The sequence below is a fragment of the Ictidomys tridecemlineatus genome, chromosome 6, assembly GCF_052094955.1.
Source record: "Ictidomys tridecemlineatus isolate mIctTri1 chromosome 6, mIctTri1.hap1, whole genome shotgun sequence".
NCBI lineage: Eukaryota > Metazoa > Chordata > Mammalia > Rodentia > Sciuridae > Ictidomys > Ictidomys tridecemlineatus.
The window spans coordinates 108,449,182-109,447,515 of NC_135482.1; the positions used below are offsets into that span (position 1 = coordinate 108,449,182).

At 37.8% G+C, this 998,334-nt stretch overlaps 5 protein-coding genes, 2 long non-coding RNA genes and 3 pseudogenes across 75 annotated transcripts; 4 read left to right on the forward strand and 6 right to left on the reverse strand.

Moving 5' to 3' along the window:
- The first annotated feature begins 14,673 nt into the window (after positions 1-14,673).
- Positions 14,674-61,241, forward strand: LOC144364986 (uncharacterized). Of its 2 annotated transcripts, none has more exons than XR_013423215.1 (4): positions 14,674-14,847; positions 43,744-43,885; positions 54,714-54,861; positions 59,612-59,813. It is a non-coding gene; the product is annotated as an uncharacterized LOC144364986 (long non-coding RNA). The 2 variants fall into 2 exon arrangements; XR_013423216.1 differs by lacking the exon at positions 59,612-59,813 and adding an exon at positions 60,111-61,241 and having other exon boundaries at positions 14,675-14,847.
- LOC101970771 (replication protein A 32 kDa subunit-like) lies at positions 23,330-24,268 on the reverse strand (annotated as a pseudogene).
- Positions 44,501-158,110, reverse strand: Wnt5b (Wnt family member 5B). The gene is made up of 5 exons (XM_005333979.5): positions 157,455-158,110; positions 59,795-59,931; positions 57,961-58,208; positions 52,733-53,025; positions 44,501-45,939 (listed from the first exon to the last, which is right to left on the reverse strand). Exons 1-5 carry the CDS (start codon positions 157,458-157,460, stop codon positions 45,481-45,483), a joined length of 1,143 nt encoding a protein of 380 aa, XP_005334036.2. The 5' UTR covers positions 157,461-158,110; the 3' UTR covers positions 44,501-45,480.
- Positions 91,380-94,950, forward strand: Fbxl14 (F-box and leucine rich repeat protein 14). The gene has a single exon (XM_005334015.4). It carries the CDS (start codon positions 92,212-92,214, stop codon positions 93,412-93,414), a length of 1,203 nt encoding a protein of 400 aa, XP_005334072.2. The 5' UTR covers positions 91,380-92,211; the 3' UTR covers positions 93,415-94,950.
- A 26,771-nt stretch (positions 158,111-184,881) lies between the features above and the next one.
- On the reverse strand, positions 184,882-687,842 carry Erc1 (ELKS/RAB6-interacting/CAST family member 1). 23 transcript variants are annotated; one of them, XM_040281166.2, is made up of 21 exons: positions 687,622-687,842; positions 655,325-656,136; positions 593,715-594,131; positions 576,841-576,915; positions 570,891-571,046; positions 569,290-569,382; positions 565,994-566,161; positions 542,983-543,150; positions 508,040-508,177; positions 506,443-506,583; positions 505,620-505,760; positions 493,009-493,202; positions 479,049-479,060; positions 453,336-453,471; positions 433,088-433,219; positions 430,647-430,700; positions 404,634-404,794; positions 306,782-306,926; positions 262,448-262,546; positions 225,411-225,599; positions 184,882-190,354 (listed from the first exon to the last, which is right to left on the reverse strand). In XM_040281166.2, the coding sequence occupies exons 2-21, from the start codon at positions 655,991-655,993 to the stop codon at positions 190,217-190,219; spliced, it is 3,426 nt and encodes a 1,141-aa protein (XP_040137100.2). In that variant the 5' UTR covers positions 655,994-656,136; positions 687,622-687,842; the 3' UTR covers positions 184,882-190,216. The 23 variants fall into 23 exon arrangements, 22 of the variants coding, with proteins under 22 accessions (XP_040137100.2, XP_040137101.2, XP_040137099.2 ...); XM_040281167.2 differs by lacking the exon at positions 687,622-687,842 and adding an exon at positions 687,577-687,594; XM_040281165.2 differs by lacking the exon at positions 687,622-687,842 and adding an exon at positions 687,210-687,475.
- On the forward strand, positions 243,754-243,965 carry LOC110598968 (small nuclear ribonucleoprotein G pseudogene; annotated as a pseudogene).
- Positions 659,403-667,827, reverse strand: LOC144364987 (NADH dehydrogenase [ubiquinone] 1 beta subcomplex subunit 9 pseudogene; annotated as a pseudogene).
- A 69,894-nt stretch (positions 687,843-757,736) lies between the features above and the next one.
- LOC144364988 (uncharacterized) lies at positions 757,737-768,691 on the reverse strand. The gene is made up of 4 exons (XR_013423217.1): positions 765,940-768,691; positions 764,866-764,951; positions 763,450-763,671; positions 757,737-760,843 (listed from the first exon to the last, which is right to left on the reverse strand). It is a non-coding gene; the product is annotated as an uncharacterized LOC144364988 (long non-coding RNA).
- Positions 768,692-778,108: 9,417 nt separating this feature from the next.
- Rad52 (RAD52 DNA repair protein) lies at positions 778,109-807,123 on the forward strand. Of its 19 annotated transcripts, none has more exons than XM_078015501.1 (14): positions 778,113-778,311; positions 784,029-788,065; positions 788,189-788,331; positions 788,914-789,015; positions 790,456-790,557; positions 793,511-793,604; positions 793,735-793,802; positions 796,594-796,712; positions 797,596-797,671; positions 802,511-802,707; positions 802,862-803,013; positions 804,334-804,414; positions 804,987-805,220; positions 805,623-807,123. In XM_078015501.1, the coding sequence occupies exons 4-14, from the start codon at positions 788,932-788,934 to the stop codon at positions 805,682-805,684; spliced, it is 1,269 nt and encodes a 422-aa protein (XP_077871627.1). In that variant the 5' UTR covers positions 778,113-778,311; positions 784,029-788,065; positions 788,189-788,331; positions 788,914-788,931; the 3' UTR covers positions 805,685-807,123. The 19 variants fall into 19 exon arrangements, with proteins under 19 accessions (XP_077871634.1, XP_077871637.1, XP_040137119.1 ...); XM_078015505.1 differs by having other exon boundaries at positions 788,189-788,261; XM_040281177.2 differs by having other exon boundaries at positions 784,029-784,288; positions 788,189-788,261.
- Positions 807,124-807,572: 449 nt separating this feature from the next.
- Wnk1 (WNK lysine deficient protein kinase 1) lies at positions 807,573-941,975 on the reverse strand. Of its 28 annotated transcripts, none has more exons than XM_078015482.1 (32): positions 941,211-941,975; positions 891,221-891,393; positions 882,884-883,104; positions 880,776-880,933; positions 859,021-859,109; positions 856,989-857,208; positions 855,579-855,915; positions 854,657-854,844; positions 848,516-849,754; positions 846,325-846,408; positions 839,131-839,274; positions 837,222-837,680; positions 836,195-836,476; positions 835,409-835,506; positions 835,141-835,303; positions 834,280-834,396; positions 833,576-833,749; positions 833,314-833,371; positions 833,057-833,179; positions 831,099-832,531; positions 829,296-829,379; positions 826,742-826,825; positions 825,582-825,642; positions 823,212-823,285; positions 820,945-821,606; positions 818,135-818,337; positions 817,413-817,607; positions 816,461-816,553; positions 813,853-813,894; positions 811,983-812,009; positions 810,888-811,075; positions 807,573-810,497 (listed from the first exon to the last, which is right to left on the reverse strand). In XM_078015482.1, the coding sequence occupies exons 1-32, from the start codon at positions 941,973-941,975 to the stop codon at positions 810,180-810,182; spliced, it is 8,556 nt and encodes a 2,851-aa protein (XP_077871608.1). In that variant the 3' UTR covers positions 807,573-810,179. The 28 variants fall into 28 exon arrangements, with proteins under 28 accessions (XP_077871608.1, XP_077871609.1, XP_040137132.2 ...); XM_078015483.1 differs by having other exon boundaries at positions 816,482-816,553; positions 839,131-839,277; XM_040281198.2 differs by having other exon boundaries at positions 839,131-839,277.
- Between the last annotated feature and the right edge of the window lie 56,359 nt (positions 941,976-998,334).

A 998,334-nucleotide genomic window follows, 5' to 3' on the forward strand; every position in this document is an offset into this window, starting at 1 on the left:
TAAGGTCACACAGTAATTAACTAGAAGAGCCAGAATTCAGACACAGAGAGGAAAATTCTAATTCCAGAGCACTTAACTACCAGTCTCGGTAGCAAAGGCACTATTCTGAGAACTTTATTAAGCAAAGCAGATAGAGTCACTCAGCCTTTTTTGGATTTTGAGCATCTAAAACTCTCAGAAAAATAAATGCATACATCAAGTATCTACAAATTCACAGAGGACTGTCTCTATTCCTCTAAGACCATACATTTACTTAAAAAAAATTTATTTCTGGTGTAGATGGACACAGCACAATGTCTTTATTTTTATATGGTGCTGAGGATGGAACCTGGGTCCCACCCATGCTAGGCGAGCACTCTACCGCTGAGCCACAATCCCGGCCCCCATACATTTACATTTATGACTCAATTACTGGTTAGGAATTCCTATTCCAATTGAAACATCACATTACCCCCTCAATCTATACATTTTTATGTCTTTTATTTATTAACTTAAATTATTGTTTGTTTTTGTGTACTAGAGGTTGAACTCAGGAGCACTTTACCTCTAGCCATATCCCCACCCCTTTTTTATTTTTATTTTGAGAAAGGGTCTCACTTGCTGAAACTGGCCTGCATCACCCTCCCAAGTCACTGGGATTACAAGTGTGTACCATAATTTAAAAAAAATGTTTTGAGACAGGGTCTCGCTATGTTTCCCAGGCTGGCCTGGATCTCCTGGGCTGAAGCAGTCCTCCTGCCTCAGACTCCTGAGTAGCTGGGACTACAGGTACTCCCCAAGTAGTATGCTACTACACTTTGCTAAAATAAATTTAATTTTTAAAAAAGCAGTCCTATTCCAAGTACAATTTGCTTAAAGCTGTAAAATGCCAATCACTACCAAAGACAAAGGCTTTTTTAAAATCTAGTGACACTGAAAAGTATGTGTAAGCAAAAATAACCAACATGGTTTGGTCACCATTATGAAAACACAAAAAAACATGTCAGAAACAGACCTCAAAGGAATCAGCAAGCTTTCCTTTATTCTACAGTGGAATCAATCAATCAGGCACTGGAAGGGGTCACTTTCTGAGTAGAAAAATGGCCACTGGTTACAGATGGGTTTGAATTTTATAGTTTAAAAAGAAGATGGTTTAATTACTGAAGACGGAAGCAGGATGTGTTAGTTTGGACAGTCAGGAAAGGAGTTATAAAAAAAACCAGAACTTATTGTCCCTGAGCTCAGAACTTGGTGTTCACTGCTTATCCTCTTTCCCTGGGATTCCTTGTTTCCCAGAGCATCATATTTGCTTTTCTCCTTCCAGGCCTCGTTGACAATGGGAAAGGGTAAAGGCCCAGGGCCCAGCATTTCAGTATCTGCCTCCTCCCTTCAGGCTGGGAAGGGTTGAATGCTCACTTTTGGTGGAGATGCTGGGGATGAACCCAGGAAGGGATGAGAGTTTGCTTTTCCCCCTTGGAGCCCATTGTTACTGGGAAAGGATTAATGATTGCCTTCCTCCTCCCTCTTCCTCCGGTTCAGACAATTTTAGGGGGTTGTCATTTCCCTGTCCTGGGGGTTGTCATTTTCTATATTCTTCAGTATGGACTCAGGATAATAATAACACTACAAGTCTTACATAATACCATGTCATCAAAATCCAAGAACTGGCCATTTTTTAAATAACAAACTTGAAAATTTTTCATCAATTGCCAAATTATTTTAAGATGGAAGAGTAAACCACTGAAACTCTCAGCATATACCATGATGTTTGGTCCATGATATGCGTTCAATAATTGTGAATAGAGGGAAGGAAAGTGGTAAAAGAAGAGCAGGTGTGTCCTAGTGCATTTTAGTCCTGTAGGAAATGTGATTCCAAAATACCATTCAACATCTACATATATAAAATATGTATAAAACAATTCCTTTAATCTAGACCCATTTCTTGATCAACATCAATTCTCAGAATCAAATAATTTGAGTTCTCCAATTAACTTCTTAGCTTCATGCCAGGCACGGTGGTATGCACCTGTAATCCCAGTGATTCAGGAGACTGAGGCAGGAGGATCACAAATTTCAGGTCAACCTCAGAATAAAAAGTAATATGGCAATTGTGGCACACACCTGTAATCCCAGCAGCTCTGGAGGTTGAGACAGGAGGCTGGTGAGTTTAAAGTCAGACTCAGCAACTTCAGGAGGCCTAAGCAACTCAGCGAGATCTTGTTGCAAAATAAAATATTAAAAAGGGCTTGGAGATGTGGCTCATTGGTTAATGCCCCTGGGTTCAATCCTCAGTATCAAAAAATAAAAATAAATAAATAAAAAGGGTTTGGGGATATAATGCAGTGGTAAAGTCCTCCCAAATTCAATCCCCAGTACAGAAAGAAAGAAACAAACAAACTAGTTATAATACAACCCAAAACAATTTGGGAAAGAAGGGCTAACAAGCAGGCTATGTATGAAAATAATTTAAGAGCCAGGTGCAGTGACACATACCTATAATTCCAGCAACTCTGGAGGCTGAGGCAGGGTCACAAATTTGAGACCAGCCTCCACAACTTAGTGAGACCCTGTCTCAAAATAAAGAGGGCTAAGGATATAGCTCAATGGTAAAGTGCCCCCAGGTTCAGTTCCTACTACAAAGAGAGAGGGGGAGGAAAAAAATTAAAAAGAATATTAGAACATACAGTTAGAACATACAGAATAATGTGAAAATAAATGCACATGGATTGCTACTACGTAAGTTGAATGTACAACCTAGTACGAACAGTTGATTAAACTGTCCTGCTAAAAAATTAGAAGATTGAAGGTCCAAAGTAATGATTTTATTTTATTTTACCTTTTTATTGGAGCACTAGGGGTTGAGTTCAAGGACACTGTACCACTGAGCTACATCTTCAGCCCTGTTTGTTTGTTTGTTTTATCTTTTGGCAGTACTGGGAATTGAACCCAGGGGCTTTTAACACTGACCTGCATCCTCAGACCTTTTTTATTTTGGTTTTGAGACAGCATCTCACTAAGTTGCTTAGTGTCTTTGCTAAATTGCTGAGGCTAGCCTTAAACTTGTGATCTTCCTGTCTCTGCCTCCTGAGTCTCTAGGATGATAGGTGTGCATCACCACACCTGGCTGGAGAGCAATGATTTTAGAAGATATTGTTAAATATTGTAAAAGCAAAGAACAGGAGAGCACTTAAATTCTTTCGACTGATACTAAGAATAGTTGTTTATGCTCTGTCCAATTGTTATCTGTCTGTTTTATTCTACTTTCTCTATTTAATACTGTTTTTCAAACTGTCCCAGGGCATGCTTTTCAAGTCTAGGTTCAGATTAGAGAACCCTAGCTGGCTCAACAAACTAATTAGCAGGCATTTTACAAATAGCATGTGACTTCATTAGGGGACATCAGCAAATCTCTAAGAGTTCATAATGCTATTCCACTGGGAAGCAACTTAGCCCTAGAGAAAAAGCAACTTAACCCTAGAGAATGCTGTCATAGGTCTGTAATGGCATCTTCTCTCAGACCCAGTTTGGTTAATAACTATAGTTATACTTTGGTCATGTCAACAGCTCTGAGTCTGTTAGACCTTATCCCTATTGTATTTTGAAGCTTCTTTTAGGCAGTACTTTCCTAATTGGTCTCTATGTCATTAATCTCACCACCCTCTAATCCATTCTATATTTTGCTGGCAAGACCAACTTTCAAAATGAGTTAAGTTCAGGGAGGAGAGGGGAGAAAAGGAAATATTGGGGAATGATACTGATCAAATCACATGGTTGTATTGTGGGCATGTGCAAATGAATCTCACAATTATGAATAACTATCATAATATGGGATAAATATTAAAATATGAGAGAAAATAACAATAACAAAAACAAATAACAAAATGAGTTGAGTTCAGAAAACCCTCAAAGGCTCTCAAAATCCAAATTCCCTTAAGCTGAAATCTAAGACCCTTCACAATCTATCCCTAACATACTACTCACATTACTCCATGTGCCATGAACTATCATCAAACCAAAACAACTATTTACTATATATGTCATTCACTTTCTACCTCTTTCATTCCTTAGAAATCCTTTGCTTCTTATTAGCCAGATAAGAAGTCTTTCCTAATGCTGCAACAAACATGGGCTCTCAGTTTTCAACTTTACCCATCCTATTAAAAAATAACCTTTTTATAGTATGCATATTATGCCACAGTTAGAAATTTTTTAATGAAAAAAATTAATAGGGCTGGGGATGTGGCTCAAGTGGTAGCGCGCTCAACTGGCATGCGTGCGGCCCGGGTTCGATCCTCTGCACCACATACAAAGATGTTGTGTCCGCCAAAAACTAAAAAATAAATATTAAAAAAAAAAAAAGAAAAAAATTAATAGACTTCAAGTTTGCCAAGTTGGCAGATAGATGACCTCAAATTCTCCTGTTACGGATACGTAGAACTGCTGACTTTTGTGTGTGTGTGCTGGGGAGTTTGAACCCAGGGTCTCATGCATGCCAGGCAAGTACTTTACCACTGAGCCACATCCTCAGCCCTCAAAAACTTTCTTATAAATGCAAAGCTAAATACTCAAGAAATAAAGCTAAACTGGGTACAGTGACATGGGCCTGTAATCCCAGCAACTCCAGAGACTGAGTGAGGAGGATCACTGATTCAAGTTCAACATCATTAATTTAGTGAAACTGTCAGCAACTTAACAAAACCCTATTTCAAAAGAAAAAATAAAAAGGCATGGGGATGGGGGCTAAGGTTGTGGCTTAGCAGTAGAGCATTCACCTGGCATGTATGGGGCCCTGGGTTTGATTTTCAGCACCATGTATAAATAAATAAAGGTCTATCAACAACTAAAAAACAAAAAGAGCACAAGGCAAGGGGCTGGGGTTGTGGCTCAGTGGTAAAGCACTTGCCTGGCATGTGTGAGGCCCTGGGTTCAATACTCAGCACAACATATAAATAAAATAAAGGTCCATCAACAACTAAAAAAAATATTTTAAGGGCTGCGGTTGTGGCTCAGCAGTAGAGCACTCGCCTAGCACATGCGAGGCGCTGGGTTTGATCCTCAGCACCACATAAAAATAAATAAATTAAATAAAGGTAATGTGTCCAACTACAACTAAAAAAATATAGATTACAAAAAAAAGAGTGCAGACAAGCTGGGCACGTTTGTGCATTCCTGTAATCCCAGTGGCTTGGGATGCTGAGGCAGGAGGATCGCTGGATCAAAGCCAGCCTCAGCAACAGTAAGGTACTAAGCAACTAAGTAAGACCCTGTCTCTAAATAAAATACAAAATAGGGCTGGGGATGTGGTCAGTGGTCAAGTGCCCCTGAGTTCAATCTCCTGTAAACACCCCCCTCAAAAAAAAAAAAAAAAGAGTACAAGCAAAATAAAGACATTTTCAATTAAACAAAGACTAGGAAGGTTGAGGATATAGCTCAGTGCTTACCTTGCCTAGCATTCATGAAACCCTGAGTTCAATCTCCAGCACCAAAAAAACCTTAAATTGGTTTATTATAGCAGAGGCCTAGGCCTAGCAGGCTAGGACACAGTAGCACACACCTGTAATCCCAGCAATTTGGGAGGTTGAGGCAGGAGGATCAGAAGTTCCAGGCCAATCTCAGCAACTTATTGAGGGCCTAAGCAACTTGGTGAGAATCTATCTCAAAATAAAAAGTAAAAAGGACTGGAGTTGTGTGTCAGTGGTTAAGCACTCCTGGGTTAAATCCACAGTGCCAAAAAAGAAAAAAGCCTAGGGGAAAAAACATATGGATAAATAGGGTGCTATATATTTATTCAATAGAATGCCAAGCAGTGAAAATTAAGATCAACAACTACATGTATTAGTATGAATGAATCTCAAAACATTTTTTTGAAATAAAAAAATTACAAAAGAACATGCAACATTGTTTCACTTATAAAATATTTATTTTTCATTTTTATTTTTGTTTTGAGACAGGGTCTTGTTAAGTTTCTTAGGACCTCTCTAAATTGTTGAGTCTGGCCTCCCATTTGCAATCCTCTACTTTCATGCTCCCAACTTTCTGGGATTATAGGCATGTGCCACCATGCCTGCACTAAAAATTTTAAATAGGCAAAACTAGCTAAAGTATTATTTGGAGCTACATACTCAAAGTGGCTTTTAAAGCATAACAATATTCCATTTCATGGCTTGAGGATTTTTTTTTTTTTTTTTTTTGTACTAGGGATTGAACTCAGGGGCTGTGTACCAGAGCTACATTCCCAGACCTTTTTATGTATGTGTGTATGTATGTATTTATTTATTTATTTATTTTGAAACAGGGTCTCACTTAAGTTGTTGAGGCTGGCCTGGAATTTTTCCTTCAGTCTCATGAGTCACTGGGATTACAGATGTGGGCCACTGCACCCACCTTAGGTTGGGTACATTTTATTGCTGCTCTTTAAATTGTAGGGTTTTTTTTTTTTTTTTGATTCATTCACCAAATACTGAGCTTACTCTAAGCCAGGCGTGTGCTGGGTGTTGGAGATACAACATGACCAAGTTGGACAAGGTGCCAGTCCTCTTGGAGGATACTTTAGAAGGGAGTTTGATAGGAATTAAAGATTTATTAATTCCAGCTACTTTTTCTACAGAAATCCATAAACTGATCCTAAAACTCATGTGGAAAGGCAAGGGATCCTGAATAGGCAAAGCAATTCTGAAAAAAAAACGTAAGAGGCGCAGCCAGCCATATAATTCCAGCTATCAGGAGGCTGAGGCAGGAGGATCACAAATTCAGGGCAGCCTCAACAATTTAGCAAAACCCTGTCTAAAAAAACAGTAGGGGGAACTGGGGATATGGCTCAGTGGCACAACCCTTGTGTCTAGTCCCCATGTCCCCCCCACCAAAAAAAAAAATAGGACAAATAATTTTAATAAGTATTTCTCCAATGAAGATCTAAAAGTGGCCAGGCTTGGTGGAACATGACTATAATCCCAGTGGTTTGGGAGGCTGAAGCAGGAGGAGGATAGCAAGTTGAAAGCCAGCCTCAGCAAAAGGAAGGCGCTAAGCAACTCAGTGAGACCCTGTGTCTAAATAAAATACAAAATAGGGCTGGGGGTGTGGCTCAGCAGTCTAGTGCCCTTGAGTTCAATCCCCAGTACCACCCCCCCAAACAAAATATTTAAAAATGGTTAATAAGCAAATGAGAAATGTGCATTCTTATTAGTTACTAGGGGAATGTAAGTCAAAGACACAATGAGCTACCACTTCACTTCATACCCACTAGAATGACTATAATTTGAAAAAACAGAAAATACCAAGTGTTGGCAAGGATGTGTTAAAATTGAAACCCCTATACATTGCTGGCGGGAATGCAGAACAGTGCCGCTGCTGTGGAATATAATCTGTCAGTTCCTTAAAACATTAAACATAAAGTTACCAATTGACCCAACAGTGTGTATATGTATATGTATGTATGTATGTATATATATATATATATATATATACATATATATACATATCTCCAAGAAAACGATATGTTCACACAAAAACACATACATGCATGTTCATTGCAACAGCATTCATAAGAGCCCCACAGTGAATACAAATACCCATCAACTAATAAATGGGGAAACTAAATGTATTAGCCATAAAAATGAACAAAGTACTAACGCATGTTACAACGTGGATGGACCTTGAAAATTTTATGCTAAGAAGTCAGAGATAAAAGGCCACATATGATGGTTTGACTCCATTTATAGGAAATGTCCAGAATAGGCAAATCCATAGAGACAGAGACAGAAAGTATATTAGTTGTTGCTAGGGAATGGGGTAAGAAGGAAATGGAGAATGACTGCTAACCCATATGGTGTTTCTTTAGTGGGGGGTGATAAAAGTGTTCTAAAGTTAGATGCTGGTGATATTTGCACTATCTCATAGAAATACTAAAAACACTTAACTGTATATAAACTTTAAAATGGTAAATTACAGCCAGAAGTGGAGGCATACACCTGTAATCCAGCCACTCAAGAGGCTGAGGGAGAAGGATCGCTTGAGGCCAGGAGTTCGAAGCCATTCTGGGCCACATAGTGAGACCGCATTTTGATGAAGCCAAACAAAACATGTGGACTAAAAACAAGTTGCAAAATAACAAGAAGAGTAAAATGACTTTTGTTGGAACTAAAAAGAAAAAACATCAACTTGTGGGTTGAAGCGGGAGAGGGAATAGGACCAAGAATAGCAGTTAAAGGCATTTTTAGTGACAAAAAAAAGCACATGTGACAAAATCATAATAATGATAAAGTCTAGATTGTGACAAGGGTTGTTATACAATTTGTGTTGATTATATTATTGATTAAATTTTAAAATATACATTTATAAAAATTATAAAATAGCACGAATATATTTATATATATTTTCATGTGAATATAGCATACATGTATTTATACTTTTATGTTTTATAAATACAAATGTATATATGTATATATGAAAAATGTATGTATTATATATACATACAACATAGATAGAAATATACATATATACTTTTTATGATCCACATTTTCAGATTATCTGTCCCTAATAGTATAACTCCAGAATAGAATTCAGGACTAGATTAGAACATTCTATTTGAAGTAATGTCAAAGTCCATTTGAAGTAGATGTATGAGAAATTTTTTTTCTTGTGTTGGTTGTCTGATATTTACTTTATTAATATTGTCATAATAGGAATGAGTTCTGTTTGAGACACATAGGCTTGTGGCCAGGACTGTACACAAATACTAAGTAGACCAAAGGAACTGAAGGAAGAAACCCAGATAGAGGCTGGACCTGAAAAGTTCAGCATTCAGAGGTTATGGCAAGTTCAGTTATAGTTAGGGCAGATGTCATCCTGAGAATGAGGATCAGGTGGCCTATTTGGCAGTTTGGTAAGAGTATTGGATTTGGGTTAAGATTAAAAGCCAGGCTGTGGCAACAGTATAAATGCTGGCGATCTGAGCATTTATAGAAGAACCTCAGGAGTCATGCAGAGCCAGTATTCGGGAGGAAGGGAGTTGTTAAGAACTAGTAAGGTATTATGACTACATCCCAGGAGTTTAGAAAAGTTTTTTTGCATTGGTGAGGACATGTTTAGTTCCTAATAACAGAAATTGACTTTGGATGTCATGAGATCCAGGATTTAAATTATGTGATCATAACTCTTTTCTCAATTCAACTTTGCTTTATTCATGCTGTAACAAGTAGCACCAAACTCTCAATGCTGTATGACAAGTAACTTCAAAATCTCAATTTGTGTTGTTTACATTATTGATTAAATTTTAAAATATACATTTATAAAAATATAAATTTTAAATATAAAATTTAAAAATATACATCTGTCACTACAGTGACAAACATTGGGCTTGGCTGGGCTCAGCTGGACTCCAGATTTCAGGTTAGCTACAGATCTGCTCAATGTCTTTCTCCTGACACCAGGCAGAAGGATGAGCAACTACTTGGGCATGTTTTTTAGTTGTAGTTGTAGTTGTTTTGTTTTGTTTTGTTTTTGTATCAGGGACTGAATACAGGGGTGTTTTACCACCAAACTGCATCCCCAAGCCCTTTAAATTGTTTATTTTGAGACAGAGTCTCACTAAGTTGCTCCAGCCTCAGCCCCTTAACTCATTGTGATTATAGGCATGAGCCACCTGCCCAGCTAGTTCTTTTCATGGCAGAATATAGAAGGTTCAAAATAGTTAGTGGAAACTCTTAAGGTCTCATCTTAAAACTGGCACTCTGGCCAGGCACAGTGATGCACACCTGTAATCCCAGCAATTTGGGCGCCTGAGGCAGGGGGATCACAAGTTTGAGGTCAGCCTTAGCAATTTAGCAAAGCCCTCGGCAATTTAGCAAAAAACTGCCTCGGGGGTGGGGGGGGGGAAGAAAGAAAGAAAAAGAGCTAGGACTCAGTGGTAAAGCACCCTGGGTTCAATCCCCAGTACCAAAAAAAGAACTGGTACATTGCTCTGAGGATACAACTCAAACTTAGTTCTTTCCATAGTATGCTCACAGTACAGACCACTTCTAACACCAGGTGTATTGGATTTTCTCTCACATCCAACCCTTCAAGTAATTCTGCAGCAGGTACCAGCTGGGTGTCCTCTAATCCAGTTTTGTTCTGATATTATCCACCTGGAGATCCCAGAGGTTGAGGATCAGTCTCAAGATTGCCTCCCCACCACTTGATGCCAATCAACAAGACTCAGGTTGTTTTACCTGTGCTTCTGATGAAACAGCTATAAATGGAGGTTCTCACAACTCTCCCCTGGGTTTGATTAATTTGCTTGAGCAACTTTCAGAACTCAGGGAAATACTTGCTTACATTTATTAGTGTTTTAGTCAGCTTTTTCCCTGCTGTGACTTAAAGACCCAAACAGAACAACTGAAGAGAAGGAAAAGTTTATTTGGGGGCTCACAGTTTCAGAGGTCTCAATCCATAGATAGCAAGCTCCATTCCTCAGGGGTCCAGGTGAGGTTGAATATCATGGCAGAAGAATGTGGCAGAGGGAAACAGCTCACATGGTGATCAGAAGCAGAGAGAGATGTCCACTTGCCAAATACAAATATATACCCCAAAGCCATGCCCCCAATGCCCACCGACTCCAGCCATACCCTGTCTGCCTTCAGTTATCACTCAATCCCATCCAGTGACTAATTCATGGATTGAGTTAAGGCTCTCCTAACTCAATCATTTCTTCTTGCATTGTCTCACAAGTGAGCTTTTAGGGGCACCTCACATCCAAACCATAACAATTAGTCTATTATAAAGGATATTACAAAGGATACAGAAGAAAAGATGAACAGGGCAAGAGATAAGGGAAGGAACTTCGATCTTCCATTCTCTATGCAAGTGGCCCACCCTCTAGGCAGCTCCACACACTCAGCTATCTGGAAAGCTCTCAAAACCCTGTCCTTCGGGGTTTTCATGGAGCCTCTATTACAGAGACATGGATGCTCATAGCCCAGGTGGGGAAACCCAGCAAGAACTCTGTGTTCAGGTTCTTCTTGGCCTCTCTGTGCAGCATTCCTACTTCCGAGGTATGAGATAGGACCCATGGAGTGAGAAGAGACTTGACTGTTCTGTACCTTGGGGGAGGTACTATGAGGCAGGAACTGTGAATGAAAACTAAAAATATGTATATCTTCATATTACACTGATCAGCCAAGTCATGAAGCCAAATCCAGAGTTAAGGGGCAGAGATGTGAATTCCATTTACGTTAATGGCAGACACTACAAAGTCATATGGCAAAGGGTATAAAGATAGAAACACACACACAGAGACACACACAGGGAAGGACTGAAGAGCGGAGAATGATCCATCCAATCCACCACACTATCTCTGAACTTTGCTTGTATTTGCTTAGTTCATACTGCATGGTGTGTGTGTGTGGGGGGGGACTCTGCTGCCAAGGGCAAGATGGCTATTAGTTGTCCCTGTCTCACTTTCTCCAAGCTTAGCAGCCCTCATGGGCAAAGGCCATCTTTCTAGGAAACTTTATTTTAAGGAAAAAAAAAAAAAAACTCTTAAGAAGAATTCTGACTGGGCTGGTATGGGGTCTATACCTATCCCTGAAACAATCACCATAGCTAGGGAGACTAGAGGCCTCTGATTGACTCATCTCCACACATTATTATCTGGGGATGGAAAAGCAATAGGTCAAGTTTGATAGCCTCACGAGGAACACACAAAATTGTAGAGGAGAGCCAGACACAGCAGCACATGCATGTAATCCCAACAGCTCAGGAGGCTGAGGCGGAAGGATCACAAGTTTGAGGCCACCCTCAGCAAGTTGGTGAGACCATCAGTAATTTAGTGAGACCCTGCCTCAAAGTAAACAATAAAAAGGGCTGGGGATGTAGCTCAGTGGTAAAGAACCCCTGGGTGAAATCCTCAGTGCAAAAAAAAAAAAAAATTGTAGAGGACAGTTAAAGGAGCCAGTTTTGTGCAGACATGGCACTATAGGCAGCATAGTTCCTAGGCAGGAAAACCAGGTAAAAAACAAGTAAAGAAATGCTGGAAGGAATGCCAGGCCCTGGGTACCTGAGTTTCAGCAATGGGACTTAGGCTGCAGTTGCTGATGTGTTTATCATCCACACTGTGAACTTATGCAGCACCTGGTGGAAACGTGGGCTCTGTGACTACCTAGCTTTAAGAGATAGAAAGAAGTCAGATGTGGTGGCACACAACTATAATCCCAGGAGCTCTGAAACCTGAGACAGGAAGACTGCATGTTCAAAGCCAACCTCAGCAATTTATATATATATATATATATATATATATATATATATATATATATATATATATATTTTAGTTATACACAATACCTTTATTTTGTTGATTTGTTTTTATGTGGTGCTGAGGATTGAACCCAGGGCCTCGAATGTGCTAGGTGAATGCTCTACCACTGAGCCACAACCTCAGCCCCAACCTTAGTAATTTAGCAAGGCCCTAAGCAACTTAGCAAGACCCAGTCTCAAAATATAAAAAGGGCTGGAGATGTGGCTCAATAGTTAAATGCCACTGTTTTCAATCTCTGGTACAAAAAGAAAAAAGAAAAACCTAGAAAAAAAGCAATTGGAGGAGAAACAATTCTGTTTGGTTGAACTGATTTAAAAAAATTAAGATGAAAAATATAAATTGATCTGAATCTCAGGGAAAAGTTATTCTGTTCCAACTTCAAGATTAAGACATCATTCACAGGGTAAATAAAAGGAGAACTGCATTTGCCAAGGTATAATCACAGAGCCTCGGTCACAAGGCTGACCTTTCACCAGGCTCCAGGAAACTCATGACTCAGAACACAGTGTGTGGCATCTTTTGGGAACACATCAACAACTTCATATTGGAAAAATAATGTTTTTTCCCCCTAACACAGTTGAAGTGAGAAACTTACACTTAAGTCTTTTGGAATGAGATAAATGAGTGAGGGGGAGGGGTGCCAGCCTGAGGGGCATTGTGGAAAACTGCTGCTTGCCACTATGAGAAATACCTGAAATGATCGACTTATAAAATAAGAAAAGGTGTACTTTGGTTTTAGAGTTTCCAGTCCATGATGGGCCAGACTTATTGCTTTTAGGACTCTGGTGGCTGTGTGGGGTGGCAGAGCAAACTGCTCAGCTCAAGGCCAGGGTCCCACAATCCCCTTCAAGGGTATCCCTCAATGACTTAGGGACTTCACTAGGAGGTCCTTAAAGATTCCACCACTTCCTGATGGTGCCGCCTTGGTGACTATCACGTGGATTTGGGAGCCATTCAGCATCCAAACTCTAGCAACCCCATATAGTGAAAACATGAAAGCAGGTACCATGAAGCCGGGAGCAGTGGCACAGACCAATGATCTCAGCTACTTAGGAGGCTGAGGCAGGAAGATCACAAGTTCAAGGCCAACCTGGCCAACTTAGCAACTTAAAACTTTAATAAAAATAAAAAGGGCTTCAGATGTAATCAATGGTAAAGCACCACTGGGTTCAATCCCCAGTACCCACACCCCACTGTCCAAAAAAAGAAAAAAAGGAAAGTAAGAATGGTACCATTAAAGCAGAGAGGCCAGTGAGGAGAAGGGGCTGACGTGTTTCCTCCCAAGTGAAGACATTTTCCAGATGCCTCCAGGGAAAGCAATAAAAGGTCTCAGAGACCACTCTCCGGGTTTATTCTCTCTCCTTCAAGAAGCCTGTTTCCCTGCCTCATCTGATTCTTGGCCTCAGAAAGTGGTGTGACAGGGCTGGGGATGTGGCTCAAGTGGTAACGCGCTCCCCTGGCATGCGTAGGGTGCTGGGTTCAATCCTAAGCACCACATACAAATAAAATAAAGATGTTGTGTCCACTGAAAACTGAAAAATAAATATTAAAAATGTCTCTCTTTCTTCTCTCTCTCAAAAAAAAAAAAAAAAAAAGAAAGAAAGAAAGAAAGAAAGTGGTGTGACATTAGCGCTCACCTCTCCAAATTTTTCCAGAAAGTGAGTCAGATTAGAGTGTGGGAGAAGCCAACTATTTATTGCTCATGGTCTGAGCTTTGGGAGACATGTCAGATTCTAGCAGGTTCTGGGGGTGTAGCTTGGCATGGTGAGCCCTAGGTTCAATCCCCAGCATGGTTGTTGTGAGGTGTGGTGGACAGGTCTAGAATTAGTCTTCTTGTTTTTCACCAGAAAAAAAAAAATTATATTGAGGGATCTGTGGTCTCTGAAAGGGCTGTATCCCAGCAGCAGCTTGTAACATATCTAGCAACTTATTAGAGTTTATTTGAGGGGAATAATAATAATGATGATGAAAATGTGTAACAGATTCAAATCATTTACCCCACTGTAAAGGTCTACTTCTCCTCGTTCCTGTCCTCTCTAAGCCAGAGCTTATATTTACCAGTCAGATGAGTTCCAATTGAAATAAGAGGACTTCTTAGACAAGGATCAAGCCAGATCAGGGATTTTTTTTTTTAAGCTAAGCTTCCCAATCAATATCACATTTCAATTCCCTCCTCTGAGTTCCACAGCACTTGCATTTCCAGGCCATTCCACCCCAGGTGCTGATTTCATGAGGCCACTCAGGGCGGACTGGAAGGCTCCTCTCACTAGCAGGGGCCATATAGAGTGACTTGGCCATGGGACACCTTGGCTCTCACCCAGACTGTTTCAAAAGCAAGAATAGAAAAAAGTGGGTTGATCTGAGTTGGGGCTAGCAGTGACTGGGTCATTGGCTACAAAGAGTTACAAAATCTGTACTTGGCTGGAGAAAGGCAGTTGCAATATCTCCTCAAGATACCAGAGTCTCTCTGCCCTAGTTCTATTCAAACTCCAAAGACCAGGACTCTCCCTAAGGCCCAGAACTCAAGATAAGCTCACTCTCACAGATTGTGACCCAATCTTTGGAAAGATATTCAGGTAGGATTCTGGTTAAAAGGTCAAAAAAGCAATAAATACCATCCACCTGAAGCTTAGCAGGGGATAGCTTTGGGTGGAAGAAGGTGGGTGAAGGTTTCCTGTGATGACATTGTGTTGCTTTTTGTTCGGTTGTTTTTTTTTTTTTTTTTGTGTGTGTGTGTGTGTGTGTTGTTTTGTTTTTATAGCATGAATTATTTATAAAATGCTATGCCTGTTCTCAGGTCGAAGTATTGAAGTAAGCATGTGTTTTCGTGGCTCTCACAATAGCAACTTTTCTCACTTGGCCAGCACAGAGAATAAGATCGTTTTATTGGACAAGAGAGTTTTATTTCCATGACATGAGAAAATCTGAGACTTGATGCCTTCATCACTTAATATGGTTGGGTTCTGTTGCTGTTTTTAGGTGCTTTTAAATATATAAGAGTGTGTCACAAGATATCTGTCATGCTTTTGGTTGAAAATTTATAGAAAGAAAGAATAAAGGAGAGTCTAGTTTAAGAAAATGAGGTGTTGTAGGGACAAAGGAAGCAAGGCACCGAAGATAGCAGGAAACAGTTTTATTTGTCTGCAGCCAGGCTCAGAGGGCACAGCTTTTGCTGTAATCAATTAATCCCCTGAACCCCGAGTTCAGGTAGTTTCAGAGTTTTATACCCAGCATGTAAGGGGAGGGGCTCAGAAGTTCACAGTCTGCAGAGGCTCACATAAAAGCAGCTCTTTTTTTTTTTTTTTTTTTTTTAGAGAGAGTGAGAGAGGAGAGAGAGAGAGAGAGAGAGAATTTTTAATATTTATTTTTTAGTTCTCGGCGGACATCTTTGTTGGTATGTGGTGCTGAGGATCGAACCCGGGCCGCGTGCATGCCAGGCGAGCGCGCTACCGCTTGAGCCACATTCCCAGCCCCAAAAGCAGCTCTTTCTTTCACTGTTCTTGCCAAGTTAACTCTTCAAGGACAACACCTGAGAAGGGGAGAGCTTCTTCTTTCTTTCCTCCCCCTGCCAGCTGTTACCATGGAGCCCAATTGTAACTTATCTTAAAAATGTAGACATCTCTGTGAAGCCCAGCTCAAGGCCAAAGGCCTTTTTTGCACCTTTCTTCAAAGTACTATACTGGATGTTTGTGAAAAACTAGTAAGGGGGTGTCCAGCACCTGGAGTGCTGGTGTCTTCTCGGCCAGTGGCCAAGTAAACAGGGCGACATGAAAATAGGAAAGTTTATCTACATTGAACTCTTTTTCAGAGACTTTTTGGCTAACAGTCCCAAAATCAGCCATGGTGAGGATTTCTGGAGAAGTCCAGTTAAGACTTTTCAGTGGAGAAAGGGGGTGCCACTTCATAGGAGGTAATAAGCCCAGTTAAGCACTGTACTTTTTTTAAATTTATTTTTTAGTTGTAGTTGGACACAATACCTTTATTTGTTTTTATGTGGTTCTGAGGATCAAACCCAGGGTCTCACGCTTTCTAGGCGAGCATGCTACCACTGAGCCACAACGCCAGCCCTAAACACCACACTTTTAAATGTCTAGCTAAAGGTTTTAGATTTGTCCAGATTCTCAGTCAACAGGGTATGTAACTATTTTTCTGAATTGTGGTAAAATATATGTAACACAAAATTTACATTCTAACCATTTTCACTTGATAATTCTGTGACATAGGGCAAATTCACATTGGTGCCACCATCACCACCATTCAACCATTCATCTCCAAAATATTTTTTTCTTCCCCAACTGAATCTCTGTACCCATTACACACCAACTCCCCAACCCTAGCCCCTGGCAACCACCATTCTACTTTCTCTTTCAATTTGACATCTGGAAGTATCCAGGAATACCCAGGATGTCTCCTTACAAGTAGAATCAGAATATTTGTCCTTTCCCTACTAGCTCATTTCACTTAGCATAACAAAGTTCAGCCAAGCTTATTTTTAGTTTTGTGACCAAACCAGGCCCATTTTTTTTCTTCTGCTCACTCTGCTAATCACTGAAATAATGAGTTTTGCAAATGAGAAAGTTTATTCACAAGGCAGCCAAGTGTGGCATGGTGTTCTGAGGCATGGGGAAAGGCAATTGGAGGTGAAGTAATCAGGGTGTCCCATTCAAAGAATGGCAGGTTAGTGTAATCTGAGGGTGGAGTTTTGGGGTCCTGATGTCAAAAGATCACTTCTCAAAAAACAAAAAAAAAGAAGCAAAAAACTGCACAGGTCCAAGTAAATGAAAAGTTTGTAGTTTTAACCAAAAAAGTTCAAGTCCCTGAAAAGCTTCCTAAGCAACTGTTATCATCATAACCCACAAGTCAGAGGTGTTATCTACAGCAAAGCTAACGGGACACTAATGTATAGCTCAGCTGCATGACCTCCAGAATTATTAGGGATTGTGTGTGTGTGTGTGTGTGTGTGTGTGTGTGTGGTGAGGATGGAACCCAGGGCCTCCTGCATCTAGGCAAACACTCTGCCACTAAGCTACACCCTCAATCCCTAAACTTGGGGATTTTTAAAGTCAACTAAAAACAATAAAAGCAAGTGACACTAAAAGGTTTATTCAGGTTTTCCCTGGGTTTCAGTTTTCCCTATTTTGTTTTTCACTATTTGTCGATTTTTGCTCTCTAGTTGAGGACTCTTGACCCTGAAGACAGGAAAGCAGATGGAAAGTTTGCTTCCTTCACATTATCTTAAAATATACTTACCTTGGCCACCCTGGACATTCTTCAGTCTGGAGTGGTTTTTCCTGCTTTGTCCACTGGTGTGGTAATAGCTGCTCCAGCTCTTAGCTCAGCCCACACTGCTCATCTCAGGGACTCTGTGGTCTCTCTCTCTCCCTCCCCCTTCCTCCTTCCACCTCCCTCACATCCAGGATCTCAACTTCAGTATTTACTTACCAGACTCAGGCAAAGGCAAAGGCTTCAGAGAAGCCTAAAACAGTCATGTGCTTATGTCCCCCCCCCCCTTTGTCGTCGTTGTCTTCTCCTTTTTCTTTTTTTTGGTACCAGGAAGCCACATCCTCAGCCCTTTTCTATATTTTATTTAGAGACAGGGTCGCTGAGTTGCTTTAGGACCTCCCTCCGTTGCTGAGGCTGGCTTTGAACTCATGATCCTCCTGCTTCTAGAACCACTGAACCTGGCTGCTGCTGCTTTTTTTTTTTTTTCTTTTCTTTTTTTTTTTTTTTTAGTGCTGGGCTGGAACCCAGGCCCTTGCTCATGCTAGACCACTGAGCTATATCACCAACCCCTTGAACATGTGAACAGTAAGAATGTGCAATGAACAATCAGTTCCCACCCTGACCAGCTTGTCCTTGCTGCCCTGCCCTGTAGTCAACTGCAGTTACCTTGTTGATCTTCCCAGAGGCAGTTCACACATAAGCAAGCACACCCTGCCTGTTCCTGATACCATCTTATAACCACTCATCTGTATCATGCTTTGTGGAAAAACACAGTAAAGAGTGTACAATATGAAGTTCCCCTGTCCAGCCTTGATGAAAACATTTAATCACAGCTGTTTCTTTCCTTCATTTTTCTTTTTTTTATATATATATATATATTTTTTTTTTTAGTATTTGGCGGACACAACATCTTTGTTTGTGTGTGGTGCTGAGGATCGAACCCGAGCCGAACGCATGCCAGACGAGCGGGCTACCGCTTGAGCCACATCCCCAGCCCCCCTTCATTTTTCTTACATAAAGAAATCAGATGTTATAAACGAGGTTGAACTATTCTGGGTCCTTCCTAGCCACTTCTGTTCATCTACTCCTGTTCCCAGAGGTGAGCATAGCATGGATGCATTACATTCTTTTGGTGGTTTTTGATATCTCATGTACATATAAACTGTCTGTAAACAACATACAGAATCATTGTCTGTGATTTGTCAACTTATGCAATAACTGTGTTTAATATTCCTTCTCTGTAGACAACCATTTAGGTTCTTTCAGATTTTGCTCTCCAAATGATGCTGCAGGAAATTTCTTGCCAATACATTTTGTGCATACATGTTAGTGTACCTGTATGATAATTTTGTAGAAGAAGGTTTATTGGATCAAAAGATGTGTACATTTTTTTTTCAAATGAGTCTCACTATGTTGCCCAGGCTGGCTTTAAATACTTGGGCCAAAGGAATCCTCCTGCCTCAGCCTCCCAAGTAGCCAGGACTATAAATTCACACCTCTATACACAGCTCTTACACTTTTTATTTTAATAGCTTGTTCTGAAGAAGTGGTAACAGTTTCCTACTAACAATGTGTGGAGGGGCTGGGGATGTGGCTCAAGCAGTAGCGCACTCGCCTGGCATGCGTGCGGCCTGGGTTCGATCCCCAGCACCACATACAAAACAAAGATGTTGTGTCCGCCGATAACTAAAAAATAAATATTAAAATTCTCTCCCTCTCTCTTTAGGAAAAAAAAAAACAATGTGTGGATATTAAAAAACAAAACAAAACAAAATGTGTGGATTACCTATTTCTTCACATCATCTTTCACACAGTAATCAAAATGTTCATCTTTACTCATCTAACAAGTAAAAAATTGCACATCATCTTACAGGTTGAACTCACATTTCTTCTACTTTGTGTTAGTCAGCTTTTTGTTGCTGTGACCAAAATAAGCTGACAAGAACAATTTGGAGGAGGAAAAGTTTATTTTGGCTCATGGTTTCAGAAGTTTCAGTGTAAGTCCGCTGATTCCATTGCTGGGGACAGAGGTGAGGCAGAGCACAATGGTAGAAGGTCATGGAGGAGAAAAGCTGCTCCCCTTGAGGCAGCCAGGAAGCAGAGAAAGAATGTGAGGAGCCAGGGACAAAATATATAGGCATGTCCCCAGCAACCCACTTCCTCCAGCTACACCCCACCTGCCTACAGTTCCCACCCAGAAATCCATTCAGATTGTTCATCCATCAAATGGATTCATACATTGATTTAGTTACAGCTTTCACACTCTAATCTTTTAACTGAACATTGCTCCATTACCTAACATGAACTTTTTGGGGGGACATCTTATATCCAAACCATAGCATATTATTCATGAGGTTGAGTATCTTTGATGTGCTTAAGAGCCATTGCATGTTTCTTCTAGATTTTTTTTAAGATCCTTTGCCCATTTTTCTTTTGTGCTGATGATCTTACTTTGTTTATTTATTTATTTAGGTACTGGGAATTGAACCCAAGGGTACTTCACCCCTAAGCTACATCTCCAGCTTTTTAAATTTTATTTATTGATTGATTGATTGATTGATTGATTGATTGATTGATTGATTTATTGTGGTGCTGGAGATTGAACCCAGGACCTTGTGCATGTGAAGCAAGCACTCTATCAATTGAGCAATATTCCCAGCCCCTTTATTTTTTATTTTGAGAAAGATTCTTGCTTGCTGAGAGCCATAGCCAAGTAGGAATGACACATGGCAATTTCCTTGTCAGCTTACCCAATGTTGCTTAGAGGGAGGACTCTCCATTGTGGAAATGGGCTTGCCTTGGACCCAGGTTATTTGAAGTGACATTGCATGAATGTTTGAGAGTTTTGATTTGAAAGGTGACCTTGCTCAGGGATTAGGGCGGATCCGGGTTTAGAGTGGATCCTGCTGGGAATAGGGCGCATCCTGCTGCCTCAGGCCCCCACTCCTTGACGTATTTGGGATGCAGAGCCCGGTGGAGGTGTGGATTTTCCCAGAACGTGTGTGTAGAGTGCAGGTGAGAGTTCGGGAATAAAGAATTGTTGTTTGAATCTACAAGGCTTTTGTGGTGGCTTGGTTATTTTGTGCTCAGCCAGACTGCAGCACTTGCTAAGTTGCTTAGGGCCTTGCTAAGTTGCTAAGGCTAGCCTCAAACTTGCAATCCTGTCTCAGCCTCCCAAGTCACTGGGAGCATGCACAACTGAGCCAGGCAAATTTATTGTTTCCTTCTTTTTCTGTGTTTGTCAGTTTTCTATTATATAATAAGTACCTGAGACAAATAAAGAGGGAGGGTTTGTTTTGGCTCAAAGCTTTAAAGGCTTCAGTTCATGATTGGTTGGCCCCATTGCCTGTAGTGAGGCAGCACATTAAATGGTATCATGTGGTGGAGAGAAGTGTTGATCTCACAGTGGCTAGGATGCAAAAGAAAGAAGAAGAAGGAAACCAGCATACTGTAGGAGCACATGCCCTGAGTAACCTAACTTCCTCTTACTGGGCTCTCCTTCACAGATGTTCCACCACTTTCCAAGAGCAAAGCCTTCAATGCAGGGGCCAAACTATAGCACTTTCCATTTCTTCATATACCAAAATTAATCTAATACTATTTTAATCTAAACCATACCTCAGTTTTTTGTGTCCAGGGTCAGATCAACAAGGAGAAGCCAGCCCATAATTAATTCATCATATCCTTGTGAGGCACCAGGGCCCTTTTCTCAGCTTCATTCTGCTGTGTATATCTAGGGTATCCTAAATTTGCAACAAACAGAATGCTCCTGGATGTCCTTCAACTGGAGGGAACTTTCTGGTTCCAAGCTACTTTTTTTTTGTTGTTGCACCAGGGATTGAACTCAGGGGCACTCAACCACTGAGCCACATCCCCAGCCCTATTTTGTATTTTATTTAGAGACAGGGTCTCACTGAGTTGCTAAGCGCCTCACCATTGCTGAGGCTGGCTTTGAACTTGTGATCCTCCGACTCAGCCTTCCTAGCCACTGGGATTACAGGCCTGGGCCACCATGCCCAGCCCAAGCTACTCTTCTTAAATTGAATCTGCCATCTTCTGACCTACACTTTTGGAGGCAGCACCTGTACTCCTAGTGGGACTGGTATAGACTCCTTCATAAACTCCCCATTAGACAGGCAGAGTGGTATGCATCTGTAATCCCAGCAAATTGGGAGGCTGAGGCAGGAGGATTTCAAGTTTGAGACCAGCCTCAGCAAATTAGTGAGACCCTGTCTCAAAAAATAAGGACTAGGGAATGTAGCTCCATGGTAAAGTGCCCCTGGGTTCTGTCATGAGCAGTTATTATTGATTCAGTCAATAGTGCAGATTCAATCAAAGCTATTTTATTGATGCTCATCACACTTCAGACATATATCCTAATTCTAAGTCCTAATTGAGTCTACACCCATGGGTCCCAGAAGCTCACTTGTGACATGTCTTAATTCCAGGTCACTGGAACTCGATCTAGGCTGAAGGAGTCTGGTACGAGGGGACAACAGAGATGGGGGCCTCAGCCTCTCTGTCCAGGTCCTGTTATTCCTGTGTCTGCCCTTCCCCCAGCCCATGAGAAGTCTGTGTTTTTAGTTCAGGTGCTTGCAACTAAGGTGAGATTTGGGGTGTACGCCCTGGGTGTAGACTCTTATATCACGTTAAGTCTACCTAAGTTCTGCAGTTCACATTACAGCCTGGGCCCAGTCTTTTATTCAACACACACATTAATAAATGTAGGATTATTGACTGTTGATTATAATATTTCTGGTATTCACATCAGGTTCAATCCCCAGTTTATTTTTTTTTTTGAGAATTTTTTAATATTTATTTTTTAGTTTTCGGTGGACACAACATCTTTGTATGTGGTGCTGAGGATCGAACCCGGGCTGACGAATGCCAGGCAAGCGCACTACCGCTTAAGCCAAATCCCCAGCGCCTTCCCAGTTAATAATACAAAAAAATCAAACAAAAAACACCTCACCCCCAGACCTAAGTTTCTTACTGTTAGAGAAGGGAAAGGGAGAAAAGAAGAATGGAGCCTGGTGTGAAGGCTCACGCCTGTAATCCCAGTGGCTCAAAACACTGAGACAAGAGGAGCACAGGTTTAAAGCCAGCCTTGGCAACTTAGTGAGGCCCTAAGCAACCCTAAGTGAGACCTTGTCTCTAAAAAAAAAAAGAATAGACTTCATGGTATCAGAGATTATCGTTGTGAACTCATGGTTTGGCTGGTTGGCTTTCTTTCTTCCTTCCTTTCTTTCTTTTCTCTTGCAATAACAGACTGTTTTATTTAACATTTCTTCCTCTTATCTGTTCTATGATGCCAGCACCCTAAAACTCATGATCACATAAACTCACCTTCAGCAGCAGACAAGGCAAGAAGGGGAAGAAAAGTGCAATTTTGAAAGTAACAACACAGAACCAGAGTGGGAAACACAGACAGAAGGCAGTGGGTTCCTTGGCCACAGACCTTCAGCCTGCTCATTGTCTCTGAATAGGAAACATTTCAAGAGCAGAAACTCTCAGGTGTTAAGAAACTGTCGAACTCTCTTGGAAGCATCTCTGTTGTAATCCCATCTATCCTAGTGTCCTAATGAGCTTACTTAAGAAATTCCACACTGATTTACATCCCTGTCAATTGTCCATCTCCCTTTGAGCTTCAAAACCACAAAATACAAAACAAGAAAAGCAGTAAGTTTCAAGCCAGCTGAAACCTTTTTCAGATGAACTAAAGTTCCTTCAAGTTCCTTCCTTGAAGTCACTTGGCCAAACATATGCACAGCTGGAGGCAACAGACTGTGCAAACAGATCTAGCTAGAAGTATCTCAGATACCCAGTGAGATCCAGTTATTTAAATCCAGCATCTGTGGGTTTAAAGTGATCATCTTCCACAGTAGAATAGTTGTGCCCCTTGTTCCTAAGAAAATCCACAACTTGGGGCTGGGGTTGTGGCTCAGCAGTAGAGTGCTCGCCTAGTACGTGTGAGGCCCTGGGTTCGATTCTCAGCACCACATAAAATAAATAAACAAAATAAAAGTATTGTGTACAACTAAAAAATAAATATTAAAAAAAGAAAAGAAAATCCACAGTTTGCTTGATTGAAGCTATAAGCATGTGTTGGAGCTGGGTCCCAAGATTCTGAAAGTTCAATCCTTCAGGTCTGGGCAAGCCTTAATCAAATTCAGCACCTGGTTTGGGGCCTTGGTGAGGCCATTTGTTAGCATGAAGCTATTTCCATGGAAGCTTCCTGCTTCCCCCATTCCTGGATTGCTGAATAGATGCTTTCCCTTCTGAGGGCTGGCTCAGCACCATGTGCTTGTTGACTACTAGGATATGTGTGGTAAATTCATTCATATCCTCTAGGGGCATGATCTTAAAGCCCAGGATCTTTTTGTTCTGAAAGGACCTCAGGTGGCCAGCTACTTTCACATATGTTTCTGGAGGAACTACAGTATTTTCACTACTGGTGTCATCTGTGTCCACCCACTGATGAACATCCATGGGTGCAGCTGTCATGCATCTATTTTGTAAACAGTATTGGTTGGAGCCTTCTCTGAATGTCTGATTATTCCCACAATAGTGATTTGAAATTTCCACATTCCCAATTTTGAACACTTCATCAACCAGAGTAGCAGCAAGCAGCTGAGATATGGTACAGGGTACAATATGCTGGGCTTGGGCTCTTATTTCACATATTGGTCGTGATTTCTTTGGGAAAGAAGTCCAGAAAAGTTCTGGGCTGGTAGGCTCACCAAACACCTCAAAACCCCGCTGCTGCCACAGCATTGTTTCTCCTTTTCTGTGGTGCCACAAACTCCTTCCTTCCCTCCCTCCCTCCCTTTCCTTCTTTCTTTCTTTCTTTTTTTTTTTTTTTTAATTGCTGAGGATGGAACCCAGGACCTCATGCATGCCAGGCAAGTGCTCTACTGTAAGGGTCCAGCGGAGCGTCTGAGAAACAGACCACAAGAGACCAGCCTCATGCAATAAGCAGGGGGAAGTTTATTGAACCAGCATGCCGGGGCTCAAGGCTCACTCAGGAAGGGAGAGCAGCCCAGAGCAGAGGTCAAGCAGAGCTTAAGTACACTTTTTGGAGAGGGTGGGGGGCTTTGCATACATCAGAACAAATCATCTTGAGGCACAGGAAAATTGAACAACAACTCTGAGACATGATTAGTACATTCATTGGCGGGAACAGTCTGGGCAGGGGTGATTGGTCACTACTAAGCGGGGTACACATTTAAACTGATTGCTTTTGTGGCCTGAATGCTTAACTACCAAGCTATTTGGAGCCCTTAGCTAATAAACAACCAGGGAATCAATGGAAATATTTACTGGGCAATTCAGGTATTGTCCTAACAGCTACGAGATTACAGGTTCCAGGGGTAGCAGAGGAATTTTAACAATACCTGGCCTATTATTACTTTCTTTTTTTAACCCAAGTCTTTCAATTTAGAAAGCTTACAATGCCTAGTCTTTTACACTTTAACTCAGACTCTTTGCAGCTTAGAATTAGCTTAGAAATTTTATCTTTACACTACCACTGAACTACATCCCCAGTCCCATGATGGTTTTCAATACACAGAGAAAGATGTAGCAACACATGCATATGTACAAGTGCAAGTCATATTTTTTGGTGGTGGGAAGGAGCAGTACCAGGGATTGAATTCAGAGAAACTGAGCCACATCTCCAGCCCTATATTTTGTATTTTATTTAGAGACAGGTTGTTTAGCGCCTCGATTTCTGCTGAGGCTGGCTTTGAACTTGCAATCCTCCTGTCTCAGCCTCCTGAGCCACTGGGATTACAAGCATGTGCACCCAGCACAAGTCATATTTATTAATTTGCTTTTGTGTGTGCTTTAGACATTTGCCACACACATTTAGCTCATTACTCTTCCCTACTTCATAAGGGCAGGGATATAGAGTGGCCCAACCACTCTCTGTGTTGTTTCCTCATCTCTTCTACCCAAATACAAAGCTCTGCATAAAAAAACATCATCTAAGCATCTGGAATTAAAAATAAGACTGAGAAAAAAACTAAACAAAAACAAGATTATTATTTGTTGTTGGGGACCAAAGTGGCTCATCCCTCATTCCTCAGATATTCTTCCCCTTTTGCTGGCCCTTAACACAGCTGCATCCTCCCTAGAAACAATCTAGCTCTATGTACCTTCCTTCCTTCTCTCTTTCCTCCCTCCCTCTTTTTCCTTCTCTTCGCCTTCCCTCTCCCCACCATCATCCTCCTCCCACAAAGACTTACTGCCAGCGCTCTGCCAGACGTTGACAATCCAGCAGTAAAACATATGCCAGGTACAAGTGCTACCTTCAGCAAGCAGACAATACAGTAGGCACCTTGGGTTGACTGGTCACTAAATAGCTCTGTGCTTCCTTCTCAATCTTCCAGCATCAAACTGCCCTTGGGAAAAGCACTATTCTGTCTCCCACTGGAGGAGAGGGCTGTTAAGTCCTCTGGTGTGGGGTTGGGGATGTGACTCGGGGTGGAGTGTTTGATTGGCATGTGTGAAGCCCTGGGTTCAATCCCCAGTACTGTGCAAAAAAACAAAAACAAAAACAAAACAAAACAAAAAAATACCTATTCCTTACTTCTAGCAAATTGATGAAAATGCACTGGCTCCCTTATCCTCAAGGGATGGGGAAAGGGAAGATATCATGATTTGCACTTTACAAAGAGTTGGGGAATTGGGCTGGGAATGTGGCTCAGGCGGTAGGGTGCTCGCCTGGCATGCATGCGCCCCGGGTTCGATCCTCAGCACCACATACCAACAAAGATGTTGTGTCCACCGAGAACTAAAAAATAAATATTAAAAATTCTCTCTCTCTCTCTCTCTCTCTCTCTCCTCTCTCTCTCCTCTATCACTCTCTCTTTTAAAAAAAAAAAAAAAAAAAACAGAGTTGGGGAATTGCCTAAGATCGCAGAGCCAGTTAGTGCCCAGCAGCTAGCAGGAAAAGAGTCTCTCAAGAGCTGGGAGGGATATTTTATTTTAAATTTATTCTTAAGTTTTATGTGGATACAACATCTTTATTTTACATTTACTCTACCACTGGGCCAGCCCCCTGGGAGAGATATTAAAGGCCACTTTGCCTGGCCAATTGTTTGCCTCTTCAGTTTTTTTTCCCTGGGTCTCCTGATGCCTGGACCCATTTCCCAGACAAGAGACCAGGCTGGTGGCGGCCCTGCTCTAAAGATGATCATTCTGAGAACTGACTGCATTCCTCTCACATGGCCACCTCTTCTGTACTTTGCTTCCAGGATACTTTTGTCTCTTTACATTCATCAGCAGATGCAGCAGGGGATATGGAGCAATCAGGCAACTACTAACTGCTGGCTGCTAGAATAGTCTTGGGCCCCAAAAGGATAAGGAAGACATAATTCCATCCTTAAAAAGCTCATAATTCAAAAGGCTAAAGACACGTGCAGACAGCCCTATAGTGTGGGGTAAGGGCTTCTCACTGGAGAGGAACAATCGATTTCCATACTAGAGGCTTCTGCAATGCTCTCTTTCCCACAGGGAAGGTCTCAGGAAGGAAAGGACAAATTTGGAGGAAGAAGGGAAAAAAGCAACAAATTCAGGATTTTCTTTTCTTTTCTTTTTTTGCAGGGGGTACCAGGGATTGAACTCAGGGGCACTCGACCACTGAGCCACATCCCCAGCCCTATTTTGTATTTTATTTAGAGACAGGGTCTCACTGAGTTGCTTAGTGTCTCACCATTGCTGAGGCTGGCTTTGAACTCGAAATCCTCCTGTCTCAGCCTCCCAGCTGCTGGGATTATGGGCATGTGCCACTGCACCCAGCTAAAAATTCAGGATTTTAAAGCCAGAATGGAGTGAGGTCTATTGGCAAGACATCAGGTGTGTCACAAAGGCCAGAAGCAGTTGAAGAAGGGAGAGGAAGACAGTCATGAGCAGGTAGAGAACTGCCCAGGTCAGGAATCCTGAATTTGTGCTGTACTAATTGGTCCAGGTATGGGATTTTCTTCAGCCAGTTCTACATGGGTGGAAAGGTACAGAGTGAAAGCAGCCAGTGGTGGATCAAGAGAGGAGGAAATCAGGCGAGATAATGTGTGTTTAAGCATTGCAAATGCTCCAAAAGAGTGTAAGATGTTATCACTGCCCTGTGGGTGGCAGGAATCAGATTGCTTAAGAAAAAAAGCACTTCCTGAGTGGCTCAGTTCTTCCAGTTTCACCCTGGGAACCCACATGCTGCTGAGGGGTGCTTTTCTTTTGGAAGAGCAAAGCAGGATTTGCATGTGCTGGGGAGGAGGTTTGAGAAGCTTGGAATTATAGGCTCCAGGCAGGGGAAAGAAGGACCTGAAGTCACAGGAGGTCAGAAAGTTGATGAGAAGTGTCCTGAGGAGGCCACAGCCAGGTTTGGGGACCAGGAATGGAATGGCAGTGGGGGAGAGTTATGGTTGAGTTTGGAGAGGGGATATGAATGAGCATGGTGGTTTTCCCATAATAAACGATAGGGTATCAAAAAACCAAAGGCCAAAAAACAAACAAACAACAACAACAAAAAAAAACCCAAAGGCCAAATGTTGTCTCTGATATGCAGATGCTAACACACAAGCAGGGAGCAGGGAGGGAAGAATTTCTATTCACTGGATTAGACAAAGGAGAATGAATAGGAAAGAGAGCAGAATGATTCCAAGGTAACTTTCCTATATTCATCACATCATGTACAACCACAAGAATGAAAGTTATACACCATGTATGTATAGAATGTCAAAATACACTCTCATTTATATCTAAAAAGAACAAATAAAATAATTATTTAAAAAATAATAAAATCAAAGATGGGGTAGTATGACAGTTCCCAGGGTGTGGCCAGTCTGACAGTTGCTTGCTGTCAGGAGATGGGCTAAGAGGAAGGAAGATAGTGGCTTCTTCCATGGGCCCTGCACTTCTGTCCCTCTGCTTGCAGAGGGCCCCCATGGTGGGTAGATGGAGATTAGGACCAAACCAGGGAAAGGACATCTGCCTGGAGGGATGGCTGAGCACAGGCCTGTGACAGTGGTATGTAGAGACCCAGAGAGCCTCCAGCCTGGGGGTGCTGTAGAGGAAGAGCTCTTAACCCATACTGTTATGCCAAATGACTATGCAGGGCTTGGAGGTGCCTGTAGCCCCAGCTCCTGGAGTTAGGGCAGCCAGGACAATAGAGCAAGTCCCTGTCTCTTAAACAAACAAACTAAACCAAATGACATTGTCAGGGAAAATTCAGAATTCAGTTAAGACAAGAAGTAGTAGGAGTATTTTCGGGGAAATAATTTAAAACTTTATATACAGTTGCCTTTTCATGGAATAGACTTGAGATAGGAATTTGGGGATACAGAAAAGATAGACTTTTTTAAATTTTAAGAGAAAGGCCCATGGACTGTTACAACACCCAAGCAACCCAGCATGTTCCCTTCCCTGCAAAAAGTAACCTAAGGACAGGGAAAACTGACACATAATTGTGTAACTCCTCACCAGCTCCACCTCTAGTCCAGCCGCTAGCAACTGATCTATAAATATTAACACCCCACACCAAGCGGTTTCTGTCTCTCCCTCTGGAGTTGGCCAGCATTCATCCTTGATTTACCCTAAAATCGTCTCACTCTGGAGATAGCCCACATTCTCTCTTGAATGGGTCTCTGCTTTCCTAAATAAAACTTTGTTGTCTCTGGCACATGCTAAAATTCTTTTCCTTCACGTAAGCCAAGAATTCCACTGGTCCTGAGTCAAGGTGACCTCTCTAGGAACTCCTTGGCTGTCCCATTGACACTCACACTTTTTTTTTTTTTTTTTTGCAGTACTTGGGATTGAACCCAGTAGTGTTTTACCATTGAGCTACATCTCCAGCCTTTTTAATTTTTTATTTTGAAATGAGGTCTTGCTATGTCACTGAGGCTGACCTCCAACTTGTTATCCTCCTGTCTCAGCCTCCAAAGTTACTGGGATTACAGGTGTGCACTACTGTGCCTGCAGAATCTTCTCTTTTAGAACCAGAGTTACATTCTCCATGAAGAGCATGAAGCTTAAGTTTCAGGGCCTTTTCTTGCCTTGTGAGATCCTGTTCATCATTTTGTATCAAAAATATGAAAAATTACCGCCATGCTGATGATATAAGTTCAGGCCTCCTAAATTTAATTTGCCTCTACTTCAACTCTACAAGTTGGAGGCATGAGAGAACCTCATTATCCTAATTCACAACCAAGTCCCTACCCCTGAATTGTTAAACAATTAGCAGGAGAAATGGTAAGTATTCTACAGGGAAGTGAATTTTTTTCCTCAACATTCTTTGGCCTAGTTGGTACCCGAAGGTGTATTACTGTGACCTTGTTGAGTACACAGTTACCCAATGTTCTACAGCTCAGAGTAAAGGTGAGGTGGCACGCTGGCAGAAAGCATGACAGTCACATGCTCAGGTGTGCTCTTCCAAGAAAGTTAGGACCAGTCACCTCAGTGTGCTCATGAATTTCTGACAAACACTGGGACCTGGGTATCTGAGCACAGAGGAGCTTTGGAGGGTTGACACACCACTCGTTTCTCTTTCCTGAAATTTGTGAGCGCCCAGCCAGAAGTCTCTGGGACAGAATGTCCCCATCTCATGAATAGCTATTGTTCTCAAAAGAATTTGTATGTCAATTGTTTTCAACTGAAAGACATTTTCCCAGATAAACAAGGCTATGAGTAATCTTTATTATTCAGGACAGCCCCAAAGAACTTCTTGTGTGGCTGAAATCAAAGGCTGTACAAAGGGTAACAGAATCCCCACCCTGTGTAAACCCCATCCTGTGATTAGAAAGGAGGGGTGTTCCCCAACCCTTGTCACCACAGCCTGGGTAGAGGCCAGTAGATGGAAAGAGCTGGGTGTGGGGTGACCGGACCCTGGAGTCGTCCCAGAACCCCTTGAAGAATCTGGCTTCACATCCAGGCCCTGGGACAGACTTTTTGCTTCTTTGTCCATTGGAAGTTTCCTGAGATCTTCGTCCCATAGACACATGGCATACAGATTGAGGGCTTAAGAAAAAAGAACCACATTTGAGAAAGATGGAATGCACATTTCCTAGTTTATGTCCCTCTCAGGAAAGAATAAGGTAAAAGTCAGGAAGAAGAATGGTGGATTTCTGGGTCTACAAAAGACCAAACAAATCCAGATGCTCAAGGCTAGATTCCTTGCATTTGTGATCATCTTCAGTCCAGACATGATTCTCAGGATCTTACATGATTGAACACCCGGGAAATGTGAGGCAAGTTTAGGAAACAAGTTTTATTTAAAGAATAGTAACACAGACTTCTCCACAGAGAAGGGGGGGGTCCAGAGATAGGTGCCTATGGGAAGGGGTGAATCTCATCCTTTTTTTTTTTTTTTTTAAACACAATGCCTTTATTTTTATGTGGTGCTGAGGATGGAACCTGGATCCCGCCTGTGCTAGGCGAGCACTCTACCGCTGAGCCACAATCCCAGCCCGAATCTCCTCCTTTTTACGGTTTTCAGGTTTTATATTCCTCCAGTCCCTTCCCTTAATCCCTTGGGAAAGAGGCAGTTCAGGGGAAGCTGCCCAGCGAATGCTCATGAATAATTCCCTGCTGGGAGGGACAATCTCCCTGGAGGCAGGTGACTATTTGGTTAAGGGTTTGGGGAGGGGAAAGTGTTCTGAAGGTATTAACATTCCAATACCCGAGGAGCAGGTGTCTTTGGCCCTGAGCAAGCCGGGGGTGGTGGGTGGGGAGGACGTGTCCTGAAGGTATTAACATTCCATTCCTCTTTGAATCAGCTTCCAACTTCCCTACTCCACTGGCTTTATCTATCTACTCTAACTGCTGAACCTTTGTTCTTGCTTCATCATGAACTTGAACTTTTTTAAAAAATTCGTGTTTTCTGAGCTAGGGTGGAGAAAGCTCAGTGGTAGAGCACTTGCCCTGTATTCAACAGGCTCTGGTTTTCAGCACCAGCCCTGAAAACAAACAAAGAGAACAAAACAAAACAAATCATATTTTCTTTGATCTTGCCAAGATACAAGATCCATGTATCTAGACTAGCAATTTAATTTTTAACTCTTTGTGTGTGTGTGTGTGTGTGTGTGTGTGTGTGTGTGTGTGGTGTTGGAAATGGAACCCAGGGCCTCTGGATGCTAGGCAAGCAATCTACGGCTGAGCTACACCCCAAGCCTGGTATTTCAATTTTTAAAAAGCTTATATTGTGCTAAAGTCTTTCACATTCCTTATCTTATTGCAGGCAGAGACATTATTATCCCTGTTTTCCTGCTAAGATCCCCCACCTGAATCCTGGGATCACTTAGCTAATTGGTTGGGAAGCCAGGTGAGCACCAAATCCTGCACCCTCCCTGATGTTTGAAGGTTGGTTAGTTCCCCATAGGAACGCAGGACTCTCAGGGTCCTGGAACAGAAATGAGCCTCCAGAGAATATCTGGTTTTAGACCCGACCAAATTATCCTAAACATTCAATACCTCTTATTTTCTTAAACTTCTCTAGGGAATGAAATCCATAACTCTCAGCTTGGTAACAAATAGCCACTCTCTGATTAGAAAGCCATTCTTTAGGTCTATCTTGGGTCTTTTTGTTTCAAAAAGGAGGAGAAGAACTAGAAGAAAGAGGAAAGAAAGAAGATTGGTAGAGAAAGTGTTTTTCACTACTTTGTTGGAGAAAAAAAGCATTAAAGGGCTTAAAAAAAAAAAAAGGACAAGGAACTTGCCATTGGTTACTAGGTCAATTCACAACAGTCCACAGCAGAACTGACATAACCTCATGTAAGAATGGGATCATATGCATCTTCCAAAGTTCTTTCTCATCTTCTGTGGCAGCTAAGCTTCACACAAACCCAGGGGGCGGGCTGAGCTGGCTTCAGTGCCAGGAGCTAATGAGCAAATGTAAGCCTGGGAATTTCCACCAATGCTCCCAGGCAAATCCACAGCTGAGCCAGGGCTAGAATTCCAGTCTCCTCACCCAGGATTATAAAGTTAAATCTCTGTACCCATCAAAAACTCATGTTGACTTTAAGAGAGTATCAAGCTTTTTATTCTGGTGTGTTCTTAACTCAGTGCCCAAGCTGAGTTTCCAAGTTCAGGATTGCTAGAGGTAGCATGATCCCTGGGGACTTCCTTAAGAGAACATAAAGTCCTAGTTGGCTTCTGCCAGCTGGTTCTGGGGCAGAGTCCACAGAGCATCTGCAACTGTACAGTGGCTGGCTTTGCCCTGTTCAGGCCTGCTAGGGAACCAGCAACACTCAAGGCTTCCATTGAGATATTGTCCTTCAAGTCTGTCCAGATCCAGGAGCTGTGCGATTTTCTAGAATTTGAGAGAGATGCTGCTTTTTGTTGCAGGGTCTATATGCATCTCTCCAGAAGAGCTGGAGGAGCAGATCAAAGAAGCAGGCCAAGTTTAGGACTTGGGGAGGCAAACCCCCAAATCCTCCTCCTCATCTGATCATTTAATGCAGGCCCTGCTGACCTGGGTGAAGGAAGCTACTTCTACACATTTTGTCATGTAGGGGGGATTTGGAAACACTGTTTCCTGATTTGGATCTGTCAGAAGATGCTAATCGGGAACAGTTTACCATTTCCTTTCCTAGGTCCAACCATGAGTGTATAGACCTTATTGACTTACTCTGGATCTCCATCCTCTCTGCAAACAGTGTCCCTACATCTCAGGAGGCTTGGTGAATTCGGGTATAGTAACCTGCCAGCAATCTTCAAACCTACATTCTGATCATAAACACTCAAGGCATTTTTTTTTTTTCTTTTGTGCTGGGGAAGCAAGGCAAGCACTCCACCAACTAAACTATATCCCCAACACCACTCAAGGCATTTTTACTTATCTGTTTATTTTTTTGCATGGTGTGAGGATCTAATCCAGAGCCTCCTGCATGCCAGGCAAGCTCCCAGACCCTATCCTAGATGCCCTGAGTCAGAATTTCTAAGACTGAGCCCCATAAGTCTGAATTCTTATTTTTTTAAAATAATTTTCAACTTTTAGGGGGCTGGGGATATAGGGATATAGTTCAATTGGTAGAGTGCTTGCCTTGCATGCACAAGGCCTTGGTTCAATCCCCAGCACCACACACACACACACACACATCAACTTTTTATATATGTATCTATATATTTTAGTTGTTGATAGAACTTTATTTTTATTTATTTATATGTGGTGCTGAAAATCGAACCCAGTGCCTCGCACATGCTAAGGTAAGCACTCCACCACTGAACTACAACCCCAACCCCAAGTCTGAATTCTTTTTTTTTTTTTTTTAAAGAGAGTGAGAGGAGAGAGAGAGAATTTTTAATCTTTATTTTTTAGTTCTCGGCGGACACAACATCTTTGTTGGTATGTGGTGCTGAGGATCGAACCCAGGCCGCACGCATGCCAGGCGAGCGCGCTACCGCTTGAGCCACATCCCCAGCCCCAAGTCTGAATTCTTAAATCTCCATTGTGATTTGTTTGTCATTGGTTTGGTTTGGTGGTACTGGAGATCCATCTCAGACCCTTCACCTGCTGGGCAAGCAATCTGTTGCTGAGTTATACTCTCAGCCGCCCCCCACCCCCACCCCGTGATTTTAATTCAGCCAAATCAAGGGCAAACATTTAGCAACTAGGGCTCAGGGCTGGTCTTAGGGCCAATGAATTCCTGCAATCCACTCTGCTCAGTTTATTTCAAGCTTCCTCTCCCATAACATGTGAGCAACTCGCTTTGACCTAGGCTCATTTCTCTCATTTGAAGAACTGGGATAAGGAGTCCAGGACACTTTCCTTCCACCTCTCTCCTTTGACACCTTTATCCCTTCCTGACCCCTGCACTGAGCACCATGTGACAACTCCTGAGTTAGGCAGACACTGAACTATTTTTCCTACTCTTATGCTCCAGTGGCCATATCTGGGAAAAGGAGCAAGATAAGCCCTGCTTGCTCACTGGGAAGTACAAATAATTGCCTCCACTTCCTACCTCCTGTCACCTCCTGTCCCCTTCTGGCCCTCATTGCACCCAACATGAGACATCTGTGCCTGCCTGGACACTGACCCACCAGCACGCAATGTGCCACGGCCATACTGAGTTTGGGGACAGGGCTTTCAGTGGCTGAAAATATGTATATGATGGTATTTTAGTTAGTCCCCTTTTCTTGTGATAAAAATTATGTATTTATCATGATGGAGACTTAAGTCCCAGCATGGAGACTAAGAGGCCAGAAGAGCAAATTAGAAAAGGGAGTTGAGAAGCTCAGTTTGTGGCTCTATCAGCTTAACAGCAGACACATTGGAGCACTGAGCACTTCTGCTTTTTTGTCTTGCTTTGTTTTGGGGCTGCAGATGGAGCCCAGGGCCCCATGCAAGCTAGGCCAGCAGTCTACCACTTAGCCACACCCCAACCAGCACTTCTTTTTTTCTTTCCCCCCACATTTTTTGCACTTCCGAATTTTAGGTCTAAGTCATTCTTTTTCAAATCCTCAGACTTAGAACACCCTAGAAAGGCAATGGAAAGATGGCTTCCCTCTGTGTAAATCTGGGGGAAGCTGCCCAGAGAACACCCTTGGCTCTCTTGTAAAATGATCCCACTGTGAGGCAGATTCAGATTTCATGCCTAAAGGGAGTTAACTATTTACTGTTTTATGAGTTATCTATTGTCTTAGGCATGTAACCTTCCAAACTCAGTCTCCCACCAGTTTCTCTTTGCTTCAAAATGTATCTCAATATACTTAGGTTTTTTTTTTTTTTATTGCTTATGTCATTAGCCCTCTATGTTTTGTTGTTGACTTTCAGTTGGAAGTCCACAATTGCTTCAGACAGATGCTTTATCAAGTGAAATTCCTCTATTATTCTTCCCATTCAAAATTCCTGGTGGTGCCAGGTGAGGTGGTGCATGTGGATACCTGTAATCCCAGCTTCTTGGGAGTCAAGAGAATCACAAGTTTGAGGATGAGCTGGGAAACTTAGAGAGACCTTCTCAAGACAAAAATATAAAGGGCTGGGGATATAGCTCAGTGGAAGAACACTTGCTTAGCATCCACAAGGCCCTGGTTTCAATCTCTAGTACTACAGAAGGGAAAAAATTCCTGGTGGCAAGATAGGGCTGATTATTGATCATATCGTGAGACTTAGCTGTAAACGAGTATCTCTTACTTCAGATAACTACATTCTTTTTTTTTTTTTTTTTTTTTTTTTTTTTAATCAGGGATTGAACCCAGGGGTGCTTAACCACTGACCCACATCCCCACATCCCACATCCCTACATCCCACATCCCCAATCCTTTTATTTTGAGGCAGGGTCTTGTGAAGTTGCTTAGGGTCTAGCTAAGTTGCTGAGGCAGGCTTTGCATTTGTGATCCTCTTGCTTCCCAAGTCACTGTATTACAGGCATGTGCCACCATACCTGGCTACATTTTGTGTGTGTGTGTGTGTGGTGAGGAGGTGGGGAATACTAACATAACACCCCACTACCACAAATTTCCCAGTTTTGGGGAAATTACAGGAGCCAGCACATCCAGAGTACAATGGTCTTACTCTGGAAATACCACCTTCATGATCATGGGATCTCCTCTGCCAGGGAAGTATCACCACGTCCTCTAATTACCTAGAAATCCACTGAAGAGCCAGTATCAAGTACTGTGTGAGGCATAGGACATTACTTAATCTCTCTGAGTCTTAGTTTCCCCATCTGAAATAAGTGGATAATAATGCCTAGGTATTGAGAGAATTACATATATATGTATGTAAAGCAGTTAGCATACAGTAAGTACTAGATAAATGGTAGCTATAATTTACGCACTTTTTTTTTAATTTTTTTTTTTTAGTTATAGTTGGACACAATACCTTTATTTATTTATTTTTATGTGGTGCTGAGGATCGAACCCAGTGCCTCACATGTGCTAGGCAAGCACGCTACCACTGAGCCACAACCCCAGCCCCGAATTTACGCACTTTTTAAATGATAACCTTCAAGTAAAAATATCCAGCTGCTTGGAAGTGAGAGAGGAGCATAAACATAGCCATGACTAAGCATGTGCTTAATACACAGATGTTTCTCAGGGCTGTGCTCCATTGTGATCTTGGTGTTAGCCAAACAGGATGAAGTGATCCCCTCTGACTGCATTACTCTCCACATTCAATCTTTAAAAAATAAGTAAAAATAATGTTGACCTAATTCTTTTCCAGTCCATCCAAGTGAAAAATCTAGAACTCAACTTCACTGAGGTCCCCACTTTGTTTTCTGCCATCAATTCACAAGGACCCACTGACCAATTTTTGCACTAGGGTGTGAGACCCAGACTTCTGGCTGGAATGATGAGACAGTGACCCCATGTGGCTAAATAAAGAACTGCAGACTAGAATAGTCCCGCCCGTGGAAAGTCCCCCACGTTTGGACCCAGGCTGGATGGGTCCAGAGAATGTTCTTGTTCATAGTCTTTGTCACATAAGCAGTTAGTTCGATTCCTCAGGCATAGTGGTGTACGCCTAAATTTCCAGTGACTGGGGAGGCTCAAGCAGGAGGATTATGCGATCAAAGCCAGCCTCAGCAATTAATGAGACCCTAAGCAACTCAGTGAGACCCTATCTCAAAAATAAAAAAAATGGCTCCATGGCTCAATGGTTAAGTACCCCTGGGTTCAATCTCCCCTACAACACACACAACAACAACAACAAAACCCTATTTTTCAAGTTAGAAAATAAAATGAGGAAAGAAATAACAGCAAACAAATATGAGTGAAATTATCTCCTACTTTACAAATGTATCTTTCTTGTCCACCAGCTAAGATTCAAGGGCTAGATGTACTGTACTCTCAAATAAAAAAGAACAAAAGAAAGCTAGCTAGAGGGCTTGCTCTGTATCTCCTCAAGAGCCGTGGAATATTCACAGAAAAATCTTTTCAATGCTTACCCATCTCAGATATTTTTTTCTCTGCTCCCCACTCCCGGCCTCCACACTGGGGATTGAACCCAGGGGAACTTAACCACTAAGCCGCATCCCCAGCCCTTTTTATTTTTTTGTTTTGATTCAGGGTCTTGCTAAATTGCTTAGGGACTCGCTAAATAGCTGAGGCTGACTTTGAACTTGTGATCCTCCTGCCTGAGCCCCCTGAGTCACTGGGATTACAGGTATGAGCAACCATGCCTAGCAGATATTTCTTTTTGGTGGACTCAGATCTTGAAATACTAAGAAAAGTACGAGAAATCAGTTGATACTGTAGAGTTGTGCTGTCAAAGGGAAAAATGTTTTAAATCATTAATGAGAATGGTCCTTTGAATAGGGCACAGTATTCATCTATCTATAGAATTAATCCCATTCACAAAGTTTTCTAGGGAACAGGGCCTTCACACTAGTGGACTTGGATTTTCAAATCTTATTTTTTTGGTACCAAGGTTATTGAACCCAGGGGTGTTTAACCACTGGGCACATCCTTAGCCCTTTCTATTTTTCATTTTGAGACAGGATCTCGCTGGTTAAGTTTGCTGAGGCTGGCTTTGTTTTTTTTTTTTTTTTTTTTTTTTAAGAGAGAGTGAGAAAGGATTTTTAATATTTATTTTTTAGTTCTCGGCGGACACAACATCTTTGTTGGTATGTGGTGCTGAGGATCGAACCCAGGCCGCATGCATCCCAGGCGAGCGCGCTACCGCTTGAGCCACATCCCCAGCCCTATGGCTTTGAACTTTCAATCCTCCTTCCTGAGTCTCCCGAGCCTCTGAAATTACAGGCCTGCCCCACCATGCCTAGCTTTCCAATTCTTTTAAAAAAGTCCCAGGACTTCTCCTATAATTAGGCACTTTCACAAACAAAGGACCCCTCAGTAAACATTATGAGAAATTCCATAGTAAATACTTAGGAGTCTCTAGGACTTGAAGCCAGAGTGTTTAACCACTGAGCCACATTCCCAGCCTATTTTGTATTTTATTTTGAGATAAAATACTTAGTGGTTAAGTTCCCCTGGGTTCAATCCCCAGTGTGGAGGCCGGGAGTGGGGAGCAGAGAAAAAAATATCTGAGATGGGTAAGCATTGAAAAGATTTTTCTGTGAATATTCCACAGCTCTTGAGGAGAAACAGACCAAGCATTTGAAAACTCGCTTATGCCCTCTAGCTAGCCTTCTTTTGTTCTTTTTTATTTGAGAGTACAGTCCATCTAGCCCTTGAATCTAAAGTGCTTAGGGCCCTGCTGAATTGCTGAGGCTGGCCTTGAACTTTCGATCCTCCTGTCTCAGCCTCCTTAGTTCCTGGGATAACTGGCTTACATTACCCACTCCTGGCCACTCCTGACAAAGTCTTAAATTCCTCTGCTCCTTTGATTTGAACTGCTAAAAAAGTTATGGGATGGTGGAAAGAGCTCTGGGCCAGCAACCTCTCCCTGGAAATTTGGAATACGAATCAGGAGAGATTCAGAGTCACGTGCTATAACTGGAAATGTAGTCTGTTAACTCAGAGGCTGTCAGTTACCATGTTTCCCACCATGGGGGACAGAGGAAGCTGATCCACAGAGAAAGTAAGATGGAGATGGAGATGAAGAAAGACTTGACCTCAGAGAAGAGAGAAGAGGAAGGGAGGGAAATTTAGAGGTGTCCAGTTCAGCTCCTGAAGACTCCAGAGTCTATGAGGCTCTCAGGAACCCTTAGACCACCTCCTTCTGATCTGGCTCAAATTGATTTATTACAAACTCCACAGTTGCCTGGATAGTTATTCTCATTGTACTTCAATTTCCTCATCTATTCAGTGAGAATCATCTTTTATTCATTCAGCAAGTATTTTTTGGGTGCTTTCTATGTACTAAACACTATTTTAGGTTCTAGGAGAAGATGCAGGGAACATAAGGAATTTAAAAAATTCCTTTATGAAACTCAACTTCTAAAAAGGTCCTGGAAATAAAGTAAATATACAGAAGACATAACTTTCCAATCAGGTACCAACCAAAGAGCTGTTGGACACAACTAACAACCTAAGTGCCAAAACTTAGAGAACATATACTACAAAGCCAAGGCTACTTAGAACAATATATATTCCTTTTGACTTTAAACTAATATTAAAAGATACTGGGATGTGACTCCATGGTAGATTGCTTGCCTGGCCATGTGAAACCCTGGATTTGATCCCCAGTGCTAGAGAAAAAAAAATCTGGTGAAAAGGGTCCATCCTTTCTTTCTTTTTTGATACTGGCTATTTAACCCTATAGTGCTCTACCACTGAGCTACATCCCCAGGCAATTTTTTTTTTTTTTTTTTTTTTTGTACCAGGGATTGAACTCAGGGAACTTGACCAATGAGCCACATACCCAACCCTATTGTGAATTTTATTTGGAGACAGGGTCTCATTGAGTTGCTTAGCGCTTCACTTTCTCTGAGACTGGTTTTGAACTCTTGATTCTCCTGTCTCAGCTCCTGAGCTGCTGGGATTACAGGTATGCGCCACTGCCCCGGGCTCCCAGCCATTTTTATGTTTTATTTTGAGACAGGGTCTTACTAAGTTGCTGAAGCTGGCCTCATAATTGTGATCCTCCTGCGTCAGCCTCCCAAGTATCTAGAACTACAGGCGCTTCCTTTCTTAGTATCTTTTCTTTGATATCTTTTCTTGTTGCTTCTGCTGAAAGTCCCTGCAGACACTCTGCTGACAGCCACCTTTCCTTCCATAACTAAGCAAATCCTTTTTCCCTCAGGGAAATGAGTTCTTTAGTTTCCTGCTTGCTTTGACTGTGAGCAGATATCAATCTATTTTCAATTATCTGGGAAGTAGTACATAATATACATAGGTGACACATGAAATTTGGAGATTTTTTTTAACCACCCCTCCTCCTATGGGGTTATTTATCAAAACTAATTGGGAAGCCTCAGTGAGCTGATTTGGCTCTATCTTCCCATGCTGCCTCTGGTGAAGTCGCTAATGAACTCAGTGAAGAGCAAAAGGCAAACAGCAGGAGGCAGACAGAAAAGGACATGACAAGTCTACCTGATAAACGCCCAACCCTGGAACAATCTAGAAAGTGCACTGGTAGGACTACCCATATTCCCTAGGTCAAATCAGGAATCAGAGTATCCTTTACTTTTCCTTTTAGGATATCCACGGTGCAGAAATTCTTGTGTAATAAAGAACTAACAACACTTAGCAACAATGGCTCACGTGTCCTCCTCAGCCCCACAACGTTCCTTCTATAGAAATGAAGCTTTTTGGGGCTGGGGTTGTAGCTCAGTGGCAGAGCGCTCACCTAGCACGTACAAGGCCCTGGGTTCGATCCTCAGCACCCCATAAAAATAAATAAATAAAATAAAGGCATTGTGTCCAGCTACACCTAAAAAATAAATATTAAAAAAAAAAATAAATGAAGCTTTTCATCAACAGGTAATCAGAGGACAGGGGTTTCCAATCAAAACAATCCATACTCATCAGCTTCTCAGCCAGAAGTGATGAGTTCTTTTTAATTTTTTACATAGACCAGGCCTCCTGTGCCTCTTCACCCCCACCAAAATTAATTTAAAAAAAATCATTTCTATGCATATGGGTATGCATGAGTATACAAGCACATCTTTGCATGCACAAACACATACATGCACACACATATACTCTTAAGATTCTGCAAAACTCACATGCTAGTATCAGCAGTGTCTGGCAATGTATTGGAGCCTGCTTTAAGATGGAAACATCTATTTGTTTCCAGCCTCTTGAGATGGTGTGGCTTTCTGCCCAAGGAAACAGGCTTCTTTCCTGATAAGCTACTGCAGCTCAGCTGTAAGCTGTCTATCTCAAGGAGCAATCTCAAGCACAGGATGTCTCGCCAGCTCCTAAAACTCCAGGAGATGACAGAGTTAAATAAGATGCTGATGATTAAAGAGAGGAAGCAGCCAGAATTTCAAAGGCAATAACCAATTTGGGGTTCAATGCAAGTAGCAACTTTTGTTTCTCACCTCAAAGAAGGGAGGGTGGAAGAAAACTAAATGAGCTCTCCAAAGTAGGCCTTGGAATCCAAGTTCTTGCGAGGCTTTGCTCAGGATGGTTTTGTGAATGGAGGCTTATCCTAACCTTAACCTTGGCTGAGTCTGCTTTCCTCCCTGCTCATCTACTTCCTGTCCATCCTGTCTTTTATATAGAAGCAGTCAGGAATACTTTTCTCATAATTTCATCTTGAATTCAAGGTTAAAACAAATAGCTAGATGAATATAGGAATTGGATGGATACGCTTTCCCTGACCAGTTCCAGGCAGAGGGGGGAGGTGGTACATTCCAGGGCAACCAGTTCTGTTCTGGACCATTCCCTCTTGTCAAAAAAGTTCCTGAGGAGCTGGGGTGTGGCTCAAGCGGTAGCGCGCTCGGCATGCGTGCGGCCTGGGTTCGATCCTCAGCACCACATACCAACAAAGATGTTGTGTCCGCCGAAAACTAACAAAAATAAATAAATATTAAAAATTCTCTCTCTCTCTCCTCTCTCACTCTCTTTAAAAAAAAAAAAAAAGTTCCTGAGATAGCTAGGACTGCTTGGTCTGGGCAGTATGATCTTTCAATTAAATTCCATGATGACGTTTATACACACACACACACACACACACACACACACATTTTATATATTTACACATATTTATTTGTTTATTGTACCAAGGAAATTGAACCAGGGGCTCTTAACCACTGAACCACATCCCCTGGCCTTTTTATTTTGAAACTGGGTCTCACTAAATTGCTTACGGCCTCGCTAAGTTACTGAAGCTGGCTTTGAACTCACAATCCTCCTGTCTCAGCCTCCCGAGCTGCTGGGATTACAGGTATGTGCCACCACACCTGGCTTAGCTCTTTTTTTTTTTTAATACTTATTTTTTTAGTTGTACTTGGACACAATTCCTTTATTTTATTTATTTGTGTTTATGTGGTGCTGAGGATCAAACCCAGGGCCTCACACTGCTAGACAAGCGCTCTACCACTGAGCCATAGCCCCAGCCCCGCTGGCTTAGCTCTTAATGATTGGAAATCCAGTGATAGTCTTTGGACACCAACATAAGATCCCCTTGGGTTCTTAGGAAAGGTGTGGCAGTGACAGGCTCTGCCCTAGAACAACTAGATTAAAATTTCTGGTGCTGGAAACCTAGGATTCTGTGTTTTTATAAACATGGTAAAGTTTGGCCCCTGTGCAAGATATGGAGGTCCTTATTCAGAATCCCTGAGGCTAGAGCTCAAATTTCCATGTCCCCTTCCTGCTCTAACCACCTATGGTTCTGGGCAGAACTCATTTTTTTCCAACTTGATCAGCCACATTTCTGCTGCCTTACTGGTCACTCCACAGACAGATGCCATTCCACCAGGACTCAACAAGCATGAGACAATAGTTATAAATTCATAGGTCAGAGGATGCAGCAGTCTGGTATTTGCACATATGACTTCCTCCCATGTCAAAAAGAGAACACCAACTTACTCCACCCACCTGTCACGACTGTGTAGAAATACCTCCATATTTTATATGGGACTTTTCAGTCAGGCATGGTGGCTCATGCCTGGAATCCTAGTGACTCAGAAGGCCAAAGCAGGAGGACTGCAAATTTAAGACCAGCCTCAGTAACTTACTAAGACTGTTTCAAAATAAAAATTTAAAAAATCTGGGGATGTGTGTGTGGTTCAGTGGTAAAGTGCCCTTGGGTTCAATCCCCAGTACCAGAAAAAAATAAAAATAAAAATAAATTAAAAAATGAATTTCTGTGAACATGGAAATGACTTTCAAGGACTGTAGACAAGTTACTGCCAACTAATTTTCCAGTATTTGTAAGGATGACTTGGATTTCAACTCCAAAGTACTTTGAGCACTTGATATAAGGAACTCCCCAGAACTCTAGAACAGTGATATAGAAAAGAATAACACGTGACTGGGGGTTTGTAATTCCGTGGTAGAGCATGTGCTCATCATGTTACAAAGTCCTGGGTTCAATCCCCAGCACACACACACACACACACACAAAAGTGTTTCAAGAGCCTTATTATTGTGGTTGATAAGTGACTGGTTACTTATGTTTAAATATGGTTAAGATGATTAAAAGGCTATTAATGAAGCTCGGGCATAATTTGGATCTTTTGTAGATCAGCTGACTTCAATCACTTTCTTTTATGGATGGTCACCATGAAAACATGGACCAAAGGAATCTGAATAACAGTGCGAGTTAGTTCTGAGGTTAGAACCCAGGGCCTAATGCATATTAAGCAAGCACTCTACCATTGAGCCACATCCCTTTGTTTTTAGAATAATAGTATCTCTGTTGCTGCATCCCTAAGCTCTGTCTTTCTTTCTTTCTCTCTTTCCAGATCCTAGATACTGGGGTCCCAAGCTGATGATAGCAACAAAAAGAAGGCTACATAGAGCCTCCTGGCTGCCAGGGCTTAACCAAAAATCTGCAAACACACCAGCATTAACTCAGGAGGTTGCAAAATGCAAGGAGAGAAAAAGGTAGGAATACAGGAAGGCATATGCTAACATCTTAGAATTCTTTTGTTCATAACAGTAACAGTAATGGCTACCGTTGATTGTTTACCTTTGTGCTAGCCCTGGGGGAGAGTCCTTTAATGTAGTACCTTATTTAATTCTCATAATACTCTCCCTCTCTCCAATCACCAGACTAGAACTCTAAAAAGTCTCAATTTCCTTACTCTCTTTCACAATGCAGCAGGGTTCTAAAACTCAAATCAAAACTCAAAGAAGATGGGGGGTACCGCTCAGTGGTACAGCCCTTGCCTAGCATGCATATGGTCCTGTGGTAAATCCTCAACACCATAGAAAAAGAAAAAAAGAGAGAGAGAGAAAGAAAGAAAGAAAAAATGACATTGAACCATACCATTTGAAGAGATTTGCACAAAATAGTGAGAAAAGCAATAATCAGAGAAATAAGGGTAATATTACTCTCTTAAGAAACAACCTATCCTGGGCTGGGAGTGTGGCTCAGTGGTAGCACACTTGCCTAGCATGCACAAGGGGCTGGGGTTCCATCCTAGCACCCAAAATAAAATATAAAAGGAAACTCATGAAAGATAATTGTGTGTCCAAATAAGGAGAGGGAGAGAAACCTCGGTGAAGGATATTTAATGTCAGAGGGAAACTGTACATCTGGGCAGAGATGAAGACAGCGTGCCAGGCCATCCGGGCCTGACCTGCCCACATGTCCTGTTGTCCATGAGGCCTCCCTTGATGGATGACAGCAGCAGCAGTACAAGTTTTCTTTCCCTGTGAGGGAGGACTGTGCAAGGTTTGCTGGGTCCCGTGTTGCACCTGGGTTTCCGCAGCCCAGGCATAAAGACTCAGTTAATGTCTCTCCAGACATGGCAGGTCACATGACCCCCTTTCCTCCTGGGACAGAAATCATAGCAGGAGCTAGTGAACTGTGGAGGAAGAATGATTCTTGCTGGAAAGACAGGCCCCAAGGGTTCTCAAGAGGTGCAGATTCCTTTGTGGTCACTAAGGTCCAAGTGACATTGGACCTCTCTTCCGTGGAGAGGAAGTCAGTCTTGCAAATGTGGATTCTTATGTGTGCATATTGATAGGAAAGTAAGAAAGCATTGGGCCCCTTACGGAATCAATTTATATTCTGAGCAAGACCTTGCAGCCATCAGGATTTATGCTGAGGTCCTGTCACCTTGCACAGGGCCTTTTGGCCTTGTGGCTGGGGTAATGGGGGCACTTATATACCCAAGAGGCTCCAGACTTCCAGACAGGATCATCTCCTCCATCTAACCATTGCCTCTTTCCTCAAGGCCATGATGGATAGACAGTAAATAATTCCGTGAACCTACATCCTGAGAGTCCTCACCAGAGGGAGGGAAAGAAGCCAGTTCTCTCTCCCACTGGGAGCAGAGAACCAGCAAAGCCCACTCCTCAAAGATTGCTAGCGTCTCTTAAATAAGCTTTTCCTTTCCATTTTCTTCTTTTAATTATTTATCATCCATCCATTTATTTATACAAATATAAAATATATTTATATAGATTTATATAATATAGACTTTTGTGAGGCAGAGTGGAGGAGAGGGCGGGGAGAGCAGGACCCTCCCGGGTTATTTACAGACATACTGGTCGACAATCTCCGTGCATTTTTTGCACTTGACAAAGCAGCACCAGTGGAACTTGCAATGGCAGCGCTCCACCTGGACGCTCTTGAACTGGTCGTAGCCACGGCCACAGCACATGAGCTCACAGCCGTCCATGCCCTCCGAGGTCTTGTTGCAGAGGCGGCCCTGGGTGCCCAAGGAGCCCGTGGTCTCATTGCGCAGGCAGTAGTCAGGGCTGGGGTCTACGTAGACAAGGTCCTCTGGGGTGGGCTGGTTGAAGCGGCTGTTGACCAGCTCCAGCTTGCCCTTGCGGGTGATGCGCATGGCAGCAGCGCTGTCGTACTTCTCCTTCAGCTGGTCCCCCACCTTGCGGAACTCAGCCAGCTGGAGCCAGCAGGTCTTGAGGCTGCAGGACCCTGAGACGCCGTGGCATTTGCACGCTACATCTGCCATCTTATACACAGCCTGAGCGGAGAAGAAGAAAGAGAAAATAAGAAGAATCCCCGACGGAGGAGGTTAAGAGGGTGGTGAGGACCAGGCGCCAAGGGGCATGCCTGTAATCCCAGGGACTCGGGAAGTTGAAACAGGGGAGTCGCAAATTTGAGGCCATCTGAAGCAACTTAGCAAGACCCTGTCTCAAAATTAAAAAGGGGCTGGGGGGCTGGGGCGGTAGCTGGGGGCAGAGTGTTTGCCATGCACATGCAAGGCCCTGGGTTCGAACCTTAGTACCACATAAAAATAAATAAATAAACTACAAAAAATTTTAAAAAGCGCGGGGGGGGGGCGGGGGGGGGGCTGAGGATATAGCTCAGTCAGTGGAGTGCTTGCCTAGCATGTACAAGTCCCTGGGTTCAATCCCCAGCATTACCACCACCAAAAAACAAACAAACAAACAGACAAATACATAAAATTTTAAAAGGGCTGGGGATGTGGCTCAGTGGTAAAGTGTTCCTGGGTTAGAACCCCAATACCATAAATCAATAAAAAAGGTGGGGAGGGTATCTATGGGCCAAGTACACAGAACGGCAAGTAGGGAGAGGCAGATAATTTTCAAAAATCTTTCCAGGATCCTCAGTTGCTCAGATTGAAAGAAAAGAAAAGAGAAGAGAAGAGGAAAAAAAAAAAAGAAAAGAAAGAAAGAAAAAAAAACAAAGAAAGCATTACACAGAACACTAGAGAGGCAACACAAGACATTTCTATTTGCTTACAAGAATAACATTTGGGGGCTGGGGTTGTGGCTCAGTGGTAAAGCACTTGCCTCGAATGTGTGAGGCACTAGGTTCGATTCTCAGCACCATATATAAATAAAAAATCAAGGTCCATCAATAACTAAAATTAATAAATAAATAAAATTTTAAAAAAAAGAATAGCATTTGGTGCACACCTGTAATCCCAGCAGCTTGGGAGACTGAGACAGGAGGATCCCAAGTTCAAAGCCAGACTCAGCAAAGGCAAGGCACTAAGCAACTCAGTGAGACCCTGTCTCTAAATAAAATACAAAATAGGGCTGAGGATGTGGCTCAGTGGTTCAGTGCCCCTGAGTTCAATCCCCAGTACATCGCCCCCCAAAAAAGAATAGCACTTGGGACACTTTCACTGTTTATCAATTTCATATTCTATGAAATGCATTAGACTAAATTTGTCATTTTTATAATTAGAAAAAAACCACCCTTCCTCCTTCCTTCCTTCCTTCCTTCCTTTCTTTCCTGTTTAGCAAACCTAGGACCCTTGTGCATGCTAGGCAGGCACTCTACCACTGACCTACATTCCCAAAAGAACTCCATCTTTTTTTCTTTCTCACTTTTAGTGCTGGGGATTGGGATTGAACCTGAGGCCTCAAGCATGCTAGGCACATTTTTTTTTTTTTTTTTTTTTGAGATGGAGTCTTGTGGTGTTGCCCAGGCTGATCTTGAACTCCTGGGCTCAAGCAGTCCTCCCACCTCAACCTCCCAAGTGCTGGGACTACAGGTATACACCATCATGCCCAGTTCAAAATTTCAGTCTTGGTCAAAGTCTCAATCAAATAAATAAAAAACCCTAAAATATGCCCAGCTTTTCCACAATCTGGAGCACAAGTCAGAAGAAAACCAAGAAAGAATTAAATGGTCTCTTTTCCTGTGTTGGTATTTGGTCACTAACTCCATAGTCATCAGGAGCCTCCCATGAACCATCACATCTGTAAGCAAAGCCACAGTCTTCCACCAAAGCACCTCCTAGACACTCCCCAGAAGATCCTGTAAGTGTGGAGGAAGGTGCAGACCATGTGCAATAGGAGAGCAAGCTGGTGGGCCTACCTATGGGGTAATTAATTTGAAAACAAATCTACTCCAGAAGTCACTGAACTTCAACAATGTGGCGTGGATTTGAACTTGGGTTATCCCAAATCAAAATTTAAAAGCAAGAGTAGACCAGAAAGCTGCTTACAAAGTGCTTTTCAATGAAAGCATACTGATGCATTGTGTCAAATAACCCTGGCAGCAGGCCCAGAGTGCAGATGGCAGGATAAAAAATGCGCGTCTGCTTCAGAACATTTTCTTATGCCACAGCTATTGTCACCAACCGAGTCAGGACTCGTTTTTCAAGGGTTTCTCTTAGCTTTCTTTTCAAGAGTCCCCAGATTGTGTCTTCATTCAGTGCTAAGCAGAGACCACTGCAGGTGCAAGAAATTGCATAACCATCATCAGCTCATAGGACTATTGTCAAAACTCTTCCTGATTTTTTTTTCCTGGTAGGGAATTATTCCCATTATTTTATGGTGGAGAAACTGAAACTCTGGGGAATCTCAGTAATCTGTCTGGGGCCACCCAGAAGGGAGCCAGAATGGCGATGACTTCTGCTCTGCTCTCCAATTTTGGGATTTAAAGGCAGCTTAGGGTAGGGAAGGAAAGAAACCCCACCCCAAGGTTAAAGGCAGCAGCTCTAGGCCCAGGGCACAAAGGAACTGACACCCATCCCAACAGGCACTTCAAAGAAAGGGACTTCAATTATCCTCTGGCCCAAATCCCCTGGGTCTGAGCTGCAGTCTGACATTCCTCTGGAAATGGTCCCTGGTGTAGAGGGGGATGTCAGGCGCCTGGAACTGCAGAAAGAAGGAAGTATTAAGGGTCTAAAACTGTGTACTTTGCCACTAAGCAACTAGGGGAAGAGGATAAGCATCTCTAACGGGAATAAACTCTCAGGAGACCTGGGGAAGGAGAGTCAAAGCCAGATTTTGAGGAGTAAGGACAGGAATTTCAGCAAAACAAATTGGAGAGGAGGAATGTCACTGCCTTCCACTATCTGAACATTCATTCCAACCTTCCTTACTCCAAAGACATTGTTGAGACTGCAATATTTGTATTTTTTCATATTTTACTATTAATCTAATTAATTAATTTAGCATTAATAAATTAATTAATATGCCCCTTTTGTAGGAGAAGGAGGAGGGAGGGAAAAAAATCTCAGTTTTCGGCCTTTCCTGTTTGCTGACAAAAAAATAACAAAATGTGGGGCTGCGGGTATAGCTCGCTGGTAGGTTGCTTGCCTGGCATGTGAGAGGCCCTGGGTTCAAGTCCCAGGACTGTGATCATAATAATAGTAGTAGCAGTAGCAAAATGCTTTTCAAAATGTTTTGGTCTTACTTCTTGCCCTCTGGCAATGCCCTGAGTTCCTTTCCCACATCTACCTAACAGTGTGACAAGCTTGGAATATGATAGGAATGTCACGAGGATTAGGCACAAAGCTTTTTATCTGAAAAATGCTTAGAAACCCTTGATGGCCAAGCAATACCAACCCACTAGTCTTGCCATCAGTGTCTACAAGGGAGCTACCAGGGGCTCTTAAAGGCCAAGAGAAATTTCTGGCAGAGTATACCCAGGATTTATTTTAATGGTCAAGATGTCAGATCACAGATCTTTTTTTTTTTTTTTTTCAATCCCTGCCTCCACTTAGTCCCTCCTGGAGAACTTTCTGTGTAGGTGTGAGGAAGTGGGAGGTGAATCCCTTTGGCCTCAGATAGTGATTGATGGCAGAGGCCTGTTTCTTGGAATAGGGATAAAAAATAGAGAGGGACAAGAATTCCCAACCTAGAGCAGACAGAGGCAAAGGGAGAGATAAAGGGCTAGGGAAGAGGTGTGGAGACTGGAGGAAGGAGTCCCCCCGCCCCTCCCCGCAAGCCTGGGAGACAGAGGAAGCTAGAGAAGGTGTGTGAGCGAGAAACAGGGCAGATGGAAGGGAAGGAGCTGCCCAGATAAGGCCCAGTGCAAACAAACAAACAATTCAGGGCCATAAAGTGAGGAGCCAGCAGAAGAGGGGTCAAGACTGTGACTGAAAGGGGAAGAGCAAATGTCTCCCGCTATCCCTCCAGGGCCACAGATTAGGATACATGCCTGGTCACCTCAGCATCTGCCACAGTGCCACATGGGGAGCTCAGAGCAGAGACTGCAAGTGGCCTCCTCCATGAATTTGACCTCTTACTAGAGGGGGGAATATGGGAACTTCTCTATGCCTGGTCACATGTGTTCACCAGTTCTTGTAAAGAAATATAGATGGCAATCCCTGTCCTCGAATAAGGTAAAAATAGAGTGAGAGATAAGATACCAAGAAAAGTATAAAAACAATCCACTGAGGTTCAAATGTGAGACTAAGGGAAATGCAAAAGATGTGAAGGACTAGGTGGTATTTGAGCTAGGATTTTTGGTGCGGGTAATCAGGGACTGAACTCAGGGGCACTCGACCACTCAGCCTATTTTGTATTTTCTTTTTGAAACAGGGTCTCACTGAGTTGCTTAGCACCTCAGTTTTGCTGAGGCTGGCTTTGAACTTGCTATCCTCCTCCTGTGATTACAGGCATGCACCACCCCACTCAGCTGAGCTAGGATCTTTTACTTTGTTGTTTTGTTTTTGAAGCGGGGTCTTGCTGTGTTGCTCAGGCTAGTCTCATACTCCTGTACTGTAGTGATTCTCCTGCCTCAGCCTCCTGAGTAGCTGGGACTACCTCACCTAGCTAGGATCTTGAGAATGGGTAGAAGGTAGGCATTCAGGAGATACACCTATCTCACTGATCACTCTCTGCTCCCTGAGTTAGACACCCAGGTGGACTGCCAAACAGAGGAGGCCTGGGGAGACTGGCAGCTCAAAAGATACCCAGAGTGGAAGTCATCTAGGACAGTTCTAGTCTCTCTGCTCTAGCTTACTCCGTAATAACCACAGACTAAAGCTAGGACCAGAACTCCTATGTCACAGACCAACCTCTTTTTTTTCTTTTTTGGTACCAAGGATTGAACTCAGGAGCACTCGACCACTGAACCACATCCCCAGCCCTATTTTGTATTTTATTTAGAAACATGGTCTCACTGAGTTGCTTAGCGCCTCACTTTTGCTGAGGCTGGCTTTGAACTCTATCCTCCTGCCTTAGCCTCCTGAGCAGCTGGGATTACAGGTGTGTGCCACCACACTCAGCTCCACATACCCATTTCTGACTTAAAAAAACCAACAACAACTATCCTTTGGATGGGACATATAAGGAAGACATGGATAAATAACCAAGTCTAATTTCTACTTGATGTCACACAGTGGATGATGCTAGGTCTACACAGGTACTGAGTCCTGACAAGCCAACATTACAAGATCCTGACTCATAGAAAAGACATGTCCAATTCCATTTATTTGATATGTACTCCTATAAAACATCAGTTGATGTTTTGAACTTTTGATATATGAAGATAATTTTTGATAAGACATCTTAAGAAACATATCTATATCCTGTTATTGAATCACCAGTGAACCAACCTTAAACTTCTGACCTTATTTCTTCTCAAGAAATTGCTGTTCTTATTTTTTAGCTTGTGTTGGGTTTTGCTGCGGCGTCTCACTGGGGACTCACAGTCAGCTGGCTGGACACATCCTAGTGAAGAAGTGTGTGCTGCTTCCTGAGAGGCACTTTGCCAATGTTCAGACCTTTGCACTTTCTAGGGGGAATCCTAGAGGCCCAGTCACATTGCCCTCCAGTGCCTGTCAACATCCACCACACTGAACAAGCTAAAGGCAGAGCTTCCTGCCTGCAGGCTTCCTGTGGCAGAGGCAGACCAAGGCGGAGCCAGACATATGCTTGGAGAAGGATGCTCATGAATAAGGTGCAGGCAGAAAAGGGGCATGCTCTCGGCACTCCACAAAGGGAAACTGCCCGAGAATGTTCTGCACAAACGAGAAGCCAAGCTCCCCTAATTTCAGCTTCTACTGATATTGAAGCTTAGAAAGTGGCTGTTTTCAGTTGAAATTGATGAGACAGGGTGCTGCAGCCTTAAAAAGACGGCTGTCTTTTCTCATTTCCACTCTTGTTTTAAAAAAAAAAAAAACCTCTTCGCAGAGACCTGACACACCTGTACTGCTCTGGAGGATGAGGCAAGAGGACCACAAATTTAGGGCAGCCTCAGCAATTTCAGGAGACTCTGTCTCAAGATAAAAAAAATAAAATAAAATACAGGAGCTGGGGTGGTGGCTCAGTGGAAGAGCACTTGTCTAGCATGTGTGAAGCACTGGGTTCAATTCTCAGCACTGCATACAAATAAATAAAATAAAGGTCCATTGACAACTAAAAAATATTTTAAAAAAATAAGATTAAAAAAAGATAAAAAACTTCCAGCAGAAAAGAATGCTTGTTTGAATGTGCTTTTCAACTAGTGTTCTGGATATGTGTAGCAGCAGCTCTTAAAAGACAGCTCTGGGACTTACCTGAGCCTTTAACAAATCATAAATCCTAGGCCAGGTCTAATGGCCTAAACTGCTAATTGTCTTCTCTGTTTAATTGCAAAGGAGGACAGTTCAGGTCAAGGACTCTGCTCCATTAGTCTAGAATCCTGTTCCAAATATTACACCTAAGTTCTACAGGGACAGAAGTCCTATGAGGTGACAAGTAAGGTTTCAAAAATGAGATTCAGGACCAAGGCATGAGATTCAGCACATACTCAGGAGGCTGAGGCAGGAGGATCATTTGAGCCCAGGAATTTGAAGACCCAGCCTGAGCAACATAGCAAGACCCTGCCTCAAAAAACAAGCAAAACAATAACAACAAAAAGTGACAACTGAATGTGGCCAATGGGAAGCGGAGCCTTGGGAGGGGGTTTGTTCAATAATGGTACCTAGGTCAGCAACGTTAAGGTCCTCCTCAGTTGGACATATGCACACTGCCTTCATGGCCAGGCCACAGCTCCTGGCTCAGCCCAGGATGGGCCAACTGGCCTGCGGTGTGTGGGGAGGGGAGGGTGGAGGTCCTTCTTACCCTTCGACCTGCCTCGTTGTTCTGCAAGTTCATGAGCACTCGGCCCTGCTCTTCTGATCCCTTGGCAAAGTTCTTCTCCCGTTCCCGGGCATCCACAAACTCCTTAGCAAAGCGGTAGCCATACTCCACATTGTCCCCACAGCCACCCCACAGCCAGTCCCGGGGGAGGTCCTTGGGCCGTGCTGTCCGGCTGCAGCCACAGGTAGAAAGCTCACCCTCGCGGCAAGCGCGGCTGATGGCGTTCACCACCCCGGCGGCGCTCACAGCGTACGTGAAGGCGGTCTCCCGGCTGCCTGCAAGAGGAGACAATACGGTGTCAAGAAGGTCTTTCCTTTTCTCCATTTCCTCTTTAAAAAAAAAAAAAAATTGTAGTTGCAGATGGACAGCATACCTTTATTTTTTTATGCATTTATTTTTAAGCCTCTGCTGTGTCCCTCCCAGGGGTAGGAAACACTGTCTGGAGGCGCACTTTCTCTTCCCACAGCTCTATTTGCCTCTTTTTTACCCCTGCCTCTTGCCCTTAGCTCAACCCTATGAGGAATCCCCCCAGGCCTGGCCTCTACTCATATTCATTACAGAGAGGTCTATAGGACTCGAAGATTCCCGGGAGAAGACCTCAGTTGAAGGAGGATGGCAGCCAGAAATTTATGGACCACATGAGGCCAGCAGAATGAGACGGAGAGAGAAATCATGGGATCAATAGTAGAAGACTGCATTCTAGCAAAAATGTCTCCCTCACAGATGCAATTCCTCACCACTCTGTGAGCTACACATCTGTCTTTTTTATTGCTGCCGTTATCTAGCAAGGTAGTGGCAGAGACCAGGAATGGAAAGTGAACTAGAATCTCACTGTCCAAGCTGTTTCCCTCTCTTTTCCACAGGATCCACACTGCCTCCTAACTCAAGAGCAGTAGGGAACCACACCAATGGCACCTACAATTTCAGACACTGAGAATGGTCCCTCTAAATATCCAGACCACTTCCAACAGAAAATCCCAACTATATTCCTTTTGATTTCTGTAGCAAATCGCTTACCCCCCATGATTTATGTTCTACTTCAATGAAAATGTTTATTAAAAAACAATGCTCAGCCTCCAACGTGCATATCAAAGATAAAAATGAGACTTCACATCCACCAGGGTGACCATCATCAAAGATACAGCTGATAACAAGCTGGTTAAGGGTAAGGAACCCTCCCGTGCTGTTGACGGGAATGTTAAATAGTGCAGCTGGTTTGGGAAACAGTCTGGCAGTTCCTCAAAAGGCGGAACATAGAGTTGCCATATGACCCAGCAGTTCCACTCCTAAGAATGTACCCGAAGGACAGGAAAACATGTCCACAGGAAAACTCACACATGAATGCTCATTGTGGCATCATTCATAATAGCCAAAAGTAGAAACAACCCAAATATCCATCTGTGGATGAATGGATAAACAAAATAGGGTATTGTCCATACAATGGAATATGGAATATTATTCATCCATACAAGGAATAAAGTCCTGACACATGCTACAACATGGATGAACCTTTAAATCATTATGCTACATGAAAGAAGCCAGGCCACACAGTATATAATCCAGACTAGGTAAATCCATAGAGACAGATTAGTGGTTGCCTTGGGCTGGGGGATAAGGGGATGGTGAGTGACAGTTAAAGGGTGTGCACTTTTTCCATGGGGTGATAAAAATGCTCCAGAATTATTGGTGATGGTTGCATGCCTTGTGAATATACTAAATGCCATTTAATTGTATACTTTAAACAATGCATTATAAAAACAAAACAACAACAACAATAAACAGTAAACTGTAAGGGATGTGAATTATTTCTCCATAAAGCTGTTTTAAGAAATAATCAATAATACCTATGCAGACACAGATGTGGAGGTGGGGAGTGGTTCTTGGCAATAAACAGGTCCAATCCTGGTCTCAGCACTGGGCAAAACTTTCTATTCTCTCTTTCTTCCTCTCCTACATCTCCAAGGTGAGAAATAGACGTCCCACGGTCCCGTCTTGGCAGATGCAGACAGCAGCAGTCGCCATCAATTAAAAGGTCTGCAGTGATCCCCCACTTGGCCCTACGTCTTCATTACCTCAGCACCACAATGACGTGTACCACCAGACCACACTGGGTGAGTCAGTTTTTCTCAATTAACCAGGGGCCAGCTTCTGGTCAGTAGTGGAATAGGAATGCCCCAAGAAAAACCCAAATGATGGCGGGAAGTTCTGCTCATGATTCAGCCACCAGGACGGATGTTTGAACCAGTGCTGAATTACAGAGTGGAGGCATCTGGTCTAGGGAGGTAGGACTGTGACATTGAGGACCGTGATGGTAAGATGGCTAAAGAGCCTCTTGGTGACGCAGTTTGAGGAATTCATCTCTGAGAAATGTTTCTAGAATGTAGCCTCAACTCCCTGATGTGGTGTCCTGAGAAATAGTCTTTGAAGCTACAGCCCATCCACTGGCAGCATTCCTTGTTCAGAATTCCTCAGGGAAGCCAGAGGGGCTTTCAAAGCAAACCATTGCATCTTTTTTTGTTTGTTTGTTTCTGGTACCAGGAATTAAACCCAGGGGCACTTTACCACGGAGCTGTACCCCCAGCCCTTTTTATTTTTTGAGACAAGGTCTCCCTAAAGTTGCTTAAAGCCTCACTATGTTGCTAAGGCTGGCCTTGAACTTGGTGTTCCTTTGGCTTCAGCCTTCTGACTCCCTGGGATTACAGGCATGTGCCACCACACCCAGCCTGCATCTTTTTAAAAATGACTTGGTCACCAGAATGTTCTTCGTATTAAAAAACCAAAGTCTGCCTCCCGACAACTTCTGCCTGCTGAAGTGACACTGTCTAATCCTTTTTCCATTTGTCAGTTCTTCAGTGTTTGAAAACAAATAATATGCCTTTTATGCTTTCTTTTCCCAAGCTACATATGTCTGATTTCTTCCTTTAGCTAAATGCTTTCAGAGTTGAATCAGCCTTCTCAGAATTGCCTTTTAAAATAAAATGTATTTGCAGGTGAGTGTTACATATCACCAGATACTAGGTACTCTGACAGTTCCAGTCCTCAGGATGGTTTGGGATCAGAACATGCCCTTGGGTGCATTAGCTGTCACTTCTGTTGGTCTAGGAGAGGCAACATCATTAGACACTGGCTGTGCGTAGCTCTGCCTGCATGGGGCTCTATTTAGGTTTCTGGAAGCAAAGCACTAGAGCTACCTTCAGAAGAAGAACTTGAGGCTTTAGAATGGATGAACAATGTGGGGGGCTTATCTATATGTGAAACAATTCAGAGTTACAACTCAAAGATACAAGCTAATAAACCATCAGCCATAGAGCTACTGGTTAGGCCCTGAAACTTGTCTCCTTCCAGGCAGACAGCAGAACAGCATCACACGCGTCCTTTCACTACCACAGCAGCCCAACTAACTGCCAGGAAGGTGCCTCGGGGCTCCTCAGGGGCCAGGTGAAGTGCCAGGGCTCCTCCAAGCAACTGCTGCCCTCTGGTGATAGACTTCTGCAGCAGCTTCAAAGAAGGAAGAAACCTCTTGGAAGTCCTAGGCCAGATAGTGAGGTTTCTCAACAGGAGCTACTCTGTCTAGGGCCAGTGGGAGAAAGGGAAGACAGCTTCTCAGGAAGTATGAGCCTTCAGGAAAGCTACAAAAAGGATGGGGAAAAGCATCCAGTTTGTTACAGAAGAGGGTACAGTGGGAGGTGCTTTCTTCCATGGGGCTGCCTTCCATGGGTCATTCCGCCACGCAATCTGAACCCAGAAGAGTGCTGCGGTACTTTAATTCCTAGAAAAAAATGACACCTTCTAGACTTCACCTGAATGAAACAGCACATCAAAGGATCCAGCCAGTGGCAGGCACTCATTAGGGCCTCAATAATGGTCTGATTCCTTGAAGTGCCTCTGTGGACACAGGGATCATGCTAGTGTCCTCACCCCAAAGGCAGGATAGGGAATGCTGCTGAGACTTTCACCAGGAAGAAGGGACGAATACCAAGGGAATTCTAGAAGAATCCACAAATTGTGAGTGAATCCCACTTAACCCCAAGTCCACTCTTTCAGAAAAGTTGTCCCCTAAGGGCTGTCTCAGGAACACAGGAGCATTCCTTTCTATGTACCTTGATCCCCAAAAAGAGAATGAGCAGTTAAGTTCAAAGTATACTTTCCCCCATTTTTACTTCTCAACATGGGATAGGGGAAAGAAGTCTGGAATAAGTGGGAGGGGAGCGGGCCTCCCAAGCATCCCTGGTAATACAGGATTTTAAATCACTGGCTCCCCAACCCCCCTGCCAATGGGAAAGCCCAGCAACAGGTAACCCTAGAATATGACCTTCTGATGGGAAGCTGTCCTGGGAGAATGTGAGACAGGACAGAATACAGTGCTCCAACACCTTCCTTTTATGGCCCTGGGGATAAGTCCTAGTAGAATGGGGCCGGATTTCTCGATTTCTTGCCAGGGAGGGGAGGATTGCATTTCAAAAGGACCTAAAACAATTAGACCTCAGATCACACCTCTATCTAAGCAATAGGGCAGCCAAAGAATCCTAGACCAGCAGTGGGAGAGAGAAAGGGACAGGAATCCGGGAAGACATGGCCCTCTCATCTTTCTTCTTTAGTCTGTCCCCTTCCCCCACTCTCTCTCTCTCTCTCTCTCTCTCTCTCTCTCTCACACACACACACACACACACACACACACACACACACACACACACGCATACCTTTTCAAATGAAAAAAGCTAAAACTGGATCTGGGTTGGGTTAATGACAGCTATCACCAATTTGGTCCAAAGTTTCTATCTCTTGAGGGTACAAGTGGAAGAGGCAAACATCTTACAGCTATTCAGGACAACAATTTAGGGTTCTCTACCCAAGACTCTAAAAAGACTAAAAGGGAGGCCCTTGTTGTCTTTGAGACAAAAGCAGCAGTGATGGGCGGGTCTCCTAAGCCACTCTAACTCAACTCAGATGTTCCACCCAGGGTGAGTCACATAGAGCCTGCCAGGGTGAAGCTGGAAAGCAGAGGCTGCAGGGATATGGAGAATTATCCAGAATGCTGCTTCTTTATGTACCTGCCTCTCTCCCTTTTTGCATGCTGCTGCCAAGCCTAGAAAGAACCCAAGGAGGCCCCCGTCTGGGCTCTTGATGTGCCAGTCCTGGAACAGCTTAAATGAACCCAGCCAATGTGAACACAGTTCCTGTGGCCAAGTCATATTTTAGTGGCCTCTTACCTATCTGCATGACTCTGCCAAAGACAGACGTGTTGTCAACAGTGCTGCAATTCCATCGCCTCTGCCGGAATTGGTACTGGCACTCCTTAATACCCGTTTTGGCTCCCTCCCCGATGTAGGCCATGTGTTCCTGGTACAACTGGCACAGCTTTCTCTGTCCAGGGGAGAGCCCGGGAAGCTGACTGCACACAGGCTGTGCACCGATGATAAACATCTCTGGTCTCTGCACAGGGTTCATAGCTAAGGACCTACAACAGCAATCAAGAAAGCAGGGCGGAGAGGACAAGAAGTGAGTGTGTGCCTGTGAGCAGCATAAAGTCATTCAGCTAACACAATTATGGGATATTTTCTGGTACCAGGCCCTGAAGGACCTAGGACTTAGAAGGGGGAATTAGTAGAACAGAGTTCAAGTCTTAAAAGGACACAAGGGAAAGCTAGGAGTGAATGCAAATGATAGGTGAGATGTCAAATGCCTAAGACAGACAAGATTCTGGATCTACTATGATCATATAGGGAAAGCTCTTCCCCCAGGGAGAATCCTGTATAAGGAGATGGCCAGAATTTGCACTGGTCTTAAAGGATGGGGAAAAGACAGAGAAGGAGGTGGGGTGGGCAGGGCAGCTGTTATTCAAGGCAGAGGGCAAAAAGAGCCAAATGTTGACACATGCCTGTTGAAGGAGTAGGAATGATCGGTTCAGTTTAGCCCTAGTGCAGGGTACATGATGGAAATCAATTCCCTTCAATGGAATCCCTATGCCTTTAAAATAGAAGTCTAAGTACACACATCACAATGTATTCTAAACATTTTCACTTCCATATCTCACTCCACACATGCCCTAACCCACTGTTGATCAGTTCAGGGATCTCCCTTTTTCTCATCATCCATTAGACATAATAAAGCATTAAATTAGATGAGAAAGCTATAGACTTGCCATCTGAATAAAAATGTAAGTGGGTCACAGATCATGCAAAATAAGTAGTGATCGTCTGCCATTTCCTTGTTACTTGGCAATGACAGTGGTCTTAAAAACTCAGAAGGACACACATGGTCTTGCAAATCCCTCATCTAGTCTTTAGACTGATAAAAACAGGAATTTTACTCTTTCTGCTGCTGCTGGCAAAAAACCAAAAACAAACAAACAAACAAAAAAACCCCAGATATCAACACACCCATTTTTTTAAAAGTATTTTTTTTGTAGTTGTAGATGGACAGAATGCCTTTATTTTATTTATTTTTATGTGGTGCTAACAATCGAACCCAGTACCTTACACATGCCAGGCAAGCGCTCTATCACTGAGCTACAGCCCCAGCCCAATATATATATTTTTGAGACAGGGTCTTTCTGTGTTGTTCAGGCTGGGCTTGCACTCAAGTGACTATCCTGTTTCAGCCTCCTGAGTAGCTGGGACTATAGGCATGTGCCACTACGCCCAGTTTCATAGGGTTTTCTCTCTCTTTTTCCTTTCCTTCTTCCCCATTCCTCCCCTACCCAGTTCTGGGGATCAAACCCAGAGCCTCCTGCATGCTATGAATATTTTTATTAACTCAATAAAAAAGCTATAACAATTCATGAGGATAGGGAAAGGTTCAAGAAAAAGGGATTGTTAACAGGATCTAAGAAAAAAAAATGAACAAATCCTTTATTTTCAGGGAATCTTTACCTCTAAGAACTGGAGAGCAAAAAGGAGCTCTCCATCTTTGCCTGGGATGCAAGAGGCCCTATCAGGTTCCTACGGACAGGGTGTGATCACAACCCATGGTGCCCCCTGCCCACACCTTGATTACCCAAGGAACCTTAGGGTACAGAGCAGGACCAAAGCCCCTCTCACTCACCACCAGGAGTTGGCATCCGTCAGCAGCTGGGCCCAACTGGAGAGCAGAGCTGCAGTGAAGAGCAGCAGCAGGCTGGGCATGGTCGGCCTCAGCCCGCCCCAGTGCCCTGGGACAGACAGCTTCCAATGTGGAGCTTCCTGGAGAAATGAAGGGAGAATCAGGGTGCAAACGCAACAGACACAGAAGACTAGGAGGGAGCAGAGGGATGCAGAAAAGCGCTGGGATGGGCTCTGGGATGGACCTGAAGTCAAATCCTCCCCAAGGAAATTCAGCCCTTTCCAACTTCCACCTCTTACTGCTTATCCTCTCACCATAGGGCTTTTAGGCCTCCTACCTCAAACTGTGGGACTTAATTCCAACGGAAATAATGAGCTGAGAAACCAAAAAAGAGGAATGAAAACAAATCATTTCAAGAACAGAGCCTGTGCAGTGCTGCGCATAGGAAGCTGCTTTGACGGTTGCAAAGCACACTTTCCCTTCTTCTAGAACATCCTGAGAAAGGAGGACCATCCCCTCCACATCTCACCCCAGCCTGGAGATCTACTTCTCTGACCTTCAGATTCTTCTTAATAGGCGAACTGGATTTAACCCATACTCAAGTAGGAGTCTTCCCTCTCCATCTGAATCCTTCTCTCTCCAAACAAGTTTTCTGAATCCCCACCCTTGTTTACCCTTAATGTTGTGTCCGCCAATAACTAATAAATAAATAAATATTTAGGAAAAAAAAATAATAGCACAGAGAAGAACGAGGACTTTTCACTTTTTCAAGGCACTTCTCTGAGAAATGTAATAGCCGTGCAGCCAACCGCGAGCCCTTGTCCCAAAAGCGTTGGTGGCCTCTGCGCACCCACCGTGAGGCGATTCCGGGATTGCACCTTTCCCAACTGCGGGCGAGCGACACAGCCGGCTCCTGGGCTGCATCTCTCGCATCCAGCGCGTGTGGTGAGGACGCATCTTTCACAAGCCACCACCCATCCCGTGGAGCACCAGAGAGCTCCACATCTTTGCCTTGCGTTTTTAGAAACTAATGCCTGTGCTCCACGTCCCCAAAGCCTTTGGAAACATACGGGAAATCCATGCTTCTGGATCCTAGAGTGAGCAGATAAACACACGCCCCCTCCTGCTCACCCCCACCTCGCTTCTCCCTTAGTTTCTATCTGGGGCGGGACCCCACATCTCCAATGAGTCTTCTTCCCAGGACCCCTTACACCTCCAGCCCTACACACACAACCACACAGCATTGCTCCAGGCTGCCCCCGCCCCCATCTCACCACGCCAGTTCGTGGGTTCTGGGTCTCCAGGCTCTCCGGGAGGGGGCGGCAGGTGCTTTGGGTCATCAGCTTAGGAAATATTTTTGTCCTGGGGCCACCAAGAGAGAAAGGTGGCCTGAGCAGGATCCAGGAGCGCTGGGACACGGCCTTTCCCCACCCCCTTTTGGTTTTTCTTCTTGAGGTCTCAGCTGGGGCGGGGGCACCAACAGGCAGGTGTGTGGGGCCGGCGGGGGGGCAGATCAAAGAAGAGGCTCGCTCCTTCCCTTTGTCATGCAGAGGCAGCTCGGAAATGACCCGGCCTCTAGCGCGGCCGACTAACAGCTCCCCACACCCTACTTTCCTAACAGACCTCTCCTGCCTCCTCTAAAGGATGCCCCCGCCCCCTCCCCTCGACCCCCCATAAATCCTCCCCCGTCCCTCAGGGCAGGAGGTCTGTGAATGCATCGACTGGAACCAAGAGAGATGGAGCAGAGATAGGGCTGGCACCAGAAGCTAATGGCTTTATGGAGGGGAGGGGACCTGGTCCAGGGTAGGGAGGACCAGAGAAAAGCTTCAAAGAGTTTCCTTGTCCAAACATCCCCAACTCCACCTACCAGTCCTTCATGGGGACTAATTCCCTCCTGCTTCTCCAACTCCCTTCTCTTTTCCTTCCCTCTTGCCCACCAGAATGTCCATCCCCACTACCATGTCCTCAAACACTACTCCCCCAAACACCCTATTCCCTGGGCCAGTGGCCACACATCTATCCTCACACATTCCATCACCAGATAGCTCAGTTTTTTCCCCACTGGTGACACTTCCCATCCCTCTGTTCTCCCCCCACACCAGCGTCTCTCACCTCCCTCACACCCTTCCAACAGGCTCCAGTGAAATCTTCCTGGCCCCTCTCCTCTCAGGTTCAACTGAGGCCACATTGAAGATCCACTGAGTCTGAGCCAAGGACAGGAGCAAAGTGCCTCTAATGGTCCCTGTGGCTTTGACTGCCCCAGTGACAAGCTGTCAGGCCAACAAGGGTCGGACTTCCTAAGAGCTGTGAATCCTGCTCTTCCAGGCCTTATAAACATGTAGGGAGACAGGAATCTCTCCCAGAAACTATTCCCACCACCCACCATGGTCATTCTATCAAAGTCTCAGTCCAGGAAACATTATATTTTAAAAATTACCAATTAGAAAAAAAAAAAAAAAGATCTAGCACATGTGGTGGCTTCTTTCACTGCCTTCCAAATGTGTGGTACTTGAAACTAAACACACACACACACACACACACACACACACACACAAACACACACACTACAGTAACCCATTGCATGTGCACACGCACCAGCGTCTCAGGATGCTCTGTCCTGCCAGACAGATATGAGCCACCCCATCAAGGGCCCCAGAATTGAAGCTGGGCAGCTGTTTGCCTGTGTTGCATTCTTGAGCCAGGTGGAAGGGACAGGGGAAAGGATGTCTTAGAAAGGTAAATGTTGTGATTGGTTTCATTAGTGTGGGTAGAAGGGACGCTTCTTGCCTCAAGCCCACTGGGGAGGAAGGAAGCTGTGTGGTTTGGATTTAATGAGCAGGACAGATGGAAAGCCCCGTGGGTGGGTCACTGGTGAGATTTACAGCAGGACTCAGCCTGGGGTGGCTCTCTGTTGTGTAGGAAGAAAGATCTGGTAAATACCCAAAAGGCAGGGAAGCTGAATGCCTTCTGCTGCCTTTGTCATAACTACAGATGTCCTGGGAAATCTAAAAAGTTCCCCCTTATGAAGAGGCCAGCGCCATTTCATACATAACATACTGAGTGGTGGAGTATGTGGGAATCAGGAGTCCCTATTCTTTGCTAGTGCCTGGAAAGGCTAGGGCTGGGGGAAGGGAAGATGAAGAATTCTCAGTCAGGATCCTTCAGTGGGGAGGTCAGAATGAGCTGCTCAGACATCCTCTCTGCTCTACTTCATTCATTTGTTCATACATTCCGTAAATTCATTCATTAAATATGTATTGAGGGTCAGGCACAGCGGTGTACCCTATAATCCCACCAACTCAGAGCACTGAGGCAGAAGGCCAGCCTTGGAAATTTAGTAAAACCCTGTCTCAAACTAAGGAAATATGAAGTGCTAGGGATTCAGTGTCTTTGGGTTCAATCCCCAGTTCCAGAAAAATTTATGCATTGAGGGGAGGGGATGGGTCTGGGATGCGACTCAGTGGTAGAGAGCTTGCTTAAAATGTGTGAGGCCTTGGGTTCCATCCCCAGCCAGGGAGGTAACTCTCCTATCCCATCCAGGTCCTCTCTGTGGCATGTCCAAAGTCCCTAACTGAGATCACACTGACTTTCTCTACCCTTGCAACCAAAGGAGCACATATTTGAAATTAGGAATTCTAGGCTTTCTTCCTTTTTCTGCTAGGACTTGGTCATCAATTTTCATTCCCTTAAGGGGCCACATCCATCCAGCCCGGAATGAAGGCACTGGCAGAGGGGAGGGCCGGAGCAGTTATGTGAGGGCTTAGGGAAAAAATGGGCAGAAGTCTTAGATCAGTCATAACAGTGAAATAACCAATGTCTCCAGTAAGAGAAGACTCTATGCTGACAGCATAAAATTCTATTTAAACTAACATGGAATCCTTTGACATGTGTTTTTGTTTCTTGCCCTCATAATCTCTGGAAATGGTCTTGTTCACCATTTTCTCTCCAGTGATTCGGATGGTGCACAATCTAGTGCTAGATAAATATTTGTTGACTGAAAGAGAAAAGCCCTCTTTTGGCTCTCAAGGAAATAAGAAGCAGACAGTGAAGGCCAGCCTATCATGGAGACAGAGTTCTTTTGACTTCCATAAGACCCAACTCCATTTGTCAGCAAGAAAACGGCCTCTGTCGTCATATCTCCTTATTTCAGAATCTGCTGCTAACAGAGATCTTAGAGATTTGAGGTCCCAGTTTTGTCTTTGTCCTTTTCTCAAAGACATGAGTAACATCCAGCTTCTAGCATAAAGTACCCTGCCGCTTGACAAGATAATGTGGAGAAGTCTGAGGTGTTGCTCCCTGAGCTGCTTTGGTCTAGCTGGGGAAAACAAAACCCTCTCCGAAAGGCAGGCAGGACACAGAAGTGCCAGAGGAGTCCAAGGAGCAATTGCAGCCAGGATGTGGGATTTGCGTAGGGCCTGAAGAATGTGTGGGCTTTAAACAGAAGGAAAAGAACAGGAAGGATTTCACATGATGACGCGGTGCGGTCACAGAGGGAACATTTCAAGGTGTTTTGGAAGAGAAAGAGAGAGATTGTAAGAAAGGAAGCCTTCAGCCATTCCCAATGTTTTCAGAATCACTCATTATGAAAAGCAGGTAGTCTTTCCACAATCTGATATGGGTCATTCAAGAGCAATTACCCAGGAACATTCCCATGATGATGTAGGAACAGGGCCAAAAACTTAGGGAATCAGTTACCCTGGTGCTGCTGTTTTTGACCATGAATCTTCCTAGAGAGTTAAGAAGTAGGAAGAAAAAATGCCGATTGATCAGGGGCTGGAGTTGTGGCTCAGTGGTAGAGCATTGGTCTAGTACGAGCGAGGCCCTGGGTTCGATCCTCAGCACCAGATAAAAATAAATAAATAAATCAAATAAAGGTAAAAAATGCTGACTCCATCTTCCCAATCCTGCCTGTTCCTTGCCCTTCAGTTCCTTTCTTGGATCAGACTTGAGACCTTGGTGTCTTTCTGGAGTCCTCACTCTTTTATCCTGATAGCAAATCAATTGCTAAGGCCTCCTGACTGTGTCTCCATAGGATTATTATTATGATTATTTTCTATGCTCAGGATTGAACCCAGAGCTTTAAGCATTTTAAGCAAGTGCTCTACCACTAAGCTAGACCCTAGCCCTCTACAGTATTTAAAAAATTTATTTCCTACTCTTCACTCTTACTGCCATACTCTGAGCTACCACAAGAGCCTGCTAACTGACCTCTTTTCACTCTCATGAATTGTGTCTTATGTACCTTTTTTTTTTTTTCTTTTTATGGTCCTGGGGATCAAACCCAAGGCTTCTCACATAGAAGGCAAGCACTCTACCACTGAGCTATACCCTCAGTCATATCTTATTCTTATCTCTTGAATTACTAAATGGATTTCCCTACATTCGGTTCTCAATTGTAAAGGTAATATCAAGTTCCAGGTTTCTCAAAGCGTGGTCCCCAAGCTAAGAGTATCAGCATCACTTGAAAACCTGTTAGAAACATGAATACTTTTTTTTCTTTTTTTAAAAATATTTTAGTTTTCAGTGGACACAACATCTTTATTTTATTTGTATGTGGTGCTGAGGATCGAACCCAGCGCCCCGCGCATGCCAGGCGAGCGTGCTACCTCTTGAGACACATCCCCAGCCCAGAAACGTGAATTCTTAAACCCCACCCAGATCAACTAAATCAGAAATTTTTGCAGGTGGTGCCTACCAATCTGTTTTAACAAGCCTTCTGGATGATTTCGGTGCATGAGAAAACTGGAGAACCACTGTATGAAGCCATCCACAGTAATATGTAATGAATTAATGCACCAGGTCTTTCTAGTAACACATACCTATTTAAATGGAAATTTTTGGTTTTTTGGAACCAGAGATTGAACCCGGGGTCACTTAACCACTGAACGACATCCCTAGCCCTTTTTAAAATATTTTATTTAGAGACAGGGTCTTGTTAGTTGCTTAGGGCCTCGATAAGTTGCTGAGGCTAACCTTGAACTCGTGATCCTCCTGCCTCAGTCTCCCAAGCTGCTTTGATTACAGGTGTGTGCCACCACACAGTCTTAAATGGAAATTTTTACATGCCTTTGCCTTAAGCCAATGGATCCTAACCTGGGGGACAAAGACCTGGGGGTGGGGAATCACAGAACCAAAGAAATATGCAAATCAATCACTGTCTCTAGAATGAATGTCAAGGTAATATCATCCATTTCTATTCTGATAGTAGTATGTATGTGGATCCTTAAAATGGACTTATCACGTCTGGTAGTATGTCAAGAATGGGATCTCAGGGAGGCTGGGGTTGTGGCTCAGTAGTAGAGCACTTGCCTAGCGTGTGTGAGGCACTGGGTTCAATTATCAGCCCCAGGTAAAAATAAATAAATAAAGGTCCATATATATAAATATTATCTAAGAATGGGATCTCTGGGCTGGAGATATACTCATGGTAGAGCATGCATTTAGCATGCACAAGGTTCTGGGTTCAATTCCCAGTACCAAACAACCAAACAAGCAGTAATGTTAACCTCTGGCTGAAAACAACACCAATGCCCACCAACAGTAGAATGGATGGATCAACTAATTGTGCTCTATGATGAAATATTTTGCACAAATGAAAATGAATTAACTAGCTACATACAGTTAACATGTAACCACATGCTTGAGTCTTATCAACACAATGTTGAGAAGATAGAGGTCACAAAAGAATATATTAACTATGATGCCATTCACAGCAACACTATTGTGTTTAGGGATCCATACATAGGTGGAAAATCCATTAAAAAGGAGCAAGGAACTGCTCACCATAAACATCAAGGAGCGGTTTCCTCAAGGATGGAGGGAAGGGATCGTGATGAGGAAGGGACTCATCAAGGAGTTTGGGGGTGTCAGCAGCACTCTATTGTTCAATCTGAGTAATGGGTAGGAGGTTATATGCTTTGTAACAATTTATTCTGCTGTGCATACATTATGCTTTATTCGATTCTCTGCATTATGTTACATGATGTAACAAAAAAATGGAAAACAGAAAAAGATCTTTTGGGGCCTTTGAACATATTTTCTCAGTGGAAAGTACAGCTATAGTCTTATGGGGCATATGACCTTTGTGTGGGATGCAAAAAGGATCCTCATCCTCAAAGAGAAACCTCCGCCTTAAAGGGATGTTAGAAAATTTAGGTAGAGACATCCACATGGAATAACTACTGCAGGGAGGTGGGAGGGGACTGGGAACCATGCAGACCACATAGCATCCTGTGGGTAGTGCCCGGATCAGTTGTACACAAACTAGCTTCTACCATGCCGGGAGCATTTTGTTTTCTCTCTGGGAAACCAGGATCAGGCAAAACCACCTCTGTCTCTTTTTGTTGTTGTTGTTGTTTTCTTTTTTTGGTCATCGATTACTATTTAGTCTTGTAACCAGCTGTTCCTTTTGCACTAGTTTCTTTTGAGTATGTGTGCATACCCTTTTCCCTTAAAAGACATTTTTTATAGTGACCAAATATTAATGTAATAATGTACCAAAGACTTTATCAGAAAATTCCACAGCCTCTTAAAAGAATCCCCAGATGCTCATCTTTCTGCTCAGCTCAATTAACATAGCCTTTCCCTGCCAGCCTTAATTATTTCTCCCAAGGGTCCCTCTCTGCCTCTAGGTCTCCCCCCACCTCTTCCTCTCTCTCTTTCTCTCTCCCCACACCCCTCCCATGCTTTGCTCAGTGAATCTTCTTAGCCCCAAGGCATGGCAATCCTTTGTGTGATCCACTTTCCCGACAGTTGGTGGATATGAAAATTAAAACCTGGAGTGAGGGTGACTTTGGAGTTTATCAGCTTCACCATATTATTTTCTTTAAGAAGTCTCATCTCCCAAATATTGTATCTTTTCTCATTGTCTTTCTGGATTGAAGGAGAAGTAATTCCTTAAGGATGTGGGGAGGGATACAGGGTGGAGAATAGTGATGAGATCTAAATTATGGCCCTCAAGAAAAATGCTAAGCCAGAAATGTGTTGATATTCCTAGTGCTGATGTACATGGTTTGGTTTGAGAAGTATGAAGGACAGCATGCCCAATCACAGGGTAGGGTGGTGGGGGCACAAAAATTGATCCTGAGCCCTCCACACTAAAATCTAGTTTTGTTTGTTTGTTTTTGGTACCGGGGATTGAACTCAGGGGCACTTGACCACTGAGTCACATCCCCAGCCCTATTTTGTATTTTGTTAGAGAAGGGCCTCGCTGCATTGCTTAGCACCTCACTTTTGCTGAGGCTGGCTTTGAACTTGAGATCCTTCTGCCTCAGCCTCTTGAAGCACTGGAATTATGGGCATGTGCCACCGTGCCTGGCCTAATCTAGCTCTTGATGTTTCCAAGAATAGAGATTCCACAGGCCTCCAGCTCTTAGTGTCTCAGGAAGTCTGATAAGTGACCAACTCATTTTCAGATGGTAGAGCAAACCCAAAGACTCCAGTGTTCTGTGCAGTTTCTGGAAGTGGCAGACACTGGTAATTCCTCATTGTCTTATTTGGAAAAGCACAACTTTCTCCCAGGGACCAAGCAAAAGGAGATAATTAAGAGAAATTTCCTTCTCTTAAATCCTGATAACTTAAAATGGTTTAAAAAGATGTTTTACAAAAGAATGCAGCAATGTGTGACCCATAAGTCAATGTGGTTTAGGAAATTATTCTGGGGAGCATGGCAGTCAAAGCTGTAGGCTTTGTTTTCAAGGGCTTTGGGGGCATTGGGGAGAAAGATGTTTGAATGCTCTCATTTTTTTTAAGAGAGTAAGAGATTTTTTTGGAGATTTTATATATATATATATATATATATATATATATATATATATATATATATATATGAATTGTTAATAGACCTTTATTTTATTTTTTTTATATGTGGTGCCCAGAATCTAACTCAGTTCCACACTACTGCTGAGCCAGCCCCGAAAGTAAGAGTTTTTTAATTTTTATTTATTTATTTATCTATCTATTTATTTATTTATTTATGGTGCTGGGGATTGAACCCAAGGCCTTGTGCATGCAAGGCAAGCACTCTACCAACTGAGCTATTATCCCCAGCCCAAGATTTTTTAAAAATATTTTTTAGTTGTTGATGGATGGACCTTTATTTATTTATTTATTTATATTTATATGTGGTGCTGAGAATCAGACCTAGTGCCTCATACATGCTAGGCAAGTGCTCTACCACTGAGCTACAGCCCAATCCTTGATGCTCTCATCTTTCAAGTAATCTATTTTTCCCTGCTCTGAAGTTTTGAGGTCCAGTACTATAGAGGAAAACGTGGATCTGAATATGTGCCACTCTCTTCTGCAACTTCCCAGGTATATTTATACTTTACTGTTTGTGGTGCTGGGGATGAAATCCCGGGCTCGTGGTATAGGCAAATGCTGTGCCTGTGAGCTATGCCCCCAGCCTGCCAAATTCCTAAGTTCATATAGAGGAAGTGGAATAAGTAAATGGAGTCCTGGTCCCCCGCCAAAAGCAGGTTGACAACCTCTCTGTATGCCATGGACTAATTAGAATAAAAGTATATCTTGTGCTACCAAGTAGATGTATTCCTGATTTTGCAAACTGGAGCATATTTTAAAAGGACCTGGGGAAATCATTCTATTTTAAAATGCAGAGATCACCAACTGGAAGACAGCCAAATCTCTTTGACTAAAGCAGTTTTTACAATTTTTGGAACATGAATGCCTTGGTGTGCAGGAGAGGGGACATGCATTTCCCCAAACCCCACTGCTCTCTGTCGCTGTTCTCCCAGCTGCTTCCCACATCCATTTTGCTTGGCAGGTTCCCAAAGGCTTTGGAGTTTGCTACTCTGTTCTTTAAAGGGAGAGACAGAGACAGAGATATGACAGTCATTTTTTCTATATGCATACTCTAAGTTTGTCACTTTGTTCTTTGTTGTTGTTCTTTAAAGAAGGAATGTGTTTTGTGTGTGTGTGTGTGTGTGTGTGTGTGTGTGTGTCTCCACCCCTTGGTGGTACTGCAGATTAATCAATCCCAAGGTCCCCAGAGCCTCGAATAAGCTAGGCAAGTGCTCTGTCACTGAGCTACATTCCCAGCCCAATATATATAATGGAGCTTATAGTAATTTTACTATATGAATCCTCATTCTTAATTATTTGTAAATCTGGTCTTTCATGCATGGGGCTTTATGAAAGTAGGTTATGCTAAATTTCTTTTTTCTAAACAATTCAGCCATTCATTTTTCTTTCTTTCTTTCTTTCTTCCTTTTTTTTTGTGCTGGGGATTGAACCCAGGGCCTTGCACAGGTTAAGCACCCCTGAGCCACATCCCCAGTCCAATATTTCTGTAATTTTCCCTGAAAGAGAAGGGATTGCCTCACCTATTCTAATTTTCTTGCTTTCTGGAAATCTTCCTTAAGCTGCCAACTTTCTGCTTTAAAAAGTAGCAATTTCCATTTTGAGAAATAGGACAGTTATTTATTTTTGTAAACAAGTGGGAGATGAACATTGCAGGGAAAGGAACAGTGGAAGGACAGCCGCCCTGAGTCCAGGGCTCATGTTACCAGTCAGGACACTTGGAAAACAAGGAAGGAAGGGCTGGGCCAAGCAGATTCTAACTGCAGGGTGGGGAAAGATGGACTGCAAGCTAGTTCTCCTCATAACTTACTGCTTGTTGCAGAAATGACACTTGGTTTTTAAATTCCAGGGGGAAATCAGGAGCTCGAAGCAAATGGGCCCTCCTAATGCCAGCCCCAGCTACTGCCTCTGAGTCTCAAACCAGTCCTTAGGGGGTGCTGCTTGCTTCTCAGAGGGAAGAGGTGCCAAGCAGCTTTCTAATGAAACCCACAGGTGAAAGGTTTTCCCTTCCACTCTGGCAGCTCACCCCTTCTTATGTCCTCTCAGATGCCATGCGACTCGCGTTTTCTTTGCCAAAACTAAAACCATTGCCAGCAGTTTTCAGACCAAGTTTGTAGGTCCCATTAGACCCTGAATTTTGAAATTAAAAGACTTCTGTGGCTGTTTCAGGAGAAAGGACGATCACCCAGTTCAGGCCCGGGCAGGTTAAAGAGGCTTTTGGTTCACCACTGAGATTTTTCAATTTTATGGAGGGCTCTGCCAGGCTTCTCTTCCCCAGGTTCCCAATGGTCTTGCTAAATTGTTCCCTTGGTTGCCCAATTCCTTGGAAATGGCTGCGATGATGGGGGTCAAGCCTTGGTTTGTATGTGGTGCTGAGGATCGAACCCGGGCCGCACGCATGCCAGGCAAGCGCGCTACGACGGCTTGAGCCACATCCCCAGCCCAAGCCTTGTGCTCTGTGCTGCGCCAACAAGGGGCTCTGCCATAATGAGGGTGACACAAGGGCAGCCTCTGGATAGCACCTAGCATTCAGCAGGCTCTCGATGAGTTCTTAACAGCTCATTATTTAACAAATGTTTATTTTTTGGTACTAAGGATTGAACCCAGCAGCGCTTTACCACTGAGCCACATTCCAGCCCTTTTTATTTTTCATTTTTAGACAGGGTCTTACTAAGTTGCTTAGGACCTGGCTAAGTTGCTGAGACTGGCCTCAGACTTGTGATCCTCCTTCCTTAGCCTCTGAGTCCCTGAGATTACAGGTGTGTATTACTGCACCCAGTTTAACAAATGTTTATTGAGGGTCTATGATTATCTAGCATTGTATGGGCAATTATAATAAATTAATACAATGTTACCCTTGTAGAACTCAATATTACTGTGCTGTACAATATGGTAACCACTGGCCACAGTGGCTATTTAAATAAAAAATGAGTTAAACGTTCAGTTCCTAGTTGCAGTAGTTACATTTCAAGTACTCAACAGCTACCTGTGGCTAGTGGCTGTCATTTTGGATGGTGTGGTTTATAGATCATTTCCATTATCACATAGAATTTATTAACAGTGCTACCTAGAATGGAAGCCAGACAAGGAAACAAATCATCACTCATACAAAGTCAAAAGCTCCGAAAGTCAAAAGCTCCGTTTGAAATCTGTAATTTAAATTTGGTGCAGTAGGGGCTATGATAAAGGTACATGGAAAGTACCATGTGCATGCAGAATAGGGGTAACTAACTCTCTAACTCATGGCCACTCTAACTCATGGTCCAGCCACAGAGATAAAATCCTTTTTCTACTCCAATGACAACCTCTACTTCTCATCTTTATAGATAATCATTAGGAAAAACAGATACTCTGTGATAAAGTTGAAGCAATTTTCCATTATCAGAACTAAGTGGGCACTATTTTGTATTTGCTACTCAGAATCAAGGAAAAACTTCAGACCCAGCAGAAATGCCAGAAAGTAATTTAAATGGATTTTTTTCTGTGACTCTATTTTTTATTTACACAGAATATTTTTTATTCTGTGACTAATTCAAATCAACTAGTATAATTGAGCACATATTAGATCTTACCTAAGGATGAGTAACAGACATTCTCTGCTATAGAGGTAAGACAAACATGTACAAGATCATAATATTTAGCAGAGAGTTATAGAGGTTCACAATGCCTAAGACTTCATTCAAAAGGAGGCAAATTTCATAGGGAAGATGGTATCTGAACTTGTCCCTAAGAGGATACTCAGCATTCCGTAGGTAGGGATAGAGGCCTGAAAACCACATGGCACATTTTGAGAATGACAAGAATACCGTGCACACAGTTCCATGTCTGAAATTCAACTAGACAAACAGAGCGAGAGCAAGGGAAGCAAAGTCAAAATCCAAAACTGTTTTTATTTATTATTAATTATGTAATTAATCTTATTAATTCTTGGTGAAGCAAAATCTTCATACTGGGGCCCTCATGGAGGTCTTCGAGGCCACACCAAGGAGTTTCTGCTTTGTTCTGTAGCCTGCAGGAGCCGTCCAAGGCATTTAAAAAGGAGAGAGGCATCATCAGATCTGTATGTAAGAGAACTCTGGCAGTCCTGAGCTGGCAATAATGATTGATGGAGTGTAGAGAGTGAGGGTCTGGGGTCGAGGGCCCAGCTGAGAGTCTCATTCAATAGAAATGTAAGGGGCAGAATGAGGACACAGCAGCTTGAGTAGAAAGGAGGTGTGGCCTGTGTGTCATCCAGCCATGGACATGACAAATGTAAGTGCTGGGAAGTAACCACCAGAATAGCATTCTATTATCCACAGGGCAGCCCTCGGACTGCTTGCCTTTGGTCACTACTGAACTGAAATAAAGGGGATAGGGCTGGGGGTATAACTCAATGGTGGAGTGCTTGCCTAGCATGCATGAGGCCCTGGGTTCCATCCCCAAGATGAAAAAGAAAGAAAACAGAGTGCTGACTGGAGTCTCTATCTGCATGTGGTTATGGGTAGAGTCCACTATTTTTGTGCTCACCTCCCAGGTCACATTAGGCAGATGGAGAAGATTTGACCTCCATGAGATCTGGTCATCTTGCAAAAGCATACCATTAATCAGAAAGAGTCTCCACTCCTGAAAAACAAAGAACTTGAAGTATATATACTATTGTTATGGTTTGGATATAAGGTAAAGGCATCCCCCAGAGGTTCCTGTGTTAATGCAGGGGTGAAATGATTAGATCATAACAGCCATAACCTGATCAGAGGATTAATCCATTAGACGGATTGTTAATTTGCACAGATTTCTGTGTGGTAACTGTAGGCAGGTGGTGTGTGGCTGGAAGAAGTGGACCCACTGAAGTGGAGACATGCCTTGGGGATTATATATTTTGTCTCTGGCTCCTCTTACACTCCCTTTTTATTCCTCTCTGCTTCCTGGTTGCCACATCCTTCAGCTATGATGTTCTGCTTAGCAGTGGGCTCAGAGCAATGGAATCTGCCCACCACGAAGTCAACCGCTGAAACTGTGAGCCAAACTTTTCCTTCTCTAAAATGTTCTTGTATTAAAAATATATGTGTGTGTGTGTGTCTGTGTGTATCACACACACACATACATTTATTTTTTTTAGTTATAGGTGGACATAATATCTTTATTTTTTTTTAATGTGGTGCTGACGATCGAACCCAGTGCCCCCCACGTGGTAGGTGAGCACTACCTCTGAGCCACAACCCTAGCCCTCCTGTCAGATATTTTGGTGAAAGCAACAAAAATCTGACTAACACAATTATCTAGGATGAGTCAGCAGAAATCTCTATGTTAAAATGAAGAAAAAGTTAAAAATAATAGCAGAAATCAAAACCTCTGTATTCCTAGCTATATATGTGTCTGAGAAGTTACTTCAGCCTCAAAGCTGTTTGTGGTGGAGAGCACTTGATGGCCACTTAAAATCACACACCGCTTGACTACAGTTTTCAGCATCCATTGCACTAAGATCTGGTCATACATCTGAGTTGCATTTAATGGAATGTTAGAGGAAATGACGTCTGCAACTTCCAGGCCTGGCCCATAAAATCCTCCAACGAGTAGTCCTCCAAACTTTCTTTCCTTTTTCGATACAGGCAAGCATGTTGGATCTTGAATGTCCCTCAAAGGCCCACATGTTAAAGGCTTGGTTCTCAGTCTGTGGTGCTATTAGGAGGTGGTGGAACCTCTAGGAGGTGGGGGTCTAGTACAAGGAAGTTAGGTCACTGGGGAAGGGTGGTGCCTTGAAGAGGACAATGAGACCCCAGGCTTCTTTCTTTCTCTCTTTCATGTTTGAGCTATGAGGGGAACAGTTTCCTCTACCACATGTTCCTGCCATGATGTACTGCTTCACCACAGGTCCTAAATCAACAGAGACAATTGCCTGTGGACTGATACCTCTGAAATCATGAGCCAAAATAAACTTTTCCTCCTTATAAGTTATTTAACTTGTAAGTTATTTTTTTTTTGTTGTTGTTGTTGCAAAGGCAGAAAACTGACAAATACAGAAGGCTTCAAAGCCAATGCCAAAGATAGAGTCATAAGACAGAAAGCAGCCCGGATCCCAAAATGACCACTTGGAGAACTGCCTGATAATAGGAACATCCATTTGGGTATTTACACAGGCTAGAAATAAACTTCTACAGTTTTAGAGCCAATTTATATTTGGGGGTTTTGTTACAGGAGCCAGCATGACCTTAACTAACACAAACTCTTTTAACACTTGCTCTATTTTTTATTGGACTTATCTGCACACTTTTCTAAATGCCCCTTTTAGAATGTAAACACTTATTTTTCCTTGTAGTTGCTTCACTGGCTTCTAAGTCTATCAAAGAGACTTCAGTTTGCAAGAATTGTTATTCCCCGTTAAAAAGACGTAGAAGTGTCCAGCTACTTGGTCTTCTAAAGAGGGACCAATAAGGGAACAATGCTTGGATTCCAGTTCTTTGAGGTCTATGGCATCTCGTCTCACTGAAAAGACAGAGAAGCACAACGTCCTTGAGGTATTACAAAAAAAAAAAAAAAAAAAAAAATCAGCCAAGCGTGGGGGTGCATACCTGTAATCCCAGTGGCTCAGGAGCCTGAGGCAGAAGAATCGCAAGTTCAAAGCCAGCCTCAGCAAAAGTGAGGCACTAAGCAACTCAGTGAGACCCTGTCTCTAAATAAAATACAAAATAGGGCTGGGGATGTGGTTCAGTGGTCGAGTGCCCCTGAGTTCAATCCCTGGTACCACGCCCCACCCCACCCCCCAAAAAATCACTTGTTCAGGGCCAGCCTGGGTAACATAGCAAGACCCAATCTTAAAAAAAAAAAAAAAAAAAAGAAAGAAAGAAAGAAAAGAAAGAAAAATTAATCCTATTTACCAATAGCAAGATCTAAATAAAGGCACATCATAATTTACTAATGCAGTTCCAACTCTACATAACTGTGTGACCCAAGAAAAAAACACAACTTTTCTAGGTCCCAGACTTCCCAATTAGAAAATAAGGAAGGGGCTGGAGGTGTAGCTCAGTAGTAGAGCACTTGCCTAGCCCACGCAGGGTCTTGGGTTTGAGCCCCGGCACCACCACAAACCATAAAGAAGGATCTAAATCATAAAGCCCCTATAGTGGGGCTTAGGTTGTGGCTCAGTGGTAGTGCACTCGCTTAGCATGGGTGAGGCACTGGGTTCAATCCTCAGCACCACATAAAAATAAATAAAGTGTCAATCTATACCTAAAAAAAAATAATTAAAAAAATAAAATGAAATAAAACCCCTATAGTTATTTCTGGCTTTAACATCTCTGGCATCTATTCACCAGCCAATCAATCTGTTAAATTGAATTGCTAAGTTTATTGGAAAATTCATTAATCTATCCAAATAGGTTATTTTTAGAATTTTCAACCTTTAATGAAAGTAAAACCTAATAAAACACTAAGCTGGGTGTTAGTTTAAAGGACAAATCTAGTTAAGATGTTTGAATACCTTCATTTTTTAAAAACCCTCTCCTATGATAGTTTGTTTTTTCCCCCAGTGTTGGGGATTGAACCCAGGGCATTAGTTCATGATAGGCAAGTGTTTACCACTGAGCTACACTCCCAGTCCAATGCTATTGTGTTTTAAACTACATTTCATGGATTATCAGTGACCGCATATATTTTTAAGGTATCTATTAGCCATCTGTATTTCCGTTTTATAGATCATTTAGTTTTAAAATGAGGACATTACAGTAGGAAAGCAGGAGAAGGCATTTCTGCCTGTGTCTGTTAGCCAGCGCCAACTCAAGGGGGCTAAAGCATCTTGCTGAGAAACGTCACCAGCCCAGCCTAGTTGGAATTATAGGATCCTAGCCTTGGTTCAGCCCTGTGCCTCCCAGAGTATGCCTGCCTTTCATTATGTGTTAAATTCAATGGAATAAAAGTGGCTGCAAGCATAGCATTGTGGGGTTCCATATTTATTCTCTTTCTGTGACAGCCGCATCCAATTTTCTCAGTTGAGAAGTCAAAGGGGTTACAAATTCCACCCAGGACCTGGAAATCCAGCTGGGCTGTTTGAGTTTCTTTCTGCTTCTCCATGAATAAAGATTCTACAGAGGAGCCCTATACAAACAATGCTGCTAATGATGTGTGAGGCAGAAGGGTCCTCAAACTCAACTGGCTGGGGAGATACTGGCCTTGCCTGGCTAACTCTAGCACAGAAATTTATTTTTGCCAAAAAAACTCTGTAACTAGATATACACTTGAAGCACATGGGCGGTGGAAGTGTTGAATCAGAAGGCTTTTTTTCCCCCTGCGTTTCCAAACCTAATCATGCTTTGCAGCCACAGTACTGTCCTGAAGTCACCCTCTGCATCTAGGTGATATGGTGCTTGTGCGGTGATTCAGATGATGGGAAAACAACAACGACAACCCTCTTCTGCCATCTGGGTTCTATCAGCAAAACAAAACAATGCTGTTGATTTCAAAAGCATTTAGAAATTCAGTTAAAAAAAAAAAAAACTTCAAGAAACTGACATGAGGAATGAGGAACCTTTGCAAAACATGATCACTGGCCAGAGCCTAGAGTTCAAGTCTAGGAAACATTAGCAGAAATGCCCCAGCAGATCACAACTAGTGGAACAAGAATAGGGAGAAAGGAGTGTTTTCAGTCCTGTGCAGAAAGGCCGTGCCTCATGGATGTTGCTCTCCAGGATGGCTAAGTTTGAGGCAATGATGCACCGCAAACAAATGTGTGCTAATGGCACACAGCAGTCCCATGGCTTCCCTCTCTCCCTGGCTGCATTCAAGTAGCCTCATTTTTTTCTACTCATATGTGCCCCATTTACTTCACCACAGAAAGCCTAGGCTATGAGTGGCACCCACAGATGAAAGCAAGAACGGGAATGTAAAAACGCATCCCGATGACAGTTTCCAGCTTGAAATGCCTGGGCCCCTAGGAAAATTTCAGTGGTAAGAAATGTGTTCATGTTTGTGTGGAGAGAAACCACACGCCCAACACTAAAAGCCAATATCAACAACCGAAAAGTCAATGGAAAACACACAGCATCACGCAGCAAGTATAATATGACCTGATTCAGTTCAGTAGGGAGAGGCAAGGGATGGTGTGGGGCAAATGATAAAATGACTGCATTTTTCCAATATTAAAAAAACACTGACAAAGAGGCAAAAGCAGAGGTAGCTGTATAGTCTTTTTGTGTGTGGGGGGAGGAGGGGTGTACTGGGGATTGAACTTGGGGCACTTGACCACTGAGCCACACCCCAGCCCTATTTTGTATTTTCTTTAGAAAATACAAAGAGTCTCACTGAGTTGCTTAGTGCCTCGAAGTTGCTGAGGCTGGATTTGAACTTGTGATCCAGCTGTGTTGGGAGCCACAGCTGAAGGGGCCCCAGCAAACTTCCAGCTGCCAGCTGCCGGCTGATGACTGGCTCACAGTGGCCCCAGCAACATCTAGCTGATTGGCTCCTCTGCAGTGATGCTCATTGGAGATGCTCATTGAGCTGTTTCCCCCGCCCTTTCAGAGTGCCAGCTGATGATTGGCTCACAGCGGCCCCAGCAACATCTAGCTGATTGGCTCCTCTGCGGTGATGCTCATTGGGCTGTTTCCCTGCCCTTTCAGACCACGGAGCTGCTCATTGGGGGACTTTTTTGGCTCCGCCCACACGACCCAGCCAATCGGCCTCAAGAGCAGGAGGACTGTGGGAGGTGGAGAGGCTGGTGGTTGAGGGAGAGGCTTATGGGAAGCCAGTGGTGGCAGTTGGGCTCTGAGGGTTTTTTCTGAGGAGCTGTTTTGTTTGGCATGTATGGTTCTAAAAATAAAGTTCGTTTCTTTTGACAAGTGGCTCCTGAATTATGCCCAGCCAGACTGCGGCACACCTGCCTTGGCCTCTTGAGTCACTGAAATTACAAGTGTGTGCCACTTCGTTTGGCTACCTGTATAGTCTTTATCCCAACTCCTAAGCAGCCCTGGGTAACTCCCCAAACTCCCCATGACATGTAGATTGGTGAACCCATATATTTAAAAAAAAACTTTCATTTTTTAAATTTTTTTATTTAAAAAAAAACTTTATATACACACACACACACACACACACACAATAACAACCCTTTTCTGCCATCTGGGTTCTATCAGCAAAACAAAACAATGCTGTTGACTTCAAAAGCATGTTGCGTGTGTGTATAATTTTTTTTTTTTTTTTGAGATTGGGTCTTGCCATTCTTGCCCACGCTGGCCTTGAACTCCTTCTACCTCAGCTTTCCAGATAGCTAACTATAGGCACTGCCACCATACCCTCCTTGCTTAAAGTCACTATTTACTGAGTGCTAACTTGAATACATTGAACCAAGGGTTGAAGGATGGAGTGAACAGAAAGAAGCCTGGACAGGTGAAAAATAGCAAGAAAAGGAAGACAAAAATCTTTTTCCTAGTTCAGCAGTGCGAGCAGCCAGGCCAGAAATATCCAAGGAAGGAGAGGTAATCACAGGCCAGAGAGCACTGAGGGGTGAGGAGCAGGGCCAAGTAACCATTCCTATTAAATTCTGGGCAGCAGCTATACCTGTTTGGTTATCCCGTTTGAACAAACAGAATTTTGAGATGATTTGTATGCATAGAAGTAAGCGTTCCTTGACCCATTAAGCCTCCTCTGACAGAAACAAACAACTGTTTTATTGAAACAAAACACACATAGAGTAAAATGCACAAATTTTAAATATACAACACGATGGATTTCTACATATGCACATACCCATGAAACCACCACCCAGATCAAGAACCATCTGACCTGGGACAAACCAAACTGGTATGCTGCAGAAAAATGTGGGAACAGAATCCAGATGGATCTCTAATGTGCCTTTAAAAAGTTGTTTCAGGTCAGTTGTTTCAGCTCAGTGCAGAGCGCATGCTCAGTGCTCCATCCCCAGCACCAATGACTAAATATGTAAGTTGTTTTATTGCTGTCATTGATTTGATTCTGATATTTACAGGGAGTTTGCTTTTTCTAGGGGCTTAGATATGGGAGGTCAACTCAAGAAGAATCTAGGAAACAATTCTCTCCTCAGTTTAGGGATCCCTTGAGATTCCTAAAATTTAAGAAAACATTCAGCTTTCAACCTACTGCTGGCACATGTTGGCATCCCTGATGTTTAGGAACAGGGTGTGAAGCAGTTTAACTTTTATGTGTAACCTGGGTGCTTTCTCTTCCCTAACACCACAAACTTGTAATTATCAACAGTTTTTTAATTTTTTTCTTGAGTAAGAAATTTCTTCTCATGGTGGAACAGCAATGATTGACAATGTCATTTTTGTGTCTTCCATTTCCTTTTCCAGCTTTGTCTCAGAATCCAAAGGAATGGATTAAAAAAAAGGAAAGGGTTAAAAAATAAAATTTGATTTAAAAAAATAAGCAAAACCCTCAGTTTGGAACATGACCTATGCATTGGAATTGAACAAAAAGCTCTGTCCCAGAGCCACAGATGATTGAAGATTATCTAGTAATTAACCATGTGACTGTGTTGGTCAAAGATTTGAAACTGATCAAATATTCAGCACTTACTATATAATACTGAATATATTAGTTAACATATTAATTTATGTAGTCATCACAACTCTGTTTATGTCACTTTATGAGGTCTTTTTAATAAGTATAGGTTCATAATGAAAATTATGGGTTGGAAGTATAGCTCAGTGGTACAGTGTTTGCCTAGCATGAGTAAGGCCCAGGATTTGATCCCTAGCATTGGCCAAAAAAAAAAAAAGAAAGAAAGAAAGAAAATAGAAAAATATGGTAGTCAGAATATTAAATGCAGCATAAGGAAGCAAATATGTATTAAACCTCATTAGCAGCTGCTCTGCATTTTCTATAGTGAAGCACTACAAAGACACATTGCTGATCAAAAATCACAAGGCCGGTAAATTCAATTTTAGTTGTGCCAGCAGTGATAATTTCTCAGCTTATATACTATTTTCCAAAGTAGGCCATATATATATAAAAGTTTATAGGAACAAGGTCAGAAAAATGAAAAAAGATCCCAAAGACTATGTTTCCCATTTTCCCACAGTACCTTAATAGCCAATCACATGCCTGGGTGACATGCATACTCCCTCTCTTTGAAATTTCTACTTGTCCTCCCTGATTGAAGTTAAATGAATGAGCAATTCTAATCACCTAGTGCCTATAAAAGTAATCAAATGTCTATGTACTCTGTTGATCTCCACTACCATCTCAACTCATAGCAATTTATAGAAACATTGAGCACAAAGGTAATATCAGCAGGTGACTCTAACCCTGAGTGTGCACCTGTGTGAGAAGACTCAAAGGTACTCTGCAGATCAGAAGAAAGATGAATTCAACCCCGACTGTGTTGTGACGCTGAGAAAGGCACCTTTTATCGTATGCCTTATTGTCATTTGTAAACAACAAGAAGCATCATCATTAAGTGCCTGCACAGTGCTTTCAAAGCTTTACAAAGAAAGTGTCGCCTACTTGAGATTTGTTATTATGCCAGAACACAGGCAACTCTAATTTAGGTTCTCTCAACCAGTGGCACTGAGGAATTCTCTAGCTGGGGGTGTAGCTCAGTGGTATAGTACTTCTCTAGCATGGGCAAGGCCCTGGGTTTGGTCCCCATCCTCTCCAATCCCAAAGAGAACACTGAGAAATTCTAATGGTTACAGTGGTAGCACCGATTATTTGAGTAAATTACCTTTTTACACTTACGTGGTAAGTTTAAAAATAAAAGGTAAATAACAAATAAGAACCTCACTGAATTTCAGGAATGAAGATTGAGACAAGTTGTCCCAACTTTATAAAATTTGGGTGGGCTTTTTCATACAAAGTTACCCATACATAAGAGCAAGAACAACTGGGATTTCAGGCAAGCAGAGGCATCAAAATGACAGATATCAAAAAAGATGTGATTTTGATCTCTGCACCATCTTTTACAGAGTGTGTGGAGTTAACACTAGCAAGGCTGAGATTTTGCTGTTCTACTCACTCTGTGAGATTCTGGCTATTTTTTTTTTTTTAAACCTTTAACCCTCTCTTGGCAGAGCAGGAGACCTGGCTGTGAACTTTGCAACAGGGCCCATCCCCAAGACTCCTCTGGGTCTGACATTATGTAAGAAATGCAAATGCTCTGGTTCATCCAACTAGGTCTTTCCAGAAAACTGGCTGGGTGCCAGCACCTTTTCAAAAAGAGAATAACCTTCAAGCTCTGCTCAGCCAGGCTCTAGACAGCAGCATCCCAGGCCTGATGTGGAGTCACAAACCAGTCTGAGGAAGATTGATCTTGACCCTCCCTTCCTCCACTTTGCCTTTTGAAATATTTATCAAGATATGACAAGCCCAGGAGGATCCTCATACAAATGACCTTTGCAGGCTGAGAGAACACAGCCTCTGGCAATGGAGAAGCAGCAGGGTCAAGCTGTCCACTCCAGGGCGCTGCAAGTTTGGAATTTAGTCAGTTTTGAGTTGTCTCACAGCCTGTGCCTACTTCCCTTGGAAAACAGAATTGAAACTAGCTGAAAATATTGCTTCTTCACTCCCACTTCAGTCCTCAGAACTGATGTTCCGGAAAGAGCTCGAGATGCAGGAACCATCCATCCCACAAGTATAAAACTGTACTTGATAAAAATGGGTATGCAAGGCTGAGGGTGTGGCTCAGTGGGAGAGCACTTGCCTAGCCTGTGTGAGGCCCTGGGTTCATACACCCCCCGCCCCCCACGAGCCTGGCCTTGCTTGAGACCTTTGCTTCTCTCCTCTCTCAGATGGTCTGCCTTCCTTATCTTCTCTGCCAGGAGTACACTTCACTAATAATTATTTCTAGAGGTCCTTTCACTCTGCTCAGATTCTGTGCTCTCTTCTGGCCCAGGTCACTCTACTCTTTTCTGTCCTTAGCTTCTGCTCACTAACTCATTGGCAAGAGAGTCACCAACACCCAGAGTGGGCTGTTTCACAGGTAAAGGGCTAATAGGGAAGCAACCACTAGAGGGTGACATAATGACAGACAAGCATGTTTCCTTCAGTTGAAAGCCAGAGACAGCCACAGATCCAGATGTGGGCCTGGAGGTGTAAAAAGGGTATCAGTTCATCTACCTGAAGTATGTATGTGCACTCATGCATTGCACGCTCTCACTTTCCAGCTTTCTCTTCTCTCTCTCTCTCTCTCTCTCTCTCTCTCTCTCTCTGTCACACACACACACACACACACACACACGCGCACCTTTCCTATGTTCATATATGAATACACAATCATTATAACTCCACATCATGTACAACCACAAAAATGCAAAGTTATACTCCACATATATATGATACATCAAAATACACTCTACTGGCCTGGGGCTGTAGCTTGGTGATAGAGCGCTTGCCTCACATATGTGAGGCACTGGGAGGCACTGGGTTGGATCCTCAGCACCACATAAAAATAAAATAAAGATGTTGTGTCTACCGAAAACTAAAAAATAAATATTAAAAAATTCTCTCTTTCTCACTCTCTCTCTTTAAAAAATAAATAAATAAAATAAAGACATTGTGTCCACCATTAACAAAAATACTCTACTGTCACATATAACTAAAAAGAACAAATAAAAAAATCAAAAGAAATACTGACCTAGCAAATCATTCTGAACCTCCAAAAAGTGTTTTTCATGAAAGTGACACCTCACCGTGGACAGATCTGCTCAAAAGACAGTTAATATCTCACGCAGTACCAACCATTCCTTGTATAGACCCCTCTTTACTTGGTGTCACATAGTGATGCATTCTAGCAAGCTGGAGAGCTAAGCTTATACTGTTAGTGCAGCAAAGCACGGTAGAGTTTTGTTGTTGTTGCTGTTGTAGTTGGACACAATGCCTTTACTTTATTTATTTTTATGTGGCGCTGAGGATCGAACCCAGGGCCTCACACACTCTGTCACTGATCTATAACCTCAGCCCCAGCATGGTGGTTTAAAATGTGGGCTTTTGATCTAGTCCAGAGTTCAGACCCCAGTTCTGTTAGCCATGTGGTCTTGAGCTGGCTACTCCCTTGCGCTCAATTGTAAAATGAAGATGATAATGAACCTTCTGCCTTGCTGGTGAAGATTATCTGTGGTGATGTTTAGATAAGTAGATAAATTAATCTATGTAAAGTGCTTAAAAGAATGGTGCAGCATAGTCAAGACTCAATAAACATTGACTGGTTTTCATGACAGTCTGGGACGGTATGAGGAAATATGCACTGCCCCATTCACCTTCTCAAAACTCCCAAGAATAGGAAAATCAGTAGCCCCATCTTAGCTCCTTGTGTTTAAATAATTTGTTTGAAGTCACAGAGCTGATAAGTGACAGTCAAGATTTTAACCTGATATCTTTATGACTTTAAAAAAAAATGATGTCCTCTTGCTATACCATTGGGAGCAGGTGGGGAATTGGTAGTCTTACTACCAAAGGAGCTTAGGCTTTGTTTTGTTTTGCAGTGCTAGGGGGCCTTGGCCTGCTAGACAAGTGCTTTATCCTTGAGTTACATCCCCAGCCCTAAAGAAATTTACAACCTAAAGAACAAAATTGGGTGAGAGGGGAGTCATGTAAGCTCTTTTTTTCCCTGATATATTTTTGGTTGCTAATAGAACTTTATTTTATTTATTTATCCATTTATTTATCTATCTATCTATCTATCTATCTATCTATCTATCTATCTATCTATTTATTTATATGAGGTGCTGAGAATCAGACCCAGGGCCTCACACAAGCTAGGCAAGTGCTCTACCACTGAGCTACACCACAGCCCCCATAAGTTCTTTTATATATCATTTTCAGTTTACTAAAAAGGGAGACCCTTTAAGAGGTGTGTGTGCGTGTGTATGCGTGTGCGTGCGTGTGTGTGTGTGTGTGTGTGTGAACATATTTGTTTGGTGCTGAGAACTGAACCTAGGGCCTCATACATACTACACACGAGTTCTATCAAGAATTGTTTAAAGCGGGAGGAGAAAACCTGGGCTCTAGGAGGCTGTTGTGTCAGGGACTCTCCCGCTGGGATCTTCAGGCCAGTAGCATCAATATCACATGGGAACTGTCTGGGAAGCAACTTGGTGGGCCCTAAGCCAGACATCTGAGTCAGAAGCCTTCCAGGTTTGTTCAGAAGCCTAGTTAGGTTGAAAACCACTGCCCTAAGCAGAAGAAAGTATAAGAGCTGGTAATGAAAACCTATGTCGCAGCACCAGGAGGCTGTCTGTCGGTAACAGAGGACAATTTCTTTATGGGCGAATGGAACATGCTGCTCCTGAGGTGCAGACAGATGGTTTGCTCTTACCCAAAGCTCATTGTATTATGCTCTGAGCTTTTGCTGTGTTTCCGCTCCTGTAACCTGTACGTTTCTTTAAAAACAGGAAATAAAGTTTAAGAAAGGTTCAACTGTCAGCAAATGTGTGTGTATATATATATATATATATATATATATATATATATATATATATATATATATATATATATATATGATTTAGAGGCACATCTGGCAAGGTATTTCCCCCTACCCACTATAAAAGAAAAAACATAAATGGCTCTTACTAGGTCCCTACTATGTGCCAGTTCTATATTAGGCCCTTTCTTTCTTGTGGATTTTTTTCCCCCCTGAATGAATTATCAGACAATTCTGGGAATAGAAATTGCTTTCATTTCATAGAAGAGGAAATTGCAGCTCAAAAAACTTTAGTCAGTTTGCCACAGGTCATGCAATGAACTGTAGAGAGACATCTAGGATTCAAATACACAGCTTCAGGCTTCAAATGTGATGTGAATTTAGCCCAAAATGTTACCTTGGGAACAGACCTGTGCTGAGGAGCCCTCCATGTCCCCGGCATGTACAGGAGACACACACAGGGAAACCACTGGCCTCTCCTTGGGGGGCCAGGCAGGACACACTGAAGGGCTCCCTTCTGCCTTCTTGCCTGGATGGTATCACCACATTCTGTGGTCAGAGAGGGGCTCACGATGAAAATGAGAAGAAAGCTGATGAAAATCCCCTCCCCCCCAGACAATCTTGGTTGTAAAAACAGTAGCAAAGTGCAAATCATGAACTAAAATTTTCTGACTTCAGACACTGAATACTAATTTCAGTTAAATCAGGGTTAAAATAAAGATTACATATTCTTGTACAATAAAGCTAAGAATTCCTTGAGAAGGTGATTTTTTAAAATTAACCTGATGCCTCAATGTGGAAGAACCATAATAATGTAGGACAATATATGGTTGACATTATGATTTTTTAATCTTTTTTCCAAATGAGGAAATGATAAAATTTCCATTATATATAATGCCCTTTTTTCCATCAACATCCATTCAAACTCCAGGCTTCACTGTGGAGCCTTGGAAGAAAACATTTTGTTTCTATCACTCTGTTGGCACCTGTAACACTAACAAATACTGTCATTGTCAGCAGGTATTTTCTAGCTTGCCTGCTGAATGCTCAGCACTTACAGGCAGAAATATCCTCTTCAACATCTTTGTTTACTTCACAGCACAGAGTGATGCATGCAATTTGTATCGCTATTTGCTGAATGGGTGAACACATTGGAAACCAATTTTCTAAGTGTTCTGTGTCCTGGAAATGACTATATTTCCCACATATTTAATTTTTCCAAAGTTGTCCTATCTTTCTCTTTTGTAACAAGTACCTAAGGTGTTTGTTGATATTAATAATTGATATTTGGGATTGTTCTATTATTTTATTTCGAATCCTTTAGTTGGGTGACCAAAAATATGACAACATAGAGTTAACACTCAAAAGTTGCAAATTACAAAAATAAATCTAATTTCAAAAATAAAAATTAGCACCACCCATCTGGGCATGATTTGTGTGTGTGTGTGTGTGTGTGTGTGTGTGGGGTGGTGCTGGGAAAGGAACCCAGGGTCCTGCACATGCTAGGCAAGCACTCTACCACTAAGCTACTTCCCCAGTCCTAGGGGTGGTTCTTAATAGCACCAGCTTTTGATGTCATGAGTTTTCCAGTGTAGACAATACAGTTAGTGTACAGTCACCCTAATGAAAGGGCTCTAGCTCTCCAGGTCTCAAACCCTATTTTTATGGTGGTGGATACAGACGATGTTAAGCCTGTGTTCACAGGATACAGCAAACTAATAATTTGGGAGAGAGTAATCAAATATTTTGGGGGGTGTTCCTGGCAATCTGTTGATGAGAGAAAGAACACTTTTCACATTTTTTTCTTTTATTTATGTCTTACTTCAAAATGTTTGATTTCCTCAAAAAATTCATTTTTATTATGTATGTATGTATGTATGTATAGTTTTCTCTGTGTTTTTTTCTTTCTTTTTTTTTTTGTATGTATGTATTTTTGAGACAGGGTCTCACCATGTTGTTCAAGCTGGGCTCAAGTGATTCTCCTGCCTCCACCTCTGAGCAGCTTGGGATTATAGGTTTATGCCGCTGAATCTTTTAATTTTTTAATTGTGGTAAAACACACATAACATAAAAATTGCCATCTTAACTCTTTTTTAAGAGTATGGTTCAGTGGTGTTAGGTATATTTACATTATTGTGCAACCAATTTCCAGAACTTTTTTGACTTGTAAAACTGAAACTCCATAACCATGAAAGAGCAACTCCCCACCCTTCATCCCCAGCCCTTGGGCAACCAAGGCTGTCATTCTACTGTTTCTATGCTTTTGACATCCATAGATTCCTCCTGTAAGTGGAATCATATAATATTTGTCCTTTCGTGACTGGCTTATTTCACTAAGCACAACGTCCTCAAGGTTCATCTATGTTGTTGCAAGTGTCAGAATTTCCTTGCTTTTATGCTGAATAATATTTCATTGTGCCAGGCATGGTTGCACATGCCTATAATCCCAGTGGCTCAGGAGGCTGAGGCAGGAGGAACATGAGTTTCAAAGCCAGCCTCAGAGAAAAAAAAAAAAAGCAAGGCGCAACTCGGTGAGACCTGTCTCTAAATAAAATACAAAATAGGGCTGGAGATGTGGCTCAGAAGCCAAATGCCCCTGAATTTAATCCTCAGTACCCAGTCCATTCATCTGCTGGTGGGTATTGTGGGTATTGTGAATAATGCTATGAACATAATTGCATAAATATTTTTAGAGACCCTGTTTCTAAATTCTTTTGGGCACATACCCAGAAGTGGAATTGGGGAATCATATGGTAATTCTGTGTTTACTTTTGAGGAGTGGCCATACTGTTTTCCAGAGTAGTTGCTCAATTTTACATTCTTACCAACAGTGCCCCAGGGTTCTACTTTCTCCACACTCTCACCAAGGCTTCCTTTCCATTTTATTAACAGTAGCATAAAGAGGATTCTTTATTATTTTATTTGCATTTCCATAATAATTAAGAGATGTTGAGTGTCTTCTTATACCCTTGCTGGCCATTTGTGTATCTTTTTCTAGAGGTGTGTCTATTCAAGTCCTTTGCTCATTTGTTAATAGGGAAATTTGGGTTTTTTGCTTTGTTTTGCTTAAATCTTTTATTTGCACTCAGTGAATCAAATGCTTGGCCTTTCTTAAAATTGGAAAGGCAGCATTTTATAATCCTCAGATATCCATTTCTATCAATTACCCACAAATATTGGAGAAGTATTGATACATATAAAGTCTGTCATGAAGATATTATTACTTCTGACATTAATTCATTCATTTTGGTTCAACATTAATGAAGCACCTACTATATAGCAGGCATTGTGTCACAAAATATCTTAACCCCTTTGACACAACCCATAATGGTGTTCTCTGGGCCACTAGTTTTTGGATTGATTGATAGGTTTGAATGAAGCACTGAGAGCTACAAATCTCTTCTGATCTTTCTTGTGGGATCTTCCCTCTTAGAATGAGGAAGTGTGCATCTCTAAGGAAGCCTGATCTTTGGGCTGGGCATCTCAATTTTCCCAGGCCACAACCAAGTGACAAACACATTCTATCTGGGAATTTAATTTTCTTTAAAATTCTTGGTAAGGTTTTGGAGAAATTCCCCAAGCAAAACTTGTTTTTGCTTCTAGACAGAAGTTTATAGTTCATTCAAAAAAAAAAAAAAAACATCTAGTTGCAATTTGCTTAACCCATATACAAAAAATCTCAACCTATGTTAAACAATGAACGGTCTTGCAGAATTTCCTACCTTGGCATACATCTTAGACAGTACCGCTTGTCCACATATGCCCTCCATGTATTTCTATGTCCCAAAGTGGAGAATAAACTGAAACTCTCTTTTTTTTAAGTATGTGTAATACTTGTTTTTTTTTTAATATTTATTTTTTTTAGTTTTCAGTGGACACAACATCTTTGTTTGTATGTGGTGCTGAGGATCGAACCCGGGCCACACGCATGCCAGGTGAGCGCGCTACCGCTTGAGCCACATCCCAGCCCTAAACTGAAACTCTTAAGAAGCCACTGCATGTGAAACTATTCTTAATTTGCAGTCTGCATTAGGAATCATATATAATACCAGAGTTAAGGAAACAGCAGGACTCATTTTAAGCTCATGGTCTCACAGAGTATTACTATTGGATGGTTCTAGAAGATTTTCTAGTCAAATCTCACCAGTTTTAGATGAGCCAACTGAGACTCAGAAAGGGGTCATTTCCTTAATGCCAAAATAAGTCAGCTGGTTTCCATACTCAGCATAGGGCTCATTCAATACCTCACTTCTTTTTCCCCACCAATATTAATTTCCTAAGATGTTTCTTGATGTTGTATTTTCTTATTTATTCAATGTGAAATAGGAAATGTGATATTGCTGAAAATCCTTGTAATTTATACTTGAATACCTTAAATAAAAGGCTGTGTATCAATATAATCTTAAGAGTTAAACTCCAGAAAAAGTTTTGCTAGAACAAAGACCAAGAGGCAAGTTCTGGAGAGAGTTCTTTCAGGCACCTCTGAAAGGAAAAGGAAAAAGAAAACCACAAAGCTCCTTCTCTATAGGTTTGACTCCAATCTGCAACCTGTCCCCCAACCCATGTGTTGCCTGGCACAATGTTTTGTGTTAAGTGGGATTAAGGTGCTTTGGATTAAGACCTTGAACATATAAAACGTAAAAAACCCATGTAACATTAAAAAGGTGACTTTCATGTAGAGTTTAAGGTAAAAATTTAAGCAGAAGTGACTGTGAAGAATATAAGCCTAAATAACTCCCAGAAGAATGTAAATCTAGGTATACCCTAGAGTTGTGACACGTATTGTCACTGCACATCTGGAATCATCTGATGACTCAGAGTACAGTCTGTTATTTCAGAAAGGTTATAAAAATCTGTGGGCCTCCCTGGGTGTGGTGGTATATGCCTGTAATCCCAGTGACTCCCAGTGGCTTGGGAGACTGAGGCAGGAGGATCACAAATTCAGTCAACCTCAGCAACATAGCAAGACCCTAATCAACTAAGTGAGACCCAGGTTCTAAATAATGTATAAAAAAAGGGTTGGGTTTGTGGCTTAGTGGTTAAGGAAGCTCCTCTGGATTCAACCCCTGGTACAAAACAAACAAAAAAACCCAACAACAACAAAAACAATATGGTTCTATGGGCCTCATAGTATATGTAATATGGATAAGGTAAATGCTTGTAAGAATTTTTTCTTCTATATTTCCTGATTTAGGAAGGAGGAGTAGGTGGGGGTATAAAATATGTCCTATAGCTACTAGTGAATCTGTATGTACTTGGGTTTAGTATTGGTAGCCTAGGAAAAGACCAAAAGTTAGCAATGTGATATACTGAATATGGAATCCATTCAAAATCTTGTTCAGGTTTCCAAAGAATCAATAAAATCAATCTCCTTTTCTGATAGATAAATCAGATTGTCTTGTATGTAGCTGTGTGAATTCATAACTTAATTAAAAATATACAGGGTCATTTTCTCTTTTTTAAAAAATACTTGGCTTGGGAATAATTAAAATGAAACTCTGAAATCCTATCCTCTGCATGTGCATTTAAGATCCAGGGATGCATTCTAGAATTAAGCATTGCTCTGGTTCCATAAAACACAGTTCATAAACCAACAGACCCTGCTGGGGCATCGTCCATCAAGTTGAACAGTCCTTCCATTTTACTAATAAGTACATTTGTATCAACATATACAAATACATTGACTATCATTACAATTGGGCCATGGAATTTATAGCCTGAGGATGACAAGAAACTGATAAAACAAAGCCTAGCTAGGGAAGGGTGCTCTTTTTTAGTAGCAAAGCAGACGGAGGGCATTGGGTGGCAGCAAAGTGCGGAAGTGGAAGGAAGTTTTGATGCTTTAAGTACTGAGGCAAACACACAGTGGTGTCTGCAAACAACCAGAAGCTGCTAGAAGGAAGTAGTGATGGATAATTCTAGAAAATTCTAGAATGGACTGGAGCATTACACTCAACTGCATAATACCCAATTTCTTTTCAGCTTAAGGCACAAGACTGCTGAGAAGGGAACTGTAGAAAAATTGTCCCAGCGGAGGAAACTGGGGGTGTGATAAGAGATGTGTTAAGGGCCATTAGGGACAGCAAATAAAGGAAGGAAAGTTGAGTGATGATTACTAAGTAATGATATTGGGAGGAAAGTCTTGCAAGAAAAATAAAGGGAGAAGGGTGTAAAGTAAGGGTCAGGAATTGCAGGATAACTGTGGGAAGGGGCTGCACCAAAGAAGAGAAGGAAGAGCGCTGGGGCGTGGCTGGGAGAGGGACTGGCTCAATAACGGGCTGCGGGGTGAAAAGACGAAGGGGTGGGGAAGCGCGTTGCTGACAGCTGCTCTCCGATGGCGCCTACAGGGTTAAACCTCAGGGGCGACCAGACTAGGAAGAACTCGGTTTCCAGGGTAACGGCTCCGACAGTTCCGGCAGCGCAGGCTCGTACCATTGCGCGGGCGCGCACGGGGGGAGCCAGAAAGGGAGGAGGGGACGCGCGAAGGAACAGTCGAGCCGAGGGGTCGGTGCCGGACTCTACCAAACGCGCGGCCCGCCTGCTCGCCCTGGGGTCTGAGCCGAGCGGTGCTCCGGCTGCCGGCCGCGCGGCGTCCTTCGTGCCGGGGCCGGCAGCTCCCAACTGCCCGCGGACGGCGGGGGGAGAAGGAACGTGCGCCCGGTGGCCCGGATTGGCCTTCTGGTCCCCCCGCCTGGGCGGCCGAGTGCGGGCGGCCCGGGGCTGGGAGGTTTGAAAAGCGGGCGAGAGACAAAGGCAGCAGGAAGCCTCCCCAGCGCCCGGAGCCCGAGCGCCCGGCCCCGGGCCCCCTTGCCGGCCCGCCGGCCCGCGCAGCAGCGGCGGCGGCCAGAGGCGGCGGCGTCAGGAGGCGGAGGATGCAGCAGGGGGCGTGGGAGCGGCGGCGGCCGAGCCGGCGGAGCAGCGCGGCCGGAGCGCGGCGTGCTTAGAGCCGAGGCGGCGGCGGCCGGGAGTGAGAGGCACCTTCCCCGCCCGGGATGTGAGGACCCGCGGAGCCCGGGGCGGGGGGAGGGAAGGGCTGGGAGGCGAAGCCGGCAGGAAGGAAGGAAGGACGGACGGACCAGGAGGAGGAGCGGCGGCGGCGGCCGGAGCCGGAAGGCGGGGAGGGGCCGTCCGTTGGGCCCGAGGCGGCGGCCGGGGCGGACCGCGCTCGTCGCCTCCGCGGGGCAAGAGCGGCGGGGCCCGCGCCTCCTCCCCCCAGCACCGCGGAGGGGGGAGGAGGAAGATGGAGACCCACATCTCGTGTTTGTTTCCCGAGCTGCTGGCCATGATCTTCGGCTACCTAGACGTGCGGGACAAGGGGCGCGCGGCGCAGGTGTGCACGGCCTGGCGGGACGCCGCCTACCACAAGTCGGTATGGCGAGGGGTGGAGGCCAAGCTGCACCTGCGCCGGGCCAACCCGTCGCTGTTCCCCAGCCTGCAGGCCCGGGGCATCCGCCGTGTGCAGATCCTGAGCCTCCGCCGCAGCCTCAGCTACGTGATCCAGGGCATGGCCAACATCGAAAGCCTCAACCTCAGCGGCTGCTACAACCTCACCGACAACGGACTGGGCCACGCATTTGTGCAGGAAATCGGCTCCTTGCGCGCCCTCAACCTGAGCCTCTGCAAGCAGATCACTGACAGCAGTCTGGGCCGAATAGCCCAGTACCTCAAGGGCCTGGAGGTGCTGGAGCTGGGGGGTTGCAGCAATATTACCAACACCGGCCTTCTGCTCATCGCCTGGGGTCTGCAGCGCCTCAAGAGCCTTAATCTCCGCAGCTGCCGCCACCTCTCGGACGTGGGCATCGGGCACCTGGCCGGCATGACGCGCAGCGCGGCGGAGGGTTGCCTGGGCCTGGAGCAGCTCACGCTGCAGGACTGCCAGAAGCTCACGGATCTTTCTCTAAAGCACATCTCCCGAGGGCTGACAGGCCTGAGGCTCCTCAACCTCAGCTTCTGTGGGGGCATCTCAGACGCAGGCCTTCTGCACCTGTCGCACATGGGCAGCCTACGCAGCCTTAACCTGCGCTCCTGCGACAATATCAGTGACACAGGCATCATGCATCTAGCCATGGGCAGCCTGCGCCTCTCGGGGTTAGATGTGTCCTTCTGTGACAAAGTGGGGGACCAGAGTCTGGCCTACATAGCCCAGGGGCTGGACGGCCTCAAGTCCCTCTCCCTTTGCTCCTGCCACATCAGTGATGATGGCATCAACCGCATGGTGCGGCAGATGCACGGGCTGCGCACGCTCAACATTGGACAGTGTGTGCGCATCACGGACAAGGGCCTGGAGCTGATTGCTGAGCACCTGAGCCAGCTCACTGGCATAGACCTGTACGGCTGTACCCGGATCACCAAGCGCGGCCTGGAGCGCATCACGCAGCTGCCCTGCCTCAAGGTACTCAACCTGGGACTCTGGCAAATGACGGACAGTGAGAAGGTCAGGTGAGGGCGGCAGCACCAGCTCCCCTTGTCCTGCCCTGTACACCCTCCCTTCACCACCACCGGCCCCCACACACCCACTCGCATATTTAGACGTAGTTCATGGCGATGGCTGAGATAGGGCAGCGACTTGAAGCCCAAGCTCATTTCTCCTCCTCCGACGCCCCTCCCTGCTACCAGCCCCTTTCCATTGCCTTCGGGGTTCCTCTTCTACCACTGCCCTATTTTCCTCTTTTTCCCTGCGGATGGAGAAATGGATTCTGCTACTCACTCACCTACTTCTCTCTGCAGGGGATGGAGGACTGTTTTCAGCTACTGTATCCCCACTGCTTGGCATTTGTAAATGGGGTGGGGGTGGGGAGTGACTAGTCCTCTCCACCCCGAGGAATTGAGGAAAATGTCTGCCTTCACTTAAGCTTTCGTTTGAATACTGTGATCTGGTTTTTATTTTGAAATGTATAAAAAGCAAACCCAACTACAACGGCCTTTCACCCTCTTCCACTTTGTAACTAATCCCAGTCTCTTCTCATCACTTCTCCTTTTACAGTACTCGGCTATTAACACTCATTTTATTTTTATCTGCTTTCCTTATTTTAGTTTTTTGAAGAAATTGGAAATCATGGTCTTTTTTTTCTGCTGAATATATTCTATATATTATATATATATAAATTATATATATATATTATATATATATGTCTGGCTACCTCGTTTTAGTTTACTTTTTTCTCTGAAGCCCTGGAATTCTACAAGAGAGATATTTTGAGACTGAAACATTTTTGTGCCTAGACTGGAAAGATGCCCATTGGGTTTGTACATCTTTTTGTTTTGGCTTCTTCCCAACCTCCATCCACCCAGTGTGTCCTACTTCTACATTCTGGCTATAATTTTCTTTTTCTCCTTGTCCATTGGGATTTGAGGACCCAACTGTGTTCTTAAATCTTGACTTAATTTATAGCACAAATGTGTGGGAGAAATGAGAGTTGAACTGCTTTTTTGTTTGTCTGAGATGCAGATTGTGTCTTGAAAATGATTATTATATATGCAAATTATGCCCTACCCTCACCCTCTTCCAAGTTTCTCCACAAAAAGGTCACACAGTGAGGCTTCCTGTTGGAAGTACAGAGCAGAGTTGGCCTACAGAGACCCTGGGGCCCCCGGCAATGTGAAGGGGAGGAGACTGAAATTCATGTCTTATCTGCGTTCTGTTAATAAAATGGGAGTTTGTGGGTTTTAAAAAGATCCGTTTCTAAATGGAGGAATAGATGACTTTATTTTGGTGGGGGTTGGGACTTGTGGCTTTAAAAAAAATCGCTTTTGAGTAGGATGTATATTTTTGTTGGATTTTGTTTGTTTGTTTATTTTTTTAGAATCCTCCACAGCAACATGCGAGAACATGGAGTTAAAGAAACCCAGAGACCTTTATCAATTAATTGTACTGTTTGTGAATTTGTATAAATAATAACAAAGATCCTCTTAAAACGTTTATATTCTTACATTAAAAGGTTAAACTGATATTTATATAATAAAGAGGAAATATGAAGTATGTTTTTGAAAAAAAAAGCACAAAAAAAAAAACTTGTATCTGTGAATTATTTTTAAGGCATTGTGTGTTTGGGTACATGCCAAAGTAGGAGGTGCTCTTTGTACACTAAGATAGAAGGAAATAAGGTATAGATTTGGTGCATCCTATGTGAGTGAGCAAGCTCATGGTTAAAAATTTATTCTGTGTAAGGTTTACTAATGACACCCAAATAATGTTCCATTTCTAGAAATGTGATAGAGTGGAGAATTCTATAGTTTTAGGTTTTAAACTGTCAACATGGAAATTTAAAGAAACTGAACAAAATGAAACTTTAAAAAAATTCGACTTGTAAAAGTCACAGTTTCCTCAAATGACCAGTTTTTCTTTGAGTGGAAATTAGATCTAGGGGTAATACTGAAAAAATGGGTCATGAGATATGGGGGTGGCCAAGAAGAAAGAAGGGTGTCTACTCTTAGAGCGGCTGTGGGGAGGATGTGAAGGGTGGAGGGAGCTGAAGCCATTGTTCAGAAAAGTTAAAAGAGCGCTGCTGTCCTTGCCTGCTCCTCGCTCAGTCATGCATACTGAATCTCCCAGAGGGAGTGAGGGTCCCGGTGGAAAGGAGGAGGGCAGTTCTACCCCTCTTTTTAACATTCCCCTCCAGGCCTGGCTGCATTGAAGCACTTTCCTGGGGGCTGGGGAGGTTGGCCAGGAGTTCTTGTACATTTGCATTTTAAGCACTTCCAACACGGAGGCTGGCCACTCGAGCCACTCAGTTGAGGGTTCTTAGACTGAATTCATGCAGATAAATGAATACCAACAATTCTAGCAAAGAGTTCCCTTTGGTAGACAATAACCAAATAATCTGACACCCAGTGATTGAGCTGTGGAAACTGGTGAGTATAAATGCTCTTAGTTGTGGAGTAATTCATATTCCTGGTTTCACATAGGTTTGTCTAAGTTGTTTTCTGAGATTACTTTTTTCCTTTTTTTAAACACCAAAAAAGCACTGATCCCAGTGAGAGCTGATAAGAACAGTATCAAACTTTCCTGGATCAGCATCTCTTTCCAGGAAGAGGGCTAGAACCCAGGTTTCTCTTGGGTTAAGATTGTTTTGTAAAATTTCCAAGCTTTAAGACTTGAACATATCACAAAAGCTGCATTGTTCCTTTTTGGAGAGCCATCACAATTGGGTCTAATTGAGCCTGACACTAGATCCATCTTCCTTTTCTATGGGGAAGGTGTGGATCTTTTTCTTTCCACTAAGGTTACAGTGCTTATTGCCCAAAGGCCGGGTGGGTATGTGTGAACCCCAGTAAGAACCAGGGACTTTGAATTAGGGCCAGCTTTTTAAATTTAGCATTTGACACAATTCCTGAAGGTTACACAAGCCATAGGTTCCTAGCCTATTTTTCTTCCAAGAGACTGCATGGCTGTACAGATTCATTCAGTCAATAAAAATTTGAGCACCTTCTAAGTCTGCCTCTATTCACATTCTTCATTTTAACATGCAAGCAATCCTACCACCACCTGAAACATTTTCTGTTTTGATTTTTTTTATGTTAAAAGTTATATATAACCTGGACTTAAGGTTGATAAATTAATGTTGAAAGTTAAGATCATGGGTATCATGTCCTTATCCTGAACTAGGCATACTTAATGTATCTGGACCTTCTCAGGAAAAGATTAATAAACCATTTACTGTCAGCAGTGAATGTTAATTGCTTATCTCTCAACCTTTTTGGATGGAAAGAAATTATGTGTTGAGAACCTATGTGGGCAAAATTCTTTTTCTTTTTTTAAAAAATTATTTTGGCACTGGGGACTGAACTCAGGACACTTTATCACCAAGTACATCCCAACCGCCCCCCTCCCTTTTTGAGACAGAGCCTTGTTTAGTTGCGGAGGCTGGCCTAGAACTTGCAATCCTGCCTCAGCCTCCCAAGTCACTGGGATTACAAGTGTGTGCCAGGATGCCCAGCAATACTTGTAAATTTTAATCCTCAAAGCACCCTTCTAAAATAGGTCTCCCTGTTTTCCAGATAAGGGATAATACCTGTCTTGTGCTATTCAACCAGAAAGTGAGGGATTCCACAGGTCTACTTCTAAAGGTCATCTCTCTTCTGCTCTGAAAAGGTTCAGTTACTGATCAGATGTTGATTTCCAGTGAGGTAACCCCTGAGAAGGTAGGGGGAACTGGGTAAACACAGCATGAACAAGCTTATGCCACAGGTACTACTTCAAAGGGTCAGGGTAAATGTGGCGTGTATGAGGGCTTAATCCCCATCACACCTATAGGACAGAGATGCATTTAGGAACACCAAAGGATGTGAATTGCTATACATAGTGGTATGAAAGTTAAAAGGCATTTCCATTAAATTTTTAGGTAGTAAAACATGATTCAGGTATTTGCTGAAACTTAAGAACTGGAAAAAACATGTAAACTTAATGTGAACCTTATCGTTTAGCAGTAATAAACTTCAATAGGAACTGGATAGTAGTCAAGAAAAGGCTTCATGAATTTTCTAATTCTCACTGGGACAGACAACTTTGCAGCCCTCAAAGGGCCATAATGGACCTCTAGCTAAGAATGCTGGGTGTTGCTGCATAATTCTCCCAGCCAGGGACACTTTCCTGCTGAATTCCTTAGTCCTAACTGGCAGGGGAGGAGGGGGAAGCCCATTTGATTTATTCTACATTTGGCAAAAGGGTGCTTGCCTAACTTACATTTATTGAAATTCAAAGCCAGTATCAGGACATCCTTAAATGGTGGAAGAAAACTGATCATTTCTTTTCATGGTTCAAATTAATAATAAAGATCTGCAAAAGCAAATGTTCCTTTTATTGGAGTCTCTCTTTAAAGGTAAGAACTTAAAAAAGGACATACAGGATGTGGACTGAAGTATGGCCTGTCCCCCCAGACTGGTGCTTTCCTGAGTGGTTACTGCTTACATGCTGGCCTTGGCAGATAAGTTAAACCTTTCAGTTTTCTACTTAAAGAGAATTTGAACTTAGGTTTTCAAAGGGGAAAGGGGTTGTGGCCCCAGGGGACCACTGTGTTTCCAGAGTAAGATCCTCTTGATTAAAAGATCAGACTTGTAAAACAAAACCTAGACCTCATGCAGCTTCTGACAACTGTCTCTTCCCAGTCCTATGAAAAGGGAAGCCCCTGGCCTCTGATCTTTGCTCTGTTCTGCTGGGGAAAGGGAGGGACTGGAGTAAGTCATCTACTGGTCCCTTCTCTCTGTTCTCTTTCTCTTTCCTGCACCAAACATCACCCCTTTTAAAAGTTAATTCTATCCCTTTAGTAGAGGGCAAGACCTAAATTTTGTGCCATTATGAACCCCCGAGGAGCCAGAGGGGTGAGGCTTTTTGATGAAATAATGTGAATCATGAGGAAAACATAGGATTAGAAATTAGAAAACTGCATTTAAACCTAAGCTAATGCTTGGACCATATAGTTACCTCATTTTTGTCAATGCTCTTATTGCAACATTAAGTAGCAAATTAAATGTTTTAAAAAGCAAATGTGGTAAAGTAGATGAAACATTGGTATTGAGAACAGTATCAACTATTCATGATTCATAACTGATCAAAGGTATCTATGTGCACAACTTGGTGGAGAGCAATTGTTTTCAGTTCTTAGATAGAAATGGTGTTTCTAGACAATTAGTAAATATTTTTAAATGTCCACTGATGATCAGTGTTAGTCTTTTCCTCTCTTCCAGGGATTGCTCTGAATTGCCTTTACCAACGCAGAATGCTTGGTACTATGCAAAGCCAAGTCTTCCAGTTGAGGCACAAGATAAAGTGAGCTTCCCATCTTAACTGCAGCAGCCCTGGAGCAGGATGTGTTCAACCCCCTTCCCCAGTAAAGTGACAGAGGTGTGTATCCTCTGCTGTTTGTTAGCCTACAAAAGGGTTCTTATTTTCCTAAAAAGGACTTAAGTTTTTATTAACTCATTACTCTTCTATTTTAATTGTTTAAGGGTCAAATGCTACATGTCCTTATAAAAAACTGTGGTAGAGAGTGGCTCAGTGGTAGAGCATTTTCCTAGCATGCCCCAGGGCCTGGGTTTGATCCCCAGCATTGCAAAATCAAACAAGGATTCTTATATTTGTTATAGTGGAAATAATAGTCTCAGTTACAAAGAAGGGAACTGGGTAAAACAAAACCAAGATGTCATGCAGCTTCTGACAACTGTCTCTTCCCAGTCCTGTGAAAAGGGAAAGAAACCAGCAGCAGGAAAGAAACCCAGGTGAGACAGTGTTAGGAAGGTGAATGTGATCTACTGGAGGAATTTAGTTGTAACAGCATGTTCAATTTCTGTCTTGAAAATTTTTTTGTCTCAGATCTGGCAGATATGGTACATTTAACTTTACAAGTGGGGAAAGAAGCTTGACACAGTCAAAAAGATTTTGCATAGATGACACAAGGATTTAGTCTTGAAGCCAAGGCTGCTCCAGACTTTACTGAGCATCATCAGAAGGCAGTTGACTTGCAGGTAGCTCTTTGGAAAACACCACCCTCTGTTCAGAAACATCCAGCACTAGAACCAGGAGTAGAAAAACAAAAATACCCCCAAATGCCAAAAGTCATTGCTGTTTAATATGCATTACAGTATGTAAACTTAGATGTGTTCTGCAAGCATTATTATACATGGGGTTACTCAGGAAGCGGAGAAACCAGGACAGGTTGGCAAATAGTCTACTTACAGACCCTTAGGTCTAAAGTGATTGGTCGTGTCAAATGTGTTGTTTGCAAAGGATTTGAGCCAGTTTCCAAAACACTGAATTGTCTTAAATAGTAATGTTCAGTACAAATCCTGGAAGTCTATGCTTGTGATAGCCTCAAAGCCAAGAATTTACATGTATTTAATACACTACAAATATCTATCACATTCTCTTATAAAGTAGAATTGAATTGCAGGAACCCTAGCTTTTTTCTCTTCATTCAAGGATAAAAAAGGCTTGACCTCGTAATGTTTTATTACAAATCCCTCTTGTCCAGAAAGAGTAAAAGGGTCTAATTTGATAGTAGGGGGTATCTTCTCACATTTATTAGTCCTTCATTTACACTCTAGTAGGACCAAGCCTACCACACAGCTGCCTTTCAATAATTACTACTCATCACCGATCCAGGATTCTGGAATTAGATTATGGGAAAATAGTTCTTTAAGACCAGATTTTTTTTTCCATAAATAGTGTGGAGTTAATCAGTATTGCTTTGGGAAGCATTGTAGTTTTCATTTAAAAAGGATATGAAAGGGTTAGTTAGGGTTGTGGCTCAGTGGTAGAGCTGCTTGCCTATCGCGTAGGGCACTGGGTTTGATCCCCAGCACCATATAAAAAAACTAAATGCATAAAATAAAGGTATTATGTCCATCTACAACTAAAAATGTTTTTAAGAAATGATATGAGAAAAATATTTACCACAAACATCTTGAATAATATTTCTCCTCGGGAAATCTTAACCCCAAACTGGCATTGTTTATATATGAACCCGCTTTCATCTTCTAGCCCAGGGCAAAGTTCTTTGAGAACTGGTCTCTAAATAGGGAGGAACCACAAAAATTAGTCCTGATCATCTTTAGACTGTTAGAAAAATCACTGAGGCTAAACTTTGACAAATAGTTAAAATAAGGGAGAAACCATGAGTTTAAGCCACTCAAATAAATCAATTCTTATGTTCTTAGATGCAGGACAATCTATTTAGTGCCTTCCTTTTCTACTTTCAATATTTTAAATCTTCACTGCTCAAAAACCTGCTGCTATTAACTATCAGAAAAAAAAAAAACTGGATGGATGGATGGACAGTGGGTGTGTCTTAAGCAAACAAGATGAAAGTGACAATTTCTAGCTCTTCTAGTTCATTTCAAATGCACATAATTCAGCCAGTCAGGAATCTGTGAAACCACTGGGCCAAGTTCTGTGGCCTCCTGAACTTTGTTGGGCTCACAGCTAGCTGGTACAGGGAGCAGAGAGGGTCGTCAAGTTTCCAGTCTGGAGTAGACAGGTGAGGACTCTCCCAGCCCTCCCTGACATTGCATACACTTGAGACAGATGCCCAGCCATTGTACTCAGAGTCAAATCATGGCAATCAGAACCATGTGACCCACAGAAAGGCAGCTGGTCTCTTATTGTCCCCCATAGAGAAGGGTCTAATTTTCAATGGAATCACAAGAGGAACTGCAGAAATTCACTACTGTAAGTATGACACAGGATTTACCAATCAAAGAAAGGTTTCATTACTGCTTATTGTAGAAACAAAAATGTGTTTATGTGGGTTAGGAGGCAGAAGTCAAGCACTACATGCTATTGAAAGGTAAGGGTGGAAAACTGTCTTTTCTATTTCTGAACTGTTCCTTGACCCTTCCTACGAGACAACAATAACAATCAATCAATCAATCAATCAATCAATCAATCAATAAATAAATAAATAAAACAAAAACAAAACCACAAGATATATGGTTCTCCATTGTGATGAAGCTATGGGTTACATCCAAACAGTATTGAAGTATTGCAGGAGTCCAACAGTATGTTTTACTTTGCCCTAAGTTTATGAAAATGATTTCAGGATCTATTATAATGCATTAAAATAAAGTAGGGCTGATACAAAACTAAATATTTATTCTCCACAGGGGAAGACAGAAAGTGTAGAAATTAATTTATCCAGCACTTCTGCAATCCCTTCATTTGACCAGCAGGCAGCAGCATTGTCTGGGAGTTGGAGGCTACTTCAGCAGAACAGAACCTCCTCACAGCTGTCAGATCCCAGCTGATCATTGTCCCTTTATGCAATGTCCCCCGCTCCCCATAGGGTGTGAGAATTGACAAAAGGAATCTCACTTTTTTTTTTTTTAAAAAAAGATGACATTAAAACTTAAGGTATCAGTGAAGTACCTCCTAGGAGCTGGATGCTGAGAACTGCTTTTGGAGTAGTGCGGACTGTCCCACAAAGTCCCCCTGAGCTACCCAGCAGCTCTCTGTTTTTGGAGACTAGGGAAATCAAATGTCTTGCTCTAATTCTTCAAGACCATGTCGTACTCACAATATATGGCTAGAATGTCATATTCGGGAAGTTTGGCAAATGGGAAATTTTATAGTCATACACGGAGGTGACAATTTTAACAGAGAAAATAAGTTAGCTGTTTTATTATTATTACAGAAGAAAAATAGAAAACATATTGTCTGTGATGAAAATTCTAGAGCTCCTTTAGGAAAAAAGATTTTTAAATTTTAGGAGTATTTTTACTTATTTATATTAAATATTTATTTTTTTCAGTTGTAGTTGGACACAATTTCCTTTATTCCATTCATTTATTTTTATGGTGCTGAGGATCGAACACAGAACACAGGACCCCATGCATGCTAGGCGAGCGCTCTACCTCTGGGCCACAATCCCAGCCCCAGTATTTTTATTTTTTAGTTATTAAAAGGAATTCAGTCTGATTATTGCCTAGATGAAGATATTTTCATAAAATCTAAAGGAGTCTACAAAACTAGAAATGGCAAAAGCCCTGTTAAAGAAATTGCCTGCATGATTTGAATTCAGAAAAGAGACATTAGGAAAAGACAGCAGGAATTAAAACAAAAAGAATTTCTAAGCCAACTTGGCCAGATTCCATAAAATGTCACAATAAGAGACAGGCTGAGGGTAGGACAGGCCTTGGGGGGGGGCGGGGGTCTTGCCCTTTTGGCACACAATAGTCTGGCCTCAGGGAATCAAAGCATGGGTCTGCAGGGCAGCTGGCACAAAAGTGGAATTAAAAGGTGGAAGGCAGAAGGTGGCCATCCCCCAGGGCTATATCCACCAAGCTGCCAGGTGAGCCCCATCTCAGTGAGCTCCAGGTCACTTTTGGTTAGAGGAAAAACAAGAAGAGGAAAGGAAGGAAAAGCTGCTGGCCCTCGGGGGCTAGTCATGAAACGCATGAGTATTCCTGGTACCATTCACACTAGTCTTAGAAGAGCAGAAAATCTCCCTGGGCAACTTTATAGAAACCATAGCTGAAGTATCCCATCGGCAAGTGACCATATCAAATGAACACAGATTCAGGAGAAACGACCCAAATAAAGAAAAGAGGTGGCAGAAGAAAGAAAAGAGAATGTATCACGGCACACAGAGCCCAAGAGGAGGAAACAGAGCTGGCCGAGGAGCCAGGAGGACACCTGCACTTTGTAAATTCACACAGCCCAAATACTCTTTCATAGACTAGAAATCCATTACTGGTGTGTCACAATTCAATGAGGGGACAGTGTAGACTTAAACCACTAGCAGCTCCTAGAGGTGGTCCTAGGGATGACTTTTGAGGCTTGCTCTTTGAACAGGTGCCCTAACCTAGCATGCGTTTTCAATATGGGGGGTCCTCTCGGTAGTAGTTTGACTTTGACTTGATGCAAAAATGCCCACTCATATGGCCACCAGGCCATAGGCCCTCAAGGGCAACACCATTTCAAGCCAGAAAATGTCCTATTCAAAAATGTGCAGCTGGTATTCTAGGGACACCTTCCCAGCAGTCAAAACAAACATTGTCTTATCTATCTTTCCATTTTTACAGGGAAAGCATGCTAGAAGGGAATGTATGTGTGGAAAAGTAGGAAAGCTTTTCCAGGGCAAGCTGACTGTGTGACATCCCACACGTGGGCCCTCCATCCAGGCAACAGGCAGCTCCCACGGCCTGAGTATTCCCCTTCCATCCTGCAGGACTCCATGTTATTTACGAAGGTAGAGCTGCGGCTCCGACGTTCCCAGGAAGACAGAAGTTTGATAAATTTCACTAAACTCTCACCCTGCAGGCTTCCACCGGTCAGTGTGTAAATTCACACAGCCCAGATTCTCTCTTGCAGACTAGACAGTCATGGCTGCTATGATCTTAACCTTCCGAATAGCCATCCTACAACCCAAACAGGGTGTCCATTTGCCCTTTAAAGGGATTCAGCATGACCACTTCCCAGTTTCTTGATTTCTTGTTGGCCCCTCTGCAGATTGTCAAGAGGGACACAGACAGCATTACCAGCGGGAGGATTTCAGGTGTGGTGATGCATATAACCAGTAATGAAGCAAGACCCATGGCTACCACCAAGCAGGCAGGAAGCACAGCTTTCAAACCTCTGCCCCTTGTATCGCCCTCCAGCTCCATGCTAGTCAAAGGCTCCATGTGCCATTTTCAAGCCCATTAGTTCTCACTCCTGGGTCCACTCGCTACTTTAGCACCTGCCAGGAACTTGCAGGGAAACCAAGGAACTTGTGTGCAAGTGGTGCAAACACCTTCCCACCCTTCCACCAGGCCCCAAACAAGCCTGCTAATGCTAATCTACCCCCTCACTTGCAGCTCAACAGCTTTTCTCCTCTAAGCCCCTGATAATGGTTTTACTAAAATCCCCTTTTGATGGAAAAAAATCCCAGCTGGACATTTCAGGCCCCAGCACAATGTACAAGTCTGCAGGTCCCTTTCCCTACCTCACAAAAGCCTCTAATCAAGTGGAAAATGTGCTGGAGGCCAGAGGTTTGGGTCTGCAATTATTTTTTAAGGGATTACTAGAGAAGAATAGGGGGCAGCAAGGACCTTCCCCCACTTTGCTTTCCATTTGGTTCTGCCTTCAGACATATCGAGCCAGGAGTACTGGTCCACCTCTCCAAGCATGAGCCTGTCCTCTCCCTTCTCTGAGGGAAGGATGTCATCTTTGAACACCATGACATAAAAAAAGATTTGGAGAGCTTGGAAGCAATATGCAGGGCCTGTTTTGACCTCATTTAAGCCCTTATGTATAAAACTACTATTGAGCAGGATCCCAAGTGCAGGGAGAGCTCTCATTCATTAACCTCTAACCCCAGCTCTGTGTGCAGAGGGGAGAGTTCACACGGTGCCCATACACTGCTGAGATTGGGAGCATTCACTGGGGCTTCCCAGGCTTTGGAGGGCAAGAGGTCATGTTCCCAACCTTGCCAGATATCCTCCTCCTTATTTATACACATTGACCCTTCCCCTCAACACTGAGCAAATAGCCACCACACTCCTGATGCTTCATCTCAGGGCAAGACATGGATAAAAATATAAGATGTTAACCATTTTAATAGGTCTACTGGAAACTTCATTTAAAAATGTACACTATGGAAGGGAGTTTGTCAATACTGAGAGGGACCTTGCTGGATGTCAACTATTTGTGAATGTTCAATAAGGCTTAATTGATAAAGATGAATCTGTCAGCTTGGCCCTGGGTTCTATCTTTCTTTTTCAGCATAGAGAGATTGCTCATCCTTCTAATCCTAGCTGGTTAGTGATGTATGCAAATACCCAGTAAAAAGGAAATGATTACAAATTCCTAAACTTATTCTGGAATGATGGAGGATTAGGCTATTCATCTCTGAAAGTTAAAAGTCAGCATATATTTCAAACTAAATACCATGCTGAATAATAATTTTCAGGTCCTTTCTCTAAACCTTTGATCAAAAATAAATACTATGATGACTACTGATTTAAAAAAACTTTGTATAAATGCCTTATTGATACATTTTGCTTTACCAGTTTTTTTCTTTTTCCCTCAGGAAAAACCCCAGATAATTGAGAACCAGATGAGTAGAAATGCACATACAACACCTAGTATGTCACATTTAATATTTAATTCAAATATCATATTAGGATTTTACAATGGCTTTAACATTTCCTTTGGTGGGTTTTGCAGCAGGAGGGAATCGTTGAGTTTCCCTAAAGAGAACAAATGAGAGTGTACTCTTGTGGTTGTTTTTGGTGCTGGGGATGGAACCCAGGGCCATGTGCCCCACCACTCAACCATTGTCCCCAGCCCAAAGGTAGACTCTATGAACCTCCTCCCAAATAACGACAGGGCTGGATTCTGCCTGCTGGTCATCTCACCTTACTTTAGATGCAGATTAACTTCATTAGAAAGGAGATGTGACATATTCATGGGCATTGAAAGAGACAGTAGAGTGTCTCTGAAGTAAAGCCTAGGGTGGGAAAAAGGAACAAACTGTGACATAAATCTGCATCACAGGTAGAACTGCCCCAAAGCTTCCTCCCTCAGAACTCCTTCAGTCATTTTCCGATGACTATCACCATTGTTTTGGTATTTATCATTATTCTTCTACTTCTCTACCCTTTTAATACCATGTTTCAATGGAATATCAATTATTTTTAAAGTTCCTCTTTCTTCCAAAACCAATACCATTTGATAAAACAGTGGCAATTATGCACCTCAATTTTTTTCAGGACAGTTGAAAACTTTAATGCTTTGGAATGCAAACATCTTTTGGACTCTCCTTAGATTACAAAGAATCCAGAAAAACAAAAAAACAAAACAAACAAAAAAAAAAACCTCGAGATGAACACAATTAGAATTAAGAAATACAACATGTGAGCTTTCAAATTAAAGCAAATTTTGCTCTAGGTCTAAAGAGATAAGGAAATTATACCTTAATGTTGAAATGTTGTCAGTCCAAGTTTACTGCCTCAATCTGGCATACCTCCAAGAGGGGGAAAAGCCCTTGATTCCACCAAGAAGATGTGAGATCTTAGCATCTCTAGGTGGCGTCATGTGGAGTAACCCGCCCTGAGAAACAGAGCCTCCCTGCTCTGTGGTGTCCCCTCTAGCTGCTGTTCCAACGCTCTTGATAACCAAGGTCTATACCTCACTCCTGCTCAAACAGTTTGAGTCTTCGTTGGATTTCTTCTCATGTCCAAATGCTCTCCCATCACTCTTTCCCATCATGTCTGGGTACCCTTGTCACTGGCTTCACCTAACTCAGCAGTCATGTCCAGCCTGACAACCCCAGCAACTGCAGACTTCGCTGGCTGTCTTTGCACTCCTGATTCTGGAGTTGACCCTGCTCTGCCTTCTAGCCCCACCTCAGGCACCTCCTAACAGCCATGGAGTCCCCACTATCCTTCAAACCCCACATTCCATTTCCTGCAGATTGTAGTGGCCAGAGGAGTAGTGACCATGATTGCATTTGATTGGTAATCTCCACTCCACAGTTTTTATTTTTTTGCAGTGCTGGGGACTGAACGCAAGACCCCACGGATGCTGGTCAAACTCTCTAACATTGAGTGATAGCCCCAGCCCCCAAACCATGGTTTTTAAAAATTATGTTTATAAAAACATGCCTGCCTATTTGAGGCTGGTCTATAAAGTATACAAAAATTCTTATTTTTATTTATTTGGTTATTTACTTATTTATCATTACTGGGGATTGGACCCAGGACCATGCATGCTAGGCAAACACTCTACTGCTGAGCCACATCTTCAGCCCCCTGTTAACTTTTATTTTGAGACACATTTAATTTTTGTTTATTTTTATTTTGAGAAAAATTGCCCAGGTTGGCCTCACATTTGCACTCAGCCTCCCAAGTTGCTGGAAATACAGTCGTGTACCCGTCGCATCCAACGTAAATTCTTATTTTAAAAAATCCTTAATAGTGAGTGGGATGTGGCGGCATGCACCTGTGGTCCCATCTATTCAGGAGGCTGAGGTAGGAGGATCACTCGAGGTCAAGAGTTTAGGACCAGCAAGACCCTGTCTCCACAATAAATAAAAATAAGAATTCTTATTAAAGAAATTACCCAGAATAGGAATGTTAGAAGACAACAAAAGATACTCTTTAACCCTCATTTAACCCCATTCTTCTGAGGTTTAAGAAGGGGCTACATCCTGGATCCAACTTCAGCTTTCAGAGTTACAACAGCAGCAAGGTGACAAGTTCCCCCTAGTCTGGCTCTGTTGGGAGACTTGTTTTTTTAAAAAATATACATATATATTTTTAAGTTATAGATGGACACAATATCTTTATTATGTTTACTTATTTTTATGTGGTGCTGAGGATCGAACCCAGGGCCTCACATGTCCAAGGCAGGTGCCCTGCCACTGAGCCACACCCCAGCCCTGTTAGGAGCCTCTTGATTTGTATGAGATCTTGCAGTGAAACGTGTGTACACCCAGGTTAGCCCCCAGAGGGACGAGGGCAATCGGGCAGCACTGGACTGTCCCTTCCCCACTCTTTGGCTTCAGGATCTCTCTGAGAGCCAGCAGGAGTATCTGACACTGCCGACCGTCGAGTGGCAGGCCTGATAAAGCTGTAGCTGACTTTATCAGTGGCAGAGCCCATAAAAATGCTAAGGAATATTCCTTTGGACTGACCCACTGCAGCAGTCCTTCCCCATCCCCAAATCCTGCTGGCTTACTGGGATTCCTTACTAACTAAATAGTTAAAATGCTCAAGTTTATGAATGACTTTTTAAAAACACAAATGAGTGTGGATTCAAGGCTATCTTTCACTTAGTCAATATTGACTTGGCAGCAATTACAGGCCAAGTCCTGTGCCAAGGCCCGAAGCTACAGAGGAACACCTCACACCTCCTCCTGTGGAGGTCTGCTCTCAGCAGTGGAAGAGAAAGAAGCGGGGTTGCACTGGGAACTACTCCCAAGCCACAGCCTGACAGATCTGTGTTGCAGGCTGCAATCTGCAGGCGTGTCTTGTGTGTGTTTTAGGAAAAGAAAAGTCCGGAATTGCTGCTTCAGAGTTCGGCTTTGGATTCTCAGTGCAGGAAGGAGCTGGCCAGAGGCCGACAGTGGCAGAATTGGTTCCTATACACATGATGCTAACTAAATTCCTTCTCACCTCTGGAAGCCGTAGCTCCAGAGAGTGACAATGCTCTGAATCGCTACCTGGGTTCCCTCACCTTACCCCCTGCCTCCTTGAGGCTGTTCTGGAGGTCAATTTCCATCTGGTTTCACTGGTATAAAAAAACTGAGGCTGGGGATGTGGGGTAGCGCGCTCCCCTGGCATGCGTGCGGCCCAGGTTCGATCCTCAGCAACACATACCAACAAGGATATTGTGTCCACCGAGAACTAAAAAATAAATATTAAAAAATCCTCTCTCACTCTCTCTTTTAAAAAAAAATTGAGGAGCAAGGAGCTAAATGAGCAGGTGAGGACCTCTGCTGCCCCGCCAACTCTTGGCCCTCATCTCCAGAACTGCCACTGCGGCCCGTTACCCACATCATTTTAGTTAACATGCATACCACCAGCTAGACAGCCTCCAGGGAAGGCCAAGCCAAACCAGGTCCTTGAGTCACACAACCATTTGAATCCACTCCCTGCTTGGTCTCCAGAAATTTGGCTTTCTCCAATAAAGCATATGTGAGAAGGAAAGGAAAGATTTAAGGTTTCCTCCTGCTGTTCAAGGCTAGTTAAGTATCAACAGAAAACACCTGTTGGGCTGTGTCAAGGCATTGCGTGCTATTTGTCATAGGCGTTTTGGTGTTGACACAAACACATACTCCACAAACGAGAGACGTTCCTCCAAGCTGATCCCTTAGAACAGGACCTTTCTACTGAGGATCCTGCCAAGGGAGAAAGAAGATTCAGAGATGGTGCCAAACCTGCACACCACTTTGTAATCACTCCCCGCAGCTGAGCCCAGGCAGTTCCCTGAAGACACCACCTCGGAGATAAGTCCCCTCCTGAAGCTTCCTGGCTCAGACACTCGAGTGGGGCAGATCACAGTCACGCCACTCGCTCTTTTCCTACCAAGAAACCACCAGGTACCTTCCTGCGCTCCCTGGACTGTCAGCGGCAGGTACCAACAGGGCATGGACGGAAGCCAAGAGCAATCTGCCGCCACAGGAGCACAGTGTGCCTGGGGCCAGCCAGGACAGATTCGCTTCCCAAAGTCCTGCCCAAGCTTCAGATGGGTGCTTTTTGAGGGGGAGCAGAGACTGGGAGTACTGATGATCACTGACCAATGAGGAGGAGGATGTTTTCCCCAGGGGATCCTGAGTGGCACCCTGTTAGTGTTTATTCAAAGTGCCATTAACCCCAGGCAGGTACCAAGGTCTGTGATTTATGGCTAGCATTTTTTGGACCAAGTAGATAGCTAGTCAGATAGACAGATGGGTGATAAATATTTTCTTTCTGTTCAACTCTTCATTGGCATCTGCTGAGAAGCCAAACTACTTTTATCTCAAAGTGAAATAAAGAAACCCCAGGAAGCCAAGGAGGATCCTGCTGTGGGAGATTTTTATTTTTACTTTAATAGAAGTTTTTTCTCCCTTGGGGTTTTGTTTATCTGTCCATATATGTCCATAGAAAAATATTATTCTTAGAGTCCGGAGTCTGTTCACATGTGTTTGTACAGACTTTAAAAGGCAAACAAAAGGCACGCAGAGATACTTTGGAGACTCGCTGTTGTATTTGGAGGATGTGTTTAGATCTTTCCCATCTAGTTCAGGAGCAACTTGTTTATTCACCACTGGCCAAAAAGTACTTTTGAAATACACTATTAAGTTCATCAAAGGTAACTCATAAAAAACCAAAAAACAAAATCCTAACTTTTCCTCTGCTACCCAAACCTTTCCAACAGCCAGGACAATATTCACATTATACTAAATACTGACCAGGACACCAGGGTGGGAGCAGATGGAGTGCCCTGGGTAGGGCAGGGTTCTGCTGACTGGGCACTGGCACAGCTGTGTTCCCAAAGCTTTCTGCCACATCCAATTGTTCAAGCAGGCACGAGGGCAGGACTGTAAAGCTTCATGTGTGTATTTTTTTTTTCAAATCCCTGATGCTCTGGGATCACTGAGGCCCTGAATTTCAGATCCCTCAAAAGAAGGTTCTGGTAACACCTTGGGCTAACCAGCTAGGTGGCCTGCATTCGCTGCCCTGCCTCCTCAGGCGCGTCTCGGGCCCCCAGCCTTCACTCACTGCAGCTTCCCATCCACGCCACTGTTTCTCCAGGTGTGGTCTTTGGATGACCCACACGAGAATTGCCTGGGTACTTGCCAAAAATGCGTTTGGTGGGGGAGCAGGGTTCACAACCTCCCTACTCTATCCTGAGAGATTTCTTTCTAAAATGTAATCATATCATGTTGCTCTGCTTTCAAACTTCCAACTAGCTTCCTGTTTCATAAAGAACAAAGTCTCAACCCCTTACTTTGGTACGGTGACCCCTCAGTGGTCCCCTGAGACTTCTCAAGCTTTATCTCCTGCTAGTCCTCATCCTCCTAAATTCCAGCCTCTTATTCTGGTCACATGCAAGCATTTCACTCTTCTGTGCTCTTGTGAATGCTGTATCTCAGGTCTAGACTGTCCTCCCCGCCCCGTTTGATTGGGGAACTCTTCCTCACCCTCTTGAGACCTGACTCAATGAACTCTAAAAACTTCCGCTACATCCTCTGTGTCCCGACAGGTTGTCTGAGACTCCACGTTGTCTTAGCACCTATGTCAATACGTTGTAACATCTTCTTTGCATTCCCCTCTCTTCTAGAAGGATGCATTCCCAGGCAGTTAGGGTGCCATTCAATTGGTCAGTATGAAAGTACATGTTCTGGTTCCATCAGGAGCCCAGCTCTGGGCTGGGGCTGAGAATACAGCAATGAACAAACCTTGGGTTCCAGCCTCACAGAGCTTACAGCTTCCTGGGGAAGAGATAATTGGTCAGTAATTACCATAATGTGTGAGCAGTGACTTGATAAGACAAGTACCCAGTACAAGTGGAATCCAAATCTGGATGATCTAGCTTACTCCAAGTGTCTGAGAATGCCTCCCAGACAGTGCCAGCACTTAGTGGAAGGTTCTGAGTCAATTTTCTTATGGCTGATTTTTTTTTCTTTCTTTCTTTTCTTTTTTTTTTTCTTTTTTTTTTTTTTGGTACTAGGGATTGAACTCATGGGTGCTTAACCACTCAGCAACATCCTCAGCCCTTTTTATTTTTATTTTGAGACAGGGTCTCCTTAAGTTGCTTAGGGCCTTGCTGAGTTGCTGAGGCTAGCTTTGAACTTGCAATCCTCCTGCCTCAGCCTCCCGAGTTGCTGGGATTACAGGTGTGCACCACTGTGCCCATCATGAATCAAAATTCTTAAGTGAAATGTCACCCAAATGCTGACTACCCTCAATCCAGATCTCTGGATCCCTAGGCCCAACATCTCTGCTTGTGTAGCCCAGACATCTCAATCTAGTACATCCAAAACTATAGATCTTTTCACAAATTTAGTTCACTTGCCTGGATTTACAGCCTTCATAAAAGGCACCACCTCGATGGGTAAACAATAAACCTGAGAGCTATGTATGACTCCTCTCTCACTCTCTCTCATTGCACTGTTTGGCCAACCAGAGTGTATTAGTCTATTTTCTGTTGCTATAAAAAATATTTGAAGCTGGATAATATATAAAGAAAATAGGTTATTCAGCTCACAGTTCTTGAGGTTGGCAAGGCACTACCTTCTGCTCTACTCTGGTGAGGGCCTCACGGTAGACGTTATTACAGTGGTAGGAGCAAGTGCAGAAGAGGTCAGGTGACAAGACCAGACGCCAGAGGGAATCTGGGATCAGATTTGCTTTTCTTATTACAATTCCCTCATGTGAAAACCAAGTCACTCTGAGGCCAGAATTCTTCCCAGAGTGATGTCCTCTGTGACTTAATTTCCTTGCAATAGGCCCTCCCTCTTAAAGCTCCCACCACCTCCCAACACGGCCACCCTAGAGACCAAGCTTCCAGCACAGGAACCTCTGGGGGGCACACTCAAACACAGCCCAGCACAGTTCTGCTCCCTAAATTCTAAGAGTTTGACCTGAAACTTCATCTCCTCCCTGCCCCCACCACTGGGGCCTTAAGTTAAGCCTCCTCATTTCAATTTGGACCCAATTTCCAGAGTTGAAATGCACAAATCTGATTCTGTCACTTCCTTGGTCCCAGTTTCCCCATGGCTTGTTCTTCCCACCATCTGAAGCCCTCATGATCCGCCTGCCTTCCTCCCCATGGATCCTCCCTCCTCCCGTGAGCAAGGCAGCTCTGAGACCTCAGCCACAGTTCCTCCAGCATGCCACTCCCCCTGCCCACCTGGGGATGAGGCGGGACCTTCGAGTCACCATGTGGGCTAAGGCCTAAGGACAATCCTGGTGCCTGAAGCATCTTATTTGGTAACCAAAAAAGCCAAAAGTGTGATGAATGATTTACAAGCTCTCAGGTCACGAGGGGCCTGCCTAATGGAGGGATTCACATCACTCCTGAGGTCCTGGCATAAGTGAGTTCTTGCTCTGGAGGGGCTGGCTTAGTTATTGTAAAAGTGAGTTACAAAGCAAGGCTGCCTCTGGTGTTCTGTCTCTTCACACACCCACTTGTCCTTCCATTTTTCCACCATGTGATGACGCTGCACAAGGCCCTCACCGAATGCAGCTACCTGATCTTGGACTTCCAGCCTCCAGAACTGTGAGCTAAATAAACTTCCTTCCTTTATAAATTACTCAGCCTCAGTTATTCCTTTAGAGCAACAGTAAACTGACTCAGACAAAACTATTTTCATATATTTTAAATGAATGCTGTTTGTTGTATATAAATTACATCTCTTGTCCTTTGTCATTTTAGTCACGCCTCCCCATCCTTGAGGGTAAGGTCTGTGAAATCCCCTTGGTAGGAGAATTTGCAGGTAAAGAACTTAAGACTTTCAGAAAAAACAGGATTGGAGTGATGAGTTTAAGACAGGAACCATCTTTGCATTTTGGTACCCATGTCCCTAACAAAGTACTTGGTAAATAGTAGGTGCTCAATAAATATTTGAGGAATGAGCTCATTTGATTCCTAGGTGAGGAAGACAGAGCTATTAGTAATGACTGCAAATAAGATAGGAACCAGCTTGCAGTAACTTTGCTAGTACCAATCTTAAAATCCCCCTGAATTTACTCAAAAATCACTCTTTGATAATTTCTGTGTCCTTTTCTAAGTTAATAATTTTAAAGTTTATATATATATATATATATATATATATATATATATGAGACTAGGCTATTTCAAGTTCTTTTTCTCCCCTTGGCGATGGAGTTTGAACCCAGGGCCTAGCACATGGCCATAAAGCTACATCCAGCCTCCCTCCTCCTCCTCCTCCTCCTCCTCCTCCTCCTCCTTCTCCCTAGCCAAGGATTCACTATGTTCCCTGAGCCAGCCTTGAACATCTGGGCTAAAATGATCCTCCTGCCTCAGCCTCCTTAGTAGCTGGGACTCTAGGTGCTCACCTTCACAACCAGCCTGTAGGTGTCTTTTATTTATTTAGTGCAGTACTGGGATTCAATCCAGGGATGCTGTATTGCAGAGTTGTATCCACATCACTTCTTAAAAATTTCTATTTTGAGACAGGGTCTAGCTAAGTTGCTTAGGCTGGCCTCAAAGTTGTGATCCTCCTACCCCAGTCTCCAGAGCAGCTGGGATTATAGATATGCACCACCATGACTGGCCAAGCCACTTTCTAAAACAACAAAACAATACGAAAAAACCAATGTTTAGGTTTATGCAACTGATGAGTTGTATTGCTTAAGTTCTGTTGATCAAAAAAAGCAAAATTAAGCTTTTGAAGATATACACAAGTATATCTAAAAGCTAAGCTGTATACAAGATTCCAAAACAGTGTGTGGAGTACTGTCCAGTTGACCACCCATAGCAATGATTGATAATTCATGGTAAAATAAATGCCACACAGGAAAAGATTTACTGTCAATGTGGCATATATTAATTTGCAGCTGTCCTGCAATGACCCAGGGATTCTGCAAACAAGGGTAGAAGGAGCTGACTTCTAAGGTAACACAGGGTGTCTGCACCTTGTCCACACCCACCATGAATACCCAAAAGGGCACAAGTCCACAGAGATGGAAGACAATCAACAGCCCTGGGTCTCCATGACATGCCTCACAGGTTCATGAACTATTCAGCGAGTGTGTAGGCTAACAGAGGCAGAAATGACCGTTCCATGTGGCTCGCATGGTCCTTGGCCTGCCTGCCTCTCTCTTGCCTCACTTTTCCCCTTGTAAACCCAAACAAAATACTAGGTGTTCTACTTGCCATCGATCCAGGGAAGACTAGAGATTCACAAAGGTGAAGTGCACCCGACTCAGCACACAGGCACTGTAGGTGCGCACCTGGACTACACTGCTTCACCTCCCCAGGGCACATCTCAAGTGCCCGCTCTTGCACTTCTTTACCCACTCTCTCATAGGAATTAAGGTAGGAATTAGACATCCCCTTGGAGTACCCCCAGCCAGTAACTAGCAGGAGTTAGTGTAGGGTGGAAGGACTGCTGTCCCAGCTCCTGGAGACGGGGGCTCTCCCCTGGCTGAGTTCCCAGTGGGTTTTGGCTCACTTAAACCCCAGCAGTGACCAGTAACCGTCTCAGTGGCCCACTCTTTACTGGCTGCCTGGCCTCTCCTGCCTCACTTCCCACTCCCTGACCCTACTTCCTTCATGTCACACGTCATCAAGTTGCTGTCCAGTCACCATTGGAAGGTGAGCTTCTGGGGGAACACAAACTAAGACAACAGGTCTTCTCTGTGCAGGATGCCATGCCAAAGCTGAGAGGGGCTTTCCAGAGGGGAAAGAAAACCTGAACTTCAACTAAAACTGGTCTTCAAGCCCTAGTCCCATAAAACCCTATTTTATGCCAGAAAGAAAGAAAGAAGGAACTCACTTCCTGTACAAGCAGCTCAGTGGATCTGAGGAAAAGGGCACAGGTTCTGAGAGGTACTGTCTCCTGTGGACACAGGGCGCCCCACCCCTCCCCTCGCTCCATGTGTCCCTGGCAGGACGGTCACAGCGTCAGGGAAAGTGGCTCTGCACTGTGGCACTCAACAGGCTCCTAGGATGAGCTACCCCAACAGCTATAAAGAACCACATGGTTTATTTTCTTCATTTTCCTACTTAATTTATGAAACTGTGTGGGGAGGAAGGAGGGAGGAAGAATGAGGAGAACAGTGGAGAATGGGAAAGAGGTGGGAGGGAAGGGAGGAAAAGAGAGAATGGAAGAAAGACAAGAAGATAAAAGGAAATGGCCTCTTCTGAACCACCGTTACCTTTCTCCCACTTTGCAAGAAAAAAGAAAAAGAAAAAAGGGAAGCAAAGTAAGGAGCTGGGATGATCTTGGCTATCTCAGGTCTTTGGCTTTCACATTACCGTCTCCATAAATACATATACCAATGCACATAAGCATGAAACATAGAACCCTTATAAGCATATTGATTATGTATATAGCATGTATAAAGTTTTATCATCTTTTCTTTCTTGTTCCCTAAAATATTAAGATTTTAAGATATTAAAATCTTAATATTTTAAGATTATTATTATGATTATATTATTAAAGATAATTATTCTGGGTTATTCTGAATGTCTCAGGACTACAATTTTTACTGTCTCGCCCAAAGTAACCTCTGAGAAGCACACTTTAATCATACATGTATCTTTATATTTACGTAGGGCTTCTTTCCTTGTTTTCAGTGTAGGGAGGGGTACTGGGATTAACCCAGGGGTGCTTAACACCGAGCCACATTCCCAGCCCTTAAGAGAGTTTCTTTTAGGCGATATATTGGGTCTTGTTGACCCACTCTAACAATTTTTTTTTTCCTGTGTCAGGGATGGAACCCAGGGCTTTGTGCGTGCTAAGCAAGCACTCCACTATTAAGCCACACCCCCAGCCCGTGACAGTCTGTCTTTTAACCAGTGCACTTAAACCACTGGCATTCAAAGAGATTGCTGATAAAGCTGGGCTAATATCTACCATATTTGCTACCTTTCCCTGACTTCTTCTTTTTTTTTTTTTTTTTTTTGTACTGGAGATTGAACTCAGGGGCACTCGACTATTGAGCCACATCCCCAGCCCTATTTTGTATTTTATTTAGAGACAGGGTCTCACTGAGCTGCTTGGCACCTCGCCTTTGCTGAAGCAGGCTTTGAACTCTCAATTCTCCTGTCTTAGCCTCCCAAGCTGCTGGGATTACAGGCGTGTGCCACTGTGCCTGGCTTTTTAAAAAAACTTTTTAAAGTGGTCACCCTGGTGTTTGCAATAGACATTTACAACAAATCCAAGTCCACTTTCAAACAACAGCATGCTGCTAGGTGTGGTGGCACATGCCTGTATCCCAGCAACTTGGGAGGCTGAGACAGGGGGATCACAAGTTCAAAGCCAGCCTCAGAAATTTGGTGAGGCCCTAAACAATTTAGCAAGACCCTGTTTCAAAATAAAAAGTAAATAGAGCTGGGGATGTGGCTCAGCAGTAATGCACACCTGGGTTCAGTTCCTGGTACAAAAAGCAAACAAACAAAACCCTTGAAACAACACTATGCTGACTCACAGGGAGGTGTGAGTAATAACAAAATAATTTTTAAAAATTTTTGTTGTTGTGCCGATGGACAGAACACTTCTATTTATTTTAATGTGGCGCTCCTGAGGATCAAACCCAGTACCTCACACATGCTAGGCAAGCACTGTCACTGAGCTACAACCCCAGCCCCATACAAAATAATCTTCATTCCTCCTTTACCTCTCTTGTATTATCCTTTAGTTTATACATAAGCACATACATGTAAGCATACATAACCAAATATATTGTTGCTATTATTTTGAACAAACTATCTACCTTTTCAGATAGAAAAATGAAAGTTTCTATTTTGCCTTAACTTATTCTTTCTCTAATGTTCTTCTTTTCTTTATGTAGATCTGAGTTTCTGACTTTTTTTTTTTAATTTAAACCAGGGAATGAAACCAGGGGTGCTCAATTACTGAGCCACATCCCCAGCCCTTTTTTTTTTGTATTTTATTTAGAGACAGGCACTCGCTGAGTTGCTTAGCGCCTCATTTTTGCTGAGGCTGGCTCTAAACTTGTGATCCTTCTGCCTCAGCCTCCAAGCTGCTAGAAGTACAGGCAGTCACTACTGCACCCAGCTTTTTTTTTTTCTTTTTTTCCCTGTAGAACTTCTCTTAACATTTCTTGTAAGATAGGTCTACTGGCGATGAATTCCCTCCATTTTTGTTTATCTGAAAAAAAAAACCTTTATTTCTTCTTAACTTTTGAAGGATATTTCACAGGTGTTGAATTCTAGATTCAAGATTTTTTTCTCTCAATCCTTTAAATATCTCACTCCACTCTCCTCTTGCTTGCATGATTTCTGAGGATAAGTCAGGCGTAATTCTTCTTCTGTCTGTAAGGACCTTTTTTTCACTCTGGTTTCTTTCAGGAATTTTTCTTCATTTTTGGCTTCCTGTGGTTTGCACATGATCTGCATAAGTGTAGGTTTTCTGGCATTTATCCTGTTGGAATTCTCTGAATCTCCTGCATCTGTGGTTTGGGGTCTGACTACTCAGAGAAACTCTCAATCATTCCTGTTTCATGTGTTTCTTGTATTTCGTTCTCCCTTCCTTCTCCTCCTGGTGTTCCCATAACACACGTTATTACACCTTTTAGTTGTCGCACAGTTCTTGGATATTCTGTTCTGTTTTTTCCTCCCCCCATCTTTTTTCTTTTCAGTTTCTGTTGGAACATCCTTAAGCTCAGAGATTCTTTCCTCAGCTGTGTCCAGTCTACTAATCACTCCATCAAAGGCATTCTTCATTTTAGTGATAGTGTTGGTTTTCTTTTTTTTTTTTAATCTCTAACATTTCTTTTTGGTTCTTTCTTCGAATTTACATCCCTTGGCTTACATTGCCTGTCTTCTCTTTGATGCTGTCTACTTTATCTGTTAGCATTTGAGTCAGAGTTGTTTTGAATTCCCAGACTGATAAACTAACATCCCTGTTGTATCTGAGTCTGGTTGTGATGTTCACCCTATCTCTTCAAACTGTGCTATTTGCCTGTATGTCTTAAAATTTTTATTGAGACTCAGACATGATGAATTCCTATAGCAGAAACCTGAGATTGGATAATTTATAAAGGAAAGAGTTTTCCTTTGGCTTATGGTTTTGGGGGCTGGGAGCTCTAAGTTTAGGCAGTTGCACCTGCTGAGGGTCTCAAGCTGCTTCAACTCATGGTGGAAATCAGAAAAAGAAGCAGGCATGTGTGGAAGAGACAGAACATGAAGGGTGGACTTGCTTCCTATCAATGTGCCCTCAGCCAGGCGCAGTGATACACTCCTGTAATCCCAGTGAGTCAGGAGAGTGAGGCAGAGGGATTACAAGATCAAGACCAGCCTCAATAACTTAGTGAGGCCCTTAGGGAGACCCTGTCTCAAAAATTTAAAAATGCTGCGGATATGGCTCAATGGTTCAATTCCCAGTACCCAACAACAAACAATAACAACATTATTAACCTGCTCTCGTGGTCACTAGTTCAGTCTTGCTGAAGTGAGAACTCACAGAGAAAGGCATCATCCATTCATGAGGCTCTATCCCCAAGACCCAAACACCTCCCATTTAGCCCCACCCCTAACATTGCCACATTAGGATTTCTTTTTTTTTTAATATTTATTTTTTAGCTTTAGGTGGACACAGTATCTTTATTTTGTTTTTATGTGGTGCTGAGGATCGAACCCAGTGCCTCACGCATGCTAGGTGAGTGAGCTACCACTTGAGCCACATCCCCAGCCCCCACATTAGGATTTCAACACATGAATTTTGGGGGTACACAATTGAGCCACAGAAATTGGGTACAAGAGCTGCTAAAATACACCACTAATACACGGTGGGGGGAGCATGCCACTGTCCTAGGATTGGGTTCTCAAAGTTGGGTGATTCTATGTGGGACAGGATGGTCAGAGGAGGCTGGGCTTGGGTTGGATATTCCTTCCCCCATTTCAATTAAATTCCAGTGAAATGGCTTCTCCTGAGGTCAGACCCTGTTAAGAACAGAATGCTCTGATGTATTTCAAAATGGATCCTTCCCCCCACCCCCGCCCCTATCAGAAGCATGAAGGGATTTTTCTCCATTATTCACTGTGAGACTTGGGGGAGCTCCATAGGTAAAACTCACAAAGCTGGATTCCCTTGGAGTTTTTAACTCTCATACTCCCCACCCCCCCCTCCAGCAGTTCATCAGTTACAGTCAGTTTCCTCACCCCAGCACGGGTGCCCTGGGATTTGCTGCTCAGGGTTTCTGTCATGGTAAACTGTGATGTTCTCTAATAGGGGACTGTGGTTGCCCTGTGGCCTTATTTCTCCTATGGGATTAAGAAGAGTTGCTACTTTATAAAGAGTTTTTACTTTATTCAGGTTAGTACTTGTTGTGAGGACAGAGTGGCAACTTTCAAGTTCTTTACATACTGACTGAGAAACCAGAAGTTCAAAACTTGGATTCTAGGTATACCTGTGTGTATTCATCTATATTAATATATGATGTTAATATGTATATTTATTATATATTATAAAATGTGTACACACACACACACACACACTCACTCATGCATGCACATATCTGTGTGCGGGTATGTATAGACATACATAAAATGATGACATATATTTCTGAGAAAGCAAATTGTGATTACCCAGCCCTAGCTGGACACACAAGGAATTCACAACTCCCCAAGGAATACACATCTGGATGACCTGCCTCGCAATTTTCCCACTAGACACAGGAATGTCACCGTATTTCATTCCCGGTTCCTGCCCTGAAACAATTTCAATCACTCGACAAATCATTATCACTCATTAATAATGTTTACTGAGTGCCCAGATGTAAAAGAAATCCACCCCACATTCCACAGACGCTGCGCCCGCCCTCCCCGGGGGCTTCTCTCCACTGTCTTGGAGGCAGGGCAGGACGTGGAGGTCTTCCTCTTACATAGTCCATGTGGGTCTGTTGGGTTGTTTCTTGTTTTGTCACTCTCTCTCTGGTCCAGACGAATAATTTCCTGGTTTTATAAACTCAGTTGGATTGCTTCATTTCTGAGAGTCAGGGGATACTTAATTAAAGAAAAAAGATTTAAAGAGGCCTGGGGGTAAGATATGGAAGGAAGTGGAACAGAAGGCACCGGAAATTAGCCGAGCAGCCAAACTGAGCCTCTTCAGAACGGGAGAGAAATCCTGGAGGTGAACCAGTCAGCCTGGATGCAGGGATGAGACCCCTTAAGCAGGTATCAGGGAGGAATCCCCAGGACCGGAAGAGCAAAGGTCAAGCTAAGGTCAAACTGATCATAAGCCAGTGTTGTCCCATGATTACCATCCTATTATCTTTTGGGAGGGGGGGTGGTACTGGGGATTGAACTCAGGGGAACTCAGGGCCACTGAGCCACATCCCCAGCCCTATTTTGGATTTTATTTAGATTCAGGGTCTCACTGAGTTGCTTAGCACCTTGCTGTTGCTGAGGCTGACTTTGAACTTTTTGAACTTGTATCTTCCTGCCTCAGACTCTGGAGCCATTGGGATTATAAGCGTGAGCCACTATGCCCAGTGGTTACAATTCTCTCTCTTTTCAAAAAATATTTATTTATTTTTTTAGTTGTAGTTGGACACAATACCTTTATTTATTTATTTTTATGTGGTGCTGAGGATCGAACCCAGGGCCTCCCACGTGCTAGGCAAGTGTTCTACCCTGAGCCACAATCCCAGCCCTGATTACAATTCTTATTGCTGCAAAATCACCTTGTCAACTCGACGGACTAAAATTCTCACAGATCCCATTTCATAGTCACAGAGACTGGATCCCTTATTCCTCAGCTTACTAACGTTCTCTCCCAACGCCTTCTACCTGCCCTGTCGAAACTTGGACAGTTTAGGCTCTAGCCATAACTGTCAAAGCACTGGAGAGCTTCATCTCTTGATTGTCCTGAAAACTGGTGTCTTCATCTAGGCCAAAGACTCACTGATAAGAATTCTCTCCCTGCTCCCCAAAATGACCTTCTGGGTTGTGGGTCCTGGGGCACCAGCTCACTTACACACTGAACCTTGCTGACCTGGGGCTTTTGCCTCCCTGACAACATGGGAATACCACCTAGCACTGCAGATAATGTGACAAGCAGATTCATACTGAATCACAGAGGGCTAGGGACAGTGATTTTCTAACTCAGTGACTTTCATCTTTTTAGAAATTTTTATTTTTAAAAGCAGAACTCTTTTCCACTTAAGTTGCGTGATGATATAAAAGAAACAAAATCATGTATGTGCTTGAAAGTTGGGTTGGAGAAAAGATCTCCACTGGCCTCCATGTAAGAACTTCCACAAACGCACTTACCTAGTTCAACCCGTGCATTTTATAGGTGAAGATCTGGGGGCACAGAGAGGGCAGGTAAATTGCCCTGGGTTACAGAGCTGGGGACAAACCCAGTTTCCTGATGTTTATAATCCTTCCCTCTTTCTGATATAACACCCTGTCTCTGAGAATCTTTTCTGAGCGCATGGAACAACATGTGGCAATATTAAGCCACAGAAATGACTGACTCAATGCTTTCATTAAACACTGTCCCCCCCATCCATTTCCTGAGAATGAGAGGTTTTAGTTCTTTGTGCCACATTAACTCCAATTGGTAATTTTGAATTCCTCTTGGCAGAAGTAATATAGGTCAGATTCCATTAAACACATATCACTAAAATAAAAAAAAAAATTTTTTTTTTAAACAACTCAAGCCCGGCTTACCATCTACAAACTATAGTGAGATCTCATCAGTCAGAGTTTAGTACTATACGACAAAAGAATCTGGATGGTATTGGGGATTTTACTGTAAGAAGATTCGGTCTATAGTGTATATATGGGTCTTAGGTGGATAAGTCCATAATTCAGATGACAGCTGACTTCTAAATGGCTCGCCATTCAAGTGTCTGCATGTTACAAAATCCAACTCGAGGATATGGCTCTCCCAGGACCCCTACAGAGTTTATCTCCATACCCCATTTAGTTGTCTTCCAGGCAGTCAGATCTGATATGCAATTTGCTACAGAGGGTCAGAGTCACCCTAGGCTTCACGCCTTGACTCAACCCAGGGTGGCCCATGGGAGTGGGCTCTGTGGTCCCAGCTTTGCCTCTGGGAGTCCTTATTGAAGTAACTTTGTTCAAGGCCGTTTAAAAGGAAGAAAGAAAGATAAGCAAGCCTATGAAGGAAGTATGTGTGCTCATTGGAAACATCCAGGGACAGGGTAGAAGCAGGCGGGATGGGACATCACATGGGAGTGGCACGTCTCTGAAAGTGCCTCGGAGCTGGGGTCCTCTGACTCACCACCCCCCCTCATGCTACTGAGTTGGGGGAGGGGTGATGTTACAATTTCAAGAGGATTGACCAAGGAAGCAACAGCAGTGAAAAGGAGGCCACAAGGAACAAGGAAACCGTGGACATGGAGTATAAATTCAAGGCCAACATCCAAGTAAAACATCACATTGGAAAGAAAAAAAAAATAACAGAAACATTTCAGACGACAAGGCTGAAACTCAGTCTCTGCACTGTGGCCACTTAGGCCTCTTCTCATGCCTGACAGCTGGAATCAGAGCCCTGTCATTTCTTAGAGACTGGGTCTTTGGCACGCGATGCCTCCGGTGCGATGGAACCCGCTCGCTGTGCAAGTCATCTGGGCAGGGGACCAGGTGTGTGAGGCCAACCCAACCCCTCTAGGGTTTCTCAACCATTAGCTCAGATTTGAAACCTGGTATTAGAACAGTTCATTCTGGGACACTCTCTGAACCCTGCTTGCCCTGGGTCTGGCACTTACTTCTGTCCTACAAAAGGAGAGGATTTTAAGAGCATTGAAAATACAGCTTTTGGTGTATTGAGTCATGTGCACATAAGCATATGAGGGTAAGAGCACTGCGTGTTCTAGAATATACACAATAAAAATTTCAACAGAACCACCTTTTCTATGACCTCATGGTGCCGCAAGGCTGTCAGCACTGAGAACCACACTGAGGCTTCTAAACATCTGAGACTTTTAAACACCTTTGCACAATTTATTGTTTTGGAGGGACCTACAGCTTTCCGAAGAGAACTGAACACGGAACATGTACATTCTATAGCTCCATTGGAAGACCGCTGGGTTTGAAACTCAAGTTATGGTGGCTGGGGATGGTTCAGTGGATAGTACTTGCCTAGCAGACACACGGCCCTGGGTTCCGGCCCCAACACAGCAAAAAGAAAAAAAAATCAATTATGCCAAAGAGTTGCTGCATGACATTGAGCAAATTATCTAACCTCCAGACATCAGTTTCCTCATCTTTGAAATGGGAATACCACAGGGTCATTGTTGGAATATATGAGATGACGTACGTCAACCATCTACCTTGGTGCCGAGTATATGGCAGATGCTTCATTTATTCAACCAACATTAATGACACTCCTTACCCTATGCCAGAAACTGTGCTTAGTGCTAGAAACAGGCTCAATACCTGCTCATTTGGAGCTTTCAGTACAGCCACCAGCTGAGTCGCCACATAGCAGCTCATCGTGGACTGCTTGTCTTGACCAAGGTACACTGGTGGTTCGATATAGGTCACAGAGATAAGCAAGGTACAGACACTGCTCCTCAATGGCCTAATTGAAAGGTTAAGAGACCCACATAACTGGATGGCTCAGCCACTCATTATATAATCTTTGGAAAATCACTAAACCCTTGTGGACCTCAGTACAATAAGGCGGCTGGACAGGATTCATGGTTCCCAGGTTTGGCTGTGTAACAGAATGACCTGGGGGAACTCTTAAAGATAGATTCCATGGACCAGCCCAGACCTGCTGATCAGAATCTCTAGTATAGGGCTCGGGGATCTGTAATGACATTTTAGGGAGGTACTGGGGATTAAACTCAGGAGTGCTTTACCACTGAGCTACATCCCTACCCTTTTTTATTTTTTATTTTGAGATAGGGTCTCACTAAATTGCTGAGGCTGGCTTTGAACTTGTGATCCCCTTGTCTTAGCCTTTGGAGTTGCTGGATTATAGCTGTGCATCACTATGCTGGGCTTGTAATGATTTTTTTTTTTTTTTTAGTTGTAGAAGGACACAACACCTTTATTTTATTTATTTATTTTTATGCGGTGCTGAGGATTGAACCCAGTATCTCACATGCACCAGGCAGATGTTTTAATGTTTTAAATGTCCCAGAGTGATCAAATGCAGACATCTTGGTCTCATGAGGTTCATCTGTAAGATGCCTTTTAATGAAAAAGTTCTGTGGCAAATTATTGTAACACAAAGCAGAAGTTAAAGGTGCCATAGAAAAGACCCCAGTAGTTATGAGAAGGCAAACATTGGGAGGTGGCAGATGGAAGTGGAATTTGAGCTGGGTCTTGGACAAGGACTGGAATCTAAGGGGACAGAGAGAGGAAATTGTGTGGAGAACAAAAGCCAAACATTTGGTTGCTTGAATAGGAAAGATGGAACGCAAGGTTGGCAAGGTAGATGGAGACCAACTTCATTAGTTCTTTCATTCATTCATTCATTTAAACATGGAATGCTTGGCTAAAGCAAGTACTAGCTAAGCCCTGAGGATAGAAGGATGCAGACACAGTCCTGGTCTAGCAGCTTGACCAAGTGGGGCAGCATAGAAGCCGAGTCTCAGTTTAAAGAAATGCAAGTGGGCTGGGGCTGGGGCTGGGGCTCGGTGGAAGCACACTTACCTGGCAGGTGTGAGGCACTGTGTTTGATTCTCAGCACCACATACAAATAAATAAAATAAATGTCTATCAACAACTAAACAAAAAAAAGTTTAAAAAGAAAAAAAAGAAGTGTAAGTGTTGTTCCTGTGCCTGAGGAGAGGCGTCTAAATTTCCCCTTTGTTTTAAGCTTTTGAAGGGTTTCATTGCAGTTTTCTTTCAATGAAGTTCTTGAATTCAAAGAAAAAAAAAAGAAATGGAAGGAGGAGGAGGAAGAAGAGAAGGAGGAGGAGAAGATGATGATGATGATGATGAAGAAGGGGGGTGGATAGTAATGCAAGTGTCGAAGCAGCCCAGAGGACCAGTAGGCTGGACAAGACCAGACAGCTGAAAGCAGAGCAGAGATAACAGGTGTCATAGGTTGAGTTGTTGCCCGCATCCTGACGTCCAGTACTCCAGAATGTGACCTAATTTGGAGTCAGGGTCTTTACAGAGATAAGTTAAAGTGAGGTCATTGGGCGGTTCCTGACTCAATATGAGTCAGGTGTCCTTACAAAAAGGGCCCCTAGGGAGGGCCAGGTGAAGAGTCACAGAGAACACCCCGTGAAGGGGGAAGCATTCCCCTCCAGGGCTCTCCCAGGGCTCCCCCCTTATCCTGCATGGTAACAGGCAACACTGGACCTTGTCTGCTCTGATGTAAATGGAAAGGGAACACACGTTCCCCCCTGATTTGGGGTTTATATTTTGTCCCCCTTTTCTCTCTGATTTCTGATTGCCATGTCCTGAGCTGCTTTCCTCTGCCACACCTTTCTGCCATGATGTCCTTTCTTACCTGGGGCCCAGAGCAATGGAGTCAGTTGAATGTGGACTAAGACCTCTGACACCATGAGCCAAAATAAACTTTTCCTCCTCTTTAGTTGTTGTTGTCAGGTCTTTTGGTTACGGTGATGAAAGAGCTGACTAAAACAAATGGTAAGGGGAAGAGAGAACATGAATGAGAGGTCTGATCACCCGTTTCTGAATTACTGGATTGGCTAGCCGATTAAGCACCTTGCATGGGGTCTAGCACACGGCAAGAGCTCAGTAAATAGTTCCTTAGAAAGGAATGGGATGCTGGTGGAAGAGCAAGGATGAATTCTTGGGGAGAATGGTGGAATTAAGGAAGATGGGGGAATATGGGAGAATTTTAGAACCAGTTTCAGGCATGGGGAGCATCAGATAGAGACATCTAGAGGCAGCCGGAACACAGAGCGAAACTTGGAAGTGACGTCCTGGCCAGAGATTAAGTTTTGAGAATCATCCCTTTAGAGATAACGGATTAGGTAGAGTTAGAAAAATCATATGGGAAAAGAAAGAAATGCTAAAGGCATGCTGCTCTAGTTAGGATGTGGAATGTCCTTGTGTGGAAGGCATATGTGCCAGCCTGTGCCACTAGTGGGAGGTGTGGAGCCCTTATTAGTTTTTAGGAGACCTGTGGAAGGAAGTCAGGTCACTGGGGAATGCCTTGAAGGGAATATTGGGGCTTCACCCCTTCCAGTTTCATTCTTTGTTTCTGGGCCACCTTAAGGTACACAGGCCTCTTCTGCCACATGCTTCCATATGATGTACCATGTTGCCACAGGCCCCCAAATGACCAGGACCAACTAACCGTGGACTGAGACCTCTAAAACCATGAACCAAAATAAACCTTTGCTGCTTTTAAGTTGTCTATCTCAAGTATTTTGTCACAGCAACAGAGAGCTAACACATAGATTCACTGTCATTTAGGGTCTCAGAAAAGGACAGAGAAAGAGGAGGCGAGGAAAGAGCACAATGGCATTCAATAAGACAAGAAGGAGAGGTCAAGGGGGACTTAGCCACATGAGAAATAGAGACTCTTTTCAAATTATTTGCTTTCCATATAACAATTTGTTTTAAAACAAAACATAAATCCATGACAAGTCTTGTGTGCTTTCAAGTAGAGCAACTTTTGAATTTCTGAAATCCAAGAAGAGGTTCCTGTGGGATGGGGTGGTGGGGGCGGTGGGGGCAGTGTTCGTGTTAATCCCGAGTATTTCAATAGCAACCCTAACTCGAAAAGCTCTAAGAATGGTGGATCAGACAAATAATCTAGTACCAAAAAATCATGTCCCTGATCAGAAGGCTCAGAAAAATAAAGATTGGTGGCTCAGAAAAATAAAGATTGGTAGGAAAACCAGATTTTGAGAGCTGGGTTTTGATTCTGGGGAAATATTCAAATCAAAACAGCAGCCATTCATGCAACACGTTGTGAGCCACCTGGCACTGAGCTAAAAGCAGAGATGGATAAAATCATCAAGGAGCTGACAATCTAATGGGAAGACAGACACATTAGTTCAAAATATATGAAGGGGCTGGTGGGAAGAGCAGCTGCATGATGGATTCTTGCTTAGCACACATGAGGGCCTGAGTGTGATCCCCAGCACTGCAATGTAGTGTGTGTGTGTGTGTGTGTGTGTGTGTGTGTGTGTGTGTGTGTATGCATGTAGAAGTTTTGAAAAACAAAAACAAAACCCAACAACATAGCATTTTTCTCAAAAAACTGCCCCCCACCCCCGTGCCCAGAGGGGGAACACTGAGTGGAGGATTGTTCTAAAGCTTTAAGATCTCTGCTCTTGTCGCTGTTGGGTTTGGGATTTGGGACCTATTGCCCCTTTCTTTCTTCTTATTTTTCCCTTTTAGAATGGGGATATCCCACCACTGAACTTTGGAAGCAAATAACATGTTTTATTTCACAGGTTCTAGGCTGGAGAGCAACTTGCCTTGGGATAAAACGGCTCTGAATCCCAGCCATGCCCGACTTGGATGAACTTTAGATGCAGGTTCAGTTAGATGCAGGCTTTTGAGTTGGTGCTGGAGACTTTGGGGCCACTGGAATGGAATGAATGCATCTGGCGTGAAAGAAGAACGTGACTTTTAAGGGGACAAGGGGCGGAATGCTGTGTGAATGTATGAAAGTGTTGCTCCAAACTTGTGTTGTAACTGAACCCCCAAGCAATAGTCTTCAAGAGGTGGAGCTTTGGGGAAAGTGATGAAGTCATGAGGGTCACAGATGGGATTAGGGCCCTTATAGAAGAGGCTCAAGGCAGCACTCTAGCCCTTTCCTCCCTCTCTACCCTCTGCCATGTGAGGACGCACCAAGAAGGGGCCACCTTAGAAACAGGACTCGTCCTCACCAGACAGCGAATCTGCTGGCTCTTCGAGCCTGGACTCCCCAGTCTCCAGAACTGTGGGAAATAAATTTCTGTTATTTATAAATTAAAAATAAATAAATAAAAATAGAATTATCATATGACCTAGAAATCCCACTCCTGGCTATATATCTAAATCAGTATTTAGAAGAGATACCTGCTCTCCTGGGTACACTGCAGCACTATTCACTAAAACCAAGATACAGAACTGAGCTAAGTGTCCACCAACAGGTGAAGGGGTAAAGAAAACATGGCAGATATACACAACAGAATACGATTCAGCCTGAAAAAAGAAGACAGTCATGTTGTTTTGTGACAACATGAACAAAGCTAAATAAAATTTGTTAAATAAAATAAGCCAAAAAGAGATAAACAAGCATGATCTCCTTTACATGTGGAATATAAAAAGTCAAATATATAGAAGTAGAGAGTAGAATTCTGGTTACCAAGAGGCGAGAGTAGAATAAAGGAGGGAGAGATACTGGTCAAAGGGTACAAAGTTAGAGGAGAAATTTTCAAAATCTGTTGCACAGCAGGGTGGCCATGGTTAATAATTATATAGTGTATAGTTCAGAACTGGTAAAAGAATACATTTTAAAGGTCCTCACTATAAAGTATGTTTGTTGAGGGATATTTAATTAGCTTGATAGAATCATTCTACAAAGTAGACATATACCAAAATACCACAGTGGACCACTTATAGGAGGTACCTGCAATAGTCAAATTTGCAGAAACAGAAAAGTAAAATGGTTGTTTCCAAGGGGTGCTGGAGGAATAAATGGGTAGTTACTGTATAATATTAATTAAACAGTTGGGCTGGGGTTGTGGCTCAGAGGTAGAGCACTCACCCAGCTTATGTGAGGCACTGGGTTCAATCCTCAGCACCACATAAAAATAAAATAAAGATATTTTGTCCACCTATAACTAAAAAAAATTAAAATGTTAAAAATATTAATTAAACAATAGTATTAGTCCTGAACAGAATTTCAGCTGGGAAAGATGAAAAGGTTCTGGAGATGGATGGTGGTGACAGCTACATATTATGAATGTACCTAAAGCCACAGACCTGTACACTTAAAAATGGTTAAAAGAATTTTTTTTTTTCAGTGCTTGGGATGGAGCCCAGAGTCTCACACATGCTAGGCAAGTGCTCTACCACTGAGCTATACCTCAGCACTATGATTTAATACAAATGTTATGCTATCATTGGTATTAAATTAAATTTTGTCTTTATAATTGGCACTCTAAATTTCCTTTAAATACACAGAATAAAATATGGAGAAGTTAAGTGACTGGCTCTTTGCCAAATAAGTCAATGTCAAATTCAAAGAAAGAGACCAGGTGCAAGCTGCTATTCTGTTCATACTACATATTTTTAAGTTTTCATTATAATTAATTAGTATTTGCATCTTTTTGAAAAATATTTTTTAGTTGTAGATAGACACAATATCTTTATGTATTTATTTTTATGTGGTGCTGAGTTTCGAACCCAGTGCCTCATGCATGCAAGGCAAGTGATCTACCACTGAGTTACAACCCCAGTCCCGGCATTTGCACCTTTAAAAGATAACATTTGTGCGTGCTGGGGTTGTAGATGCTACCATGTAGATCTACTGAAGTGGTAGAGCACTTGCCTACCATGCATGAGACACTAGGTTCAATCCTCAGCACCACACGGAGATAAAATAAAGTTTAAAAAATAAAAAAAATATATAATAAATAAATAAATAAATAAAAATAACATCTGGGTTTTACTTTGCTCCATGTCCATTTGCAGAAATTTTAGAAAATATGAATGAGCAGAGAAGAATCGGCAGTTAAAATTCCACTACCTAGGAGAGCCACGTGAGCATAGATAGCATTTTTAGTTGGAAAAGGTCCTAAATTAGTTTTTGAGCACCGGATCCCTGGTCTGGGAATTTCCCACTCTTTCTGGGTTGCAGATGGCCAAGTGTGACCTTTCCAGATCCGAGTGATTTTCCCTGCACCTCAGTCAGGAGGGAAGTCAGACATTCAATTCTGCTCCACCAGGAGCCTCCCTGCCACTCGGTCCAGACGACGCGAGTCACCACCCACCACAGCCAGCGCCCAGGTTGGAGGGACAGCCTCCTCGGTGATGGTCTCAGGGATGTAAACGTTTGGGAGCTGGCCAGCGCCTGGCCGGGGCACTGCGCAGACATCTGGGTGCGGGCGTGGCCGAGGCTCCACGGGGCAGCTGCAGACCAGATGGGCAGCGCGCCTCTGAGCGCGCGAGGCCCCTCCGCTCCTTCAAAGCCTTCCTTGCAGCCCCGGTCCTGCCAGATCACCCCTCTCTTTCGCCCCGGCTGCCCTACCTCGTTCCGGCTCTTCCCCCACCCCCACCCCCGGTAATAAGTCATCCGCCTTTTTGTGTCTCTTCTTCCCCCTGTCAGCCTCAGTCCTCCTCCCAGGCCCTCTCCCCCACACCTGGAAGAGTTTTCCTTCTCTTGCTTGTCAGTCGGATGGTTTCCTTCAAGCCCTTCCCTGTCCGGAAAGGCTTCCCTGGATTCCCAACCTGGTGGTGTTCCTGCGGCTGCCCTGACCAGTCAGCCTCCCCAGGGAGGGTGCCTGCATCTCACCCAGTTTACCCACACTGGCTGTGGGGACCGTGGTCCATGGAAGGGGGTTTCTGCCTGAAAGTCCCCAGACGGGAGAGGGGATCGCCTAAAACCAAATAGTGAAAGGAATGTGCAAGGTTTTCTATGAGCATTTTTGTGCCCAAGTGTCTTCAGGAGCTTGGAGGAGAAAGTCAAGCTGCCAGGTGAGGGCAGGAGGCATGAAGAGATGGAATCTGGGGTAGAGGAGGTAGCACCACAAGCTGGCAGGGGCAGAAAAAGGGCACTGCCGACAGCCAGGAGCATATGTGTGAGGCCCACAGCATGATGAGGGAAAAGCCAGGGGCTCTCTGCAGGGCTCTGGTACCTGCATGGGTCCATCTGGGAGAGACATCATGGGGAATGGAAGCCAATCAGGAAGGGTTTAGAACACCTCACTCAGGAGCAAGAGTCCAGTCTCCCCTGGTGCAGCCTGAGGTTCCCTTCTAGAAGGGGCTTAAGTTGGTGATGATCTCACCCAGTTCTTATTTTGCAGGTGGGAAAGTTCAGGACACTTTCCCCTGAGGCGTCAGTTCACGGAAGAGTTAAAGCCATCACTACGTGCATCGCTAAAAATTCCTAAACATCATGGTGAGTGGCATCCTCACCAAGGCTCCTGGTAAAGCCTCGAATATTCACTGGGATCTGTTTAAGATGAATAACCTCAGAGACATCAGATTCTCACACCCAGAGTTGGCTCATCTTACTAAAGATAAGCGACTTGCTCTGACAAGAGAGGGTCCCAAAGCCAAGGCAGTGAGGGAAGAACTCTCCCTCCTGAGGAATTCACATTGCATACGAACACATTAAAGTTTTGTGGTTTAAAAGAAAAAAGAGGATGTTTAATTTTGTTGAAACCAGCTTTTCTCAAACTTTTTGATCACACACCATTTTTTTTTTCACTGAATACCTATCAGCCCCAAGGGAGGAACACATGTTGGAATGTGCTGCATTAGATGATCTCCAGTCTACCTTTCAGTCACTAAAACCCATTGCTTTACGGATAGAGTCATCAAGCTGGAACTAATAATCAAAATGTAAATGGGTTCTGGATATACTAACATTTGTTCTAAGATAATGAAACCAGTGATAGGGGAAAGGGTGTGATGACATTGATAAAGGGTCAAACGAGAGGCCCAGAGGATCAGAGTGAGTAGAGGAAATAATACAGAGAGCAGTGAAAAGAAAAGTCTGGGGAGGAAACCAAACTGGCTGACAGATAATGCTAGGAAAACCTGGATTAGAAGAAAAAGGACCTAACAAATGTGGAAAGCATGAGACAGTTTCATAGAAATCCTCTGGGTACCAAGAAAGGCTGAGATAAAGGATCAGGAGGCTATAAGGAAAACAGCCTCCACCTATGGTGCAAGAATCCTGGGACTCACCTGTGATCCCAGTGGCTTGGGAGGTTGAGGCAAGAGCGTCACAAGTTCAAAGGCAGCCTCAGCAACTTAGCAAGACCCAGTCCCTAAATAAAATATAAAATGGCTGGGAATGTGGTTCAGGAGTTAAGCACCCCAGGTTCAATCCCTGGTACCAACCAACCAATCAACCAACAAACAACAAAAAAAAACCCCACTTCTTCTATGGGACCACAGAAGCCATGAAAAGGCACCTTGTCAGGAGACCACATAAAGGTGAGGAGGGTCTAGCAAGAAAGCAGGGCACATGGTATTTATATACAATGGAGTCTTATTCAGCCATAGAGAAGAATGAAATCCTGTCATCTGCAGCAAAGTGGGTGGAACTGGAAGACACCGTGAAGTGAAACAAGCCAGGCACAGAAAGACAAATACGGCATGTCCTCTTATATGTGGACGCCCCAAAATGAGGGGACCTGGACAGAGACTGGGAAACTGGGAAGCCGGGAAAGGTGTTGGAAAGGGAAGGGGCTAAAGAAGGTTGGATTTGATTAGTGCACACTATATGCATGTGCAGAAATATCACACTGAACCCCATTGACAAGGGCAGTTAATCGAAAATAAAATAAAGAAAGAAAGTATAGCACAACCTCAGGGCCAGAGAAGAGGAGGCATTAGAGAGCCGTAGGGTGACAAGGAAGAAAGAAGAAGGGCTAGTAGATATCTCAGGCTGCATGGATAGCTGAGTCCGTCTGGCTGTTAGCCACCCACTTAGAATGAACCGTTACAGGTTAACCCCGTCACCTGTTCTCAATACCTTTCCCTCCCTAGACTTCTGGGACCTCGCTCCACCGCTCATGCTCCTCCCTCATGTGTCTGTATCCTTTCTTGCCTACCTCTGATACCCCTCAAGTTACTGCCCCATTTCTATCCTTCATTGCCCAACCTCTTCAAAGGAGTTCAGGGCACACTCACAACTTCATGGACAGACTGGCCACATCAGACTCAATGTACCCAAAAATGATTCCATCCAGTTTCCTTCCAACCAGCCCCTAACTTTGTTCTTCTCACAGGTGCTGCAACTGGGTCAGGTCAGCTAGACTTGAAGCCTTCTTAGATGACAAGTCTTACAACATCTGCCCCTGTTATCATCTCTCCATCTGTGCCACTCTGCCATCTCACTGCACCACCCTGACCTCTCCTAAATGTTCCTTTTTCTCGAATTCCAGGTGGGAAAATCCTCAAACATCTGTCCCTACTGCCTCTTACCTGACCCAGGACCCCGTTAATAATGGTTTGGTGGAGTCATTCCTATAGAAATCCATTCATAATTCTCCTTAAAAATGTAATCCCAGGAGGCCACCAACAGCCAACCAGAGATGACACCCCCACACAATTTTATCACAGTTTAACAACTTGGAAAGGAGAATTCAAACTTCAATGCCATCGGTCAAACAGTAGTTATGATAGAATTGTTACTTCTCTGAATGAGAGAACCTGGGGTCATAGTTGTTCATATTGTCACACCAATTAAATAATGTGGCTGGTTGGTATTACACATGCTGAGTCTAATTGCCATGTCATCAAAAGATGACATCATGATTTGGCATTGAAAAATGTGAAGTTTAGGTGGGGATGTGGCTCAAGCGGTAGCGTGCTCGCCTGGCATGCGTGCGGCCCGGGTTCGATCCCTAGCACCACATACAAAGATGTTGTGTCCACCAAAAACTAAAAAAAAAAAAAAAGGTATGATTATTAAATATATTTAAAAAAAATTAAAAAGAAAAGAAAAATGTGAAGTTTCAATGACACACAGAAAAGCACAGAAATAGCCAACATAATATAAAATTTATATTAGTGGATCAAATGTTTGTCATTGGAGGAATGACCAAGATTCCATATTTTCTTTCAAGGCAACAACCAAAACTTCATGGGACTAAGGATAATCTGTACAGGTAGATGAAGCTGGGTTCTTTCTTATAAAGAGATGCTTATCACAAGCTAAACAATATACCTGGAGGAAAGAAAATGGAGCAACCCTTAGAACAGATGAAAGAAATCCTATGCAAGAGACTGGCATAATTCATACATTTCAAAGGACTATGTTAAAGGCATTGTCTTATAGGTAATTGGCACTATTTTTATTTAACAGTCTGCAGTCCCAGCTACTTGGGAGGCTGAGACAGGAGGACTGGCCCACAAGTCTGAGACCAGCCTAGGCAACACAGTGAGACCCTGTCTCAAAAACAAATAAATAAAAGCATAACACAACACCAAAGGCATCTAAGAGTCAATGAATTCTTGGTTCCATTCACCTTTAGTGTCTCAGTAATTTTTACAGAGTCTCCAGAACAACAAACACCTAGTAGTTCTATTTATTAAATAATTCAGTCCAATCAACTTAGTAAGTACTTATGAGGGGCATAAGTGGCTAGCATGCATGAGGCTCTGAGTCTGGTCCATGGCAATGTAACAGAAAAAAAAAAAAGTATTTATGTTCCAATGACTTAGTAGCCATTCGAAAAGGTGATGTATAGAAATTAAACAATTTTTTTTCTGTTCTACAGTTAAGTAATCTGCAATGTGAATTCTCAGAACCCCTGTTAGAGATGAAAAAAATTGATGCTCAAGAGAAGTTCAGTGACTTCCCCACGACAATAATGGTTCTGCCCTGTATGAGAGTACTTTGTGTAATTTTAAATTTCTCCCGCGCCACATAAGCTCCTTAAAGGCAAAGACCATGTCTCCCTCATGTTAGAGCATCTTGCTGCAAAACCATGAGTAAATAATTCTTGAATCACATGATCTCTACTCAAAGTACCCCTCTCATTAGAGTATCTCCAGCATTTTTAGTAGCTAACTCTGCTTGTCACGTTGAAGAGTACGGTAAGGGAAATTACCAAAGGGAATGGGAAGAAGAAAGGATGATTGGTGATAGCAGCCTGAACAGAGGTGCCCAAGTGTCACCTAAGTGGTGGCCCCTCCTCCAACAGCCAGCACATCTGGGGAAGTCCTTGATGTAGACGGACTGCTTATTCATCCTGGCTGTCTTCTACCCTGGCTGTCCAGGCTCCTTGGATTGCTGTTCCACAGTCAGCTCTGGAGACAACTTGAACCACACTTGTGTCAGTCGGATCTCTATCGTGGCAAAATACTTGAGATAAATCAACTTAAAGGAGAAAGGGTTTAGTTCAGCTCATGGTTTCAGAGGTCCACAGTGGTTTGACCCTGTTGCTTTGGGCCTGAGGAGAGGCCAACATCACGACTCACCAAGTGGCAGCTAGAAAATGAAAAGCGGGAGAGGAAGGGTCAAGGGTCCTAAGATTCCCTCCAAGGGCACATTCCCAATGACCCCACTTCCTCCAACTAGGGCCTGCTCCCCTAAACTTCCCCCCACCTCCCAGTCTTGAACACACGAGCTTCTGGGGAACGTTGAGATCCAAGCCCTGACACACCGAAGGCCCTGGTGCCCAACCACCCAAGCAGAACCCCTTCACTGTGGAACTGAGTCCACGGGACAGCCCAAGAGTTAATCCATGTGCACTAAATTCAGCCACAGGGAAGGGCAGAGAGTGGCCAGCCAAAGGCGCAGTGCCAGGGTCTGATACCCGAGTCCCTGCGGTTACCGTTCAGGGTCTCCGCGAAGGTGATGGGGAATTCACTTTGGTGGGTGGAAACACAAAGCTTCCATCACATCCACAACCACACGCGCTCCTCGACGGCAGAAGCACTCACAGGCAGCGCGTTGTGGAGCAGCCCCAGCTGCATTTCAGGACGCCCGATTTCATTTCTGCTCTAACAACCAAACACAGTAAAAGCTCAATCTTCTACACTTAGCTTATGGCATGGGTGTGAGCCACATTGCCCAGTTATCTGTCCTAAAAAGGGCTTTTATTTCTCTTCTGAAGAAAGCGCGGTGTATGTTGGAGGGAAAACAGCTCTCCACAGGAATTCGGTTAATTCGCTTCACCTCGGGTACCCTCCTAAATCCTGAACCCGAGGTTGTGTGTGTGTGTTTAATATGGGGAGGCTCACAGAAAACGCGTCCCCAGGGAAACAGCCACGGAGAAACTCCACGAGGATTAAATGGATCTGCCATGCTGAAATGCTGACAAGCCCCTGCAGCTCTGAAATGACAGCAAGTTAAGAACACAGGATTCATAGATCTCCTGAGACCACAGAAACCATCCGGTGGAAGTTACATGCAAGACAGAAAGCTCAGTAAATAGGTCTGCACAGAAACCATCTTGGGGCCAGAGAGCCCAACAGTGTGGAGATCTCTGCCAAACCTCCAGAGTGAGGAGCTCCATCATCCCTTCTCAGGCCTCCCAGGTCTCTCACTAGCCTACTTTGACATGGGCACCTATAAGCCACCCCTGACCAAATTCTGATTTGCAGTGCTGCATGATATACTCTGGAGGGCAGAAAGATGGCAAAACAGACAGACCCAAAAGTACTTCCCATAGTACTTTGTCGAAATGAGTGTACTTTTCCAAGTTCACTCAGATAGATCATTTCATTCGATCCCCACAATATCAGATGGAAGGGTAGTGCCGACATCAGCCCCTGAGGACACTGTTCCAAAAGGCCAGCATTAGCCTGAGGTTACACAGCTAGCTCTCAAAACCAGAGCTCCTCAAGTCAGGGCCTGTCCACCTCATCTTTCATCCCAGCACCTCAAAGCATTCTTACTACCACACAGATGGGCAAATGGCAGAGCAAAGCAATCTGCATGAGTCATACACACACATGTGAAGCATTATCATATTATCACCTGCTCTAGGAAAATGATTCCCATAGACTGTAAGGTCACTAGTGGAGGGAGGATCAGCCTGGCACAGGACACTTGACCCCACCAATGGCAGACGTGCCACTGAAACGGAACTCCCAGAAATGCCTTCCAGAGAGTTTAACATGATACTAGTGTTCCATTAGAGGATCCTGTGAGCCCTGATTAGCTCCGATTATCTCAAGAGGTGTCATAAAATACAAACTAAATTAATTTCAATTCATATTTATTCAAAAGACCACACTCATGACTGGGGGTGCAGCTCAGTGGTACAGTGCTTGCCTAGAATGGGTGAGGCCCTGGGTTCCATCCCCAGTACAAAGAAAAAAATAAAAAGACACCCAATATAGTATTTTGAGAGAGGGAGAGAAGAGTTGTCACCACATAGAATGATAAATGTGTCCATTCCAAAAAAAATGTACTCTTATTTTTGAAGGACTTTCATTCCCCTTAAACCTATAAAGACGTTGTAGGCATAAGCTCAAGTTCCTGGGGCATCTGAATGCCCCTAAGATGCTGAAGCTCCCACCAGGAGCTGCCTCAGGCAATGCTCCCTGTCAGATGGTGTGAGGATGCACAAGACATCTGTCTCCAAAGGAGGTCCCCCAGCTTCTGAGCTACGGACACCCCAATAACATCAGTGACAATTTATGGTATCTTCTACTTGTGTCAGAAAACAACATTCAATACTACTAAAATATCAAGATTTATATTTTGCCAATTTGTCATGATTTGTTGAGATTTTCCAAATATGTTCAGGTTTCTTCCTCTGTCAGTAATGCAAGCTGCCTCAGAGATCTATCTTAGCTACTTAAAGTTTCCAACTTCCATCTTCAGTGGCACAATGTATCCAACAGCCAGTAACCCACAAAACAGGAGAAAGGATTGGCAAACCATATATATCTGCTAAGCAACAATATATTCAGAATTCTTACATCTCTACAATAAAAAGACAACCCAATTTAAAAAATAACGGGAAAAATCTAAATAGGCATTTCTCCAAAAAGGATATATATATATATATATATATATATATATATATATATATATATATATATAAACAGCTAATAAGCACCTGAAAAGATGCTCATTCTCATTAACCGTGTGTGTGTGTGTGTGTGTGTGTGTGTGTGTGTGTGTGTGTGTGTGTGTGTTGTAGGCTGGGGATCAACCCAAGTTCTCATGCATACTAGGCATGCATTTTACCACTGAGCTACACTCCCAATCCTGTTAACCATTAGGGAAATGCAAATTAAAACCAAATGAAATACCACTTCCTACCTGTTCAGGATGTCATAACAAAATACTATTTTCTCACGATCCTGGAGACTAGGAGTCTAATAACAGCATGTCAGCAAAATCAGTTTCTGAAAGGCTCTTTTCCTGGCTTTAGACCATTGCCTTCTCACTGTTTTCTCACACAAGAGAGAGGGAGAGAGAGGTGGGAAGGGAGAGAGGAGGGGAGAGAGGGAGAGGGAAAGAAAGAAAGAATCTTTTGATGTCTGTTCTTATCAGGGCACTAGTCCCATCGTGAATGCCTGTATTAGTTCAATTTCTACTGCTATAACAAAATACCCAGGCTGGATAATGTAGAAAGAAAAGAAGTTTATTTAGTTCATAAGCTTAAAATTCAAGATCAGTTGGCCCCATGAACTTCACCTCTGGGAGGCCCTCTTGGATGTGTCACATCACAGTGAATGGCATCATGGTGAGAGGGAGAGATCACATAGCAAGACAGAAAGTCAAAGAGTGGGGAAGAGCCAATATTGCCATTTCACAACAATCCACTCTCTCAGGAACTAACTGGGGTCCTATAACACTTTCAAGGACAGCATACTAATGACCTAATTACCTTGCACTAGGCTCCACCTCTTAAGATCCCCCCCCCAAGATCAACATACTAAGGACCAAGTTTCCAACACATGAACCGTGGGGATACCAGTGAACTATAACCAAACCCAGCAGGGCCCAGCCTTCATGACCTCAACTGACTCTAGCTCTCTCCTAAAAGTTCCCTCACTAAATACTATCACATGGGAGCTAGGGTTTTGACATATGAACTTATTAGTTTTGTGTTACTACTATGAAATACTAGAGGAAGTTAACTTATAAAGAGAAAAGGGTTATTTAGCATATGATTCTAAAGGTTCTAGTTCATGATCAGGCAGCCAATTGCTATGAGCCTCTATTGAGGGTGGCGAATCATGCAGGAGGACATGGCTGAGCAACCAGGAAACAGAAAGACAGATAGATGATAGACAGAGGGAATGAGCCGAGTCCTAAAAGCCCCTCCTCCCGAAGATCTACCACGCCTCGAATAGTATCAGTCTGGGGACCAATCTTTAACACTGGAGCTTTGGGGGACACTGTCCCTATTCCACCCACAGCAGAGAACACAGCTCACTCCACAGTGATCCCCACTAAGATGGCTATAATAATAATTTTTAAAAAGGCAGTTTTTAACAAGTATTGACAAGGATGCAGAGAAACTGAAACCCCCACAACTGCTGATGGGATCGTCAAATGATACAGCCATTTGAAAAAACTCTCTGCCATTTCTTTAAAAAGTTAAACACAGAGTTACCACCTGACCCAACAATTCCATTCCTAGGTTTCTTCCCAAGAGAGATGAAAATGTATTTCCACCTATAAACTTAAACACAAACGTTGATGGCAACATTGTTCATAATAGCCCCAAAGCAGAAACAACACTAATGTCCATCAGCTGATGAAACCATAAATAAAAGTGAGCTAACTATACAATGGAGTATTATTTGGCCATAAAAAAGAAATGTAGTACTAAAACCAAGTCCTAATATGATCTGTGGAGTCACTGGGATCACTGTGCCTGGCTGTTTGTGCTTTCTGCAGAGCCACATTAGCTAAGTGTCAGATCAAGCCTATGCTGGCACAAAGTGATTAGCCAGTCGTTGAACTTTCTGCCAAAACAAAAATCAACACACTTCAGAATAGGATAACAAAATCTAGAGTTTTAAAAGCAGGTGATCATGAGCTGGGGCTGTAGCTCAGTGGTAGAGTGCTTGCCTTGCATGTGTGAGGCTGGGTTCAATCCTCAGCACCACATTAAAGATAAATAAATAAAAATAAAAACATTGTATCCAGGTACAACTACAAAAAAAAAAAAAAGAAAGAAAGAAAAACAAAACAGGTGATCATAATGTCTAATGTTCAACCAAAAATCACTAGATGCAAAATAAACAACAAACAGGGAAATGTTGAGAAAATGTCAAAAGATATTAAAGTTGATGTGGCCTAGATGTTGAACTAAGCTGACAAAAGCTTTAAGGCAGCTATAATAATTATATTTAAGCAATTAAAAGAAAATATGTTCAAAGAATTTCATAAAAATATGGCCTTAGTGTGGGAACAGGTAGGTAATCTCAGCAGAAAAATGCAAACTATAATATGGAACTTCAAGAACTAATAGGTCTGTAACTTAACAAATGTAACAGCAAATTATAGATGGTGGGAAAAAGTCAGTAAACATTAAGACATTGACAAATTGTTTGAAGAACAGGAGAAAAAATTAATTAAAGAAAAATGACTGGGCTAGTGTTGTAGCTCAGTTGGTAGAGCGTTTGCCTAGCATGTGGGAGGCACCACATAAAAATAAGTAAAATAAAGGTATTGTGTCCATCTACAACTAAAAATATATTTTAGAAAAATGAACTGAACTTTAGGAATCTAAGTGATGATATTCATCAGCCTAATAGAACTAAAGTATCAGGCTAAGAGGATGGGAATGGCACAGAAAAAATATTGGAATAAATAGTTACCAAAATTTTCCCAAATTAAAAAAAAAAAACAACTGCTAACTTATAGATCTAAACTCTAAAGTACAAACAAAAGAAGAGCCGTGCCTAAGCACATCATACTCAACTGCTAAAATAAGTATAAAATCTTAAAAGTAGAGGTGCGGAGAGGACACATTATATACAGGGAATGCTGATTTTAAAAAAGAACCAACTGGCCGGGCGCATGGCGCACGCCTGTGATCCCAGCAGCTCTGGAGGCTGAGGCAGGAGGATAGCAGGTTCAAAACCAGCCTCAGCAATGGCCAGGTGCTAAGCAACTCAGTGAGACCCTGTCTCTAAATAAAATACAAAATAGGGCTGGGGATGTGGCTTGGTGGTTGAGTGCCCCTGAGTTCAATCCCTGGTAACCCCCCCATCCCCGCCAAAAAAAAGTTGGGGAAAAATGAATAAATTGGAATAAGACCTATAATTTTAGACTATAACAACACTGTAACAATGTTAATTTTCAGTTGGACTGTACTATGATTACATAAAATGTTAACATTAAAGGAAACTAAGTAAAGGCAAGAATTCTCTACACTGTTCTTGCAGCATTTTTACAAGTCTAAAATTATTTCAAAATAAGAAAACTAAAAGATGGTATTAAGTGTAAATAGACTAAACATCACAATTAAAAGACAGAGATTGTCTTTTCGTGTGTATATGTGTTGCTGGAGATTGAACCCAGGGCCTATGTGCATGGGAGACACACTCTATCAACTGAGCTATATCCCTAGCCCTCAGAGATTGTCTTATTAACTGAAATCCAGAATAACCCAAATGTCCATTAGAAGTAAATAAACAAATTGTAGCCATAAAAAGGAATAAACTGCTGATCCTTCTGACAACACAGATAAATAATATCACAGATGTGCTGAGAAAAAGAAGCTCAACATCAAAGCAAGAAGAAAACAAAACCTACCTTAGTTCTGGTACAATTCTATTGATGTGAAACTCTAGCACAGGTAAAACGAATCCAGAATCAGTCCAATCAGATAAGAGGTTGCCTGAATCAGCAGGGTAGTGTTATGTGCCCATGATGAAGGGGGACAAGAAGCTTTTCAGGGAAGGAGAAATATCTTGATGAGGGCTGTGTTGCATGAATATTTATATTTGCCCCAACTTGCTGACCTGCACACTTAAACAATGTATGGATTTTATTACCTGTAAGTTATACACCAATACATTTGATTAAAAAGAAAAAGTGGGCTGGGGGTGGAGCTCAGTGGTAGCGTGCTTGCCTGACATGTGCAGAGGACCCTGGGTTCAATCCCTAGCACCTAAAAACAACCCCCCACCAAAAGTTGCACTTTTACCATTCAGCTGTGGCAACATACTGCAGGGGGTAAAGAAGGAGCAGAGTGCAGGAAGCACAGGAACTTCACTCTGTTAGGCTCTCCCTAACCCTCAATTGTGGAAGTAGGTTCAGGCTTTCTTCTCAGAGGCCCATGATCTACCCTGAACCACAGCATAGCACGGTGTCTGAGGCTTCCCAGGCTTTAAAGCATAACAGTGGGAAAACTTTCTCTTAAGACTCTTCCTCTGCTCTCACCATTAACGGCACCCTTCCAGAATCTCACTTGTAAAGAAATATTTAAAAGCCATCTGGTAAGGGTTTGACCAGGATTCTTGATTGGTCATAATATAACAAGCCGTATGTATCAAAAATGCAATGTTAGGGCTGGGTTTGTGGCTCAGTGGTATCGCGCTTGCTTGGCAGGTGTGAGGCACTGGGTTCAATTCCCAGCACTACATATAAATAAATAAATTAAATAAAGGTTCATTGACAACCAAATATATTAAAAAAAAAAAAAAAAGCAATGTTAAGGCTGGGCACAATGGTGCATGCCTGTAATCCCAGCAGTTTGGGAGAGCCAGCCTCAGCAAAAGTGAGGTGCTAAGCAACTCAGTGAGACCCTGTCTCTAGATAAAACACAAAATACGGCTGGGGATGTGGCTCAGTGGTCCAATGCCCCTGAGTTCAATCCCTGGTAACTCCAACCAAAATAATGCAATGTTATTCATATCATATTACCGTCAAATTGACATGTCTGTGTAGCTTATTAATGCCATGTTTAAGAATGAAAATAATACCGACTCTACACCTTCATCCCAGACATAACCAAGCGGTTGATTTTGTCAGCAGAACTAGTTCCTGGCAATTGCCCAATAGCACTTTTTTTTTTTTTTCCCTCTTGGAGGCTATTTTGAAGCATAATTAGAGTGAACACCTCCTGAGGGCTTTCTATGTGTGAGGTTCTACATTCATTTAATATAAGCACTTTTATGAGGATTCATGTCATTCAGACTTCATAACAACCCTGTAGGGATTTTTTAAAAATATTTTTTTTAGCTGTAGATGGACACATTATCTTTATTTTATTTATTTATTTTTTGTATGTGGTGCCGAGGATCGAACCCTCACGCATGCGAGGTGAGTGCTCAACCAACCACTGAGCCATAGCCCCAGCCCAGCCTGGGGGGATTTTAACAGATGGGGAAACTGAGGTCAGGTGAGTTTGGGTGACTTGCCCAAGGTCACCTCTAGAGAGTGGTCTTACAGTCAGTGAACTTTTGGAGTCAGGATTGAACTGGCACCTGATGCACTGTAGGACTTAAACACTGCATCTAAGAGATTAGACCTTCTCTCTCATTAGACCTTCTTCGCTCCACATTAACCAGGGAACAGTAGCACACTTGGGAGACTAAGGCAGGAGGATCTCAAGTTTAAGGTCAGCATTGGCAACTTACTGGGACCCTTTCTCAAAAGTTTAAAATAATTTTGTTTAAAGAGCTGAGATTTGTGGCTCAGTGGTAGAGCACCCATAAATTCAATCCCTAGTACCCCCCCCAAAAAAAATTCATGTTAGCAATGTTTTATCTGACATATTTTCCGATGCCAAGACAGTGAAACAGGGAAGTATTAAAAGGAAGGGGGAGGGGGCTTGCACTCTGGCTATAGAATGTAACTTCTTCTTGATCCTTCGGGATACTATTTCACCTAACCAGACAAGCTTCTACAGAGTTTTCAAAGAGAAAACTTGTTTGTCCTAGAAATAGACAAATAAGAAGTCAAGTGCCAGGTATGAATCACCCCTGAGTCACCTGAGGCTGTGTTTTGTCAGTGGATTTAAAGAAATCTTTGGGTCACATTTCCACTCTTCACATCCTCCTGTCCTAAAGGCAAGAACAGCACCTTACAGTCCTTCTCAACTACTTTCAAACAACTCCAGGTGGGACAGGCAGAGGGTGAGATACATGAATCCATTTACAAAGCACTGGGAGACTGTTGGCACTTCATTTATTGGCCCCAGATCCCTATTAACAGAAGGCAGGAATCCTAAACTTCTGATTCTCAGGTGGCTGCAGGGAAGCCAGGATCCTTTCACATTGGGGTTCAGGGTCCTTGGGGCATCTGGTCTTTGCCTAGAATTTCCTATCTCAATTTTAGCTCTTAGTCAATAAGAGGTTCAACATGAAGGCAACACTCTAAATATTGCATTTGGCAAAATCAGAAGCACATTTCCATGGGAACACCATGGTAGGTGACAGGAAATGACAATAGGTCACCTTTGAAAACAATGATAAAGAATGTAACCTGATTTTGCCAAATACTGATTCTAAAATGCACCATCATCTTACACTACTAAGAAGTGATTCTAAAATGCACCATCATCTTACACTACTAAGAAAGAAACGTGCCAGGCATGGTGGCGCATGCCTGTAATCCCAGAAGTTCAGGAGGATCTCAAGTGTAAAGCCAGCTTCTCCAATTTAGCAGGCCCTTAGCAACTTAGCGAGACTATTTCAAAATAAAAAATAAAAAGGGCTGGGGCTGGGGGTGCTGGGTTGTGGCTCAGTGGTAGAGTGCTCACCTAGCACATGCGAGGCATTGGATTTGATCCTCAGCACCACATTTAAAAATGAATAAAGGTATTGTGTCCGACTATAACAAAGAAAAAAAAATTTAAAAAGGGGGAGGTGGGGCTGGGGATGTGGCTCTGTGGCTCTGTGCTCAATCCTCAGTACCAAGAAAAGAAAGAGAGAGAGAGAGAGAGAGAGAGAGAGAGAGAGAGAGAGAGAGAGAGAGAGAAAGGGAGAAAGGAAGAAAGAAAAGCACTCCCAATTAAATCATGATTCTATATTGAGTTTAAGATGCATACTGATCTCCAACAGTGTGTCTTAGTATTGTGAAGTTGGGTTATTTCAAGACTAGCCTTCACAAATTGGGAATCATGCACTCCTTAGGTGTCTCCAGCTCACTTTGTCAGTATTGCTGAGCAGCAACTCTGCTGAGTGCTGGGATCACCAGTGCGGAGAGGAGCACAGAGGAGAATCACTTCTGCCATCCAAGAGCCCACGCTTCAGATTAGGAGGTCTTCTCAGGAAATTTCTAGAGCCTGGAGCTGTAGAGCTCTCAAGAGCTTCGTTGGTTAAAGTAGTTGTCATAAAGTGAATTTCCCCATTTGTCTCTCCAGTTATCAAAATCAACCAAGTTATAACATGCTCACTTCTCCACCAAAGTCTGAGTCGGGGCTTAGGCATCTTTGGTGACAATTCTCAACACTTTCACCTTTTTTTCAAAGAGAAGGGTTGAAGAAAGGAGCTGAACATGGACAGAGTTCATATTATGTGCAGGGCTTCACCAGAATTCACATGAATTATCACATTTAGACCTCAAAAAAGAAAAGCACCCACTCTTGTGAGTGGGGCATTATTATCCCAGTTGAAGGGAAAAGGAAACGAGATCTCAGAAAAGCTGAAAGGCCAGGGTTGTGAATGGCTGAGTTACTACTCAAACCCAAGTCCATGGCCCTAAAGGCCACGTATTTCTACTGAACAGAGGACATCAAGAGGGTGGGCAAAGACTTCTAAAGGGTTGAAAACCACCCCTAGACTGAGTGTGCAAGGCTGATATTCTAATCAAACTACAGAGCATAAAACTAAATGTCTTGCTCCCCTCGGCCACCCTTTTAACCAGCAGGGTGGCTGCTGGTGGGTCAGGAGGGCAGCAGTAGGATTTGTCTGGAAGCAGGGTGACAGACAGCACTGTGGGGTGGGACAGGGACAAGCCCCTGCTGGGAGAGCTGCTGCCATCATTCACATCTCCACAGCACCCACACTCAGGTAGCAGCACAGAAATAGGACACAAAACTGGAAACAATTACCAAGGATTGAGGGAAGGAAAAACAAAGAAAAGTTGTCAGGAAAAAATTAGAGACAGTTTAGAACAGTGAACCTCAAACGGAGGGGGGGGGGCTCTTCTGTGACCCTGCCGCTCAGGGACATTTACAAAGGCTGGGGACATCCCTGGGTGTCATCTCTGGGAACAGGGTGGTACGGGCATCTAGTGAGTGGAGGCTGGGTCTGTTTGTCAACATCCTCCAGTGCACAGGACAGCCTTCCTCAACCAAGAATGATCAGAGCCAAGTATCCTCAGTGCTGAGGTTCAGAAGCCTGGCTTTAGAACGACCTTAGGGAACCAAAAAGTGACTTGGGGGTGCTGGGGCTGAGGCTCAGGGGTAGAGTGCTCGCCTGGCACATGGGAGGCACTGGGTTCCATCCTCAGCACCACCCAAAAATAAAATAAAGGAATCGTGTCCACCTACAACTAAAAAATGTACATATAAAAAATAAAAGTGATTTGGACATCACGCTCATCACACAGCTAGTAAGCAAAAAGGCAAAGAAAGCGTAGGGGCTGGCTCTGCACAGATTCAGCGACTTACCAGAAAATAGACCACACACCTGTCCAGGCATCTGGACAAGTTTAATCTTCAACTTTGTGCACCTGACGTATACCAGGCCACATGACAGCACAGAAGCCAGAAGTGTAAGCTGGTCCTTGCCCTTGAGGAGCAGGGAGACAGCACAGAAAGAAACACACATCAGGCTGGGGTGTGGCACTCACCTACCACGCTTGCAAACCAACAACCCCAGCTCTGCAAACCAACAACCCCCGCCCTCCACCATGCACACACACACACACACCCCATACACATACACTTGTGAATATCTATATGCTTCTACAGATATAAGTAGAAGAGACTAAGAAAAGTGCCAGCAGGACACAGTGGCACATGCCTATAATCCCAGCAGCTTGGGAGGATGAGGCAGGAGGATCGGGAGTTCAAAGCCAGACTCGGCAACTTAGTGAAACCTGTCTCAAAATTAAAAAATAAAAAAGGACTGGGGATGTAGTGGAAAGCTCCCCTGGGCTCCATCCCCAGTACCACACCCCCAAATCTCTCTACAAGCTACTTTGAAATACATGATTAATTGCTGTCCACCATAGTTCTCTTACAGTGCGATGTTAAACATTAGAAGTTATTCCTCCTTCCAGTTGTATCCTATTTCCACTAGCCATCCTCTCTCCACGCCCAGCCCCCACTATTCAGGCGTGGTTCTAAGAGCTCAATCACACAATTCATCACACAGCTAGAAAACCAAAAACGAGCAAGAAGAAGGATGAGCTGGAGCAGCCCATGTGAAGAGCAGGTCTAAGGGAGGAAGGTCAGAGAAGATCCTGCCTAGCAATCTGCCTACCTGCCCAAGGCCAAGGGAGAGGAGCAGGCAGGAGAATGAAGATGTGCAGTTTGTCAGAGCCCAGACAGCATTTATAGGCATCAGCCTTTTGCAGAGAGGAGATGAGTCCAAGGACATAAAGGAAACCATCCGTAGTCAGTGATGGGGAGGGGAGCCTAGGAGAGGGAGGCGCCCTGGAAGTCGAGAGATGGCCGTGCAGAGGAGGCAACAATGCCACTGTCTTTGGCAAGAGGAGACCTTTTTCTTCTTAGTTCTTTTCAAATTATATGCAACAAGGTTTTATTGGATCCTGGTGCTGTATCCAATAAATGTGCTTACTTACTTAAGAGATAATGTCAGTCATCTGGAATGACAGCCTAGCAAGATGACCATCCTCATGTCATTTAACAGTGACTGAGAGCCTGAGATGCAGGGCACTGGGGATGGAGCCCTCATGAAACTGCCTCATGCTTCCCTCACCATTTCTCAGTCTGACCACACACACAGGGAAACATGCCGTAATTTCACACCCTGTTTTTTTCAGTCCAAAAATTGGTTTGTAACCTGTCACCATGTAATCGTTGCATGGGATAGGTCTGTTCATCATGCCACTTAAAAGGAAAACAGAGCAGCAATGTATTCACCAGTGGCATATGGATGCATATGGATGCACATTTGTCTTCTCCTGCATTCCAAGACTGGAGCCTAAAATTCTCAGTGCAGGAGCTTCAGTATATTTCTGAAAGCAGACTTGGGAGTTTATTTGGAACACTGCAGAACCGACTGTAAACACATCTTCCGTGAGTGGCACTGAGACGGATGTTAGGTTAAAAACCAATGACAGGGCTAGGGATGTGGCTCAAGTGGTAGCGCGCTCGCCTGACATGCGTGCGGCCCGGGTTCGATCCTCAGCACCACGTACAAAGATGTTGTGTCTGCCGAAAACTAAAAAATAAACATTAAAAAATTCTCTCTCTCTCTCTAAAAACATAAAAAAAACAATGACAGCAGAGCAGTATCTTCAGATGCAAAAGACTAAATTTTGTAAGTCCATACTTTGCAACCCTGTAATCAATTTTCTCAAGTGTAATACTACAATGCACAAATCAATGACAACTAATGTGTTAACTCTTCTTTTCCAGACCAGAAAAATGTTCACTAAATTGTCACAAAGAAATGACACCCTTCCATTTGGACTATTCACTTTAAATGTATATTTATGAATATTCTGTGCCTTGCCCCAACGCTAATTGAGTGATAAATGGTTTTTAAGTAATACCAGCACATTTAAAAAAAAAAAAAAAGCTTCATGAGCCCTGCACAATGGTGCACGCCTGTAATCCCAATGCCTCTCGGGAGGCGAGGCAGGAGGATCACGAGTCCAAAGCCAGCCTCAGCAAAAGTGAGGCGCTAAGCAACTCGGTGAGACCCTGTCTCTAAATAAAATACAAAATAGGGCTGGGGATGTGGCTCAGTGATCAAGTGCCCCCGAGTTCAATCCCTGGTACCAAAAAATAATAAACAAATAAAAAAATAAAGCTTTACTTATTAGTCACTCCATTTTTTGCCCCCCCCCCAAAAATTGGCATAAAATTTGCAATAATTATGCTGTGAAATACAGAGTTTGGCTCAAGATATGGGGGGAAGGACAAACTCAGAGGTTTTGGAAGACTGCACGTTAGCCATTTGTGAGTAGTAGAAGTTACTTGAACCAAAACTCCTGAGTTTGTTTGTTTGTTTATTTTTGCAGTGCTGGGGGTGAAATCCAGGGCCTTACATATGCTGGGCAATTGCTCTACTACTGACCTACCTCCTCAGCCCTTTTTAAATTTTTAAAATTTAAGACAGGGACTGGCTAAATTGCCAAGATTGGCCTCGAACTTGTAATTCTCGTGTCTCAGCCTCCCCAGAAGCTGGGATTGCAAGCATGTGCTACCATGCCCAGCCAGGAGCAGTCTTATCTCCCCAGCACCTGGGACATAGCTGAATCAATATTTGTTATATGACTAATTCAATTCTCAGCAGAAATCCATTAAGGATGGCATACTTATTAGGCAAAGAGGCCCGTTTCTAGCAAGGAACATGCTGTACATTTACTAAGTTCATTGCCCTAAGGTCGACAATAGCAGATCTTTATTGAGCATCTTTTAAGCTCAGACACTGCTTCAGCTCTGAGGAAGTAGTGGACAATAGGACATTCACAGTGGGGGGCAGGCATTTAACAAGAGTGATAATAAATAGACAGGAGAGCTACAGGTGGTGTGATAAGTGCTCTAGAGGACACAGGAACAGAATGTCTGGGGGGGGGGGGGCTAACTCCTACACCAGGGCCTCTTTGAGAAGCTGAGACCTGATAGACAGGAGGAGCCATCCCAGGACAGAAAGGAGCTGGAGAGGACCAGGCCCAGGCAGTGCAGGTACGTGGGTCCCAAAAGAATACAAGGTATGCACATGACATAAGAAGGCCCTAAGAGGCATGGGTTGTGATACGGGGGGCTGAGGCTGGCCAGGGAGGCAGGGGGCAGGCTGGCTGCAGAGGGAGGGCTTGATCAGCTACAGTGCCAGGTCTGGGCTGTGTTTCACAGCAAGGAGGGTCTTGTCAGGGAAGTGTGAAAACTCCCTGTGCATGTCAGGAATGATGCCCGAAGTGTGTAAGAAAGAGGAATCCCAGGATGTGGCTAACATCCGTTCATAATGGCTCTTGACACCTCTATAGAGAGGCCACCCTGTTACAGAAGTTGGGACTTTAGGGTAGGAGCAGCACTGAGAATGTGACCCCTGGACCCTGAGAAGTTGAAAGACTTGGTCCAGCCCCTTGGGTGTGGCCATCAGCTCCGCAATGGAAAAGGGCCTGGATTCGAAGGGCCAGTGGGTCTGGCTTGTCAGCTGGAAGTCCCCTGCTAGCCAACTGCATCAGCTCACTACTCTTAGGTTCCCGACAGAGTTCAATCTGGGGGAAGGGGGTTGGTAGGGCAACTCAGTGAGTTTTCAATACATGAATTCAAAAGCTTTTAGGTACAACGCCCTCCCAGGTTGGCCACAGGGCTTCCTCCTTCTCCCAAAGTGTGTGTGTGTGTGTGTGTGTGTGTGTGTGTGTGTGTGTGTGTGTGTGGTGTGGGATGCAAGTGCTCTACCACTGAGCAGGCCTGGCCCTCCCAGTTGCCTTTTAATCCCTCCCCTTTCCCTCACTCTTCTCAGTTACCTGCCTGGCTCCTGAATCCCCTTGCTTTCCACAGGATACTACCCTGACTCACAGTGGAATATAGACTGGCATGAGGGGAAACAGAAGGCTCTCAAATCTGATCTTGCCTGTTAAATCTGACTTCAGATGAGACTTCACAGAGGCTACCTTTTTAAGAAAGACCCCAAATTTGACAAGTTTTTGTTGTTGTTTGTTTGTTTTGTTTTATTGAGACACTCTGCTGCCCAAAACTGGCCCTGAAGATCTGGGCTCAAGCTATCCTCCTGCCTTAGCCTCCCCTGTTGCTGGGATTGCAAATGTGTGCCACTGCACCTGGCTTGACCTTTTAAGACTCTTGAGTAGCTGGGCATAGTGGCAGCACAGAGGTTGACGCCTGAAATTCCAGTATTAGGGAGGCTGAGGCAGGAGGTTTACAAGTTCCAGGCCAGCCTGGGCAACTTAGCAAAACCCTATCTTAAAATAAATCAAAAGGGTTGAGGATATGGCTCAGTGGTAGAGCACCCCTGGGTTCAATTCCTAGTAACCCCCCCCCTGACACACACACACACACACACACACACACACACACACACACACTAAGATTTTGAGCAATTTGCAAACACAGGGAATATATCAGCACTTGCTCAATTAAAAATGAAACTGTGTCTAAGATGTGGTCCCCAGATCCCTTCTTCCTGAGGTAGGGATCTGGTCAAGTATCAGCCAGTTAGGACACATCAGAATCCAAGGCTCCTATGGAGAACATCACTTTTCCTTCTTTCATGTCAGCCAACTCTGGACATGTGTCCTGTCCCTGTCATTCCCTAATCCTCTATTCCCCTCTATATGCTGATCAAAACAACTTCTGTGCCTGATTGGCACCCAGCGGACATTCATGAGAATTGTTTCCTTAGACATAGGCAGGGGGTGTGCTGCAAATGACCCACACAAAACAGCCACCTTCTTTATTTCAGGTGCTAGGGATGGAAACCAGGGCCTCACACATGCTGGGCAAGGGCTCTACCTCTGAGCCACATCTTCAGTGCCAGCGCCCTCCGCCTTTGGCACAGGACAAGTCCGGGGCAGGCTGCCCAAGAGCTCTAGCTGTCTGACCTTCAGACTCTCATCAGTGCAACCCTGATAGAGCCTTGAGGAGCTCCAGGCACGGCCTTGGGGCTTTCCATCCACTACTCACAGTAACACCTCTCAGCAACTGCTGGGGACAGGTCTAAAGTACTATTTCCAATTTACAAATGATCAAAACTCATACACAGAGGAACTCAGCCATGTTTAAGGTTCCCCAGGTGATAAGGTCCAGACACCTCCGTGCCCCTTGGGCTCTTGCCTGTGAACTTCTAAACTTACGTGCCAAATGTTGCTAAGGGTTTAATTGCCTTGACTGTAGGCCTCAAACCCCAAACACAATTTCTTTCTTTCTTTTTAATTTATTTTTAAGTTTTAGGTGGACACAATATCTTTATTTTACATTTATGTGGTGCTGAGGATGGAACCCAGTGCCTTGTGCATGCCAGGCGAGCGCTCTACCACTGAGCCACAACCCCAGCCCCACCCCCAACACAATTTCTGTGAAGTATTTAGTTATTCATGACTCAACTTTTCTCAGGAGAAACTTCTCAACAAATATAGGTGAAGTATGTAATCTTCAAGGTCAATCTATGACAGGGACTCAACTGTGCTCCGACTTTCCACAACACAGGGGGTAAGAGAAGTGGGTGGGGGTGTACCAGCCTCTTTCCCACACTCTGTCCACTGGCTCAGGCCCAGGGCATAACCCCAGGGCCGCACAACACAGTCACAGAGCCCAGAAGCTTAGGGCTGCTATGTGGCTTCTTGCTTTTAATCCGGGGCTTTCCCTGTCAAAGTGGAAAGGGCAGCGTGAGGCTCAGAAGCAAACCCAACTACCACCAGCTCCTATCAGAAGAGCGTTGTTACTTTCTATGTTTCATTATGCTATATTTTTGTTCTTATATTTTTCTCTCCCCCAGCAGGACTCGAGGCAAATCTAACAACTGAACATTTGCAAATAACTCAAAAGTGACCCTTGGGAACTACAGTTTGTAAACCCAGAACTTTCTAAGCCACTGCCTTTTCTAACCCAAGCCCAGCTATCATTTCACAGGCCTTGCTAAGTCCACTTCTGACCCTTTATAAATTACCCAGACAAGAGTAACCATTTCGGAGTCTGCATTTCTTGAGCTCAAGGAAACTTCAGAGGAGGGAGGACTGTAAACCATTTAAAAATGGACTCCTGGTGCCTCACCCCAGGAATGTAGCACCAGCCCCCAAGTCACCCGAAGCTGGAGACAGAGCCTCATCCTAATCCTCGGGATGCTGGCTAACCACAGAGGCCCCTGCCACGCCACAGCCCACAGCTAGGAGCCCAACTTGAGCCTCCAGTGCGACCACAAGCCCAGCTTTGTGAAACAGTCCCGCCCGCCCCCCACCTCCCCAGGGTGGGAACACACCTCCGGTCTTCCAAGGGCCTGCAGCCCCAACTGAGACCTGGGCCTCAGCAGAGATTTCCAAAATCTGAAAGGGCTTAAAGCTGGGCAAAGTGACAGAAAGTTACAAGTGGAAGAGGCCTCTAAGACAATCTAATCCAATGTTCTCACTTCATAGAAAAGATAGCAGAGAAAATACCTAACATGTGCACCTCACCTCTAAAAGAAAAATAAAAACAAAAACCTCAAAAGGCAGTAATGCAAGGATCAGTACCTAGGGGCAGGTTGAGTTCTTTGTAGGTATGGAGGTTTTGGGGGGGCAAAAAAATATTCTGAGAAAACAGCCCTGTCGCTTTAAGGGTGGTACTTCTGCCATGAGCACCTCGGTGACTCAGAAAGGACCCCAGAGTCTGGCAGCAGGCTGGACACTGAGGACCTTCAGTGGCAGCCTGAGTCTAGCTTTCCTGAAAACTCCATGCATGGTAACTGGAAGGCACAGGGAACAGTTTGCCCCTAGTCCTGAACCAGGTTCCAAATTACCCATGGGGAAAGAGTTGGGAAAAAAAGCCACATGGGTGGAGAAGCAGGGAGGAGAGACACCAACTTTAGAAAGTCTGAAAGAAGATTCATGCAGTACAAAAAGACCCAACTGCAACCACAGGGGCGAAGAAGTCAGGAAACACTGCCGCAGCAGCCAGCCCAGTCGCCAGACCATGAGCCAGAGCCAGTGGGTCCAGCAGAGACAGAGCGGGCAGAGGATTAAATTTAGCCAGGTAAACAGAGCCGCCCAGGAGTGGAGGGGGCCTGGTAGGAACAGAGCCATCACCTGCTCTGTGGTGCTAGGGGCATTTCTCATTGAAGGGAAAAATTCAGAACTGAAACAAATAAGTCCATTTTCCGGGTCTCACCAACAGGCTGTGTGGGAAGCACAGACGACACCTTAGGGACCAATAGGGGGTTGTTGTTACTTTAACAGGTTGCTCAGATTAAAAACACTCCGGCCTTTTTGTTTTTACCATGGTATCTATGACTTACCCTCTGCTGGATGTTTCTGGACACAGATACCGTTTAAAGAAGTCTGATAGAAAGCAGCCCAAGATGCCCTTACATGGAGCTCACATAAGCTCCTGCCACTCAGGATTTTTATATCTACTGCTGTTCTGAGTCTTGAGAGATCTGAAGGAGTAATAAAAACCACCTCCAACTACCACTATAACAAACACTCAGAGGATTCCATTCAGGTGTGGGGCTGGAACAAATGTGGACTCCGAGGGCATATTTAGAAGATTGAGGAGTTAAATGACAGCTTGAAAAGGAGCCAGGGAGAATCAAATCAGAATCGCAGAGACAGGGAAGGCTTTCACGGACTTGCTGGGTTCTATTTCAGGGAAGACGAGGGCTATCACTTCATGCAAAATGGGCCCCTATGCTACAGGTGCCAGGCTGTGGCAATCCAGAAACCAGTACAACTGTCTTAGAGGTAAAAATCAGAACATATCACCCTGGTCCTCTGCCTTTCTTGAAGAAAAACAAACCAAAAAGTCTTAAAAAAATCATTTGAGGGGCTGGGATTGTAACTTGGTGGTACAGTGCTTGCCTAAGACATGTGAGGCACTGGGTTCGATCCTCACAGCACCAAATAAAAATAAATTAAATAAAGGTATTGTGTCCATCTACAGCTAAAAATAGTTAAAAAAAATCATTTGAGCTGCGGCTGAGTGGTGTTTTCCTCCATTTCAAAACAGTGTCTATTCTCTCTTTGATATAGATGAGTTGTGGTTATAAATAGCAAGGGGGAGGAGGTGCACAGGGCAATGCTGAAGGAGACCTCTTTGGAGCCACCATGAGCAGTGATGCGGCACTGGTGATGTCAGGCACAGGAGCTCAAGGAAAGAGGTATGGTTGGCATGTTTGTTCACATGCACATGCGTGAGGCCCTGGATCCCATCCCCACAACACAAAAGAACAAACAAAATATTTCCAGTTACCACTAGATTACGAGGAGGATGAAATACATAGGTAAAGAACAATCCTAGATTTTTGTTCTTTTCACAGCAATTTGTGGAATACATTATTATTATCATCATCATCATCATCATCATTATTGCTAGGGATGGAACCCAGGGCCTCGTCCATGCTAAATACATACTACACCACTGAGCAACACTCTTTAAACTTTTTGGATAGAAAAAAATTTAGGAAAGGGCTAAGAAAGAAACCTTGGGAGATATTACAACCACCAAATGTACTAAGGAGGGAACTGGTTTCAGACGCTCTGGGCAAACATACACACTGTACACCCTTACTCAAATGCAGAACATCAGAACCTGGGAAAGTAGGAATCCATGGGTGGAAAGGGGCCAGCAAGCTCCTTAAAGACTGGCTCTGGCTCCCCTGGCAGGTACACCCCACAGTGTGACATATGGCTTCTGCCTGATTGTCTTTAAGAAGAGAAAGGAAAAGAAGGGCGTGTTTCTTGCAGCTACCCTTGGAGACTTACCCTGACGTTGTGGCTTTAGGCCCCTACTCTCTTCACCCCCTGCCCTGGTGTCAGCACCATCTGCACCTGTTAGTAGAGATGCTGTCTATAGCTGTGCTTCTTGCCTCAGACTCCCACATTTGACATCACCAGGAAGACCCCAGCACTGCACCACTGCTCACAATGGCCCCAAAGAGGTCTCTTTTCAGCATTGCCTTGTGCATCTCCTCCTCCTTGCTATTTATAACTACAAATCATCTGTATCAAAGAGAGAACAGACCTTATTTTGAAATGGAGGAAAACCACCACTCAGCTTTCCACCTCTAATAGGTCGGTATGTTTTTGCCAGGACTTGTGTGTGGGTCTGGACAGACGTGCAGGTGCAGGCTCTGGGCCTGGCATCCACTCCTCTATGCTTGAGATCTTGCCTTCAATAAGTAAATTACATGTGCATTCCACCACAGGAGGCTGGATGCAGGAAAGTGTCCTCAAGCTTTCAGAGGTGTGCCTGATACTCTCAGGGACTTAGGCTGCCTTAGGGGTCAACCACAGAAGGGGGCACCCTGGACTTGCACCATGGGCCTGTATCAGTTCTGGTGATAGTACAGGAATGTGACCCTGCCCTGCTGACAGTCTTCTGTTCCTACACTGATGGCATGGGCACAGATGTCCCATCACAGCTCTGGCAAGTAAGCACATTCCTAGGCCATTGGAGAAGTTCAGGGGATTGGTAACATGATCTGGAGCCTTTTTCCTCCAGGTAGGCTGTAACTCTGCTCAGAGTGACCATCACTGAAAGCTGTTGCTAATGTGACCAGGTGACAAAAACAGTGAAGAAGGACCACCTGTAAAGTGGAAGGCAAACTGCCCCCTCCCCACTCAACTCAGCTGAACAACCATTTCAGGGCTTCAGCCACCTCAGTTTCTCTCTCTGTAAAACAAAACCAAACATCCTTCAAGCAAAATGAATTGTCTTACAATGATGTGTAAGGTGCAAATATCCAGGAAACTCGTCTCTCACCAGAGCACTTGGCCAAATATTCAACAAGGTTCCTCAGAGTGCATGGAGAGAGAGGTGGCTTCCCATCTCTCCCAGACACAGAGAAGCAATCAAGGAAAGCAGAAAGAAAGCACCAGCACCTCTCAGGGCTCCATCAGCTCTGGAGTGAGGCAAGAATTCAGGGACCTCTCGCCAGATTTAAGGTAATCCCTATGCAGTCCCGCCCAAGTCCGCTCCAGGCCGGGACACACTCCAGTGGAGGGTTCCAGCTGGGCCGGGCCAATCCTGGGAAGAGTTCGAGAAGCTCTAGCAGCTCACACCTCCCCGACAGTCGCGGGTAGCGCCCAGGCTCTGTCCCAGAGCTCAGAGGTGGCCGCTGTTCGGGCCACCGTCTGGGTTGTCCGCCTCTCGGCGACCCGAAAGTCGCGAGCGCCAGAGCCGCCGCGGGAGGGCGAGGAAGCCCGCGCCCTACCTGCCTGCGCCGGGAGCGCGCCCTCCTCGCCGGGCGCCGCGCGCTCGCTGGAGGCAGCAGCAGCACGGCCGAGAGGCAGGCAGCCCCAGCTTTGTTCGCAGCGGGGCCGGGTGATTTCCTTCGCCTTCCTTCTCCCTTCCCGCCACCTGACCAAGCCGAGCCAGCAGAGTCTGGTGAGCCAGAGCAGGGCCCGCTCCCGGTCCGTGAGCGCCCGCGGAGCGCCTAGGATCCAGAAGCCGGAGGCAGCCCCATTAAGTTCTGGGGGCCCGGGAAGTGACCGGGCGTCTCTCGGACGACGAGCCAGGGGACGGCCGCGCAGCTCCGGGTTCCCACAGCTGGCAGCGGGCGCTTACCTGCATGTCCCGCCGCTTGTCAGGCCCGCGGGCTCCGGCTCTCGGCGCGACACGGCCGGGCTCTCGCAGCGCCCGGCACCGCTGGATCGGCCGGGCGCCGCGGTGCGTGGAGGCGCGGCCCGCGGGGGCCGGGGGCGGCCCGGAGCCCTGCCCCGCCGGTGGGGTCCGGGGCAGACACTGCCCGCTCCTCTCAGCGCGCGGGCCGCCCGGGCAGCCGCACCGGACTCTTCATCCGCGGCCGGGGTGAGGGGCTGGCGGCGCGGGCGAGTGCGCCCTGTTTGGGGGGTCCCACAGAGCGTCTGCCCGGCCCCCTAGGTGCTGAAGCAGACGCTGCTGGGCCCGAGCCGGACACTTCCAGCCCTCGGAGTCCGCGCTCGCCCCGGCCACTGGGAAGGCTCCCTGCTGGGCTCTGGACCCCCGAGCTGGGCGGGCGGGAGAAATCGCGGTTGCGGAGCTGGGGCCGAGTCCAGGGGAGGTCCTGGGCCCGGGGCGCCCGGCGCGGGCCGCCGCGGTGGGTCGTCCGTCGCTGGATGGCGCGCTCTTCTCCGAGCGCGGGACCCGAGGAAGTTTCGGCCCCAAGTTGGCTGCTGGCAGGCGGCGGCCGCAGCTCAGAGTGCAGGGGCCGGCTCCGGGCGAGTGGATCCCGGGGCTCCGCCGCCTCCGCCCCGCCTCCTGCGCCGCCTCCCCGCCCCCCGGCAGCCGCGCCGGCCCCCAGCTCGCTCCTTCCCACCGGCCGAGCCCGCGACACCCCTCCTGAGGGCTCCTCCTCCCCGTGGCTGGGACCGTGACCTCCGCACCTGCCTCCCGCCACCCGCACGCATTCGACAGAGCGGCCCGGGACTTTGACGCGGGGGTGCACGAGGAGAGCCCCCTGCCCGCAGGCCAGCCACCCCGCCCCTTCTACTGGCCCCACACGCCCGCAGCCGCCTCCTACCGGAACTCGTCCCCTCCTCCGAAAGGACCCGGGGGACCTGCCCGGGTCTAGCCCTCGCGGGGCGCCCCGGAGCCTGTGCCCTGCGCGCCTGCCAGGGACACCTACCTCTCGGGCCACGGAGCTGGAATCTCTGAGAACAGGAGAGTGTACATCAATATCTCATATTTACGTCGAACACGGTCACTCAATTTAACCTTCTTTGAATCCTCAAAGATGCAGAGTGATTCAGCAGCTATTATTTCCGCTCTGTAAACACAGGTCACTCCCCTCTCAGTCCTGGTCCCTTTTCCTCCAGCACCGGCACGGGCAGGTCTCTGAGCCTTGCAAGCCTGATGCAGAGAAGCCTCAAATGGGAAATGCTTCTGTCATGGACCTGGGGCTGAATTACTCTCCTGACTCTATGGGAAAACTGAGGCACATAAAAGTGCGACGACCAACCCTAGAAGTTAGGGGTTAGTAGCCTGCAAAGGTTACTTTGAATTTGTTTGGTCTCAGCTCAGACCAAAGTTTAAATGCTTTTATTGAGGTCTCCAAGTCTTGTTAACCAGCACACCTGGTGAGCTGCCCAAAAGGGTGCTCCAGGAGGTGAAAAGAATTAGCAGATGTCCCAGGGACGCAGGAGCTCACCTGCAGCCGGCATGATTTGAGGCCAGCTTTCCAATCCCTTTTCTTTTTCATGCTGAAAACACCAGTCTCCTCCCTGAGTGAGTAGGAGGTCTCCCTGCTAAAGAAACTGCCTTTGAATGCAGTACAGGGGTAGGGGGTGGCAATAGTAATAATCAAAGAGTTTGCCTTTTCTTAATTAGTAACCAAACAAGATGACAGCCTTTCCCCTTTTGGGGGGAAGGGCGGCAGAGAGTGTCAGGGAGTGGATGGGACCAGGAACCCAGCATATGGGTTAGGCAATGAGGAGCAATTGTCCTAGGGATTTTACAATAAGGAGCCTAAGGGTTGTTCTAGAGAATGCTCCACTAATTAGTCTTGGAATTGTGCAGCCATGGCCTGGAAGTGCACTGTGACTTTTCTCACATTGGAATGAATAGGGTTTATGAGACCAGGTCCAGCAACTCTAAATGAGTGGCTTATAACTGTCATGGGGGTCTGCCTTCATGAAAGGAAGCTAGTTCAAGGCTTTATCTTGGGGAAAGATGGGACAAGGAGGAGAACTGGCATAAAAGCTTTGAGTACACCTTGTCAAATTATAAAAAGGTTCAGTTCCTGTCTTCCTCAGCATAAAGCATCAGTTCTGGAGTTAGGGTCTTTGTGGGAGGTCAAGGGAAGGCCTAGTCCAGGAGAACCTGATCATTCCAGAAGCAACTTGGGAGAATTTGGGAATTCACCTCACCAAGATAACTGAGACCCGTTCCCACCCCTGGGAAGTTTAGAATCTAGAGAAATGGGGTGTGGGGAAGCAAACCTCTAATTTGAAGCCTTAGAATGAGCACACAGGGCGACTTTGGCCCCAACTGACAACCCAGGATAAGAGCAGGTGACAGATGATGGCAACCTTCACTGAAAGTCTGGTAAGTCCTCCACCTGACATCCTCTCTGTTCAAGATGGGTCAAAACTGGCCCTTTAGGGAAGATCTGTGCCCCCAGGAAAGGAGCATGTGGCTGAGTTGTTGGGCAGACATGTGAATGATCAGACAGCACATCCACGGGCCACATGCCCGAGGGAAGTGGTGAGGGCCCCACTGCCTGAATCACAGACTGCTGGGGAATCTGCATCCCATTCTGCAGGCCAGGCTGGTGGGAATGTGGACAGACCTCACCCATGTTTTGTCTGTGACTGCTGGGTGGGGTCTCTCGCCTTCTCCCCCAAATTGAACATAACCCAAGTTGGTGTGAGTGGAGGGAAGGGAAGGGGAGCAGGATGGAAGATATTTGGCTTTATGAAAAATTTTTTTGTGATTCCTGCTTTGGTGGCAGACACACACACACCCCACCCCCGCATAATGTCCTCACAGGCTGCCAGGCACACTCAGGGTCCCATTCAAGCCAGAGAGTCTAGAAAGGAAACAAAGGCCCCTCCATATCCTTAAACCTTGGTGGTTTTTCTTGGGCCCTCAGATAGTGTGTCCTGAGATCAGCTGCTTCCTGTCGACATCTGCAAGACTAGGACAAGGCACTTTTGGCAGCACTGTGGTCAGACTGCAGCACCCTTTTGATCAGAGGTCCTCCTTTCCATCTCAGGCTGCTTCTCTAGCCCCTTTCAAAGGGCTTATTTAGGATGCATGGAAATTTTCTTGGGGGAACCAGCCTGATGAGCCGTCAAAGCCCAGAACAAGATCAAGAAGCAAAGCTAATAACCTTTCATCCCAACAGCTATTTCACAGCCACTTGACCTCTATCACTCTTGTTATCCAGTGTTCATTTTCTGCTTGTTCTCTGGATGTGACATAGAAATCACTGTTTGTCTAAGAACAAGGGCTTTAAAGAACTGGTAGAGTCTGACCTAAATATCCAGACACCATCTGTAGATCACTCCCGCCAACCCACAATAGCTGAGACAACTTGGGACATCTGGTTCAGGGGAATTCTGAGAGCCGAAGGCAGCAGGGTCGGTAAGAAGAAAACCACATTAGCATGAGTTATAATCTGGTTCTGCATTTCCATGGGGGCGGGAGCTGGGGGCGGATTCCTGTTAAGATGCTGGAAGCATGAAGGAATTTTTACAAAAGCAGAAGGAGGGCAACCTGCGGACAGTTCTTAACACCTGTTATATACATTGAGCTTACCTATATATCAACTGCTTTTCCACTGTATCTTAATTGAGATCCATCAAAATTATGATGGCCCTACTCATCTCTCTTGAATGGTTCTGCTCCGACCACCTCCCCCAAAGTGAGGCTGGTCCCTTCCAGGGAGGGGACCTAGTGTGATTGCTGAGCTAGCCAGATCCTAGTCAGCGACAAGTGAAATCCACACTTGCAGTCTCTGTGATCTTGGGCAAGTCACTTATCTTGCTATGCCTCAGTTTCCTCATCTGAAAGACAGTAGTAGTAAGCTGCCTACCTTGTGCAAACAGGAGTAATAAGTATGATAATGTAGAAGCTAAATACCCTGTCTCTTACACAAATGCATATTTGATGCATGTTAACTGATTTGTCTTATTACTATTAAATAGACGTGACCTGATTTTCCATTTTTCCTTTTGGCCAGTCTAATGTTGTTCTCCTCAAACATTTTTTTAGGTTTTAATCCCTCCCTCTTTTTCTGTTAGGGAACACAGAGTCCCAAATTATTCCCTCCTCCTTTTCTTTTCTTTCTTTCTATACTGGATATTGAACCCAGGCGTGTTCTGTCTCTGAGTTATATCCCTAGCCCTTTTTTATTTTTTATTTTGAGTTAGGGTCTCAGTGGCTCAGGCTGTCCTCTAACTTGTGGTCCTCCTGCCTCAGCTTCCTGAGTAGCAGGGATTACAAGCATGCACCACTGCACCTGTCTCAAATTGTTCCTTTAATGAATTGCTGCTTCACAAGTACCTAGGGTGAAGCTGTCAATGGTATCATTAAAAACTGGCAAAAATGAGAGTTAAGGATGTAGCTCAGTGGTATAGCAATTGTATAGCATGTGTAAAGTCCTGGTTCAGTCCCCAGCACTGCAAAACAAAACAAACAGTAAAAACCTGTAAACAGTAAAGCCAGGTGAGGTGGCACATGCCTATAATCCCAGCGACTCCGACTCCGCAGGCTGAGTCAGGAGGATCAAGAGTTCAAAGCCAGCCTCAGCAACAGTGAGGTACTTAGCAACTCAGTGAGACCCTGACTCTAAATAAAATATAAAATAGGGCTGGGGATGTGGCCCAGTGGCTGAGTACCCCTGGGTTCAATCCCTGGTACCCCTTCACACCCCCGTCCCAAAATGAGGAAAAACCTGGAAACCCCAACCAACTGGAATGGAAAGTCTTTCTCATTTCACCATTTATCCATGCCCCATAAAAAGATGAAAAGTGTGAATAAATGCGGTCCGATTAATAACTTCTCCAGTGATTGACCCCTACCCAAATAAGGCACTATTTGGAATTGTGATTGGCAAGAAATGCCACCTTTCCTTTGAGACTCTAGGAACCCCACGTCTCTCCTTTCCCCTCTTCTTAACTTTGACTAAATTCCTATAATGCATTCTATATTGCAGGACACTAAGAAGGCACAGGCAGTGTCTGCCTCTAAGATCTTTTGTTATCGCGTGGTGTGTGTGTGTGTGTGTGTGTGTGTGTGTGTGTGTGTGTAGCAGAGTCAGGATTGAAGCAATTGAAAACAGAGCAACAGAGGCCCCTGTCTGCTCCAGGTTCCAAGCCCTGACCCCCATTCTCCTCCCCACTCTCTTCCTGAGAAGCTTGGTTTATGCTGGGCAGATCACTTTCCTTCTTTTGTGTTTTTTTTTTTTTTTCTTTTTTGGCACTGGGAACTGAACCCAGGAGACTTTTCCACTGAGCCACATCCCCAGCCCTTTTAATTTTTTTTTTTTTTTGAGACAGGGTCTCACTAAGTTGCTGAGACTGGCCTTGAACTTGGGATCCTTCTGCCTCAGCCTGGGACTACATCCCTGGCTCCTCTCCATTCTGTAAAGAACATGGGGGGTTCAATAATCCCCAAGATTAAGTGAATCTACAAGTGAGTTAAAGGAAAAAAATCAAGAAAGATGGAACCTTGAGTGGAAGACAATGAATCTGACTTCATATATACACTCAATTTCGAGAGTCAAGGGGGGGCATTCAAGTGTTGACAGCAAGAAATAGGGAAATGGAAGAGAGGTTAGGGGTCAGGGTGACAGGAGATGCAGTTTCAGCGAAGTGGAGCTGATAAATATGAAAGGCAGACAGCGAGGGGTCCAGGCAGGAAGAGCTGGTGCAGAAGCCAGGCAACGTGTGCAGATAATACCTACAAGTTTAAGAAAAGGGAAGGAGGGACGGGAGGGCACCGGGGAGGTCAAGTGATGTGTTTTCCAGCAGACGGCAGAAAAGGGGAGGGGTGAGCTGTTCCTGTTGTTGACAGGGCTGGAGCCGGAGGGAGGGCGGCCAGCAATTTAGCCAGGGGGCCGGCTTTTCAGAGCCTGGGGACCTCCTTCTCCAGAGTCTGTTAGCATTCAGGACAGGCAGCTACCAAGACGAGGGAAAGGCTGCCCCAGAAGGAGGGGAAACAGAGCCTCAAGGAGCCCGTTGTCAGGGGTGGCTCCTGGTGAGGTCTGAGAACCCAGGTGGCACAGAAGCTCCTGGGGAAGGGACTTCCTAGGGCTCTGAGGGGCTGAATTGCTGGCTTTTTAAAAATAGGGTTTCCCAGGCTGTAACTCTGGCCCTTCTAGCCCTTCTAGTGCCCCTGGAGAGCCTGGAGCTTTTTTTTTTTTTTTTTTTTTGTACTGGGGATGGAATCCAGGGCTTTGTACATACATAATAGGCAAGCACCATACCCCTGAGATACACCCCAAGCCCTTTCTAGCTTTTATTTGGAGACAGGGTCTCACTCAGGGTGGCCTTGAATTCAACACCCTCCTGCTTCAGCCTCCCAAATAGCAGGGATTACAGGCACGCACCATGGCACCTGCTCTGGAGTCTGCAACTTTTAAGCCCCCACATGTCCTGCTGATCCTCAACCCCATATGAGTTTCAGCTGTGGGCTCCCAACAGTCCAGCACCCAGGGAGTGGGCTTGCTGAGATGGACAGAAGCCTCTCCCCTGGATCCCAGGAATCCTTCCAGCTCTGTTCCCTGGACTGCAGGGCTTTGAGATGGGAGTGGGGAGAGCTGTGTGGTTTCCAGCAGCCTGCTCTTCCTCCCCTTGGCCGGGCAAGGACCAGGTGCCGTGTGCTCAACCTGAGCAGAGACTAGGTTCCGGGTTCTGCCATTGCGCTGGAAAGTCCACTTTTGCTAAATGGCACTTAATAAGGATACTAAGGGAAATCCACAGGTAATCCAAATGTCTCAAGGTAAGTAACAGTCTGTCTCCTGACTTGTAATTATCATCAAGCACATTTATAAACTACTGAAACGTGGCTAAACGGTTTCTATGTGGAGCGCTTGTCCAGTTGGAGAAAAAATGGTTATATAACAGGTGAGGGATAAGTGAGCACGTATCGTGTAACAGTTATAATTGGTAAAGTATTCAGAATGTTAAGTTTAAAGGATTTAGCCCAACACCTTCCCTTCCCTTACTCTTGGATATTTTTCAGTCTAGTTAGGTAAAATCCAGATTCTAATATATAACCAGTGTCAGCAGGCTTCATTAATCCTTGTTTTTAAAATATGTCGATTACCTGAGGCAGTGAGGTGTGCCTATAGTCTCAGCTACTCAGGAAGCTGAGGCAGGAGGGTCTCTTAACCCCAGGAGTTCAATGCTCATCTGGACAACAAACAAGACTGTCTCAAAAAGCCAACGAATAAAAATAACAGTCAGGGGGCTGACACTGGGAACTGAACCCAGGAGCACTTTTCCACTGAGCCAGCCTGGGACTATAGGCATGTACCACTGCACCTGGCTCCTCTCTGTTCTGTAAAGAACATGGAGGTTCAATAATCCCCAAGATTAAGTGAATCTACAAGTCAGTTAAAGGAAAAATCAAGAAAGATGGAACTTTGAGTGGAAGACAATGAATTTGACTTCATATACACTCAATTTCAAAAGTCAAGTGGTAGAGCACTTGCCTAGCATGCATGAGGCACTGGGTTCAATTCTCAGCACCACATAAATGTAAAATAAAGATATTGTGTCCAATAAAACTTAAGAATAAATATTTTAAAAATTAAATAAAAAATGTTTTTTTTTAAAAAAGGAAAATAACAGTCAGCTACAATATGAATTAGTCTCCAACATTTCTCCTTTCCTAAGACTTCATGCACTGACCAAAATAAAATGAGACGTGAAAAGATGATGACCAGCAAAAAGATGGAAATTAGATCCAGTAATCTGCCTTTTGAATTTTAAATACGAATCTTAAACATCTTTGATTCTAAGGGGATTTTTGAACAGATAACTACTCTCAGTTTTTATAGGCTTAGAGGTGTACTGAAGGTACTCGCTTACAGGCCCCAGACCTGGGTGGATGGGGGGAGACGGATCAGGAGAGTGCTGGGCAAGAGGCAACTAGCCCAGGGAAGGCCCGGCTGGTAACCTCCCTGTGCAGAATGCTGAGCATCCCTCCTATGCCCCTACAGCTACCTTTCCTTTTAATTTTCCCTTTCCGTTTCTCAGAGCCTGGTAACATACCTGTATCCCCACCTGCCTATTTTATGCTTGGGCTGCTGTCTGTGGTGTGTTTTAAGCAGGAATTTCTGGAAACAGAAAACTACTGTATCCAGTGGTGGAATCTCAGGCACCAGGCATCTGGTGGTGGAGGTATTTCAGAGCCCCAGAGGGAGGTGGGAAAGCTCCCGGGAGCCTCCTGGTACCTTCAGATCTTACCGCCCAGGCAACAGCCTGCCCCTGGAGTCTACTCCTGGGGAGGGCTCGCCTCAGGGCCCCCCACCATCCCCACCAGTGGCAGGTGGCCAGGAGTTACTTACTCACCTTCTTTAATGGAAATGTCCACGTGGGCTTGCCATACGTTATAGGGACAAAGGTGTCTAGGAGCTGACAGCAAAGGCCCTGCCAGGTAAGAGGCCCAGGCCAGGCAACCCACCATCCTCCGAATTTTTCTTTCCTGGGTGGGGTTTTGATTGTGTGTTTTGAAGATGCCTTGTTGTAACAATTAAAGGATCAGGACAAATCTGGCCACAATCAGTATTTTTAAAACCCTCTTGCTTTGCACTTAAAGAACCCTCAGCAAGGCTCTGCTTGCAATGACGACGGACAAGAGCGACCCAGACACAGGACACTCGCTTGCTACATATGCCAAGCACATAAATATTTACTTAGGTAACGAGCAATGGCCGGGTGCCTTTAATGTGGCTGGGTGTGAAGGGTGAATCATGCAGGTTGGCAAACGGGGGAGTTTCTTCTCTGGGGAACAGAAACAAAGAATCATCAACAGTAGAAAGGGGGAGAATGGAACAGGGGAAATATGAACATGGGGCATTCCAAGAAGATGCAAGAGAGGGGCTGGGGATGTGGCTCAAGCGGTAGCGCGCTTACCTGGCATGTGTGCGGCCCGGGTTCGATCCTCAGCACCACATACCAACAAAGATGTTGTGTCCGCCGAAAACTGAAAAATAAAAATAAATTAAAAAAAAAAAAAAGATGCAAGAGAGGAAAGTTGGTGGGCGTCACTGGGAGGGCCTGACCTCTGCCCTAGAGGTCACTGTTCATCAGCACATTCCAGCAAAGTACAGAATCTCATCCGGGAGGGCCAAGATGGGCTGGGTGTGGCTCAGTGGTAGAGCATTTGCCCAGTGTGCCCGAGGCTCTGGTCTCCATCCCTAGCACTGCAGAATTTTTAAAAATAAAAGAAAAGAATGAGAACTTACCCAGTGAGGGGGGCTCACAATGCGAGTCCCATTAAGTGGCCACAGGCCTACTGTTCTGCCCCAGGAAGGTCTCAGCTCCAGAAGCCAGGCCACCTTCCCTGGTATGGTACAGCATTTTCTCCCACACAGATAACCCCGTAACCCGCCTCACGGCCCAGTCCCAGTTTTTGGCCACAAAACTGTACAGAAGCCGGTTCTGGCCTTCTCCTCCCGACTGCTGTCCCTCTAGTGACCCCCACCACTCTGTGGGCCCAGCCTGGTGGTGGGGTGGCTGTGACGGGCTGATGCTGCATGATCTAGGAACACTGTCTTGTCAGCCCCATGCTAGAGTCTCACCCCCAGGATCGTTTCTGTGGCTACCAAACGTGGGTGTTTCTTTTTTTAAACATTTTTTAGTTGTAGTTGGACACAAGACCTTCATTTTATTTATTTATTTACACGTGGCGCTGAGGATCGAACCCGGGGCCTCACGCATGTTAAGCAAGCGCTCTACCCCGGAGCCACAACCCCAGCCCAAAGGTGGGTACTTCATCCATTGCACTGTGAAAGGAAATATTTTCTTTTTTCTTTTTTTAATTTTCTACCTTTTAAAAGATACCTTTTATTTATTTACTTATTTTTATGTGGTGCTAAAGATGGAACCCAGTGCCTCGCACGTGCTAGATGAGCACTCTACTGCTGAGCCACAACCCCAGCCCCTGAAAGGAAACCTTAGGGGAGGTTTTGCTGGTTTATTTGAGACAGGATCTTGCTGCATTTCCCAGGCTGGCTTCTAACTCCTGGGCTCCAGCAATCCTCCTGCCTCAGTCTCCCGAGGAACTGGGACTTACAGGCATATCCTACCACGCCTGGCTGGAATGCTGGTTTTTGTGTATGTGGTATCAGAAAATATACACAGGGATAACCACCATATCTATCTAGGACTAACTGCTGAATGGTAATAGCATGAGGACAACAACAATGACCAGTTCAAATTGAGATTTTACCATGTGCTAAGAAATTTCACCCTGAAAACAATACTCCAAGGTCAACGGTGTTATGATCCCACTTCACAGATGAAAAACTGAGGCTAGAGAGGCCTAGTTACCTTTCTGTGATCACACAGCCAGCAGGGGACCAGGGCAGCCTTCCACGCAGTGGTTGAGGAGCCTGTCTGGAGAGACTTAGGGGATTCCTTGTTGCTTTTTAGATAAACTCTGTCCCTAACCACCAGATTAGAAAATGGTTCCACATTCCTACTTTTCAGAACCTATGTTTCTACAGTTACTCAGGGACCAGAAATCAACTCTGGCTCAAATTCTATTCTATGTTATGGGAGAGGAAGAATTGTCAAAAACACTTGAGAAAAACCTGTAAGATAAAGTGTTTTTTTTTTAATTTTTATTTTTTAATAGAATCTGTTCACGTTCACAGTGATGCAGGAAACTGATTGTTCCCACACCAAGAATGGGCAAAAGGGTGACTCTTTGGTTCTGACCTCCACCTCTCATCCCTGGGGCCAGAGAGCCGGTGAAATGTCCATGTGGTTCTTGGAACCCTCGGGAACAAAGATGAGGCCACCCCCATGAGATACAGGCCTCCCGAAGTTTGGGGATGATACATCCTCCATTTCAGTCTTTCCTGTCCTTTTCCACCTCTACAAAACTGGAGGCTCCAAAGAAAGCCAAGACCCCACCAAATCCCAGGGTGGGGAGCTCCCCCTAGTGGCCCAGTGGACCCACTTGTTGATGGCTCTGGGGTCTTTTGTCAACAAGGGAAGGAAGCTCTTGTTGGAGGTAGAGTCTAGCTAAGATAGAATTGTTCACTTCAGGACCAAAGAACCAGGCTGGGACTTGAAGAAATACCTGCACACCCATGTTGACAGCAGCACTATTCAAAGTTAACAAAAGGTGGCAGCAACCCAATTGTCCATTGATGGATGAACAGACAAACAAATTGCGGTATAAACACCAGGGAATATTATTTAGTCTTAAAAAAGGGAGGAAATTCTGCAACATTCTACATGGATGATCCCTGACGATGTTATTGTAAGGGAAAAAAGCCAGTCTCAGAAGGATGAATACTGTATAATTCCATCTACATAAGTTTCCTAGAGTCATGTTTGTAGAGATAGAAAGTAGAAGGGTAGTTGCCAGGGAATGGAGGATGAGTGTTGAATGGGTGCAGAGTTTCAGTTAGGCATGATTTAAAAGTCCTGAAGACGAATGGTTGTCCAACACTGTTGAATACACTTCAAGCCATGGAATCATATACTTCAAAGTGGTTAAAAAGATAGATATGTAGATTTTTCCAAAAGCCAAAAAAACAAATCAAAACAAACAAACAAAACCAGAATCAGAGAGACAGAAAGAGTCTGCTCATTTTTGTGAAGAACATAAAAAACATATTTTTCCACATACCTAAAATGTTTTTTTAATCACTTGATTCAGGTTAAAAATTGCAATGCTTGGTCTTAGCCTCAAATAAAATCTAGGATGAACATTGTTAAAATCCATTAAGTTCAAAAGAGTAAAATGGGAGGGATTATTTTCCTTGATGTAAAACTTACCAAAAGCAAACTCAAGACAGGGTCTTAGCGGAAGGTCAGACAGATCCGTGGAATAGAATAGAGAATCCAGACATATACAGATTAAAAACGTAAATTTCAAATTCATGTTTTGTTAAAAATGAATTTTAAGCAAATCATAGATTTCCATATAAAATGTGAAACTATAAACTTTTGGAAGAGAACAGGAGAAAAATCCTCAGGACTAGGAATAGGTAAAGAGTTCTAAGACATGACACCAAAAGCATGATCCATAATATTAAAAATTGATAAAGTAAGAGACCCTGTTAAGGAGATGAAAAGTTACAGACTTGTAGGGAGAAGATATTTGCAAGCTATCTCTGACAAAAGATTATAGTAAGAATATACAGAGAACTCAAAACTCAGGAGTAAAATGAAAAGCCCAGTTGGAAAATGAGCAAAAGATATGGCAGATGTTTCATGAAAGGGGATCTATGGATGGCAATATGCACATGAAAAGATGCTCATCACAAACTCACAGGGAAATGTGCATTTACAATCCAACAAGGCGCTGGGCACAGTGGTGCACTCCTGTAATCCCAGTGGCTTGAGAGGCTGAGGCAGGAGGATTACAAGTTCAAAGCCAACCTCAGCGACTTAACAAGACCCTGTCTCCAAATAAAAAGGGCTGGGGATGTGTCTCAGTGGTTAAGCAGCCCTGGGTTTGAAACCTGGTACCAAAACAAATAAACAAAAACCCCAATGAGGTATCACTACACACTAGAAGAACTAAAATAAAAACAGTGACACCATCAGACTCAGGCAAGGATGTAGAGAAAATGGATCTCTCATGCCTTGCTAGTGGGAATGTAAAGTGGTTCAGCCACTTTGGGTAATAGTTGGGCAGTTTATCTTATCTTTTTGCAGTTCTGGGGATCAAAATCTGGGTCTCGCACGTGCTGGGCAAGCGCTCCACCACTGAGCTAGAGCCCCAGCCCCAGGCAGTTTCTTAAAAAATGGTACGTGGACTTACCAGATGATCCAGTGATTGCACACCTGGACATCTTCCCCGGAGAAATGAAAGCTGATGTTCACACAAACACTTATTTGCACTAGCCAAAAATTAAAAAGAGCCCAGATAGTCTTCAATAAGTGAAGGGTTGGATCCACCGTGGTCTATCCATTCCATGCACTCCTGCTCAGCAATAAAACAGAATGAGCTTACATGCAGGAATGTGGATGAGTCTCAAAGGTAGTGTGTGGAGGGAAAAAAATCTCAAAGGTGAAGGGTACAGGGGGCCTCTGTGTACTAGGTCTCTAACTTCTCTTGAATAATCACTTCAAAAAACAACAAAGCCTGGGACAAATCCACTGCAGCTCTTCAAGAGACAAGGAGCATGACTGGGGACGGATAGAGCCTGAGCTGGGCCGGCACGAGGCCCTGGTCCTATCCCTACTGGGGAGAGAGAGAAAGAGTGGGGGGAGGGAGGGAGAGAGAGACAAGGAAGAAAGGGGAGGCAGCATGATGAAATGTTTGCCCTGAGCCAGGACTGAGCCAGGCGGCCTCTGTGGACCAACTGAAATATGTAAGATGCTATTTTACAGACAATCAGACCAAGGCCTGATGTAGAACTGTTTCATACCAACTCTCTCTGACCCTAAAGCCCCTGTTCCTTTAGGGAGCTGGAGTGTCTATGAGCTCCTAAGGTTGAGGGCTTGAAGAAGAATAAATAGTCACCGCAAAGGAAAATTGGGGGTGGGTGGGAGTGTAGCTCACTGGTAGAGTATGTTTTTTGCATGTAGGGGGCCCTGATTTCCATCCTCAGCACAAGAAGAAAGAGAGAGAGAGAGAGAGAGAGAGAGAGAGAGAGAGAGAGTATTGATTTCTGCTTTGCTTGCCCAAGTTGCCACCATCTCAGAAGCAAGTCCTGGGTACCTTATTTCACCCATCACCAGGTGAATGATTCATCATTCTGTTTGATATCCTTCACAGAAGCTAATCAAAACAAACCCTGACCTTCTGAAAGCTTACGCCCTTCCTTAAGCACCACTTCTGTCCTGTGGTGGCTACTGAGCGATGCTCACCTCCTTGGCTGGTGCCTGGGCACTCCAGGTTCTGCCCAGCAGCCTCCCTAATAAAAGTTTCCTCCCTCTGCTCCTCCTGTGGACGGGCTTCTCTGACAGTTTTCACTGCTCTCAGTCGATCTAGATTCTGTCCATCTTTCCCAACCCATGACAGGGTCTCCGTCTTCTCCGTCCACAGAGCCTGCCCGACTACTTCCACATCCCAGGGGTCCCCCTTCCTCACACCCAAAAGCTTAGGTCTCAGGCTGGGGACGTGGCTCAGTGTAGAGCCCTTGCCTAGCATGTGTAAGGTCTTGGTCCCATCCCAGCACCACCACCAACAGAAGCTTAGGTCTATCCAGCACACCACGAGCACTCAACACAGACTTACTGATGGAGTCACTGGGAACTGTCACAGACCGTCTGGCATTGACACGAAAAATATGCATATTTGTCCTGCTTTTTAGATAGATAATCCATGTCTTAGTTTTTGTTTTATTGTATTCTTAATATCCCTTAGACCAATTCATAACTGATTTTAAAATAGTCACTGATAATGAGAGACGACCACTGCACATCAGCCTTCACCTGCTGGTCAGCAATTTTGAAAATGGCGCTGGGGTCCACCTCCCAGGGACTTTCTTCCTCCTGTTGCTCACCTCACAGAGGTGCCAGGATGTGTCTCTTTTAGCCTCCCTGGGGATGAGCAAATTAGGAAGGAGCTGTAGAAGGTGTGACTGAAAGAGTCGGTTAGTGGCTGGGGAGAGGGCTGGGCTGTTGGGATGAATGGGTCTGACCTCCCGGCCATTCATAAATAACACCCGTGGGGCTGGGGCCAGAGGGAGGAAGGTGTGGGTTAACCCAGCTGACTGCAGAACTCGCTCACGGGAGACAGTGGGAAAATCTGACTCGCTCACTCCACTGCCTGTTTGTGTACCTCCTGCAAGCTCAATGACGTTCATGTTTAAACGGAGGGGATTTTTTTTTTTTTTTAAGAAAAATAGTTGTGAATATGGTACTAAATTCAAATTTCAGTGTTCACAAGTTGTTTTATTGCCTATAGCTGCTTCAGCACTAGGATAGCTCAGCTGGGTCAATGCAGAGACTGTACGGGCTGTGAAACCTATCATCAAGATCAGCTAGGTGATTCAAGGTACAACATAAAAATGTGGAGCTCGTGGTTAAAAATATCTGTTAAAGAGGTTGTGGTATAGTTCAGTGTTAGAGTGCTTCCTGAGCGTATGTGAGACCCTGGGCAACATCTCCAGCACCAAAAAAAAAAAAAAAGGAATCCATAATGGCCACAGTTGAGCATTCAGTCAATATGAGAGCCTCTGACTCTGAGGTCCTATGAAGCTGCTTGTGAAACCAGCCTTGGCTAGAATACTTGCCGACTGGCTCTCTATAGACAAAGTTTGCTAATCTCAAACACCAACAGTAAGCTTTCTCTTTTCACTATTAATGTCAATCTCTAGCAAAAGAATAGAAATTATTAAAGGGTCTTTGGAAATTTTGAAAAGAAATTATTAAATATTAGGCCACATCATGGGTTCACGAAAAAGAAATGATTCCAAATTAGATGAGTCTGTTTGTTTTTTACAGAATCATCCAGGGGATGGGTGGAGGGTGACTGCAGAAAGCCAGGCAAGCGAATGTCATAGGTGTCCATATTAGTGCTTCCATTCAGGCAGTCACATCCTATATATGTCAAAATATCAGGAAAAGGGGCTGGGGTTGTGGCTCAGTGGTAGAGCGCTCACCCAGCATGTGTGAGGCGCTAGGTTTGAGCCTCAGCACCTCATAAAATAAAAATAAAGGCATTGTGTCCAACTACAACTAAATTTTTTTTTTTAAAAAATCAGGAAAAAAAGGTGACATTTCTTCATGTTGAAAAGTCAAATTTAAGGGTATATATCTTTCCCCCCCCCCCCTGTGGTACTGAGACTTGAACCCAGAGGGTGCTTTGCCACTGAGCTACATCCCATCCTTTTTATTTTTTATTTTGAAACAGGGTATCACTAAGTTGCTGAGGGTATCAATATCCTGCTGAGGCTGGCCTCCACTTTGTGACCCTCCTGCCTCAGCCTCCTGGGTTGCTGTAATTACAGGCATGCACAGTTGTGCCCAGCTATTTCTAAACCTTCTTATTTCTCAGATATTATAATAGCTCATTTGAAAGTATTCCTAGTCTAATAGATGGGTTGAAAGATTACTTTTAAAAAGTTACTTCCAAGTGACTTGGGCTTTTTTTCCTAGGCCATCTTCAGAGGTGGTGAATGAAGCTGAACATGCATCAGTCTATCAGTCATTGAACTTAGCCCAAACCTAGTCCACAGATAGCAGGCAGCTCCAAAATGGGGGGATGGGTGAACCCTGTAAGGTTCATATCTTTGTGGTTGCCGGCAGTTTAAGGATCCAGGTGCTGTTGCAGCTGCACAGAGCCTCCAACTGTCTCCACTCAACAACATCAGCTGATTACATGAAATGTGAGATGCTCCTTCCACGGGAAGTCCTAATGGCATCTCCATTTCCATCTGGAGCAGATAGTACTGACCTTTGTCATTCTTTCTGGTGGAGGAGTGCCATATTGTTGAGGTAGAACCAGGCTGAGGGCGGGATCCAGGCCCCACCTGTGCCTGGCCTCTCTGGTTTACCAGCTCAGGGGTCAACCCCTGGGGAGAGGTGCTGTTGACTTCCTGAGGACGAGAAGGCTCCCAGGGCAGGGGAGCACGCTGTCCAGGCTCAGGCAGAACTGGCTGCGAGTGGGGAGCGGGGCCCTGGCTGGTGTCCCTGTTGGCCAGGGCGCAGCTGTCTCCCTCAGAGGCCTTGTGTGCTCCACTGACAGCAGCCACGAGTTCAAGGACAGGGGTCCGGCTGCTGCCACTCAGTAGCCCTGAGACCTTGAACCCACTCCTTGGTACGTTTAGGCCTTTTTAACGTTTCCCCGGAAGAGACTGGACAAGATGACTTCTGAAGACCTTTTCTAGTTCATCATCTCTGGATCTAGGACGAAGAGCTTTCTCCCATAAAAATCTGTTCATATTGGAATTACTTTAGGGAGCCAAGGGAGATGGGTGTAGTTGAAGGGGTTCTTTCAATAAGGGGGAAGCTCGGGGGACCCACTGGCCTCTCCTGCTGCCCTCAGTGGCAAGCAGCCTCTCCTTAGGTCTCACATCAAGTGAGTTCTCAGGAGGTTTCTGCTCTAAACCAAGCAAACCTAACAGAATGTTGTCACTCAACCTCTTGGTGCCCCCTTCTCATTTGGAAAATGGAGGGAGCCTGCACGTGGACTTTGAAGTAAACACGAGGGGGTCAAAATGATGTCCAGACAGCGTGTGTCAACAGTGAGAGGAAAGGAGGCCCCAGGCTGCCCGGGGAGGGGCCTGGGAGGGCAAGGCACCCCCAGGATCCTTTCAATACTCTAGACACACAGCCCTAAACTGGGGCCACAGCTGCGCAAAAGAGCGGCTCAGGCCTGGGGGTGCTGGTACCAGTGGCCGGTCCAGCAGAGAGGCCTTGTTGTGCAGCTAGTGAGTTGTCTCTTAAAAAATTATTTTATTTGTGTTCTATTGTGACAAAACACACATATATACATCTTTTTAATCATTGTTAAGTGCACAATGGTGGAACTAAGTACATCCACAATGTTGGGTGAGTATCACCACAATCTATACTCAAAACTATTCCTCAGCAAAAGCTCTAGCCATCAACTTACCCTTCCTCCCTTATCCCCACTTTCCATCTCTAGCCACCATTATTATTATTATTATTATTATTATTATTAGGGCTGGGGATCAAACCCAGGGCCCCCCACATGCTAAGCATGCACCCTATTACTGAGCTACAACCCAGCCGACTTTTATTATTTTTTAAATTGATTTTTTATGCGACAAAATTTGTATAACATAAAAGTTACCATCGTAACCATTATTTGTATCATCCTAACAATTTTTAAGAATACAATTCAGTGGCACTGTGTACATTCACGAAGTTGTGCGACCATCACCACCATCCCTCTCCAGAACTTTTTCATCTTCCAAATTGAAACTGTACCCATTCAACACCTCACTCCCCAGTCTCTCCTCCCTCCAGCCCCAGGTGCCCAGGGCTTGTGTGAGGGGTCACGAATAGGCCAAAAGACTGCTTTCTGCCTCTGTGAATCTGTCTCTTTTAGATACCTCAGGTGAGTGAGGTCACGCCATATTTGTCCTTTTCTGTGTGGCCTGTTTCTCTCGGCAGCGTCTCCATGTTCCTCTTTGTTGTAGCATGTGTCCAGGTTACAGTCCTTTTAAGCTGAATCAATCTCCATGACACATATGTATATACCACAGTTTGTTTCTTCTTCGCCACGGCAGATGCTGCTGCAGGGAACGTGGGTGCATAAATACCTCTGAGAATCTGCTTTCAGTTTTTTTGGATGCATACTCAGAAGTGGGATTTCTGTATTTGATTTTTTTTTTTCAAGGACTACCGTACCATCTGGAGTGGCCTTTGATAGAGCACCACCAGCTGCATTCAGAGACGATGTGGGGACTGTGGAAGACCGGGGAGGAGGAACCTGGGCTCCGGGTCAGAAGGCCTGGCCTGCAGTCTGCCCCATCACTGCCGGTCAGTGTGACTCCACAGGAGTGGTGGCCTGTTTCCTCCATCCTCATGGAATGCGTTTCAGTAACATCTAGGAGGACTCTCCAGACATCTTCTATGCCCAGGAACATACTGATGACAAAACAGACGGGAGGCGTGGTCTCATTCAGCGTCGGTGTGCAATGTGGACACTGGCCGCCAGCCACAGACATAAAGGACTAGCCTAGTACCTAACCCGTCATATGCACTTCACGTATAGTTCTTTGACATGGCAGCTGGGAGGCCTGGTGACTGATCAAGAATATTGTATGTTCTCTTAAAAATAACCTCCTATTGAGGTAGTCGTGTACATAACTGCCTTCTAATTCTCATTTTTAAAATCCCAAGAGGGCCACAACAACAACAACAAAATCAAGCAAATGTCAAGGATATGGAAGCTTGATATGGAAGTACCAGGAGACCCCATGCAGGGTGGGAGGTCCCTAGTAAGTTAGCGGACCCTAGTGGGTGGGGGTGGGAGATGCAAAGTGGGGACCTACGTGGGTTTGCTTTGGTAACTAAAGTAACTGACAGTTAACAGTGACCGACACAAACCTGGAGACAAACACATCTCAGCAAACCTTAAAAGGCATCTCCAAGAGAGCTGGTGAGAGAGGCAGAAAATAAATCCTGGGGTTTGGGGCAGGAAACTCCTCCACCTACCTGGCCCAGCAGCAAACAGCTGGGTTTTGTGTTCTGGAGACCCAGGAAAAATTCTTTTCCTGGCTCTTCTGGGAACAGATCCGACCTTGAAACTGCCCCGGGTCCACACCCCAACAGGGAGGACTCCGGCCCACAGGCCAGGGCCATTCCGGCCCCTGCGGTTTCCTGATCCTGGTGGCTCTATGTATGGAGAAAGAGAAGGAAACATTTTTGTGGTGGAATCTTTTTAAGTAAAGGAGAAAACGAGAGAGAAAGAAAATAAGGCAAGGGCTGCCCTGCTGGGGGTTGGAGTGGCTGTCCCCAAGGAGCCTTCTGAGTGGGCAGGTGCAGCGGGGCGGGCGGGGGCGCAGGGCAGGGGTGCAGGGAGGGCAGGCATTTCTTCCCCACCAGTGTGAGTAGCCCCTCCTCCCCCTCCCTCTCAGGAGGAGAATTCAAAGAAACTCCAGGAGGAAGTAATTACATTTAATAGAAGCCCTGGCTGGAGACACAGATTCCCAGCCAAGAGCATTTAGTGGCTATTTACAGAGACACTTGCAAACACACATAGATGGGGGGGGGGGCGATTCCAAAGGTGTTAGATGGGGTCCCCAGGCCTCAAGCCTCAGATCTTCCAGGCAGCAGACTCTGGGGAAGGCGTCCCTCAGTCCACCCAGGAGTTTGTGCTGAGTTGATTTAGAATTCGGTGGCCATTCCCAAACCGTGTGGGTGATTTTTAACACCTTATAATAATAAAAGCAGAAAGATCCGTGGGCCTCCTGATATCTTGCAGCCACTGAAGGCCAACTGGCCAGAAAGAGAGAAGCACTGGGGTGTGCCCATTGGCCTGCGTGGGTCCCTTGCCACCATGCTAGGTCTTCCTGTTTCTCCGAAGCCAAAAAAACCCAGAGGGGTCAGCTCAGTGGTACGATGTGTAGACTAGTGTGGCTGCTGTCCCAAGTCCACAGGGCAAGAGGTGAAGAAGCCTCCGGTCCTCAGCAAGCTCAGACCAGTGTGGGAGTCATGAGACACTTCCAAGATCAATGACATAGATCACCAGTGATCAGACATGCTGAGTACTCAGGAGTGGAAACATCAGGTCCAGGAGCTGAGCTGGTGTGTGGTTCCTGAACTTGGTGGATCCACCATGGGAAGACAGGATGGAGAAGAATTTGGGTTGGAGGAAGGAGTGGTTCTCTGTACACCATAAAGTCTTTTCTGGTTGGTCCCTTCCCCTACTCTGTCCCAAATTATGTTGTTCACTGTAGATTCCTGCCTGCATTTTTAAATTTTTTTTTTTTTTTAGTTGTTGGTAGACCTTTATTTTATTTATTTATATGAGGTGCTGAGAATTGAACCCAGTGCCTCACACATGCCAGGCAAGTGCACTACCACTGAGCCCCAGCCACAGCCCCTCCTGTCTGCATTTTGATTCTTTTACTGGTTTTAGAACTCCCTCCAAGCAAGGTCCTTATTCATGGTTGTGTGTCTTTTTTTTAATATATATATATTTATTTATTTTTTTAGTTTTCGGCGGACACAACATCTTTGTTTGCACGTGGTGCTGAGGATCAATCCCAGGCCGCATGCGTGCCAGGCGAACGCACTACCACTTGAGCCACATCCCCAGCCCTGATGGTTGTGTGTCTTGTGAGATGCTGGGCATGGTCCCTGTCCCATGGAAGAGGCAACCAGTCTCTGGAGGAGAGAGGGAGCCTCAGGTTGGGTGTCCTCAGGGCTGAGGAGCCTGGTGGGTGAGTCGCCTGGGCTGCCCTCTCTGCTTGTTTAGCCAGTGTGTCTCTAAGGGCAATTTTGGCCAATTCTGGGTCTCTTCGGCATAGACTTTCCATACCTGGCTATGAGCCCCTGAGGCATGAATGAGGTTCCCCTTCTTAAGGTAATTGTATAAGGGAAGGTAGATAAAAGCATAGTTTAAAGCCCCTGTCTGGGTTACCACACCAGCCTTCCCTGGTGGCTGGGTGGGTGGGTGGCTCTCAGGCTCAGCAGCCCCCATTCGGTCTTTCCTGGTTGGACGCTTTGGCTCACTCCCACCCTGCTGTCTTCCTCCACTTGATTCCTTCTGGATTAGCTCAGTGTAGCATTATCCCAAAGACTCCATCCAAGTTGGCAAGAGTCACACGTTGGGCTGTTTGGCTTTTCATAAAGTTTGTGATTTAAATCTTTTGCTCTTAACACCTTCTTTGCAAGCCTCAGAGGGAAACAAAAATGTTGAAGTTGTTTACTCATTTCCTTTATAACATGGAGACCCTCGTCCTTGGCCAGAGTTTGTGCATGTGTGTGTGTGTGTGTGTGTGTGTGTGTGTGTGTGTGTGTGTGTGTGGCGGGGGAGGGACACAGAGTTAGGTTGGATAGCTGTACACACACACATATGCACTCTCTCTCTCAATCTTTCTATAGAAAGATTGGCTGCATTTCAGTCCTTGGCAAGTTTCCAGAACATTAAATGAGCCCTTTAGTATCAAGATTTTCCTCTGAAGAACCACTGATACCTGCACTGCAGTCAGAGCTCTCTCACCAAGGCAGGGTTCAGCTTCCCTAGAGTAAGGAAGGCACCTTAGCAGAGTGCTCAAGGGCCACTGCGAGGAGGAAATAAAAATTCATAGAGGCCTGGGGCACAGGAGCAGGGATTTCAGAGTCGGGGAGGAGAGTAGGCCGCAGTCAATGTGTGGATGACTTTTAACACCTTATAATAATAAAAGCAAACAGGATCCTGAGGCTCTCAGGTCAAAGCCCAGCTGCTTCCCTCCCAGCTGTTACCACAGGAGGATGCAGCCAGGCCCCCGGAGGGAACAGAGCTCCACACCCTGGCCTGCAAACCAGGACTCCAACAGCTAGGGCAGCAGACGGGACTCCCCGCGACATCAGGTAACTGCGGGCCAGGCTTGTTCTGACCTGTCCTGTCCCCAGGGGAAGTGTGGTTCATGACATCCTGGTTAATATTTCAGGCACTGATACATTTCCAACGTCATGGGCTAAAACTGGGCTAGCTGTGGGAAAGAGTGTCTTGGAGTGAGAAGCTGGCAGGAAACCTGCAGGAAGCAAAGTGGCCCTAAGCACTTGATAAGCTCAGGTCAGTGCTGGGGCCTGCAGAGGACCCAGGAGAAAGGACCAGCCCTCAGTGGGCTTGTGGTCAATGAGGACACAGGAGAATGAGATCAGGCCAGGTGATCTGGGTGGAGGGAGGTGAAGATCAAAGTCCCTCTCACTTTGGAGGCTGAATGGGGACACTTTGAGTGCCTTTTGCAAATTTTAGTCCCTGTAGGAGAGTTCAGAACTATTGGAACTAGGGATTGTTTGTATGCTGCGGCTTGCACTCCATGACGTGATGTCCTGGCCAAAGAATCCCATGCTGGGCTCTGCTCTCCCTGGGTCTCTTTTGTTGCGGTGACTAACAGCCAGGGGCAGACAAAGCTCCTATTCAGGAGCCATCCCTGCAGGAGGACAACGCAGCCCCAGATGATGAGGCAGGCCGATTGGCATCTGGGTTTTTTCCCTCCTAATTCAGGAACAATATGATTGTTGGCATATGACTCCCCTGGGGGTGGGAACCGTGGCCTCTGCCCAGGGAGTAGCCTCCCAGGAAGACAGGCCCAGAGCCTTCCTGAGTGGCCTTTTTTGGGGGGTATGGGAATGAACCCAGGGGTACTCTCCCCTGAACTACATCCTAGTTCCTTTTAATTTTATTTTGAGACAGGGTCTTGCTAAATTGCCTAGACTGGCCTCAAACTTGTGATGCTCTTGCCTGAGTCTTGGGGGTGACTGGGAGGGATAACAAGTGGACATCATCAAGGCCAGTTAGCTTTCCTGAGCTCACTGGGAACAGGGAGGGAGTTGGGAGCAGTGCTAGGGTAAAGAGATCTGCCATTCCCTCACCTTTCCAAGACACTCTCCACTCCAGGCCTCAGCCTTCCCATCTGTAGATGATTTCTGTATCTGCAGAGGATTTGGAAACGGCCCTCGAAGTAGGATCTGGTCAGCTTGGGATGACTTTTTACAAAGATTGTGGTTGCATTCCTAAAGATCTAGGTTTTAGGCAAAACAGTAGGGGGACTTCCTCAGCCATGGTGATGACCTTCCCTACATATGGCCGATGCTGCCCCGAGAGTTTCCCAAGCAAGTGTGTTGGTTCACCTGAGCAAATGTAATGGAAGGAATAGCTGCTGGGCACCCATCTAATGCTGTCATGGGGCTTGATGCTTTCCTTGCTTCCTCTCTTATTTAGGTATTATGTGACTGGAAGTGAGCATCACCACCCCTCTTTTAAAAATAAGAAAGCTGAAGTTCAAAGAAATCTGGTAACTTCTCCCAGGCCACACCCCTTGTCAGCAGCAAAGCCAGGGTGGCAGCCAGGTCTTCTCCATTCCTGGCCCACCAGCCTTTATATTCAAGGCCCAGTTTCCCAGTCTCGTCCCTACTCTGACCGGAAATCAGGCAGCTGATTCTTTGCTATTCGGCAGGATGAGCATCCTGTTCTTCCTGTCCCCCACAGGCCTCATAGAGCCTGGAGACAGCCTTGTCTGAGAGGCACAGCTCCTCCTGGACCAGGCCTCGTCTAGGCAGCCCGCCCCATAGGAATGTCCATGATGACAATCTGACAATAAGGCTATCTGCTTCTTTTCTTTTTCCTTAAAGGGCCAGATAGCTCCTAAAAGCTTCAGGATCATCTGACATCAGTACTTAGGATAAAAACCAGAGAAAAACTTTGGGATGGAAAAATGTGGAGTACCTCTGGGCGCCCACTCAGGGATACTATTTATCTTAAGGCCTGGCCTTGGCCACTGTGGGGACAGCAGTGGCTGCAAAACTGACATCCAGAAGTTTTTGCTTCTGGGTTGTATACACAGCACACGTACACTGCACAAAATGCACAATAAGGAGCCTCGGGATGCCAACCCACTAAATGGTGCACAACTCCAGGTCCAAGTTAAGATCACAAACAGATCCTGACCAAAACCTCATTTCTGACAACACTTAAGAACAAAATCATAAAACAAAACAAAAAACTCAGACCCAAGATAAACCAAACAGGAACTATCTCCTGATAGTGAATTCCACCAGACACGGCTTTTTGGCAAGGAGGTTTCAGACATCTAATGGATACGTTTTTTTGCACACATCCGACTCTCCTTTTTATTTCTGGTATTGGGAATTGAACCCAGGGACACTTTACCACTGAGCTATATTCCCAGCCCTTTGTATTTTTTTTTTTTTTTAAATTTTGAGACAGGGTCTCACCAAGTTGCTGAGACTGCTTTGAACTTGTGATTTTCCTGCCTCAGCCTCCTGAGCCCCTGGGATCACAGGCGTGTGCTGCCAAGTCTGGCACAACTCTTTTAAAAGAAGCATGGCTCAAGCTCTTTGGCCTCACAAGCAAGGTTGAAGAGGCCAAAAAAATCTTTGATTTTTAGATTCTCTATCAGAAAATCAGTGGTAACACTCACCTGGTGGAATAATTGAAGATTAAATGAGATCAACTTTGCTAGGGGCCCACCTTTCTGGCATGCAGTGGTAGCTGTGCTGAAAGATGATGTGTGATCCTTAGAGGACCCTCCACATTGCCCTCCCAGCTGGCTTCTCTCTTCATGGCCTGAGGGGTCTTCCACCCTCCTCAGGTCAGCAAGGCTGCTAACTATCCAGTGTTGACAGGTCAGGTGCTTCTCTGGGGAAGAAGACGGAGAAGCACCTTTTCTTTCTTTTTTAAAAAAATATCAGCCCCTGGAAGGCTCCTATTTAATGAGGAGCCAGTGAGGGGTGGAAGGCAGCAGGCATGAGGTGATGCTCTCCCAAGATGGCCTTTCATTTAGGCAATGGGAGCCTTTCAACATCTGGGCCTATCTCACCTCCTTCCACACCACAAATATGGCACCATGTCCCCTCCTTCCTCTTCAGCTTTATCTGTCCATGCTGGGCACTGGCTGTCCCAGAGTCCCCACATACTTTCCCACCTCCCTGTTTTTGCTCATGTGTCCTTGCCTCGCCTCACCCTTGAATGTCTTTGATGGCAAAACTCATCTTGCCAGGTCCAAGCTGAGGATCTCAGGAGCACTGCTGCTCCTGCCTCTCACACCAGGTGTGCCTGGAACTTGTTTTCTCCCCAGATGGGAAGTGGTGACAGCTGTGGTGAAGAATAGAAGGCAGATAGAGCTGGGTCTGAGCTCTAGCCTTACCACATCCCAGCTGTCTGTCCTTGGGACAGCTGTGTAACCAGTGTCTCATCTGCAAAATGGGGTAACAAGACCTCCCTCCTAGGGTTACTGTGAGGATGAGATGGGATAAACCATGCCCAGTTTTCAGAACCAAACCTGGCAGATGGCAAACAGACCATAGCTACTGGTCCTTGTGTCTCTGGTGCCTAGAAATAGGAGTCCCAGTAGTGAACCAAATGCTCTGATGGCAATTTGTGAATGGCAATTGCTTGGGTACCGGGGGAAGTCCATGAATGGTGATGGGACAAGGATAGCGTATTCAGGAAAATTATGAACATACATGAGTAGGGAGAATGTTTTATAATGAACCTCATGTACCCAAAGCCCAGCCTCAATGACTGACTCACTGGCCAACCTCTGTGTTGCCCCCTCTCCAACACACAATGTATTATTTTAAAATAATCTGTAGATGTGAAAATGAATTTTATAATTTATGCTCTTGATGGAGCTTTTAAAAAGGAAAAACATAATCATGTATTACCTTCATTATGACTTGTGGCTTTATTTTACAGAAGGGAGACTGAAAAGTCAAAAGTCCAAGGTTGTCTCCAGAACCCAGGAAAGCCTGTGGATCTCAGACCAGCTTCCTCAGAGCCTCTCTCCTCACTAGAACCTAATGAGTTCTTAGTCATTTTGGGGTCAGCCTGAGATATTCTGCCTAAAAAAAAAAATCAAATAATGGTGGTATTTTCCCAATTTAGAGAAAACCCCAAGTTAATGGATGGAATTTTCAATGGAAAGTTCTGCTCATACGTTTTCCTCAAACCCATGATCCTTGTATCCACTCATCTGCAATTGAGTGCTGGTAGACCACAGAGTGAATAAACAGAAAAAAAAAAAAAGATGAATGGAAAACCCTGGAAACCGTGTAGTTTGACAGCTTTCTGTGGACACATCTGCTTGTGGTTGTGATTTTATGTTGTGTGGGATGATACACGTTCTGCTAGTAAATTGTTAAAATTGTTCCTGCTTCATATGATGAAATCATGGGCAACACTGGTTTCTCAGGCCTGTACATAGTGCCCTGCCTCCCAAGTGCTCCTCCACCTGTCTAGAGACGGAGAAGGGGACAGTGGGCACTAGGAGGCCTGCCAGAAGAATGATGCTTGAGCCAGGCATGGTGGCACATGCCTGTAATTGGAGTGGCTTGAAAAGATGAGGCAGGAGGATTGTGAGTTTAAAGCCAGCTTCAGCAAAAACCAGGTGCTAAGCAAGTCAGTGAGACCCTGTCTCTAAATAAAATACAAAATAGGGTTGGGGATGTGGTGTAGTGGTCGAGGACCCCCGAGTTCAATCCCTGGTATGCTCCTCCCCACAAAATAGATGCCTGACTCTTAGTACCTGAGTCCTCCAGACCCACTCAGTGGGCATCATCATAGCTTACACAGGAGAGGAAGGAAATGCGGAAAGCAGGCTTGCCAATTCCTTTTCAGGGTAGACACAGACATGAAGCTAAGAAGAAAACTCATTCCTATAAAATAAATTCCCTAGAATCATTTCTTATTGTGCATAAGACTTCAGACCAGTACCAAGAGCTGACAATTACAGCCATTTTCACACAGGGTGCCTCCTGACTCCTTTTTACTCATAGTGTTCACACTTTGCTGGCTGATCTAGCACATCAGGGCACTCCCCACTGAAGTGGAAATCTTAGTTCTGAATAAAATCCTCTTGAGACATGACCACGCCTGCCTGGTCTGCCACCTCAGCATGAACAACTCCACTACCCAAGTGGCAGATGATTCTTCTAAGCTCTGGAATATAATCAGATCTGAAATGGAGAACCTGATGTGGACACTGAGGTGTAAAGAAGGAAAAAGGAAATTGGAAAAGACTTTGAAAGATAACTGGAGTTCAGGGAACCTAAATGTGACTTTCTCTGATGAGGACACCCCAGCAGGCCTGAGGGGTACTGTGAGTCCTCCCAACCTTGGACGTCCTGGGGACTGTTGGCCTTTTCCTGTCTTTTCAACATTGCAGGAAATGTCTTGCCTGGATGATGAGACTAAGTGAAAATCAAAGAAAGATGCAACACACTGTTTTTAAATAACTTTATAATTTCCTGATGGATTTAGTTTGTGAATAAAAAAGAAAAAACAAACAAAGTGTTTACAATAATTATCAAGGCAAAGTTGAACAGAACACAATTTCATTGTAATGTTGTTATCTGGTAGGCAACACGACTCCAGCAATCACACACATGTACAGTTGAAGGCAGCAGGTGTGTTTGGATCACAGATACCACCATTTAGGCTGCTGCTGCTGTTACCAAAAGGGACTCAAGCTATAAGGAGCCAGTACCCAGTGCTCCCCAGCTCCCCATTAAAGTGCAACACGTCTCTTCCGAAGCAGGGGAGTCAATCCTAAGTCCCCATCCTGGACATCTTGATGTACATGGCAGGTTCCTGGTCCTGCAGTGAGGCAGACCAGCCCAGAAGGTTGGTATGTGCCCCAGGTAGGTCTAGCTGCTTTAGAGGATGGATGCAATACTGTTGTGGCATGGAAAGAAGGGCTGGGCTGGAGTGCTCTGGTCGAGGAGTGGATTATCTCACTCCAACATGGTTCACTTCCTTTCCTGACCATGGCATCTCTGGGGCCAAGAGAGAGTGCCTAGACCCAGGCAACTTGGGGTCTAAAAAGCTTCAGGGGAAGGAAGTCTAGGGTCTGAAATCAGAAGGAACTGAGTTCTAGTACAATCCATTGCACCTGGATCGCAGGCTCCAGGCAGGCCAATGTCGGCCCTGTTGGATGGTCACTGGATGATATAGCACCAAGTGGGCAGGAAAGAGGTCCTGTGGCCTGCCAGGCAAGGGCTTCAGAGTCAAGCCCAGGTTACCACACAGTATAGGCACACTGGGCTGGGACCAACATGGGGGTGAGGGTGCTTCTGGGTCATCAACTTTAAAACCTCTACTCAGAGGTCCTGAGGATATATAGGAAAATCCTGGCACAATTGAGTCTCTGAACCCCCAGATTCTCATTCCTTTGACTAAGCAGTTGTCAGCTGCATCCAGGCAGTCACCTACCTGGAGTATGGTCATTGTGTTTCCCAAGGGGCTGGCCAGGCTGCCACCTTGGCCAAAGGGAGGACGGGGAGGAGTTTGGCTGCCCCATAGCTTGAATTCCTTTATTAAAATGATATTGGTTTGCATTTTAAAAACACAGCTCTTTTAATTTTTCAGTTCTACAACTACTTTTTAATATTTTAATGTTTTCAACAATGGACACAAAGTAATTGCCCCGATTCTCTGGATCACACAGACAATATCAACAAGCAGAGAAACGAAAGAGGAGGTGGGATGTGTCAGAAGTCCACTCCCTCAAATCAATCCTTAAAACCACTTCTCTTCCGAAAGGGGCAGGAGGAGAAATACCTACAACAGGGTCACAGTACGTGCCAAACACATTGGAAAAAATCAGGAGACACTTGGTTACAGTTTTGACACTAAAAAGTTTGGAAACAGTTTTTGCTTAAAAAGAGTAGGTGAAGATAGCCATTTTGTTCAGAAGGATTCCCCTATAATGCATGTTTTCTTCTTGTCTTAGTTCACATGGGGGAAAATTGCAGATTCTTTAAAAAAACATTTCTTTGAATGTTTCCAGTCTTTTCCTGAGAAGCCCAGGGATTGGCAGTGGTGGAGGGTTGGACAGTGGGCTCTGCAGAGGGCGGCTTGCTGCCACGCAGTCCATTCTCTTCTTGCCCTTTTTCCTCAGGTCTGATCTCTGCAGTAGGGAGATAAGGCTGGGGAGGCAGATGTGAAAGTCATTGACACTGCTGACACAGGGTCCACTGGGACTTAGGAAAGGCCACATGAGCGTCACATTCTATTGGTGAAGTATTTCTTGCTTTGCTCTTTCCTCAAAGACGCCATGGGTAATCAATAGGCCGATGCGTAAGTAATGCAGTCAAACAGGTGGGCACAATGTGTCTGGGGCCAGCAGGATTCCCTAATAGCAAGTCCAAATGCCAATCTGGACCCTCAATGAGGGATGGGATGTTAGAACATCAGTGGACTAAACTCTGTGGTGACTTCCCCTCCCTCTTTTGATTCTGGGGAGTGGGTGAGCCAATGAGCTCCTCATGGAATACCAAATAGATTTCAATTGACAAAAAGTTGCAAGTCACATTGTCACTAGCAACATTGATTGTGGTCTTAGGTCCAGTCTGCTTTCCTAGTATTTCTAAAGCCCACATTTAAGGAAGAGAGACTCACTTAGATATTCTTTGACAGTAAGATACAAACAAGAACAAAAGTTAGTGCTGAGGTGGATCTGGGGATTCCCTTCATATTTCTTAGTATGTTAAAGCTCACTTGAAGTCTTTTCCCTTTCAAATGGTATACGTGTCTTCGTAAATCTCAATTCAGACACTTTTCCAATGACTCAATGAATACCTGGGATAGAGGTATATGAAAAAATGAGAAACTCACATGGTATTTCTTCTGTCATGAGTCCCAGGTTGGTTTCTATACCCTCTCTTTCTAGTCCTCCTCATGCCTGATCTCGATTTGGGGTGCAGATGTGAAGTGCTAAAGGGCAACAGACTTGACAATGGGATGGATACATGTGAGGAAGGTTGTAGGCAACCTGCAGTGAGTCCTTAAGGCAATAAACCTCCTGGATCAGTGAGTGGCCTTGTGAAACTATGAATGACAGAGGGTCATGGAACAAGTCCCAGTGTGATGGGAGTTGCGCAGTTAGTAGGTGTTAGCTCTATGAATTATCTAAATTCAGTAAGATGCTCTCAATGATAGAAACCAAATTAACTGTGCCCCTGCAATATAAAGGCAGGCCATATTCACTGTTAACTTTAGCTAAACTGTCCCCACAATCATTTGAGATGCCAGATCATCACCCAAGAAGGATCAAGGAGTTTACCACTATGGTGCATAGATACCAGACAGCTGATGTCTGTCCCAGAAATTTTTCCTCCCAGAAGCACCTGTCACAAAGGGCTTCCTAAGTCTTTCTGGAGGGAAGTGATGGGAAAGACTGAAATGAAAGGGGAAAGAGGACAGTGATAAATACAGTACATAGGCAAGGTGCCAAGCATGGCCTCTGATGAGAAGGGCCAAAGGGGTGGGTCTAGGGAAGCCTCTTGATGCTGTCCCTTGCTAGCCAGAGAAGCTGGCCAGTGCCTGTGCCAGGCTGCTTCTGTGGACATGGGCTCTTCTCCCATTTTCTCTGCTCTGCTGTAGCCCTGTGAAGCTGTTTTTATACCTCAGTTCTTTACATTACAGAGGGTAAAGAGATTCTAATACTCCAATTCTGAAATACTGAGGGCTTTCTCTATGATTTATGAGAAGTGCAGTAAATAAAGAGAACTGAGGTAACTGACCACCAATGACCACCACTTACCATCTAGCCCCTGTGCCCAGCTCAGCCATCAGGAAGTATCTCAGTGAAAGGTTTATGAGTAGAGTACATTTAAACCTCTGATAAGGAACTCCACAGCTTCTCAAGTAGGAAGGGACTGTGTTATGGCAGGGAAGGAGGAAACCTAGAGACCTGACTATGTGAAGATCCCATTGGGCAATCAATGGGCTAATGCTTAAGTAATGCAGTGGACTTCACAGGCAGCATTGAACTCTCAGTGAGTAACTAGGGAAGGACAGAGGAGAAAATGCAAGACAAAAACATTTATTCTAGCAACTGTTATGAGAAGATTTGTGTGTTCAGGGGTTCCTGGTGGTAGAGGTGGTCAAAGGGCCAGATTTGGGGTAAGCCCTCTATTTCTCAGTGACATATATATTTTACACAACTACCATTGTCTAAGCCTTGGGCAAAATGTCCCCTGAAATGCCAATTCTTCAACTGGATTTGCTACTGTAGGGTTGACTTTCTGATTTCATCAAGGAGCTGAGTTCCATGAGGTGAATGCAATGTGTTAAGAAATCACTGTCTACAAGCAGACACTTTTTAAAGGAAACAACAGCAAAAATTCTGAACCACCACAAATCCTGCAGGCAAATAAAGGACCGTCACCCCAAACCACCAATTCTATGATACTGAGAAATGCTGACTTGTGACAGACTTTTCTAGAAGATACTTTCTAGATGGGGAGTGGACTTGGGGATACTTGCCCAGCATGTGTGCTGCCCTGAGTTCAATTCCTAGCACAGCAAGGGGGGAAAAACGCTGAGGGAGGGGACAGGTAAGCTTTTTATTGCTTTGACTCAATCAGATGTCTCAAAGAATCCACTCTATCTCTTCCTCACTGAAAAGACATTTCAACAATGAGTGTCTAACATGTTGACTTGTATGCAGTTGCCATTTCATAAATATTCTCAGAAATAATTGAGGGAATGTATGTGGGATAAGTCAAACTCAACTTTTGTCAAAAGAAGATTCTATGTATTGCATGGGGCTGTGATTCTGAAAGAGAAGTCAAGAATAAAGTAAAAGGGTGAGGGATGGATCATACATGTCAGCAGAGCAGAAGCTGGGGACAGGGGTGTGGAGGCAGAAAGCATACTGGGAGATGTTCCGGAGAAACCAGCCTAACTGACCCAAAGAAGATCACTTTCTAGAGCAGCAAGGCTGAAGGTGGTGATGTCAGGGCTCCATGTGTCACACCCCTCTTCTCTTTCAAACAGAGGTATTTGACCTAGTGATGAAGTAACATAAGAAGAAGGGTCTTAAAAACAAGGGAGAGCAGGGGAAGAACTGTTCACATCCTCCTCTTGTGAACTGAGGAACAGCAAAGAAGAGTGAGACAGACAGGACTGGGATGAAGATTTAAAACTTGGGGTTGAATGCCTGCTAAGCCTGCAAGAAGCCTGTCTGCACCCCCTGTGTAAAACACTACACAGGAGAAGAAAACAGGACCATAAAGAGAAGAGTTGGGTTTCCATTGTCTCTGATCTCCTTCCCTCCTCTCATTTTGAGATTTTTTTTTTTTTAACACCCTTTTAGAAGAAAGCTCCCATTGTGATATTCCAACACTTAACTCTCTGGCCCACGGTGAGGATTCTCTCAGCATGCTGAACTCTGAGGAGATTTCAGATTTGGTTCTCACATCAGAGGACGATGGAAGGTGAGTGGACTCTACTTCACGGCCCTCTAAGAACAGAGCCACCAGCTTCCCCAGCTCCCCAGTGCTGATGATTGGAGGCTAGTTCTTCATAGAGATGTGGTCATTTACCACCTTGGACGTCAAGGACATTAGTGTAGAGACAACATTTAAAGCAGAAAGGCGGAGCAAGATGACAGACGTACAAACAGGCTGGAATCGCACTTCTTCAAGTGAGCAAGACATCATGTGGTTTGTAGTGTATGGTGCTAAGAAGTTCCTGGATGCCTATTCCTCATAGTTTTCCTTTCTTGCCTCCTCTCTGGGGCTGCTGGGCTGGTCACTCCCCACGAAGCAGGGTCAGGACGACTCTTCCAGTGCATTGACCACTTGCTCCAGGATGTCAGGGCAGTGGTCTGCTATCTGCTGAAGAATGGCATTGGCAAACTCCTGCAGTTCTGCATTGTCCCGTTCGCCTTTTTCCAACTCATCCTGAAGCTGAAAGGGAAAGGAGAAGTGGATTTCAGGTAAAATAAAATTAAAAACTATTTACATTGAGTTAAGAATTATTGCTCATTAATAAATGACAAAAGAGGTGCTTTCTATGTGAAGTCTCCCTTCATCAAAATTGAAAAGTATGAAAGTAAACATCAAGGGGCCGGGGATGTGGCTCAAGCAGTAGCGCGCTCGCCTGGCATGCGTGCGGCCCGGGTTCGATCCTCAGCACCACATACAAACAAAGATGTTGTATCCGCCGATAACTAAAAAATAAATAAATATTAAAAATTCTCTCTCTCTCTCTCTCTTAAAAAAAAAAGTAAACATCAAATATTTCTTCATGAAAATGAAGACGTTAATGACTAGTTCCAAGCCCAAAGCTGGTGACCTGCAGAGTTGGGATTCAACCTTCCTCTCATTCTAGGTGGTATCTTGTTTTTTCCACTGTGCTGCAGTCTCACATTCAGTAGTGGGAGGGGGCTCTTATGACCTCAAATAGAATCTTAACCTTAGAGGGTTCTTCCCCCTTGGAGGACGAGTCCCCTCGACCAGGGGTGCTTTTGGGGCTTCCTCCGCCACCCTGGTTGGAGGGCTCTCCCCCCTCGGGGAGGGGTCCCCTTGACCCAGATTGCGGTGGGAACTCCCCCCTACACCCCAGTTTGAGGGCTATTGCAGTGCTCCTTGTTCTAGGGACACATATAATTAAAAGGACTTTTGCGTCTGTTCTACTGCTTTTATTTAGTACGCTAGACTCTTTGGCCTGCTCATTTACCTAAAGAGATTATTTTGAGAGATATAAGATAGTCCACATGTTTAGGAAAAAGCATATTTCTAATTTTCTATTTGCTTTCAATACCCTCTTTGACATTCCTTTAAGCATGTTAGCCGAGTGCCTACTATGTGTTAGGTAGTGAAAGATGAATGACTTTGGTCCTTGTCCTAAACCCATTTAGGTTAACAGAGGAGACAAGCATATTAACAGACAAATTATAACCCAGCACAGTAAGGACCAGGATGAAGCATGTGCTGAGAGGGGAATGTAATGACTATTTCCTCTTGGAGGAGACGGAGAAGGTGTTACTAAAAGGTGCCTGGTATGTGGGTCTTGAGAACCAAAGAGGAGTCTGTCTGAAAGATCAAAGGCAGAAAAGGCCTTGGAGCAGATGAGGCAAATGTAGATGTGTGGAGTGAGGAAGGGCTTGGCACAGACTAGGGAAATGTGAAACACACAGCACGGCTGGAGGCCAAGGTGAGGGGACTGGGAAGAGTGACAGGAATGCAGCTGAAAAGACAGGTGAGGGCCAGGCTGTGTACGTGAAGCTAGGGAGTTCAGATGCAATCTGGTTAAAACCCAAACCCAAACCAAAGCTCCAAGAAAGAGGAGGTCCAAGTTTAAAACTGTACAGTGACATGAGCACCTTCATCTTCTTAGAAAGATGCATTAGGAGATAAGAAGGACATGCTGGATTGAGTGGAGGGAAGACTACTTCAAGAGGCTACTATAGGAAGCCCAATAGAGCTGAGGTGGCTGAAAACTAAGGGAGGCTCAAGGCCTTGGGGAGGAACACACACACAAAGACACATTAGCTTTTTCAAAGTTGAGTTCAGTGAGTGAGAATAGAAAACTATTTTTAACAATTTCAGCTGGGGATGACAATTTGAGGAAGTGCAGATTTTAGGAAAGAAAAGAGGGAAATAAAAAACTGAGTATAAAGTGTAGTTAAGAACACTGGCTCTGGGGTTAGGAGGCCTGGGTTTCAATGGCTGCTCTGCCCATTATTAATTTATATGACCTTGACCCCTCATCTGTAAAACAGGACCATAACATTGTTTCAGAGTTGTTTCAAGTATTTAATGAAACAGTCATATAAAGTGCAGTGTAATGCCTGGCACATTAAAAATGCTCGATGAATATTTAGATGTTAAAATTATTATTGCTGTTGTTATCAAATAGATAAGATCACCCGAAAGAGCAGGGAAATTAAAAAGCAAAGAGAACCAAATTCTAATTCCACTGCTGTTATAATCTAGATGCTCTGAGTCAAGAATTATCAAACATAAAAAGTCAAGAAATATACCTAATACCCTTCCTTCTGCTAAATGTTGACTAAGAGACCAGAGCATTTGAGGGTGAGAATTAAGACTACAGTAGGTTCAATATAAATACCCTTCAACATAAATACCTGCATGTAGTTTTAAAGTTATAATTCTAATATTCTAGGACTGTTAGAAGAGACAAACTGAAGTATGTAAAATATTCACTCAAAAAGTATTACCTGAGTGGCCAATAAAAAGAAATGAAGTCCTTATGTATGATACATTATTTAAACTACATTATATTTAGTGTATCTTATAAGTGAAAGAAGCCAATCATAAAATACCACAAATTTACGCCCCTTTGGGTACTGGGGGTTGAACTCAGGGGCACTTTACCCTTGAGCTACTTTCTCATCTAATGAATCTACTGACTTACATATCTGAAATGGGAAAATTGTATGGTATGTGAATTATATCAATAAAAATAAAAAAATTGTGCAGTACATACCTACAATGAAGAAGAAATTAAAATACTACTGTCTTTAGTTGAGCAGAAAGGGGAGAGGGAGGAGGAAATTTCTCAAAGAATGTGGAGGTTGGCAGTAATGGACAGAAAAAGGGTAATTTAAAGTGGAAAGACAGTATGAGCTATGGCAGCAGGTAGAAAAATGTTGCTGGCAGTGCAGGAATATAGAAATTTTTGGATCTTGACAGAATAACCCCAGCTTTTCGAGAATGACAAAATGCTCCTGGGCTGGTCAGCCTTGGGCATTACCCCTCGGAGAACCCCCTTCTATTACACAGATTCAGTGAAGCCACACCTAGAGACCTGTATTCCATTTCAGACACCTCATTAACAGAAAGATGGAGGCAAACTGGAAAGAGTTCAAAGAAAATGGCAGGCATGACTAAGAAGCTGAGAGGATAATTTTATGAGGCAGGATTAGAAGAACTAAATATATAGACCCAAAATGAGTAAAAAATAAGGGGAGGGAATGTGATTATTACCTATGAATGTCAGGAGGGTGTAAACAATAAGTGGGGAGAGTGACTTAGCACCACAGGAGGAAGTATAACTAGAAGTGATGGAATGAGATTAGGGGAAAAAGAAAAAAAAAAAAAACTAGAGGTAGACTATAAGGCTTTGCTTTTCCCAAAGTCTAATGAATGACTTACTTGGGAAAAGGTATTTAAAAATAGAGGGGATCAGAAGGATCAAAAGGTTTAGAGAAGGAAGTGTTCCTTCAGTAGCTGGAGCTGCTTTCCATTTGGTAGGCCTTTCTCTGTTCTCTAGGGATTCTGCATTTTTCGAATTTTACCAGTTTTATATGTGGGCATGGCTCAGCCGGGAGAAGTTTCATTGACACCTGATCCATTAGATGCTAAAATTTCTTGACTTGAAATAAAACTCAGCGATCACCCTCTCCTGTAAAAGTAGAATTGCTTCCTCCCTCCCTTCCTTTCAAGTGCTCTACTACTGAGCCACAGCAGCCCAGCCTTGAGATTACTTTTAAAATGAGGGTGTTTATTTCACCAACTTTGAAATGCAAAGCTTTGGTTATTCTCAAGTCAAAGGAGTACAGAAATGTGTGTTTAGATCACCTAGGAAAGTAACCACGTGAAGTGACCAAACAAAAATGTAGACAGATGTGTTATACCACACAGGTGTGAAAACAATTCCTGAGATGGATTAGTACCTTGCTACTTTAAAATATTTTGTTAACGTGTATGTCACACGTAAAAAGGAAGTTTTTTTTTTTTTAAGGTTTTGGAATGTAGTAGATTCTACGGATACATTGGGAAAGGTGTATTCTAGCTTCTGAGATTTAACACATCAGATGACATCAGATGTCACTCAGGATGTTTTTGCTGCATTCTTTCTTTTTTGATGCCAGGATGGAACCCAGGGCCTTGCACATGTTAAGCGGTTGCACTACCACAGAATGCACCCCCAACTCCTCTTGCTGCTATCTACCCCTTGCCTGCTGCCCATGACCCCTCTGCCTGACTATCTTCTTCCCCTTCCCTCCCCTTGTAAGAAAGGTCCCATTCAGGGTTAAGGCCAAAAGAGAACTTTCCAAATGGCAAACGTGTAACATTTAAAATTTAATGAAAATGTTTCTTACATCTCAGTTTCAATGAATTAATTCCTTTTTCCCTTTTCCTTTCCTTGTTAAGGTTACAAATCCAATCACAGTGGAAGTAAGACTGAGCAATCTAGCAAGAGTTTCTATTTCCTATAGCATTAGTTTGGATCTGAAATGACTCTCATCCCTGCAAAGTCCCTAGCCTGTGGTGCCATTGGTTGGTAGGACCTTTAAGAGGTGAGGCCTAATGGGAGAAAGTTAGTCAAGGGCGGGGGCATGTAAGCTACAAGGTGAGAATGTTCCTTTACCATGCAATCCTGCCATGATGTGCTGCCTTGTCACAGGGCCCCCAAAGCAATAGGGCCAATCAATCCTGGACTGAAACATCCAAACTGTAAGCTAAAAACAAATCTTTTTCTCTTTATGACTTGATTATCTCAGGTATTTTTTATAGCAATGGAAAGCTAACATACCTGTTCTAAACTTTCTAACAGTGGCAGGCTAATTCCACCACCGAAACTACTACAGTGAAAAATGATACCTTCTTGTTTATTCTGTAAACATCACAGTTTGTAGGCAGCATATAAGTTCATATGACCCCCCCTCAAGATATAAAGACAGGTTTTTGTCTATGTATTGACAGTTTTACATCTAGAGACAAACAACAAAATGCCTAAGAGCATACACAGAGTAAAACAATTTATACTAAGTTGCAAAACAATTTTGGTCCCATGAACTGGCCAGCTCTTCCTATAATTTAAGCATCCTCCCTACATAAAATAGAAAATATCCACAAAATGTTCCTTCAGCCTCTCAGGTACCTTAGGATTTTGTGGTAGGGCTTTCTCCCCACAAACCTTACTCTAACACTCTGGGGAAGTGGACCTAAAATGTACACTTATGTACCTCCAGTAGACAAAATATATTCTGCTTAAAGAAATAAGGATTTCAAAATGTAGATTAGGATGACCATGAGGGCAGCAAGTCTGGCTACTTCAAGCATCCTGCATATAGTATCTGGTGGTATCAGTGGTAAAGGGCACAGTACCCACAATGGCTCTGTAATGTTTACTGTGTAAGCAACCAACCTAGGGAAACTGTTCGTAAGGTAGCACCATACACAAAACATCTCCCCTCAAAATGACCCCACAATGGTCTTTGTTCCTTTTTCTTCTCCAGGCTAACAGGGCTCCCCATTCACATGCTTGAGCCCTTCCTCCACAACCATGTTCCTTCAACCAAATCTGTGTTTCCTACCTCTCCCTTCCCTGGTCTTTCACTATGGCTCCGGAGGGCACTCAGATCCCTCCCACTCTCTTTAGAATCTGCATCCCTCTCAAGATAGCTGCAATTTTTCTAGCTCACTATCAAACATCTTAGAAAAATAGTCCATATTCACTACCAGTTTCTCATTTCCCTCCTTAATAACTAGAAATGAACTGCTTATGATTCAATGAAATCACTTTATTAAAAAAATTACTAAAGACCTCAACAATTAAAACCATGAAACTATTTAGAGAAATTAAAAATGTCATAAATGGAGGAATATAACAAGGCCAAGGATATAGGAAAAGTCACTAATTGTATTAATTATGCTCAAACTAATTTATAGGCTCAATGCGATCCAAGTAAAAATCCTGGCAGCTGTGTTCATATGTAAATTGTCAAGCTGATTCCAAAACATAGGTGGGAATGCAAAGAGCTAAGAATAGCCAAACCAATCTTAAAGAACAAAGTTAAGAAATTCTCTTACTAAAAAGCTATAGTCATTGAAATATTTAATACTGGTATAAGAACAGACGTATAGAACCAAGGGAACAAAAAAATCCACAAAATCTTTATATATATATATATATATATATATATATATATATATATGATCACTTGATTTATGACAAGGGTGGCATGCTGTACAGTGAAGGGATGGATTTTCTGATATGTGATGAGGCTGTATGAAAAAAAATGTTTTGATCCCTATTCATACATACACAAAACAAATTCCTGTTGGACAATAAATATAAGTGTGAATGATTAAAATAATGCACTGAAAGAAAACATAGGAGAGATCTTTAGGGAATGCAAAGATTTCTTTCCACCTTTTTCTTTTTGTAGCTAAGGATCGAACCCAGGGTCTTGTGGATGCTAGGTAAATGTTCCACCGCTGAGCTACATCCCTAGCCCCAAAGATTTCTTAAAGAGAACACAAAAAAGCATTAAGTATAAAGAGAGAAAATTGATAAGTAGGATCTATATTAAAATTAAGAACTTCTCTTAAAAGACACCATTAAGAGTGAAAAGGCAGCCAACAGATAAGATATCTGTAATACATTATGTGATAAATGACTCCTATACATCAAGAAGAAGAAAAACAGTAATTAAAAAAAAGGTGAGAGTGCAAATATCCTTTAATATCTGCAAGGGATTTGGTATCCCCTGTGGATACCAAAATCTACTGAGGCTCAAGTTCCTTATTTGAATGGCATAATATCTGCATATAAACTATGTATATCCTCCCTTACACATCATCTCTAGATCACTTAGAATACTTAACACATTGTAAATACCATGCAATTAGTTGTTACACTGTACTGTTTAGGGAAAAATGATAAGAAAGATGGTCCATCCACTTTTGATACAGCTGCAATCATTGCAGGACTAATTACATTGTATACAAATGAGACATGAGGCAAGCAATGCTCAAACGAATGCTAGAGAGAGATTGAGGAAGTATGGAATGGTGGAAGGCTACAGCAGGGTATACCTATATATCACTTCAGTCTCATGGACTCAGTGTAGTGCCTGGTGCATGGCAAATTCAAATTTTGTTCTTCAGAACACTCTGGAAAAATTTTCCAAATATTTTGATCCGTGGTTAGCTGAATTTAAAGGCCAACTGAATGCTGGAATAACTAACAAACATAAAAAGGTATTTGTCACTAATTTTATTAATTCAGGAAAACGCAAGTTTAAAATCACTATGAGGGGCTGGGGATGTGGCTCAAGCGGTAGCACGCTCGCCTGACATGCCCCGGGTTCGATCCTCAGCACCACATACCAACAAAGATGTTGTGTTCGCCGAGAACTAAAAAATAAATATTAAAAATTCTCTCTCTCTCTCTCTCTCTCTCCTCTCTCACTCTCTCTTTAAAAAAAAATCACTATGAGGGGCTGGGGTTGTGGCTCAGTGGTAGAGTGCTCGCCTTGCACATGTGAGGCACTGGGTTCAAACCTCAGCACCACAAAAAAATGAAATAAAGATATTATGCCCACCTACAACTAAACAATAAATATTAAAAAATAAAAAATAAATAAAATCACTATGAGATACCATAGTGACTAACTTCTAAAAAGACAGATATACCAAGTACTGGGAAGGGTGCAGAACCACTTGACCTCTCATACACTTCTGGCTGGAGTGCAAATTGGTGTAACACTATGGAAAACTGGTAGCGTCTACTAAAATTGAACATAAGTATACCTTATGACTGAAACAACTGGACTTTTAGGGATATGTAAATTCAAAAAGGACATGGACAAGAGTATTTATGGCAGAATATTGCAATTACCCAAACCTTGGAGTAACCTAAGTGTTTATCAATAACTGAATGATAAATAAGTTATGCTATATTTATACAGTGGAATATCATGTGGCAATGAGAATGAACAGAGTACACGTATAACAAAATAAATGCATTCATAAACATCATATGGAACGAAAGAAGTCAGACACAAAATAGTCTGTACTGCATAATTCTAGGTATGTAAAATTTAGAAACAGGCAACACTGATCTGTGGAGTTAGAAGTCAGGCCACCCTTGGAAAATGAGGGTGACTGGAAAGGTAACAGGGGTTTCTGAGGTGCTAGGTGCTGGTAAGGTTCTGCTTCTTGTTCCGGGTATTGTCATAGGAGTATGTACAACACTCACTGAGCTGTCTACCTAGACTTTCTGTGTGTATGCTATATTTAAAAACTTAAAACAACACAACAACAACAAAACAGCACCAAACCCCAAAGATTACCTAATTATATGACCCATCAGTCTTTATGCATACCTGACCCTGATCTCCTTCTAAAGTTTCTCCCCTTTGAGTCCTGAAGCATCCACATTCTTCTGGTCTTCCTCTGCCCATCCCAACATTCCTTCTCCATTCTGGTGCTATTCTTCTTCCTTTGGATCAATCCCTCTGTTCTAGAGGTCTAAGGAGACTTTCCACCATTCTTCATGCCCCCCAACCCCTGATGCCCCTTGGTGCTGGGGATGAAACCCAGACCCTTGTGCCTGTTAGGCAAGTGCTCTACCACTGGGCTAAACTCCCAGCTTCTGTTCTTCCTCTTATACCCTCTGCCTAGGTAATCTTGTCTAACTTTAGCTTTTAAAAGGAGACAATAATAACAGCAATTAATTTATTGGGCATTTATTACAGGCCAAGTATTATTCTAAGTGCTTTAGTGTATTAACATATTTAATATATTTTCTTTCCAGTTTAATAATGTTTCTTTTAGAGGTAGTTTTGCTCTCAAAAATCACAGAAAAATCTCAAATGACACAAAAGAAAATTATATAATGAATCTTCTATGTCCATATCATCTAAATATAACTATCATGCAGGTATGACAACATAATTATGACTCTAGCTCCCCTCTCTTTCTTGAGTTTCAGATTTACATTTTTAAGGAGTTGATAAAGATCTTTTCATGAATACTCCACATCAAATCATACTATGTAATAAACTGTTTTCACCTATTAATTACTATAAAGTTTTTTTGTGTGATTAAATATTCTTATAAAACACAATTTTAATGGGGTACACTTAATCTGTTTAATGGAGGTACCATTAGTTAACTATTTCCCATGATTAGAAATTTAGTTTATTTTCAAGTTTTTATTTCTATAAATATTCATGTATTGAGCTTTCTTTCTTGTACATAAGTTTTCATGTGTTTATGACTGTTTACTTAAAATTCCTGGGTCAAAGAGGTATATATTTCTTTAAAGTTTTAGACATGTGGCCAAACTGATCTAAAACAATTGTACTAATTTTTAGTCCACAAAAGGCATATAAGGGTGGCCCCTCTTTCCTCATCCTCACTATAGACTGGGGAATTAAACCAACCAACCAACCACCCAAATCTTCCCAACATGGTAGGGCTGTTTCTGCTTACATTTCTTTTCATTAGCAGTAGAGCCAAAAGTTGAGGCCATTTAACAATGCCCTCATTGGCCACTTCCTTGAGTTTCCTGTTAATGCCTTTGAAGATTATGTTTCTTTTGATTTTGTTTCTTCATTTATGTTCTGGTTATAACCCTAACACAAGGTCTCACAACCTAGCATTGTTTGTTGCAACATCTTCATAACCACTTCATTATGGTGTAAGAGTAATCTTTCTAAACCAAAATAGAATAGGCTCTCTCCTCTTCTACTGTCTTAAATGACTTCCTACCTTCAATAAAGAGTGCACACTTTCTGGCATGGCAGCCTGTTCCAAATGCATCTCCTCGTACATTAACTTGCCACTCCTTGTCTTTGATTTTCCTTTGATGTGGTTCGTTTGGTCTAGAATGCGGCCAATCTTTTCTCTTACACACTTGTCTTCTCTAACTTTCTCATCCTTAATGGCTGAGCTCAATCATCTACTTTCCCTGAGAAGCCTGTCCTAGTCAGCAGTGAATACTGATAATAGTGTTCACTCTGTCTTCTGTTTCTGTTGATTATATGTTTAACTCTCCAACTCTCTGCAAATTCCTCAATAAATTGTTTTTTTATATATGGATGCTGTGTAGCAAAATACCTGCACATAGTAGACAATTTAAAAATGATCAGTGAATGCAATAAAGGAATAGACACTGACCATGGGGAAAAGCCTTGATAACTTTCTGAAGAGCTTTTATTTTCTGCAATATTGAGGATCAAATCCAGGGCAAACGCTCTACCATCGAGCTACCCCCAGACCCTAAATAGCTTTTTAAGATCACCTCTGAAGGGTTCTCAGATCAAGACTGTAATGGACTGGGAGTGCAGCTCAGTGATACATCACCTGTCGAGCACATGCAAGGCCCTGAGTTTAATTCCAGCACTGCATTAAAAAACAACAAAACCAAAATAAATCAAACAAGAAACCAACAACAACAACAAAAAATCCTTTAGTAGATACTGGGACACATAAACTATACACTATAGCATTCTACTCTGCTTAAAATTCTCAAAAGATGGAGTATAGGACACACATAGAATATGAAGGTGGCCTCTGGCAGGAATTTTCTGGCTTTTGTCTGCTGAATGTTATTATAACGTATTCTGTTCTTAGTAGCTGTTCCAACCCTCCTTGAACTTGGAGTAGTAATATGATTTCTAGAGGGACTTGAGCCAAGAATCACAAATGCAATAGCAACTCCATCTGAATGCTCAAAGCAACATGCACTGGAAGCGTACGCAGCAGTGGGGAAGGGGAGCATGCCTCAGCCTAGAGCTTAACAAAAAGCTGGACAGAGGAAGCTCTGAAGGAAAACTGAAGTTCTACAGCATCACACCAAACAAGGGCACTGTTGTAAAAAGAGCTGGCTATGTGGGAAAGTACTCCAATCCCTTTTCTGCTTTCAGTGCAGAGAACACAGCTCACACTGATGGACAAAGAATGATAAGGAAGTTAAATGAGCTGAATGGAAGAACAGAAGAACACAATGACTCAGGGACATTACCCTAGAACATCTACTGCTCAGCACAGGTTGTGATTCTAGAGAGGCTATCCACAGCCAAGTTGAGATGTTATAGAGAAGTACTAGAAATTCATGAAGTAAAAAAATCCTTTTTTTTTCTTCTTCTTCTTCTTTTTTTTTTTTTTTTTTTTTGGTGCAGTGCTGGGGACTGAACCCAGGGCCTCACACATCTTAGGGATTCACTACCATTCAGCCATACCTCCCAGTCCTGGAAATTCTTAAAGAGAGAAAATAACTAAGTATTCTGAACACTTGGCCTCATTTTAAGGTAAACAACTCTCCATGCATAGTCACAAAGGATGAGGTAAAAGGGAATAAGTATTGATAAGCATAAAAAAGTAATGGTTGGCTGGGCATAGTGGCATACGCCTGTAATCCCAGTGGCTCAGGAAGGCTGAGGTAGGAGAATTTCGAGTTCAAAGCCAGCCTCAGCAAAAGCGAGGAGCTAAGCAACTCAGTGAGACCCTGTCTCTAAATAAAATACAAATTAGGGGTGGGGATGTGGCTCAGTGGTTGAGTGCCCCCGAGTTCAATCCTGGGTACATAAAAAAAAAAAAAAGTGATGGTTAAGAGAGGTCACTAGATAATTCTTTTTAATTAATTAATCAATTAATTAAAATTTTAGGTGTAGATGGATAAAACACAATGCCTTTATTTTTATGTGGTGCTGAGGATCGAACCTGGGTCCCACCCATGCTAGGCGAGCGCTCTACCGCTGAGCCACAATCCCAGCCCTTGGATAAATTCTTTTGTAACTAGCAGTGACTCAGATTCTAAGTCCTAACTGTGGATGGTTTTGGTGGTGGGCAGGAAATTACACAGAAATGCTTAGTTTCTTTTAAGCAGATAAGAATCTGAAATTGAGGTTTTAACAGCTAGGTCCCAGGATGCATAGGACCTGAGGTCTAAACTGTGAGACTGGCATAACACTGGAACCCTGGAGGTACTGGAAAGTGGAAATGGTCCCTTATCCTGGCCAGGTTTGGCCTACAGTCCCATAACTCATATCAGCAAGCTATTTAGAAGATACAGAGACAAAGTCACTTCCTATTTTGGCTTTTCAAACAACTGGAATTAACTGAAATGCATTTTGCCATTATGTCTTTTTTTGGGTGAACCTGGGGCCTCATGCCTACTTGCTATAATCCATGTTGCCATAATAAAACTTGTATGGTTAGAGGGTATCTGAAAACACAGTAGATATTTCTTGTCTAGGCAGTTGGTCATTTTTTTTTTTCACTTTGTAGAATCCTTCTAACACTTAGTGCCAGAGAAAATTAAAGTTACTCTTGAAGAATTTGTCCTACAATGATTTTTCACAGATTAAAAACTCCAAAGTCCTCTCTTCCTTGATATTTCAAGTCCCATCTTGCAGCTGAATTCTCTAGCTTTCTTTCTTTTTTTTTTTAATATTTATTTTTTAGTTTTAGGTAGACACAATATCTTTATTTTTATGTGGTGCTGAGGATCAAACCCAGTGTCTCATGCCTGCTAGGTGAGCACTCTACCACTGAGCCCAAACCCCAGCCCTTTCTAGGTTTATTTCTATTATCTCTGCCATCCCCCACTGCTTGTGCTGCAGAGCCTAAGCCACTGCCACCATGGCCTGGCTCTATGCAAGAATGATTGGATGTGGTGATGATGGCGAGGCTGCTGGGGGTATTTCGCTCCTCCCTCCCACTACCAGGTGATGAACTCCTTTGCCAGGCAATGCCTGAATTTGTTTTTATAAGAAGGAAAGGTTTTTTATAGGCCAAAAGTAAATAAGGTGTTAGCTTTCTTCCATGACTAATCTTGAACAAAATGGTATAATAAAAACAAAAGTTCAGCTCCATTTGGGCCTGTATGTCCTCTAAGTTCCACTGCTGGACAGTATGACACTGCTTAGCAGTCTCAAGATGCACATGCTGATATAAGGGAACTGTTGCCTTTCCTTCCCTTAAAAGAGAAGCACTAAGTACTAAGCCTTGAAGCATGAAAATCATATACTAATGTAATTAGTATTGCCAACAAATGCCTGACACATGGTTGGTGCTTATGAATGTTGCCATATTACTTAAAGTAGCTAGATTTTTCAATAGATCATCACATATTTTTACCATTAGTTCTCAAAGGTTAAAAACAAAACAAAAACAAATTAATGGCTGAGAGGTGTGGCTCACTGGTAGAGCAGCCCTTTCTCAGCATGTGTGAGGCCCTGACTTCTTAGCACAGTGATAAAAACAAAAAATACAACTGAACAACACACACAGACACACACAAAACAAACAAACAAACAAACAACAACAACAAAAAACCAAACAAGAACTCCTTTGCTTTGTAGCTGTGGCACTGAAAACTCTGTGATACTATCAGCTCCCTGACCTTGAGAGAATGAAAATAGCTATCGTTTCTAGTGAATCCGTATAAATATAAAGCTTATCATTTTATTTTTCAGAATGTCTACAGGCAAATATCCTACCATAGAACTACCAGGCCGACAAGTGCTAGGCTAGAGAAAGCCAGTCCTGAAATTTCAACTCCTAAGCCTGGAAGGAAACTGGAGGAGCCACCAGTTTCATCTTTTAACATGAATAAGATAACTGAGGCCTAAAGAGCTACAATGGCTGGTGTAGATTAGAATGATGGTATTTGCTTTAGGGAAACTTAGTACGGATTATCCACCAAACCCAACCAGTGGTTAGGGGATCAAACTTACATTGTCTCTAGACGCATAAGCTCCCTATAGAGAAAAAAAGCAAAACTTTCAGAGGAAAGTTTTCTAGGGACTTTTGGTCTTGCTAGCTATAAACCTTTAGAGTTGCTCTATCTATCACTGTTGCTTACTCTTTTGAAGGTTACAATCAGTCATTATTTTGTGAAAGTCAACAACTGAGAGACCAAAGAACACAAGTAAAAGTGGGCAGATGAACAGGGGTCAATGGCCAAAACTCACGTTGCTTGACACCTGTCACTCCAAATTAATCTTACATATTAGCAGAAGCCAGGAACCAGCAGATACAATGGATGCAACAATTTGGTTTCAGTTACCTGTACATAAATCAGCACAAATTTTTGCTTTCCGATGATTCCATTTTGTATTTGCAGATGTCATGAACATACCAATGTCTTAATTTCTATTTATATCTAGACATTTCTAAAATGCTGGCTGCTTTCCTGGATAAGGAATTGTTCCCTAGCTGAGATCTGAGTTTGATAAAGGTGTTGTACCTTTTCTGAATAAGTAAGGTGAGGGGGTAGACAGACAAGGAGTATAGAAAGAAAATATGCCTATGAAAGATAAAAGTGAAAATAAGAAAGAGACTCCATAAAACTCAATATAAGACTTATATCAGTCTGATTGGCCCCTTATGAACTAAATTTTAAGAGCCAAGAGAAGGGAGAATCATCTCTTATGTAGCTATAGCCCTAGCATACCAAAGGAACTGTGATGTAGCACTGAACAAAAAACACCAAAAAAACCAAACCAAACAGCCAAAATACTGTATGCAAACAAGACAGTCACCCTTAGATAGAATGCTTAGACCAAAGGATGAATGAATGGTTAGAGAAGACATATTAGACGACAGATTTGCTGATGTAGGCTTGAGAAAGTGTGGAATGTTCTAAACAAAGAAGCAAATTTCTCAGCTAGGCAGAATTTCAATTCGGTTATCTAATTGATTTGATAATATCTAACATTATCTCTCACAAATCTGTTAATGGAAGTAAATAGAAACATTCAAATGACATCCATCGTTATAAAAAAATGGAGAAAAATTCCTCTTCTTGACAAAGGGATCCATCAGAGCAGCAGCAGAGTTCTGGGAAATACAGACTCAGCCAGGTTAGCTGGCCAGCCCTGTGTATTTGGTTTGGCTCCCAGAAATGAAAAGTGTCAAAAGGGAGAGGATGGAAAAAGAAAGAAGAAAGAAAAAAACAAATAAACCCAAACAATGAATAAGAAGTCTACTGCTGAAACACAGGGCAGTAAGAACAAGGCTTTGTTGAAGTTGAGATTTAAATGCTAAACTAGCACAAGGCCCATGTCTCTGGCCATGCAGGAGAGGAAATAAAGTTTTCCCAGGAACTGAGGCATTTACTCAATGCACCCTCTATACCCAGGACAGCTGCTATTTGAAGCACATTGTATCCTAATGTAGGGCCAGTAGGTCAGGAAGAGAATGCAAAGGCTCCCTCAGAGGGCTATGGATCTTGCTGGATTTTCTTTCTCTCTCTCTCTTTTTTTAAGTACAAATTTGGTATGTTTTCTGGTGTTTCCTGACTCCCTTGTAAGGTGACATAATGATATATACTCTTGGCACAGTAACTCAGAAGGACCATGGAAGGGGTCCCAATAATGACCAACGTTCTGGGGTCATATGAGCTGCTCTGAGTGAACCTGTGTATACGTATCTCAAGGAGGCCAAATGCAGTGCTGAGAGGCAAGCATAATATGAAGATATGGCAAGACAGGTCTAATTTGACTGGCATGGGGAAGGATGGGGATGGGGTGGGTTCTGGAGTTGGGTGTTACTAATTTTGGAGGGATGAAGGGAAGAAAGTATGTCATGTTATGTGAAAGTTCTTGGGGAAAGTTGGGACTGAAAGAAAAATATTCCCACAGTCCCCTAAAGCTCAGAGATGTTTGCTGTTAGTGTTTACTTGGGTGATGAAGGGTGAGGGTGAGAGTGAGACTCCACGGATATTTCCAGTCCAATCTGGCTCAAAGAATGCTTCAGGATCACTACACTCATGAACACAGCTACTTCAGAAAGTGTGGCAAAGTCATGGCATTGCAGGCCTCAAATGGCTTCATGCTGCTTTGCCTCCATGTGAAGTGCATGGCCAAGCATGAAATGGCAAAGCCCCTACCAAAGCAAGTAGGTAGAGGAGAGGTATCATCAGGTCTTTTCTCTTAACTTTTCCTTTCAAGGAGATAGAGCAGTGGGCTCTATCCTCAGACAAAGCCAAGGGAGGAAGGGAGCTCTACATAGACAAGAGAACATCAAGGAGTCCTAGAATCACCCATCTGCACATAAACAGTGAAGGTCAATCCAAACAAACAACAGCCCAGTCTCTCCTGCATGTAGCTTTGTCCAGTTATCCCCAGTGCCCACAGGGACACTGCCTGTGAGTTGAAGTACACTGGATGATTCTTATAAGCAGAACAGCAGAACACGAAGGGTTCTACTGACCACACAGGGAGTAAGTGAGGTGCTGGTGAAGCTACAACCCTGTAGGAGGTTGAAGCAACTTCTTAATACTCTTTATAATCTACTATTAATTTTTCTCCCTAAAGAAAGCCATGAGGCTTTATTGGTGCACAATGACTGACACAGATGTGCACCTAACTGCTGCTGCCCCTTACTGAAATTGACTCTGCCTGAGTTGGCAGGCAAGTGCCCTAGAACATCTGCAGAACGTCACAGTGCGGAAGGAGAATACAGTTCCTGTAGAGCATTCTTTGATAGGCTGACAGGATTTCCTTCCCAGGCTTGCAAAGGGAAGTAGTGGGAAAGGTATGAAAGGGAAACAAATGTTTAGTCCCTGTTGTACCGCTTAGTTTCATCATCTTGTAAGAGTTGCTCTGGCCTTGGCTTCCTTATGTGTAAAAAGAAAAGGAGAGATGAGAGGATCACTGAAGTCTTTCCAGGTTTAATAACATGACTAAATAATAGCTCACCCCTGGTTTGCCTTATAAATTAAGAGCTGAACAGCAATCCAAAATGAGAGCCAGCAGGCTATTTCTAGCTAGAGGAGACTTTTAGTTCTCATGAAGGCAAGCCTCTGTACCTTCTCTGAGTCTTATCATCTGGGGCCAGAGAAAATTCAATACTTTATCCTGTCCATGACTCCTCTATCTTTCTGCTAGTTACATTCTGACATCTGTCTTCAGTAGATTTACTTTAAGGAATAAATGTCTACTGACTTAGATTGAGTTCTACCAAAGCCTTACAAAAGGCTGAGTAATGCCCCATATGCTCTAGATGTCCTTAGTAGCCTGAAGTCAGAGAATCCTAAGAATGATGATGCTTGGGCTGGGGATGTGGCTCAAGCAGTAGCTCGCCTGGCATGCGTGTGGCCCGGGTTTGATCCTCAGCACCACATACAAACAAGGATGTTGTGTCCGCCAAAAACTAGAAAATAAATATTAAAAAATTTCTCTCTCTCTGTCTCTTAAAAAAATTATTTAAAAAAAAGAATGATGATGCTTTATCACTGAGGCCCAGGCCTCAGTGGCACATATACCTCTGAGGTATATTTGGAATGCAGTTTCCAGAGTTGTTTGAAACCCTGAAACAATGACCTAAGTAGCAGTTAGGTTCGGAAGAGATTAATCTGTTGTGTATGGGTATTTTCAGTACTAGGGATTGAACCTGGGACACTCTATCATTGAGCTACATCTCTGCACTTTTGAGATAGGATCTCACTAAGTTGCCCAGGCTGGTCTCAAACTTGTGATCCTCGTGCCTCAGCCTCCTGAGGAGATGAGATCACAGTTGTGTGCCACCATGCCTAGCTATTTATGTTTTTTTAATCCAGCAATTTTGTCCTGTTTTGAACAAGATGCGCTATTACTTAGTCATGTTATTAAACCTGGAAAGACTTCAGTGATCCTCTGATCTCTCCTTTTTTTTTTTTTTTTTTTTTAACACATGAGGAAGCCAAGGCCAGAGCAACTGATGAAACTAAGTGGTAGAATAGGGACCAAACATTTGCTTCCCTTCAGACCTTTCCCTACTACTTATCCTTGGTTCTGTAGCCATGCTGAAGAGAAACTGACAATGTGCTACCTTTCCTAGTAGTGCCTGCTTTTAAAATGGGAGTATCTCAGAGAGAGACTTAATATAAAGGAATAAAATGAACCAGTGAAATGTCAGGCATGAAGTTAGAAGAAACAGAATGAGCCAAGCAGTGAGACAACATTTATACAGTGTAGAAGTATACCACAATCTTCTCTCCAAAAAATTTCCAACTTCATTCATTTGCTAAACAAGTATCTGCTTCATATTTTATGGCTATGACAGAGCTCTTTTGGAAAGATTCAGTTACTAAGTGCTTTTCACAGAGTTTGCTGGATGGAAGTAACCAACATCTCCTGAATTTCCCCTGAGGGAGTATTGTATAATTAGCAGATGAAATGGATTCTACAATATCCCCTACCTTTGAGCAGGCAGGGCTTTGAGGTGTATTTGGAATGCAGTTTCCAGAGTTGTTTGAAACCCTGAAACAATGTCCTAAGTAGCAGTTAGGTTCTGAAGTCATCCTCATGAAACTATTTTGCCTGTAATGTTTGTATTGAACTGGTTTATGGACCTCTCCCCACCCAACCAATATTTATAGGTTGAGGCCTTAATTCTCAGAGCCTCAGGGTGTGGCTTTATTTGGACAAAGGGTCCAAATTAAGTTAAAACTAAGCCCTTTAGGGTGGGCTACAATCCAATCTGACTAGTGTCCTTATAAGGAGAGGAAATGCTGACACTCAAGACACCAGGAATGGTCTGGAATTGAGGATAGCGAGATGGATACAGCGAGAAGGCAGTCGGTTATCAGAAAGTCAAGGAGAGAGGCCTCGGAACAAACCTACTAACTAACTCTAACGACACCTTGATCTTGGACTTCTAGCTTCCAGAATGGTGAGAAAATAAATTTCTATTGTTTAAGCCTTTCAGTCTGTGGTATTTTTTTTTTAAAGGTAGTCCAAATAAACTAATAGAATGCTGTTGGTATACAATGCCATAGAACTTAGCCACCATTTATTTTTAAAAAATATTTATTTTTAGTTGTAGTTGGACGCAATACCTTTATTTTACTTATTTATTTTTATGTGGTGTTGAGGATTGAACCCAGGGCCTTGCACGTGCTAGGTGAGCATTCTACCGCTGAACCACAACCCTTAACCACTATTTATAATGGTTGACATAATAGACTGTGCCCTTTGAATTCTACCTCTAGATAGTCAGGAATATATCCTCACTTGTCCCAGTGGCAACTGAATGTGGCCTGGTTCCATCTTTGCTAGGTTGCACTAGAAGACAGTCAGGGGGGAAAATCTACTTTAATTGCAGTGGCTCCCCAGCAGGATGTTCTAGTACAGGCAGGAGATTCTCTTGAAGACTGAGGGTAACAGCAACCGTAACTAGAATGCCTTGCTAGTGGCTGCAGTGGAGGATTGGGTAATCCAAGTAGCTAGGATTCTTCAGGCAAGGACATAACTATAAGAAGGAAGGCTATGGCAGTTATTTCCCTAGACTCTCTGGAGGAAGCAAGGTTTAGAGTTATGGGTACAGGGGAGTCAAGTGAGAAATGGTGGCAATGTTAATTTGTATGTAAATTGGAGTTTGCTTGTGTGCTGGGGCAGTAATATAGTCTCTGTCATACATCACTGTAGATATTATCTATAATAAGTTATGTTACCTCTGTTTTTAGAATGTTATCACTAAACCTAAGAGTTTGGAAGAAAACTAAGGCAAATTTATTCCAAATACTCTGAATGGGCTGAAACTGTTGTTTTCAGTTTCTGAGGCCCACTGGCTTTGAGACTGCAGTGCTTATTTAGGTCATGTTGGTGTTTCTTCAGCATTCACTGGGATTCGTCTTCTTCTTTGCTTATTTTGGGGAGCCTTATCTCTGGGAGATGACATTGGAGATGATAGACCTGATTTAATGTACTAGACTATGGTCATTGTCAGTTAAAATTCCATGAAGGTAAATAACTGCCTCTGCAGGAGCTCTGGGGACTCAGGAGTGCTAACCTTCTTCTCCCATGGGGATATTTTGAACACAAAGGAAAAAGTGCAATTAAGACAGCTACAAATGCATTAAGATCTTTATAAATGCAGAGTTTATCATTTATGAAATCTTCCACATTCATAGTTTAGAACTCCAAAGAATCCAGTGCAAGGCCAGGCTAATAAAAGCTAGATTTAAAAAGGCCTTAGCATTCTTTGCTGCAAAGCTGAAGGGACTTAAGACCTGAATCTGGAATAGGTGTTTTTATGTTCCATTTTGTCTTGGTAAGTTTGGGGTAGCATCAGTAACAAGGATCAGGAGCTGCACAAGTGTGCTTGCCTATGTTGTGCAAGGCCCTGGGTTCAAACCCCAGTACCATCTAAATAAAAAAGCCACTAGTCAAGAAATGGAGGGAAAGATCTGATAAATATGACAGAAAGGACAAAATAATCTTTCTCTAAGACAAGTTAAGGAAGGAAATGGCTGGAAGGTTTGTTTGCTATTTTTTTATGAGATGGGATCTCACTATGTTGCCTAGGCTGGCCCCAAACTCTTAGACTCAAGCAATTTTCCTGCCTCAGCCTCTTGAGTAGCTGGGACTACAGACATAGCCACCACCTGTGCCCAGCTGGAAGGATCTTTTACATAAAATTTTGATTTACACAAGTCTCCCAATATTCTCTCTGCACAAGAAGATTATCATACATTTAGCACAACACCTATAGTTTTGTGTCTAAGTATGTCCTTTCATGCATACACAGGCTATTCTCACATTGGAAATAAATTGCAAATACTACTTAATGTTCATGTAATTTCAAGTACGTAAATTCCTTATTTTTTCTATACTCAAATTCCTATTTCCTCTTTCTTTCTCAACTTAATGTTAGGGCATGTTATCAGAAGCAAGGTAGGAATTTTGGGCCCTAGGGTCCAACTCAGCACCCTGTCAGTCATGCCCCTCCTGTGGTGTATCTGCCTAGCTCTTCTCCAATTCCTCCATCTCTTTATTTTTTAAAAGAAGCTTTTCTTTGCCAGCTATTTCAACATCCAATTGGCAAGATACACTGGTCTTTGCATAAAAAGGTTAATGGCAGCTGTCAGAGGAAAAAGAAAGTGCCAGACTGTGTGAGAGCAGAGGAGAGAAAAAGTGAGTCTATTCCACAACATATTTCTCGTAAATTTGTCAAGACACACACACACAGAGACACACACACCCCATTCCCAAGCCCAGTCCTGATACAGACGCACATTTATCTTCAAAGTTCTGCTATTCTTTTCACTGGATTGCTAGTCTTGCCTCCTGCAGCCTTTCACATGCTGCTGCTCTTAGTTTTTTTGGACAAGAATTTAGCATCTGAGCTGAGGAAACAAGTTCAAACATCACAAAAAGAGGAAAACCAGAACAGAAACATACGGGCTGGGAACCAGAACAAAGTTTGTTATCCCACAAAGAACCATTCTTCTTTCTTCTTTCCTCTCCCTGCTGCCCCTTATGCTCTGCCCCCCTTCAGCCCCTATGCCCATTTGGCTTACTTGGGTGGTACAGCAACAGGACAAATGCATTCAAGAGGGAAGAATGAAATGTCATGTCTGTGACTGATGATTGACATATTCCCTGAGTGAGGGAGATGACTTCTAGGTTCTGTGCCCAGTGCTGCCCCAGCACTAACAGCCCCTAAACCAGCACTTTGAAAAGAGAGAGGTGCAAGCCAAGGAGCAATTGATCAAAATATGGAGAAAACAAATGGAAAAATGAATCCAAGGAAAGGACAAGATCTGAGCCAAGTTCTGGAACAATACTTCCTGAAAATTAAAAAGGGACCAAGTGCTGGGAAAGAGACTTGGAATCCAAAGCTTAGTGACCCACACAGGGGGCTGGCTGATAGAAGTTCATTCCAGTGTGGTTCAGCCCCTGATGGGAGGCTGGCATTTATGGTGGAAAAACAAAAAAGAATTTGTACTCAAGGGAAATATTCCATTTTTAGGTTTTTTGGTGGAATATATTAGTTTTAAACAGGTCAAAAGGAAACTGGAGGTGGGGTATGATCTTTTGAAAAAATTAAACTCGCATTGATATATAGCCAAATGTACAGATCTTTAAGTATACAATTTGATGAATTTTGATAAATATATCAACACACATGGCTGTCTCCCCAATGAAAATACAGAACATTTCCATTATCTCAGAAGGTTCCCTGATACCTTTCTTCAGTGAGTTGCTCTAGGTGACCACTGTTGTAATTTTTATCATTCTGATTTGCCCTTCTTGAATGTCATATAAATGGATACATACATTAATTATGTATGTATTCTTTTGTATCTAGTTTCTTTTACTTAACACAGGGTTTTGAAGATTCATTCAAAAAGAGGCCTATACTAGAAATTCTTTCTTTTTATTGAACAGTTTTCTATTATACAATATATAGTAATTAAAAAAAAATCTGTTCTCCTATTAGTGGACATTCGGGTTGTTTCCAGCTTTGGACTTTTACAAACAAAGCTGTTATGAATAGTCTTCTGTCACTTGTCTTTTTGGATATATCTTTCCATTTTTATTGAGTAAATACCACAGAATGAGAAATCTGGGTTGTGGAATAGATGTATATATAATTTAGTTAAGAAACTGCCCAACATTTTTGCAAAGTATAGTACTATTTGCATTCTGATCAGTAGCATACCAGGGTTCCAGTTGCTCCATATCCTCACCAACCAATGGTAATAATCTTGTTAATTTTAGTGAGACTATGATTCTAATTGTGGTTTTTATATGTGTGAGCATTTTTTCATGTGTTTATATTATCTTTATTTTGTAAAGAGTCTATTTAAGTCTTCTGGCCACTTCAAAAAATATGCTTTTTTGTCTTTTGTTACTGGTTTTCAAAAATACCTTGCATATAAACTTGCATGTACATATATATATATATATATATTTTTTTTTTTTGAATATTTTCTCCCAGTGTTTTTTTTTGGGGGGGCGGGGTACCAGGGATTAAACTTGGGGCACTCAACCACTGAGCCACACCCCTAGCCCTATTTTGTATTTTTAGAGCCAGGATCTCACTGAGTTGCTTAGCGCCTCACTATTGCTGAGGCTGGCTTTGAACTCTTGATTCTCCCGTCTCAGCCTCCGAGCTGCTGGGATTGCAGGCATGTGCCACAGTGCCTGGCTCTCCCAGTTTTGATGAGTAGAAATTTAAAGTTTTGTTGAAGTCTGACTTAATTACTTTGCTAACCTAAGTTTAGAACACTTCCCTTCTTTCTAGTATCATATCACTATGCCACTGAGCTGGGGTAGTTTTAGCAACATATGTGACTTTTGGCTAATATCTAGAATTAAATCATATTTATTTATTAAGGCTTAAAACAACCACCTGTTGCTAATCTTTGGTTATGGAGGTTGAATTTTACAATAAAAGACATTTGCTTTACCTAAAATTCTAGAGCCACCAAGGTTTAAAACTGAAAGTTGCATTTTCAAAAAACCAATCATTCAACATATAGGTCACTCTGGTTACTGACTGGTTGAGATGAACTGTATCAGGCAAGCAGGATATGGAGATGTTGATAAGTATAGTGGGCTGGGGAGGGGCACACTATTGTTTGGGATTCAACCTTAGTGTCTCCAAAGGGAAACTATAATATTTGTTCTGAAATCTGTTCCATGTTTCACAAGTCTAAAGTTAGAGAGCTCTTCCCCATGTTAAAAGAAATATTTCTTTTTGTAATTTAATATAATCCCTCATTCTATCCTCAATGGAAATAGAAAAAAGGAGGAAAAGGCCCTCCTTACCATTAAGGCAAAAGCCTTCATTTATCCTATAATTGAGTTTTATGCCTTTAACTTTTTTATGTAAACTACCCTTTCTTAACAATTGTTTATTTTCCATTACTCCTATCTTCCCCCTTTCAATTCTTTTATCTAATTTGTTTGTGGAGTTTTTGTTAGTATGTCACATTCAAATACAGTACTACATTTTTTGGGGGAGGGCATTTTACATTCCTTTTACACTAGAATAAAAGACAACTGGGACTGGAAAAAACTTTACAAACAATCTAACTCAGATCATCTTGCAACCCTAAATTCCTTCTATAACCCAATTTAGCAGCTTCTCCAGTGAAAAAGAAATTATCCTGTGTTTGATCTTTTTTGTGGACAGATCTAGAAAAATTTCCTTTCTGTTAAAGTAAAATTTGCTAAATTATAATATGTACTCATTGGTTATGAGGTAACACCAAAGCAGTTTATATACACAAAGTCATTTCTTCTGGTAGAGTCTGTTACTGTACCATTTTTTGGCTGCCTGAGGGTATCACCTTGGGGTCTTTTCTATTTAGGCTAATAACACTTCTTAAGCCCTTGATACTCTTGTGCACTGTAATTTTCATAAGAGGATGAAATTCTTAACTCCAATTTACTGACTTAAAATTTAAAAACCTTTTTAATTTGATACAATTAACTTCTAGAAAAGTTGTAAAAATAATATGAAGAGCTCTCATACCTCCAGATTCCTTAACTGCTAACATTTTACATGCTCTTTATCATTCATTCACTCATTTAAAATTTTTCTCAGGGAATTTAGGTTTGTGTATAAATCTTTCTATGTAAGTTGGGTGTGGTGGCACATGCCTGTAATCCCAGCTACTCATGAGTCTGAGGCAAGAAGATTGCAAGCGTGAGGCCAGCCTAGGCAACTTATTGAGACCCTGTTTCAAAAAAAAAAAAAAAAAAAAGAGGTACGGGGCTGGGAATGCAGCTCAGTGGTAAAATGCTGCTGGATTTTATCCCCAGTACCTCCCTGCCACCAAATTCTCCTTTCTTTCCATTGATTTATTTCTTAATATCAGTATAGACTCATACATTTCTATTCTATTCAATGTGTTATAATATTACTATGGTTGTTATTTTGATGCTCAACTGTCCATGATTTTGTGAAAGGGATCCCATGGTCCTTCTGATATACATACCCACCATTCTTGGAACACTTCCTTTCTTTCTAGTATAACAAGATGTTCTGGGTTATCCTATACCTTTCCAAACTCAACCTTAGATATAGTCATTTCTGTAAGGAGCAGAAATTCCTTTTAGTGGAAAAGGGCATCTAGAAGCCAACCTTTGGGTGCTAAGTGAGTTCTCTATCACTGGATGTCAGAGCTCCCAGATCCCCTCAGCAGACAAAGTTAGGAGATACATGTATGTATACAGGTAGATGAACACACACATATAGAGGAATTTAAATCTATTTATCTGTTTAAAATTGTGTTTTTACACTAATATTTAAAAAAAATTTTTAGTTGTAGCTGGACATAATACCTTCATTTTATTTATTTATTTATCTTTATACGGTGCTGAGGATCGAATCCTGTGCTTCAACGTGCTAGGTGAAAGCTCTATTACTGAGCCACAAGCCCAGACCTCACATCAATATTTCTTAATAGCAGCCCAACAAACACCACAAGGTTTGTCTTTGCCCTTTCTATACTGCTGTTCCCTTTTCCTATGATAAACCTGGGTCACACTACCCTTACATTCATTTGCTCAGTCTCCTGGGGTATAATCCATCTCTCTCAACCATGGAGGCCACCTTCTTGGCTCCAGTCTAGTACTTCCACTCATGCCAGCTGATCCTGAGCCCTGGCCCTGTCAAAAATACTGGCCATGTGGGTTAAATCCTTGGTCCTAGCCAGTCACACATACCAACTGTGCCGGCAGAATCCTTTGTCTTGCCAAATACATAGACCCAATGCTTGAATCCAGCTCCATTGCCAAACATGTCAGCTATGTCATCAAACATTTGGCCTCTGTCCTGCTGGTCATTTTTGCTAAATCAGTCAAATCCTTGGCCCTAGCCAGCTGACTCCTTGGCCACAAGTGGGAAAGGGCAGATGGACAGACTTCTTTTTTTAAAGAGAGAGAGAGAGAGAGAGAGAGAGAGAGAGAGAGAATATTTTTTTTAATATTTATTTTTTAGTTTAAGGCAGACACAACATCTTTGTTTGTGGTGCTGAGGATCGAACCTGGGCCGCACGCATGCCAGGCGAGTGTGCTACTGCTTGAGCCACATCCCCAGCCCAGATGAACAGACTTTTAAAATAACTTTTCATGGGCTGTGGGTGTGGCTCAAGTGGTAGCACGCTTGCCTGGCATGCCTGCGGCCCGGGTTCGATCCTCAGCACCACGTACAAACAAAGATGTTGTGTCTACCGAAAACTAAAAAATAAATAAATATTAAAAATTCTCTCTCTCTCTCAAAAAAAAAAATTAAAAAAAAAAATAAAATGACTTTTCATTTAGAAGGAACACATGATATTTACGTTGTGGTATTGGTTAGATACTATATCCTTAAACTTTTGCTGCATATAGAAAAAAACTAGTCAAGAATACTAATGTTGAGGAGGTATTGCCTACATTTTCCCAAAGACTTGAAAATTTATTCCTTATACTAAATTATACATTAGAGATGTGAGTACTTTGGGTAGCAATATCTAGGTTCTCCTAGAGAATAGTTTCTTTATGAAAATGAACTTTAGTGTTATGATACTGCTGAGATTTTAAACAAATCTATGAAACTTATTATTGCATAAAATGGAAAGATGTTGAAAATGTTGCTTATAGCTTGATTCTTTATTAGGACCCATTGGGAAGAACTTTCTTTCAGATCCTAAGAATTCAAATAAACATGTTTTTGCTAAACTACTGGTTTGTTTTATCTTGTGGAATACTATAAAAACTGCATAACTAATCAAATTTCCCTCTTGACAGTGTCTGACAGCTCACTCATGGCTTTTCCTTATTTTTTAAAAAAAATTCTCACTTTCTCTTTGATTATTTGAGTTATGAGGATGGGAATGCAGAGAAGGAAAGCTCTTTTGGGAGGGTTCAAGGGTCACCACCACCTCTGAGAAGTACTGCTCCCAAACTACTCTCTCAACCTTGAAGACTGTAAATTGAGAACTGAATTTCTGCTTCTTTATTTTGCCATTCTGAAACACGCAACCCTGCAACCTTAAAGCTACTAATAATACTGAGAATATAATTTCTAATTTGTTTTTTTTGTGTGTATGCTGAGAATTAAACCTAGGACCTCAAGCATGCTAAGTATATGCTCTACCACTAAATTATACCTTGAGTCCCAGTTTCTATTATTACATGACTTGAAAGAAGTAAAATTATATAATGTGATATTATCTCAAAGAGGTAAAATAAAGGCTGTTCTTCAAGTACACAAGATATTTAAAAATAATGTTTTCTTGGCCATAAAGACTATCAAATCTAATCTGGTCCAAATTTATTTAGCTGTTGGAACTAAAAAGATCACAGAGGTAAAGTGGCTCTGAATTCATTTTTTGAACAATATATACTTGGTATGGTCTAGAGAAAGAAAAACCAAAGGACTAGAACCCAAATACACAAGACTTCAAAATGTAATTTGGATATATCCATTCATTGCAAATCAAAATATTTGAAGTGCAAGTGAAATAACTATTAACCATCAGTAACCAAAATCAAATCTACTTAGATCATCTGACTCTGGCTAATGTGTATAAAATTACAATACATAACATTCCTCAAAAGTAGGTTATTTAGATCCAAGAACAATATTATGTTCCAAGTTGTTTACCACATTCACTTGCTAACTATCTGAGCCATTGCGTTGGTGACAAGTTGAAAAGTTACTGGTACAGGGAAATCACATTATATAGCATAGCAGTGAATAAATAAGACAGCCATTGGAGACTTGTAAATGTTTCCTCACCTCATTGTAAAGTTGAATGCAATCACTTAAAGCTATAAGAAAGATTACATACATGAGTGTGGTCTTTCCAATCTCTGCACCTGCAGATATCAAAAGTTTCCCACCCTGCTGCATCTCTCTGAATCTAAGGAATTGATGTGTAGCATATGTTTGGTATGGCCTTTTAAAAACACACACAGTATTTATGTTAAATACATTGTTGCCCCTCCTGAACACATCAGGGCCCCAAATCCTTGAGCTCTCTGAAAGTAAGTTTGAAATTTTAAAACCAAAAAAAAAAAAAAAACAACCAAAAACCAAAAACAACAACAACAACAACAACAACAACAAAAACAACTGTTTGTATTTATAATCAAGGGAAAAGTCATCTGTCAAAAAAGATTTAGCTAAAAATTTCCCACCATTTTCATGATGTAATATTCAACCTAGGAACCAGTAACTCAACTCCATGAGTAGCTGTCAGTTGTCTGTTAGCTGGTGTTGATGCTGGATTTATGGAGACACTAAGTAGATTAATGTTTCCCAAGAGACAGCAAAACAAAAGGGGTTGGCAAGAAATGAGGGCATCCTGTGAATGTAAGAAGTTAGTGGTTCAGTGTGGAAAACCTGGACCCCTGGAATTACAATTATGAGCTATGATTCTGAAAGACAACAAATGGTAGTCCAAAGCAGAGAAGACATTTAAATTTAAAATTGAACTTAAGAAAATGTTTCTCTTAGTTAGAGCAAACCACTTTGTACTCTTAACAACATTCTACCTTTACAATGCCTTAATCTATTTCTTTAAAAAAAGTTTCTTTGGGGATCCAGGATCACATAAAATGGCACAAGATTCCCCTTCTCTGAAAAATGTCAACAATGTCTCTTCTTCCAATACCAAGTGACCAGTGGGCCTGGGTTCAGTAAATAATAATGACTGGAAACACAGCCTGAGTAGTATGATACTATGTATTTCAAACTAATTTCACACCTTTAAAGTACTGCATATTATTTATGGACACACATATATTAAAAATGTCTATGTAAAAATGCACACCAATTTAGGACAGCAGTTACTACTGCAGATGGAAAAAGAAGAATGCAGTTGAGAAGGGGTATGAAGACTAATGTAAGAGTCAAGTGTTTTCTCATATACTCAGTATAATACTTCTGATATCAGATTTCCAGTGGACACCAACTGGATGTCCTATAATTTAGTTCAATTCTGATTGTCCACTTGGAGATAGTATCTTTTCCTTCAGTATAAAGGCACAGTACCTCAGGACTGCCCCCTTACTTCAGATGCCAGCTGAAAGCACCAAGTTGTTATTACTTGAGCTTTTGAATGACTGACTATATAAACCAGAATTCTCACAATCCCTTTCTCAGGTTTGGTTAATTTGCTATGCAGCTCACTGAACTATGGTAAACATGTTTGCTGATTTATTATAAAGGATATTACAAAGGATACCAATGAACACCAGATAAAGAGGTGGTAAGGTATGTGGGAAGAGATGCTGAGTTTCCATGCCCTCTCTGGGTGTGCCACCCTCTAGGCACCCCCATGTGTTCAGCTATCTGGAAGTTTTCTGAACTCTGTCCTTTTGTGGAGGCTTAATTATACAGACATGAGTGAACATCACTGAACACTTTAGTCTAATTCCCTTCCCAGAGGTTGGGGGGTGGGGTGGGGCAGAAATTTCTAAATTTCCAAATTTATAATCACTTGGTTGGTTTTGCTGACAACCAGCTTCCAACCTGAGATTATCCAGGAGCCCTCAGCCTCCAGTCATTTCATTAGCATACGGAAGACACTTATCACTCCAGAGATCCCAAATGTTTTAGGAGCTGTGTGCAAGAAACCAGGAGCAGAGCTCAAACATGTTTCTTATTATAACACAATATCACACTATATTTAGCATTAAAAAGATCTGAAGCAGATATGACAAAGTAATTAGTTAATTCTGGGCACAGTGTTATCTATACTTTTCAGAATGCTTGAGACATTTTGTTAAAAATAATGTGATATAAACTGGAAAACATACACATACACACATGTATAAAGTAAAAAAAAATGGCAAATGAAGGTTTTCATAGAGGAAACATTCTTTTGGAATTCTGTGCAAATCATTTTTTGATATATATGCTCTCAGATCAAAGCATGGTCATAGAATGACAGGAAGCTTGAGACAAAGAAAATCCATATATGACTAAAGATGAAGAATCATGCTTAGAGAACAAGGGAAAATTCCAAGGTGATATGTGTGTGTATGTGTGTGTATGTGTGTGCGCGTGTGTGCGGCGAGGTGGGGTGGGGGTTGGGGTATCCCATCAGGCTGATTCTCAGTAAAATATTAACTGAAAATGACAATGATAACTGCAATAACAGCTACCATCTAGAAGCATCACGATTCTTACAACAACCTTATATCCACTGCAAGATGAAGAAACTGACACAGAGATGTTAAGAAGCTTAAGGGCAAATAGACAAGAGGAGGTCAGACAATGAAAAGTCAAAGCTGTGTGGCTCTAAAACCTGTGCCTCTAACTTCCACAATACTCAAGCTCACACCAATAGTATATGGCATCTGTGTGTGTGTGTGTGTGTGTGTGTGTGTGTGTGTGTGTGTGTACAAGCATATTTTTGCGTGCCTGTTGTCCATGTACCCACCTACTCAATTCAGTTCAATCCAAACTAATGTATCATGCCCCAAGAAACCTCCAAAGAATACAAAATTTGGGTGCAGACATAGAAAACCAAAATGAAAAGTCACTGCTATGGACTGATGTAAGGCATAACCTAGAAAGAAATTTATCATATTCTGCCATGTATGTATCCCTGTAACTACCATTAAGCTACCATAGGAAATTACAGAGATTGGGGGAAAAAAAGTGTAATAGATCTATGGGTCTAAACAATCTTCTAACTTTCAAAAATGGAATGCTTTATTTAGAGAAAATGAATGCCCAGTTCTGTCAATTTTATAGTACCAGGAACAAAACAACATAAAGCATCATATTTCCTACGTGAATCTCTGTAGAATTGACATAATGATAAGACTATTTTCTAACTTTTTCTCAGGTCCTCACTTGAATCTATTCTTAGGATTGATCTTTAATTTTTCAGTTTAACTGACCAAAATTTTTATATTCTCATTTCTGGATTTCTTTGAGAGATAAGGGCTAAGAGATATAGTTCAGTGGCAGAGCGCTTGCCTAGCATTTATGAGACCCTGAGTTCCATTCACCATTACTTTAAAAAACCCAACTCAACTATTTTTATTCCACCTGAACTCACTATTTTTATTCTTTATAACGCTATGGTTTATACAAAAAGAAGTGCCATACATGTGAGTACCTTGTAAAGAAAGAAAAAAGCTTATAAAATTGAGAAAGCTTAACTACTGTGTAGGGAGAATCTGATAAAGGGATTCATGACTGAATATAAGGTCTAACATTAGCTCCCTTTAAATCCACCACTACTAAGTGTTTCTCTCCAATTATACTAGCCATATATATATATATATATATATATATATATACACACACATATATATGTAATATATTTTGGTATTATTATTTCATTAAAACTCAAGTAAGAAGATAAGCATTATTATCTCTATTTTAAAGCTGAAAAAACTGAGGCCTGAAAGTTTAAGAACTGCTCCAGTGTTGTCAAACCAGACAGTGACAGAGCTGGACTTTGGATCCAGAATAGTTCACTCCAGTGCTATTATTTCTTCTTTTTGCTTTTTTTTTTTTTTTTTTTTGCCTTACTAGGGATTGAACCCAGAGTCTTGCATATGGTAGGCAAGTGCTCTACTACTTAACTTGATCCTCAGTCTTTTAAGTTTATTTTGAAACAGGGTCTCACTAAGTTGCCTAGTTTGGCCTTGAATTTAAATTCTTCAGTCTCCTGAGTAGCTGGGATGACAGATGGGGGCCACCACAGGAGGCTCACCATTTTTTCTGCAATGTGGTTGTGTATGTATGTATATTTTAAGCAATGGGAACTGTTATCTTTGAATACATTCAAGAGGTTTTATTTCTGCTTGGTCAAAAGAAATTTTCCAGATTGGATTAGATGAAGGAACAATGCTATAGTCTGAATATGGTTTGTCCCCTTTGAAACTCATGTTGAAATTTAATCCCCATTACAGAACCTAAGAGGTGATTAACACTCTGTCCTCATGCATGGATTAATTCATTCAAGCAATTAATGGATTAATAGATTAATGTGACAATGGCTTATTTCCAGATTGAGTCTACTGTGAAAGGTAGTTTGGCTAGGTCTCCCACACAATTCCTGACTATTCCAAGTGATACACCATGCTGCCTCAGAACCTTGCCAGCAAGGAGGCCATCACCAGATACAGATCTGCCCTTCAACGGATCAGAACCAAAAGAAACCTCTTTTATTTAAATTACCCAGTCTATGGCACTTCATTATTAGCCACAGAACAGGGACTAAGACAAACACCTTGTTTCCTTTCTGATTCTCAAGCTATCATTCTTCAAGGGTATGAGACGTTACCTTGTTCTCTTCTGGCTCTTCAAATAGTCTACAAGCCCTATTTAGGTAAGCACAAATTAAAGTACCAGGTTATTTATCAGCACCCCAAAGCTGAAGAATTCCAATTCTTAAAACACACATACATATTCATCGAGTTGTTCTTTTCTTCTTTTTTTAAATGGCATTGGGAATGGAACCCAGGGATGCTCTACTAGTTTTTATTTTTTATTTTGTGAAAGGGTCTCACTAAGTTGTAGAGGCTAGCCTCCAATGTGAAATCCTCCTGCCTTAGCCTCTGCACCCAGCTCAATGGGTTATTTTCATCATCTCTATTTTACAAATAGTCTGCACAGAAAAAATATCGTAGCATAAGCTTAATACACTACAGCTATCTTCAGAAGCTGAATTAGAGGGTTTTAGATAAACAGAGCTTTGTGGAAATAGAGTAAAACTTCGTATATGCAAGAACCAAGAAATGCATAAAGCCATAAAATACGGTCTTCTATGCATTTTCTTCTTTTACCTTGCAAACTGACAATTATCCAAGTTTATAAGGAGCTCTACTTTTGCTTAGAATGTTGAAAGCCCTAAAAGATTAGTTTTACCCTAACAAGAAGAAGATCTGGATAATCTATAAAAATCATAATTCTTTGGAGCCTATCAAAGATTAGAGGTCCTAAGGTAACTACATAAATTGAATTCAAGGGTGACAAGCCCATCTGAGGAGAGATGAACATACCTTTGGCAAAGAACAAGAAGAAGAAGAGACAGCAGCCTTAAAAGTGGGTAAAGAGAGCCAGGCACAGTGGCACATGATTGTTTTCCCAGCTACTTGAGAGGCTGTGGCAGGAAGATCACAAATTTGAGGCCAGCCTCTGCAACCTAGAAAGACCCTGCCTCAAAATAAAAAAATAAATGAAGAAAGGACTGGGGTTATAGCTCAGTGATAATGTATCCCTGGGTTAAATCTCTAGTACCAAAAAGTTGGTAAAGAAAACAATTTAATACCTACAATTTAAATAAATTCTTAAAGTCAGAACATGGGCCAGCCTGACAGAGTGGAATCCCTTGGAGCCCCAGAGCAAAAGGAATCCACTTCCACTGGCCTCCACTGAGACTTTGTTGTAGGACTGGGTATAAAATAGAAAACCTGAGTTCTCTCTCTCTCTCTCTCTGGGGTACACATGTGCTGTGCCTGCTAAAGCTGAGGGACAGCAGGAGTTCTAGGGTAATTAATCTGTCCATGCTCCATGTCCTTTAAGACCATAGGTAGTGATGAGCTTCCAGGAGATGCTAGGCATCTGGACTGTTATTTGATATGAAGTAAAAAGCAAGTGCCAGGGAGGGCAGGAAATCCCTCAGTGCCCAGAGCCTAATCTTGCTCTGACAGGAAAAGCTGTGCACCCCTGGGAGAAGGAAAGGAAACCTTCACTACCCCTGTTCTTAGGCAGATTGACTGCCACCAGAGGAGGAGTAGAAAATCCTTCCCACCTCTTACACTGACACATAGCAAAAGCAAATTGTCACTAGGAAAGAGAGAGGAAGTCCAGTAAGCCCCTAAATATGGACTGATTCAAAGCAGAATTCTACTTCTACTGGGGAAGCAGTAGGAAATCACCCTATAGTCTAGATCCTGCACTGCTAGTAGGAGCTGGTATCTGTCAGTGGGGGTGAGGCAGGCATGCTAAGACTGAGGTGGAAGGATGAAGACAGCATTAATGCTTTCACTCTGAGTGATACATTAGGAAATGAGGGCAGTCTGCAGCCTGGAGAGAGCAGGAAGATGGAAAGCCCTCTGTGGTGCAGGCCACATGTACCCCATTAATATATACATGATACCCCATTGATATGTATAATTTTTATGTATCAGTTAAAAAGTAAATCTAATTAAAAAAACACAAGGCAGTGGATAATCTAAAGACTGTGGTACAATGATGTTTAACTGTAGCAAAAGCAAACCCAAACCTAGCTCAATTAGTGATTGATTTGACTCAGTCCTCAATGCTTATGGCCTAACAGAAGAAGGAATGTTTTTTTCAGGATATTTGTATGATTTACCTTAATTTCTACTGCTCAATATAGGATTTCTAGCTTCTAGAACGTGATAAATAGATCCCTGTTGTTTATAAGCCACCTAGTACTTCGTTATAACAGCCTGAATGGACTAAGACATGGGTTGACCTCAACTAATACATCTAATGGTTCTTCTACTTAATGGTAAATTGTAGAACACAGTTCCCCAGGCTACTTTTCTTTTCTTTTTTTTTTTTTTTAACATTTATTTATTTATTTTTTTAGTTGTAGACAATTCTTTTTTTTTTTTTAGTTCTTGGTGGACACAACATCTTTGTTGGTATGTGGTGCTGAGGATCGAACCCAGGCAGCACGCATGCCAGGCGAGCGCGCTACCGCTTGAGCCACATCCCCAGCCCACCCCAGGCTACTTTTCAAAAGTCCCTTATCCAATTATTCTAACCTCAGACCTTTTTTTAGTGGCCATCCCTTCTAAGCAATAACCTAGGGCAGGTTAACAGACTGTCCATAACCCTCCTTTTTACATCAATCCTTTGTGATACATAAGCAAGTAATTCTGGGGGAAGAATCAAATGGCACTTCCTTGAAATGATAATGCCAAATATCTGTTGAAGACTATTCATGTTTAACAATCTTGAATGAAACAGAAGAATGGTGGTTATCAGGGATGGGGGAGAGGGAGGAGGTTGGGGAGATGTCAGCAAGAGGGTTCAAAATTTAAGTTAGAAAGTAGAAATAATTCAAGAGATCTATTATACAACAAGCTGCCTATTGTTTATAACAATGTTTAAACTCTTGAAAATCACTAAGGAGTTGATTTTAAGTAATTCTCATCACACACAGATTTATATATATATATATAGAAAGCATGTGAGAAATGTGTAGCTTGATTTATTAGACATTCCAAAATGTGCACATATCAAAACAGTATGTTGTCCATGATAAATTCCTTTTTTTGTTAATTTAAAAAATAAATTTAGGACTGGAGATGCAGCTCAGTGGTACAGTGTTTGCCTAGCATATATGAGGCCCCGAGTTCCATCCCCAGCACACACAAACTTTAAAAAGTAAGCAAACAAAGAAAAAGGGAAAAAATTAAAAGTACAAATCAATTAAAAATGATATATGGAACCTTCTCCCCCAAGGTACTGCTCATTGTATCAACCCAAATATCAGTTGAACTTTCCTAGGTTCTTGTCAAAGCTCAATTGAGAGACTTACCTGTTCCTGGGTCATCTTCTGCAGCTCATTTTCCCAAGCTGCCTGGTCATCGTCCAAGTTATAGGAAGCTGGTGGAGTAAGTCCACGAAGGATTAGGGGGTCTCGGTCATGGCAGAGGGCTGTCAGGTGTCCAATATACAACTTTAACTTGCTTCTATTTTGGTCAAGTTCTAACAGGGGTTGAATAATCTGAGATGGAAAAAAACGAGGAAAGTCAAGATCAATCTGAAAAGAGAGGTTTAAATATTCTTTATGTCTCTCAAGTCAAATAAAATGACCCAAGACTAAAAGCTCTTCTAATTACTATTACAATCTTCAGGATTATAAAGAGAAACAGTTCCACATACTGCTGCACATTTACATAGTCAAACCCACCACCACTCTGGGAGTCAGAGCATGCTGGCCTAGTATATTAACACCAGACCAAGATTTCTGTATTTGGGGGTGGGGGAACTGAACACAAGACCAGCTTGTATTTTACAGAGATGCTATTCCCAATGTGGAAAGTCTCTAGTTAGCTCACAATTTTTCTTTTCACTTCTTTGGAGGTAATAGGTTTCAAAAATTTGCTAGTGAAAATTGCTCATCTGAAAGCCTGGACTACATACACTTCATTTGTTCCTCCACCTCCTGGAATGGAAGAAAAATTCTGTCTCTGGAGAAAGTGCATGTTTTTCTTGGCCAAGAGATGTGATGAGAGAACTTATTACTAAATCTGCCTCATCCTGGCTTAGCTCCCCTCATTCATTTCACAGAGGCTATCCAATATTCTTTTTAAACAGTGACTGATAAATCCTTATATAATACCATACACCTGACTCATAGCCAAGGACTCTAAAATTCTCACTTGTAACACTGGTTCTGTACTTTTCTTAAATAACAGACCTACTCTAAATTTCTTTTCTACTCCCTTTACCCTGGCTGAATAACTATCGAGGGCACACTAACTGACTGCTGACTTCTGCCCCAGAATTTCACTTGACAACCCTTGTGGCAATACTCTGGCCAGATATTTGATAGTCAGTCACAGCTTGGGGTGTTAAGGAAGAGTTGAGCCCAGTCCTGCATCACAGCATGCTGAAGTGCTATGCACTTGATGCACAGCAGCTGTGGGAGCTGCAAGCATTGCCAAAATGCCGGCCATTCTCAGAGTGTTCCCAGGGCTTCCAGGGCAGAGCTCTGCACCTGTTGTATGTCATCAAGGCTGGCATTTTTTCAACAGAATACCTCTGACCCACCTCATGAATGAGGAGCTCAATAATCTTCAGGTCAACAGAAACAATGCCTGGTATTACTTTCCATAGTGACACTGATTTCTCAGTGGACCCTATAGAAAACAATCTTTAACTTACTTAGTGAGATCAGAGTTCAGAGTTTAGGCCTATAGAGTATGATACAGAAATTGGGGCATGGCTAGGCAAACCAGAGGAAAATAAATCAATTCAGCATTATTGTAATTTTTACATTTATACACATACACACACACACACACACACACTCACTCTCCCTCTCTTTCTCTCTCTCTCTTCTACAAGGATCACAGCTAAACACTAAAGTACTGCTGTAGAAGGCTCTTAGGCTTTCTAAGAGACCCCCTAATCAGCAGGCGCATGGTACCAGGTCTGCTCCGGAATTTCCTAGCTATGATAGGCATATCAACACAGCAGTCACAAAAGAGTGTCTCAATTAGGCAGAAGGTTTGAATTTAAACAGTTATTCACAATCACCACCAAATTCTCAAAAAGAATTGTATTTTATTTCTGAACTCTAATACACATTCACTGTAGAAAGTTTTAAAACTTTATGTATGTATACTTGGTACGTCCGTGACAAAAGTCATGGTTTTGATAACACAACTCCTAGAACTGCAAGTAATACATTCCTATCTCATTTTCTTTCTTTCTTTTTTCAGCTTGGTCTTCTCCATCTTCAGAGACACACTGACAAAAAATCACTTTTGAGATTCTTCGTTGGGTTTGTGCAATTTTTTTTTCATTCTGTGTATGTAGCTGCCAGCACAAAAATGCTACATCTGGCCTGCAAGGCTGAAAGAGCTGCTATCTTAGGTCATTACCATTTTGGATTGGAAAACTGTAATAAGAAAGTGCAGCCACGTAGGAAGGGGACAATACAATAAATGGTCATAATGGAAAGGTCATGTTCCTAATGAAATGTAGGACAATAGCTCACTACTACTACCATGTGTGGGGATATTGATTGTTTAGGTCCTTCTTCTTCTTCTTTTTATTTTTTTAAATTTGCTCTGATCAGTTATACATGACAGTAAAATGCATTTTGACACATCATACACAAATGGAGTATAACTTCTCATTCTTTTGGTTGTACATGACTTTAGATCCTTATTCTTAATCAAAAAAGGGATTTTAAACTGATTTTAATGCATTTGATGCTGATGTACTGGTTAAGTAAAAAAAATAAGGCAGTATTTTTGCATACTGAAAATTTCAAATATAATTTAAAAACTTAAAAAGTAACAAATTGAACTTTTCTTTTACAGGATGAAAAATTCATTCTATACAATAGTCAAAATGTTTGTGCTTTCTTGCTCTGTCAAAGGCACATATTTTAAAAACAAAAGCAAAAATTAGAGAGCTTACTACTTAAAAGTTTATGAAACTCAACTAGCACAGTCCCCAAATCTGTCCATTAAAACAATGACTTTGGCCTCTCTAGAACATATTGACCATGTCAGTCATGTGGAAAACTCTTATCTCTCCTTTTTCCCCTATCTAATTTGAGCAGTCCACTTAGAAACAAAACTGCGGACTCCCACAAGGTAGAATGACACTGCCTAATCTCAAGAGGGAAGAAGGGTACTTGCCAAATAGAAAAGAAGATGCCTGGTGGGATCTGTAAATTAACAGTTTTTGTCCACATACAGCTTCAGTGCATTGCCAAAGGAGTTCTACCAAAAATTATCAGGAATGTGGTCAGGCCAATTTGCTTCTATAGTTATGCCAAACTAGTGTGTGTGTGTGTGTGTGTGTGTGTGTGTGTGTGTGTGTGTGTGTGTGTGTGTATTTGCACCAGGAAAAAATAAGTTAAAAATAAATTTGTCAAGATAACCTTTGGTTATACCAAATATGCCAAAATGTCAGTATTCCCAATGCTATACTTCAAATTGCAAATTGTTAAGAAAATAAATGATAGAAAGGAGACATTTTTGGTTCAAGTATTAAGTGCTTTGTTTGCTCTTACAAGGATCTGTTTGTATTAGATTCTCAAATAGGTTTTCATAGGTCAGTATCTGATGGCATATGGAGACACAGGGATAGTGGTCTTGAAGGTGTTCACTTTAACCTCGTTCTCATTTGAGTAAGGTTAGATGACTAATGGGCTCTGGGAAGACAGATGAGTTGCTCCTGTATTGTTTGATACAGAGAGTAACCAGAGCCTGTAGTATTTCAATTCTGCAATCTATTTATCTATGAGATCTGAACATACTTTCTCAGACCAGCTGACTTTTCCATACTGCATACAATGTAGAGAATGAAAGGCCAGCTCCATCAGCCAACAAGATGGCCTGCTATTCTCTTCCCACTCTCCTCTTTCTGTCAGATATTTACTCTAAGTATAGGTTAGTTGGTTGCAACACATTCAAGGAAGTCATTTTGAGAGGTACGGAATATACTCATCATAAAGACTCATCATAAAGACTGAATGAAGAGGTACTGAATATTATTTGGGATATTGATATTATTGCCCTCAAGGAACTGGCATTTTATTGTTTGAAAGATACCACTTTTTAAAGCTAACATGTATTGATTACTCACTGAATTCCTGGCAAATTACTTTTATGATTTTTCTGTGGCTAGCTCACAGTCCTGAATTGGCTACAAAATGTATTGCTCTTTATTTTATTTACCTGCTGAAGTCTTCAGAGGCAGGTCCAACTGCCTATATATTAATTAAGTAGTTTTAATTCCTTGTTGGATTGTCATTCCACTGTTATCTCTCAATGTAGAGTGAATTAAGAAAGACCTGAAAATTACTAACTTTCCAGAAATGTTATTGTTTTAATGCCATTCTTTTCCAGAGGCTCCAGTAGAGAGTTAAACTGCCCCCCTCCCCCCCCAAAAAAGAACAAAATTCATTTATCCTGCCTCAAAGTCTTTATTCCCCCCATTACTATATTTATCTTCTTGTTCAATAACATACTTCAGAATCAGGAAAAGGAAGGACAGTGTGTTAAGCCTCTCTGCAAAGGTTTGGAGCTACATGTTTAGCATTCTTTAAAAAAATACAGTAAAACCCTATAAATATTTTCCTTATACTGATCAGATATATTAGCATATCAAATCACAATTAATAAAACAAAAATAATTCAGTTAGACATTCAGTGAATGCCTTTGTGTCATGCCAGCTTTAATTGATGAGACTATTAAAAATAACATGTAGTCCTACTCTACAAAATAACATAATTTTGTTGTTGGATGTATATAAATATTTAAATTGTGTGAATGCTTATTTTTGTTTTAACTTGAAAATTTTTTTTTTTTTTTTTTTGGTAATGGGGATTGAACTCAGGAGTGCTTTACCACTGAGTTTGTATCTCCAGTCCATCTATTCATTCATTATATTTTTTAAATTAAAAAATATTTTTAGTTGTAGATGGACACAAAACTTTTATTTAATTAATTTATTTTTATGTGGTGCTGAGGATCAAACCCAGTGCCTCATATGTGGAAGGCAAGCACTATACCACTGAACTACAACCTCAGCCCTCATTCATTATTTTGAGACAGGATCTTGCTCAGTTGCTTAAGGCCTGACTAAGTTGCTGAAGCTGGTCCTGAACTTGGAATCCTCTTGCTTCTATCTCCTGAGTTGCTGGGATTACATGCATTTGCCTCCATGTCTGGCTTAACTTGAAGTTTAATTTACTTCCAGGAATACTCAAATTGCTAAATAAATCCCTTTGCCTTGATTTGAGGTTTAGTGTGATTCAGGCTTCATAAATATGCTTATGGGGCTGGGGATGTGGCTCAAGCGGTAGCGCGCTCGCCTGGCATGCGTGCGGCCCGGGTTCGATCCTCAGCACCACATACCAACAAAGATGTTGTGTCCGCCGAGAACTAAGAAAAAATAAATAAATATTAAAATTCTCTCTCTCTCTCTCTCTCTCTGTCCCCCCCTCTCTCTCACTCTCTCTTTTAAAAAAATACTTTATTATTAATATGCTTATGAAATTCAACAAGTTTTTATTCTTAATGGCCTCTGAGACCCATCCTCTTCGACAATTAGCTTTTCTTTATAATTAATGGATTATTTAAATGTTATTGGTGTTCATTTTGAATCCTATTAAATAAGAAAAAAATTCAGAATAACCCTTACTTTTTACTTCTTCTGCAAGAAACTCATAAACAAAACATGGCTAGCATGTCCACACCTAAAATAGCAGTCAAATTTTTATTAATGGTAAGACCCCTGCATCTAAGATGTCTTTATAAAATACAACTACATAATACCTATCAAAAAACAAACCTCGTGGGAGGCTGCCATGTCATGTGACCAGCGTTTTTCCCCTCCTGATTGGTTTGAGGCACTGTCAGTCATCCCTGATGATCTGGCTTCTTTCAAGTAGCCATAGATGGTAGTCCCGATCTTGAGAGGAAATAATGCAACTAAATGTGTCTTCATGCACGGGTGTGCCTTCCTACGTACCTAGGGATCGAGCTACGTTCACCTGTTCCTTTGTGATATTACTCTTTTGTCCTGTTTGGGACAGAATGTTCCATGGAAACGCCCTTTGTGTGTCCCCTTCTCTTACTCTGCCCTTGGGTAGGGCCTTCCTAGATGTCAGTCAACCTGCTGACAGCAGACTTCATGAAGCTAGCCTCAACCACCTGAAACCTGACCCCTTGCCTCATTTGAATGGCTTCTCTTCAATAAAAGGGGTCAGCATGGTGCTCAATCTCTCTCTTTCTAAGGACCCTTAGAGTCAGAGGAGTCGGCACAGTACCCCCAAAGAAAAAGGTATTTCTGTCTCTTGTGTGATTATTTCGTGCAGCCCAGTTCCCCATGAGTGACCCCTGAGTGTTTTAGTTTCGAGCAATGCGGCAAAACCTTATTGTTAATATTGAGAATGTAGAAAGTTTAAGTAGCTTTAGATTGAGTTTGTACTTTGCTGGAGGGATACCATAGTTGACTTTTTATTAGGGGTAAGTCAATACATTTCTAACATTTCAGGAAAAATTAAAAGCTAGCCTAGCCTAGTTGAAGTTACAGACAGGAAACTCCAGAGCTCCAAATCTTAACCTCTACTTCGTATCTATTTTTCACGTGTATCTGGTTGGCTCCCACAAATAAATTTTATAGAGTGTGATCATTTTACATTTATCTTCCAAAGCAAAAATAAAAGTTTATGACAAAACCAACACTCCCCCAGAATATTAGTTACCTATTCTATAAACATTTACTAAGTACTTAGATCATTATTTTTATATAAGCAGTACCCTTTCCTTAGATTCCTTATAGAGGACTATTACTACTACTACCTGGTTAATTAATGAAGAATGAAGTTTTGGGATCAGGGAATCACTAGGGCTTAATAATTTTGTTTCCTTTTATCTGTACACACAGGCAACAAGAGGAACTCAGTTACCATTAGGAATTTAAGCCCAAGGGTCACTTGGATCACTAAGATGAATAAATATTCAACAGAAATCTTACTACCTGAAGAAAAATATATGGTTCTAAAAGTAAAATGTCTCTTCAAAGATTTCAGATTTTTAAAGTTTTTATGGTTTGTTAAAGTGCACTATGAAAACTGCAAAAGACTACAGATTCTGAAAAATGAAGAAATGTAGGACTCATAACAAGTGACCATTTCCTCTTAGTTTTACAGCTCAGAAAGGTGTTGCCAATTTTCCTTTAAGGATGCATTACCACTCCAGCAAAAAACAAAATGAAACAAAATAAGACTTTCTCTATTTCTTGACCCAGATATATAGAGAAAAAATTCTGCCCCAAAATTTTAAGGAGATAGGAAGCAGGGTTTAGAAAAAAATGATTCTTATCCATAGTACATGTAAGACAAGAATTGGTGTTAACATACTTTATATACAACCAGAAATATGAAAAATTATGCTGTATATGTGTAATAAGAATTGTAATGCATTCTGCTGTCATTAATTTTTTTAAAAAAATCAATAAAAAAGAATTGTAATGCATTCGGCTGTCATTTATTTTTTAAAAATCAATTAAAAAATGAATCTTGCATTCTACACCCTAGAGCTGTTAATTTCACTCTAGTTAAATATATCCAATCTTATACATTATAGTAAATGTTACCCCCATTAAATCTAAGGATGTGCTTAGAGCAGAATGCTGAGGGGCAAGCCTAGTAGTGGGGGAAGGAAATTTGCTGAGCACATTATATCATCTACTCAGATTTGTAGAGGATGTTAAGGCTGTAGGTAATCTGAAATACTTGCTTTAATATATTGAAACTTGTAACAAATGAAAATAAAATCATTCACCAACAGGTAGGCTAACACATGTACAGATGAAGATGGCCAGATAAATGGGACATTAAGTGGAGAGAATGCCCCATGAGGCACAGTAGCTGCTATAAGCTAACCAAGCAAGGGCACACACAGTATGTGCTCTGAAGGGATGGCGAGATGAGAAATGAGTAAGAAAACAAACAAACAACAACAAAAAAAAAACCAAGAAATCTAGAAAACCCTCCATTCTGCTGTATTCAGAAATAGCAGGAGTAGAAATGTGTTCCAAATTCTTCTTCCTTGCTGTTAAAAGTTAATAAAGATGAGGAAACATCTTCAGTTCAGTTCTTGGCTTGCAGCTTTCTCTCCACCATAAATCACTTATTGTGTTTTAGTGAAAAATGGATGGAGGAGTTAAAATATTAGCATGTATATATGTTTTATAAAGTTGTCCCTGCTGTAAAGTTCCAGGGCTGTATGCTGATGAGTGAAAAATGAGGGGAAAAAATCTAAGCATGGGGAAAAAATAAGGCAAATGAGAAAAAGAGCCTCACTTTTTTTTTTTTTTTTTTTTTAATCAGGCAAGCCAAGTGAAGACTGATGCTGGGCTTAAAAGGAAAAATGAGGTAGGCAGTTAGCCATAGGCATTGTAAGTGGTTTTTAGCTCCTTCATGCCTGTGCATACATTCAAGTGCCTAGACTGGTAACTTGTGCTCCATTTTGACCCTTTGAGGTCTTGTACTCAATGCACCCATTATAATTGTTTGCTGCAGTTGAGCACAACAGCACTTCTTGGTGTTATTATACATGGGTGCTAGACAGATGGATCTGAGACACTGCAACATGCTTGTTGCCTGCTGAGAAAAGCACACTAACAACCTTATCACAACATTTCATTTTCTTCCTTCTCTAATGTACAAATGCATTTGGAGTGGAGGGAATATGCAAGTGAAGTTGCTCAGAGTAAACAAAAGGAATCTCCCTACCATGACAGTATCTCAATAAACAAGTATTCAATGTAACAGGATGTGAATCTAGATTATGAAGAATACATCCATTGGTTCCTTCTCAAAGTCTATAGGACTACAAAGAACAGCCAAGTATGATTATCTATAAACTATGAGATTTGATAGTTTATTTGTACAAAGCCTCCCAAACAGAGGTAAGTCTCTGGAGGACACTCATTTCTATGAATATCACTTATTTCATGGTAAGGTTAAGGGTGTGAATATGTGCATGCATGTGTACACACAGGAGTTGGAAGAGTAGACAGAGACATGTTATTATTTCAATGCTAGCATCAAATAAAAAATAGACTATGCAGATATTTAGAAGTTTACTGCTGAATGCTTGTAGGCTGTGGCCATTGTGGATATCACTCTGTGTCTGAAGCCTTTGGCAGACAAGGTTCCTCATTTAACAGTGCTTAACAAGAACTTAGCCAAAGAGGGTATTGTGGAAGGGGAAGAGAGTTTAGTTACCACCTGGAATCCAGGGGATGATATAAATATATCTGTAGTTGTATATAAATATCAGAAATAAGGATTTTTCTTTTTGGAGCAAGACAAATTACATATAAGAATTTCATCAGTTAATACTAAAGTTGAACAAAGCCAGGAAATGAACTGTGATGTGTCAGAAATGTTTGTTTGTGGTTTGGTGTTTAAGATGCCTATGTGTATGCTTGAACTGGCAAGAGGGTGTGAGACAAGATGAGAAAAAAGATCTGAGGAAAATGGACCCCAGCCAGTATATTGGGTTTCAGTGCCACAAGAACTCTGCATATCTGAGAGGATGAGGAGATGTTCTTAATATTATGAGACAGCACTTCCAGGACTGAAATCAGTCCCAGGACAGGAGGCACAAAAGGTGTCTCCCTAACTTCTTCCTCTCATTACCATTAACTGAAATGAAGTGAGACAGAAGCTAATTCCAGGAAAGCCACCGGTACACCCCTCCCACTTCCAATCCAGCAGTTTTGCTTTGTTTCAACGTACTATTATTCTCTAACTTTCCCCTGATAATTCATCTCTCTCCTTCTGACCTGCTCACAGAGGAATCTTTATTTCTACACCATGATAGATCCCCCTCTGCACCCCCCCTCCAAAAAAATCCCATACATCTGAGAAGCTAAGAGGGATCTTGGCTGCCCTGACAGAGTTGTCCTTTCTGGATTTACGTCTGCTGCAGTCAATCAGGAAATCATATTTAAAGAGCAAATACTTTCTGAAAATTTTATATGCCGTGAACAAATCCCATGGATTAACGATTTCCAGACATCACCCCTTTTACCTTGGGAGTAATCCAGCCTTGGGATGGAAAAAAAGATTTGGGAAAAACAAGAATTAGAAAGACTCTTCTCTATCAACTTACTTTATTTGAGAATGAATCTTTCATGCAGTCACTCAATTGATCTCTCTCTTAAAATGTTTAAATTGTTTAGCATAACACAAATACTGATGGACATTACCATTTCAAGTTACTAGTCTTTGATACTTAAAAAATGTATTATTTGAGCATATGTCAAAAGAAGCTCAGAAGACTAAACACCAGAAATCCTACAAATTTTGGCTGATGTTATGTATTTTAAAGTGAACAGCCAGGGAATTCAAGATTAAATAACCTGGAATATGATCGTCCTTATTATTTTCAGCCAAGGGTACCCTTGTTCTGTTATACATGGTCCCCCTTTTGGAAGAAGAGCCCATTTGCCCTGATTCTCTCTACCCCAAATACTGCTCACTAAGTGTTGACTGAAGATCAGTTCTGAAGTACAATGGCAAGAGTGGTATGGTTTATTGAAATATGTGAGACAGAATGGGCCAAAAGAACAAACTCCACCAAATGACAGAGTTCACAGATCCTCAGAGGGAAAGGGCAGCATAACAGCAAATGAAAAAATGGGGAATAGGCAGGCTGTGTGGAAGAGTTCAAAGAACCAGAAAAGGGGATGTACCCAGACTGAAGTGTGTGCAGCTATGATCAAACAGAGTAACAAAGAGAAAACTAGGTTCCTAGTTTAGGAGTAAAGTGACTTGATACTAAAAAAGAAAAAGAAACAGAAACATCTTAAGTTTGTATAAAACCTTAAAGGGCAGAGACCAAGTTTTTGTACAGGGTACCTAACATATTACGAGTGTTTACAAAATAGGAAATAGAATGAAAGAATAAACTAAACATCAACTCTAGAGGTCAAAGAAAAGGGATTAGAGAATGCAGGAACAACTTTTTCCCACCATGTTAAGCTCTCTTGCTACAGTAGCAGCTTTTTTCTTGATTTTCCTCCCAAGAAGTATACTTTTGCACCAAAGACTAACTGGAGGACTTGTTGTCTGCCTGCTCTAAGCAATCTGCCCAAATATATGTAACATAATTCTGAGGGACTCTTCATTCATTTGCCTCCTAGGCTTCAGCAGCTATAATCTTGCTACCATTGACAGGAAATAACCCTTTTTTTTTTAGGTTATTCACCAGAAGCAAAGCCTCTGCCCTCTTGCTCATTTAAGTAGTAAGAGATCATGCCACTGGGTCTCATAAACTTGTCATTTGTCTATCTAATGAACCATCTACACCTCATATCCTAGATAGGCAGAATATCAAAGAATATTGTAAAGCCATTTTGAGGTTGATACCTTCTGAGTTTGGTGCTGTACATTTGATGTATCTGAAGTTTCCAGCATCTCCTGATTTTCATAACATGTTCTGTCTCAATGATCATATACTTCTGTACACTAGAACAAAGCATCAGATTTATGTGTTATTTAAAACATACGTGTGTGTACACACACAGGAATGTGGCCTGATTTGCTAGCATTAGGCTCTCCTGAGCTGGAACTCTTGCATCCTGGCATCTCTTGGAATAATGACAACATGCACCGTCCAAGAAGGCACAGCTGATTGTCTGGTTCCTTGTCCTTTCCTGCTCTCATGTCAATCACTTCTTTCATAAAATTCTGTTTTAGCCTGGAGTTAAATTAACTTAGGTGATGCTTTGTGTCTTATGATCTTGACAAAGAACTACTTCTATTTGAATATTCCTCTGGAAATAGCTGCTGTTGGTGTTTCAGTATCTTATAGCCCTATATGTAATGCATTTAATGTAGTCTCCATTCTTTAGAGCCAGGGAAGGCTGTGTGGATGCTGTGAATATGGCCAGAAACATGACCCATTCAAACACCAGCCAGAAGCATGCAAACCCTTGGCTGGTGACATCATGTTAATCACTGGGTATCCAGTTTCAGAGACTGTGGTTAATTTTTTTTCTTTTTTTTAACCCAGAGGCTGCCTTTAACCAGAGAAAGATTTGTATCCCTTATGTTGTATGCTATGAAATCTTATGCACTCTGTGAAGCAGTACAGAACTCTTGAGGAACATAGTGCAGTTGTTAAAAGCACAGGCTCTGGAGACAGACTGTCTGGCTTAATTCTAGGGTCTATTAAAATCTAGCTAGGAGACCTAGAACAAGATGCTCTGGTAACGTGTACCTTAAAGAGTTGTCATAACCAAATGCCTGTCATAGAGAAAGCTTCTTTAATAATCATTGTTCTTTTCTTGCATCTGTTTTACCATCTTTAAAATGGGTATAAAAAGGCCTAAGCGTATGAAGACTTGAGTACATGCAATAACTCTACCTGTTATGCTGACCCTCAGGACATTTTAACCTCACTGTTTGTGCGTGGCCTCACCAAGTAAGGTATGTGAAGTGTTGAGCACAAAGAATTAGAGAATACAAGAGACCAGGAGTTGGTAAATCACAATCCATGGACCAAAGCCTATTTTTGTATAGTCCATGAATTAGAAAGGGCTTTTACATTTTGAAGTAGCTGAAAGAAAAAAGAATTATATTTTGTGATATACAGAAATTATATGAAAATAAAATTTCAGTGTTTATATAAAATGTTATTAGATCATAGCCATGCTCATTTGTTTACCTCTTGTCTATGGCTGTTTTCATACTATAACAAAGGAGCTGAATATATTGCCAGAGAGTGAAATGTTAGTGAAGCATAAAACATTTACTATGTGGACCTTTAAAATTTTTTTGCTAATCCCAGACAACAATTAGAAACTGTAATTTTAAAGAGAAAATTCTTAAAAGAATATTACTGATATCAATAATATTAACACAACCTAAAACATTGGTTAAATGGAAGTTTAGGTTTGGCAAAAGGCATTGAAAGAAAATTAATAGTTGTAAAAAGATATAATTAATAAAATCTCATGGACAGGAAAATTTTGTCATTGTTAGGGAATCATTGCCTGATGATTCCCAATGATTCCCACCTTGACCAATTAAAGAATACGCAGGCTTTGTTTCATTGCTTTTACCTAAATAGTTACTATGTGCAAGTTAACTTTCTGAACTACAACTGGGTTTTTAGTTTGCCCTATTTCCTTCCTCTCCCTTTCCCCTCTTTTTGCAGTATTAGGCATTGCGCCTGGGGGCAGTTTAACCCTGAGCTATGCCCCAGCCCTGTTTTTATTTTTTATTTTGAGAGAGTCTTGCCAAATTGTCCTAGGCTTATGATCCTCCTGCCTCTGCCTCCCAAGCTACTGAGATTATAGGTGTGTACCACCCCAGCTACTCTCTAAATCATGAAAGACAAAAAACAATTCGGGACATTCTTTGAAGAATCATATCTTCTTGATAATGAATATATTCCCACTTCTCACATGCTTCCTTCATTGCACCCACTCAGCCCTTAGCATCACTCTTCAGGATAATGCAGGATGCTCGTAACTATTCTTCCTGTTTCTAGCATTTCCCCTTCTGTCCTTCCTCTACAGACTGAGGAGGCAGTCCACTGGCTGCTGAATGCACTAGACTTAGAGCTTATTTCTTCCTCTCTGACATCCTATGATTTAAACATAAGCCTACAGATTATTTCACATTCCTCCCTTCAAAAAGTGGTACATAAGCTCCTCTGCTCCATTAAATGTGGGACAGTTTTAGTGACTCACTTCTAAAGAATAGAGCATAGTAGAAGTAACTTTTGATTCTCCTGTCATAAGAGGCAGAGTAGTTTTCTCCTTGCTCTGATCTCTTGGGTCACTCATTTTGGGTCACCGTGTCATAAAGACACTCTAGCAACCCTATGGAGAATTTCACATGGGGAGGAACTGAAGGTTCCTCCAGAATGAATTACGAGTAAACTAAGCATCTTGGAATTGAATGCTTCCCCAGTCAAAGTTTTGGATAAATTCAGTATGAAATGACATCTTGACTACAACCCAAGGAGAGCCCTATGGATCCAGTCAAGCTGCTCCTGAATTCTTGATCTATAGAAACCACTGAGATAATAAATGTTTACTATTGTTTTATGTTGCCAAGTTTTGGTGTAATGTTATGTGGCAATGGATAATTATTATATATCTTAAGCGTTATCTATAGTGAACTATCAGGAGTACAGTCAAATTTGTTATGCTGTTTGTGTTTCTATGTTCTTGTCGAAAGTTTTATCTGCCTGGCAAATCCCTAATGCTCCAAGAGTCAGCTCAAGTGACATCTCCCCTATGAGTCTTTGAGTCTTAAAGTCTTGTGGCTTTTCCCATTAAATCTTAGACAAATTTCTCTGCTGAAGAAAATTTGTTATTTGGCATTTGCTTCATGGTCTTTAAATTCTGCCCCCCCTCCCAGGTATGTGGTGCAGTGGAGTCATATAGAAAATAGCTAATAAATATTTTTGAATTAATTTTGTTTTCTCATTTCAGTCAGTTTTAAAGCCAAATAAAAGCTCTAAAGCACATTTATGGAATTAGTCTATGTGAACTTGAGGACCCAGATGTAAATAATATGGGAGTGTGGAGAATGTGTTTTTTCAGTTTGTGAAAACATGAAGTCAGGGACATCCTGGATCAATTTCTGGAAGATTTAACAATATAAATACTAGATTTTAAAATAAAGATACACTAACAAAACAACAATATGACCAAATTTAAGATGTTTTCATTTGACATCCAGGGTGCAAAAACCAAAATCTGAGTAACTTATTTCATATTCACATGAAAAGGAACCCAGAAAACCTAAAACCTTTCTGTGCTTGCCAAATCCCTCCTCATGTAAAAATTTTGTGATTCGAGTCTTAAAATTTAGGAAGGAATAGTGTTATATATATTCAGTGTGTGCATACACACACACACGTTGTGTTTGACTATCTTTTGATGAAGTGAAATGGAAGTTTTGCTAACAAGTGTTTTGCCTTAAAAATCTGAATTTTCACCAAAAAGAACAAGCCATCTGTTTTGAATATTTTATAGACTAAGCCTCTATTTGTGCATGGCTTTGATCTGCTGGCATTATGGGAAGCCAGTGATACAGTCCAGCTATACCTCAATCAACTGTGCTCATTTAATTTACCCCAGAAATGCTGACTGCCAGACCCAGCTGGAAACTTTAGCCTCGTCATTCTAGCATCAGGAAGAAGGAAGACACATCAAGGGAGAACAGCTCTTTTGTTTTGGTTGATGATGCAGTTTTGTGTCCAAGAAAATATTCCTTTAACCTAAAACAGATAGTAATCCTAAAGTCAGACTGTATAGAAAATAAATTAGTGGGGAGTCGAGGACAAGTTAATGAAAGTAGTACCACAAAATTCCACTATAACAAGGCTATTGTTTTATAGATAGGCAGATAAAATGGGAGTCAAAGCATCACTATAAAATAAAAATGTGGTATGATAGTTTTTAGGCCTATCTTCCAAAGATGGTATTAAAAAGGGGTCCCGCCATATGTTAACTGAGGGGCTAATTAATGAACCTAATGATATAATGTTCTAGAAGGCGCAGCTGACTGAATATTGACTGGTGTCAGATTACAGGATAACTTGTTAAGGTGCAGGGAAAAACTAAACCATTAAAAATAGCTATTACTACTATATAAACATGTAAATAAAATACATGTGACTTTTCCTCAGGGTAAACTCTAACTTTTTAAAAAGTTTTAGGACTGGAGCTGTAACTAAGTGGTAGAGTGCTTGCTAACATGTTCAAGTTGGTCCATTCCCTAGCACCACAAATAAAACAAACAAAACTCCCCCCCCTGAATTTTAAAATATTTTGGTGATATTAGAGATCATCAAACTCTAGATGTTGCACATGGGAGACAAATGCTCTACCAGGAGCAACATTCTCAATCCTCACTGATATTTTTGTTCAATAAGTACTTGTGAGCTTTACAAGGGGCCCCACATTTTCAGATAACTGTGGTAAAAGAAGATGTGAAGAATTTTATTTTGCACAAAGTGCAGGAATATTTGGTTGCCCAAGAACAATGTCCAAATTATAAATAATAAATATCATAAACAGGAGGAGACAGCTCTTTCTCACTAGTCAAATCCTCATAATTGTTAAGATACAAACCCATGTATCTGAGAGCATATGTTCCAGAGATGCTTAAAAAACTCTTTAATTTTCAGTCTAAGAAATAAATCAAGTGAGTCACAGGACAATGTCACCTTAAATCACTCAACAGAAACCACAAAAATGCAGGATGTACCTGTGAAACATTATAAATGCTATCTTAAAAAATACTGAATGGGGCTGTGGGTAAAGCTCAGCAGTAAAGTGTATGCTTAGTATTGCAAAACAATGACAACAACAAAATAAATATTAAGAGAAAAATTCGGGCTGGGGATATGACTCAAGTGGTAGCGCGCTCACTGGCTTGCGAGGCACTGGGTTCGATCCTCGGCACCACATAAAAATAAAATAAAGATGTTGTGTCCATCGAAAACTAAAAAATAAATAAATGAAAAAAAAATTCCCCATGCAAAATTACTTACAACTTCATGGGGCCTAACAGGTCTTTGTTTCTGACCTTGAAGTTCATGTACTCACCAAGCCTGGCAAGAATTACTTAAAACCAATATTGAGGTAGATTGTAGCTCTTTTTTTTTCTTCCTCCTGCTTCTTAGTATTGCTGAAAATTATCCTCATGTCATAAAACTCCAAAAGAAAAAAATTCACTTGTCACCATGAGGTGCTTCTTAAGAGATAATTAGGTTGGACTCAATGTCTGGCTAATGTTATCATGCCTCTGGTAACTGGAGGATAGCTGTAGTGTTGTTCTGACAGTGAGCCCGATACCCAATCAGTGGCTCAGAAAAGAAGATTACTATCTTTTATGATTATCTTTTACTTAGAAAAAAATAATTACTAGAAATGTCGGTTTTGTATACAATTAGAAGAATGTTATAACAGGAGATAAAAAAATCTACAAACTAAACAGTGGCAGCAATGGATTTCATGGATATCTTAGGGTTCTATCACCACCACTACTAATACTGTCCTCATTGTCATTTGACTAAGCACTTCCTGTTTGCCACCCAAAGGGCCATGAGCCCTGAATACATTATTACCTTCACAATAACCTTTGATGTAGGCTTTATTATTATCATTTAGCCAATGAGGAAACTGATGCTTAATGAAGAGGCTCTGTGGGCTGGAGTTGTAGCTCAGCAGTAGAGCACTTTCCTAGAATGTGTGAGGTACTAAGTTCGATTCTCAGCACTGCATATAAATAAATGAATAAAATAAAGGTCCATCAACAACTAAAAAAATATTTTTAAAAAAAGGAAGAGGTTCTGTGATTTGTGGGAAGCTGCATAGATACAGAGCTCGATTAAAATTAGGTCTATAGGGAAGCACACTCCTTAAAAATAAAATACATGTGACTAAAGGCCAAAAAAGGCCATAAAAATAATATAAGTGCCTGTAAGGGAAACTAAAAGAAGTATATATATATATTTGAGTTTCATAGGTGAGATATAACATTATACTAATACTAAAAAGAATAAAAACTTGAGAGTTCATTATTGTATATATCCAGATTATGACAATATCATGTAAAAAACAGTAACAATTCACTAAAATGTTAACTGAGATTGAATCAAGGTGATGGCATTTTTTTTTTCTATTCTATTTTACAAGTGAAGTGGTTGGTGTTGGCTAACTTCAATCCAACTTCCTTCTATGGAAGTTTTGATAGGCAGCAAGACACTGAGTTCTCACATAAAAAAAGTCCCCACAGAATTCTGCAGACAGAGTTTGTGTCTGTCATTTCTGACAGAGAAGGGGGATGATAAATTTAGGAGATATGGTGAGGCTATTCCTTTCCTGTTATTGTAATTAAAAAATAGAACTGGGTTCTATTTAATTACAATGGAATTACATTCTCTCAGTGATCTCCCAGTTATGGGAGACTCTGGCTAGAATTTAAGAGAAAAGGTGGGTGACTATTTGCAGATGATATGATTCTATATTTTAGAAGATCCAAAAAATGTCACAAAGAGACTGTGAAAACTAATGAATTCAGCAAAGGAGCAGGTTACAAAATCAACATACAAAAATCAATAGCTTTCTTACATACCAAGAATGAATCTTCTGAAAAAAAAAATCAGGAAAACAAGTCCATTCAAAATAGTCTCAAAAATAACAAAAACAAACAAAAAACAAATCTAAGAATAAATCTAAGGAAGGTGAAAGACCTCTACAATGAAAATGATAGGATAATGAAGAAAGAAATTGAAGAAGATCTCAGAAGATGGAAAGACCTCCCATGTTCATGGATAGGCAGAATCAACATTGGTAAAATGGCCACACTATCAAAAGTAATATATAGATTCAGTGAAATCTTCATCAAAATAACAACAATATTCATCACAGAACTAGAAAAAAATTCCCAAAGTTAATTTGGAAGAATAAAAGAATATAGCCAAAGCAATTCTAGTGCAATTCTAAGCCAAAAAAGTGAGGCTGGAGGTATCATAATACATGACTTCAAATTACACTACAGAGCTATAGCAACAAAAATTGCAGGATAAAGGAGGCTGCTAATTCTGTTTCAAAGCATCTCTGAACCTGCCAAGTAGAAAACATGAGCAAAGCTCACCCTCCTGAGCTGAAAAAATTTACGGACAAGAAGTTATCATTAAAATTAAATGGTGGCAGACAAGTCCAAAGAATATTGCAGGGATTTACCCCTTTATGAATCTTATGATAGATGAATGTGAGAAGATGGGAATTAGTGAGCAATAGAACAATACTGGAATGGTGGTAATAGCAGGAAATAGTATCATCATGTTATAAGCCTTTGAATAAGTATAAATAATGGTTGTTCAGCAGAGAAATCTGTGTCCCTTCTCCAGAGAACCTGTTTAACTATTGACATAAAAATTGGGTCATGTACATTTTTATATTAAACTTTTTCTTAAATGAACTTTTTAATAGCAAAACAAAACAAACCAAAACACTGCAGTATAGTGGTATAAAAACAGACACATAGGCCAGTGATACAAAATAGAAGACACAGAGACAAATCCATTCATCTACAATCATCTGATCCTTGAAAAAGGTGCCAAAAATATATTGGAGAACAGACATCCTTTTTAATAAATGATGCTTGAAAATCTGGTTATCCATATGTAGAAGAATAAAACTAGAACCTTATCTCTCATGCTGCACAAAAATCAAAATGGACCAAAGACCTAGGAATTTGACCAGAAACTATGCAACTCCTAAAATAAAAAGTAGGATCAAAACTCCAGCATAGAAGTATAGGCAAAAACTTTCTCAATTCAGGAAATAAAGCCGAGAGTTAATAAATGAAATGGTGTCAAATTAAAAAACTACTGAACAGCAAAAGAAACAATCAAGAATGTAAAAAGAGAAAATATAGAATGAGGAAAAATCCTTGCTAGCTACCCTTCTGACAGAGAATTTATATTGAGAATATTAAAAAAAACCCTCAAAAAACCCAAATAATAAATGGGCAAATGAATTAAACAGATACTTTTGAAAAGAAGAAATACAAACGGTCATCAAATACATTAAAAAAAGTTCCAACATCATTAGCAATTAAGGAAATGCAAATCAAAACTAACTTGAGACCCAGAGTTTGAGGAGGCTGAAGCAGGAGAACTGCAAGTTTGGCACCAGCAACTTAGCAAGTCCCTGTTTCAAAATAAAAAATAAAAAGTCGTGGGAATATAGCTCACTGTAAAACACCCTTGGGTTAAATCCTCACTACCAAAACCAAAACAACAACAACAAAAAACACACACAAAGAAAAACCAAAAAGTTACACTGAGATTTCATCTCTTACTACTTAGAATGGCAGTCATTAAGAATACAAACAATAATAATTGCTAGAGAAGATGTGGAAAAAAGGAACACTTTTTTTGGTGGGACTGTAAATTAGTACAACCACTATGAAAATCAGTATGGAGGCTCCTTAAAAGACTAGACATGGAACCATCATATGACCCAGCTATACCACTTCTCAGTATTTACCCTGAAGAATTAGAGTCATCTTAGTAGAAGGATACATGCATACCTATGTTTATAGCAGCACAATTCACAAGAGCCAAACTATGGAAATATGTCACTTTGCATGGGTTACCCTAATGTTGCATCTTTGGGGGTCCTAAATGTCCTGGTGGCCTTTAAAAGGAACACAGAAACAGCTACATTGAAGGAATCCTCACAGATATTTATATAGCAGAAAAACATTTTATAGGAAAAAATGGAAGAAAGAATCTGGCCTAGTCCCAAACTATTCTGAATTATGAAGAAAAAAAAAAAGAATGGTAAATTGAATTTAGAGATACAAAGGTACACAGAACATGATGAGAAAAAAATTGAGCCAAAAATACTCTGGTGAGATTATAATTAAAAAAATAAAAGCAGCATTCCATTCCTATTATAATGTTGAGAAAGCTTTCAAATTTGAACTAGTGTGTATTATTAGAGCTTACTCTATCAACTACTGTAGTTCAAAAAATGTGGAGTATCATATAGTCTAAATTTGGCAACAGCTATAGGCTAGAACAAAGATCATAGAATTCTAGAAATTTCTGCAAGTTGTTAAGTATTTGAGTTCTAGAGAATATTGATGTTTAGGAAGAGATCAACTCTAAAGATACAGAAATTTGGTGTCTTCTGCCAATGTTCCCACACCTTGCTCCTATCAATATTTCTATGACTTTCTTATAAAGAATGCTCTAAAAACAAAGATTTTTTGCATCAGACTTTGGAAAGTATGCAAAATCTATAGAGAAGTGAATGCTGGCTATATGCAGTTCAGCAAATAGTCCCTATAAGCTGTACAGAAAAATATGGATTTACAAACTACTCTCATATTCATTACATAAATGCCTCAAGAAAAGTATGTTAGTTATTATCAAACCCATTTTAGAGATAAATTAACTGAGGCTCCAAAAGATTAATGAATTACTTGAAGTCTCTTTTATTCAATGCTTATTTATTTATTTATTTAATTGTAGTTAAAACAATATCTTTATTTATTTATTTTTCTGTGGTGCTGGGGATCAAACCTAGGGCCTTGCACGTGCTAGGAGAGTGCTCTACTGCTGAGCCACAACCTGACCTCAATGCTTTTTCTATTATAGTAAATAGGCATCTACATTTTTTCTTGGGTAATTCATATTAAACAGGACAATGGACATGTGTAGACCTTAAAGAATCTAATAGTTCTGTGTACTAGGTCTACAAAAATGATAGTTTATCTTAATATTATGTCTGTCAGAGAGAAACAACTTTGACATATGAAAGGCTGGGATAAAGCTCTGTACAGGCCTTGTAAACTGATCAACCCTGCTTCACAGTCACTCTGGAAAGCCAAAACCACATCAAGGAGAAATGATATGCAGTAGAACTCTGTCCACTGAGGGACAACAATTTTTGTAACCAATTCCTTCTCTGTTTTATTCTTTGCTATGAGGTAAGGCTGAACAGGTACAGATCACTAGAACATCCTCTTAGCTCAGTCAGAGATTCAGGAATTTGGGCTGGTGAGAATGTTGGCATAGAAAGTTCATTCCTATTTTTGGTTTATCAAGGGCTTCTGTAAGTTTGGCAGTAAAGAGAGGGAAACAGAAAGTTTCCATCTACTGTAGCAAGAAAATATCACTGTCCCCATAAGAGATGTGGCTATATCATCAACTAAAAAGTGCTCTTACTGTGAGCCACCAATACATGACAGCACAAATGCCTTACCACAACTCTGCATATGTTGTGGTTTGGATGTGTCCCCCAAAAGCTCAAGTGTGAGACAATGCAAGAAAGTTTAGAGGTAAAATGATTGGGTTGTGAGAGTCTTCACCTAATCAGTATGTTAATCCCCTGGTAGAGATTAAATGTAGGCAGGCAGGGTGTGGCTAGAGGAGGTGGGTCATGGGAGACATGTTTTTGGGGTACATATTTTGCCTGTGGCAAGGAGTCTCTTTCCGCTTTCTGGTACCACACCCTGAGCCGCATTCCTCTGCTTCACTCTTCTGCCATGTCATGCTCAGGTCCTGAAGAATGGAGTTGGCCATCTATGGATTTAGACCTCTGAAACTGTGAGCCCCTAAATAACCTTTTTCTCCTCTTATTGTTCTTGTCAGGTCCTTTGGTCACAGTGGCAAAACAACTGATTAAAACAGAATACGGATCATTGCTGTGACTAACCTAACCATGTGGTTCAGACACTTTTGGAATTTTGACAAGTTTAGAGATGCAAGTTGGAAAAGCTTTACAATGTTTTAAGTGGAACTTAATGGGCAATGCTGGTGGGAGCTCAGAAGAATAGACTGCTGACAGGACTATGCCAGCAAAGATAGGATTCATGAGGTTTCGGAGGACCCTACTGGAAACTGGAGTAGAGGTCTTTCATTTTACATTATGGCTAAGAAGTTATCTGCAATTTTCCTATGTCCTGAGACTTTCTGTGAATCTAAATTTAAAGAGGATATACTTCTTAATTTGGTAGAAGAAATTTCTAGGCAGCATAGTATTCAGGTGGTGGCATGGATATTGCTGGTGGCTTTTAGCCAAGTTTACTGTGCTAATCAGAAGAGGAAAGCAAACCAGAAAGATCTCGAAAACTTGGGAGTTCTGCCAGAAGAGTGAGTAAAACTGGGGCTAGATAACAGGAAAGATGGCTTGAGGGCAATTCAATAATAGGCAAGACTGCACCCATCTCAGGCTCAAGGGTCAAAACTTTCTTTGAGCATAGACTAGTGGGGCACCCTGCTTGTATAAGAGAGCCTAGATTTTTTTTTTTTTTTTTTGGTATCAGGGATTGAACTCAGGGGCACTCAATCACTGAGCCACATCCCCACCCTGAATTTGTATTTTATTTAGAGACAGGGTCTCACTGAGTTGCTTAGCATTTCGCTTTTACTGAGGCTGGCTTTGAATTTGTGATCCTCCTGCCTCAGCCTCCTGAGCCACTGGCCACTATGCCCGGCCTAGAAAGTTTTTTCACCATGCTTAGCCACCCAGGCACTCAAAAGCTGCTGCAGCCAGGATCCTTGGAGGCTTCTGTTCAAGGTGGTCACATCAACCACGTGCTGCTGGTTCTGCCATAATGCAGAATGCTGGAATTAGGAGGTCATGGAGGTGTCCACTGAGATGTCAAAGGAAGGCCTGGGAGGCCAGGCAAAGTGCAGCAGTGTTGAAGTCCCTGTGGGCAGCCCCTATGAGGGTGATGTATGAAGATGTGAGAAAGCCAAAGCTGCAGCAGAGACCCCTAAGATTAAAAAATGGCAGCAATGTAGAACCTCTGCCTAGGAAACTGCAAGAATTGAGCAAAGACAGGCCAACAGAGAGGACACAGGGGCTGCAACCAGCAAAGCTATAGGGGCGGAGCTGTACAATCTTTGGAGAGAACGTCATCATGCCATGTGCCCCAGCTGCTAGACATGGAGCTATAGGAATTGTTTACCCTTCTAGCTGGATTTTAGTCTTACTTTGGTGACATCCTTTCTTTCTATGCTCCCTTTTGGAATGGAAATGTTTGCTATGTGCAGAAGCTCATGCTAAGAGTTTGCCTTGAGTCTCAGAAAATACTTTGGACTTGAACTTTTGGGCAATCTTGGAATTGTCGAGACTGTGGGGACTCTTGAAAAATGGACTAAATGTATTTCATCGTAAGATTGGCATAACCTTTTGGAGGCCATGGGCAAAACGTTATGGTTTGGATTAGGTGTCCCCAAAAAGCTCACATGTAAGACAGGGCAAGAAGGTTTAGAGGTGAAATGATTGGGATATGAGAGACCTAAATTAATCCTGCTAGAGATTAAACCAGTGTTAACTGTAGGAAGATAGGGTGTGGCTTGAGGAGGTGGGTCCCTGGGGGTGTGCCTTTGGGGTTTACATTTTGTCCTTGTTGAGCAGAGCTCTCTCTGCTCCCTGGGTTGTTCCCAGCTGCTTTCCTCTGCTACACTCTTTAGCTACTATGTTCTGCCTCACCTTGATCCCTGAGGAATGGAGTTAGCCATCTATGGGCTAAGACCTTCGAAACCATGAGACCCCAAATAAACTTTTTTTTACTTTATGGTTTCTTTTGCCTTTTTAACTTTTTCTCCTTTGATTGTTCTTGTGAGGACCTTTGGTCACCACACTGAAAAAGCTGACTAGAACAGATCTGTAGATTAGAGGAAAGGGAACACAGGGAGGGAGGAGGAGAGGTAAGGTGGAAGTACTGGGGACTGAATTAGAGCAAATTAAATTCCATGCTTTTATAATTATGTCAAAATTAATCCTAAAGTTATGTATAATTAAAAAGAACCAATAAAAATTTTTAAAAAGATTTAACCTAGACTATCTGCTTACTAAGTTATTATGAGTTGTTTTTCTTCTTCCTTTACTATTAAATATTAGGATATTAGAATTACTGTTGTCAATGTGAGAGGTAATAAACTTTCTGAATTAAATGTTGTTTTATTCATAATACTATTCTGACTCTTCTAATTTTGTACAGCATTCTATTCATTCTATCCCATCTATTGTTGTATAGCATCTACAACAATATTCTGACTCTCTAAAAATAAAATATAAAAAAGAAATGTACAGTTGGATAGGGTGGTGCATGCCAGAAATCCCAAGAACTCAGGAGGCTGAAGCAGGAGGATTGCAAGTTTGAGGCCAGGCTGGCCAACTTAGTGAGGCCCTAAGCAACTTAGCGAAACACTGTCTCAAGCAAACAAATGAACAAACAGACAAAAACATACACAGAGGAAACCATATTATCTGGCAATTTGCTACGCAGACAACACCAAAAATTATTATTCAACAAGTATCTGACTGCTTCTTGATGATTTAAAAGCCATAAAATAGATTTTAAGACAAAGTATAAACCTGGAAAGAGGGTTATTTCAAAATGACAGTTTTAAAGGTCAGTTTATTAGAGGAAACAGCAATCATAAATTGGTAGGCAATCAACCTAAAGCTTAATGCTACATGAAAGAAAAATTGACAGAATTCATAGGACAAACAAGAAAACCCTCAATTAGAGTGGAAGATTTTAATATTCCTCTCTCTGAAATTAATAGAAAGAACCCTCCTGCCAAAATTTCAGGGAAGACATAGAAGATCTAAAAAACTCTACCAACCACCCAGAACTAACTGATTCTTATACATCTCAGTCAACAACCAAAGAATACTATTTATTTTAAGTGAATAATGGTATGTTCATCAAAACAGGTCATATTCTGGGCCATGAAACAACAGCATTAATCTCCAGGATATACAAAGAACTCAAAAAACACAGAAAAAGCAAAATAAACCAATCAATAAATGGGCAAAGGAAAAGTCTCAAAATGTAAAATAATTAAAATACTACAATGTATGTTCTTTAATCAAGTGGTATTAAAGGAGTGTCAAAAGATTTAAAGAATTTTTTTTTTTTTTTTTTTTTTTTTTGGTGGTACTAGGAATTGAACTCAGGGGCAGCCCTTTTTAATTTTGAAACAGGGTCTTTTTAAATTGCCCAGGTTGGCCTAGAACTTGTTATCATTCTGCTTCAGTTTCCCAAGTAGCTGGGATTATAGGCATGTACCACAGCACCTGGATTAATAGGTTTATTTGAGCAGACAGCATTCATGAATTAAGTAGTGTTAGGTGGCAAACAGTTGGGAACTCTGAGGAGGGGACCGGAAGGCTTTTGTAAGGTGAAAGTGGATGCAAGGCAAAGAACATATCTGGTTGGTAAAAGAGGAACAGCAGCCTTACTGTTTTGTTTTTTGCAGTGCTGGGAATACAACTCAAGGGCCTCACATGTGCTAGGCCAGCCAGGGCTCTCATCCACTGACTTATAATTCTAAACCTTTATTTGGATCATTCTTGTGGAAAGTTCCAAGTTTTTTTTTTTAACAGATACAAATTTTTATACCTTTATTTATTTCTTTAAATATATATATTTTTTAGTTGCAGATGGACACAATACCTTCATTTTATTTATTTATTTATTTAGTGGGGCTGAGGATAGAACCCAGTGTCTCATGAGTACCACGCAAGCACTCTACCACTGAGCCACAACCCCAGCCCTATACCTTTATTTTATTTATTCATTTTTATGTGGCGCCAAGAATTGAGCCCAGTGCCTCCCATATGCTAGGCAAGAGCTCTACCACTGAACTACAATCATAGCCCCTCCTAGTTAGAGGTTTGTTGGGCAGTTTCTGATTGGTTAAGCTTAGTTATTGGAAAATCCCTGGTCAGGGGTTAGTTGGTGGCTTTTGACTGGCCTAAAAATATTTTATTTAATTATTCAATTAAAATTGACCTTTTATATTAGACTGATTTCTGATTTGCTAATAGGGACCCAGGGTGCTAGAGTCACTTCAGCCTAAAGGCCTCCTAATATATTTTATTTTTAATATCAGAAGTCAGTAACAATAAGACATCTAGGAAAAACCATACATTTTTGAAACTACAATAGATATGTTTGGATCAAACTCTGTTCATCAAGGGAGAACAATTAAGCTAGGTACAGAGGCATATGCCCACAATCCCAGCTACGTGGGAAGTTAAGGTAGGAGTCTGAGGCCAGCCTGGACAACTTAGTGAAATCCTTGTTAGATAGGAGTTAGCAATGGGCAGTGAAATGTAAACCAATAACAGCAGGGTCACAGGGTTTCTTTGAATTGCCTTTAGTGAACAATCAAGTAACTTGTAGAACAACAGGTACACTAACCCTGAATAAACAGGTGGAAACAAAGGAAGCCAATTAAGAAATATTTCAAGAAAGAAAAATTTATGTGGTTAACTCCTGGCAAGGTCTATTAAGGTCACTGTAAAGTTAGAATTTACAGCAATAGGTTTCTCACCATATTTCAGAAGGGAAATTTCTTCAGTAGCCCAGGAACAGTAAGGTAATGTCACTGACCTCAAAACCCATATTACCATAGATTCACTTGTGGATGAAGCTCTCTTGAATAGGATGGTTGCCATGATAGTTCTGGAGGGGACCAACTAGGGTCAAAAACTCCCCTTCATGATGTGGAGGAGGAGTTAAACATCTGCTTGGTAAAAACTGATGAAGAAGGTGGAACTCAGTTTTCCTGGCAAACATCAGGCAGTAATAAATTTGGAAGCAGCATTATGTTCTTTGTTGTTCCCTTATGAAAGAGAACTCTCTGCTTGAATCTTACTATCACTCATAATAAAATTCTCTTGCTTGGATTTTCATGTCTGACTTTAAATTTTCTTTCTTGGGACACAAGAACTTAGATTTGGAGCCTCAGATCCCCACTTTCCTGTGACATAACACCTGTCTTAAAATAAAAATAATAAAATGTCTGGGGATGCAGCTCAAATGCCCTCAGGTTCAATTCCTAGTAGGGGGAGAATGGGGAAGGAACAATTAATATCTGCTAAATAAATAGTCCACAGCAGCTGATTACTCTCATTACTTCCATCAAAGCACTGGATCCAGAGGAAAGAGGGCCAATAATGCATACTTTGCTCTCTGTTCATCCCACTAACAGGAAATATACTTGTTTTATAAAGTGATCCAGGTAACTTTTTCATCTAGAATTTTGCTTTAAATTTAACTAAGATCAAAAACAAAGCAAAAACCATGCCTGTAATCCCAGCAGCTCAGAAAGCTGAGGCAGGAGGATCCCAAGTTTGAAGGCAGCCTTAGCAATTTATCGAGGCACTTAGCAACTCAGTGAGACCCTATCTCTAAATAAAACACGAAAAAGGGCTGGGGATGCTGCCCAGTGGTTAAGTGCCCAGAGTTCAATCCTGGTACAGAAAAAAAAAAAAAAAAGGATCTTAAAAGACAAACAAAAACCTGTTAAAAAAAATCCAACTCCAACTTAATTGAAGCTATAAGATTATTTAAATGTCAGACTATCAGTAGTATTTTTTTTCTGAATCCAGTTTCTAAAAGGTGGTCAGCAAATTTGTATCTCTACTGAAAACTATCTCAATTCACCTAAAAACTCAGTTCAGAGCTGTTAAGTATCCTAAATTCAGTCGTTGCATCTAGTACAGGTGAGTATGTTTGTTAAAAGAAACCCCAAATGTGAACATATTTAAAAATAATAATTATGCAAATACTTCCTTTAAAGACCTGTCCAGAGCAGTTCAAATGAAGGGAACCCAAACTGAACAAATCCTTTAATATGCTAATGGAACAATCAGCTAAAATAAACAAATAGTCCAGTTTCAAAGCAGAAAACAACAGGCAAAAAAACAAAAGAAAGAAAGAAAAAAAGGTGAATGGTAGTTTTAACCATTTTGAAACCTTGAAAAATCTTGAACTATTCACTTGGTAAAGGTAAACATTTCTTCACTGAGAAAAGTGTTTCAATTATTCAGTGAATATTTTCAATATATTTTGCCAGATAATTAGCATTACTTCTCGTTTTTTAATTAAAACATTTTCATTGTAGTAAGATACATGTAACAGAATTTCCCATCTTAACTACTTCTAACTAAAATTCAGTAGTGCTAAGTATACTCACACTGTTGTAACATCATACCCCAGAATATTTTCATCTTGCAGCATTGAAACTCTATATCCATTAATAACTTATTTCCTCTGTAATTTAAGTTTTTAAAAAGTACTTTGTGTCCTGAATAAAATGCATCCAGGGATTATAATTATTTGAGGCAAGTGCATTTGTAGTTTACTAAGCCTAAAATATATTATCAGAAATATATTTCTATTCAGTAGGATTTTAAGGAGTTTCTTACCGATACTCTTCATTAAATTTTTTTTTTTTTTTTTTTTTTTGCAGTGCTAGGAATTGAACCCAAGGTCTCTCACATGCTAGGCACGCACTCTACCATTGAGCAATATCCCCAGCATTCCCTTCATTTTTAAAATTTAATTTTGACCTGGGCTGGCCTCAAATTTGTGATTCTCCATTGTTGGGATTTTAGTGTGGGCCACAGCTCTACTTCATTAGTTTTAAATTGGATATTCTTATGGAAATATTCTTAGGGGAGAAGAGATATCTATCTTTAAGTTCCTGGCTGAGACCCTTATAACAAAAGGCAGATTAGTAAGAGTAAAGCATTCAAATTTGTTTAATATAAATTTTACATGACACAAGGAGCCTTCAGAAAGACATCTCACCTCCACTACCGAACAGGGAACTTTGTATATTGTTATGGTGTCTGATGAAGAGAGTTCTGTGGTGGAGAAACTTGATTGAAAGACAAAGTGGCCCTTGAGTGATAAAATGGGGGAAGGGGCTCAGTGAGGTCTGTTTGTTTTTCCCTGTGTGTCTCGGTCATTCAAGATAAAAGGATATTCCTTTCCTCCAGGTAAGTGCCCCTAGAATGAAGGTTTTATGACCTACTTTAGAAGGTCAGAGAGTTCTTTTATGGCATGCTTCAGGGGAGAAGTGCAGGGAAAGGTCAGATAGACCTTCCTGTTCCTGCTGTTTTCTCAAATGCCAAGATGCAATATTTTGGGGCAGCATGTCCTAAATGTTATCATTTATTCTCCTTCCTCCTATAATTACTATAAGCATAAAGGTATTACAACTTCTTTAAACAATGCTTCTGGTTAGGTTTTCTTGTTAGAGGTGGATCAAGCTTTGGCTTAATCAGATAACATCTAGGTTCAAATCTGGCTTCTACTACTACTTACTGGCTATATGAACTTGGGTAAGTTAGGCAAGTTCTCTGTAGCTTAATTTCCTAACTAGTAAAATACTGAGAATGGTGTCTATCTCCTGGGATTGTTGTACTGACTGAATAAGAATATGCTTATGATATATATCCATACCCTTACAATTTGGCACATAGCAGGTATTTAAACAGCAAAACTCTCAGTATTATCCATCATTTAGTTTCAATTCCCTAAAGTCCTTGTCAAAAAAATTCCTTTTCCAAAAGTTGTTTTTGATTTTGACACAAGTTTAAGCTGCTTGGAATAGGGGTTAGGGAGCACATCCAAATTGTTTATGTGTTCCAGTGTACACTAATAAAGGTAAGAAACAGTATCCCCCCTAAGAAGGAAGGGACTACTGAGCGACTTACTGAAGATGGAGTGCAGAGAGTGGGAGGAAGCTTAGTCACAGTAACAGGGAGGACAGAATTTTGAGACAGATAATGAGAACCCAGGATGAAAGGATTAGAAGTAAAGGGATTAGAACCCTCTGGAAAGCAGGAAAAACAGAAAGACATGAGGATTTTATTTTTATTGGGGGGTGGGGGGTGAGGGAATTCTGAGAATCCTGATAGGCTGAAAGCAGGTTTCTAGGACAAAGAAAAAAAAAAAAAACTAGTTTGAGACAATTTGGAGGACAGAAGCCAGGGCAAGCTATTAAAGGGAAATGAGGTGGTACAAGGATAATCAGAATCCAGAGCTGAAAACTAAGAAGCTCTCACTCTATCCTCCTATTTAAGGAGCCAAAAAGGCGGGCACAGTGGTTCACACCTATAATCCCAGTGGCTCCGGAGGCTGAGGCAGGATGATTATGAGTTCAAAGCTAGCCTCAACAATGGTGAGGCACTCTTAGTGCCTCAGTGGTTGAGTGCCCTTGAGTTCAATCCCAGGTACAAACAAAACAAAACAAAATATAGCTAAAAGGAACAACAAAAAAAGAAAGTAGAGAGAAAAAGGAGTAGGTATCATGCTGGAAGTGGCCAATGTTATGGTTTAGATGTGAGATGCCCCCACAAAAAACTCTTGTGACAGATGATGCAGGAAAGTTCCCAGGTGGGGTGATTAGATTATGAGGGCTGTAATCTAATCAATGGATCCAGCCATTTGGTAGATTAATGATCTGAAAATACTACTGTATTGGTGGTAACAGGAAGGTAGGATGTGGTTAGAAAAAGTAGGTCCCTGGGCAGGAGCTTTCAGGTTTCTATTTTGTCCCTGGTGTCTTCTCTCTCTCTCTCTCTCTCTCTCTGTCTCTGCTTCCTGGCTGCCCTGAGTTGAGCAGCTCTCCGTCTCTATTCTTTCTGGCTATGATTTGCCCTACATTGCACCCAGAACAGTCAGCCTATGTCTTCATGTTAAAGGAATTTACTAGCTAACTTTGAAGGAACAACCATGCTATTCAAAGGCACTGTTTTAAGCACTTTCTATTACCTCATTTGATCATCAATCAGTCCTATGAGGCTTATGCATTATCCTTATTTTACAAATGAAGAATCACTGGTGATTCGGAACTAGGTCCAACACCTGCATCCTGAGAAGGACCCCAAAGCATGAGAACAAGCCCAGGAAGCAATCAGCTGAGAGGACAGTGACTCAGACAAGGTCTAAGGGAAGCCAACTATTAATAAAACTCAATTTGTAGCTGTTCATGTGAACCCCTCAAGTGTATATTTAGTCTATTTGAATTATGGGTGCCCTATAGTAAGGTAGAAGTACGAGTGGGGGCTAATCATGAAATGAATGAAAAGAAAGAAAGACACCTGTTTTAGCTGACTGGTTCCCCTTCTGACTTCTACATATTATGTGAACCACAGGTTACTAGAATAAAAATTCCTACTGAAAATACATTCAGTTAACAAATGAAAAAGATTTCTAAATTATCCTCACTCCATTTTACTTAGCATGAAATGATAGGAGCCAGATTCTAGGACTTCATTATGATCTTCCTTTAAGTTTATCTAAGTTCTTTTATTTCTAGATACTTTTCCTATCTCCCCTTTCTACATTTCCCTTTTTTGTACTAGTAATGCTGACTTTAAAGTTCATTGTCAATTTTACTCTCTTGGTTTCAATGTAAACTACTTTTTCTACTCTGGATTTCATGAATTTGGAAGTTAATTATATCTACCTATATATGTACACATACTATTCAAATTGCATATAAATATGTTTTAATCTATGCATTGTTCCAGATACCAGGAATACGAAAGTAAACATAAAAGACCCTATCTTGGCTGGGGGGTAGCTCAGTGGTAGAGTATGTGCTTAGCATAAATGTATTAGGGCATTAGATTCAATACTCAACAGTTAAACACAACTAAAATGAAACAAGACAAGTTCCTATCTTTACAGTGCTTACATTCCATAGTAAAGGAAGAAGAAAGTAGAAAAAAGAAAGCATTAATTAAAGAGATAAGAGTGTGGTGTGCATAAGCTAAGTTAGACAGAAAATCTATGCTCTGAAGCTCCCTGTTGGTTTGGCTAAGGCCAGATTTGCACCACTGCTTGAGATTCTAGGAATGAGCAATAATGTTACTGCTATGGGCTGAATGTTTGTGCCCTCCCAAATGTGTATGTGGAAATCCTAATCTCTAATGTGTATCCAGAGATGGGGCCTTGTGAGGTAAGTATACCTTGAAGGTGGAGTCCTCATTATGGAATTAATGCCCTTGTATGAAGAAATATGAAAGAATCTGCTTCCTTTCCCCACCAATGAGAAGCTTGCCATCTGCAAAGCAAAAAGCAGCCCTTGGGGGCTGGGGATATAGTTCAGTTGGTAGAATGCTTGCCTAGCATGAACAAGGCCCTGGGTTTAATCCCCAGCACCACCAGCAAAAAAATAAAAAAGGAGGGCCTCACTAAGAACTCAATGGTGATGGCATCCTAACATCAGACTTCCAACCTCCAGAAATAATGTTAATTGTTTAATGTTTATTGTTTAAATAACTCCATCTATGACAGATGTAATAAGCCTAAATTAAGTCAGCTACATAATAACTCCTCAGTAAATCAGTTAAACAGATTTCTGGGTTTAGATTACATTAGACCTAATGTAATTAAGTTGTTAAATGATTATTAAATCCTGCTGAAATTCTACTTAGCAAATACCTAAGAGGAATGTCTGAAAAGAACAAGAGGAACCATGAGAGAAAGCTGACTGCATTTCACATGGATTTTTCTTAGGCTGAGGACAGAAAAGAAGCTATATCATTCTTTTTAAGTGGAGGTAATCCTTGGTCTGAGCATCTTAGGAAGGTTTCTTGACAGTTAATTATTTTAAAGACAATGTCACTGACTAAATATCTTTTATACAGGTGTGTACACTTTATAGGGAGTTTCTTTACAAATTTCAAGGTGTTTTTCCAAGGGGAAAAAAATCTCAACATATAGAAGATCAAACTGATAAAACAGAGATACAATTGTTGATATTTCTTTGCTATCTCTCTTTTTTAAAAAATTTATAGTTGTGGATGGACAGAATGCCTTTATTTTATTTGTTTATTTTTATGTGGTGCTGGGGATTGAACCCAGTGCCTCATGCATGCTAGGTAAGTGCTCTAAACTAAGCTACAGCCCCAGCCCTACTCTTTCTTTTTTTGGCAGCCACTAGTCCCTTTCCAGACCGCAGAAATGGCTGGGGACCTTGAGTCACAACTTTCAAATCTATTTTGCATTCTTACTAATAAAATGAGGGCGCTGGACTAGAAATAACAACAACAACAACAACAACTAACATTTACTAAAAACTTACATTTCCTCTAGATAGAGCTAACGTTGATGACAACAGCAACAATAAAAATAGTAACAGACATACTGAACTTGCTGGGTAAATACTGTTCAAAGCATTTACATTAAGCTAGGAATTTATCTAGAACCCTCTGTGCCAGGTACTAAAAATCTCATTTTTGTAGATAAAGAAACTGGAGTTTAGAGAGTTTAGGTCACTTTCCCAAGGCCATTGGGTAGGTGAAGGAGTCTAGATTCAAAGCTGTACAGTTTGGTAGCAGAAACATTTCTCTCACAACTCATCTACTTCTTAAAACCACTACCACCTTAAAGATGAGAAATCAAAGTACAGAAAGGTTGCATGCCTTGTCCAAAGTCATACATAATAGGTGGGGATGTAAGGATTTGAACCTGGGAATTCTGTTTCAAAGCCTACACTCTGAACCCTTATCCTAACTATACTACCTTCCATGAAATGGCCTCACTGCAAAACCCCTTTCAGCTCTGTAATTTTATGATTCTCTTTCCCATCTGAGTATTAGTCATCTTTAGTAAGACTCATACTTTGCAAATAATTGGTGTACTGCAAAAATGTTTTAGTTGCACAACTTTAAGGTCTTATGTTTGACACAAGAATCAGCAATTGCAAGTTTGAAATTAAGGGGAGAAAATCTGTTCTCTGTAGAATTAGCAGAAAAAAGAGAATGAAACTGGATACCAAGTCAAACTTCTGCAGTGTTTTAGGGGTTACTCATGCATTACTTAAGTAAAATTGTTATCATATAATGATTTTTGTAGCATATTTTAGAAAGTTTGAAAGACTAGATCATGGAAATTCCAGCTATGACCAACTAACTGCAATTGCACTGTGTTAAACCAGTGGCAGTAATAGTATCATTCAGTAAGCTCAATAATACAATAATTAGAAAAAGTAAAATCAAGAGCATCTGAACTCTTGCTAGGAGTTATTCTATTCTGGTAGAAGAAAAAGTAAAATAGACACTTTTTGGAACAAATGTTCCAAACAAATGTGATGGTTTGTTCACTTTTCAATCTCCAAGGGAAGTTATCTAAAGGATCTTCTTTCTCAGAACATTAACATGTTTCTTCTGATTCACTAGAAAAAGCAAATGCAAGAAAAATATCAACCTGTTTATGTATGTGGGGGAGGAGCTTCCTTCTGAGATAGGCCAAGAATCTCCCATATTCCTCCAAATGAACAAGGCAGGACCATGTTCATTCCTGAGAAACAAGTAAGCTACATTGTATGGCTCCTTTATGGCTGATGATGTCAAATATGTACTCCTGTAGGGTGGCAGAAAAAGACAACCAAAACACTGACTGTCTTAGTTTTAGTTTTCTCTGGCAGGCAGGTAGTACTTGAACCCAAAGAGCTTCTTGGTCGATACTGTGTATTTCACCTTCATTTGCACCCACAGGATAAAGCTGTTTGGAAAGCTGCCCATCTCACAGTTTATGGCCCATTTCCACAACTTACCTCTCCATCCTCCTTGGCTGTGTATAATAGTTAAAAGGGCTACATAAGACTGTTTCATTTTAAGCAGTTTAACATCAAGACGCAGACATTTCAGGGAGAACTGACTCCAAAACAGTGAGATCATCAATTAGCATCAGCAGTGAATTCAGGGAGTGCAAGGCCACCAATATGTGTGAAGTTATTAATCATAATCATTACTTTTCTAAGAAAAGGATTTCCTTAGTTAAACCTCAAGGGCATCAGATCAAAGGGTGATACTACCACATCTGGACCATATTTTCTAGCCAATTGGCCTGGAAAAGAGAATCTAGACAGTGTCCTGGCAACTGTTGAACACAGCAGCGTTCTATGAAAAGGGAAAATAATTCTTTAGACTGACTTCTAAAAAGTCTTCTTTTACTTCTTTGCTCCTCCTCATTTTTAGGGAAAGTTTGAAAGCAATGTCAAAGCCTGAGAGCGTATTCTAGGTAATGACCCTGAGAATTTGGAGTACTCTACTATAGGCAGAAGCAAAAGGAATAAGGTGTGGTTCACAATCCACTTAAAAAAATGGACTATATATTTAAAATTAATTATCATAAGAAAGACATCTCAAACCCAGGCTATTTGATCAATTTTCTATTGCCAGTTTGATTTAAGTATAAACCTAACCAGGACACTGTGAAGGTAATTTATTAACAAAATCATTACTAGAGAAATTTAGTCATATGCCCTGGAAGTTCTCCCAAAAATGTATAGAAAGAAATTGTAAAAGTGACTATTAACACACATAGAAAAAAAAAACCAACACAAAATCCACCCCACTATGTCAAATCCACAGCAATACACACAGGAATCATGTAAAATAGAAAAAAACAGAAAGCATACCAAAGGATTTCATAAATTATACAGAAACAAGTTGTGAGAATGATTGTGTAAAAAGAAAAAATGAAAACAAACAAAAATCACTTCTGTAGTTAAGGAAAGCTGTTTCTCACCGTTCTGAACAAAATGGCTGAACTAAGAGCATCTGATTGGCTATGCCCATATACCCTCCTCCTCATCCTATGGGGAGAGATGACAAAGGGAACAATGCCCCGGGGCAGCATGGGAATGAAAAAGAGTTGGTTAGTATTAAAACAAAGACAAAGACATAATGTAGCAGAAAAGAAGTTCTTAATTCTTTTTTTTTTAAATTTTAAATTCTAATCCTCTGAACTCTTGAAATTAGTAATTATTTTATCATTACAGTTCTGTCTTCCTGCCTTTCTCAAATGTTGTCTCTCAGTAATATTATCCAGCTTAATTTTTTTTTCTTTCCTTTATGCTATGCCTTTTCATTTTTCACCTCTTTGCCAACCACCCCTCCAGTTCTCTGTTGCTTCATGGGAAGGATCTAAAATGCATCTTAGATATGCTGGCATAAATACAATTCAAGGTATTAGGAAGCAGGCAGAGAAAGCAAAATGATTTCTTGGCAGGGAAGGACTGCTGAGATCAAGCAGACCATTCTCCATTTTGCTTTAATTAAAGACTTCCCTCTAAAACATTAGGTGGGCTTCAATTGGCTTAGTACATGTCAACATATTAGGACTATACTTTCTGAATTTCAGAAATAATAGCAATTTGGCTATCACTGCTACTTTCATCTGCAGTATTTCTGCTACTTCTCTTAGGACAGTGCCGTAGCTGTCATTTATGGAGATGTTTAGCAGGGGAGTTTTTTGTGACTCTTTAGTCATATGGATGTAATTACTTGATTATTTTTTTCCCCTTAGCCATACATTTTAAGATTGGGTGTGATGAAGATGTTGAAATCTGAGTTTTGGCAATGGGATATGAGGTAATCTATTCACCACTCTCCCCCATCCATCACTTTCAAGATTTTGGGAGAGTTCCCTTCTTCTAAAAAACTAGAATTGAATATGGCTTCCTTTAGGCACATCAATGTCTCTTCTGCATTGATGTGAAATTGAAGACAACGATTTTCCTTGAGAATGACATGTTAGAGGGAACTACCAGGAAATGGAGTGAAGAAACTTTCACTTTTAATAGGTGATGAGCTGAGATTTCATAATCTGCAATTAAATAGAAGTAACCTCTACACTAAGTTGTGCCTCACTGAGCTTACAAAGAGGGTCTTGTTTTTCTAACAAGGCATTGTTATTTAATAAAAAAAGCAGGACTTTTTCCCCCTGTGCAATTCAAGGATTCCTTGACATTTCAAATTTTTCAAGAACCTGCTTTTAAAAAATTTAGAATCATCAACTTCCTATGTGGAAATTGAGTCTGTGTTTAAAAAAAAACGTGAAGGAGTTTTCAAACCTGAATTAGATATTTACTTTTCTTTTTCTACTTTATACCTCAGAAACTGCAGCACACTAGTACAAAATACATAAAAAAAAAAGGTGTGGTTTTTTTAAAAAATAAAATATTCAGGGGAAATCTTACCTGGTCTGGGGAGGGCTTATGATTCGTTTGATTGGAATGGGAGGACTTGAAGTGGTCGTCTTCGTAGTTGTCGGCCATTAGCTTCATTCGATTTTGTGTCTGAGGAAATGATTCATAAGGTTAAATTTAGACAAATCTCCTAATGACATACTATAAAGCAATAAGTACCTTAAGAATTTTATAAGGATAAAATAAACCCCATCTTCAATGAGATCAATTAAGCAGGATTTCTGAGATCACTGGAACGTGTTTAGGCACTGTTATGGACAGAATTGTGTAACCTCCAAATTTATATACTGAAGCTCGTCAATGTCACTGCATCTAGAGATAGGATCTTTTTCTAGGGGAAGGGGGAATACTAGGTGTTGAACACAGGGGTGCTTTACTGCTGAGCTATATCCCTACTCTTTTTAGATTTTACTTTGAGGCAGTGTTTTGCTAAGTATGATCTGGGCCACCATGTTTGGGGGAGATAAGGTCTTTAAAAGGCTATTAAGGTTAAAGAAGTCATAGGGTAAGCCAATATGACAGTGGCCATATAAGAACAATAGAGAGGTCCATCTCTTCTTAGTTTTTTGCCATGTGAAGAAACAGAGAGGGCTGGGGATGTGGCTCAAGCGGTAGCACGCTCGCCTGGTATGTGCGAGGCCCGGGTTCGATCCTCAGCACCCCGTACAAACAAAGATGTTGTGTCCGCCGAGAACTAAAGAATAAATATTAAAAAATTCTCTCTCTCTCTCTCTCTCTCTCTCTCTCTCTCTCTCTCTCTCTCTCTCTCCTCTCTCACTCTCTCTTAAAAAAAAAAAAAAAGAAACAGAGAGGAAGAGGCCTCTGCAAGCCAGGAATAGAGCTCTCATCAGGAACTGAATCAACAGAAACCTTGATCTTAAGACCTCCCAGCCTTCAGAACTGTGAGAAAATAAATTTCTATTGGGTAAGTTACCTGATCTATGGCATTTTGTTTGGTTTCTTAAGCTAATGAAGACAGGTACCCAAATTGGTATTGGAATTTTTTGAGAGGCAATATACCCAAATCAAGCATTTATTTATACAGTGCTTTTCATTTTGAAATAAAGACTGGATTCTACTATATATAGGACTCTAACTTTATTTTTTACTTTATGATATATAGGACACATATTTCCATGTTACTATTATAAGAATCTATACATCTTTTAAAACAACTATTCAATTTTTTGGAATGTTATAGATCATAAAGACCACAAATATCAGGGGAAAATTTATCATTATTTTTAAGTGAAATAATTATATAATCATCTAGAAAGTTCAAAAGAATCATTTGTAAAATTATTACCAACTTACTATAGAGTTCAATGATCAGACAGAAACTACATATATAAAATTCAATAGCTTTTTTTTTAATTGTTGGTCGTTCAAAACATTACATAGTTCTTAATATATATTTCCCAGTTTGATTCAAGTGGGTTGTGAACTCCCAATTTTACCCCGTATACAGCTTGCTGTATCACATCAGTTACCCTTCCATTGATTTACATATTGCCATTATAGTGACTGATGTATTCTGCTGTCTATCCTATTCTCTACTATCCCCCCTCCTCTCCCCTCCCCTCCCTTTTTCTCTCTCTACCCCCTCTACTGTAAATCATTTCTTCCACTTGTATTATCTTGTCTTACCCCTCCTTTCCTCTTATATGTAATTTTGTATAACCCTGAGGATCACCTTCCATTTCCATGCAATTTCCCTTCTCACTCCCTTTCCCTCCCACCTCTCATCCCTGTTTAATGTTAATCTTCTTCAAGCTCTTCATCCCTACCCTGTCCTTGGTTACTCCCCTTATATCAAAGGAGTCATTTGGCATTTGTTTTTTAAAGATTGGCTAGCTTCCCTTAGCATAATCTGCTCTAATGCCATCCATTTCCCTCCAAATTCTATGATTTTGTCATTTTTTTAATGCAGAGTAATACTCCATAATAGCTTTTTCTTTATATCATCAATTGATACCTTCAGGTTTTGAAAATAAAATATTCTAAAATCTTTCTCCTCAATCTTAAAAGATTAATATCCCATTGCCGTTTCTCCATGTTTATCAAAAAGGAGGAATGCACTGGTTATTCTATGTGATTGGTTAATTTAAGCCCTGAATAAACGAATAATATACTGAACATTTTAGAAAATCATTTCACCAAGTATGCAATTCAAAAAATGCAGAATACACTGTGCATAAAGTTAAATCCTAATATATGTTAAAATCCTAATATATATCGCACTAATAAAATATTATAAATACTTAAAGTTTTAAAGTATTAAAAATTACTATTATCTGAAAAATAAAGTTAAAAAGAAATAAAACTTACCTGTGATTCCTCTAATCTGTGATAATCACTATAAATATTTACATATATCCATTTGGTTTCTTCTCTGAGAACATAAAAAGGTTCTTCTGATTTTTCTATTTCTTGTCTATTTCTATTCTACAATGTTACTTTAAAAATTAAGGTATTTTAGGGGCTTGCGTTGTGGCTCAGTGGTAGAGCACTTGCCTCATACGTGTGAGGTGCTGGGTTTGATCCTCAGCACCACATTAAAAAAAAAATAAAGATATTGTGTCCATCTATGACTTAATTTTTTTAATTATGGTATTTTATAGTTTATATTTATATCTATAACGACATGTTGTCCCTTCACCAATTTTATTTTGTCAAAATTTAGTAATCTTAGGGTTATGGTTATTTAGTGGTAGATCACCTGCCTAGCATGTATGAGGCACTGGATTCGTTCCTCAGAACCACATAGAAATAAATAAATAAAATAAAGGTATTGTGTTCATCTACAACCCCCCCAAAAAAGTACATTCTTTAAAAAAAATTAGGTTATTCTTTAACAATTATTTTCTAGAAACATTACAAAAATTTGATTTAGTTTCATGAAGAAGTTTACAGAGATACATAACGATGACTGGGTAAGCAAGTGCTTTAGAGTCAAATTGCTTAGTTGGAATTCTGGCTGTGCATATTATCAGCTTGAGCAAATCACTTAAATTCTCTGAGCCCGAGTTTTCTTACCTTTAAAATGAGAACAACGTAGAAATTTCATTCCTAGCTAGCATAAAATTAATACCCAATAAATTTTAGTTATCAATCTTCATCATAACTATGTTTTCATGTCATTAAATATTATTCTAAAATCTATTTTTTTTTATGGCGGCAGAACACTCAGTTGAATGGAAGTTTAATGAGTCCCATATTGTTGGTCATTTAGGAGCTTTTTATTTTCATTTAATACATATATACTTTAATATATATATACATATATATATATATTTAGTTGTAGATGGACACAATATCTTTATTTTGTTTTTATTTATTTTTATGTGGTGCTGAGGATTGAACCCAGTGCCTCACATGTGTGAGGCAAGCGCTCTACCACTGAGCCACAATCCCAGACCCTTAATGTATATTTTTAAACCAGTTCTTCTTCTAGTATGCAATGGTAACAAAGAAAATACAAATCAATAAATTATCTGCAATATCTAATCTCTCTTTTCTGGAATGGTCCCATGACCCTTGTTATGGTCTGAATGTTTGCATCCCTCAATGTGGTGGTAAGAAGAAGTGGGGGTCTTTGGGAGATGATTAGGTCACAGATTAATATCCTTATAAAAGCGGCCTGCAGAGCTTGTTCATACCTTCTGGCATGTGACGATGAAGCAAGAAGGTGCTATTAACAAAGCAGAGGGCGGATCCTCTCCAGACACCAAATTGGCTGAGGCCTTTGATCTTGGACTTCCCAGACTCCAGAACTTTGGGCAATAAACTTCTGTTGTTTATAAATCACTCACTCGCCGCCAACCGCGCCTGCAAGACTACCAACTAAGAAAAGCCCAGGACCAGATGGGTATACAGCAGAGTTTTACAAAACCTTTAAAGAGGAACTAATACCAATACTTTTCAAGCTATTCCAGGAAATAGAAAAAGAGGGAGAACTTCCAAATTCATTCTATGAGGCCAACATCACCCTGATTCCTAAACCAGACAAAGACACTTCAAAGAAAGAAAACTACAGACCAATATCTCTAATGAACCTAGATGCAAAAATCCTCAATAAAATTCTGGCGAATCGGATACAAAAACATATCAAAAAAATTGTGCACCATGATCAAGTAGGATTCATCCCTGGGATGCAAGGCTGGTTCAATATACAGAAATCAATAAATGTTATTCACCACATCAATAGACTTAAAAATAAGAACCATATGATCATCTCGATAGATGCAGAAAAAGCATTCAACAAAGTACAGCATCCCTTTATGTTCAAAACTCTAGAAAAACTAGGGATAACAGGAACATACCTCAATATTGTAAAAGCAATCTATGCTAAGCCTCAGGCTAGCATCATTCTGAATGGAGAAAAGTTGAAGGAATTCCCTCTAAAATCTGGAACAAGACAGGGATGCCCTCTCTCACCACTTCTGTTCAACATAGTTCTCGAAACACTGGCCAGAGCAATTAGACAGACGAAAGAAATTAAAGGCATATAAATAGGAAAAGAAGAACTTAAATTATCACTATTTGCAGATGACATGATTCTATACCTAGCAGACCCAAAAGGGTCTACAAAGAAACTATTAGAGCTAATAAATGAATTCAGCAAAGTGGCAGGATATAAAATCAACACGCATAAATCAAAGGCATTTCTGTATATCAGCGACAAATCCTCTGAAATGGAAATGAGGAAAAACACTCCATTCACAATATCCTCAAAAACAATAAAATACTTGGGAATCAACCTAACAAAAGAGGTGAAAGACTTATACAATGAAAACTACAGAACCCTAAAGAGAGAAATAGAAGAAGATCTTAGAGGATGGAAAAATATACCCTGTTCATGGATAGGCAGAACTAACATCATCAAAATGGCGATATTACCAAAAGTTCTCTAGAGGTTTAATGCAATGCCAATCAAAATCCCAACGGCATTTCTTGTAGAAATAGATAAAGCAATCATGAAATTCATATGGAAAAATAAAAGACCCAGCATAGCAAAAACAACTCTAAGCAGGAAGTGTGAATCAGGCGGTATAGCAATACCAGACCTCAAACTATACTACAGAGCAATAGTGACAAAAACAGCATGGTACTGGTACCAAAACAGGCGGGTGGACCAATGGTACAGAGAGGACACAGAAAACAATCCACAAAACTACATCTATCTTATATTTGATAAAGGGGCTAAAAGCATGAAATGGAGGAAGGATAGCATCTTCAACAAATGGTGCTGGGAAAACTGGAAATCCATATGCAACAAAATGAAACTGAATCCCTTTCTTTCACCATGCACAAAAGTTAACTCAAAATGGATCAAGGAGCTTGATATCAAATCAGAGACACGGCGTCTGATACAAGAAAAAGTTGGCTCCGATCTACGTATTGTGGGGTCGGGCTCCAAATTCCTCAATAAGACACCCATAGCACAAGAGTTAATAACTAGAATCAACAAATTGGACTTACTCAAATTAAAAAGTTTTTTCTCAGCAAAAGAAACAATAAGAGAGGTAAATAGGGAGCATACATCCTGGGAACAAATCTTTATTCCTCACACTTCAGATACAGCCCTAATATCCAGAGTATAAAAAGAACTCAAAAAATTAAACAATAAGAAAACGAATAACCCAATCAACAAATAGGCCAAGGACCTGAACAGACACTTCTCAGAGGAGGACATACAATCAATCAATAAGTACATGAAAAAATGCTCACCATCTCTAGCAGTCAGAGAAATGCAAATCAAAATCACCCTAAGATACCATCTCACTCCAGTAAGATTGGCAGCCATTATGAAGTCAAACAACAACAAGTGCTGTTGAGGATGTGGGGAAAAGGGTACACTTGTACATTGCTGGTGGGACTGCAAATTGGTGCAGCCAATTTGGGAAGCAGTATGGAGATTTCTGGAAAGCTGGGAATGGAACCACCATTTGACTCAGCTATTCCCCTTCTTGGTCTATTCCCTAAAGACCTCAAAAGAGCATGCTACAGGGACACTGCTACATGGATCTTCATAGCAGCACAATTCACAATAGCAAGACTGTGGAACCAAACTAGATGCCCTTCAATAGACGAATGGATAAAAAAAATGTGGCATTTATACACAATGGAGTACTACTCTGCATTAAAAAATGATAAAATCATAGAATTTGCAGGGAAATGGATGGCATTAGAACAGATTATGCTAAGTGAAGCTAGCCAATCCCTAAAAAACAAATGCCAAATGTTTTCTTTGATATAAGGAGAGTAACTAAGAACAGAGTTGGGAGGAAGAGCATGAGAAGAAGATTAACATTAAACAGGGGTGAGAGGTGGGAGGGAAAAGGAAAGAGAAGGGAAATTGCATGGAAATGGAAGGAGACCCTCATGGTTATACAAAATTACATACAAGAGGAAGTGAGGGGAAAGGGGGAAAAAACAAGGGGGAGAAATGAATTACAGTAGATGGGGTAGAGAGAGAAGATGGGAGGGAAGGGTATGGGGGATAGTAGAGGATGGGAAAGGCAGCAGAATACAACAGACACTAGTATAGCAATATGTAAAACAGTGGATGTGTAACCAATGTGATGCTGCAATCTGTAAACGGGGTAAAAAATGGGAGTTCAGAACCCACTTGAATCAAAGTGTGAAATATGATATGTCAAGAACTATGTAATGTTTTGAATAACCAACAATAAAAATTAAAGGAAAAAAAATCACTCACTCACTTATTTTGTTATAGTTGCCCAACTGGACTAAGACAACTTTGAGTAAAAGTAGGGAATTTTTATTCTGTCACATGGTATTACATGACAAATGAAGTCTTCTGAAAAGTAGCTTTTAGAAGAGGGAGTGAAGGATAGAGGAAACAACACAGGCTCAATCCAGAAAGTGAGCAAAACATCTGCATATCATTCATTTGCTTACAAAAGCTTTCCATTATAATTTTAATAGGAATGTATACTTGGCTAGTTACTTTCTTAGAGCATGAGACAATCTTTAATACTGATATCTAGCATTAAGTTAAAAAACTTAAAAAGAAATCCAAATAAAGCATGCACAAATCCGTTTTCAAGCCAGAAAGTATTTCAAGTACTTCTTAGGAATGACTATGTAAGCCTGAAGAAACCCATTCCAGTAGAAACCTAAGATCAAAGATTACTCATTTGATCCAAGTAAGCAAATATAGAAATAGTCTTAAGAACTTACTTTTCCTTCTAAAAGCCATGACAATGATCAAGTTTTGTGTCCCTAGGTTGAGTATTCAGAAATTGGTGCAAAGTCTGTTCCTTACATAGTCATGATGCTGAGTACTAAATGTCTGACAGCTCCCACAGCATGAGATGTTACATAGATCATGTAAATGACTCTACTCTTGAGTTTTGATCTTGTACTGCACTCTTCTCAATATAAGACTGTCCAAGTGTCTTCACTTTTGAACTGTGCCATGTGCACATAGCTCAAACCCCCTTGTCCCAATGACATCAAGAAAAGAAAGGAAAGAAGGAAGAAAGGGAGGCAGTAAGGAGAAAAGAAAAGAAGGAAAATGAATAAACTTTATGAAATAAATGGCTTTAGTTATAAGTGTGTATCTATGTATTCAGGCCTCTCTGAGGAAAAGCAGTTTATTGTTTATTGTTAGTCTTTTCTTCCAAGACTAAAATGTCAATGCCCAAACAAGGGGCTACAAAAGTTATATTTCATAGAAAAAACTTTAGGCCAACAAAAAGGATAAGTTTATTATCTAAACCTGGGTTTTAAGGAAAAGTCTGAATTTCAATTGGATTTATATGGTTGTTATTGGCAAAACTATGAGAGTTATAACAGACTAAAAATACTTATTAATCCTTCAATAGAGACCTTAAGGGACATCAGATTGAATCACTGCTAAAATTATTAACCTTCTAATAAGAATATAAGGGTTGGGGCTGTAGCTCAGTGGCAGAACACTTGCCTAGCATATGTGAGGCCCTGGGTTTGATCCTCAGCACCACATTAAAAAAAATAAATTAAAGGTATGCTGTCCATCTACAATTATTAAAAAAAAAAAAGAATATGACAGGATTCCAGGCATGGTGGTGCACACCTGTAATCCCAGCTGCTCGGGAGGCTGAGACAGAAGGATCATGAGTTCAAAGCCAGCTTCAGCAAAAAGCGAGGTGCTAAGCAACTCAGTGAGACCCTGTCTCTAAAGAAAACACAAAATAAGGCTGGAGATTTGGCTCAGTGGTTGAGTGCCCCTGAATTCAATCCCCGGCACAGCTGCCACCCCTCACCCCCCAAAAAAAAGAATATGACAGGGGCTGCTAGTGAATCGTAAGTTGTTCTTCCAAACTGTCCTACTATTTCCTTTATCTTGCTTCTTATCAGAATTACAACTTCATAATGAAGCAACACAGAGGATGGCAAATATGACCACATGGACAGCACTGTGAGCTCCCTTCCTTTTCTAAGTCTTCTCATCATTCCAGGTATAATTCTCCACTGAATTTATTATCTCCAAGAATGTAGTCATTATTCACCCAATTGGGTACTTTAAAAATCTCAGAATCATTCTTTTTTTTTTTCAGAGAGAGAGAGAGAGAGAGAGAGAGAGAGAGAGAGAGAGAGAGAGAGAGAGAGACTGAGAGAATTTTAATATTTATTTTTTTAGTTTTCTGTGGACACAACATCTTTGTTTGTATGTGGTGCGGAGGATCGAACCCAGGCCGCACACATGCCAGGCGAGCACGCTATCGGTTGAGTCAAATCCCTAGCCCAAAATCTCAGGATCATTCTTGACCCTTTATTCCCAACTTCAGTTAAAAATGAAATCACAAAGTCCTGTTGACTCTGCTTCCAAATTTTTCCCCAGTAATTGATTACACTGTTTCATCCATATTACTATTGATGAACGTCTAAAATTGTTTCTATACATTGCTGCCATAGTTAGTATCTTCCAATAAAAAAAAATTAATCCTGACTATTCCTGCTTTAAAAAAGAAAAACCTATCCACTGGCAGCAGACCTTCCAGTCTTCACAGTGAACATCACCACTCAAGGCCCTTCACCATCTAGCTATATCTTACCACTCATGTCTCATTTTTCTTTTCTTTACCCCTTTCCTTTTTCCTCCTTCCTCCCTTCCCTTCCCTTCTCAGTGCTGGGGATGAAACTCCAAGCCTCATAACTCGTTACCAAGTGCTCTACCACTGAGCTACACCCTAAGTCCAAAGACGTTTCAAAAAATATTTTTACTTGTAGATAAACACAATACCTTTAATTAATTAATTTATTTTAATGTGGTGCTTAGAATCAAACCCAGTGTCTCACACATTGAGAGGCAAGTGCTCTACCACTAAGCCATATCCCCAGCCCCCAAAGACTTTTTCTTTCTTTCTTTTTGAGATTATTTCTGGACCTCTATTTTTTTTAAAAAAAATTAATTTATTTTAATTTGTATATATGACAGCAGAATGCATTTTGATTCATTGTACACAACTGTAGCACAACTTTACATTTCTACAGTTGTACACAAAACTTTTTCTTATTATTTGCTATTTGATATTTGGTGGAACTTGCCTCTAAAAACAATTGGGCTTTGTATTTGTTGGAAGAATTAAACTGATTTAATTTGTGGTTTCAAGGACTACTCAGGTTTGTAAAGTTACATATTGGCATAAAAGTCTTCATCATATTTTCTTCTAATTTAAAAAATCTTTTTGGTAGCTGTAAACGTGCCTCCTTTTTCTTTCCCAAATGCTGTTCACCTACATCTGCTATCGTTTTGTTTTTCCTTGAACAATTTGTCCCACTATATTTGACATCTAAATCTTATCTAGTTTGTAAGTCTTCCTCAAGAATCAGCATTTAGTTTCAATAATCTTCTCTGAAGTTTGTTTTCTGACTCATTAATTTTGCTTTTAATTTTCTTTCCTGGAGTGATTTACTATGACGTTCCTGTGTTCCTTTTCTAAATTTTATTGTTGTTGTTGTTATCGAGGGCTGAAACCAGAGGTGCTTAACCATTGAGCCACATCCCCAGCCCTTTTATATTTTGAGACAGGGCCTCACTAAGTTATTTAAGGTCTTGCTAAGTTGCTAAATCCTGCCTTGAACTTGTGATCCTTCTGGTTTAGCTTGCTGAGTCGCTGATTACAGGCATGCACCACTGTGCAGTTGTCCTTCTCTAATTTCTTGACCTGGATGCTTATCTCACTAATTTTCAATATGAATTTAAGGATTTAAATTTTCCTTAAAGAACCACTGTACCAACATCTCACAACTTTTGATATAGCTTTTTACTATTGCTCTAAATATTTTGCAATTTCCATTTGTAACATTTGCCATTTTCCAATTTTGCAATATTGCCCTTCAAAATTTTCTCTATGATTTTTCTGAAATCTCCTATGAGATGAATGTTGTGCCTTCTCAGCCTATTTTCCATGTCTCCTAATTTCTCTTTTCATATTTTCTATCCCATTTTATCTCTGTACTGTATTTTGGGTAATTTTTGTAGCATTACCTTCATTAATTCTCTTTTGAGATTTGTTAACTTGTCAACTAAGTTTTTAATTGAATACTGGATATTGATTATTTGACAAATCTACATGTACTTTTCAAAATGTTATTATATTTTTATACCTTTATTTTATTTATTTATTTTTATGTGGGGTTGAGGATCAAACTAGGCAATCTATCATGGAGCTACAGCCCCAGCCTCAGTGTTTTCTTATAGTAGCATAACAGATGATGATAGTGGGACATCATTATATATATGCTGGGGTGCTACTGCTGCTGGGTTATCTTTACTGGTAGGCTACTTCAGTAAAATCTAGGAAATTGGCTTTTTGTTGGTTTATTTGTTTTGTTTTTGTTTTCGAGAAAGAGAAATTATGAAATAACAGTTATTTAAAATTCACATTTTTTAAAATATTTATTTTTTAGTTGTTGGACACAATACCCTTTTATTTATTTATTTTTATGTGGTGCTGAGGATTGAACCCAGGGCCTCACGCATGTGCTAGGCAAGCGCTCTACCGCTGAGCCACAACCCCCCGCTCCTCATATTTTTTTCTTTTCTTTCTCTCTCTCTTTTTTTTTTCTTTTGAGCTCTAGGGATGGAAAAACTCAGGAGCTTCAACATGCTACCAAGTGCTCTGTCACTAAGCTACATCTCAGTCCTTTTCTTAAATTTAATTTTTAGACATTTCTCACTAAGTTACTTAGGCTGGCCTTAAATTTGTGATCCTCCTGCCTTAGCTTCCCAAGCAGTTGGGATTATAGGCATGTGCCATTGGACTGGCCTTTAAATTCAGATTTAAGATTATAACTCTTAATCTAATTTAACTTTTGATTTTATATCTTTTTTCCTTATGCCAAAAAACTATGGTTCAACAATAGCAACATAATTACTTCCCATTTATTTTGTTTGTCAATATAATGCTTTTCAAATATCAACACCAATACAGTTACTATCAACATGTCTATAGAATGAACTTTAAAATTTCTTTGCATTATTTTTCTTCTCCTTGGAGTTTATCCTACTGAGGATATACTGAGAAAAATCTGCATTGAAAGGTTAGCTGAGGGCTGGGGATGTGGCTCAAGCGGTAGTGCACTCGTCTGGCATCCGTGAGGCCCAGGTTCGATCCTCAGAACCACATACAAAGATGTAGTGTCCGCCGAAAAATAAAAAAATAAATAAAAATAAAAATAAAAAAAATAAATATTCTCTCTCTCTTTAAAAAATTCTTTGTTCTATGTGGTTATGCCAACAATTTAATATATAATTAGACTTATTTCAGTTTCAAATTTCAAGGATTGCTTTTTCCCAATTTCTGATCAATTTTCTTTTTCATTATGTGATAGATTCATTTCATTTTAGAATGAAAACTATATAAACTATATAACTAGGTACATTCAGAGACGACTTGCTTCTATCCCTATCTTCTCTATCCAATCTCCTCCTTTTTGTAGGCAATTTTTTTGTGTAAGTTTCAATTTATTCTTCAATTGTTTCTTCTTAGAATTATAAGCAGATACACACTCTGGCACACATTTATGCACATTACCCTCTTTCTTACATAAAATGTTGCATATTAAATATTCTGTACTTTGGTTCTTCATTGAATGGTGTATTTGGGAAGTCTCTTCACATCAACAGAGATCTTTCTCATTTCTTTCTATAGTTGCACATTACTCTACTCTGTTGAATATATACTATAATTGACAACTAATAGCCCACCTTTGGCAATCTGGGTTATTTCTAATACACTGTTATTACAAATATTATAGCAGGCTGGAGTTGTAGCTCAGTGGTACAGCACTTACTTTGCAAGTGTGAGGTCCTGCATTCAATTCTAGCATCACATAAATCCAAATAAAGGCATTGAGTTCATATGCAACTAAAAATAGATAAACAAAAAAACCCCAAATATTATAGTAATAGACCTGGCATGGTGGTGCCCACCTGTAATCCCAGCAATTTGAGAGGTCAGGCAGGAGGATTACAAGTTCAAGACCAGCAAGCCTCAGCAACATAGTGAAATCCTCAGCAACTAGGTGAGACTCCATCTTAAAATAAAAGAGGCCTGAGGATGTAGCTTAGTAGTAAAGTGCCCCTGGTTTCAATCCCCAGTAATAAAACAAACACCAAAAACTTAACCAAATAAAATACACACACATACCACACACACAAATATTATAGCAACAAATTACCTTGTGTACAGGTCATTCATTAAAAAAAATTTGTAGTTGTAGATGGACAGAATGCGTTTATTTTATTTATTTTTATGTGGTGCTGAGGCTCTAACTCAATGCTTCATGCATGCTAGGCAAGTGCTCTGCCACTGAGCTACAGCCCCAGTCCTAGGTAATTCATTTTTGAAGATGTATCTTTGGGACACATTCCTACAAGTGAAGCTTCTGGGTCAAAAGTCAATGTACAGATGCCTAATTTTACTAGACAGTGTCAAATTACCTCTAGAGCAGTCTATATTTTATATTCCTACCACTAGGGTATTAGAGGCCCAGTACACACAGACTTGTCAACTGAGTATGTTGTTAAATTATTTATTTGGGCTATACGGCACCTTAGTTGCTTTTATATTTCTTTCTCTGAGATCTTTTTAGGTAGGAACTTACACCAAGAAGTAATATAAATTTATACTTAAACCTGAAGAAAGTACAGGTTTCAGAATTCTTATTTCTTTTTTTAAAATACTTTTTAGTTGTCAATGGACCTTTATTTTGTTTATTTATATGTAGTGCTGAGAAATCTAACCCAGTGCCTCACACATGCTAGGTAAGTGCCACATCTGAGAAATGATCCCAGCCCTCAGAATTTTGATTTCTTAGAGCAAACTCTGGGTTCATTCCTAGAGAAATGGCAGAAAAAAGTTTCTTTATTATCTACCAGTGGTAGATGTTTGACTGAATTCATCTTGTTTTCCCTTCTATTATAACCCCTAGATTGTCTAACCTTTAGCAGAGGTTCAGTTCCAACTCCCATCATGTAAGCCAGATGCTTTATCTCCTTTCTTGTAGGTGTTAAAATCCAAGTTTCTGATCAGAACGAGGCCTGATAATTTCCCAATTAGCTGCTACGTCAGTTAACACACATCATTTCCATCCTTTGATCCTCACTTCATTTCTGACATCTGATGATTTTCCTTTCTCTCATAGGAGCTCAACCCATATATCACAGATTTTGAGACATAAAACTTATCCAGCCTCTTAAAGTTTGGAATGCTATGTGGAATCTGTTGTCAGATTCCAATCATCTGTGTATGCATCTTTTCTTCCAATAGAGTAGGAGCTTATGAGGACTGGAGCAGTTTCATTCACCTTTATATCAAATAGTATCTAGTCAAAAGCTACCTATTTTGAAAGCTTCTTCTATTGAATTTCCTTCAGTAATCATTTTGCATTTGCATTAATTAAAAATGGATATATTTACTAATTAGAATTTAAAATCCACAATGAGTTATCTTAGTCAAAAGCAAAACAATACTACCAGTATCCAGACATTTTAATTAACTAGCTTAGTTTTATCCCAGATACTGAATTTGTTACACTATTTCAAAAAAGAACCCTGGAATTCAAAGACTCCAGTTTATAAGTATCCAAAAGTTAAAAAAAAATGTCCTTACATCTAAATACATTTATGTATGAAAAGGAGAACTTTTGATTATAAACATTTGCTTACGCCAGGCATGGTGGCCCATGCCTGTAACCCCCAGTGAATTGGGAGCCAGAGGCAGAAGGATCTCCAGTTGGAGGCTGGCCTGGGCAACTTAGTGAGACCCTATCTCAAAATAAAAATTTAAAAAGGCTAGGGATGTAGCTCAGTGGTAGAGCATCTCTAGGTTCAACCCACAGTATTAAAAAAATAAAAATTTGCTATTTATTTTAAGACTCAGTGGATTTTTTTTAAAAAAAACTCTGTTAATTTTTTCCCTTTTATCTCAGAGTATTCTTGAATACATCACCATTTATGGCAGGATGTCTGTTGCTCTTTCAATATATCTCTATTTCCCACCAAAACCTTTTTTTTTTTTTGTTAGCAGAATGTAAAGAAAAACCCCAATACACAGCAAACTGGCTATCAGCTCATTTCTGAGTCCAGCTTCTCCTTTCTGATATGACCATTCCTTAGTTCTCAGAAGGGCTTGTGTAGGATTTCTTGCTTCTTTATCACAGAGACATAGAAGATAGCTGAGAAGATTTACAAACATGGTTAACAGATTTCACTGAGCTGATGATATTCCTTCTCATCTGCCAGAGAGAATATTTTAATCTTAATGGTTAATTCTGATTGCTGTGTTTATCTAGCACTTCCCTACATGCCATGTATGTTTTAACTCTGTAGGATAACAGCCTATATATTCTCTCTTCAAACACATATTAACATGAGGGTAAAGACATACTCAGTATTTCTAAATTAATTTTTGTTTTCTCAAGAATTTCTATTTTTCTCCCAGTTTTGCAGAGCTGTCTTGCTCTCTGGCAAGACCATGGTGTATACCTGCAGCACACTATGGTGAAAAAGTCAGAGCCAGATCCACAAAGCCATATCTAATGTAAGTCCATGAACTCAATATCCAGGAATGAAATATCTTGTAGAACAATTTGCCTATAGTGACTCAAGTGCAATGTCTGAAGTGAGACTGTTCAAAACTAAAGTTGAATTTATTCCTGATCACTGCTATGCTTTGCAGTTCATAGTTCCTCATCCTTATAATAAACCTAAAATAAATGTTTCTAATTTTTTATATATAAGGATAATTATTCCCAACTGTATCTGCTCTCAAAGAAACCAGAACCCATAAGAGTAAACTTAGCTAGATCTAGTGAGACTCAACAGCCTATCTAAAGAAAAAAGAAAATATAGGCAAGTGTTGCTGTTACTAGGAATCAGTGAATGATGGATCTAAGAGCATTTACCACAGTTTTATCTATGGTTTAGGCTGAGTATACAGGAAAATTTTACAGACACAGAGGGTATGAAATCAAGAAATAAACTAAAGTTTTTCACACAAATGGAAAAGAGCCATTAAAAATAAAATCTTGGGGCTGGGGCTCAGTGGTAGAGCACTCGCCTAGCATGTGCAAGGCGCTGAATTGATCCTCAGCACCGCATAAAAATAAATAAAGGTATTGTGTACAACTACAACAACAACAAAAACTTTAAAAAAATAAAATCTTAAATGATCATAAATGCAAGTTAAGAAAATTATTTTTTCTAGGATGACGGCTCAAACTGTTCATTTCAGTTATAATGCACCCCAACCCAACCAAATTAGTGCTGAAAATTAGAACAGTATTCCCCTTCACATAAAAATATGGCCATTTCTTAAGCAAATGTACAGAAATTAAATTACTTAATTTTTTTTGAGGGCGGATACTGGGGACTGAACTGAGGGCCATTGACCACTGAGCCACATCCCCAGCCCTATTTTGTATTTTATTTAGAGATAAGGGTCTCACTGAGTTGCTTTGTGCCTCGACAATGCTGAGGCTGGCTTTGATCCTCCTGCTTCAGCCTCCTGAGCTGAGCTGTTGGTATTACAGGTGTGCGCCACCGTGCCCACCTGTAATGTTTAAATAAAGAAAGAAAACATTTTCTTCTCCTTGAAAAACAGCTAAGCAGGCAAAGGGGTGATCTTCAAAAATTCTAAGCACTTTAACTATACTCTCACTTTCTCTTTCAGACTCTCTCTCTCTCAATTTAAAGAAAAAAATATTTAGATCACAAGAATAAAAATTCTTAAAGCAAGATTTTTTGGGGGTATTTTATCTTTTAACAAAAATCATGGTCTGTGTGTGGGAAGGAAAGAATGAAACTGATTCAAAATGAAAGCTGACTATAAATTGTACACTTAAATGCGCATTCACTGGAGTATCTCTTAATAAACCTGGGGACATGAAAGCATTCACATTCTTACTAGAAATCATTCAGACTGAAAACAACTGACATAAGGCCATACTCTATAGTATCAACTTCTCCTCCTATTCTCTGATAATTTATTATAAAAGGATTTCTTTTTATATTTTGGTTGCATAAACACACACACACTTTTGGTTAAGTTGCTCAAAAATTTCACACAACAACAGTACATTCTTGATGATTTTTCTATTCTCCAAAATTACTTCCTTCAGGTATAAGTGACTAACTGGATTTTAGTCTTTTGTGTGTGTGTGTGAAGAAAATAACCATTTGTTAAAATAAGGTCTTTCTAAAAAAAATAAATTTAAATGATAAAAAGGTATCTTTTTCCCGCCTTTTCTTTTATAGGTTATGGGGATCAAACCCAGGTCTCATGCTATAGGCATGTGATTTGCCACTGAGCAACATCCCCAGCCCTGGAAACCTATCTTAAATAATGTCTACTCATGGTCAAAATACTTCCACACATCATTAGATATAACCAAGTATTCAAAACTTTAAATGCTGGATGTAGTGGGTATGCCTATAATTCTAGCTAATCTGGAGGCTGAGGCAGGAGGATCACAGGTTCCAGGCCAGCCTGGGTAATTTATTGAGCCCCTGTCTCAAAATAAAAAGGACTAGATGTAGCTCAGTGGTGGAACACTTGCCTAACGTGCAAGATCTTGGATCTGAATGCTAGTATTGCAAAAACAAACAAAAAATTAAAAAAAAATTTTTGATTTCAAGACATAAGAAGTATTAGGCATAGATTCTGATGAGGAATATTTATTCCTTATCATCCCTTAAGAACCACTTAAAAGGAATTGGAAGCTGAATAAAGGAATGCTACTACACATTAAAACCTGTTATTAGAGGTATGGTCCTAAAATACATAAATGTGTGACTGAGGCTGAGGGGTAGGGTAGTGATGAAAATTATAACTTAAAATATTGGGTTATTTGAATATAAGCTCCAAAAGTCAAGCTGTTGATTACTTACATACCTAAGCCCAGAATATACCTTTTGTTTTCCTAAAGAGAAAGGATAGGGGAGATCCAACATGGCGGCGGGCATGGAGAGATCAAGTCTCTGACCTCTTCAGCTGTGCAGGCATAGAGAGTCATAAACAGTCTAAATTCTGTTTGCTCAGGATCACTAGGCAATGCTGAGCTGACGTGGATCTGGGGCGAACAGACTGGGCCTCTCAGAACACACACTGAGCCCGGATCGGCTGAATTCAAGCTCCCGTTCGCCTGCTTCCCGCAGACAAACAGCTGTGACTCAGCACTAATCCATCTGGCTGAAACAACTGGTCAGCCCTTCTGATCCTACGGAGGTAAATGCCAACCGAGCCTTCATAGGTAGTGGCCACAGGTTTGAAACGGGGCTTGGGAGGGACAGTAAGGACCCACTCGTTGCACTGGTCACCCGGCAAAGGGAAACAAACTGTCGCCATTTGCAAGAAATACCACCATGGCAGAGAACTGGCATCACCAGACTTCGGCAGAGGAGATAACTTCCTTGAAACCAGCGGTGACAGGTATGTAACCCCCTAGCCTTCCCTCTCCACACATTGGGGAAACCTTAAGGGCCCCTCCCAGCTCTCCCATGAGCGCAACAGCCAGACCGAGGGAATCAGAAGTGGCGTGGGACCCGCGGCACGGAACTCCCGGCTACTGCTCCCACCAGTGCTGACAACTAAGGTCTCTTGCACCAGCTACCGGGGGTGTGGCTACCGGAGGGCAAGTAAAATTCCTGAGGATTCTCAGCCCCAAGCTCTACAAACTTAGGGTCTGAGGGAATGGCAAACAGGGAGAGTGTGCCCAGTCCTTCATGAAAACAGACCTCCCGGGAGCAGCAGACCTGGCGTGTAGCCAGTATTGTCGTGAGCGTCACCGGTGAGAGGGGCCTGGCTAGAGGAAAAGTGGCGAAGTGTCTAGACACAAGAGGAGGACCTAGGCAATCAGGATTGGAGACTCGCCCAGTCTGGGAGGTGGAACTGCTGCACAGTGATTGGTTCCTGTGTATTGACAGGAGAAGCTTGGCCTGGTGGGCACAGCTCCACCTACTGGAAGAGAAGTTAATCAAACTCTAAGACAGCATTTATTAGTTTGTTTTTCCTTTTTTTTTGATTTGGTTTTTTTTTTTCATTTTCATTTTTCTTGTTGTTTTTTAAAATTTTTTAATTTTTTTTATTTTTTTCTTCTAATTTTAATTTTAATTTTTTGAATTATTATTATTTAAATTTTTTTCTTTTTTTATTTCCTATTTTTTCTTCTTTTGTCTTTTCATTTCTTTTCAATTTTCTTATTCCCCCTTCCTTGAATTCTACCTGCTTACTCTCATTCTCTTTAGTGACTTCTTCCTTTCCCTTCTAATACCTTTCCTCCCAAGCATCAAATAAATTTATAGGAGTAAACAGTAACTCAGCAGTCAAACAGAACAAGAAATAACATGAGCAGCATGAAAAAGCAAGGAAGAAAAAAAAGTACAAATAATGCAGGACAGCCTAAATATTCAGGAGGACCTAGAGTCATCAGAAAAATGGTCAAATAAAGAACTCAAGGAATACCTTAGACAGATGGAATGGAACCTTAAAGAGGATATGACAGCAAATTCAAACAGTGAAAGAACACATTGAAAACAAATTACATAAACAGATAAAAGAAGAAGTTAAGCATCTTTATCAGGAGATAGAGATTATAAAAAAAATCAAACAATAATTCTAGAAATGAAGGAAATGATAAACCAAATTAAAAACTCAATTGAGAGTATCACTAACAGAGTGGAGCAAGTAGAAGCCAGAACGTCAGATAATGAAGACAAAATATATCATCTTGAAAAGAGTCTAGCCAACTCAGAAAGGCTAGTAAAAAATCACGAGAAAAACATCCAAGAGTTATGGGATAACATAAAAAAACCAAACTTACGAGTCATCGGGATAGAAGAAGGTACAGAGATTCAAACCAAGGGAATGAGTAACCTGCTGAATGAAATAATTACAGAAAACTTTCCAGAAATAAAAAAGGAAACATATATACAAATTGTAGATGCATACAGGACACCGAGCACACAAAATCACAGTAGACCAACGCCAAGACACATTGTTATGAAGATATCCAATATACAGAAGAAAGAGAAAATATTAAAAGCTACAAGAGAAAGGAGGCAGATTACATTCAGGGGTAAACCAATAAGGTCAACAGACGATGAAAGCAAGAAGGTCATGGAACAATGTATTTCAAACACTGAAAGACAATGGATGCCAACAAAGAATTCTGTATCCAGCAAAATTAAGCTTCAGGTATGACAATGAAATAAAAATCTTTCATGATAAACAAAAGTTAAAAGAATTTGCAGCCAGAAAACCAGCATTGCAAAGCATCTTGAGCAAAACACTACACGAGGAAGAAATGAAAAACAATAACCAAAACCATCAGTGGAAGTGACAGAGGGCGGGGGGAAAGATAGTCATGGAGAAACAAACTAAATTAAAAAAAAAAGGATAAATAATCAAACATGGCTGGAAGTACAAACCATTTATCAATAGTAACTCTAAATGTTAATGGCTTAAACACTCCAATAAAGTGACATAGGCTGGTATCATGGATTAAAAAAACAAACTCAACAATACGCTGCCTCCAGGAGACACATCTGATTGGAAAAGACACAGGCTGAAGGTGAAAGGATGGGAAAAAATATACCACGCACACGGTCCTCGTAAGCAAGCAGGGGTGGCCATCCTCATATCGAATAAAATCGACTTCAAGACTAAGTTAATCAAAAGGGATAAGGAAGGACATTATATACTGTTAAAAGGAACCATTCACCAACAAGACATAACAATTATCAATATTTATGCACCAAATAATGGTGCTGCGACATTCATAAAACAAATTCTCCTCAAGTTCAAGAATCAAATAGACCACAACACAATAATTATGGGTGACTTCAACACACCTCTCTCACCATTGGACAGATCCTCCAAACAAAAGTTGAATAAAGAAACTATAGAACTCAATACCACAATCAATAACCTAGACTTAACTGACATATATAGAATATATCAACCATCATCAAATGGATATACTTTTTTTCTCAGCAGCATATGGATACTTCTCAAAAATAGACCATATATTATGCCATAGGGCAACCCTCAGTAAATATAAAGGGGTGGAGATAATACCATGCATTTTATCTGATCATAATGGAATGAAACTGGAAATCAATGATAAAAGAAGGAAGGAAAAATCCTACATCACATGGAAAATGAACAATATGTTACTGAATGATCAATGGGTTACAGAAGACATAAAGGAAGAAATCAAAAAATTCTTAGAGATAAATGAAAATACAGACACAACATATTGGAATCTATGGGACACAATGAAAGCAGTTTTAAGAGGAAAATTCATCGCCTGGAGATCATTCCTCAAAAAAAGGAAAAACCAACAAATAGATGAGCTCAAACTTCATCTCAAAGCCCTAGAAAAGGAAGAGCACAACAGCAGCAAATGTAGCAGAAGGCAAGAAATAATTAAAATCAGAGGAGAAATCAATGAAATTGAAACAAAAGAAACTATTGAAAAAATTAACAAAACTAAAAGTTGGTTCTTCGAAAAAATAAATAAGATCGACAGACCCTTCGCCATGCTAACGAAGAGAAGAAGAGAGAGAACTCAAATTACTAACATACGGGATGAAAAAGGCAATATCTCAACAGATGCTACAGAAATACAGAAGACAATTAGAAATTATTTTGAAAACCTATATTCCAATAAAATAGAAGATAGTGAAGACATCGATAAATTTCTTAAGTCATATGATTTGCTCAGACTGAGTCAGGAGGATACACACAATTTGAACAGACAAATATCAATGGATGAAATTGAAGAAGCAATCAAAAGACTACCAACCAAGAAAAGCCCAGGACCGGATGGGTATACAGCAGAGTTTTACAAAACCTTTAAAGAAGAATTAATACCAATACTTTTCAAGTTATTTCAGGAAATAGAAAAAGAGGGAGCTCTTCCACATTCATTCTATGAGGCCAAAATCACCCTGATTCCTAAAACAGACAAAGACACCTCAAAGAAAGAAAACTACAGACCAATATCTCTAATGAACCTAGATGCAAAAATCCTCAATAAAATTCTGGCAAATTGAATACAAAAACACATCAAAAAAATTGTGCACCATGATCAAGTAGAATTCATCCCTGGGATGCAAGGATGGTTCAATATACGGAAATCAATAAATATTATTCACCACATCAATAGACTTAAAGATAAAAACCATACGATCATCTCAATAGATGCAGAAAAAGCATTCAACAAAGTACAGCATCCCTTTATGTTCAAAACATTAGAAAAACTAGGGATAACAGGAACGTACCTCAATATTGTAAAAGCTATCTATGCTAAGCCTCAGGCTAGCATCATTCTGAATGGAGAAAAGTTGAAGGCATTCCCTCTAAAATCTGGAACAAGACAGGGATGCCCTCTCTCACCACTTCTATTCAACATAGTTCTCGAAACACTGGCCAGAGCAATTAGACAGACGAAAGAAATTAGAGGCATAAAAATAGGAAAAGCAGAACTTAAATTATCACATTTGCAGATGACATGATTCTATACCTAGAAGACCCAAAAGGGTCTACAAAGAAACTACTAGAGCTAATAAATGAATTCAGCAAAGTGGCAGGATATAAAATCAACACGCATAAATCAAAGGCATTTCCATTTCTGTATATCAGTGACAAAACTTCTGAAATGGAAATGAGGAAAAACACTCCATTCACAATATCCTCAAAAGCAATAAAATACTTGGGAATCAACCTAACAAAAGAGGTGAAAGATTTATACAATGAAAACTACAGAACAATAAAGAGAGAAGTAGAAGAAGATCTTAGAAGATGGAAAAATATACCTTGTTCATGGATAGGCAGAACTAACATTATCAAAATGGCGATATTACCAAAAGTTCTCTAGAGGTTTAATGCAATGCTAATCAAAATCCCAACGGCATTTCTTGTGGAAATAGATAAAGCAATCATGAAATTCATATGGAAAAATAAAAGACCCAGAATAGCAAAAGCAATTCTAAGCAGGAAGTGTGAATCAGGCGGTATAGCAATACCAGACCTCAAACTATACTACAGAGCAATAGTGACAAAAACAGCATGGTACTGGTACCAAAACAGGCGGGTGGACCAATGGTACAGAGAGGACACAGAAAACAATCCACAAAACTACATCTATCTTATATTTGATAAAGGGGCTAAAAGCATGAAATGGAGGAAGGATAGCATCTTCAACAAATGGTGCTGGGAAAACTGGAAATCCATATGCAACAAAATGAAACTGAATCCCTTTCTTTCGCCATGCACAAAAGTTAACTCAAAATGGATCAAGGAGCTTGATATCAAATCAGAGACACGGCGTCTGATACAAGAAAAAGTTGGCTCCGATCTACATATTGTGGGGTCGGGTTCCAAATTCCTTAATAGGACACCCATAGCACAAGAGTTAATAACAAGAATCAACAAATGGGACTTACTTAAACTAAAAAGTTTTTTCTCAGCAAGAGAAACAATAAGAGAGGTAAATAGGGAGCCTACATCATGGGAACAAATTTTTACTCCTCACACTTCAGATAGAGCCCTAATATCCAGAGTATACAAAGAACTCAAAAAATTGGACAATAAGATAACAAATCACCCAATCAACAAATGGGCTAAGGACCTGAACAGACACTTCTCAGAGGAGGATATACAACCAATCAACAAGTACATGAAAAAATGCTCACCATCTCTAGAAATGCAAATCAAAACCACCCTAAGATACCATCTCATTCCAGGAAGATTGGCAGCCACTATGAAGTCAAACAACAACAAGTGCTGGCGAGGATGTGGAGAAAAGGGTACACTTGTACATTGCTGGTGGGACTGCAAATTGGCGTGGCCAATTTGGAAAGCAGTATGGAGATTCCTGGGAAAGCTGGGAATGGAACCACCATTTGACGCAGCTATTGCCCCTCTCGGACTATTCCCTGAAGACCTTAAAAGAGCATACTACAGGGATACTGCCACATGGATGTTCATAGCAGCACAATTCACAGTAGGCAGACTGTGGAACCAACCCAGATGCCCTTCAATAGATGAATGGATAAAAAAAAAATGTGGCATTTATACACCATGGAATATTATGCAGCATTAAAAAATGACAAAATCATGGAATTTGCAGGGAAATAGATGGCACTAGAGCAGATTATGCTAAGTGAAGCTAGCCAATCCCTAAAAAACAAATACCAAATGTCTTCTTTGATATAATGAGAGCAACTATGAACAGAGTTGGGAGGAAGAGCAGGAAGAAAAGATTAACATTAAACAGAGTCATGAGATGGGAGGGAAAGGGAGAGAAAAGGGAAATTGCATGGAAATGAAGGGAGACCCTTATTGCTCTACAAAATTACATATAAGAGGTTGTGAGGGGAATGGGAAAATAAACAAGGAGAGAAATGAATTACAGTAGATGGAGTAGAGAAAGAAGATGTGAGGGGAGGGGAGTGGGGATAGTAGGGGATAGGAAAGGTAGCAGAATACAACAGTTACTAATAGGGCATTATGTAAAATTGTGGATGTGTAACCGACGTGATTCTGCAATCTGCATTTGGGGTAAAAATTGGGAGTTCATAACCCACTTCAATCTAATGTATGAAATATGATATGTCAAGAGCTTTGTAATGTTGTGAACAACCAATTAAAAATAAATAAAAAATTTATCCATAAAAAAAAAAGAGAGAGAAAGGATAGTTAATGCTTCAAAAATAAGCATTAGGGCTGGGGATGTGGCTTAAGCGGTAGCGCGCTCGCCTGGCATGCGTGCGGCCTGGGTTCGATCCTCAGTACCACATACCAACAAAGATGTTGTGTCCGCCGAGAACTAAAAAATAAAATATTAAAAATTCTCTCTCTCTCTCTCTCTCTCTCTTAAAAAAAATAAGCATTAACTTTAACTTCTGTTTCTGCAAGCTGGAGCAGCCATAATCTTCTCTATACTTCCCACTTGTCAGACTCTCTACTTGACCTATTCTTGATATCTGATCAAATTCTTTCTCTTTCACTATTACATCTTATATCTCTGGTCTGTCCTAAGCTGAGTTTATTAAGCTGGTCTAGCAAAAATTCCCCTGGTCTTGATGCTTCCTCATAGATTTTCTATCTATGACCCATGGCTTCCTTGCTCTTTGGCCATACATCTACACTTACACTTCTTGTATTGAGTTGAGCTAGATCTCTCTCCCCTAACGTAAAACCCAGTTTTTAATAGTCTCTCTAATAAAAGTCTACCTTACTTTCTATAATATATCAGGAATAATTTTTGTCTTTAACACAAAAAGTATCAAAGTACAATTAAAAACTACACACAAAGAGATAAACATAAAAAAAAGATGGAAAGAAGGAGAAAGATCAGTTAGGAATACTGCAACCTACAAGGAAAAGATGGAGAGAAGTAGGCAGATCAGTTAGGAACACTGCAACCCAAAGAATGACCCCATTAGTAGGTTCCCTTGATTTCCTTTTTGCTTTACATACCCAGACATGGATCTGAAGAAGCTAACAACCTGAAAATGCCAACAGAAAGCCCAAGACCAAAGCCTGCTCTCTGTCTAAAGAACTCTCAAAAAAAAAAAAAAAAAAAAAAGGATGGCCCAGTGAGACAACAAACTTTGAGATGATAATCACTCTACTCCAAACCCCACAGAAGAAACTATGGCCCAACTTCCATCCATACCAGCAAAGGCCAAATGGTGAGCCCAGACCTTTACCCTGCTAGGTTGTATTGAGGTGCTCCAACCTCCCATCTCCAATGGAAGGTTTCAGAGAAAGTTTAAGGCAGGAGACTGGGCTTTCATCCTCATCAGGCAGTAACAAAGTTTCCCTTCTGCAGTGTTACTGGAGACCAGGTGGAGATTCTAGAATTCTATTTCTAGAATAATATCAAGGTGCCCCTCTTCTGGAATTGTCAGAGAGGCTTAGTGGAAAATCAGGGCTTCCACAACTGTACAGCACTAATGAAGCTTCTTGTCATTTGCCTCACGGTGGAAGCATTCTTACCCCTTCAGACAGGGAAATACAAGTGGAGCCTAATAGACATACCACCTCACGTAGAGGCCTACCACTCAGGTGTTAATAGAGGCTAAGTGAGGAACCTAAACTTTTACCTTCATTGGAAAATAATGAGGCAGCACCCCTGTTTCTCCTGGAGTGATGGCAAAGAAACCAGCACTCCCCGCCACCCCCCCCCAAAAAGGTTTAAATATCCAGAGCCACATAATACCCAAAATGTCTAGTCTTAACAAAAAATTCACTCAGCATACCAAGAATGAGGAGGACCTCAAATTGAAAAAAAAGAATCAGGATGAGAGGTATAACAGAGGCCTAAAATGTTTATTTCTTTTTAAGAGAGAGAGAGAGAGAGAGAGAGAGAGAGAGAGAGAGAGAGAGAATTTCTTAATATTTATTTTTTAGTTATTGGCGGACACATCTTTTTTTTTTTTTTGCATGTGGTGCTGAGGATCGAACCTGGGCCGCATGCATGCCAGGCAAGCGTGCTACAGCTTGAGCCACATCCACAGCCCCTAAAATGTTCATCTTGTCACTAGGGCTGGGAAAGGGGGAAGCAGCTGATTAGCTATCACACAGCTGAACTGCTGCTGGGTCAGAAGAAACCAAAACCTTCTCTGAAAGACCTGTCTACATAACTGTTCTCTCCCTAATCAAGCCTGTCCTCAAGCCTTCATTCATTTCCTCCCTCCTCCTGGGACAGGGTAGCACTGGGAAGTGGAGGGTGAGGTGTGGCTGAAGACCACCTCAACTCAAATTAGCAGCTACCAAGAAACTTCTAGGGCAGGAGGCTTATCCAATTCCAGTTCATGTAGCAACATGAGCACAGTAAATCCACAACTATGTCCATTTAATCTCCCCCAACTCATGGCTGACCACAGTTTTATTTTGGTGGTGATTAAACTTCCTCCTACCTCTAAGAGAACTGATGATACCCCCAGAAACACTTTACCATCTTGAGCATGTCTGAGTAGGTACTCTGGACTTTTCCCCTTGTTTTTAAATTTAGAAAAATTCCCTTTTTGTCCCACATGTTGCTCCTTCCCATTATATCAATGATAATAATAAATGCTACTTTTATCAACTTGGAAGTTCATCAATTTAGTATTTTTTACTTTCACCAATTTGAAAAATTAAACTATTATTTTTAATCTTATTTATTATTCAATACAATGAACTGTTACTGTATAAGATTTAAAAAGAATTCTTAACTGACATCATACCATCTTAGGCACAGAAATAGGAAAAATTCTTAATTTATATCATACTCTCATAGGATTATACTGTTTTAGAAATAGAAATTTACTGGCTAATGATCAGTTCTAATTATATAGAAAAAATATCAGATACGGTGATTCATCCAAACTAATGTTTACAATTATGATTAGAAAGAAATAATTTACTAAAGAAAACAAAATTTAAAACCAAATGTCTACTAGTATTTTGAAATATAATTTATTTTATTTAAAACATTTATTATTACCACTACTACTACTACTGTTACTATGTGGTACTGGGAATGGAACCTAGGGTGCTTTACCACTGAGCTATACCCCAGACTTTTTAACTTTTTAAATTTGAGACAGGTTTTTGCAAAGTTGCTTGCTAAATTACTGAGGTTGGCCTTGAATTTGTAATCCTTGTACTTCAGCCTCCCAAATTGTTGAGATTACAGGCAGGTGTGATGACGCCTGGCGAAGTATAATACCTAAATGTATAAAGATTTGTTCATGAAATAAAATAAATGTAGCACTTAAAATGAAGAGATAAACCTACCCAAGGACTTTTTTTTCCTTACAAAAGGCATCTCACACACACACACACACACACACACACACACACACACACACACACTTTTTTTTTTTTTTTGCTAAGAGATCCAGTGCAGAAAGGGCAGAAAATTTAAGATGCTTTTGAGGGAAACAGACCAAAAAAGAAAAAGAAAAAAATCAACAGGAAATGGGCACATTATTTCCTAAGGAATTTTTAAAACTTACATCATTTTACCTAAGTATAAGTATAGCATTTATACCTTATATAACAGAATTTTGTAAGCTATATGGCAAAATACCAAAACCACCTTGGGGTCCTTAACATTATAATCATGTATGACATAGAGTGGCATAAATATTTATATATATAAAATTTGTGACAATAGATCTTATAAGCCTGAGAATCCCATAAAAATTTCTAGTAATTTGTACCCAATAAAGCAATTTCTGAAATTAATAACAACAGGTTATAAAGAGGGTATATGCTCATTGAATTATATTCCATGAGGTTAAAAAGAAGACAGTACAATGAATTGGACATAACTTTCCTATGTTTATATATGAATATACCAGCAGTGAAACTCCACATCATGAACAACTACAGGAATAGGATCTTAACTACAGTAAGTTATACTCCACGTATATATAATATGGCAAAATACACTCTACTGTCATATTTATCTAAAAAGAACAAAAAAATGATAGAAAAGAATAGCATGTTTTAATAATGAAATGTAAGTCAAAAAACAGTTCAAAGTAAATACAACTTGAGTATGCTATTCTATTTCATAGTTTTAATTAGCACTTCTGAAACATACTATATAACTGTATTGTTTCTAGCTCTCACTTTATCTGCAGCATCCTAATTCTCTAGCTAATTGCCTTATTGACAATCTACCTGAGTGTAAACCATAGATATGACTAATTGACTTCTACTAAAAATAAGCATATATTCTCTTTCATAGATGGTCTTTCTTTGGGGTTACTCATGTCAATTAGTATGACCATCTCCACTTAACCAAACCAGATATCTGACTGTGGCTAATATCCCATGCCTCTGTGGATATACATGACCTTAAGGCTCAAGCAAAAAGAAAAACAATGGATCCTCCAGCTCTTTGGTCCTTTGCTACAGTGACCAATGAGCCTTCATTCTGAAAGAGTTATGTTATCAAAGTTTCAGCAGAGCTGTACCACTGAATTGCTGCATGGAGGGCAACTGCCTCTCAGAGTCAGCAAGACAAACATTGGAGTTTGCATACTTGAGTAATAAACATTAACTATGTTAAGTCACTGTGATTAAGTGGTGTTTGAAAAAGAAATAGCCCTATATTCTTGTCCTTATCATTTCATGTTTGAAAAATTAGAATAGACTCTTAAACAGTCTTTGTTTTTAATCTTATCACTACCCTCTTTAGGCTCCCTATACTTTCCTCTATTAACTGCCAAATTTATTCATTAAAAAAAACCCTGAAAAACTCTGAAAACATCAGTAAGTTTATAAACTTCTCCATGACTTGTCATTACCTACAGGCTAAACCTAACTTGAGCATCCCTAATCTTGTCTTTTTCTAGCCCAGGTCTCTTCCTGTGAGCAGCAAATACTTGGTAATAATGGATCTCTCCTAGTGCTCTGATCTCATGATGCCCCATGCCTTGGCACCCTTGGTCATATTAATTCCTTTGCCTAAAAATGTATTTTTTTCTGGCTTTCTCAGGAAGCTGACTCTTATTAGTCTTTAGCATTCTCCTTTCTTAGAATGTATTATTTGACCTTCTCTGCCCCAAAGCTGTCTTAAGAATGGCTTCTCTGCATACAACAACAAATGGTAATCATTTCATAGAAATAATTTACTTAGCAATCTCTTTCAAATAAAGGGAAAAGCTTATATACTCAAGGGAAAAAAAAGCCTTTCACATTCATATTTGTGTTCTTACATCTAGAAAAATGCTTGTCATAAACACAAAAACTGTTAAATTGAATTTCTGCCCCTTTCCAGAATAAATACAATAAATGTTTTATTATAATGATAAAATCAGAATATAGATATTAAAAATATACTTTTCCAACCTTTTCTAATCATACATATTTCAAAAACCTGAAGATATAGGAGTATATCTGTTAATATGAAGGACTCGAGAAGCTATATCACCTATATCCATGTATCTGTTTATTATAGCTGCAACCTGGTGGCTTAAAACAAGATAAATTTATTCTTTCACATATTTTAAGGGCCTAAGCCCAAAGATAAGGCATTGGCAGGGCCACATTCTCTGTGCAGACTCTAGGGTAGAGAATCCTTTCTTGCCACCTTCAGTTTCTGGAGGCTGTGGGCATTCCTTGGCTCATAGTCACATCATTCCAATCTCTGCCTGTGTTTTCATATTACCTTATCTATCTTCCCTTGTCTATCTTCCCTTCTGTCACTCATAAGAACTTTTCATTGTGTTTAGGGCTCAACTGGGTAATCCAAAAAATCTCATCTTGAGAACATAAATTTAATTCCACTTGTAAAGACTCCCTTTTCCACATAAAGTCACATTCACAGGTTCTAGATATTTGGATACTGACTTAGGTTTTAATAGGTCATAATTCGAACTACTAGAGTCAGCCTTTTAGTCCAACCAAATTCATTTTTCTCCAATACATTAAATCCATTCATCCCATTCAAACATCCCTCAAAGTCAGCCCATTACAACATCAACTCTAAATCTCATCTAAAAAATATTTTAAAAACTCCCAGATTTCAACATCTAAATCATCTGAATTGGGTCTAAGGGAGATTCTGGTGCCATCAATCCTGAAGCAAATCTCTTCCTCAGTGGATGTATGAAACTAGAAAACAACTTATCATATTCTACAAATACAAGGGTAGAATAAGATTCTGATAAGACATTCTAAATGCAAAAGGGAAAAATTGGAAGGAAAAAAGGGGTAATCAGTCCTAAGCAAGTACAAAAACCAGCAAGCAAATTCCACAGGTTTCAAGGCCTGAGAATAGTCCATGGTGACTCGGCTTTACCTTCTTGCCTGTGGTGGCTGACCTGCCTCTGCCTCTGCCTCTGGGGCCCTGGTAGCTCTGTTGGCATAAAAATCCTAACGTCTTGATTGTAAGATAAAATTAGATAATACTGTTTGAATTCAGGAGAGTAGATGCTCTGGCAGGGAAGGTGTCTGAAGAGAGAGCATGATGGCTTGCTCCTGAGGTGCTGGTAACAAACTGCCTCTTGGATGAGGATTCTGTGTTTCCTTGAGAAAATTCACTCACACATGTGTATATTTCTCGGTATATATTTCAATATAAAATATTTAAAAAAATTTTTAGTTGTAGGTAGACGCAATACCTTTATTTTATTTAATTTTATATGGTGCTGAGGATTGAACACAGTGCCTCACTCATGCTAGATGAGCACTCTACCACTGAGCCAAACCCTAGCCCCCCAATATAAAAAATTTTTAAAAGGCTTATAAAAAAAGTTTTAAGCAATAGAGGAAATGATCTTTAAACAAGGAGGATCATTTCCTTTAATTATGGTTCATGTTTTTTCTTCCTAGAATTATAATATTATAATAATGAAAAGATGTTAAATTAGAACATAAGAGAACCAGTTAGTCTTAAATGTTACAATATATAATTTAGCTGTCTTTCGTATCATATATTAAGAGAAATAGTCATTTCAGTGCATAGACATTAGAACAGCTCTGACTCCAATTAGGAGGATGATCCAGGCTTAGGAAATATTGCTGTGGCCACTGTCTTGATGTTTAAATACAGAGTTGTAGTTGTCAATCAGCTGACTAGAACCAGTCGTGAAAACTGATTTCCTACAGCATGAAGCTCTTCCTGGTCATTGTTTCTAGATAATAAGGCAGACAACTAAGCAAACTGTTAAATAACAATAACTTGATTATAAGAATCTTCCCTTTGGCAGAGATTGAAATTAAGAAGTGCTGAACATTGCAGACTACAGGGATATGATGCTACTATGTCCTTCCCCTGGATTCAAATTGAGATCCAATGAAAAATCTAGTAGGCTTCTATGTGTTTTTTTTTTCTTTTTAAAGAGAGAGGGGAGAGAGAGAGACAGAGAGAGAGAAAATGAGAACTTTTTAATATTATTTTTTAGTTTTTCGGCGGACATAATATCTTTGTATGTGGTGCTGAGGATCAAACCCGGGCAGCATGCACGCCAGGCGAGCACGCTACCGCTTGAGCCACATCCCCAGCCCCTTCTATGTAGGCTCAGAATGAACATGTTCAAAACTGATTTTAAGAGAAGCCATAATTTTAGATTTGACCATCAATAAGTTGTAATTTTATATAAGTCTAGAAAACACATCACACCCAATTCAGAATAACCTGTTCAGGAAAAGGACCGACAATACCTCAAACTTTATTTAAAGAATTTTCTATCTTGAAAACCAATTATACTACAAACACTGTTTTAGTATTAAAGCTCAATGATTTATTTACTTATTTATATAAATTATTTTATAAAACTTTGAAATACAGGAAGACAAAAAACCCCTTGAACCTTAGGCATAATAGATATTCATTCTTTAACAGTAATGCTTTTCAACAACAGCTTCCCAATCTCTCATGTATATAAGCTCCTCTTGAAGACTTAGGATTTTATTTTATTTTTGCAGTGCTGGGTACTGAACCTAGGACCTCGAGTATGCCAAGCAAAAGCTATACCATTGAGCTAAATGTCCATCTGGAGCTCTCCTTAAGAATGCAAATTAAAGGGCTGGGATTGTGGCTCAATGGTAGAGAGCTTGCCTAGCATATGTGAGGCTCTAGGTTTGATTCTCAGCATCATATACAAATAAATTAAAAAAAATTAATCAACAATAAAAATACATTTTTTTAAAAATGCAAATTAGCTGATTCTTGAAATTTCAAAAAAAATGTTGCTGATCAAAAGCTATAGTAAACATTGTACAGTGTTTTGGGGCCAGATATGTTTATCTGTCTATGTAAATATGACAGTCATAATATTTTAATAACAATTATGTGATGGTAATTTAGGTTCTAGTAATGGGTTTTCAAATCTCAGCTTCTTAAAAATCAGTCTATGATTTCACCCTCCTGCCTGACCTACAGCTATTCATTGAGTCCAGTCAACAATTTCTAAGATAATTGTTGAAATGAGAAGATATCTTTTGATATACAATGCAAAAGATATTTTTACCTGTGAAGATTCTGAATTAATTTTTAGGAATTGAGAGCAACACTTTGCTAATGTATATTTTTACTATAACTTAAGACAAGGGTAGATAAAAGTACATTTATTACAAGAGAGTATTATGGGGTTACTAATATGGCTGAAGGTACTGAAATCTCTTACCCAAATCACATAATGATAGTAAAATATTTTGGAGTAGTGATTAGGGTTATCAGCTCTGGAATGATATAATCTGTTGTTGTCTCTTACCTCAGTCACTTGCTAAGAGTGACTTGGGGCATTTACTTTACCTTTTAGCATCTCAGCTATACAATAAGGATATATACGGTTGTAGTGAGGATTAAATGAATTAATTCACGCAAGGCACTCAAAACAGAGCTCAGCTAAATAAATTCTAGGTATCATTATCTTCAAGATGATTAATGGCATGAATATACTGTTTTCTAGAAAGTCATGCAGTAACAAAGATGACTTGATCTGGTCATGTGTTTACTATGGCTTCTGAAAAGGGCATTCCTCTGTGACAGCTCAAGTTCTACTCTATTAAACATCATTCCTTTTGTCTTTGAATGCAAATATCATTTAATTACTTATTCACTTTTAATAAGAATCTGCATTAGGTTAAAAGAGATAAAAAGAGGCAGTAAACAATAGGTTCTGTGGAAAATATTGGTCTGAGTCTCACCAAGGGAAGTTTGATAGTGGTGTGTGTATGGGGTGGTGGTGGTGGGGAATCCCCCTCCAGCCAATCTGTCCAGTTGTACTTATGCTTAATTAGATCCTCAGACCAAGGTCAGCGAGCATAGAAAAGGCAGCTATAAATCATGCCACCTGACAGACACACAAGAAACGGGGATAGAAAGGCACTAGCATATGGGCAGGAAATCTAGGTTGATTTATTTGCATTGAAACAAATTCAAGAGGGATCTGGGAACTCACAAGATTTATAAATTAATTCCCTGTGGCATCATAAAAGGCAGCAGTCTGACAATAGGAAGGATGAGTTAGATTTGATGCTAGACAAGAAGGGTAGAAAGAGCCTTATCAAACTGTAGTGAAGAATTTCCTACATCTGGAATTGATGACAAAAAAATAAAAAAAAAAAATCCAGATGGATGAAAAGAGACTGGGATGGATCCAGATTTCCCCACATTTCCCAACCTCTGGATTTCACTTACCTGCAATTAAGTAGAATTCATCAAAAAATATCTATTTCTTTACAGAGTTCAAAAAAGGCTTCAAGGAGATAGTGAGTAATCAAAAATTTTCTCAATCTCAAAATACAATAATTTGTAATGAAAGTAACAATACTTTCATAAAATAAGCACATTTTGATAGATTTAATCCATATATATTTCTTTCTTATGCTTTGTGACTACTTCTTTTTAAACTATTCCAGCAATTAGCAGATAATATAGCTATAGGTAGATGTGTTGATTTATCAAAATGTGTTTGGGGGGGAATTTTTTAGACTTCAACATTCACTTGATCTATCCACCCAATAATGTAGATGAGGAAGTTACAGCCTAAATAGGCAAATTAGGTAGCTTGTAGCCTGATTTATAAAAAAATAAAAACCAAATTAGCTAGCAACAAAAAAATCAAGAGATTTAAATAAAAAGCTAGATTCTCTGGGGAAAAATGGAGGCTCAGATAACAGAGTTTACACTGTTTATGGTCACAACAAGTGGAACTAAAGAGGCTGCCTCTGTAGACACAGCATGTGGCCCCTAGTTTATCAGTTTTCTTTCTCCTACTGCCTCACACCACTTCACTCACTTTTATTAATGATATCTGCCTGGCCCACATAGTGCTAGGGGCAGGCGCTATAAGGTACTTTGCATGTAATAGTACTTTGTAAATTATGAAGTGCTGTCTGTATATTAGCTGATGGTGTTATTACTGCTCAAAGTTACACACTTATTTATCAACAGAGTGGGAGCTACACAGCCCATGTCTCATGGCACTCAGTTTAGTGTTCTTTCTATAATACCATGCTGTTTCATACAAATAAGAAAAGAAGTAACAGTTACAGAATGGGAATTCTTACATTTGAAGAAATAAAAAGAAAATGTCTTGGCTTATAATAAAGAGTAGATAAATTGTAGGACAATGAGTAGAACAGTTTCTCTTTCTTTCTCTCTGCAACCTCCTTCTTTATCACTTTTCATTTTCTTCAACTTATGCCAAAGAGAGTATGAATACATGAATGAAGAAAGCACAGAATGGTTTTGCTAGTGATAAGAAAAAATAGTGAGGACTGTAGGTAGTTCAGAGGTAAAAGGCTTGCCTAGTATGTGTGAGGCCCTGGATTTTGATCCCCAATGCTATACAAGATAAGTAAAGAAAGAAAAAAAATATTGATTTAATGGCTAGGAAATTCCAAACTACAAAGATAAAACTTTTTTTCTTATATGAGAGAGAGAGAGAGAGAGAGAGAATTTTTTTAATATATATATTTTTTTAGTTTTCAGCGGATACAACATTTTTGTTTGTATGTGGTGCTGAGGATCAAACCTGGGCAGCATGCATGCCAGGCGAGTGCGCTACCTCTTGAGCCACATCCCCAGCCCCAAAGATAAGTCTTGAAGCAAATATTAAATTATAGATTAGGCTGAGGAAGCAGAAGGCAATTCCAGAAGTGAGGACAGTGAATGGAAAATGCTTTGCCACTATTTTGTTTCAAGTAAATCTGGATATCATTAGCAAGAACAATCTAGATAAAATTACTTGGTTGTGGCTTAGAGGAAGAATTATTCATACTAAATACTTAACATACAAAAACTTAGAACAGAAGAGAGAGAATAATTTTAACATTAACATTTTTATTTGACCAAGTCAGTAAGAGCTATTGAATCATTAAATATAGACTAAATCATAATTTGCTATCAACTTCTGAATACTGTATATCCTAACCTAACCAAACAGAAGGTTTTCACTTTCTATGATAATAATATAATGGTTTCCATCCAGCTGATGTTGCATAGAAGAGGTTGATACTTGTGTATACAGCAACACAGAATGAAGCTGGAGCTGCCAAGTGCAACATAAAAGGGAAACTATCAGTGCCTAGCATTAATGTGTTCTCTTTTTTTGTACCAAGGATTGAACTCAGGGGTACTTGGTCACTGAGCCACATCCTCAGCCCTATTTTGTATTTTATTTAGAAACAAGGTCTCACTAAGTTGCTTAGTGCCTTGGCTTTGTTGAGACTGGCTTTGAATTTATAATCGTCCTGCCTTAGCCTCCCAAGCTGCTGGGGATTACAGGAGTGCGCAACTGTGCCGGCTCAATGTGCTCTTTGAGGAATGTCAGTCATGCCAAAAGCACCTGCGCTAGCCAGGAACAGTAGTGCAAGCCTATACCCAGGGGCTTGGGAGGCTGAGGCAGGAGAATCATGAGTTCAAATTCATCAGCAAAAATGAGGCGCTAAGCAATTTACTAAGACACTGTCTCTAATAAAAAATGCAAAATAGGGCTGGAGATGTGGCTCACTGGCCAAGAGTCCCTGAGTTCAATTCTCCGTACAAATGTATAGATTTATATATAACAATGGATGCATGAATGCTTTTGGGGCTGGTCTCAATGTGAATAAGAATTTAAACAGCTTAGTGAGGTGGATGAATGTCCAAACATTTTACTTTCCACCAATAGTTTCTGTTTCCTTCCAGCTACTTTAATACATGATGTTTAATTTTCCTTTATTTACAACTTTGCAGCTCTACTGTTGTTCTCTTTTTATAGAATGTAAAATAATTTTATTGTTCTCTCTCCAATTTTCAACTAATTTTACTAGCATGAGTGGGTTTGTCCAATTGTCCCAGAATTGGTGACCAGGACTCAAAGATGATGACAAGTAAGAGCTATGCAACCCATACATGACAAAGACAGCTTAGTAAGAAGCGGCAAAACAAGCACTACTATTACCAGTCCAGTAGCTCAGCATATGCCTTTGTACACAGACAGATATGTGCTAACACTGGTGAAGGATTCCTCACATGGGGAGTTATCTGTTCATTCACAAGATTGCCTAAGCCAAAAAAGAGGGGCTCAAAGAGAACCTCCCTAAATACTGGGCATAAGTATAAGAAAAGGAGAGACTTTTTAATCTCATTTTTTATCTCATTTTTTTCATTTGTTATCTACTTAGGCATCATACTTATTGATATGCCTTGTGTATGCCTGAGAAGGAAAAAAAGAGAACTGGAGACAGATGAAAGGATGGACAGAGAAGTGTGAGGCGGCCTACAGAACCTTGCCATTTGGCATGTAAAGATTCACGAGTCTCCTGTGGGTCAAGTTACATAACCAAGTAGCCAGGTTTGTGTCTTTTGGCTGCTGCTTCATTCCAACAAGGTCAATTTGGCTAGTGAAGCAGTGTCAGAGGACACAAACAATACCCACAGGAGGAAGAAAAAGGAAGAGAGAAAGAGCACTTGTCCCTTTCTCACTGCAGGTCCCTTCAGTGAGCTAAGGGGAGAGAGAAAATGAAACAACTTTTTCTTTATTGTATGATCTGCTTTCTTACACCAGATTAAAATAGTCTTTTCTAGAGTTTAAGACAAATGTGGAATCATATAGTTAGTATGTACTTTTCTGTCTTCTTTTGATCAGTGTGTTTTTGAGATTTATCTATATTGTGTGTTTGTGCAGTTCATTTCTATTTTATGCTGAGTAGCATGTCATTGCATGAGTCTGTTCATTCATTTGCTGTGGTAGCCAGCCTTCAAAATAGCCTCCAAGGATCTCATTCTCCAGTTGTTCACACCATTGTGTTGTTCCCTCCCATACTGTGCAAGTGTTGTTTACGTGATCAACGGAATAAACAGAAGTGATGGTGTGCTATTTTGTTTTAATTTTTTAGTTGTTGATAGACCTTTATTTTATTTATTTATATGTGGTGCTGAGAATCGAACCCAGTGCCTCACACATGCCAGGCAAGAGCACTACTGCTGAGCCGCTGTCCCAGCCCAATGGTATGCTACTTTTGAGGTTAGATTACAAAAGATACTGGGTATTTCATCTTAGTTGCTCCCTTTTCCTCTTGTGGGTCACTTGCTTAGGGAAAAGCCAGCTATTGTGTTCTAACCAACTCTATGGAAGAACCATATGCTGAAAAGCTAAGAGTCACAGGAAAAAATCTGGAATAGATCCTCTAGCCCTATTCAAACCTTCAGGTGGCTGCAGGCCTGGCTGACAGCCTGACTGCAAACATAGAAGAGACCCTAAATCAGAACTACCTGCTAAGATGCTCCCTAATCTTGATCCTCAAAAACAGTATGAGACAATAAATAATTATTTCTTTTTTTAAATAAATATTTTTAGTTTTAGTTGGACATAATACCTTTATTTATTTTTGTGTGGTGCTGATGATCGAACCCAGGGCCTTACACGTGCCAGGGCCTACCACTGAGCCACATCCTCAGCTCTTAAGCTACTAAATTGAGGGTAATTAAAAAAATGTTTTTCAGTTGTCAGTAGACCTTTTATATTTTATTTATTTATTTATATGAGATGTTGAGAATCAAACCCAGTGCTCAAAAGTGCTAGGCAAGCGCTCTACCACTGAGCTACATCCCCAGCCCCTGAGGGTAATTTTTTTTGTAGTAACAGATAACTAATATATATTGGCAACTGGGAATGAGATAGTTCTGTAACAAAATGTAGGAGTGAAGACCTGGGAAGACCTGAGTAGAGTGTTAGGGAAAATCCAATATTGCTGTGTGAAAGGGTAAAGTTTCTAAGCTGCAAAGCCTGAGTTAAAATGTAAAGGACTAGGTATTGTAAAGTTTCTGAACTGCACACAGAACCTGAAATTCCTGAGGCAGTTAAGACAATGCCCGGTACTGACCATTTAGTTGTTAAATAACCTGGACCCTGCGCAGTTTGGCACGTAGGCATTGTTCCAACCTGTTCCTGCCAATGAATGTACTAATCATGTTTGAGAATTGTTGTTTGATTTTCCCTCGGTGTATGGTGATTTGTTAAAGGAGACTGTGATGTATGTAAAGTCCCTGCTCTCCCTAAAAAAGTGTACTTAAGCACTGCTCAACCCCTGCTCGGGGCTCTTGGCCGCTCTCCTGTCTTGAGTGAGCCTGGAGCCCCAGCGCGCTGGATTGGATCCTCAATAAACCCCCTTTTGCTGTTGCCTGAGTCGGTCTCTTGGTGGTCTCTTCCTCCGACATTCGCCGGACCCTTACACTGTGAATAGACTGTTAGGTAGAAACATGAGCTTTTGGAGGCTGACAATAGATTGAAATTTTATTATTATTATTTTTTTGAAGTTATAGGTGGACAGCATGACTTTATTTTTGTTCGTTTATTTTTATGTGGTGCTAAGGATCAAACTCAGTGCTTCACACATGGTAGGAAAGTGCTCTGCCACTGAGCTACAGCCCCAGCTTGTCAAAAGATCTGAAACAGAAGTGAGGTATATGTTTTTGAGAATATGTATTACCAGAACTTTTAGCACTATCATCACCTGCAGTATATGGAATATAGGAAATATTATCTAATGAACTGAATGATCTGAAAATTTTACCCAGAACACTAAAGGTGTGGCTTGATTTCTTCTCATTGTTTACAGTAAAATGTGAGAGAAAATAAACTAACTATAGTCATCCTGAAGACCGTTTACCTTGGTTCTTTTATGTGTTCATGAAAATTTACAGATAAAATCAGAATCTAAATTATATATGTATATATATATGTATATATATATATATATATATACATATATTTAAAAACCTCCTATGTGTTGTATTATAGCATCATATTGAAAGTGAAAAATTAGATGAAAATGCCACATAATATATTCCCTAAGTTAGTACATATTTAGATTGAAAATAATTGCTCTTTATGATATATATAGTCATTTCCAGAATCCCCCCACAAGACACCAGAATCTGAGGATACTCAAGTCCCTTATATAAATGGTGTAGCATTGCATATATCTACCTGCATTGTATTGTACACTTTAAATCGTCTCTAGATTACTAATAATACCTAATACAGTGTCAACAGAGGTCATACTAAATTGTGTAAGGAGTACTGATAAGATAAAAACAAAATCTGTGGACACCATTAAAAAAAACCAAAACAGTTGGCCCTCCATATCCATGGGTTCCTCATCTGTGGAGTCAATCAACTGTGGATAGAAAGTACAGAAATTTTTTTTCTTGTCATTTCTAAAACAATACAAAATTATGGCAACTCAAGATTATAAATTACATATATATTCTTAAAGGCTAAGTCTCCTTATTCTTGTTGGAAAGAAACTTCCCTCAAGAATTCATTCATAATGAAAAGACTTTAAATAAGTAGCCTATGGAAATATTTTCTTCGCTAGCTACAAGAATTTTTCATACAATGATTTTTCTTCATAGAAAAAGAGAATGATAAATCCAAAATGGTAACTTTCATCAAACGTGGTTCACTTTAGTAGACAATTAGTATGTCCTCATACTATTTTAGCTTTGTTCAGAAACAATTTATATGCACTACCATGAGCCAATAATAGATTTGACAGGTAAGAATCCAATGATTTGTTGTGCTCCAAATTAGTTGCCCTGAAAGTTGTTCCAATAGGTGGATCAGGGCCTATGTCTAAGAATTTGAAAACCAAATCAAAGCTTTTCTCTCCCTCTCTCTCTTTAATGTATAGAACCCATACTTTTGTTCTAAATGTTAAGCAATTTCATCTCAAAACTTAGTAAGAAAAAAATCACATTATTCATATATAAAACAGATTTACATTCTTTACTTGAAACTTCAAGATAGGTAAAGGAGGACTCATTTCAAACAAGTAAAAAAATTTGGGGTTGGCTTAGGGAAGAATCAATATTCAAATTGCTTTTTCTTTCATATAAGTTGTGATTTAAAACTAGAATTTGGGAACAAATGACAATATTTTGTTGGGTTGTTATAATTCTCATTTTCAATCAAAGGGAATTCAATGAACTTTCAAAAAAATTCTCCTTTGTAATAATAGATAAGGATGAGAAATTTTACTCCAAAGGATGATTTATTTGGTAAGTTCCAAGTGCTTTGAGTAGTTATGATAGAGTATCTTTTCAATTACAACATCATACTTAGCAGACCATGCTACTAAGAGAGATAAGTAGCCACCAATGCCATGAGGAGGGAAAGATAACCTGATACATATCTACTGAGCCAAAGGCCAGCTCTGTAATATGTGAGAAAACAGTAAAATAATAAATAATCACAGTACAGGTAGTCCAGAGGAAGAAGAGATGGAGAAAGGCAAATAAAAGGCCTGTTTAATAATAGTTGGGCATGGTGACATGTGCCTATAGTCCCAGTGGCTTGGGAGGCTGAGGTAGGAAGATCACAAATTCAAGGCCAGCTTCAGTAATTTAGTGAGGCCCTAAGCAACTTAGTGAGACCCTGTCTCAAAAATAAAAAAATAAAAAGGGCTGGAGATGTGTTTCAGTGGTTATAAACACCTCTGGGTTCAACTCCTGGTAACCTGCAAAGCACTCCCCCCACAGAAAGGTCAAAGACAATTCTAAAAATAGCAAGAAGAAAGAGATCACTTAAAAGTGAATCCATGTTAGGTTACTAGCATATTTCTCAGCAGAAACCCTGCAGTTCAGGAGAGAAGGGTCTGATATATTCATAGTATTGAAAGGAAAAAAAAAGTCTCATCCCAGAATATTATACCCAGTAAAGCCATCCTTAGGAAAGAATAAATAAAGAAGAAAGAGGGGGTGAAATGAAGTCCTTTCCAGATAAGCAAAAGCTATGGGACTCTGTCACCACTAGTCTGGCCTTACAGGAAAGAGAGTCCTTTAATCTAAAATAAAAACGATAATTACTATTATAGAAACACAAAGAAAAACTAAATTAACTAGTAGATATAAATTTATAATCAAATTCAGCATGCTCCATTTTTGCAATGGAGTATTTGGAGGTTAAAAGAACACAGTTAGGCATGGTGGTGCACACCTGAAATCCCAGCAACTTGAGAGGTAGAGACTGGAGAATTGAGAGTTCAAGGCTAGCCTCAGCAACTTAGCAAGACCCTAAGCAACTTAGTGAGACCCTGCCTCAAAGTAAAAAATGAAAAGGGATGTTGATGTGGCTCAGTGATAAAGCACCTCACGGTTTAATCCCCAGTAATAACAAGAAGAAAGAATACAAAACTGAGAGAAAGGCCATATTGTGACAATCACTGTGCTGTGGTTAAACAGACTGTATTAATACTTTACAGGGTTCTATATTGAGTTTATATGAAATCTAGAGTGGCTGCCTGACAATCACAGAGAGGGCTTCTTCATGACTTACAGTCTGAACACATAGGTTGGCACCCACCACATCACATCTGGAATTTATTAGACAACCTTCAGGTTTTTTTTTTTTTTTCATCAGCCCTGGCCCTTTCCTCTGATGCAGGCTCTCCAAGTATTGCTTTGCCATGAATGAGTCAAGGAGATAAGTCACCCTGGGTGTGAGTAATTGGGAATACATTAGGGATAACCCCCAAATCTGTATGTCCCTATTGCTTTACCTCTTTTTGAGGATAGGAATCACTCATGAATGCCAAGAACTTCTTAGGGCAGTGGCAGCTCTATTTACTGGAAGCCTGGTCAATGCTGACTGCTTCTCTGTTAGGAAATAGTCTTTAGATTGTGGCACATTCCAGCAATTCAAGAACAAGAAGCTTTAAATTAAAACAACATTGATGCCATATCCTCTTTCCAAAAGGCCTCTCCTTTGTCCAAAAGTTAGTACACACACTTAGAAGAATTAAAGAACTAAATGTCTTTAAAGAATTAAATGCCTTTGGCATGACTCCTTCCTTCTCGCTCATAGCATCCCATTTTTGAGAGATAAAATGACCATAGGAAGAAATCCTAAGAACTATAAAACATTCAGGGCATACAGTTAGAAAAAGACACTGCATTTTTTTTTTTCTTTTTGCTATGCTAAGGATCAAAGTTAGGGACTTCTGCATGCTAGGCAGGCTCTTTTCCCCTGAGTCACATCTCCAGCCTGTGAGAATCTTTACTCCTTTCTATGTTAAAATCAAAGATTAATTTCCTTAATTAAAAAAATTTTAGGTGTTGACTGACCTTTACTTTATCCATTTATTTATATGTGGTGCTGAGAATCGAACCTAGTGTCTTACACATGCTAGGCAAGTGCTCCACCACTGAGCCCCAGCCCCAGCCCCTAATTTTCATCTCCAAAAACAGGAGAGACAAGTAATCAGAAGTCCCCTGTGAATGAGATACAATGTTCTGATCTGCTAGGCATTCTATTCTATTTGACATGCTAACGTGAAGGACCAACACTACTCAGATTATATGCTTATATAATTTAGGCTTAAAAAAGTTAAGTAATATGATATTGTTAAATTTATAAACTCAAAATCAAGTGAACTTTCTTAAATCATAGTATTTTCATATTAATCAGCTTTGGACAGTCAATTTTCAGTTTTCAACTACTAGACAGATGTTAGTAATAATTATAATAATAATAAGAAATATTATTATTAGTAATAACACATTCTTCCTATTTTACTTAATAAGCATTAAAAATATGAGATGATGATGTTCTCATCTTGCTAAACATTATTATAGGACACTAGAAAAGTTTTCTTTCTCTTGTAAATGAGCAATGGATTGCTTTTCTGCTGGTCTATTATTTCTCCTATAGAGAAGGGATATATTTTGGTATTTTTCCTCAGCCAAATCAGCTACATAAATAAATTTTTTGGGGGGAGAGTACCAGGCATTGAACACAGCGGCAATTGACCACTGAGCCACATCCCAAGCCCTAGTTCATATTTTATTTAGAGACAGGATCTTACTGAGTTGCTTGGCACCTCCCTTTTGCTGAGGCTGGCTTTGAACTTGCAATCATCCTGCCTCAACCTCCTGAGCTGCTGGGATTACAGGCATGCGCCACAGCGCCTGACAATATAAACTCTTTTAATAATCAGTTCTAATATTTATCTACAAAAATACCTTTATTGTACAAATACTTATAAATTTAAACATTAAGTATTATGCCAAGGTACTACCAATTGCTGACTGATCTCTCTATATAGAAAAGAAGACATTCTTTATTTTAAAAGTTCTTTCCCAGTCCAATTACTCAGGGCAGAAGAGTATATTTAAGAAGCCAAAATGTATAGAAAATGTGACTGAGAATGTAGGATATGACATAAGAAGATAGGATTGTTGATACTGCAAATTGTACAGGACTAGTCAGTGAAGATATTAAAGTTAAAGCAGGGAACTAGATTTGAAAACTCAGCTTTCTCATTATTTTCAAAAGGACAATCTTTCCCCCATTTTATAACTGTGATAAAATATACCTAACATTACCATTTTAACCATATAAAGTGTATGGGCCTATGAAATATAGTAAGTATTAAATTTTGGAGGGTTTTAAGGTTGGAAAGAAAAGGGCAAAACTCTATTCATACCTTCAAACACTATTCAACCCTGAATAACAAGAAATCTCTTAGTAAAAATATAGTTAAATGCCTTTGTAATAAGAACACAGTTGGATATAAGAAATTCAAATGGGTAGAATTTCACTTATTTCTACCAGCCATAGTATAAAATTAAGAAATGTTCTCATGGAAGACTTATGACATCTTCTAAACCAGCCCTGTTACCAATAATACTCTTGTGAAAGTCAAAATCTCTAATTATGAAAATTAACTGAATACCATTGTCAGATGTCTAATATGAAATACAAGACCCTAAAGTATACACTGGCAAGACAAATGTGGAGAAAATGGTGTGAAAGCTGGTCTCCTGGTCCCCTCCCTGGGCCCCTGACATTACTAATACCTGCTGTTTGAGCTGCTGTACCAGGCGATCCTTCTCACGTTTAAGTGCAGCCACTTCCTCTTGGGTCTTTTTCTTAGAGGACGAAAGTTCTAAAAGAGCTATATTGGCATCTTTCTCACTAATGGCAGCCAGAAGAGCTTCTTGCCTGAAAAAGAAAGAAAATGCATTTTCATTTAACCCTTGTAACAATTCTTTGAAGTTATCATTACCCTCATTTTATGTATGATAAAACCAAGGCTTGGAGAGTTTATGTAGTTTGCCCAAGTTCATACTTGGGTATATGGTACAGTAGGAAACCCAATTCAGGTTTTTCTGATTCTAAATGTTTTATCTTGTTATATTGCTATATTAATTCAAGGATTCTTACATAATATTAAATGAAATAATCCAGTCATAGAAGGAAAAATATTGCATGATTTCACTTACATGAGGTTATCTATAATTGTCAAACTCATGGAATCCTAGAATGTACCATAGAGATTACCAGGGGCTAAAGGAAGGGAGAAATAGAGAATTGTGAATCAAGGCATAATTTCTCAATTTTGCAGGATCACAATTCTCAGAGACCTGCTGTACAACATTTTTCTTGTAGTTAAAAACATACTGTTTTGTACATTTAAAAATTTAACAGCGTGGATCCAGGTTAAATACTCTTATCATAAAAATAAAAAATTTTTAAATGTTTAATCTTTGGAAAAACTACATACATAGTTTTCCTTTTGTGCTGGAGAATCACACCCAGGGCCTGGCATATGCTAGGCAAGTGTTCTATCACTGAGCTAAATTGCCAGCCTAATAATAATAACTTAGGGAGCTGGGGTTGTGGCTCAATGGCAGAGCACTTGCCTTGTACATATGAGGCCCTGGGTTTGATCCTCAGCACCACATAAAAATGAATAAACAAAGATATTGCATCCATCTATAACTAAAAAATATTTTAAAAAATAGTAACAACTTAGTATTTCATTAAAAAAGAAAAAAAAGAGTTTCTAGATATAACTATGTTTAAACTTGAAAAATAAAGTTAGTGACTTTTTTTTTGTTTATTAAGAGTAGTCCTGTCTCCTCTGTTTCATCCATGTAACCCTAACCCATTTTTTGATAAGTATGTGTAGCTTCCAGGCAAACTAAGACATTAACTTTGACACTGAAAACATTTTCATGTATAGAATATATAACAAATTGTTAATCTTAGTAAAGTGAATTTAGAAACACAGCCTATATTCTTGGGGCATTCTAGAGATTGGTAATTCTTTTTATCTCATTAATGCAATAAGTTTAGAGTTGTGACTTTATTGGCAATGATCCACACACTTTCAAATAGTAATTTAAACTTCACAGATTCCTTGTGGTTTAGCTAACTACTTGTGGTTCATGTCCAGAAGGAAAAGGAGTAGATTTAGTAGTGAGGTGGATATAAGAAACTTACGAAATAATCAGAATAAAGTTGGTGAACAATTTAGTCTCACAGTCCAAAATGCATTCTTCAGTAGTTCATCTTTTATGTAAAAAGACAGATTTGATTTACAAGAACTATATAAGTGGCCTGAGCCTTTGACCCGAGGAAATGCTGAATCTGAGAATGTACTGCCCAAGCTTAACTCTGTTTCTGTCTTTTGTTAAGATAATTGAACTTCAATAGCAGTCATATGGAAGAGTTTTAGTTAAGCCACAAACTGGAAGACTATCATTTGAATATTCTAAGGGATATTCTTTATTCTGGATGGGTTGATGTTCAGAACTCTGAATAAGTAATACTAACAAATGGAGGATATAATGAGCTTACATCATGGAAATGAAGATTTGTTTAACTAGTATTTGCTGTTGGAAAGGAAGATCCTCATGGATCCCAGTATCACTTTCCACTGTCCCCACACTATGTAATTCTAAGAAAGGCAGATGGCTTAAACCGGGAGGCTCCAGTCAACACCAGAGGGATAATGACAGTCTAAATATAGCCAATGGCCACTTGAAAAAAATATGTTAAGTGGTGAAATGAGCATAAAGGTGAAGGAGTTCAAGATGGTCTAACTATGCAGTTTCCTGTTACTTGCTGTCATCTGTTCCCTTTTGGGAAGCTCAAAGACTGACAAAGTTGAAATGAAAAGAGTGCTTTCTCAAAAAGGGCGCTGCATTTCTTTGCACTAGGAGTCAGAATCACACACTTAGTAGCAGGCAAACAGCAAAAGATGAATGAAAAATTTCATTCTATCTAAATCTAGATATCTAGGTTGAGTAATCAACACTTTTAATAAATGCCAAATATGAAAGTGATAGCATTTGAGTTACTACTTTGTGTTTAAGGAAAGTATCATAATATGAAATATTAGAATTAATTGTATATTGTTGAAGCATCTTTATTAAATTCTAAATTCTTTCATATGATATGCTTGGCTAGCTAATATATACTACGGTACAGTTAATCTCTGGGGCAAATGTCAAATTTCCAAGAATATGATATATAATATGATATAACAGGTGATTATTTACATTTCAAATTTCAAAATTGTAAAGGATGTACCTACCACAGGAGTCCAAGCCCCTGGAATAATGATTTTCTAATAAGATGAAACTGTTTCTATAATAATAATTCAAATAGATTTTATTATGTCATTGATGCTATTTATGCTGGAATGATAATTATGCCGTATACTGCACAGAATCAAACTTTTCCTCACTATACCCATGAATTCTCATCCTCTAAAAATTTCCTAGCACATGATCATACTCTTTTCAATTGAAAACTGTATGTTGATATGGATTTCTACAATTGTATATGTCTAAGAAAGGTAACTCACAGTTAAGAGAATAAAGTGTTTTGATTATGTGCTATACATGTCATATCAATTTTGGATAATGTCAATCTCTTTTAGGCTTTCCTTTTATTTTTGGAAAAGGATGGAATTTATAAAAATTGTTTTCTTGGTTATAATTTTGGTAAATCTGAAATTAATACCACTGAAAACAAGGGAAAACCTGAATAAACCTTGTAGCTTCGCTTTTTTTTTTAGTTAATTTACGTTTATTGTCAATTTTAGAGGTCACACAACCAAGAAATAGACTCCTGTTAGCTTTGCTATAAATAACACATCTAATATATGGGTTATTTTGGTGATAGTTACCTATGTTGTTTTCTAGGGTACCTCAAACCAGTTGAAATCACTACTCTTCACTTAGGTCTGTGCAAGTGTTCAATGTGTGACCTTATGACTTCAGAGGGCCCCAAATTCCCCCTTCAGGGAATGGTAATACAGTCATTTTCTAAACATACCTCCTATGAAGAACTAAGATGGTTGATTATGCAAGCAGAGACCACCTTTCCTTATCTCCAATCACCTTTCCCCATACCTCAGAATACCCTGTGTCCCACAGATAACCTAAACCCTATCCTCGCGGAGGCAGATTTGAGAGTTGGGGCTCCTGGCTTCTCACATTTGGTCAGCTCCTGAATAAACTCTTTCTGTTTTACAAATCTTGTCCTTTTGGTGATTAGCATACTGTGCAGTAAGAACAAGAGGCCTCCTTTGGTAACACTATCAGAAAGAAAAATATCTTAAAACATTCTGGAAGATCAGTAAGGATGTGAAAATAAACACTAGAAGTCACAGCTCATGGGAAATAAGAAAATTGTTAATTTCCTAATATACTTCATTAAAAGGACCATGTAGTATAGTTGAATCTACATGGTTAAGTTTTACACAGGACACTCAAACATATCTAGACTAAAAATTTTTGTTAAGAATGCTACTTTTCAGAGGTAAAGGAATTCAAATTAGAAAAAAAAATTGTGAAAAGATTCTTATTTTAACCTATTTAATATAATTATTTCTTTATAAAAATATATTTTCTGATAAAGATAATACACATACATTGAAGAAAACGGAAAGACTCAAAAATAAAGGAAATAAAAAATACAAAAAGCAATTCCTTTGTAAACAGAGTCAATGGCTTGAGATCTAGAACTATTGCTAAGGATATTTTAAAGAAATTGAAACTTAATAAGGGTTAATCATTGACTCAGAGCTTTCCTAACTGAAGATTATCCACAGAAAAATGAGACTTGCTAGTGTAGCACATTCTGACTTTGTTTCCCATGAGCCTGAGGGAGTAACATGAGCACATAAAATGCAAAAGGTAATAAACGTATGTCACAAGCCCAGAGCAAAATAAAAACTTCACTGTTCTTCCTGTCAAATCACTCTTGTTCTGTGTCTTTTCCTTAATTACCAAAAAGGGGGGAGAGAAAAAGAAAAATGTGGATACAAAACCTTTCAAGTGATTAGTTATCTGCTAATGCATGAAGAACATGTCATTATTACTAGCATAATGAGTAGGTAGCAACAGAAATCCTACCAACTTTAGGTCATTACAATGGTGCTTCTATCCCTGGTGCTTACAACTATCAGACTAGTTGAGCTTGCCCTTTGACCTACACATTTTAATAGAATCAAGATGGTTCTAAAAGTACTCTACTGTGGGGTTTAAGCTTCAGAAATAGTAGGACTACCCTTCTGTCCCCTTACCCTTGCTGGGAAAAATTCAGAAACTGGAGCCAAATATTAAAGGCAAATGGAGCTCTAATTCCTTTTGATAATTTCTGAATTCTTGAGACAAACACAACATTTGCCTTCTATTGACAATAAATAAGAGATGTGTAATCAATGTTGAAATGATGGTGGTTAACAATGTAGCTATCCCTAACTATGCATGCTATGAATTAAGGGATGTTACTGAAGTTTACCATTCCCTCTTCCTCTAAATAAGCATTGCAAATTGAACAGCTGTATAATCATGTATTAAAAATTCCATAATTCTGAAAATATCAGGAAAAAGACGTGATAAAATGGCTTTGGACATTTTAATGTCATGGACATGTAGGCATAGTTATAGTTACTATAACAGAGGTTAAATCTGAAATCTAGATTCTCTTATTGATGCATTAAATAAACGTTTGATTTTTCTGCCTTCTTTATTTGATAGGTAACCAATTAGTTATCCAGAGTGTGTAGTAGATTACCAGGACATTACTTTTACTACTTGGTCATTTCCTTCAGTTACATTTTTCTCCTACTTTCCTTGAAGAAGTTTCAGAGAAGATGGTAGATGCACTATCCATTTAAACTCTCTGTGAAAGTTACAGTCTGGGCGAACTGCTATGGGCAAACCTGAAGGAAATGCCTGATCTCTCAAATATCGGTCCCTGTGCATCACATTATATCCCTCAAGGTCACCTTTTATTTACATATCCAGAAATATCTTTAATGTAAAATGTCAAAATTAAATTGACTTTTCTTTCCACCATCACAAATAAACCTTTCAATGTTAACAGAACCACCAAATTCCTGTGTCCCTAAGTGGACAATCTTTAAATTAATTTTATGTTTTCTTTGCTTCCTATGGTCTTTATTCAAGTTTTTCCGATTCTTTCTTTCTAATAGTTTCTTTTCTCTCCCTTCCTTCCTCTTTCTGTCTTTCTTTGTGGTGCTGCAGATCAAACTCCATGCCTGTCACATGCTAGGCAAGTGCTCTACCACTGATATATCTATCCCTAGCACTTTTAAAATTTTTTATTTGAGATAGTTAAAAAAATTTTTTAAAAGTTAAGACAGGAGAATTGCTCAGGTTGGCCTCAAACTTGTACCCCTCTTGCTTCAGCTTCCCATGTAGCTGGGATTACTAATAGGCACCACTGGAACTCACTGGTTTGTATGAGCTTGGTCACTATTGTAGTCATTACTACCCTTCTACGTTGGGCCTCTAGTATACTTAAAGCTTCTTTTTTGGTCTTCCCATTATTTAATACTGTCCTACTTTTCTGAGGTCATTTTCTCTTACCACATCTGATGCTTTAGCCTAACATTTAGAACCACCCACAATTTTCAACCCATTTCTCACTGTTCTCCAACAACTTTCTCTGCCAATAGAATGTCTACTAATTTTCACTTAGATCCATGCTATGCTTCTATCTCAGGTGCATATAGCTTTGTCTCGTTAAAGATCTGGCTCTGCTTGTGACAAATTTCTCTCTTCAGCATCTCCTTTCAGCACTTTCACAGTTTGGATCATATTAACAGGAAATTACTCTGTAAATGTCCTTCAATTCTTCTACATTTGCAAAGTCTGCTCCCCCAATGACAGTAATTTTATTTTATTTTTTATAATTTTTAAATGATTCTAGGAACTTATTTGACTTTCAATTTTTTAAAAATTTTACTTTGAATTTACAACATATATAATTAACAGCCAAACATGGTGGCACATGCTTGTAATCTTAACTACTTGGGAGCCTGAGGTAGGAAAGTTGCAGGTTTGAGGCAGGCAGCCTGGACAACTTGGTGAGACACTATCTCAGAAAAACAAAAATAAAAATGCAAAAAGGGCTGGGTATGTACTTGAGTGGCAGAGTGCTTTCCTAGCAGTGTCTGCTCCTGAGTTTAATCCATAGTACTGTAAAAAAATGAAACAAAAACAAAAAAATCCTCACAAAACACAAAATCTACCATCTTAACCATTTAAAAATGAATGATTTAGTAGGGCTAAGTACATTTACAAACTGTACAACCAATCTCCAGAACTCTTTTAACCTTGCAAAATTGAAATCATACCCATTAAACAATAATTCCTTATTTCCCCGCCCCCAACTCCTGGTAACCATTATTCTATTTTTTCTGTCTATGAATTTGACTACTCTAGGTACTCATGTTAGTACATATAGTTTATCTTTTTGTGATTGGCTTATTTCACTTGGTGTAATGTTTTTGAGATTCATCCATGTTGTAGCAAACAACAGAATCTTTTTTCTCTTTTTTTTTTTTTTTGAGGGGTGGGGGAACCTGGAATTGAACTCAGGGGCACTTAACCACTGAGCCACATTTCTAGCTCTATTTTGTATTTTATTTAGAGACAAGGTCTCACTGAATTGCTTAGTGACTTGCGTTTGCTGAGGCTGGCTTTGAACTCACAATCATTTTGCCTCAGCCCCCCAAGCCACTGGGATTACAGGTGTGTGCCACTGTGCCCAGCAGAATCTTATCTTTTGATGTTGAATAATACTCCATTGCACATACAGACCACATTATATTTATCCATTTGTTCTTCATGGGCAGTTGGGTTGTTTCCAACTTTTAGTTATTGTGAATAATGCTGCTATATTTAAAATTTCAAAAATATCTTCCTTACAGAGTCTCAGTTCATGGTTCTGAAAACCAAGAGCTTTCAAATATTGTTTATTTTTGGCACTGCATGCACCTAAACTATTTATAATTTTAAAATTTTACTTAGGGCTATACTATCTATATTCTTTAAACTCTGATATAATTTGCCAGTCTTCTTTGTTTGCCCAAATCCTTTGCTTAAGAAATATGTAGAGGGGCTGGAATTGTGGCTCAGTGGCAGAGTGCTTGCCTTGCACATATGAGGCACTGGGTTCGATCCTCAGAATCAAATAGAAATAAACAAATAAAAATAAAGGTATTGTGTCCATCTACAACTAAAATAAATAAATAAATAAACAAATAAAGAAGAAATAGCTGGAACTATAGACCCCAATGAAAGCATAAATGTCAAGAATAGTTTTGGGCATAGATAGACTTTGAATAAGTACATATATACTGATCCAATAGCTCCTCAAATTCTGACTTTATTTCTATCTGTTATGGTGGTTTCCTAAATGTTGCAGTGTTTTGTCATTTATTTTGAAACTGTAGCTTTAAGGCTTAAAAAAAAAAGCTGGTAGCATATAAAGCAAGTAAGCAGAGAGTTGAGTAAGACATATCAAGTTCTGGAAATATGAAAGAAATCAAGACTGGAAACAGACCACCAGCTTTGGCCAATTTACATTACATTTAAAGAAAGAGTTATATTTTCTCTAATTAGACGGATGACAACCAAAATACCAGATTCAATGCTAGATGTCACAATTCAAAAGGCAGTGCAAAAGTAAACTGTAAACAAAGGAAGACGACAGGTGGGGTTATAAAAGGGCATGCTAATCCAAAAAGGTTTTCTAAAATCTAGCATAAAAACTGGTATATTTTACAGGTTTGTTCTGCAAAAACAGGATACTAAATCCTTATTTCACTAGACAGCACAAATGACACAAACAGGATGGTCACAAAAATATAGATTTCGGTTTATAAAATGAACTAACACTTGACAATAAGCAGAAGTGGAAAGCCTTATGACTAGATATTTAAAGAGATTATCATAGGTATTGTATAAGTGACTTTGTTTTGAGTAGTAATTTTTTAAAAAGATTTTAATATAGCTAATGAAATCAAATCAATGCATGGTATCAATGCATGGTATGAGTAGTAAATGATAAAATAATACAGTTAGGGAAATCATACTAGAATGAGGATGTAGGAATTGTGAAGGGCCCCAATTTGAACAGTAATAAAAAAGACAGAGAAGCCTGGCACCGTGGCGCATGCCTGAAATCCAGCAGCTTGGGAGGCTGAGGCAGGAGGATCATGAGTTCAAAACCAGCCTCGGTGACTTAGCAAGGCCCTTGGCAATTCAGAGAGACCCTGTCTCTAAATAATAGGGCTGGGGTTGTAGAGCACTTGCCTAGCATGTGTGAGGCCCTGTGTTTGATCCCCAGCACCACATAAAGATAAATAAATGAAGGTATTGTGTCCATCTACATCTAAAAAAATAAATAAATAAAACACACACACACATATATATTATATATATGAATGAAGCTGGGATGTTGCTCAGTGGGAAAGAGCCCCTGGGTTCCGTCCCCAGTACCAACAAACAAAAAGAAAGTGGCAAAAGTTATGTGGTTATGTGTGAGGACACATTGTGTAAATGGATGCGAGGGTTTCTACAGGGTGAAGAGATACCCTGAAATAGCAGCTTTAAATCAGAGCAGGCATGGTCTGGAATAGCAGCCTAAGGAATGAAAACAGGCCATAGACTCCTGACAGACAGACTCAAAAATGCTGCCCAAGAAATGATCTGATTCTGAACATAATACTTAGAAGCATCAAAAATTCTAGAGGCAGAAAGCAAGGTTTTAGACTGAACTGGAGAACAAGAGGAGAGTTTAGAAGATCCTGGCAGCAGAAGTCCAGGCCACTACTGCTAGAGATATGAGTAGAAATCGTATATTACAGAAATTATTTCTAAAGAATGAAGAACAAAATGCTACTGTCTGACTCCTAGATTCAACAGTTCCAGGTAGGACTGTAAGTGAAAAATTGCTATTCCATTCAATGAATATTGCAACACAAAATCCTATAACACAGGCTTTGATCGTGGGGGGCAGAACCTTTCAAATGTTACCTGATATAGAGTATTGACAGCATCTAATCCAATAGTATATGTGGAGGTTCTACCTAGTATAAACTTCTTGTAGCACATGGCAAGTTGTTTGAGAGCACAATTTCTGAATCCTCTCATATTTTGTATCTGTCATCGTCGTCTTTTTAAAAAAAATTTTTTTAGTTGTTGACAGACTCCCCCTTTAAAAAATTTATTTATATGTGATGCTAAGAATAGAACCCAGTGCCTCATATATGCCAGGCGTGTACGTCACCACTAAGCCCCAGCCCCATATCTGTCTTCTTAAACACAGGAAAGGAACTAGAAATATATTGACATGAGAAGAAATACAAATTATGCCAATGGGACTGACTTCCATTTCACGGAACTCCTTGAAAAAAAACTGTTGATAATTATAGCTCAGTAAATAAGCTGATTGGAAAAAAAATGGTGTAGAAATGTGTATTCAGTGTTTTTCTTCACTTTTGCTGAAAAATGAACATGGTAATATATCTAGTGCACTGCAGATTATGGTAAGCTTGTAAAGCTTAGTTTTATTGTTATACTGATACTTCTTCTGTTATGAAGCTTCTGTTTGCTCCTCAGATTGGCCAAACCTGACTTTTGTGAGGAAAATAAGTTTATATCTTCTCCATTTATTTAAAAATATAATACACTGTACCTCAATAAAGTTAATTCTAAAATTATAAAGTTCTTCTGAATGAGGAATTTTTTTAACCTAGCAAACACAATAACTATAAGCACTATATTTTTATTGTGGTAAAATATACATAACACAAAATTTGCCACTTTAATCTTTGTGTGTGCATGTACGTGTGTGTGTGTGTGTGTGTGTGTGTGTGTGTGTTTTACTGGGGATCAAACCCAGGGTCTTATGCATGTAGGCAAGGTTCTACTACTGAGCTACAGTCCCAGCCCCATTTTAACCATTTTTAAGTGTATGGTTTAGTGGCATTAAGCCACAATGTTACACAACTATCATCTCCATCCCTCTCTGCAGCCTTTTCATCTTCCCTAACAAAAACTCGTGTGTATTAAGCACTAACTTCCCCTTCTCTCCCTGCCTCTAGTAATCACCATTCTACTTTTTGTCACTATAAATCTGACTATTCTAGGTTCCTCATATAAGTGAGACAATATAGTATTTGTTTTACCTAGCTTATTTTACTTAGCATAATGTCTACAAGTACAATAAGTTTTATGCTCCCATGTTTACATGACCTTGATACAAAATGCTCTATATGTATTTTTCCCCATGCCTTTTTTTCAAATTTATTTACTATATTTTCAAACAACAATAACAACAAAAAAAAAGGGAGGAGGAGGAGGAGGAGAAAAGAAAAATAGATTTCTAGAAATCCATGAATTCTACTTAGCCATTGTTGGACTAAGGAGGAGGAAAGCTAGATGAGATGAACTGGAGAAGCACTGGCAAGACTTAGTGCACAGTGGCACCTTAGGAGTTCTGATATCCTTTCTTATCAAGTTTAGTTAAAAAAACACAATATATGACCATAGCTTCTATGCTGGTAGACTGGATACTATATAACAGTGAATAATTTGTTTTTTGCTACTTAATGTTAAATATAATTTATAGTCATATTGGAAAGCCAATTTGAGAAACTGGAGATGATATTTATATAGTTATAGAATTTGATTAATATTCAAGGATACAAAACTTGTCTAATCTTCTATAGGGTAAAGAAAAAAATTAACAGAAAACAACATCAATTCAATTCAATAAAGAGTCTGCTATAGTTTGAATATTTGCCTCCCCCTAAATTCACACTGCTTTTTTTGGGGGGGGGGGCAGGGGCTGTACTGGGGATTGAACCCAGAGGTGCTTAATCACTGAGCCACAGTCTTTTTTTTTTTTTTTTTTTTAAAGAGAGAGAGAGTTGGGCTGGGGATGTGGCTCAAGCCGTAGCGTGCTCGCCTGGCAAGCGTGTGACCCCGGGTTCGATCCTCAGCACCACATACAAAGAAAGATGTTGTGTCCGCCGAAAACTAAAAAAAGAATATTAAAAAATTCTAAAAAAAATATTAAAGAGAGAGAGAGAGAGAGAGGTGAGAATTTTTTAATATTTATTTTTTAGTTTTCGGTGGACACAACATCTTTATTTTATTTTTATGTGGTACAGAGGATCGAACCCAGCACCCCGCGCATGCCAAGCGAGTGCATTACCGCTTGAGCTACATCCCCAGCCCCACAGTCCCTTTTTTTTTTTTGAGACAAGGTCTTACTAAGTTTCTTAGGGCTTCATTAAATTGCTGAGACTGGCTTTGAACTTGTGATCATCCTGTCTCAGGCTTCCAAGTTTCTGGGAGTATAGGAATGCTCCACTGTGCCCAGGTTCCTGGTCAAAATCCTTAGGTTTCTAATATAGTACTAATGGCAATTTAGAATTTCTGGTTTCAGGGTGGCGGAGCAAAACCTATCAGTTCCCTTTTCCTCCAGAAAAATCACTCCCCAAGAATAACAAAAAGCAGAAACAAACTGTTGATATAAGAAGATTTATGTTATGTTGAATGATAATACAATAAAAGAAAAAAATGGGTAACGAAATTATTATTGATTTAGTACATGAAAACCAATACAGAGTGCCTACAAAGAGAAATGCCTATGAGAAGGAAGTAGATTTACTGTGCAAAATCCAAGAGTCAGGAATGATTAGATCAATAGCTGTGGAAAGTAGTATAGCTTATTATATTGTATCAGATTTCCTTTCCATGGTAGTTCTCACATGAAAGAAATTATTCAAAATGGAAGTCTGGGCTTGACTCCTGATCTACTGAATCTGAATTTTGGGGATGATATTTTATTCTGAAGAAACTCTCCAGGTAATTTGGAGACTCACACCTTCATAGGAAGATAAACTAATTTAAATGGCTAATAGTAAAAAGTATTAAGTATTACTGATTCCCCACATCCTTGCAAACGCTGAAATTTTATTATTTTATTTTTAAAAAATATTTTTTAGTTGTCAATGGACCTTTATTTTATTTATTTATATGCGGTGCTGAGAATTGAACCCAGTGCCTCACACATGCTGGGCAAGCACTCTACCACTGAGCCACAACCTCGGGCCCCGTTCCCTGCCCCCCGCCCCCCACCCCAGTGAAATTTTAGCATTTGAACTTATTCTTCCTAATTCAACAGTTACATTTAAAAAATTTCAATTCTATAGTAAAAATGATCAAATTTATTTTAAAATTTTAAATTCTGAAGAAACTACAGATACTCAAAATACTGAATATTACTAGATTTCATAAATACCATGTAGCAGTGACTACAGTCTGCTTCTATCCAACAGATTATCTGAAACAAACTTCAAGAGAACATCTTACAAAATATACACAGGCAAATTTCCTCTTTGTGACAAGGGCTAACATAAGACAAACAGACCAACTTAGGATCTTATGCTTTCTATACATCTGCCTTTACAACAGCTGGCAAACCAAGAGGGTTTCTATTGGGAATTTACTCAAATCCAATCAAAATCCCCAGCGAATTATGTCTTAAATCCACAGACCTGTGTTGGAGATCGGGGAGCAGCAAAGCTTAGAATGTGTCTCAAGAGACAAGCTAAGTGGTGGGCTCATGTAACATCTGGGGATGGTCTCCATAAAAAGATTTACACTGACCTTTTTTTTTCATGTTGTCTTTGCTGTTTTACAACACTATGTCCTTTCTGCTTCATGTGTGATTGTGTAACATAAACTGAAAATTTTAGAATATAATCTCATAGGAAGATGAAGTCCCTTCAAAATCAGATACACACCTGTTATTGTATATGAATATTTTTTGGCTACACCATTTATCTTGTCCTCTTTCCTTAGGAAGTCTATTTCCAAAGGAAAATAAAGTCTTCTTATATTGTTTCTCAGAACTTAATCTCCAGAATGCCTCCATTTACATCAGTGTCTGCTTTAAGAATTATTGAATGCTTTCAGAAATTAATCCCTATACTTTGTCACTGTCCCACTGTTTACTTAACCTTTTCTAGTTTCAGATGGATATCATGTCCATACCAGCTGTCCACACTGCTTCTGAGGGGGCTTGCTTGCTTTCTCTTTAGCTTGCATTGCATTCCAAGTCTATTTGCCATGACATTTGCTAGAAGAAAGCTGGTGGTGTCATGGCATGCAGTTTTCCATGCAGTTTTCCTTCCAGACAATCAAGAGCTAATTGTGTCTTGATTTCACAAGATAGCCAACATTACATGAAAGATCTTAGCTCTGGTTTTATAGTACCCAACCTGGAAAAAATGTGGAAACTATTTCAATGTGTAAATACCCAAGATCTTCTTTAAGCTGTACAGAAAGCATATGAAAGCTGTAGGGAAAAATATACGAATGACTGCTGGGGTATGCCAAGAGATAATGACAATTTGGGGACTGCTGAGATACAAAGGTCACAAAAAACAAACCATGTAATTCATCTTCTGATATTAATGATTCAACAATTATATCATTCACCTGCTGTCAATTTGCTGGTAAATATTGTAAGAACTATTCACAGGCTACGAATAAGATACCTGTTGGAGAAATTACGTGGGGATGGGCTAGAGACTGTGCTCAAATTAGGTGGATGAGTTGTTGTTTTTATCAACTGGGATAACTGTGTTTTCTCTGTATCCTCCTGTAACTTCTAACTGCTTGTCAAATGCAAGACATAATGCTTACTCCACCTATTTTTGTTTTCATAAGTAACTATAAGGGACACACTATTAGGCATAAAAGGATGGGAAATGCTAAATGCAGAATCTTTTAATTAAAGTGTTTTTGTTTTCTTCATTAGGGAGAATATGTTCAAAAATAGTAAAGTTGGGGCTGGGATCATGGCTCAGTGGTAGAGTGCTTGTTTAGCATGTGTGAGGCACTGGGTTCGATCCTCAGTACTACATAAAAATAAATAAATAAAATAAAGTGATTTTGTCCATCCACAACTAAAAAAAAATTAAAAATAGTAAAGCAATAACCTTTGTCTCTATTGAATTATATCTTTACCTCTCAAACATATAAGAAAATGACAATTAAAAATATTATTTCAGGGGCTGGAGGTATCAGTCATTACTAGAGTGCTTGCCCATAATGCACAAGGCCCTGGGTTCAATAACCAGCATTGCAAAAGAAAAAAAATTCAAACAGGTTTTAGTATCTTACACATACAAACTACAATTTTAAAAAAAGTTTTAGATTTTTGCTTACTTTTTAACAAGAGCAGTAGATACTTTAGAACTACAGAAACAGGTATCTGTTATTTCTCATATTTGACATATGCCTTTTGGGCTTTTCTTCCTCTTGACTAAATTAATTAATCTCACTTAGAGCACCACTATTTTGTCTTATGTTACAGCCATATACATGTTTTTCCCATTTCTGAAAGCTGACTGATAGCATGGACTTCATCATGTCTGCTTTCTATTCAGCTTACCTGGGATTGGGCTGTAGCACCTTACTGGTGTCTTCCTCATGGGGTGAATTCAGTTTTTCAATGTGCCATTCTGTCTGTGGCCAGTTAGCTCAGCTGATCAGAGCAAGAGTAATAAAGACATAATGCCTTCTCTGGGTGTTTCCAGTTCAAATTTTATCTTCTCCACAGTTCAAATTTTACCTCTAGCACACATAACTATCTATAGGTCAGCATTCCTCAAAAAATGCACTGCATAGAAGTATAGCAGGATAATAACAAACACCCCATGAAAAAAGATTTCCACGGTCAAATAAATTTGGGGAGCACTTGTCTTAATTGGACTGCTGCAGAACCTAGAAGACTTTTTTTACGGTATAAGTTACATGACTTTAATAGGAGGCTCTATGTTATGGTAGGGATCAGCAAACAACTGCCCATGGCCAAATCTGGCCCACTGCCTGTTTATGTATAGCCTAAAAATGAGGAATGGTTTAACATTTTTAAATGATTGAAAAATTAAGAAAGTAATATTTTGTGTCACAAAATAATACATAATAATATTTTGTAAAGATTATGACATTTAAATTTAGTGTTCATAAATAAAATTTTAATGGAACACAAATGTGCTCATTTGTTTACATATTTTCTATGGCTGCTTTACTATTACAACAGATTTGAATAGTTATGAGAGACTCAATGAATGGTCCACAAAGCCCAATAAATTTATAACATGGCCTTTTACTGAAAAGTTTGCTAGCTCTACTACAAAGCACTTTTCAAATTTAAGTGATCAACTAACTACTTTCTCTCTCTCTCTCTCTCTTTTCTGGGTAAAACATCAATTAACACTTTTTAGGGACAGATACTAATACTTCAGGAAAACAGTTGGGAAAGTAGTGATCTAAAGCTAAGTCAATGGTTCCTCAACAGAATGGGTACCAGACTGCTTTAATCAGCTTTGTGTTGCTGTGACCAAAAGACCTGACAAAAACGATCAGAGGAGGAAAAGTTTATTTGGCTCATGGTTCATAAAGGGCCAACTCCTTAGCTCTGGGGCCTGAGGTGAAGCAGAGTATTATGGAAGAAGGATGTGGTGGAGGAAAGCAGCCTAGGACATGGCAAGGAAGCAGAAAGAGGTCCCTTCACAAAATGTAAAACCCAAAGGCATGCCCCCAGTGACCTCCACCCTCCTCCAGCCACACCCTACCTGTTTACAGTTACTGCTTGGTTAATCCATATCAGTGGATTAATCCACTGATTAGGTTACACTAATCATTTCATATATGAAAATTCTTGCATTATACCACAAATGAGTGTTTAGGGGACACCTCAAATCTCAACCATACATAGAGTACGAACGCACTGGGTAAAAATTCACTCTATTACTTCAGCAAAATTATGATAGGGCCAGACAACTCTACTAGGCATCTTGCATAGATTAAGTAATTCAATACTTACTTCGAGGTTATGAATTTGAGAGAGGAGATTTCTAGTTGGCAGTGTACTGATGGGCCTGAAGTTGGCCAGAGTTAAAGCTGAATGTAGGAATGATCAGCACAGAAGGTAACTGAAATCACAATAGTGCAGGAGACTATCAAGATAAGAGGGGCACGTACTGGTGGAGCAAAAGTCAGAAAAGAACAGGGGGAATAGTCAGCAATACAAGAAAACAAGGAGAGAATGGTTTACTGGAAGACAAAGAAAATCTCAATAAGAGATGGTCAAGACAGAATGCAAATTTTCCATTGGACCTAGTTTTCCAAAGTTACTAGTTCACTTGCAAAGTAACTTAAGTGTAATGAGCAGAAGACACATTGAAAAGGGCAGGCAGCAGAAAAGAAAGTAAACACCAGTGAAAAAATGGGAAAAGATTATATAATAGACTTTTAGGATCCTGAAGAACAAAACTAATCACATGTTCTTAGCATAACAAGAGGCCAATATATCAAGAACTATGTAATGTTTTGAACAACTAAAAAAAAAAAACCCAAACAAAAAACAAGAGGCCATATAGATAAAACCCATTTATGAAAACTATTGCTTGAATTTATTCTACTGCATTTCTGCCATGTGATCCCCCAGACTCTGCTTAAACACATTTAATTAGATGGAACCCTAGCTGCCTCAAAGCAGTTTACACTAGCTTGGATGAATTCTCAGAAAATTACTTTACATAATAGACCCTGAAAGCTGTCTCTTTGTAACTTCCAGAGTTCTATCCCTTCAGGACACATAAAGAAATTTAATCATTCTTCCAAATGACCATCCTTTGAATATTTGGAAATGTTATTCTGTTTCCTTAGTGCTACACAAGTGTTTCTCAAAACTTTGACCAAAATGCTTTGGCTTAATTTAGCTCTTCCTTAAGCTCGAAGGCACCAAATATGTCTTTTAAAGAGCTAGGAGACATGTATGAGCTGGCACTTGATGAGCTGATATACTGATTAATTTGTAAGATAGCAAATATGGCTAGAAATTTTATTTAAATCAATTTTAAGTTGTATCATATGTAAAGACCATTCTTGGAAAAAAAGAAAACCTCAATTAAATATGCTGGACCTCCTGCCTCGATTATTGTGGTAAACAAAGTAAGTTTTGAGACTTTGTACAAAGAGCACATATAATAAATATGGATCTTTCATGGCTTTGTCATGATTAGACTGATTTAGGAAATTTTACAGAGATTAAGCCATAACATCATCTCTTTTGTAAAGTTCATTATTTTCCTTGTCCAAACATGCTTCTGGATAAGAAGACTTGATTGCTTCTTATATCCTGGAATTTTATCACAAAGGAAACAAGAGATTTGATTGAATATACAGATTAAATCACACTTACATCTATATTTTAAAAAGAAAAAAGTTATTTCCAACTTAAAATAGTCCTCCTCTAGAGTAAATACACACTGTATGACACAGAAGATAATCAATATATATTTGTATATCCTCTCTTGTTTGATTTTTGTTTTGTGATGATAAGGTGGAACCCAGGACTTCATGTATGTTAGGTAAGTACTCTATAAATAGAGTTATATCCCCAGTCCTACTTGTATGTACCTTGAAAGAAACAAAAAGAGAGTCAAATGGAAAGAAAAAAGTAAAAACAAGTTTTGCAGTCTCTAAAAAAGAAGATAATCTCTAATTAAGCATATTATTTTCTCAAATTTTTATAATCATTAAGTGCATGTAGGAGAGCACTTGAGACACCTGCTTTAAGAGCTAAACTGAAGGTATATGAGAACAAGAAATTATTTGGGGATTTACTGATAGATTTCAATTTGATGCTTCTAAGATAAATTTTAAGAATATTTTAAACAAGTATCTAAATACATGAAGTATACATGATGACATTCAAAACATTTACAGTTTGTCTCCAACATAAATTTCTAACCTGACGACCCAGTCCTTTAGAAGTTTTTTATATTCCTTAAATATATATGCTGCTGCTTCCTTTGACAGTGTCTTTTTTTCTTATCCATTATTTAAAATGGTAGTCTTCTGACCCTTCTTGCCTCCTACTGGTTCAGCTCAGTTCACTACACATATATTAAAGGCCTTCTATGTGACGATGGTTGAGATAAGCACCAAGAAAATCAAGATGTGGACCCAACTTTGAAATGTTATCCTGTGAAATTTTCTACAGCTGCAACAGAGTGGCATAGTTAAGTCTTATAGTAGACAGAGGCTGGTGAATCCTAACAATATTGCAAGACAATGAGGTGGGTAAGGCCAGAAGCCTTTGGAGGTGGGGGAAAATGGGGAGTTCAGTATTTTGTACTGGATTAAAAACTGGAGGCCAAATAGACCTTTGGGTCCTTTGAAGCAATATATGCTAAGCAGCAATTTATTTATGATCTCTTGAACCATGGGGTAGGGGACTATTTGCTTCCTTCTAAAAAACTGTTTGTGAATGACACTTATGTGTTATTGGTAAATAAGCCTTCTCCAATTCAACTGGTTAATCACATGTACTTGGAAGTTCTTTTTCTTCTTATTTCATTAATAATGTCCCTCCACTCAACAAGTGCTGGCGAGGATGTGGAGAAAAGGGTACTCTTGTACATTGCTGGTGGGACTGCAAATTGGTGCGGCCAATTTGGAAGGCAGTTTGGAGATTCCTGGGAAAGCTGGGAATGGAACCACCACTTGACCCTGCTATTGCCCTTCTAGGACTATTCCCTGAAGACCTTAAAAGAGCATGCTACAGGGATGCTGCCACATCGATGTTCATAGCAGCACAATTCACAATAGCTAGACTGTGGAACCAACCCAGATGCCCTTCAATAGATGAATGGATAAAAAAAATGTGGCATCTATACACAATGGAGTACTATGCAGCAATTAAAAAGGACAAAATCATAGAATTTGCAGGGAAATGGATGGCACTAGAGCAGATTATGCTTCGTGAAGCTAGTCAATCCCTAAAAAACAAATACCAAATGTCTTCTTTGATATAATGAGAGCAACTATGAACAGAGCAAGGAGGAAGAGCAGGAAGAAAAGACTAACATTTAACAGAGTCATGAGATGGGAGGGAAAGGGAGAGAAAAGGGAAATTGCATGGAAATGAAGGGAGACCCTCATTGCTATACAAAATTACATATAAGAGATTGTGAGGGGAATGGGAAAATAAACAAGGAGAGTAATGAATTACAGTAGATGGGGTAGAGAGAGAAGAAGGGAGAGGAGGGGAGGGGAGGGGAGGGGGGAGAGTAGGGGATAGGAAAGGTAGCAGAATACAACAATTACTAATTGGGCATTATGTAAAATTGTGGATGTGTAACCGACGTGATTCTGCAATCTGCATTTGGGGTAAAATTGGGAGTTCATAACCCACTTCAATCTAATGTATGAAATATGATATGTCAAGAGCTTTGTAATGTTGTGAACAACCAATAAAAAAAAATAATGTCCCTCCACTAAAATGGAATTTTAAATTGTTTAAGCAATTTGTATTGTGGATACTTCTGTTGAAAAAGAAGCATGTACTATTATTTTATATATAATTATGTTAAAAATTTCCAAGATCAGCTGAAGATATAGCTTAGTGGTTGAGTTCTTGTCTGGCATGAGTGTGTTTGATACTCAACACTGTCCCTTGTGGGTGGGAGAGAGAAAAAAATCAAATAGTAAGAGAAAGAGAAAATTAGCAACTGAATAGAAAATATTTGCTAAAGATAGATCTGATAGAAGGCTGTTATCCAAAACATACAAATAATTCTTAGAATTCAACAACAAGGAAATAAACACTCTGATTAAAAAATGGGTCAAAGACCTAACAGACATTTTACAAAAATAAGAATACAGATAGCAAATAAACATATAAAAGACCATATGGCATCAGTGAAATGCAAATTAAAGCCCTGAGCTACTACCACACACCTCTCAGAATGGCCAAGGTCCAGAATATTGGCAATACCAACAATGGTGAGAACAGCAACTCTCAATCATTGCTAGTGGGAATGCAAAGTAGTGCAGTCAACTTTGGCAGACAGTCTGGTGGTTTTGTAAAAAACTAAACATAAGATCTAGCAATTCACTCCTTGATATTTACCCAAAGAAGTCAAAAACTTACATCTAAACAAAAACCTGCACACTATGTTTATAAAAGCTTTATTCATAATTGCTAAAAGTTGAAAGCAACCAAGATGCCTTTCAGTAGATGAACAGAAAAACTGTGGTATATCCTAACAATGGAATATTATTTTGTGCTAAAAAGAAATGAGTGATTAATCTATGAGAAGATATGCAGAGAATTACTAAGCAAATGAAACAAGTCAATCTGAAAAGGATACATACTGTATGAGTTCAACTATGTGACATTCTGGAAAAGGCAAAGATATGGAAATAGTTACAGATTAGTGGTTGTCAGGGTTGGACATGGGTAGGGAGGAATGAATAAGCAGTGTACAGAAGATTTTTTAGGGTGATATTCAATTCAATATGATACTATGATGGTGGATGCATATCATTATATTTGTCAAACACATAAAATGTACAATACCAAAAGTGAATCTTCATGTAAACTATGGACTTTGGATGATTATGATGTGTCAACAACATAGGTTCACTGACTGTAAAAAATATACCATTCTGGTGAGGGATGTTGACAGTGGGGGAGGTTGGGTATGTGTGGGAACAACGGGTATATGGAAATTCTCTGTACTTTCTGCTCTAGTTTTCTGTAAACACTGAACTATTCTAAAAATTAACTTTATTAATAAAATTTTACAAATAACAAGTCACATTTAGTCAAAAGATGAAAAGATAGGATACAGATGGGAAAAATATGTGTAAACCACATATCTGACAAAAAAGTAGTGTATAGAATATATAAAGTATTCTCAAAACTTAACAGTAAAGGGGCTGGGAATGTGGCTCAAGCAGTAGCGTACTTGTGTGCGGGCCCAGGTTCGATCCTCAGCACCACATACAAACAAAGATGTTGTGTCCACTGAGAACTAAATAAATAAATATTAAAATATATTTATTTATTAAAAATTCTCTCTCTCTCTCTCTCAAAAAGGAAAGAGAATTATAAAATTAAAAAAACCCTTAACAGTAAAAACAAACAAATCAAGCAATCCAATTAGAAAATGGGCAAAAGAGATATAAGCACATGATGTTCAACATTTTCCTCATTAGGTAAATGCAAATTAAAACCATAATGAGATATTACTATATATCTATTAGAATAGTTAAATAGCAACAACACCCAATGCTGCTGAGAACATGGCAAAACAGAATCATCCATACAATGATGTTTGTAAGGTAATATGATATAGCCATGTAGAAAAGAGTTTGTCGGTTTCTTTAAAAATTAAATATGATCCTGGGAATTTATTCCAGAAAAATGAAACCTTAGATTTACACAAAACCTTATTTGCAATTATTACAGACTGTAAACTACCCAGATGTCCTTCAACAGATAAATGGTTTGGAATGTGATGGACATCATTATACAAAATACATGTATGAAAACTTGAATTGGGTGTCAAAATATTTTATATACAAACAGAGATACAAAAATTGTGGTATATATATGTATTAAGAATTGTAATGCGGGGCTGGGATTGTGGCTCAGCGGTAGAGTGCTCGCCTGGTATGTGCGGGGCCCTGGGTTCGATCCTCAGCACCACATAAAAATAAATAAAATGAAGATTAAAAAAAAAGAAGAATTATAATGCAAAAAAAAAAAAAAAGAATAGCATTACCTTAGATTATGTAGAGGGAAGTGAAAGGAAGGGAAGGCTGGGGATGTGAGGATAGTAGAAAGCTAGTAGAATGAAACAGATATTATTACTTTATGTATGTATGTGACTGTATGACCAATGTGATTCTATGATGGGATATAATTTCTCAGAAAAATGAGAAATTATATCCCATCTATGTATGATATATCAAAGTATATAAGTGCAATCTACTGTCATGTATAACTAATTAAAACAAATAAAAAATTTTTAAAAACAGATAAATGGTTAAATTTGTGGTACATTCAAACCATAGAATATCACTCAATAATAGAAAGGAATTACCTGCTTATAGCTGCAACAACCTAGATGAGAATCCAGAGAATTATAGAGTAAAAAAGGCCAATCCAAAAGGATCACATACTGCAGAATTCCACTTATATACATTATTTATTTATTTATTTTTAATTAAAAAAATATTTATTTTTTAGTTTTCGGTGGACACAACATCTTTATTTATTCATTTATTTTTATGTGGTACTGAGGATCGAAACCAGAGCCCCTCACATGCCAGGCGAGCCCACTACTGCTTGAGCCACATCCCCAGCCCCTTATATACATTTTTTAAATAATAAAAATAGTGAACAGATATCAGTGTTTGCCAAGAGATGAGGAAGCGATAGGGAGAGGGAAGTGGGTATACCTACAAAAAAGAATCTTTGTGAAATTCTCTACATCTTTACTCTATCAATGTCAACATACTGGTTGTGACTTTGTATACAATCTTACATCTGGTTTTGTAAAATGTCACCATGGGGGAGGGGAGAGAAGAAATGGCTAATGAGTACATGGGATCTCCTTATATTATTTGTTACAATGAAATGTGAATCTACAGTTATCTAAAAATAAAGTTTGATCAAAACCAGAAAAGGTCGGGACTGAGCTTGTGGCTCAGTGATAGAATGCTTGCCCAGCACGTGTGATGCACTGGGTTTGAGCCTCAGAACCACATGAAAATAAATAAATAAAATAAAGATATTGTGTCCATCTACAACTAAAAATATATTTTAAAAAAACAGAAAGGTTATTTCATGCAAGTTAAAATAAAAATTTATTATGTTGTCTACTTTGGCAGCTCAAAATCTGACTATTCCAGATAAATCCTAAGTGCAATTTTAATAGAATCTCCTTATTAGTACTGAGGAGTCCAATGAAATTAAAAAGGTAGGTAGGAATTCTTATCATTGCAATACAGTACTGGCAATCATAATGTAGATACAAAAGAGGGTGACTGATCAGAGGCTTAGTACAGTGTGGTAATTCCTGAAACATAAAAAATTGCTTGAAAAACTTATGAGCTACCATCTAAAACAAATATATCCAAAAGAAAATATTAGTGACAAGAGTACTAGACCACATCTCAGAGGTTTTTTGTTTGTTTGTGTGTTTGTTTTTAAAAGCAAACACATCAGAGTGTATGAACTAAAACAGGTCATAGAAAACCCAAGGCTACATTATAAGAAGGACGCTCTAGAGCTTAAGTCCCATACAGGAGGAAGAGAACTCTTGAATGTGACAGGAGCTGCTGTGGCTCTGTCCTATCTCACTTTACTTGGGAAACTGCTGTAAATCCATAAAGAGCCATCCCAGAGACCATGTGTGGCTTACATAGTTGCCATTCCTACTGTGGTATGGCATTAATAAATCATGGGACTTGGGTCAGTACAGCTAGTCTGTGAAGTGATTCATGGAGCCAGCAGTACCATCCCCTAGGACTGTATACTTTATTACAGTAAACCTTAGAACAAGTACAATTTCCTGACTCAAGAAGCAGCCTTTAAATCAGGACACCTGGGCAGCCCTGAAACCACTTAAAAAATACAATAGGTCTTAACTCATCACTGTTTCTCAGGGATGGCCTGGACTTGCCCCAGGCCTGTTACTTTTAACACTAAATACTAAATTCAAAATGAGTATCTTCTGAGTGAATTATTATGGTGGCAGAACTACAGAATGAATATAATGCATCCCATCTTCTTATCTCCATTGTCTTCTGTTTTTCCCTGACTTTACTTTCCAACTGAAGAAAATAATATTCCCCAGGTCAAATTTCCCTCAGTCCTTTTTCTATTCTTTAAAACTCATTACCAAGAAGAGTTCCTTTTGGCATCAAAATAAGAAAGCTTTCCCACTAGATAATTCAATAAGGAGCACTAGATAGTGATTCTGCAGACCAAGCTGCCAAGGCGGTCTCAGGGCTAGAACCTACACATGCAGTCAGAACTATTTACGTAGATGATATATACCTTAAACCAAGATTGGCAATAGCTCCATAATCTTGTTTAGGAAAATTGGAAATAGAACCAGTTGTAAAGGTTATATGTTTGTTGAACTGCTCAGGGCTTTTTACTCTAAGCTCTTAAGAATAATCACCAAGCTACCTTTCATGTTCTCAACTGTTTGAATAAAATGCTTAAAGTGGCTAAAACAAATAAAACCACATTCCTAGGTATCAAAAAGAACTCCTTTAAGGCCAAGATCTCAGACTGTTTTTAGCTAGACAAAATCCTAATCAATCTCACTTTATGGATTTACTGAAGCCAAAGACCAGTCATGTACTAATATTATTTTATGCTTCTTCTTGTAGAATCCTGAGAAAAAGCATGTTGGGACTCTATTAAAACCAAGGAAGTGACTCCAATGCCCTGGTCTTCTTGGATACATCTGAAGCAAATTTACTTTATTCAGCCAAAGTCTTGATGCATACATTTTGTGCACATGTGGCCAGCAATAGACACACACAAAAAACAGTGTGTTATTCTATTCCTTTACAACAGGAAAAGAAAATATAAGGAGTCTAGCTCACGTGCCTTTCCACATCTTTCCAAATCAATGAAACACGGAGGTGTTCAGAAATTTAAGCTTGGCAATTGAAAGTCAGTATAAACTGCAACAATAAAATGATAAAACATTTCAAGGCTCAATGCTTTCCAATGAATCATAGAGAGGAAAGAAATGATTGAGAATTCTCAGCAACTACTCCCAAAATGACACTTTGATGACAATGAGATCTCTCATGCAACTTAAGGGGCAGAGGTCTCTACAGATCCCGAGTAGGGAAATCTTGTGTGGTACAGGAATCATGTTGTGGTATGTTGTGATATATTACACATTTTTTTTTCTTAAGCTGATTCTTCATGGTTGACTATACAGTCTAACAAGTTTCCTAAAGTTTCAGTAACAAAGCTCTATCATGAGCAAACATTAAACTTCCAGAGACAGCAACAGCACACATATTCCTTGTTAATGACCTGGCTTAATTCTTGCATCTGTATCTTGCTAGAGAGGACATTCAAACTAGGAGAAGGCAATGGCAGACCATGTATATTGGTCAGACGTCACTAGGTGTGTTAGTTAGCTTTTTGTTGCTGTGACAAAATATGTGAGAAAATCAATTTAAAGGAGGAAAGAGTTATTATTGGTTCAAGGTTTTCATGGCTGCTTGGTCTCATTGCTATGGGCCTGGAGTAAGGCAGAACATCATGTTGAGGAGTACTTGACAGTTAGAACTGTTCACCTCATGGCATTTGGGAAACAGAGAGTGAAGAAGGGGCCAGACACAAGATATACTACGGCAACCAACTTCTTCCAACTGGGCCCCATCTATAATTTTCACCACCTCCCAAAAGACCATTCAATTATGAACCCATAATGGATGAATTCAGTGATAAAATCAGAAGCGTCATCATCCAGTCACTTCCTAGTCATCTAACAGTCATCCCTAACTGTTCCACTTCCTAATATACCACACTCAATTAATAACCAATATGCCTTTTCTGTCTCCTAAATATTTCTCAAAAATCTCTTAAACCTCATTAGCACTGCTTTAGCTCAGATCTCAACAACTCCGAATTCCCAGTGTTTTCCTAATTCTTATCTTTCCCTCTACATCTCATTCTCTAAATTATCTCTAGTGTCATATATCTGAAATGCAAGATGGGTATCACTTCAAAATATTTAGCAACTCTTTTATCTCTTCTAGAATAGGGTAGCCAGCCTCCAATATGAGCCCCAATAATACAATCTAGTATTTTATAGCCTTTTCCTACAACATACCAGCATTGGTGTGTGAAAATAGAACACAGCAGGAGTGATGTATCTCACATCTGAGATTGGTTTATAAAGACTCTGTGGCCTCTGTTTTAGGTGTTGTCTCATTCTTGGGTAACTTGTTCTGTAGGAAGCCAGGGGCTGTGCTATGAGCAGCCCAACAGAGGGGCTCATGAAGTGAGGAAAAAAAGGCCTCCTACAAACAGCCAGTGAAGAAGCAAGGACTCCTCTCAATACCAATCAGTGCCCAGATTGAATAAGGAAGGCTACTGTCATCATTAAGTTTCAGGTATGCAGCCCCAGTAGACACTTTAACAGTGATCTCATGCAAGATCCTGGGTCACAAGCATATACCTACATGGTTCTTGAACCCTGGCCATCAGAAACTATGAGGCAGGAAATGTTGTTTTAAGTCACTAAGACTGGGGAATTTTGCCATATGGCAATGAATAACCAATACACAGGATAAAAATCTCAGCTCAGCATGACATATAAAGTCCTCCATGGCTATGATTATCCCTCTTTAGTCTTAAATTCTGTCATTCCTCATTTTAATTTATCCTCTAATATTACTGAGTTACTTGTGACTCTCAAATGTGCTATCAACCTCTATTCAGCTTTTAAATCCTTTTTTTTTGGTACTGAGGATTGAACCTAGAGGCACTCAACCATTAAGCCACACACATCTTCAGCCCCTTTTGTTTTTTATTTTGAGAAAGGGTCTCACTAAAATCCTTTTTTGATAGCACATCCTTGTAGAAGCTGTCCCTTATCATTAATTCTTTATCTCCCTTTATGTCTTAGATAATTTGAGCAAAGCCAGAATTCTGTGCTACTTTTATACACAATACTTTCAGGATCAACTGTACATCACAACTTCGATTACAGCCAATGGGTGAATGGTACAGTGTGGCCATAAAAAGCAGCTTTATGTATATGCTTCCATATTTGAAGTTGATCAGGATGTACCATTGTTTATATATGTTCCTCCTTGGCACCTAATATAGGTATTCAATAAACACTTATTGAATGAACAAACTTGTAGTGAATTTTTGATATCACCATGTTATGCAAACACGTAAAGTACATAGCTTTAAGAAACAAAAATAAAGAATTATACAGAACCAGCAATTATAATCCTTAATTCCTACTTTTAATTATTATAACCCCAGAACCAAAAGAAAAGGAAAAGTGTGTAGAAACATCCCTGGCAATTCCATAACCAAGGTAAATTTTGTTAAAAAATACAAACAAACTTGTGGATTTAGGTCATGAGGTTTAATTTAGTGTTTCTGACACTCTTTATATTATGGAACACATAGAAAATTATTTGATGTATGGAAAATTGAGCTAAAAAGATGACCTTGCTCTTGGCACACACCTGAAACCTATTTGTGACATAGTGGTATGCTACAGCACCCTGGATCATTTATATAGAATGAACTTGTAGGCTTTAAAATTAAATATGGCAGTTATCTCTAAAGGTGGTAATTACAAAAGTTTCTCCTCAATACTTAAAATAAATAATGCACTAAAAAACATTCACCTGTAGCAACCAGATAAGAAAAAGATCACAATTTCAACTTTTTTTTGTTTTTAAATTAATTTTTAAAACAAAAATTTTTTAAATTGTAGATGGACACAATATCTTCATCTTATTTATTTATTTTTTAAGTGGTGCTGAGGATTGAACCCAGTGTCTCACACATGCAAGGGAAGCGCTCAACCACTGAGCTACAACTCCAGCCCCTAAATTGATTTTTTAAAAAATAAATGACAGTGGAATGCATTACAATTATTATTACACATATACAACACAACTTTTCATATCTCTGGTTGTATATAAAGTATGTTGACACCAATTCGTGTCTTCATACATGTACTTTGGATAATGATGCCCATCACATTCCACCATCCTTGCTAATACGCTGCCTCCTCCCTTTCCCTCCCACCCCTCCACCCCATTTAGAATTCATCTATTCCTCCCATGCTCCCCCTCCCTACCCCACTCTGAGCAGCCTTTTTTATATCAGAGAAAACATTCGGCATTTGTTTTTTTTGGGATTGGCTAACTTCACTTAGCATTATCTTCTCCAACGCCATCTATTTACTGGCAAATGCCATGATTTTATTTTCTTTTATTGCTGAGTAAAATTCCATTGTGTATATATGCCACATTTTTTTTTATTCATTCATCCACTGAAGAGCATCTAGGTTGGCTCCACAGTTTAGCTATGTGAATTATGCTGCTATAAACATTGATGTGGGTGTGACCCTGTAGTATGCTGTTTTTAAGTCCTTGGGGTATATAGACCAAGGAGAGGGATAGCTGGGTCAAAGGTGGTTCCAAACAAACTGAGATCAGAAGTAAGGGAATGATTTTGTGAGAATTACCAATAATATTCCCAAATTTGGAGAAAGAAGGATAAAGAATTGAAAGAGTGAATTATCAGTTTAAGAAATGAAAATCAGTAGAAAATGCTCATCTATAGTAGCCTTGGTACAGGCAAGGAATACTACATCATTTCCTAGTTATTCCTGAAGAATTTTGCAAATGATTTGAACCCTACTCACCTTGGCCAGGATGAATACACAGTATTTATCAAATTCAAGGAAAAAAACCCTGAGTCAAGTCCTTCCACAAAGACTGTGCATGGCCTTAGCTGAGCACTGCCCCTGCTACAACATCTCTCAGGCTAAAGAAAAGAAGACTAAAGTAAGTTCTCAGTTTCTTAGCTCTTCCTTAGATGTAAGCAAGTAAGTTTCAGATATGGTAGGGATGGGAACATTCACTTACTCTACATGAGAGGAAACACACCTAAGAATTTCATGACAAGTTGTTATTCTTCAAGTAAATGGCAAACAGACACTATCAATCAGGCAAAAACAAAAAGTAAAAAGCATATTCAGTATCCATTAAGTCTTTCCTGAAAAAAGCCAATTAAAAATATAATTTGATAAACAAAAAGATGAATTAAACCAATTTAGAGATAGAAAAATATGGTAAAAATGATAAACAATTAATTTAAATGTTGAATCCAGACTGAGTAAATTTAGAATTTTTAAAATGAGTTATGAAACAAATGTTATAAACCTTGGCAAAGCTAAAACAAAATGTATCTTTAAAAGTTGGAGAGAAGTAGTCTTAATTTCATTTTTTTAGAGTATGGAGCTAGTTAATACTGATTAAAAGAAAAGATAGGGATGTAGCTCTGTGGTACAGTGCATGCCTAATATGCAGTAAGATGCAGGGTTTGATCCCCGGCACTGTAAAAATTATAAGAAAAAAAAAAAGGTTTTGTTGTTAAACATGACCCTAATCTCTTAACCTTGGGAGAGATAGCTTCAGAATTCTCCTTTATGATAAAGAAACATTCTACTAAATTTTTTTTTTTTTAATTTTTTGAGGTCTAGGAATTGGACCCTAGAGCTTCAGGCTACTGCTATTTTTTTGGGTAGGGGGGTTCTGGAGATAGAACTCAGGGGCACTCAACCACTGAGCCACATCCCCAGCCCTGTTTTGTATTTTACTTAGAGACAGGGTCTCACTGATTTGCTTAGCACCTTGCCATTACTGAGATGCCTTTTAACTTTCGATCCTCCTGCCTCAGCCTCTCTAACTGCTGGGATTATAGGTGTGCACCATTGGGCCCAGCTAAAATTTCCTTTTTGTTAAAGTTAAATTTCGTTTTTATTCATAATGGCATGTTATTCATGCCAAAACAATCAGTAGCAGAACTCCAAATTGTAAAATACAAAATGTAAAATACAAAATGAATACTGAAGCTGCTATATTTTGAGTATCCCATGAAGTATGTTAGTATTAGGGATACAGATATAAAGGGGAAATACTAGTGTGACAAATGGCATTGTCTTTTGAGGGATGAAAAAAATTGGTTATTTGCTTATAGAACCTGTTTTCAGAGGGCTCTGTTGACCTCATGTTTCATATAGGAGAGGTCCCCAGAAGAGCCGTAAAGACAGCCTTTAAGTCAGGTGCTCCAAATCCTGTATGTCAAAACACAGCTATTTTCTTAATAAATATTCCAAAGTCAGGACTGATTAGTTTAGGGACTGAAAGGAGTTGTATGGATTGCATATATGACAGGGGAAAGAAACAGATATTGATATTGGTGTTTATCTCATTAACACTTAATTTGCTTAATTTGTAAATTTCAGGAGTATTCCTTACTGGAATCATACAATAGATCCTTTACTAGTCTTCTGCACTAGTCTCTCCCATTTTAAACCATTCTTCCTTTTGTTTATTTCTCTCTTTCCACAGTTTTTTTTTTTTAAATTGGTGAATTGTAGTTGTACATAATGATAGGATTTATTGTTACATATTCATACATGCACACGATATAACAATATAATTTGGCCAATATCACTCTCCAGCACTTCCCCCTCCCCTTCCACCTCCTGATCCTTTTCCTAAACTGATCTCCCTTTGATTTTCATGAGATCCACCCCCAGTCCCCATCTTTCTTTTCATTTTTCCTTTCTAGTTTCCATATGAGACAAAACATATGACCCTTAACCTTCTGGGTTTGGCTTATTTTGCTTAACATAATGGTATCAGGTTCCATCTATTCTCTTGCAAATGATGTAATTTCATTTTTTTATGTCTGAATAGAACTTTTTAAATTCATTTTCTTTATTCATTCATCTGTTGATGAATACCTAGGCTGGTTCTATAGTTTGGTTATTATGAATTGTGCTGCTATAAACATGGATATGTATGTATTACTGTATGATGACTTTAATTTTTTAGGATAAATGCCAAGGAGTGGTATAGCTGGGTCATAAGGTAGTTCTATGCCTAGTTGTTTTTTTTTTAATTGAACATGGACACAATACCTCTGTTTTACTAATTTATTTATTTTATTTTACTAATTTATTTATTTACTAATTTATTTATTTTATGTGGTACAGTAGGATTGATCCCAGAGCTTCACACGTGCAAGGCAAGAGATCTACCACTGAGGCACAAGCCCAGCTCTTCTGCCTAGTTTTTTGAGGAACCTACATCCTGATTTCCATAGTGGCTAATTTACAGTCCTATCAACAGTGTAAAAGTATTTCTTTTTCTTCACATCCTCTCCAGCATTTCTTATTTGTATGTCCTTTCATTTATGAATTCCCCTAACAGAGAAGTGACAGGCACAAACTGTTTACCATTCAGTAAATTTTAAACTTTCCAAAGTTTAAACAGTTTTGAATATTCATTCAGAGTGACTCAGAAAGAAACTGTTAACAGAATTTACCTAACATATGCCACGCTGATATCAAAACATCAAATTCCCTGTTAATTAAAAAATAAGTCCTGTCACATACTACAACATGGATAAGTATTGAGGACACTATGCTAAGTTAAATGAATCACAAAAAAAACAAATACTATATGATTCCACTTAAAGAGGTACTCAAAGTAGCCAAATTCATAGAATCCACAAAGCAGAAGAGTGGCTGCCAAAAGCTGGGAAAAGAAGAGTCATTTAATGGGTACAGAATTTCAGTTTTGCAAGATAAAAATGTTCTAGAGGTCTGTTTAACAACAATGTGTATATATTGAACAGTACTTTGTTAGTCAGTTTTGTGCTTCTGTGACTAAAATACCTGATAAGGACAATACCTGATAAGGACAGATATTTAGTACATGGTAGGCCAACTCCATTTCTCTGGGCCCACAGTGAGGTAGCACATCATGGTAGAAGGGTGCGGAGGAAGCACTGCTCATTTCTTGATTGCCAGGAAACAGAGAGAGGGAGAAGATGAACCATTCCAGGGCATGCCTCCAGTTACCTATTTCCTCTAGCCACACCCCACGCTGACAGTTACCACCCATCATTCCAGTCAGGATGGACTGGTTTAGATTACAGCTCTCACCATCTAATCATTTCATCTCCAAACACTCCTACATTAACAGGCACTTTTGGGGGACACTTTATACTCAAACTACAACAACTACCAAGTGTGTGTATGTGTGTGTGTGTGTGTGTACACATATATACGTTGTACACAGACACAACATCTTTATTTATTTATATGTGGTGCTGAGGATTGAACCTAGTGCCTCACGCATGCATGGGAAGTGCTCTACTATTGAACTACAACCCCAGTCCTCAACTGTATATTTTTAAAATGTTTAGGATGGTAGATGTTATGTGTGCTTTTTATTTATTTATTTTTTATTTTTAAAATTTTTTAATATTTATTTTTTAGTTTTTGGCAGACACAACATCTTTGTTTGCATGTGGTGCTGAGGATCGAACCCAGGCTGCACGCATGCCAGGCAAGCACGCTACCACTTGAGCTACATCCCCAGCCCTATGTGTGCTTTTTATAATAATTATTTTTAATTTAAAAAGACAACTGCAAGTTAAATATAAATATATAAATGTATACAGAGAAAGCTTATAAAAGTCTTATTCTAGAGCAACATCTAGATATCCATAGTTATATGACTGAGATGAATAACAGAATTTCTCTCGTAGGAAATTTGTATTTCTGAGATGTAGTTTGTATCTTTGGGAACTTTCCCCATTTCTTGTGACATATTTCCCATAGTAAAAAATAATGGACATTCAAAAGAAAATTAAAATGTTAATATTCTTAGTTTTAAATTAATATGTATTTGTTCCTCTGGAAGAAGAGAATAAAATGGCAAATATCACTTAGAGTTAAAATAATAAGAATTTTAAAATGTCATATCCTTAACAAAAGAGCAGATAAATAATTTAAGGTATCTCATTGAGTAGAATATTATATGTTACAATTAAAAATGATGAAAGCTGAGCATGGGGGAGCATGCCAAATACCAGGTACTTAAGAGGCTGAGGCAGAAGGATTGAAAATTCAAGGCCAGCCTCAGCAACTTAGCAAGAACTGTTTCAAACTAAAATAAACTTTTAAAAAAGGCTGGAGATGTAGCTCAGTGGTACAGTACTTGCCTAGCAAAGGGGGAAAAAAAGGGATATAAATTGACATTAGTTTATATAGAAAGTTTTTCATATTTATTGCTAAGAAGGAAAACATGTTTATGTAAATATAAAAATAAATAATAGTTTCTACAGTTATACATCAAATATTCAGTTAGGTTTAATTTTCATTTCCCTCTTTAAATATTTATGAAATGTTTGAATGTTTAAAAAGTAGTATTTTTATATTGAGGAAAAGAACCTTTCTACTTCCCCACCAAAGAACTGGAGTAAAGACTGAAAATATCAAAATTGCTTCCTGAGGGTTGGATTTGCCTTACCCAAGTGTCTTATTTGTCTGCATGGCATATTTCAATAATTTATATAACCTGCTTGATCCTTGAAAACATCTATATTTGTTATTACTGACGTAAGGACTGAAACCTGGACCAAACAATCATGCAGAACCTGCTCACTTATGTGGATTGAACAGTGTACTTCTTATGTTTATGGAAGCTGCTTATAAATTTAGAGTTATCCTATAAATGCAAAATCCATCAGCAGTTGGTGGGACAGGACTGGTTGCAGCATAGTATATTGCTAAACCTGGAAGTATCTCTGTTTTCACTTACCCTGGGATAAAATAATAAATGCCTAAGCATTTGAACTTAAACTAGAAATCTTGGAACCTAATGTGGCGCCATTCAGAAATCTAGGCCAGCAAAGATACCACTATAGAAGAGTGACAGTACTAGAGAAGAGTAAAAATATCCATAGAACCATGCATGACCAACTACTCAAGCCAAACCCAAACCAACTATTCCTGATTCCTCCATTTCCTTCATCATCAATATCCAATCCATCAGAATGCCAAAGGCTCAACCTACAAGATACATTCTAGATATATAAGTTTTGAAGATGTAAATTTGACTTATCACTACCCTGCTTAAAATTCTCTGATAGCTTCTCATTGTACTTAAGAATAAAATCCACATTCCTTCAAGGCATTCCATGACCTGAGTCTTGCCTGCTTTTCTGGGCTTATTTCCTACAAATCCCTTCACTTATTTATACTTGCTGGTCTTGTTTCTGTTTTTCAAACAGGCCAAGCTGATTCCTGCCCGTCACCCTTTGTATTTATACAATCTTCTGCCTGGAATGCTCTTACCCTACTGGCCACATAGCTAATTTCTCATCTTTAAGGATATAACAATTGAGAAAAACCTAAAAGAAGCATTCCTTAACCTCCTCATCTAAAATTTTTCCCACCACACCATGAATCACCCCCCTAGCAGTCACTTTGTATCATAAAATCCTCATTTTTTCCTGACACTTAATCACTATCCAAAAGTACTTTATTTATTTTTAATTAATTTTTTTGTGGTGCTGGGGATGGAACTCATGGCCACATTCATGGTAGGCAAGTGTTCTGTCACTGCACAACACCTCCAGCTCTGTTTACTTATCATATGTTTATTCCCCCTCTAAATAAATGCCTAAGTATTTACCCTATAAGGTAGGATCCTTATATATGTTAATCACTTGTTTATCCCTAGAAATTAAGAATATTCAGCAACCAAGGGATATTTAATAAATGTATGCTGAATGAAATAACTGAAATGAAATAATTATACCACTTGGTAAGAATTACCTGAGCTTCCTGACTATACTTTTTTGCCTAATTTCTAGAAGTTTTTCCAGTTCATTGGAGACCCATTAAATAAAAGAAATATAAATAGAAAATAAACCCATAAGAATTAAGTCAAAGGAAAGAGGGTCAACACCAGATGAGTGAATTCAACATATTTCTGGCTGACTATGAACAAAACAGATAAAACTATATGCAGATACATCCAGGATACATGCAGAAGGGAGCTAATAAAAAAGATGGGAGCAGATCTTCCCCTGGAAAACTCCAAAGAGGTTTAGAACTCAAAAGTAGGACGTGTGGAAGGTAAGAACGAGAAGATAGACACAAGAGATTTCACTGAAAGTCTTTTGCAAAGTTGCAACATCTGCTCTTCCTTATTTCCCTATTCTCTTGTCCACAACATGCAGCATATTATGTAATTATAATAAACAAGCAAAGCAGGCAAGCAAAGAAACCCCAAACCCCTGAGATAGTAAATAAATTATGTGGGGGAAACCTAGAACTGTTTACAGGTTAGTGTCCTGGAATAAGTTCTTTCTTTCTCAAACTTGGTAGGAACCTCCATACTAAGTTATTTAATAAATTGCACAATACCATCAACATTACTTTTTTATTAAATAGATTTTGCATTAGATGATTTTGCCCATATTTATTCATCCCAAAGAAAATTGATGAGTTCTGCCACTGTATATAAAGCTACAAGTCAGTCACTGTTTTCACAAAGACCTACCTGGGAAGCAAATCTATAAATGCCACCAAAGAAATTTCAATTCAATCACCTACCACAATCAATCCAGTTCTTAAATATGAATGGGCAATTAAGTATCAAAGTCGTATGTGAAACAATCCACAATGAAAGAAAAACTAAATCTAACCACCAAGGCTAGAGGAAACAATTCAGGAAATAAAGTCTTTAAAAGGGTTTTAATTTTCTCAGACAATCAAGAAAACTTGACAGTTTACAAAACAGATACAGAAGGCCATGAGAAAACATTCAGATTCACAGAAATACTTCTATGACAATTGTTTAGTAAACTGTTGAAATGATTTAATAAACTCATGCTTTGAGGCATAAAATACATAGGAATGACTGATAACACAGAGATCAGGAAAACTATAGCTGGACTCAAAATACAACTTTGGACTAGAAATGGACCAGAGAGCTCCAATGTGTTATGAGAGAGAGCAAAGCCATGGCCTGCAGGAATCTGGATCTGAGTGCATGCTGGGATAGCTAGCAACCTGAATCCTACTCAATGATGGAGCATCAGGGCAAATCCAAATTCATGGCTTAAAATCTGTAGCTACTCTTTTCCTGTCCTATCAGTTACCTTTTAGGATTAAAGCATGGAAAGAGGAAATAGTCTCAATGTCACAGAATAAATCTCTGTGACAGTTTTAATATCACCTGGGTCAGGAACCACCATTAAACTGGAAATGTTCATGGTACCTGTTTATAAGACCCCCAAATAAATAATTCATGTTTCCATCAATTATTTGAGTGAGTAGATACCTATATAGATGAATTGCTAGATATATAAATACAGACAGGCTCACACTTATAATAATTCAACATAATGATTTTTAAAATTTTATGAGAGTGTAAATGTGTACCCATATAATCACTGTTTTCCACTTTCAGTATTGAACAAATTATATGAGATATTCTACACTTTATTGTAAAACATTTTGGGTAGATATTTTTTCCTAATGGTAAGCAATGGAAGTACATTTTGGGTAGGTGAAGCTAAGTTACAATGTTTAGTAGGTTAAGTGTACTAAATGCATTTTCCACTTAACAATATTTTCAACTTACAATGGGCTTTTACCAGGATGTAACCCCATTGTAAATCAATGTAACTCCATTGTAAATCAAGAAACATCTGTATTGTATATTCCCACAATATACTACTACATGTGAAAATGTTTATGAAATTTATAATGGAAGGTTAAGAAAAACAAGACATGAGAGTATTTACTTGATATCCATTTATATATAATACAAAACTAAGAAAATTACAATTGCATTCAGAAGTCAGATTAGTGGTTACCTAAATGAGGTGTTATTAACTGGGGAGGACAAAGAGGCTTCTGGAGTACTGATAATATTCTGTTTCTTGATTTGAGTACTGGGTTACATAAGTTTTCCAGTTTGTAAAAACATTGTGAACTGAAAGCATACTCATTTCACCTATAGGTGTAAAATACTTAAGTAAAAAAAAATTAACAAATGTTGCTAAAATTAAAAACAGAAACTAAGTAGGAGATAGTTTATTGGATGTAGCTAAAGAGTGAATCAGTGAATTGGAAGAAAGAGGAATTTACTCAGAACACAAAAGAGAGAGATGAAGCAACATAAAACAGAAAAAAGAAATTAAGAGATATGTAAAAATGTCTCAAACTCTAATATAAGCTTACTAGGAGCTACAGAAGAAAAGAATTCTATATAGAGAATAGGAAAAATATTTCAAATAGATAATAATTTTTCCAAAAAAGAAGAACAAAATGAGCTGTTAAGCATTGGTACATATCTCATGTAAATTAGTAAAAAATAGAACTTAACTGTCCATAAGCCAGAAGCCAAACTGAGGGGGGGAAAGAAAAAGTGGCAATAAGGGTAGAAGTATTGATAACTGATAATCTTATTTTATATAGTGACCACTCAGTGAGCCTAAGAGAGACTGACAAAACAGAAATTAGGGCTTTAAAAAATATACTTATTTATTTTCTTTTGCAGTGCTGGGGACCAACTCCAAGGTCTTGTGCATGCAAGGTAAGCACTTCACCACTGATCTACATCTCCAAGTGGAAATTTAGAGTTTTGAGTGTATGATTTAAAAGATACAAAGGTAACAAAAAGGTATACTAAAATAACAATTAAAAAATAATGAAAATTGGGAGAAAGAGTAAGGAGAGGCTGGCAGCAATCTAAGTTCAAGAAATAATCTTAAACTTCTGAGTCTAAAATTTAGAATGATGACTTAACCTGAAAAGGAATAATTCATCTAGTGAGTAAAACTAGGAGATAAAAAGTAAGAATATTATTATTTTTTATTATATGTCTTTCTGTACTATTTGATTTTTCAGCATTGTCATATATTATGTTTCTTATATGTATCACAAGAGAAAATAACAGAAAGTATTGGTCCAGTAAAAAGTAAAGTTGTTGTTCCTAGCAATGTAACAGGTGATATTGGTTCTTAGTCACAAAACAAACACTGCTTAAAACTACAGGGTTAAATCCATTGTTGCAGATTCTAGGGTTTAACTATCCCTACCTCAGCTTTTATAATTTTCTTCCACTGAGAATTGTTAAACTATTCTCCAGAATTTCTTCAAAGTAGAAACTAAGCACACTAGAAAACTGAGGTCAAAAGCCCCATGAGCTTTTAGCTTAAATCATCTTTTAACTCCTCCCTTTCTTCAAACTCTACATATCCCATTATCATTAAATCTTCTGTTCATGAAACTGCCTTAATATTTCTTCATCTTCCACCTCTGACATAACCCTAATCCAATATTTCTTTCCTGAATTACTTCAATATCCACTTTTTTGGTATCTTAATTATTCATATTTTTCCCTTCCCCAAGTAGGTAGGACCCAGAAGAGCTACAGTAGGTGGCAAAATGAAACCAAGATTATGGAACATTCCTTCCCATTTATTAGTATAATTGAGGAAATGGCTGACTTTATTACAGCTTCAGTTTCCTCAACTATGAAATGAATATAATGAAGGCAGCTCTCTCACAGGCTGCTGTGAGGCTTCTGTAACTTAACATGATAAATATTTGGAAAATATAAAACAAAAAATATTATTGTATTTAGTGTATTTTTTTGCATTCTAAACAGAATTTCATTTACAGAAGGCTATCATTAAATATATGTGGGTATTATATATTAGATAAATTTATATTGAAAATTGAGAAAAAAATGTAACTTTTTCTAATATATATATATATATATATATATATATATATATATATATATATAAACCCACTTACCTTTATTTTCTTTATTTTTGTTTTGTCAGTGTTGTGGATTGAACTCAGGGCCTTGTGCATTGCTAGGCAAGTGCTCTACCACTGAGCTACATCCCCAGCCCCAAACTAACATTTTTTTTAAATTTATTTTTTAGTCTTTTTTTTTTTTTTAAAGGCGAACACAATGTCTTCATTTTATATTTATGTGGTGCTGAGGATCGAACTCAGTGTCTCATGCATGCTAGGCCAGCACTATACCACTGAGCCACAACCCCAGCCCCCAAACTAACTTTTTTTCCCTTTTTAAAAAGTCTACATGACAGTGGAATGCATTATAATTCATATTACACATAGAGAGCACAATTATTCATATCTCTGGTTGTACACAAAGTATATTCATACCAATTCATGTCTTCATACATGTAGTTTTGATAATGATGTTCATCTCATTCCACCATCATTTCTAACTCCATTCACCCTCACTTCCCCTCCCACCCCTCTGCCCTATCTAGAGTTTATCTATTCCTTCCTTGTTCCCCGCCTTCACCCTACTATCTATCAGCTTCTTTATATCAGAGAGAACATTAGGCATTTGGTTTTTTGGGGATTAGCTTACTTCACTTAGCATTATCTTCTCCAACTCCATCCATTTACCTGCAAATGCCATGATTTTATTCTCTTTTATTGCTAAGTAATATTCCATTGTGTATCTATGTCACATTTTTTTTTTATCCATTCATCTACTGAAGGGCATCTAGGTTGGTTCCACAGTTTAGCTATTGTGAACTGTGCTACTATAAAGATTGATGTGGCTGTGTCCCTGTAGTATGTTGTTTTTAAGTCCTTTGGGTAGAGACTGAGGAGAGGGATAGCTGGATCAAATGGTGGTTCCATTTCCAGTTTTCCAAGGAATCTCCAAACTGCTTTTTATATTGGCTGCACCAAACTAACTTTTAAATAGACACTTACTCATTTGTCAAATGAGCTCTGAGGAGTTCCAAGAATGCAAAAGACAAGGAGCCTTCCTGTCTCTTTGGGAGCAGAGAGTGTCCTAGTTACAGTTTTACTGCCAGCATGCAGACAGTGACTACCATTGGCTCAAGGTATTCTTAATTCAATAGAAAAGAAAACGTGTACACAGATGGCTTTAATTCATGGTGAAAAATGACAAGTAATGAAAGTTTCTAAGCAAACTCAGAAAGGAGTGATGTCCTGCTATAGTATTATTCTTCCTGGAAGAAGTAGGATTTGAACTGAAGTAGTGCAAGTGGGGAGAGAGAGGGATAGAGGAAGAGAGATGAAGACATGAGGGGGTGAAGAGTGGGAGGTAGTGAGAGAGAAGTGTGGAAGGAAAGAGAAAGGATAAAAGTAAGGTGATAAGGGTCAGAGTACGGGGAACAATGGGAAGGAGTGAGATTATGAAGAACCTTCAATACCATGCTAAGGAGCCTAAATTGTATAATAAAAGTAACAAGCAAGTAGACTTTGGAAAAATTTAAGGGGAAATAATTGACATATATATGTTTTAAAAGTATTAACCTGGAAGAAAGAGAAGGAAAGAACTGGCTTAAGAACACAAATGGTTAAAATGCTAAAATGTTGCTGCAAAAACAAAAGTGATAAATTATCAGAATAATTCCTAAGGGGAGAAAAATAAAATGATGTGAAAGATATATTTCAAAGTTTGAATCAATAGGCTATATGATTGAAACAGCTATAGGAGGCAAAAGAAAGAAAGTAGTTAGGAATATGCAATAGTTTCTGGCTTGAACAACTGAATGAACGGATTACATTTATTGATGCTGAAAATACTGATGAGTGTTTTCCTAAAAGAAAATAATGGGCATAATTTTAGACATGTTGAGATTGTTTGTGGAATGCTCAGCTAAAAGATGATACATAGGTCGAGAGCCTAGAAGAAAGATGTGGACTGGAGTAAACTACCTGTGTGTTTGTATTAGGAAGTAACCAGTACTTATAGATAGTATTTGATGTCACCAGACATCAGATAAAATTATTTGGAGAAAAGAGTTACAAATGAACTCATGGGGGCCAGTAACGTTAAGGGAGAGAAAAAGAAACCTTTTGAGGAAGAAAATCAAGATAATTAAAAGAAGCAACGATAATTGTCACTGTCAAGCAATGTAAACAACTTCTATACAAAAATGTATTTGGGGTCTGAAAATAATTAAATTCTATATAACCGTGGGAATAAAAGGACTCTAAATGATTTCTAAATAACTCTAGTGGGTCCACAAACACATGAAAATCATTTTAATCACTTAAGTAGAAATGTCTTACTATTTTCTTCTCTGAGTTATCTGGCCCTCAAATCACAAGGTTGTAAAGTTGAATTAAGGGGCTGAGGATGTGGCTCAAGCAGTAGTGCGCTCGCCTGGCATGCGTGCGGCCCGGGTTCGATCCTCAGCACGACATACAAACAAAGATGTTGTGTCCGCCAAGAACTAAAAAATAAATATTAAAAAATTTTCTCTCTCTCACTCTCTCTCTAAAAAATAAAATTGAATTAATGTAGCAATTAGTAACTTCAAGACATAAGATTCAGAACCAAAACGAATCCAGTATAATAGGAGATGAAGGGGCTGATGGTATAGTTCAGTGATAGAGCTTGTGCTTTGTATGCATGAGGCTCTGGGTTCAGTCCCAGCACCATCATCACCCTTGCAATAAAAGGGAGATGGGAGATGAAATAAGTTTAAACTGTGTAGATTTTCAACATTAGATATAAAAAGAGTTAAACAGAAAAGAAAGAATTTATGAACTATTGACTGTTAAGGAGATAACATGCTAGGACATGTATTTATCACCAACTGAAATGCCTCAGGCCTACTAGGATATAAGTTAACTTATTACATACTACTTACAGGCATTTGACATTATTAAAAAATATAGTTAATGTTTGTACAGAATTGAGCTTGGAATAATGTGGCTATTCACACTCTGTATTTTGGAGAAAGACATGTAGAGAGAAATTCTACTTTTGTTTTACAATCTATAACCTTAATTTTTTTTTGAGAAAGAGAGAGAATTTTTTAATATTTATGTTTTTAGTTTTCAGTGGACACAACATCTTTTTTTTTTATTTTTATGTGGTGCTGAGGATCGAACCCAGCGCCCCACACATGCCAGGCGAGCGTGCTACCACTTGAGCCACATCCCCAGTCCAATATAACCTTAATTTTTAAGAGAGAATAATAATGAATTTCACTGATGAAAGAAAATATCCTATGAATTATCCATAAAGAGAAACTAAAAAATACAGAGTTTTTAACTTGTCCTTATAAGCAATTCCTATCAAAATTCAAGGGAGACTTTCTTCTGTATATCTAAAACATCACCTTTCTAACACAAAGAATTATGGCATATAGTCTCCAACTTTTTTCCTATCATTTTTTTGGCTTTGATAAAGAATGACTAAGTATAATTTGGAAATGGCATCACCAGGCAGGATTCAAACTTAGTTTGCTCCCTTTTTGACATAGATGAAATGTCTTTTTGCTTCAAAGGGTTAGCTTTTATTATGAAGGTCTTCAGTGTTAAGGATTCAGAATTATTACAAATCTGAGGAAGAATTATCATTTGATAAACAGTTCAGGTGGAATAATGGAATTTAAGGCACTCAATTATTCAACCTGAGAGGTCAAGTATTGTTAGACCAGATTCTGGCTTATTCCTTTTTAGTTTGTGTGATTTGAGTAAACTGTGTTGACTTCTACCTTGTTTCATTTTGACAGAGAACCACAAATCAGTACTGTGAGGATTTTTCTACCTTATTTTCAGGAAGTAAGGATTCAGAGATAAACTTTTAGAATATTCTGGCATCTTTAAGGAAAAGAAATAAAAATATATTTCTAGGACTACTACTAACACTAACTTTGACTCATTTTCTGCAAAGGTGTAATTAGTTGCTAGATCATAAATATCTAAGTAGAAGAGTGGCAGTTTTATACCACAAGCAGGTTTGATTTCAGCATGAGTTTGTATATATGAAACCAAAAAACAAGTATCAAACTGAAATGATTGAATATAATGTTAACAATTAAAGACCAAATAAAGAAATGAAACAATAAAACCAGCTAGCAGGTTTGGAAAAATGAAAAAGGAAAGTCAGTGCATTAGAGATAAAAGATAAACTATATTCATGAAAGAAAAAATGTGGAGTCAAAACTATAATCCTTAAGTTTGTCTTCTGTGTCCACACACACATTTGTTTAGCTTTTTCTCAGAAAAGAGGAATAAATGATTGGTATGGTCAATTAAAAGTACTGGAACTCTTGAAATAGCTAATTACAGCAAATGGAACTGAAAGAAGCTAAAATATATACATTTTTTCTTCTCCAATTTGTCTAATGTTAAATTTGAAATCTTTTGAAATGTGCTTATTATTAAGCTTATCAATGAAATCAGTTGTCATGGCTTCTAATGGTTTTTATTCCTACAGCAGAGAAAACTCTAGTTCAATACAGTAAGACACAAAAGCCAACTCAATGGTGAAATGACAAAATTAATAACTTTAACCAAACCTCTGGTCACACAAACTCTTAGAATTTTTTTTTTTTTTTTTACCCTCTAATCTAGTTAACAACAGTGCACTAGAAGTTCCTCGAAATTCATCAAGAGAAGCTAAACAGGAAAGGCCTTGACAGTTTGGCAATACTCATCTGTACAATACAGACTCTGGAATGTTGACACATTTTGCATTATTCTTTTTAAAATTTATACCTTTATTTTGTTTATTTATTTGTATGTAGTACTGAGGATCAAACCCAGTGCCTCACACATGCCAGGCAAGTGTTCTACCATGGAGCCATAATCCCAACCCCTCTGCTTTTATTCTTAATGCCTATTAAACACGTGGTTTTCTGTTTCTCCCTTATTAAAGTGCCGGACCACTTTCCAGTTAAAGACAAAGACAAACCTGAATGGGAATAATAATGAGATTCCTTAAAACTTTCCAAAGTTCAAGTTCTGCCTAATATTGAAAAGGGAAGCTGAAAAACTTCTTTATGAAGATTCAACAAACAGGAATGTATTATAATTGATGATTTTTAAAGTTTTTCAAAATTTATTGATATTCCATGTTTAGCACACTTTCAGTAATTAATCTAAAAACATTTTGTACATTCACATTAAGCTGCCTACTGTATGGGTTATAAAATTATAGTGGACTCTCCATATCTGTGGCATCTGTATTGGCAGATCCAACTAACTGCAGTTTGAGAATATTTTTAAAAACTGTCTGTACTTAGTTTGTACAGACTTTTTTCCTTGTCATTATTCCCTAAGCAATACAGTATAGTAACTGTTTACCTAGTATTTACATTGTATTAGGTATAAGCAAGCTAGAGATGATTTAAAGTTTATGGGAGAATGGGCCCAGATCATCTGTAAATATTACTCCATTTTATATAAAGGACTTGTGCATCTATGAATTTTAGTATCAGGGAGGGTCCTGGTACCAATCCTCCTGCACAGCTGTTTGAGGGGCCACTACCAATGGAGTATACATGAAGGTGGGTGGTGGTGAAAAGATCTGTAAGCACTTCACTGTTGTGATACCTAGCCCCATCAAAAAGGGCAGTGAAAGCTTAAACTGAATTTGGAACAATGGGAGATTTACTAACATTCATAATGAAAAACAAAACTAAAAGATTAAATGTAAGTATTGAGATCATTTCCAATTAAGTTTAAGACTGTCAGAAAACATGCTAGAAATCAAACAGGACTTTCAATGTCTAATTTGGCATATTTTATATGAGATATAATAATTTCAATGGAAAGAAAAAAAGATTTTCTTTTAAAATGAACTCTGTATTCCGGCCCTGCTTCTAATGCTTACTCTCTTACTGAAATTACCAGAGTGATAGAGACTAAGACCTCTTATTTGCTATACTGAAAATTATACACTCTTTGGTATCCATGAATGATAAATTATACTTCTGATATGCATCCAGGAAATTGTACCTGTTAACCTCCTTGAAGTGAATTCTATTAAAGAGCAAAAATTTTGGCAGGCTCCAGAGAGGCATGCTTGCTGTCTGGGTTCCTTTCCCACCCAGCCAGTAGAGCAGACTTTGGAGTTCATTATCACTTCATCAGTACATCTGTCAGCTGCCAACAGCGAGAGAAGACTAAACCAGTCACTAATTCCTAGCCTTTCTGGCTTCTCCAAAGCAAAAGAAAATCCAGAACAGATGGATATTTTTTAAACCCACTATATCCACTTGCCCATTTTAATTTACTTGATCAATTATCAACTCAGAATAGGGAATGACTGACACTAGATATGCCAATAAAGGGACACCATTTAAGTCCCCTATTGTCAGGATTATGAGCAGGGAAAACCCAGATATGAGCTGTGGGGGAAACAAGAACACTGACCTACTTTTGATTTACTGCTAATAATGGGGTCAAGTCTGACAGAGGTTCAGAGCATGGAAGTTAAGAAAGAAAATTCTAGTAAAAGGGGTAAAGTATATTGGGAGGTAGAAACAACTAACCATATAGATTCTTAAAGTAAAGAGTAGTTTCATGTTACACATTTAAAATAAGGAACAGAAAAGACAAAAACAAAAAGCAATCACTCCTTCTAAGAAAAATATTTTCCCAATGCCTTTTCTATTTTGGAATGTAGTGGCTTCAACTCTTTAATTTCTCCCTGGATAAAATGTGTCACAGTTATTTCTCTGACACTAGTTTGCTATACTTTTAACCTACTCATACTCAGAGAAAACTTAAAGAATATTTAGAAAATGGACTCCAGGTATAACATGTAAGAGAATATATTCCAGATTTCCTTATACAAATGTAGCCTATGATTTTCAATATTAACAATACTCATGGATTAATAATCTTTGAGGCCTTTTTCTAATGATGTAGGAGTAAGACTCTTGGAAAGTGACCATTTCTGTATTCTGAAAAAATGTAACTATATTTATTTGTATATGCATCACCAGTGCATAAAAGTGCTTTGAAAAATTGGAAAATGTAATTTTAAGGAGTTATTATCTTCAAAGTTAACTAATATCACATTGACTAGAGGGAAAGCTAATATTGAAGTGAAGGCAGAACAAATAGTAACTGTAAAGTGACGTCTGAGGTTGCACGCTTTCTTTTTACTATTACCTGCCTCATAATTCAATTCATCAAGTATTTTCATATTAAAAGCAGAATTGTTTAGATTTTAGACACTGCATATTCATGTCCAAAATTATTTGTCAGAAGTTTAATATTACCTCCCCACAAAATACAGTCATATGCTACATAATGACATTTCAATAAAGGATGGACTATGCATACAAGAGTGGTTCCATAAGATTCTATTGCCTATTTAATGTTGTAGTCCTTAGTTTGTGAAAGTATATTCTATAATATTCACACAATGACAAAAGCAGTGATGGATTTCTCAGAACACATAGCTGTCATTAGGCAAGGCATGGCTAAAACACTATATGCCAGTGTGGTTGCTTTTTTTTGTAGGACTTAAGATGACTTTATGCAAATGTAATTTTTCCTATTATGGTGATAAAGTGGCATGGCATTAACAGAAGAGAAACAAGGCTTCTTAATTTCTACACTAAATTTTTCTTTTTTATCAATTCACTGCAGGGAATGTCAACTCTAATATTTAATAAAAAATCCAAGGAAATCCAGATGTGGAAATAGAAGTAAGAGATATTAAATAAAAGCAAAATCAAGGATATCCTTGCAGCTCTAAGATGAATAAATTAAAGTTTGTAAGCTGGAAAAACAAGTTAGAAGTTTAAGTCTAGTAAACAAAGGCATACTCAAAATGGTAAAATGACAACTGAGGCAAGTTACAGCAGACTTTAACCCAGATAACCTCAGAATTAGAAAGTTTTATCAGTTAAGAAGGAAAGGAAACTGCTGAGAATGGTGAAATTATCATTACTACCAAATCAGCCATCCTGAATAGCAATTTTTAAAATTGTAAACCAAAAGAATAGAAAAAGAAGAAAGGAAACTAACATTCACTATGTACTTTGTGTATTTGGTTATTTTCACCTGTTGATAAAACTAATTTTATGCTGATAAATTCTTTTTGAATTAGTTATTACTATGCTAATTTTTTTAATATTTATTTTTTAGTTGTGGTTGGACACAATATCTTTATTTATTTATTTTTATGTGGTGCTGGGGATCGAACCCAGGGCCCTGCACTTGCTAGGCAAGTGCTCTACCACTGAGCCACAACCCCAGCCCTAGCCTCATTTTAATAAGTAATAAAACTTGATTCAAGAGGACTAATTTGCTCCAGATCATAACTTCACAATAAGCAGCTAAGTTAGGCTTTGTCAGGCTTTTTCCATTTGACTTTGGGTTTCATAATTTTTTGAAGGGTTACTAGAGATTAAACCAAGAAGCAGCTTACTACTATTATATTCCAATCTCTGGTACAGCACTTGTCTAGCATGTGAGAAGCCCTCCTTTCATTCTCCAATACCCAAATAAAACAAAAAACAGAATGGATGATTTGTGCAGTCAAAAGGCCAGTTAAGTGACAGATCTTGGTTGGATTGCACCAATGGCTTGATTATAACTAGATTCTATCTACTATAACAAGCAACATCCACATTTACTTCTTGCTGAGACTGGCCTTGAATTTGTGATTCTCCTGCCTCAGCCTCCCAAGTCTCTGAGATTATAGGCATGCATCACTGTGCTGGCTGAATTCCATAATTTAAATGAAATAGTCATTGCCTTTCTACCACTCCCAAAGGTGGCCTTTACCTCAATTCTCTGTGGTTTTATTGATTAGAGACTGGCCATTCCTATTGCTAATGCTTTACTTCAGATCACTCTCTGCCATGCTGTACCATTTCCCTGACAGGTTCTCCTGTCCCCAATCTCTAGCCTCTTTCCCAATAGGAAGCCAGAGTCTGAAAATAGAGTTATCAGGAGACAATTTACAAAGCAAAGAAGAGGTGATGAGGGCTCTAAACTAAGACAGTAAGGCAGAGAAGGAATGAACTATAGGTAAGGAGGTGTGGACAGGAGGAGGAATCAAGGTTTTAAAGTTGAGGTAGTGCAGACAAAGGTAGTGCAATAGAAAATGTAGAAGGCAGAATAGGTGTACGATAGAAATAAGCTTTGGTTTAAAATTCTAGTAGACACTAATAAAAGGTTTGGAAACCAAAGGTACATAGATAGCAGTTAGATCTGAAAAAGGAGTTGGGGAGGGTAATGACCATTATCACTTAACAGTTGTGGGACAGGCCCTGTTACAAGAACAGATATGTGTTAACTCAATACATCTTAATAATACATGGAGGAGTTTCTATTACTTTAAAAGATAAAATTGAGACATAAAGATTAGTATTATCTTGCCAAGGTCACATGATTAGAAATTGGAAGAGCTGGGATCTAAACCCAGGTGGTCTAGTTTTCATAGCCTCTTATTAGCATAAGCAAGTCTTTCACTGTCCAGAGTTGAGCATGTCGATGGGAGATGATCAAGCTCAGGCTGTCAGGGGGTGTTAATACTTCAGGGGTGAAAGTAGATTTCATCTACAAATATGCAGCAAGTATCTACTATGTAACCATTAATATGTGGCAGGGCTGGTGTTGTGGCTCAGTGGTAGAGTGCTTGCCTAGGATGTGTGAGGTACTTCAATCCTCAGCACACCAAATAAAAATAAATAAAGGTATTGTACCCATATACAACTAAAAATATTTTTGAAGATACTGGGGGAGTATGAAGATAAACAAGGAAGAATTGGGTTATAATTAACTAAAATATAAATTGAGGATTCAGTAACAGAGGATCACTACCAGAGGATTAAAAGGAATAGTTGAAGACAAATAGGAAGGATGAGACCGAGGCTTCACAGAAAGCAAGGGAGGAAATAGTTTCAAGAAAAAATTTAAAAAATGAGTAAATCGAGATGCTGGGCACAGGGGTACATGCCTATAATCCCAGTGACTTGGGAGATTGAGGAAGGAAGACTACAAGCCTGAGGCCACCCTGGGTAATTTAGAAGACTCTGTCTCAAAAAACAAAAAGGGTTGGGGATTTAGCTCAGTGGTAAAGTTTCTCTGGGTTCAATCTCCAGTATGAAACAAGCAAACAAACGAAAAGAATAAATCATATGGGCAACATATGCTATAGACTGTCTGCACAAAAAATGAGAACCAAAGAAGTGATCATAAGCTATAAATAAATATTGAAATTTCATATTGGAAAAACTGGCATCTCTCATTAGATGTTTTCTCCAGAGGTACGTTAGAAATTCCCATAATCTAACACTCATTATGACTAATTCAAGAATCGAAGTGGTTCCCCACTTGAATCAACTGAGTACATATCAATTCAAGTACATAATGCTATCTGAGCATCAGGACATTCATTCAATCTCCCACCACAAAAACTTAGAAGCAGATTACTACTTCTCAAAGCATCAAAACACAAAGAATTCTTTGATTGTTAGTTTTAAAAGGATTACCACTGCTGAACATGATACAGAAACAAATCCTTAAAAAATGCTATTAATTTGGGTGTGACTTTTAGTCTTTTAATTATTTAATTAAGCATAAAAGGAGAGAAAGGCTTCACACTTGTATAAAATGATTTTCATATACTTCTGGAAGAGAAATATAAAATGGTTAAGATAAAAACGTTCATTATACTGAACACCCAAGTATTATTTATGAAGTCTTCTAACATAACAGCATACTTTCCTACTATGTCACCAAAAGCCACGGGAAAAAAGAGCCTCTACTTGAAGTGCCCATAGAGAATATCCATCAGATATCCATCAGGAAGAGAATAAGCTTTAGTGGTCTCAAGTTTCCAGGAGTGAAGCCATTTTGCCTTTAAATTATACTCTGAAGTAAAACGAATCATTCAAAGCAGAAGCTGCTCTTTCTATGCTAACAACTCAGTGTACTATTGATTAAATGAAAACTTCATTGTTAATCAGGGCCCACAGTGTTTGGATAGGACAAGCAATGGCTACTTTATAAGAGATACCTATACCTCATGTGGTAACTGAGAATTTATAGTACAAAAGAAATTCAAGCTTGAGATAAAGTTAGGCATTTATCAGTAGCAAGTGAAGACCAATTGTTCTGTGTAATAAGTGCTGGAAAAAACTGGATCCTGAGAAAATAAGAAACCTAGCTTGATAAAACCAGAAGTACAGGCAATCAAGTACAGCTGATGCTCCTTACTTGTGGTTAGTAATATTCTACAAAGTAGGTGTGAATAATGAATTTGCAAATATTGAACCATTGGTGCTAGGGCAATTATAGGACTAGGTCATAAAAACTTCTGGTTACATTTTTATCACCTGATTGAAGTAAAATCTTATTTCATATGTGTTTCTATTTAAAGGCATCTTATAGTTAACACGGAACTCACAGTCAATAACACTGTAACTCATGCCTGAATGATGCTTATCTAATGCAAGTTTTCTCTATAAGGCACATCGCAGCCTTCTTGTGCTTAGGAACACTAGACAGCACTGCAGCATTATTGTTTAGGAGCCAATTTATACTTTTATTTTATTTATTCATTTTATGTGATCGAATCCAGGGCCTTGTATGTGCTAGGCAAGCACTATACCACTGGGCCACAACCCCAGCTCCTAGGGGCCATTTTAAACAGAATTCATTCACAGAGTGCAAAAATGTGAAAAATGTGGTACTAAGCAGATCACAAAAAGGACACTAGTTTGTACCAGGATAGCTGAAACAAGAAGGCAGAACATCACCTTATTTGACTTCAACTAGAAACATGAACATGAAATGACTCAAAATTGTCATTCTATCCATGTCCGAGAATGACCAGAAAAACATAGTGACTACTGTTGAAGACTAGAAATCCATTTGAGCAAGTAGGCATATTCACAAATATTGAGGCTGTTAATAATGAGGATTGACTGTATCTGTTTGTAAAATGTATTCAATGAAAACAAAATTTTCACTTCTTTTCCATCCCATTGATAGTACTATTTTTTTTAGAGTAACTACAATATGACAGAGTCTATTTCCTCTTTTTGCTCCTGGTTTAGAGAAGCAGCAATGGTAGAAGCATGTCATAAAACAAAATTCAGCCTAGGATTATCTGAGGGATTCATTATGCTTCAATTGCAACTTTATAAATTCTTGAATAAAAACAAAGAAAATTATAAGTAAAGATCAAATTTAAAAATGGAACTGAACAAAAATTAGAATTCATAATTCTTTACTTCAACATATTATATTTTACATAAGAATTCTCATTTTTCAATTCTAAATTTTTCATTTCTAATGGATTCATAAAAGGGAAGGTTTGAAACACAATTGATAACAGTCATCATTGGTATTCTTCCACTAATTGTAAAAGCTTAATTTTTTAAGTAATTTTTTTTAGTTGTAGTTGGACACAATATCTTTATTCTATTTATTTATGTTTTTTGTGCCTCTCAAGTGCTAGGTGAGCGTTCTAGGGCTGAGCCACAACCCCAGCCCATAAAAGCTTAATTCATTTACTTATTTGGGTTGAACCCACGGGTGCTCTACCACTGAGCTACATTCTCAGCTCTTTTTTATTTTTTATTCTGAGTTAAGAGTCTAAGCTGCTCAGGATGACCTTGAACTGGGGATTCTCCTACCTCAGCCTCCCAACTGGCTGACATGCTGGCAGAGGATGTGGAGAATGCATTAGATCCACAATAAGACCATTTAGGAAGAAATTTAAGAAATCCAAGCTAAGATCATCATGAAAGAATAAATTATGGTAGTGACAGCAGATATAGGGGGGTAAGAGATGAAAAATCAAGTACAGGGAATTAACAGGAGTTGGTGCCAAAATGTTTGTGAGCAGAGAGAGAGAGAGAGAACAAAAACAGGTTTTAGAGATGTTCTGGAAGGAGCAAGAAGCGCTTTTTAAAAATTGCAATATAAAAATAATCTATAAAGATTAGCCTACCTTTGTACACAGAAATTCTAAAACAGGAATTATTACAAAGTTACTAAAAACATATCTTTGCACATTTTATAAATTGGATAGATCTTCTATATCATATAGGCAGAATGGGATATAAATGGAAAATTGCATACCTGTTACATGATTGTGCATGCTGTACTTTGCCTGCAGAAACTGCAATGTTTATAGATCAAACAGCCTGTTTGTAGATAAAACAAGTTGACCTTAGAGGGAAAAATACTTAAAAACCACTGACTTTTGACTTGTTGAGTTTATGGAGCTTTTTCCACGGTTCCTACACTAACTATATTTTATTGAATTTGAATAAAGGTCGTTCAAAAACTTATAGGAAAAATATAATTGTTATATTAAATTTTGGAATGTTATAGTTTTGCATATTTTTCTCAATGTAAAATTTCAGAGGAAAGTCTACGAACAATCAGATTAATACTGTACAAGTCAATTTAATTATGGTCACTAAAATCACTTTTTTTCCTATAATGCAATCTTTTTTATTAAATTATTTATTTATTCTAATTTGTTATACATGATGGCAGAATGCAATTCATTCCACATTATATATATAGAGCACAATTTCTCAACTCACTGATGGTACACAAAGTATTTTCACATCATTTGTGTAGAACTCATTCCACCATCATTCCTACCCCTAGTCCCCTCCTTTCCCCTCCCTACCCTTTGCCCTATGTAAAGTTCCTCCATTTCTCCCATGCTCCGCCCACCCATTGCCACTATGAGTCAGCATCCTCATATCAAAGAAAACATTCTGCCTTTGGTTTTTTTGGGATTGGCTTACTTCACTTAGCATTATATTCTCCATCTTCATCCATTTACCTGCAAATGCCATGACTTTATTCTCTTTTAATGCTGGGTCATGTTCTATTGTGTATATATACAAAAGTTTCCCTATCCATTCATCTACTGAAGGGCATCTAGGTTGTTTTCACAGTTTAGCTATTGTGAATTGTGCTGCTATAAACATTGATATGGCTGTGTCCCTGTAGTATTCTGTTTTTAAGTCCTTTGGGTATAAACGGGGAAGTGGAAGTAGGATAGCTGGGTCAAAGGGTGGTTCCATTCCCAGATTTCCAAGGAATCTCCATACTGTTTTCCAGATTGGCTGCACCAATTTGCAGTCCCACCAGCAATGTATGAGTGTGCCTTTTCCCCTACATCCTTGCCAATACTTATTATTGTTTGTATTCTTGATAGCTGCCATTCTGACTGGAGTGAGATGAAATCTTGGAGTAGTTTTAATTTGCATTCCTCTAATTATTAGAGATGTTGAACATTTTTCATGATTGTTGACTGAGAGATGTCTGTTCAGTTTCTTGACCCATTTATTGATTAATTTTTGTGTGTGTGTGTGTGTGTGTTAAGGTTTTTGAGTGTTTTATATATCCGAGAGACTAGTGCTCTATCTCATGTGGTATTCACCTCACTGATTGTTTCTTTTGCTGAGAAGAAGCTTTTTAGTTTAAATCCATCCCATTTACTGATTCTTGGTTTTAATTCTTGTGCTACAGGAGTCTTATTAAGAAAGTTGGGGCCTAATCCGACATGATGGAGATTTTTTTTTTCTTCCATTAGGCACAAGTTCTCTGGTTTAATTCCTAGGTCTCTGATCCACTTTTACTTGAGTTTTGTGCATGGTGAGAGACAGAGATTTAATTTAATTGTGTTACATGTGGATTTCCAGTTTTCCCAGCACCATTTGTTGTAGAGGCTATCTTTTCTCCAATGTAAGTTTTTGGAGACTTTGTCTAATATAAGATAACTATAGTTATGTGGGTTAGACACTGTGTCCTCTATTCTGTACCATTGGTCTACCAGTCTGTTTTGGTGCCAATACTATGCTGTTTTTGTTACTATTGCTCCGCAGTATAGTTTGAGATCTGGTATAGTGATGCCACAAGCTTCATTCTTCTTGCTAAGAATTGCTTTGCCTATTCTGGGTCTCTTAATTTTCCAGATGAATTTCATCATTGCTTTTTCTATTTCTATAAGAAATGTCATTGGGATTTTAATTGGGATTGCACTGAATCTGTATAGTGCTTTTGGTAGTATTGTCATTTTAACCCTATTAATTCTGCCTATTCAAGAACAAGGTAGATCTTTTCATCTTCTAAGGTCTTCTTTAACTTCTTTTTTTAGCTTGTTGTAGTTTTCATTGTAAAGGTCTTTCACCTCTTTCATTTATTCCCAAGTATTTTATACTTTTTGAGGCTATTATAAATGGGGTGGTTTTCCTAGTTTCTCTTTCAGCGGATTTGTCACTGATGTACAGAAATGCCTTTGATTTATGTGTGTCAATTTTATATCCAGCTACTTTGCTGAATTCATTTAGTTCTAGGAGATTTCTGGTGGCATGTTTTGGGTCTTCTAGGTATAGAATCATATCATCTGTCAATAGTTATAATTTGAATTCTTCTTTTCCTATCCACATCCTTTTAATTTCTTTCGCCTGACTGCTCTGGCTAAAATTTCAATAATTATGTTAAATAGAAGTGATGACAGAGGGCATCCCTGTCTGAATTCAGTTTTTAGAGGGAATGCTTTCAATTTTTTTCCATTTAGAATGATGACTGGGGCTTAGCACAGATAGCCTTTACAATGTTGAGGTATGTTCCTGTTTTCCCTAGTTTTTCTAGCATTTTGAACATAAAGGGCTGCTGTATATTATCAAATGCTTTCTCAGCATCTATTGAGATGATCATATGATTTTTATCTTTGAGTCTATTGATGTGATAAATTACATTTACTGATTTCCATATGTTGAACCAACCTTGCATTCCTGGGATGAACCCTATTTAATCATGATGCACTTCTTTTAAAATATTTACTTTTTTGTTTTTAGTTTTAGGTGGACACAATGTCTATTTTTTATTTTTTTATGTGGTGTTGAGGATCGAACCTAGTGTCCCACACATGCCAAGCAAGCTCACTACCACTTGAGCCACATCCCCAGCCCCAATGCACTAACTTTTTAAGCAATAAAGCAATAAATTTTAACCAACAGAGACTTTTAGAACAATTTGCATAAGTAATTAATTTATCCTTTTAATAGAAGGAAAAGAGAAAGGAAATGGGTAAGCAAGTCGTGGAGGGGATAGTATTGGGAATTAAAATATAGAAAATTATATTATATACTTTTATGAATATGAAAAGTGAACCACACAATTATGAATAACTATAATACACTAATAAAAATAACAAATTTTGGAAACAATAACTTATTTCTTACAAATACTGTCCATCTGAAGTGGCAAACAATTACCAGGTAAGAGTGCAGCAGTAAGCTGAAGCATAACCAAACAAATTGATGCAGAGATAAAAGGAAAAAATTAATGTAATAGATGTAAAATCTTAGCAGAGCACAATGGAAAAGAAACCAGGCATGAAAGTGTATGCCTGTAATCCCAGCTACTCAGGAGGCTGAGGCAGGAGGATCCACATTAGAGGAATAAACTTTTCAGTCTTTGCAATTTGGCATCCTTGATAAGAAATGTTTTATGAAATCTTTGACATTCAAATGATTTGAAAAGAGAAAAACAATAAGAGTGAATTTGACAGAAACAAAGATATTTTAAAAGTGCCCTGATAATATATACTTACTATTTTACCAAGTTGTTATTCTTGCACTAGGTATGTATGTGTACATATCACTAATTCAATTTTCATTTCTATAGGAATTACCCAGAAGCTATCACTGGTAAGCTGTACTGGCATATAAACAGATTCAGTTATCGTCCACACACACACACACTCTTGCCAATACCTACACATGCCTGACAGTATATATGAACTTGGCTTAAGGATTGCATCAGCCACTGCTTCTGGAATAGATGTTTTACTCATTGAAACACTACGCCAGCTCTATTCTATATTCATTTTTAGACATATCAGTTTCTCAGTCATATTTAGTTTTCCATTTTCTGTTAATATTTTCATGACTTCTTCTGAAGTCACTGTCACAAAAATCAAGTCAGGGTAATGGCCTCTTTCCTACTAAAACAAATCACTTCTGCCTCTATAGTCACATTTAAAGAGAAAGAGGAACAGATAAGAGACATTCTGTGCTAAATTTTATTCCTCCAAATATAACCTCTCAGACATTTCATACTGCAAGAATAACTTTGGCAGACAGCACGAAAGAACTTAATTTTTATTGCATGCATTATGTGCTAGCCTGTGTTATAAACTTTTACATACAATTTCTCACAATTCTATAAGACAGGCACTTAGTAGTTTCATTTACATATATAAAGAAACTGAAGCTCTGAGTAAATTAAATGTTTGTTCTGTGACCTTAGTAACACAGTGTACGTTTTAATACAGTTCTCACTGAAGAGTTCATGCTTTTGCCATTATATTAAAGAAATATGTAAAATATTACACATTTTTTTCATTTTTCTTTCTGTGCTGAGGACTGAACCCAGGGCCTTACACAAGGAAGGAGGCACCAGGCTATATCACACCAAACTATATCTCCAGCTCCATTCACATAGCTTAAAAAAAGTATAAAAGTACATATACATATGAATATATACACACAGAATAAAAAATGTTCCTCTCTTATTTCTCATTTACCCCCACTGATCAAAATAATCTGTGTCTGCATATGTATATCTTATTCCTCCCTCCTTAAATAAATAGTAGCATACTGTACACACTGTTTTCCACTTAAAAGTGTCAATTAGAATTACAAATGCATAACCCTCTGATCCTATAATTCCACTTCTTAGATTTTCCTACAGACAGACATATGAAAGGACTTCTGTATAAATTATTTTAATACATATTTATAAAAACTGCATTACTACATATTTAATATTATTTTGAGTATTGCATGTAAAAGTGATGTCAGAAATAACTTAAACATCCACTGATGGAAGATATTACATATAGTACTATGAAATACTACTCCACTGGAGGAGAGATTAAGTCATAATATGAAAAGATATTCCAAATATAAAGATAAGTCATCAAAAATTTAAAAAATGGATATTATCCAGTACATATAACAATGTAGGAAACATATCTTTGCAAACATAACTGATGAAGCATTTGCAGGTAGAGCCTTTTAAGAGCAATTTAGCAACAGGTATCAAAACAAAATATACATTATATTTTTACTTAGCAGTTTCTTAAAGAAAATATTCTAGAGAAAAATGCTTACATATATGAAATGATGCATATATTATGCCCTTTGTAGTACTGTTTGCAATATTACTAACTGGAAATAATCTATGACCTTCAGCAGAGAAATGAGTAAATAAATAATGCAGTACTTATGCACTATACACAAAGCAGTTATTAAAAAGAACATAGATCTCTGGTAGCATTTCAAAATAACCACAAATATTTTTCAGCTAAAATACAAATTGCAAAATGTATCTAATATTTTATTTATAGGAAATCAGGAAAACAAAAATAAAATAAGAATGTCCCATACATATAGTCATTTTTAAAATGAAAACTTATTATTGAGTAAAGAAATACAAGAAATACAACAGGCAAAGCCTATCTTTGTGATGGCCAAAGGATAAAAACAATCAAAATTCTGAGGTCTTTACTTTCTATTATGAACTCAACTTATGTTATTTCAGAAATGATACCAAAATGTAATTTATAAAAATATAAGTAGAAATACAAAATCTCAAATGTCACATCATTACAATTAAGTCTTGTATAAAGCCTGAATGATATTTTTAGTAATGAGTTTATAGGACTGACATGGGTTGTTAATTTACTTGATATATATATATATATAATATATATATATATATATATATATAATATATCCCATAGAGGACCTGAGAGTGGTCTTCATACACAGAGAACATAGTAAGTAAAAAGCAATGTAAGAAACCAAAATTTTGCAATACTGAAACTCAAACTGAGTCACTTGACAACAGGTAATCCTGTTTAGAGGCTTTCAAATCAGTTACCAAATTAGAGATGAGGTGTATGATTTAGAACTTTCCCATGTTATATAGAAACGAGAGCAAAAGGCTACAAGTAAGAGACAATTACTGTTCTTAAAAAAAAGAAAACTATGCCCACATGTAACATAAATAATATGGAATGAATTAAACATCAAAATTGATAAAAAAACATCAAAATTGATAAAAAAGTTATAATCATAGCATAACTGGATAGTATCACTGTTGGCTTTTAAAACTAGGCAACAAAATCGACACTGACTTGAGACCAAAGAATGAAAAATAAAGAAAATGATAACTGTGGAATATAAGATAGCAGAAATAATAAGAACAAGTACCATTAAGTTCAAAAGTCAGAAACATGGAAGATACATGGGCTGAAAGTTGGGTTCTTTGTAAACCCTCCACCACCACCACTTTGTTGAGGATTTGTTCTGACACTTAATTACTCCCACAGACAAAAAACTCTTCTTTAATAAAAACCTCTTCTTCAAAATTACAAAGAGCTGAGAATTACACAGTAAATTTTTGGCAATTAACTTGGAGAGACTGTTGCTTAGAGCTGCCACATCCAAATAGTGAGTTTCTCAGCAAACAGGACCTGCTGTGGTCCATAGACTAATCTCTGTTGAGGGCCCCACTGAGAGACCCACATATTCTATTGCTCAGTGCCAACACCCTTTTCAATACTCCAAAGGTTCACTTGCAACTCTGCATAAATTGCCAGTTTCTCTTGGCTCCAGAGACAGCTTCACCTGCAGGGTTTCATTTTTCTGTTTGACACCTTAATGTTGATTTTCCTGAATACTACAAAAGAGCCCTCGCCAGTGCTTCTCACACAATTACACAATCACTCCATTGTAACTCAGAAGAGGATTAATGATTGGGTTTTATTTGATTGTAGTTTTGATTAATCCTGACTTTGTTTAATTTGTGACCTTTGCTGGAATCCCAAGGGCTGGGAATTAGAACATGCACACTGTACCACTGTACTCTGAGCAGTTTGAGCTTGCCAATTTCTTTCATGCCTCATTAGCCACAAAAGCTATGAAATTTTAGTCCAAAAACAGCTCCACATTTTTTCAGGGTATGGTACAAAATCTTGTATGAGCTTTTCATTTTGATTTAAATATGGTAAGCCAATAATTAAGTCTATACTGGTTGTGCCTACAGGGTTCTAATTCCAATTGGCAGTATCTCTGTAAAACACCATACCCAGGCAAGTCATATCACGATGCAGCTGCCCTGATTTCCCATGGCTCAGAATTAGTTTTTGTGAAGAACAGCGGAAAAAAATCTAATTTTTAACCCCTCTAGCAAAATATAATATTCTTTGGTAAATATTTCCTTGGAATCCAAAGCAAATGCATACAAATAAACTTAAGTTTGTGTTAAATCTTAAAGATATCATCCATCATGGGAAGTATGCTGTAATTTTATTTACTACTTGAGAATCAGGTAAAAAAAAATTACAATAATGCCTGCTTTATAAAAGCTTTACATTTTAGAGTTCCAGAATCAACAAATTGCTCATGAAAAACTATAGAAGCCCTTTTCTATATTACTCAAGTCTGACAGCAGATTAACTAAAAGATTTATTAAATTTTTCTGATTTTTAATGTAGGTGAGGTCCAAAGCTAAGGGTATGAGCTGATGCCTTAAGCTCCCTATATCACTGTCTTTTTTATATTCTTAAAATTCTGGTTTTCAAATGTCTTAAGTACATTTCAAAGCAATTCCAATTTTAAACACTTTAAATTAAAAATATGTTCTACCAATATTCAATAATTGTTTTACTTTTACCTAAAAGAACAAGAGCAACTTTCTTCTCCCTTCACTCTTTATCTTTCTTTTTTTTCTTTCTGAGACAGGCTTGGAACTTCTGGATGCAAGCAATCAATCATTCCTGCCCAAACCTCCCAAGTAGCTGTGATCGTAGGCATGCACCACTGTTCCCAGCTATAGCAAGAGCAATTTTCTGATGACTTACCTGTACCGATTTTCCCCAAACTTGCAGCATTAGCTTCATAGAAATATTTTTTTATTCAAATACCTCATTGGATCATTTAATAGTAAAAATACTAACTATAATTTCAAAAATAACTAGAAAAAATAAGTTTGGCAACAACATAATGAATTTTTAATAAAAATACAATAGACTCACACAGAAATGCATGGTATATTTGAAAGTATCTAATAACTGGGCATCAATTGGTCCAGCTAACAGAAAATTAAGTCTCAATTAATCTAATAACTATAGGTTAGGGAAGGTTTTTCAAAAGAGTTTCTTATATATTTAATAATGGTCAGTACTAAGCTAACCTATTAAAAGTGCCTATTAGTTTTAATAAAATGCATATCATTTAAAACAGTGGATTCATGTTTTAGAAATGATATTATTATCAGTTTATAAAGTGGTAATATATAGAAGCTACACTTCACTTTGTCTTTCTGTAAATTCAATTACTCAACATCACTCTCTTTTCTCCCCATCATGTACTAAGTCCAGAATGTAAATAATAGAATATTTTTCAGGTACAACAACACTAGGGAAGGAGTTAAGTTTGGAGATAAATTTGGGAAGGAGATAGCTTCATATTTTTAAGATTCATTAAAAGGCTTAGGGTGTAGCTCAGTGGTAGAGCACCTATCTAGTTTGTGGGAGGCCCTGGGTTTAATGCCCAGTGCTGGAGAAAATTAAATTAAATTAAAAAAAAAAAAGGATACCTGTAGAAAAGCTTCTGAGTATGGTCATTACTGACTAAAATCCAATGAAGAGATACGAGAAATAAAAGTCTTTTATGGCACTAGAACATAAGGCATGTTATATCTGGACATACTTTATTGAGGTTTTGGATTAGATAAAATAGTAAGACCAAAATGGACAGATTAAAACAGAAAACAAACAACAGCAAATGAACCAAGAAACACAATAAAATTTATCTTAAAAGGTTACTTATCTGTGTCTATTTAAAACTGGTTGCCACTGTCGTCATATTATAATGTGGAGGAAAAACATACTACATGTTCATGGCTTCAATTTTATTTTGAATAAGCAAGGTTTGTCATTGAATTATACATTTATTTCCTAAAAAGTTCCATGAACTTAATTGTTACGGGAAAGGAAAAATTTGGCTAGAGTTTGAATTTCTTCATTGAATCATTCATTGTGTACTTGTCTAAAATTATAGTATTAAAAGTATATTGAAGTAGGGCTGAAAATTTTAGGTACTTTTAATGCTTTTGATAAATATGAGCAAACTGCCCTTCAAAAAGCCTTACTACTTTAGATTGTCTAACTGTGCCTGAGAATACCTGTTTGTTTTTTCCTTTTTTTCTTTTGGTACTGGGGGTTAAACTCAGAGCTTCAGGCATGCTAATCATGTGGTCAACTACTGAGCTATACCACCAGCCTTATTTTTTTTGGTGGCACTGGGTATTACATCTCTGCTATTATGTTAGATTTTCAGAAAGTTATCTTTCATTTTATTTTTTCATAAATGAGCTTAATATTTTCTTTTCTTTTTTTTAGAGAGAAAGAGAGAGACAGAGAGAGAGAGACAGAGAGAATTTTTAATATTTTATTTTTTAGTTTTCGGCAGACACAACATCTTTGTTTTTGTATGTGGTGCTGAGGATCAAACCCAGGCCACACGCATGCCAGGCGAGCAAGCTACTGCTTGAACCACATCCCCAGCCCAATATTTTCTTATAGCTTTAAGAGGCCATCTGCATATGCATTTTAATTAATTACTTATGCTCTCTGCCTATTTTTCTATTAGGGCTAGTAACTCCCTAATGTTCTACAGTGTATGAATCACCTTCCTGGGGTTAAAATTTCACCCTTCTCATCTTTTAAAAACAATGGGCTATGAAGGAAGCACTACCAAAGTGAAGAGGTAGAAAGTGAGCATATTAGCAAGGTAGACTCTAGCCAATCCCCACCAATACATCATAAAAAAAAGAGTAAGTAAAGATTTTAAAAAGAATATTTGATATTTTTGGGAAAAAATGTTGAAACCGATACAAAGAAAAATCAGAAAACTTTTGGTCTTAACACAGATACTGTTCATTTTTAAAATAAAGTTCGATTTACCTATGGAAGGTGATTAGCCTCTTTGTAATGGTTAGAATTTCTTTAAAGGTCTGACTCAAAAGAGTCTAATATGCTAGGCAATATGGAATTAGTCTGCCTCTAAACAGGACACACACTGCGTTCCTAGTTTGATAATTATCCCCTCAACCTTGTTTAGTAACAGAATCTGGACTTTGTATCAGATAGCCATTGCCCAATTAAAACTTGATTTTCAAGCTTTTCTTACAGCTTTGTGTATGCGTGTTTGTGTGTGGGGAGGATCAGGGCAGTACTACACAGTCAATAAGAAAAGAGGAAATCCAGTGCTAGGTCTTTGATATGGCTACTGTTGTTTTGATCAAAGAGTTAGACCCCAGTTGGCTCATACATTTGGCTTCTTGTCTTTCTTCATAGTCTGCAATATGCATGCAAGGCCTCTGTGCACAGACATTTTGCAAGAATGGGGAGAAAATTGATACACTAAGGATAGCAGGAAAAGACAGTCCATGGTATCATGGAATCACTGTAGCAGCCTGAAATTGCCTAACTTTCCATTTCTTATTGGGTAAGAAAAATAAACCCTTATTTTATTGTCTCATGCTTTTATTGTAATAGGAACTTCATTTGGATTTCTATTAAAAATGAACAAATACAATCCTGAATGATAGTGAAGTTACCTGTCCAAAGTAATAATCTACAAAACTCATTCCAGCATTTATGTCAGATAGTTTAGAGTTGAGAGAAGAGTTAGGGAAACTGGTTCTGCTTATTCAAGGGAACATGTAAATATTAAAAGTGGCTGCAGCAGAAATTGCCATAGAAAGAAACCTTTAAAGTAAAACTTAAAAACAATTCAACTCATGTGAAAGAATCAAATAGCTCATAGACATGGTGGATAATTCATGCCTAAAATTAAGTGTAATTTAACAGAGGGAATTATCTTTCAAGTGAGGAGAGTATCAACCAAAGTCAATATATTAAATGTTTATAAATCAAAAAAAACTGCTTTGCTTCTCTGAAAAACAAATAGATTGTCAAAAGAATCATTGTCACCATTAGTGAGTTAGGAGATCACAAGCAAATAAATCAGTTTCTTTTGCCTCTGGCAACTGTTTTTCTTTAGCATCTGTGCTGCTTCAGGCTACAGGTCAAGTTCAAGATACCAAAAGGGCATAAAGCAACACTATCCCCAGAATGAAAACTCCATACAGGGTAAGAGTACTATTTCCACAATGGAAATTCTGTAAGAGGATATAATCATACTCGATTACTTAGAGATGTCCAGAGCTCCACTTCTTCCCTTGGATATTGATAAAAAAAATGCAAATAGTAGTCACTCATACCAGAAAATGCATTACTAATTGAAGAAATTATGCTATTCGGGCTGGGGATGTGGCTCAAGCGGTAGCGCGCTCGCCTGGCATGCGTGCGGCCCGGGGTTCAATCCTCAGCACCACATACCAACAAAGATGTTGTGTCCGCCAAGAACTAAAAAATAAACATTAAAAAATTTCTCTCTCTCTCTCTCTCTCTCACTCTCTCTTTAAAAAAAATTATGCTATTCAACCCCTTAGATACAAAAAATGAAAGGAGGTTGTTGGGAGAAAAAAAGAGAATTTAGTTTTCAAATAATGAAACTACCTACCTTGGGTAATACAAAAAAATAGTTTAATTTTACATAGTGGGAATTTAATCATATACCACCAATGGAAACGTTTTTAATATTATTCAAACCTAATCAAATTTCATACCAGTCATCTGATGAAAACACACACACACACATATATATATATATATATATATATATATATATATATTTTTTTTTTTTTTTTTGCTATATAATGCATCTCCACAGGAAGAAAGAAAAGCTTGGCTAGTCAAGTGAAATAGCCAAAGGGATAACTGATAACTTTAAACAGTAATTGTTCTTTTTTAAACAAACAATAAAACAGTACTCATAAATTTTATGCCAAGGTTAGTTACCATTTCCCAGAACTTCAGGTCTAAAACAACTTTTACTAGTTTAGTCCTGGTTGCCTGGAACACTGGAAAAACCAATACAGTTTTACCTACACAGGAAAAAGCCTGAAATTTTCAGATGCTTATAGGCAAGTGATAGGATTCACTTTAATAGGACAACTATAGAATTAGGTTAGAAGAAAGAATAAAAATCCTACTAATTATTTTCCCGGAAATAACAAAGGGCAAAGGTATGGTTAGAGCTGTTACTTTCTTAGGCTCTTAAGATCTTTTGTATTAATCAATTTTGAGGCTGGTCTCATACCTCTAATGCTACTAGTTTAATAAAAAGCAATATCAACAATTTCAATATTCTATCAATAGAACAGGGATGAGAAATTAATGGTCAATTTTTCCTACAGATGCACAAAGTAGTTGTCTGTTTTAGGGTTCTTAATCATTTGAGACTGCTCAAGCCATTAGTAAGAGGCATGGACAAGGTCCAAAAACCCTGTGTCTATTCAAGATCACACAAGAAAGAAAATCTAACTGCTAAAAGTTGCAAAATACAAACTTGATTGTTGATATCTTGTATCCTTATAGGTTCCCTTGGTTAGGACATTCTCATCTTGGACATTTCTACACTTGTTTCCAGTCTTACTCATATGTGAGTTGATTGGCTGGTTTGGAAGAAGGAGGTGAACATGCTCAGCTCAACCTCTTCTGCTCTTCTCTCTTTAGATATGGCTGCTACATAGGAGGTTCATCCTGGTCTACTTCCTGCCATGTAGTAAGAAGTCTGCAGTTATTTACAGTGCTAGTGGAAAGATCTAATTCAGGAAAAATATTAGTAAGGCCATTTGGATGCAAATAAAAGTCATGTTCTCTAATCACCTTTGTCAGTAATAAATACTGTTTTTGATTTCCCTTATACTGACTTCCCTGTATATTGCTCAACTGGATTCAAATTTAGAAAAAAAAATATAGAAAATGTTTGACAAGGGATATGTAATCCATCCTACCAGAAGTAAATCTTTAGGAAAAAAATTCAGCCCTTTTACTCTATATAGTACCGTTTATAGCTTATAACTATTGCTTTCCTCTAATTTCCAAATATCCTAACCTCCGATTATTCACTGAAACTCTAGTAAAAAATAATTCAGCAATTTTTTTAAATGCCTTTTAAAAGTGTTTAACATGTATAAATTCATTTAAAGTCTTCTCAGTGCTCTGTACTAATCCCCATTTTACAGATGAAAGAACTGAGTGACTGAGAGGTTAAGAATCTTGCCTTTGGTCTTAGGTAAGACATAATGAGGGCCATAATTTTAAAATCAAGTTGGGACTCTGTGTCTGTGTCCTTAATTTTTTTCCTTAAGCTGAGTGGTCTTGAGGACATTTTAAAATACAAAGTAAAAGATAAAAGGGAAAAAGAAAAATTTCAGCATGTACATAGAGTACTGTGTTGGTAAAAACTTATTCCAGTTGGATGTGTATCAGGGAGGAGGAGTGTAAAATGCTTTTCTTATTGGTGTCAGCAAAAAAATTAAGAGCTATTGTTCTTTAAAACTATGCCATGCTATCTCCTCAAAGACATGCAAATATCCATAATTATTTTGTTAAAAGACTACTAAATGATTTACCCACTTCTCCAATGGTCTGACAAACTAAACTAAGATGCCACAAATACTTATTAGGTAATCTTATTGTCTACAACATGACTTGGTTCCCAACCTGTGCACTGTAGTAACCTAGGAATCTCAGAAGAAAACTGTGACATATTTTAAAATTTGGGAAAACACAGTGATCTGTCAAACAATACACAAATTATTAGCCTAAAGTAGTTTGTAGTTCAGTATGAGATTATACTAAATTATTCTTCATTATATTCTATCTTTGTGAAATTGAGATTTTGATGGTTGCTGTATATTTTAGTGTGTTTAGGACACTATAACAATATAAACTAGGTAACTTATAAACAACAAAAATTTATTTCTCATGGTTTTGGAGACTGAAAAGTTTAAGATCAAGGCAATGGCTGATTCAGTATCTGGTGGCGGTCCACATTCTGGTTCACAGATGTGCCTTCTCACTGTTATTCTCAGAGTGGAACTTAGCCAAGTTCTCCGGATTCTCCTTTACAAGGGCACTAATTCCATTCATGAGGGCTCTACCCTCATGAACCAATCACCTCCCAAGGGTTCTACCTCCTAACATCAGCACCTTGGGGAGCTAGGATTTCAACACATGAATTTGCATGAAATGGGGAGTGGGGGGCACAAACACTTAGACCATAGCTCTGTAATCAAAAGTATAGCACAGTATTGCACAGAAATCAACATGGCATAAGAAATGAAGGTGATGGTATCCAATATGATTCCAAGGTTTGAAAAACTGTGCCATGTTCAACAAGCACATATCCTATTAGGAAATAATTATGGTTAATAATAAAATTGAAATATAATTTTTCTTTAATATATCATTATTTTAAAGTGATTACAAATTTGTTAGGATATAAATATTTAAATTATAGGCACCTAAGTACTGTTAGAACTGTTAGACATTTATTTTGGCCTAGGGAGTCATAAACAATTTGTTGACTATGCTTGGAACCAAGATTATTTGAAAACCTCTACCAATTACAAAGAGACAGATGTTGTATGATACCTGGGCTCAGTGCTGCATGCTGGTGATCACAAATTCTTGAGAGACTAAGATGTGAGAACGGTGAGTTCAAGGCCAACCTGGGCAATAAGGTGAGACCTCAATCTCAAAAAAAACCTCAAAATGAAACAAAACCAAAACCACTAAAGTTATGTGATAATGTCTACCATTTAAGTTTGAAGTATCTTTAAATAGTCTTTTATTGTGTATGTGGAACATAAATTCCTTTAGTTTTTTGATAAAATTTCTCATTATAATATAATTGAATATAAACTCTTTTCCCTCCCTTTCTCTCAGGTCTCTATCTGCTCTAAGTTGCTTCAAGACGCTAGCATCCAAATAAAATGTGCTTCTGAAATAATCACTAATATTCATGCATAAACAAAAACACCTCATAGCTAAAGAAGAAACAGAACCTCAACTGCAAAAATTACTGCAATTCAGCAGTTACCGACTTGCATCTTACTTCTATCCCTACCAAAGGCTAGGATACTACCCAACCTTAAGGGCAATACTGCTATTTTTAAAATAATAAAATATGGTCTGACATATGTACAATGACCAAACACAAATACAACCTTTGGGATCTATGTTCTGATATTCTGAACCCTGTTGTCAGTATTCATATGGGGTTTACAATGAATCAAAGGTACCACTGTTCATATTACATTACATCTGTGATAGAGCACAATGAGATACCATAATATTTTAATTTGGTACTTTTTATTAGCTTACAGTTCAATTCAATTCTAGTCAATAAGTTAAGAGCCTTTATTTATAACACTGCTTTAAAGAGCTGTGATGAAGGAAGACCACAGGATATGAATTCTCCGACTGAAAAGCAAATAAAAAAACCCTTCAATTCTAAATTAAAAACCTAAAGGAATTATCAGTTTACCTAAACAGTGATTGGTGATTAAAGGGGTTCTCTGAAATTAGCTTAAAATAAAAACAAAATACAGAGCCTTCTTAAGCTTTGAAAATGAAAATAAAGATATTATTTCAGGCAAACCCACGCTCTCAGGATGCTAAAGGGATGTACCCAAAGTCTTAAAGTGGTAGGAGGGGACGAAGCAGCTACAGCAAAGGAACTACTTCAAACTAATGACAATCCAGAGTTCACAGGACAGAAGTAACTTCCTTCAAAATTTAATGTGTAGCTTCTAAAATCTGAAATGCTAGAAAACAACAAATATTAGACTCATTCTAGTATTCTATATAATATTATAAAATGGGATGAGGGAGTTGCTAAGAAAGAAGAAAATATATGCTCACCCAACGCATAGTAAAATGACAAAAATCTTATTTTATTCAACATTTATTAAACTCAACTATTCCTTTATTTATTGGTTCAAAATTAAGTGATATGATTAGCTATATTCAAGAAAAAAATTAATTTATCTTCCTTTTCAAAACAAACAATCTCAGAATGTGACAACAGTTCAGATTTGCTAAAAACAGCTATCTTTCAGTGATAAGAGATGGGATACTAATGAGCACTGGCATGTAATGAAAGGTCTCTCAGGATGTTCTTGCTTTGAAGCCCATCAGCACTTCCCAGAATGGTGCCTGGGCATTTACTTACATTATCCCCATATGAAACCTCCAAACTATGACCAGGTAAAAATATTTCTATTGTTCGCATGTAATTTGTATATAATAGTTTGTGTGTCTTATGCAATTATTTGGATACCTCCTAACAGATGGAATAACCATAAAATGTGTAATTAATATATTCTTTAATTAGTAGAGAATCAACTATAAAATGTACATCTGTCCTGGTAAAGAAATTTTCTGATTAAGTCCCCTTCCGCACCTGGAAAGTGTTGACAGCTCCACAGGTTATCATTTTATCCCAATAGGGCTTCATCCCTAGCAAGCAAAGTGTAGTATCTACCTAATCATATAACAGTTTAATTCATTTCCTGGAGTCTTTGAATTGATGTATTGAGGATTTAATCAAATTAGGGTTGCCAATAAAGTACAAATAGGGAAAATGAAAAAAACAGACTTAGAAATGAGAAGGAATCTTCTCTAATACAATTTTACATGGACAGATGGAAATATATAAGCACAGTGTGACTGTCCTGTCTCTCCGGGAAATTAATAAGTGTAAGAGGTTTACTCCTCTGGTTTCTACTTCAGTATTAACGGTTTGAGCAATTACCACGTGGAATAAGCCCCTTCAATACCACCTGGTCTACTTCCCAGCAGTAAGTTCCACTCCCAGCCTTGTCATGGCCCATTTAAATAGTACAGTATGCTCACTCTGTAAGCCAGCTCCTAGAGCTTATGGAGTTTAAGATATAATGAGATACGAAGGTGTTTATCATGAGGTAGACTGGAACTCTGAGCCAAATAAAAAGGAGCTGGATATCATAAGCAGGCCGGGAACAGAAAAGGGTTTTTTTCTTTAAGGTGTCCCGGAAAAATAAACTATCCCATAAGACACACATAAAGTTTGGGTAAAGGCAAAAATTCGAAGCAGAAATAACTTACAAAAATGTAGGAAACAAAATAACATTTCAGAAATCAAGATGAAGAGCAGTAAGTACATCTTTCATCATTGCCTTTTGTTGCCTTTCCGTATAAAACTGTGGTTCAATAGAGTTGTAATTTATCCCATCGCATAAACAATGGCAAAAATTTTGCAACAGATACCCTAAAGAGCAGCAATCAAAATTCATGTGATGAATTTTTAAGATTTCAGGAAGGAAAACTATGTGTATAAAAAATAGTGGCTGACAAAAATTAGGACAGGAGACATGGAGAAAAACTAAAGAACTGAAAATAAATTTGGTTTAAATTGGAGCTTATATTTCTGATAAGCACTGTGAACAAACCCAATGTAAAAGGACCCTTCTCTCTTATTTCAAGGGCATTAAAATATATGCTTAAGTATAAAATATTTGCTAAATCAGAAGGGCCAATACTGAAGAAAGAACTCAAAAGATAGAGCACTGATGAGAATTTAGAAACGGCTCATGGGAGTCAAAAACTAGGTTCTAGGCCTTACTAGCTGAGAATCAGGGTGTAAGTTCCAGGATTCAAGTTAAAGGAGAGATAGAGCTAACCTCTCCATTTAAAGTTAAAGGAAATCACAAAGGTTGGCTCCCTCTGTAAAAACAGAGACCTTTGGGAAAACTTCCTACCAGCCTAATGAAGCAGCCAAAGACCCTAGTGTTATGGGTGGGGAAAGACTCACTTATGAGAAATCACTGATATGAGAAAGAGACAGAGATTTCTATGCAAAGAAAATACTATAAAAATAAACAGTGAATGTAGTAGATATACACAGAGACAAAGCTGACCTGAAGGAACAGGACTCCCGAGAAAAGCAGCTCCACAGAAGATAAATTCATAATCATATTACTAACCATACAAAAAAAACCTATCCCTGTGAGGACAAGTTAAGAGCTACAACAAACAAGAGACTTCACATTGTAAAAACCAGCAGTAATAGAACCGTGTTAGAGACCCTTTATCCAACATCCCCTTTCCTAGTTCTAATTTTTCCATCTACCTTTTTTTCATGTATCCATATCCCTTTGAGTGTCTGAAAGACACTATCTCTAAGACCTCAAAGGCAGATACTGATTAGTCTTAAGCCAAAAAAGTAAATGCCACTTTCCTTTCCCAATGCTTGGCATGTGACTCATCTGGACAAGAAGACATTGAAGGAGACACTGGAGGAGGCAGGAGAGAAGGACTTCTGAGAAAGATTTTCTCATGCCTGAGAAAGAGACTCAGAACACCTGGAAATCATCCTGATAAAAGTCTAAGGATAAAATCCAAATAGTCTAATACTCTGTTATCCTTTGAATCTAAAAATGGTCCCCTAAAGAGCTTATGTGTTAGGCAATGCAGGAGTGCACAGAAGTGAACTGATTAGATTATCAGAGTTGTGACCCCATCAGTGGATTAATCAGGTAGATTAAAAATTTGAAGGGACTAGTGGTTTGTAACTGTAGGGAGGCATGGCCTGGTTGGAGGAAGTAAGTCACAGAGGGCATGGCCTTAGGCTATATGTCCCTGATCATTTCCTCTCTACCTCTGTACTCTCTAGCTGTCAAGAGCTGAGCAGTGCTCCTCTGCCAGGGCCTTCCATCTTGATGTTCTGCCTCACTCCAGGCCAACAACAAAGGAGTCAGCTGACCATGAATTGAACCTCTGAAACCATGAGCCCAAAATAAAGTTTTTCTCCCTGTAAGTTGCTCGTCCAGTATTTTGGTCACAGCAAAGAAAAGCTAACATATGCCTAAACACCTAGTGAGTGGGTAATTCTATTGTAGTAGTATTTATGCCTCTGTGCTTTCTTTTATAGAATGTGTGCTCACATAATGTAATAATACTGTAAAACCATTAGTGAATACCTCTCTTCCCACCCCCAATTTTAGGAAATTAAACCAGCAAACTTGAGATAATACACAGGTTAGAAGAAAAGCTCAGAAAACCAGAAGACTTATAATACACAAGAAAATCTCTATCAAAACTTTGGATATAACTAATGGAGTACTTAAAGAAAAATTTATAGATTTCTATTATGACGAAAAATATTTCATTCAAATAATGTGGAAAAAATAGTCATGGTCAATCTAAAGAAAATAAGGAGGTAATAATAGAATAGAAACAAATGAAATAAAAACAAACATAGTCAACAAAATCCAAATCTGGTTCCCTGAAAAGAAACGTAACGTAGGAAAACCTCTGGCAACAGTGAATAAGAAATAAAAGTCACAAAATGTAGGGATAAAAATAGGGCATAAATACAGCACAGATATAAAATGCATTCACTAATCAAGATTAAAAGCACTGTAAAATGAACAAGAAAACTCAACTGTAGTATACCACTGAAATCTAGGGGCTGGCCTTTCCAGCTACTTGTGCTACCATAACTAATGACACTAATAAACATACAACAGGATACACAGAGCAAATTTATAAATATAACCTTTTCACACACCTGCAATAGATTAGATAAAAATATCTTTCATGATAGCAAACAAAGTTCTCAAGGATTAAATCTAATATATATATGTGAGATCTTTGCTGAGAAAATACAAAAGATGTCAATGAAGATCACAAAGGAGAACTTGAGCAGATAATAATGGAGGATGGCAAAACTATGTTTTAAAATACTAAAGTTTGGCAAATGAGTCTATAAAGTCAATTAAAATTCCTATCAAAGTCCCATAAGGATTTCTTTCCTTTCCTTTTTTTTTTTTTTTTAATTTTATTCTTGGTACTGTGGATTGAACCAGGGGTGTTACTTAACCATTTCCTACCTCTGTGTCCCAAGTCAGTGGGATGACAGGTGAGTGCCACTATACCCAGCTCTTAAAAGAATTTTTTCCAAAAAAACTAGTCAGCATCATTATAAAATTCAGATAAAAGAGTAAATGTTCCAAAACTTCTAACAAAGAACAATGAGGGGAGATTTGCTCTATTATATACCAGAATCTAAAAGTAAAGTAGTAAATAAAACAGTAATAGTAAATAGGTTAGTAAACACTGCACTTAGCCTAGAAACAGATTCAAGCACAGACAGACTTTATTAAATTATGTGAGCAGGATTCTGACTGGCTTTCCATATGGAAAACTAAAGAACCTTCCTCATGCTAAATATAGTTCAGTCATATTAAAGACCTACACTGACAAAGTCTAACATACACACAACTTTATTAAAATATATAAACTGTTATGCAAAGTCTTTAACATATACAAAAAACTCTATTAAAATATATATCTCCTCCAAGAGGTTTTATCAAAAGATGCACCTCACTCACATTGGCTGTTTGTTGATATTTGTCCAAAAAACACTACACTTTGCTCTATAATTATTTTAAACACAACATTTTATGTGTACATGTCTGTGAGTTCTGTGAAGGTAGGAAATAACACCTCAGTGAAGGTTTTATCTAGTTTCCAGCATAGTTTTAGAGCATGTACAGTGCAGAAATAAGGTATAAATAATTTTTAATGTCCTAAAACGCAAAACAAAACAAAACATACAACACACTAAGTGATAGGAAGACTAGTGATGCCTAGGGAGATGTAGGCAGGTTTCTCAGCATCCAGTGGGATTTGGTTTGAGCCATAAGAAGAGAGTAGAATCAATCTTACAAGGCAAAGTAATGGAAAAAGTAGTTACGGTAGTATAATTTTAGGAATGGAGATAAGAAGTATAAAGGAAAATAAAGTCAGAAATGTGTCTAAGGACAAAACTACGTAGGACTGAGTGAAACACTGAGCTTCTGAAGGCTTCCAAACACAAGTGCAATGTAATTACATTTATGCCCTTAATGAAAGCAAGGGACTTATTTCTTTGAGCAACTTTTCAGAAAGAAAATGTTTTGAAATTCACCCATGCTTGAGGTAGGTCACCATAGTACTTTTGTTCAGTCCATATTAAATTCAGTAATGTGGACCACACTGCTAAATCCCAAAGATGAAAAGCAAAAATAAATAAATAAATAAATAAATAAATAAATAAATAAACAAATAAATAAATAAATAAAAGCAAGCAAGCAAAAGCAACAACATGAGTCAAATACATTTCATATTATCAAACCATGGCATGAAATGGATACTTCTAAAATCCACCTTTTCCCAAAGTGACAGAGAGATTTCCATTCATATTTTTGAAAGCTAATAAGAGTATCTACACACATCTCTGAATCAATCATACTTTTTTGCAGAAGAAAGGGCTACCCTATTTTCTCTGTTACACATTTTATAAGCTTAATCTCTAGCTCCAGGTTTTGGCTACTAGAAAAAGGTATTTGGGCAACTCTGAGGATTAAAACATTTTATAAATGACCTTAAAAATTATGAACAAAAAGAAAACACAAGACAGGAAGGTAATAGGAAGAAATAAAGAAGGAAAAGAAAGGAATGCAGGGTAGATATAACCAAAGATAAAATGACACTAAGAGGGCTACTGTATTTTTTGGTTACTTTGGGATAGCCAGGTAACATCAATCACAATGCCAACGCCCTGAAGAGGCAGGGGTATGCTTGATGGGTCTCTCCACATTCATATACTGCTACCTGTGAAACTCAAAGATTAATTTCAAGATCAAGAGTGTTATCACTATAACATACTGTTATCACTATAACATAGTGTTATTTTTCAGCATGTTAATACTATGCTAAAAAATAACTCTATTTCTCTTCAGAAAAATGCAGGCATGTTCATAAACATGTTGAGGAGGAATAACTTCATTCTGTATGAGAAGTTACATTAATCACAATAGGATGCTACAAAATAGGATTTGTGGGGGGAGGGACAAAGAAGAGAAAGAATGAGTCCAGCCACAACTGCTTTCATATGCATAATGATCTGTTTCCCCTGACAACAACTTATGGGTAAAATTCATGTGTACATCATAAATATTTTTTTTTGTATTAACTGTTCCTAATCAAATGAGCATCTTTTATTGAATTTCCTGAAATCTTAAACCAGAGAGAAAATAAGAACTCTGGGTCTAAACAATGTTCAATCTGTCTTGAAGATCTAAGGTGTAGGACAGATAAAGAGCTTTTTGATCAGTCATTTGCCTCAATACCTACTTGATTTAATTTAAAAAAGAATTTTTTTTCTTAGTTGTAGATGGACACAATATCTTTGTTTTATTTATTTATTCTTATGTGGTGCTGAGGATCGAACCCAGTGCCTCACACTTGCTAGGCAAGTGCTGTACTGCTGAGCTAAAACCCTAGCCCCCTGATTTAATTTTTGAGGATAAAATAAATCAATATAATTTAAAAACACAATTTTGTGAGTGTCAATTATATGTAAGACATGTTTGTTTCTGCAGATTCAAGAAGAGCAACAATTATGAATGTCAAGCATCTGGAAGAAGATAATAAAAACCTGCAAAAAAAAAAAAAAAACCCACTACAGTCTAATGTAATGTTTCTAAATCCCACAGCAACTCAGGTAAAATTGAAGCTTAATTATTATTTCATTATGTTCATATAAGTACTTTTATCTTTAAAATCTTTAGAAGAAGAACTTTTATTCTGATCAAATCCAATTTATTCATTTTTGCCTTTTATGATTACTACATATTACATAGTAAGACATTTTGGGGAGCCTCAAAATTTCCTGTTTACCTTGCAAAAAATTATAGCTTTGTCTTTCATGTTTAGGTCTATGATCCATTTTGAATTAATTTTTGCATATTATATACAATTCACATTTTAATTCTATGAACACATAGTTATATATTTTTTATTTTTATATTTATTTTTTGTTTTGGGGATTTAACTCAGGGGCATCAACCACTGAGCCACTTCCCAGTCCTATTTTGTATTTTATTTAGAGAAAGGGTCTCAATGAGTTATTTAGTGCCACACTTTTGCTAAGGCCTCCTGCCTCAGCCTCCTGAGCCACTGGGATTATTGACGTGTCCCACCTGACTGAGCCACAGTTACATTTTAAATCATTTGTTGAATAAGCAATCATTTCCCCATTAAAATGCAGAGTTTCCTTTAATCACATAAATGTGGGACTATTACTATATGCTTTATTCTGTTCCATTACTGTATGTCTACTTTTGTGTTAATACCATATTGTTTTGGTTACTGTGGTTTTAATAATAAAACTTCAAATTAAGTAGTATAAATTTTCCTTCTCTGTTCTTTTTCAACAGTAGTTTTAACTCTGTTAGGTTCAATGCAATTTTATGTAAATTTTACATTCTACTTGTTAGAGAAGCCTTTATGATTCTGACTGGGAATGTCACAAATATAAATCAACCAGGGAGAAAAAGGCATCTTAGAGCTTGACTGATCCAAATCACTGACTAGTACATCTCTATTTATTTATACATTGTTTAATTTCTCTAAGTAATGTTTTGAAGTTTCCAGTGCGATATTTGTAAAATTTGTTAAGTATGTTGTGCATTTTATACTATTTTAGGTAATATTTTCTAATATTTCCTGAAGTTGCCATTTGTTTGTTGCTAGTACATGGAAACAGTACTCTTTTACATACTATATAGCTCCACTTAGACACCACATTGTCTATGAATAAGGAGAGCTTTTCTACTAAATTTTTAAATTTTACCCTTCAGAATTCCCTTCCTTCCTTTTTTTGCATGAGCTAGATCCCAAATATTAGCATAATATTGAATAGGAGGGGTTTAGGGCAGACAACCTTGTCTATTCCACAGTCTCAATGGAAAAGTGTTCTACTTCTATTGCTATTTATGGTGTTATACTTTTTTCATAGGTGCTCTTTGAGCTGAAAAAACTGCCTTCTATTTCTAGTCAGCTAAGAATTTTTAATTTCGTGACTATGTGTTGCCTTTTGTTAAAACCTGAATATACTGAAATGATATAATTTTGTCTTTAGTCTGTTAATGTAATGAATTTAATTAATTTTAATAATTAATAAACCTTATATCATGGAAACAAAACTAAATCAGTTATTATATATTAGCTTTCTTATTTATTTTGGATTCAACTTTCTAAGACCTTGTTGGAGACTATGACATTCTGAGGGAGAAAACTGTAATTTTCTTTTCTTTTTTCTTAACTGTCTTTGTCATGTTTGGATATAAAAGTAACTCTGGATTCATAAGCTGAATTAATATTTCCATTTTTTGTGCCCTCTGAATAAGTTTCTTCAAGGTTGTGTAATTTTTTGCTCACGTTTGATAATTCAAAGTCATGCAGGACTGGCATTTTCTTTGTAGAAATGTTCTTCATAACTATTTCTTTGACTAGAAGCCTGTTCAATTTTTTAAAATTTATTTGTTCTAATCAGTTATACATGACAGCAGAATGCTCTTTGATTCATTGTACAGAAATAGACCCCAATTTTTCATTTCTCTGGTTGTATACAAAGTAGGGTCACACTATTCATGCAATCATACATGTAGCTAGGGTTATGATGTCAGTCTCATTCCACTGTCTTTCCTATCCCCATGCCTTCTCCCCTCCACTTCCTCCCCTTTGCCCAATCCAAAGTTCCTCCACTCATCCCATCCCCCTCATTATAGATTAGCATCCACTTATCAGAGAAAACATTCAGCCTTTGGTTTTTGGGGGATTGGCTAACTTGGCTTAGCATGATATTCTCCAACTCCATCCATTTATCTGCAAATGCTATTATTTATTCTCTTTTACTGCTGAGTAATATTCCATTGTGTATATATACCACAGTTTTGATTACTTCTGAAGGAATTTTGATAAGTTGCAAACTTAACTAATAAATGTTGCTGAAAATATTGTTATTAACTTTACAATATGCCTTTAGAATCAGGATATTTTGTTTCATTTAAGGTACTGATACTTTGTGTGTCTTCCTTTCCCTTTGATCAGTCCTGCTATGGATCTGTTACTAATTCCTTAGGGACCAAATTAAATTTTTTGCATTGTTTTCTATTTCATTGATGTTTTACTATCTTTATTATTTTCCTTCTTTTTATTTACTCTGGTTTATTTTACTTCTTTTTCTATTTCCTTCAGTGTAGAAACTCACATCACTGAATTGAAATTTTTCTTCTTTTCTAACAGAGATATTTATAGATATAAATTTCACTCTAAGCACTATTTGAATGGCATAACCAAAAAATTTCTCAACCAAATTTTCATTCAGTTCAAAATGAGCTCTGATATTCCTTAAAACTTCCACCTGAGCCATGGTATTTAGAATTACGTTACTTAATTTCCAAATATTTGAGGCAGTTTCTAAATATCTTATTTTTATTAACTTCTAACCCAATTCCATTGTGGTTAGAGAACAACTTTGACATACTGCAGTCTTTGAAAATTTATTGAGACATAACTTTTATGGCCCAGCATATGGTGTGTATTAGTGAACATTTCATGTGTACTTCAGTTACGACTGAGGACTACAGATTTTTTTTTGGTCTTTATCTTTCATATATTTTGAAGCTTTTATTAAGTACATACATGCTAAGGATTATGACAGCTTTCTGATAAACTGCCCTCTTTATCATTTTAAGTCCTTTATGTCTATGAATAGTTTTTGTCTGGAAATCTTGCCTGTTATTAACATAGCCATGCCAGGTTTCTTATGATTACTGTTTCCAAAATCTACTAAACTCTGTGTTAGTTAGCTTTCTGTTACTATAACAAATACTTGACATAAAAAACTTATAAGAAAGGTTTATTTTTGCTCATAGTTTGGGAGGTTTTAGTCCATGTTCAGGCCTACTGCTTTTGGGCCTGTGGTAAGACATACATTACAGTGCAACATGTGGTGGAAGAAGCCTCTTAATACAGTTAAGAGTGAAAAAGAAAGAGGAAAAGGGTTGGGGGTCCTGATATCCCCTTTAAGAGCATGACCCCAGTGACCCAATTTCCTTTCCACAAAGCCCACTTCTTAAAGTTCCACTACTTCCCAACAACACTACAGTTTGGTAGTCAAACTTTTTAACATAGGGGCCATTGGGGAACTTTTATGATCCAAACTATAGCAAACTCTTTCCATTCTTTTTTTTTTTTTTTTTAAAGAGAGAGAGAGAGAGAGAGAGAGAGAGAGAGAGAGAGAGAGAGAGAGAGAATTTTTTTAATATTTTATTTTTTTAGTTTTTGGCAGACACAACATCTTTGTTTGTATGTGGTGCTGAGGATCGAACCCGGGCCATGCATGCCAGGCGAGCACGCTACCGCTGGAGCCACATCCCCAGCCCTCTTTCCATTCTTTCATTATAGTCTATCTGCATTTCTTATCATGTGGAACTTTAACTTGTACATAGCATATATGTGGGTCTTGCTTCTTTAAAAAAAAAGAAGAAAAATTCACCCTAATAAGCTCTGTCCTATAGTTAGAGTGTTTAGTCCATTTGATTTTTTCCCCCAATCCTAGTGTTTTATTTATCAAAAATGTTACCAAAAAATGCATTGAAGCATTTCACCATACTCTGGTGTTGTTTTTTAAAAAAGAAAGAATCAAAGAAAGAAATTACGCCTGGAGTGGAAGCACAAGCCTGTAATCCCAGCAACTCAGGGAGACTGAAAAGCAGAATTATAAATTAAAACAAGTCTCAAATTACCAAGGGCCTAAACAATCTATTTAAATACTGACTCAAAAAATAAAATGGATTAAGGATATGACTCAGTGTTGTAAGTGACTCTGGGTTCAATTCCAATATACAAAACAATGACAACAGAAAAGTAAGTAAATTAATTTTAAAGATGCTCACAAAAAAGTCTTGTCTTTATCAGAAACCACTCTTCATTTAAAAAAATTTTTTTAATATCTCAAGTGTGGTCAGGATAGGTAAAACAACCTATAAACTGAACAACATACTCTATTTCAAAATACAATTTAAAAATAAAATTTAAAAAGGAGACATAATGTAACCTAGCAATAAAAACCCCATGAAGCCAGGCATGGTGGCCCACACCTGTAATCCCAGTGGCTTGGGAGGTTGAAAAAGGAGGATAAAGCCAGCCTCAGCCAAAGTGAGGCACTAAGCAACTCAGTGAGACCTTATCTCTAAATTTCTAAATACAAATACAAAATAGGGTTGGAGATGTGCTTTAGTGGTTGACTACCCCTGAGTTCAATCCTGCTACTACACCCCTCGAGAAAAAAAAAAACAAAAAAACAAAGATCTTCTGAAAGCTTAAAGACAAACACATATATTCAACACAACCATCAACTATATGTTTTAAAAATTGCACACACATTGGGCTGGGGATGTGGCTCAAGCGGTAGTGTGCTTGCCTGGCATGCGCGCAGCGCTGGGTTTGATCCTCAGTACCACATACAAATAAACATGTTGGTCCGCCGAAAACTAAAAAATAAATATTAAAAAATTCTCTCTCTCTCTCTTAAAAAAAAAAAACTGCACACACACACACACACACACACACACAAACCCACGCCATTTTCTAAAAGCTTAAATAAAACCAACACTATCCAAAGTTGAGGAAAATATTGTAAAGTGTTAAAAAAATTTTAAAAATCTATTCTTCGCCACTTATGAGTTAAATATTAATATGGCTGAATTTATATATCTCATCCACTTGTCCTTCCTGTTCCTTGTTTCTCTGTTGTTCTTTTTTTTTTTTTTTTTTTGTCTTTTTCTTCTAGGTAAATGAAATTTTTACAATTACATTTTATTTCCTCTATTGGCTTCTCAGGGGTTTTTTGTTTGTTTTTTGTTTCTTTTCCTCTTCTTATTGTTATTTGTGTAGATGACCTACAGCTGCCAATATACATCTTAAATGATCAAAGTCTATGTAAACTAGAAATTGTACCACTTTACACATAACTTGTCCAAATCACATATATAACAATTTTACAACACTATAGATGGTCCCCAACTTATGATAGTTGGATTGAATGATTCTTTTTTTTTTTTTTTTTACTTTATAATGGTTAAAAAATGATACACATTCAGTAGAAGCAGTTCTTAAAATTTTCACTTTTTCCTCAGCTGGAAATATGCAACATAATATCCTCTAGCTATGTAGTGAGCCATAGCTCCCAGTCATCCTCATAATTGCTAAGCTATGATGTTTGGCAGGTTAAGCATATTAAATTCATTTAATTCATTAATTAAGTATATTAAATTCATTTTCAACTTTCAATTTATATTGGGTTCATCAGAACCTAACACCACTGCAAGTCGAGAAGCATCTGTGTAATTCCACCACCTAATCTTTTGTGCTACTGTCATCTTTCACTTTTACACACACTATAAATTCTACCTTACAGTGTTATTATTTTTGCTTTCACTCGTAAGTTCTCTTTTAAGGAAATTATGAGAACAGACATAAGTTTTTGAATAATCTACTTATTTATTTATTTTTTTTGAGAGAGAGAGAGAGAGAGAGAGAGAGAGAGAGAGAGAGAGAGAGAGAGAGAGAGAGAGAGAATTTTAATATTTACTTTTTAGTTTTCGTCGAACACAACATTGTTGTTTGTATGTGGTGCTGAGGATCGAACCCGGGCTGCACGCATGCCAGGCAAGTGCCCTACCGCTTGAGCCACATCCCCAGCCCCAAATCTACTTATTTATAAAGTCTGGAGTTCTTTATTCCTTCCTGTTAGATTCATGCTCTCATTTGGTTTCATTTCCCTTCAGGTGAAAGAACATGCATTAGCATTTCTTACATAGAGTATTCTTTCCATAAATACTTTTCATATTTATTTATCTAAAAATGTCCTTATTCAATCCTAGTTTTTAAAGGATGTTTTTCTTTGATCAGAGAATTTTATTTAGGCTGATAATCTCTAAAATAAATTTTATTTCTTTCAGATCACCAAAGTTTTGACAAAAACACAGACATCATAGTTTCCCTTTATCTACTGTTCTATTTTTTTTCTGGCTACTTTCATTTTGCTCTACATATTTTGTTTCCTGAAGCAAGATTAAGGTGTTTCTAATTTTGTTTTCTTTGTATTTATCCTACTTAGTTTGACTATGTTTCTAGGATCTGGAAATAAAAATTTGGATTTAAAATCAAATTAAGAAAAATACTTCAGCCAATGATGTTCCAAATATTCGTTTCTGTCTCACATTTGAACTTGTCCCACAGGTCACCGAGGCTCTGTTCATTTTATAAAAATCATTCTCTTTCTAATCTTTGAATTGAATAATTTCTAGTTGATCTGTTTCAAATTTCACTGACTTTATTTTGACAGCTATAATTTGCCATTAAGACCATTCAGTAAACTTTTCTATATTCTCAATTTTTCATTTTTAATAGTTTTCCTTTCTATACTAAGATTTCCTATCTGCTTCATCACTAACATAATATTTTCTTTTAATTCTTTGCAGTATGTTTTTAAGCATGAGGCGATTTCTACTGTAAGTTCTTTTCTTCATTGTGGGTCATGTGTACTGTTTCTTTGTCAAGCAATTTTAAAAACTCAATATAAATTACTGCAAAGGCATGCTATAACTGGTAAATTATTACTCTGGGTTCTGTAATCTTCTGAAAAGCAATGATTTTTATTCCAGTATCAAATTCAGTTAACAGTTGACTCCTTGAATGAACCTGTGTTGGCTTGGATTTATCCATAGCTAGGCAGATCTGTTGAAAGCTCAAGGTATTCCCCTGGCCGCTCTTGATTGGTAGAACTCATCCTGCTATTCTGTCTATCTTATATACACTTTCTAGGGGCTGTTTGGTTAGCCTGGATTAAACAAAGGCCTTATATCTGGTCATGGTCCTTATTCCTAAAACCTAGCCTTGTTGGTACTCTCCTAGATTTTAACAAGGACTTTTCCACTCTGGCTTGCTGAACCTCTAAATTCTCCAGAAGGTTTTTACCTCTAACATTACAATTCTGTTGTCACCACTTAGCATGTAATCTCTGATAAGCCTTGAAAAATCTCACCTAGTGAGTGTACAGTTTCATCTTCAGCTAAGAATTCATGGATATATGGCTCCCAATTTCTCTTCAGCAGGGTGTTTGTAACTTGAATTACTACCCTGATTCACACAGGGAATGTACAACTACAGAATACAGGAACCTCAGAAAGTTATCTGACCAAAGAAATACCTAATTTTTAAATCCAAAGGTGCCGGGAGCTGCCACATAGGAACCAAGTACCCCCTAGTTTTGAGCGATGAGAATATGGAGATGTGGCAAGTCAGACATAGGCTGTGTACGTGTGAATTATGGGTATTGAGCACACAAAATGGACTGAATCAACGTTGCCCATTTTGTGGGCCACGTATGAGTCTTTTAGTATGTGCTGCCTATGATCCCCACATAGCAAATGAGATGGGCATGGCTTCCTAGATGTCAGTCAATCTGCTGACAGCAAGACATCATGAAGCTAGACTCAACCCCCTGAAACCTGACCCCCTGCTTCATTTGAATGGCTCCTCCTCAATACAGGGTTTAGCAGGTGCTCCTCACTCTCTTTTTTGCCTGCCTTTGCCTCCCTTGTGGCAGCTGTGGCTGAGGAGCTGTCACTGGATCTAAAGTAAAAGTACTTTCTATGTGTTTTTATTTATTCCCCAAATTCACTTGGAGTCACCCTGATCCATCTAGTTCTGTGTCATGACAAATAGTGCCCAAACAGGGACTCCAGAGTGAATTTTAGAAATTTAATGGTTTAGAATTTCTCCCCAGAAGTTAAGCATACTTAGGAATTCAGAGTATCATGCGTGGACTTATAAAAGGGGGGAAATTAGAAGAAAGTCAGTGACCTTAAACTTATAATATCTGGATTTTTTTTGTCCTTAGAAACAACAATAATTTAATTTTTTGCAATTCTGGGGACAATACATAGACATAGAAAATTAGAAATTAGAAAATTGGAAGTACCACAAAAATTAAGATAATTGATAAAGGATATGTTGCTAAGTTTGGTCCTCTCCCATGGGAAAAGTGCTTTGTGGATTTTTTGATTTTTGTGAATTTTTATAATTTGAAATATTAGGTAAAGATGTTTTTGGTTTATATGTTAGGAATCCATGCTTGGAGAGTGAGAAAGCAAAGGCAAAGATTTTTATGGTGAAATTGATGCGGGAGATTTTTGTACTTCCAGAGAGGCAAATTTTGTTTTTCTGCTGTTTTGGGGTGATGCATGGCTTTGATTGCTGACCCCTGTGGAGCCGCCAGATAATTCTGCCCCTTGGAAACCTTGGTTTAACTGGGCGCAAACTGCTTTAGGATTTAGTAGCATCATCCCAGGGTCCCATTTTAAGTTAAAAGACTTTTTGAGATGCTTGCAGGAGAGGATGCACGGCAGGAGGAAGATACAGGGAAACAGGCTTTTGACTGAGGCAGGGCTACCTGCTTACCACGGAGCAGGAAGCAGAGAAAAGCTGGATAACAGAGGCTTGCACAAACATGGGTGGGGCCACCAGCCAACCCTAAATCCAGGGCTCTAGCAGGGCAACCCGGGGAGCACCTATGTTGGTGCTGTCAGAGGGATTCCAAGCAAGGAAAAAAAAGAAAAAAACCCAGACTGAACAGAATCCAGATATCTGGGAAAGTGCACGGAGCTACTAGCATTTGTCCCAGATAATTCCAAGCCGCCACCATTGAGGGTGTTGGTCACAAAGTCAAGACAGGGCCAGGCCACTGCCCAACAATGGCAGTAGCCTTTAGGGCTCTTGGCTTCAGAGTTCTTCCTGATTAGGAGGAAGAGGCCGCTAAAAGGCTGGTCACTGGCCCAGGAGCCCAATAGGGAACTAACAGCAGGCACTTAGGATCGGCCAATTGTAACCATGCACATTTCCCTTAGGGGCTATACAAGTCCCTAGAATCACAGGGCTGCTGCTGCAGATGCTTCCTCCTCTACTGTAGCCTGCGCTGAGTAAACCGAACTCTGGCGATCTAGTGTACTCCCTCACTTTCGTACTTTGAGTGGTTGGGGTTTTTCACGGGGGATGCTAGCTGCTGGCTGAGACTCACAGGGATTACAAGCCTGGCCATCACCCACCTCCCTCACTCCTAAGCAATGAGAGGGCACCTGCAAAATGGCCATTTACAGAGGCAGAGGCACTGCTATATTACCGCTGGAACCTCCATAGCCCCAGGACAACTGGTGGCATGTCCATGTTACGCACTGCGTTGCTGCAGCTTGTAGAGCCTAAAAGGGCGAAACGCTGGTGTGGCCATTCGGGTGCAAGCCCACCAATGCGCTGCGTTTTGGTGGAGATGCTGACTGGGAAAGGACAAATTGCTGACTTGTGACCCCACCTTGGATAGCCCAGCATATAACACAGCGGATCCAGGAAAACTGGCAGGACACACACAATGCAGCTGCTCACATATACTCTGCCCCATGAAAAGCCCGCCTGGAGCCTGGCCAGGCCAGGGCGGCTCTGGCCTAGCGCAGGAATGCCCCCCCCCCCCCCCCCCCCCCCCCCCCCCCCCCGCGCGCCACCTCCACAAACCCAGGGAGATGCCTGCGACATGCAGTGGTAGGGGATTTGGAGAGGAAATACGAACAGATGGCCAACATCAGGGATTCTCGCCTGGAGGCTGGTTCCATGCTTCTACTTAGGGGTTCTCCAGCCACATGGACAAAATGTTGTAAAAATCTCTCCTTCCACATTAGTCCTTTTACTATCTCTCAAAGGAGGCTTTTGGCCCAGCATCCCAATTACTAACCTGTACTTCCTGTTTCACACAAGCCTGCTACCTAAGAGGCCACAGAACCTGCATTTTACCTAAAGATGCCCACCTGTCAATATAAACGAACAATTTCTTTTTCAGGCAAAATATGGTTCAACAGGCACCTACATTACAGCCTTGAGCTTGACTTATTCTCAACGCTAAACAACCCATTTTTTTTAAATAGCTTTATTATTAAGAAAAACTGCAGAGGTAATATAACAATTTTAAGAGATATATATGCTTGCTTATATTTTATTTTTGGAGGTTATGAGGATGCATTTTCTTCATCACAGGAACAAAAGCCAGAAACCTGAGACAATTTTCTCACAATGTTTCCGTGATGACCAAAAAATTACTTATTTTCATTTCTAACCATACGAATACAAAAATTAAAAAAAATGTATACACTGGGATCTCATTTTAACTACATTAAGGGTGTACCCATAGTTAAAAGTAAGTTGGAATGGATCCAAATGTTTTCAGAACCATGTGATTTCATAAGGTTGACATAATCATAGCTATACCTCTATTCTTAGTGCATATTTTTCCAGTTACTTAAATCTATAATCAGTAGTTCATAAAATAATTAACATGTATATGTTTAATTAATATGTATCTATTTGCTTCTAATCGTTTTCCTTCAACAGAAAACACATAATTTATATTTCTTATACATGCATTTATCTGATGTTCTGTCTTTTATACTTGAAAATATTTAAGATAAATGTATTTTAGTATAAAAAAAGTTGCATTCAAGAGATAATACAACCATTAAGTAACTTCTAATTCTTTTATAAGATGATAAACAGATATAATTCTGTCAACAAAAATGTCTAAGGGCTTTAATTATATTTTCATTGTACAATTATCAAGGTTCAATAATCTGTATAGATTCTAAGATTTACAGAAATTGTTCCAAAGTATAACTAAGAAAAATTCTAATAGGAGAAGAAAATACTTCCACAGAGAGGAATCACACATTGAACATCCTAAGAAGAAGAAAGAAATCATCTTTGGGTAAAACAAGATTTTTATAATTCTAGATTTTAATGATAGAAGAACTTTCCTAAATAAGGAAATCCTTATATCATTATCTAGACAGATGATATAGAAGTTAAAACAGTTGAAAAATAGATTTATGCATAACTGGAATGTCTATAATAATTTGAACTGATTCATTCTAGTATATTTCAGATTTTCCCTGATTGTATTATATTAATATGAACCAAGATTCTGTCTATATGTTGATATGATAAAGACCTATTAAAATGTTAAGTTTATTCCCATTAAGTAAAGGTCTTTATTTACCTACTGATTCCTAATGTTTAAGACAAGGATTAATTTTAATGAATAAATTCACATCCTTGATTAAACAATAAATATTTTAAAATGCTGACAAATTCCAATTTTGACACTTCTCCTTGGAGACTAAATTTGATTGACTGAAAGATACCAGTAACAATTACTGTTGATTCTTATATATTACTTATGTTTTTGGACATTTGTGGGATTTGGGAGAGCAGTTTATTGGAACTGGAGCTCTCCAAATTAAAATCATACATTAGTTTTGGAAAATAAAAGCTGTAAACTTTCTTGGAAATTCATTTGTATTGTATAAATTCTCTGACTGGACCTATAATCCATGAAACATTGTAAGACTTATATATTGCTCCCTAAACTGGGAAGTAACCTTAATCATATTTTCTAAAAAACAAAAAAGACACCTATTTAAAGGATAATATTCTGAGATACAGAGATATTTTGAGAACTTCTCTCAGAAAGAGATTGAGGGTTCTTTTTAAATTGTTAGGATGGATCAACTAGTCGATATACTAGGAAATTAAAGCAACCAATAAAAGATTTCTCATTTTCATATCTAGCCTCAACTACTATCATCAAAGAAGGCTTTAAAAAATTACCTGCTGGAAAGAAAGATTGAAGAACCTCTCAGACTTGATATAAACCAAAACAAATTCAGAGAGATTTTTTAAAAATCCAAATTCATATAGTGTAATATTTCAAATTTTATGCCAGATGTCTAACCTTATCTAGAGAAATATTATGCTATTACTTAACTAAACTTTAAAATACACAGCCATCTTAAAAACAGTTGTACAGGAGATTTATCTTAACTATGTCCCAGTAACACAGAATAGGTACAAGCCTGTCAGTTTTTCTGGAGCACAGCAGTTCTCCAGGACAAATTGGTATCCAACAGGTAAACAAAATGCCTAAAAAATAATTTTAATAAGCCTTTAGAAAAATCCTAGTATTTTCATAGAGAGATTCAAAAAGACAGTACAGCACCTTAAACTTATAGGGGGCCACCCATTTTCAAAGATGAGTTTATCATCCAGCTAGCCCTAGACATTCCAAGGATTTACAAAGGTTAGCATAATTCTAGCCAAGTTTAGATGTTACATCATAGTTAAATGAAGCCCAAGTGGGAAAAAAAAAAGAAAGAAAGGAAGGAAGGAAGGAAGGGAGGGAGGGAAGGGGAAGGGGAAGGGGAAGGGGAAGGGGAAGGGGAAGGGGAAGGGGAAGGGGAAGGGGAAGGAAAGGAAAGGAAAGAAAGAAAGGCAAACATACAGACAGAAAGAGATTAAAATGCTAATCTTACCTCAAGAAAAATAAACTTCCAAGTTAAAAATTTTACTCCTAGGTTATAATCGATTTTGAAAGCCTCTAAACATTAAAGTAGGGCCTTACTTCAAACCCTTGTCAACAGTTTATCACTGAGAAAAATGATACCAAAATACTTATCCCTAAAATATTAAACAGATAGCTATAAATAAATCAGATCAACAGCTGATAGCTTATTTCAATAAAAATTTTTACCATGATAGACCTTTTTACCACTTTAATAATATGAGACAATGCCCTACATACATTGATATTTTTAAAATTAGTAAAATCATGGATTACACATGGTTATTGGAGCTAATTTTTCTACCTTAAACAAAGTTATCAAGGATGTTTTCTTTATACACAAAGATTATTTTGACATAAACCCCTCAAAATGTCATTGATAGTTCAATGTCCTATAAAATTTTAAATTAGATCACTGTTTTAAACCACATTGTTGACTTGTCTTTACCCATTAATATTTGAGATATTAACTCCCTCTACTTAGGTCAACACTGTTTGATAACAATGATGACAGTTTTTCATGGATTCATAGATAAAAGACTATTCATTTCTCTATTTTGTTCTTTATTAATGGCAAAACTCAAAACATCCTCTCTAGGCTTATTTAACATATGTACTTCCTATTTTAGACAGATGTCTATAATTTTTTCATGCCCCTAGTAAAGACCACCACTCCTAATTTAAAAACTCTGTCTCTAACTTCATTCCAAATTAAGATAATTATTTAAGTTAATCTAAAGCTAATTTCAAAATATAAATTTTTATATACAACTTATTGTATTCTTCATTTTTGGTAATACTGTTAAAATCAAAATCAAGTCATCATACTTTAGTAAAGGCTAATTTTCTATTTACTATGGTTCCTTTAAATAACTTCTGTCAAAATTCAGGACCAATTAACTTTTCTTATTATTTTCTTATTATTCAAATACTTGTACTATTATCTATAACTCAAACTGATGACGCTATGGCTTACACTAGGCCTTTAGTCAATTTTATTAAATAACAAAAAGGGAAAACAGGACCCCACAGGCACATAATAGATCTTACAAAATATTTTTAAAATTTTTCTTATTTGTGATACTGAGAGTCTTATTGCTGATGAACGTAATATAGTAAGTTAAATCAAATATCAAAAGATAGAATTTAAACTGGTCATCATGGAAAGGTTGTAAACCCTGACACAGGAAGGTAAATCTCCCAGCTGCAGATTTACAGCCATGCAGCTTTACAAGCTTGTCAGGTAAGTAAAAAATTATGAACAAACTCCTATATTCCTATGGACCCATTTCTCAGGTCCACCTCTAATGTGCCTTGCAGTGAGGACTGGAAAGTCCACCCATGAAACAAGATTAATTGTACTGACTATAATGGTCAGTTAGACCTATATGTTGATCCTGTGGTAAACAGGATGTCTGGGAGTATCTTTTGAGAAAAAGACAGCACATGAAAAACCTAAACCAGCCAATTATACTGGTCCTTAGAAATTAAGACTATGTATCTGGGCAATTGTCAAAACGAAAGATTGTTGAAACAGAAATTTTCCTCTACAGGCCAGTTATTTACATAAAATATCCACCAATGTATTACTGCCCTAATCATTCTACAATAGAAACTGACACCTTTTCTAAGAGGATAGATTATACGTATGTCTTGTCAGTACAACATAAGGTGTGTAGAAATAGCGGATATATTTTAGGCTGGTCTCCTAGAATTATATGAGGATGCCATAACTCCTAGAAACCTTAATCCTCTGCAAGATGGCACCCAAAATGATGTTTTGATGATTGACTTCTACCTTCAGAATATTTACATTACTGACAGACCTAAAAGACTCCTTAAATGTGAGAATTGAGAAAAAGGATGATTACATATTTTGTAACCTATAAATTTTATCATTAGTAATAGTAGAGAAAAGGGACACTGACCCTTCATCAAGTTCCTTTGTCCTATTGCCAGCTAGCATGCTGAAGTTAACGTGCAGGCCTTAGAACAGGTGCATGCCTTTAACCAGACCTAGGCAAGCTCTTGATCTCATCATTCTTGAAGTGACAACTTTAAATATTATTCCTTGTTTCTACAAGTAAAACCTTTATGGCTATGTTTTAAAACTTACAACATATGGATTTTCTTAATAATTTGACTTAAATTACTTCCAAGATCCTTCATTATCAGATAAGTGCTGATGGAAGGATTTAAACTAGTTAAAATGCTCTAGAAGCCACGTAATGAATAATGAGAATGAGCCCTCTGCTCTATAGTTTCTGGAAAGGCTTAAATACCATGCCAAATAAAAATGTCTGTGTTACTATGGTCAAACACATGCTTTCCAATAAAATTGGGAAAAGATTAAGAATCTTCTGGTGTATATTTAGTATATTTAAACCTCAGTATTTTAGTCCACTGTGACAAATGCTTCCAATCCCAATAAAAGTTCTATACCATATGTCTAATGACAAAAGGGGGGGCTTTTGGCAGAAGCATAAATACATATGGCTTTGCAAAAAGTATGCAAATCATTATGTAATTTAGAATGCATTTCAATTTTGAATTTCCTCCCAAATTGTCACTCTTGTATAATTTGCATGACTATTTATAATGTTGTGCTAGAACATTATGTCGTCATACATCCCCAAATGGGATTTTTAAAAAATGTCAGCAACCTTACAAAATGAAATACTATAGGTCATCAGGGGAAAATAATTGAAAATACAGTTTCTTTTTAATTAATTAAAGCATAATGTATTGATCACTTATCATATCCCCAAATAGCCTGACCATCTTGTGGGGAGGAAAGCAGCCCAGAACATGGTAACAAGGAAGCAAAGAGAGTTCTGCTCACCTGGGACAAAAATATAAATCCCAAAGGCATGCTCCAAGTGACCCACCTCTTTGCCTAGTTATCACCAGTTAATCCATTCAGGTGGATTAATGAGTTGATTATAAGATTCTCATAGCCCAAATATTTCACCTCGGAACTTTCATACATTGTCTTACACATGAGCTTTTGGGGGACACCTGATATCTAAACCCTAACAGTAAGATGATGCTATAGTTTGAATGTTCTCCAAAGGCCCATGTGTTGAAGGCTTAATCCCTGGCTCAGCCTACTTGAGGCAATGGAAACTTGAGGTAGGGCATAATGGGAGGTTTTAAGTCACTGGGAGTGGGCATTCAAAGGGGACAGTGGGATCCTAATCTCTTCCTTTTTTTCTCTTTCATTCCTGGCCATGAGGAGAATAGCTCTACTTTCCTACATGTTCCCTGTCATGATGTGCTGCCTCACTTCAGGTCTAAAAGTAAAGGGGCCAACTGACAATGGACTAATACCTGTAAATACTACAAGCCAAAATAAACTTTTCCTCTTTGTAGAGTTGATTTATTTATCTCAGGCATATGTTACAGTCACAGAAAGTTGACTAACACAACTATAGACAAGTAATTGAATATATAATTGTCAATAACTTTCTTTCCCAATTGTTGGCACACGTGTTTGAAATTAGAATCTAATTTAAAAATGTAAATTAAAGATAACATAAATTACACACTGAATCATGTCTGCCAGAGTACTTTTTCTTTAGGGAAATCTGGTCACATACATGGTAGTCCATCAAGAACCACCTCAGACATAAAATCATTCCTTATTGTTTTTGGTCAACAATACCATTTTCTTGTGCTTAGGAAAAATTGGGTGAATATTTCAGGTTGCAAACATTAGCCCCTTATAATAACACTGTTGTCTAGTATGGTGCCTAGCTTCCTGAAATTGATTCACTGTAAGATATGTTGTTTCATTGTTGTTTTATTTTTATTTTATTTTTTGAGGGGGTGGTACCGGGGATTGAACTCAGGCACTCGACACTGAGCCATTAACGAGGCCTATTTTGTATTTTTATTTAGAGACAGAGTCTCACTGAGTTGCTTAGTGCCTTGCTTTTTGGCTGAGGCTGGCTTTGAACTTGCCACTGTGCTGGCTTCTTTGTTATTTTTATTGAGTTACTTGCCTTAATTTCTTCCCTGATGCCCTCTCAGGGACTTTCCCCCTTTTTCTTGCTTTTAAATGTTATTTATTTTGTAGTTGTAGGCAAACACAATACCTTTATTTTTTATTTTTATGTGATGCTGAGGATTGAACCCAGTGCTTCACGCTTGCCAGGCGAACGCTCTACCACTGAGCTCCAGCCCCAGCCCCAGCCCCAGCCCTCCTCTTTAAAAAAAAAACAAAAAACAAAAAAAACCATGAAGATCTGTTGTTCATATTTATTTTCTCTTTTGTCCTCTTAGAAGTACACGCATTGTAAAATGCTTTGCCATGATTTTAAAATGTCAGCAGTTTTCATCTATTAGTGTAGAAACTGAGAATTTTTTTTTTTTTGTGCAACCCATGTAGCAATGCCACAGGCTTGGAAACCAGGAACAAGTGCAATCTATGATTTTAAAACTGCTGATACAGTAGAGTTTACATTGTTTGTTGACTTGGTTTTGATGGGGAGGTGGTGCAGACAGTTAGCAGAGAGCAAACTAGTATTTAATGCTTATTGTGGAAAATGTAACCCTAAAACGCATAACATATTTTAAGTGCTACCTATGCAAATAAGTAAGTTAAAAAAATCATTAGCAAAGCAAAGGGAACATTTAGGAATACGAAGAAAGAACCTACAGAATGGATGGAAAGCTTTACTAACTACTCATCTGAGAGAGGATTTATATCTAGAATGTATAAAATGCTCAAACAACTTACACCAAAAAATTAAATAATACAGTTAATAAAACGACAAATGAATTAAATAGACACTTCTCAAAAGAAGAAACACAAATGGTCAACAAATACATGAAAAAATGTTCATCATTAGCAATTAGGGAAATGCAAATCAAACTACACTGAGATTTCATCTCACTCCAGTCAGAATGGCAGTCAAGAATACAAATAATAATAAATCCTGGAGAAGATGTGAAGGAAAAGGAACACTTTTTCACTGTTTGTAAGATTATAAATTAGGATGACCACTATGGACATCAATATGGAGGCTCCTCAAAGACAAGGCATGGAACCACCATAATGACTCAGCTATACCACTTTTCAGTTTTTATCCTGAAGAAATAAAGTCATCTTACTGGTAATACATGTATAACCCATGTTTCTAACAGCACAATTCACAACAGTCAAACTGTGGAACCAGCCTGGATATCCTTCTATGGATAAATGGATAAAGAAATTGTGGTACATATATACAACAGAATTTTATTCAACCATAAAGAAAAGTGAAATTATGTTATTTGCAGGAAAATGGATGGAAATAGAGACCATTATGTTAAGTAAAATTAGTCAAACTCAAAGGGTGAAGGATCATTTTTTCTCTCATATGCAGAAGCTAGAGAGGAAAAAGGAAAACAAAGGTGGAATGGATCCCCTGAAAATATCAAAGGGAAATCATGAGAAGAAAGGGACCAAGTGAGGTAGGGAGGAAAGGGGGAAATGCTACAGAGTGATACTGACCAAATTACATTGTCATACTGTGTACAAATATGTCATTATACAACGAATCCTGTCATTATGTACAACTATAATGCACAATAAGAAAACGTGGGAAAAAACTAGAGGGAGAGAGAGAAAACCAGTCTTTTGGACATGTCTATAGGATCAGTTCAGGAGATTCTACTATTTTACATTTTCACCCATGTGTCGAGATTATCTTTTAAGTAACTCTTTTTGAATTTTTAAGCTCCCAATCAACATAGTGATTAATTTATTCCTATCAATTCATTTCATTGTTTGCTTTAAAGAGTATTAAATGCAGGCTCACAGGCAGAGAGTGAACAAGAGAGGCAGCACATGTACATGTGGTTAGTGAACACAATGGCTCAGGGTAGAGACAGCTACTAGTAGTCTGGATACAGGATGCTACTTACTGGACAACTCGGCATTCTCAAAGAACCTAAAATATCCTTCCATCCCTTTCCTGAACAAACTGGCTCCCAAGGGGGGGAAAATTCTTAGCTTGATAAAAATTTTATCAAAAATCAGAACTGTCTTTTCATCTTTACTCTGCATGCCCATATAGGGTAGGACTGAAGGAGTTTGAATGCTAAGGCAATGGAAAATGAACCAGCTCATCCACAATTTTTTAACAGTGAACCCCATGACCTCAATTGATACTTAAAACTTATTACAGCTGTTATTTTATTATTTTTCTCTCACTCTCTTTTACCCTTTCTTTCTTAAGGGAAAAGAGCTACTAGAAAAGTAGAATAAAAAATAATGGCTAACAAAACCACAACATAAGGAAAAGAAGAACCATGCTGCAATTTGCCAATATAAATGTTCCTTCTCTTCAGGGATGGCTAACAAACTCAAATGTTTCTAATGAACCACTGGCAAACTACCAAGTGCACAGTCTTACATCTCTCCAAACTCATAACCACCATTTATCTGTAACAGACACGTGAAGATGACAATCTTAAATGCTAGGTATGGAAAAGAACTTAGGCCATTTTCTTCGGTTTGATGAGGTCAGGATTATACCAGAAAACTAGAGTATTCTAGTGCTCTGCTGAAGAATTCCCTATAGAAATGTGCTAACTATCTTCTTTTAAATTAATTTTTAAAAATTTATATACGACAGCAGAATGCATTACAATTCATATTACACATATAGGGTATAATTTTCACTGGTTTTATATAAGGTATATTCACTGGTTGAATACAAAGTAAATTCACACCAGTACCAAATGTCTTTTCCTCAGGGAAGCCTATTTCTTATTCTAGATCCAGAGTCTATACATATGCATTTATCAGGCTCTTTGCATGTTGCATTTTCTTCATATTTCTTCTACTTATCAATTTTTCTACTTACACTGAGCAAGTTCTTTTGCTTTTGATAATTAAATAATTCAAATGAAATAACTTAAACCTTTAAAAATACAATGAGTCCTACACTGACTATAGAGTGAAGAATCGGTTGTTGCCAATAGCCACAGGAAGGATATTGCCTTTCTCCTCTTAAACTCTACTTAAATAATTTTGTTTTCATATAAATCATCAGTAGGAAAAAACAGTAAAAGCATAGTTATAAGTGCTTTCTGTTCTTAATTCTTTATATTACTAATTTATTGTTTAATTTATAAGAAAACTTTTATGAAGTAGGAACTATTATTGCTGTTTTAAAATGAAGACTAATGCTTGCAGACAGGTTAAATCGCTTGCTGAGGCCATGGAGCTAATAAGTGGCAGAGACAGAACTCAGATTCAGGTTGTTTTATTGTAGGAAGTATGCTTTCTCTTTCCACTCCCTACCCCAGAATTGGGAATTACACTGGGGTGTTCTACTACTGGGCTACATCCCCACCCCTTTTTAATTTTGAGATAGGGTCTCACTAAATTGCTGAAGCTGGCTTTGAACCTGTGGTCCTCCTGCCTCAGTTTCCTTAAGTTGCTGGGATTATAGGCATGTACCACCACATCTGGCTTGGAACTCTGCTTTTCTTAGTATCAAAAGTACTCAGAGACATACAATCATGCTATCTACAGGGTAAAAACCTCCTTACAAACTGACAGAACATATTCTGAACAAATTTTTGGAAACTGAGGCACCTTTAGCCCAGGCCAGATGATTAGAATTTGCTCAAAATACAGACAGCAGGAGTTCAGAACATAGAAGAGGAAAGACTATTTCCTCAGTCAGCTACACAGTGAAAAGGAACTGAAAATTTACTGTATTTCGAACCTATGATACATCATTTATGGTGCTTTTAGTATAATTACACTTAGATTTAACTGTGGAGTTTTTAGTAGAAGCTCTATGAATCATTACTTTATATTGAAAGCTAAACTTTAAAAATATATTTTTTTCAAAAGAGTATAGGAATTTTTCAAATTACTGTTCTATATGGAAAGAAGAGAATAAATGATGCTCCCTACCCCCTAGTAGAACCACATGTCTATAAAGCAGTACAAATAGAAACTGGGTAAGAGCTAACACTTTCTCAACAAATTAATTAGACCTAAAGTACTGATGTAATTTATTAAATGGAAGTTAGTGGACAAACATCTTAATAAAATTTGAAAGTAAAAGGCAACAAGGTAAAATTAAAATCTTTTAAAAACTTAAAAAAATGTTACAATCTGCGTGACACAAAACTTGTGAAAAATCTGCCTAAGAACATCAAGATGCCACGTAAAGGCATCTTGAGCAACTGAAGAAGGTGAGTTAAGAAAATAGTCAGTCCTCAGATCCAGGTTTTAACACTGTATTTCTAGAACTTTTATTTATAAAAATTTTTATATTGTTTATAATTCCTCTATATCCTTCCATTATCCCAGGGCTTAAGTATAACATACAACATAATACCAATAACATTCTGCCAATCATAGTATTTATTTTCTAGAAATAAAACCTCGGATAGCAAGAAATAAAGTTTGGTACTGTGATAGAAAAATAAATCACATACAATTCTCTTTTTACTCAAGCATTCTTAAAATTCTTTCATATCACCTCAAAGTTTTAATGATAAAGGGAAATATACCTCTACCTGTATAAAAGTAGCTATTTAAACTGAGGGTAAAAGACCTGACAAGCCATATGGTGGTGCTTAGAGAAAACAGAACAAAATTCCTATATTGCTGCTTTTAATAAGGCCTGTTTCTCCATAGGAATATCACAAATGATACCGTGTTTTCCCTAACATTATCTCCATCCTGACTCCATTTTCTTAAAAGCATAGAGATCTGATTCAATTTTTTTTCTCACTTCTGTTTCTTAAGATGTTCTAAAATGGTTCCCAGACATATTCACATCTAATGATTTCACTCTCTACTGCCAAATAATTATCTCTACTACTTCACCTCCAAAATGTTAAGCTTTGAATTTTGCCTACAGTGACAAAACTCTTATCTAAAACCTCTTTCACTAACTTGTTCCTAACAAATATACTTGTAATAATTTTTCTCACAGTGATACTCAGAACCATCTCTATTGTCCTAGGACATCTGTCTATTTCTGGCTTCACTTACTCATTTCTTCCAAAAGCATATCATCTGTAACACTCTTCTCTCAACCTTGCACTGTGCCATTCTAACCTGAAATCACAGGTAACAGCTTAACATTCACTTCCTCAACCCTTGAGTTGCTATCACTGTATCACAGTAGTCATGTCCCATGAAAACTCAAAGTTATTTACTATGGCAAGATCCTTGTCTATTATATAGGTGTTCAAAATTTATTGATAGTTCAAAGTAGCAGAAAAGAAGAGGTGATAACAGATTAAATGAGTCAGGTTGAAAAACATGTATTTATTTTAGCCAGAGAGGAAGAAATAAAATACAAAGAAGGAAATAAAAGAATGTGAACACAGGTGCGGGGGTTGTGGCTCAGAGATGTAGTGCTCGCCTAGCATTCCTGAGGCACTGGGTTTGATTCTTGGCACTACTAAAAATAAAATAAAGATACTGTGTCCATCTATAACTAAAAAATAAACATTAAAAAAATAAAGTGAACATAAATGTGAGAAAATACAAATAAAGGAATATTGCAGAGGAGGAACCAGTGCTTAAAATTTCTTACAAAGATAAGCAGCCGGAAGGAGAGAAATGAATTACAGTAGATGGGGTAGAGAGAGAAGATGTGAGGGAAGGAGAGGGGGGATAGTAGAGGATAGGAAAGGTAGCAGAATACAACAATTACTAATTGGGCATTATGTAAAGTTGTGGATGTGTAACCGACGTGATTCTGCAATCTGCATTTGGGGTAAAATTGGGAGTTCATAACCCACTTCAATCTAATGTATGAAATATGATATGTCAAGAGCTGTGTAATGTTGTGAACAACCAATAAAAAAAAAAATAAATAAATAAATAGAAAAAAAGATAAGCAGCCGGCCTTATAAAGGAAAAAGAACACATCCTCAAAGACAGACAACAACAAAAACACAGACAACTGGTAACTAAGAGATCTCATGTTAGACTTGGTTTTATTAAAATGGGAATAGGTCTTTAGGTAAGGGTGGTAAATGGTTATCAATGGTAAATGGCATTTATTGGATTATTATTGGACATTTAATAGAGATATGTGTTCTAAACAGAAGGTCACGGAGGAGAAAAAGAAGCATCTATTATGTAGTAGAAGATGTATATATACTTCACAACAATTACAGTCTCAGGAATCCACAGATGTGGAGCAAATAGGAAATTGAGGTACAGCAAACTTATGCTAAAAGTGACCATTTTGTAAAATACTGGCTTCCAGTGTAGCAAAATGTTAACTGTTGAATCTGAAGGACAGGTAAATGGAGGTTCATTAGACTACTCTATTTTTTCTATACCTTTCAAAATGTTTATAGTAAGTATTAAAAAAATTTTGCCAAGTACTGTTTTTTTTTTAGAGAGAGAGAGAGATAGAGAGAGAGAGAGAGAGAGAATTTTTTAATATTTATTTTTTAGTTTTTGGCAGACACAACATCTTTGTTTTATGTGGTGCTGAGGATCGAACCTGGGCCACACGCATGCCAGGTGATCGCGCTACTGCTTGAGCCGCATCCCCAGCCCCCAAGTACTGGTATTGACGGTGGTAGCAGAGTGCTTGCCTAGCAAGGGCCTGCTTTTGAATCCATGAAAGAAAGAAAATTCTAGTAGTATGATCTCAGAACCAATAACCCTCTTCCCTAATTATCTGACCAATTTACATAAACTTTCCCATGATTTTAGGAATTTCAGAGAGGTAATTAGATGCCGAAACAAATACATGAGAATACTCTAAAATTCACTGAAAAAGTGCCTCAAAATAATTCTGTTTGAAAAGGATATGCGCCACATGTCACCAAATTTGTTATACAGTGAGAATGCAAGCTAGCATAATGATTAGGCTAAGTGTACGGGTTATAAAGATATAATATGAAAGTCAGAAAAAAAAGCATTTCTACTAAGCATGTGCTTAATTAAAGAACAAGGTTATAAACACTTACTTCATCTCTAGAACTTCCTCTAAGTGTTTCCTTCTCTCTGCCCGAAGATTGGTCAAATGAGTTTCCTTTTCTGCCAGAGACTGCTGAGTGGAAGACAGTTTTGCTTTCATGGACTCTAGTTCCTGCTTTACTTTCTCCATGGCCATCAATAGCTCCTCCACCTATGACAAAAATGGAAAGGAGAAAAAGAGAACATTTTGACCATTTAAGAGTCAGCGAAGCTGCACCATAGGCAACTACTGGGCCCATAAAATTGAGGGTACACAAGAATACACAAAAATTTCTCTACTCTTTCTGGATCAGACCTACATATCAAGATATAGTCAATAATGACTTCCTGATTCTGTAATTCTTTTTAATTTAGATCAGAAATAATTTATTTTTTTCTGGTATGTACATATATGATTTTCTTTTTGAAAGTGCATATATAAGTCATAGTTCAAGAAATCACACTTTGGGCTGGGGTTGTGGCTCTGTGGCAGAGCACTTGCCTTGTCCATATGAGGCACTGGATTCAATCTTCAGCACCATATAAAAATAAATAAAAAATATAAAGATATTATGTTTTTGTATAACTAAAAAAATGCTAAAAATAGAAGCAACACTTTACTATAGAAAATCCCTATATGAATGTTGTTTGAAAATGGTCCAGAAATTTCCATGGAAATAAAACACAAAAATACAAAGAAAAAAATCATAATAAATATTGATAGGAGAATTTTAGGAAATAAAGGACATAAACTTAAAAAGATTCAGCATACACATAGTTATAAATATATATATAGTATATGTATAAAAAACTATATATATATATAGATTTTATACACCTAAAGTATTTTTATTGTTTACACAATTAAGAATTTTTTTTAAATAGCAGCCTATTGTCCCCCAGCACTATTAAAAAAAAAAAAAGTCATAATTCAACCAAACAGCTACTTACTGTAACACCAGGCAAATAGACTTTTTTTTTTTTTTTTTTAAAGAAAGACTGAGGGGACTGAGGAGACCAGTATCTGTCTGGTTGATACTGTTCTATCAACCAGATGGATAGGACATCAAATGCTTTAAATACACTGGGGTAGGAGGTGGAGGAACCTTGATAGAAACAGACCTGAAAAACAAATAAAAACCACCCAAGGTGTGCATGAAGGGTGGAGGAGGGGATGCTAAATCATATGGAAAAGAAACTCAGAGAGCAAGATATGTACTTTTCTACTTACTCTGGGTGTTTACCTAATCAGAATTATTTAAATAAATAAGGTCATTTTAATTCAGAAGTAAAAATAATGCTGATGAAAACATGTGTTATCACCAAAAAATAACCTCAACCAGGTAAGAAAATAGCCAACTGCATGGGTACTGCTTTTCAAGAAATAATCTTGGTGACAACAGATCTTTTCAGAAGTTGCGATAGGGATAGGCAGAGCATTTATCATTTCTTGACTCCTACATAAACTAATTGGTGTGATACTGAAACTAAGCACTGTCTGGAGAAAAAACTGCAGTAAAATACACCAGAGTTGTTCACTGACCCCTAGAAATTAATGTCTGGTAACTAATCACATCTTGCTGTAGACTGGAATCAGCTGCTAAATACTCATAGAAGCAGATATATTTTGTTTTTTGGCACGTGCATTATTTTACAGAAGTAATCAAGTTGATGTCCTCAGCTAATGGGATCCTCACAGTCCAAGTTACCATGAGAATATACTGTCATGCAGATTTCCTTGGGTATGTATTAACATCTGCAAGTTTTATATGAATATATATCTCCCTCTGCCTTGTAAGAACTACTGAAAAGATTGATTCAATTTTATTAGTTTAACTCATGTAAAATCTTATCTAAAATTGTGTACAAATGTTAAGTTCTTATGATAACACAAAATCAATAGTAGATAAGCACCATTTGTGACCCTCTTTTATGGATTTACCTAAACAGATCTCAAAAAGTCTCCCTTCCACTCTATCCTTCACCATTTCAGGCAACCTGTGATATTAGCTTCTTAATAACTTGGAGAAATATTTTGCATATACACAAGCAGGCATACATAATGTTGATTCCTCCTTTTCCTACCCAAAAGGATGACAATTCTATACACACTCACAAGCATCGAAACTTTTTTGTTCAATCTTTTAGTACAACATAAATACAGAAAAAATACTCAGACAATAAATGTACTCATTGAAGAATTTTCTGAGTGAACCCATCTTTGTAATCAGCACATAGATCCATAAACAGAATACTATCAGTACTATAGAAACCACCCTTATATCACCTTTCCAGATAAGGGTATTCACTATTCTGTTTTTCCACACTCTAGTCTAGTTTGCATTTTTGCTTTAATTTTGTACAAATAGAATTGAAAAAGCATATCATTTTACAGATTTTCTCAGTGTTAAATCTGTGAGATTCACCCACATTTTTAGGTATAAATACAGTTCTGAAATTCTCATGATTCTATGCTATTATACTATGTGAAAATACCATAATTTATTTAAGAGAGTTGGATAAAGAGAATTTTTTTTACTTTTCATTGAGTTTAATTAATTTTTCTTTATATTTTTTCTATGTTAAGAGCACTTTGTACACTGAATAATATTTTTACTACTTTAGGGTTATAAGGATACACACACACAAAAAAACCCCACTTGATTTCTGTATATATTATAATGGTCAAAATTCATTTTTTTAAACTAATACAGATACTTGACTGAGAACTATAAACAGCACAAATTTCAAAAATCATGATTAGAAATAAATTTCCACCTATTCTGAAAAATATCAGAAATTAAAGACTACTTATGATATATAGGAAAAATGTTTCAACAACACTTCATATTGTAAACAACAAATTTTAAATTTCATAAATGAACAATTTATGAATGCATTTAAAAAGTCTTATATATATATATATATATATATGTTTCAGGATTAAGAACAAAACACACATCTACATACAGGAGTCCTCCCTTATTGATGATTTTGCCCGTGGCAGTTTTCAGTCACTCAAAGTCCGGAAATAAACGATTTGTAAGTTTTAAATTGTGCACTGTACTGAGTAACATAATAAAATCTCACACTGTCCTACTCTATCCTTCCTGGAATGTGAATTCTTTCTTTGTTCTGTGGCTCCCACCTGCCTATCAATAATTTAGTAATTATATCAGTTATCAGATGCAGTGCCTTGGACTTTTAGGGTTTGTATTCAAGTAATCCTTATTTTATTTAATAATGCCCTGAAGTATTAAGTCGCAATTCAAATATGCCAAAAAGAAGTAAAGTGCTTCCTTTAAACAAAAGGAGAAAAGTATAATAAGACATTTTGAAAGAAAGTATATGTCCATTCACATAATTATTATTATACATTGTTGGAATTACTCTATTTTTAGTTCTTGTTGCTAATTGTGTCAATTCTTAAATTTTATCATAGGTATACATGCACATGTGTAACAATATATTGCATATAGAATTCAGTATTATTTGTGGTTTTAAGCATCCATGGAAGGGGCAGGTCTTAGAAAGTATCTCCCACACATAAGGGAGAATCACTATAATCACTACCCAGGAGCATTGAAAGTACAGTTATCCAACTGTATGTATTCCAATAAATCTCCTGAGAAAGGTAATTTATGTTACTTTTTCCCTTATGTGTCTCTTTTTAACCTCATGTATGTATTTTATATGTACAATCTCCAAATAAAACACTACTCATTTTTATCAGTTTATGAACTTGTATAAATAAAATCTTTCTTACTTCATCCAACATTGTTTTTCATGAATATTTTTAAAAAACCTACCATATGTGTGTATTCTACAACCAAGAGCAAAACAGCCCCATGTACTCACCACCCAGAAGCGAGAAGCAATGACAACCCAGCAATACTGACCACTGTGGCAGTCAGATTATGGTTTACCACTAAATTGAACAGGCTCCTTAGAAAAATGGTTGAGTCCAGATTTGGGGCTAGAAACATACAAATCATCTTTGCACATCTTGTGCTATAAAGCAAGAAAAACAGGGATCAAGGTAAAAGGACACCAAAATTGGTGCCCAAACCAACTTAAGATATCATGTTGGAGGAGGTGTGAGTGACTACAGAAAGAAGTGAAAAAAGCAATTCACATCCTCTATGAACATAGATACAAAAATGCTCACTGAAATACTCAGAAACCCAAACATGAACATAGTATCATGTAAAAACTGGGACTTACCCAAAGAATGGAAGTTGGTTTAAAATCATATTGAAGAATACAGTATAAAAATCATATTGTTATTTCAATAAATGTACAGAAAGCATTTACCAATTCCTAACATCCTTTTTACGATAAAACACTTTAAAAATTAGGAATAGAAAAAACTCCCTAAAATGATGGACCAAGAACAAAATCAGACTACTTGCTCTCGCTACTTCTATTTAACATTGTACTAGAGATAGAAAAATTAAGCCTTGCAAAAAGAATAAAAATTATCCTGGGCTGGGGCTGTAGCACAGTGGTAGAGTGCTTGCCTAGCATGTGTAAGACACTAGGTTCAATCCTCAGCACCACATAAAAATAAATAAAGGTCCGTCAACAACTAAAACAAGATTAAAAAATAAAAAGTTACCCATACTGCAAGGAAATCATAAAACTTCCTCTAGTTGAAGATGACATGCTGTTGTGTAGAGAAAAATCCTAAGGAATCTACTAAGAATCATTTATAATGAATAGAGGAACATTGTTGGATACAAGACAAGACAGACAAAAAATCAACTGTATGACCATACAGAACAATACAAATAAAATTTTAAAAAATTCCATTTAAAATGGCATAGTGAACTGTGTAGGTATAAATTAAAAACAAGAAATGTAAAACATGTATAAAAAAATTATAAAACATTCTTGAAAGAAATTAAAGATGACATATAAATGGAAAGAAACTCAAGTTCCTGGATAAAAAGGCTTAATTTTGTTAAGATGGCAATACTCTGCAAATTGACCTACAGGTTCAAAATGATTCATATAAAAACCTTAGCTGTGTTTGTTTGTTTGCAGAAATTGGCAAGATGATTCTCGAGTTCACATGGAAATAAAAGAAATTCAGAAACAGACAAAATTATCTTGGAAAAAAATATTGCAGGACTCATACTTCTTTTTTTTAATTTGTTTTACTGAGTTACACATGACAGTACAGTGATCTTGACATATCACACATTTGAAACTTTTTAGTTTGAATTCATCCCATTTGTTGATTCTTGGTTTTAATTCTTGTGCTATAAGTGTCTTATTAAGGAAATTGGGGCCTAACCCCATGTGATGGAGATTAGGGCCTACTTTTTCTTCTATTAGATGCAGAGTCTCTGGTTTAATTCCTAGATCCTTGAACCATTTTGGGTTAACTTTTGTGCATTGTGAGAAATAAGGATTCAATTTCATTTTGTTGCATATGGATTTCCAGTTTTCCCAGCACCATATGTTGAAGATGCTATCCTTTTTCCAGTGCATGCTTTTAGCACCTTTGTCTAATATAAGGTAGTTGTAGTTTTGTGGGTTAGTCTCTGTGTCTTCTATTCTGTACCATTGGTCCACCAGCCTGTTTTGGTGCCAGTACCATGCTGTTTTTGTTACTACTGCTCTGTAGTATAGTTTAAGGTCTAGTATATCGATACTACCTGTTTCACTCTTCCTGTTTAGAATTACTTTTGCTATTCTAGGTCTCTTATTTTTGACTCATACTTCTTGACTTCAAAACTTACTAAGAAGCTACATGGCTGATATTGCTTTAATGAAATAGGTGATCAATGAAAAAAAACAAAAAACAAAAAACTCACAGTCCAGGGGGAAAAAACCTGACTTTTAAGGGTCAACTGATTTTTGACAAAGCTATCAAGGCAATTCAATGAGGAAAGAATATTCTTTTGAATGAATGGTGCTTGAACAAATGCCCCAGTTCTTTACATTTTAAATTTCCCATGCCATGAACTCTTGACAAAACTGAATCACTTTTGTTGTATTCAATGCACAATATTCTGGTTGACTGTTTTCTTGGGGGGAGGGGTGCCACTTAATTTGTTCCTCCTATTCTCTTGGTTTTTGTAAACCAAAAGATCTAAAGGCATAAACAGATTTGGATTTGATTTTTTTTGACTTTTTGATAGCATTACTTCATAGGTAAGGCTATGTAGTTCATATTACATTATAAAATTGACATGTAGGCTACCTGTGCCAGTTTTAGCATTAACATTGGTGTGTGTGTTCAGACAGTGATTTCTTCATTATAAGTTTCTCAATCTTTCACCAAATTCTTATGTCATCTCAATAATAATTAGTAAAGTCAAACAATGCTTTGTTTTGAACCATTTGCATGACTGCTGCTTTTGTAAATTCCCAGTCAAATCCACCTCCCACAATCTAACACCGCCATTGGTTTGTTTTTGTTATTTTTGTAGGCTTGATAGTAATAAAAATATAAATAAACATATATTCCAGACATATATTCTTTCATTAATTATGTGTAAAGCAAATCTCCCAGTTGAGATCTTATGTTTTCTTTTTATTATAGTATTCTTCAATGATCTCAAATACATAAATGTAATTGATCATATTGAGCATTCATTTTAGGATTTGTGACTACTATAACCTGATTAAAAAATCTTTCCTTAAACCCCAAATCACATATTTCCTATTGAGCTTCACTGGTAGACTAAATTAGTAGTCTCAATTATCCATTCCTCTAAAGTACTGTCCATCTACATACAGTCTTGTCACGGCCTCATGGTAGGCAGAGGACATTGATTTTGGTTAGGCTATGTGGCTTCCTTTGGAAAATGGGATGTTAGCATATCTGACACAAGCTAAGGCTTATAATCTGTGTAACTGGATTGCATTTCTACCACTCTAAGAGAATAACAAAGTAGCTGTGGCCCCCTAGTTGTATCCTAGGATAAGCAATGTAGAGCAAAGCCACCCCTTTTTTATTTTTTAGACTTGTTTCTGTAAGAATGGGAAATTATTTGCTTACTTTAAGTTTACTAAACATCGATCAATATAAATCTCTGGGTTTGAAAATTTTTATACTTACTCATTCTTTTTCAAGTTTTCTTTTTCATATTTAGCTGGCTTTGCCAAGTTCCATTTTTCTTGGCATCTGGTCATTTTATCTAAATTTTTGAGTTTACTGGCAAAGATACTTTAGTATCTTTTTAACCCCCCTGTCCTAGATTAGTAGTTATGAACCTGTAATCATTCTAAATATTACCCATTCTATGTCTTTCTTTTTTCTTTTAGTTTCACTGAAGGCCAGTCAATATTTTCAGTGTTTTCATAAAATTTTACTTTATAAAATTTTTTGAACTTTATAAAAAAATTTTTCTTTTTAAATGGGGGTGGGATATTGGTTGGCTGCCCTCAATCTTTTCTTTTTTTTTTTTCATAGTTGTAGATGGACAGAATGCCTTTATTTTATTAGTTATGTGGTGCTAAGGATCAAATCTAGTGTCTGACACATGCTAGGCAAGCACTCTGCCACTGAACCACATCCCAGACCAGGATCTTTTCTTTATCCTGCCAAAATACAAACCTCAATGTTCAAGTTCTACTGCTTATTAAGTATTTATCTTTGAATTCCTTACTTTTCTTCTCCTGGCTTAAGGATTTCTTTTTGGGGGTTTGGGGGGCAGTTTATTTTATATAGCACCTTCAACTATTTCCGTGGAAGTCATTTTCCTGGCATGTAGTCTACCATTTCTAAAGATATGTTTTGCCTTGCATCTAAAATTTTTACCTCAGAGCTTCGTGTTAGTAACGTGTTCTTAAAGATGGCTTTAGTTTCCTATCCATTTGTGTCAGATCTACAAGGTATTTCTGCCTCAGATTATATATCTATCCAAACAAGTTTTAAAGCATTTTAGTATTGAAAGAAAGAATGATAACATAAACCAAGATTTCCATTCAATCACCTGATTCACTCTCTGGCTCTAAGCCAATGAAACAGTTTCAAAGTCAATTTGAATGACTTTATTTTTTGTTCTTCTATAATCCAGGAGAGCATACCCAAGCTAGCACCATTACATGCTACCACAGTCCTCCTTGCATAGTACACTGAGCATCATAACTGAAGGTAATGAAAACTAAGTAGAAGGAAAAAAGAGATAAATTTTAGACTAAACAATGAAGAAATTCTTTATAATTTTAAAATATGCTCCAGGTCAGAGCATAATTTTTAATAGCAGAAGTTTTAAGACACACACAAAAAGCCCTAGCCAGAGCTGGGATTCAAGTAACTTAACTGCCTCTAGTAACATATTATGGAGAAAGCTCAGGGCTTGACAGTGTGCAGTGCCAGCAGGACCAGATGGTTTGCTTAAATCACAAGCTAATAAACTTTTACTCAGAATAAGAAAGGAACAAATTATGATTCCACCACAGACCTATTTTCCTTAAGAAAGCAAAGCAATGAGATGCTTTAGGTGCTGGCAAAGCCCACATCTTCATTTCTCACTGCCTTCTATTCCACAATAGACAGCAAAGTACTTGTTTTAGTTTCCAAGATGCTTATGGAAAATCTTATTATAGTTTCTTGAGAGGGTAAGAAGCCTAAGTCTACAAAAGAAGATAAAGGGAGTGGTTAAAATTAAAAAAAAAAAACCCAAAATTTTATCTAAAGGTTAAGCAATCGCCATGTAAGCCAGTTCATTTGAGTTTACTGGTTTTCTTCACTTGAACAAAATTTGATATTAACACCCATCTTGTTTTACAAGCATCAAAAAAAGTTACCAAGCTTCTTCTGGGCCAAGAAGCATGTATGAAATATTAGTGAGAAAAGTATATATGTATACATATGTGTGTATATGCATATACACTTTATTAATGGGTACGTGTGTGTGTGTGTGTGTGTGTGTGTATTTACTTATACACAAATCCTATCAACATATTTTATCCAACTCCTTTAGGTGTTTCATAATCACTGCCAATGAGAATTTGAATGTATATTTACTAACAAAGTTTTATGCTAGTGTATTTACACTAGGAATCTCTTTTTCCTAATATGTTCTTTTTGTCAATGCATGGTAATTCTTTAACCAAATACACATCAATAATACAATATATTATGGATATGGAATAACTATAGCTTCTGCCAATAATAATAACAACTTACATTATATGACCACTTTGAAGGGCACCGTTCTAAGTGTTTTACATATATTATCTCATTAAAACTTCACAATGATTCTAAGAAGTGGGTATTAGGTATTATTATCATCATCATAACCATCAATTCTTGTTTCTGCAGCAGAAGAAACAGCTTTAGAGGGTAAAGTGCCTTGCCCAACATCATTCAGTCAGAGGAAGCAAAACTAAGATTCACAGCTTAGGCAATCTGACTCCACAGTATTCACCTTTCATGCTGTTGTCCTTCAATGTATCAGTGTTCAACAAAATCTGGAAAAGCTTTTCACATTATATCTAATGAATCATTCTGGGGAGTATTCTAATGTCCACTCTTGCATTTTTCTCTCCTTTCTTTCTCTCCCTTTTCTCTTATTCCCCCCAAATATTTAACTTATAGTATGTGCCGGACACAAAGTGCTATGCCCTCATAGCATACTAGAAAACAAAACAGACATGTGCCTCCAACTCTAAAGCTTAAAATCCATATTATCTTTATGCTTAGAGATACAATCACTAATTAATAAAATTTATTAATATATAATTATAAACAGTGAATATTATATAAATGAATATGTTTCCCCAAGACAGCCAAGAAGCAGGTGGGGAAGAAAAGGGTATTCCACTTAGGATCCCATAGTAATAGCAGCCTTGAGGTGGGAAAGCAGATATCTACCAAAGAAGAACCCCCCCCCCAAAAAAAAGCACACATCTACCATAAGCCCTAGAACAAGGGGAATAAGGATACAAATGTGGCTGAAGAAGGAAGAAAGACATGAAGATGGATTTTAGACCATATTAGGGATTTTGGTATATAGGTCAAAGCAACTGAAAGGTACCAAAAGGATCTGATTAAATAGAGGAGCAAGATTTAGAATGTTAAAGTCAGAATTACTAAAATAATAGCTCAAGGAATCTAAGCATGACACAGAGAGAAACAAGAAAAGGGCTAATGGATTAGGATAAAGCAAAAAGCAACAAAGATCTAAAACTTCAAATGATATAGAAAGGTGGTGTAGCAGGAATACTTGACGAGAAAGCTAAAATAACAGGAAACTGTGATTAGGAACAATGCTTTAACAATGAATAGGGAGGTAGACTAGATTAAAACAAGGTCAATAATGCTTGAGATCAAATGAAGGAAGACACTGGAAACAAAGGCTTCTGGTCAAGAAACTTCGAAGACAAAGTCACAAATGATTACTACCACGTGGGTATTTCTCACTCATGAAATCACTGAGACTGCAGAAGTCTTCAATGAAAAACTTCAGCACAATTGGAGGTTGTGGCATATACCTGTAATCCAGCTACTTCAGAGGTTGAAGCTGGAGGAACACATGTACAAGGCCAGCATGGGCAAATAAATGAGACCCTGTCTCAAAATACAGAAAGAAAAGGCAGGAGGTAGGGTTGTTGTTCAGTGGTACAGTACCTCTGATTTCATCCTTAGTACCCTCTCCCCCCAAAAGGGCAGGGGGGTATAGCTCAGCGGTAAAGTGCCCCTGAATTCAATACCCCTACAAAAGAAAAACTTCAGTGCCAGAGTTGAATGGTATGAGCCTTGAAGAAGCAGGGATTTTTATATAAGAATGTGATGGAACAATGATTGAAGATATAGTAAGATGAGAGTCTATATCTAGCCACTAAGATTAAGTATAACTATTTATTGATCACCAGAAAGGGTTGTTGGCAGCAACCAGAAAAGAGATAAGATTATATTTCAGGCAAAGAAGGTGAAAGATGGTTCAAAAAAGAATGCTGTCAAGGCATGGCATGGAGTAGAAAATTAATAAATATTTGTTGAATTAATAAATTAATTAATGAAGACAAAATAAACTTGTGAATTTTGATGACTCAGAAGGGAAATATCAGAAGGATCAGAGGAACTGGAGGATTGGGTTAAGAAAGTACATAACAATAGAGGGATGACAGTGCAGTGAAGCATAGATGACAGACAATGTCTGATGAAATCCAGGATGATAGGCAGTGAAAGTAGCTCCTCCAGTTTCTTTGAAGATGGGAGACATTGGTTTCAATGGATGATAACATCAAAATAAGCCATATGCCATGAAAGAACTTATAAATTTTATTTTTTTGTTATACTACCCATTTAAACACATATGACTTGCATAACAATGCAGATAATTTCTAGTCTACTCTTTCAAAATAATTTCTAAGTTATTCCTGATGTAATCAATGATAACAATATCACTGAATTATGCATTACATTTGGCTTAGAGTACTTTATCTTTTATTACTGTTCTTATGAAGGACTCACGTGTAGGCAGGAGTCAGACAGAGAACTGAAGAAGACACCATTTTTCTACAATTCAAATTTGGGTCTTAGTTTCTTGATTTTTAAATACATTTTTGCATTTCTCCATTAAGTCAACACTGCCAAAGATTTGTGAGAATGAATAAAAATCAGTAAATGACACTTTAAATAACTGATACACTTCTTGAGTAGGGAATTTACAAAATGTTTTTACTGTCTCTCGAAATACGGCTCACATTCCCAAAGAACATTTAACAATGCTGGGTATTTCTATGAAAGCATGTGAACTGGAAATAGCCACAGAGTTGAGATGGACTGCAGAGGAGGTGAATTCATACCAATTGGCTGTATTCTTTCACTGGCACTGCTTTTATGTTTCCAGTAATATTAACTTATGGCAACCAATCTCTGCAACTGAAGAAATTTTTAAAAAGAGAGTAGAAATGTTAGGGTAAAAGAAATGCTTCCTTTTCAAGCCATCTCAATTTTCCTTTTCTTTTTTTAAGTCAAGTCAGAGGGCTTAGGTAGATAAATCCTATAATAAGTACGCATCGTTCTAAGTAGAACTTGAAAAATCAGACATCAATAAAACATGGGTGCACATTTTCAAAGCAATTATCACCCTGATGCTATCATCTTGAGTCACCAAGGTTGGAAAAAGGCCTAAGAACTGCCAATGGTTAATCACAGCCAATTCTATGTAGGTGATTTTTGGAGACTAAACTAAAAACTAAAAATTAAAAAAACCTAAATTAATGTACTGAAAACAAATTCTTATTTCAGCAGACTATTATTTGATTAAACCTCTTCTATAATTTTCTTATTTTAGCAACACACATTGCACCAGAATCAGTTAAAAAAATTAATAACTTCCTGGTCCATATAAGCTCCACAGCCCTTCTGTACTACTATAAGAAGAAAGAAATAATCTAAATAACAGATCATGCTTTTGTTCTCTAGTAGCAATAGCAAAAAAGATGTGGCAACCATCATTTTATACTTTCTTCTGTATCTGGGTCTGGAGAGCTCTTTATAGTTCATTAGTGTTTGTGACAAATGAAATAATTTAGGAAAGAAAATACAAATAGAGGAAGAATGATGATACCTTTCCTTCAACTTCAAGCTCTGGTAAGTTCTCAAAAAAAAAATGTTTTGCCTACTTTGCTAGAACTTGTGACAACAGAATAAGTTTTAAATGTCTATAAAAACATCCAAATGTTGGGAAGACATTTCCCTCTTAGATGAAATGATTTGATATTTTAAATGGAAAAAGTTCTATTTGCATTTTATTATCAAAAACAGCAATTCCTTCACTAGCAAAAATCAACAATGCAGAATGGAACCTGAAGATCCATTCTTCAAGGGATCATACTGAAATGGTTTGAGTAAAACAGCTTTATATTATTTCCTTAAGTTTTCAACAATAAAAACAAAAGTTAACTGGCATTTTTACTGGAAATATTATTCCTCATTTACAATGCTAAAAAAAATCAAACTATTATCTAGAAGTAACCAACATTGATATTTCATCAATGAGAGAGAACATTTTGTGAAAAATGGTTAGAAACAAAATTCTAGCAAATGGACCGACAGTTGTTTGCCCTTATTAAAAGCTTACTGTTAGCAGAAGGAGAAAAGTTAAAAAAACGACTTAATGTGTAGCAACCCAAGGACATCAAGGGGGAACCCATAAACATCATGTAAGTGTGTGTATCAGACACACATGCACGTACACATGCACATACACACAGAATTATTTTGGTCATAGTAATAAGGCTCAACATTTGTACGCATTCTTTATAGTCTTCTACAATTTAATCTCAATATGAAGTATTGAATGGATGCTCATGGGGGTGATAATTTCTTCCATCTAGGTTAAGCTATGGAAGCTTGTCAAGAGGATAGAACTTACCCAAAAACACAACCAATAAACAAAACTTAAGAAATGAAATCCATACCATTTGACTCCTAATCCCATGCACTTTACATTAACTCTTACTGCACTTTTGTTTACTAAAAAGAAGAGAGATAAGAGAAAGAGATAACGAGTGCCAAACTAGAGCTGAGGACATGTCACTCACAAAAACTATCTGTTGAGTAGGATAAACTCTACTGTGCACATTTCTCTAGGAAAATGTCTTTCATTGAAAACATCAGGAAGATGCAGCCATGGAGAACATAAACTGCATATAAAAAGCAGTGGGAGGCCATCTGGCTCTTGTGGCTTCACCTCCAGCCGTATCTTGGATGACTGCCTCTATCGTCAATAACTGGGTTTACCAAACCTCTATGCAGGAGAGAATAGAACAAGGGCCAAACACCCCAAGAACTCATTACGAGCAAAGTATAAATCATCTGTTACAGAACTGCACATAAATTCCAAAAGTTTTGCTTCCTTGTGTAGTAGATGTCAAACAGTTAAGATGGAAGTATTAAAAACCCATTTATTTAGAAAACAAGTTCAATAGTCTCCTCATGCTCATCTCTGAGGTTCAATTTTGGAATGTACCCATTTTATGTTATTTCCACTGCAGACAGTTTTTTCACTTGGTCCTAGCATTTGAAAGCAGAGATATGGCTCTTTTGTTGAATAAAAATGAAACCTCAAGCCTAATTCTAGAGGCATAAACAGTCGCTGAATTTTCATGAAAATATAGTCATTTATTACTTCATGAAACATTTTTTCAAAAGGAAAAAATTATGATAACAAAAAGACAAAGACAAATACATGATTTTCAGAATAACTGTTACAAACTGCTCGTGTTTCTAGAGATTTTTTTTCATTATTCCAAATCCTGGGGGCTTCATTTCTGTCTTGGAGTTTCTTTAGTAGCTGTCTACTGACCCCAACTGGCAAAATTATTGAGGAAGTTACAGTAGCTAAAGTTAATGACAATTCAATTTTTACATTCTATGTAAAGAAAATTTTTAAGAGAAATAAGAAAACAGAAGATCAAGGTAAAAGAATCTAAAGATTCTCTAAGCTTTATCCTCCTACAATACACAGGATGAGAGAAAAAACAATATACACAACTAAGAAAAGGTCATGCCACTGACTTGTAGGGGTTTCAGGTTCCAATCAATCCATATTTCCAATTCCCATCACATATTAAATGTCCATATTTTTACTTCCATATTATTTGTAACATTTTTCTGTTTTCTTTTGCAAGTTTAGTAAATATGATTCCATCACAAAGATATCATTTAGGGCTATCAGCATTGTTAAAATAATATTCAAATTGCTGCCTTTTCCCTTATTAATCGTCAAGATGCTTGTTATTACTTTAATCTTTTTTTTTTTTTATCAAGAGTTTTATTAGACTGGGCCCTATAGCACATGCCTGTATTCCTCCTACTAGGAACACTAAGGCAAAAAATTTCAAGTTCAAGGCTAGCCTGGGCAACTTAGTGCACCTGTACCTGATCTCAGAATAAAGTTTTTAAAAAAAGGCTGTGGATGTAGCTCAGCACTAGCACACTTGCCTTGAATGTGCCCTGGTCCAATCCCTAGTACCTCCAAAACAACAACTTAAATTAAAACAACAATAACAACAACAACAAAAAACAGTTGCATTAAAACTCTGGGATCACTTTTGTTGTTTAATACAAAGACAAAGCTAATTCCTTAAAAACTGTCTCCAGCATAACTGAATGAATATGATTTTAAATATTCAACAAGGAGGGGCTAGGGATGTAGCTCAGTGGTATAAAGTTTGCCTAGCTTGTGTGAGGCCTTTCGTTCAATCACCAGAACCCTAAACAAAATAACCCACAAATATAGTAGGAGATAGTTTCAAATTTTAAGACAGATCTTACACCGGGAAATGTCTGTTTCAACTATGCAAACTGGTCTTGAAATTCTAGATATGAGTTGTGTACCACTCTCACTATCAACATTTAAGATATGATATTCTGAAGGGGCTAAAAATTTCAATGAAAAATAAGAAGGGACTTTTTAAAAACAGTTTTGTTTTATTTACTATCTTATTCTACATTTTTGAAGGTGGCTACAATAATTCTTCTTTTGAACATTCATTCTCTAAGACACTGATAATCAGACTTGTTATTTGAAAGTATTTGGGTTATTTCAATTATTAAATGAATTGAAATGGAAGATAATATTTGGTTACCATTACTACAGACTATTATCATTCCTCTAACTTAAGGCCATTTCATACATCTTTCTCAGATCAAAAGAAGTCTAAACACTGAGATTTCTGCTATGGCAGGGTACAGCCATTTAACAACTTCTTTCCACAAGCCAGAGATGGCAGAATTCTCTTTGAAGTGGCAGCCCTGTTGGCCTTTGAAGTCCCTTGTCAATTGCAGAATGGCTCTGGTGGGGTTTGTTTTGTAGCCAGCTGTCACCATGAAGGCAGACATGACGTATTTCCAGCAGTCTCACTTCAGGGTCTGTCAAGTGACTGATTTCATAACCAGTCACCATAACAAAAGAGATTCAAACTCCTTGACATTAGAGTAAGAGTCTATAATGAAACTTACTAGGCTCCTCTTGACAGAACTTCATTTTAATATTGAACTGATTACACAATGAAAAAGAAAAAAATTATTGTGAACTTAACTGTCATATCTCTTCAGATTCCTGGAACTGTTTAAAATGTACTTTCCATATGCTTATCAATGACATTTCAAAACCATGTCTTACTTTTTAAAAATGAAGTATCTTTGAACAACATTATCTTTGATCTGTGCATTGATCAAAAATGATAACTTCTGGAAAAATCAGTAAACTGTTTTACAAGCATGGTTATGTTGTTAACTTAAACTGATTTTTTTTTTATATGACTGAATGATTCTACACAGTTCTGAGAAAAAGTTTTTATTTGTAGTACTTTTAGACTGCTTAGCTACTCATCTCAAGAATATCTACAGATACAAATCAGTTTCAGACTTTATAAGGGTAAGCAAAGGAAAATAATTTAAGATACGTTAAGAAGAAACTTTGATAAAGGAACCAGTTTTAATAATATTATAAACCTATTTCCAGGGTGGGGAAAGATAAGACAAATCTTGAAAAACCCAATGTCAAGTTTACCAGTGATGGATAACAGAAGTACCAGTCCCAGTAAAAGAAAATAAAGTAGAATCAAAAGATTTTCATACTACTTGGATCACAGTTCATATATGCTCTAAAGGCTATTCTGAATTTTTATGTTTTTATGAACATGATTCACTGCTACTTCAGAGTTGAAGATCAGCTGCTACATAAGACTTTCAGTTATCTCCCACTAGCCCAAAGATGAAAAATAGTGGGCTACAATTTGCACATTCACTGTCTGTGTCATGTAAGTCTAGTATTTTCCCACTCAAGGGCAGGTCAGGGATAACACTGATTTCTAAATTTTATTGTTTCCTTCTGACTATAATCCTCTAGAATTAAAATTTAAAATAATGTAAAATACTTTTAAATAAATTATATGTACTCTAAGTCCTTAAATGTACAATTCTGAAATCTTTGAGGGTTTTAGTTCAGATGACAAGATGCTTTATTGAATCCAGGGGAAAAGAAGTTGCAATAGAAAATAAAAACATTTTAAAATATTATCATTAAACTCTAAGCTGTTAGTTAAGTGACATTAATGTCAGAATATGTACAAACATTCAGGAGGTCAAAATAAAATCTTATACATTCACTCAATAAATACTTCTTGAATGTTGCATGTGCCAGGCATGATGGTAGCTATTAAGAAAACAACAGGAAATAGCTCCTGCCCTCAAGGAACTTGTGTTCTATTATAGAAAATAAATGATGGTCTCAAAGGAATAGGTAATAAATACATAACAATAACATAGTGTTATAAAACAATTAGGGGGCTGGGGATGTGGCTCAAGCGGTAGCGAGCTCGCTTGGCATGCATGCAGCCAGGTTCGATCCTCAGCACCACATACAAACAAAGATGTTGTGTCCACCGAAAACTATTTAAAAAATTCTCTCTCTCTCTCTTAAAAAAAAAAATTAGGGATATGTACAGGGCATTGTTTAGAAACATAAGACAGACACATAAGTTAGACTTAAAAGGTCACAGATGGTTTTTAATGGAAGGAGAAGTGGGATTTATCCAGATGAGGAAATAAAGAAAGGAAGATGAGTGATTCATGCAGAGGGAACACTGTAATTCAACACAGTAAAACTATTTCTTGGCAGTCATTAAGAATACAAATAATAATAAATGCTGGCAAGGATATGAGGAAAAGGGAAAACTTATACACTGATGGTGGGATTATGAATTAGTACAATCACTATGGAAATCAGTATGGAGGTTCCTCAAAAGGCTAGGAGTGGAACCACAATTATGACCTCAGTATGCTATTCCTTGGTATTTATCCTAAGGAATTAAAGTCATCATATTGTAGTGATATATACATACCTATGTTTTATGAATGAATAAAGAAAACATGGTATATACATACAATGGAATTGTATTCAGTCATAAAGAAGAATGAAGTTGTGGCATCTGGAAAATGGATGAAACTTGAAAGCATTATGTGAAATAAGCAAGACTCAAAAAGTCAAGGATCATATATTTTTTAAAAAATCAATAAAAGAAAAATGAAAAAAATAAAAACAAAGGCATTGTATACAACTAAAAGAAATAAATATTAAAAAAGATTATTCTGGATATTATATGAAGAATAACTAGAATGAGAGAAAAGGTTGCATAATTCAGGGACATGGTAGGGTAATGGCAGTGGAGATGACATTAATTTTCTTAAATGTAGAAGTTAGAAAGAAAAAAGGGAATAAAATGGGCGGAGCAAGGTTGATGAAAGTAGAAAGACTATCAGTCCAGTATAATAGAAGAGCAAGACTAGGGGGAGGGAGGAAAGAAGGGAAAGTGCAGGAAATGGGAAATGAAACTGACCATTCAAATTAAGTTATGGTACTTGTACGAATTCCCAACAATGAATTCCACAACTATGTACATTAATAATACCAATTAAGAAAAACATTTTAAATGGATGGAGATATATATATATATATATATATATATATATATATATATATATAGCTGAGAATTGAACCAATGCCTCACACATGCCAGGCAAGTGTTCTACCAACTAAGCCAAAACCTCAACCCAAGGAAAAAAATTTTTTTTTGAGAGAGAGAGAGAGAGAGAGAGAATTTTTTAATATTTATTTTTTAGTTTTCGGTGGACATAACATCTTCATTTCATTTGTATGTGGTGCTGAGGATCGAACCCAGCGCCCTGCGTATGCCAGGCGAGCGTGCTACCGCTTGAACCACATATCTAGCCCCAAGAAAAATTTTTAAAAACATTTTTTTACTTGCAGATGAACATAATACTTTTATTTTATTTATTTATTTTTATGTGCTGCTGAGGCTCAAACCCAGTGCCTCACAAGTGCCAGGCAAGTACTCTACCAATTAAGCCACAACCCCAGTACCAAAAAAAAAATTTTTAAATAAACTTAAAAAAAAAAAAACAACTCTAAAGCCATTCTTTATCTTTTAAAAAAGGACCCAATGAGCACTAATGCTAATTTTCTTTTTAGAAACATTAAAGATATTTAATAATTTGTTGTTTAAATGAGTAAATAATACTACTAAAAATATTTATCACAGTACTGGTAGACAGTAAATAATGTCAATTTCTCAAGTCTGGGAGTTTATTATCAAAAGATGTACTTACTTCCTGCGTCACATTTTCTAATAAAAGGACAACTGTATTGTTAAGGACTCATCAAAATTTAATCCTTACATAGAGAGGGAGTAAGCATGCATTTTCTCATTTTGAAAATAAGTCAAGAAAGCTATATGTGGTAAATAGCTAACACAAAGATAAAGAGAAACCAACCATATGTCATCTTCTGAGTTTATACTTTAGCTCAGAGCATTCTTCTGATTTAAATCCACATATCTATCTGCGTAGTGGATATCTTCACTTGAAAGAGGTCATAGACATCTCAAATTTAAAATCTACAAAGATGAATTCCTGTCTTAAATTCTTCTTCCTCCAGTTTTTTCTACAGTTCAATAAACACCATCACTATCCACTTAGATCTGCATTCTAGAAAATGTAAGGATTTTCCTTGTCACATCCCTCTCCCTTCACATGTAATCGATCAGCAAGACTTATTAAATCTATCTCCAAATGGACTTCTCCATCTCCACTGCCATTACCCTACCATGTCCCTGAATTATGCAACCTTTTCTTTCATTCTAGCTATTCTTCATATAATATCAAGAATAATCTCTTTTTAATATTTATTTCTTTTAGTTGTACATAATGCCTTTGTTTTCATTTTTTTCTTTTTTCTTTTATTGATTTTTTAAAAAAATAAATGACAGCGGAATGAATTACAATTCTTATTACATGTATACAGCACAATTTTTCATATCTCTGGTTGTACATAAAGTTGATACCAATTCGTGTCTTCATACATTTACTTTGGATGATGATGTCTATCACATTCCACCATCCTTGCTAATCCCCTGCCCCCTCCTTTTCCCTCCCCTCTGCCCTATCTGAATTAATCTATTCCTCCCTCTCCCTACCCCAGTATGAATTAGCCTCCTTATATCAGAAAAAATATTCAGCATTTGTTTTGGGGGGGATTAGCTAACTTCACTTAGCATTATCTTCTTCAACACCATCCATTTACCTGCAAATGCCATGATGTTATTCTCTTTTATTGCGGCCACACCCTACTTCAATTATGGCTCTTTTGAAAGAGGTTGCTGGTGCAGAAGGGATTGTTAGGGTCCACATACCCTTCTCCATAGCAGACCTTTCACAGATTGAAAAACGATTGGGTTCCTATACCATCAACTCTGCCTCATACATAAAGGAGTTTCCAAGCCTATAGCTTTACTTTTCAAGACATTTACATGGTCCTTTCTCCCAGAAGAAAGCAGGCAGATCTGGGAACAAGCCCATAAATTATGCTAATGAGGTCCATCAACCCCTGCTGGCCCACCCATTAGGTGCCCAGGCAGTTCCTGACCAGGACTCTAATTGGGACAATAATATCATTGCAGGATTAGCCCTGAGGGACAAATTTTCCACCTGCCTAGTTGCCAGAAGGCTGTAAACTTTGAAAAACTCCAAGAAATCATTCAGGACAAAAGCGAGAACCTTTCCACCTTCCTAGACAGACTGACTAAGGCTTTCCAGCAATATACTAATTTAGACCCTGAAACAAATTTAGACCCTGAAACCAATGGTAGACAGCTCCTAATGACCTACTTCTTCTCCCAGAGCTACCCCAACATTCAGGCAAAACTTAAAAAAATAGAATGGGGACCTTTGACCCCTGAGACTGAAATCCTGGTCACAGCCTTTACGGTGCACCATAACCGGGATGAGAAGGCCAGAAAGCAAAAAACCCAGATGTTGGCACAGATTCTATGGGGACTTATCCACGGACCTCTTTGTTTTCGGCCAAATGCCCACCACCCAAGATGTCCCCTGGACCCTGTTTTAAGTTTCTAGGTTTCTAGGCCCATTTGCTTTTCTGTGCCTCCTTCTGACCACTGGTCTTTTCTCAGCCAGTCCCTCTCACTGGACCTCTGGCCAGAAGCTAATGTGGTGTCTCCTCTTCCCTCTTCTTCTCCTTGCCTTCAGGTATCTTTTGTGTTTTTAGGCTCATCGTGTGTGGCGCACCTGGTTCATGGAGTTTGTGGAGGCCCTCCAACAGGATAGCTGGCTGACTCCCCCCATTTGCAGGGACAAGGATTGGATCGAGACTATCCATGACCTATGGCTTCAAGGAACTTTCATCAACTTCAGCCCCAAGGAAATTTTATATCATAAAGCCCTGGCCTTTACAGCTATGCTTCTCTTGTCCCCACACCCTGACCATCCCTCCCTTCCTTCACACTCATCGTCCCTCTTCAGCAGGAAGTAGCCAGACAATCTCAACGCCCTGCTTCCAACACAAAAACAAAAAGGGAGGAATGTTGGGTGTGTGGGAGACCTTCCCTTTTGGTTTTATTTCCCCCCATCAGGTTTCTCCTTGCTGAAGTTAAGTTTCCATTTCTCAAGAAGAACATCACATAATCCCTTACCCTTCTGCATCCTCTCTGAAGGGTGCCAAGCTGGGAGGGTGGCAAAGTCAAAAGTATTCTCAACCAATCCCCACGAGACACAGTGTCTGCTCACTCATTTCTGAGTCACCTTCCCAATCACCACCGGACATGTCACCAAAGCAACCCTTCTTAAACTGAAGCTTGCAGGCTCACTCGGCTGCTCTCTGCCTCTCCTTTTCTTCCCCTTCAGGCAGTCCCCAATAAAATCTCTTGGTTGAATTTCCGTCTCAAGTGAGTCACTCACTTTTCAAATATATAAATATTTTATATCATAAAGAGAAGCAAAAAAATGTAATTTCTTGAGTTCTTTAAAAATTGTTTATTAAGAAATAAAGTATCTAATGACAAAAGTAAAAAAAAAAAGTACCTAATGAGATATAAATACCATAGTGATTGACATCCATCATTACTCATTTCAAAAGTAGGAGGTCAAACTGTTCTTTAGATGTTCCTTTTTCTCTTGACTTTGTTTCCATTCCCTTATGCCTGGAATTTTATAGTAACTTAGTTTATTTTACATTAGGCTATTTGTATGGATCATCCTTCATATTTTTCTTAACAAAAATACATGTATAAATATAAATCTGATCATTTAAAAATTTCTTCTAGTCATAACTGTTAAAAAATATCATGAATTGATTTATAATTATAATTACTAATAATATAGAATAAAAACAATATGAACATTTAATACAAACATTATTAAAAGTCTTGTTAGGGCTGAGATTGTGGCTCAGTGGTAGAGTGCTCGCCTAGCACGTGTGAGGCACTGGGTTCAATCCTCAGCACCACATAAAAATAAAGGTATTGTGTCCACCTACCACAAAAAAATAAATATTTAAAAAATGTCTTGTTAAACATATTTATCTGAATGGGACTAATGAAACTCATAAGTTATTTTTAGTTTGATAGGAGGTATAGCTCAATGGTAGACTGCTTACTGGCATGGGCACGGCTCTGGGTTCATCCCTAGCATCACAAGAAAAAAAAAAGATATCCCTTGATAAATAATACTTGTTAGAAAGATAGAGGGTTCAGCATCAATTCTATTGGTGTGTTTCACTTTTATAAGTGTGAGCACTGAGAAACCTGTTTCATATAAAAAAAAAAAAAAGAGGAGCAGTGTTACTCAATTCCTTGCACTTCTTTAAAATTATATACTCTATATACTTTATATAGATATATAGATACTATATACTCTATATTCTTTAGATTTACATACCTATCATAAACAATTATTTTTAACATTGTATCAGTTGGCAACTTAATTAGGTCCTCTGTCAATTCTGTAGGAAACAAAGAACTGGAAACAACCAGTTCATAATCATTCATTTTCTTGATACTAATGTTTTGAACTATTTCTTTGTTAAATTGCACAGTTTTTTCCCCCAAGGAAAATACAGGTCAGAAAGTGAGGAGAGGTGTGCATAGTTGAAAAGTGAGAAGTGCATAGTTATGAAAGGAAAAATAGAAAAGGTGATTCCGTACATTGTACGTGCTGTTAGAGAAGATCAATTTGAGGAAAAGCTATGTTTGGAAACTGAAAAACTTCAATCCTTTGAGAGAGCATTCCTGCATTTCCAGGTACAGACACTTCAGTCTGAAGATATCTGGCCTAAACACTCTAATAACTCATCTGACTTTTCTTTCACACTTATCCACCAATTCATTCTCCCACAGCAGATGGAATGATCTTTTAAAAACACAAATCAAATGATGTCCTATTAAAACTCTTCAATGGCTTCCACCACTCTTAAAAAACACAAAACTTCTTGCCAAGGCTTCCATAGGTACTGAATACCATACATAGCTCCCAAAGTAATAGAAGTCTTACTCAGAAATGTCCAGTTCTTATTACCATCATAATTGCTGATTCCTCTCCTACTCATCACAAGGCAAACTTCTCAGTTTTCAGGGCTCTTGTTAAATGTCCCATTCTCAGGGGATCTTTCTGAGTACTCAATCTAAAGCAGGTTCTAATCCAGTCAATTTATACCAAATAGAAAACTATCCATAAGGGAGTGGTTTCGGGATCCCTGTGAACACCAAAATCTGTGGCTGTTCAAGTCCCTTCTATAACATGGGTATCTGCACATGACTTACTCATATCCCCCTGTGTACTTTAAATCTTCTCTACATTAATTACAATATCCAAGTCACACCTGCCATATAAACAATTGTTATACTGTGTTGTTTTGGGAAAACTGAGAAGAGTATACATGTTCGATACTGTCACATTTTTAAAAAAAGTATTTTCAAATCACAGTTTGTTGTAGCTGCAGATGTGAAGCTCACAGAGATAGAGGGCAGACTGTAATTATCTAGTAAACCATAGAGAAAATTGTAAGTTCTTGAAGGTCAAAAATTTATACTTAACAGATAATATCTTATGATTTTGAAAGTGAAGAATTTATACTAATCTTAAAATTACAAATAATGTCAAAATGTCCATTCGAAGCTGGGTGGTGGTGCCCACCTGTAATCCCAACTGCCTGGGAAGCTACGGCAGGAGAATAGCAGATCTGAGGTCAGTCTGAGTAGTTTAGTGAGAGATTGTTTCAAAATTAAATGTAGGGGCTGGGGCTCAGTGGTAGTGCACAAGCCTGGCATGTGTGAGGTACTGGGTTTGATTCTCAGCACCCTATACAAATAAATAAAATAAAGGTCTATCAACAACTAAAAAAAAAATTTTTTTTTTAAATTAAATACAAAGGGCTGGGGCAGATGTAACTCAGAAATAAGAGTTCTTGCCTAGCATGTATGAGGTCCCAGGTTTAATACCCAGGCCTCCTTCTTCCAAAAGACCACTTGAAAAAATGAGTATCACTATTAAAAATTGAGTTTTAAAACAAAAATCAGAACTTATGTATAAATGTCAGTTATTTTGATAGAATATACCTTTAGGTTACTGGATAAAAGTAAAATAGTTCATAAAATCAGTTTAATGAACTATAAAAAAAAGGTCTTCTTACTTTACTGGCATTTTTAAAAACTCTTAGATAACAAAAAAAATAAATTTAACCACAAAGAATATCACTGAAAATACTTAAAATTTTTTTAAGTTCACACAAGCATGGCTGAACTAAGGATATTACAGGATATTCATTCCTGGCCATTCTGAGACTTCTTTACCTGTTTGTCCAAATTTTAAGTAAACAGACTCTCACATTCAACAAAACACAAAACTCATCAGATGTGGAAAAGGATAAAACAAAAGAAAAGAGTCCTTAGGTTTTCCCCTGGGTTTTTTTTTATTTAAATCTTTCAATTTGCCACCACTGGTAGGTGGGCATCTACTTTGACTACACAATGTCTTTGAATTTCTGGCATTTGGAATTTTAAATTTTGGCATAATGGTGCCTCATTCAAGAACAAACCACTTATAAACTATGATTACAATAAGCTGAAAAACACTGGGAGGCATACTTCCATGTTTGTGATAATGCTGGTATAAACCTACTGTATTTCTGTCATATAAAAGCATAGCAACACAATTATGTACAGTATGTGATATCTGATATGATAATAAAGGATCATATTACTGTTTTTTTTGCTATAGTGTACTTTTTGTTGTTGTTTTTAAAGTTTACTTCTACTAATTAAAGAAAGTTTGCTGAAAAGCATTATGCCATGTTATGTGGGCAGCAGACTCACACAGCCCATGCTTAACCCATCTCTTGAATATATCAAGAGAGCACTGCAAAGTGACTGACCTACACCATTTACGTCTGTGTAAGTACAATTTATGATGTAGACACAATGATGAAATTGCCTAATGATACATTTCTCAGAACGCAGAACACATCCCCTAGGTTAAGCAATGTATAAGTGTATTATGAATAATAACAAAAAATGCATGGAGATTCTGTAAGAATATAGGAAAATCTTTTTTTAAAAAAAGCTTCTCTTTGGGATTTTTTTCCCTCTTCAAACTTGAGACAGTTCTCTTTTTTATTATATTATTTTGAGGTACTAGAGATTGAACCCAGGGACTCGCAGGTGCTAGATAAGAACTCTGGCACTGAACACAAGCTCCACCCCATTTTTTATTTTATTTAGAGAGAGGATCTGGCTGGCCTCAAGCTTGCAATCCTCCTGCCTCGGCCTACTTGAGTAACTGAGATTAAAGGTGTGTGGTAATAGGCCAGCTCTATGTCTTTTTTAACATGAGCCATGGTTCCCATTAAATTTTACTTTTAGGAATCAAGAGATGAAGATATCCTGTTTCTATTAGTGGGATTCATTTCACCTCAGGAGGCTAAATTTAAGAAATAATTTTATAACCTAAGAAAGATAATCAGAAAAATGTCTTTAGCCAAAAAACTTCATCCATTTAAAGCATTTAAAAAAATTATCTATAGGTGATAGTGCACACAATTAACACAGGTAAGTAAAATTAACAGTGCAGTTAGAAGACAGAAAAGGATAAGAATAAGAACAGAAGAGAGGGAGGAGGGAACAGTGGGTGAAGGTTTTAAGGCTTCATTAGAACAAACATACAAGCATTTTCTTCATACCTTGAACCACTTAAAGCCCAAATGACTGGTCTCATGCAATATTTCACTCAACAGCTTCAGAAAGGCAGTATGTAGCAGAATGGTGGAAAACAAGATGAACAGGAAAGAGAAGGAAAAAAGCATGCAATTAAAGGCAAATTTTATATAGCCACTTTGGAAGATAGTATGGCAGTTTCTTACAAAGCTAACTATCTTACCCTATGATTTTACCGTGCAATGCAGAAACCATACTCTTAGATATTTACCCAGATAAGCTGAAAGTTCATGTTCTCACAAACACCTGCACATGAAGTTTGCAGTAGGTTTATCCATAATTGTGAAAAGTTGGAACAAACGAGATATTCTTCAATAGGTGAAGGGGTAACAAACTGGAAAACCCAATACAATAGACTATAATTCAAAGATGAAAGGAGTTATTAAGTCATGAAAAGATGGGGAGGAACCTTAAACGCAAAGGCTAAGTGAAAGAAGCTAATGTGAAGAGGCAGTATGCTATATGGTTCCAATTTCCAGTAAAGAAAATGGCAAAAATGTTGAGAGAGTAAAAAGATAGCAGAAGAATGAAAAAGTACAGCACAGGAGATTTTTAGGGCAGTGAAGACACTGTGCAATACTATAATAAAAGATACATGGCCTTACACATTTGGAAAAATCCATGGAACTGTATATCATAAAGGGTGAATCAATGTAGACTGTGAACTCATTAATAATACTGTATCAATACTAGTTCATTGATTTTACCACAAGTATCACACTAAGGCAAGACATTAATAACAGATGGAGAAAAAATTAAGTGAAAACTATTTCCTGTGCAATTTTTCTGTAGATTTAAAAACTGCTTTAAGGATAAAGTCTAAATTTAAACAAGTTAATAAAACATACTTCAAGAAAGCACATTATAATCAGCTCACATAATATTTTAAAAAGAAAAACACAAAAGTTGATGTATAATAATGAGAAAATCTATTGTCAGTTGCCAAAACTTCCACAGAATCTCTGATGTTTATGACTTGTCACTAAACACCCAAGACCAGAACAGAAGGAAATCTTTATAGAAAACATGTGTTTGTTGCAGGACAGGAGTTAAAAATAAAGAAGAAAATACAAAAAGAGTAAAATCAAAATCCCTAACACCCTGGACAATGGATAATGGCTGTGGTTATCCTTTCTCTGAAGCCTTCCACTACTCAAGATTTACTTGTGCATTATGAAAGTGTTCCAAGATATTTATCTAGGAAAGAGCACCAAAAGATACTCATTCTGCAAAAAGATCCATTTTCCCTCATCTTTGTTAAGAAATATCAGTTGGTCTTTTGTTTTACATTTGGAACTGAAGAAGCCACATCCTTGCAGCTGACATGGCTATGAAAGGACCCTATGGGATACACACTACACTATGTCTGCCTTGCAACAAACCCTTCTTTTCTACCCAACTACCTTAACTCCATAACAGCACTGGTCTGATGGAAGGGGTTTCCCAACAGATCCTGTCATCCTCTAGTTCAACTCTTTTTAACTGAATGACATTTGTTCTTTCACAAGGAAATAGAAAATAATTAGTACAAAAACGAAATGTCATCAATCTCTATGTGAGGTAGATTCAAAAAAGATTCAAGACCACAAATCATAGTCTCAGAATGGAAACTGAGATTACAATCTTAATTGTTAAAACTCTTTTCTTTCACTCATGACTCCAATCATTAGTTATTGTTTCCAATAAAAGGTCAAAAGCAAAGGTTCAGGGGTCTAAAAGAAAAAAGTAGAAAATATACAAAACAAATGCCACAAACAGCAACAGAAGAATTCCTCAAGTCCTCTCAAGGTTTAGACATGCTTGCTGATATGGGACTTGAGGACCACAATATCTAAGTCTTGCATATTTTCTACCAACATTAATTTGTTATAATATTTTTTTAAAATATATTTTTAGTTGTAAATGGACACAATACCTTTATTTGTTTATTTTTATGTGGTACTGAGGATCAAACCCAGTGCCTCATAAGCACTAAGCAAGTGCTTTACCATTGAGCCACAACCACAGCCCTTGTTATGTCTTACTTCCTCTTTTGAACACATCAAGGTTTAAAATAAACTATTTGCTATTAACATCTTTGAGTCAGAAACACTTTTTTCTCATTCCATTTAAAAGCCAGGTTGTGTCTAGTCTCATAGCAGAGACAAGTTCCATTTCATCTCACCAGATACATCTGATTATATTATGTTAATGAATCCTAAAATTATTGGAGCAGATATCTCTGCATTAACATGAGTTAAAGAATTAATATGCATAGCCATATTTCATTTATTATTTTTGTCTAACTACTTACACTTGATGAAGAGTTTTTGAAGATATAATATTTAGGTTTATCTAAACTACACTGATTGGGTTTTACCTTGTGTTTAACCAGCAGCATTGCTAGTAACTGTATAAAATTGCAGACCTGTTTCTCAGCATTGGTCCTGGCTGATTCCTCTTGTGCCAGCACCATTTCCCGCTCTGCAGTTATCTGTACACTTTCTCTCAGTGCTTCTTCCAGCTCTTCAATCCTGTCATCCTTCTTACGGAGACTGTCCTGGAAAATGATGGAAGACTAGGTGAAGTAAATTAATCAGTTAACCTAAGGAGAGCCCATTTGTCAAGGAAGGGCTATTTGTTCTTTAAATGTTCTTCCCTTTGGAATTAAATCCAGGCCAGAAAGATATTTTCACAGAGCAAAGAATTTAAAGAGGGAAGAAAAGAAGCAAAGGAGGTTGAAGAAATTTAATATTAAGAGCAAAGGTTCAAGTGAGTTAAGTAAGACAGGATAGACTTGCTCTCTGCAACACAGAGATAAAATTATTTGTGTTAGACAGCATAGGCATTAAGAGTTTGATTATTTAAAAACACGAAGCTGTTTTGGATCTACTCTTTAAATTTAGCTGAAAGTCAGCTTTGATGAAATATCTACTTAGATTGAATACCAAAATATTTTCTTTCCCTGGAAAGTTGGGCCAGATGAAAAAAGTGATGTAAATGGCAAGATCTTTCCTACTATATTCTTCATACAGACAGTTGTTGGCAAACTAATTTTTAAAAACTGAAAAGAAAATGAGTCTTCTAACTTTCCTTCAAAAAAGGAAAGTTTTCTATTCATCTCATCTGAGAAAACTGAAAGTAACTAGATATAAGTGACTAATCTGGCTAAGAATGAGCAATTTATTTAGCCAAGGAATTCTCAGTAGCCCTAATTCGCTATGCAAGTTGCTTAAAGTATAACTTCTGCAAAAGAGAGAATATATCTATATAAAGGACACACAAAATCCTACAGGATTTTAAGAACCTATAAGATAGTAAAAATCTTAAAATAAGAAGGAAAAATGAAAAAGTTCAAGTAGAATGAAGAACTGGATTTATCGGTTTATTATAAGCTCATCCTTGTTAAACTCTTATAAAACCAGATAATAATAAAGTGTTGACTTTCATAAAAATGATGCAAAAGAACAAGAATTGACTAAATATTCACAGAAAAAAAGAATAAAATTAGGCCCCTATCTCTCACCATACACAACAATCAATTCAAAATGGATTTAAAGACTTAAATTTAAGATTCAAACCTTTCAAACTACTAGACAAAAACAGGAAACCTTCATGACATTGGGCTGGGCAAATAGTTTGGTTTTTTGTATGTTTGCTTGTTTAACAAATCTTAAAAGTACAGACAACAAAGGCAAAAACAGACAAATAGGATTACATCAAACTGAAAAGCTTCTACACAGAAGAGCAAACAACCAAAACAGTGATGAAACAACTTACAGAATGTGAGGAAACATTTGCAAACTACACGTATGACAAAAGGTTAATATCTAAAAATACATAAGGAACTCTACTTCACAGCAAGAACACAAATGAGCCAATTAAAAAATGGGGAAAAAGACCTGCATAGACATTTCTTAAAACAAATAGTCAACAAGTATATGGCGGTGGGGGGAACTGTTCAACATCACCAATCATTAGGGAAATGCAAATCAAAATCAAAATAAGGTACCATCTCACCTCAGTTAGCCTGAGTACTATAAAAAAAGACAAAAGAATAACAAACGTTCACAAAGATGTAGCAAAAAAGTTTCTCTCAAATACTGTTGGTAAAGTTGTAAATTATTTAGTCATTATGGAAAGCAGTATTGAGGTTTGTCAAAAAATTAAAAATAGAACTATCCTATGATTTAGCAATTCTACCACTGTGTATGTATCTAAAGGAAAGGAAATCAGTGTTTTGAAGAGACATCTGCACTGCCACCTTTATCGTTACATTATTTGCAATAGCCAAAATATTGAATCAACCTAAGAGTATGTCAATAGAGGATGAGATAAAAAAAATGTGCTATGTAGTCATATAGGAACACTATTGAGTCATAAAAAGAAGGAAAATGACAAACCCTGTCATTTGTAACAACATGTAGAATTCAGAAAGTCAAATTCATAGGAGTACAGAGTAGGATGGTGATTAGCAGAGGCTGGGGAGAACTTGGGGAAGGGAGATGGAATGAGGACATTTAATAGGTACTTGGGTGCAACTGGACAGGAGAAATAATTAGTGTTCTATAGCATTGTAGGGTAACTATGGTTAACAAAGATGTATGTCAAAACAGCTAGTAAAGAGTATTTTGAACATGCACAACACAAAGAAATGATAAGTTTAAAGTCATGGATATACTATTTTCCCTGATCTGACCATTACACACTGTGTACAGGTAATAATAAGAGAACAAAGATAGCAAATACCCTTTTACCTTCATTGACAAAGTCCACAGCTACTTATCCAGTGAGTAAAATTTGACTACAAATCTGGTAAGGTAAACCCAGAAAGTTTCTAACTACATCTTGATTCTCCTATTTAACTTAATAAAAAATTGAGTTCATGCCAAAAATTAATTGGAAAAACCTTTCAGTTCCACAAATACTGCAGTATAAAGCACACTGCTAGGTCAAATTTATAATCATTCTTTCATGTCCTCATTCTAGAAGATTAAATACATTTTTCTGTACTTAAATTATAATATATGTGCTCCCTTCTCTCTTTAAAATTTAAAATACTAGAGAAAAGATCATAAATTTTGAAAAGTCCAAATAATTATCTTCAAATGATTAAAAAATCAGAAAACACTGAGTTTTCAGTGGCAACAAAGAAATTTAGAAGACAACTGGGTAATGTTTTCAAAACTCTGAGGTAAAGAAATTAAAATTTTCAACTTAGAATTATGTTTCCAGAGTGTTGATTAAATACAATGGTAAAATGCAAACTCTAAATAAAATGTACCTCAATCAGAAGCTCTTTCAGGAAGATACCAGAGTGTGTGCTCTACCAATTTAAAGGAATAAACCTAGAAAAAGGAACACATAGAAGTCCAGGAAAAAAAGGGCATCTACCATAGATGTACAGTGGAGAGAACCTTGAGGATGATAAACACCTAGAGAATAAAGTACAGACTGGAACAATGGATGGAAACTCAAAAATGGATGTATAGATTACCTGAAGATAATTAATAAGTGATGATGTATTTTATAATAGCACTGGGAGGAATTTTATAGATTTAGCAAGAAAAATGGGAATGAACTGGTGATGTGTGTACAAACAAATAATCAAACAAAACACCCAGGACAGGAAAAAGTGAAGCTCAAAACTAAAGCATGTCATGAAAAATTAAAATACAAGTCATAATATACTATGTGCCTCAGGCACAATAGTGTAAACTTGGAGATAAGTACATTGGAAGGATGCAAAGAGGTCGGATATGTGTAGTAGTTTATATGCTAATTCAACATCATCAATGATAAGAAGTCAGCAGACATACCAAAAGAACAGTAATAATCAACAATTTAAGAATGTAATCTGGAAAGGTAGAAATAAAAAGAAGAAACAACAAAAGTGGTGAAAGGGCTTGTCTTAGAGAAATAGAAATCAGAGTTAGACAAAAATGAGGGAGATATTATTATAAGCAACAAAATATTATTTTTACTTTGTAAAACAGAAATACATACAATTATGATTTTTAAAAATCAGAAGCAAATTGAAGAATATATTAGAAGAATAACATGCAGTGCAAGTAAATTAATAAGGACGGAAAGAAGTTCTGGAAATAGTTATAAATGTAATTATATTTAAGGTACCTATAACTCTAAACATGTGGGTTATTTACTGTGAAAGAGAAAAGTGCCTGTGTAAATACATCCCCAAACAGTGCTAATGGGAAAAGAAAGTTGAAGAGACAAAACATGTATAAATTTGTGAGTTTTTGAGCTTTTATGCTTCTTATTCAAAAGTCCTATGTGTTTCTTCATAGCAATAATTTGCACAAGTGGGATAAGATTATAAGAAACTCCTTCCATGTCTTTTAGTAAACACAGACACTCCAAATTGAAGATTTTTTTTAAAGGGGACAATATAGTGCAATAAGCTCCATTATCATTTTGAAGATTCTAAAGATATTTAAAACTTAAAATATCCCAATAGCAGATGTCTAAGGCACAGCACAAAACCAACAGGTTTTAAAGTTTTTTTTTACCATCCTCTTTTTTCCTGTGGAAATAGTTTCTGTTTTTCTTTCATATTTACAAAAACATCAGTGAGTAGATTTTGGTTCCTATCATCAAAATGACATAAAACTCTAGTGACAAAATTACTTGTCTATATTAAACTTGATGGTGTATTCTGGTTTCAAGGAAAAGGAAAACCTCTAATCTGTCCATTACCTAAACTTTGATAATTCTTACCTACTTGCTTGAATGTGGGAGCCTTCAAGATGTTGACTAGTAAAATCTTTCACTTTAGAACATGTCAAACACCACAAACTTCTGCTCTCAAATTCACACTGAAGGAAGTAAAAATAACATGCTGAACCCCTGGGAAGTGCTCCTTGGTAGCTTAAATAGAGTGACTGTATCAAGTACAACCTAATGCCCTGAATATGTGCTTTATAATCACAACTTTATTTTCTCTTTCAAAGAGTCCACATCACTATCTTTAGGATAAACCATGAGGTAGTCATGCCATTTTGAGTATAAAAAGCCAGAGAAATCTAACTTTGACAGCACTACTTCCCTTCCATCCCTAAAAGATTTCTCAGGTTTTGAAGGATCTGGAAATTAGGCAGTTGACCCACTGAAACTAAATACAGATACAAATGAAAGTTAAAAAAAAAATGAAGTTAAAGTAGAACACGCCACATTTAAGTTTGGCAAAACCATTTCTGTTGTTTTTCTATGTATACTTTTTTAAAAAACATTTTTTTAGTTTTGATTGTCACAGCACCTTTATTTTATTTATTTATTTTCCTCATACTTGTAAGGCAAGTGCCCTGCCACTGAGCCACAACCCCATGCCTTTATGTATTCTTAATGTTACAGTTTACAATAAAATCTTCTTAACCTCTTCAGCTTTATATACTATGGGCTGACTATCCCTTATCTTAAATGCTTGGTACCACAAGTGTTTTGATTTGGGATTTTTTTTTTTTTTTTTTTTTTAGATTTTGGAATATCTGAATACACATAAATTAGATATCCTGGCGATGGGACCAATCTAAATGTGAAATTCATTTATACTTCACATATACCTTAAAGACACAGCCTGAAGGCAACTTTGTACGATATTTTTAGTGTGTCTATCTTTGATTGTGACCTGTCACATGAATGTAGGTGTGAAATTTTCCACTTGTGTCACATCTGTTCTAAAAAAGCTTCAGATTTTGGAGTATTTCAGATTAGGGATGTTCAATCTGTATTTGCATTGTCTAATGCTGTAGTCACTACAAACCAAGGGCTACTGAGCACTTAAAATGTGGCTAGTCCAAACTAATACGCATAATAAATATGCACTAAATTTCAAAGAGTTTCAGAAAAAGGAAAATACTTAATTGATAATTTTCATATCGATATGCCAAAGTGATATTTTAGATATATCTGATTAAATAAAACATTATTATAATTGGTATCTTTTTCTTTTAATTTCTTTTAATAAGGCATTTAAAAATATGAAATTATACAGGTAGCTCACATTATATTTTCACTAGAAAAGACTGTGTTAACTACAGAATTTTACATATGTAATTTTCTATAAAAGAATATATACATATACACTAAAAACTCTCATATATTACTTAAGTTTGTGACTCTTTTCCTAATTGACAACTATTAGCAGACAAATGTGTTACAAAGGTGATAGTCCTTATGACAAACACTGCCAAAAGCTCCAACAATACTTGGCCCTAATAATTACCATTGTGGTAACATTAATAAAACAATTTCAAATAATATTTACTCATCTTCCAGTAGAGAAAATCAAACTATGGAATTAGAAGAAAATATTCAGGCTATGGCAGATCATTTCAATATGAGGCTGTAACATATCTTTGTTAGTTATTTGTTGTTATTTAACAAGTTACCTCAAAACTTAGCAGTTTAAGACAACAGTACACTCATATTATCTCACACAGTTTCTATTTGACAGGAACTCAAAAGTAGCTTAACTGAATATTTCTGGTTCTGGGGTCTCTAGTGGGATTGTAGTCAAGATGTTAACCAGACTTAGTCCCATGCTTCCACCTACGTGGTTGACAAGAAGGACTAGCTATTGACAAGAGGCCTCTTTCCTCTCCAAGGAGCTATGTGAGTTTCATACAATATGGAGGCTGGCTTCTAACAGAACAAATATTCTCAGAAAGGAAGGTAGGAGCACCAACATCTTCTATGACCTAGCTTCAGAAGTCATATATTGTCACTTCTGTCTTCCTCTATTGTTCACAGTCCAACCTTGTCACAGTGTGGAAGAGCACTATATAAGGGCAGGAGTTCCAGCAGGTAAAGATGGTTTGGAGTCACTACTGTAGGAGCATCATCATAGTATTTGAACACATAGCTCCAATATAATAAAAACTGAATCATTAATGAAGCCAAAATTTCTCATAAGAGAAAAAATACCTTTGCTACACAGTTGTGTTCAACTCCATTCTTTAATAATTCAGTACTAAAAAAAAATACACAAAGATAGGCCAATTATGAAAGTTCCTCAAAAGACATATACAATGGAGATTTATTAAAAAGTTTAGTTGGACTTCTGAATGAGTTCTTATATCTGATTGTTTAGGAAATCAATCCATTTTTCTTGAAATCATTCTACCTTCATTGTAAGTGTTTCTACTCTTATCGTAGAAAGAAAAGTCAAAAACATTTAACTGAAAATAATAATTCAAAATTGCATACTACTTATTTCCAAAATTGCTAAAAGAGTAGATTTTAAATGTTCTTACTCCTCAAAAATAAGGATGTGAAGTGATGAATGTGCTACTCAGCCTGATCTCATCATTTTACAAGTATACACATTTTAAACATCACACCGTACAATATAAATACATACAATTATTTGATGACTAAAATTAAACTACAAAGATAGGAATTATCTCATCATTAAGAAAGGCATTAAAGTGGCAGTCTAGGGGAACAAGACTAAGTGAGGTACATTCAATTTCATTTGCCTGCTCTAACTCAGACATTTCACTCTGTTTAACCAACGAAGGCAGCCCAAGATCTAGACATGTACTCTATGCCACAGACAATGCATTTAATAGCCACCTGAAGATAGTAAAAGGACATGTGCCATTTTAAACAGTTCATATCACTTAAGATGAAAACAGTATTATATAGTTTTACTCTAATTAATTACTATTAATTATAATTGCATTCATTAGAATTAACACAAATGGGTTTTCCTATCACTGGATTAGGTAATATAAACCTCCTTTTAGCAACTATACCTATTAGGTAAGGTCAAATTAGAACTCACTTCACTTACACAGTATAAGTTTCAAGGCAGGAGTTTTGTATAACTACTGGAGGAGGTCCAGTAGAGGGAGAAGTGGGAAGCTTATTCTAATACTTCAATCAATTTCTCATCTCCTTAAGTAAAAAGGCCTCCATACAGAAAGGAAATTAGGGTAAAAGTTTTGACAGTTGTCACTACAACCTCATGCAAGCAAATTAACAAAAAGTCTGGACCCTTAGCAATTCCCATTACACAACTAATACACTGGCTGAACTTAACTTATTGACATCAGGTCTATCAATATCAAGTTGAATTTCATTGCTGCTATACTACTCTAGCCTCCATTATGTTTCTCCAGAATCAAATGTTCAATAAGGAAAGCAAAGAAAAACATAAAAAGGGAAAAAGAGTCATTAATAATTACTTTATTGTTCCCTTCAAACATCTCCATCCAAATAATAAAAAAGGTGCAATAATACATAGAATCACTCAACAATAATGACAGATCTTATTAAGCATTTCCCTTTTTCACAAATAGGAGGAAAGCCAATTCAGGTATCATATACACTGTTCAAAGTAACAGCTTCCCATTCTCTCCTCCTGTTTCCAACTCTGACATGACACAGTAATGAAGACCACTTATTTGAGTTACTATTAAGAGCTGCTTCCTTTGGAGCAAACACCACTTACAAGATAGACTTTAACGTGTTCTGAAAGATGATAATGTTAACTGCTACCCATATGCTTAATGTAAAGAGACAGTAATTCTTTTCTACCTCAACCCCACTGCTTATTCTGTCTCTTCTTCCCTACTCCCCAAGCATGCGTACACATGCAGAAGATTTCATGAAAATCATTCAACATGTCAGAACTCATTTACCAATTTCTCAGATACTTAATGAGGAAAAGATTGGAGCCAGAAGTATTGATAAAGTCAGGGTTAGGATAAGAAAGCCAGCCTAACACAGAAATAGAATTTGGTAACATACCAGCTACATTTTTTTCATAACTTTAAAGTCTTCTCCTCTTTTTTTAATACTCCTTAGAAACTTCCCTCATTTTAATAGAGCTATTATAATCTCAATTATTAAAAATCAAAGTCAAAACAAAAGCAGATTGCTTCATTAAGGAAATAAAAAGTAGGGGCTGGGATTGTGGCTCAGTGGTAGAGCACTCGCCTAGCATAGGTGGGACCCAGGTTCGATTCTCAGCACCACATAAAAAAATAAAGGCATTGTGTTGTATCCATCTACAAAAAACAAAAAACAAAACAAAACAAAAAAAAGATTCTCTCTCTCTTTAAAAAATAGAAATTATTAAAAAAAGAAAAGAAAAAGTAAACACATAAAATGATCTTTCATATAGTAACATTTACAGAGCATATACTACAAATATAGATTGGCTAGGGTCTCATCTTGAAAATTCTGATAGCTGGGTATAAGAAATATGGACAAGATTTACATAGCTGTAGGGCACTACACATGTGCAATGCTTATAAAAAGAGCAAGAATATATTTTCAAAATAAAATTTTGAAAAAAAAATCCCAATTTTACTTATAACAACAGGGGTTGGGGACATAGCTCAGTGGTAAAATGTGTGCTTTAGATTGTGCAGGGTCCTGGGTTCAATACCCATCATCAAAATAATAATAACAGAAACAGTGATAAAAACAACTGATGTGATACATAAGAGGTGGACCCTAGACTTTGAGGTCTTGGTACACAGACTACATGCATGCCTGCTTCTGCTCTCTTAAAAAAACAAAAAGAACCTTTTGGAAACATCACCTTCCAAATGCAAACCAGAGAAGGGCTTTTAGGATACCACCAGGAAATGAGTAAACTATTCATTTCACTGAAGCCACAATATAGTAGTCCACTTCAAAGTATTTTAGGGTCAAATGTAACTACTCATCATTTATTAGGGAGCCTTCTTTTAATAAGCTCAAAGGATGTAGCTAAATATTGTCACAAAATAGGGCTAACCCTAACTGTATAAATACAGTAGAATAGTGGGTAAATCCTATCAATAAACATCTTTCAATAAACTTCATTGATTTTCAAATGAAACTGAATTTCTGCCAGAGGGAAAATTATCTGGAGTCCATTCCAAACACTGCAGTTTCTTCAAATATTTTAAAGCCTGCTCTTGCCTTATTCTAACTAAGTAAAAAGTGGCACGATTTGAGGAAGGGGCTTTGAAAAGTTAGTTACACACTTGCCAACAATTTGAGTAGCGCTTCCTTTGCAGGAAGAGAAATTTTATGTGTCATTACAACAACTATCCATGGAGTTGTAAGAATAAGTGCTAACTATATGTACACTTTTCCAAAGTAATCCCCAACTCCATTTAATATTTATCAAGAACATCATAAAAACTCACCTATGTTCATCTTCTATATAGAAAAGGCCCTGCTAAGAAAAAAATAATTTACAAGGAAAAAATGATATAGAATTAAACATATAAGTAGGTAAAAAGGTCTAGAAAGAGGAAATTAAAATTAATTTTTATAAGAACAAGAACTTGAACACAGTAAATAATTATCTCCATAGACTATCTAAAAAGGAATGCTAAATAGTCTTATTTCAGAAATTTAAAAAATAACTATCAAAATGAAAGAAACTATTTTGTAGATAGCACATATCAAATCAAATTTTAGAGAAAACACAAAATGTTTCACTGGTTCTACATCTGAGAATATGCCCACTATATCTAAAGCTGGTTTCCCCATCTCTATTTCCATCATTTTCACTTTCTTTGAACTTTATTCATAATATTCATTGGTCTCAGGAGAGCTAACTCACAAGAGCCACAGCATTCTTTCAGCAGTTCCATTAATCTCCCTGACAGCAACCTCCTCAAGGTTAAATGCAGATACTTATCTTTGCATTAAATAAAAACAAAGCTCCAAATCACAACTGATTTGAGTTCCTCTATTTGGCCTTATTGGAAGTGACTGGAACTTACAGCTTTGTCAAAAGACATATTTGAATGGCACTACACAAAGAAAAAATACAAATAAGTAAATATTCTCAACTTAGGAAGATGGCATTCTTTTGTTAGAATATGCAAGACCTTTAAAGGGCCTTGAAACCCATAAAATTTTAAAGAATATGTATTTGAATGTTGAATGTAATATCATCATTCAAAGTTCTTTTTAAATTTTATAACCTAAATTTTATATTTTTATTATTTATAACTCAATAATTATAACTGTAAGTAGTTAAAAGCAAAGTAAAACACTGTTTAAGACTAAAAATACATTTTAAAAGTAACCCTTAACTTATGGTAGATGTAAACTAGTTGAGAAGAGAAAGAAAACGGGCAATTATAAAATAATATATAGAAAAGTGCAAGACAGTTTTTTTTAAGATTTAAATTTTAATTTGTTATATATGACAGCAGAATGCATAACAATTTATACTACACATATAGAGCACAATTTCTCATAATTCTGGTTGTACACAAAGTAGAGTCACACCATTCATTAAAAAAAGGTGTTCATGATAAAAAAACACATTACTCATTCTCCACATTTTAACATGGTTTCTGTTTTTTATTTTGTTATTGATTTCTCTTTTCATTTCACTGTGTTCTGGCAGGATACAAGAGATTATCTGCATTCTTTTTGTACTTGCTAAGACTGTCTTTCAATCCTAAATTGGTCTATTTTAGAGAAGTTTTCACGTGCAGCTGAGAAGAAAGTGAATTTGTTTTATGATAGATGAAATATTCTATACATAACTATTAGATACATTTGAATAAAATTATTCTTTAGTTCTCAAGGAGAAAAAGGAAAGTGCAAGGCAATAAAGCATAAGTATACATACAGGGTTAAAGAACAATGGAGAAGACAAAAGAGTAGAGTTTATTAATAAACAGTAATTTAGGGGTGGAAATTTTATATAGTAAAACTGAAAATTCATAGGAAGAAGATTCAGCATAAGAATAAGACTAGAAAATCAATAAACTATGTTCAAAGAAAACAAGCATTTTCAGATTATCTAAAGCAGAATAGCTATGCTAGTGAGTATTTTACCTTAAAATGGGGTTAAAACATTTTCAGGTTTGGTCAATGGGAGATTCCAAATGCTAGATACTAGGGTCTCAAAGTTTGTCTCCCTCATCAAAATTCTTAGAGTGAAATCCAATCACCAATGCAATGGCATTAAGAGGTGGTCCCTTTTAAATATTATTAGGTCATAAAGGCAAAGCCCTCATGGACAGGATCAGAGCCCTTATAAGAGACCTGAGACAGCTACTTTGCCCCTTTTACCATGTGAAAAAACCAAGTTGCCACCTATGACACTGAAAGCAGGCCCTCAAGAGAAATCAAATCTATTGATGCTTTGATCTTAGACTACCCAGTCTCTACAACTGTAAGTAATAATTTTCTGTTGTTCATAAGCTAGCCACTTCATGATATTTTCTTACAGCAACAGAAACAGACTAAAACATAAAGCCAAGATGTATGTGACTGAGAGTTCCTGATCTCTTTAGATATAATTAACATCAGTAAAAATTTATGGCAGAATACCAAGCCAAGGTTACCAAAATCAGGTATAAGGGGGAAGTGACATATAAACCATTAGTATATAACACAAAGTGAGATAAAATAAACCCTGAAATCAAAGGAGATACAAACTCTAAAGGAATTACAACAAAAAGCATGATTAATTCCAACTGTAAGATTTATGCAGGCTTCCTAAAGGAGGGAGAAATTAAACCTCAGAAGATGTGTAAAGGACTAGGAGTATAGTTTTAGTGATATTTCTGGGGTTACATCTCTAGCACTGGGGATTGGGAGAGACACACAGATGGGTAAGGGAGCTCTTAAATCCCCAAATCACCATGGATCAAATCAGTGAAGATTGAACTTCATGCAACTATTTATGCGGGAGGATCCTTTGGTTGGGATTTACCTAATTTCAGCTCTGTGTTCTGCAATTACTATAATTATAATTAATATAACTATATTATAACACATTTTTAACATACTCAGCATACACACAAAAATATATAATATGCATATATACTGTTAATGGAGAGGAAATACCATTTTTTATTTATCTCCTATCCTCACAGCCCTCAGCACAATGACTACTCCATACAGGCAATTAATACACGTTTAGCAAAGACAACTACAGATATTCTAAAATTTGATTTAATTAAATAAAATAAAATACGGTTTAAGGAAAATTAAACAACTTCAGAACTGAATTTAATTAATACAAAGCTAAATTCTGGGTAAGGGAAACAAAACATATGGCAAAATTACAAGTAAAATATCAACAGAAGAGACACCATAATAGAACAGCATTAACAGATAACAGGAAAGGGTCATGACCAAAAAGTGCCTCAGTGTCTTTATTACTTATGTCTTATATCAGTGATTTTCAACTAGAATTGTGAAAAGTTTAATTTATCTATGGACCATGCTGGAAAATTTTAGATAACCATTGTAAGTATAGTCAAGTTCTAGAAAGCCATGTGCAAAAAAACATTCCTGAGAAGGTATGACAAAAATCCAAGAGACACTGAATTTTGGTGAGCACAGACAGAAAAACTGGCCAATGCAAGTAGCAGGATCAATATGGGACTATTACCTCCAAGATCAATAGGCATAATGGAAAGTATCTATCTTATCCAGGGGAGGTCACTATGCTACCTTTGGGTCATTTATTTCTGATACACTGGACCAGACCACTCAACTGTGCTGTCCTCTTTCTCAGTCTCTCAGTAGCATTAACACAATGTATTTATAGATGTTCATCAACACATAGTGGGGCTAAATCCTGCTAAACTAAAGCAAAAATACCATTATGTAGTCAAATGATGGAAGTCATAGGGATCTTCTGTACTTTCTTCTCTAGAGACAATATTCTCCTGCCTTCTGTGATGCTGTACTCTTTCTTATTTTCTCCCACTTCAACTGGCCTCTTCATTTCAGTCTGCTTCTCAGCACCATCTCCTCCTAGTCTATCCCATCTGTAAATGTTGAGGATCCTCAGGCCTCAGCTCTAATCCCATGTTCTTCCGTTAATATTTTATCTATAGATGGTACAATAATACCATCTATACCAATACCAATAATACTGTGGATTTAGATATTACACACACACACACACACACACACACACACACACACACACACACATCACTAGGAAATGAACTCAGGGGCATCCAATCCCTGAGCCACATCTCCAGCACTAATTTGTATTTTTATTTAGAGACAAAGTCTTACTCAGATGTTTACTTAGTACCTTGCTTTTGCTGAGGCTGGCTTTGAACTTGTGATCTTCCTGCCTCCACCTCCTGAACAATTGTGGTTATAGGCATGTGCCATCATGCCCAGTTTTAAATATAATTTTAAGCTCATTTGCAAAACTAATTTATTTCAGACTTCTCTAAACTTCAATTTGTGGTACTGGGGATTAAATCCATGGCCTTGTGCATGTGATGTGAGCACTCTACCAACTGAGCTATATCCCCATAACATTCTTTAAATTCTTCCCATAAATTCTTCCCATTATTTCACAAAAATCTTTTAAATATTCCAAAGGACATTTCAAAGATTAGTAGAAAAAAATATTTTGAGATAAAAGTAATGATGGTTCAAATACCCTACCAATTTTGTAATAAACATACTGTAAAAACAACATATGTATAAAAATGGATTAAAACAAAAATATTAAACCTAGAATTTAGAACTAAATGGAAATTTCTATAACATTTAGCATATAATTAATTAGATGTTTAAAAACAACTTTTAAAAAGAATTTCTATTTACTAAATGTTAGCAGAATATTTTACATCTTTGTCTCATATAATACATTAAAATAAATTCTGCATAATCCAAAAGGATGAATAGTTACAATAAACAAGCATGTACATGCATGTACAAACATTTAAAGAACTAGAAAAACTAATACATCTAACCCTATTATAAATGGGAGATGAATAACAGAATTGTCTAGAAAGGTTAAAGTAGGCAAATCATATTTTTTAAAAGTAGTTTACACAATAAAATGTAGCAAATCAGTCTTAAAGTAAAAATAATGAAAAGAGGAAAATATAAATCAATTTGCATCAGTACAAAACTGATTCACACTAGGTTCTCAACAGAGATCTTTGTGAGGTAATTAATTTTTGACATAGAAATTTCAGATAATAGGTCAAATAATAAATCATTATATGAGAAAAATGAAGTTTCATTAAAGAAATGAAAAAATACTACTACTTTATGTGCACATAATGAACACAAATTTAAACAAAACCAAAGTGATCATGGGGAAAATAATGGCTAAACTATTGGGAGCATTATAGATCAGCTTAACCTTTCTGGGTAGGAAATTTGGGAAAAACAACATTTCATGTTCTTTGACATAATAATCTTGCTCTGAGGAATACCCTAAGGAAATAACCCAATTCAGTAAAAAATATCTGCACAAATTTGCTCAGTAAAAACTGGAAATAAAAAAAGGTCTGGCAAAAGAGGAACTTGTATAAAGCAGTGAACTTTTAATTCAACTCAATAAGTACAAGCATCATTATAAAAACACACAGTTTGTGGAAATGTAATATAATATTAAGTTTTTAAAAGGAAGTTAAAATATTGTATATATTATCATTACAATGATAATAATTTTAAACTTTAAAATTAAAGCTTAGAAGAAGTTTTGGAAGGATATAAGCAAACTTAAATATTATGTATTGGGGCTGGGGCTGTAGCTCCATGGCAGAGCACTTGCCTAGTACAGGTAAGATACTGGGTTTAATCCTTAGCACCACATAAAAGTAAACAAATAAAATAAATGCATTCTGTACATCTATAACTACAAAAAACTAATAAAATAAGCAAATAAAATAAAGGCATGCTACCCATCTACAACTACAAAAAAGAATTAAAAACAAATAAATATTATGTATTAATTTTTTCGTATGTTAATTAAAAGCTAATTTTTAAACAATATAGGCAAAGGTATAAGATAATAAAGAAATTCAGTTTAAAAATGAAAGAGACTACAAGGAAAGTATAAATATGCAATAAAATATTACTTGGAAAATATAAAAACATTTCTCAAGGAAGAAGAAGAAAAACACAAATAAGAAATACAGCTAGGAAACCAATCCAGGTTGTGGGTATAGCTGAGTGGCAGATCACCTGCCTATCCTGCATAACGCCAGGAGTGTGTTTCCCATAACAGAAACAAAGGGAGAGAAGGAGGAAGGGAAGAAGAAACTAAGCCAGAGTCTAGGACTCTACTTTTCCCCATTTTACTAGGAAAAATTTCAAACACAAATGAAAGTATAATGAGTAGTTAAATTAAACCCATTTCACCATAACTCAGCTGCAATAACTATCAATAATCCCATTGACCAATATGCCTCCACTTATAACTTCAATTAAAAATAATTACCAGATACCACACTATTTTGTCTATAAACACTTCTCTAGGTACTTCAATAACAAAATAATTAAACTTTAAAAAAAACTTATTGGGTATCCTGTTAAGTGCCTGGATCTCCCCTCATAAATTTTTTTATAGTTATTCAAGTCAGGAATCCAGTAAATTCTAAATGATTTGCATGAAATTTATGTTCCCCAATTTTAAAAAAATCTGTAAAAACCATCTTTCTTCTCTTTCTCCCCATTCTCATATATTAGTTGAAGAAAATGAGTTATCTGTCATGTAGAATTTTTTATAATCTGATTCAGGCATGGTGGTACATGCCTATAATCCCAGCAATTCAGGAAGCTCAGGCAGGAGCATCACAAGTTCAAGGCCAGCCTCAACAACTTAGCAAGGCCCTCTGCATATGAGACTCTGTCTCAAAATCAAAATAAAAAGGGCTGGGGATGTGGCTCAGGGGATAAGCACCCTTGGGTTAAATCTCCAGTACCAAAAAAAATTTGTATTATAATCTGAGTTTGGTTGATAGCACTTCCTTGAGTAATTAACATATTTCTTTGCCTATTTTTTTCTTAACATGGCTCAATTAAATTTAGATTTGACTCTTTGGGACATATATGCAAATGCATCATAGTCAGAGGCTTAACATGCTTGATTTTTTCCTCTCTTTCTATAGGAAATAAAAGATTTATTGATAGGTATCAACTTGCTCCACCCACTATAAAGTTCTCCATTGACATTTCATTCAATAATAATAACTCACTGCTGAGTTGCCTGGATCCATGTTTATTTAGTTAACTGCAAGAAGATAATTTTCTAAATTCTATCATTCCTTCTGCATTCATCAGCTGTAATTCTTCAACACTGAACCTACCATGATCCACTATCTGATTTGTCTAACACAATTTATCCATAAAAGGCAAGTTAATTGCCCGATTCTTTCCCTTTATTTACCTATTTGTTCAGAATAATGAACTGGTGCTTTAGTAATCTCTAAATTATTTGTACAGTCTCCATACTAAGCTTTTGGATTTAAATATATTTATTTTAATCCACTGTACTCCAGTCCTTTTTATAACTTCCCATACTAGATAAATAATGGTCCCTCCATTGTTGCTCCTCTGTCCTTATTAAACAAGTTTTTATTAGTAGATGGTAATTATATGTAATAGTAGTATTCATTATGATATATTCACATATGCCAATAACTTGCTCCATTTCACTCCCCATTACTTCCCTTTTCCCCTTTCCTCTTCCTTCTCCCTGACCTTCTTTCTTTACTTTAATGGTCTCCCTTCTATTTATTTATTTTTAATTGGTGCACTGTATATAAAAGTGAGATTCTTTGTGAATATTTATACATGTGCAGAGCTTAATTGGCTACTTCATTCCCTGGTTCCTTCCCTTTTTGTCCTTTCTCTCCTTCTCCCTCTCTGTTTCCCTAGATCTATTGTTTTCCCTTCTATTTTCGTGGTTTCCCCCAGCCTTTTTAAAAATTTTTTATTTTCATACTTTAATTTTCTTTTTTATGTGGTGCTCAGGATGGAACCCAGACCTCTAATGTGCTAGGTGAGCACTCTACCACTGAGCCACAATTACAGCCCTCCCCAGCCTTTTTAAAAATTATTATTATTTTTCTCTCTAGATTGTGCTTATGAGAGAATATATTCTATTCTTGACTTTAAGTGTGTGGCTTATTTCAATTATCATGATGTTCTCCAACCATTCATTTATCAGCAACTTAAATCATTTCATTCCTATTAGGGCTGAGCAGAACTCGTGTGTGTGTGTGTGTGTGTGTGTGTGTGTGTGTGTGTGTACGCACACACGTTTATCCATTCATCTGTTCACAGATGCTTTGGCTATTATGAATTGCACTACTATAGACACTGGAATGCATATATCATTAGAGTATATGACTTCAGTTCTTTTGGATAAATACCAAGTAGTAGAATAGAGTGGGTCATATAGTGGTTCTATTCCTGGTCTTTTGAGTAACCTTCATACCAATTTCCACAGTGGATGTACTAATCTGTAGTCCCACAAACAATGTATAAGTATTCTTTCTCCTCATATCCTCCAACTCTTTGTAAGCAATTTTTTTTTTTGTATTCTTGATGACTGCATTCTAATTGGAGTAAGATAAAATCTCAGTTTTGATTTGCATCTCCCTAACCTTCTTACATGACCTCAGTAAATTCTGGAAGCTTAATTCTTCATTATCACAAGATGCTGTACTACAGTAGTTCTCAAAGTTTGATTTGAGTACCAGGAATGTCCTTGAACCAAACTTCGAGAACCAAGAATGTCATCGTCACCTATGAAGTTACTAGAAATGCAAATTCTTGCAGCTTAAGCAAACTTACTGAATCAGACCTTAAGGGCTGGACCCAGCAATCTAAGCTTGAAAAGACCTCCAGGTGAATTCAAGGGACAGTATAATCTCAAACCCACTGATCTAGAGATCTAGGTTTAGAATATACATGTCCAGCTCCAATTCTGGAATCAGCCATTTTCTCTAAGAATCCCTAGCTCCTTTCAGGCATGAACTGTATTTAGGGAATATAGTCTAAGGCTAGGAAAACTCACTACCACTGGACTATTATATGTAATAGCATAATTTAAAAATATACATAATAGTAGTTAGTAAAAGAACTGAGATCAGATCCTAAGTATCTTAATTGTAGGCCAGTCCTCTTTTCACTTTCTCTGAATGAAATATAACCATTTCCTTAGTAGCTAAAAATATGGCCATCAGCTATCACTGGGACACACCTTGGAAAAGTCAGTTATAGTTCAAGGAAGGAGGTTAAACTGAAACACTAGAAACAGATTGAATTGTTAACCAATTTCCCAAAACAAAAAGATACCAATTCAGACTTGTGAGCAATGAAATAATTTCCTGTAAACATGCTACTGAAATTGTTAGGGGATAAAAAACCTTCCTCAACACACAAAATACTCTAAAGTAATTTAAAAAGCAAACATGTTATTTTTTAAAATGCAAGCAGTAACAGAACAACTTTTAATACAAATTATGACAAATTTAAATTTAAGACAAATTAAATATATGGTCTCAAAATGTGGATAAATTAAGCACAAAATTCATGAGAGAAAAAGCTACCATTGGGGGAAAAAGTGAGGAGATTTGAATTACATTAACAAATGAAAATTCAAGATGTGGAAAAAAACACTTGACATCACTAGTAATCAGAGAAATATAAAATAAATTCTTTTACATTCATCAGATTTGTATTTTTTTTAAATGAGGAAGTGAAGGAGGAAGAGGAAAAAATGCTAATATTAACCATTGTTAATATTAACAGTTGAAAGGGTGAGGAAAAATTGATGATGCTTCTTTTCAAAAGTTGGTGCATTTGAAGTAATTTATCCTTCTGTAAGAAGTATATCAGTAAAAGTTATATAAAAGAGAAACCAAAAAAATTTGAGTTTCCAAGTTTAGAATGCACTTGTTGCAAAGCCTAAAATCAGTTTCTAGAAAATAACTTCTCCACATCTCTCTAGTCAAAATTGTGTGACTGTGCAATTATGGTATACATACTATATTATATCCAAAGAGAAGCAATATCACAGCAGTGTAGCTGTCATACCAGGAGTTTTAGAGGATTCCAGCATGTTTATGGGATTCCCTAAAACCTAAACCTTCTTTCTAAGGTATTACTGCCAAGAAAAAGAGGACAGTCTGCAGATGAGAAGTCCCAGATAAAAATCACAGCCAAGTCACTTAGAACATTGTGTGCACTTAGGTAAGTAATTCAATGTCTTTGTTTTCCTATTTGCAAAATGTGCACAATACCACTGTATTACAGTGAAGGTTAGAGAAATGTATGACCAGGGCCTACTTTAAATACTGGGAACCTAATTGGCACTGACATGGTAGCTGCTATTATTGTTATTTATTCTGGTTTAATATCATCACTCCATCAAAGAAGAAAAAAATATGTCCTCTATTTCTGTGAAATGTACTCTCTAAATTGAATATGTTTTTTAAAAGGAAGGAAGGAAGGAAGGAAGGGAGGAAGGGAGGGAGGGAGGGGAAATGGAAGAAAGAAATATGGAAAGAAAAGAAAAAGGGAAATGGAAAAAAGGAAGAAAGCCACAAACTAAGATCAACAATGGTCTTTAATGAACAGAAATGGCAAATAGTTATACTAACAACCCTATAGCTTAATATAACCCACTCATTAAACTGACATTGAACTTACCAATTAGGTATGATCAACTTGAAGCAAGATGAACTTTCTCCTATGCTGAGGTGTCCTCACAAAACTGTGGAATAAAACTTGCCTTTTCTATTTAAAGCCATTCCTTTATTGCTAAAAAGTTGATCTGACCAGAAGGCAGCAAGCAGCGTTAGAAAGAGAAAAAGGAGGAGGATAAAGATGAAGAGAAAAATAACATGCAATTAAGGATCAAATCTCTTCACCCAGTCCTCTCAGACTCCGTATGCTCTGACCTGCAGCTGCTGGGAGCTGTCGTTGAGATTGTCTTCCCTCCGCCGGGCCTCCTCTAACATCTGTGCACTCTTCTTTTTCTCCACCTGTTCTTTGTGCTTCAGATTTGCTACCTTCTTATTCTGGTCTTTCACTTGCCTATTGATAGAGGGAGAAAAATCAAGCTTTTTCATATATGTGCACAGAAAGAATATGCTATGTACAAATTTATACCGACAAAATCCAACAAAACTTCTTGGTGCAAGATTTTTTTCAACAATTGTTTTTTTTCTTCATATATATGTGTGTGTATATGTGTGTGTGTATACACACACATATACACACACACACACAAACACACACATATATATATTTAGTTGCAGATGAACACAATACCTTTATTTATTTATCTTTATATGGTGCTAAGGCTCGAACCCAGTGCCTCACATGCTCTAGGCAAGCACTTTACCACTGAGACTCAGCCACAGGCTGGATTTTTTTCAACAATTCCAAATTTTTCCCTATCAAAGATAATACACTGTATACAATGATGTTCCAGTTTTCCTCTAAGGAGAATATATTTCAGCACATACTTTATCAAGCATGACAAAATTATAAAACAAAAGAAAAGCATGAGAGGATCTGAAATGATAGAGAAACCAAGTCAACCATTTATGTTGAAAATAATGGAAGCAGCCTCCTTACATTGTCACACAGATATATTATTATGACTCATTAACAAAGGTTTTGAAATATAACATGAATTTTACCATTATTAAATCAATATTTTAAGCATTCAAAATGGTATATATAATATACATGTATCTGAAAATAATGGCATCAAGATCTAAGAACTCAGCTTAAGAATTAGAACATTCTAAGGCTAGGACTATATAGCTCAGTGGCAGAGCATTTGCCTAGCATGTGTGAGGCACTGGGTACAATCCTTAGCATCACATAAAAATGAAACAAATAAAGGCATGCTACAACTATAAAAAAAATTTTTAAATAACATTCTATCTACTTCTGAAGCTTCCATTGTACCACTCTCATATTCCAATGACTATTATTACTCTATCCTCCACTGGTAAGAGTAATCTCTATGTTAAATTCTGAGTTTAAAATCTCCTTGTTTCTATTAAAGTTTTGCTACATATACATGGACCCTTCATTTATAGTTTGCCAATTTTTGAGTTTCATAAAATTTACCAATAAATTATTTTTTCCTTTCAGTTTGTGTTTTGAGAGTGATACTTAGTTTTCTTAATCCCCTCAATTTTTTTTGCAATATAAAACAATTTATATGATAACTGTTTTATCCCATTCCCAAGGTGATGGATAACTGGGTTGTTTCCATTTCTTGCTATTATAAACAATGCTGCTAGATATAATCTAATAGAACTATGCAAGTTTCTCTAGGATTTAGGTCTAAAAACTCAACTGCTTAGTCCATACAGTAGGTACAACTTACATTCGTTTCAAGGTTTTATTAACTTATACTCTCACTAGTAGGTCATAACAATGCTTGCTATATTTCTCCATACCCACTGACATTTGATATCATCAGACTTTAAAATTTTTCCTAATCTGATAAAAAATCGTATCTCAATATGGTTTTAAAATGCATGCTCCTGACTACTGAAGCTAAAAATATTCTCATATGGTATTTGGCCATTCCTGTTTCCACTTCTGTGACTTATATCTTTTGTCCATTGTTTAATTAAGACAACTTTTCTTTAATGACATACGATTACTTTATATATACACTAATAATTTTTTAACTGTCACATGTTATGAACTATGTTCCTCCAAACTATGAATTATTTCTTTGATTGCTTTATGATATCACTGCATTTACAGAATCTAAAAATTTTAATTGCTTCAAACATACCAATCTTCTCCTTTATAGAGTACAATTGCATGACAATCTTGCCCATTCCAAATTCATAAAACTATTCCCCTAAAGATGTTACAACCTTGGTCTTTCACACTGAAGTCATTAACCCACCTGAAATTGAAGTTGAGTGGGCATGAAGTAAAGATGTAATTTCATTTTTTTTAGTATAGTTAAAGAATAAAATTTCATTTTTGTATGTATCAATAATGATTTGACCCAGCAATACTTCAAGCATTGTCACCTCTATCATATGTAAAGTTTTTATATACATGTGTGCCCATTTTGGGCTTTCCACTCTGTTATGCTTGTATGTTTCTGAGCCAACTTTATACAACTGTAAGTACTACGGCTTTATAAAAAGTCTCAATAAATAGCAAAGCAAGACTCCCTGATTTTTCCTCTTTTTCAGAACTATTCAGTGCATTAATCCTCTGGTAGGTATTAACTGGGTGGTAACTCTAAGCTAATAGCATGTGGATGGAGGCGGTGGGTCACTCTGGAGGCATGCCTTTGGGGGATATATTTTGTGTCTCTGTGTCTCTGTCTCTGTCTCTCTCTCTAGCTCATAAACTTTTCTTCCTCCAATTGTTCTTGTCAGGTCTTTTGGTCTTGGCAGCAAAAAAACTGACTAAACAAACACTGTGAAAAATCATACGTCAACAAGTTGGAAAATGCAAAAGAAATGGATAAATTTCTAGAGACGTACAGCCTACCAAGACTGAATCAAGAAGAAATAGAAATAGATGTAAAAATCAATAATGAATACAGAAAAGGAAGCAGTAATTAAAAAAATTCTCAAGGGAAAAAAGCTCAGAACTGGAAGACTTCACACATGAACTCTACCAAACATTAAAGTAGAATAAATATTAAAAACAAAAAAAGTAGAATAAATAACCAGTCCTTCTCAAATTCTTTGAAAAAACTGAAGAGGAAAAACATTTCCAAACTTATTTTAAGAGGCTAGCATTGCCTCCATATCAAAGTCAAATAAGAGCAGAAGAAAAGAAAATCATAGCCCAATATATCCTGGTAAACACAGATGAAAATCCTCAACAAAATACTAGCAAACCTAATTCATTAGAATATTAAAAGGATCATTCACCATGAACAAGTGGGACTTATCAAGGATGATTCAACATACACAATCAATAAATAGGATATACTACATGGACAGAACGAAAGGTAAAAATTACATGATCCTCTGAAAAGAGAAAAAAAGCATTTGATAAAGCTAAACATTCTTTCATGATAAAAACTCTCAATAGATGGGCACAGTGGCACATGCCTATGATCCCAGCAACTCAGGAGGCTGAGGCAAGAGAATCATGAGTTCAAAGCCAGTCTCAGCAACTTAGTGAGAACCTAAGAAACAGAGAGACCCACTTGCTAAATAAAAAATAACAAGGAGGGCTGGGGCTGGGGCTGGGGCTGGGGCACAATGGTAGAGTGCTTGCCTCACACATGTGATGCTCTGGGTTTGATCCTCAGCACCAAGTTAAAAAAAAAATGAGTAAGTAAAGTGTCCTTCTATAGCTAAAAATAAATAAATAAATAGGATTGGGGATGGTTGTTAAACACCCCTGGGTTTAAGCCCCAGTAACAAAATAATAAAAAATAAATAAAAATTCTCAAATAAGGCATAGAAGTAATACACTTCAGTAAAATAAAGTCCATATATGATGAACCTATAGCTGACATCATACCCAAAGATGAAAAGCTGATATCTTTTCCTCTAAAATCAAGAACAAGAAAACAGAGGCCAAAGCTGGGCATGGAGGTGCGCATCTGTAATTCTAGCAATTTAAGAGGCTGAGGCAGGAGGATCACAACTTAGATATCAACCTCAGCAACTGAAAGAGACGGTCTCAAATTAAAATTTTTTTAAAAAGATCTGAGGATGTAACTTAGTGGTAAAGCCCCCTGAGTTTCAACCCCTAGTCCAAAAATGAAAAAGAAAAGCAAAACGTGTCCACTTTTACCACTTCTACTTAATCAGTACTACAAGTTCTCACAAATTGGGTGAAAAAAAAAACAGAAATAAAAGGCCTCCAAATTGGAAAACTTAGAAATTAAAGTGTATCAGTTTGCAGATGACAAAATCTTATATGTTAAAAACGCTGAAGACCCCATAAAATTATCAAAACTAATAAACAAATTCAATAAAGTTGCAGAACATGAAATCAACATAAAAAATAAGTTACATTTCTATATACTACACAATGATCTATCCAAAATAGACATGAACAATCTCATTTATAATAGCATCAAAGAGAGAAAAATACTTAGGAATAAATTTAACCAAAGAAGTGAAAGTCTGCATACTGAAATCTATAAGACATGGATGAAAGAAATTTTTCAAGATACAAATAGAAAGATAGTCCAAGTTCACGGGTTTGAAGGATTAATATTGTTAAATGTCTATACCACCCAAAGTTATCTATAGACTCAATACAATTCCTATCAAAATTCTAATGGCATTTCTTAGAGAAACAGGAAAACAAACAAACAAAACCAACACTACAGTTTATACAGAACCACAAAAGACCCTGAACAGCCAAAGAAGTCTTAAGTAAGAACAAAGCTCAAACCATCACACTTTCTGGTTTTCCCAACTATACTACAAATCTATAGTAATTAAACACTGAAATACTGGCATAAAAACAGACACCATACACCACAGAACAGAATAGAGAGCACAGAAGTAAATCCATACATTTACAGTAACTTAATTTTTGACAAAGATGCCAGGAGGAACACGAGAGGATAGTCTCTTCAATAAATGGTTCAGGGAAAACTGAATATCTACATATAGAAGCATAAAACTGAACCTTTATCACACTGTACAAACAAAAATCAACTCAAAATGGATTAAAGCATTTTTAAAACTAAGATCTGAAACTTCATAAAGAAAACATAGTGGAAAAAAGCTCCTTGATAATGGTTTGGGCAATGATTTTTTTTTTCCTTATATGACACCAAAAGCACAGAGAACAAAGCCAAAATCAGACAAATGGGATTATATCAAACTAAAACATTTCTACATGGCAAAGCAAACAACAGAGTGAAGAGCCAGCCTATATAGATTAGGAAAACATACTTGCAAACCATACATCTGGTAAGGAGTTAATATCCAAAATACATAAGGGGCTCAAAGGCAAAAAAAAAACCAAAAGAAACCCCCAAAAAAACCCTCAATTTAAAATGGACAAAGGATGCTGGGTGCAATGGTGCACATCTGTAGCCCCAGTTACTTGGGAAGCTGAGGTGGGAAGATGGCTTGAGCTAAGGAATTCAAGACCAGCCTGGGCAACACAAGATCCCATCAGCTCCCATCTGTTGGAATAGCTGTGATCAAAGACAAAAGATAACAAGATTTGGTGAGGTTATGGAGAAGAGAGAATCCTGGTACAGTGTTGATGGGAATTGGTACAGCCATTAGCGAAAACAGCATGAAAGTTCCTGAAAAACTATAAACTGAACTATGATAAAATCCAGGAATCCCACTTCTGATATTTATTTGAAAGAACTAAAATGAGGATCTCAAAAGAGACATTTCTACTCCCATGTTTACAGCAATTTTATTCACCACAGTAAAGATCTGGAAACAACCTAGGTGTCATAAGAATGGATTAGGAAAATGTCCAATATACATATATAAGCAACGGAATAGTATTCAGAGAAAGAAATCCTACCATTTATGAAAACATGGATAAACCTGCAGCACAGTATAAAATAACCCAGACACAGAAGGACAAGTACTCTATGATCTCACTTATATGTAGAATCTAAAAGAATTAAACTCATAGAAGGAGAGTAAAATGTGGTTGTCAGGGCCTGGGGAAGAGGAAAGATGCTGGTCAATGGGCACAAATTTTCAGTTACAAAAGTTTTGGGGATCAAATATACAATGTGGTACAACTAATAATATACAATACTTGAAAAAGTCAGGAAAGCTTAAGTGTCATAAACACACATATATACACACACAGAGGTAATGTGTGATTTTAGCTTGACTGTAGTAATCTCTAACAGTGTATAGGCATATCAAAAGTTCACAGTGTCCATCTTATCTATACACTAATCTTATTTGTCAACTATTCCTCAATAAAGCTTGGGAAAATATTCAAGAGGGAATGGTGAATTAATGACATTAATTATAATTCATTCTCTGATGAGAATGAATCAAAAGGTCCTATATAAGAATTCCACTTTTGGTCATCTGGAATATTTATATGATTTCAGTCACAGATACTACAAGAAACTCAGACACCATTAAAACAAAATTTTTTAAGTAATATTTTATTTGCTTTCTCCTCACTCCATAATTTTCTGTGTTAATGTTTCTAATGTGCTAATAACTTCATATCAATTATAATAACTAATGAAATAAATAGGTTGAGATGTTTGCACTAGAAAAGATGAAGATAGAGAGCAAAAGCTTGCTTTCATCAAACAAATTGCTTTTCCCCAAAATTAAGTTTCTCATAATGATAACTTACTGCATACAAAGGTTTGTTTTCTGTTTTAAGAGGGAAAAATATTTGAAATGGTGCATAAATTCCTTTCGCTTTGCATCTGTGAATTATTCCAGATGGTGCTGGCAATCCCTATCGCCTGTTGCACTAGGCTGGTCATTTGGGACATTATGACACACAGGATAAGGAACCCAATTAAAATCACTTGACTATTTTCTAGTTACAAGTCAGATATTATGGCCTAAGCTTCTGATCCAAAACCAATTTTAGTTCTCAGCACTCTTAATTAGAATTATATATGAAAGTAAATAATTTTTTAATCCTAAATTTACCCCCTCCCAAGTCACAGAAATAGGTCATTGTATTTTTTAGCTATGTTTCAGAATAACTGAAGAAATTCATTGCTCTCATTCTACTCCACCTCTACACTCTCTATTTGTGTGTGTTATGTTTTTTTAAAAAAATGTTTAGCTGGGAATGGTGGTGCATGACAACAATCCCAGCAACTCGGGAGGCTTAGACTGGAGAATAGCAGGTTCAAGGCCTGTCTTGACAACTTAGTGAGGCCCTCAGCAACTCAGTGAGACGCTGTCTCAAAAAAATAAAAAGGGATGGGAATGTGATGCAGTGGGATACCGCATTGCCACCTCTGGTTAAATCCACAGTACCAAAATAAAATAAAATGATATTTATTTTGACCTTCGAAATATTTGGCATACAATTCTCATGACTACTTCCACTGATTCAAAAAAGGACATGATCCCAAATATAAGTGAGCATGCATCATTAAAGAAAATTAAAAACGAAAAAAATTTAGTATATTTTCTTGTTTGGATTTTCTATAGTGTCTACATTTTCTATAACAGACAAAACATTTTTTTTTAAATTTTGTAGTTCTTTTTAAAAAACAATTTTTTTAGTTGTAGATAGATACACTATCTTTATTTACTTATGTTTACATGGTGCTGAGGATTGAACCCAGTGCCTCACACATACAAGGCAAGCATTCTACCTGAGCTATAGCCCCAGCCCTTAAAGTTATTCTTGAATAAGATACGGTTGCATCTCAAAACAGAGTATTTGCCCATATCAGACTACACAGAATGTAATACAATATGACATATTTGTGGTCCCCTTATTATTATTTTGGTCTTTCCTAATACCCTTCTTTTTATATTTTCATTCTCCCTGCTTTATCTTAGTTTTGCAGATATTTTATGTTTTTGTTCTATAGACAAAAGAATAATCATCAAGATAAAATAATTTTATCTAGTCAGACAACTAAGAATATTATAGAAAATTGTGAAAAAATTAAATCAATCCATCTCCCATTGTCTTTTACCTATCTCACCTTGTCCTGTGAAATTGTTCCTTATGGTCTATAGGTGCTCATTAAGTCCAGCAAATATACAAAAGGAACCCAAGCATATCCTCTATACTGATTAACCTACTCAAAATAGAACTCCGAGGAATACAGTCTGTTTAAAGTTTGAAAACAATATAAGCCCAGAAAAATAAATATCTTCCTCACATCTTAAACACCTAGTAAATTAACAAAAATAAATTGTTTTCCTTCTTCAAAGCTTACTAAGTTTTGAATTCTACTAAGAAATTATCATTTGTCATTCCTGCTGATTGCACTCCTGCTGGCTTTGTTTGCTTTGCCCAACAAAGATATATAATGGTGGTGTAATTATGCGCCACGACAATCTCCCACACATATTTAAGAAAAAAGGTAGAATGCTGCTATTATTGAGTTTAAGGAAATACTAACAATCCAATTTGACAAAGATACTTACCTTCACTGGAGAACAGAAACTTAAGCTAGACAAAGGACTAAAAAATACATTAATTAGAAGTAAAATGATACTGCTAGAGTATCATATTATATATTAACATCAATATTATATATAAAACATTACCTATGGAGAGAAAGCAACACACACACACTCTTTTCATTTTACTTTCCTAATTTTACTCATTCAGTTAATATAAAAGTTAAGATACAAAATTTCATAATACCACGTAAATATCTAAACTTGGCTTAAAAATAAGAATTTCTTATTCCTGCAAAAAATGCATTAAAAAACTAAAATGATACTTTCATATGTTCTATGTCTAATTAAAATGTTTCTGATATTTCAAGGTCAATTTAAATAATGATTTTACTTTTACAAAACTGTTTCCTTATGAAGAGAATATTTATAGAAAATAAGTCATAATAAAAAATAGATACCAATACAGAATATAAAAATTATTACTAATGTCATATTTATAAACATTTTAACTTATATAAAAATATTTTAAATTATCAAGTTAAAATTTTTAATTAACAAAGGAACTGCATGATAATAAATCTCATCTTACTTTTATTTCACTTATTTCTATGTTTGTTCTCAGTACCACACTGATGTCCTTGAGAGAAATGACTTTACTTTCACATTTCCACAGATTGAAGACAAGGCCTGTCTTGTCTTATAGCAGTTAGTCAATGTTTACTGAAATGTTTTAGAAGAAGCTATTTTTTAAATATTGATTCTCAGAATCACTTTATTACCATTTATGTAACAAATATTTAATGTGTACCAGTTACTGTCTTTGTGGACATGACAGTGAACAACAGAGACAAAAATCTCACCGCTCACTAAGTTTTCTATAAAGACAAAGAACATAAGTAAAATATACAGTAGGTAAGATGCAGATAAATCCAATGGGAAAAAAAATGAAAGAGGAAGGAATACATGGAGTTTAGGAATTAAAGTGTTCAGAAAAGACCACTCTATGGAGGTAACCCTGAAGCAAATCTGTGAAGGAATGGAGGAATAAGCCACCATATTCACACACTGGGATAAGAATATTACACATGAAGGAAGAGTAAAGGCAAAGATTCTGAGGTCAGAGTGGGCCTGATCTGATGAAGAATAGAAAGGAGGACTTTCTGTGATTGACTAGATTGAGAAGCAATCTGCTGTTAGATGAGATTAGACAGACAACAGTAGGCCAGATCCTCCAGCAAGGGGAAGCCAACCCTTTTTGTAAAAGGCCAGACAGTAAGTATTTTATAATTTATGGACTATTACAATCTGTTTCACAACTTCTTGTTTTTGTTGTTCTTTTTTCAAAAATAAAAAAGAAAGTAAAACCCATTCTTAGTCTGCAAGCTATACAAAAATGAGTCTCAAAGGAGGCTGTGGTTTTGCTACTCTCTGCTAAAGAGTTTTATAGGTCACTGCAAAACCTCTTGCATTGGAAAGGGATTCCTTGATATCACAAAATACAAAGGGATGCTCATTAAAACTAAGAAAAATAAGAGTAACCTAATAAACATTCAAGTTTTTATTCAACTAAGGGAAAGCACCATATTTGTCTGAGAGAAAACCAGTATGCACTCTCAACTTATTTGACAAAATTTTCCCCAAAAATTCCAATTGGCCTTCCTTTATTCACAACAATATTTACTGAGAAGAAAAAGAAAATAATACAACATCTCATGCTTACCAAAAACTTTTGAAAGGAGAAAACAGATAATATACACTATTAAGCAAACAATATCATAGCACAGTGACACATTCAATAAAAAAAATAAAACTAGCAATGTAATGGAAACACTGTTAGCTAAAACAGTCTAGGAAGACAACCCTGAGGAACCACCAGGGAGTGAGCCATGCAGAGATCTGGGACAAGAGGAAGCAAGAATCACAAATGCACAGGCTTTGAAACAGAAAGATCTGGTTAGGAAGGGAGGGACAAAGGTGAGAAGGCAGGCAGGCAATACTGAGGAATGTAATGAACAGAAATAGTGGTGCGGAGATGGCAAGAAGCCAGATGTTGCAGTCTTCTAAGTTATGTTAAGAAGTCTGAATTTTATTCTGAATATGAGAACACAGCAAGGTTTTAAGAAATGAGTAACAACATGTACTTTTAAGTTTTAAGAGCTCAATCTAAGTGCCATGGATATGAGACTAGCTGAGAAGCAAGATGTTAAAGTAAAGACACCAGTCAGCATCTGCAGAAGTATGAGCAAGAGGCAATAGTTCACCAAAAGGAGTACAATGCAGTGACTGAATTCCAGATATATTTTTCAGTGTGATTGGACTTACTAACAGAGGTAATATGGGAAGCAGGAGGAGAAAAATATCAATGATTACTTTGTGGGTTAATGCCTAATACAACTGGTGATAGCTGGGGAAAACTGGAAAACAGTTTTTTGTTGTTTGTTTTTTTGGTACCAGGGATTGAATCAGGGGCACTCAACCACTGAGTCACATCCCCAGCTTTATTTTGTATTTAGAGATAGAGTCTCACTGAGTTGCCTGGCACCTTTTTATTGCTGAGGCTGGCTTTGAACTCGTGATCCTCTTGTCTCAGCCTCCCCAGTTGCTGGGATACAGGTGTGAGCCACTACACCCAGCTATGGAGAACAGGTTTTGAAAAGGGAGACATGCTTTGGGTAAAGGTAAGTTAGCTCTTGAACTAAAGAAATTCTGTAGATAATTAGTATTTTATTTTAGAAAGCCTCACTATACATACATATTAGTTTGGGAGCTATTGAAAAATGATTGATACTGAAAGTCATAAGACTAGAAGGTATATATACCTTTCAAAAAGGTATATATATAAAAGAGAATAGAGCTGAGAATGAAGCCCTTCAGGGTCTAGAATGTGACAGAACCAAAAATGATAATAGCAAAGGAATGACAAGTAAAAGAGCAGTAAAATGAGGAGAATCTGTGTCAGAAATGCTACAAAAAACTAGCGTTTCAAGGAAGGGAATATGTAGAATGATGCTGAAAAGTAAAGTAAGGAACTTTTTGATCTGGCAACGTGAATATTACAACCCTGGTAAGAGTAGTTTCAGAAGACTGCTAAAAATATAGGGCTGTTTGGACAAATTTGAACAAAGGTGAGGAAATGCAGAACACAATTATAGTCAGTTTTTCTTTTTAAACAAATTTTGCTGAGGGTGAAAAGAGAAATGGGCTGACAACTAGAAGGGGACATCGTGTCAAGGGAAAGATTTTTTTTAAAAAGGAAGGTGAGTCTTTAAGACATGTTAGTATGCTTTGCTATAATGAACAGGAGACAGCAGAAATTTCAACATAAAAGAAAGAGAACAATCTCTCATTTAGGAAGAGGCAGCTCTTTAGATTGGGGAACTGAGAGATTTAAGACAAAAAGTGGCAGAGTTTTACTCAGGAACAGTGACTCTATTGCAAAGTACACAGGTACAGATGAAAAAAGACTAGTAGATTTAATGGTGGAAGATGCAGTGGATAACATCCAATAATGTGAATTTTCTCAAGGTAATGTGAAATGAAGTCAGCAACTCTGAGTAGGAGGGGAGGATTCTGCAGATTTGACAAAAGGAAAGAGTTGATAAGTCATCTCTGAAAATGAAAATTTAATAAGCATTTTTATTAGGATTGCCTGTAAAATTAGGAGTGCATTTAAGATCTGTGGCCATAATCAGACAGAACAGTTGTTTGATTTTTTCCCCCCAGTATCAGGCAGCTGTTCACTGCTGAGGCAATACAGGCAAATACCTGTTTTAAACCAGAATTGAGATTTTTACAGGGCAAATATGAAAGAAGAAAAAGAACAAGTAGATAAAGAGCATTTATAAGGGAGTGACTATAGAAAAGGACCAAGATATCTAAGCCAGGTAAGATATGAAATATGAAGGTACAAGAAATTAAAAATGAAAAAGTAGCCAGGCACAGTGACACATGCCTGTAACCAGAGCAGCTCAGGAGGCTGAGACACGAGGATCACAAGTTCAAGGCCAGATTCAGCAACTTAGAGAGATCCTGTTTCTAAATAAAAATATAAAAAAGACGCTGGGAATGTGGCTCAGTGGTTTGAACCCTTGGGTTCAATCCCTGGCACCAAAAAAAAAAAAAAAAAGAAAGAAAGAAAAGAAAAAATAGGCAGTAGCTGTAAGAACTACTAGAGAAAGAATAAGTAGGCTAAAAAGAACAGAGATGGTGACCAGAGGTGAACTATATTTTTCAGCATTAGTGAACTAAGATGGAGAATTCTGATGGGTAACTATTTATCCCACAAGCTTAATTAAAAGGGAAAGAAAAGAAGTGGCTTTTACTCTAGACAGGACAGATATAGAATCCCCTAAATCATAGAAATGTCACTGCCTAGGAATAGCATCAGGCCTAAGAAAAAGAAAAGCAGGGAACCTATTCTCATACACAACAGTACAATTTGTAGAGTTTTTTTTCCCCCCTCAATCAGTCATTGTCTATTTCCCAATTATGTCACAATAAGAATCTAGCATTGTTAATAGAGTCAAAATCAACTTACAAAGTCTGAGAAAACAGACCAAGAATATGTCACAATACTATGCCTATATACTGCCAAGAAATCTGAAGGTGTGGTAGGGAAACAGAAAAACCAAAGAAAACCCCTGCCTTAAAATACTGACTTGGCTTTTTGGATCTACGACAGAATAAATATGTTGTTAACTTTTTTTTTCCTTCCTTTAAAACAGTGTGGGAGAAGGGAATGCTGCTCTATGTTGCTTGCTTCTGGATTTCTCCCTGATTTATGCATTCTGAAAAAAATATTTAAAAAAACATAAAAATGACAAGCATTTTTACAGATGAAAACATCCTTTTATTTAAAGCATTATCTTAATTTCTATCCAATGTGTAAAACAGAATATGTAACTTTATACTTTTGAATAAAATGTTCATAGTAAGAGAAATAAACAAGTATAACCTCTTGCCCTTCTCTATTATTTTTTCTCCCTAAATTTTCTTATTATTCTCCAATACTCCAACGTCATTTAACTTTCTTTTCTCTTTTTTTCTTTGCAGGGGGTATGATGCCTCAGGTCTCTGGGAATTAGCCATAGACTCAACCCTTCTTGGTAGAAGTCAGACCTTTGGAGGTTGCTGACCCCAAGACCTAGGAAAAGTAATGAATCAGCAGGAAAAGATAACATGGCTTTTCATTTCCTGCTATCTTGTCTCCCTGTTCCACCTGAAAAGTGCTTTTGTAGATATTCCATTTACTACCTCCCAAGGCTATGTGGAGGATGAATGCTGTGAATGCTACAGTGTAATCATACATATAAACAACCACACATAAACAGGCACATGCAAAAAATATCACCATTCATATTTTTCACCTTCTGATATCACAGGGCTGAGTTTAAAACTGAATTTAATTTGGACATTTCACTGTAACATGCGTAATGTAGAAGTAATATCTGCAGGTTAACTGAAAACATCAAGGCACTAGTAAAGTCACTAATTAAACAAAATCTAGGGTCTGGGGCAGTAGCTCTGTGGAAGAGCACTCCACACATGTGTGAGGCACTGGGTTCAATCCTCAGCGCCACATAAAAATAAATAAATTAAATAAAGGTGTTATATCTGTCTACAACTAAAACAAAACAAAAACAGATCTATTAAGCAGATAATAGTAAACAGGTTTTTTTTTCCCCCTTAGTGGAAATAAATGCTGGTGATCAGAAAAACACCTAAGCAGTTTTCTCCATAAAGTGAGAATAATTAAATCAAGTGGGCTAATTAATCATTAAAGTGTCCTAGTCAGCTGGTGGGGAAAATAAAGTTATAAATTTCTGATTTAATTAATAAAGAATAGGCTTAGAGAGAGAGGGTGGGAAGGAGAGATGTAGAGAGAGAAGGGCAAAAAAATTTTTTTTTCAACTTATACATCTGATATTTACAGGGCAATTTATTTTCACTATAAAAAATATTTACTTTCTGCTTCAAAGGGGTTCTGACTGTATACAAAACATAATTTACTAAAATTCAGTATGCACGCAATTAAATTTTATAAATTCAGTTTATATTCCCTGCTTTTTGCTTTTGTTTTGATTCATACTGCTAAATAGCAATATCCAAATTCCCTTAATTACTACAAAAGTTCCTTAATAATCTTGTATATTTTACTATTCCCTCACATAGTAAGTGTCCAGTTTTGAAATTTTTGGTTTTGATGTTTTTAGATGCCTTAATGTCCTTATCCTTTCTTTGCTGAGCATACATGCACTCACTCTTTGTTTTTAAATTGTAGATGGACACAATACTTTTATTTATTTTTATGTGGTGCTGAAAACCAAACCTAGTGCCTCCCACATGCTAGGCAAGCACTCTTTCACTGAGCCACAACCACAGCCCCCCAAACACCCATTCTTTAACATAAAGTTTATATAGCAGTATCTTGGCAAAGCTTTTGAGCACTCCCCTAAACAAAATTATATGCTTAATCCTCATGAGGTGAATGGTTTATATTGTAACAAACCATGTAGACTGGATTATACTATAAAATAAAATAATTATAAAGGCAAGTTTTTTCTAAATCCCCTGTTGATAAATTATAATTCTTAAAAATATACAAATATTAAATCTAAAAATCTTAAAAATATACAAATATTAAATTAAGTTCATTCTGTATATCATAATATCATTTGAACACATTATGTCATCAGGTCTACTGCTGTCCTTTTCTTATTGGCCCATAACAATTATAATAGTAATATTTGAAAAACAAAAGGATGAAAATACTGTTACTTAGCATTAAAATATTCATCTAGATGATCCATAATATATATATATATATATACACACATATATATGTATAATTTGTTTTGATTATCATCAAATTGAAAATACAAAATCAAATCATGCATGGAATACTTTTAAATCTCAGAATATATTCAAGATACCCCCAGGGTTGCAAGAACTGCCTAAGTACACAATGATATAAAAGCAAAACTTTAAGGTTTGAAGAGTTCTAAATTAAATACTGGCTTGCCATTAACTATGTGATCTTAGCCTCCTTAAGCTTTAATGAGTTTTTTTTTTTAATTTTTATTGTTGGTTGTTCAAAACATTACATAGTTCTTGACAAATCAAATTTCACACTTTGATTCAAGTGGGTTATGAACTCCCATTTTTACCCCGTATACAGATTGTAGCATCACATCGGTTACACAGCCACTGTTTTACAAATTGCTATATTAGTGTCTGTTGTATTCTGCTGCCTTTCCTATCTTCTACTATCCCCCATCCCCTCCCCTCCCATCATCTCTCTCTACCCCATTTACTGTAATTCATTTCTCCCCCTTGTTTTTTTTAATGAGTTTTTTGAGTTTAAAAAAAATCTTTCTAATTTATGCCATGAGAACTCTTACATAGAGTTATGAGTAGTAAATAAGATAACGCATGAAAAATGCTTAGCATAGGTTATTGATTCTTTTTTTTTCAACTGAACTCTTTTGAGAGCCTGCTTCAATTAAGTGTCATTTTTATGTACTTTAAAAAGCTATCACTTTCAGGCTGAAGTTGTGGCTCGATGGTAGAGCACTCGCCTAGCATGTGTGAGGCACTGGGTTCAATTCTCTGCACTGCGTATAAATAAATAAAATCAAGATCCATCAACAACTAAAAATTATATATATATAATACACACACACACACACACACATATATACATATATCCCCCCACAACTTTCTCTCCGTTTGAAATGATGAATATGACAGAATGACCCTTTAGTACTTCTACGGAATTTATCTCTTCTTTTACATTAGGTGATAAATGTAAAAAATGCACACTAAGCTTTTAGATATTAAATAAATGTAAGGCACTGATTTTTTTTTCACACTTTATGTGAATAGCCAAAACAGAAGACAAAGTTTTTAGGCAAGAAGAATCGGGGACTAATTTTACATCTAGGAAAAAAAACCCTTAAAGTCAGAGAAATAGGCCAAATGCTAAGCTACAGGTAAATAAGGTAAAGAGGACTAATCAAAGGGTAGTAACAGCATTACTGACTACAAATATACTTAAGAAAATGGGCTCTTGGATGTATGAGGATCTGCAGTCATCTAAACTCTGGGAGCCTGCAGAGTTTTTTTTACATATTTATTTCTTTTTAAGCAGACAAATATTTAGGTAAGTACTATAATCATGAATCAAACACTGAAGATATAATTCCATAAATAAAATAATTCCTGATCTCCAATACCTCCTAAACATCCAAGAAATGTAAGATATAAGTTCTTTAAGAGTAAACAATCTGTTGAATCACATAATAAAATATTGAGGTTTGTTTTTTCATTTAAAAAAAGAGTAAACAAGAAAGGAACCTAACCTAACCTGGAGACCAGGGTGGTAGTGATACTCAGGAAAAGCATCCAAAAAGGTGGTATCTAAATTTTCCTAAGGGATTAGCCCATCTTACAGGAAATGTAGTTCTGGGCAGAGAGAAAAATATGAACAAGAGCCTGAAGCAAAGGAGAATGTGTTAGGTTGGGGAAACCTTTATGGTTCAATATGACTACAGTTTAACTTTGGAGAAGCAGAGGGGAGGGGGAAAAAACATTGAAGGTAAGCAAAAGCCTAATAACTTCATGCTAAACAGGAATATGTAGTTCACCCAAAGCATATAGGACTGAAGTAGGGAAATGACGGAGTTAAGATTTTTCCAAAATTTGGAAAATAAACTGAAGGGGAAACAATTGGAGGGGAGAATGAGGGAAATTAGATAGCTTTTATAATAAAGCAAGAAAGAACAGATGTATCCTAAAGATGCATTAATAAATGAACTAATAATGAAATAAGCAAGCTAGTATGGTTTATATTTAATTAACCTTTAAAGCAAGAACAAAAGAAAGTGAGTTTTCCTCTCACAAAATATTCTATACAAAGTTTTTATTATATTCCAGCAACATTATTCTGATCACTTCTCCAGACTGTTCATTATTCCTTCCTTGTAGTGCTCTTGGAAAGTCATCTAAAAAGAACTTCCTTTAAACATCTCAATCTGAAAAACCACTTTTGAAGAGAATAATTTTTCACTATCTCTTTCAAAATACTTAGGTTCAACATAATTAAATGATTTTTCATTTAGGAACTTATAATAACTGGTATTTAGATAAAACAGATATCTATAGCATCATAAAATTTTCTTTTGTGGTTCTTGGTAGCAAATGTTCCCCAAACAGCAAAAACAAACATATCAATATCACTGTAAGGAAAACTAAGTAAATACAAATTAAACAGATACATTTCATCCTGCTTATGACAGTGGTCAAATTCCTGAATCCCATCCCCCATGTACCTAGAAACCCTTGCAAAAAGAAAGAAACTACTTTATGGATTTTTGTTATCATGCTCAAATCTGACAGACAACCCACACAACAGTTAGATGGTTAAAATAAAGATAACAACTTCACTGATAAAAGAAAATATAAAGTGGTAAATACTATATAGATGCGTTTAAAAAATAATAGTAATAGGGGTTGGGTTGCAGCTCAGTGGTAGAATGCACCATAACATACACAAGGCCCTGGGTTCAATCCCCAGAACACCCCCCCGCGCCGCCGAAAAAAATTAAAGGGAACAATCCCAAAGTATATACACATAAACCAAATCATCTCACAAATCTGTTAGCTGTCAGCGAAGATCCTTGATTTCCTCATCTGTTTCTCCCAAATTACAATCTCAAATTCTGGGAACTTCAAGCCAATTACATGATATCAGAAATCTAGAAGCTTTTGGACAGTTTGTGTGAAAGAATAGCCTTGTCAAAATGTTCTGAAGTTTAACTCTCCTCTCCCCATTCCTCATCCTCAACATCTTGTCATTCTGTTACACTACTCAAAATGTTTTCATACATTTAAGTAACAAAGCAACAGGCGCCAATGAAAACAGTGCTTTTGCTCTAACATCCTGGAATTTTAACTAGACTCTTGTATCTGTGCCAATAAGAAACCTCGCAGGGCCTTTAACAGGGGCAAAAGGTCACCTTGGTATCCTGAAACCAAGGAAAAGTAGATTTTTATAACAAGTTCATATGTAATTTAGCACAGGGAAATCAAGGGATAATGTTCAATGTTTGTAAATTTTATTAAATAAGAGGACACATCTATTTAAAAACTGTTTACTTGCTAAAGCCTTTCAAGTTAAAGCAAGTTCAACAGCCCAGCAGCATCAGCACTGGAAAGTTTTAGAAATATAGAAACTTAGGCTTCCACCAAATCCATCAAATAACTAAATATGGACAAACTCCCATTCAATTTGCAAAACACCAAAGTTTGAGAGGTATTGCTCTGAAGTATCTTACCAAATAATCACATTATCACATATCTAAAATGCAATATCGCCTGGAAATGTTGATCTGTAAACCAGATGAAAGAAAGGGAGGAAGGAAAGGAGGAAGGAAGGGAGGAAGGAAGGGAGGGAGGAAGGGAGGAAGAGAGGGAGGGAGGGAGGGAGGGAGGGAGGGAGGGAGGAAGAGAGGGAGGAAGGAAGGAAGGAAGGAAGGAAGGAAGGAAGGAAGGAAGGAAGGAAGGAAGGAAGGAAGGAAGGAAGGAAGGAAGGAAGGAAGGAAGGAAGGAAGGAAGGAAGGAAGGAAGGAAGGAAGATCTTTGAACCAGATAACTTAGATAGATAGATAGATAGATAGATAGATAGATAGATAGATAGATAGATAGATAGATAGATTATAGATAGATAAAAATAAAGGAAACTTCTCACACAACAGGCTATAAAATGGTGAGGGACCAGCACTTCTCACCTAAGAACTAGACAAAAAGAAAAACATGCTTATTGTTAGGTCTAGAGTTACTTTGGCCTAAGGACCTAACACTTATAAAAACATGTTGCATGAAATCATAAATTTTTAAAATTGTGTGAATTGCATATATACTGATAATCATATGGAACAATGCATATCAATAGCCTCCTTAAAAATAAACTCATTGAGATTGATTTTAAAAGTCTAATTGCTAATTACAGTATTATGATTTTACTCAGTTAATGAATTTCTCCCACAAAATAGTACTACTATTAAAAAAAACAAAAAATAACAAGTAAATACCTATTTGTGATAATTGCTAAGTTAAGAGGCAGAGCTGCATGCAAATTTCTACTCCAAGACCCCACATTCTGCATCTTTGGGTTCTATATATACCAAATAACACAATTAATATAACTCCCCACCTTCACACTTCAAGCAGATGAAGAGTGCTTGAAAATAGACTGTCCAATATAATGCTGAATGCTCAAATTCATATTTCAGATAAACAAATAATATTTTATTATAAGCAAATTCCAATATTTATATAACATACAAAAGATTATTCACTATCTAAAATTCAATTTTAACTGGACACTCCATATTTTTATTTGCTAAATCTGACAACTGTATAAAAAAATCTAATTTTGAAATACTTTTCAGTAGATGACAAGTAGATCAGCCCAAGTCTTTTCTTTTTTCACACCTTTTTTACACCCCCAAAATCATTCAAAATAGTACACTGTTATCTCAGTAGCCATTAGCTAACATAAAATGTGGCTACACTTTCTTGTGTGGACTATTACAAAAACACTAGGAAATAATGTTATTTGAAAAAAAAATTAAAAAGAAAACACAGTTTTATTTTTAGACTATGCTGACCCAGCTGATCTCAGATTATTCTCTTGCCTCAGCCTTTAAGTAGCTAGTATTGCAGGCATGAGGACATATATTTTTGCAGAGTTGTTAAAGAAAGCAAAAGGCATGAAAAGTTATTTATTCCCTAGTGCTACTGTCACATTGAGTCAGCATCACTCTAAATAAAGAGTCTTTGTACTCCTCCTCCTTAGCCAGAGGAGGGCAAAGGAATATAACTGAGGAAGAGGAGAACAAAATAAATCTATCCAAAATGGAAATGTATAATAGAAAAACTACAAGTGTTATAGCAAAGTTAACAACAACAACAAATAAAATAGGTTGTTAAAGTAAACACTGAAGATTAAGTATCTTGCCAAAGGTGACCTAATGAAGTCACCCAAACATTCAATTCTATCTCAAAAACATCAATAAATTAAATTATATTCTATTGATGTTCTAAACTAGACTTGGGAAAGTCATAATTAAAATGGCAAAATGATTCTACATAGAAAAAAAATACTGCACCAAATTCTATTCTGGAACAAAGAGAAGCTTTAAACTTACCATGGTTAAGGTGATCTGTGCTGGCGGAAAAATTAAACCTATTTTATTATGTTTTCCTTGGAAAATAAACTTATCTGGAAATAAGTACAGTTTGATATATTTACTGCATGGTAAAAGTTATTAAAATGAATCTAACATTAATATAATTAACATAATTTGTAGCTCAAGAGAATTGTGTACACCAAAGGCTTCCATGAACAAATTCTTCTGGAGTTTTTCGTAAGTTTCATTTAGAATGTGGGAGATCAAATCAGTCAAATAAGACAAAATATGAGACAAATAATAAAACTTTAAGACAATAAGACAAATGATAAAGCTTTCCACTGAAAATATGAGTCAGCTCACAGCTTAAGTTAGAGACAAAAGTTCTCCAAACCAAGGCGAAAGATTCCATAATATTTTTCTAGTGAAGCACAATTGTTTTCCGATTTCACCATAATTAGAATTACTTAGATAACTATGATACGTGGAGAAAATGTTTAGAAAATGGGAAAGTCATTTTTAAGTGCTATATATGTGCTTGCTATTTTTACTGAAAACATTGTAAGATTTCTTTTAAATGAATAAAGCTTATTAAAAATGTAGATTCCATAAAAATTTACATAAAACAAAATAAATCTAAGTAAAAGGGCAGACTACTAATATAGATGAAAAAGGAACTTTTTAAAAAGAACATACAAGACACTAAGAGTTAAGAAACATGTAAAAGAAGAAAAACCAAAACCAACTGAAAAGTGTGACCAAGGAGAGATAACAGAAAAAAAGTCACATAAACTACACAAGAATTTTACAGGAAGTAAGCAGGCCAACCAATAATATAAAAAACTCACCTCAGATAGAGCCCTAATATCCAGAATGTACAAAGAACTCAAAAAACTAAACAATAAGATAACAAATAATCCAATCAACAAATGGGCCAAGGACCTGAACAGACACTTCTCAGAGGAGGACATACAATCAATCCACAAGCACATGAGAAAATGCTCACCATCTCTAGCAATCAGAGAAATGCAAATCAAAACCACCCTAAGATACCATTTCACTCCAGTAAGATTGGCAGCCATTAAGAAGTCAAACAACAATAAGTGTTGGCGAGGATGTGGGGAAAAGGGCACACTTGTACACTGCTGGTGGGACCGCAAAATGGTGAGGCCAATTTGGAAAGCAGTATGGAGATTCCTGGGAAAGCTGGGAATGGATCCACCATTTGATCCAGCTATTGCCCTTCTTGGACTATTCCCTGAGGACCTTAAAAGAGCGCACTATACGGATACAGCCACATCAATGATTATAGCAGCACAATTCACAATAGCTAGACTGTGGAACCAACCTAGATGCCCTTCAATAGATGAGTGGATAAAAAAATTGTGGCAGCTATACACAATGGAGTATTATGCAGCACTAAGAAATGACAAAATCATAGAATTTGCAGGGAAATGGATGGCATTAGAGCAGATTATGCTAAGTGAAGCTAGCCAAGCCCTAAAAAACAAATGTCAAATGTCTTCTTTGATATAAAGAGAGCCACTAAGAATAGAACAGGAAGGAAGAGCATGAGGAAAAGACTAACAGTAAACTAAGACGAATGGGGGGAGAGAAAGGGAGAGAGAAGGGAAAACATATGGAAATGGTAGGAGACCTTCAGTGATACACAAAATTATAAGAGGTTATGAGGGGCAAGGGGGAGGGGGAAAAAAGGGGGAGAGAATTGAACAACAGCAGAGGAGGTAGAGAGGGAAGATGGGAGGGGAGGGGAGGGGAGGGGGGATAGTAGGGGATAGGAAAGGTAGCAGAATACAACAGTCTCTAATATGCCATTATGTAAAAATGTGAGTATGTAACAGAAGTGAGTCTGCATTATGTATTTGGGGAGTTCAAAACCCAATTGAGTCAAATGTATGAAAGATGATATAGCATGAGCTCTGTAATGTTTTGAACAATCAATAAAAAAAAATGGAAAAAAAAAAAGAAAAAAAGAAAAAACTCCAGAATCGTCAAAGAGGCCCAAGACAAGATTAGTGAATTTGACATCATATTAGTAATTTTAGTATAGCAGTCAGATAAGAATCTAAATTAGATTGGTTTGGGAAATAAATAAGAAGTGTGAAAGTGAAGACCGCAAGAATAGAATCTTGATTCTTTCAAACATTGTTCAAGTAAATAAAAAATGGAAAAGTAAAAGTAAGATAGTACAGTGAATTGAAGGGGAAAAAACCAAGGATGTAAAAAAGTAGGACACAACTTTATGTTCAGAGTCATCAGTGGAAAGAAAGAGAATGGAAATAAGGAAACAAGGAGGATTTAATGTAAAAAGGCAAGTTTTAAAAACTGATAAGAAACAAATGAAAAAAAAAAACAGGAAGACTTAGCCTGGAACCATATTCCCATCAAAATACAAGAAAGGTGAGAAAAGATACAAATTTTGAGACAATTGATCACTTAAAACTCTATTTTATAAAGTGGTTATCAGGTAAGAGAGAAGAGGACAGTATAAATCTGACTGAAGGACCTTTATGAATTAGGTTTGGATAATTAATGACAAGAGGTTTCTTTTTTTTTAATACTCTGATTTACACTTCACATACACTGCTTATTTATTTTTTATTGTAGATGGACAAAATACCTTTTTTTGTTTATTTATTTTTATGTGGTGCTGAGGATCAAACCCAGTGCCTCCCATGTGCTAGGCAAGTGCTCTATGACACTGAGCCACAACCCTAGCCTTATACTTCTTATTTTCAAATGAGTCAAAAATTAAGGGAACTTCTTCAGAAATAACAGTTAGGTTCTCAACTAAACACTGAGAAGACATTTCAGTGAACAGAAATGGGAAAGAAATTTTCCCAACAGAGCCTCAGCTTCATCTTCCAACTTATAATACAAATTTTTGCACCTCAAAAGGTAAGTGGAGTCCTAAAATATCATTGCAGATGAAATGTATCTTCTTTTATCATTTTCTATTCATACACAGTTGTGTGCCACATAATGATGTTTTGTTCAGCAATGGACAGCATACACTTCAGAGGTCACATGGGATTGTAATGCAAATGTCATTATAGCCATCTTAGTTTGTGTAAATAAATATATCCTATGAAGTTTGCATGGTGATGAAATTACCTAATGATGCAGCTCTCAAATCATGTCCCTTTGTGCTGGAAGTCAGTATGAACCAATAAGAACAGTACAGTATTTTAAACAACCTGACATACATGACATCATGCTATAACATGATGGATCAAATAACATTCCATTAAAAAGGCTGGAACTATCCTAATAGCTCCATTTGTTGACTGCTTACCCTGTGGCATATGCTACTCTAAGTCCTATTTGTATTGACTACATGTTAGACAATTATCCCAATTTTACTGATAAGAAAACTGCAGATGAGATATCTAAGACAATCCAAACAATGTGGGGCTACTTCATAGGTTAGAGTGCTTATAGTATAGAGTTTCAATGTTGAAATAAGAGCTGGCTTCAAATCTACGTATCATCCTTGGCTGACCCTGGAGAAATCTCATTCCCTGATCTTAGTTCCTCAGCAGAATAATAATCTGTCCCTCTGCCCCTACATAATCCATATGCTAGTCATGGGAATCCAAGGGGTGCTTTGAGAAACAAACAACAAACGTGTGGATGCATGTGCACAGACACACACACGCACACAATTTAATGATTATTAGTAGAGAATTGCTAGGTAAAATGCATATGGTATTAACAAATTCATTTCTTTTTTTTTTTTTACTTTTCAGGTTTTATTTTATTTTTATTCTAATTTTTTATCCATTACAGCAGAATGCAATACAGTTCATAGCACACATAGAGAAAGAGCACATTTTTTCATATCTCTGGTTGTATACAAAGCATATCCACACCATTCATGTCTTCATACATGTATATCCATCTCATTCCACCATCTTTTTTACCCCTAGGTTCCCTCTCTTCCCCTCCCACTCCTCTGCCCAATCTTGAGTTCATCTAATCCTCCATGCTCCCCCTCCCTCTCTCACAATGCAGAAAACTCAATGCAAAGTGGATCAAAATTAAACCAGAGACTGTATCTACTAGAAGAAAAAGTAGGCAGAAATCTCCATTATGTCGGATTAGGCCCCAGCTTCACTAATTAGATTCCTACAGTGGAAAAATTAAAATCAATAATCCATAAATGGGATGGATTGAACTAAAAAGCTTCTCAGCAAAAGAAACAATCAGTGAGGTGGGTGGAGAGCCTTCATCTTGGGAGCAAATTTTTACCACTCACACATCAGACAGAGCCCTAACCTCTAGGGTATATAGAGAACTCAGAAAACTAAACAACAAAAAACCAAATAGCCCAATCAATAAATGGGCTAAGGAACTGAGTAGACACCTCTCAGAAGATGATATACAATCAATCAACACATATATTTTAAAAAGTTCTACATCTTTATCAATTAGAAAAATGTAAATCAAAACAAATTCGGTTTCTGAACTATCATAAATTCTCATGCTATAATTCACACTGCTGTGGCTCACATGAAAAATAACTTTAAAAATTCAGGTTTCTGACTATTTTAGGCAGCTTCTTCTACTGTTTGCTCACTAGTAAAAATGGGTAAGTTATTAAATTAGCTTTGTACTTGTGTTTTTCAGCTTAAAATAGAAATAATTCCTATAACACTGCTGAGAAGATGAAGTGAAACAAATAATGTAAAGCTTCTACCATAATGCCTTGAACACATATATATGCTGGTTTTTTTTTCAGTAGTTCTATCATTTAGCAGAATCACGAAACAAAACCAAAAACTAAAGTGTAAAAGGTTGTATGTGTGTGCAAAGATTTCTCTTGGTAAAAAAACTTCAAAGATTCTTACATAAATCCACAGACTGTGTCAAATTTCTTTCTGTCATCCTTACTGTACTTTTCCCCCCCATTCCTCTGGTGGCTCTTTACAGCTATAATTCTCTCAAACTCTGGTTATCTGATTCTACTTTCACTATCTCAACTCCACCCCCGCCCCCTTTTTGGTACTGGGGTTGAACCCAGCTAGGGGCACTTTATCAGTAAGCTACATTCCTAGTCCTTTTATTTTTTTTATTGAGACAAGGTCTTGTTGAGGTTAGCCATGAACTTGGAATCCTCTTGCCTAAGCCTCCCCAGTCACTGGGACTATAGGTACTGCCACCATGCCCAGATTCTCATTCTTTCAAAATATAAAAATTTGTATTCACTCTTAGTAAACATTATACTCAGACATTTTATACACTCACAACCAGATTTCTAGACATCTTTTTCCTAGAATAAGTTCTATCATTTTAGTGACCTGTTAGAATTGAAGCTAATGTTAGTAAACAAGGTTCAATTACATCATCTTTGTTTTTGTACAAACATACTGACCTTGAGGTGAGACTGAAGGAAACAGCAAATCCAGGATGAAATGTGAAAGAGAAAGTTAGAAAGAATTAATAAGGACAATATTCAGAAATATTAATCACGGACATAGACAAAACATAAAGCACAGGAATAAAGAACAGGACACACAGATTCTGCATAGGCACTAAAAATTAGTAACTTCAGATTTTCACTCTCAAGAAGTACATTTTCTTATTAGATTACACCATCATACTTTAATCAACCTTTCTAAAGGAAGAAATTTTTGTCTAAAATTTATCATTTCCTGGGACAGGGAAAAAAATAATTTCTTAACTCCTAAGCAACATAAGAGGAAGTTAGCTACCCTCTTCTCATTTAAGTAGCTAGAACTGTCATTAAGTGATTTTACAACTTTAGTCAGCTCAGTTTTATATACTCCTACCTTATAACTGAGTATTCTTTTTGCTTCCCTTTCCATTAAGAGGATCCAATTTATCCAAAAGGAGAGGCAGAAAGACAATGACAGCTTCAGTTATTCTATAGAATACAGAACTCCCATTTACATGAGAGATTTTGAAATAATTTTCTCAAATGTTGCAAAAATTTTTTTCCCTGATCACAATCAGTATTTCTCATTCCTAATAAAATCTTCAAATGGTGCAATCTAAAGGCAACAATGAACAAGAAAGACTCTGTAACACCAATTCATTTCTGACACATTGCTCAGCAGTAAGAGTTGCAAAGTTGTCATGCTTATTATTCCCACATGAATCCCTTACAGTTCATTATTGCCTTTCATAACAACAGGCAGTTTTCCTTTTGAAGAATTAATCAATTTCACTGAAATCAGTATTAACCTTCAAATATTTAAGATTTCTAATGTCCAGTGCCATCTGGATTGTCTTCATAATCCAAATTTTTACTTGAAGAATCAAAAACAAAAGGTTTATTTATTGAATGCAAGCACCATTTCAATTTTCACTTTAATGTTTTTAAAAATCTGGTATCTCATTTAAAAAGTCTAATTCGGGCTGGGGATGTGGCTCAAGCGGTAGCACGCTCGCCTGGAATGCGTGCGGCCTGGGTTTGATCCTCAGTACCACATACAAACAAAGATGTTGTGCCCACGGAAAACTAAAAAAGAAATATTAAAAAATTCTCTCTCACAACCAACAATAAAAATTTTAAAAAAATAAAATAAAACTAAAAAGTCTAATTCATTTCCTAACTAAAACTAAAGTTTTTAAAAGTCACTATAAGACTTTTAAAAGGAGGGTATAAAATGAAGAGATGAAAAACAAAAACAAATGACTTGCTCACAGTCACACTGCAGGTAACTGGCAGGCAGAGATAAGAATGTGGGTATGCTGATGTCTCACCTGAAAGTACTTTTATATGCTCTATGATACTTCTTCAGGAATATATACAAATCCAAGAATCTTTAACATATTTATCAGAGTCAAATACAAACAAGGTTCAAAGGCAAAAAGAGACCAATCACTAATTAGATCATTTCTCTAAGGCTCTCTTTTTGTTGGTAATGATACAGAAAGAATAATTTTAGATAAATACTGATATTAACTGAAAGTTCCTACAGATGGTAAGGGTTTATGTAAGACATGTAAAATCCATAGGGGAAGATTATTTTGAATTTATTCCAGATAACAGCAAGCAACTTTAATCATAATTTAACCTATTTTATTGTTCGTGAATCATATTTCATCTCAGTATCAAACTATAGCTCTTGGGGAATTCATTTAGGAGGAAAAAAATCTGCACATAAAATAAATGTTTGTGATTCTAATGTTCACACTTTAAAGTATAAAATTAAGAAAGCCGGGGCTGGGGATGTGGCTCAAGCGGTAGCACGCTCGCCTGGCATGCGTGTGGCCCGGGTTCAATCCTCAGCACCACATACAAACAAAAGATGTTGTGTCCGTCGAAAACTGAAAAAAAAATATTTAAAAAATTCTAAAAAAAAAAAAAATTAAGGAAGCCAATAAACACAAATCTCTATAAAGGCATAGTAACAAATTATAAGGTGCTGTGCCCACAAGGAACATTGGGAAGATGACCTAATAGAAATGAATATACAAAGCTGTGTAATTTTTTTTCTCCTATTAAATGATATCAGTGAAATTGATCAAAGAGGAAGAAGAAACTAGCAACTTCCCCAGAAAGCAAGCTGAAGCAAGCGAGATCAGATTAAGAACCAGTCATGTTCAGCTGTAATACTTCAGCAACTTTTTATGCCTTTTGAGGATTTTCTTTTTTTTAAACACATCATTTTCTTTCAAGCAGAACACACATTGTATTATTATTCCTCTCAACCACCAGCAACCCCAGTTGTTTCCATTCTATGCCAGCAACATTAAGAACCTGTTCTTTGACATGAGGATCAAAGATACATAATCAAAATTTTAAAAGTAAGGAGACTTTTTCTTTCTTTTTTAAACCAGGAATGAAACATGGATCAACCTAAGTCATTGCATTAAGTGAAATAAACCAGACGTAAAAGGAGGAATAGTGAATAATTCTATTTCCAAACTCATGGAAATGAGAGAAAAATGGTGGTTGCCAGGGGAAAGGAGAAGGGAACATGGGAAATTAATGTTTAATAGTTAGTGTTTTTGTGTGGAAATATGAAAAAACTCTGAATTTGGATGGCTGTGATGGTTACAAAACCATGTGAATTTACCTATGTCACTGAAACATAGGTAAAATTGAAATGGTAATTTTGGGGGGTGGTGGGGGGTACCAGGCACTGAATCCAAGGTGCTTAACCACTGAGCAACATCCCCAGCCCTTTTAATTTTTAGACAGGGCCTCATTGAAATGGTTATTTTAGGGAGTGGTGGGGGGTACCAGGCACTGAATCCAAGGGTGCTTAACCACTGAGCAACATCCCCAGCCCTTTTAATTTTTAGACAGGGCCTCATTAAGTTGATGAGGCTGGTTTTGAACTTTTAATCCTCCTGCCTCTCAGCCTCCCAAGTCATTGGGATTACAAGCATGTGCCACCTTGACCAGCAGGAAACTTTTTCTTTAAGGAATCATCTTCCTCATGAATTATACAGCAATTTATACCAAAGCTATAAGCAGATCAACTTATATATGGTAGATAATGAGGATATTATACTGGACATACATTCAGGACTTCTTTAAGGAAAAACATTTACAAATATGAAGATTAAATACCTAGGGTTACATTTCTAGGTTATATTATATCATAAATGCCTGAATACAGTGTATTGCCAGTGTAAAATAATCTGAAACATGTTCCCAATGAGAAGAACCAAAAATAATTTTTAGGTTGACCTATATAAATTTAGACTATAGATAAAATAGTCAAAATATCTAATTATAATAATAAATAGTATTAAAAATATATTACTTTGGTGACACATTTGAAATGAAATATATGATAAAATAATGTTAATTTAGAAAGACTTTTTTCCCCTTGTGCATTCAACAATTTTGTCTACTCTCCAAGCGTGTGTCAATTGAGCAAAGATGTAAGATATATCACTAAGAAAACAATCATACCAATTAAATTAGGCCATGCCATTACATGTACATATCAGCTATGTTAAAATGCAAAAATAAAGTTAGGGGGCTGGGGTTGTGGCTCAGAGGTAGAGCGCTCGCCTGGCATGCACGAGGCACTGGGTTCAATCCTCAGCACCACATAAAGTAAAATAAAGAAATTGTGTTCACCTATAACTAAAAAAAAAAATTAAAAAAATAATAAAGTTAGGATTGGTGTCTCATGACAAAAAGAGGGAAGAGAAAGCTAGCTATTCTTTTGTTTAATCTATAGATTTAAAAATAAATTCACTGAACTAGGCTAAATTATATAAGAATACTTTAGGTACTTCTACAGAAGGAAAATTGTATGTAAACAAACATACCATGTAAAATATGTATATACATATATATATATCATAATATGTTAACATATTATGATCACACAAAAGAAACAAATATACAAATAATATTTTCAATCTAACTACCAAGTTTTAAGAGACTATTTGAATCATCATCTTTTTACTTTCTAAAGGATCTTAATAGTATGGGTAATGGCAAGACATAGGGAAGAACTGTGAGATGACTCAATGGTGGATTAAAAAAGAGGACTACCTTAATTTTTAACATATATATTTAATAGTTCCTCAATAATGTGCAGGACAGAATGTAATAGATACTATCAGAAGCAAAAATAAAGGAAAAGGAAGCTGGGAAAGGGGCCGCACACCTGTAATCCCAGAAGCTCAGGAAGCTGAAGCAGGAAGATCATGAGTTTCAAAGTCGGCCTCAGCAAAAGTGAGGTGCTAAGCAACTCAGGTAACCCTGTCTCTAAATAAAATACAAACTAGGCCTAGGGATGTGGCTCAGTGGTCAAGTGCCCTGACCCCGGTATCCTCCTACACCCATAAAAGGAAAAGGAGATTACTACTGAAAGGGATAAACTTTGAAAAGGATAACTGTTTTAAAAGGAGTCAAACTACCACAAACAAATAACAGGAAAGAAAATTCCAATCAAAGAGAAAAGAGTAAAAAAGGTAAATAAGAAAAAAAAACATATACCTACTAATTTTGACTTCCTTTGTAAGAAAACAGTTCATTCTTGCAAGATTATCAAACTAAGAACTGGAAACACCATCCTACAAACTAGCTTTATTTTGGAGGATTAATGACAAAAAGAAGCATCTCCATTTTCATTACATAAAAGTTCAAATGGTACTCATAAAATCTTTAAAAGAACATAAGAAACTCAAAGGGTCATCACCTTGAGGCATTCAGTTGAAACCTACCAACTATCTTACCTAATTTCTCCAAAAGTTGCCAGTAAAGTTCTCTCTCTTAAACATACACATATGCAAGTAACATTCCCAGATAAAATCACTGCTGGCATGATAGGGGAAAGTCTCTGTTCTTTTTGTTCAAGCTCAGTTCAGTACTTTGATTCTTCATCTACAGAAGTACAGACACTTCTCATTCCTATTGAGAGGTGCTAGAAGTTAATGTTTTAGCAGTTTAGACAGTTAATTCAGGGGCTAACTACCATGGATCTAAGCTTGAGCAAACTGGGATCACCCTTTCTTAAAAAAAAAAAAAAAATCAAGTAACTACGCCCAACTAGATAGATCATATAGCATTTTAAAACAAAGTTAGTTGTTTAACGTGACTCAGAATGCAGTTCCCCTTGAAACAATATTGTAAGTATTAATTTTCTTCCTAGTTCACAAAATTCAAGTTTAACCAGGATGTAAAAGCCTAGAACCAATAGATCTACATAAGGCATGGAAAAGATGGTTAATTAGCAAAGAAGGGAAAATTAACCTTCTCAAAACAGGAAAAGGTCCCTCTATCATAACTACTCAGAAGGTAATTCAGATGGCACCAGAAGACTTCAGAAATAACTATCCTCCATATTAACAAGTGAATTACAATAGTGGATTGAATATGCAGAATATAGCCTTTGAATCACCTCTTTAAAAGTCCCCTGGCTCCCTTTGATGGGAAGAATCACAGCCTCTGGGACAAGGGTTCCTTGTGCTTCTCCTTTGATAGCAAATTAATAAAACTTCTTTTTCCTTTTTTTCAAAAGCAAAACAAAACAACAAAAGCACTACCAAACTACCCAGAAGGCTGGTCTAACAACTATATACATATCTACGAATGACAAAACTGACATCTAGCTCTTCCTCAGAATAGCCATCATGGCAGCACAAGATCCTAGCTTTCCCTCTCCAACCTAGATCTCTAACCTACACTAGGGCTTAAGGACCTGAAATGAGCAGTCCAGGTTTCAAAATTACTTTTTAGACTTCTACCTAAACAACCTCCCAAGCCACTGTCTTTAATATTTGTCTTGAAATTAAAAAAAAAAAAAACCAAAGACCTATGATTCCAAAGTTCAACAAGTCCCTTCTCTATGACTCTCCTATGTTCTAGGGTATGAGTTAATTGGGATGACCAGCCCTAGTTGTCTGTTAAGTATTACTTCTCAGGAGAGTTCAACTAGACTTGAAGGAGTTGAGACTTCGTCAATGAAATTTCTAGCTGTTGGACAAGCTGTGGAAGAATGCCTCCACTGGCATTATCTATAAAAGAAATGACAACAGGTGCTACATTGCTTAGTCTTGGATTCCTAGAGCCAGAAGCATCAATTTAACAGAGTTCAAACTAAAAGAAGAGCTAGGAGTCACACAGGCAGATAAACTATGACCTAGCAGCAAAGCGACTCACAGGCCAGTTCCCAAGCACCTGTCCTAGAAGAGGGTGTGAGCCTTTGGCCTCATCAAGGTCCACAAATAAATAGCCTCTGGATCATTTGGTTGTCTATACGACCCCATTCTAGGAAATGGGGCCATTAATGAATACAGAACACAAGTGGTTCCTAAGGAGAAAAAGAAGAAACAGACCCTAGAATTCTTAGGTACAACTCTGCTACTACTTATGATATAGAAGCAGTCATTTATCCTGTCTGGGCCTCGGATTTCTTGTCTGTATAACAAAAATCCATGAAATAAGTTTTCCTAAAACAAACAAAATTCATGATATATAAAGAGGTTGCTAAAATTCCAAAACAAATTATATTAATTTTTTTTAAGAAATTTCTTGTAGAAAGATAAGATCTACCGGACACATAACAAGTCAAGCACATGAGCTTTCAAGAGGTCCTACAAGAAATCTCCACTCAAAATATATGGCAGTTTGCTTGTCAATGTTTCTTCTAAAAGAAAAGAATTGCTCATTGAGTCCAAAAGAAAAGTAATGCCATATTTCAAAGTGCAATACACCAATTCTACCACAAGACAAATTTACTTTCAAAAAGACAAAATTATATTCCCTTTTAAAGTGGTCATCTGGTTGGGGGCAAGAATCTTCTGTTTGTGCCTCTTCCAAAAGCAGTTCCAGATATCTGAGTAGGGAATAAATCCAGGAAAGATAGGGACAAAACGACCAAATTACAGGAAAAATAAGATTGAAACCTTATTGAACCATATTCAAAAATAACAGTCTAACAGAGTAATTTATTACTAATTTAACTGGTACCCTCAAATTATGACCTTATTTAAGAATCAAAATGGGCAGTGAGGGAATCGCTCCTGATTTGGTCAAGTTATTAAGTCAGTAGATTTGGGTTTTTTTGTTTGTTTGTTTTTTAACATTCAGAAAGTATTAGGGAAACAAAGAGGCCCCATTGCTGCTTCTAGCACATTCCAGTGATGACTAATAAGAAAAAAATTTAAATTCTTTTCAAAATAAATGCTTCTTCTATAGGAAAAAGGTAGGAAGAAAATCAGTATACAATTAGTTGTATTAGTTTTAATGCATTTGGTTGCAAATAACAAAATCCTTCTTGAAACTGGCTTAAACAGTAAGAAAACATATTATCTCACATGATGAGAAGTCTTAAAAGCAGTAGTTTCAGGAATAGTGCCTTCAGGTTCTAAGCTCTATCTCTCTATGGTTTTCTTAACTATTACTCTCTGGATGCTGACTTCACTTTAGGCAGCTTATAAGGCAGTTGCAATAGTTCTGGACATCCCATCCAGATACAAGAGTGTCCTGGAGAAAGAGGTTACCTTTCTTCTTGCAAGTCTTCCTCCTAAGAAAATTATTCCCTAAAGTCTCTGTAGTCTTTCTTTCTCAAATCACTTACGCATTATGTGCTCCATAAACAACTAGCCACCAGAAATTATCCTGATTGGCTTAAATTAATTTATTTATTAATGGATTCATTTCTGGAGTTGGGGATGCAATTCACAAACTTCAGATTTGGATAATTAGTGATTAGATAGAAGAGTAACTGTTAAGGTCTGTAAACAAGTCAAAATAACACCTGGTATTTTGCCAGAGAAATGTTAGAGTTCGTAAACAAGTCTGGATGGTGCCTAGCAAAATGCCAGAGGGAGTGGTTTGAGAAGTAACAAAAGCGAGCCATTAAGTGTAGAGATTCCTTATTGGTTGACTGATGTATCTAGTTTATGCTAATTAAGATAAGCTGTGCAAAATATATAAATAGCTCTGTTGTCCTACAATAAACGGCTTCTACTCCTGCTGTATCAACGTACACAAGTTATTCGTCACCCCCCCAGCAAGTAACAATATTTTATTGGTATACTCCATTCTTTTCTGTACTCCAGGTGAAATAAATAAAGAAAAGCAGAAAACTAAAAGCAAAGGCAGAAGGAGGGGGCTGTGTATAAAATTAATTTAGAGGGCTAGAGTTGTGGCTAAATGGTAGAGCACTTGCCTCACATATATGAAGCACTGGGTGTGATCCTCAGCACCACATAAAATTAATTAATTAAATAAAGGTACTCTGTCCATCTAAAACTAAATTAAAAATTAATTTAGAAAATGATAATCATATCTATGGTTGGGAATGGGAGGAGATGTGCTGCAAAGAGACATTTCTGGGGGTGAAGGAAATGTTCTGTATTTTTATTGTAGTATACATTTGACAAATGTATTCAGGAGTACACATTTATCAAAGCTGAAATAAGGTAACAATAGGTATATAAAGTTGTTGGAATTTTTTTTTTTAAGGGCTTCTAAGGACTTTTGGAGGACAGAGCCCTTCATTCAAGTGTCTTCTCAAACATTACCTTATCAGATGGGCCTTTGCTGACTGCCCCACAAATAACCTCTGTGCTAAATCTGAACACACCTCAAAATAAAAATATACATGCACTAACGTCCTTTTATAGTTCCTCAAATGAAGAACAGTAAATTTACATTTTCCTTTAACTCTTCACATCACACAATAACTCTTATTATTCTCTAGATCACTGAAAATTCCTAAATTCAATTAACAAAGGCAATTCTTGCCAACCAAATTATATAAAACTCAAAAGATGGCTGCCATTCTCTAAATACAAAAGTTTCTTAACAGTATGTTGACTCTAATTACATTGAATGTCAGAGTAAAACTGAGAATTTCTGCTGTAAAACACTAAACTCTGAGTATTCATTATTCATTTGGGATTATAAAAAGGCAATAAAGCAAAAATGTAAAACAGAACACAATATATGGCACGGGAAACAATGTCCCCAGTGTACTGCCATCATATGATTATTTAGCAAAAAGGGATAACATGAGTGAAAGAGCAGACAACAAACAATTCTTTCAGAAGATTGAAAAAATACTAACAGAATACTATCATTACTCTTGTCTCTAAAAATCATAAACATTATATAAGAGAAAAGCCTATTTATTGTGAATCTAAATAGAAACTCCAACATGCTTATTTTAGAAGACAAATTCTCAATTACATTTGGCATTCCTGAGGCTAATCTAATTCTATCCATTTATATAGGGACATTACAAACTCTGTTTTGATTTTTTTTCTATGCAAACTATCCAAAGCCACTAGATGATGGCTTTCTTGAAGTATTAACTCAGCTAGGCTACAGTACCCAGTGAGTCAATCAAACACCCATCTAGATAGATGTGTTGTGAAAGTATTTTGCTGATGTACTTAAAGCCTCCAATCAGTTTAATTAGGGGAAATTATCCCAGATAAGCTGAGTGGGCACAACCGAATCCTTCAGAAGGTCTAGATTTCCCTAGGAGCGAGAAGAAATTCTACCCACGTACAACACTTTGGCTTGTGCTGACACAAGTTCCCTCCTGCTCAGGATCTTCCCTTCCTATCAGCCTGCCACAGGATTTCAGACTTGCCTAATCAGCCACCACAACCATGCAAAATAATTCCTTATAACAAATTTCTTAATATGTGTGTATATTTCTCTGTGTATACATGCCCTATGTGTACTTTTTCTCTTAAATTCGATCTGATTCACACCACAGTAAGGAATGTGAATTTAGAAGTAGTCACATTTACCTGAAGAAAATATTTTATATTTGCAGTGGTATAGGTGGACTTGTCCAATTTTATTTTTTAATTACAATAGGTCAAGAGACTGGTATAATGTTAAAACAAGTGAGTGCTATAACACTAAATCATTTTGCTACAAGAACTATTCTTTTCTTTAGGAGTCAACATTAGAAAGGACCATTCATTTATTTCTCTAGTCCACAAAGAATACAAGTGGAAATACTTCATGATATAACCTAAATCTTTTCATACTGGAAATTCTTACATAAGAAGTACTATGAAATGCATAGAATACTAAGAATTTTCTTTGGTTTAATGAAAATATATTAATGATTAATCTATTAATAATTATAATATAGTTTGTTTTAATATTTGCACTTAAAAGATTGCTTAGTGTCCTTTAGAAATGAATTCTATATGCTGAATTAAAATGTGGTGAAATAATTTTATCAGTTAAGGAGCCACTCAAAGGGCAAGCCAGTGTAAGCACAACCACATAAAAGATAGCTGGAAACAAAGACTAAAATGATTTCAACTAGCAGTACAGAACCTTACCCAAAAGAACATAGACTGATTTTATCCAAAAGCAGGTTAACTAAGAAATACAGTGTAACTGGCTGTTCTTTAATTCTGATCAAGCAAAATCCCCAGCAAGCCCCAGCAGTAGCAAGAACAGCAGCAGCAATTTACTCTAGTATAAGACTGTAGCCTTACATATCACTCACTTTCCCAGTAAGTCCCAAACAAACCCCCCAGGTGGTGCAGGGACAGAAACCTGGTGTGGAGGGTACAATTTGCAGGAGACTGGCTTTCTGAGAAACAGCATGGCCAATGGGAGAGGGAACACACACAAATAAACAAAAAGACACAAAAACCCCCAATGGAACAGGACCATGGTAAGACAAATCAAAAGAAAGATGAAGAAACTCAAAATGATAAAACACAGGGAAACAGACACCCATACATACACACAGGAAACAATGGAATGGCAACACAAGAAGCAAATGGTTAGTAAGAAACACAGCAGCCACACACATGCACCTCAGTACTAAATCTAGGAACAAATATATGACATAATCTCAGCTGTCTTTAACATAAAATGCACTGAATAACTCCTCAAATAAGCACAGTTCAGTTTATTAAAAATGGCCTTCAAGGAGCTGGGGTTGTGGCTCAGTGGTAGAGCACTTGCCTAGCATATATGAGGCACTGGGTTCAATTCTCAGCATCACATATAAACTAATAAATAAATAAAGGTCCATCAATAACTAATAAAAATATTTTTAAAAAGTCAACACATCTTTAAAAAATGGCCTTCAAAAGCTAAGTAAAATTAAAATATACCTTAGTTTTTAAGTAAGTCATAATCCTATCTATAGACACTTTTGCTTAAGACATTGGTTCAACAATGAGCAAAAAATAAATCCCATCAAGGTAGGAAGTGTTTCATAGTTGCCAGTAAGTCCAAAAAGAACATAATTAATCTTGTTGAAATAGAAAGAAAATTGAGCTGGAATTTAAAACCCCATTCTATTAGCTCCAGCTCCACCACTGTTTAATTTCAGGAGTAATTTCTTTGGCTCCTGGTTTCCTCTTCATAAAATGCCATAATAGAAGGACTGGGATTGTGGCTCAGTGATAAAGCGCTCACCTAGCACGTGCAAGGCCCTGGGTTAGATCCTCAAAACCACATAATAAATAAATAAGTAAGTAAGTAAATAAGTAAATAAATAAGTAATTTGGTTTGCAAGGGGGGTGGGGAATGCCATAGTAGATCTCTTTTACAAATTCTGTGGTGCTACTGTTTATTCAATACCTCAAACTATGTTTCTGAGTAACAAATTACAAAGCTGATAGCAAAAACTGAGTTGGAGAAAATGTTGCATTTGTTTGTTTGTTTGTTTTTTGGTGTGCAGTTTTATTTTATTTTCTGATACGCAAAAATCTTTGTCTCAAATCCTCAAAAAAAATTACAGGTGCATGAGCAGAGAGGCTAGAACTATGCTTTTTCCAATACACTAAAAGTTACATAGGTCATTTATAACTCTTTCTTACAAAGTGAAAAACAAAGTCACTATTAAAAGCAGCTATTTGGTGTACTTTGGATACAAGATATAGACTTAGTTCTGTTTCTTATTCTCCCTCACATTATGTCCACTCCCAAAATCAGTATAAGTCCCAAAATGCAATAATGTTCTTCAAGTAAGCTTCATGGAATAGCAAGCAATATTTTCAAAATGTAGATTTTTTTCTTTTCTTTTTTAAAAACATATATATTTTTTAATAACTTTATTTATTTACTTTTTATGTGGTGCTGAGGTTCAAACCCAGTGTCTCACCCATGCCACGTAAGTAGTTATAGCCCTAGCTCCTCTTTTTCTTTTCTTAATGTGGTACTGAAGATTGAACTTCAGCACTCATGAATAATAGGCACTTCCCTACCCTAGACTACATCCCCAGTCTTTTTCTTTTTGAGACAGGGTCTCACCAAGTTGCCAAAGTTGGCCTTGAATTTGAATCCTGTGTCAGCCTCCTAAGTAGCTAGGTTTATGAGCAATGGACCACCTCACTCAGCTTCAAATGCAGATTTCCAATATAAAAAATCACATTTAAAAATGAAATATTCTCAAGCAACTTCTGAAATACATTTAATGAGATGTCAGTAATCAGTCAAAAGTATCATATTTTAATGTTTATGCAGTACTGCTGCTGATTTTAGGCCCATTAAAAAAACAAAAGGAGGTATAGATTCAGATATGTATTCATGTAAATATATAAGAGTGTCTGTGTATATACATCGGGCATGCTCACATGCTGGAGAAGGAACACAGTGCAAAGATTAATGTGAATAAAAATGCTCAGGGGCTTGAGTTGTAGCTCAGTGGTAGAGTGCTTGCCTAGCAAGAGTGAAGAATGGGGTTTGATGACCCTCAGCACCATATTTAAAAATAAATAAATAAATAAAATTGATATTTTTAGAAAAACAAATAAATAAAAATGCATAGTCTACAATCAAGAGTTCTTTTGATTTAAAGAATTATATCCATTTGTCTTATCCAGAACTAGAGAAAAAGAATAGAGTTAATACCAAAATAAGAAAAAACGTGCCAGCAGGTCAAAAGCCCATATTATTCACATTTTCATACAGTGTAAAACTATGAGGTTTGGAGTTTATTGCTTTGGTTTCTTGAAAATCAAAATTATATGGGTAGAAGGGGAGGAAATAATAACTTCAGTGGAAAATAACAAGCCTATCAATAACCACCCCCCAAATTTAAAACTCAGTAAATAAATTATGAAAGTAATCTAAAACTTCCCAGCCCTCAAGAATATAAAAATAAATTATTCTTAAGAAACAGCCCTCAAGAAGCCACATAGCTTAGTGACTTCATTTTGTCACTGTCAGTCTTTCTGGCTGTTTAGAAGAACACAGGTAATCAATTGCCACTGGAAGAGCTGTCTCAATGCACTTGTGAGTTCATGTTAAATACATGGTATGAAAGAAGAGATTAACAGGCATATACTTGGTCTTCAGTATAAAGTGATTTAAAAAAGACAAAATTATAAGAGAAATATCTGGCAGAATCTGTTCAAATACCCATTTTGAAGAATTCAAATTCAGGCCCCATAAAAATTACATCTGTGTTTCCAAAATTATCCTAAAATGTCACGCTTCGTTGACTGATGTAAGAATTTGCTTCTCCACGACCTCGTCAAAAACTCACAACCCCAAAAGAGCATCTGATCAGCCAAAAGGGTCTAAACCAATGATACAATATTAACTCCTTATACAGGAGGACCATTTGCTTATTATCTAGAACAATAAATAATAAAAAGCAAGTAGTTATTTCACTTATAATCAGTTGAAAACTTTAATTTTTCAATTAATGAATACTTTCTCTTTTGTTTAAGGTCAACAGTTTCTAAATTTACTCCCTTTCTATGTTGCCTTTTAGAGACTGCAACAAAGAATTTGTACTGATTTAGAATAATAAGTAGATAATAAAGTATTAACAAGCATTCAAGACCCTAAACTCAGAGGCACACAATACTGAAACAAGTATGCCCTCAAAAATACATACTTTACTTTTTCTAATCCATTGAGTCCCATTCAATTTCCCTCTCCTTACCTTTCTAATTCAGCTATCTTCTTATCTTTGTCATTCTTCTCATTTTCCACTTCCTTCAAGATTTCCAAAAGGCGGTCTACTTCTGCCTGGGCCTTGCTAGATTCATCTTTGTACCTGGCAATCTCTCTCTCCAACTGCTGAATTCGGTCATTCATCTCTGGACTGGCTCTAGCTTCCAATGTTGCTTCATGTGCCTACAAAAAAAAAAAAAAAAAAAAGAAAGAAAGAAAGAAAGAAAGAAAGAAAATGAAGAAGTATTCCAAGTCTGTAAGATACACATAAAGTGAAACTGGCTGGGTAAACCATGGGTCAAAGAATTATTTATATTCAATTTAAACATAGTATTATCAAATATCTAAAGGATTAATATTTAAAGTAATTGCCTTAAATTACAAATGGATTTTTTAAAAATATTATACCTCTGAATTTTATTAGGCCCCAAATCACCAAAAGCCAACTGATATTTCAGAGAGTAGTAAGATATACTAATAAACCAAAGACTGCTATTGATCTTGCCAAACAGTATCAAAAGTATTAGCAGGATTCACTGCTAATCTGACAGATAGCACCATTGCTGAGACCTATGTCCCATTAGTTATTTCCATTTCCTTCTCCCATATGCTGCTTTACCAAATGTGTGAATCACAAGACTCTGGGTACCCAGAATTATGTAGATACTTTAAGAATGCATTGAGTCCCTTAAAATGCTTTGAAAAATATATTAAAAGGTCAAAGATATATTCTTAGAAAATTCTTTGAAAAGCTCTAATGCAAACTACCATTAGTAAATGAGAAATGTTGTATAAACTAAATGCTTTGTTATAAATCTAAGATTAAATTCTAGCCAGGTAAGGTGGCACATGCCTGTAATCACAGCTACTCAGGAGGTTGAGGCAGGAGGATTTTGAGTTTGAGGCCAGTCTGAGCAACTAAATAAAGTGTCTCAAATTAAAATTTTTAAAAGGAGGGTGGTTGGGAACTTGGGAGTGGAGTTCAGCAGTGGAGTGCTTCCCCAGCATGTGTGAGACCCCAGGTTTAATGCCAGTGCCAGAAAATAACAAACAAATTTAAAAAAAAAAAAAAGCACCCTTATTTAACCTCTTCCTACAAACAAGCATTAAATCTTTGTTTCAGTACTGGGGATTGAATCCAGGGGAGCTCTAACACTGAGTAATATCCCCATACCTTTTTTATTTTCAAATTTGAGGCAGGGTTCTCACTAAATTGCCCAGGCTGGCCTTGAACTTGTGATCCTCCTGCCTCAACCCCCCAAGTAGCTGGGATTATAGGTATGTACCACTGCATCTGGCTCCATTAAATCTTTTACCAAGTTCATTTATTTAAGGCTTAATTCCTGAAGAAAAAGTACTTATCTATCCAAACACTGGCTTCTTTAGGGTTGTGGATGTGGCTCATTGGTAGTATGCTTGCCTAACATGCTCAAGGCCATAGGTTCAATCCTTAAGCACCAAAAAAAATAAAAAATACATCATAAATGGCTTCCCTCATCTTTAACTAACTTATGAAGTATATTTTAAGGAACTACAAGTTCGGAAGATAAAAGGACATCACTGTTTTGCACTGGATTTTCTCCAATATCTAAAAATCAGTTGTTTCACACTGTTTTGCTAGATTTTTAAGAGGAAAGTTCCTATAGCAGTTAGTCTTTTATGGGGAGGACAAGGCTACAAAAACTTTTCAAATATGGTTATGTCTAACAGAAAATAGAGGAGGAAGTATAGAGGGAGCTATTTTGTAGAAAGCTGACCATATTTATATACCAAAAAGGAAGAAACAATAAAAAGAGAAAGACCAAAGATGCAAAGAAATGCAGGAATAACTGAGGAAGGACACAATGAAATAGGCGACAGAAGAAGGTTCAAAATAAGGGGCACAAAAGACTGTAGAAACAAACACGAAGGTCTGCTGCTATTCAATACTATTAAGACAACTCTGACTTATAATCACTTATTATAAATGTTTTATTTATAACTCTGCCAATGTAACTAGTGCACATCAGTGTTCTAGGCCTTCATACATGCTGAAGTGCCCTAACTCTGAGGTCTCAGCTTAGTAAATGTCTCCTCTGTTAAGTCCTCTGTGACCCTAATCTAGATTTGATGTGCACTCCATCACACCCTGTGATTTATTACAACTACCTGTGTGAGTATCTATTTTCCCTGATAGAGAATATACATTCTATGAAAACAAGGGTGCAGGTAATCTTGTTTCTATCCTCAGTGCCCACCATTAAAACTGACTTAGTGTAGAAACTCAATTACTTGTTGAACAAATGAATATGCACAAGCAGTGAAAGAGTTTTCCTTGATTTAAAACAGTTCATAGAATTAAGTGGTAAGAAAAGAAGAATTGGGAAGAGGATAAAAGTAATCAATTATATAAGTGTAATGTTAAATGTAGCCTACAGGATGATCCAATGACCAACTTTAAAGAAAAGTCAATTAAGTTAGGGGGGAAGAATAAAAAATATATTAACTTTCCCTTACTAATTATAACAAATTCTGGTACCAGAGAAGTTTACATACAAATTCTTGCTGGGTACATTTGCACGTTAAAATGAAATTCTAAGAATATTAAACATCTTTAAAGACCTTTGCAACTTTATATTTTAAAAAATATAAACTCTAAAAAAGATATTTTCCAAATGTTTTATAAACATTTCTTTAAAACAAATTTCTAAATAGTAGAATGACATTTAATCCAAGATGTAAACATATCTTATGGCCACAGAGTTCTTCTCAAAGCAACAGTTAGAAAAATATTTTCTGGATGTTTAATTTCATGGCCTCATTCCCCTCACTGCTTTTTTAACCCTTTAAATTTTAATTGTCTGTTAAACTGTGTTTTGAAATGTGTATATTTTACATGTTCTACTTCTAGAATATCAGGAAGTCAAAATCACCCGAAGCAAAAACTGCAAACTTCAGTGAAATAACAGTACTATATAACAAGAAAAACTAAACCATGAACAATCCTTTTTAAAAATCCTTAATCAGGTTAAGCTCTCTGTTCTCAAGTGCTGATCTACTGGAAACTGCCTACCTTTCACATTATTAAAACCTCAATACACATACACCGGAGGCAAGGATTTCGTTCTTTTGTATTTCATATGTCGTACTAAAATATATACAATTATAGAATCAAGCAGATAACCAAATCCTTATTTTCAAAGTATAAATTATTTAATGAGGAAGTAAAGGTTAAGAAGGGGATCTTATTCAATAAACAACAAAACATATATGGTTCCTTAAAATTATTTAAAAATACATAGTAAAAAGATAAATACATATACTGAGGAAACTCTGGTGCAAAGTAGCTTCAATAAAAGATATTTATATAAATTGATTTAAATTCTTTAAGGAAGTAACAGCTATTATTTTAAAATTATGTTCTTTACCAATTTCTTTTGTGTCAGGTTCCTTCAGTTGTGAGAATTCAGTTTCTAAACATGGCCTTTAAAGGAGATTATACTGGCAGATTTGGATTTTAATGTGTTAGCAAAATTCTACCCCCAAAGTGGTGTGGTTAAAAGCCACAAATGATTTTACTTAAAAGCAAAGGGAAAGAGAAGCAGCCCTGAATGAATTAACCCACTGAGAACAACAACAACAACAACAACAACAACAACAAAAAAAACACAGGGAGAAAGCAGTAGAATGGAAACCTCTTCCAAAGTTTAGGGGAGAATTTTCCTCTTTAAAAACTTTTAATTCAAGATATAAACATATCTTATGTTCAAGAGTTTGAACTCACCCTAATATATATCAGAAAGAGTTTTGTGGGGTTTTTTGTTTTGTTTTTGTTTTTTTAAATTCTTAAGTTTCTATATGAGCAAGGTAAAGATAGAAGGTCAAGTACACTCAATTTTCCACTTGGAAAATTGTGCAAAAATATATGAACCACATCTGTATATGGGTTTGCCAGGTCACTTAATGGCTTGGATTAGTGCCCCAATACCATTTCTAGATACTAAAGGGAGTCAAAAGAGTTGAAGGAAAAAAAATGAAGAGAAACAGAAGGAAATGGCTTAAGAATAGAATGAGCAAAAAAAGAATAAAAGGTTAAAAAATGTGGTTTTTGAAAAAAAGCTTTAATTAAAGACTCAAGAGCCTAGAAACGGGTATTTAAAAGAATCTGGCATTTTAAGAAATTCTCATAACTCAAGAGCTAAATTTCAGAGTTGGGGATATAGCTCAGTTGGTAGAATACGTGCCACACATGCACAAAGCCCTGGGTTCAATCCCCAGCACCACAAAAAAAGAGAGAGAGAGAAAAAAGCTGAATTTCAATCTTTTCCTTAATAATGCTGCTCATGCTGATGACAAAGAATACCAAAATTCAGGTACAGGTTAAATTACCAAGGACAGACATTTCCTACTTCAAAAATTTCAATTGTAAAAAGTTTTTTGAATAAATATAAATTAGAACACTAATCTTATACCAGTTATGGTTTTCAGAAAAAGAAGAAAATATGCCAAACAGTATACATATACAATTTTGTACTATTATCTACAAATAAGCTATAAAGCAAAAACTTTTCCTGCTACTATGGAAGATATAACAGAATTTTAGGTCGTATAACCTGCTAAAATAATTTTAAATTATACCAAATTTAAAAACTTAATGACACTACTTACCCTATTTTTAAATATAGTAATGCCATGGAATTAGAAATTGTTAGAAGGAGGTAAAATCAGAAACAATATTTAACAATTGTTTTGAATCCCACATTTTACTGCCTTAAATCTCAATCTTAAATTAGGAAAAATGCGCTCATTTATTCTCAGAAAGATCCTTTTTTAAAAAAAGTGAAAGCTTTTTTTTCTTGCCAATTTCCAATATAAATTAATAAGAGCTTAAAAACCCTTTGCTAATAATGTGGGAAGATACCTGAGTTCATTTGAAATTTTGCAGGAAAAAAAGCTGTATAAAACTGGCATATTATTGATTCACAGATATCTATTCTCAAATTCCTACAGATAGTTCACTTACTAATTTCATGATAAAATCTACTCTCAAATTCCTACGGATAGTTCACTTACTAATTTCATAAATATTTATGTATTAATTTTAAAAATGTGATTTCCAGATATAGCCAATAAGCTACATTTTTGTTTTGTTGTTTTAGATTTTATTTTAAATGTCAAAAATCATGTAAGCATCTTCATAAAGAATAAATAGGTCTGTTCTGCATGGAAAACTATAGTAAGGTCAGCTCCAACATGCAAAAAGACACTGGGTGTCATCATTGCCACCTTTAAAAGGATAAGAACAAAAGGCTGAACAAACTGAAAATTAATGACTTTTCTTGGACCTGTTAGAAAATTGAGATGGCAGAGCAAACTGCCACCCAAAATATGGAGAAACACATATATTGGGAGAGTCAGAAATGAGATCTACTCATCTGGAACAGAAGCAACTCATACAAGCAATTGCAGGGTCATCATGAGGAATTGTTGGGGGCCGAGTATGACAGTAAGAAACTCGTAGAGGGGGAAGAGTTTTAGGGGTCTTTACCATACTTTCATATACTTTACAACCACAGGAACCCCACCAGATTTTTTAAGTGAAGAGCTGAGAAAAATCTCTGTGGTTCTGGCAGAAGAAGAGAAAAGAATAACAATTGTGAAATACGCTCAAAGCGTTTATTTAAAGGCTGGGGTAAAATTTTACCAGAGCTTTATCCCACCTAGAAGGATGACATCTCACCTACTCTAACCCCCTCTAGCCTTCCATTCAAACCTAAAGGTAGAAAACCAAAACTGAGAAAGGCTTGTGAAGATCACAGCCAGGAAGATAGGCCCATGTAATACTGAGACATAGGATTGTGAATCTCACTCTCTCTTATCCCTTACTACCACCCCAAAAGGCTCCAGTATGGTAAAAGTGGATTACATTTGAAAAGAAATGAAAGATGCAGACTCACTTTGAAAAGCAAAGCCCACAGGCAAAAGGAATCTGAAGCTTCTGGCACCTACAGCAAACTAAATATAGCCCAATTTCTAGCCAAGATAACAGACAAGTATTATACTACCAGACTATTTCTACTATCCAAAAAATTTTTCAGCTTTCAACAAAAAAATTACAAGGCATGCTGAAGGACAAGAAAAAAATCATAGTCTGAAGAGACACAAAACCAGACTCTCATATTTGACAGAAATGTTTGAATTATCAGAGAATTTGAAATAAGTATAATTAATACAATAAGGGCTCTAATGGGAAAATCAGAAAACATCCAAGAATAGATGAATAATTAAGCAGAGAGATGGAAGCTCTAAGAATCCAAAGGAAATACCAGAAATCAAAAACATGTAAGAGAAATAAAGAATGCTTCTGATAGGTTGATTAGTAAGTTAGGGGGGGGGGAAGGACTATTAGTGAGCTTAAAGATAGGTCAACAGAAGCATTCCAATCTGAAATTCAGAGACAAAGAAACAACATAGAACATCCAAGAACTGTCTGGGAAGTAATTTCTTTCTTTCTTTTTAAAATAAAGATATTTTTTAAAAGATGGACAAAATATCTTTATTTGTTTTATTTATTTTTTATGTAGTGCTGAGAATCAAACCCAGTACCTCACAAGTACGAGGCAAGTACTCTACCGCTGAGCTAAAACCCCAGCCCCCGGGAAGTAAATTCAAGAGATGAAATATACATACTTTTAATACCCAAAGGAAAAAAAAGAGAAAAGAATAGAAGAAATAATCTAAATAATAATAGCTGAGAATATTTTAAAACTATTGATACTTATCAAACTGGGAAGCTCCCATTATCAAGCAGGATAAACACCAAAGCAAAACAAAAATCAGTATTAAGGCATCTCATATTCAAACTGCAGAAGACGAAAACAAAGAGAAAATTCTGAAAGTCCTCAGAGAGACAAACAAATCTTATAAAAAAAAAAATTTATCAGATTGGTCATTAGAAACCACATCAGTGCCCAAAGCCTGGCCTGGAACCCCTGCATGCCCCTCCTCTCCAGGAGTCCAGAAGGGAACACCCTGCAGCTGCTGAGGTTCCCTATCCCACCAAGTGGGGCTGCACTCAAACCACCTCTATCTTGGAACACTGCAGCCACCTCCATAGCCCTTCGCACATGGTAATCTCCATGACAGGACAATAAACAGGGCCAGGAGGCAGCCAGTAGCACTGTATGCCACAGTGTGTCAATAACCGAACAGGCCGCCCAACCCCATCCCACAGCCCATCCTTCCCGCCCCATCTCTGAAAGGGGTTGACTCCATTTTGGGACACCTCTACTGTCATCTTGGGTTACCTCCACTGCGACCTCTGCCATCTTTAGTTGGCACAGATTCCATCTTGGGGTACCAACTGAGGCCTGGAAGCCCAACAGCAAGGTACCTACAGGCTTGACGCTACTGCCACCACCAACTAGGGACGTGGCCACTTCTATCTAGGGACAACAATCAGGACATGGCAGACAGTCACCAAAGTCTCTGTGGGCCAGGTTGCACCAGAGGTGTCCCTACTAGGTGTGCTAACAGTCACCAACCTGTTGCAGAGGCAACAGGGAGCCTTGCATGGGGTTGCCTCTTGTTTGTTTGTTTGTTTTTCTCCTGCTAACAGCCAACTTCTTTTGATTCCCCACTTGTCCTATAATCTATAATACCTCTATATTCTCACACACATCCTATCTCATAAACATCACATCCTACCCACTCCCTTCTCTCTCTGTCCACCACTAGAAACTATAAACCCTCATGCAAACCTACTGGCTATATAGTAGAAAATAACTGTACACTTCTGTTTACAGCAGCAAAACTGTAAATGTCTAAATAGAATCTAATTAATTTATGGCTGCATATTAGTTGCATTAAACATTGATCTCCCCCTAAAAGGTGAGGTATTCATAACCTGCAGGGACACTATAAGATTATAGGGTAGAAACTACAATACCTCAGACTCACACTGCAAGAAAGAAAGACACACAGAGAACATGAAAAACCAAGGGAGGAAAATGCCACAAACAAACCAAGATACTATAATAACAGAATCCATTGATGTAGATGAAATGATCTGCAAATTAAAGAATGACCTGAGAGAGCAAATACAGGCAAAAATTGATCACTCCAACAAAGAGATAAGAGAGCAATTACAGGCAACTATTGATCACAAGAACAAAGATATAAGAGAGACAGACAGCAAAAGATTACTTCAAGAAAGAGATAGAGGGGGTCAGGGTTGTTGATCAGTTGTAGAGCACTAGCCTAGCATATATGAGGCACTGGATTCGATCCCCAGGACCACATAAAAATAAACAAAATAAAGATATTGTGTCCATCTAAAACTAAAAAAAAAAAAAAAATTAAAAAAAGAAATAGATAGAGATTTTGAAGGGGAAAAAAAACCCAGAAATCATAAACCAAATAAAAAACTTGATAGAAAGCATCACCAACAGATTAGATCATTTGAAAGACAGAAGCTCAGACAATGAAGACAAAATGTTCAATCTTGAAAATCAAGTTTACCACACAATGAAGATAGTAAGAAATCATGAACAGAACATCCAAGAATTATGGGAAAATATCAAAAGACCAAATCTTAGATTTATTGAGATAGAGAAAAAAATGTATAATCTCTTCAATGAAATAATATCAGAAAATTTCCCATATGTGAAGAATGAATTGGAAAATCAAATATAAGAGGACACCAAATGTACAAAATTACAACAGATCTACACCAAAGCACATTATAATGAAAATGACTAGCATACAGAATAAGGGTAGAATTTTAAAGCCGCAAGACAGAAGAATCAGATTACATATAGGTGAGACAAATTTGGATCTCAGCAGATTTTTCAACCCAAATCCTCAAGGCCAGGAAATCCTAGAATAACATACCAAGCTCTGAAAGAAAATGGATGCCAACCAAGAATCTTATATCCAACAAAATTAAGCTTCAGGGCTGATGACAAAATAAAAACCTTCCATGATAAACAAAAGTTAAAAGAATTTACAACAGGAAAGCTGCACTTCAGAACATTCTTGGCAAAATATTCCATGAAGAAAAAATGAAAAAACAAAATCTGCAAAGGGAGGAACTATACTAATGGAAAGGCCAATCAAAGGATAAACAATGTCAAATTAAAAACCAAAAATAAACCAAAATGACCAGGAATACAAAACATATTCAAATAATAACCCTGAATGTGAATGGCCTAAACTCATCAATTAAAAGACACAGACTGGCAGACTGGATTTTATAAAAAGACCCAACAAATGCTGTCTTCAAGAGATTCATCTCAGAAAAAGACATCCACGAGCCCATGAAAAGTGAAAGGATGGGAAAAAATGTATCACTCACATGGACCATGCAAATAACCTGGGGTTTCTATCCTCATATATCAGATAAAGAGGACTTCAAAGTTAGTGAAAAGGATAAAGAAGGGCATTTCATACTACTCAAAGGAACCATACATCAACAAGATATAACAATCATAAATATCTATGCCCCAAACAATGGGATGTCTATGTATATCAAACAAAGTGTTCTTAACTTCAAAAATCAAATAGACCACAACACAACACTGGGTGACTTTAACACACCTCTCTCACAACTGGATAGACCTTCTAAACAAAAACTAAACAAAGAAACTATAGAACCCAATAAAATAATCAATAATTTATACTTAACAGATATGTATGGAATATTCCATCAACGAGTGAATACACTTTTTTTTTCCCCAGCAGCACATGGATCCTTCTCCAAAATAGACCATATGTTATACCACAAAGAAACCACATCAGGAAGAAAAGAGGTAAAGTATTTAAAAGTGTTGGAAGGGAGAGATGCCATTCTAGAAATCTAGATACACTGTAATTACTCTTCCAAAGAAAAGGAGAAAAACAAAAATTGAGGAATTCACTGTGAGAAGCCATGTGCTGCAAGAAATTAAAAGTTGTTCTTCAGAGAAAGGAAAATGAAAGAGGTCAGAAACTCAGACACGATATACTCAAAGAAAGGAAAAAACTGGACAACAAGTGAAACGAAAATTGCATCTTTTATGTTTCTTAAATGATCTAAAAGATAACTATTTAAAGTAATAGTAAAAATGTCTGGTGATTAGAGCCTACAGATAAATGAAATGAATGGTAACAATATAATAAGGGAAAAGAAGAAGAAATTATGAATATTCTATTTAAGATACCTGTACTGCAAATGAAGTGGGATAGCAATGACAGAGTACTTTACACTAGCTAAAATTATGTTGCAAACACCAGGACAACAATTTTAAGAAATTTTTAATAAGTATAATTTATATGTTAAGAAAGGAGAAAAAATAGAATCACATAAATACTCAGTTAAAACTAGAGAACGGGGGTAGAGGTGTGAGCACTTGAAGCTTTGGGTTGAACCCCTAGCATGGGTTGGAGAGGGAGGGGTTTGGCTATAATATCACAAAGATAGCAGGGGTCAGGAGGGAGGGGCAGTAGGGGAACCAGAGACCACAAAGACCAAAGCTTGGAAAAGTATAATTAATAACTGCTTTCTGGGATTAGAGTACTGTACTGTGTAAATAGTGTAATAGGGAAATATCAGTAATGAACTTTTTTTATTGAAATAACTAAATAAGGTTTCTTTTAATAACTTTTTATAGGAAAAGAAGAAATCAAATGACTAAACATAATTATTTCAGAATTATTGCTAGAAAATAATTTGCATAATTTTATTAGATTTTTCCAGGAAAATAAATTATTCAAGGCATTTTAAGAAAAGCATATTTTTATAGATAAAATAAAACTCATTATAAGGATGAAGGTCAAAAAAGCTGCTGCTAGTATACAGGAAACCAGAAAACAGAGATCACACCACAACTCTGATGACGATTTCAGTTTCCTCAGCAAAAAAGGGAGTTCTTTCCAAGACATTACTGGACATTATGAGTATGAGTAATTCAGACAATCACAACATGTTATTCTCTTCTATCTTACAAAACATATAAAAAACCTTTCTTTTATGAGAATCTGAAACTGGAATCCTGCTGACAATGGGATCTACAACACATTCCAGGCTTCCAGCTGCAGAAAACAAGGACTGTGATGAATGATCATTATCTAATATCATTTGTCTTCTACCCTCCATATAAAATATCAGTCAAATATGCAAATAAGTCACATGTAAATAAATGGCTATCCTAAGATATTCTGTAAAATGGGACAATGTTCCGTCCCATGTCCCATGCCTGTCATGCTGAACATTGGTAAAATTAATATTCTAGAATTTGGAAATAATATGTGATATAGTACCCAATTTCTTTTTTTATTTTTTAATTAATAAATGATAGCAGAATGCATTTCAATTATTATTATACATATACAGCACAATTTTTTAAAATGAAAAGAAATAATTGCTTAAAATAAAACATAGGAATATTTTAGAAGAAAAACAGACATGGACAGAAGTAATAAATCAGAGAAAGAGAAAGCCACCAATCTCCTCTTCCCAATTATATATTTTCTCATAAATATAGATAAAAAAACCTAACATAAAAGAGACCATAAATGATGCACTATGGGTCTCAAATATAACAAATAGAAAGAAAATGTAATACTGTCACAAATAAACAAGTTTAGAATGTTAATAACATTATTCCTGGAAGTGCCTTCTGTTTTACAACCCTAAATACATTTAACAACTTCAAATGGAAAATTACCTCCAACCTTCTAATGTCAAAATACAGCTGTTGCCATTATATAGCAAAATGGAGAATGTAAGCCATAAATGGTTTTATGATTTTTGTTTATTACAGCCTTAAGATACTTGCACATTTATGTACATGTATAGTTTATTAAATATATTCTACGGACTTGTAAAAAATATACAAAAGTCAAATCTAAATTGGTTATAATTGGAATCCTTAATCTCAAATAAAGGACTTTCCCCACACAATTCGAAAGTAACTTTAAGCTACTGGATTTTCTTCCTTTCCTTAGCCTCAGAACATGATTTCCTAAATGAAAATAACATGTTAGTCTATGGAAAAAGAGCAAAAGTAGAAGTCTCAAGACTAAGCTCCACCCTTCATTCATCAGTCAATGAATTGAATTCAGTTAATGTAATTGCTCAGAAGTCTAAGTTTCAATTCTCATAAAGTTAGATAGGTAAGAGATTTAAAAATCGAAAGGGCTCTGAAAACTATGAATTGCTACTTAAATATTACAGAAGTATAAAGCAAAGAAATAAATGATAAATAAATATCTACACCATTCCTAACATTTTCATTGTGTTTAAGTACCACTGTTACATTATCTCCTTTCAGGAAGTTTAATTCTAATGGAGGAAAATATCACAGAATTGAGATTTTTACATCATAGTCTCAAATGTCATCAATAAGGGAGGTATATATTTTAATCTTCCTCTAAACTATAAATTCTCTAAGTGATTGGGGTTCTAATGAATAAAATAAAGTAGGCTAAGAACACTTAAAAAAAAAATCAAGACACAAATTACCATTTCAAACTTTGGGGGTTTATTATTCCACTTGTAAATTATTCCATATAAACACCCTAGACTTACCTACTGTGCTTTTAATTAAAACAAAGTAAGAAAATGAGAAACTTTTTGTTAACCTTTTTCAGCTGCGATTCCATTTTCAAACATTCCTCCTTCTTCTGTTCCAGAGCAATCTCCAGTGTCTTGAGTCTTGAGTCCTTTTTCAGGCCTGAGGAAGCCAGGGAAGAAGCATGCTCTTTCAGATCCAAGAGTGAAGCCTAAAAGAAGCAAGAAAACCTAGAATAAATATGCAGATTGAAAATTTGAAATTTACTATCATGGTGGCTTGCAGTTTCTTTCCATTTCAAGAACATTCCTGAACTATAAAACAATATTAGCTTTAGCTTTTATGTATTAATTAAAATAAGATGGATTTCTAAGAACAGTGACTTTGAGTTCTAACTATACATACTCTTTCCCACAAAACAAAAGTAGATCAAGCTTTGTGAATATAAGGAGTCAACTTTAATAGCTTCATAAACTTAAAACATTTTTTTCCTTCTAAAGGAAGTATTCTATTAGGAACTCACTTCCACAAATTTTCCTAAAGGTATTGGAAAGAAATTCAGAGACACCCTAAAGCTCTTTCATTATTGTTTTATGACATGTAACAGGTTTTAGTTATTTTAGAATATATAAAAATACCATTAACAAGTAAGAAACCATCACAAAACATGATGAAAGAGAGAGCAAAACTTAGAGAATAAATAAACCAATTTTATTATGTCTTTGCAAAACTCCTGAAATATCCTTTGAGTCATTCACAAAAAGCCTGCTGTAAGAGTATTAAAATCTTCCATCAAATACTTTTCATATATAAAACATAAACAACAAAACATACATACAACAATGCAATAACTAAGCAAACCAAATAATTCCATTTTAGTGATTTTAACTAACCTCTTTCTCTGAGAGGTCACCTTGCAACAGGCTGACTTTTTCTTTCAAGTCTTTAAGATCTTTTTTGTAGTTATCAATTTCCTCTTGCTTCTCTCGCTCATCTCTGTCCCGCTGTTCCTTTAAGCGTTCAATTGTTCGCTCCTGAAGACAAAACACATCAATACATGAAGAAATTCCTTTCTGTGCTTAATATGACTGTAATTCTACTTTTAGCTGATAAAGTGACACTTCTATCCTCTGTTCAAAAGACTGGTAAATTTTTTAACAATTCACTTTTTAAAAATTTATTCTTCCTTCCTTTATTGTCATAACAAAGCTCCGGCTTTGCTTTTTTTGACTTCCAGTTTTCTTTTCCTATAATTTCAAATATTCAGATATCACCAATATAGTCTCTTGAAATATTCCCATTTAAATTCAATTCCCAAATAACTAAAAATTTCCATACTCACCCATAGGACAAAAACTAATATTTCTTATTTATAATTCACACATTGACTACAAGTCAATGGAAATCACAATTCACACATCAAGAAAAGGGAAGGGAAGAGACTATGAAATGTTGAGCCTAAAGTATACAGGAGGGTAAAGAAAAGAAAAATTATTTAAAATTATGTCTGTCAACAGATGCTCAGGAAGTTACAAAGTTGAGCAATGTTAAGTACATTTCCAAGTGATATTTCTAAGTATATTAAGGGAGGAAGGCTTGATCCTAGCATATTATCCTGAAGCCTTCTGAGTCAAGGAGACTTAAGGAACAGTGACCCTGCCTCTTTAAAATAATCCAATTAAAATGTTGCATAGAGATTATCCAAACCACCTTCTAAGACATTAACATTGGCCAGCCAGAAGCAACTTAAAATCCCAGCAAGTTAGGAGACTGAGCCGGGAGGACTCCAAGTTCGAAGCCAGCCTTAATGAGACCTTATGCAACTTAGTGAGACCCTGTCTCAAAAAATGAAAATGGACTGGGAATGTAGCTCAGTGGTAAGGCACCCCTAAGGTTCAATCCTCAATACCACCCACTGCCCAAAAAATACATTAACACTGGCCAGAATAGGATAGTTCTTTAGTCAACCATTTATGAAAAATAACGTTTACTCATAAAGCAGTATAAAGTAGGAAGGTCCAGACTAGAAAACTAATAAGAACATTATATTAATGAATAAAATCTATGAAAATATTAGGCACCAAAGTAAACAGTAAAGGAGGAAGACTATGTATTGCCTCCTGATATAGTTAATGTCTGGTAATGTCTCACATTCCTACATTCTAGTTGACCATATTAATAAAAAGAAATTTTCTTTTTCTTCAGAAAGCAGCAAATGAGGATCATAAGGCTCATTCTTTAGAAAAATCAGCCAGTGCCCTCTAGCATGGAATCCATCTTGCCTGGGAGCAGGCGCTTAAATTGACAAGAACTAAATGGATTTGCTTTCCCCTTTACACTAAGTATACTGGCAACAGTACAGTAGAGTTCTTTTTCCTTTTGCTAAAAAGGATCTCTTCTGTATTCTATATGCAGTTTTCAATTAATGAGAAATCAAGAGAAACATGACTGTGAAGTGTCCAGACCCTTCACTTTATCTTCAAGACTCACTTTCTCTGCAAGGGCCTCCTCCAAAGTCGTAAGGGCAGTGTCGGTGTTGGTGGTGTCAGCCTGCAAGGATTTGACTCGTTCTTTCAAGCTGCTCATCTGCTTTTCCTTATCTCTAAGTTGCTCTTGAAGATTTTCAATCTGTATGCATTCACATTAAAAAGAAAAAAAGACATTAAGAAAAATGGAAATACATACTATAAAAATCACTGAAAGTTAGATCAGAGTTGTCTATGTGTGTTCTGTGGAAATCCTTTAATCCTAAAACTTTCAGAATAACATGCAAAACCTTAAGACTAAAATTTACAGCCAGAACAAAGAAAAAGCATACACATAGATATGGAGATATATATATATATATATATATATACACACACACACACATATACACACACACACACACACACACACAAATCCCTAAAAAAATAAAGAAGGCAGCTGAGAGAAAGATGCAACACAAGAGATGGAAGTGCAGACAGGTATTGCATAGGAAAGCCACAAGAGTGGGATTAACTTCTAAAATGACACTACAACTGTCAAGAAGGATTATTTCACAAAAAATCGAGAACAGAATATAGAACAGCTAGACAGTAAGAAAGACAAATCAGCTACATAAAGAAAAAACTGTTCTTAAATGCTAGTGTTGTTAGATTTTATATCATCCTTTATCAAAACAACATTTACAGTAAAAGTTCTTATTGTCATGCATTCCTTCATACATACATGCATTCACTTACTAAAAAAAACTTATTGAGTTCTTTATTATATGTCAGACACGAGTAACACCAAGAAAAATAAAGAGACCCATTTTTATTATATGGTGACATGGAAAGAGAGTTCCCCGTTATATAGCTGAAGCTAAGCAACAGATGAGTTTATATGCCTTCTAAGGAGAATTTATGGTAGAAAGCTAGAAATCATTAGAGATTACTAAGCACAGAAATGGCCTGGCTATTTTATTTAGATAATTCTGATGGCTGTGGAGGGGAAATTTAAAGGAACTTAAATACAGCCATGGAAAAGAATAGCAAAATGGATCAGTTCAGAAAAGAGATATGGGAACTAAGAGAATAAGACATATGGAAAATAAGGGATGTATTTGAAAAAACTGTGGACATAGCATGCTATCACTAGGGAGATTAGAGTACACAGAAAGAAAAATATTAAGCAAAAAATTAAGAAATTCTAGGGAGAGTACTCACTCTACCACTGAGCTGCAGTCCCAGGCCTACAGAAATATTCCGAATAACTAAAGAAAAATTAAAAATAATTCCTTTACTCTAAAACTCACAAAGTTAATTCATTTACTCAACACATGTTTCAGTTCCTGCTATCTGCCATATATACTTCCAGGCAATGAAGATACAGAAATAATCAAAACACACCCAAATCCCTGCCTTCACAGAGCTTACATTCTAGTACAAAAAACAAATGAAGAAAGAAATGAAGAGAATGAATGAATGAAGTATGTAGTAGAAAAATTAAGCAGGAGAATACTATCAGAGCTAGTACTAGAACTAGTACTTCACATAGCTTTCAGAATGCAATATAACTGTTACCTCCTTTGGGAAGAATTTCTTGCTTTTACCATGAGAATGCCATGATCATTGTTTGTGCTCCATTACATATATACATATGTGTACAACATATACACACAACACACACCCCTATCCTTCCATGTACTATAGCCTGAAGTCCTGATCATATGTAATTATTTTATACGTCTCTGTGAGTAGACATGTGTCTGCCCCTACAACCTTGTTTTGTACCTTCGTATCTGCCCCATATCAGGATTTAAGTAAAAAACTGTTCATTAATCAGTAAATAAATATAATGTAAGTCTGGTCTTTCATAAACTGTATTCAGGCACATAAGCATACACATAAACTCATGCCAAGAAAGAAACTACAAAAGAAACCTGGATCCAATATTCAGATACTTTCTTACATTAATCAATTTAATAAAAGTTCTTTAAGAACCTGTTTCAGGGCTGGGGCTGGGGCTCAGCAGTAGAGCACTCATCTTGCATGTGTGAAGCCCTGGGTTCAATCCTCAGCACTACATAAATAAAAAAAAAATATAAAGGTATTGTGTCCACCTACAACAAAAAAACTTTTTTTAAAAAAAGAACCTGTTTCATTCCACTGGAAAGAAAAAAAAAAAGGAGCCACTCTCTGGAGTCAATAAGAATTTCAGAAGCAGGGCAAACAAGCTAAGGAAAGAGATTTAAGTATTTAAACACTTAGTAAATTCTAAGAGTTTAAAAGGAATACTCTAAGGCTTGAATTTTCATTCTTCAACAAAGAAGTAATTATACAGGTGAACCACTGAAACACCTGAAATGAGCTCTAGTCTTTTCAGTGCCAAAAAGGGTCCACAGCATACTGTGAAAGAGTTCTCACAAATAAAAAGCATTAGTCTTCTTTTAATTTAATAAACAGAATTTCATGTGGATCAAAACTTAGGTAAAATTACAACCCCTACAGAAAATTTTACCACTCAAAATTTAATATTCCATATACATTCAGACTACAATGCCCTGGTATTTACATATTTTAAAAGCTGTGCATGTGCACGTCATTATAGGTGCTATCACAGGCCTTACACAAAAAAAACACATGGTCAAGCTGTTGATTAGTACTTTCTTGTGAAGAAAGGCAGGACAAGAACCATTATTTAAAATAAAATTTCAAGAATAAGTTTAGTTTTACAGACAAGAAAACAGAGTCATCTTTTATGAGCCCACCTAATATACCCCTTACACACATGCATATAAAAAAATAATACCCTTCTATCCACTCCATCATCAGCCTCTAGAAAGAAATTAAGAAATTAAAATATTAACAGTTCTACTTTTATAATTCATATGTAGTTAAACTATTAAAATAACCCATTATTCTTTGCTGGTAAAAATTTCTACTGATATACTTAGGTGCAAAAGGTATCAGGTCAGGTAAAAGATCAACTAGCAAGTTATCCCTAAGCTATTTTCTTTTTCAGTTTTCCAGCTGTCTAGACAGATTTGGCTGCTGAATTGGAGGGGAGGAAAAGGAAGGCTATTTTTGGACTCCTATTTACTGCTAAAGGAATAAACATTCCATTGTGAAGGATCTCAAAAAATGAAAAAAGAAGAGTGGACACTAAGACTGTTTCCTTTGGACACATTGCCACCAGTGAGAAGGACCTGAAATAGATACAGATGTGCAAACTACCACGTAAGCACTGAACAAATACAAAAGATGCTGTGTGAGGGGTGTCTATAAAAATACTTCTCTTTTCATTTATTCAGCAGCAAGATGGCTAACAATTGAGCCCCACTGAAAGCTCCTGTTATATATGCTCAGTTTAGTTGATTCAAATTCTGCTTTTTTGATCAAGGACCTCTGGGTTATGTGTCACTGACCAGCTTGTATTTGATCACTGACACATTATTATTCTCACTATTCTCTTCTTTTCTACTAACCTAATATTAACATTATAAGACTGTTTGCCCAAATAGCTCCATATCATTTCATTTCAGTATTTATCATACTAGTTCTATAAAACATACTGCAGAGACCCTATTCTATATCAAGTTTGATTATCCACAGGATTTGAAATACTGTTATTAAAAAGCTTTGAATATAACAGCCTAGAGAAAAACCAGATCCATTTTGCACATACTTGAATATAAAAATAAAAGTGATTGTTTGTAATCATGATTAACGGGGAAAAATATTCAACTGTACTTTAAAAAAAAAAAAAAAAGCTCCATTCTGTAGAAGCAGAAACCACAGAATCCCTGTATTACAGTTACAAAACAACAACAACAATAATGGTGGTGGAAAAGAGAAGCTAGTGATGATAACAAGAGCAACCAACACTTAAGAAGAGTATCTATGTACATATCTTACCTATTTAAGTATGCCAAAAGGACTATGAGACAACAACAACTAGACAATCTAACTGCAGAATCCTACTCTTAATCATTATGCAATAAGTATGTTTTATGGTGAAAAAAAAGAAAGAATTTCTCAAAGCATTTTCACATAAACCATTCCATACCATAATGCTTATTTTAAAGCACAGTATATCATTAGTAGAAATTCACCTCCTCCTGAAGCAAAGAATGAAGGGTAGAGGTAATAAACCATTGCACATGTAAAAGTATTATTTCCCAGGAGGAACATGTATTCAAGTGCAATACAGTAAAGCTGGTGGGGAGATCCAAAGATACTTGATGTTATTAAAATAATCTGTTTTCCCCAACTTTCTAAGAGGAAAGATAGCAACTGATACAAGAAAGTATGCTTATTGATAGACATGTAGACTAAGGAACACCTGAAAATGAAATATAATATCCCCTGTCTATGCTTTTGCTTTCTTTTTTTTTAACTTGAGATTAATCAGAGTTTAAAAATATTAAGTAAAAAATTTCCAGAATTAAACAACTCATAATTTTCCAGCTTCATGCCATTCTAAGTACTGTGATAACATCTCATGTTGTGCTGTCTGCCAGAGATGGGTCATGAATCATTTATTTGTCTATCACATCCACTATATATACATTACCCACCCATTAGTCACTTAGTAGCCAACTCAGTTATAAAATATATTGCTTGGGCATCATATGTAGTAGCCTAATGCTACATCACAATGCCTATGTTATTTACCTCACTTTATCTTATCACACAGGTGCTGTAACATTTCACATCACAAGAAGATGAATACAATACAATAAGATATTTTGACAGATCACATTCACATAACTTTTATTACAAGATCCTGTTATAATTCTGTTTTATTATTAATGTTGTTATCTTACTAATTTCTAGTTTATAAATTAAATTATAAGTATATGTGTATATGACAAAGCATAGTATATATAGGGTTTCACATTCAGGCATCCACTGGGAATCTTAGAGCATTACAGCACCACTGCAGGAAAGGGGAAACTACCTAGAAAGCTTTCCTTCTGTTATTTATTTTTAATATTGAAAATTAATAGACTGTTTACTGTAGAAAATGGTATATTTCATAACCCCATAGACTTTTTTCTACTTTATGAATAATCTGCTGGATATAAAAAGAAATAATTTAGCATGTATTCAATTTCTTCATAAGTAAAATTCTGTACAGATCAAAAGAATTGGCATTTATTCTAGAGAGTAGATCTAACAACAATGAATTCAAAAAGAAATACTTTTATATTAGCTACTTAAGATAAAGACATGTTCTTTAAAATTACCTCTTTTATCATAATATCTATTGAGTTGGAAAGAAATAGAAATAAAATAGTTAATATGTATTGCACAAAGGCTTTCTTCTTCCTAAGCCATTTTATTTTACAAAGAGAAAGAAAAAATGAAGACAGAAGAAGACTAATGGTGAATGCAATGTTACATGCTGAATTCATCAAATCTACATACCAATTCAGCATTGGCATGGCTTATTGGCATCTTTTGTTTTGGTTTTTATCAGCATTGCCCAGTTGTCAGGAGCTATCATGTTCAATGACAGTGATTTATTTCTAGTCAAGTGGAACTGATTACTCTGCCTTTAAGGCCCTAATCACTGAGTAGAAGTGGAAAAGGTTTCCTCTAGGATACAGTTCTAAGGAAAAAAGAAATCCCAAAACACTAGCAATCACCTGGCTCACTTAAGTATCACTTAAAGAAAGGAACTTTAGTGATGATATCTCCACAATCATTTTTAGGCAGCATCAAAGCTTTTATTTACACAAAGCCAGTAATCCAGAAAGGATCTGACCTTTACTTTCTTCATTTACTATCTTTCAGTATCAAAAATAGACAAAGAGAAATTCACAGTAATTAAAAGTAAAAGTTTTCCTTTTTAGAATCTAAATTCCCTGCCAGGCATGCCTGTAATCCAAGCATCTCAAGAGGCTGAAGAAGGAGGACAAGTTCACGGTCAGCCTCACTAATTTAGTAAGACCTTGTCTCAAAATAAGAAATAAAAAGGGATGGAGGTGTAGCTTAATAGTAGAACACCCTGGGTTGGATTCCCCACTGCCACAAAATAAAATTAAAAAGAAAAAAGGATCCAAGTTCCCTCTTTTTTTGTTGGGTGGCTGTGTGAGGGGGTTTACTAAGGATTGAACCTAGAGGCTCTTTACCTCTGAGCTATATTCCTAGCCCTCTTTACTGTTTTATTATTTTGAATCAGGGTCTTAACTAAGGTGCTCTAGGCCTCCCTTAGTTGCTGAAGCTGTTTTTGAATCTGTGACTCATTCTGTTTCAGTCTCCCTAGGCATGTGCCACCACCCCTAATCCAAATTCCCTAATCTCTGCTCAGTTGTTTTGTCTACCTGCCTAGTCTCTGACAGAATATACTAACAAGGTATAACTATAATTTACCAAAACAAGCAGCTTTTGCCTAAGCTATTTATATTGGCCTCTAAAGTTTTACATGTTTGATCATGTCTTTCCAGTGGTTAGAAAGCACAAGAACAGCAAATCATGACACATTCTAAGCAAAGTTTTAAACTCATTTGGCTTTTTAAGTCTCCATATCAGTACAATAGTATGTTTTTTCCCTAAACATACATATCTATGATAGTTTATAAATTACACACAATAAGAGATTAACAATATAATTTAAAATAAAGTAGAGCAATTATAACAATAAACTGTGAAAAAAATGCCAACATCACTACTCCTATGCTTTGGGGCCATTAGTAGGAAAATAAGGGTTATTTGAACATAGAGCATAGGGATAGCATAATAATGATCTAAGAGATAGTCAATCTGATAACTGAGATAGATGCTAAGTGACTAGATAGGTAGGATATACAGTGTTGATACACTGAACAAATAGACGATGACTCATGTCCCAGGTGGGGTACAAGGGATAGAGTAAGGTTTCATCATACTGCTCAGAATGATACACAATTTAAAACTTATGAACTCTTTATTCCTGGCATTTTCCATTAAATACATTCATATTTCAGTTAACTGCAGATAACTGAAACTTCAAAAATTAAAAATACAGATAAGGGGGTTACTTATCTGAGTAGAGAAGGGCAGTTATAGCCCTTAGGAAAATATATTCAGAGTGCTGTGCTCCAGACAGATGTTAAAAATTGCTTTAAAAGGGAGTAAGTTCCCTAAACATTTTGTTCATGGTATATATAATAGAACTGGAGACCTCTTAAATTAAAACAGTTGCATAACATAAAGCAAAAGCTGGTAAAATCACAGACACTACCAGTCAAGATCAGCCTGGGAGACAATTATCGAAATAGTTCAGATTCTTCTTTTTATATCTGGTAGGCATACATTAATACTGTATAAACTGGGCATGATAGTGCATGCCTGTAATCCCAGCAGCTTGGGAGGCTAAGACAGAAGGATGGAGTGTTCAAAGCCAACCTCAGCAAAAAGTGAGGCTCTAAACAACTCAGTGAGATCCTATCTCTAAATAAAATACAAAACAGGGCTAGGGATATGGCTCAGTGGCCGAGTTCCCCTGAGTTCAATTTCCAGTACCAAAAACAAAAAAACTAGACATACTTTATTGAGCTAACATCACTCAAAAAAAAAAAAAAAGACACATAGATCCATAACAGCGTAGCAATGATGAGACTGCACACAGGCCTCAATTCACATCATCTAGAAATGGCATTCCTTGAAGTTTTTCAGTTTCAATGGCTACATAGAACAGTTTCAGATGATAACATCTTACTACATTTTAGTGATGAGAGAACCAAGTATTTTTTTTAATAATTAAAGCATACCACTAGGCTTAGTTTCAAAAAAAATCATTGTATTATTTGTAAAAAGTAACAAAATTGGAAAAAATTAAACACATAACAATAAGAAGTTGACTAAATTAGTCTATTCACTGGATAGACTATTATGCAACCATTAGAGGTCACATTCTTGAGGCTTATTTAAGATATGGAAATATGTTTATTACAAGAAAGGTTACTAAAAAGTATGTCCAATACTACCCCAATTTAAAATAAGGAAAAGGTTATTTGTGCATTTTTTTCCTCTGTAACTTTCATGTTTCTCGAATACTTAAGACACCCATCATTTTAATGATAATGACAAAAGCAAACATTAATTAAATTCTATCCAAGACATCTTAGGAAAGATTCTTTGATCACATACTCAGAAAAATCTATAGGGATTTTTGTAAACAAACCTTTATTTAACCCATACCTTTCACAGGTTCATATTGTGAGACCTAAGAAATTAGGCTGTCAGATTTGGGGAGTTTTCTGCAGTAGCAAAGACAAAAAAACAAAGAAATCAAGACTTTCAATTGAACCTACTTGAATATAAGACTGAACCTACTTGAATATAAGATGTGAAGGACATAGTGATGGAATGCTATACTTACTTAAAATATAAATTCAAGCCAGCACGGTGGAGCACGTCTATAATCCCAGCAGCTCAGGAGGCTTAAGCAGGAAAATGTCAAGTTCAAAAGTGAGGCGCTAAACAACTCAGTGAGAACTTGTCTCTAAATAAAATACAAAATGGGGCTGGGGATGTGGCTCAGTGATCAAGTACCCTTGAGTTCAATCCCCAGTAAAACATTCTCCCCCCAAAAAGGAAATATAAATTCAAGTTCATCTCACTAAATTTTCACTTTCCAGGCCTACTTTTTGGCTTGAAAGATACTAACTTGTCCTAATATTCTACCGTAGATTCTACACCAAGCTGTATTTCCCAGGAAGCAGACAGCAAGATAGACATTACTATACAAAAGTTTACTGATGGGTGCTCTTGAGATCAATACTAGTAGAAAGCAAAAGAAGAAATGAGGATTGTAAAGAGGGAGAGAGTCAGCTGCCATAAAGTCTTGAAAGATTCAGACAATCCCCCAAGGACCTATAAAGTTGTGGGTCCAAGTCGGGTAAGGGGTTCAAGTTCTTGTTCCTCTTAAGGAGCAGTCACTGGAAGCTGACAGGAAGGCACAAGCCCTTGAGCAAAACAGGCTTCTTTATCCAAAGCAATCTCTGTGGGGCTGACAACTGAGGGCTTTCTGTCAGCAGCACTTTTAGCATCTAGGGAATAAGTCCCTCAGGCACCAAGGGGATCTAGGTCACTCATCACAGTATCCATTATACTTAAGAACTATAGTCTTTGAGGTTAAATTGTACTTGCCATGAAATTATAGTTGCTCTCAACTCCTGTTACAATTTGAACCACATAATTTTTTGGTTTTATAAAACCTAGAGCCCTTGTATCCCACTTGGTGGTTCTACAGGTGCTGGGTATTTTTAATCAAGAGTTCATGTGTTAACTTTTAAGATGTATGGGATATTTCAGATCTTATAAATGATCTGTATGCATTTTTACATGAAAAAAGCCTATAGCTTTCATCAGATTGTCAAACAAGTAGAAAAATCATTGACCAGCAACTTTCTTTACAAGTACCCAGTGTTTAAAGTGACCAGCTACTTCTCTTAAAAATTGCTTGCTTGGGTGCTCTAAATAAATACTAAATTTGCTGTGAATAAAGGCAGAGTTTGGCCCAGGCAAAATAGAGAAAAGAAAAGGTTCAAACATTAGTTCCTCAGCCATATGCAACAGATATAAGAAGTCCAAAGAGCAAGCTTATTGAATTTACCAAAATTGTCACTATAAAATTGGATAATTTTAATCAACTCAAAATGGATCAAAGACCTTGAAATTAGACCAAAAACTATGCAACTCCTGGAAGAAAATGCAGGGTCAACACTCCAGCACATAGGCACAGTCAACTTTTTCAATAGGACCCCAAAAGCTCAGGAAATAATGCCAAGAGTAAACTTTCTACATAGCAAAGGAAACAATTAGGAATGTGAAGAGAGAACCTACAGAATGGAAGAAAATCTTTGCAAGCTACTCTTCTGACAGAGGATTGATGTATAAAGAGTTCAAAAAACTTTCTACCAAAAAACCAAAAAAGAATCAAATAACCCAATTAGCATATGGACAAATGAACTAAACAGACACTTCTCAAAAGAAGAAACACGAGTTGTCAACAAATACATGAAAAATGTTTAACATCATTTTAGCCATTAGAGAAATGCAAAACAAAACCATACTGAGATTTCATCTCACACTAGTCAGAATGGCAGAATAGAAATCAGTATGGAGGTTCCTCCAGAGACTAGGCATAAAACCGTTATATAACCCTGCTATACCACTCCTCAGTATTTATTCTGAAGAATTAAAGTCAACTTACTACAGTTATACATGCAGCATAATTCACAACAGCCAAACTATGGGACCAGCCTAGGTGTCCATCAACAGATGAATGGATAAAGAAATTGTGGTATACATACACAATGGAATTTTACTCAGTCATAAAGAAAAGTAAAATTATGCCATTTGCAGAAAAATGGATGGAACTAGAGACCATCATGTTAAGCAAAATAAGTCAAACTCAGAAGGTTAAGGGTCATATGTTTTCTCTTATATGTGGAAGCTAGAGAGGAAAAAGGAAAACAAAGGTGGAGGTGGATCTCATGAAAATCAAAGGGTGATCAGTAAAGGAAAGTGGGAGGTGGGGAGGAAGGGAGAAAGTGACGGGGAATGATATTGGCCAAATTTTATTGTATGCATGTATGAATACGTAACAATAAATTTCATCATTATGTTCAACTATAATGCACCAATAAAAAAGATGGGGGTGCTGGGATTGTGACTCAGTAGCACATGTGAGGCACTGGGTTCAATTGTTAGCATCACATACAAAAAATAAGCACATAAAATAAAGGCATGCTATCCATCTACAGTAGCAAAAGATATATATTTTTAATAGGTGGAGGTAAAAATTGGATGATTTTTCTAATCTGAAAACTCCAGGGCAGGGAGGAAAAGAAACAAGGTACAATTAGGAGGAAAAACAATGAGGAAGTCTGGCAGTTACAGAAAGATAAAATAGATAAAAACAAAATACATGTCTGATGCTTGAAGCTATTTCTGGTTAGGACATCCATACTGGTGTGGCACAAAGAAGAGCACAAAAGGCCAATTCATCAAAGCTTGATTTAATAACTTCTTCAGGTGGTTAATTACTTCAACTTCACAAGTAAAGTTGACAGGCACCCGGGCACCTATCCAACCAACCGCTCCCACGGATAAGGATTCAATGCACGATAATTCATGCCATGTGATAAGGATTCAATGCACGATAATTCATGCCATGTTATACGCAGTTTTTAAGCAGAAGAAAATTTTGAGTGTGTTTCAAAAGTTTGATCAAGCACTTTTTTCCAGCTCTTTTGTCCCTTTGTAGATATTTATCTATATATTTATTACTGTGACAAGTTCCTGCTACAGGATCGCCTGAGAGAGCTAAGAACAATGTTAGTCATAAGAAGAATCTGTCCCTTCCAGGCTGACTTGTTAATTACCAACATTTCAAGTTTAAAATGTGTGCTCATTTTAACAAAGGTTACAACAAACTAGAACTTGTAAAACTCTCAGAATACTAATGTGGTGTACTACCAACATAGAAAAAGTATTCAGATAAATGCAAATCATTAAATTACTCACTACTACTTGACAGTTCAAAGAAATTGTTTAATAAAGGTAAAGATTATTTCCATGTTGTAAAAAAGTACTACAATATAAGCCATCAAATAGTTATAATTTATATTACACCTTAGCACTTGAAAATTTCCAAAGGCTGCAGTCTGAGGCGGCCTCCGGGAGCCTGTGACTTCTGCACCAATGTCCAGCCCTCAATAAGACTTCATGCCCCCAGAGTAAGCTAATTCTTCCTCCTTAGGTTCCTGCAATTGAACCCAGTGGTGCTGATCCCGGAGCCACATCCCAGCCCTTGGAGAGAGTCTGGTTAAATTGTCCAGGCTTGCCTACTATTGCTGCAGTCCTCTAGGGATTACAGCCTTGAGCATGCCCACCCTGGCCTCAGCTAATTGTTCACGTGAAGACTAGCATATTGATTGAGAAGGCCAGGGGTTGAGAATCCTGGTCTCATGGACCCTACTAAGACCCCCCACTAAAGAGGACATGCAGGGGTGAAATGGGAATGTGGTTTCCCCTAGATGTGACTCTTAAGTCTAGCCTATTTTCAATATGCCTAATTTCTAGTAGCGAGTAGGTTTGAGTTTCCTGTTCCAATTGGGGAAATGTCCAATCCTAACCCTAGGCTACAGAGGGAATTCAGAGATTTACAGACTTTTCAATGTTGCCTGGGGTTCCCTGTGCCTTTGATTTCCCCTTTCCAAAGGGCCCCCAAGGGAGACTGGGAGTCTGGGGAGCTGCCAGAGGCTTAGCCATTGCTGAGACCTGCTTGGGAAGGTGGCTCCCTGCATTGGACCTGGGCCAAGTACTTGGCATTACAGGCAGGAGCTACAACCCAGCTGAACATTGTCTTTAATAAACTGTTTACTTTGAAAAAAAAAAAAAGAAAAGAAAATTTCCAAAGGCTATTTTCTCTCAGGTTCATTTCCATTGCCTCCATGTCATTGTCAGTAGAAAAGGTTTCTATATTATACTAGCTGAACATCACAAAGCTATTTTTTAAAATCTATCTTTATCCCAGGATTGCAAAGTTGGTTTCAACATACAAAGAACAGTACGAATAACCAGGTTAATAAGATAAAGGACAAAAAACATATGATCATCTCAACAGGTACAGGAAAGGAATTTTACAAAATCTAATTATCCTCCCATGATAAAAATACTCAAAAAACTAGAAATAGATGGGACCTTCTCAACTTCATTAAGGACATCTACGAAAAAAACACAGTTAATATCATACTTAATGGTGAAGACTGAAAGGCTTCCCTCAAAGATAAAGACCAAGCAAGGATATTTGTACTTACACCTTTTTTTCATCATCCTATTGGAAATTCTAGTAAGGCTAATTATAGAAGAAAAACAAAATACAGCCAGGTTGGAAAGGTATAAGTACAATAATTTCTATTGGCAAGTGGCATAATTACACATATAGAAAATACTAAAGAATCCACTAACACAATTCGAGCTGATCAGTAAGTTCGGCACAATTATAGAACACAAGATAAAAATACAAGAATGAGTTGTATATCTGTACACCAAACATGAATAATCTGAAAAAGAGGTTAAAAAATAATTACATTTATAACAGCATCATAAAGAATGAAATATTTCAGATTAAATTTAACCAATTACAAAGCTTGTAAACCTGAAACTACAAAATATTAATGAAAGAAATTAAAGACAACACATCCCGTGTTCATCAACTGGACGATTTGACTTTGTTAAAATGGCAACAATCCCCAAACTGCATCAAAATTCCAATTGCTATTGTTTTTAATAAGACTGGACACATCATCTTAAAATTCATAGAAATTACAAAGGTTCCCAAGATTCTCAAACAATACTGAAAAGAAACAAAGGTGGAAAGTTACAGCTTCCAATGGCAAAGCTCATACAAATCGACAAAAACAAAAACACTCTGGTACTGCATTTGGGTAGAATGTGTCTGAAACCTGCTACGACATTGGATGGACCTTGAAAACATATTTAAATAAAAGACATCAGACACAAAAGGTGCAGAGTGTATGATTACATTTATATAAATCTTCCAGAACAGGCAAATCCATAAAGACAAAAAGTAGCTTAGTGGCAGCCAGAAGATTTTGACTGCTACTAGCTTTCAGTTTCTTTCTGGGACGATAAAAATGTTCTGGAATTAGATAGTAGCAATGATTGCATAACACTGTAAATAAAATAGAAATCACTGAATTATATCATTTTAAATGATAAATTATCTGGTATGTGAATTATATCTCAATTGAAGAAAAAAGTAGTCATCCAATTATCACTTCAGCACTAGCTTAAGGCAGTATCCATCAATGAAGTATAAAACCAACCCAAGTTTGAGATGTATCCTGTTGCATCTCTCAAACACCACCCAAAAAAAAAAAAAAACCAATAAAAGTATTGTGTCCAACTAAAACTAAAAAAAAAAAAAAATTTAAATGGATGGCTGTGCCATTCCATGATAAGGAATGAAAGGAAAAGGATGAAAGGAAAGTGAAGAACTGGGAGACAGGTGAGCAAGAAATGAAAAATGGAGACCAGGCAGAGATACACCTGAGAGTTATTTGTCAGAGATGACAAATAAAGGCACGTCTTTCTCCATAGATGGAAACAGGCAATACAGGCTTGGGTTCTGTGACTTTCATGAGGCAGGCTCAGAAATTAGAGCTGGGTAGATCTTAATGAAGGCGGTTAAGGGTGGGGTTGGTATGAGAGAGTAGTAATACTACTGGGTCAGGAAATAAGTGGGCAGTGAAGGGTTGGGTTGGTATAAGGGAATGGTGAGCCTTTCTCAGAAAGGCCCTTGGGTAGGAAAGCAAAAACTTTTTCTTAAAATGGCAGTTATCACTTAAGATGGCCATCCAGATGCTAAGCAAGGACATTATATTCCCCCCTTTTTTGTTTGTTAGTGGGCCCCTTAAGGGACAGGGGCATAGGTCTATCTTCTGTAGCTTCTTCCTGCTGGGAAGGGGTGGCTTCTGGACCCTTGTTAGGGGTGCAGAGTGTCAATGAGGCAAGGTGATGGTCAGGAGGTGTCCCCAATGCTGACTCCAGATGGCCCAATTTTGGTGAGGGGTTGGATGTCCTGTAACAGAAGCTGGTTCATGGTTTGGTTAGAGATCCTTTGAATCTGGTCTTGAATATTTAATGAAGTAGGGGACAAACATTAACAAAAGCCCTATGACAAAGAGAGAGGTCAGGAAAGGAAGTGCCACTGAAGAAGGGGGTTACTTAGCTGTCATCCTTCAGTTCTAATGGCAATGGGAAGCTTTGAGGCCTGAAGGAAATCAGAGATAAAGAGGGCATTAGTAATTGAAGTTTCCTTGGTGGTAAGGAATCCGCACTCCTTCCAAATAGCAGAGTGGGGGAGAAGTATGTGGAAAGCGTATTTAGAGTCAGTGTGGAGGCTCCCATTGCCAAAGTAAAGGCTCCAATGAGGGCAACAAATTCAGCCTGCTGACTGGATTATTATTAGGGAGAGGAATCACTTCTCCCACAGCGGTTAGAGAGACTATGGCATACCCTGCCTGATGAACTCTCTCCTGAAGGAAGGAGGAGCAATCTGTGAATGGAGTGGAGTGTATGTTGCCTGAAGAGGCCTTCCAGAGGAATGTGGAAACTCCTCCAAGTTTCAATGCATGAATGAGTAAGAGGAAAACAGAAGAGTCCTGGGGAGTGGAAAGGAGAGTAGCAGCGTTTAAAGGTGAGCCCTTGTGGAAAGTAAGACTGGGATCTTCCACCAGGAAAACCTGTAGAGATAAAAGGCAATTGGGGGTGGGGGGGGGGGTAAGGAATGTAAGTCCTTGTAGGTGAGGCGTTCCTTTAGGTGATAGGGAGCCAGTATGGTGAGTGGGTCCCCAAAGGTGACTTTCTTTGGCTCATTAATGAGTAGAGAGGCTACAGCCAATGTTTCTAGGCAAGGGGCCCATTCCGGAACAGTAGGGTCAAGACCCCTTGACAGATAAGCCATAGATGCAAAGGTTAACCCAAGCATATGTCCAAGGACCCCTACAGCAAATCTCTGCTTTTCAGCCTTATAAAGGTGAAATGGGCGTGTGAGATTAGGGAAGATAGAAAGTTTTGAAATCATTCTTCTGTGTTAAATTGACAGTGCTTTTTCCCCCTGAGGCCTCTTATCAAGCCTGCTGACTTTGTCCTTTGTTATTTCAATGTTAGCTTTAGTGTGGCCTAGGCCAGGGAGATTGCTGCCTAGGGCTTTACAATGTAAGAGAGTTCTGGGTCCCTTGTTTATGTAGAAGCAGGGTCTCTAGAGGAATCCAGAGCTTTAGTAGCAAGTAGAAGCTGGGCGGGGGAGCAAGAACAGCAAAGGAAAGGCTTATAATGTAGAAAGAAGAAAGCCTGCACATAAGAGATTTTTTACATTTTCCTGAGCGCTCACAAAACTTATGAAGATTGGAAGGTAGAGAGGAGACTTGTAGACTTGTGAGGAGGAGAGGAGGGAAAGGGTGACGACACTTACCCAAATGAAGCCAGAGTATGGATGAAGAAGAAGAGCACTAGGTGAATGGGGGGGGATAGGCCAGGATCCCAAAGCAGCTCAAATCCCCCAAGGGGAGAGCAAAATTGATGGGAGAACGTGACCCAGTCAATGGCATCAATGAAAGAAAAGTGGAGCAGGACTAATACACACACCTGGGATAAGAAGCAGGTTTATTGTCAGGGGCCTGACAAGGCTGCTCTACAAAAATAGGGACAGCAGCAGCAAGAGGGGAGAGCAGGTATTATGATTGGGCTAGGAAATGGAGGAGGTTTTTAAGACAAATGTAAATGGGCTCCTGGTGTGAGGCAACAGAAGAACTTGAAACATCCCAGACAGTAGTAGGGTCCACCTTGGAAGGGGTAATGGGAAGACACTGCCAGATGGAATAGGGGATGGTCCCAAGGTAAAGGTGAGAATCAGGAAGGGGCAGGAGAGTTGGATGGAAGCTCCCAACTTTGTGAGGATGTCCCTTCCCATAAGAGGAACAGGGCACTGTGGAATGACCAAAAAGGTATGGGTAAAAATTAGAGAGCCCAAAGCACCAACAGCACTAGGTGTCCATAGGGATTGGTAAGGTTTACCTTCTACCCCGACAATAATAGAGGTCATAGAACGAGTAGTAGACCCCCAGAACTCCTTGAGGACTGAATATGTACCCCCAGTGTCTAGGAGGAAGGACACAGGCCTACCTGAAATACGCCTGGGTTCCCATGAAGTAATGGCAGTAGTCAAGTTATGGGGACCTGGGCCTCATCAGTCCTCTGTAGTCAATCCTAAGAGTTGGAAAGGGGAACCAAACGACTGGATCGCTGGAGGCCACTATGGGCTCAGGGATAGTCAACAGCCCAGTGTCCCTTCTGATGACATTTAGGATAAGGGTCCAGAGCTTGCGAGGCTTGGGATGAGTACGAGCCCAGTGACCCATCTGACCACATTTAAAACAGGATCCAGGCAGTCCTGAGGGATCCTTCCACGGACTAGTAGAACCAGGGACAGATGTTGAGGCAGAACGGGTGGCTTGAGCGAGCATCTGATATTTCTGCTTCCGGGCCTTCTCTTCTCTCCTGTTATATACCTTAAAGGCCACTCTTCCAGAACCTCAGCTTGGGAATTAGGGGCCCCCTCTCAAGGCACCTTAGTTTGGCCCTAATATTAGGGAAAATCTGGGAGAAAAAGTAGGTCATTAGTAGTTATCTCCCATCTGCAGTCTCAGGGTCCAAATTAGCACATTGTAATAAAGTCTTGGTCAGGTTATCTAAAAATGCTGAAATGTTTTCATTCTTATCTTGTATGATTTCCTGTAGCTTTTCATAATTGATAGCCTTATGAGCTGCCTTTCTAAATCCTGCCATGAGGCAACTAATGAATTGGTTTCTACTGGGTTACTCTTTTACGCAAATTATAATCCCACTTGGGGTTCCAATCAGGGACCTCTTCAGTGCCGATCAGATGGGCAGGGGAGGTCTGATGTACTTCATCAGCATAATTTCCAACTTGCTCCCAAACTTACCTTAGGACCATCCCCTATTCCATCTGGCAGTGCCTTCCCACCTGCGCTCCTTAGGCAGGAAGGTGTTAGACAGATCATATGTACATGGTAGAAGGTCAAATCATATGATTGAGTCAGCTATTGAAACTCTTTGATAAATGTGATGGGGCTTGAAGTATAGGACCCAAGCCACTTTTATATCTGTGAAAGATCTAACAAAGAGAAAGGCACATGAACCCATTACACCATCTACCCCAGCCACCTCGTATAGAGGACACAGAAATGCAGGTTGGGCAGCAGCAGCTCGTGAGCATGTAACAGTAGGAGAGAAGGATGGAGGGGACAGTTGCTGTGGCAGCTTCTTCAGAAAGAGACTTGGTATAGTGGGGGGCTCATCCACTGGGTTGAAGGAGGAGGAGTCCTGGGTAGGATTTTTTGTCTCTTTGGAAGCAGGTGTAGGGGAGGTGAGAGCTAAAAGGACTTGTGTGGGAAAGCAAGAGTTGCAGAGAGAGGGCTTAGAACATAGAGAGGAGAAAGCCTGAACATATGATATCTCTTTCCATTTTCCCAAATGCTCACAATAGTTGAAAAGAACCCTGATAATAATGGGATCTAGAGTGCCGTTAATCAGCCATTTAGAGTCGCTATTCAAAGGATATTGAAGCCAGATCTAATTGCACAAACAGATAAGTTTTGGGGGTCTTAGGTCCGGGGTGAGAGAGAGAGAGAGAGAGAGAGAGAGAGAGAGAGAGAGAGAGAGAGAGAGACCGACCCACCCTAGGTTAGCCAGGAGGCAGCCTAGAGGATTATGGGAGGCAATGGATAAACAGCCACCTATGGTGAGATGTAGGAGGTGAGTTTAGAGGTAGGGCATCCCCCAGTCTCTAGTATCACCCAGTGAGAGGACGGTTACACTCAGGGGGTCATCACCACCGCTGAGTAAGCATCCGGGTCAGGGCCCATAGAGGCACTTGGGCGTCAGGCCAGGACTACTTAGGGGCAGAAGCTGTAGAGATTAACCCAAGGTCAAGAGATATACTAGGGAAAACTCCCAATCACCCTCATTGGGTTTTCCTCAAAACCCAGGACCACCGATAGACCTAGTCAATACTAGGGATCAACTGTAGCTGTGAAAGAGGGAGGGAGGGAGGGAGGGAAAGAAAGGAGGGGAGGGGAGGGGAGGGGAGGGGAGGGAGCAACCTAGCTGTGCCTGGAGGTGCCACCAACCATACAGTAACCCTGGGAGTGCTGGACGATGAAGTGCTGGACGATGATCATGCTGGGACTTATAGATCATTTAGATCAACCAGAGACAGGGGTCTTCTGAAATGTCCAGTAGTGGGTGCACAGAGGACATTTGGCAGAATGGAGGCCCTGGTCCCATGATGGAATTTGGATCAGCACCCAGGGACACTCAGTGACCCTAGGAAGAGGGAAGTAGGTTCACAAGGGAACCTGATCACAGGTTTCAGCATCAATGAAAAGAAAGCGAGAAACTAGGAGATGGGCAAGAAAGAATGAAAGACAGAGATCAGGCAGAGATACACATGAGAGTTTATTTGTCAGAGCTGACAAATAAAAGCACATCTCTCCATAGATGGAGATAGGCAATACAGGCTTGGGTTCTGTGACTTTTATGGGGCAGGCTCAGGGATTAGAGCCAGATGGGTCCTAATGCAGGCTATTAAGGGTGGGGTTGGTATGAGGAGTGGTGAGCCTCTGTCCTTTAGCGGGAAAGCATCTTAAGATGGCGGCTGTCACTTAAGATGGCCATCCCAATGATAAGCAAGGACCTTACACAGGCATTATGCAGTAACTCATTTTTTTTTCTATTATAAAACAACATTTTTTATTATTACTTTAATCATTTATATCTAAGAATTATTATTTCTAGATTATCAAAATGTAGGGATGAAGGTGTTTTTGATATTTGGAGGGAATTTTTTTTGGACAGTGATATGTTCTGCAAGTTGAAAGAATGATGATAAAGAACATATTATAATTAAAAGATTTATTCTATAACGAGATAAATTAAGAACATCTCTTTTCCCAGGGAATAATTCTTCATAATAAAATGTCACTTGTGCAGCCACATCAATGTTTGTAGCAGCTCATTCACAATAGCTAAACTATGGAACCAACCTAGGTGCCCTTCAACAGATGAATGGATAAAGAAACTGTGACATGAGCATACAAACACACACACACACAATGGAATATTACTCAACCTTAAAGAAATAAAATATTTTCAGAATTTGATTACACATATTCTCCATCAGCAAAAAAGAAATATATGTTCTATCAGACAATTATAAGAAAAAAAATTTAAAAGGAAGGTGGAAAGTAAAGAAAAAAAAGAGAAATAGGAAAAATTATAATATCTGAGTAAATTAAGTTTTAGATTTAAACTCATTTAGGGCCTGACTTGATCTTAAGTTAGCATTGTCAACAACTGGTTCAGACTTAAAAATAACAATATTTAGAAAATATCAGAATTAATCCTTACTATAAGTAAAATGACACCATTTTATAAACAAAAGATTTCTCTAAATAAATGGGTAAATATTGGTGTTAATGAAAAAATGTATCCTCCTTTCTATAGATATAGAAAAGTGAAGAAACTAACAATTGCCTTATTTAAGATTCCACAGAAGTATATAGGACACACAAAAAATCTATTTGTTCTGACTTCCTACTCATAACAGAAGAGATGTAAAGAGTAAACCTAGGACAAAAAAAAAAGATAGAAAGAAAAAATCCTTCTAACTCTACATATTAATCAGCTTGCTGCTACTGTTAATCTTAAAACTCTAGACATCAAAACCCAGGAAATTGGAGAAGCAAGTAAAGCAAAATAAACAGAAGCACTGAAGAGACTGCTGACAGCATCTGCGTAAGTGAATTAAACTCCAGGCTAAATTATCATTTATAATCAATCAAGCAAGAAGCTGTACAATTTTAATATAGATTCTGAATGCAGCTCTGACTCAAATGCTCAATTACATTTTCCAGGTCAGTGATTTACTATAAAGATAAGAAATTTACTATAACACAAAACTACTTTAAACCATAGGGGAGAGCCCTGGGAAGGAGGAGCTCAATATTAATCCCATTGTACATCAGGTCTAGCCATCTGCTATTGTCCCATTGCCTTCTCTGAGCATAGGGTTATTCGATGGCATACAAATGGGTACACTACTTAGAAAGCTAGAAGACCATGGGTGGGCAGCCCAGATAAAGCCAAAAGCAGTCTAGTTATGGAACTCACAACCCAGTTTTTCTTTTTTTTGGGGGGGAGGGAGCAGTGCCATGATTGAACTCAGGGGCACTCAACCACTGAGCCACATCCCCAGCCCTTTTTTGTAATTTCCTTATAAATCACTTATTACTATGGCTATCACTGTTATCAGAAAAAATAACTTGTTAAAGCATGTCTAGGTTAATACCAAAGTAACATATTGCTCACCGAACTCTTTCTAAAACATTACAATATTTAATTATTATAAAAATATGCAATTATAAATAATATTTATCAAAGAAGTGATTAGTGAATGCAGATTCCAAATAACAAGAAAGGATGAAAACTGTTATCATATTCTTTTTCCTTATAGAATATTGTCTGAATCTAAAAGTAAAGCAGGATAAACATTGTACATTAATGAATTTCTCCAAAGATACCTAAAGTTCTATTGAAAACTTATATTGTAATATCTCACCACAGATAATTTCTAATGCTTTCAAATGAAAGTCTTTAAGGCTAGAAGAAAGAAAACTCAAATTTTATTTATGTCCTAATAAACAAATGGGATGATGATGACAACTATATTCACTGAAATCTTTCTCATTATGTAAGAACTGGGTCCCAGTGACTCTGGTGACTAAGGCAGGAGGATCAGAAGCAACTCAGGCTAAAATCCTACCTCAAAATAGAAAGGACTGGGAATATGGTTCAGTGGCTAAGCACCTCTGGGTTCAATCCCTGGTTCCAAAAGGAGGAAAAAAAGAAAGGAGGAAGGGGGGGGGAGGGAAGGGGAAGGGGAAGGGGAAGGGGAAGGGGAAGGGGAAGGGGAAGGGGAAGGGAAAGGGAAAGGGAAGGGAAGGGAAGGGAAGGGAAGGGAAGGGAAGGGAAGGGAAGGGAAGGGAAGGGAAGGGAAGGGAAGGGAAGGAGGGAGGGAGAGAGGGAGAGAGGGAGAGAGGGAGGGAGGGAGGGAGGGAGAGAGGGAGAGAGGGAGGGAGGGAGGGAGGGAGGGCATTCACAGGCAGAAGTCTAACAATATTTTTAAAGTATATATTACAAAACATTTGAAGAACAGGAGTGAAATTCCAGAGCAGGGCACATGGGCAAGTAACACTCCCTTTCATTTTTATTCATACTGCTCTCTCAGCCTAGAATATCTGAGCTCCATCTCCATCTACTAGGCAAACATTCATTCATCTTTCAAGACAACTGAGCCTTCCTGAGGCTCCTTGCACACAAATTGAAACATACTTTGATTTTGCTTTTTGTCCCTCTGTAGATCATTCATATCACTCCCACAATTCTGGGACTCTTAAGAGCAGAGACCACATCTTTTGTCTTTGTACTTACTTAGCATAGTGCCTATCATACAAAGGAACTATGATGGATGCATGAATAAGGACAATTTAGAGAGACTGGGAGACTAGAAAAGTCCACAAGAAAATAATTTTAACTGTGTAACTATAAATGTACTTATAAACAAACCTATCACTGAGCTTATAAGTGAAAATATTACCTAAATTACCCGTCCCATCTTACTGCTTTCACTACCTCCCGAGGAATTTACTTTCCTTGATATTGTTCCTAAATATTTCCCAGCCATAAAACAAAAATTAGATGTAATATGTTCCTTGTGTAAATATACCACAATTTACTTCCCCATTCTTCCATCAGTGAATATCTGCATAGTAATTCCAAAGATTAGAAGAATGTTTAGTTTTGAGTTTTGTTTTTTTTTTTTTTTTTTTAATACAAACAAGGTTACTCTGAGCATTCCTATAGATCTCCTGGAGTTTTTCTGAGGTATTTATATCTGGAATAAAATGCTGGATCAGAGGATATACTTGAATGTAATAAGTGCTTTCCAAGGAGTTGAACCAATTTAAAACTCAACATCATTGTATGAAAAATTCAGTTGCCATATTGCCCAACACTTACTATTGTCAGAGTTGGAGATTTTTGTCAGTATGATAAAAAATTATAGGTACAGAATGATAATATGATCTTATTTTACATTCGCCTGATTAGAGTAAAGGTAAATAATTTCTCATATTTATCTGCCATGTGTATTTCCTCTAATTGTAGATGTTTTATAAATACATACACAGACTGGTAAACATGTAAAAATGTGTATCTTAATTTAAGATGTAAGGACATGCATAAACATCAAAATCAAGTACTTTCCTCTAGAACAGAATGGAAGAGAATATTATCCAGGAGAGATATACCCAGAAATTTCAACAGTATTTGAAATTTCCCCTTAAGGTGAGCTACCTCAATTACTTATTTTATTATTCTTTATACTTTTGTTATCTATGAAACTTTTTTAAATATACAAGAAAAATACATAAACATAGTCAATAAGCAAGGCCTTGGGAAATACAGCATCCATGACCTTTCTCAGAGAAATAGTAAAATAAACTCTTGGACAACTAAGAGATAAAAAGTTTAAATCTTGGGAATAGGTAGGCTATTAAATTCACTGAAACAGAAATAAAAGCTAAAATATGAATTACCATTACAGAAAAATATATTCCCCTTCAAAAAGCAATATAATGTAAATTTGAAAAGACATAGAAAAACAAAACACAGCTTACCAACAAAAATCAAGGAGGAGAAATGATACATAAAAACTATTTTTCATACAAAGTAATTGTACTATTACATCCTTGGTTCCTGGATTATAATTTCCTCAAAGTACTTTAGTCATAGGAACTGAAATTGCTCCTCCCGTTCAGAAATTCTAATCTTTCCTTGTCTTCCTGTCTTGGCTGTGGTGGTAAAGAAATTCTTTGGCCTTAAAGAACTTTTCTAATCTTGTCTCACAGTGCATCGTAAGACTACTATTTCAGAAAGGATCCTTTCCTAAACTCAAGAATAAGAAATGCTTCAGAGAGAGGCCAAGAACAATCTAAATAGAGCTTTCTGGGTTCTCTTACCCATTCTATTAGCCCTATATCATACCCTTTTAGGCCAATCCCATTTTTAAATGGTTGTTCATCCTTCAATCATTCAATGAAGTCTCCACAAAGACTCAAAAGCACACACTTAAGAGAATGTTCTAGACAGCTGAACATATGGAGTCTCACAGGAAGGTGAACAAGAACTCATCCAAACACCAACAGCCATACTCAATGGAACTAGAAGCTCCTGCCCTCAGGATCCTTCCAGACATTATCTTATGTATCTCTTCATATATTTGTATCCTTTAAAATACCCTGTATTTTTAAAAAAATCAGTAAACGTAATCAGTAGAACCAGTGTTTCCCTAGTTCTGTTATCCATCTAGCAAATTAGTGGAGCTTAAAGAGGAGGTGGTGGATACTCTAATTTGTAGCCAGTCCGTTCTAAGTTCCTGACACCAGCACTTGAGAATGATATCTAAAGGAAGGGCAGGGCAGCCTTGTTGGACTGAACCTTTGACCTGTGAGATTTAACACTATCTCCATATAGATGATGTTAGAATTTAAATTCAATTAGAGGATACCCAGCTATATCCAATGCAGAACTGCTTGTTGGCCATTGTGGAAAAATCCCCCCATATTTGAGATCCCAGAAGTGATTTGTGTTGGGTGTATTTAATAGAAGAAACTGAGGGTTCCCCCCCCCACATGCCCACAGTGTAGTCAATGAATGTGCCTTCAACTTTTGAATTTATTTTAAACTGGTACATAAAAATTGTGTGTGTGTGTATGTATGTGTGTATATATATATATATATATATATATGGGATACCATGTGATGTCTACATATGTATACATTATGTAATGTTCAAATCAGGATAAACCTATCTACTCAAATATTTATCCTTCCTTTTTGGTAAAAATATTCAAGATACTTCCTTCTAATGTGCTTTTTCTTAAGGAATAGTATATTATTGTTATCTATAGTCACCCTACTATGCAATAGAATGCCCAACTACTTTTTTCAAAGTACTTTAGTACCTATTAATCCACCTTTCCCCATCCCTCCCCTCTCTTCAGTCATTGGTAACCATCTCTCATCTTCTATGAGATCAATTATCTTAGATTGCACATATAAATGAGATTACCAGGTACTTGTCTTTCTTGTCTGGCTTATTTCACTTAACATAATGATCGATAGTTCCATCTACATTGTCCCAAATGATGGGATTTCATCCCTTTATGGTTGAATAGTATTGTGTATATGTACCAAAATTTTCTTTATTCAATCATCAGCTGATGGACACTTAAGTTTATTTACATTTATTGGCCACTATGATAAGTGCTACAATAAACATGTCTTTGACAGGCTGGTTTCACTTCCTTTTAATATATACCCAGGAGTGGAATTGTTGAATCATATGGTAGCTCTATTTTTTTTTAATTTCCACGCTCTTTTCCACAAAGGCTGTACTAATTTACATTCCTATCAAAAGTGTGCAAGGATTTGTTCTCCATATCCTTACCAGTACATATTATCTTGTATTTTTGCCAATACCCACCCTAACTGGAGTGAGGTAATATCACATTCTGGTTTTGATTTTCCTTTCCCTAAAGATTAGTATTACTGAGTTTTGGGCTTGTTGCCTTTTTTTTTTTCCCCTTTCCCTCCCTCCCTTCCCTCCCTTTCTCCCTCCCCTCCCTTTCTGTCCCTCCTTTTTTTGTTTGTTTGTTTGTTTTGTTTTGTTTTATACTGGAGATCAAACCCAGGGTCACTTTACCACTTAATTACATCCTCAGCATTTTTTTTTTTCTTTTTTGAGACAAGGTTTCAGTAAGTTGCAGAAGGCCTCACTAAACTGGCTAAACTGGACTTAAATGAGCCTCCCAAGCCACTGGGATTACAGGCATGCACCACTGCCCCTGGTTTGCCCTTTTCTCTTTTGCAGTGTTAGGGATCAAAACCAGAGCATTGTGCATGCCAGCAAGCGCTCTATCACTGAGCTACACATTCAGCTCCCTTTTGCCCATTTAATTTTTTGAATCACTTGGTGTTTTCTGCTATTGAATTGTTTGAGCTTCCTACTCATTCTGGTTATTTACTTCTTGTCAGATGTATAAGTTGCAAATATTTTCTTCCATTGTGGAGGTTGTCTCTTCACTATTAATTGCTTCCATTGCTATGCAGAAGCATTTTCATTTAGTTCATTTCTTCTTTTGTTCCACATACTTTTGACATCTTATCCAAAAAAATCATCCCAAAGTCCTGAAGAATTTCCCTTGTTTTCTTAGTTTCATATTTTTATTTAGATCTTTAATCCATGTTGATTTTTTATACCTTTATTTTATTTACTTTTATGTGGTGCTGAGGATTGAACCCAGTGCCTCAACACATATAAGGTGAGTGCTTTACCACTGAGCCACAACCCCAGCACCTGAGTTGATTTTTTTTTTTATATGATGAGGGGGAAAAAAATCACTTTCATCATTCTGCGTGAGGATACAGGATTTTCCCAGCACCATTTGGTGAAAAGATTGTCTTTTCTCCAGTGCATGTTCTTAGAACTTTCATCCAAAATCAATTAGCTACGAATACATGAGGTTATATGAAGGCTCTCTATTCTGTTCACTGGTCTGTGTGTTTATTTTTATAAACAGGACTTCACTCTTTAATTGCTAAATTAAGACATATAAAATTATATATATAGATTGTTTAAAAGTAAAGCTACAGGAAAATTAGGCATAGGTTATAAACTTTTCCTGTCCCATGAAACTGTTATAGTTAAAGTTACTAATAACCTTCACTTCATTCAAGTCTAACATCAATTCTTAATTCTCATTTTATCTAACTCATCAGCTATAATTTACAAAGCTAATTATTCCCTCTATTTTGAATAATTTCTGAGTTATTGTATTACATCAAATAAAAACAAGACTGGACTATTGTTTGGAAGAGGGCAATTTGACAAAATGAATCTGAAGGTATCTGGAAAAATAAAGTCAAAAAAGTCAAAAGTTCTTCCAAAAAGAAAATTAATATAGCAGAACAACCTACTAACTGTTAAAATGCATAGTTTCACCTCAGTACACGAAATAGTTTGATCTTGTTACAGAAAAATACACCAATAAATGGAACAAAATAAAATCCAAAAATAGGCCCAAGTTGATGACATTTCATCCTTGGCATTTCAAATCAGAAGAGAAAAAAAGTACATTACTCAATAAATATTATACTGACAACTGGCTAGGAACACATAAAAACATAAAGCTGAATCATTAAAGCAAAACATAAAATTTATAAAATAATTTTTAGGTTTAAGGGGGGAAAATGGTTTAAAGTACCAGAAGAAAGTATGTCTAAATTATTTAATAACCTTGGAATGCATAAGGGTTTTCTTAATATGACCTAAAATTGAGAGAACATGAAAGAAAAGACTACTAATTTGGCCAAATACCACAAATTAAGTAAAAAATAAAATGACAAATAGGAAAATATATTTGTAAAATATGAGAGAAAAGAGACCAATTTACTAACTAATAAAAAATTCCTATAAAGCAGTTAAAAAATGTAATACAAAAATGTGAGGGCAAAAAATGAGTATGTAGTTCCCATAAGAAAGAAAATGAAGCTGAGCAGAAAACATATAAACAAGTACAAATTTTTGCAGGACAATTTGGCATCGATCAATTAGTTTGTATGCATACAATATCAAATCATGAATGAGGTGGACTTATGTCATTATTGTGCTGTTATAATAAATAAGAAAAAATCCTATCAAAATCTACTTTAAAGGCTATGGGGTATGGTTAAACTACAATGTAAGTAAGACACAAAAAAACACATAGATACTTTCAAAAATGAGAAAAAAGACACATATAAAAGATTAAAATATTTATTTTAAAATTTTTTTTAATATTTATTTTTAGTTTTCGGCGGACACAACATCTTTGTTTGTATGTGGTGCTGAGGATCAAACCCGGGCTGCACGCATGCCAGGCAAGCACACTACCGCTTGAGCCACATCCCCAGCCCCTTATTTTTAAATTAATTGAAAATATGATTCCTGTTGGGTTTTAAATATTTTTTTAGTTGTAGATGGATATTTATTTATTTATTTATTTATTTATTTATTTATTTATTTATTTATTTTTATGTTGCGCTTAGAATCAAGCCCAGTGCCTCACCCCTACCAAGGAAGCGCTCTACCACTGAGCTACAACCCTAGCCCAGTTGTTTTATTTAATGTATAACACTTATATGCTTGCATATGCATAAAAACTTTACAAAGGGATGCAAAAAGAACATAACAATAGTTAATATAGCTAAGAAATTGCATTGAGAGGGTCAAAGTATGGAAAATAGGACCTGAATTTCACTTCATATGTTCTAATACTTCTTTAATTTTTTTTCCTTGATCATATCTGACTTTCAGAACTTAAAAATGAATTAATTTTTAAAACAACACTGCCATTTCTCAGTGCTTTTAAAGAAATATTTATCTAGGAACTGGGGCTGTGGCTCAGTGGCAGAGCACTTGCCTTTCACATGTAAGGCACTGGGTTTGATCCTCAGCACCACATAAAAAAATAAAAAATAAATAAAAATATAAAAAAAGTTTATAAAAACGAAATACTTATCTAGACTTTAAAAGAGTTAAATATATTTATATTCCAAACATAACAGTTGTTCTACATTATATATAAACACCAGACAAAAATGTTTCAAAGGCAAAACTTACACAATAATTGTACAATTCCCTCTCCCAAAGGATATTCCAGAATTATTTTTTCTAATAAAAAATAACTGCTGGCATGCTAGCAGTCAGTAGCAAAGCTATAGCAAGAATCCTCAGCAGGAATAACCCCAGGCCTGACAGCAAATCAAAACATTAATGAATTGGCCAAGAAAGAAAAAATCCTCCACCCATATAACAGCTTTTGTAAAGCGGAAGTGTTTCAAAGTCTCAAATTAAAAAGCAATATAGGGAAACTTCTTATAAGTTAACATAGTCTAATCATGCATTTAGTCCCCATGATCCTAGCTATTTACTCAAATGAGTTAAAATTTTATGTCTGCACACATACCCCTCCCGCAAAAAAAAAACTGCACATAAATTTTTATAGTAGCTTTATTCACAACTGCCAAAAATTGGAAGCAACCAAGATGTCTTTCGACAAGTTAAGTGATTAAACTGTGGTTAAACTGTGGTACATACACACAATGAAATATTATTTAGCAATAAAAAGAAATGAGCTATCAAGGCACTAATAGAGACGAAGGAATATTATTAATGAAAGAAATCAGACCGAAGACAATACATACTGTATGACTCCAACTACATGACATTCTGGGACAGGCATTATCTATAGAGATAATAAAAACCTTTTTGTCATCTATAGAGAATAAAAAGGGGAACATAGGGATTTTTTTAAGGCAGTCAAACTATTCTATATGATATATCAATGATGGATACTTGACATACATTTTTCAAAACCTAATAACTGTAGAAAACAAAGAGTGAATCCTAAAGTACAGCTTTAATTAACAATAATGTATCAATATTGGTTCATCAATTGTAATAAAGGCAGCATACCAAGGCAAGACATTAATATAGAAGAAACTGTGAACAGAACAGAGTATATGAGAACTTTCTGTACTTTCTGGTCCACATTTATACATGCACATAATTTGATTAATCTCATTCCCCAAACCTTCCCTTTCCCTTCCCTCTTCCCTTTTCCTGATGCACTTATTATACTTTACTTATCTCCCTTCTATTGTTATTATTATTATCAGTAGTAGTAGTGGTGCATTATAATTTAAATAACAGGACTCACTTCAGATGTTTATACATGAACGCAGCATAATTTAGTAGATTCTAAGCCCCAGTACTTACCTGTGCTTTCCCCTCTTCCCTCCCTCAGAGAGGGAATAAAACTAGATGCTTTTCTCTCACCCTGCACAAAAGTCAACTCAAAACAGATCAAACATTAAAACTATGCAATTCCTAAAAGAAAACAACCCAACATATAGGCACAGGCAATGACTTTCTCAATAGTACTCATAAATCTCAGAAAATAATACCAATAATTGATAAATGGGATGGCATCAAATTTAAACCTTTCTGCACAGCAAACAAAACAATTAAGACCTGAAGAAAGAACAAATAAGACTGTGAAGAGAGAACATGCAGAATGGGAGAAAATCTCTGCTAGCTACTCTTCTGACAAGAGGATTAAAGTCTGGAATATATAACTCAAAAAACTTAATACTCAAAACAAACCAATCAATAAATAGGCAAATAAACTAAAAAGATTTCTCAAGAGGAATCAACATCATTAGCAATTAGGGAAATGTAAGTCAAAACTACACTGAGATTTCATCTCACTTTAGTTAGAATAGCAGCCATCAAAATTATAAAAATAATAAAAGTTATAAAGATATAAAGAAAAAGGAACACTTTTACACTGTTGATGAGTCTGTAAATTAGGACAACTACTAGGGAAACCAGTATAGAGATTCCTCAAAGACTAGGAATGGAACCACCATATGACCCAGGTATACCACTACTTGGTATTTATCCTAAAGAATTAAAAACGGCATACTATAGTAATACATGCATATCATCACAGCAAAATTCACAATAGGCAAACTATGGAACCAGCCTAGGTGTCTGTCAATAGATAGATGAATAAAAAAATGTAGTTCATATGTATATAACAGAGATTTATTCATCCATAAAGAAGAATGAAGTTATCAGGAAAAATGTTTTGAAACTTGAGAAGATTATGTTAAGCCAAATATAAGCTAAACTCAGAAAGCCAATGGTCATATGCTTTCTCTTATATGTGGAAGAGAGGAAGAAAAAAGGGAGGAGGTATTTAATGAAAATCAAAGAGAAATTTTGAAAAACAGAAGAAAGGGACTAGCAGAAAAGAGAAGAGGGGAGCATAAGGACAAATACTAGGGTAGTTGGCCACTACCACAGTATGTTTTTATATCAAGTGCATGTGTGAATAGGTAACAATGAATCTCATTACTTATAATTATAACACACCAATAAAAAATAGGGGGGAAATCTGTTATTTTATTTATTTATTTATTCATTCTTTTACTCGGATTTATTATTTATATTATTTATTCTTTTACTCTTTTACACTGCCATACTTGGATGGTTTTTCAAAATCTACTTTTTGTTTAGAAAAGTTTTGGATTTTCAGAGGTGTTGTAAGAGGTACACAGAAGAGGATATAAACAGTTCTTGTGGGGCTGGGGTTGTAGCTCAATGGTAAAGCACTTGCCTAGCATATTTGAGATACTGGGTTCAATTTTCAGCACCGCAGTACATAAATAAAATAAAGGTCCATCAACAACTAAAAAAAATTTTTTTAAAGAGTTATTTATCTGGGGGATAGTTCCCCTATTGACATCACTGAGGTTCAAGAGTTACTATAAATCAATCAATATGACTTTGTATACACCCAGAGATATGAAAAATTGTGCTCTATATGTATAATATGAATCGTAATGCATTCTGCTGTCACATATAACAAATTAGAATAAAAAATAAATTTAAAAAATGAGTCAATATGAATACATTATTTATAAAAGTCCATACTTTATTCAAATTTCCTTAGTGTTTGCCTGATATTAGTTTTCAGCTCTAAGATACCACCCCAGATATACCCTCTATTTGGATGTCAGGTCTTCTTGGGCTTTTCTTGACTGTTTCTTAAAGTTTCCTTATTTTGGGAGGACTTCACAATTTGGGGGAATATTAGCCAGGTATTTTGAGTAATGTTTCAGCATTAGGATTTGCTTTTAATTGGACTAGAGTTGTGGGTTTTGAGAAAAGGACCTCAGAAGTGAAGTACCATTTTCATTGTGTTATATAGGGGATACCCATTGTCAAATAACTTATCGATGACTCCCTCCTTTTTTTTGGTAATGAAGACTGAACTCAGGGACACTTTTCCACTGAGCTATATCCCAGTCCTTTTTATTCTGTTATTTTTGAGACTCACTAAGCCATTGAAGCTAGCCTCAAACTCAGGATCCTCCTCAGTCTCCCAAATGGCTAGAATTACAGGCAAGCAGTACCACATCCAGTTCAAAAAAATTTTTAACATTATTAGGGATCTTAAGATATTGACTCTTTTCAAGTAAAAAACATGAGATATCGAGACCCTCTCCAAAAAAATGAGCAAAATGAGCAAGAATTTTTAAACAAGAACAGTTAAATAAGTAACTACTCAAATTAGTCTAGATTAACTATTTGTTTAGTCCATTTATGTACAATTGTTTAAAGACAAGAGTTGCAAATAATTTTGAATTTGTTCTTACCTTATCAATTTGGTCTGCTTTTGAAACATTTTAATTCTAATGTTCTTTTCATATCTAGAGAAGGCTATGGGAATCGAGGAGCAGGGCATCCTGCTAGCTTCTTCCAGGTTTAGAAGGAAAATAAGAGCTCAATGTTTTCCTCATATAAGAATGCCCAAAACACATCTGAGTTCCTTGAGTAAGACAAGCCAATGCCCTGTACTATCTGAGAGAACTGTTTCAAACTCTCTCTTAAAGATAACATATACATTTGTAAACATTTCATCCAGTGATCAAATGCCTTTGCACTGTAAGATGTAGGAGAATGCACTGTAAATTTCCCAAAGATTCCCAAACAACTTTTCCCTAAAACAAAATCTTAATTCAGTTCTTCTCGGTGTTGGTGATAATCATGATACTGGGGTCCCAAAGGAAGCTTTTAAGTGGTTATAAGTAGACAGAAAATAAACATGGAAAAGAACAATCACAGAAGTGATTATATGAAAAGAAGCATTAGGGCTGGGGTTGTAGCTCAATGGGAGAGCACTTGCCTAGTATGCGTGAGGTATGTATGGGTTTGATTCTCAGCTATATATATATACACATACATACACACACACACACACACACACACACATATATGTGTATATATATATGTATTTTTTTTTCCTCAGCACTATATATATATATACATATATATGTGTGTATATATATATATATTCTCTCAGCACTATATATATATGTTTATATATATTCTCAGCACTACATATATGTATATTTATAAATATACATATATATAAATAGTCCATCATCAACTAAAAAAAATTTTTAAAGCATTAATAATCTAAACCAGTTTTGAAAGGAGCTATATTATCTATTTGGTAACTATACAGAAACTGTGTAAATCTACATTTTTTTATTGTTGTTGTTGTAGGTGGACACAATACCTTTATTTTATTTATTTATTTACATTTATTTATTTATTTATCTATCTATCTATCTATTTATTTATTTATTTATATATATGTGGTGCTGAGGATCAAACCCAGGGCCTCTCACATACTAGGTAAGCACTCCACCGCTGAGCCACATCACCAGCCCCAACTTCATAAATATAAAAATGTCTGATTACACAGGCATGCACATACACACAAAGATTCAAAAGCCAAACCCAAAAAAATATTTGGAATTAACAACAGACTAAAAGAATTAGTTATTAAATTGGAAAAGAAATTCTATAAACCAATAAAAAGTAAGCTAGTATATGAACAGATATTTGACAGAAAAGAAAATGCAAAGGAACATAAACATATAAAAATACATTCAACTTTAATTATAATGAATAAAAAGGCAACTACACTGACAGACTGTTTTCTCATCTATCAGACTGGCACTGAGTTTGATAACACATTCTATGGACAAGTACATGGTGAAATCGCACTTCCATACACTGACAGTACAATATTGGTACAATCTCTCTAAAGCTACATGAGGAATTCCTCAAAATTATAAACACATGCCCTTTCATCCAGCAGTTCTACTTCAAATAGTTGACCCTAGAAACATACTTCATATATGTTATAAATTAAACATATACAACCCTTTAATTATAGCATTAATTTATGTAGTAGAAGAAATTGGAGAAAACTATATGTGCTTGAGCAGAAACCTTGCTAAATCAATTGTAATACATCCATAGGATATCATCAGTACCAATAAGGAAGCACTTGGAAGGAGTTCCAGAATGTATTAACACACACGCACACGCACACACACAAAAGAACAAGCAGTTAAGATCAGTAAGATGTGTGGTAAGACCAAGACACACACACATACACAAAAACACACACACACACACACACACACACATTTTTGCTTGTATATGGATTATGCATGTATTTGGAAGAATATAAGAAAAGAGGTCAACTGAATAAAGAATATATGTGTGTTTTTATATGTGTAGACTGTTTCTCAAAGAATACATAAGAAACTGGTAAGAAGAAGTAAGCAGCATGGGAGGAAATAGTGAGGATATAAATATCTCTAAAATTTTAAAACAATAAATCAGTATCCATTAACAAGATAAAATCAACTGATATTTATAGTGACCAAATTTTTACAATTACTTACTAAAAGTAAATGGAAGCCAAAACAATATAAACTGCAAATATAGAACATAAGCTTTTATATGAAAGAAAAGTTGAACTTGAAATTTAGCAAGGAAAGTTTTGGCTACTGTTAGAGATTAAAAATAAACTGAGACAAAGTCGAATATTTCTAATCTATCACTTCGACAGCGATGAATAAATAATAGCATGTCTTGTAACTGTTAATCAAACAGCGGCCTTTATTAAGTTAAGAAAAGGGGACAAATGTTAGTTTTCATATTTATTCCAGAGTTTGCATCCTTCCAATAATATGATAAAAGAGGGAAAAAATTCTATCTTTCCTTGAAATAGCTACATTATATGTTAATTGTAGCAGCATGTTTTTCTATTCAAAACTGTCATCTTATTAATCATGCAAATGGTCCATGTGCTGTTCAGATTCACTATAGTTCCAATCAAAGAAAAAAGAGGTAGAAGAAATGTCTGGTCAAACAGTAAGGCAACTCACAAACACTTTTTAGAGAGAACATGATAATACTACTGAAACAAAAGAGAATACTACTGCAAGATATTAATAGTGTTTACTTATAAAAATTAAAAACAATATGCAGAGCTGTTTTAGCACTCTACCTATTGTAACAACAGTTTCAACTACTTGTATATGGATTATGCATGTATTTGGAAGAATATAAGAATATATGTTTTTCAAACTTTTATGCAAAAACATATAATCTGTATAATCTACAACTATGTTTTTCAAACTTTTATGCAAAAACATAATTAGAGAAATGAGAAAAAAACCTCTGACAACATGTAAGTATAATTTAGTGGTAGGAATGAGGAGGTACGTCAGAAGTAGACTTCTGAACTCTGAATGCCTGCACCTTACCTTCTTCTGAAGAACATTAACCTTCCGCTCCTTCACATCCAGCATGTCCTTAAGGTCATGTATCTCTCCAGCTTGTGTTCCTTTCTCTTCAGCCATGTCCTGAATTTGTTTTGTCTTTTTATTCAGCATGGTTTCTTTTTCTTCCAAACGCAATCGGAGAGCATCCACCTAAGAATACACAATTTTTACAAGTTATTAACCGAAAAGAATATAACTCTTTTTGAATAGATATATTATAGATTATAAAAAGATTGAGTTTTATTTTTTCTGTATAATCTACAACTATGTTTTTCAAACTTTACATACATCAGAGTCACCTCACTGATTAAAACAGATTGCCAGGTACACCCACCAAGGTTTCAGGGTGGAAGTTGGAAATTAGCACATAGACAAGTTTCTAAGTGCTATTACATTTCCTTAGGAAATCTAAAATTAGAAAGGAAACCAAAAGAATCACCAGATAACAAAATCTACCCAAAAGTTATGATGCTTTTAGGATAGCATCATGTGTGCTTGTACATCTACACAAAGCAAAAACAAAGGTCTGTTTTTCAGACACCAAGATTAACTAAGGTAAAGTCTGACACTGAGTTACCTCTATCCTTGAAGTTTAATAGCTGCCATTAGATATAACTTATTTATTGAGAAATCTAGTGATAATAATATTTATTTTAAAATCCATTTAAAGCAAATTTCATTAAGCTTTTAATATCCCATATATATTCACACACCAATTTTTTTGTTTGTTTTTTGTTTTTCCATCAAGGATTAAAACTTCAACAGGTATTTAATTGCAGAAAAACAGGAAGGTAGACTTCTTTCAGCTAAAAGAGTGCTATTTGGAGAAAATATGAGTCATATTTACAAGCCATTTTTAACCTCCTAATAGCTATATTAAAAAGGTTAAAAAGATAAAATTTTAATAACATTTTATCTAATATTTCTACAACAATGTCATTTCAAAATGAATCTGTATTAAAAACTATTCATGAGGGATCTTACATTCTTTTCTGATATTAAGTCTTCAAAGTCCAATATGTATTTAACTTTTACATTACACATCACTAATCACTGCAAATCTTAAAGAGCAAGTTTGCTTCTGTAAAATATCTCTCATCTTTAACTTGCCCAATATTACTTTTACCGTGCTATACTTAGTTACTGCGTGTGTAGTAACCCATAAAGAAAAAGCAAGTAATATGAGTAATTATTCTTATTTAGAATATACTGAAGCTCTCAGGAAAGATTTAATATTGTATTTAAACTACAAGGCATCTGAGATATAGTACTGAGATACAGCATGATGGAACTGTTCAGAAGTGTTATGAAAAAATTCTAGGTGACTAGTCTCAAGTACTTACAGATTATGTTGGACTATCCTAGAAAGAAAAAACATGCAGATAAACCACACTACATTATAAATGTAGTTGCTAAACTACATTATACAAGAATTTCTATGCCACTAGTCTCACCAAGCCAGAAGTTGGGGAGGATCTTTTTAGTTCTCATTTATAACTTTGCATCAAAGGTTTTACCTTGGGCATTCAATAAATACTCTTTCAGCTTTAATTTGCCTCTACTTTACTTTAATAAAAGACATATAGTTAACCTTATTATAGTATGGAAAGACAACACTAACAATTTTCTAATTTTGATAATCTTTTTTCTGACTCACAAACACATATATGGTCATATGTATGCTCTTCCACCATATACACAACAGATTAAAAATCTTCAGAGTTCTATCCTTAGGCACTGTATTTTCTTCCTTTTCGTTTTTCTTGCAGACAATTCTACACTCTACTATGGCACTTTAAAAAACTGGGACTTAAAAGCCAGAAAGAACAATGGCACACATCTATAATCCCAGAGACTCAGGAGATTGAGACAGTAAGATCGAAGATTCATGGCCAGCTTGAGACCTAAGCAGCTTAGCAAGATCCTGTCTCAAAGTAAAAATAAAAATTTAAGAAAAGGGTTCTGGATGTTGCTCAGGGGTAAAGTACTCCTGGGTTAAATCCCTGAAGGAAGAAGGATAGCACACAAGCTGGGACATAGACCTAAGAGAAGGTAGCAAGCCCAAAATCTCAAAGCTACCAATAAGTATTTATAGCAGGGATTGTGGTCAACTGGGCTATCTCTAGATCCTCCACTCTCAACTAATTCTATAATATACCCCCTGCCAGGGAATTTAGAGCATAGTATTACAGGCCCTCCATGATGCAGGGGTCCCATCTGACCAGCACTGCCTTATCTTTGTACTACACCTTCTCATTTCATTTGTAGCAATTCCTTGCTCTAGCGCCATACCTGTTCTCTGAATACATGCCATGTTTCTTATTTTACTTGTCATTCTTCACATTTTGTACTCTCTCACAGTACTAGAGGATAGAAATCTGACATCAAGGTTTCAGCAGGGCCATAATCTTAAGCCTGCCACCTTCTCTTATCTAAGTCTCATTTTTCTTAGGCCATCTGAGAGCTCTAAGGATAACTCTTTGTCTCTTCCCATCTTCTGTTGGCTCCTAGCAATCCTGGACCTATAAATCCATCTGCAAAGACCCTAGCCAAATATGGGCACACTCAGATTTGGGTAGACATGAATCAATGGAGGTACTATTATCCTATTATCCACTATCCCTATTACTACAAAACGCTCTAAAATGCTAAAATTGCTTTTAAATTAATAGTTGAGAACATATACAAACTGACACACAGACACAAAATCATTGAATGCTGAAAATTAGACCAGAAATCCAAAATGGTTTGCTTAAAAGAAGTTATGCCTGCCATCCTGCTTATTCCTTTACTTATTGCTGTGTCCTAAAGGACATGGTTTTGAAGAAGCCTCAGAGGACAGAAAACAAGACAGGGCAACACAAAGGAAGGCTAGAACAAAAAAAAACAAAATTACAAGCCTTCACTGGGAAACTGCCCTGCTTTTGGATGATCCTCAAGCATCTTGGTACTCTCAATGCTCCTTTACAGCCCTCTCTCTAAATACCCTCCTTTGGTTTCAAGACTCCTTGACACTCTTAGAAATTATTGAAGCTGGGCACAATAGTACATGCCTGTAATCCCAGTGAATCAGGAGGCTGAGTCAGGAGTATAGCAAGTTGGAGGCCAGCCTCAGCAACTTAGTGAGACCCTATCTCGAAATTTAAAAGTTCAATGGTAAAGTATCCCTGGGGTCAATTTCCAGTCCAAAAAAAAAAATATTGAAGACCCAAAGATCTTTTGTTTATGTAAGTAATTATTTTTTTAATATTTATTTTTTAGTTGTAGTTAGACACAATATGTTTATAGTATTTATATGTGGTGCTGAGGATGGAACCGACAGCCTCACACATGCTAGGTGAGCACTCTACCCCTGAGCCACAACCCCAGCCCCTCTGAGTTATACTTATCAATGGTTTTAAATTATTTATTAATTTAAAATGAGTCCATTAGGTAAGTTAAAATAACACATTATTATGGGGGGCCACTATATTCACAAAAAATACAGTTAAAAAAAGCATGACTGTTTTCAATTTTTGCAAATATATTTAGTGTTTGGGGAAGGGGGTACCTAAGACTAAATGTAGTTTTTATATCATCTAACAAAATTTAAACAGACCCAAAAGAACTAAACTATTTCAAAGTAATTTATTCACATCACATAATAAAGTTCAATATTATTTATAAGAATACATGAATGCCCAGCACCCAATGATGTAAAACTCATAATGCCTAGCACCCAATCCACAATTACCTGATTTGCAAACACACTGGAATATACAACTCATAATGAGAAGAAAAGTCATTCAGTGAAAATTGATCCAGAAATAACATAGAGGATAGTTTGATGTTACTAACTTGGAATCTAAAAAAGCTGAACTCACAGAAACAAAGAGTCAAATGGTGGTCACCAAGAGAAAAAGATGGGAGCAGGGAGAGGAAATAGGGAGATACTAATCATATGGTACAAATTTCAGTCATAAGGATAAAAATTTTCTAGGGATCTAATGCACACCACGATGATTACAGTCAATAATACTGTATTACATATTTGAAATTTATTTAAATATTATCACAAGGGAAAAAAGCTTGCTATGTGAGATGACAGATGTGTTAACTAACTTGATTGTAGTAATTATTTTACAATATATACATTGATTAAAGCATCACACTTTATGCCTTAAATATATAAAGTTGTATTTGTGGAATATGTCTCAAGAAAGATGGGAGAGAGAAATTAGTAGGACTTACAATTCAATGTTAGACATAAAAATATTTTAAAAACCCAAATCAACTAAAGATGAAAACGTCAATGTTTGAGGTAAAAAATATACTGGGTGAGATTAATGATAGATATAAGACATTACAGAAGAAAATTTTAATAATTTTTCTTTTTTAAATTAAAATGTTTTTATTTTACTTCTTTTTATTTATTTATTATTTATATGACAAGGAATGCCTTACAATTCTTATTACACATACAGTGCACAATTTTTCATATCTCTGGGTGTATTCACAGTATATTCATACCAATTCATGTCTTCATACCTGTACTTTGGATAATAATGATCATCACATTCCGCCATCATTTCTAACCCCATGTCCCCTCCCTTCCCCTCCAACTCCTCTGCCCTATCTAGAGTTTTGTCTATTCCTCCCATGCTCCCTTTCCCTATCCCACTATGAATCAGCCTCCTTATATCAAAGAAAACATTCAGCATTTGTTTTTTGGGACTGGCTAACTTCACTTAGCAATATCTTCTCTAACTCCATCCATTCAGCTGCAAATGCCATGATTTTATTCTCTTTTAATGATGAGTAATATTCCATTGTGTATATATGCCACTTTTTTTAATCCATTCATCTATCGAAGGGCATATAGGTTGGTTCCACAGTTTAGCTATTGTGAATTGTGCTGCTATAAACATTGATGTGGCTGTGTCCCTGTAGTATGTTGTTTTTAAGTCCTTTGGGTATAGACTGAGGAGAGAGAGAGCTGGGTCAAATGGTGGTTCCATTCCCAGATTTCCAAGGAATCTCCATACTGTTTTCCATATTGGCTGCACCAATCTGCAGTCCCACCAGCAGTGTATGAGTGTACCTTTTTTCCCCACATCCTCACCAACACTTATTGTTGTCTGTATGCATAATAGCTATCATTCTGACTGAAGTGAGATGAAATCTTAGAGTGGTTTCTTCTTAGCAAAAGAAATAATCTGTGAGGTGAACAAAGAGCCTACATCTTGGGAACAAATCTTCACCCCTCATACATCAGATAAAGCACTAAACTGGGTATATAAAGGGTATACAAAAAAACTCAAAAAGCTAAACACCAAAAAAAAGCAAATAACCCAATCAATAAATGGGCCATGAAGAGACACATCTCAGAAGATGATGCACAATCAATCAATACATGAAAAATGTTCATCATCACTAGCAATTAGAGAAATGCAAATTAATAATTTTTCTTTACTTCTCCACAAAAAAAAAGTAAAGAAAGAACAAGGTAGACTAACCTTGCAAAATAGCAACACTTATTATAAAGCTATTTAAAATAATAAAGAAATTAGGAATGAGAATAAACAAATCATTGCAACAGAGTCCAAAATGTAACTCACACCTAAAGCAAAATTTTGAACCAAGTATGTTCAATAGCACTTATTTTCTAATATGCCATAAGACAAACCACGGGTGGGGAAAAAATTTACAAATCATAAATTTCATTTTTAAAAAATTTTATCCATAATATATGAAAAGATCTCAAAACTAAAGAATATAAACTTTCTTTTTAATTAAGAAAAATATTAACAGGCACTTCCGTATAGAAGATAAAATGGAAAGTGAGCACTTGAGATACTACCAAACATTATTAAAATGGCCAAAATGTAGGCTGGGTGCAGGAGGTTCAGAGCCAGCCTCAGCAACTTAATGAGGCCCTGAGTAATTTAGGGAGACCCTATCTTAAAATAAAAAATTAAAAGTGCTGGGGATGTGACTCAGCACTTAAGTGTCCCTGGGTTCAATCCCTATTACCAAGAAAAAAGAAAAAAAAGGTCAAAATGTAGAAGATTTACCTTAACAACAACTGATAAATAAGTAGAAAATCTGTACACTGGCAACAGAAATGCAAAATAGAACAATTACTTTGTAAAACAGTTTGGAAGTTCCTTAAAAAGTTAAACATCCATATATGTACCATATGATCCAATCATTTTACTCCTACAGAGTAAATAAAAGCATATGTTCACATAAAGACTTTTACATAAATGTTTATAAAAGCTTAATTTGGCAATAGCGAAAAATTGGAAAGAACTCAAATGTCCACCAACAGGTGAACAAATGAGCACATTCTCATACATCCATACAACTGAACACAACTCAGGAATAAAAGGAATGCATTGTTCACATCCTGTATAACATGGATAAATCTCAAAATGAAGTACAGACATACTCCATAACATGGATTACTCAGAAAATAATCGAGATGGGAAAAAGCCAAACAAAAAGCCTACATGCTATATGCATTAATATGTATGTAAACTTCTGAAAAATGTAAACTATTTACAGTAGTGAAAATCAAAGGTTGCCTAAAATTTTCAGGTGGGGAGATAATGAGTAAATGGAGAAAGATATGAGTAAGTCAGTAGGAAGGGATTACAAGCAGTATAAGAAAATCTGGGGGAGTAATGTAGAATATTCATTACCTTGACTATAGGTTGGTTCCACAGAACATATGTCAAAATTTACCAAAATTGTTCTTAGACTTCCCAATCTCCATTACTGTGAGAAAATAAATTGTTGTTCTTTATAAATAACCCAATCTATGGTATTTGTTATAGTAGCACATAGAGATGAAAACGGATACCAAGACAGAGGTAAAATCAGAAGGAAAAAAAAAACAGAATATTCAACAAATCATTTCGAGATAACTGGTTACCCATACTGGTGAAAGGGGAAAGATTCTTAATTTATACAATACACAAAAATTAATTCTAGGCAAATTAAAGACCTACACATGAGATGCAAATCTTTACAACTCTTAGAAAGAAATAGAGGAAAATAGTTTAAAGTCACTGAGATGTAGGAGGGTTTTGTTTTTAAATGCAAAAGATAAATCATAAAGAAAAACACTAAATATTAAATTCAACTGTTAAAGTTTAAAACATCTGCACCTTATTATAACATTTAAAGTATTTAATATTTTATCTGTATTTTATATGTCTATTGTATTTCTTAGTAAGAATTCAGTAAGGTAACCAGAGGCTTATTTATATTTGCTTTAAAAATGTGGAGTATTTTGTGAACTGGTCAAAGTTAAATATGACTCAATTTCCAACTTTGATTTTCAAAGTTTATAATCATTTACAGTCACTCCAAAAAATTTAAAACTTAGGTATAAATCTAACAAAACATGTGCAGGATCTATAATGCTAAAAACCACAAAATGCTAGTAGAGGAACTCAAAGGGATCTAAGTAAGTCCTTCCCTTATATACTATATGAAATGTAAAGTTAAAGTTAATAATACACATCAAGCCAGTCAGCCAACTTAATATTTTTCTCATGGACAAGGAATAAGAAAGTTGATTTACTTGTGATCTAAAAATGGAGTGTACTGACAAACAGCAGAATTACCATAAATCAAGACTAGTGAATCCAAAAGATGTTACACTAAAAATTTCCTGTTTTGGTGGCTGAATTCAGACACACAAGCACAAGGATTAAAATTCAATGAAAAAGAAAGATGAATGACATGATGACCACTGAGTCCTGTAATGGTCCCTTTCTGAGACACAAGATGTCAAAGTAAGTTTCCTTCTGCTTTTCTGTCATCTACCTATTAAAAATCAGGAACTCTTCCCTATGCAAAGACAAATAGTCCAAAAAATAAATATTTGAACAGACACAATACTGCACTCCAAAGTAAAGGAAGCTACTACTGAGCTAAGACCTGTGCAAAAATATGAAATTCAACAATGAAGCTGCTTTACATACGCACAGAACTCACTGACCCTTATCCACCTGGCATTCGGACAAAGCTCAAGCCAGCCTGCATGGTTACTAATCCTATTTGACAGTATCAAATTTGATTCCTCTTAACCACATCCATTATAGGGCATCAGTCACTGTGAGTAAAGAGGGTGCTTACTCAATCTGCTGACCCTTCTACACAGTTAAAAAGGTCAAAGACTTAGAAAAGTACATGTCATAAATTTTTAAAATAAATCACATACTTAATCATTTGCATCTAATGTCTATTTTTTAACTTACATATCATACACTATATATTCCTCCTCTAAAATGTCTAACCAATAACCACAAGCAAAATACAAATCAACTCATCTAAAAAAATAATAATATTTTACTCAATATCTCCTAATACGCTATAACCTTCTTACTATAAAGGCAAAAGGCCCAGACATTTAAATCTTAGAGAAGTCTTAACTGCCTAATTTACTTATCTCCCAGTTCTTCCAAGTATTAATTTCACAAAACTAAAAGGCTTTCCATCATTAGATGAGGGATCATAACATAACAGGAAAATATCCCTCATCGCTTCTAAAAATTTCTCATTTCAATATTACCAATAGGACAATTACCATAGGACAGTATTTGTGAGACCCTATAATGAATGCTGTTTCTTTATTAAAAGTATCTAGATAGTAAAGCTGCACTTTTACTGACTCAGTTAAATGGCCTGAAAATGTGCCAGAGTTAAATAGTCATAAATATCTTCATGCCATTTTGAGGGAATGTCAAGTATGAGACCCATTGGAATTGGTGACTGAAAATGTCCAAGAATGAGAACTCTTGTGATAAATGAATGTAAACCTATAGTGTGAGAGTGCTGGAAATGCAGGATTTGATACAAAAAAATAGTTCATATCATAAATATTTGACACATAAATTGCCCAAGTCCATGCCTTAATTACTAAATAATCATTTCTTTACTAAGTATTAGATTCAAATCACCTCTATACACTTTTTCTTGTTCTGCTTTTTCATGCAATGCAGAATTTAAATGTGCTGGTCTAGAAATTTGAGATAAAAACAACCACAAAAACCACTTTGCTACTACCAGATTAATTGCTCTGAATTCTACACTGATCTTTTGGTTTGGAGTGAACTAAATTTGTAGTGTAATTTTGCATGAGGTCCATATTTTGTAAACCACATACACACACAAAAAAAAAACACATTCAGGAAAACCCCTCAAAGATTAGCAGGACACACAGTCATCACCCTAACACCACTCCTGGCAGGAGCAATAAGACCTTGTTTATTCACATCAACTGAGCTGGAAGAACACCATCTACAGTTTGCCAAGCATCAAGGCCAGTGGTAAATGGGTTATGCCAATTTCAATAAAAAAGAGGTTTTTCTCTACAAGGTTTTCTCCACCAATAGAAATCAACAGAAAAAATGTCTACCCAGCTATTTTGGCATCTCACTTCTGATCCTAAAACTATTAATTACCTTAACCTTGCTTTATTTTACATCAGTAAATAGATCTACCTAAATGCACAGTAGTAGCAGTAATTTACTAAAAATGAAAAAATAGCTTGTTTCCTATAATTCTTCTGTTGGCTTTGCCAACATGACCTTTCCATCTCTGTGAATGAACCTTTTCATGTTCTTCATTCACTATGCTGTCATTTCCTCTTTTTACATATTATTGTATATAACTTCCTCTGGAGAAACTAACTCAATCCTAGGTTTTAACCACCTTTTCCATATGGCAGTTTCCAAATGTTTATTCCTATCTCCAACACCCCAAACAGTTCTAAAATTCTGAGATTCTAATGATATTTTCTATTTAAGCTAATTTTTCCTTTGATAATTGAGAATATTTAAGTTCGATTTTTTATCTTTTAGGACCTTGTGTTAGTGTTTTGCTGTGAAAAAAATACATGAGAAAAATAAAGGAAGAAAGATTTACTTTGGATGACAGTTTCAGAGATTTCAGTCCTTGGTCAGCTGGTTGTTGCACTGAGAAGGATCTATGGGGAGGCAGAGCCTGATGGCAGAGAGAGGTAAAGCAGGGCTGCTCACCTCATAATGCCAAAAAACAGAAAAAGAGGAAGGAAGAAGCCTGAGACAAGGTCCTAAGTGTGTGCCACCAAGGACCCACTCCCTTCAACTAGGTCCATCTCCTACGTTTTCTACCATCTCCCAATAGACTATGACAACATCAATGAACTAATATATCCATGAGGTTACAGTCCTCATGATCCCATCACTTCTCCCCAAAAGACCTATCTCTGAACACTGCTGGATTAGGGACCACATGAGCCTTTGGGGGATATTCCAGATTCAAACCATAAAAAGACTTCTTTTTTTAAAGGACATTAAATGTGGTCAAACATTAATGTATATTAAATCTGAGTGGTGTTAAAATATTTCATGCATTTTTCCTGTATCCTACAATACTTCATCAATTTTTTAAATAGTAACATTATGTTATTTAAACTCCTAATATTAAGGCTACATATGTAATTCAGGTAAGGTGCCTACTTAAAATGACATGTCCTAGGTTTGATCCCCAGTAAAACACACACACACACACACACACACACACACACACACACCTCCTAACTTTAAAGTTAAGAAAATCTAGGCTCAAACTAAGTCATTTGCCCAAGACAACTAAGTATAATTTCCTACCACTGTATTTCTCATTGTTATCAACTAAAAAGGGAGCAAAATGAAGGACACTGGGCCACGGAATTGACATCATAAAGAGTATACCAGTAAACCTTTTTAAAAGGCTATTTCTACAAACTACATCAAGCTCTATTTGAATGAAGCCTCATACATGACAAAAATATGACTGGCTCAGAGAAACATCAAAAAAAGCAACTGTATGAGTCCATCTTCTATTCCTGATAACACAATATTACAGACTGGTACATTACAAGTTGAAAAGAGGTTTGTCTGGGTTCAAGGTTCTGGTCCAGTGTTGCAGAGCTGCATCTGATTAGCCTTTTTGGTGTCAGAATCCCAAGGTGGCAAAGGCATCACATGGTGAGCTCATGTGTATATGTCCTCTGGTTTTTGTCCCTCTTATAAGCCACTAGGATTCAATCACAGGGGTTCCATGCTGATGATCTGATCGAACTCTAATCACCTCCTGAAGGCCCCACATCAAAATACTATAGTCAAATTAAGTTTCTATCTTCCTAATATTTTACAATGGGGATTAAACTCCAAAATGCCTTTCAAGAGGAAGAAACTATATTCAAATCATAGCAGCAAGGGTAGAGATGCACCATTCCACAGTATACTGTTTGTTTACACTTTATTTAAAAAAAAAGCAGGCTATAATTTTTCAATTTATAATCTAAAAGAGTAATGTCAATATGTCTTTTCCACTCACTTTTCCTTGAAATTCCTTATCAAAAAAGTGATGACTATATAAAGCATACAGCATTAATAATAAAATTGTGGGGTTATTTTGTTCAGAGGCACTCAACCACTGAGCCACATCCCCAGCCCTATTTTGTATTTTATTTAGAGACAGGATCTCTCTGAATTGCTTAGGGTCTCACTGAGTTGCTTAGCGCCTCACTGATGTCCAGGCTTGCTTTGAACTCAAGATCCTCCTGTCTCAGGCTCTAAAGCTGTTGGGATTACAGGCATGCACCTCCACACCTGGCCAAAAATGTTATCTTTGCTTCTTCAAACCTGATAGGCAGAGTGGCCAGCCAGTCTGGTTCTTCTACCTTGATCCCTCTAAGCAAACATGTATGTAACACTTCTTCATTCTGGTATCAGACTAAGATCACTAAGCCTTACAGGTCTATGTAAAAGCCCTGAGAATACTAGCATTGACAGGACCGTTAAAAGACTCAGTTCAATCTCTCATCCAAAACCTGAAGTACCTGTACAAGACATCTCTAATACTTGAACACTAGCAGTAATGATCAGATGTACACTTTGTGAGGCTGCCCACATCCTACTTTATAATAGGTATAATACAAAATAATATCTTAAAGTAGAAAATAAAATGTTTTTCTATAGTTTTACCCATTAGTCCAAGTTCAACCCATTAGGACTCTCTCTTCTCCTTAACAGCCATTCAAATAACATGAGACTATCATTTTATCCCAAGAGTATTTCTGTTGCAAGCTACCATCTAACTGTTCCTTAATATGCCATGGTTTTGAACTCTGCATTGAAGCATGATTAAATATGTCAATGTCTATCATTGTACCCAGAACTCAGTATTTTATGTGTGATCTGATCACTTCCTTCTTATTCCAGACACTTTTAAAACAACATAAGATTTCAATAAGTTTTTTTTTGTTGTTTTTTGGAGGGAAAGAGGGAGCAGTGGCAACCACCATTCAGACTTTCTGGGGTTATTTAAGTAGAATGTCCTGTGTGCACACATGCATACATTTTGCAAGGGAGGAATGGTACATAAATATTTTTACATTCAGCAATTAAATTAATCCTACTAGATTTAGTCAATAATTCAGCTCTATAGATCTTTCAGAATGCTGAAATTCTCATCTAACATGCATGTTACCATCTCATTTTTTCCTACCCAATTCATTAATTAAGATATTAAATAAGAAAGAGTAAGGGAGAGAAAAGAGGAATTGCATGGAAATGGAGAGAGACCCTCATTGTTATACAAAATTACATATAAGAGGTTGTGAGGAGAATTGGAAAATAAACAAGGAGAGAAATGAATTACAGTAGATGGGATAGAAAGAGAAGATGGGAGGGGAGGGGGGGGATAGTAGAGGATAGGAAAGGTAGCAGAATACAACAGTTACTAGTATGGCATTATGTAAAAATGTGGATGTGTAACCGATGTGATTCTGCAATCTGTATTTGAGGTAAAAATGGGAGTTCATAACTCACTTGAAGTTAATGCATGAAATATGATATGTCAAGAGCTTTGTAAGGTTTTGAACAACCAATAAAAAAAAAGAGTCACATTTAGAGAGGTATAGATTCTATCAGGAATTTACATGTAGGCTAACATATCATTAAATACAATTTCTGGAAAAGTCATTTTACAGATAAGTGAGAGAGGTTTGTTTTGTTTTGTATTTATTTGATTGGTCGGTTGGTTGGTACTGGGTATTGAACCCAGGAATACTCTAACACTGAGCTACATACCCAATCTTTTCTCTTTTATTCTGAGACAGGCTGGCCTCAAATTTGGAATCCTCATGTCTCAGCCTTTCAAGTACTGGTACAGGCATATACCATTGTACCCAGCTTCATTTTTCAAATGTGAAGAAACCTAATTATAAGCTAATCCATCCATATACTGCCCTGACAGTGCCTCCAACAAGTACAGATTTACTATATCTTCCATATTCTTCTGATCTTCCAGTCTAGAAATCCTATCAAAAAAGAACATAAAGTTAGTTTGAGATGATCTAGTTTTAATGTTGGCTCTAAATGATCAATTCTACTTCAAGGACCTCACAAACCTTCCCTCTAATATTCCATTCTAATGTTGGATTTTGGGAAAAGATTAGGCTATGCACAGATGTGACAATCTTCTCTTGCCTTTTTGAAACTTAAAATGACATCAGCCCAAATCCATTCTCAGAAAACACTCTCATCTTCGTGATTCATCAATGATAATCAATATCAAATCATTAATTTTACTTGCCTATCAAATCATTAATTTTACTTGCCTCTAGATTTTAACTGTCCTAGCTAAAAGACAATCTTACAGTATTTCTCAAATTGGGGAACTTGTTAGAATGAAGGCTCTGATTCAGGAAATCTGAAGTGAGGATCAAGATTCTGCCTTGCAAGAAGCTCTTAGGTAAGTCTCTGGGCACTTTGAGTAGCAAGGTAATAGATCTCTTTAATGCTTCCTTACAGTTTCTCTTTTCACACATCTTAGGCTTCATTTCATTTCATTTTGCTCCTGTCTAAATTTATATTCTACTCTATCCAGTCCTTCTTCTTGATAGGGTAGCTAGAAACAATCTAGATGTGAAATTTTGCCTGTTCTATCATCTACCAACAGTCAGACACAACAGATAAGCTCTTCCTTTTATGCTCTTTCTCTGAAATTCATCATCTTTTTTGAATACACTTCAATTGATTTGGGGGTTTTGGCCTTAATGGCACTATCTCTGTAATGTCTGTACAAATATGTAGAGTGACATTTAATTTTTTTTCTACTTATTAAATTAATATTATTTTATCTATTATTCTTTCTTGTATCTCACTCTTTCCTTCTGGAAACAGTTTGTTTTTTTCTTCTTCTTCTTCTTTACAGTTCTGGGGATTGAGCTCAGGGGCAACCCCCACCTTTTTTTTTTTTTTTTTTAAGACAGGTCACATTAAATTACTTAGGGCCTAGCTAAGTTGCTGAGCCTGGGCTCAAACTGGGATTGTAGACATGCACCAATGTACTCAGCTTGCTTCTTCCTTCAGTACAGCAGTTCCTCATACAGGGATCCATAGGTACTAAACTGCTCAGTTTGTTAGTCTGGAAAATTGTCTTTATTTTACTTTTCACTGAAGAATGACAGCTATTTGGATCCACAATTCTGAGTTGCCAATGATTTTCCTTAAACTTTGAAGATTCTACTCTACTGTATTCTCACAACTATTATTGCTAATGAACAATCTGATGTTGTCTAACTATCAATCCTTTGTAGGAAATGCTTATCCAGGGTTTCATGATGATACATGTAGTATGCATAAATAGCTTCCTACTCAGGCATAATTTGTTCCTATCTAAATTGAAGAAAGCATTCCTGTATTAAGTTAAATTTTTTTTCTATTTCTATATGTGTGTGTATATATATATAATATATCACATTTTATTTACTTATATGTGTGTGTGTGTGTGTATGTGTGTATGTGTATACTAATAATTTGCCCAAGGTGAACTTAACCTGCCATTCTCCTGCCTTAGCCTCCCTAGTAGGTAGCTGGGATTACAGGTGTATACCACCACATTTAGCTAAATTGAAAAATTACTGACAATTGTCTTTTAAGGTTGCCTCCTGAAAGTCTCAGGTTCAATTCCCTAGCATCACCCCCCCCCCAAAAAAAGAATGAAAACTAAAATTGCCTTCTATTCTCTCCTTCTGAAACTCCCATAGATATAAAATGGCCTTTATTCCCATGGAATTTTCTTTTTAAATGTCTACCTTTTTACCCTTCCCTATTTTTCTCTAGATAATATATCACCAGTTTTAAGTTCCAATTCACTAACTTTTCTGCAGCACTCTCTAATCTCTAATATACTAAACTATTACACTAAGTTTTCAACTTTAGTTACAACATATTTCACATTTAAAATCCCGTTTTGGCCTTTCAAAATATGCTTATATTATTTATAGTGTTTTGTTCTTTGATCATGTTTTAAATCCTTCCCTCATGTCATGATAATTTAATATTTTCTGATTACTACTATGTTCATATATTAACTCATCATAAAACTCTGAGTAGCTCTATAATTATTTTCACAGAAGAAAAAATTGGGACATAAAATGTCTAAACTTTGAATGAAAATAAGAGGCAAAGTCAAAATTTAAAGACACTATATGAAATAGTGAGAGCTTCCTTTGCTACATTGAATCATCTTTTACTCTCAACAATCTTGAAACAACATCCCAACAAGGTATATGTGATCATTCTTTCTGGAGAGTGCTGCCACACTCACTAGTCAACCTTTAATTGTAATAATTTATTTTATAGTCTCATTCTATTATCCAATGTTCAAAAAGGTCTAATCATTCTATCTGCTCTTACCTCTGACAGGGTAGATAACACTCCACAGATGATTAAGTAATTTGGAGCTATAAATTGATTCTAAGCAGGGTTTTACCTGTGAGAATCTGTGTGTACCATGTTCAAAGCACATCCCTCAAGAGCAATTCAAACTCAAACATACATGAAGAGAGATCTTTTTACCCTGAAGTTCAGGAAGAGAAAGTACTATATTCCTCTTATCCTCAATTCATGTAAAAATTACTATTGAGCCATGCAATTCTACTCTAATTTTATTATTATATTTCTATTTTATATTCAGTGCCCTTACTCCTTCAATACGCAGTTATTCTACAGTGTTTAATGTTCTTGTATATTATGCATCTTGGAAATACACAAGGTGTTCTTGGACAGGGGGTGCCAGGGATTAAACCCAGAGGTGCTCAGCCACTGAGCCACATCCCCATCCCTATTTTGTATTTTATTTAGAGACAGGGTCTCACTAAGTTGCTTAGGGCCTCGCTAAATTGTTGAGGCTGGCTTGGAACTAGCAATTCTCCTGCCTCAGCCTCCCAAGCCACTAGGATTACAGGTGTGCACCACTGCTACAAGGTGATTTTTATATATGTGCATTTTCATTTATATTAATGATATATACCTCATCCTGTTTCTTACTTTTAAAATATATCATCAAGGGCTGGGGTTATGGCTCAGTGGTACAGTGCTCGCCTAGCATGCATTAGGCACTGGGTTGGATCCTCAGCACCATATAAATGTAAAATAAAGATGATGATATATATATCATCATCTTTATATATATATAATCAACAGTCCAAATAAATACATTTTGGGGACATTGTTTTCTGATTTTTAAATAGTATTCCATGTTATACATCTATTATATTTTTTATCTAACACCCTAGTGATAAACACTTAGGCTGCTTTCAATTCCCTGATCCCCTAAACCATGCTGTAGTGAACATCCTTACAATCATGTATCAGTGGGAAAGTTTCTCTAGAAAACCTATTGTGGAGTAGGATTATTGAGTACAACTATGTTACTTATGTTCTTGTTTCCTGAAATCCTCACAAGCACTGGAAGGTATCTCATTTTCTAATTTTTATCAATTTGAGGAATGGAATGTAGTATTTCATTGTCTTTAAAATCTTCATTTTTGTTTATTCATTAGATTGAAGATGTCATGGTATATTTGTTAACCCTTAGGTTTTGTTCTCTGTTAACTGCCTATTCGAACACATTTCCTTCTCCACCTCCCTATTATTCCTTATTATCTTGGGAAGCACTGAAAATTTTTCTCTCCATCAGCCACCCATTTGTGGACTTTGCCAATGGTGTTCCTTCTTGAACAAAAATTCTTAAATTTGAGGGAATTATTTAAGATATCCTATCCAAGATAGTCCTATCCAACATTTTCACTTATTAGCTTTGTAGTATTTTCTCTTTCATATTGAGGCATTAATAAATGTAGAATTCACTGTTTTATATGGCATGAAGTAGATGGCCTACTTTATTCTTCATATGGTATGTCAGTTTTTCAACACTTACTTCACACTAGATAATAATATTCCCTCCATATAAATGTTTCTGATTTCACAATCTCTTCTTTCACTAGTCTACCTGCCCTATCCTATGCCATTACCACTTTGTTCTACAGTGTTGCTTGATATTTTAATAGGAATTGCAAAATACACACACACACACACACACACACACACACACACACACACACATACACTTAGGGAGAACTAATATACTTGCAGTATTATACTATATCTTTTAACATGATATATCTTTCAATTTATGTATTTTTCCTTATATACTGTAGATTCTTGGGCTTCCTTGCTTTTTACTACCTTTTAGAACACCTTGAATATAAAAATGAATACCTATTCCTGTAGGCTTTTTTACTTTATATTCCATAAATTTTCATATTTAGTTCTTTCAGTATCATTTCTAAAATGTATGTATTTCTCTTTGAACCCATAGTCATTTCACTATTATGTTTCAGATTCCAGACTTATCTGGGTTTTGTGTTACAATTCTTTATAAGTGATTTCTCATTTTGCTGCTTTACAAGAGAACATAGTCTATTTGACTTTTGATTCTTGGGAATTTTGAAGTCTCTTTTGTGTACATCATTGATTTTTATGACTGTCCAATAAGTTCTTGAAAATATTGTTTATTCTCTATTTGTTAATGCAAGATTTTATATATACACCTATCAGTCTCAGTTTATCAATGTTTATTGTAATTTTCTAAATTATTGATTCTCTTTGTTTATTTGACCAAATTCTGAAAGGAGCATGTTCAAATGACCAACTGCAACAACAGATGATTCATTTATTTCTCCTTATTGCTTCTTTATATACTTAAACACAATGTTGTTAGATGCATAAATATTCCCAATCATTATATTTTTTATCTATTATTCCTCTAATATAACATTGTTCTGTATATCTTATAACTTACTTGCCTAAAAATATATTTACTATTAAGGTAAATCAGATTAGTAGCAACATATTTTCCCAATATAAAATTTTTTATTTTTTAAGTTTTTTTCTTGGGCTAGGGATTTCAATCCATGGTAGAGCACATACATTTAGCATGTGCAAGGCCATGGGTTTGATTCCCAGCAGCAACCAAAAGAAAAAAAAAAATACTTACTTTATATTTTTAGTTTTGCTGCTTCAGTTTACCTGTTCAATTTATCTGTTTAATTCTTATTAAAAACTAATATTTTACTCTAAGCATTACTCATTTGAATTTACTGCCTCTCCCATTATTCATACTTATTTTAGTCATCTTTTTTTCATAATGTCTATACAGCATCATTATTCTTTCTCCGTATCCCACATTCTTTTCTCTACAAATAGAAAACTGAGTTTTATTCTGCTGATTTAAAACTCATATGCTCCAATTAGATTCTTCTGGTATATTAAGAGCCATGCTTTACACTTATATTTTCTTGTCAATTTCCTAAGTTTAATATTATGTACCTCTTCCCACAAACAAGATATTATCCCATTACCACTGTGAGCATTGCCAACTCATCATTTGGAGTGGTTATAGGAAGTAAGCCTCCCGGATCAAGGAACCTATAGTCTAATAATCTTTATGTCTGTTCAGATAAAGCTCTTTTTTCTAAAGATACGCTGTATCCTCAGATATATAAGGGATGCTGAAAAGAAGGAACACTCAGAAGCTGACCAGTCTACCTACACAAGCAGGCTTAATGTCATGCCTAAGTTACCCCCACAACACCTGTCCCAAACCTCACCCCATAATTCGTCCAAGACCAGCAGTTCTCACAGTAGGGCATTTGAGACAAAACATAGTCACCTGAAAAAGATTCCAAACTCTGTTCTAGTCATGGGACCTAGTTCTCTCTTATTCTAAGCAGCTGTTTCATACAGATACAATCATCAGTCTATTTTATTCACCACTATACTCCCACTGCTTTGAAGAGTCTTCTATTTTTTAGAAGGGTACCTTAAGGATTAACTGAAAAAAACAAATGAAAGTATACACTCTCTACTTGGTACACAGAAAGCACTCAATGTTACAAATAATCAAACATTCTTTTTAACTATGGAAAGCACTCAATGTTACATATAATCAGACATACTTTTTAATTATGGAAAGACTAAGTGACCTCCAAAAATGCCCTCTGGTGCTAAGAAAGCCAGAACTGTATCTTAAAAGGCAGCATACCATGGCATTGGTTTGGGGCTGCAAACAGATCGAATATGTCAAAGAACAGCATCCTAACATCTTAGCTAATATCTGGAAATCCTAGAGCTAGAGCAATTATTTACTTTGTGCTGGATGGTGATCCTGTGTCCCACCAAAGGAAAAAATATGACTTCTTCCTATTGTCTCTATAATAATGCTCATCTTGAATAAACAGAATTTCAAAACACAATTTCCTGGAGAAGAAAAAATGATATCATGCTGAGACAGTAAGGTCAATATTATTTTAGTTTATTGATAAAATTAGCTTTGCATATTGAATTTAGTGAGAGGCTTATAGTATGGCATTAAGATTTAGGAATAAAAAGTGGGCATAAATTGGAAAGTTACTGAGAATATTATTATCAGTATTAAAAGTCCCAGGATTTTTAGTTAGAGTAGCCCCAACAGTAGTATTAAATACCCTGAACTAACAACTACTTCTTCTAATCCTCAATTATAAAAGCAAAATAATACTTACCCTGTCTAACCCACACCATTACTATGAGGAGCAAATAAAATAGAGATAAAATCGAACTGCTATAAAGTGTTTTAAAATATTGTTAACCTACTGAATTTAAGCTTCCTTCCATATTCAGAAAAGAGCTACATAATTCAACACCTTAGCAAGTTGGTAATGTCATTATACTTATTTTTACAGCTGAGGATACACAGTCCTAAAGAGGTAAAGAAACTCATCTATGGTCACAGAGGAATGAACACAGAGGGAGGATGGGCTTTAAGCCCAGGTCTGATTCCAAAGTCCATGCTTTTAACCTGTATTTTACTAAATCCAGAGTATTTCTGTGAAGGTTAACAGATTAAGAGAGATGTTTATAAAATAGGAGCAATTTTGCATTCATTATACACCTAAGGGCCTCAACCCAACTGCCCAGAGTAGGGAAGAGAGTGGGCCAAACAGGTCCTTTCCCATACCACTTTTTTCCTTAAATTTTTTTTTAATTTAAAAAAAGTCCTATGACTCATGTTTTTTTTCATATATAAAATATATATGTATTTTTTAAGTGATTTAGACTGAACCTAGGATAGCTACCAAGGACAAAAATCAACTAAGAGCAAAATACAGAGGGCTGGGGCTGTATCTCAGCCACTGTGTGAGGCACTGGGTTCAATCCTTAGCACCACATAAAAATAAACAAATAAAATAAAGGCATTCTGTCCATCTACAACTACAAAAAAAAATTTTAATATAGAAATACAAAGTAACTTTCAAAATACTGGGATGAACTGCCTTTTATTGGGCTCTAACCTGGGAAATTGCATTGGGAAAAGTGACTCTTATCAAATGTCACTTTTATGTAAATGCTAATAAATAATCATAATACAATCTTAAAATCAACCCAAAATCAAAGAGAAGTTAGCTTTCATACTCTTAAATAGGGATGAAATGGTTATATTTGAGCAGTTGTCCTAATAACTTAACTGGGAGAATCCACTGAGGCTCAGCTTCTCCCACAATAGCTAAAAACAAATATAAAAACCATCCAAAATGACAATAAATACAGTCTTTATTCTCTATGGTACAAGAAACCAATCACAAGCCCATCTGTGTGAGACCTAGCTAATAAGAACATTATTTGAGTTGGGTAGAAAGAGAAGGATGGATTGCCAAGGGGGAAAAGTCATTTATTAGGTTGTGACAAGCTTTTAAATGTTTGCATTATCATTAGCCAACTGCTTCGTTCTCTAGTTTACACACCTGCTGCCTCCAGCCAAAGCCATCTCAGTAGCAAGCCTAAAAGCAGGGACCACCTCTAAGATACTGGCACCCTCTTCTGAGTCTTTTGTAGTACTGCATGTACAAGTTTCTTTTCTTAATAAAACTATAACCTTAATAACTTAATTTTTTGAGAGAGAGAGAGAGAGAGAATTTTTTAGTATTTATTTTTTAGTTTTCGGTGGACACAACATCTTTGTTTGTACGTGGTGCTGAGGATCGAACCCGGGCTGCACGCATGCCAGGCAAGTGCGCTACTGCTTGAGCCACATCCCCAGCCCAATCTTAATAACTTTGTGGGTAATATTTTCCAGGTGATTTTAAATTTCTAATTCTGTGAATAAAGCTAAATTTAGCCCAATAAATACATGAAAAGCATATCTTCAAAACAAATTTATGCCAATAAAAGAAAACCAACTATGTTCTCCTAACAATCATAACAGTTTATATATATATGAGCTGATTTTATTATAAGAATTATAATGATGATGACAATAACTATATATAAACACCATATGATGTGTCTGGTACTAGACATGAATAACTAGCTTAATTTTAAGATCAAATTTAGGAGCTGATACTACTACTCAGTTCATGTTATAAATGTGGCAAGAGAGGCACCATGAAGTTAAGTACACACCTAAGATCATGCACCTAGTAAGCAAGTGGTAAAGATAAAAGTCCAAACTCAAAAAAGATGACTCTAGAGCCTTAACCTTTATTGCACCTTGTGATTTTATACCTAAATCTCTCTCTGAGGTAGAATGGAATTGATAACATGATAAAATGAAATATGATTTTAGAAGAAAAAATGTGAATTATAAGAAAATGTCAACTACATCAACAAGTCTCTCGTTTTCCACAAAGCATGAAACTATATAGACAAAAAAAAAAATACAACATGAAATTGTTTCAGTCCCTTCCCCAAGTCTTTTTTCATTCCTCCATTTTTAAAGATTCTGTTTGTCCAAAACTATGATGCTTTTATTCTTTTTCCTCCACATTCCTTTGTCCATCAAACTATGCCCTTATTTATCTATTGTCTGGTTGTTTTTTAAAAAAATTAATCTACATTATATGCTTTATTTTTCTTTTATACAGAACTACTCCCTATTCCTACCTAAATTATATCTACTTCACTGAGATCTTTTTAAAATATTTTAATTAAGACAGTATCCAAATAAGAACACCAATTCCTTGTCTTTGATCCTTGAAAATACAACAGATGAGAATTTCCCTGGGATTACTTACTCCTCCCTGAAGTGAGGGCCAATAGATGAGATAATCTAAGATTTCTGAAAACACTAACTTTATTTTCAAGCAGGATATACATGAAAAGACACTGTCTAATGATCTATAGTTCAAAACTACATCTATTTAGAACATTTACAGATTCTACAACTTGCCTACATAAAACTATTCATAATATTAAACTTAAGGATGTTTTGCATATAATCCAAACACAGGATAACTAACCTCATTGACACTCATGACAATTTACAATGGATGAGAATTAAGGCTTCTAATGCAATTATTTTTCTTATAAGTATCCTTTCATTTGAATATCTAGAATATACTTCAAAGTACAAACTTGTTAAAAGTCTAAAATATTAAAAATTGTAAATAAATAGCACAGTTTTAATTTGTTAGAGCTAAGAACAAAGTGGAACAAGGTGGTTAGATTTTAGTACAATAAATGATCATACTGCTGAAGAATAAATTGTAACATTATTCATATTTTCCAAATCTAAACATTAAAAAATAGCACTTTTGAAAAGATGTCAAGGTATCAATTCCACATGCATCCCAGAGTCTCTTTACCTCGGTCTGCAGGATGGCAGCTCTTTGTTCCTTAGCAGTCAAGGACTCCTTCAGCACCTCAATGTGTTGTTTACTGTCTGAGAACTGGTTTGTGAGCGTTTCTAGCTTTGTCTGTAGGGCGAGTAGTTCTGTGTCTTTTCTGGACAGCTCCTGTTTCACCTGGCCAATCTGGGAAAAAAAAAAAAACACTCTAAGGAAAAAAAAAAAAAAAGACCTCTCATCTTGACCTCTGACAAATCTAAATCACAAGATATAAAACTAAGACAGAAGCCTGGGGTGTAGCTCAATGGTAGAGCACCTCCGTAGCAGGCACAAAACCCTGATTCATTTCTCAGCACAGTAGGTAGGTAGGTAGGTAGGTAGGTGGTAAATAAATAAATAAATAAATAAATAAATAAATAAGACACAACATATTCATCTCCTTTCCATTATCTTATGTTGGAATCCCACCACCACCTCCACATCCCCTAAAAATGAAGCTTATTCAACAAAGAGGGAAATTTCCACTTTTCATTTGTTGTCTTCTAAATATTCTTTGAAACCCTTTAGTAAAGAAATGGAAAAAAATTTCCAACTCAATTAGATAACTATAAGATAGCCGTATACACCTAAACTACACTGTTCTAAAAAAGTAGTTTCCATTTTATTAAGTCAGATCTCTCTAGAATGTAATAGATCAAACGTTAGATTAATGTACATATATAACAGAAGGAAAAAAGAAACCTCCTGATACTACTATTTAAATTCAAAAGGTAGTGCTGCATCTCTATTTTTTGTTAAGTTTTATTCTCATTCTCAAACAAGTTTCATAAAAGCCTTATCTTAAAAACTGTTTTTTTCAGTGCTACAAGTTATTACAGACATGTGTTTTTTTAAATTGTATAATTTTTGTTATGTGTATAAAACTTGACAAAAAAGATTCTATCTATAAAGTTCTATCACCTACAATATGTCATATCATCAAAACGGATAAAAGTTAATGCATTAAATCTCTCTGTAAAAACCTACATGTGTAATTTAAAGTTTGTTACTCTGAAAGGGTAATCCATAAATCAACTAATGCCATTCATTATCTCATAAAAATCTCTCTTAACTACAAAATACTTTCTTTCAAACATTTCCTCTATATCTCTATTGTTTCTAAGAATTTTTTAAAGTCTTTTATTCTAAATATAAACCAAATAAACAGAAATTAGATCTGCTTTTATATTAAGTCTACCACCCAGCAAGGTACTAAAAGACATTGTTGAAAGTATAAATTAAACAAAAAGTCATTAATTTCATTATCACTGATTAAATGAAAAGTCCTTTTCTTTTTCTTTCTTTTTTCTTTCTAGTAGTACGGGGGACTAAAATCAAGGGTGCACTGCCACTTAACTACATTCCCAGGCCCTTTTTATTTTGAGATGGGGTCTCATTAAGTTGTTACGGTTGACCTCAAACTTGTGATCCTCCTGCCTTAGCCTCCCAAGTAGCAGGTATTAAAGGCATGAGCCATTGCATCCCACAAGTCCTTTATCTTAAAAAAAAAAACTAAATACTAGAGTATTTTATTGTAATAATCTCAGGTAAAAGGGGTAAAGCTTTTAAAAACAATTTCCCAAAAGGAAATAAATTTTACCAGAAAATTTTAAGAAATACTACAAATAAATTTCTAATTTAGACTTCCATTTTAAGAAAAAAAAGCATTTTTCTCACATGAAATCTGTTTACTAATAAAGTTATGCATTCATACAATATTTCTGTATGCTTATTATAGGCCAAGTACTTGTAGATACTGATGATATATCTATCACTTTATCAACAAATAATTCACATTACTATTATCCCATCCCTAACACACAGATTGCACTAAAAATGCATCTGTTTTATAAATGAATATTCAGAAGAAATGCTTAAAGTGTTACTACTTCCTTAGTAAAGAACTATGGCCTAAAGGTTATTCAAATTTCCAGCTACTTCCAATCATAGGATCAAAAATAAATATAAAATCTCAGTTTCCTCATCATCTGCATTATTGAATAAGCTTCACATATAGTTATACTGACAGGAAAGACTGAAAAAGGAAAGAAAATATTTTAAACAAAATTTAGAAGCACAAATTTTCCTTAAAGACTCAGAAGAGGAGAGAATATTATAAACAAAAAGCAAATAATAAAAAGTCACAAGCACAAGACTTTGCAGTCAGCCACATGTTAGGCTGAGAGAGCTATGTCTTTGAGCAATTACTCTGCCTCTTTAAGTTTTGGTTTCCTAACTTGTAACAGGAAGAAATTATACCAATGTCACTTTATTGTTTAGGGATTCAATAAAATAATGTATGAAATCCATTTAGCCTAACATTACACAAAAATGAATAATAGTAGCTAAAAAAATAAAGGAAATAATAGATTATCTTCTCCTCTAGACATGGTCAAGCCATTAGCCAAATTAGACTCTTTCAAAAAAAACAAAGTTTGCTTTTTATCAATACTATAAAGTGGTTCATAAACAGCAAACATACCAAATTAGCACAAGATTTTTTCTATTCTGCATTATAGTCTTAGCCAACACCCTGACTCTTAAAAACTGTCTTTTCCTAGGCATCATTCTGTTTTCTTGGTTTCCTCATCTATAAATTGGGATTGATAAATTCAGGTTATAAAGAGCTTACAATAAATTAGTATTAGCTATTTTATTATTATTTATTATGTTTTGAAATGAAATATTAAATTCATTAAAGAGAAGGTTGAACTAGATTTAGATACTTGAAATGTCACACACGAATTCAAATTTACTGATAACTCTAAATAAGCTAATTATTTTCTATCCATCTGCCCTAAAGAAAATAACATTTGCTGCAGAATCACTTAATGAGAATTTAAAGGCAATGTCTACATAAGAGGTATTCTACGTGAGAATTTCAAATTCAAATGAACTCTAGGTGATGGGCCTAAAACATCTGTAATTCCTGCATGTAAGAAGAAAAAAGACCACCATTTATATAAATCAACAAGTATCTAGTAATAATGGCTTGGGGGGAAAAAAACAAGCTTTGAAATACCTTCCATAGAAGAATAAAAGCAACAATAAAGAACCATGTTATAGGGCTTCCAGAAAACACAGGGCTCAGTGCATATAAAGTGGCATCTGGGTCAAACTAGTGAACAGGAGTCAGTTAAAGAACAAAGCAGGCTGGTTAGTGCTAGTGGTAGGTAAAGTTGCCAACCAGAGAGAATGAAAGTGTAAGCCACCCATAAGCCAGAACTGGCAGGGTCCCACTGTGGGATCACTGCACACAAAGAGGTAAATCTTACGGCAAAGACCTCAGCCTGAAGACCAGCTGCTCTCTTTTTCAGCTCCTCCCCTTGAGCCTCTTTCGAACTTAGTTCCTCCTTCAGTTGCTCTACCTGTCACGACATTGTTATTCTTTTTCACTCATGTGTCAAGTTAGGTCATCTTATTAACTACTTTTGAGCCAGAACGGCCACTGGAAATAACAATGACTCATGTACACAATTAAATCTGTTCCCCTAATTCCCTCTTCAAAGGAACATAGAAGGTTTCTCAGTTTTCACAGGATTGTGTGTGGTTTTTTTCAGTTTTGTTTTGTTTTTTAATAAACTGTCGTGTGCTATCAACAAATGGAAAGCATAAACATACAGACTTTATTGCAGTGTATTTTGTGGTCAAGGGGTGAAAAACCCAAACTAATAGAAGGCTGGATATGTGAATTTTTAAGTTCTAAAATTAACATAAAATTGCCAGATGTCATTGATAATAGATTCTTTTTTTTTTGGGGGGGGGGGGGTACCAAGGATTGAACTCAGGGACACTCAACCACTGAGCCACATCCCCAGCCCTATTTTGCATCTTATTTAGAGACAAGGTCACACTGAGCTGTTTAATGCCTCACCATTGCTAAGGCTTGCTTTGAACTTGTGATCCTTCCTGCCTCAGCCTCCCAAGCCACTGGGATTACAGGCATGCGCCATCACGTCCAGCTGATAATAGATTCTTAATAGTAAGGAAATATTTTAAAGACATATAAGGCAGGTGTGGGTACTACAACAAAAAACCAGAAATGCAGGAGGAAGTTACCATGGTGTTATCTCTTACACTACTGTGAATGTTTCAGTTTTCAATTCTTGGATATCCATTTGGGTAATACAGTCGAGAAATACTGTCAAATTAAAATTTTACTACCATTACAATTGTAATTTTTAATTAAACCACAACAAAACTGATACCTATAATAAATTAAATCTTTCAATTTGTCTAAAAAGTTTATCAACTCAAACTAAATGACTTTGGATATAAGGAAGAAATAATGTGACTGATTTTAAAATACATGCTGTCAAGTAAGTCTCCATGGTATCTATCTTATTACACTATGCCTGAAATGGACATGGGAAGCAAAAAACCTGGGAGCAAACTGACCTTCTCCAAGGGATACAGCACAGAGCTTTCCTATATTTAAAGGGGAAACACAGTTTCATTTAACCCATTTCAGGAAGGAGAAAAAAAAAAAAAAAAAAAGCTGGATTCAGCCTCTTGGGATTTTGACTTAAAATATTTCACAAGAGGTAGAGAACTGGATGTCTCATATAATGAAGAAAAACACATCTGGATATAATACTACTAAATCACCTCAAAAGTACTTATAGATAGGATAAGTTAAATTATAAAAATATAGACTTTGTCTCATACAAGTACTTTTCTTTTAAATAAAAGCTTATAATAACTGTATGATATCAGGAATTTTGACCTTACTTCTGGGAAAATTCCATTTAAAAGAATGCTTCCCCAATGTCTGATAAAACAATAAAGTAGATCTTTATCATTACTAAAGAAGTAAAAATATGCATCAATCTTTCACATCATTCCTATGAACTATAGTAGTATTATACACCATTACCTTGTTTTTCATAAATTTAGAATGGCTGCGATACACCTCCATTTGCTTCATTTCTTCCTCCCGTTCTTCAGTACTCAAAGCCCCATTTGATTTCAGCATCTGAATTTCCTCTTCCAGGTCCCGGAGCCCACGCTCCATAGAGGAAATTTTTGAATCCTGAGGAGAACAGAAGAGTCAAACATTAGAGTATTCACAAAAACTCAGAGAAACTAAATAAACAGGTCTTTTTAAATGTTAAAATTAATAAAGATAAATAAATATACAAAAAATGCTGCCAGATTTGGGACTTGCTTCTAAAATACCTCCTTTATAGTCATCTGAGTGAGGGGAGGAGGACTCTCATATCCACAAAAAGATTTTCTGTATCTCTTCCTCTAGTTCTAGATCCTTTTGATCAAAATTAAGATCACTAAAGAAGTAGAAGCAATGGAGAAATGGTTAAAGTTTCTTTGCACTTTATGAGTTAACAAATTTCTGGTGTGTGGGGGCAGTAAAGGCTTTTCTAGTTCCAGTAGTTTATCATTTTACTTAGCAACCCCTATAAGGCATAGTTCCCCCCAAAGAGGGAGAAGGAGTAAGAAGGTTTCAAAGATTTATAATAATGCATGTAACTGTATATGTGTAGTAAAAATTTTATAACATTCTGTTTCAGAAAAATAAAGGTATGATTATATTAACAAGTGCTTTTTATAATATTAGCAATCTTATTCTCTACTCTATACATTTGAAATACTTAATAATTTTTTAAAAACTGGGCACATTAGCACATCTCTATAATGCCAGTTACTCAAGAAGGCTGAGACAAAAGGATCACTTCAGCCTTAGAGTTCAGGGCCAGCTGGGCCACATAGCAAGAATTTTGTCTCAAAAATAAATAATACAAAATACATGTATGAAGATGTGAGAAGGAAAACAAAAAGAATAGTGTTACCCTAGATTAGGGAGAGAGAAGTGATGGGAGGGGAGGGGAGGGGTTGGGGACATAGGAAGGATAGTAGAATGAAACAGACATTATTATTACTATATGTATATATGTGAATGCATGACCAATGTGATTCTGCAACCTGTATACTCAGAAAAATTAGATATTATATTCCATCTGATTCAAATGTATGATATGTCAAGGTCATTGTACTGTCATGTGTAACTAATTAAAACAAATTTTAAAATAAAATTATTTCTATGAAAAATAAGTAAATAAGTAAATAAAAATCCCTGTTCTTGTAAATAATCATCCTTACCACAAATATCACCTTCTAGTATTAGATCCCTCTATATTCAATTTCTTGATTTTGTTTTTCACAGTATCTAATTTATCCCCAGATTACTGATACATCAATTACATGAAAATTCCTGCATGGAATGAATAGTTTCACATTTGCTGTTGCACACATTTATTTGCCTAAGAAATAGAGGCCATAAAGGGTCTAAATTAAGTACAGTTTATTTTACTTAAGGCTTTAGAAAAAAAAACTTTGAAATTAATTTCCTTTCCCATTTACCTCAAGGATTTCTTAGTTGGCTTTCCTTGCCATCTTAATTCCTAGAGCATGAAGATCAAATAGTTTAAGGATCTGTCATGAGACAACTACAGCTAGTTATTTTCAGGTTTAGGGACAAGAGGAAGGAAAAAGTGCCCTTGTATCACTTTAAAAATATATATCCGAAAAAAATCATCTAGTCAAAATTTGTATTTTGTTCAAAATTAAATGTATTGAAAACAACACACTTAAACAACAATTCAACTTCAACCAGGATTATGGTTTATTCATTTAAAAACAGTCAGCCTCATGCCATCTCCCAAGCCATAAGAGTACTACTTTAATTGCAGTATCTGAAATTCTCTTTTGGAAGCTTACTATAAATTTTTCCGTAAGTATCAGGCTACAATTCCCTAAAAATGACTAAAATACTATCCATGTGCATGTGACTAAAAGAAAGTGAAATGTAGGTTTCCACTGGGGGTTAAAAAAGAGAACCAACTTGAGAGAGAGAGAGAGAGAGAGAGAGAGAGAGAGAGAGAGAGAGAGAGAGGGAGGGAGGGAGGGAGGGAGGGAGGGAGAGGGGGAGAGGGAAGGAGGGAGGGGGGAGAGAGGAAGGGAGGGGCAGGCAGGCACTTTTCTAGCAAAACTAGGGCTCCACAAAAGACAACAGAGCCCTAGGTTAAGAAATCCAGCTTTGCACATCACATGGCAAATCCTACCTGTACAAAGCCTCTACATGGCCCTGGCCAAAACACCTTATCCATCCTCTCCCCTAACCTCCCAAAACAATGACAGAAAGGCAGCTCTTGACCAAATCAGCACCCTGGCTACCAAAGCATGCATCATAAAAGCTACTTCCCAGAAAGAAATTGCAGCTCTAAAAATTATGAGGCAGACACTGGCTATCCAGAAAAAGAATCTGCCAAGCTGTTGTCTGAAATCAGATGAGAAAAGTAATGCCTAATACTCAAATGGTACCAAGTCTGGATTTATTTGAGGGTAGTTACTCCAAACAGATTTCTCACTCCTAGAATGTGTAATAACTAAACAAATATTTTTGCCTTCCCATGCTCTATTTCCCTGGCCCTGGCTCATCATTGATCAAACAACACTACTGGGCCTGATGAAATACTCTACTTCTTGCAAAATTCCCCAGGACCTCAACTTTCAAAGGTTGTCTCCCTGTTCCAAGTAAAATCTGGCTTTCCCAAAGGATATAATTTCCCTAAACTCTCTCCAATAATCTCTCTGCTCCACAAAGGGCCTGGGTAAAGGGTTAGCATTCTCTTGGCTCCATCATGCTGTTTCCTTCATATGCAGGTCCCTTTTCACTCCATCCTCCTCACACTGCCATCTAGGGACTTCTCAAACACTCCCGTGGATTTATGAAGTCTTTGGCACAAGTTCACAGCCTTTCCTTTAATTGCCACTGTTGTCAAACATCACCCTAGGATTTCAATGTAAGAAATCCTTGAGAGCCACAACTTCAATAACCTCATCTTCCAGTCCATTTTAGCTATAAGTTTACAGGACCATACACTGGATCCAATCCCATCATCACTCAGCCCTCTCTTCCCAGGCCTGACACACCCTTGCCCTGGATATTTATTGTCTTCAACCTCACTTCCCTAACATTCACATTTTCTCCAAACTGTGAGTTCATGTGAATCTTCTTTCTTCCATATATAGGGTATAGTCCAGGACTTCTTATCACCCTCAATTCATTTGCATCCCAATCATTCTGCTCTATCTACCCAGTGAAACTCAGACCCTAGGGCAATACAGTAATTCTTCCTTGACCCTCTACTAGTGAAGGAAAAAGAAAGAAAAAAAAAGAAAAAGAAAAAGGTAGAGAAATAAAACGAGGCAGAAAATAGGAAGGGGGCAGAGAAATAAAGGAGGAAAGGAAGAAAGCGGGTAGACAAGGGATAATAAAGGAAAAAGAAGAAGAAGAGAAAACCATACTCCCTTGATGATTACTGAGTTATTTCACTGTGGATCATTCTTTCTCCTATTTCCCCAAAGACTATCCCAGGTCTTCATAATTCTCCCAAGCTCATGCCGCATTCTCAGGAACTCAGCTATTTTGGTTATGAGTTCAGCATAACATACACTTGACCCCTTTGGTCCACCAGAATCTCTTGTATCTCAACACAAGGTTAACACACTTAAAACAGACTCACTGCTAACTAATACAATTACATTTCCCTGTTTTGTCAAAATATGAGTAAAAGAACAATTATGTAAATAGGTACATTCATGTTTTGTTCTTAGGTATCAACAGGGATCAGGAAACAACATGCAAAATAAATGTGTGGTGAATGTGAATAAGGTAAAACCATGCAATTAAACCATTCTAAAGGCTCTTACAGGATTGTATTCAAGACTGCTAATTATAATAACTATCCCAGAAATCACTCATTTGAAGTGGTAAACCATTTCACCATTCAGAATAAAGATATAGGCAGCTGGGGTATGGCTCAGCGGTAGAGCACTTGCCTCCCATGTGTGAGGCACTGGTTTCGATCCTCAGTACCACATACAAAATACATGTATGAAGATGTGTGGTGTCAACATACCTTGTATACAAACAGAGATATGATAAATTGTAGTATGAAGGTGTATTAAGAATTGTAATGCAAAAATAATAAGAGCTCATTATAATAGCATAATTTGGCATGAACATACTTTATATTCAGAGTTATGAAAAATGGTGGTGTAAATGGATAATTATGAATGTAATGCACTCCACTGTTGTCATGTCTGTAAGAAATACATTTAAAAAAATATATTGTGTCCATGTATAACTAAAAAATATTTTTTAAAAAATATTTAGTTTATATTATATATAATATAAACAAAGTTTTAAGAGGAAATTGTCCAAATTATGAGAACAATTCTTATAACTGTATTTGAGAAGTATCTATTTACATAAAATTATTCATATACCAGTATCTAAGTATTCTTATTGAATCAAAGTCCACAAGCAAAACACAATCTGGAGCTTTTTGAGGGATACAAACAACTTAAAGGGGAGGGAGATAAATCCCTATATTAAAACCTTCATAAAACAGAACACAGTTAATATCAGCAGAAACAGATAATACAGATTATATGTTTACTATGCGCAAGGTCCTATTCAAAGTGTTTTACATGTTTTAACTAATTTAAATCTTAAAACAATCCACTGGATTAGACTCTTATCACCATTTATCAATAAAGAAATTAAAGTCAGATGGGGTGGTGCACATCTGTAATACCAACTACTCTGGAAATTGAGACAGGAGAATTACAAATTCAAGCCCAGCCTGGGCAACTCAAAATAAAAAATAAAATGTACTGGGGTTGTAGCTCAGGAGTAAAAGCACTTACCTAGCATGTGTAAGGCCCTAGTTTCACTCCACACATATGAGTGAGTAAGTGAGTGAGTGAGTGAGTGAGAGAGAGAGAGAGAGAGAGAGAGAGAGAGCGAGAGAGAGAGAGAGAGAGAGAAACTGAGGCATAGAGGCTAAGTGCTCCATAGCACACAACTATTACACTTAGATTTGAATTCAGGGAGTTTAACTCAGAAAGCAAGCTCCCAGTCACCATTCTGTATGGCCTAAAGTCTGTGAATTATTTATTTGTTTAAAGCAGAGTTTTTAACACTTTAGAACACTGGGGGTCTACCAAACCCATTCACAGAATCTGCAGGATCAAAACTATTTCTGTGGTAATGTTTGACTTTTCCACCACGTTAACAATTGCACTAAAGGTATAAAAGCAACAGTGAGCAAAACTGTTAGTGCCTTAGCACAAATCAAGGCAATGGCACAAAAGCACTCTGTGAATCATTATATTCTTCAGTGGCAAACATTCACAGAAAAAAAAATTAAAAAGAAACAACATTTTATAAGAATGTTCTTGGTTAAGCAGTAAAAAAAAAAGTGCTTTTAATAAATCTCAACCCTCAAGTATGCACCTTTTTCATATTTCATGTGACAAAACAGGGGCAGGCATGAAGCACTTCTGCTGTATAATGAAATATGACAGTTGTCCCTAGCAATAGGACTTATGGTTGTCCTGAGTTGTGAGCTGAACTGGGTACTTTTTTCATGGAACACAATTTTTACTTCAAGGAATGACTGAGAATTTGTGGTTACTGAAACTCACTATTTGGCAGGCATTTTCTTTAAAAAGAAGATGTGAGCCTGTCACATTAAGGGAGGTATTGGGTCTTGAGCCAATCAAAAATTTAGAGAACAGTTGATGTGAAGGCAAAAGAAAAAATTTTTTGGTCTGATTTGAATTATGGCCTACAACTGAAAGAAAATTGGAATTATTCTAAGACATTATTTTATTAAGTCTTAAAATGTCCTATCAATCTCACAGGTGAGTGAAATATTATTAGCAACTATTTTCTAAGACTCACACTTGAAACCATGACTGATAAGATTCTTTATGAGATTTATTAGGCTCTTACTTACCTTCATCTCAATAACAGTTTGCAGAGCCTTGGTCTTGGCAGAATCAGGAGCATTTTCAAACCTCCGGTGTATCTCCTATATAAGAGAAGCAAAGGAGAGTGAGTGCCCTCCTCCCCACTATGGTCTTTTTAAAAGGGAAGCGAGGGGCAGGTGTATGTAAAAGATAATTACTCTAACCTTGTCAGTATCTGCCTTATTTCTGAAAGACCAATCCTTGATCAGGGAATCCAGACTACGTTCAGTCTAATCCAATCATGAAGCCACAGAAGAATATCTGACCCTGAACATTTGGTTATTTAAAATTGGTCACACCCCACATAAAGATAAATAAATAAAATAAAGATATTGTGTCCAACTTCAACTAAAAAGTATTTTTTAAAAGTGGGGGGGGGGAGCTGGAGTTGTGGCTCACTGGTAGAGTGCTCACCTCGCACATGTGGGGCCCTGGGTTCGATCCTCAGCGCCACATAAAGATAAATAAATAAAATAAAGGTATTGTGTCCAACTACAACTATAAAAAATATTTATAAAAAATAAAAATAAAAATAAAATTGGTCACACCAATGCCAGTTCCTACAATAGCTGAAACTATAGCAGATTACCAGGGTGGTATGTCTATCTTTCACTTGACTCTAAGACCTATAATCAGAACTCCAAATGATCCAAAAATTAGAAAAGTTCCCTTTCTTACAGGAGAAAATGAAAGCTATTTCAAACAGTCTGCACTGCACAAAGTATTGAAAATATCTGGGTTGACAACATCCTTTCCTTAGTATTCAGCCTCAGAGTTAACAACTACCTGGGTATCTAATGATGAAAATCTCTTGGGTGGGGCTATAGGTAGAAAGAAAAAGATAAGACTGTTGAACATGTTTCCTAAATAGTTCAGGTTTAGAAAATGTCAGAAAAACACAGATCTTTTTTTAACCTCAGCATTTATCTCCCCCAACCCACAAGGCTTTGCTTTTCCCAGCCCTGACCCAAAACCTATAGAGTTCAGGACTGGAAGGAAGATGTAAATGTCTTCAAGGGTCACTCTGAAGTTACCAGACCACCTGAGGCATTTCCCTTGTCAGATTCTGTGAATGTCTCTGAGTTAAAGGGTCAACATTTCCTAAGTATCCAGGGCAACCTCTAGTGACCCCAGGGAATACAGAGATGAATAGTCTCATCTGAATTAAGCATAATAAAAAGGATGGATAATATTTTAGTTATACATTTCACCTAATTTATTCATTCTTTCTTGAGTAGAAAGAATGGTTTGAGAAATCAAAGTATAACTTCTGGGGCTGAGATTGTGGCTCAGTGGTAGAAAAAAAAAATGAAACACTTTAGAACACTGGGGATCTCCTAAACCCTCGTCTAGCATGTCCAAGGCCCTGGGTTTGATCCTCAGTGCACATAAAAATAAATAAATAAAATAAAAATATTCTGTCCAACTAAAAAATAAATATATATAAATACATATAATTATTTATATATGTGTGTATATTTTATATATATATATATATATGTATATCTGCAACTTTACTGAGTTACCTTTTCTTAAAAAAAAACTGTCTTAATGAACTCACAGAAGTCCTAAATTATAAACAGTCAACAGATTAAACACCAGTAATTCCTAAACACCTACACGTCTCTTCTGCCTGCTAACACTATACCCCAAATCTTACATGTTTGAGCATTCCCTAACCTGGAAAACTGAAATCCAAAACTTTTGAGTGAAAACAGTAATGCTCAAGTTTCAAGTTCAGAGCATTTATGATTTTAGATTTTCATATTAGAGGTACTCAATTGATGAAGTCTATTATGAATGTGCCAAAATCTGAAAAACTCCAAAATCTAAAAAACTTTTGATCCCAAGCATTTAAGGGATAATCAACCTGTATTAACAGACCCCACCCCTTCTACTATCCCTTTCCCTAATTCCAGTCCTAAATAATTAACTAAGTATCCCACTTACAAGTTTAACAAACATTTTAAACACTTTTTACATGCCCAAGACTAAATTGATGATACCTCCAAAGCTGCTCCAGTTGCTTTGGCCTAAAACCTGAGTCTTATTCATGTCTTCCATTCTCTCTCAAGTCATCAAGAAACCTATCTAGTTAACTCTGTCTTGAAAACATTGCAAAAATCTAAGAATTTCTTGCCATTTTCACTGCTACTATAACAATGATCCACTTTATGCTTTGAGTAGCCCTTGCTGCTCTGCCACTGTAACTTATTTTTAAAAGGACACATTTTCTTTCTCTCTTCTCCCCCAATTCAAACCCACCCAATCTCAGCAGAAACAGAATTACCTTTCTTCCCCATCCTCAGCGGAGTTATCTGTCATTGAGCACACACTCACCACAGGATCAAATTAACTTAGACTTTGGGGACAGCACCAGAAGATCTCAGAAATGACTAGCTCCCAGATTAACAAGTGAACTACAACTCTGAAAGAACACATATGTAGCCTTCGAATCACCTATTTAAAACCCCCTGTTCCCTGATGGGCAGAATCACAACCTCCATGACAAGGAGTCCCCTGTGCTTCTTCTTTGCTAGAAAAGTAATCAAACAACTTTTTCCTTTTTCTCAAAACCATGTCCTCATTATTAGATTGGTACGGGGGACAAATACCAAGTTTCTGACAACACTACCAACCAGCATGTTACTTTAAAAAAACAAAAACAAAAACTTTTAATCAACCTCCTCCTCCTGAGCTTGTCCTCCACTGCAATAATATTCTAAACAGAGAACTTTTTAAACATAAATTTGACCTTGTTACTCCTGTGCTCAAAACCTTGTCTTGGCTCCCCATTACGACTTAAAGTAGAGCCAAAGTCTTCTTGGTAGCTTATAAAATCTCATGCCTTATCAATCTTCCCTAATTACTATGCTTCAGTCACAAAGGACTCCTTGCTGCTCCTCAAATATGCTGGGCATGCTACAGTTCCCCTGAGACCTTTGCACAGGCTGCCTGAACTCTTTTTTCACACAACTGCAAAGGATAAACTTCATCTTCTCCTAGTCATGGCTCAAATGTTTCTTCTACATTATTAGGTTTATTAACTGTGATGATACTAAAACAAACTAAAATGAAGACCCCCTCTGAAATTAAGGGCAACTTCCTGATAACTTTTTTCCTGCATGCCATATTTTCTCATACTGAGAATAAAGCCTAAAAGACTGCCCCCCATCCTCCACCACTGAGATCCCAAGTCCAGAGAAGGAACTCATGAAGTTAAGAGACTAGGAACTACTTCTCTGCTCTGGCCTGTCTAGCACAGGCTAACTTAAATCTGCATATCTATTTCCTTCCTTCTGTCCTAGTTTGCTGCCTCTTATAAAAAGTGTAAGACTGGAAGACACCGCACCACACGACACAGATCACGGAAGAGGTTCCACTTTATTATAAAAGGTTGTGTGTTTATATAGGTCTAAGGAGAGGTAGCAGGGCTGAGGTAGATAACAGGTCGCCCGTTTATTGGCAAGCTCTTCCATATGTCAGTTCCGGAGCCCAAGAAGTTAATTCTAATTGGGGCTAAGGCTTCCCACCAGCAGGGTTTGAACATTGGGGGGGGGGGGTGCGCCAGTGAAAGAAAAAAAAAAGGAGAAGGTCGTTAGGCGCCATGTTGGGGTTTTTCTCTGGAGTGCTGCCACCATTATATGTTTTCCCAACAAAAAGCTTTCCTGATCCTTCAATTTTCTGAAGATGGAAATTTGAAACATAAAATTTCTTCTATCTTCCTTCTATCTTCCTTCAAAGCTGGCTTGAATAAAACCTGTTTTCCTACCAATCTGACTCCAAATATTTGCCTCCCCTCTACTATGGATTTTTTTTCCCTTTTTTGTTCCTGCAGACTTCCAAACACCCAAAATAATCTGTAACACCATGAAAGGACTCAAACATTTGTCATGTCAATAGTGAACATATTTTTTTAAAATAACTACAATTCATATGTGAAAACTGATAAGAAGAAAACATCCACAGTACTATAAGGGAATAGGAATTCTGACCAAGTCTACAAGTCTTTTAACATTTCCTCAGGAATACTTGAGAGCTGAAGAACGAATGAAGTTAGAGTACAATTGTAAAAGGAGATAGAAAAACTCACAGATATTCTCAACCAACTAAAATGCAGAAAATGATGGGGCTGGGGTTGTGGCTCAGTGGTAGAACACTCGCCTAGCATGTGCAAGGCCCTGGGTTCAATCCTCAGCACTACATAATAAATAAAAGTATCGTGTCCAACTACAACTAAACAATAAATATTTTTAAAAAATAATAAAATGTAGAAAATGACAAGTGGAAGGTGAAAAGTTGAAACTGCCTGCATGGTTCCCATATACCACTGGAAAATCTTCATGAACACCAATGTATACAAACACCCCAGCCTGAAGACTGATGGGTCTACATCAACTACCATTCCTTCCTCCTCTCCTGTTCACTCTTTTCTCTTTAATTGATTATATAATATTTCATACATATAAGATCCCTTCATGATAATCATCCTAATCTGGCTTCTTTTCCTACTCCTCCATTGAAACAACCCATCATATCTGAACTGCTAAATCTAACAAACACATTTCTGTCCCAGCCTTCCTAGAACTCTCAGAAACATCCAAAGTAATGGCTCATTCCCACCTAGATATTTTATTTCTCTTGACTATCATGGTACCACACTCCCCTGATTTTTGTTGTTATTGTTGTTACCAGGGATCGAACCTAGGAGTACTCAACCACTGAGCCACATCAACAGCCCTTTTTATTTTTTTATTTTGGGACCAGGGTCTAAGTAGCTTTGGGCCTTGCTATGTTGCTAAGGCTGTTTTTTTGTTTGTTTGTTTGTTTGTTTTGAGAGAGAGAGGGAATTTTTTAATATTAATTTTTTAGTTTTTGGTGGACACAACATCTTTATTTTATTTATACGTGGTGCTGAAGATCGAACCCAGTGTCCCGCATATGCCAGGCTATCGCGTTACAGCTTGAGGCACATCCCCAGCCCTAAGGCTGGTTTTGAACTCATGATCCTCCTACCTCAGCCTCCCAAACTGCTGGGATTATAAGTGTGTTCCACAGGCCTGGCCTCCCCTGATTTTCTTTCTTTTTCCAATTGCTCCCTCTCTGTTTTCTTTGTAGGTTCTTCCTTCTGAATTACACCTCCAAGTCCTAGGTACTCAGGACACTAAGGTGGGAGAATCACTTCAGCCTAGGAATTCAAGACCACTCAGGCAGCCTGGGCAACATAGCAAGACCGTGGCTAAAAATAAATAAATAAATATTTGTTCAAAAATTTTTTAATATCTTTATTTTGTTTTATTTATTTTTATGTGCTGCTGAGGATCGAACACAGTGCTTCACATGTGTGAGGCAAGCGCTCTGCCACTGAGCCACAACTCCAGCCCAAATTTTAAAATTAGACCTCCATGTTATGTAGCAGTCCAAACCCTATACTTCTTCAAATAAACTCTGAGCTGTACTAGTTGGCTTTAAATATAATGGAGATGCTGCTGGTAAGTATCTAGGCCTACCCTCTGCTCTGATTTCAAGAGTCACATCTCACTGCACATTTCACAGCTCCAGTTAGATGACTAATAAGTAACTCAATTTTTTTTTTCCTAAATGCTGATTTTCTCACTCTTCCCTAGCCCTTCATTTGAGGAGATGTGTCTTTACCGTCTCATTAAAACAATATTGCCATCCCAGTGGCTAAAGCAGAACACAGAATCTCCTTTCCCTCCTTCCAATCTTCATTTCCCACAACCCATTCAACAGTAGATCCTAATTGTTTTATCTCCAAAATCTTCAATCTATCCATTTCTAATCTAGTTTAAGCTTAAATTACTACACAGACTCTACTGAGTTCTCTCCCATTTCTTTTATCCATTCTCAAGATAGCACTGGTGTGATCTTGGCAAAATAGGAAAGAACACCGTGGTACTAATCTGCTTCAAATCCTTCAATGAACTTCCAACTATACTTCTCACTCTGCAAGATCAGCACAATCTGACTATAATGGGAGTTAACAGACTGGCCCTTCTGTCATAGACTATTAGAAAATTACACAATATGCATGAATCAACTGTTTTCAGACACTGGACAACAAGCAATTTGAGAATATGATAATTTGAGAGAAGAGACATAAGGTGATGGCCTATGGGGCATGATGTAACATGTGGGGCATGCTGCATCAGAAAGGAGGAAACCTAACTTGATGTAGGGCATGCAACATGTGGGGCATGTTGCATCAGAAAAGAGGAAACCTAAATTGCTACCTGCTTCCCGGTCCTGGGGCCATATGTGGCTAAGACAGCGCCTAGAGATCAGCCAGAAGGTGTTGCTTGGGGTGAGGAAAAATTAGACCACCTCCAGGATAGGCTCAGAACTCTCCCCACCCTGCTGACCTTTATCCTGATTGGCTCCTGTACATTATATTAGCTGTGTGTGTTTTCTCAATAAATTGAGATCCTGCTTTGACTGGTCTCCCTGACACATCTGATTGTCCTCCAGTGAGGGAGGGTTGGGTGCAGGCAGCCAGACGACCCTTTCCTTTCTGGGTTCCACCTGGTCGGGGTGTGTTCTACCCAAACTCTCCTGCAGGTCAGGAAGGAAGGGGGGATGGGGCTAAAAACTCTGACAATGGCCCAGACTTGCTGTCTAATACATGACACAAGGAAAGAAAGCTCAGAGACCTTAAGACAAACCAGCAAGTAAGACTTCTAAAAGCAGTGGAAATTTATAGAGCAAAATAACACCAAGAAGAAAGCTCACCAGAAAAGCACTAGTATTTAATCTGGTGGGGTCCCCTTGAGTCTGGCCAAATACAAAGCTCTGCATTCCCAGAAGACTCCACAAGGTCATATGAAGAACTACAGAAAGAACAACTCTCTGGGAGCTGAGTTGAGCAACTGCCTGAACTGTCACAAAAAAATTCAAGTTCCAAAGAGCCAAAGTGGAGTGAACACAGTGACATTCAGCAGAGATACCAGAAAGGTCAAGCCTTAGGAGTAGAGCTAAGTTATCTCCAGAGGGAAGTCTATTCTAAACCAGCCCTAACAGAGTTTAAAAGCAAGTCTTGAAAAGAACACAAGTAAATTAACTCTTGCAAGGCAAAACTTCATTAAGGGAGACAAAAGAATCAAAGCATTTAAAAACAATTCATCTAAAATATCTGTACTATAATAACAGAAAATTACACAATATATATAAAGATTACTAAACATATAAAGCAGGAAAATATGGCTTAAAATCAAGAGACAAGTCATTCGACTGAAATAAACACAGAAATCACAAATATGATAAAATTATCATTCAAGCTAATAAGCTAAGAAATGGTTGAACCACATGAGGAAAATGGGGAATTAAAAGGAAATTTGAAAGAAATTTAAAGCACATTTTTGAGAAATGGACCAAACTAAGACACACTATCTAGGGATGGTACTTAGGAATGATAGTAATTTGTTAATGGAATATAACTACTGTAATGTTAGGGATACATACGTAATGTGTATAATAAAAATCAAAGGTATGGCTGCTACAAAAAGCCAGGATTGTGATTACTTTTAGAAGAAAGGGACAGAGTTCTGACTGGGATAATGTACCTGAGCAGCTTTCAGGTAGCTGTTAAAGTTCTCTTTCTAGACCTGGGTGGTGGTTACAAGGCAGATGACTTTATAATTTATTCAACTATAACATATGTTTTATACTATTTTCTGTATGTTGTCTTTTTAAGTTTTTAATAATCTCTTGAAACCATCTGCTTATCTTCCATCTCAACACCTAACATATCAGTTCAGAAGATAATAAACTCCCACATGCATTTAAAAAAACTAGCCAGCTTTCAGTTTGTCTACACTGAATCTAATTTCCATTCTGTAAACAAGGTGATAGACTGGTTACATAGTAGATACTTTCTCTTGTTTGTTTTTATGTGGTGCTAAGGATGGAACCCAGGGCCACACACATGCTATAAGGCAAGCACTCTGTCCCTGAGCTACAGCCCCAGCCAATACTTAATAATAAAATGAGTATGAACTTTTTAAATATATACACAAAAATAAAATAGACCCTCTAATTTTAATCTTCATATATTAATAAAACTCTATAACCTACACTTTGACATTTCTTATTTGGTAGTTCTATACACACTTGAAAATATTAAAACTGCACAACTTTGAAATACCTTATAATTGAAATTTTTACCTGGTTTTATGACCTTTCCTCTTCCCCATTACCTAATTCCAAACAGGTAAATTCAAAATGCTCTACTTTAAGGGGAAACTAAGTTCAACTATAAATTCTGCAAGCATATAAGGAAAATGAAAAGAAAACAGAAACCATTTGAATAAAAATATCTGTCTGCATATAGTAAGGAACTAGTAAACATTTTAAACCATTCACAGGCATAAAGCTTTCCTAGTGCGACATGTGAAAACCCATCACTCATAGCAACCTTCTATTCAGAGGCCTGCACATTAAAGCTCACTATGAACACAACTTATTGTCAGTGAGGTCATAAATACACTGTCCTCCTAAGTACATCAACCCTCTGACTCATGCACTGTTAATAATGAAAAGAGATTCTGGTAATAGAAGTGAATGTACTATTCAAACTAGTGTAAAAAGAATATACCATTTGTTCACTTCATTTTGCTCCTACTAGCCTGAAATTTTTCATTCAAAACAATAAAGAACTTCAAAGTAGGGGTAGAATTATCTGGACCTTGTCACATTGTCAACTGTGGTAGACAGAAGAAAATGTGTTTACTTTCTCAAGAATAATAAGTAATCTAGAGTTAGAACACAAGTTAGGAACCAAATTTCATACTTCTCGTTTTCTTTAGCAGGCTTTGTTTTTTGGTACTGAGGATTAAAGCCAGGAGCACTTTACCACTGAGCCACATTCCCAGCCCTTTTTATTTTGAGACAAGGTCTCACCAAATTGCCCAGCCTGGCCTTAAATTTGCAATCCTCCCACCTCAGCCACCCAAATCACTGGGATTACAGGCATGTGCCACTGCACCAGCAGTAGTTATTTCTTTCTTGAAAGTAAGCCAATATTTAATTTTACATCTGTATGAAAGGAACATTTGTAATGGAAAAGCAGTATTTAGGTCTGAAATTTCTTTTGCTCAAATTTTAGATTTTAGCCTTCCACACTCTAGTCAAGGGTAGAAGTACCAAATGTATGTGTAAAGCCCTTTCAGTGATTGACTCCTCCACATGTGTTCTGGGTTTGCTCTATTAACAATACAGAGGAGATAAAAACAAAGAAAGGGAAGCTAAATGGGAACCACTTTTTCAGCATCTTCATGAGCCAACGATGAGTAGCATAGTACTTTAACCTTTTGCCTCCATTAACTTCATTATTCTGGGAAATCATACCTTTTTGCCAAAATAGAAAAGAAATGCCAATGGCACCACAAAACAGAGGAGGAATAATAGCATGAATAAATGTAGCATTCAACTATTCTCACTTCAAAAATCACTACAAAAGATGGCAGCAGTCGAGCTCAGCGGCACATGCCTATAATCCAGCAGCTCAGGAGGGTGAGGCAGGAGGATTGCAAATTCAAAACCAGCTTCAGCAAAAAAAAAAAAAAAAAAAAAAGAGGCATTAAGCAACTCAGCTGAGACCCTATGTATAAATAAAATACAAAATAGGGCTGGGATGCTCAGAGGTCAAGTGCCTCTGAGTTCAATCTCTGATAAACCCCCCCTCACATAAAAAGATCAAACTAACTTAGGGACTCCCTTTTCTTTTTTAATTACACCTATTCATTGTCAAAATATTTTACCTATTGCTTTTCTCTATATAATCACTATTTTTCCCTCAGTCTCCCCTGTTTATACCTTCCAGCAGCAAGTAAAATAGAAAGGCATTCCTCAAATGTTCTAGTTATATTCAGAATTCCTAACCTAGAACCTACTCAAACATGAAACTTTTAACCTTAAACATTCTATAAACTCTAACAAGAAAGCAGTTATACTAACAAGGTTTGTTGATTAAAATATTATATTAACAAAAAAAACTAGCAGAATGCAATAATAGTTTTAAATAAATCTGTATTTTACCCATCACAAGAATTACCTACATTTTTAAGAACTGGAGCATAAAAAATAGGTTTTAAATATATTATTGAATTGGCCTAAAGACAATACCTTTAGATGTGAATACAGATTAAAGATCAAAACATTCCATACCAATTTGGATATTCTCTGCCAACAGACTAAGAACCAAAGTTTAGATCTCAAACTTGGTGTGTCAACAGAATCACCTACAAAGCTTGTTAAAACTCTATTTCTGGGCTGGGGTTGTGGCTCAGTGGTGGAGCACTTGCACGTGTGGGGCACTGGGTTCAATCCTCAGCATTACATACAAGTAAATAAATAAAATAAAGGTGATATATATATTTCTAAGCCCTACCACTAACCAAATCTGACTTGTAATTCAGCATTTGTCCAATAGATGGCACCACGCTTTTACCAATCAAAGGAAAGGTGCTACAGTAAAACAACAACAACAACAACAAAAACTAACAGTAGTAATCAAACAACACTGTAATTTCAACATAAACAAAATACAATGGTTAATTGAAATTTTACTTTTTCCTCTTTGGCTTTATAGGGAGAATTATTTGCTGCTATCTACAGAATCATGTTCATAAACAAAACAAAACTTTTAACAAGTCATACCATAAATATTACCACATAGAACTGTTATTTTAATGCTATTATATTTCATCAAATCTAAAATGCCACTGATTATAAGACACAACACTATTTTACATGCTGGAAAGAAATGGGGGGAAATGCATCAAAATAAATCCTGACACAATTTTTTATTATTTAATTTTTTTTAATGCTGACTGTAAGCATTCCAATTTCTCAATTAAAAATAATTTAATCAGACATTATTAACTGTTTTCATAAATTTGTCTATATTTGGCTACTCTTTTTCAATGCTGATTCACAGAATATTTCTGAAGATACTAAACAAAATTAAAGCTAACATGAGAAATATTAACAATGCTTATACATCAATTAGAGGGGTGACAAAATGAACATTTATGAGTATACCTTTGAGTACACAGGCAAATAAATCAGAACTGCTGCTTTACTGACAGTAACTATAAAATCCTATCTAGTATTAAACCTTAACTCATGAGTCATACTAACAATCCCTCACTTAACCTAGATTAAATTCATTGCTAGACTTTCTTGTTCATGTCTGCTCTCTCCCTGCCATCCCACACAATACTCACACACAATAATTAAAAGCTAAATCAGCTCATAATCCTCTTAATTAGACAAGTGGAATAGTTTTTCTCTGGCACTTTGAAGAAAATTGTCCTATTATCTGCAAGGATCTTGAAGGCAGGAACTTCGACTCCTAGAGGGCATGGATTTAACTTTGTTCACTGTTATCTCCTTATTTCTTTGCACATGGTTTGTATACAAGAAATGTCTGATGAATGGAATGAATTAATGAATCTAACTCTGGATACTTTCCCAACTTCTCATCTCGTCAAGCCTTCTCCTTGTATAAGATGCTGCTCTTGGTCTTTCTCCTATTCCCTCAAAACTTCCCACCAGGCCTTTGAAATTTGTTAACCTCTTTTAGAGAAATGATTTTACCAAACTGCTCAGCAAGATTGACTTCTTCTGTTTCTTCAGGTCTCTACTTTTTAAAGGACACTTTCTCAAAGACATGTACCTTGTTTAAAAAAATCCCCTTCCTAAACATAAATATTGTAACTACACCCATATCATTTATTTCATTATGAATTAACTGTCTCATCAGATTTTTTAATTCTAGGAAGACAAAGACCATGTGTTCTGACAGAAAAAAAATGTATATTCAGTGCCTATTCCAAGATGAAATACGTTCTTCAGGCTTAATAAATGTTAGATGAGTGAGAGACACAGAGATTTATTCAGACACACAAAGCGCTTCCTGTGTCTTACTGCTTTGGAAATAATCTTTATGTAACAGTCTAATCATGTTACAAAACTTTACCCTAAAATATCATTATAGCTTTAGATTATATCTTCTAGCAAACATGTTTAATTTTTTAAGGTTCTTGCTATGGTAATAAGTCTTAATTGTCAAAGATTTTATTAAAATCTTTTTGCTTACATTTTCTTCTAACGTTTTTATTTTTAAAAAATTAGCTCTTTAGGGGGCTGGGATTGGGGCTCAGCAGTAGAGCGCTCGCCTAGCACAGGCGGGACCCGGGTTCGATCCTCAGCACCACACAAAAATAAAGGCATTGTGTTGTGTCCATCTACACCAAAAAAAAAACATATTTTTTTTATTAGCTCTTTAGGGCTGGGGTTGTGGCTCAGTGGCAGAGCACTTGCCTCACACATGTGAGACACTGGGTTTGATCCTCAGCACCACATAAAAATAAGCAAACAAAATAAAGATATTATGTCCATGTATAACTAAAAAAATATTTTTAAAACATTATCTCTTTGGGGTTGGGCTTGTGGCTCCGTGGTAGAGCGATTGCCTAGCATATGTCAGACCCTGGTTCAATCTTCGGCACCAAGTAAAAATAAATAAATAAATAAAAGTATTAAAAATTTGAAAGAATTTTTTTAAAATTAGCTCTTTATTTCATCTGGCATTTAATGTGGTATAACTAAGATGAGTGTTTTCCAAATGACGGCCATTATACTCAATTCATGTCATCTTTAGATTAACTCTGGGTTCAATTCTGTTTCCTTGATATAGTTATCTACTTATGTGCCAGTTCCACACATTTTAATCCAATGGATCATGTATCATGATTTACTTAGGTAAGTCCACCTGCATTGTTCTCACAAATAAACCGCAAAACCATTTGGGCATGTTTCAAGAATATTCCCATTGCAGTTCTGCTACAGTTATAGATTTGGGGGAAGCTGAAATATTTATATTAGTGTTTCTAACTATGCAATAATGAAAATTATGCTCCATCCTTTTCATTAATGATGCTATTTATTCAATTTCCTTATCTACCTAACATTTCCAAAATAATGCCAAATACTAATAAGAACAAACCTCTTTGACCACTTCCTAACTTCAGTAAGCATTTCCAGTATGTGATCATCAATAAGCATAATACTGGCTACTAGTGTAAAATATGTGTTTTCAAGTACATTTATTGTGCTATTGTTTATTTAAAACAGTATATAAAATATCATTCAATTATTACTTTATTAAGAGTTTATTTGAACTGATTGTCAAAATATATAACATTTTACAATAGCCAACAAACACCATGAGATTCTCTTTTCCTTTCACCTAAAACAAATAAAATTATGTATTAAGTCATCCTATCATTCCTGAAATAAACTCCTTTTGGTCATGTAGTATTTTCCTTTATCTTAATGCTAACCCTATCTGCTAATATTTTATTATAATGTTCATATCTAAATACATAAGCAAAACTGGTTTGAAGGAGTTCGCCATTGTTGTTTTCTTTATTTTTCTACATGGGTCTCACTATGTTGCCCAGGCTGACCTCAAATCCTGGGCTCAAGTAATCCTCCTGCCTCAGCTTCCTGAGTAGTTGGGACTACAGGTGCATATAATAACATAACCTTGGAGGTATGGTTTTGACCTTTATCCATTTTGGGAGGAGAGAGTTATCCTTCTTTCTTTAAATAGATTTAATTATCTCTGCCAATATTTCAATTTATTCAACAAGCATTTATTAAAAAATACTGTGGACTTGTCAGACACTGGCACTATACACATAAAAAATGATTTGTGTTCCCATAAAACTCATATGTTGAAATCCTAAATCCTCAGTGTGATGGTATGAGGAAAAGGGGTTAATTAGGCTTTGAGGATAATCCTATTCATGGGATTAGTGCCCTTATAAAAGGGACCTCTCTTGCCCTTTGTCACCCTGTGAGAAGGAGGTCACAGGGAGATGACAGCAGTCTAAGAGAGAGGAAACAGGTCCTCATCAGACACTTGTACCTTGATCTTGGACTCTCCAACCTCCAGAACTGTAAGAAACAAGTGTTGATGTAAAAGCCACCCAATCTATAGTAATCTTTGTCATAGCAGCCAAGACTAAGAAAATATATAACCCTGGTGCAAAATATTATGTGAACAACAATGAAGAAATACATACGGAAGTGTACATATGTATGATCAATACATATATATATACATATACACACACACCCCAAAGCTACACAGGGAGACTTCACAGAATTGAAACCTAAAAATCTTAAAGGCAAGTATGAGAAACAGAAAGGAGAATAAATATTCCAAAACTTTTTTGTGAAGAAATCATTTACACTTGCTCTCCAATAATTGTAAATAGTATGTTTGTATTTCCTATAAGATGATGCTATGTTACTAATGGCAACCTGAAATTGTGTATTGGTATGATTATTAGCAAGGCCTACATTTCTTCCCACATTATGTACATAAGACTTAGTATTTGTAGATTTTCTTGTTTTTAAAAACTCATCCTTAATTCTTGGGTTTTCCCATTACTCTTTCAAATTTACCATATTTCTTATTGTTCCCTGCCAAATAACACTGTGGCTTTCTACAATCTTTAGCTATTCAGCATTTATGAACTCCAAAACTCAAAGAACTAGCACAGGCTGAAATATTTAGAACAAGACAAGCAGCAAAAATTTAACATTCAACATTTCATCATGATGCTGGTATAGTTTTCATGTTGCATGGTCTCTTTGAGATTATGAGAATTTCTTCAACACTGATCTACAGCCAGGCTCTGAGCTATCTTATTAAATTATAAAGTCTTGAATGTAAACTGAAAGAAACTCAGGATTTTTTGTAACATGGTATCTGACAGAAAGTGTCCTCAGACAATACATTATGGTAATTTGAAGAGTGCAGTATGTACATAGCTGAGATTAATCATAAAACAGTACATATTGCTTATAGTATAAACTGGCCCAACCACTCTAGAGGACAAGTGTATTCAAATTTTGAAAATGTACACACCATTTAAGCAAATTTCTTTTTATGAATTTACCCACCCCCCCAAAAAAAAAAAATCAAAAAACATACATGGATATATAGTTAAGAACATTCATTCAGTGCATCAGTGTTTTATAATACTGAAAATTGCAAATTTTCAACAGGAAAAGATGTTCAAATAAATGTAATGGAATATTATAAAGTTATGTGAAATTACCAAAATCTGTAAGAAATGATGGAGAGAGATGGACAAGGCAATTTATGGAAAAAAACATAAGACATCATATTATGCTTAGTTGTACTAAAACAGCAGGCATTAGTTAAATGTATATACTAATAAAAATTTTATTTATCTATAAAAGTTACATTTAAATAAATTTAAAATTAAGTTCCTGAGTCACACTAGCCACATTTCAACCGCTTAAAGAGCCACATGCAGCTATTGGCTACCATTTCTGACAGAGCAGATATGGAATATTTCCACCATTATAGAAGTAATATTGAATAGAAAAAGAAACAGAAATAATGAAAGAAATATATGTAGGAAAAAAAAGACTGCAGTGACTCAGAAGTATGAAACATGAGGATTACAAATTGGAAGCCAACCTGGGCAACTCAGATTCTGAATCAAAATAAAACGTAACAAGGTCTTGGAATATAGCTTAGTGGCAGAGCACCTCTGGGTTCAATCCAGTACAGGGGAGAAAAAAACTGGAAACATTTAAACAACAAATAATAACTTTTAGTTTTTAAGTTTTTGCTAATCTTATTTTCTAAATTTAAAAATAATCAACTACAATGGATTTTCTATGTACTAAAATAAAATTTTTTAAAAAACAATGAAATTTTTAGTAAATAAAATGCCCCAGCTATAAATAAAGATTGCAGATTAATTTTTTTCTTTTTTTACAAAAGGGGAAATTATGGAACAAATTACAAACTTAGAGAAGTATTTTTTCAATTACTACTTTGCTGCTTTGAAAATGTCTTTTTAAAAAATATTTTTTAATTGTCAATGGACCTTTATTTTCTATTTATTTATATGTGGTACTGAGAATCAAACCCAGTGCCTCACACATGCTAGGCAAACACACTACCACTGACCCACAATCTCAGCCCATATATCATTTTTTTTAATCTCTTTCTTTGCAATTTATTTAAAAAGGGATTACTGAGACCCACTAACAAAGTTTGGGGATTTTTCCCTGTATTCAAATGTGAGTTATCTTAAATCTGACCATAAGTTATTATAGCTATTAATTTACTTTAACGTAAGATGAATTCTTCTTATGCTTCCTTAAAATGAAGCATTACCTAGAAAAGTGAAAAAATATCAATAGTCACACAGATCAGCTCAAATCTGAGTTTCCTCTCAAAAAATAAATAAGAGTGTGTCTCTATGTCATTCTTTCCATCTGAGCCTCCATGGTAGCAAATGATTTTTATCTCACATCTTTTATAGCAAGGCAACAGTTTCCATGGAAACCACAAGGCAAACATCCACTACTGCTTCCAAGGACATTGTAAATACACGTAAACTAAGGTAACAGCTTACTTTCTCTTATTAATATTTTAAAATTCAACAATAGTTAGTTACTGCTTTTGTTGTGTTGTCTCTGTGAATAAATCTATAGGTAGGTAATTCTATGCCCTTCAAGCATCAACCAGCCTCTAGAAATCAGGTATGCATGCAGTGAAGGGCAGGAGATTCCAGAAAGCTGTGGAGCCAGCATGTATTCCAGATGATGTCATCTCTTACAAGACAGCAAATCAGAATAGAAATCAGTGAAGTACTTTAACAAAAAAGACAAAACCCCCTTCCAATAGCATGGTAGAGCATATAAATTTAACTAGGCCAAGAAGCTGATTAAAATAAGGGGGGAAAGGCAAAAATAAATCACAACCGAAGAAGTGGTCACTCACCTCTCTCAACATATTGTTCTCTTTTTCCTTCTGTTCCAAAAGGCTTTCTAGGTGGTGGACATGCATCTCTGCCTCTGCCAGCCGTCTTGTTCTTTCATGGTCTTCCTCAGTAGCCTTGGCAGACAGACCTTTGCTCTGCAACATCTCCAAAAGCTTCTTAATGGACTCATCCCGAGCATTTAAGGTTTGCTTCTGCGTCTCAATACGAAGCTCCATTTCCTCCAGGGTCTTTCGTAGAAGGAACAGCTCTTTGGCCTGCCGCTCATGCTCAGCATGCAGCCTCTGGAAGTTCTCTTCTGTCAGCTCTGCTACACAAGGTTCACCTGTCCTACTGCTACTGTCTTGCTGAAACAACTGATTCAGGTCCCTCTGGATCCGCAATTCATCCTGGAGAGCCTGGATTGTCATCTGCATGTGCTAGAACCAAGACAAAAAGAAAAACCCAAATCAGCTTTCCCCCTCAAGTAGCAAAAACAGAGCAGCTTGGGAGGAGCTGAAAATAGCTACAAGGTCTGCCTTCAGCAAATCAGGATTCAACTTATTCTGTTTTATAGTTTCTTTAAAAACAACTGAGATAATCTGCAAAATGTCAGTAATTCAACTTGCATTTACTCTCAACATGAAGTATTCTACCACTGAGCCACATCAATAGCCCTTTTTATTTTGAGACAGGGTCTTGCTACATTGCCAAACTGACCTCAAACTGCTCAGCCTCCTGAGTCATTGGGATTACAGGTGTATGACACTGCAACCGGCTCCAACATGTGTACTATTAATTTTTATTTTACTGACAAGGACACTGAGCTTAGGGAGGTTTAAGTAACCTAAGAACATATGGTGACAGAACTGGCTTCAGAGAATCAGTATCTTAATACATCTTTTTTTTTTTAAGATCTATTTTTTAGTTATAGGTGGACACAATATCTTTATTTTATTTTTATGTGGTGCTGAGGATCAAACCCAGTGCTTCACACGTTAGCTAGTTAATACATCTTTTTATTGAGAATCTTGATCTTCTACAGTTGTTAAAAATCTTTAAAATATGCTGGCATTTAAATGCATTTTAAGAATCATATTCATAAATTAAAATTAAAGTACCTAATAATTTATTATAAGTTTATTCTTGGTAAGAAAAAGTAGTGCTTTTTAAGCATTAGAAGACTACTTGCTAATAAAATAATAACCCAGCTGGAAACTATTTTAAAAAGCTGATGTCTTTGCATTAAAAACAAAAAACTGGGGATTGGGGTTGTTGCTCTGTCACAGAGCACTTGCTTATTGTGCCAAGGCCTGGTTTCAAGCTTCCAACCCAGTACTGCAAAAAATAAATAATATCCTCTAACCCTCCCCGACTCTTCCCTTTAAAAGTCACCATAAACATTGTGAAAAGAAAAATTAAAAGAGTTCAAAAAATATTTGTAACATACACAGGAAGTAAAGATTATTTTCCTAACATAAAGATGTCTTAAAATAGATTTTTAAAAAAATGTCCCAGTAATAAAATGGGGAAGGATAAGAACAACTGAGTCACAAGAGGGAATACACAGTGCTAGTAGATATGTAAATAGATACAATAAAATAAATGTAAAAAAAAAATAAAATAAAAAAGAAATTTAAATAACCAGTCAAAAGTATGGGGAAATGAGACTGAATGCTGTGGTGCAGGCCTGTAATCCCAGCTGCTCAGAAGACTGAGGTGAGAGGATGGCAAGTTCAAAGCCAGACTCAACAACTTAGTGACACCCTGTCTCAAAATAAAAAATTAACAGGGCTGAGGTGAAGTGGCTCAGTAGTTAAGTGCCCTTGGGTTCAGTCCCCAGCAATCACCTCCATGTACCCGCCTCCAAAAAAGAGTATGGGGAAATGAAATGGTTATTTCTAGACATTGCATGGTGGAAGTTTAAACCTGTACAGGTACTTTGAGAAATAATTTGTATGTCCAAATTGAAATTGTGCATACTTTTAATCCATCATTTACATCTTTGCCAATTTATCCTCAGGAAGAGTTTGGATATGTGTACAAAGATAGGTGTACAAAAGTACCATTCACAATAGTGAAGAATATTTATTAGTAGTTATAAATAAATAATTTAATATCCGTAAGTAGAATTTTATGCAAATACCTTCCCAATTTTTTATTGAGGTAAAATACATATAGCATAATATTTATCATCTTAACTATATTCAAGTATGCCGTTTAGTGGCATTAAGTACATTTATATTGCTATAAAATCATCACTACCATCCAACTTGCAAAATTGAGACTCTATACCAATTACACCAGAACTACTCATTCCCTTCTCCTCTTAGCCTTCTAGTAGCACTATTCTACTTTCTATTTTCATAAATTTGACTATTCTAGACAATCATGGAAGTGGAATCTATAGTTTGTGTCTATAATTGTATCTCATTTCACTTAGCCTAATGTCCTCAAGGTTCATCCGTGTTGTGGCATATATCATAATTTTTTTCTTTTTAAGGCTGAAAAACATATGTAGGCATTTTTAAAAAATAGGTTTGAATGAGTAAAATACATTCATATGACTCAAAATTGAAGAGTTAAGAGAAGGAGATGGGGTGTGACTGCTAATGGTCAAGGATTATTGGTGACAAAATGTTCTAGAAGTAGGTAGGGTGATTGGTGTAAAACATTTAATATGCCGAAAGCCACTAAATTGTATACTTTGAACACGTGAACTTTATGGTATGGGAATTCATATCTTAAAAAGCTGTTCTTTAAAAAAAAGCTCAAGAGGAATAAAATAAGTATATTAAAATGTTTTTAGAAATTTCCCCTCAATTATTCTAGTTTTTTAAAAAATGAAAATTACTTGGGGGGTGCTGGGTTTGTGGCTCAGTGGTATAGAGTACTTGCCTAGCACAAGTGAGGCACTAGATTCGATCCTCAGCATCACATGAAAATAAATAAACAAAATAAAAATATTGTGTCTATCTATAACTAAATAAAATAAAATTTTTTTTTAGTTGTAGATGAACATAGTACCTTTATTTTATTTATTTATTTTTATAAGAATCAAACCCAGGGCCATGCATGTGCTAGGTGAGTGCTCTACCACTGAGCCACAACCCTAGCCCTGTATACTCATTTTAAAATCAAAATTTGGATCATCCTATACTTGTAAGGCATGTGCTCTACCACTGAGCTACAGCCTTAGCCCCTATAATCTACGTTTTTATACTTAAAGATTATATATTGTGACCAGAGATTTTGTTAATAAATATAAACCTAAATTGTTCTTAAATTATGCAAAGTATTAAATTCTGTAGACTAGTTTCTTTCAGTGGACTGTGAGGACTATTTTGGTTTGAGTGCCAGTTCTGTCACCATGTAATTCTCTGAAGCCTAATTTCTTTCTTTACCCTCCAAAGTTACTTTTCTTAGTGAATTTATGCCAAAAAAAAAAAAATGAGAAGTTCAATAAGAAAACTGATTTCTAGGTATAACCATTCCTCCTTTTTTGAATATTTATCATTAATTCACAGAAGCCAGGAGAAGTATATGTTGGCTAAGGCTAATAGTGTCACACATTGACACATATGATTAAATCTAGCGTGGCAATTTTTTGATGAAGAAAATACAAACTACTGATGTGTCTATGAAGCTCTGCTCCCACCCAGTTCACTATAAATTTAAAACAATGCTCTGATGGGTGCCCTAGTAGGCAATTTTCTCCATTGAATACAAATCAGCATTCTCTCTTTAGGCTACAATCACGCTAGATTTATAAAAATTCCTGCCAACTGCTTTGGAAGATTAAAAAAAGAAGTAGGCTAAAAGCCAGGCTACTCCTTCTCCAGTATATTCACAAGAAGATAAAATGAGCATACTCACAAACTTCATATACATTTAAACAGATTCACTGATTTTAGTGGAAAGATCTCGTAGGAGAATTTCTACTCCAGAATTCTGCTCCTGACATTGCAAAATTATCTTACACTCCAAATTTTATAACACCCTACTTGTCTACTTTTCATTCTAAACTTAGCTTGATAAAACACTTAAATGTAAAACACTAAAATTTACTCTAAGGATTATGCTACTATTACACCAAGCTGGACCTCAATGAAATGGGAGGATTCTGAGAATAACAACAGTGAAAATTCTTCAATACCTGGCCTATGACTTTTATTAGAAAAATTATCATGATTTTCTCTTTCACATTATAATTTTTATCTATTTAACTTCCCAATCAAACTACATGCCTTTTGAAGGTATTAACTCCTACTTGCATTGTGTCCTCACCATATGGCACCATGCCTGGTACAAACAGATGGTCCTCAAAAAAAAAATTTTTTTTTAGTATTTGCTGAATCAATGAACTAATGGGATTGTTTTAATTTAGTTGTTTTTTGCCTATTTAACCTTTCTACCTTCCTAACTACATTGATAAGTATTGTCAGACTTAGGATGTTTTAGGAATAACATTCTGTTCACATCTCCTGTACATCTACTTATACTCTTCTAATATGTTGCCTATTCTTTATTCTCCATCATTAGGTTATAAATTGGTTTGAATTGGTTTCCAGGAATTTTATTACACTGAGATCATTCATCCATAGTTCTCCTGCTTCAAAAGACAAGAGACATACCAATGATGTCTCCTTTCCTACTTTTTAACTACAGAGAAGAAACAGAATGGAGCTGCAACAAATCATAGAAGGCATCATACAACTATGATGACTATATAGACACTGCTTTGCCACAAAAGTTATGAGATTCAATTCTGTAGCTTTCTTAGAAGTTGGTTCAATTTAACCAGCATACTACTGTGGGAATAAATGAGAAAGAAAGAACAGGAAAAAGGAAGGAAGGATTTTGTGAAGAGAAGCACTGAAACAAAGTAGTATCCCAAACCATACATCACAATAGTAAAAATATCACATTAAGCAATGCCAAGATTAAAGAGACTCATTCATTAAAAATAACATTAATTATTACTTTCTAAAAATGTTAAAACTAAAATTAATCACCAATCTGATTCCATAACAACCATGTCCTTAGTAATTAGTTTGAGAATGCTGTTGGTAATAAGCAATGGGAGGAATTACAAGGGTCTATAAAGTTACTGTTCATTCTAGCACCGTTTTCTTTTCTTTCTTGGTGCTGACAATCAAACTTAATAGAACATATTAAGTACATGTTCTACCACTGTGCTATACCCACCATCCCCCAAAAAATATTTTCTTGCTTCACACTCTAACCCCAAAATTTCAAGCATCTGTAACAGAGGTAAATGAGGTATACAAAATTTCCAAATTTGGTCAGTGAAATATAGTATATAAATCAACAACGAGAAAGAAAGGCAGAGAAAAGGAAGGTTAGGTGGTAAGAATGAGCTATGAAAGCATTAACAGCTCATCTTGGCAATCTGTTACTGCGAATGGATTTTGCTGAATGAACACAGATTGGAGGGAAGAGGCTTGGCTATCTGAGGGGAGTCCCTGCTGACACTCAGCTGTATTGTAGCATATATTGTACAGCCTACAAGGGCCAATTTAGTGTCAAGCAGAGCTGTATCACCACTGAAGTTACTGTGTGCTCAAAGCTCATCACCAAGTTATGGAATTTTTCCGCCAAATCCCATCCCCACTACCACCTTTCCTTCAGATTAAAGGAAGAAGCAAGGACCAGTATAGAGTTCATAACCTTACAGTCTCAAAAAAGCACTAACGCACAGTACTATTGTTTTAGGTGCATTCACATAAATTATCACTAAAATCAGCAGCAGCAGCAGCATTTAAATTAAGATGAAACTAAATTATTTATATCAATAATTATCTCTGGGGAAGAAATTACAAAAAGTATACATAAAGAGTATCTGTAAATCAAAATTATTCACATTTTTAAGACTTAGCACTTTTAGTAACATGCTTTCTTATAAAACTCAAATCCAGCTATTAGACTAATCCAAATGAAAGTCACTACACAAAGTAGCTGACAGACTTTAACAAGTAATCCACTTAAGAAGATTAACTGATTCCAGATCAGCAACATCGTAATTTACAAGTGTGTTTTTCAGTATACTGTACTGTATATATCCCTGCGACATAAGTAAAATATAGATAGCCTGATTAGTACACAAAAGAAAATGTCAGCTAGTTCTTCTAATGTTGAAATTCTAGTGTAGAGCAACTAGAGGCTAAAAGGTATATATAAACAAGTTTACAAATTTTGTCCAAAATCTATTTCATTAAAAGTATTGGGACTCAGGGTGTAGCTCAGGATTGAAGTGCTTTTCTAACATGCAGGAGGCTCCTGGGTTTAATCCCCAGCACCACAAAAGGAAAAACAAAAAAAGTATTATTTACAAATATAAATCAATCAACCTACCTCATTCCACAGCCACAGAGATGTTCCCCTCCTAAAGAAATTATCCTACTCCAACCAAAGAACTTCAGTTTTCAACTTCCAATTTTTCATGTTTTTTTCATATTATAAACCATAGCTTTCAAGTTCAAGGCTAGGCTAGAAAACTTCGCAAGAGCCTGTCTCAAAATTTTAAAAAGGACCAGGCACATGTCTATAATCCCAGCCTCTCCGGAGGCTGAGACAGGAGGATAGTGAGTTCAAAGCCAGCCTGAGCAAAGCGTGAGGCACTAAGCAACTCAGTGAGAACATGTCTCTAAACTAAAAAATACAAAACAATAGGGCTGGGATGTGGCTCAGTGGTTGAGTGCCCCTGAGCTCAAACCCTAGTACCCAACCAAAAAAAAAAAAATTAAAAAAGGTAAAGCATCACTGGTTCAAGCCTCAATACCTTTAAAAAAAAAAAAAAAAAAAAAGTGCCCCAGATCCATTACCACTCACTGCTGATCCCACAGCATTCCCTTTTTATTCTATCACCAATCTTCTAGCCACTAACCATCAATCTCATCTTTTTCAAGTGCTTTTTTTAATCTTATTTTACCTTATTATCTCCCCCTTATTATCTATTACCTTATTATCTCCCTATATGTTCTCTACTGATAAAACACATTTTCAGATGCAGATACCACAGAAGTCTCTTCACATCTTCATTGCTTCTACCTACATCTTCTAATATGTTGCCAATTCTTTGGCCTCAAAACAATAGTTTTGAATTACTTAAGCAAATCATTTGCTTCCCAAGACCAGTTTCTTCACCTATAAAAAGGGGCTGAATTCAGTATCTGTCAAACTTGCTCAGAGTTTAGTCAGTAGATATACATCAACTTCCACTCTTTGTTCCTTTTCTTTGTTTTACAGATTTAATTTAGACTAGTAATTGTCAGTCCTATCACATATTTGAATAACCTGGAAGGTTTGAGGACATTCCAGAGCCCAGGCATCAATTCCTCAGAGATTCTGATTTGACTGGTCTGGGGCCGACTTAGCTAAGAGTTTACTTTTCTTTTTCTTTTTTCTTTTTTCTTTTTTTTTTTTACTATATAAGACATAGTTGGACTAGGATTGTGGCTCAGAGGTAGAATGCTTGCCTAGCACATGCGAGGCCCCGAGTTCCATCCTCAGCACCATGTAACAAAAAATTTTTAAAAATAAGGGTATTGTGTCCAACTACAACTTAAAAAATAAATATTAAAGAAAAAGCACATAGTTGATAATTCCAAATTCTGAAAAACACTGGCTACAATTCTTGGTGCTGCATTCATGTTCTATAAATCTGTGTGACATCTGAACCTAGATTCCTTACAGAGGTCCAAATTCTGAAATCCAAAAATATCTGAAATCTAAGACTTTTTTTGCAAACCACTAGAAATCTCACCAGCAAACTTAGAATGCACAAGACTGTTTTTAGTTTTTATTTATCCTACTGTAAATATTTATACCTATCACAGAACAAATACACAAGAAAAAAAATCATAGGATTACATTTATGTACAAACTTTATGGTGTTAGGAATCAGGATAGTGCTAAGGGAAATAACCAGAAGAGGTCACAAAGGGGTAATTCTGATTGTTGATAATAAGATATTTTTTCATCTGGGTGTTACATCTAAGTGTATATTCACATTGTAAAAATTCAAAGTATATGCACTTAGGATTTGTGTGTTCGCTATTTATGCTATATTTCAATGTGAATTTTACTTTAAAAATTGTATGATACCATATTTGCAAGAATAAATCAACATGATCTGTTTTTCTCTGTAAGCTCTATTAAATTTTATTTCTCTGCAAGCTCTATTAAATTTATTTCACAGAAGTGGGCCAACAGACCAAATGCATTTGGAGTTTAATTGAAATAACCGAGCTTTGGATGGTTGCAGGAGGCCCTGTTAACCAATTGATTAAGCTATAAACAATTAACTAGATAAGGTGTAAACAGCTGACTGGTTGACAAACTAAGCTGCAGCCAACTTTTCTATGCATCTTCCATTTTCTATAAATACTGACAGATCAAGTTGTTGGCTGGAGTTCTCAGGAACTGCTCTGGTCTGTGAGCTGCTCAATTCATAAACTGTTCTTGTTTTGGATTTGTTTTGTTTTGTACAAGTAAACTCTACTAAATTTAATTAATTTAATTCTAAGAAAATCTCCTTTTAAAACCTCTTTCACATATCTCTACCTCTGGCTTACTATCTCCATCTTCATCTATCTTTCTCCACCATCTCTTTCTAATACCTTTCTAATACCTCAGACAACAATTTCAAAAAAGAAATGCCAGGCTGGAGTTGTTGCTCAATGGTAGAGCACTTGCCTAGCACAGGTTAAGGCACTGGGTTCGATCCTCAGCACCACATAAAACTAAATAAATAAAAATAAGGCATTGTGTCCACCTACAATTAAAAAGATACTTTTTAAAAAAAGAAAGAAATGCTATCATTGGGGCTGGGGTTGTGGCTCAGGGTAGAGTGCTTGCCTCACATTGGGAAGCACTAGGTTCAATTCTCAGTACCGCATATAAATAAATGAATAAAATAAAGGTCCGCCAACACTAAAAAATATTAAAAAAAAAAAGAAATGCTGTAATTGACCTTTTTAAAATATTTTTGTTGTTGTTGATAGACCTTTATTTTATTTATTTATTCATATGTGGTGCTGAGAATTGAATACAGTGCCTCACACATTCCAGGGAAGCACTCTACCACTGAGCCATAACCTCAGCTCTATCATTGACTTTTTGCTAATAATTTGAAGGCTTAAATAAAACAGAAAAATTGCTAGAAAAATAAAATTTACCCAAAATCACTAAAGGAAAAACAGTAAGTAAATATACACCTAGAGACTGAATTAGAAGTTTAAGTCTTCCCCAAAAAAGAAAACACCAGGAACAGGCAATTTTCCTAGCAAATTTCTAGCAAGAAACATGTAATTCCAAGTTAATACAAACTTTTCAAGAAAATAGGAGTAAACATCCCCACCAGATTTTGAGACTGGGATATCTGATAACAAAACAGAAAAGTGGCAGGAGAAAGCTGGGTACTACCAATGTTGCTAAGGAAAAAATGCAAATGAAGAACAAAAACTCTAACAAAATTCAGCAGTGGTTTAAAAAAAAAAGCATTGCATCTACATTAGAGAAATGTCTTTCTAGAATACAAGGTTTAACTTCATCATGTTAACAAATTAGAACAGGAAACCATAAGGTTATCTCAACGGACATAGAAAAACACACACAAAAAAAAATCAATATCCATTTATGATTTAACAAAGAAAACTCTCTCCAAACAGGACTATAAGAGATGTTCACTAACCCAATGAAGAGTAACTCCCAAAAACCTACAATATGAGAGAAATATCAGAAGAATCCATTTTAAAATCTGGAATGAGAGAAAGGTATCTGCTATCAGCATTAACATGAACATTCTTCTAGAGTTGCTAACCAACGAAATAATATAAGGAAGCAGAGGCACAGAGACCTAGGAGGCTGAGGCAGGAGGATTACAAGTTAAAGGCCAGCCTGGGCAACATAGCAAGACACTATATCAAATATAAGAATTTCTTTAAAGGGCTGGGAGTGTAGCTCAGTGCTTGCCTGGCATACATAAGGCTCTGAGTTTAATCTGTAGTACAACAAAAATAAAAAGAGAAAAGGGAAAACAAGGTATCCCCAAAATTAAAAGAAAGAAACAATCATTCTACAGAGATTGCATGATGAACATACAGGAGAAATTACTAACAATATACCTGTAACTTTAAGCATTCAGCAAGACTGGTAAATATAAGACAAAAATGTAAACATAATTAAATTTTTCCAACAGGAACTAATACTTTAAAAGTATAATTAATAGAGAAAGAGAGAAAAACTTGGTAAGAATGAAAAGGCACCTAGGATTTAAAACAAGAACAAAAAAGGTACTGTTTTGGGCCAGGAGTGTGGCTCAGTGGTAGAACACTTACCTTGCATGTATCAGACCCTGGATTCCATTCCCAATACCACAACACAAATAGCCAATGCTTTTATACAGAAAATTATAAAATGTTCTTGAATGTAAAGCAGAATATAAATATTTGTACACAATTTTAATATTTTCCATGGCAACCATCAAATAAGATGTGTCTACCATTCTTTTATTTTTAGAGAGAGAAAGAATTTTTTAATATTTATTTTTTAGTTTTCAGTGGACACAACATCTTTATTTTATTTTTATGTGGTGCTGAGAATTGAACCCAGCGCCCCGCACATGCCACGCGAGCGCACTACTGCCTGAGCCACATCCCCAGGCCCCTGTCTAACATTCTTTTGCATGTGATTTTGTAAAGCATCTACATTCTCTTGTAAATAGATAAAAGAGCATCACAAAAAAATTACTGAAGAAAATTTTTGAAAATGAACAACAGAAACTGTACATAAGTTTACTTAATGCTGTAGCAGCATTATTGTAATAGGAATACCACATGTAAAGGAAAATAAATTTACTTTTCAGATCCCACCAAAACTATCATATAAACTACAATATCTGTATTTGCTACCATTACTTCAAAATAAAAAATAAATATCTGTCTCCTGCTGTTTCTTTTTCTTTCTTTTTTTTTTTGTTTTTTGTTGGCTTCAATCTCCATCCTAGACTCAAAGGATCCTCCGGATTCAGCTTCCCAAACTGCTTGGACAACAAATGTGCACCATTGTATCTGGCTCTTAATGAGTTTTACTTGACAATTCACATATGCAATGTGAATCAGGTCTCTGATCATAGTACCTTTCACAATCATTTCAGCTGTCTATGCACGTTTAAGGGAAAGACATTTGGGTATCTTTTAGAAAGCACTATTGGTAAAAATTCAAGATATATAAATTGGACTTCATTAAAATTTAAAACTTCTTACCAAAAGAGACCATTACAAAAACAAACTGACAAGCTACATGCAGGGAAAGATATGTGGAAGGACTTGTACACAGAACATATAAACAATTCAGTAGTACACAAACAACCCTGTTCGTTGGTGGTGGTGTTTTTAATAAGCAAAACAGAATATTCAAATAGGAACGTATAGACTAGGGTGTATGAAGCTAGATGGTAGAGCACACATTTAGCATATGCAAGACCCTGGGTTCAATCCCCAGCCCCAAAAGAGAAAAGGAGACAGCATATAATTAGCTTATAAACAAATGAAAAGTGGCTAAGGAAATACATATTAAAATCACAATAAGATACTACCACTACACACCTACCAGATGGGCTAAAATTTGAACAATAAGAAATGTTGGTGAAGAAACAACCAACACTTTGGAATAATGCTCACTAGTCTAATAAAATTAAACTAGCACCTACTCTATAACCAAGCAATCCCACTCTTATATTTCCCCAAGAAAAATGAAGGTATACTACAAAAAGTGCTATAAAGATTTAATGCAATTCCTATTAAGGTTCTGATGATGTTCTTCACAGAAATAGAAAAAGCATCCATGAAATTAATTTGAACATAAAAGGCCCAGAATAGCCAAAGCAATCCTCAGCAAGAAAAGTGAAGCACAAGGCATGTAAATATCAGATCTTTAATTATACTAGAGCTATAGAAACAAAATATATTTTTTTGTTCTTTTTAGTTACACAAGACAGTAGAATGTATTTTGACATAACATACATACAAAGAGTATAATTTCCCATTCTTAATGTTATACATGATATAGAGTTACACTGGTTCTGTATTCATATATGAACATAGGAAAGTTATATCCAATTAATTCCACAGTCTTTCCAATTCCCACCCTTCCCCCCATACTCCCAAGTCCCAATCCAGTGAACTTCTACTCCTCCCTCCTCCCCACCAGCACCTATTATGAGTCACCATTCATATATGAAAGAGAAAATTCAGCCTTTGGTTTTGGGGGATTGGCTTATTTCACTTAGTATGATAGCCTCCAGTTCCATCCATTTACCAGCAAATGCTATAATTACATTCTTCTTTATGGATGAGTAATATTCCATTGTGTATATATACCACATTTTCTTTATCCCATTCATCTACTGAAGGGCATCTAGGTTGGTTCCACAATTTAGCTACTGTGGTGAACTGCTATGAACACTGATGTGGCCGTATCACTATTGTATGCTGATTTTTAAATCCTTTGTGTATGTCAAAGAGTTGGATAACTGGGTCAAATGGTGATTCCATTCAAGTTTTCTTAGGAATCTACATACTGCTTTCCTGAGTGGTTGCACCAATTTGCAGTCCCGCTGTGATAGTAGGAGCAAATGTGACTCCATTTTGTTTTATGACTTCATCCTATAAAACAACCATGCCAAGTAGAAGAGTCATGACTGGGGCAAGATGTTCTTTTTCTTTTGCTATAGAAACCTTTAAGAACACAAAACTACCTAATGGGGTATTTTTCTGTACCTAGGGTAACGGGGCTCTGTTTCTCTAACAGGCGTGACTGGGCTAACTGTGACTAGTTAGGCTTCCCTCCGCTTCCCTGCACTGTCCTGCTTCTGTAACCTGGCTTGCTTGCATTGGCTAGTCCTCCCAAACATCCCTTTTGTGGTTTTCAGGCTTGTAAGGAATGCCCTTGCAATTGTTCGGGGCTGATCAGGGGAACAGCTTTATGTTCTGGTCAGCCGCCACCGGTGTGCTTCAATAAAGGCTTGATTCAATTATATGTGAGTGGTCTGGAAGTCAGTTTATGAAACCCTGGGACGAAGCATTAACTATAACATCTGGGGGCTCATCCAGGATCCATTTCTTCCCTACCCTCATGCCAAATTTGTCTCCAATGACAGGCCTTTGGACCTCGGTCCGGGAGTAGAAGGGAGCTCCTGAGAGATGTTCCTCAGCCTCACTACGAGGACGACTCCAATCCGACTCTCTGAAAAGCCTACCGCTGGCCTGTCAGTTCTGGTGAGTCGACTCTTCTGGGGCAAAAGGTCAGATTGGACACAGTTGCTTACACCTTCCCTGGAACAGGACCAGACGCTGTCACTGTCTCCCTGGTGGTCTCCCTGTGTGACCTCATCTGTCTGAATCTGGGGCCCACTGGAGGCCTCCCTGGGAGGCCTCATCTGTCTGGGAGCAGGACGAGACGTCATCTCTGTCCCACTGGAGACCTCCCTGCGGGACCTCATCTATCTGGGGAATAGGATGAGACGTGGTCTCTGCCCCATTAGAGGTCTCCCTGTGTGACCTCAGCAGTTGTTGCTTGTCCTGTGTCTATTCTGCTGTTTGTCATTTCTCCAGCGTCTTCTGCTGTTTGTCATTTGTCCAGTGTCAGTTCGCAGGCCGTTTGATCTGTTTGCCTGGTCTCTGCCCCATTAGAAGTCTCTCTGGGTGACCTCAGCAATTGTTGCTTATTCTGTGTCTGTTCTGCTGTTTGCCATTTATCCAGCATCTTCTGCTGTTTGTCATTTGTCCAGTGTCTATCTGTCCGTGTGTTGTGTGTCGGCCCTTTCCTTGTTCTCCAACCACTCTTCTTTAATTAGGACTCCTTCCCTCCACCGACATCATGAGACAAGGAAGCGCTACAGAGATCTCCACCTGTACCCCTTTAACTTACTTTCTTAACAATTTTCAAGACTTTGTCTGTTGGTTTGTTTTTGTTTGTTCCCTTTGTGTTCTGTGTTAATTTCTACCTCAGTTTGTTTCTAATGAAAAAAAAATGGTTAAAACGGTTTTAACTGTGCTCACTACAGCTTGCATTAAAATGTAAAGTGCTGCCAACAGGACTAAAAGATTGTCAAAAGTAAAAGCTAAAAGTAAAAAAAAAAAAAAAAAAAAGGTATTCTACAGATTGCCTTCATTTAGGAACTGGGCCAGGTGGCCAACTGGATAAATCATGTCAGTTTCTATACAGGACAGATTAAAACCAAAGTGTTTTATAAAATTATTATTCCTAAATTTTATAACAAAAAGCATAATTTTGTCTAGAAAATACGGCTTTGTCTCTCAGTATTTGCAAGCATGAATAACTCCCAACTATTAAAAAAATGGTCTAAAGATTTTTCAATGTCAGGCTAAAAGTTGGTGGCTGCTATCCAAGAAACCAGAAAAAAACAGTTTAAAATGGGACCCCAACCTGGGGGACTCTCCCAAGGAGACCAATGAAGCTGCGTCTTTGGGAAGTTCCTCTAGGGAAAATAAGCTCCCTTCGTTTGTCTATGTTCCCTCAACTCTTTTTAGCTTTCATGAACAGGACCACCTCAGGAAAAAGGTCAGAAAACTTTTAAAACTCTGTATTTATTAAACTCATACTTTTGATCCAATATGCCTAAATTAATATGTTTTTCTGATAACACTCTGCTTTATTCTAAGGCCAATTTATAAGGGTTAATTCTTAATCTAATAGGTTTTAAAAAATAAGCTACAAGGCTTTTGTCTGTTTGCTTTGTGTGGGTGTACCGGTACAGTCTGTATACATGTATTGCCATGTCTACATATATTTGGTACAAAAAATTAACATATGAGCTCATAAATTAAAATTTTAAAAAATGGATCCAAATACTTTTGGTTAATATGATTTAAAAGGTTCAATTCAAATTGGGAAAATAGATAAAAGTACAAATGTCTTTAAAGTTACTAATACACAGTTTGTTTCTAGATGGTTAAACAGCTGCTAAAATGTTAATGTCTATAAAGTGTCTGATATTCATTGTCTCTAGGATTTTTATTCAACAACAACAAAAATTACTAACACTATTCAATGCACTAGTCTGATACCTTGTTTTTTAAAACAGATATGTAAATTTCATCTAAAAGTATATAAAATTAATCATAGATGTGTTTGTTAGAGACATCTAATTGGTACAGTTAAAATGCTAACTGTTAGAATAGACATTATGATTGATGTATGTATATAGGTGACTCTATGACCAGTGTGATTCTGCAGTCTGTACAATTAGAAAAATGAGAAATTATACCCCAATGATACAAATGTATGAACTGCCAAGATCATTGTAATGTCATGTGTAGATAATTAAAAAAAAAAGATGATTCAAAAAAAATGCTAACTGTTAAATATAACATCAAGTACTCTTAACTCCTTAAATTCCATAAGGTAAAATATTTAAACAATGTTGGTGTTTTCATAAATTGGTAAACTAAAAAGGAAGTTTAAAATTATTTTGTGTTATTATAAAAACAAAGTTACTATAAATTACAAAGTCCCAACAGGTATAATTCTACAAATAAAGAGTCAAGAGGTTTCAACTGTATTTCAATTAAAGAACTGTAAGTAACAAATATTTCAACTTATTAAAAGGAATTAATTTATCTAAATTCAAAAACTTATAAGGGTTATTTCAAGGTAAAAACAAAAAAGGGGGATCAATGGGTTAAAAAATTATTAAAAAGTTCTAAATATAAAAATATATTTAATGAAAAACATTTCCAGGTAAAAAGTCTTTATGTGATAAAGTATAATTATAATACATTTAAGTAAACAACAAAGGGTCTAATTAAGTAATATAAAGGTCTATAAATAAAAGAAATATTAAAAGGTTTATATGTAATTAAGTTGGTTATATGTGTAACAAAAATAGTTAAAACTATTCAAGGCTGTTTTCTAAGGACAAATAAAAATGTACTGATATATTTATATGTTAAAATGACAAAAACTTCTAAAAACATTAATTACATTACGTCTGTTAAGTTTTATCCCCTAGAACAAGTAATCTTAGAGAAATAAAGGTTTATACATCTGTGGCTAAACAGCAACTATTATTTTAAAGTATTGTCCTACATTACAAAGTCTAGATTTTCCTTTAAAAGCTAACCTTGGTTAATATAAAAACATTAATAAAAGTGTGGTATATTACTCTTCTTTACAGATTAAATGTGTTCATGTCTTTCAGGTATACAAGTCTTTAAGGTAAAAGGTTTAAAGGAACATTTTATCAAGCTGGTATTCTTCAAACTAAAGTTGTTATTTAAATGGTAATTTAATAATGTAATGGTAATTTAAACTTATAAAGATAATAGATTTTATTGGAAATTTATTTATACTATTTGATGTTTTGTAACCAAACTTTATGTTATCTTTTACTTTGGGATATAAAAATTTAAAGATATTTTAAAAAGTAATGAGAGACTAATCTATTTAAAGATTAATATTATAAAACATTTTGTCACTTTTCCACATGGAAAAAAAATGTTAAGGGCTCTCAGCCTTTCCTTAATTAATGTTTCAGATATATGTCATACTGTGCCAGCTAACATTCATACAGAGTCAGGAAACAATATATGTAAACTTTATAAAATGATATCTAAAAAGAGAGACAAAGATCAGCTTTAGAACTAAAACACTGTACCTAAGATTTGTAAAGAACCCTGCCTTACCTGAGATAAGGTTATGCCTCCCACCTTACAGCACGTCAAAATAACTTCAAAGTAGGCCAGATTTCAGCAAATTTAAAGTTATATTCAAAGATTAATTTTATTAAAAAGATTACTGTGATCTCAAATAGAAAATATAATGTATACCTCAGCCAAAGTTCAAAATTATATACAAGCTAAATATGTTTTTACTATTGCTAATTTCACTTTGTATTTCATTATAACTAAAAAAAGTGACCACTACACTCAGAGCAACCAAGAGAACTTTACTGTGACAGTGTTTGATTAACAAAAGAGAGAGAGAGAGGGGGGGGGAGTGCGAGAGACAGAGAGAGAGAGAGAGAGAGAGAGAGAGAGAGAGAGAGAGAGAGAGAGAGAGAAAAGAGAGAAAAAAAGTGAGAGGGAGAATGAGAGACAGGGAAATGAGAGGAGGACCTGGCAAGAGAGAGTTTATATAGCCAAAATCTAATGGGGTCTCTGGGTCTGCAAGCTGCCTTGTTGGCGTACAGTGATTGGATTATACAGTAGATGCTAAGGTGTCATCTTCTGCCTTTAGGCAATCTTCAGCATTACATAAATTAATAAAATAAGGATATTGTGTTATGTAAAAAATAACTGTAAAGTTATAAACATTAAAGTTAAAACCCAGCATTCTTACTTTAAAACTGGTAAAACTGACTTGCTGGATGTTTAAGGCCAAACTTAAATATTAAGGTTAAAATAAAGGGGCCAAAACAAAAAAACAAAAACCCAATATTTGTCTCTTGCCCTCTGAGTCAGCCTGAACCCAGGAAGGGGAAAAGCTTTGCAACTCCAGGCCACGTAACCTCCTGATAAGGAAGATTAATGAGACCTCTGGAGAACAGAAAGCCAGTGAGTGTACATGCTGCAAAAGAGGAGGGTCACTGAAAAAGGGAGACATGCCTGATGCTTCCAAGGGAAGCCATATGGTCAGCAAGACCTTGACCCATCCTAATGCAGATGACATTAACAGAGCTAAAATGCTGCTCAAAAGTTCCCCAAGAATGTGCTCCTTGGAAACTCAGCTGACTCTTACCAATAGTTAGGAACAAGGTCAGTTTGACCAGCTTGGTTTTGAACATGTAGCAAAAACAGTTAAAACCAAAGCACAGCCATTCCTGGGCATTTAAAAAGAAACAACAGTTATTTTAATGTAACTTAAAATGTACACTAGTGTTAGCACTCCCCTAAAAAAGTAAGACTGGAGGCAACAAAAGAAAAAATCTTTGGCAAAAATGCCTAATAACTATCAATAAAAAAAAAAATGCCAAAAATTTTCAGTCAGTTTAAGGCCTACAGATCTTCCTAACTTCATACACAGGTAGACTTAATCAATGTTTATTAATATAATTATCTAGCCCTAAGTAACAAAGGGATCTTTAATGAACACAGAGGTCATGCCAAAAAGGTATTTTTACAAAACTCAGATGACATTAACTAATTTAACTAAATGTTGTGTCTACATTCCTGATCATTCTGACAATGTTAAAGATTTATGTTCCCTAAAAAAAAAAAAGGTGCCTTATTAGGCTTTGTTAGGCCTTGTTATGGGGACAATTTCTCAGGTCTTCTGCCTCCTGGTAAACAATTATTAATTTCTGTCATTTTCATGATATTCATGGACAGGTTCCAGATGCTACAACTGCTATTTTGTATTAATCTTACTTCAGCACTCATGTTTTTTTGTTTCTTTCATAGAAGTGCCCACCCTAGGTGAATTTACATCCTGTTCTTCCTGAACCAGATTTTTACCATGGACTCCTTGACCCACTCAAGTTTCTAAAAAGGGACTCCAAACTGCTTGCCCTCTGAACACCACCCCCTTTCAGCTGGAAGTAGCAAGAATGGTCATCACCCTTTTCCCTTACAGCAGTAGTGTCCCTGAAGATTTCCATTACCTCATTGTTTAGAAAAAGACAAATAACAACCACAACCACCACCAATGCAAACAATATACAACATTAAACCAAACGGTTTCTGCTCTGATATATAGAAAGTTAATTATCACAATAAACAGAAATCATATGATGATTTACTGCCTATAATAAAAACAGCAAGTTTGCAAAAGGGTTTACAATTTCAAATGGTGGACAGGGAGAACTGAAGTAATATAGGATGTGAGGATAATAAGAGAGGAGGAGAGAACATAGGAGTAAATTTTAAAGGAAGAATAAATGAGAACAGAGATTGGCTGTTAGTGGAAGAAAAGAGAAAGAATCAAGGGGAACAAGTAAGAGGGAATATATATATATATATATATATATATATATATAAAACTTTTAAAAAAATAAAACTTTAAAAAAAAATAAAACTTTAAAAAAAAATAAAAATAAAAGAATACAAAACTAAAATATATTAATCAAACATCCTAGGCTTCAAAAAACTGATCCAAGAAAAATAACTGGCTTCAAAAATGCTAGAAATGGGCTGGGGGGAAGCGAATATGAATATATATAAATGTCCACATACTATTTAGATCACAATTAAACAGAGAAAAGGAGAGAAAGAAAAGGGAAGGCTGGGATTGTGGCTCAGTGGGAGAACCCTTGCCTAGCATGTGTGGAGCCCTGGGCATGCCCTTCAGTAAAAGAGAGCTTGCTAGCAAGTGACAAGTCCCACAGGTTCAATCCCAGAATTGTAAAACAATAATCATACAAGCAGTAATTTGTGTCTGCTGCAATAAATGCTTATGTGATATTTTTTTTCCTGGGAGTTTTAACAAATTCTTTGGTCCCCACATTAAAGTCAAAATTAACATTTCAGATAAAGTTTCTTATTTAACGATAAACTGTCTAAACTAGAATAAGAAAATGGGCTGAAGGTATATAGCTCAGTAGTAGAGTGCTTATCCTGCATGTGTGAGGCTCTGCAGTTGATTCCCAGAACTGCAAAATAAATAAGAAAACTTAAAAGAGATGTTCATGCAGGAATAATTTATTAACATTAATGAACCTAAAATATTTTGTGTTTATTTTTAATACAGAAAAAAGTAACCAAAAAAAAACTTGAATTCTAAGCTATAAATTGAGTATATACCAAAACATGATAGCAACCCCAAAACACCATTTTATCCTAGAAAGACAAAACCTAATCCGGGAGGCTATTTTAATATCATAGAATGTCTGAGAGGACTTTGGCCACCCTGGGAGTTCTCCCATCAACAAGGGCTAGTAATTAATATGAAAAAGCTTATTGCAGATAGTTCTGCTTATAAAGAAAAGGAGCCATTGTTGCTAAAAAATAACCTTAACCAAACAGTAGAGAATGAAAGAAAAATTATCTTTCATTAACTGAGGAAATACTTTTATTACCTACCATATGCTAGGCTTTATGCTTCTCACTAGAGATACAGCTATGTAAACATGATGTCTACCTACATAAAGGTTAACATACAGCTGAGAAGATAGTCATTAATCAAATAATTATAAAACTTATATGCAATTATAACTGTAAACAGTGATAAAAGCTACAAATTCAAGGTCCACCAAGAGGACATGATCTACTTTGGGAAATTCAGGGACAGTTTATCTGAGAAAGTAATTTGACAGCTGAGTGAGATTTGAAGAATGAGTTAACTTCTGTATTCCTACCTTTATCTGCAGGGAATATTTCCAAGACATTACCAAATCCTACATATATCATAAAGTTGAATTCATAACTTAGGCATTACAGACATGACATACATTCTAGGAAGAAAAGACAGATCATGTGAAAACACTGAAGAAAGGGATGAAGGGGGTAATAACACATTTGAAGAACTGAGGAGGCTGAAGCACGGAAGAATTTAAGGAAGGTATAGCAGGAGTTTTAACAGACTTTAAGGACAGTGAGAATACACTGAGAAAAGAAGTTTTGAGCAGGGTATCATCACCATCATCAACACTAGTATGTATCCAGTACTTACCACATGCCATACATATTTACCTCATTTAATTCTTAGAACAATCATATAAGTAAAATTTATGATAGCCATTTTACAGATAAGAAACTAAGGTCTGCACAGACTTAGCAACTTACCTAAAGTCACACAACTAAGAATAGTAGAACCAAGATTCAAAACATCACATGTACATTTTTCAAAGCTGAAATTGGCTATAATGTAGCTACACATTAGGGAAACAATAAGTCTGTAGAAAACTGGGAGACTATGCAGTGATCTAAGCTACAGGGATGATGATCAAACTGGTAACAGTTGCAACAGGTACAGAAAAATGAATGACTTAAAGAAATATCTGAGAAAAAAATAACTACCAGGATTGGTTGGCAGGGTAAGAACTACAGGAATGTGAGGGTCAAGGAAGATTCTGAGATTTCTGATTTTAACAGCCTAAATAGTTGGTAGAATATCATAAACAAAAAATGAGAAAAAAAGAAAGAAGGAACAATTTGAGATTTTAAGGTACCTCTGAAATGTTAAGGTACCTTAAAAGTTTCAAGTGAGAAGTCAGATATGTGTTTCTAGAGCTTGGAGAAATGACTGGAGGTAAAAGGATAAACATGTAGGCTTTGATACATAAATGTTAATTGAAAACATAATAAAGACAACGACTACCTAGGAAAAGAAAACAGAGTAAGAGAAGATAGTCATAAGACTGATACTACATTGAATGGCAGGGAGATTATAAGAGACTAGCAAAGGAGATATAGGTATAATTGGGGAAGTGGGTGGAAATCAGGAAACACAACATCACAGAACCTAAGGACTCTTTCTTTAGATAAAAAAGAAAAGAGCATAGACCAAAAAAGATATGGCTCCACGTTCAATTTCTGGTTCTATCCAGATGACTTTAGTGAAGTTACTGAAATACTGAGCCTTAATTTATTAACCTATGGGCATTATAAAACTTAACCTACAGGTTATTACAATAATTAGCAATAATATAAAGATAGCACCTATCACATTGTAAATAGCAAAAAGTGGTAGTTACTGTGATTGTGTGTTGTTAGTTATAAAGTCAAAGAGTTTGTTCACAGGGTTTTTGAACAAGGCTCTATCTATGAGGCCCTACAGATTCTGCAAAACATCTTTAAGGAATGCCTGGCAAAGGCAATATTACGGCTTCTGGCTGCCACTCCTGTCTCAATCAGAACAGCTCTCTGTTCTCTTTTTTAACTTTCGTTGTTTTAATATTTTGAGTTGTAGATAGACACAATCCTTTATTTATTTTAATGTGGTGCTGGGAATCGAACCCAGTGCCTCACATGTGCTACCACTCTATAACTATGCTATAACTCCAGCCCTCTTTTTTTTTCACTTTTTAAAATAAGTTTGTTTATATATCCGAGTAATATTTGCTTGAAAAAAGGGATCTAAATCTTTAAAATAAATATCAGAAACAGGGCTGGGGTTATAGCTCCATGGTAGAGTGCTTGCCTAGCATGTGTGAGGCACTGGGTTTGATCCGCTGCACCACATAAAAATAAATAAATAAAATAAAATAAAGGTATTATATCCACCTACAATTAAAAACACTTTTAAAAAATTAGAAACAAATGCCTGGGGGTGGGAATGTAGCCAACTGGCAGAGCTCTTGTCTGGCATGTAAAAAGGCCTGGTTTGGTCCCCAGAACTGTCCAAAAGAAAAAAACAAAAGGATCATCTCAACAGATCTCTCAGTTCAAGTTCATATGAATGAGTTTATAATTCTTCACCAAAGTAAAATACATCAGACTAGGACCAAAACAACCCATGTGACAACATGATCTTCAACATAAACCTTATAATTTATTAAAATAATTTTTGGCTGTTTTTATCTAATGAAAACTGCAATTACTCATCAAAAACCAGAAGAGAAAATTAGAAGCCTCTAAATGTTGTAGACACAAGAAAATTTCTGTGTGATATGTCACAGCAAGGAAAACTGGAGTAGCCCTTTATTATCATAACTTTGTTCAATAAATAAATGTCTTTATTAATATTTTAGTTCCTTATTTTCCAGTATAACACAAAGAACCAATCACCCTTTCAGAACTCATTTTGCTTTTCATGGCATATCTTCCAAATTGAGCCCTCAGGTTCCTCATTGAGTTATTAAACAGTTCTTGATCCATCATCAGCACCTTTTTAACTGCTCACAATTTCTTTCATACAACTGTTGGGATACGTAACACACAACTCAAAAGGAATATGATTTTTTAAATAATTTTTTTTAGTTGTAGATGGACACGATATCTTTACTTTTATTTGTTTATTTATGTGGTGCTGAGGATCAATCCTAAGGCCTTGCGTGTGCGAGGCAAGCACTCTACAACTGAGCTACAACCCCAGCCCCAAAAAGAATATGATTTTTTTAATATATATCTTCTTAATCATTGATGGACCTTTATTTTATTTATTTATATGCGGTGCTAAGAATTGAACCCAGTATCTCATGCAGGCTAGGCAAGTGTTCTACCACTGAGTCACAACCCAGCCCCCAAATGCAATATGATTTTAAAACATATTAAAAAGATAGAATAAAAGCCTTTTAGAAACACAACCCTGTCTTAATATTTGCTGACTAAACTACTAAGGTAACTTTTTTTCTTTTCTTTTTTTTTTTTTCCTTTTGGTACTAGGTCATTGATGAATCCAGCAGTGCTATCACTGAGCTACATCTCAATCCCTTTTAATTTCTAGACAGTTTCTCATTAAGTTACCCAGCCTGGCCTTGAACTTGTGATACTCCTGCCTCAGCTTCCCATGTCACTGGGGTTACAGGTATATACCACTATGCCCAGTTAACAAATAGTAACTTTTGAAACAAATGCCTTTTAATACTAAGGAGTGTAAATTTCAAAATTGTTTAAAAGATTACTACATCTCAATTACACGAAAAGAATTTTAATTTTAATTCTACTGCATAGTATGATGAATATTATTAATAATACTGTACATCTAAAAATTGCTAAAGTAATTTATAAATGTTATAACCACAAAAATAATAAGTGAGATGAGTGATATATTAATTAGCTTCATTTATTCTATATTAAATTCACAAATCATATCACTTTGCATCCCATAAATTTATATAATTATAAACTGTTAATACAATTTTTTAAATGATATTATAAGCAAGGTGTGGTGGGAAATACCTATAATCTCAGCTATTTGGGAGACTGAGCTGGGAAGACTGCAGTGTGAAGCCAGCTTGGACAGCTTTGCAAAACTCTGTCTCAAAGTATAGTTTAAAACACTTGTCTCGTACATGTGAGGCACTGGGTTCAATACTCAGCACCACATAAAAAATAAAAAAAAATAAAGATATATAAAAAAAATCTTAACACCAAAAAACAAATAACCCAATCAATAAATGGGCCAAGGAACTGAACAGACACTTCTCAGAAGATGATATACAATCAATCAACAAACATATGAAAATCTGTTCAACATCTCTAGCAATTAGAGAAATGAAAATCAAAACTACTCTAAGATTTCATCTCACTCCAGTCAAAATGGCAGCTATCAAGAATACAAACAATAATAAGTGTTGGCGAGGATGTGGGGGGAAAGGCACTATACATTGTTGGTGGGACTACAAATTGATGCAACCAATCTGGAAAGCAGTATGAAGATTCCTTGGAAAACTTGGAATGGAACAATTTTTATATTGTTTTATCTCAGTTTATATTCAAAGGACTTAAAAACAGCATACTACAGTGATGCAGCCATATCAATGTTTATAACAGCACAATTCACAATAGCTAAATTGTGAAACCAACCTAGGTGTCCTTCAGTAGATGAATGGATAGGGAAACTTTGGTATATATACACAATGGAACATTACTCAGCATTAAAAGAAAATAAAATCATGGCATTTGCAGGTAAATGGATAGAGTTGGAGAATATTATGCTAAGTGAAGTAAGCCAATTCCAAAACACCAAATGCTGAATATTTTCTCTGATAATGTGGTTGCTGATCCATAATGGGGATGGGGATGGGGATGAAGGTGCATGCAAGGAATGGAGGAACTTTACATAGGGCAAAGGGGAGGAAGGGGAAGTGAGGGGGTATAGGGTAGAAAAGATTGTGGAATGAGATGGAGATCATTACCCTAAGTATATGTATGAAGACACGAATGGTGTGACTCCACCTTATATACAACCAGAGATGAAAAATTGTGCTCTATATGTGTACTGTGAGTTTAAATGCATTCTACTGTCATGTATAACAAATTAGAATAAATTTAAAAAGAAAAAACACCAGGAATGTAGGTCAGTAATAGAATGCTTGCCTAGCATATTTGAGGCCCTGTTTGATAACCAGTACCACAAAACACTTTTTTAAAAAATGAGAAAATAAAGAGTTCAGAATGGCAAGAATACATATATTTGAAGGTATTTTTCCGATGCCCAGCAAGCAATTAACACTAATTTAAACCTATAATAAATAAATAAATCTAAATATATTTCAAACATACCTTATACTATATAAACACTTAATAACAAAAAAGAAATGCCACAAATCAAAAGAAAAGGGATGTATCATTCATAACACAATGTTAAGAAAGCTATAAATCATTAAGGAAATGCCAAAATAAATGTCTCATCATGGCCTGGGGTTGTAGCTCAGTGGTAAAGCACTTGCCTAGCATGTGGGAGGCACTGTGTTTGATCCTCAGCACCACATAAAAATAAATAAAATAAAGGTATTACGTCCATCTACAACTAAAAGAATATACAAAAAAAAATGTCTCTTCACACAAAAACACATGACTCATTTCAGGAAGATTAAAAGCTAACTATAAAATTCAAATTAATTAGAAAATAAAGATACATTTAAGGATAGTCAGATAAAGAATAGCTTTTCTAAGAAAAAATATTTTAAAAATTATAAAAAACAGTGTGATACATTTTATACTGCTTGGAAATTTTAAAATTGTTTACATCAAAAAACAAAAACTAGTGGCTGGGGCTGGAGCTCAGCAGTAGCGCACTTGCCTGGCATGTGTGAGGCACTGGGCTCAATTCTCAGCACAGCATATAAATAAATAAAATAAACATCTTCCAACAACTGAAAAAAAATTTTTTTTAAAAAACTACAGAGAGGGCTTGGGATATGGCTCAAGTAGTAGTGTGCTTGCCTGGCATGCGTGAGGCACTGGGTTCAATCCTCAGCACCACATAAAAATAAAGATATTGTGTCCACCTAAGCTAAAAAATAAATATTTTTTTAAAACTACAGAGAAAATGACAAACACTGAAAATTGTTTACAGCAAATGTGACAGAAAAATATTTATTCTCACTCTACTGACATATGCATTCTTATACACTGCTGATAAATCACCTGAAGTCTTTCTGGAAAACTATTTCTCAAAAGGTTTATCTAAAACAGCCTTTCTAAACCAGTATTTCAGTAAAGAATTAAGTACTATATAAAATGATTTCAGTGACTGTTTTCTCAATTCTCCCAAGGTTAATTCAAGATTCATAGAAAATAAGTTAATTTCTTCCATACATAAAGTCTAATGGCATTAGAGCATAATTTTCTAAGGAATCCAACTGAAAAGATTTGTACTGGGGCCATTAGGTGAAAAAAGTTTCTTAAGAGGAAAATTATAATCCCCTTTTTGTTTTGTTTTTCTGTCATATTGGGGATCAAAACAAGGGCCATGCCCATGATAGGCAAGCACTGAGTTACATCCTAGACAGCACAATTCCTTATATTTTTTTTAGATATTGTTTTTAGTTGTAGATGAACACAATACCTTTCTTTTATTTGTTTATCTATATGTGGGTGCTGAGGATCAAACCCAGGGCCTCACCCGTGCGAGGCAAGCACTCTTCCACTGAGCCACAATCCCAGACCCCCTTATAAGAATAGTTGTGTCATCCTTAGGAAGTAGTTGTATTGAAACTATGCTGCTTCTCTCTTTTATGTGTGTGTGTGTGTGTGTGTGTGTGTGTGTGTGTTCATTTTTTAGTTGTAGTTGGACATAATCCCTTTATTTTATTTTTTATTTATTTTTATGTGGTACTGAGGATCCAACCTGGCTCTACCACTGAGCCACAACCCCAGTCCCTGTTGCTTATCTTTCTAAATACAAGATTGATCATATAATACTCTGTAGTCTTATTTTAATAATACTTTTTTAATCACAAAGTTATATATGACAAACATTTCAAGAATATATAATGAAAAAGATTCTCCTATATTATTCCCTTGATAATCTTTGGCAAAGAGATTTAATTTTCTAGAAGCCTACCATAGGAAAATATTTGGAAATGTAAAAATGTATTAACCAAAATATCCTTAACAATAAGATAAAGCTGAAATATTCAGCAATAGAAGATGGCTAAAAGTATTACATAATTTTATGTAGTCATTTAGCAATTTTTTTAAGAGAGAGAGAATATGTTTTATTATTTATTTTTTAGTTTTTGGTGGACACAACATCTTTATTTTATTTTTATGTGGTGCTGAGGATCGAACCAAGCGCCCCACGCATGCCAGGCAAGCGCGCTACCACATGAGCCACATCCCCAGCCCCAGCAATGTTTTAAAAAATACTTAATAACGGAGGTCATCTCATAATCTTAAGTTTTTAAATATAAAAGGTATGCTGGGCTGAGAACGTATCTCAGTAGGACAGTTGCACAAGGCCCTGGGTTCCATCCCACACACAGAAAAAAAAAATGTATATTTATGTTAAAAATGCACACACACACATATATACCTAAGTATAATTCCAACTGGGTATGTCTATTACAGACAGAATTACAGGAGTTGTTCTCACCCTACATACATTTATGTATTCTTAAAATGTTTTACCCTAAGTATGTATTACCTTGAAAAGAGGGAAAAGTGTTACAAACATGACTCTACAGCTGGGCATGGTGGTGAACACCTGTAATCACAACACCTCAGGAGACTGAGGCAGGAAGATCTCAAGTTCAAAGCCAGTTTCAGCAATTTATCAAAGTCCTAAGCAACTTAGCAATACCTGTTTCAAAATAAAAAATAAAAAAGTTGGGGATGTAGCTCAGTGGTTAAGCAATCCTGGGTTCAATCCTGGGTTAAAAAAAGAAATTACTCTACAAATGACTACATTACCTTACCTGTGTTTAGAGAAGCAACATTGCTAAAATAACAATGTCTGCTTCCTGAAGATGACACATTCTGCTTATAAAATAAAGGAGACAAAAAAATAAATATTCTCCTTCAATATCTGGATCAATATTATTTCTACTGCTACTGAGAAAATGAGAATATACCCTTCCACATACTCCAAAGTCAATTCCCCAGGAGTAAAGTGAGTCTCCAGTCAAGATACACTGCCCACAACTATTTAACAGTCCATAAACTAAATGTTTACTAGTAAGTACACTAACATGAAGAAATTTGCTGATGCTTCAAATACACACTACATGAGAGACATTTAAAAGCTAATAATGCAATATTTTTCCTTGAGCTTTAACCTGTATGTAAAATCTGCCCACTTTAAAAAATCTTTTCTCCACTCAGTATCCTCAAAGTTGTAATCAATTTTAAAGTTCACACAGTGTTTAAAACTGAATCAATATATAAAATCTCCATTAGTCAATAGAAATATAATCTCAAGACTCGAGAGAAGCTCTCACTTAAGCACTACATTCAGACAAAAATAATAAAGAATCTGTAAAATCATCTTATCCTCTAACAAAGCTTCAGTGAGAGTTTATGCCTATCATTCAGGAACTCAAAGTCACTGTTTGACATTTGAAGCAAGATTATAATAGGATCTTTGAAATCAAAATGTCAAACTGACACACCAGCTATGGAAATTACTCTAAAAAAGTAGCTCAAATCAAATACACTGAAAGTAGCAAACTCCAAAGGATACACATATGGTCTATCTTATTATAAAATGTGGTTTTTCAGTATGAATTAGTTCATATATGACCACGGTAAATAGAAGACTATCATTACATCAAACCTGTATTGGTTCATAAGTGATTTTTCTAGGCAAAAGAGCCACAAAGAGCAGAAGTAGAACTACGGCCTTCAGTAAACAAGAAAAATGCCCTCAGTTTGGCTACTGTATAAACAGGAATCCCGTCAGCTGCACCGTAAGAATATTAAAAATGTGCAACTGCATTTAGAGCACTCCCTTAAATACTCCTGGCTTTCTATTTAAGATAGGCTATACAATTCTCCACTGAGAGATCTACATCCATTGCCCTGTTTGGACACTGTAAGCGAACATTTCTACTTAATTATTCTTGTGAGTTTTCAATATCTACTGGAGCAGCCTTCAGCCACAGTGACCTGCAATCCTGGTCAATCCAAGTAATCTCCTAAGGTTGCATTTACTTTTCGGTCCTGTTCTTAAAAGTATTCATATAACCAACCTAGTGGGTGGACCGTGATAACTCACTGTGGTTTTGATTTGCATTTCTCTAATGTCTAATAATATTGACCATCTTTTTCACATGCTTATACTTTTTTTTTTTTTTTGAGGCAAGAGGAAGATGACTGAGGATTGAACCCACTCAGCTATATCTTCAATCCTTTTTGTTTTATTTTATTTTTTTTCAGACAGGGTCTTGCTAAATTTCTGAGGCTGGCCTCAAACTTGCTATCCTCCCTGCTTGCTGGGATTACAATCGTGCACTACCACATCCAGCCCATTGTGCTCATAATCTTTTCAGTAGCCTTTCCCTTATATGTAAAGAAATCCCTGGTATGAGTCCTGCTTCTCCAATGCAAGAGTGAAAAAGTAAATTCCTATAATTGTAGCTAGAACAGAGCCATGTGAACCAGAGTATGCCAATTAGAAGCACAAAAGACTGATGTGTAATAGTAATACAAGGAAAGAGCTTTTATTTCTATTTTAGCTAATACAGATGGTGACAGATGAATCCAGCTTTAGAATACAGTGGTTGCAAGGTCAACACTTGGCTCATAAGTGACATCCAAATATCAGTATTTAAGTGAGGCAAAAGGAGTAGTGAAAGTTTCTTCATCAACAGTGCATAGCATTATAGATGCTACCTCAAGCCTAATCTCTAGCCTTATCAGCAATTCTTGAATCATTCAATATCTAATTAATAAACTCCTTTTCTGTCATGTATCTTTCTAGAAGAAGGGCTAGACTTAGTCAGTCTAGCTCAACTGAAAACCTTAGATACATGTCAACTACTTACATGAAAGCAGATTTACTTTAATCCAGGAAAATTTCCTTGTACTTAGAAGTCTACCCAAAAATAAATAAATAAATTATTAGAGGGAACAGTCAGTCACTGCAAATTTAACATTAATATCACATGATCTGCGGCTCATTTAATATCATTCAAATGTTTACTTATTTCCTCGTCACTAATTTTCTATTTTGTCATGTAATGACTTACATAAACATTCGGACAAAATTTTATTTTTATCTTTTCTTTATTATAATAAGACATTCTTATTCATTACATGGAATAAGAAGCATACATAATTTCATAAACACCAATAATCCTGGGCACTGAAAACACTATAAATATCTAGTAGATAGGAATCCTTCAAAACTTTAATTTTTCCCCAGTCAGTACTAAGGATTCAACCCAGGGGCATTTTACTATTTAGTTAAATCCCCGTGTCTTTTTCCTTTTTGGTACTGGGAACTGAACCCAGGGATGTTTTACCACTGAATTACATTCCCAGTCCTCTATACTGAGACAGGCTCTAAATTGTTTAGGGCCTCACTAAATTGTTAAGGTTGGCCTTGAACTTGTGATACTCCCATCTCAGCCTCCCGAATTGCTGAGATTAGAGGCATGCACCACCAACACCCAACACAAAACTTTTTTTTTATACTAACATTCACTTTTGAACAAAAAAAAAAAAAACACTGATTAAAGTAACTGACATCTAATTAGTACTTACCACACATACCAGACCCTCCCTATTCTGAACACTTCATGCATGCATTTTAACTCACTCAATCCCCACAAGTCCCCCTTCAAGTACTATTATCTTCATTTTACAAAAATGAAAACAGAAGTTACCCTTTGATAAGAAATCACAAAACCTCCCATCTTTCTCTCGGTTTTTTTGTTTGTTTGTTTTTTGGTAGTACTGGGAGATTTAAACCAGGGCTTGTGCACACTAGGCAAGTGCTTTTAACACCATGCTAGAATGTGACTTTACAGTGCTTCCAAAAATTGATCACTGTATATAAACTATATAATTTCCCAAATATATTATGAACATCTTCCCATTCTATTAATTTTTTAATATTTATTTTTAGTTGTAATTGAACATAATATCTTTATTTATTTTTATGTTGAAGTGGCACCCCCTTTCTCCACAGAAAAACCCTCTTCACCACGGCTGATTTTAGGACTGTCAGGAAAAGAGTCTATTGTAGATAAACTTCCTATTTTCATGTCACCCTGTTTACTTGGCCACTGGCCGAGAAGATACCAGCACTTCAGGTGCTGGACACCCCCTTACTAGTTTTTCACAAACATATCTAGTGTAGTACTTTGAAGAAATGTGCAAACAAGGCCTCGGGCCTTGAGCTGAGCTTCACAGAGATGTCCACATTTTTAAGATAAGTTACAAATGGGCTCCATGGTAACAGTTGGGAGGGGGAGGAAAAAAAGGGGGAGAAGAGGCTCTCCCCTTCTCAGGTGTTGTCCTTGAAGAGTTAACTTGCCCAAAATAGTGAAAGAAAAAGCTGCTTTTATGTGAACTTCTGCAGACAATGAACTTCTGAACCCCTCCCCTTACATACTGGGTATAAAACTCTGAAATTCCCTGAATTGGGAATTCAGGGGACTGACTGATTACAGCAAAGGCTGTACCCTCTGAGCCTGGATGCAGCCAAATAAAACTATTTCCTGCTATCTTCAGTGTCTAAACCTCGTTTGTCCCTACAACAATGTGGTGCTGAGGATTGAAGCCAGGGCCTCACATATGCTAGGTGAGCACTCTATCACTGAGCCACAACCCCAGGCCCCTCTATTAATTTTTAAATGCTCAAATGGTGTAAAAAAAAATTACATATAAAGTTAATTTTTTAAGTTTACATGTAAAACAGTAACTATAGGTTAAATTTAACGTTAAATCAGTAGCATTAAATGTCTCACTTAAATGAAAAGGATGCACCTCAGTAAGAAAGAACCTACTCTTAAGAATAATTCTCTTTTTTTGGATTTAAGGTCTGGTCTTGAACTCAACATCCCCCTGCCTCAGCCCTCAGCCTTTCAAAATACGGGGCTTATAGGCATATGCCATCATACCCAGTATGAATAATTCAATTCTTGAAGCTACTCTGAGCCAAAATACTCTAAAATTCCACCCCTCCAAAAGTTCATGTTCATGAAACCACACACTATGTATATTTTATATCAACATGAGTTTAAACTCCTCAAATGCATGCCTGTTCCTCTTTCTCCCCATCCCCTTTAAAAAAAAAAAAAAAAAAACTCAAAATATCCAGCAAACTATTGAGCATTCATTGTAGGAACTCAATAAATATTTAATGATAGACTGATTAGACAATGCTATGTTGAAGTAGAGACAATGCAGAACAAAGGTCATCCTGTGAAATTGAATGCAGCCAGACCCCCCTCCTCTCATCAGGACACCATAGATATACTCCACAAAGATTTCACACATAATGTAGTGGTATACCAACAAATAAACAGCTTGCACTGACAATTTGCCATCATACTGAACTTTGTACTCTCTAAGGTTAGGTAAATCAAACAGGCAAAGTACAAAATAAATCAACTTAAAAGGAAAAAAGATTGGGGCTGTGATTGTAGCTCAGTGGTAGAACGTCTGCCCAGAATGTGTGAGGCAATGGGTTTGATCCTCAGCACCACATAAAAATAAATAAAATGAAGGTATTTTAAAAAGAAAAAGATCAAGAGTACTAATGGAACAAAAATTAAGCAAAAAACAAAAATCCTGAAGGAACTGCAATATGCAGTTCCTATTACATAACGTGCTCAGATACAGGGAAGGCATTTAACCTCAGAGTAGCCCTCTACAAAAAAGGAGATCAATTACTCTTTGGTCTCTAATGTTTGGCAATTCCTCATGAACTGAGAGCTATGAGAATTCAAAATTTAAATACATGATTTTTATAATATAAAACATTTAAAATAATGTCTGCTTGTCAATTTTTAGATTCTGATCTGTGAATACAGTGAATCCAGTTATTAAAATACTAATAACAACATTTTTTTCTGAATCTAAAAGTCCCAGACCATAAAGATAACAGAAGAAGTATGCTCTGACATGCTGGTCCTGATTACAGGGAACACTTGAAAGATGAGCACACACTACCCAGAAGGTCAAGGCTAGCCTAAAGATCACATTCTCATTTGCAAGATAAAAAACAGGTGGTTTCCAGGGAAAACAGGAAAAACTCTGGCAATGTGAAAACTGAAGCAAAAATATGCATAACTGGCAAAATTCTTGATTTGTTTTTTTGTTTTTATTTTCGTTTTGTCTTCCACTACATGCAGATTCTATGTGAGCAGTAGAAAAAGCTAGCCTCCAAACTACTCAAGGAAAATGGAAAGGATTATTTTTCCTAAAGTACAGTTTATGAGTGAAGATAAAGAGTTCTAGCAAGAGGGAACAAATAATCCAAAAAGGAAAGCAAAACAGGAAAAGAGTCACCAAAGACAAAATAGAAATAAACAAGTCTGCCAAGAGGATAATTATGGGAAATACCAGATATAAAGAATGAATAGAAAGGCAGACAGATGTAGGGAGAAAAAAGGAAGGACAATTTGGAGCCATACAGAATTTTCATTAAAAAAAAAAAAAAAAAAAAAAACATTTTCCACACCATATATAAATCTTCATATCAAAGAATGGTCATGAAAATTCACAGAAGCTACCAAGTTCAGGGAAATCTAACATCAGCTTCAGGATGAAAATGCATAAAGGTAATGAATAATGCCCTTCAGAAGAATACAAAACAGCTTTATTATCTGACAGCATTATCTGGCAAAACCAACTTGGCTGAGATGGTCTCTCTAGAATGAAGAACCTATTTAAAACATGACGTAAGGCTAGGCAAGATTTATCAAAAGTACCCTAATTGTTCTGAAACCAAACTGACAGTACTGAATACAATGGATAATACCCATTAATACTTGTTTTATCCTCTGGACCAAAAGATTTATGCAGAATGTCAACTTTGGAGGAATGAGTTATTTTAGAACTGAAAAAAAATGTTTTTAAAATTGAAAAAAATGCTTTCATAACATTGTCAAAATTTTTAAACCACCATACAGCTTACTCTTTCTCCCTCAAAGTTTCTAGATATATAACATAAATAAATCAGGTTATTAAGCCTGTGAACTATTCAAACACAAAAACACAGGATAAAATGATTGCATCTGACAGCATCACTTTTAAATATAGATAATACTTTTTAATGTTTTTCTCAGATTGAGTATATGGTCTACGCTATATTTTTGTTTTGCTTTCCTTGCTTCACTTTGTCTCCTAAAAAGACTGATGAAACAATAACAAAGCACAGTTGTCTCTTCAATAACCCAGCAGTTTAACCTAAAGAGAACAAATCTCTAGGCAGATTTTTTTTGGTCCTTGTATTCAAAAGGGTGAAAGAAGATACAATAGTCTATTAGCACCAAAAAGAAAATATTTACTCATAATTTATAACAATCATCCACACACCAATTACATTTGTTAATTCTAGGTGGGATAACTGACAAAATCATTGCTTTTTCTTTTTTTGTCTTGTATTACCTGTATATCCTGTGTGAGCTGTAGAAAGAGCTGAGCTTCATTATTTTTAAATTCTTCTGGATATATATAAAGAATATAGAGAAAATATATTTAAGTATAATGCTCAAAATTTCCCCAACTTAGTTGATGAGTGTTTCTTTCAAAGATGGTTCCCTCACCCGCAGCATGAGCATCCTCTAGATATTCTTAGAACAAATTCTTGGGCTCCACACCAGATCTATGCAATCAGAAACTCTAAGGATGGTACCCAACAATTCGTGTTTTAAAAAGCCCTTTAGGTAATTCTGATGCAACCTAAGTCTCTCATCTGACTAGAGAAAAGATTTTGGCATTCACCAAGAACAAAAAACAAGAGGAATAATGTGCCTGGGTACTTCACTAATTCACCTCCCTACCCCTTCACCATCTTGCCCACATCCCCTGGTGGCCACTGACTTTACTTTTAGTTCTATCCAAAGAAATCTACCTAATGCTCATTAATTGATGTGTCTTAGTCTAATCATACTTTTTTTTTCAAACTCTAAATATTCAACCCAAAATATATAATTACCAGAGAATATTTTTTAAATACTGATTCCCAGACCCCAGACCACAGCAATTAAATACAATTTTCTGGGTGTGGGGATTGACCAAAAGTATTTTACAAGCCTCACAGGCAATTCTAATGTGCAACCAGACTGAAAACTCCTGTTTAAATAAATTTTTTTCTGTCTAGTTAGATATTTCTCCAAGTATGATGTAAAAACAACCTCTATCATTATCACCAGGGGAAGATTTCCCAAACTGACCTTGAAAATAATCTTTAGCAGGTTATATATGACATTTTTCTTAATAGCTATGTATTTACTTATACAGTTTGTTTTTTATTACTTTATTTCAGCAAGTATCCCATGTATGGTAAAAAGAGTTGCATTTTAAAATAAGATTCCATTTTTTTAAAGCTGAGGCAAATCAGGAGTGTTGGCCAACACCTATAATCCCGGAGACTCAGGATGCGGAAGCAGAAGGGTCACAAATTCAAGGCCAGCCTTAGCAATTGACCCGAAGCAACTTGAGGAGACTGTCTCATAACAAAAAATAAAAAGGGCTATGGATGTAGCTTAACAGTAAAGTATCTTTGGATTAAATCCCCAGTAAAAAAAAAAAAAAAAAAAAAAAAAAAAAAGGAGAGAGAGAGAGAGAGGGAGAGAGAGAGAATTAAAAACAAACTACTAAATAAGTAATGGTACAAAGGGCAGGGAAAATTTGAGAAGATGGTGGGCAAAGTTTGATTAATGTTTTCAACCAGCAGTCTCAGATTGTTTGGGAATGGGTTCCAGAAATTTTAATTTTTAACAAGTGCCCACATCCGATTCTTTTTTTGTTTCTTTTTACTTGTAGATGAACACATTTATTTTATTTATTTATTTTTATGCAGTGCTGAGGATCAACCTAACACCTCACACAGGCTAGGCAAGAACTCATCCACTGAGCTAAATCCCCCAGTTCCACACATCTGATTCTTATACACTGAGGTTCAAGAAATGTAATAAGGAATTTCAGCCTTTTGTTACCAAGCAAAGAATAAGCTGGGCATAAAGGGAACCTCCTTGATCCATCCTAGATCTCACAGAAAACCAGGCAGCTATACCTCCTGGGTAGGGAAGAAGTTCAGTTTCTGCTTCAAGACTTATATCCCAAAATAGGAAAGGAAGAAGTCAAAGTATCCTGTTTGCAGATGATAAAAATCCTATAAACAGAAGATCCAGAAAGCTCCACCAGAAGACTACTATAGTTAATAAACAAATTCAGCAAAGTTAGAAAATCAGTATACAAAGATCAATAGTTTTCCTATATACCAATAATGAATCTGTCAAGAAAGAAATCAGGGGGCTTGGGATGTGGCTCAAGCAGTATCGCGCTCACCTGGCGTGCGTGTGGCCCAGGTTCGAGCCTCAGCACCACAAACAAACAAAGATGTTGTGCCCACCGAAAACTAAAAATAATAAATATTAAAAAAAAATAAAGAAATCAGGAAAACATTCCCATTCACAATAGACAAAAAGAAAAAGGAAAAAAAAAACCTTCTGGAATAAATCTAACCAAGAGAAGATCTTATTCAAGAAAGAAACTGAATAATACACAAGAAGATCCCATGTTTATGGACAGGCAGAATTAATACTACTAACATGGCCATATTATCAAAAGCAATATATAGATTCAATGCAATCAACAAAATACCAATGACATTCTTCACTGAACTAAAATTCCTTTGGAAAAATAGAAGGCTCAGAATAGCCAAAGCAATTCTAGACCAAAACAGCAATGCTGGAGGCATTAGAATAGCAGACTTCAAATTATAACACAGAACTTTAGTAGCAAAACAAAAATTGCATGGTACTAACATAAAAACAGACACATAGATTAAAAAAAAAAAAAACAGAGACAAGCCCACACAGATACAATCATCTGATCTTTGACAAACGTGACAAAAATATACATTGTAGAAAAAAAAAAAAAAAGGGCTGGGGATGTGGCTCAAGGGGTAGCGCGCTCGCCTGGCACGCATGCGGCCCAGGTTCGATCCTCAGCACCACATACAAACAAAGATGTTGTGTCCGCCGAGAACTAAAAAATAAATATTAAAAATTCCCTCTCTCTCTCTCTCTCTCTCTCTCTCTCTCTCTCTCTCTCTCTCCTCTCTCACTCTCTCTAAAAAAAAAAAAAAAAAAAAAAAAAACTCCTTTCTAACAAATAATGCTGGAAAAACTAGTTATCTATGTGGATAACCAGATCCTTATCTCTCACCCTGCACAAAGTCAATGCAAAATGGATCAAAGACCTAGAAGTTAGACCAGAAACTACACAGCTTCTAGAAAAAAAAACCTAAGGCCAACACTCCAACATGTAAGTACAAGCAATGACCTTTTGAACAGGATGTGTAAAGCTCAAGAAATACTGCCAAGAGTAGTATTAATTTGGCATCAAATTAAAAAGTTTCTGCACACTAACAAAGCAATTAAGAATGTGAAGGGAGAACCTACAGAATGGAAGAAAAGCTTTGCTAGCTACTCTTCTGACAAAGAATTAGTATCAAGAATATAAAAAGATCCCAAAAGACCTAAAAAGAGCATACTACAGGGATACAGTGTCATCAATGTTCATAGCATAACAATTCACAATAGCTAGACTGTGGAACCATCCTAGATGCCCTTCAACAGATAAATGGATTAAAAAAAAATGTGGCATATTACTCAGCAATAAAAAACAACAAAATCATGGCACTTGCAGGGAAATGGATGGCATTAGAGCAGAGTATGCTAAGTAAAGTCAGCCAATTCCTTAAAAACAAATGCCAAATGTCTTCTTTGATATAAGGAGGGAAGAGCAGGGAGGAAGAGCATGAGAAGAAAATTACCATCAAACAGGGATGAGAGGTAGGAGGGAATGGTAGAGAGGGGGAATTGCACAGAAGAGGGAAGGTTATACAAAATACATATAAGAGGATGTGAGGTGAATGGGAAGAAAAATAAATAAATAAAAAATAAGAGAGAGTGAGAGAAATGAGTTATGGTAGATGGGGTAGAGGGGGGGATAGGAAGGGGATAGGAGGGGCAGCAGAATACAACAGATACTTGTTTGGCAGTATGTATAAACGTGGCTGTATAATCAACGTGATTCTGCAATCTGTACACAGTGGAATAATAAGAATTCATACCCCATTTGAAACAAATGTATGATATATGATATGTGAAGATCAATGTAATGTTTTGAGCAACCAATAAATTTCTGATGCTTGAAAAAAAGAATATAAAAAGAACTCAAAGAAAATCAAAAAATCAAATAACACAATAAATGGGCAATGAACTAAGCAGACACTTCTCAAAAAGAAGAAATACAAATGGTCAACAAAAATGTGAAAAAATTTTCAACACTGTTAACAATTAAGGAAATGCAAAACAAAACTACACTCTCTCCAGTTAGAAAAGCCACCATCAAGAATAGAAACAATAATAAATGCTGGAGAGGATGTGGAGAAAAAGGAACACTCTCACACTGCTGGTAGGATTGTAAATCAGGACAGCCACTATAGAAATCAGTATGGAGATTCCTCAAAAGACTAGGCATGGAACCACTATATGACCCAACTATACCACTCCTCAGTGCTCTCCCTAAAGAATTAAGGTCAGCACACTATAGCAATACATGCACACCCATATTTATAACATAACAATTCACAACAGCCACCTATGGAACCAGCCTAGATGTCCATCAATGATGAATGAATAAAGAAATGTGATATATATATATATATAAATATATTATATATAATATATATTATATATATATTTATATATATTATATATATTTATATATATATATCCAATGAAGTTTTATTCAGCCATAAAGAAAAATGAAATTATGTTATTTGCAAGATAATGAATGAAACTTTAGAACATTAAGCAAAATAAGCTAAACTCAGAAAGTCAAAGGTCATATTTTCTCTAAAGAAGAAAAGGAAAATGAATAAATAGGTTAGGGATGTGGAAGGAGAGATCTTGTGAAAATTAAAGGAAGATAATAGAGGAAAGGGATTAAAGGAGGGATTATTGGTCAAATTATATTGTTATAGTGTGTGCACATATAAATATGCAACAACAAATTATACAACTATAATGTGTCAATATAAAAAATACAGAAAAAAAAAGACATTCCCTCCTGACTTCCAAATCCATCCCTTTATTGCAATACCAATAGCCAGGTATTGATATCTTTTGATTTTGATATCTTTCACCCCATTCATCTTCCTTTTGATATCTTTCACCCCATTCATCTTCCTTATCAACATCCCTATACCACAGGCATCCTCACCCCAATGAGAAAACCACCCACATCAATTTGCCTTCCCAGCAATTCTTCAAAGTTAATAAAACAAAACACTGGCATAATCTAATCACCCCAGGTTATATATGTGCTCTAAAATTCCAATGATAAACATCCTGTATCCATTGAAATTCACATATATTATGACATGGTTATAGGCCACCTCACTAGACAGATGATGGCAAAAAGTTTAGGTTCCTATACCAACTCTTTTCCAGTAGTCTTCACTGTCATCAATGGTTCTTAACCTTGAAGGCACATTAAAATTACCTAAACAGCTTTTATAAACCCCTACATGCAGGGTATACCCTAGATATTATTAAACTGGGTTAGGTTATCTGGGGTTGGAAGGAGACTCACGCATTAGTTTGTTTTAATGTTTCTCCCTGATACCAACATGTAGCCAAAACTGAAAATCATTGATCTAGGTTCAAATAGTGAGATTGCCAAAATAGACTTAGAGATTATCCACCATAGGTGGGCAACATTTTGCCATTCCTATGGCAGTTTTACTTAGCCAAACACAGGAAATTCAAATAGAACAGTGACTTCTGAAGACAGAAATTCCAAATTCCAATATGGATGAGGATAATATGCAAGTATTTGTTTACTTTAATTAGGGGATTTCTTAGCCCCCCAGAAAAATTATTTACTTTGACCTATGAGGTATTTTGTTTTGTTTTAAACCAAACACCATCCTCTAAATATGTACAGCTGACTTTTTTTAAATTTATATGACAACAGAATACATTACAATTCTTATTACACATATAGAGCACAATTTTTCATATCTCTGGTTATATACACAGTACATTCACACCAATTCGTGCCTTCATACCTGTACTTTGGATAATAAAGATCATCACATTCCACCATCATTAATAACCCCATGCACCCTCCCTTCCCTCTAATCCCTCTGAGTTCGTCTATTCCTCCCATGCTCCTGCTCCCTATCCCACTATGAATCAGCCTCCTTATATCAAAGAAAACATTCAGCATTTGTTTTTTGGGATTGGCTAACTTTACTTAACCTATCTTCTCTAACTTCATCCATTTACCTGCAAATACCAAGATTTTACTCTCTTTTATTGCTGAGTAATATTCAATTGTGTATATATACCACAATTTCTTTATCCATTTATCTATTTAAGGGCATCTAGGTTGGTTCCACAGTTTAAGCTATTGTGAATTGTGCTACTGTAAACATTGATGTGGCTGTGTCCCTGGAGTGTGCTGTTTTTAAGTCCTTCGGGTATAGACCGAGGAGAGGGATAGCTTGGTCAAATGGTGGTTCCATTCCCAATTTTCCAAGAAATCTCCATCATGCTTTCCATATTGGCTGCACCAATTTGCAGTCCCACCAGCAGTGTATAAGCATACCTTTTTCCCCACATCCTCGCCAACACTTATTGTAGTTTGTATGCATAATAGCTGCCATTCTGACTGGAGTGAGATAAAACCTTAACGTGGTTTTGATTTGCATTTTTCTAATTGCTAGTGATGATGAACATTTTTTCATGTATTTGTTGATTGATTGTACATCATCTTCTGAGAAGTAAATACTTCAGGTTGTTGGCCTATTTATTGATTGGGTTGTTTGAGAGTTTTTTTGTTGTTTTGGTTTTTTTTTTTTTTTTTTGGTATTTAGCTTTTTGAGTTCTTTATATAACCTAGAGATTAATGCTCTGAAAACTTCCAGAACTAGTAAATGAATTTAGCAAAGTAGCAGGATATAAAATCAACATCCATAAATCAAAGGCATTTCTGTCTATCAGTGACAAATCCTCGGAAAGGGAAACGAGGAAAATTATCCCATTCTAAATAGCCTCAAAAAAATAAAATAAAATAAAAATACTTGGGAATCAACTTAACGAAAGAGGTAAAAGATCTATATAATGAAAATTACAGAATCCTAAAGAAAGAAATCAAAGAAGACCTTACAAGATGGAAAGATCTACCTTGCTCTTGAATAGGCAGAATTAATATTATCAAAATGAAGATACTTCCAAAAGCACTATACAGATTTAATGCAATTCCGATCAAAATTCCAATGACATTCCTCATAGAAATAGAAAAAGCAATCATGAAATTCATCTTGAAAAGTAAGAGACCCAGAATAGCTAAAGCAATCCTTAGCAGGAAGAGTGAAGCAGGTGGCATCACTGTACCAGACCTTAAACTATACTACAGAGCAATAGTAACAAAAACAGCATGATATCGGCACCAAAACAGACTGGTAGACCAATGGTACAGAATAGAGGACATAGAAACTAACCGACAAAACTAAAATTATCTTATTCTAGACAAAAGTGCCAAGAACATGCATTGGAGAAAAGAGTATCTTCAACAAATGGTGCTGGGAAAACTGGAAATCCACATGCAAAAAAATGAAATTAAACCTCTATCTCTCACCATGCACAAAACAACTCAAAATGGATCAAGGACTTAGGAATACAACCAGAGACCCTGTGTCTAATAGAAGAAAAAGTAGGCCCTAATTTCCAACATGTGGGATTAGGCCCCAACTCCCTTAGTAAGACTCTTGTGGCACAAGAATTAAAATCAAGAATCAATAAATGGGATGGACTCAAACTAAAAAGTAACAATCTGTGAGGTAAATAGAGAGAGCCTACATCTTGGGAGCAAATCTTTACCCTTTATACAGTTGTTTTCTAAAAATTAAACTGCCTCAGATACAAACTTGTGATTTTCTTCAAAGCCTAAGATGATGTCATTTATATCCACAAGAAGACAGGAGTGATCCTAAGCAAGCAAGTTAAAACGAACAAACAAGTAGGATGTGGTGTGCTCATGTACTCTCAGCTACTCAGGAGGATAAAGGAAGAAAAGTCCTTGAGGTCAACCTAGGCAATGTAACAAGAATCAATATTAAAAAAAAAATAGATAAATAAAACAATCAAGGTTGCCGGGCTTATTGGTACATGCCTGTAATACCAGCAGCTAAAGAGAGCCTAAAGCAGGAGGAGTTCAAAGTCAGCTTCAGCAACATCAAGGCACTAAGCAACTCAAAGAGACCCTGTCTCTAAATAAAACAGAAACTAGGGCTGGGGATGTGACTCAGTGGTTGAGTGCCTCTGAGTTCAATTCCTGGTACCCTCTCCCATCGAGAAAAAAAAAAAGAGGTCAGGGCTAAGGGTATAAATCACACAAAGTCCAGGGTTCATTCAATTCCCAAAGCAGGAAAACACACACATACATACACACACAGGGGGACAGACCAATACTATGGTTTACATGTACTGCAAAGCATATATTAAAATATAAATTCAAAGTGCAATATCAGACATCAAAATTTACATTATTTTTGGAATCTCTGTGATATAAATCCCTGTCATTGTATTCATTATTCATTATACTCAGTTATAATAAGGTCTATTCATTAAATATCCTATACAGACAGCACTGACATACTACAAATCTCTGATTATGTTAAATTCAGATTTAAAATCCTATTTTGTAATAAATGACCTACCAAAAAATATTTACTATATATCATCAACTGAAAATATATTCAAAAAAGGTAATAAAGCTTAGCTTTATTAAGTTTAGCTTTATTCTTGGTGTAACAAAAAAATAATGTTTAATTTTAGGAAGCTAGAATTTTTCTAATAAATGAACACTTGGCATTAAGAGTCACAGTTGTATTCACTTCCTGCCATAAATGCCAGCAGCAAGTACATCCAATTTCAAGTTCCTCTGAAGCCAATGAGTGGGCAGAACACAACTACAGCCAAAATGAGGAACACATGGTATTCATTCTCTGAAAAAAATTAGTAATGGATTACAACCAGGAGGGGAAACCATCTGTCACAGGCAAAAGAGGTGGCAGAAGATGTCAAGACTATAACATGCCACCTCAACCCAGGCAGTCAAGTTTTAGATTTCAATCCCAGTTAACTCTTCTAATAAGCAATAGTTTTCAAAATTATTAGAGTCAAAATATGAGTGGAATGGCAAGAGGAAGAGAAATCACCAACACCGCAATTCTAGAGCCAGACACAGTGTGTCAACTGTAATCCCAGCAACTAGGGAAGCTAAGGCAAAAGAATCACAAGTTCAAAGCCAACCTCAGCAACTTAGCAAAACCCTGTCTCAAAACAACAAGGGCTGGAGATAAGTCTCTCCTGGGAATAGAAACAAATAGAAACCACACAAACGCAAAATATAAGAAATCTACCAACAAATTCACTTCCCTCTCATAGGGAAAGCATTGGCAATTTTATCTGTATTGTGTTCCCATTAACATCTGCCCAAGATTTCAATATGAACCAAGAAAGTAACTCCCTGAACATGAAGGTTAAAAAAAAAAAAAAAACCTTCACCACCATCTTAATCCCACCCCAGCCCCTACACTTCGTACAATCCCATCTTTGGAATTCCACCTTTAACAAGGTAAACTCTTTGAACAACTAACTGAGAATATTAGTTACTGGCATTTTTAAATCTGAAAACAGTGACATTTAAGCCAAAAAAAAAAAAAAAAAAAACCTAAATCCTCTAGACCTCTACTTACTTAAGTGAGTAATTTACATGATCATTAGAATTCTAGAAACCTGTTTTGAAACACATTATTTGTGAAATTAGAATTGGTCATACTAATTCCACTTTATTCACTTACTTGCTAATATTTATTCTTTCATTCAAGCAGTTTTTTTAAAAACCACACCTCTTAGTCTCAAATGCTACTTCTCTAAAGGAAATGTGATTCCCTCTTGAAGATATCCATCTACACACCAAACTACTAATAATTTAATTCTTCAGACTTTGGCACATCTTTTCTACAAAAAATAAAATTAAAAAACTCTCTTTAGAAAGATATTAATTAAAATCCCTATGTATTTTATAATCCAATATTTTGGGACTAAATCAATGACTCAGAAAGCACACTTTATGCTCTTTTAAAACAACACAATAAACATTTATTTATGAGGATGGTGGAACATAAAGATATCCTCTACCAATCTAATAACATAATTCATTATCCTAACGACACCAAAAATGAAATCAATGTATGGTTCAGAAATTACAGATTTATTTGCTCAAAAATTCAACAAAAAATAGGACATCTCAAACAACAAACTTGTGGGGAAAGCCTACAGAGTCAACAGAAATAAACCAAATGTTCATAACTGTGAAATAATTAATATTCAATTTGATTATTCAGTAATAACATTGGGGGGGGGTTTAACTACAAAATACAACTACTTTCCTCTTTTTATAAAACAAGGTAAATAATGTGTTCAGTGTCCCAAAATCTTTATCCTTTCTTAATAATCTATTCAGAGCAGAATATGGAGGCCACATTATCTGGCCTGGAATCCTCTGCCACTTCATGGCTATAGGACAGTGGGCAAGTTACTCTTAGCCTCAATTTCCACTTCAATAAAATAACATTACCTACCTCACCCAGTTGTCAGGATGATTAATAACACAGGCAGAACACACAGAACAAGCCTGTTTCTTAGCAAACACTACACAAGTATTAGCTACTACTTATTCTTTTGTTTAAACCAGGTATTGACAAGCTTTCTCTGTGAAGGGCCAGATAGTAAATATTTCAGGTTTAAAAGATCATTCACACACTACCACAGTAACTAAATTCTCCAGTGTATTATGAAAGCAGCCATAGACAACACATGAATAAGCATGGCTGGGTTCCAATAACATTTTATTTATAGACACTGAATTTTCATAAAAATTTTCACAACACAAAATATTACTTTTTACAAACAATTCAAAAATATCAAAACTACTCTTGGTTTGTGGGGCATATAAATCCTGTGGGAAAGATCTGGCCTAAAGGCTATCATGTGATGGACTCCTACTATAAACTAATGCTTCTCAGAGCCAGTTCATGACCAAGTTTCCACCAATCTATAATAAAATTGGCACTGTAAAGTGAAAAGCTATTTTCTTAGAACTGTCCTTTATTCTGAGATTATGCAATTCTAACTCTTTTCATGTTACCAAATCTTTCCTCTTATAAAGCAATGGTAATAGTATATGGTAACTTTTCTATTCTTTTTTTTTTTTTTAAAGAGAGAGGGGGGGAGAGAGAGAGAGAGAGAGAGAGAGAGAGAGAGAGAGAGAGAGAGAGAGAGAGAGAATTTTAATATTTATTTTTTAGTTCTCGGCGGGCACAACATCTTTGATGGTATGTGGTGCTGAGGATCGAACCCGGGCCGCACGCATGCCAGGCGAGCGCGCTACCGCTGAGCCACATCTTCAGCCCCCTTTTCTATTCTTTTTATTTCACACTCCCATGCCAATCTTCCCTCTGGTTCCTGCTTTCTTTTTTGGTTGTTTTTAATGTTATTTTTCATTTTACTGGTGTGTGAAATCCACGTTTAAGAGCAACTAATCTAATGCTCTCTACCTAATCAAATAAGAAAATCACTGGCATGTGCCATGACATCTTCTGATCTAGACTGGGTGTGTGTGTGTATGTTGCTGTTGTTGTTACTGAAGACTTAAACCAGGGGTGCTCAACCACTGAGCTACATCCCCAGCCTTTTTAATTTTTATTTTGACAGGACCTCACTAAATTGTTGACAGTGGTCTTGAACTTGCAATACCCTGCGTGAGCCTCCTCAGTTGCTGGGATTACAAACACACACCACCATGCCTGGCTAGACCTGTTATTTAAATTAATCAAATTAAAATTTTTTTTATCTTCTCAACTGATTTCTTAACCTCTCTCTTCCCTTTCTCTCTGTGTTAACCCCTTCCTGGTTGCCTTGGAATCCTATGATAGTCCTGTTAGTGAATGTTGTTCTCCAAATAAAACACAGAAGAATTTTAATGTAGTCAATTACATTTCTTAAGTGAACAAAAAATATTAATTTTTCAATAAATATTTTAAACAGGTATCTACATTTTACTCAGTTGTCCTTAGTTGCAAATAAAAGCATTTTAGTTAGCTTGTAAACAAATCTATCACTTGCCAGATATAAGACCTGAATAAATTCCTCTATTAATTTCACTTTTTTCATCTAAAAACGAGAACAACATCACTTACCAATAAGACCATTGTGAAAATTAGAAATAGTTTACATAAAGGCACGTAGGATGGTATTTGTAAATGCTCTGTGATCATTATTACTATAAAAGCCATGACTAGCACTCAGATGTATTTGGCAACAAAGTCATATAAGACAACAGTTTCTTTTTTTTAATATTTCTTTAATTGTAGATGAATACAATGCCTTTATTTTATTTTTATGTGGTGCTGAGGATCAAACCCAGTGCCTTCCACATGCAAGGCAAGTACTCTACCACTGAGCTACAAGCCCAGCCCCACTGAGCTACAACCCCAGCCCAAGACAACATTTCCAATGATAGCTATTTACAGTATTTTTTAAAGGGTACAATAGATCATATGTAAAAATCAAAGGGAAAATCACACGTAACATTACATGTTCAATGTCAGTAATAGGAATAATGTGAGCAAACTGCATCTTTAGGTGACACATACCCTTATGTAAGAGTCCAATTAAATAAAAAGCACAGTACAGAAATTAATAGTTTAAAATAAGAAGTACAAGGAAATTTAAGCAAGCATTCTTTGCCACCCATTCTCAAGAAATCTCCACTGCCTTGTGAAGGTAAGTCTTATTCACAAAAGCACGTAGTTAAAATTATTTGTAGCCAAGTATGGGGTCCATCTAACCAGCCAAAAACCTCTTACCACAAAAATAAAGTAAGACAGTTTTAAAAATGTGTATTTCCATCAATGTTACATTCCTTTTGGGAAAATACTCTATAATTCACATATGAGTCATGATGGAAATAAAAACGTTAAATAATGAAAATCACAGTAAATGAAAACCCTGCAAGCTAATTACCCTACTCAAAAGTTCCTCATAATTCCTTCAGGTATATGAAGAGTGTGCTGGTAGTGATTAGTTATGCACATGAAACTTATTAAGCATTGTGACCCACTTTTCTAAATAGACCTTATAGGTCCCATGTTACTGTTTCTCTTCTAGTAGCAGACTGTAAGGTTCATTTATACATCCAAAAATGTTATAAAATGTATTTGCATTTATGAAATATTTAACTTGATTTTCATTCAACCAGTATTTACTGTACTGCATAGTTACTATGTCAGGCGATCTTGCCCATAATTTTATACATAACATCTCCTTTAATCTTTTCAGTATTGCAACAATAAAATGATTATTATCCCCATGTGAGAACTGATGAAAATTACATAAAGCTTCTTTTCCCTTTAATGTAAACACTGTTTTTAAACCACCTACCTTGAGAAGAACTTCAACAGTCATGTATTTCTCACTCTCACAAGGGTCTAACTTGGTTTTATGAATCAATCCTATATTTGGGCTTTGCAATCAAAGTGAACCACCAGACTCTATGAGACTTCAGCTACTAGGAAAGAAATCTATGGAGGTCTAGTGAACAGGGGTCCAGAAAGAATAAACACTGTACTATGGCTATACACCTCATAAGCGACTGGCAAAGTCAGAAATAAAACTACAATGGAGATCTGTGATTTGATATTAAGTGTTCTCTCCACTCTACCAGTGATCCTCAAGCTTATCAAATCCAATACTGCCCCTAAATGTCCTTTTTACTATCCTGAAAATGTATAAATGAACCCACTCTCACATATAATTTCAAGGAAAATTGTACTGTTCTATGAAAGAAAACTCTAAAGAATGTCCTAATAAAATCATATGTAACAACTACATCAAAAGACACACACTCAAAAAAAAAAAAAAGACATACACTCACAAATCAAGACTCAATAAGTGACAATAATGCAACATTACTATTAACTTGATTTTAAAATAAAACTCTAGGAAAATATAAACAAAAAAACCAATTCAAAACACAATCTTCAGGGCTGGGGATGTGGCTCAAGCGGTAGCACGCTCGCCTGGCATGCGTGCGGCCCGGGTTCGATCCTCAGCACCACATACCAACAAAGATGTTGTGTCTGCCAACTAAAAAAAAATAAATATTAAAAAATTCTCTCTCTCTCTCTCTCTCTTTAAAAAAAAAAACACAATCTTCTATCAACTTATGCAATAGTTTCACTGCTAGAAACTTCAGCATATATTAAAGACATTCAAAAATGCTAATGTACTAATGTACAATAATGTACACATTTAGATTCAGATACCTATGCACAGACTTTTTTTTTTAAAGAGAGAGTGAGAGAGGGAGAATTTTAATATTTATTTTTTAGTTATTGGCGGACACATCTTTGTTTGTATGTGGTGCTCAGAATCGAACCCGGGCCGCACGCATGCCAGGCGAGCGCGCTACCGCTTGAGCCACATCCCCAGCCCTTATGCACAGACTTTTCACCTACACAAATTTCTGTTAAGATTTGAAAATCACATAGAACAAGAACTTTTCAATGTGCAGACCTATTCTAGGCAGTGCAGGTATTTTGTGATCTTAAACCCTCTCCAGTGCAGTCCTAAAAACACTTTCTACTCTACCTCACCCCCATTATTCTAGTGGCCCATGTTCTCAAACCTTTCCAACAACTGAGAATCAGTATATTAACCCTTGAAATAAGTAACTATCATCAGAAATATCAAGAGAAATCCAAGACTTCATCTGCTACTCTTTAAGTAGATTATCTTTTACCTGCTTCATCTCTGAAAAATGCTCTGTGCCATCCATATTATATATGACAATTCCATAGATATTTTTGCTGGGTAGCATGTTTTCATAGAGAAATAAGAAATTTACCTCAATATACCCCCATGAGTACAGGATAGAAAAGATAAGAAACATTCATTAAAGTGTGCTTCTCTCCCAAGATTCGACTCCTATTCTAAATTCCCTTGCCCATGAAGAAGAAACATGCGGCAAGAAAAATTAGTAATTATTCAGGTTATCAAATCAATGAAAAATAATCAAAAGCAATAACATTTTCTAAATACACTCTCACAATATCTCAATTGATTTTAAATCCTACAGAACAGTTTTCCCTTAGTTCCCAAAATGTTTTTCTTTAAAAGAGAATGAATGCTGAAGACTTATAATGTAAGTACAATATAATTGTGTTTTTTAAAAAAGCTTTGCACACTATGCTTAAAAAATATTTATCTGTGAACAGCTGATTTCAGGAGTTTTGCTTTTATTTTCACACCATTATCTCAGACCAGAAACAGGAATGATACTAGTATACAAAGAAAAAATAAAACATAAATACCCACCCAAAACTTTTTTTTTTTTTTTTTTGAGATAGAAGGTCTCACTACGTTGCACAGTCTGACCTCAAACTTACACTCTTCCTGCTTCATGCTCCTTGGTAGCTGTGATTACAGGCAAATACCACCACCCGCAACCTATCTAAAACTGTTAACCCCAAAACAGCTAAACAAACTATTATTTATATTTTGACAATGAAAATACGTGAGTTACAGACATACATCTCTTCTTAGACTTAAATAAAAATAAACAAACAAAATAAAGATATTGTGTCCATCTATAATTTAAAAATTAAAAAAAATTTTAAAAACACTATTTTCTTCTGCTATGTTTTTAAGGTATGTATGTACTATGAAAATAGATGACAAAGCATCTCCACAATAAAATCTTATGGCCCAAAGGTAGATTCATTTTTCCAAATTCTCTGTTGTAGAACAAAAATATATTGTATAATAAAACAGTACCAACCTCATCATATCTCATGCTTGTAGCATTAGAAAACAAATAATTTATTTATTTATTGCCATGCAGAGAAAATATCAAAACAAAATTTTAAAAAACAACAAAATAAAAAGACCTACATATACTGCAACTTTGGTAGAAGGCAACATATAATCATAAGCTCAACTCAACATGGGCTCAAGACCCCTTTAAACTTAGTGGAATAGGGAAAGAAGATACTGTGTTCCACAAGCACAAACAGGGTAATAAAAAGCAATGAAAATGACTTCCATGAGATTGCACTACCTGGCAATTTGTTTCAGAGTCCTTAAAACTGAGCTCTCTCACTTTCAGAATTTTACAGCGCTTTTTAATGCTTATTATAATAACAGAGAGTCCCACTGAATAGACATCCTTGATGATCCTCCCTCTTCTTTTTCAAAAACAAAAAAAAATAATAAAGTTCAAGCACTACTCACAAGATAATTTTTAAAATATGCATTCATTCTTAAAAAACTTGGTCCCCCTCCATTAGAGCTATGGATGGATATGATTACAGCAAATGACTCCAAGAAAGTGGATAACAGAATCAAACATTAGTTACAAACAAAACTTTATCAATAGATTCTGTTAATTCCTTTGTAGTAAAAATTAGGTAACTGATAAGACAAAGAGGAATAAATCCTTATAATAAAACCTCAATAAAATAAGCACTGGTTAGCCAACTATAATTACTAAGGTAACAACAACAAACAAAACAATAATGTTTGCTATTACAGCATACAGCCATTATACTCATTAATACTAAAGAAACAGTGTCATTTCCTAAATCATGGTGAAGAAGAACCTTGTTGAGGTCACCCTAAACAGATAAGAGTAGAAAGCCTTAGATAAAAGTGACCTTTGAGGCAGCCTTTTACCACAGCCAGAGGACCCCACTATAAGACCTGTAGATTTAGAGCCCTCTGCCTGAAATATTCTTTAGTTCAGAAAATTACATCACTCAGGTCTAACTCTGCTCAACTAACTCAGCTTTTAAGAAGCAAAAAGCATTTCTGCTACACATTGAAACACTGGTTAAGAAAAGTCACAGAGAACTGTTTGTTACTTTTCTCAATGAACACTGTTCTAACTTCAAAAACTAATAACCTATGATTGATTATACAGACTGGGGATATGACCAACATTTTCTCAAAAATTTATGAAATTAACCTGTCATTTCAAACACAACAACTGACAATATCTTTTGCCAATGATTTTTCCCCAGGAGCACACTACCACTGAGCTATATCTCCAACCCTCTTCCATTTTTATTTTGAGATAGGGTCTCACTAAATTGCCCAAGTTTATCCAGGACATGTAATCCTCTGACTCAGCACCTCAATAGCTAGGATTACTCAGCAGTCAATGATAAAATCTGAGCTTTCAAATATCAGAATATTGGAAATTTTTATTACCAAGTGAGTTTTTAAATTTTTATTATCAAGTGAGTTGGACACTTTACCAATACTTGAAGGACTTTTCTGATGAGCAATATTAATGAATGTGGTTTTTTTCAAATCTGTCTAATGAAATATCAATATTTGGAAGGTCTGCATAACTCAATGAACCAATATTTTTCAAAAGACCAATACACAGTGCTACAAATCCAGAAGAAAACGCGTTATTTTTACATATCTTCTAACTGTAAAAGACCCATTCAAAGTGACACACAAACACATTTGAACATAATAAAGTATGAAAAGCTTCACTGATAGGGTTTTGGATTCCACATCGCAATTAACTTGAAAAACTACTACTTACAGACAAATATGTTCTAAAACTGGATTTTTCCAGCTCACTGCTGGTCATGGAACCCAGGTGACCTACATGCCAGAAAAGCAGTATGCCATTGAGCTTCACCCTAACTTCTAAAACTTGATCATGACTATGGTTGTACACTGAGTAAATTTACCAAAAAAAAAAAAAAATATATATATATATATATATATATATATATAAAATTGTACAATGTCTTTTATGGTATACAAACTGGACCTCAATAAAAATGCTTTTCTAAAAGAAAAAACTACAACTTAGTTGAAATCTGGTGTGGTTCTGAAAAATATCTAACACTTACCTGAAAACACTCCTGCTTTTCCAAGTACATATTGTGTGAATCCCGATTTTCTCCACATATTTCAACTAAAACTACAAATTGCAACAGATTGAATATAAAAACAGATATGAGAATCTGCTGTCTTCAATTATGCCAGACGTTAAAGAGACTTGCAATACAATTTTCATTTTTAAAACGTTATTTATGTTAACATTTAATGCATTTGTTATTTTTAATTAAATTAAAACTCTTTAAATTTTCTATTTAAATGACAAATATTGGGCTGGGCACTGTGGCTCAAGCGGTAGCGCACTCATCTGGCATGCGTGTGGCCCGGGTTCGATCCTCAGCACCACATACAAACAAAGATGTTGTGTCCGCGGAAAATTTTTAAAAAATAATAAATATTAAAAAAAATTCTCTCTCTCTCTCTCTCTCTCTCTTTTTAAAAAAAATGACAAATATTGATGAATTTGGCTACAAAAATAAAAACTGCTTAGGCTCCTTTATATTTTTACAAATAAACATGTCCTGAGGCCAAACAGTTTGAGAACCGCTACTACAAAGGACTATTCAAGGCACATCTAACACAACAGCAGTTACCCAAAGGTGACTTCAAAGCTAAATAAGTCCCTGCATATCATATGCTCTAGAAACTCACAAGTCACCAGGCAATGTTATGATATGGTATCATGTGTACATCAAGGGTGATTGACTGCAGATTCTCCATACGTGAAATTAACCTGGACAGGTATTATTTCAGTATTCTTATTTTAGTATTCTCTGCTAACTGTCAAAGTGTAAAAGAATTTACCATGAGCGTATTAAGTTGGAAAGGCTGAGAGAACAAAGTGAGGGAAGAGAAAGCGGTTTCAAAAGCATTACTGCTAACAGTAAAGTAAAATAAAGGGAATAAATCCTGGTTAAGGACTAACTTTCCAATTCCAGAAAGATAAAGGAATACTTTTAGAGATGCACATGGCAGCACAAAGCTAGTTCAAAAAGCATTTCTAATCCTGTCCAGAGTGAAAGAATAAAACATTATCAATACAATAATTTCCTCCCTGAATATTTTCTGCAATTACTCTTTTTCAGAAATTCACTCTTAATTCATCATACATGAACTCTAATGAAGCTGCTGTTAATTAAAATAAAGGACATCTATTAGCAGAAGTTTGTTTATCATAGAAACATAAACTAATATTAACCTTTGGACAATAATGAGTAGGGATTAAACCCAGGGGCACTCTTACCATTGAGCTACATCCCCAGTCCTTTTTATTTTTAATTTTGAGACAGGGTATCCCTAAATTGCTGAGGGTTTAGCTGAATTGCTGAGGCTAACCTCAAACCTGTGATCCTCCTGTCTCAGCTCTCAAGATGCTGGGATTACAGATGTGAACCACTGCACCTGGCTAATCATTTGTAATAAATAGTGATTTGATAAACTGAAAGAATCACTCAGGTTATTTTTGCCATCAAAGAAAAGTAAAACAATAGAAAGAACCAAAACACAAAAATAGATAATAAGAAAATATATATACAAAGCATGTTCTCTCTTTCCCCTCCACTCCTCATACCCATAAACAGAGGCATGAAGGTTTTGATACTCAACTAACACAGTAAATTCTTTAACATTAATAAGTACACGTGACATCCACCTGTGTGCACCTAAAATCACAGTCATTAGTTTCCTATTTTCAAATGAGTATGAAAAACTTCTATTCAAATATGTACACCAAATTCACTATTTCTTACTCTGAAACTGGCTGTACTTTGCCATCTCTTTCCATTGTTAATCAAGAGCAAAAACATTTCCATAGTCTCAGTACCATGACTCATTGCATTTTTCTCTCTAGTCATCATAGCCTTCAAACAAATCTCTCTCTGAAAATACCTCATGAATGTGCACCTTGCTCACCATGCCTATTACCCAAGTTCATTCAGCCTTCCACAACAAACTCACTTGCCTTCTCTGCCTTCTTTTCTTCAATCTTCTCTGTTGACCCTTAACATGTCACTCATTTCACTGTTCAAGAACTCCCTAGGGCAACTTACTATTAGTTTCCTAAAATTCTTCTTCCAATAAATCAGATAAAGGAAGAAAAAACATATACCTCAAGGGTGAATACAATTATATCTCAATTGAGGAATCATGAAGGAAGGAGAGTTGATAAGGAGTGAGGAATGGAGGGACAAAGGGGGGTGAAAGGATGGATGAAACTCCCTAAAATTTTTTCACAAGTATCACAGCATGCTCTTCAGGCATCCTGAAGAAATCAAATTATTACTACATATACAGCTATCAGGAGGAAATCTGGCCTCGCAGTGCCACTTCTAGAGATGGTGAAGCATGACTAAGAAACAGACATTTTCATCAAATAGATACAGCTTTTTCAGAAAATATATCCCTTCAAGGAGCCAGAATCTTTGGGAGCTGTTACTGGGATTGAACCCAGGGGCACTTTACCTCCAAGCTATATCCCCAATTCTATCTTTTTTTTTTTTTTTTTTTGAGACAGGGTCTTGCTAAGTTGCTGAGGCTGACCTCAAACTTGCAATTCTCCTGCCTCAGCCTCTGAGTCGCTAGGATTATAGGAAGGTTCGAGCACACCTGGCCAGGGAGCCAAAATCAACAACCCCCACTAAATTCCAAGAAAATAAACCTACCAACTCTTCAAATGGAAAGCAAATTTCCCATACCAATTTATGTACTTTCACATGTGACAACACCTAATGGATGGGAGCTTCATAAAATGAAAATCATTTAAAAATATATATTAGACTCTATGCACATAGTTCAGTAGTAGAGCACATGCCTAGCACATTCAAGGCCCCAGGTTTGATCTCCAACACTGCAAAATTCAATCAATCAATCAGACAGCAATCAGAAAAAATACAGAAGACAAAAAAATTAAAGTCTCTTGCCACTCTATAACATTAAATAGAATATACTCTGCTCACACAAATTTTCCATCAAAAGTGTTTAATTAAATACTTATTTGAAGAAGCACCCAAATAAATTCAAAACAGAATTCTTTCTTTGATTCCCCAACTCCAGTACTGGGCACTCAATCCAGAGCTTCACATGTATTAGGCAAGTACTCTATCACTGAGTTACATCCCCAGCCCTTTTTTTATTTTTTGAGACAGGATCTCACTAAATTGCTAAGGTTGGCCCAAAACTTACAATCTTCCTGCCTAAGTTTCCCAAGTAGCTGAGATTACAACCCAGGCTGAAAAAAACAGAATTCTTATAAGATATAACCAAGAAAGAAGTATGACAATAGCTGGTTATGTATTGATTAGAATAAAATAAAACATAAAACTTATTCAAAGACTTATTGGCTCTGCAAATCTAACAAGCTCACAACTGAATTTTATATTTCTCAAGCAAACATATGCTAAAAGCCTTTCTTATTCTCAAATTAAAAAAAGAAAATGCAAGCTAGGAGTATAGCTCAGTGGTAAAGCTTTTGCTTAGTATTCAGCCTTCCCTGTTAAAATATAATATATATTATTCTAACTCTTCTAACTCTTCAATCACTACTTGATAGTTCAGTAACGAGAAGTGTGGGACATAAAATCAGCTGGGTATTTTAGAAACAATCTTCTATAAGGATCCCATAATAATAAACCACACACATCAGGCAATTCTAAGCAAATGTGTTTTACATTTGCTAGAATTCTAGACCAAGATTTCTGTAGCCCAATGAGATCAAACATTCAGAATGGACTCAAACACCAGTCTCAAACTGAAATGGGGAAATTTATTTAATTACTGAAATCCTGTTAAACAATCTTCTTTATAAAATGGAAGATGACAGACCTCTGAGGACTACTGAGGGTATAATGAATGAAGAATTTAATTAGGACCCACTGCTGGCTGACTATAATCTATTAATTAGCATTCTCACTCTCTATATCTCATTACAGTGTTTCACTTTACTTTAAAATTGCACCCTTTGTTTTTTGGACTAAAGTTATACAATTTTAGGATTGTCTGTTAATTATAGTGGGTGCAGGAAATATATTCCTGCCAGAATTGGTGTTTAATTAGAGCAAGGGGCGGACTCTAGATAAGGCAGTACTCACCCTTCTTCTGCACATATGGTTTTTTTGGCATGAAAATCCTGTGGACTGCTTCTCTTGCACTGAAGTGCTAAGTACCCACAATTGTCTTTTCAGAGATTCAAATATTTTGCCTCTGAATGTAGCTTGATAACTGGAAAGGATACTGCATTTGTTTTTTTCCCCAAAGCTTCTGACATATAGGTATAAAAATATGCCTCAATTAATATCAAAATCAACAAGCATCCCAGTAACTTTTCCTCAATAAACTGCAATAAACTGGACTTTGCCAAGTCACCTAATAAGAAAAACAATCTTCTCTATGGGCATTATTTTCAGAATCATCAGCAAGATAAGCCTGGGATTAGCTAATTCACTAATATATCCAGGAACCCCAATCACTTTCAATTTTATAGGTTTGCGCACACACACACACACACACACACACACACACACACACACACACACAGAGAAAATCTATATTAGAAAGGTGGAGCATTTTAAAGAGAAGTATGTATTCATATGTAAATTTTTCACAATATTCTCTTATTTTGCTCTGGTTTTTGCTATTGTTTTCTTTGTTTGCAGAGCTGGGAATTGAACCCAGGGTCACTTTACCACTGAGCTACATACCCAGTCCTTTTTTTTTTTTTTTTTTAAATATATATATATATATTTTTTAGTTGTCAATGGACCTTTATTTTGCTCATTTATATGTGGTGCTGAGATCGAACCCAGTGCCTCACACATGCTAGGCAAGCACTCTACCACTGAGCTACAACCTCAGCCCTCCAGACCTTTTTTAATTTTTTTTTTTTTTAATTTTAAGACAGGATGTTGCTAAATTGCTGAATCTGGTCTCAAACTTGCAATCCTCCTGACAGCCTCCTGAGTAGCTGGGATTATGGGTGTGTACCACCACAGCCACCTACGATATTTTTTTATAATAAGACGGTGATTTACACACTTTAAAATTAAATGGAGGGCTGGGGATGTGGCTCAAGCGGTAGCGCGCTCGCCTGGCATGCGTGTGGCCCGGGTTCGATCCTCAGCACCACATCCAAACAAAGATGTTGTGACCGCCGAGATAACTAAAAAATAAATATTAAAAAAAAAAAAATTAAATGGAACTCTGTTTTTTTTTATTAAAACACATTTGAGATTGGACAATATTCAATTATAATGTTTGTCTAAATACATATAACCAATTTCATACATACACTACAAACTTATCAATATTGTTTAAAAAAAGGACTTCACACCCTAAGAACATAAGATACAGTTTCTAATACCTATGCTACACTGATACTTCATCACAAGACTGAAGAATACAAACTCATTTTTTCCTCTTCTAACATTTATAACCCAATACTACACAATAAAACTGAGAAGGTACAATTACTTTATAACAATGAATAATATATTTTTGGCTTTATATTCTCTTTTCTGTCAACTAAATAAAATGTATTTTCATTTTGCTATCACATATCATTTGAGTATTTATCTTGTGAGTCAATGGTTCACTATGTGAGGATACATCAAAATCACCTTGAGGGCTTTCCTTTCCTTTCTTTCCTCTCCTACTTACCCCTTTTTTTTCTTTTCTCTTGTGTTACTAGGGCTTGAACCCAGGGGCACTCTAACATTAAGCTACATTCCCAGTCCTTTTTTTATTTTTTATTTTGAAACCAACTCTTGCTAAATTACCAAGACTGGCCTTGAACTTATGATCCTCCTGCCTCAGTCTCCCAAATAGCTGGGATTACAGGTCAGGATTATAAGCGTGCACCACTGGTCCACCTTACAGGGCTCTTTTGAACTACATCTCTAAAATTTTAATACTCTTTTCCCTATATACACCACATCCACTGGGATCACTGTTATAGATAATGATCAAGTATGTTGCATCCCTAACATTACAGGAAAAAGGACAAGAAGCATAGAGAGAATGGTCCTTTGTTTCTTGGGGCTCAAGATCTGAGATTATAGGTCAGTGATAAAGCACTTGGCCTAGCATGTGCAAGAATGTGGATTCAAATCAACACTGAAAAAAAAATTTCTTTTTTGAGCTCAAAAGTGACACTACAGAAACATCACAATTCAGTGGCATATGGGCAAGAGATAAGTTTAAGAATTGAATGTATTAGCCAAGCATGGTGGGGCACACCTATAATCTTAGCTATTCAAGAAAATAAAGCAGGATAACAAGTTCAAGGTCGTACTCAGCAACTTAAGACCCTGTCTCAAAATCAAAAATAAAACATAAAGGGCTGGGGATGCATCTCAGTGGAAGAGCACCTCTGGATTCAATCCCAGTACCATTAAAAAAAATAGATTAATTAGTATATACTAAATTCTAAAAATCATGAAAACACCTGAGAAGCTTGTTTAAAATACAAGTTCCAAACTCTGTTCTCAGAGGTTTTTATTTCGTTAATATTCAGTAAGATCTAGAAATCTAGGTTTTAAACAAATATAACTACTAAAAATGATGTATCTGAGCCAGCATTTAGGTAACCCCTCTCCTTATGTTTAGAATCTATCACTGAAGTCTATTTCAGTTCTTTTCTTCCTTTGCACAACCTTAAAGTCTTAATAAGTCAAACTCACAGAATTTTCTAAGAAATATTTTTTTAATATTTATTTTTTAGTTTTCGGCAGACACAACATCTTTGTTTGTATGTGGTGCTGAGGATCGAACCCGGACCACATGCATGCCAGGCAAGCGCGCTACCACTTGAGCCACATCCCCAGCCCCAAGAAATATTTTTTTAAAGAACATGCTCTCACAGTTGGGGTTGTAGCTTAGCAGTAAAGTTTGGGTTTGATTCTCAGCACCACATATAAATAAACAAATATTTTTTAAAAAACAAAAGGTCTGCCAACAAAAAAAAATAAATAAAAAAAATTTTTTAATGTACTCTTATTTTGTAAGGCCAGGTGTCTAACAGAAATACTTAAGAATATTAAAGCATTAAAATTTTAAGTAATGACAAATTTAATTACCAGTTAAAAAGTAAAAGAACAATAGTTTGGGGTTATAACATACCTGAGAAATTAAATTATAAAATTAAATTATATTAAATTATAATGTTTGGAGGGAGGTGGCGCCAGGGGTTGAACTCTGGGATACAGGATCACTGAGCCACATCCCTAGCCCTATTTTGCATTTTATTTAGAGACAGGGTCTCACTGAGTTGCTTAGTTCCTCACAGTTACTGAAGCTGGCTTTGAAATCGTGATTCTCTTGCCTCAGCCTCCCAAGTCACTGGGATTACTAGCATGCACTACCATGCCCAGAGTAAATGAGATTTTTAACCTACCATATTATCTAGTATAAACACAATGGAAAAGTACATAGGCATGATAAACAATTACATATAAAGAGATTTAATATATAGGAGAAATGTCGTTGGCTAAAATAAGGTCACAGAATAACACTCGTAATATTTCACTCATGCAAAATTTCTTATGTTTCTTTAACAAGAAACATCAAAATATTTAGGGCTATTGTGAAGTTATTAGTAGATGGGAGGATATGGGGTAAATTTTACTTTCCATTTTTCTGTATTCATCTTATGACCAAAAATCAAATCTGGAAAAGCAGGTCTGTAGCTTTAACATACAAAATTCAATTTACCTTGAGATCTTCCAGTACTCAAAACAGATCTGAATGCCTAAACTAAGCATGATTAGCAGAATAGTTAAGACAATCATGCCAGGTCAGGGGGCACATGCCTGTAATCCTTGGAGACTCAGAAGGCTGAGGCAAGAGGATCCAGAGTGTGAGAGCAGCCTGAGCAACTTGGCAAAACTCTATCTCAAAATAAAAAGGGCTTGATGGTAGGAACTCCTGTGATTCAATTCCTAGTACTGAAAAAACTAAAAGACACAGATCATTTCTAATTCTCTCTGTATTTCATGGAATCACTTAAGAAAAATGCAGAAATTTAGTTGTTTATTACTTTCTTTATAATTCTTATTAGCCTAACTCAAAAATAAGTTTAATAACAACAACGAGGTAGCTACTTTAAAATTCTCCTCTAAGCTGGGTGCAGTGCCACACACCTATAATTCCAGCATTTCAGGAGGTTGAAATCACAAGTTCAGCGACAGCCTCAGCAACTTAGCAAGTTCCTAAGGAACTCAGTGAGACCCTGTCTCTAAATAAAATATATTTTTTAGGGGTTAGGGTTGTGTCTCAGTGGTAGAGTGTTCACCTAGCACATGCGAGGCACTGAGTTCAATCCTCAGCACCATGTAAAAATAAATAAATAAAATATTTTAAAATATGTGTGTGTGTGTGTGTGTGTATGTATATATATATATATATATATATATATATTTTTTTTTTTAAGGGCTGGGGATATGGCTCTGTGGTTAAGTGCCCCTAGGTTCAATCTCCAGTACCAAAAAAAAAAAGAAATTCTCTAAAGAAATGATAGTTTTTTTAAGGGTAAGTAATCCAACCTCCCAAATTTAAGATATGTTCTAAAAGTATTTTAAACAAAAAGTATTTTAAGATTTTAATTACCATAGGCTAAATATAATTTGCTCACATATTTGATTTCATGAGCTGTTGCACAGTATGACACAACTATAGCCAAACATCAACTATAACCTGAGATAGTCCAGAAAAGTAAATAAATTATTTTTTTCATACAGTGTCTAAGACAGCACTTGGCTCTTCTTTTTCTTTCTTTCTTTCTTCCTTTTTTTTTCTTTTTTTTTCCCCCTTAATTTTGAGACAGGATCTCACCAAGTTATGTAGGATCTCGCTAAATTACTAAAGCTGCTCTAGAATTTGTAATCCTCCTGCCTCAGACTCCCGGGCTGCTGGGATTACAGGTGTGAGCACACCCGAAAGCACTTCGTTCTAAAACTGAAAAATTATGTGATTATAATGCCTACACATATTATCTTATCAAAACAATCAATTGTACCAAGTTGCCTTTCCTCCACCTTAAATTTAGAAAAATCAAAGAATAACAAAAACAACATCAACATCCTGAAGTAAAACTTACATGAATATCAACAAAAAGATGTTACTCATTTTAAGTACCTAATTAAGATTTACATCATTAATTTTTTAAAAGTAATATCTGTTCTTTAATAACATATTGGCTTACTTCTGATAGTTTTTAAAAAGACTGATTTTTTTTACATTATGACCAATCTTACTGGTATATTTTACACTTAAATAATCAAAATAATTTTGGTAATGGATGTTAGAATGTGTGGCAATACTCTATTCTCACAGAATTGAGAGAATATTGTATTTTTGTATTTTAAAAAAAATACAGTAAGTGAAAAAGAATTGAAGAAAAACAAGTAATAAGGGGGAAAAGCAGACATAAAAGCAAATCTGGAAAAGGCTGAGAAAGAAAAGACAGAAAATACTAAAATAGATAGGATTAAGAAAGATAAATGAACTAACAAGGGGAAAAAAAAGACTGACTTATTTTATTCATATACATGAATTCAGCCAATAAAGACAGACAACACATATAAAACTAACCTGGTTTTCTTCCTGCACGACTCTATACTGTTCCTTCCAAATGGTGATTTTGGAAGCTTCATCTTTTCGAAGGGCTCGCTCTTTCTTCAACTCTGGGCTCCAGAAGGTCTTGATACTATTCATTGAAGAACTCAATTTACTCTCCTTTACTTCCACATCCTTCCGCAAGAGATCATTTTCCCTTAACACTTCTTTTAGCTGTGACTGCAGATCCATGATTGTATTATCTCTTGCCTGACGAAGAGAGTGAGGTACAGTGGATGCCATACTCACAGGAGGGAGGTGATGCTCTCCAAATGCTATGGTGTCACTAGCAACCCCACTGCTGGCTATGTTGGGACTACTGCCCATAGCAGTCATCCTAACACCATAAGGCAGACGTCCCCCAGAACGGCCAAGCGTCATGGTGCTTTTTGGTGTTTCTGAACCCACATTTTCATGGTCACTTAAGTACATAGGGCCAGATGTAGCATAGGCAGCATTTAAGGATTGTATATTCTCCATTGAAAGGGTTTTCCCACTGCCACCTCCAACACTGCCTCCAGAACTCCCTCCAGTACTATTGGTTCGACGATGACCTAAGCGAGGGGAACGGGGAAGCCTAGGTGAACGCCCAGGGCTCTGGTTGCTTGGTTCCACCTTCCCAACTGAGCGAGCACTTCCATACATGGTTGCAAGGTGAACTTAGGTGCCACGAAAGATGTAAAGCAGAAAACAAAAACGGAGAGATTTCTCTATGGCTGTAAGTCAGCTTAAGGCTATCAGAAATATCAGGTCACCAGCTGTCCAATCTTGAATATCTTACACCATATCTGTAAAGAAAAGATCATACATTAAATCCTCTTATAATAAATATTCCCCTTCTCAGAAACTTCCCATTTCCCCTTCTATCATTTATATACTCATGGATTCAAAATGTGATTACAGCACAATGTATTTCACAGTAAATGCCACTGTAAAAATGTTTTATGTGTCTCAAGACCATATACCACACAACTGAAAAAGAAAAAGAAGTTTAAGATTAAAAAAAAGAAATAAAGCTCTAAACTATACTACAGAGCAATAGTAACAAAAACAGCATGGTACTGGCACCAAAACAGGCCAATAGACCAATGGTACAAATAGAGGACACAGAGATTAACCCACAAAAATCACAACTACCTTATATTAGACAAAGGTGCCAAAAGCATGCACTGGAGAAAGGATAGCATCTTCAACAAACGGTGCTGAGAAAACTGGAAATCCATATAGAACATAATGAAATTGAATCCCTATCTCTCACCATGCACAAACGTTAACTCAAAATGGATCAAGGATCTAGGAATTAAACCAGAGACTCTACATCTAATAGAAGAAAAAGTAGGCCCTAATCTCCATCACGTGGAACTAGGCCCCAATTTCCTTAATAAGACGCCTATGGCACAAGAATTAAAACCAAGAATCAACAAATGGGATGGATTCAAACTAAAAAGTTTTTTCTCAGCAAGAGAAATAATATGTGAGGTCAGTAGGGAGCCTACATCCTGGGAACAAATTTTTACCTCTCACACATCAGATAGAGCGCTAATCTCCAGGATATATAAAGAGCTCAACAAGATAAACACCAAAAAACAAATAATCCAATCAATGAATTGGTCAAGGACTGAACACACACTTCTCAGAAGAGGATATACAATCAATCAACAAATATACAAAAAAATGCCCATCATCTCTAGCAATCAGATGACAGCCATGATGAAGACAAACAATAAGTGCTGGCAAGGATGTGGGGGCGGGGGGGGGTGGGGGGGAGTTACACTCATACACTGCTGGTGGGACTGCAAATTGGTGCAGCCAATTTGGAAAGCAGTATGGAGATTCCTTGGAAAGCTTAGAATGGAACCACCATTTGACCCAGCTATTCCTCTTCTCATACTATACCCAAAGGACCTAAAAACAGCATATTACAGAGACACAGCCACATCAATGTTTATAGCAGCACAATTCACAATAGCTAAACTGTGGAGCCAACCTAGATGTCCTTCAGTGGATGAATGGATAAAACAAAAAATGTGGCATTTTTACACAATGGAATATTACTCAGCACTAAAAAATAACAAGATCATGGCATTTGCAGGAAAATGGATGGCATTATAGCAGATTATGCTAAGAGAAGTTAGCTAGTCCCAAAAAAACAAATACCGAATGTCTTCTCTGATACAAGGGGATAACTCAAAATGGATAGGGAGGAAGAGCATGGGAAGAAAATTACCTCTAGATAGGGAAGAGGGGTGGGAGGGAAAAGGAGGGAGAGGGGAATTGCATGGATGGTGGAAGGAGACCCTCATCGCTGTACAAAATACATGTAGGAAGATGTAAATTTAATGTCAACATATCTTGACAGAAATATGATAAATTGTGGTATAAAGGAGTATTAAGAATTGTAAATTGGGAGTTCATAACCCACTTCAATCTAATGTATGAAATATGATATGTCAAGAGCTTTGTAATGTTGTGAACAACCAATAAAAAAAAGAAAAAAACAAAAAAAAGAATTGTAATGCAAATAATAAGAGAACTCATAAAATAAATGATAAAAAATTTAAAAATGAAAGAAAAAAAGAAATAAAGCTCAATATTTGAACATGATTTTTCTTTTTAAAAAAAATTAAGATGTTGATGGACCTTTATTTTATTCATTTATTTATTTGTGGTGCTGAGAATCAAATCCAGTGCCTCACACATGCTAGGCAACAATCCCAACCCTGAATATGATTTTCTAACAAAGAACACAAGCTTATCAACTGACATATTATCAGAACCAGTAACAGAACTCAACATACTGGTCAGGAAGATGTTCAATTCATAAACATCAATACTTTTAGATATTGGCAACAACAATTTAAAAATGTAGATTCAAACTTTAAAAAATTCCATTCACAATACCAACAAAACTGTAAAAGTATTTTGATATAAATCCAACAAGATTTCAAGCATTTTTTTTTTTTTTTTTTTTTTTTTTGCAGGGGGTTGGAGGAGTGTAGCAGTATTGAGGATTGAACGCAGGGGCACCTAACCACTGAGTCACAACCCCAGCCCTATTTTGTATTTTATTTAGAGACAAAGTCTCACTGAGTTGCTTAGTGCCTCACTTTGACTGAGGCTGGCTTTTAATTTGTGATCCTTCTGCCTTATCCTCCAGAGCCACTGGGATTACAGGTGTGTGCCACCATGTCCAGCTTCAAACATTTTTGAGAAAGAAAAAAAAAACATAAAACTACTGAATGACATGAAAAAGTACCTGAAAGAAAAGTTATCCATGTTCACAGACATGAAGACAAACCCCATAAAGCTGTTCTTCCCCAACTGTTAAGCACAATCCCAATGAAAATCTCTAGAGAATTTTTCACGTAATTCAAAAAAACAGAAGCTAAAATTCACATGGAGGAGTAAAGGTTCAAGAATAACCAAAATAATCATAAACATTTGGACAAAAAAGGAAGGTATATCCCCAAACAGCAAGAGAAATTATAGATTTATAATCCAAAAATCTCTTTAAGATAAATTCTTCTATAAAGTTTTAATTAGAATTAAAAAAAAGATAAATTCTTCTTTTTAACTCATTTAGAAGAAAAACCTGATCCACTCTAGTATGAGATTATGTACTGTTTATATATATACCACTTAGTGTGTCTATCAAAGTAATGTGTGTGTTAACAGGATACTGCAAAATGCCCACTAAACATTATGGCGAAACATTCTGGGCAAGAGACACACATCTGATCACCAGGATTTCTCACAAAAAAATTATAAAAACTATAGTAATTAAATTATAAAAGCTTTTATATTATTATAATAATGTTATATTATAATAATATATTTTAATATTACAATAATATCTTATATTATTATAAAGCTATAGTAATTAAAATTATAGTTCTATCCAAGGACTAGAGTCTAAATTATAGGATTTAGATTTTAAATATATGGGATTTTAATATTTACTAAACATAATATTTCAAAAAATGAAGAAAAGACAAATCATTCAATAAACAGTGTTTGAATAAGTGATATATTCGGAAAATAAACTGAACCCTACTTCTGACAGTATAATGAAATAAATTCCATGCATACTCAATTTTTTTAGTCTGTGAAAAGTACTAGGAGAAATTTAGGACAATATCCTTGTAAAGCTGAATTAGAATAAGGCTTTCTTAAGAACCAGAAAGTAAAAAACATAAAGAATGACAATTAATACGATTAATTATGTCAAAATGTTTCCTTCTTTCTAACTTTAGCTCTTTCACATGGGGTGTTTCCCATGTAGAAATTCTGTTTACAGATCTTACATACATGTTGAATATATTTTCACCTAGATATTCATCTCTTAATTTTTCTTATGGCATTTTATGAAATAACATTTCGTCACTTTTTCAGCAAATGGCTGAACTATGCTCCTCACCCCTAAGATTCATAAACTGAAGTCTTAAGCTTCAAACCTCAGAATGTTGATTATATTTACAGAGAGATGGTAATTTAAAAGGTAATTTAGGTTAAATGAAGTCATTGGGGTAGGCCCTAATCCAGTACAACTGGTATCCTTATAAAAAAAGACAGAACAGACCATGAGAAGACACCAGAGGAAAATGGCCATCTACAAGGCAATCAGAAGCTTCTGGAAGTAGTCAGCCATGCTGACACCTTGACCCCAGAATGAAAGACTCCAGAATGGTGAGAAAATAAATTGCAGTTAGCGTAAGCCACTCATTTTTCTTATGACAGCCCTACCAAACTAATACACCTCAACTTCTACACCAGAGGGAAATATAGAAATCAAAAGGAATTTTCTGGGTGTCCTCTTGTCATACATTCTTTTACATTAACATCCATCCTTAACTTGTTTTCTCCACTCTGATAAAAGAGCTAGTCTTTCCATGGAACTGCAGGACCTATGTGCTGAGCCTTCCTCAGAAACCTTATATAACAATTGATTTTCCTTTATGATGTTTTTGTAACTTCTGTTTATAATCTCCCATCTCTCAACTGCTTCACACTCTCCACTTGGTTTCTTTTATCATACTCTCCTTTTCTTGTCTTCCTCATTATTTGTTCATTCCTGCTTTAACTGTTTCTGATCTCCAGAGTTACATCTTCATCTCTGAAATATCATCCTTAGGGGATCACTTCTCCCTACCCCTACCAGCTTTAAATATAAACTGTATAATGATGACTCCAAATTTACACTTCCAGTTCTAACCCCTTCATTTGACAATCAGAACCATATACCCCACTATCTGGGTATCTCCAATTGTACTTCTCATTAGCAACAGTGCTCAGGATACATGGACAGAATAGTTTCTGTATTATCCTCTTTAGTACTGTTGCTCTAGTATCAAAGCATATTAAAAACACTATACTCAACTATTAAAACAAAAATGTGTCCAGAACTATTTCCTAAAGAGTCTAAATGTGCAGTAACAAAAATGCAACACATACTCTTCCAGTACATTTCACCGTAACAAGGGCTTTGTGAAATAATCAGTTCTCACTGTGTTCCTGAAAGTCACACATCCAAGGACTAGCAGGAAAATCGCAGGCTCATTCAGCTTGACTATTTAAATGGACAGCTTTGGATGAATAAATGAAACTCTTAGACCCTCAGCATTTTCATCAATGAAATGGACATAAGATCTTTTTCCAAGAAGAGCTAAGAAGATCAAATCACTGAGTGAGTATAAAATACCTGGGGTTCTTAGAAGGTTTTCAGTAAGCGTTAGTCATTACAATTGTAGGTGTTTATTTTACACATATTTTCACACATGTGGGAAAACTGAATGAAAAAGAGCAAACTACAGAATTTCTTGAAATAACAAGATTCCAGGAACAGACTATAGAATTATGGGACTGCTCTACAAAGATACAAAGGCAATTCAGTGGAGAAAGTCAATCATGTTCCCCACAAAAGGAGACTGGCACATTTTCACGGCCACCACAGTCCACCCCTTGTATCCCTTCTCCACAATGGCACAAGGAGCAGCTTTTGCTTGATTCCCACAGGGCTCTCTTTTTGAGAGGAAACAGAGAAGAGAAAAGTTACTGGAACAAACTACAGCTGCTGGTGGTCTGAGCTCATTTTCTCCCATCCCTACTATTCTAAATTCCACTCATCCTCATTTTTTACCTCAGCAGGTCTTGGTGGCTTACCTTATGTTGTGATTCAACTTTCATTCCTAAGGGCTATAAGCCCTCGGAATCATATTCATCTCAGGCCAGGACTGCTGCACATGTCCATTCGCAGTTAAAATGGGACAAAGTAGTATAAAAAAGAGCCCAGCTGGATCACCAAGGCTCTCCTCCCCCATTATGTTCATAATGTGAAAAATTACAATCTAAATGGTTATATATATTACTGGCTATACATGTTAAGGCAAAGCTACAAAATGAGATACAATCTGTAATGGGTCCTCAAAAATTGTTGTGTAACCAGAACCTCAGAAAACAGGGTCTTTGTAGATGTAGCCAAGTTAAGGTAATTTCATTAGAAAGGCCCTAAATGCTGGTTTGTTTGTTTTTAGATTAGAAAGGCCCTAAATGATTGATTTTTTGTTTGTTTTTTGGACCGAGGATTGAACCCAGGGATGCTTAACCCTAGCCACATCCCCAGGGTCTGAGACAGGGGTTAGAGACAGGGTCTGGCTGAGTTGCTAAGTGCCTCACTAAATTGCTGAGGCTAGCTTTGAGCTCACAATCCTCCTGCCTCAGCCTCCCGAGTTGTTGGGATTAAAGGTGCACACCAAAATGCACAGCTGAATGATGTCTTTATATGAGATAAGAAAGGAGATTCAAGCACAGAGATACACATTAGGAAGAAGGCGAGAGATCAGAATAATATGGCAACAAACCAAGCAAGCCGAGAATTGCCAGGGACCACCAGAAGCCAGGAAGAAAAAAGAAAAAATTATCTCCAGAATGTTCGGAGAAAACAAGGCTTTGAGGACATTTTTTTCCAGTGGGTGGAGTGGGGAGCTACTGGGGATTAAACCCAAGGACACACTACAACTAAACTACATTGCCAGTCCTTTTCTGAGATAGCACTTCACTGCCTCAATCTCCCCTGGGATTAAAGGCATGGGCCAATACATCTTGGCTCTCACAGACCTCTAGCTCTGGAACTATGAGAACGAACTTGACATAATTTGTTACAAGTACCCTAAGAAATTAACTTATTATCTCACTGTAAATGATGATGTATCCAGGAGGGGTGGTGCAGACTGTAATCACAACTATTCAGAAGGCTGAGACAAGGGGATCACAAGTTCAAGGCCAGCCAAAGCAATTTAGCAAAACCATGCCTCAAAATAAAAAAAGGGCTTTAGAGTGCTCCTGGGCTCAATCTTCAGTGCAGCAAAAAAATGAATAAATATATAAATGATGATGTGGTTTCATCCTCAATGTGTGGAAAAATATTTCCAAGAGAAAACAGAAAAAAATTATAAACACAGATTCCCTCCACATTAAAAAGAAAAACATGCACTTGTAATCCCAGTGGCTCAGGATGCTGAGGCAGGAGGATTGTGAGTTCAAAACCAGACTCAGTAATTTAGTGAGGTCCTAAGCAACTGAAACTGTCTCTAAATAAAATACAAAAAAGGGCTGGGGATGTGGTTCAGTGGTTATGTGCCCCTGGGTTCAATCCCCAAAACAAAACAAAAAAAAATGTTATGGCAGGTTACATAACCTAGATAGTAACATTTTTAACAATGATTTTGCTTTCTCATATACCTGCAGAAACTACACATTTATCTTTGTAAGAACACACTATTTTTATAATCAGGACTAAATTAAAAAACTATTCAAGAATGGGTAGATTAAAGATATCCAACAAATTGTATACTGTTCTAAGTACTATAAGGGTCAAGATATTAAAAACATTTATTGTACAACTTCTACAATAAAACCAGGATATTTTCCTTGTAGCCAAATGTAATGAATTCTCTTTACTTCTATTATATCTCATACTACTGACCACTAATCTTCAAACTCTCACATGAAGTCTCTGATCCTACTCTTCTGATTCTACTATCTCTCCAAGACAATCCCTTTGTCATACATTTTATTGGCTCCTTTTTCTCCACTTTTAATAATTTTTTTAAAGAGAGAGAGAATTTTTTTAATTTATTTTTTAGTTTTCGGCGAACACAACATCTTTGTTTGTATGTGGTGCTGAGGATCGAACCTGGGCCGCACGCATGCCAGGCGAGCGCACTACCCCTTGAACCATATCCCCAGACCCTCTTTCTCTACTTTTAAATGACTAGTATAGCTAACAGCTCTATTTTCAAACATGTTTTCACATTCTGTATTCATTTTTCCTGGGCAATCTCATCCACTATTGTTTCAATTAATGCTTATTTTACATAGATATTTAGTTTAAATTTTCTCAATCAATATTCCCACTGCTGACCTTTCTTTTGGACTGCAGACCTACCACATACTAAACATTGCTGTCAAGATGATCCACAGGCAACTCATCAGTTCTAAATAAACATATTTTCTCTAAAACACATCTTTTCTCCTATGTTCCCTGGCTGAACAAAATTCATTTTGACTCCTTCATTCAACTTCCATTAATTAATCCATCACTATGTACCATAAATTCTTATCTTTGTAATATATATAATTCATTTCCAAACCTTCAGCTACAACTTCATCCAGTCTGGACAAGACTATTAAAACAAACTTTTAAGTGGCCTCCTTTACTGTACGGTCTTCTTTTCCTTTTTTTTTTTTTAATATATTTATTTTTTATTTTTATGTGTTTTTGAGGATCGAACCCAGGGCCCCACGCATGCCAGGTGAGCGAGCTACCACTTGAGCCACATCCCCAGCCCTTCTTTTTCTAATCTATTGATGATGCCCAATTTTATTTTACAAGCCCAACATACTTAAGGAATGTAACACAGTGTAATCAATAACAGCCATTCACTATGATATAGAGATTCTGGAGTTAAGAGTCAGAGGCATATTGGAAACCCTAGAGGAGCAGTGCTGGTTTGATAAAAGTTCCATATTCACAGGACATGCCTATAATCTGTGACTCAGGCAGGAGGATGGCAAGTTCAAGGCCAGACTTAGCAACTTAGCAAGATCCTGTCTCAAAACAAAAATTAAAAAGGACTGAAAAGTGTAGCTCATGTTACCCCCTGGGTTCAATCCCAAATTCTAAAAAAACAAAAAAGACAGAAAATTTCCTTATTCTAAAGCTCTGTTTTTCCCCACCATACCTCTGTGAGAATCAATATGTTTTGTATGCCTTTTTATTTTTTTCCACATTTATTTTTACTAAGGCACGTGTATGTTCTATAACTTATTTCACTTGCAAGCATGAATAGTGAGGTGTCTATATCTCTCTTCTCTCTCTACATGGGCCACTCCTGGGGTCTTGTCACAATATGCTACCACAGTGAGGACAGATCACCTTCTTTCCTGGTAGGAGGCAAAGCTTCCATTTTAGGACCATCAAGTGGGGTTTCCTCCTGTAGCTGCTTAACCTCTCTCCCCCAGCTTTCCTTTCAGTTTTCTCCACTGCACTGTCTTGGCAAAGTAATCAGGATACAATGCCTTCTCAGAAAGATGCCAATGATTTAAACACTATTCTGGAATCTTGTAGCACTCATATCTCTCATAGGAGGTGGCCCCAGGAGAGTCAGGGATATGGGTACTGACTGTGCCAGAACTCTTCTTCTGCCTCCCTCAACCACTGGGTGGCATTCACTCTATGTTCTTCAAACCAGCCTCTCATCACACAAGCAAAGTACCAGTACTTGTCCCTGTGGACATACCATGACTCTAACGCAGCAGCCCCTTATAAAGCCACAACATCTTTGGCTGGTGGGTCAGAAAGGCACCCTGCACAAGAACACCATGATGCCCTGCTCTCCTTTAGAAGCCGCCTGCCTTTTCATTTTTGTTTTAGCATTTTTCTTTTACATGTCATATCACAAAATTCACCATTTCACTTTATAATTTATACAATGCAGTGGCTTTTAGTATCTGTAAGGGACTGATTCTAAGAACTCTCATGGATACCAAAATCCATAATACTCCAATCCCTCATTATAAAATGGTATATTTGAATGCCCATCCTCGCATTATACTTCAAATCATTTCTAAATCATTTATAATACCTAATATAATATAAATAATATGGAGGTAGTTGTGTTATTTAGAAAATAATGAAACAAGTGAGTACATATTCGATACAAATAACTTTTTTCTGAATATTTTTTATCAGCAGTTGGTTGAGATCTGCAAATGCAGAACCTGCAGATACAGAGAGCCAACTATATTCACAACCATCACCACTATCTAATTACAGAATATTTATCTCACTGAAGCCGGGGGTGGTACATGCCTGTAATCCCAGGGACTTGGAAGGCTGAGGCAGACCAGAGGACAGCAAATTCAAGGCCAGCCTCAGCAACCTAGCAAGAACTTGTTTCAAAATTTTAAAAAAGGGTGGAGGGGCAGTCCTAAGGAGTATAGTTCAGTAGCAGACCAATCTTGGATTCAATCTCCAGTACCATAAAAAATAAATATTAATATCATTGATAAAAAAGACCCCGCAAATCCATAAACACCAATTTCAAGTCCTCAGGCCCTGGCAACTAATAATCTATTTCCTAGATCTACAGCAGGGCCTATTCTGAACATTTCAAGTAAATGGAATCAAATAGTATGTGGTCTTCAGTGTGGAAAGTGGAAGAGGAATAGTTGTGAAGAGATCAATTATTTTCCCATCTAGGGTGTTTTCTTTTTTCTTTTTTTTTTTTTTTTAAAGAGAGAGTGAGAGAGGAAAGAGAGAGAGAGAGAGAGAGAGAGAGAGAGAGAGAGAGAGAATTTTTAATATTTATTTTTTAGTTCTCGGCGGACACAACATCATTGTTGGTATGTGGTGCTGAGGATCAAACCCGGGCCGCATGCATGGCAGGCGAGCGCGCTACTGCTTGAGCCATATCCCCAGCCCTAGGGTGTTTTCTTAATATCCTAAATCCTACTTTTCATATTCCTTATGTAACCTCAATGAATTTTTTTAATATTTATTCTTTAGTTGTAGTTGGACATAATACCTTTATTTTAATGATTTTTACATGGTGCTAAGGATCGAACTCAGGGCCTCACACATGCTAGGCAAGTGCTCTACCACTGAACTACAGCCCTCAATGAATTCTTAAAATAGAAAAACAACAAAACTGAATTCAGATCTGGTCACTAAAACTCCACTACCAAATTTATCAGGTAGGTCATGAAAAATACAAAAAGAATGCTCAAAATTTCCACTATCATTTTTCCCTATGAGAAAAGCATTGATTAAACAGTTAAGCACATACTAACAGAGAACATGTTCCCCAGCCTAGTCCCTCTACACCCACTCCAAATCCTAGAATATACTCAAAGGTCTAAAAATAAAAATACTTCTACACACAATAATTGTATGTAGCCTTTAATTCTCACTCTCCCCACAAATAGCTACAAGCATAATATGAAACTGCAGACAGCAGTCTCTCACTTGTTCCTCAGAGATGAGAAAGAAGGATAATATTAGCTCTCAATGACCTGGATCTCCAAAAGAACACCACATATTCATAAGACAAATTAGAAAATTCTTTGCCAGTAACCTATTCCAAGTTAATTACAACTGAATAGGCTGATATGGATGAGCTATGAGATATTCATAAGTTGAACAAGAAAATATAATACACTGCCCATTAGCTATTTAAAGTACCATAGGTAAAATTCTGACCTAAATCTCAAAATTACTAGTCCAACCTACTGCAATTAGCATGTATTATCAGAAAATGAGTTTAACTAAATATTATTTTTAAACATTTTTAAAGATTCTGCTCTGGCTGGGGTTGTGGCTCAGTGCTAGAACACTTGCCGAGCAGGTGTGAGGCACTGGGTTCCATTCTCAGCACCACATTAAATAAATAAAATAAATAAATAAATAAGCAAGCAAGCTTATTAAAAAAAAATTTTAAAAAAAAGAATCAAAAAAAAAAAAAAAAGATTCTGCTCATTTTCTCCAAGGGCCAGTAATATTACTAGGGGCAAGAAATATGCTGCTATCTTAAGCTCTCTATGAAAATATTAACAATAGACCAAAATTTACAAATCCCTTTTAAGTACAATCTGGCATAATCTTATCAATATTTGAAATGTGCATACCATTAGAACTACAAGTTTTACTTTTTAAAATATTCTCCATAAAATATTTTCACAGGTTAAAGAATATATGTGCAGGATGTTCAATTATTGTATTGTTTCAAGAAGAGAGAACAGTCAAGCAAGGTGATGCACACCTGAGTTGTAATCCCAGCAACTCAGGAGGCTGAGACAGGAGGAATGTAAGTTCAAAGCCAGCCTCACCAATTTAGAGACACCCTAAGCAACTTAGCAAGACCCTGTGTCGAAATAAAAATTTAAAAAAAAAAAAAAACCTTATATTTCCAACAAGGGATAGGTTAAACAAATTATGTTATCTCCAAATCTAAAATACAATTAATGAAATTTTCAAATAAGTGTATCTTGACATGCCAAGACAACTAGAATACAATGTGAGATAGAAAAGAAAATGTTACAGAATAATACAATCGTTTGAATAAAAAAAGGATAAACATAAGTGTCTGTGTACATACCAGAAAGTTAGATGGTAACAAGCTATTTCTTTTTTTTTTAATGATTTTTTTTTTTTTTTTTTTTAGTTGTAGTTGGACACAGTATCTTTTTTTTTATTTATTTATTTTTTTTAACTTGGTGCTGAGGATCCAATCCAGGGCCTCGAACATGCTAGGCAAGTGCTCTACCGCTGAGCCACAATCCCAGCCCCAACAAGCTATTTCTTTTCTTTTTTTGTTGCCCTCCTTAGGTGCTGGGGATAGAACCAATGATCTTATGGACGCTAGGCAAGCACTCTACCATTCAGCTACATTCCTAACTTCAGAAAGCCCAGATAGACACTTTTTCCCTTGCCTATATGTTTTAGGGGTTTTGTTTATTTTTGGTATCAGGGATTGAACCCAGGAAGCAAAACCACTGGGCCACATCCCCAGCCCTTTTTATTTATTTGGAGATAGGGTCTGGCTTTGAACTTGTAATCCTCCTGCCTTAGCCTTCCAAGTCACTGATTACACCTGGTTCTATATGCATTATTTTCTTTTTTTTTTTTTTCTTTTTTTGGTTCTTTAACAATGAGCATGTATTACTTTCACATTAAAAAAAATAGTCTGGGGCTGGGGTTGTAGCTCAGTGGTAGAGCACTTGACTAGCATGTGCGAGGCCCTGGGTTCGATCCTCAGCACCACATAAAAAAATAAATAAATAAAAATAAAGGTATTGTGTCCACCTACAACTAAAAAATATTTTTAAAAAAAACAGTCTCACTATATAGACTAAGGGTTTAAATAAGGACCTCACAGCACTCACTTAAAGTAGATGTCTCTGCTTCTTTACCCTCATGATATGATTTAATAATATGAAGTTTGCTAACACCATGCATCTGATTCTATGATCTTAATCTGATTCCCCTATATTGACTAGACATGCAAAACTACAGAAACACTGTCTCAGTGGCATATTCATCTGAAAGAGAACCATTGCTAGGAGCAACAATGATATTACCAATTTAAAGGAACAATCTTAACACTTGATGCTATTAGCATTTCATCCCTTTTTATGGAAGGGTGAGTAACTCAGTTACAATCAGGTTAATTACAGTTTTTAATAATTCTTATCAATCAGTTAATCAAGGTAATTGTAAGCTCCGTCAAAGTTCCCACCATTACAAATACTGGTCAAGAAGATATTTTAAAAAGTAAATACAAGGTTGCTAATCATAGTTGTTCTCTACTTATCTCAACAATTTTATGCCACTTAGTTCAAGAGTCTTCCCCCATAACACATTCTTATTAACATCCTGGGGTTTTTTTGTTGAGTGTTTTTTGTTGTTGTTGTTGTTTTTTGTGGAGTGTTTTGTTTTGTTTTGGCACCAGGGATTAAACCCAGGGGTACTTAACCATTGAGCCACATTCACCAACCCTTTTGATATTTTATTTAGAGACAGGATTTCAGTGAGTTGCTTAAGGCCTCACTGAGTTGCTGAAGCTGGCTTTGAACTTGCAATCCTCTGCCTCAGCATCCTGAAAGGCTGGAATTACAGGTATTTACCACCACGCCCAGCTAAAATCCTGGGTTTTTAAAATCCTAAAATATCAAATGGTAATGTTCATCAGCTTGCATTTATACCACATCTCATCATAAATTATGATCAATTCAACAAAAGTTCAACAAATTTTACCACAAATATCAGCCAGGTATGGAACTACATGCCTATAGTCCCAGCTACCAGGGAGGCTAAGTTAAGATCACTTGAGCACAGCAGTTCCAGACCTGCCAAAGCAATACAGTGAGACCCTGATCTTAAAAACTACATTATGGACCTGTTCATAAATATTATTCACAAACCCGAACTCCAAAAACATGAAAATCCAAAATTTTGTAACTAATGTGGAGGCAAAACCAGAACTGAACCAATACAAAAATACCAAAGTATCTGATGAAGGAATTAGGAAGTATCTCCTGAAACTCCTTAAAAAGTTAGGTAATAGATAGTAATATGCATCGTATCACCTTCCTACAACTGAGAAATTCAAAGATTCTGGATTAAAAGATCTTCAACATCCACCTGTATCATTGGTTAAGGTTTAAAACTGACATCATTTTTCATAAATAAAGAAACTTATAATGAGAAAGCTGTAAAAAGAAGTTCTAATTCTGTAATATTTTATTTTTTAAGGTAGGCAATAAGTACACTGTTACAAATTATATAATTCTTCTTTTGCAAGTAGGAAACATTTCATATTTTTTAAAAGTACGAAAAATTATAGGTATCAGAGAACTTTTTCTTTCCTAAAAGTATTTGGAAGGCAAAAAATTTGAAAATGAGTTAAGGATCTTAAGGATATTCATATCTTTTCAGGCAGCATGGTTGACATAAACTTGTAATCCTAGCTGCTCCTGAGGCTGAGGAGGGCAAGTTCAAGGTCAAAGTCAAGGTCAAGGTCAGCCTCAACAACTTAAGGAGACCAGGCCTCTAAATAAAATATATTTAGAGGAAGGGGCTCGGCGGTAGAAGCCACTAGATTCAATGACATATATGGGGGGAGGGAGGGATAGGTTTTTCCATCTCTCCTGACTCAGAAATTAATTCCATGAAGAGAAAAATGCAGAAAAAACATCATCAAGTAAAAACATACGAGCTTTATTGGTACTCATCTATTTAGGAAATGTTTTAAAAGTGAAATGTTTAAAACTAGCATGCAGCCTACAAAAAATAAATTTACAAAAAATAGCTGACATGAGCCAGGCATGGGGGCACACATCTATAATTCCAGAGATGTGGTTAGGTCAAAATAGTACAATCACAAATTCAAAAGGGAGACTTTGTCTCAAAATAAAAAATAAGGGGCTAACAACCAAATAATAAAAAATTTTTAAAAGATGGAAAAAAAAATAAGGGGCTAGAGTTGTGGCTTGGCCATAGAGCGCTTGCCTAGCACATGCGAGGGAGGCGCCAGGTTTGATCCTGAGAACCACATAAAAATAAATAAATAAAATAAAGGTATTGTGTCCAACTACAAATTTAAAAAATATTTTACAAATAAATAAATAATAAAAAACGGTTAGGGATGCGGATCAGTGGTAAAGCACTGCTGGGTTCAATCCATGGTACCAAGGAAAAAATATCTAAGATGAAAAAATATTTATAATACAGAAAATGAAAAAGGATATAATTTTAACATGCAAAATAATCCCAAATTTGCAAATATCCATATTTAAACATAGCTAAACAATGGGAGAAAATGTTTACTTTCCTAATAGTTTTCCAAGTATACCAAGTAGGTATATATTGCTATTTTAAAAAGGAAAAAGATTAAAAAGATTTAAACAGAAACAAAAGGAAAAAGCCATTGTAATTCAAGCTAAGCATTTCCTCTTTTTTGTACCTGGTCTCAAAAATCATTCCCCACACAACACTTTCAGCTACCACCACCAAAGAGCATTAGCACATAATATCAGAACTACCTGTTGGCCCTGAACATATCATAAATTTCATTATTTCCAATACAGATGCAAAATACCTAATATTATTTCAAACATGAATGGATATATTAGAAAACACTGTGAAGAAAGTAGTAAGATTCCCTAGAACAAGCTATGTATAAAATGCAAGTGGTGATCTTTCCAAGGCAGTGGTTGAATGGCAACACTATCAGTTACAAAGCATAAGGTGGGACTTAAGGGAAAGACCTTGGAAAAGGGATTTGCAGAGCCATTAAAAGCCACAATTCCTTTCTCCTCAACTAGGAAGAGTCCATTTTCTCTTCTGTGGAATCATCTCAATAAACTCTACCAATGAATATTTTTAAAGTATAATTCTTTACATGTATACAAATTAAAAATTACAGAATTTTTAATTCTATAGCTTTTGCTCAAAGTACCATGAAATCACAAATTTAAGAATACCCAAAGATATTCAAACAGAATGCAATGCTTCCTGGAATAACTAAGAACAGGAGCTTCATGTTTCAAAGTTTCCAAAATTAAAACAGATTTTCTATTAAAGGTCTACTTAAGTGAAACATCACAACAGAAATGTTACACTGCACGTTTTTTAAAAGCCTTTTACATCATCATATAAAGTCTTTAACATAGTAGCTGATTCATAGTAAGAACTTCTCAATATTACAATATTTTCTATTTTAAAATACACTTTTTTTCATATTTTAAAGTACCTGAAAGTGGTGTTCAGTTTATAATTAATATGTATAACTAATGTAGGTTTCCTTCTTTCCTAAAAAGAATGATTTATTAAGTTGATGATAAATTGCACAAAAAAGAAAGGGCAAGGAGCTGGGGTTGTGGCTCAGCAGTAGAGTGCATGCCTCACACATGTGAGGCACTAGGTTCAATCCTCAGCACTACATGAAAACAAATAAATAAACAAAGTAAAGATATATTAAAAAAAACTAGATAATTCATTTAAAAAAGAAAGGGCAAACTTGAAATGAATATAGTATGTATTAAATGCAGTCAATACTTGCCAGAATAGTTCATTTAGCCATTTCCACAACCTTTTAAGAGAAATGTTATTATCCCATTTATAGATAAGAAAACTACAAGTCAGAAAGGATCAGTAAGATACCTAAGATCACGTATTTATCTAACTATAAAGTCATATTTGTAGCTAAAACAATATACTGCATATTCACCTACTATTTTACTCTCACCAAGATGCATTTATAGATCTTTTTTTAAATGGGTCAGAGAGGTTAAAATTAGTTTGTTCCAAATCACATGTTCCAAACTCATGTTCCTCAAAGTCCTTCTCCCATAATCTGTTTCATAATCTGCTAATCTGTTTCAGTACCTTTTTGAGCTCTAAGCCTGAACTTCCAACTATCGAATGAATGCACTGTTATTCCTGGGCTGCATTAAAACAGTAGCCACTCGCCATATGCAGCTTCTAAGTACTTGAAACATAGCTAGTGAGACCAACAAATGAATTAATGAAATTTTTTCTTCTATTTAATTATAATTAAAACTTAAATTTAAAAAACTGAAATTCAGCTCAGTTATTGGAAAAATTTTAAGCATGATTAGAGTTTGTATGTGAATCACTTTTTCAACTGTAAATTTCATTATTTACAAATCTAAATACAGATAGGATATTTCTGGTTAAAAACTTAAAATTTGAATTTATGTTGTGTAAGTTCACAATTGATTTCAAAGACCCAATATGAAGAAATAATGTGTATAGCTCACTAAATTTTAATATATCTTTCAATATCTTGAAATGGATTTTGGATATAGTAGGTTAAGTAAAATAACTATAAAGTTTAAAACTCTAATTGTTTAATTCTTTAATTTTTTTTTTAATTAAAGCCAGTCATGAAGGTATACACCTGCAGTCCCAGCTACTAAGGAGGCTGAGGCAGGAGAATCCGATTAGGCAAGGAGTTCATGACCAGTCTGACTTAGATTAACGTAGCATCTTAAAAGTATAAATTTTTTTAATTACATATGTGATTCATATTCCTATTGGAGAGTACTTTGTACAGACTGCTATTATCCTACCACTACTGTCATGGATAGCTCAATGAAAAACATCACTATCTCACTCAGAACTGTCCAATAGAACCTTCTCTGATTAAGGAAAAAGTTCTACATGTGATGATGATTTAGTGATGATGATGATGACACTGTCTAACAGAATCTGTGATTAACCATATATTTACAACCAAATGTTGTGGAGTCACAGTGCTCAGGAGACTGGAGAATATAATCTGTTACTCTTGACTTTTCTCTGAGAAAAAGGAAGTAAATACCAAAAACTAGACCAGTACAGTCCAGCAGAACTTTCTATTACAACAGAAATCTTCTATTTCTGACTGTCAAAAAAAGAAGCCACATGTCCCATCTGGCTATTAAGCATATATAACCAGATACATTTTTCTGCTTAAATCTCTCTGGATACACTAAAATATGATTTTGTAGAACTCTGGAAATTATTTAATTTTTTTAAATAATTATTTAATACATATGTCATTCAATATTTGAGTGGCTAGTCCAACTGAAGACCTGAATTTTATATCTTATTTCACTTAATTAGTTAGATTTAACAATTAAACAATCATATGGCTACTATAGTTATCAGTACTATTCTTTGCCTAGGTGCTCCAAGTCTACACACACACACAATAATGAATTACACAGTTCTGTTTCTTAAATCTTTCAATTTTGTAGGCTTCTCTATCTCCACTGTTACTGCTTCAGTTTTCATTCTTTACCAGGAGTAAAGCCACAGTCTCCGACTTGACCTCCTCACTTAGACTTCTCCTATCTACACTTTGTAAAAAGCAAATATAAACCTGTTATTTCCTTTACCCACAAATCTCCAAAGTCCGTAGGTGCAGTGGCACACACCTACAATCCCACCGGCTCAGGAGCCTGAGGCAGGAGGATCTTTAAGTTCAAAGCCAGCCTCAGCAATGCAAGGCTCTAAGCAACCTAGTGATACTCTGTGTCTAAATAAAAGACAAAAAATAGGACTGGGGATGTGGCTCTGAATACTTTTACCCCTTCCCCCCCCCCAAAAAAAAAATCTCCAGTCTTGCTATTATCTCAAGGTAAAATTTCAATCCTAACATGGTTTACAAAGTCTTTCATCATCAAACCCAATCTCAAACCTCATCTTTCCCATGCCTTCCACCTTCCTCTTCTTGTCCATATCATTGACACTTATTACAGGCTATTATAACTGCATGTCTCCCTCCCATCACCAGCATCTTCAGGGCAGAGACAAGTGTCTCAAACATTATGTTGCCACAATACAGTCAAGAGTACACAAATGAAGTATTAAGCAGGATCTCACTATGTTGCCCAGGCTGTCTCAAACTCCTGGGATCAAGCAATTCTCCAATCTCAGTCTCCTAAATAGCTACAACTATAAGCACACAAACACCATTCCTGGCTTAGATGTGTATTCTAGAACAACTATAAAATTTTGTAAAAAACAAAAATTAAAGTTTTATAAAACAGATATTTTTTCTAAACAATTTAAAAGAATTTTAATGTGAGTAGGCTACAAATCAATCCCTAATTTTCAACTCTTCAAAGATCCTGATATGTAACTTAAAATATAGTACAAGGGGCTGTGGATATTGCTGAGTGGCAGAGCACTCACTTAGCATGTGTGAGGTCTTGAGTTCAAACCCTAACACCACTCAATCAATCAATACAGGTATGAGGATGTGACTTAGTGGTAGAGCACTTGTCTAGCATATGCAAGGCCTTGGATTCAATCCCCACTTACTGCAAAAATTAAAACAAAATACAGTATACAGATACATACTTATAATATGGAAATGTAACACTGTTATATTTGTACTTTATTGGAATTATGAGTTTAAACATCAGAAATAATTTCTGCCCATTTTCCAAAAAAACACATAAAAATTGCTGCTCTATCAAAATTAAACATTATCAGAAAAAGTCGGGAATCCTGGCACATGCCTATAATCCCACCTACTTGAGAGCCTGAAGCAGGAGGATTACAAATTTAAGTCCAGCCTAGGCAATGTAGTAAGACGCTATATCAAAATTAACAGATGGTCACAGTGGCACACACCTATAATCCCAGCAATTCAGAAGCCTGAGACAAGAGCACTCAAATTCAAGGTCAGTTTCAGCAATTTAGCAGGAGCCTGTCTCAAAATAAAAAAATTAAAAGGACTGAGGAAGTAGCTCAGTGGTAAAATACCCGAACCAAGTTCAATTCCCGGTACCAAAAAATAAAAAAATAATTTTAAATAGTTTAGAAAAAGAAAGTATTAGAGCACTGGCCTAGCACATGTGTGGCCCTGGATTCCATCCCTAGCACCAAATTATTTCAGAATACCAGTTTCTGTATATCCTGGCCAACTCTATCTCAGAGATGATCTTTTGATTTCAGCCATTCTTTGTGGGTGTCCAGCTGTATCTTCTTGTGGTAGCTCGTATCTAATGATGGTAAGCATTGATCTGAAGTGTTTATTACTAAGTCAGTGAAGTGTTTATTCAATTTTTTTGTCCATTTTTCAGGGAGAGTTATTTGTCTTAGTATTCAGAAGTACGACTTCTAGATGCAAGTCCTTTATTCAACTACATGATTTGCAAGTATTTTCTCATTCTGTGGTTTGTCTTTTTATTTTCTTAATGATCTCTTTTAATTTTGATAAAGATCAAATTATTCCCTTTTTTTTCTTTCTTTCCTTATGAAATACACTTTTGGTATCCATATCTAAGAAATCCTATCGAGATAGGGTAGTGCACACCTGCACTCCCAAGTACTAAGGAGACTATGGCAGAAGGATCATAGAGCCCACAATTTCAAGATCAGCCTAGGCAATGTACCAAGACCCCAACACAAGGCAAGAAGGACAAAAGGAAGATTCTCTCAATTACCTCAAGGTAAAATTTTTAATAATTTTAATAATTTAATAATTTAATTCTATGAGGTAAAGTTTGAGATTCATGTTTTTGTACAGTACTTTTCTTGAAAAGACTGTCTTTCCCTCACTAAATCATTTGGTTACTTTTGTCTGGGTTTATTTTTTTACCTATCTCTTCCTGTACCAATTCCATGCTGTCTTAATTACTGACATTATAGTCACTGACAGATACTGAACATCAAGCAGACATTCTTAAAAAACATGAGAGGGCTTCCTCTACAGATATTAAAACATTCTATAATACTACAGTAACTAAGAAGGTATGGCACTAGCCAAGAAACAGAAAACAATGTAACAGAGGAGAGAATCTGATTTATTACAAAGCAGTAGGGAAAAAAAGGAACTGTCAATAAATGGTGCTAAATCAGTCAACAAGAAGGGGAAAATTTTAACCTCAACTTCTACATCAGAGCATACACAAAAGTCAATTATAGCAGTCCACATAAAGGCATAACAATGACACGCCACAAAATTATTAAAGAGAAAAACGTCATGATTGTAGAAAAAGATGTGGTTTTTGTTGCTGGTGGTAGTGTTTGGTTTGGTACTGAAGATTTAACCTAAGGTGCATTACCACTGAGCTACTTCCCCAGTTCTTCTATTTTAAGATAGCATCTTATGAAGTTACTGAGGGTCTCACTAAGTTGCCAAAGCTGGCCACAGGATGGGTTAGAAATCAAGATTGCAAAGATTACAGGTGTGGAGCTGGAGTTGTGGCTCAGTAGCAGAGCGCTTGCCTCACACATGTGCGGTACTGGGTTCGATCCTCAGCACCACATTTTAAAAAATGAATAAACGAAATAAAGATATTGCATCCATCTATAACTAAAAATATATATTAAAAAAAAGATTACAGGTTTGTGATACTGCATCCAGCAAGAAAGATTTCTTAAATAGAGGCGGGTGCAGTGCATGTCTGTAATCCCAGTGAGTGGCTCAGGAGGCTGAGGCAGGAGAATTTTGAGTTCAAAGCTAGCCTCAGGAATTTAGTGAGGTGCTAAGTACCTCAGCAAGACCCTATCTCTAAATAAAATAGAAAAAAAATGGGCTGGTGATGTGGCTCAGTGATTAAGCACCCCTGGGTTCAATCCCTGGTCCAAAAAGAAAAAAAAAAAAGATTTCTTAAACAGGACATTAAAAGCACTAACCAAAAAGGTACAAATTATTTGGACTACATGAAAATTCAAATCTCTTGTATTTCAAAAATACCACTAAAGAGAACCAAAATAGGGGCTGGAGTTATGGCTCAGTGGCAGAGCGCTTGCCTAGCATGTGGGAGGCACTGGATTTGATTCTCAGCACCACGTATCAACAAATAAAAAATAAAACGTCCATTGACAAGTAAAAAAATATTTTTAAAAAAGAGAGAGAACCAAAATGGAAAACTACAGAATGAATATTTGCAACACAAGTAATCTAAGGGCTTATATCCAAAACATAAGAAAACTCCTAAAAATTAAATAGAAAGACAAACAGAAAACTGAAGAAGAAGTCTGAATAAGCATTTCCCAAAAGAGGTTTTCCCAAAAATCAAGAGACCAGGTTTTTTGTCCAATGAATCTAAGCAGCATATGCAACCCATCCATTATCACTCAGTGGCTGTCTAGACTATCGGCTCCACTGTCCCAGTATTGTGTTCAAGTAACTCTTACATATTTAATACTACGTCATAATTAGTAAAAATAATAGTAATAATAATAATATAATAAAGCAGTGATCTGATGAAATTGTCCATTCATCACATAATATATCTGGCACCTGTAATCTAAGATACCCAAGATGCTAAGGGTAAAGAACATCAAGTTCAAGGACAGTCAATAATTCAGGGAAACCTCATCCCAAAATAACATGAAAAAAGTCTGGTGATATGGCTCAGTGGTAGAGCATTTAACTAGTATGCCCAAGGCCCAAGGTTCAATTCTCAGTACAATCAGGAAAAAAAAAAAAAAAAAAGTGGGCCCAATGGTGATGTCTGTAATCCCAACAATTCAGGAGGCTGAGGGAGGAGGACAAGTTCAAGGTCAGCTTCAGCAACTTACCTTACCAATACCCTGTCTCAAAATAAAAAATATTTTGAGTGAGATAGCCAGCCTCAGGTACTGCAATCCCCAGTACCAAAAGAAACATAGTGGCTTACTTTCCTTCTTTAGTGAACCACTAAAAATGACCGTTCAATACTTGCTACCCCCCTTCTGAAGCAGAGGATTGATCATGTGACTCCTAAACAAAATCTATGAACACAGACTGAAAAGAATCATCAAAACACCTAGCAAACACTCATTCAATGCTTGGAACCCAGCATAGGATGCAATACCTCACAAAAAAATATTCACACCATCAAGGAATAGTAAAATGGAAAGTGGTGGAGAGGAAAAAAATCAAAAGACCATCCCCCTTTATTTCTGGCTTGAGCAAACAATGATGTCACTGAATGAATTAAGAAACACCAAAGGAAGAGCATACATTCACTTCTGGATGTATTAAGCTTAAGGAACATCCAAATGGAAATACTAAAAAGCAAGCTGGATATCTTGGTCCTTAAATTCAGGAAAGAGGTATAAGCAGAAGACAGAAAAACAAACACTTAGCAGATAAAGAAAAATGAGGAGGGGATGATATGACCCCCCAAAATTCAAACATTTAATGAACAGGTAGAGAAAGAGTCAAAAGTTTTTTGAAAAAGAGAGTCCAGGAACCAGCAAGAGAAACAGAAGCATACTCTTAAGACCCCCAAGAGAAAAGAGAGCTTTAAAGGGCTGGGGATATAGTTCAGTTGGTAGAGTGCTTGCCTCACATGCACAAGGCCCTGGGTTCAATCAAAAGAAAGGAGAGGAGAGGAGGGGAGGGGAGGGGAGGGGAGGGGAGGGGAAAGGGAGGGGAAGAGAGCTTTAAAAAGGAAGGAAAAATCAACTGTCAAAAGCTGCTGTGGTAGGCAGTCTAGAAAATGGCTCTGAATGATCACTGCTTCACAGTGTTCACGTCATTGTGAAATTCCACCTTCAATGTGTTGGATCTAATGACATTCTTGTAATGAACACGATGAAGCAATAGTGATAGCACATCACTTCCAAGATTAGGTTACAAAAAGACTCTGGCTAATATGTCCTCTCTCCTCTTTCCCCACAAAGGTCTTGATATAGGAGAAGCAAGGTGCCATGTTGTAGTAATCCTATGCAAAGACTGAAACAGCAAAGAACTCCTTTCTCCAGTAAATATCCCACAAACACTTGAGGCTTCCAGTAGCCACATGAGTAAACCTGGAAGTAGAGCCTCCCTCAGTGGAGTTAGCTCTAAGATGACTGAGGCCTTAGTCAACACCTCTCCAGCCTGATGAGAGACCCTGAATCATAGGTACAAACCACATCCAAATTCCTGATCCATAGATACTATGAAACTATAAATGTTCTGTTATTGTTAAGTTTGGGGATCATATGTTAAGTACCAATAGAAAACTAGCATGACTGCTAAGAGGGTAAATAATAGGACACAGAAAAATAGCCTCTGGTGATGTTCAAATTTCATATTTTCATTGGCTACTAGTGGAAGCAAACATAAAACAGAAATAGGCTGAGAAAAAAAAATCAAAGGTGAAGAAATAGAGATATACAGCAAATGTAGAAAATTCTTTCTAAGAAGCAGTATGGGTCCCTGGAAAACTTGGAATGGAACCACCATTTGACCCAGTTATCCCAACTCCTTGGTTTATACTCAAAGGACTTAAAAACAGCACACTACAGGGACATAGCCACATCAATGTTCACAACAGCACAATTCACAACTGCTAAATTGTGGAATCAACCCAGATGCTCTTCAGTAGATGAATGGATAGGGAAACTTTGGTATATATACACAATAGAATATTACTTAGCATTAAGAGAGAATAAAATCATGGCTAAGTGAAGTAAGCCAATCCCAAAAAACCAAAAGCCTAATGTTTTCTTTGATATGAGAACACTGACTCATAATGGCGATGGGCAGCGGGAGGAAGGGGGGGGACACAACAACCAGAGGTATGGAGGAACTTTAGATAGAACAAAGGGGAGGGAGGGGGCATGGGGGTAGGAAAGACAGTGGACTGAGTTAGACATTATTACCCTAACTGTATGAAGACATGAATGGTGTGAAAACACTTTGTGTACAACCAGTGACTTGAAAAATTGTGCTCTATATGTGTAATAGGAAATGAATTGCAATCTGCTGTTGTATATAACAAATTAGAATAAATAAAGAATTTAATAAAAAATGGAATCAAGCTGGAAAATGTCTTCTCACTCTGCAAAAATAAAAAAGAAAAGAAAATTCTTTCAAAGAAGTTTGGCTACAAAGCAGAGAATAACAGAACACTAAAGCATGAAGCTGGAAAAGTTCTATTAAGATAAAGACTTTTTAAGTTTAAATGAAGATAATAAAAGCCAGTATAGTAGAAACTATACTCTCATTGAAACTCCTATAAAAAGTCTCAATCTCCTCAAAATTTCCTCATTAACTCTGACTTAACTGAAAACTGGCTTTCTAATTCAAGACACCTCTTGTCATGTAGCCCTTTCAAGGGAAGCTATTTGGTCTCTCAACAGGCCATACCCAATACTGGAAAATGAAGCTAGTACCTTTCTTTCTCCCAATGACACTGACAGATCATTATTCCTCAACCCTCACAAAAATCCTTACTCTTTTTTTTTTGCAACCGGGGATTAAACTCAGGGGCACTCGACCTGAGTATTTTTGTATTTTATTTAGAGACAGAGTCTCACCAAGTTGCTTAGTGCTTCACTATTGCTGAGGCTGACTTCAAATTCGCGATCCTACTGCGTCAGCCTCCTGAGCCACTGGGATTACAGGCCTGCGCAACCGCACTGGGCAAAATCCTTATTCTTAACGCTGATGCTAGTCAGCAACACAGTCTTCTACCTCCACCTCTTCACTATGACCTGATAACCACCTGGACACTCTCCACACCATTACATGGTCAACAACTTAACAGTTGTCACAATCCTCTATGCCACACCACTCCTGCTACTCATTCTGCTCATTTCAATACACACATGGGTGGGTCATCTAACATCAGATCCTTGAATTCTTCATACCCAATAGCAACTGTTTTCTGGATCCAACCACTCCATCAGGTGTGAATTCACTTAATAGAACTATTTTACATTCATTCCTCAAATATTTACTAAGTACGTATTATTTGCTCAATAGAGAACATAACAGTTGCTGTCCTCATGAAATCCTACCTTTACTTCGTATTTTCTAAAAAGAAAGCATGAAATAAAACTCTCAAGTCTAGCCGGGACCGGTGGTGCACACCTGTAATCCCAGTGATTCGGGAGGCTGAGGCAAGAGAACTGAGAATTCAAGCCAGTCTCAGCAACTTAGTGAGGCCCTAAACAACTCAGCGAGACCCTGTCTCTAATAAAATATAAAGAAAGGCTGAGGATGTAGTTCAGTGGTTAAGCGCCCCTGGGTTCAATCCCTGGTACTAAAGAAAGAAAAGAAACTATCAAGCCTACAAAACCAGAATTACTGTCCAATGTGACTTAATGAATCCATGTAAGATTCTAATATCATTATTTCTTTTGAAAAGAGCACGAAAATTACCTTTCAGATAACCTATCCTAAAATAATAACAAAGTTCAATATTAGATTGGAAGATAAAATATACTGTATATTCATGTAATATTAGAATAGCTAAAGGCCATATTATTGCACAGAATGTTACTGGGAAGTAAAACAAGAAACTGGAATAGTGATGGTCTTCAAGGAAAAAGAGATGGGAAAAAGACTTCTTCCCCAATATTCTTTTCTATCTTCTCATTTGGTACATATACCTAATTTTTATAAAGTTAAGCATACATAATATCGATTATAAATGCCATGTACACCTCCTTCTTACAAGTACATACTTGCATTGCCTATTTTGTTCTGAAAAAAATGAAGTAATTTTTTAAAAAAACATTTTAGCTGTTTTTTATTTATTTATATGTGATGCTGAGAATCGAACCCAGTGCCTCACACATGCTAGGCAAGTGCTCTACCACTGAGCCACAACCGCAGCTCCTAGAACGAAGTAATTTTTAAAAACCAATCTAGGGGCCAGGTACAGTGATGTATGCCTATAATCCCACTACTTGGGAGGCTACATCATGAGAATCAAAAGTTAAAGGCCAGACTCCACAACTTAGCAAGACACTCTCTCAAAATAAAAAAGGGCTGGGAGTGTGTAACTCAATAGTAAAGGGCCTCTGGATTCAATCCCCAGTACTGGTGGGGAAAACAAACCAATTCCAGGGAAAGTAAAAATCTAAAATGTTCTTAATATTTGTCTCATCTAAACACTAACATATATTTAGGGGCTGGGTTTGTGGCTCAGTGGTAGAGCACTTGCCTAGCAAATGTGAGGCACTGGGTTCAGTCTCAGCACCACATAAAAATAAATAAATAAAGATACTGAGGGGCAGGAGTTGTGGCTGTGGTAGAGTGCTTGCCTACCATGTGTGGGGAACCGGGTTCGATCCTCAGCACCACATAATAAATAAAATAAGGATATTGTGTCCACCCACAACTAAAAAATATATTTAAAAAAAGATTGTGTTCATCTACAACTAAAAAAATTTTAAAATAAAATATATTTAGGGGCTGGGGATGTGGCTCAAGCGGTAGCACGCTCGCCTGGCATGCGTGCGGCCCGGGTTCGATCCTCAGCACCACATACCAACAAAGATGTTGTGTCCGCCAAGAACTAAAAAATAAATATTAAAAATTCTCTCTCTCTCTCCTCTCTCACTCTCTCTTAAAAATATATATATATATTTAGTCATCTATTGCTAGATATCATAGTCAAGCAGAATTCTCTTACTCAACACTCTGACACATCTTTAAACAATGACACAGTTGATCATTCCACCCTCCTTGAAAACTTCCTTTCCTCCACTTCCACAACATCACACTCCCCGAGTTCTCCTCCTTATTCACAGATCTCTTTTCAGATTGTTGGGTTACTCTTCATTCCTCCAGTGTATCTAGAAGGTAAGTCCCATGAAAGTAGAGGTTTCTGTCAGCTTTGTTCACGGCAATATGACCTAATGACTAAAAGAGTACTTAGAACCATCCATGTTAAGTAACTGTAGAATGAATGAATCAGTCAGTGCCCCAAGGCTCAGATGTCTTCTCTACCTCAATTCATTCCCCTGATGATCTCAACATCTCTTCACTTTACATGTGTCAGCTGAAAATAGACAAATTCTTCACTCAGCCTAGACATTTTTCCTAAACTTGTGTTTTCCCCAAACATGCTCCACCAAATGCCATCTCCATCTCAGTTACAGACAACCTCATTTTTCTAGTCTTTCAGGCCAAAAACTTGAGTTATTCTTTACTCTTCTGTTTTGCTCACATCCCACATCCAACCACCAGCAAATACTATAGGTCTACCCTCAAAACAGACCCAAACTTCAACCACTTCTCACATTTCCTCTTGCTATCACCTGGGTCAGAGCCATTCTCATCTACAACACTGTAAAAGAACCTCCTGACTAGTGGCCTTACTTCTCCACAGCACCCCCTGCTCTAAAGTCCCACCGCAGTCAGAGCCATTCTTTCACAGCATAAGTCAGATTATATCAATGCTCCACAGCAGTTCCCATTCCTTACTCAATGTCAAACTTAGAAGCCTTCCTAGTCTACATGCCTCCTACACCCTCATCCCCATTCCCTATTCTTCTCTCTTGCTTCATTTCTCTTCATGGCACTTACTAGCATCTAAAATTCATTTACTGGTTTATTTACGTATTTTATCATCTATTTCCTCACTTAAGATAAAAGCTCCAAGATGATCCAGATTTTTATCCACTTTGTTCACTGCTATACTGCCAACACCTAGAATACCTTGGTAATACATGCTTAATATGTATTTATTAAGTGAATGAATGAATGAATAATGTTCATGGTAAAAACGTCAAAAGATGTTAGTGAACCAACTAATTATGTGCCAGAACTATTGTAACTATAGAACTAACTCATTTGACCAACCTAAGAAGTTAGGTATTATTGCTTTTACTCCCATTTTGCAGAGGAAGAAACTGAGATACAGGCTAAGGGTAAGAAACGGAGGATAAACAGTCTGCCTTAGGTCATACAATGGCAAGGTTGGGATTTGAACTCAGGCACAGTGACTCCAAGAGCACACAATCCAAGACATGGAAAGACCTGAATAGCCATAGATAGAATCACACTATAGCCTATGACATGACTATGTTAAAATTATTTTATTGCATTTCTCTGAAAACTGATAATCAGTGTACTGATTATTTGACAAATCACAATATTTTGCTGCCTAATCTTTCTGTCAATGTTTCTAATATACTACACATAAAATGCAAATTTAAAAGCTCTCATGCTACTTCTAAAAGCATAAACATAGTATGAAACAGAATGCTGTTGACATCAGAACATTCATTTTTAAGTTTCCAATACTAATATTTAATTAACAAACTGGCACACTAATCTAAGGATTTAGCAATAAAGAACAAAAAACAACTTATCAGATTCAATGAGGAATCACAAGGAATGACTAGTAAGCAATATTTCTTAAATACTAAAACGTAGCAGGCACAGTAATGCACACCCGTAACCCCCACAACTTGGGAGGCTAAGGCAGGAAGACTACAAGTTCAAGTCCAGCCTGCACAACTTAGTGAGACTTTGTCTCAAAATAAAAATTTAAAAATGGGTGGGGGACATAGTTCAGTGGTAAGGTGCCTCTGGATTCAATTCCCAGTAGCTCCCTTCCAAAAAAAAATTGTAGTTTTCTTCCTCAAGCATAAGAAATTCTTATTACTACATTGCTTCTAAATTGGACTTTCCCCCAAATTACATGATTTCATCCTTACAAAGTGAATAATCACACCTCACATACAACAATGCAAAAGTCACTTTAGAAGTACATACACACAAGCTTCATCCAATATCTTAGTTCACATTTTTCCCAATTAATTAGGTCAATGTATAATCTAAAAGCCAAAATGAAATATGTGGATTTTAAGTTCTCCTTCCAATTCATCTAAAATCAAAATCAGTCACTATAGCAACTTATAATTCAATCTGTCCCAACACTTGCTTAATATTTAGTTTACAATCACAAATTGAATCACACATTCTCAATAGATTTATTATATACTGTTTCCTCTAAATCTCTTTAAGCAGAAGTATTTGCTAGAGGAAAACTGTCTGCTCAGTAAGTAGGCATTTAAAAAAAGCAACGATCTGCAACTACTGTAACTAATCTGTATATTTCTCTCTTGGGTTCCAGGAAAGCACTTCCCTGACTATTTTCCCAAATAAATTGGGTAAGCCTTCGGAAAGTCACTGCTTAAATTCCATCTCATGACGGTTTCTCTTCCTCCATAAATGAATTATTGAGAGTCATGCCTACTAACATCCATTACATAATTCATGTCTATCAAAGGACCTGTTTTCTGAAAGAGAAATAGCTTAAATATTTAACTGATAGGTAAGAATACTGTAATTTAACAGGAAGCAGGCATCCAGAAAAGATGCACGTTTACTGTCCTAAGTTGTGGAACATCAATGTGAACAACACTCAACACTGTTCATTCAGTAACATCTCCAATAACATGAGACACATGCTCCCAAAATGTTGTTAGAGCATTTCAAAGCACCTAACCTTAAGAACATATCTCAGAAATTGTGTGACCTACCTTTAAAAAATATCCATTTCATTTTTAAAGTGTTTAATAAATACTTAAATACATCTACAATTGAGAAATAAAAACAATCACCAAGAATTCAGTGCTGAACACAAAATTTCTAAATGTCCAGGTCTACTGAAAAACAAGCTGTAAAAAACAGCTGTGCTTTGAAACGTTTAAGCGTTTTTCATACAATTACCTTAAAAAAAAAAAAACTGTTCAAATTGTTCATTTTACCCACTCAAAGCAGTCAACAACCACCACCTGCAACTACTACTCCGAAAGATGTCTTTCAAAGCAATCATCTGAGTCTCAGGCCTCCTCTCAAGGGGCCAGAATAAAGACTTTGAAAAAAATATATATTTTAAGTGGTATAAAGAGATCTTTTAGGCACAGAGGAAAGAAAACTGGAAGACAACACCTTTACGGAATTATGAGTAAATGAGACCTATTTCCTAAAGGTTGGTGCCAGAATGAAGTTATTTAAACCCAAGATCTCCCCTCTTCTTGGGTGTGAAACTTCAGATCCATCCACCGTCACAATTTACCCAATCCAAAGGGAATTCTCTTCCCTACCCGACCCCCAACCCATCCCGTCAGGAAAAGAAAATGAAACAACCAAGACGCTAAAGTAGAAATGTGAGATTTACTGCAAAGCTTCTCCGACTAGCTCGAAGGCAACATCCAAAGCTCATCTCCTTTTTGAAATAAAACCTTTCATCTTCTACCTCACCCCCCCCAAAAAATAAATCTTCAATATTTTACATCAACCATCTAAACCCACAGATCCACCCTGACCGCACCCCAACCACAGGGGTCTTTCCCCACTACCTCGCGCGGAACATCACACCTCATACCTCTGCGACCCCCGGTTCTCCCAGAGCCCAGAGCCCCCACCTCCCACCTAGCCCGAGGTCCCCACCGCCACCGCCTCAGCTCCCGCCCAATCACGAAGCTCGGCTGGGTGGAGCCCGCCGGTGGGCTAGGGTGGGTTGGGGTGGGATCCGCCCTCCTGCCCTCCCGTACTTCACCATCCCCCCGACACACACACAGCCAGCAGTGGAGGGGGAGGGGGTCCCGAAGCCTCACCTACAGCTCCGCCCCTCCCCGGGGGCGCTCTGCCCTGCCCAGCCAGGGCCGGGGGCGAGAAGCCCAGAAGGGGAAGCAGAAGCCTCAGCGCCAGCGACAAGCGGGAAGCGCGAGGTCCCGCCCGACTTCCGAGCTGCCGCCACCGCGGCCGTCTCACCCTCCTCGAGGCTGTTGCTGCCACTGCCGCCCCAGCGCCCCCGCCGCAGCCACTACCACAGCCGCCGCCGCCGCCACAGCCACGGCGCGGCCCGGGCACCCGCGACGTCACCGCGCCCCGCCCCCTGCGCGAGACACCTAGACCCGCCCCTAGGCCCGGCCGCGCGACGCGCGTGCTCCTTCCCTGGCTCCCCGCCCTGTTTTCCCTCACCCTCCTGGGAACGCAACGCGGGGTTCGCAGCATCTGGGCGCCTACCAGGGCGCGTCGACACAGGTTCTGGCAAGAAGAGCGACTCGGGGCTACAGTGGTAATTCGGTGCTGAAGCCAAGTCGAAGACGCGGAGTGTATACACGGCCCTGCGGCCACTGGAGGGGACCGCCAGGGCAGCTCTGGCAAGAGGCGGTAGGTGGGAGCGAGTCGAGGCGGCGTTTGTCTCCTTCTGCTTGCCGTAGGAAGTGGACTGCTGGAAGCCTAAAGAGCGACTCGCCTCTTTCCCAAACCTTACAGTCGCCCCACCCCCTCCTTCGCGGCCCGTTACAGGAATCCGGCCACCGCCACCGCCACCACCGTAGGGAGTACTTGGGGTTGTCTGTAGAGTCAAGGCTGCAGTGGGCAGCCTTTGTCCAAGGGACGTTCGATTTTCTCCTCGCCCTTAGCTTTTGTGCCGCGGAGAGGCAGTGCGCTGCTAAGAAACACCGGGGCTGTCCACGCGGGCATCGCCGAAGTCCCTCGCCACTGTAGGTCGTTTTCCTTTGGAGATTATTCCAGCACAGGAGAGCGTGGGCGGAAATTAATGTCCGCATGCAGTCCCTGCGCTGTGCCAAGTGCTGGACTACGTTACCTGTTTAATTTAGCCCTTACAACACCAAAGGCGGACCTACCGGGCAACCGGTCCCCAGTTTGATGCAATTTAATTTTCTCACGCTGAATTGCAGTCGATTTTCGTTTTGTCAGAGCCATGCTAAGAGGTTTACAGCAGCCATTAATTTAATGTAGATAAACTATCTATAAACCGACAGAGTGACGTGAGTTATATTTATTCCCCGCCTCTCCGTGTTTATTAAGATAACTTAAAATGCCTTTGAGATGAGTGGAATTCAGAGTCATTTCATTCACACCTCCCACCATCATAATTAACTAGTTTACACTCCCTCACAATCTCATTAACATTTTCCCCGTCTGTCTTTAGTCTTCACAGTCATTCACTTAATTCTACTGTTTGATCCCGCCTAGGTTCTCTTAATTTTTTTCCCTCCCAGGATACACTTGAATCACTGCAGCTCTTGGGGACCTGAAGTCTCTCCTTTGAGTACTTCCAACATATGACTACCAATTGTTAGAGGAGGTGCTGCTTGACAAGGTGACTGTAATAGCTGGATAAGACAGGCATCCTAAACTAATTCATTTCCTAGATATCCAGGTACTGGATAAAAAAAGCTTTTTTCTCTATTCTTTAACTACTTTCAAGAACTTTCTCATCTCAGCCTCAAAGTCTAAACAAATTTCCCTTACCAGAAGTTTGGACTTGCTTGGATCTGTCCCCCTTTCTGACCTATGGGTGCCCCACCATTGTATTCTGGAAACACTTATTAACTTGTCTGATTCACAGCTGGAAAGGCATTTTGCCTCAGGATGACTCAACTCCGGGGTCTACAGCATTTGGGCACCTACCGGTGAGACTCAAGTCTCACCCATACCTGATTTAGCTAATACAGACCGAGTATTCTTTATCTGAAATGCCACAACTATAAATGTTTCAGATTGGGATTTTTTTTTTAATACTTGCATTTGTATAATGAGCTATTTTAGGGAGGGGACCCAAGTCTAAATGAAGTTCATTTATGTTTCATATACACATGATACAAATCCTGAAGGTAATTTTATATAATATTTTAATCAATATAAAAAAAGAGTTTCTTGGGATTTTCCACTTGCAGTATCATGTCAGCACTCGAAAATTTTTGGATTTTGAAGCCTTTCAGATTTCCAGATTAAGGCTGTATCATCTGTATTTTTTCTGCTTTGTTTTGCTTTGTTTTTTTAAGATGGGATCCTTCTGTTGCCCAGGCTGGTCTGGAACTCCTGAGAACCAGGGATCCTCCTGCTTCAGGTTCCTAAGTGCTGAAATACAAGCATGTGCTGCCACACATCCAACTTCATTTGTATGTAAATAAGACTTTGGACTTACAGTTCAGCAACTGAAATGCTCAACTTTTGAGGCGGTTGATATAGGGTAAATAAAATTTTCATGTGAGAAAGACATGAATTTTAAGGATATGGAAGCATAGCATTATGGATTGAATTGGTTTCCCTCAAAACTCATGTTGAAATTTTACTCCCCGATGAAGTCATACCCAATCTGCTATTTTGATGTGACAGCCCCAACAGACCAATATAAATACCAGGAAGAAAGTTAAAAGACAGCACAGAATGGGGAAAAGTTTTGCAAATAATATATCTGCTATTCTACCTACAAAGTACAAATCAAAATTAAACTATAAAAAGATACCCAGGTGGGTTGGGGATGTGGCTCAAGTGGTAGCGCGCTTGCCTGGCATGTGTGGGGCCCGCGTTCGATCCTCAGCACCACATACAAAACAAAGATGTTGTGTCCACCGATAACTAAAAAAAAAATATTGGAATATTCTCTCTCTCTCTCTCTCTCTCTCTCTCTCTCTCTCTCTCTCTCTCTCTCCCCCCCCCCTTCCCTCCCTCCCTCTCTCTTTTAAAAAAAAAAAAAAGATACCCAGGCCTGGAGGCAGACACCTGTAATCCCAGCAGTTTGGGAGGCTGAGAAAGGAAGATCATGAATTCAAAGCCAGCCTCAGCAAAAGCAAGGCACTAAGCAACTCAGACTCGTTCTTAAAATAAAATACAAAATAGGGCTGGGGATGTGGCAAAGTAGTTGAGTGCCCCTGAGTTCAATCCCCAGTACCAGAAAAAAAAAAAAAAAAGACTAGCCCATTTTAAAAATAAGGAATACTGGATACAGTGGCACTTGCCTTTAATCCTGGTGATTCTGGAGCCAGAGGCAAGAAGGTTACAAGTTCAGGGCCAACCTAGGCAATGTGTATAGAGACCTGTCTCAAAATAAAATAAAAAGGACTGGGGATATACCTCAGTGGTAGAGTGCTCCTGGTTTCAAGCCCCAGTATGATAAAAAAGAGAGATTTCTCCAAATATATTCAAATTGTTAATAAGGATGTAAAAAGTTCCTCAACATAGTCATTAGGAAAATGTAAATCAAAACTGAAACAAGATATCACATTAAACCCGTTAAGAAGGCTAAAGTTAAAAAGAAATGTTGGTTAGAGTGTAAAATGATGTAGCCATTTTATAAAATAATCTGCCAGTCCTTTCAAAAGTTAAAAGTTTCCCTATGACCCATCAATTCTACTTCTAAGTATATAGCCAAGAAAATGGAAAACATGTTCACACAAAAGTTTGTATGTGAATATTACAGCAGCATTATTTATAATAAATATACAGTAGAAACTAAATCCCTCATGATTTATGAAAAAGAACCCCTAGCTTTTCATTCATTGCTGGCTTGCAAGAAAATGAGGGCATTGCCCTTAAAGTCTTAGTGGCCTATAAACAACAAATTTCCTCACTAGATTGGGAGTTTGTTAACTGTTGGGAGTGGCAGGGGCAAGAGTTGACTGCCCTGGCAGCACTCTAGATACAAGTCAAATTTAAGTCACTTCCACATGTCTCTCATTCAAGGACCAGAGTAAAGGAGTAGTATTTTCCTGAGGATGAAAGATAAGCACTCAAGAGACTAAACTACAGAAACTGATGTGAATAGAAGTTCTGTGTGCTCACATTAACAAAGCAAGTCATATAGTTAGGTCCAACATAGTGGTATAAGGAAGTATACTCTGCCCACTCATTCCACAGAGTAGAGGGAGAGAAGAAAAAAGGGAAGAAAAATGACTTGGCCTTACCTTTAAGAAAACTTAATAAAAATTGTGCACTTCACTAATCCATATACCTCAGGGTAAAATCTTAGTGTATACAAAAAAAGAAAAATTTAGTACATTGTCATTCTTTGTCTGAAGGCAGATAAGAAATACAGCCTCCATTCTGGATTGTCATGTACCCAGTTAAAATTAAGAATATGTATTACTACTGGCATGGTGGTGCATGCCTGTAATCCCAGCAGTTTGGGAGGCTGAGGAAGGAGGATCATGAACTCAAAGCCAGCCTCAGCAATTTAGTGAGACCCTGAGCAACCCAGAAAGACCCTGTCTCTAAATAAAATATTAAAAAGGCTGGGGATGTGGCTCAGTGGTTAAGCGCTCAAAGGCTTCAACTCTGGCACAAAAAAAAAAAAAAAAAAAAAAAAAAGAAGAAGAAGAATACTAAAAACCAAGGATCAAGAAATGGGATACCATCAAATTAAAAGATACCCAGCAAAGGAAATGAACATGGAGAGCCTATAGATGGAGAAAATCATGACCAGCTAGCTACTCCTCTATTAAGGGATTAGTATTCAGAATATATAAAGAACTCAAAAGATAACCCAATCAATAAGGGAGCAAAAGAACTCAACAAACTTCTCAAAAGAAAAAACACAAATGGCCAACAAGTACATGAAAAAATCTTCCAACATTTCTAGCAGTCAGAGAGATGCAAATCAAAACTACACTAAGATTTCAACTTACTCCAGTCAGAATGATATTGATCCAAAATACAAACAATTATAAACTTTGGTGAGGTTGTTGGGGAAAAGAAACTCTTAAACATTATTGGTAGGACTACAGACTTATAAAAACACTCTGGAATGCAGTATGGTGATTCCTCAAAAAACTAGGAATGGAACTACCTACCATGTGATCCAGCTGTCCCACTCCTTGTATTTTCCCAGAAGATCTAAGTTGGCATCAGTAGTGATACGGCCACCTCAATGTTTATAGCAGCATAATTAACAATAGCTAAATTATGGAATCAACAATGGAGTTCTACTCAGCCAAAAAAAAAAAAGAATGAAATTATGGTGTTTGCCAGTAAATGGATGGAAATGGAGAATATCATGCCAAGTGAAATAAACCAAACTCAGAAACTCAAAGGTTAAATGTTTTCTCTCATGTGGAAGCTAGAGTAAAATAAAGGAAAGAAGGAGGGAAGGATAGTACAACATGAAGATAAAGGGAAGATAAGTAATTTAGAAGAGAGATTGAGAGGTGGAGTGGAAGGATGGATAAGAGGAGGCAATGCAGAATGAATTATTTAAAAATCATGTGTATGTATGATATACCACAGGAAATTTCACCTTTATGCATAAGTAAAAAGAACCCATCACATAAATGTATAGATGAGTGAAAGGAAGTCTAGTAAAGTAGAAGAAGGAGAATGGGAGATGGGAAGGAGGACAGGAGGGAAAAGGAGATAATCGAGAACTGGAATTGAATTCCATACATATATGAATTTGTCAGGATGAACCCAATTACTATGCATAACTATAAAGCTCTAATAAAAATAATATTAATAATTCCCTTATATTTCTTTTTTTAAGAGAGAGAGTTTTTTAATATTTATTTTTTAGTTTTTGGCGGACACAACATCTTGGTATGTGGTGCTGAGGATTGAACCCGGGCCACATGCATGCCAGGCGAGTGTGCTACTGCTTGAGCCACATCCCCAGCCCTCCCTTATATTTCTAGTTTAGGTTTTCTTTAAATCATTAAGAAAACACTTTAAAAATGTTTTACATTCCCCTTTTTCAAATTGACATATGGTTTATTCTTTAATGTTTTGAATTCAAAATACTAATGCAAATGTTTAATAATGGAATAAATTTGAATCAAGGTATATAAAAATCCAGGTGTGGTGGCGCACACCTATAATCCCAGCCGCTAGGGAGGCTGAGGCAGGAGGATGGCAGGCTTGAGGCCAGCCTCAGCAATTTAGCTAGACTCTACGAAACCTAGCAAGACCCTGTCTCAAAATAAAAAATAAAAAGGGCTGGAGATATGGCTTAGTGGTTAAGCACCCTTAGATTAAAACAAAAGATATATATTTTTAACAAAAGAATATCTGGGGCTGGGGTGGAGGCTCAGCAGTAGAACACTTGCCTCGCATGTGTGAAGCACTGGGTTCAATTCTCAGCACCACATATAAATAAATAAATTAAATAAAGGTCTATCAACAACTAAAAAAATATATTTAAAAAAAAAAAAGAATACCTGTTACTAGCCAGGTGCCATAGCACACACCTTTGATCCTAGCTACTTAAGAGGCTAAGACAGGAGGTAAATTTAAGGCCAGCTCAAAATACAAAACAAACAAACAACAACAACAAAAAAAAACAGGTGGCTCACACCTGTAATCCCTGGGTCTCTGGAAGCAAAGGCAGTTCAAAACCAGCCTCAGCAACAGGGAGGTGCTAAGCAACTCACTGAGACCCTGTCTCTAAATAAAATACAAAATAGGACTGGGATGTGGCTCAGTGGTTCAGTGCCCCTGAGTTCAATCCCCAGTACCACCCCTCCCAAAAAAACAACTAAAATTAATGGTACTGACTCAACTGCTGAGTTACATCCCCAGAGTCTCACTAAGTTGCCCAGGATGACCTCCCACGTGTGACCCTACTGTCTCAGCCTCTCAAATTGCTGGTATTACATGTGTATACCACCACCTGGCTCAAAAATGTAAAATATAAAAGGTTGGGGATCTAGCTCAGTAGTAGAGTACCACTGGGTTCAATCTTCCATAGGGGATGGTAGGGCAAGGTCTATTACTGAAGTATGTAGAAAATGACTATTGAGAGGAAACCTGTGCCACAAATTTAAAAAAAAAATCACTGAAATTTCAAAACTTCATTGATACATTCAATACATCTGAAGAACAAGTGAAATGGAAGATCCAACAAAAGAAAGTATCTATAATGCAGCACACAAAAAAATTGAGATAAAATATGACAGATTAAAAAGCAGTTTCCTAATTTAAATCTATTTAGAAATCCAAGAATGGAGGTGAGTTTATTTTCAAAGTGATCACGAGTTCTTTCCAAACTGATAAAAGACATTAATCTATAGATCAGGAATCCCTAAGAATACTAATCAGGATAAATGAAAAAATGTCCTAACTTGAAATATTGTAGTAAAATTTATATCATAGAAGACAAAGACCACATCTTAAAATCAGTTGTATCAGTTTCCTAGGACTGCCTATAACAAAGTGCCACAAATAGAATGGTTTGGACAATTGAAATTTTTGTCTCACAGGGAGTGTAGCTCAGTGATGGAGCTACACAACTATACATGTGCTTAGCATGCACATGTATAAGGTCTTGGATTTGATCTCTAGCAGCAAAAAAAAAAAAAAAAAAAGTTCTGGAGGCTGCAAGTTCAGAATCAAGGTGTCAGCAGGATAATGCCCCCTTTGAAACCTGTAAGGACATTCCTTTCTTGCCTCTTCCTGGCTTCTGGTGATTTGCTGGAATTCTTTACAAAGAATTGCAAAGTTGCAGCACTTCAGTCTCTGCCTTCATCATTACATGGAACTCTCCCTATGTCTTTTCTCCTGTTTTTGCTTGTTTTGTTTATGGTTATTTTGTTTTGAGACGGGTTTCTCTATATTGCCCAAGCTGTCCTCTAACTCCTTTATTCAAGTGATTCTCCTGTTTCAGCCTTCCAGGTGACTATAGGCACATGCTACTATGCTTGGCTTTCCAGTTCTTATAAGCCACACAAGTTATTTGGTATTAAGGACCCACTCTCCTCCAGTGTCTTCTCATCTTAACTAATTATGTCTGCAATGACACTATAGATGCTCCTCATTTATGATGTGGTTAGCAACCCTGTAAACCCATCATAAATTGAAAATAGTTTGAATCCATAATGCATTTAATACACCTAGTCCACCAACCATCATAGCAACAGTACATTGTGTTATCAGTTACTTCTGCTCATGATTGCATGGCTGACACAGCTGTAGCTTGCTACTGCTGCTCAGCATCGCCAGAGTAGTCATACCTCGTATTACTAGCCCAGGTGAAAGATCAAATTTCAAAATTCAAAGTATGCAAAATCCATGTCATTTTTGCACTATCTTAAGTCAAAAATTCATAAGTCAAACCATCATCAGGTAAGTACCATCTCTATTTCAAAATAAGGTCAACTTCTGAGGTACTGTGGGTCACAATCGCAACATATTTTTTTGAAGGACATAATTCAACCCATAACATCGATCAAATAAAGTTCAGCCTACTTACAAAGGAACATCAATTAGAATAACAGCAGAATGTATGAACAAATGAGAAGTTACAGAAGGTGGAAAAAAATCTTGAGTTGCTGAAAGAAAAGAAACTGTCATCTTAGAATTGTGTACCCAATGAAACATTTTGTAAGATGAAGGGCAAAATAAAGATACTTTCAGGTATATAAAAACAGTTTTACTAGCAATTGATCTTCATCAAAGAAGAATCTAAATTATACTTCAGAAGAAAAATAACCCTACAAAAAGATGTGAAACATAGGAAGATGGTGATCAAAGAAATTGGTGAAGGGGCTGGGGATGTGGCTCAAGCTGTAGGGCGCTGGCCTGGCATGCGTGCGGCCCCCCGGGTTCGATCCTCAGCACCACATACCAGCAAAGATGTTGTGTCCGCCGAGAACTAAAAAATAAATATTAAAAATTCTCTCCTCTCTCACTCTCTCTTTAAAAAAAAAAAAGAAAAAGAAATCGGTGAACATGTAGGTAAATCCAAATACACAATGTTTGTTATTTAAGAAGAAATAGAAATTCTGAATGTTCTAAACAAATTTAAATAATAGTAAATGCTATTGAATTTCTAAAAAATTTATACTGAGTTTGGTAGCATACATTTGTAGTTCCAGCTACTTGGGAGGCTAAGGGAGGAAGATTCAGAGTTTGCGTCCAATCTGGTAAAATAAATTCTCATATTTTCTTAAAAAGGCTTAGATTATTTGATAAATTAGTTATACAAAATATTCAAGGAAGCCAGGCAAGGTGGTACACGCTTATAACCCCAGCAGCTAAAGAGGCTAAGGCAGGAGGATTTCAAAACAAAAAAGATGTGAAAGAGAATGGTTCTACTCTAGCTCATTCAGTTAAGTATATAAAATATTGATACCAAAGCCAGACAAGGATAGTAAAAGAACATTAAATTGTAGAACAATTATACTTACAAAGAAAGATGCAAAAATATAAATTGCAAAGCAAATTCAACAGCATACTTAAAAGGTAGTGTATTATAGCTAAGTGGAGTTTACCCAGGTTTACAAATTGACAATATTTGAAAATCAGTTAGTGCAATTCACCATAACATTTTAAAAATGCAATCATATCAGTAGATAAAATATTTGATAAAATTCAATGCCAGGGGCTGGGGATGTGGCTCAAGCGGTAGCGCGCTCGCCTGGTGTGCGTGCGGCCCGGGTTGGATCCTCAGCACCACATTACAAAGATGTTGTGTCCGCCGAAAACTAAAAAAATAAATAAGTAAATATTTTAAAAATTCTCTTTCTCTCATCTCTCTCTTTAAAAAAAAATTCAATGCCAGTTTATAATTAAAAATTACCAAAATAAAGAGGAAATTTTCCTTAAAAAAAAAAAAAAAACTATTAACAGAAATCCTCCTGGACATGGTGGCACACTCCTTCAATCCTAGCAGTTCAGGAGGCTGAGACGGGAGGATCACAAGTTCAAAGCCAACCTCAGTAAGGGCAAGGCACTAAGCATCTCAGTGAGACCCTGTCTCTAAATAAAATAAAATACAAGTGGCTTGGGAGACTGAGGCAGGAGAATTGCAAGTTCAAAGTCAGCCTTAGCAAAAAGCAAGGCACTAAGCAAGTCACTGAGACTCTATCTCTAAATAAAGTATAAAATAAGGTTGGGGATGTGGCTTAATAGTTGAGTGCCCCTGAGTTCAATCCCCAGTACCAAATTTAAAAAAAATCCTGGGCTGGGGATGTGGCTCAAGCGGTAGCGCGCTCACCTGACATGCGTGCGGCCCAGGTTCGATGCTCAGTACCACATACAAAGATGTTGTGTCCGACGAAAACTGAAAAATAAATATTAAAAAATTCTCTCTCTCTCTCTCTCTCTCTCTCTCTCTCTCTCTCTCTCTCTCTCTCTCTCTCTTTAAAAAAAATCCTATAACAGCAACAAAAAATTTTAAATGTACTCCTTTTAAAATCGGGGCTGGAGTGGGCCACTCCTGTAATCCCAGCGATTTGAGAGGCTGAGGCAGGAGGATCACAAATTCAAACCCAGTCTCAGCAACTTTGCAAGCCTCTGAGCACCTTGGGAGATATGGCTTGGCAGTTAAGCACCCCTGGGTTCAAGCCCTGGTACTGGACAGGTAGTTCAGGGGTAGGGCAATTGCCTAGCATGTGTGAAGCCCTGCATTTAATTTGCAGCACTGAAAAGAGAGAGGAGGCAGGAGAGGGGGCAGAGAGAGAAATGGAGGGAGGGAGGAAGGAAAGAAGGAATGAAAAAAAGAAATTACTAATTCACAGATGATATGATTGTTACCTTTAAGGTTTTCTATATGGGAGAATCTAAACATTAAAGAATTTAGTAAAGCATCTAGATACAAAATAAATACACAAAAAGCAAGCCAATACTACTTTTTATTTTTTTTTAAAGAGAGAAAGATGAGAGAGAGAATTTTAATTTTTTTTTTTTTTTTAGTTTTGGCAGACACAACATCTTTGTTTATATGTGGTGCTGAGGATCGAACCTGGGCCGCACGCATGCCAGGCGAGCTCGCTACCGCTTGAGCCACATCCCCAGCCCCCAATACTACTTTTGTGTTGGGAGTGGGTACCAGGAATTGAACTCACGGGCATTCAACCACTGGGCTACATCCCCAGCCCTATTTTGTGTTTTATTTAGAGATAGAGTCTCAGTCACTTGCTTAGGGCCTCGCTAAATTGCTGAAGCTGGCTTTGAACAAGCCACTGGGATTACAGGCATGCACACTGTGCTAGGTGCCAATGCTACATGCTATTTAGAAAATGTAATTTTAAAATGATACCTGAAGAAAAATATATAAATGAGCCATAAACCTATGATGAGATACTCAACTTCAGATAAATGAAATGCAAATTGAAAATTACACTGAAATATCATCAGATTGGGAAAAATTCATAATATTGGGCTTGGGTTGTGGCTCAGCGGTAGAGCACTCACCTAGCACATGTGAAGCCCTGAGTTCAATCCTCAGCACCATATAAAAATAAATAAATAAAGGTATTTTTTTAAAAATTCAAAACCTTTATAACATAGTATTAGAAATACAAGAAACAGGCAATCTCACACTTTGCTGGTGAAAATATAAAACAGTACAATAATAAGTCTTAATCTGAAGACTTATTAGGCATCATGTAACAAAACTACATATGTATGAGTGCCCTTGGACTCAGTGCTCTCATTTCTAGGATGTGTTAGTTAGCTTTCTGTCAATATAATAAAATATCTGAGATATTAACTTATAAACATAGAAGGTTTATTTTGGCTCGGGTTTTAGAGGTTCCAGTCTCTGGATAGACTCACATTTATAGGCCTCTGGTGGGGATGCCAGATGGAAAAGGTGGGAACACCTCATGGCCAGGAAGCAAAAAAGAAAGGGGAAGGATCTGGAGCCCCACAATCCCCTTTGGGGGCACGCCCTGAGTAACCTAAAAACTTCCCACTAGGCACCACCTCTTAAGTGTTCCACCACCTCCTAATAGCACCATATTAACCAGCCCTTTAACACATGGGCTTTGAGGGGATATTTATGAGTCCAAAACTGGTCAACAGATTTACCATAAATAGATACCTCCACAAACATTTAACAATACATACACAGGTTATTCATTGAGGCATTATTTATAGAAGCAAAATACTGAAAACATAGTTGGATAAACTATGGTATATATACATAATTGGGAAAAGCAGTTGTGAAAAAGAAAGAAGAAATCTCCATACTGCTTTCCAAATTGGCTGCACCAATTTGCAGTCCCACCAACAAGGAACAAGTGAACCCTTTTCCCCACATCCTCGCCAGCATTTGTTGTTGTTTGACTTCATAATGGCTGCCAATCTTACTGGAGTGAGATGGTATCTTAGGGTGGTTTTGATTTGAGATTTCTTGGAAAGCTGAGAATGGAACCATCATTTGACCCAGCTATTCCCCTTCTCAGTCTATTCCCTAAAGACCTAAAAAAAGCATGCTATAGGGACACTGCTACATCGATGTTCATAGCAACACAATTCACAATAGCAAAACTGTGGAACCAACCTAGATGCCCTTCAATAGACGAATGGATTAAAAAAATGTGGCATTTATACACAATGGAGTATTACTCTGCATTAAAAAATGACAAAATCATAGAATTTGGAGGGAAATGGATGGCATTAGAGCAGATTATGATAAGTGAAGCTAGCCAATCCCTAAAAAACAAATGCCAAATGTCTTCTTTGATATAAGGAGAGTAACTAAGAACAGAGTAGGGATGAAGAGCATGAGAAGAAGATTAACATTAAACAGGGATGAGAGGTGGGAGGGAAAGGGGGAGAGAAGGGAAATTGCATGGAAATGGAAGGAGACCCTCAGGGTTATACAAAATTACATACAAAAGGAAGTGAGGGGAAAGGGAAAAATAATACAAGGGGGAGAAATGAATTACAGTAGAGGGGGTAGAGAGAGAAGAGGGGAGGGGAGGGGAGGGGAGGGGGGATAGTAGAGAATAGGAAAGGCAGCAGAATACATCAGACACTAGAATGGCAATATGTAAATCAATGGAAGTGTAACTGATGTGATTCTGCAATCTGTATATGGGGTAAAAATGGGAGTTCATAACCCACTTGAATCAAAGTGTGAAATATGATATGTCAAGAACTATGTAATGTTTTGAACAACCAACAATAAAAAAAAGAATTGAAAAAAAAGAAAGAAGATCTTTAAAGACTGATAGAGTGATTTATAAGTTATATTGTTGTGTGCTACCTTAGTGTAAGACAAGAAGGAAATATATGCTTAGTTTCCTTAAAAAGAAAACAGGAAGGATGACCAGCTACTGATTAAGGTTACTACGTTATTCTGCAAGGGCTACCATAACAAAATACCACAGACTGGATGGCTTAAACAATGGAATGTATTTCTCACAGTTCTAGAGGCTGGAAGTCCACCATCAAAGTGCTAGGAAATTTGGGTTTCCGATGAGGCCCCACTTCTTGGCCTAGAATGGCTGCCTTCCATTATGCCCTCCCATGACTTTTTCTCTGTGCATAAAGAAACAGAGAAAGCACACTCTGGTATCCTTTCTTTTTACAAGGACTCTACCACTAAACTACATCCCCAACCCCAGAAACAGATTTAATTTTTTTGTTTTTGTTTTTTCCTGCTGTTAGAGCTATCACAGAGAAAGCATAGATTCCCACTTCTCAATGGGAAGCATGTACAAGAATTTGAGTCTGCGTTTCATCTGCCACAGCAGGCAAACCTTTGGGAAAGATTGAGAACATCAAAGATGTAGATAAAGAAGTCTACAACCATACCACACTGAACATACCCTATCTTTTCTGATAAAGGTGTCCAAGCACTGAAGCATCCAATATTTAGAGAATGGTAAGATAAATAAGAACCAGCAACAGGGACTGAGGACTATTTATGCCATATGCTACTGATAAGCCCATAAAATGAGAACTAAGAATTTACATTGGATTTAGTAATGTAAACATCAATGGGGATGACAAGAGCAGTTGTTGGTGTGATTGAGTTGAAAGTTTGATTGGTTTAAGAGAGAATGGGTTGGATAGAAATATAGATTGTGAATATTAGCAATTATTCAGAGAATTTTTGCTGTTAGTAGGAGCTGGGGCCTAAGATGTAGCTCAGTGGTAGAACACTTGCCTAACATGTGTGAGACCCCAGGTTCAATCTCCAGTCTCAGGCTCCAGGGGAAAGAAGCAGAGAAGCTTATCAGGAGCTGTAGGGCAAATGAGATCAACATTCTATTCCCATGTACTTTCCTCCTATACCCAGATTCCATTTGACTTCATCTACTTCTTGTCACTTCTGGTTTTGAACTTATAGGTGAAGGAATAGTTTTGGACACTCCTTTATTTTATTTGCATGATAGGACAATAGCAAAAACTTGCATTAGGGACTAAGGTTGCAGCTCAGTGGTACAGTACTTGCCTAGCATGCAGGAGGCTCTGGGTTCCCTCCCCAGAACCACAAAGGAAAAAGGAACTTGCTTTAAGTATCTCTTAAAACATTTAAATCCAAAATTGGAAGGAGAATATGATAATGGTTTTTGGTAATTATATAGTCATACACAATACTATCTTTTATCCTTTGTATTTGAAGTTTTTGATATCTCATGAATTTTTATATTATGGAGTTGAAACAGAATTTGCCACAGTAAGTTTTATAGTTGTAGTTTTATATCAAATTGTATAACCAACTATAGCAGCATAGCAAAACAGTTATGGGTGAGGGCTCTGGAGCGAGACTGCCTACGTTCATGCTTCTCGATGCCCCACTTCCCATACCTAACATGGAGATAATAATAGTAACTAACTCAAGCCAGGTGTGCTGGCAGTCTCAGCTGCTCATGAGGCTGAAGCTAGGAGTCTGAAAAAATCGTGAGACCTGCTCCCCTCCCCCGAAAAAGATCACAGTAAAATAGTAACTAACTCATAAAGTTATTGCAAGGAGTGGGAAAATACATACGAGGTGCTTGGAGTAGTAATCACTAACTTAGCTTGTAGTAAATACTTGGTAAGGTTAGCTACTATGATTGAGCAGTGACTCAGTTAGAAATGCTTTCACCTGCAAGTAGAATTCCTGGTTGACAGTGGCTTAAATGGAAGCAATTTGTTTCCCTTACAGAGCAGGTACCTTAGAGATAGGTGTTTTTTTTCAATGCCAGGGCTTTGGGTTGTCTTGTCTTCAATCCCCTCAGACTTCTCCCTGGTGTTGTCTTCTATGAGATGTAGTTGCCTACCTAACTCTGACTTCATCTGCTACTCTCCTAGCGCATTCTGTTGCAGTTACACTGAATCCAGTGCTGCTCCTATCCATAGTAAGCATATTCTACCTCAAGAACTGCTCTTTCTGATGGGCACAGTCTTCTACCCAGATAACTTCAGTAATACCAATAATCACATTCTCAAAGGCATTCAAAGGCAGGCAACTGAGCCAGCACAATGGCACAAGGTCTGCTGTTCCAAATACTCGAGAAGCTGAGACAGGAGATCACTTTAGCCCAGGAATTCCAAACCAGCCCAAGCAATATAGTAAGAATATATCTTTAAAAAAAATAGAAAACAGACACAAGAAAGGGCAGAGGATTTCTTTTCATATGCCTCCCTCTCTTACCTGCCTTCACTACTTTTTGTTTTGTTTTTCATGTTTGCCTTAGTTTGAAAAACAGAGGTGCTGTCAGTTGGAGGTCAGGGAATCTACAGTGCACTGTGGTACAGGCAGGGGGCATGGGTGAGGCACCAAGTTGCTACTAATAGACATCTAAAATATTTTATATTAAAAAACACAGGGGCATGGAGTAATTAATGATGGTGGAATGTGATGGTATTACTATCCAAAGTACATGTATGAAGACACGAATTGGTGTGAATATACTATGTATACAACCAGAGATATGAAAAATCGTGCTCTATATATGTAATAAGAATTGTAATGCATTCTGTTGTCATATATAAATTTAAAAATTACATAAATTTTAAAAAGAAAGAAAAAAACACACTTCTGATTTTTACCCCCAAACCTGCTGTTCCCATATCTCCCTCATCTTAGTAGATGGCAGCTTCATCCTTCCAGTTTGTAGACCAAATATTGGAGTCCTCCTTAATTCCTCTCTCACACACTTCACATTCAATTTATTAATAAATCCCATTGGCTCTACCTTCAGATTAGGTCCACAATCTAACTATTTTCATCAGCTCTGTCATTACTGTGATGACTCAACCCACCATCATTTCTGGTGTGCATTATTTCCATAGTTTCAACTCTCTCTGTGCTTTCTTCCTACCTGCCCCTAAATGCTTTTTTTAAAAATATTTTTTTAGTTATACATGGACACAGTATCTTTATTTTGTTTATTTTGTTTAATGTGGTGCTGAAGATGGAACCCAGTGCCTCACATGTGCGAGGCAAGCACTCTGCCATGTGAGCAACAACCTCAGCCCTGCCCCTAACTGTTTAAAAGCAAGGTCATGGTATGTCACTTTTTTGCTCAAAACACACCAGTAACTTCCAATCTCACTCAGAGTGAAATCCAAATTCTTATAATGGCCTGTATTGTCCTCTGTAAGATGTAGTTGCCTCCCTAACTCTTTGACTTCATCTGCTACTCTCCTAGTACATTCTGTTGCATTTACACTGAATCCAGTGCTGTTTCTATCCGTACCAAGCACATTCTACCTCAAGAACTGTTCCTTCTGATGGGTGCAGCCTCTTACCCAGATAACTTCAAAATCTGGGTAGTGCTTCCTCACATCCTTCAGGTCTCCGATCACAATTCTAAGCCTTCTATGAGCCCCTCCATAAAAATAACCATTTCCCCACATACTTCTTGTCCCCATATCCTGTTTTATTTTTCTCCATCTGATCTATATGTATACAGATGTGTCTGTGTGTATATGTGTGTACTGTGCATGTTTATATGTTTATTTTCTAACCCCCCCCCACACACTGAAATGTAAATTCCATAAGTGAAGGGAGATTTTTATTTCCTCATTTACCCCTGGTGCTTGGTGTAGGTATTTGACAAAAAAATTTTTTAAATGAATGAGTGAATAATATTGGACATTTGGATTGCTTCAAGCTTTGTGAGTATTCCTGACATATTTTGTGATTAATTTCTCTGTACATAGTCTCAAATGAGATTATTTAAGCAAAAAGTAAAGTAGCCAAGCATAGTGCCACATGCCTGAAATCCAAACTCCTCATGGGGGCTAGGCCAGAGCATCACAAGTTCTAGGCCAACCTCAGCAACTTAGTGAGATCCTACCTCAAAATAAAAAAGAAACAAAGACTGGAGGTGTAGATCATCAGTAGAGTACTTGCCTACCATGTGCGAGGCCCTGGATTTCATCCCCAGCATCCAAAAATTTTTGGGTTAATTAATTAAAAATGAAAAAAATAATTAAAAAGGTAAAGAGAGGGCTAGGGATGTGGCTCAAGCGGTAGCTCGCTCGTCTGGCATGCGTGCGGCCTGGGTTCGATCCTCAGCACCACATACAAACAAAGATGTTATGTCCACTGAAAACTAAAAAAAATAAATATTTAAAAAAAAAGGTAAAGAGATTTTTTTGGCTTTTTATAAAATTACCTAATTGCTTTCCAAAACAAAGAAACAAAAAACCAATAGTACATAAGTTACCAGTTGTAGGATGCTCCTTCTAAGCATTATACTTTAAACTTTTCCACAATTTTTTTTTTTAGTTTTCAGTGGACACAACATCTTTATTTTATTTCTATGTGGTGCTGAGGATCAAACCCAGTGCCCTGCACATGCCAGACGAGCACGCTACCACTTGAGCCACATCCCCAGCCTCTTTTGGATTTTTTTTTGAGACAGGATCTCACTAAGTTGCCCAGGCTGACCTCAAATTTGCTATCCTCCTGCCTCAGCTTGCTGAGTCACTAGGATTACAGGCATGCACCACCATGTCTGGCTTCCATAAATTTCTTATAACAGCAAAATGGACTATTTTTCATCTCACCCATGGACTTTTTCAGATTTATTCATCTTTTTGGCTCCAACCTATCTTGGCTTTTTATGACCAAAGGCAAATTTACTAACCTACTCTGAACATTTATCCTACCTGCCCATGTTCATGATTCTGAGTCCTATTTTCTAGCTTTTATCTTAGTTAACAAGTCTCCTGAGAGGAAAAGGCAGTTTTTTTCTGCCTCAATGACTGTGGCACTTAAAAATCACCATGCCTTTCCCTACTATATTTTCTGTATCCTCTAGTAATTTGAAACAAGCGCCTCCAAAGTTGATTAAATCAGCACTTGTACTGGTTACTTTGCAGTCCATCACAAGAGAAATATTAGTCCCCATAAAAGTTAAAGCATATAGATTTCTTTTCTCAAACTAAAAGAGCTACTGTTTAGCTTTTAAAAATCCATATTTGAATATGTGAAGAAAAAAAATCATGAAAATGGTGATATATGCACAATTCACTTCTATATGCATACACCTGGATTTAGAGCAACTATGTAACAGCAACTGCATAACACAAATAGGTAAAGATTTCTTGTATATACATTGCTTATATATGTCCACTTAAAAATTTTTCATACAATTATGTTTTCATAGAAACAGTAATTATATGTAGCCATATACAGGTGCACATGCACCTATATTTGTTGATTGATTTTGGTTCATCTCAGCAAAGGATGTGCCTAGTTTTGGATATTTATAAGCAAAGTAGTTAATAAGAAATTCAACTTGCTGATATCCCATCCAAAGTAACTCCATTATTGGTTCAGTTCCTTCAGATATCTCCTTGTCTCATGAACCACCTACTCCCAAATGTTATTTCAGAGAACCATTTGCAACCACCTCCTCCGAAATGCCCACTTCCAACTGTCTTTCTGAATCAATGTTTCACAGTCTTAATCTGTTCCTGTTCTTCTCAGTTGTCATCTTAACCTAAGAGCTAATTATCTTTGTCAACTACTATTCCTCATAGACCAAACTTTCAAACTCATAGAACAATGGACAGTTTTCTGCTAAAAAGACACAGTCCCTCATTTTTTCTTATAAATAACTTGCTTTTTAATTTTAAACTGTGGACAGCTTCCTGACTGCCCAATATTGTGCTAAATAAGAATCTAGTGACTACCCTTATTAGCAAAATGAGACAATAAAACAACCCAGAAGCAATGTGACTCTGAAACAAAAAAATTACAATTATTTCATTGGAAATGAATGTGGAGTATATGAATACATTCCTCATTTCACCCTGAGATGAAGTTTAAGTTATAGAATGGAAACAAGAGTTCCTGAATCATTATTCTCCATATATATTGCTTGTGTTGGTTAGCTTTCTGTGGCTCTGCAGAAATACCTGCAGAAATGAACTTAAAGGAGGAAAGATTTTATTTAGGTTCACAGTTTCAAAGGTTTCTTTCCATAGCCACTTGACTCCGTCTCTTTGGGCTTGTAGTGAAGCAGAACATCACGGCAGAGAGCCTGAGGTGGAACAGAGCTGATCACCTCAATGAAGCTAGGAACTATAATAAGAGAAAGAGAAAAAGGAGCCCCAGGGACAAAATATACCTTTCAAAAGCATAACGCAACCCCTTTCTTTCTCCCACTAGGCCCCACCTCCCAAAATTTCCACCATCCCCAATAGACTGTTAAGTCATAAATCCATCAATGGATCAGTCTTTGATGTAGTCAGAGCTCTCATGCTCCAGTCATCTCCCAAAGGCCCCACATTTGAACACTGGTGCATTGGGGATCAAGCCTTAAACTCATGAACTTTGGGGGAACATTTAAGATCCAAACCATAACGTACCTATACAGTGTCTAGTATATCTCTTTATATAGTATCTTCATTTCTTTTCCCAGATTTTGTACTTCATACAATGTTATACGTATATACTAAAATTCTTGTAATGAGAACAATTATGGGCAAAAGCAACAAATTGTGAGTATATACACACACATTTATATATAGAGAGAGAATGTATATAATGTAATATATAATGATATAAGTGAAAATTTTCATATTTTATATAACATATAAAACACAGTTAACCCACAAAATTTTCATCTAAATATAAGTATTGACCATTGTACTTGTGGTTTGAACCAATTATTGTAGGAATAATGTTAAGTAAATCCTTGATTGGTGTACATGAGATGCAAATATATATATATATATATATATATATATATATATATATATATATATTCTAGAATAATCACTGATTCAACTAGATGAGGGACACTCTCCAGTAATTCCAGCAACTCAGGAGACTAAAGCAGGAGGATTTCAAGTCTTGGTAAGTTAGCAAGACCCTATCTCAAAATAAAATTAAAACAAAGTAAAGGAAAGGCTGGGATGTGTCTCAGAGGTAGAATGCTCTTGGGTTCAGTCCCCAGTACCAACACACACACACACACACACACACACACACACACACACACACACACATACACACACATAATTCTCACTAATTCTTTATTTTTCAACAAATATTTACTGATTTCTACTTTGTGCAAAGTGTATTTCATGATCTCAGAGATATAGTGGACAAGTTGCCTACCCCTCTTGAGTTTACATTCCTGTAGGGAAAGATGTGTTTAGGGACTTCTCAGGTCTACAGAGTATGCATACAGCCCAATGTATATGCTAAAAGCTTTCTAGGGTCCCAGAGTGTGGATGTAGCTCTGTGGTAGAATGCATGTATAGTTTGCACAGGCCCTGGCTCTACTCTAGCACAGCAAAATAATAATAATAGTTTGGAGCTTCTCAAAACCATGAACATTCTCTTTCCTTTTACACTTAAGTTTAGCCTATTACTTGCTCTAATGTTATCCACTACAGATAGCACTAAAGAACTGCCTCTAACAAACACCCCAGCGGCAGAGGTAGGGTTAACCCAAAATAAGATCTTAGTCAGATCAAATAAAGGCAGTCTTACAACTGGCATCTTCCAGGGCAGTGGCAGAGAGATTGAATAAAGAGAATTCTGTAAGAATGAAGCTATGAAGGAGCCCCAACCCTGTTCAGCCCTCCTCAGTGGTTGCCAGGTACCCAGTTTCATCAGGATTTTGGACTGTTGGGTTTCAAGGCTATCACGGATCTGGAGAGAGGGAAATGGAAATAGGACAAGTTAAAATATCATTAAGTTCATCTTAAAAATATTTTTAGTTGTAGATGAACACGATAACCTTATTTATTTTTTTATGTGGTACTGAGGATCAAACCAGTGCCTCACACATGCTAGGCAAGCACTCTACCACTGAGCCACAACCGCAGCCCGTTTTTAATGAGATTTGATCATTATTCTTGAATAAGTGATTCCCAGCTTGCCGAAAGCCTTCGGTTAATTTCCATAGTTTGGTCAATTCTGACCCAGTTTTTTAGTTGCTTTTATGGAGGTGAGAAATGTGGGAGTTTCTTACTCCTTCATTTTTACTGGTGTACTTCATATGGCTGAATCTTACACATGCAATATCATGTAAAAATAATTCAGAATAATACAGAGTATGACTCCGTGAATATACAGTTCAAAAATAGGTAAAACTATGTGCATAGGGATGCACATATAGCTAAAAAACTCTAAAGAAAACTTTAAGGACATTATAACCATAAAATTCAAGAGGCAGCCCAGCATTGTGGGGTGTGTCTGCAGTCCCAGCTACTCAGGAGGCTCAGCCAGGAGGATTTCTTTTTTTTTCTTTAATATTTTTTAGTTGTTAATGTACCTTTATTTTTTATTTATTTATATGTGGTGCTGAGGATTGAACCCAGTGTCTCACACATGCTAGGAAAGTGCTCTGCCACTGAGCCACAACCCTAGCTCCTAGGCAGGGGATTTCTTGAGCTCAAGAACTGGAAACCTTGGGGCTAAGGTTGTGGCTCAGTGGTAGAGCACTTGCCTAGCATGTGTGAGGCACTGGATTTGATTCTCAGCACTGTATATAAATAAATAAAATAAAGGCCCATCATCAACTAATAATAAAAAAAATTTAAAAAAAATTGGAGACCATCTTGGGCAACATAGAAATAGCAAGACTCTGGCTGGGGTTGTAGCTCAGCTACGCCTGGCACGTGCAGGGCCCTGGGTTCAATCGTTAGCACCACATAAAAATAAAAATAAAATAAAGGTATTGTGTCTGACTAAAACAAGATATTAAAAAAGAAAGAAAGAAATAGCAAGACCCCATCTCCAAAGAAAAGAAAAAGAAATAAGTAAAATCCAGGATGGTGTTTCATGGAGCATTGGACAGGGGTATATGCTAGGCCTCTGGGGCTCTAGTCAAGTTGTAGTTCTTGACCTAGGTGATGGTTACACGAATGGTAGTTTCACAACTACTTGTTAATTTTTACTTAAATGTTTTGTGTACATTTATTTACCCTTCCTTCCTTTCTTCTTTTCTTGTGCTAGGAATGGAACCCAGGACTTGTGCCTGCTGTAGCACACTGAGCTATACTCCCAACCCCTTCTGCATATGTCTGTCTGTCTTCTTCTCCTTCTTTTTTCCCCCTTGATACTGAAGATTGAGCCTGGGGGTGTTCTACATCTGAACAACATCCGCAGCCCTTTTTTAAATTTTATTTTGAGACTAGGTCTTACTGTGTTACCCAAGCTAGCCTTCAGTTTGCAATCCTCCAGCCTTAGCTTCCAGGAAACTGGGATTATAGGCCTGCACCACCACATTCAGCAGCAAAATAAAATTTTGAAAGGGCTGGGGTTGTAGCTAAGTAGTAGAGCACTTGTCTAGTATTCAGGGGGCTCTGGGTTCCATCCCCAGCACCACCACCACCCTAAAAAAAAAAAAAAAAGAAAGAAAGAAAAAGAAAAAAAGTATCTGCCACAGGGACAATTTGATCAAGAAGCACATAGAGGGCTGGGATTGTGGCTCAGTGGTAGAGCACTTGCCTTGAAACTGTGAGGCATTGGGTTCAATCCTCAGTACCACATAAATATAAACAAATAAAGGTATTTGTGGAGGAGGAGGAAGAGTAGCAGGAGGAGGAGGAGGAGGAGGAGGAGGAGGAGAAAGAGGAGGAGGAGGAGGAGGAGGAAGAGGAGGAGGAGGAGGAAGAGGAGGAGGAGGAGGGGGAGAAAATAGAATAACCTATAAGCATCAAGAGGTCTTATGTGGAGTTGGGTTTGTGGCTCAATGCTTGCCTGGTATGTGTGAGGCACTGGGTTCAATCTCAGTACCACATAAAAAAATAAATAAAATAAAGATATTGTGTCCATCTACAACTAAAAATAAAAAATCAAAAAGAGGTCTTATGTGGCATAATCATGATCCATAATAGTATAGAGCAATCATAGATGTTAATGAAGATCCTGAGACATCAAGAAATGCTAAACTATGTGTACCAATCTTCTGTAAAGAAAGCAAAGATGTATATAATACACTTTGTGAATATATCCAATTAAATATTAAAAGTCCAGAGCCTATAGATAAGTAAAACCTAGTATCCATAAATTTAGTCTCAGGTAGCTAAAATATTGCTACAATATACTTATATCTTTAAACAAAATTATCTGAAATTTTCCCTCAGGGTTTACTCAAATTCAAATTTCAAAGAAGACATATATATTCCTTTCAGGAATCATTCACAAATATAGGAATATCTGCTTTTAACCTGAAAGAAGTCAACACAAAAGCAGCAATATGGAAATGAATTTAATCAATGCAAAATGTAAATTTAGTTCAACAACTTTGCTTAGATCAATTTCTATGTTTCTCTCAAGCTAATAACAGTTCACTTTGTAGAACAGACAGCACATTTTTTAGTGAAGTCATGTACTTACTAATGAAAAAAATCCTTTGGTTTTATAAACTGTAAATATAAACCACTATTTTGGGAGCCCAGAAGTGGAACAGCAACTGACTTTAATTGTAACTAACACATATACAATAGGTTTGAATGAATTGCTTTAATTCTAGTAGATATTAGAAATAGATAATATAAATGTATCATAGAAGGTGGAGAGATGAATGGATAAGTGGACAAGAAAAAAAAAGATAAATTTAGTTAATTAAGGCCACTTAGACCTTTGGTGTTAGTTGAATGTCATTTGAATGACATATCCAACAGTTAAGGGTAATATTTGTAGATAAAACAAAAATTCCCTTGGAAATTTTATAAAATTAAAGAAAAATCCCAATTCCTGTCTTTCCTCCCAGTTCTCATGCAATTCATCAGAAAATCCTTGGGCAATACCTTCAAAAGTTATCCAGAACTCAACTTTTTTCCATCTCTAGCCCAGAGTGCTACCATCTCTCTTCCCAATTATTACAATAGGCTTCTAATTTGTCTTTTTGTTTCACATTTTTTTCCCATTTAAGTATCAACATAGCTGTCAGCAAAGATTTAGTGAGCAGGGCATGGTGAATGTACACCTGTAATCCCAGCTACTCAGGAGGCTGAGGTGGGAGGATTACTCAAGCCCAGAAACTCAAGGTCAGGCTGGTCAACAGACTGAGACCTCCGATTCAAAAAAATTAAAATAATACCATTTCCTTCATCATGCTCTAGTTATGCTGCATTTCTTTTCATAGCATTTACTTCTACAAGCAATACTATTTATTTATTTATTTGTTTGTTTATTATGTCTCTGCCTTCTAGAGTACAACTCCACGAAGCCTGGAGGTTTTGTTTTTAACTCGTATCTTCTGTGCATATACCAGTGCCTTTCAAATAGGAGTGACTTAATAAATATGTATTTAGTGATAGATGAATGAATGAATGAATGAGAAATATTAATACTTTTACCTTGGCTGTTAAAATATTTGAAGCTGATTACACACCTGTAATCCCAGCAGTTTATGAAACTCAAGCAGAAGGATTGTAAGTTCAAAGCCAGCCTCAGCAAAAGCGAGATGGTAAGCAATTCAGTGAGATCCTATCTCTACATAAAATACAAAATAGGGCTGGGGATGTGGCTCAGTGGTTGAGAGCCCCTGAGTTCAATTCCCAGTACCCCCCACCCAAATAATTGAAGCTGATATGTTATACCACATTTTATGATAAACAAAATGAACTCATGTATTTTATATGGAAGCATAAGATAATTTAACTAAATAAATGAAAAAAAATTATTTTAAAAATCATTCTATTTTAGGGCCAGGCTTCATCTACACTTCTTAAATCTAACAAGAATAAGTATATACAAACATGCTCAAATATCTGTCATAAAAATTCAAAGGGGCTGGAAGTTTAGCTCAGTGATAGAACCTGTGTAATCCCTAATATCAAACTAATAAATATACAAATAAAACTTTTCTTTCTTGACTCCACATTTCCCCCAAATACAATCTAGTTCCCTGATCACTTACATGGAACATTTGAAAGTGTGTAGTTGCCATCTTATTACCTGACTTATCATCCTCTCAATTCACCTGAGGCTTCCAGGTTACTGCTCTTATCAGAATTACCAAAATAACCTTGTTGGGGCTGGGGTTGTAGCTCAGTGGTTGAGCGCTTGCTTGGTATGCATGAGGCACTGGGTTCAATCCTCAGCACCACATTAAAAATAAATAAATAAATAAAGATATCATGTCCATCTACAACTAAAATTATTTAAAGAAAAAAAAAAAGAGGGGGCTGGGGTTGTGGCTCAGAGGTAGAGCGCTCACCCAGCACATGGGAGGCCCTGGGTTCGATCCTTAGCACCACATAAAAATAAATAAATGAATAAAGATATTGTGTCCAACTAAAAAATAAATATTAAAGAAAAAGAACCTTGTTTCCGTACTGGTGATCACTTCCGCATCCTTATTCTATCTCTTCTCAGTGTCCTATACAGTTGATCATTTGCCCCTACTTGAATCATTTTCTTCTCTTTGCTTCTGAATAAAACACTATTAGGCCAGGCATGGTGGAGCATGCCTGACATCCTATTGGCTTAGGAGGCTGAGGCAGGAGGATGGCAAATTCAAAACCAGCCTCAGTAACAGGGAGGCACTAAGCAACTCAGTGAGACTCTGTCTCTAAATAAAATTTAAAAAGGGCTGAGGATGTGGCTCAGTGGTTGAGTGCCCTGAGTTCAGTCCCCGGTACCAAAAATCAAAACAAAGAAAAACCCACTATTAGTTTTCTAGGACTGCCACACATAACAATGTACCTTAAACTGGATGGCTTCAACAATAGAAAATTATATTCTGGAAACTAGAAGTCCAAGATCAACATGTCAGCAGACTGTTTTACCTCCTTGGCTTGCAAGTGAACCACATGTTCACAAAGCCTTAGCTCTGTGGTGTATCCTTAGTGACTTTCTTTGTGTCTAAATTTCTCCTTGTTTCAAGGACTCTAGTCAGAATGGATTATGGTCCACCCTAATGGCCTCATTTTAACATAGTAATGTCTTCAAAGATTCTATCCCCAGTTTTATTTGTTTTTCAAGATGGGTTCTCGCTGTGTTGCCCATGCAGGTCTTGAGATCCTGGGCTCAAGAGATTTTCTTGCCTCTGTCTCCCAAGAAGCTGAGACTACAGGCAGACATACCACTGCACCAAGCTAAATACCTTTTTTTGTTTGGTTGATTGGTTGGGTTTGGTTTTGTTTCATGGTGCCTTGCACACATTAGGCAAGTGCTCTACCACTGAGCTACATCTCTAACCCAAAAGGTTCTATATCCAAACACAGTCATGTTTTAAGGTATGAGGATCAGGGAATCAACGTATGAATTGGGGAGGGATATAATTCATCCCATGACCTTCTTCTTTACCTCTTTGTCCATGTGCCTTAAAGTCCCATTCATTAAAGGCTTGATCCCAAGAATGGTGCTGTTGGGAAGGGGTGGAAACTTTTTAACAGGTAGGGTCCAGTCATTGCAGGCATTCCCTTGAAGAGAATAGTAGGACCCCGGCTCCTTTTGTTTTATATCTTTAATCCTGGACATGAGGTAAACAGTTTTGCTTCTCTGCATACTTACCACCATGACATTTGTCTTACCACAGGTCTAAAAGCAATGGGTCCACCCAACTGTGGACTGAAACCTCCAAAATGGTGAGCCAAATGAAACTTTCCTCTTTATAACTGGGTTATCTCAGGTATTTTGTTACAGTAATAGGAAGCTAACTAACATATCTTTTGTTTTCAATTTCCTTTGCTTATTTCTTCTCCTCTGTCTTGCCTCTACATGTTAAATTGCTCAGAGCTCAGCCCTGGGATTCCTTCTCTTTATCTCTACTTTATTTTTACATCATCTCATCCACTTCCATGCTTTTGAATAATACCTATGTGCCAATAGCTCCAGCATATATTTTTTTAGGTCTATTCCCTGCCCTGATTTCCACATCTCATATTAAGTTGTCGTTTTCATCTGGATGTCAACAGTCTATATATTCATATTCAAAACAGAAGTATTGATTTCTGCAATCCTGCTGCTACCTCTGTCTTTCCCATTTCAGCAAATAGCACCACTATCTACTCAGTTACTCAAGCCAAAATCACAGACATCATCCTAATTCCTTTCTTTACCCTCATTATCCAAACTATGGTCAAGACCTTCAGTTTGGATTCTCTGTAGATTCTTTCTCTCTCTTTTTTTACAGTGCTAAAGATCATAATTAAGGGCCGCATGCATGTCAGACAAACCCTGTACTACTGAACCACCTCCCAGCTCCTCCATAGATTCTCTATGAACACATGCTCCAAATTTGTTGTCTGTTCTCCAACTTCACTAAGCCCCATTGCTCAGCTCTTGTGTCCACACTCACTTATTACCCTACAATCCATTCTCCATAAATAACCAGAGTGATGATTTTGTTCAGATCAGGTCATTTCCCTGCTTAAAATCACCAAAGGGCCCATGTTCCTTTATGAGTGTCACCTCATAAATGTTCCTGTAACATGATGAATAGAACCCAAAAGTTTTACCCTGGCATATACACTATACATGAGCAGGGCAATACCAGACTGGAAGCAGTCAGTGTTCTACCAGTGGGTGAGGGGAAACAAGAGGAGACCTTTTATAAGCTAACTGTGAAAGCAAAACAAAGAAAATGCACTTGATTGGTTAAAGTGGAATATCCTACCAGGTGTGGTGGTGCATGCCTGTAATCCTAAGGACTTTGGAAGCTGAGGCAGAAAGATTGCAAATTCAAGGCCAGTTTGGCAACATAGAGAGACCTTGTTGCAAAATAAAATATTAAAAGGGATTAATTTAATTCCCAATACCAGGAAAAAAAATGCGGGGGGTGGGGAGTGACAGAAAGTACCAGGAAACACTATAGATTAGTTGAAAATTTCTTTTTTTTTTAATTTTATTTTTTAGGTGTAGATGGACACAACACAATGCCTTAATTTTTATGTGGTGCTGAGGATCGAACCTAGGCAGGAGCTCTACTGATGAGCCACAATCCCAGCCCTCTAGTTGGAAATTTCTGATAGGCAGAGTCTCTTGTTAGATTACTGTCTGCTGAAATTAATTCAAGACTTTAATGCTTAAAAAATAAATACACAATTAAATAAAATAAAACCTACTAAAATCACAATAAAAGCATTTTGGTTAATACTAGGATATTTATATTAACAAATTTAAATTTTTGGCTTGGGGTGTAGCTTAATAATAGAGCCTGTAGTTAGTATGCATGAGGACCTGGGTTCAATTCCAAGCATCAAGGAAAAAAATTAATGTTCCTAAATTTATCTCTTAGCATGAGCCAAAATTACTGTTTTCACAAACTTTGCCATTGCTGGCTTTTCCTTGTCACTCAAGTGTCCATGTAGAGTCATCAGTAAGCATCACCCCCATTGAATGTCATCATAACCCCTGACCTGATATTTTATCATTCTTTCCCCCTAGAAGTCAGTAAGTATAGACTTTATCTATCTTCTTCACAGGTGTCGTTTTGGTTCTGAGAACAATGCTAACTCATGAGTGGGGTTGATAAGAATGTGCTAAATGAATAAAATTATGTATTTAAATACAAAAATGTGGCATGGTAGAGTTAAGAGGTACCTGGATCAGACTTGGGTTTGAGCTCTCCTAATTGATACTCCCTAACCTTGCTATTTACTTCACCTCTCTACACTGCTGCTACCTTAACTGAAATGGTGATAATAAAATTGCCCAGTAGCCAGGCATGCTGGCACACATCTGGAATCCCAGCAGCTCAGGAGACTGAGAAAGGAGGATCGTGAGTGCAAAGCCAACCACAGCAATGGGGAGGCACTAAGCAACTCAGTGAGAATCTGTCTCTAAATAAAATACAAAATAGGGCTGGGGATGTGGCTCAGTGGTTGAGTGTCCCTGAGTTCAATCCCAGGTACACTTCCCCTCCAAAAAAAAAAAAAAAATGTACCCAGTAGCCAGGCATATACACCTATAGTCTCAGCTACTTGAGGGGCTGAAGCAGGAGGATTGCCTGAGTTCAGAAGTTCAAGACCAGCCTGGGCAACATAGCAAGATACCATCACACACACACACACACACACACACACACACACACACACACACACACACACGAGGCAAGTTTTTTTGTGGTTCTGTTTGTGATACTAGACATTGAAGTTAAAGGTGCTCTACCAACCCTGTTTATTTTTTATTTTGATACAGGGTCTCACTAAGTTGCTTAGATGGGCCTTGAATTTGTGATCTTCCTGCTTCAGCTGTGGAGTAGCTGGGGCTACAGGTGAGCACCACTGTGCTCAGATAGTTTTTAGTTTTGAGAATTAACTGAGATAATACATATACAGCATTACAATGTTGAGTAAATAGTCAGCATTAGGGCTGAGGTTATGGCTCAGTGGTAGAGCTTTTGCCTAGATGTGTGAGGCACTGGGTTCGATTCTCAGTACCACATAAAATTTAAAAATAAATAAAGAAAATAATATTATATCCAACTACAACTAAAAAAAGAACATTAAAAAACTAGTCAGAATTAACATTATTTGTAGTTTTTCATAATTACTCTATAGAAGTACAAAGTTCCAGGCCTCCATGCCTCTTTCTCTGGTGGGTAGAGTGGTGATGACTTGAAAGCTGTGCAGCTGCCATCATACAATTGACAAGGACAGGAAACACAAAGAATAGTTATCCTCTGGGGATCACGGGCAAATTCAAAGAAGCAATGTTATTACTAGATTTGGACTATGACTAGCTTTGGAACCTGGCCGAGTTACAAATACTGCCATAGAGACACTTAAGGAAAGTGTCCCCCACCTCCTCAAGCCAGACCTTATCCTGTCCCTAAAGCACCCCACCCACCTCCACTTTATGTACAGGAACCTCTGAATCACCACATCCATTCTGCACCACCCAGATCCTTCCATTTTCAGTCCATGTTACATGGGAAACACATGGGAGGCTTGCCAACCACTTCATATCCTGGCCCAAATAATTAGCATTCTATGGTACATTATATTTTCCAAAAATGGCTGTATGGACATCGCTCATTCCAGAAGTTCTTATATTGTGACTTCAACATGCTCCCACTGAGAGGGAAGGCATGTTTTCTTCTGAGGCCAGGAAATGAAAAGCAGTACAGCTGTCTGCTATTCCGGAATTCCCACTCTCAGTGCCTAGTCATACGGCATGAGAAACCCCAAGCAGGCTGTGGGGAGGCCCCGGGGGAAAGAACATGGGCCTTAGCTGGTCACCCTGACTGCACTCTGGGCAGAGAGCCAGTGCTTCCTTGCCCGCCATGTAGGGAGTCCGCTGGAAAAGCAGATGCTGCAGCCCCTGGTCAAGCCACCCAATGCATGCCATGGAACAGGGTGAAGCTGACCACAATGAGATTCAAAAACAATATAAATGTTTCCTTCTCCAAGTGGGTATCCTTTATAACAAAGGAGTAAATATTAATATGCATGAAGCCCATGGTGGCCAATGTCTAGGCCAAAATGGCATTTACTTTTTTTTTTTAGAGACAGGTTCTAACTATGTTGCTCAGGCTTGTCTCTGATTTTTTTTTTTTTTAACTGAAGGTAATTTGTCCAGATAGGGACTATTGTCTTCATTGACTTTTATTTTTGGTACCAGGGATTGAACTCAGAGGAGTTTAACCACTGAGCCACATCCCAGCCCTTTTTTTGTTTTATTTTGAGACAGGGTCTCATTAAGTTGCTTAAGCCCTAGCTAAATTGCTCAGGCTGGCTTTGAACTTGTGGTCCTCCTGCCTCCACCTCCTGAGTTGCTGGGATTATAGGAGTACACCACTGTGCCTTTTTGTTTGTTTTTGTTCACAGTGCTGGGGATTGACCCCATGGATCTTGCATGTTAGGCAAGCACACTATCACTGAGTCCATCAAGTGGACTGAAAGGAAGACGTGTAAGTGCAAAAGAACATTACTGGGCCATCTATTAATTGTCGATTCTAAACTGTGTGCTTTACATGTTAACTTGCCTCATCCTTCCACAAATCTAACTGGTAGGTGCGATTTCCTACCACTTTAATACTAAAGAGCTGGGTGTGATGGTGCATGCTTGTAATTCAGTAGATTGGGAGGCTGAGGCAGGAGGCTCATGAGTTCAAAATCAGCCTTAGCAATTTAGCCAAGGCCCTAAGCAACTCAGCAAGAACCTGTCTCAAAATAAGAAGACAAAAGGGCTAGGGGTGTGGCTCAGTGGTTAACTGCCCCTAGGTTCAATTCCCTGGTACCAAAACAAACAAACAAAAGAAACTAAGGTTCAAAGGTTTGAAACAAAATGCTCAAACTACAGAGCTGCCTAACTCCAGAATTCATGTGCTTATGTAGTTTCAAGCTTTATCCCTTTAACAGCAGAAATCAGGAAAAAAGTGACTCTTTCTTCAAGTTTACTGCATCAGAATATGTTTGGTTACAAGTAACAGAAAGTCCATCCAATAATATTTTCATTCATAATGACATTTATTGTTAACAAGAGGTTTGGAAATAAAAAAGTCCAAAATTTGCACTTAGGTTCTAATCAGCACTAGCTACATAACTTGTGGGACCCAGTACAAAATGCTTATTCAAGGCCTCTTGTTAAAAATTATTAATAGCAGAGACTGGGGTGTAGCTCAGTGGTAGAGTAGCTGTGAAGAATGTGCAAGGCCCTGGGTTTAATCACCAGCACCTGAAAAATTATTAATAACTTCACGATAGTAACACAGAGCATTAAACCAAACCAACCACAGAATTTTTGTCAGTGGTGAGGCCTGTGGGACTGGGCCCAGAAAGCTGAACCTGCTTGTAATGTTATCAAAACTCTCGGTTGACATCTGCAATTGTCTTGTCCTTTCTCATTTAAATACAAGATGGATGCTTTAGTGCAAAAGAGAATAGAAGAAAAGTTCCCAGAAGTTGTGCACTTGGCATTTTGTTGGTCAGAGCTGAGTCATGGGACCTGTTGGAGGGAGCATGGGAAAGAATCAGGCAGTGGGGAACTGAATTAACACAATGGACCTAGATCAACCAAGACTTAATCCTTTAAAAAGGATACATTGCTGTCCCCAATCAGGTTCTCTTAGCAAAGATGAAGGATTGGGGTGATAATGTTGAGTAAGGGGTCACCAGGTCTTCTATAAATACTTTTTCAAAGAGTTGGCATACACTAAACTTTCCTGTATCCTATGGTCCAGTCAAGTTGGATTATACCCTGAACAAACTCCTAATTTCATGGTTTTGCAATTTTACCTCTGCTTTTTCCTATACTTAGAAGTCTACCAGTGTAATTTTATGCATATATAAATTTTCAGCTTATTGAAAACGTCACTCTTGTCATGAAGAATTATCCAGTTCCCCCAGTAGTGTGCAATTGTTTTCACCCCTAAACCGTTAAGCACATTTAACTTTGAATTGTAATTAATGGGTATATTTATCTTTCACCCCTTGACTGACTGTGTGTGTGTGTGTGTGTGTGTGTGTGTGTGTTTTGCTGTGATCAAAATACCCGATAAGAACAACTCAGAGGAGGAAGAGTGTATTTGGGGCTCATGGTTTCAGAGGTCCACAGACTGCTAATAGTGAGACATCTCATCATGGGGAAAGGGCAAAGGAGAGGAAAGCTGCTCAGTTCCTGGCAGGGTCAGGAAGCAGAGACAGGGAAGAGGCCCTAAGGACAATGCACCATTCCAGGGCATGCCGCAGTGACCCACCTCCACCTGCCTACAGTTACCACTCAGTTAGTCCATTCAGACTGGTTAGGTTACAGCTCTCATAATCTGATCATTTTATCATCGAACACTCCGGCATTAACAGGAGTTTTTGAGGGACACCTCATATATAAATCATAACACCCCAATAGTGATTAGTTTTTTGTTTGCCCAGCACTTGGTAAGGCATCTTGCTAATCAGACCATAATAATGGGCACACCGCCCTAGCCAATTGAGCAGTCTTCCTCTATAATATTTTTAAGTTGGATCTAGGGAAAATAAACCCCTTTCTTCACTTAGTCACAGAGTTCAGAAGTTGCAAACCTGGAATGCTTTAGTTACATCCCTCAAGGACCCCTAGGCAATGTCATATTTAATGGAAAATTCTTCATTAAAAACCTAAATAAGACCTAAAATATCTAATTACTTTATCAAGGTTTAATTTAGAATTTTAATAGAAGATGTAAATGATGGTTTTAGTGACCTACAGCCAGAAAGAAATTTTTAAATACAACTTAAAAGCACAATCCGATAAGGAAAAATATCTATGAATATTATTGCATAAAACTTAAGGATTTCTGTTTAAGAAATGACACTATGAACATAGTTAACGGGCAGCTAACAGAATAAAATATTTATAAAATCAAAATCCAACAAGGGTCTAACATCAGAATGTCAAGGAATATTTGTGAATTCACAAGAAAAAGGTATGACCTTAAAGGTAAGAAGTGGGTGATGGAGATGAGCAGACAATTTAGTGACTTACAACAATAGAAGTTTATTTTCTTACGGTTTGGGAGCCTAGAAGTGCAAGATCAAGGTCCTGGCAGAACCATGGTGTCTCCAGGGTCCAGGAAAGAATCTTCCAGATTTTGGTAGCCTCAGATGTTCTCTGGCAAGTGGCAGCCTCATCGAAATGTATGAGTCCACCTTCACAAGGCCATCTTCCTTCAACTTATTTGTCTCTCTTCTTATAAAGACAGCAATTATATTGGAGTAGGGCCCACCGTTAGTTAAGTTTGACCTCATCTTAATTTCATTGTCTGCCAAGACCTTATTTAAGGCCACATTCATAGGAACTAGAGTCTGAGACTTCTACATATTTTTATGGGGGACAAAATTCAACCCAGAACAGCATCAAAAACTATCTTAAAGATGTTGAGCTTCCAAAAAAAAAAAAAGAAAGAAAGAAAAAGAAAAGGAAAGAAAATGAAACAAAATAAGATTACGGTTGTGGTGCACACCTATAATCCCAGCAACCCACGAGGCTGAGGCAGGGGGATTGTAAATTCATAAAATTTAAAGCCAGTCTCAGTAACCTAGGGATGTGCTAAGCAACTCAGTGAGACCCTGTCTCAAAAATTTAAAATATATATTATGAATTATTATATATCATATAAAGATGGTTTTAGTGACCTACAGCCAGAAAGAAATTTTAAAATTTATATATACAGAGAGAGAGAGAGAGAGAGAGAGAGAGAAAGACTAATGGACTAGGGATGTGGTTCAGTGGTTAAGAACCCCTGGGTCCAATCCCTGTTACCAAATATATATAAAATAGCAAAAATATACATATCCTCCCAAAATTTTGTATCAGAATTTTTAGGATACAGCAACTTTGTAAAATAGAGTAGATATTAGAGGGAAATTTATAGCTTTAAATACTTAGTTAATAGAAGAAAGACTTAAAACCAAAGACCTAGCTTCCACCATAAGAAACTAGAAAAGAGAAAGTTGAATTAAACATAAAGTTAGTGGGTATGGTGGCATACACCTGTAATCCTAGCTACTCTGGAGGCTGGGGCAGGAGGAACTCAAGTTTGAGGTCAGCCTGAGCAATTTAGCAAAACCCTGTCTGAAAATAAAAAGAGAAAAAAGGGGTTTGAGGTGCTGCTCAGTGGTAGAGCAGCACTTGTCTAGCACATGCTAGCATCTAGATTGAGTCTCCAGCAACATAAAACAAAACAAAAAAGGAATCTACAGTGACCTGGAATAGTGGTGTGTACCTGCAGTTCCTGTTACTTGGGAGGCTGAAGCAGGAGGATCACTTGAGCCTAGAAGTTGAAGGCCAGCCTGGGCAACATGGTGAGACACCATCTCATTTGAGGAAAAAAAAAAAAGATATTTCTTGTATCTCAAACTAGCATGTCATGCAACAGAAAAAACACATTAGAAATTGAGAAAAAAAAAGATACCATGAAATCTGCAGAAGTCCTGCATTTCACCTTCTAGGATTCATTTGCTTAGTAAATATTATTGAGCATCTACCATGTGCTAGCCAATTTCAGTCAATTATCATGCTGAATCAAAGAAGACAGCACCATGGTTCAGCTGTGGAACAATACCAGCACTTGAAGCACAGGTCTTTTGCCAGTGGCTTTCCTGAATTGCTTTCATTAAATCATGAAACACTGCGTTAAGTGTTTCATGTTGGAAAGGAACGTGCAAGCCATTTAATCTCAGGCAATAAATACAGAACAAGAGACAATTTTTCATGATATAGATTTTTCTGCACAAATAAAGTTGCTATTGATCACTGACCCTTCTCAGGCAAAGGAACCAAGAGACAATCCTTTGATTGTAAAATGCCTTTTCTCAAAAGAGCAATAATTGAGTTAATAGATAAGGAACTGGACTTATTTTCTGTAGAAGCTTTTAAAAATGCAATAAAAATAATTGCTTTACATTTGGTAGAGCCCTATAGTTTATAAAGTTCTTTTCAGTACTAATAAATGTTTCCTATCTGTAAAGGAACTTATAGTTTACAAAGCTCCTTTCTTTACAAGACTTAATTTAATCTTCCCCCAAATACTGTGAAATGGATAAGACAGATAATATCTTCATCTAAAAAGGATTTCATTTTAAAATAATTAAAATTGTTAAAAATAATTTATTTTATTTTAATTTTTTTTTTTTTTTTGAACCAGGAACAGAACCCAGGGACACTTCACCATTGAGCCACATCCCCAGCCCTTTTTATTTTTATTTAGAGATAGGGCCTTGCTAAATTGCTGAGACTGGTTTTGAATTTATTATCCTCCTGCTTTAGTCTCCTGAGCCTGCTGAGATTACAGGCATGAGCCACTGCACTTAGTTTAACATAATTTCTTTTTCATTTTCTTTGGAGGGTCTAGAAGATTGAACTCTGGGACACTTGACCACTGAGCCACATCCCCAGACCTATTTTTTATTTTATTTAGAGACAAGGTCCCACTGCGTTGCTTAGTGCCTCGCCTTTACTGAGGCTGGCTTTGAACTTGGGATCCTCCTGTCTCCGCCTCCCAAACAGCTGGAATTACAGGCATGTGCCACTGTGCCTAGTTTAAGATAATTTCTTAAGGAAATTGTTTAAACTTAAAGAAAACTTGCAAAGATACAACTAATTTGCATATACCCTATATTCTGATTCTCTGAGGGTTAACATTTTACATTTGCTTTGTCTCTCAAATGTTTTTTTTTTTTCTGAACTGTTGGAAAGTTGAAGTTTTTTACACCTAAACATACCAATGTGTATTTTCTAATAAATCATATCCTATCACATAACATTACCACATAATTTTCAAAAATCAGGAAATTAACTACACCTAATTTACATAGTTATTAAATTTTGACCATTTTCCCCAAAACTACCAATTATTTTTTAAAAAAGTTCTGCTGGGTGCAGTAGCACACGCCTGTAATACTGGTGATTTGGAAGGCTGAGGCAGGAGGATCACAAGTTCAAAGACAGCCTCACAATTTGGGGAGGCCCTAAGCAACTTAGTGAGACCTGTCTTAAAATAAAAAATAAAAGGGGCCGAGAATGAGGCTTAGTAGTCAAGCGCTCCTGGGTTCAATCTCTAATACCCACCCACCCCCAAATTCTAAAGCTGAGTGTGTGACATGGTGTTGTAGTGGCCAGCTACTAGGGATTCTGACACGTCCAAGACTTCAGGAGCAGCATGGGAAATAAAGTTAAAAATCCTAAATCCAGGTTGTATTCAGTTATTCATGGCTCTTTAGATTTTGATCTAGAACAGTTCCTCAGGATTCATTTGTTTGTTTTTCTTTAAAATTGTTATTTTGGTTTTTAATCCAGGTTTTTCTTATCTTTCATTATCTTTGCGTTTTAAATGGCTACAGGCCAGTTATTTTGTAGAATATTCTCATTTCAAAATTTCCAATATTTTATTTCGATCTTTTTGTAATTAGGGATCTTGCTATTTGCTCAGGCTGGCCTCAAATTTAGTATCCTTTTCCCTCAGCCTCTTAAGTACCTGGGATTACAGGTGTAAAACGTTCGATGGGTGATTAGAGTGTTGCTCAGTGATAAAGGGCATGCTTAGTATGCACAAGGTCCTGGGGTCCATCCCAAGCGCACAGAAACAAACACACACACACACACACACACACACAGTTGAAAGATGGGCAGTAAATGGCACAGCTGTGATTCTAATTTGGGTCTTTTGATTTCAACATAGTTGACCTATATGTCTATAGTAAATACTTAATTAACTCGTGTGTGTATCACTTACTTTTGTATATAACAATCTTTCAACCCAGATGTTTATATATGGGCAGATTGACTATCTTCTGGGTGTGTTAAGTCAGCTTTTTGTCACTGTTACCAAAATACCTGACATTAACAACTTAAAGGAGGAAAGATTTATTTGAAGGTACAGTTTCAGAGGTTTCTGTCCATTGCATTAGTTTGAAGTGAGGCAGTATCAGTGCAAAGATGTGACAAAGGAAAGCCACTCAGCTTATGGCAGCTGGGAGGGAGAGAGAAAGTGTAAAAGAGGAAGAAGCCAAGGACAAAATATAGACCCCATGGGCATAACCCCAGTAATCTACTTCCTCCGACCATGTCCTACCTACCTACAGTTTCCACCAACTCCCAGTAGTCCATTCAGTGGATCAATTCACAGAAGAAGTCAGCCTCCACAATCCAATCACTTCCCAATGCCCAGCCTCTGAATGTTGCTGCTTTGGGGACCAAGCCTTCAACACATGAGCTTTGAGGGGACATCCCAGATCCAAACCATAACATCAGGCAAGTGTAAAACCCTGAATATGGACAATAGAGGCACTGCAAGACTAGAGAAGGATGTGGGTTTCACTAGGAAAGGACCACCATGTCTTCTGTATTGGGGTTTCTTCTGTGGTTTCATTTTCAAAAAGGTAGCCTGCTCCTAGGAACTTAAAACACTTTTTAAAGCTTACTTCAAATAATGCTGAATGAAAGAATAGATAAGAGAAGTAGGAGTAGAGACATACGTTGTTAAGCTGGAGAAAGAAACCCGCCCACCTTAAAACAGAGAGAGAGAGAGAGAGAGAGAGAGAGAGAGAGAGAGAGAGAGAGAGAAACCCAGAAAAAGCAGTTCTAAATAATTCAATAAACTGACCAGGCGCAGCGGCACTCACTGCTCAGGAGGCTGAGGCAGGAGTATCACAATTTCAAAGCCAGCCTCAGTAACAGGGAGGTACTAAGCAATTCAGTGAGACTCTGTCTCTAAATTAAATACAAAATAGGGCTGGGGATGTGGCTCAATGGTTAAGGGCTCCTGAGTTCAATCTCCAGTACCCCAAAAAAGAATTCAATAAACTGCAGAATGCTGTTCTGGGTAATACACCAGGCATAGCTATCATTCAACAGTCTTACATCAGTCTGGACACGTTGGTATGAAATTCCAGTTCACCTGCTACTTCCTTCATGGAGTCCTCCTGCTGCCTCTTTAGATGTAACATCTTCATTCATCTAAATTTCACCTTCTGGGCTTCTCATATTAGAAATAACTAGCACAGAAACTTTTAGTTTCTGTGCTAGTTATTTCTAATATGTGTCTTATATCTCTACTACCTTAGAAATTCTGGGCTGGCACCAGTGGTGTAAATCCCAGCGACTTGGAAGGCTGAAGCAGGAAGCTGGCAAGTTCAAGGGCAGCCTGGGCAATTTAGGGAGACCTTTTCTCAAAATGTAGCTCAGTGGTAGAGCACATTCCTGGTTCATCGCCAGCACTGCAAAAAGAGGAGGAAACCATGCCTATGTGGTTTCTGGCAAACCTCTAATATCTTTCTCACCACTGTTTCCATATCTGCAAAATGGGGATTATTTCTTTGATTTAAAAATACAATTATTTTAACATTTTCATCTGCCAGGTGGCAGTTATGTCATCGATTGTCAGTTCATATTGTTTACACTTGAAGTAAGTTCTGAGCTACTTACAATGTTTCTCAAAATATTACATTATAAAGGGACATTGAAAAGTTTTTGTTGCCAGGCACAGGGGCACACACCAAGGCTGATCACAAGTTTGGTGTCAGTGTGGAAAACAGTGAGACACTGTCTTGAAACAAAAAGGGTTGGGAATGTGACTCAGTGGTAGAGCATCCCTGGGTTCAATTTCCAGTACTAAACAAACAAACAAAAAAGACAACATCATAAAGTCAGTGGTATCTATTGGTCACTTCATAAGGATATTGTAAAGATTATAAGGATTAAAGGGATTACAATACATAAGAAGTTTAGAACCTGGCCTGGCACAAAGTTAGCACCAGATAAGAACTGTTGTTGTTAATTTTTTATGAACTTGGTAGAGTGCTTGCCTACCATGCAAAGGTCCTGGGTCTGATCCTCTTCAGATGTAATATCTTCATTCATCCTCAGCTGAAATTTTAAATTTTAAAAATTAAAAAAATAAATGTGTATAAACTAAGTTACCATTCCTTTCAACAGTAGCACCATCCAATCTAGCTTCTAATAACATGAAATAAGCAGTAAATTTCAGGGGTTGCAAAAGGAAAGTTAGGGCTGGCTGTGGTGTTGGACACCTGCAATCCCAGTGGCTAAGGAGGCTGAGGCAGGAGGATTGTAAATTCAAAGCCAGCCTCAGCAACTTAGTGAGGCCCTAAGCAACTAACAAGACTGTGTCTCAAAAATAAATAAATAAATAAGGGCTGGGGATGTGACTCAGTGGCTAACTGGCCCTGGGTTCAATCCCCCATTCCAAAAAAAAAAAAAAAAAAAGTAGGTTTCTTCAATGTGAAAACATGGCTCATTTTTTTTTTTTTTTTGTACCAGGGATTGAACCCAGGGGTCCCTAATCACTAAGAAACATCCCAGCCTTTTTATTTTTCATTTTGAGACAGGGTCTCACTAGGTTGTTTACAGCTTTGCTAAATTGCTGAGGCAGGCTTCAAATTTGTAATCCTTTCTTAGCCTCCCAGGCTGCTGGGATTACAGGTGTACACCACCACACCTGGCAAAACATGGCCTTGGAAATGAAGAATCAATGCAGGAAGTGGAGGAAGGTCTTTGAGAATAGAGAAAAGACTTATTGCATCAGGCTTTTTAAACTCATCTGAAGGAAACTGAATGTAAATGTAAGTAAAATCTCTGGAAATAAATATATCAAGGTGTGGAGACAACACCAGTCTTATATCTCTTTAAATAGTTTCTGTGCTGACCCCCTCGGTCTGTCCCCTCTCTGGCAGGATTTCTACCACATAAAAGATAAATCACTTGTAAAAGACTTTATTCTGAACACTGACAGATTCTGCAAGAACAAGAAGAAACTCAGTGCTTCTCCAAACTTCTGTGCCAGCTGGCAGTTAGAAATACTGAGGTGCCAGAAAAAAAAAATCAAACACATGCTTGAAAGTGGGTGGGCAAGGCATTTATGTTTTGGAGGGTATGGGGTATTAGGAACTGAACTCAAGGGCACTTGACCACTGAGCCACATCCCCAGCCCTATTTTGTATTTTATTTAGAGACAGGGTCTCACAGAGTTGCTTAGTGCCTCACTAGGTTGCTGGGGCTGGCTTTGAACTTGGGACCCTCCTTTCTCAGCCTCCGGAGCTGCTGGAATTTCAGGCTTGTGCCACCACGCCTGGCCAAGGCATTTACTTTTGACAGAAAAACAGTGTTGCAGAACCTGGCCAATAAGCAGGCCTGGGCAGGCAGTGACAGGTTTATATACCTAAAGGCAGCGCTGCCCTTTGCCCTGATTGGAGGACTCAGGAGTACAATCTATGCAATTGGCAAATTTTAAAATTAGGGCAGACAAAAGGGAAGGTCTATAGTTGAAATGGCTCTAATTGGCTCCAATTAAGGCTGAATACTACATTCTGTAAATGGATCAGCAGACTTTATTTCTCATCCTGCCGCTATGTCAGATTGACTAAAACAACTTTCCCCAGGGAATAGCTTAGTTGGAAAAAGATGTTTTGCATTGAAGTAGGGTAGTTCTGACCCAGCTGACTCCATCTCTGAACCACTGGTTTGGATAGTCTGTTCCAGGTAGGCTCTGGGGAATGATGATTATGGAAAGAAGGCAATACAGAGATTTTCTTTTCACTACTGTTCTCAAAACCTCTTATTTCCTTTTTAAAAAACAGATAGTAGGGCTGGGGATGTGGCTGGGCTATGTGGCTCAAGCAGTAGCGTGCTCGCCTGGCATGCATGCAGCCTGGGTTCGATCCTCAGCACCACATACAAACAAAGATGTTTTGTCCTCCGAAAATTAAAAAATAAATAAATATTTAAAAATTCTCTCTCTCTCTCTCTCTCTCTCTCTCTCTCTCTCTCTCTCTCTCTCTCTCTCTCTCTCTCTTCAAAACAAAACAAAACAGGTAGTAGAGCTGGATGTGGAATCTCATGCCTATAATGCCATTCACTCAGGAGGCTGAGGCAGGAGAATCACAAGATTGAGGTCAGCCTGGGCAATTTAATGAGACCTTGTCTCAAAATGAAAAATAGAAAGGGCTAGTGGTAGAGTATCCCTTAAATTCACTATCAATAAAATAAAATAAAATAAAGAAAACAAAAAATAAATAGGAAATAAAATATAGAATATTAAGGGTATTGCATACAGCATTTTGACTGAGACCCACACCCAGGTATTTCATGTTTCCTTCCTACTACAGCAGCTACTTCTGTTCAAAATGTGAACATTTTGAAGTCTTAAGAAAAAGTCGGGCTGGGGTTGTGGTGGGGTTCAATCCTCATCACCACATATAAATAAATAAATAAATAAACGTATTATGTCCAACTACAACTAAAAAATAAATATTTTAAAAATATATATAAAAAAGAGAGAGAAATGAAAGTAAAGTAGGATAGAACACATAAGGATAGGTAGAAAGGAGTGCAGGACAACACAAGATTGGCCATGATTTAAATTCCAGGTTTAAAGTCTCTTTCACATGAATTCAGAATGCAGATGTAGCGTGAGCCAGTAACTCAGGCTCCAAGGCAGAAGGATCACAGATTCAAAGCCAGCCTCAGCATCTTAGCGAGCCCTGAACAATTTGGTGAGACCCGTCTCTAACTCTAAATAAAAAATAAAGAGGGCTATGGATGTGGTTCAGTGGTTAAGCACCCCTGGGTTCAATCCCCAGTACAAAAAGAATCCAGATTTAAAGGTCACCTTCATGGGCTGGAGATGTGGCTGGGCTGGGGATGTGGCTCAAGGTAGTGCGCTCTCCTGGCATGCGTGCAGCCCGGGTTCGATCCTCAGCACCACATACAAACGAAGATGTTGTGTCTGCCGAGAACTAAAAATAAATATTAAAAATTTCTCTCTCTCTCTCTCTCTCTCTCTCACACACACACACACACACTCTCTCTCTTTCTCTCTCTCTCTCTCTCTTTAAAAAATAAAATAAATTCACAAAGAAAAATACATCAAACACAAAGAAGAAAATAAAATGCCCCCCCAAGTCCTAGTAATGGTTAAGATGTCAGAAAATGAAATTGTCCCTGTCATGGTTAACATATCCAGTTACAAAGGACAACTAGAAATATCCTCTTAGACTTTATCTCTGTGTGTAGATTTTACAGGTATAAATATGCCTGAGGACATGTCCCCTGGCTCTCACACGAAACATAAACTAAACTGACAAAACAAAAGCCACTAAAATAGGAAGAGAAAAAAATTCTTTTTAAAATTAACAGCATGAATATTTCTATTTTCTTACAAATGCTCTACACTTTATTCAATAAATATTTACCAAGCATTTAAACCTAATAACTCTACATTAGCATCCATAGTAATTAAAATTTCCACTTTTTAAAATCAAATCTTTCGATACATAGTAGCTAAATTGTAATAATGTGAATATTCTGTGAAAAGTACTCTCACTACAAAATCATTAACTGTTGAGTCAATTACAATAAACATAGCTTTAAAGAAATTATTTCTGGGGGTTTGCAGGTGTGGCTGAGTGTTAAAGCATATGTGTAGCATACATCCAAAGCACCATCAAAAAACAAAAACAAACAACAAAAAAAGTCCTAAGCAAGCACTCTACTCCTGAGATACATTCCCAGGCCAGGAATCTTTATTTACGACTGACAGAATACAAGATACAAGTTGTTCTCCCATGCAGGCATTGCCATTATTTACCTCTATCAATATTACAAATGTATTTACCTTTTAATTGAGCAGTCCCAGTTCAGGGGATTCAACCCATAGAAACCCTCTATGCTTCACACATGGAGAGGGTTATGCACCATGGCCTTGTTCATTAGAAAGAATGTTGGAAACAACCAGTTTCCTCATGAGGCTGTCTGGTTAAATGAAAGATGACCATCCACATGATGAAAAACAAAGTTGAGGGAGAAAATAAAAATGAATGATGAGAGGAAACCCTTTATGTATCCATCTGGAAAGATCTGTGGCAGGCCCTGATTACTACAAGCTGAACCATGTCCAAGGCAAGGTCTGTGCCTCAGAGGTTCAGCTGGCTTTTGCCAACACCTCAAAAGTCACATTCCAAGTGCACTGTCGGCGTGTGGGTCATCATTACTGCTGGGGGTTAGACTCAGGACCCCCCACCCAGATCATCCACTGACCAACCACAGGGGGACACCAGCCAGTCCCTTCAAGGAACACAGCCCTGTTGCCTTGATGAACTAAAAGCCTGCTCTACAGGGTCACCTAGAGAGGAAGAGATCACAGGGAGTTCTTTATCTGTCTTTGAGGATACAGGCCAACTTCATAAGGAACCAGGGGAAAGATCTCTTTACATGAACATTTCACAGGTGGGGAAACTGAGGATTAGTGAGGAAAGAGCCAAGGGGGACCATGAGTAGGAAGGCCATTTAGAGCATGGGTTCCACATCGGGTGCTCCACAGGCCCCACCTGGGCTGGTGCTGAGATGGGGACTTGAACTTGTACAGGACCTCCACCAAAGCACCTGCTCCCACCTGTCAGGCCACATGCCTGTGACCTGCATTCCCTCGTTTAAACTTTGCTTAATCAAGTCAACTTATTATGAAGGGTCCTGTGCATGTTTGGTGCTATATTCCCAAGCCTCTAGAACAGATCACAGAAAGCACTTACTTTTTACTAAATTAATCAGTGTGTTCCTCCCAAAAGCCCTATAAGCCAGGTGATCTTATATTACACGCAAGAAGATGAAGACACAAAGAACTATTGGGTTTTTCCATCCATCCACACAGGCTCCTTCCTGTATTTTCTCCCTGTTGCATGTTAGAATAAAACCATGAATCCTTGACACGTTCCCTACCCTCGGGGCTCACAGCCCAGCAGGTGAGACCGCATCATACACTAGTGAAGCTTTCAGCTGGAGCCTCCTCTAGCACAAGATCTAGTACCAGCACCAGACCTAGTGCCAGAGGCAGCCACAGAACCACAGTGGTACCTCCAGCTCCAGAGCTAAAGCTACCTCCATCCAGCTGTACACTTTCTGAAACCAAATAGTGAGAATCGGCCCCCGAAAAGGAGCTAATCGTAGAACTTCTCCAACACTACTGGGTGAGATACAGCCAGTTCCAGCACTTTCCCAGACACCATCTTTTGTTCCAACTTAGAGCTGGAGCCAGCCCAGCACACCCTTCAATTCCAGCTCCTGAGATACCACCAGGGCCAGATCTAGTACGAGAGCATTATGGCCTTCCCTTTAATGGCAGCTTTTCTGTTTTAATTTTCTTTTTCATATTCTTTATGGTTTGTTATATTTTATATTTAAAATTTACATATGACAAAATTTGTAACCATTTAAAATTACTTTTAATTGTAATATTCAGGGGAATTAAATACATTGAAAAGCTGTGCTGCAGGCTGGGGTTGTGGCTCAGCAGTAGAGCCCTCACCTAGCATGTGTGAGGCACTGGGTTGGATCCACAGCACCACATATAAATAAATTAAATAAAGGTCCATTGACAACTAAAAAAGATATTTAAAAAAAAAAAAAAAACTGTGCTGACAACAGCTCTAACTCCAGCACCAGCTCTGGAAAATTTTTGAAAGCCAGATCCAGCTGCAGAAGCAGTGACAGAATCAAAACCAGCCACATTTCTCTCTAGAGATATTTCTGACATCAGATGTCAGTAATCACTGAGCTGAAGCCATCAACAACCAAGTCTAGCTGCAAATCAGGACCAGAGCCAGCTCTGCAGCAGCTTCAGAGGACAGCTAGTTCCAGCACAGGATCACCCATCTCCCGTGGAGCTCAAGTCAGCTCTGCTCCTGGCATCCTTGCTAGAGGCAGCGCCACCCATAAATCTAGAACCGAGTCTAGCACCAGGCACGTTAGCAGCCGTGGAGCTCCAGCCAGTACAGGATCCATCCCGCTGGGAAGCTGGGGCCAATTCTGGCAGATCCCTCCATGCCTGCTGCAATACCAGAACAGTCTTTTGTGGCCTTGAAATAGATCTTTTTTTTTTTTACTCCTTTCTGACTTTTTTTTCTGTTGTGTATCTTGTTTTAAGTTTGATGTTCAAATATAAGAAGCAGCAGGACATTAACTATTCTAAATAACTTAGTGAGACCCTGTCTCAAAATAGAAAAAATAAAAAATAAAAATGGCTCAGGATGTAGCTCAGTGGTAAAGTTTCCCTGGAGCCAAACCCCAGTAAAAAAATTTTTAAAAAGTAAGGAGCAGAAGATGAGTACCCACATTTCCCTTCAAATCCCCTTCCCTTCCTGGTGCCCAACTCCCCCAACCTGCACGCATATTTAGCAGAGGCTAGAGGATCTCTAGGGTCAATTATGGGCCCAGGACATTTTTCACCAGGTTTGTACCCATTACACATATCCAGCAGGTGGCGATGCTGCCCCTTCTGCATTTGGCTGCAGGAGAAGGGCCATAGATACAGAGCATGCTGTGCATCCCCTTGGTCCCCTCATTCACTCTTCTGTGTGTACAGACTAACCCTAAAGGGCTATTTGACCAGCAGGCAGCTCTGGGCTGTCCAGGTTGCAGGTCCAGCCTGGGAAGAGGCACATCCAGCACCATCCTTCAGTACCTGGGAGGACATTGAGGCAGGCATCTTCCCTGGCTGGTGCTCAGGCATTATGCTGGGATGGGTTGGGTCTCATGCCCACTCAGCTCCATCCAGTTCTGGGATGCTGTGGCTCCAAGAATACCACCTGAGTGGGGTCTCCTGTTTTCTGCCTGCAGTAGCCCCCAACTCCTTGCATGAAATCAGAGCCAAACAGAATCTGGTCCAGATGTCATTCCAAGGGGGCACTCCATACCCCAACTCCAGCCTTCTGTAGTTTTCTCACTCAGAGACCCTTCAGCACCCTCTTGAAAGCCCTGACCTTCAGCACCCTACCTGGATCCCTCATCCAGGAGGGACTGACATCCAAGGTTGGGCTCAGAGGCCTCTTGGAGTTCCTGTGCATTAGATAGTAGAGATCCATTGACCTGGGTTGAGCCTCCGGCTGTGCCCCTCCACATCCCTGTGGCAAGAATCTCCTGCAGCATGTTTTCCTGATGGAAAATGGTTCAAAGACTGGTCATTGTGAGTGTGTACAGTGGAGTCAGGCCAGCAGAGGAAGATGCCCAAAAGGCTGGATCCAGGAGGTCCCCTCCCAAGAGAGAATCTTCTGACTGTCAGCAAGGATGAATGATGATGAGGAAGGGTGATTCCATGGCCCCACTCATGGCTGGGTGAGTTTACTTCAAGTTCAGTAAGCTTGAATGCTGGTGTGGGAAAAGGGGATATGGGGACTGGTTAAGCTCAAACATTGGTGTAGGGTACAAGAGGGGCAAGGAATCATGTCCACGAGCCATGGCCGCCCCATTCAAGCCCTGTGTGCATGCCCTGCCATGAACATGATGCATGGCTCTGCTGCACTATGCCTTCAGTGTCAGTCTGCCGAATGGACGTTCCTGTGAAACCCCCCATGTTAGGCACAGAAAGAAAGATGAGATCCAAGCACCCTGGTGGTCAGCCCCTCCCTAGACAGGCAAGAAATTGAGGCAAGAGAGAGAGAGAGGTTCTGGACAGAGCCCACAAGGTGGGCAGAGTTCAGGGTAGAGTGCAGTGTTCTGGTCTTCATGGAAAGGCTCAGTTCTCCTTTGGGTGTGCTTTGAGATAGAATCCATAACATCATGGGGCTCCCTGCCTGCCCCTTCCATGTGGAACCCTTTCTTCTTGCATTTAGTAATCCATTCAATGCCAATGTCAGTGTGCAATGTCACAAACAAAAGCCCAGATGCACATCCTCACCCCAAGACTTGTCAGGGGATTAGGGTGGGGGGGGACACTGGGAAGATGATAGGATGAGGAAAGAAGAGGTCAGAGGCAGCTCTGACATGGGGCAGGGGCACACAGCCTAGCATAAAGTCCAGGGCCACTGCATAGGAGGAGGACATATCAAGAGGCAATGGTGGTGGTGGTGAGGGGTAAAACTTCCCAGGGTTTGCCTGGACTGGGAACACTCCCAGAGCAACTTGGAGAGGACAGATTATGGGGCCCCATGTCCACCAATTTGGTTACCATGATACAGATTGAGACACCATTTCTATAAATTACAGAGCTTGGAGTGGGTGGTCCAAGGGTCCCAAAGGCTTCTTGTGGCCTCAATTCTCCATCCATAACCCATGGCTCACCAAGGTCCTTGGAAGATGTTTTCTTATCCCTGGAGGTCCTTTTTTGTGGTGATGGGAATCAAACCCAGGACCTTGTGTATGCGAGGTCTACCAACTGAGCTGTACCAAGCACTCTACCAACTGAGCTGTATCCCCAGCCCTCCCTGGAGGTCCTTCTGAGCAGATAGCAGTCTGGGGCGAGGGTACTGGGATCTGGGTTGTACATGGGCTATCAAAGCTCTGGACCACTTTTCTGGGACTCAGAGAGAAACTTCGACCTTTTTGGAAACTCTGGGTCCTCATTTAGAAATCATGCTGGGGTCATGGCTCTTAGTGGATTTTGGAAGCCTCCTGAATGTCCTGGACACCCAGGACTCCACAGAGAGTAAAAGGGGGACAAAGGAGACTCTGTTGTTCCTTATCACCCCTGGATCTGGCATATCTGGCGATTTTGCCTCTTGGGGCCCACAGCTTTGAGGACAGCTCAAATCAAAAACCCCAAGTGAAGGTTTTGATTCTGGGTTACCAGCCTGGGTGTAGTGTTGGCATTGGCCACTGGAGCAGCAGTGCCCACCATGCTCAATGGAGCAAGTGGAGTCAGGGAAGACTTCCCCCACCAGGATCATGCTCTGTGTGCCCGGCCTTCCACCCAACGAGATCTCCCATAACTAGTATCCCTGTGCAGCGTGTGAGCTGCTTGGCGGTGGGGATGGGCTCTGATATTTTTTCAACTCTCCATTCAGCACAATGCCCAGGGCCCATGTTGGGCCCAGGTGTGTCTCTGTAAGTGACTGCCATGGGCGCAGCACTCCAGGAGCTGCTATTCTATAGATGGAGATGCACAGAAGCTCAAAGCAAATGTATATGAAAGAAAAGAGCAGGTACTATAGTGAAAATATAGCCTGGTGCTAGGTGTTGTTAGGAGTTCAGTATTAAAGAGAAACCACTGGGTGCTGGGATTGTGAGCACTTACCTTGCACGTGTGGGGCCCTGGGTTCAATCCTCAGCACCATATAAAAATAAATAAATAAATAAAAATAAAGGTATTGTGTCCAACTACAACTAAAAATTAAATATTTTAAAAAAGAAACTACTGGGTTGGGGTTATAGCTTGGTGATACAGCACTTGCCTAGCATGTGTGAGACACTGGATTCAATTCTCTGCTGTGCATATGAATAAAAAAATAAATAAAGGTTCATTAACATCTAAAAAAAATTAAAAGAAAAGAAACCACTGGAGAACAAGACAAGGAAACAAGTCCTGTCCCTGTTTACAATAAATCCCATTACCATGACAACTCCTGCCACAGGTTCAAATTTTAATATAACCAATGGAAGTAAAGTAGGCAGTATTCTAATTAGGTTTTCTAAAGTAACCAATAGGGGGGAAATTGGAAAATATTCTGATCAGGTATCATAAGATAACCAATAGAAGAAAATGGGGTAAGGTCTTCAATCAGTCCATCTAGGGAAGAGAATGCCCCATAGTTCAGAATATAACACTCTAATTTCCAGACACTAGGGCCTTGAGCCTCGATTGCCCTTGGCCCACTCCATTCTACGTAACAGAGGGCTATCTTCACCTTCAATAACTCTGTTACCTGTGTGTCTCACTCAATTCTTTGTTTGTGACACCAAAGACCTGGACTTTCACTGGACATCCCAAGGGTAACAGTATGGGTTTGAGAGTTTTGGTGAAGTGGTATTTCTGCTGAAAGCATAATAACAAGAGGTAGCCAGCCTTACTCAATTCTGGAAAGGCTCAGCAGGGCATATTTTGGGGAGGCAAAGTTTGGCTAGGGATGGGGTAAAGAGGTCAGTGTGGCTGGAGAGAGCCTGGGCAGAGGGAGGAGGGGAAGGGCAGACCCCAGAGCCTAGACACATCATTAACTATCTACTGATGCACAACAGTATTCGTCTAACTCTCTGCTGACATTCACAAATAGTGATGATGTCACAGTTTCTGAACACTGGGATCCAGGCCAGCTCAGCTGCTGTGTCTGCTTCCAGGTCTCTCAGGACACTGGGGCTAAGGCCTCTACTGAGGTTCAGCTGGAAGGACTGGCCTCCAAGTTCATTCCTCTGCTATTGGCAGGACCAAGTTTGGCTGAGCCCCAGTACTTTTGTTTGTGGTCCAGGATACTTAGGGTCATCCACAGGGCAGCTCATAATATCTCAGCTTGATTCCCTACAGGGAGGATGAGAGAGAAAAAAAGAGACAGACAGACAGATGGAAAGTAGGAGAGAGGGAGCCATACAGAAATCAGACTACCTGTAATTGAATCTTAGAAGTGATATTCCATGGGGCTGAGTTGTAGCTCAATGATAGAATGCTTGCCTAGCACGTGTGAGGCACTGGGTTTGATCCTCAAAACTACATATAAATAAATAAAATAAAGGTAGTGTGTTCATCTACTACTAAAAAAAATAATAATAAAAGAACTTTATCGTCTGACATTTGCCAATTTCCGTTCCTGAGAAGCCAGAGATTGAGTTCAATCACCTAAGAGAAGAAGGGACCAACAGTATTGGGTACCAGGAGGTTGCAATTGCTGGGAGCCTGGGTGGGGATGGGGTCCACTTCATAAGATGAGAGGAGGCACTTGGTCAATTCTAAATCTCAGGGCTTTGCTAGAGGGGGTCAATGTGTGAATCTGTCAACCTTCCCAAGATGCAGAGTAGGAAACATGGCCAAGTGGAGAAGTCACTTATCCCTCTATGGGACTCAGATTTGCATTGAGTTGCTGGTCATTCTTTGTCCTTTCTCTTTTAGTGCCTATCCTACCTCTCCAGGGGAGCAGCCAGTGTCTCAGGGGGTCTTGGGGTGGTCTTGTGTGTTTTGGAGCTGTTCACTTCACTGTATAGCAATGAGTCATTTTTCAGTTTGCTACTGTTTCTAGGTAGAACTTCCCCTTCTTGGTCCCACCCAAGGGTGAAAATGAATCGTCTCCAACTCTGGATGAGCCTGGCAGGGTGTGGACCCTGGAGACAAGCATGGTGGAGAAGCTTGTGAACCACTTGGTGCCTGCCCTGTGGAGCCGGGTCCCTTCTTTGTTCCTGCCTTCCTGTATACCTATTGAAGGTTCACCACCACCTGGCAGGTTCTGGGCCTGCTGTTCAAAAGGTACACACCAACTCCAAGCTCAGGGGCGCTTGCCTCCTCCAGGTTGAATCTTGGGAATGCTCTGAAGTGTTCTGAGCCCCTATCAGCTCTGGGTTTCTGTTTTTTTTTTTTTTTTTGAGGACCACCAGCCTAGGGTGTTTTGAAAACCAAGTAGGATGAGCCCTGGAGAGTTTGGTCATATGGAGTGGGCTGCCTGGGACTGTGGGCTTCTCTGTGTGACTGTCCCCACCCCCATAAAGAAGCTCTCTGTCTCAGGTCTCACTTTTCTGAGACCTCTGGCAAAGCAGTTCTCCACGTGGCAAGGAGGTTGGGGACTCCCTCTGGGAGGGCCTCTTACCTAGATGTCAGAGCAGGGACTCCCAGTGGTGGACTGAGGTGCACCAGGCTCCAAAAATATCTGGGAAGGAGCTGATGGCTTCATTCATTGTACAAACATATGAAGCTCCTACTGCACCATTTCTAGGCACTGAGCATATCAGAGAGTGGCACAGACCAATCTTCCAGCCTTTCTGTGCTTTCATTTGTCAGGAAGTCAGTCAGTTTCACTAGGCATCCTGGAAGGTGAGAGCCACAGGACATCAGAGCTGATGCCTTCCTGGCCCCCTCTAGGTATGGAATATTTCACCCAGATTGTGAGGAAGACCAACAAGTAAAGAGATGGGTAGGTTTTGGATCAATTGGGAGGGCTCCTGTCTCCAGAATGGGATACTTGGGAGACTGGGGCAGAGGACAGCTAGACAAATCCAAGGATCCCATACTGTGATTCCTGCCAGAGGACTGGGGTCTGGGGTTTTCCCTGCAGGAAGAGGAGATAGACATCTGTGGTTGGGGTCTCAGGCACCTGAGGAGCTAAAGGAAGGCTGGGGACTCAGAGCTGGGTCCTGTGAAGGATCCATCCCCACTATAGCCCATCTCATCCAAGTTTGCCCATACTTTCTTGGATCAAGGATGGACAAGAGGTGTGGGGAGCAGCCAACCCACACAACTCTGCCTTCTAAGCTTATCTGCGCGTGGGCAATATGACCTCTGCATGCGAGGAAGCCCCAGGAATTGGCATTTATCCAGGAGCAGGACTACCCTGGAACCTCAGCGACAGGGGACCCTAGTCTGGGAAGACATCCTGTTGTGGGGACAGGGGCTGGGGCTCTAGGGCTTCTCTTGGAGGCAGGGAGGGATCCTCTGTGAATGGGAAAGCCTCAGGCTGGGATTTTTCTCCTGCAGTTCCAGCATTACCTCCAGATATAGATCTGCCTCTGGCAGCAGCCTTCCCAATTCAATCCTTAGATTTGAGGCAGCCCAGAGACAGAGGACTTGAACTTGAGGAAAAGGAAAGTCAGTGATACCAGTATTACTGGAGGAAAGGTCAGCTCTGGCACCATCCCTAGAGGGACAGTGTGAGCCACCAGAGGACACAGGGCCACCTGTGAAGCAGGAGGCAGCTCAATCCCAAGCAGCCAGGCCAGAGGACATTCCACATCTGGCAGCACATATTTTAACAGCTGTGGACATGTGGCAGCTGGGGCCACCCATGTAGAGGTACAGCCATTTACCCTTGTGGAGAGATCTTCCAGCCACAATGGATGTAAAGCTTCAGGTCTAGAAGCAGAGAAGCTAGACTGCTTTCCAATCCTAGCAGCACATGGTCGAGGCAGTTGGGGTAAAATTAGTTGGGGTGGAGTCCCTTCCCCCTGTGGCAGCAGACTTTTCAGCCAACATGGAGCTAGAGCAGAGCCAGATCTCATTCCACCTCTGGCAGCATTTGTTTTAGCAGCAGAAGACCCTGGGCAAGTTGGGGCCACATCTGTGGAGATTCAGGCCTCTTGCCTTGTGGCAGCAGACCTTCAGCAATGGTGGATCTAGAACTTGCAGGTTCAGAAGCAGCAGAGGCAGGCCCCATTCCACTTAGGGCATCACAACTTCAGCCTGCCATGTGTCTACACCCTTTCAGTCACCTCTCTCAGTGTCAATTCCTCATATTCATTTAATGACAGCTTCTCTGCCACTGCTGTCTTTTCCCTCCCCTGAGAAATTGTCCTGTGTATTTTTTCCATTTTTTGGTATGATATTTTAAATATTCTTACTAATTAATTTTGTTTCTTCATTTCAATTTGCATCCTGAATCTTCTTGGCATGCTGCATAACCACCAGCACTGGGTCCTGTGGGGAGGAGATGTGCAAGCCTCCTGGAGGAGGTGAGACAGAAACTCCTTGGTATGGGGAAAACATATGTCAGGGTGGCCTAGACAGGTGTCAGCACTCAGGGCAGTTGCTGTCACAGACTGAAGCAGGTGAGCTGCAGGTCCTGTGTGGTCCCAGAAATAGGGCAGGAGCCCAGGGTGCTGTGGAACCCAAGTTGATGGACAACTGTCTCAGACCATGGCAAACTCTAGCCTCAATACATACATTTTTAGTTTGATTTCCTTGTGTTTGAGTAAGAGAATTATTTTTAAAGTGTAATGGTAATGTAAGGTCCCACGTTAACCACTGTGTCCAAAATCAAGCAGCTAAATGTATTTTTCCTCTTTCCAAGAACTCAAAGCTTTGATAATATTTGGAAGCACATTCCATGCCAGAAGCCACTGCCTTTGTCCTATTAATAGACTTATAGCTTCAGTTTTCAGCCCCATCCCCACTGAGCCCGCCCAAGCCTGGAAGCTCCCTCAGGACAGAACAGGCCTCCAGGCATAAAAGATGAACACAGACTTTATAGTTCTTCAGGTTAAGTTCTTCCCTGCTGAGGGACACAGTCAAAATAAATATAGGTAACATCAAATCCAACTTGCTCAGGTAGAACCCAGATAAACAAGGAAAAGCTTCAGTTTAGCAGTGGTGCAGCATGTGAATTTCTCACCTGGAAGCCTCTGCCTAGGATTCAGCCTGAAAGGGTAGTGATGAGTGTTGGGCCCATATTACCTTTAACAGAAAAAATTTTGTGGTGGCAAAAGCAACACTTTGGGCTAGGTTTGGTGATGCCTACTTAGGAAGCTGAGGCCCAGCTATTTAGGGTAACCTGGACAAATTAGCATGCCCTCTCTCAAAAATACCAAAGGGGACTGGAGTTGTGGCTCAGTGGCAGAGCGCTTGCTTCACACACGTGAAGCACTGGGTTTGATCCTCAGCATCACATGAAAATAAACAAAATAAAGATATTAAAAAAAAAAGGCCTGGGGATGATGCTCCATGGTAGAGCAGCTGTAGTTTCAATCCCTACTACCTCTAAAACAGAAGAAAACAACAAAACAAACAAAACACCAACAACATGGTGCTGGGGAAACACATGAACAAGAACAATGTATAATTTTTCTTACCCAAAACACTTCGCTGTCCCTTAACAGCTTAACTTCATCAAAAAAGAAAAAAATCTATCTACATTGGTCAGTATTCAGCATACACCACTCTAGGGCTAGGTATCCATCCAGCGTGGCCAAAAGTTTACAAATACTAACAGCAAACAGTTTTTGCCTACAGTATGAAGGCTGCCATTTTTAAAAAAATTTTTAATATTTATTTATTTATTTTAGTTTTCGGCGGACACAACATCTTTGTATGTGGTGCTGAGGATCGAACCCGGGCCGCACGCATGCCAGGCGAGCGTGCTACCGCTTGAGCCACATCCCCAGCCCCATGAAGGCTGCCATTTGAAATAAATATTCCAGTAATGCTATTTTGAATTTTTTTAAAAAATATTTGTTTTTTAGTTGTAGTTGGACACAATACCTTTATTTTTGTTTATTTGTTTTATGTGGTGCTGAGGTTCGAACCCAGAGTAGTTCAATCCCTAGAACTACCATTTAAAAAAAAATCAAAAGAAAAGAAATTAGTCCAAAATTCAACCAGTTTCATTCAATTTCATAGGATCAGCAATGCACAGACTCAGGCCCTCCAGGAAATCCACAGTGCATTAGGGTTCACACCATTTCCTGCTATTTCAATAACTCCCACATCAGCAAATGAAGCTGCCCATGCCCCTCTATAGAGATAGCCGTATTTTCTACAGAAATTTACCCCAAACAAGTAAGCAAATGCCATTCACAAGGCTCTGCAGGGCCCAAAGAAGGTTCCCCACTTAGTGCACCAGGGCTTCCTCTTATTACATTTAGATACTAGTTTGCTTGCAGGTCACATGTCACAATGGCTGAATGCAGCTGACAACTATTAATTTGTAGCTCAAAACTGTAAGACTGGAAGATGCCACACCACACAACACAGATCACCAAAGAGGTTTCCGCTTTATTACAAAAGGCTGTGTGTTTATATAGGTCTAAAGAGAGGTAGCAAGGGCTGAGGTAGATAACAGGGCGCCCGTTTATTGGCAAGTGCTGAGAGCCACAGCTGAGTAGGAATGGCCCCTGGCATTTTGCCAATAGTATTGATTGACAGGCGAGGCATTACTATCTGCCTCGGCTGCTACTTTGCAGTTTTCATGCTATTTTGGAGTTCTCGTGGGGATTCCTGGGGATTCCCGGAGAGTTCCCATTGGTTGGGGAAGTACAGGAGGAGGGATTTTCTGGAGGATATTTCTGGCTGCTGGTTCCTGGAGGAGCGGCGTGGCATTCTGGAGAATTCCCCCGGGAGCATGTGTGAAGTGTTTTGGTGGAGTTCAAAAATAAAGTTTGTTCCTGCTTCAGTAGCTCCTGATTTGTGCCCAGCCAGACTGCGGCATTTGGCGGCCTGTACGGGGGAACGCCTGAAGCTCGGAGGTAAGTGAAATTGCTCGTCCCTAAGGGAAGGCGAGAAAATGGGTGACCATTTCAAAAAACAATATGTTCTTGTTTTGATTTGTTTTGTTTTTGTTTCAAGCTGCCTATCCCTTGAACTTTCTCAGGCAAACTGGGAAAAATGGTTGGCTCAAAGTTTGAAGTTGTGTGGCCCAGAGGAAGAGATAGAAATAGACCACGAATGCACATGTCAAGAAAATAGGAAAATTAAAATGATTTTTTGTTCCGTTTTTGTTTCATTCTGTTTTGTTTATGTTTTGTGTTATCTTATTCGGTTGCATTATCTTTATAGTAGATTAGAAATTAGTAAAAAACAAACTGAAAGAGTGTTAAGTAAATTATTAGAGGTTCAGACCATGAAGAAAGACATTTTAGATCAAGCTAAAGAGAAGGTCTCTCGAGCTAGTCAGACAGAGGAAGAAAATTTAAAGGAAGAAAGCTTAGAGGAGAAACAGCTATTAGGGAAAAAGCTACAACAGGAGTCTGCTACTAACACAGTTCTATCACCAAAGGGCATAATTCAACCAACAGCTCCACCTATGGAGACAGCTGAGTGGCCCTCAACCCCCATAGTTGATAGATGGGATCCTGAGACAGGACCTCAAAGATTAGCATGCCCTGTACTTGAGCAGGCAGGAGGGCAATGAATTCACCATGCTTTAGATTTCAAAACAGTGAAGCAGTTAAAGGAGGCTGTAACAACCTATGGTCCTCAAGCACCCTTCACTGTAAGCATGGTCGAATCCATTACCAACTTGGACATGACACCAGCAGATTGGGCAAGCATGTGTAAATCTGTGCTAAATGGAGGACAAGATTTGTTTTGGAAGGTTGCCAATGAGGAATTTTGCATGGAGACAGCTAGGCAAAATGCAGCAGCTGGTTACCCTCAAAGAAATCTAGATATGTTGTTAGGAAAAGGACCTTATGAGGGTCAACGGCAACAAATTGAATATGATCCTGCTATATATGCACAAATTGCTGCAGATGTAGTTAGGGCGTGGAAGACTTTACAAGGACATGGAGATTTACAAGGTCAATTATCTAAGGTAATACAGGGAGCTAATGAACCTTACGCTGAATTTGTAGATAGGCTTATTCAAACAGCTACCAGAGTTTTGGGGGATACAGAGCAAGCAATGCCATTAATTAAACAGCTAGCCTTTGAGCAAGCAAAAAGATGGTGCAAGGAGGCCATTAGAACATGGAAACATGGAGATTTAAACACATATATTAAATTATGTAGAGACATTAATGAACAAGGGCAAGTCTTGGCAGCTACAGTACAACAGGCTTTAGATGCCAGGCCAAAAATACGCTACAATTGTGAACAAACAGGACATTTTAAAAGGAATTGCCCCATAGGAGGAGGGTTTAACAAAGCTAGGTATCAAGGGGGTAGAATACCAGGTAAATACCCACGATGCCATAGAGGGAGACATTGGGCTAATGAATGCCGTTCTCAAACCACCATAGAGGGTACTCCGTTATCAAAAAACGGACAAGGACCAGGTGTTTACCCACGATATCATGGAGAAAGGCATCGGGCTCCATTGCCAAAAAACGGACAGGGGGGCCCAATGCTCTGGGGCCCATGACCACAAATATACGGGGCACTGGAGGAACCCAGAAACACCATGGAGGACCCAGCAACACCATCAGGGTAGTGCCCAGGACACATTATCTAACAGATCTCTCATCAGATGAACCAGAGGGAGCACAGGGTTGGACATCTGTGCCTCCGCAAGAGCAGTACTAACTCCAGAGATGGGAGTTCAAATCATTCCCACAGGAGTAAAAGGACCTCTTCCCCAAGGAACAGTAGGCTTATTGTTAGGACACAGTTCTTCTACTCTAAAAGGACTTATGATAAGTCCTGGGGTAATTGATCCTGATTATGAAGGTGAAATAATAATTATAGCTAGTTCTCCAAAGGGTATATCAGTAATTTCACCAGGAGATAGAATAGCACAGTTATTAATAATACCCAGCCTACATGATACATTTTCCAGTAGTAGTATAGAAAGAGGTTCCAGGGGATTAGGCTCCACAGGTGTAGATTGGGCTATGCTGTCTTTAAATTTAGATTCTCGCCCAATGCTAAAACTAAATATTCAAGATCATGAATTTAATGGGCTACTGGATACAGGTGCAGACCTTAGCATCATATCTGGTCAAGAATGGCCAAAACATTGGCCATTACAACAAGCCACTCAAACACTTTGAGGCCTTGGAGTGGCAACTAATTCCCATAGAAGTGCAATGGTATTAGATTGGAAGGATCCTGAAGGATGTGAAGGAACTATACAGCCATATGTATTGGATCATCTTCCTATAAATTTATGGGAATGAGATGTCCTAGATCAATTAGGTTTGACATTAACAAATAACATCAATCCAAATGCGCCCACTATTAGGGATAGACAAGGTTTCAGGAAAGAAAATATTAGGAGAACAAGAACAAGGTATAGCAGCACTAATTCAAATAGGTCAAAAAACAGACATGGAATGGGTTTTCGGAAGGGGTCACTGAAGCAATAAAAATTACTTGGAAATCAGAAAGACCAGTATGGGTTCCTCAGTGGCCCCTGACTAAAGAAAAGATACAAGCAGCCCATGACCTGGTCAAACAACAATTAGTGGAGGGACATATACAACCTTCCATATCTCACTATAATACTCCCATTTTAGTCATTAAAAAGAAATCTGGTAAATGAAGATTATTGCAAGATTTAAGAGCCATTAATAATGAGATGGTTATTATGGGACCTGCTCAATCAGGGATTCCTCAATTGTCTGCTTTGCCAAAAACCTGGTATGTTTTAGCTATAGATATTAAAGAGGTTTTTTTTCAATTCCAATTCATCCTGAGGATAGTCCACGTTTTGCATTTACTATCCCTGCACTGAATCATGAAGGTCCTGATCAGAGATATGAATGGAAAGTACTCCCTCAAGGGATGGCTAACAGCCCAACTATGTGTCAAATTTATGTTACCAAAGCAATCCAGCCACTTAGAATTCAAAATCCTGAACTACAAATATTTCACTATATGGATGATGTATTATTAGCACACAAAGATAAAAACACATTGCTAGAATGTTATGCCACACTTACAAACTTATTTAAAAAATATAATCTAGAGATAGCAATAGATAAAGTATAATTAAATTTTCCAATTAATTATTTAGGTGTTCTATTATCCTCAACCATGGTCCGTCCACCAAAAATTCAAATACGAGTAGATCAACTCAAATCACTTAATGACTTTCAAAAGAGACATAAATTGGATAAGGAGACATAAATTGGATAAGGCCTTATCTAGGCATACCAACAGGAGAGTTGGGATCTTTATTTGATATCCTAAAAGGTCATTCAGATCCAAATTCACCCCGCATGTTAATGCCTGAAGCAAGAAAGGCATTAAAAATTATTGAAACATTTATGGAAAATATGCATTTGGATAGAATTGATATAAGTTTGCCTTTATTATTTATTGTAATACCAACAAAAAATATTCCTACAGGAGTATTTTGGCAAGAAGGTCCATTATTGTGGATACATTTATTTTATTCTCCTAATACTACTCTTACTAGGTATCCTGAGGCTGTAGGACAATTAATACTCAAAGGAATAAAAGCAGCAAAGGGAGTGTTTGGAATTTCTCACAATAAAATTATTACTCCATATACTATGGATCAAATTGATGAGTTAGCTAATGAGTTAAATACTTGGGCAATAATCATGTGTAAATCTAATGTTTCATTTGATAACCACTTACCATCAAATCCTTTGTTGTCTTTTTGGTCCTGTAGTTTTCCCAAAAATGACAAGTAAAACCCCTATCATGAATGCTCCAAATGTATTCACTGATGGGTCAAATAATGGTACAGCAGCAGTAGTTACCCCTGATCAAACTTTTACATTTTTAGTACCGAAACAATCAGCTCAAAAGGTAGAGCTCAATGCAGTTTTACAAGCTTTTGTGATGTTTCAAGATTCTGTATTTAATTTATTTTCCGATAGTCAGTATATAGTTAATGCTACAGTATCCCTTGAAGATGCTGGTAGGATTTCTCCTTCCTCTACTGTTTTCTACTATACAAAGTCTAATCTGGGACAGAAAGGATCCATTCTTTATAGGACATATCATGGCACATACAGGATTGCCTGGAGTCCTTAGTTTGGGCAACGATTTAGCAGATAAAACTACACGACACACATATTTTCCCTACACTAGAAGAAGCTACAAATTTTCATAAAAAGTTCCATGTCAATGCTAATACTTTACAAAAGCATTTTAAAATATCTAAGGAACAAGCTAGACAAATAATAAAACAATGTCAAAATTGTGTGACATTTTTACCACAAGTTAATCTTGGAGTCAATCCTAGAAGACTGATACCTAACCATATTTGGCAGATGGACGTCACACACTTGCCAGAATTTGGAAAGTTAAAATATTTGCATGTTACAGTTGATACTTCTTCCGGATTTTTGTTGGGCTCCCTTCATTCCAGAGAAAAACCTAAAGATATTATAGCTCATTGCTTACAAAATTTTGCCACTGTGGGCGTTCCAAAACAGTTAAAAACAGATAATGGTCCTGGCTAAACCTCTACCTCTTTTAAAAATTTTGCTCATCATTTGGCATTACTCACATAACAAGAATCCCATACAATCCACAGGAACAAGGCATATTGAAAGAGCTCATCAAACTATTAAAATGTACTTATTAAAGCAAAAAGAGGGAATTGGAAAGGGGTGTATATCCCCCAGAGATAAACTTAAAATAACCCTTTTTACTCTAAACTTTTTAAATTTGGATTCATCAGGGCTTAGTGCTATGGAAAGGCATTTGTGTCCAAAAAACGTACATAAGCCAAAGGTACTTTGGAAGGATATTCTAACAGGACAAAGGAAAGGTGCTGACCCAGTGATTGTCTGGAGTCGGGGTTCTGTTTGTATGTTTCCACAGGGAGAACAGCAGCCGATTTGGATTACAGAGAGACTAACCAAAGCGATTTCTAAAGACCAAAAAGAAGATGATTTGACTCAAATCCATGACAGCTGATATCCAGAGCTCCAGCTTGGCTATTCTTACATCTGCGACAGTGATTAACCAGGATGCTTTTGTCAATATCTATTTTATTATTGCCTTTTCCCACATCATAAAGTTCTATTTTATTTCTTGAGCTCATACAGACCTAGTTTAATGTTTTTCTGATCGGTTTTATTTTTTGACTGTGGAGTTTTTAAACATTGCAATGGAGATTTCCCCTGTGAAAAACTACAAGGCCTTTACTATTATGTTATGTGTTGTATATATTATGTGTGCACACTTCTGTTTTGTGTTGTATGTCTGTATGTGCGTATGTTCATATATTCATATATGAGGAGCGCTCATGAAAAAATGGATCCGAATTTTTTTTATTCACATGATTTAAATGGTTTAATTTAAATTGGGTAAACAGCTGTTGAGGATTGTTTTAATATGAACAAATAAGAAGGTTTACAGATCTGTTTGTTTACTTTCACCTTTCCTTTTCATTATATTTAATAATTCTGTTCAGGATAATGTAAATTTTTCAAAAAATTGTTTTCTTAGTGCCTGTTAGAATTTTACATAATTTTTTTTTAGCCATCATTGCCAGAATTCCTATCTTCATCCTAGTGCTGGTGAAGACAAAGATAAAACCAAACTACAGCTTCTTTGATAGCTATCACAGTAAACTGTATAAACTGATGCATCAATGAATAATAACTCAACTAGTAATGCTCAATCAAGGAGTCGATTTACTTTGGGAGGAAATGAACATATTGATAGATTCCTCCGCTTTGAACTGCTTGCAGAACTTGTCTGGACTATGTATCACTTGTATATATTGTGAACTATCTGTTGGTGCAGCGAATTGTTGTAATGCTGGAGTATCTTTGCTTATGGTGTCACCGGTGGTACAATTTTTCAAAGGAGCAGTCAATTGGCTTAGTGTCGTGACACTTCTGTATCCTCCTCCCTTCTGCTAGTGATGGTTTAAAATTTGGGGGCCAACAGAGGTGAGGCAAAGAACCTCACCCCCCACCTGGTGCAAAGCCTATCCACAAGTATGGCTGTATGCTAGACCAGTAGTCAGTGACGGGTATGATCCAATTGCAGTGGTACCAACCTAAGACAGGAGGCTGACGCCTAGAGGTCAGCTCATCCGATGACGGGGAGAGGACCATATGTTGTATTGGACAACCTAACAGGCACGGTCCCTAAGCCACATTACTTGTTGTTTAATTAAACAGAAGGAGGGAGATGCTGAGAGCCACAGCTGAGTCGGAATGGCCCCTGGCATTTTGCCAATAGTATTGATTGACAGGCGAGGCATTTCTATCCGCCTCGGCTGCTACTTTGCAGTTCTCACGCTACTTTGGAGTTCCCCAGGGATTCCCGGAGAGTTCCCATTGGTTGGAGAAGTGCAGGAGGAGGGATTTTCCGGAGGATATTTCCGGCTGCTGGTTCCTGGACAAGCAGCGTGGCATTCAGGAGAATTCCCCGGGAGTGTGTGTGAAGTGTTTTGGTGGAGTTCAAAAATAAAGTTTGTTCCTGCTTCAGTGGCTCATGATTTGTGCCCAGCCAGACTGCGGCAGGCAAGCTCTTCCATATGTCACTTCTGGAGCCCAAGAAGTTAATTCTAATTGGGGCTAAGGCTGCCCACCAGCAGGGTTTGAACATTGGCGTCGGTGGGAACATTTCGCGCCAGTGAAAGAAACAAAGAGGGAAAGAGGTCGTTAGACGCCATGTTGGGGTTTTTTTCTGGGGTGCTGCCGCCATTATATGTTTTCCCAACATTCCTCCCTTTTTGTTTTCTTAGGAAGTGGGGCGTCGTTGGTCAGATCTGGCTGCTTCTGGCTGTGTGGGGGCGGCGTAGGGCCTAGAAGGGCAAGTGGAGGAATGTTGGGGGGGGCAGGTCTGGGGATATCATGGCAACCAGAAATAAAACCCAGTGGCTATAGACAGCTACTTCCATAGGTGTGAAGTCTATGAAAGTTCCCTGAAACCACAAGTCATCGATGGCGTCGAACCAGTCCTGGATGGAGGAAATAATTGGTATCAGCCACTGGTCCTGTAACAGAGACTCTAGGAAATACTGGAAGTGTTGCCTTGACATGGCGTCACCAGCACCTGAAGAAAATCAGAGTGAACAAAAGCAGGATGAAGATAAAAATTAAAGCAAATGTCAGTTTTTGGTAGAAGTTCCATGTTGGGGGACTGACAGAGAAGAGGCCAAGGGCCATGAGGAGGCTTCAAAGGACATAAAGGCTCAAAAATCCAGGATGGAAGATTAAGAGGTTCTCCAGGCTCGTTGTCTCCCACTGTCCGATGTTCGTTGCATTCCATCGCATCTGGTAGTGAGCTTCAGCAATGAGTGAGCTGTTCTCTTGAGGATGTTTGGGGTTCATTGGTCATCAGAGGCTGGTAGTACCTAAGCAGAAGCTGTTTGAAAGTTTAGAGATCTTCCATAATTGGCCCTGTAGGAAGCGAAGCAGACAGGGTAGGAACAGACACATCAGGAAAAGAAGACATATGGGCCCTAAAAGAGGCAACAGCCACGACTGGAAGTGGGCTAAAAATAAGGTACCAAATGGGTTTTGGTTTGGTGGATTTTTCAAAGAGGTAGCCAAGTCAGTGAGCTTGACTACATTAGTTTCCACAAGGCCTGATTCATTGATGTAGTAACAGCATTCTTCCCTCAAGAAAAGACAGGTTCCATCTTTTTCGGCTGTGAGTAAGTGTACAGCTCATTGATTTTGAAGAGTAACTTGAGCCAAGGATGTGACCTGCCTTTGTAAAGATGCTAGAGATTCTGCCGTAGATGTGAGTGCTTGTTCAAGTTTAGAAGTTAAGTCCTGTATAGTCCATAAGGAGTGTCCTAGAGCTCCACCAGAAATTCCTGCTCCCACCGCAGATACAGCCAGTGAGAGACCCACCAGTATTGAAAGGAAAGCAGCCTGCTTATTCCGCACTGGGGGAGCTGAGAGGGCCTGCACTTCAGCTGGGGTATAGAGAGTCAATTGCAGGACAAGCGTCACCAGTATACATGGGGTGGAGGTGTTGGTGAGTAAGATAGTGATGAGAGAACCATTACACCAGAAGAATGAGCCAGGTGGTGCATAGAGGGTGAAGTTAAAGGTGATGTTAGAGTGGCAAAAATTTGACTGGGAGACACTGAAGCCCAGGAGGCAGTGCTGGGGAATCACAGTATGGTTAGACTCCTCGGGCTCCCATAATGGAGCATCGGGTGAAAGGGTTCAGAGAGAATGGCGGGCAGATGGAGTGAAGAAATTTGAGAGGTCAGAAGCCGAGAAGTTCAAGGGAACCGCTGCAAGCAAAGGTCAAGTCAGAGAGGCACATAAGTAGCAATCAGTTGGTGCAATGTTGGGGAGGGTTAGATTTAAGAAGGTTACAGTTTCAATAAGTAGTCGTAGCCATGAATACTCTGGTGGACTCCCGACATTAGACTCATATGGATCCTGTATGGAGTCTAACAACTGCAGTTTGGAATGCTTTATGTCAGTAGAGATTATAGCTACTGAGGGCTGGGAGGGTTGAAGCTCTCGGGAGATGGAGATGGAGCCACAGGGAGTGGGAGAGGATATGTCACAGTAGAAGGAAGCATTTACCCTAGAGGTTCAGTGTGGATGGGTAGGGTCAGTTATAGCCAATTGATAGCCCCCCGAGATCAATCTGAAATTTCCAACGCAGGAATCCCCGATGCATGCACATGGGTTATGAATGTTGCATGACCAGTAGGGGCACCTCCCATAGGTTTCGGGCCATCATTTGCAGTAATCCTTTATCTGATCATATAAGAAGCAAAGGAAAGGCCTAGAGGCTATTTTTAAAAGTTCAGAATTCTGGGAGAAGAGGGGAAGGAAGATAGATGCATTACATCCTGTAGGGCGCAATCAACTGAAGAAACTAGGTGAGTGTAACGAGTGTTGCCTTGGACATATGTCTCTCTGACTTTGAATCTCCAAGTATAAAAGGAGGATGATGATGTCTCCTGGAGAAGGGTGATGACTGTGAAAATACCACTCAGAAGAGTGGGAGTCATGGTGGAGTATGGGCGGTTACATGAGACAGGCGAAGCTTTAGAGGATAGTTAGGATGTGGAGAGCAGGAGTAAAGGGGAGGTCTAGGAGGTGACTCTTGAGGCTCCTCTGTGGTAGTCTTGTCGTCAGCAGATGGGGCCTCCTGGCAATATGGCTTCAACCTAGAAACGTGAATCCAGGGGGTGAGACGGTTGCCTGGTAAGGAAAGTTTGGCGGCAGTGGGGGTACAGAGAATGACAGGATAGGGGCCTTCTCATTTTGGGGCAAGAGGCCCTTTCTCCTCCTAGGTGTTATAATAGGCTAAACTCCCAGGTGTTAAGGGAGGAGTGTTTGGAGAGGAGTCTGGGTCCGGAAGAAGCCAGTCTTGATATTTCCAGAGTTCCAAATGGAAATGAAACAAGAGAGGTAAAGACAATCTCTTGTGAGAGGCCCTTGTGAAATGACCAACCCAGGGAGTATAAGAGGTCTTCCATACATTATCTCAGTATAATGAGACAGTAAAGATGGTTTCTTAGGGAGAGCTCTGATCCGAAGCAAAGCCAAGGGAAGGAGTTTGACCCAGTCTAAGTTTAATTCCATCGTTAATTTGGTAAGAGTCCAATTTACCCTTTCTACTTTCCCTGAAGCCTGGGGATGATATGGACAGTGGAAATGCCACTTGAAGGAGAGGGCTTGAGAGACCTTTTGTGTGATCCTCGAAATAAACTCAGGACCATTGTCAGATTGTAAGGAAGTGGGCATACCAAACCTGGGGATGATGTTTGTCAGTAAGATTGAAGCTACAGTGGAAGCCTTTTTATTGGAAGTGGGAAATGCCTCAACCCAACCAGAGAAATTGTCCACAAAGACAAGGAGGTATTTAGTGTGCCATACTGCAGGCATGTTGGTGAAGTCTACCTGGCCAGTCAGCAGCAGGAATGTGTCCCCAGGCTTGGTGGGAGGGAAACGGTTTAGGCCTTAAAGGAGTATGAGGATTGGTCTGCTGACAGATCTGACAATTAGAGGCTATATTCTGTAGTATGGCTTTGTCAGAGGGGGTGAGGGAGAAGAAGCTCTGTAAAAAGAGGGTCAAAGACTGAGAATTGGAATGGAATAGAATATGGAGGAACTCAAAAAGATCCTTGTTCTTACTGGAAGAAGTAGGGGCTTCAGATGGACAGTCTAAAGCGGCCATTATATGTCCCCCAGGGGGGGTCATAAGTGGAAGTGACAGCAGCCATTTGTGCCATCTGGTTAGCTTTGGCGTTGCCCTCAGTTATAAGAGAGCCGTCCTTCTGATGGGACCTACAATGGACAACTCACAACTGGGTGGGTAAGTGGGAGGCCTCTATCAGATTGGTTATAAGAGCCGAATGAGTGATTGAATTACCTTTAGTGGTAAGTAGGCCTCGCTCCTTCCATATTGCAGCATGGGATAATAGAATATGGAAGACATATTTTGAGTCAGTATAAAGGGTGAGGGATTTGCCCTGCGCAAGAAGACAGGCACGAGTGGCTGCTATAAGTTCGGCCTACTGGTTGGTAGTTCCTGAAGGGAGAGCTTTGGCCTCTATAATCTTAGTGGCCGAAACTACAGCGTATCCAGAGTAATGAGTGCCGTTCTGCCTAAAGGAACTGCCGTCAGTGAACCAGATAAGGTCAGGCTTGATGAGTGGTCCCTCAGAAATGGAAGAATGACAGGGGAGGAAATCATCCAAGGTTTCCAAGCAATTATGAGTTGGTGTGTCAGACATGGGGGTTGTTGGGAGCAGTGAGGCAGAGTTCAGTGCAGAGCAGGGGAGGAACGTAATATTAGGGTTTTTCAGAAAGGAAGTGAGGAGTGACAGAATTCTGGATGGAGGAAGGGTTTGAAGGCCCTTATAAGCTAAAAGATCCTTCAAGTGATGTGGGGAGTGGATAGTTAAAGGGGCCCCGAAAGTCAGCTTAGAGGCTTCTTTGTGTAAAATTTGTCCAGAAGCCAGAGCTCTTAAGCAAGAGGCCCACCCACAGATGGTAGGGTCTAATTGTTTGGACAAATATGCCACAGGTGCAAATGTAGGCCCATAATTTTGACCCAAGACCCCAAGTGCTTGTTCCCCTTTTTCATGGACATATAGATAAAACGGTCTTGAAAGATTGGGAAGGTGAAGGGCGAGTGCCTTGAAGAGGAGCTGCTGAAGTCTGCGAAAGTGGTAGCTGGGGGAGGAGGCAAGAGATTCACCAGGGGGTCCCTTTGCTAGGTCATACAGGGGTTTGGCTAGAAGAGAGAAATTTGGGATCCAGGCCCAAATAACCTGCTAGTCCTAGGAATGATAGTATTTTGGCTTTCGTATGAGGCACTGGAAGATTAGAGAGGAGTTGCCTCCTATCCAGTGTTATTTCCTTTTTTCCCGGTGCAAGGCGAAAACCAAGGTAGGTGACAGAAGACTGGGAAACCTAGGCCTTGTGGGGAGACACCCTATATCCCTTATCCGCTAGGAAATTGAGAAGCTGGGTGGTATGGGATTGAGAGTGTTCCCAAGAGGGACTACATAGAAGAAGGTCATCGACATATTGAAGGAGAGTAGAGTCATGGCAGGTGGGGTGAAAGGATGTGAGGTCCTGGGCAAGAACCTGGCCAAAGAGATGGGGATTGTCCCTGAATCCCTGCAGGAGGACGGTCCAGGTAAGCTGACGAGAATGGCAGGTGTGAGGGTCAGTCCACGTAAAAGCAAAGATATCCTGAGATTCTGAGGACAAGGGAATAGAAAAGAAGACATCTTTTAAATCTAAGACTGAGAAGTGTGTGGTAGTAGCAGGGGTCTGAGAGAGAAGGGTGTAGGGGTTGGGCACTAGTGGGTGGATGAGGACCACAGAGGAGTTGACGAGGCGAAGGTCTTGAAACAGCCTATAGGACCCGTTAGGTTTCTTAACTGCCAGAATGGAGGTGTTGAAAGGAGAGTGTGTAGGCCTAAGATACCCCTTCTGTACTAAATCCTGGATGATGGGTTCTAATCTGAGGAGACCTGTAGTTGTGAGTGGATATTGTGGTTGACTAATATATCTTGAAGGGTCCCATAAGACAATATGAATAGGACTGCATTTAGCCATAGAGGGTGTAGTTGTGTCCCAAATCTCAGGATTAACTGGTTTAGATAGTCGCGGGAGAGCGCATGATGGAGGTGTATCTGTCCCTAGGAACATCATGAGGAAATGAGAGGCTGGGGAGGTGTGGGGTGATATGTGTATGGTGACCTTCAATAATGAGAGTATGTCCCTTCCCAGAAGGGGAATGGGGCAGTGGCTCATAACGCAAAAGGAGTATGTGAAGGACAAAAGGGATCCCTGCATATAACATGATAAGGGGGGGGGGTTGAGGGAAAATCTGTTTACCTCCTACCCTGACAATAAGAGTTTTTGAGGGTGTGGTAGGACCCCAATACTCCCTCAAGACTGAAAATGTGGTACCAGTGTCTAAGAGGAAGGTAATGAAGCATCCATCCACTAGAAATGTGACCCTAGGCTCTTGCTTCTTGATGGTAATAGTCGGGAGGGAAGGCCCAAGGCTCTGTCAATCCTCCTCTGCCAAGCCCAGGAGAGGCTGGGGTTGCCGGGCTGCTGACCAATCTCCCCTGTGGGTTGTTGGGCAGTCTACCCCTAGTGTCCCCTTTGGTGGGATTTGGGCAGGGAGTGGAGGGTATCCTCAGCGAAGGACAATCCCTGGCCCAATGTCCCTCCTTACCACATTTGAAGCTAGCTCCAGGGGGTGTGGGATGGCATGGTGATGACTTTCTCTGAATGACCTGGGCCAGCATTTGGAATTTGGCGTTTTCAGCCCTCTGCCTACGACGTTTGCTTTCATCCTCTCTACTATGGAACACCTTGAAAGCAACCGCGAGGATTTCGGTCTGAGGAGTAGCAGGGCCCTGTTCAAGCTTCTTAAGCTTGGCTTTAATGTCAGGGTAGCTTTGGGCCAGAAAATATGTCATTAAGACATGACGGCCATCAGGGCTTTCTGGGTTGAGGTTTGTGTACTGCTGGAGGGCCTTGGTTAGCCTATCCAGGAATTCTGAAGGTGTTTCTTCCTTCTTTTGAATGACCTCCTGCACCTTTTGAAAATTAACAGCCTTGCGGGTGGCCTTTTTTAGGCCCCCCAAGAGGCAGGATGCAAAAAGGTCACAAGACTGTAAGCCTCCAGGGGTATTGTAATCCCATAGAGGATCCTGCTCTGGGACAGCATGAGGGCCCGCGGCATGGGTGGGATTGGTCCTATGATTTTCATCAGCATGGGCTTGGGCTAGTTCCCAGACCCATCACCTTTCCTCAGGGAGAAGTGTATTGGCCAGGAGCATGTATATGTAGTGATGTGTAAGGCTGTATGCCTGCAGGACCCACTGGAACTCCCAAATGTAAGTGGTGGGATCAGTGGTGAATGAACCTAATTTCCTCTCTAACTGAGTAATGTCCGACATGGAGAAAGGCACATGTACTCTAATAACACCCTCAGGACCAGCTACCTCACGAAGGGGTGCAATCGTCATGGGAGTAGGAGGGGGTCCCTTAGACTTGGTGACAGGAGGACTGAAAGAGGCAGTCGATGGTGGACAGGAAGGAGAGGGAGGGGAAGGGGATGTCTCAGCAGAGGAGGAAGGTGGGACTGGCAGGAGAGAGTGGGGGGGAAGGGGATGAAATGGAAGGCTGAGGATCGGTGGAATCAGGTGGAAGAAGCAGAGGGGGTAGTGGGAGAGGAGGGGCAGATGGGGCTGGGGGATAAGGTGGGGGTTCATCTGCTGGGTCAAATGAGGAGGAATCTGCGGAGTCAGGGGAAGAAGTAGGGGAAGGGAGGGGTTTACAAACAAGGAGGACCTGAGAGGGAGAGCAGGAAGTGCAGAGGGCGGGGTGTTGGGCGAGAAGGCTAAAATCTTCAAGGTATGGGACCTCTCTCCATTTTTTGAGGCGCAAGCAGTAGTTAAGAAGATCCCGAAGAAGGTTTGGGTCTAACAAGCCTTCTGGAGGCCAATGATTGTCATTATCTAACGGCTATGTGGGCCAATCTTGGGTACAGAATCTGATAAGAATTTTGGGCTTGAGATCTGGGGAGAGAGAGAGAGTAGCCAAATTCTTAAGGAGACACTTGAGTGGTGAGCCTTCAGGTACAGAAGAGGAGGCACCCATGGTTAAAGAGTGGAGGAAGGGACAGCAAAGAGAGAAAAAGAATTAACCCGGGCCGTAGGAGCTTCCTGGAAGCGTAGAGCAGACGGAGGGTCACATGGCCGTCCCTGAAGTGACCAGTCCACTGCGAGTAGGCACAGAGGGCACAGCTTGGACGTCACCGACGAAGTGAAGTCTGTGTGACCCTGTAAGGTCGAGGCCGCGGGTCACCTGTCGCCAGAAAATTTTCCACTGGATCGAGAAGGTTAAGGAAGGAAAGAACAGAGTCCTCAGTGGAACGCAGCTCCGGGCCAGAAGTTCAGCTCTGGGCTCTGCGGAGGAGGAAGAGACCAGGGAGTCTCTCTTGTGTAAACCCAGAAGCCTCATGCTTCAAAGAGAAGCGGGTTGCCAGAGGGTTCACTTCGACCAGTGAAGGTCTTAGTGGGGTGTATTCCCTCCTCCCTACTGGGCGTCAGGAGCGTGTTGGATGATCAAGGTCACGTCCCCTGCTGGGAGCTGGAAGGCAGTTGGTGAGCCGGGGAGGGGGGAAACTTACCTAGGCTCTATCAGTGGTGAGTGCAGGGAGCTCGTGCCCAAAAAGTGAGACAAAGGCGAAATGTGTCGTTGGTGATGGCTGTGGCAGAGACGGGGCTCAGTTTGTCGAGCACACCGTCTCCTGGGTTTTCAGCACCACTGGAAGACTGGAAGACGCCACACCACATGACACAGATCACCAAAGAGGTTTCCGCTTTATTACAAAAGGCTGTGTGTTTATATAGGTCTAAAGAGAGGTAGCAGGGGCTGAGGTAGATAACAGGTTGCCCCTTTATTGGCAAGCTCTTCCATATGTCAGTTCCGGAGCTCAAGAAGTTAATTTTAATTGGGGCTAAGGCTGCCCACCAGCAGGGTTTGAACATTGGCGCTGGTGGGAACGTTTCGCGCCAGTGAAAGAAACAAAGAGGGAAAGAGGGTCGTTAGACACCATGTTGGGTTTTTTTTTTCTGGGGTGCTACCGCTGTTATATGTTTTCCCAACAAAAACAAATAACACATTTATAAAAAATAGTCTTTCTTGAAAACAGTTATTGTCTTGAGTCCTGCAACAAAGTTAAGTTGCAAGCTATAGATTATTGTTGAGGGCCACAGCCGAGTCTAGCATTTTGCCAGAAGGAAGTGGTTGAGAGGTGACGCCATAGAGCCATTGAGATAATGATGGTTATGTTAAGCTGTGTATTCAATTGTCGGCTCTTGCTGCCTCGGGAACCTGCTACTTCGGAGTTCCCGTTGAGTTCTTGAGGGGTCCAAGAGAGTAGGTGTGGAACCTGGGGGAGAGCTGGGAGAGTTCCCGGGGAGTGTGCGTGGAGTGCTGGTGGAGTTCGGGCAATAAAGTTTCCTGTTTGAACATACAAGTGCTTTTGTGGCGGCTCGTTGATTTGTGCCCAGCCAGACTGTGGCAGATTATTAAAGTCACTGAAGAATTCTTAGCACTCAAAAAGTCACTAAGCAGGGCTGGGATTGTGGCTCAGCGATAGAGCGTAGAGCGCTTGCTTGCCTAGCATGAGTGGGACCTGGGTTCGATCCTCAGCACCACATAAAAATAAAGGCATTGTGTTGTGTCCATCTACACCTAAAAAATAAATATATTTTTTAAAAGTACTAAGCAACTACTACTCACCCCAGCAGCATTAAAGCAAACTCTACTGAAGACAAGAAAGATTTTTTTGGGAATTTTGGAAGGCAGTACAGTTCAGTTTGAATCGGTGCTACCTACACTAAAACCTCTCTTAACAACCTGTGCACACTTTAAAAGCCAAAATCACTCAACTCATTCACAGCAATCACCTGGCACCCAGATGCTGAGTCTGCTAGAAAGGCACAGTTTCTGATGATATGTGACCATGGCATTTGTGATGAAGCTTGGGGACTATCAGAGCTGACTCATTTTCCTTTGCTGTCATAGTACTTTGCTTATTTATACAGTTGTTCCAAATGTAGCAGCTCAATTCTATCATTATCATCATCATCATCATCATCATCATTTTTTGGTACCAGGGATTGAACACATGGGCACTCAACCACTGAGCCACATCCCCAGTCCTATTTTTTGTATTTTATTTAGAGACCAGGGTCTTGATGAATTGCTTAGGGCCTTCCTAAGTTGCTGAGGCTGACTTTGAACTCACAATCTTCCTGCCTTAGCCTCCTGAGCCACTGGGATTACAGGTGTGCACCATCATACCTGGCTCTTTACATTAACTGACCTAACCAACATTCATTTAACATCTATACGTACAATGATACAGAAGCAGTAAAAGCAATGAGGACTCCTGAGGAGTTTACATATTAGCAGTGGGTTGATCAAAATTACTTACTTTAACTTTGACAATACAGTACAGAATTCCTCAGATTTTAATGACAAGCTACACACAAAGTGTGTGGTTAACCAAAAATTAGCTCTGACATCAATGGCATACTCACCCGGCATATGCCCTGCCTCTTTGCTCTCATCCTGTCCACCGCCCCCTAAAATCAAGATTCTCTCTCTTTTATTTTTTCCAATTACAAAGTACACCTTGCAGACTGGGGTTGTGGCTCAGCGATAGAGCACTCATCTAGCACATGCAAGGCCCTGAGTTTGATCCTTAGCACCATATAAAAAACAAATAAATAAAATAAAGATATTGTGTCCAACTACAATAAAAAATAAATATTTAAAAAAAACAAAGTATACCTTGCTTGACATCTGACCCTAACCATAAGCCACAGATTAGAGACTATCTGTAGATTTTAATAACATGGTGGTAAATCTTTCAACTGCACAAAGAGATTATATTTCTGGGAAATATTCAATCCAAAGAGAAATGATACCAGGATTCCCTGTCTCTGAGGCCTGCCCATCTTAGCCCCAACTCCACTCCTCAGAGAAGAAATAATTCCATTCCTCCTTTTCTCTTACATTGAATGTAATATTTTTAAAACCACTAACACATTTGGCCATAATTTATGGTCCACCATGAACACCAACTGATGTGTTCAGAGGGTATCTATGGTAAGTAAAAAAAGAGGTGAATGAGGGACTAAACCCACACAAGAACACTTTGGGGATTGGGTCCACTAGGGAGCCAAGGAATCAAGGACAGGGAGATTTCCTCAGGACTAGACAGGTCAATTAGCCTTTAAAATCAACCTTGGGCAGGGTTGAACTTGAACCCCAGAGACCCCTGAGCATGCAGTCTAGAGGAAGAGTTAAGGACACTGTCTCCAGGCCAGACTGTTTGGCCTTAGATCCTCACTCTACACTTAACAGCAATGGCAATCCCTGGGTGACTCCATTTCCTCACGTGTAGCTAGAGGAACAGAACAGCGCCTACCACCTCGTAGGACTAATGGGAGTTTGAAACTGAAGTTAAGAGTTTAGCCTAGGTGTGGGGTTCTGGCTCTGTAGTGGAGTACCTGCCTAGCATATGTTCATCTGCAACTAAAAATGTTATTAAAAAAAAAGAGCTTAGCCCTGTGGCTAACTTACAATAAAGACTGAATAAACACATGTACCTCTATGTAATCTTTTCAGGGATAGAACAATTAGAGCCCTGATCACATCCCAGTAAAGTGTGCATTATTTCGTTTACCTCCAAAACTTGAAAGTATTTAAAAATAATGTTTCAATCCTCTAGCAAAACTGCTTTGTGTGTGCCTTACTATTGAGTCACATCCCAGGCCCTATTTTGATAGGGTCATCACTGTTGCAAGTGGCCTTGAATTTGCCATCCTTCTGCTTCAGCCTCCTGAGTTGCTGTGATTACAGATGTGTGCCACTGTGCTAGATTGGCATTGTCACCTGTTGAAAGAAATTATATTCTTTTAAAATCACCCAGCCTCCTCCCACTAAATCAGCATAATTATCTATAAAACCAGAAAAATCTGACAAATTTTGACAAACTATCAAAACCCCAAATTTGTTTTCTTAATAGAATAAAAAACAAAATAATTGGGTAAATCATTGAAACCACTTTAATTAAATGGCTTTAGAAATTCAAAATTACTTCAGACCCTTGATATATCTGTATATCTAGTGATTTTTTCTTTGACAATTTGTGTTTGATCCTGCAGAAGAATCCACATACTCCAATCCACATACTACGTAATCTCTCTCTTTCCCTATGTTGTCAGTGTGTGAAACAAAACTGACAAGAGATAACAATCACTCCAAAGATCCTTTCCAACCAGCTCTTACACTATTTTGGAAGACGTACTGTCACTTAATTGCTCTAAAAGAAGATAATCAAATTTACACTAAGAGTGTGATTGTGACTGATCTCACAAGCCATCATTTACAATTCTCATACTGAGATCCAGAAATACTCTATTTATTCAGATTTATATTTCCAAATATAAGAGACCTAAGAGTTTCAAAGAAAATGGGAATAAAAATATACCATCTTAGTCAAAACTGTCTCCATCAAATGAGTTGGTTATGCAGTTATCTGAAAACAGGACTCCAAGTAATTGTTAACCAGTAAAGTTTAAAAGGCATACCTGACTTGGGGAAGAAGCAATGATAGGCTAAACTGAGCCAGATATTTTTACTTCACTTCCTATTTGTTTTACCAGACATTACATAGTCTTGTAATCCTCTTGGTAAACATAAACAAGATAATGTTTATAAAGCAAGTAAACTAAGCAGAAGAGCACCTAAAATGCCTAAAAATCTCAAGAAGTTATTGCAATTTCAATAGCCTGAAACTCCAAAGTAACCAAAAGTGTAATGCCAGATTCATGGGATTCCAATAGACCTCTAGGAGCCGAATCCGATGCAAGCACACAAGAGTTTTTATTGCAAGTTTGAGCCTGGACTCACAACTGTTCCTGACGCAGTGATCCCAAGGAGTGTGTCCCAGTCCTTTGTTCAGTGAGATTTTATAGGTTTTTGGGGATACTCTATGTGTCACAACATCACACAGCAAATCATTTCACACCACAGGAAAATCAGACAACTCTTAACATTGATTAGCACATTCACTGGTGGGAGCAAGTTGGGTAGGGATGATTGGTTAATACAAGATAGGGATTCGTTTGAATTGATTGGCTTAAGCTACGAGGGGTGTACGTACTAAAATTACATGGTTTCCCAACATGTTATCAACTACCATAAACCACTGGGGGGTCATCTGGCATCCCAGGTATTTTCCCTGTCTCATGCTGATTGATGGTTACTCTGGGGTTGCTGTGAGTCCTCACCTAGCCTAACTGAATCAGGGACACCTGACATGCAGATCTCTCCCCTTATTTACAGACAGACAACTCAGCAGGTTGGCTATCTGCCTAGGAGTACTCTATGGGTTTCTCCAAAGACAAGGGTCACGCCTCCTTCCTTGGACAGGCTTTGCTCTGAGGTAGAAGCTGGTTTCTCAAAAATGCAGTCACATCAGTTTCTCAAAAGAAGAAAGGATTACCATAAAACTGTGAAAGTCAAACATATAAACAGGTGACTTAAAGGCTGCTGTTGTGTATATTGATAGACCAAACCTGATCTTTTCTTAAAATTGGGAGCCATCTCACCACAAAGCCATGAAAAGAAAATTTCGGCTTTACTATAAATTACTGCAAATTCTGAACCTGCTTGGAATGCCTGCCCGTGCCTTGAATCACCCATGCCTGGCTCTCTGACCAGACAGCAGCCCTCTTTGAAACTTTAGTGACGCCTCACAAATCTTGGCCTTCCCTGGCCAGGTAATGATCCTCTCTGAGGCTCTAATGGCCTTCATAAATTCTGATGTCGGGGCCAGCAAAAATGTAAACTACCATTAGTGTTATGCTCCTCAGAGTTCTGTCATCTGTAACCCCACTTTGTGTAACTTTCTGGGCTATAAAGCTGGGCTGCAGGAAAGCTGTGGCTGCTGTCTTGTTCCCGTGGTTTTGGGTTGGAGAGGTAGCCTGACCGGTTGAAATAATAAACTTGCTTTAATTTGGTTTTAATTGGAGTCAGTGGTCTTTTCTTGCATCCTGGTCTAACAATATACCATCATCCCTGACAATTACTAACAGGTATATTCAAAGTACAATTGTATAGGTCAAATAAGTGGCTTGGAGTGCAACGTTTATGAATACATCTGGAGAGACGGTGAAGGTGTAATGCTTCTCATAACCTTCATTAGGCCAGCAGCAGGCAGTCAAGCTGTGGCAAGATGGGACCTGGGCACAGAAGCCTTTTCTCATTTCAGGAGGAAGACTTAAACCCATACCTTCATGAGAGACGGGATCATACTCAAAGGACTCAGGAAACCTGCTTTCTGCTCCACTGGGAATCAGTCTACCAAATTTACACTGGAGCAGGCCAGGGTGAAAGGCAAGAGTACAATAGCAGGAAAAACACAAGTATGGTCAATGGCTCATGTTCATAACACAATTTTCTTGCTAAAAATCATAAGAAACAAATGCACTTACGCCAGACTCTTCACAGGGAAGATGTATTTCAATTTGCTTTTCTTGGGGAAGAAGGAAGCAAACCAGTAACCTTAAAATGTCAAAACTTGCCAGGTGCAGTGGTGAAAGCCTTTAATTCCAGTGGCCTGTAATCCCAGTGGTTTAGGAGGCAGGAGGACTGCTAGTTCAAAGCCAGCCTCAGCAACTTAGCAAGGCACTGAGCAACTCAGTGTGACCCTGTCTCTAAATAAAATACAAAAAAAGGACTGGGGATGTGGCTCAGTGTTTCAATCCCTGGTACCATAAAAAAAAAAAAAGGTCCAAACTTTTGTTTAAATTGTACATTCAATTTCTTCTAGCAGTGCAAAGAATATCAAAGATTATTTTGAAAAAAGGAAAAGCAATTTGAACCAATAATTTCCCTTACCCCTAGTACTGGGGATGGAACCATGGATTCATACATGCTAAGCAAGTGCTCTTACCTCAAGCTACATTTCTAGCCCTTTTTATTTTATTTTTTAAATTTTATGACAGAGTCTTGCTAAATTGCTCAGGCTTGTCTCAAGCTTGTGATCCTCCTATCTAAGCTTTACAACTAATCAGGTTACAGGTGTGTGCAGAGGTTCTATATTGTCATTCTAATGCCAGGACATATAGCAATAGAAAGCTATACTCCATTTCTAACTCTGAAGTTAGTTATATTTAAGATGTTTGCTCATAATTGAGTCAATATTTTTAATTGCATTTCAATTATTCTTTTCTTTGCCTTCTCATTGCACTTTGAACACACCTCCATCCCTTATTGCACAAAACATGCAACAGTTATTTTCTTTTATTCTCTTTTAAAACAGGTCTGAACTCAAAAGGGCCTATATTCTATTCAGTGTTGTATACTTACTATCTAGCATGGTGCCTAGCACAACACATGCAATCAATTATGGCTTATTGTATACTAACATTAATCTCTGATGGGCTAAAATAGCATTATAGATATTACCCATCAATCTTCAGAAATTCCTTATAAAATGGGCTGGGAGTTGTTGCACATGACTTAAATCCCAGCAACTGGGGAATTTAAGGGAGGAGGATCACAAGTTTGAAGCCAGATTTAGCAATTTAGGGAGAACATGTCTCAAAAAGTAGAAAGGGCAGGGGATGTAGCTCAGTGGTAAAGTGTCCCTGGGTTATAGGAAAAAAAGAAATGAAAAAAAGAAAGAAGGAAAGAAAGAAAGAAAAAGAAAATCCTTATAAAATGAGAAAGTACTATTAATGATTTTATTAGTAAACTAGAGCTTATAGATAATTTGAAGAATAAGTAGGAAATTGATTTCTCTAGGGTCATGTTGTTAGGCAGAAACAAATACTTAGTGGGTCATTCTACATATCTTGGAAATGAAGAGAAAGAATATGAATTGGGCTAGGTGGGGTGGTACATACCTTCTTTCTTGCTACTTTAGAGGCTGAGGTGAGAGGATCACTTGTGCCCAGGAGTTCAAGACGAACCTGGGCAACAGAGTGAGACCCTGTGTCAAAAAAGTAAAGAAAAAGAACATGAATTGGTGCTACCTATGATCACTGTACCACACACCAGAAGCCTTAACTTTCCTATTCTACACAGATGCTTAAAGAACTCATAGAATTATATCACTTTCATACAACAAGGAAGATCATTAATTATGACTGAGATTCTTTCATGCCTAAAATATAGAAGGTGGAACTATATGACCAAGTCCAAGTTTGATGCATAATGTCCATGTTTGAAATAATTAGGAAAAATTATATATAGGCATTTTCTTTTTCTTTACTTTTTTAAAATTTGAAATCATGCAGATTGTGTTTTCAGCATGATTTATTATATTAGAAATCAATCACCTTAAGATATATGACAGCATTAATTTATAACTAATTTTTAAAAAATATCTATTCCTAAGTTTTAGGTAGATACAATATTTTTATTTTACATTTATGTGGTGCTGAGGATCGAACCCAGTGCCTCATGCATGCTAGGTGAGCACTCTACCACTGAGCCACAATCCCAGCCCTATAAACTAATGTTTATATTTAGTTCAGCTACATTTACAATAGATCTCATTTTCAAACTGGCACCGATCTTCCTGAAGTGTAAGAACTCTACTGAAGCCCAGGTTCCCTGGGCTATAGAACTGAGAAACTGATGTGATCCCATTTTTGAGAAACCAGCTTCTACCTCAAGGCCTGTCTAGAGGGAGGGGACATGACCCTTGTCCTTAGAAACACCCACAGAATGCTTCTAGGCACATACCCACCCTGCTGAGTTGTTTGTCTGTAAATAACAGGAGAGATCTGTGGCTCAGTTACGCTAGGTGAGGACCTATAGCAGCCCCTTAGCAACCACCAATCAGCATGAGACAGGGAAAATATCTGAAATGCCAGGTGACCCTCCCAGTAGTTTGATAACATGATTAGGCAACCCTGCAAGTTTAACCAATCAGTTCAAATGTATCCCCTCTTGAACCAACTAATCACACTTACCCAACTTGTTCCCGCCAGTGAAGGTGCTAATCAATGATAAGAGTTGTTGTTTGACTTTCCCTTGATGTGAAATGATTTGCTATGTGATGTTGTGACACATAGAGTATCCCCCAAAACCTATAAAGTCTCACTGAACAAAGGATCAGGACTCACTCCTTGGGACCGCTGCATCAGAACGGTTGTGAGTCCAGGCTTGAGCTTGCAGTAAAAACTCTTGTGTGCTTGCATCAGATTCAGCTCCTGGAGGTCTAATGGGGTCCCACGAATCTGGCATACAGAATCTGGGTTACTTGTGAATTGCGCTGGCCAAACAGATCACACAGACACAGAAAATATCTTTTTCTGTTGTTTTCAGGACGGTTCCTCCGACTCAGCAGTAAGCTTCCACAAGAGGGCGCGGGGGAGGAGAAACACTGGAGTCTGATGAGAGAGAGGGAGCATGCTCTGAACCCTGGTTTCTCTTGAAGAAAGCTGTTTGATAGACCATTCCATCCATAAATGGTAAAGGGTAGTATTACAAAGGAACAAGAAGGCAGCCCACTCCCATTGGGTAACGCCCACTCCCAGAGTTTCACTCCCCTGCCAAGTAGAGGTGGGATCTACCTGCTTCCTCCAGTGCATCTTCACACCTCAAGGCTAAGCGTGCTCAGCTCCTGTGTGGCAGGTCTTAAAACTTATTTTTAGCAGTAATTTTATTTTTAAATATTAACGAATTATAGAGCAGATGTTTTTACTATTATTTTTCTACTTTATTTTCACCAGTTACAATATTAGCAAAGGGCTGATGTTAATGGAAAAAAGTGATTCTTCACTTTTCCCAATCCTGCTTGGTCAAAGGCTCTTTCCCTCTCCACTCATTTCTGACCTCTCTGGGGAAGCGCAGGCTTTAAGGTCTGATTTTAAGTGTGTATTAGGACAAGTATAAGCTGAAAAAAGTTGGGCTGGGATTATACTCAGCGGTAGAGCTTGCCTAGCACAAGTGAGGCACCACATTTGATCCTCAGTATCATATAAAAAATAAATAAATAATGGGGCTAGGGTTGTGGCTCAGCGGTAGAGTGCTTGCCTTGCACTTGGGAGGCACTGGGTTCTATCCTCAGCACCACATAAAAATAAACAAAATGAAGCTACTGTGTTCATCTGCAACTAAAAATAAATAAATAAATAAAATAAAGTCATTCTGCCCTTCTACAACTAAAAATATATGTATTCAAAAATAGATGAAATAAGGTTTAGTGCAGGTATGTTTCAGAGCCCTAAAAGTTAGTTATGTGACAAACAATACTTCTTGACAACCTAAAAAAGATGAGACATTTTAAGGTGCCTGGAACAGCTCAACATCAAGAATGCTATCTTTCTGCACTGATGGGCACTGAAGACGAGATTCTAATCCTAAGGTTATTACTAAATAAACAAGCTTAACAGAAGAGGTGTCACTAAATTAAAAAACTGAAAATGCTGCAACATTTTCAATTTACATTGAGGGAAATATGGTTCTATGTTATTTTATGTAAAGAGACATTACAGAGAAAGGGAATTGGCAATTGAGCATGCTAAATCAATTCTGTGAATACAGTTATCATGATAAGATGAAATATTATCACACTAAAGTTGTGTTCAACTAATGAAAACACATTCCCTGTGGAAATCATATTACAGAAAATTCATGTTGATATCTTGTATCAGAGACTATATATATATGTGTGTGTGTATATATATATATATATGTCTGCAGCAATTAACAAAAAAGCAGTATCATGGTTTTAAATGCAAACAAATGGACCTTGGACCTACCTAACAAAGTGAAATACAGTCTAGGCATCCATGATCCAGGTGTAGTGGTGCATGCCTGTAATCCCAGCAACTCAGGAGGCTGAGGCAGGAGGATCACAAGTTTGAAGTTAATCTCAGCAATTTAGAGAGGCTCTAAGCAACTTAGTTGAGACCCTGTCTCAAAAATAAATAAATAAATAAAAGGGTTGGGGATGTAGTAAATTTAAGACTGGGCATTCAAATTTGGTTACTCATATAGTAGCTCTTTGTTTTTTTTAAATATTTATTTTCAGTGTTTTAGGTGGACACAATATCTTTATTTTTATGTGGTACCAACAATCAAACCCAGTGCCTCATGCATGCTAGGCGAGCGCGTTACCACTCGAGCCACGTCCCTAGACCCAGCTCTTTCTGTGTTTAGCAGAAATATTTGAGCTGAGTCAACTAATTACTGTGACATAAATTATAATCATAAACTTTAATGTACTACATCATAATAAAACAAACTATATAACACTCTTTTGCCTTTTTCTTCTCCCTTTGTTGCAAAGCACCATATAGATTAAGTGAAAATTAACCTAAGCAGGACTTCCCTGGCTCTCACACAAAATATAAACTGGCCAGGCATGGTGGTTCATCCCTGTAATCTCAGTGGTTCCGCACACTCAGGCAGGAGGATCTCAAGTTCAAAGCCAGCCTCAGCAATTTATCAAGGTCCTAAACAATTTAGTGTCTCAAAATAAAAAATAAATGGGACTAGGGATGTGGCTCGCCTGGCATGCGTGCGGCCCGGGTTCAATCCTCGGCACCACATACAAACAAAGATGTTGTGTCCGCTGAAAACTAAAAAAAAATAAATATTAAAAAATAATTATCTTTCTCTCTCTCTCTAAAAAAATAAAATAAAAAAATAAAAATAAAAAGGGCTGAGGATTAAGTGGTTAAGTATCCCTAGGTTCAATCCCCAGCACCAAAAAAAAAAAAAAACCAAAATAAAAAACAAAGCTGAAGGCACCACATGTCTATGCTTCCTGATTTCAAAATAAATTACAAAGCTGCAGTAATTTAGATAGCATGGTATAGGGATAAAAACATATATTTCAGGTTAATGGAACAGAATAGAAAGCCCAGAAAAAAATAAAACTACTAATATAAGGTTGACAGATCTTTGACCAAGGGTGTCAAGAGTACACAATGGGAAAATAATAAATGGTGTTGGGAAAACTGGACATTCACATGCAAGAGAATGAAATTGGACTCCTTATTACACCATAATAAAAAATAACTCTAAGTAGCTTAAAAACTTAAATGAAAAACTTGAATTTCTAAAAATGCCTAGACAAAAACAGTTGAAAATCTTCATGACATTGGTTTTGGAAATTTCTTAGATATGATACTAAGAAGCACAGACAGGGGTTAAGAGTGAGTTGTGGGATATACAGACATACAGTGGATTTTTAACCCCTAAATACTTCAGTCTGTATTTGAGGGGCTGGGGAGATATTCTATAGTTTCTAGTGCTCCAGGATACCATGGGTCACACAAACAAAGGGTCAATAGTCTCTGAAAATCTTTTAGATTGATCCCTGTCTCCCAGACATCCCTCTTTTTTTGGCTTTAAAAGCTTTGAAGGAAGTACTAGCAGTATTGGAAGAGTGTGGAATTTGCAAAACTCATAGGCGTACCCTTTAAGATTATGGGTCATACCTCTCATACAAGGTAGGACTCAATCTGCCCCATTTCTACCTCAAAGAATGATGCTTAGGACAGAGTATAATTTTAAAGCCTAGAGCATCTTAGAATAAATTTGTTTAAAATATACCAAGTATTTTTGTGTGTATGTGTGATGTTGGTGATTGAAGACAGGGCCTCACACATGCTAGGCAAGCACTATACCACTGGATTATATCCCCAGTCCAGGCTAATCCTACGTGGGATAACCTGAGGAAGACTCAGGATGTCGATATGTTTCAAAGTTGTGCAGGTAGTATTGAAGGCATATACCAGTTAAATGATATATTTTTTTTGTTTTGTAGATTAAACCTAGGGGTGCTTTACCATTGAACAATCCCTAGTCCTTTTTAGTTTTTTACACAGGTCTTGCTAAGTTGCTGAGGCTGATTTCAAACTTAAGATGATTCTGCCTCAGCCTCCTGAATCACTGGGATTACAGATGAATAACATTTTTTCTGGGACATTTTAATAGCCCTTATCTTTTATGATAGTGACATTTTTTAAGGATGTAGTACCATCCACCTCTGTTCCTAACACATACTTTTTTTCTATTATAAATTGTATTTCCCTCATTTTGTATGTGTCTATTTCCTTGTGATTTGATTGAGATTATTACTCACCTGTAATCCCACACCTGCCACCATACCTGCCAAATAATTAAATTTTTCTTTTTTATCAAAGTAATATCTACTGGGTGGAAGGTAGAGGGTGGTAGAGGTATAGCTCATTGGTTGGGTTCTTGCTTAATTTCAACTAGGCCCTGGGTTTGATTCTTAGCAGTGCTACCACCAAAAACCAATGAACCAACCAAACAAACAAAAATAGTAACAATAAAAAAACCCTATTTTAAAAAAATATTTATTTTTTAGTTTTAGGTAGACTCAATATCTTTATTTTTTATTTTTATGTGATGCAGAGGATCAAACCCAGTGTCTCATGTATGCTAGGCGAGCCTTCTACCACTGAGCCCCAGCCCCCCAAAACCTACTGATTATGAAGGGGTATAGATATATAGAAATGGATAAGTTTGTAGAGAAAAATTATCTGTATTTCTGCTGCACAGAGATTCTGGTATACTACAAAATTAGTATCACATTGCATATCGGTATTTTAAAACTTTTTAAATTTAGAAGTAGTTTCAAATTTATAAAAAGCTGCAAAAACAAAAATAAGAGGTATCCCCATGTGATGCCCTTCCCCATGTTATGGTGTAGCAAGAAGGCCTTTGCCAGGGGCCAGTAACCTGCACTTGGAATTGCCAGCCTCTAGATTCATGAGTTAATGCACTATTTTTTATAATTAAAAAGTACAAGATATACTTGTATACCTTTTACCTAGATATGTTTTATAGTTAAAATGTTTATATGTTAACATTTTGCTGTTTCTCTTATTGTTTGATTATCATCTATCTATCCAATTATGTATGTATATGTATTTATGTATACATGTGTTTCTTTTCTTTTTTTTAATTAGTTATATATGACAGTACAATGACCTTGACATATCATATATTTGAATCAGATGGGATATAATTTCTCATTTTTCTGAGTATACAGGTTGCAGAAACACATTGGTCATGCAGTCACATATATACACACAGTAATAATAATGTCTGTTTCATTCTACTATCTTTCCTATCTCCTCAACCCCTCCTCTCCCCTCCCACCACTTCTCTCTACCTAATATAGGGTATACATGTGTTTCTTTTCTGAATTATTGGGAGTTACATACATATCATGGCTTTTTTTAACCCCTAAATACTTTAGACTATATTTTCTAAGAATTTAAAAATTTTACTCTAATATAACTAGTTATCAGCTTTATAAATATATTTTATTTAAGAATTTTATGTAACCTATCATCTATATTCTAATTTTTTAAATTTTGTTTTTTAGTTGTAGATGGACACAATACCTTTATTTATTTATTTTTATGTGGTGTTGAGGATCGAACTCAGTGTCTCACATGTGCTAGGCAAGCACTCTACCACTGAGCTACCACCGCAGCCCTATATTCCAATTTTAATGAGCCAAAAATGTCTTTAAAAGGCACTTTCCCCAAAACAAACAAAACCCCCTGATCCAGTATAGGGTCAGTTTTTACATTTGGTTGTCTTCTCTTCAGACTCTTTTCTTCTGTGGCATTTTAATAGTCCTTGTCTTTTATGATAGTGACATTTTTTAAGGATTCAGTACCATCCACCTCTGTTCCTAACACATACTTCTTTTCTATTATAAATTGTCTTTTCCTCATTCTGTGTCTATTTCCTTATGATTTGCTTGAGATTATACATTCTCTGTTGGAACATGACATAGGTAATATGCCTTCACAGTATCACATAAAAATACATAGTATTTTTAATACATAGTATTTTTAATTTCTAAGAAATGTTTTATATAATAATTTTTTTCCTTTTTTTATAGAACATGCTGCTCTATTCATGAGTAGAATATAATATATTATTCTTTTTAGAATGTTACTTTTCTTGTTTTGCTTTTTTGCAATATTGGGGATTGAACCCAGGGGAGCTTTACCACTAAGCTGCACCCCAGCCCTTTTTATTTTTTACTTTGAGATGTTCTTGCTAAGTTGTTAAGCTGGCTTCAAATTTGTGACCCTCTTGTCTCAGTCTTCCAGTCACTAGGAATACAGGCAGGGTCATAACATCTGCATGCTATTCTTAAGTGTACACTTCAATAGTATTAAGTACACTGTCATTGTTGTTCAGTCTCCAGAACAATCTAACTGTATATCCATTCAACAATAATGTCCTATATCCTTCTCCTGTCCCATGGAAACCATCCTACTTCATGTCTTTAAGATTTTGAGTACTCTTTGTACCTCTTATCAATGGAATCACATAGTTATTATCTTTTTGTGACTGGCTTACTTCACTTAGCATAAAGTCCCTGAGGTTCATCCAGCCTGTAGCTGAATAATTTTCCATTGTACAGAATATTGTATCTACTGAATTTTGTTTATTCATTTGCCAGTCAATGGAATGTGGATCACTTCTACCTCTTGGCTATTGTGAATAACGCTGCTAGGAACATGATCACGTACATATCTCTTAGAAAATCTCCTTTCAATTCTGTTGGATATATACCCAGAAGTGGGATTGCTGGATCATAAAATTATTCTTTTTTTTTTTCAATATTTTGAGGACTTGCCACACTATTTCTATGGCTGTTGTACCATTTTATATCCCACCAAAAGTGTAAAGGGTTCCAATTTCTTCACATTTTCAATAACATTTGTTATTATTTTCTCAATAGTAGCCATTACTGGGCATGGTGGCACATGCCTGTAATCCCAGACAATTAGGAGGCTAAGGCAGGAGGAACATGATTTCAGTGAGGCCCTAAGCAACTTAGTGAGAACTTATCAGAATAAAATATAAAAAATGGGCTGGGGGGCTGGGGTTGGCTCATAGATGGAGCGGTCACCTAACACGTGCGAGGCCCTGAGTTTGATCTCAGGACCACATAAAAATAAATAAATAAAATAAAGATATTGTGCCAATTACAAAAAATAAATATTTTTTAAAAAATGGGCTGGGTATGAATAGGAAAAGAATAACTCAAACTATCACTATTTGTTGAGGACATAATTCTATATTTAGAGGATCCAAAAAATTCCACCAGAAAACTTAATAAATGAATTCAGCAAAGTAGTAACAGGATATAAAATCAATACCTATAAATAAAATGCATTTCTATACATCAGTGATAAATACTCTGAAAGAGAAATTAGAAAAACTACCCCATTCATAATAGCCTAAAAAAAATACTTGGGAATTAACAAAAGATGTGAAAGACTTCTACAATGAAAAGTACAGATACTAAAGAATGAAATTTAAAAAGACTTTAGAAGATGAAAAGATCTCCCATGGTCTTGGATAGGGAGAATTAATATTTTCAAAATGGCCACTGTTGAGCTGGCTTCAAATTTGCGAGAATATCATGCTAAACAAAATTTACCAAAAGTGCTAATTAGATTTCAATGCAATTCCAATTAAAATCCCAATAACATTTCTGATAGAAATAGAAAAAGAAATCATGAAATTCATTTGGAAAAATAAGAGACCCAGAATAGCCAAAGCAATGCTCAGCAAGAAAAGTGAAGCAGGAGGCCTCACAATACCAGAACTTAAACTATACTACAAAACTATAGTAACAAAAAAGGCATGGTATTGGCACCAAAATAGACATATAGACCAATGATACAGAATAGAAGACACATAGACAAACCCACATAAATCTAGTTATCTCATACTAGACAAAGGCACAAAAAACATACATTGGAGAAAAGATAGCCTCTTCAACAAATGGTGCTGGGAAAATTGAAAATCCATATGCAGCAAAATAAAATTAAAGCCCTATCTCTCGCTATGCACAAAACTCAACTCAAAGTGGATCAAGGACCTAGAATTAGTCTAGAAACCCTGAACCTAGTAGAAGAAAAAAATAGGCCCAAATCATCATCACATCAGATAAGGTCTCGACTCTCCTAAAGCGCAAGAAATAAAATCAAGAATCAATTGGGGCTGGGGATGTGCTCAAGCAGTAGTATACTTGCCTAGCATGTGCGGGGTGCTGGGTTCGATCCTCAGCACCACATAAAAATAAAATAAAGATGTTGTGTCCACCGAAAAGTAAAAAATAAATATTAAAAAATTCTCTCTCTCTAAAAAAAAAAAAAGAATCAATCAATGGGATGGATTCAAACTAAAAAGCTTCTTCTCAGTAAAAGAAACAATCAAAGTGAAGAGAGAGCCTACAGAGTAGGAGCAAATTTTTACTACACACATGTCAGATAGAGCACTAATCTCCAGATATATAAAGAACTAAAAAAACTTTAACACCAAAAAAACTGATACCCAATCAACAAATGGGCTAAGGAACTGAATAGACACTTCTCAGAAGAAGATAAACAACTGATCAACAAAATATAAAAAAATGTTTAACATCTCTAGTAATTAGAGATATGCAAATCAAAACTACTCTAAGATTTCATCTCACTTCAGTCAGAATGACAGTTATCAAGAACACAAGCAACAATAAATGTTGGCAAGGATGTATGAGGGACTGCAAATTGGTGCAACCAATCTGGAAAGCAGTGTGGAGATTCATTAGAAAACTTGGAACGGAACCACCATTTGACCCATCTATCCCACTCCTTGGTCTATAACCCAAAGGACTTAAAATCAGCATACTATAGTAATGCAACCACATCAATGTTTATAGCAGCTCAACTCACAATAGCTAAACCGGGGGAGCAACCTAGATGCCCTTCAATAGATGAATGGATAAAGAAGCTGTGGTATATATACACAATGGAATATTATTTAGCAATAAAAGAGAATAAAATTATGGCATTTGCAGGTAAATGGATGGAGTTGGAGAATATCATGCTAAGCAAAATAAGCTAATCCCAAAAAATCAAAGTCTAAATGTTCTCCCTGATAAGTAGATGCTGATCCATAATGAGGGGTGGGGGGCGGAGATTGGAGGAACTTTGGGAAGGTGGGGAGAGGAGGGGACATGGGGGTAGGAAAGATAGTGGAATGAGATGGTCATCATTACATTTCCCTAGGTACATGTATGATTGCACAAATGGTGTGTAGAACCAGAGAACCAGGGAAATGTACAACCAGAGAAATGAGAAGTTGTGCTCCATTTGTGTACAATGAATCGAAGTGCATTCTGTTATCATTTATAACTAATTAGAACAAATGAAAAAAAAATGGGCTGGGAATGTGGTTAAATGTCCTTGGGTTCAATTGCGTACTATAATAGTAGCCATCTTAGTAGTGCCTATTTCACAGAAAATGATCCTGAACATTTTTCTATCAATAAACATTCTTCTAAACATTATTTTAAATAGCTGAATATTAAACTAATTTGATATTGCAGTAGTTTGTTTTGAGTACATTTTCAGGGTACAAATAATGTGCAGAACAGTTTTATGAAGAAATCTTTTGCCTGGAGAGGTGGCACACACCTATATTCCCAGCTCCTTGGGAGACTGAAGCAGGAGGATTCTAAGTTCAAGACCAGCCTGGGCAACTTAGGAAGACCTCTCTCAAATAAAAAATACAAAGGGTTGCATGTAGCTCATGTAGAGTGCCCCTGGGTTCAGTACAATAAAATAAATAAATATATAAAAAGAAAAAGAAATCTTTGTCCTAAAGGAATTCCAGAGAGAATGAATACTCTATCACTAAGTTATATCCCCAGGCCTTTTATTTTTTTATTTTGAGATAGGGTCTCATTAAGTTGCCCAGGCTGGCCTCAAATTTGCAATCCTCCTGCCTCAGCCTCCCAAATGGCTGAGTTTACAGGTATGCACCACAGTCACACTTTCATATTTTAAACATATCTTGCCAAATTATAACTTAAAAAGTTGCACTGATTCATATTCCCCTGGCAGTGTGAAAATATCAATGCTGAATATTACCAGAGAAATAAATTTCAATGTCTAATCATAAAAGCACAGGAAAGGTCATAAAAAATAGACATCAACTGATAACAATAGCTAATCGATGAGAATCAGATTGCTTTGATGCATGAGTGCGCAAGTAAAAATTTTGATTTATCTTTATTACTTAAATTTTCAATAGGACGGTACTCATGTAAAACTTGTGTAGACATAAATATTTCAATTTCTTAATTTAATAAGTGGAATACATATATACCTATATACGTGTGTATACATATATACGTGTATATGTATACACATGTATTTGTTTTTCTTTTTAGCTGTAAATGAACATAATACCTTTATTTATTTACTTTTATGAGGTGCTGAGGATTGAACCCAGTGCCTCACAAGCACAAGGCAAGTGCTATACCACTGAGACACAATCCCAGACCTCTTCTTTCTTTTATTGTGTGGTGCTAGGGACTGAACCTGGGGCTTACTACAAGCAATCTATCATTGGGCTACACTTCCAGCCGTGATATTCTTGTTTTAATATGTATGCTTTGTGTGTGTGTGTGTGTGATGCTGGGTGGGGACTAAACCTAGGGCTTTGTGAATGCAAGGCAAGCACTCTACCAACTAAACTATATCCCCAGCCCATATGCTTTTTACCTTAATTAAAGTTACATTTTTTTGTATTTATTATGTATCTCCTTTTGTGAAATATTGACTCATTTTTCTTATTGTTTGTACTTTTTTCATATGAACCCGTGTGTGTGTGTGTGTGTGTGTGTGTGTGTGTGTGTGTGTGTGTGTGTGTGTATATATATAAAATAGTAGTATTTCCCTTCTTTCTTGTTTTCTTTTTTCTTTGCAGTGCTGGGAATAGAACCCAGAGCCCTATGCATGCTAGCCTAGTACTCTACCCCTGATCTCTTGTTTGCCTTTTAACAATTTATTTGACTATATGTTTTTAACTTTGTTTTATGTGTTCCTGTGTTTAACATTTCACCCTTGAATTCCAATTCCACTGTAATTACTTTGGTGTACACTTTGACAAGATTTAAAGTTGGGGTGCAGTGGCACATGCCTGTAATTCCAGATACTGGGAGGCTGAGGCAGGAGGATATCTTGAGACCTAAGTTCTAGACCAACCTAGGACACATAATGAGGCCTGAAAAATCCAAAGCAAGAGAACAAAAATAAACACAGAACAAAGACAAAACTAACTTTTCTCCCTCAGTGGTTAACTAATTTAAAAATCAACATTTCTATCTCAGTTGATATGAAATTCCTTTTAACAAACTATAAGTTATTCATTGGTTCTGGTTTGAGACTTTTTAGCCAGCATTCCATGGTGTTACTTGGAAGAATGAGTAGCCATCCAGAAAAAGACTCTGGTGACTTACTGCCCAGACAGATACATGTCTTTTTGAAAAGTTTTGCCTGGTGCGGTAGCCCACGTCTGTAATCCCAGCGGTTTGGGAGGCTGAGGCAGGAGGATCCTGAGTGCAAAACCAGCCTCAGCAATTTAACGTGATCCTCTCTCTAAATAAAATATAAAAAAGGGCTGAGGATGTGGCTCAGTGGTTAAGCGCGCCAGGGTTCAATTCTGAAGGAAAAAAGAAAAAAAAAATTCAGTTCTCAGTACAGATGCTCCTGGATTTACGATGGGGACGTTACCCCACTGTAAGCCCCCCAAGTATCCTAAGCCGTCTGCACTTTACTTCAGGTTCTGATGATTAAACTTTTCAAAACGTTTTAGAAGCACTGCTAATAGGATGTGTAATCGTCATTCATTCCAAGGTGAAGGTCCGGGGACAGCCTAAAGAAGACCTCCACTCCCTCCAGTGGCCACCGAGTCATTTCCCTCCAGTTCTCGTTAATTTAAGAGGCCATCAGGTGAGCACCGGGCGTCTGCGGCAGTGACCGGGCAAGAAGACTTCCTTGGTGAACAAATGTGTACCCACCGCCTCAATTTACTGTGCCTGCCCGCGGCGGATTCTCTGGAGGGTTCCGATAACCATTCTTAGAAAAGTCCTGTTTCCTTTTCCTGCAATATCCCAAGAGTGCAACCACAGGTACTGCGAGGTGGCCGCAGACCCAGAAGCAGCGTTACGGAAGCTGGAGATAAGAGTAAGCGGAAAGACTGGAGAGCCAAGCCCAAGCAGAACGCAGGGATCCGCACTGCGCGCCCAACTTGTTTTACGGCATCCGACCGGCTGCTTTACGGCTCTTTTGTCTTTCCGACTTGATTTACGGCTCCTCCTCCTTCAGTCTTCTTCGCCAAACTTGACAAGGGCCCCTCTAAAGTCTGAACCTTCTTCCCAGGGTCCCTTGCAACTCTTTCCCAGTCTCCTTTGCCAGCTTGTCCCACCTTCTTTCCTTTTGCTTATAGTCCAGATCAAGTTCCCCGGGTGCACCGCGCGCTGCCCGAGGCGCGTAAGTGGGGAAGTGAGGAAGTGTTGGGGGGTGGGGGAGTGGGGGGTGGGGGCGGCTCTCCCCCGGGTGGTTCCGCCCGGGGATTGTGGAGCGTAGGGCCGCTCAGATTCGGATTGGAGCTCTTGGGGAGGCTGTTGCATTTGTCCTGAGTTTCCTACTAGAGACGCTGAATGGCTAGGCCTATCTCATTGGTTAGTGCCGTCCGGAGGGCTCGGGGATCTGGGCTTCTGGACAGTTTGGTTAGGAGGACCCTGACTCACGAATCACGTGCGCCAGAACCCCAGGGTGGAAGGCTGCGTCCGGATCTTGTGGTGTTCCCTGAGCAGCTGGAGACATTGTAAATGCGGTTTGTTGACAGGAGTGTCAGTATCCGAATGGAGTTAGAAGTAGGTAGAAGTTGGGAAGGAATGGTGGATTTAAAGGAAATTTTTGACATTTAGTTTAGCAATGTATTCAACCTTTTTAGATCTTAAAAAAAAAATTGAGACACGATTCATTACATATGCGCTTAAAGTGTACAATTCTGTAGTTTTTAGTATGTGCTCAAGGTAGTGCAACCATCACCATATTCTTATTACAGAACATTCTCATCACTAAAAAAGAAACCTAGAAGCTAGTTAGCAGAGACGTACCTGAGATTACAGGCATGCATCACTGTGTCGGCTTGATTTCACATCACCCTTCTACAATTCTTGTCTATGATATTACCAGCTATATATATGTGTGTGTATATATATACACACACACACACACACACACACACACACACACACACACACGTGTGTGTGTGTGTGTGTGTGTGTGTGTGTATATATGGAATCATACAAGATTTGTCTTTTCCTGTCTGGTTTATTTCGTGTAGCATATTTTCAATACTTTTTGTATTTTGCATGTATCAGGACTTCATTCTTTTTTATGAACTAATAATCAGTTGTATGGATATACCACATTTTGTTTCTCCCTTAGTTGATGGACATTGGTGGTTTCATAGACATTTTTTTTTTTAAAGAGAGTGAGAGAGGAGAGAGAGAGAATTTTTTTTAATATTCATTTTTAATTCTCGGCGGACACAACATCTTTGTTGGTATGTGGTGCTGAGGATGGAACCCGGGTCGCTCGCATGCCAGGCAAGCGCGCTACCGCTTGAGCCACATCCCCAGCCCGTTTCATAGACTTTTAAGGTCTTTAATTCCCCCACAGAACTAGCATTCGCAGGCACAAACATTTTAAGCTTAAGTTCTCAAAAACCATCGTTTGACTCTGGTTTTGGATCAGGCATTTCAGTGGCCACAGGTTTGTATCTTTTAGAGCAGTTTGTTTTTTTAAAAGCCTTATATTCCCAGTTCATCACCTATCAGACTATTAATAATATTGATAACAAGTGGAGATGTATTTGTGGCATGTCTTCTGAAGGTGGCAGAAACTGTCAGAAACTGCTGTTGTGTAATGTATGCTGAGACACTGTTATCCCAGGTATGTTATCCCATCGCTAATTTCTGACTACACCCAGTATTATATATGCAATGTAAGCTTCATGACACTTTCACATCCAGTATAAACTGGTGTAGTTAAGAGATGAGCATATGAAAAGCCTAATTCATCTAGCAATGGGAGAGATTTTACTAAAAATAACTAGTCAGTCTTCATTACTCATGGATTCTGTATTTGTGAATTTATCTACTTCTTGACATTTATTTGTAATCCTCAATCAGTAGTACTCTTGATGCTTTCCTAAAGTGTGCAGAGTTGTTAAAAATCTGAGTTGCCTAATGCACATATTCTCAAGATGAAGCTTTCCTAAGTGTCCTTTGGTGGTATACTTAGTAACCTGTTTGTTGGATTTTTGATTTTTGTGCCCACCCCCCACTTTTTTTTTTGGTAAGGTGAATTGAACCCAGTGGTATTTTATCACTGGGCTTTTTTTTTTTTTTTTTTTTTTAAATTTCTGAAGCTGGCCTGAATCTTGTGATCTGCCTACCTCAGCCTCCCATGTACCTGAGATTATAGGCATAGGCGTACATCACCGTGTCTGGCTTGGTTTCACTTTTTTTTTTTTTTTTTTGCACCAGGGATTGAACCCGGGGCACTTTACCACTGAGGCACATTCCCAGCCCTTTTTTTGTATTTTATTTAGAGACAGGTACTTGCTAAGTTGCTGAGGCTGGCTTTGAACTCACGATCTTTAAACAGAAACACCTAAAGCAGTTATTTATTGACATGTTGAGCAACTATTTTTCCTTGGAGAATTGGTTTAGTATTTACTAATTTAGTGTTCATGGTGGCTGTTTCTAAACATAAGTACTGTGAATAATGAGAATTGACAGAATAACCAGTTTAATTATTGATGAGCAGAAAATCTAGTGTTGGTATTTTTAAGTTTCTATAATTTTAACTGTTTTTTCTATTCAAGGTATTCATTTTTAATTCTGTTTAAGTAGTGTTGGAGAGAAGCTAAAATAGAATGCTTTTCCTTCTGTGTGTGGGGTATGGTGATTGTGCTAATCGTTGGGGATTCAGTGATTAGTGTATGACCCCTCTGTTCTTAAATGGGTGAGTGTGCTAGTACAGCAAAGATGTAATTATAGTGTGGTATATGCTTTGAAATACATCTAAAATGCTATGGAAACATAGTATTAATTCTCTTTAGAGTGTGCTGAGATGCATAAGCCTTCAAGCAAGAAATGACCTTTGAGGACCTTTGAGATTTCTTTCTTTTAACTTAAAAAATTTTCTGTTACGGCAGTATGAACATACATTAAAATATAAGAAAGAAACTCAATGTCTCATTCTTCTCATCAAGGTGGTCTTGGTCTTCACATTAATCACATTAATCTCTGAGTCTCAACAATTCTACCTCCTTTAATACAGATCTAGAGTCTATCTTTTACGTTTCACGTACAAATGTTATAATTAAGCCTTTCTCATTTCCTCTCTGGGTTGTTATAACATAGACTCCTAACTGATCTCTCCCTTGGCTATTCATTGTTGGTTATTCACTGTTAACAAAGGGCTTTCTAAGTTTTAAGTATAATCTTGTTATTCTTACCTTAAAATTTTCCATTACTCTCTCATGACTGACAAAATAAAGTTTTTTTTTTTTTTTTTTTTATGGTGGCTCCTATTACCCTTCAAGATCCTGCCTTTCTTTGTCTTTAATAAAGATGAGAAGAGGTAATATAAAAGAGGAAAATTTCTTTTGGTAACATGACTTGTTCCCTTTTACTTCTTCCTTCCTCTTTCCATAATTAATTAGAAATGCTTTTAAGTTATAAGGAAATGGGCAAGAATAAAAGCACAATTTTTTTCCTAGTCTTGTTTACCTTTTTTTTTTTTTTTTGGTGCTGGGGAATAGAATCCAGGGCCCTGTGCATATTAATTGTTTACCTTTTTAATATCTTGAATTCATTCATTTCTTGATCACAGCCACTTTCTTGTCCAGGCTCTTTTCCTCCTATGACAAGTTTTTTTTTTTTTTGGGGGGGGGACATTTTTATTTCTTTTGGGAAAATATCTATTAAAATTCTTGGGTCATATGGCAGATGTAAGTATAAGAAAGTATCTCGATGATCTGAGGCTTGGTGGTATGAAAAGGTATCTTAGGGCTTAAAGTAGTAATCACTAAAAAAACCAAACCAACCAACCCTGATTATGTCAAAATTTAAAACTTTTCATCACAGACGACTCTAAGAAAATGAATAGGTAAACAGACACCAATCTGAGAAAGGACTTATACCTGAGATATATTAAGAACCAGTGGGGTTCAAGGCCTGTGAAGAATCTACTACTTGACCCTCTGGTACTATGGCTGGTTTTTGGAGTCCTCCTTTTTCATGAAGGATAGTATGTGTTAGCAGGTGGAATGGTTTTATTAGTCTATTTGCTGTCAGCAGTGTATGAAAGTTCCAATTGCTTCACATCCTTTGCTAACTTTTCTGTTGTAATTCTTTTTCTATTTTAGTCATTCTGATGAATGTAGAGTGGGATGTCATTAAGTGGTTTTAATTTTAGTCCTTGATTATTAATGATGTCCAGCACTTTTTTCCTGTTACTGCTTTTTTTTTTTTTAAGAAAGAGTGAGAGAGAGGGAGAGAGAGAGAGAATTTTAATATTTGTTTTTTAGTATTTGGCGGACACAACATCTTTGTATGTGGTGCTGAGGATCGAGCCGCACGCATGCCAGGCGAGCACTCTACCGCTTGAGCCACATCTCCAGCCCCTACTTAAATTTTTAAAAAAATATTATTATTATTATTATTGTAGTTGGACACAGTACACTTATTTTATTTATTTATTTTTATGTGGTGCTGAGGATCAAACCCAGGGCCTTGTACATGTGAGGCAAGCACTCTACTGCTGAGACACAATCCCAGCCCCTAAATCTTTTGCTCACTTTGAAATTGGTTGTCTTTTTTTTTTTTAACTGAGTCATTAGAATTCTTTATTTCAGTCCTTTGTTAGTAGTTATCTACCCATTTTCTTAGATAAACAGAAGTTTTACATTTTGATGTAGTCAATTTATTATTTTCTTTCTTTTTTCTTCTGGGTGCTAGGGATGAACCCAGGGCCTCATGCATGCTATGCACAAGCTCTGCTACCAAGCTAACCTGCAACCTGCTTTTCTTTTATAGTTACAGCTTTTTGTTTTCTAAGAAATCTTGACCACTTTCAGTTTGTGAATATATTCTTTTAAAATTATAGTTTTAGCTTTTATGTTTAGATATATGAGCCATCAGTAGGTTTTGTGAATATTATGGGGTATGACAACGTTAAAATTTTTCTTTACAGATGTTTAGTTATTCTAGCAGCACTTATCAAAAATGCTGTTATATTGCATTTTTGAAGTTAAGATGACAGTTTAAATGGTGCTTAATTTCTGGGCTCTCTTTTGTCCTATTGGTTAATCCTTATGTCAGTACCATATGAAATTTATACCGCACTGCTCTGTTGACATGTCATCCATGTCCTTTTTTTTTTTTCCCCCCCAGTCCTGGGAATTGAACTTAAGCCCTCTACCACTGAGCTACATCCTTAGCATGTTTAATTATTTTCTGATTGAGAGATTAGATTGGTAGAGCTGTGAATTAGATTGATGTCTAAGTGATGTGACCTTTCAGAGAATGTACCCGGAAGCACATGATATGACTATTATTAGTTATATTAAGTTTGAATACTTAATTGAGGTGATGTCTGCCAGATTTCTCCATTGTAAAAAAGAGTCTTTTACCCCGCTCATTCTTTACCTGCAAGAACAGTAGTTTATTTGAAGATGACACCAGCACACTCTTGATAGAGGAAAGAGAACATAAGATAGGAACAGAAAGACAGTCAGCAAAAGATAAGGTATCAAGCCAGTTCTAACCACACCCAATTCCAACTGGGGAACTTTGGAGCTAATAGAGGTCGTGGCTCAGTGTCATCCTACAGAAAGGATAACAAACTTAGGTTATTTGAACACCAGTACCTGTCAGTCATAGTTTGAGGGCTGCTGACAAGGGGAATCAACTTTCAGGCACTTCTAAGTTGCCATGAACATGGGGGAAATATAGGCTGTGGATGCCAAGGAAAACCTCTCAGTTAAAGAGATGCAGATATTGGCATTTAGAAGTCAGGCCAGAGTGGTAAGAGCTGAAGGGACAGTTTGAGTGTCTATAGTGTCTGCTGTGATAACCTAGAATCTCGAGCTTGAGGCAAAAATTTATGTGCTCTTATTTTGTCAGGAAGCAGAGGTGGCGGGAAAGGAGAGTGAAGAGAGAAGCAAGTTTAAGTCAACTCAGGGGTGCATTTCCAAGTTGGCCACCCCTTGGTAACAAGTACAACTGATTGCTTGACCTCCTAAAGCTGTCTCCCAGGAGGATGTATAAAGTACTGAATCCAGGACAATACACCAAGAGAATTTACCCCTCAGCTTCTGTATGTCATTGGAGAAAGATTTGTTTCATGGTACATTAACTCCCTGGAGCATCCAAATTGTGTGTAGGTGGGTATCAGGTGGGATCTCATAGGCTTCCTCAAAGGCAAGAGGGAAGCCAAAGGTGGGAAGTGAGAGGCATCCAGCACGAAGGAAGTAAAAGATTGCAGGATTGTGCCTGTGTACTGGAGGTTAGACCTATATATATTTTGTCAGTCCATGATACCTGGGGTGAAGAACATGACAATAACTTCAAAATTGACAAGGCCAAAGAAGATTTGAGATTTTGCATAAAAAATGTCTGATGTATTTAGATTCCATTTGTATTTAACAAATATGTACCCACATACACATACAATACCCAGTCACAGGTAAAAGAAAATAACAGCTATCACATGGTGGTGGGATCCCTTGGAATTTGACCTTCTCCCGTAGTCATCGATAAGTTTTTAAACCTTTTTACAGTAAAGATATTTTAATTTTATAATGAGAAAATGGCTATGGACACTTTTAGGAAGGAAGGCGAAACAAAATTTTTTTCGAAGTAAAAGAAGTTAGCAAAAAAAAGAAAAGATACCATGTTTACTTTATGGTAGGGATAAGATTGTATTTTTCTTCAAGAAAAGGATGAATCTTTTAAGATTGTTTAGAAAAGTAGAAACAACTGTCTTTTCAAATGTGAGAAATGTAACTCTTAAAATAAAATTAGTTTTTAAACAATTTAAAAATGTACTTTTTATATCCTGCATTGTGCATTTTTTCATTGATTTAGGCATTCATTCATTTACTTAGACAACAGCTGTTACCAAACACTTCTTGACTCCCTGCCTTGAGCCAGGATCTCTGCTAGTCACTGGTAAAGAAGAATAAGATTCCCTGTCTTCTTGGGATTCATTTTGAAGTGAGCGGCAATGGATTGTGAGATAATATTCATCAAATATTCAAATGCTTTCTTACATTTCCCAGCCTCCATTGCAGTTAAGTTGGGGCTTTGTATGTGACAGGTTTTCTGCAGTGTACTGTGACCAGAAGAGATCCATGCCACTTTTGGACTTTGGCAGCTGTGATCTGTTGTGACTCCTCCAACTTTCTCTACCCCTTCAGTGATAACCTTGGAGGCCACATATGCTAGATGACACAGCTATAAGATGGGCAAGGCTACTATGCTGCATCAGACCTGGCCTGACTGAGATAAATTTTATACCTTTATTGTGGTAAAATATGCATAACATAAAATTTTCCATTTTAAACATTTTTAAGTACACAATTCAGTGGCATTAAGTACATATACTAAGTGTGTATCTTTGTAACAGATAACAGTTCATTTGAAACTTTGTGCTTATCCTCTTGTCCAACAACTATTTAGTATCCATAGAAAATTACTCTTGTAAGCTATTATCATATCATTTTAGTGCAGTCAACTTAGGAGGGTCTTATTAATATTTCCTTTTACAGATGAAATTGGGGCAGATAGAGGTTAAATTATTCCCCAGTTTACATAGCTTACCTGATGGAGCTGGCTGTTTAACATATCTGACTCTACACTTTGAAGCATGCTTTATACCAGTGGTTGGCATCTCATGGCCTATGGGCAAATCTGCCTTTTGTTTTTTTAAATAAAATTTTAATAGGATACAACCATGCCTATTCATTTATGTATTGTCTTTGGCTGCTTTCACACTTTTTAAAAAAAATATATTTAAATATAGCATTATGACATGATTCTTTTCTTTCTTTCTTTTTTTTTTTTTTAAAGAGAGAATTTTTTAATATTTATTTTTTAGTTTTTGGCGGACACAGCATTTTTGTTTGTATGTGGTGCTGAGGATCGAACCTGGGCCGCACGCATGCCAGGCAAGCGCGCTACTGCTTGAGCCACATCCCCCGCCCTGGCTGCTTTCACACTTAAGATGCCAGAGTTGAGTACCTGTGACAGAGTATATTGCCAGAAAATCTAAAATATTTACTGTGAGGCCCACTATAGAAAAAGTTTTGTTGACTTCTGCTTTATAGAATAGATATTTAAAATTTTTGGGGGGAGGAGTACTGGGGATTGAACTCAGGGACTCCACCCCTGAGCCATATCCCCAGCCCCATTTTTTGTATTTTACATAGAAATGGGGTCTCACTGAGTTCCTTAGTACCTCACTTTTGCTGAAGCTGGCTTTGAGCTCCAGATCCTCCTGCCTCAGCCTCTTGAGCTGCTGGGATTACAGGCATGCACCACTGTGCCTGGCTATTTTAACTTTTTATTAAAATAATACATGCACATATGTGAACACTGAAATACTACCAAAAGTTTTATTTTGTAGAGACCCCTCCTATACTGTTCCCCACCCCAGTCCCAGGCCTCTGAGACAACGTGGCATTTATTATATTGACATAGTAAACAATATTCTTATTCCCTCTTTCTTTTAAAGTATTTAAAAATTTAATTTATCCATAACTAGAAATTTATGAGATACAGTGTGATATTTGATGCATGTATACAATGTGTAATGACCATATAATAGTAGTTAGTGTATCCATTACCCCAGACCTCCACTCCTTGTTTTAAAAATTGTAGAAACTAATTATTGACTAACCTAGTTAATTATCTTAGTTTTTAGGCCAGTATCTTAGTTTTTAGTAAGTTATAAATTATCATTTTAGCTGAAATATATTTTATGATTATTTAAATAATTGTGTGCATTTTCATTATAAAGTATGCAAGGAAAATCAACATGAAATTATCATTAGCTAACATTTATTTAGTATTTACTATGTGCCAGGCACTATTCTAATGTACTTTCATGCAGTATTACATTTATTCTTTACAGTAGCTATAGGACATATAGGACATCTCCATTTTATAGATGAAGAAATATCATTTAGAGATTGTGTGACTTTCCCTTGGTCAAGTGCCTACTGGTGTGGTGGAGCGAGGTTTCCACACTAGAACTTGAACTCTTAAACATTAATATAAAGCCAGATGGATTAGTGTACTATCAACAATCATAAGTTAGTAGTTCTATTAGCAAATAATCTGAAGATTTAAAATATGTAAATTTTCTGGGGCTGGGATTGTGGCTCAGTGGTAAAACACTTGCCTAGCCTATGTGAGGCACTGGGTTCCATTCTCAGCACTATATATAAATAAATGAATAAAATAAAGGTTCATCAACATCTTTAAATAAAAAAAATTTAAAAAGTATGTAAATTTGCTGAGGCTCAATTTTGAAACAATTTCATTTGAAACAGGTGTAGGGCCGTTGGGTAGTGGGTCAATCAGCATGGATGGTTTTTCTGAGGGTAATTCTATTTTCTAATGGACTTTATTAATTTGCCTAATCTCAGTCTAGTTCATTGGCTTTTAAACTTAAACCTGCAGCAGAATCACCTGAAAGTCTTCTTGAAGCCCAGGTAACCATTTTCAGTAATTCCTGAAGCATAGCGTTTCTTAGCATGTCTGGGATGGAGCCTGAGAATTTGCATTTTCCCAAGTGTTGCTAAGTACTGCTGGTCCAGGGTTCAAACTGGCTTCTTGCTATTTCTGTTTTTTCTGAATGCCAGGGATCTTATATATTGCCTCCCCTTGATCTTTTTTCCTTTCTTTTTCTTTATGAGGTGGAGTCTCACTGTGTTGCCCAGGCTGGTCTTGAACTTCTGGGCTCAAGCAGTCCCGCCTCAGCCTCCTGACTGGCTGGGACTATAGGCTTGTACCTATTTCCTGGCTCTGTTTTTTCCTTTTAATTAGTCTTCTTCCTTCAGCTAGTGTGTAAACTCCTGGAAAACAGCAGTTCAGTCATGTGGCTCATATTTTTTTTCCACCTGCCAGAGATCAGGGTCATGTTGCCCAGGCAGTAGGTAATTCTTTTGTTGTTGTTGTTTTTTTTAATAACATTAAAGAGTCAACCCCCTGCTTTATTGAAGTATTACTGACAAATAAAAAGATAAGATATACAAGGTGATTTTTTTCTTTTTTTTGAGATGGAGTCCCTTTGTGTTGCCCTGGGCTCAAGTGATCCACCTGCCTCAACCTCCTGAGGAGCTGGAACTGCAGGTGTGCACCACACAGTCAGCTACAATGTGAAGATTTGATATACATTGTGAAGTGATTACAAGTAATCAAGGTGGTTACCACATCCATCACCTAACATTACCCTTTTAGGCAGTAGTAAGTTGATTTTTTGCATTCCCTTAGAAAGTGTTTGTGTAAATTTGATTTTTTCTTTTTTTTGGTTTGGTACCAAGGATTAAGCCCTGAGGCACTTAACCACTGAACCACATCCCCAACCCTTTTTATGTTTTATTTTGAGATAAGGAAGGTCTCACTAAATTGCTTAGCGTCTTGTTAAATTGCTGAGGCTGGCTTTGAACTTGTGATCCTTCTACCACTACACCTGCTGATTTTTTCAGTTGTAAATGTAATATATTCCTGTTGTAAAGAACACTTTTAATAGCATCACTAGAAGAGAAAAATGTTAACAAAAAGGTAGAAGCAGACTCTAAAGGATTTTCAGTGGCTTGGCAGATCACAGCTAATCACTGAAGAATCTTGTCTTTTATTGGAGCAGTGTTAGAAGCACATAAATAAAGCAACTCAGAGATATCATACATGGGGTTTTTATCTGATTTTTAGTAGAGTTTCTTGCCTTTTATCTTAAGCATTCTTTAAAATCCGCTTTTTTTTTTTTAATCTTTTATTTATATAGAAGCTAACCAGAATCAACATGTCTGCAACTGAGGAAACAAATCATGGAGGACATGACAGCCATCTTCCTGCTGGTGGCAACTCTGTATTGTGCTTTGGACAGGTAACGGTGTTTTTTTTATTTGTGGATAGACTGAGGTTAAGTTAGAAAAGTTATAGTGAAATGATATGTATGCATAAGCTCTTACTGTAATTGGCACCCCCCCTCCTTTTTTGTCCTGGGAATTGAATCCAGGGCCTTGCCTATGCTAGGCAAGTGTTCTATCACTGAACAACATACCTGGTTTCTCCTTTAGAAGGCCTACTTAGGGGTCTTTGCTGAATTTTGAGTACATTTTGGCATTTTCCCATTGAAAGATAAAAGACATACTTTAGATGTATATTTATTCATTCATGTGATAGAGATTTTGTCATATTAATATGACATAAAATTTAAAATGAAGCAAAGATTGTATGTGGAAGGTCTCTCAACTTCCCCATTACTCCTATCTGTATGTCACTGAGTTGGCTTTCTTGGAGACATCCAAAATTATTGGAATCATGTCTTATTCTATGCATGGAAAAGAGAATCTTTCTTTGTCCACCCAAATTATCTTTTTACTAGAGTTTATTGGTAAATATTTATTTTATTTAAATAGGGCAAAGGGGCTGGGATGTGGCTCAGTGATAGAGTGCTTGCCTTTCACGCAACAAAGCCCTTGGTGATCCCCAGCACCACACACACACACACACACACACACACACACACACACACACACACACACAGAAAGAAAGATAAAGGAAAAAGCCCAAACTACAAGTGGAGAGTGCAAATGGAGGTAAGATTTCCTATTCTCTTTTCCTTTTCCTTACTTCCTTGCCTGCTTAAACGTATACAGACTCTGAGGTGGGAAGTTTCATTTCTTGATTTAGCTGGAGAGGGCTGAGGGTTTAGCTCAGTGGTAGAGCACTGGCCTGGCCTGTATGTAGCCCTGGGTTCCATCCCTAGCACTGCAAACAAACAAAAACTCTAAACCCAAAAACCTAATTTAAGCTTGAGAAAGTTTAATAAGGGTGGCAGTAACTGATAACTCATTAGTTCTCAAAATTTGGTTCTGGGACCCTTGCGGGTTCATAGGACCTTTTCAGAGTCTTATGAGGTCAAAATTAATTTCATAGTAACATTAATGAAACATTATTGGTTGCCTTTTTCACATACCTTCTTTCATGAGTGAACAGTGGAGTTTTTTAGACTGTATAATGTAATGGTATCGTTGCTTTGATGGCTAATAAAATGTGTGCCTTTAAAAGTTTCTCAAAGTTAATTCCTGATATTGATAGGTATAACCCACATAAACAAAAACTCTGGGATCCTCAGTACTTTTAAAAAAAATTTAACTAATACATTAAAATTATACATATTTATGTGGTACCATGTGATGTTTTGATTTATGTGTACTTTGTGTGCTCAATACTTTTTAAGAAGAAAGGGTGCTGCAAAAGAGACTCACTGATGTGAGGAATGGTGGAAATGTTAAATCTGGTTTCCCCTTCTGGATTGTAGTGCCAGTACACAGCAGAAGAGTACCAGGCCATCCAGAGTGCTCTGAGGCAGAGGCTGGGCCCGGAATATATAAGTAGCCGCATGGCTGGAGGAGGCCAGAAGGTAGGGGAGGCGTCATGCCTGGACGATCTTACCACCTTTGGGTCCTCATGGATTCAGAAGGTTCTTATTCACTATTACTGGATGTTTCCTAGTGCCTTTGGATGGATGGGTTCCAGCCTTCACTGTCATAGGAAGTGGCCCAAGCATTGCCTTGAGACATATAACTGCCATGTTAAGATTTTTATTAAGTCCTTAAAAAATGTTCCCTTTGTCATTTGCCTCTAATTTTATTACTACTAGTATTATTATTACTACTGCTGCTGCTGCTGCTGCTGCTACTACTAATTCTTCTTTTTCCTCTTCTTCCTCTTCTTTTTGTGGTACTGGGATGAAACCCAGGGCCTCTTGCATACCAAGCAAGCTGCTCTACCACTGAGCCACACCTCCAGCCTCTAATAGTAACTGCCACGTATGTTTTTGGTCTTCCATAAATATGTTACTGAGATTTGTACCTTTTTGAAAAATGTGGGTTTTGGAAACTATTAGGAAAGTGGATATCTTTCCCCTCTGAGGCTGGTAACTACTTTCAGACAGACCATTATTTATAACTGAAAGAGACTTTGAAATACATTCATTAAGAATTTCTCTAAACAGTTTAGTCAAAAGGACTAAGTAAATTTTTATTTACATTAAATATGCCAAGAAATTTTTTAAAATTAATTTTTAAAATTTATTTGTTTTAATTGGTCATACATGAGAGCAGAATGCTCTTTGATTAATTGTACACAAATAGATGTTCTCTTTGGGTAGTGGATGCTGAACGGAGAGTGAGGAGGCATGGGAAAAATGGAGGAACTTTGATTGGGCAAAGGAGAGGGAGAGTAGGAAGGATGCATGGGGGCAGGAAAGATGGTGGAATGAGATGAACATCATTATCCTAGGTACATGTGTGATTGCACATATGGTGTGACGCTACATCATGTACAACTGTAGAAATGTAAAGTTGTGCTGCAATTGTGTACAATGAATCAAAATGCGTTCTGCTGTCTTATATACCTAATTAAAATAAATAAGTTAATTTAAAAAAAGCAAGTGGAGCACAATTTTTCACTTCCGATTATACACAAAGTAGGGTCACACCATTTGTGCAATCACACATGAACCTAGGGTAATGATATTCATTTCATTCTACCATCTTTCTTATCCTCATGCCCCCTCTCCTCCCTTTCCCTGCTTTGTCCAATCCAAAGTTCCTCCACTCATCCCATACTCCCCCCATTATAGATTAGCATCTACTTATCAGAGAAAAGATTCAGCCTTTGTTTTTTTTGGGTTGACTTACTCGCTTAGCATGGTATTCTTCAACTCCATCCATTTACCTGCCAATTCCATAATTTTATTCTCTTTTACTGCTGAGTTATATTCTATTGTGTTTATATACCACGGTTTCTTTATCCATTTATCTATTGAAGGGTATCTAGATTGGTTCCACAGTTTAGCTATTGTGAATTGTGTTGCTATAAACATTGACGTGGCTGTGTCACTGTAGACGCTGATTTTAAGTCCTTTGGGTTATAGACCAAGGAGTGGGATAGATGGGTCAAATGGTGGTTCCAGTCCAAGTTTTCTAAGGAATCTCCACACTGCTTTCCAGATTGGTTGCACCAATTTGCAGTCCCAGCAATGTATGAGTGTGCCATTTCCCCCATATCCTTGCCAACACTTGTTTCTTGTATTCTTAATAACTGCCCTTCTGACTGGAGTGAGATGAAATCTTGGAGCAGTTTTGATTTGCATTTCTCTAATTACTAGAGATGTTGGACATTTTTTCATATATTTGTCGATCAATTGTATATTATCTTCTGAGAAGTATCTGTTCAGTTCCTTAGCCCACTTATTGATTAGATTATTATTATTATTATTTTTTGCATGTATGTTTTAATGTTTTTGAGTTCTTTAAATATCCTGGAGATTAGTGCTCTATCTAATGAATGTATGATAAAAATTTGCTCCCATTCTGTAGGCTTTCTCTTCACCTCATTGATTGTTTGGAGTCTTGCTAAGGAACTCAGGACCTAAGGGCTGGGATATAGTGGTAGAGCACTTGCCTTGCATGTGTGAGGCCCTGGGTTCGATCCTCAGAACCACATTAAAAAAAAAATAATAATAAATAGGGCTGGGGATGTGGCTCAAGCGGTAGCGCGCTCGCCTGGCATGCGTGCAGCCCGGGTTCGATCCTCAGCACCACATACCAACAAAGATGTTGTGTCCGCCGAGAGCTAAAAAATAAATATTAAAAATTCTCTCTCCCTCTCTCTCTCTCCTCTCTCACTCTCTCTTTAAAAAAAAAAAAATAAATAAAAACAAAGATGGGCTGGGGTTGTGGCTCAGCGGTAGAGTGCTCGCCTAACACATATGAGGCACTGGGTTCCATCCTTAGCACCACATAAAAATAAATAAATAAAGTGAAGGTATTGTGTTCAACTACAACTAAAAAGATATTTTAAAAAAATAAAGATATTGTGTCCATCTGCAACTAAAAAAATATTTTAAAAAGAACAAAAAAAGGAACTCAGGACTTAATCTGACATGATGAAGATTTGACCTACTTTTCTTCTATTAGACGTAGGGTTTCTGGTCTAATTCCTAGGTCCTTGATCCACTTTGAATTGAGAGTTTTGTGCATGGTGAGAGACAGGGGTTTTATTTCATTTTGCTGCATGTGGATTTCCAGTTTTCCTAGCACCATTTGTTGAAGAGGCTATCTTTTCTCCAATGTGTGTTTTGGGCACCTTTGTCTAGTATGAGATAACTGATAGCCAAAGCAGTCCTTAGCAAGATCAGTGAAGCAGGAGGCATCATATTACCAAACCTTAAACTGTACTACAGAGCTGTAGTAACAAAAACAGCATGGTATTGGCACCAAAACAGACATGTAGACCAGTGGTACTGTATAGAAGACACAGAGCCAAGAAATTTTAACTAAGTTTTTCCTTAAAATTACTTTTTCTAGGTGTGTTACATTGAAGGTCACAAGGTAATTAGTCTGGCCAATGAAATGTTTGGTTACAATGGCTGGGCGCACTCCATCACACAGCAGAATGTGGGTGAGTATACTCCCTGGCAGTGCTGTCTGCTTATTTTGGTGTGGTAAGGCAGGTGGATTTGGTTGCCAGCAAGAGGAAAATGGGTGAGTCACAGGGATCCTCTTCAGCTGGTTCTCTTTCCCCCTCCTAGATTTTGTTGACCTGAACAATGGCAAGTTCTACGTGGGAGTCTGTGCATTTGTGAGGGTGCAGTTAAAGGTGAGGGTGATGGAGCAGACCTGCTTCCTGGGAGGATTGGGGGGCAGGTAGTCAGAGTGAGTAGGGAGGGAAGTGTCTGGACCAATACACAGCCACGCTGAAGAGCAGGCTCAGGGTTGTGTCCCTGGGGTGGTGGTATTCAAAATTTTTACTAATGTGTCCCCCAGAAGAATTTATAAATTTACACACACACACACACACACACACACACACACACACACACACATATTTTAGTTGTAGATAGACACAATACCTTTATTCTCTTTTTTTATTTTTATGTGGTGTTTAGAATTGAGCCCAGTATCTCACATGTGTGCTAGGCAAGCACCCTACCACTGAGCCACAACCCCAAACCCTGCCAGAAGAATTTTGAAAATCCACCCCCTCAAAAGAAAAGAAAAACTGTCCTGTCTTCTTGTATATTTTTAGGTTGACAACTTTTTTTTTTCTTTTTTGCTGTACTGGGGATTGAACCCAGTGGGGCTCTGCCACGAGCTACATCCCAACTGGTATTATTTTTTATTTTTTAAATTTTGAAATAGGATCTCTGTAGTTGCTGAGGCTACCTCTCAAGTAGCTGAGGTTACAGGTGTGTGCTACCATTTTCAGCTTAAGTTGACTCTTCAGAGTTTTTGGAACTCTGAAGTATAAGTAGTTACAAAAGGTAGGCTTCTGGCATATTCTAAAATTTGACATTTTAAAATAAAACTGTCACATCTTTTTTTTCTATTTTAATTATATTTATTTATTTTTTCGGTACCCGGGACTGAATCCAGGTGCCTTGTACCACTGACCTACATTGCCAGCCCTTTTGAAAATCTGTGTTTTGAAACAGGATCTCTCTGAGTTGCCAAGGCTGGCCCTGGAACTTGGGATTCTCCTGTATCAGCCTCCTGAGTCGTGGGGACTACAGGCATGTTTTACTGTATCTTCATCATGCCTGGCTGTTACATCTTTTTAAACCTAACAGTGGAATCTAAATACCATAGGGGATTGAATGCCATCATTTATTTGAAAAAATACATGTGCAAGCTGGCTTTTTTTTTTTTTTTAGTGCTGGAGGTCAAATCCAGAGCCTGACACATACTAGTCAAGTACATACTGTACCACTGAGCCCCAGCCCCAGCTCTTTTAATTAATTAATTTATTTTTATGACATAGAGTCTCACTAAAACTTTCAATCCTTCTACCTCAGCCTCCCAAGTAGCTGGGATTACAGGTGTGTGCCACCATGCCCAGCATAAAGCATAAAGATTTCTTTAATCAGCAGAAATCTTACATTGTTCCTTCTTTGTTTGAACTCATATTTTCATTGTTTCCCCCATTGAGATTTATCTATTATATATTTATGGTTGAAAGGTTAATGATAATTGTATTATACTTCTTTGCCTCTCTGTGCTATGGGTGTTGGTACACATGTATATATGTATAAAAATATATATTTAAAAAAATTTTCAGTGACCTATGGCTTTAAAATATTAAACATTTCTTCTGGATCAGGTTATTAGTTATTGTTAAGACCATTCATCAGACAATGGTATTTATGTTGAAAAGACAACGTAAATATCAAAATTTTAATAAAAAGACATAATAAACTTATACAGAAAATGTCTATCTTAACAAGATGGATGGTGCTTTTAAAATTTTTCAGTTAGTTAGAACCATGGTTGAATATTACTTTTTTTTTTTTTAATAGTACTGGGGATTAGACCCAAGATCTCACACATATTAGGCAAACATTCTTTCACTCAGGTATATCCCAATGCTTGTTTTGTTTTATTTTGAGACAGAGTCTGACTAAGTTGCCTAGGATGGCCTTGAAATTGTGATCCTCCTGCCTCAGCCTCCCGAGTCACTGGGATTACAGGCGTGTGCCACTGTGCCTGGCATTACTGATTTCTTTCTTTCTTCCTTTTTTTTTTTTTCTTGTAGTTGTAGGTGGACAGCATGCCTTTTTTTTTTAATTGTTTATTATTATTATTTTTTTTTAATTTTTGTGGTGGTGGGGATCGAACCCAGGGCCTTGTGCTTGTGAGGAAAGTACTGTACCAACTGAGCTATATCCCCAGCCCCTATTGTTTATTTTTCATGTGGTGCTAAGGATTGAACACAGTGTTTCACATGTGCTAGACAAGTGCTCTGCCACTGAGTTACAGCCCCATCCCCATTACTGATTTCTTGAATGAGTGTTCATCATTACGTATATTCTGACCATTAATTTTTATAAAAAGTACTAATAAACCTTGTTCACACAAATAAGTAGTTGGGAATTGAAGGAATTTTATTATAGTGTCTCTCATTTCTTTGAGTGCTTTTTGATTTATTTTTAGAAAATCAGAGTGTTGTCATTAAGCATTATATTTCTGTTGACAAAAGCCAAGAAACGGATATACCTGACTTATATTAAAAAAAAAAAAGATTTGCTATCAAATCAGAGCTCATTACATTAGGTATGAAATTTCAAATTATTCTTTCACTTGACAATTCCAGAGTTTTTATACTTCAGGGTAATGAAACTTAGAAAGATTTGGGATGGGTTAGGGATATGCTTTTTTATGTAACGGGCTTTGGAAGGGAGAATCATCTTGATGCCTTAACATTTCCAGGCACTTCCAGTCTAGGAAACAGTTCTGGAAATTGATGTCTTAGAACTATCTGTGCCCTGTCTACTTCAGCAAGGGTTCCATATGCATAGTTTGAACACTGCTGCTTGAGAAAAAGAAGAGCTAGGCAGTCATATACAGGACTACAGCTTTTTATATTAGAGTTTGAACTCCTTTTTCACCCCCAGGATGGTTCATATCATGAAGATGTGGGTTATGGTGTTAGTGAGGGCCTCAAGTCAAAGGCCTTGTCTTTGGAGAAGGCCAGGAAGGAGGCAGTGACGGATGGGCTAAAGCGAGCACTCAGGTAAGCAGAAGGGGTTGGAGTCTAACTGACCTTATTTTAGCTCTTGTTTAAGAGCAGTTTCCTGGAAAAGTAACATGTTCACATGGGCCAAAAATCTAAATAACATGAAAAGATAAATCTTACTCCTACCCTTGTGGCTGTTTATCCTATTTTCTCATTTTGGTTTGTGTTTCCTCAGTGTTTTTGCTGAGGTCTTCCATGTTGGAGAATGGTAGAATACTGTATTCTCTTTTTTTGTCCTTGCCACCCCAGGAACATGTCATGGTAACTTTTAGCCATGAGTGCTGTGCTAGTCAGCTTGCTGTTACTGTAACAAATACTTGAGATAAATCAATTTATAGAGGGAAAAGGTTTGTTTTGGCTTAAGGTTTTAGAGTTTCAATCCAGGTATCAGTTGACCCTGTCACTTTTGGGCCTGTGGTGAAGCAACACATCATGGAAGGGACTGCATAGTAGAACAACCTATTCACTTTTTGGAGGGGAAGTGAAAAAACAGATACAGAAGAGACAAGTGCCCCACAATCCCCTTTGAGGATGAATCTTTAATGACCTTAAACCTCCCAATAGGCTCCAACTTGTAAAGATTTCATCACCTCCTAATACCACCACTCTAGGAATCAAGCCTTTTAAGGCATAGGTTTTATGAGTGGTTTCTTAGTCTTTTCATACTCACCGTCTCTCTTCAAGGGATTTGTGTGTTATACTCACTGCTGTATTCTCAGAACCTGCTCCAAGTATGCAAATGTGGCCTGTTCAGAAACCATTTATTGAGTATATATTAGAATCCATTTCCTCTAATACAATTGAGAAGCGATTTGTGTACAGTTTTAACTCTGAAATTACATGTAACAATCCTGTTTTGCTTTTTTCCCCTTCCCTTTAGGAGTTTTGGGAATGCGCTTGGAAATTGTATTCTGGACAAAGACTATCTGAGGTCATTAAATAAGCTTCCACGCCAGGTATGTTAGAGTGGCTGGATGGAAGGGTAAGATAATACAACAGGTTCTCTTGTGTTGTGGGTTGAATGTTTGGGGGATGGAGGGAGAAATGAGGATTTAGGTATTTACATAGTCTTGAATGTTTATTTCAGCAATGTTATTGCTGTCAGGAATCAGTCACTTCATTTTATAGGTGAAGAAATTGAGGTCAAGAGAATTTCCATTACCTGTCTCACGTAAAGAGAACTGTGGTGGGAATGGTCTGAGTCCTTAGAATGAGCACATAGTTCTTTTCTGCCCATTGTCACTTCCCAGAGAAGCTCAGCCTTCTTTCTTTCCCTTAGCTCTGGTGTGTTTAAGGTGCAGATCTCCTTTTTTTTAAAAAATATTTTTATTAGTTGTTGATGGTCCTTTTTTTTAAAAAAAAATTATGTTTTAGTTATAGGTGGACACAATATCTCCATTTTATTTTTATGTGGTGTTGAGTTTTGAACCCAGTGCCTCACGAATGCTAGGTGAGCGCTCTACCTCTGCCCACAACCCCAGGCTTTTTTTTTCCTTTTTATTTTTTTAAGATTATTTTTTAGGGCTGGGGATGTGGCTCAAGTGGTAGCGCGCTCGCCTGGCATGCGTGTGACCCGGGTTCGATCCTCAGCACCACATACCAACAAAGATGTTGTGTCCGCCAAGAACTGAAAAATAAATATTAAAAATTCTCTCTCTCTCTCTCTCTCTCTCTCTCTCTCTCTCTCTCTCTCCTCTCTCACTCTCTCTTTAAAAAAAAAAAAAAAAGATTATTTTTTAGTTGTAGTTGGACACAGTACCTGTATTTTATTTATTTTTATGCGGTGCTGAGAATTGAACCCAGTGCCTTACACATGCTAGGCAAGCGCTCTACCACTGAGCCACAACCCCAACCCCAGGTCTCCATTCTTTCTCTAAGTATCTATCATCTGCCTTAGGAGTAGGGGATCTGCATTGCAGGATCCCTGGAGTCACTCAAGAGCCTCAATGAGTTAACCTTTGGGGTGTTCTTCCTTGCTTGGTGGCGAATCGCTGCTTTCTCTGTGGCCTTGTCTGCCCTGTGGTCCCTGCCATGCTGTCACCAGACCAACATTCCCTGGAGCCCCTAGTAGAGGTCAGTTGGCCTCTGTCAGAACTCCATAATCTATTTTTAAAATCATTTTTAAACATTAGATGCAATATTTTGTTAAGGATTTTTGTATTGTTTACAAAAGATATTAGTCTACAATTTACTTTTTTATTGTGGCATAAAAGCACATAAAATTTACCATCTTAACCATTTTTAGTATACAGTTGAGTAGTGTTAAGTTTATTCACATTGTTGTGAAACTGATCTCTGTAGTTTTTCATCTTGAAAAACAGAAACTCTGTTCCCATGAAATAACCCCCCAGGGGCATCAACCTCTGTAGGGGCAATCAACCACTGAACTATATCCCTGGCTCTTTTTTAATTTCTTGAAATTTTGAGAGAGGGCCTTGCAAAGCTGCTGAGGCTGCCTTTGAACTTGTGATCCTCCTGCCTCAGCCTCCTGAGCTGCTGGGAATAAAGCCACTGCACCTGGCTGCCATTCTACTTTCTGTCTCTGAGTTTGACTCTTATGGATACTTCACATAAGAGGAGTCACATACAGTTTTTATTTTTTAGTGATTGGCTTATTTCACTTAGTATTAATGCCTCAATATTTATCCATATGGTAGCAGGCATCAGAATTTTCTTCTTTTTCAAAGCTGAATGATATTCTATTGTATGTGTATATTTCCATGTTTCATTTATCCACCATCTGTCGATGGGCATTTGGTCTACTTCTACTTCTTGGCTATTGTGAATAATATTGCTATGATTATAGATGTATAAAAACTGACTGGTGATCTGTGATGGATTTCCTGGAGTTGCTAGAGAACTTTGGGGTTTCTGGAGTTTTATTTTGTTTCTTTGATTGGGTTTTGTTTCCTTGCTTCTATATGTCTTGTGATCTTTTTTGAGATCCAAGTATTTGAAAAACCATCCACCTTTCCAGTGTTTATGTCCTGGCTTGTGGGGTGGAAGACAAGACCTTTACCACAGGGGCTGGCCAGGGGTTCTGGGATTTTTCAGAGCTTTCATATCTTTTGCCCCTCATGATATCTGCTTGCAGCTCTAAAATGTTATGGTGTCTACCTGTTTTAGTCCCTTCCAAATTCTGCTGCATAAGTCTATTAGTGCTCTGGGTAACAGGATAGAAAATGGTGCCTCAGGCAGCTCACAGACAAACCAGAATACTGGATATGTGGTCCATTCTTCGTTTTCCATCCTGACGGAAGCTCCCTAGCAGGAGAGGTTTCCTCCCAGCTGTACCACTCTGCTCAGGGTGGGATAGTGGCTGGATGAGTGTGCATCACGCAGCACATGATCTTACCCCTCTTGCTGGAATGCCGTCACACTTTTATTGGTGTAGGTGGTGTGGCTTCTCCACTAGCTCTAAAGTTCTCACTAAGGTATTCTGGTCCACATATTGTTAGGTTTCTCTATGGGAGAAAAAGGGCTCCCACTCTGTCATCTTGTCAATGCCACTTATATTTCTTCTGTTTTTAATGAATTTTTAAAATGAGGTGCAATATACAGACAACTGAACAAATCATATTAGCACAACTTGATGAATTTTCCTAAAGGAACACAGCTTCTTACCTCCCAGAAAAAGAACTGTACTAGCTCTCCAGAAGCCATTTATATACACCCTTGTCACAACTTAACCTTTATCTTTTTAGTAGTAACCACTGTCTTGACTTCTCTGTCTTCCAGACTTATATTTTTTCCTGGTTTTGAATTTTATATTTCTTAAAGAATGGATTGAAGTATTAAAAAGTATACATTACATGGAGACAAGTGCACATAATATCGGTGTTCAACTTGATGGATTTTAAAACCAAACACATCCACGTAACAGCCTCTGGATCAGGACACAACATGACTAGTATTGGAGAAGTCTCATTTTTATTCCTTGCAGTCACTACCAAGGAAAGCCACTGTTGTTTTGTTTGTTTGTTTGTTTTTGGTGTCTTTTGGCAGTGCTGGGGAGGAACCCAGGACCTCACATATGCTAGGCAAGCTCTGTACTACTGAGCTACATCCCCGGCCTGCCATGGAGAACCACTTTTAATAGATTTGTTTGATTGTTAGGTACTCTCTGTAATCATATTGTCAGAACTCTTCTATCTGGCTTTCCTGCATTCTGTGAGATTCATTCATGGTGCATGCAGCATTTCATTGATGTATAATTTTCTATTGTAAGAATATATGATAATTTGTTTTTCCATTCTGTCTTTAATGGACATGTGGGTTTTTTGTAGCTTTTGGCTATTTTGAATAGAGCTCCTTTTAGCACTCTTGTGTGTGTCTACTGGAACTCAATTGTACTCATTTTGCTTAGGACTTACTAGTTCAGAAGATACTTAGTTTTAATAGGTTCTTCTACTTTTCCAGTATGATTGTATGAATTTGCACTTCCACATAGCGTTATTAAGAGCTCTAATTGTTTCATAACCTGAACATTACTTGGTATTGCTAGTCTTTTTCCCTTTTTTTTTTTTTAGCTTTTTTTTCCTTTTAAACAGCAACTTGAATTATTGTGACTTATAAATAAAAGTTTAAGTAGATAATTGAAACACCTAAAAAATAAACATTTAGACATATTAAATATATTTTATCTCCCTTAACATTAAATTTCATGCTGTCTTTTTTTTTTTTTTTTTGGTACTTAGGATTGAACTCAGGGCCACTTAACGACTGAGCCACATCCCCAGCCCTATTTTGTATTTTATTTAGAGACAGGGTCTCACTGAGTTGCTTGGCCTTGGTAAATTGCTGAGGCTGGCTTTGAACTCTCCATCCTCCTATCTCAGCCTTCCAAGATGCTGGGATTATAGGCGTGTGCCACCGTGCCTGGCATTGCTGTCTTTTTAACCTTCTCAGGTTAAAAATGTAGATAAGAAATCCAAACTATAATTTTCATTTTCGTGTTATAATTATTAAAATATAGTCATTTTAATTTCTTGTATTCAAATAATAATTCATCAGCATCAATTTTATGAATTGAAAGATATGTTCTCACTGGGGATGGTGGTACATGTCTATAATCCCAGAGACTCAAGAGGCTGAGGCAGGAGGTTTGGAAGTTCTAGGCCAACGTCACCTGTCTCAAAAATAAAAAATAGAAAGGGTGGGGATGTGGCTCAGTGGTTAAGTACACCCGGATTCAATCCCCAGTACCAAAATGTTTTAGTTGTACTACATCATACCTTCAACTTCTTTAGTGATGAATATTGTATTTGTAGGGAGCACTGCTGGTTGGGAGGGCTGAGAAGATACAGGTCTCCTCAAAGACTATGTGTCATCACTTCTCTGAAAAAATGGACAAAGGGACAGCATAAGACAGGTCAGCTGTCAAGGAGAGATTCAAATTAGATTATACAGACTGTTGCCCTGAGTCAAAAACAAAGAAGGGTTCTTTTTTATAAAAAGATCATTAATATAGAAAATTATAAAATAAAAAGTAAAATTGTTCACTCTTCCACATGTGGTTGTGACATGTGGAAGAGTGAACTGTGGTCGCAGCTAAGGCAGGAGGATGGCTTGAGCCCAGCAGTTTGAGGCCAGACTGGGCAACAGCAAGACCCTGTCTGAAAACAAAATGACTTGGAAGTTGTGGATCTTTTTTCTCAGCCTTTTAGGACCTAGGAAGAATGATGGATAGGTGACTGGCAAATGCTGTTTTCTGGGAGTCCTAGGCTATGAAGCATGGAAGAGAAACGGGTAAGCAATTTGAGCAAATTTTTTTTTCTCCTTTCTCCCCTTGTTAGTTGCCTCATGAAGTGGATTTAACTAAAGCAAAGAGACAAGATTTTGAACCATCTGTGGAACAGGCAAGATATAACAGCTGTCTACTGAATAGGGCTGTGGGACCTTCAGAACCACAGAAGGTGACCTCTCCATGCAGACCAAGCCACTTGGATGATCCCCACATTGTGCTGCAGGGGGACAAGGCCAGCAGTTCCCGGTAGGAACCCAGATTCTGTCCTTTTCCTCTTCTGCCCTCTCTGTGGCTAAGGTTGCTGCCATTTCTGCTTTCAGAAGCAGCAAGTTGGTTTGTGTGCCTCCTGAAGACCTGTGTATTTGTTAGTAATTTGGTTAACTACCTTCTTGATCTTCAGATGCAGAAGCCCGACACCCTGCACCTCCGAGAGTGATGCCACATACCAGCGGAAGCTCCGGCAGCAGCAGCTACAGCGGCAGTTCCGGGAGCAAATGGAGAAGCAGCCACGTGCTCAGATGCCTGCTCGAGAGGTTGAGAAGAGGAGTGAGGGTGTGTGAGGGCTGGCAGCAGTGGCCTGGGTGTGCTCTGAAGGAAGAAGTCTAGGGGACAGGATGATCTGATTCTGAAGAGGCCAGTAACAAGGTGGTTAGCTCCAGGCCAGGTTCCACGAGGGCCTTTATCAGAACTCACAGGATAGATGAGTCCAGTAAATTAAGATGGGGAAATCTCCCATGTACTTTGCTGTTTCTTAAGACAGTGGTTTTTTGGGGGGGAAGTAAATAGGCCTTGCCATAATGTGGAATTCATAATTTCAGGGGAAAGAATTTTTTTTGGCTTCAGATACTTTGTCTCTGGATTAGAAAGCCTTATTTTTTTTCCTAAATGGCTGTGAGTGTAAGGCAAATTGGGTTTGAAGATAATGGGAGCTTTTGGCAGGTTATCTGCCAGTGAACTTTAGCTTATTTCAGAGTGCAGGTTCAGTGGGAGTAGTAAGACATTTTTTGGCGGGGAGAGTTGGGGACAGCCCAGAGAGTGGAAAGAAAGTGCGGGCATGTCCCAGACCAACTGAATTTTTGCCAGTTTTCCCCACAAATGATGAGGATTCAGAGGATGTACTTTGTGTTTTGGTTGTTTCACCCTCCTCAGCTTTTATTCACAGGGCTGGGGATATAGCTCAGTTGGTACAGTGCTTGCCTCAGATGCACAAGGCCCTGGGTTCAATCCCCAGCACCCCCCCAAAAAAAAAGAAAAAAGAAAAAGAAACTGTCCTTGGCCTATCCTAAGTAATGAGTTATTCCAGAGGTGCTTCTGACCATTGCAGGTGCTCTCAGGTGGGTTGTGGTGGAGGAAGGTGGACTCCAGGGCTTTCCCCAAAATTATCAGTCAACAAGAACCTCAGCCTGGATGGCTTCTAAAAATCCTTCTATTTTTAAAAAATTAGCCATATGTATGTATATGTGTGTGTGTATATATATGTGTGTGTGTGTGTGTGTGTATAAGAAATATACATTTTAGTTGTAGATGGACACAATATCCATTAATTTTTATGTGGTGCTGAGGATCAAACCCAGTGCAAGTAGTCAAGTCCTCTGCCACTGAGCTACAACTCCAGCCACCCTCCTATTTTTTCTGTTAAAGAACACACTAGCTTTTGCTTGTCCCACTTTGGTGAGGAGGATATAACAGTACAGATCTCCAAGGACAGGGACTCAGGAAGTTGAGTTCCTTTACCAGCTGAGCCTTTGTAGCCTCAGGCAGCTTTGCATTTCTGAGATGGCTCCCTCTAAACAGAGGGGAGTTGATCTGATCTCTAATTCCACTTAATCAGTCTATGTCTGACTTGTTCTTTCTCTCCTGTGTGAACTCTAGCAGCACTTCCTGCCCGCCCTTTGACGCACAGCACCCCTATAACTGACACAGGGCCACTCAAGGAGAAAGTTGTCCTTGCAGGTAAATGACATAAGAATTAGTAAGTACCCAAGGAATGTTTGTAAGTTACTGTGGTGCATACTTTTGGTAGTCACAGAATACATATTAAAAGAAGCATAAAAGTCCTAATTTTTGGCTGGGTGTGGTGGCACTCGTTTGTAATCTCAGAGACTTGCTGAGGCAGGAGGATTGCAAGTTGGAGACCAGGCTCAGAAACTTAGTGAGGCCCTCAGTAACTTAAGGCTTAAGGATGTTACTCAGTGTAAAGTGTCCCTGGGTTCAATCCCTAGTACCCCCCAAAAAAGTGTGTGTGGGGGCTTCACTTTTGTCTGTTTTTTAACCTATATGAAGTTTTAGAAAAATGTAAAGAGGCCTTCAGGTAGACTAAGGGGCTCTGACTTCATAGATATGTTTAGCTCTTCTGTTGTCCCAACAAAGGGAAGCTTCAGTATACTTTTCAGGGCAAAGAAGAGAAAAATTGTGAATTTTGTTATTGGGTACTTAAGACCTGGAATTTCTTGTGACCACTTTTCCCAGTGCTTTCTGTGAAGACACTCGTAGCTGACAATTTGCTTTTCTGTGATTTTCATTAGAGAACCTTGAAGACAACCTTGAAATGTGGGATCTGACTCCAGATTTAGAGGACATTGTCAAGCCCTTATCTAGACCAGATCCACCCCAGACCTCTGCCACCCGAGTCCTGAACAATCAGGACAGGATGCTACACAGCGATCTTCACCAGAAGCCACAAGAAAAATCTGGACTCTGGCACCCAGAGACTTACAGCACTAACCAGCATGTAACACGTAGCAGTGAGATGTGTTTAGGTACAAACTTAAAGGGAGATCCTGGGCTTAATTCTTTAAATTTTAAAGGATGATATTTCATTTTAAGAAATTGGATGGAATCATTCCAAGGCAGTAAATAAGCAGTGCAAATGGGAAGAAAACAGTGGGTTTAAGAGCCAGAACATTTTCTTGGGCTTCTGATTTCAGATGCTACCCTTTTTAGCCTTAGACATGACTGCATTTAGAGCTTTTCCTTCTAAAAGTAGGTCTGCTTGGCCTAGGGATTAACAAAGGGATCTACTCCCCATAACAGTAGTTTTCATTCTTGAGCTCTTAGTCTGAACTAGGAACATTAACTAATATAATCTAGAATTATCCTCTATCTAGTCCTTATTTTTAAAAAACATGGCAGCTGTATTTAAGCCATTGTATCTTCCACAGGAAACTCTGAATCTCATAGGAAGAGCCAGGACATGAAGAAAAGGAAATTGGATCCATCTTAAATGACTCAGGACCTACTTGGACTGTCACAAAGGGACTTTGGAAAACTGCTTTTTGGTCTTGAAATTATTCGTCATTCCTGGGGAATGAACTTGATTTCCAAGGATTACCTTGATTCATTTTGAACCTTTTCAGAAGACTTGACTGTTAAGCCTACTGCAGAGAAAGCTGAGCACTTTGAAAAATCTTGTCACATGCTACAGTAGGGAGGTCAAGGACAGATGAAATATCCGTCTTTTGACTCCTCAGGCTTTTTCCTCTTTACTCCTAAGCTATTTAATATTAATAAAGGTAGACATTTTAGGACTCGATAATGTCTACCTGCCCTCAATATACAGCAATGTAGAGGCCATGCTCCAAAAGTACTTTCATGCTTCTCTCTATATATAACATATCCAAATTGCAGGCATCCCTGTTCTTACACTTTGTGGACATTAAATAAGGGTTACTTGAACTTCGATATAAGCATGGCAACAATGCCCAAGTTGATCTAATAACTAAGAAGAATAACTAATGCATAGATAACACATATAGCATGGATATATTGGATAAAGGTATGATTCATGACCTGGGTGGGAAAGCATATGATTTTATCACATTATTTAGACTGATGTTTAATCTAAAAATCTTGGAAAGCAAAATTATGGGTAAGAGGGAATACTATAAAATCTCTCAGTTGTGGGTTCATGACAGCACAATTCTGCATCCTTTTAAGACCAACATTCTTTACTAATCAAAGAAATAATGATCGAAGATCAAGGTACATGCACCTCAGAGCATTAATCTCCAGGATATATAAAGAGCTCAAGAAACTTAACACCAAACAAATAACACGATCAATCAATAAATGGGCAAAGGAACTGAATAGACACTTCACAGAAGAAATACAATCGATCAACAAATAAATGAAAAAATGTTCAACATCTCTAGTATTTAGGGAAATGCAAATCAAAACTTCAGAGATTTCATCTCACTCTAGTCAGAATGGCAATCATTTGATTGAACACAAGCAACAACAAATGTTGGCAAGGATGTGGGGGAAAAAGGCACTCTCATACATTGTTAGAGGGACTGCAAATTGGTGTTCAATTCACAATAGCTAAACTATGGAACCAACCTGGGAGTCCTTCAATGGATAAAGAAAGTAGTACATACACACATGGGGTATTAGTCATGAAGAATGAATGAATGGATGGAAGGAACTGTGATCATGCTAAGTGAAATAAGCCAATTTCAAAGAACCAAAGGCTGAATTTTCTGATATGCGGATGCTAATTCACAATAAGGGGAGCAGAATAGCGGTATTTTGGACTAGGCAAGAGACTTGACGTAAAAGTAGGGAGTAGAAATGATCAAGAAAGCAAATTTACTTAATACTAGTAGCTGTTCGTAAAAATGTGAGATGTAATCCACTTTAAAATAAAATTTATTTTTCACAGTATTTAGATGTTTCATGATTGTTTTCCCAAAATAATGCATTTGCAGTTTACTTTTTAAAGTGCATTCTGGGCCTAATCTTGAAGTAGTGACTTCTTACTTTTTGGATCCCAGACCACTGATAATGGTCCCCCAATGTGAGGCAAGTGAGTCTTGAAAGTACTGGACAGCTGCTGACCTTTCCTGTTCCTTTAGAAGATGAAGAGACAGTGCCTGCCTGCCTGAATTTGCCTGTCTTCTAAAAAGCCTTATTGCTGTTGCGTGGATTTGGTGTATTCATCTTTGTGAGATCCTTAATGTCTTCCTCAGAAAAAGTCCACTTTCCTTGCAGCATCTTAGTTGAGGGCAACATCACTGCTGAAGTTCCAGAGGGATGGGAATCCAGTTGTAAACTGCACAACAGAGCCAATGAGAACATGAAAAAGGCACTTCCTGGAAATGAAACCCCACAGCTCAACAAAAGCAAGTTTGGTTTATTTGAATGGTTTCATTAAATAAGTCTACAAAGGTAACAAACTGAAGCACAAAGCGCAATCTTACAAGAAGCGCAACACCCAGAGTTAGTGCAAAATGTACAATTAACGGCTGCTGAGAAACCCCCAAGGTTTGAATTCAGTTTGTTTTTTTAAACAGTGTACATTGTTAAATAATGTAAGGAAAACATTTATAGTTCAGAAAGTTCTTTTTAATATGGAAAAAGATACTTGAAGGGTACTATTAACAAAAATAATTTAAACAGTTCAGTAGCACTAGTTTATTCCTCTAGGCTTCAGTTATTTCATCCACAGGAGGGGGAAAAATCAACAGTAAATAAAACCAGTTCTTATTTTTGTGTATAAGTGAAAAGAACTCAAAATTGCTAAACCAAAAATAACAAAACAATGTGCTGCATTTGGCACCCTCATTCCTCTGGTAGAAGTATCATTTCATTCACTTCAAGAGGTCCATTTCCCATTTACTCCGCACCATCTTTCTCTCACTCTTACCTCTTCCCAAGAATTAAACAGAAAAATAAGTCAGCACTTCTGCAGCAGGGCTTGGAACTTCTGCCCTTTTCATTTCTACCTCCCTGAAACCTTTAGCTCTCATTGGTATCTCTGGGGCCTAGGCCAACTTAATAAAGAAATAGAACCAGGGCCAAAATGGAACAAAAAAGGTCTGGATAGCCACCAGGCTCTTCCTATCATGGAGACTCCTGGGATGTGCCATTGAGGTGGGTGAAAGGTTGGAAATATGGTATGTCCCAACTAAGTCAAGAGAAGCAGCACCCAAGAAAAAGTCCTAGTTTCTTTCCCCATCTTCTGAGAATATCCCCAACATAGCCAATTAGAACAGTATTTATTTCTGGAAAGTTCTGAAAGTAACAGAACTGCCCATTACAACTAGGCATAGCATTAAATAATACTGGGTGGTTGCAGTTATGAAGGGGGAGTATGTAAATGAACAATGTGAGAATATTAGTTATAAATGTAGAAATATAGGTGGCACGACAGATTATGATCTTGCAACCATTTGGACATCATCATAGAGAAAACAGAAATAAAGCATTCTTTCCTACAATGCTTATTAAGTCAGAAGTAGGTCCGCTTTCCATAGAATATAAGAGTACCCCAAGCTGAGAAATGCAAGGTGTAGGTGCATGAAGAGAGCTGTCCAAATGTTTTTTCTTGGAGCAACTTTTTCCATCTGCCACTCTTCCCACCTTAAAAAACGAGCTACCCATCCCCTTCTCCTTATGTTTAATTTCTTCCAGGTCTCATCTGTTCAAGCCCAGCTCAAATAAGTAAGAATTACGACAATCTGGCCAGGCATCAGGTATCTTCGAAACAAGCGTGTTTCCCCTTTAATTAACCTTTCTTTTTCTTTTTTAGCTCACACCTTCCTTAATCTTTTATATTGTGCAACTTTGATGTAACACCCCTCCCTCACTATTCCTGAAACAGAACTTTCTGCTTTCAACCACTGATGTCAACTTCCCATCTTACTTATCTTACACCTGCTTTAGACAAAATTGTTGAATGATTTAAAAAAAAAAATACTCTTTTCAATTTCCATTTGGCATATCCACTGCTGGGGTCACATGGACTTAAATGTTCTTTCCACATGCCCTTTGTTGATCTGGGATCTGGTAAGTCGATGCTAATGGCAGAAGCAATAGAAGTCCAAGGCACTAAAATATCCAGCAAGCAATACTGGGAGAACAGAAGTATTCAAGTACAGTAATTTATACAATTTTACATTCACATTTATTTATCTAATACAATGGAAGTACAAAGGAAAAAGTTAAAGTGTCTCAATAAGTAAAGGACAGAGCTAGCTTTTTTTGTGTGTGAACTTTTTAAACCTTTCATATTTTACTCTTAAAACTACTGTTGTCCAACAACATTTATATATCACAGTGTTTCCACATCAAAACTGATGGCAAAGTTACATGTCCGCAGGGAACGTATTTTTTTTTTCCTAATTGCTAATGCTGCAGTCAAAGCTGCTATTATCTTTTGCTTAAAGCACTAATGACCTATTATAAGAAAGGGTTGCAACCCCAGTCCCCTGGTGTTTTTCACTGGGTTCTAAAAGAGGAGGGGGGGGGAAACAGGGATGGGGGCAGAGTAGGAGAGAACCCTATATTGTTTGATGGTTTGAATTCTTGAGGGAGTAAGGGATTTGGGGCTTGTACCACAATTAAGAGCTGTACCCACTTGCAGATACAAATGGGCTCTGGCTTTACAATGAGCTCTCTTGTAGCTTCTTGATAACAAGATTCTCTTCTAGCCCTAGGCCTCACTGGTGGGTATAGATAAATAGGAAAGCATAGACTGAAGCAGCCCCTTCACAAGAAAGTTGCTCTCTCCTTGTCCCATTCCAATAAATGGAGAAGGAGGGAGAGTCTCCATTCTGAGGGCTCAAAGCGGTATTACAAACATTCCCTTCTGGCAAGAAATAACCAGTTAAATGCAGCACTAGTAGTTAGTATATAGGCTACTTCCCCATCCCCCCACCCTCCCTTCAGCATTCCATCTCCTGCCCCCAGATCTACTCAATTAATGTCTCTAGGTCTCACTAAGTGGTCCGCAGGTTGGAACCTGGGGGGTTGCTGATGGATTTCTGCAAATTGCTGATGTTGAAATTCTGTAGGGAAGCAGTTCCTACAGGCTGGAACTGGCCAAGTGGCTGTGGTGCTGGGCCACCCGTCCCACTCCACTGAGTGCCAAATGGGGCAGCTGGAAAACCGTACTGCTGTGGGGGGCACATAGACTTGGTGAAGTGACCTAGAGAGGTAGCTGATGCTGCAGAGATGGGGGCAGAGCCACCCAGGTTTGAGGTCATGGAGATGCAAAGCTGTCCAGGTGCAGAAAACTTTCTTGCCATTCCAGGGCCCTGAAAACAAAAAACAACTAAGTTGAAAGTCTGGTGGGGGTATAATACCCTCAGGGGTAAAATGGGCAGTTTAATAATACAATTCTAGGAGCAATGAAAATACATTGCCTATTGGAAGGAGGAAGGTGTGTGTACACATGCCCATGTAGTCTAGAATGTTAAAGGAAAAGGGAAGAAAAAAAATGAGCTGACCAATAAGGAGTCAGGGATTCAGGGACGGGAAAGTAAAAGGGCACTTGGTGATTTTCATTTTGTTTTTCTAAATAAGCTACTAAGGAATGTTGTGGCATAAAAGGGTACACTAGACCTAGTAGTTTGTATCACCTCTGATTCATCTGTGTTAGGTAGTACTGTGAGAAATTAGGAAAATGGCAAAAAAGAAGCCCTTACCTCATAATTCATGTGTCCTTTGCTTCCTCTTCTGCCTGAAAGATTCATGGCATCTCGGGCCCAGTTGTCTACCAGCTTGTGCAGGTCATCTGTGAAGGTGCCCTTCCTGCTGGATGTCATGGCAGGAGGCTGAGCTTGGGCAGCTTGGCTGTTCACTGTTCCCCCAACAGTGTTTGTGCTGCTGGTTCCTGGAGTTATAAAGTAGTGACAATAGCAGCATTAAAAAAAGAGTCTAGATTATTAATTCCAGGAAGAGGGAAAATGTCACAGGATGATAAATGGCAAGCACAGAATGGGGACAGGAATTGGGAAGCCATGCAAGAAAGGAAGATTACAAGGTTTTATTTAGGCATTTGTTTTGGCACTAAAGGGTAATGAAAACAGGTTCTCTTCAGTAACTGCAGATAAGTCTGAACAACTTAGGAAGATGGCAGGTATGAAGGGCAGGAATCTCTTTCAAAGCATCTTAAAGTACTGGAACTTTCTGCCAGTGCTCTATTCCCAGCATCACACTGGGTGAGAGTATAATATGGTCAACAAGGAGCACTGCTGTGGAAGTTTGCAGAATGCAGGGCAAAAGAAGGATTTCTTGTGCACTGGGCAGGTTAAAGTTGGGGTAGAAGTTCAGAGATGGGTACATGGCTACGGAGAATATGGGTTCTCAAATTATGTGGATATTGCAACATTTTTAAGTCATTCTTTAATAGAAAGTAGTATTAAGACAAGTAGCATGCTCTGTTAAATTTTTTTTTCACTTTGACCCACGAATATAAATTTGTAAATATAAACTTGGAAAGAGTTAAGCCTTCAACCCTTCTCAATTTTCCATGAGTAAAGAACAAAGATTAGGCAAGGGAGGTGACCGAATCAACTTCAGGAAGACATGTTTTCCTGAAGACGATCTCAGTTTCAATTGGTTCAAGGATTCTCACACCTTCTCCCCCTTTTCCCAGAGCAGCAAACACTCCCATGTAGAAGCAACAGGACAGTTCAGCTGAGGCAGGGGTGCAGAGGGTAGAGGAAGCTTTCGGGTTATGATGAAGGAATTCTATTTCTATGGTTTGATGAAAAAGGAAGAAGGAGTCTGTGTCCTGCCTGATTTCGGCTCTGCTGGAGGGCACACTGAAGGTTTATTCGAAGAGGCAAGTTTTAGGGAAGAGGGAAAGAAGAGTCATGGTCTTATTTTGTTTTTCCTCACCCCCACTTTCTTAACAGATCTCACATTTACTGCAGAATAAATAAAAGCTACTAAAATAAGTTGTGAGCCAGGAGGCCTGACAAAACCCAAGTAATAGTGGGGCTAAATAAGTTCATGCGTTTTCCTGCTTTCAAGGACAGAGCAGCACACCAGAGCACAGCAGCACACCTGAAGCAACACTGCCACTTACAGCCTTTATAATCCATTGCTGGTTTCAAGTCAATTTGCCGTCTTTCCACTCAGGGAATGGCACATACAAGCATGTCTACACTAGAGGAACAGTTAATTCTGAGGTGAAGGTGCAGAGTGAGGAAGGTCACATGCTTCTTACCACCGTGGCAAGACATGGAACTACTGCAGTGTGAGTGACAGTTCACGTGGTGCCGCTGGAGCCACAGAGTATTGTCATTGCACACAGGGTATATAAGGGGAAGAGTGGATTCCCCTGGAGTACAGGAAACCCAAGTGGAAAAGTATAAAAGCACAGGAAACAGCCTTCCTCAAATAGCAAATGTGAGACAGAGGGAAACAGAAAGTACAGGCAATGAGGACGGGCAATCACGATAACAAAGAAATCTAGACAGCAAGCACACAGCATGCATTGGGGACTGGCATCCTGCTTAGGGTGACTACTGTTTAGTGAAACAAACAGAAGTCATCATGAATGAACAGGGCTGTCCAATGCCAAATATGAGAAGCTGAGTGGAGGTGAGCACTGCTTAACCACAGAGAGCTCATGCTGGGAGTCACACCTCTCTAATCTGATGCTAGCTGCTCTTGATAGTGTGAGGCCCCTTCAGAACTAAATTTCACTTTTCATTTTAACCTGTATTACCCAGTATTGGATTCTGAAAGTGGGGCTTATGACATGAAGGAGTATGAACCATACAGTTAACTTTTTAACTTTGGCTTCTGTAATTAGGCTTCCAGTTAAAAAAGGAAACAAAAATCCCTTTCTAATGAGAAATTCACCCCTAGGAAAAGCAAGGTTGACTATAACATAGACCTGACTAGTAGAGAGAGACCTTCTAGAGAACAGCTAACTCACCTTGAAAACTTTTTCAATCCTTCTGAAAAGCCCTAAAAAGTGGTATAGACTTTAACCTCCCCAAATTCATGTTTTGATTCCTTCCTGCCAAAAAAAACATCTCCCCTACCTCCATGCTGCCAGATCTTAGGAACCATAACCCATTAGGACTCACAACTTATTGCCTGGTATCCCAAGAGTAGAGTTCTCTTGTTAACTCTTGCTAGGTGGCCTGCTGGGTTGCTGAATTATCTGTACTTATATGAAAAGACCCCAGTCTAAGAAGCCAAACTCTCCAAAGTAGTATTTCTCTCCCGCACTAATCTAGAAGCTGTCTCCCACCATGATGTAAACAATAGGAGGGCATAGACTCTGTCCACTTTGATAACTGCTAAGTCTCTACAGGGTGCAGAACAGTGCTTGGTACCTACTTGCTAACTAAAGGACTCTTTCCTACAGGAGCTAGGCACCCCTAGCTCCCCAAGCACATCCACAGGCACTACCAATCCATGACTGTCATTGAGCTAGGTTTACATGGGGAGAGCATTGACTATGAGGTGGTTTCTCAATCTGATATTATAGCCAGGAGTTAGCAATTAAGCATGTTAAAGAATACATTAGAAAAGGTGCAGAGATAGATGGAAGTTGGGAAGCTGGAATTATGAAGCTTCAGAGTTCAAAGAACTCATGGATAACAGGCTTTGCAATCAAGGACCAAAAGTAACAGAAAAGATAATTACTACAGAGCTGGTTGCAAGGACAAACTTTTTTCACCATCTTCCCTGAAGCACAAAGAGAGAGCAGTGTGTTAAAGATAAAGAAACATCAGTGTAAAATCTTTAGATTCTCCAAACAGCATACAGAGTCCCAGCAAGAGAAAGCAGGAAGGGAGACAGATGGGTGGGACCTGGTAGCCTTGACATAGACAAAATTCTATGGGATGTTATCTAACTGGCTGTTAGCCTTCACACAGTGATCTGACAGACCTTGCTGCCTGTTGAAATGTGTTGAGTTTCCACATTCAATCTCTGTTTTTCAAAGGGTAAGGGGAGAAACTCCAGTACCTAAGGTCTCACTGCTTGAATTTCAAACACTCAAGCAGTGTTTCCACTGATACTGTCTCACTTCTTGTTTCTCCTGCTGGGTTGTTATAAAGCACTCAATAAAATTAGTACCACTGTTACAATTTTAATTTAAATTGGCTATTATATTTCTATATTCTAGATAAACACACTAACCCCTTCCCTTCCAGAAAAATCTTTAAAAATATGTGGAAAACAAGCAACCTTTGAACATAAACAGAGCATTAAGCCAAGCCGTGCTTCAAAACCATTATCTATTATTTTGAGAGTACAGAATAATGTAACCCAAACTAATAAGGCCCCCAGCTCCTTACAGATACCTGTTTTTTCCCCATATTTTTAAGTCTGCCTCTTAGGATTTGTACAGCAAGCTTACATACTGAATCCTGATGTGCCTTCAAAGATGTATGGCCTCTCATTTAGACCAAAGGGGAAGTGAAAAAATTTAATATTTGTAATCACTTTATTTGAACAAAGGGGTGTGATACCACCTACCTTTAAATGTCTGATGAGAACTAACAGAATTAAAGTGATACTTATCATCTCATACTTCCAGAAAAAAAGTCTGTTTTCTTTCTTCCCTCTCAAAAGACAGGGAACGTACGTACGTGTGTGTGTGTGTGTGTGTGTGTGTGTGTGTGTGTGTGTGTGTATCTCAATCATTTCAGGCTGTATATCATAGGCCTGACAAATCAAATTTATTTCAAAACACTTGTCTCCTACTACTAATGTCCTTTCATCTTTCTAGCTGGACATGCAAATTAAATGCTTATTCAAGTGTCAAGGTGCTAATAGGCATTGTCCAGGCTAGTCTAACCAGAAAAAATATTGATGTGAATGTTCTAAAATTACACAAGCTTGGAAAATTACCAAGCTGTATAATGTCTTTCACCCTCTTCTTTTTAAAAAAATCTCTGGACTAGCAACACGTGGGAAAGGTGGTAAAAAAATCACCTTAAATAGAGCCAATTCATTATTAACTCAGGTGAAAAAGAATAGGGAAACTAGAAAGATTTACAAATGTGACAGTGAGGGAAATGGAAATTAAATGTAATTTCAATGTACTCTGAAATTTGGTCACTACAGAGGACAAAGGAGAGTGTAAATACTTCTCACCATGAAGAGGCCCAGGATCTCTGAACCATATACTCAAACACTGATGGCCTTAGCACATGCATTTAAAAAGCACTTCAATAACCACACCAGAAGTTTGAGGCCTTAACAGATAGTTATCCAAATTCTAACAAAAAATAAATAAATAAATAAATAAAATAAAAAATAAATAAAAATAAAAAAATTTAAAGTTGAGCTTTGTGAAATTTTTATTTTAATAAACATTTATTGATCACTTACTAAGTGCTAGATAGGCACTGGCTAATCAGAGAGTACCATCGACCATGACTATGTCCCAAGAGTCATTTATTTTTGTGTCTATGATCTTATCTGATTTATATGCCCCAGGAGATAGGAACTGTCTTCTTCACATATGGGGAAGATGGGTGATTTGCTACTGTTCTTTGCTTTTAAATGTAAGGCATTGTACTGTCTTGAACAACTAATAAATATATATATATATATAATATATATATGGCTAGGAAATCCCAGCAATCAGATTAAAAAGGCAGCTTTCACTTGCAGGTGGCTGGGCTGGGCTTTGGTCATTAATAGAATAAATGCTTTATCTTGGATAACCACAGTAAACCCCCTTTTGAACTACTAATCTCATGGGGAAAGAGGGCAGTAATGGATCCAATGAAGAAACTTCTACCATCATTTCAATTAGTAGATGTTTAGGCTTAATGAGGAGAAAACAAGATTCCCACCTACTCTGAAAAGAATAGAAAATATGGTAAACTTTTACCTGTTTCAAGGACCTAAGCGCATCAGTGGTTAAGATGCTTTTTGTCACTCCTAATGCTGGGGCTGGCTGAGAGACAATATTGAATATGACTAGGTGTGGTCTTCATTACTCTCAATGACCCAGTATAAAGTCTTGATATCTTATCTATCCTGGATCCATATCTATCATGGATCTAGGAAGAAGCAATTCTACTAGAGAGTTATTTTGACATCTATAGAAATCCAATATTATTTTTACATCTTTTACCATAATTAACACAGGGACCCAAACTTCTGAGGGCAATAGTATTCAGCCAAGCCACTGACTAGATGATACACAAAGAGACAAATGAAAATGGACTGCGTGACACATCAGATCCAAGCAGCAGAAAAACAAGGACAAGGAAGGAGTAAAGGTGTTACACACAAAGAGCCAAGCAGGGCGTACTCAGAAATCGGGTCCTCCTGCCACCAGGTTTGAATGTCACCTGCTCAGATGCACAGTTAAACTTCGCACAGCCTGTGAGAGGGGGAAAACGGAAGAACAGAGAGAGGAGAAGAGACAGAACACAACTACAAGATGTTAGAAACTTGAGGCTTGAGTGGTGAAAAGCACTAAGATGGCACAGAGAAGAACAAAGCTTCTGGGAAGGTCAGATATGTAAGACAGGAAATATCAGGCCTCAGTTCCCTCCTTTTGCACAATACTGAAGCTCTTCTCAGTTGGAATAATGTTAGCTAGTTTGTGTTCCTTAGCAACTCTTAAATCTCTATTTTCTACTAAGTTGTGGTAAAGCCAATGTATCTTTATTTTTTTCATTATTTTCTGCCCAGATATTCAACTCTTTTCACTTCTTATTCTAATGTTACTGAAAGCGCCTTCTTCTGCAGGAATGGTTTGAGCAATAATTGTTAATGAACAAAACTATATTTGGAAAGAAGAGATTATAGATGAAAAGTTAAATAGTAGGGCTAGTCATCTTAGTTACTCCCATACTTAAAAAAGTCTACAATAGCTAAGAAAACACATTGTTTTTTAGAAACTGCTAAAATTCCTTAGAATTTGGTCCAGGATATCTCAGCCTAGCAGTAAAGCCTACATTCCAAACACAAATAAGTTATTTATAAAGACTGTAGATGTAACTTTTCACAGTAATCCTTTGGAAAATAGCTCACCTAATGGGAGCAATGAACTCAATGATTCTGATCATCACTCAACTTCTCTGCTGAGCCCAAAGATACATCAGTGTATAACATGTAGACCATGTTCAGGTCAGCTAGTGCCAATAGGTTTACTCATTAGGCATTTCTCCCAGGTATGGCAATTTCTTCATTTTAATGTTTCTGGAAGATGATGTTTGCTTTGATCTCTTCCTTACCTTGTCCTGGAGCAGAAAGGCTTGGTACTGAAATGGCACCATCACTGGTGAAGGCTGAGTAGAGGTTATCACTGGAGGGAGATGGCTTAAGAGGTTGTAACAGCTGATTCTGCCCGGTCTCTGCGATGTTGCTAGGAGGGTGAAGGGTCTGCTGGGGGTGCAAGACTGAAGCTGCACTCTGACCAGAAAGGTTACCTGCCAAAAGACCAAATGGGCTGAGGACACATGTGAAGTTTCCTTGATGCACTCAATAGGCAATGTATTTATTTCTTTAATTTGTTCTACTGAGGATTAATCATGGGTCAAAATGTGTAAAAATTCCATTCTACATTTCTGTAAATCATTTTTTTTCCCTACTAGGAAAAAAAATGATGGCTCATTATACAAATCATTATACTTTCTTTATCATTATACTTTCTTTTTAAAGTGGTTTCCAAATGCACAAAAGTTTGGTTAAATGTGAGTGTTGTGTTAACAGGCAAAGTTAAGTGTTTATCCTCAAGAACAACTATAAATGAAGAGTATTAGTAGCAGCAACATTGCAATAGAAAAAGCCATTGTAGTCATCCAGACTACTTCTACAGATTTTTAAGGGATAATAAGTATAGGGAGTTAAGAAGTCAAAGAAGCAAGAATTGGCTTTTGCCAAACTCTTAGATCACATATTCAGCTGGACACAAAAACCAAAGATGATTGACTTGGTCCAGGTTTTTTATTTTTACCTGAAAGCTGTGGGCTTTTATTTCCCAAGGAACTGCTGCGACTAGATTTACTGCCTTTGCTTTTAGTGGGTCTCCTTCTTCTCCCTGAAAGGGGAGCAGCTGGGGGAATAATGACAGCAGGGGGAACCTTGCCCAATTTGGTATATAAAGATTCAATTTCATGCTTCTGGCGACTCTGCAGGTCCTGAATCTCTTTAAGATGTCTACAAAAGATAATGAAACATAATTCAAAATATTATTACCATCTTCATTCAAAAAATAATTAAATTGTATTTTAAAATTTGCAATTAAGTATTTAGTTATGAACCCTTTCCCCAAATGTACTACATCATGAGATTCTAGTTTGTCATTAACCTACCTTGTTAGTCTCCATTATCCAAGCCATATTCCCACAAGTTCCTAGCTATTATGGTTTGGATGTGAGGTGTCCCTCAAAAGCTCAACGTGTGAGACAATGCAAGAAGATTCAGAGGAAACAATGCAAGAACTGCGTTGCCGGAGTCTTAATCCAATCAGTGAATTAAACGTCCTCCCCTCCCCAAATGGGGATAAACTGAGCGGTAACTGAAGTGCTAGAGTATGGCTGGAGGAGGTGGGAACTGTTTGGGGTATATATTTGTATTTGGCAAGTGGAATCTCTCTCTACTTTCTGATCACCATGTGAGCTGTTTCCTTCTGCCACACACACTGCTATGATGATCAGTCTCACCTTGAGCCCTGAGGAATGGAGCTAGCTGTCCGTGGACTGAGACTTCTAAACCATGAGGCCCAAATAAACTTTTCCTTCCCTAAAATTTTTCTGGTCAGGTCTTTTAGTCACAGCAGCAAAAAAGCTCACAATAACTCTAGCCAACTACAAATAGTTGATAAGGTGTTATGGAAAAAACATTTCCTGACTTCTGAGGCCATATGCAAGACAGGTAAATTTGCTATTCTGATCCAATTTGAGAAAAATAAAATTAACAAAACTTGTCAACATAATTATACTTCTCAATGCCATTACCAGGTTCATTTGGTAGATGAACAAATAGCCAGGAATGGTTAACAGTGATGAGAAGTGCTAATGACATAAAAAATGTAATGAAAAATATAATGAGAATAATTAGTTTCAACATGGCCACCTCATATATATGTTGTCATTAAAGGGAAACATTATAACTTGAGCAAAGCTTGCCAAAGATTAAGGACTTGCTTTTGACCATACAGTGATGATGCAATTAATCACTGTGTTGGGACAGAATTCCCCCAAATAATGAGGGGCACTTTCACTGTGATGGTTATTGACCATTATGCATGGGTAGAAATAAAAGGTCAACTATAATGACATAGTATTCTTAAGTGATGAACTATAGTGATATAGTGTTCTTAAGTGTTGGAAAACAATGCCATCTTCATGGTTAATCTGGGACATGCCATTGACATTATTTATACGTAGAAATCACTTTGAAGATATGTAAAAGTTTCCATTTATTTCAATTTCTTCTATTTAGGGACTAAATTATGTTAAGTCCTAGGATTTCAGAATACTAACTTGTTTAGTATTAGAAGAGAATACTGTTCCTGCTTGGGAGGAATTCTTGCATTCTAAGAAAAGCAAATATAACACAAATAGAGTGGGGAAATGATAAAACTGAAGAATATATATAATTCAGTGTAGGATAAAAGAAATAGTATTTGACTTTATTAGAGAATGAAGAAATATTTTTAGTAATAGATCTGAAAGGCATCTTGCAGGACAAATAGGAGTAGATATAGAAAATGAAAGAATTAAGTATTGTTTGGAGATGGGGATGGGACTGGGAAGAGTGATCTGGTAGGAATTCCAGGCAAAATAAATAATATAAATGAGGACACATGGCCAGCATAGGGAACTTCAGAAAGTGCTCTCTAATTAATTGACTCAATTATAATTTGGTTAATATGTAATGGAGTAATTACAGTGAAAATATTAGATAATTACATATGGATAAACATTTAATAAAAATCTTTTCTAAAGGATAAATTTAATACTTTTTTAACTTAGTAACTTTTTCTTCTTCCTTGCATTAAAAATAACATTTTAGACAAGAGACTTCTTGTCTATATTAATATCACTGATTATTGATTCAGAAAACTCATTGTTTATAACCATTTAAGAAACACCCAAATTAGTCTCATGTCTAAAATGCTTCTTCAGAAATAAACACAAAAGCAGATGGTGAAATTCTTATTAATGAAAGTGAAAAATATAATGAAAATAATTAGTTTCAACATGGCCACCTCATATGTTGTCACTAAAGGGAAACATTTCCAATTACAATGACTTTGGCTATTTTCCTTAAGAAAAACTCATGGTTCTAGAAAAAGAATTCAAATGTGTCATGATAATTTCGAGTATTGTTTTTGTCGTTTGATTTTTTTTTAAGTTTTCTATTTTGTTGTCCTCATTTTTATTATTCTAGGAAATTTTGAGATATGAATAGTAAACTGTAATCAGTTCATGTGATCTTTGAGCTCTATAATTGGCCTTCAACAGTACTTTGTTTTTTAAACAAAATGGCTACTAAAATATGCATGATAAAAAAAATAACATTACAGTGATAATATAGAGGTGCTTAAGGAAATCCCATAACTAGAAAAGTCTTAAATTCTGATGAGAAGACAGGGAATGAATTATATTGAAACAACTTGAACTTTTGCATATCACCTTCTCTGTAGAAGGAATACCACATTAGCATATAGTAGTGAAAAGACCATTAATCTTGCCACTGGGATCCACTGTCTTAATATAATATGTGCCATTAGTCACTCCCAGGAGAAAATACACTTACTTTTCTCTTAGTCGTCGAAGCTCTAACTTTAAGTCTTCATCTTCAATGTCTGATTCATTATCACTACTCATGTAAGAGGAATTGAATGAATTACTAAGGCTTTGACTTAGATTCTGAATGGGAAGACTCTTCGAGCACAGCTGACGGGGTGAATGTGGGCTACCTGAACCATCATCCACATCCCCCCTTAGAAAAGCAGCCTCCAGGTCAGAGGATGGCCCATTTAGATGTGAAGGCTCTGAGAGTTCAGGCTTTTCTTTCTTTGGTATTACTGCAGGGAGAACAGCTTGTTCTGAATCCCTAAAAGGAGGAGATGTCACTGGTCCTTCTTTCTTTGCCTCAGCAATCTTGTCCTCAGTTCTTGATATAGAGAAACGACCCACTTTGTTTGCTGTAGTTGTCACCTGAAAACGTCCCACCTTGGTAGGTTGCCCAGTTTCTGACTTTGCTTCTGAGGCAGGAGTTTTAAGGGCACTATCTGGCACATCTGAGGAGATGCCATGGATTGTCATCCCATTAGGCTCTGGCTTTACCAGGGTACTCTCTGGACTACTACTTGATAGCACTGAGGACTCTGATGTACTAGACTCAAAATGAACAGACTTTGCATCTTCTGTCTTATTTTTATCTTCTTTCTGGGTATCATCCATTGCAACTGAAACCTGATGGAAAAAGAACAGAGTATGATTGAAAAGTGAAGTCCCTGGCATTTAATTTCTAGCATAGACTTCCAAAAAAAAAAAAAAAAAAAAAGGAATCACTTTATTTTCTAGTCAATCAACAGGATGAATCTTACATAGTCTATCCATCTTGGACTGTAAAAATAAATCAAATATCATTACAAAGAACAACACATCTATACTGAGATGTAGATTCTGAGTGGCTAGAGTTCAAAGCCAGCCTCAGACAATTTAGTGAGGCCCTAAGTAACTTGGGAGACCTTGCTTCAAAATAAAAGCCAAAAAGGACTGGGAAGGTGGCTTAGTGGTTAAATGCACCTGGGTTCAATCCCTGGTACCAAGAAAAAATAAATAAATACCACTAAAAGGTACGAAAGGAGGATCCACATCCTTGTCCTGATTTGTCCATGTTTTACAGATACAAACTCGGCCTAACTACAAACTCAAAGAACTTCAGTTTATAGCCAGGATCAGCGATGTTTGCCTATAACTCTAGCTACTTGTGAGACTGAAGCAGGAAGATCTCAAGTTTAAGGCCCACCTAGGTCACTTAAGCAGGACTCTGTCTCAAAATAAAGTAAAATGAAAAGGGGGTTGGGATGTAGCTCAAAGGCTGAGGGGTAGAACACTCCTGGGCTCAATCCCCAGTATGACCAGAAACAAAACAGACAAAAACCAAATCAAAACAATCCCCTCCCAGTCCCCAAAACGAAAACAAACAAAACAACAACAACAAAAAACAACCTCAGTTTACAAGTGAGAAAAATCACCTACTATCCCCAACTCCAGGGGCTATCATAATTATTAATATGAAAGTAGTTCTGAAAAGTTTAAAAAATTATTTGCAAAACTTATTTAACTCTATATACTAAGAGCGAGAAACTGCTCATTGGTTGGATCAGATGAGAAAATATGGTATCATTTGATGCTGACTCAGTATTTTCATTTACAGAGTTAAGTCTAAGAAAATTATTATAAATATAAAAAGTTTTTACACATAAAGATGTTCAGGTGGGCATGATGAAGCACACCTGTAATCCTAGCAACCAGGGAGGCTGAGGCAGGAGGATCCCAAATTCGAGGTCAGCCTCAGCAACTTAATGAGATCATGTTTCAAATTTAAAAAATAAAAAGGCTGGGTAACAGATCAGTGGTTCAATCTGGGTTCAATCCCCAGAATTGTAAAGGGGGAAAAAATATGTTCACTTTTATTTTCCTTATTATGATGAAAAAATTAGAAATGACCAATAGAAGAATGGTTAGGTAAACGAATTACTATTTGAGGAAAAAAGAATTACACGATATTCGAAGAGAAGCAGCTGCCAGTTTTAGAAAAAACAAGTAATCTTGTGGGATGTGTTGGAAAGTTAGTATGATTATCTATTGTTTCTCTACTGTTCTAAGTATTTCATAGTTCCTTTAATTAGTATATATTACTTATATGACAGGAAGATGACAGTTATCAGGTACTATGAAAAAGAATTATATTAGGTAGAATTAATATAATTATAGGTAGGTAACAATTTTATTATATACACAACCACCCGAAAAAAGAGGGAATCAAGGCAAAGAAAATGATTGTCATACCTGAAATCGTCCCATCTTAAAAACACCAGTTCCTGAACTAGTTGCTAGGACAGGGCCTTCTGTGCCTTGGGAAACTGAAACAAATACATAGAGGAGGAAGATAAATTATCACCCTCTTTTAAAAAGTTACCTTCTATTCCCTTTGGCTAAAAGTATATTAAAGATCTACTTTAAAATGAAAACCAGTTTAAATTTATTTTCTCAATTGAACACTCAGGTAAAGTCCTATAAAACAGGATAGTATAGTTCTTAAGAATCATTCATAAGTAGTTTAAGCAACTTCAAAGCCACTCAGGTCCTTTTCCCCAGGGACAACTATTTGTTTTTATTCTGAATTTTAAAGGCATACTTCAGCATGTATTTTCCTTATTTTATACAATTAGAATACTGATTGATGATTCCATGTAATTAGTATTTCATATCAATGCCTTGTTCTTTTTTAAAATATTTATTTTCTAATTATAGGTGGAAATAATCTTTATTTTATTTTTATGTGGTGCTGAGGATCGAACCCAGTGCCTCATGCATGCTAGGCGAGCACTCTATCTCTGAGCCACAACCCCAGCTCAGTGCCTCATTCTTTTTAATGAATACAGAGTTTTGAATTTTATTTCTGTAATATATATATATATATATATATATATATATATGTCTGTTTTTTCAGTGTGCCATACTTTAATCAGGCTTCTACCAATGAACATCTAAATTTTTCAGAAATTTGCTATTTTAAAAGTGCTCTAATACATAATGTCTTATAGATATGTGGACTAAGGAATGGAACTATTAAATAATTTGCTTTTAAAACTTAGACATTACTAAATTGATCCCCAAAGGCTTTAACAACATACCAGTGGCTACTAAAACTCCTAAATTTACCAATGAGACGTGAGAAACGTCTATCCTTTGTAGTTTTACTTTCAATTTCTATTATCATTGAGGAAGTTAAGTATTTTCATGTCTAAATTTATTTTTCTGTATCTTATATTTGTTGGGTCTATGCTGAATTTCAGGACCTGCCCCCTACAATACTGGAGATCGAACCCAGGGGTGCTTTACCATTGAGCTATATGCCCCATGCTGGCCTTGAACTTGTGATCCTGACCTGCCTCAGCATCCTGAATTGCTAGAATTACAAGTGTGCACCACTGTGCCTGGCCAGATTCTTTATGTTAGCAAAACTAGTCCCTTCTATGATAAAGATACACTCAGACATTCCACCACCACCACATATGTATTTCCCCAATTTTTCATTTATTTTTATACCCAATGGCATTTTTACTACATTCAACAAATTTGAAATTTATTACTGCTTGCTCTAGGTTGAATATTAAACTTAACACAATCCTCTCTATTAGGGATTAGAACAAACTATGATCAGTGTACCAAATTCAAGAGCACAATCAGATTCAATCATTTGCATTAGTCTATTGCTGCTTTGGGGCTTGACCAGGAAATCCGAATAAGACTGCATCCTGAAAAGTCTAAAATATTACTATCTGGTAAAAAAGTTTGTTGACTCTGCTCTACACAGTTGGGGGAAAAAATTAAGGAAAATATTCCTCTCATGTATTCTTACGTAGTACTATTTTTATGATATCTTTCATCTTTGATCCATTTAAGACTTTACTTTGGACTAAGTTGACAATCCACTTTTAGTTTTTCCCAGATGGCTATTTAGTTGAAATATCCCATCTTCTTGAAGATTTAAAAGGCCACTTTCTTTACATTCTACATTCCCTTTTATTTGGTGGTAAATATAAGTAATCAACTTTTATTGTATTTACTTATGGTATGTGTTTTGATAATTTACAGTTTCCTTTATTTTGTCTATTTCTAGCATTTCTAATGTATCATTGATTTTTAAGTTATTTCTTTTAAAATAAGTCAATTCAATATATAATTAGCTTGAATAAAAACAATATTTAAACTAGTTAATTTAATTATATTTAATCTCTGTACGAAATGTTATTCTGGCTTTTCAAGCTGATTTTTATCTCTATATGTCCAGTGTCACAAAAGTCAAGAAGTTAGTTGTAAATTCACTTTTATAAAGGCCTCAATTTCCTAATCTTGCAAGGATCTTGCCTACCTAAGAACAAAAGGTCTTATGCTAAGAAACTACCACTGCCCCATGTATAATAATCTTCTTGTTCTAATAACATCAACAAAGGCTCGTTAATCTGCTAATATCTCATGCTTTAGATATTAGTATCAATTCTCCTCAGTCATGGAAATACGTAAAAATGTTCCTTATAATAGTCTCAAATATGCCAACATGCTAAAGACTGTGCCTTTGAAACAGTGACCTCTATTATCAATCATAGGCAGGACTGGGAGTAGTAATATGAAAGGAAGAAGGATGTTTCTCACCATCCTTCTGAGGCTGTGCTCCTGCTTCTGTAACTGCTGTTGGAGCCACCATGGACACAGGCTGCAAAACACATACACACAGATACCACAAAATCTTTAGCTTTAATCAAGAATACTTTTGACCTGTTACCTTTTTTTCTGGTCTTTGGAAAAGTGAAATATAGTATATGGTGAAGAAACATTTATATCTAAGGGAATTTTCTTTTACAATCAAAAAAAATGTTTGTTTTTTTTTTTTTTTTTTTTTTTTTTGGTATTGGGGACTGAAAACAGGGTCATTTAACCACTGAGCCGCATCCCCAGCCCTTTTTATTTTGAGACAGGGTCTTACCAAGTTGCTTAGAGCCTTGCTAAGTTGCTGAGGCTGGCTTTGAACTTGCAATTCTCCTGCTTCACCCTCCAGAGTTATTGGAATTACAGGGGTGTGCCACCACATTTGGCAGAAAGGCAGTTTTTTAAAGAAAATTTGAGTCTTAATCCTTCTTCATTCTTTCTTAATTTTTCTCACAGAACACTTAAAAGTCTTATGCTAAGAAACTACCACTGCCCCATGTATAATAATCTTCTTGTTCCAATAACACCAACATAGGCTCGTTAATCTGCTAATATCTCATGCTTTAGATATTAGTATCAATTCTCCTCAGTCATGGAAATACATAAGTATTTCTATAGAAAACTAGCTGTTTCCTTTTCTTTATTCAAATGGGGATCTCACTATGTTCCTTAGGTTGAGTTTGAATTCACAACTCTCCTGCCTCAGCCTCCCTAGTAGCTGGGATTACAGTCATGCTCCACTGAAAAATAGTTTTAGCCTACTACAAAGCATAAATGCAAAATCCATAGGACTGATCTGAGATACACACTAGTTAGAGGTACATAAAAAGTATCAGTTACACTTTAATTTGATCTCTTTTTTGTTGTCTGGAACAAGCAGGCACTCTGAAAAGATGTTATATTAATAATTTTTTAGGTTACATTTTGTGTTGCAGAAATATGATACATTCATGTTAAGAGATTTTATATGGATGATATCTTTATTTATTTATTTACTTACTTATTATTTTTATGTGGCACTGAGGATTGAACCCAGTGCCTCATACATGCGCTCTACCACTGAGCCCCTCGGGTTATGAGATTTTATCAAGGGTTTAAACACTTACACTAACTGCAGATGTCACTGTAATAGTCTCTGGACTAAGCGTTCTTCTCAGCTGTGCATCAAGATCTTCTAGAGGTTGTTGTGACTGAGCAAAAACAATTATGGTAGATATAAATTCTGTGGCACTTTCAGAGCTACTATATATAACGGATTTATACAGGACATTATTTTATGCTTTAGATTATAACATTTGTTTTCTCTGGAAACAAAACCCCCAAAACCAAAATTTACATAATGCTATCAAGATTATGAAACTCTATCAAGAGCAATTCAGCTACACTTATATGATATATATATGATATATGATATATACTTAAATCCTACAGATGGCAGCAAGGAAGTCTGGTTATTCTGTCCTCTTAATCATGCATTATACTATGCACCTCTGGGGCACATTCTTTTTTTACCCAGTCACAGTCTCTACTTGGTACATCTATCTTGGTTTTTATCAATCTGTTCTTACATAAGCTTCATTTATGCGTCCACCTCTAAATGCAGGTACTATCTACTTACCCTTCCTTATTCTTTATATTTCTCACTATACTTAGCAATCAATGTTTATTTTTCTCTTCTTTTTAAAGACAAGGTCTGACTATATTACTTGGGCTGGTAAAACTGGATTTAAGTGATCCTGCTGATAACAGATACATGCCATCATGCATGGCTTTTGAACACATGTTTTTAATGAGAAACTGGTTTAAAATCATATTGGCATTAATACTGCACCTTTTTTCAAAATCTGGTGACTGTTGGAGTAGGTTCTCGGTTGAAGGTATTACTTTATTTTGGCAAGCTCTTTACATTATGTTCTACTGAAAATTAGAATTAAAGTAGGAGGGATAAATTCATAGTAGGCTTCTCAAGTAGCAATCTGTCATGTTTTTATTACATATAATTTCAAAATAAATTCCTAATTTAGTTTCAAAGTTTACTAGCTTGTGCCATGTCAGAACCTTCTTCATGGTTATAATGGACTGATTCATATCAAGTGCTTCCCTTACGGGAAATTCAACTAAGTAGTTAGTAATGGGGTGAAATGGGAAAGGGAAACAATAATTTAAACATTACAGATGATTATGACTACTATCGTATACATTAACAGAACTGAGCGTGAGAAGGGAAACTCAAGGTCATGTGGCTGATCTCAAGTTTTTTTTTTTTAAAAAAATCTTGTTTTTAGGTGGACAAAATACTTATTATTTATTTATTTTTAAAGATTTTTTTAAAAGTTGTAGATGGATACAATCTTTATTTATTTATTTTTATATGGTGCTGAGGATCAAACCCAGTGCCTCATGTGTGTGAGGCAGGCATTCTACCACTGAGCTACAACCCCAGCCCTATATTTATTTATTTTTTATGTGGTGCTGAGGATCAAACCCAGTGCCTCCCACATGCTAGGCATGTTTTTCTACCCCTGAGCTACAACCCTAGCCCCTCTTTGAGCAATCTTACAAAACATGTTAATATCTTGTTGAGCCGTCAATTTTTATATTAAAAGTTACAGTACATATTTTCATGCAACATTACACCTATATGTAAGTCAATTATTTCTTTAGGTGGTCAATGAAAGAAATGATAAACATTGAAGATTTTAAAAACATTTTTGATAAACATTGAAGATTTTAAAAACATTTTTAAAACTGGTTTTTAAAAATTAAACAAACAAATACACACCTAACTGGTTGGACTCAGAAAAAGAAACTTTTGTAGTTAAATTTTTAAAATACATATATAGATTTTAGTTGTAGATGGGACATAGTACCTTTATTTTATTTGTTTATTTTTATGTGGTACCAAGGATCGAACCCAGTACCTCACACATACTAGGTGAGCGCTCTACCACTGAGCCCAATAGTTAATTTTGATCACATAAACTTTTTTATTTCCACATTGGCTTAGAAACTACCCTTACATTTAAGAAGCAATTTCACTATTCTATGAAAGAATAAATGGGGGCTGGAGTTGTGGCTTAGTGATAGAGAGCTTGCCTGGCATGTGTGAGGCACTGGATTCCAGTGTCAGCACCACATGAAACTAAATAAATAAAATAAAGATATCATGTCCATCTACACTAAAAATATTTTTAAAAAACTGTGAATGAAAAAAAGAGTAATGTTGTCTGGCAAAACAACAAACTTTGATATTTTCTTCCCACATGAAATATAAAAAAATATTAAATGTTTTCTAGGTGACTTGAAGCAAAATTCTAAACAAAATAATAATGAAGCTTACTTTAAGTGGGGCCTGGATCATTAGCTACATGGTTTTTATGTTTTTAAATATTTTCTTAGTTGTAGACGGATACAATACCTTTATTTTGTTTATTCTTATGTGGTGCTGAGTATCAAACCCAGTGCCTCACACATGATAGGCAAGTGCTCCACCACTGAGCTATAACCCCTGTGCAGCTACATGGTTTTTAAAAGAAAGGTGTTACTAAGTCAAAGCCAAGAAGGAACCAGAAGCCAAGGTCATGCAATGGTGAACTATTTAAACAAGCTTTGCGAAGAAAAGTAGGAGCATATAAAGAAATCTGCCAAATCTTGGGGCACCTGAGTTAGTGAAGGTCCAGGAAAAGGTGGCAGCTGCTCACTAGGCATAGTACCAGCTGGAAGTTCAGTACCCACTGGCAGCACCTAAGACAATGAATGGAAATTCAAGTCCATAAGACACTAATAGTAAAGACTGCATGCTAAAGAGCAAACCAACTAATTTTAATACAGAAGCATAAAATAAAATGTATCTAGTTATCACCAAGGGTACACTCTTAATATCTGTCTTACATAAAGGACAATATAACAAAATAATAGAATTATAAGTGTTATTTTGAAATACCCTTGAAATGAAGTAAAATATAATAAAAGGTTGTTCCTTAGGGTAAATAAAGAGGACAAAGTCTATAGGCACATAAGAGGCACAGCTCTTTGAGCTACTTATTTGATATAGAAAAACAAGACATTTTCTAAGAAAAACAAGACTTCTGAGAAAAAGGAAAATAAAAGCAAACAACTCAGAAGTTGGCTTAAAACCCAGAGGGAAGTCTGATAAGAAAAGGCATCAAAAATCTAATACTATCAAGTAATTTGTTTTATCTGAGTAAAGACTCTGAACTGACAGTTCCTTACATATGATGGATGGTTAGACATGAAATTTTTTTTGGACTTATAATAGTACAAAAATTATATGCCTTTAGTAGAAACTGTACATTGAAATTTTTTTCTTTATCTTTTTGGTACTGACCATTGAACCCAGGGGTGCTTTACCACTGAGCTTCATCCCCAGAGCCATTTTCATTTTGAGACAAGGCCTTGCTAAATTACCCAGGCTGGCCTTGAACTTGTGATCCTCCTGTCTCAGCAGCCTGAGTTGCTGGGATTTCAGGTGCATGCCACTGCACCTGGAATTTTTTTTTTTTTTGGGGGGGGGATAGGGTCTCATTATGCTGACTAGTAGGTTGATCTTCAACCCTTGGGATCAAGTGATCCTCCCACTTTGGTTTCCTGAGTAGCTGGGACAACAGGCATTTACCACAAATGTAAATTTTGATCTTTCCCAGGCTACCAAAATGGAGGACGATACTCTCTTATGATGCAAATCAGCAGTAGTGAGACACAGCTCTTTTAATCATGACATCACAAGGGTAAACAACCAATATTTTACAGTGTTTGTGTTCCTAAGCTACAATGTTTAGGTAGGTATATTAAATGCATTTTTGACTTCATATTTTCAATTTTAGGATGGGTTTATGGGTTGTAACCCTATTTTAAGTTTAGAAATATCTGTATTACCCCACTGCAAAGAGTTTCGCAGCAATAGCAATGCAGAAAGATAGCTGAAGTATAGAATACAGTAGCCACAATATAGCCTTGTTATTTTTAAAAAAAGATCAGCAATGCTAAAGATGGGAAAATGAGAGGAAATCTGCCACAGAAGAATTAAAAAATACAGTTTAGTTATTTTATTCCTAGGATTAGACTAATTCCTCTTTTATCACTTTCAATTTTTATGAACCTCAAATTGTACTTACATGGAAAGCAGAAAATTTCTTTCATTCTCAATTGAAACAAAGTGGCAAACTACTATTACTATGCATATTTTTTTGATAGATGCCTTTATTTCCCCTTTGGGAAATAGGAGAAATGTCTACATTTTACCTGATAATAATATACATTTCAAAAAAGGGAAAAATCTTTGTGTTCATGTCCTAAAGTTGCTGTCAATTTGTTTAAGACTGAACGACCACTACATTTATAACCTTCAAGGCTTTGTAACTACATTATTAATTTGCAAGGCCAAGTTGAAAACTGCACGAATGTGATCTTACTTATCTAATAATAGTTTCACAAGAACCTTACCGGAGCCTTAGTTAAAGGTGGCTTTGAGGGAGCAGTTCCAGGTTTCATTCCTGATGTAGTGCTGACTGGGGCTGAAACATAGCTGCCTGGGGTAGAAACTTGCCCAGGTGTGGCCACTGACATGACTGACAAACCAGCTGTTCCTAATGGCAAATTTGTTGGTGGTAAGCAAGTACTCGTAGTGGAAGTCATGAGTTTGCTTGGTGCAACAGCAGTGGTTGGGATGCCTGGTGTGACTGTGGTCTCTACTACTAGTGACGTCTCTAGTGAGACAGAGGCATGCTGAGCTCCAGAAGAGCTGTGTTCACTAAAGAGAGACCGCAGCTTTTCCTCCAGAGTCTTTATGTCATCAATTCCAGGGGCTTTGGGTTGGGTATCAGCATCTACTTCTGGACAGTGAGTGTGGGGTTGGTTAGGAAGCAAAGCTGGTTGAGGCTGACTATGAATGAGAGTCTGCTGTACAGCAGGCACATTGGCAACAGGTTGTACCAAGGGTGGGATACTGGGTACCTGGGGTAACAAAGGTGTAGAAGTAGGTCCTACTGCTTGGGGAAAGATAGGAGTAGAAGCTATCACTGATGGGATGACTAAAGGATGCACTCCACCAGGCTGAGAAACAGAACTAGCCACTCCTACTCCAGGAGAGGAAGAGGAAGATGGTGCAGAGAGAGACAAAGCTAATCCAGTTGTACTGCTATGAGATGTTTTGTCCAGTGAGTGTGCACTAACCACCACTGTTTCAGCTAGAGTAGGGGCAGAGGTACTGCTACTAAGCTGAAGGGATGGCTGTGAAGCTATGGTTGGGAATGGAGTGGAGGCAGAAACTGATGTTACTGTGGCTACCCCAGTAGTGCTTGCTGTCTGCTGAGATAACACAGCTGGAGGCTTAGCACCTGGGGCAGCAGTACTGCCCACTGCAGAGGTTGAAGCTGTTGAAACTGTCATAGAAGGAAAAGCGCCTGTACTAGAAACAGTGCTCCCAGATGTGGGGGCCTGTACTGGCTGGGATGTTGTGGACATTGAGACAACTGCAGGTATTGTGACACTTGAACCCACACTGGCAAGTACTGGTGACTCAGACACAGGTGGTACAGGAAGACAGCTTGACATAACCACACCTGTGCTGGTGGCAACTCCAGTAATCCCTTTTTCAGTGGGTACTGTAACCTCAGCCTGAATAACTGATGTGGAAATGTCATTAAGAGAGCTGCTTGATATAGGAACTGATACTGAAGGTGTGGCTGCTGCTGTGGTTGGGCCTCCAGCCAAGAAAGGAGGAAATGTTGGTCCTGTGTGACTAAAGTTTGGAGGTGCTGTGTTGGGTCCTTCAGTCATTTGGGCATGTCTAAGTTCAGAAAAGGCCTGCTGGAGACTAAGGGATGAAGCAGAGTGAGACAAATTCATTCCAGGGCCCTGAGGTATAGAGGGAGCAACTGCAAAGGAAAACAAAAATACAGGTTATATTTATAGTCCTTTATGTAAAAGGAAGGATTTAAACATTGTTCTAACAACCTATTTTTTGATCACCAACAATGCCATGTTATCAAGAAGGTTTAATATTTCTCCCAAGAAAATGACAAGTTCTAAAACTGTAAAATTGACTAGCAGTTTGTTCAAATAGTCAGCTTATGTGAGTGAACATCTATTTCCAGAAAAGAAACATGGAGTACTCTGAAAACATATATAATTTCTAAAAACAAACAAAAAAAAGAAACAAACACAATAAAGAATTATACATAAGCTGCATCTAATATGGCTATCCTTTCTGGCTTTTTCTTTAATCCTATTATTTAAATAGTTCCCTACTCCTTATGTTTATCTGCTGTTTAAAACCTCTATTTTCTACTTGTTTTTATTATCTGTGTCATCATGAGCTACTGCTTGATGACCAAGCTTCCATTGTAGCAGAGATGCTATAGGATTTATGTTATTAAATATGTGGCAGAATCAATCCTCACCTGTGTCTGATATTTCACTGGTGAAAACTTTGGATTCTCGTAATCTACTTTCTGGCACAGGACTCACTATAAACCGTCTTCCAGCAGAATGAACAACTTGAGTTAAAGAACTGGTAGGAACACCTGAATAAAAACAAATCTCTTAATAGCATTTTTTGTTATATAACTCAACCGCATGAAACTTTAATATTTCATTATTGGCACATACAACTTCTTAAGTTAAAGGCAGAAAACAAATGAGGAAAGAAGAAATTTACCGATTTGCTGTGGCATGGAAGATGTGGGAACTGGTTGTTTGAATTCTCCTTCCAATTTCTAAGAAAACAAAACCAAACAAACTAAAAGTAAGTTCATTCTCAAATGTACTCTCAATTAGACAAAGCAAATCACCAAGTGAAATGAACATGAATGCTTATTCTCAGTCACAATGTGATATCAGTAGGCATTTTGCATGGCAAATTTAGTACTACAGATGTATTTTATATAAGCAAAGCTTCACTATGTGATTGGTGAACCTACCTGAGAACCTGAAAAACCATAGTCGTCCTTTCCCTGCAGACTTTCCATTCCCTGGTCACCCTCTGGTTCCACACTGACATCCTCACTAAGCATTTCATCAGCTTTTTCAATAATTTCCCGCACTTGATCCACAAATGACTCTCTCTCTATTGCTAGAATAAAGTCATTGTTCACCTGTAAAATAAATTATGTCCTTCTGATCAATATAACATTTCTGAAGCTTTAGGTCATTCAACTACCACAAGATTTTTATCCCATCTGCATATATAGTGTATTATTTATTTGGTATTTAAGTTAGCCCTTCCATCCTTTTTTCTTTTTGTGCTGCTAATGATCAAATAATTATATTTTATTTTACTTTATTTGTACTTTTCTGCTACTTTACATTTCATTTCATTTCATTTTATTTTATGGTAGCATCTCACTAAATTGCCCAGGTTGGCCTCAACCTTGAAATTCTCCTGCCTTGGCCACAGTGCCTGGCAGCTCTTTCCTATTTAAGAACTTCAATACTTAATACTGAAAGGTGAATAATTACAGATTCTACACAAAAATATCACAATCACAGGTTAGGTGTGCTGGTTATATTACAATGAAATACAGAACTATAAAACATGAATTACAAATATTGGATAGTTGCCTAGGGCAATGGATATTTAGATGAAGTAATAGGGGAAAATTTGGAACTCCATATGCAGACATACCATAATTGTTGCTATCTCCTCGGGGTTGTCACCATCTAGATCAAATTTGAATGTAACCATTTTCCGATTATGAGTCTCTAATTGACATTCTACTACCCGGTCTCCTTTGTTTGAAACCTGAAAAGAAAAGATACTTCATTTCTGAAGACTATACTTGGCTTTATTACTGACACCGAGAAAAAGTCATTCAGACTAATGCTCATATTTATGTCTGAGGAAGCATGGTATGAATATTGTAACTTTTTTTTTTTTTTCCTAAAGATTTAGTTCAGGAGACTAAACTAGAAAATTCTGAGGAGGGAGGGAGGGAGAGAGAGAGAGAGAGAGAGAGAGAATTTTAATATTTTATTTTTTAGTTATCGGCGGACACAACATCTTTGTTTGTATGTGGTGCTGAGGATCGAACCCGGGCTGCACGCATGCCAGGTGAGCGCGCTTCCGCTTGAGCCACATCCCCAGCCCCTTAATATTGTAACTTGAAGCACCAATACTTGAACTGGTAGAATACCTATACTATAAGGTGATGTCAGTCTTTGAGCTATTTGTTTATCTTCCACTACTGAGTCTGAAAGGAACATAAAGTCTTTTTCACTCTATTCTTTTCCCTAAGCCTTAAGAATTATTTCAATGATATTAGTTGCTGTCTCTATTACAGATTATTTGTAAACTATACTTTCTGAAAAATGTGATACTCAAAAAGAATTGTATGAATTAAATGAAAAAAAAAAGGCTATATAAATTATATATGGTGCAAAGATAAGGTATCTTTATTTTATGAAATGAATGGTTCTGATTTCAAAAACTATTCTCCGTACTAAGTTCCTTTAACAATATCAAAGCCACAAAGTCATCGATACCTACATTTAAAATTCTCAATTTGGGGCGTGAAGTCTTTTCATGACGAGAGCGACTTCTTACAGATTTTCGATAATGCCGTTTTGCTGTTCTCCCTTCATGCCTTCCACTGGATGATGGGGCATTCTCATTGCCATCACTCATACCTGAAGCAACATCTGAGTGTGCACTTTGAAAAAGAAAAAGTTCCATTTTCAATATGAGATTTTAGGGTTTGATATTTTGATGTTTTATACTATCCTATCTATAAGTCAAAAGAGAATTATGATTTTACCTGTCTATAGAGGACACCAAAGTGACAGGTTGGGTTGGTTGTGACTGTGCTACTGGAACTGGCTCTGGAGGAACAACCTGAGAGACTCCCTGAGTACTCTGTGAATGGAAAGGATAATTCAAATCTTGGTGGTAACATATTTATCATGATAAATGATCGTGATAAGATCCCTTTATTTCCTCTTATCCCTCCCCTATATCCTAGAAGCAGTAAATTTACTAGGAGTTCTCAATATTCAGCATCTACAGATAGTGATCTTAAAATTCCAAAGGAAGTTTCTAAAGGTAGTCTCTCATAAAGACTGCATGGTGTGAAGTCAGCCAACCTATTTGCTAGGCAATGTGAAACTACAACTTGCCATGCAGCCAGCATCTTACCAAAAGTGTGCAATAGGGCAGGCAGAGCAAAGTGCAAAGATAAACTCAGACCTTTTTTTCCTAGTAGGGCAAAAATGATTGCTGAGAGCACAGTAGGATAAGATATTCTTATGACTGCCAATGGTATGAGTTTGTGAAAGGACAAGAATAATGGCTAAAGTACTAGCTAGAGAAGTGAAGTACTAATAGGGTTAATCTTCTCCAAGGCACACTCACTTCCCAACAGAACAGCCAGTGGCAACAAGGCCCCCACATTGGCATTTCATTCTGCTGTAAGAAAAAGTCATTCAGAAGTTAGTTTGACATGGTCTCCAAATGAGTTCTTAACCAGGGAAGCCTGTTTCTCCTTTGTCATTTTTATCCCTTAGTATATATGCTTTATGTATAAACATGCAATAATTCCATTTACCTCCAGAACTGCTTGCTGGGAGGATGTAGTGGGGGATTGTTGTGCTAAACTCACTGCTGGCTGGGACACTTGAACCTGTCCTCCTATACCGCCCACAGGAACCAAAAGATTTGATTCCACATAAGGCTGCACCACTGTAGGAAAATAACCTGGTGTAGCCAATGCTTCTGTAGGCATGGGAGGGGATAGGACTGTAGAATGGATGCAAACAGAAGCCACGTTTGAAGAGGGAGTAATATTTGAATCTCCTGGGTATTGTGGTGGCAGTCGAGGTGGGAAGCCCTGTGATAGAAATGAGGAAGGTGAGTTAGTGCAGGTTGGGGCATCAAATTAGCAAATCAGCAAAACATGCAAAAAAAAAAAAAAGGGGGGGGTGATGGTGGTGGTGGTGGGGTAGCAGGAAGCATACAGCAAAGAAGAGTAGCCCGTTCTCTTATAATAATCTAAAGATTATTCTTGAAATGAAATGGTATACTGGTTCCATTTTGGGAGCCAGCATTCTACATATCATATTTTAAATTGCTGGTTTTCCCCAGTTGGAGATTATTTAAATAGGAATTATAATAAACTTAATTCCTTCTAGAAATATATCTACTTTTTAGCAAATCTTACATGGAAGAATGCAAACTCCTCCTAGTATTAGCCATTCCAGTCATAAATGGAATGGTCATCTTCTAAATCTAAACTCTGAAGTTTTTTTGTTGATACCATATTGCCAACTCTTATTCCATCTATATATACATATACATATATATACACCCACATACATATAGCCTGGTGTGCTTACACTGAATATTGAACCATTTTCTCCCAGGTTGTGTCTTAAAAAAAAAAAAAGGGTAAGGAGGTCATCAAACATCATCACTCTACTTTTTCTTGGAATTTTAATCTTTTAGCTTCTCTAGTTAAGATCAACAACCTTTGTTACTGTTCTTCTGATACTCAACTACTACATTTTTAGGTTTTTGATTGTCTTATTAAAATCAAACCCTCCAATGCTCTCCTCTTTTACTAGGTAACACAGTACCTGGTATAGAACATCTCCAGAGGGAAGCGAAACCTCAGCAGCTTGTCCAAGGTTAGCTGGTATCCCCATGGACTGAACTGCTGGTTGTAGAAGCTGTGGGTGAACCTGACTTGGCAGCTGAGTCATAGGCTGCAGAAGGGTTGGAAGCTGACTAGGAACCACAGTTGATCCCCCTGGGATCGCAGCTGCTGTAGCAGATGAAGCCAAGGTGAGCAGAGGCTGATTAACGCCAGCTGCCATTGTAATGGGAAGGGATGAGAAACCTGTCTGAGCTGTAGACACATGAGGAGTTGATAGGGGAATTTGAGAGACAGGGTACTGTGGGAGTAAGGAAGTGGGGAGTGGCTGTCCCATAGGAAGGAAATGAGCACCAGAGTGGCCTGGAACAACTGAGGATTGTGATGCAACTGGGATCTGAGATTCGCCTTGGACAGTTGATACTGGCTGGGAAACTGGAAGCTGAGAAAGTAAAGAAAAACAAAACAGACAAGACTTTTTTTTTTTTTTTAAAGCAAGGCTGCTGAAAGCAAGATTTGTTTATTAGCCAAAAAGAGGGAAGCAAACAAACAAAACCCTGCATACATTAGTTTAAGTTAATATGCCACATTACAACAGGGAAAAAAGAATAGCAGGGATACAAAAAGGATAATAAACTGGTTACTGTTCCAAATTTTCACTATAGAAAAATTTGGTAATGTTTCATCACTGACTATAAAAAATAAACCTTTCCATAGGCAAGGGTTTTGTTGTTTGTTTTTAATAGGTTTATTGGCAGATATTTTGCATACCATAATCCATTGGCATGTTTTCTACCCCTAAATCTAGAATTGCTATTGAAGTAGCTAATGAAGTTTGAAACAAGTTTCTTCCCAGTGATTTAGACTGTATCCATATTATTTCTACAAAAGTCTAGCAGCTCTATAAAAATAGGTATAATTAATATATTTCACTGATTCTAGGACAAAATAACCCTTCTCTACTACCTGGTCATTTTAACATTTGAAAAATTTGGATATATCTTACAGCTGTTGATGTGTTGATGGTATGTACTCAGTGATTCATAAAATAATGGTGCATTTTATATAGATAGTATCTCAGATATGATGAAATATGACAGTAACAATACACTGTGCACAAATAAGCAAAAGGGTACAAACAAAACCGTATCTATGATACAAGTGAAGAAAGGCCATTCAGAAGAGCATACCTTCTACAAGGTACTTTTCAAATGATTAGAAGGACAACTTAGAAGAAAAAAATGCATCATTTCATGTCAGGAGCTTTTATAACTTACTGTCAAAAGGCAATAAGGGAGAAAGTTTTTACAAATCCACCTGAAAACAAAGCATAATTGCGAATACCAGATATATCTGAATATTAGATATAGCTGACATATTTCTAGAGAATGGCACAGGTTCAGTTACCAGCATTTTTATTTAACCCATTAGGATTGTGTATGTGTGTGTGTGTGTGTGTGTGTGTGTGTGTGTTAATGGGGACTGAATCCAGGGTCTTACACATGTGAGGCAAACATTCCACCAATAAGCTACATCCCCAGTGCTTTTTTTTTTAAAAAAATTATATTTTGAGACAGTATCCTAGCTGGCCTTTGATCCTTCTGCCTCAGCCTCCTGAGTAGCTGGGATTACAGGCATTCACTACCACACCAGCTACCCGTTAGGTTTTAACACTTATAACTCTATACTGATAAACCTGTCACTGCTGTCAGTATATATATCCATTTATGATGCATATGTGCAAAGAGAACAAATTTTTACTCCATTATTGCACTGAGATTAACCAACTTCAATGGATATTTCACTATTATAAAGGTTGGAAGTCTACCTATTTGAAAGGACAAGTTACATGTAGATCCTCTTTAGCATCTTTTCAGAAATTGAGAGTTTACCTGTTTTCCAGCTGACACTTGAGGCAAGACCTGTGGAGCTTGAGGTTGACTCACTGGCTGTGCAGTAGTGGCCTCAGTGGAGGCTGTTGTTTGTGGAAGTGAATACTGTACTGTCTGTTGAGGAGGGGCTGTCTGTTGTATTCCCTGCTGTTAGGAATAAAATATGATGATTCAGTTCTTTTTAGAGGGGAGGGAGGTTGGGGTCTTACTTTGTTGTCTGGGCCAGTCTGAAACTCCTGAAGTCATGTGCTCCCCCCCATCTCAATCTCCCATGAGCTGGTAATGCAGTAGTGCACCACTGTGTCCAACTAATGATTCCATTTTATTTCAAATCATTGGAACATACCATGTTTCTAAGAGGTATATTAACTAAAGTCCTCATTATCTGTTAATAATAATTTTAGTAATTAAAACATAATAATCAAATTCATCAATTTCTCTTACATGTTTTTCTTCTGATATTGTTTCTGATAGTATCATTAGGAAAAATTAACCAATATTCCAAACTTCAGAAACCATTGGTTGTTTACCCAACACCTTCCACACTCCAACAGTAGGTCTTTACAAAGATGTTTAGACACTATATCCAAATAGCTCTTTACCCCACCCCACATTTGCACCCCTTTTCTTTTGATATGAGCTCTCACTTAGGCTTCTTCAGTGGACTCATCTAGTCTCCTACTTTAATCTCTTTTAGTCTATTTTATGGATTATATAATCTGATTACAACTACAAAACAGTGAGAAAAGCATAGAGTTTTGAATGAGACAGTTTCAAATTTTAGTTTTACCATTTACTAGCTATAATACCTTAGACTACTCATTTATTATAAATATGAAGTTTCCTTTTCTTGAAAACAATGCTATACCTCAATGTGGGGCAAAGGGAAATGACATCTGGGAATTAACCATATATAAGGCCTGTACATGTAATTTTAGCCCAATACTAAATTTTATAATAAATCAAGCAAACAAAACAGAACTTATCTCTAAAATTAGTGCCCCCCTTTGCCTAACAAAAATCTGAACTTTGCTGGTGGCACACACCTATGATCTCAGTAACTTGGGAGGCTGGGGAAATGGGATCATAAGTTCAAGTCCAGTCTGGGCGACACAGAAGACTCTGTATCAAAATAAACAATAAAAAGGATTGGGGATGTAGGATGTAGCTCAATGATAAAGCATTCAGAAGAGCTAAATCTGAGAACAAAAAATCTGAACTGTATAACTTTCAAGGCTTTGTAGTAAGAGTAAACATAACAAATTTAATTTTTTCTTTTAATATACAAATCCATACTGTTTATAAACAATAATATGTTAATGAACATTTTGGTTGTTTCGATTTTTTCTTTTTCACTACTTGAAAATAATGTTGCAAACAACAGTTCTTTATTTGTCCTCATATATCCATACAAATAAATGGTTATTGCTCATATGATAAAATATTAATTTGTGTATTTATTATGTATATGGCTACCTTAGTGGGTGTCTTGAATTTTGTTAGGTGATAATCTACAGTAGTATTTTTTTTGTTCATATTTTTATTCCTTATTCCTTTTTTAAAAATATTTATTTATTTATTTTACAGTAGAATGCATTTTTTGACATTTAGTATATTCCTTACTTCTTTGAAATTACCAAATTATCACCAAACTACTGAAATAACAGTGGTAGCAGTCATGTTTGCTTTATTCCTATCTATTTATTGGTACTAAAGATTGAACCCAGTAATGCTTATCACTGACCTATATATCCCCAGTCCTTTTTATTTTTTATTTTGGGACAGTGTCTTGCTAACTTGCTGAGGGTCTTGCTAAGTTGCCAATACCGACCTCAAACTTGTGATCCTTCTACCTCAACCTCCGGAGTCACTGGGATTCTAGGCATGTAACACCATGCTCTGCTGCTTTATTTCTATTGTCCTTGTAGTGTATTCTTACTTTAACATTAAGAACAACCAGAAACAAATGGCTGTTAAATTATATAAAGCTTTCCCCCAGAACCTAAGATACATCATGTTGCCAACTCTAAGGCAACTCTGAATATAAGATAATTTAGTCATTTTCTTATTGATAGAGAGATGCTGTATTGGGGGTTGTGGCTCAGGGTAGAGCGCTTGCCTGGCATGTGTAAGGCCCTGGGTTTGAATCCTCAGCACCACACAAACAAACAAACAAATGTAATGTGTCCATCTACAACTTAAAAAAATAAATAAATAAATAAAAGAGAGGTGCTGGAAAAAAAAAAAAAAAACTCTTTCGACTTGAATATATTCAAATTTTAAGGAGTGTGAATGAAATATCTACAATTATCTAACTCATTTATTTACATATTTAAATGAGATCAGTTATGTAAATATATTAATTTAGAAATATTGTTTCCCCTTCCTTAAACTCTTCAAATGTAATTTTCAATGGAGTGAAAATTAATTTTAAAATTAATATTAATTTTCTCTGGTACAACACTTTCCCTTCAAGTTGTGTCTTGAGGTAAAATTTAAAGTAACAAGCATCTGCTTGAACAGTATTAGTTTTTTGCATTTGTTTTATATTCATGCAATTTTTTTGTATTAACTTCTTTTTTGTTATTGTTATAGATGGACAAATACTTTATTTGTTTTAATGTGGTACTGCTAAAGAATCGAACCTAGTGCCTCACACATAACTAGGCAAACACTCTGCCACTGAGCTACAACCCCAGCCCCTGTATTAACTTCCTAATCTTTTAATCAAGTTGTTTGTAATGACATACCATAGTTAGAATAATGAAATCATTCTCTTAAGAATTAAGGACCAGGGCTAGGGTTGTGGCTCAGTGGTAGCGCACTTGCCTAGCATGTGTGAGGCATTAAGTTCGATTCTTAGCACCCCGTACAAATAAATAAAGGTCCATCAATAAGTAAAAAAATATTAAAAAAAAAGAATTAAGGACCAAATTGATGTTTATTCTCTTATCTTAAAAAAATCACAAACTCTACCAGATTAAAGTCTCTATAGAAACATTTGTTCTCAACTGTTTTAGCTCATTAACACTTTTTGGGTTGTTGTTCAAAGGATGGTGCTATGTAATATGAGATTAAGATACAGGTTTGAATTCATGGTAATATTCCTTTTTATTCAAAAGAATAAATTTGAGGGAAAAAAAATCCCCATTTTATATTTGGATAATGGTAAGCACAGAATCCAATTCTCTCCCCATTAATTCAGAACCATATTCACAACAAAATTTGAATTCTATCAATTCTTTCCAAAATTTATACCTTCATTAAACTGAAGGATATATTTGTTTCTGCTCCATGTTTTCTTTTTTAAAACCTTTGGAAGACTTCTACCCTGCTCATGCCTAATCTTCCCCATTTTTCTTATTGCACAGAACAGTCTTTATTCTTATATCTGAGTCTCAAGAGTCCAACATCCATCTCTCTTCCATAAAGACTTCCTGATATCCCCCTTCTGTTCAAGAGAGATATTAATTTCTATTTTTGGATATAATTGGATGAGCTGTAGAATCAGATTATTTGGATTTCAACTATTTTCACTTCCTGTGAGTTTAGTTAGATTACCTAAACTTCTCCAGGTCTCAGCTTTCCCAGTAGTAAATAGAAATGATATGCCTTATAGGGTTCTTATAGGGAATAAATAATAATATGGACAAAGAATCTTGCATTTTGTATAAATCATGCTAGCTTTTATCCTTGTTTTATAGAAGTTTACATATGTTTTTTTTAAAAATATATTTATTTATTTTTATGTGGTGCTGAAGATCGAACCCAGTACCTCACACATGCAAGGCAAGTGCTCTACCACTGAGCTGCAGCCCTAGCCCAGTTTACATGTTTACTACAGCGTTTAGGATCCATGAGAATAGTCATATCTAACCCATTTTAGACGGCCACAAGTATCTGAACTTAAAAAAACAAAAACAAACAAAAAAAAACCTGTATCTGGGTAGAGGGAATATGAATGATGGATAGTTAAAAACCCAAAAGTCAAATATTTTCACTGATATGTGGAAGCTAAAACACAATAAATAGTGGGAGGGGAAGAAAGGAAGTTCAGTAGATTAGACAAAGCAGAATGAAGGCAAGGGAAGGGGAATAGGAATAGAAAAGACAATGAAATGAACCTGATGTAATTTTTGTATGTACATATATGAAAATATTTATGTGATCCCACCATCGTGTACATTCACAAGAATGGGGTCATAATTAGAATAAGATATATTTCATGCTTGTATAATTTTATCAAAATGGATTTGACTGTGATGCAGTTATAAAAGAACCAATTTAAAAAACAAAGTAAGCAGGGCTGGGCTATATCTCAGTGGCAGAGCACTTGCCTAGCATGTGTGAGGCAACTGATTCAATTCTTAGCACCACATAAAAATAACCAAATAAAATAAAGGTATTCTGTCCATCTACAACTACAAAAAAAAAAAAATTAAAGAAAGTGAACAATACATTTTATGAACAAGTTGCCTTACTTTTTGCTTAGGATGACAGGCATCTATGCTGGTTATACCTTAGAAGTACTATCTAAGGTATAACCAGCATAGATATACTTTGGAAGAAGTACTACCTCTGGGCAGGTGAAAAGTACTTGGTGATCTGCTTGTGCATAGTCACATTGTCTAATAATCAATACTTTAGTCAAGCAGTCAGCATAACAGGCTGGCATCATGCCTTGCCTAAACATGTCTCACAAAACCAGTTCAAAAAGCTTATGTAGACTGTGTACTATTTGCTGGATGTGGCTGCTTGATAAAAAATGTTCATATGCCCAGCTGAACAGAAAAGTAAGAACACCTGAAGACTATAGTTGCCCCTATGGAAAAAAGTATTTAGTGAGATAATTCACCACGTTGCTTATGGGCACAAAGTTTTCAGAAGGAGGAAGCTATTTTGGTACCGTATTTACTACTTTCCAGATATCCAAGAAATAAATTTCAGCTAAGGTGCATTTCTTACCTTACTTTATAATACAACTAAAGATACTTTCCTAAGGTGAGGTTGGGGCTTGACAGAATAAAAACAAAAGTCACATCCTAAAACAGAATCTAGCGCTGGGGAGATAGCTCAGTGGTAAAGCAATTTATTTACCTAGCATGCATGAGGCCCTGTATTCAATCCCTATCACCACATTAAAAACAAATAAATAAAAATAAACAACAATTAAAAATATATATATATAATAAATCATTTAAAACAGACTATCTTCATAGTACATAAGGATTTTATCCTTCTTTTTTTTTTAAAAATTTTTTAGTTGTAGATGGACACAATACCTTTATTTTATTTATTTGTTTATATGTGGTGCTGAGGATCTAATCTAGTACCTCACACATGCGAGGCAAGCACTCTATACCACTGAACCACAATCCCAGCCCTTCTTATTCCTTTGTAAAAAAAAAAAAATTTTTTTTTAGTTGTAGATAAACATAATACCTTTATTTTATTCATTTATTTTTATGTGGTGCTGAGGATCAAACCCATTGCCTCACATGTGCTAGGGAAGTGCTCAACTACTGAGCCACAACTCCAGCCCCCTTCTTACTCCTTTTAAAATATGGAACCTCAGTAACAGATAAATGTAGCTTTTTGGATATCTTTGCAGAATCATATATTTCTAGGGGCTGGGGTTATGGCTCCGAGGTAGAATGCTTGCGTAGAATGCACAAGGCACTGAGTTTGATCATCAGCACCACATAAAAAAATAAAATAAAGATACTGTGTCCACCTAAAAAAATCAATATTAAAAAAAAACCTTGAAATAATGCTTAAATTATAGAAATCTGTTTAGAAGAAAGGTTAGGAGTAAAACAGAGCATGTAATTCCCAATCCACAATTTCTACAAGATACAGAGGTATTGGTCATTGAGTAAATGCATGTATAATCAAATCAATCTATTCCCCTGTGTACAAAATATGTTAAAGTGATTTTTTTCTTGTATACTTTAGTTTTGATTGTTAGCGAATGTGACTATGCAAAAACAGATCACCAAGTACTTTTCACTTGCTCAGAGGTACTACTTCTCCCAAAATGTTCTAAGGTATAACCTTAGACTGTTTCAAAATTTAATGGAAGCAGAAGCTAATTTATAATTTGGTGGTTAAAACTACCCTTGGGAAACTATTAATGAAATACTTCATCATTAAGTTTGTATTACACATGGAGTGCTATGAATTTTGTTCAAAATACCTATATTCAATTATGCCAAAAAAGCATTATTTCCTTGCAAATAATTACCACCAACAAATATTAGCGGTGAACTACAGACATTTAATTTTAAGATTATAAAAATTTTACTGCTGAATATATTACTACTGCACTAATATTTTGAGTTCTGGAACAAAACCTCCCAAATCAGAAGTTTAGTAAAATGTTATTTTTTTGAAAAACAATTTTCCTATAGTAGTTGTTTCATTGCTGGACAATGGAAAAAAAAGACAAAATGCTCATTTGTGGATGAGTCATAAACATAAGCAGAAACAAATTGATACTTTTTGTATTGTCAAATTATGTTAAGAACCATTTAAGAAGGCAGATAAAGTAGTAACAGCTGTTTTAAACTTTAAATCCTTTACAAGTACATTTAAGGGCTGGGGTCATAGCTCAGTGGTAGAATGTTTGCCTAGCATGTGTGAAGTACTGGGTTCAATTCTTACCGTTACATATAAATAATAAAGGTTCATTAAAAAAAAAAAAGACACATTTAACAAAGATTTCCTAAACTGCTACCCAACACAAGAAATGCTATGCCTTGGGCTCAGTGGCAAAGCACTTGCCTTGCACATGTGAGGCATTGGGTTCAATCCTCAGTACCACATAAAAATAAATAACTAAAACAAAGATATTGTGTCTCCCTATAACTTAAAAAAAAAAAAGAAAAGAAAAAGAAAAAGAAATGCTATGACTTTTTAATTTCCCTTTCAAAAACTTAGCAACTTGGGGCTGAAGTTTTGGCTCAGTGGTAGAGCACTTGCCTGGCATGTATGAGGCCCCGGGTTTGATCCTCAGCACCACATATAAACAAAACAACAATCAAACAAATAAGATCCACTGACAAAAAAAAAAAAAAAAAACTTAAAAAATAAACACCTTAGCAAGTTATTCATATCAAGAATTTAAAACACAAAAGATGTAAAACTATTTTGGTTACTACTAATTAATTAAATGTAGCAATACATTGTTCTTACCAGCTGAGGATGTTGGATGGGCTGGGAAGATGGAACCCCTGCTAAACTACTTGAAGATAGTTGGCCCTGGCTCTGACCCTGCGCCTGATGGAAAGAAGTAAATATGATAAATTATAGAAGGCCTAATGCAAGTGTATACAGATCAATCTTTTGCAATAAATTTAAGGTCCTGAGAAGTTTGCTTGATCAAAATGAAACAATACCTTGATTAAGTACGGGAGAGGTCTTTGGACTATCTTATAAGAAGTTTAGAAAAGGATCATATTATAGTTCATTTTTGATCCCATCTCACAGGAACAACATTGATGGTAAAAACCTATCTTGTTTAGGTTTTAATTCTGGCCAACTAGAATATTCAGATTTATAGTAAAATTATTGCTAGAAACACACATACACATACACACACACATACACACACACACCAGGAAAAAGTGGTAAAACTATCAGTGTGAAACAATTTTTAATCTGAACATTTAAAGAAAATTAAAATCACTTGATAATTTTAATTAGGTTCTTCTGCTACTTCTTGCAGTGTCATAGTTATGGAAAAATGTAAAAAAGCTCTTATAATCAGCGGCTAATACCTACAATAATAGTCATCACCCAGGGAACATGTGGAGTATCTGGAATCATTTCTTGTTAAAACTGGGCAAGATGGCTATAGCCATCTCGTAAGAAGGGATGCTGCTAAATATTCTAAAATGCACAGAAAAACTACTCTCAAAACAAAGAACTATCCAACCCAGAATGTTAATAGTGGTGTCTCAGAAACCCTAACTAGAATGTTCCAATTATAAAGAAGTTAAAATTAAAATAAATGAGAAAGTGAGAAATAAAGACAGGACTATACTCATGGGTAGGTTAAGGAAATGAAAAGGCTACCACTTTGTCTTTCATTTCAATTTAGAAGAAGTTCTCTGAAGGTTCTAGGAATATATCACATTCCACGGCAATTTACTGTTATAAGCATTCATTTCTTTTGCAATATGTTTATAAATTAATGATTTCACTTTTGAAAATTTACTATGGAAAGAATGGCTAATAATACATTAACATTTATAGTATAGTTTGACAACATGAGTACTGATGGGAATATCCAAAATGCCCAAGCAGTAAAGATTAAGATTCTGGATCTTTCTGCTTCTTCCTACTCTAAAAAATTGATATTTCATATACATTTTCAGAGTTATTTATGTCTTTGATGGGGGAAGAATATAGGACTAAAAGAGAAAGAACATATAGTACTTAATGAAAAGGGAAGTACTTAGGAGATTCAAATGATGCCTTAAATATATAAATACATAGTCTCCTATGTAGATTTACAAAGCTGCATAAATTTGATAATATATCAAAAGAATATATGAAATAGTTACTGACTCTACTTGCTTATTCTATATGCCTGTTGCTTTGTATTTATTTGTAATGCAGGATATATGCCCATACACAAGAATAACTAAATTAATTGATGGGGGGAAAAAAAGGGCCTAAGATGTCTAATCACAAATTTTTGAAAACAACAAAAATTTACCCATCACCCACTAGATTCTTAGTTGCTAAAATTTATTTAATTTGCATATATAATACATAATGACTTATTTGATGCCATTTCAAAAAGGCATCTTTTGTTAAGTTGAATTCCCAAAAGGTTTCCTTTTGCTGTCTTTTTAGACTCTCCACACTAGTAGAAAGTCTATGGATTCTTAATCCTACTCTAAAAAATATTTTCACTATATTCCATTTCTTTTTTCATTTTACAGAAAAGTTACCCCTTTGCATTGTTTTCAAATTGTTTGGAGGAAGAAAGTAATACTTCATACTTTAGTATACCTATATAATCAATGCTGAGTCAACCTTACATTATAGACAACTGAATTTTCATTGTTATTTGGAAAATACCATATATAGGAATAAAAGTCATTGATTTTGATGAGTGACTAAAATTCTAGTTTTTGGGTTCTCTTTTCCAAAGGTCTGCAAATAGTACAGGCAAATCAGGTAGCTTCCAGTTCATATTTTGTAAATGCAAGGAGTTTATAGCCCTCAAGAGATGGGGAGACTGTATTAGGAAAAGGAAAAACAAAAAACAATATTCTTCATAAATTCACGATTCAGGAAAACGAGGCATAGAAAATTTAAATGTAATGGTACATAACAGGGTACTTTAAAAGAATTGTGGAAGTTTTCCTATAACCTGTGGATGGAGTGAAGATCCTCCTGAAGAAAATGAGGCCGATAAGACCTGCTGAGATGTGGTTCCTTGGGGGAAACAGAAGAAAAGTGGGGATTCTTGTAACACTGTCTGAGGCAGATGGATAAAGGGTAATGAGACGTCAGAGCCAGAAGGTGCAGTTGTTCCCCCTGTAGGGGGAGGTGACTGAAAATCACTGGGATCTGAAGAAGTGATTTGTGAGGAATCACTGGAATACTCTGGGCTTCCTATTGGCCAGTTCTGTCCGATAGGCTCTACCACAGAAACAGTCAATTCTGGGGTATGATAATTACGCTGTTCTTCAGTCACAGGCTGTAGGTAGCCATGTAATCCAACTGACTGAGGAGGCAGTTCTTCCTGATTTGAGTCCACTGCAACCTGTCGATTTCGGTAAGTACGCTGAGGTAAAATTCCACCTCCTTCTCCTGAAGAACAGCTTGATGTTTGAGCATGAAATTCAAATACACAGTTGCTTCTGCTCTCATTGCTATGAGTTAACACAGCGGGTGCAGAATGAGGAACAAAGACAGGGTGAAATTTCAAACGTGTAGCATCTGTACTGATAGGTGCAGAAATACTAGAGAGGGGTGATCCTGGACTCAATCCAGAATCTAATCTTAAATTCTGAAGGTGTCCTACCAGGAAAGCCTGTCCAGATGGAAATTCAAAGACAGAACTTGATGTAGGGACCCCTTGTACTGGCTTCTGTTCAGGTATCTGTTTCATAGGACTTGAGAGTACTGGTGAGTTGTATGAAATGCCCTCATACTGTTCTGCCACCTGGGCCTGGTAATGTACCCCTGCTACATACACTGCTTCCTGAGGAATAAAATAATGTGCTTCTTCTGGAAGTACTAGTCCAGGTCTATAGTCACTGCAAACTTGAGATGACTCAAACATAGGATGGACCTGTATGTCACACAGATCTCCAGTTACTCTACTGGCTGTAGTGCCCAACATAACTACAGCCTCTGGTGTCCAGTTAGTTGGGCTGCCACCAGGTGGAAGAAGATTTTGGCCAACAGTCCTCAGCAGGGGTTGGAAATGGCGAGTTTGGGCTTCCAGGAAGGAGGTGCTCTTACGTCGCTGGGAAATGGCTACTTTCGGTGGACAGGTGGGAGGTGGTGAAAAAGAAACTGGACGTTCATGAATAGTTGGGAAAAATATCTGTGATTCTGGGTATGTTGGGGTACCCCCACACGGATGCGCCATGGACTGAGGCTGTATCAACATGAATAAGACAAGTAATTCATACATTCATATGTGAAATTACATCAGACATGCACAACTGGATAGTTCTGTGTAACCCTATGAAATGGTTACATCAAACATAATAAATAATACTGCTTTCAGAAACTATGTGCATAGTAAAAACCCATTAAATACATCCAGGGTCAAAGAAATCAACCTGTGGGACTCTTTGCATCAGATAAGAGCTGCTTTACCACAACTTTGCTCTCTCAAATCGAAAAGAACAAATTAAATTTTCTAAGTAATTATTCTACTGTATTCATAGTATGTTCATTCTTAAAGACTTAAAAACTATGTCAATGGAAACAGTTAAACAGTAAGTGCTAAAGGCACTATTTTTATAGATATAAGAAGTATGCTTCAATTTAATCTATTGCATTAAAGTATTTCTATAGTCTATATTCTTATACTGTGCTATGTTAGAGGGTTCAATGTTACTTTTCATCAACTAACATACTTTTTTAACTATAAATCATAGAAAGATTTTTGGTGGATAATAAAATATGAACCCAATGACAGTAATGTCTTTCTCTTATCTGCCCCAAACTAGACATAGTTAGCAATTCTGATACATGACCAAAGTTACAGATGCAAAAATCACCAAAATTTCCACTTTTCTCATCACTGATAAGAGCTGAATATGGTGCATTTTTTATTTCGATGGCTAGTATTCAAGGTGAAATGGAAAATATAATTGATAGCCAAACTTTATTGAAAGCATTTTTTGTTCCCAGAAGCAGTTCTGTATTTAAAACTCTAAATTTAGAATCCTAGCTTTCCCAATGCAAATAATACATACTAGAGTAATTCACTATCATAGATTCCTTTTATAAAAGAGCAACCTCATTCTTTCAATAGAGAAGACCCCTATTAGCAAAGAAGCACAACTGTTCATAATAGCTGAGAGGATTTTTATTTTGAATCAGAATGTTCATTTTCTTGATGTTTATTAAGGTGTTCAAAGTCATAAAATTTGTTAACTTATGCATTCTCCAAAGTAAAAATCCGAAGATTCTCAGGTTACTAGTTCAGAATGTTAACTACATTCTCTGGAAAAGCAGCAGCAAGGTCCCACAGCAATTAAAATAATTTAAAAAGACAGATCTTGTAGAGACACTAGTGAAGCCAAAGAAAGGCATATATACTACATATGTAATTTAACATTCAATGGTGTCAAGGTCCCACCCTAATCACCCTAAATAAGTACTCCCCTGAGGGAACAATTTTTAATCCTAGTTTACTGACATATCATTTCACTAATTTTTTACTCAGATTTCTTTTAACACATTAAAAACAAACACTTTTCTCCTCAATTATTCTTCACTGAGTTTGGTTAAAAAAAAAAAAACTTATCCAGTTTCATTAGTAAGCAACTCTTAAGAATAAAATGAGAGAGCTGTGGTTATAGCTCAATGGTAGAGCACTTGCCTAGCACGTGTGAGGCACTAGGTTCAATTCTCAGCACCACATATAAATAAAATAAAGGTACTATGTCCACCTACAACTAAAATAAATTTAAAAAAAAAGAAAGAATAAAGTGAGGAGAAAATGCAATTGGGTAACATTTAACAATTTACTTTTGTTTAAGTCAACAATTTAAAATTAAATAACAAACATACCCTTTGTTATGATAAGAAAATGAAAATCTTTTATGTAAATGAGGGAGAAGAAAATACAATAAAAGCTAAATTTTATTGAGCATATATTGATATATGCCAAGGATATTATTAGCATTCTGTCTCATAGTCTCCTTGCTTGTTATTCTCCCTTAAAGCCTTATTACAAAAATGTTTCCTATGGGGATAACTAATGTCCTAAAATCCTAATACATAACCAAAAGTATAGTTTAGTCCTGTTATTTAATTTTTATTAAAATTCTTGATGCCTGGATGTATTCATTGGTAATAATTTTTCATTTGTCAGAAAGTTTATAATTACATACAGTACTGACAAAGAGGGAAGGCAGGCTGGAGCGACGATGCTTGCGCTGAGAGGCAGAGTGCATAGGCAGGACACTCTCCAATGCTTTAGAAAGCTTTTCGGCAAAAGTTTCCTCAGGGGCAGTCCGAAGGAGGGAAGGAGAAAGAGGTGCAGACAACACTGGTGGTGGGGTGGAAGGAGCACTGGGAGAGATGCGGGATAAAAAGGGAACAGCAGAAAGATGGGGAACACAAACTGACATGCTACGGCCACGACGAGGCTAAACAGAAAACAAACACACATGAAAAACACAGTACTTTAAAAAGAAAATAACCAAATGTACAGTGATAACAGGGAAACAGTTAACATAAGGAAATGTTCCATCCTCTCCAATTCCACAAAGTCAATTATTTTTTAAGTGGAGAGAGAACTCCACAAAGCACACGGGGCAGATGACAACTATTCTCTATTGCGTTGGGTCAAGTACAAGATTTCTTATAAATAATAATAGTAAGAAATTATTATCCTAAATATTATGAAATAACACCAACTGTTATGAATGTATGAATAAGAAAGATGGACTGAAGGCAGCAGCCAGGGAAAACAATATCAGTTTATAATTTCTGCAAACTTAGTAAGATTAGACAAGAATGAATTCTATTAATTTAAAACACGAGATTTGAAAAAGTTGAAGTCTGGATTATTCTGCAGGAGCTGTGGAAACTTGAGAAAAGGATTCTCATTTCTGAAGGCATCAGACTAAAAAAGTTTTTGGCTTACAACATTATATTTATTTTACTTGTATACTTGCCAATCTTTCTCAGCAAAGGTAAAAAGTCATCTAACTGGAAAAGTATACCTTTCAGGAGGAAATTCACAACTGGATGGACATAGGAACTATTTGAACTTTTACTAAAGTTGTTAATGAAAAAAAAATCTTCAATTTGAATTTCTAAATAATAATGTAAAAATTCTTTTTGGGTATATCAGAGATTCAACTTAGGTTTACAAATTTTGAGGCACCTTAACAGAAAAGGTTTAATATAGATAGAAAGCAATAAGTCTAACACTGTAAGGTTGTCTGGAGCAAGTTTGTAAATATTCTTTTAGATACTGTGAACTATATAACTAATTATATCTTCTTTTCCCAAACTGGCTGCTTTAAGCCATATTTGTGGCCTACCAGTAGCAAGTATGTAAATATCATGATGATTATTTAGTTTCACTCCTGGTTCCATTTTTTTCCATCCTTATTTCTCTTTTTAATTATTAAAATTTCACTTTTAATTTATGCATTTTTATATGCCAGGGTAAATTCTTTCTGGAAAGTGACAGGAAAAAAATTATAAAAATTTCTTAAAAGTCCCAAATCCTTAATACATCATCATAATACTTCCATAGACTATTGTCCTTCAAAAGCAAGAAGTCGTCTGCGTTTGGAAAAGCGAATAAAAGCATGTTAGTGTCTAAATGCTTAATATCATTACAAATGATTATTTCATTTCCTTGTCTAAAGGAGGCCAATGTTCAGAACTCTGGGATGAGAAAAGCCAAGAGACTGAAGTTTGTTTGTTTGTGAATTATGGTTCAGAAAAAAATCAATTAGAGCAAAAGTAGAAAATGATAAGAAATGCTGATAGTTAATATCGGCCAGAACACAGAAATATATCTTCTATGTAGTCTTAAAAGTTCTTCTACCCTAATTATTAAAAAAAAAATATTAAAAAAATTAGTACATTAGTAGTTTTCTTTGCATTATTGTGGCCATTCATCTTTAGACCTAGCCAGAGGACTGATCAATGGATACTGAAACAAATAAACATCTTTTATTCCAAGCTGCAGCATAAATGACCAGAGTAAACAGAAGTGTTTTCAAAGAAAGATTTTCATTTAATAAAGAGCAAGAATTCCACAAAGTTCAGATTAAAAGCTTTCAAAGAAGGGGGAAAAATCAGTCTGCTTAAAGATCTTGATAAATAAGTGCTATAAAATGACCAGTCACTCAATTCCTTTTTGAGGGAGATAAATGTATTTTGTTTTCCTCTCTGAAGACTTCACAGAGAGGCAACCAAAGAAATGGGGTATTATCTGATGAGCTACTTTAACATTCTCTACATGAAAAACAAGAGTGGATAATGGTGTGTGTATATATACACACACACAAAGCATAAATTATTTTAGAAAATGCCCTCTGTAAGTTGATCCTGAAAATAAATCAGTATAAAACAAGATACCAAATAAAGATAAAAGCAAATGAACATTGGGAAAGAAACTTGTGTTCAACACAGACTTTAAAGGCAGGAACACGCATTGCAACTGATAAGTAACTAAACATAAGCGCTAAATTAAATGGTAATATAAACAAAGGATTCCTTTACTCTAGAGTACTCACATGCAACATTCTATAATGATTTGAAATTCTTACCTGTTTTCATATAGTAAGAAATCTTATAGAAAATACTTTGTAGTTATTTTCATAAAGAAGCTTCTGAAAAACTCTCATCACCCACCCCCAAACCATCTGTATGTTTAGCTTATGCTGCTTTGAATAGCTTTAAGTCTTAAATGCTGAGAATACTGCCTTTGATCAAATGCAGACTAAATCTTATACCTAGATGCTTCACGAAGGGAGTTTAACTAATTCTTACACATAAATGTATACATCTTACCCTGCTTCATCTACTCCAATTTCCTTTAAAAAGAGTCATCCTTCAGTATCTATAGGGGATTGGTTCCAAGACCCACCAGTACAGAGACAAATGTTTTTTTTTTTTTTAAACATTTTAATTAGTTAACCTACCAATTGAAACCCATGAAAATGGAGGGCTGACTAAAGACCATTTATGTTTTCCATTTTAGACAAGTTGCTATTTGGATAGTAAAGACTCAGAATTTAACAGATTCTCTACAGGCTTTCATTATAGTATTACTCTCTCTTATGCATTTACTTACCATACTTGAGGGTGGGTATACTCCATGGGTCTGAGACTGTGCTTGGGCAATGGAAGCTGTATGCCCTGGGACTGTGCCAGTAGAATGTGCCTGTTCATGTTGGGAACCATATGAAACTGTCTGTTGACTGCTCACTAGAGATTCTGTGAAGACGGAAGATCCTTGACCACTGTCAACTGTCCCATCAGCTGAAGGTGAGACATCACCAAAAAACAGACAGAAAGACAAATTATAAAAAGGAGGGTCAAATTTTTCCTATCACATTTTAGTCTCACCATATTACAATGAATTGGCTGTTTCCAGAAATCGTCACTAGATTAAAAAATGAATAGCAGTCATAGTTTTATGTAAACTTCTGAATTTATGAGACCCATATGGAAGACAAGTTCTGATGTCTTTTATCTGAAGAGTAAGGGAAAATGGAACATTAACTAAATTTTCAGTCTCATATATGGAGACCTGTGGATTTTCAATCAATGATTACTGATCTCATTAGTTTTCAGTCTATATGCTATTTAACTTTCCTGAAAGCTCTATACCAGAAGAACACAATTTTAAGTAGCTAAACTTGTTCATTCTTCATTAATTTAATTTTTTAAGAAACTGAAATATGGAAATCTAGAAATTAGAACCTCCAAAATAATGAAACTTTTAAAATTATTTTATACCCTAATCAATCTTCTCAATGTCCATCCTATTCCATTAGTCATAGTCATAAAAATAAAAAGAGAAGCTAAATGACAACTACCTTAAAGATAAAAAGTCAGGAGCTGGGAATAGCTCAGTGGTAGAGCTTGCCTAACATGCATGAGGCCTTGGGTTTGATCTCCAACATGGGAGGGTTTGCTGCTGGGGTAGAGATGGGGGTAGAGTCAATTAGGAGCATCATTAGTATATCTTGTGTGCTTTCCAAAATACTTACATAATACAGATATACTAGGTTGCTGGTACTGTAGTTGTTGATGTTGATCTGCCTCAGGCTCTTCAGGTTCTACTTGTGTAGATACTGAAGCTGAAGTGGCAGAAGCAGTAGTTATACCAGTGCTAGCAGAAGGGACCTGCTTGATTCCTGTCTGGGAAGGAACACTTGATTGTTGTTCAGCCTGCTGTCTGAGACTGCTCTCCTCCTGTTTTCTCTTTTCTTGCTCTTCTCGAACCAACTGCCGCTGCTCTCGTTTTCTCTTAATTAATGACACTCTGTCTTTGATAGCTTTAGCCATGGTCTTATGATCACCTTCACAGACATACCCAGATTCTACCTGCAGAGAAAAAAAGGGTGTTAGAGAAAAACAGGCTATCAAAAGAAAACAACCTCAAAATAAAATGAAATATGTGATGTAGAAAAGTGGATAAGAAGGAGAAGGAATTACAGTACTAGTCTTAAACAAAATGTGAAATGACTGATCTGCAGTATACATCCCCTACCATCATGGTACATACTCAAAGAATATGTACCATCTTTGTAGAAATTCACAGGTGGGTGTACTTACAATAATTAAAATAATGAGGAAAATAAACAAGTATGGTATTCATTTCCATTCACTACTACCATTTCACATATAATAATTATTAACCCATGTTGCTATTATTTCCTTTCACCTGACAACCACTTATACAGATAAAACAAATGTGGCAAATATTTAAAGGTTTTCAAAAGACCAAAAAGCTCTTAAGTGTCTCTTTCATACTGACTCCTTTTCTCAGAGGTAACTACTACTGAAAGATGCTTACAAACACTAGTAAAAAAATTTTATTGAGTTTCTTTGCATGATAATTGCTGACATTAGGCAAAGCAGCAAGCCTCAATTGAAGGGTTTCTACTTGGAAAAGTAGTCTTTTTGACATACTTCAAATAAGGATACAACCACAGGATACCTATTAACAACTGATCTTGAAAACTATTTTCAAAACAAAAAATGGTTTATAATCCTATGTCTATTTGTCAAGGTTTATCTAATGACTGATCCAATATTTAGAAACATAACTTTCATTCTAACTGAAGGATCTTAAACAAATTAGAAGTCATTCAACTTTATAGACTTCAGAATATATTCTAGTTCATTCTTTCTTATCCATCTCTAATTTCCTCAAATAAAAAAGTCTTTTTAAAAAAGGACTATAAAGTTCAACACCCATTACCAGTAACAACACAAAAAGTACAAAAAAGGGATTTAAAGAAAAAAAAAAATCACAGGAAAATCCTATTATTTCAAAGATAGCATTTGGGGCCAAGATAATTTTATGTTAATGAGATACGTCACATATGACACTCCATAAACTGCTTTATATAAATCTACATTAACTTTTAAATGGCCAATCAGCGCCAATTTACCATTTCTTGAGCAACATCTTCTGGTACATCTCTCTCCAAGTCAAAGGAAAACTCGATAGCTTCATTGTCTTTGTACTTGCCCTTTAATTTCTTAATATCCTCAATACGCAGCCATAATTTAATAGCTATTTTTTCTCCATCATCTTCTTCTGCTAATTCTACCCGTACCCCTGTTTCCTCCTGGAAGAAGGCATGGTTCAAGAGGTCTTTGATGGAATATCTTCCAAAGGAAAAAAAAAATAAGAAAGAAAGAAAACAAAGAAAAACAGAATGTCATTAATTTTAAAAAATAATTTTCAAATGTGGCTGATTATTGTTGTTTATAAGAAAAAAACTGAATAGAAAACCAAGGTTAATAATGCATTTCTTCATTAGTCTATTTGAATGGTGATTACAGATTTGTACTCTTAAATGATAAGACATCATAACAATCTGATTTATAAACAAAAGAACTGAGAGTGATCATTTTAAAATCAAATTATCTAACCCCTTTGGTTACAGTATACTGGCAGTGGCAAATAATGCACAGAATATCAAAGGTTCAAAATATCAATAACAATGTATATAGTATTTTATAAGTAATAAAAAATCCTTTGTAGAACCTTGCCCAATATCCAATAAGAGATTATCTCCTGACAATTAGAAATGAAGGCTCAGAAGTTGAGAATCTTGCTCAAAGTTCTAGAAGTTGTAAATGATATAATCAAAACCAGAATAAAATTCTCTGATTTCCAGTTTGGTACCTTTAACTATAGCAACTTTTTACCTATTCAACAAATTCTTCCAATTTCTTGTTCAATAATTTTGGACTAGGCAAGCAAGAAAGCTGATTGTGAAACAATTTTCTTTAGATAAAATGGTTTCCAAATACCAGTAATCCAATAAACTAGTCCATTCAGAAAAGACATAGAGTAATATGTTTTAAGATTCGAAACAAATATTTCTTTGTTTATATTGAAAAGGTCTTAAAAGAGATTTTAGGACTCAGTGAATATGAAAACAGAAACTTAAACTAAATATCTATTAAAATGTATTAAAGATCATGTTAAATTCTTTCAAATAACAAAGTTATAAAAAAGAAAATAAGACTAGAAAAGTAAAGATATGGAATTCTTTAATTTGGTTGATTTACCCGATTGCTCCCATTCTTCAGGAGGTAGATTATGTTCAATTTACAATTGATATTTGTCTTAGGCTGGCATACTTTTTCTTTTTTGGTGGGTATGGAGAGACGATGAAGGTAGATCAGTTTTCAAAAACAGATATTGGACCCTTGTCATACCTACTGGGTGATGAATCAGCTACATGGGAGATCAGATACTTGCCACTCCTCTGAGAAAAGTCCTATGTTAGTACAAATGACTAAGGTAGATGTCCTCCTAAGCCTTTAGTAAAGTCTTCTCTTTTTACTCAAAGGAATTCTGATGTTTTGCTCTTCTTTATTTCTGTCACAATACCAAGAAATCAAGCACTGCATAGTTGAGTTGATTTTAAAGTGCCAAGTCTTTGTTCTATATCGTTTAGAATTCAATGGATAAAGGACTAAGGAACAGATTTGCTGCATTAGTACAGTATAGTTATTTGCTATAAGTGACTCTAACAGAATGTTTAAACTATGTTTAAGGTGATTCTGATTTACTTAAAAACTCCACTAAACCTTTGTTTGTTTTTGGCAACATTAGGGACTTAACCCAGGAACTTGCTCATGCTAGGCAAGCGCTTCACCTCCAGCCCCTTTAAATTTTACATTGAGACAGGATTTCACTAAGTTGCCCTGGCCTGGAACTTGTGATCCTGCCTCAGCCTCTGGATTTGGTGGGATTACAGGTCTGTGCCACTAAGCCTGGTTTGTATTTGTAAACTGTTCTAGCATATTGAATTTGAATAGCTTAAATAGAAAGAACCCTATCTTAAAAAGGGTTATATGGCATAAATGGAAAAACTAATCCTAAGAATTAAATATACTTCAGATTAAGTTTTATAATCAGAACATTATGTTTTAGTTGTCTGTTTAAACAACACCTAATCTTACCGTTCATCTTTGTTTTGCCGTATACATCCTTCGATGATTTCCTTCACTTCAGGAATTGCTACTTTGTCAAAACTGGCTGGCTTCACTCCCTGAAAACCATACAAATTGCCATAGAAACACATTAATGACAGCAGGGTCTTTGAATTTTGTTTTAAAATTTCCACTTAAATTCTACTAGGTTGCCCTCTTACCATCCTGGCTTTTTTTCTGATTTGCCTACAGGAAAAAGGTGGGCAATTTAGCTACTCAGAAGAAAACAACAAGAAAGTTTTGAGAGTGCATTTACTTACTTTTTATGTGGCAATGAAAGAATTTAGGCTAGAATAGCATCTTTTTCTTTGGGTAAAGGAAATTACTGGCTAAAAAGAAAGCTAAGTGTTCCAACTGGTTAGATGTTTTGTTCACTCTTGCAGGCTATCATGACTCTATACAGTATTTAATTATTTTGAACACTGAACATGCATTTGTATATGATTTCACATAGTCTTGGCAGGTATTATATTATTATAGTACTCTTTTTAAAAACAACTAGTTTAAAAGGAGTTATGGTTTGTCTTGGTTTGACATAAGTAAAGAGCAAACTGTCTTGCGTAAGTAAAATATAAAGTTGAAAAGTAATATATCTGATCCACAAGAAAGATAAGCATTGTAATTAGTTTTAGAAGAAACTCACTACTACTCTTCTATGTAAATATTATAATGAGTAGTATCATAGTAATAGTTTAGAACTTTCCTAAAGTATAAGTTCTTTGAAAATAAAGCTTTCAGCATTGTATGGAAGATACATCTAAGATACTAAGAACAAAAGACTACTCTCTGAGCAATGGGGTGAAGGGGGAAAAATATCTCATTATTTGCTCCCATTTCATCCTAGCAACTACATAAATCATGAGTTAAAGTAGCTACACTAAACAGTGCTGTAAGTCTATAAATACATAGATAACCTAAATGGGAATGTTTAGAAAAGCTTACTGAATATGCATAAATTCTAATCATCTGTATAATTTCAGGGACAAACATAGTATAACAAAATTAGGATCTAGTAAATCACAGAAATACACATAATCGCTCAATCTAAATGAAATACAATTGTATCCCTTTTCCATGGCTTTGTCTTTTCACTTTGATACATAAAATCCACTACAATCTGAAAATACTATCTTGATCTTTTGAGAGATCACATTCATTAAACTTTTATTAGAGCATAGTTAAATTGTTCTATTTATTAGTTTTTATTAATCTTTTGCTTGCCTAATTTATTAAACTTTATCATAGGTATGTATGAAAAAGCGTGAGTATATATAGGGTTCTATGCTATGAGCAGTTCAAGGCATCTACTGGAACCATACACCAAATGGTTAGTGCTGAAGTCCTTAAATACCAAAGTTGTATCTAAAGTTGTGTAATTCTCATCAATAATCCACTGTTATCCCAAAGTCCTAATTTGAAGAATTTTACCTCTAGGGCTAACTTTTCACACCAAGGAACTGTAGTAGAGCTGATCATAAAGTTAGTTAAATTCATGTATCTAAAAAGTCTGGTTCTGAGATTGACTACAAAGATCACTATTTGCATTTTCTTCAATTTTATTTCCAAATTCAGCTCGTAATTTTTTCCAAATTGTACATATTGTAGCATAATTCTAAGGAAAACAAAAAAGTATGCTCCTGAAGTTAAAGGCTGCTTTAAGAAACCAAACCTGGTATTTCAAACTTATTAACTTTCCTTCTTAGGAAAGGTCCATCTAAAAGTTCTTTGGTAGCAGGGGTGGGGTGGGGGGGTGGTATTTTGTTTTCATGTTTTTTAATGACTATCGCACACAGTTCAACTTTGCATGTAAAGAGTTTAAAAAGTGGCTTAAGAAAATATAGACTCTGATGAGGAAAAGTCTTCCATTCGTCCATAAGCACATACATTTCAGGGGAATGTATTTGGCCTACCGACAATAAAATTCAACATATTAATTTAATAAAGCAAAGTTATACCAATTCTTCTGTTTCATTCTAGCACAGGCAGGTTGGAAAGACAAAATAAATTAACAACAGAAGACTTCAGTATGAAATGAACATGCAGAAATAGTCCTGAAAATGGCCACACTATCTGCCCACCATACCTATCTAAATTAACAGAAGCAGGAACCCAAAGTCATATGTAGGTTGAAAGTTCTTTGAATTATTAAATTTGCTGACCCAATGCCACCTTTGAGTTTAAAGGCAATAGCAAAGATAAGATGATTTACTTAAGGTTAAAAGGAAGTAAAAATTCTCTTGAACCTGTTTTTATCTTTGATTATCCTAAATAATAAATAACCCTCTTGTTAACTCTATTCATTTAAACATATTTATGTCTTTACAAACAGAAACTTCTATTTACAAATAGGAATCCTAGTTAAAAACAATATGTAGAAGATAAGCAAAAAACAATAACTGCATAATATAACCTCAAATCTAAGAGTTTTATGCTTTTTTTTTTTTTGCCTCTAGCACAATTTAAGTATAGACCATTCCACACCAATGCTTTACAACACATTTAGATGCTATTGTTTCCTTAAAAAAATATTAAGACTGCTTATTGCAACCCACTTAAGATACTGAAAAATCTAACAAAAAATTTTACCAGTCAGCTACCACCAAGAAACCAGGATTATAAGTAACTTAGAAGAGGTTTGTTGAATAATTTTATAAGCAAGAGTTTATAAATTGCATATTAAAAGATGTTCAAGAAAAATGTATAGAATGAATACTACACTTCACTGACCCTGAAGTGAACTATACAAAATAAAACAGAAAGATGAAAATACAGATATAATACAAGGGCTGGGGTTGTGGATCAGTGACAGAGTGCTCACCTAGCACATGTAAAGCTTTGGGTTCAAACCTCAGCACCACATAAAAATAAAGTAAAGATAGTTGTAGGTCCACCTACAACTAAAAAATAAATATTAAAAAAAAGATACAATAACATTTTTTTGTATAATCATCATACTTTTTCTGAAGAAAGGAGAACTTCATGAATTTTTAATAACTGATGATTTTTTTTAAAAAAGTTGATCTAGTTTATTTATTTAGGTATTAGTGATTGAAACCACTTTACCACTAAGCTACATCCCTAGTTCTTTTTATTTATGGAAATAGGGTTTTGCTAAATTGCCCAACTTATGATCCTTTTGCCTCAGCCTTCTGAATTGCTAGAACTATAGGAGTGCATCACCATGCCAGGTTTGTTGATTTTATTCTAAAACATGATTTGAAACACTGGAAAGAACAAGCCAATAAAAACAAAATATTTTTATGATAAAAATTTCATTTTATTTCCTTTTACTTTATGTACTTCAACAAAGATAAGTTTAAATCCCCACAATCCTCCAAATGCTACTCCCCTCCTTTTAAAATCCCAATTTATTTTACTGTTCTAACCAGTAAAAGCAAACTATCACCCACCTATTCTGAATGAGACTAGAAAACACAAACTGGAAAGAATACTAAGGTACATAAATTGGGCTAATCTTATATAGAATAAAACTACTAAACTTTACTAGGGACACATTCTAAGTCAGCAACTCTCTGGCCCTACATGTACTCTTGTCTTACTTTTGAAATCTAAACAGGATCTCTCTTTAGGCAGCAATGTCTTTTGTTTTGGGGGATGGGGTACAGGGAACAGGGTCAGTAGCTTATCTCTCTTCATTAAATAAGTATGTATTGAATATCTAATGCATACACACTTGAGATATTTTCAGCTGACATAAAATTATTTACTCTTTAAATAAAAAGAAGGTAACTTCTGCACATTAAATGGAGTATTAAAATAATGAACAACTGTGACCCCCATCAAGGGTACATAAAGAATTGATATAAGATAAATGTTATCAAAAGCTTAAGTTTCAAATATGTTATATAATATTTAGTATCTCTTGATTAAAGTAAAACTTTTCCTAACTATTCAAAGAACATTAAGTATTTTTAAAAGTATTCTGAAGTTAACAATTTCAGTATTCTAACTAAAACTTTCTACACATATCATCAAAGAGACCACAATATGCCCTTTATATAGTTTGGAAATTCTTACCCACCTCACTTACACAATCCTTTTGAGGGCAGCAGCAGCAATGAGAATTTACGATGACAAATACTGAGAAAAAGTCTTTCTTTGTAAAATCCATCAGAAAAGGCAAAACAGACTTGTTACAGTTAGAGAAAAATGAGGAGGAAATGGATAAGATGTAAATTAACAGTCACTTAGCCCACAGCATAAGGAGGGCAAACGGCAAAGTCAAACTGAAGCATAGTTTCTTGTTTAACAGCCATGTTTCCCCAACTCTCAGACATGAGTTCGCTCTGCTCAGTCAACAATTTATTTATTTAGATTGGCCTTATAGACAAAAACTACATGCTGAACGGCAGGAAAACTATTCTGCTACTGTTGCTTCTGCTTCTCCTCCAACACCAACAGATTCCTGAGCAAGCAAAATGAGACTTTTATTTGCTCAGAGCTCCACCTACTACATTCACAGGTTCTGCCTCCTTGACAGAGCTTTTCTTGGAGGCTTACCTGTATATATACTATAAATCCACTTTGAAAGTATGCTTTCTTTTTTTTTTTAAATAAAAGGAGGATTAAATTCAATGAATAAAGTATAAATTCAGAATATGTAGCCATAAGAACGCTAGACAAAGAATCACAATACTGGGGTTGAGTTCTTTGTCCTGTCACATGACCTAGATTATATCTCTTACACTCACTTAAAAAGTAGGGATAACAGACCCTCTGTTTAACTAATTTAAAAAGTGGTGATATCAGTTAGGTGCAGTGGCACACACCTGAAGGAGGCTGAAGCAGGACTGCAAGTTTGAGGCCAACCCTGGCAACTTAATGAGACTCTGTATCAAAATAAGAAACAAAAGAGCTGGAGACATAGCTCAGTGGAAAGCACCCCTGGGTTTGATTCCCAGTACTGGATGGTGGGAGTGAAGATATTGAACTGCTTTACCTCCATCTCATGGAACAACAACAACAACCAAAAGCAGTTATTAGTAAACCAAAGTGGCAAGAAATTTTTCTATTTCCTTTCTCTTCTACTAAAGGCTTCAATAAGCATAAAAACATTTTCACTTGCCAGGAAGATCTCATAGACCCATAAAAAAACTACTTTGATTTTAAGTGATTCAGGAAAGGATTTTCTTCATTGCATTAAGAGTGGGGTGGGTGGGGCTGGAGTTGTGGCTCTGGTATAGCACTTGCCTTTGTATGTTTGAGGCCCTGGTTGGATCCTCAGTACCGCACTAAATAAGTAAATAAATAAAGAATCCATTGACAACTTTTATATATATATACGATGGTGGGAAAGCATTGTTGTAAAGTTCAACAGAATAAAGTCCTGCCCCCTATCCCTTATAACTGTTCATGCTTAAATCCCAATCAAGACAATGGATGCTAAGACTTCAGCAGTCTGGCAGGAATACGTCCAAAGGCTGGAAATGTGCTAACTGTAATATGATTTGTCAAAGCAGCTGCCACTGATCTCTGACTCAACACAAGTAAGTAGATTAAGATGTTAAGTATTGGGCAAAAAGGAAGACTGCTAAGGACTACACTTGACTAAATCAAAGAGCTACAAAATAGGTGCCTTGTTTGTTCCCTGCTTCACACAGTATAAAGATGTGGGTAGGTTTTAAATTCTACCAGGCAAGAAATAACTAGGACCAAATTGAACCAAATTGTTATAGTCTTTTGTTGTTGTTGTTGTTGTTGGGGTGTGTGTGTGTGTGTGTGTGTGTGTGTGTGTGTGTGTGTAGTTTTGACAAGGTTATGATATAGAAGCAAATATCTATATTCTATAAAAGCAATCTTTTCTATAAATTAAGTTTTCAACAGATACAGTGAAAATATCATTCACAAACAGATAACAGTTTATATGTCTAAGTGAATTCTTTCTCCCAAAGTTAGTGCCCTTCTCTGGATTTTTCCCTTTTCTTTGAATGATGTTATCATTTTCATGGTCCAGAATAGAAATTTTAATCATTCCTGGATGCTTTTCCCACAATATTTAAGGACTACTATTGTCAATGAGCTCTTGAAACAAAGATAAATGTTAAAAAAAAATCTGGTAAACAGTTCTGCTATTAGCACTCCTCTTGCTCCTATCAGCCAAAGATCTCTAACAAGGAAAATGGCCTTTTTATTAACTCTCAAAAACCACTGTTTCCCCCATATTACAACTATGAGTACCAAAGTCCTAAATGCTAAGTGAGATCAATTTAGAATGGGCCTCATTTGTTCCATTCTCTCTACCTCCAACTTGTATTTTACATTGTGACTCTCCAACCATCTGACTCCTTTTTATCATCTGACATTTAATGACTTCAGGTTATCAGACATCATTTAATTCACATCACATTACTAAAAACTGGTTAACAGCTCTTCACATTTACAAAATGGCCACAGGATCACAGATCTAGTAAGAAACCCTCATTCAAATGGGACAATTGTAAGCTCAGAAAGATTAATGCCATTTCAAAGTCAAAATTAATGCATTAATTCAACTGGTGACTATTAAGAGTTTGGTCTACTCTCAAGAGTGTCAGGCACCTAATTTGACAACATTATATTACTTTCAGCATATAGAATGAGAAAAATATGGCAAATATTCAGTGGGTAAGGATCTATTCATTGATAAAACCAAAAGCAGAATCTAGATTTCCCAGTGCCTAGGTTCAATGTTATTACTATGCTTTTTAAATTCCTTACCGTGGTATAAAAAGCCTTCACAATCCAATTTCTCCTTACAATTTGGCTCCTACCTCCCCAAAATACATCTAGTCAAACTGATACCTGTTTCCACTAATAAGAACATCCTTTTTAGTGGAGCAAAGTGATGCATGCCTGTAATCCCAGCTACTGGTCTCCTAAATTGGAGACAAGCCTGGGCAACTTAGTGACACCCGATCTCAAAATAAAAATAAAAAGGCTTGGGCATGTAATTTAGTGGTAAGTATCCCTGGGTTCAAACCCTAGTACTGACAAAAATAAACAAAAACTCTTTTTTCACTCAAATGTCCACTCAAATGGATTACTTGTTTGTTTGTTGAATATTTAATGCGCCTATCAACAAAAATACTCGTTATTCCCTCCCCCCACTTTTAAAAAGCCAACTGAATCTTATGCTTCTTTCAAGTTATACCTCAAATCATATACAGTCCACTAAGAAAATCTAGCAATTACAAAGCATCTGTAAGAATCTTTTAGCATTCAGCATGTGAATTATTTCCAAACTACCAAAAAAATTCAGTACTGCTGAAATGTATTTAAATATGAAGACCATCTTTCTATACTCTAGTCAGTTTTTATTCTAAAGTCTACTGGTTGTGAATTATTGATTAATATTCAGGGCTGATTCGTAAAATCAGCTTGCCAGAGAAATTCTGAAATAAGAATTTCATACCTGTTCTTTAGAACTTAAAGCACTGGGAATGATACCTCAAACAATAATTGTTAATCTTATATCACAGTAATGAAATATCTCTGAAATCACCTAGAATGTTTCAAAGATACAAAAAGTTCTCTTTTCCATTTATATTCCAAGATTATTGGACAGATATAGGAACAAAATTTTCTAAAGAATGTTTTCAGCTAATTTCAATAATTTTTTTTCTAGCACAAAGTAGCTTTTGCAAAGAAATAAATACAAAGTTTTCTTCCACTTCCAAAATTTATCTAATCAGGAATCAGTTTCACTTATTTTTATTTAAAAAAGAAAGGTGAACTGCAATCTGTTATATAAAACACTAAAAGGAATTTTACCCTAACAGCTTTAATTCTGTTTTTCCCAGACAAAATGTTCAAACCTTGCAATCCAAAGGCTAATTGAATCAGTGACAAAGTCAAATTACACAAACAAAGTAATTAAAAAATCTCCATTATTTCTAACTTGGTTGTTAAGGGTCTGGACTCAACCAGATTCTTACTGGTATGAACCATTAGTTTACAGGAATTTGAACATACCTTATGATCCCGCTGGAAAACAAGCCTTTACAAAACTCTACCAAATTGAGCTAGCGCTATCAAAGGAAATTAGCTTGCCTCATGATTAATTCCCCAAGGCTCATTACTTTCTGGATACATGAAAGCCTGTGTATTGCTCCAACCTCAAAGAGACTACCTTTCATATAAAAAGTTGAGGCCACTGCGTACTATAGTTTTTATTCTGTTAATAGCAGATGAAACTTGTGCAATGTACACTGCTATTCTAACTTGGATGTTCTCATAACTAATGGCATAGATTTTTAAGATCACAGTGCCTGATCACAAGTATAGTATGCAACTAAGCTATTTTTTCTGTGTTAAACAAGGATCACAAACCTTAAACAGGGCTGCAAACTGCAGTAACCATTATTATATCTATGTTACCCAAATCCCCTAAATTATTTCCCTCAGAAGATTTTTCCTTACGGTCTAGAAAAAACGTTTAAGAAGAACAGGTAAAGAATAAAAATGTTAAAAGTTTATATTAGAGTCATACTGAAGTCCCTTCATTTCTGATATTATTATCGAGATCTCCTGCATGTCCTTAGGCAAAATGGTTAACTTCTATTTTCTTACCCATAAAAAGATGTTACCTACTTATCAAAATTCAAAAGTTAAAATAAGATATCATTTTAAAGTACTGTGCAAGGCGATTGACGAGAAGATTATATAAATATACATTAACTCATTCTCCCTCATTTGAATCTTTACTTCATGTGAATTTCATCAAACATATTTAATTTAATGCAATTTGCTAAATATCACCAGTTAAAAGAGTAGGACTAGAGACAACTTAATTTCACTACAAAACATGTCATAATGATGCCAGCCATAATAATGGCAATACTTAACAAGTACTGACTGATAAGTCCATGCAATGGCACTTGCTATGTTTTATATGCGTTTTTCATGACAACAGTTTATTATCAGTGCACTACAAAATATAACCAAAAACACAGCCTATATTTACCCCTTTCACGTCAGCGTTTACTCAGGTTAAAGGGTCCTCAGATCACAGTGACACTGTAACACATATTTATGTATTAAGTATAACATTTTGATAAAATCAGGGAACCTGAAGCCAGAACGCTTGTTCTTATCTTGATAAGTAATCTTTTGCCAACCATCTAGGGTCTCAGACTACTTATTTATAAATGGTAGAGAGTGCTTACCTCCCCCTTCAAACAATTTAACTACATAATATGTAAAGTTTCAGTGCAACATTTGGCTCACACTATGCATACTTATTAATATTTACAATGCTATCACATATGATTGTATAACAGTGTACCTCTGCAGGGTCCAATGTGCAGTAGTGAATTGATCTGAGGAAAATGGAAACCTGTTCTTGTGAGGCATAGTTCTAGAGGTGGGGAAATAGTTAATCAATATAATAATTATTAAAACAGAGATAGAACACATCTTTTCTAAGGCTCGACTTATTACTTTGCTTTTAAAAGGCAACAATTACGGTGGGAGATAGTATATCTTAAAAATCAAAAGGAATACAGTAGAGGAAAGGGACCAACTGGTGAGAGGCAGAAAGAGGGGGTAGAAATGCTAGGGAGTGATACTGGATAAATTTTATTGTTATATTATATCCATGTATGGATATGTAACAACAAATGCCACCAATATGTACAACTATAATGCACCAATAAAAAATGAGGGAATAAAATAATAATAAAATAATTAAAAAAATAAAAACCAACAATTGAATAAGGCAGGAAAAAAATGCAATTATATATAAACACAATTTTAAGATAATTTAAAAGTCAATTTAGTCACATATTGCTAGCAAAAAGGTTCTATGAATGATTTAACAATTTATTAACATTTTGTCATGATAATATGTAGCTTACTTTTCATTTATAAAAATCAAGTACATAGGGTTGATATGCAATTAATGGTAGAGTGCTTGCCTGGTATTCGTGAGAGGCTCTGGTTTCAATCCCCAGTACTACATTAAGAAACAAAAATGCTAATGGTAGATCATTTGTTAGCACATGCAAAGCCCTGGGTTCCATTCCCAGTACTTAAAAAAGGGTGGAGGTACCCTGGAAGGGACCACGAGGAATTGCTTACCCAGGTCATACTTCTCAAAATTCTGATGTACACAAGAACCACCCTAGGACTTTGTAAAATGAAGATTTTGACTAAGTTATAGGATGGGATCAATTTTACATTAAATACAAATGCCCTAAGATGCTAATTCTGTTGATCTGGGAATTAGCAAAGACCTAAAACCATTCTCATAAGTGTGGCATCAAGACCACTGAAGGTCCTCAAGATCCTTTCAGGTAGCCTAGAAGGTACTTTGTTTCCTAACAACATATGTGCATAAAGCCAAATTTTTTCATATGCTTCAAAAACCCACACTGCAACAGAGTGAACTGCAAAGCACATACAAGATTCTGGCTATCTTCGCATACACCAGACGTTTAAAAACATGTAGAAAGTAAAAATGTTGGGGACTGGGGTTATGACTCAGTGGTAGAGTGCACTCCCAAGAGCAAATTTCAACATTGATGGAGAGTCTTGGTTTTAGTTAACCCATGTATTCATAGAAATTTTAGGCATCTATGGCTTCTCACCTGTACTCCATGGCTAAGAGGTCAACACTAGTCAATGTTCCCTTAAATTTATTTTTAAACTTCTCCTTGGTACATAAATAAATTCCAGATGAAATATGCTGTCAATAGTCTCACCACTGATGATCTTTGTGTGTGTAGTCTTTGCAAACCCCCAAAGGCAAGCCAATTTTAACTTAGAATGGTTTCCTTTGCTGAGAAGAATCCATCCCATTTATTGATTATTGATTTTACTTCTTGCGCTTTAGGAGTCTTGTTAAGGAAGTCAGTTCCTAGGCAGCAGTAGTGAAGATTTGGGCCTATTTTTTTCTTCTATTAGCCACAGGGTCTCTGTTCTAGAGCCTAAGTCTTTGAACTACTTTAAGTTAATTTTTGTGCAGGATGAGAGATAGAGATTTAATTTCATTTTGCTACATATGAATTTCCAGTTTTGACAGCACCATTTGTTGAATAGGCTATCTTCAGGCACCCTTGTATAGTAATATGATAACTGCTTTTATGTGGGTCTATCTCTGGGTCCTCTATTCTGTACTATTGGTCTACAAGTCTATTTTGGTGCCCCCTACCATGCCATTTTTATTACTATATATAGCTCTGTAGTATAGTTTAAGGTCTGGTATTGTGATTTCTGTCTACATAAATATGTAGTATACCTTATTGATAGAACATCATTCAACCATAAATAGGAATCCCACATGGATGAACTTTGAAAACATTATGTTAAATGAAAGATACTAGAAAGAAAAAAACACATATATAATTTATATGAAATATCCAGAACAGGCAAATCAAATCCATGGTGACCAAAGTAATTAGTGGTTGCCAGGAGCTGATTTGAGGGGGTGAGGAAGGGAATGACTGCTAATTGAGGTGATGAAAAAGTTCTCAAATTAGTGTTGATGAATGCCTAACATCGCAAATACACTAAAACCCACTAAATTGTACATTTCAGAATAAATTTGTGATACAGGAATACTATCTCAATTTTTAAAAATTGCTAAACAACTGAACACAGATTAGACACTATAATAATATGGTAACAGTGATACTAGTCTTTTAAAATCAAGTTCCATCAAAGAAAGTTTCATCATCTTTTTCTACTAAGGGTCCAATAGTAAATATTTTAAGCTTTGTGGATTATACAGTCTGTTGTAATTACTCAAGTATTACAGAACAAAAAAGGCCATTAATAATATATTAGAAAATGAAAAAATTACTCAAGTATTACAGAACAAAAAAGGCCATTAATAATATATTAGAAAATAAGTGTGATTGTATTCCATGTTAGTGAATAAAATATGAAGATTTCCAGATAAAAATTGTAAATGTTATGGTCCTAAAGTGTAAAGTTATGTATTTAACCTCAAGATTAGTTTGATATTGTTAAATCTCAACTTAAATACATATACTTAAACTGGGAAGTTATTTTCATAAAAGGAGAAAAGAATTCCATTTTATTTTATTTGATACCAGGGACTGAACTCAGGGCACTCAACCACTGAGCCATATCCCCAGACCTATTTTGTATTTTATTTAGAGACAGGGTTTCACTAAGTTGCTCAGCGTCTCATCTTTGTTGAGGCTGACTTTGAACTTTTGATCCTCCTGTCTCAGCCTCCTGAGTCACTGGGATTATGGGCATGCACCACTGCACACACCAAGAATTCCATTTTAATTCACACAAAAAATTATCTCTCTAATTCATCTACTTTGGTTATCTCCCCTTACCTCTTCATTTCAGACTTCCTGTCATTTTCCTAGATGATGGTGATAAACTGGGGTTTCAGCTTTTCTTTTCCTCACAAATTCATTTCTCCACCTTGCAGCCAGAAAAATCTTTCTTTTTTTTTTTTTTAACCCTGCACATTTTCTTTCAATTCTCTTCTATTTTTGGTTACAATGTTATTTATCCCATTTTTATACTGGTTGTGACAACTTTAATGTTAATAGTTATGCATATTTATTAAACATGAGAAATATCCTCTTTTAAAGGATAAGGTAAAGCCAAAATTTACTGTGCCTTATTATACAGAAGTTGATGAGTTACAATTAATAAACAAAAGTAATTTTATATTAATTATGAAATAAGTTCATTGCAGAAAAACTGGAAAATAAGAGGAAAAGCAAAATTTAAAACTTGAAAGCCTACTCAAGGTCAAAGGTTGTCAATTCTGATACTTAATATATTGACTCAAATAGATGTGTATATCTCAGTATCACAAAAATGAACTTAAGCTACACATGGTGTTAAACAGATGTTCTTTGAAATTGTGAAAATTCTTGTATGTTGTACTACTCATGAGCAGGAAATATACTCTTTCTATTATTCAGCCCTCTTATATTGGAAAATTGTTTAATTTGCCATTTTAATAAAAACTAAACCAACTCTTTGGTACATTTCTAATTAGCTCTTGGATACAAATTATCCAAAGGGGAATTACAAAGAAAAATCAAATGCCTTTTTAAAACTTTTGATACTCGCAGACTTGTAGGTCATTTTTCTTTCTTCTTTGGAAGTGTCTGTTCATTACTTTTGCCCATTTTTAAAATTGAAGAATTTGTGCCTTGCATTAAGTAAAAGCATATCTTTATATATTATATCTATTGATTCCTTGTCTTACATTATAAATATTTTATTCATGTCATCTCTTGACATTGGATTTTGTTTATTGTTGCTTTTTGACAGTCAAACTGATTAGATGGTTCTATAATTATTTTTCTGCCTAGAAAAAACTGCCCAATTTTAAGTTTCTTTACATGTAAATTTATATTTTCCTGATTATTTTTATTATTATTGCTATTGCTCTGTGGGTTCTAACATGTTTAGCTGACTTCCGTTGACTCTGCTGGCTTTCTTAGGTTGTCAGATCATCAGCAGAAAAATCTTTCTTAAAAAATCTTTTGGTACAGGGGATTGAACCCCAGGGAGCTTTACTACTGCCACATCCCCAGTTCTATTTTGAATTTTAAAAAAATTTTGATACAGGGGGCTGGGGATGTGGCTCAAGCGGTAGCATGCTCACCTAGCAGGCGTGAGGCCTGGGTTCGATCCTCAGCACCACATACAAACAAAGATGTTGTATCCGCCAAAAACTAAAAAATAAATATTAAAATTCTCTCTCTCCCTCTCTCTTTCTCTTAAAAAAAAAAAATTTATTTTTGATACAGGGTCTTGCCAGGCTGCCAAAGCTTGTACATCTCCCAAATCCTTGGGATTATAGGTGTGTATCACTGTGCCTAGCATCACCTACCAAACTTTTAAGGTGGCACAATGCTCTAGAATAAAGTCTAAGCTTTCTTTCCTTCGTTTCCCCTTGCCTCTTTGTTTTCCTACCTCCAAACCTAATAGACATACAAATCTATGCATCTCTCACATGCAACACTTGGTACCTGTTCAAACTCAATGAGGCACCACTCCTATGTGCTTTTGTTAAATACTTATCCCTAGAATAATTTTTAAAGAGTATGGTAATTATCTTCTTTACTTGTCTGTTCTCCTTTTAGACCTTTTTAGAGACAAGAACTGTGTTTGATTGAATAATATTCAATACCAAGATCTAGGAAAAAATCTGAAATATAGAACAGACTTGAATATATATTGGATTAAGTCAGAGTCTCAGGATTAAACTACATTCCCCCAAAAGAAATGGTATAGTTCTAATCCCAGTAACCTTAACAATGTGTTTTTGGAAACAGGATCTTTGCAGAGGTTAACTTAGTTAAGATGAGGTCACCTGTGAATAGGGGGGCCCTTAACCCAATGACTGGTATTCTTATAAGAACAGAATAGACACAAAGCAATTGTTCCCCATGAGATGACAAAAGAAAAAAAAAAAAAGACTGAAATAATTAAATTAAAAAAGTTAAAGAATGAATTGTCTATAATTCCAGGTATTTAGAAAGCAGGGGCCATATATCTATTATAGAACTTGTATTTAGAATGAGAAGAACTTAATACTAAAAAAAAAATCCAATTAAAAATGAGTACAGGATCTGATTTAAATTTTTCCAATGAAAAGAAAGACATACATTCAACAAGGATATGAAAAAAATGATCAACATCTTTAATGATCAGGGAAATAGAAACCAAAATCATAGTAATATACTACTTCAAACTATCAGAATGGCTAGAATCAAAGTTAAATAATAACAAGTGCCAACAAGGATAAACAGAATTATTATACTTCATCTCAAATATATGTACAAATATTACGTGTTAATTAAGAATAAAATAAATAAATCAACACCTTCTTGCACTGATGATGATAATATATAATAGTGCATTTGCTTGGAAAACAAGTTCTTCAAATAGTTAAGCAGAGTAAGCTTACTACTTAGTAATTCCACTCCAAGGTATATACCAGGAAGAACTGAAAACAGATATTCAATGAAAAACTTGTACACAAATATTCATAGCAGCTCTATTCATCACAGCCAAAAGGCAAAAACAATCCAAAAGTCCATCAATGGATAAATGACTAAACAAACTGTGGTGTATATACACAGTATTATATTACTCAGCCTTAAAAAGGAATGAAAGGGCTAGAAGATATAGCTCAGTGGTATAGTGCTTGCATAGAAAGCACGAAGCCCTGGGTACATCCCCAGAACCACAAAGAGAGACGGGGGGGGGGGGGGGGGGGGGCAGAAGGGAAGAAGAAGGCAAGAGAAAGAGGGAGAAAGAATGGAAGGAAGTATATGAATATTTGCTATAACACAGATGAACTTTGAAAATATGTTAACTGAAAGAAGCTAGTCATTAAAGACCATCTATTATATGATTTCATTTATCCAAAATAGGAACATCTATAGAGAAAGAAATATATGAGTGGTTGCTGGGCCGGGGGCATAAAAAGTAAGAGAATAAAGGTACAGGATTTCTTTTTCAGGTGATGAAATTATTCTAAAACTAACTGTGATGATGGTTACACTTATCTGTGAATGTATTAAAATGAATGAATTGCCTATAATTCCAGGTATTTAGAAAGCTGGGGCAGAAATATTGGAAAGTTTGAGACCACCTGGGCAACTCAGCAAGACCCTATCTCAAAATAAAAAGAAAAAGGGGCTAGGGATGTAGATCAGAAGTAGAACCATCTTGGGCTCAATCCCCAGTACCATCAATAGATCAATTGAACCAATGAATTATATACTCAAAATGGGTAAATCAGACCATATAAAATATCAATAAAGCTGTTAAAAACATAAATGCACATTTTTATTAGACATATACAATAAAAAAGAAAATTATTTCTAATTAAAACTCTTGACCTGACATTTTATGCCATTCAGAGAATGAATGAATGAATGAATCAATCAATCAATCAAATGCTCAAAGATCTTTTAAGATTTAATAAAAGCAATAAGTACAAAGCATCAGATCAACCAACTTGTAAAAGAATTTACTGAAAGTCAAATTTAAGAACTACTGAAAGCCTATAACTTGATTATGTTATCAGATTTTACATGGAATAATTTGTCAAATATTTATGACTTTATTGAAAATCTGAGGGAATAAAAGAAGTAAAATTCTAAAACGAAAGATTTTGGAAATTTATGTACACAATGTACTTGAGTATTATTAAACTTTAAAAAAAGATAGTTATAGTTCCTATTTTCCCAACCTTTCATGGAAGAAACCCATTAAATCATTTGGAAACATTAAGAAGCTATTAAGATGGCAGACATTTCAAAGGTAATTTAGTTACATATGAAATACAATAGTTACTTTCAAACTTTTTCAAAGGCATTTTTATACGATTTCAAAGCATTTGCTTGTTACAACAATCTTAGTTGTGGTATAGCAATTAGGCCTAACAAACTCTCAGGAGAAAATTAAGGCTCAGAAGTAATTTGGCCAAAGTTACACCATCTTTGACTGTTCAGTAACCTCACTCATAAAACACGTTGATCTAAATTAACTTTAATACATAACAACTTTTGGCATTTTCCCCTCAACTTTGAATCTATTTGCTTATATTTCCTCTCTCATTACTTGGTTACTTATTTTCATAAAGATTTCAGATTTGGTATTTAGTCACATATTTCGGGTACACAAATAACTGAATTCACTGTCAAAATAATGAACCCAACCAGCTGCACATGCTTGTGATCCCAGCAACTTGGGAGGCTAAGATAGGAGGATCCAGAGTTGAAAGCCAGCCTTAGCAACATAGTGAGGCCCTAAGCAACTCAGTGAGACCCTGTCTCTAAAAAAAATATAAAAGGGGCTGGGGAAGTGGCTCAGTGATTAAGCCCCTCTGGTACAATCCCTGGTACCAAACAAACCCAATTTTTCAATTCCAAATATAAACCTTATTATAATTTTAACAATTATCACCTTTTCTTTACACATGTGAATGTAAGCTCCATGCAAACCACAACTTTTTAAATAAGCTAATGTTCACAGTATATTTCTTGGTCCTAGTTTATAAATTAGCACATAGAAAAATTACATGAGGCTGGGTGCAGTGGTGCACACCTGTAATCCCAGTGGCTCGAGAGGCTAATGCAGGAGAACCATAAATTCAAAGCCAGCCTCAGCAACTTAGCAAGGTCCTAAGCAGCTCAGCAAGACCCTAACTTTGGGGGAGGGGGAGGGGCTGAGGATATGGCTCAATGGTCAAGTGCCCCTGGGTTCAATCCCCAGTACCAAAAACAAAACAAAAAAAATTAAATGAACTTTGTCAAGCGGAAAGGATAGTAATAAAATTAATTTTTCTTCTGTGAAGCCTAACTCAACTGTATACATAGCTTACTATATTCCACTCTTCAAACCTTAGTACACAGAACTGAGAATATAGAATTCTGAGAACTAAGGAAGCATATAAGCTACTACAGTTTGTTAAGAAATAAGTGATAACTTGGTCTTTTCTCCTTACATACACATAAATGAGTACAAACAATGAATGATTTATACAACAGTGTTTACCAACACTAAAGAGGAATTCTGGAGCTTGGTGCTGTTTCTCAATGATTATTATTTCCTGAGTAGATCAAAATCCATAACATTATTTTAAGACTTTATTATTAATCCTTAAAAAACATTTTTCTTTTTTTAGTCTATACCTTAGAAGACAACTTTACTCATATTTCACAAAAAATAACCAGGAACTATTATCAGTAGCAGTATAAGGTAAGCAATCTGTAAGGGAGTTAACTTGTTCAAGACAACACAAGCGAAGCAGGGATGTGAAGCTAAGATTTTATTTTTGGAGTGGGTGGTATTGGGATTGAATTAAGGGGCACTCTACCATTGAGCCACATCCCAGCCCTATTTTGTATTTTACTTAGAGACAGGGTCTCACTGAGTTGCTTAGTGCCTTGATGTTGCTAAGGCTAGTTTTGAACTCATGATCCCCTTGTGCCAGCCTACTGAGCTGCTGGGATTATAGGCATGTTCCACTACACCGGGGGATAGGCAGATGGTAAAGCTAATATTTTGTCCCCCCAAAACGTCATAATACCTGACCCTCATCTCAAAGAGAAAAAACAACAAAAACCTCCTTTCTTTATCATGTCCATTATATCAGGCTCCAGATCTCACTGAAACCTAGACATTCCTGTATCAATTAGTTACCCCAGCCTCCCACTGTCATAATTTCAACTTGTTTCTTCCTTTTTCCTTCCAAAAATCTAAGGTCATATTTAAAACAAAATAACATAATAACAGCAAAAAATATATATGGAGAGTTACAAGTTTACCTCCTAATTAGTGATATCTAAACCTTTGCTCTGACAGGAGACAAGATTTAAATTAGGGGAAATCTTAGTGATAGATTTTTTTTTTTTTTAATGGTACTGGGCCTTGCTCATGCTAGGTAAGTGCTCTACAACTGTGCCACAACCCAAATCCCTTTTTTTTTTTTTTTAAAGAGAGAGTGAGAGGAGAGAGAGAGAGAGAGAGAGAGAGAGAGAGAGAGAGAGAGAGAGAGAATTTTTAATATTTATTTTTTAGTTCTCGGCAGACACAACATCTTTGTTGGTATGTGGTGCTGAGGATCGAACCCGGGTCGCACGCATACCAGGTGAGCGCGCTACCGCTTGAGCCACATCCCCAGCCCCCCAAATCCCTTTTCAATAGAGACAAGGTCTCACTAAGTTGCTCAGGCTGGTCTCCAACTTGTAATTCTCCTGACTCAGTCTCCTGAGTAGCTGAGATTACAGGAATGTAACATCATGATTGGTTCGTATCTTTCCCTTCTAATCACAAGATAACACCTCACTCTGTTTGATCAATTTGCCTTTCCTTCAGGTATTCTATGGTGGTGTTTGAAACTACAGCATTCATACTATTGTCATTTTTAGAATAGCCTCTTACTCTTATGACTATTTCTCCCTTTCTAATGCATAGTAGAGTTAAGCATTTTGTTTCCAATGTTCTTAGTGGCTATCTTCATTAAAGTACTCACTATGTTTATACATTTATCTTCCATATTAGTGTCCTGAGGACAGGGAATATATGTTATTCATCTTTAACTACCTGAGTTATTCATTTAGAATACCTCTTAGGTGCAAGCCTTATTTATTCTCATTGCCAAAATCTGATTTCACATCTAACTTACTTCCTACTGTGTGTTATCTTACACAGAAGTATTTTATGTTATGAATTTATATTTTCATCAAGCTTAAACTGGTTGAACTTTCTTGCTATCTCTTTTTGGTATTGTGGTTAAGTGCCATTGGGTTCAATCCCCAATACAAAACAAATAAAACAAAAAAATCTTCCGGGTTGCTTATATCAAAACCAGTATAAATTAAATTCCTTTTTTTTTTAATTGAAGCCAAGGCCTTAGACCACTATGCTATATCCCCTATCTTCTTAAAATTTTGAGTCAGGGTCTTATTAAATAACTCAGGCTGGCCTGGAACTTGTGATCCTCCCACTTCAGCTTCTTCAGTAGCTGGAATTATAGGCATGAGTCACAATGTCCAGCATAAAATTCTTAATATCATCTTTTGTTAGTCTTCATCTTTTGTCTGGGGCAAGGGTTGGGGGTGAGGTGGGGGGGCTAGAGGGATTCTTTTTTTTTGAAGGGGTGCATTATAGTTGTACATAATGCTGTGATTTGTTTTTCTTTTTTAATATTTGTTTTTTAGTTATAGGTGAACATAATGTATTTATTTTACTTTATGTGGTGCTGAGGATGGAACCCAGTGCCTCACTCATACCAAGCGAGTGCTCTACCTCTGGAGCCACAACCCCAGCCCTGTGATTTGTTTTTAAATATTCATATATGCACACAATAATATAATTTGGCCAATGCCACTCCCCAGCACTTCTCACCTCCCGACCCCTGGTCCCTTTGAAAAAGGACTGGGGATGTAGCTCAGTAGTAAAGTAAGTGCCCCTGGGTTCAATCCCCAGTACCAAAAAAAAGTGCTGGGGATGCAGCTTAATGGTAAAGCAACCCTGTATTCCATCTCTAGCATGTATTTATGTTTCTGTATATCTATCTAGCTACCACTCAATCAGGTAAGGAAGCAAGCAATGCATTAATCTATGAATAGCAGAACAGACTACAGGGAGGTAGAAACTAGTTGGAGGAAGCAGTTTACTAGGGGCAGGCCCTAGAAAGGTTTTTCTTTTTCAGATCCCTTCTTCTCTCTGCTTCTGGCTACTGTGAGCTGGGTAGCTTTCCTCCTCCATGCTCTTCTGCCATGTTTCTGCTTTGGAGCCAGCTGACCATGGAAAGAATCTCCTGAAACCCTGAACCAAAATAAATCTTTCCTCTTTTTAGTTGTTCTTGTCTAGCCTAAATTTTGTCACGGCTTTTTGAATAGCAGCTCTCAAAACTTCTGTTAATGCTTTGCACTCATAAAATTATTGGGGATCCCGCAGATTTTTGTGTGTTGTAACTAATGATATTTACCATGTTAGAAGTTAAAACTTAGAAATTGTGTGAAAGTATGTTATAATATAAAACATTTAAAATTTTAAACTCCAATATTTTCCAAACTAAAAAAAGCTTTTTGCTTTTCTTTTTAATGTATGGTTTAATAGAAGACAAATGTATCTATGACAACTTCTGCAATTTCATATAGACTCTAGAAAACTACACTGTATACTCAAGTAAATGCCAATAAAAGGAAAAAACTTAGTTTTACATCACTGACATGACTATTTTAAGACAAACTTCTCTTTATAGAAATATGGAGAAAAGAATAAAAGTTAAACTGTAAGAAGCAAACAGATAAATTCAGAATTATGACATTCCTCAAAATAATTCTTCAGTGAATTAATGGCATACAGAAAATGAAGGTAACAGGCTAAAACACAACAAAATATCTTCTGTGAGCCTTGATGGAACCTATTTTAAAGATGAACTCTAAATAGATATCACTGAAACAATGGGAAAAATATCTGAATACATTTAGGGTATATGATCCAAAAATTAATGTTATTTTTTTCTGGTATAATATGGGTATGTTAGAAGAGAACTATATCTTTTTAGAGATGATGAAGTACATAACTGGTAAAACGAAATGATAAGCCCTAAACAACTAGATTTCAGGTTTTAACTGGATAGCTCAAAGAAATAATCTGTCAGCATACATGAACTATCATGGATAATTTAAACCATAATAAGCTATTAATTTATACCTTAATTATTGTGAGTAGTCATATGCAATTTAATAAATTAACATACTGAATCAAGCCATTCAGAGAAAAATCTGTGAACAAATTAATCTGACAAAGCACTAAGCTATGTATGCAGTAGGAGGGAATGAGAGCTCAGATGAATTAATAGGGGATTGCAAAGTAGGTGATGAGAGTATGGTTTTAAAAATAAAGTATGTTGGGGGCTGGGTTCGTGGCTCAGTGGTAGAGTGCACAGCTAGCATGCATGAGGCACTGGGTTCGATCCTCAGCACCACGTAAATGTAAAATAAAGATATTGTGTTCTCCTAAAAGTAAAAAATAAAATTGAAAAAAAAGTATGTCTCACAATAAAGTTTTAAGAGAATGCAAGGAGGAATAGAATAAATTAGTAGTTCTTTTATCTTTGCCCTCACATGCCTGCACATACCTCAACACTTCCCCCTCCCAAAATCTTATTTGGTATACTTTGTTCTACTGTTCCCTTTGGCATGGTTGGATGTTATAGAGCTTGGGTACCTTTAACAGTTAGAAAGACTTACACTGGTCACTCGACGGTAGATCTGCGCAGCATTTTGGCATTCTGAGTATGGATATTCAGATGTAGCCATCTCAAGCATGCACATCCCAAAAGCATAAACATCAACGGACTCATCATATTTCTCCTCATACATTTCAGGGGCCATGAACTCTGGAGTACCTTAAATTAAAAGAACAATTCAGACTCAATACAAGCAGAAGGCGCAGTTGTTACTCACCAAGGGGAAGAAGCACTGGAGTTGACCTGTGAGAGAGAAGAAATTGGGAGAGGAAAAAGAGGAAGGACATCTTCTTATTCAGTCTATTCCATCCAATATCTCATAGAAGATCTTCCACTGTAAGGCCTTTATAAGAAACATAACAGGGTCAATAACTGATTATTTATGTATGGTTTAAAATGGATCCCTATAATTCAATGTCAGAGCACAGTCTTGGCTAAGAGATAAACTAATATAACATACAGAAAATAAATGGAAGGAAGTGGTAAGAAACTAGCAGGGAACAAAGCAGATATAATGGCTTCTACTTATATATGATGGATTAAAAAAGATTAAGTATTTGTCTGCCCCCTACTGTACGTAACTGTAAAGTGAACATTTACAGATAAGTCTCATGTCATTAACACTACACCTAATCATTTTCACTTTTAAAGGAGGCCTTGCAGTGAAAAACCAATGTTCAATACATTTTTAAAGATAATAAAATAAAATGCAATTGATTATAAAGGTCACTCACTGGAGCCCTTTATTTCACATACTTACCATTAAACCTGCAGTATACAAACATACTGCAGATACAGGAAATAGAGTGAGGGACATCCTAGAGGCAAAAAAAAAAAAAAAAAAAAAAAAAACCCAAAATATATGCATGCACAAATATAGAACTCAAATACAGACTGGTTTATGGGCAAGAGTGTGTAATCCCACAGGACTAGGTTTGGCAATGCTTTTGAATAATTAAGTCTTCCATTAGGTAAAAACAAAGAAAATAATTATCTTGGGCCAGGGATTTCTGGTGAAGACGGCAAAAAGGAAATCAGCTTCAAATAACTTTTTTCCATTCATCATGTTAATTATTATAAGAAAATGTAAAAATAGCATTTCAAATCCTAGTTACTAACATTCCAAGGAGCACACTGTTGTGAGCAAATTACATCAGTAATTTGCCTTTCCTATTAATACTTAGGATTCAACCTGCTTAATAATCAGTTAATTTCTTTTTCACTATTATGACCTTTTTGTGTGGTGTGAAATAAAATGTCTATGAAGGTTTCAAGTTAAATTATGATAATTGCTTCAGAGAGCTCAAAACATATTTTTTTTCAATTATGACTAACACGTGATTAAAAGTTTGAAAGGATAGCCTTATTCTTTAGATCATTTATCCTCAAGAAGGAACAGTTTTTCCCCCCAAAGATCAATGTCTACAAACATTTTTTATTATAACAACTAGGGGTAGGTGGACAGAAGGTGTTACTGCTGGTATTTTGTGGGTAAAAAGCAGAAGGATGCTGATAAATAATCCTAAAATGCACAAGACAGTTCCTTACAACAATTTCCCAACCCCAAATGTCCATAGTACTAAGGTTGAAAAATCTACTTTGGATACTTGTAATTTTGGAAGAGTGGAAGTTAGAAAATAATATATAAAATCAACTTTTCAGAATAAACTGTCATATTTTCATATATTTAAGTAAAGTTTTAAAAAGACAGGTCTTTTCAAATACATACCCAATGTACATTTTTTATGTCAAACTATATTTCATTTCATTAACAAAGAAAGTGATATACTAGACATACTATATAAATAGTACACAAAATATTAAGTATTGAGAGAATGATTCAATAAGGTTGATACATGAGGTTTTGTCAACAAAGTTCACCTTACTTCCCCCCATGTAATTTACAAAACACCAATAATCTTAAAAATGATTATAAAAGCATAAATATACAGAAACTCCACATCTCATAAGTAGAAATGATCACCTTCTAGGTTCAAGCTATAAATTTCTGAAGGTTTATTTCATGTCAGAAAATATGACAGGGTCAGGTGTCTAAACAGAAGTAATGTCAGAAGGCTAGACAGGCTCCAAGGTACACTTGAAACATACCTATCACACTCTTGGCAAAAGAAGCTCGCTTCAAGGTTGCCAGGCCAAGGTCTCCAATCTTAACTGAGCCCGTAGGGCCAGTGATAAAGATATTGTCACATTTAAGATCCCGGTGAATAATAGGTGGAGTTCGAGTGTGAAGAAACTGAAGTCCTTTAAGGATCTGCCGGCACCAGCTTCTTAGAACTTTGATCTTCATCACTTTAAACCTTTTCAGGTATCTGGAAAAGGAAAGTATACCAAAAAGGTTATCAATGATATGAGTGTTGCTTTGAAGAATTCCATTAAATTCTAGCATACTTGAGATGGGAATATCAAATTTAGAATATTAAGATTCAGTAACCTGGTTAGCGATACTTTGAGAAAGGTTAAAGAGTTTGCAATAAAAATTCTATTAAAAAACAGAAAAATAATTCTTCTAAGTACTTTTTCATCTGAACAGCTACAGTATTAGGTAACTAACTTTTTTGTAAACGAATAGGAGATCAAGTTGGCTGTATCAGCATTAGCAATAACCAACTATTTTAGAGAACAAAATATTTAATTAGCAGTTGGAAAGAAAATCTTAATAACAAAACACAAAAATGAATTCCTTAAAGTTAGTTCTGCCTATTAAAATGACTAAGAGGTAGAGTTCTACTTCTGGTAATGAAGCAGCTCCTAATTGTTGTAAATGTATTCATAAATTCTAGTAAAAAATATACAAAACAATGATTTGATCGTGTTGAAGAGCAATCAAACTCAGTCACAATTTGGAGGTGAATTCAATCAAGGATGAGGAAAAGCAATGCTTGAGATTCCTACTTTCTATACCTTTTCACTGGAGAGAAGGTCCCAGTATGACTATAAGGTCAGCTAAAATCAAGTTAAGAAAAGACAGTTTAGGATCCGCAGCATCAAGCACATTGTTGTCCACCAGAACTCTGCCCAGGACAGTCTGCTCAAGAAAGTATCCACTATCCAAATGAGACAATTTACATTTAAATGCAGAGTAACTAAAATAAAAAATTCTATTTCTCAGTTTCAATAGCCATATTTCAAATACTCAAAAACCACATGTAACAACTGGTACACTTTTAGACAATGCATATATTAGGAAATTTCCATCACCTCAGAAAGTTCTATTGACAGTAGAAATCTTGAAAGGAGAAAATTCCAAAAAGTAGAAGCAGATTCTGCATATTCTCTCTCTGCCCAAATCTCTAGTTGACCTTTGAAATACGTATATTTGAGACACAGTCTATGCAACCCAGGCAACGCTAGCAGAAAGGAATAGAAATTTCTAATGCTACCCATTGCAGATAAGATACAGTCTGGGGAATGCATTCTGATGCACATTTTATTGGAAACATAAAGGGGGAAAATGAAGAGCACTAATAATGTTAAACATACAAGATTAGATTTTCCTCTTACAATCTTTAAAATATATTAGACTACTTAAAGGAAAATCTCCAACACTTTGGGAGGGCCTTTAAAATATGTAAGTGCATTATATGAAAATCACAGTATCAAGAACAAGAATCAAAAGGAATAAGAATGAATTATGTAAAGGTTTTTTTTATATTTTACATGAAAATGTACAGTATGAACACTAAATTGTGAAGAGTTAAGAATATAAATGCGATCTCTACAGTAATAATTCAATTTTTGAAAAAAACCTGAAAAGCTACCAGTGGAACTAAAATGAAATTCTATTTCATTTGCAAGGAGTTATTACACTGACAAAAAGGGCTGTCACTCGCCTAGCATATGTGAGGTGCTGGGTTCGATCCTCAGTACCACATAAAATAAATAAGTAAATAAATAAGAAAATAAAGGTATCGTGTCCAACTACAACTAAAAAAATTTTTTTGGAAAAACTAACAGAAGGTAGATTTTACAGATTAAAAATACATTAAAATATTATAAATACATATGCATCCAATATCAGAGCACCTAAACATAAAGCACATATTAATATACCTAAAGGGGGGGAGGACACTTTAACAACATAGAAGAAAAATTCAACACCAAACTTTTCGGCAATAGACATAACATACAGGCAGAAAATCAAAGAAACAGCAAAGTTAAACTTCACCTTAAGACCAGAGTACACATTCTCTTAAATAGCCTGGAACATTCTCCAGGATACATCATATAGTAGGCCACACAAAAAAGTTTCAACTGTTTAAAAAAATTAAAATCCGAGTATTTCTTTCAGCTACAATGCAGTAAAACTAGAACTCAAAAACAAAAAGAACTTTGGAAACTATACAAAAACATGGAAACTAACGTACTTCTGAACAATTAGTAGGTAGAAATTAAAAAGAAAATTTAAAATGTCTTGAAATAAACGAAAATGGACATAACATACCAAAATGTATCAGATGTAGCAAAAGCAGTATTAAGAGGTACATTTATATAAATCAATGCCTACATCAAAAATGTGGAAAGATCGCAAATTAAAAACCTATACCTCAAGGAACTAAACAAAACAAGAACCAAACCAAAAACAAGTAGAAGAAACTATGAAGAACAGAAATAAATGAAATAAAGACAAAAAAATTAAAGATTAATAAAAAAAATTGTTTTGTTTTGTTTTTTAAATATAAACCAGTTGGGTGTGCTGGTGCACATATAATCCTACTGACTTAGGAAGGCAAGAAAAAAGGATCTAAAGTTTGAGGGCAACTCCGGCAACTTAATGAGACCCTGTCTTTAAAATTAAAGGAGCTGAGGATATAACTTAGTGGTAGACTGTCCAGAGTTCAATCCCCAGTACTATCGAAATAAAAAAACAAAAATAAACCAAACTGATAAACTCTAGAGAGATTAAAAAAAAAAAGACTAAACAACAGCAAAAGTCAGAACAAAAAGGAGTTATTACACTGACACAGTAATACAAAGGATTATGGGCTAGAGTCATGTGGCTCAGTGGTAGCATGCTTGCCTAGCATATGTGAGGCCCTGGGTTTGATTCTCAGCACCGCATATAAATAAATAAAGGTCCATTGACAACTAAAAAAATATTTTAAAAAATGCAAAGATCATAAAAGACTACTAGGAACACACAACAAATTTAATAACATAGACAAAATGGACAAATTCCTGCTGAATCATATACACTTTACCGAGACAGATCATGTTCAATTGGGATTCATCCCAGGGATTCAAGGACATGTCAACATACATAAATCAATAAACGTGATACACCATATCAACAAAATGAAGAACAAAAACCATATGATCATCTCAGTAGATATAGAAAAGGCATTTGATAAAACTGACTTCCTTTCATATTTAAGAACTCTGAACAAATTAGGAATAGAAGCATTATACCTCAACCTAATAAGGGTTACATATAAAAAGTCCACACCTAAAATCATATTGAATGGGGAAAAGCTGAAAACATTCTAAGACCTGTAATAAAAGAAGGATGCCCACTTCCACTTTTATTCAACCTAGTATGGGAAGTCCCAGATATGGAAACCAAACCAAAGAAAGAAAAAGAGTATCCAAATTGAAAAGGAAGAAGTCAGATTATCATTATTTGCAGATGGCATGAACTTAGACCTAGAAAGCCCCAAAGACTCTAAAAAACCGCATTAAAACTAATAAATGAATTTGGCAAAGTTGCAGAAAACAATCAACATATTAAAAAAAGCAGCATTTTTATACACAAACACTGAATTATCTGAAAAAAGAATTCAACAACATAATTTCACTTACAATTACTACAAAAACAAAGCCTTGAAATCTGATATACCCAAAGAAATGACAACGAAACTACACACTGAAAACTACAAAGCATTGATGAAAGAAACTGAAGAGACAACACAAAATATTGGAAAAACAGCCTTTGTTCCTGAATTGGGAATATCAACTTTGTTAAAATGTCCGCATACTCAAAGCAATCACTATATTATACAATCACTATCAAAATATCAATGATATTTTTCAAAGAACTAGGGAAAAAATCTTAAAATTTTATGTAAACACACACACACCCTCTGAAGAGCCAAAGCAATCTAGAGCAAAGAGAACAAAGCAGGGGGCATTATACTATGTGACTTCAAAACATATTACAAAGGTACAATAATCAAAAAAGCATGCTACTGGTATAAATATAGACACACAAAACAATGGAAGAGAAATAGCCTAAAAGAAAACCCACACATCTATAGCCAAGCTATTTTTGACAAAGTGCTAAGAACAAGCACTGGAGTAAGTACAGTCTTCGGTAAAAATTGCTGGGAAAATTGGATATCTACATACAGAAGAATAAAATCAAGGGGGCTGGAGCTGTGGCCTAGTGACAGAGCACTTGTCTGCCATGTGTGAGGTCTTGGGTTCAATCCATAGTACCTCATATAAATAAACTCAAAATGATTAAAGACTTATATGTAAGACCTGAAACCATGAAACCACTAGAAGAAAAACACAGATGATACATCAAACAAAAGCTTTTGCACAGCAAAGGTAATAATCAACAAAATAAATAGGAAACCTACAGAATGGGAAAAGATATTGCAAACTATAGATCTGTTAAGGGTTTAATTTCCAACTATTTGAGAAATTAACACAATAACCCCCCCACACTCCCGTCGAAAAGATTCTGATTAAAATATAGGCAACTGCCAATGGATAAGACAAAGGGAAATGAAGAGAAGAGGAATACAATATGAAAGACAGTAGAATAAACTGGACATAACTTTCCTATGTTCATATTTGAATACCGACTAGTATAACTCCACATCATGTACAACTGCAAGAATGAGATCTTATTTAGAGTAAGTCATACTCCATGTATGTATGTCAAAATACACTCTACTGTAATGTATATCTAAAAAGGACAAATTAAAAAAAAAAAAATAGGGAATTGCCAGGCAGGGCAGCGCACACCTATGATCCTAACAGATTCAGGAGGCTGAGGCAGGAGTATCACAAGTTCAAGGCCAGTCTCAGAAACTTAGTGAGGCCCTAAGTAACTTAGTAAGGACCTATCTCAAATAAAAAATAAAAAGAATGGGGAGGGTAGCCCAGTGGTAAGGTGTCCTGGGTCCAATTCCCAGTAACCACCCCTCGCCCCCCAAAAAAGCAATAAACTTATACAGGCATTTCTCAAAAGACATACAAATAGTCAACAGCTATTTGAAAAAATATTCAATATTGCCAGGCACAGTGGTGCACACCTGTAATTCCAGTGACGCAGGCGGTTGACACAGGAGAATCACAAGTTTGAGGCCAGCCTCAGGGCCTTATCAAGAACCTCAACAATTTAGTGAGACACTGTCTCAAAATAAAAAATAAAAAAAACTGGAGATGTAGTTCAGGGGTCAAGTGCCCTTAGGTTCAATCCCCAATATCCAACAAACCAACAAAAACATCTTAGTACTGTTAATCAGTAGGGAAGTGCAAATCAAAACCACAATGAGGTATCACCTTGCTCAAGTTAGAGTGGCTATTATCAAAGACAAAAGATCCAAATGCAGGCAAGTATGTGAATAGAGAGACTCCTTATATACTGTTGGTAGAAGTGTAAATTAGTAGAATCAGAATGGCAAACACTAAGGTGGTTACTCAAAAAAATCCACCTCATTCTCTTTTTCTGCTTTCTTTGTATTCGGATTTCTGTTACTCTTATTTACTGTTGCTTTTCACTGTTTACTAATTTACTGTTGCTAAACCCTGAATTTTTAATTTTAATGATTTTTTTCTTATTTTAGAAGTTCTTCTGATCTTTTTCAATTATGTTTGTACTCCCCCCGCTTTAATGAAATCCTTATGGCTTCTATGCCTTCTTTTTATTATCTCCTTATGGCTTCCATGCCTTCTTTTTATACTTTATAAACTTTCATATATCTTCACTGACATCCTTATATAAATACTTATTTTATCATTACTTTTATTTTTGTCCATGGTATCTTTAATTGCTGCAATGCTACTGTATCATTCTGTATGTTCATCTTTATTGGTGTGATTTATACTTTTATTGTGAGATCATTTTCTTTGGAAACTGTTTTGTCCATGGATGGTGGGACCAGTGAACTATAAAAATTAACCTGGGAGGTTTTTTGTGTTCTGGATCAATATGATATGCATTCTTTGGCTGGGGTTTCCTGCACCAGCCAGGTACTATAAGCATATCATAGAACCATTTACATATGAAGTGGTAGAATATACAATAACTCAAATATTGGTAGCATGCAGAGAGGCAAATGGGGAAAAAGAAATACAAATTTCTATTTTTCATAGACTCCCCTCTTATCCACAATCTTGGGCAGAGGGGCAAAATTCTTTGTAGTTTTCACTGGCTGAGTTCTCCTCTTTGTGTATTAGTGAATTTAGAGTTTTTGTTTGTTTGTTTTTGACACAAGCCAAGTTCCAGCTCCCTTCTCTACTGATTTCTAAGACTTTTTGTCCTTAAATGGACATTAAAACCCTAGTAAAACTCCTTAAGCATCAATGTCTGGTATGAAATCCCAATAGACCACTGAGACATCAGCTTCTGATTTGGCTCCGAGTTATCTTCTCTTTGCTTTTCATCTGGAGGTTACCCTTTTCTTTTGAAGCTTGGGGTATGTATTGAAACAGCATATATATATTATATTTTACATTTTAGTTTATTGGTGGAGGTCATCCATTCCACAGGTGCTCAGCTCAATGCATTACCCCAAGTGTCTCAACATGGTGTTTTAAACAAGTAAACCATTGTTGGGTACTCTTAGGCATGCCTTATATTCTACCATTGAATAGGCATCTATATCAATGAAAAGAATCTCAAGATATAGACATACATACAATTACTCCACTATTTGTGTGTGTGTGTGTGTTTACCAGAGATTAAACTCAGGGGCACTTAACCATTGAGACATCCCACCCTCCCAGCCCTTTTTTGTATTTTATCTAGAGTTAGGGTCTCACTGAGTTGCTTAGCACCTCACTTTTGCTGAGGCTAGCTTTGAACTTGCAATTCCCCTGCCTCAGCCTCCTGAGCTGTTGGCATTACAAGAGTACGCCACTGCACCCAGCCACTGTTGTTAAATTCATTCAAATATTTATCAAGTTTTAGATCCAATGTTAGGTGATACAGTCCAGTGGAAGAAAGAGTTATGTGATTAACAAGAAGTCTGGATGAGTAGGAAAAAGATGTTGCCATAAAACAAAAGTCAGAGAAGTTGGTTGAAGATATTAAGAATTTTCAGGGGGAGAAAATCTGTTTGGCTTTTCAACATATTAATCTAGAATATTCAAGGCCACATGCAAGTAACCATAAAAGATGATATAAACTGTGTTTCAAAGATCTGGAATTGGAACTGGGGTTGTGGCTCAGTAGTAGAACGCTTGCCTGGCATGTGTGAGGCACTGGGTTCGATTCTCAGCACCACATATTAATAAATGAACAAAATAAAGTCCAATTTAAAAAAAAGATCTGGAATTAATCAGTTCAGTAGTATTAAATAAAAAGTAATACAAGATATATGTGTGTATATATATATAACTCAGTTTCTCTATAACAAACTAATACCACATAATTTACAATATGATCCTCAGTACAAATAGATTAAGAGACCAACTCTTACCTAAAGTTATTTGCAATGGGTAATATGGAATTTTGCATGCTGTTTCCCTGTGAGGGATGACAGGTCTAGCTATTCTACCTTTAATTTCTGACACTACCAGACATCAAATTAAAAGTAATCTTGAGTGATATTGCATAGTATAATTTTCAGCTGATATAACAGTTGCATAGCTGTAGCAAAAAAAAGAAGAAGAAAAAAAAAAAAAACAGTATGAAAGTGATTTTTAAATGTGGGCCTTTGTAGCCAGGCATGGTGCACGCCTGTAATTCCAGTGGCTTGGGAGGCTAAGACAGGAGGATTGTAAATTCAAAGCCAGCCTCAGCAAAAGTGAGGTGCTAAGCAACTCAGTGAGACCCTGTCTCTAACTAAAATACAAAATAAGGCTGGGGATGTGGCTCAGTGGTTGAGTGTCCCTGAGTTCAATCCCCAGTACTCAAAAAGGTAGGGGTTAAGGCACTTCTCCAATAAATTTCATTCTCATTTTAACCACTAGAGGGCTATCTTAACATCTGATTTCTGGCACTTCAGTTTTAGAAACACCATCAATGAATGACTTAAAATAACTAGGTTTATTCTGCAATAACTTCGCATTTCAATAGTTACCAATAAATAATTATCAATTCACTTTTATATATCATAGAACTCTGTGGATACAAAATATGCAAGTATAATAATGTTTGGGAGGATTGTTCCTTCCTTAATATAAGGATTAAAATAAGAAAAATCAAATCCTCTCACACTTCTTGGTCAACTTTTATAATACTGATGGACTTACGTTTTAAGTGTTCCAGATGTCATAAGCTCAGTCACCAAAACAATGCACTTCTTTCCTTTTACTGTGGATTCCCAGGAATCATAGAATCGAACAATATTGGGATGCTGAAGACCCTTTAACATTTCAGCCTCTTCTTTAAATCTCTGCCTTTCAGATTTTGTTAACTTTCGATCCTAAAATCAAAAAACAAAACAGAATGTAGTTTAAAATGATAAAACAAACACATGTCACAGAGTTAAATGCTAAGTATGTGCTAAATCTTGATCAACAGCATTAAAATAAAACAGAAACACTAACATTACTAATAACAGTTATTAGTCTGTCTTAACAGTAAGAGAACAGCTGGGCAGGGTGATGCAGGCCTGTAAAGCCACGGGGCCTCATAGCAGGCTGAGGCAGGAGAATCAGTCAGCCTCAACAATTTAGCAATGCCCTCAGCAACTTAGACCCTGTTTCTAAATAAAAATACAAAGAAGGGTTGGGAAAGTGGCTCACTGGTTAAGTGCCTCTAGGTTCAATCAGGTTAAGGTGTGCTTAAGAAAATTTTGGATTATAAAGTCATGCTTGAGATTATTTTAGTGTCTCTACTGTTAATTTCTGCCTCGGACACAATCTCATCTTATAAGGTACAGTTAACTTTTAATTTTCAAAATTGGTTGTCAATTGCTAGAGACAATCAATTTAATGACATGGAGGGGTGTAGGTTTTGGAGACAGATTCAAATAAAAATTACAGTTCTATCTTTGCATTAATTAGAATTTTCTTTATGAATATATAACAACACTCACAGAATTGTTGTGAAACTTACGGAAACTCACAGGTATGCTTTCATCAGATGTTTAAAATACTTGATACTTCACAGGAATAATTTCTTATCTCAGATAAAGTAGGAGAAAATCATTTAATTTATTTGTCCCTTGACAAACTAAATTGTTCTGAGAATTAAAATTGAAACTCTGTCTTAACATGCATAAAATAATGTCTGTTGTATTGTTAAATAATCCAACATTATAGATTTAGCTTAAAGACCCCCCCTGTGAGTAGCTTGCCCTCCTTATTCCTACTCTTTACCCTTGTATTACCACTATCCTGAATTAAGCCATCTGGGGTTTTATATATCATATGAAACACCTGAATATATCATAATTTGTGTAATCACCTACTGAGGAATCTTATTTGTTGCTAATACTGCAACAATGTTGCAACATTAATTTTCTTGAGCATGTATATATAACTGTCAATAGAATATGTTTCTTTCTTTTCTTTTCTGTTTTCAATTGTAGATAGACACAATACCTTTATTTTACTTATCTTTATGCAGTACTGAGGATCAAACCCAGGGCCTCGCATAAGCTAGGCAAGTGCTCTACTACTAAGCTACAACCCCAGGCCTTAAAATAGTATTTCTTAATGTGTAGTCCAAGATTCATTTAAAGTAGGCTCATAAACTTGTATGAAAATAAATCTTTATTTTTTAATCTTGAATTAAAATTTAACAAACCCTTTAATTACAAATGTAAACAACTAATGACATTCAGCATGACCTGTGAATTTTGTCACCAACAGACCTAGATATTTTCGGGTCACATAACAAGTGGTTACAGATTGTTCAAAAATCATTCATTAATTTGTTCAAAAATCATTAATTTGAAATGATAGTTATTAGACTTACTACTGGATTCACCATGCATTAGATGCCTGCTGTGTCATAACTTTTTTAAAACTTTGATAACTTTTAATACAGTTTCCTTTGTAATCCTATATTTCTGCTGTCTGAGTGGTTCATATTGAAATGCTAACCCCAAAGATGATGATAGGAGGGCTTAGTGACCTCATCAAGAGCCCTTAAGGGAGCCAGTTAATCCCATAGCTCCTTTTGCCATGAGAGAGTGCAGCAAAAGGCAGCATCCAAAGCAGAGACACACTGAACAGGCTGGTGCCTTGATTGTGAACTTCTTAGGCTCCAGAATGTAAGAAATAGACTTCCATTATTTACAAATTGACCCTATCCAAAATATTTTATTACAGCAGCCTGAATGGACTAAAACATACTTCTGGTATGGAATACTCAACAACTTGATAGTATTAGGGATTAACTTTTTTGTCACTCTGATGAGTGTAAAATTATATCCTTCCGTCATTATTGAGCAATCTTGTTTTCTTTCCAAACTACTTAGGATTCCTCTTCTGTGAGCTGCCCACAGAAGACAAATTTCAAGTTTCTTTGTCTGATTTGTAAGAGTTCTTCATTTATTCTGACACCAATCTTTTATTGGTTTTATGAATTACAAATATCTTTTCTCAATTTGTGGTTTGTATTTTCACCTTGCTTATTGATGTCTTTTGACTTGCAGACAGACTGAATTAAAGTTACATTACAACATCTTTTACTATGTGGGAGATGGGTTGTGTCATCAGTTCTAAACATTGAGGTCATGATTTTTCTTCTTTTCCTTTTTAAAATATCAGTTCGTTTTGTTTGCCATATTTGGGGGATCTACTTGTTGAGGAATTTATTTCTCTAGGTAAAAGAGGGATTGGTTGTTACTTTTTTCTATATCGTCAACCAATCCCCCGACCCTGACCCAATGAACAATCGTCTCCTGGCCACCACCAGTTTCCCATATTAAGTACAGTTTTATTTCTGGACTCTACATTTTATTTCAATGGTCTGTCTGTTCCCAGCTTTAAAATACTGCAGCCCTAGTAAGACAATTTCTGCTGTATTCTCTCCAATATAATCTTTGAAATCATCTTGGCCATTTTCCCATGAGGGAGAGTTAACTTTTAAAATATGGAAATTACAGCGTAAGTCAATTAAAACCACTGGAATATGCTGGGTACAGTGGTGTGTGCCTAATAGTCCCAGTTATTAGGAAAGCCAAAGTGGGAGAATTACTTCAAGAGTTCAAGATCAGTTTGGGCTTGTTTCATTGAGACACCATTGTCTCAATGAAATAAAAACAAACCCTATCAGAATACTATTAAGAGTTTTAATTTAAAGTATGTTATTTGAAATAATATAAAGACAGCATATTATTTTATTGAACATTTCCCCCCAAGTAACACATATTAAACAATTTTACTGAGGTATAATTTAGATATCACAAAAAATTGCTATTCCAATTGCCCCACCCTCATTTTATACATTTCCCCCTAATATTTTAATACTACCTCATTATTCCCTAAGTAATCACTTTTATAATTATCAATTAAACATTATATGCTTACTTATATTTACCATATATCTTTGCTCACCATTCCATTTTATTCCTACTTCTTTTCTCTGAGTTCAGCTTTCTTTTTTTGAAATCTATTTCTCAAAATCCTATCAGTGAACATCTATTAGTAGAAGAATCCTAGTCATATGAAAAGTTTATTTCATTCTCATTCTTGAATGATAGTTAATTTGGATGCAGAATTCTAGGCTAGTTTATTTTCTTTCAACATTTTCAAGATATTGTTTAATGCTTATTCTGGTTTCTACCATAGTTGTTAGTATAAATGTCATTAGTTGTAGGTTATGTTTACTCTCTGATGACTCCTTTTCTCTACTGTAACCTCTCCACCGTGCATCTAGTATTATTTATATATAATGAACCTATTGAGCTTTTTAACCAAAGTTCTAAGTATTTGTCTTTTTAAAAGTCTGGAAAATTCTCAATTATTATCTCTTTGAATATGCTTCACCCCTTTTTCCTTCTCTTCTTTATAGGTGTGTGTGTGTGTGTGTGTGTGTGTGTGTGTGTAAGAGAGAGAGAGAATGAGAATGTGTGACCTTATCCTATCCTATCATTTAACTTCTCTCTTTAAGCTTTTCTTTCAGCTACTTTGACAATGTTCTCAGATCTACCTCCTTATCCACTAATTTCCGTTATTATACTTAACCTGCATATTACCTCTTCCCTATTATTATTATTTTTAAAAAATATTTTTTAGTTGTTGATGGATTATTTATTTATTTATTTATTTGTGGTGCTGAAAAGCAAATCCAGGCCTCACACATACCAGGGAAGTGCTCAACCAGTGAGCCATAACTCTAGCCCCTCCTATTATTATTAATTAAACTTCAAAGGCAGGAGGGGTGCAAAGGATATATGGCAGGGTCTCAGCCCCTGCTCCAGGAACAAGGGATAGATAATCATATGCCAGACACTTCCAACTGATCCTATATGTCTATGAGAACTTGGGTATATATTTGGACATCCAAAAGAAAATAAAACATAGGGTCAAGCAGTCAGTCTGTCACTAAAAATATCTATGACAGGGATAGATTAAGGGAACTCAACCCACCACTCCTTTCCCTACTCTCCCCATTAGCATCAAAAGCAAACAGAGAAAAAGAAAGGGGAAAAAAAGGGGTGGTGGGGGTGTGTGGACGGCAACAAAAAAGCCCCAAACTGAAAAGGGCTAGATACATTAAACCTTTCAGTAGGAGAGGAATTCTCTGGCCATCTCACAAGCTCCAAATGCCTAGGAGAGAGAGATTTGTCCTTCCCTCACTCAGCAGTAACTCTACACGCGGAATTTTCAATTAGCCGTGCCAATCAGTTGCAATGATCTCTTCCAACCTCCACTTTATTCCTGCTTTGTGAACAGACAAGTTTTTTCCCAGCATCCTCCTTGGAACTTTCTCTCTTTAGATCTTGCTCCATCTCAAAATATAACTGCAAGACTGACTTCCTCTCTCAAAGCTCCACAAAAACCCACTTTCACATCCTTTTATTACATTTATTCTAACTGTCCAGCAAAAGGCTGTGCCCTCTAACAACAAAAGTCACATTCCCTGCCCACTGAGACTGAGATTCATAGCAGCACAGCTACTGCACCCTTAGTTATCACTGAAATCATGTATTTCCCAAAGAAGAGATAGCCAAAGGACAAGTCCAAGCATCTGAAAGGTCAAATTATGGAGGAAAGTGGTAATTCTCAATTAGTATTTAATTTCAATGCATTTTTCATTTCATTATAAAATCAAGTATTCGCTGCACTACCACTCCCAACAGCATCAATGTTTTAATTTAACTCTTTTGCTTTTTTTGTACCAGGGATTGAACTCAGGGGCACTTGACCACTGAGCCACATCCCCAGCCTTATTTTGTATTTTATTTAGAGATAGGGCCTCACTGAGTTGCTAAGTGCTTCGCCATTGCTGAGGCTGGCTTTGAACCTGTGATCCTCCTGCCTCATCTCTTTTTAAAGATATTTAGCTTGGTGGCGAGTAGACATGGGTTTCACTATATTACTGAAGCTGTCTTGTAACACCTGGGCTCAAGTGATTCTCCTGCCTAAGCTTCTGTTAACTGAAAATACATGTGTTCACAACTATACCTAGTTAAAATACAGAAGCTCGATTCAATGTCATTTTATTTGAGGTAAATAGGGATCTAATTTTGCCAAAGGTTTTGGCAGCTGACACTTATTCATGGTGGTTTCTTCATATGACTTACAATACTGGACGAGGGGGTAGTTTAAACTGTGATTTGTCTGTTGGAATCCCATATATTCTCAGTTGTTGATATATCCCTGTACACAGGCTCTGAACCTATTTATTTAGGTCTAGTGCCTCAGAGATATTATTTGTCCACCATAACTCCATCAACGAGTTTAAATTTGAATCTCACACATGTTGCATGTTCTTGGCTATGAATTCTCAGCATAAACTTTTTTCAACTGACTCAGAAATTTTGTCTTAGAGCTCTTTTCCCTGTCTCAGAAACTAAACTTTTCTCTGGTATGTTCTTTCATTAATGTTGTAACTCTTCAAGAACACTGACTTTATTAGATATCAGTTCCAATTTCTGCTTAGGCTCAAGATTTCACCTACCCTCAGACAGATACTAAAACCATGCCTCAGGGTCAACAAAATTGGCAACTATTGCTGAAAAGTATTTTAGTGTCCATTTATACTTTCCCTACTCCAGTTTTTAGTTTTCAGTTTTTAAACTTTGGAGATTAGTCTTACATTATTACAAGCTCAACTATCCATTTGAAAGGACAGTTTCTGTTGTTTCAATCAAAAATTTCAAAATATCTGATGTTTTGTAGTGTGTGTGTTTTTTTTAATCAGCTTGTCTGGTTTTCTATTTACTAACAAAGGGGATTTAAAAATCTTGTTTACCATATGTTCTTAAGTGTATCAATTTAAAGAAAATTTAGAAACAATAAAAATCTAGGTCACTTGTTGACCTAAACCTTCTGAAACTTTAGTATGGCTGAACCAACAAAATCTTAAAAGAAATTGTGAAAAGTTAATTCAATCAAATTAGATTAATAACTACATGAACTACATTATGTGATATTTTAAAATTTTTAATATATAATCTTCCTATTTAATCGTCTTTTAAAGTAATCCTATCTTCAACAATATATAACATTCATTTTCATCTTAGCAATTACTATGCATATTTTCTAAACATTTGCTTACATTTTAACAAATATGTGAATGCCCTATCACACAACACAGTGTATGATGAAATCAGAAACAAGGCTCTTGCTATCTAGACCTTACAATAAGAGGAATAGTCGTGATCTTATTAAAGGAGGGAAATTTGGTGCATTGACAGTATACCATAGAAAGACCCAACTCTGTGTGTGTGCCCAAGCTACTAGTTTCAACCATAGTAAGACCATTATCAGAAGGCCAACCTAAGGATTGAGTTCATAAACATGAAAAAATTCATAGTTCAATTTACATGTTTCTTTAAATGCTGAAGACCATAAGAATCTGTTAAAAAAAAAAAAAAAAAAAAAAAAAAAGACCCTAAGCTTGGAAATGTGCATTACAGACTGTAGGCAAGAGCACTCAAAACTCTAATGATGAGCTGTAAAAATTAAATCTGTTTATTTAAGTTTGCTTATTTACCACCCACAGTTTAGAACTATTGAAAAATATATACAGTAAGCCACTTGGAATCTTGGGAGCATACATTATACAAGATAATGTAGTATAGAACTGAACATTAAAACTTATTGGGAAGTTTAAGTCTGAATAATTCATACAGCTTTCGCAAAATCCTTATATAATTTAAAATAATACTGCAACTTCAATTGTGAAATGTTTTCTCTCAACTGGAATGTAACTTTAGCCAGAAATTACCACTAGATATAAAATAAAGGGTAGCACAAATATTCTACATTGTTACTTATAATTTAAAGTCTATGTCAAGGTTGTTTCTGTTTCATACCTACATTTCCATGTTTTCAAAAAATGTTTTAAAGTATGTAAAGCTTGTAAATTCTTTCTGCTGAAAACTTAAACTTAAAAACTTAAAAAGTAATTACTTAAAAGTAATTTAATTTAGTTTTTCTCAACTGCCCTATCCTTTCTTAAGCTATCCCCCTTCCTGCTGGATCCCTGTAATAATCATCTTATACTAATTTTTTCTACAAATTGTACCCTTGTACAGTCTGTTTTCCACATTGTATGGATGCGGGAATATTTTTAACACCCATGCAATCAATCCTACAATATGCCTATTAATTCTTAGAAATACAATTTCGCATATTCTAAACAATTCTGGAAGCAGAATATGTCACACAGTTGGAGTTCTAACTTTGTAAACTTGTTTAAAACCTGAAATATCTTTCTACAGACTTTAGGATAAAATTGCAAATCCCTGTGACCAAGAGGCACTTCTCCAACCCTTTAGCCTAATTTCTTGCTACACTACTTTTTCCATTCTCCAGCAAGTCATACTCCTTCCCATCTCAGGTTTTCATATATGCTCTTCCTGCTATATATATGCTATCAACATTTTCTATTTAGTTAATTCCCAGTCCTTCAATTCAACCCTAACACTATCATTTCCTTGATGATATCTTCCCTCACAGCCCTTTAATCTAGGATTCAATCATTCCCACCCTACCCCCTTTATGTTTTTGTATAAACTATGTATAGTACATGCCTCTTTCATATAGCATGTAATCACAAGCAACATATACTGAATTTTATCCCCAAAGAATAAGCCTTTGGAGGCTTGTGCTCATGAAAAGGAAGTGACAAAATGGTTTTGCATTCTCTCTTTAGCATCTGATAACCTAGCATAGTGGCTTGTTCAATATCTATTTATTGAATGAATTTATGGATGCAATTCCTCTCTGCCCCCTCTGCCAAAAAAATGTGTGCGCAGGCAGGCAGTTTATATGCTCAGGTGTTATACCTTAACAAGCAGTTAGCATTTCCCCGGGATAAAAGAAATGCCAATGACTTACAAGAAAGGTAAGAATTGGGAACTGGACCTCTGAGTCTCAAATACAATTCAAGCACAATGACCAATTTGCAAAGGTCAAAATTAGCACTATTTTGATTCTTAAAAATAACTCATAAAAGCTCATCATGATAAAGCTGCAAAAAAGTTATTTACAGCACAACTTAAAAAAAAAAAAAAGAAAGGAGGAGAGGGGGAAACAGTAATATTTCTTCCTCCTCAAAAATCTACAACTAGGGGCTGGAGAGGTAGTAGCTCAGTTGTAGAGCGCTCACCTAGCAGCACATGCGAGGCCCTGGGTTCGATCCTCAGCACCACATAAAAACAAATGAATAAAGATATTATGCCAACTACAACTAAAAAATAAATAAAACCTACAAATGGGCTGAGGTGGGATTCAGTGGTAGAGCACTTGCTTAGCATGCATAAGGCACTGGGTTTGATTCTTAGCAACACATAAAAAAATAAATAAAGACATTGTGTCATTCTGCAATTATTAAAAAAAAAAACTACACCTACAATTTCCCTTGAGAATGCTAGATTACTGAATCTCTAATTTTGCCATGAAATCACCTAAGATGCTATTTTATGATTTATTAAAATTTTTTATCCTTTTTGCAAATTGTTTAATATTTATTTTTTAGTTGTAGTTGGACACAATACCTTTACTTTATTTTTTTGTGGTGCTGAGGTCGAACCCAGGGCCTCGCAGGTGCTAGGCAAGTGCTCTACTGCTGAGCCACAACACCAGCCCGCAAATTGTTTATTTTAAGGGTTCTAATAACCTGGATTAAATCTGTTTTTGTTGTTGTTCTGTGGTTCTGGGGATTAAACCAAGGGGCCTTGTACATGCAAGGTAGAACACTACTACTGAGCTATACCCCAGTCTGAAATGTTTAAGATCAGAAATATAGGTACATGAGAAAAGATTATCACTAAGAAGAGAAAAAATCCAACCAAATAATTTGGAGCTTAATAATTTGTCAATTTGTTCTACCTACAATCAAGTTATCTCAGAGAAGTACAGTATTTTACTTTTATAAGACTTTTTAAAATAACAAAATATACATTAAAACTAGCAGAAGCATATAGATCAATACGAATGGGTTTTTTAAAATTAATAGTTGCCAAGTGTTTCCTATTTACTAACTGGTTGCTTCACTTCATTTAATTCTTTTAAAAAGGGAGGGAGGGGTGGAAAAAAATAGAAAAGAGAAAAAAAAAGTCCTGTGATGCCGGGCACAGTAGCAGACACATGCTTTTCATCCCAGGGACTTGGAAGGCTGAAGCAAGAGGACCCCACATTTAAGGCCAGCCCGAGCAATTTACCAAGATCATGTCTCAAAATAAAAAGGGCTGAGGATGTAGCTTAGTGGCAAAGCACCCTTGAGATCAATCCCCAGTACCAAACCAAATAAACCCTGTTGAGTTATTTTACAGATTAAGACACTCAGAAAAATTTAATATCTCCCTGAAATTCAAATACAAAAAAAGAGTTGGTTCAAACCTCAGGTTCTATTCATTATACTACACAAATGTGTTTTTAAAAAATTGGAAAGCTTCTGAAATTATTTTCTTCTCCAAAGATCTATGGTGGTATTTCTATTAACTGGGGATTTTTGAAATGGACTAGGTACTAGAACTAATTATATCTGAATGTAAAATAATAGGAACTTATATTATTTAAATATTAGCAGCCATCAATCAAATTATTGTGAAGACAATGATAAAATATTTAGAAAGAGTAGCAATAAACCATCAAATAAGATTAAGAACTGATTGGCCAGCATTACTTTTTTAAAACCTTCTTTCTAGTATTATCAGACTGGATATTCCTGGGTCCTTAATACACTATCCCAATTGTAGAATTCATTACCTTTAGTATAAACTAGAGCTGACAGCTATCCTACCCATTCATTCTTTCCACCTATATTAAATTGTTTTGACAAGCTAAATGAACAAACCAAGCATCACTGTCACATGAGCTCCCATAATAACAAGCACAGTTCCAGACTGCTGGTAGAGCAGGGAGCCAGGCAACAACTGAAACAATTGTTCATATTGGTGCCACCCAAGTAACTGCACTCAGAAGATTATTTGCTGATGTAATTTCTTGAGTGAGAAACATAATGCTAATGTTTAAAGCAACTTGCAGAAATCTTCATTCCCTTGTTTTAAAGAAATTGTTTCATTTTAAACATCCCCTTTCAGACATTTTCTCCTTACCTTCATATTTCAGTATTTTTTAAAGTATAACTGCTGTCTTTTTGTATGCCCTATTTTATATGTAACAGAAACAAGCCTTCTAAACCAATTTTGATGATGAAGAAGGGAGATTGGTTTTCATTAAACTTCAAGTTTTCACTTTTGAGCTAATAACTATACCCCCCCAAAAAAATCCGGTTCCCCAAATATGTACTAACTTCTATAGTATTTTATTTTTAGCAATATTCAAAATTTTACTGCTAAATTAAGACCACATATGATAAGTCTACATATCTAAAATATGGGTGAAGTGTCTGGAGTTCCTTGATTAAAATATTTTAGGTCAATATTGGAGCCCTCCTTCCTTATCACTTTCTGCACCACACTGACTTTGCAAGACCTGAGCATCTGGTCTTATTTATTTATTTATTTATAACTAATACTAATTGATGTTGGGTATTAGGATAGAGAAATAAAAATTCATCTTCAGGAAGAGAAACTGCTTCCCAATGTAATATGGATTTCAGCTTACCATTTGCAGGGGGAAATTTTTAAAATTATTTTGTATTTTTTAAAAAATGAATCACAAAAATAATTATTTAAGTCTAGCATATTTCTCTCTCACAGGCCTACATGATACAACAATTCAAAGATAACAAAAAATATAAGCTATAGGTCATTTATTATTTTTTTTTTAGAGAGAGAATTTCTAATATTTATTTTTAGTTTTCAGCAGACACAACATCTTTGTTTGTATGTGGTGCTGAGGATCGAACCTGAGCCGCATGCATGCCAGGTGAGCACCGCTTGAGCCACATCCCCAGCCCAGGTCATTTATTCTTAAAAAACTTCAGAATCATTATAGAGACTAAAGGCCTAGAAAGTTGGGAAAATAACTACTAGGAGCAAAATAATGATTCTCATGCAAAAACTCTATTCAAAACAAAAACAGACTAACATGGTTTTAAAATACAATATGAAAATTTTCTCTGGGTATGTATTTATTTGTAGCCAGATTACAGATTAAATTCCTGGAGGAGATTTCTTTATGACCATCCAATCTGGTACTCTTTTTCTTTAAAAAAAATTTTTTTTTTAGTTGATGACAGACATTTTTTAAAAAAAAATTTATGTATCTGTGGTGTTGAGAATCTATCCCTAGTACCTCATAAATGCTAGGCAAGTGCTCTACCACTGAGCTACAACGCCAGCCCCAATCTGGTATTCTTAGAACTGAAACTGGATCTATCCCATTGAAAGTTACATTACTTGACTAATTATTAAGTTTTCTCAATAGTTAAATACACACACAAACACACACACATACACACTTATATAAAATGCGGGGGGAGTCAACAGGATACTGTGTCTCTTGCTCCTTAAGGATTCTTCCAAGAATTATTCTGAAATAGTTCAAGTTTCAGGGAAAACAAACAATAAGTCTCCAAAATAGTAAAGAATCTGGTTTTACTAACTTCTCCATCAGTTCCTTCTTTCCCAGTATGGCTGTTCTATATTGCACTTCATATATTTACAGAAAAGTTTTCATTTCAAAGCAATAAGAAGAAAAATAGACTCACAAGAAAGATGGGAGTACTTTCTCAAACCAATGTATAGTAATTTGTAGGTCCTATTCATTAAGCACCCTTCACTTAATCCCTAACCTAAATCCAGATTACAAAAGTGTAAATTCAAGGCCTAAGATTATCTTTGCTTGTTGGGGCACAAAAACCACAAAGAATTCTATAATGTTTAGAACTTGGCATATATAAAAACCCTTAGATTAATGTTAAAAATACAACAGATACATATAACAAATGAACCACAAAAAGAAGGGAAACATTATCAGAAAATGGCAAACTACTTTCACTAAATGATTTATATAGCATAACTCTTATATATAAATGACTCTTATATAGCAAAACTCGGAACAATACCTATCCATTTACATAAATTTGAAGTTGTTTTCTAGAAACAACATTCAAATTATATATCAATTTGAATGTGAAGGCAACTAACTAAAAAGAGGTAAACTTCAACTATTCCAGGTAGGGTCTTATGCAGTACTGAAACAGGCTAAGAAGGGGAAAAAAAAGAAAAGATGATTATGTATAAGGACAAAGATTGAAAAATTCTTTCTCATTATACAGGAAAGAAACTTTATGCTTCAGAGATAACAGCAGATGGGGGGAAACAGTTTCCAAAGTTTTTCTGAATGGCTGCTAGAGAGAACGCCAACAAAACCCAAACTAAAAAACTCAAATGAAATAATTAGCACTGCAACTTAGTGGGTCACCTTGCAGGAAACTGTCACTATAGCAGAGAAAATATGGTGATGTGCATTACAAAGACAATAAAATAAGCATCTCCAAGAATTCACTGAATCTGATATCCAAAACTTGTTTCATTTTGTTCAGAAAAGAAATCAAGAAAATAAGTCTAGTATATGAAAACACAGTGTGTTAGGTTTTAATATACATGACAATTTATTCACTTACAGAAATAAGGACAAAAGAGGGAGAACTCCTAAGTTCAATACTCACAGTTCATATTAACTTTATTTTTATTTATTTTTGTGGTACTGGGCATTGAACCCAGGGGTGCTCTACCACTGAGCTATATCCTAGCACTTTTTATTTTTTTGAGATAAGGTCTTCTTAAGTTGTAGAGAATGGGCTTGAACTTGGGCTCCTCCTGCCTCAGTCTCCCACAGAGCCGCTTATTTAACTTGATATACTGAATTTAAGTATTACTTTTTCTAGGATCCTCTTTTTATCAGCTCAATCTTAACCACTAATATTTCAGATTTATAAGGAGACCTAGCACAGAAAGCAGTAAGATTTGAAGAGTCATCAATTACAAAAACAGAAAACTCAATTTGACAACAAATGTAACCTACCCTAACAAAAGTTTTATATTGATACAAACACTTGATATCTTCATGCCTGGCAAGGTCTGACTTTTTAATGTAATGTTTTACTAATTATGGAATTCAATTTAATATTTCTAAATGTTTTTTGGACATTCTAAAACCAAAGACTCCAACATTGCACAAATCAAAACAAAAAAAGTTTCTTCCACAAATCAGCTTATCTACTTCAATTTCCCTATTTCGCTTTGTCTTCCCAGGCAGTCTCTATAATTCCATTATCCCCCACATCTCATCATACCTAATGTTGCAAACTAGTAAAAGTTACAATTCCTTCACTTCAAAATACTACCTAATTAGTCTTTTTTCACATTTCAATCTACTCCTTAGATGCAGAAAACTATTTTTATCACATCAAGTCCCATGCTCAAAAACAGTGAATGTGGAATTAACCAAGAAAACTTGTTAAATCAGGATTCTACTTTACTACCCTGACCTAAGTGAAGCAATCTCCAGGAAAGGAATTTTCTATAATCAGCAAGTTTGGGAAACACTCTATTACATCAAATTCAAATTCCAGAGCCATACAAGATACTACCTTCTTTTTCAACATTTTCCAAAACAACCTACCAGACAAGAGCAACTCCTGTATTTTCACCTGAATGATCATTTCTTCTTTTGTATTCCTTTGTCTAAAGTAACTGCCATGAGTCATAATTTCCTTTCCTGTAAAATGGAAAGACCATCTTTCTTGACTAGCAAAGAATTATTTTAAGGATTCAACATATTGCATGTAAGTATACTTTAAAAACTGTGAAAAGAATTACACAAATTATAAACATTATTTTATGGCAGCTACTTCATTTACAGTGATTTGCAGTTATTTATTCTCCTATATACCCCTGAACACACTTCACACTTGGTCATTTTTACCATAGAGTGAAACAGGCTTTGAAGAAGTCATCAGAAGTTAGAATTTTCTTAATTTGGTACTATGAACTTATCAGGGATGGCTAAAACAATTTGGTTTCCTAATTTAGACAATAAATTAAAAATTAATATATGTACATTCCAGCTCACTAGGTAGAGCTTTTTGTTGAATCACTTTAGAAAAATGATACTCTAAGTGGTGATTTATTAATTCAACATATTTACTTTGTAAATAAATTAATTTTAGCTGCAGACATATGGGCCTGTCCTAATATTAACAAATTTTCCTAATGAACTATTTACTCTGAATTTCTTCAATAATTAAAAGATATCTTTTAACTAAGAAAGATATGCTTATAAGACTAGTCATAAAGGAAGACTGTAATAATTTGGTTTAGACTATCAAAAACATTAATTTGACTTTCACAGGTTTTAATCTGCATTTAATTTGAAAATTGGCTTGATTTTATAGTTACTAAAAACAACAGTAGTTTTGATTTTTCATTACAAATATGAAGACTAAAAAAGTGTTGGCAAGTATGTGGACATACTGGAACTGCTTAGGTTGTAAAATGTTATAGCTGATATGGAAAATAATAAGATGGTTCCTCAAAAAGTTAAGCACAAAACCAAGCATAGTGGTGCACACTTGTAATTACAGTGACTCAGGAAGCCGAGGCAGAAACATAGCAAGTTTGAGGTCAACATCAGAAACTTCAGTGAAAGCCTATCTAAAAATAAAAAAGAATTGGGGATATAGCTTGACACCCCTAGGTTGTCAAGTACCAAAAAATTAAAAACCAATTTTTTTAAAAAAATTAAGCAAGCAATTAACATGATCCAGAAATTTTCAATTCTAAGTATATACACAAAGAACAGAAAATTAAGCAACTCAAAAAGATACCAATTGTGGTTTGGATATAAGGCATCCCATCAAAACTCCTGTGTCAATGCAGGAATATTCAGGAGAAGTGACTGGATTATGAAAGCTGTAATCCAACTGGTCCATCCTTGTCTGAATGGAGTAACTAGGTGGTGACTGTAGGCAGTTGAGGCTGGACTAGTACAAGTGGGTCTGTGCTGGTGTGCCTATGGAGTTTTTAGTTCATCCCAACTTCTTAACTATGGGTATGTGTACTCTCTGCTTCCTAGACAGCATGAGTGGAGCTCTGTGCTTTTGACATATAAGCCCAGAGAAATTAAGTCAGCACTATGGACTGAACCTCCAAAACTGTAAGCTATATTTTGTCAAATATTGTGGTCAAGCAATGAAAAGCTAACAAAACGTTCCAAATATCAATGTTCAAGGTAACATTCTCAATGGCCAAAGAAAAACAACCCAAGAGTCTATCAACATTTGAAAGGGAGGGAAAAAACACACACACACACATACACACAAAGTATGCACAATGGAATATTATTTAACTTTAAAAATGAAATTCTAACACAATACTACAACACAGATTTTAAAGACATTATGCAAAGTGAAATAAGCCAAACAAGACATATGCTAACTTAAATAAGCCACTATGATTCTACTTGTATGAATTCCCTATAACAGGCAAAACTGATGGAAACATTAAAGTAGAAGGTTACCATGGGCTAGGGTCAGAGGACAACAGGGAATTAAGTGTTTAATAAATAGGTTCAGTTTGGGATGAATCTTAGATATGGCTCTGGATATGGATGGGGTTAATTTTTACAATAATGTGGAGGTAATTATTGCCACTGAATTGTGTACTTAAAAAGATTTCAAATGTGAATTTATCTCCTGTATATTTTGCTACCAAGGAGGGGGGCACTAAACATTGCTTGGATTTTGAGGAGCCTTGCTCTTGACACTTAAGGCATGAAATGAAACACAAAATTCACAAAAGGAGAGTGAGAGGACTGGGATACTACTAGGGAGAAGCATTCTGAGAACTTCAAAGGAATAGTGTTCTATTTCTTATACTAGGTAAGTACTTGATAATCTTTATATATATTATATATATATTTTTACAGTTAAGAGAAAGACAATGTTTACTGGTCTTTTAAAATCAACCCCTTAAATAAGAGAAAAGTTAAAATTTTTCATATTTTTTTATTTGCAAGGCAAGTAAGTAATTCTTCCTTACAGTGACCCCTTCATAAATTTAACTAGAAACTAAGATCATTTGTATTAATATCATTACAACTTAATCCAATTATTTTACCCAATTGATTGGTTTAACATCTTTTTAAAAATCACTATTATGATCAATGGCGGGGCTGGGACTGTAGCTCAGTGGTAGAGCACTTGCCTTGCATGTGTGAGGTACTGGGTTCGATCCTCAGCACCACATTAAAAATAAATAAAGAAAGAAAGATATTGTACCAACTACAATTAAAAATTTTTTAAAAAAATGATCAATGGGAATACAGGGGAAATTATTTAAATTTATATAACTATTTCAAGTATATAGAAATGCAGAATATAAAAATATCTATATGTTCACCTACTATCTTTGTCACTTCTTAATGTTTTGCCACTTTGCCTCAGATTATTTTCTGTGAAATAATACAGCAGTCCCCCTGTTGTCCATCGTTATGCTTTCCAGTTTCAAGTTGCCACACAGTCCAAAAAATATTAAATGGAAAATTCCAAAAATGAACAATTCATATAAGTTTTCAATTACGTAGTGTTCTGAGTACTGTGAGCTACTCAGAATTGTCCCACTCTATCTTGCTTAAGACGTGAATCATCTTTTTGTCCCAAGAATCTCCTAAGTTGTTTGGTCATTTTCTTGATTATCAGACTCCATCTTGATTTTCGGAATTGACTGTTCCAGTGTTTATCTTCGAATAACCTTTAGTTCTACTTAATAATGGCTCTAAGTGCAAATGTACTGAAGATGAAGTTCAGATATGCCAAGAAAAGCAAAAAGCTTTCTTTAAGTGAAAAGGTAAAAGTGTATCATAGATACAACTTTACACCCATTCAATGGCTAATTAACAGACAAAAAAGGGAAAGGCTAATCAACAGGTACTAAATTACAATTAGAAGTGTGAATGAAGTTCTAGAGTACTATTGTACATTGGCTACCAGTAACAATAATATGCTGTACAATTCTAAAAGGTAGAAGAAAATATTTTGAAAGTCTTTACCATAAAAAAATGAAAAATGTTTGAGACATATGTTTGACATAACTTAAACATATTACATGGTACCTGATCAATTATAATTTTCTACTTTTATGTAATCACTTTAAAAATAAATATCACATAAAAATGTTGGGGAAAAATAAACAGATCTTAGGGGCTGGGGTTGTGGCTCAGAGGTAAAGCACTTGCCTAGCATGCATCAGGCACTAGGTTCGATTCCTGGCAACACGTAAAAATAAAACAAAATAAAATAAAGGTACTGTGCCCATCTACAATTAAAAAAATTTTAAAAACAATAAATAAACAGATCATGAAGTTTCATTCATTGCTGTTTGGATTGATGCACCCATTTTTAAAAAGGTTCAATTCAATACAAGTTACTGTATGACCCAGGAATCAAGGGCTGGGGGTTGTGGCTCAGTGGTAGAGTGCTCATCTAACACATGCGATGCCCTCAGCACCACATAAAAATAAATAAATAAAGGTATTATGTCCATCTACAACTAAAAAATAAATATTTTTAAAAAAAGAATTTGCCAAAAATAAAAGTATGTGTTCACAAAAAAAGGTAATGATCTCAAACAAATCATTTAATTTTCCTGGACTTTTACATCTTTGTCTCAATTCCAAAAAAAGAAAAGGAAGGAGGCAGAAATAGAGGGAAGGGGGAATTAAGATAGAAGGAAATTAAGAAATGGAAAGAGAAAAAAACACTAAGCAAAATAAACACTGAGACTGTAAACTCACTATCTTCCAGAATTTAAAAAAAAAAAAACAAAAACAAAAACAAAAAACTCTAGCGTAAGAGACATTAGAACATTTTTGTTTTTTTAAACAGTGACCAGAAGTTGGAACCCACTGATTTATGTTCCTTCTTAAAAAGTCCATCTCTTTCTCTCTCTCTCTCTCTCACACACACACACACACACACACACACACACACACACACACACACAAACACACATGGTCAAGACAGATTCCTAGGGAAATGTGTTAAGAATGGTTACTATTCTTAAAAAAAAAAAAAAAGGCAACGATGCCCACAATAACAATAACAATATCTTAGGATGATAAGCAAAAAAAAAAAAAAAGATCTTTCTTTCTACTAAATATCCCCTTGTCTATAAAACTCTGCTTAGAAATCAATTTATCCAAAGTTCATTCCTGCTCCTCTTCTATGTTCTCAAAACATCAAGGCTGTGTTAAAATACCCTATCTCCCCATCTCTCAAGATTGAATTATGTAGTAGGTACTGTCAATTATCTACCATTTTTTTCCAAAGCCCATTCTTGCTAACAAAAATCCCTACTTGGCACCCATCCTATTCTAGAGGGAAGGCTGGCCCCATCTCTTGTTAAGAGAATGAATTATGATCATCCTAAATCAATTATGGTGGTCCTGAAGATTCCAGTACTTGATTTAGGCAGGATTATGTGACCATAATTCTGGCCAATGAGCTAAAACATTCTGAAAGAAATTTCTTCTGCTAAGTGCTCTCTAGGGTACACACAAACAATTGGGACCCAAACCATGAGGGACATTAATCTGAAATGCATGCTGTAAACAAATTTAAAAAATTAAAATAAAAAAGCAGTAAATCAGGGAAAAAAATGAAATACATGCTGAGAATGGCAGAGAGATCTTTGATGGCATAACTGAATCAATCTATCTGGAATGTCCAACTTCTCTCGAAGGATTATAAAAACTCTGTGTAACTCTTGTGTTCTTTCAAAAATGCTTCTGTAATAGGACTTTTTCCACTTCATTATTAATTTTTGTTATACCTTTATTTATTTATTTTATGTGATGCTGAGGACTGAAAGCAAGAGAATGGCTTCTTGATCTTTGTAGAATCTAAGTGGAGAGTATATCATCAATAAGTACCTGTTCTTGAATAACTGTGCTAATGTATGTGTGTAAAAGAGAAGAGATTAGACTAAAAGTGATATTTGACTAATAAACTGACCAGGCCAGAGAACTAGACTTAACTTTGTAATAGGCCAGTGTTTACCAAATAGTGTCACCTAGAACATGGTTCGGACACGATAAAAAATAAGTCAAGAACAGAACCAAACACATTTGGAAAACGCTGGAAACTAAGTTAAACAAGTTTCTTCAATACAGAACTTTTTAGAACCTACAATATGCATTCTTAATGATAGTCAGGAAAATGCAATTCTAGGGACATTAAAGGGAGAAGAAAGGACTAATATAGGTAGTAGAACTTGGGAACAGAAACTACATTTTATGACTAAGTGGAGGACATAATTTGTCACAGTATACTGCACTGGTTAAAAGTTATACTTTCATTTTAATAGCAAAAGTTCTTTTACTTTCATTTTTTAATGTTATCTATCTATGTATAGTACAATGTTATGCTTCTCAACAAAAAACTAAAATGGAAAGCAACTAGAGTTGCTGCTTGAGACTACAATTTTTCAAGGTTTTCCTTAAATTTGACTACTGTTAAGTCTGTACCCTTGTTTGGATTCAATCATGGAAAAATAAATAGATACATACATACATACATACTACCCTCTCTCAAAGCTATGGGCCACATAAGACTCTTTATCTCCACCTCCCAATTTATTTCTGTTCTAGTTTCCTTCCCCTTCCCCTTAACTCTGATTTCACCATCAAAGACATACCTGGAAACTCAGTATCCTCTTTCATTATTATGATTTAATAAAAGGAAACACATGGTCTTCATATCTGAGGATTCATCTAATGAATTTTCCCATAAAAAGTATTATAAACAAAAGTTAAACAACTATTAATATTAGTGGCACCAAAACAGACATACAGCATTTAATGCCACTCACTTCCCTTTTTAAATAGATCTAAATATCTAAAGTTATTATCATCCGGATTCCATAAGATTCCCTACTTTCACAGTGAGGCCCACAAACAATCTAACAAGCCCCTCCTACAGTATTTATTTTCTATCCGTTTTTCAATGCCCAACTCAAGTAAGTGCAGACTCATTAGATTACTTGAAGAAGGCTTTTAAAATTAAAGAGCTACTAAAATCAACAAACAAACCAAAGTAACCTGGAAAAACAGAAGCTATAAAAGGAATTGAAAACTTCAGTAAGTGGGGTAAAAGTAATCTTGAAAAAAAGAGATACCTTTTATACACAAAATAAGATTTTTAAAAAGATCTCTTGAAAGTTAAAAAATATGTTGGCAAAAATGAAACTCAATAACATGGTCAAACCAAAGATTTACAAGAATAAATTTCACAGAAAGTAGAACCAAAATATAAGAACAGTAGAAAAAACAAGGAAATTAAACCAAAGATCTAGGAGAATCAGAGGGAAGAGAAAATAGAAGAAATAAATCAGTGGAAGAAAAATTCTCCAAACTGATAGCCAGTGAGCTTCCAGACACTACACAACATGGGGGTGGTGGTGGGGAATCCACAACAAGGCACATCACTGGGAAATTTCAAAACACTAAAGGTAAGAAGAGCAATCTAAAATCTTCCCATGGGGGTGAGGATAGGGGTTAGGTAACAAGGGACCAAAAAACCTACCAGCATCAGATTTTAAGATCAATACTGGAAACTGAAAGACAATAAAGTAATGCCTTTAAAAATTTGAAGGAACTATTTCCAATCTGGAATTTGATAGCAGAACTACCAATTAAGGAGAGAAAAGGGAAGACTAAGAAAGATATTTTCAGACATTCAAATTTCAAACTGGTAGGAAACAGATGCTCAAGAACCAAGGTAATTAGCATCCAGCAGTTAAAAAGTTTTTGAGTTTTCCTGTAATGTAGCCATTTGCTAAATGTAATTATTGAATGTATCACTGAAGCACTGCTCCTATGAATTGAGATTTGTTAGGTGTAAAAACATAAACTTGATTTTGAAGACTTAACAGAAAAAGAAATATACATTTTTATATTGATGACATGTGAAATTATCTTTATATATACTGAACTACAGAAGATACACTACTAAAATTAATTCCACCCATTTTTTAAAAATATGTTGACTACTAGGCTGGAGATATAGCTCAGTTGGGAAAGTGCTTGCCTTGCAGGCACAAGGCCGTGGGTTCAATCCCCAGAACCACAAAAAAATAATAATTACGTGTGTGTGTGTACGCGCGCATGCTAGAAAATTTAAACTACATATATGGTGCACACAATGTTTCTATTGAACAATACTGAATGAGGTTTTTGGGGTGGGGGTACTGGGGATTGAACTCAGGGGCACTTAACCACTGAGTCACGTGCCCAGATCTTTTTCATGTTTTTTTTTTTAGAGACAGTCTTGCTGGGTTGCTTAGGTCCTTGCTAAATTGCTAAACTGGCTTTGAACTTGATATCCTCCTGCCTCAGCTTCCCAAACTGCTAGGATTACAGGAATGCACCACATTCCTGGCAGGGCATTTATTTTTTATCTACTTAACCTATCAGAGATGAATAGTTATGATAAAGCCTCTCACTACAAATTTATTTCCATTACTTTCTCCTTGGATTTCATAATTGAAATCTAGAGACTTCAGAATTCTAGTTAATTTCATAAACTTAGAAACCCTAGAGTGATATATTCAATGACACTAAGCCTTATAATTAGAATCCTCAATCCATATCCCCCGTGTCCCTATGCTGAGGACTGAATCCAGGAATCTTGGCACAAGGAGGCAAGTGCTTCTATCACTATACTACATCCCCAGGCCCTAGATTCTCAATCTTAGAAACATTCCACCAAATAATTTCCTTGATTTTTTCATCTATAAAATAGGAATAACAACATATTATAAGAGGGTCATGGGGATTATTTAGACAACTAAGTGGGTGGACTCTGCCATAGACTTTCTAGATTAAATAGTCAGCTATGTAACTACTCCTGAACCACTTTCTCTCATAACTCAAGATTCAAATCCAAGCCTCAATAAAATGATAAGTAGGTCATGAACTTTCAGGGTCATTTTAGATCAAAAACCCCAAAGGTTAATTTCCAAAACCAAGTCTACGACTTCACAATGTACCATCTGTACACTATAATTTTTGATTATTTGTTATTTAAAACAATCCAAATACATAAAATTATCTTCAGATAAGAAAACAAAGAATTACAAATTAAGTAAATAGAATACCCAGGGTCATACAAATATTATGTTGCCAGAAAACGTTTATTTATTCTGGTACCAGGGATTGAACCAAGAGGTACTAAACCACTGATCTACACCCACAGCCCCTTTTAAAAATATTTTATTTTGAGACAGGATCTCACTATGTTGCTTAGGACCTTGATAAATTGCTGAGGCTGGCTTTGAACTTGTGATCCTCTTGCTTCAGGCTCCCAAGATGAGGCATGTACCAGCCACCACAACAGGCCAGAAAATCTGATTTTAATCCTTAGATATTAAAAAGCCACAAATTCCATGAGAATTCAATTAATGGTTAGAAGGAATAAAGAATTCTGACAGAACTAGAAGACAGAGAAGTTTATGTTCTCAAAAACAAAGAATTTTAATAAAAAGTAAAAAAAAATTCATTTAAAATGATAGCACTTAAAATTAAATCTGTAATCTCCACAAAATGCCTTTTTAAAACTCAAATCCAAAAAAGTGCGTAAGATTTTTAGTGCCATTGGATTGTTATGGCTAATTCCAGTATTGTGCCTATTAATAAAGATTAAACAAAAGGTAAAAATAAAACATACCATTTAATTATCTATATTGAAGACCAGCAATTGTAGAACTTAACGTGCACCTAACTTCAGCTCTCAAACAAAATAATAGGCATTTGTTCCTGTTTGCAGAGGTTGTGTTAATGATTAACAAACAATGACAGGAGCTAAAATTAATATAGCCACTATATTTTCATTTTGTAGCAAATATTTATCAACAGCTTGTTTGACTTAGTTAAGTAAAACAATCTAGCACTATAAGAGTAGGCTATAAAAGCTTTTAAAAAGTGAAACACGGGGCTGGGATTGTGGCTCAGTGGTAGAGCGCTTGCTTGCCTTTAATGTGTGAGGCACTGGGTTTGATTCTCAGCACCACATATAAATAAAAAATAAAGGTTCATCAACAACTAAAATGAATAAAATAAATAAAATTTTAAAAAAGTGAAACAGAAAATATAGCTGTTCACTAGAAAGGCAAGTGGTTTATGAAACTTTTAGCTTTTTATGTGTGTACTGGATCACAATGTAAAACTTATTTTTTATAATAGGTCTCAGTCATCAAAGGTTGAAAGCTACTGCAGAGTTATCAATCCACAGAAAGTACTATTTATTCAGTAATTGAAAGGGGGTTGAGAAAAAACAAACTGAATCAAAGCAAAAATCCTCCCCCTTTAATTAAGAATAACAAGTATATTTATGGCAAGGGCCTAAAGATCTTTCTACTCTACCACTCATTTGCTAACAGGACAACAGATTCACCGAAGTTTATTCTTCTATAGTTTACATTAGAACCAAGTCCTTGTATCTCTTTATAAGCTAAATTAGACTGTAAAAAAAAAACAACCACTTTTGCATTTGTGTGCTATTCTTAACCTATTTTGGTTTCAAATAACCAAAAGAAATTGCACTTAATACATGCAACCATTTCCTCAAGTACTATTCTACCAGATTAATGACCATGCCAGCTCTCCCATTAAAAAAAGCTTTTTCTAGCTAGTTACTTGGTACTTAGCTTTTTATGGCACTTTTCTTTTCCCATTATGCTCAGTAGTGCATGCAACTCACTACATTTAGGAATGCAACACATTTCATTTGGGAATGCATAGCCATGGCCACAACATAACTAAAATTTTCCTAAATTTCTGTATTCTGTCCAAATTTAAAAGCAAAGTACCACAAAATCTAATTAAATCAAAATGTATGTTTGTGATCTGTGTACCTCACTATTAAAACATTATAAATATCAGCCAGGTGTGCTGGCATACTCTTGTAATCCCGGCTACTCGGGAAGCTGGGCCAGGAGGATCTCAAGTTTGAGGCCAGCCTCAGCAACTCAGCAAGGCCCTAAGCAATTTAGTAAGACCCTGTTCTCAATAAATAAACCATAAAGATTTAGTTCAGTGATAAAGCACCTCTAGGTTTAATTCCCAGTATAAAAAAAAAAGAAAAAAAGAAACATATTTTAAGAGATCTTATTTAAAATAGTAAGAAATTCAAGTACATGCAAAATATTTCAATCCTATTGCCTAATAAAAAAATCTTCACCAGTAACATGTAGGGAACTAAAGTTAAATCTGATTGGGACTAAGTCTCCCTACAAAGAACTAAAATGATAAAACATTTAAAATGGGGGCAAATTATGATGATTTCACACTATTGCACAAAGGTTTATTACTATATTCTCTTTCCTAATATTCATAATAAAATGAATATCATTTTCAATTAACCACCCCCCAAAAAAGTGCCTCCAATTAGTCCTATAATGAACATTAACTGTTCACCTTTAAACAATCCAGCTAGTGATTATATCAACAAAATTCCAAATTTTAAAAAATTGCTCAGCACTGTAAATGGCAAAGGTACTGAGCCTAAACTAGTCAAACTAGCCAAGTAATATAAACTTCAAACAAATGCAGGCAAGAAAAAAAAAGAAACCAACTCAGATACAATGTCCTGTATATCTAAACAATGACAAAATAACCAAATCAGTATTAACTCTCAATCCTGCAGTATACATAGTGGTACAGACATCTAAAAAATCCACCATTTTTATTTTACAGTCCAATAAATTGACAAGAGTTTTAGAAAAGTAAGGGAAAGGCAGTTTATATAAAAAGGGGGTTGTATATGTGTGTTTATATCAAACTCACAGCAACATTACCTAAATTGGTTTCCCAATAGGGAATTCTGAATCTGAGAGCAACAACTCTTATACAAGTCAAATGTAAGGGCTGCCAAAATTCATGCACTCATACAATTATAATAGGTAAGTTATTCAAGTCTTTGGAGGGAGAACAGACAATATGATCATCACTGTCAGGAAAAATAAGTGGTACTTTTAAAGATGAGAATGCCCCTTGAACTCAGAAGGCAAAGTAAAATTCAGACTTCATCCATTTTCCATTTTTATAGTAGTAAAAAACTTCCTGTAAATTTCTCATTCCCCAAACACTTTTGTTTGCCCTATTATTGTTTGCTCCTATTTTTCCATAGGTTTATTATGTTAATCTCCTTTTAAAATGTGTCCTGAATTAGAGATGTAGTTCAGTAGTAGAGTGCTTGCTTAGCATACCCAAGGCATCCTGGGTTTAATTTCCAGCAAAACACCTATACATGTGCACACCTGTATGAATCTTGTCCCTTATTATTTTATATTATAATAAATAATGTATAATCCCAAACTCTTATCACACACAATGAGTGTTAGCCTCATGAACATTTCTTCCAATTTCAAGAAACCATTTTTTAAAAAGAACTTTATTTTTTTAAAAAGCAGTTATAGGTTCACAACAAAAGAGAAAGATTTGCAGGTATCTCGACCCCACACATGCATAGCAGTCTTCTCCATAATCAACATTGTCCAGAGTAGTAGTTGTTACAAGTAACATACAAATCACATTTAAAAAAAATTTTTAAGTTGTAGATGGACACAACACCTTTATTTTATTTATTTATTTTTATGTGGTGCTGCGGATCAAACCTCCTGCCTCACGCGTGAGGCACTCAGATTTTATAGTTAAGGTCCTAAACAAATGTAAGGCTTAAAGTCCTTCTAAAGCAAATAATGTGTCTATCACCAAAAGTTTTGCATTGTTTTAGTCATATGCCTGTTAATATAACTCAAAAGTCATTTGAAGCTTAAATTTAATAATACAAATTGGCCATATTACAACAAAGGTAGATGACAAGTATTCAAAGTCCAACATTACAAAGTTTCCTGAATTTGTGGCAAAGTATTTTTTAAAATAGAATTAAAATTAATAGTGTTTCACTGAGCAAGAATAGTGACCTTCAATACATATTACATATTTACCAATTGTTATTTCAAGAGAAATACCACAGGGGCTGGGGATGTGGCTCAAGTGGTAGCGCGCTCGGGGCCCGGGTTCGATCCTCGGCACCACATACCAACAAAGATGTTGTCTGCCGAGAACTAAAAATAAATATTAAAAATTCTCCCTCTCTCTCTCTCCTCTCTCTCTCTTTAAAAAAAAAAAAAAGAGAGAGAAATACCACAAACTTTGCTTCCAAGACTTCTCTTCAAATGCTTCCCAGTTTATAATATCATAATACTTGGGAAATTATACAACTATGTACTAGTTCTATGGTAGCCCGTATTTAGCTCTGTCTCTAAATTCTAGCAGACTATGTTTGGTCCAAAGTAACACAAGTGCCAGGCATGGTGGAACATACCTGTAATCCCACTAGCTCGGGAGGCTGAGGCAGGAGGATCTCAAGTTCAAAGCAAGCCTCAGCAAAAGTGAGGCACTAAGCAACTGAGTGAGACCCTGTCAATAAATAAAATACAAAATAGGGGTGGGTTTGTGGCTCAGTTGTTGAGTGCCCCGAGTTCAATCCCTGGAAACAAAGTAACATATGCACCTACCTGACAAAAATCTTACTGTTCAGATGAAAATAATTAACTATTAAAAAAAAAAAAAAAAACTAAGGGAAAGGTACAGATGCTGACTGATTTTATTCAATAAGAATAATACTGAAGCCAGACACAGTGGCACATGCCTGTCATCCCAGCAGCTTGGGAGGCTGAGGCAGAAGGATTCCAAGTTTGAGGCCAGCCTCAGCAACTTAGTGAGACCCTGTATTAAAATAAAAAATAAAAAGGGCTGGGAATGTAGTTCAGTGGTAAAGTGCCTCTGGGTACAATCCCCACTAGCCTCCCCCCATCCTTCAAAAAAGAACAGTAACTAAAAGCATCAAGGAATGAGTAAGCACATTAATTCTCAGTAAATTACAAAGAGATCAGTTAGTTCAATTTTATCTTCAACATTTCTGAACAAATACCTACTGTGTAAACACACTAGTCAACAATTATGACCCAGAGTATCATGGGATAATTCTCTACAGTTCACTTTCTTACTTATACCCCTTGATTTTTTTTTTTTAACTGCCTCTTGAAGTCCTTGGAAAACCATACTATATGACTTCTCTCCCAAAGCACCAGCCCAGTTACAAATCCCATACACAGCAACAACACACTGAGACCTAATTTTAACTTCACATATTTAAGATACAACATGAGATTTTTTTTGAACACTGAAAAATTATCAGTTTGGTCTTTGGGTCACAAACAAGCTGAACAATATGTTTTAGTGTGCGACACAAGATAATTATAAAATCAGATGCATACTAGCCTTTAAGATAGGAATTTTATAAAACAAACAATGATCTGTGTTCAATTCCCTCTTCTACCAATTGCTAGTTGTGTTCTTGGCACATTATTTCAGTCTTGTATGTAACATGAGATTAATCTCTTGCTATTAAATGAGAATACATGTGTGAAACAGTGCCTGGTCCACAAATAATATCAAATCTTCCACCTTTTACTCACCATTTCCAGAACATAAATCCTTTAAGTACACACTTCAATTTTTTTTAATCAATTGCACCTTAGACTCTGGAAATATAACACATCCTAATAAGACAGAAATTTACACATCTTAAATAAGTTGTGTAAATTGTATTATAAGAAACAGTTTAATTATTTAAGGTGCCACTTACCTGAACTTATTAAGTAATATCTTAATTTACTCTCTAAATATTAATACAGAACATAAAAATCAGTAAATAACCACCAATGTAAATGCAAAGGTAAAATTTCAAATATTGATTAGAAGGTAGTATAAATATTTTTTAAAATTTATATCTATGCATAGGCTATGATTTGTATCTTAATACTGCAACATAAATATTTTCACAAAGGAAAAAAAATCTTTTTAAAAATCATTACCAGGAAGGTAAGAGATCAGAAATTCACTTATCAACTTTAGAAGGAAGATTCACTGTACTTAAAAGTAATGAAAAAAAAAAAGAATAAAACCAGAAGATGATGAAACTATGGGATGGCATAAAGAGTACTATACTATTGGCACTAAATTCTCAGCACTGAAAAATATTTGCAGGAAATATAAAAGGATTATTAATTTTGATATAAGAAATTTGTGAAAATTGATTTGGGAAGAAAATACATCAAAAGGCAAAAGAAATTAATAATCAAGTATACAGAGAAAAGTTTCAAAGAAAAATTACAATGAGAAATATTTAATGTAATATTGATAAATGGGCAGTGAAGTGAACTCTCAGGTCACTAAAAATACAAACTCTCAAAAAATAAATTAGCAATGCATAGAAAGTATTTAAATGTTCATACCCTTAGAATCATTAATTCTTTCTGAAATTTAATCCTAATAGTTATAAAGAGTGAGTTACCGATTTATTTATATTTTTTAAGTACACAACTTAATAGGTAAATTCCTTTCTCCTAGCCTTGGAGTCTTTTGATTACTTTAGGAAAATCAACTAGCAGAGGCCTGTAATCCTAGCTACTTGTGAGGCTGAAGCAAGACTACAGAGATTTCAAGGACAGCCTAAGGCAGCAGAGCAAGACTCCATCTCAAAAAAATAAACTAGCAATCAGAAGATAATCTGGACTACATTATGGAGGGAGGGGATAGAAGGAATAAAGTGAATAGTTAATGCTGGGAGAAAAAAAGAGGGATTTGAAAGTTCATGTAGATTCCTATAATCCTCCCCACAGGAGCTACAGGGACAGGGGAAGATGATGTTGAAGTAAAAATGCAAAAACTTTGCTCAGGAAAATTCTGCAAAAGATCCTATTATCCAAGATATTCTATAGCAAGCTTGAGGCAGCAGTGCCCGGAGTGGGCATGTCAGTGACAAGAAATGTAGATAAAATAATTGTAAGCCCTTTCCCGATAAAGTTCTAGACTGTATGGAGCTTTACAAAGATGAAAATGGTGAGGGGACAGTAATGACCAACTAATAAACAAAGTGAAGACATGGCATAAATTACAATTGATTTTAGTATACCAGGAATATGATATTTCATAGTTATAACCTTATGGAGTTAAGACCCATGCCAAACTGTATTTATAGTATAAAATAATATCTATCATGGGGAGGGAAAATGCAAATCATAAGGAACTCTCATACAGCTGTTAAAAATACTTATACTAATTTTTATGTGGCAATGAATTTCAAAATTACTAGGATTTATAAACACACACAAATCTAATTTTCTACCAGAATGTAAGGTCCACAAGGACAGAGTTTTTATTCTCTTTGCTACCTAAAACAGCAACAGAGACATAGGAGTTCAATAAATATTTGTTGAATAAATATAAAACCCATCATAAGGTGGAGGGAGACCAAAGGAAAACATATCAAAGCAATAGATTAGCACTGTTTTTTAGTGATGGAACTTTACTGGGGTTATTTTGGTTTCTAATTTTGCCTGTTTTCTAAGATGTCACTGAGTATATATTACTTCCAATGGGGGATAAAAACTGATTAGGAAGTAGTTCCCTTTAAATGCATTAAGAATTTCCTATATTTTTAAAACATTTTGGTATGCTCAAGGATAAATTTAACCAAAAAAAAATTAAATAAAGGAAGTGGACTTAAGTTAAATCTTAAGTGGGAAAGGAAGTGGAAAAAGCACACTAAGCCTTTTTCCCTTGGTAGCTTAGTCAATATACAAAACTAAACTTCCTCATACAATTTTCAAGTATTTTCAGTGTTATTAAAGTCTCTCACACCTGGCTCTTACAAATCTCTGAACAACATAGTAATATTGTTCTAAAAACAAACCACTGATTTAAAGTATTTTGATAATGCCCCAAATCATTTGGGAAGCAACAAATAAAACTCTCTTGCAAATCTCTAAATAAAAGCTGAAAATTAGCTTTTCAATACATCAAACTGATTTTTAAATTTTTGTTCAGAGTGACTGAATATATCTTTATTTTATTTTTTTTTTAATGTGGTGCTGAGGATTGAACCCAGAACCCCATGCCAGGTGAGTGCGCTACCAGTTGAACCACATCCCCAGCCAGTGATTGAATGTATCAACGATCAATTTTCTAGACTGAATGAACTTAATATTTGCATTTCCACAAATGCAGACTTTCTAATTCATTCCAAACATTCTAATTAATTTTCTCTGAGAATTAAAAAATAATAATATATAATCAATACTCATATTCAAGTGTTGTACATTTGAACCTCAAGATCAAAACATAAATCATATAACCGAAAACTGCTTTTTCAGTAGCACAAAATATCAATAACAATTGTAAGTACTGTTTTTATGTAAAACTTCAAATTTGTATCACAGGAAATGATTTTTTTAAGAAATACATCAGGTGAACTGTCATACTACATCACAACTATATATACACATGCCCTTGGGCTGATTAAAGTGTACAAACATTTTGTTGTTACCTAAAAAATCTCAATTTTTAGTACTTTTCCTATTTGGTAAGACAGGCAAACTATACTACTATAGAGTATGATCACAGCTATTAAAAACAAAAATCAGACACACAGAATTTTACAAATGTTATAAATGGTAACAGTGCTTATTTCTGGATAAAGTTATTGACTGTGGGTGATTCTTATTGCTTTTTTTCCCTCCTCTCATTTCCCCATTTTTATAAGAATATAAGTACTGCTACAATTATTTTAAAAACCTCTTTTGAAAAAACAAAACCAACCCTCTTTTTGTGTGTGATTTAAGAATGGTGGGGGTGGGTGGGTTATAGCTTAGTAGTTTGATCCCCAAAACTTCACTCCCCTCCAAAAAAAATTATTGGTGCATGCCTGTAATTCCAGCTACCCTGGAGGTTGTGGCAGAAAGACTGCAAGTCACAGGCCAGAATGGGCAACTTAAGTGAGACCCTGTCTCAAAATTTTAGAAAAAGGGCTAGGAATGTAATTCAGTGGCAGAGGACTTGTATAGCATGGGTAAGAAGCCCTGGATTCAATCCCCAGAACCAGGGGTAGGGGAAAAAAGAGAGGTGTGGGGAGAGAAAGGGAAAGGATGTACAAAAACTAAGGTAGAAATAAAGTGTATAACTCAGAAAAGTTAATTAAAATCAAATTAACTTGTAGCTATAAACAGTCAAAAGACTTTATACAAAAGGAAAATGGGCTTCTGTGGTCATTAATTGTTTGAAAAGCATGGTAATGGCATCTCAAATACATATCATAGAACTTTATTAAAACAAAGCAGTTAACTGTATTTTCACTAACATCTTTTTTTAAATTTTTTTTTAGTTGTAGATAGATACGATCTATTTATTTATTTATTTTTAGGTGGTGCTGAGGACGGAACTCAGTGCCTCGCAAGTGGAAGGCAAGCACTCTACCACTGAACTACTGCCCCAGCCCTTTACTTTTCACCCTTATTTTTTTGTGGAGGCACAATCAATTCAAGAATTTAATTATTTTGGAAAATCTTCATGCAACAGTTGAACTACAAAGTCTCCTTTTTATAAACAAAATAATAAAAAAAATCAATTTAACAGCTTGCCTCCCATGTACAAGGCCCTGAGTTCAATCTCCAGCATCACACACACACACACACACAAAAGATTTGAATGAAGCCAAGCACGCCTATAATCTGAGTGGCTCAGGAGGCTGAGACAAGAGAATTATGAGTTGAAAGCCTGTCTCAGCAACAGCAAGGCACTAAGCAACTCAATGAGACCCTGTCTCTAAATAAAATACAAGATAGGCCTGGAGATGTGGCTCAGTGGTTGAGTGCCCCCAAGTACAATCCCCAGTACCAAAAAGAAAAAAAAAAAAAAAAAAGATATATGAATGAGCACTAAATTAGTTAACAAGTTTAAGGAGCAACAATGGCTAGAATTAAAGGATATAAAACAGCAAGTTTATACATTAACTATATATCCGAACATGAACAAGTAGTTTTATCTAAAATAGACAAATGTAATTACCAAATATTTTAAGATATTTGTAGTAAACACTTGAATGCTACTATGCTTTTAGCAATGACTACCATATTCAAAGAACAAAACTGTAAGAAATATCATTTCTGATGCAGATATGCTGGTAAATGACAAAAATAAGATAAAAATTTAAACAGGCATTCCAGTTATAATAAATAGGTTATAAAAACACCACAAGCCAAAAGACAACATTTTAAAACCCCAAATTTCTGTTTGACAAAGCTAAAGAATTAGTTTGCAAGGGTGCTAATGAAAGAAACCATAAAAAGGAAGGTGCTAAGATATTTTTAAAAGGAAGTAGTAAACTTACTGCAGCATCAGCTCTTCTACAACATTTTATTTAGCAAAATAGCTTAAGTCAGTGACAATCAACAGAAACATAATGTCAAGCTAAGTGCAATTTTAAATTTTCCAGTAGCCATGTTAAAACTGTAAAAAGAAAAGAACTGGGATGAAGCTCAGTGGCAGAGCACTTGCCTCTAATATGTGCAAAATTCTGGGTTGATCCCCAGAGTATGGGGGCGGGGGCAGAAACATGAAATTAATATTTGTATTTATTTAACCGATATATCCAATATTATCATTTCAACTTGAAATTCATTTTTTTAATTGAAAAAAAATTGAGGATTAATACTGGGGACATTGAACCCAGGGCTTTGTGAATGCTAGGGGAAAACAAAACTACATGCCCAGGCCTCTCCCCCCCCCTCTCTTTTTTGAAACAGATCTTCCTCCAACTTTTGATCCTCCTGCCTCAGCCACTAGACTAGCTGGGATGACAGGTATGATTTTCTGGGTCCTGCTGAAACGTTTTAATATCATAAATTTTCATCAGAAATATTTAGCAAGTTGGGCAAGCCTATAAATCCTAGCCACTGGGGAAGCTGAAACAGGAGAATTCCAAGTTCAAGGCCAGCTTGGGCAATCTGATCCTGTTTCAAAATAAAATTAACTTTTTAAAGAAAGAGTTGAGTATATAAATCAGTGGCAGAGCACTTTACCTAGCATACTTGAGGCCCTAAATTCAACCCCTAGTACCCTAGTACTAGGGGGAGCAAGCAAGGAAACATTTGACCTGTATTTCGATTTCACACAATTTACAAAGCATGAAATAACTTTTTTCATGATTAGATTTGTTTATAAAGTAGATATACATAAGCCAACTCATTCCAACCATACTTAAAAATCTTATAAGTTTTTGGATTTTAGTTCATTAAAACTGAATAAAAAATTTAAAATTCAGGGCCTTGCATAGTAGGTGCCACAGGCCTGTACCCCAGCAATTTGAGAGGCTGGGACAGGAGAATCACAAGTTCAAGGCCAGCCTCAACAATTTAGCAAGGCCATGTCTCAAATAAAGACTAGGGATGTAGCTCAGTGGTAGAACAATCCTGAGTTCAATTCCCAGTACCCACCTCCCACACACAATTTAAATTCAATTCCTTTGTCAACCTTAGCTACATTTGCTACATTTCAACTGCTCAATAACCACATGTGGCTAGTAGTTACCATAATGAACAGCACAGCTCTAAGATATATATACCATAAACTGAAAAACCAATGAAAGACAACTTCTAGGATAATTTGGTGTTCAAACAGAATGGAAGTTTCTAATAACATTGGCTCTCAGTGTAAACATGACATGATGTACACAATGATAAAACTAGGTAAAATTTTTTTAAAAACCGTAAAAATACTTGCCTAGCATGTGTGAGGTGCTGGGTTCAATCCTTAGCATCACACACAAATAAATAAATAAAATATTGTGTCAACTGTAACTAAAAAATATTTTTTTAAAAAACAGAAAAACACTGAACCTGATGTTTAGATTCATAGTGGTTATCTGTGTTTATAGGGAATGACTTTGGATATGGGTAAGGAAAAGCTCTCCTCCACTACTGCAATCTTTCTCCTGTGACCCCCCCCCAAAAAAAAAATTACGGGTGGTTTATATCATATGTTTAACTTTGAAGCTAAAAAGCTACATCGTAAAGAAAGTAAAGGACAGAGTATAAATTAATTTAAGAGTACTGCTATCAGAGAGTGAGTTATTAGACTAAGCAGATATGGCAGCCCTACTGCAATTAAAGACCTGCCTGGAAGGGACATCAACCCAAAGAAGTTAGGAGACTAGCTATGTGTTCAGGGGGATTTTGCAAATTAGTGCATGTATTTAGATAATAGGAACCAGATTTCTTACTCTTGAAGGTATAAATACAGAAAAAGAGAAAGTATGAATGAACCCTACTTTGAACTGGAATAGGAGTTATCAATGTAAACTCATGGCTTTAAAAAAAAAATTTTTTTTTTGGTTGTAGTTGAACACAATTATTTTATTTATTTTTATGTGGTGCTGAGGAGCGAACCCAGGGCCGCGAACGTGCAAGGCAAGCACCCCGCCACTGAGCCACAACCCCAGCCCAACTCATGGCTTTTAATTCATATAGATATAGAAAAAAATATACACACACGTATACTTAAATATTTTCTAAATACTATGTTAGAAAACTAACTACTATGTTTGAGTGTGTTCCCTAAAATTTACATGTTGGAAATTTAATCCCCAATATAACAGGGATGGAAAGTGGCAGTTCTGCCCTCATGATGAATTAACGTTGGTCTAACGGGACTTTCTGGTATGGGTTTGTTCTCTCTTGCCCTCCTATCTTCCACAGTGTGAGGATCCAGCAAGAAAATCTTCACCAGATGCCACTGCCTTGATCCTGGCATTCCCAGATCAGAATTGTGAAAAAATAAATTTCTATTCTTTATAAATTACCCAATTTATGGTATTCTGTAAGTCAACCAATTCTTCACTGAAAGAACCTGGAAATAGCAATGCCCCAGTTTTTTTTTTAAGATCTGGTACCCAGATCTTATTTTCTTAGTACCACTCTATACTAAAAGGAATCAGGGCTCCAAGATAAATGGCTGGTATGGGCTGGGGTAAAATAATAAAATGAATCTAGAATATCTTATGCATAAAGCAAGGATGTCTCCAAGTATGATGGTACGACCTATAATCCCAGGTACTAGGGAGACTGTGAGAGGAGGATCACAAGTTTGAAACCAGCCTTAGCAAATTAGTAAGGCCCTACACAACTTATCAAGACCCTGTCTCAAAATAAAAAATAAATAAGGGACTGTGGTTGTAGCTCAGTGGTACAGAGGGTGAGGCACTGGGCTCAATCCTCAGCACCACATAAAAAAAATAAAATAAAATAAGTTAAAAATAAAGGTTAAGGGATGAGGCTGTAGCTCAGTGGCAGAGCACTTGCCTAGCATGTGTGAGGTACTGGGTTCTATCCTTAGCACCACATAATAAACAAATAAAGGCATTCTGTTCATCTACAACTACAAAAAAATAAAAAATAATAAAGGTTAAATTTTTTACATAAATAAGGATGGGGATGTAGTTAAGTGGGAAAGCACCCCTGGGTTAAATCCCCAGTACCACACCCCCATCCCTCAAAAAAAGAAGAAAGTAAAGATGTCATCAAAATTTAAAGGAGTACTGGGGTTGTGATTCAGCGGTAGAGTACTCGCCTCGCATGTGTGAGACCTTGGGTTCGATCTTCAGCACCACATAAAAATTAAAAATTTTTTTTTAAAAAGCCAACATCAATTATTAAAAAAAAAAAACTTAATGGAGCCCTGCATTGTGCATACCTGTAATCCCAGTGGCTTGGGAGGCTGAGGCAGGAGGTTAGGGAGTTCAAAGCCAGCCTCAGCAAAAGGAAGGCACTAAGCAACTCAGTGAGACCCTGTCTCTAAATAAAATACAAAAAAAGGCCAGAGATGTGGCTCAGTGAGTAGTTGAGTGCCCCTGAGTCTAATCCCCCACCCCTACCCCCCCAAAAAACATAAATCTAATGGAAACTTTAATAACAAGGCCCAGAAGGCAGTTTCTAGAAAATAGGAAAAAGTTGCTATATTTTATAGTATTTCATTGTCAAGAATTGGGTTTTTTTCAAGTATTACCATATCAGAAGATAATAAAAACAAAACTGCATTGTATAACATTTAGGTAAGTATTTACTATTGAAGAAGTCAACTTTAAATAGATGTCTAAAACATTAAACTAATAATGTATTCGCACCACCAAGTATATACTACTCATTAAAGATTTGTAAGACTATGATAGTGGTGATTATGGATAGTATGGCAGTTTCATTTCTGCCCTTATAAGATAGATAGAAATTGGTCAAGATTTTCATGATTCTCATACAAAGCAAACAGTTATTTATAAACATAGGATACTCACCAGCAAATATTGCTATGATACTTGTGTCCAAAAAAAGAAAAAAGCTAGGGAGACATAAAGAATACAACACAAATAACTTGTCTACCAAAAAATAAAATCTAAACTAGCATGTCTTGTGAAGTAGGTAGGGTACTTAGTTAAGCAGAACAAATATTTAAGTGGCGAGTCTACCATTTGTAAGTTGCTGATGGCCTTTTCTGTTTTTTTGTCTAGGTAGGAAGGAGCAATTCACTTAGGAGCACTTCTTCGATCTATGAATTGAATGGCCCTTCTGAGTTAATTACCTGAAGCAAACAGAACCTGAAAAAAGAATGTAGTAGGTTCTATATTTTACTTGGTAAAAGCTTTCCCTATCAACAATATTAAATAATACTGACCTAAGAGAAGGTGGGTAAAAGTATGCCAAAAACTAAAACAACATGGAGAAAGCCAGGTGTGGGGCGCACACACACACACACCTGTTAATTCCAGTGGCTCTGGGAGGCTGAAGCAGGAAGATCCCAAATTCAAGGACAGCCTCAGCAATTTATTGAGGCCCTAAGCAGTTTAATGAGACCCTGTCTCAAAATTTTTAAAAATTTTAAAAAGGGCTGGGAATATGGTTCAGCCAAAAAGTTTTATAACACTGGTAATCCATATGTAGAATGAAACTGGACCCTTATCTCTTACCTTGCACAAAAATCAAATGAAAAATGGATCGAAAACCTCAGAATTAGATTATGCAACTCCTGGAAGAAAACACAGGGTCAACACTCCAGCACGCAGGCACAGACAACAACTTTCTCAATAGAACCCCTAAAGCTCAAGAAATAATGTGAAGAATTAATAAATGGAATGGCATAAAATTAAAAAGCTTCTGCACAGCAAAGGAAACAAGTGGGAATTAGAAAAGAAAACCCAAAGAATGGGAGAAAATCTTTGCTAGCTACTCTTCTGACAAAGGATTAATAGCTAGAATATATAAAAAGCTCAAAAATTTTGATACCCCCCCAAATCATATAACAATTAAAAAATGGACAAATGAATTAAACAGATACTTCTCAAAAGAAATACCAACAGGCCAAATACATGAAAAAATGTTTAACATCATAAGTAATTAGAGAAATGCAAATCAAAACTGCACTGAGATTTCATGTTTCACGACTCATCAGGAATACAAATCATAATAAATGCAGGAAAGGATATGGAGAAAAAAGAACACTTCTACACTACTGATGGGACTATAAATCAGTACAACACTATGGAAATCCTCCTCCACTATGGAGGTTCCTCAAAAGAGTAGGCATGGAACTACCATATGACCCAATTACACCACTCCTCAATATTTATCCTGAAGAATTAAGTCATCTTGTTACAGAGATACACACATAGCCATGTTTATAGCAGCATAATTCAAAAAAGCCAAACTATGGAACCAGCCTATGTGTCCATCAGCATATGAATGATAAGGAAATTGTGGTATACATACACAACGAATTTTATTCAGTCATAAAGAAAAATGAAATTATGTCATCTACAAGAAAATGGATAGAACTAGGGACCATCATGTTAGGTATAATAAGTCAAACTTACAAAGTCATTTTCTCTCATACACTCAAGCTAGAAAGGAAAAAGGGGGAAAAAAAGGTGAAGTGAATCTCCTAAAAATCAAAGGGAAATGAATGGGACCAAGGTGGTGGAAAGTGGAAGAGAGGGAGGAAATGCTAGGGGATGACATTGGCCAGATTACATTGTTATCTTGTGTGCATTTACAAATATGTAACAACATATTCCATCAAGTACAACTATAATGCACTAATTTAAAAAATGAGGAGGGGAGTACTTAACAGACCCTGAATCAATTACCCTGGTAGAAAAGTCCCTCCTCCAAATACGTACACAGTAAAGCAATTTACCTTGAAAGACTGGAGAATTAAAGTCTAAACCAATACTTGGGGATTAAAGGTTGATTTGTATTTTAACAAAAGCCAAAAGTCTCTACTGACCCATGTATTCTACCACACAGAAATAGTTCGAAAAATCTGCCATAATTAGAGGTGAGAACTTGTGTACCCAAGCATGGATTACCCCTGGTATAAAAGAGTATAGGATTGTTTGACCTAAACAAAAGAAATTATATTAGTACAAAGAACACCCATGAATCCAAATCTATAGGATGATGTACTCATAGTCATAGTCTCTGCTGGTGGTTACAGAAGCAAATGATATTACCTTATACCAAACTGCTAAAGTATCATGCAGGTTTTACCTACATTATTCCTAAAGCTGAAATCTCAAATCCAAGAAATACATATAAAACTAGTGATAAATATGGATTATCTCTTTTACTTAATATTTTTCTTTTAGTTGTCAATGGACTTTTATTTTATTTACATGTGGTGCTGAGAATGGAACCTAGTGCCTTAAACAGGCTAGACAAGCACTCTACCACTGAGCCACAACCCCAGCCCAAACATGAATTATCTTTAAAAGAGTATTTCAGGAAAAAGAAAAACTCTTACCCAACAATCTATGAACTTTCATAACCCAATGCTAGCCAAATAATAAACAGTAGTAGCATACCGAGTATGGTGGCGCAAGCCTGTAACCCCAGCCACTCTGAAGGGTGTGGCAGGAGGCTGGCTCAAAGCTAGTGAGACCCTAAGAACCTATTCAAAATAGATTCAGAATTCAGCAAGAACCTATTTCAAAATAAAATATAAAAAGGGCTGGGAATGTGGCTCAGTGGTTAAGTGCCCCTGGGTTCAATCCCTAGTACCAATAAATAAATAAATAGTACCCTCTATCAGGTTTAAATCAGATTAAATCAAATGCTCTAAATTGGACTGAGATTGTGGCTCAGTGGTAGAGCGCTCGCCTAGCATGGGCTGGACCCGGGTTCGATCCTCAGCACCACATTAAAAAAAATAAATAAATAAAAGGCATTGTGTTGTGTCCATCTACACCAAAAAATAAATATTTTTTAAAAATGCTCTAAATTAAATAAAACAGCACCCACAAATTATACCCCAACAATCTCATTATTACAGCACATTATTATTTTACTTCTTCACAATCACTTAGAAGAAAAACAACCAAAGCCAGAAAGTAAGACCTCAACAGCACAAATACAACCTACTAGTGATTTTTACTAATACTTATTTACCTTTAAAACATCTAAACCAACTTTAACAAAAATGGCAATTTAGTTGCCCAGTTCAGAATACCAGAAGCAACCATTAATAAGGAGACTGATACAGATGTGCCAACAGCAACAAGCAGGAATGGAAAACTGGAGCAACAACTACCTTTTCAAAACCTTATTATATTCCAAGAATATAATAAGGGTAAAGTGCCCACCAAGTAACCTTTAAGCATACTCTTATTTAATATAATAGTTGGTGCTCTCAGTCATTTTCTGCAAAGATTCAGATCTTCCATTTAAAAGAACAAGGAAATAAAAAATATTACTACTCCGAGGACAAAACTTCAATTATATGAAAACCTTACTGAGATAAGGGACCATCTTATTCCCATTACAATACTAAATAAATTAGACATTTCAGAGAGTTTCAAACATAGTTAAATGATTTAAATGAGATTCCATTTGGTATTCAAACAAACAAGAGCCAAATCCTTCTCAGTAGCATATATGACATGTCAAAATAAACAGTGAAGGAATGGCGGAGTAACAAGGTTAAAAAAAAAAGAGAGAGAGAGAGAAAAGTCAATTCACAGTATCAGTAGCTAAGCTAAGAAACTATCACAAAGTAAATAAAACTAAGTCACATGACCATAGACAATCCTTATATACAGAAATTATTTAGACTAAGACCAATGACAATAATAAAACAATCTAGCCTCCTCCTTATAGAATCTATATATTTACACTGCCAAAAAAGGTCATTTGAGTGGAGATCTATTTCAAGAAAAAGTATAAAAGGTATAAGATGCTCCATCATAAATTGTAACTGCTAAATGGAGCAAAAGATTTAAAATTTCACTAGAACTCAAACTTTGTGGTTTAACTAGACCTAGTGTAAAGAATGAGATTTTAAACAAATGATTAAACCTCAAACATAAAATTAAGAAAATATCTGCCTTGAATTACTGTGAGCATGGTACCTGCCTCAGAAGTGGGAGCCTAATAGGTGGGTAAATAATTGTTAATAATTACTAATACATTAGTTATCAAAGAACACTTTGCAAACACTACTTAAAATACAAAGCATGAAGAAAGTAACTGTATGTGTGTGTGTGTGGGTGTGTGTAGTTTTAAGCTTCCTGTTTTTTTAAGTTGTCAATAGATCTTCTTTCCATTTTTATTTATTTATATATGGTGCTGAGGATCAAACCCAGAGCCTCACACATGCCAGGCAAGTGCTTTACACTGAGCCACAACTCCAGCCCCTCCTGTTGTTGTTTTTTTAAGTCCATTTTAACTAGGAAAGATAAAATAATTTAGAACCTTCTGTGTAATGACATTTTACTTAAAATCTAGCTGTCTCAAGTGACATGCAAAGATAGTAATTCACAGAGGTACTCCATTTATAAAGTATACCTCACAATACTGTTATGCAAAAAAGCATGAATGCCAGAGATTATAGGAAAGAAACAAGTAACTGTTTAAGAATCAACACGTTACACCAAATACTACAAGTAAGGATTCTCGAAACTTACTGATAAATGACATGAAATATGAAAATTTATTTGAACTGAATTTAACTATCCACAAAGAACCAAAGCTAAAACAGTAACTGGCTTAGAACAGATTCTTAGGACAGATACTAAATGAAAGTTGACACAATCCATAGTTCACTTCACGCTTCACCTTCAATTCATTTCACCCTCCATCATGTCTTCTGCTTATCCAGTCTTCCCTGATCCTCTTCATTCAACCTTGCCAAAAGAAATGGCCTTCACTTACTTTCTCAACTTCCTGACCACTGGAAGCCACTCCTTAAACCCACTGTAAATTTATAATCCCAAATAATCTGTTAATCTCTATCTTCTAATAGAAAAAGTATACATCATTAATGACTTGATTCACTAATTAATTTTATCTCCCATTGTTTACACATTAGTCTGTTTGATTAATGTAAGATTAACGTAAACACTGCCTATATGTTCACCAAAACAAAAACCACCACGCAGATCTGGCTCTATTAAGAAACTGAATGAACTATTACATTACAGTGACCTTTCAAAGACTAGTAAAGTAGACAAAGTATGTAAACAACTTCATTGAACCTCAATGGCACAAAAACATATATACAGAAATGATGGTAAGATGTATAGATTTTCTTTTTTGAGAGGGAGAACGGGTATTGGGTATTGATCTCAGAGGCACTCTACCAAATTTCCAGACCTTTTCTTTTGTTGGCCTCGAATTTTCACTCCTCCAGTCTCAGATTCCTAATAGGATTAGGAATGTGAGCCATCATGCTTCATGGTTTTTCTTAATTGACACAAGTACACTGATTATATTGAGCATATTTCCCACTCTTATTTATTTTATTTAGTGGCACTGAGGATTGAACCTAGGGGTGCTCTACTACTGGGCTACATCCCAACTCATTCTTTTTTTTTTTCTTTTGAGACAAGGTCGCAACAAGCTGCCCAGGAGGCTGGGTGTGAACTTGTGATCCTTCTGCTTCAGCCTCACCAGGAGCTGGTTAAATTATTCTTCATTTTTATTTGTTCCAATTAAATTAAACTCATTTTTTTATTTGTTCCAACTAAATTAAATTCAACTGTTTCATTTCCTAAGAATTCTTAAATTCCTGAGAAGACCATTTGCCTGTGAGTCTTTTCTAAAAATCATTAACATATTCATTTAGTATAGCATGTTTATTGGTTTTTTTTAAATTTTATTTTTTTTAGTTGTAGATAGATGCGATATCTTTATTTTTATTTGGTGCTAAGGACTGAACCCAGTGCCTCACACATGGAAGGCACTGAGCTACAGCCCCAGCCCTAGTATAACACATTTAATATAGCAATTTTGCAAGTCAAGTCACAACAGTAGAAAGTTAATTTTTATGAAAGCTTACCTGAGATTTTTTTTAATTAAATCAAATTAAGGTGGAGATATTGTTTTAAAGTCAATTAGAAAACCAAGCAGATTACTGACACTTTTTCTTTCATATTTACTACAAAATTAAATGTGCCAACTGTCAAAGGTATAAGCCTTTTCTAGATAAAAACATTCTTAAGAGCTTCTGACGGGCTGGGGATGTGGCTCAAGCGGTAGCGCGCTCACCTGGCATGCGTGCGGCCCGGGTTCGATCCTCAGCACCACATACCAACAAAGATGTTGTGTCCACCGAGAACTAAAAAATAAATATTAAAAAAATTCTCTCTCTCTCTCCTCTCTCACTCTCTCTTTAAAAAAAAAAAAAAAAGAGCTTCTGACAATTTCTCTTCAGTCTGAAAAGCTATCCTGTCTTAGATTTGGTAAGATGACATAAAATTAAGAAAATATCTGCCTTCAATTACTGTGAGCATGGTACCTGCCTCAGAAGTGGGAGCCTAATGAAAAGCTCCTAAACAAATGAAAAGCTCTTAAAACACTTATCTAAGAAGTTTAAAATATTAAATTTGTAAAAAGTGACAACTCATATCCTTCAAACTGAATAAGTACTTTTTGTGGGCATGGGGGTATAGCTCAGTGGCAGAGCACTTGCCTTGCATGTAGAAGCCCTAGTTCCATCCCCAGCACTAAACCTTTTGTTGTTCCTTTATTGTTATACTCTGGAAAACACTACATTTATCAAAGTGCCTTATCATAGTATTTCAGTTGATCTTCAACAATACTAAATCAGTTGGACATGTTGCTAATAAATCAGCACTACAGTTCCTTACTCAAGATCAAATAATCTGTCAATTTAGAACCCCAAGTGTTCTGCCTTGGTGTTCTTATTCATTATGTAGTACTCTATTACATTACAGTGACCTTTCAAAGACTAGTGAAGTAGACAAAGTATGTAAACAACTTCAATTCAATTAAACGGATAAAGACTAAGGATTGCATATGAGATCCACCAAAGGGAAGAATACTTCCCAGGTACATGCAAAGTAGATGAGACAAAGATCTAGCAGATTCTGGAAATAAAGAAGTTCAGAAAAAGTGACAGGTCATGAAAGTAAATGTCAGGCAAAGGCCAAGTAAAGCTTAGGAAATTGAAAACACCAATGACATGTTCAACTCAGGGTTCCTCTTCTAAGGAACTGTTCTAAACCAACAGTAATAGTTTTCTATTTTTAAGCATAAATGTAAATAAATCAAAATCTTCATTGAGTCCCTCCCTCAAAAGGACAATATAAGTTAAGATGCTGTATCAGTATAGCTACTATTTTTGTGTCAGGTATTGTCCTACAAGTTTTACATATATTTATTCACTTAATCATAACTATAAAGTAGATGCTCTTTACACTCATTTTACAGATAGGAAACTGTAGCACAGAACTTGTCCCAAGGTGACACAATCATGTAGTGGAGTTAGGATTCAAATCTAGGCAGTTTAGTTCTTAACTATTATGTTATATTGCAGAAAAATGTCCTCTTCAAACATTTTTAAATTAGAGTCACACTAAGTCTCACCTATTCCTAAAGACAAATTTGTCCTATGTTAAAACCAAAAGTCTCAAAATAAAATGCAAGTTACTGAATTTCTATCAATGTAACTTCAAGAACTGGTATAAGCAAAAACCTAAGAACTGTGATCATAATTACTTCATGCATACCAAGATTTTTAGGAATTATAATTTGAATGTAATTACTTTAGCTACTTTAGAATTTTAGCTAAAACAATTTTAAAGCTACCAGAAAACCCAAAAAACAGGTGTAGGATGATTTCTGAAAATGGGATCACAGTTTTAGTTAAAAACTTTCCCCACAGGGTTGGACTAGGATGAATTTCAAATGACCAGGATGTTACACTTCAATATTAACATCAAGAAATGATGTCAATAGGCAACAAAAGACTCCCAATCTGTTTTACACAAAACAGTCTCTTTGCAAATTCTTAGACCAGGAACAATTGTGTTACTTTGCACACCCCTGCCCCCAAAAAAAGGTAAATAAGAGAAACTGAAAGCATTTAAATTCCTAAGACTAAGAAAGAACTATATCTTAAAAAAAAAAAAAAAAAAGTTAATCTAAATTTAATTCTCAATTCCTGCACCACAAAGTTATTATCTACAGCAACATATCTACATGTATTTTAAATCAAATCTTACCTAATTGAAATCATCCTGTCACTTAATTATGTTCTATCCAGTTTAAAAGGAACAAAGGAGCCAGGCACTGTGGCACAAACCTGCAATCCCAACAACTCAGGAGCCAGCCTCAGCAATTTAAAAAGGCCCTAAGGTCTTAGTGAAATCTTGTCTAAAATAAAAAGGGTTGGGGATGTAACTCAGAAGGTTAAGTGACCTGGTTCAATACCTGGTACCAAAAAAAAATAAAAAAAAGAATAAAGGGTTATTTAAAATAAATCACCAATTTTTATTTTTATTATTATTTTAGTTATAGTTGGACACAATATCTCCATTTCATTTATTTATTTTTATGTGGTGCTGAGGATCAAACCTAGCGCCTGGGCAAGCGTTTTACTACTGAGCCATAACCCCAGCCCCACTAAATCACCATTCTTTAATTTGTACAGTAGCTACCCTTACTTAAAGGTAAAGGTGTGATCTGAATTTTGCCAGTACTTCTTCCTAATCAGTGAGTTTCAAAACTTAAAAAACAAACTCAAATGTAGTTCCCAGGATTGCAAGTTACTACAGATTCTCACTCTAAAAAATAAGGAATACAGCACAAACTTAAAAAGTAATGTGGAACAAAAATCCTTCAATATTCAAATGGGGAGATTCCATTCAATGAGTTATTTTAAAAACTACAGTACATCCGGGCCCAATGGAGCATGCCTGTAATCCCAACAACTGCCTGTATTCCCAGTGACTCCAGAGGCTGAGACAGGAGGATCCCAAGTTTAAGGCTAGCCTCAGCAATTTAGTTAGGCCCTAAGGAACTCAGAAAAACCCCTTTCTCAAAATTAAAAAAATAAAATAAAATTTTTTAAAAAATGAAATGAAAGGGCTGGGGATGTACCTGAATGGTGAAGTGCCCTGAGTTCAATCCCCAGAACCAAAAAAAAAAAAAAAAAAAAAAAAGATGGTGCTGGGGATTGAACCCAGGGCCTTATACATGCTAGGCAAGCAATCTACCAACCAAGCTATATCCCCAGCCCCCCAGCTCCATAAATTAGTTTCTGAGTCATAGAACAATCTCCCATTTCTGTAGTACTACTAAACTTTTCATAAAACATTGAGATCATACATCAATAGACATGAACCTTAACTTAAAAGCCAGAGAAAAAAGTAATCACTAAGGTCTACTTAGTGCTCAAATATAAGCAAAAATTATGATTTGACTTCCCCTTTCAGGTAGATATGGAAACACATACTGCATCAAGTAAACTCACTATTTAGTGGCAAACTGGGGAAGTATATTTAAATAAACAAACTATTCTTAAATCTGTATATTAATGTTTCCTTAAAGCAAATTTACTGTTTTGTTTTTTTTAAAAAATGACATCCCTCTCTAGAAAAGAAATGTAAACTTTCTGACCGTGGCAACTGGGTATTAAAATTAAGGCATACCATTTGCCTAATAAATCCAGGTAAAGAAATCTACATCTTACTCAAAGCATCTCAGTTATTACTGAAGTATCAAAGTATTACCTGGGTATTATTGATGGGAGGTCTGGGGTTGTGACTCAGCAATAGAAAGCACCTAGCACATGAGGCCCTGGGTTCAATCCTCAGCACCACACAAAAATAAATAAAATAAAGGTATTGTGACCAACTACAACTAAGAAATAAATATTAAAAAAAAAAAAAAAACCAGGCTAGGATTATAGCTCAGTGGGAGAGTGCTTGCCTAGCAAGTGTATGGCACTGGGTTCAATCCTCAGCACTACATAAAAATAAAGGTATTGTCCATCTACAACTAAAAAATACATACATTTTTTTGAAAAAGAATTGATGATTTACTATATAATTATGCATACCATAACTCTAAAAATAGCTTGACAGAAAGTAGATTGATTTTTGTACCACACTCACTCATCCCCCAAAGTAAGAGTGTGTGTGTGTGTGTGTGTATCCATTTAAAGTGATGAAAGCAATACCCAGGGCTGGGGTTGTGGCTCTGTGGTAGAGTGCTTTTCTTTAATATGTGAGGTACTGGGTTCAATCCTCAGCACCACATAAAAACAAATAAAAATAAAGATATTTTATCCATCTACAACTGAAACAATAATAAAAAAAGCAAGACCCCAAACAAAAGCCTGAAATGTTAAGTAACCAGAATTCTCTAGAAATTTACAGCCCCTTCTACATCAAAATAACATTTATTCATTTGAAATTACTATTAACCATTTTTTGGACTACAAATGTTTTAACATCTCCTAAATTATTAGATCCTAACCAGTTTAATTTTTGCTTGTCATCAGTCTATTTATATACTCTATGACCTAGTTGGGCATGATAACCTAAAATTTCTTCCAGGTTCAATACACTAAGATTTTTTTTTTTTTTTTAAACCGGGGATTGAACACCAAAGGGCTCAACCACATCCCCAGCCCTTTTTATTTTTTATTCTGAGTCAGGGTCTCACTAAATTGTTAGGGCCTCGCTAAATTGCTAAGGCTGGCCTCAAATTTACAATCCTCTGGAGCTGCTGGGATTACAGGCATGCACCATCTCTCCCAGTTAAAAATTAAGATTTTTAATTTAACAACTGAACACAATATTTTTCCTGTCTTGCTATGGAAAAATAAACATGTTAAAAGTATACATTTAGTGAAAAGCTTTCCTTTCTTCCCAATGCTTTAGTAATCTTTTGGCTTGTCCTTTAATTCAGACCCAAAGTCAAAAACTCAAACACTGATCTGCTGATACTTTATTAAGAATGTACTGCAAGTATCCTGGTCAAGAAAAATAAAAATACTGCCCAACTACTGTTATAAAGAATTTCTGGGCTACGATAAATCATGTAGCACAAAATGAAAAATTGTAAAAGCACGGGCAAAATGACATGGAAGTTTCTAAACCAAGGTACCACTCAATGAGCTAGGATGCATTTGGTTCTGCAGCCAAATCCTAAACTGGCTTAAAATTATTATGTAATGTAAGATTTTCCTTAGGTTGATCATGCCCTGCCTAGATAAAAAACTAAAAAATCCAAAAAGTTTTGAGTCCTTAGAAAAACTGAGACACTTAGACAGTTCTCATTGTGACATCAGTCAATTGCGATTTTTTCTGCCCTGTATTATTAGTTCTAAGACAATAAACTATCAGAAAATTCCAGATGATAAAGCGAAAATACACATTGTGCAGAAGGCTTAAAAGTGAAATAATTGAAATTAACAAAATTAATCCATAACATGCCCAACATTTCACTGGGTCCAATCTTTTAAAACAGGAAACAAAAATCACTAAAAATTATCTATTGAAATATGAAATTATAACAGAACAAATTCCCAGATGATTAGCATCCTTGGTACAAAAAAGAAACAGATGTCGTCCTATAAATTTTTACCTGAACACCAAAAGAAATCAGACCTAAGTTTTTTGAGTCTGACTAACTATAGGAGTATAGTTTGACAGGCTTTTTCTAGAAAATAGTCTACCTATTGCCAGGCAAGGTGGCACAGCCAGGAGTGGTGGCACATGCCTATAATCCCAGTGGCTTTGGAGGCTGAGACAGAATGATCAAGAGTTCCAAGCCAGCCTCAACAGTGGTAAGTTGCTAAGCAACTCAGTGAGATCCTGTCTCTAAATAAAATACAAAATAGGGCTGGGGATGTGGCTTGGTGGTTGAGTACCCCCCAGTTCAATCCCTGCTATCAAAAAAAAAAAAAAGTCTGTTACCTTTCAAACTCTAAACCACTATAAAATTAATAAGTAGTTTTTACTTCACAATGCTTAGAAATTCCATATCAAATACATAATTTAAGAAATTATGATGCACGTCTGTAATCCCCATGGTTTGGGAGGCTGAGGCAGGAGAATTTAAGTTCAAAGCTACCCTCAGCAACTTATTGAGACCCTAAGAAACTTAATGAGACCCTGTCTCTAAATAAAAACTAAAAAAAAAAAAAAAAAGGACTGGGGATGTGATTCAGTGGTAAGTGCCACTGAGTTCAATACCTAGTACCACAAAAAAAAAAAAAAAAAGAAAGAAAAAAAGAAATTACTATGGTCTTAAAGAACTTGTCAGTTTTTAAGTTTACTTCCATATGCTGTGTTAACTTTCTTTCACGCTTGATATGGCCTTGGTCAGTTGGAAACTGACATTCAAAAGATTAAGTATTAACATGAAGTTTCAAGATCATGCAGGTACTTTCCTATCCTATTTCAGCTTGGTCCACTGTCTTGGCAAGAAGAATATGGGAAATGGCATTTTTCATGTATACTGTAGATTATAACTTTTCCTTCAGTGAAATTCTGCTTCTATCAATAGTTCACTCCCCTGTGAGCGCAACAGTCAAAGCAAGGTGTTACAAATGTCAAGCAACAAGCAACCCAGTGTTTAAACCTAGAATACACTTGTCCATCAGAATGACATGTCATTATTTAAAAGGAAAACCTCCCTAGGGTATTAAAAAAAGGGAAGCATTAGTAATTCCTTTGAATTTTTGGAAAAGTTTAGCTTAAAAATCTTTTATAATAAGATTAAGGCGATGATAACATTACAATTCTCAAAGCACTAACACAATTTTGCATGGCTGTTGTAGAGTAAATGAATTAAAGTCATTCTTTTTAATCAACATTCAGATTACTGCCAGCTACCATATGTCTTAAAGAGTATTAGGTGGAGCAATAGCAAAAACATAACTATATCTTAATAGTCCCAGAGCATAAATTCCAAAGGAGCAAAGACAGTCTTCACAATTACTTTTTACTAAATGCCTGTGAAGCCAACAAGTAAGATATATTCAAAGGAACAAGGTCCCTTTTATTCTAAAAAAACAACCTGGTCTCAGGAATGAAAACACCACCTCTAACAAAAGGACTTCAAACACAAGAGCAGGTCATCCCTACAGAGGCTCTGATGAAACTGAAATGCACAGGGCAAGAAGGACTCGGTACTTTCCTAATTCAAAAACTTCCCTATTAATTCCAAGTTTCCAGCCAGACAGTTAATCAATAACAAGGAAATCATATATTTATACTGACTTTCACCTCCTGTCTATTAACAAATTCCTATATCAAAAATTTTTACCTTTTTAAACACCTAGGTCCATGCTTCACATTCTCCCAATTTCAACTCCTTTCCAAAGTTGGCCTCACCTCTCCACTCAAACAGAATTACACGTAAAGGGTGAACTCGATAAACTGGCTGAACAGAGCCAAGTTTGGGATCCAAGGGCCGTAAAAATAAAGAAGTAGGTGGGGCTTTACCTGCAGTTCACACCAGGCGACTTCCACAGTGGTTTCAGTGTCCAGACCTTTGTAGACTGTCTTAAAGGAGCCTCTGCCGATTTCGATGTCAAACTTGAGAAAGCGGCCGTCATTGGACATTCCCACGGCCTTGGTCTCCAGCTCTTCGATATCATCCTGTAGCTGTCTCTGTTCTTCCTGCAGCTCCTTGGCGCTGCTACCACCGCTACCACTTCCACTTCTCGCCGGTGGTGGCTCCTCTTTGCTCCCCACGAGGTTGGGCTGGGAAACTGGGCGGTCTTTGCTGGTACTGCTTGGGGCAGTCGAGGTGACAGGGCCCGCGACAGCTTGTTCTCCAGGGGCAGCAGTGACTGGGGGCTGCTGGGCCACCTGGGAAACGGCGGTAGCAGTCAAGGTCTCCTCCCGGTGGGGCTCTGATGGAGCAATCTGTGGAACAACCGCGGGGACGCCGGGCTGGGGAATCGAGAAAGGGAGGCCAGGCAGCTCCAACGCAGTAGCATTAGAGTCGCAGATGACGCTCCGTCGGAAGAAGCGGTGCTCGGTAGTGGTAGTGGTGGCGGCCGCCCCACGGCTGTCCTTGTCCATAGTGTGGCGGCGGCGCCGGTACTCCTCGGTCCTACCAGTTCCAGCATCGGTCGCCGCGGCCCCCAGTTTCTCGCCCACAGAGGAATCAGAGCTGGAGCCATTCTTGGGGGCTGGCGTCGGCGGCGAGAGAAACAGAGAGCTCGGAGTGCTGCTCTGCTTCTCTGCGGCGCCGCCAGACATGGTTGGTCCGCTGGGTGAGGCAAGCCGGCCGGATAGGAGAATGAAAAGAGGAAGAAGGGCCCACCCGCAGGAGCCGCGAAGGTCTGCAGGGCACCGCTCCTACAGCGGGTTCGGAGCGACCCGGACCGGACGACTCCCCACTCAACACTGACAAGGAGCCCCGAAGGCGACACGGGACTCTGGGCCCAGCTGCGGCGGCTGCTGCTGGCACCGAAGCTGCTGCGGCTCACGAGGCTGGCTCGTCGGCGGGAGATTCAGGAGCAGAGCCACGGGGGTTAGCGCCGCACGGTCCGCATCCATCCTGCGGCGCGCGGCGGCCGGCAGGGCTGTGGCAGCAGAGGCGCCGCAGTCATGAGGGGCAGGGCGAGGGGAGCAGGCACCCAGGCGAGGCGAGGTGAGGTGAAGTGAGGCGAAGCGGATGCTGCGGATGCGACAACCGCTCAGGTCCCGCCGCTCGCCGAGCAGGGCGGGCTAGGCCCTGAGGGCGGCGGCACCGCGCGGAAGGGACGAGCTCAGACACCCGGGCGGTGGCAGCCCCAGGGCACAGGGGTGGGAGGGGCCGAGCAGGGCGAGGGAGGGCCGCGGCCCGGGCTCCGGTCACTCGGCAGCCGCCTCCTGCCGCACGCGCCCCCAGCGAGGGGACCAGTCTCACAGAGAGCCCATCGCCCAGATGCCGGGAGCCGAAGCTTCGAAGCCTCGGCGCCTGAGGAGCGGGCCCCCCCTTCCCCGAGGCCTCCCCGCCCGCCCCGGGCCTGGCAAACCCTCGTCCCCTCCCGGGCCGGTGCCGGGGGCTGACGGAGGGAGGGAACGGTGGGGAGGGGAGGGCCGCTCACCGCGGGCCCGAGCTCCGCTGCTTCTCTGGGCCAAGAGTAGAGGAGACCGAGAAGACTGGGAGAAGGGGATAGGAAGAGAAAAGAACAGTCACCCCCAACAGGCGCCTCTGTCACCGAAGATGGGGGTACGAGTGGCCGAAGAAGAACAGCAGCGTCCGCCCGGGAAACTCTCCGCGCTAAATGGCGCCGGAGTCTGAAGCCTCCACACAACCCGCTCGGACCCCGCCCCCCGCCGCCCGGGGCGGCCCCACCCCCACCCCCACCGTGCCCAGGGCTCTCGCGCAGGCGTTCCAGTCCTGAGGCGCCCTGGGACGTGTAGTTGCAAGCGGGAGACGCCAGAGAGACTGAGGCAAAAGGCGCCTACGACTTCCGTAATACCCTGCGGCTGCTTTAGCCTGATGGCTCCTGGGAGTTGTAGTTTTCTTTGGAAACCGCCTCTTCTGGAAGCCTGACGGGAGAGTCATCGTGGGTCGTCACAACCCTATCCTAAAGTCAGCGTTTACTAGGAAAAGCATTATTTAGGAACAAACTGTTAAAAGAAGGGAAGAAGAATAAAGAAGAGGGATGGAGAACAAGGGGAGAGGCTCCCATCATTCTCTGATATAAGAGAGCTTTTAGGCTTTCCATGCAATGAAAAATTATCTGTTGTTCATCTTTAATGGAAAGAGACTCAGTAGTGTTGAGTGACCAGGGGTGGAGGGGTGGAGGGGAAGGGCAAAGGAGGATAACTAGAGCCTGAGCTAGTGGAGAAGAGGGGTCAACGACCCATAGGAAACTTTCCGAAGGTTACACATGAGATTAATATTAAGTAAATTAATTAGGGAAGAAGACAGGAAGAATTATCTTCCATCCTCTCTCCTCCACAGCAATTAAGGCCGCTTTCTCAGCTCCAACCCCCAAACGGATATTCAGATGGGCTCTCTTATGATCCAGGATCATAGTGAACTCTGCTTTCCTGAAAAAGAATGAACGGGACCGGTGCGGGGGCGGGGAGATGGGTTCGAAGAAGATAAAAGTCCATGTATCTTCGTGTCTGGTCTACAAACTTGAAAGGGCTGAGTTGACTTCTGCCTCTGTAGTTGGTTGAAACTTATTTTTCAGCTTTCTTTTACTTAGGGACTTGGTATATCTATCTATCTATCTATCCACCCCCTCTCGAGCTGCACGAATGTACATATGTAATTTATGCCAAGGCAATGGACTCAGGAAATCTGGATCCATACGGTTCACAGTAAATGGAATGCTTTTCCTCAAAGCATCCTTGCACTCCTTGGACCCCTTTGCTCCTTGCAACTACCCAAGGTTGTGCAGGTGCTGAGCACCAGGGGGCACCAGACAGAGTAGAAAACCAGACTTGTGAGCCTGATGGCAGTTGAAGTTTTAGCCCAGCCGGTAAGAGCGGGAAGCGCTTAAACGTACGCAACCGCATCAGAGCGTGGATGCGCTGCAGCTTCTCGTCAGCGCCCGCTATGGAGCGAGCTCAGAAACGCACAGGTAGCTGCGGACCACGCTGAGAAAGTAGTTTCGAAGCAACTAGATAGAAAATTCGTTAGCACAATTTATCTAGATGATCTCCACTCGGAGGATTGTTGCTGTACAATTCATATTATTCAGCAAAGTATATAAAAAATGTTCTGCTATTTTTTTTCTTTTTGGTTTACAAAAAAAGTTTGTTTTAAAACAATGGTTGTTGGTAGCTTTCATGAATATGCTGGTTATGGACATTTTACAATGCAAATTCAGTAGAGACAACCAGAGTACAAAAATATGTGAGTTACCATTTTAGAAACTAAATCTTTCATTTGATATGCTAATGGTAAGTCTTTTATGTAGTTAATGGTTATCCCTAATCATAACCTAATATAAGCAATGGAAGAAATGACTGTCAAGTACACTTGTTGTACTTCTTGAAGCTGCTTCTTAGGACTTGCTCAATTGTTGCTTTAATGGAAAAAAGTCAGCTTATAATATAAGGCAACTAATTATAAACTGGTGAGTTAAAAGGAGATCAGTTAATCACAATGTTCACTTTTTGCCTCCATTAAAAAAAAATAGGATGTTTCTGTGTAAGTGGTTATTAAAAGATTTTATTGCCTATTCCTGTTTACTGAGCCCTGAAACTTTGGTCACACTGCATTAAACACAAGTCCCTTAACAATCACCATGCCCCATCAACATGACTTTTCAACCAGGAACACCTAAATTTATCGTAAATAATTGAATTAACTGTTGACTTAAAACCACATTTGCCCACATGACAGCTGTTCCTACTTGTGTAATGTTAGCTTTACTATGAAAAAGATACAATTTTGAGTAAATCATATTGTGTACATTGGTTAGATTTAAAGGTTATACTGTGTATTGTGATTTTTTACTTTAAACACTTATTTGTTCAGTTTTCTTTTTAATGCTTACCAGCCTCCAAGTAATATGATACTTTTCTGTTATTCATTATTATAATCCCTAATAGTATTTTTCCTTTCTATTATTTCAATTATCATGTAAAGAAACTTCTCTATCATCCACATAAAGCATCATGTGAAAGAGTAGAGGTAGCAGAAACAACCCAAAGGATATAGTGAATGCACTAGATGATATAGTGAATGCAGAGGCTTGATATATGACTTTTGGATGCATAAAAACACAAGTATTTTATTCTCTCTCATCATGGTCTTTATTCGCTCAAGTTTTTGTTCATTTTGATGTTTTTATTTTCCATGCATTCACATTTGATTTTTATGTGGTCCCTGCCACTGGTAACTAGCTAGCAACAAAAGTCAGTAACAACTTTGATTTAAGACGTCTAAAATACCCTGAACAAGCCAAGTATGGTGGCACATGCCTGTAATCCCAAGAGCCTGAGAAGCTGAGGCAGGAGACTCACAAGTTCAAAGTCAGCCTCAGAAATTTAGCTAGGCCCTAAGCAACTTAGTGAGACCCCGTGTCAAAATAAAAACAAGAAAGGGCAGGGGATGTGGCTCAGTGGTTAAGCGACACTGGCACCAATAAATAAATAAATAAATAAATCCAGAAATAAATTTTTACTAAGTTGAGATGATGAGATAGGGAACAGAAACAGAACCATGTGACTGTATGAGAATATCATATATTAGAAAAATAGCATTTCAAGTCTATAAAGCAAGATAATAAATAATTATTCACTTGAAAAACAAATTTGATCAGTATCAACCTCACACCATTTACAAATTAATTTCCAAATGGATTAAAGAGCTGAACATTTTTAAAAAGCTAAAAAAAATTTTTTAAACATAGGCTATGGGATAGCATAGAGCTTCAAAGCATAGGGCCATAAAGAAAAATATTTGAGCTGGGTGTGGCAGCCACCTACCTACAATCCCAGCTACTTCAGAGCTGACATAGGAGGAGTGCAAATTCAAGGCCAGCCTGAGCAACTCAGTGAGACTCTGTCTCAAAGTACAAAAAAAAAAAAAAAAAAAAAAAATGGGGATGAAGTTCAGTAGTAGAACATCAATTTCTAGTACCAAAACAAACCAATACAAAACTAAGAAAAATATGATGATATCAAAATTGAGAACTCTGTTCAATAAAACACAAGTGGCAAGCTGGTACAAGCTGGCAGAAAAATTTTGGAGCCCATATTCTGAAAAGCTATATCCAAAATATAAAAATAACACCATAAATCACTAAGAAAAAATCATATAGAAAAAAAAGAGGCATGAAAAAAAAACAATTGAGAAGTGAGGAAATGCAAATGACAGAGATACGCATGAAAAATGTTGAAATTCAGTAAATAGGGAGGTATAGATTAAAATAATTTTTTCTCTTAAAATTAGCAAAAATTTAATAACTTATAGTAAGTGTCGGCAAGGATTGGGAAAACTCATCCTTTAATGATAGCATAATTAATAAAAGCTTTTTTGAGGACAATTTGTTAGTGATTATTAAGATATACAATATGCATAGTTTGATTCCCCCTTTTTGGTAAGTACCTTGGAGAAATACTTGCACATGTGCACTAAGAAGCATCTATAAGTTTATTCACTTTGAGACAACTTGAAAAGTACAGAATAAAATATGTAAAAAGAAAATCATCAGCAAACTTCATAGCTAGAGATACTAGCCTTTAATATTTTAGTGTATTTCTTCCCATAAGAGATTTTTTAAAATTATAATTAAGTTGTAAACACTTCCAATGTCATTAACTGTTTTTTAGAAAGATCATTTTAGTGACTGCATATATAATATTCCATTGTGTGGCATCACCAAGTGTAAGTTTATTACATCATCTGAAAAGAACACTGTGGAAAATTTTTTGAGATAGGGTCTTGTTATATAATTCAAGCTGACCTTCCTGCCTCAGCCTCCTGGACAGCTGAGACTACAGGTACACACCACTATGCCCAACTGTGAGGAATACACACACACACACACACACACACACACACACACACACATATACACACACATAAATTTTTTAATACAGGGTCTCACTAAGTTGCTTAGGGCCTCACTAACTTGCTGAGGTTGACTTTGAACTTGCAATCCTCCTGCCTTGGCCTCCAGAGTTGAGGCATGTGTCACAGAACCTGGCTGGGAAAAATATTTTTATATGGGAATCCATAACACTTCCCAGCTTTTAACACACTTTTGCAGGAAAATATTTATCAGAATGATCTAGGAAGCATATATATTACAAAATATACCCACTGGGGTGTTTTACCACTATTCCCCAGCCAAGAAAGAATTCCCCCAGTGAGAGATTTCATTCAAGCAGAACTGCACTACAATAATTTTTTTTTAAAGGCAGGTAGAGGTATTAGTAGGCTATAGATGGGTTAGGAATTTTGGATTTCAAAAAGGAATAAAAATACCAGGAGAAATGAATACACTGGGAAATATAAAAGGCATTTTTTAAGTTATGTTAAAAGGTAAATTACAGCCAGGTGCAGTGTTGCATACCTGTAATCCAGAGGCTCAGGAGGCTGAGGCAGGAGGATTGTGAGTTCAAAGCCAGCCTCAGCAGTGGTGAGACACTGAGCAATTCAGTGAGACCCTGTCTCTAAATAAAATACAAAATAGGGCTGGGGATGTGGCTCAATGATTGAGTGCCCCTGAGTTTAATTCTCAGTATCCAATCCCCCCCAAAAAAAGGTAAATTATATTTCAAGGAAGTATGATAATGAGTAATATTCATATATAATATCTGTAGAAGTAAATATATAACACAGCCCAAAGGGCAAGCGGAAGAAATGGAAGATTACTGCTCTTAGACACTTATTCTATATGAGAAATGGCATAATATTACACAATGGTAAACTCAAGTTAAAGATGCAGTTGTAAATACTGCAGTAACCACTTAGATCATAAACATAAAGAGGCATGGTTAATAAGCAATAGTAGAAAAACAATTAAATCATTAAAAAATAAACAACAACACTCAATTCAAAAGAAGACACGGCTAGGAGTATAGTTACAATGGTAGAGTGCTTGCCTAACATGCACAGGACCCTGGGTTTGAATTCCAGCACTAAAAAAAAAACAAAAATAAACTCTTTCTCTCTTACACATGTGCGCTCGCACACACACACACACACACACACACACACACACACACAGAGGAGAAAGAGAGAAAAAAAAAAAAAACAAGAGAATACATGGAACAACGAGAAAACAAGACCAGCAGGAGGATTTCAACTCAATCATACTGACAATGACATTAAAATTAAATGTTTTAGCCAAACAGAGTGGTGTATGCCTGTAATTCCAGCGACTCAGGAGTCAGAGGCAGGAGGATCACAAGTTCAAGGCCAGCCTTAGTAACTTTAGCACTAAGACCCTGTCTCAGAATAAAAAGGACTGGGGAAGCAGCTTTGTGGGTAAGCACCCTGGGGTTCAATCCCTAATATAATAATAGTAATAGTAATAATAATTTTTTACTGATGAATGGATAAAGAAAATGTGTATGTACACAAAATTGAGTTTTACTCAGCATAAAGAACAATGAAATTATGTCATTTTGCAGGAAAATGGATGGAACTGGAGAATATTAAGTGAAATAAGACAGAAGGAAATAGAAGATACTGGGGAATGAAACTGTCCACATTATGTTAATGTGCATGTACAAATATGTCACAATGAATCTCACTATTATGTATAATTATAATGCACCAATAAAAAATTAAAAATTAAATAAATAGTTCAAGAGAGGCTGAGGCAGAAGGATCAAAATTCAAGGCCATCCTCAGCAACCTAGTGAGGTCCTATATAAAAATAAAAAATAAGGTCTGGTAATGTAGCTCAGTGGTAAAGCACCCCTGAGTTAAATACTTAGTACTGGGGAAAAAAAAAAGTAACACCCTCCTACTTGCTGCCTATTTAAAATAAGTAAATGAATGAAAACACTAAACAAAAGAAAACAAAAACTGGGCATGGTGGCACACACCTGTAATCCCATCAATTTGGGCGCTTAAAGCAGGAGGATTTTGAGTTCAAAGCCAGCCTCAGCAGTGGCAAGGTGCTGAGCAATTCAGTGAGAACTTGTCTCTAAATAAAATACAAAATAGGGCTGCAGATGTGGCTCAGTGATTGAGTGTTGAGAGCCACAGTTTAGTCGGAATGACGCCTGGCATTTTGCTAGAGGGAATGGTTGAAAGGTGACCCTGCTCTGGGATTAGGGCAGCTCAGGGATTAGGGCGGATCCTGTGGGGGGGGGGGGATAGGGCGGATCCTGCTGCCTCCAGTGCCCACTACTTTGGAGTTCCCAGTTGAGTTCTCTGGTGGGGGGAGGGGGCGGTTGGGAGAGAATTGGCGTGCAGAGCCCTGTGGAGGGAGTGTGTTCCCGGGAAGTGTGTGTAGAGTGCCGGTGAGAGTTCAGAAATAGAGTTGCTGTTTGAACCTACAAGGCTTTGTGGTGGCTCGGTTATTTTGTGCCCAGCCAGACTGCAGCAATTGAGTGCCCCTGAGTCCAATCCCTGGTACCCCCCCCCCAAAAAAAAAAAAAGAAAAGAAAACAAGAATGGCACTATTAATAAAAATTAAAAATTTTTTAAAAACTCCAAGAGCCTCATGCATACTAGGGAAGCACTCAAACACTGAGCTACATCCCAGCTCTTTTTATTTTTTATTTTGAGATAGGGTCTCACTAAGTTGCCCAGAGTAGCCTTAAACTTGCCAACCTCCTTCCCCAGCCTCTGGAGTCACTGGGATTACTAGTTTACATTTTTAATTTTATAATGATGATTTTACCAAATATACTTTGCTTATTAAACTCCACAGCCAAGTTCACTCTGTAAGAGTACTCAGCCAACTCAATAACAATAGCAATATTATCATCTTCCAAATGTCTGTAGGTGTTTGGACTAATGGAAGGTAGGGTGAACTTGCTCTCAAGAGAGGATGGGGTATAGCTCAGTGGTAGAATGCTGGGCTAAGCATGCTTGAAGGACTGTGTTCTATCCCCAGCACCACAGAAATAAGTAAATCAATCAATTAATCAGTAAATAAATAAAAAGAGAAAGAGCTCCAAGTTCTATGATAGTGCGTAGTACTCCTCAGTAGATAAAAGTCTACATTCTTTTAATATGATAATAGTTCTCATAGAGTAGTTGCTTATTTCTCCAATTAAATCACATAACTCACACAATTTACAAAAAAAAAAAAATAGGAGAAGAATATAAACAAAAAGAAAACTGGACCACCAAGGTCAGCAGTAGATAAGAGCTTGGTTAGTGGTGGATGAAACCTGCACAGACCAGGATTCTTCACTGAATTGAATTAAGAATAAGGTGGTATTTGGGGCTGGGGATGTGGCTCAAGCGGTAGCTCGCTCGCCTGGCACGCGTGCGGCCCGGGTTCAATTCTCAGCACCACATACAAAGATGTTGTGTCCGCCTATAACTAGTAAATAAATATTAAAATTCTCTCTCTCTCTTTCTCTCTCTCTCTCTCTCTCTCTCTTAAAAAAAAAAAAAGAAGGTGGTATTCAGTTTTTACTGTGGCAAGGTACATCAACCTGCTTCCTTTGGAACTTACTTCCTTTAAGATTTTTTTTATGCTTTCTCCAGGGAAATCTTCAAATTATTTCTTTGCCACTCTCTTGTTTTCCCTCACTCACCCTTCCTAAGATACTTCTATATTCCCATTATGTGCATATGTCTCTTGGGTTTCCAGTGGAGAAGAAGTGCATGTCAAATTTCACATTTTGTGTTCTGTGTAATTTTAATCCTTCAATAATTGTGTCAAACAATAATAATAGTCATGATGATAATAGGGAACAAGGTTGTGGATGTAGTGGTTTGAGAATATTAAAGATAGAAATGTGGGGGTGGGGTGGGGGTGTGGCTTAGTGGTAGAGCATTGGCCTAGCATGCTAGAGGCCCTGGGTTTCATCCTTAGCACAGGAAAAAAAAAAAAGAGTGAGGGAAAGGAATGTGAGGGGGGGTGTCCCTAGATAAAGACAAGATAATACTGTTTCACAGCAGAGTACATGTTGGAAGTAGCTTCTCAAATTAGAGCTTTCAACTGCCAGGCTGAGTTTAGCTCTTTATCTCTGCATCTTTACCACTCTTATCACTGAGCTTTGACAGAGGTATTAAGTTATGACAGAATAGGATTGGGGACTCTTATCATTTGTGTCTGTCTTTAACAAGCCAAGACAGGTTGAAGTGTTGGATTAGCGACTGAAGAGATACAGGACATAAGTGCTAAGTCTTGATTAGAAAAACAAAATCTGTCAGACTTTGCTCACAGGTAGTCATTAGGAGGCTCAAAAGGCTGAACACTGGCCCAAAGAGAAATTCAATGCCCCTGTAAAGAGCTACCTAATTCTTATCTGACTGCAAAAAGTTTTTTTGTTTTGTTTTGTTTTGTTTTTGTTTTTGTTTGTTTTTTGTGGTGCTAGAAAACAAACCTAGGGCCTTACATATGCTAGGCAATTGCACTACCACTGAGCTACATCCCTAGCACTGTTCAATTTTTTAAAAATAGAGAAAAAAAGAGCTAAGGGTGTAGCTCAGTGGTAGAGTGCTTGCCTAGAATGCAAAAGGCCCTGGGTTCCATACCCAGCACCACAGAAAGAAATACTTAAAATGGGAGGAAAATCTTATTTCTTCAGTTACCTTTGATACATGGCCATTACCTAAGGACAGATAACATTAACTGAGATATTTTCAAATGTATAGATCCTCTCAAGAAATATCTTCCAATCACAAGTTACATGAATGAACATCATATGATGGCTTGCTGAAAAACTAATAGGAGGTTATTATTGACATTCCCACATGTTTCTACAATCAGATGGAAGGAAGCCTGCTGAGAATAAGGTCTATATTTCATATGTAATTTTTTGTTCTACAATATCTATGAGAAGATGCTGAACACAGTAGACATTGTTTAAGTGATTGACATAAACCTTAAATTTTAACTTTATGTATTGAAGTCCATCCCTACACTCATACACACTCATACATAACAAACTAGGGTGTTTTGATTGTTTTCGGAGTACAATATTTATGTAATGAATTCATAGAAGAGAGTCATTGAAAATAATATGTGTGTTGCCGGCCATGGTAGTACATGCCTATAATGCCAGTGACTCCAAAGGCTAAGGCAGGAGGATTGCAAGTTGGAAACCAGCCTCAGTAATTTAGTGAGGCTCTAAAGCAACTTATTGAGACCCTGTCTCAAAATAGAAAATAAAAAAGGGGGGGATGTGGCTTAGTGGTAAAGCATCCCTGGCCTCAATCCTCAGTACCAAAAACAAAATGAAATAAAATTATCCCTTTAAAAGCTAGGAAGACCATGTTTTCTCACTTTTTGCTTTATTGTATTCTTTTAATTTATTTACTTTTTTGCAGTGCTAGGGATCAAACCCAGGACCTCATGCATGTCATACATGCACCCTACCACTGAACCAAATCCCTATTTTTTTTTATTTCAGCAGTAATGCATACTCTTTTTTTAATACAGAAAATAAAGATAAGCCAAAAATATAAAAATAAGAACACCCCACTGCTGCAGCCCGGCTGGCTGGGCAAAATAGCCGGGAGGTGGTGGGGTGGGGGGGGTGACAAATAACTTGTGTAGATTGATACAGCAGGAGTAGGAGCCATTTATTGCAGGACAACAGAGGTATTTATACATTTTGCACAGCTTATCTTAATTAGCATAGACTAGATACATCAGTCAACCAATAAGGAATCTCCACACTTAATGGCTTGCTTTTGTTACTTTTCAAACCACTCCCTCTGGCATTTTGCCAGGTACCATCCAGACTTGTTTATGAACTCTAACATTCCCCTGGCAAAATGCCAGGTGTTATTTTGACTTGTTTACAGACCTTAACACCCCACAGGGGCTGGGGTTGTGTTTCAGTAATAGAGTGCTTGCCCAGCATGTGTGAGGCCCTGGGTTTGATTCTCGGCACTGCATATAAATAAACTAAATATATATATTTTCACACTAATAATCAATAATATATATATAGTATATACTATAATATATATATAAAGAATTGAAAAAAATAAAGAAAGGATGAAAGGGGGTTCAACTCCCATAATATTTTTTAAAACCCATAATTCTACCACAAAGAGATCACCACATTAACTTTTTCTGGGGATGCAGGGAATCACACATGCTACAGAAGTACTTGACCACTGAGCTATATTGCCAGCCCCAACATTAACATTTTATATAATTCCTTCCAGTATTTTTTCTATGCTTTATGCATGTGCATATTTTCTTCTCTTTTTTAACCAGTCCATTGACATTTTATAATTTTTTTACCTAACTGCATAATATTTTCATAACATTTTATTACTAATATCATTTTAAATGACAGCATTGTCTTCCATTATATGGCTGACCCAAAATTTATTTAAACACCACCCCATTTGGGGATTTTAAAATTGTTGCTTATATTTCATTATTATAAACAGGATGCACTGAAGATCTATCTTTACCCCAGGTCTGTAAGTGGAAATTCTGTTGGTGTGGAATTGAATTGGGGTTAAAAATGTGAGTTAACTATATTTACAGAGACCTCTTTCTTTTCTCTTCAGACTCACTACATCAGTAGACCTTTTTAAAGAAAGTTTATTCTTTTTTTTAAATTGTCAATGGACCTTTATTTCTTTATTTACTTATGTGTGGTGCTGAGGATTGAATCCAGTGCTTCACACATTCCAGACAAGTGTGCTACCACTGAGCCATAGCCTCAGCCCCAAGAAAATTTATTCTTGCTGCGTACAGTGATGTGTGCCTGCAGTGCTACCTATTGAGGAAGCTGAGGCAGGAGAATCACTTGAGACCAAAAGTCTCTGCAAAACGTAGTAAACCCAATGGAAGGAAAGAAAGGAGAAAGGGAGGGAGTGAGAGAGAGAGAAGAAAGCTCCTTCTTATTATTTAAATACTAAACACAAGACACAGAACTTCATACTCCTTATTTCTCCTTCCATCTTGACCAACCCAATCATCCAATCTCCCCTAACTCCATTTTATATTCATTCTTCTTTTCAAAAAATTGCTTTCCTTTTCACACTAATAATAAATAACATTTTGCATCATAAAAGACCACTTCAAAGTTATACGATCTGATAATCCCATTGCATTTCAGTTGCATATGGAACATCCATAATTGGACTGGATACAAGTACTAGAGCATTTTATTGAGGAGTATATGATGAAGACCAAGATTTTATTTATTTATTTATTTTTATGGTGGGTCTAGGGATGAAACCCAGGGTCTTGCACATACTAGCTAAGAACTCTGCCACTGAGCTAGGTACAGTCCAGCCCTCCAAATGAACTTCTTAATGAGATTGCTTGTGGGTCTGAACTCTGTGTTAAAGGCTTTCATTCTTACTGTTAGAGGCTCTGTAATGAGCCCAGTTGGAAAGCCCAGTAAGGAGGGGAGATGACCTGCTTGTCTGTGTTGTTCTTGGTCACATTGAAGGCCTTCAAAGTAATATTTTTTGTTCCATAGCCACTGAGAAAAACAAAAGTTGACAATGGGGAAAAGGTGGGGAAGGAAATAAGTAGGAAAATATGACAAATGGACATGAGAGCCAAACTCCATTTTAAAGGTCAGAAAATCCATGTAGATATTATGATACCTTGTCAGCCTGTAACACACTATAAGCTTTCAGCATTTACATAATATAATTAGGGATTTTAAAGACCTTCTTAGCCCATTTTTTTATATATTTTTTTCAGGTGAAAATAAATGCAATAGGGACAGTCAATGTTGTGTCAAATGAAGTTTGACTTGCCTAATCCTGAGAAGAATTTGATCCAGTTAAAATCCCTCATCAAGGCTTGTTCCTGAATGTACAAATGGTGACTTACGGGACTTAACTTAAATGAGACTGGCAGTCATCCCCATATTTTACTTAAGATTAAATAGTTTTCCAGCTAGGCATGCATGTCATGTTTTTTTAAGGGTGTTGCAATGGCACACTCAAGCTGGTTATTTTGTAGTTCTAATGTATTTTGCCCTCTGTATGCTTAACAAGCACTCTGTCACCGAGCTACATCCCCAGCCCTTATAGTTTTCATCGTAATGTGTGTTGATTGAACTTTAATAGATTCTGACAACACCTTGTGTTTTCCTTGTTTCTTTCTCTCAAACTCAAAGCTCTTTATGTGGTCATACACTTATACTCCTTCTTCTGCCATCCCTCTGATGAAGGAAGAAGGCTAGGGAACAGAACTGATGGGGAATCTGAAACACCTTAGAAAGGAGAAGAGTTTAACTAAACTTCACTAGTAGGCTGTCTTAACTCCAAATGTCACTTCTATCTAAACCCAAGCCACTGCATGTTAGTGAATTTTGGGATTTGTTTCCACTTATATTTATTGGTAAAAAGAAACTGGCCTATCTTTTTTTGTGTGTATGTGTGTGGCGGTGTGGGGGTGTTGAGGATCGAACCCAAGACTTTGTGCATGCTAAGGATATATTCTACCACCAAGCTACACCCCTGGCCCCAAGCTTGCTTATCTTAAAGTCTACTTTGCTGGGCAAACAGCAAGTACTAAAAGTGTTCTATTTATTCTCTTCTACTGAAACATAGTGTGGAACCAGGGTAGAAATCCTGAGAGAAGCAACTAAGCTTGCAGATGATTATCAAAAGTTCGATGTTCCCTACACTGAACCTGGGATTTTTAAAATACAAGAGTATATATGAACATGAATCCTCTAGAGAAACTATGTGGGTTCAAACTCTGGTTCTGTCACTCAACACCTATTTAACTTCCTCATGTTCTTTAAACTCCCTGAGCCTTTTACCTTATTCATAATGTGGGGATGATAATAGGACCCACCTCACTGGGTTATTAGGCTAAATAAGTAAGCAGATATAAATCTTTATAATAGTCCTTCACCATTCATAAGCTCTAAATATGTGTTATTTATTATTAATGTGTTATTTACAAAAATCTTAGAAGTACAACTGTTGCATAAAGTGATAAGTATATGTCTCAAACCTAGAACTAATTTCTTGTAATAATCTTCATTTCCTTTTCTGATGAAATACTCACTTGCTAAATCAAGGAAATGCTATAAGACACAGTATCCTTTTATTTTTATCAAAGCTTATTACAGTGTCTTTTAGGATATTTTTGTGGACAAGATAGAGATACATGAGCTGGGACTGGGTGTAGCTCAGTGGTACAGCACTTGATAAGCATGCATGAGACCCTGGGTTCCATCCTCCACCACACACACAAAAGAACTGTAAGATAAATATAAATATTAATATATGTTATGTATATATATAAAATGTATGGTTACTATATCAGAGGGAGGTCCTCAGACACATGCCATGAGACTCTGTTCTTGTCTTGTACTACTCAACATTTTAATCAACAGTTTCAACAAACACTAAAAGAAACACCAACTACATTTTCAGATCACATGGTTTGGAGAGATGAGTGATTAAAACCATGAGCATCAAACCAAAGTTTTAAAGGATCTGATTAGGGCTGAACAATGAGCTTAAATGACCCAAATAAAATTTTAGGGAGAGAAATATAGTCTTAAGCTATATTTAAGTAATCATTTGCACAAATAAGATTTGAAGATATTTCACTGTCAATCAAAAACAACCATAAAGAAAGAGAGGGAGAGAGGGGGAAAGGGAAAAAGGTGGATCATCATTTGTCAAAATTAATAAAGTAAATAATCAAATAAATAACCCTGGGATAAAAGAAACCTTAGATATTATCAAATATTAAATTAAGATAGGTGATAGACTCATTATACTTTATAAATACTATTTAATAACTGGAGTCTAGCTCTCTGAATCACCTAAGTAAAAGAAAAATTGGGGGTCTACATTCCTTTAGAGGAAGGGTGCATAGTTTTCATTTGATGTCCAAAGGTGTGTTTGAACCCTCCTCCACCAAAAAAACAACTACAAAAAAGAAGAAAAAAAGAAAAAAAAACTCTCAAGAATCATTAATCTATAGTATGGTGTTCAGTTCTGAGCATTATTTTTTAGGAAGATATTTTCAAAACACGTGTCAGTATTTCCCAGGATGGGTGACAAAAACCTGGAAATCATTTCTATGAAAAGAGTTGAAGAAACCTGGGAAACAGCATGGATAAGAAAATTCATATTGAGGACATGATAGCATTCTTCAAATACCTGAAGGAGTTGTGTGTGTGTAAACTGGATCAGACTTATTCTATATGACTCCAAAGGGCAGAAGGGTAGACGTTACAAGGAGACAGATTTCAGCTTAATGTAAGCAAGAACTTGCTAATGATTAAAGCTGCCCTAAATTGGAATCCACTGTGGTGTGAGCCAGTGAACTCCTTGTAACAGGAAATGTTCAGGCAGAAGCTGATGACTGATCCTGGGTCGCTGATATGAAGGGAAATTTCCAAATAGGACAATAGGTTGGAATCTGTGACCACTAAGGACCTTTTTAACTCTTAGCATCTGTCATTCCTTCATCTTTACCGTTGTTGGCCAGATTCCTTAGCATCACATCCCCAAGTAAGAATCAGAAGTGTTTTTCTTTACCTCGTGTTTTTTTTTTTTAATTGATTGGTTGGATTTTTTGGTTTTGGTTATGTTCAATGGAGTGTATAAAAATAGTAACTTACTATAGAAAAAATGACTTAAATAGTGTCTTAGAAGAAACCTGAAGAGCCCTTAAAGATAATCTAGCCCTTTTCCCCATCCCCACCCCATTTTTAAGAATAGAAGAGGAAACTGTGGCCTAAGGAAACAAAATTATTTGCCTAAGATCCTGACATTCTTCTACTAGCTAGGCTTTTAAAGCTACAGTATTGCTTTTTTAAAAGGGCAAATGTTTGAAAATTAAAAGACTTCAGGCTCTGGGGAATTTTTGTGGTGATAAGGATTCACAATATTGTATACCAGCCCCCATTCTGTTATTCAGGTTCAAATGAACTATTCAGACCTTTCTTTATGTCCTCTAAGCCTCCCCATCTTTTAGAGCTGTTTATTTGTTACATAAAAGGAGATAAAAGGAAAAAGAAGCTTAGGGGAGAAAATTGCAGAGAAGGATGCTGGGATAATTGGCTAAAATTAGAATTTTAGATTATTTTTGGATTTTATTTTTCTGTTATCCCTTTCCTATTATCAATTAACCCACAACAACACAATACATATTAAGAACTTACTGTATACAAGGCATTATGAGAATCCAAAAAGCTATTAAAGGGATTATAAAAACTATGTTATGCCTTCATCAAATTTGCATTAAGCTAATATAGACTTGTAGAAGTTTAGTGTTAGATCAGAATATCTTTTTTTTCTTTGTTACTTACAGGATGAGATGGAAACAAACTTGTAGCTAGGTGTGGGTGTATGCACATCACATTAAGAAGAAAAAACCTTCTCTAGTCATTATGAATAAACAACAAGCAATCGAAAGACTCATAATATGGGTTATTCATGAAGTAACAGGATGGAATTAGCAAAATTATTAATTTAAAAAATAACAAACCCATAGAATATTATATTTAATGGTAAGAGACTGAGTTCTTTCACCTAAGACCTGGAACAAGGGGTAATGTCTGCTCGTGACAGTTACTCTCAACGTTGTACTAGAGGTTCAAGCCATGGCAATTACACAGAAAGAATTGGAAAGGAAGAAGTAAAACCATGTCTATTTACAGATGGCATAATACTGTATGTAGAAAATCCTAAGAAAGTCACTGGAAAAATTATTAGAAGTAAAAGTAGTAAGCTTAACAATTTAACAAAATAGAAATTGATATACAAAAATCAGATGTGGGCTGGGGATGTAACTGAGAATGAAGAATGCTTGCCTAGAATTAGTGAGGCCCTGGGTTTGATTCCTAGCACAAGGGGGAAAAAAAATTCTGTGGAGTAACAATAAGCAAACCAAAAATGAACTTCAGAAATAATTCCATTTACAATAGCATAAAAAAGAACAAAATACTTAGGAATACATTTAACATGAGGACAAAACTGCCAGACACGGTGGTACACACCTGTAAACCCAGCAACTTGGGAGGCAGAGGCAGGAGTATCATAGATTTGAAGGCAGCCTCAGCAATTTAGCAAGGCTGTAAGCAATCTAGCAAGGCTCTGTCTCAAAAAATAAAAAGGTCTGGGATGTAGCTCAGTAGTTAAGCACCCTTGAGTTCAATACCTGATAGAAGGAGAAAGAGAAGGAAGAGGAGGGGGAGGGGAAGGGGGAAGTAGAAGAGGAGGAGGAGGAGAAGAAGAAGGACAAAACTCATACTTAAAAACTTAAAAAAAAAAAGAAGCTAGACATGGTGGCACGTGTTTACAATGTCAGCAACTCCAAACACTGAAGCAAGAGGATTACAAGTTTAAGTTCAGCCTTGACAATTTAGTGAGACCCTCAGTGATTTAGCAAGATCTTGTCTCAAATTAAAAAAAAAAAGGGGGGGGGGCTGGGGATGTGGCTCAAGTGGTAGCATGCTCGCTTAGCATGCATGAGGCACTGGGTTTGATTCTCAGCACCATATAAAAAAAATAAAATGAAGATATTGTCCAGATTTAGAATGATCCTATCAAAATCCCAGCTGGCTTCTTTGCTAAAGTTGACAAACTGACACTAAAATTAGTGTGGAATTTCAAGGGAATAGTCAACACAATCTTGACAACAACTAAGTTGAAGCACTCACACTTCCTGATTTCAAAACATACTACAAAGCTACAGTAATCAAGGGAGTGTGGTACTGGCATAAGGATCAATCTATACATGAAAGGAATAGAATTGAGAGTCCAGAAACAATTCCTCATATTTGTGATCCAATTGATTTTCAGGAAAGGTGAAGAGTAAATTGAATGGGGAAAGATTTATCTTTTTGACAAATGGTGTTGGTGCAATTAAACAGCCATTGGCAAACCAATGAAACGAACACAATCTCAAAATGGATTATAGACCTAAATGTAAGAGCTAAAACCATAAAACACTGCCTCAAAATAAAAATTACAAAGGGCTGGGGATGTATTTCAGTGGTCGAGTACCCTGGGTTTAATCCTCAATACCAATGGTAAGTAGGGGAGACAGATTCTCCTATTTTAAAATAGGCTAAGGATATAAATAGACATTTCCCAACAAAAAATATACAAAGTGCATGAAAAGATTGCTAAATAGCATTAGCCATCTGTGAAATCAAAGTCAAAACCACAATGAGGTACTATTCTTCCACTGAGATGACTATAATCAAAAGGAAAGGTAATAACAAATATTGGTGAGGATGGGGGGAAATTAGAGCCCTCATTCACTATTGGTGGAATGTAAAGTGGTATAGCTGGTTTGGAGAACAGTTTGGTACTTCCTCAAAATGTTAAACACAGGTTTACCATCCAGTTCCAGCAAGCCTAGCTGGATCCAGCAATTCCACTCCAAGATATATACCCAAGGGAAATAACAACACATACATATCCATGCAAAAACCAGTACATGAAAGCTCATAGCACCATTATTCTTAGTAGCCCCCAAATGGAAACAACCCCCAAATCCATCAACTAATGAATGGATATGCAACGTGGTAAATCCATACAATTGAATATTATTTGGGCACTAAAAGAATGCAGTATGAGTAAATACTAAAACATGGATAAACTTCTTTCATGTCTCTATTTAATCTTTCCTCTAGCATTTTGAACCTGTAGAATAGAATTATAATAACTATTTTAATGTCCTTGCCTACTAAATCTAATAACCCCATCAGTTCTGAGTTTGACTAATTACTTGCTTCATTATAGGTCATAGTTTCCTGTTTATGTGCTCAGTAATTTTTTATTTAATAACATTCATTGTGAATTTATTTTGAAAGGGACTAGATATTTTCGTAGTCCACTTAGTATTTTTTCTCTTTTTACATTTTTTGGAGGGTGAGGTTGGGAAGAGTATTGGGGATTGAACTCAGGGGTGCTCTATCACTGAGCCACATCCCCAGTCCTTCATATTTTTTATTTTGAGACAGGGTCTCACTAAGTTGTCCAGTCTGGCCTTGAACTTGTGATCCTTTTGCCTCAGCCTCCAGAGTTGCTGGGATTATAGGTGAGCACTAGCATGCTGGCTCACTGGCATTCTTTTTTTTTTTTTTTAAGTTGTAGATGGACAGAATGCCTTTATTTTATTTGTTTATTTGTATGTGCTGCTAAGGATCAAACCCAGTGCCTCACACATGCTAAGCAAGCACTCTGCCACTGAGCTATAGGCCCAGCCCCACACCCACTGGCATTCTTGAGTTTGTTCTGGGACATAGTTATTTGTAAATAGTTTGATCCTCTAATATCTTGCTTTTCTCAGACCAGTCAATTGTCCCACCAATCTGACCAAGCATTCCCCTTCCCAACCCATTCACATCTCAGGAAACTTCAGGTTTTACAACTTTGCTAATTTGATAAGTGAAAAGTTGTGTCCTGATTCTTTAATTTGTACTTTTATTTACTTGTGAAATTGTATACCATTTCTTATATGCATATCCTATTTATAATTGCCTAATTGTGTCTTTTCATTTTTACTAAGGGGTCTTGGTGGTTTTTAAAAAATAAATTATAGAGCCAGGTGTGGTAGTGCATGCCTATAACCCTAGCAACCTGATAGATTGGGAGGCGGAGGCAAGAGAATTCCTAATTACAGGCCAGCATCAGCAACTTAGACTGTGTCTCAAAATTAAAAATAAAAATAAAAAGGCTAGGGGTGTGGTTCAGTGGTAGAGAACCCCTGGATTCAATTCCTAGTACCAATAATAATAACATAATAACAACAACAAATTATATTAGTTCTTTCTTAAAAAAAAAAAAAAACAACTCAATTTGACCTTGTGGGGGTGGGATTAAGATTTGCTTGACAGAAACAGAGCAACATTTAGTCTAGTGCCAATTTTGTCCCACAACCGAGGCAAGACCCTTCTGAATATTTTACCTAATTCTCTGTGAATGATGGGAGTACTGATCTGGCAGGTGGAAACAGCCACCACTTCTGGCCCCACATGAGTTGTAGCTATTGTTTCCATGATTTTTCAGGTGGTTCTTTCTCTGACTTGGAGTAGTATCATACATTCATGAGTTCTTGAATACTCTGCTTAATATCCATTGAGGACCCTCTGAAGATCTTTCAATTTGGTTGCTGCTAGTCTTTTTTTCTCTCTCTGCGCAGATCTCTCCTGTTATTCTACCCTGTAAACCTTAGCTATTTGGGTTTCCCTGGACTCTCAGCTCCATCTCCTCATCTCAGGGAATCTGCCAGACTCTACTTAAGTTCTTCCTTTTGCTACCACCTAGAAACTCTCCAGGCACTAAACTGGACAATCATAATGCTTACCTCATTTGCTTCCCATCTTTGGGGGTTATTGTCTGATGTCCAATGTCATTTTTAAAAGTCATTATTTTCTATATATAAAATTATAGTTAGACTGTGTGCCTCTCTCTATATATATATGGGAGCTGGGGATGTAACTTAATGATGGGAGCATGCATAGTATACACAAATCCCTGCATTCAATCCCAAGCACTAATAATAACAATACAACATCAACAGTAACAAAGAAACATTGAAAAATATTTTTCCATGTTTTTAGTCTGAAATGACTACCTGGATAAATTTGGTTATTGTTATTCTGTCTTCGCCACAAGTAGAAGTCTATAATCATACTGTGTTTAGCAAAAAGATAGACTTAATTGGTTTTCTTAATAACCATAGAAAGGAAGAAAGTACACTGGCCATCACGTTAACCACATCAATCAGCTCAAATTACACCAGAACACTTTCTGTCTTTCCATGTCATTTATTTCTTAGTTCTAGAATCCCTACCTTACAGCCAGAAAGCCAAGAGCAACTCCTTTTTCCATTTTCAACTTAACCCTGTGAAAGAAAGAGTGGCCTGATGTATACTCCTCCCACATCTGTTTTGGACCAACCATCAAGGTTAGGAGTGTACATCTGGAAAGAGGATCCAACAAACAAAAAACACACATCATCTACATTGCCATTATACACAGATATTTGAAAATTTGTAACATTTTCTTGGAATAATTTCCTAGAAATTAAATTGCTCTGTCAAAGATTTTAGCCATGGGGCTGGGAGTAATAGCTCAGTGGTAGAGCCCTTGTGTAGCATGTGTGAGGACCTGGGCTTGATCCCCAGTCCTATAAAAATTGGGGTGGGTAGGGAAAGTTATTTTTTTACATGTTATCAACCTGCCCACCAAAAGGCTTATCCCACTTTTTTCTCCCATCAAAAGTGTGTAATATTACACATTTCCCCTCAGTAATTCCAGCACTGTTTTATATATATACATTTTACTGTTGTCAAGCCAACAGATAAAAGTGGTATGTCACTGTTATTTTAATCTGCAGTTCTTGATTAGTCCTAGTCAAACATTTTGCCATATTTATTTATACAGTGCCAACTATGCCTCATGTAGAATTTTTTAAAAATTTAAGTCATCTGCCTTTATTTTGCTTTTCATACCTTTCTGATATATAACATTTTAATACATTTGTGCCAAGTTTATCAATCATTTCCTTTATGATTTATGCCTTTGATGCTAATATAGTCTTCACACACTTCAGCTGGTCACATTTGGCATGTCTGCCAGTTTCTACTTAAGATTCTCCAAGTCATGTATAGAAATCAGCTTTTGACACATATCTCGGCTAGAGATTAAACTATTCCTGTCTCTTGCAAGACTCCCAGGGCTGCAGGTAGGCAATTCAAAACATGATTGCTCCCAAAAGGCTAATTAAGGGAGGCAGTACTGTTTACCAAGTTCATGAACAACAACGAGTTACAACCAGATAGTCTAGTTGATAATGCTTTCTGATTATTAAGAAAAATCTTTAGATGATAATACTAATAACTAACACACTTCTTATTGAAGACCTTTTAAAATGTCATTGATAGCTAGCTTATGTCCTGGTAATCTCTGAAGAAAGCAGAACTATTTCCTCCACCAACGTACATCTGCAAGAGCTGTTTGTCTTTTACCTTTTAATCAAATACCTTGCATATCCAGTAAGAGTAACCACCAGAACAGGAAGACTGGCTTATTAGCTATGTCAGAGGGTGCATTCTGGGGTTTGCTGCAAATTTCACAGTTCCAAATATAATTTTTTAAAACCTGTGAAATACACAACACTTTTGCTTAGCCAAAGAGATGTCCAGTGGAATTTTCTTTGATGATGGAAATGTTCTGTATCTGTGCTATTCAAGATGATAACTAAAGAGCTAAGGGGGTAACTCTGAGAGTACTTGCCTAGCATCTGTGGATCTTGGATTGGATCCCCATCACTGGAAAAAAAAAAGATGGGGACTCAGCTGGGCTCAGTGGCACACCTGTAGCTTCATCTACTCTGGAGGCTGAAGCAGAATCCCTTGAGCCCAAGATTTTGAAGCAGCCTGGGCAACATAGTGCAAGACCAAGGATAAAAAAAAAAAAAGTAACTAGGAGATGTTATTTTAATTAATTTAAATCAGAATGGTCATGTGCATAGAATTACCAGTTTTAACAAATAAGTACAGGGTGCACAATTAAATATCAATCATAAACCAGCTTGGTGGCACATGCTTGTAATCCCAGCAACATGGGAGGCTGAGACAGAAGGATCTCAAGTCTGTTTTGTTTTTATTTTTTTAAAGTAGAACTATATAGTTATGTGTATTAGTTTGGTTCATCCTAACAAACTCATGCCTGCATGGAATTCAGTTGCAGTTCATAACTACCCTCCTACTCCTGGTTTTTCCTGAGGATCTCAAGTTTGAGGCCAGTCTCAGCAACTCAGCAAGATTTTGTCTCAAAAATAAATAAATAGGGGCTGCAGTTGTAGCTCAGTGGTAGAGCGCTTGCCTAGCATGTGTGAGACACTGGGTTCGATCCTCAGCACCACATAAAAATAAGTAAATAAAATAAAGGTATTATGTCCACCTACAACTAAAAAAAATTTTTAAAAATAATAAAAAAGAGTAGGTTGTAGCACAAGGGTAGAGCAACCCTAAGTTCAATCCCCAGTACTGCAAAAAAATAAATTAATTAATAATAATAATAAATAAATTACAGATACTCAACAGATAATTTTATAGTTTAAGAAAACCCCAAGCAACACAATTATGCTACAATTATACAATACAATCATACTATTCTTTTTTATCTGAAATTCAAATTTAACTGGGAATCTGATATTTTATCTGGCATGTGGTTTGTGGTTACCATATCAGATAACATAGGTATGGAGTGTCCTGTTTCTTGCAAAGCTCTTCAGAGTTATTCACAAACTCCTATTGAATCTAGATCAAGGAGGAAAAAAAGATTATGATCATATTTTGGCAAGAAAAGCCACCTTACTTCTAAGATAAGTTTATTATATGTCAAAGCCAGGACTACTAAGACAATGAAATTCAAGTCAACCATTGCTTATTGGATACCTTCTCCATGAGAACAAACATTCAGCTCTACACACTAGTGTGGACATAAGACTTACTTAAGACCTAGATCCACTTGAATTAGTTGGGCCTTTGTGTACTGGATGTTAAACCTTTTTTTTGTTGTTGTTGTTTGTACTAGGGGTTCAATCCAGGGCTTCCTTACTGTTTATCTACATCCCCCCAACCTTTCTTATTTTTTATTTTGAGACAGATTTCACTAAGATGCTTCATACCTTGCTAATATGCTGAGGCTGGCTTCCAATTTGTAATCCTCCCACCTTAGCCTCATATATTAACTATTTTGAATATAATCCTTCATTGTGAGGCAAGAAGGAGGAATAAATATTTAGATCCTCTTCTCTAGGAATTCACAACCTGGTGGGAAAGTCAAGACACGTTATTTTATTATTTTTATTTTTGGTCCTGGGGATCAAACCCAGGGACTTGTACCTGCTAAACACATGCTTTACAACTGAACTATACACCTAGCCCCAAACCCCAACTTAAAAATAAACAAAATTAAAAAGTTATATTAAAAAGTTATATTAAAATATAAAACAGATTCTGTGATATATACAATGAAAGTGCTATAGGTGTATAGGGATCCACCACAGAAGAAACCATGGTGTGAAGTTGACATTGTTGTTTGAGGTTTTTGTGTTTTTTTTTTTTTTTTTTTTGGCCAAGGTCTAATAAACTTTTTTTTAAAAAAATAGTTGTTGATGGACACAATACCTTTATTTTATTTGTTTATTTTTATGTGGTGTTAGGGATCGAACCTAGTGCCTCACACAAGCTGGGCAAGCGTTCTACCACTGAGCTACAACCTCAGCCTCCTAATAAACTTTTATCTTATTTTCATCCAAGGACTTGACAAAGTAAAACTTTTAGACGCCTGTAGGATTAAATCAAGGTGGGCATATTTGTGCTTGTATTCAAGAAAATTTTGCCTACGAGGCCAAGTGTAGCGGTGCATGCCTGTAATCCTAGTGGCTCCAGAGGCTGAGGTAGGAAGATTGTAGATTCAAAGCCAGGCTCAGCAATTTAGTGATCCTGTAAGCAACCTAGGAAGACCCTGTCTCAAAATAAAAAATAAAAAAGCCTGGAGATGTGGCTCAGTGATTAAACATCCTTGGGTTCAATCCCCAGTACCAAAAAAAAAGAAAATTTGCCTACTTTCTTCAAAGAGAGTCAATGAATCTCCCAGTCAGGACCCCTGAGCCAATGCCATGCAATTCAATTTAAAAAGACATTTTTAGAGTTGGGGTTTGGGATGTAGCTCAGTGGTAGAGCATTTGCCTAACATGCATGAGGCCCTGGGTTCTATCGCCAGCACCAGGGGGAAAAAAATTTACTAAGTTTCTACACTGTGCAGTGGATGACTCCAGGCTACTGGATCACTCTTATTCCCCCTACCTACCTTCTATACTCCAAAAGAGACACACAGATTTCTCTATTAACTATTCCACCAGGGCTGGGATTGTGGCTCAGAGGTAGAGTGCTCACCTAGCACATGTGAGGCCCTGGGTTCGATCCTCAGCGTCACATAAAAATAAATAAATTAAATAAAGGTACTGTGTCCAACTACAACTAAAAAATTAATAAATATAAATAAATAAATAAAAAAAATAAAAAATTATTACCACCATAGCTGCCCTCTGCTCTAAGGTCATTTAGCCCTTGCTCTGCCCATGTCTAATGCAGAAAGTTACCAATACATCCCTTTCCCCTCCCCTTTCCTAATTTCAGCTCCTAGATGAGTTTCTTCCATCTTCCTCTCATTACTCCCCTCTTACTACCTTCTGGAGAGCGGCAAAATTTCTCTTACATTTCAAACTTTAAACATGACTCACTGCTACCCAGCAGGTTATTGGAAATACTGGGATTCTCACAGCTGCAACACCTCTCTGGGAATGGCTTCAGCAAGGGAGCTACCCTGCACAAGGTTATACCCCTTCCCTGGGGGCTGCCAGCATCAAATGACTGGTCACTAAGGAATATAAAAGGTCTGCACTTTGCCTCACTGCAGGCAAATGTGCACTGCCTTTCAGAGCTCCACACAATGGGCAGGAACCCTAACTATAGTTTAATTTCTTCCTTCTGAGTCCCTTATTCCCTACAGGTGTAGCCACTCTAAGCTCCCCATAAAAATAAATGCATTAATTAATTAATTAAAAAAAAACAATTTTGCATGCACATCTCTTGTCTAGAGTTCTCTTTCTGAAGAGCCTTACCTAAGACACAGGTTGTTGAAACATCTCTTAAGTAACTGTCCAGATTCTTAGAACAAACTTAAAACATTGTTAAGATTGACTTTTTCCTATTGCTTGGGAAAAAAGAGAACTGGTCTGCCTTTTTCCAGACAGATGTGCAGAAGACGGACGAGCAGTTTCTGGAATGAGAGAGGAATTTTTCTGGGTTGGTTATGTTGAGTGGGATGATCAGACTGGCAGGTGCCTGCAATTAATCTTCCCATTCCTCAGTAAAGTACAGATGACCCAGGGAGATTTGCAGATCTTTGAATACCCTTAAACTAACCCAATCCTGTCCAATAAAATATTCATTACAGAGAAGGGATTCTAAGACCCAATTTCACTCTGTGAGGAATAACTACTTCCTCCTTCTATGAGGTTTCTCATTTATCCCTCTCCTGACAATTTTCTTGCAAGTCTGGAAGCTGCTTTGTGGAATTCTGGGAGTGGACTCGACACCTCTGATTCACAACCACTTCACCACAGGGAATTTGACTAACCTCTCTTATAGTGCCACCTGTCATACATTCATCTTTCCTCTTGGCTTTGTCTTCTTTCAACTTAGCTACAAAGTGGGAATAAGGGTAAATTCCTTCTCACCAGAGAATGGCAAGTTCCTATTGGGTACCAAGCACTGACCTAGGTCCTTCACAATATCTCATTAAATCACATAATAACCACACAAAGTATGTACATCTGCCCTCTGCCCCTAACACACACAACACCAAGGTTCAAAGAGTTATCTAATCTAATTCCTTGTGATATGGAACCTCTCCTCCATAGGAAGTGAGACTCAGCCAGGTCTTTATGGGATTGTGAAGTGGTGTCTTAGGTTAATTATAATGTTGCTAATGTTAGTCTTGGTAGAACTTGATTTGATAATGGTCAGGCTGATTTTACTCCTGAATCTTTTACAGCCTTAACTGTTCAAATGCTATGAGGTTAAAAGAGATATCTGAAGTGATGGTCTACAACATTATTGTATCACCAGCTGATTCATGAATCCATTAAAGAGATGTTTTCAGCATCTTTATTGCTTAGAGTATGCAGGAAGCATTATGGAAGGATCTGAGGGCCCAGTAGTTGAGAGCATAGATTTGATGGGCACAATTGCACGCACCTAAAATCCCAGTGACTCAAGAGGCTGAGACAGAAGCATCAAAAGTTTGAGACCAGCCTCCACAACTTAGAAAGACCCTGTCTCAAAATAAGATTAAAAAGGCTAGTGGTAGAGGGTCTCTTGGTTTAATCCCCAGTACCACAAAGAAAAAGAAAAAAGACTTTATTACTTAGTGGCCAAGTGACTTTATACTTGTCCTCAGGTTTTTCAATAAAAAACTGAAAATGAAAACCATAATTTTCAGTAAAATGAAGATAAAAATGCTTGTTTCATGGGAAGGATTTGTTTTAAATAGAATTATCTGTGTAAAGAGCTTGGTACTTGAGTAACTGCTTGATCAATGGTAGCTGTTATCTTATTATAAGACAAAGTAACTGAAGAATAGATCTGGATCTCAGGAAACAGTCTAGGAGAGGAGATAAGATACCTACATAAATAAGTATAGTATCAATTTAGAAAGTAATGATTGATGCAGAGGTAAAAATTATGTACAATCAAACTAAAAAGAAGGAAATCTTATGTCTAGGTAAGGAGGTCAGAAGAGGCTTCGTGGATGAAATAAATTCAAGCTGATGGGTTATATTCACACTATTCAATATTAAATCTGTGATTGGCAACCCTGTTGTAAACCAGTAAACACCAATCAAAGCTTAAAAATAATTCCAAACATAGCAGGGCACAGAAGCCCACACCTGTAGTCTCTCAAGTGCTTGGGAGACTCAGGTGGGAGGATCACTTGAGCCCAGGAGTTCTGAGTCAACATAGGGCAATACATGTCCAGCCCATAGATCTGCTTCCCAGTTAGTTCCCTGAGGGTTATCCTGGCCCAGGCAAAACAAAGATCTCTTGACTGGTGACCTTAATCAGGACTATCTCTGGAAAAGATCCAAATCACTGTCTGTTAGTAAGGGTTTTACCAAGTGCCTACCATGAATTCTAAACTATAGGTATGGGAATCCCTTCTCCATACAGGAATACAAAACTGACCCCTCTCTCAGGGGAGTTTGTATAATCTAGATAGGATGGTAACCTTAACATAGCAGTTTTTTAAAAGAGAGATAGATAGATAGAGAGATAATTTTTAATATTTATTTTTTAGTTTTTGGTGGATATAACATCTCTGTTTGTATGTGGTGCTGAGGATCGAACCTGGGTCGCACGCATGCCAGGCGAGAGCACTACCACTTGAGCCACATCCCCAGCCCCAACAGTTGTTCTTTTTCCTGTTTGTAAAAGCAATATAAATTCACTCTAGAAAATTCAGGAAATGATACAGAATAAAAATGAAACCATCCCAAACCCTACTACTCAACATTAACCATAGTTAGCAATTCAAATTATGAACTTTTATTACTCCCCTCACCCCAGACAAGCATATTATCCCTATCTTCACCTCACACTTACTCATAGGAGGAGGTTCTTAGACGAGTAGATCATACATTTTCCTATTTCCTTTTTCCCTTCTGGCTATGTCTGCCTGGGAATGTGATTTGGCTCAAAGTACAGAGAAGGGAGTTATTTTAAAGCTATTCCAGGTCCTCAGTGCAGCCATCAATCAACAGAGAGCTCTGTAAAGACTGTTTTTTTGCTCAGGTGAGGCTCATTGCCTTGTAAGGAGACAAGAAAAGGAAGTGATTGACACAACTCCCACAGAAAAGTGAAGCTTGATTCCCATTTGGGCAGCGGAGAGGTCATTAAAAATTATGTTGCATGTGCAAAAATGGTCTTATTCTGTGAATGTATCTCTAAACTGCACTGAAATTTTATGGTTGTTTTGTAGGTTTTGGTCTTTGATTTGTAGTGTCAGGAATTAAACCCAGGGCCTCAAGTTCACTAGGCAAGACTTATACCAATGAGTAACACCCCCAGGCCTCAAATTGTACTGAAACTGAGAGTTGATATCAATTGGGTATGCCTGTATATGTGTGCATGCGCACGCGCATATGCATGCACAGGTTCATGTGTGCCTGAGTACATGATTCTGATAACTAAGAAATTCTCATTTTGCATTCTCACCTGCTGACCTATTAAAGGGAAGGCCCCCTGTGGTGGTAATCTAGACCAGACACCCTGAACTGAGAGCCTCTCATAATGTTGGTCTGTGTAGTGTTGACAATTTAATTTTCAACATGAAACCAATGGAAGATATGATATAAAAATCTGGAATTCTAGCTTCTACTGAAAGAAAAAGAGAGGGTGGAAGGAAAGGCAGCAGAATAGAGAGAAAATCTGGCAATTTTAATTATTTCTTAAAAATAAAATTAGCCCTTTGAATGTCATCCCCCACCTTCCCCAGCTTATTATTTGTCTTTGGATTTGGAGGTGTGTGTTTTGGAGAAGGGGAGAGGACAGAGTCTTGCTTTGTTGCCCAGACTGATCTCAAACTCCTGGGCTCAAGCAATCCTCTTGCCTCAGCCTCTCTAGTAGCTGGAATTACAGGTATATGCCACAGAGCCCAACTTGGAGATTCTTTTTATTATTGTTGTGTTTTGTTTGTTTTTACTTCTATGTAGAAATTTAAAACTTTTTATGTAGCAAAACTTATCAATCATTTCTCTCGAATACTGAATTTTGCATATTAAAAAGATCTTAGTTGTGTATGTTGGTTTGCTAGGGCTGCCATACTGAAGCTCCCCAGATGAGGGGCTTAAACAAAACAGGTTTACTTCTTTACTGTTCTGGAGGTTGGAAGTGCAAGAACAAGGTACCAGCAGGTTGGTTTCTTCTGTGACTCCTCTCCATGACTTGTAGATGGTGGTCTTCTTGTGTCTTCACATGGTGTTGTCTGTGTCCTGATCTCCTTATAAGGACATCAGTCATATAAAATTAAGGTCCATCTTCATGATCTCTTTTTTTTTTAAATTTTTTTTTATTGTTGGTCGTTCAAAACATTACACAGTTCTTAATACATCATCTTTCAGTTTGATTCAAGTGGGTTATGAACTCCCAACTTTACCCCGTATACAGATAGCTGTATCACATCAGTTACCCTTCCATTGATTGACATATTGCTTTTCTAGTGTCTGATGTATTCTGCTGTCAGTCCTATTCTCTACTATCCCCCCTCCCCACCCCTCCCCTCCCCTTTTCTCTCTCTACCCCTTCTACTGTAAATCATTTCTTCCATTTGTATTATCTTGTCTTACCCCTCCTTTCCTCTTATATATCATTCTCACTCCCTTTCCCTCCCACCTCTCATCCCTGTTTAATGTAAATCTTCTTCTCAAGCTCTTCGTCCCTACCCTGTCCTTGTTTACTCCCCTTATATCAAAGGGGTCATTTGGTATTTGTTTTTTAACGATTGACTAGCTTCACTTAGCATAATCTGCTCTAATGCCATCCATTTCCTTCCAAATTCTATGATTTTGTCGTTTCTTAATGCAGAGTAATACTCCATTGTGTATAAATGCCACATTTTTTTTTATCCATTCATCTATTGAAGGGCATCTAGGTTGGTTCCACAATCTTGCTATCGTGAATTGTGCTGCTATGAACATCGATGCAGCAGTGTCCCTGTAGCATGCTCTTTTTAAGTCTTTAGGGAATAGACCGAGAAGGGGAATAGCTGGGTCAAATGGTGGTTCCATTCCCAGCTTTCCAAGAAATCTCCATACTGCTTTCCAAATTGGCTGCACCAATTTGCAGTCCCACCAGCAATGAACAAGAGTGCCCTTTTCCCCCGCATCCTCTCCAGCATTTATTGTTGTTTGACTTCCTAATGGCTGCCAATCTTACTGGAATGAGATGGTATCTTAGGGTAGTTTTGATTTGCATTTCTCTGACTGCTAGCGATGGTGAGCATTTCTTCATGTACTTATTGATTGATTGTATGTCCTCCTCTGAGAAGTGTCTATTCAGGTCCTTGGCCCATTTATTGATTGGGTTATTTGTTATCTTATTGTCTAATTTTTTGAGTTCTTTGTATATTCTGGTTATTAGGGCTCTATCTGAAGTGTGTGGATTAAAGATTTGTTCCCAGGATGTAGGCTCCCTATTTATCTCTCTTATTGTTTCTTTTGCTGAGAAAAAACTTTTTAGTTTGAGTAAGTCCCATTTGTTGATTCTAGTTGTTAACTCTTGCGCTATGGGTGTCCTATTGAGGAATTTGGGGCCCGATCCCACAGTATGTAGATCATAGCCAACTTTTTCTTCTATCAGATGCCGTGTCTCTGATTTAATATCAAGCTCCTTGATCCATTTTGAGTTAACTTTTGTGCATGGCGAGAGATAGGGATTCAGATTCATTTTGATGCAAATGGATTTCCAGTTTTCCCAGCACCATTTGTTGAAGATGCTATCCTTCCTCCATTGCATGCTTTTAGCCCCTTTATCAAATATAAGGTAGTTGTAGTTTTGTGGATTGGTTACTGTGTCCTCTATTCTGTACCATTGGTCCACCCGCCTGTTTTGGTACCAGTACCATGCTGTTTTTGTTACTATTGCTCTGTAGTATAGTTTGAAGTCTGGTATCGCTATACCACCTGATTCACACTTCCTGCTTAGCATTGTTTTTGCTATTCTGGGTCTTTTATTATTCCATATGAATTTCATGATTCTTTTATCTATTTCTACAAGAAATGCTGTTGGGATTTTGATTGGTATTGCATTGAACTTATAGAGAACTTTTGGTAATATCGCCATTTTGATGATGTTAGTTCTGCCTATCCATGAGCGGGGTATATTTCTCCATCTTCTAAGGTCTGCTTCTATGTCTTTCTTTAGGGTTCTGTAATTTTCATTATATAAATCTTTCACCTCTCTTGTTAGGTTGATTCCCAAGTATTTTATTTTTTGGGGGGATATTGTGAATGGAGTAGTTGTCCTCATTTCCGTTTCAGAGGATTTGTCGCTGATATACAGGAATGCCTTTGATTTATGCGTGTTGATCTTATATCCTGCCACTTTGCTGAATTCATTTATTAGCTCTAGTAGCTTCTTTGTAGACCCTTTTGGGTCTGCTAGGTATAGGATCATATCATCTGCAAATAGTGATAATTTAAGTTCTTCTTTTCCTATTTTTATGCCTTTAATTTATTTCGTCTGTCTAATTGCTCTGGCCAGTGTTTCAAGGACTATGTTGAACAGAAGTGGTGAGAGAGGGCATCCCTGTCTTGTACCAGATCTTAGAGGGAATGCCTTCAATTTTTCTCCATTCAGAATGATGCTGGCCTGTGGCTTATCATAGATTGCTTTTACAATGTTGAGGTATGTTCCGGTTATCCCTAATTTTTCTAGAGTTTTGAACATAAAGGGATGCTGAACTTTGTCGAATGCTTTTTCTGCATCTATCGAGATGATCATATGGTTCTTATTTTTAAGTCTATTGATGTGGTGAATAACATTTATTGATTTCCGTATGTTGAACCAGCCTTGCATCCCAGGGATGAATCCTTCTTGATCATGGTGTATAATTTTTTTGATATGTATTTGAATCCGATTCACCAGAATTTTATTGAGGATTTTTGCGTCAAGGTTCATTAGAGATATTGGTCTGTAGTTTTCTTTCTTTGAAGTGTCTTTGTCTGGTTTCGGAATCAGGGTGATGTTGGCCTCGTAGAATGAATTTGGAAGTTCTCCCTCTTTTTCTATTTCCTGAAATAGCTTGAAAAGAATTGGTGTTAGTTCCTCTTTAAAGGTTTTGTAAAACTCTGCTGTATACCCATCCAGTCCTGGGCTTTTCTTAGTTGGTAATCTTTTGATGGTTTCTTCTATTTCCTCTATTGTTATTGGTCTGTTTAGGTTGTCTATATCCTCCTGACTCAATCTGGGCAGATCATATGACTTAAGAAATTTATCTTCACTATCTTCTATTTTATTGGAGTATAAGGATTCAAAATAATTTCTGATTATCTTCTGTATTTCTGAAGTGTCTGTTGTGATATTGCCTTTTTCATCCCGTATGTTAGTAATTTGAGTTCTCTCTCTTCTTCTCTTCGTTAGCATGGCTAAGGGCCTGTCGATTTTATTTATTTTTTCAAAGAACCAACTTTTGGTTTTGTCAATTTTTTCAATTGTTTCTTTTGTTTCAATTTCATTAATTTCAGCTCTGATTTTAATTATTTCTTGCCTTCTACTTCTTTTGCTGTTGTTTTGCTCTTCTTTTTCTAGGATTTTGAGATGAAGTAAGAGATCATTTATTTGTTGGTTTTTTCTTTTTTTGAGGAATGAACTCCAAGCGATGAATTTTCCTCTTAGAACTGCTTTCAATGTGTCCCATAGATTCCGATATGTTGTGTCTGTGTTTTCATTTAACTCTAGGAAGTTTTTAATTTCCTCCTTGATGTCTTCTAAAACCCATTGATCATTCAGCATCCTATTGTTCATTCTCTAAGTGATGCTTGATGTTTCCTTCCTTCTTTTATCATTGATTTTCAGTTTTATTCCATTATGATCAGATAAGATGCATGGTATTATCTCTACCCCTTTATATTGTCTAAGAGTTGCCCTGTGACATAATATATGGTCTATTTTTGAGAAGGTTCCATGTGCTGCTGAGAAAAAGGTGTAACTACTTGATGTTGGGTGGTATAGTCTATATATGTCAATTAAGTCTAGGTTGTTAATTGTGTTATTGAGTTCTATAGTTTCCTTATTTAACTTTTGTTTGGAAGATCTGTCCAGTGGTGAGAGAGGTGTGTTGAAGTCTCACATGATTATTGTATGGTGATCTATTAGACTCTTGAACTTGAGAAGAGTTTGCTTGATGAACACAGCTGCACCATTATTTGGGGCATATATATTTATGATTGTTATGTCTTGTTGGTGTATGGTTCCCTTGAGCAGTATGAAGTGTCCTTCTTTATCCCTTTTGATTAACTTTGGCTTGAAATCTATTTTATTAGATATGAGTATGGACACTCCTGCTTGTTTCCGCAGTCCATATGAGTGGTATGATTTTTCCCAACCTTTCACCTTCAGTCTATGAATATCTTTTCCTATCAGATGCGTCTCCTGTAGGCAGCATATTGTTGGGTCTTGTTTTGTGATCCATTCTACTAGCCTGTGTCTCTTAATTGGTGAGTTTAAGCCATTAACATTTAGGGTTATTATTGAGATCTGGTTTGTTCTTCTAGCCATATTTGTTTATTGATGTTACTAAACCTGATTTGTTATTTTCTTTGACTACTTTCCCCCCTTTACTGTCCTACCTCCCATTGTTGGTTTTCAATGTTATTGTCCATTTCCTCTTCCTGTAATGTTTTGCAAAGGATTTTTTGAAGAGATGGTTTTCTAGCTGCGAATTCTTTTAACTTTTGTTTATCGTGGAAGGTTTTAATTTCATCTTCTATCCTGAAGCTTAATTTCGCCGGATACACGATTCTTGGTTGGAACCCATTTTCTTTCAGTGTTTGAAATATGTTATTCCAGGATCTTCTAGCTTTCAGAGTCTGTGTTGAGAGATCAGCTGTTATCCTGATTGGTTTGCCCCTAAATGTAATCTGCTTTCTTTCTCTTGCAGCTTTTAAAATTCTCTCCTTATTCTGTATGTTGGACATCTTCATTATAATGTGTCTAGGTGTGGATCTCTTATGATTTTGCACATTCGGCGTCCTGTAGGCTTCTAGGATTTGGGATTCTGTCTCATTCTTCAAGTCTGGGAAGTTTTCTCGTATTATTTCACTGAATAGACTGTTTATTCCTTTGGTATGGAGCTCTGTGCCTTCTTGTATCCCAATGACTCTTAAATTTGGTCTTTTGATATTGTCCCATAATTCTTGGATGTTCTGCTCATGGTTTCTTAGCAGACTTGTTGAGCTGTCTATGTTCTTTTCCAGTTAAAATACTTTGTCTTCATTGTTTGATGTTCTCTCTTCTAAGTGATCTACTCTGCTGGTAGTATTCTCAATTGAGTTTTTAAGTTGGTTTATTGTTTCCTGCATTTCTAGGATTTCTATTTGTTTGTTTTTAATTACTCTATCTCCCTGTGAAATTGATCTTTTACTTCCTGGATTTGTTTGTCAATGTGATCTTTCATTGTCTGATTTTGCTGTCTCATGTCTTCCTTGAGACTCCAGATCATCTGAAGCATATATATCCTGAACTCTTTATCTGACATTCCATCTGTTGCAGCTATTACCTCTTCTAAAGTTGAGTTGACCTGCATTGCTTGTGGTCCTTTCTTTCCTTGTCTTTTCATGCTGCTCACGTTTCTTTCTGCTTGGTGAATCTGTTGTGTTTATGAGTTTTTCCCCCTAATTATTTATATTGCTCTTGTATAGTTGAAAAATCTCCCTTGCAGGGCGGGTAGTGGCTGTGCTCCTTCTCTAGTTGGGGTGATCTCAATACCGCGCTGGCAGGCCTCTAGGCCTGCTCTGCCGGTTGTTCGCAGGTCTGCCCACCCTGCGGGAGCGGGTGGCGGCTCTGCTCTGCCCCCCCCTCCAATTGTGGCGATATGACTATCACCCCCTCGGGTCGTTGGGCCTGATCCGGATGCGGGCGGCTGCTCTGCTCTGCCCCCCTACTCCAAATGGAGTGGCGTATCTACCATGCTGGCAGGCCTCTAGGCCTGTTCCGTTGGTGGGTCTCAGGTCTGCCTGACTCTGGCAGTAAGGGGAGTTGGGTGTCGAGAGTCCTTTGGTCCTTGCGGTCACGCCCACAGAGAGATTTTGAAGTTTCCCGGTTGTTCGCCAGGTGGGCGGGGCTATTAGCAGAGCCCGGAGGGCATGGCCATGTATGGGGCCATGCGGGGACCCTTGTAGCTGAGTCGGGCCACCGGGAGCCATGTGAAGAGCGGGGTAGCTGTGTCTGCGTGGTTAAGATCCTCGCGGGTGGTTTGGCTGTTCGCCGAGAGAGAGCAGGGCCTCCCGGGAGAGCCGATATGGCGGAGGCGTCTGCCGGTTTGGGCTGCCACTTCGCTCCGGGCCGCCGCCGCTTTCAGAAGCTGCTGGTGGTTGCGGGATTGGACCTCTGCGCCCGCCGGGGGGGGGGGGGGGGGGCCACCTGTAGAGCCGGGTAGCTGCGACCGCGTGGTTAGGAACCGGGCAGGTGAGGCGGCTGTTCCCAGAGCGAGCACTAGGCCTCCCAGGGGAGCCCGGATGGTGGAGGCCGAATTCCGGTTCAGGCGGGGCGGGCCAAGTCGCTCCGGGTGTCCGCCGCTTGCAAAAACGGCTGCTGTTTGCAGGAGTTGATTTCTGCACCCGCCGCGGGGCCACCTGTCTAGCCGGGTAGCTGTGGCCACGTGGTTAGGAACCGGGCGGGTGATGCGGCTCCTCCCAGAGAGAGAGCTAAGCCTCCCGGGGGAGCCACTTGCAGGAGCGGCTGATGGCTGCGGGACTAGATTTCTGTGCCCGCGTGGCTGTCCAAGATCCACTTCACTGGGACAAACTGTCACTTCCAATAAACCTACCAGTTCACAGCAGCTCTCTTCTTAAGGGAATTATGCTAGAAGTTCCTCCGTAGGCAGGCTGCCGCTGTTCCGATGGGTCTTTCTTATCCGGTTAAAGTGGAGACGTTAGAATCGCTGCTTCCTCGCCGGCCGCCATGTTGGATCCCCCATGATCTCTTTTTAACTTTACCTTTTAAAATACCTTAAATACTCTAATTCCAAATATACTCACATTCTGAGGTGGGCAGTTAGTATTTTAAGATATGAATTTTGAGGAAACACATCAGCTTATAACATTAGAAAGGCTTTTTTTTTTCTGATTGTTTGATTTTTGTGGTACTGAGGGTCGAACCCAAATGCACTTCATCACTGACTATATCCCCAGCCTTTTTTATTTTTTATTTTTAGAGAAAGTTTCCCTAAATTTTTATGTTGGCTTTGAGCTTTTTTTGCAAGTGTGTGTTGGGGTGGTAGAACTGGGGATTGAACCCAGGGATGCTTTACCACTGAGTCACTTCCCTAGTCCTTTTTATTTTTTATTGTTGAGACAGGGTCTTGCCAAGTTGCTTAGAGTCTTAATAAGTTGCTGCGGCTGGTCTCAAACTTTCAATCCTTCTGCCTCAACCTCCTGAGTCTCTGGGATTACAAATGTGTGCCACTGCACTTAGCTTGTTTATTTATTTATTTATTTATAGTGTTTGATGGGCCTTTATTTTATTTATTTATTCGTTAATTTATTTATATGTGGTGCTGAGAATTGAATCCAGTGCCTCACACGTACTAGGCAAGATTTCTACCACTGAGCTACAACTTCAGCCCCTTTATTTTTAATTCTCCCATGTTTTCTTCTAGTACTTTTAGGTTGTTTGTTTGTTTTTTTAAATTTAAATCTATGATCCATGCAAAGTAAGATGGCACATGTCTGCAGTCCCAGTAACTTGTGAGGCTGAGGCAGAAGAATTCCCTTAAGCCCAGGAGTTCAGGGACAGCCTGGGCTGTTGCCTGAATGACAGGAACAACGGGAAAACCCCATTTCTTCAAATATATAAATAAATCAGTGACCCAGCTGGGATTTGTTTTGGCATAAGAAATGAGATAGGAATCCAAATTTTTTTGGTTTTTAAAGATAGCAAGCTAAATGTTCTTACTCCATTTATTTCCCTCCAATTATTGAAATTCTGTCTTTGTTTTATACTAAATTCTCATATATTTTGGGTCTACCTATGGACACTATTTTATACCTCTAATATGTCTATTCCTGTGCCATTACCAAATTCTAATTATAATTTCTTTATATTTTAATCTTTGAGATCATATCTTGCCCTGTTTTATTTTTTCAGAATTTTCATCACTACTTTTGTATATTTACTTTTCAGTAGATGAATTTAGGAAATCTTTACATTGCTTATATTATTGAGAGACATCATTTTATACCCCTCTGTAATGCTTGAATTTTTAACCATGTACATGTATGTGTGTGTGTGTGTGTGTGTGTGTGTGTGTGATGCTGGGACTTGAACCCAGGGCCTCATGCATGCTAGGCAAGCACTCTACTGAGCTACACTCCAACTCTACATGAATTATTTTTATGACTAGGAACATATTCATTTTTACTCTTTTTTTGGGGGGGGGGTGTGTGCACCGGATTGAACTCAGAGGCACTCAACCACTGAGCCACATCCCAGCCCTATTTTATTTAGAGACAGGGTCTCACTGAGTTGCTTAGCACCTCACCATTGCTGAGGCTGGTTTTGAACTTGCAATCCTCCTGCTTCAGCCTCCTGAGCTGCTGAGATTACAGGCATATGCCACAGCACCCAGCTCAGGGAATATAGCTCAGTTGATAGAGTACTTGTCTCGCATGCAATCCCCAGTGCCACACACACACACACACACAAAAAAAAAATAGGGTTGAAGGTTAACTTCAATGGTGGAACATGTGTGTAGCATGTGTGAGTTCCTGGGTTTAAACCAGTACGCACAAATATATAGATGGATAGATAGGTAAGTAGATATAGATAAAATAAAAAATAAAGGGATACAGCAGAGGTAATCAGTGATAGCAAAGGTAAGTTTATCTAGTGAGCTGTTTTGGAGCTTCTTAAAATCTCCACTCCACAATCATGACTTCTCTTTTGTTTGTGGCTAAGTCGTGCTTTCCCATGGTTAGAATAAAATCGATTCAGCAACACATTTTGACACAGTCTATGTGTTATATTAATGAAAAATATTAGTTCTCCCCTCTGCTCAGTCTCATTTCTTTATATTGAAAAGCTGCACTCCTCTCTCAGAGGCTGTCTAGGCTGAGGGAGGCTGACTGTGAACTTGGCAGTTTTCCCTAACAGTCTCTGGCCAAAACTGTCATTGTCTGGCTCAACTGAAAAGGGTCAGGTTTCCAGTGACAAAGGAGCTGCTGCTTGGGATCCTCTTCCAGTCTCACCAGCAACCAGCTGCTTTTCTCTCCCAGCTCAAGTGTCTTTGCTGCCCCTCCTGCAGCATGCAAGCCTAAGGGGAGATCTACAGCAAGCTGGCACCTTGAGCAGTCTTGACATCTTTAACGTAAGTGAGGAAGTACATTGGGAGTTACACTTCTCTTCAAGAGGTCGTTTAGTTGATTCTTGGTTCCCAGATTAACTAAGGTCTGTATTTCCTTTTCTGTCCCATTTTCTTCCACTCATTTGCTCATTTACATGTGAGACTGATCTTGGTATAGTTCAGTGTAAGTCAGAGCCTGGTCATCCCATTAGCTTTTCACCTTGGAGTAAGAACTGACATCATTACAGTGGCCCATTTCCAGTTCTGCATGATCTGTCCACCAACCCTCCATATCTCCTCATCATTCGCTCCACTCTAGCCCCAGTGGTCTGCTTGCTGTTCCCTCAATGCCTGGAACACCTCAGATAGCCACATGTTCTCACCTCCTTAAATTATTTATGGAAATGTCACCCATCAGTGTAGGAAGACGGTGTAAATAGAGAAGATGGCCCTGGGACCGAGCCCTGCATGGTTTAGTTACTGCACATATCATAGTATTAGAGTTTGAGTAGAAGACCAGGAGCCTGCCAAAAATGAGCAGGAAAACCGCTCAGAGACCTAAGAAGAGGAATACAAGGAGATTGCGGTATCAATGAAGCCAAGAAAGGAACTTGAAGGTTCTGCCTGGTGTGGTGGCACAGGCCTGTAATCTCAGCTACTCAAGAGGCTAAGGCAGGAGGATCACAAGTTCCAGGCCAGCCTGGGCAATTTAGTGAGACCCTGTCTCAAAGTAAAAAGGGCTGGAGATATAGCTCAGTGGTAGAGAATTTGGCTTAGCATGCACAAGGCCCTGGGTTCAATCCCCAGTAAACTTCCCCCCACCAAAAATGGTGAGAATTCCCAATTATGACAAATGCTGCTGAGAGGTCAAGTAGAAATTTCCAGAACACTATTCATATGTTCAATTAATATTCAAGCCATGGGCTGGGGATGTGGCTCAAGCAGTAGCGCGCTCACCTGGCATGCGTGTGGCCTAAGTTCGATCCTCAGCACCACATACCAACAAAGATGTTGTGTCCGCCGAGAACTAAAAAAAATAAATATTAAATTCTCTCTCTCACTCTCTCTTTAAAAAAATACTCAAGCCATATATTAATTATAAATATGACAAAAGCCATCTCTCAGTGGAGAGACAGGAAGAAACCTAGAGAGAGACGAGAAATCAACAGGGACAGAAGTAAGGGAATGGTAAGAGATGGAGTGAACTAATGACATAGGAAAGGGAAGGGATACCAAAGAGCAAAGTTCTTGGGAAGTGGAGAGGAGATGAGGCCTGGTACTGGGGCGTAGGGAGGAGAATATTCATCTCAAAGCTAATGAAACTGAACTCTTGGGGCTCTTCACTTGCCTGGACCCCTTTCAACAACTTTTTTGCCTTTTCTTTGGGTGGGGTGCTGGGGATAAAATCATGGACCTCATGCATGCAAGCAAGTGCTCTACCACTAAGCTGCATCTCCAACTCGGGGCTATTTTTTTTTTTTTTTTTTTTTTTTTGGTACTGGGACTTGAACCCAGGCATGCTTAATTACTGAGTCTCATCCCCAACCCTTTTCACTTTTTTTTTTTTGAGACAGTGTCTCACTAAGTTGCTTATGGCTTCATTTAGTTGCTGAGACTGGCCTTGAACTTATGATCCTCCTGCCTCAGACTCCTGAATCCCTAGGATACAGGCATGCACCACCACACCTTGTTGAGAGCCACAGCCGAAGGGGCCCCAGCAAACTTCCAGCTGCCAGCACCGCTGCCAACTGATGATTGGCTCACAGCGGCCCCAGCAAACTTCTAGCTGCCAACTGATTGGCTCCTCTGCGGTGAGGCTCATTGGATTGTTTCCTAGCCCTTTCAGACCTTGGAGCTGCTCATTGGGGGACTTTTTTTGGCTCTGCCCACACGACCCAGCCAATAGGCCTCAAGAGCAGGAGGGGGCGGGGAGGTTGAGAGGCTTGTGGGAAGCCCGTGGTGGCAGTTGGGCTCTGAAGGTTTTCCTGAAGAGCTGTGTGGTTTGGTGTGTGTGTGTGTGTGTGTGTGTGTGTGTGTGTGTGTGTGTTCTAAAAATAAAGTTTGTTTCTTTTGACAAGTGGCTCCTGAATTGTGCCCAGCCAGACTGCGGCAACACCTGACCAGGACTGACTTTGATAAGACAAGTGCCCCAGTATTTCTCAAACTTGAGGGATGATAGGAAAATAAAACAACCAAAATTACTTAACTGGCATACAATATATATCAGAGGAACCCATGGAAATTCTGTTCTCCAGTTTGAGAACTGCTAGGCTCCTTGAGACATTCATGTACCTCACTGGGAACTAGGAGGCCTTAGGTCAATGTCTGGCTTCACCTGTACCATGTAAGCTTCACCATGTTAGCTTCCTGGGCTGGGACCTATACAATACCTTGGGACCCAATGCTTGGTTTAATGCCCTGCTATCAGTGTCTTGAAATTTCTCATAATATTTGAATAAGGGGCCCACATGTTCATTTTGTATTGGGCCCAGCAATTTCAATATCTGGTCTTGGTCAAATGATCTTGTAGGGATATATTATGACCTTGGGCAAGGTGCTTGACTTTTTAAAAAATTAAGATATAATTCTCTACCATAAATTGAACTATTTATGACTTGATTTCCTCATTTTCAAACACCATAATAAATTTCACTTCCTGAGTAGGACATGTGATAATGAAAGTAAAGGTCTGTGACCTCCTCCAATGAGGTGACTCTTTCCATTCAGTATGCTCTCATACTTGTTGCATACCCCTACTTATCATGCAGTGGTTTCTTGCAGCTGCTGGTGTGGAATTTATTTTATTTTATTTTTCATGCCGGGGATTTACTGGGGATTAAACCCAGGAGCACTTAACCACTGAGCAACCTCCCCAGCTCTTTTTATTTTTTAAGACAGGGTCTTGCAAAATTGCTGAAGCTGGCCTTGAACCTGCGATCCTCCTGCCTCAGCCTTTGGGACATTCCTATTCTTAACTAACACTAATGTGATTTTTCCCCCCTTCCTTTTCATACCCAACAAACTTTTTGAAATGAGACCTACATTTATCAATCACATTGTGCTCTTTTCCAAGTGGTCTCTGCTTGCTAGGGTTTAAATCTATAAGTGCTTCCCCTATGTGGGAGGAAGAAGTGACACAAATTCAAGTTGCAATTGAGGAATGTAAGTGTTTTGGGTCCCCTTCTCTTTATGAAAGTGCATAAAACAATAGCTCCACAATTAACAAGAAAAAGGAAAAAAGATACTCAGTTTGTCCCTAACATTTGTGTGGCCCAAGGCACGAATACAGATGAAAAAACAAATTATAAACTTAATATTTAAAATTTATAAATTAAGCTAACAAATTATTAAAATCTTATTTAACCTTTTTTTTTTAAAGAGAGAGAGAGAGAATTTTTAATATTTATTTTTTTAGTTATCGACGGACACTTTGTATCTGGTGCTGAGGATCGAACCCGGGCTGCACGTGTGCCAGGCAAGCACGCGCTTGAGCCACATCCCCAGACCCCTTATTTAACCTTGAAAAGTATGTTTTCCTAATGTTGGCCAAGTTTAAATTGAGAGTTTTGGGCAGGGTGTGGTGGTGAATGCCTCTAATCCTAATGACTCATGAGGCTGAGACAGGAGGATTGCAAGTTCAAGCCCAGCCTCAGCAATTTAGAGAGAGACAGTCTGAAAATTAAAAAAAAAAAAATTAATAAAGGCTGGGGATGTAGCTCAGTGGTAAAGTGCCCCTGGGTTCAATTCCCAATACCTAAAATAAATAAATAAGTAAAAATTGAGAATTTCAGGGCTCTTTGGAGTTCTTGCTGCTAGAACATGATTGTGTGAGGTGAGACAGATTCTGGTCTTGTCCACTTCTCTTCCCAACCCTGGCTCAGAAAATTTTAGAGGATTAGAGAGAAGTAGTTGCAGAGGGACGGAAGGAAGAGGGAATCAAGAACTTTCACACTTCATCCTTGACCTGAGCTGAGTTTGAGGACATCCTAGATTTTATTATTATTGTGGGGATTCATTTCTTTGTATTGGAAAATATTAAGCCCTATTTCAGGACTTCTATGACCCCACCAGGAGGGATTGGGTCAACTGAAGAAAGAACTCGGGTTGTTCTCTGGTAGGCTTGCCTCACACACCACTGGTTCATTCTCACCTGCCACTTAATGTTCTTTTCCAGGAATGGCTGTCCCACAGCACCAGTTTCCTTTCAGGACAAAAAAGCAAGACCCAAAGCAAAGTTCAAGAAGGGAAGCAGAGACCAGCAGGAAGTTTTGAAGTATGAACCCCAAGACACTATTATTTTCTAACCACTCCACGGTGACATCAGCCTATGTTGCTCATAAGAACAGACAGAAGTAGGTGCTTGCCATTCGGACATGAGGTACATGTTGTGGAGCCTAGAATTTCCAGAGGAAGTTGTGGTGAGGAGAGAAGTGGTGGTGTGATGAATGGCTCTGAGTTTCCACCCTAAAAGAATGTTAGACTACTATTGTCATCAGCAGGTTCGTAAATAGAACTTAGCTCCCGATAGTTGTCTTGCTTTCTAGTATTTTTATGAAAGAGATAAGAAGCAAAGGGAACTTCCAGGGGACATATTACAGCTAGGTGGAAAGAAGCCTTCTTTCTCTCTTCACTTGGGATTGATCTCGGGGGCACCTAACCGCTGAGCCCATATGCCCAGCCCTTTCTTATTTTTATTTATATATTTTTAGAATGCCTTTATTTTGTTTATTTTTATGTGGTGCTGAGGATCGAACCCAGTACCTCACATGTGCTAGGCAAGCACTCTGCCACTGAGCTATAGCCCCGGTCCTTATTTTTATTTTGAGACAGAGTCTCACTAAGTTGATTAGGGCCTCACTCAGTTTCTGAGGCTGGCTTTGAATTCGTGATCCTCTTGTCTTAGCCTCCCAAGCCTTGGAAAGAAGCTTTCTTAGGATAAAGCCCAGACAGAATAAAGCAGAGCCAATAGACTCAGGAAGACATGAGCATGAGCAATCTGACAACAGGGAGCCATCCCTGCTGGAAGTTTAAGAATTCTGATAAATAGAGCTAATAAACTTTCCCTCACTTTTTTTTTTGGCCTAGTTTAATTTGGTATTTTGATCCATTTGCTGTTGTCAACAATATCAGATATGTTGTAAAGAAAAGAGGCTGGAGATATAGTTTAGTTGGTAGAGTATTTACCTTGCATGCAAAAGGCCCTGGGTTCAATTCCCAGCACCACTACCAAAACAAAAATAGGATTATTTGGATTCAAGATTTTGGAGGTTTAAGGACTTGTATCTGGTGATGACCTTCTTGCAGGTAGAGTCCACAGAGACCACACAGCAAAAGTCAGGGAGGACCTCTATGCACGTGTGTCTCTTCTGGTCTCTCCTTTTTCTTATAAATCCACTAGGGAGCTGGAGGTGTAGCTTTGTTGTAGTGTTTGTCTAGCATGGTGAGACCCTGGGTTCTATTCCCAGCACTGAAAAAACAAAAGACAAGTCCCTAAGATTCAATCATGAGACTTCACACTAATGATTCTATCTAATCCTAATTGGTTCTCAAAGGCTCCACCTTAAATTTAAAAAAAAAAAAAATTTTTTAAAGTGCCTGCCTAGTAGCTAATTTCTTTCCCTTGTAGTAGTACTTTAGCACTAAACTACCTCCCCAGTTCTTCATCTTTTTTATTTTGAGACAGGGTCTTGCTAAATTAGGGCCTTAACTGGGTTTCTGAGACTGGCCTTGAACTTGCTATCTTCCTGCCTCAGTTTTGTAGTTGCTAGGATAATAAGCATGCACCACCGCCCTGGCTCCATTTATTTTTTCTTACTCTACAGTTAATGAGGGAAAATCTAAATAAACCCCCTAGCTTCACTTGTTCTTAGTTGACTTAAAAATAACTAATTTTGGAGGTCACACAGCTGGATGATACATTATTAGTTTCTAACCAGCTTTGTTGTAGATAATACCTCTGACGTGTGAGTTATGATGATAAGAGTTGCCTAGTTACTTTTCAGGGATTGAAGGCCACTCTTGCTGAAAACCCTGATTCTTCTATTGGGCCTGCAGATGTCTGAAAGATGACTGGAACAGGATGGAAAGGCTTGGCCTCTCTGCCTTGCTACTTTGTTTTTCTCCTTTTATGCCTTAAGCTTTGTGGTCAGAATGTACTCAGTTTTGCAGGTAGATATGCTGATCATTTAAGAAATGTTTTGTCCAGAACTATAAAACAGGGTTAATCTAACCTAGACTTGCCTGGTCTTTCTTTTCTTTTCACCTTTCAAGGCTAAAGATACCTGCCAGCAGCCATGACAGGAAGCACCAGACCATGGAAGGAGTTCCACCTGTTCCCAGAAAGAATGTGACTATTCCTCCCCATTTATTAATCTATCTCTCTCTCCCTCCCTCCCCCCCCTTTCTCTCTCTCTCTCTCTCTCTCTCTCCCTCCTTCCTTCCCTCCCTCCCTCCCTCCCTCATTATTCCTATCCCATATCTGTGATTCTTCAACTCCCTGGAGGGAAGAAGCTGTTTTGCCATGAGAGCTCTCACTTCTTCATTCTTTAGCCACTGAATAAATCACTTTCCTGCCAGGCCTGGTGGCACACGCCTGTGATCCCAAGGATTCAGGAGGCTGAGGCAGGAGGATCACAAGTTCGAGGCCAGCCTCAGCAACTTAAACAACTAAATTTCTTCTCTTGGCACTTTCTCTTTGAGTCACTGGCTATATCAAGCAGCAGCAGAATCAGATCTTTTCTTGGTTACACCACCACCTGCCAGCCACCATCAGCACACCATCTACCCCTCATTCAGTTACCTGAATTTCTCCTGTTATGTAAGGAAAGCAAAGAAAAGCTATATGTAGTTCATCAACCAACTGACAATAAGACCCAAGAAAAAGGGCATATTGTCTTAATTACATGGTTACACATGAACACTTCTAGAGTATAAGGTACTAGGGTAGATACAAGGCAGATGTGGGGTAGAAGAAACTCTTGTTTCTTCTTGAAGTAAATTGGGACATAAAACCTAACTAGTATCCAAAAAAGTTTTAAAAAAGATAGTACAAGCACTTTGGGAAGTAGTTCAACAGTTCGGTTCCTCAAAAAACAAAATAAACAAAAACAAGACAAAAAAGCCATGACATTATTATTAGATTCAGCAATTCAATTTCTAGAGTTAAATAAAGATTATAAGAGGCCATTGTTTTAGATTGAGCTCCTGCACAGACTGTGCTTAAGATAAAAATAAAATCACTCGTGCAAAGTTCCATGTCACCAAACTGAAACTAACTTGTCCATCTACCCTTCCAAGGAATGGAAATATTGAGAAATTGAGAAATTGGGGTTAGAGAGATAATGGCCACATTTCCCAAACAGGCCAGTTCAACTGGCGTGAGAATAAAGTTCCCTCTGCCATAATCCTTACACAAAAAAAGTTAACCTAAAGTAACCTGATGTTAGCCAATCAGTTATTTTTCTATTGTTTTGTTTCCCTGTCCCTGCCTTACAAGGAAATTATCTTTGAAATGACCAAATCATATTTTGTTCTTTGTTTCTGCCTTTCTTTGTGTATAAAACCATTTTTTTTTCTACTCAGCCCATTGGAACACTTAATCTATTTTATGGAATAAAGTGTTGCCTGATTCTAGAATTGTAATTTTATCCTTTGACACTAGATGTTTACTTAGTAGAAACAAAAACATGTGTCTACAAGAAAACTTGCACATGAGTGTTTACAGCAGTACTATTCACAATAGCCAAAAGGTGAAACAACCCAAGTGGTTATCAACCAAGGAATGGAAAAAATGTGATACATCTGCTGGGCATGGTAGCACATGCCTGTAATCCTAGTGACTCAGGAGGCCAAGGCAGGAGGATTGCAAATTTAAGGCCAGCCTCAGCAATTTAGGGAGGCCCTAAGCAAATTAGTGAGACCTTGTCTCAAAACTAAAAATGAAAAGGGCTGGGGATTTGGCTCAGTGGTAAAGCACCCTCGGGTTCAAACCCTGGTACAAAAATTTTTTAAAAATGGTGCATCCATATAACAATATTATTCCATGGGATATTATTCATCCAAAGAAGTGAAGCATTATGGGATAGTTGGTCCTCCATATGCCCAGGTTTCACATACATAGACTAAACCAATCACAGGGGGAAAACACCCACCCTCCAAATTGCTTCTATATAGAACATGTGCTCACTTTCCCACCTATATCATTATTCCTTAAGCAATGCAGTACAGCAATTATTTACATGACATTTACATTGTTTGTGGTTTATAACTCATCCAGCCAGGCATGATGGCACACACTTATAATCCCAGTGACCCCAGTAGCTTGGGAAACTGAGGCAGAAAGATAGGAATTCAAAGTCAGCCTCAGCAACTTAGCAAGGTCCCAAGAAATTTAGCTAGACCCTTTCTCAAAATAAAAACAAGAAAGGACTGGGGATGTGGCTCAGTGGTTAAGTGCCCCTGGGTTCGATCCCCAGTACCCACCCCCCACAAAAAAAGTAATCTAGAAATGACAAAGTATACAGGAAGATTTTGTAGGTTATATGCAAATACAGTATCATTTTATACAAAGAATATAGATAGACTGTGGTGGGGCAGGGGGCGGGGCACCTAGAACCAATGGCCTATAGATGCTGAGGGAGAACTGAAGTGAGAAACATATTTGGATGCCAGGTGTGGTGGCACATTCCTGTAAGTCCAGCTACTTGGGAGGCTGAGGTGGGAGAATGGCAAACTTGAGGCCAGTCTGAGCCACCCCTAGTGAGATCCTGCCCCAAAATAAAATTTTAAAAGGGCTGGGGGTGTGGGTCAATGGTAAAGCACTTGCCTAATATATTGCAAAGTCAAAAGGGAGAAAGAGAGAGAAAGGAGAGATTTTGTCTTTGTTCCCTGTTCCTGAAACAAAGCTCCTAAACTCCTTGGAAGTCATTAAGTGATAGGGGTGCTATTTGTTATTCATAATGAGTTCCTTTCCACCATACCACGGTCTAGGATGGGAGCTGGTGTGCAAGTCAGAGAGTTGGAACTGTCAGCCCTATTCCCCACATTCTACTTCCAGGGGGGGGAGAAGAACTGGATATTTCAATTCAATTACCAGTCAATGCTTTAGTCAGTCATGGCTATGTAATGAAGTCTCAATGAAACCCCTAAATTATAGTGGTTGAGGAGCTTCCAGACGGTGAACATATTAAAATGCTGAGGGAAAGGTGTCCTGGAGAATCATCCTCCTCCTTACCTTGCCCTATGCATCTCTTCCACTTATATATTCCTGAGTTGTTTCCTTCCTTCCTTCCTTCCTTCCTTCCTTCCTTCCTTCCTTCCTTCCTTCCTTCCTTCCTTCCTTCCTTCCTTCCTTCCTTCCTTCCTTCCTTCCTTCCTTCCTTCCTTCCTTCCTTCCTGTATGAACACAGAGGTGTTCTACCAGCCTGCCTGTCTTTCTTTCTTTTCTTTTCTTTCTTTTCTTTTCCCTTCCCTTCCCTTCCCTTCCCTTCCCTTCCCTTCCCTTCCCTTCCCTTCCCTTCCCTTCCCTTCCCTTCCCTTCCCTTCCCTTCCCTTCCCTTCCCTTCCCTTCCCTTCCCTTCCCTTCCCTTCCCTTCCCTTCCCTTCCCTTCCCTTCCCTTCCCTTCCCTTCCCTTCCCTTCCCTTCTCTTTTCTTTTCTGACAGAGCTCGCAAAATTGCTGAGGCTGGCCTGAAATTTGCAATCCTCCTGCCTCAGCCTCCCCAGTCACTGGAATTACAGGCATACTTCCCCATGCCTGGTGAGTTGTATCATTTATAATAAACTAATAGCAATACATAAAATGCTTTTTGGAGTTCTATGAATCATTCTAGTGAACTATTGACCCCGATGGGACATCATGGGAATCCATGAATTTGTGGTTGGCCAAGAAGAAATGCAGGTAGCATGGGTACCCCATTTGTAGCTGGCATCTGAAGTGGAGGCAGACCTCTGGGACTGAGCCCTTAACGTGTGTGATCCGATGCTGACTCCAAGAATTAGGTCAGAATTGAAGGGAACTGTAGGACATCCAGCTCATCTCAAAGAATTGAGGTCAGGAAGAAAGAACCTCAGAAGTGTTGATACATGTTACAACATGAGTAAGCCCTGAAAACATTCTGCTAAATTAAACAATCCAGACATAAAAGGCCACACACGAATGATGCATTCTATTACCACTGAATGTTCAGAACATGCCAATTTGTAGAGTTAGAAAGCAGATTAGTAGTTGCCAGGGACTAGGAGCAGGGTAGGAGTTGCGGGGTTGGAAGGGAGTTACTACTAATAAATATGGTTCCTTTCTCCTCTTCATACCGGGATTTGAACCACTAAGCTACATCCCTAGCCATTTTTACTTTATTTTGTTTTTTTATTTTGATACAAGGTCTTGCTAAGTTGCTTAGGGCTTTGCTAAATTGCTGAGACTGGCTTCAAATTTATGATTCTCCTGCCTTAGTCTCCTTATTTGCTGGGATTACAGACATGTACCACTGTGCCTGGTCAAAAATATGGGTTTCTATTTGAGGTGATCAAAATATTTAGAAATTAGTGGTGGTGATTGCATGGCTTTGTGAATCTACCCAAATCCACTGAATTGTATTGTACATACAAACAAACTTTAAAAAATAAAGCAAGGAGAGAGATATTTGCAAAGTTATCACTCCAGCTTTCCAAATAGAGCAATGCTTTGTAAAAGAGGCAGGATACTGACAGAGAAATTATAACTCCCAGTCAATGGACAGTGATTTTAAAATAGCTGATCCCATAAGAGTGGCTATTTCAGACTCTTGTCTTCTTTTAGTCCAATACAGAAACCGTGTTTTCTATCTTAATCACATTGCCAAATCCCTACTGAGTCCTAAGAGTAAATTCCTCTTAGTGTTATATCCCTGGTTGCAAGAAATAATTTGTTCTTATTTTTTGAAAAACAAAACAAAATAATAACAATGACAAAAGAAAGAATATCAAAAGGTGAAAGCTTATAGATTAGCTTGTGCTCTTCCTGGAAAACAAGTTCTGAGACCAAGACTTGAGTGAAAGTGTTGGGGGGAGGGTAACCCCATGGAACTGGGGAGAATGAAAATTGGGAAAGAAGAGAAAACCAGTTTATAGGTGTATTCTCACATTGCTCATTTAGGAAACACACTCTATCACTTGAGGAGCTTCTGAGGAGCCATGTAGTATGGCCCCAGAATTTCCCCCGTGATGCAAGGAAAGACTTGTTCCTGCCCCCATTGGTCAAGATTTGCTTCCATGAGGCACTGAATCCCCCCTGCACTGCTAGGTTGTATATGCATGAGTGATGAGTGGGTTTTGTGGGCATCCCCTACTTTGGGCTCTGAATTCTGTGGCAGAACACAAGAATCATGCCCAAGAAAAGTTGGTTGTTGGATTGGGAGTTATCTCAGTGGTAGAGCACTTGCCTAAGCCTAACATGCTTGAGGTCCTGGGTTCAATTCCCAATACCTTAAAAAAAAAAAAAGAGTTGGTTGTCTCAGTAGTAGCTGGAGTAATAGTAGACCAAAATAGGGCTGGGGGTGTGACTCTGGTCAAGTACCCCTGAGTTCAATCTCCAGTACCCTGCCCCCCCGCCATCCCGCAAAAAAGAAAAGAAAAAAACAGTATTATAGACAATGAATGCTAAGAGATCAATGTAAGAGCTCAATGATAGAAGGGAATTATTTTGGCTGGAGCAATAGGACACCATCAATTAGATAAAACTGGATTTGCAATATTAATAGTGTTCTATAAATAGTTACCTGGATTCATTACTATATTTACTTAACTTTAACCTGTGTTTCTTATATATTATAATTTAAGTAACCCTCCCTTTTCTGACTAGCAGGGAGAATAAAATCACAAATATTTAGATTTGTCCATCTAAAACATATATATATATATATATATATATATATATATATATATATGTTTGTATGTATATATATATATATATATATATATATATATATATGAGAGAGAGAGAGAGAGAGAGAGAGAGAGAGAGAGAGAGAGAGAGAGAGAGAGAGAGAGAGCGCACCTGGGAAAGAATAGTCTTTTCAACTAAAGCACTGGGAAAATTGGATATCCACATATAAAAGAATGAAGTTGGATCCATACTTTGCAGCATATATAAAAATTAACTCAAATGATCAAAGACCTAAACATAAGAGCTAAAGCTATAAAATTCTTAGAAGAAAATATAGGGGAAAATTTGCATGGCATTAGATTAGTTAATAATTTCTTGTGTATGACACCAAAATCCAAGCAATTAAAGAAAAAAAGAAGATACACTTGACTTCATCAAAATTAAAAATGTTTGTACACCAAAAAATACTATCAAGTGAGTAAAAAGACAATCCATCAAACAGGAGAAAATATTGCAAGTCATATATCTGATAGGGATTAATAATCAGGACTGTAAAGAAATTCTAACACTGAACAGAGTAGCCTCAGTCAACTACCAACCTGAAATAACTTCTCAAAGCATTGTCACTATCACACTGGGTAACTATGGATGCAGCCTGTTATGGTTTGGATGTGAGATGTCCCCAAAAGCTCATGTGTGAGACAATGCAAGACGTTTCAAAAGAGAAATGATTAGATTGTGAGAGTCTTAACCCAATCAGTGAATTAATCCCCTGATTGGGATTAACTGAGTGGTAATTGAAGTGGCAGGGTGTGGCTGAAGGAGGTAGGAATTGGGGCAGTGGCTGTGGGGTATATATTTGTATCTGGCAAATGAAGTCTCTCTCTTCTTTCTGATCATCTTGTGAGCTGGTTTCTCTGGCACACTCTTCCACCATGATGTCCTGCCTCACCTGGAGCCCCAAGGAATGGAGCCTGCTGTCTATGGATTGAGAGCCCTTAAATAGATCTTTCCTCCTCTCCAGTTGTTCTGGTCAGGTCTTTCAGTCATAGAAGTGAAAAAACTGATTAAAACACTCCCTTTGATGCACCAGTGAGAACTACCCCTTCTCTACCCCTTTGAAACTGCTTAAAAAACAAAACAAAAACCGAGCATGGGACTTGAATAGAAATTTCTCCAGAAAAGACAAGCAGATGGCCAATAAATATATAAAAAGATGCACCTGTCACTAGTCATTACAACAAATTAAAATCACAGTGAGTTATCACTTCAGACCCATAAAAGGATAGCAATTATCAAACAAATAAAAATACAAACGTGGTGAAGATCTAGAGAAACTATAGCCTTTATGCATTGTTAGTAGAAATGTAAAATGGTGCCGCTGCTATAGAAAAATTTTCCATGGTTCCTCAGAAAGTTACATCTAGAATTATCATGATTCAGCAATTTCATTCCTAGGTATATATCCAAAAAAATTGAAAGCAGAGATTCAAACAGATACCTATACACCAATGTTCAGAGAAACATTAGTCACAATAGCCACAAGTTAGAAACAATTTAAATGTCTATCAATGGATAGATGACTAAATGGATAAGTGAATAGATAAATTAATTACGGTGTATGCATACAATGGAATATTGTTCAGTCTTGAAAAGGAATTAAATTCTAGTCAGGCATGGTGGCATGGGCCTGTAATCACAGCTGCTAGGGAGAATGAGGCAGGAGGATTGCAAATTCAAGGCCAGCCTGGACAACTTGACAAGACTATCTCAAAACAAAATTTGAAAAGGGGCTGGAGATTTTGCTCAATGACAGAGTGTTTACCTCGAATATATGAGGTCCTGGGTTCAATTCCTGGTTAAAAAAAAATTCTGATATATGTTATAATGTGGATGAACCTGGAAAACATGCTAAGTGAAATAAGCCAGACACAAAAGTACAAATATTAGATTATTCTATTTATCTCAAGTAGAATAGGCATATTCATAGAGCCAGAAAGGAGATTACAGGTTACTGGGGCCTGGGGTGTTACTATTTAATGTGTGCAATTTTCTAACTGGGGTCATGAAAGTTTCGGAAATAGATATTTGTGATAGTTTTGCAACATTGTGATTGTATTTAAAGTCACTGAATGCACACTCAAACATTGTTAAAGTGCTGTTATGTTATAAATAATTGACCACAATGCAAAAAGAACACTGAAAACAACAAGAACAAAAACTAGAGAAAGGAAACAACATTGAAAATACTTTAAAGGAAATCCCCTTTAGCAAGATCCAGGGAAACCTATACCATTTTAAATTTATTAAGGTGATTTTTTTGGGGGGGGGAACTGGAAAAGGGAATCAGGTGAACTGAATTCATGAGCCAGACAGGTAGTTTTCATCTGTGCATCAAATAGGGCCTCCATGGTTACAGTGCCTGGTTGGGACATTGCTATGAGAGAAGTCATCTCAGAGTGGCAGTTGGTCGGAGTTACTTTGAAACAGAACCCCAGTGAAGCTTAAGTTTCCTCTTGATTGTTTGTTTGGCTCCTCTTTCATTGTCATGAGCCAAGGCCATGGCCAGAGCACCACCTGGCAACCAAGGAATCAAGAGAGACTTTGATCCATATCACAGTGTCTCCTCAGCTTCTATCCCTGGCTGCTAGAATCCTCAGGCTGATACTTGCCTATTGTTCCTTCTGTCATCTTTGCTTTCAAAACTTCAGTCTTTGAGCCCTTCTAGGCATTTTTTTTCCCTCCAGAGCTGCTGAATGAGGCTTCAAGAACTGTTTTTCTGGTTCTTCCTGTTTAACACCTGCTATTGTAATTGCCCTCTTAGAGTCACAACAAATGGTTTTTCCTTTTTCCATTCTCCACTGGCTGTGGCACAGAACCAACTCCGGCTGATGAGCAAACACTCTTCCTCCTTCTGCTTTCAGATTGTCTTTGCAGGACACAAGCAGTGCCTGTCACAGCCACCACATAGCAACACTGTGGCAGGCTCTCCTGCATTTCACATTATTTCTCCTAAGAACTTCCAACTCCCCTCGCCTCACTTGCCCTCCCTACCCAGGTCTTGTTAAGTTGTCCAGGCTGGTCTTGAACTCTAGTCCTCCTGCCTCATCCTCCCACATAGCTGAGATTCCGACTTAATCTTTTGTGGTTCTTCAAGACTTTATCTTCTCTGGTCACATACTTTAGGGAAAAATTGATCTCTCTCCTTTCAAAGCTTACACTGAGCAGGATTTTGGATATACTATCATCTTCAAAGAGTTGCATACACAGGAACAAGTTTGAGAAATGTTAAGTGTTCCCCTAGTTTTTGTGTTTGAATTTTTAAACTATGGTAAATATACATAACATAAAAGTTACCACCTTACGAAGCTCAGTGATAGAATGATTACTTATAATGTGCAAGGCCTTGGATTTAATAACCAGCAGTGCAAAAAAAATCCTAATTATTTTTTCTTTCTCTCTCATTTTTTTGGGGGGAGGGCAGCTACTGGAAATTGAATCCAGGAGTGCTTTGCCACTGAGCTATATCCCCAATCATTTTTTTTTAATTGGGGAGAGAACTCAGGGGCCTTTTTCATTTTTTATTTGGAGACAGGGTTTCACAAAGTTGCTCAGGGTTTCGCTAAATTGCTGAGGCTGGTCTTGAACTTGCCATCTTTTGCCTCAACCTCCCAGGCTGCTGGGATTACAAGTGTGTGCCACGGCCACCACACCCAGCTCATCTTAATCATTTTTAAGTGTGCAGTTCAGGACTGTGAAGTATACACATTGTGTGCAACTGATCTTCATAATTCTTTTCATCTTGCAAAACATTAAATAATAACTCCCCTTTCTCCTATGTCCCCAGCCTGTAACAACCACCATTTTACTTTGTCTCTATGAATTTGGTTGCTCCAAGTACCTCATGTAAGTGGAATCATACAACATTTGTCTTTTTGTGACTGGCTTATTCCACTTAGCATAATTTCCTCAGGCTTCACCAAGTCGTGGCATACATTAGAATGTTCTAGCCTTTGAAGGCTGAATAATACCTCATTTGTACATGTAATACCTTTTGCTTATCCATTTATCCATCATTTGGGTTGGACATTTGGGTTGCTTCCACTTTTTGGCTATTGTGAATAATGCTGTAATGAATCTAGATTGCTGGTCCACATGTAATTATACTTTCAACATTTTGAGGATTTTCTACATTGTTACACCAATTTGTTTTTTGAACTGGGGATTGGACCCAGAGATACTCTATTACTAAGCCACATTCCCCCAGCTCTTCTGTTTTATTTTGAGACATGGTCTTAGTAAATTGCTGAAGTTGGCCTTGAACTTGGGATTCTCTTGCCTTACTCTCTCAAATCACTGGGATTATATGCGTGGACCACCATACTCTGCCATTACACAAACATTTTAGAGAGCTCAGTGGAGCTGCAGCAGTGGAGGCTCAGCTGGATGACTGACTGGCCCAGTGCCTAATCTCCATGGCCACCTGTGTCTGTCCCATAGGTCCACTGGAGGCAGTCATTCTGCAAAGTTGGAGCTGGCCCAAGCCCTGAGGTGCTGGAGTTGTATAATGAGAGTGGAGATTGTACTGTCCCACCAGGCAGTAAGATGCATTTCCTCATGGCAATGGTGACTCTTGTTTCAAGGATCTGAGCCCCCTGCAAGGCTGGTCCACATGGTGCTGTCTGAAGAGTTGGCTTGGCTGGTTCATGCTCTAACCATGTAGGCTCCAGCACCTGCCCAGTGAAGGGAAGACCCTCAGTAGCACACCAGCACCCCCTGCCTAGGTGGGAGCCAGAAAACTAGAGTAAACCTCAACCCCAAGTAAGGATGAGTTTATATCTGAGCAGGGTGTGGTGTTGCACACTCTGTAATCCTAGAGGCTTGGGAAGCTAAAACAGGAGGACTGCAAGTTCAAGGTCAGCCTCAGCAACTTAAGTATCCCTAAGTAACTTTGTGATATCCTGTCTCAAAATTAAAAACAAAAAGGACTGGGGATATGGCTCAGTGATAAAGTGCCCTTGGGTTCAATCCCCAGCACCCCCAGCCCCCAAAATGAAGATCCAAATGGGCTGGATGAGAATAAATGGTAAACTACTACCTAGATAGTGTGATTTTTAAGAACAAGGACTTCTGAGCCTCCATTCTGCTGTAAGGTACATATTCACTGCAGAGAGAGAGCCTCTCACAGCAGGTCAGAGCTAACCCTACAGAACATTTGCTTCTGCTTTTGGCCAGATTCTTCAGGAAGGGCTGCCTAGTTGTTCTATATTAAATTGTGACTAAGGATTTGCACTAGTCATGATGAATTAGAAACAATCCTGTGCATTAAAAGAGAAAATACCTTTAAAAAAAGTTTCAGAGGAAAACAAAAATTAGCTGGAGATGACCAATGGAAAAAGCAGGATTAAAGTGATATAAGATGGGGCTGGGGATGTGGCTCAAGCGGTAGCAAGCTCGCCTGGCATGCGAGAGGCGCTGGGTCCGATCCTCAGTACACATACAAATAAAATAAAGATGTTGTGTCCACCAAAAACTAAAAATAAA

Coding starts and splice junctions, on each gene's coding strand:
- Fbxl14 (XM_005334015.4), top strand. CDS start 92,212: ATGGAGACCCACATCTCGTGTTTGTTTCCCGAGCTGCTGGCCATGATC.
- Wnt5b (XM_005333979.5), bottom strand. Junction 53,026..57,960: donor TGGCAGAGTCATGCAGATAG/GTAAGAGGCCAC, acceptor CTCCTCTTGCAG/GCAGCCGGGAGACCGCCTTC. Junction 45,940..52,732: donor ACAACGAGGCAGGTCGAAGG/GTAAGAAGGACC, acceptor TTCTCCGCTCAG/GCTGTGTATAAGATGGCAGA.
- Erc1 (XM_040281166.2), bottom strand. CDS start 655,993: ATGTATGGAAGTGCTCGCTCAGTTGGGAAGGTGGAACCAAGCAACCAG. Junction 505,761..506,442: donor GTGACCTCTCAGAGAAAGAG/GTTAGTTAAAAT, acceptor TGCTTCTTTTAG/GCTTCACTCTTGGATCTGAA. Junction 433,220..453,335: donor ACAGCTCCCAGCAGCTGCAG/GTCAGAGCATAC, acceptor ATCATTTTCCAG/GACAGTCTCCGTAAGAAGGA.
- Rad52 (XM_040281177.2), top strand. CDS start 784,224: ATGTCATTGGAGAAAGATTTGTTTCATGGTACATTAACTCCCTGGAGC. Junction 789,016..790,455: donor CTGTATTGTGCTTTGGACAG/GTAACGGTGTTT, acceptor TCTGGATTGTAG/TGCCAGTACACAGCAGAAGA. Junction 804,415..804,986: donor GGAGAAAGTTGTCCTTGCAG/GTAAATGACATA, acceptor GATTTTCATTAG/AGAACCTTGAAGACAACCTT.
- Wnk1 (XM_040281198.2), bottom strand. CDS start 941,975: ATGTCTGGCGGCGCCGCAGAGAAGCAGAGCAGCACTCCGAGCTCTCTG. Junction 833,372..833,575: donor ATGGTTTTTCAGGTTCTCAG/GTAGGTTCACCA, acceptor TTGTTTTCTTAG/AAATTGGAAGGAGAATTCAA. Junction 829,380..831,098: donor CACCTTTAACTAAGGCTCCG/GTAAGGTTCTTG, acceptor TCATTGTCTTAG/GTGCTGCCAGTGGGTACTGA.